The 1,115,486-nt window shown below is 38.2% G+C and overlaps 3 protein-coding genes and 4 pseudogenes across 5 annotated transcripts; 5 read left to right on the forward strand and 2 right to left on the reverse strand.

Annotated features, from left to right (window-relative positions):
• The first annotated feature begins 182,808 nt into the window (after positions 1 to 182,808).
• On the forward strand, positions 182,809 to 561,197 carry MGAT5 (alpha-1,6-mannosylglycoprotein 6-beta-N-acetylglucosaminyltransferase). The gene is given in 19 exon segments (XM_078146828.1): positions 182,809 to 183,236; positions 234,837 to 234,991; positions 336,783 to 337,168; positions 354,101 to 354,271; positions 411,827 to 411,903; positions 412,889 to 412,978; positions 432,267 to 432,338; positions 435,467 to 435,628; positions 437,174 to 437,343; positions 438,671 to 438,805; positions 444,259 to 444,392; positions 463,544 to 463,677; positions 507,778 to 507,927; positions 522,027 to 522,173; positions 528,413 to 528,529; positions 532,137 to 532,211; positions 538,687 to 538,847; positions 554,085 to 554,102; positions 554,104 to 561,197. Coding segments are annotated over 17 exon segments (2,232 nt in total). The 5' UTR covers positions 182,809 to 183,236; positions 234,837 to 234,991; positions 336,783 to 336,927; the 3' UTR covers positions 554,282 to 561,197.
• A 3,787-nt stretch (positions 561,198 to 564,984) lies between these two features.
• TMEM163 (transmembrane protein 163) lies at positions 564,985 to 964,735 on the reverse strand. Of its 2 annotated transcripts, none has more exons than XM_078146075.1 (8): positions 964,635 to 964,735; positions 852,197 to 852,316; positions 711,968 to 712,011; positions 710,436 to 710,527; positions 638,584 to 638,680; positions 587,323 to 587,434; positions 566,570 to 566,711; positions 564,985 to 565,763 (listed from the first exon to the last, which is right to left on the reverse strand). In XM_078146075.1, the coding sequence occupies exons 1-8, from the start codon at positions 964,648 to 964,650 to the stop codon at positions 565,703 to 565,705; spliced, it is 684 nt and encodes a 227-aa protein (XP_078002201.1). In that variant the 5' UTR covers positions 964,651 to 964,735; the 3' UTR covers positions 564,985 to 565,702. The 2 variants fall into 2 exon arrangements, with proteins under 2 accessions (XP_078002201.1, XP_020865149.1); XM_021009490.2 differs by lacking the exon at positions 964,635 to 964,735 and adding an exon at positions 858,707 to 859,158.
• On the forward strand, positions 768,230 to 769,005 carry LOC110223794 (signal recognition particle 19 kDa protein pseudogene; annotated as a pseudogene).
• LOC110223784 (dolichyl-diphosphooligosaccharide--protein glycosyltransferase subunit TUSC3 pseudogene) lies at positions 922,652 to 924,418 on the reverse strand (annotated as a pseudogene).
• On the forward strand, positions 938,880 to 943,201 carry LOC110223785 (serine/threonine-protein phosphatase 6 catalytic subunit pseudogene; annotated as a pseudogene).
• Positions 964,736 to 993,940: 29,205 nt separating the features above from the next.
• ACMSD (aminocarboxymuconate semialdehyde decarboxylase) lies at positions 993,941 to 1,077,630 on the forward strand. Of its 2 annotated transcripts, XM_021009460.2 has the most exons (10): positions 993,941 to 994,116; positions 1,004,450 to 1,004,494; positions 1,015,800 to 1,015,896; positions 1,019,014 to 1,019,063; positions 1,020,220 to 1,020,456; positions 1,029,603 to 1,029,696; positions 1,031,742 to 1,031,837; positions 1,036,181 to 1,036,353; positions 1,069,227 to 1,069,325; positions 1,073,895 to 1,077,630. In XM_021009460.2, the coding sequence occupies exons 1-10, from the start codon at positions 994,060 to 994,062 to the stop codon at positions 1,073,955 to 1,073,957; spliced, it is 1,011 nt and encodes a 336-aa protein (XP_020865119.1). In that variant the 5' UTR covers positions 993,941 to 994,059; the 3' UTR covers positions 1,073,958 to 1,077,630. The 2 variants fall into 2 exon arrangements, with proteins under 2 accessions (XP_020865119.1, XP_020865123.1); XM_021009464.2 differs by lacking the exons at positions 1,015,800 to 1,015,896; positions 1,019,014 to 1,019,063.
• Positions 1,060,556 to 1,061,473, forward strand: LOC110223764 (malate dehydrogenase, mitochondrial pseudogene; annotated as a pseudogene).
• Positions 1,077,631 to 1,115,486: the final 37,856 nt, after the last annotated feature.

Genomic DNA, 1,115,486 nt, shown 5'->3' on the forward strand with positions numbered 1-1,115,486 from the left:
ATTTATGATTTCTATTTCCTTGTACATGACTACCCTTCATGCTTTTCAATACAGCCATACCAACCTTCCTTCAGTTATTCCTATATGGCTCTCCAACCCCCATTTCTATGTCTTCGCACTAGCATTGGGCACATCTGAAATTCCTTCCTTCCTCACCTCCACCTCATAGAGTCCCTCTATGTCAAAGTCTCTTCTAGTCAAAACTGAAGTACCAACTTCTACATGACACTTTCCCTAATCCTAACTAGCTAACTTTCCCTCTCAAACTATCTACTCTATAACTGCCTTACATTTATTATCTTCATTTTTTGTATTTATTATCTTAACATAATTCATTTAGCATATACTTACAGAAGCACACTTGGTCTCCCCCAATAGAAGGTAAGGTTCTTGAGAGCAGGGACTTCCACTTTTGTCTCTGCATCTCAAGTACAGTGACTGGAACATAGTAACTGATAGATAAATAACTTTTGATTGATTGAAGAGATTCAAATACACAAAATTAAAACAAAATACAGCTAAGCAAAAGAGAATCACTTTGATTGTCCCACTATACTTTAATCTTTTTACTTCCAAGCCTCATCTGCTATTCTATCTTTATTCAGGCCAAATATAAATAAATAAGTAAATGAATGAACAAATGAATGAACGAAATGAATGAATGAATGAATGAATGAATGAATGAATGAAAGGCCTTATTCTCTAGAGTCCACTCCTAGATGTTTCTCCCCCTCATTGGTCAGGCTTATGAAAAATTTGGAAATGTATCTCTGGTGCAAGCCCATAGCTCTGGTAAATGCTTAATAACCTGCTATAGGAACATGCACATATATGTGTGTATGTCTCTTCTCTCTCTCTCTCTCTCTCTCTCTCTCTCTCTCTCTATATATATATATATATATATATATATATATACATATATATATATATATATATATGTATATATATATATGTCTGTATGTGTGTATGTATTCATGACACATTCTAAAATTTTAATCTATATTATTAACATTTTCTCCATCACTTTCTTAAGCCTAGACAATCAGCAAAGCAATAAATCAAGTCCTGATTTGTAGCATTTGCCAATTTTCAAAGTGTAAATGCTCACACCGAAAATTTAAAATCATTGAAGTGGTGGCCTATTTTCTCCCTGCATATGGCTATTTTCCTACTTATTTCAGGATTACTATGCTTTTAGCAAAAGAGAGACATCCATCATATGTGTTTTAGTGTAAATGAGTTTAAATTACTTCATTCTCTCTCCTAGGGGCATTTGCATTTTCAGTCTTATGTCTAATTATAGAATGAAAAGCCTTCTTTTTATCTTATCCCTTCCTTCTCCTTCTGAGGAATTTCTGGCACCAATGAACAGGCAAAGGAGATGGCGGTGGTAATGTGATAGTGTGGAAAATACAGTAGAAAAGGAGTCAGGAGATGTGGGTCCTCCATGAGCTCTGCCACTAGCTTATTACGCAACCTTCAATTAGCCATTTCTCCTCTCTGAGCATCAGCTTCCTCACCTGCAAAATGAAAGGATTGGACTGGATGATGTTGAAAGTCATTTTGATTCTGTGACTAGAGAGTGAGAGAAAGGGTAGGGCTAGGGTCCCTGAAATCACTTTGTCTCATGCCTAGGCAGCTGTAACACCATACTCACAGCTCTCCCCAGACAAGTTTTTAAAAAGGAAAGCCATTGTCAGCGCTATCTGCCTGACCACCTGAGAAAGCTGTTACCATGGCAGCCCACAGCAGTACTGGTCATGGGCTGCATACTCTTCTTCTCTAATAACTTCTTTCCCTCTTAACTGGTAAAACCATTAAAACCTGTGGATGGATGGATGGATGGATAGAAAAGTATACTTTATGTTCCTACTATATACATGATTGGCACCATCCTAAGGGTTGGAAATTTTTTAAAAAGTGCTCCCACCCTAAAAAAGATTACACTCTAATCAGGGAAGACAATACATATAGGGGAGTGGTGGCCAGGGTTGGGTATCTGAAGTAGAAAATCAAAGCAATGGTAAGCAAATCTACAGGAAGAGTGACTGACAGGTCCTTTTGAAGAATGGTACTGTTGATTCAATTACTGTTTCCAGAGCCAAAGGCAGAAAGAGGAAGAAAGGAGGGATGGCATGAAGATAGTCAAACCCAGATGAGGTAGCATGGTATAATGAAAAGACCATTGCATTTAGAAGCAGAAAGGCTGGGTCTGAACCCCAGCTCTGCAACTTACTACTTGTGTTACCTTGGACAAGCTGCTGTACCACTTTGTACCTCAGTTTCTTCATCTTTAAAATGGCCTTCTTGGACTTAATGATTCCCTAAATTTCTTCCTTATAATGCTAAGATTATGACCAGGTATAATACACAACTCATTTCCTTGAATAGCCCACAAAATAATTATTAATAACAAAAATGTTTTTAAAATAATATCAATACCAGCAACGCACATTTGTTTTTTAAAGCTAGTAAAGGACTTTGCTCATAATAACCAATGAGGCAGGTAAAATGCCTAGAAGGATGATTCTGTCAACCCTTGAGCCCATATTCTTATTTTAGCATCTCTCTACTAAGAGAAGATCAAAGTCATGGGATAATATAGAGATCAGTCCTCTCAAAGGTTCGTCTAAGAAGCTTTATTGTCCCACATGAGCCCACTCTAATCATAGGAGCAGGGAATGCCATCCATTCCCAAACCAATTCAATTTCCAATCAATCAATCAATAAGCATTTATTAAGTGCCTACTATATGTCAGGCACTAGGAAATCCTATCATCTTTCCTTGTTATACACACAGGCATCATCCTAGCCAAGCCCTCCCTGTACCATCTGTCCCTACCCTCTGGCAAAAGATCCCTGGCTTCCTGCACACAGATCCCTGCCAAATCTAGGGCCAAGCTCCCTTGAGATATATGTACCCTAAGTCCTAAGTTCGGTTGCTAAAATATATTTTTATTTTAGTTATTTAGTCCCCTACTACCATAACCCTCAGGTTCTAACCTGTCTACTACTCTCAATAATATCTATGATTATTTTTCATACATACAAGGATTGGTTGAAATACTTTGAGCTATTTGGCCAGGAGAAGAGAAGATGTAGTGGTGACATAATGGCTGTGATTATTTTTCAGTTTAATGCTCCTTTTTCTCTCCCAAGTCCAGCCCTATTTATCCAGATAAGCTAGTCACCAATCCTTAAAATGTTGCCATATTCCTTAATAAGCTGAGGTTAGAGAAAGAATAGAAGAGCAATTTTCACAGCTTTTCTTAAGCATTGGCCCTAAACCAGATCTACTTCATTCAAAAGGCTAACCCCCTTGGCCACTATAGCACTAACAGAAAATGACCAGTTCTCATCATCTGGACTCAATTCAACCAGACTAGAGTTGCTGGCTTTTCTCTTATGTGGCAAGTAGGGATTGTGGGGCTCTGGTTACAGAAGAAGGTGCTGGAGTCGATAGCAAACTAGACCTGGAGAAAGGAAGACCTGAATTCAAATCCTACCTCAGACACTCACTATCTGTATGACCCTGGGCAAATCACTTAACCTCTCTCCATCTGTTTTAACATGTGTAAAATGGAGGTAACAATAGCTTCCACATCCAAGGATTTTTGTGAGGAAAAAAATGAAATAATATTTGTAAAGTGGCTTGTGTACTTTAAAAACTGCTCTATAAATCCTAGCTATCATCATCATCATTGTTGTCATCAAATGTAGAGAAAAAGAGGCAAACTAGTCAGCCCTGAGTACGGAGACTTTTGGAAGAGGCTAGAATTTCTTTCAGACACTTACAACAACTACATATATTAAACATAACTATGAGCCAGGTACTGTGAGGAGTTCTGGGTATACGATTGGAAAAAAAGTTCTTACCCTCAAGGAGCTTATATTCTAATAAAGGAAGACAATATACAGTACTTGGAAGTAGTTTTTAAGTACTTGCTGCCCTTGTAGTGGGAGTAGATAGATACCAAGAAGGGGGCAGGGGAGAAGGATATTTATGGGAAATATGGGGTTAAGTGGTGTGATTGGGTCTTGCTGCCAGAAACTGGAAATTCTGCCTTCCACCCCCAGCAGGATTCCTGAGTGATCATTTCTGGGCCTCAATCCAGGCCCTGAGCACCTGGGTGTTAAACAGATCTCCTGGTTTGTGCCAGTTCATTAAAGATGAGGAACTTGTTATTAAAGGTTTGGGAGGATCAGAGCCAAAGCCTCCAACTCAGCTCATTCCAGCTTTCACAAACTCACTAACCCTAAACCACCCATGAGTCTGAGGACCAGACCAAGGGATACCAGAAAACAAACCTATTCAGGAGTAAGCTAGACAAGAACAGAGCCAGACTTCACCTGCTTCCAAGTGTCTGGGCCAAGGAATGAGGACAAAAAGTGCAAGACTCAGTGAGGTTGCAGCAAATAATCAAGGTAGAAGGACAGTCATGGGTCAAAGGCAGGAGTCTAAAGGCCATTTACCTTTATGTAGCAGGGATTACAGATCATTCTCTCCTTAGCACACCAGAGATGCGAATCTGCCTCTGCAATGTCCACCCACAGATTCTACTTCTGCCCTGTTGAACCAATAACAATGAGGCTAATCCCTTTGCCACATGAAAGGCCTTCAACTATTTGAAGATAGCCATTGTGTTCCCACTACTTCTTCTCTTCTCCTGGCCAAATAGCTCAAAGTATTTCAACCAATCTTTGTACAGCATGATCACCAGTCCTGTACCATCCTGGTTGTCCTTCTCTGGATAATCTCCAGCTTTTCATTGTCCTTTCTAAAATGTGGTGACCAGAACTGAACAGGCTATTTCAGATGTGATTTGATCAAGGCAGAATACAACAGGATTATAATTTCCCTTTTCTGGATACTAGATTTTCCTTGATGAAACTTTAGATTGTATTAGGGCAGAGGGCAGAGCCAAGATGGCAGAGAAATGGCACGAAGTTGCCTGAGCTCTCCCCAGTTTCCCTCAAAACAACATTAAATCAAGCCTCTTGATTTAATTCTGGAGTACAGAACCCACAAAAAGATGGAGTGAAGTAATTTTCCAACCCAAGATAACTTAGAAGAACTTCAGAAAAGCTCTGCCTCACCTGGGTAAAAGGGGAGCACAGCCCAGTGCAGGCTATGTCTGGGCAGGCCAGTGAGAGGCTTTTAGCCTCAGCACAGATTAGCAGCCAAGGCCCTGTCATCCTGATTCAGAAGGCCATTGTCACAACAGGCATCTGTGAGGCCTCCAGCCCCAGTGCAGAAGGCAAACTGCCAGCTCCTGAAGCTCTGGTGCAGAAATCCAGTAGGCCCTGGCCCACCCTGTGCAAGAAGCCTGGGACAATGCCTCCTGCAGCCCAGGAACAGAACTCAACTTTAAATTCATGAAATAGGCTAGAAAACAAGCAAGAAACAAAACAAATAAAAGGGCCCTGACCATAGAAAGCTTCTATGGTGACAGGGAGGATCAAAACACAAACTCAGAAGAGGACAACATCAAAATACCTACATGTGAAGCCTCAAAGGGGAATATGAATTGGTCTGAAGCCCAAAAAGTGCTCTTGGAAGAGCTCAAAAAGGATTTTAAAAATCAAATAAGAGAGGTAGAAGAAAAAAATGGGAAAAGAAATGAGAGTGATACAAGAGAATCATGAAAAAAGTCAACAGCTTGGAAAAAGAAAACAACTCTTTAAAAAGTGTAATTGACCAAATGGACAAATAGGTACAAAAATCCACTGAAGAAAACAATTACTTAAAAGGAATTAGGAAGTAGGAAAAGGAGGAAACAAATATCCACTAAAGAAAACAACTCCTTAAAAAGTAGAGTTGGTCAAGTGGAAAAGGAGATACAAAGGCTAACTGAAGAAAATAATTTCTTAAAAATTAGAATTGTACAAATGGAAGCTAATGACTCTCTGAGACAACAAGAATCAATCAAACAAAATCAAAAGATGAAAAAATAGGACAATATATAAAATACCTCATTTTAAAAAAACTGACCTGGAAATTAGATCTAAGAGAGATAATTTAAGAATTACTGCAGTACCTGAAAGCCATGATAAAGAGAGAGAGAGAGAGAGAGAGAGAGAGAGAGAGAGAGAGAGAGAGAGAGAGAGAGGGAGGGAGGGAGAGAGAGAGAGAGGGAGGGAGTGAGAGAGAGAGAGAGAGAGAGAGGGAGGGAGGGAGGGAGGGAGGGAGGGGGAAAGAGAGAGAGAGAGAGAGAGAGAGAGAGAGAGAGAGAGAGAGAGAGAGAGAGCGCCTGGATAGCATCTCTCAAGAAATTATCAAGGAAAACTTCCCTGATGTCTTAGAACCAGAGGGTAAAATAATAATTGAAAGAAGCTACCTATTACCTCCTGAAAGAGATCCGAAAATGAAAATTCCAAGGAATATTATAGCCAAATTCCAGAACTCTCAGGTCAAGGAGAAATACTGCTGACAGACAGAAAGAAACAATTCAAATATCAAGGAGCCAGCAAAATTAAGTATAATCTCTCAGGGGGAAAATAGAAATTCAATGAAATAGAGTACTTGTGCTGAACAGATTCAAATATTCAAATACAAGACTCAAGAGAAGCATAAAAAGGTAAAGAGAAAAGAAGAAAATACATGTCATTCAATAAGGTTAAACTGTTTACATCCCTACACAAGAAGATGATACTTGTAACTCTTAAGAACTATTTTCTCTTTTAGGGCAGTTAGAAAGAGAATTTACATAGACAAAGGATATGAGTATAAATTGACTTTGATATGATGATATACAAAAATTAAGGGGTGAAAAAAGTATTATACTGGGAGAAGAAGGAAGGGGGAGACAGAATGGGGTAAATTATGTTACATGAAGAGGTGTAAAAACCTATTATAGTAGAAGGGAAGAAGGGAGGGGGATGAGCATTGTTTGAACCTTACTTTCATTGTATTTGGCTCAAAAAGGGAACTAAATACATGCTTATCTGGGTATAGATACCCACCTTACCTTTTAGGGAAGTAGGAGGGGAAGGGGAAAAGAAAGGGCAGCAGGATGATAAAAGGTAGGGCACATTGAGGAAGGTGGTGTTCAGAAGCAAAATACTAGTGAGGAGAGAGAGGGTGAAGAGAGAGAGAGAGAGAGAGAGAGAGAGAGAAGAGAGAGAGAGAGAGAGAGAGAGAGAGAGGCAGAAAAAGATATAAACAAGGGGAAAAAAGGATGGGTGGAAATACAAAGTTTATAATTACAACTGTGAATGTGAATGGGATGAACTCTCCCACAAAGCAGAAGTAGAGAGCAGAGTGAATTAAAAACCAAAATCCTACAACATGCACATTTTAAGCAAAGAAATATAACTGGAGTAAAGGTAAAGTTTTGGCTGAAGCACAATATGTTATGCTTCAGCTGAAGTTAAAAAAAAAAGCAATCCTAATCTTAGACAAAGCAAAAGCAAAAATAGACTTAATTAAAAGAAGCAAGGAAGGAAACTACATCTTGTGAAAAGATACCATAGACAATGAAGTGATATCAATACTAAAACCTATGTACACCAAATGATACAGCATCCAAATTTCTAAAGAAGTTAAATGAGTTACAGGAGGAAATAGTAAAACTATACTAGTGGGAGACCTCAATCTACACCTTTGAGAACTAGATGAATCTAACCACAAAATAAACAAGAAAGAAGTTAAGGAGGTGAATAGTATTTTAGAAAAGTTAAATATGATAGACCTATGCAGAAAACTGAGTGGGGATAGAAAGGAATATAGCTTTTTCTCAGTGGAACATGGTACCTACACAGAAACTGACCATGTATCAGGACATAAAAACCTCACAACCAAATGCAGAAAGGCAGAAATATTAACTGTAACCTTTTAAGATTATGATGCAATAAAAATTACATTTAATAAAGAGCCACAGAAAGATAGATTAAAAATTAATTGGAAACTAAATAATTTAATAGTAAAGTATGGGTGGGTCAAATAAAAAAACCATAAAAAACAACCAATAATTTCATCACAGAGAAAGACAATAATAAGACAACATACCAAAATTTATGCAATGCAGCCAAAGCAATACTTAAGGAAAATTCTATATCTCTAAATAAAATATCTCAATAAAATAGAGAAAGAACAGATCAATAAATTGGGCATGCAACTAAAAAAGCTAGAAAAAGAACAAATTAAAAATCTCCAAACCCCAAATTAGAAATCCTGAAACTCAAAGGACAGATTAATAAAATTGAAAGTAAGAAAACCATTGAACTAATAAATAAAACCAAGAACTGGTGTTATGGGGAGGGGGGGAACAATAACATAGATAAACCTTTGGTTAATTTTATTTTTACAAAAAGAAAGAAGAAAACCAAATTATCAGCATCAAAAATTAAAAGGATGACTTCACCACCAATGAAGAGTAAATTGAAGCAATAATTTGGAGCTATCTTGCTCAATTGTATGCCAATAAATCTGACAATCTAAGTAAAATATATGAATATTTCTAAAAACATGAATAGCCCAAATTAACAAAAGAGGAAATAGAATACTTAATCCTGTTTTAGAAAAAGAAATTTAACAAGCCAACAATGAACTCTGTAAGAAAAAATCCCCAGGGCCAAATGGATTTACAAATGAATTCTACCAAACATTTAAAGAACAATTAATTCAGGGCAGCTAGGTGGTGCAGTGGATAGAGCCCTGATTCAAGAGGACCTGAGTTCAAATTTGTCCTCAGACACATAACACTTACTAGCTGTGTGACCCCATTGCCTAGCCAAAAAACAAAATTAATTCCAATACTATATCAACTATTTGGGAAAATAGGCAAGGAGGAGTCCTACCAAATTTATTTTATGACACAAATAAGGTGCTGATAACATGAACCAGGAAGAGCCAAACCAGAGAAAGAAAATTATAGACCTATTTCCCTAATGAATATTGATGAAAAAATTTAAATAAAATATTAGCAAAGAGATAACAGCAATTTACCACCAGGATTATACACTATGATCAGGTAGGGTTTATACCAGGGATGCAGGACCAGTTTAATATTAGGAAAACTCAGCATAATTTACCATATCAATAACAAAACCAACAAAAATTTATGTGGTTATCTCAATAAATGCAGAAAAAATTTTGGACAAAATATAGCATCCATTCCTGTTAAAAACACTAGAAAGCATAGGAATAAACTGAACTTTCCTTAAAATGATAAGTAGTATCTATCTAAAACCATCAGTTTTAAATAATGTAATGGGGATAATGTAACATAATGGGGATAAGCTAGAAGCCTTTCTAATAAGATCAAGGGTGAAACAAGGATGCCTATTATCACTATTATTATTCATATTGTACTAGAAATGCTAGCTTTAGCAATAAGAGAAGAAAAAGAAATTGAAGGAATTAGAATAGGCAATGAGGAAACAAAAGAATCACTCTTTGCAGATGATATGGTGGTATACTTAGGGAATCCCAACAAAACAACAAAAAAAACTTGAAATAATTAACAACTTCAGCAAAGTTTCAGGACATAAAATAAACCTACATAAATCATCAGCATTTCTATACATAACCAACAAAGCCCAGTAGCAAGACATAGAAAGAGAAATTCCATTCAAAATAACTCTAGACAATATAAAATACTTAGAAGTACACCTGACAAGACTAACTTAGAAACTATATGAATTGTGTCATAACACAATTACAAAATACTTTTCACACAAATAAAGTCAGATCTAAACAACTGTAAAAATGTTAATCGCTCCATGGGTAGGCTGAGCAAACAAAATTTTAAAATGACAATTCTATCTAAATTAGTGTACTTATTCAGTGGCATACCAATCAAACTACCAAAAAATATTTTGTAGAGCTAGAAAAAAAATAAAAAATTCATCTGGAAGAACAAAAGATCAAGAATATCAAGGGAATTAATGCAAAAAAAAAATTCAAAGAAAGGTAGCTTAGCAGTACCAGATCTAAAACTATATTATAAAGCAGCAATCATCAAAAGTATTTGGTACTGGCTAAGACCTAGAGTGGTAGATCAATGGAATAGATTAGGTACATAAGACACAATAGTAAATGGCTATAATAATCATTTGATAAACCCAAGGACGACAGCTTCTGGGATAAGAACTCACTATTTTTCTAGATAATCAACATATTAGTTATACCTCCCAGATTTGTTTTATTTGCAAATTTGATAAGCATGGCATCTATGCATTCATTCAAAGCAAGTTAGATGATATATTGAATGAAATGTCAAACAGTACAGAGCCATGGTGAGGCACAAGGGAAGTGCCTTGTAGAGACTGCGGAGCATGGGTAGATATTCTGTAACTACTTCTGATTGACTAGCTGTATGGTGTATGGGAGGAGCCTTTTTTGACTGGCTGCACAGATGTAACTGTAAGTATCCTCAAAAGGCCTGAATCAGCTTTAGTCATCTCTTTGCTTCATTCAAGTCTGTGGCTTTAATGAACACTCTTTTTGTCTAGCCATTCTACTAGTTTCAAATCTACCTTACTGGTCCATCCACCTAACTGGTAATACCATCAGGCCCACATCTCTCCATATCCTCCCACAAAGGATAACAAGAGATTCTCTCAAAAGACTTTGCTGATCTGCTACATAAGCAAACTAAATATACACATCAAAATTGTGAATTAATGAGTGATTTCTTTTAAACATAATGTAACCCATGTTCAAATGCCTGTCTTACAAAAACTGTAGATACTATTACTATCACTTTAAGAGCCAAAGAGAATTTTTGAAAAAAGCAATTAATAATGGTAGTTTTGAAGTGAGAGGTGAGATATGACTTAGTATTCTTCCTATGAAGTCAAGTAAAAGGCGTATATTTTGGCCAAGATCTATGAGGATCTAGGGAGACTCTATGGAGACAGAGTGAAAAACTTCTTCCTTATCAGAATTGTCATGAAGTGATATGTTATAAAGAAACCTTATAGGGAAAATCCTATGAAGAGTTTGTGAAGGGCTGGAAAGCATAGAGTATTCTGGAAAGAAAATTCCAGATAATTACTGAAGAGATCCTTTTTTTTTTTTTTTTGGTGAGGCAATTGGGGTTAAGTAACTTGCCCAGAGTCATACAGCTAGTGAGTGTTATGTATCTGAGGCCCCATCTGAACCCAGGTCCTCCTGACTACAGGGCCGGTGCTCTATCCACTGCGCCACCTAGCTGCCCCATGAAGAGATCATTTTTAAAAGGATTAATCTAGCTGATTGCTCCAGAGATTGAATCTAACTCTATGTAAAAGAGAACTACAAAGACTTATTTGTTAAGAGAGTTTAACCAGTATCTACAGTAAATTGACTAGTGTGAGACTTTCTACACAAGTGAAGAGGAAATATTTACTGTTGTATTGAGGATATGAGGAGACTATGGCTGTAAATTTCTGCATAAACAAAATATTATTAATAGCTACACATTCTTTATTATTAATGTATTCATTAATAAATTGTATATTCAGTAATTTTAATGTTTAATTATAGAAAGAATATTAATAGCTATTGAAAAGGAAATTTGTTCAGCTCATTAAATAATTAATATTTAATAAGCTGGATGGAGTAGATTCCTGAGCTAATTAATTAATGAGAAAGAGATCACACTCCTTAGAGTCAGACAGTCTACAATTCCCTTAAGGGTTTCAGGGTATTCTGAAGAGTTTGTGGAGTTCTCTACTATTGTTGGTTTAAATTCCCATTGCCTGTGTTCCTCTGCTGTTAGGGATCAGTAACTAACATCCCTGTTCCATTTAACCATTTTAGGAAGGAAGTAAACAAGTATTTATTAAGCACCTCCTATGTGCTAGACACTATGCTAAGCACTTTACAAATGTTATCTCATCTGATCCATCAATTGGCTGTTATAAAGGGATTTTTATTTTAAAGATACAGCAGGAACAAATGTACATGTCTCCAATACTTCCAGACTATTCCACCTTGGTCTCTGGAGGACTTGTCTCATGACTTATTTCCTACTTGACCACATTTTGTTCACACCCAGCCTTGATCCCACCAATGTCACATCCCAAGGCAGCATCATTGCCAGACTTCATCATTCAGTTTTCAATGTCATATATCCAGAAGGTTAATCCTCACTCTTTGCTTCTGGATCCACCTGCAACATGTGGCCTCCATACAACCTAGGTTCTAGTATGATAGAATGTTGGAAGACCTTCATAACAACCTTTCAATTCACTAGTTGTATGGTTCTACTCCCTACACTTAAAATGAAAAAATAACAAACAAAAAGACCAAGAATTAAGCCTATTTCTTGGGGAACATATGGTCTCAGAGGAGAAGACCCTACAGTCCATGCCCTTACCACATGATCTCTCAGCAGACACCTTGAGCAAAAGAGTCATCAAACTTCCCCAGAACTGAAGGAAACAAAGAGATGGCTAAAGTTTCCTCATACTCATTTGAAGACACCAACAATTCCACCTGTGTAAGTCAGTTGAAAAATGCTCCTCCCTTGTGGTTAGCCAACCAGAACCAGTTATAGAATGTCTATGAAAGCTCCACAGTCTTTCTACAGCACTTAACCATCATCACAACTCTTCCAGGAATCATTTACCCCACATCCTCCATGAAGAAAGGTTTCATTAGCTGAGCAAGCTGGTGGGATCTATACATGCCAGACCCCATTACATATTAATGACAAATAAATGATCACAACATACTCCTGGATTTCTCTAGAGCCCATAATGTTAAAATAAAAATCAGACAACAAGTCAATTGATAGATTGAAAGGTAACTGGCATAAAAGTGAAGTGTGGTTCATCTCATCATACCCTGCTATACAAGGAGGTACATACTCTATAACCTGTTATAATAGCAACTTATATAATTGACCTTTCCTTCATATCTGTGATGGCATAAATAACATACAGTCAACTTCAATACAGTTGATCAAAGGACAAAGACAGAGATAAGAGATACTTAAACTTTTTGTGTTAAGGAATTACCTTGTTTCCTATTAGAAGCCTCATACTTAGTGGTATATTTTATATGTTATGTATGTGTCTGTTCACTCCACTCAGCATCAGTTCATGTAAGTCTTTACAGGTTTTTCTGAAATCCACTTGCTCATCATTCCTTATAGCATAATAGTATTCCATTCATATAGCACAACCTGCTCAACCATTCCCCATTATGAGTATTGCCCCCTTTAAAGTAGTCATATGCAGAAGTCATATACTTACTCCACCGATGTCATCATGAATCAAAAGAGTTTTAGAATGCCTCTTTTAGGATTGCTAGACCATAGACTTCCCTGAAGGTGTATGTGTATACATACATGACTACAGGCATATATAACACATGTAAAGTATGTCACCAATTGTGAGGCTTCCAAGTATGAAACAAAATAGTTCCCCAACACAAAAAGTTTAAGTTTCTCATATCTCTGTCTTTTACAACTTCTTTGAATAAATCATTAGAAGTTGGCTGTATATTATTTATATCACAATGGATATTGAGCGAACGTCAAGCTTGTATGAACTGATGCAGTGTGGAAATAGAGGAATCAGTGCACTGTGCACGATAACCCCAATATTATAAATGAAAACAACACAAAAAAGCAGACACTGATTAATTACAATGACCAGAGAACAGATCATGAAATACACTTCCTCCCTCTCTAGAGAAAGGCAAAGAGTGTTATGAGGTTCTTATACCATCGAACATGGTCTTTTTTTTGTCTGTTGGTTTTACTCATCTTTCTTACAAAAAGGATTCAGTGGGGATGGAGTATATTAGGGAATGACTAAACTATAAAACAAAAACCATCAATAAAATATTTTAAAGTCAACTAAATACTCAAAAATCTTCTGCAGTCATAAAGGGGAGAGGAGCAGTTATGAGCAATGCCATATAAAACATGTATTGAATTAAGTACCAAGCTCTGCAAATATAATAAAACTTTGAGTTTTGCAAAGCCTACATAAGCATGACCTTATTTGATTACCTTCTCACAACAGCCCTGTGATGGAAGTGCTTTTATTATCCCTGTTTTACCGTTCAAGAAATTGACTCTGTGAGAATTAAGTGACTTGCCCAGAGTCACACAACTAAGAAGTGTCTGAGTCAGGATCTGATCTCATGTCTCCCTGATTCAAAGTCCAGTGCTCTTTCCCACCCCACCAACTGTCTACTGTCTCTGTGAAGACAGAATCAGTGGTCCGACCCATCTTCTCAGTCACACTTAGAACCCCACATCCATTACCTCTCCAAGGAGAATGAGAGATACAGAAATAACTTGTTATGCTGTACGCACACACAAATTCAAGCTATTTTTGGTTGCTCAACGCCAAAAATAAACTCCACATCCTTAAGAAAAAAATTCTTCCTTCCTAACCTTTGGAAATTGTGAGATCAGCTGAAAATGAGCCAGAATGTTTGCATCATGTATCACATGTTTATTTAGCCGCAGTCCATACTGGCACAACCTCTGTCAGTCAGTCAGTCTACAAGCCTGGATTTAATGTATACTGAGCAGAACTCTTTCCCCTAGCATCTCTCCTGGGGGATTTCAAGGCAATTAGAAAATGTGGTCTCTTGCCCTGCTGATTACAGTCTAGTTAGAGAGACTGAGCTATAGGCACATGAAACAACCTGATAGCAACTACTATACCCAAGTCCTGTCAATTTTTCTCTGACTCTACCTCCATCCCTTTCTCCCTCTTCCCAATGATATCACCCTTAAAATCCTAATCACTCTGTACACAGAGTAGGCATTTAATGAATATTTCTTGAATGAAATGAAAAGTTTCAACTATGTAATAGCCTCTAAACTAGTCTCTCTACTACTAGAGTCTCTGTATTTCATTCTATCCCTATCCTTGATATCAGTTTCATCTTTCTAAATAACTATGCCATTTCCTACTCAGAAATCTACAACAAATGCTTTATCTACAATGGGATAAAGTCCAAACTTCTTACCCTGGCATTCAAAGATTGTCCATGTGTTCCCCTGCAAACTTTCTAGCCTTATAATCTACTCACTTAAAATGAGGATATACTTAGCTGCTCAAATGGAATGTGATTGTAGTCATGTTCCTCTGAAAATGATTTGTGCTTGCCCACCTCCACACTTTTACTATGTCCACTCTACTTTTGGCTAATCATTTGACCTTTATAGACCCTAATTCCCTCACTGATAAAATAAGTGGGGGAGGAGGGTTGTATCCTGAGTCATGGGCACTACAGCCCACTTAATGCATTGACCTTCCAACTTCCATAGCACATTCCTGACCCTTTTGTTGAGCTTGTGGTTAACTAGAACCCCCAGATCTTTTTCAGATAAACTGCTACCTAGCCACATACCTTCCCCATATTCTACTTGGGAAGTTGATTTTTTGAACCCAAGTATAAGTCTTTACATTCATCCCTACTAAATTCTGTCTTCTTATTTAAAAAGTGAAGCAGGTATTAAGTGATGTGTGAATCATTCCTTTCACCTCTAAATCCTATGATCTGTGAACTGGAATACTATGACCACCCTCCAACTCTGGTCCCAGCTTCCTCCCAAGCCAGATATTACCTATCCTCCCAATCCCAGTTCAAATCCTACATCTTTTATAATGAATTGTATAATTACCTAATTACACACAGAGCTTTCTCTTTTCTCTGAAATATTCTAGTAATTACTGTCTAGACAATAAAGCTGGCCATTGATCATGACATATTTTCTTAAACTATTATTTTTTAAAAGTTTATTATTATTTAACTTTTCACTTGTTAGGGTCCTGTCTACTCTTCCCACTCCCCAACCTCACCACACTCCTACTTAACTACAAGATCCTTGATGACAGAAACAATGCCTCAGTGCTTCTTTGTATCCTCCATTATGCCTACCAAATAAACTCATAGGATCACAGATTGAGAGCCAGAAAGGATCTTAGAAGTTATTTAGTCCAACCTTCTCATCTTACAAATGAGAAACTGAAGTCAGGGAGCTTAATTAACTTGCCAAAGGTCACATTTTAATAAGTGGTAGAGTCAAGATTCAAACCTGGCTCCTCTGACTCCGAGTCTAAAACTCTGTCCACCATGCTGGTTAAATTAGATTTGTGTAGGTTAAATTAGATTTGAAAACAACTAATACTTCTATCGTATTTTAAGGTTTACAAAGCACTTTTCCTTATAACCTACAAGGTAGGTATTATTTTCATTGCTACCATTTTGTAAATGGGGAACTTAAGACTAAAAGGGGTCACAGAATCTGAAAGAAAGGAATGACAAAGTTCATTTAGTCCAACCTATACCTGAATATGAGTCCACCCTACAACATTCCCAATAAATGGTCCTCTGGCCTTTACTTGAAAATCTTCAGGGAAGGGAAACCCTTTACCTCCAGAGGTAGTGCATACCTTTGGGGACCACTCTGGTTCTTGCTAAGTTATTCTTTACACAAGGCCTAAATCTGCCTCTTTGCAACCTGTATCCACTACTTCTCATTCTGCCCTTTGGGGCTGAGAAATACAAACCTAATCTCTCTTCTATATGACAAAGGCTTGAGGATAGCCATCACATCCTCTACTAAGACTTCTCTTCCCCAACCTAAAGTTCTCCTTTTCCTTCAACTAATTTTCATATGGCATGCAACTCAATACCATCTTAGCTAGTTTCCTGTTGGAATTATTCAGTTTATCAGCCTTGCTAAAATATTAATGCCATACTTTAAATATAGTCTAATCAGGGAAGAATAGAGTGGAACTATCACCTCCCTTGGGGCAGCTAGGTAGTACAGTAGATAGAGAGGTAGGCTTGGAGTGAGGAATACCTGAGTTCAAATCTGGCCTCATATATTTATTAGTTGTGTGACTCTGGGCAGGTTACTTAACACAGTTTGCTTCAGTTTCCTAATCTGTAAAATGAGCCAGAGAAGGAAGTGGCAAACCACTCCAATATCTTTGCCAAGAAAACCTCGAATGTGGTCTTGAAGAGTGGGACATAACTGAAAGGACTAAACAACAACATCACCTCCCTAGTACATACCTCTCAGTGTAGCCTCTCTTGGTTGCCATGTGATCCTGTTGACTCTGATTCAGTTTACAATCCACTTAAACCCTGAGTTCTTTTTCAGACAAACTGAAGTCTAGCTACACCAGCAGGGATTCATGCACCAGCTAGGACCAGGCATCAGGAAAGTCAATGTGAATTCAATAGATCAAACAGTCAACTAACAAGTATTTATTAAGTGCCTACTAGGTGCCAGGCTTGTTGTTGCTTGTCCTTCATTCTGGAAGAGGACCATGACATCAGGGAGGTCATGCCATGACATGCAAGTGAGTTGGATTTAAGTGAGGGAGGACTGCGCAAAGTCACCGGTCTCACTTTCTCCTCTGGAGCCATTTGGGTCCAGTGGCAAGATGTAGATCAGGATGACTAGAGATGGCCTTGGATGCAATGGGAAACCTTGGCTTTTTCAAGCTAAGGTCTTTAACAGGTCTCAGTTTGACAAAGGCAAATTTTTTTTTAATTCATTCAGTAATTAAGGCTAGGTTAGAAATGAAGCAGAGAATGGTCTCTTTTACCTAGTCCAAAAAAAAAATCAATCTGGGAGGACCCTCAGGGTTTCTGACCAAAATAGAAACAATTACTATTTACATCTACTCTGAGCCAATCGGGGCCCAAACGATGACCTAGTGGGGCTCAGCCTGGGACCTATTGTTGGCCAATCAATGAGAGTCAGAATGATCGAGCTAAAAACATTGATGATACAAAGATGGAAATTTGAATAAGCTCTGCTTTCAAGGAGCTGATACCAACAAAGATAGATGATAGATAGATATGGAGAGATACATACATACATACACTCATATATATGTACTATATATGGATCACACATATATGTAGGTATATACAGAATAGTTATAAGGTAATTCAGCAGCAAGAAGAGGGGGGTAAGGCACCAGCAACTAGAGATAAAGAAAGATCTCATGGAGAAGGTGGTACTTGACCTGAATCTTGAACGAGACTTCAGGTTCTAAGAGGTAGAAGAAAATATGAAGTTAATTGGAGGTATGGGGGACAACCAATCCAAAGGCATGAAGGCTCCCACCCTTTGCCTTTGGTCTCTGACTGGTAAACATTCACCCTATCTTACCCAGTCTTCAGTTCACCATGCCACTCCTCAGCCATCACCACATACCATGTTACTTTGTGGCTACCTTCCCCTCTTTAACCCCCTCCCCTTTCAAATTTTCTTCTCAGAATAATAATCCAAACAACTTTGCCATTTCTAGAAAGGATATACCAATCATTTGCCCTACGGCTCCAATCACTATTCCTTCTGACTTCTTGTCTAAAATACTCCTCCACAGCTACCACTACCCCTCCTTTATATGTTATATAATCCCATTAAAATGTGAGCACTTGAGGACAGAGACTATCTAGCTTGCTTGTATTTGTTACCCTGGAACTTGACACAGAGTCTACCATACAGTAAGTGCCAAATAAATGTTTTTTATTCTTTACTTCATAGGAGATGTATTGCCATGTATGAGGGGCAGTAAGACCAGTCTGTCAGGTTGTAAAAAACTTTGAATGCTGAATAGAGTTTACCTTTTATCTTAGAGGATCAAGGGATCCCCTTGGAAGAAGGGAGCCTATTCCCTACCCATGTTTTCAGGATAACATCTGCCTGTTCCTGGGGTACCACCACAACCACTTGTTCCTGGAGATACCTATCATTGCTCAGGACATTGAATTGTTGGATTTCATGCGATTTGACAATGGTCAAATAATTAATACCAGAGCCAAGACTTAAATTCAGGCCTTTTCATTCCAAGCTCAGTGCTCTTTCCGCACTGTGCCAAATACCAAATAGTATATTACGTATTGAATACATATGGGCAGAGCTAAATGCCTCCCTGTGTGCTTTTCATTCTTTCCTGCTACACACACACATTAACCCTGGCCACCAAAAGGCAAGCTCTTGGAACTGGCTCCATGACAGGAAACCATCCACCACACGTAATATAACCTGGTCTCCCCTGTAGAACTGTTCACATTTCAATGGAGGCCACTACTGAGGTTAGTTCTCCTTCCTGTACGATATATTGGGATTACTTAGAAACCTCTGGAAAAAGGAGCAGCAGATGTTACTGCCTCGAACATCATTCATGGGAATCCTCCTCGGTGGCCTGCTTATCCTCAAAGTCACTTTTTTTTTTTGCCAAATCAAGTCTAGTTCAACACCCTGTATCAAGATACTGATACCACAGCGATCCATCCTTTCTGTTTCCTGCCCACATTTTGCTCCCAATTAATCTTCAGAATGCATAATAGCTTTCCTCAAGTTATTACACATAAAAGGAACAGTGCTCCGAGGCTAGAGAAAATTCCCATGTGGCAACTCAGATAGTAGCCAACCATCCTTTCTCACTTGAGAGTATCTTCTCTTGTGGTTGCACATATTCTCAGTTAGCACCAGAGAAACCTTTTCTTCATGTGGCAATATGACTAGCACGACATTTCCATAGCACATGTCTCCTTTTAGGAAAGGATGATTATGATTAATTGATAAGCCCTGATCATTTAGGGTAGGGAACCTTTCCTTTGAGTCACAGTAACAATACAGTTATTCCTTCCACACCATGACTTTCTCCATCATGGTTTCAATATATTGCAGGTCAATGTAAGAAATTAAATGAGAATTTTATGGGAGTTTTGCAGAAGCCACAGATGACACATGAAGATCAACAGATGACACAGAGCCTATGACCAAATACTTAACCCAAATTTTACAATAAGGAGCTCTGAGCACCCCATAAAATGAAAAGAACGAATTCAAACTTTTCCCTAGTAGAAAGGAGGACCAAAAAAATTTTATGTCAATTTTCCACATGGGGGGGGCACATCCATAACTTCTGAGATGTGGGGGAGATAACTATAATTCAATTCATCAAACATCAATTGAGCATCTACTGTTGTGAAAAATACTGCATGAGTTGCTGTGGGGAATACCAAGTCAAATATAATACAGTCACTGCTCCTTGGGGATCACAGATTGAGAGTAAAAAGAGCCTCAGAAACTGCTAACCCCTTTATTTTACAGATGAGAAACTCATTCTCTAGGGACTAAATGACTTGCCCAAATCATTTAGTCATTCTTCCCAGGTGAAAATTTGCATGGCTAGGATGTGAAACATGCAAATCCTTTCTCTCCAAAGCCAGAGATTGTTTCTCTATATTATCCCACCTCCAGCTTACAATCTAGCAGTGGAAACAAAAGAGCTACACAAATCATTCCATCAACAAGAATGTTGTGCCAGGCACTATGTTAGGTACTGGGAACGTAAAGACAACATGAAAAATAATCTCTGCCCTCAAGGAGCTAACAGGGCAGGCAAGAGAAAGAGAGCCCAACCGGTCCAGCTTCTGAGAGCTCTCTACTTTAACTCATCATTCCTGCTAACTAAGAGTATGTTCCTTATGAAATGCTGAAGGACTGGTGCCCTGAGGCAGACCCCCACCATCCCACTCTTGTTACAATTCTAGTGCTTACCTTACTGGGTTGAGCTCTTCCCTTGCCCTGCCCTTCTCTCCATCCCTGAACCAATACATGATGTCCTCCCTAGAAGCAGGCTAGCACCAGAGTCCTGAGGTCTCCCCATTAACCTCAACAGAAAGCTCATATCATGTCATTTGTCTCATGTATGATTTGAGGTACTTGTCCTGGGCACCAAAACTTCTAGTTATAGCTTAGGCATAAAGGGGAATTAAAGTATGGCCCTTCTGTCCTAGGGACCCAAGCTGGTGAGCAATAAAGGAGAAAATCATATCTATTGATTAATCACTATCATTGTGTTCATCCTCATATTGTGCCTAAAACCCTCCTGCTCTAATTTACTCACTCCATAGGACTCATTAGGGCCACTAGGTGGTGTAGTGAATAGAGCACCAGTTCTGGAGTCAGAAAGACTCATCTTTATGAGTTCAGATCTGGCCTCAGACACTTACTAGCTGTGTGACTCTTGGCAGTCACTTAACCCTGTTTGCTTCAGTTTCCTTATCAGGAAATGGCAAACCACTCCAGTATCTTTGTCAAGAAAACCCTAATGGGGTCACAAGAAGTCAGACACAACTGAAGAAGGACTGAACAGCAGCAAAAGAACTCATCAATCCTCATTCTTTGTGCAAAGAGGGAGTACTTCCGCTAGACATCCAAGCCTGAGCAGAAGTAGGTGCTCTCAAACCTCCTCCCCACCCCAGTCAAGCCCTTCTGGTTATTTTATTACTACTGCTTTCCTCCATACTAGAATATGTCACACTAGTGCTCTTGGCAAGCTTGTTTGAGAATACCAGAGAGTTCAATTAATTTAATTAATGTGCTCAGCAGTTAACATTGGGTATTGTATAATTAAAAATGACAATGAGATGGTGGGCCAGCATTGGGGACCAAGATAATTCTAATACAGAGCACTGATGCCAAGGATCAAATTTTAGTTGTTTAAAACTTTAAAAGATTATTGGGTAGAGGAGGGATATGAATACATAATGTTCTTGACATAATAAAAATGATATAATCAACTCAAATCAGTAGAACATGCACTTTGACTTCTGTCTGAGGTAGCTAGGTGGTACAGTGGATAGAGTGCTGAGCCTACACCAGAAAGACCTGAGTTGAAATCCAATCTCAGATACTTACCAGCCGTGTGACCCTGAACAAGTCACTTAACTCCTCTCTGCTTCAATTTCTTCAATTGTAAAATAGAGATAATAATAACACCTACCTCCCAGGATTGTTGTAAGGATAAAATAATATTTGCAAAGCACTCAGGCACTAGGCCTCATAGAAATACCTGAATCTATGCTTCCTTCATATTGTCTTTTTGGTTTTCCAATGAAACTTGGGGCTCTGGATTTTTCTTTTTGGGGGGGGAGCTTAGAAGCAAGCTAGCTTTTTTTTTTTAAACTGCAGCAGTCCTTATTTGTATCACCAAGGCTCCTAATACTTTGTTGTTTTTTCCTAGTGCTAACATTTACAAGGGATGGGATGTCTTCTAGGACCCATAAACTAATGACCTTCAAAGCTGACCTCTCTGTTAACCCTTGAACAATCCAATTTCTTATATTGATGGAAAATACAAAAATCCCAGCATCTGGATGACTCCAGGTATCCATTTGCTTCCCCATGATCCTTTTTGGTCATCAATACCTCCTTTCCCCCACCTCCCCTATATTCTAAATAAGGTTATTTATCCTCATGAAGCCCAGGAAGATAGTACCTCCAGTGCAATAAATTCTCAATTCAAGAGATGCACCTGAGAAGGCAGCCCCTTCAGCTGTGAAAAAAAAATTAGCCTTTCCACTGAACTGGGCCCTTCCTCAATACTGCACATGGCTCTGATTTGGGATGACAAAGGAGTGTCACACAGGAAGGGTTTTGCAGAGAAATTCACCCCTCATCAAACCTGTTGCTGGGTAGAGAGTAAAGAATGTCAGGTGTGCTTTAAAGAAGAAAAAAAGTACATTCAGAACCCATTATCCATAGCAAAGAGGGCAAGGGGATCACAGAGAAGAAATGATCAATGATAAAGCATTTTCTTACATTTTAAAAATTTGTTTTATTTCTAATTTATGGAATTAAACAATCACTTCCATAACACAGTATAATTAAAAAAAAACGATAATTGCACATGAAACTGCAAATCTACTATGTACAACTTGCTATTCCTTTTAAATATACAACAAAATTATCATGTAAATTTCTTTTAAAGCATTTATTAAGAGCATACCATGTACCAGACACTGTGCTAAGTGCTGGGGGTACCAATATAAGTCACCAGACGACCCTTGGCTTCAGGAAGTTTACAATCTGATAGAGGAAGAGAGAACACAAATGGGGAAAATGGCAACGGGGGGCATGGTTTAGAAATGGCTTGGCCATTTCTGTGAAGGCCTAGTACCTGGCCAGATTAGAAAACATGGTTGGGAGAGGGCTGGGAATGGTACGTGTAACAGGTAGGAATTAGTCTACATAAACAGGATAAGCATCCATGCCTGTTCATGCCTAAAACTTTCCCTGAGCATCCTTGAACTCCAAGCTGACAACTCATTCAGGACCTTTGGGCCCAATGTAAATGAATTAAGCTGCTGCTCAGTTCATGGTATGATTATTAAGGTTACATAATAATTAGGAGAGGAGACACTTGATTAAAGACTTTCCAGGATACAGTAGTAGCTTATGAATTATAAGCCCAATGTTAATATTACTTCACTAAGGATAAAGATTTTCTATGGGATATTCATTAAGATGATGTGACAACAGCTCAGTTAGTCATAAATTCCCATTTGTTTCATAGGCCATAGTTGCTGGAAGCCTGTTTTTAAAGCTTGGCCCAGGAGTAGGTAACTGCTGATATAGCAAGATTTTAATTCAACAACTCAAATGAAATATCATTACGTAGGAGGTGATGTTTGATTTGGATTTTAAAGGGTAATTAGAAATGCAAAAGGCAAAGTGAAAGATTGAAGAGCAAGAAACTAGAGTTGGAAGGGACCTTTGAGGTAAACTTGTCCAAAGTCCTCATTTTTACATAACAGGAAACTGAGGCCAAGAAAGGTTAAGCCACTAGTTCAATGTTACTCAGGCAGTAAATAGAGCTGGGATTCAAGTGTAGCATAGTGAACAGAGCTTGGAACCTAGAGTCAGAAAGACCTGGGTTCAAATCCCAACTCAGTTTGATCCCCCTCTGGCATTTTATTACCATTCTCTGTATGAAATATTTCTTTATCCACCAACTGCTAGTGTCCACCCTTCCAAACCACCTTGTCTGCTTTGTTTATATTCTTATTTATTGTTTTATATTTATGCTGTCCATATATATAATTCCAATTATGATATATAATTATACATATGTATATATGATTCCAATTATATGCATACGTGTACAATTATGATATATATTTGTATAATTCCAATTATATAGATGTACAATTGTGTATAATTTTATGTCAATATTCCAATTGTATATGTATAATTATTATATATAATTATATATGTATATAATTCTAATTATATATACATGTACATTTATTATATATAATTATATGTGTATATAATTCCAATTATATACATATAGGTATAATATATCATTATTACATAATTCTACCTGTTTGTATATAATTCCAATTACATATATGTAGATATAATTATATCATATATATATATAATTATATCACATATTACATCATATCATATTATATTATATGTACTTGTTTTCCCTTTAGAATATAAGCTTCCTGAGAGTAGGGATTGTTTCATTCCTTATACTTCTATCCCCAGCACCTAGCATAGTACTCAGCACATAGTAGCTGTTTAATAAATACTTATTGATTGGTTGATTGATACTCTGTGCTAGGTACTGAAGCAAATATGAAATTTATATAAGGTACAGTTCCCTCCTTTTCAAGGCTTAGAGTCTAGTAGGAAAACATAACATACAGAGATAACTAAACTAATTAAAATCACCTATAAACATTGGAGGAATGCAAAATAAAGCTGAAGTATTTAAGGGAGGAAATATCATTACAAACTTGAGGGTGACATCAAGGAAGGCTTCAAGGAAAAGGTTGTATAACGAATATGAGACTTTAAAGAATGGGTGGGATTCAATGGGCAAAGAGAAGGAAATTCACATACTAAGTACTTAAGAAATGAAAGGGACCTTTGAGGTCATCTAAAACAGTGGTGTCTGCCACCAGCACAATGACTTAGAAAGCCACAAATTAACATTATCTATGTTTTATTGTATTTTATTATACACTTCCTAATCACATTTTAATCTAATTCTGCTGTGCCCTCATGTTTGGCCCTGATGATCTAGAACTTCATTTTTACAAAATGACAACATCCAGACACAAAGATCCCACGGGCAGGGAGTGGCAGAGCTGGGATTCATAACCCATGTCATCTGACATTAATCCTGGTTCTTTCCACACTGCGACAGGTAGAAAATTCTAAACATAAAATGGCACAATTAAAGAAACAACATCGGGAAAAAATCAAGTCCTGTTCAGCAGATAGAAATTAGTCCAGTTTAGCCAAAGGGAGAGAATGTGGAGGGGAGCAATGTGGGGTAAAATCTGAAAGGTAGAGTTGTGCCAAATTATGAAGGGCCTTGAACTTCGAAGAGCAAAAAGCCTCCCTCGCCTTTTTCATTTCTCCCAGCTACAATCAAAATCACTCTGCCCACCTAACACAGGTGTCTGATATACCTACTGTTAGAAATTCATTCCTTTGACTTATCATCTCAGTTCCAACACATGCCACCTGTGACACCTTGAACAAGTCAATTAAACCTTTCTGTGCCTCAATTTCCTCATCTGTAACACGAAGGGGGTTACTGTCTGTGGTTCCTTCTATCCCTAAGTCTATGATTCAGTGATTATCTCCCGAGGCTGCTGTCAAAATGTAAGTACTGCAGAGAATAGAAACAACTCGTGAACTCATTGTTTAGCCTTAATATTTTAGTACATATTAACTTAGCAGATGTTAGCGTTCTTCTTGGAAAATGAAGAGCAGGAAATAGAACACAGGATAAGGAAAGAGCTGGGGTCAGGAAACATCTACAACATGATTTGCTGAGATTTTTCATGTGAGGTTGGGGTTGGGGGAGGTAGGTGAGAGCCACTGAAGATAAACTCTCTCTTTCCCCTTTCTCATCATTTTCTCTAAACTTTGCCTCATCTGCTCCCTGCATAAACTACACACCCATGCCATGGGCCTAAGCAGAAGTGTGGGAGAGCTGTGAGGAAACAATGCTTTTGGGTGACATTTTCTTTGAAAACCAGTTTTCCTCCACAACATGGACTCCAGGAGTTTTCTGGGGTATTTCTGTGTTCTCCTGCCCCTTTGCCTGTGAGGCAGGTTATGATCCCTGTTCTAGGTTGGAGGAGGCAACTCCTGGAATCTGGAATCTACACCCCACAGCAAGGAAGATGTGCCAGCCCTCTGGGGGAAAAAAGTCTACCTCCCCTAGAGTTTTCTAGCAGTTTAATAACAGGGGTTGTTTAACTTTAGTATCTTTTTTGCCTCGTAAATAACCCCTTTCTCTCCACCCAAATATCCTGAGAAGTAAATATTGCAGAGATGTGCTTAAAAAAAGTTAGGCCAGGAAAGGGAGAGAAGGAGAGATGGAGGGGAGAGAGAAAGAGAGGGAGGGGGAAAGAGGGAGGGTAGGAGAGAGAGAGAGAGAGAGAGAGAGAGAGAGAGAGAGAGAGAGAGAGAGAGAGAGAGAGAGAGAGAGAGAGAGAGAGAGAGAGAGAGAGAGAAAGAGATTAATTAGTCCCTATGTTCCAGGAGTTTACATTCTAATTGGCAAAGAAGGGAGGATTACCCCCTGCATGGGAACAAGGCTCCTAGGAAGGTGGTAAAGTCTGGAAGGGTAGAAGCCAGGAAAGAAAGAAATATAGATGGCCTGGGTACTTTATAATTACAATGAATTATGATGATGATCTTAAATTATAACACTGAAATGCTGTAAAGAATAGAAAATAGAGATTAAAGTTCCAACAAAGCCATTCTTCTTTTGGGGATCATAGTAGGAGGTGAATCTCTCTTAAAACATATTCCTAAAAGGTTGTGCATCAATTGGATTTTGGTCAAAGTGATTTTTCCAAGGTCACACAGTTAGTATATGTCAAAGGTGGCATTTAAACCCACCTTGGCTATCCAGACCAGCATATTACACAACACATCGCCCTGCCTCTTGTGTAGACCAAATTATATTTTAGATGAGCTGGGTGTGCTGCCTAATTAAAGGAGTCCTATGACAAGCTTTTTTCTAATATAAATAATTTCATAAAGTGAAGAATTACCATTTAATTTATCTTCAGTTAAATCCAGATTTTTAGTATTTATCTATTACTTAAAGGGAAGCCTACCTATGACACATTGTACTGTTTAACTTAAGAACTAAATCTTCTTTTCTGAGCCCTTTAAATTTAATTCAGCAAAGCACCATCCTGGGCACTAGGATTAAAGAGAGACAGAGACAGACACACAGACACACAAGAGCAAGAGAGAGAGAGAGAGAGAGAGAGAGAGAGAGGGAGAGAGGGAGAGAGAGAGAGAGAGACAGAGAAAGACAGAGAGAGACAGACAGAGACAGAGACAGAGAGACAGAGACAGAGAGAGACAGAGAGAGACAGAGAGAGAGAAATTATTCTTGAAAGTGGAGGAAGAGGAGAAAGAGGAGGAGGAGGAGAAAAAACAAAAGGGAACCACGGAAGGAAGGAGGGAAGGAAAGAAGGAGGGAAGGAAGGAAGGAGGGAAGGAAGGAGGGAAGGAAGGAAGGAAGGAAGGAAGGAAGGAAGGAAGGAAGGAAGGAAGGAAGGAAGGAAGGAAGGAAGGAAGGAAGGAAGGAAGGAAGGAAGGAAGGAAAGCTTAAAGACTTAGAAAGGTTTGAGGTGTTTTTTAATAGTCCAAGTGAAAGGTGATGCCAACCTACACTAGGGTGGTCGCTCTGAGTGAAGAAAAAGTGACAGATACAAAAAATGTTGTAGAGATAGAAAAGACAAGAGTAGACAACTGGTTGGACATGTAGGGTGGAGGGAAGGAAAGGATGAGGATAACCCTGAATCTGAGAACATATCAAGTTGTTCTTGACACAAATAGGAAAATTTGGAGGAGGGCATGATTAGGAAGAAAGATGAGTTCTGTTTTCGGTTTGAAGTGCCTATGGGACATCCAGGTGGAATCAGCTATCAGGCACTTGGTGATATGGAATATACATGCAGGAAAATAAGGAAAAGGAAACTAAATGGGGGAAGGCTAAAAAGTACAGAAAAGTAGGCTCAGGGGAGGGCACTGCTGCCAAGAATCTTCAAGCTCAGAGCAGTTAGCTTAGAGGTGAAAATAAAAGCCGAGGTGACGGAGTAATTCAGTTGCATTTTTATAGAATGTTTAAAAGTGATTTTGTTATATCCTGAAAACATACTGCTCCATCAAACTGATGCACAACCATACCTTGTAGTTCCCAATTCTCCACACTACCACCATCCCCCATCTGGAATGCTCTCTTCCATTCAGCCTTCAAGATAAGGCTCATGTCCCACCTCCACCATGAAGTCTATCCTGATGGCACGAGCCCTAAGTGATTTCTCCCTTCTTTGGAGTCCTCCCAGTAAAAATCTAAGCTTTTTGTATTGTATCCCTAGCAAACTGTTGAGTAGGCAGTTAACAAAGGCTTGTTGTCTTAAATCGAGGTAAGCATTTTTGTCCACGGCAATTAACATTTTTTTTTCTGTCTTATGTTATTAGTAATCTTTCTGTGGCATTTTCCTAGTCACTCCAACTGCAGTTTAATTGAAATTTCTTCTAACTTTCCCATGTTATCTCAAGTCCCCTATCCCAACCCAACATATACGTTTGCATCTACCACAGCTACTGTCACATGGGAGCTCAATAAACGTTTAAGGGATTGAGTAATTGGAGGAATTAAGGAAAATTAGGTTGATTCTGGTTGCTGGGAGGATCCGAATTTTCCTAGAGATAATTTGGAGATGAGCTTTTCTTGGCTGCCGCTAAGAGTGTCTGGGGTTACTTCCTTCAAGACAGCTCAAGTTTCATCTTCTGCAAGAGGTCTATATAATCTTATAACTGCATTAAGACTTTTTGTATGGGAGAGACAGAAAGAGACACAGAGAGAGATAGAGGCAGAGATAAAGAGAGAGACAGAGAAAGAGACAAAAGACAAGAGAGGATTTTAGATTTAAACGAGGGACATCTGAAAGTCCCAATTCCAGGACCTGTGATTCACAGATTAACCACTGGGTGGCACCAAAAATATGTCTCAGAAAACAGGTCGCACCATCTTCTAATGCTCTCTCCTTAGCAAGGGTTGTTTTAACCTCTCTGGGTATCTGGCGGGGAGCTTTGTACCAACACTAAGACCAAAGTCGTCCAAAAGGAAATGAACCAAGGTTGAATCAGATTGGAGAGCCTGGTTTCTCGGGTGTTGAATGCTGATAAAAAAGTTGCCAGAAAATTTGAATGTGTGGTCTCGGGATAGGAAACACAATACTGAATAAATGAGTTCCAATTAATGTGAAGCATTTAAATTTCTGTTTACCAAAAGAACACAGAAGTCCCTGCAGGCTCTCTGCTGACTGCCAGCAGCTTTGACATCCAAACACCTTAGCGGATCTTTGTTGAAGCGTTACTTCTTAAATGATTCAACTGCCTTTTAGCAAGAACTTATAGCATCAACTATAAATACACTGTAATTAACATCACATACATAGCAGGGGAACTTTGAAAATAGTTCATTTAACATCTCAAAGGAGATGTGGGCTTCTCTCCCCCCTATCATGAGGATATTGTCAAATTATTTATCTAGAGCAAACTGTGAAATCTACTGGTTGGAAAAACAATGTGTTAGAGAAATGTTATGGTTTTAGTGCAAGAGAATATCACCCATTTGACAAGCTCCATAAGGCCACACAATGTGTCATTGGTAAATCTATTAAACTGTAATCTCCTGGAGGACAGGGACTGTATCTTTTCAAACTGTGTCTTCCCCAGCAGCTAAAAGGGGCTCCTCATGGGGCAGGCACTTAGTAAATTAATGTTGGATGAAACTAAATACTGCAGTCCTCAAGGGAGCACTTAAGCAGTGGCCCACATGTTCTCTCCCTTGGAAGTAGACAGCTTTTAGCCTCCCTCCCCTCACCCCCCACCCCAGAACACTTTCAGGAGTATGTGACATTTTGTCAAGGATGTGGAAAGGGAGTAGAAAAGAACCAAAAATCTTTCTCTTTCTTGACGTATAGTATCAAGTTAGTGCTTAGCTTTCTCCTACCCTAAATCTGGGAAGGGCCCTGTCCTCCACTCTGTTTGGGAGGAAGTCAGTCCAATTTTATGTTCATTATTGGGGGTTTTTTTGTTTGTTTTTCGTTTGGGTTTTTTTTTTAGGCAATTGGGGTTAAATGACTTGCCCAGGGTCACACAGCTAGTAAGTGTCAAGTGTTTGGTCTGAGGCCGGATTTGAACTCAGGTCCTCCTGACTTGAGGGCCGGGGCTCTATCCACTAGGCTACCTAACTGCCCCTATGTTCATTGTTTCCATGACACTGTCTATCCATCTCATCCTCGGCTGTACCCTTTTCCTTTTCCCTTCATGGGTTCCTGTACCCTACCCATATCAGAACCTCCCACAGATGGGCATCTAGGACCACAAAGCAATCCTAACCCAATCTAATACTGTCAATGGAGACTGACTTAGCATAGGAGAGAGACTATATGTCCCAGAGAGTTGGACAAGTTTGCACGAAGAAAGAAGTTGATAGGAACTGTTGCACAAAGGAAAAATCTAAAGGAAAGCACCTCCTTTGTCATTGCATTAGAATAGAGAACAGAAAGGCCAAGTTTCTCCACTAAAGATGAGAAAGCTCAAGAGTATCTGCTTTCAGCTACAGAACAGGTTTCTGAGACAGAGCTGCACCTTAAGTATTTGTAAAGTGCTTTGCAATTCTGAGAGTGCAATATGAATGTTTGCTATTATAATTATAGCAAAAGAAACCACAAAGAGAAAAGGGTATGACAGAGATATCAAACAAAGGGACTGCACACACACTTCAGATGTGGTCTGAACCATGTTAAAATGTAATTTGGAAAAAAATAAAAATACAATAAAACTTAGGTAATTTTAACCTGTGCTCTTCTAACTCAATATCCAGATCAGGGATCCTTATGCAGTTTAGTGGCTCTCATTTCTATTTGAATTTGACAAGGCTGTGGTACAAAGCCAATGTTACTGGCTGGAGAACCTCACGCAGAAGTTACACTGTGCAAGACAATGAAGCATGATGGAGAACTATGTGGCAAATATGAGCATCCACGAGCGCTGTGTGCTGGCAAAAGTAGAGAATTATAGGTAGAGCAAGGAGCTTCACTAAACTCGGGGGCAGAAGAAACATTAATGAGAATAACAAGGAGGAATGAGAAGGACCTTCCTGCTAGGGCTGAGGAGAACTTTAATGGCAGATGGACATGGGTAAGCCACACTAGAAGGGACAACATGCTCTGGAAGCCCTATCAAGGGCATGACTGTGGATGACTGGAGCTGTATGGGTCTCTATTGTCCATGAGTGCTGTTGTAAGCTTCACTCATTTTATTTGACCCATAAACAAATTATGTGAAATCTCTTTTTGGAAGTAGAGTTGGTGACAAGCTGTTGGGTGGATGCCATAGAGTGAAATTCCCATAGTTCCTGGGCAAGGGCATGTTGCCAGAGAAGTGAAAAAACCCTGAAATGTAATCCCTCAGCTCTCTGAATCATGCCAGAGTTTATGACACCTGGATTATACAATTACAGAATCATAGGAATAGGAAAGGCATACCAAAGGATAAGGAAAAGGGGGAGAAAGAGAGAAAAATAAGAATGCAGAGAGAAGGTCAACGTCACCACCATCTTTGGGGAAATGTATAAGAACCTTTAATGGCCAGCTAAGGAGTTAGGCTTTACCCTTTAGGCAATGGGGAGCCACTAATAATAATTGAAACTGGAAGGAAAACTGAATTAGAGAAATAAGAGGCAACTAGAATCAAGGAGCAGTTAGGTGGTACACTGGATAGAGCCCTGGGCTTTAGAATCAGGAAAATTTGTCGTTTTGAATTCAAATCCAGCCTCAAACACTTACTAGCAGTGTGACCCTAGGAAGGGGTTTGCCTCAGTGTCCTCATCTGTAAAATCAGCTGGAGAAGGAAACAGCAAATGTCTCCAGTATCTTTGCCAAGAAAACCCCAAAATGGGGTCATGGAGAGTCGGACGTGACTGGAAACAACAACAAAGGATCAAGCAGGGGCAAGATCATTAGAAGTTATAGAAGATGGGCCATATTCTAATGAGACTGGGTACTAAAAGTTCTGTTTGATGGAAGTTTGTGGTTTTTTTTCAAATTTTCTTTTTTTCTCCTATTTATGAGCTTTATTAAGAAAAAAAAAACAACAAACATTTATTTTCTTTCCTTCTTACCCCCCTCTATCGAAAGAAATAAAAAGACCTGGTAATAAATATGCAGTCATACAAGACAAATTTCCACATTGGCTATGTCCAAAAATATTTGCCTCATTCTCTCATTCTGCATCTTATATGCATTATCTCTCTGTCAGGGGTGGGTAACATTCTTCATCAGTCTTTTAGAATCATACTTGGTCATTGCTTATCAGAATTCATAATTCTTTCAAAGTTGTCTTTACAACAAAGGTGTTATTAACATTGTTATCATATGCATTGTTTTCTCACTTCCCTCTACATCAGTTCATACAAGTCTTCCCAGCTTTCTCTGAATCTATCCTTTCCGTCATTTCTCTCCCACCTGACCTAAATCTCTGCCACTTCTCTGAAATGGTAGAGGAAAATCATATAAATAAATGCAGCCTACATATATGAAAAATACAAAAACCCCTCCAGCCAATAGGCAGAACTGCAATCTATTTTGATAAACTAGGTAGAGCTCCCTGGACTGCTTCCTAGTTACAGGCTTTGGTGGTTTTTACTTTAGCTTTAATTCTATAATTTCCTGCTCATTCCTCTCCCTCCCTCCTCTTCTTCCTTCCTGCTTTCCACTTTTATGTTGTCTTGTAGTTAAGGACTCTTAGGGTCATAGGATCACAGATTTAAAGCTGGTACGGTTGTTTAAATTCCAGAGCTACTAAGGCCTGTGGGGCTAGTGATAAATTCATTCTGTTGACAGGAATTTAGACTATAATATAATTTCAAAACTACCTTCCTTAAGTATGTGCTTACTCTTCCTCTGGATTCTTTTTAGCAAGCTAATCTTAAACATTCCGCATCAATTCTTTGATTTAAATTTCGAGGTGCAGGAGCCCAGTAATTTGTCCTGAATGAATTGTTTGTGTCCCCTTAAATAAGCAAAGTAAGTCAATGTGTTGTGATGGAACAGTTAAATTATTGATTCCTCCTGGGCTTAATGAGCAGCTTTTCAAAATTCAGCTGCAGCTTTCAGTATTAGCCCTATTCTTTAACCATACAAGGGAAGATATTTTCCCCTCAGTTTAAGCCTACCGCTCCCATTTATAACTGTTTGTGTATACCACACATGCACATGCAGTCAGACTTGAAAAAAAAATGACCTGGTTGAAAAATACCTTAAGTGAGTGCAAAGAGCATAGATTTCAAGTCAGAGGATCTCAGTCCAAATCCCATTTCTGTTATCTGCATGTCATGACCTTGAGAAGTACAGAAGAGCTGTCCCTGCATTTACTTTCTAAGAATCTCATTTTCCTCATCTGTAAACAAGAGGATGGGAAAAGATGACATCTAAGATTCCTTCCAATTCTAAATCAACCATCCAGTGGTAAATGGTGGTCTTCAACATATTTAAACTTGGACTTCTTTGATGTGGCTATGTCTTCCAGTGCTGTTATTTCATATAATACATGTAAGTACATATAAGTAACAGGTTTTATTTTTGGTTGCTTCTGCACACAGTAGCACACAAGTTCTAATGCGGAAAATTTTTGTGAAGGAGAAATACGCTGACGTTCATTTCTTGTCTTTCTTTCCAATCTGACCTTGACTGGCTTTTTTTTTCAAGGTATTAAGCTTCACAAAGTCTCAGCCTTCTACAGTAGTTAGCTAGCATGTCATTCTTTTCACACTTTTCTTTCTTGCAAAAGAAAGCTTGAATGTGCGAAGGACCCAGTTTCAGCTGCACTGCAAGGAATGAGGTAGTTGATGGCAAGAGAAAAAAAAAACAGGACAAATCCAGTACAACAGGTTCATTTCCAGAACATTGTAGGTCTCCATAGTTCAGGGTTTCAAATACAACTGAATACAGAACTCCAGATTCACCAAATGATTCTTTAGATAAATGTCTGTGTTAAGAATAGCAGGTAAGGGTACCCACAGAATGAAAAATTTTGTCATAATTAAGATTGTAGCAGTGACAATGGTTATAAGGCATTAATTGGAAATATTAAGATTAGAAATCTATTTGTTTTTCAGATATTCGAAGTGATTTGAGCAGAAGAAGATTAAAACAAATAAAAGTTCTTTATGTTGACCCTCAGTATTCTTCTCTCAGAACAATTTGAGAAGAGCAGGAATAGATCAACAATAGATAAAAATCCATTTGTCATGCAGTTTTGACCTCTAAGATAATATATAGAGGAAAGGGGAGGGGGGGGAATGCTACTTTATATCCTTTCTTGCTTTTTTAAATATTTTCATTTTTCCTCCAATTACATGTAAAAACATTAACTTTTTTTATTAATTTATTTTGATTTATCAACAATCACTTCCATATGCTTTCGAGTTGAAAATTTTTCTCCCCCTTCCTCCCCCCCCACCCCCCCAAGATGGTGCACAATCTGATGTAGGTTTTACATTTACATACCCATTAAACATATTTTCACATTAGTGAAGTTGTAAGTAAAAATTAAAACCAATAAGAGGAACCATCAGAAAGAGGAAACAAAACTCAACAGAAAGTAAAAATAAGTGATAGCGATTCAACTTCCATAGTTCTTTCTTTAGATGTGGACAACATTTTCCATCCCAAGGCCTCTGGAGATGTCTTAGATCCTCGTAATGCTGAGAAGGGTTCAGTTTAACAATCTTAGTCACTGCATAACGTGGCTGTTATTGTGTACAAAGTCCTCTTGGTTCTGCTCACTTCACTCAGCATCAGACCATATAAGTCTTTCCAGGTTTTTCTGAAGTCAGCCTGTTCATCATTTCTTAAAGAACAATAGTATTCCATTACATTCATATACCACAACTTGCTCAGCCATTCCCCAATGGATGGGCATCCTCTCAATTTCCAATTCTTTGCCACCACAAAAAGAGCTGCTATGAATATTTTTGTACATGTGGGTCCTTTTCCCATTTGTTTGATCTCTTTGGGATCTAGCCCTAGAAGTGCTATTGCTGGATCAAAGGGTATGCACATTTTTGTAGCCCTTTGGGCATAGTTCCAAATTGTTCTCCAAAATGGTTGGATCATTTCACAACTCCACCAACAATGCATAAGTGTTCCAATTTTCCCACATCTTCTCCAACATTTATCATTTTCCTGTTTTGTCATGTTGGCCAATCTGGTAGGTGTGATGTGGTACCTCAGAGTTGAAAAACATTAACATTTGTAATGTAAAATGTTAAATGTAAAAATGTAAATGTTAAATGTAAAAACATTTAATGTTCTTTTTTTTTTCAAATTTTGAGTTCCAATTCTCTCCCTCACTCCTTCCCCATCCCCCTCCATTGAGAAGGCAAGCAATTTGACATAGGTTATACATGTGTATAATTATGTAAGACGTGCTGTGAAAGAAAGCACCGACAAAAAAAAAAAAAAATAAAGTTTTTAAAAAGTATCTTCAATCTACATTCAGGCTCTACCAGTTGTTTTTCTGGAGATGAACAGCACCTTTCATCATAAGTCCTTCAGAATTGTATTAGTTTATGCCCTTTCTGCTTATTAAATCAAACAACAATGATGTTTCCTGGGAGGTGACACTAAGATTTTTTTCATCCCAATCCTGGGACAAAGATGGGGCAAGGAACTTAGGAGCAGAAAGCAGCTCACTTGGGCTACAGGGACTGGGAAGAAAGAAGCACTTAGCACTTACTGGTACACAGTAAGCACTTAATAAATGTCTATTGATTTTGAAACATTACCCAAAACAGTGCTGCCAATACTCCAAATTTCAGCACACTGAAAAAAAGCTCTGCTTCCCCAGATCTAGGTATGCCTGTTTGCTTCGCCACCCTGAACCAGTTGACTGGAGACTTAAATTTCTTTCTAATCCTGTCAGTGTCCTATCCTTGGGCAATTTCTCCTCCCTTGACACACACCTCAGCCTGACATCCTAACCCTTGGAGCTTTACCCTGAAATTAAAAAAAAAAAAGGTAGTCTATCACAGTAGTATTAAATTGTGCATTATTATACAATATAAGCTCCTTGAGGGTGAGAACTATCTTCTTTTTTTTCCTTCTATTTCCTAGTGCCTGGAACATAGTTTTCACTTAACATTTGTTCACTGATCCTATAGAAGAGGAGGGTTCAGGGAGAAAAATTCCCTCTCTGCCTTTTCAGGGTAGACAAGGGGGTGGGAAGGACAGACCCCAGCTGGGAAGGGGCAGGGATTGGCTTCTAATTCAGGGAGTGAAGTATAAGGCTACTCAGTGATATTTACAATAAACTTGTTAATTTTGGCTTTAGTAATATTGTAAGCATGTTGTCCCAAAGGTAATAATAATTCAGGTTTGTATAACATCTTTAGGTTGACAAAGTACTGATTTCACAGAAACTCTGTGAGATACAGGTTATAAGAATTTTCCCCCCATTTTGCAGATAAGAAAACAAACTCTCAGAAGTGACTTGCCCAAGGTAAGGAAGCACTTACTAGCTTACTAGCTTACTAGTAAGTGCCTAAAGCAGAAGTTGAAGCCAGCCCTTCAGAGCCAACATACTTCCCACTCGATCACATTCCCTCCCACTCATGTTGCAAGGGAGACAGATGAGCTAGAAGGAGCAGGGGCTCTGGGTCCTAAGGACTGACGCAACACTGACATCTAGCAAGAATTTATCAGGAACCAGACAACAGTAGAAAATAGTCACTAGGTGACCATATAAAGGCAGAACCAGATAGGCAAATTAGAATGAGGTAGGCAAGCACAATACAACTGTTACCAAGACAACCAAGGAACCTCTGCCCAACCCCCAGTTAAATCCTGTACTGAGCATGTGTAAGACCACGCTAATGCATATCAATGACAATAATCATAACTAGGAGAAGGATATGCAGGACATTTGTTGCATGGTATTTGGGAAGCAGGGAAGAGAGTGGAGTATGGCTTACTGAATATCAGGTCCTAAAATCAGAGGGATGAGGGACTCAGGCCACACATACAGAGCGAGGTCAGCAAATTCCTTTCCCTGCAACTCTATATGTAAGTGTGTATGTATGTATGATATGTGCATGTATGTGTGCGCACATGTATACATGTGCATTTGTGTATATTTATAGATGTGCATATATTTATGTATATACATGTGTGTATACACATACATGTACACATACACACACATGACTCTTGTACATACAATAGAATTCTGAGATACATACAAGTTTCCTCTTTGTTACTCCAGACCCAAGAGGGCCATAATCAAAGGGAAAATAGGAAAAATCATCCCCATGCCACATAAATGTGCACAGCCCTGAACAATTCCGCAGGAAGAATAGATGTGCCTGGTGGCCAAAGCAGGAGAGATGGCAAACGTTTTCCTGGTCTCCTTCCATCCCTTTTAGAAATTTTGCCCTGGGGGCAGCTAGGTGACACAGTGGATAGAGCACCAGCTCTGGAGTCAGGAAGACCTGAGTTCAAATCCAGCCTCAGACACTTGACACTTACTAGCTGTGTGACCCTGGGCAAGTCACTTAACCCCCTTGCCTAGCAAAAAAACAAAAACAAAAAAAAAGAAACAAAGAAATTTTGCACTACATACCCTTAGTGTGTGCATAAGAGAGCTGAAAACAAACAACAAGGTGCCTGATTTTAGGTGACAATTTTCTTGAGCTATAGCAGAATAATCTAGAGAAATAGACATCACTGAACCTAAGCGTGGTCAGAATAGCTAGCCACCTCCCCAGCATAATCTACCACAGTGCTTTAGCTTTCCATCACTAGAGTAACTTCTTAAGAGATTTCTGAAAATGTTTTAATTGAGTTGAGGCATCATAGGTTTTTTTTGTCTGTTTGGTTTTTTTGTTGTTTATTTTAAGAGGGAGAATTATAGTTGGTAAGCCAAGATGATGTTAACCCAGCAATGAATTTATCTGATGAAACAGGGTTTGGATGTCAGTACGAATTAGGAGAAGTGGTAAAGGAGATAGGGAAATATACACCACACACAAATCTTCCTTACTTCCCCAATTTATCTATGGTTCATGCTACATGGAGGTAAAAGAATGATTTTTGCTGCATAGGGATATTATAGCCCTCTACATCAGGGAAGGTACACACATTCCCTTAGCCATAGCCCTCTTTAAATGTAATTCTGTCACATAGATGAACAATGTGTAGAATAGGTTTGGTGGGAGAAAGTAGCTTCTAAATTCCACAATATTATTGATCTTAAGGTTTTATTGATTTGGGGGTGGGGAATAGAGCTATGATTTCACTAGTGAAAGGAAATCAAGATAAGGAAATTTATTCTACCAATGTTGATTGGCGTCTGCTTTAAAATGTATAGTTTTAGAGAATTTCTTGGGCCACCTAGAGGTTTAAGTGACTCACTCAGCTGTGTGACACAGTTAGTATGTGTCAGAGGCCCAGGCCTTCTGGTCTCTGAGTCCAGTTCTCTATCCACTGTGCCATATTTCTTCTCAGTCTGAAGGCTGTTGAGATGCAATATCTGAAAAATGCGCAGTGTCTGAACTAGGTAACTAGAAGGCAGTGTATTGAATTAGTCCATAAATATGTATACTTTGGACAGATGTAGCAGAAGAATAACGAGATGGGGGCTCAGAAATGAGTGGAAGGTGCAGGGAAGTTGGGGGGAGGAAGAAGAGGTCTAACCTCTTCATTTCATGGATTCGGAAACTTAAGCCCAGCAAAGTTAAGGCCATGTAAGGAATAAGCATGAGAGGCAGGATTTGAACCTAGGTCCTCTGGCTCCCAAACCAGTATTTTTTTTCCCTGTGATATACTATATGATTAAAAAAAAACCCTCTCTTTCCTTCTTGGGTCAGGGAGGAAATAAAAAGGAAAACTTTTATAGCCTCAACTGTAGTACTGCAGAAAGAGAAATGGAATAGAAATCAGGAGATCTTTGGGTTAAAATGCCAGATCTGACAATCACTAAGAACCAAATAGCCTTCAAGCCAATTTCAAAGGTCAGAGACCATATCAAAAATAAGGTTCTAGAATAAAATGTCACTCATGCTATTAACCATAAAAATCCTAAAACAAGGAGGGACCTCTCTGTAAAATGGGGGCAATAATACCTATAAAACCTTCCTTTCAGGGTTGTTGTCAGTATTGAATAATATAATACATTAAAGCATTATGTAAGTCTTACAGCATTATGTAAATTTCAGTTCTTATTATTACTTGTGGAGGTGATGCCTCGCAGAAATCTTCCTTTTGCCCCTAGTACCTTCCTCCATCTCAAGCCTGTGCAATCAAGTGGAACATCTTAGCAGCATTTCCCAGATCACGTCTCTTTCTCATAGGGCAGAGCCAAGTAATAAAATGAAGGCAGCTTCTCGAACAACCTTCTGGAGACAGGCAATGGGCAGAGAACAATGATGGAAACTCATGACCAGAAGTCACCTGGCTTTTGATGACCCACCAGCTGTGAAGAAATTGCTCCATCCTTTAAATGGTCTCTTTTTCTTCTAGCACACAAAAAAGCTATCAACAGACAGGAATCCTTAATACATGTTTGGAGTTCTAAAGCCCAAAAAGGAAATAAAACTCTCAAATTGCTATCTATCTGACTGCTTTGCTGGTCTGGGGCCCAAGAACTGGTGCTAATTGTAGTCTTTTTCACCACAATGCGAGATTCTCTCAACACTGAAGAGCAGAACTCTTAGTTTCTGCATTAGGAAAATCTCTTTTCTAATGGGTGGTGTGGGCTAGCTTAATCTGCTTGGCAACCCATACTGATTTGCCAAAACCTTTCTGGTCACCATTTGTAAACATGTGCTGAAAAGAGTTGACTGGCTTCTTATTTTTAACCACTATGGAAAATCTGAGACTCACAGTAGTATCATAGATTTAAAACAGAAAGGAGTGTTACAGGCTATCTAGTCTGATACCTTCACTTTACAGATGAGGAAAGTGAGGCCCAAGGCCAAAGGGCTAACAAAGTGTTGTATTTGAACCCAGGTCTTGATGACTCCAAGTTCAGCACTGTATCCAATATGCCATACAGAGGCACAATCCTTAACAATCAAAAAGCATTTGTTAAGAACTTGATATTTTCTCCAGGCACTACTAAATTCTGGGGATACAAAGAAAAAAAAACTGTCCCTGGCCTCAAGGTGCTGATGTAAATTGGTGGGGCAACTGGTGCTTTTCCCCAGGATGTTCAATTTAGGGGATGCCAAAATTATTATTTTGGCAACACGTGCAATCCTTTGCCGTTCTAGAGTTAGCTTCTCAGCCTCCCGTTCCCCAGCAGCATCTTTGGGCTGGCTTTCCCGGGTCTCTGTCTCAGGAGACTACTATAATCTACATGACCTCCTGCCTTCAGCTAAGGGCACTTCCCATAGTGCTTGCCCTAACTAGGAGTAAGTGTCCCCAACAAGTTTATTGTGCTTGGTCCATGGGCAAAAATTTCTAGTTCTATCTCTGCATAATGATAAAGTAGAGTCCAGTGTATGCTATCAGATGATTTAGTTCCACAGTTCATAGGATTTAATTAAAACAATTTAGAAGTATACATCAATGATAGCTTGCCTTAATACATTGAGCCATATTGTATAGTAAATGAGTGTCCTTGCTAACTATAGACCACTGGCTCTCCAGCAGTCTGGGTCAATGACTATCTAATGGTAGAATTCTATCAGGGAGATTTTGGACAGGAGAAGCCTTACTGGTTCCCTCAGTTTTTCCCTGCCAAAGCTCTGAGTGAAGCATTCTTTCCCATCCTTTAGCTGACTCAGTTCCTGGGGAGAAAAAAACAACTCTGCCTCACCAAAGAGGAAATTGCCTCCGGATTCTGTACTGTGTGCACACCAATGCACAAAAATTTGAGAGGTCTATGCCATGAGTATTTAATGTTATTTTCCACTGAAAAAAATAACATTTTGCTCAGTCAAAACTTCATCAAAGTTTAGAAGAGGAAATGTCTCTGGTTTGAGGGAAGTTCCATGGAGATATTATAGGGAGGTATCAGTGTCAAGGAAGGAACACTCCCCACCCCCCATTCATTCCCACAAGCACCTTTAACACAGCCAAGGCTCATAATAATAACAAATGACAACAGCTAACATTTACATGGCACTTACCACGTGCCAGGCATTGTGCTAAGAACTTTACAATTATTATCTCATTTGATCCTGACAACAACCCTAGGAGGTAGGTGTTACTATGATCCCCATTTAAAGATGAGGAAACAGACAGAGGTAAAGTGACTTGCCCAGGGTCACATAGCTAATAAATTTTTTTAAATTAATTTATTTTGATTTATCAACAATCATTTCCATAAGCTTTTGAGTTTAATTTTTCTCCCCTTCCCCTCCCACCTCCCTCCCCAAGACAGCAAATAATCTGATATAGACTGTACATACACATTCCTATCAAACCCATTTTCACATTAGTGATGTTGTAAGTAAGAATTAGAAGCAATAGGAGGAACCACCAGAAAGAGCAAACAAAGCACAACAGAAGAAAAAAAAGTAGCAAATAGTGTGCTTCGATCTGCATTCAAACTCCATTGCTCTTTCTTTGGATGTGGATAGCATTCTGATAAATGTTTGAAGACTGATTTGAACTCTGGTCTTCCTGAGTCTAGGCTCAGTTCTCTATCTACTGTACCACCTAGCTGTACCTAAAGTCACATTTAAAGTTGGATGGAACCTTAAAGATTGTCTAGTCTAATCCCTTCAATCTGCTACTATGACAATCACAAAAGATGACTGTTCACATTACTGTTGCATTCTAAGGTTTGCAAAGCACTTTACATGCATTATTTCACTTGATCCTCATGACAACCCTACCAGGCTTTAGGCACTATTATTATCTCCATTTTCCAGCTAAGGAAGCTGGGGCTCAGGTTTATATAGCTGAGGTATCTGTACTTTAAGTTAGTGTCTGAATAAGATTTGAACTCCAGTGCTCCTGACTCCAACAGCAGAATTCTATCAGAGGAGGAGACTGAGACCCTAGGGAAATGTCCTTGTTTATGCTGATAGGAAGCAGCAAACCAAGATTCAAACACACATCTTCTGGTGTCAAATCCATCACTCTTTTCACTACTTTCCCATTGCCCATGAGGACCTCAGTTTTTCTTCTAGGCTATGGGGATGATACTTTGAACAATGACAAGGCTTTTTTCTTTGAAACGTAACACAACTGTTGGTGATTTGAAAATAAATCTATGAGCCATGGATATATAGATGCACTGAGCGAAGTAGTACATGGGAAAAGCATAACCTAAGTTTGTAAAAAAAAATTCAGCCCAACTAATCTGTTATGTAGCCTTGAACAAACCACTTACCCTCTCTAGGAGTCTTCATCTGGGCAATAAGGATTTCTGCTCTTTACTTCACAGTTTTTTGTTTCATTTACTTTGGATTTGGAAGAGGTTGGGGGACCCAGACCAGCACTGATATAGGTAACTCTCTACCCATGCAAATTGGACCCTGCTCTGCAAATTAAGTCTTAGATTTAGATAAGTCAGAGACTCAGAGATGTTAAGCAACCCTCTGTCCAGGGACACAAGCCGGTATGTGTCAGAGGCCAGATTTGAACTGGGGTTTTCTGTATTCACTTTCCATTAGGTGATACTGCCTCTCTGTTATAAATTTCGAATGAATTAATGGATTTTAAAAATTAGAAAACACACCATCAATCCAAAAGATGACTGTCCTTCTTTATCTTTGGCCTGCCTTGCTCTGAGATATTGTGGCATATAATTATTAGCCTATGGTTTAGTTCCAGGCCTGCCTAGAGACAAGAGAAGCATTGCCTCACTCTAGGATTCTTGCTCACCAGGAAAAAAAAATAATTCCACACATTCTGCAGAATTACACTAAAAGAAGCTTCTTATGTGTCTTGTCGTTTGTTTGGTTTTTTCTACCCATCCTGTAGCACCATTAACCTGCCTATCCATCTGTACCACCTCCTTTCCCAGGAGCGTTCACAAGTCACTGGCAGCAGTGATCAGGGAAGTCATTCTTCTGGGTGGCTGAGCACAACACAGTGAGGAACAGGCCTGGGAAGCCATGCAGCTTGGTAAAAAAGTCCCACTCAGCCCGTTGCCCTTGGCTGCCCCTATAGTGCTGACTCTCTGCCTGCTGACCAGGAACAGCCAGCATCCCTCACCTGTCATGTGAAAGGGGCTGGAAAATGCAATCCTGCCAGCAGAGCAGAGGGAGAAGCAGAAGAGATGACAGGTCATTCAATCAACTCATCAGTCAAACCTCCCAGGAATCTCAGAAAACAAATTGAGGCATTGAAGAATACTGCTAAAATGCAATTTTCCCTTCCTCCACAATTCCTCCTCCACTGCCAAATGGAAGCCGTTTAACGCTTTAATCTTTAATGAGCATGTAGCAATTTTTGATTTTCAGAATTATTCGTTGCTTTAAAATACCCAACAAGCATTTTTTCTCTGTCAGCCCTCAAGAGCAAATGCATTACTTTCCACAGAATGATTATTTTAATACAGAAAGCAACCTGTACTCATTCATTTAACAAGTATTCATTGAACACCTACTGCAGTACCAGCCCTAAGCAAAATTGTGAATAAGTCAAAGTTTCTCCTTAAGGCCTCAAATCTTCCATCCTGTGCCCTTGTCCCCCATTTCAGGTATCTGGTATCGTCCTCATCTCTCTTTCTTGTCTTATCAAAATCAGCTTCCAGAAAAAGATTTGAAAATATCCCTCCTAGGGTAGAAATGGCTGAAAATAGCCTCACATGAGTAATTGCATTTTGCCAAAGATCAAAGTCTTGAGCTAAAGGAATATCATCCTAAAGTTGGAATATGGGGCATCAGCCAGCAGGGTGAGATGGCTAAGGGCAATGATCCCTCCTGGACCTCCTGAAACCATACCAAAGGTATGATAGGTAAACTCATACCTCCAGCCTTAGCACTGTACCAAGCTCTACAGGTTTAATAAGAAAACTATCCTTGTCCCTAAGATGCTTACAAGCCATGCAAGAGATAAAAGATAGACATTTAAAATATTTAAATACTAACATGAAGCTAATGTGATATAGTGGTTAGAATGCTACACTTAGAGTCGGTAAGACCCAGTTTCAAATCCCGCCTCGGACAGTGGATAGCTAGGTGACTCTAGCCAAGTCCCTTAACTTCTCTGGGCCTCATTTCCCTTGTCCCTAAAATGACAAATTTGTTTGATAATAGATTTAGTGGTTGTAGAGTACAATCAATCAGCATGCATTTATTAAGCACCTACTATGTGCTAGGCACTGGAAATACAAATACAGAGAATGAAACAATACCTAGATATGTATGTAGGTATGTATGTACATCAGGCAGCTAGATGGCACAGTCAGTGGAGCACCAGGACTTGAATCAGGAAGACCAGAGTTCAAATCTGGCCTCAGATACTTCATAGCCATGTGACCCTGGGCAAATCATGTAACCCTGTTTGCCTCAGTCTCCTCATCTATGAAATGATCTGGAGAAGGAAATGATAAACAACTCCAGTATCCTTGCCAAGGAAACCCCAAATGGGGTCAGGAAGAGTCAGACACAACTAAACAAAAACAGGTAGGTTATATACCATATGATTATCACTTTCATTATGAGAAGCCAGGTGGTGTGTTATATAGAGAATGGGCCTCATATACAGGAAGACTGAGTTCAAGTCCTACCTTTGCTCCTTGTGAGCTATGTGACCCTGACAAAGTCATTTAACCCCTTGGTGCCCCAGGCAACTCTATAAGACTAGAAGGTTCAGAAAAAGTACCACCTGCATTAGGAGAGGAACTGCCTCACTGAGAGGTCCTTGGACAAATGAAATCATAAGTACAGTCAAATACGGATTTATATATCATAATGGATAAAAGGTGGTGTGATACAATGGAAAGACCACTGGCTCTAAGTAAAAGGACATGGAATCAAAGCCTTCCTCTGGCACTTAATATCTCTATGGTCTTGGGCAAGGAACAACCTTCCTGGACCTCAGTAGCTTTACCTGTAAAATGAGGTGGTTTGACTGCATAGCCTCTGTGTCCCTTCCAGTTCTAGGTCTGTGACCTTCAAAGCTATGGGACACAGTCTCACTCACACCCTTTAAGAGTCCTAGTTGGAATGTCACTTTATAGAAACAACAGGTGCTGCACCTCCTTCAAACCCTCCACCACCACTCCTTTCTCCTATTAGATCCAGACTCTATAACCCTTGCACAAGACAATACTGAAATTAACAGTTGGTGACCTGAGAAATAATTGAAATGTCACGAAAGCTTCTCTGAGGCTGGGCTGCCCCCATTAAACACACACCAGTGAGTCTCCTTGGAAAACCAACCCTGCTTGAGTTTACAGAAAGGAACTGACACATGCGGACCAATACATCCAAAATAGGTGAAACCCTTTAAAGATACCCCACCTCTCCATTCCCCTGTCTGTGGAGCAGGTTATTTTGGTTGGGTTCCCAAGAAAAGCTTTTTAGGAGTTGCTTTTTGACTAGAGAATTCTGGCAGGTGTGCAGAGGGGTGCACAGCACATCTGGGAGCAGCAACTGCAGAGGCTGCTGCCATATCCCAAGCTCCAAAACTCCCCCTGGTCCTGCCCTTCACCCTCCTTGCCCTCCTCTTCCTCCTCCTCCTCCTCCAAAAAAGCTGCAGATTCTCCCTTCACGTGGCAGAATGCTATGAGAGTAGTTTAAAATACAGCAGAAGCTCTTCTCAAGGCTGTGACCACTGAGTCAGAGCTGCTGGGTGTTGGGAAAAAAATGCCCTTTCTATTGGAGCCTTCTGAATCAAATAGACAATATCTGCCTCTCCATTTGGGCCCACTAGGGGCCTGATATTTAACACTAACAAGTATATACTTCTAGTTGTTCTGGCTCTTTTTTTCAAGGAAAATACCATGCTGGTCAACATGCACTGGGCTTCCCAGGAGAATGTTCTAAGTCCTTAGCTAGAAAGAATGAAAGGGTGTGATGTGAAATAGATTCCTTAGGGGGCAATCCAACCAGGACTCTTCAAGAGTAGGGCTGGAGATGGCTTCCCACAAAATGCCAAGCTCAAAACCTCTAGCACAGTACCTCAGTTTACCTCAATACCATGTCCCAAACCATTCCCTTAGTTTCTTCCAGTCATTCTCTACCTTATTCTCACTTTCATCCCACTCCTACTTCTTACCTTCCTCAAGATAGCACATTAGACAAGGAATACTGCTTCCATGCCATCCACCTACCAAATTAGTTCTCTAATATCAATTAAACAGCTCCTGAAATCCCATTCCCTCCCAAAGCTGCCCTAGATTCATCAAGAAAGGTTAAGAGCTTTCCTCAACAGCTAGCCAAACAAAGAATCCCTGGCAGTGATGCAGCCAACACATCAATATCAGAGCCACATAAGTTTAACAAATAAAACAAAGCAAACCTCAGTTCCAATGGGTCCAAAGAGTGAGTCAGTCAAGCAGAGACACTTACATGTCTGGGTATTGCATTACCCTAAGTATGCATCCTTGAATAGAGTTTATGTTGAATTACTAGTGTGTTTTGGGCCAGCCTCAAGACAGATACCTTTTTGACTGTGGTCTAGTCACCATTGAGCGACCCTAGTAAGCTTCCAGCTTCCAGTGAGATTTGGTCTCAGACCATGTAGCTAAGTAAGCATTTCTGAAGACTTTTAGCCTTCGTAGGAAACAAGAGAATGCTCAAGGAGCAACCAAGGAACCCAGAGCAAAGGGCAGGATTTGTGGTCTGATGTCAGGATGGCTGGGTCCCTAACATAGATGATCTCTTTATCTTCTCTCATTAGAATGTAAGCTCCTTGAGGGCAGGGACTCTCCTGTTTGCTTGTATGTACATCTTCAGTAATTAGCACATTGTCCAACATATAGTTAAGTCCTTAATAAATGCTCTATCTTCTACCTAGGCAGCTAGGTGAAGTGGATCGAGCATTGATCTTGGAACCAGGAAGGCTGATCATCATGAGTTAAAAACTAGCCTCAGATACTTACTAGCTATGTGACCCTGGGCAAGTCACTTAACCCTGTTTGCCTCAGTTTCCTCATCTGTAAAATGAGCTAGAGAGGGAAATGACAATCCACTCTAGTACCTTTGCCAAGAAAACTCCAAAATTGGGATCACAGAGAGTTGGACACAACTGAAATGACTGAATACCAAAAATCTTCTATCTCAGGGACTGCAATCCTATATCAAAACCCTACAGATGCCACAGCCGTCCTTGCTGAATCTCCTTCCTGCATTCACTCCACTCACTTAGCATACTCTTCCTCACTCCTCGTTATAGGCTGGTTTGATACAAGATACACCATCCCCCTTCTCATTGTCCATCTCTCCTGGCCTCCCTAGGAGAAAGCCCAATGCAATCACCTGCTACTTGATTTAGTTACTGCCCCCAGCTCCTCAGCTGTGGCACCAGAGGGTACCACATATGACCTATTCCCCCTCTGGGCCCTTCAAGACTCCATTGTCTTTACAATACTGCAATGAAAAATGGCTTGTATTGGCCAGTGGGAGGGGGTGGAGGTGGAGAAAAAAGGCCATCTGGTATTAACTCAGAGCCATATTACTGAGGCTGGGCTTTCTAGTCACTGGTTGCCGGAGCGGTAGATCTTACTCTTTCTCTCAGAAATATTACCCAGAAGTAGAGAGTCTCTGAAGAGTGAATAATCTGCTTGGAGCTTTGAAAATAATTCTGTAGGTTAGAGGAGTCAGCAAGCTCTTTATTTGATTTCTTCTTCAGCCGTGTGCCCTGGAAATTCCCATGTGCCTCATTGTAATGGTGAAAGCACCTGCTGGGCTGCGTGTATGGAAGCATTATTCTTCTTAACGTCTTAAAAATTATTATCCTGGGGTATTTTCCTAGCAATTCTGGCTATTTCTTTGGTGTGCAAGATTATAACATTTATTCCTCATCCTTATCAGGGGCCTCATCTGGCATTTGGCCCATAAATGTTTGACAAGTAGCTAACCTCTGAGATTTCTTAATTGTGTGGCTGTGTCTGTACGTGTCTGCGTTCTGTTAGAGACATCTTTCAAGGCTCCTCATTTATTATTACAGAACTAAACAGAATTTGAGCTAGAAGAGACCTTAGCTATCATGCAGGCCAACTCCCACACTGCACCGAAGAGGAAACGAAGATTCAGAGATGAAGGAATTTGCCCAAGGTTACACACACAATTTGTTAATGATAGACACTCTTACTTATTTACGGACAGACATAGCTAAAGCATGTGTTTGCTGCCGCTGTAATTCTGCCTGTCAGGATTCTTGGGGACCAAGTATAGAGACCCACAGACAAAGCCTCTTAGTGGACAAAATAGCCCACAATAAAGCAATATTGACATAGGTTTATACACATAAATTAACATCATGAAATCTCGTCTCAGCAATGCCCTGCAAACACAACCACATCTTAAATGTTTAGCTAAGCTTTATAAAAACCCATGAAGTTCCCCTTTCTTCAGAAACAGCAGCTGCTGATTCTCTTTCAGTGACTTTTGACAGTTCAATCAGTTATCTGAGAGTCACAGTAGCTAAATAGGAAATATATTCTTTGCTAATGTATTCAATTGCTATAGGCACAGGGGGTTGTCCAGTAAGCAGGGTTTGGAGAGGACACATCACTTTGGACTACTCCAAGATATTTGGCTTATAATGAGATTCAACATGCTGGTTCAGTCTTATCTGCTCCAGATTTTCTTAACTTTCAGGAGCGAAAAGACAAGTTGATAAGCATTTATTAAGTGTTTATTATGTGCCAGGCATTGTGTAAGGACTGGGAATATAAATGAAAGCAAAAAAAAAAAGAAAGACGACCATCTCTCAAAGAGCTTACGTCCTAATGGAGCAACACAGCACATAAAAGGAAATTGAGATGTGGAGAGAGTGGGGTGGGGGGTGGGGGGCATGGTGGAGAAAGAAGTCTAAAGAGCAAAGAAGCAAAACCCAGAGAGGAAAGAAAGAGGGAACATGACTGGCCCGCATACTGTCTTTAGGATGGAGAATGTGGAAGGAACTCACTAATCAGAGGAAATGGCTGAAGGGAAAGAGGGATATTCCCAGGTGAAAAAAGTTGTTGAGGGTGGAGCAATCTTCCAGGCCAAGGAGGCTGCTGGATCATGGTAGAAAAAGAACTACAGATAGTCAGGAGCAGAGCCCAAGAGGAATGAAAAAGTGAAAATAGAGGGCCTGGGCACTTTCCTTAAAATGGAGGTTCTGGGAAGAAGTTACCAATCAGATGAAGGACCTGTTGGGGCAGCATGATCTACTAGGTAAGAAGGTTGCTAGTCATGGTGAAGAATGAAGTCTGAAAAGCTAGGAACATAGTCCAGGGAGGAATAAAAGAGAATCCAAAAGAATGTTTTAATAAGTCATGCGCAAGGGATAAGCCAACTCATGGAGAAATTGCCCAAGACCTACTGATATTGCTCTAGCAGGCAGCTGGGGGAAAGGATTCTTTTTATGGAAGTATCCTTATTATTTATCTTGCTATGCTATTGAATTAAATGCCTTCTATTATAAATGACTATGTCCTCTGGTTGGTCTAGTGAAAGCAAACATTGGTGAGGACTCTTGAATAAATGCTGGGCCAAAGTGCTCCTAGAATTGTGGGTAGCTTTTGAAGGAGAATGTTTCTCTGAATGAATCCCATGCCATCCTTGCAACTACATCTGTGGCATATTCCAGCCAGAACTCAAGGTGTTCGTCATGTTGTGAGCATAACTCACAAAAAAGGAGCATAGCTTTCCATATTGATTCTCCTAGAGTATAGATGATAGCTAAGTAGCCTGTTCCTTACCACCACAACTGCCTCTAGAGCTATTTGGGATAACTTTCTTGCTTTCCCATGGTCTGCTGAAGAGATATAAACTATTCCAGGTGATGCTTTATCTGCTGACATGCTTCTTGTTATTCCTCTCACAAGAAAGTCTTCAAAATAGCTCACTATTTCCTGGTCATTGTCATTATAAGGGAAGGGAAAGAGATTAAGCATTTATTAAGCACCAGTTATGTTTCAGGTAGTGTGCTAAGTATGTATGGTTATATCTAGCAATATACCTGTCTATGCAGATCTATACACATGCATCTTGTACTTATGAGTTATAGATTTACACAGGGGTGGGGAACCTATGGCCTCAAGGCCACATGTGGCCCTCTGGGTCCTCAAGTGTGGCCCTTTGATTGAATCCAAATGTCAGAGAACAAATCTCCTTAATAAAAAGGATTTGCTCTGTAAAACTTGGACTCAGTCAAAAGGCCACACCTAAGGATCTAGAGGACCTCATGTGGCCTTGAGGCCACAGGTTCCCCACTTTTGCCCTGGACAGTATTTTATATACCTCAAATGTGTCTTCAGCATGCTATCAAGCCCATTCAATAGTATTGTCAGCACAGGTAAGAGGTATTCCTACACTCAATAATCTTTGAGGCAGGTCAAGAAATTAAATGACTGAGTACTAATCTTCCAAAAAGGGCAGCTAGGTGGCACAGTGGATAGAGTGCCAGGCCTGAAATCAGGAAAATTCATTTTCATGAGTTCAAATCCAGCCTCAAATCCTTACTAGCTGTGTGACCCTGGGCAAGTTACTTAACCCTGTTTGCCTCAGTTTCCTCATCTGCAAAATGAGCTGGAGAAGGAAATGGCAAACCACTCCAGTATGTTTGCCAAGAAAACCCCAAATGGGGTCACAAAGAGTCAGATACAATTGAACCAATTAGGCAACAACAACCAATCTTCCAACACCTGAATAACCATGGTAGCTATTAAACCTGAGGTTCAATCAAAATGTCCTGTGATCATTCAATAATGCTGATAAATAACAAGAAATCACTGTGTCCAGCATTCTAACAATTGCAGGAAAATCATTATTATGGTTTGTAAAAGTCACATCAGAAAAAAAAAAGAAGCTATCCAATTGCAGGCTAGGAAAAATCACAAAATTATAAAAACTTTTGAAAAAGGAAAATCTTCAGGGGATACCTACAATGCTGGAATATTTTTGAAAAACTGAACTTCTAAATGAGCCTGCAAAATATAGCTCATGCCCTTCTTCTAAGAGGGGCCTCCTGAAAGCTACCTCGAGTTCAAGATAACACTTTTGGTCAACATGAATTCAAAACTGTAGATCATGAGCACTAACTGATACGTCCCTTTTAACAAACCGATAAGACGATACATCAATTCAAAACAACATTCACATAATTAAATATTATAGCAACTCAAATAACAAAGACAGTCCCCGCTGCCTTCCTTAAACTCAGTTATACTTTCCCAATAGATTCCTATACCATCAGTGGGAGAAGAAATATATGAGCAGAGAATAGAGGAGGGAGAGGGAACAGATGGAGAGAATGCACATGACCGGGGAACATGCATGGAGAGTGTAGTGAAATGAAGTAAGCCAGCAGCAGAAGCAGTTGCCAGAGCTACTGCCCAACCTGAGCAATCTAGGGCAACCTGAATGACTGCCAGCACCCAGACAACAGCAGGCAGAACCACAGGTGCAAAACTGCTCAAGAACATCGTGCAGGTAGGACTCTCTGGCCCCTTGGTAGTTGCTACCATGGGAACATGGGAACTCAGAGGAGATGAATGACCATGGATACCTCACATGGAGCGATACAACTTGGGAAGACGCTTTGCTGCCATGAATCTAAGCCAGTACAAAAACATGAGACAAATGGTAGGATTCTTGGGATGTCCCACCAAGTGGAGATGGTCTGCTCTACCACGGCCTACAAGGAGCTGCTGGCTTTAGCCACCCTAGTGCTGTCACAATGTCACAATGATCCCCCAAAACTGCCACTCTGGGAGACCCAGAGAAAGCTCTCCCCCAAAACCAGCTTCACCTTGAGTTGGCAAAGGAAATCACAAGCGCACAAAACTTCACCTAATACTGGGCTTGCCACAACGCCACCCTGCCCCCACCAAGTTCAGAGGAGGCAGATTCCAAACCAGACCAGTCCCAGAACCTGTCCACCAGGAAGTGCAGGACACTCAGGTCACAGTATCAAAGAAACTCAAAGAACAAATTGAAGATGCAACTCCAAGACTGGGAAAGTTGCAAGCTTGGATCCATGGTAATACATCACAGACTGGCCTTGAACTACCCACTGGTCAGTTTGGGAAGACTTTGCAAGTATCCTCATGCTTCAGTGGGTAGACCCCTCTGGGGAAATACCCACCCCCACCTCACACATGAGGGAATGAGCCACCAGACTGGCTACTATCAAGAAGGGGAAGCCATAAAACCAAACCCCATCACAGATTTATTCTTTCTTCCCAGATGCCTGGTCAGGAGTACTGAAAGCTGTATTTGAAATAAGTTTTATTGCAGTCACAGGAATCATAGTCATTAAAATAATGTTAAAGCATGGTAAGACATAGACATAATTGGTCATAGGACTATGTGCATTAGAAAATAAGAATATACACAGAGAGGTGCTGAAGTGAAATATAAGAATGTGTTATAATGATGTATGGACACTGAGTGACACCTGAGGTAAGATTGGCCAGCATCCCAGCACTAGTGCAGGCCTCCCAAAAGATATCCCACTAGATTAGGTGAAGCCCAAAAACCTCAGAAGAAGTACTCTTTTAGATTAGTTGAAGCCTTTATGTGTGCCCCAGGGAATACTCTAATGAGACAGCCCTAAGTGGTTAACAATAATTGACATACCACCCCTAACACTGACCCCTAGCACTGCCCCCAAGGCAAAAGAATACATGTAAAGTTTGCTGCTGGTGTCCTAGAGCACTGAGCATTGTTTGGCTTTAAACCTCAGTACCCTGCCATTCATTATCCAGTATTCCCACTGGCACCAGGACAGAAGTAATGTGAGTTCTTGCTGTCATAAAGTCTAATAAAGTATAAGGGCATTGCAACTCTGTCATATCTGTCTGTTGAAGAATCTCCCCTACAAGAAGGCAAGAGAACTGGGGTTTTGTAGGCCCCTCATGGTGACAGGATCCTTTAAGACTCTTCCTTTAGTTTATGAGCCAGATGCCAAGGCTGGGACTAGAAAGCAGCAGGTGGATTGGAGTGTGGAGCTAAGAAACCTTTGGCAGAAAGCAAGGACCATGATCAACACCCACTGCCCCTCTGGATAGGGACACCCTTGTAGGTGAGAACGTAACAGAACAAAGAAAGAAGGTGTAGAAACCACACACATCTAAAGCAACTCATGCTCACATCTCATCAGCGGGGCTCCTGCCTTATGCAAAGGATGGGAATCAGTTCTTTTAGTCCATAGCCTCAAGGGCTATTTCAGCTCTTCTGTGAATCAGACCCACAATCACAACAGCCATCCATCAAGTGCTGGATGTAGGTATGTCTTCTGAAATCTTTCATTTCCTTCTATTCTGCTATTCTCTAAGTTGTTTGCTATTTGACTTAAGGTGAGTATATTCCTTTTCATTTTCACCATATCCCTGTCTTCTGCTAGCTGCAGAAATGATGCTGAATTTGATGTTCAACATCTGTGACTTATGTTCAAGGGATGTTCAGTGGTGGTTTGGGTAACAATTCAGTCCTGCTACAAGGATAAGAATATCTCAAGAACACTTAGTGAATACTAAGTTGAGTTAAATTTTAAAGCCCTTCACAATCTAGGTCCCTTCCACATATTCTACAATCCAGAGACACTATCTTTCTTGTCCCTCACACACACACTCCATCTACTGACTTTGTCTCTTTTCACTGGCCATTTCCAGTGCCTGAAATGTTCACCTCCCATGGGTGGAGCGCTGTCTTCCCTGGCTTCCTTCAAGACTCAGCTCAAATGCCATCTTCTACAAGAAGCCTTTCAAAGTCCCCCCAGTTGCTATTGCCTTCTTTGTCCACAAGTCATTCAGATATTGTCTTTCTTGTTAGAATATGATTTCTTGAGGGCTGTTACTATGTTTTTGCCTTTCTTCATATCCCCAGTGCTTAGCACAGTGCCTGGTAGGAGTAAACCTTAATAAATATTTGTTGATTGACTGACTGAATTGAAGTAAATCTCAGCATAGCCCTATTCTCTCATACTAGATCAACTATAAATTTCAATTTGGCATTTAAATCTCTTCTCAACCTGACCCACACCTATCCTTTCTAGGCTTTGTTCACTTTACTTCCCTCCATTTTCTCTGCAGTCCAGCTGCACCAGCCCTTTTGAAGTTCTCTCTCATCTCTCTGCTTTCACACTGGCTGGCCCCCATGCTTGTTATGCTGTCTCCCCTCTCTTGCAATTCTAAGAAGCCATGGCTTCCCTCCATTCTCAGCTCTAGTCCCATCTCCTATAGGAGGTATTTCCTGGTTGTCCAACTGCTAATGCCTTTCCCTCTCACCGTGACTTTCCACCAACTCTGTACATATCTTGAGTATGCCTCGTTATTTGCAAGTCATTTCACCCATTAGAATATAAGTTCCTTGAGAATGAGGACTTCATTTGCCTTCTTCGTATCCCTAAAACAACGCAATGGCTGGCACATGGTAAGCACTCAATAAATGTTTGTGGACTGGTCAACTGACTAGTTAATGGAAACTGTTTCTCCTCTCATTTCTGCCAGCCCATAGACTTAAAAACCAATTACTGTCCTTTCCACGTCAGTGGAAATCTTCATTAATGAGAGAGAAAATAGGCTAGAGAGTGTGTGTTCCCAAGCTCTTAGAAATCATTACTTTTTTTTGCCTTTATATATTTTTTCCTTTATATATTAGCCACGTTGGGCCTAAGTGATACAATCTTTGTCTTTATAATTATTTATTTCCAAAGGACACATGCTACAGTCAATCAAGTATTAAGTTTCTACTGTATGCCTGGTACGGGGCTAGACACTAGGAATACTGAGAAAAAGTGGCAAAGCCCCTACCCTCAAGGAACTTACATTCTCATAGGGGAGACAATAAGCAAATATACTATGAAATATACACATATAGGGAATAGTCCTGAACCTGCAATTTCATTGACATATAAGGAATGTCCAGGTGAAAAACATTCTTTGCAATTTAGTCTTGGGAAGTTTCCTAGAGCACTGAGAAGTTAAGTGACTTCCACAGGGTCACACATATGTCTGAATTAGAAGAAAGACTGAAACTGAGTTCATCCTGGCTTCAAGGCCACCCCTGTGTCCACTGTGCCTCATATACATCTATATCTCTATCTATCTTTTATCCATAGATATATAGAGAAAAAGATATTAGACACAAAATCATCTTCGATGGAAAGGCTCTAGGATCTGGAGAGATGAGGAAAGGTCTCATGCAGAACGAGGAACTAATTGTAATTAATATACCTCCTCCATGAAGTCTTCCCTGATCTTCTCCACCCCCAATCTATAACAACCTTCCTCCTCAGACCTCATATAATACTTTATTTTTCAGTTCTCTGGTATACTTACTATATAAGTTATATGTCTACACATCATCTTCCTATTAGACTGTAAATTTCATGAAGGCAGGAATTGGTTTAATGCCAACTTTTTCTCTCTCCCAAGATCTGGTGCAGTTCTCTTTATGAACAGAGTAAGAACTTGAAAAATACTGAATGAATGAACAGATAGGCGAATGTGTTTGAAACATGAATAAATGAATGAATGAAAAAGCATTCATTAAGCACTTAATATTTGCTAAGTGTTAGAAATACAAATGGCAAAAAGGAAAATAAATGGAAGCCTGTGCCACTGAGGCAGAGGCCCAGAGTTCTAGAGAAATGTGGAAATAGACATAAAGGTCAAATAGAAAAGACTGAATAGAAGAAAGTAAAAGATAGTAAAAAAAAAAAAAGACAAGGAAGGAAAAGACTTTCTTCTCTCAGTCAAATAGTTTCTTTTCTTCTCTAAACTTAGTTCATTGAGACTGTTCTTGGCTAATCACATAAGTCCCAAACTGTCCCCTTTGATCTGCTTCTGACTTTGGAAAATAGCTCTTGGCAGCTCACAGGAGCTATACACATGTATCTGAGGGAAGAGGGCCAGCTCCCCACCTCCACTCCGGGATGCAGCGCCTCTTTTTCAGTGGAAAGGGACTTCCATATGGAAACAGATGACCCACAGGAAACGGATGACCCCTCTCTCCTCCTGCTGAGACAACAACAGAGAAACTGTAACATGACAGTGGAAAACAGTTAAAGCCATTTCAAATCTTAAATTGGGAGCATCTTTTGATAAATTTAATGGTAAGTTAAAATTGAGTTTTGCCAGACAAAAGGAATAAAAGGGGTGAACAATTATGTTGTGAATTTGCAGTGTAAACAACCCAACTTATCCCTTCTTTTTCTTTTATAGAATTTGTGTCTTGATTAACCAGATGATTTTCCAATTCTCCACTTCACCACAGATGTAGAAGAAGGAGGAATAACTTAGAGCCAGGTTTGTTTGTTTGTTTGTTTGTTTGTTTAAAAGAGGCTGATAATTTTGACTTGAGCAAAGACTGGAGTGATTACTAGGAATTCTGGCACCTGGAACAAATTCAGGACTGGAAGGAGAATGGAGGTGGGGGTGTAGTAGTATAAAACAATTTACACCATTAAATGCAATCATACTCTGGGAAGAGGCCAAGAGAGTGGGGGAGCAAAGAGGAAAGTACAGCCTTGTTCTGAAGTTTCACAGGGTCATAGGGTCAGAGGCAATAGATATAGGTTAGACCATAGGCTATAGAGTTAGAAGGGACCCCAGAGGTCGTGTAGTCCAATTGTTTTGCCAGTGAGGAAACTGAGGCAAGTGATATTAAGTGACTTGCCCAAGGTCACCTAGATATAAATGGCAGAGCCAGTATTTAAATCCATGTGTTGTGACTCCAAATCTAGCCTTCTTTCTGAAAAATCCCAAAGAGAAAGTAGGGGATAGGGGAGAAGATAGTCTGGCCTAGTCAGGTGAAGTTGGGCACCAGATTGGGCCACATAGAAGGTAATTGTTATTATCTAAATATAGACTGGCTGGGCAGCCCCTAAGAGGATGAAGCAGCTGGGAAGTGGGGATAGGGGTTGGGGGCAAGATCTTCGTGATATATTCAAACCAGGCAACCCCCAGAGAGCAGATGAAAAGGAAAGGAGGGGGTGAGAGCATACAGAGGGCAATACTCCCTGGTAAGGTGCAGTGTGCTGGAGTGTACTACTTACTCTCAGGAGGAGGCTTCAAGTACATGAGATGGCAAGTGGGGAGAGAGAAGTAGCAGTGGATTGGAAGGGAGGAAAGTTCTCATGAAAGAAAGGGAGCTCTGGAAAAATATCCATGCCAGGGGAAGACCAAGAGGCATGAGGGCTGGAGAGAAATCCTACTCCCCATGGCCAATCAGCACAATTACTCAAGAGTTCAGTGTTTCTGAAGCCAATGGCAAGAATCAGCCAATTGGTCAAACTTGAGTTCAGTTCATGCTGTGCTCCATTCAAGCCACTGCCAACCCTGGGCAATCGTCATTCAGAAAAGAAACCACGCAAAGGAGGAAGGAAAGTGGATGACCATCACCAATCCAACCCCACAAGGCATGTCTCTGAGGGATAGCATAACACAATAGAGAGCACCAAAGTTGTATTTTGAAGACGTCCACCTTTGAATTCTATGAGCTATGTGGCTTTAGGGAAGAATCTACCCCTTTGGATATCCACTTCCTCCTTTGGCCTCAGTTAACTGTTAAGACTTTAGTCTAGATCAGGGGTGCTTAATCTTTTGGAATCATGGACCCCTTTGGCAATGTAGTGAAGCCTATCTGCCCCTTCTCAGAATAATTGTTTTTAATGTATAAAATAAATTACATAGGATTACAAAGAAAACCAATTAAATTGAAATTGTTATATTTTCAAAACAAGTTCATGGAGGGAGGGAATGAGGAAGAGAGAGAGAGAGAGAGAGAGAGAGAGAGAGAGAGAGAGAGAGAGAGAGAGAGAGAGAGAGAGAGAGAGACAGAGAGAGAGAGACAGAGAGAAACATTCATTAAGTACTTATTATTTTCCAGGCAAGGCAGTTAGATGGCACAGTAGATAGAGAGTTGGGCCTGGAATCAGGAACACTCCTCTTCCTGGGTTCAAATTTGGCCTCAGACACATACTAGCTGTGTAACCCTGGGCAAATCACTTAACCCTGTTTGGCTCAATTGTAAAACAAGCTGGAGAAGGAAATGGCAAACCACTCCAGTATCTTTGCCAAGAAAACCCCAAATATAGTCACAAAGAGTCTGACATGACTGAAAAACAACTGAACATGTTCCAGTCATTATATTAAGAGTGGATGATGAAAAGCAATCAAGACAATCCCTGTCCTCGAGGAGCTTACATTCTAAAGAGGACAGCACATAAAGGAGAGCTGGAAAGTAGAAGCTGGGTATAAAGTACAGCTGGTATAGAAATGGCCTGAAGGCTTGGGCCTGAGCAAGATAATGCAAAAGCTGACTTATCAAAGCCAAGGACTCGAAGATTAGAATCAGGGTAAGGTAGAGAAGAGGTAGAGCAGACTGGGAAGTGCCCACTTCCCGAATCTCTCTGGGTCTTAGTTTTCTCATTTGTAAAAACAAAATGATGCCTGAGGTTGATAATATTAAATAAGATAATGTCTGTGAGGGCACTTTAATAAAGCTTTAAGTTCTTTATAAACCCTATAAATAGAGACATTTTAGGGTCAAGGAGAGGAAGTGATTTCCCAAGGTCACACAGACACTAAGTTTGAACCCATGTCTGTCTTACTCCAGAGTTAGTGTCTGGTTCACTACCAATTCCTTTGCTTTGAAGAATTATCCTTTTAAAAAGCAAAAACCAAAAACTCTATTTTTCCCAGGTCCCTAGAAATCTTTCTGGATCTGCCAGATGATCATTTCTAACATTGGTCCCTCGACCTGCCTCAAATATCCTTTGGCATGAATTATACAGAATCACAAATAATAGCAGAGCTGACTGTGTAAATTAGGTCCCAATTTTGAATGCTAAGTAAAAGTCACATTGAGACAGCCAAATAAGCCTTGTGCATTTGTCAACACAGAAAATGATATCAAGTCCTCTGGAGATGGAAAGAAATCTCTGCATGTAATTGATGTGCCATCAAAGCAAAATTACCAGGAACAAGGGGAATATTCCTGCTTTCCACAGGTCCACGGCATTCTGTGCAGCGGTGGGAGCAGCCTGGGGCAAGCCCCCTAAAGCACACTCAGCTGAGTCCTGTGATGGATTTCACCAAAGTCTAGGGATGACCATGTCACTCTCTCCCTCCCATAAACTTCAAAAATTCTCTACTAATTCTGGGATCAAATATAAACTCCTTTGTTTGGCATTTAAACCTCTTCCCAACCCAACCCCCTCCTTTCTTTCCAGTCTTTTCATATCACTCCCCTTCACACATTCTACACATACTGACCTATTTACTGTTCCTCACACAGGAGGCTCCATCTTCCTTCTTTGCACTGGGGCTAGTGTCTTCCCTTTTAAAGCTATTTTCCACCTACTCTGTATTCATCTTGTATGTGCCAATTGGAATGCATTGCTTTCAGTGCCACCCCCCCCATTATAATATAAATTCCTTGCCTGCTGGCATGATTTTGATTTTTCTTTGTATTTTCAGTGCCTAACACACAATAAGAACTTTATTTTTTTTAATTTATTTTATTTTTAAATTATGGACTGAAACAAGCATTTTCATAGCATAATACAATTAAAAAGATGATTGCACATGAAACTGCAATCTACTATAAACAACATACTATTCCTTTCAAATATAAAACAAAATTATCGTGTAAATTTCTTTTTTTCCTCTTTTTTCTTTCCTCTCCACTCCCTGCCCTAGAGTTGGCTGCCATTAGACACAAATAGGTAGATACATGTAAAATTTTTTTAAAAATCTATACATACTTCTATTTATCAGTTCTTTCCTTGGATGGAGATAGCATCTTCCTCCAGATGTCCTTTATAGTTAATATAACTATATTAAATTCAAAATAACATTTACTCAAAGTTGTTCTTAAAGCAATATTGCTATTACTCTATACAATGCTGTCTTGGTTCTGTTCATTTTGCTTTTCATTATTTCATACAAGTCTTTCCATATTTTTCTAAGATCATTGAGCTCATTTCTTAGAGCACAGTAGTATTCCATCATAATCATATACCACAACTTGTTCAGTCATTCCCCAATTGATAGGCATCCTTGCAATTTCAATTCTGTGCCACCAAAGAGAGCTGCTATAAACATTTTAGAACATATAGGCTCTTTTCCTTTTTCCCTAATCATCTTTGGAAATATACCTAGTAGTGGCATTACAAGGTCAAGGGCACAGCACTTTACAAAGTGCTCTTGAATTAACTGGTTTATTTGATGCATAAAATTGGGGGAAGGTCTAGTGTATTTTTCATATGGAAAAAATACTGGTGATTCATAGCCCATCAGACAAGTGTCTAATTACTCAGATAATCATAGATTAAGAGCTAGAAAAATTGGAGATCAACAATTCTACAGCTGAGAAAACTACAACCCAGAGAAGTTATGTGACTTAAAAGAAGTCGTGACTCTCCTGCCTAAGCCCCTTCTCTTCTCTGACACTGCCTGGTGCAGGTATCACCTCATGCCTGGACTACTACAATGGCCTTCTGACTAGGCTTCTGCCCACTCCAATCCATCCTTCCTTCAGCTACCAAACTGAGCTTCCCAAAGAGGTCTGGCCACTACTAAGCATCTGCTTCTAAGTAAAACCCTCTCTAAGCGTGATCATTAAAAGACTTCAGAATCCCTGCCTAAAAAGGAAGCTGTGTCCTTCTTTTCGCCTTTTCCCTTCCTGCCCCTCCCCATTTTCCCATTCCACCTTCCTGACTTAAAAAATAAACACTTGAAGGGAAAATGAAAGTTGGTTGCTGAATAATCAGCAGTCAGCCCTACTGTATATGGAAGCAACTTTCATCCCAAACGTCAAGGCCCTGAAGGATGCATTTTTCTGTTTGTTCCCAGTGATCCATAAACTCCCAGCCTTTCACCATGACACATTCAAGTCATGTAGAGCTACCCACACTCCAGCTCTCTTCCAAGAAAGAATCATAAGCTATTATTCTTAGTCCTGATAGCTATTCTTAGTCTCAAACCTTAACAATCTTCCCTACCTGAGGTATGCATGACCTCTTCCAGGAAAGGCAATACCGTTGTTTGGAACCTTTTATCATTTTGATTATTTCCAATGGTTTCCCAACCCTAACATCATTTGTTCTAGTGAGATCCAGAAAGGGGGATGAAGAGATTAAATTTGTACTTCCTTAAGGGCTGTAGGTGGGAAAAAAAAATAAATAAAGTTGGGCACCCCATTAGCACTCCATATTTGCACCAGGTTGAATGATGATCAAAGTAGATTTTCAGTGAAGCTCCCCATTTATCATTTCTGCATCTCTGAATTTGCAGCTCTTCTCCTCTAGTTCTGTCATTAGATAATAAAATCATGCTGTCCTTCATTTATAAAGATGACTCACTACCAGTCTGGCAATTGCATTGAGCTGCTTTCCAGAAGAGTGGTAAGGATTGGAACTGAATCATCCACACTATCACCTTATATGGCTAGTGGCAGAGATTTATGAGATGGCTAACTATGGTTAAAAATGGAGCTGGGAGCCATGGAACACAGGGAAGCTAAATGGTTGCTATGAAGATTGAACTCATGACCTTGGCCTTATTAGGATGAGGGGTTGGAGTAGGGTGTGGGTAGGCATAGGTTCCATGTTTTCTTTGGAACTATATTCACTAGAAATCTGTGTATAAATTTGTAGCAGGAACAGCCTCTGAGAACAGGTTTTGAAAAAGCTTGGGAAAAGTTCATGAAGGGTGACACGCAGGCACAGAGTGTGACCTCAAGGGAACAAAAGAAAGGGACTGGGTAGAAATTTACCTTGTATCTTCCATAAGACTATTTCCTTTGTCAAAATCTCTAATACTCCAAACCTCCTCATACTACATACAGGTTCCTACATGGACTTCTGAAGGATGTAGATCCTAGGGCCATGACCAGACACATTCCCTTATAAACACAATCTGTTAACCTACTAAAGCTCTAACAACAGAAATTTTTAAAGCAAGCAAAATGAAGAGGAGGTGATATATGGTGTCATCAAGGGTACATTTGGTCAGATCAATTCTACTATTTTTAAATGATGGATTCATAGTAGGTGCTCAAGTCTCTCTTCTTCCATGAAGACTTGTCAAATCACAAGTAATCTTTCTCTCTTCTGAACTCAAAACATTCATTGTCTCTTCTTGTTCAAAATTCCTCCCTGGCTCCAAAGTATGTTATCTTTCCCCTTTAGAGTGTAATCTCCTCAAGGGCAGAAATTGTCTCCTCTGCTTGCATGTACAGCCCTAAGCACTTAGCACAGTGCCTGGTACTTACCAAGTGGTTTTTTCCTTCATTCTCCTTTGTAGGAGTAGGGAGGGGCCTCTGGCAAGGGAAATTATCAAACACTCCTGGTCAACTGATTCCCTGTGTCCAGACATAATCAAATATATGTGTGTATATCCACATATATACATGTGTGTGTGTGTGTATATATATATATATATATATATATATATATATATATATATGCATATGAACATAATCAAAGAAAGTAAGTGGCAAGATAACAGAGACAAGGTGCTGTTAAGGTTTTAAACCATGTATAAAAAAGGGTTTATACTCTTCGTTAGCTCTTTGTGAGGTGTGGAAAAGTGCTGGAACAAGCTTGATGAAGAACATTGCCATTGGCTAACCAAGACTCTGTGGTACCCTGGGAGCCTTTAGAAAGCTAATATGTTACTTTGGAAAACATAGTCAAGATAAGAAATCTTTCTAGAGTGTGATCCCTGGCTGCAGAGAAGAGAGCCAGCTATGAGGGGAGAACCTAGTTCTTGAAAAAAGATTGCTCTTTGATTTTCAGCCTTGAGTCTTTACTAGATGGAAACACATAGTCTTCCACTAGTATAATGTAAGCTTCTCGAAGACAGTAACTGTCTTGCTTGCCTATGTTTGGGTCCCTAGTACCTAGCTTAGTTCAGTGCCTGCCACATTGCACTTAATAAGTGTTTTTTTCATTTATTCATTCTCTTTTGCACTATCATGAGGGGTTATTCTTCCCTCCTATTTCCTTCTACTAGCTAGGTCACTAGGCCACATCAGAACTATTCAGTTAGTAACAACAACAACAATAATATTTAATATTCTGTGGTGATTATGTACCAGGCACAGTGCTAAGCACTTACAATTATTATATCACAGAATTATTTTATATATAACACCAATTATTATATCATTTGTGATATTATTATATCACAACAACCCTGGGAGGTAGGTGCTATCATGATCCCCATTTTTCAGATGAGGAAACTGAGGAAAACAGAGATTAAGTGACTTGCCCAGGGTCACAGAGCTAGAAAGTATGAAGCCCAATTTGAACTCACGTCTTCCTGATTTCAGACCTGGGGCTCTATTCATTGTATCACCTAGCTGCTCACACTCAGAAGAGAGCAGAAAATGTAGATGAAACTCTAAAAAGTGCTACCCTTGGCAGCAGAAAGAATGCTAGCTACAGATTTGAGAAAATAATTCCTGGCAATCAGTAATTGAACTGAAGAGAGGAACATGCCCACGGAGCCTAGCTGAGCAACCTGCTGAGCAGACATACTTAGCCAGAAGAGCGCAGCATGAGGACTGTAAGAAGGAAGATACCAGGGCCCTGAAGTACTGAAGGGATGAGTTGCCTGGGCCCAAATGTTCCCTATTAGTGTGCTTCACTACCAGTGAACTCTACGTATATAACTACTCTTCCCACTGACTTTGTGCGTATTTGTGAGAGCGTAGCCCAGATTTTACAGGGATAGTGTTTTGTGATTACTCTTCTTGCCATGCTAGTTTATTAAATGCCTTTGCTTTGTGCTAATTGTGTCTTCTGGCTGGTGATTAAAGGTAAGAACATTGGTGAAGGGATCATGGGCTGTTCAGTTTTAGGAGTATCAACTCACAGAGGTAACAACTATTCTCTGGGGAATCCAAACCACTAGTGTGCATACTAAGGTGGGGAGTGGTATATAAGTATTTGTAAACAGGTGTTTTCTCCCCTGTTGGATTATAAACTCTGTTTTTTGAATCCTAAGTGCTTTGGATATGCAGATATTAGTTTGTCCAATTGAGTTATCTAAACCACTTACATGGTAATTAATCATTATCACCCAAACCTGTGATAATACCTTGATTTTGTTTTTCTTAATCTAACTTTTATCTATATGCCTTGTCTCCCAGACTCTTTAAGCACAGATGCTATGTCTCATGCCTCTTTGCAGAATCCTTTACATATAAAAAATACTCAGTAGATATCATCTGATTTGTTTAAAAAAAAGATTAAAAATTCAAGATGGCAGGAGGGAAATTCATTTCAAAAACCTAGTCCTCCACACCACATAGCCAATTTACTCCATTAACTAATTGAGCCAAACTGCCTTCTCATCACTGAAAATTTCTTTGTTGCCTTGATTTTTTTGGTTCTCCAGCCAGACTCTAAATCACCTCTTTGGATGCTTCTACTGCTAGTACTTTGGTGTCTACAATGCATCTTTCTCAAAGACTCATTTAATATTATGCAAGGACACATGGTTCTTGGCATAGGTAGATTTGGGAGTTTCAAAAGCAGTGTAATTTGAGAAGCACCAAAAGGCCACTTCCTATGCCAGTTGCTAGTGCCTTCTCCCTCCTAAATTACTTTTTATTGATTTTCATATATTTTATTTTTAATTACATGCATTTATATCATTTTCCTACCCCTCCCCCTTCCAACCCCCAATAGAATGTAAGCTCCTTGAAGACAGTTTCTCTTTCATTCTCCCTCCCTCCTTTTCATTCTTTCTTCCTTTTCTTTCTTTCTTTCTTCCTTTCTTTCTTTCTTTCTTGTCTTTGTAACCTCAGCACTGAGAGTAGTGCCTGGCATATAGTATACACTTAATAAATGTCTGTTGTATAAATGAATAAAACACTCATTGAATGAATAAAGGAATGAGTGAATAAATAAGATTGTGGGAATGCTCCCAAATATATTCCTTAATTACTTGTCACAATCACTGAAATCGAAGGGTTTTTTTTTGATCTAAGATACTGAATGACTGCTAATATGCAACTGTTACCTGGCAGTGGGGGGAAAGGGTATTACATCGGGCCAGCTATTGACTCCCAAATAGAAATAATTTACCAAATTAACCACAGAATAGGGAAAGTTTGATAGTAGTAAGAAGTGAAAAAAGTTCCAAAACTTGGAGCTTTGCCCAGAAAGGAAGGATTAAGTGGGCCACAGCAGAGGGGATGGAGATCCTTAGCAGTGAGTACAAGGTAAGAGATATCTTAGTTAGGGGCAGCTAGGTGGCACAGTGGATAGAGCTCCAGCCTTGGAGTCAGGAGAACCTAAGTTCAAATCCAGCCTCAGACACTTGACACTTACTAGCTGTGTGACCCTGGGCAAGTCACTTAACCCCAATTGCCTCAGCAAAAAAAAGAGAGAGAGAGAGAGAGAGAGAGAGAGAGAGAGAGAGAGAGAGAGAGAGAGAGAGATGTCTTAATAAAAGAGAATCAGACCATGGCATGAGGGAGAAGGTATGAACAAGAACAGATAGAACCATTGTTATATAACTAACTCTTCAGATTTCAGTGATACCTTTTCCAACAAGGATTCCTTATATTTTATAATTTTTTTTCAATATAAACCCTCATAGTAACTTCCCACTGATGAAGTAGGCCATGGCAGATAGGTGAGATTCATGTTTTCTTTGTTGTCTTTTTTCTGTACTGATATAGGTTTTCTTACAGGAGAAATTTTCTCACAGATGTTTCCATAGTTGTTTCCCTGTGGAGGAAGTTAAGAAGCAACACTTGGAACTGATCCAGGCTGGAAACTAGCCCTGTTATCTACTGGAGGCCATTAGCATTCCCGCAAGCAATTAAGGGTCACAAAACAATGTGACAGTTATATATTAAATACTCAGCTACTGATGATATATTATAAGTAGTTATTAATTAACTTTCTTCCTATTCATATTTTTTTTTCTTATCTAATCTTCTAAGCCTTTCTTAATTCCCCATCTGGAAAAAAGGAGTGCTCTTTCCTTTGGCAAGGTACTCTGTCTTTATTTAATTAATTCGAGCTCCTTGGGATCAGAGTTTAGCTTATTTTTGTCTTTGAATACCAAGGCCTCACCTAATACCTTTCACCTAGTAAGCTATTCAACTGAATGGAATATCTACAAATTGAGTGCTACTGGGGCATTCTGCAGGTGTCTAAAATCAGTAACTCTACTCTTTTTCCCACATTCATAAACCCAAGCCTTGGTTCACTTGTGCCCGCTTCAGGTTACTAGAAGCTAAAACTCTCCCTAAGTTTTCAGGGTTCCCAAAACATCAGGTAAATATAAGTAGAGTTTCCTTCTTATAGCCTCAACATAGCAAACTAACCTCATAAATGTCTTAGTAATAGTTGTATAGCTTCCTTCAAGACCCAACTAAAATCCCACCTTCTAAAGGAAGCCTTCCCTGACCCCTTTTAATTCCAGTGCTTTTCTTCTTTTATGATTTCCTAACTATCCTGTATGTACACCAGGCTTTGCATATATTGGTTACGTATTGTCTCCTCATTAGATTGTCAGCTTCTTGAGGGCAAGGACTGCCTTTTGCCTCTTTTTGAATCGACAGCGCTTGGTACAGTCTGACACAGAGTAGGTCTTTTGATAAAGGTTTATTGATTGACTAAGGTTAGCAAAGTACTTTGATATGCTATCTTATTTGACCCTGTGAAGTCATCACTATTTCTATCCTTATTTTAGGAATGAGGAAGCTAAGTCTAGGAAACAGTAAGTGCCTTGCCCTCCATTACAAAGCTAGCAAGTATCTGTGGCAGCATTCACACCTTCCTCCCTCCAAGACCAGCACCACATCCACCATAGTAAAGGGGTAGACCTAAAGACAAATATACAAATTAGGGAAGATTATAGAAACAGATGAAAAATTCACAAGTTGCAATGGATCTTGTAGTTCAGTCATGGTCCTCAGAACTCTAAGTTACTAGACCAATTAATTGTACTTGGACTTCCTCCTACTTAATTAATGTCTTTCTTCTCAGCTTGGTTTTTATATTAAATTAGTTTTCATTCCTTCACCATGGATTTGGTTGGCCTGGTCTAAAATTCCCAAACAGGGCAGCTAAATGGCACAGTGGCACTGGGCCTGGAATTAGGAAGACCTGAGTTCAAATCCAGCCTCAGATATCTACTAGCCATGTGACCCTGGGCAAGTCACTTAACCCTGTTTGCCTCAGTTTCCTCAACTGTAAAATGAGCTGGGGAAGGAAATGGCAAACCACTCTAGTATCTTTGCCAAGAAAACCCCAAATGGGGTCACAAAGAGTCAGACACAATTGAGAAAAAAAAATTATTCTTCAGTCATCCAGAATACATTTTTTCCATACTTAATTATAGGACACAGATAAGGGCTTAGGTAGGTCCCTTCCATTTAATGCTCCCTCAGCTCTGTCCTTCCGTAAAATATCGCACCTGACCATAGCCTGGTAAAGGGTCTTCTGCCATCAAGAAAGGATTTGGTCTCTTTCTAGGCCTCAAAACTAGTTCTCCCTCAGATTTCAGGCCTCCCCTTCCATCTGTGCTTCTGACTTCACAGATTTCAACACTATGATCCCTATAGCCTCCTTTCAGTTCTTTTGTGTGTTGTCTTCCTCCATTAGAAGGTAAGCTCCTTGAGGGCAAGAGTTATCTTTCTTTTTTGCTTATATTTATATCCAGTGCCTGTCACATTTGTTTAGTCATTTCAGTTGTGTCAAAGTCTTCGTGACCCAATTTGGGGTTTTCTTGGCAAAGATATTGAAGTGGTTTGCCATTTCCTTCTCCAGCTTAGTTTACAGAGGCAAATAGGATTATGTGAATTGCCAAAGGTCACACAATTAGTAAGTGTCTGAGGCCAGATTTGAATTCAGGAACTTCTTCCTGATACTACAACACTTAGCTGGCCCTGCCTGACACATAGGAAGCACTTAATATTTGCTGCCTGCTTGCTTAATTGTTTTCTAAGTAGAACCCTTACTCTTTCCCTGGCAGTACCCATGCTCTGGTACCTGAAAACTTCTGTTCTCTCATCTTGCTTATTTTTCTTTTCTTCCTGATCCCCTGAAGCAAATTCTTCTCTTTTAAATGCTATAAAATTTTAATATCATTTGATGTCACAGTCATGCCACTTCTCATTGGAGACAGATACTGTTGTGTCCATTTAAGAAAAAAAGAAAAAGAAAAAGAAAGAAAGAAAGAAAGAAAGAAAGAAAAAAGAAAGAAAAAAAAAAAGAAAGAAAAAGAAAGAAAGAAAAGAAGAAAGGAAAGAAAGGAAAGAAGGAAAAGGAAGGAAGGAAGGAAGGAAGGAAGGAAGGAAGGAAGGAAGGAAGGAAGGAAGGAAGGAAGGAAGGAAGGAAGGAAGGAAGAGAGGCTGAGCAACTTTCCAAAAGGCACACAGCAACTGAGTGGCAAAACCAGGAAAAAACTACACATGCACCTCAGTGCTCCACCCTCAGTCCAGCTTTTCCCTACTCATAAGAAGAGAAGAGCCTAGGAGTGATATTGGGGCATCATCAATGGTTCACTATTTGCTGAAATGTTAACATTACTGAACCAACTAAAGCTACCATACACGGGTCTAAATTAATTTATAATATCCTTGGCTCAAAGCAGTGCCATACAGCGTTCTAATCTTGGGCATTGTTCGTGCATAGCTGTGACCAAAAGTACTGTCAGATTGGTGAATAATAGGAAGAATAGTGAAAAATGTAAGAACTCTTATATTCTCAGTCACAGAACTCACGTGATTGTGGAATTGCAACGTCTTTAAGCCCTTTGGGAAGTAGCCGCTGCCAATAAAGCTGAATCAGAAGAACTATAAATAGTTGAGAACAACACAGATACACACACACACACACACACACACACACACACACACACACACACACACACACACTTACTTACAAAAAAGATTAAATCAGAGGGTTTCACAGGTCATGTCAAGCTTGATAAAGGAACAAGATACCAGTACTACAAGCAAATAACTACTCACCTATTTATTGTTCACTTATTCTGCCTTTTTTTGTTCCAAACTGTGCTTTTTAGTAAATTTAGTAAATTAGTTTTGGTAAAATTAGTAAAAATTTAGTAAAATTAAATTTAGTAAAATTTAGTAAAAAAAATTAGTAAAATTAGTTTTAGTAAATTAGTAAAATTTAGTAAAAAAAATTAGTAAAAAAAATCACTGACAATATATATGTCAATATGTATATCAATACAGAGAGAAAGAGATATGACCACAATCACTGATTTATTCCACATTCATTTCAAGCAGCTGAAGGATCTACCCCTTGGGGCAGGAATAGAGGCAGGAGAAATTCATTGATTCATTCATTCATTAAAAGAGCATTTATTAAGTACTTATTCTATACCAGGCACAGAGGGATGAAAAGACAACAGACCCTGCATCTGGCTCAGTTGCAGTTTAGAACATCAGCTTTTCTAACAAGGGACAGAACAGAGGTTACCCTGGGAATGCCGCTTCTAGTGGTCTTCCTCTTCTCTGCCCCACCTCCCTGCAAAGATGAACCAACAACACAGATGGTAGTGGGCCATACAGAGCTGAGTTTTCATCAGTCCTGAAAACAGTGCGAATAGTGCTAGATTTGGAGTCAAAGACCTGTGTTTGAATTCTGACTGCTGCGGAATACAGACAAAGACAGTTTGGCTGCTTCTCATGACTCCATCTGAATAAGCTTCAATAATGTGATTTAGTAAGATCTAAGGTGAGCAGGCTGGTGTGTGTACGTGTGTGTGTGTGTGTGTGCGCACATGTGTGTGTCTGTATGTGTATATGCTTACATGTGTATATGTATACATATATGCATATAGGTGTAGACATAAATATATGCATGTATATGTGTATATACATATATGTGTATATACATATATGTGTATATACATGTATGTATATATCAAGGATTATTATCCCCATTTGACAAATAGGAAAAAAGAAGCAAGGAGGTGGGGTTGGGGCTCAGGAATAAGGGGAAAAAGCATTTTCTACTATGTGCTGGGTAGTATACTAAGTGTTTTTATAAATATCTCCTCATTTGATGAGAAGCAAAGGACCTTATCATCAGGTCATATAGATACCTACTTGATGGCAAAGTCAAGACTAGATACCCCTCCTCCTCTTCCATCCTGTCCTGTTTGCAATTAGGAAATGAGATACAGAATCAATGAAGTTAGAGCTAAGCAGTGCCTTGGCCCTTGCCAGTGAAGTTCATCTTCAGCATTAACTCATGCCCCATTTTGGGGCTCTTGTCTTGCCTCTTGGCAGCTTTCACTCTCAGGCCCAATCCCGTAGGATCCATTCCCAAGGGCCTTGGACTCATTGAAGCTATCCAATAATTCTTTCAGTGAGGCTAGCTGAAAAAACGTATGCCATATCCAGTGACCCTGCTACTAGGCACATACCACAAGAAAGACAAAGACAAAAAGAAAGCTCCCCATATGTATCAAAATATTTGTAGCCTCACTTTTTATGATAAAGGGGAAAAACTTGAATGTTTATTTGTGACACAGTATAATAATATTTAATTAGTTCCTATGACATAAAATGTATGTCTATATACCTGTGACTATGAAGAATTCAGAGAAGCTTTAAGAGATCTGTATAAATTGATACAGGGTGAAGAAAGCAGAATCAGAAGAACAATACATATAACTACAATCATGTATCCGAAAACAATACCAAAAAGCAGCCAAATTCTAATTGTAGTAATCAATTTAGGCACTGAGAATAGAAAATGAAACATACTTCTTGCTTCTTGGTACTGAACTGTAGAACAAGGGCCCAGAACATGAAACGTTTTATCAGGAATAAGTGATATGTCAGCTGGTTTTCCAGAATTGTTTTTCTTTGTTTCAAGGGAGTGACTAGTGGGTGTGGGAAAGGCATATATCAGGAAATTCCTATGGTTGTAGAAAAATGAAAGGCATTAATAAAATGTTTTTATTCCTTAAAGAACACTTTGGTGAATCTTTTTAATTTTAGTTTCAAGCTGATGATGTTACCCTTCCTAAGGTCATTCATATTTTAATTTGAGACTCTAAAGATAAACAGCTTTCAGGTCAGTTATGTGACCTTGGTAAATTAACTTCCCATACTGACCCTCAGTTTTCTTATCTGTAAAATGAGGGAGTTTGAATGAAATGACTTTTTAAGAACCTTAACAGATAAAACAAACTCTGAGTCAGCCCTTAAATAATGAATTTCACAGGAAGGAGAGAGTGATATTTGGCAGCTAAGACACGCATGATGCCCCTCAAGTCATACCACACGAGCAGTTTCCTTCTTTTATTCAAAATGTTGCTTATGCATTGTGAAACACATGGTGGTGCCGATCTGCCCCCAAAACAAGACCTTTACTGGGACTATGCAATCAAACCACTCTATCTAAATGCATTTAGGGCCGGTAGAAACTCCGGCCTGGATTCCTTTTCCATCCCTACAGATAACTGATAAGATTAGAACTTTTTGGAAAATATATCTCCTTGACATCATTTTTTGAACAACTTAACAGATCTGGGTGGAAACGCAGACCTTTGACACTGCCCTAGGAAGGTCTAACTATTTCTTGGAAACCCAGTCTGTTAGAAATGGGGTGGAGACTAGAAAAAAATATACCTAGAAGAAAATGCTGGGGGAAAAAAAAACTAGACAGAAAGGAACTGACAGGCTTAGAAGAACTTGTAATCAAAGAAGGAATTAATAACAGAAATTCCCAAATTAAAGTAATTTATCAGACTTTGCACCCAAGAGGGAAGGGGACAGCAGACCAGTTGGTCAGGTCTCAGGACCCCAAAGCCCCAGCCATTTGACAGGTTTCTATTGGGATTCAAGGCTGCAAAAGTGCTATGCTTTCCCTAGCCTTACTTGAATTTCCTCACTACAGGGTTTCATAATCACACACCCATGAATGCCTTGATTTATTGATCTGTCTGGACTTCATGGCTGAAAGAATCAGTGTGCTACTGGAACCAAAAATTCAGATCCTTCCTTGGGTAATCTGCCTTGCCTCCATCCCAAGAGCTGTCTCCCAAGAGAGCTTTCAAGGAGCAGAGTATCCAAAATAGCGCTCCTATTGTGATGTGCAAGGGCTTTCTGCATCCCCAAATCTGACTCGCAATCCACATCTACTCTGACTTCATTGGGAAAAGAGGCATTTGATAATCATAGGATCCTGGCCTCAGACCTGGAAGGGATCTTACATCATGGGAATGTATTAGAGAGACAGAGAATGTGTTAGCAGCATAGAATTTCTATTATCAATAATATTCCCTTGAATATCCATCACATTTTACACTTGTATCATTCAATACCTAAAAAATTTCTGTGCAATAAGTAAAGCAGGTATAATTCAATCATCTCCTATAAAATGGGAAGAGCAATGCTTTGTCTGCCTGAAAGCAAATGGATTGGACCAAATGAGCTCTGAAATTCCCCTTCAAATCAAGGATTTGTACTGCTTTGAGATTATAATTTCTATTATTTACAGGTATAGAAACATGAGGGCCTAAAACTCCTACCTCCTCGTAAAATCCTCTTTCCATTATGTCTGCTACCTATTCAGTGAAAGGAATTGCCCAGTGGCTTTCCACATTGTACCTCCCCAGTCATCATCCCCACTAGTTATGTGACCCTAGGTAAGTCACTTAAATTGCATTTCCTCATCTGTAAAATGTAAATAATAGCATCTACCTATTTCCCAGGGGTTTTGTGAGGATAAAATGAGATAATATTTGTAAAGCATTTTGCAAACCTTAGGCATTATATAAATGCTAGCCAGTATTATTATTATCGGTATGTCTTCTTCTATCCCTGTTCCCACCACTGGCTCTTTTCTGCCTCATGCTCATTTTCCATTTCTTGAGAATGGAACCATTTTGCAGTTGATCTCCACACTATGGCTATTCCTCAAATCAACACTACCATGTCAGTCTTTCCCATAGCAATTCCAAAGTTAGTTTATGAGAGGGGCAGCTAGGTGGCACAGTGGATAGAGCACCGGCCTTGAATTCAGAAGAACCTGAGTTCAAATCCGGCCTCAGACACATAACGCTTACTAGCTATGTGACCCTGGGCAAGTCACTTAACCCCATTGCCTAGCCAAAAAACCAAAACAAAACAAAGTTAGTCTATCAGCAAGACAGCAAGATTGTTATCTTGATTTACTGTGTGGCTATCAACAAGTCACATAACCTCTCTGAGCTTCAGGCTTCCTCATTTGAAAAGAGGATAGTACTATGTGTGCTACTAACCTCATAGAGTTGTTGTGAGGAAGATGCTATATGAAAATACAAGATATTGCTATTGTGCCTCCACAAGGAGGAACCTGGTTTCTCTATGTCAAAGCATGTACATGTAATTCTATAAATTTTTTCCAGTCCACTTATGCATGGTGAAGAAGGCCTTTTCAGTTGGCTGCCAACCTAGAACTGCGGGTATATTTAAAATGGTCCAATGGAAATTTTCTTTTTTTTCCTTCCTGCTGGCTACAAAATGTAAGGATGACTCTCTGAGCTCCAAAAATCAGTGGGACAGTGGGGAAAGATGCTCTGCCCTTCTCACCCCATTCCCATCAGGCCAGCTTGTGAGTGAATGACCTCATAGGTAAGCCTGGCTCTGAGATAGGGACTTCCTCCTGTTTGTATCTTCTTTCTTTGCAAAAAAATGCTTCATTCACTCATTCACTCATACAAATACTTTGTGAGATCGCAAAAGCCAGTAACTGAAATCCACAGCAAAATTTGTCATCAGTCATAAAGATCACAGCCCTGAGTAGACCCACAGAGACCCAGCACAACAGAGGGTCAAGGACGATAAAGACTCTGTGTCCTTCAAGTAAGGCAATGACCTCATCCATTGGCTATGCCACATCCTAAGAGAAGTTGGAGCAACCACTCCAATTGTTATTAAGGCAAGAATCACTTGGTCAATCCATGTTGTAGGAGAGATGCTAATGGCAATTGATAGTGGGGGAACACACCAGAATGAGGGCTCAAGCTGACATCATTAAAAAGACATTCTAACCCCTCACGGGTTAGGAAGAAATGCCCTCTGTGGACTCAACTTGCCCGTGACACTAGGAGCTAGGATTAGTATTCACAGAGTCTATATGGTCTATATCAGAGGTGTCATGGCCTACTGGGTCAACCCTTCTCCATGTCTGAACCAGATTAAAATATAGCTGAAAAATGTTTAGCAAAATAAATACAACTACAATAAACATAAGTAATGCTAATTTGTGATTTTCTAAGTCAACCTAGGGCTGAAGAATCCATTTCTATCTGAGCTAGACGCCACTGGACTACACTATTCACCTCCTCTTCCATCTCAGCAGTTTACCCTATACCGCCAGGACCTGAGCACTACGCAAATACATTTATCTTCGCAGAGAAGATTATAATCTGTTTTCTCTTCACTGGTTTCCAAGGTGCTGAGCGTTTTGTCCTCGTGATTTCTGATGCTAATTGAATCTAGTTGACCTCCATGGCTAAGGTCACTCAGTCAGGATAGAGGGGAATTTGCATCAGTTGTTCTCAGGGTCAGTGTGGCACTTCAAAAGGCCAGATCTGCTGTATTCTCATTTACCTAATATTTGTTTTCTCACCATAAATTGTGGTGTAAGAGAGTAGTGTCAAGCTTAAATAGAAATGGGAGCCACTAACTATTATGTAAGGATCACTGAGGGCAGCATATTGACTTGGAAAACCAGAAACTAATATTATCTATGGCATATTGTATTTTTATTTATTTTGTTAAATATTTCTCAATTACATTTTAATTGGGTTGGGATAATGTTGTTCTCAGTTAGCATGTGTAGTGTGCTGGACTGGAAGTCAGGAAAACTTAAGTTCCAGTCCTTTCTCAGATGCATAGTAGCTGTGTGACCCCGGGCAAGTCACTTAACTGATGAATTCCTCAGTTTCCTCATCTGTAAAATAGAGATAATAATAGCACCTACCACCTAGGGGTCTTGTGGGGATCAAATAAGATAAGATATGGAAACTATTTTGCAAATCTTAAAATAAATGAAAGCTATTATTATTATGACCAAAGTATGGTCAATCTATCAGAGCAATAAAGATGGCTTGCATGTTATTAGACAGAACACAAATGATCATCTTGAAAAAATTTTTAAATCTTAAAATTTCAATTAATTGATTAATTAAATTTTTAAATTAAAAATAATTTAAGTCTTCTTAGGGCTTTGTATTTAATTTTATGTTTTAACTATGCAGTTTGTTATTTACACCCGAGCAATTTCCCAGTGATGTTTCCCAGGTCTTATAATGTCTTATAATGAGCAAAAAGCAAGATTGTTCTATAAAGCAACCACAACTGACAAAGTATGAAACATTCCACAATTGAGCCAACTCTTGGTCTACTAAGATAAAGGAAGGACTTCATATTCTGTTAAGGTTTTTTTTTTTATTTGTTTATGGTTTTATTCATGTGTTTTATTTTTCTATCACTATTGTTTCTGTTTATAACCCCTATCTTCACTTTCCATCCCCATATGCACATACAGGGAACCTTGCCTTGTACTTATGAAAAACTGGTAAGCAACACCAGGTGACACAGCCACTAGGTCTGTCAACATATTCAACATGCATAGGATTTTGTATTTTAGAACAACAAAGGCAGGGTGAGAAGAAGAAAGGGTTATTTTGTGTACCTTGTTTCTTTCCTCTTTTATTCCTTCTAAGGAAAATGGCAATCACACTCTTTTTTCACAACTGAAACTAGGATGTACTGTGGATTCCATATATAGTATGCTAATTGCCCAACTCCAATTAAAATAATAGTAATAATTGGCTACTTTCTGGGTTCCCCCAATTACCACCATTTTGAATCTGATTCACTGGGCACGAAAGTCTCAACTGCTCAGCAAGGACCACATCAGGCCAACTCTTTCCCAGTAGGCAGAGTAACCACCATATTAGAGTCATTAACAATCCTGATCCCCTCCCCTCCACATCCCTGCCAAGTACTGTCCCCACGCTGAAACATGATATCCAGACCTTGGAGATAACTATTTGGTTCTGGTCTACTACTTAGATTTCTTATTCCTTGCCCTCCATGACTTGGGACTGCCTTCACTAAGCTAGGCTAAACATGACTTTGGTAACAACATTACTGAATAAATGAGTAGTAGCTCTATGACTCACAAGATATTAAGATCATTGATTAAGAGCCAGAAAAGACCTTAGAGGCCATTTTGTCTAACCGAAAAAAGGTTAAATGATTTACTAATGTCACAAAGAAAGTGAGAGAGCAGGAGCTGAACCCAGAGTCTCTTCATAACAAATCCTGCACTCTCTCTACTGTCCTAAATTGCCTCTCTCTACGCTCTGAAAGAAATGATTATTAAATAACTAATTATCAATATGGGGGAGACACAGGATTTATCCCTCTCTGAAACCTTATTCTCTACTGGGCAAAGCCAGCCTCTGAAGGACGTTATTGATAATGAGATTGGACTGGCTTTCTCCTCAGTCTGGTTCAAACCCACCCAGATAGGGAGGCCCATTGTGTTCTACTCAGGTTTGGGTGGGGATAAAGTCTTTCATTAGATTGCCTAGGCTGGAGGTTATTTGAAAGTAAATGGCATGATCAAAGTCATGTCCCCCAGCACCTCATCAGAATAGGCCCACCTCTCATCATAATATTCATTCTCTCTAATTACTTGTTAACCAATCAAAGTTGATTTTCACCCTCAAGAACATTCATTCTTCCAAAGGCATATAAGCATTCAGTGGGTTCTCTGATTTGTCTTTGGTCTAAGAGACAGCCAAACGGCCATCCTTTTTATTATTAATTTGCTAGCATTATTAATAAAATAATTAATTACAAGACACTATCTTTCAAACTTTTTATATGTCATAGTCCCTCAGAATTCCTCCTCCACAGACACAAATACACACACACACACACACACACACACACACAAAGATTCCCCAAATAAAAATAAAAATTCTTTCTCTTCTGGAGAGAAATACATTGTTTTCAATTATCCCAAGCTATTCCCTGTTGCCATCTTATTAACATCAATATTTTCCCAGCAATGTTTCATGATACGATGTCAGAAGATACCCCGATCTCAGACAAATTGCACTTGTAGGTGACCCAAATAACAGTGGAAAGATGTATAGAGGGGGAAGTAGGCTGTGATGTATTGCTAACAAACATATAAGAGATGGTATGAGTGTTGATGAAAAAAAGAAACAAAACATTCTCTACTCTGTTTTAGACAGGAGTCTACCAGAAGCAATTTATGTAATATGGCATTTTTCTAAATCCAAGCAATTTCTAACTTATAGAGAGAAAAATATCCAAACTGGTATAGTTCCTCCATGTTCTTGGATATTTCTCTATCCCAGGATGATTTAAGGTAACATTTATAGGTATCTCAAACAAGGAAACTGTGATATTACAGAACTATTTTCACTACTCAATCCCATTCGCCTCAAGCACTGAAAGGGTTTCCTCCCTTTGATCAATATGTAATTTCCTTCTAAATAGAAAAGAGTACTTCTCCTGGGTAGGTCACAGGTCAATCACTTCAGGAGATGGGGGAATGCAAGGATCTAAATGAGATACCTAAAGTGAAAAATTTACAAAAGGTTTGGGGATGTTGAAAATATTTCTCAGTGTTTCTAAAGAAATGAAAAAATGTTTTTAATATGCTTCTACAGAGACATCAGCAAAGGCATGTAAGAGGTGGACCACTTATGTAAGTAAGAATGAGGGTTAACAGAAGGATAGCCAGTATGGTTATCCAGTGTCCATGAAATAATAAAAGAACTCCAGGCATATACTTAGCACTGTGCCTGGAATATTTTGTTGTTATGTCATTTCAGTCATGTCCAAATCTTTGTGACCCTATTTGGGGTTTTCTTGGCAAAGATACTGGAGTGGTTTGCCATTTCCTTCTCCAGCTCATTTTATAGATGAAGAAACTGAGGCAAAGAAGGTTAAGGGACTTTCCCCTGGTCAGTCCCACAGCTAATAAGTGTCTGAGGCCAGATTTGAACTCAGAATAATGAGTCTTCCTGACTGTAGGCCCAGCACTCTACACACTGTGCCACCTAGGTAACCATCACAGATTTCTTACCAGACAGGAAATACGCTGATGACAAGAACTATGTTATAAGTTTAATTTCTATCACCTGCAGTACTTTAACCATACAGGAATATTGTTACTTGCTAAATATTCATTAAAATAGTGGAATGAATGAAGTAGGAACACTGTGTCTAGGAAATGGTTTTCCCTTTGCCCACATTACTGCTTCCTGTTTCCTCTCTTATTTATTTAAATTTCATAGATTTTTTAAGAGCTAAAAGGAAACTAAGAGATTATCTAGTGATTATCTACCCTTTCATCCTACAGAAAAGGAAATTGAAGTCCAAAGGATAAAGTGACTCCCATGGGAGTGATGGACAACCAAGAATACACCTGATTCAGTTTGTCCTTGTCCCTTTATCCATCTAGGCTTCATAGAATAAAGATTTAGTCAAATTGAGCCAAGTAAGTAGAGGCAGACTTCTGGCAGTTTTTCATGTGGGGAAAGAGAAGAGTAGATTCTTCTTCTATGGACAAATCCAGGCAGGACAAGGAGAGAGCCAGCAGTTAATACAAAGCATACTCTTCTCAAAGGTTGCATAGCCTTATAGGTAGAGTGTTAGACCTGGACTCAAGAAGACCTTGACATTCACAGTATTAGCTATGAAACCTTGGGGAAGTCACTTAAGACCTGCCCTTAAGTGAGGCCTTAAAGCAAGGTGTGCCTTTCCAAAGTTCAATTCCCCATGGAAAATAATGGAGATTATAATGGAGATAATAAAAGCACTTATTTCCCAAGGTTATTGTGACTAGATGACATAAGGCATAGAAATTGCTTTGCAAACATTAATATAACTAAGTGTTTATACAAATATAACAGGGTTAAAAAGAGAGACTAAGAAGGAAAATAATGAGTATGAATAAGATGGAGAGAAATTCACAAATGGCAATTGGAAGTTTGTCAAAGTTATAAGAACACGAGTCATTCCCAAATTGATAAATGGTCAAAGGATATGAAGAGGCAGTTTCCCAATCAAAAAATCAAAACAATTTATAGTCATATAAAAATGTTCTAAATCATTATTGATTAGAGAAATGCAAATTAAAACAACCTTGAGATATCATTTTACACCTATCAGATTGGTTAAAATGATTGAAGGAGAAAGTGACAAATATTGCAGAGCATGTGGAAAAACTGGGACACTAATTCATTGTGGAATAGTAAAATGATCCAACCATCTTGGAGAGTATGCCCAAGAGTTATTAAACTACTTATACCCTTTGGGTATAACAATAAGAAAACATTGTACATGTATCAGCAATATTGTTTTAAAAATGACTTTAGCAAATAAATTATTTTGTCTCTTATAAAGACCCAAATTAACTATAAAGGACATATGAAAAGATGCTATCTGCATCCAGAGAAAGAACTGATAAATAGATGTATATAGAGAACAATTTCACATATACATACATACATACATACATACATATTATATATATACATACATACATATTATATATATAATATATATATACACACACACACACACACACACACATACATACACACACACACCTATTTGTGTCTAATGGTAGCCATCTCTGGAGGGGTAGGGGAAAAAAAAGAAAAAAAGAAATTTACGTGATAATTTTATTGTATATTTGAAAGGAATAGCAAGTTGTGCATAGTTGATTTGCAATTTCATGTACAAGCATCTTTTTTATCGTACCATGTTATGGAAATGTTTGTTTTATTCAATAAATTAAATATTTGTAAAATTACACCCAAAAAAAGATCAACTCAAGTGAATGATATAGAAAATAAATTATTTAGAAAGTTCCAGAAGGGAGAGATCAGAAAGGACTAGAATAACTTAGGAAGGCTTCATGGAGGAAATAGGACAAGCTGAATCTTGAAGGATAGCTCTAGCTGCCCTGCCTGTGACTACAAGGTCCACAGCTCAGGTAGTAAGTCTCTACTGGCCTCGAAGGTCCATGGGGAATGATGGGGAAGTGAGTGTTCTCTCCTCACCACACCTAGTACTAAGTTTCCAAGAAGCAGAAAACAGTCTGATTCCTTAGATGTGTAATTTTCCTTGAGTACCAATGTACCAATGCACCTAAGCTAACATCTCATATAATTACATTGACAGGGTAGGGATGATTTACCTATAGTCTTAAATGCCAAGCAGAAGAAACAAGGCTGGATATAGCAGGAAATAGGAGTTACTAAAGCATTTTGAACTAGAGAGTGACAACAGGAATACTGTATTTAAGCTCCCTTAAGCAATTTGGGGTTGTTTTCCAAATGTATTTGACTGTACCTTTAAAGAGAGAAAGACTCATAGAGGAGAGAGGCAGAAACTGAGAGCTATGCCAGATGAGGATCTCATTTCTACCAAAGAGAGTTTCAGGCAGGAAAGATGCCAACACAAGGCAAGAAGGACTCTTTTCAAAACCCCACCCCTGCACTGGATCTTGTAAAAAAAAAAAGTAATAATAATAAATTGGAAAATGAGAAAACAGACTTTCCTGATCATCTGTGTGGTTTAGGCATCATGATCTTCTGCTTTTGGGCTATTTCCTTCTGAGCTTCCAAACTAGCCTATTCATCTTCTCCCAAGAAATGCCCAATCTCCTTTTTGAGGTTAGTTTTCAGCAAGAAAAGAGAGAAACAGCAAGCCCCGGCTACACTGCTGAATTGCTATACTGCTGCACTGATCTGAAAAGTAGGTCATTCGAGTTCTCATGTCAAATAACCGTGCAGGAGTGCCTGGTTGGCAGAGCAGACCACAGCCAGCAGGCTTTGACTCGGTTTGTTATAATTCTCTCTTCTGGCAGCTCTTGCTGTCCTAGAGGCTAAAGCATGGAGCCCCTCCAGTTAGAAACTGGTCTCTTACCCTGAAGGTAATAACAAAAGACTTCCTCTACTGCTCCTCTTGCACCATAAAATCAAAGTGATTTTTCTGAATGCAGTTCTCTTTTTAGGGGATGCTGACCTTCCTGGTCACCAAATCAAGGCTAGCTCCAGCCCTTGGAGCTTAGGGGCCTAAGAAAGGGATTGGAAATTGAGACCTAACTTACAAAGCCTGGGACTGCAAAACTGACCAGAGGACCCAGCTTATTTTTTTTCTATCAGAGAGCAATCTAATCCTATTTTCTCGCCTGAGATTTCTGTACCTGCCGCCTTACAGCGTCAGAGGCCTACTGTGTGCGCGGCAGCACGGTTGGCCACCTATTTGGTATAATTTGAAAGGTATGCCAAAACCTCCATCTGTTCTAAGACATGTCTCTCATTTGCCTGCCCCTGAGGCAGCTACTTCCTTTATTTCATTAGTGTTAATCCTTAATGGTGTGGAGATTGAATTTTAGCTGAGTACTGAGAATAACAAAGTATTGGTCTTTCATTTGATTAACCCAGGGGTTCTTAAACTTTCTTATGTCATGAACCTTTTGACAATGTGGTAAATGGTACAGTGGATAGAGTGCTGGGCCTAGAGTCAGGAAGACTCATCTTCCAGAGTTCAAACGTGGCCTTAAACATTTACTGGCTGTGTGAGTCCAAGCAAGTCACTTAACCCTGTTTATCTCAGTTCCTTGGTGGTAAAAATGATCTAGAGAAGGAAATGGTGAGCCTCTCTAGTATCTTTGCCAAGAAAACTCCAAATGGGGTCACAAAGAGTCGGACATAACTAAAAATGACTGAACAACAACAAAAGTCTGTGGACTCCTCAAAAAAAACTTTTGAAATTCACAAAATAAAAATTGTTGCTGTTGTTGTTCAGTCATTTCAGTTCAGTTCATTGTGTGTCCCTGAGAAAGTTTTAACTTAACCACTATCTGCCTCTGCTTCCCAAACTGTGAAATGCACATAATAATCGCATCTACCTTGCAGGGTATTGTTAGGATAAGTGGGATATTTGTTAAAAAGCATTTTATACAGTGTCTGGCATATACTAGGCATGATATAAATGCTTATTACCTTCCCTTCCCCCTACTAGATACCTTAGAAAGTGCCCACAGAAACATAGAGGGGATGGGGATAAAAGGGAGAAAAAGAGGGTCCTAAAGATACATTTTGTTATATAGTATAACAGAATGAACCCTGTACTAGGAGTTGGGTAACAGTCCCAGCTAGACTTTGATCAACTCAACTCCATTCCTTTGGGCCTCAGTTTCCCCATCTGTAAAATTAAATGATTGATCAAGTTTATCTCCTCCAGTTCTTTGGTGCTATACAATTTTGCCAGTGGCTGGCTTTGCCGCAGCATTTGCATGGGACTTTCCAAATTGTATTGTAATTCTCATAGTAATTCTTGCCTGGCTTCCTCAGTGCAGCAGATCTGCACAGGGGCTTGGCAGGCTGCCTTCTCCTGCCAACGCCAAATGGCCAATGCAGGTGGCAATTGCACATTTCACACACAATTAAGCTTTAAATGCAGTTCAACCACTTGCAAGAAAATGCAGACCAGCCTTTAGCCTTGGAACTTGGGGTTTTCTAACAGCTCAGATTTTTCGAGATAGGAGGTGGGGTCCAGTCCATGACCCTGGCTCATAATGAAAATGATGTGATCCTCAGACACCCTTTCAAAAGCAAGTTCTTGGCTCTCAAGGAGACCTTGGTTGCCTCTTCTATTCCCAGGGTTTATAAAAACAGCTCAAGTATGGATTTTTCAGATCCTGCTTAGGAAATGGCTAAGGCTTTAGAGACTTGGCAGATTGACTCGTTTTTAGAAGGTTGGAGAGACCAGTACATTGAAGGCCTTAAATATCATCTTATGCTTGGGTTATAAGCACAGCCTGGTCACCCACATTCCTACTCAAGAAAGAATATAGTAATTATTCAATCCATCAACAAGCATTTATTAAGCCCCTGCTATGGATTCTGTCTCAGGCTCTGGTGATACAAAAACAGAAGAAATAATTCCTGCCTTTAAGCAGTTTAAATTGGAACAGAAAGATATTATATACATATATAAGTATACAAACTAAATACAAAGTGAGGAAATGTGGGAGAGAAGAGGCAGCTGGGGAGAGCAGGAAAGGCTCCATGTTGAAAGTAACAAGTTCAGCTTTGAAGAAAGCAAGGGTCAGGAACTTGCAGAGCACAGAGCAGGAGGGCAGTCAATAGACCTCTTCCCAGATGACAGCACTTCAGAAGCACTGAAAACTTACAGGCCGCAAGACTGATCTGTAAAAGCAGCAGGACATTAAAAAAAGACAAAAGTGCAGGTCAGACATACTCCCCCAGATGTGAGCAGCGTCCAATACTAACAAAGTTCAAAGTCAAGAAATAAGTTGTAAAAATGAGCAAATTTAAAAAAAAAACCCAATCACAAAAAGATATATCATGACAGAGAAACTCAAGACAAACATAAAAAAGGACAACAATTAGAAAATATTTACAAGCAAATCCTAAAAGAAAAATGCAGATTGGACACAAGCCCAACAAGAATTCACAGGAGAGTTAAAGAAAGAGATATAAAACAGCAAAAAAAAAAAGATTTTAAAAATAAAATAAGAGAGAGAGAAGAAAAATTCAGAAAAGAAATGAAAGTTATGCAAGAAAATTATGAAAGGAGAATTATAAGCTGGGCAAAAGAGGCCCAAAATAATAACTGAAGAAAATAATTGCTTAAAAATTAGAATTAGCCAAACAGAAGTAATAATTCCTTGAGACATCAAGAAACAATAAAATAAAGAGATTGAAAAAAATAGAAGAAAATGTGAACTATCTCATAGGAAAAACAACTGACCTGGAAAATAGATGGAAGAAACATAACCTAATAATTTAATATTAATATTAATAATAATTTAATAACCAAAAATCATGAACAACAACAAAAAGAACCTAGACATCATATTTCAAGAAATTACAAAGAAAAATTACCCCAATATCTTAGATCCAGATGACAAAGCAGAAATTGGAAGAATCTACTAGTTATATCCTGAAAGAAATGCCAAATGAATACTCAGGGAAATATTATAGCCAAAACCTAGAAGTCTCAGGTCAAGAAGAAAATACTCAAGCAGTTTGAAAGAGTTCAAATATCATTGGAACCATATTCAGGATCACATAAAATTTAGCAGTTACCATGATAAAGAAACAGAGGGCTAAGAATATGACATCCCAGGAGCAAAGGAATTAGGGTTACAACCAAGAATAACCTGCACAGAAAAATGGTATAATCCTATGGGGGAAATAAATGGATATTTAATGAAATAAAAGACTTTCAGGTATTCCTAATGAAAAGACCAGAGTTGAATAGAAAATCTGGTAGTCAAACACAAGACTTAATAAAAGCATTAAAAAGTACATAAGCAAGAAGGGACTAAACATGGTTAAATTGTTTATATTCTTATATGGGAAGATGATGCATCTTAACTCCTCAGAAGTTAATTATCAATACGGTTCTTAGGGGGAATCTACTAATTTGGGATGACCTAAGGATGACTAGGTTGGGATGACCTTAAAAAAAGAATGGAAAGATAAGAAAGAAAGATGTATCAAGAGAAAGGGGAGACAAAAAGAAGAATGGGAAAAATTATCTTAGATAGATGTTGCATGGAAGAGTTCATACAATGGAGAAGACCATGAGTGGAGAGAGAAGTGTGCAACACTTAAACCTCACTACAATCTCAACTAGTTAACATAAGGAAGAATATACATGCACATATAGTTCAGTAAAGAAATGTATCTTACCTAACATGGAAGTAGGATAGAAAAGGGTTAAGAGAGGCAGTGGGGAAGGTAGATAAGAGGGAAGGTAGATTAAGAGAAGCAGTGGTCAAAAGCAAAGCAGACTCTTGAGGAAGGAACAGGTTAAAAAGAGAAGGCTAGGTATAAGAAAACAGATGGGAGGGAAATACACAGTAATCATAACTGTGAATGTGAATGGGATGAACTTATTCACAAAATAGAAGAGGAGAGCAAAATGGATTAGAAACCAGAATCCAACAATATTTAGTTTGCCAAAAAACAGGCTTTGAAATAGAAAGATATACATAGAGTTAAAATATGAGGCTAGAGTAAGATCTATTATGCTTCAGCTGAAGTAACCCCGTCCTCCCTCAAAAAAAAAAAAACCAGAAGTAATAATCCTGATCTCAGACAAAGTAAAATCTCTCTGTTGTAGATTTGAGATTTATTTTTTCCTTGAAAGAAATTTTAGGAAGATCTAGAAAGCAAGGTCTGGCCATGTACTGCCAAGCATTTAAAAACAAAAACAAAAGCAAAACCAAAACCAAAAAAAAAACCCTCAATATGTGCCTCAAAGGTGATCAGTTTAACAAAATGAAATTTTTTTTACCTGTCTCAATATCCTGCTATCTACCAAGTCCTAAAATAATTCCCAAGCTTTCTATTCTGTTACTTATACTCTTCCAATTAGGACTCCACATCTGTTCTTCTCTCTCCCCCTTCATTTTGCTCCTGGTGTCCACAGAGACTTCTTTTGGGACTTCACTACTTCCTTTAGGCCATTCAGCTCCAAAATCAGCAATTCTGGTCACTCTGGGGCTTGACTTCCTCTTCACACATCACTACCAATTGAACTAGGTGGCACAGTGGATAGAGTGCTAGGCTTTGAATCAGAAGACTTGAGTTCAAATTCAACTTCAGACACTTACTAGCAATATGACCCTGGGCAAGTCATTTAACCTCTGCCTCAGTTTCCTCAACTGTAAAATGAGGTTAATAATAGCATCTGCCTCCTAGGGTTGTTGTGAAGATCAAATGACATAATATTTATAAATTGCTTGGCACAGTGCCTGGCACATAGAAAACACTATATAAATGCTAGCTATTGTTATTATTAATATTTTTGCACTCCCAGATTCCAATCTCTACTTGAGCATCCTTCAATTTTACTAGTGGTTGGTTGGTTGTTCTCTTTCATTCTCGAAGAGGACCAGATGACATCACTATGCTGGAGTCAAGTTTCAGTGTGTCCAACTGTGGCTGATCAGACCAATACAAGCTCAGAAGGCTCTACGACAGGTCAGGCACAAATAGTCCATTTGAACATCTGGGGTGGATTCTTTAAGTTTGTGCATCTCACGCTTCTCTTGAGTTACTTCAGTTCTGCTTTGCTCATGAAGCACAGCACCTTCTCTGATAAGGGCACACCATGCTGAGCAGTCCTGTGCCAGTGTCTCCCATGTCACACAATCAATTCCAAAGTTCTTAAGAGAGACCTTGAGAATGTCCTTGTATCACTTCTTCTGACCACCATGTGAACACTTGCCCTGTGTGAGTTCTCCATAAAATAATCTTTTTGACAAGCATACATTTTGCATTCGAACAAAGTGGCCAGCCCATCTGAGTTCTGCTCACTGAAGCAGAGTTTGAATGCTTTGCAGTTTAGTTCAAGAAAGGACCTCAGTGTCTGGTATCTCATCCTGCCAGGTGATCTTCAGAATCTTCCTAAGACAATTCAAATGGAAGTGATCCAGTTTCCTGGAATGGAGCTGGTATACTATCCAGGTTTCACAAGCATACAACAAAGAGGTCAGCACAATGGCCTTGTAGACCTTGGTAGTCAATCTAATACCTCTTCTCTCCCATACTTTCCTTCGGAGCCTCCCAAACACTAAGCTAGCTCTGGCAATGTATTCATTAACCTCATTATCAATGTGTACATCCCTGGAAAGTATACTACCAAGGTAAGTGAATTTATCCACAGCATTCAAAACTTCTCCATTTGATGTAACCCTGGAGGAATGGGCGGATGAAAACAATTTGTAAGCCTCCTACAATTTTACTATTACCCTCTCCTGGTAACCTGTAACAGAACATCATGGATAAAATTCCCTTCTCCCCCAACACACACACACACATTTTTTCCAACTGTAGAAAAGTTTCAGCCAATTCTATTAGAATGAGAATGGGGGCGGGGGAGGGGAGGAGCATATATCTCCAGAGCTTAGCAAATTGCCTGACCCATGGGGGGGGGGGTTTAATAAATACTTTTGAATGATTAGCACCATTCTAAAGGGAATAATAACACTGGATGACCATGAAGTATTCATAGTCCAAGTAGAAGATTATTGTTTAAAGTAGACAAAATGAATTGCTAACAATGAGAATTGCAGGCACTTGGTAAGAACTTAAATGGGATCTTTCCAGGTCCCTCAATGGATATAGAGCCATTGTCTCTAAAATCTTTTGATTGTGTTTATAATTTCCCCCTGATGAGTACATTAGGAGAAGGTGGGGGCAGGGGGGAGAGATGTAAGGGAGGAGAATTTTTCCAACTGTCCTGAAGAACTCACATCTGACTCAAAATGAGGAAGGTTGAAAACTTACAAAGCAATGAGTAGAGAAGGTGGAATAAAGAAGTGTTGGGCTGAATTGGGGTAGAGTGATTATGTTGGAGATGAGGACCATGACTGGCTATTGTGAAGAAGGTGAAATTTGACCCATCTTCCCACTATCTGATTTGTTGATCATATATGCTTTGGATCAAGCCACTGTCCTTTTGGATTATGCCATGGCACCCCAGTGGAACCCAGACTTTTTTGAAGACACCTAGTTTAGAGTAGGAAAATAACACTTCCATCTACTATAAAATCAGTCTTTCCAGGCTAATAGCCAGTGGTATACACAATAAGCTCCATAACACACCTCTAGGCCACTCTCACATAGAGGCACCTGTATTGCAAACATACTAGTGTAGTGATAGACATAAACCTACATTCTTTTTCCTGACCATACCATGGGTCTTCTTCAGTATAACCCCAAACTTACAGGGTCATAAAGTGAGGATCATCACCCATGATTAATAGTAGTATTCCTCATAATCAGATGTTCTTGGAACTAATAATTCATTCAGGTGATCTTTTTATCGTGGTATTCCTAGGATTTTAAATTTGCTGTGATCCATTTGTCTCTTTATGCCCAGAGACACAAGCTATGTACCCTTCTAGAGGCAAAGATGGGGCAAAGTATCCTCAGCTGTACTCTCAAATTTTCCATTTGCTTCCATTAGTAATATTGCTAACAAGACACACTGTACTCTGAGTCAACTGGCCAACAGACTGTTGTTGTTGAGTTTCCACTGGGTGGGGAGCTCTGAGCTAAGAAGCCATTGTGGGATTCCGAATGAAGAGAACATAACACCACTCTCTCCAAATGGCATCCTTCTCCAAATAGAGCAAGGATGATCTTAAGTATCAGTCACTATGGCCATTGTATAAGTAACACGCATGAAGAATTATGTAGCTTATAGGTAGGTCCTCTGGTCAGCCAAATGGAAGAACACTGGCAGGAGACTTCAGTCTTCCTTTTCTGCCCATGTGTCTTTGTTTATGCCTTTTTCACATTGATAACACCCAACCTTTTCCTCTCAATGTAAATCCTATCTACCCTACAAGGGCCATTTTTATTCTAAGGAACTTCTAATGAAGCCTGAGAACCACAGCATCCTAGAACTTATTGAGTTAGCAAGAATCTTCAGGTTTCCCTAACCTGAAATGATCTTTCCCTCCTCTTAAATCCTTGTGTATATGTTGTTCCTACTGTGCTCTTTTGGCATTTACTATTTCTTGCTTGATCTAGCGAGCCATTTTTTTTTCTCATCTTTCCAGTTAGATCATAAGCTTGTCTAGGACAAACTGCCATATATATCTTTGCCTTCTCCATGGTGCCTTGTAAACAAAAGTTTCTCAATAAGTGCTATTCAATTGCAACATTCATTGGTGTTTGCTGCTTGTGAACATTATGAAATGCTTTGTTAACCTCCTCCAGAGGAGGCTTCCTTACCATCCCACCTTCCACCTACCATGTCTCAGATCTTGGGAACAGAGCTCCTAACTTTGCTTACACATAGAAAAGAGTTCCTGTTGAATTCCTCAATAGATTACAAATTTATTAAGGATCTACTATGAGCCAGGGACTGGAGATCTAAGAACTTAAACTGAAACAATTCCTGCCCTTGAGGCGCTTGTGTTTTTTCAAGAGAAAACTGTATGAATATAAGGTCTATAAAATATATGCAATGTATACAAAACATGTAAAAAGAAATTTGGGGAGGAGGGAGGCATTAACAGTTAGAATGATCAGAAAAGGCCTTATGGAGAAGGAGGTACTTCAGCTGAGCTTTGAAGGAAACTAGGCAATCAACATGGCCAAGATGAAGAAGCATATTCCAAACAAGGGGGACAGCCTGTACAAGGCCAAAAAGATGGGAGTCAGAATGCCTTATTTGAATGTCAAGTAGACCAGTCTGACAGAACCAAAGAGTACAGGGAGAGCAATGATGGAGTAAAGAAGGGGCGTAATGAGTGATAAGTCTCGAAAGGTAAGTGGCAGCTCGATTGTGAAGGGGCTTTTCATGCCAAACAGAGGACTTTGTATTTGATCCTAGAAGCAACAGGGTGCCAGTGAAGCCTCTTCAGCTGGGGAGTGATGTGGTCAAATCTGTGCTTTGAGGCTATCACTCTCACGCTGTGTGAAATTTGGACTGAAGAGCGACCTAAAAGAAATGGGTCTGGTACCAACCCAACCCATCCTTTCAAGTATGTAGGAGAAAACAATCACTCATCCCATTAATAGAAGACTCACGCTGGGTTCTGTTAAACCTATTTTTCTCATCACTTCTCACTGCCAGGGACTTTAGGCAAACTCACAGTACATTCTGGAATCTTGTAGCTGGGCAGGCTCTCGACAAATATAAGTAACTATTTTCTACCTGATGCAGGCACTGAATATTTACAAAGAGCCATGATTTCTTTCCCCCTTTCCTTACAATTTGATCTCTTTTCTAACAATAGTTTTACTTTTTCTCAGTAACAGGGGAGAAAAAGACACAGAGGTAGGCTATGATTACAGTAGGTATGCTCCAAAAACTTATTCACTTAGAACTCAGAACACATTCTCTCAACAATTTTTTTTTGTTACATTCATATTTTCAGACCACAAAAGTCTTTTTAACACGAGTTCACTTAATGTCATTAGTTGATTCAATAAAAATACAACTTTAGGTAAAAACACATTATAAAGGGATCTCAGTTATAACTCTGAATTATGAATTCCTCAACCAAACTTATTTTTTTTCAATTTACAGTCTGCATCTTGACTAAGACAGCATCTTAACTAAGACAGCATCTTAATTTTATAGAACTTTTCAAATAATAGGTGAGTCAATAGATATTGTTGAATATTAAATAGATGATTGAAGAGAAAAATAGATTTGTATAGTGGCAAAATCCCAGTAACAAGAGGTAGAAACTCTTGTGTTCTCATCTCGGTTCTGTCACTTACCCACTGATCTTGGGCAAGTCACTTAATTTCTCTAACCCTCAGCCTCCTCACCTGAAAAATGTAGCTATTGAACTAAGTGATTTCTATAGACCCTGGAGCTAAAGTGGGCATAAAAAGGATACTTGAAGAAGGGGACATTGCTAAGGAGCAATGACTCAGAAAGAGAGGACCTTGGGGAGGGAGCAAGAATGGTAGAGGCCAGGCTAAGAAGCCACCTAGATGAAAGGAAGGTCTCAGAATCCCAACTCCATTTGCAAAAGCTTCATTCTGCCATGAGTTCTTCTTGATCCATGCAGGTTTATCCTAAAGGACTTCTGTTTTATAGTCATGGTGGGGGTTTTTTTCTCTCCTAGTATCTCTCAGCTCTGCTTTCAACTCCAAGAAACAAGATTCTCCTCCCAGGATAAGCTCATCATCTCTAAACTCACCATCATGTTGCTAATTCAAGCCTTGATTGACACCACCTTCCTCAATCTTCTCTCCCCTCTATTTTGAGGACTGGAGCTGGGAGTATCCAACTTCTCCCAATTCCTACTTTTATACGGAACAAGAACTGGACTTTTTGGCTCACTCTACTTTTCATCTACTTCTCTGACTGGTTTCAACTCCCCAGAACAAGATCCCCCTGGATTCCTTTTATGTATTGTCTTCCCCTTTCAATTGTAAGCTCCTGGAGGGCCGAGACTGTCTTTCTTTTTATTAATTGTATCTCTAGCATTTGGCACAGTCCCTGGTGCATAATAAACACTTATTAAGTGTTTATTGAATTGTTTCTAGGCTTCAGGTTTATCTTAGGTGTTTTCTACATCTGACATTCTCCTCTCAGGTTGTCCTACAGCCTGCCAGGTGTCTGTGCAATTATCTTTTAACTCATCCATATCTTTCACACCAACACTCTCTGTCTCTCTAATATGCAAACCCATAGGAAGATAGATTTAGAATTATAAGGGACCTTAGAGTCATCTTGGTGTTGTTCATCCTTCGTTTTTGAAGGGGATCAATGAAATCACCAGTGATGTCATGACTTGCCTGTGAATTGGATTTAAGTGAGGCAGAGTTGAACAAAGTCATCAAACTCATCCTCTCTTCCTGAGTCATCAAAGTCCAGTGGCAGAACAAAAGTCAAGACAACTGGCAATGATTCAAGATGCAGTGGATGACCTTGGCATCTCTGATGCCTGACCAGTCTCTAAGCACTCCACACTGCTAGAGGTCAACTAGTTTAACCCCCATCATTTATAAGTAAGGAAATACATTTTGTCTCCTATAACTAATCTCTAAAATCCTTTCCATCCCTAAATCTGTGTACCTGTGAAGTGAACTCAATAAAATAAGCATTTATTAAGCACATGCTGTGCTCAAGGCACTGTGCACATAATATGGGGACACAAAGACAAGATAAAAAAGCAGTTCCTACTTACAATCTCTGTCCAGGTTAATGTGGAACACACATTATCACCATAGGTAACCTATGCTATGACTTGACTTCATTTAAATAATTTACAGAAAAATGCCCCAGGTTATATCACTTTCCAGGAACATGATTATCAAAGATAATGAAACAACCAATTTGTCTCACTCTCCCAGGTGCAATTTCTAGCTATTGGGAGACACTTGGGACATCTGCTTTCAAATTATACATCAATTTGGGGGTAAAAAAAATTAATTTCCATTTCAATGTATATGTTACTCATAACTTTAAATTAAAAAACTATTTTAATTCACCTCACTTTAACGAGTGTTTATTGAGGATATGTCATCCTTGCATTAGGATATTAGAGGGGATACAAAGAAATAAAAGGCAGGCCCTGATCTCAAGAAGCTTAGTATCTAGTTGAGTAGCTTAGAATGCAACAAAATGGAATAGGAGAACAAATACAAACCAATTACAGGAGCAAATGCTAGATTTTGGGCTATGCATTAGAAACTTTCTATATTCTACTGTTTCAAAGCAAGAGAAGAACAATGTGGACTGGAATAATTAGGAAAGGCTTAACACGGTAGGTGGAACTGGAGTTAGGCTTTGAAGGAAAGGTATTTAAATGAGAGAGGTCTATAATGATCATCTAAGAAATCACAAGTGAGCTAATTCAAACTTTATTCAGAATTAACTGATAATAGATTTGAGAGTCAACAGTGGAAAGAGTAATTGCCCATCAACTAGGGAATGGCTGAACAATTTGTGGTATATGAATGTAAAAGAATATTTTTACACCATAAGTAACAATAGATAGGAAGAATGCTTGGCAAGACTAGTATGAACTGATGCAGAACAAAATAATCAGAACCAAGAGAGCAATGTACAAAATGATTACAACAAAGTAAACAAAAAGAAAAGTCAAAAGGAATTGAACTCTCAATTGTAATAACCAATCTTGGTCCTAGAGAGGAGCCAAGAACAGATAGATGTCAGGTCACTTGTGCACAATGTTGTATATACTGTCAGACATGATCACCATGTCTATCAGCTTTGCTTACCTGTTGTTTTTTCTTTGTCACAAGGGAAAAATCCATGAAGAAAGTGAGTGGAATGTTGGGAAATGATTGATATAAAAACAAAAGGTATCAATTAAAAAACATTTAATAGCTCTGGACTTGAAGTCACAAGACTGGATTCGAGTCTCAGTTCTGCCATTTTCTATCCTGGGCTTGACCATGAGCAAGTCACTTTAGTTCTATGGGCCTTGGTTTCCTCATCTACAAAATGAGAGAATTGGACTAAATGACATGTTATGGTCACTTTTAACATTCTGTGATTATGACTCTTTGAATTGTGGGTCAGATCAGTTCAGTTTTCTGATTTCAAAGGTCCAGTTCTTAACACTACATAGTTTTATGAATGGAATTGAGTTTTAATCGTGCATAGTTTAGCTTCAAAGACAGATGAACAAAAGATATAATGTAATAATAACAACAGCTCATTTATATAGGACCTTAAGATTTATAAAACATTTTCATTATAGCAACCCTTAGAGGAAGTCATGAAAAGTATTATTATTCCCATTTTACCAATGAAGAAACTAAAACTAAGATAAATTAGCTAGCTGGGGTTGGAGCTAGGATTCCAATCCAAGACTTTGAACCCTAAGGCTGAAGCTCCTACACTTACATCCTGCTACTTTAATTGCTAGTTTATTAACTGACAGAATTATAACAAGGCTGGGGCAGCAGCTGGGGCTTTTCCACAGGATGAGAAATTGAGAAGGTGCTGACACTACCTTTCTAAGGACACTTCCTCCCTGGCCCAGTTCTGCCAGTAGCAATAGCAACGTGATTCTTCCTCTCTACTCACTCCACCATTGGCTTCATTCACCAGCACCCTTCTTCTGGCCAACTTCATCCTCAGCAGCAGATATTTCTCCCATAGTAGCATTTGCATCAGGGTAGAAATTTCAAGGTGTTCCAAGGTGGATTTTCCCAGCTCCTGGCTTCTCACTCTTGCTTCCATATCCTTGGCCATACTCTAGTGAGTACACCCTTTGTTTTGTTCCTCGAATGTCCAATCCATCGTATTGAGCAGAGCTCTAGTTACCATGGGGGAAACAATAAAGAAATAGAAGACATAGTCCCTGCTCTTCAAGGATCTTAAAATCTAACAGGAAAGACTGAACAAAAATACAAGGAAACAACATAACATTTTCTCTATGGAGAACACAGGACAAATACAAAGGAATGTGGTATAGCCAGGGCCTAATCCACAGCTAAAAAAATGTGAAATACAAAGGTTACAAGAGTCAAGCTATTTTCATTAGGACAAGTCATTGCTTAATCAAGGTAAACTTTGAATCAATGAAGAATCTAAAGTGACAAGCATGTGACCTGAAATCCACAGAGTTCATCAAATCCCCTGAGAGTGACTCTCACCAAGAATGAGAAGCTTTCAGAGAGTGGTAGGGCTGGTGGGCCCAGAAGGCTCCTGCTATTGGGTCTCTGCCAGTTGGCTAATTCCTTCAAAGGCAGCACTGAATAAGTGGGTGTGGAATGCCATTGCACTGAGTTCCCTTTCCTGCTAAGTGAGTGATGGCTGTAACCAGCATCCTGAGGGAAGGACTCAGCCTTTCCAACCTTTCCTCACTGCACTCTCCTCTATGTCCATTTGACTTCAGCCAGCCAGGACTACACTATTCTCTGTGTCCCATACTTTCCCACCTGATGCCTTTGGTCATTTTGTTACCTATACCTGGAATGTCTTTTCTGTTGAATTCTTACCCATTCTTTAGACTAGAGAGGGAGCAGGGCAGTGCATAAAGAGAGCTAACCTTAGAGTCTGGAAAACTCCAGGTTCATCCCCCACCTCAAGACCTGCCCCTGACACATAATGGCTATATGACTCTGGGCAAGCGACTTAACCTCTCAGTGCTCTAGGCTATTGTCCAGAACTTTCAGAAAAGATGCTGATCTAAAATGGTAGAAAGCCTTACTTTGGAATTCTTGTACTTAAGAAATCACAAGACCAGTCCCAATGCCTTATCTACTTTAACTTCACTGCTGCACCTAAGGCATTCAGGGTAATAACCTCACCTAGGATGGGATTTCCTGCCTCTGTGGTTGAATTTTCTTTAAGTGTATTCAACATTAATTTTACATTCAGGCTTTTCCTTCCTTCTCAAAGAAGCCATAGCATTGTGTAAAGATTGCTAGATGTCGATCAGGAGACCTGCACTCAAATCCCAATTGCCATATATGTACCATGTGCTGTTGGCAAAATCACCTAATTTATCAGGGCCTCTGTTAAATGAGAGTATCTGACTAGATGTCTAAGGCCCTTTGAAGTTCTACAAATGTGAATTTATGAACCTGTGATCTTAAAGATGCTCATCGATTCCCAAGTTAATTTTTAAAAATCCAATCCACTCAAAGTCAGAAGCCCTCCTTGTACATAGGTCTAAGATCCTAACAGAAGATACAGAAATGGGACTTCATTCAAGAAAAGCCCTTAACTGAAAGTAGAATAAATAATTGTTCCAAAGCTATGGTTAGAAGGGGAAGCAACTTTCCCCTCTCCAACCTACCCTTCACCCTTGGCCAGAAATTCAGAATCTCATTTTTCATTAAAAAAAAAAAAAACTTAGAGCTAGAAGAGATCTTAGCTACCAGCTACTTCATCCTCTTCATTTAACATACATAAGGAAACTGAGGCCTCCAGGGGTTAGATGAAAACAAAAAGTAAATAAACAGTAGACTTAAGAGTGAGGGGACCTAGATTTAAATCTTAGCTTTGATACTAGAAAAGTGACCACAAGTTAATCACTTAATCTCTCTGAGCCTCTCAGGTCCCCCATCCAACTTTAACCTCTGATTATTAGATTTTCTATAGTCTACTTGGATTATCTCATGCTTCTAGGACCAGAATTCATGAAACAGTTGAGTACATGCAAAAACATCACCATTTAAACTAAAACTTTTTTTCTCCAGTCACCAACAATCCCTTAACTGTCAAATCGAATGACCTTTCAGTCTCCATCCTTGATCTCTCTATAGGCCCCCATCCTGTCAATCTCCCTCTTCTCTGATATTCTCTTCTCTCTAGGTTTTCAGGACACTTCTCTCTGATAGTTTTCCTCCCACTTATCTGACTGTTCCTCTCAGTCTCCTTTGCTAGATCTTCATACAAGTCATACCTCCAAACCACTGGATATCCCCCAAGGCTCTGTTTTCAGTCCTTTTGGTTTCTCCCATACCATCTCACTTGGTGATCTCATTAGCCCCCCCCATGGGCCCAAACAGTCTTTCAATGTAAATGATAGATAGAGACATCTACATCTATCTATACCTTTATATCTATACCTATGTCTATTCAATCCTATTATCTCTTCTGAGACATGGCCAACTACCTTTTGGACATCTCAAACTGGGTGTCATATAGGCATTTCCCATTCAACATATCCCAAACAGAGCTTATCTTTCTTCCCAAGCTCTCCCCTCCTCCCAATCTTTCTTGAATTGTCCAGGGCACCATTATCTTTCCAATTACCTTTCTTGTTCCTAGAACCTTGTTGTCATCATCAGCTCTTCACTCAAACTCACCCCACATATCCAGTTTGTTGTCAAGTCTTATTTCCACTTTCCTAATGTCTCTTCTCTATAGCTAGCCTCTTTTTCCTCCTGATACTATCTCTATGAGATCTTTATCACCTCATACTTAGACTATTTCAATAAGCTTCTAATTGATCTTCTTGCCTAAAAATCTTCCCCAGTTATAGTTTACCTTCAACTCAGTGGCCAAAATAATTTTCCTAAAGTTCTGACCATGCCACCCCAGTGCCATCATCCCTTCCCTCAGTAAACTCCCATAGGTTACTATTACCTACTGGATGGTGGATTCTGGGGCTGACTGGATGTAATGTGGTTCACAAATCTTCTCAGTCTGGCCACAGGACAGAAGTTACAATACTCCTTCAGGTTATGGCTTCTGAAGATCCAGTTGGAGGTATGACGATCCAGTGAAAGAGCTAGACCTTGAAGCATGGACTGGATTTGGAAAGGTATTGAGGGCACATGATATCCCAGGTGAAAGAGAAAAGGGAGAAGAGGCAATAATAATCACTGACCATACATAATAAACCCATTCTCTGTATCTCTATGTTGTTGACTGTTATAATTGCAAACATGTGGAGGGAGGTAGGAAATGAGCGTGTCTTATTAAGAGCAAAAAGGGTAGATTAGAAGTAGAAGTGTTACATTATTGGGGGGCTATGAGAGCTATTTAGATAGGTAGTTAAGAATTGGTAGTAGAGGGCTTGAATATTAGGTTGAATTGTCCTTGTGTTTGGATTTCAGTTTCAATGGCCAAATGTGTCATTGTTTTTGGTCATGCTTTATGAAGCTGTTAGAGGCATTCCATGTGACTGTGCCATGGGAATTTGGTTCCTTCATGTTCAATGCCATTCTAATTCCCTTTATGTATAGTTGCTAACAGACTGTGTCTAAGATTCTTCTCCTGCATTTGCACAGGGATTTAGGGCGCCTGAAGCAAGTAGGTCACTATTATATTACTATCAAGTATTAAGTCCTCTATTTGGCATTTAAAAACCTTCACAACTTGGACCTTTCCTGCTTTTCCAATTTTCTTACACTTTACTCCCATCTACCATCCAGCTACTGTGGCCTACTTGTTCTTTGCAAATGACAACAACAACTAGAGCTTATATAGTGCTAAAAAAGTTTACAAAGTATTTTACACGTTAAACCACTGAAGTATCTATAGTACCTATGAAGTAGGTACTATTATTATCCTGTGACAAAAATTGTATGAGCTTTCACTGATAGGTACTGCTGCCAATTATAACAGTCAACAGCATAGAGATATAGAGAAATCGGTTTATCATGTATGGTCAGAGATTAGAGTCACTGTTTACAAAGATCAGTGAGCCCTGACCAGCAGTTTCAGCAGCTTCCATTACTATTTAGTGACATATGCAGGATGGGTTCAATGGACTTGCAAAGAGTAAATAAGAGAAGATGATGATTTGTAGACCAAAGAACAGGTGGCAGATGGGGAAGATCCCTATCAGCCACTATTAGTTGATATTTCAAGCTGTAAATTTGAGGACACATAGAGCAAAAAGTTAACTAATTAACAAAGGGATTCAGCTTGATTTTGCAGGCTCGTCTTTGGTAAATGGCAAGAGAAAGTTAAGCCAAAAATTTGCTTATCATAATTCCCATTTTATAGATGAGGAAACTGAGGCACAGAAAGGCTAAGTGATTTACCAGAGTTACATAGCTAGTAAGTGTCCAAGGCAGGATTCAAAATCAGGTCTTTCTAACTCCAAGTCCTCTCACCCTAACCACTGTTCCATACCTTTGAACTACCTGTTTCCCATACCTTCTTCACCTCTGCCTCTTAGCCTCCCTGGCTTCCTTCAAGGCTCAACTTAAATCAGAACTTTGTCAGGAGGCCTTTCCTGGCCCTATCCTATCCCACTCCCATTCTCTGGCGTGTACGTAGTAACTTACATATTGTCTCCCCCATTCGAATGTGAACCTTTTGAGACCAGGGACAGTGTTTTTGCCTTTCTTTATATTCCCTTGTTGATTGCTATTTCAGGCATGGACATGTATAACCTCTCTCCTCCCATATTCCCTTTCTTGTTCCTAGAACTCCAGTTAAATCCAAACTAGCAAAAGGCATATCAACTTACTGTCCTATTGCTTCATTCACCAACCCCTGACCCCTACTTCCCTGTTCACCACCTTGATATATGAGGTTATCTTGCCTTAAAGCAGGGATTGATTTAACTTCATATTTGAATTCCAAGGGATTGGTACAGTACCTGGCACATAATAAGAGTTTAAATGTTGTTTTCATTCATTTGTTCAACACTCCTCTAAGTCTCCTCCCCATTAATTCCTGCCTATTTCATAAGATCACAGATTTTGAGCTCAAAGGGACATTAACAACTGTCTAGTCCAAATCCCTGGTCCCAAATCATCTGCAAAAAGCAGATGAGGTAATGAAGACCTAGAGAGGTCAAGTGATTTGCCTGAGTTCCATGCTTTTAAAAAATCAAATATTATCTTTTAATTAACAAATATTTTCTTTCACTTTCCACCTTCTCTCCCCTTAAAAAGAAAAACAAAATCATATTAACAAATAGACAAAGTCAGGCAAAACAAATACCACACTGGCCATGTCCACAAGTATATGTTTTTTTAATATTTCCTTAATCCTTCTCCTTTCTTTCAGGAGGTGAATAAGATTTTGTATCTTGGGTCCTCTGGCATCTTGGTTGGTTATTACAATGATTAGAATTCTAAAGTCTTTCAAAGTCGTTTGACTTTACACTCTTGGTCTTAATAAATTGTTCTGGTTCTGCTCCCCTCACTTTGCGCTGGACCATACAAATCTTTCCAGGTTTCTCTTTAACTGTCCCATTTATCATTTCTTACCCCACAATGGGGTAGCTAATATGCCAGGTCCCTGGCTCTCTCCAATCCAGAAGTTGCAGAAAGACCCCTTGAAGGATTGGGAGAGGTATCTCTTCTCTGGGGTAACTAGCCCCCAGTTCCACTTAAGGACATCCATTAGCAAAGAGATACTGACTCCAAATATGACAAGAACAAATGTATAAGCAACTGTCCAATACCTCCAGATCATTCTCCCCACTATACTGCCTTAGTCTCTGAGAAAATAGGCTCAAAATAGCTCAGTTGCTATGTAACATTCATGTCCTGCTGCTGGGCTGGGATCCCAGTGGTCTTTTCTAAAGACAACTCCTAGCTCCTTGAGGCCTCAATGATGGGCTCACTACAACATTCAGCTTGTATTCCAGCTCTCTGATACCTGTGGCTCACTCCCCCAAGCAAGAGTATAGAGACTCCATTCTCTTTATCTAAAAGAGGAAACATCGAATAAAAAGGCCAAGTGCTAAGGCCCATTTGCGGCCCTGTCCCCATACAAAACTTCAGAAAGGAGCAGACTCAAAAGTCTTTCCATTCACAGCATGATTTCTCACTGGATGTTATAAGTAAAGGATTCACTAAATGAAACTTCACGGCTGAACCTCAGTAAGGCCTTTTAAATGTCTCTGAAATCTGTCGAAGAGTTTCCCATTCACCATGTGGTTATCCAATCAGAACCAGCTACAGAATATCTACATATGTTCCATAATCTATCCAAGGCTCTTTCCTCACACTTCATCATGATTCTGTTAGAAGCTCCTCCTCATCCTCCATATAGAGAGGTTGCATCAGACCCACAAGTGGATAGGGGTTGTGCATGTGCCAAACTCCAATTAAAATAGTATTCCTTTACATAGCATAGGTCCATGCTTTTTGAATTTTCTTTTTTTTTCCCCCCTATAAGAGGCATGAGGATATGATAAGCCAAACACACTTCCTTGCCCTGTCCAAGGCCCATATTTGCAAGTGAGCTGTGGGGTCAGGGTTACAATCCATGACCATCAATACAGCAAAGCCAACTAACTGGACTGCTGAGGACTCAAGCCAATGACCCTGAGTCTCATTAAATGCAAACTCCATGTATAATCAAAATTGTATGACTAGCTGCAGAAACATGTCTGGGACCAAGGATCAACTTGATGGGAAGTACAACACTCCTACACACACACACACACACACACACACACACACACACACACACACACACACTTCCCAAAGCTGGAAAATTCCCCAGAAACTGGCCTATGCACACAGAAGGAGAACGGTTAAGTAATGAATGAACCAGGCCTGATTTTTCACACCGGTAATCTATGCATTCTCTTAGGTAAAAAAGTAGAGCTAGAGGGGTCAGAACCCTGGGAGCTGCCGATGCAGCTGTTATGGCTATAGGATAAGCTCCCCAGCACACGGATATCCCCTGGTAGCACCTTCCACAGAAAGGCCTTTATATTAGTGCCGCTTTGAGGTGCTGACATTACTGTCCTGGGCCTTCTTGGTATTTTGGTTTCACCTCACTTAAGTGTGTTTGTTTTGCCTTTATTAGTTAAATATTCCTGCTCTAAGAATGACATAAACTGAGCCCAGGCCAGGACCTCCTTACCGGTATAAGAGGGAGAAGTTGCCAAGTTGCTGTTAGCAGGTAGCCAGGACGGTTGAATCACTGGGGGAAGGCAAGGGTTGCTGTGGGTCAAATCACTCCTCTGCTTCATTGCACCAGGTGCTTACATTCACCCAGTATTATCCACAAGAAGCTGTAATTAAGGATCTAATTGTGTGTGGCACGCTTTGCTAAGCCTTTACTTGCTGATTAAAAACAACAACAATAAACACCTTTCCACCCAGATCCCAGAAGCAAGTCAGCATTGCATGGTTATTTCAACCCCAGCTCTCCAGCCTCTGTTCCAAGTAGGTCTACCTGGAAGGGATTGTTCTCCCCATTTTTTCAGATAAGGAAACTGAGCTTTAGGTGGTGGCACAACAGATGTTTCTGCCACCCCAATATGTGAGGCATTATGTCATGCCATCAAGGACCGATGCCCTAAGTGCTAAAGAAATCATTCCTGTTTCTCCCCACCTCATCCCCACCCTAGCCATCTGTGGTAAGATATTTCAATATAAGATGTGGGAAGAAGAAGAAATATGCACCAGTGTGTTTGCTTTAGGGGTGGAGATAGGAAGAGGTGATGGGACAGCACTGCCTGCTGAATGCTTCCTTTATCCATTCATCCTGCTCTTGTTTACAGACCTTCTCCCAGCTGCTCCCTATGCAGGCAATGACCCCTCAAACACCCATAAAGGCCTAGCTCTCCTGCTTCTTTCACCTAAGCTACCCTAACATCCCACCTCCCCCATGATGATCAAGAGTGGTGAGTACTTAGAGTATTTTGTACCTATGGACTTACCATGTTCTAGGTCAGGATGACCTGAGTTCAAATCCACTTCAGACACTTACTAGCTGTATGACCCTAAGTCATTTAATCCTTGTTTCCCTCAGTTTCCTCATCTGTGAAATGAAGCTAATAATAGCACCTTCCTCAAAGCATTGTTGTGAGGACCAAATGAGGGAATTGTAAAGCACTTAGCACAGTGTCTGACACATAGTAAAGCGCTATATAAATGCTGTTGTTCCAGTATGTCTCACTTCATGACTGCATACTGTCCAAGGGATTTTCTTGGCAAAGATACCAGACTGTTTTACTGTTTCTTTCTCCAGTGGATTAAGGCATTAAGAGGTTTGCCTTAATAATAAATTAATACTAAATGTTAGCTGACTTTTACTGTTGTATTGTGGTTATTTGTATATATATACCGTAGGACCCAATTAGGCTGCAAGCTACATGAGAGATCAGTATCATGTCTTTTTATCTTTGTAATTCTCCCTTCTCCTCATCACAGTACCTTCATATAATCATTCAGTGACTGTTAACTGAGTTGTCCAGATGAATGCTTTAAGAGTTCTGTGGAGTGAAAGATCTCCTTGGGTTGAACTGATTTAGGAGAGGCTTTTTGGAAGAGGCAGTATTTAAGCCGAGTAGAACTTTAACAGACCAAGATGAGGGATGTCTACCTCCCTTCTGATTACTGATTATAACAGTTAGTATATAGTACTTTAAAGTTTGCAGAGTACTTTATACACATTATCTCATTTGAACCTTGCAACAAATACCTAAAGTAGTTACCATTATGCCCATTTTACAGAAGAGGAAAGTGAATTTAAATGATTTTGCCAGTGGTAACATAGCTAATAAGTGTCAAAATCAGGATCTGAATCCAGTCATCCTAAGGCCATATCCAACACCATTCACTATACCAACAGACTCTCAGCATGGAGGTGGTAACATTTTATCTGTCTTGTTTCCATTCCCCACAATACATTTATAATTCCCTGAAGAGCAGGGACTCTGTTTGTCCCTTTTAAATCTATATAACTTTTCTTGTCATGCATTGAGTCATACCTTTATGGTCCTAGGAAGTGAGCACAGTTACAGGCAGATGTGATATGCTGAACAAAAAACAGAAGCAAGAAAACCGAACATTATAAAGGAAGGGGATAGTGCAATTTGGGTAGAAGGCAGGACACATAAAGGTGAGTAAGGTAACACTGGAAAGATAGGAAGACTTGGAGTTGTAAAGAGCCTTAATTATGAGGCTAAAAAGCTTAGACTTCATTTGGCAAAATTTGATAGGGAGGTTGAGGTGGGAGGAATGGTGCCTGGCACACAGTAGGTGCTAAATAAATGCTTGTCGACTTAACATAGAACCAGAAAACAGGAGTTAGAAGAGACCTTGAAGATCATCTACTTCAACCTATTTAACTTTTAATATAACAGACATTCATTAAGCACCAACTATGTACAAGATTATATATAGAGAGATAGACAGACAGATACAAAGCAAAAACCAATCTCTGCCCTTGAGGAGCTTATAGTCTACTGAAGGGCTTCCACAGATATGGGTTGTGACTCAAAGCATGGGATTCAGATCAGAGAAGATAAGGAGCAGAGAAGGACAGTTCTGGGGAGCGATACAGATTCCCAAAGATGTTGGTAAAAGTTACATGCCCCTAAAGTGGGTCATATTCTCCCTAACCTCTTCTCATCTAACTTGAAGATTTGTGAGGATCAAATGAGATAATATTTGTAAAGCACTTAGCATGGTGCTTGGGCCATAGTGGGCCCTTAATGTATGTTTATTGCCTCTTTAATTCCCTTCTCCTTCTTGGCCACAGGAATGGGCAGAGCCAACAGGAAGGAGAGTGTACAAAAAGGGAACAGAACTTCTTCTTTGCCCTCCAATTCTTTAAACAGATTTCCATATTTATTTTTGAATGAAAATAATTGACCTCCTCCGAGGCAGAGGAGGAGGGCCTCTGTGGATAGTCCCCAGGCTCTAAGTGGGAGTGACAAAGCTTTCCTTTTCCTAGGCCAGAATGTGCTAACATTTCTTGCTTCTCTTGCCATTACATTCTCCCCTGAGGCCTTATTTCTGCAGAGTCTGGTTTTCAAAGGGTTTTTTTTCCCCTTAGTATAGGTTGTTCTTTTTTACTTCCCAACATTCTGGATCAAAGGGGTGCAGTTGCTCAGTTTCAGGGATTTTCTGGAGAACAGGTTTTTGCAGATTTGTTGGTAATTTAGAAGTGAAGATCGGGACCAGACTAACCAAAATTAACCTGTTACGTAGGGCATCTTTTCAGCCCAGGGGCCTTTCTATTCAGGACTCTTCATTCCAATCCCACCCTCTTTCATTTCACTCCTAGCAATAATAAGTAGTCAATAATCATTTATTAAGTACCCTTGGGAAAATTACTCTCCTCCAGCCAAAGAGCCTACACTGCAGTTGTCAAAGTCAGACCTTTATCAATCTAGTCCTCTCCATACTCTTTTTAAAATGTTCTTTTTTAATATATTTAAAAATACAAAGAACAAAAAGAGGATTATATAGACCTGAGAGATTCTGTTTTACACAGTTTGTTTAATATATAATGTAGTAACTAAATTGCCGTATTTGTGTCCGATAATAAACTATTTTTATATGTTTTTTATTAATTCTCCCTCCCCCTTCTCCTCCTACCCCTCCCCCTCTCTGTCTCTCTCCCCCTCTCTCCCTCTCTGTCTCTGTGTGTGTCTGTGTCTGTCTCTCTGTGTCTCTGTGTGTGTCTCTGTGTGTGTGTGTCTGTGTGTGTGTTTGTGTGTGTGTCTGTCTCTGTCTCTCTCCCTCTTTCTCTCTCTCTACCTCTTTCTCCCTTTTTCCCTCTGTGTGTATGTGTGTGTGTGTGCGAGTCTGTCTGTCTGTCTCTCATCTATCACTTGAAAAAGGCAACTTGGTTGGCATAATGGTAAAGCACTGGGCATGAATTCAGGAAGACTTGATTCAGATCTTGCCTCAGATACTTACTGGTTGTGTGACCTGGGCAAATCTCTTAATCTTTCTGAGTCTTGATAATAGTACTTACCTTCCAGTGGTGCAAACTGCAGGATATTCATCTTGTGCAAATTACCTATTACCTTTGTTTTACGGATTAGGAAACTGAGACTTGAGCATGGGCTTTCGCTATACCAACACTGCTTCTTTAAATACACACACACACACACACACACACACACACACACACACACACACACACACACACACACACATTCACACACCTATACTTGAATACTTCAAGGATTTGTGATTTAATTGGTGTGGACTCCTCATGCAGGCACAGACTCCAGCCCTCATCCCAAGTGAGCAGACTGTCTTCATGAGTTGATGCGGTCAAAAAGTTCACCTGTCTCCCAGTATAGAAGCCTCAGCCGTAAGCATCCTGTTCAGAGACACAACCACAACACTGCAGCCAGTTAAATGCTACAGCTCCCCTAGCATTGTCCCAGAGATCAGGGTAGCATATAGAATAACAACACATCATAAGAGGCATTCCCATAGGCTGTGGCCCAACTTCTGGGTTCCAAGCATCTAGTCATGCCCTTAACTCCCCCCTCACCTTCTATGCCCATACTCTTCCCATATACTCTGTCACTATGCTCTGTTGGTCAATGTGATAAATTATTTAGCAGCACAGGTCTCTCTTCGTGACTCCCTGCAATACTACAGGCTAACTACAGTCACAGCCTCTGGTGGAAGTGCTGATCTACTTAAACTATAACCTAGCTATTCACAATCAAGCAAGAATTTATTCAACACCTATAACAATCTGAGTGTGATGCTAGGTACTAGGGGTACAAAGATGAAAATGAGACAGACCCTGACCTCAAGAAGTTTACATTCTCTCAGGAGAAATATCATGCACACACGTAAGTCTTTATGATATATATAACCCCAGCATTGGGCTCCATCCTTGATCCTCGCTGTCATTTTCTTTAACAATATATAACCAGAGGCAGCTAGGTGGCGCAGTGGAAAGAATACCAGCCCTGGAGTCACAAGGACCTGAGTTCAAATCCAGCCTCACACACTTGACACTTACTAGCTGTTGCCCTCACCAAAAAACAAAACAAAACAATATATAACCAATAGCCTGTCAGCTATATGTCAACAGCATTGACTAATATCAATCAGTTAAAAGGCCATCTTAGGTTAACTTTCTCAATTGATCAAGGAACAGGAACCCTTGCCAATGACCCAGATCTAAGGTCGGATGTTTTGTCAAGCAAAAAACACACAGAACATTCTTGCCCGTGTAATTGGTCAACATGGGGTCTCAGTGCTGCTGAAATCTGAGATACACAGGCACAAGGATGTTAACAGGGCTTTCACCAACCAGATGTCCCCCCTCTAGACCCTTAGCCCTAAATCAGGGTTAAATAGGAAGTGATTACTGGTTTGAGTCTTTTATACAATAAGTATAATGCAGCTGCATAAATGCAGTCAGTCCTAGCATTAGGAAATAGTCCAATAGTCCAAACATGTTGCACAGATGAGGTTCAGAGTTCAGGCAATTACAGCAAAGGAATCTAGAACTATGACACCTGGGTTGTACAAGCACAGGCAATGTAATGTAAAGCATACAATAATTCAAGCTGCAGAATGGTAGCAGTCTGTTTTATAGTCCTCATAGACCTTTTTAGTCTGTGCTAGTAAGGTCCCCAAGGCTGACATAGTAGCATATAAAATATAATAATAATAGCTAACATAACATTTGAGATTTGCAATATGTTTTACATTTTGTCCTCACAACAACCCTGGGAGGTAAAGCCCCATTTTACAGATGAAGAAACTGAGGCAAATAGAAGTTAAATGATTTGCCTAGGGTCCTATAGCTTATAAGTACCTGAAGCCAGATCTGAACACAAGTCTTCCAGAGCCCAGGTCTAGTATCTCTATCCCTGTGCCACAAACTGTAATACACCTTTTAATCATTCTTCTTCACCTTCCATCTTGGTTTCTAAATCCAACTAAAATTTCACAAACAAGACTGAGGGGGACTCCAGATGTCTCAACCCAAAGGATGAAGTTTTATAGTACACAATACAATCTTTGAGAATGCTCCTCTAGGAGTTGTCCCTGACTATGTCCATGACAATTTGGTCACTTCTTTATTCTGAATTTCCTGTTCTCTTGTAGATCTTTTAAAAACCATATTACTTGGCTTGCTGTGTTGCACTTGGGTTCCCATTGTTTACACAAATGGGAAGAAAACTCCCTGAGAACAGGGAATGTGTATCCCTCATAGCTCTTAGCCTCTCTAAACATAATAGCTATGCAACAAAGCACAAACTTGTCTAGAGTGGGAAGGAAAGCTTTGTGGTCTATGGGTAAAAGCTGGAGTTGAAGTAAAAGGTCCAGTGCTTAAATCCTGGCTCTAAGGCAGGGTGTAATAGTGAATGCTACTCCACAACTAGAGAAGCTGTTTCTGGGGATTGGTTTAGCTCCAAGCTGTAGGGGTCTAAATCTATTGGATGGCCACATTTCGTTTGGTATTAATATAATAAGCCCCTAAGAACTGGGATCCACCAGGTTGCCTAAGGTGGGGGAAAGTGGCACAGGTCAGAAATGGAGCTGATCAAAGCTGTACCAATCAGAGTGGGTCCCAGCCTGTGTGTGGCCCCTGCAGTTACAGCCTGAAAGTTAAGGAAACTTAGCCTATGGGGCAGCTAGGTGTCTCAATGAATAATGTCAGAATAAAAGGTCCTGTGCTTAAATCCTGGCTCTAGGGCAGGGTGTAATAGTGAATGCTACTCCACAACCTGAGAAGCTGATTCTGGGGATTGGCCTATAGGGCAGCTGGGTGTCTCAATGAATAAAGTGCCAGGCCTGGAGTCAGCAAGATTCCTCTTCCTGCGTTCAAGTCCAGCCTCAGATACTACAAGTCATCCTGCATAAGTCACTTATCCCTGTTTGCCTCAGTTTCCTCATCTGTAAAATGAGCAGGAAAAGGAAATGGCAAACCACTAGAGAATCTTTGCCAAAACTCCAAATGGAGTCATGAAAATGAAAAATGACTGAACAGCAAAAGCCAATTCAGAATAATGGTGGGGTGGGGAGGGGATTTAATGGATAAAATAAAATACATAGAATCTTTTAAGCCAATTGTATTGAAATAATTATCAATTTTTTAAAAAGCTCATAGGCCACAGGTAAAGAACACTTACACTTCCCTTCCAGCTCTAAAATATGTAAATCTGTGACCTGCATTGGTATTTAGGGTATGTCTTTGTAACCTAGGAGCATTACTGAAAAACCAGGGGATCAAGTCATTCTTGGGTTTGAGCACCAGAGGTACCACTAACCCGCTGTATAACCTAGGGCAAGCTGTGAGCTTCAGCTTGTTCATCTCCAAAATTAAAATAAACATACTCCCTGCTTCACAGGGTAGTTGTGAGGAAACCATTTTGCAAATTTGAGCGCCTTACAGAAATGTGAGATGCTATTGGCTTCATCACAAGTACTTATCTACCCACTTTGTTGTGAGGAAAATGCTTCATAAATTCTGTGGGAATATGGGGAGAACTCATGATTTCAGCTGTATGGGGTACTTCCAGTTGGGGAATACCTTCCAACATCACAGATTAAATTCTTATCTATCATTTAGGAGATGAGTCCTAGGAATTTAGCTGAAGTTAAGCAACTTACCTAGGGTCACACATCTAGTAAAAAAAGAGAGGAGAGAATCACACTTAAGTCTTCCTTATTCCAAGTCCTGAATTCTATCCACTGCAACATAGTGCCACAATGTGTAAACCTCAAAGAACTAAATAAAATGGAAGTTATAATTACCATACCCAGGAGAAAAGTGGCTAAGGAACCTGTACATTTGAGCCACAAGAATGGAATTCTTTTATCTTCAAAGGAACTTACATGTGACTGGCTTCTTATGTTGTACCGAGAAATCAGCAAGCAAGACCCAGACATAATTTAAAATGTGGATTTATTAGCGCACCGCTGCAAGGGGTATGCACATCCAAATCAAGCAGCCCCAGTCAGGGGTCGAGCTAGGGTTTATATGGAAAAGAGCATGAGAAAGAAATGCCAGGAACACTGATGAGGTAATCCAAAGGTGCAGGTATCTTTGGGGGCTATGGATGGGAAAGTACAGGGAGTATACAGGACAGGGAGGGGGATGGATCTTTGGAGTCTGGCAGGAGGAAGATTCCTTGGGCTGGCCAAGGACACCCCTCTCCCTCTGTCTTGATGAAAGAATGCTCTGCAACAAGGGAAAGCTTTCTCACAACACAGGAACTTACTAAGGAATTGGGAGGCTTCCAGACACATGATATGAGGGCTGGGGCCTCAGCAGCCCAGCTCTGTGTAGCTGTACCAGGGAGAGAGATAAGGGTAGTGCTGAGGCCCATGCATGAATAACTGCTAGGCACAGCGTCCTTGGGCTGGGGAGTGGTTGTCAGAGACAGTGTTTCTGAGACTAGGGAGAAATTGGGGCACAAGTACAAGCACAAGCACCTGAGCACCCCATCATTACAGGTCAGAGATCACACAAACTAGACCAGGTGTCCTGGTCTCTGGTGTAAACATAATTATCTAAAGCAATTATATTGCAAGCTTTCTTATACATTTGTATGGAGGTACCTGCTATGCTGAGCTATGCAAGAGTACATTTCACTATTGTTTAGATTTAGGAGGAAAGAGGTCTGGGGCAAGATTAAGCACCAACTTTTGCTTTCCATGGCTTAAAGGGCCCTACTACCTAAATGGCAAAATAATGTTCTGCATTACATTTACATTGAGATCAAAGAATGGCACATACTGTCCCCTGTTCTATCCCAACCGCATCCCCAACCCTTCAGCAAAGAAGCAGGTAGAACCCAAGTAGTAAGTAGGGCCCTGGATTTCCCTCTTTTAGAACAATTTCACCTTCTCCCTCTTCAAAACCTGGATAGTCCTTAGTAGTTAAGCTATTTCATATAAAAAGAAACCTGTTTATTTCCATAGAACTACCTTTTCCATGTTCAAGCAATATTAAAATTTTAGATCCTGGAAAAACCCTTGCAACAATGCAGACAGAAACCTGAAACCTGCAATTACTGTAATGTTATCTGATGAGCATTAAATTAATTTCCATATTATCACATTATGTTAAGATAAGGAATGGGCAACATGAATAATAAAAGACACTTAGGTCCCTTATTAAGTTTCAGGAGACTATGGCATATGCATTATTCTAATAATGGGAAATCCTAATGGAAGAGATAGCTGCAAAGCCCTGGTGATACAGAGATGGATGATATGGGAAAATAGGTTTGGCTTCAGAACTGATGTTTTCTTTTCCTCTGTGAATAGAACAAGATAAGACACATTTGTTACAAAATGTAACTGTTGCTGGCAAGCTTTCTTTCTGATTTGTTTATCCCTAATGTATCCTAAATGATGCCAGACACACAGACCTGTTATCACAATGACACCTAGCAGTTCATTTTCCATCTAGCCCAATAGTGCTTTCCAGTGAGGACTCTGTACAACTCTTTCAGATGAATTTCTGAAAATCCCAGGGAAAATACCACTTCTAAATGGTCTCTGCTTTGGCTCTGAAGTTGCCAGCCGGTGCCTAATCTGCTGAATTGATGAATTTACTACAAGGCAGAAAGAAAGCTCCGCATTGTTTGCCAGGAGCCCTAGTCCTAATGCATGTTTAACTTTCTTGCTTTCTTTTTAACTGTGGGCCAAAGGAAAAAGGAACGGGTTGAAGGGAGTCCTCAGAGAGGCCTGAGCATAACAAGGACAAGTGCTTCTTCACTTGAAAGAGTAAAAACTGCTAGACTAGCTATTATTATGAGCTTACTTAGCCTTTTCCTCTGGTGGGTGTAGTGGATTGTGAATCAAAGAACTAGTTCTGGGACTCTGACCTTGCTGCCTGTGTGGCTGTGAGCACATCATCTCACCTCATCGTCAATCTCCTGGGTAAAAATGAGATCTCAGAGATCTACATTCACTGCAATCTCTAAACTCGGGCTCAAAGTCCCAGTGGATAACCCTAACATGTGCTCCGTAATCAACGTTCCCAATTTGTTGAGGGCCGGCCTTAAGAGTCTATGGGTTTAAGATCCAGGACAGACTTTGACCTTTGCCCAGGCTTTAACCCAAAGGGCTCAATAATTAAGAAGCAGGGCTCTCCAAATCTCTCCCTGCTAGGAAGCTCCTAAGACATTCCTTCCCACTCTTTGAACCTTAGATTTACATATTCACTCCTCTATACAGGCACTAGGAAAAAGCCTTGAAATTTACAACCCTACTTAGGAACTCTGATAAGGAGGAAATGTATGTTAGCACATCCTTAGCAGACCTTTTGGGGAGTGTCTCACGGGGAGGACTCTAGGATGGATTTTCTATATATATCCTGTACCCTCAGATGAATAAACTGAGTCGGTCCCTACTGCTTTGCCTGGCCCATGTCTCAAGTTTATTTTGCGCCTTTCCGTTCAGTGTACTGTCTGGTTGCGGGCAACACCAGCTCTTCCTACTCTCATGTAGAGAGTAGAGAGATGGCCAGTAAACGCAGCACACTCAAGTGGAAAGAGTAAAAGACTTCATGAGTCAGGAGGCCACGATTCTTTGATCAATATTTTATATTTTATAGTACATGAACTTTTTTTTAGAGAGGCAGTATGGCATTGTCTCAGTTTCAGGAACATATGGGTTGAAGTCCTGACGCTCACACATACTGACTTGGTAACCCTGGGATGGTCACTTAATTTCTTGATGCTCTAGGGAAATCTCAGGGCTATAATTTATGGAGTTTGGTGAAGGAAGTTTCCACTTTAGTATTTCTCTCCACCATGGATGGAAAATCACAGGTCTGGACTCCCCACCTCAGAAAACCCCTACAAAACACAAAAGGCAACAACAAAAAACATTTTTCAAAATAACTTAGAAGATGAGGGTTAGAAGAATCTTAGAAATAATAGTTCCTAACCCTTCATTTTCCAAATGAGGAAACTGCAGCCAAGAGAAATCACATGACTTCTGTAGCTAGTAAGGGACAGAGCCAAGGCCTCCTAACCCTCAGCCCTGGGCTCTTTTCACACATTGCATTCATTTGCTTTGTGTCATGTGAGATACACTTGGGAGGAAAATCTATAAATATGTATATTTTATATATATATATGTATATATATATATACATATACATATATGCAATATGTATAATAAATTCTTAAATGATGAGTGATGGCAAACATTTATATAGAGCTTTGAGATATATATACACATATATATCACCAAAACCTTGTGAGGTGGGAGCTATTACCTCTATTTTGAAGAAAAGGAAACAGAGGCTGAGAGAGGTTAAGTAAGTGGTCCAGGGTGACACAGCTAGTAAATGTAGTGACCTATGTCTATATATTTACATATACATATGCCCTCCAACCATCCAGATGACCCTGCTTACTCAACAGCAATGCTAGTAGAGCATTATCTCTGGCAGGTCCTATCAAGCTGGGAAGGCTTTGAGTATGAACCTAGAAATAAGATACATCTAAGACCACGGGACCAGCCTAGCCCAGGTCAGAGAGGCTATTCTTTAGGTTGGCTGAAAGGGGATGATTTTTTTCTTTTTTCTTTTCTTTTTTTTGGCCTTAGCAGTTCTTAAAGCACATCCACTGAGTCATAGGTGGGTTGTGATCTACATAATGTAAGGAGTACCCACACTAGCAAAATGAAAGATCTTCGAAGTGTTTAAGTAAGTTGACCTGTATTTGTAAGATAGATAGATAGATGACAGATTGAACAGATCTCAACATTGGGGGAAACAGTAAGAAAATCTGATCCTATGAATTCATGTATCATCAGATTTCACTTTAAATTCTAAATTCAAAAGCCAGTATTGACCAGTTTATGTAATGGTAACAGTAAAAGCTCTGGATTTGAAGTCTGGAGACCTGGATTTTAGTATTGTTTTTGCCACTTGGACACTGACTATGTCTTGTTGATTGACTAGCTATATAAAGATTGAATTACCTTAGAGAAAAATGAAAGGGGCTGGATATGTATATGTATGTATGTTCATGCAAATGTTTAGTCTATTCAAGAGCAGTGGAAAATAACATATGCCAGGTAGATGATAAAGATTATTAATTACATTTAGTCTAACAGCAAACATACTAGAATGAGGGATAAGGAAGCAGTACGGATGGCCAGGTTAAAGGGGAAAAAATTATTGGCGTATTCAATTAAAAGGTTGGTTTAATATGAAAGGATTGAGTGTTGTTTAGTGATGTGGTAGGGGAAGAGATTTGCAAGTGCCAAGTATGTACATTTCTTAAAAACAGGGCTTGCTTGTGTAGATGAAAGTATCTTTTCCTTAGGATCTGGCAGCTTTCATCCAAAGCCCCAGGGAATGCGTGCTGTGGCATCTGCTTCCCTGCTTCGATTTCCCATTTCAAGCCCTGGCAGTCTTTCTGGAATACTGTACCACCTGGGATCCTGCAGCCACTGTCCTGCTGTCCATCTGGCCCTGTTCTTAGGAGAGAAGATGCTCCTTCCTGGTCCCCACAATTATTATTCCTCCCTTGGTGGTTGGAGGACACACTAGAGATCAGGAAACTCAAATTCTATGTTTAGTATCTTATCATTTATATAACATATACTTACCAAAATTATTTTATATAACATATACTCATCAAAGGTATTTATATAACATATAGTCATCAAAATTATTTTATATAACATGTACTTATCAAAGTACCTCAGAATCACAAAATGTTAGAGCAGGAAAGGGTCATAAATTTAGAGCCAAAAGTCACCTTAGAAATCATTAACTTAGATTAGGAAGGGACCTTCGAGGTCATCTAGTCCACCCCACTTATTTTATAGATGAGGAAACTGAGGCCCAGAGAATTAAGTGACTTGCCTGTTGTCACATAGATAATAAATAACAGAATCAGGATATCTCTGAGCAGCTGCAGTTGCTGCTGTCCATACTTCCCTGTTTCTGTCACATGGTTTTGTAGTTACTTGGGTTCACTATCTCCCCCTCATAGGCGGTACAGGCCTCTGGATTTTATGTGAACCTTTTCCCATCTCTGGGGTATCCTGCAAACCCAAGTTTTCCACTCTAAACCTTCCTGACACTTAATACGTGTATTCATAGAGTGTCAGACGTGGTTAGAATGTTAGTGATTTTCTAATCTAACTTCCACATTCTACAGAAGAAGAAATAAGACCCAGAGGGGTAAAGCTCAAAGCATTTTGCAAACTTCAAAGCCATGCTTAAATACCAGTTACTACTAATATAGTTGTTATTATTTAATGCCTTAGCCAAGGTCACCCAGCTACTTGACGATTGACTGCCTGACTGCATGTAGCAAGGTAAATAGTGGCCAGTTTGCAATTTGTAGTGGAGGAGAGACAATAGCCTGTTGCCTCTGAATATTCTTGTGGTCTGACATGATGGGAGTTTTACTAGCCAGTTTTGTGAGACTGTTTTCCTTCCATGCTCCCAGAGTTTTTGTTCCAAACCCTTTCCTCTCCACACACACCCCAGCTGCCATGCCTTCCCTAGTCCTCTCTCTTCCAGCAGATATCCTTTCTTCTACTTTTCTAAGAAAACCAAAGCCATCTGTCATGAGCTCCCTAATCTCCCCAACTCCACACCTCCAAACCCTGCTACCAATGCACCTGTTTTCTCCTTTGGTCCAGTCACTAAGGAATAGATACCTCCTTCCCTAATAATAAAATTCACTGTTTTGGTTTTTTGTTGGTTGTTAATGTTGTTTTTGTCTTTCTTTATATCTCTAAGGTCTAGGCATAGTAGGCACTTAATAAATTAAGCATTTGTCCATTAGCATTTTCATTTTCCCCTCAACTTAGCCTCTTCTCCCAGCTGCCTTGTTTCTGTTGAGGACACAGCCATTTTCCTGGTCATTCAGATTCCTGACTTCAGAGTCATCCTTGGCTCTTTTCTCTGCCCCATCCCCATATTTAACCAAATTTCAGGTCATGTCCTGCTTCCCTAACATCTACTGGATCTGTCCCTTCCTCTTCTGACAAGGCCACTGCTACAGGCCTTCATCACTTTTTCAATGGACTAGCTTAGTTGCCTCCTAAGAGGCCTCTTTGCTTCTAGATTCTCTCCTCTCCAGTCCATCCTCCACACACTTGTCAAAATAATATTCCTAAGGCATAAGGTTAACCATGCCTTCTACCTGTTATCCTTAAGATAACATGAAAAGTCCTCAGGTTGGCTTTGAAGGCCCTCCACAGTCTATATTTAAACTATCTTATAAACCTCATTCCATACTGTTCATCTTCAAGTACCTTTCATTCTTCCCAAACTTCTTTTCTGAAATTGACTTTCCATCTCCTGCCTCCAAATACTGTATTTGCACAAGTTGTCTATTGTGCATTCCCTTCTCAACTCTGCTTCTTAGACTCCTTATCTTTTTTTAACCTTTCATTATATTATAAGGTACTCATCAGATGGTAAGCTGCTTGAAGGCAAGGACAGTCTTTTGCCTAACCTTATAGTTAGTGGGCAGGATCTGGATAAGGTTTCAACAAAGAAGACTGAGAGGAAAAGTCAGATAAGTAGGAGGAAAACCAGTAGAGAATAATGTTCTGAAAACCTAGAGAAAAAAGAGTCTCAAGGAGAAGAGGGTAGTTGACAGGTTTAAAGGCTACAAAGAGGTCAAAAAGGGTGAGGACTAAGGAAAAAACATGCTTTTGGCAATTAAAAGATTATTGATAATCTCAGAGAGAGCATTTTCAGAGGAATGATGAGATCCCACGCCAGACTATAAGGGGTTAGTTAAAAAGAGGAAAGAAAGTGGATGCAACTACTATAGATGTTCTACGCAAGGCGTTTAGCCACAAAGAGACAAAGAGATATAAGATGATAATGGGAATGGAAGGATCAAATAAGAGTTTTTTGAGGATGTGGGAAGACATAGGCATGTTTGCAGGCAGTAGAAAAGGACCCAGTAGACAGAGATTTAAGAGAAGTGCTACATTGGGAATGGCAGAGGAGTAATCTTTTGGAGGAGACAGGATGGCATAGGATTGCTTGAAGGTAAAGGGGTTTGCTTTGTTAGGGAGTAAGGCCACCTCTTCATATGAGACAGAAATGAACATAAATAGTGGCAGAAGGCATCTGAGTCGTGTGAGATGAGGAACAGAAGAAAAGAGTGAATGGTGGAATGGCTTCAATTTTTTTTCAGTAGATCTGAGGCAAGGTTCTCAGCTGACAGGGTAGTGGGAAGGGGAACCTTGGGAGGTTTGAGGAAGGATGAAAAGATTTCAAAGAGTCTGCTTTGGTGAGTGAGATAGTGAATTAATTAGGGAGATAGAGGAGGATTGCCTAGAAGCTGTGAGGGCCCAGTTGAAGTTATGTAACATAAATTTGTAGTAAATCCATTTAGAATTCACCTTCATTCAGTAGCATGTGTGAAGAAGCAAAGGCAGTCTATGGTGGGAATGACCCAAGGCTGAAGCTTGGCAATCAGTGAAATAATGAGGTGAGAGACTTAAAAGAAGAGGACAGCTGAACTGGTTTACCAAGGGGTCAAGAATAGGAAAAAAAGAAAGTGCAGGGGTGATGACCTGGGAGAGAACTGAGGCATTAACAGGATTGGAGGTCATGGTGTGGATGGAAAACAGGGTTTGGTACTGGAAGGCAGAGGGAAAGGTGGAAAGCAAATAAATTATAATGAGATAAGATGGGAGAATAGATGGGATACATTTGTTCATATTATTATTTATTAATTTTCAAATCACCTTTCAAATTTGCCCAGAACATGCCCTACTTTCTATTTTCTAGTAAAGAGGTTCACTTTCATTTGAAGCTGCTTTCATTTTGATCCTTATTTTTGGCTTTCTCTTTTCATGCCCTTCTTTATCTCTCTTTAAAGTTCAGAGTTCATGAACATGGAGGTGATATACTTGTAGGTGATGGTAAGATCAAGGGTATGAGTATTTTTGTATGTTGCTAAGGCAGAGTAGAGGAGTAGATCACAAGTGAACTGTGAGTCCTCTGTGAACTGTGAAGTCCTTTAGTCATATTAGGGCAGGAATTAGGAAAGAGAGAAAGATTGTCAGCCAAGTACTGAACTAGAGGAAAGGAGAGTGTCCTAGAGGTCTATAAACAAGAGCTACCAGCATTTGTATTGAGTGGTAGATATAGATTGCATGAACTTCAAGGAAGAAGGGGGGGGGTATAGTTGAAGGAGAAAAACCTGAAGGCAGTAGTGTTTGAGAAGCATTCCAATTCCTTCACCTCAACCAGTGAGTTGAGGGAAATGAGTGAAAGTGCAGCTGGTACTGGAAAGGGTGGTTAGGAAAGCTATTTCATTAGGAGAAAGCCAGGTCTCATCATGAGCTAAAAAAAGGAAGGAGTGGGAAAGGGAAAGATTTAAGTTAAAAACAAGTTTGTTGCATTTAAAAAAGACATTCCAGAGGGCACAGTGGAAGAGAAATGTAGCATGTGGTTGGGACTTCAGTGGGGAGAGGGTTGAAGGGGATTGAAATAAGGAATTCGGTAGAGGACAATAGTCAATAGGCAACAAACATTTAAGGGGCTACTATGTGCCAGGTACTATGCTATGCACTCAGGATACAGATACAAAAAAGAAAGACAATCCTTGCCCTCAAGAATCTTACAATCTAATGCAGGAAGACAGCACATAAAAGAAAGCTAAAAAGCAGGGGTGGAAGGAGTTAAGGTGGAGAAGTCAGAGAGGACCAAAATGAGTGCATTTGGGAAATAAGGATGGGGGTTGGATGATGATGACCTGATTTGCAGGGTATGACTGGGGGGGGGGGATTTGTTAATCATTAAGTGGAAATTTTAGGAGATTTTTCAAGGCCAGTTGTATTATGGCCTAATATTAGGGGAATCCTTTCAAAGTCTTGGGCACTTCAAATGGGGGGCCAAGAACTTGGGGCAGAGAGAATGGTGATATTCTTCTTTCCCAAAGATTCACTCAATATTCCATTCAAAGGACAACCCCTGGGGACATTGCAGCCTGGAGGACAAGGGGATGTCTTGCTGCACACTGCATTTTAAGCCAGTTCAAGGGAATAAATGGGAGAGATAAATCAAGATCAGAGACAGAATGTTATATTTAAATCTGAATTTGTCCCCCTGAATGCAACACAGACACAATATAATGAGCTCAGTAGAAAGAATGGGCAAAAGCCAGGAGAAGGATGGTATGGCTTTCCTTCAGTTTCTCTGCACTTGACCTCTTTTCACATAAAAGGAATCTCATAAGCCACTACAGGTAGAGCACACAGGCTCCATTATATATCTATAGTTATCCCTTTCACATCTCGGGGCTTAGGGGCCTGGTGCCCCCTTGATCTGGAAAATCTACATAAGATTTTTTGTCCCTCCCTTCATAGCAGAGAAGTCTGATTTTTTTTTCTTTTTTCTTTTCCTTTTTTGGGGTGTTTACAGTACCTTAATGTAAAATTTGGATTAAGTATTTGGTCATAGGCTCTGTCATCTGCTGGCCTTCACATGTCATCTATGGCTTCCACAAGACTCCCCCAAAATTCCCATTTAATTTCTTAGGCCAACATGCAATAGATTGAAACAATGATAGGGAAAGTTGTGATGTGGAAGGGATAACTATATTTCTCTTGGTTTAGGGATTTCTAGTCATAAGAAAATTATACCATGCCCTGCCCCCCCCCAAAAGAAAGAGCCCTAACATAGAGGGAATGTTCAAATTCCTTCCACCAATGCCATTTAGTGACTAATCTGTGACTTACATTTCAAGAAGTACCTGAGGCACCAAGAGGTTGTGACAACCAGGGTCTCTATGTCAGAGGCAGAACTTGAACCTAGGTCTTCCTGACTTCAAGACAAGCCTTCCATTTATTATGTCATGATGCCTCTTATCTATACATAATACATATTTAATTTATGTTTGTTAAATTGAATTGCCTGGGCCTAGTCTCCAATCTCTTGGGGAATGATGATATCTACTAGATTTCCCAGAACTGTCAGTGTCTGAATAAGGAGACCAAGGACTTTCTGTTGAAATAGCAATTCTCCCAAAACGCCCATCTCCAACTGCATTTTTAGTTTTGAAAACCAACTGACTTTGTTACAATATTCAGTATACAATATTCTGTATCTGTAGTCTCCCCCTCTTCCTTCCTATAGGAGGGAGGTGGTATATTTCATTGTTTGATCACTTATTCCAGATTGGTTGTTACAGTTACTCAGAGTTAAGTTTCCTTTCAGTGTTCCTTTCATGTGCTTTACGGTAGTCATCATGCAGATTGCTCCCTTAGTTCTGCTGACTTCTTTCTATATCAGTTCATACAAGTCTTCCTATGGAATTACTCCTATTCATCATTTTTTATTACTCAATAATATCAGGAAATCTTATTGAAACAAATAATTAGCCCTGAGATAAAAAATTGTGAAGAGAATCACAATTCACAAATTTACTAAAAGGTTTTTTCCCCCCCTGCTATGGGAATTAGCTAGAATTCATTTTAGATACAACTTATACATCTCCTCAATTGAAGCAAGAACATTTCCACAAGACTGTGTTTTTTTCACAGATAAAATGCTCATTAAGCATTCTAGTAGTTTTCCCTTGAGTTTAACAGATAGTATTCAACCCAGAATATAAAAGCAATACACAATCTAATGTAAGAAATTCAGCCTGGAGCAGAGTAGGAGATAGTCAGTCACAGTTCTGAACTCTTAACCCTTGACCAAGTCTTCTCAAAGTAGGTCTACCCCCCAGAGAACCTCCTTCTAGCAAAGAAAAGAGAGGTCTTAAAGGGAAAAAAGGGGAAAGAGAGGAGGTGAAGGAAGTCACCAGTCTTGGCAAAAGCAGCAAGGTGAACAATGAAGCAACATGCAGTTTGAATTATAAATCACATTTCTCAGTAAAGGCAGATCATTTCTTATAAGAAGAGATATTTTACTTATTACAGACAATAGATGGAGCTATGTGGTGACTCTTGAAACCTGTAATCTTGTATTTGCAGAGAGTTGTATATTTTATCTTATTGGTTGTCAAATCACATGGGAAGTATTGACTTTATTGCATTTGTTTTATTGGTGACTGGAAATGGGAAATGCATTTAACCTTTCTGAAATAAGGATTTAATAAAGGACTAAGCTGCTGTCAACCCTGAATTTAAGACTTTACTCCATTAAACTTTTGGATTATTTTAAGTACCTTTAATCTTAGGGTCTTCTACACAAATAATTCTCTAAGGTACAATACCTTGCTGTCTCAATAATAGAAATATTTTTTTTTCATTTGTTATGATTTCTTTTATTTTTGATACTTCTAATTTGGTTTCTTCTCATTTTTTAAAATATAAATTTATTTATTTTTAGTTTTCAATATTCACTTCCACAAGTTTTTGAGTTCTAAATTTCTCACCCCTACGCCTACCCCAAAATGGCATGCATTCTGAATAGAAATACTTCTATATCCCAAGACCAAAGCACAAATCTTTATCTAGCTATGCCTAAGTTAATTTACATTATGCTGGAGGTTAATTAACCTCTAAACCCAATTGAATTTTATCTGGGATATAGGTCTCATCCCACAACAAGCGAGCCAGTATAGTTAAACCACTTAGAAATGTGTTAAGGTCATTGATGTATAGCTAAATGATGTATATGAAAAGAGATCAACTGGTCTAGGAGCATCCCAGGGGAGTTGCACCCTGGTGGAGTAACTATAGTTCCACGATTTAATCCTCAGATTTGCAAATTCAGAAACTCAGTTTTATCAATTTTGTCAGTTTATCTGTTCATGCAACTCAAGCCCTAGGAAACAAGCTTAAGAGGGAGGGATTTTAAAATCAGGCTGTCAATTTATTCATTTTCACTGGGAGCCAGAGTTGTAACTAGCAATTTTGGGCCTGGGGCAAGAGGCTGGAAATGTGCCTGAGGCAGACAACAGGAAACTTGCCCTCATCAAATTTTTAAGAAAAATTCCATAGTGGGTATGGGAGGTAGAGGGAAAGAGGGGTAGGAAAGAGGAAACCTTTGGACAATGTTATGTCAGAGGGAGACAGATACCCTGGGACTCTGGTCCCTGTGTACTAAGAACCCCAAATGCCACTGAATGAAGAACTAATGTGTAGAAGTGTCTTCTATATTTTTGGGCCCTGGGTAAATCCCTAATTGCTCCATACTAGTTATAGGCTATAGTGGGATATATATACATTCCAGTAGCTAGAGTCCATGTGTCTCATGGAATAGTGTCTCCCTACCTCTGACAGTGTTAAGCACTGACAAATTACTATTTTGTTACTTTTGTTTTTCTAGACTCCACCATAGCCTGCCATCCTTTTGTTCTAACAATGTACTGCAATTAATGAAATCACAGGCTACTTGATGTTAGTTAAACTTAATCTCTTTAACAAATTGATAAGCACTCTAGGCTCATTAGCAATCTGGTCACAAGCCATCTTTCTGGATACTGTGATTTCTTCCTAGGGCCAATTTTAAGCATTGATATTTATTAGCTTCTATTTCACAGGGTGACACTTAAATTTTTTCTATCTCCCTGTTCTGGTGGAAGGGCCTGTTTAGAGTCATCTTTCTGTGAATTAGAATAATTTAGGCATAAAGTTCATAGGTCTTCTAACATCTCACACATATTTCTAGGCTACTTTGAGCCCATGTTGTTGTAAAGTTCATGGATCTTCTAACTTCTCATTTTGGGCCCATTTTGTCTCCATTCAAACTATTAAGGAAAAGTTGTTCTGTGTAAGAACAACTCTTATTTAAGGTCCCAACTACCGTTTTTTTTTATGTCAAGTCTGGTTTAGGTGTGGTTAAAATCATTAACAGTTACTAGGACACTACTTTTACATCCTCAAACTAATCCTTCCACCTAAGGTGCTTCAGTATAGGTCTAGTAGAATAAGCATTGGATTTTGAATCAGAAGACCTTAGTGCGAGGCTTGGTCCTGGCCCTTTTTAGATAGGTAATCTTGGGCAAGTCACCTGAATCCATCTGAACCTCAGTCTCTTCATTTATTCATTTGTTTGTTTGTTTGTTTGTTTGTTTAGTTTTCTATTTATTTTTTACATTCATTTTTAAAATTTTTGAGTTCCAAATTTTCTCCCTCTCTCCAGCCCCTTCTCCATCGAATGAGAAGGCAAGCAATATGATATCAGTTATTCATGTTAAGCCGTGCAAAACATATTTCCATATTAGCCATATTGCAAAACAACAACAATCCATAAAAAGCAAGAAAAATAAAGTGAAAAATATATGGTGCGATCTGCCCTCAGAGTTCATCAGTCTCTCTATAGAGGTGGATAGCATTTTTCATAATAGAAGGTGTCTTGGATTATTGTCTTGATCAGAGTAGCTAAGTCTTCACAGTTGATCATTCTTACAGTATTATTGTTACTGTGTACAATCTTGTTCTGATTCTGCTCACTTCATTTTGAATCAGTTCATATAAATCTTTCTAGGTTTTTCTGAAATGATCCTGTTCATCATTCTTATAGCACAATAGTATTCCATCACAATTATACACAACAAATTATTCAGCCATTCTCCAACTGATGAGCATTCCCTCAGTTTCCAATTCTTTGTCACCACAAAATGAGTTTCTATAAATATTTTGGTTTTGTGCAAATAGATCATTTTCCTTTTTCTTTAAGCTCTTTGAGATATAGAGTTAATACTGGTATTGCTGGGTCAAAGGATCTCTTTCTATTTCTTCCTGCAGGGTTCCTTGGTAGTATATAGAAATGCTAATGATTTATGTCGGTTTATTCTGTATCCTACAACTTTGCTAAAGTAATTATCATTTCAGCTAGTTTTTTAGTTGATTCTCTAGGATTCTCCAAGTATACCATCACATCATATGCAAAGAGCAATAGTTTTATTTCCTTGTTGCCCAATCTTCAATTTCTTTTTCTTTTCTTACTGCTTTAGTTATTATTTCTAATACAATATTGAATAATGGTGATAATGGACAGCCTTGATTCACCCCTGATTTTATTGGGATAGATAATGCTTGCTTTTGGTTTTAGATAGATACTACTTATCATTTCAATAAAGGCTCCATTTATTCCTATGCTTTATAGTGCAATTAATAGGAATAGATGTTATATTTTGTTAAAAGGGTTTTTTTCTGCATGAATTGATATAATCATATGAGTTTTGTTATTTTTGTTATTGATATGGTCAATTATGCTTACAGTTTTCCTAATGTTAAACTAACCCTACACTTCCAGTTTAAAAAAAATCCTCCCTGGTCACAGTATATGATATTTGTGATATATTTCTGTGATCTCCTTCCTAGAATTTTATTTGAAATTTTTGCATTGATTTGTTAGAAAAAATGATCTAAAGTTTTCTTTTTCTGTGTTTGTTCTCCTTGGTTTAGGCATCAAAGCCATATTTATGTCATAAAAGGAATTTGATAGGACTCCTTCTACACCTATTTTTTCAAATAGTTTATATAATACTAGGATTAATTGTTCCTTAAATGTTTGGTAGAATTTACTTATAAATCTATCGGCTCCTGAGGATTTTTCTTAGGGAGCTCCTTTATAGCTTGTTCAATTTGTTTCTCTAAGATAAGATTATTTAAGCATTCTATTTTCTTTAGTATTAATTTGGACAATTTATGTATTTGTAAATATTCATTTATTTTCCTTAGATTGTCATTTTTAATGACATATAGTTAGGCAAAAGAACCCCTAATAATTGCTTTACTTTTATCTTCAATGGTGGTGTTTTCACTTTTTTCATTTTTGGTATTAGTAATTTGGTTTTCTTCTTTTTCTTAATCAAATTATCTAAATAGCCTTTTTTTAAATCAATTTTGGGATTTTTCCCCATAAACTAGCTTCTAGTTTTATTTATTTTATTTATTAGTCCAATTTTATTAATCTCTCCTTTGATTTTCAGGATTTCCATACAAGTTTTGATTTGGGGATTTTTAAAATTTGTTAACTTTCTAGGTTTTTTGTTTTTGTTTTTTTATAGTTGTAGTCCTAATTCATCAGTCTGCTTTTTCTCTCTTGTATTGATGTGTGTGTGTATGTGTGTGTGTGTATGTGTATGTGTGTGTGTTTTCTCTCTTTGAAACAATTCAGATGAGAGGGAGTTTCACTCATTGCCCACTCCCCTCACTGACCATTTCCCCCTCCACTGTAAAAGCTCTTCCTTTCATTCCTCTTTTCTGTGAGATAGTTTTCCTCACTCTTCCCCTCCCTTCCCCTTCCCGTTAGTGCATCCCTCTTTCTCACTCATATTTTTAGATCATCCCAACATAATCAACTCACTCATATGCCCTGTGTCTATGTAGAATTCTTCTGACTTAATAGTGATAAAGTTCTTAGGAATTATATGTATCATCTTCCCATATCAGAATGTTAAGAGTTTAACCTTATTGATTTATGATTTCTCTTTCATGTTTACCTTTTTATGTTTCTCTTCAGCCTTGTATTTTTATGTCAATTTTTTTATTCATCTCTGATCTTTTATCAGGAGTGCTAAAAAGTGCTCTATTTCAATAAATATCCATTTTTTCCCCTGTAGGATTACACTCAGTTTTGCTGAGTAGATTATTCTTGGTTGTAATCCTAGCTTTTTTTGCTTCCTAGAATGTCATATCCCAAGCCCTTCACTTCTTTAACATGCTAGCTCCTAAATCCTTTGTGATTCTGACTCTGGCTTCATAACATTTCAATGGTTTGTTTCTGGCTGCTTAAAGTACACTTTGACTTGGGAGTTCTGGAATTTGGCTATAATATTCCTGGGAGTTTTCATTTTGGGATCTCTTTCAGGTGGTGATCAATGCATTTTTTCCATTTTTACCTTGTTTTCTGACTCTAGGATATCAGGGCAATTTTTTTGATAATTTCTTGAAATAGAATCTTTGTAATCTTTCTTTGATCATGGCTTTCTGGTAGTCCAATTATTTTTAAATTGCATCTCCTTGATCTATTTTCAGGTCAGTTATTTTTCCAATGAGATATTTCATATTTTCTCCTATTTTTTGACTTTTTTTTTATTGTGTCTTGATATCTCATGGAGTCATTTCCATTTGCCCGGTTCCAATTTTTAATGAATTATTTTCTTTGGTAACCTTTTGTACTTCATTTTCTATTTGGCCAATTCTGCTTTTTAAGGAGTTATTTTCATCCATGAAGTTTTGTACCTCTTTTGCCATTTGGTCAATTCTGTTTTTTAAGGTCTTATTTTCTTCACTAGTTTTGTGCCTATTTTTTTTAACCAAGCTGCTAATTGTCTTTTCATAATTATCTTACCTTGCTGTCATTTCTTTTCCCATTTTTTTTCTTCTACAACTGTTATTTCATATTTAAAATCTTCCAGAAATTCTTGTTGGGCTTGTTTCTAATTCACAATTTTTTAAGGCTTTGCTTGTAGCTTCATTGTCTTCTGAGTTTGTGTATTGATCTTCCCTGTCACCATAGTATCTTTTTATGGCCATGGGTTTGTTGTTGTTATTGTTGTTGTTTGCTCATTTTTTTTCCACCCTATTTCACCTGATTTTGAATTTTATTTTAAAATTGGGCTCTGTTCCCAATGTAGGGTGGGAAGAGAAAAGGATACTGTCTAAGCTTCAAGATTTTTCACATTGCTATTTCAGACCTAGTTGTGGGGGTTTGGAAGTTTTCAGTGCTTCCAAGGGGTATGATCTAGACAGAGTTATAGTCACTGTTCTCCTGTTCTGCACTCTAGTCCTAACGCAGGAAGAGTCCCTGATTCCTTGCAGCTGCCAGTGAAACTGCTCCTCAGACCCCCTGCTCCCTTGGGACTAAAAGCGCTTCTCTCCATCCCGTAATTAGGTTCTGGAAATGAGTATAGGCAATGGAGTTGACAAATAGTACCAGTCTTGCACCCAGTGCTAGTACAGGGGTCTCCTGTAATCTCTTTCTGACCAGTTGCAGCTATCAAAGCTGCTGCTGCTGATATAGCTGCCTTTAAGGCCCACTGCTGGTAATGCCACCATGTGTACTCCAGGCCAGCCCTCCCTCTGACCCTCACTGTCATAGACCTCTTCTTCCAACCTTCTAATTTGTTTTTGTCTGGAAAAAAAAAATCTTTTATTGGAGCCACTGCTTCAGAATTTGATTTGAGGTTTTATTTTAAAGTTGTTTGGAAAGGAATGTAGGGACAATTTGGCTTTAGTATTTCCTCTAGTCCACTGTCTTGGAGCTACCTGAGAAGTTAAACTTGTTTCTTTATCTGTAAAATGAGATAATGGTTCTTTTACCACCTACCTTACATGGTTATTGTGAGGAAATGATTTTTACAAACTTGAAATCCTAAATAAATTTGAGCTCTTACTAGTTATTTCAGAACCATCAACCAAAATGTTGCCTGCTTTATGCTGCAGAATTTAAGTACTGACATAATATTAAGTAATAGAGATTATATATATATATATATATATATACATATGTATATATGTGTATGTACACATAAATATTATATATGTACACATAAATAATGAAAAATGAATATTTAACTTACTTGACTCCCTGTTCTAAACTATATTTTAGTTCACTTATTTCTTTTTATTTTCTTTCAAAATGATGTCTCCATCAAAAGTTTGCAGTGATGGGAGCATCCATTAGACTTAACCTAACCATGGAATCCACTCCACTTAATCTAATCAAACTCTTGGATTTATTCCTAAATTCAGGAGATAATTGAAGAGACAGTGGTAGAATGATAACTATTTACTCTAGGAACCCAGATGGTATTACTACATTTACATAATGATTTGCATTTATTTGCATGTAATTTCCATAAGTTCCTACTCTTTTTATACATAAAAATTATTTACAATTGTTTAGATATCTTTAAAGACTGAGGAAGTGGAGAGAGAAACACAGAAAATAGCATAAGATAGTGGGCAGCGCTGAACACAGGAGCCAAGAAGGACCTACATTAGAATCCTTATATTGGCTTATAAGCAATATGACCTTGGGTAAATCCAAGTCCCAGTTTCCTCATTTATAAGACAGAGATCTTTGACCTCCAAGGCTGTTGTGAGGAAAGTACTTCGTAAATAATAAAATACTATATAAATGTCAACCATTATTATTAAGAAAAGAATGTCTGAAGTAGCCAGAGACTTCCCTGTCTTTGCTGGCACTACATCACATCCCCATGGCAGATTCCATAAAAGGACTGAAATATTTTCATTGTGCTGAAGTATAGACTGACCTTTACAAGCTTGACCTTGTTTGCATGCACTTTCAACTGAGGAGTGCTTAAATGGTGTCCCTTGCATTCCTACCCCCAGCCTTATTCCCATAGTCTACCATTATTAAAATGAGAATCAGATTGTCTGAGAACAGTTGCTTAGAGCATAGTGCTAATGAGCTGAAGTTTGTGGGTTTGCATCCCATGGGGGTCAATTAGTTTTCCTCTGTTCCATGACCATAGACTGTGCCAGTAAACCTGGCTAGTCATCTTGTAAATGTGTATGGATGGTCACAAGGGGCAAGAGAGAACAGATGCATCCATCCATGATCCTGAAAAAGCAACTCTAAGTGCAGGCGCTAGTAATGGCAAGTATAGAGTGTCACTTTCATAGACAGAAAAATTCATTTTATATTTCCTAAGGGCCTAAGTGAAAGTTGTTATGCTAGAGAGTATGCATATTAAAAATATTGGTATCTATAAGGTATTACATAAATGTAAGCTAGAGGGGAGGAGTAAAGGAGGGAGAATAAGGAGGGTAGAGAGAGGTAGAAGAAGAGGGAGAAAGAAAGGAAAAGAAGAGAGAAAGGAGGAGAAAGAGAAGAGGGAGAAGGGTAGAAGGTAGAAGAGAAACAGAGATAGACGGGGGCTGAGTGCAGTTTCCAGGAGTTGATAGGCTGTAAGTTAGAAGAAAATACTACATAGATAGATAAGTTACACGACAACTTTATTATATATTAAAAGGAATAGCAAGTTGTACATAATAGATTTGCAGTTTCATGTACATCTTTTTTTTCTAGTATACTACTATGTTGCAGAAATGCTGTTTTATTTCTTAAATTCAGAATAAAATAAATGAAATTGAAAATACAAAGAAACCAATCTTCATAGATACAGATATATATTTAGAGACAGAGAGAGAATGGGAAAGGGGGAGAAGAATTGGGAAAGAGGGAGGAGAATTAGGAAAGACCTGATGTAAGAGATAACATTTGAGTTGTGATTTCAAGGAAGTTTGGGAATACTACAAAGCAGAAAAAAGGAAGGAACTCATTCCAGGCATGGGAAATCATTTGTATAGAGGCAGAAGATAGAATATTATGAACAGAGAGCAACTACTAAACCAGTTTGACTGGGAAAGAGAATATGTGAAGGGAATTAGTATGAAATAAAATCAGAAAGGTAAGTGGAAGCCAGATTATGGAGGGATTTAAGTATCAGGTTGATAATTATCCTATAGGCAATAGGAAGCTACTGAAAAACTTTTGTGAAAGATGCTCAGATCTATGTTTTAGGTATATCAAACTGTATCCCTCATTCTTGTCTACTATATCCAAAGAGTCACCAAAGAGTCTGATGCATCTACTTTATAATTCCCTCTTCTATTCATCCCTTTAGTTTCCTGTTACAAGAAATTGTGCTTTCCTGGTTTTTTTTTCCTCCTATCAAATAAGATTTTATCCAGACTCAAAATCTCTGAGTCAACTTGATTCTTTCTTTTCACTTGCCACTTTGCCAATGACTCCTTCAAAATATCTTATATCTATTCCTTCCTTTATTTCCACTGCTCTTATTAACTCAGACTCATTAACATATACCTGGAGTATCGTAACAGTCTCTTCCTCACCCATCCAGTCCTGCATGCAGGGACCAGATCTTCCTAAAGATGATCTTTAAGGTCCTTTTCAGTGAGATAATGGCTACCCTTGGAGGAGTGTTTTTGTTATTTATTTGTTTCAGTCACGTCCAACTCTTTATGATTCTATTTGAGGTTGTCTCGGTGAAGATAGTGAAATGGTTTGTCATTTCCTTCTCCAGCTCATTTTACAGATGAAGAACTGAGGTGAACAAGGTCACACAGCTAGTGTCTAAGGTCAGATTTGAATTCAGGAAGATGAGTCTTCCTGACTCCAGGCCCAGCAAGCTATTTACTGCACCACTTATCTGCCTTCTTGGGGAGCATTAGATATTGATACTTTCCCTCTTTATTTAATTTCTTTGCTATATAGTACTAGTAGTAGTATTACTGGGTCAAAGGCCTTGGGGCTAATAACTAACACTGGCTATTTTACGTATATTCTGTGCTATCTCTCATTCTTTCCCACATCTAAATCTGGTTGGAGGACCATCAAAAATTAAAACTAGGCTGGTTCAATGTCACTGATTGTATCCTCCCCAATTTGAGACCTAATGAAACATATTATAACAGGGAATTTTTTATGCAGATGTGAGTTAATTTTTTTTTTTAATGAACCCTCAAGGTCAAGAATTGGACAAATAAGTGCTGGAGCTGAACAGACCAGAGGAAGGAGTTAGAATTTAAAATGGAACAATAGAATAGGGAAATGAGCTGGACCTGTGATTTCAGTAGAGAACTTGGGATAAGGAAACTTCCTCTACCTGTGTGGTTTGTTGGCATCTTCTCTGAACTTTCTAGTCTTAGAGAATTGCCCAGAGAGCTGAGAGGTTAAGAGACTTGCCCCAGGTCATATAACCAATACGTGTCAGAGGTGGGATCCAAGTCACACTGTTTCCAAGGCTGATTCTCTACCCATTCTGCCATACCATCTATCATATCTGAGATAAAACTAGGTCCAAAAGCAGAAAGTACAGCAAGGTTGGAAGGAAGGCTAATGAGAGGAGAAGTCTAGGGTTCCACACTGGGATTATATACTAAAAGTTTCCAGTATTACACCAGTTTGCGTGTGCTGAGAAGTGATCACTATTGGGTGTTTCAGTAACCATAGACCTAGATGCCTTTTTTTTTTAAGTGAGTCTTAGATACCCTGTACCTACTGGGATATGGAGAATAAAGATTCCTTTATAAATAGAACAGGTTCAGATAAGTGGTGATAACAGAAAAACAGACTAAAACAAAAGGATATAACACAAGGTTGAACACAGTAGCTACTTAGGGGATGCACTCTTTCCACCATTGTGAATTCTTACAGTGGGAATATCTTTAAAATATTATTTCTTAGTGAAGTGAGTAGAACCAGGAGAATATTGTACAAAGTATCACCAACATTGTGCTATGATCAACTATGAACGACTTAGCTTTTCTCAGCAATACAATGATCTAAGACAATTCCAAAGGAAGCATGATGAAAAATGCTATCCATGCCCAGAGAAAGAATTGATGGAGTCTGAATGCAGATCAAAGCATACTATTTTCACTTTCTTTGTGGGGTTTTTTTATGGTTCTTTTCTTTTGGTCTGTTTCTTCTTTCATAGCATGACTAATATGGAAATATGTTTTACATGATTGCACATGTATAACCCATATCAAATTATTTAGTATCTTAGGGAGGGGGTGGTGAGGGAGGAAGGGAAATGATTTGGAACTCAAAAATAATTTTTTTAATGAATGTTTAAAATTATCTTGACATGTAATTGGAAAAAAATACTGTTAAAATATTATTTGATTTAAAATCTTTTTCTAGTTTAATTGGGCTACGTAAGCATCTCTGTCGTTGCCAATTAAATTGTTATACCAAAATTCATCATGAAGGAATCAAGTATTTTCTTTAAGGACCAGAAGAACTCCTTGTGAGACATGGAAAGGGACACTCAGGAGTGGGACATTGATTCTGATCTGCTATGTCTGGGTCTGAGAATTACAGACTGTACTCTCATAGGCATGCTAAGCCCAATTTCTTTCATTCTGGTTCATCCTCTGTCAGAGTTAGCTTTCAGAATAGCTAGTTCTATCCAAAGGGTATATAACAGCTAAGCCTCTAGTCAGACTTGTTGAGGCTTCTCTTTCCTAGGGAGGGAAAACAGCGGGGAATAAGTTAGGAAAGTCCTGGCACTACCTTCCTGTGACAATTCTCCAATTCTTTCCTTCTGATCCCATTCATACATGAGGCTTGATATATTATTCATACATAACATTCAGGGCACACTAGTAATCAGCCTGCTACCTTTATCATTTTGCTAATCCACAAATATAATATAAAAATAACTTTTGGCATCAGTTTTGTCTTCTAACTCAATAAGCCTGTTTCAGTGGAAATGTTAACATCGTGATCAAATAAAATTGGGGGTAAATACTAAAAATAACTATAGTCCTATGCGGTTCTTTCCTATTAGAAGGTTTACCATTTACAATCATTGTAAGATATTTCACATATATACAAACGTCTTTGTATATAAAATATGCATGTATATTGCAATATATAAATAAATATATATTAATAAAATATGCAATATACAATATGTAGGGCAGTTAGTTGGTGCAGTGGATAGAGCACTGACCCTGGAGACAGGAAGACCTGAATTCAAATTTGACCCCAGATACTTAACTAGATATGTGACCCTGGGCAAGTCATTTAACCCTGTTTGCCTCCATTTCCTCATCTGTAAAATGAGCTGGAGAAGGAAATGGTAAACCATTGCTAAATCTTTGCCAAGAAAACTCCAAATGGGTCAGGCAGAGTTGAAAATGATTGAAATGACTGAACAGTAACAACAAACACATGTTGTAGTTGTTAAACTTACACAAGTGAAACACTAATTCAAGCTAATTTGATGCAGATTTGTATCTTAGAACTGACCACTTTCTGACTTCACATTTGCAACTTAAATATTCCACTTGTATATCAGTCCTGAGATGTGATAAAGCAATTACGTAGAACAGTAAAAATGTAAAAGCAACAAAGCTATCAGGAGGTAGGGAGGGATAAATATACCATGTTCTAGATGCAAGTATCCCAATAATTAAATTCTTAATTTAACAATTTATAGTGATTGCATCCAGAAAATTTGTCACATTGAAAAATATAAAAGTTAGTGCATAGAATAATCATATTAAAAGTTCAATTTCTGTCCTATTATAATTTGCAACAAGCCCACTGAATTAATATTTTTAAAAAGATCATGACTGATTCCTTGATTCCTTCTGTGTGGGGAAATTCTGATTCTTGAATTTGGTCTGTCATTTAATGCAACGAATTTTAGAAGAAAGGGATTCCCCCCCCCTTCTCTGACTAGCAAGGTTAGAAGAAAGGGGGGAAGTGGGGATTACCGAGGTTCATATCTCACTTCCATACTTATTAAGTCTATGACCATGGGCAAGCCACATCTTCTCTTAGTTTCAATTTACCCTTCTATAAAATGGGAATAATATTACCTATGGTGTCTATTTCACAGAGTCATTGTAAAAAATTTTTAAAAATAATGTATCTGTAGTGTATTTCAAGTCTTAAGAATATTATATAAATTTTAACTATTATTATTATCATTGCATCACACAATGCAAGAATACACTGTGTTTCTCCCCTTGCCCACTCCTACATCTATCACTCCTTCCACCCCTCCTTTCTTTCCTCTCTCCTCTCCCAAATCTCATTCAACAAATCCCATAGGACAGGCATCATTGTTGTTGTTTTTTTTTTTCAAGCAGCTATATCACAATTTCATCTAACTTCTCCAGAAGCCAAAAGAATTCAGAAAGAATTATCTTCTCATAAAAGCTATTCCAAATCAAGGTAATGTTGCTAATAAGACACTGCTAGTATACACCATGAAGAGTAAATTTTGTCAGTTTTTGTTCAGCTAGCAGTCTAATAAGGAAGGAGGCACCAGAGAAAGGGGGGAAGAAGAAGAGAAGTGAGGGGAATGAGGGGAGAGAGGAGGGAAAGAAGGTAGGTACATTAGGTAGGTACAATGGTGCTCAATGACAAAATGGAAAAATAGTTTTTGGACACTCAGAGAAAGAAAACTATGCCATAAATATGAGAGATAGGGAGAGGGAGGGAGGGAGGGAGGAGAGAGAGAGAGAGAGAGAGAGAGAGAGAGAGAGAGAGCGAGTGAGCGCAAAAGCAATGGCTCTGCAGTCAGAAGACCTAGCTTAAAATTCTATCTCTGTACCTGTGTGATTTTGGACAAGTCACTTAATTTCCCTAGGCCTCAGTTTCCTCATTAGTAAAATGGAGTTGGGCTAGACAGCATGTAAGATTCCATCCAGCTCTAGGTCTAAATCTATGATCCTAAGAGCTAAGAGGTAGAATAGGATTTCATTTTGACCTGGGCTTGATCAGTTCTGAACTGTACTATGATACTGCACTACAGAATTCAATGATTTCAACACAGTATTGTAGAGAAGGTTTTGACTTTGCAGTAGATAAACATAAGTAAAAAAAATCTATTTCTGACATGTATATCTATATGACCTTTGGAAATTACAATTTAAGGGATTTCATTTCTGTAGAATGAGGATATCGTGCCAGATAATTTCCCAAAGCCTCCTGAAGCTCTAAATCTGATGGTTCAGTAAATAAAATCCTTATAATAGGAAACACCAAGGTACCCCATTACTAGGAACTCCTCCTAGGTTTAAGAGAAATATGATGGATAGAGCAGGGGAAAGCATATTTCCTGCTTATTCTGAATGTCTCCTTCTTGTATTCTTTGAGTTACACCTACAGGAATGCTACATAAAGTGATATGGAGCTTTCATTTGAAATCTGGCCCTTTCCTTCCTCTGCAACTCCTTCTTCCCCCTATTTTCCAATTCACTATATAAACCCAATTCACTGTATAAGTTCAGTGTATAATAAATGTATATGTATATTAACTATATATAATTTACATAAACTATATATATATATACATATATATACATATATATGTGTATATATATATACACATATATATATACATATATATACATATATATGTATATATATATATATACATATATATGTATATATATGTATATATATATATATGTGTATATATATATATATACACATATATATATGTATATATATGTATATATATATATATATATATATATATATATTCACTGTATGACCTGGGAAAGGCATGACAGACTATACTCATATTCCTTACCTCATACAGTTTGATGACCCAAGTTTTAGGGTTAAGAGGACAGATTTCATGTGGAAATAGATTGAGTCATGTCATTGACCAATGGACATCACTGAATACTTTTTTGATTAAAAAAAAGTATAACCTCCAAAAACATAAATCATCACAATAATGTTAAACTGAAACTCTAGGATCTTCACAGCTCCTGATTTATGCTTTTCTTTTCTTTAGTGGTACTAGTTGCTTGTGCCATTAAAAAAAAAATCTTTAGCCTTCATTATGGCACACTAAATGTCACTTGTTGTCATCATCAACAATAATACGTATTTGTTATGTGCCAGGCACTGCGTGAAGCACTGAGGATACAAAGAAAGGTAAAACGTAGACTCTACCTTCAAGGAGCTCACATTCTGATGGGATGGGCAATATATAAACAACTACGTACAAACAAAATATATGCAGTGTAAATGGAAGGTAATCTGAACATAGAAATTTATTATGATGACAGAGAAGATCAAGACACAAACTCAGAAGAAGGCAATGATGTCAAAACATCTCTGCAGAAACCCCCCCCCAAAAAAAAAATGGGAAGTGGGTCTCAAGCCCAAAAAGGACTCATGGAAGAGCTTAAAAAGGAGTTTATAAATCATGTAAAAGAGGTAGAAGAAAAATGGGAAAAGAAGTGATAGTGCTGCAAGAAAATTATGGGAAAAGAGCTAATAGCTTGGAACAAGGAAACAACCACTTAAAAAGTAGAATTGACCAAATGGAAGAGCAGATACAAAAATCCACTAAAGAAAACAACTCCTTAAAAGGTACAATTGGCCAAATAGAAAAAGAAAATACAAAAGCTAATTGAGGAAGACAACTCCTTAAAAGTTAGCATTGGGCAATTAGAAGCTAATGACTCTATGAGACATCAAGAATCAATTAAACAGATTCAAAAGAATGAAAAAATACAGGAAAATGTAAAATACCTCATGGGAAAAACAACTGACCAGGAAAATAGGTGCAGGAGAGACAATGTCAGAATCACTGAACTACCTGAAAGCCATAATAAAAAGGAGGACCTGGATAGCATCTTTCAAGAAATTTTCAAGGAAAACTGCCCTGATATCCTGAAACCAGAGGGCAAAATAGGAATTAAAAGAATCCACCAATCACCTCAGGAAAGAGATCCCAAAATAAAAACTCCAAGGAACATTATAGACAAATTACAGAAATATTAGGTCAAGGGAAAAGTACCGCAAGTAGACAGAAAGAAATGATTCAAATGTCAAGAAGCCACAATCAAGATTATACAGGACTTAGCAGCTGCAATATCAAAAGGCCAGAGGGCATGGAACATGACATTTCAGAAGGTAAAGGAGCTGGGACTACAACCAAGAATTACTTTACCCGGCTAAGTTAAGCATAATACATCAAGGGAAAAAATGGTCACTCAATGAAACAGGAGGATTTCAAGCTTTCATAAGGAAAAGACCAGAATTAAACCCAAAATTTGATCTCCAATATCATGACCCAAGAGAAGCATAAACAGGTAAAAAGAGAAAAGAACACATAAGGGATTCAATAGAGCTAAATTATTTACATCCCTACATGGGAAGATGATACTTGTAATTCTTAAAAATTGTATCACTAATAGTACATCTAGAAGGAATATACATAGACAGTTTTTACCTTTCTTTGTATCCCCAGTACTTTGTACAGTGCCCAGCACATAACAAATGCATATTATTGTTGATGACAACAAATGACATTTAGTGTGCCATAATGAATGGTTATAAGGTGAGTTTAAGGGAATGACACAAAAAATTAAGGGATGAGAAAGAGGAGTACACTGGGTGCAGAAGGAAGGGAGAGGTAGAATGGGGTAAATTATTTCACATGATGAGATACAAAAGACCAATTATGGTGGAGGAAAAGATGGGAGGGTGGGCGATGGGCATCACTTGAACCTTACTCACATCCATCTTGGCTCAAAGAAGGAATAATATACACAGTAAGTTGAATATAGAAATCTATCTTACCTGACAGAGAAATAGAAGGAGAAAAGATTAAGTAAAAGGGAGGGGGGACTGACAGAAGGGAGGGCAGATTAGGGGAGGTGGTAGACAGAAGCAAAACACTGGTGAGGAGGAAAAGGATGAAAGGAGAGAGAACAAACAGGAGGAAAAGTAGGATGGATATTTTTCTTTCTCTGTTTTAGCTCTTCCAATGAGGAAGAAATTAAAGCAATCATTAGGAAATATTTTGCCCAATTATATGCCAATAAATCTGATAATCTGAGTGAAATCAATGAATACTCATGAAAATACAAATTACCCAGATTAACAGATCAGGAAAAACAATGTCTGAATAAGTTTAAACTAATAATATAAAAAGAAATTGAACAAGCCATTAATGAACTCCCCAAGAAAAAATACCCAGGGCCAAAAGAGTTCACAAGTGAATTCCAGCCAACATTCAAAGAATAAATAATTCTAATAATACATAAACTTTTTGGAAACATAGGCAAAGGACTCCTACCAGACTCCTTTTATGATGCAAATATGGTGCTGATAGTTGCTGTCCTTCATTCTTGAAGAGGACCAAAATGGCATCACTATGCTAGAGTCAAGCTCCAGTGTGTCCAACTGTGGCTCATCAGACAAATACAAGCTCAGAATGTTCTACCACAGGTTGGGCACAGATAATCCATAAGGACATTTGGGGTGGATTCTCTAAATCTGCATATTTTGCACTTCTTCTGAGCTATTTCAATTCTGTTTTGCTCACAGAGTACCTTCTCTGATGAGGGTATACCATGCTAAGTGGCCCTGTGTCAGCATCTCCTATGTCACACAATCAATTCCAAAGTTCTTAGGAGAGACCTTGAAAATGTTCTTGTATCACCTCTTCTGACCCCCATGTGAATGCTTACCCTGTGTGAGTTCTCCATAAAATAGTCTTTTTGGCAAGTGTATGTTTTGCATTTGAACAACATAGCTAGCCCATAGGAGCTGTGCTATCTGAAGCAGGGTTTGAATGATTGACAGTTTAGTTCTAGAAAGGACCTCAGGGTCTGGTATCTTATCCTGCCAAGTGATCTTCAGAATCTTCCTAAGACAATTCAAATGTAAGTGATTCAGTTTCCTGGCATGGTTCTGGTATGCTCTTCAGGTTTCACAAGCATACAACAATTAGATCAGCATAAAGGCTCTGTACTTCAGTTTGGTAGTCAGCCTAATACCTCTTCTCTCTTACACTTTCCTTTGGAGCCTCCCAAACACTGACCTAGCTCTGGCAATTTACACAACCAATGTAACCAAGATTAGAAGGAAAGCAGAAAACTGGGAAACAATCTTTACAGCAAGTGTCTCTGATAAAGGCCTCATTTCTCAAATATATAGAGAACTGAGCTAAATTTGCAAGAATACAATCCATTCCTCAACTGATAAATGATCAAAGGATATCAACAGGCAGTTTTCAGATGAAGAAATCAAAGCTATCTATAGGCATATGAAGAAGTGCTCTAAATCACTTTTGATTAGAGAAATGCAAATTAAAACAATTCTGAGGCACCACCTCACACCTATCAGATTGGCTAATATGACAAAAAAGGAAAATGATGAATGTTAGAGAGGATATGGGAAAATTAGGACACTAATGCACTGTTGGTGGACTTGTGAAATGATCCAACTATTCTGGAGAGCAATTTGGAACTATGCCCAAAGGACAATCAAGCTGTGAATATACTTTGATCCAAAATACCACTACTAAGTCTGTATCCCAAAGAGATCATAAAAAAGGGGAAAGGACCTACATGTGCAAAAATATTTATAGCAGACCCTTTTGTGATGGCAAAATATTGGAAATTGAGGAGATACCCATCAATTGGGGAATGGCTGAATAAGTCACAGTATGTGAATGTAATGGAATACTGTTGTGCAAAGTTGTTATCATTGTTTGTCCTTCATTCTTGAAGAGGACCATGACATCAGGAAAGTGGTGCTATGACTTGCAGTTGAATTGGATTTAAGTGAGGGAGGGCTGTGAAAAGTCACCAGCCTCACTTTTTTCTCTGCAACCATCTGGGTCCAGTGGCAAGATAAAGATCAGGACAACTGAAGATGGCCTCACTATTGTGCAATAAGAAATGATCAACAGGCAGATTTCAGAAAAGCCTTGAAAGATTTGAACAAACTGATGCAAAGTGAAATGAGTAGAACCAGGAAAACATTGTATACAATATCAGCAACATTGTGTGATGATCAACCATGAATGACTCAGCTCTTCTCAGCAATACAATGATCCAAGACAAGTACAAAGGAACTCACAAAGGAAAATGTTATCCACATCCAGATAAAGAACTGATGGACTCTGAATGCAGATCAAGCCATATTTTTTTCACTTACTTTATTCTTTTTGTGTTCTTTCACAACCATGACTAATATGTATTACATGATAGCACATGTATAACCTGTATCAGATTGTCTACCATTTTCAGAAGAGGGGAGGGGAGAGACAGAGGGTGAAAAACTTGGAACTAAAAATCTTATAAAAATGAATGGTAAAAATTGTCTTGACATGTAATTGGGGAAACAATACTATTTTTTTAAAAAGAGAAAGAAACAGACTGGAAATGAACAAACAACAAAAAAAGAACCTATGAGAATGATGCAAGAGAATCAAGAAAAAAAGTCAGTAGCTTGCTAAAGGAAGCACAAAAAGGGGGGGAGAGATGTATATAAGTTCACTGAAGAAAACAGCTCCTTAAAAAATAAAATTGGCCAAGTAGGGGGGGAAAGGTACAAAAGTCACTGAGGAAAATAATGCCTTAAAAATTAGAATTTGTCAAGTGGAAGCTAACAACTCTATGAGACATCAAGAAACAATAAAACAATTTTTAAAACAATAAAATAGAAGAAAATTGTGAACTTTCTCATTGGAAGACAACTGACCTGGAAAATAGACCAAGGAGAGATAATTTAAGACTCATTGGACTATCCGAAAGTCATTAGCTTAAAAAAAAAACCTAAACATTGTATTTCAAAAAATTATTGAGGAAAGCTACCCTAATATCCTAGAACCTGAAGGTAAAATGGAAATTGAAAGAATCTATCAATCACTTCCTGAAAAAGATTCCAATTTTAAAACTCTCAGAAATATCATAGCCAAATTCCAAAGCTTCCAGGTCAAGGGAAAAATAATACAAATAGCCAAAAAGAAATAATTCAAATATTGTGGAGCCAGTCAGGATAACACAAGATTTAGCAGCTTCTATGTTAAAAGATCAGATGTCTTGGAATCTAATATTCCAGAGGGCAAAAGATCAAGTATTATAGCCAAGAATTACCTACCCAGTGAAATTGAGTATAATCTTTCAGGGGGAAAATGAGTGTTTAATGAAATAGAAGATTTTCAAGCATTCCTGATGAAAAGACCAAAGCTAAACAGAAAATTTGATTTTCAAATACAAGCCTCAAGAGAAGCATAAAAAGGTAAACAGAAAGGAAAATCATAAGGGATTCAATAAAGCTAAACTGTTTACATTCCAGCATGGGAAGATGATACTTGTAACTCCCAATAATTTTATCATTATTAGGGCAGTTAGAAGTATGTAGAGACCACAGAAATGGGTGTAAATTGACTAGGAGGGGATGATATCCAAAAAAAGCAAAATTAAGGGGTGAAAAAAGAGGGATGCTCTGGGAGAAAAGGGAAGGTAGAAGTAGAATGGGGTAAATTATCTCACTTATAAAAGGCACAAAAGAGCTTTTACAATGAAGGGGAGAAGATGGAGGAGTGGACAATGCCTGAAAATTACTCTCATCAGAATTGTCTCAAAGAGAGAATAACATATATACCCAGTTTGGGAATACAAATCTATCTTACCTTACTGGCAAGTAGGAGGGAAGAGAGATAAGAAAAGTAGGGTGCCAATAGAAGAGAGAGCAGATTGGGGGAGATAGTAGTCAGAAGCAAAACATTTTTGAGTACAAGAGAGGTGAAAGGAGAAACAGACAGACAGAGACAGAGACAGAGACAGAGACAGAGTGGGATAAACAAAGGAAAAATTACTGTGAATGTGAATGGGATGAACTCATCCGTAAAATAGAAGCAGATAACAGAGTAGACTAAAAACCAGAATTCTACAATACGTTGTCTACAAGAAGCATATCTGAAACAGTGAGACACACAGAGGAAAGATAGGGGCAGAATCTATTATGTTTCAGATGAAGAAAAAATAAGGGGAGGTAGCAATCATGATCTCAGACAAAGCAAAAGTAAAAATAGATCTAATTAAAAGTGATGAGCAAAATCTATCAAATTGACTAACATGACAAATGATTGTGGACAAATTTGGACATTAATACACTGTTGGAGTTGTTGTGAACTAGTCCGACCGATCTGAAGAATTATTTGGAACTCCACCCAAAATTTTGCATATCCTTTAATCTTGCAGTACCACTACTAGATCTGTACAAAGAGATTAAAGAAAAGGGGAAAGGACCTATTTGTAGAAAAATGTTTATAGCAGCTCTTTCTGTGGTGGCAAGGAATTGGAAATTGAAGAAATGCCCATGAATTAGGGAATTGCTGGACAACTTGTGTTATATCATTGTGATAGAATACTATTGTGATATAAGAAATGATGAACAGGATCATTTCAGAAAAAAAAACTGGAAAGCCTTAAGTGAGATGATGCAAAGTGAGCAGAACCAGGAGAACATTGTACTCAATAACAGCAATATTGTAACAATGATCAATTGAAAGATTTTGCTACTCTGATCAAGACAATGATCTGAAACAATTCCCAAGGACCTATGATGAAAACTATTATCTAACTCCAGAAAGAGAACTGATCAACTCTGAGTGCTGATTGAAATCTACTTTTTTCACTTTATTTTCTTGTTGGGTTTTTTTTTTTTGGTTGTGTATTTTCTGTTGCAACATGGCTAATATGGAAATATGTTTTGCATGACTTTACATGTAATATCAATATATTGCTTGCCTTTTCTGTGGAGGACAGAGTCAAGAAAAAGAAAATCTGGAACAATTTTTTAAAATTTATGTAATTGGGAAATATTTAATGAAATAAGTAAAATACATCAAAAAGAAGAGAAGGTTGATTAAAGGAAGTGTGCTTAGCTATAGTATAGAAAGATTATTCAACAAGGATACTCATTTAGCTTGGGAGGATATGACCCTTCCTCCTCCCATTTCCGTATGGAAATGCATCTAGTTAGCAGATTATGATACATATACAGTGAAAATTTAAAATTACTGAGTTGTAGGGGAAATTATTATTTCATTGTTTAAATACAGCATTAAATGGCAAGAAACCAGACTTGTATTGCCTAGAAACCAAACCAGTTTAATATTTGACTTATGACTCCAGGTTATGAAAACCCCAGAAAACCTCAAAGGATCCAAAAATTGATGCATGGGATTTCCAATTTCCTGACAAATGCATTTTTATTATTCTATGTGAAACTTTATCTATGTGTCTCCTTTGGAAACTCATTATGTACCAACCAATCAGATGGTTTTGCTCCTTTGCTTGAAACTTATATGATATGTAACTCCTAGAAGTTCAATGGAACAAGCCACCTATTTCAGCTCTCCCCTCCTCTGGACAACTTAATAAACTTCCTAAATTTCTTCAGTTCTGGGTTTTATTCTCAATCTACAAATTATAGTGTCAAAAATAGGGGCCCTGATGTTTGACCCAAGAAGTGGATTAACCTAGAGTAGATCAACCAGCAAAGTGAAAAATGGGTGAGTACCCCTGTGTTTCAGGCAGAACATAGTCAAATTGTCCCTGATCCCAGACTTAGTCTTAGGCCTGGGGACTATGGTTATCCAGAAAGCTAGGGAGTTGTGTGCCATCTTGACCTGTGGAATTACTCAAGGTAGGGTTAGAATTAGCTTAGCCACCCTTATTGGCAAATTAGTAGTCCTCCTGCATTGATCAACCAAGGACTCTGGGGGCAGATCTGCTGTCAGCTAATTTAGCCAGTCCTCCAACAAATTTCTCTCTCTCTCTCTCTCTCTCTCTCTCCTCTCTCTCTCTCTCTCTCCTCTCTTCTCTTTTCTTCTTCTTCTCATACTTCTCAAAATCCTCCCATGACTATGAGAAAATAAACTAGATACCTGGTCTGTGACTATATACTGGTGTTACCTGCCTTGTTACCCTAGTGAGTATGGCACTATGATCAATGACACAAACACAAAGGCCACCAGTTGAACCGTGTGACTTGCCAGAAGGGAACCCCTTTATCAAAAATGTGTGTTGTATTTTGTTTGTCCTGATGTTTAGTTGATAGCACAACTTTGAATAATAGGTAACCTAACATTGTTACTACACTCACTCACTTGGGATGACCTCAGGTGAATGAGGAAAGCTCAAATGTGTCTTAACCAAATAAGCTGTTCACCAGGATTGGGAGTTCATAGGCCACACAGTCCTAACCCAACAGTAGGGAATCCTATTTTTTCTTCTTGTCTACCTTCTCTACAAACTTCTCAGGAAAATTTTGTCTCGTGTCTTGACTTGTGTCTTGCCTTGTTTCTTGTCTAGTATTATTCATAAATCCTTCTACTTTAGAATGTGACAATCTAGCTCTAAGGTCTCCCTGAGGACATTCACAGATAAGGTATTTGAGCTTTATGGCCCACCCACTGTGAAATGTCTTTCACAGTGGCATTTTTATAGCAGGGACAATCCTACCTTATAGTTCCCTGAGGAAGGCTCCTTTGACTTCCAGAAATTAGTCTATTCGAGAAGAACAATTGAGATCAAATATTCCCACCAAATGGATGCTTATTTCCTCTGGTATAAGATGGAAACTAAAAAGAAGATTCAGGCTACTTTTTTGCAGCCATGAGGAAAATGGAAGGAGGCTGAAAGGAAATGACCAGCTTAAAAACTCAATTTGAAGGCTTGAGAGGTTTTGTTGTCAGTTGTCACTGAAGGCTGTGAGGCACCTATTGCAAGCCCTTTCACTCCTTGATTCTACCCCATGCTCTCTAAATCTCCTCCCCCACTCCCAGAGGTCCTTCCTGGATATGTGGTCAGAACTGGAAACAGTAGCTCTTCGTGGAGTCCTCTATCCTTTCAAAAATGGTGACGTAGAGCTAGGTGGTGCAGTGGACAGAGCACTGGCCCTGAAGTCAGGAGGACCTGAGTTCAAATCTGGCCTCAGACCAAACACTTGATACTCACTAGCTGTGTGACCCTGGGCAAGTCACTTAACCCTGATTGCCAAAAAAAAATGGTGACCTAGAAAATTATAGGATATAAGGGAACACTAAGTGATCCCCTGACCCTTATAAGGACATATGGAGACCCTTTCCTTTACTACTATGTCTTTGAGAGTTACCACAAAATGCACACAAATAATCCATACCAAATTGCTTGCCTTCTCAAGATGGGGGAGTGGAGGGAGGAAGAGAATTTGGAACTCAAAAAATTTTTTAAATGAATGTTAAAAAATTTGTTTACATGTAACTGAGAAAAATAAAAAAGAAGCAACCTTAAAAAGGAACCTAGAAATAAAAGCCAAAAAAAAAGTTCCCATAATAGGGTGGTACATATGAATTAATTCATGTACCCTGGCCACTCTTACTGCTTCTCTTCTCTATTTCCTATTGTCACTATTCCTGGGATACCTATCCCTCCTCTGCCTCAGTGGGGTCATTTAGTGACAGTGTGATAGCCCAGTCAACTACCCAGAGACTGAGGAGACAATTTGGAGGAAGCTTGGTTTGTTCACTGATGACACCAATATTTGGGTTTCTAAACAAGGCTGCCCAGGATCTCCATGCTCTTCACTCCTAGGTTCACACTGTCCACCCTGTAGTGCATGTGAACCAAGGGGAGCAATTGGAGGAAATTTTAAGGAATTGGAAGGTTCCAAGAGTAATACAATCAGCTAAATTAGTCTGTCAACAAACAGTGCCTTATTTGCTCGCAGTAAGATTTAGGGATTAGAATTAAGACCACCCCAGGGGTCCATCCTTTACCCTGGGAGCCCTTTGTTAACATCCAGATGGATTTCATCAAACTTCTCCCTAGGGAAGGGTATAAATATGTTCTGATTGTGGTAGACATATTCATGGGATGGGTAGAAACACTTCTTGCAAAAAGACTGATGCCACCACTGTTGCACAGAAATTGTTTATGGAACTCATCCCTGGATTTGGAGTTGCACTGGTTATAAATTAAGGTGAGGGACATTTTTTACAAGTCAAATTATTTCCCAGGTAGAAAACAGCCTCAGCATAAAACAAAAGCTGTGCTATAGATACCACACCAAATTATGGGGAAAATACAAAAAGACAAACCAGGATATTAAACAGGATTATCGAGGCAGCTAGGTGGAGCAGTGGATAGGGCTCCGGCCTCATATCCCTCATATCCGGCCTCAGACACTTGGCACTTACTAGCTGTGTGACCCTGAGCAAGTCACTTAACCCTGACTGCCTCATCAAAAAGGAAAAAAAAAAGCTAACATTCGGGGCTGCTAAGTGGCACAGTGTTCTCCCAGACACTTTCTAACTGTGTGACACTGGGCAAGTCACTTAACCCTGATTGCCTTAAAAAAAAAAACAGGATTAGCTAGAATATGTGAACAAACAGGGCTTAGTTGGGTCAAAGCCCTATCACTGGTCCTTATGCAAGTTCAAAATCTGGCCAATAGAAAAATGGGACTATCTCCCCATGAAATTCCCTTTCGAGGCTCTTTGTGAGTTCCTGATACTAGACTCACCTTGAGCAGTTTGGTATTGGATAATGACTCTTTGTTATCTTACTATGATCCATGACTGTTCTATGATCTATGACTGCTGCTCTTAAGGGTATCCATAGTCTCACTATATCTCCTAAGAAACTGTGCCACTCCCTGCAGCCAGGGGACTAGGTCTGCATCAAGTAATTCCAGAGGAAGTATGTTCTTGAGTCCCATTGGTCTCAACTGGCCCAGGTGATTTTCACCACTCATACTGCAGTTACAAGACTCAACTGGGTGCATGCCTATTACTGCAAACAAATCTACCCTAACTCCAGACATATTACACCACATTCTGACCTTACAGACAGAAGACAAAGCCTAGCATCCCTACAACCTGTGGCAGATGAAAGATCCCTCCCTATGTCAGCCCTTCAGTGAACTAAGTACAAGTTGAAGAGTAGGTATGGGACCTATTCAGAATGGCAATTATACCATTGGGTGGAGACCTGACAGTGGGTCATAATCATTGTGTTCCTCTTGGGGTTCATCTTTCCAACAGAAGTGAGTGAGAAATCTGTTCTGAAGGGCAGTAAGTGCTAAGACTATGGGTAGATTCTGTAAATGTGAACTCTGATTAATAGCCCAGTTCTTCATCATAGCTCCCATTAAGGTTGTTATTATGATTGTGAAATGCTTCATCAAGTAGGATGAGAGATTTACCATCACTCTGAACAACTGCCTTTCCTGAAAGGAAATATGTAGGTCATGCTGTCTAATAGCATTTGAATAGCAGTAACTTCTGTCTACAAGGAGAATTTTTGGCAAGCAATATCATGACAATGCGTGTATTATTGAACTAATTAAAACTATTAGAAAATATACATTTCTCTGGGATTTTAATTATAACTGTTCCTATAGAAATTTCTATGATTTAGACTCCATTACTCCATTCTAATATTTTGATATTATTGATAGATCAATAGTTAAGTTTCTTCTATTCAAAGTGAGCTATGCTGAATTATGTATTGAATCTGTGAATTGTTTAACACCAAGTCTCAACCATGCTAATATTCTTATTATATAACCAAATTATAACCAAACTATTGGGGTCTCTTTTGCCTATGCCCACATTTGTCAAATAGTCCCTGTATCTTAGGGAGAGTTATGACATTCTTTTGCTCTTATCCCAATAGAGGCCCTAATATCACCATATTACCATTTAGGCAGAAAAGGAGCTCCTTGTCACTATCTAAGAGTAGTGAGGATGAAGTCAACTTCCTTTTCAAAGCTAAGTATGTTTCATTAGCCTCCTCTCTTGTTGGCATACAGGGCTTATCCATAATTACACCCAGCTGAGCAATCTTGCCTATGCCCTGGCTAAGTCTATAAATCTTATCTCCACCATGATCTCTGCTCTGCATACAGAATTAGGGCAGGTCAGATAGGCCATTTTAATTCTTTTTTTTTTTTTTAGTGAGGCAATTGGGGTTAAGTGACTTGCCAAGAGTCACACAGCTAGCAAGTATTATGTGTCTGAGGCCACATTTGAACTCAGGTCCTCCTGACTCCAGGGCCAGTGTTCTATCCACCTAGCTGCCCCCAGATAGGCCATTTCAGAGAATAGAACAGTGGCTGATTAACTTTTGCTCAGGCATAATAACCATGGTTGCCAAGACTTTCAGGTGATGTATTGCTTTAACATTTCAGATAGTAGCCATCTTATTGAAACTCACCTAAGGGACCTATACAAATTGGCTTCAGGTATTCAATAGCACTTCTCTGGTGATACCTGATAGACTTGGTTATGGTCACGGTTGCCTGGAATTGGATGGTTCACACAGATTCTGATGGGGTTTGTGATATTCATGGCTATGTATGTTTTTCTCTGTGTTTTCATTGTCTTCAATGCTTGGGAAATTTTCCCGTATTGTGAAGCATACTTGTTTCCCAATACAAGTGGGATTTATAATCCCTGATGCTAGATCAATTTGATTTTCAGTTTGATGACTCATTGGAAAAATATCACTCCTTAAAGGAATTCTATCAAGCCCTTGATAATATGTGCAGTGCTTCTACTGGTTTGTAATTTTAATGAACTTCCTTTTAAAATTTAACCTAACTCTGCTTCTGAAACTTCTGCTAGAATTGGGATGTTAAGCTTTAGAAGCCCTTAATGGAATGGGGGTGGGGGGAGGGAATTGTGGGCTTTGTTCTTAGCCCATACTTGCGTGGTTTTGGAACATCCACCAAATCTAAAGGGATCTGACTCCAATTAGGTGGGCTGTTTAATGTCTTTAGGTAATCAGGAAGCTGGAAACTGAGTCCTGAAACAACTCTGCCTAGTGGATCTGCCCATCTTGCTCTACAAAGATTGTTCAGTCCTACAAGTTGTGAAAAGCTGTTTGAAGTCTCCCTAAAGAGGAAAATTACCTCTTGTGTTTCAATTGCTGATAGCATCCCAGACCATGACTTAAGTTGGAAAGGCTCTTTCAATCTATGTCTTTATATAACCTAATCCAACCTATCTGTTCATCAAGAAAGTCTGGGTAAGACATTCCTATCCTTAGTCATAAAGGAGACCCCTAGTATTTGAGAGACAAATCTCACTAATCTTCCTAGCCAGCTGGTTGGCTTTCTGTTCCTACAGACCATCAGTCAATTCACATACTGAATTGTGATTCCAAATGTATGATAATGTCCAAGCATACTTACTGTGAACGTTTAGTATATAACAGATCTAGAGTGGGGCATTACACACAGATGCTTATTGATTAGGATGGGGTTGTTAAGATTTGTAGTTTTCTTTCTCTTTCTGACAGTGCAACTTAAAAAAATTACCTGAATGTTAAAGTTCCTTTCTAATGGCTAGGCTAATGGACCAATTGCTTCACTTTGGAGCAATCTGTTTCAGAAAAAGAAAGTCATTTTGTTGGAGGTTTTTAAGGGCTCTTGAAAACTTCAAGCAATGCTGTCAAATAATATATTTATTCATGAGAAGATTTATCCCTTTGCTCTTTTTAATTTACAGAAAAAAATAAAATATTTATCCTACCAATTTGGTTGCTTCTAGCTGGCAAACACTGAGGTATTTTAATGAAGTCAGAATTAGCATTGCTCTATTCATTCAGCTATAAATGATTTTCCTTTTTGTGTTGGCCTTGAAACTGATTACCAAGTGGGAAGCATGCTTGTTAGTTAACAGTCCACCACTAAAACCCAAATTCTCTAAGCTCTGGAAAAACAATGTCTATCTTTGGCAATTCTCAGCCATAGAGCAAGGGATTTAAACACAAAGAAGATAGATGTTTGAAATCTGGGCTTCTTTCCTGCTCAAAATTTTGCTGTTGCAAAGTAGGTCAAATACTGTTGCTATAAATCTTAACAACATTTCCCTTAATACTTTCCTCCCCAGCTTTATTGGGGGGATGGGAGGGAAGGGCACTGAAATGGGGAGGAGAAACCCTGCTTCAATTAATTAATGAATAAAAAATTGCAGTTGGAAAAAAAAATTCACTGAAAATGCTGATGACATCCATCTTTATACCAAATGAGTTCACATCATTAAAAATTATTATGAAAAGGAATACCAGTAGTAAGACAATCATTTTTAAATGGATGCTATAGTAGCTTGCCATGGTTGACCTCAGGTTTCCATTCTCCCTTGCAGCAAGTGATCAGGAGGCAGACACAGCTCATGAGTGGAGACAGGAAAACTGTGACCAGTAAAAGCATCCTGGAATGAACTTCCTGCTTTTCCTTGGCACTGAGTCCCTCCCTAGCAAGCTCTAGAGTAGTGATTGTCAAATTGAGTTTGTGAAACCCTGAAGTTGGACTGAAGTAAGATAGGGCTTTGTGAGGTAATCTGCAAGTAGAATTGGGCATTTGAATTGTTTCTTCAATTAGGATTTAGTGAAGAAAGCATTTCTAAATCCTCTATACCTATCACAAAATGTCAGGGAGTATAAGGGATTTCCAGTGATTCTATCCTTAAATCATTCCAGAGAAATGATTCTTTCAGTTCTGCTGGAAAAGAGACCTCTTACATTCAGATAACTAAAATTGGGATGAAGGACCCTAGCCCCTTTATAATTATTTGCCTTCTGAAGGTATTTCTCTGCGTTGGGCCAAGGCGATCTCCTTTTTTCAGTCTTTTTTCTTACGCCCTACCTTCTAATCCGTTGGTATTTTTTTTCAAATATTATGACTTTTTTCCAATTTTTTTTTAATTTTGAGTTCCAAATTCTCTCCCTCACTACCTCCCCTCACTCCTTGAGAAGGCAAGCAATTTGATATAGGTTATACATGTGTAATCATGCAAAATATATTTCCATGTTAGTCATGTTATGAAAGAAAACACAGGTCAAAAAAATTAAGAAAGTAAAAAAAAGTATACTTCAATATGAATTCAAACTCCATCAGTTCTTTCTCTAGAGACAGAATTTTTCATCATTTGGAATTATCTTATCACTGTATTGCTGACAATAGCTAAATCATTCATAGTTGATCATCATACAATATTGCTATTACTGTGTACAATGTTCTGCTCACTTCATTTTGTATCAGTTCATGTAAGTCTTTCCAAGTTTTTTCTGGAAGCAGCCTGCTCATCATGTCTTATAACACAATAGTATTCCATCACAACCATATACCACAACTTGTTTGGCCATTCCCCCTCAATTTCCAGTTCTAAGCCACCACAAAAAGAGCTGCTATAAATACTTTTCCACAAATAGGTTCTTCTCCCCCCACCCCTTTTTAAAATATCTATGGGATATAGATCAAGTAGTGGTATTGCTGGGTAAAAGGTTACTCACAGTTTTATAGTCCTTTTGCATATTTCCAAATTATTCTCCAAAATGGTTAGATTCAGTTCCACAACTTTACTAACAGTGCATTAATGTCCCAATGTTTCTTTTTTGTCATATTAGCCAATTTGATGGATGTGAGGTGGTACATCAGAATTGTTTTAATTTCTCTAATCAATAATGGTTTAGAGCATTTTTTTCATATGACTATTCATAGCTTTGATTTCTTTCTCTAAAAACTGCCTGTCCATATCCTTTGACCATTTATCAGTGGGGGAATGCTTGGTATTCTTATAAATTTGATTCAGTTTTCTATATATTTGAGAAATGAGGCCTTTATGCTGTAATTTTTTTTCCAGTTTTCTGATTTCCTTCTAATCTTGGCTGCATTGGCTCTCTTTTTGCAAAAACTTTTTAATTTAATGTAATCAAAATTATCCATTTTATATCTCATAATGCTCTTTATCTCTTGTTTGATCACATTCCTTTATCCATAGATCTGACAGGTAAGCAATCCCATGCTCCCCTAATTTGCTTACGGTATCACCCTTTATGTCTAAATTATCTACCCATTTTGACCTTATCTTGGAATATGATGTGAATGTTGTTCTATACCTAGTTTCTGCCAAACTGCTTTCCAATTTTCCCAGCAGTTTTGTCAAATAGTGAGTTCTTGTCCCAAAAGCTTGGATATTTGGGTTTATCAAACACTAGCCAATCCCTTGTTAATTAATTAGCTCAGTTTGGCTCCAGGGGTGAGCAGAAAGTTGACCATACAGATGAAACAGCTTCCACTCTGTCTCCTCTGATTCTCTAATGCAGCCAGATTCATTGTTGTGTGGCATCTAGGAGATAGGAACTCAGTCACACTTACATTTCTATCCTATTTCCTTCAATTCAACAAAATCTTAATGGAGTCTTTACCTGACACTATAGGCATTGAAGAGGGAGAATACAAGTATAGAGATAGGAGGCATTACCCCTGCTCTCCAGGTGTTTACAATTTAAGCACTATATTCCTGCTAATAGTTATATTGTTTCCAGTAAGTGGGGCCCAAAGAATCACCTCATGTGATGCCTATTGGCTCAATCTGGCCACCCTCTGCCCCAGCCTGAGCCTCTTTGGCTTTTTCACAACTGATAGGATCAGACAACCTTTGAAGAGCAAGATGGACAGATCCACTAGGCAGAATTTTTTCAGGACTCAGTTCACAGCTCTCTCTCTTTCCCTTTTTCTCTCCCAAGAGGATAGATTACCCTGCAGGCCACCAGGCCGGATCCTGAGTCCTTGTTGGGGGAAAAGACTCAACAATCAATTCCCCAGTGTCACTGAGCAGTCTGGACTCTGAAACTCCTAGACTCAAAATTGGAAGGGACCTTAAAGATCACCTAGCAATGAAACAAGTGCTGGGCTGGGGCAGGGGAAAGAAGGAGAAGAATACAAAACAAGAAAAATACACAGTCCCTGCCTTCAAAGCATTTCTAATTTGTTTGGAAACATGACATACTTATGCATCAAATAGTAGCCAAGAATGTAATGCAGTTCTAAATTACTGTAGTATCTCAGAAAGAGACCAACAAGGGCTGGAATGATGGAAGAGATGGGACTGGAGCTAGACTTTGAAAAAGGAATAGGATTTGGATAAGTGAAGAGTAGTGGAGAAAGGAAGAGAAGGGAAGGGCAGGTATTTTAGGTAAAGGAAAATCATGAGTGAAGAAGTGTCACTGTTACCATCTCAAGGAATGTATAGCCTAAGAAATTCTATACAATTACACATGAAAGGAAAAAAAGTAGGGCTTTCCTGGAACCAATTCTAACCAGCTTGCAAAGCCATTGTTAAATCTTCAGTGTGAACATTTACACCTGAGGAATTGACAATTGCTACAAATTAGGATTTGATTTATTATTTTGTTGATTATTTAGATTTAAGGATGTGTTAATAAGACACATTAAACTTAAAAAGGTATGAATACATTCCCCCGCAGTTCATTTTGTTAAACATTTACTAGTACACCCCTATATTATCCTATAACATTGCTTAAATGCAGCAGAAGTACAGTAGAAGGCTCAGGGAATGGTGTCATCACCAAATTGTAGGCCTAGTGACTCAAAGATGATCATGATGGTGGTGATGATGATAACTGGCATTTATGTAACAAAGTAGTTTACATCCATTATCTTATTTGAGCTAACACCCCAAGACAAGGATTTCTTTTTCTCCTCCTCTTCTCCAGCCTGAGTTGCCTCAGATCCCATTTTTCCCTCTTTCTAGACATGGGAATGGAGACTCAGGCTCATTGCTTTGTATCTCTTCCTTCAGAAAGTCAGCTTGCAAAGCCCTGGGTCTTTTTTGGTTGTTTGTTTGTGTGTGTTGCCTCATGAGCTTCAGGGGAAGGGAAAAAAGCATAGTAATTCTTGTAAAGAATGGGTAATGAGTTTCAGCTGAATTTTTTAGAACTTGTACTTGTAATCCTATAGCGGTCATTTCTGTGTCTTTGTAGATACCAGAGGACCACTGGGCATACAACAGAATATGATTGTAGATGGGGGCACTGGATTTGATTTTGTGTGCTGCTTAGAAATTCAGAATCCAAGAACAAAGCTATGACTTAGAGAACCACAGTGGCAGAGGGACCTTTTGATCTAGTTGGCAAAGAGCTGATTTTTCTCTGGATATGCCATGTGCATTCTTCCATTTTCTCTGGATATACCATGTGCATTATTCACATCATCTCCTCCCCACATGGTATCCCCACCTTGCCTTGAATAACTGAATTACAGACCCTAAGAACTATAAGGGACCTCAGAGAGTATACAGTTAAAAATGTACCTGCCTAAAAATCCCTTTTCCAACATCCCAAGTGGTCACTCAGACTCTCCTTAAAGAATTTGAATGAAGTCTTCCTATGGAAGACCACCTTCCTATGGAAGCTCATTCCACATTTGAAAAGTTCTAATTGTTAAAATGGTTTTTCCTTACAGAAAATCTAAATCTGACTTTCTGCAACTTCCACCATTACTCCTAGGTCCATCCTCCTGGACCAAGCAGAACAAATCTAATCCCTCTTCCATGGTAGCAACTCTTTAAACACTTGAAGATAACTATCTTCATGAGTCTCCATTATCTTGGCTAATATCTCTAGTTTTTTTCAACCAATCTTTTTTGTTGTAGTCAGTTTTAATCTTTCACACATTCAGAAAGATATATGAACTTATTATGTCTTCTGTTCATGAAAGAATAAATTGTGTACATTGATTTCTAAGAGAACTGTCTGTATTCCTAGTTTGTGACTGACAATGAAAATTCTTGTGCGATCAAAAAAATTAAGCCCAGACTGAGACAGAAAATCTATTTTTCTCATGCAAAGAACCCAAAAAAAAATCTTAAAAAAAAAAAAGAATAGCCACTTAAATTACATTTGAAAAAAATCAGGCAGGGGTATGGACTGGACCTGTGCTTTCAGTTGAGTAGAGAATGGGTGAGAAAACTCCCTCTATTAATACAAGTCAGTACCTCCTCTGTAACTGATAATTTTTAAAAGTTGCTTACAGCATTGAATGACTGAATTGCCATGAGTCACACAACTACTACATCTTCATCCAATCCTTAACTGATCTGGTCTTTAAGCCCTTTATTCTTCTGCTCACCCTCTTCTGTTTGCTCTCTAATTTGTCAATGTCCTTCCTAAAATGTGACTCTTAGGACTGAACACAACACTGTGGATGTGGTCTGACCAGGGCAGCATCTAGAAAGACTGCACCTTCCATGTTCTGAATTCTGCATCTGTTAATGAAGACAAAGGCTGAAAGCTTTTTCTCGCTTCCTTGTCATACCATTGACTCACCTTGAGTTTACAATCTACTAAAAACCCCAAATCTTTTTCAGATAAACTGCTGTCTGGCCATATCTTCCTCCTTTTATACTCAACAAGTTGAGTTTTTGAACCCATGTTTAGGATTTTGGTTTTTGCTTATTAAATTTTATCTCATGATATTCACCTTTTGTTCTCGCCTGTCAAGATGTTTTTGTATACTGTCATTCAATGTATCAATATATCACCCATCCTTCTCAGTTTTGTGTCATGTCAAAATTTGATTTAAAAAATTCCACCTCTTTCTTTATCTAAATAATTGATTAAAAAAAATCTTAAATAACATAGTTGCTCAACAAGCATTTATTAAGCACCTATTATGTGCCAGGCACTGTGCTAAGTGCTAGAGATAGAAAGAGAGGCAAAAGACAGTCCCTCAAGAAACCCATAATCTAATGGATTATAATCTAATGAAGGAGACCAGTGAACAAATATGTACAAATGAGCTATCTATAGAACAAATAGGAAATAGTTAATAGAGGATTGAGAAAGGCTTCCACATAGCATCAAGTAGAGATGCCTGGAGCATGCCACAAGGCATCTTCCTATGGGAACTGATTCAAATTTATAAGAAAAAGAGTCATTTCCCAATTGACAGTTGCTCTAGGGATAGTAGCAGATAGTTCACAAGGCTATCTATAGCCATACTAAAAAAAAGGGTTCCAAATTACTATTAATTAGAAAAATACAAATTGAAGCAATTCTGAGATTCTGCTTTACATCTGAGTTAATTTCAAATATTCAATATTCCAATGGATCTATGTCATCAATGTAATTATTTACTCCAAAGATGAAAAATGTGACCAGTCCATGAGTACTCATCCTATCTGACACATCCCTGAAGTCACATCAATTCAAAATAGGGAGTCTACCCAATGTGGGGAAAGGATTTTTCCTCAAATTCTCTATTGAATGAATATCAGTGGAGCGTGCTGGGTGTCTCCTTGCTCTCAGTCTGTAACCAGTTCATCTTTTTTTATTTTTTCCCATTCTACATTTCTTTGATGACATCCTTCTCCTGCATAATTTCTCATTCACAACGTGTTGAAGTCTGCTCCTGCCCAACCTGTGCCTCGCCATTGCCCTTTGGTTGATCCCCAGCATTAATTTTTCAGAGACTATCGTACTCCATGCCTCAGAGCCAAACGACATCACAGGAAATATAATAATATTAAAAAGATAACTCTTTTATTTCTAAGGGAAGCTTGTGTTCATTAAAAGAATTGTGTGATTTCCCAAAGGCAATCCAGCCCAGTTCATTGTCGATTTGCAGAATCTCTCTAAGGTATATGTACTCAAGGATGAGCTCTATAAGTTGTCCATCCAACTGCATAGCCTAATCTAATCTGGAAAATAGGCGTTGTTCATCCACTAACAACACAAAGAATGAAACTGATTACATTTGAATACACAGGGGAAAACTTATTACAGACATAGAAGTTATCCTTGAGGCAGTTGTTTGTGCAAATCAGACCATAAGCTCTTTAGAGCTAAGCAGAATGTATAAACAAGAACAAAGAATAGCAACAAAAAAGATACAACATGCAATTAAGAAGATTTAATGTAGAATTATTTAAATGCACTATTGTAAAACAAAAATAAGAAATGGACAACAAGAATTGTATCAACACCAGAATAGTCTTTTTTTCATCTAGAAGTTAAACTATAAATTAATTGCTACAAAAAACTAAAAGAACCTCCAAAGCACCTGAGTCAGAAAACATTTGACTAATTTGCCACACAGAGGAAGATAACTGATCAAGATAATATTGTGTCAATATAGATCATCTGCAAAATTTTACAAAGAAGAATGATGGGTTATTATGAACAATATCATTTTATAGAGTGAAGAGAAAAAGTAGAGGGTTTAAAGAAAGTTTGGCAAGGTGGCTAATGAGTCATTCCAAGGAAATTCAAAGAAAAACATGGGAAAAGGACTACAAACAAAAGAAAATCAAAAAGATTTGCAAAAATTATTACAGCAAATTATTTCCTTTATCAAAGATAGTAGACTACTATATTTAAACCTTAACATCACATTGTCTGAGGTGTTTACAGAGCAATTAGAAATGTCACGAAGGAGAACAAATTTGGAAAAGTAGATGAATTAGATCAAGGACACATTGAGTAGATCCATTCTAGAAAAAACAAAATTGTGAGGGTACTGAGGGATCCGTTGGCAGGATATTCAAAGGAGAAGATGCTAAGAGTATGGAAAAAAGGTTAGAGTTTTGATGCCGAGAAAAATTGATTTAAAAAATATCAGCTATCAATCTATATGCTACTCTCTCATCTATTAAAAAAAATCTTCGTGAATCATCTGCGTACAAACTAAGGGCATCTTCAATAAGACTACTAGTAGGAATCAAGTAGGTTTGTGTGAATGATTTTCAACAACATACCCCACTTTTGCCATTTCACAATTGACTGAAAGATGTAGAGAACATAAAAATCTATTATCTTTATTGTTTCTTGATTTAAAAAAAACACTTAACTTGGTCACATGCAACAATGTCATAGTCTCTTTTACAATACAGTGTTTTCTGTCTGTATAGCAAAATAATTAAAAAGCCCATGGAAGATGTAATAACAAAAATAACCTTGTTCAATAATTCTATTCATTAAGCAAGGCATAAAACAGAGAAAAGTATTGGCCACCATGATGGAGGAGAGAGGGCACAGAGTCCACATCAAGAAAGGATTTTTCTGTGGGTGGTGGGGTGCTCCAGATGCTCCTTTTTGCAGAGGACATTGTGCTGACTGCTTAAATTCCCAAAACATTGCAGAGCTTCCTGAAGGGATCTATGATCACTGAAATAAGTTTGGCCTATCCATCTACACAGGGAAGACTAAACAGATGAAGAACATCTATTGCTCAGATTTAACATGCTTCTGAATGCACACCCTGTAGAACCTGTCTATCTAAAATCTATCTATTCTATCATCTATGTACATATACACACATTTATACATAAGCACATACGTGTATATGTGTATATGTACACAGGCATACACATATAACTGATGGATAATGAATGAGATGGGCCTGGACTTAAAAAGGAGGTGGTCAGTGGGGTGTATTGCTTTAGGAAAGCTACAAACACTTTATATCAAGCCTAAGCTTCAGCAAAGGCCCATCTTTTCATTACAACATTTTATAAGTATTGTATGGCAACAGATAGCCAGATATAGAACACTATCTCCAAATAACTAAAGATAAGCAATATGCAGAGGGAAATGGAAAAGCACAAGGGGGAGGGAGGATGAGCCAGTCGCAACATATAACCAACAACAAAATCTGTAGAACAGCAATAAGGCATGTCATTGAAGAATTGTGTGTCAGAAAGAGAAGATGGGCTGACCACACAGTGTGAGTAAAGGATAAGAGGTGGCCAGCAAGAGAACTCCACTGGCTTACTTTTGGTGTTGTGTGAAAGCCAGGAAGGAGCAGCTGGACCCCTTATGGAAAACTTTTGGGAGGACATGGAGAGGAATGGGCAGACACAGATGGGTTATGATCTATACCACTAGAGGGACTACCAAACAAGTGGCTCACAGATCCATTAGAGTATTTGAGTAAAAATGTCATTTAGGATATTTGTAATGTTTTGAGATTCGATGTATCTAGCATGTCATCTGTAATAAGTAGTATATGGAACACTTCATCATCACAGAGAGTCTCTCTTTGACTCAGATTCTGGGATAAACCTCCTCCATGACTATAGTGAACAACTCTGATATTAATGCAAGAGAATCACCAAATAAAATTATCTTTGTTATTACATCTTTCAAGGAATCTTATATGATTTTTATAGGTGTATAGGAGCCCCTTTATTGGAAGAAGGAGTTCTTAACTTTGGGCCTATAAGCATACTTTAAAAGTATTTTGATAACAACATTTCAATAAAATTGGGGGTTTTTTGTAACCTTCTGTATTTTATTTTATGCATTTAAAAACAATACACTGAAAAGGGGTCCATAGGCTTCACCAAAGGAGGCCATGGCACAAACAAGATTAAGAACTCCTGCTTTTAGACAATGCTTTGCTCTGCAGAATTCCTGGAGAATTATTCAGGTACATTGCCAACAATTTGTAGAATCTTCTACCTTTTATGAAACTAAATCCTTAGAAGGAAATAAAAGGAGCTCAATAGAGGACATTTTTTCTTGATCATCTGTCCTCTCCTTTACTATTAGAGTCACTGTAACTCTAACTATCCATGGTGCTAAATCCCCACCACTTTCCACTAAAAATGTTTGGAGAGTCACTCATTGCATAGCTCTTTCAGCTTGATTAGCATAGAGTGCAAGATAACCTGTTCATTGGAGATCCCTATCATGAACAATAAATAACATTCACTGAGCACCCACTTTTTATTTTTGGTGAGGCAATGCGGGTTAAGTGATCTTGCCCAGTGTCACACAGCTAGTATCAAATGTCTGGTCTGAGGCCAGATTGAGCTTACATCCTCCTGACTCCAGGGCAGGTACTCTATCTACTGTGCCACCTAGCCGCTCCAGAGCACCCACTCTTGACAGAATGCTGTGTTAAATACTAGGGATGAGTCCTATCATCAGATGGCTTAAAATCTTACAATGTGGGGGAAGATAGAGTATTTACATACAAAGTGGGGGCATCTAGTGTTTCCCACTGCTTCCAGCACCCACTGATTATGTTCCCAATTTTAGGATCACTTGTACCCCAGTTTAATTTAACTACTTAACAGACTCATTTTTATGAAGAAATATTTATTTATTTTTAAGGTATAATAACTGTAAATATACAAACATTCACCCCAATATATGGGTCATAGTCCACCCATCCCATACTACCTTAGTCTCTGGTAGGATATGAGGATTAGGTTCACAGATTAATTCAGTTCTTATATAGTATGTTACCACCAAGTTCCAAGTACAAACTAACTAATCTCACCCCTCTTGGACTAGAGTCCTGGTCACCCTGGCTTCTTAAGGCTTCCCTGCTGGGCTGACAGCAATATCTAGCCTGGAGTACTGCTTCCAAGGTCACTATGGCTCCATTGCCTGTACTTAGACCTGAAAACTATATTCTCAGGGCCATTGGGCCTATCTTCCCCTTATTTTCCCCATGCCCAGCATAGTTCTTGTGCTATGAATAAATAGGACTTTCCCTGCCTACCCACACCATGTGGACACTGTCAAAAATGAGAAAGAAACTGTCCCAGTCTGGCAGTTTTAAAAGATGCAACCCATTCCTTCAGCCAGTGGGGAAAAGACAATTCTGGCCCATGTGGTAGGGGAATACAAGATGTTCTGTTCCAGAAGCAGTGAGGAAAGGCGTGCTATAGATGCAATCTGAGCTGGGCCTTAAATGATGGAGAGAATTTGGATAGATGGTAAGAGAGGAAGTTGCAATTATTCTCATCTTTGTGGACAAATTAGAGAGATGAGAGCTGAATAATAGTACAGTTACAAGGATACAGAATTACATTCCATATATTCCTGCTTACAAATGGCATACTAATTGCATCACATCTCAGAAGATTACAAAATAGCCTACCGAGGACAGAAGAGGCTGAGACAAAAGTTTGTCTTTCTTCCATCTGCAATTAACTAACTTTGAAGACCACTCCACTGCTTTCTGCCTCAGTTTTCCACATGTATGAAACAAGGATGAGACCATTTGCCTCTATATCTGTAATTAGTATTATCCTTATTTCTCTGTTTCTGTGGTACTGTGTTATTACATACTTTTTAATGTTTGCCAGCTTTCTCCTTAGAATATGAGCTCATTAGAGAACACACTTATTTTGATTTTTGTAGCAATATCCCCCACCCCTACTCCAGTCCAATAACCTGTGCCTAGTATAGCATTCTGCATGCAGTGAACACTTAAATGGTATTGACTGATTAAGAGGGTTGTTGTGAGCATTACTATGTTAGTCGTACTATCAAAATGTTTTTAACTCCTTTGAGGAAGAAGTTATACTAATGCAGAGTATTGTCTTGTAATACATTCTATGACTCATACCAGCAACTTATGTTTCCACATTACCAATTAGATGGTTGGCTAACCATGACAACGGCATAGAAAGGAATAAAACTGTCCCTCTCTCTCTCAGAAAAGGAACACTTGCTCATGACTTTCTTTTCTTGCCCTTTCAGAAGTTCTAATAGATTCATCAATGAAGGGAAGGAAATACTGAATAGGAGAAAGGAAAAAACAGAATCTGCACAAATCACTCATGATCCCTGTGGTAGAAGCAATATCCTAACTTCCCCTCATGTAAGTTAGTTAATTTTTTTCCTTAAAAGGTATTGATTCCCCAATTGATAAATGGTCAAAGGATATGAACAGGCAATTCTCAGATGAAGAAATTAAAGCCATTTTAGTCATATGAAAAAATGCTCTAAATCACTATTGATTAGAGAAATGCAAATCAAAACAACTCTGAGGTACCACACCACACCTATCAGATTGGCTAACATGACAAAACAGGAAAATGATAAATGTTGGAGAAGATGTGGGAAAATTGGAACACTAATGCATTATTGGTGGAGTTGTGAAATGATCCAACCATTTTGGAGAGCGATTTGGAACTATGCCCAGAGAAAGGGCTATAAAAATGTGCATACCCTTTGACCCAGCAATAGCACTTCTAGGACAGTATCCCAAAGAGATCATACAAATGGGAAAAGGACCCACATGTGCAAAAATATTTATAGAAGCTCTATTTTGTGATGGCAAAGAATTGGAAATTGAGAGGATGCCCATCAATTGGGGAATGGCTGAACAACTTGTACTATATGAATATAATGGAATACTATTATGCTATAAGAAATGATGAACAGGCAGACTTGAGAAAAACCTGGAAAAACTTGTATGGTCTGATGCTTAGTGAAGTGAGCAGAACCAGGAGAACACTGTACACAGTAACTGCCACATCGTGCGATGACTAATAATGAAAAACTTAACCCTTCTCAGCAGTACAAGGATCTAAGACATCTCCAAAGGCCTCATGATGGAAAATGCTATCCACATCCAAAGAAAGAACTATGGAGTTTGAATGCAGATCAAAGCAGACTATTTGCTATTTTTTTTTCTTCTGTTGTGTTTTGTTTCCTCTTTCTGGTGATTCCTTCTATTGGTTCTAATTCTTTCTTACAACATAGTTAATGTGAAAATATGTTTAATAGGAATGTATATGTATAGCCTATATCAGATTGCACGCCATCTTGGGGAGAGAGCTGGGAAAGGAGGGGGAAAAAATTCAAAATTCAAAAGCTTATGGAAGTGATCACTGATAAATCAAAATAAATTGATTTTTAAAAAGGTATTGAGACCATCTTTGGAATCTGATTGGCTCAGGGTACTAAAGATTCAGGCAATGTTGTCACATCCTAGTTGCCTGGGTACAAGACAGCTATAGAGAGTTCCAGGTACTTTGTCCTATGCTTGGCTAGTGGATCACAGTGGGCAACAGTCAAGGGGGTTTCACTAAACCTAATCAGCTTAAGGTATGTTCGGTGCCTATCCTTGTTAACTAACACCTGCTATTGCTAAGGAAATACCATTTTGTTAGGTATTGAATGTTAATGTTTCACTTTTTTTTCCAATATCTAATCTAAACTACCTGTACTGGCTTGAATCAGACCCAGCCCAAAACAATCTCCCAGTGAAAGAGATGGTACTTTGTATCATCACAACTCTATGCTAACAAATAAATGTGTTTTTTTGTGCCTGTACAACATTCTCCTATGCTTGAATTGAGAAAGCCAAGGAAGAACTGCTTGGAGAATTCCTAACCATAGCCTCTATGGGACTGGAATCATTCATTGCCTTTTGTGTCTTGAAACCACCAATGCACTCCCTACTTTTGGGAATTTCCCTTCTTAAGAAAAAAAAGTTCTTATATTAAATGTAGTGTGTTATAATCCTTTCTGTTCATGTGATTAGTTAACAGATTTGTTCAAAGTATGTCATAACTGCTTATAACCTCCTAGCTTGCCTGTTAAAATTCAGTCTCTTCCCCTTTTGTTACTCTCCTTGCTCTACCACTTCAAGATATGGTAGCTTCTTCAAGGTCACTCCCAGGAGAATTATGATAATATGCAGTGGCCAGGCTACCCATCCTGAAATAATAGCAATCTTTCAAGGTTAGTGAATGTGTGCCAAGGTCAAGCTGCTCAAAAGATCAATCATTACTTTGGAAGGACTGTTCATGAGTACAGAAACCTGTACCCCGGCCAATCAACATTTCACATGCCTTCAACACTATATCAAAAGTGAAACTTTTCTGATAAATTATGATGGAAGCAAAACTTTCCCCTTTCTATATATGCCACAGCACCAGAAATTGGAACTCAAAATCAGTATGGAGACATAGAGGTTGATCATTGACCTGGGAGGGATATCAGAAGCAGTTACATTATAGCATCATTCTTTATCATCTTGAGACCTGACCAGCTATACTATACGGCAAACTCACTTGGATCCTTAAACTGCATACTGAACTCTACTTTCACTTTCTTGGTAGTAGGTGGCAACATTTGCCTAAGTAACTACCCATTTAGAGAGCACTTGCTGCTTCATGTTAGAGAAGGAGCCAAAGTGATTCATCAACTCTCCAAACTCTGACATTAGTCCCTTTAATGAAAGAAAAACCCTATATGGTGTTAGAATACTAATCTCTGAGTGATGGTGAGTTTTTAGGAGGGTTTTCCTCCATCATTCAACTGAAGTTGATCCTGCATATTCTTTTCAATAGTATGCCATCTATCATGAGGCATCACATAGCTTAATGAACCAACTAAGATAAGTGTACCCCAGATAGTGGTATAATGCTAAGCTATTTGTAAGTAGATACATAATCCTGGTGAGAAGTAAGGAGGGCAGAGATGAAGATAAGAGAAAGCCCAGTGCTAAGACATATCTGCTTCTATTCTGGCTTCCACTATTACAGCTGGAAGGTCTCTTATTTCTTGCGACATTTTGCAGGTTGTAAAGGGTATATGTGTGTGTGTGTGTGTGTGTGTGTGGTGTGAGAGAGAGAGAGAGAGAGAGAGAGAGAGAGAGAGAGAGAGAGAGAGAGAGAAAATATGAGTATTATTTCTATTTTAGGTAACAATCCATAATGGAAGAAACTGACTTTTTGATACACTTCTAAGCCATCTGTGCAGACAGAACAAAACAACTTACCATTTCCCATAATCACCCTCCAGGCAAAAAAGAGGACTGCCAAGCATCTGAAGATGATGGCAGGGATGTTAAACAATATGGAGTGCACATTCAAAAGATATGGCTCTCCTCAAATTCTAAAGTGACAAAAAGATGGTGCAAAGAAGGGATTAAAGGAAAGCCCTTTAACCTTATCTAAATTGTTGTATAGGTGAAGATAATCTTCAGCACCCTCCATTTTTTGCTCTTCTAACACCTACCTTGCAGGACTCTCTTCTCTCCTTATGAATTACCCCCAGATGCCCATGCTGCTTAGGTACTCCCTAGGACTCCCCATTGAAGAATTTTCTCTGTGTCTGTTTTTGCTAGGCATTGGTAACCCATGGCATTTGCATCAGGGACGAAAGGCTAATTTGCAATAGCCTGAAGGTCAGCCACTGCCACCACATGCCCCTCATCACTTAGACATCTGCTTCTTTTTTGCAAGAGTTGTTACCTGTCCATGATCCTGCCTTGAAAGAGTGAACATTGGACAGTTCTCATTTGAGTGTATATGTGTGATCACACAAGTCAGAAAAACCGGAGTTAGAACCTTGGCACAATGATTTTGAAGTGTTGTCAACCCCAACTCTGCCCCTTTCCTTTACTGACCCGACAAACTTACCTGACTACAGTTCCTTCAGATTTTGTCCTATGATAAGTGAACAATTAATGTGATATACTGAAGTTATGCTAAGGGTTAATATGTCACCCTCTCTGGTAATATATTTTCATTTTGACAAGGATTTCCTGAAACCAAACGCTTTTTCTTTCACATCACAACACAATCTGTCCATCTCTGTCTTCCACTCCCTCTCTGTCTTTTTTCCTCCTTCCATCTCTCTCCCCCTTTTCTTTCCTCTCCTTTCCTACTTCCTCTGCCATTCCCTCCCTTCTCCCTCTCTCCCTTTCATTCCTTCACACTGTGTTTCCCTAAATTCTTCATATTCATTATTTACACACAATGGTTATAGTAATAATAGCAATACTCAATATTTATTTGGCACTTTAAGTTTTGCAAAGCTCTTTTCATATGCTATCTCATTTGATTTTTGCAACAACTCTGTGAAGTAGGTGCTGTTATCCCCCTTTTATAGAGGGAGAAATCAAGCCCAAATGTAGCAAATGGTTGAGAACTCTAATTCGCGTGTCCTGATTCCAAGATACTACACCACAAAGGGTATTATCGTGCAAGGATCCATAGTAATTATTTAAGAATCTTTTTATAGGTCTGCAGAATAAGAAGGAAAAGCAAAAAAAAAAATGAGGGCAAATGTAACAGCTATCCAAGGTAAACCTCTGCATTGGCCAGGGAACCAGTATCTTGGGGAAAAGTAATTCTACTCCGCATATTTATTCAGGACAGTGATAGCTTCCTCCACCTCTCACTGTCATTAATAGTTCATTTAAACCTAAACCATGGAAAACAAATGACTTTAATCAATTAACTAACCTTATTCTGTTTTGTTTCTTCAAGCATAAGACATTCCCTGTGGATTAGCCTTTACCTTTAACATTATTTTTTTCCACTTTCTATTTTGAGTATTGTTAGGGGATTTTCTTGCTATTCCTTAATGGTGTGAATAATTGTTTTATCTCAGAAAATGTTCAAATTATGTAGTTGGATTTAGTGATCCCATCTCTGTGTCCTCAGAAGCTGTGGGCCATGTACTTCAAATGAATAGTGGGAAGAGAATTCTTTCTAGAGTTATGCTAAATGTCAGAGCATTGCTGTTTCTTTATTATCCTTCCCACTTCACCCCCTGCTGATGTTGGATTGTAGTTTCAGGATGTGGATCAAGTCTTGAGAAGGTGCTGAGATCATACATGCCTGTAGATACCCAAAACACATGCTTTTGGCATTCTTTAGGGTCTCCAAAAGAAGTTCCTGTCCTGCAGCAGATAATGAGCAGCTGATATTTTCCATGAAGCTTCATAGGGTTGATTTGCTGCTTTTTGGACAGCAATTTTCAATATAGACTGGTGTTAGGTTGTTGTTGTTTTAAATCCAGAGTTCACTTTTTAAAGAGTTTACTTCCCAAAATCATTGGTCATGTTTTGCATTCTGGCAATGTTCAGATAGCCACAGGCCTATTCATAGTAATCTTAAAAATGACTTCGTTAGAATAAAGACTCCACAGGATTAAGAGCAAACTAACTCACTGTGTATCACTGGCCAGATCACTTAAGCTCTTTAAGCTTCTGTTGCTTCATTTACAAACTGAGGATGGTAATATTGACTTGAAGGCAAGAACTGGGCCATATTGATGATCCTTCAAAATCCTTCCAGTTGCAAAAACTATGATTCTAGGAACTTAAAATATAGTTTGGTGGTTTTCTTTGCTATAAAGGGAAGGTGAGGCGATGTGATGAATAGATAGAGTGCTGGATCTGGAGTTCAAATCTGGCCTTAGATACTTATTACCTGTGTGACCCTGGGCAAGGTATTCAACCACTGTCTGCCTCAGTTTCTTCTTCAATAAAATGAACCTCCTTCACAAAGTTGTTATAAGGACGAGATAATATTTGTAAAATGCTTTGCAAATGTTAACTTGTTATATAAATGTTAGCTATGATTATTATCTAGAAATGACTTTAATATCAAACAAAAGGCATGATTAAAACCTTTTAAAGCTTAAAAGATACAATTTGGAAGATTTATACTTTCTAAGATACTAGGTTAGATCTATAAACGTATATTGAGTTAATAGATCATTGAAGTAACACATGGTTGGTTGTCCTTCATTCTCGAAGAGGACCAACATGACATCATTCTGACAGAGTCAAGTTACAGTGTGTTTGACTGTTAACTGATCAGACCAATATGAGCTTGGAATGCTCTACCACAAATCCCTGTGAACATTTGGGGTGGATTTCTCTAAATTTGTGCATCTTGCATTTCTTTTGAGCATCTCATATTTCTTTTGAGCTACTTCAATTCTGCTTTGTTCACAGAGCACAGTATCTTTTCTGATGAGGGCACACCATGCTGGGAAGTACTGTGCCAGTGTGTCCCATGTCACACGATCAATTCCAAAGTTTTTAAGAGAGACCTTGAGAGTGTCCTTGTGTTGCTTTTTATGACTAGTGCTTGCCCTATGTGACTTCTCCATAAAATAGTCTTTTTGGCAAGTGTATGTTTGGCATTCATGGCACAACATGGCCAGCCCATCAAAGCTGTACTCTCTGCAATCCAGCTTAAATGCTTGGCAGTTTAGTGAGAGTGTAGTTAGAAAGTCAGTGTCTGCTATCTTATCTTGCCAGGTGATCTTCAGAATCTTCCTAAGACAATTCAGATGGAAGCACTTCAGTTTCCTGGCATGGTGCTGGTATATTGTCCAAGTTTCACAGGCATACAACCATGAGGCCAGCACAACTCTGTAGACCTTCGGTTTGGTAGGCAGTCTATTACCTCTTCTCTTTCACACTTTCCTTTGGGGCATCCCAAACACTGAGTTAGCTCTGGCAATGTGTGCATCAACCCTCATCATCTATGTTTACATTCCTGGAAGGTATCCTGTCAAGGTAAGTGAACTTATCCACAGCACTCAAAATTTCTCCATTTGCAAAAACTGATGGTTCCACTATGGATGGTGTGGTACTGGCTGGTGGAGAACCTGTGTCTTCTTGGTGTTAATTCTTAGGCCAAAATTAGCACATGCAGCAGAGAATCAACTACACTTTGTTACATGTCATCCTCAGAAGGTGCATTGAGTGCACAATCATCAGCAAACAAAAAAATTATGTACCAATTCTCCTTCTACTTTAGTCATAGCTTGTAGCCTTTTCAAGTTAAATAATTTACTGTCAGCGAGCTATTTGTCCTCACTGAAGGCTTCTGACAACATTGCTGAAAACCTCATCCTAAAAAGTAGAGGAGCAAGCACACTGAATCACTCCCAGTCACCATTCACCAGAAGAGAAGAAGCCCTTCCTAGTGAGAGAATGTAAAGACCTAGAAGAACAGTAACAGTAGCAGCTAGCAGGAAAGTGGCTCCACTTACCAGTGAACTGCTGTACAGACTGTTTCTGAAGAAGATAAAGGAGCTTAAGGCCCACAGTCCAGAGCTTTGTCCCTGACTCATGTGCATTCCTGATATGATTCTTTAAGTTTGTGCCTACTTTCATTGGTGGGAAAACGTGTCACCCATTTATCAGTAGAATATTAAGTTATAATTATTCTTGCTCTGCCTACCATTTAGTAAATGTTTCTGCTTAAGAGGTAATAGCGTTATTTGGGTTGAATTGTTAAATGGGACACAACAGTGGAGGCTCAGTAGTTACAGTTGTTAGTGGTAGAAAAATAGCTTCTTCCCCAGTAGGATAACCCTGAGGATCTGGTGTGAGATGTAGCAGCACATCTCCCTTCCCCCTCCCATCTGACATGATGAAAGTGTAGGTTGGGGTGATTGAGCCAAAAAGACATAGAGAGAGAGAGACAAAGACAGAGACATAGAATATTTTTTTCCCACAGCTTCCATTTTTGTGATGATGAGCGAGAAACAAAGACCATGGGAATGGCTTATGTTGATTAACGTCTTGCTTATTGCAGAGTATTCAGGTACCTCCTTAGGTCTGAGGAAACGATATGTGGGAAACAAAATGTCCAACGAAGAAGGCTAAATGAGCTCTAGAATCTCATAGAATCACAGATTTTTTTATCTTTTTTTTTAAGCCTGGATTTCCTTATCTTCCTAACCAGGCAGGCACTATACTCACTGACCTTATCCCACTACTGATTGGCACTGGAACTCTATAGCAGACCAGGGCCAATTTGTCTTCCTTGGGCAATTTCCAGCTCCCAGGGGCTCTCCATATTGATACTGGATGGACTTAGTGCAGACATCTGATCAGCTTAACCCACTGCAGCTCAGAACTCCCAAGCATAAGAGTTCTACCAGCCTTAGCCTCCCTGTTGCCTGGGATCACAGGCACAGCTAAGGATCAGAGGATCAATAGATCATTACAATCCATTAGATTGTCATGGGCTGTCCTTTGCCTCTTTGTGTATCCCCAGCTCTTGGCACAGTGCCTGGCATATAGTAGGTGATTATTAATTGATTGTAGAATGTTATAGGTAAAGAGGAATTTAGTGGCCAACTAGTACAGCTCTCTCATTCCTTCCATGAGGAAACTGAGACCTGAAAAGGGGAAATGACTTGCCTAAGATCAAAGAGTAAATGAGTGGTGGTTGTTAGCTGCTTTGGGAACCTAGGTCTCCTAATTCCTAGTTCAATGCCTTTCCACTAATTTTACACTTATTACTTTCTTCTTTCATACTTTCTGTTTTCAATTGTTTAGAAGTTGATACAAAAGCAACTTCAACTCTTTCTAGGGAAAATTAAAGAGGTCAGAAAAGCATGCAGTGAATAAATCCCATTTTTTGTTACATACTGAAATGAAGTAGATGAAATTTGCCTGAACCAACATCCTTTGAGATGCTTCTGTTTCCAGGCCATTGCTACTACAAAAGGTGCTGCTATAAATATTCTTGTTCGTGTGGGACCTTTCCTTCCATCCTTGATCCCCTTGGGATACATAAGCCTAACAAGAGTTTTTCTGGGTCATAGTGTATCTATGCTTTAGTAACTTTTTGGTTATAGCTCCAGAATGTTTTTAAGGTGTTTGAACCAATTCACAGCTCCATCAATAGTATATTAGTGGACATGTTCTCCCATACTCCCTCCAACAACAGTTATTTGGACTTTTTGTCATCTTTGTAAATATGATGGGTGTGAGAGCTAAAATCTCAGAGCTGTTTTTTAATTTGTATTCCTCTAATTATTAGTTGTTTGGAGCACTTCTTCACATGTCTATTCATAATTTGTTATGCAAGCCTCATTCTTGTTCCCTTTTTGAATATTGAAATATTTCCATTGCTTGATGAGTAAATACATTAAAAAAAAAAACAAAAAAAAAAGACTTTGGAGAGGCAGGCTACTGTTGGGTGGATCGCTTGTGAGTAGGCAGACATTGACCCAGACACCTGAGGGAGTTAGTAATGGTAACTTGTACTTCCTGTACTGTTTCATGTGGCAGGAAGAAACATTGGCCTGACATGTTGGATTTTCCAAGCCTATGTTGTGGATAAGACCAGCCTTTAGTAATATCATAAATATTATGAAGCTGATATTCTCAGCATCTCCATAATTTACCTTTATACCTCTTTAATTTCTCTTGTCCCAAACCTCACAGAGTAATTGGGAGGCAAGAGTTCTATAAACTTTAAATGAAGTTTTATAAAACTCTCGGTAAATATGACCTGCTATTATTATTACTTTTACTTCCTGGTGCATGATAGGTCTTTTTTTTTTAAGTGAGGCATTTGGGGTCAAGTGACTTGCCCAAGGTCATACAGCTAGTATGTGTCAAGCCTTTGGTCAGGGGTCGGATTTGAACTCAGGTCCTCCTAACTTCAGGGCTGGTGCTCTATCCACTGCCCCACCTAGCTGCCCCATGATAGGTCTTAATAAGTGCTTATTGACTTGACTATTAAATCTTGGTCTCAGGAAGGTCTTCTACTTTAATCTATACATTTTTAATAGGTAATAAAATAAATAGAAATAATAAATCTATAAATTTAAAGAATCTCACACTTTAATAAGTGTTCCTTCTCCCACAGCTATTTTCATTTAAACTTCCCTAATTTTGGAGTAAAAGTTTTGGGTATTTAGTATGTAATCCATGGTTGATTGGTTAATTAGTCATTATTTCCAGAATGTGAAGCAGGAAAGGAAATACCTTGGGGAAAGTGGCAAGATAGCCCTGACTAATTCTCAAAATGGGGCAGATGGGAGGCAAGACATAGTGGACAGAGTGTCAGGCCTAGAGTCAGGAAGATTCATCTTCCTGAGTTCAAATCTAACCTCATACACTTACTAACTATGTCACCCTGGGCGAGTCATTTCATCCTGTTTACCCAGTTTCCTCATCTGTAAAATGAACTGGAGAAGGAAATGGCAAACCACTCCAATATCTTTGCCAAGAAAACCCCAAATAGGGTCCTGAAGAGTTGGACATGACTGAAGAATGACTGAACAAAAAGAACAATTCTCAAAGTGAAGTCCTGTTTATGAAGGTCACTCATCCTTATTTCATGGTAATATCTTTCACCTTTACAAAAGGCTGCTGCTTTTTTCAAAAGTAAAGGAGAACCAAAGGAGAAATGATATAATTCAATAAATTCAATTAAATAAACATTTATTAAGTTCCTGCTATGTGCCAAGCACTGTGCTAAGTGCTGGGGATAAAAATAAGAAAAAGACAGTTCCTTCCCTGAAGGAGCTTATGATCTAAGAAGAAAGAAGGTGGGAAATCAGGGAGTATGCCTGCTGGTGCCAGATAAGAGAAATCAGCAGATGAAACAGTCCTGTTAATGCCACTTTACATCTGTATAAAACTTTAGATATTTCAAAGCATTCACACATACTAATTAATCCCCTTTGATCCCTAGAACAACCCTTTGAGGCAGGAAGGTCTGACTCTCCCCATTTTACAGATGAAGAAACAGGATCAGAGAGGTTCGGTGACTTCCCCAAGGATATTCAGCTTTTAAGTGACAGAATGGATACTCAGACCTAGGCAGTTTGACATCATGTCCAGGGGTCTTTTCACTATACTTCCCTGCCTCACTTTAGCAAGAAAATTGCAGAGTATGTAGCTGTGATTGAATGGATAAACTTAGTAGAGATTGCTACCCTTTGAAATAAAAAGAGCTGTCCTTTACCCATTATCAGTGGGTTTCAATTCAATAAACTGATCAAGTGCCTAGTATGTGCTAGGAGCTGTTTTGGACAGCAGACACATTAAAAAAAAAAGTTTTTTTTTAAAGGAAGGAGCTTACATTCAACAAGACAGCATGTACACAATATGAAATGCATATGTGTATATATATATGTATGTATGTATATATATATATAGAGAGAGAGAGAGAGAGAGAGAGTAACTTAAACTGAACTAGAAAAATAATGCACACAATGACTACAACAATGTAAATGGAAAAAAAATGATAAGAAAAAAATTTAAATGGATGTTGCAGGAGATAAAGTCAAGATAGCAGAGTAAAGGATGGAGTCAAACCTATCTCTCCCAAAATTCCTCTCCAAACAACTTTAAATAATTCAAGAAATTGAATTCTGGAGTGGCACAGCCAACAAAAGATCAGAGCATTTTTCCAGACCAAGACAACTTAAGAGGTCATAAAGAAGGGTCTTTGACATTGGGGTGGGGGCAGACATAGAGCACAGTGCAGAGGTAACACCAACTGTAGGCTATGAAAGTTGCAGTGGTGAAAGCAGCAGTAGCGGCATTTTTAGGAGTTCTTACCACCCAAGGGCAGTAATGAGATAGGACAACTGGTGAGAAAGAGATAATAAGGGATTCCTGTGCACTGGGTGCACTGGTAGAGAGCAGGGATCCTAGTTGGAGGTCAGAGTGCCAGGTCAGAGAAAAGTACTAGCAATTGGAGTGGCAAGGAAATGGGGCCCCTACCTAAGTAACTACCAGAGTGCAGTCCAAAAGAAAAATGATTGTACTTCTCCCCGGACCACACCCCCTTGAAAGCACTGAAAACTTACAGATTCCCAAAACTAGCTATGAAAATAGCAACATGAAAAAGCCTGAAGCTTGGGACAGTGATCCCCCTTCCCCACCAGATGAGCAGACCCCACCTTTAAAATAAAGTTCAAAGTCAAAAAATATGCTGGGAAGTGGCAGCCACGTGGCACAGTGGATAGAGCACTGGCCATGGACTCAAGAGGACCTGAGTCCAAATCTAGTCTCAGGCAGTTAACATTTACTAGTTGTGTGACCCTAGGCAAGTCACTTAACCCCAATTGCCTCACTAAGTTTCATATATATATGTATATATATGTATATATATGATATGTATATATGTATATGTGTGTGTGTGTGTGTGTGTGTGGTGTATACACACACACACACACACACACACACGCTTGGAAAATAAGCAAACAACAACAACAAACCTGACTACTTTGGTAACAAGGAAGCTCAAGACATAAACTCTGATGGAGGCAACAATATGAAAACATCTACAAGCAAAGTCCCAAAATAAAAATGCAGATTGAACATAAGCCCCTAAAAAAACTCTTGGAGAAGCTAAAAAAGGAGATTTTAAAAGAATAAAAAAATTATTTTAAAAATTAAGAGTGGTAGAGGAAAAAATGGGAAAAGAAATGAGAACAGTACAAGAAAATTATGAAAAGAATGTTAACAGCTTGGCAAATAAGGCATAAAGATATTGAAGAAAATAATATATTAAAAAACAGAACTGGTGAAATGACAAAGAGGTACAAAACCCCAATGAAGAAAAAAAAAACTCCTTCAAAAAGCAGAATTGACCAAATGGGGAAAGAAGTACAAAAACTCATGAAAGAAAATAATTCCTTAAAAATTAGAATTGAGCGAGTGGAAGCTAATAACTCAAGCCATCAAGAAACAATAAAACAATGTCAAAAGAATTTAAAAATAGAAGAAAATGGGAACTACCTCAAAGGAAAAACACCTGACCTGGAAAATAGATTGAGGATAGATAATTTAAGAATTATTAAACTACCTGAAAGCCATGATAAAAAAAAAGCTGGAAATCATATTTATTTTTTATAAATATAAATTTATTTATTTTTAGTTTTCAACATTCACTTCCACAAGTTTTTGAGTTCCAATTTTCACCCCATCTCACCCCTCCGCCCACCCCAAGATGGCATGTGTTCTGAATATCCCTTCCCCTAGTCTGTTATCTCTTCTATCTCTCCCTCCTTCTCTTATCCCCTTCCCCTTCTATTTTCCTGTAGGGCAAGATAGACTTCTATACCCCATCTCCTGTATTTCTTATTTCCCAGTGACATGTGAAAACATTTTTTTAAACATATGTTTTTAAAACTTTAGGTTTCAAATTTTTTCCTCTTCCTCTCTCCCCACCCACCCTCATTGAAAAGGCAAACAACTCAATGTAGGTTATACATGTGCAGTTATGCAAAACACTTCCATAGTAGACCTGTTGTGAAAAACTAACTCTATTTCCCTTAATCCTATCCTGCCCTCCCATTTATTCTATTCTTTCTTTTGACCCTATCCGTCCTCAGAAGTATTTCCTTCTGATTACCCCTTTTCCCAGTCTGCCCTCCTCTCTATCATCCCCCTGCTCTCTTGTACCCTTCTCCCCCTATTTTCCTGTAGGGTAAGACAGATTTTCACACCCAATTGAATGTGTATGTTATTCCCCTCCTTAAACCAAATCCTATGAGAATAAAATTCACCCATTCCCTCTCACCTTCCCCTACTTGCCCTACACTGTAAGAGACTTTTCTTTTCTGGTTTTTTTTGTGAGATAATTTACCCCATTCTACCTCTCCCTTTCTTCTTCTCCCAGTGTCATCCTCTCTCATCCCTTAATTTTATTCTCCAGATATGACCCCTTAATCTTCAACTCACCCTGTGCCCTCTATCTATCTATCTATCTATCCATCTATCTATAAATACATACATATAATTTTTTCCTTCAACTACTCTAATACTAACAAAGGTCTCATGAGTTATAAATATCATCTTTCCATGCAGGAATGTAAACAGTTCAATCTTAATAAGTCTCTTATGATTTCTCTTTCCTGTTTACCCCTTCATGTTCCACTTGAGTCCTGTATTTGAAAGTCAAATTTTCTATTCAGCTCTGGTCTTTTCATCAAGAATGCTTGAAAGTCCTCTATTTCACTGAATGACAATTTTTTCCCCTGAAGGATTATACTCAGTTTTTCTGGGTAGGTGATTCTTGGTTGTAATCCTATATCCTTTGCCCTCCAGAATATTATATTCCATGCCCTGTGGTCCTTTAATGTGGAAGCTGCTAAATCTCATGTTATCCTAATTGTGTTTCCACAGTACTTCAATTGTTTCCTTCTGGCAGCTTGTAATATTTTCTCCTTGACCTGGGAACTCTGGAATTTGGCTACAATATTCCTAGGAGTTTTCCTTTTGGAATCTCTTTCAAGAGGAGATCTGTGGATTCTTCCCATTTATATTTTTCCCTCTGGTTCTAATATATCAGGGCAGTTTTCCTTGACAATTTCTTGAAAGATGATGTCTAGGCTCTTTTTTTGATCATGCATTGGCAAATTCAAACAACTCTGAGGTTGAAGTAAATTGAATCATATTGTTTTTAGCTTTCTTTAGTTTGCCTTTTTTTTTGCAACATGGCTAATACAGAAATATGTTTTGCATGACTTCATGTATATAATAGGTATCATAATGCCTGCCTTCTCAATGGGTAGGGAAGGAACTGGAGGGAGGGAGAGAATTTAGGACTCAAAAGGAAAAAGAATGAATATTTTAAAATATATGTAACCCAGATGTTTCATTAATAAAAAATAGACTATCACCATTTCCTTGACTTTGCAGACCAAATACATGTGCAAAATCACCCTAGTCACTAGTGCTCCTATCAGAATGTAAGTTCCTTGAGGGCAAGGACTGTCCTCTCTTTTGTATTTTTTATCCCTAGCATGCAGCATAGTTCCTAGCATATATTAAGCAGTTAATAAATATACTTTCATCCAATAAAAATAAAAAGAATGCCGTAAAATTATGATGGCCAAACTTTACCCCAAAGAAGAGATATAAGAAGATTCCTCCCTCCTTTGCAGAGAGAATTCATACAATATCAGAGTTTTTTGATATGCTGGTTATTTTTGCTGTGCTTTTCTTTTTCAGGAAAAAATATGGGAAATGTAGACAAGAGAAAAACAAAAGATATCAATAAAAATTTATTTTAAAAAATCCATAGCCCTGAGATACTAAGGTGCTATTTTTTCCATTGCTGAACTGCAGTCTGGTGTAGACTTAAAGGAAACTGAAAACATAAAAACCGAAGGCAAGCGCTACAGAAACACATTAAGAAAAATACTCATGTGTCCAAGTTAATTTGGGCAACATGTTATCATTTACTATATTTACTGTGTCAAACTTTAGTCCCAGGAGTAGGATGGTTTTACACAGCCAATTTACTAGTCCTGTGGAAAGGTGAAGTTTTTTGAATCTCTAGGATAGAAACTCATTTAATTAATGCCTCTTATGACAAACCCAGAAAGGTAGATGAAAAGTTGATCTTATTGGCAAAATTTGAACTCACTTCTCACCCAATTTGATGGAGCTATATATTGTTTAAAAAGATATCAAATATATTTTGCAAACTCTTAATTTGCAAAATTTATTTTTGTAAAACACATTTTATTGATATCTTTTGTTTTTGCAATGCCTAAATTTGGTGTTTCTCCTCTTCCCCTTTTTAAGAGAACTATATCCACTGTCCTCATGTATTATGTTAAGCAGTAAATTCATGCTAATATTCCTTTCAATGGTAGATCTGTGAACCAATTTCACTTGCTGAGGTTTGGTTCACGAAAATGTAGGATCTGTTGTCCAGGTATTTCAGCAAATGTGTTCACTTTTTATGTAATTTATTGTTACATAAATGTATTCCTCAATTTGTTCACATAATAATAATAAAACAACTAACCTTTATATAACATTTAATATGTGCTAGGCACCATGCTAAGCCGAGGCCAAATTTAAATTTAGGTCTTCCTCCAGACCCAGCACCATCATCTTCATACAATCATCTTCCTTTCTTTGTTTACTCCTCCTCAGTGCCACTGTTTGAGCTAACAACAGAAATTCCCTGGTATTCCATTGTAAGCATGGAGAAGGTGGGGGCAGCTTGACAGAAGATGAGTGACTAGTCCATTGTGTTCTGCTCAATTAAGTTGTCATTGCTGTTATAATTCTTAAGACCTAAAACCCAGTATGAACAACAAAGTAAAATTGCTAGCGACTTTCCATTCATATGTTGTGATTTGCTCTGGGTATAATCGTCATTTTTTTAAACTGTGAATTTGTCCTTTAAGTATGTTTCCCTAGACGATTAACTATATTTTCATTTGTGATTTGAGCCCTCCTTGAGAACAACAGTTTCCCCTGAAGAACAAATCTCAAATTTAAGAATTAAGGTCCATAAGGTTTAAAATACAGAATATTTTCAGGACATTTTTAGAAAATTTTCATATTGTAGGAATGCTGGAGAATAGTTGCTCCTTTAGGGTAAAGACTTTTTTTGTCTTTGTATCCCTGGAGCCTGGCTTAGGGCTTTGTATACAGCAAGTACTTAACTAATGTTTGTTGGAATGAATGTTTTAATTCTATAAATTGGGAACATCTATACTGAAAAATATCTGTTAGCATATTTTGTAACATGCAGTCTTTGTGCACTTTCTATGATTCAAGATATGTATGTGTTGTTTATGTTAGTATTTCATGTACTACTTAGAAAAATTTTAATTCAGTTAAAAAAACTAATTAAGCATCCATTATGTGAAAGGTACTATACAAGACAGTCATCTAGCTCAATGTATCTAATCATCTATCTATTCTCAAGAATCCACTTCAATTATCTTATTTTCCAAATGTTTTGCCCTAAATATTCCCTTTTATTCCCTCTCCCCAATTCCTTACCTCTTCTTTGAAATTTTCTTAAGCTAATAATCTTCACTTAGTTACCATCACTTCAATCAATGTAGAAACCTTGGTTAGCATTTATGAAATCATCTTCATGCTGCTGTGGTTGGTTAGGTTTTAATTATTTCTGTCATTGAAAAAAAAAGTTTCTTTACATGTGTTTATCTTGTTTCCCTGGTCATATTGTTAGATCTTGTAGGCTAGGAAAAGGAGATGTGTCTTCTTTTGCTTTAATCACTCTTTGTACCTAATGAACATTGATTAACAATTTTTAGTATGTCCTTACACAGGGCAGAAAATACAGGCTTATTGTTTAATGTATCTTATATATAAGGAGAGGACCCCAAGTTTAGAGAGGGCTGTCCCCCTCCTGTAGGATTGGAGTATCACTGTGTGACTTGAAGGGAGGCAGAATAGACATCTCTAGTCTCTTTTCCGCCAACCTTTCTCCAAAGGAGACTTTCCTTCCTGCCAAGAGGGGAAGCAGGTAGTTGGGGCTAGAGGCCATTCTGCTCTTCTCAGAGAGAGGGGTTACCAGGCTGGAATTATAATTATCTACATACTTAAATATTATTAGTCTAGGACAATTTAATTGAGCTCAATTTAACTTCCGATCACTTTGTCATTTGTTGGGGGTGGGGGAACCCCAAGCTCTATATCTAAGGCTTAACCCCTTTCCTAACTAATACCAATTCCACAGTAAACAAACATAGCAAATAGGGGAAAATATCCAAATTGATAGCAAAACAAAAGTCAGAGAGAGTATATATAGAAAAATTCGTACTAGACAATGGAGAGTGAAAGAGCTCTCCCATCGAGAGCAGGGAGATAGCACAGCTCTGTGAAGAGTAAGAGTCTAGATCTCACCCAAGGGGAAGTCCTGGAGTAGCAAGTTAGAGACAGGGCCATGGCTGAGACTGCCTGCTGCTCTTTAGTCTTCCCAATGTCTTTTTATTCAGTAGTATGAAGTGGGCCTGGTCTCAAAGCTAGAAACCAGAAGCGACCCTTACAAAGGACAGGGTCTTTGTGTCCACCAACAAGGACAGAAGCCCATACCAGTGAACTTTGGGACAGAGGTTACCTGTATAATGCCTAGAATTATTTATTGCACAGAGGGAGCACTCAATAAATATTCAATGAGCTGAATCGAGTCATGTTGATTCAACAAGATTTATTAAGTGCCTACTATGAGCCAAGCACTGGGCTAAGCACTATGGATATTCAAGAAAGGTGAAAATCAGGTCTTGCTCTCAAGTGATTCAGAATGCAATGGGGGAGACAACATGTCAACAATTATGTACACACAAGATATATACAGGATACATTGGAAATAATATCAGAGGTAAGGAAGGGTACTAAGCAAGGATTTATCGAGCTCCGACTATGTTCATATCATTCTGAAAATTTTTAAAAAATATAACAAATGTACTCTGTTCTCTGGGACCATGTAATCAATTGGGGAAATAATCTTTCATGGTAATAAAAATTTTTCTCACCTAAAACCAAAAACCATTGAGAAAGCAAAATGATATATAGTTGAGTGCCAAAGCAGGTCAGAAAAGGAAGTTACAAATGTGAGTTGGAGCTAAGAGTGAAATAAGTCATAAAGCTGAACCATGAAGGATTTGGATAGGTGCAGATATTGCAAATGGGTGAAGATCAGGAGCAGGAGAGCAGAGATAGAGATGAAGTTGCTTAAGTATTTACACATACAGTAAGTACTACAGCTTGGCCAGAACAGAGTTCATGTTGAGAAGTAGTAGAAGACTGGAAGACAGGTTAAAGAGTTTGGACTGTGGCTATCAGCATATTTTCTTGATGTGTAGTTTTCTATGTGAGGAATTGGCTAAGATAAGGGTGGGGACCCTGCAGCCTCAAGGCCATATGTGGCCCTCTAGGTCTTCAAGCAAGGCCTTTTGAACTTCACTGTGAAGTTTGGGTTCTGTTAAAGGGCCACTCTTGAAAACCTAGAGGCCAAAGATTCCCCACCCCTGGGCTAAGGTAATGGGAGGCAATATACCCTGCCTATTTGGTCATCTTCCCTGCCACTGCCATGCTTCTTCCCACCTGTTACAGCTTATATGGATTTTATCAGCAGAAAAAATGACCCCACTCACTGAGGCAGTTAACTAACTCAACTATGGAATTCCTACCCTTGATCAAACTGTTTTGAATAGTAAGTGAGCACAAACTCAGCTAGTCTACTATATCTACCCAACCCCAGATGACCAATTCAGATGACACTCCATCGATCTCCCATCCAATTCTACACAATGGCCATCTTACTATTCCTCCCACCCCCCTAGCTGCATACTAACATTACTATCTCAATATCCTTGGTCCTCTTTGAGAATGAGGGATAAACAACAACAATGAGGGTTCTTCATGAAGGTCTTTACATAGGAAGTGAGTTAAATCTTGCCACACATATTTCTTCCATGTGTTTCTCACTACTATTATAGTCTAAGTTTAAGCTTACCTCTCCCATGGATATTGTGTATATTTGTGGGAAGGGAACCAGGTTCTTAGGAGAAAGAATGATTTATTACTATTTATTATTAGTAGTAGTAGTAGTAGTAATTTCTCCTCCTCCTTGTTCTCTTCATTCATTTATTTCCATTAATTTTTTTCAAAAAGCTGGGACAATTTTCTTTTTGTCCTGTGTGGTTTTCATTTTTTGATTTCTTGAAATATAGCTCTTAAAAGACAAGCTTTTAAAAGCCCATTGTGTTGTAAATGGAGCTATTTGGTTCCTCCTTAAAATCCAAATTACTCTGGCTTTCATTGAATAGCCAAATAGCCCCAGCTTAAGCCTCTGCAGCTCATTGTTTAGATTTTAGGTTTTGATGGCTTAGGATAAGTAAAAATAGCAATTGTTTTCTGTTCTAGTCAGAAACTCTGAGGGTCTTCCCCTCCTAGATTGGTGTGTTTGTGAAGGTAAATAGAACCATTTTTTTGGTCTCAACTCAGACCTAGCCCTTAGTCATTGAATGAGTGTGGCCTCTCGAGAACTGAAACCCAGGAAATACTTTAATTTAGAAAGGCCAAGATTACCCACTGCATTGTGGGCCATCACCATCTTGTCCTTTGTCTTGCCACTGGATTTCTGTGTCTCTGGAGGAGAGAGTGAGGCTGATTGATTCCTTTCTTAAGCTTTGCCTCACTTATATCCAATTTATGCTCAAGTCAAAACATTACCCTTGTGATGTTCTTGGTCCTCTTCAAGGATGAAGAACAAACAACAACAATACCGGTAACTCCCATGCCCTTCTTGCTCTAGGTTCAATAATCAAATCAATGCTACCATATGTACTTCTGGAAAGAATGTGTCACTGACCTATTCTATCAATCAACTTCTGTTGTTGTTTGTTCTTCCTTCTGGAAGAGGATTATGGCATCAGGAAGGTGATGCCATGACTTGCAAGTGAATTAGATTTGAGTGAGGGCAGGCTGTGCAGTCATCAGCCTCACTTTTTCCTCCAGAGCCATTGGGGTCCAGTGGCTAGGTATAAATCAGGATGACTGGAGATAGCCCAGGATGCTGTGGGAGACCTTGGCCTTTTTAAGCTAAGTTCTTTCCAGGTCTCAGTTTGACTGAGGCCACACCCATTCAGCAATTAAGGTTAGGCAAGAAATGAGACAAAGAATGGCCTCTTTTATCTAGTAAAAAAAAAAAATCACTCTGGGAGGGGAAGACCCTCAGGGTTTCTGGCCAAAACAGAAACAACTGCTATTTATGTTTCCTCTGAGCCTTGCAGGCCTAAACAATGGCCCCTAAGTGGGGCCTGAGCCTGGATTGATTACTGGCCAATCAATAAGAGCCAGAGTGAATTGGGTTTAAGGCAATAACAAGATACCTTAGAAAGTTTCACGGATCAAAATTTATATTTCTCTGGGCTGAGAATATGATAGCCATAATATCCAGTGTGGACAGAGGGAGAGGAAGGAGGGAAGGGAAGGGAAGGAAAAACAAAGGAAAGGGGAAAGGAGAAAGGAAAGGAGAAGTGAAAAGGAAAAGAAGGAAGAAGGAGGGAAGAAATGGAGGAACTGCATTGCTCAACCGGAACTAGCCAGTTGGGTCCTCAGTGGAGTAGCTCGTACTGTACTACTCACAGGTTATTGTTTGTCCTTCATTCTTGAAGAGGACCATGGCATCTGGAAGGTGATGCCATGACTTGCAAGTGAATCAGATTTAAATGAGTGAGGGCTGTGCAAAGTCACCAGCCTCACTATTTCCTCTGGAGCCATCTGGGTCCAGTAGCAAGATATAAATCAGGACAAAGGGAGAAGTCCCCACCAATGAACTGTGGGATCCCCATGAATCCCAATACTTTCTCTTCCTTTGTCACCACTTTATTTATGTTATCTCCTATTGGAATATAAACTCCTTGAGGTCAGGTATTCTTCTATATTTGTATCCCTAACACAATGTCTGACACATAATTAATGCTTAATAATTTTTTTTAAGTTTTCATAGTAAAACTAAAATTTGCAAATAGCAAGCCAATTAGACAGAATGGTGTTAATAAGCATAACTACATTACTGTCAAATACATCTAAAAGTTTCCTTGTAGCATCATGACATTGCCATTCACAAGGGTGGAACGCTTTAAAAGTTACTTTATCATTCAGTAGGTTTATAGGACCTGGATGTTGGCTCACAGAAGTCTTGTGATTAAAGTTCCAATGATTCTTTTTTTCTCCTCAATTGGCAAAATATTCACCCGGGGAATATTGGATGAAAAACCCACTTCCCACCTAGGAAGCATCTTTGTGGTTTTTTATTCTCATGACTGTGAATAGAAGTAACTGATTTTCAGCATCTGTTATGTAAATTACAATGTCTTCTCCCTGGAAAAAGCTGCAGGATAGTATTAAACCTCAGGACATGGGTTTTTCTGCCAAAGACACATTCCATTGTAATTTTTTTTTTAATTCTGGAGGTTAAATCATAGTGATTCCATTGAACTTAATTTAAGATTTTCAAGTTGGAACTTTCAAGTTTGACCTTAACCTATGACTTCCAAGTTAATCTATGAGCTCTAGGTTAGGTAGTAAGTTATTAATCAGACAACGACACTTTACTCTTGTCTAGGCAATCATCAGAATGGAAGCCATCTGTATCAAAAGTAGAGTGTCTAATCACCACCAGGTGTCACCATTCTACTTCCTCCCTAAATGTGCCTTGAGAAAAACCTGAGGTGACTTGCCCATCTTCCTAGGGATTGAGGTTAATATGCACTCAAACACATGCTTCACTCTAAACATCTTCTTTTGTTAAAAGGAATTGTCAGAAAAGTTTCCTTGATTTCTAATGAATTACTCTATGGAGACTTGAATAAAGTTAAAACAAAAACAAAAACACCATTCTGGGCAGTTTCTGAATGTTCTGGCAAAAAGAATGTATTCTCTAACTTAACCTAGGCAGGAGGTTTACAGGGTCATGCATTTAGAGATGGAAGGAACTTTAGAGGTCTTCTAGTCCAAACTCTTCCATTTGTAAATGTGAAAATCAAAGCCTAGAGGGGTCAAATCGAATTAATCAAGATGATAATGATTACTTAAATTTCTTACTCTTGCCTGAATCTGTAAGTAGAATCACATGAAAGGTATGGTTACTGTAGCCACACTCTGAGGCTAAGTTTAAAGGGTCTGGTGGCTCTGGGGGGTGAAGGAAAAAGCATCGATTTTATAGTGCAGTGGAGATAGTCACGGACTGAGTGTTAGGAGACCCAGGTTCACCTTTGCTACTGTTAAGATCCGTTTCACAAACTTGGATTAAAAGATCTCTAGAGGTCCTTTACAGCTATGCAATCTATGTTCCTAGTCCTTAGTTTAGTTGAAAGCATTTAGGCATGCTTGACTGCCAGAAGGATCATGCTAGAAATGGGGGGATAGAGAATAATCAGCAGAAGCAATTGGGCTTCTGTATCGTCATTCTAAAAAGACAACTAATTCTGGTTTTACAGTGTAGATAGATCCCCTGGCTCTACTACTAAACCCTTTATTACAAAGTGTTAATAAGCCTAGTAGTTGAGATGCAGCTTGGTGAAGTGCATGGAATGTTAGATCTGGAGTCAGGAAGACTTGAGTTCAAATTCTGCCTCAGACATTTACTTACTAGGTGACCCTGAGCAAGTAAGTTACTTAACCTGCCTCAGTTTCTTTATCGGCAAAATGGGGATAATTAACACCCCCCTCACAGTGGTATTGTGAGAATCAAATGAAATCATATATAAGCAAAGTGCCTTGCAAACCTTAAGTCACTATGAATAAATATAAATATTAGCTATTATTATCAGATCTTTGAGAGATTTCCCTTGGTACCAGCTGAGATTGTAAAATTTGCTGTTTATCATCTCCAGCTAATTCATTATGCTATTCTTTTAATGTGAAATAATGCTTATCATTAATATACTTGTCTAAGATGGTTTCTCTGAAGGCTTGAAGGCTTAATTGGATGCAATTCCAGTCAATGTTTGTTGCAAGCTAGCTCCTTCCCCTCAGGAGAAGTAAATCTTTCTCCTTTGGAATCTCCCCCAAGAACCAGGGAGATGCTAATAATTTCCATAGATTCTAGGAGCTGGAAATCCACACTCTTTATCTCTCGAATAAGTGAAGAGAGGACGAGAAAGGGAGAGACGCTAGGTGACTTAACAAAGGTCACAAATTTGCAGGTCATTTTGAGAGTCAGAGTCAAAGCCCAGGTCTCTTGATCCTTCAGCTATTGATTTTACACTATGCTGTCTCCCTCCCTAATTAATATAGGGTTCAGCCAGTTCAAAATTTCTGTCTGTATTGGATTATTATGAGAGTCCTTGCTCATGCGAGAATTTGCGAAAAGCCGCTAACTTTAGTACCAGTTTAGTTAATTCCTCAATCAGAGGTGTCAAGTGATTTCGATTTAATTGCTGACTTTTGGGTAGTAAGAGGGGAGGCGGCAGCGGAGCAGGAAAGAGAGGTAGGTAGGGGAGAATGCTTCTCTAGTAAATTTAGGAATTTGTAGACCGTCCCTAAACCGAGCTCTTTGGTTCAGAATTGGTTGTGTACAGTGACTGAGAGGGCGGGGAGTTTGCAGACAGTCCCTGGCCGCAATCCAGGTCTTCTTTTGCTATGGCCCAGGAGCCGGCAGAAGTTGGTGAGGTGGGATGGAGAGGGGAGGGTTGAGGAATTTGCAGAGGAACCCTCGCCCCCAGCTCTCGAAAACCTGACAGCGTATCTCCCTCTCTGTAAAGTGTTCGCGCGTTGTGTGCACGGTCCCTGCCAAGGCTGGGAGTTTGTAGACTGTCCCTGACTCGGCCAGTTTCCACGACCCTGCAGCTTTGGCGGCGGCGGCGGCGGCTAGCGGGCTCTGATTCCATTCCCAGGTAGCTTGCGAGGCGGGCTCGGCGGTCCTTGCGGCTACTGCAGCCTGCAGGCGGTGTGACCTCCTGCCCGCCCAACCCCGCATCCCTGCACACTGGCTCATATAAGAGACGACGGGTGAACAGCTCCTCCAGGGGCTGCTGCTGCTGCTAAGGGAGGCAGCCCGAGAGGTAAGAAGCGTCTGCGATGATTTTTGTTGCTCTCGGGCTAGAGAAGGATGCACGCCCCCATCCCCTCCCCATCCCCTCTGCTTTCAACCCTAGCACGCCATCCTGCCGCCCCGCTGGAGAAGGGAAGCTGTGCTTCCAGAAAGAGAGGGACAGGGTGACTAGGACAAGCCGAGAGGCAGAGCGGGGTGGCAGCTTCTGAGCCTCCCCGGCTTTGCCCTCCTTCTGATGCTGTCCAGCGCTCGGGCCGTTCCGGTGGGACCTTGGGACTCAGAGCCGGGGTGTGCTGCTGCCCAGACATTGGCGCCTTCGTGCCCCCTCCGCAGTCCCACCCGTGGGACGGGGAGCCGAGCTTGGGTCTGCTCCTCCCTGGAGAGAGGGGGACAGCTTTCGGGGTTGTTTGAGGCTTGTTTGGGATGTTGGAAGCCCATGGGCATCCCCTTCGGGAGAGAAGTCCAAGAGAGATGGGCAGGAGGATGAGCGATTAGGCTATTAAAAATGGGAGACTCCGAGACCGAGCCTTGCCCACCCACGGGAGTCCTCTTGAAGTCGAGGTGAGGGCGCAGGCTCTCCTGCCGCCGGGATGCCAGGGGGTCAGGGGTCAGGTTCAGGGAGTAAGGGAATGGGCTAGGAGGTCTCTGCAATGGGGTGTGTTGTAGGGGGAGTTTGTTGGGGTGGGATGGTGGAGTGGGATGGTGGGGCAGAAAGCGAGCGCTTCCCACGGAGACTGAGGTTGTAGATGCGGCGAGCTTAGCGCTATGGGCAGCGCTGGCCTTTTGCGGCCTCCTCTGTTCCCTCCGCCCCAGGGGTACGCGGGCCAGTGCCCACTTAGGGGGTTAGCGAGACCTGGGAGCGCGGTTGCCAGATTGTGAGCCCGCCAGCTCGGGGTGGTTTATGAGTCTGGGAAAAGCGAGAGGCGAGAGAAGCTGGGGGGGGGGGGAAGGGAAAGGGAGGAGGAGGCGGGGAGGGAGGAAAGGCGAGAGCATGCTCAGTGGAGCTTAGGGAACTTCCTGCCGAATAGTGAGCCTCGCGAGGCAGGCACCCTGCCCGTACGCCTCCCTTACTCAACCCTTAGCAATTCCGAAAGTTGTTGGGGGGGGCAGCCTGGGGTTCAGTCCCTTGACCCGCGGCGCTGCCACCCACCACTCCTCCCCGAACCTGGGCTCCTCTAGCCCCTTCTAGAGCCTGCCAGCGAGCTACCTTCTACAGAGGGGGAGGGTCAGGAGGGGATTTGACATCTCTCATCTGCTCTTCTGTTGCCCACTATGGTGCCAATGCCGGGCGGCGGGAGGCCTGGGGAGTGGTGGTGGTGGTCTCCTCTTGGAACTCAGGGGCCTCGGAGCAGAAAAGGCAGAAGCAGAATTTTCCCGTTGTCAGTGAGCATGAAGTCTAGTCCGTTTTAGTCCTGACTCTCTCTATAACAAACCCTCTCCACACAGAAGGATTTGGGAGGCTTATGTGTATACATTTTTACTCTGTAATATATCATATAATGTATACTCATGCTATTTAATAGCTGTATAGCTTTCTCTAGGAATAGGGGGTAGGGGTGAAGCTGCGGGTGGAATTTGGTTATTTGACTAACACCCTGTTTTGAGAGTCCACGAGCCGCTTACTAAGCAGTGCAAGAACTGTTGGGGCCAGGTTTCTGGGTAAAAGGATGGAGGGAGAGCGCAGGAAGCCTGGACTTGTTATATACTTCATTAGGTCCTTCCACTGACTCCCTCCTCTCCCCTTCCATTCCTTGTCTGAAGACATCCACCCTTGCAAAGCTTTACATGCTCCCATAGCCGCAGGTGGAAGCCAGTTGGAGGCGGTATGGGGTTGGAGCGAAAAATTTTCTGCCTAGGACCAGGAAGTTGGGGCGTGATTCGGGGAGTGTGTTACCTTTGGAAAGAGGCAAAAAGCATCTTAGAGGGTGCATGCATATCTTTATCCCTCATTTAAAGGACACAAACAACTTTAGTTCCAGATATGGGAAGGAAAACCTTTTGAGGGTGGGGTGGAAGTTTGGAGCTGACCCCTATCCCGTTTCACTTTTATCCCTGAAACTGTCCCGTTTGAGTTTTTTTTTTTATTTGGGTGAGGTTGTGTGTGACGCACACTCTACGTCTCATCTCAGCCTTGGTAGTAGATTAGTACCCTCTTTGTTCCACGGATTTGAAAGAACCAGGAGGTTTTTGAAAAGGACAAAGCTTCGATTCTGTTTTGACATTATGGTATTATTTATAATAGATATCCCCACAATCGTTCCTTGACCATAATTTGCAATTTAACATGTTCAGATATAAAATGTAATTAAAATATCTGTTCAGACTAATAGTCATTAGGAGAAAAAACCACCAAGAAATAAAAGGGTCCTGAAATAGGAAGTTTTGTCCCTTTGAAGAGAGAGTGTGGTTATAGTTCTTTTCCCTTATCTCTTCCTTTTTCTCTTTGTCTCCTTCTCTCCCTGTCTTCTCTCTCCCTCCCCCCTGCCTGCTTCCTTCTTCCAACGTTCCCTCCCTCCAAATGAGGTTAGATTTGAAAAGAGCTTAGCACAGTACCTGGAACATATAGGCACTTAATAAGTGCTTATTCCTTCTTCCTTCTGTTTCTTTCCCTTTTTTTGGGTGCTTTTTTTATACTAGAGCAGTGGTTCTTAAACTAAGATCTCGATTTTAAAAAATATTTTGATACCTATTGCAATATAAATTGGGCTCCTTTGTAAACCCATGTGTTTTACTTTATAATTAAAATCGTTCTGAGAAGAAGTCCATAAGCTTCACCAGATTGCAGAAGATTTAACTGCTTCTGAAACCAGAGGAGATGATGTATCTGTTGGGCTGGGAAACTTCAGGGAGCTCAGCAGTGTTACCTGTGGTATTCTATAAGATGTATGTCATAACCTTCTCAGTTATTTGTTTGTTCATCTGTGTGCCCAGCTCCCTCTTTCACTTCCACCACAGTCAAATCCATTGACATAAGTCATAGGAAAAAATTAGTATACCTTCCTGGTTCACATGTACCTAGAATCCATATAGTGGGTGTGGATTTATAACCGGGATGGAAATGATAAAAATTGCTAAAGGGAATGGTTGGAGGGTAGTGAAATTAGTGAATGGGCATCTGTGTACTTCTTGTCACTAATACAAAGCAGAAGATAATATGATTTTTTAAAAAAATCTGATCAAATTTTAAACTTCTGGTGTTTTGTGGCTTGAAAGTGTGACCTCAGTATTCATATATATAGCCATTAAAATTTTTACATTATTAATATTAACATTATTACATGTATAAATGCATGCATATATAGTGATCCTTAATAGAAGCATACATCTTGGAGCAGGGACCTCCAAGATCTTTCAAAATACTTTTTTTCCTCCTCCCTTTCAGTTTAAAAATAACAAATCAACCTTTTGCTCAGCTTTCCTCTGGAAGAGTTGAAATGCTAAAGTCCCTACAGTGTCTGATGCTATAGTATGTTATACTGAAGAGTTTCAGTTGATGGAGGAGAGTTCCCTATATCAAGTTAAGGGTGCTTTGACCTTCCATTTACTCCATCCTAACTAAGCATCTTCAGATCTGGGTATAATTGAAATATTGAGCTTAGTTTCCATAAAGTACTAAATTTTGGGGTCCTAATTCTTTGTGAAATCACTTCCTTAGAAGTGTTTTGGCAAGGTCCCCATGAGTAGTGGCTGGATGACAGGACATTTTTTGGCTAATTCACATCTGTCCCTGTTTTTATGAGCTTTAATGCATGCTGGGGATTTGGTTTTAGCCAGGAAATAAAAAAAATCGAGCATAATTTTCTTTTCTGTATCCTGCTCTTTATCTCACATGGGGAAGTATGTACTTCAGGGCTCCTTATCAAGAATTTGGTGTAAGTGGCCTCTGTTACATGATGCTTTCTTGCTGACTGGTGTAGTTTGAGTTATTACCAATGTTTTCCAGAAAGGCAGATGGGAGGATGAGAAGGGAAAGTATTTTTAAGATCATGATATGTCTTGTGAGTTTTGGTCTTTGTAGGCATGTCAGATTTTGGTGAAATAGGAATAGAGATATGGAGCTTGCCATTACATGTTTTACCAAGCCACCTTTAGCATTAAAAATTGCTTTGAAGACTATACTCTTAAGAAACTTTTACCAGCCAGAAGATAAGCTGTACCGTTACAAAATTACATGTTTGAAATGAGATAAAGCCCTTTTCTCACCCCCTCTTCTTTGTGGTTTCTATTCAGATATATTTCTGGAATACCTCTTCTGCATATTTAGTATCCAGTACCTATATGAATAAAAATAGTGAAGTTATGAGGCAGCTTAGAAGAGTAGATATAGTTCAGGGGTTGTAGCCCTAAAGACTTGGGTTCAAATCTAAAATCAGAATTTTAATAGCTGTGTGATCCTGGGCAGGTCTCTTAATTCAAGTAGATCCCTAAGACTTATTTAGTGTAGTAGTCATGGATTGGCTGGTTGTTGTTGTTTAGTTTGTTTGATTGATTGTTTTTAGTTGTGTCTGACTCTTCCATTTTGGGGTTTTCTTGGCAAATATACTGGAGTGGTTTGCCATTTCTTTCTCAGGCTCATTTTACATGTGAAGAACTCAGGCAAACAGGGTTAAGTGACTTGCTCAGGATCACATAGCTTGTAAGTGTCTGAGACTGGATTTGAACTCAGGTCTTCCTGACACCAGGCCTTGCATCCTATCCACTTCATCCACCTAGCTGCCTAAAATCTACCTGGTGGCAGAGGGAATTCCTGCACTGGAGTTCCATGTGCTGAGAGAATCTCAGTTATATATTTGAGGGGGAAATTAATTAGATTTAGGTGGAACTAGCCAAAGTTGCCAGGGTTCCTTTTCACCATAATAATGTTTTTCCTTTTAATTTCTATTTTCATTTTTAATGTATCTATTATAATATAATATAAATGTACTAATTACATTTTTAATGTACTGGATAATGTATCCAGTCTTCTGTAATTATAGTAAAAACCAACCACTTACTCTAGAAATCTATGTCATGGAGATCCCAGAAGACTATAGCACTCACTATATAGTACTCACTCATTTTCTTAACAGGTAAAATTTGGGGTCTTTTTCCTGTATTTCCACATTTGAACTAATTTTCATTGACACCAGATTGTAGGCTCCTTGAAAGCAGGAGCTTTCATTTTTGTCTTTCTATACCCAGTGTCTAGAAAATAGTAGGTACTTAATAATTGCACATTGATACATACTTTCCCTAGAAAGGCACATGTAAAAGTGTGCCTTTCTGGGGTTTGGACCCATCAGTTTTGAGAGTAAGGCCTTCTACTGGGGAGAATTGGTTATCTCTATGGCTGTGATTCTTCCTTGGGTTCCTTTCTGTTTTCAGCTTGGAAAATCCCAGCAATCTGAGTGCGTAAGTGGGAAGGAGAAGGAGGAGAGTCTTGCAGTTGTGACTTTTTGTTGGAACCATTGTTTTTGAGTCTCACTTGCCTTCTTTATCTGTAGTCTAGAACCAGGGGTGGGGAACCTGCAGCCTCGAGGCCACATGTGGCCTTCTAGGCCTTTTGACTGAGTCAAAGTTTTACAGAACAAATCCTTTTATTAAGGGGATTGGTTCTGTGAAGGTAAACTCTCTAGGACAGTGGTCCCCAAGCATTACTTACTTAAATATTACGCATCATTACTACCCTACTAATAATTATGGTCATTATAATACAGATGTGTAATATGTGTACCAGTATGCTAATAATTATGTACATTATAAGTTTTAAAAGGATAAGGTAAAAATCCAACAATATTTGATTCTAGAGTCAATAGGGAGTCATTGGAGTTCAGCAAGGTACAGTCCAGAGTTACTAGGGGGCTAGTATAGTTGTGTTGAAGATGAGGTCCTACATGGTTGGGGTAGGGAGGGAGAAAGGGAGACATATTAACTTCTCACTCTCCTGTTCATTGATTGCACACTCCTGCCCCCATGAGGATATTCTGTTGCCCCTGCTTTGGAGACCTTGGAGTCATTTGTTCTTTGACTTCTTATGTGAGGCAGCTTAGTTGATTAGAAATGATGAAAAGGAGGTCATTCAAGCCCATGGGTCAGATCCCAAATCTAGCCAGTAAACTTATAACTACCTTTGAAAAAGATTTTTCCTATGGCTTGAGGCTTTCTGCCTGAGCCTGGCAAGCTCACGATAAATGTCTGCTTTGGTTACCAGAAGAACCTGTAGAGACTGTGAATAGTTTAATGTAAATTCTTCTCAGCTACTCAGAAAACAATTTAAAGCACATTTGCTGCTGACATTGGCTCAGGAGCATTTTCCTTGAGTCAGAAGGACAACGTATTATGTTATAGCTGCCTCACCATAGAAGGTTGTAAGGAGTGCCTTAGAATTCATCCCCCTTTTCCCTGGTTTTGCTTTTGAAGTTGTTGTTTTTGTTTTTAAGTGCAGCAATAGTCTGTATTCTTAATTTGTAAATTCATCCCCCTAAAAATCTTTCTTCCCTCTCTGGATTATTTATCATTTGTCTAAAGTGTTTCAGCTTTTCTTGATTGGTAAGAACTTTGCCCCTTATTTTTTCTAATATGTATTTTTATTCTGTTAAACGAATTTTTTTAAAAAAGGGAAAGTTAAAAAAGAGGAGTAAGGAATGGGTCAGGAATGTCTGGGCAAGGGGTTCATTAGGAGATTTGTCAAAGTAAAGATTACCCTGTCTAAGCATCATCACCGAAATTTCTGTGGAATCCTAGAAAGAGCAGAAGCCTAGAAAAACATTCCTGAATACCACAGCATCTGACCACTAGGACCACTTGACTTCATGGAGTTACCATGTTGGAATGCTAATGGACACTTTTTTTTCTTCATTTATACTTCTGGTGTTGCTTCAAGCATTACTAATTCTCTCTTTGACGTCTTCCTTTTGCCCTTTCTTCCCCATTTCTGCCCATCTTATCCAGTTAGTAAATAATTAGTTAGCAACACAGATCACCTTCTTTAATGTGTATATAGGTAGATTTAAAAAAAAAAGATGTTTTTGTCTAAGGAATTTATATTTTATCCAGAAAGGTATAGCACATACGAAATATTTAAAGACACTTCCAAAGCAATGTAGAAAAAATAAATGCAGCTTAATTAAATGCAAACTGACCTATTGGTGTCTCAGTTTCCTGTTAAAAATAAGGGATTCAGAATAGGTAATCTCAAAAGATGCCTCCCAGGTTCAGTATTCTCTAATTATATAAATGACCAGTTGATCCGTGGAGTAAAAGAACAAAAATGGTTGTGGAAGAAAGATCATTGTTTTTTCCCTTCAACAAACATTTAATTGAATTTATTGATCTGAATTGGATTTTCCCTTGTTGGCAGAGTTGCTTTGGTACACAGTTGAAATACTTTCCCGAGAAGAACCAAATCTCAGTGCCTCATTACCTTTAGGGATATTTTCCCTTGGATATTTTGAAATTAAATTTGTTGTTGCTTGTTCTCTGGCTAGGAAATGACTGGTTTCTCAAGAAATAGAGTAGAATGAGGTTCAAACAAAAGTGATTGAGTTGTGATTCTTATGGCCACGTGGCATAGTACCTCATTGGAAAGGGATGAGATGTTTATCCTATGAGCAGAATTTGGTTTAGACGTATTCAGTTTTAGTTTGTTTCTATTTCTCCATATAAGAACTCTAACAACCAATCTGAAAGAATTGACACTCTTCATTCTCTCCCTTGGTAACTTCCTCTACTCCCCTGGCTTCAGTTATCACCACTATGCAGGTGACTCTCAACTCTGTATTTATCACTGAACTTCAACTGCTTTTTAGAAATTTCCACTTGGATGTCCCATTGGCCCTTCATATACCCCAAGTTTAAAAGTAAACTAACCATGGCATCATCAGCTTTCCAAAGCCTGCCCCTTTTCTTAATTTCCTTATTTCTGCTCATATTTTTCCTAGTTGGAAATCCCTCAACCCTTGGGTTTATCTTTACTTTTCTCTTTCCCTCACCCTTAGATCCAAACATTGTCCACATATTGTCAATTCTACCTCTGTGTTGCCTCATCCATCTATCCCTTCCTTTCTCCTTATTGCTACTACCTTGGTTTAGAACCTTATTACCTCTTGCCCTGGATATTACTAAATATTACTAAATGGATATTACTACTACTACTACTACCACCACCATCACCATTACTACCACTCCAACCACTACTGCTTCTACTGCCATTACTACCTCTATTTACTACTACTACTACTACTATCACTACTGATGGTGATGATGATGATAGCTAATGTATTGTGCTTACTGTGTGCTAAGCACTTTACATAATACCCTGGGAGCTAGGTACTATTACTATCCCCATTTTACAGAGGAGGAAACTGAGGCAAACAGAGGTTAAGTTATTTGTCCATGGTCACATAGCTAGTAACTCAGATTTGAACTCAGTTTTTCTTGACTCTGGATGGAGTACTCTGTCCTTTGTGCCACCTACCTGCCCCATTTCTGTCTTAGAATGGCCTAACTGGTTTTCTTATCTCTTCCTCCATTCCCCTTCTTCCCTCACAGTGTTACAGTTGGTTGCCTATTCATTTTTTTCCTCTTTTCTCTCAGAGAGTAAAATCATTTTATTTCTGAGGAAGGTCATTTATGCTGCACATTTTCAAATAATCCTCAGTGGTTGTTAAATAAAATAAAAATTTCTGATTCTCTTTCCACAATCTTGTCCCAATTTACCTTTTCATATACTACTCCCCTTATCACATATGCTTTTCATTTTAAAAGATTACTCTTCATTTCTGGCAGAGCTATTGACTTAGGGATTTTACCTTTAGGGGCAAATTCACTTGAGGTGGGTCAACTGAAAGAGACACAAAACTTTATTCTCACCATTCTTGGATGTGGTTGAGGTAGACTGGACTGGTCATGGTAGTTGAAAGGAGGAGTCATGGGGAGAACAGATTGTTTGAAAGGGGTAGATTTTTGGGGGGAAAGACTGTGAACCAGGCGCTATTAGAAGAACAATAGTGACTTGGAGGGAAATGGATGACAAAAACCAGGTTGTGGACAGGATGAAAGTCTTATTAAATTAAATTATTATTTAGTTATTAAATTATTAATTAATTTAATCTAATAATTAATTACAAGAGAAGAAATGTTTGTCAAAATTAATGGAAGTGGAGAGCAAGGACTATGCCTTCTTTCCCTCTTGGTCCTGTGTTTGTAGGGAGTGGTGTAGGAGAAGAGTACTTGAAGAGAGTACCAAGAGATATGGTGTCTTCCAGAGAAAGCTAGGTTTTAGTGAGGACCAGAAAGTGGGATCTAGATAACAGGAAAAGATCTTGGATGAATAACAGTAGAGGAAGATTTCAATGGAAAGATAGGAAGGATAGAGTTTGGGAGGCCTAAGGCTGAATTTACTGGGGGAAGAGGACAGAGCAGAAGCCAACCTGTTCTATGAAACCATGGGGCGCAGGGTAAACCCATCAGCATGTTGGCTTCAGGGTCAAAGCTCCAGATTCACAGAATTAATTCCAACTCTGATTTCTGGATGATATTTTGCCCTTTTTTTGTCTGTGTAGCTTTATGTACACTCTCCTGCCTCCCAGCCTCCTGACCCCTTCCCTCAAGGCCAAGTTTAGGTACTATCTCCTTAGCAAAACCTTCCTTGATCCCAGTAGCTATCAATAATTTCTCCTTTCTCAAATTTCTTCTTCTACTCTATTTGAATCTCTTCAATCCACTTATCAACATTATGATTTTTGTATTTGTCTTATATTTTCTACTAGATTATAAGCTCCTTACAGATGGGATTGTGTATTGTTCATCTTTCTATTCCTGAGCTAGACACTTAATAAATGTTTATTGTTGAAATGAAATTCAAGGTATTATTCATGTGGTTAAGTGGTGTCTTTTTGTGTATTGTATAGTAGAGTCCTTTAGGAATGAGAAGCAAAAAAATCCCATTCCTTTTAGAATATTTTTGTAGACAATTATTCTTTATCTTTTCACCCCTGGAATAGGTCAATATTACCTCAGTGAACACTGTATTTGAAGAATCATAGGGTTTTGGAGTTTGGCAAGGACCTTGGAAGATAATTCTTTTATGCTCAGCCCTCATCTGACCCTTCAAGCTTAATTCTGCATTAAATCAAACATTTAGAGCTAAAAGGGATATTAGAGGTACCTATCTTTTTATAAATATGGAAATTTAGGCAAAGACTGAAGTGATTTGTCCAAAGTTATGGAAGTAATAGAGACAGGATTGAAAACTAGGTCCTCTGACTCAACATGGAAACAAATAGGCAAATATAAGGTAATTTGAGGATGGAAAGAATCAGAAAAGGTTGTGTATAAAACTGGCATTAGAGTTCAGTCTTGAAAGAAAATAGGAATTCTCAGATGGAAGCGAAGAAGGTGTGTAATCCAGGCAGGTATCAGTCACAAAAAAGGGAGATAGCATGAGATGGTCAGGCAATTCTGAAAGGGACACTTGGTGCCAGATATTATTAGACTTTAGAGTGAATTTCTGAGAGACTGTTTGAAATTCCCATATTGGTAGTTGGTTATCTCCCCAGGATGGCTGAATTACTGTTCTGTACTTCCTAGTTTAGCCTGATGACTCTATAGCAATATAACAATCACTGAACTAATAGCCCATAGACTTTCTGTGTTTTTGCCCTTAGCATAGTGCCTTGCATGTAAGTATATATGTATATTTATAATATATATTAAATAATTTTTATATAATATGTGTGTGTGTATATATATATATATATGTGTGTGTGTGTATATATATATATATATATATATATATATATATATATATATATATATATATATATATATATACACTAGGTGCTTAATAATTATGTGGTAATTTTTAACTGAATTCCAGGAATCTTCTGTTGGAAGGAAATGATTTGGCTTGTAGGATGATTCATTCAACTGAATGGCTTCATCCTAGTCACTGAGAAATGATACTATTCCCCCTTCCCCTTCTAAACCTATATTTAGAATATGAAAATACTCAGCATTTCCTTTCGTTATTTGGAAATTAAGCAAGTGGCAGGGAAAAGGGAAGACTCAAACCTCATAAACACTGGTGTATATGTGAAGAAATCACATTAATTATTTTCCATTCTCTTAGAAAAATTGCATAGTAAAATTTTAAACTGTATGTTTGCTCTATTTTCCTCCATCTTGCTTTGATGTACTTAGATGTTAATTCTATCAAAAACCAGTTAACAAGCATTAATTAATCAGTAGCCCATGTATTAAGTCCTACTTGTAGATGTAAATGTGCGATAGTCCCTTCTTTCAATGAGTCTACATTCTAATAGGGATAAGGACTGTAAGTAAACCCATAAGACAGTGGATTATCATGCCCTTTCCAAGAGTAATGATAGTGTTGATTCAATTACTGTTACCAGAATAAGAGTTGGAAAGGAAGGCAGAACAGATGGCAATATCCCTGAGCTGGGGAGGCTCTGGTGTCCCCGGAGATACCTGGAGGGGATGAGAAGTATTGCCTGAGTCCAGCCACCATAGATATAGTGAATTGAGAACTTTCACTTACTAATCAGTACAGTTCAGCCTTTCACAGTAGAGTCCCCAAATTGAGGGGATTAATTAGATTTTTCCTAGGACATGGACCCTAAAGATTGGGTATATGGTAGGGTGATAGGTAGAAGAAAGTTTCTTCATCTATAAAATAAAGGAATTGGACTGGATGATCTCTCAGGGTTTTCCTGGCTTTCAAATTTTATGACTTTGTGAAGGGAGCTGAGTAACTTTTGTCCACTGACTATATATGATGAGGCTGCCTTTATCCAGCACTGTAAATACATACAGAAATCTAGGAAAGAGGGTCTTTGCCCTTGGATGGCAATCTGCTAATGGAGAGAGCATGTGTACATAATACCTCTCTCCCCACAAACAACCCAACCCCCCTCAAATAAACCCAGACAACACAAGAAACAATTTTTTTTATAGCAACATGGAAACCAATTAAAGTTAATCTGGTTTAAACCAAGTACTCTCTTTAAACATCTTTGGCATAACTTTATGATGAGATTTTTACACCAGATGTCAGCCAAAGAGAATTTCATGTAAAAGTCAGTCTCAACAACAGGAATTTTAAGTATAGTTCTCCTTTCATCAAAATAAACAAACAAACAAACAAACAAACAAACAAACAAACAAATAAATAAATAAATAAATGTGTGTGTGTATATGTATGTGTGTGTGTGTGTATGTATATACGTATATGTATATACACACACATGCATATATACACACATATATGTATATATACACATATATAATGTATATATATACACATATATGTGTATATATATACACATATATACACACACACAAAGCATTATTTTTCTGTCTATTCAAAATGATTTTGCACTTTGAAACTGCTACTAACCAAGTAAATAAAACTCTAGTTATCTAAGGATCATCCCTCCAGAACGGTTTGAAACCCAGAAATAAAACCATTCTCTAATTGTATCTCCTTCTCCCTAAAAAAAAGTCTTTGGTAGCAACAAAAATGGTTGAGAGAATCCAATAGTTACACGAAAGGTGATAACTGATATGATTAGCTCTGGATTAGAAGGAAATGGGGCAGTCTGGGAAGTGGTAGCTACATTAGGCCAAGTTTTTGGTTAGAAAGCCAAGAACCAGGGAAGTGGTGAAAGAAGACAAATGGAGAAAAGAGAATGGTAGAGCTGAGTGTTATGGGTGAGAGACAGACCTGAAACTGCTAGAGTGCAAACTACTCCGTCAGGGGCTTTTGATGGCACAGGGCTAAGACACTCCTACTATATATTGTAACAGGGACAAACACCCAGTTATCTTAATAGTATGACTTCATGTCATACTATTGCATATCATATTTTGCATGACTTCATATGTATAATGGGCTTGCCTTCATATATGCACATACTATATATTGTATGCCTTCTCGTGTGTGTGTGTCTGTGTGTGTGTGTGTGTGTGTGTGTGTGTGTGTGTGTCTGTGTCTGTGTCTGTATAGCATAATGGATGGGAGAGAGGCTGGAGGGAGGGAGAGAGGTTGGAGAGAGGGAGAGAATTTGAAACTCAAAATTTAAATTAATTTATAAAAATAGTCAAGGCCACACTGCCCTAGAAGTCTAAAGTGAAGTGCCTTTATTCCACCTCCATGTGGAGAGTACACTGAATCAGGAGTAAGAAGACCTGGGTTCTTAGATTTCTAACCCCTTCATATTATACATGGTGAAACTGAGGCCCAGAAAGTTTAAGTGACTTGCTAACATTCATACCGGCAGTAGTGAATACCAGGTATAGGATTTGAACTCAGAATCACTGATGCCAAGTCCAGTCATTTCATTTCACTTTGCTCCCTCTTTAACTTCATTTTCCCCTTGGGTTAAAATGAGGCAGATGGATTAAATGTCTAAGATTCCTTCTGGCTCTAGAAATCTGTTCTAGGTTGACATCAAATAATCTGTATTCTGAACATGGTTCTTCACACAGCTGTGAATCCACTTGACTCATCCTTCCCACCTTTTCTGATCTCGCCCACCTTTAGGATCTCAGGAGAAGTTTGTTGAGTGCAGTATACACTTTCTATATTAGACTTTAATTTACCTTCCGGGTAACCAGATTTAAATATTTACATATTTGATATGTAATATTTAAATATTTAAATTCATAAAAAATTACTGTTATTATTTGATATATATCGAAATGTTTAAAACTGGTTACTAGAAATGTTTTTCAGTGCATATTTATATATTGAAATATTTAAAGATATCTATTTATTGAAATGAAGTTACTTTGGAATGACTTAATTTTAGTGGTCTGCGTTAGCTTCAGGGACCTATCACATTTTTACAGGCTCATGGATTACTTTGGTGAATAACATGTTCAAGAAAAGTTGGAGGGGATTGATATTTAGTGTGAGGTTTCCATAATTCACCTCTTCTCCCCTCTTGTAAAATGAAGGCAACCACTTGTATATCTCAAATCTTTTTGCAAGTTTTCTGTGCTTCAGACTTCTTCAGAATTATAATGCTAATGGCAGTGAGCATTTAAATGGTGTCTTAAAATTTGCAAAAGAAATACCTGTAAGTAAGTGCTGTTATTATTAAAAGGCCAATGTCTCCCACTGCATCCTGGCCTGCAGTCAGTCGTCCTGACCTATATCTTGCCACTGGATTCAGATGACCCTGGAGGAGAGTGAGGCTGATGACTTTGCACAGCCCTGCCTCACTTAAACCCTATTCACTTGCAAGTAAAGACATTATAATCCTGATATTATTGGTCCTCTTTGAGAGCTAGGACAAACAACAACAGCAACAGCTATTATCCTCATTTTGTAAACGAGGAAAGAGACTGAGAGAAGGTCAGTGACTTCAGCTTCTTAAAACTAGTAACTCTTAGAGGCAGGATTTGAATTCAGGTCTTCCAGATTCCAAGTCTGGTGCTCTTCCTATGCCTCTTAATGGTTTATGAGATCTTACCATAGGTTTTGTACAAGTTATTTTTGTATCCCTGGTATATAAATAGTTTGGATTTGTAGAATTAAGCCTTTTTAAAATATCTGAATGTTATCTTACCATTTCCTCATTTATCTTGGTTTTAATTCCTTTTTCATCATGTTTATTCTCCCCTTTCTAGTAGAAAACCTTTCTCCTTGGAAGGAGTTGAATTGAAGATTTTTTGTCAGACTGTTTAGAAAGTTGTTGTTAGCTTCCATTAGGGAAAAAAAAATACCCTGGATGGATCATTTTTCCCAGATCCTGATGTGACATGCTACTTTGATAAAGAAAGAGGGCATCCTAATAGTACTGCAGTATTTGGTTAATGTTGAAATGATTCATTACTTCTAAGATTTTTTTCCCTTCTGCTTTTCAATTTTGAATGAATAAAACTGATTTCAGAAAGAAACAAAAATTCCAAATTTTCAGACATTCTGAAGTCAAAGGAAATGAGTTGAGACTATTTAGAAGGAAAATGTTTGAACAGGGTTAATTTCAAAAGGTCTCTTGAGTTGTGATTAAGGAACTGTAATCCTTCATGTCTGAAGATGTTGATATGAATGGTACCATTTAATGTGCCGCTGAGAAAAGAGGAAAAAGCCCTAACCTATTCATAATATGAAGCAAGCAATATTTCTTTTAGTGGTTATAACCATGCATGATTCTGTGGCTTGGGGTCTGTTACCTCCAAGAAATCACAATATTTTGGTTAAAGTCAGCCAGTCTGACAGCCATATACAACCATAACTGGTCTCCCACTTTGATCACACATTTTTTCTGACTTCAAAAAAAAATGGAAGAAATCATCAGTTTTGTTTGGAAGAGAGATCAGTGGCAAGAACCGTAGATTTGAATTCGGAATGACTGGGTTCAGATCTCAGTTCTGCTACCTACTGGTATGTACAAATCCCTTAACTTTTCTGGGCTTAATTCGTCCCTAGAAGTATTTTGATTCGATGAAGATTTCTTAACCTGAGATCTATGACCTTTTTAAAAAAAATTGATAACTCTGTTTCAATTACACTTTCCTTTGTAATTCTATGTTTCATTTTATGCCTTTAGAAGTATTCTGAAAATGGGATTACATAAACTTAACCGAAGTGTGCCAAAGGGGTTCATGACACAAAAAAGGTTACTAACCCCTGGACTAGATAATTTCTAAGACCATGTCCAGCTCTAAATCTTACAATTTCTTAACTTCATCATGAATGACTATAGTGGCTTTCCACTCCCCTCCAGTGACAGTAACTTTTGGTTAGTTATAAAGAATCACTTGTTAACTTGAAACTAGTATTTCAACACTAATGTTTGTATAACAAAAGCTTTATATCACTGATAGTAGAACTTTAGATTTCTTATCTAACGTTCTTCTGAAAATTTAAAATTTTTATTCCTATATTTTTGTGGGTTTTACATGTTTGTTTACATATGTATGTTGTTTGTTATGTTGCTCTGTTTAAAAAACAAAGTCAGCAGACCTGGTCCAGCCTGGTAGTTTGCAGACAGCAAAATGTTATGAGATGAGCAGTGTATTGATTTAACCTCTTAAAAATTTTCAAAGAGGCTCTTTTTTGATCCCAAGATATTGGCATCCATGTGATGGATGTCTTCAAGGGAAGAAAAAAAAACAGTTGAGTCTTTTTAGTGGAAGAAACAGTGTTTCTTTCATATGGAGTGGTACTTGAAAAATATTGCTGTGATTAAAATATACAGTGAAACTAGTTTTCAGGAAATGTGCATTTCTTGTGACTCAAAGGAATGTTACAAAGTTACTGAAAAAATAAAAACTAGCTCTGTGGGCCAATAGATTTTTTTTTCCCCAGTCTCTCCCTCCCCCCTTCCCGCTTGTGTCTCTAACTCCACTCTCTGGCATCCAGCCAGTTCTTGGTTCTTAGACTTTTCTTGGAGCCTCAGTTTCTTAATGTGCAAAATGAGTATAATAATATTAGTACTTCCTACCTCAGCCAGTGGTTGTGAGATGAGTGCTTTATAAAACTGAAATTGTTACAAAAATTGAGTTAATGTTATTTCTATTATCTAAGTATGGGAGAGAGGGTCAGGAGTTTTTCCCTGATGAGTCATTTCTTCCTTTCCACTTTGCTCGTCCATTGAAGTTAAGTATCTTTAGGTCTTTTCTAGGTGAGACTGGTAGATGATATATCTCATAAGTGAAGTAGGCAGAACTTAATTTATAAGGAGTATTAACCCTTGGGTTTAAAATGTCCCTTCTTAGAATTACATTCAATGTCTCAAATTTGTGACCTGCATGGTCAATTTTAGGGTTAACAGGAGACAAAAAACTCAAGATCGCTTGGAGTTGTCTTTGGATTTTTGCCCTTCTTCAAACTTAGTCTTCTTCATAGTCAGCCCTTGATAACACTTGTATTTTTTGTCATCAGAAGGGGTAGGGTTGGTCAAAAATTCATATGTACCTCTAATAGATAATCTACAGTTTGAGAGTTCCAAATAAGTGTAGGCATATTACTTACGTTCAGCTTTAGAACATAAGATACCTGTATGCCCACGAAAGCAAAGTTAAATAAATGTTAACATTTGACCCTAGTTGCTTGTTAAAAAACAAAACAAAACAACTATCTACTGATAGGCATTTCATTGGACTGCAAGAAATAACTGAATTTAGAGTAGGATGAGAATTTCTTGACTCACTTCATCCATATTTACTTCACAGAGGAGTTATGTTAAAATTCAACAATAATTCTATGAACATTTATCTATCTATCTATCTATCTATCTCTCTATCTCTCTATCTCTCTATCTCTCTATCTCTCTATCTATCTATTTATTTTGTTTTTGGCCAGGCAATAGGGTTCAGTGACTTGCCCAGGTTCACACAGCTAGTAAGTGTTATGTGCCTGAGGTCCGATTTGAACTCAAGTCTTCCTGAATCCAGGGCCAGTGCTCTTCCACTGCGCCACCTAGCTGCCCCTATTAACATTTATTACATATATACCACATGTAAGGTACTATTTAGGTACTGGGAATACAAAGACAAAAGTAAAACAGGCCTTACCCTCAGGCAGCTTACATTTTAATAGTGGAATAAACACAGATAAGAAAGTGTGTGTGGAAGTGGGGATGGTTTGAAAAGAGGGACAGAAACGGGAAGAAGCAAAACATTTTGATCACTGTCACTGAACCAGGAAGAAGGAACTGAAAATTGGAACCATGTTGCTAGATATTCTAATATAGCAACCATTTTATAGTGCTTTAAGGTTCTCGGAGCACTTTACTGATACATTTGATTCTCTCTGCAGCTCTGAGACATAGGTGCTAGTTTTATCCCCAGTTAATAGATGAGGAAACTGAGGCTGACAGGTTAAGTGAGTTGCCCACAGTCACAGAGTAAGTGTCTGAGGCTGGATTTGAATTCAGGTCTTCATGACTTAAGGTCAAACCTGCATGTTTTCTTGCCAAGCAGGGAGTATATTAATTTCCTTCATTTTCTTTTTGGTCAGAACTATTGTAGCAGACTCAGTCCAGTGGTTCCAGCTTAATAGGTAAAACCTCCTAGAAATTTAGACACAGCCAAATAAATTATATATTTATCAACCCTTACTGTACTGTAACTATGTGTGTATGCTTTATTATAACCAATTATTCTTTAAAATGACATCAAGCAAAACAGTGAACAAAGAATAGCCATGGAAAACATCATAAGTGAATGATGTCATTATGAAGGGGGTTATTCACTGTTTTGTATGTGTTTGGTTAGAATGTATTAATGATATTGAATTTTGATAAAACCTAAATAAGGCTCTTCTTTTTTTGTCCTGATACCAAACTTTCTTCCCTTCATTGATCTCCTGGCTAGTGAAATCCTTCCAAGTTATGACTGATGCTGAATTTTTAGTTGGTACAGTGGAAACCCTGAGGACGTAGGCTATAAGTGATCAAGTAGAGCTGAGTCACGAATAATAATAAAAATAACTCATTGTTGTGCTTAAAGCTTTGCAAAGTGCTTTCTTTGCAACAATCTGTGGAGTATGGAGGGCAGAACCAATTTTTTTCTATGAGGAATTAGGTCACACAGCTAATAGGTATTGGAATGATGGCTTGAAGCCAAGTCTTCTGACATGTAGTTAGGAAACTAGATGGCTCAGTGGATAGAGTTTAAATCTAGCCTCCGACACATATTTGCTGTATAAGCTGGCAAGTCATTTAATTGCTGCCTGCCTCAGTTTCCTCATCTATGAAATGGGGATGATAATAGCACCCACTTCTTAGGGTTGTCATCAGGATCAAATGAGTTAATATATTTAAGTGCTTTGCAAACCTTAAACATTATATAAATGCTGCATATGCTAAGTATTAAGAGGACCCACCTATCTACTTTGTGGTATCAACAGATTGAAGAGAAACCAGGCTGTGATTTATTGCTGGGGAGAAATAGTCTTTTCCAACTAGCTGGGCCCTCATAATTTACATATGACCTGGGAGCATGGTGAATGGAAGTTGTAGACAGTTTGGCAGTTTTTCGTAACACAGTTTCACTTATTTCCTTTTTAGTTTAAGGAAATAGAATCCTGGCAATGCTTGGCACCACATTCTTAATGAGAACTAAGAATGGATTTCTGGAAATATGTCACATGAGAATTGAAGAGTAAACCTCTCAGCAGCATTACATGTTTTCTGTGTGTGTACCCCTCTACAAAGGTGCTGCACAGGTGCCCCAAGAGTATGCCTTACAAGATCATGATTGTTTTTGCTTGATCAACTCTTCTTACTGAAGATGTGTGCATTTGTGGATGAGTGAGCTCTAGGATTATGGGGGAATATTTTGCTGTTACTTTTATGGCTCTTAGAATCTCTAGTTTCCTTCAAAGCTGAGTTCTAGTAGACAATCTACTATCTGTTCTGTAAGGCTAGAGACTTTTAAAAAAAAGCCTTTGTATGCCTAGCATCTATGACCATGCCTGGCTGGTAGTAAGTGCTTGGTAAATAATTGTTGAGTTGATTGTCATGCTATTTGATTAAACGCTTTTTCTTTGAACTAAGTATGTTCTTTGGCTGATTAATAAAAACAAATCTTTGGAGCGTTGTGAACTATGGTTTGGAGAGGACTCTGATCCACAAAATGGGGCAGTTTACTTGGGGCCATTGAGAGAAGGGAACCTGGAGTAATAAATTGGTTACTTACTTTCATAGAACAGACCTTCTGGTTACTTTTTTAAAAATTTGTTAACCTCTCTACTAAAGGAAAGGAAGAAATCAAATCAGGTTTCTTTTTACAAAACTGGTGGGACTCTGCTAAAAAATGTTGGTTGAACCTTAAAGGCTTAAAATTATTTCTAGTAGCTGATTTTTATATAGCACTTTAATTCTATACATGTCATTTCATTTGATCCTCACAACAACTATGTGAGATAGTGTTATTGTCCCCATTTTACAGATGAAGAAACTGAGGTTAACAGAGGTTGAGTGACTTGCCTAGAGTCAGTCACACATCTTAGTAAATGTCTGACATAGAATTTGAACACAGGTCTTTCCTGACTCCAAATTAAATTTGAGAATTATGTGCATACTATTTTAAAGTATGTGAATTGCCCATATAGGTTCTGTGTCCATATAAGTTTGTCTAAATGTGTCTCTTAGAGAGTTGTGAATAGATATCTCTGTAATTTTACCCACTCCTCTGATTCCTACCTGAAGGGAAGCAGGAGATTGGAGACACAAAGCTGGCTTGCTTTTCTCTCTCTTCTTTGAGAGGTTATACCAGACTAAAATTATATCTGTCTGCCTCCCTTAAATATTACTAGCCTAGGGTAAATGACTTTAGAATTTGTGCTGTTTTCCTTATTGCTATTCTTCAATGGGAAAGGCGTGCCCTAAGCAGTATCCCAAGGCTTGACTCCTTTCCCACCAAATGCTAGTTACAGAAAAACCATCACAAATGGTAAATAGCTAATAGCTAATATCCATTTATCCAGGCTGATAGCAAATGGAACTCAAAAAAGTTGTACAGATTAGTGTATACAAGACAGTACTCAGAGTTAATGAGCTCTTTCACAGAGAGTGAGATATCTCAGCTCAGTAGAGACAGACCCACAGAGAAAAAGACAGAAGATCAAAAAAAAAAGCAGAAAGACAAGAGAAAGATAAAGAGATAGTAAAACAGAAAAACAGACCAACAAAGAGAGACAGACCGACAAGATTTCTATCTTACTCGAGGAAATTTCCTGAAATCTCTAGTGTGGCGAGCTAGAAATAGGCACATGAATGAGAAGCCCCTCTCCTACTTTTTGGTTTATTCTCACAGTCTCTTAAGACCTAAAGAGAGTATAGAACTGTGTGTTTTCTTTCTCTGGAAGCCCCAAGAAAACTCTACTCTCAAAAACTCACCATCTCAGCCTTCAATCTCCACCCTCCAACTTAAGTACAGGGTGTTGTTAATCATTTGCTCTGCCAATGAGAAGTTTCTCATGTTAATACCCGAGCTTCAAACCTGATTTACAAGATAGTTCTTCCATTCATATTTCCCATGACAAGATGTTGGTTCTACAGCTGGAACAACCTTACTCTTTCACTAACTTTTCTCATATTTTTGCTCCCTTCTCAATAAGTGGACATGAGGGGAACATCAGTAGTTCAAAGACGCAGGTGTTAGGGGCTATTTAAACAAATTTATTTACTAAGTTAAGTATTTCCCAATTATATGTAAAAATATTTTTTAACAATTGCTTTTTAAAAAAAAATTGAGTTCCAAATGTTGTTCCTTTTTCCTGCCCCCAAACCCTCCTTGAGAAGGCAAGCAATTTGATTTTGATTATACGTGTGAGGTAATGCAATATATTTCCACTGTGTATTGCAAAAGAAAACACAATAAAAGTAAAGAACGTTAAAAAAATATGCTTTAAACTGCATTCAGAGTTGAGCAGTTCTCTCTCCAAGGTGAAATCATATTTTTCGTCATCTGTCCTTGGGACAATTCCAATTGTCTTGATCGGAGCAGTCTTTCACAGTTGATCATCCTTATAATATTGCTGTTACTATGTATAATGTTCTCTTGGTTCTGCTCCTTTCGCTTTGTATCAGTTCATATCTTCCCAGATTTTTCTGAAACCATCCTACTCATCAATTCTTATAGCACAATAGTATTCCATCACAGTCATACCACAAATTGTTTGGCCATTCCTCAATTGATGGGAATCCCTTGAATTTCCAATTCTTTGCCACCACAAAAAGTGCTGCTATAAATATTTTTATATAAAAATGTTATTTTCCATTTTCTTTGGTCTCTTTGGGACCTAGTGAAGGTATTGCTGGGTCAAAAGGTCACAATTCAATAATCCTTTGGGCATAATTCCAAACTGTTCTCCAGAATGGTTGGACTAGTACACAACTCTACCAGCAGTGTATTAGGGGCTCAATTTTCCCACATCCCCTCCAGCACTTGTCACTTTTCTTTTATGTCATGTTAACCAGTCTGATAGATATGAGATGGTATCTCTGAGTTGTTTCAATGTGCATTTCTCTAATCATTAGTGATTTAGAACATTTTTTTAATATGACTATTGATAGCTTTGATTTCTCCTTCTGAAAATTGCCTGCTCATATCCTTTGACCATTTATCATTTTGGGAATGGCCCTTATTTTTATAAATTTGGCTTAGTTCCCAATATATATTGGATATATTGGAGAAATGAGGCCTTTATCAAAGAAATTTGATATAAATCCTTCCCCTCCCCCACCCTTGTTTCCTGTTGTTCTTGTAATTTTGGCTAAATGAGTTTTGTTTGTGCAATAGCTTTTTAATTTCATGCCATAAAAATTGTCTATTTTACTTCCCATAATCTCCTCTATTTCTTACTTCATCATAAACTCTTCTCTTATCCATAGATCTGACAGGTACATTTTTCCATGCTCCCCAAATTTATTTCTGATATCTCCCTTTATGTTTAAATCATTTATCCATTTTCACTTTACCTTGGTATGATGTGTGAGATGTTCTATGCCTAGTTTCTGCCAAACTGATTTCCAGTTGTTCCAGCAATTTTTGTCAAATGAGTTCTTACCCCAAAAGCTGGAACTTTGGGCTTATCAAAAACTAAATTACTATGGTCTTTTACCACTGTGTATTACATACCTAATCTATTCTACTGCTCTATTACTCTAATTCTTAACTAGTACCAGATTATTTTCATAATTACTATTTTGTAATATAGTTTGAAATTTGGAACTGCTAAGATGTCTTCCTTAACATTGTTTTTCATTGATTTCCTTCACATATTTGACCTTTTGTTCTTCCAGATAAATTTTGTTATTTTTATTTCCTAGCGCTATAAAATAATTCTTTGGTAATTTGGTTGGTATGGCAGTATATAAGTAAATTAACTTAGGTAGTGTTGTCATTTTTTATTGGCTGGCCTACCTATGAGCAATTAATCTTTCTAATTTAGATCTGTCTTTATTTCTGTGAAAAGTGTTTTGTAATTCTGTTCATATAATTCCTGGGTTTGTTTTGGCAGGTTTATTCCCAGATATTTTATACTGTCTGCAGTGACTTTAACTGGATTTTTTCTTTCTGTTTTTTCCTGCTGGGTTTTGTTGGTAGTATATAGAAATGCTGATGATTTATGTGGGTTTATTTCATATCATGCAATCTTGCTGAAATTGTTAATTGTTTCAACTAGTTTTTTAGTTAATTCTCTAGGGTTCACTAAGTCTATTACATATCATTTGGAAAGAGTGGTAGTTTTGTTTCCTCATTGTCTATTCATCAGTTTTCTTTTTCTTCTCTTACTGCTATAGCTAGCATTTCTAGTACAATATTGAATAGTAGTGGTGATAATAGATTGTCTTGCTTCACCCCGGATCTTATTGGGAAGACTTCTAATTTATTCCCATTACAGATAATGCTTACTCTTGATTTTAGATAAATGCTGCTTATAATTTTAAGAAAACCTCCATTTATTCTTGTGCTTTCTAGTGTTTTTAATAGGAATGGGTATTGTATTTTGTTAAAAACTTTTTCTACATCTGTTGGTATGATCATCTGATTTTTTGTTGTTATTGATATGGTCAGTTATGCTGATAGCATTCCTAATACTGGACCAGCCTTGCATTCGTAGTACAAATCCTACCTAGTCATAGTATATGATCTTTTTATATTTTGCAGTAGTCTCCTTGCTAGTATTTCATTTAAAAATTTTCCAGCAATATTAATTAGAGAATTTGGTCTATTATTTTCTATCTCTGTTTTTGCTGTCCTTGAGCTATCAAACCTGGGTATGTGTAATAGAAGGAATTTGGTAGGACTTCCTTACATATTTTTTCAAATAATTTGTATAGAATTGAAATAAATTTTTCTTTTAATATTTAGTAGAATTCCCTTGTGAATCCATCTGGCCCTGGGAATTTTTTCTTAGGGAGCTCATGTGTGGCTTGTTCAATTTCTTTTTCTAAGGTAGGGCCATTTAAATATTCTATTTCTTCTCTTAATCTGGGTAGTTTATATATTTTTTAATAAATATTCATCCATCTCACTTAGATTGTCAGTTTTATTGATATACAATTAGTCAAAATAACTCCTAAATATTAATTTAATTTGCTCTCTATTGCTGGAGAATTCACCTCCATTTTTGAAGTTGGTAATTTGATTTTCTTTCTTAAAAAAAATAAATATAACCAATGGTTTATCTATTTTATTGGTTTCCCCCACTCCATAAAACCACCTCCTAGTTTTATTCATTAGTTCAGTGGCTTTTTTTTTACTTTAACTTTTGTTAATCTCTCTTGATTTTTCAGGATTTCCATTTTGGTGTTTAATTGGGAATTTGAAATTTGTTCTTTTTCTGTTTTAATTGCATACCCAATTCATTGATCTGTTCTTTCTTTCTTTTATTGCTGCAAGTGTTTAGAGATATAAATTTTCCCCATAAGTACTACTTTGGCTGCATCCCACAAATTGTGGAATTTTATCTCGTCATCCTCTTTAATGAAATTATTGATTGTTTCTATGATTTGTTCTTTGACCCACTAATTTTTTAGGATTAGATTATTTAATATCCAATTAACTTTTAATCTATGCTTTCATGGCCATTTATTAGATATGATTTTTATTTCATTATGGTCTGAAAGGGTGCATTTAATAGTTTTTTCTTTTCTACAATTGGTTGTGAGATTTTTATGCCCTAATACATAGTCAGTTTTGTCAAGGTGCCAAGTACAGCTGAGAAAAGGCATACTCTTTTCTATTTCCATTCAGTTTTCTCCTGAGATCTATATGTCTAACTTTTCTAAAATTCTATTTATCTCCTTGACTTCTTTCTTATTTTACTTTATCGTTAAATTTATCTAGCTCTGAGTGGGGAATGTTGAAGTCCCCCAATAAGATAGTTTTACTGTCTGTTTCCTCCTATAATTCATTTAACTTTTCCTTTAAGAATTTGGATTCTATGCCAATATATTTCCTTTTTTGAATCAAATTTAGATATTATTGAAGTTCAAGTTTTGCGTTTCCCCATTTCCCCTCCAATGTAAAAGCTCTTCCTTGTGTGCCTTTTTTATGTGAGATTATTTTCCCATCCTTTGTCTCCCTCCGAGCTTCTCCCAGGACATTGCCATTTTTTGCCTATCCATTTTTTTATATCATCCCAACATAATTGACTCACCTCCACACCCTCTTTCTATATAAAATCCTTCTAACTGCCGTAATAATGATAACATTCTTAGAAGGTATGTGTGTCATTTTCCCATATAGAAAGATTAACAGTTTAACTTTGAGTCCCTCGTGCTTTCTCTTTCACATTTACCTTTTGATGTTTCTCTTGAATCTTGTATTTGACAGTCAGATTTTCTATTCAGCTCTCATCTTTTGTTCAGGAATGCTTGGAAGTCCTCTATTCCATTAAATATCTATTTTTTCCCCTTGAAAGATAATACTCAATTTTTCTAGGTAGATTATTCTTGGTTGCAATTCCAGCTCTTCTGCCTTCCAGATAAATCACATTCCAAGCCCTCTACTCCTGTAATGTTATAGTTGCTAAATCTTGTGTGATCCTGACAGTGGCTTCATGGTATTTGAATGATTTCTTTCTTGCTACTTGAAATATTTTCTCTTTGACCTCGAATTTGGCTACAATATTCATGGGAGTTATCATTTGAGGATCTCTTTTGGGGGCAATCAGTCGATTCTTTCAATTTCTCTTTCACCCTCTACTTCTAAGATATTGGGGCAGTTTTTCTTTATAGGTTATTTTTTTTGAAATTTGATATCTAGGCTCTTTCTTTGCTCATGGCTTTCAGGTAATCCAATAATTCTTAAATGATCTTTCCTCAATCTATTTTCCAGGTCAGTTGTTTTTCCAGTGAGATTTCACATTTTCTTCTATTTTTTTCATTCTTATGACTTTGTTTTATGTTTCTTGATGTCTCATGGAGTCATTAGCTTCTACTTGCCCAATTTTAATTTTTAAGGAATTGTTTTCTTCAGTGAGCTTTTGTACTTCTTTTTTTCCATTTGGCCAATTCTGCTTTTCAAGGTATTATATTCCTAGATTTTTTTTTGTGCCTCTGAATCAAGCTGTTAATTTTTTCCATTATTTTCTTCCTTTGCTTTCTTTTCTTTACGTAATTTTTTGTCTACCACTTATTTCATTTTGAGAATAATTTTTTAGGTTTTCCAGGAATTCTTGTTCAGCTTGTGTCCAATTCATGGTTTTTTTTTTCTTTGAAGCTTTGCTTTTAACAGTTTTGACTTTCTTGTCTTCTTAGTTTATATGTTGATCTTGCCTGTCACCATAATAGCTTTTTATGGTCAGCTTCTCCTCTTCCTCCTCATTTTTTCCACCCTGTTTCTTGATTTGGAACTTTATGTTAATGTTGGACTCCTTTTTCTGGTGTGTGTGTGAGGAAAGGCTCTACCTTAAGCTTCAGGCTTTTCCACACTGCTATTTTCAGAGCTAGTCCTGGTGGTTTTGAACTTTTCAGTGCTTCCCAGGTCAAGTGATCTGGGGTGGGGTGTGGTTGCTGCCGTCCTAGTCTTCGCTTTATTCCTTACCTAAGAAGAGTTCCTGATCCTTTGGGATTGCAATTGATACTATTCCTCAGGGCTCTTGACACCTTGGAGCTAAAAGTGATACTGTCCATTAGGTTTTCCATTCCCTCTTCATTGAGAGTGCTCCTCTCTGCCCTTGATCTATGAGCCAGAAGAGTGGGTGTAGGCAATGGAGTTGCCAGCATCTGGTCCTTCATCTAAGGCAACCCCTACCTTTTTCTGCAGGCTGCCCCAAAGCCTTTGGCATGCCACAAGTGGTCCAAGGGCCATAAGCAGCCCATGGGCTGCAGGTTGTGCAGGCCTGATCTAATGCTACCACAGGGGTGCCTTGTCATCTCTTTTGAACTAGTTTCCAGTTCCCCTTACTGTCTCTGGCTTGAGAACTCCTGAAGCTGCTGCTGCTGCTTCTATCACCACCACCTAGTCCCACCACTGGTGTTTCATCCATGTGAGTTCCAGGTTAGTTTCAATCGCAGGGTCACAGATCTTTCTTTCCAACTAAGCTGGCTTGGGCTGAAAGAATATCTCACTTTGACCTGTTGTTAGCTGTGCCACTCCAGAATTTGATTTGAGGCAGTATTTTAAAGTTCTTTGGAGGGGAATGTTGGGAGAGCTCAGCTGAGTGCTTCTCTGTTTTACCATCTTGGCTCCTGCTAGGGGCTAACCTTTCCTCACATTTTGATTTGACCAGAATCATAATTATCTTCTAGGACTTTCTTAGGTATTTCTCTCCTCAGTTTCTTTGCTCCTGACCTCTGTGACCTCATTCAGCAATTGGACTGGATAATCTCAAAGCTCTAAAGCTTCCATCTCTAAATCTTATGATCCTACCTGTAGACACTTCCGTATTGGCAAGGTTGATACACAGGAAATAATTTCATTGACGAGAAATGGGAGGAAGAAATAACAACTGACTCCTTCCCTAAAGACAAAGTCTTTACTGTTTTATTAAAATGTCTACATATTCTCCCTAAAGCCTTCTTAAGGTAATCCACTGGTGCCAGTGAGTTAGTATCTCCAGTGTCATTGATTGTTGTTCTTCCTGATACAAGTGATAATGCCTTGGTCTTTTGTTGTGATCATCTCAGAGGAGTGTTATTTATTGTTTATGAGACCCTTCTTGGATGATTAAGCCACTCATTCAGCATCTTACAGCAAGGCCACTGGAATAATACTTACTCTTAGTAAACTACTAAAATTCTTGAGTATAGTAGGAAAGCAGTGCTTTAGCTGGAGCTTATAAATCCCAGGGTTGGCAGAGGGGAAAGTGGGAAGCAAACGTTTCAATGAGATTGTGTACCATTTTGCTGTGTGTAAAGGAGTATTTTGCTTTATTATGTTCTTGTTCATAGATTTTCTTGTCTTCTACCATTTCTGTATGCCTTTTAGGCCTTTGGATGTATAGTTACCAGCCACTTCTGAGTTTTCACCTTTGCCTTCTGAATTTTTACCCTTCTGTTTTAGGAGAGTTGGAATGCCTCTGCTCTCAAGGTATTCTGATCCATCATACAAAACAAATCAATTGATGGCCACACAAGTAAAACACAGTTCAATTCACTTTTACTTTAAAAATTCCTTTTTTATAGCAAGAGATGTATAAAATATTCTGATTATTAGCTCTTAAAATTAAGACCAAGTAATATAAAACTCTTCAATAAAAACAAATGATAAAAAATGCTTTTGTTTTATTTTACAGCCAGTTAAGGGGGAAAATCAAGAGGGATATTGGAATGTGAGAGAAATAAATATAGTAAAAGAGAGACAGGTGGGCTATATTGTATACACAGTCCTCCAAAGAATGTATCTATTCTGGGTTCTTTTGTTGCCAAAGACTGAAAGCCTTGTTATGTTTTCACAATTATTGTAATAAGTTAGAATATCACCTCTTGGTATTTGGTCCAAGGGCTGGATGCAATTAAGTCAGAGGCTGGCAAAGGACTAGAGGTTTCATGCCTCAGATGTAGGTAATTAGGGACTTCCCCCTCCTTAACCACCTTGTGCTTACTTTGAATATGTTTCTATTTACATATTTTCTCTCCTCATGGAATGGAAGCCCCTTCAGAGCAGGGCCCATTTAGTTTTCATCTTTGTATGTGAACTTCTAGTATAGTACCTGGCACAGATCAAGCACCTAATCAGTGTTTATTGTTTAGTTTTTCTCATTGACTTAGTACTGGCAATCTAGTCGCCTCAAGGGGCCAAGTAATATTGCTCTTACTCAAGATAACCTGTCTAATTCATCTCTTTGAATCTAGCTCTCATTCTTTTTCCTGGGCAAACATAGGAGTAGAGGAGAGGCTGGCATACTGGAGGAAAAGCAACTAGGGTGGGATAGGAAAACAATAACTACTCAAACCCCAGCTGTTTGGCCTTTCTTCACTTTAGGCTGCCTCCAACCTGTGCTACTAATTTCATTTTAGCTAGCTTCTGAAACCATAGAATTTCTATAACATTAACTTTCTGCCTTGGATCCGACCATTTCACCCTCATTCTCTGTAAGACAGATGAATAGGAAACCCAGACTCTGTCTTTTTTTTTAATCTATAAAAGAGAGGGTAAATAAGGCAGCTTTCACCAAGATCTTCAAGCTTCTCTTTAAACCCAAAGTAAAAGACTCAATTCTGACAGCACAACTATGCCAGCCTCTCCCCAGCTCTGTAAGCTGTCCCTGCAGAGACACCAGCACAACCTTAGAAAACCAAATCGACCTGACCCTGTGGCTTTTATGGAACATGACGCAATAGACTCTCCAGTGAATTATGAAGCAACTGAGGTAATAGCAAGATTATACTTCTTGTTAAAAAGTGAACTAGCCTTTTTTTTAAAGTTACAATTTGATTAGTTTATTTTTGTGGAGAAAGCAGTGGGATCATTTGGACATTTGTCACTGATTTCTAGTCTGTAGCAACGTGAACAAAAGCAGAGCGCTTTCTCCAACGGCTAAAGCTCAAGATGGAGGCCATTGCAATGGAAGCGTAGGTAAATGATTTCATGTAAATACCTGTATGTTAGTTTCCAGGTGGAGTCCTGTGTTTTGTGGTTTGTTGCCAAAGTCAGGAGAAGGAGATAGGGGATTTATATGTGTGATTCCTTTTGCCTTTATTCTTTTCTTTTTTGTTCGAGGTTTTATGTTAAGTGTCTAAAGTTAAAAAAGTCACTGGTCAGGAAATTTGAAGTTGAAATAAAGTAGACTCTTAAAAATTTTTTTTAAGTCAAAAATGCTCAGCTCTGGAGAAAAAATGAGGGGAGGAAGGATAACATAATGGAAATCTAGCACATACTCTAGCATCCGTAGTCAGGTGCAGGTGCATCCCTGTAGGGTTCTATGGACAACTCTAAGTGTTTGGTGGTGGCCTTCTCATGATTTATAGCTTGTGAGCTCCACTGAAGTGCTCCTTGCCATAGCTATGTTTTGATTATCAATTAGTCAGACAATTAGCTTTTAGGAAGGGATATTTACTCTGAGGGTATAATTGGTATAAACTCCCTTTCCCCCCAAAAAAAGTCTGTGAAACATTTTCCCCTCACTAAAATAGTCCAAGGAGAACACATTTGGCAAAGAGATAACAACTCCCAGAAATGCTTTGCTTGGAATCTTCAAGATGATCTCCAAAGTGTGGCATAGCATTTTTTGCTGGGCTCTTTGCAGAACTTACAAGGTCTTCATCTGGTCAAGGCATGGAGGAGACCACAGAGGGTAAAGCCTAGGCCTTTGCTGCTGTCTTCCCTCTGGTCCTTTCCTTCTCACAGATTTAGTTGGAAACTCACTCCTCTCGGCCTGCTCCAATTGCTTGGCTTCAGAAGTAACTCTCTTCTTGTGCATCAAGACCACAAAGCATCATCACATTTTCTCAGTCAATTTTCACAGTTTCTCTGCTGTGTTATTAGATGATTAAGGACTTTTTCTGCACTTAGTTTAAAACCTTTGTTTGATTGAGGTGTGTTCTTATTTGGTTAGGGTGGCAGGGCAGAGAATTTCATCACTTATCGTAAATGGTGTAGGGTGACTTGATTGATTTACTCAGTCAACCCCTCCCTCACTTATAGGAAAATGAATGGATTCAAATACTGGTTCTGACACTTATTAGCCAGGTGACCTCTCTGAGCCTCATTATCTTTATCACTTGTACTGTATCTTTTCTTACAGCACAGTTGTGGGGCAAACTCTTCATAAACCTTAGACTCTTTGTATCCCTGACCAGGTCTACAGTAAAAGATCATCATTGACATAAATGCAGCTTTGAAGTCACAAAAGGACAATATGTAGTCTGAGGGCTACGTGTGAAAGAGGTTTCTATGGGACCGTCCTACCTGGAGGGCTGCACCTGTCTGTTTTCTGTGTGTGTGCATGCATGAGTGTGCACATGTACGTGCTCCACCTGATTAGCTCTTTTGTTCCATGAATTTTAGGAAGGAGTAGGCATGTGTGTGACTGTAGCAGAATTGGATTCAGAGGTATAGTCAGAAGAATAGGTTTGAGGGAAAGATACTGAGGCTAGACAGGGTTGCAGTTGTGAGATCACCTATATTCTCACAACTGGAACAAGCATGGTTAGGAAGCAGAAATCTGAGTAACAACCTCAGGCAAAACAAAATATAGGGCAAGACAGCACACCTGGATTATGTGATCTCTTAATGTCACTTCCAGTTCCACAGTGCCCTTTGGAATATCTTGCTGTGGGTCTTGTGGGCTAGCTGTTGTCCTCTGTGTGGAAGAGGCCTCTTTCTTAGGTCTTAAAGGGTCCTGGCCCTCATCATGCATTTTTTTGTTTTGTTTTGTTTTGTTTTTTTGCTAGGTTGGATGTCAGGAAGACCAGGTTCAGATGTGGCTTTGGGGACTTACTAGCTGTGAGATCCTATGCAAATAACTTGATTCTGTTTGCCTCAGCTGTGAAATGGGAATAAAAACCCTACCTCGCAGGGTTGTTGTGAGGATCAAATGAGATAATATTTGTAAAGATCTTAGCATAGGACCTGTAACATAGTAGGTGCTTAATAAATACTTATTCCTCTCCCTTTCATGTCTTTTATTTTTATTCTTTTTTGGAATTCCTCTTGTATATGTATATATGTATATATATATATATATATATATATATATATATATATAAATATATGTGTATATATATATATATATATATAAAAATATATGTGTATATATATATATATGTATATATGTGTATATGTGTGTGTGTGTGTGTGTATACGAAGATGGACTTTTGCTTTCATTAGAAAGATGGGGCCAGCAAAAGAGTTTTGCAATTCCCGGAAAACAATCTGACCTGATTTCTTCCTCCTCTTCAATTCTAAGCCTAACTCATTGACCATCTGTACTATTTGTCCTATATATACATACTGTTGGACAACTTTATGTGGTGTCCATCCAAATGCTCATTGAAATTTGGGTAATAAACATTTTTTACCCACTTGTTCTTTGCTGTGTAGATGGACAGGCCAAATTCTTTCGAACAACTGCAAATGTCTTCCAAGAAGATCTGCAATGGCTTGATGTGATTGGCCCAATAAATTGTGCAAACTGGATTGGATGGAAGACCTCACCATCCAGAGGGAATTCATCCTAGACTTAGACTTGGGGGTGTATCTTGTCCATCCCAGTGGTGAATACCTTTGGAGGATGGAATCTTTTTGTTTTATGTCTAGCCCTATTTTATTTTCAAAGGGCCATTTGACAGTGTTATTTCTGTTGTTATATCTTTCAAGTAATCCTAAATAAGCTTGCTGCATGGGTGGGACACGATATATAGATGGGAAACACCTTACAATGAAAGAGCCTATAAGCCTGAATTTTCTTCTACCAAATCAAATGTTTTTCTCATAATAAGCAGTAAGCATGATGCTTTCATATATCCTCTACTTCGAAGGTGTCAGACATGTGGCCTGTGGACTACATTTGTCCCACAACACTGTTGAGGGCAGCCAGAACCAGATTAAAATGTAATGAAGAAATATTTAATAAAATAAGTAAAAATACAACAAAACATAGATAATATTATTATGTGGCTTTCAAAGTCAATGTGTGACTGGTATGACTTAGTGGCTCCTGTTTCCAATTGAGTTTGATGTAGCTGTTCTACATCTTTCAGTTAATTGCTAGATGTAAAATATTTAGTGTCTTGTTGAATATTCCTTATGAAAGTCTGTTTCTTCCCTGATAATCCCCCAATCAAGGATGACCTTGATTAGTGTATATAGATAATTCACAGTAAGATTCTGTATAGACCAAGTCTGACATTAGATGCAGAGTTCTACACTCAGAATCTTATTCTTCCACTCCCTAAAAGGCAATGAGGAATATTCTTTTATGTCTAGCAATTAACTGAAAAATGTGGAACAGGGATGTAAAACTGAAATAGAAACAGGAGCACTAGGCTGTACCAGTCACACATTGACTTTGAAAACCACATAATAATATTATCTATGTTTCTTTGTATTTTATTGTATCTGAGTCCACATGTGTATAAGGTATATATGTATATGGCATATTTGTATAAGATTTTGTATAAATATTTAAGAGTAGGTGTATGGGTTGGTAGTTCTTGTCACTTTTTTTTTATATCAATAGTCGAAGGTTTTATACCAGGCCAACACAACTAATAGCCCCTGCCACTTGTGGAAAACCAAAGGATTTCCAGCAGCCTGCAAAAAATGTAGAGGAGAACATTCTTTGTATGTAAAGAAAGTCCTTTGGCCCATCCCAAAGGGCCTGTTTTATACTATTTTTTTTTTAGTCTTATACTAAAGGTATATTTCCCTTTTTCAGTTTGGTCTCTCAGTGCCTTCAAAATTTTACTGACTCCAACACAGAATTCCTCTATATATAATTCATCTTTTCCCATATTTGTTTTCTTTTGTGCCATTTTTACCTTCACTTTGGGCACGTCTGGTACTATGATGTTAGGGACCATGCCCGTTAGGGACAGTAACCATATTTCAAAGTACTAAAATTCAGTTGATATACGTCCTCTTAAGAACACAGCTATTGTATAAAATGAGAAGCAGATGTATAGAAAGTCATCAAGAGGATTGCATGTATTTCTGTTAGCCTCTGTTGGTCTGATGTATCAGATACTATTTCGTGATATATCCTCTCCTTCTATTGTGTTATGGCAGCCTCACATCTGCCACTAATAGTAATGTTCTCATTATCTTTTTTTTTTTAATTTTTAATTTTTTAGTTAGGCAGCGGGGTTAAGTGACCTACACAGGGTCACACAACTAGTGAGTGTTATGTGTCTGAGACTGTATTTGAACTCGGATCCTCCTGGACTCCAGGGCCGGTGCTCTATCCACTGCGCCACCTAGCTGCCCCTGTTCTCATTATCTTAAAAGTATTTTGGGAGGCAGCTAGGTGGCACAGTGGATAGAGCACCGGCCCTGGAGTCTAGGAGGATACGAGTTCAAATACAGTCTCAGACACATAGTACTCACTAGCTGTGTGACTCTGGGCAAGTCACTTAACCCCAATTGCCTCACCAAAAAGAAATGTTATTTTTATTTTCACATCATTTACATTTCCAAGAGTCATCCCTTTTACTCTTTTAAGAAAGGATAAACACAAGTTTAAAAAAAAAATTTAGAAAAACTGACCAATTTATCAACCAAGTCTGACATGACATGGAGAGTTCCACACTCAGAATCCTATTCTCCCACCCTCTGGAAGGGAGTGGGGTACCATCTTACATCTCTTCTTTGGGGCCAAGCTTGGTCCATTATATTTTCAGGGCATTCAGTTTTGATTGTTTCTTTGTTCTTTACATTTACACTGTTACCAATCAATACACATAATCAAGCAGTAAACATTTATTAAGTGCCTACTATGTGATAGGTGAAGTGTGAAGTGCTGGGAATAAAAATAAGAAAAAAAGAAAGTCCCTTTCCTCAAGGAACTTATAATGTAATAGGGGAAATCAACATATAAAAGGAAGCTGAAAAGCACAGAAGGTACTCTGCCCTGCACGGGTGGAGAAGTCATTCAATCAGAGAAGTCCCAAAATGGTGCAGTCAGGTGAGAAATGAGGAGGTGTTTGAGCTGGGCTCCTTTCTTCAATGGAGGTTTGGAATTTATGGGCCCATCCTCCAATCAGAAGAGTTATTGCAGGTATGTTGATTTCCTGATTTTTGCTTACTTAACATTACATCAGTTTATATACTTCTTCCTATGCTTTTCTGTTCATTTCATAGTATTCATCACATCCATTGTTTATCACAACACAGTAAGAATTCCATTACATTCATGTTCCTAAACCTATTTATTCATTCCACAATTGATGAGTATCTATTTTGTTTCCAGTTCTTTGTATAGCCAGTGCTGGTATAAGTATTTTGGTATAGAAAGTATATGAGACCTTTCTTTTATGTGCCTAACAGTGGAATCTTTGGGTCAAAGGTAATGGACATTTTGGCCAATTTATTTACATCATTCCAAATTGCTTTCGCAAGTGGTCGGACCAATTCCCTTCTCTATCACTGTATTTAGTATTTCTGTCTTTTCACAATCCCTCCTACAATAATAACATTTTTATCTGTTCACAGAACCTCAGAGTTCCAGTAAGATCAAAGTTCCAAGATTCATAGGGGTAGGTAGGATTTAGAACCTGAAGTGACCATGGAGATCATCTAGATTTCAAGACCATTTTATAGTTGAAAAAAATGAGGGTCAGAAGTGTTAAGCTACTTGTCCAAAGTCACTCAGCTGCTAGAGCCAGGATTTGGATCTAGGTCTTCCTTGGAGTACATTGAGATCATAGTCAACATCTGGTAAAGTCTAATTCCTCTGTGTCCCTGGATCTTATTTTTAGGATTAAAATTCAAGTTACTCAACCCCTGACACCTTGCCTAATCACCATTCAGTGCAGCTACAGGACTCTGCCCCCCACCCCAACAACAGAAAACAAAACAAAACAACGATAGGTCCTCCAAGGCATATATTTGATTGGGCTAATCCCAGGGACTGCCTTGGTGATTTAAGAAGGGCATCCGTAGCTTGGTTATCCCTTGGTTATTCAGGGTTTAGTTCAGTTCCCGGCATATAGTAAGTGCTTAATAAATGTTTATTGATTGATTGAAAGACCACATTATTCCACATAATACAATTTATCTAGAAAGAGACCTTTAAACATAAATTTCTAAGTCAGAGGTCATGCTAGTAGAAAAAAAAATATGGTAATATAATCATAGCCACAGTAGCTGTTCCCTTAGTTAAGTCTCCTGGGAAAGATTGTCAAATGCCAAAAATAGTCTGCAAACCGGGAAATAAACTAAAAATCCATCTGCCTCTGGGACAATCTGGTGTTGAATGTTTAGTTTAGAGATTGTTTACTAGATTGTTACTATAGTATTAGTTTGTTAAACATTTTGTGAGAAGGACTTCTGGTATAGTTATCTTACCCCACTTCAGGTAGAAAACTTTGGAAGCAGGAATGTAAAAATCACAGCGTTACTGTTTCAGAGCTGGAAGAGACCATAGAAATATCTAGTCCAACAACCCTCCTTTTATAGATGAGGAAAGTGAAGCCAAGAGAGGGCCTTGCTGAAGGTCATACAGATGGATGTGGTAGGAATGGAGGTGAATTATGTTCCCTTAGCTCTTTTCATTGTGTAGTTATTCTTTACTGTTTGGGAGAAGAGGTTGTTGTGCTTTTGGCTTTGGTTTTTAAAGGACTTAATTTTGACTGGTGTCTTAAGTTTCCTGAGCAAGGATTATTGAGACTGACTAAAGCTATATTTGGGGCTGTGACTGATGGGAGAACCTCTGGAGGCTTTTTCCCCCTCTCTTTCATTTCCATATAAAACCTTCCTAGTTGTCCCTCTTTTTCTGCTTCAAGAGTTCAAAGAAAGTTATAAGCTCCCTGTGGCTCCAGGCTGGTAGTTGAGTGGTAGAGTCTTTTATTTGCACCTTAGTGTTCCTGGTATGACTGTACCTCCAAGACCCCAAAGATGAGGTTCTTTTAAATCTGAGCTGTGACAATTAAGGAATCCTTGTAACTTGAGCAAGTCTTTCCCCCCCAACAATATCCAAAACTTTTGACAACAGGTAGCCCTATCTTATATTACTTCTTTGTCCCAACCTCCCCTGGTACTTAGCACAGTGTTAACGACTGTAAATATTTGTTGGTTGGTTTTTAATAACAAGGCAAAGAATCCCGATATGTATGTAGAATCTCCCCTTCCCATTTGTTTCCTTTATATATAATGGCATCTGATATTAAGAGGTTCAATTCAACATTTTATTAAATACCTACTTGTGCAAGGCATGGTGCTAGGCACTGGAAGGAAAGAAGGGACAAAGAGAGGTACAGAAGCACTAAGGTGAGGAGGAGGAAGGGAGGGAAGAAAGAAAGAAAGAACCATTTATTAAGTGCCTGCTCTGTACCAGGCTCTATTCAAAGATATTTACAAATATGACCTCATTTGATCATCACAACAACTACGGGAGGTTGGTGCTATTATGATCCCCATTTTACTTTTGAGGGAACTGAGACAGACAGGTTAAATGAGTTGCCCAGAGTTATATATCCAGTAATGTCTGAGGCTGGATTTGAACTAAGGTCTTCCTGACTCCAGGCCCAGTGCTTTATGCACTGGGCCATCTGGTTGCCTCTGAGCATGATCTCAAGTTACAGATTAAGGCCTGTGGTTGTAACCTTGTTCCTGTTTTCTTTGGTAGTCTCTGAACTGAACATCAATAATGTCCGAGGCTCTGATTACTGGTTTGGGGTCTGATATTCACAGCTATTACTTTTGATGGTCCATTTTGGTATTGGTGTGATGGGTAACTGTATGATGTTAATGAGGACACAGTTTGAGTTTTGATAGTGATATGCCCTTTAAACTCCATTCAGCTGTGTCATATAATTTTAGAGCTATTGGTCCTGGTCATGAGAAACATTTGGCAAGAGAATGTAAATGTCCAAACTCCTTCAACTGATATCCAAGGACTTTAGCACTCTTGACTTTAACCTATCTTTGTAGCCTAATCACTCTTCTTCTATGGAAAACAGGTTTATTCACTGCCCCTTAAACATGCCTCACCCCATCCTTCCTCTGGGTCTTATAAAAAAGATCACGTTCACAAAATGCTTTAAGGTTTAGAAAGCATGTCACTCACAAAAACCTTATGAGATAGGCCATCTAATGGTTTGATACAAGATCTGTCTATGTGGATACATCCCCTTTTTATGAAGATCGCTGCCAATCAGTCCATGCTTTCTTCTTCTATTCAACTCAGCCTGTCTATTTTCCTTCTATATGTTGTTCACATAGTGTGTGTGTGTTGGGGGCATATGGGCACAGGGAACAGGTTTGCTTCTTTTAGATCTCTTAGTATGAGATAACCATGAAGCCAGAAGCTGCCCAATGAGCACCCTTATCCCTCCCCCCTAATAATCCATGTAATTCTACATTGGTAATGTATTATGGCCTGCTGCAGCCTGTCATTTGGGTGACCCTCAACTATGATTCCAAGGTTAAGTTACTTACATGGTATCTTATACGTGGCATGTCCAAAAGCCTTTGATTCCAAGTTCAGCATTTATTTATCTTTTTTCCTCTCCCCTACAGTTTCTGGTTGAGAGACTTTGCTAGAATCTCTTCCCATCTCTTATGGGAAGTCTTCCTGTATCCCTTTTTGAACTATTTCTTTTTTAGGCAATTGGGGTTAAGTGACTTGCCCAGGGTCACACAGCTAGTACGTGTCAAGCATTTCGTCTGAGGCCAGATTTGAACTTGGGTCCTCCTGACTCCAGCGCCAGTGCTCTATCCACTGTGCAACCTACCTGCCCCCCTGTTTGAACTTATATAGAGCTTGTCATCTGTTAGTCAGTTGGCATTTATCATATACTATTTTGTGGGGTTATGTTCATGGGTATCTTTGCTTTCTTTTCTCCCCACCTTGATTACTTTGAGGGCAGGAAACTTATCAAAATCTTTTGGATGCCACAAATCTTTTTATTTGTTGTAATCTTACAATGTCAAAGCTGAGATGAGCTTGAGAATCACCTTGTTCAACCCCTTCATTTTACAGGTAAAGAAACTGAGGCTAGACAGATGAAGTGACTTGCCCAAGTTTATTCTGTGGCAGAGCCCAGCTCTAGAACTCAGGGCTATGGATTCCCAGTTGAATTCCCAGATATTAATCAATTGCCAATAGAGGAGTTTCCTAAAATATATATGTACTATAAAGAATCTGTTTAATAATTACAGAGTGGGATGTGTTTATGTAACCATTACAGTAGTCAAATGTAGGGGCTAAGTAAATTTTTAATGTCAAAGTGCAAATTATCACCTATTCCCAAGTTGCTGAGCCTGCAGTATCAACTCTGTATATGAAAGAAGGCATGTTTCAGATATGAAGGCAACTGCTAGAAGAACAGCTTAAACTTAAAGTCAAGAGACCAATGAGTGAGTGACCACAGCTAAGTGACTTAAACTCGTGTCATCTCCTTAACTGTAAAATGTGGACAATAATACTTGTATTTCTGACTTAATAGGGTTGATATGAAAGATATAAACCTTAAGATGCTAGACAAACATAAACTATTGCTATTATTATTTTCATCCTTATAACAAGAAAAGATTTGTAGGCTTCTGCCCCAAATTAAAGCCTATCTGTTTAAAGCCAGTGTTCATCCAATGATACATGACTGAGTCTTGGAACTGTACTATCTCCGAAGAACCAAAGGCTAGGATTACCCAAAGAGCAGCAGGGATGCTTCAGCAGGATGCAATGAGAGTGGCATAGATTGAGGAATGGAGGGGACCTTCAGGGCCAACTGCTCCTACTGTGTGCCAGGTACTGTTCTAAATGCTGGGGATACAAACAAAGACAGAAGACAATCCCAGCTCTCAAGAGGCTCATGGTCTAATAGGGGGAGACAACATGCAAACAAGCAATAGACAGAATAAATTGGAGATGATCAATTTAGAGAAGCTAGAACTTAAGTGATATCTGGAAAGGCTTCCTATAGACTGGGATGTTATCTGAGACTTGAAGGAAGCCAGGTAATGCAGGAAGTGGAGATGAAGAGGGAGAGGATTCTGGGTGTGGGGGACAGACCCCTTCATTTTACAATTAACTGAACCTAGAGAGTGCCTTACCCAAGCTCATACAGTGCTGAATGTCAGAGGTAGGATTTGAATCTGGGTACTCTGTGATTCCTTTGAGCACTCTTTCTGCCACATCATATAAAAAAGAAATCATAAGAGGAATGGGATGAGGGATGGCGCCAAAGAAATGTGTACTCCAAAAAAGATGTGCCTGTACATGTAGCAAAAATGAGAGCTAACAGACAGATAGTCAGACATGATGTCAGTAGCAGTAAAGACCTCCCCTTTGCCCCATCTGACAACCTTAGGGAAGGATGTGGATAATTGACCTGCAGAATGGCAGAGTGGACACTGTTTAATTGGTTGGGATCTGAAGTTTCATTGGAATGTTGGAGTAACAAAGAAAAGGAAGAAGGAATGAATGATGGATTTCACATGTTAAGGCAGACATGGTCCTTGTTACCTAAAATAGGTGGTATAGGTATTGGAAAGCATACATAAAGGAAGTGAATCTATGCATGAATGATGAGGATATGCTTCTTCGTTTAGTAGTAGGTTACCTCTCTGTAGTGCTTGAGTGTTTAAAAACACTCTGTTTATATAACAGTCATTTGAGGTGGTGAACTATTAATTTTCTCCATTTTACAGATGAGGAACTTGAGGCAAAAATTGATTAAATGACTTGCCTAGAGCCAAGCAACTAGTAAGTATCTAAGCTGAGAGTTGAACTGAGGTCTGTTTCCCAGAACAGTCGTTTGCTTTCCTTCCTAAAACCACTCCCCTCATAGGATCTCATAATATATTATTTGTTCTACTCTGTAGTTATGTTCTAATTTTTAAAGTTTGTTTGTAAAGGTCTTACTAATACTAATAATAGCTGTCATTTATATGATACCTACTGCTTTCATTTGATCCTCACTACAACTTCGCAAGATAGGTGCTATTATTATCCCCATTTTCCAGTTGAGGAAACTGAGGCAGACAGATGTTAAGTGGCTTTCTTAAGATCACACAGCTAGTAAGAGTCTGAGGGTGGACTTGAACTCAGGTCTTCCTGACTCTAGACCCAGCTCTCTCTTTACTGCACCACCTAGCTGCCCTCATTTATAGTATACTATATGCTTCTTGAGAGTAGGGACCATGTCTTTATTCATCTTTATGCCCTCCATAGACTCTTGTAAAGAACAGATGGTCTTATAAATGTTCACTGAATTATGTATGGATGATATGTTATGTCCTGTTTTATTAGTGTGGTTGGTACTTTTGGGGGGTTTGGCCTTGAAGGGGGAAATGGAAGGGAACCAACATTAAGTACCTACCTACCATGTGTCAGGCACCAGGCTAAGCAATTTACAAATATTATCTCATTTGATCCTTACAACAGTCCTGGGAGATAAAAGCCATTATTGTCCCCATTTTACAGTTGAAAAAAATTAGGGCAGTCAGGGGTTAAGTGACTTGTCCAAGATCACACAGCTAGAAAGTGTTTGAGGCAGGATTTGAACTGTCTTCCTGGCTCCAGGCTTAGTATTCTATGCACTGGGCCACCTAGCCTTGATTGTTATATAGGGCATTTTCTAAGGGTATGTTTTTGATATGTTTTGCTTTTTATTTAATATTTTATTTATTTGCTTCCACTTTGGGTGGAATATGTAAGGTTGATATGGATCAAGAAATGGACTTAGCTCTCTGTTTCTTTCAGGGTAGAGCAGCAGCTCCTCCCTTGTCTCTCTGCAAGTGAAATCATTTAGTGTTTCATGGCGTACATACCTCCCCTTTGGAGGGAGTAAAATGACAAGAGTGCTGTTTAAAATTAGAGAAGGAACCTTCAAGCGCTAGTATCACCTCCCAAATGCTCAGGCTGTAGTGACCATATCAGTCTGTCCCACAGTTTTCAGAAAACTAGATTGGGTTTTAGCTTTGTAATCTTATTTTATGTTTTATAAAGCCATTTGTAGGGGACTGGCTGTTTTGAAAGGAAAAGGAAAAACCATTCTAGACTTTGCAGTTTCTTTGAAGATTTGTGAGATTTCTATGTAATGACTTAATTGGAAAAAAAAATAAAGAGCTGGGTATTAATGCATATCCATCAGAGAAGAAAATAGTTTTCAGTAGGAATGGTTGTTACTAGAGGATGTTTTTACACAAAATACTGCAAATAGCATTTGTGTTTTAATAGGTAGTTTAGTAGGAGTATTTGAAGAATGCCACTTTTTATTAATCATATAATTGTATTTTTTGAGGCTTCCTTCCACACAATAGCTCAGCTGAGAGGTATCAATCAAAAAGAATTATTTTTCTTTTGCAGAGATAGTATTTCTGAATGTATTAGTAATCTTAGAACATCAAAACTTCTCCTTCTTCCAGGCTGGTAAGAACTAATGAAGCCAAACTCATGGGCTCAGTCTCCAGGAGGGAGTTATAAAAGTTTTGTTTCAGGGCCACAGGCTATTATTATATAGCACCCTAACCCCAGCCAGCCATTAAAAGGAGGTTAGAGCATGACTGGTTCTACACAAAATCCTTTCTGCTGTAAAAGTAAATATAAAAAGGTAGAGGAGTGTAACCTTAGAGTGTGAAACCTTAGGGTGTAAAGAACCCCAAAGGTGCAAAGGGGTTGTTACCAGCTTACTCAGAAGGTGCAGAAACACCTCTCCTCTTAAAAGAGGAAGTACATCATGTGTTCCTTTGGAAATACCCCCAAAGGATGACTATGCCTCCTAAAATACCTTTTTCCTTAAATCGCAGAGAGCAGAAACTTCCTGACTTTTACTGTCCACATGTGGAGTGGCTTTAAGTTTGAAATAATGTCACAATGAGATAAAGAGTTCAGGAGTTGTTAACACTTTGCTAATATCTCTTCCTATTCTTTACTCTCTAAGATGAAACAATGTGGTGGGATTGGGAAAGTTAGATTTAGGTATCAGATGGGGAGAGGTTAGGTCAAAGAATTGTATGTATTTACCTAATTCTATTTTTTCATGGTTCTGGCAGTGCTGTAACATCAGAGATATGACATACACATGTGTGCTTATTATTTTATATATATATATATATATATACATATACATACATACACATATGTGTGCATGTGCACATATTTGTAGCACTTGATGGAATGTTGCATGACTATACAGGTACAATGTGTGGAAGGAACATCATGCTGAGCACAGAATGAATGGAAAAAAAAACATTTATTAAGGCTTTATCATGTACTATATACTATGCTAAACACTGGGGATGTCAATGGAAAGAGAAAACTATCCTTTCAGGGATCTCATGCTTTAATTTGGGGAGAAAACACGTATAGGACGGTTCAGCTGTGGAGCTGATGGCAAACTCCGAAGGTCTTAAATGCACATCAAGAGGGGAGCTAGCGAATTCCAGAAGTGCTTAGGGTGCATTGGATTGTTTTAATCTTCAGAGGGTAGATCCTGGAGGAGGGGACCAGCCCATCACTGGGAAGAATTGTGAATAGAAACCTAAAAGAAGAGACTAAACAATGCAGACTTCTGTACAGTACAGCTTGCAATTCATGGCAAAATGTTGTGTAACATAGACATTTTTGTGTAACTTAGACTAGGGTGAGCCAGGAGGGCTTGGTACTACAAGCTTTGGTTAAAGGAACCACAAGGGAAGGTCAGAAATATCAAATAAGAGTCAGGACAACATGTTTTGTGAGGAGAGGAAGGAGACTGTATTCTAGCCTCAATTTAACAAATACTGTGACGATTATGTGCAAAGCACTGCTGGTGATACAGAGACAAAAAATGGGAAGGACAACCAATCATTGCCCTCAGAAAGATTGTTTGCATACTATTTGGGTAGGAAAGGAAAGCTTGAAGGTAAAAAATATCTGACTCCTGGATGTTGAAATCTCCCCCCACCCCTTCCCCCACTGGTTGAAGAGATAAGACCCATGAATGCTTTCTATGAGGAAGTCATTGTGCTGGTTCTCTGGAGGTCACGACAGAAGCACAATGTTAGATGCTATTTCTCTGTCTTCAAAGAGCTTATGACCTAGTTAAAAAAATCAACAAGCACTTATTAAGCATCTATTATGTGCAAAGTGCTGTTGATACAAAAATGAAATAGTCCTTTCTACCCTTCAGGGACTTTTTTCTATCTTAACTTTTTTTGTGTGTGTCACGGGCCTTTGCCAGTCTGATAAAGACAATGGACCCATTCTCAGAAGGGTTTTTAAGTACAGTACATAAACTAAAATGCATAGGCCTGCAAAAGACACCAAAGGTTGTTGAAAATAAAGATGGCTTTTTTTTTTTCGTCAAAGTTTACAGACTCACTGAAATCTCTCTGCAGGCATGTGTACCTGTCTTAAGAACCCATTACTAGACGGACACAGACAAATAAGTTCACCTGCCCTCCTGCAAACTCACTATTTGTTAATGGCATCACCATACACTCCACCTGCCCATGCTTGTAGCAAGCCTCAGCGTCATCTTTGGGTCTTCCCTCTCTTTCATCTCTCATGATAGTAGCCAAGTTCTGTTGATTTCTTTTTAACATCTTTCAAATCTGTTCCTTTTCCATCTGTGACACAACTTCCAAAGGAATATTCTAAAGCATAGGTCTCACAATGTTTTCTCTCTGCACAAAAGGTTGCCATGGTTTCCTTCTGTGTCTAGATAAAATATATACTCATTTGTTTGGCAGACCTTATGTGTCAGGCTGGATTTGAATTCATGTTCTCTTTTTCCATGTTTAGAACTCTTTCCTTTATCTCACTGCTTAATATTTGAGATAGAAGCTTCTTCCTCTCTGTTATCACTCAAATTCCTTATACTTCTCAGCTTCTAGACCTCATCTACTTTGCTTTCTCAGATTACCCTATACTTAATTTTTACATATTTTCTATTATGAAGGAGTTTCTTACCTCACTTAACATCTTAGAAAGCAAAGAGTAGGTAAGAGGTATTAGCAAAGTGTTAACACCTCCTGAACTTTTTATGGTGTATGAACTTATTTCTCTGATGAAGTTAAAGGAAGCAAGTGATTGTCTGAACATTAGCCAAACCCCTGGTACTTTAGGGATTTAACCTGCCAGAAGTAAGGAGAATCAAGACTTGGGGAGGGGGGAAGAAGAGAATTTATCTTTCTCCTCCCTCAGAACCCCTGGGTCACTTTCTCTGACCCTTGAAAAAACAAAACAAAACAAACACATCATAACACCTAGCAACAAATTTACTGGCCTGGAAATTGACAACTCTGTTCAACTCAACAATTTTTTTTTGCAGGGGCGGGGCACGGGGAGGGGGGCTGGATTTAGAAGTGCTTTGTGGACAAGGCCTCTTGCTGGGAAGAGGAGGGAATATTTGCCTTGAGTCAGCTAGGTGGTTTAGTGGATTAAGTGCTGGGGCTGGAGGTAGGAAGACATGAGTTCAAATGTAGCCTCAAACACTTACTAGGTGTATGAACCTGGGCAAGTCATTTAACCTCTGACTCAGTTCCCTCAACTGTAAAATGGGGAGAATAATAGCACCTACCTTGGAAGGGTTGTTGTACTGATCAAATGAGATGATGTTTGTAAAGCCCTTACCAGGTTCCTAGCACATGGTGAGTACTTAACAAATGCTTGCTCCTTCCTTCCTTCTTTCTTTCCTCCTCATCAGCCATGCTGTCTATCTAGCAGTGGTTCACATAGGAGAAAGCACCCCATCCAGCTGTTGGAAAGTTTGCTGAGAGAGTTTGAGCATGAGAGCAGACAGGCACTGGGTATAAGGAAAAGCAAGTCGTTCAAGGAAGGAAGTATATCTGAGGAACAGGAATTCTGGCAGCAGAGAAGAGAGCTGCTTATTAAACCAAGATAGAACTAGTTCTGGTAATTTAGAGTTGAACTTGAGAGATGAACATATCTTGAGAGCTCCAATGAACAACCCACTGGGCAGAGACACTGAAGCCATAGAGAGCTCAGTGAGGATCTAAGAAGAGAGAAAATATCAGAAGTTGTGAATTACCTTTGCTTCCTCTAAGTCCTATATATGTACCTCATTACCATTATACTTTAAGTTTTAATTTTGAGTCCATTTTCCCCAGGGATGTTGTGTGTATTTGTGGGAGTGTCCCCAGGTTTATGAGGAAAATGTTTTGTAGCCATCTTATTAAATGCCTTTGCTATTAAAATTTGTTGTGTTTACTGACTGTTAATGAGAAGTTTACTAGTGAGCAGGGGGGTAATGCTTTTGAGACACACCCACAGACATATACACATATCTCTCTCTCTGTATATGTATGTATGAATACATATATACATATATACATTACACAACATATATGAGAGAGAGAGAGGATGACTCCTAGGTTTTGAATCTCGGCAGTAAAAAGCATAGTGTTACTTTTGCGTTGATAGGGAAGGTATATTTGTACATCCCCCCCCCCCATAGAAGGTAAGTTTCTTGAAGGCAGAGACTTTTTCATTTTGGGTTTTTTGTTTGTTTGTTTCCTTGCTGCCTAGCACAGTAACTTCCCCTTAATTAATTCTCACTCTAAGTACCTCACTTCAAGCTCACTTAGACCATGCCTGTCTATCTATCTCTTCCCCACCTTCCTCTCTCTCCATCTCTTTCCCTCTTCCCCTTAATTTAGTTGCCCTAGGTAGTCTTCCTAATATACTGATTTGATTCGTGTTCCTCTTCTGTTCGAAAACTTTCAGTGGCTCCCTATTGCCTACTGAATAAAAGATATATTCTCTTGACCTTGAAAATCTCCTTCACATCTAGGCTCTGATGTCTTTCTACTCCTCTGTCATAACTACTTTTTCCTTGTGTACTTTTTGTTCCAGACAAACTAGAGATTCACCCGCTATGGCTTGTAATGAACTCTTTTACCACCCCCACCTACAAATCTCCATTTGTTTGAAGTCCTTCTCTTTCAAGGCCCAGCTTGGGTGTCAACTTCTCCATGGAGTCTTCCTGGAATCTACAGCTGAAAGTGTTTTATCCCTTTTCATAATTATTCTGGCATTTTCTCTGGACCTCACCATTCACTTATTCCATCAGTTGTTTGTGTATATGTCTTCTAGCTCTCTCTGCCCTTCCCTTCCCTTCCCTTCCCCACATTGTATTAGTTTAGATAGTAAACTCCTTTTGAAAAGATTCTAGGCAATCGCAGCTCCACTCCTGACTCACTAGACTTTTCCACCTCCTTACCTGCAGCCTTTTCACCCTGGAGATGCCTCTAGCCCCAGGCACCCCCTTTCCCTCTCCTCTGATGATCCTTGAGTTCTTGCTCCAGATCACCCATTTCATGAAGTGTTCAGGCCACCATGCTCCTTTGTCTCCTGACTCGACTCCCAGTTCCTAGCATGTGCTACTGCCTATTGTAGGTCCTTATTAAACTTATGTGGAATTGAATGTTGAGTTACAAAAATGGTAATTTCAGTTATAATCTGAAAATTTCTCCCAAGAACAAAGACCCATCATTTTAAACACTAGTATTTTGGGGTGATGATCTATGGTTGTGAGTTATGGTACTTCACAGTCCTCAAAGAACTGAAACCTGATGGGATAGAAAGGCACAGATATGTGTGTGACTTGGCTAAATGAGGAATTATGCAGGAAGGGCTTTGTCATGAGTGTCATTAGAGGAATGCCAAGGCTGGAGGAAAGATAAACCTATAAGGTAGCCATATCCCCAAGAACTCAATGTCTTCACCATCTATTTTCTTCTTTAACATGGCAACATTAGATAAGGGGAGAATCAAGGTTATTTCTGTTTATAGATCTAAACTTCTTAGTACGGAAACAATGAATATACCCCCAAATCATTTAGGTTATATAACTCTTTCTAGAATAGGGTTGGGGACCTCTTTAGTTCTGAATAGTGGAGTTATCCAGGGACAAACCAAAGGCAAAGAACCAGAAAGATGATGAGGGACAGAGTGAGGAGAGAGTTGTGTAATGTGGCAGAGGAGTAGAAGGCCCCAAACAATTGTCTCAATATCATCCCATAGGGTAGTTTGACAGTTAGGTATTTCTTAGCTACTTGATCCAAGAAGTAGGCTTCTAAGTTCTTGGTTAAGGAATCATTTTTGAGTTCTTTGAATGTCATTTGTTCTGTGTGATGGAGTTCCCCGTTATCAGGAGGTCAAGGCAGTGGCTTGTCTGATTTTTAATTATCCATTTTATAGTTAAGTCACTGGAAAAGAGTGGGTAATGGGTAATGAAATGTAATGGTTAGAATGTTTATGATGCATTGCAGTTTAATAAGTGGAAGCAAAGGAACAAATTTTGAGGAAGCATCAATACTAGTGGAAGTAGTAGATGTATTTTTTTTAATCTTAAGGAAAATTTTGGTGAATATTTAATATTTATGTGTGGGAGATATTTTCTTTGAGTTTTATGCTTGTATGTATGATGCTGGTTGCTATTGTTGAAGATAAATAATGATCATTGTAATATCTATCTGTTCTCTGACCTTTTTAATTCTCTCATCTGTAAAATGGGCATAGTTTCCATTCCCTATCTTTCAGGATTGTTCTGAGGAAAATCCCTTATATAAACCTTAATGTGTTTTATAAATGAGATTATGAATTATAAATTTGTGATATATAATCTTCTATTTAATTTTGCTCTTAACTTTTAAATCAGATGTAAAGACTTCTTTGCACAATAAAATCTTTATGTCACTAGAGAGGCAAAGGGGGACAACTTTGGAGTTAGTAAGACCTCCATTAGTTCAAATCCTGCCCCTGACACCTAGCTATGTAACCATGGGTAAATGACTTAATTATATGGTATTCCATGCCCCGTCAGGCAAAACTCAACATTAGATGTGTTTTTTTAAATTGCTGCCTTTTGCTTTTAATATCACTGTCCTTTCTAAATAGGAGCCTTTTCAGCTTCTAACCCCAGCAAGCCTTCTCTTGTGTGAACTATTTAAAAATAAAAAAAAAAAGTTCAGCAAAAGCAACAAGGATTGAGTCTGACTGTGTATGCAACATTTCAGTCATAGTTTCCTATGATATACATTTTCTTAAATCTTATCTGAGGTCATAATGCAGTTTTTTTGGTTCTTTCTCTTTTTATTCATATTGTTTTAGCTGTGTAGTTCTGTTTATTTAATTCTTTATCAGTTATGAATTGTTAGTTACAGTATTTAGTTGCTGATTGGCATCAATGGTGGGAATTTTAATGCTACCAGCTCCCTGTGTCAATAAAATCATTGATCTAGACCTCCAAAAATGAAGTCACCAAAGTCTCCACCTAGACAGTCCACTCTTAGGCCTTCTTAGTAGTCATTTTATTGTATTGTAAAATGAGAGACATTACTTTTGGGACAGAGTATCATGGTGGCTGTAGATGGTTATTTGGCTTGTTGGACTTTAGAAGGGCTTTGCCCTTGTGTGAGAGAGAAAAATGTAATGTTAATAGGGCATAAGAATCAGCCACCACAGACCTTTTCTCCACGCCCATTGTATTCATCTGTTTTTTCATCTTGTGACTTTCCAATAGCTGAGTAGCTATGGAAAGATTGCTTTACTGAGCCTGCTACTCTTGTCTTGTTGAAAGAAGACTGATGCTATAAGCCAGGTAAGCTGTATTGAATTGGGTAGAGTTTGGAGAGACTGGAGAAGGAAGAGTGTTTTTTCCAAAATATTCATACCTTTCCAAGAAGTATGCAGAATCAAAAATACCTTTACTCCTATATTATTTAGTAGTGATGGTGATAATGATACTAATAGCAGCTCACATTTATAATGTTTTACATGCTATCTCATCTGATCTTTATAACAACCCTGTGAGGTAGGTGCGATTATTATCCTCATCTTACCTTTAAGAAAATTCAGAGAATTTTCAGAGAAGTGACATGGTCATGGGCACATTGCTCTGTTTAGGTCAGGTTCTTAGAAAATGTGTAATTAGCAAACAGATTGGAATCAATAAGATCTGAGTACAGAAGCATCAGCTCTGCCATGTATCATCTGCCATATGTATGACTTTGAGTAAGCATTGGTTAGATGAGAGGACTGAACTAGGTAATAATAATAGCTTATCAGAAGATCCATGTGAGCAATCATAGGTTGAACAAATAGAATTATCTTCATTTTACAGTTGAGGAAACTGAGTAATTTGCCCAAGACTCATAGATTTAGAGCTAGAGTCCAACCCTCCTTCTTTTACACATGAGAAAATAGGCTGAGAGTGGTGACTTGCCCAGGATCACATAACCAGCATGTGTTTAAGGCATAAATTTTTTGGTCTTAGGATCTCTTTACACTCTTAAGTTATTGAGGACCCCAAAAAACTTTTGCATATGTGGGTTACATTTATCTATATTTACCATATTAGAAATTAAAACTGAGAATGTTAAAATACTCTCAGTTTTTCAAAATACTAATCCATTAAAAATAATACTAAACCAATTATATATTAGCAAAAATAGCATTCTAATGAAAAGTAATTATATTTTTCAAGACAATAAAAAGTTGGAAAAGTGGCATTGTTTTATGTATCTCTTTTGTAAATCTTTTTGATGTCTGACTTAATAGAAGACAGCCAGATTCTCATATCTGCTTCTATGTTCCATTTTGTTTGTTTTTGCTGAAGTGTATCAAGAGAATTTGGCCCCATGTAAATATATAGTTGGAAAAGAGAGTATTTTAATAAGCAAATGATATCTCAGTTTTTAGTTAGTTTTGATCTTGATGGCCCCCTGAAAGGAGCATCCAAGGACCATATTTTGAGAACTGACGGTCTCTAAGGCAAGATTCAAACTTGGATCTTCTGACTTCTAGATCAGTGCTCTCCACGATGTCGGCATGGTGTCACTGAGCTGCCTCATGGTTAGGAAGTTCTAGTGCTTGGAATAGATGATATTTAAGGTTGTGCTCTCTAGCTTTCTGTGATTTAAATATTTGAGGAATATTTGGTCTGTCTCTGGTACATTGTTTGAATTAACAGAAACGACTAGGGAGGCAAGACTAACACCATGACACAAGACAGTGAATAACAGGGATGGAGACTAGACCCAAGATTTTACAGGTGCAGGGAATCCCTTTGATGAGGAGCTTCCTCTATCAAATTTCTTTAGAGCACTAAGAGTTTAATTGACTATCCAGAGTCACACAGCCAATATGTGTCAGGCAGCCCTTAAACCTAGTAGGTGTTCCTAGAGCTCTATCTCTGATGCACACTGCCTTTATTTGCTATGGCAACAATTAACAGTCTGTGCTAACCTTTGCATTGTAAAGTATAAGTACTAAAGGAGCTCAAAGGAGAGGTGGTGGTGGTGAAGATGGAGAATAATGTGAAAGTTACCATGGATGAGGTAGATGATGTGTTTAAGACTCATGGGCAAAGTGAGAAACAGAAAATATCACCTTGCTTGGAATGTTCTCTTTCATCTCTGTCTCCTGCCCTCCCTGGCTTTCTTCAAGTCCCAGATAAAATCCCACTTTCTACAAGAAGCCTTTCTCCATCCTTAATGCTAATGCCTTCCCTGTTGATTACCTTCAATTCAACTTGTATAGATCTTGTTTGTACGTAATCATTTGCAGATTATCTCCCCAATAAAGTGTGAGTTCATTGAGAGTAGGGACTGTCTTTTGTCTTTCTTTGTGTTCCCAGTGCTTAGCATAGTTCTAGACATGGAGTAGGCACTTAATAAATGTTTGTTGACTGATATAGACAGGGCTCTAGCTAGCATGGATGAACAAAATCCAGAACTAAATCAGGGAACTTCTGCTTAGAAGTTTTATTTTCTGCCTGCTTTGTTTCCATTATGTAGTTGAAGCTCCCACTAGCTCTTTCTGCCTACTGTATCATTTTGTTGAATCATTGAGTTTTCAGTCCATTAAAATCTTCAGGTCTTTCCCACCTCAACTTCTTTCTAAACTCCTATTGTGCCTGTGCAGTAGAAGTCGTTTGAATGCAAGTGGAGGACTATGTATTTATCCCTGTTAAACTGCAGTTTATTTCTACAAATAAAACAAACAAAAAACTTTACCATTCCCCAAAGCCCTTTAGTGAACTTAGCCCTAAATCAGAATGATTGATGAACTCACCCTTGTCTGCAGGTGCTAAAATGCAGTGAGTGACCAAAGAGATAGAAGAAGAGGAGTAATTAACATAGCTGGCCAATCCAGAAACAGAGCATGTCCACAGCACCTGAAAGACTGAGAGTTTGTTGTATATTAAACAAGTCTCTGTTTAGTCACTGCTAAGAGCTCAGGTATGTATGAAATAAGTATATATGTTACAGAGTTTCCTAGGGTTTTAGCCTGGGCGGGGGGAGAGTTGGGGGGGGAAGAAAAGGAGATGAGATTGAAACTAAAAAGTAAATTACAATATTTACATACTTAAACATCATTATAATCTTGAGATAAATTCACGAAGTTACATGGTCAGCCCTGTTACTTCTCAGAAATAACTGTGAATATTTCATTTTATTTATATTCAGTCCCTGTTTCCTGTGCTCCTTGGGGTTAATTTAGTGTCTTACCAGAATTAAAAATATTGTTCTTCAGATATAGTTATTTTTGCCAGTTTCATCTAATGTAAGTGTGAAATTATTCAGAAAAGGAAAAGAAAATAGTATCTCATATTTACAGTTCACCTGGACACCTCGGCAGCAGGTTTGAAATTGACTTCTTTTGATTGGATGGACGTAAATTTGATTAATGTAAAAGTTGTAGAAGACATTTGGCTTTTTTTCTTTGTAAGCAGTCCCTAAGTCAAAAAAAATAGCTTTAGCTAATCCAGATGTTCTGTATTTGGTGATATGACCACTAGACACATCATGAATTTAGGGGTAGTTCCTTAGAAGAGATCACGTAATTGCAGAAATTGTCAAAATGTCTTTTTAAGTGCCACCTAGATAAATCAGAATGAGCCAGATGGTAGATGTGTGTTTGTTTATAGTTAGTTTAAATAGGTTTGCCCAAATACCTACAGTTTTGATCTCTGTTTACAATAAACCAATTTGGAGCCTAGGTTCCATGTTTCCTTGTTATGACATGTAGTATGATTGGTTTCAAAGGAATACATTATTGTGAGCACATTATGAAAAAGAATAGAGTAACATAATTATAACCAACTCTGGTAAGAGCTCTCACTGCATTTGACAAAGGATACAGCTTTTGTTGCTGAAGTGTTTCTGTAGTTACATCATAAAGGACACTCAACTTAACCTTACTTGGGAGGGGACGACCCTCAGTAGTTAAGTCCATAAAATAGTGAATGAATCAGTCAGCCTCCTTATGAAGAAATAAAAATAGAAAAGAACAATTGATATCATCTGTAGCAAGTTTTTAGGGAACTGAAAAATCAAGTCTGTTTTAAGGAACAGATAGCATTTAAAGTAATGAGACCTCACCTGTAAATTAATAACTTCAGCAAGTGGACCTTTGATGAAAGGGGGAAAGGACTTGTCATAATTCAAGGCTAGTTCAAAAAGAGGATTTATGAAGTTAATCCACAGTGACTAATGAATACCATAGTCATTTGCTTGGGAGCACCAGATTCTCATAGATATTTGTGGAAACATTGTAAAAATTGATTGGGTAGAACTCATTGTGACTTGATGTATTCTTAGCTAATGTTGGTCATTTCTTCAAGTTGCATGGTCCTCAGGTAAATTTCAATACTGGTGCTTTTTCTTTATTTCTTAAATGTTAATACATTTTGTTAACAGAAACTACTCTTTACAGAAACTTCAAGTTGACAAGTCTCTGTGGCAGTAACAGGTTTTTTTTAAATTCTCTTGATTCTTAAAAAAAAACCAGCCATTTCCCAATAATCTTTTCCCCAACAGAACATTTCTTTGAAACAATGAGCTACATAAGCAAAACAGAATCATTAACCATACCTAACAGTGTATATACCTCATTCCACATCTGTAGTCTTTACCTCTAAGGAAGGAGGTATATTTCAGTGCCAGTCCTATGGAGTTAAGACTGATAATTGCATTTATTTGAATTCAGTGAATTTCAATGTTGTTTTTCTTTTTTTAAAAAAATTCTTTTTCTTTTGTTTGGTTATTTTGTACTTGACAAACAGCAATTAAAATGAACAAAGTACAGTATTCAATGAACAGAAAAAGAGGATCGAATATGAAACCACGAGCCTATTACAGACAACTTGCCTTATTAAAAAAAAAAGCATATAATAAAATCATGCTAGGTTTAAAGCTGGCCTGCTTGTCCATATTTTTGACCAGATTTCCTTTTGTTTAGACATCATTCTAGCCATTTCAAGAAATGCCTCAAGAAACCTTTATTTTCTTTTTTTATATCATCACATGCCCCCTTCCCCAATCTCCTTCAAATTAAAAGAAAAAACCTCCCCATGTGACAGACATAGTCAAGCAAAACAAATCCACACATTGGCCATGTTTAGAAATACATATCCCATTTTGTATCTCAGTGTCATTGAGTTATTATCATTGTGCGTATTGTTCTCTTGGTTCTGTTTTGTATTCAATCAGTTCATAAAAATCTTTTAGAGTCTCTTTAATTCCTTATGTGTGTTACTTTTTATGCCTCAGTAAAATTCCATTACATTCATGTACTATGACTTGTTCAGCCATTTCCTGTTTGATGAATATGTTGGGGATTAAAACTGTCCAACCTTCAATAAAGGAGACTGAGTCAGAACTCTGAGCCAATGGCACTGTATCAAAGGGTCCACGGTTCCCTCTAATGAAGTGGACCTCAGATCTTCCTCATGGTCTAAGATGCCCCCTTCTTGTAGGACTTGTTAGACCTTGTTTTTATAGGGTTTGATACCCAAATGTGCAAAAGAGGCATGGTGAAATACAAAATCTCATTGGTTGACAGACTCTGCTCTTGAGGTTCCAAAAAAAAAAAAAAAACATGACAACAGCGGATAGTCATAAGTTGGGCAAGAAATAGGCATCTCCATTGACTAGGAGGTCATAAGATAATCACTTGCTCATGTTGGACAAGAGAGAATGGTCTGGAGGTACAAAAGTAAGTTGGGCAACTTTGAAAAGCATCAAGACATCCCACCCATGCTGAGTTTAGACATGGAATTTGAGCAAAACAGGTTGGAGATATCTTTGTCAGCATTCTTGTGGTTGTGCAAGTATGCCTCTTAAGTTACTAAACAAGTAGTGAGCATTATGTTAAATTTTGAGGCCTACTTTTTATCCCTATGTGATTTATGTAAAATATCAAATTGATTAATACTGATTTTAATAGAGTAGAGGTCCAAATGAATTATTTCTTACAAGTACCCACTTTGTTTAAAAAAGGATTTTTTTTGGTACTGAAAAAATCAAAACAAAATCATCTAGAATTGCATCTCAGTGAGTATGCATTTTAAATTAAGAGTATATTAACTTAATCCAGCTAGTTATATCCTCTTGGCAACATTGCCTTAAATACCTAACTCAATAGTTTTTATCGCCTCTCACCTATACAGTTTTAATAGCCTCCTAATTTGCTGCCTTGCCTCATGTCTTTCCCATTTCCACTCTGTACTTTTCACACAGCTGCTGAAGTGAATTTCCTTACCTTATCTGACCCTGTTACTTCCCTATTTCTCTGTGGCTCCCTATTGCTTCTAGAATAAAAGATAAACTTTTTTGGCTTTTAAAATTCTTAACAACGAGTCCCCAACTTGGCTTTCAATTTCATTATATAAGCCACTCCTCTTCCCAAAATATGCTGACCATCCAAACGGGACTCCTCTGTTCCTCATAATTCACCTCCCTTCTCCAGGCCTTTGCTAATATGACCTTCCCCTGTCCCTGGAGAGGAGTGAATTTCCTCATCTTTTTTACAGAATTCTTCACTTCCTTCAAGATGAAGTGAATTTTTCCTTTTCTTACCTCCCTAATGTTGTTGCCCTCAATAGAATGTCAGTTACTTGAAGCAATGATTGTTTCATTCTTTTCTATGTATCTCCAGACATATCACAATACCTTAATAGTATATGTTTGCTGATTGATAAAAATTTTGTATCATGTGTAACACAGTACAAAATTATTGTTATTGTATCATGTGTAATACACATTGTTTAATTAGCCTTAAATACTGAAAAAACAAAAACAAAAGCATATATCCGTTAAACTTTTCTTAACAACAGCCTCTTTTCCAGGACACCAGAACACAGAAGAGAGGAGGAAGGAAGAAGAGGAAGGCTAAAAGCAACACACTTGAGTGATTAGAAGTTACTCATTAGTAGCAGGATAAATCATTGGACTTCTTAGGGAGAAAAAAAGTCACACCAGTTCTCCCCTTCACTCAAGCCCAGTGTGTCACTTGTAAATTATCTACAAGGCTGAATTAAGCACCCTATCTTCATCAGTCCTATTCATTCTAAGCCTGTTAGTCACACTTCTTTGTCAGAGATCAGTTAACACCCATATAGGTAACCTTTTAAGTAACCAGCCCACTAAACTTTCACCAGCTTCCTGTATTTTTTTTTTTGTTACACTTACTCACCTGTGCCTAGTAAGAAATGCAAGATCCCTGAACTCAGCATGCTTTTTTTCATTTGCATTAGGTGTCTTTCTTGGCCATAATCTGACCTCTCTTTAACTGATCTAATTTATTTTCCCCTTTATATTTGTACAGTATTTCTAACTTTGTGAAGCTCTTACAAATCTGTTATCTCATTCTGTACTCATTATGACTTTGTGAGATAGTATGGGTACCTGGTATTATTATTCTCATTTTGGTAGACAATTAAATTGAGTCCTACAGGTTAAGTGATTTCTCAAGGGTCACATGGTTGATGACAAAGCCAGCAGTAGAATTCTAATCTTCTGATTCCTTATCTAGTGCTCATTGGCACTATAATTGGCATTTTTCATACCTTGGAAAAGCCTCACACAGCATTCCTGGGGCAAACAGAATGAAAAATGCCCTCAAACTTTTAAAGACAAATTCAGTTGGAGGGAGATAGAAATTCTCTCCCAGTGAGTGTGGCATCTGTTAGTAGGGAGTAGGAAGCTAATGCCTTCTGGTACCCTAGCTTCCTATTTTAACTAATTATTCTCAATAACTAGGTTCTAGTTGATGCTACAATATGGCATGAGTGTAGATGTTGGCAACTTCTAAATTCCAGCACTTTAGAACTGAGACTCTATTTGCCCCTGTTGATCTGTCCTGGTTACATCTTTGCCATTAACTTTTTTATAATACCATGACACCTTCCTATATGTGCTGTTAATTTGAGGATTCATTATACAAGGTTCAAAATCCTTTTACATCCTGCATCAAGTCTTGTTCACTATCAGTATTCGGTGATGATATTGGATACATTTGCAGAATCTGAAAGTCCAAGGGTGGAATAACTTGAAATGAAAAAACAAAACAGTTTGGATAGGTAGACAAAGTATTTATTGAGCATTGTGTGTTATGCTACAGGCTGGGATACAAATACAATTAAGCAAGACTAGGGAGTTCTCCCTCCGCCTTCTTGCTTCCTTCCAGACTCAGCTCAAATCCCCGCTTCTGCAAGAGGCCTTTCCTGATGTCATCGTTCCACTCAGTCCTGCTAATGCCTTACATTTGCAATCTATGTATCTTGTATGTACATAATTGCTTACATTTTGTGTCCCTCCTCCCCCCATTAGAATGTAATTCTGCTTGAAGACAGGGATCATGATTTTAGCACTTAGAACAGTGGTACTTGGCACATAGTCATAAATTAGTAAATGCTCCTTGATGATGATGAATACAGCCCTAAAGAAGCTTACATTCTGGCGGGGGTTGGGGGGAAGGAATGGGGAGAAAGGGAAGATACGAGTAGTGGCATGTCTTAGGAACTGGAATGAAGCAGCATAAAGCTGACCTATCAGAATTGAAGAAATCCAGGTCTACCTGAGAGGGTGATGGCCTGAGTTAAGGCAGCATGTCTGGAGAGGACAAGAAGTGGTATAAGATTTACTCATGCACAAAATTGGCTCCATACATACAGTACTCAAATGTTAGAGCTTAGAGGTTCCTTAGTGGTTATTCAGTCAATGACATTTGTTTTAGAGATGAAAAAACTGAAGCCCAGAGAAGCTCAATGACTTGTCCCAAGTATACAGAATGAATTAATACTAGATCTTGGACTGGGAACCTGGTCTTCTCTGAGTATTGTGTTCTTTCCGCAGTGCAATGTTGCCTGATGCCAAAGTACAAATTGCTGTAGTTTCTTCTCAGCATTCAGTATTTTCTCCTTTTCCTACCAGTTCTGAGGTCCCTGATTTCTATACTTTTCATAGGTAGCCTGCTTTTGAATGGTTCCCTTTAAAGGTTCACTCGGCATTCAGCAAACATTAAGCAGGTGGGTAGGGTGCTAAGGTGCTAAACAATGCTGACATCAGCTTTGTCTCACAAAACTCAAGTTCACTTTTTATGAATCAAAAAGGTCTGAAGAACACAGCTTAGAAAATTCTACTGTAGACTTTGGGAAAACATTTTAATGATGTTGAATAATGATAATAAATATTTTAATGTTGAATAAGGCTAATAAAAACATTATTTTCTGTGCTAAAATGTTCAATATATAAAGATATCAAAAATTCTTATTACATGTGGTTATTTTTCTTTGTGAAAACAGGCTCCTCTCTTTTCCTCCAACATTTTTCTGACTCTTGTTTATTCCAGAGGCATTCCAGAATCCTAGAATCCTCAAACTTAATGGGTTGTCAACATATTTCAAGTCTGTTAAGTGTTAGATTATAGGCTTTTTAGCAATAAAGTAAGATGATTAAACTTGTACCAACAGGAAGAGCAATCTGGCAGAGGTTTTTAGGATGGATTGAAGGAGGAAAAGAGATCAGAGTTAGGTAGGCCAATTAGGAGACTCTTACAGTACTTAAAAGTAGAGGTAATAAGGGAGAATTTTTGATAGAGCTAAGACACAGATGTAACACGGTGCCCTCTACTTAGTAGGAATTTAAGAAAGACTTACTTACTAGAATTGAGAAATTATGAAAGGAGACCCATGCTGTCTTCTGCCTATTAGAGTTCATCCTTAGTTACCTGTTCCTTCAAGTGATCTACTCCTGGGTTTCTCATTGTTGCCAAATCTGTCTAGCTTTTTAACCTCCATTCAGTCCCTCATACTATGAGGAATTGAGAAGAAGTCAGGTAAGGGTGAAGGTGAAAGGCACAGGGCTTCAGGAATGTTCACCCAAGACTTGGAGCCTGTTTAACAAGGAAGTGAAAAGGAACTTTTCTTATACAAAAAAAAGGGGGGGGAAGGAAGTAGAGGAAGAGACAGAGGCTATTTTAGCCTCATGAAAGACTTCATGATCTTTGAACTTAACATAAATTGTCTATATAATTACAGGGGACAAAGGAAGCTTCTTGACCTTTGTAAAACAGAAAAAAATTAGATTGTAGTTTCTCTCAGAGCAAAAAGCCTAAGTAGAAACTGGATTACATACCTAATTCATAGTGATCTAAACCTTCTAATTTAACCCATAAGGGCATTGTTCCATCTGATAGAAAGATCAAGTGACTTAAACTTAGTCTGTAAATCATAGTAGTTTTGAGTTGTCACTGACAGCTGCTGGATGTTTTCATGATCATTTTAAATCTTTACTTTAGGCATTTTGAGCAAGGATTAAAACATCTTTCCTCTGGACCACACACTTTTAAGGGAGTAATCATAGAAGCCATTTCTCTATTCTCCTTGATCAGGCACAGTTGTTTGGGAGTGTGGACATGGTGGAAAACTTGTATGTTCCATAAGTCAGTGCTTTGGGACCAAGGGAATACAGATTTTGAAAGAGTTCAGAGGCACTGTTCCTGTGGCGTAAGAAGATGGGGCAATTCCCTGATGCCGGGGGGGTTTCCAAGGAGGAGAAATTGAGAGCCTTATTGTGGCTTACTGCTGTTTTTCTGTAATCACATCCCAACTGGGCTCTATAAGCCATCGCCTTTCCATATGCATTAGTTTGTTATAGCTCATCTTTTAAAGATATTTTGAATGCCACAATTTGGTTCAAAGGAGTGGGGAGATAGAGGAAAAAATCTCATATAGTCAGTCTTAATTGTAAGCACTGCAGTTTTAGCTTTCTAAGTAGGTCACTTTTTTCTGGTTAAGTATTTCTGAGGGACAATTTTTTTTTCTTTTCCACACTTAAAAAGAGAGTTGGCTTAGAGACTGAGTATTTGCTAAACACCTTTTCTCACAAATCCTTGGTAATCTGTTCTGCTCTGGAAACAATGAGCGTTCAAATATTACCTTACACTTGCTATCAATATGATTTTGGGCAAGTCAACTCATTTTTTTTTTGCCTAGACTTCCTTGATCTATAAAATGAAGGGATTGGACTAGAGGACCTACAAACCTATGATCCTGTGAGCTTTCTAGATGACTTTCAGAACATGTCTGCCCCCAAAATGTTTTAAAGAAAGGAAAAGCAAGCTACACGGAAGTGATTGGAAAGATCTTCTCAGGGAGAAGGAAGTCTTAGGGTGAAGCTTCATTGTGAGCTAGAGTTGTACCATGCTTTAGCCTAAAAGAAAATGTCATTTTTTAAAATCTGATGGACACATTAAATTCCTGATGTGCATGGAGTGCCTTGCTAAAGCAAGCTATTTGTAGAAAAAAAGCACTATGTATGTACATATGTATGTATGTATATATGTATATAATGTAAGGTTTAAGATTTGAGATTAAAATAAAAACCGAGCTGTTAATTAGTATCATTATAACTGTAATAAATCTCAATTTGAAAGTCTTGAGGGGAAGTATATTAAAGCAATCTTTCAGTAAGTTGTAAATATTTTAGTAACCCCCTGAATCTCACAGGATTTCACAGGTCTTCCATCATTAATCCAAGTGATAATAAATATACCTGATTTCAAACACCCACAGAACTCAACAAAAAGGACAGATTTCCAATAAATCAACACATTTCTTGAAGATTAAATGAGAAAGTATTTGTGGAAGCACTTTGAAGAGTACAAAGTATTGAAAAGTTTGAGGCATTATGTAGGCCCCAGGCACATGGGTGTGGGCTAATGGGAATCATTTTCTTAAATATTAAATCATGCTTTGCTTTGTTCTGTGTTTAAATGCTTAGGAATGGTTGCCAACATTTAACTTGGCGACTGTACTCATTTGGGTGTTGCAACTTTTCTGCATTTGCTCATTATTTTCTATCTGATATTTCAGCATTTTCACCACTACTTTGGTCTTCAAAGCTAACTAAGGTAAAAGATAGCTTCCTGATTTATATGTAACAAATAAGACCATATTTATAAAGTGCTTTGTACAGTGTCTAGAATTTGATAAATACCTATTGCTACCCTCCCCTCCCTACCATGATTTTTATGTCCTAATAGGAAGCTTGGAGGATTCACATCAACCTTTATTCACTTTTGGATCTTTTTTCCAGTCTTCATACTGACTCTTGCAAATCTTGGCATTAGAGCTGGGCTAGGAAGGATTTAGAGCTCTAGTCTTTACCTCTATCTCTGAGCAGATTAATTCCTAAATAATTACAGATAGTTTGCCTGTATACTCTAATCCTAAAGATCTCAAGAGAAGAGTCTGTATTAGACAGTAGGCTTTGGGATTAAAGGAAGCTTGCATTTTCTAATATTTTCCCTACTTACATTTTTGCTTATCACATTAGTAAAATTGGTAGTAGTCATGTTTATTTCCATATTGCACTAAAATGAAAGGTGGGACGCTAGGCATATACTCCAATGAGATAAAAGAAAGAGGGAAAGAGCTCACATATACAGAATATTTATTTATTGCAATAAAGAACTGGTAACTAGAAGGGTTGCACTTCATTTGGAGAATGGCTGAAAAAATTATGGCATGAATGTAATGGACTATTATTGTACCATAAGAAATGATGAAAGACATAAATTCAAAGAAACTTAGGAAGACTTGGATGAATTAAATCTCAGAGTATAGTGACCAGAACTAGGAGAACAATTTATGTAAAAGACTACAGCACTGGAGAGAAAAATAGCTTCAAAAAACTTAAGATCTCCGATCAATGCAACAGCTACCATAACTCCAGAGAACTCATAACAATACTTATTACAAACTTCTTCTCAGAGGTGCATGATGAGCCCTATAATGTGTAAATATGGCCATTGTGTGAATTTGCTTCACTTTTCTATGCTTATTTATCACAAGAGAAGTTAATTTAATTTTTTTTTTTAGGAGAGGGATTGATGGGGGTTAGGACTAGTGATGATGCTAGAAAAAAAGAGAAAAAGAAAAAAGAGGATGTCATTGAAACATTTAAAATGCACATAAGAGAGCAAAAGGAAGTTAGAAGGGAGACAGAGGTGAGTGGGACAGAAATGGTGAATTTATTTGGAATATTTGTTAATTTAAAATGGAGTACAAACCATATATAATGTACAGTTTCATTTCCAATCTCTCCCCCTCCCCCATTATTTTTATATGGATATGTTCATGTCTGGTTATTTGTGAGGTTGAGTATAAAAATATAAAACAGAAGGTGGGATCTTGAGGTGGGAAAGAAGAAAAATAACAGCTGAATGTTTACTTCTAAGGGAAACACTTGGAAATCCATTATCATGCTATACTCAGGCAGACAAAAAGTCTTTCCTTACCCCATCCTAAATGGTTACTCTACATTTTGTAGAGTATTTCTAAACTCCTGACCTGTCCTTTCAAAAGCTATATGGACCAGGGATGGACTCTCCTACTGTGATCACAAGCAAGAATAAAATCTGATTAGGACAAGAATGAGGGAAAACTTGTTCCTCCTCCTCCAGAGAATTCCTAAAAGATTAGGTCAACATTTTAGATCTATTCCATGAACTGCCTGTAGGTAACTAAGGATCACAAGTTGAACAAGGACTCTGGGTTCATCATAGAGTGAAACTGACTTTTCCCATTCTACCATGTGACCCGGAACAAGAGGAATCTCCTGAGTTTCTGTGGACTAGAAATGACAGACTAGAGACGGCTAAATAGTTGGTTTTACAGGAATGCTTACAGGGCAAGGTACTCCTAACAGCTTGTTTTTTGATAAATTTGGGGGCTTAGTTGACACAGAAAAAAAGTGTTCATGAACATGTCACTCTCCTGCTCAAACTGCTTCAATGGCTTCCTTTTGCTTTCAAGATAAAATTCAAATGCCTATTTGACATGTAAATCTCTTTGTTCCAGCTTCGTTTTCCAGAATGATTTCACATTACTCTCATTGAAATATTTTTTTTCGGTCACATTTGACTACTTGCTATTTTCCATACAAGAAATTTCTGTGTCATTCTTTTATCTTTATACTAGTTGTGCCTCGTATCTGCCGTGTTCTCCTCTCTATCTCTTGGAATCTCTCAACTCAGATGTCATCTCCTGTCCAAAGTCTTTTAAAAATTTCCCAAGCCCTTCTTTTCATCTTCTCGCCCAAATTACTTTTTTATTTACTTTGTATACACATATCTATGTACATGTTGTATCCTTATAGGATAATGTAGTGCTACTTGAGGGCAAGGACAATTTGTGTAGTTTTTTTTTAAATCCTGGGCACCAAGGACATGCCTTATAACACAGTTTAAGTGCTGAATAACTGCTCCATGAATTAAATAGAACATGTCTTGTCCTTAAGGATACAAACTATGCTCCATCCATACTGAAGATTAAATGAGAGGAAATGAATTTAAATTAAGTTTAAGAAAAAAAAATTACTTAAAGAAAAGGCTATTCCACTCTGAGGCAGATTTCAGATGAGGGTGGTTGATATATTTAAGAATGAGATAGATGGTCATTGTGGCTTAGATGATTCAAAAGATGAATCATCCCTCCCTTCTCTCCCTCTTCCCTTCTGTTTCTCGCCCTCTGTCCCTCCTACTGCTAAGATTTTCTGCCAGTAAATTCTGTAGAAATTAGAAACTGAAATGATTTACTCTCCTTTTTGGAAGGACATTCAGCAATACCACTTTTTTTTTAAATATAGAAAGGCTAAACCTTTCCCCCTGCTAGTCTCTTCCTTTGATAATGGGTTTCCTAAAGAGAGTCTTGAATTTAGAGTCCCCTGAAATGGGTATTAATTGCAACTTTGAAATATTTTCTTTCTTGGATCTACATGCCCAAGGGAATGGATTGTTTGTTTTGTTTTCCAGGTGAAATGACCAGAAATAATCTAGATGTTCTTGAGGCAAGGGATTTGTAATTGGACTGGCAAGACCTGCTATTCAAGGATGTCTCTTTTTAAGACAATTTATTTATTGAATAGAATAACAATTTCGAATATAGTATATAAATAGAAAGTTGTCTGTTTTTAAGTTGCATCTGACTCTTCCTGACTCCATTTGGGGTTTTCTTGGCAAAAATACTGGAATGGTTTGCCATTTCCTTCTCCAGCTTATTTTAGAGATGAGGAACTGAGGCAAACAGGGTTAAGTGACTTGCCCAGGGTCACACAGCTAGTAAATGTCTGAAGTCAGATTTTAACTCAGGAAGATCAATCTTTGTGACTCCAAGTCCAACACTCTATCTACCATGCCACGTAGCTGCCCAAATGCAAAAGTAGAATTCATCTGTTGAAGATATAATGCTTTAAAGTTTACAAGGCACTTTTCTTACAATATCCCTGGGTAGAGGGAATATTATTTCCCCAATTTACAGATGAGCAAGCTAAGACTCTGACTTGTCCATTATCACACAGCATAATTCTTGGGCCATGTGTTTTAAGGTGGGATCTGAACCCAGGCTGACTCCAAGTCCATCATTTTAACATACACACATTAATGTGTGTATGCATTTTGCTAAAGAGAAAAAACATTAAGAGTAGTAAAAACTTTAGTTAATGACTTCAGATTCTTGGAACAGAGGATCTGTTTTATATACATATTCTGTCCTTGCCAAATGTGACTTTTAACTCCTGCTAAACTAATAATTGATGGATTTGGTTCCTAACAAGCAAGATAATACTCTTTCAGATAAATGCCTCTGGGGTGTTCAAATGATAGGTCCTCCCTCCTAGTTATTTTAAGGCTGCGTTCTTTGGAGACTACCTTTAAAAGCTTTTCGGTTTCCCCAAACAGGGAAACAAAGTTCAGGCTGGCTCACAAAAGAGCTTTTGTGTTTAAAAGAAATGTACGTTGTTTGGAGTAGATAAAGTTCTTAAGGAGTAGGTTTCCCCCCTCCTTCCTTCTTGTTCCTGTGATTTTAGGACTGATAAGCTATTCAGAAAGTGGACATCTAAGTAGGATCTCAGGGCAAACAAGTACTGTAATAAACAGATATTAACCCCAGCCAGGCATGGTGCCCAGAATACCTGCCAAGCATACACAAAAGCCTCTACCCCTTGGGATTTCGAATGGATAAAGATTTATGAACTTTAGTTGAGAAGTGCTACTTACCTAGCTGTCAAAGTGTGTAACTTTTGTGTCTCCCTCTCAATGAGTTTCCCTGCTCCCACCAGGAATGCTAAGGCTCAGTGGAACAAAAGGGTACAGGTAAGACTCAACTGAACAAAGAAAAGGTCCAGGTAAGGTTCAACTGAACAAAAAATGACAAGAGTGCAAAAACTGCTGTTTTGACCTTATTTGGAAACTGTGGAAAGACCCAATTTAGATACATGTAGGGAGGGGGCTGTCTATTCAGAGCTATACCCCGCCTGATTTAACATGTGTTTGATAAACTTGCAAATGCTTATAAGGTAGTTCAATTGGCATGGGTGGATCTCTTATTTCCTCACATGCAAAACTGAGGGGATAGAACTGTATAATCTTTAAGGTTCCTTTTTGTTCTTTTCGTTCTGTGGTATCACACAGCCTCTCATTTGTACCTCTTTCAAGGAACAAATGCGCCTTCATGATTTCACTTTATTTAAGCTAGTGAATTGTCAGAAACGCATGATTTGAAGCCTATTTTGGGTAGCTGCAGTTTGCCAGGCACCCACTCGTTTTTAGTCTTGCCACAAAAATGTAATAACAAGTATTGCCCCTTTCCACAACTTAGTTACCTCTCAAGGCTTCAGTTAGATTTAGAGGTGGTGGCAACATCAAGGATTTGAACCCAAGTTTCAGGATCTCATAGGATTTAGAAGTCAAGGTATATTAGCTCAAAAGAATGAAACATCACAGTTACCAAGCCTCTTCTGGATGTGGGCCTTTGAACACACTTCATACTCTAACAATGTCATATGTATTTAAACACACACACACACACACACACACACACACACACACAGAGAAAGAGAGCGTCCATCCAAATGGTCTGATGTGAATAAAGGCATTTGTGTTAATGTTGGAAAATAGCGCAACCATAATGTCTTTTATCTAAACATCCTCTAAAGATTTCACCCTCGGAGTCACCCTGCAGGAGGAAATCTTAGCAACAGGAAGTGTCTCCTTTTGAACTTCAAAGAAATTTGGAATCTCTGCAGAGGTGGTATTTTGTTTTTGTAAATAGTATTTTTTACCAATTACATGTAAAGATGGTTTTCAACATTTATTTTTTATGATTGAGTTTTGAATTTTTTTCTTTCTCCCTTCCACCCCCTCCCTAAGATGGCAAGCAGTCTGATAGAGGTTATACATGGCAATTATGTTAACACATCTCCATATTACTCATGTTGTGAAAGAAGGAGCAGAACAAAAGGGAAAAGACACACATAAAAATAAAGTGAAACTAGTATGCTTTGATCTGCAGTCAGACTCCACAATTCTTTGTCTGGATGTGGATAGCATTTTCCATCATGAGTCCTTTGGAGATGTCTTGGATCACTGCATTGCTGAGAAGAGCAAAATTGATCATAGTTGATCATCACACAATGTCACTGTTACTGTGTAGAGTGTTCTCCTGGCTCTGCTTCAGAGGTGGGATTTTGGTCAAATAGCGCACACACACACACACACACACACACACACAAGTTTAATGGGAGTAGAACTTCATTTCATGTCTTACTGAACAATGCTAACTTAAAACAGTATGATGCCTCTGAAATTGACTTATTGCTGACTGAGAGAAAAATTGGTTCAGTCTTCTTAAATGGTGGCCAGGCATGGTAGCTGCAGATAGTAGACTGGTATGGGGAGCATTAAAGTACTATTTCTAGCCCCATCTAACACAATTTTAGTTATTTGTGTTCTGGAATAGGTGAATATATGCCTGCCATCCTTGTACTGTTATTTTATTTTTTTAATTAATTAAGTTTTAGTTTTCAACTTCTATAAGCTTTTGAGTTTTATATTTTCTCCCCTTCTCTTCCATCTCCCTCCCTAAGACCATGTGCAATTTGATATAGGCTCTACATATACATTCCTGTTAAACAATTTTTCACATTAGTCATGTTGTAAAGTAGAATTAGAAACAATAGGAGAAACCACAAGAAAGAAGAAACAAAACAAAATAGAAGGAGAAAAAAAAAGCAAATAATATGCTTTGATCTGCATTCAAACTCCATAGTTCTTTCTCTGGATGTGGATAGCGTTTTCCATGGTGAGTCTTTTGGAGATGTCTTAGATTCTTGCATTGCTGTTAAGAGCCAAGTCTGTCAAAGTCAGTCATCCCATAATGTGGCTGTTACTGTTTACAATGTTCTCGTGGTTCTGCTCACTTCACTCAGCATCAGTTCATTTAAGTCTGTACAGGTTTCTCTGAAGTCTGCCTGCTCTTATACCACAATAGTGTTCCATTACATTCATATATCACAACTAGTTCAGCCATCCCCCAACTGATGGGCATCCCCTCAATTTCCAATTCTTTGCCACGACAGAAAAAACTGCTATAAATATTTTTGTTTATGTGGGTCATTTTTCCATTTTTAGGATCTCTTTGGGATACAGCCCTAGAAGTGCAATTGCTGGGTCAAAGGGTATACACATTTTTATAGCCCTTTCTTTGGGCATAGTTCCAAATTGCTCTTCAAAATGGTTGGATCAGTTCACAACTCCACCAACAGTGCATTAGTATTTCAATTTTCCCACAACTTCTCCAACATTTATCGTTTTCCTGTTCTGTCATGTTAGCCAATCTGATAGGTGTGATGTAGTACCTTAGAGTAATTTTAATTTGCATTTTTCTAATCAATAGTGATTTAGAACATTTTTTCATATGACTAGATAGCTTCAGTTTCTTTCTTCATCTGAAAACTGCCTTTTCATATCCTTTGACCATTTATCAGTTGGTGAATGATTTGCATTGTTAAAAATTTGACTTAGTTCTCTCTATATTTTAGAAATGAGGCCTTTATCAGAGACACTGGTTGTAAAAATTCTTTTCCAGTTTTCTGCTTCCCTCCTAATCGTGGATGCATTGGCTTTGCTCATGCAAAAACTTTTCAATTTAAGGTAATGAAAATTATCCATTTTGCATTTCATAATATTCTCTGTCTCTTCTTTGGTCATAAATTCTTTCCATAAATCTAACAGGTAACTATTCCTTACTCTCCCCAGTTTGCTTATAGTATCAGCCTTTACATCTAAATTGTGTACTCATTTTGACTTTATTTTGGTATATGGTATAAGGTGCTGGTCTATGCCCAATTTCTGCCATATTATTTTCCAGTTTTCCCATCAGTTTTTTGTCAAATAGTAAGTCCTTATCCCAGAAGCTAGAGTCTTGGGTTTGTCAAACAGTAGATTACTATAGCCATTGACTGCTGTGTCTTGTATACCTAATTCCACTGATCCTCCACTCTATTTCTTAGCCAGTACCAAATAGTTTTAATGATTGCTGCTTTATAATACAGTTTAAGATCTGGTATGGCTAGGCCAACTTCCCTACCATTTCTTTCCATTAGTTTCCTCAATATCCTTTTGTTCTTCCAGATGAATTTTGTTATTATTTTTTCTAGCTCTATAAAATAATTTTTTGGTAGTTTGATTAGTATGGCACTGAAAGTAAATTAACTTAGGTAGAATTGTCATTTTTATTATATTAGCTCAGCCTACCCATGAGTAACTCATGTTTTTCCAATTATTTAGATCTGACTTTATTTTTGTAAAAAGTGTTTTGTAATTGTGTTCATATAGTTCCTGTGTTTGTTTCAGTAGGTAGACTCCTAAATATTTGATAATATCTACAGTAACTTTAAATGGAATTTCTCTATCTCTTGCTGTTGGGCTTTGTTAGTAATATATAGAATTGCTGATGATTTATGTGGGCTCATTTTATATCCTGCAACTTTGCTGTGCTGTTATTTTAGTAAAATGTTTGCACCTCCCTCTAGATATCAGCATTTCAGTGTCTGGGTTTGATACACAGCCACCACCAAGCAGGCAAGCACTGACATGGTGTGCTATGTCTGTCTGCCACCAATGTGTGTCTTACTAACCCCTCTGCAACTCTTACTCTGCCCCAAATTCAACAGAGTACCCTGCTCTTTGAAAACCCTCTTTTGGGTGTGAGTGCTGTGCATGTCTGTCTTTCCCGCCAAACTCTATGGATCTTTGAGTTCCCTAAGGACAAGGATTGTGTTTTTTACTTTCTTTGTGTGCCCAGTACTTAGTACAATTGTTTGTATCCATGTTACTTAGTACATTGCCATTAGTACACAGTAAGTACTTAATAAATGCTTGCTGGTTGTTTTCAAATTCTTATGTATGGGAGTCCTTGAAGTGAGATTCACTGTGACTGAAATTTATACTGTGGAAAGCTTTAATGATTTTACTTTCCATATTTTCTTCTAAATGTCAATTGCTATGGTAAGTGTAGAAGAGACCCTATATTTATGCAGACTAATTTTAAGTAAAATAGACATTTATATAGCACTTTAAGTTTTGAAAAAGACATCTAAATTATTCTTATTTGGTCCTCCTAACAACAATTTGAGCTAGATGCTGTTATCTCAGTTTTAAAGATGAAGAAACTGAGGCCCAGAGAGTTTTAACTTGCTGAAAACATATTATTTTTGTCCCATCACCCTACCATAACTACCACATAGAACAAACATTTAGTTATGAAGAATTGGCAGCTGTTTTATCCTCATATTGCCAACAGTCTACCTATTATTAACAGCATTATTTGTGAGAAGGCTTACTGGGACTAAGGATACATTCTCTATCAGTAGGGACAGAAATTTTTTCTGTAGTAAGCTAAATGGTGAAATGTCCCACCCTCCAAAAAGTATTCAATTTTTCCTTTTGACTTGTCTCCTCTAAGATAACTATGTATTGATTTTATGGTTTGTTTTAATATTTCACTTAATGAATCACTTTGAGACATAGTTTTTTAGCCTGTGAGACAAAATGTATCTATTCAAGCATATGGCTGCCAAGGCAATTGTGATAAACACATGGTTAGAACACAAAGGGTAAGGGACAGAGCTGAGACTATATGTTCATGTATCTTAGGCAAGGTTTGAAAATTGCTCCCCCAGGGTGCTATTGTTTACAGGAAGCTTTGAATCTTTACTGTGAAGTACTACTTGATTTTTCATAAATAATAACTATATACCATGGAGAATAGAATTTTCTGATATGAAAATATGCATTTATTAAAAATAATATTTAAAAGTTTGATTTGTTACTTTTCCCTCCTTCCCATAGTGTTATTCTCTAGGCTACTGCCTATTTTGCCTCTTCTTTCCTAGGTCTAGAGGGAGGGAATACAAATGTGAAGGGATGAGTTGGAAGTTGGGGGAAGGGACTTGAGGTAGAGATTGAGATAGCCTTACCACAAAACCCCGGGGATGTGATCTGATTTTGTAGTTCTTTCCTCAAAGTTGTCACTTATAAATATAAACCTTGTGTGGGGTTATATGGGTGTGGGGAGAGAGAGAGAGAGAGAGAGAGAGAGAGAGAGAGAGAGAGAGAGTGGTTGTTGATATGAAGAATGGAAACTTCAGAAGTAGAAGAGGTAGGCACAACTTTGCAAGAGAACTGAGGACCATATGAAAACCAAGGATCACAGAGATGGAAACAACCTTGGAGGGTGGGTATAATTCCCTCACTTTAGAGAGGAGGAAACTAAGGTCCAGGTTTAATGACTTGCCAAGATCATGCAGATAGAAATAGAAGAAAGTTAGCCAGGATCTGACCCCAAACCTACACTGCCAAAGGAACTGTTAGAGGAGAAAGGTAAGGTAGGTGGCATTATGGGACTGATTTTCTCAGCATCTAGATTGACAGCAGAGGTCCTTTAACTTTTTTTGTATCATGCCCCCCCCTTTTGGGGTGAAACTTGCAGACCCTTCAATTTTTCAAATGCATAAAATGAAATACATGAGATTCTGAAGGAAACCATTTATGTTGAAAAAAAATAGCTATGAGACCATTTCAAAGAAAACAAATTCATGAACTCCCTAAACTATTTTGATTTCAAGTTAAGAACCTCCAGTCTACAAAATTTTATCCAGTACAAAGTAGTTCAAGTAGGCAAGGCCAATGTTCTCCACCAACCTAGCCTACATTCATGGTTTTTATTATGTAGGATATGCAGAGGGGAGTTACCGATAAGAACTGGAAAGATGGGAAGGGACAAGGCTGTGGACAGCTTGTAGGGATGGGGATTGCGCCTGTGATTTCACTGCTTTTAAAGAACTAGGAGAGGAAATCCCCTCCATCAGTGCAGATTGGCACCTTCTCTGTAATTGACAGTATTAGAGAGTTCCCATACACTGTAAGTGTCTTGAGGATTGAGACTGATCCACTTTTTCTTTGTGTTTCCAGCACCCAGCCTGACCCATTTTGATTGATAGGTCAGTGACTCCTTTCACTCCAAGGTCCTAAGAATAATATGATATATGTAGAGCCCAGATAGTCTGTGAATATCTAGTTTTGGGGGGGGAGTGTGGTCAAATCCTGCTTTCTTCTCAGCATTTGCGGGGGGGGGTAGGTAGCACATACCTGATCAATTCATACTTTTTTGGGAGGGGGCAGGTCATAGTGGGAAAGGGTTTTAATTTCTGATATTTTGATATATATCTTCAGTCTCCTCCCTATTTAAACCCTGAGCTTCTGAAGAGAGAGACTCTGTCTACTTACATTCCACCTTTTCTGACACCACATTCCTGAGTTCTGTGTTCATCATATAGTAGGTACTCATTCAGTAACTGTTGCCTGGCTGTCAAGTTCATGCATTTTCTGTATCCTACTCCTTTAGTACAATCTTTGATCATATTTTGTGCCTGGAAATAGAGGATCAATTTGTAAATAACGTCTAGTTTCTTTTTCTCCAGAGCAGATAAAAGATTTCTTCTTGTATGTCATGCCTCCCCTGAGAAGATATGGGGATGACATTTTACTTACCCTTTCTTAGCACAGAATGATAGAGAGTAGCTGTCCTATGGTCTGAGGCTCCCTTAGGTTAATTCACTTAAGTAAAAATTCACAAATGACTTTCAGGCTGCTGCAAATCCTGTTCTTTTAGTATCTGGTCCATTTGCCATGGAGAGCCCAATGGTCATCCTTTAAATACAGAACTTATGTTCCTTGTTGAAGGTTTTTGTTTTAGTTTTTTTAACTTTTTCACAAAATAGTTGTCCCAGGCTATAGAATTAGAAACATACCACCTAAATGTCACATGGTAGGCATTCAACAAGAACTTAATGCCATACCATGATGTTAGAGAGATGCAGGCAAGAGAGCAAAGTGAACAGAATGGCAGGAGAGAGTGAATGAGAGAAAAAGGTGGCAGAGAGTAAAGATTTGAAAAGCTGATCATAATAGCTGACATTTACACCAGCATTAAATCCTCCTTTGATTCTCAAAATACCCTGGGTGGGAGGTATAGGTTATACTAGTATTAGCCCATTTGGAAGGATAAAGAAATAATTTCAGAGAAGTTAGGAAACTCACATTGCTTGAGCCCAAGCTGCTGACTCCCAAGGCCAGCTCTCTTTCCATTATACTTCACTCATTGGTCATTCAGCTAGGTCCTTTATTTCCTTCATGTTTCATTTCTTCATGGTATAAAATGAATGTTTATGATGTTTGTATTAAACCATTTTGTACTCTGTCAAGCTGCCTTTGTGACCAACATTATGGTGATAGTAATAGCTGATGTTGGTATGGGGAAATTTTTTTAAGTGCTTTAACTGTTTTTATTTGAGCCTCAAAACTCTAAGAAAGAGATACTATATTACAGAACATGAAATTTAGGGTCAGAGAGGTGAAGTATTTGCTCTGAGTCACACAGATAATAATTATTGGAAATAGAGTTTGAAACCAAGTAATCTTGACTTCAATCAGCACTCTTTTTGTTATACTATGGGGGACTTTTCTGGGGCTAAGGATAGACTCTGTGGTTGTTTGTTCCATCTAAAGCCAACAAGCTGAAGATAACATATCTAGCATCTTAGCCTTTTTATAACTACCCATCTCATCGTAAAGATAGGTTTTCCACTTTTTCCTGAATCTTCTAGGCACTTTTCCTAGAAATGGGTCCACTCTTGTATTCTCTTCTCTTCTTTGAATTAATGAACTGATGATGAGCCTCGGGGAACTTTAATTAGGCTATTCCTTGGAAAACAGAAATGTAACCTGGCCTGTATTAAAAGCCTTGACAGCAGGTTGTGGGACCTGCCAGAGTTAGCCTCCGACTTAGACTTCGAGACTACAGAGTCATCTCCTTGACCTAGTGAGACAGTGGAATATGTCTTTTAGTGCAGATGAAGAAAAATGATGTATGAAAGGAACAAAATTTAATCTTGATGACTATGACTCAAGGCAAATGCCAGTTATTGTGCCATGATAAAATAATGACCACCGGGACTACTAAGGAAGACATCAGAGATTATTTACCTTTAGACTGAATAGCCGTAGCCTATACTTTTTGAATCTTAGAACCATGGAATCCTGGAAGATTTAGACCAACTTCTCTTCTTTTCAACTCATCATTTATTAAATGCCCATCATTTTCTTTTTAAACATTTTAAAACATTTTCTTTTTAAAACAATAAATAAATGGATACTCACATAGGTGAAATACCTTGCTTAAGTTTGTACATAAGAATAGTAACAGTAATAGCGAGCATTAATATAGTGCTTTTCAGGTTTTCAAAATACTTTACAAATATTATCTCACTTGCTCCTCATAACAATTCTGGAAATGAGGTGCTATTATTCCCATTTTACAGATGAGGGGACCAAGCAGATAGGGATTATGTGGCTTGCCCAGAGTCACACAGCTAGTTAGTATCTGAGGCTATATTTGAACTCGAGTCTTCCTGAGCACCATATCAGCTGTACAGCTCTTTTCAATCACTCTCTCCAGACCTACCTGCCTCATGCATCCAGGGTCAGAGCTGGGATTTGAAATCAGATCATTTCACTCTGAATTGAATGTGAACATGCTGTTCACGTGTCTGCTTTGTATCTTTTTTTTTTATTTTCAGCTGCCTTTTTTGGGGGGAGGGACAGGGGTTACCTTCCTCTAGTAACTTCTCCCTTCACTTCCCCAGTTTAGCATCTCTGTTCTGTCCTGATATGTGAAACCAAATAACTAAGCTGTTTAGAGTTTGGCCAAAATGAGAGTAAATGGGGCCTGAGGGGCACAAGATCCTAGGAGCTTCCTATGAATTGTAGTGAAGTCTTTTTGAGAACTTGGGTGCTTAGGTCCATGGGTTTTTGTTTGTTTATTTTTGTTTCTAAAGTATGAGAGCCAGTGGTGGTTAGTAAACTAACATAGAGGCAAAGAAGCCCTGGATTCAAGTGTTGCCTCTGATACATACTATTTGTATCATCCTGCACAAGTGGCTTCACTTTCAGTGCTCTAGTAGGCAACTTTCTAAAACTGTTAACTTCAAAGAAGGCAGAGACCTGCATTCATAGAGGAAGTTCTTTGCATGAGCTCCTCTACTTTAATAAAATCACAAGTCCAATCTCTTTACTTTCTGAACTCTATGTTTTTTAGATAGGCTGATGGATAAGTGAGTTATCACTGTAAACATAGGTATCGCTGATGATAATGTATCAAAGTCCTCTGAGTACAGATTCAGTAAATGGTCCTCTGCTTTCTGTCAGTGTGTATTTAGTGGCATTCGGAAGTAGGGAATACAATAAATTACTTTTTCACAGGGAGCAAACATACAATAGAGTTCTTGACCCACTGTGGATTTTATGACAGCAAACCTATTATTCATCCTTGTTCGATCTAAATTCCAACTTGGAGAATTTGAAACCTTGTGGAATTTGACAGATTTTAAGAACTATCATCATGGCCACTTTTTAATGGTAGATTGCAACAGGAGACTGTATTTCGCAAGGCATGGCTCACAGGAGAACAGGATTATTTATCAATGTTTCAAAAAGAACTTCGAGTGTCTTACAGCTACACAGTTTTATTTTTATTCTCCACTGTGGGGAGGAGATCTGTCTCTGGAACTCTCCAAACACTTGTCAGATCTCATCACATGAGACCTGGCTTAACGAAGAAAATAATTCCTATCATGTAGGAATCCTGTGAAGTCTGGGCATGCTGTACTAATTAGTGGCAACTTTGGTCTTAGTGGTAGCTGACACGTGACTTTTGTTTCTCCTATAACTAAGAAAATGGCTAATATATTCCTGATGTGACTTGGTTCTGCTTCAGAATGTATTTTGAAATATAGATAATGCTACAGAAAATAAATCAAGTTTCTCTAAAGTTAGGGCAGCCACAGATATTGAAATCCCAAGTTTAATCTGCCAGAAAACCATATAAAAATGGTTGCAGAGGAGTTTATAATGGCATTTGATTTTAAAGCCATAATATCACAGTAATTTATTTTCACATCAATGAGTTATCATCATAATAGGATTATAGAATTTAAAACATCAGAAATTATCTAATTTAGTTCCCTCATTTTTTTTCAAATGAGGAAGTAAAGAACTAGAGTGATTAAAGTGACTGGCTCAAGGTTGCATAGGAAATAACAAATCTACCTAGGAGTCATACCTGGGCCCTTTGACTACAAATTCAGTGCTTTGTTATACATTGTTACTTTTTGAAGACTGATTTCTGAGCTACAAAGCAGTCTTGTCTGTAGGGTGTAAGTAAATGGCTAAAGAGGGTCATGGAGTTCTGAGACTTTACTCTATAGGGAAATCCAAACACTGAAGTATATCATTTCCCTCAGAATTTTTACCAGTCTCTTACCTTCAGCAAGAAGCCTTTCCCTGGTCTCCTTTATGTGCAAGTGTCTTTCCTGTGAGATTATCTTCAGTTTGTCCTTTATCTTGTTTTTAAATGGTTGTTTGCATGTTATCTCTTCTCTCTTTATCTTGCCTGTTAGATTGTGAGCTCTTTGAAATCAGGAACTGCTTTTGCAGTGCTTTGCACATAATAGGGACATAAATGTTTGTTGACTTTTAAAAAGACAGCTACTGTTTCTTACCACCACACATGGCTAAAGTAAGTATATGTTTTATTTTATGCTTGTGGATTGGGTTGTAGCTTGGCACTGTTACAAACACAGAAGGTAACTTTTTGGTGACTGTTGTACAGTTAGCTGTCCTCTGTTTATGGACCTGGCACATAGTTCCCATTTATTGCTTGGGAGGGGGAGTCAGGCAGTTTATGGTACACCATTACATGCATTTGGGGGGGGCCCTAGGGAGTAGGGTTAAGTGACTTGCCCAGGGTCACACAGCTAGTGTCAGGTGTCTGAGGCTGGATTTGAACTTGGGTCCTCCTGACCCCAGAGCTGATTCTCTATCCGCAGCACCACCTAGTTGCCCCTCAACACAATTTCTTTTTCTCCTAGGACAGATGAAGATGAATGGGGCAGGCCCTCCAAAAAATTGTGGATATGGCTAAAAATTGGAAAGCGGCTAGATCTCATCAGCCTATGCCTTCTGCTACTTTTAACTTCTCAGTGGAATTCTCTTCACTTACCTACCCCCTTTCAGGGAACGATTAGGGATGGCTTACTACTATTTTTAACCTTTTCCTCTTGTAAAAAGAGAGATGAAGCTATGATATTTTTTAAAAAAAATTCATTCCTATTAAGCTCTACCTCTGTATGAAGTCTTTTCTAATTCTCTGTACCCACCATCTCCCTAAATTATCTTTTATCTATTTGTGGCTATATATGCTAATGTTGTTTCCCTTCAATAAAGTATGTTCCCTAAGGGATGGGACTGGTTTGTCTTTGTTATTGTATCCCCAGTATCTTGTAGCACATACCCAGTTGATTGATAGACCAACACAGCCTTATGTTCCAGCTGTTTACCTCCTGCCCTCTGTCTCGAGCATCCTTAACTTCCTTTATGGCTCAAGTACTACCTCTTCCAGACCTTTTTCCTGTATTTCTTTATTTTTTATTTCTTGCTTCTTCCTTGAAGTTACTTATTTGTGTACAGATCACATCCCCTTGTAGCATGTAAACTCATTGAGGTCAGGGGCTGGTTTTGTTTTTTATTTGTGTCTCTTTCCTCATGTAGAGTATCTTGTTTGGAATAGACCCGTAGGTGAAAAATAGGAACCACAGTCATTGCTGATTGACTTCTTGATGGACTAACAATGTAGAAGTCTCTTATTTATGGATGTCCTAATACTGAAAGGAAAAGAGATATAGAGATAGAGAATATTCTCTCTCTGGAGGTAGATACTATTTCATTATGGTTCCAGTTGCAGTTAAAATGGAGCGATTCTGTCACCAGGAGTTCTGTCACTGATTCTTTACCTAGGCAATAGTGATGTGGTCTTCCAACCCCCCCCCCTTTTTAAGGAGGTTAGAAAATGAGGGGAGAGAGAAATGTAAAAAGAAAAAGCGGGGGGGGAAGAAAGATATGACATGAAATGCTGGTTAGAATGCTTAATTTGGAAATGTCTTGAAACATTGTCTTGACCAGAGTAGTTAAGTATTTCACAGTTGATCATTGTTACTATTATTGTTACTACTAATATTGCTGTCACTATGTGTAATGATACAGATTATTTTCAACTGTGAAAGAGGGAAGTAGTTAAAGAAGGCTTTGTGAAGGAAGGGATACCTGACTGAGGCCTTGAAGGGAGGGGGGGACTTGAGAATGATAGGCATGTGGGATGATAGCAGCAGAAGTATGAGGACAGTAGAGAACAGGAGGAAAAGAGAACAGTCTCATCAAACTGGAGTATATATAGTTCTCATATAATATATGAATATATAAAATATGAGTATATGAATATAGAATATAATATGAGTATATGGAATATAATAAGTTAGCATTATATGTTGTTTTAAGATTTCCAAAACACTTAAAATTTTATCTAATTTTATCCCCACAATGACCCTGGGAGGTAGAAGCTATTATTATCCCATTTTATAGATGAGGAAACTGAGACTGACAGAAGAGAGGATAAGTGATTTTCAGGATGATGCTGCTGATAAGTTTTTAAGGAAAGATTTGATCTTCCAGATTCCAGGGTGCAGTGGCTATAGCATCAGGCCTGGAGTGAGGAAGACTCATCATCACAAGTTCAAAACTGCCCTCATGGAACAGCTAAGTGGCACAGTGGATAGAGCACCAGCCCTGGATTCAGGAGGACCTGAGTTCAAATCTGTCCTCAGACACATAACACAAGCTGTGTGACCCTGGGAAAGTCACTTAACCCCATTGCCTAGCCCCCTCCCCCCAAATTGCCCAAAACAGCCCTCAGTCACTTACTGGCTGTGTGACCTTGGGCAAGTCCCTTAACTTTTTGCCTCAGTTTCTTCATCTGTAAAATGAGCTGGAAAAGGAAATGGCAAACCACTCCAGTATCTTTGCCAAGAAAACTCCAAATGAGGTCATGAAGGTCAGACACAACTAAACAACAACAACTTCCAGATTCCTTTCCAATGTGCCACCTAGTTACCTTGTCTAAGAGAAGATAAAGGACCCTTAGAGACCTTGGGGAAAGACCTCAGGGAGGCCCTTGTAGTTAAATGACTTGTCCAAGGTGATGCAGGTGGTAAGTGTCAGAGGCAGATTTTGAACTCCAGTCTTCTGACTCCAGAGCTGCTCCACTTACCACTGCATCATGGTGATGCCAGTTGTGGAAGACATTTCGCTCTGGGGTCAAAGATGTGTACTTTATTGAGTAGACAATGAGGAGCCACTGAAGATTTTTAAATACAGGAGTAAAGAAGTCCATTAATTAGTAAGATGACTTTTGGCATCTACCAGAGTAACTGGGTGAACAGAAGCTGTACTGCTGGAGGGTGTGATTACAGTCTCCTAAAGGCAGGGGAAAACCGTCTCCTTCCCTCTCTATCCCCTCCTCCTCCTCCCCTCCTTAAAACACCCCATAGCAACTTAATTAGATACATATTCTCATCTCATATGACATCATCCATATCTTACCATCAGTCTTCCATAAAAGATCCACCCCCACATCCTGGAGGCCTTCCTTGACTCTTTTAATATTGAGGGCACACGGAGAGCTTCCCGGCTGTATTAGTGTGATCTTAGAACAAGAAAGACAAAAAGATGATTATGTGTTTGTATATAACTTGTGCTCACACTGTCATTACTACCAGGACTAGCTGGCCAAATGTTTAGTTACTGTGATGATAAATACTCCAAGACCATATCAATATATCAGTTTAGTAAAGACAGAAATGTTTCGCAAGCCAGTATTTAAATAATAGAAAAAGAACGAAGTAATAATTGATGTCATACATATGGCAGGTTAGCATGCAGTAAATGTTTTGAGTCGCAGACCCCAGTAACAGAGGAAAGAGGACTTCAAACCTACTCATTTATTTCAATGAAATTTGTCATTTTCATTTACATTCTGTACAATCCAGCTGCTAATTTGTGTTTTTGTTGGAAAAGACTTTCAGGGGAATAGTTAACCTCCTTTAATATTATCTGTGTTTTCAAAATTAGTTTTCTTTGTTGCAGTTAAAATGGAATAATTCTGTCACCAGGAATTCTGTCACTGATTCTTTACCTAGGCAATGGTGATGTGATCTTCCATCCCTCCCCCCCTTTTTAAGGAGGTTAGAAAATGAGGGGAGGGAGATGTGTTAAGAAAGAAAGAAAGAAAGATATGACATGACATGAACATACTGGTTAGAATGCTTAATTTGTCATCCGAAAGACCTGATTGTGAATCCTACCTCAGACACTGTTATCTTGGACAAGTCATTTAACCTTTCGTATAAGACTCAGTTTCCTCATCTGTAAGATGGGAAAGATATCTGTAGTGTCTCAGAGGGTTGTCCTATGAATTCAGTTCAACAGGCACATTTTATTTAGCACTTACTGTGTACAAGGTAGGACAGCCAAGTGGTTCAGTGCATAGAGTACTGGGCCTGGAGTCAGGGAGACCTGAGTTCAAATTTGGACCCAGACACTTACTAGCTGTGTGACCTTGAACAAGCCACTTCACCCTGTTTGCCTCAGTTTCCTCATCTCTAAAATGAGCTGGAGAAGAAAAGGGCAAATCACCCAATATCTTTGCCCAGAAAACCCCAAATGGAGTCACAAAGAATGGGACATAACTGAATAAAAACAACGTGTTTGGGGTTAGCTAGGTGGTGCACCGGTCCTGGTGTCAGGAGGATGTGAGTTCAAATCTGGCCTCGGACACATAATACTAGTTGTGTGATCCTGGACAAGTCACTTAACCCCAAGGCCTAGACAAAAAAAACCAAACAAACAAAAAACCCAAAAATAATATGTTTAAGACACTGTACTATGTATTGGAGATTTAAAGACAAAAAAAAAGAGTCCTTGCCCTTAAGGAGGTTACATTCTATGGAGTTAAATGAAATTATGTAAAACACTTTTATTTTCCCTTTGGAAATAGCATTCTAGACTTTAAAACACAATATAAATGTCAGCAATAATAATAATGTAAATATTAAACCCTTAGAAGTTGGGGAAGGATGCTCATGTGGTTATGTTACCCTTCCCCCTTCTCAGTGCTATTAGGTGGTTCCCTATCACCTGTAGGATCAAATGTAAAATATTCTGTTTGGTTTTTAAAGATCTGTATAACCTGCCCTCCCCCAACCTTTCCAGTCTCTTTGTACCTTATATCTCCCTTCATGTCCTCTTGAATCTAGTGATGCTGACCTCCTTGCTGTGTCTTCAACAATTATCTTTCAGTTTCAGAGATTTTCACTGGCTAGTCTCCCATCCCTGAAGTGCTCGCCATCATTTCCTTCTCTTGACTTCCCTTAAGGTCCAACTCAAAAAATCCCATCTTTGACAGGAAGTCTTTTCCCATCCCCCTTAATTTTAGTAACTTCCCTCTGTTATTAGTTCCAAATGAGCCTGTCTGTACTATGTATGAACATAGCTGTTTGCATGTTGTCTCCCCATTCCACTATGAGCTGCCTTAGAGCAGCAATTGCCTTTGCCTTTTTTCACACCTCCTGTACTTTGCACTATCTGGCACATAGTAGGCACTTAGTAAAGGTTTATGGACTGACTGCAGAGTCACCTTCTAAACAGAACTTGAGGTCTTTACATTTTTCACAATCCTTTTTTCACAGATTTTATTTTCAATTTATTAATTTCACAATATTTTAACAAATGTTTATTAATGTATTTTTTTAAAAAAATCTATCATTTTCCAGCAACTTCCCTTTTCCCCTCCCACCAATAAATCATGCCCCTTGTTATAGCCTAGAAGTAGTTAAGTTGTTCTAATTAATTGGCTCAATGGATAGAGTGGTAGACTTGGAGTTAGGAAGACCTGAATTGAGATCCTGTCTTTCTAGATATGTAATTCTGGGCAAATAACTTAAATTTTCAGCATCATTTTCCTCATCAATAAAATGGGTGATAATAATAGGACCTGCTTCATAGAATTGTTTTGAAGATAAACGAAACATGTAAAGTGTTTTGCAAGCCTTAAAGTTGTGTGTGTGTGTGTGTGTGTGTGTATGGGGGGTGTGTGTGCACGTTTTCCCATTGAAGAAAGTTGTCCTACTTTTGTCAAAGTAAGAGACTATGGGATCATCAGTGTAAAGTCAAAGATAGCTTGGGGCCACAGCCTAATTCTCCCTCCCCCCTTTTACAGATAAGGGAAGAAACTGAGGCCCAGGAAGTTTCTGTGACTTTCCCAAAAGTTCCAACAGGTAGCAAGCAAGCATCACAGGCTATATTTGAACCCATGTTCTCTAATACCAGGGCCACTGAATTTTGCACTGTATCCAACTGAGGCAAATAGGGTGAAATGGCTTGTCCAAGGTCACACAGCTAGTATATGTCTGAGGTCAGATTTGAACTCAGGTCTTCCTGACTCTAGAGAATTCCTTCCAGGAAAAGGAATTGAATGAATTGGGGCAAGGGTGGGTGCAATTGGTAGGATTATGATTTTTAGACTGGGAAAGGGCAGTTGAAGGTAGGGTGTCCAACTTTTTTCTTAAAAAAAAAACTTTGAAATCTGATAAAAACTTAAATCCTTTTCATTTTGCAAAACTTTTGTGTTCCTTTATCTCACTCATTATCCTTGTAATTTTAGCTAATCGCTTTTTCTTTTTTTGGGGGGTGATGTGGCGTTTGGCTACATTGCTTTTCCTTTTGTTTCTACCATTTTTCTTCCAAGTAGTGGTCATCTGCTTTACTTCCACTGCAGCATTCCTTGGGACATTATTCTTCTCTGTCTTCCTTATGGCCCTTTAAGGACATGATTTCTGAATTCCATTAACTGTACTCTCCACCATGCTTTCAGAAACCATTTCTTAATGTTCTGAGGAGTGTGAGTAGTTAATGGTTGCTCTTCCTAAAAATATCTATTCTTTCCTAGTCTCAGTATGTTTCTCCCTTTCAATGACAACCTTTAAGCTTATAGATTAAGGAATTTTTAGGGCATATGAAGGAGACAAATACAAGAGAATGCTACAAAGAAAGGTTAGGATCACAGACCTACAGCTATAGAAACCTTGGAGACTATCTCATCTAGTCCCTTCTTCTTATATATGGGGAATATATACGAGGCTCAGTGAGGTTAATTACCTAGACCAAGGCCATATAGATCATAGACATCAGAAACAGAGTTCTTTTCTCTGATAGGTTAGTGTGTTTATTTTTTCACAATCACAACACACTAGTGTCCCTTCCATATTCATTTTATCGACCCTGGTTGCTTAGGAGATCTTGCTCAGATTTTTTTTTCTTTCTGAGATGCTTCCAGTTGCATTTTATTATAGCCCTAGTAAATGGTTACTTATTTTTCTCATATTTTTTCAATTCTTAAATTATTCCTTCTTTATGAAACGTAACTGGGCAGCTAGCTAGGTGGCATAGTGCTGGGCTTGGAGTCAGAAAGACTCATCTTCCTGAGTTCAAATGGCAAGTTCTTGCCAAGTCACTTAACCCTGTTTGCCTCAATTTCCTCATCTATAAAATGAGCTAGAGAAGGAAATGGCAAACCACTCCAGTGTCTTTACCTAGAAAAGGCCAAATAGGGTTATGAAGAGTTGGACGTGACTGAAAAACAACTCCACAGCAACAAAAATGAGAAGTGTCGATTCTTTGTTCTTCCGTATTTCCTTGATAGCCTTAATAATGGACCTTCCATTTATATGACATCTCCATTATAATAGTTCAAATACATACAGCATTTTAAGTTTAAAAAGTGGCTTACATACATAAAGTATGTAAAGGATCATCTTATTTGATCTCCACGGTAACCTTGTGCTATTATCCATATTTTACAAATGGGGAAACTGAGGCTTAGAGAGATTTTTTTTTTTTAACTCCCAGTCTAGATCGTGGTGGCTTTTATCTACTTGCTCCCAAAATTCCTTCCTTTCTCAGTGAGTTCAGTGCCTTGATCATAATCTTTCACCCCACCTATCTTTTGATCTTACATTAGATTTTGGTATATACATTGATGTTCCCTCAAGGAGGATGTTGTTCCCCCCATGGGACAGCTAGGTGGCGCAATGGATAGAGTGCAGGGCCTGGAGTGAGGACACTTACTAGCTGTGTGACCCTGGGCAAGTCACTTCATCCTGGTTGCTTCAGTGCCTCATCTATAAAATGAGCTAGAGAAGGAAATGGCAAACCACTTCTGTGTCTTTGCCAAGAAAAACCCCAAATGGGGTCACAAAGAGTTGTACATGACTTAAATAACTAAACAACAACACCAGAACCTCCCAGTTCTTCAATATATTTATTCTTATGACATACTTCTCCCCTTTACCTCACCCACACACAGGGATAATGTTCTACCTTTGATTTTGCTACATATACCAGGTATTCAACTGCCATGATAAAGAACATCAAAATTCACTTATCAGATTTTCACCTCCTCACCTTCCTTTTCTCCTTATGCCTTACCCCTTCCCCAAACCATTATTTTACCTCACTGGGGTCTCTAATTTCTGTCGTGCACTCCCACTCCACTCCCGCTGCCCCCAGGATTTTCCTGTCACCCCTGCTCTAGCTTCACTTTTCTCACTTCTCAACCTTGACTTTTAATTGAATTTTACACTATCCTATACCACCCAGAAGTCCTATTCTGAACTTCCCCATTTCTATGGAGGCCACTGTCAATTCTTTAGTTAATCAGGCTTATTACCTCTGTGTCATCTTCAGCTATTAACTCTCTCCACCTCATCTCTTGCCGTCACCTTAGTTCAGTTCTTTCTCTTCATTCAGGTAGCCACTGCCTTAGTTCTCACCTAGACTGTTGCATTGCCCTCTTAAATGGCTGCTTGGTTCCCTGCCTCAAATCTTTTCCTTCTCCAGTCCATCTTCCACACCACTGCCAGTGATATTCCTAAAAGCTCAGGTCTGGGATATAACACCCTTCTCAAACTGCAATGTCTCCCTATTACTCCTGCGTTGGCATTTCAAGCCCTTCACAACAGGACTCCAAACTACCTTTTTAGCCTTATTACACATTACTTTCCTTTATGTACTCTGTAGTACACTCAAACTGGACTTTTTACTGTTCTTCCTTCGTGGTACCCCAACTCCCATCTCCGTGCTTTTTCACTGACTATCCCCCATGCTTGGAATATACTCTTTCCTCACTGCTACATTTTAGAATTCCTAGTTTCCTTTACAACTCTGCTCAAATACCATCTTCTCCCTCAGGTATTTTTCAACCTTCCCTACCTACTAGTACTCTCCTCCACCAAACCACCTTCTATTTGTTTTGTATATTCCTCTAGTCTCTCCTATAGATTGTCTCCTCTGAGAGAATCCTCCTTGAGGGCAAGGATAGTTCCACTTTTGTCTGTATACCTTCAGCACAGAACACAGTACTTGGAGTATGATAGATATTTAGTAATTTTATTAATTGAATGACTGGTACACGCTTATGTAATTAAAGTCTCTGAGGCAAGATTTGAACATAGTCATTCCTGAATCCAAGTTCAGTGCTTTAGCCATAATGCCACATTATTTTGGGTCAAAAACTCTCTTGTACCCTATCACAGAACTCCATTAATTCTGTCAGCGTTTAGTAAGTATTTCCCATGTGCAAAGTACTGGTACATCTTGGGGATGGAGAGGTAAAAATGAAGATAGACCCTGCCCTAAAGGACCTTATATTTTACTCAGGGAAACTACCTGTACACAAATAAGAAAAAAAATGTATGTATAGACCAAGTAATTTGGGAGTATTAATAACTAGGGAGATTACAAAGGCTGCATTTAAGATGTGGGACTTTAGCTGAAGGAAGTTTAGGATCTTAATAAGAGGTGAAGTTGAGGAGGATGTGAACTTCAGGCTTGAGAGAGAGTCCACCCTAAGATTCAGATAAGAGATGGAATGTTTTGATGAGAATCAGCATGAAATCAATCTGTAAGGACAGGTGGAGCCTGTACGTTGTAAAGATGTCAAATGTCAAACAGAAGGATTTGTATTTTACCCTAGGAGTCACTAGGGAGCCCCTGAAATTTCTTGAAGAGGTGATTAACTCCAGTCTGGCTTTTACTTCAGGAATATTGATTTGGCAGCTCTGTGGAAAATGAATTGGAAAGCGGAAAGACTGGAAGCAGAGAGACCAATTAAGCTATTTTAAGAGTCCAGGATGGTGAGGTCTTGAGCTAGGGTGGTGGTTCCTTCCTCACTTCCATCTCTATAGAGTGAACTACCAATGATCCTTTGATTGATAAATCTAATGGTCATTTCCTGATCATCATCCTTGTCCATTTCTCTGTACCATTAGACACTGCTGATCACCTTCTCCTGGATATTCTCTCCTCTCTGGGTCTTCATGGCACTGCTCTTTCTTGATTCTACTCCTATCTGTCCAACCACTCCTCAAGCTCCTTTGCTGATTCCTCCTTGGAGTAACACTCACTGTGGATATACCCCAACGCTCAAAACCTGAACCCTGTTCTCTTCTTCTGCTGCTTCTTCTGCTTCTTCTTCTGTTCCTCCTCTTCACTTCTCCTCTTCCTCCTCCTTCATGTTCTTCTTCATATTCTCCTACTTGGTGATCTCATCAGCTCCCATGAATCCAGTCATCTGTATTGTATTCTAATAAATTGGATCCCATGGATCCAATTATATTCTCTGTTCTATTACTAGCCTTTCTTCTGAGCTAGAGCTCCCATCACTAACTGCCTCTTTAACATCCCCAACTGGATGTCCTACAGGCATTTAAACTCAGTATGTCCAAAACAGAATAATCTGCTGTCTCTTCCTTTTCCAAACTTTCTTGTTGTTGTCCAGGGCACCACCATCTTTCCCAGTTACCCAATATTCCACCTTGGTGTTACCTTTGGCTCTTCATTCTTAGCCCATCTATCCAATCCAATGTTAAATCTTGTCACTTCTACCTACCTTTACACATCTTTCATTTCACTCATACAGCCATAAACTTAGTTCAGGTTCTCATTTCTCACCAGGATTGCTAAAATAGCCTTTTCAGTGACTTCCCAACCTCAAGTCTCTTCCCACTCCAATCCATCCTCCACTTTGCTGCTAGTAAACCATGTCGTGTCACTTCGTTTCTTAGCAAACTCCAGTGGTTCTCTATTACTTCTGGGATCAAATATAAAGTCCTTTGTTTGCCATTGAAAGCTCTTTATAACCTGGTCCCTTTGTACCTTTCCAGTTTTCTTATATTTCACTGCCCTCCATGCACTTTGTGATCTAGCTGCCTTGGCCCTCTTCCTGTTCATCTCATCTTATAATTCATTTTCACTGGTTGTCGATCACCTGGAAAGCTCTCCCTCCTCTCTTCTACTTCTTAGCTTCTGTGGCTTTCTTCAAGACGCAGTTCATATCTCACCTCCAGTAAAAGGCCTTTCCTAGACTCCCCAGCTGCTAATGCCTTCTCCTTCTGAGGTTACCTCAGAGCAATAAATATTAATTATAATTAATATTAATGAATATCATTATACTATTGTCTCCCTTGTTAGGATGTGAGCTCCATGAAGACTGGGATGGTTTTTTGCCTTTCTTTGTATTCCTAGCACTTAGCACAATGTTTGGCACATTAAGTGCTTAATTTAATGCATATTGACTGACTGAGGGATAGCGAAGAGCCCAGGATCATGGCTCTAGAGCATGAGGGAACTTCGAAGGCTATTTATTCTAGTCTCCTCCTTTTTCAGATGAAAAGAAAAAATGAGGCGTATGGAAGGGAAGTAAGTGATTTGCCCAAGATGATAGGTAGTGCCACAAGTGGGGTTTGAATTGAGATAACTAGAGGCAGCAAGGTGGCATAATGGATAGAGCGCTGGGCCTGGATTCAGGAAGATTCATTTTCTTGGGTTCAAATCCAGCCTCAGACACTTACTATCTGTGTGACCCTGGGCAAGTCACTTAACCCTGTTTGCCTCAGTTTCTTCATCTGTAAAATGAGCTGGGTAAGGAAATGGCAAATAACTTTAGTATTTCTGCCAAGAAAACCCCAAAATGGGGTCACAAAGACTTTAATCACTGAACAACAACAAACTAGAGGAAGAGTGGGACTGATATGAATGTACCTTTTGGGAGAATTAGATGTTTGATTTTGTTTTGTGGAAATCATAATGCTCTGAAGGAAGTTACCCAAGAGGATGTGAGAAGAGTTGTACCACAGAAAGGGGCACCATAATGAAACATAAAGCAAACAGACTCTTGCTTCCAAATCCTTTTTTAAATAGGCAAGCTAATAAAAACATTGCCTTTTATTTGATGAGCTAGCCTAGACAAATAGTTACATGCTATGTAATGGTATGGTAATAAAGCCATACAAACTTTTCCCTGGTGCTGCCTCTCAGAAATCTTTTATTTAATTTTCCTGTTCGGGGAGATTAAAGGCTCATTTCAGAAACTACCACGTTGACCCCTGCTTGTTTATTATAAGGATGCTGGAATGAAGAGGCCTTGCTTATCCTTTGAGGATAATCCTGGGAAGGTTGGTGTTAAAGGTCTTCATCAAGATCAATAGGAGAGACACTCTGAGTATTGTCAGTCATAGGAGGCCTCTCTGACTTTAATTAATTCAGTGAAATTTTTAAGGACCTTTATTTGTGATGGTGGTATAGCAGATAAAGAACTGGCCCTGGAACCAGGAAGACTTGGGTTCAAGTCCAGCCTCTTCACACTGTACAAGCTGGGTAATGCTAGGCCAATTATTTCAGCACCTAGGTACTCTCTAGGACCCTTAAGCTGCAGAAGAGTGCTGATCTGTGGTGGTAGAGGGAGCTTCTTCATCTGGGAGTTCCCTATTCTCACGGAATCCCAAATCAAGTTCCTGTCTTTCCTATGTACCAGGTATGTTGCTAGGGCTAAGTACTAGGGGGAATACAAAGATAAAAAGAAAACAATCCCTGTCCTCAGGGGGCTTATTTTTTATTGCTCTAATTTTTCAGGTTATTGAAGAATGACATCAGCAGAGTGAGGAGATTCTCAGGATGGGGTAGCTGCTTTGGTAATAGTGTTGTAGAAAGTGCACTTGACGGGGAATGATAAGCCATGGCCAAGTCCCTTAACCTCCCTAGGCCTCCTCTTGTTCATCTGTAAAATGGGGAGGTGGTACTACATAGAGCTCTAAAGGCTCCTCCAACTGTAAATGTCTGTGATTCCTTGAATGAGTCTATCTCATTGGTGTCTTTTTCATGACTTGGATTTCAAATGGAGAATGATTCAGATTATTTGCCTCCCCACAGGATTGGAAGAGCACTTGTCAAAATCATAGTTCTTATCTGAATGGGACCTTTACAAAGTCTGCTGGTTCTGCTGCATAGGTTGCAAGGGAAATACTCCAAAGGAAGATCTGAAAACTCAGATCAGCTTCAGCTGTAAAAGTCGCTGTAACCTCTCCATAAGAGGGATGGCAGTGTACTAAGTGAGCCCCTATGGGGTTCTCTGGAGTTCCTAAATTCTCTTTATCTAGGCTCATTAACTTGGTTGTTGCCAGAGTTGGAATTGTTTAATCAGTCTCCATTAAAGTTGGGCTCCCACTTGATCTCTTTTTGTGTAATGTAACAGACTTTCCTGTTACTTTTAAGGCCCTCATTGGCATACCCCACACAGGCTTGTATGTCCTTGTAGTGTTCTTTAAAAAGAGGTGGGGGTGGGGTAGGGAGAAGGGCAAAAATAAGCTTGTGTGAGACTGGGAGTTCAGTCTCAGCAATGTATCTTCAGTTGGACATGGCATGGGGCGCCAGATGGCATTGCAGCCTCCTGCTGTGTTAATGAATAGGCATTTGCTGGAAAACCTTGAGCTGCTCTTGAATGTTCTATGCATAAAATGTACCTTAAACATAAAACTCTGCCAATGGCAATTTGCAGGGTTTTTCTTCTCTTTCTCTCTCTCCCTCGCCCTCCCTCCCTTCCTTTTTTTTTTAAAGCAAGGAGAAAAAAGGTGAAAATGATTTTTCAGAATGATTTTCTTTCCATTGAATTAGCTTTATTGATGAGCAGTATTGTTACCTGCTTCGTTTTTCTCCTTTTCATGTGGGTCCCTAAAGATGTATGTGTTTTATAAGCTTCCTGCCATAGAAACTTTCACCCATACTTGTGGCTCTGCATCTGGCCAGGAAAGAAGGCAGAACTGGACTTAGTAGCACTGAGCACCAACTACATTAATGTCACTTCCTTGGAGGTCTGTTTGGACACACTGCAACACATGACAAGAGTTTACCAGGCATTACTTCTAGATGCTCCAAGTAGATTTTCTGTCCTTCTGCCTGACGGCAATGTCCCTGAGAGCTAAAAAGGGAAGCAAAGAGGATGGTGTCACCTTATTTTGTCAAAGTCTAAAGTGATAAAATCATGTGCCTAGATGCTAAGAATCAAGCTGGTGTTAGAACCCAGGAGTTATTGTTCCATTCCTGCTAACTTAGCCCTGCAGACAAACTATGACTTTGTACTTCTGCAAAATTAAAGTTTTTTTTAAAGAAAAAATATTAACATTTCCTTGAAATCCGTAAGTATTCAAATATATAAATAAAAACAAAATAAAATTTAGGTAACATGGTACAGTGGAAAGAAGCATACATTTTCATCTTTTTATTTTTCTTTTTAGGCAATTGGAGTTAAGTGACTTGCCCAGGGTCACACAGCTAGGAAGCATACATTTTCAGTCATAGGATTTGGGCTTAAATTCTACTTTTGTGACCTTGGGAAAGTAATTTTATTTGTCTTTCAGTTTCCTCATTTGTAAACTATAAGGGATTTGGGCTGGTTGGCCTGTAATTCTGAAATCTATCATCTTATTTTTGGTTTTTTTTCCCTTAAGACCTGTGATTTCATTATTATAAAGAATTCCCAGTGAGGAAAAAAAAAAAGAAAACAAAAACCTGTTTTCATCTTCATTGAGGGTGCCCTCACTCTGTGTATAAATGAGTCCCTCATAAAATAAAGATTTTTGTATAGATGTGAGGAGACATACAGGTAGACAGTTGATGATATTTCCTTGATCACCTTTTCTTCAAATCATTGAGATCCTAGATTTTTCCCCTGCCTTTGGTGTCTTCCCATTCAACATATGTATGGTGCTTTGCAAATCTTAAAGCACCATCTATATTAATGCTAGTGATTATGCGTCAGCTAGAATCTGGATCTGGACACTAGATCTGGAGTTAGGAAGACCTGGGATAATTAGTAGTTGTGGGACTTTGGACAAGTCATTTAACCTCTGTTTTCCTTAGTTTGCTCAACTGTAAAATGGGGGTAATAATATTAGCTAATCCCTAGGATTGTTGTGAGGATCAATTGAGATAATATTTGTAAAGTGCTTACAAACCATAAAGCATGATATCAATGTCAACTGCTATTGTCGTCATCATCATGTCATCATCATTATTACCTTGTAAATGGGTCTCTCAGTGCTCTCTCAGCTGTTGCCTCAAGCATAGCTATCCTCTATATTATATACATGATCCATCCCAGTTTATTTTTCCATCTTAGTTCTCTTTAGTGCCATTTCCAGTTCCTCTATAAACACTGTAGGGTTTATGATGTAAGGGTTCAAGTATGGTAGCTCCACTATTCTTCATGAAGAAAATAGTTTGTTGTAATATGTTTTTGCAAACACTGCCATTCTTCTTGTAGTGATCCTCTTTTTCTTTCAGACTTATCATTTCTTAGGTGCCTCATGAAGAAATTCAGAAAGTATGTACACACACCCAATACAATAGTCATATGTTAAAGAAGAACTTGGCCCTTTGCCTGAGAAAACCACAAAGACTCAGCCCTTCCCAGTCACTGAATTCCCAGGTAAATTCCCAGTCATTGAATTCCCACGGGTATTGTTGGCATACCTGTGTCCTCAAACTGAGACCTGTTAAAGACCTTAGCATAAAAAGGCCAAGATCTCCACCTGTATCCAGGGCCATCTCCAGTTGTCCTGATCTGTATCTTGCAACTGAACCCAGATGGCTCTGGAGGAGAAAGTGAGGCTGGTGACTTTGCCCAGCCCTCCCTTACTTAGATCCAATTCACTTTCAAGTCGTGACATCACCTTCCTGATGATGATGAAGGACAAACAGCAACCTGTGCCCTCAAAATGCTTCTCCTCCTGTCTTCATTACTGAATGAAACTCTAGGCCTGGACCCTCTCAGGGTCTGGATTTGGAGGCCTCCTCAACCCAGAATTTAATGCTGCTCTGCCCTGCCTAACTAAACTGTCTTAGAAATGCAGCATATCAGCCCTTTCTAATTATGAAGTGCCTAGAAATCATGTACTATCTGTTTCTTTGTCATGAATGAGGGCCTCAGGCCCCAGGCCCATCCAAGAGCCAGGTGTATGCACAAATATGCAGGGTGACTTTGGGGCACCTGTCCCACCTACCATTTTTGGGGAAGCTGGCACAAAGTACAATTCAGTCAAGCTCCTGAGGTTCTGATCACCAGATGTTTACTAGAGACCTGTTCATTTCTTTGCTGGCTAGGTTCTTGCCTTGTTGATATGTGAGAGAGTATAGACTGAAGAGGTTGATCTCTGCCTTCACAGAACTGTGTAAGTAAGGGAGTTTCATTTAATTGGCAGCTAGGTGAAGCAGTGGATAGAGCTCTGAACCTGGAGTCAAGAAGACCTGAGTTCAGATGTCACTTCTGACTATCTGTGTGACCCTGGGCAAGTCACTCAACCTCTGCCTGCTTCAGGTTCCTCAACTGTAAAATGAGAATAATAATATTAGCATCTACATCCCAGGATTGTTGTGAGATCAAATGAGATAATATTTCTTAAAGCACTTAGCACATTGCCTGGTATATGGTAGGTGCTTACTAAACACCCAGAAAACAAAACCAACCAAACAAAAAAAACCCTAGTATGTTCCCCCATCTCAATGCTAGCAAACTCCCTTTTCTTCCTCTCCCCTCAGTCTTTTTGATAATTTCTCTTGCTTTCTCTTTCATGCTTTTCTTAACACTGCTTTCCCCCTAGTTGTCCTGCTGTCTTTTTGGCTGTTCCTTTTCATTTTGTTTTGCTGGATTGTTCTGGTGGCTGAACCCATATGGGTACGCCTCCATTAAGAAGGATTCCTATGGCTCACACTCAGAATCACTATGAATTTCACTTAGCAAATCCCATAGTGAAGTTGGACTGGGACACTGAAAGCTTCTTCAGACTAGTTTAGTAGAGGGTTGAGTACACTGCACTTGAATTAAAGGAAGTACTGTTGATTCTCCTGATTGAGATTTCATGGCTGATTTTGTATTTTAGAAGACAGGGTATCTGCAAAGATCATTTCAAGGACTGAGCTTTATCAACTAGGTGTACATTCTTGGGTGGAGGTGTCAAATACATATCCTGAGGTCATGTATGACTTGCAATATCCCAGCCAAATTAAAATGTAATTGGGAAATATTTAACAAAATAAATTAAAATGCAATAAAACATTCATAATATTACATTTTGAAACCAAATCGATATGTAGCTTTCAGGGATTCTTATGTATGGACTAATGACCCCCATTTTTATTTGAGACTGATAACACTACTCTAATAGATATAATGGACATTCAGAGTTCAGTTTTGGGTTCTCCCATGAATAGTAGTGTGATCTGGGGTTAAGTTATTTTATATGATGGGGACCTGGTTTCCTCATGTATAAAATAGAGATTTTAGATTGCTCATAAAGTTACTTAACCTTTTCGATCTTCAGTTTCCTCAACCATAAAATGGGAATTATAACATTTTGTACATGTAGGGTTGTTCTGAGGGAAGCATATGGCACACTTCAAAGCATTCTACAAATATGAGTTATTGTTACTGCCCTTTCTGACTCTTAACTTTTTATGATTCTGTGTATAAACATGTGGAGCTTTTGAATGTTGAAACTTTACAGCAAGGGAGCATCTATAGCCTTACTGGCCGCAGCATCTTGGAGTGCAGAAGGCAACCTATCACACTTGGTAATTTTCCCCAGAGTCTGCTATTTAGCAGCATGTTGATAGATTAGTTTTTGGAAGAATACTATTTGTTGTTACTATTATTCCATATCCTTTTGTTTGACATTTATATGGTTGCTTTCTTTGCCAAACTCATGGTACAAGCAGAGATGGAAGTTTCTGTTGACCTCTAGTATTCTCCCAAGTTTCTGTTCCTTTTAGATGAGTAACAGGGAACTCTTTAAGCTACTTTAAAAAAATTATGGATGCCTCCAGGTGGGAATAATTTTTTTTACTCTTAAAATGAAAAAAAAGTTGAGTGTATGGGAAAGTTTTTTCCCAAAGTGATATCTGTTGTTCTCTTTATTGCTTATTGTCATCATTTGAAATGAAAGTTAAAATATTATTTTTTCTATTATGATCTATTTTTGATAACAATTAAAATAGTTATGGTCCTAGGACACAGCAATATCCTGCTCTTATAGTATTTAATGTTCTGCAGACTATTCACAGGTGGGTAAAATAAGTGATTTTTGTAATTGAATCAAAGTATTGGGATAGAAAGTTTTTTCTGTAGGCTTACTGAAAACATCTTCAGGGCATAGTACAATAGGGATGGGATGTGCCTTATCCCAATACCTGTGAAATTTTTATTTATTCTGCTCTATCTCTATATTATGAGAGTTTTTGTTTTGCATAGCTTGGAGAGTATAAAAATTGATTGACAACTTCGATTAAAAATGTTTTCCTATATTAGGACAATTGTGGCCAACAGTTCTATCTGTGATAATAGTCCAATTTCAATGCAGTTTACTTGTTGAATTTTGATCTGTATTTTTGTATGGAGCTTCATTTATGAAAGTCAGTTTCTTCAAAACCTATGGTATGCAGCAAAAGCAGTAAATAGAGAAATATTTCTATCTCTGCATTCTTACATCAGTTAAATAGAGAAAAAGCAGTGGTGGTAAGGAATTGGAAATTGAGGGGATGCCCATCAATTGAGGCATGGCTAAACAAGTTGTGGTATATGAATGTAATGAAATACTGTTGTAGTATAAGAAATGATGAGCAGGCAGACTTCAGAAGAACCTGGAAAGACTTATATGAATTGATGCTGACTGAAGTGAGCAGAACCAGAACGTTGTACACTGTAACAGCTACTTTGTGTGATGACTGACTTTGATAGACTTATCTCTTAGCATGCAAGGATCTAAGATAACTCCAAAACACTCATGTTGGAAAATGTTGTACACATCCAGAAAAAGAACTATGGAGTTTGAAGATCGAAGCGTATTATTTGCTTTCTCTCTCTTGTTTTGTTTTGTTTCTTCTTTCTCGTGGTTCCTCACATTGATTCTAATTCTTCTTTACAACGTGACTAATGTGAAAATCGGTTTAATGTGAATGTATATGTTGAGCGTATATCAATTTATATGCTCTCTTAGGGTGAGGGAAAGGGAAAGATGGGGAGAAAATTTGGACCCCAAAATCTTATGGAAGTGAATGTTAAAAAACTAAAAATAAATAAATGTATTATTTTAAAAAATAGAGAAAGAGCAGATCAATGGATTGGGTATTAAAAATCCCCAATTAAACACAAAATTGTAAATCCTAAAAATTAAAGGTGAGATTAATAAAATTGAATGCTAGAAAACCATTGAATTAATAAATAACACTAGAAGTTGGTTTTATAAAAAAATAATAAAACAGATAAACTATTTGTTAGTATCAAAAAAGAAGAAAATCAGATTACTAGTATCAAAAATGAAAAGGGTGAATATATCACTGAGAAGATGAGTTCTAAGCAATTATTAGGAGTTATTTTGCCCAATTATATGACAATAAATTTAACAATTTTAGTGAAATTAAAGAATATTTATGAAAATATAAACTGCCTAGATTAACTGAAAAGGAAATGGAATATCTAAATAGAACAATTTAGAAAAAGAAATTGAACAAGCCATAAATGACTTCCTAAGAAAAAAGCATCAGGACCAGGTGGATTTAGGAGTGAATTCTACCAAACATTTAAAGATCAACTAATTCTGATATTAAATAAATTATTTGGAATAATAGACAAAGGGGTCCTGCCAAACTCCCTTTATGAAAAAGATGTGGTACTGATACCTAAACCAGAAAAAGCAAAAACAGAGAAAGAAGATTATAGACCAATTGATTAATGAAAATAGATGGAAAAATTCTAAATAAAATACTAGCCAGGAGACTACAACAATATATCACAAAAATTATATGTGATAACCAAGTGGGATTTACATCAGGAACACAGAGATGGTTTGACATAAGGAAAATAACAAAAATAATATGATTATACAAATACATGCAGAAAAAACTTTTGACAAAATACAACACTCATTCCTATTAAGAACACGTGAAAGCATGAATATAAATGAATTTTTCTTAAAAATGATAAGAAGCATCTATCCAAAACGATCAGTAAGCATTCTTTGTGATGGGGATAAGCTGCCTGATAAGATCATGAGTGAAACAAGGATGCCCATTATCACCAATGTTATATTAGAAATGCTAGTAATAGCAGTAAGAGAAGAAAGAAATTGAAGGAATCAGAATGGGTAATAAGGTAATAAAACTCCCTTTTTGCAGATATTATGATGATATACTTGGAAAATCCTAGAGATTCAACAAAAAAGTTATTATTTTTATAATTATATATATAATTATAAATTAATAATTTTGTCAAAGTAGCAGGATATAAAATAAACCCATGTAAATCATCAGTATTTCTATATATTATCAACAAAACCCTCAAGAAGAGATAGTAAGAGATACCTATTTAAAATAACTATAGACTGTATAAAATATTTGGGAGCATACCTGCCAAGACAAATCCAGGAACTACATGAACATAATTATGAAACACTTTATATACAAATAAAGTCATTTAAATAATTGGAGAAATATTAATTGTTCATGGGTGGGCAGAGCCAATATAATAAAAGTTATAGTTCTACCTATATTATATGTACCAAAAAAAATTATCGAGCTAGGAAAAAATTCATTTGGAAGAACAAAAGGTCAAGAATAGCAAAGAGATCAATGGGTGAAAAAAGTAAAGGAAGGAGATTTAGCAGTACCAGATCTTAAACCATATTATAAGGCAGTAATTATCAAAAACTATCTGGTACTGGATAAGAAACAGAAAGGTGGATCAATGGAACAGAACATAAAATACATAATAGTAAATGATTATAATGACCTTGTGTTTGACAAAATCTTTTGGGATAAAAATACACTATTTGGTTAAAAAGAAATTGTTGGGATTACTGGAAAGCAGTCTAGCAGAAATTGCATATAGATCAATCTCTTACAACATTTACCAAGAAAAGGTCAAAATGGATACATGACCTAAGAACATTGAACGCTATCAGACTTATGGATAGAAGAAAAAGAATTGATGAATAAACAAGAATCAAGAACAAGAACAATGTGAGATGCAAAATGGATAATTTTGATTGCGTTAAAAGTTTTGTACAAATAAAACAAGTATAGTCAAGATTAGAAGGAAAACAAAATTCGGGGAAATGTATAGAGAGTTTCTTGGACAAAGATCTCATATCTCGAATATGTATGTATAAACAAACAACTATATAGAACTTTGTCAAATGGTCAAAGGATATTAACAAGCAGTATTTTTTTTTCTTTTCAATTTATTTATTTTTAGTTTTTTAACATTCACTTCCATAAGATTTTGATTTCCAAATTTTCTCCCCCTCCCTGCACTTCCCCCACCCCAAGACAGCATGCATCTGATATAGGCTCTACATATACATTCATATTAAACATATTTTCACATTAGTGATGTTGTAAAGAAAAATTAGAACCAATGGAAGGAACCACAAGAAAGAAGAAACAAAAAAAAAGAGAGTACAAATAATATGCTTTGATCTGCATTCAGACTCTATAGTTCTTTTTCTGGATATAGATGGCATTTTCCATCATGACTCTTTTGGAGTTGCCTTAGATCCTTGAATTGCTGAGAAGAGCTAAGTCTATCAATGTCAGTCATCATACAATGTTGCTGTTACTGTGTACAATGTTCTCCTGGTTCTGCTCATTTCACTCAGCATCAGTTCATATAAGTCTTTACAGATTTTTCTGAAGTCTGCCTACTCATCATTTTTTATAGCACAATAGTGTTCTATTACATTCATATACCACAACTTGTTTAGCCATCCCCTAATTGATGGGCATCCCCCTCAATTTCCAATTTCCAGTTCTTGGCCACCACACAAAGAGCTGCTATAAATATTTTTGTACATGTGGGTCATTTTCCCATTTTTATGATCACTTTGGGATATAGACCTAGAAGTGCAATTGCTGGGTGAAAGGGTATGCACAGTTTGATAGCCCTTTGGGCATAGTAAAACAACTTTGACATATCATCTCACACTTTAGATTGACTAAAATGAAAAAAAAGAGGAAAATTTGGGACAGTAATATACTGCTAGTGTAACTGTGAACTGATCCAACCATTCTGGAAAACAATCTGGAATTATGTTCAAAGAGTTTTAAAACGGTATGTACTCTTTGACCTAGTAATACCACTATTAGATCTGTTTCTCAAGGTGATCACGAATAAAGGAGAAGAACCTATCTGTTCTAAAATATTTATATTTATATCAGCTCTCTTTGTGGTGGCAAAGAACTGAAAATTAAGGGGATACTAATCAATTGGAGTATGGCTAAACAAGTTGTGTTATATGATTGTGATGGAATACTACTGGGCTGTAAGAAATAATGAGCTGGTTGGTTATAAAAAAACATGGAAACACGTGCATGAAATAATGAAAAGTAAAATGAGCAGAACCTAGAGAACATTGTATATAATAACAGCAATATGCTTTGAGGAATAATTGTTAACAATCAGGTTATTCTGAGTACTATAAATACTCAAATCAACTATAAAGGACCTAAGAAGGAAGATGCTATCCATTTTCAGAGAAAGAACTGATAAATAAAAGTACACATAGTATGGTTTTACATATATTTATAAGTCTATGTCAAATGATGGCCTTACTAGTACAGTGTATGGAGGGAGGAAGGGAGACTATTCTTAACTTAAAATGTAACAAAAAAAATTAAGAAAAAAAGAAAGTTTCTGATGCATAATTCTATTTACTAGATTTTATTTTCCTAGGGATTCAGTGGGTGCTAAATTTTTGCATTCTATAGTGATACAATTTTTTGTTTTGTTTACCATTTTCTTGCATAAGCAGCATTGATAAGTAAGTGCTGGCTTCTTAAAGATTATCTACCTATAACTTTTGCTGACAATAACCCGCTCCTGAATTTCTCTCATCAGTATTTATTAGGCAGCAATTATTATGTGCCAGGTACTGTATTATGTGCTGGGGAGACAAATACAAAGGTTGAAACAACTCTACTCTTATGGGGTTCATAAACCCCTCCATTTCTGTGAACAAATTTGCATGACTCACTCATTCCTTGACATCTATCTGGGGACATGCTGTTTGTATGTACGTCACTCATGGAGGACTTTTGATTCCACTCTTAAATTTTGGCTACTTCATAGCCTCTGTCTGGAGGTAAAATGCTTTTAATTACATTCAGCAAATCCAGTGGCCTTTGTTTGCTGAAATCATGACTGTTTGTTACAAAGGTATTTCTCCATATTAACCTTTCTCATGAGTTCTGAGAATATCTGTTTACCCTTTCTTCCTTTGGATGGTATGGTATTTCTCCATTACTACCTTAGAATGATGGGCCCTGTGTTTTGTTAATATTGTATTGTACAGTTTTTTGTTAATATACTTTCTATATCTATTGTGGTTTTTTTTGGTTTTTGTTTTTTACCTTCAGGATTTGTGCATTAAGATTAGTATGGGGGACAACTAGATAGTACAATGGATAGAGCACTGGGCCTGGGGTCAGGAGGACTCAAGTTCGAATCTGGCCTCAGACACTTACTAGCTGTATGAGCCTGGGCAAATTACTTAACCCTGATTGCCTCCATAAAAAGAAGAAAAGATTAGTGTAGACTAATTCTTAATTACTTTAAACATTTTTATTGAATTTTGATTTCGTGATTGAATTTTAATTTCAAGATTCCATTAAGTCTCTTGACTTATACAACCATAGCTTTCTCCTTCATAATGTAGAACTTGATGAGCTTTGCCTAGAGAAGCCCAAAATATTTGTAAATGTCACATTCAGTTGTTTTGGTTTGACATTCAGAGTCAGGCTTCAAAGTTTTTAGTCTCTTTCCTTGGTGTTAAGAAAGATATTTTTCATGTCATTGTGGTTTTTGATAAAGCCATATAATTTGATCTCAAACATGTACATCAAGTAATAAGTAAGAATTCTTGATATGACTTCCTCTTAAATGTGGAAGGTATATGCAGTTCTGTTTAGGAGAGATGATAATGGGTTTAAATCTAGGAAGAATCTTTTTTTTCTTTTAGCTAATATTTTATTTTTTCAAATTACATGCAAAGACAATTTTTAATGTTCATTTTTTATATAAAATTTTGATCTCCAAGTCCCTCCCTTACTTCCTCCATAAGACAGTAAGCACTTTGATATAGGTTTTGATTTATTAGTTACGTTGTAAAAGAAGAAACAGAATAAAAGGGGGAAAACCATGAAAAAAGAAAGAAAGTAAAAATCATATGCTTTGATCTGCATTCAGACTTCATTAGTTCTTTCTCTGGATGTGTATAGCATTTTTGATAATGAGTCTTTTGGATTTGCCTCGGATCATTGTATTGCTGAAGAGCTAAGTCAGTCATAGTTGATCATCACACAATGTTGCTGTTCCTGTGTACGATGCTCTCCTCATTCTGTTTACTTCACTTTGCATCAGTGTATGTAAGTCTTTCCAGGTTTTTCTGAAATCATCCTGCTCGTGTCTTAAGTTTGTTCAGCCATTTTCCAATTGATGGGCATCCTCTCAATTTCCAGTTCTTTGCCACCACAAAAAGAGTGGCTATAAATATTTTTGAACATGTAGGTCCCATTCCCTTTTTATGAGTTAGGAAGAATCTTATTGTTTGAACTGTTTCCCTGAAAAAATGCCATATTTTATATCCATTGGTCTTTTTTTTTTTTTGCTTTTTGGCGAGGCAATCAGGGTTAAGTGACTTACCCAGGGTCATACACCTAGTAAATGTCATGTGTCTGAGGCTGCATTTGAACTCAGGTCCTCCTGACTCCAAGCCCCGAGCCCTATACACTGCACCACCTAACTGCCCCTATATCCATTGTTCTTGACATTTTTGTGTGCTGTGTTTTAAATATGGGAAAGTATTTCACAAGGACAACATTTGATGTTCTTAACATCACAGCACAGTGGTTCCTTAACCTGTGGTCCATAAATTTATTTTTGGAAAAATATTTTGATCATTGCTTTTTAATATATTTGATTTCCTTTATGATCATGTGTATTCTTATGTATTTATATATCTTATGCATTTAAAAGCATTATTCTGAGAAGGGATCCATAGGCTTCATTAGACTGCTAAAGGGGTCCATCACACAAAAATGATTAAGAACTTCACAAGTACATAAAGTAAACCCAAGTATAGAGAACTTCCTTTGGTGTTCTCACTATGCTTGGATTTATTTTATGTATTTGCAGTACATGAATGATCCATTAATGTAGACTTGAGTCAGTGGTTTACAGTGATCAAGAAAGGTAGTGTAAATGTTTAGTGATTTTGGTTGGCTTGTTTGGTAGTTTTTGAATCAAAAAGTAGGTTGTGTTTTGCACCTTTGGGACTTTTTGTCACATCCTCTTTGTTCCTATTGTTCATTATACAGGGTGTACCAAAAACATTAGTACAATTTTTAGCAAATTTAAGCAATTTTAAGCAAAACTTAAAAGTCATCTCTGATTGGTGAATGTTCTGTTATTGTTTATAGCATATGTGAGAAATTTCTTTCAACTTAAGCAATTAAAGCTTAAAATTACACTAAAACTTTTGGAACACCTTTATATCATTCATGTATAAACTTTTTGCTTTGCTTTTATCCAACTTTGAACCAGAAAAGACAAGCAGAAGTTATACATATACTCTTCTTTCAGGGGTTTTCTTTCTTCTTTAATTACTGTAACATTTTTGATGCTGAATTAAAAAAAAATGTTCTTTACACTGCTTTGACTCTTTGTTCATCTCAACTTTTTGAATTTTGATTTCAGTTAATAATTAAGGGAATCTAGAATTTCTGCTACACATTTATTTTACATATTACTTTCTTTTCTGTTTCTTTGAATTGGGTGATATGTTCAAGCTTTATATTGCATGTGCCAGCTAGATACTGATGCAATCTCCCACTGCATTTTCTCACGTCTTCACTAGCTTTTTCCAGTCATGTCGGCCATAATGGTGTGTGATTCTTGTCATTAAGGGCATTCCTTGATTGCTCCATTTTTCACTCTTGCCACTTAGTTGCCACATGTTTGCAGGTCGTAAAATGTGTGTCTGTTTCTTCAATATCATTGGAGATACTGATATTGTTTTATGTGATCTATTTCATTATTAGACAGAATATCTGGAGTTTTTGTTAAGTGAATGTTTTCAGTGACCCCACGCTTTTTAGCTTTGCCCTTATCCATCTAGTAGCCCCTCCTTAATTTCAGCTCTTATTTCACCTAATTTTGGTCTAAGAATTAAATTATTTCTTAACAACCGCTCAGCAATATGTCGTGAGTTGTAGCTCAGAGTTCCACTGACAAAAAGCAGAATGAAGCTCTGTCAATGGCAATATCTGTTTCCAGTTTTGTTATGTTCTAAAACTGTTACATAATGAAATAATTCTCATCTTGATTGCATTTTTTGTGCCCTTGTGATTTACTGATGTCAATGTCCAGCACCAATCTTTATGGAAGCATGTCCAGCAGGTGGAATATCGATATTTCCTGATTTTTATTCCTTTTGTATCCTGCCTTGTGTTGGTACTACATGCGGAGAAACATCACTTACTTCTGTTTTCTGATCATCATAATACTTTTAAATAGGACCAACCCCCAATCCTATGCCTCTTTCCATCTATTTTTTTTAAACTCTTAGAAGCAGTTGCTTCGCACTTACTGAAATGCTAACTTCAGGTTTCTGGATTTGTGTCAGGACCTCATATGGCAGTCTCAGGGCATACAAGATCCCTACTGGACATTATCACGACTGGCATTTCTCCTTGCTGCTTTCTGCTTCCTTTGCATTGCCATCCCACCATGAAATGGATGATTCATTTGATGTGGTTATCAATGTTATGTTTTTTTTTCAACTACCTTCTATTTTTTTAACTTTCTTGCTATATTTGCCCATAAATTTTCCCAGTATACATATACACTATTGTCTTCTTTATTACTTTCTTTAACCTTTAAAACATTTATGTATTTCTCCACTCACACCAAAAATGATGTATAAATCTGGATTTTTACAACAGATAAATTAAAGGGTTGTTATTTTGTAAAAGGGTTGCTATTTTGCAAAAACCTTTAAACAGCAACTCCCATCCAATATTTTCAAGTATTTGTCAATTAACACTTAAATCCCTTATATTTATTGGTCAAAATGGGGAGGTATCCGTGCAGTTTTGTAAGGTGTTATACTATAAGCCTACCTTGATTAGTGAGAGGAATGTTCTGTTGTTGTTTATAGAATGTTTAAGAAATTTGTCTTAACTGTGAAACTAGATTCTAGTACACAACTCTCCTGGGATTGTTAGGAACATGAAACATGACTTAGCAATAAGACCATGGAAATATTTAGAGCAAACATCTGGGCCGGGGAAAGGACAGTAGTATTTGAAACTAACATTTATATGACATCGTAATATTTTCAAAGCACTTTACATATATTCTCCAACTTGATCCTCACAATGACTCCTTGAAGTAGGTGCTGTTATTATCCCCACTTTACAGACATAGAAAACTGAGACTGACTAAGGATAAGTGATTTGCCAAGATTACAAACAGCTAGTAAGTGTCCAAAATTGGATTCCAATTTAGATGTTCCTGATTCTTAAGCCTAGAACTCTGGTTGATGTTCTGCATAACCACCTGATGTCCATTATCATCTCAGCTTTGACATGAGGTGTGTGGGGGAGAGGGAGGAATAGCTTTAAAGATAAAGTAGACCCTTTCTTTTCCAGGAAGCCAAAGGAGAGGGGAGTAGGATTTTTTCCTTGACTATAGACAGAAAATCAAGGCTAAGTTCTCCGTAGCCTGGAGGGTGGTGATGAGGCTTAGTTGAAAGGGAACCTGGTGAGGCGAGGGCCCCTCTTCTTGAACTAAGCTGATAAAGCAAATTCTGGAAGACATCTGAGGCATCTCACAATTATATAAAGCCAAATCTACATTAAGCAAAATCAGAATTTGATCTACCTTGTACTAAAAACAGGATTGTTTTGACTGATTCAGGAACAAGGCAAAAGATGGGGAACTGACAGCTAGCTGCCAATACATTTCTATATAGGACCAAGATTAACTGAAGAGACTTTTGTAAGCTTGTAAAATTTCTCCTTATGTCCTTCCTAATGTTTCCTTAGGTACTTAGGAATAGAACCTTTAAACACTTGAATGGAGGCTTGTATACTGTCTTTAGTAACCAGGACAAGGGAAAAGTTAAAAGAGCACTTTCTCCTGGAGTGCTAAAGCAAAATGTTCACAAAACTAGCGCCCAAAATGATGAGGTTTATGATTCGTTTATTTTGTTCTTTGTACTGCTATGACTCCTTGTGTTGCCTTAGTCTTTTGGCTTTTAATTGTTAATTAGGGGAATCAAGAATTCCTGCTATACTTAAAAAAAAAAAGTTCAGCAAGACAAGTCTTGCAGAACTCAGAAAGCTATAATTGGGAGGGACCTCACAGACAACCTAGACCAGCCCTCTCATTTTACAGATGAGGAAACTGAGGTCCAGAAAGGGCTTGTGTGTGCAACCTTGCTGAGCCACATTTCTCGGAAACACAGAGACCACTTCTGCAACCTGATTATGACTAAGAATTTTTTATGATATACTCAGAAATGGTTATTCAGACTGTGCTCAAAGCCTCCCAGTGTGGGGGAGCCCACTTCATCCTGAAGCAGAGTATTCCACTTCTCGATAGCTGTAATTGTTAGGAGGGCATCTAGGTGGCACAGTAGATAGAGTGCCAGGCCTGAAGTCAGGAAGACTCATTTTCCTGAGTTCAAATCCAGGTGCTTAATAATTGTATGACCCTAGGCAAGTCACTTAACCCTGTCTGCCTTATTTTCCTCTTCTGTAAAATGAGCTGGAGAAGGAGATGTCAAACCACTCAGTATCTTTGCCAAGAAAACCCCACATGAGGTCACAAAGATTTGGACACAGATGACAAGCAGCTCAACAACAAATTGTTAGGAAGATTATTTGTTGTTATTGTCATTTTCTTACATGGAGCCTAAATCTCTGTCTGCAACATCTGTCCATTCCTTCATTGGTCCTAGTTCTGGCTTCTCAGGCCAAATAGTAAATGTCTAATCTTCTTGCTAGGTTCTTAAACATCCTGGTTGAAACAGCTGATCTTTAATGTCCCTTCTAGTTTTAAAATTTATGATTGGGTGAGCCTATGATCCCCTAACTTTCCATGCCCTGCTGACTTCCTGAGCAACCTGGCAGATGGAAAAAAAGATTGGGGTCACAGCCCTCAGGAGCACCACATAGGGGCAGCATGAATATTCAGTGATCCTTTATCCAGTGCCTATTCTATGTAAGATTCTGCTAAGGCCTGGAGATAAAGAGACAAAAATGGAAAGTCTACCCTTGAAGAGTAGGAGGGTTATGTGCTGGCACTGGGTGTGAATTCATGGGCTGAGACAAACTTAAAAAAAATCTTCTTGAATCTTGTACTTAATAGGTACTGTAATAAACAATAACTGAATTGTCAGTTGTATAACTCTGAGCCCCCTGCAGGTCCTTGGAACAGGGTTTGCATTGTTGTCCTGTGCATAATGATACAGTGAAGCCAACATTCAGAGGCAACAAAACTCTGGTCAGAGATGATCTTCTATTAGTATCAGTCTATCAAAGATAAAGGATATATCCTTCCTTTATAAATTGACTGCTTTCAGGGATTGCATTTTGTATGTAGGGGATATTTGGGGATTTTGGAAGTGTCATCATAAAAATAATATATCAAAAAATTAAAACTCAAACTAAACAGAGCTACCAGGTCTGTGGTTGTCTCACACTGGTGCCTGTTTCTCCAGTGGGACATCCCCAGAGCAGGACGTCAAGTTGTACCCTTGAATTTCTTCTAGAACACACTTGGCCGTAGAATACAGCCTTGTCTGTCTTGTAAGCCTTGTCTGTCTTGACCTCCATCCAAGTAGGCTGAGTTTAATAAGATTCAGTTGGCACAAGTTGCTCTAAGTTCTCATTACCTAGCGGGTGTTCCCATGGCATAGTCCACGAGGAGGACTATAGAGTAAGACCCTAGCCTTCTTTATGTTGGTTTTCCTTACCTTTATTTTCCCATTTGTTCACTTTGCATCCAGCTAGTGCGGTGGTGGACTCAGGTCCTGTTTGCACTAGCTCAGAAGGACAGTTCGGTACCTTGTGATTTGTAAACAATGGACATCAGATTGTTTCTTGCTCCATGAGAGATGAAGGGGAAGAAGTTTATCTTAAGAATGGTGTTTGTGCCTGGTTTTCTTAGCTCCCTTAAAATGCAGTAGCGTGGCATACTAAGCTGTCTTAAAACATTTTGATTCATACAAGGTAAAAAGTAGCACATTAGTTAGGCATGGTAGAGCACATGCCCCTAAGGAGGCTATAGGCAGTGGATCACTTGAGTTTGGGAGTTCTGAGCTAAGGGAGGCCCATCAGGTATTAACATTAAGTCTAGCACTAACATGGTGAGCCCCAAGGACCTGAGGACCACCAAGCTTCCTGGGAAGGGGTGAACTGGCCCAAGTCAGAGAAACAGATCCAATTATTGGGATTAGGCCTGGGAGTGGCTGCTGGACTTCTAGCCTGGATAAGATAAGGATATAGCACTGAGTATGAATTCATGGGCTGAGACAAACTTAAAAAACAACAACAACAACAAAAAGAAAGAAAACAAAAACCCAAACTAGCATACTAATAAATTTCACCTGTACATTTTCACAGACATTAAGTACTTCCTATGTTTTAAAGAAAGTGTCGTGTTGTATCTAAGAAACAGATTGTCCAATGGTTAGAGCACTGGACCTGGAGTCAAGAAGGCTTGAGTTCAAGTTTGATGTCAGACTATTTGTAATGTGCTTTGCAAGCCCTAAAGTGCTATATAAATGCCAGCTGTTATTATAGCTTTCATATTAAATTTCATTCTGTAGTTTTCCCCATTAAAACTATGACATTTTCAACAAATTGACCAAGTTTTTAGACTGTGATGATCTCTTCTTCTCTCAATTGAATTTCAGATTGAGTATTGTTCTGTATTTCTATATTCTCTAAGAGGGCAGCAAGTTTTCCTTTAGCCCAACCTGGCACAGAACTAAAGATATAAGAAAGCACAGCTATGTAGGGCGGAGCTGAAACCTTAAAAGATGGTTGGCACAGAATGATGCAAGTAGTAGAACCAGCTGTTAGAAGAAAACTCCATTCTTTAGTTGCCCTGCCCAACTGGTTATAGTTCAAGTTTTCTAATTGCAGCTGATATGTTAGAGCTGGATGTTGGATGCAGCTGGATTATGCTTACATTTTTTTTTTCAAAAATACAAATCTATGCTGCTTTCTGCCTCTTGCTCTGTGGGGATGGAGCATGAAGGCACTGTTTGGGGAAAAAAAAAACCATAATGATTTTTGCCCTGTTCTGCATGTTGGTTAAATGATTACCAAATGTTAATGTTCTTCCATTTCCTCCAAATTACTTGATGAACACAAAGCTCATTTTATAGTTCCCTATTGCTTGAGTCTTTCAATTACTTTTTTTTTTGTGAAGTAGGTATATCCAGACTCTTTTTTTTCTCCCCCTCAAGAGTAAGTATGGGAAGAATAAAGAGGGAGACTAAAATCAATATTTCCTTATTAGCAGGTCTGATGAAGATTTGATGGAGGAGGAGACGAATCAATCAACACGTTTGGATGTCCATTATATGCCCACACTGTCCTACATGCTAAAGGAGATAAGAGGACCTAAAAGGCCACGTGTGGCCTCGAGGCTGTAGGTTCCCCACCCCTGAATAGGCTTTTTTTTTTTTAACACCAGTAAGGAATTGGAGGCCCAGAAAGGTTCAGTGACATAGATAGTGAGTAGGAGAGCTGAGATTTGAACTACCTCTGACTACAAATTCATGTCTTTTCCCACTTTTCTCTCCTGCAAGTTATTATGAATAACACATAAAATAATTAGGGTCTTGAAACCATTGGTTTAAAGGATTATCTCTGAATTTCATTTCCCTATGATCCCTAACACATTCTATAATTGAGACTAGGTTCCATAGGACTTTGCAAATGATGGTCATTTATTTTTAGCAAGATGGCTATTCCAGCAGGCCCATAAAAAAGGATCATGTTAATAAAAGAGCTATAACTTAAAACATATTTCATAACTATCAGCCCTCTCCTAGTAAGAACGCTGCTAAAGACCCAATCTGACAGGGATTCTGTGAATCTTCCAATTAGTGATATTTGTTTTCTTCAAATTTCTTTTGGTGGGATCAGTCTTAAGATATCTGTTATACACAAAGGAAAATGTTTACCACACATGCTGTCTCCTACAATTTGAGTGTGAGCTCCTTGAGACTGTGGACTTCTTTTTCCTGTTTGTATCACCAAGGCTTAGCATAGTGATCAACAAATGCTTTTTCACTGATTTCTTCCTACTCTTTAATTAAAAAAAAAAAGAATTAAAAAAATGTAGTTGGGGGTAGGGAGGGGTGTTTCTAAGCATCAGGTTCTATGTTTCATTTGTTTTTTAGTACCGGGAGACCACCCTTCCTTTATGACTATTGTCCCCTTTGTATTTCTACACAGATGACTAGATTGATGGTATCACTTTTGAGGGGTGGCCCAGATCATTTCCACATTTCTATATAGTAGAAAGTAATTGTCATTTGCCTTTCACTGGGGTCAGTCAGTCAATGAGCATTTATTAAGCATTTACTATATGCTTGTTAGTGAACAGATGGGATGTTTGAATTATTGTATAATAGTGATAGAGACTTCATTATCTGATTAAAGGAGAAGCTTCTAAGTGTTCTTAGTACCTGCCAGAGAAAACTAAAGGAAAGTCAGAGAAAGAATTGATATAAATAGAAATATTTTTAGAATAATTTTACATATATATGCCTATTTGTGGTGAGAGGGAGGGAAGAAAAAAGGATTAAAAAAGAAATTTACATGATAATTTTATTATATATTTAAAAGAAATAGCAAGTTCTACATAATAGATTTGTGGTTTCATGGGCAATTATCTTTTTTATTATACTGTGTTATGGAAATGCTTATTTTATTCCATAAATTAAAAATAAAATAAATGTGGGGGAAAAAAAGAAAGTCTAGGCCAAATATTAGTGACTTATTGTCTCTGTTACTTATTGCCTTGTGCAAGTCACTGAACTGCCTGGGCCTCATTTTTCTCATTTGGAAATTAAAGGCGTTGGACAGATTGACACTTTAAGGCCCCTTCTTGTCCTAGACTCTGTAATCATCTGTGATTACCTCTTTGCTTCCTAGACCCACTGTCACCATTCTCTTTGTATTATAGTGATTTGTGCATCTGTCACAGCGTTATTCTGCAGACTCAGTCTCAATAATCAATGCATTACTTCTCCAGTTTCTGGCATGGTTCTCTGTGCTCAATAGGTGATTAATAGATATTTGTTTGGATTGAATGATTTATGTATCTTGTTTTTGCTTAGGCCAACTGTTAAATTATTTCCCTTTCATATTATAATCTACTCTTCTCTCTAACCCCAGACCTCTGTATCTTTTAAGGTACCCAAATAGGTGAGAAAGGAGGATTGTGGAAAAGAGCATATAAGCAAAGGGTCTCTCTGTGGACTCGGTGATTCACCCAGAGAAGGAAAACAATGCCTTTTGTAGCACTGGGTCAGCCCTTAGCAGCATCCAGAAGGGTGAAACAGTTTTTCGAATTTGTCTTCTGAGCTCTTTCTCCTACCTTCAAAGTGACCTGTTCTTGTCAGATCCCCGAGGCAGGCAGAGCTGTCAAGTGCAGGGACAGCTGTACAATGCTAATGAGCCTTCTGAAAATGGTACAGTTGTCTGAGGCTGCTATGGGCCCAGCAGGAGGAGCCGCCTTATCAGCCCTGATGTGTTTGTTCACAAGGCCACCTCTCCCAGAATCTGGCTGCTTGCTTTTGTACACTAGTAGTGATTAACAGTTTCCCCAGAATGCAACTGATTAACTCCCTCAGCCCAACCCCAATCCGGATTAAAAGGCTTGGGATCTAATATGTAATTTACTGCATGTATTACAAGTTGCTAGGATTTTGTACAGTTGCTCAATTAATTCTTTAATGTTCTGAGTGCCTCATAAATGGCTGGTCCTCAAATGTTTAATAATAATGCTCTAGTTTTATCCAGAGCTTTGCTTTATTTCGAACAAGCTTGAGCATCCCACATGACTTAATCCACTGTGCATCCAGAGGAGGGTACGAAGTAGGAGTTCTTAACTGTGGTGTCTGTAAACTTGTTTTGTTTTTTTAAAAAAACATTTTGATAACTGCATTTCAATATAATTGTTTCTTTTGTAATCATATGTATTTTATTTCATGCATTTAAAATGCATTATTCTGAGAAGGGATCCAAAAGCTCATTTTTGATTTGGAAAAGCTGAAGCTAGGGAGCCGCTTTCAGTTTTCTATCAAGCCCAAACTAAAGAACAACTTGAGGAATTAGCACCATTCTTTTCACGTCTAAACAAATTTGTGAGAGCTACCCCATAAGTGCAGCAATTAACAAATTCATTATCAGTTTAAATGGAAATCTGGCTTTCAGTGTTCCTCTCTTCAGCTTTTCTAGGCCAAAACTAATCCTACAACAGGTTGTTATTTTGATGTTGCAATTGACAATTGCTACTCTTATCAGTATGTGCACAGCCACGCTGCTACTTATCTGTGGGGATGAAGGGAAGGGAACAATTTTAGGGCTGGATTTCTGAAGGGGCTCTGAACTTGTTTTCTTGAGTTGCCCTATTTTCCAGAGATGAAGCCCCCCTGAACAAACGTAACAGAGATTATTTTTTGCAGTTGAACTCTTAAACTCTCATGTGCCCTTGAAGCCGATTCATTTACAAACCTGTCTGTAGCCAGTCTACCCAGACTGATAAACTGAGCAGTTGGGGACCCTTTCAGATGAGCAGAACATCCTGCCTGCGTGGTTTGGCAGTCGTGGGGCGTGGCATGGGTTCCCCCCTTCTCTCTCTTCTCTTCTCTCTCTCTTCTTCTCCCTCCTACTGCTCCATTTCCCTTCCCATGCCTTTCTGTCCTCCCATGAGACCTCCCTTTTCTGCTGTAGCCTTTATATACCCAAGGCCTTGCTGCATCATTGGCATCCTTTATACTCTGTACAAGAGGCAACCCAGAAGGCATGTTTCTGGTTTCTCTTGTAAGAAAATCAGTTGCTACTTAAGCCTTTTGGAGTTGTGACTGTTGATTAATACAGATCTGTATAACTTGGCAGAAGAGAGGGGCCAAATTAAAACAGGCCAAACTTCTTCGGACCACAAATAGGTTAGACTAGAGACAGACTGAGGATGGTTGGTTGCCATGGGCCATGTGACAAACTGGAGAATGTGCAGTGGCAACTCTGCATTTTTCGTGGGCTGCCTGAAATTCTTTGGTGGGCCATAAGTGGCCCACGGTGTTGTGCAGGCCTGGGTTATCAGCTTATAGCATAAATAAACCTTAGCACCAGGTAGATGTTTCTGTCTTACCCAAAACAAGTCTCTTCCACCATGAATTAGTCTTTGCACCAGATAACAAGGTCAAGCCTGTCCTTTCTCTATTTAATCTCTGTTGTTTTATTTATAGGGTTATCTTCCTTCCCCCATTTTTGTCCGCCTTTTCACTTCTTCCTCATTTCCCTAGCTCTCATAATTCCTGATGTTTATTGCATTTCATGCTACTATTCCCTTCTTTTTAAACTTATGATGGCAGATATTTACCTTTTTAACAGAAGTGAATTGATACTTTCCTCTTTGGGAGATTTCCTGAGATCTAGTGAGATGTTTAGAAATTCCCTTAGTTTATAGAACCAGTCTGGGAATCACCACAAGTCAGTTCAGGTAAAGCAGCTCCAGGAATAGAAATCCCTTCAGGAAATAGACTTACTAATAAAGACAATAGCCCATTTATGTAGTGCTTTAGCAATTTACATACATTATCTCATTGGATCCTCTTAAAGACCCTGTGAAGTAGGTAACAAAGATGTGTCCTTCGGGTAACTCTTGTGTGGGTGGGTTTTTTTGTTTGTTTGTTTGGTTGGTTGGTTGGTTTTTTTTTTTTGGTTAGGCAATGGGGTTAAGTGACTTGCCCAGGGTCACACAGCTAGTAAATGTTATGTTTATGAGGCTGGATTTGAACTCAGGTCTTCCTGAATCCAGGGTCGGTGCTCTATCTACTGCACCACCTAGTTGCCTCTGTTTGGGTATTTGATGCTGAAAATAAGGAGCAGATCCATCTTTGGAATCCTAAAGTGTTTGTTAGGGTCATTAAACCTTTATTAAGGGCCTTCTGTGTGCTAGGCTATGTGCCAAGTACTCCAAGTCCTGGGGTTATGTTGTTGTTGTCCAGTCATTTCAGTTGTGTCCAAATCTTTGTAATCCCTCATGGAGTTTTCTTAGCAAAGATACTAGAACGGTTTGCCACCTCCTCTAGCTCATTGTACAGATGAGGAAACTGAGGCAAACAGGGTTAAGTGACTTGCCCATGATCACACAACTAGTAAGTATCTGAGACCAGATTTGAACTCAGGAAGATGAGTCTTCCTGACTTCAGACCCAGCACTCTTTCCACTGTGCCACTTAACTGGGAATATACAAAAAGGCAAAAGACAGTCTCTGTCTCAAGCAGCTTGCCATCTAATGTGGAATACAATGGGCAGACAACTATATACAAACAAGGTATATGCAGAATAAATTGGGCAAGATTAACAGAGGGAAAGCACTAGAATTAAGGGGTTCATATTAGACATATATCCCTTAATTGTTGGACAACTACACTAGAATAGGAAGTAATAATGACCACATGGTACTGGAAACCTATCAGTAGTGTGTTAGAAAGGGCTACTGAAAAACAAGTATTAATTATTATTGCTCATGTGGCATTGGAAGACTGTCATGTGTGTAACATCTTAAAATGGTTTCTCTCACTTCTGGGCTGATTCGCTTCTCCTCCAAAGGTCCTCAACTGAATATTGCTGTAGAGTTGCCCAGTTGGCCTGTCGGTGAAGATTCCAGGAAAGGCGTCCCCTAGTCCAGTGACCCAGTGATCCTTGACTGATGTGCTTTAAGCAGGCCACCTTGGAGCTGCATTTTTAGGGACTGCCAGTCCCCAACTGGTAGTTTCAAACATTGTGTTTGGTCCATTTGTTGACATAGTTCATGCTTGGCAAGGCAAATACCCTTATTATAGAAACAGAAGCAGTCAGTGAAGTGAATTCCCAGTGGGAAGCCCTGGCCAATCATGTGGGGAGGAGAAGATACCTGAAAACCATTTATTTTTTGGCCAGATTAAATGTGTGAAAATAGTAAGTACCAGCAATAGAATAGATATGGTAAATGTTGACTAAAATCCAGATCTATGGTTTTACTTATCTGATACAAGTGTTAATACCCCCATTTTACAAATGAGTAAACTGGGTTTTACAGAAGTGAAATGAATTGTGCCAAGGCCACAGGACTTGACCTTGGGTCAAACATAGCGTTTCCACTATATTAGAGAACACTTGGAAAAAATACCCTGATAAATACACAGCGTAGGAGTCTTGTGTTCTAGTATTGAATTCCCGGGAAGTCCACTGGTGCAGAGGATAGAGCACCAGACCTGGAGTCAAGAAGACCTAAGTTTAAGTCTAGCCTCAGACATGTACTAGCTGTGTGATCCTGGACAAGTCACTTAACCCTGTTTGCATCAATTTCCTCGACTGTCAAATGAGCTGGAGAAGAAAATGGCAAACTCCTCCATTATCTTTGTCAAGAAAACTCCAAATGGGATGACAAAGAGTCAGACACAGCTGAGCAACACCACCACCTTAATATAGTCTGTTTGGTATTGGTTCAGAGGTAATATCCTCAATCTAATACATTTACTTAAATCTGTCATGGAAATTGTTAGCCTAGTAAAATAAATCCCTTGCTTGTTTGTAGAATGACATATATCTCATTAGGGTTTTGAATGTAAAGACATATGGGATCATGATGACCCTCCTTTATAAGGAAAACTTAAACTAGTAGACAGTTAAGGTCCCTTCCAACTCTGAGTCTGACTCAATGGAAGAGCGTTGGTGCCTGTCATTTTTCTAATCTCACAAGTCCTAATAAAGTGGAAAAAGATATTATCTGTGAGGCCAAGGGAGTTCTGTTTTTGCTACAGGTAACTCAGCATATGTTCAGGAGAGTTTAGAGTTAATACAGTGCTGTCTTTCTACAAATAAGGAAGTTAGAGCTCAGAGATGGGAGACCACAGTCACCCTAGAAACTAAGTTATTTGCCTTCCAGACCATTAGCCTTTCCACTAAGGCCATGATTTCCTTTCTTAGGTACATAGCTTGAAGGTACTTCCCTAGGTAAGATGCCATCCTCACTTTCAATAGCTTCCATGACTGGTATGTTTGGCTGGTGAGCAAACTGGATAGTATTTCAAGTCGAAGGCCTGGGAAATAGGGGTTAAGTATTCTTCAGTTTTCATCCTGCCAGTCTAAGGTTGTGTTTATTTACCATTTATTTTCCTACAAATATACAAATACGTATTCACGTAAAAGAAAAAAAAAGATTTGGCCATTGGCCCATTTTTGTTAAAAAGTAAAAGAGCACTAGTTTGTAACCAGTTTGACACTTCTGAACAGGCTAGAACAAAGTCTGAGAAAGCCCAGGAGGAATATAAATTAGAAACAAAACAAAATACCACCACCACCGAACCAAAAATCATCCTTCCAAGTGTGCGTGTGTTAACTTTTTTTTTTTTGGAAGGTGGTGGAAGAGGAAAAGGAAGAAGGACCTTGTAGCAGTTGTGTGCTCTGCTTTCTCAAAAAACATTATTTTTATTTCTTGAATCTCCTTGGGAAATTGTTATTAAATAACAGAGACTCAATAATGTAATTCTCTGTCCTTGTGATCAATAGTGAGTTTTGCTCAATTTCTTGGAAATAGTATTACCTAGAACTTTCTGTCACACACACAATTAAGAACTATAGTATAATAATGATGAGGTTCTTTTGTCAGAGTGCTCCATCCAGCAATACTGAATGTTTTCATCTCATTATTATTTTTTAGCTTTTTTTTTTTGGTTGGCTCATTAGGTTTTTGAAGTCTGTTTTTTCTCATTTCCTTCAAAAGACCATAGAGTGCTATTTCTGACCCTCCATTTTACAGATGAGGAAACTGAGGTACAAAAGGGGCAAAGTGACTTGCCCAAGGTCATACCAGGTAGTAAGTGGCAGAGCTAGGAATAAAACTGAGGTCCCCCAACTCCATAGCCAGTGCTTTTCATATTGAGCTGTGGGCTTCCTTAAAAAAATTCTATAAAGCCACCTTGTTTCAAAGTCCATGTGAACAAACACCAAATTAATGGAGATTTAACATCCATGCTCTGCCTGATGTTGGGCTTCAGGCTAAAGGCAGGATCAAAACCTCAGAAATCGCTTCATCTCTCTGGCATTCAGTTTCCACATCTTGAAAATGAAAGGGTTTGGACTAGATAGAGAGGCAGCATGACATGAGTGATGGAGAGGTGGCCCTGGAGCTAAGAAAACTTCACTTCAAGTCCCTGCCTGTGGCACATCCTAGCTCTATGCCCCATAGACAAATCATTTAGCCTCTCAGTGTTCTGGGGAATTTTCTAAAGCTGCTGAGAAGATGCTGACCAGTATGAGTATAGGGGATGTTTTCTTATTTGGTAGTTCCCTGTAACAGTGAAATCATAGGTATCACCCTGATTCTTATCCCCTGGACTAGATAATCTTTCAGGTCTCTTTCAACTCTAAAGTTCAATTTTTCTTTGAGAATTAACTAATTGGTTATATAATCTGGGTTTATGGAGTATACTGCTTCTCATTCCCACTTTTTGCCCCCTTCTCTTCTCCCTCCTTTCCCCACCTAAAGAGGGAAAGGTTTTTTGTTTTTATTTTGTAACACACTGAACTATTTTTTCCAAGAGTGAGAGAGTGTCAGTAAGACCTTGAAACTTGTATTTCTCCCAAATAATGGGTAGGTGGTAAATGAGCTGGCTTGGCACTGAATCTCACCTTGGTTTAGAAACCCCATTTACCTGAAGTAGATGCATGTTCAGAAGTACTCGTTTCATCCTCTATTTGACGTAAAATTGCCATGTGCTATACAGAATAGACCTGACTAAACAAGGCATTTAAATGTCTACGTTACATGAAGGCACATGACCATTCCTTAATAGTCTTTACTGTCCTGATACAACTTTGGATTCAGCAACCAACCTACTTACATAATTCATCTTCTTTTTCCCTTATCTAAAATAAATGCGATAGACTGATTGATAACAAATTAGGCTATTAGGTGCTAAGTCCTCAAGTCAGAGAATAAGTGATCTGGTCAGTTATATTCTTTGTCACCTAATAAAATTTTGTGCCTGACTTTGAGGACATCTGATTAAAGGCAGTGTAGATGGTATGTGACATTGGAATCTTCCCATTTTTCTAAAATTGTAGACTAAGACAAATGCATGTTTGTTTGTTTTTTCTTGGTAGTAACCTGGGAGTCACATGGGCTCTAGGTCTAACCTAAACACAGCTTCAGGATAAACACAACATAATCAGTCATTCCGTAAGCATTTATTAAAGAACTTACTATGTGCCATGCACTGCACTACTGTATTCTGTGGATATGATAAAGGGTATAGAAGACTTACATGAACTGATGCTGAGTGAAGGGAACAGAACATTGTACTGCAAGGACATTGTACTCAGCAACAACAACATTATGCAATGATAAACTATGATGGACTTAGCTCTTCTTAGCAATACAATGATCCAAGGCAATTCTAAAAGACTTGTGATGGAAAATGCTAACCACATTCCAAGAAAGAACTGTGGAGTCTGAATACAGATCGAAGCATACTATTTTCACTTTTTTTCTGTTTTTTTTTCTTGTGGTTTTTCCCTTTTGTTCTGATTCTTCTTTCACAACGTGACTAGTGTGGAAATATGTTTAACATGATCGCACATGTATAAGCTATATCAGATTGCTTGCTGTCTTGGGGAGGGGTGAAAGAAGGGAGGGAGAAAAATTTTGAACTCAAAAATTTACAAAAATGAATGTTGAAAACTATCTTTACATGTAATTGGGAAAAAAATACTATTAAGGAAAAAAATAAGCCCCTGGGGAGCTTACATTAATGGAGGAGACAACATGTAAATGAATAGGTTACATAACTCCAGTTACATATGGAGTAGTTGGAGGTAAGAAGAAGTAGGGAGACCCAGAAGCAGCTGCATGGAATGTTAGAGCAGCAGAGGTACATAATAACATACATCCAACCTCCTTTTACAGGTGGAGGATCTGAGAGCCAGATGAATTAAGGGGGAAATAGCAAATCCACAACCTGGGAAACCAGCTTAAAATGTAATTGGTAAATATTTAACAAAATAAACAGACGATAACATAGATAACATTTTATTTTAAAACTAAATCAATGTGTGGCCCATGGTTCTTTATATATGGATCAGTGGTCCCCAGTCATATTTGAGCTTGACACCACTGGGTTAAGGGATTTCCTCCAAGTGTCTATATCTAATAAGTGTCAGAGACAGGATTTGAATCAAACACTCCTGACTAAGTGGAAGTCTTTCTGTACTGTGTTGCCTCCTAGTTTTTAAGGCTTTGTATGCTACCTTTTTCTTTATCTTGAAATCTCGGCTTCAAAACAAAGATAACTTAGAAGAAATCATCACATTTTCTTGTGAGCTATTTGCCAAGTGGCACCCACTGCCTTGTATTATGCAGTTCCCTTATGAGTGACAACTGCTATGTTTTCTACATTAACAGTATTAGGTGAATGACAAAGATGATGGTGACAGTAATAAGTAGTAGCAGGGATACATCGCTATTCCTGACTTTAATTATTTTCTTAAGAGAGTCAGGTATATCAAATTGGGAAGAAAGATGTTTTGTCCTCACCAGATGTTTTCATAGTAGTGATAATGGGGTTTGCAACAATTAAAATCAAAGTTCCAATTAGTCAGGCTGTAGAAGCTCAGTGCTGGTCTATCTGTATGTATTAGCATCAAATAGAAGCATCAGTGCTCTTGGTTGGAGTTATTGGGTGAGAGATGGTAAAGTCTAAACCTTGCTGAGACTTGTTATTTAAGAGATCCCATGCCATTAAACCCACCGTGCTGCTAGTGAATTGAAATTTCCTGTGCTGCAGCCCAAACATGTTTCCAAAATGGAAGCCTCTGTATGGGCTAAAACTAGAGAGGGTGAAGTAAAATTCAGTGAGCTTTACCCCAAAGACCTTTACTCTGCTTCCTTTACCCAAAAGATATTTAAGGGAAACAAAAGGTTAAAAGGTATAGATAGGGAGTGCTGGAAGAGGGAAACATGCATAAGAGGGCTGGAATCTTTCCAATATACAAGCAAGTAAGGATTTGTCCTCCTGTAGTTACTTCTAAGACGATTTCACAACAGACCCAGGAGAATGATTAATGAAACCAGATCTGGCACCATTTTCATGCTGCTGCTTTTGCCTTTTTCTTCCTTCCATCTCACACCTTCAGATCCATCGGCTCTGTCTGGCAAGTGCCACAGCCCTATTAATAATGAGCAGAAAAGCATGGCTTGAGTATAGCTTTATTACTGCTTAGCAGATAATGATAAAGATTGGTAATGACAGAATTTAACTCTGTGTCTTCTACCTGACAGAGACCCATTTGGTCATCTTGGGGAGAGGGATAAAGCCAGAGTAGATTTAGCAGAATGCTATGTTAGAGATGAGGGAGATGATTTGTTTACTAGGGCCCTATTGCTTTGTTGTCTCTGGAAATATTCCCAAGTGTTGCCTGAGAACAGAGACCTACCTTTGTTATTAAGTGAAAGACTCATGAAGGGAATGGTTTGGTTCTTCAGTGACTCTCAGGGGCACACTTTTGGCACAGTATTCCATGGTCTGTTGTAGATACTAAATGAATGAATTCTGCCTGCTGAATGAATGTGTGGAAAGAAGCTGAGGTGGAGAGAAACTCAGTTATATGGGACAGGAATGAGGAGCAATAAACAGGTTTTATAGAATGTTTCAAGTTGGAAATGATCTTAGAAATGATCTAATCTAATACTCTGCCCCCTAATTTGGAGATGAAAAGATAAGAGGCCCAGAGAATGGAAGTGATGGGCCCAAAATTCATAACTAGTTAGTGGCAGAGGCTAGCTTCTCACCAGTCTCACTAGTCTTAATCTCTGAAGCTCTTTCCATTACTATTTTCTGTCTTCTTCATGTAGTGGCAAGTCTGAGAGAATAATGAGAAATGAATGTGGTTAAGTAAAAACTGAGCTGAAAAGCAGACTGGCACTCTAAAGGAGAAGAAAAGGGAAAAGACAACAATTGCATGTCAAAGAAAGAAGCTGGATTAGCTCCTATTGCTTATCCCTGCTGTACAGGATTATTTTTCTGTATACTCTTTGCAAAAACAGACAGAAAACTGTCATTTAGGAGATAATTTTCAATTCTATATAACATTAAAAAAAAAACCCTCAGGAAGAGATTGTATTTAAATCATTAAGAATTTTAACCAAAAAAGATGAATATATGTTGGAAAGTATTTGTAATAACAAAAACAAAAATATAAACAGAGAAATAACTGTAACAGCTTTCACTTAATATGCATTTCTTAAACAACTTCAGTGTATCTTGCCCCACTTTAGGTGTTAGGGATATAATTTTACAAAAATGAAGTCCCAGACCGCCAGGATCTTGTATTCTATTGTTTCTATTATATTCTATTGTATCAACATGTATGTGGAGAGACAAGTTCAAAATTTATTCAAAATAAATTATAGATGGGACTCTTGGACCTGTCAACATAAGGATAAACTTTGTAAAGGAGGTATATATCTCAAGGTAGCCCTTGAAAGCTGAGCCTTGAAGGAAGAATGAGGTTAGGACCGGAGTCTCTACCCCAGGGCAAAGGCTTGTCAGTTTGCTCTCTTGAAAACTCTTTTTCATCTTTTTGATTACCCATTAACATAGGTATAAATGTATATATTTTTAGGCTTCTTTATGGTCCTCACATTTGTCATTTTTAATGATGGTGTGGAATTCTATGGGTGAATATTCACTTTTCTTAAATAATTTGACCTTTGGGGCCTTTAGGTTGCTTCATGGTAACCAAAGGAGCCACAACTGCTAGTTTTTTGGAAAAAAACAAAACAAAACATTTTCACTTCTGATAAAAAATATCAACTTTCAAATATTAGGGGCAATGATGATAAAAACAACAATAATACTAGATTTATTTATAAGATGTTTGTAGGTTTATGTTTATGACCTCATTTGATTCTCACAATAAGTCTTTGAGATAGTGGCTATTATTATCCTTATTTTACAGATGAAGAAACTGAGGCTGAACAAAGTGATGTTACACAACTAGAAGTATCTGAGATTTGATTTGAACTCAGGTTTTTTTTTTACTCCAATATGCTATCTATTACTCTACCTAGCTGCCTGAAAAAGCAATTAAACTTGTGTTCACAACTATATTTATTTGAAAAATGAATGTTAACATGCAAAATTGACTTTTTATTCTCCCTGTTTTTCCAATGCCTTTCACTTAGTCCTCACTTAAATGCTCAACTGAATCTGTAAAACGAAGGTGCTGGAATTGGTCCATTCCAGCTCTAATGATGGAATTTTCCATTTTCTCCTTGTCTATTTATGCTTATGCTTGTACATACATTTTTCCTTTTGTGTAATTGTAATTGCGTGTGGTAAGTGCTTTATTCAAGGCGCTATGCTAGGTTGCAATAAGAATGCTTTTGACTTGGAGTTTATAACCTAGTAGAAAGAAAAAATAGGAACACAAATCAATATACTACCAATTCGGGTATGATAAATGAATCAGAGGTATGAATCAAGTGCTGGGGGAGATCTGAAGAGGAGCAAGGCTCTGACCGTGAGGATCAGAGAAGACTTAGTAGAAGTCAAAGTAGTGGAGCTAGACGGGGAAGGATGAGAAAGATTTAAAGAATAGTAAAGGAACAGCAACAGTCAACCCGCATTTCTTAAGCACTTTGTATGCTTAAGGTCTTTGTGTGCCAGGTCTCATGCTAAGTGCTGGGAATCAAATATAAGCAGAAAGACAGTCCTTGACTCAAGGAGCTAATGTTCTAAGGGGGGAAGACAGAACATAAAGGTGAGCTGATAGGGAGGGGGAAGGGTAGAGAAAGTCCAGAGGACAGTATGGAAGGGATTGTGGCATGACTGGCCTGAGTGACCTCCTTAAATGGAGCCATCCAGTCAGAGTGGGAGAGGTCACATGTGTGGGAGGAAAGTGAGGGATTCTAGGGCTGGAGTAAGGCTGGAGTGAAGATTGAGATGAATGAGGAAGAAAGGGAAGTACTAAATGAGGCTGAAGAAAAGGTGCTTTGGGAGCCAGACCACTGATAAAGATTCTCAAAACACCAGCCTGAGGAGATTGAATGGCATACACTATCAGGGAGCCATTCTTTGTAAGTTTTTTGATCATGGAAGAGAAAGGAAAGGATCAGAATCTGACCTATTGATTAGGAAGATTATTTTGACTGAATGCAGGCTCTGATAAATAGGACTGAGGCCCTTGCTGTGCATTTTGACCTTGCATCCATTAGGGCAGCTAGGTGGCATAGTGGATAGTCTAGGGCCTGGTGTCAGGAAGATTCCTCTTCCTGAGTTCAAACCTGACCTCAGACACATATTAGCTGTGTGGCCCTAAGCAAGTCGCTTAACCCTGTTTACCTCAGTTTCCTCATAAAATATGAGGAAAGTATGAGCTGAAGAAGGAAATGGCAAACCACTCCAGTATCTTTGTCAGGGAAACCACTAATGGAGTCAGGAAGAATTGGACACAACTGAAAAATGATTGAACGATAATAACAATATCCATTGGGCATCAGCAGAGTGGTTCTTTGAGACCACTTCACAGTCTCCTACTGGTCAGGGATTTTGTTGGTACCATGGGGGTGGACAGGGAAGGTAGAGTTAGTAATCATCACAAAAGAGTCATACATCTTGAGGAGCAGACTTATAGAAAAAATAGTTACATGGTCTCCAGGTTCTAGGAGCTTTATAGACCTAGACTAATGAAGTCCTGGGAACCCTGCAGCCAGGATTTGTCTCGTCTTCCCTCTCTGCATGTCAACCCCCATGATTACTGTGCCATCTCCTTCCTTACAAGGAGATGGAAAGGAAATACTAATTTAGTGATGGCCTCACTGTTTTTATTGGTAGTTCCCTACAAGGGTGGTTAATGATGTTGCAGCTGAGTGAATAAAAGGAAAACAAATAGGAGACTTCAGAGGTCATCAGGTCAAACCCCGTATCCCCCATTGTATAAATGAGGAATTTGAAGCCCACCAAGATTAATTGACTTGCCCAGGAACGTGCAGCCAGTTAAGTAGCTGAGGCAGGATAGATGTGAAGATTGTTCTGGGACTCCAAATGTAGTCACGGCACCACCCTTACTTTCTGTCTGAGAGGTGAAGCCTCTCAGTGTGCTGGTACAGTTCTGAAACAGGTGGACAGTAATAGATATTATATTTATGCTGTGCATGAAATTACAGGCTGTGATAGATAGTACTATACATCTTTACGCTTCTCAATACAATACTTAATCCCTCCCCAAACTCCCATTTTTGGAAGCTTACTTTTATAAATGCAACTCTGGTGTCAAAGTGATGATATAGTCATATGCATCTTGTCCCCCCACCCCCACTCCTCTGCTCTCTGTCTCTTTCTCCCTTCTTCCCTCCTCCCTCCCTCCTTCTCTTTCTCTGTCTCTCTACTTTCCCTTCTGTCTGTCCCTTTCTTTCTGTCTCTCCCTCCCTGCCCCCAACAATAAATGGACTAGATAAAAGGAACATAAAGTGGTATTTCTACCATGTCATTTCCTGCACTAATGCAAAAAGGGCAGGATTGGCCCTATAATGTAGTTGAGAGGCTTTTTATAAGTGCCAGTAAATCCTTTCTATGATTCAGAATGCGTTTGTTTGTAATTGCTGGATGATTTGTGGTACCTTAGAAAGCTCATCTGTTACCCATCACCAGTTTGCTCTCCTGTTATTCTTACCAGGCCCTGAGATTATGTAGATGTCAAATTCTCTGATGTCTTTTGTGATTTGTGCCCCCCCTCTCCCCAGCAGGGGCCTCGAGGGGCCTGTGCACTCAGCTGTCTCCAGCCATCACTCTCTGTCAGGCTGGTCTGTCAGCTCCTTCTCTTTTGTCAAGGGAACTTTTTTCATCTGCTTAACAAATGTCGCCTTGACTGCATCTCTTTGTGACTTGTAGCCAGGAGTTGGTTGTGGGCTCATCTCCCATTCTGATCATGTTCTTCTTCTCCTTTTCTGCCACATCTCTTTGCATTTGTTTTCCACCTCCACACTTTATTCTGTTGGAAATTCACAGAGCTTTTTCCAAGCTAATATTCCCCAAACCCCATTTCCTTTTTAATTGGTTTTTCTCCTCAGCTTCATGGTCTCCACCCCACCATTCTGTAAGGGTTTTTGTGTGTTTAACCACAGCAAGCACTGCATTTTTTTGCATGATATTAGGAAAACTTAGGTCAGGGGCTTGCCAATCATGGTGTTAGTTTTGAAATTTTGGCTTTTTTTATTCTTAATTTCTCCATTGTACTCATTTGTCATCTCTTTCTACTATAAAGTATACTGCACATTTGTTGTCTCCTCATGATCCACCTGCAGATTCCAGGGGGGAAAAATACTTAGCACTTTCCTGTATGTTTTAGAATCGTGTTTTATTCCTGATGCACATATTTTACAGTAAAAGCCCCTCTGTATCTGTACTGATTTTGATGAGAGCTCCAGGGGACAGGAACATGTTTTCCTCTGGGTTTTGTAGAAGACTTAATAAATAACAAATAATAATGCTTTTTGTTATTATATAATATACAATCCCTCTCAAAACACAAATGATAGTATTCTAATAAGCCCATGGAATTACTAGGAATGTTAGAATTGAGTTAGGCAACTAAGTGCTAAAATCACTGATCAGGATGACCTCAGTTCAAATCCTGCCTCAGATACTTACTGGTTGTATGACTCTGGGCAAGTTAGTTTCTTTATCTGTGAAATGGGGATAATAATAGCACTTAAATCCCAGGTTTGCCTTGAGAATCAAAGGAATAAAAATATGTAAAGCATATTTCAAACCTTAATGCTTTATATAAATGCTACCCTTCTTTCTCCTTTCTTCTCCTTTTCTTCTTCCTCTTCCTCATCTTCTTCGTTCTCCTCTGTCATCTAGAAAGTCATATTATTAAATGGGATTGGTACACACACACATATATATATACACACACATACACACACATATGTATACACACATATACATATATACACACATATACATACATACATATATATATGTATGTATGTATATGGATTTGTGTGTGTGTTTTTAAAGGCAAACACCAATGACACAGTATTTGAGTGTCCATAAACTTCTAGCTCCTCTGTAAGAAATGCTTATACAGAAGAGCCTTCACAAGGAGCTTCCATTCTTCCAAAGTCTTCCCATATCAATTTCTGTAGCTCCTAACTAGTTCCTTCAGTTGATTCAGAACATTATTGTAAAGGAACCCAGGATCAGTCTCTTGTCTGGACCATTTATAATGCATATTACGGATTTGTACAGTGTTGGCCCTGGAAGGGTCCTTTAGAGATGATCAGGTTCTCTCTCATTCACAGATTTCATTTGTATGGACCAGTTTAAATCCTAGCAAAATAAGCCATCTCACAAATATGTGCCATAGGACTTCTGTACATATTTTCCTCCCTAGCAACAAATAAGCTCCTTGAGGCCAGGGGCTTTCATCTTTTGTTTTTGTATCACAGAGCCTAGCACAGTACTCAGTACACAGTAGGAGCTTAATAACTGCAGACTCAAATTGAGAGTTGACTAGAGATACTGAGAGAAAAGAACTAGATAGTTTACTACAAGCTGATCCTTTTTAGTGCATAAACATCTCCTGAGAGCATGTTATTTCTGTGGCAGGCCAGTATCATAATTCTTTCTCCCCTATCTCTCCCCATCACTTGTAGTTTGCTTAAAAAAGAAATATGCAGTCCAAATGCTGTACTGGTACCTGCAAAAATATAACCCTCTAGTGTGTGGGGTTGACCTACTATGGATAATTTATGGTATCACGGGATGAGAATGTGAATAACAGTACTAATGAGATAATGGGCTCTCTTGAAGTATTTTTAAATGTGTATTTTAACAAGATAGCAATAAGAAGAAATCTTCTTTTCGTGTCTTCTTATGAACTTCTGGGTTTTCTTTTGTGTATTTTTTCCAGATCTGTTTCCTAGCATCATTTTTTGTACATGAACAATTACCATGTGGTTAGCAGTTTTTGGTACTCATGGTCGCTGACCTTATTATTCATAAAACTGCCATTGTGAATCAGTGAGCCCATTTAAGTTACAAAAGGTGCTAAACATTCATTGAGCAACCTTTCTTGTATGTGGCAGGAGATGAGTTTTTCTTCTGGTACCCTGGCCCTGCCTCCCATTAAATCTAATGCCTTGTCCCTATGGCTTTTTTGCCTTTATAGACTCAAAATTAGGGCAAGTATTATGGAAATTTAATTATTTCCCTTCTGAAAGGACTGGCTTAGGCATATTTGGCATTTGTACTGTCATGAAGACCGATGGGACCAGGAAGGTGCAGCTTAGATTTCTCTATATGTATGTAGGACTCTTAGAAAATTTATCAGAGAAGAGAAGCAATACCTGTGTAATGTATGAATTTAAATGTCACTCATCCAGAAAGAAAAGGCCAGGCAAACCAAAATATCTTCATTGGGTATTTTCAATAAACTCCTTGTCCCTTTGGGATTTTGAAGTGTACTGCCTCAGAGTCTCTGTTCTCTTCCTTTTTCTGTTATGAATTTGCAAATTCTTCCTTCTCTCCCATTTCCTAAACCATACATTCCTTATTTAGTTCTCTCTTATCAGTCCCCTTAGCAAGAAGGGACTCCTAGCTAAGATGGAGTCAGGGCCATTCCAACTGACTTGCTTTGATTGCTGTGATCCTAGATTTGATCTGTTTCCCTCGTTGCTGAGTTATCACTTGGAATATAATAAAAGCTGATTTTTTTTTACATCAAGCAACAAGCATTTATTAAGTACCTATTCTTTGCCAGGCACTCTGCTAATCACTAGAAAAGCTGATTTTAAGTAGCGATTATTATATTCTTCATATTTATATCCTCACCACCCAGCACAGTGCCTGCCTGGCAGGTGAGTGCTTAAAAAATACTTGTTAACTGATTCCTTGATGGACGCTCTTGCTATACAGACAGCAGAGCGAGTGACCAAAATAAGACAGTTTCCTCTTAATTGGAGCTCTTGTGACCTTTTCATTCAACTTGTTGAGATGCCCCAAATACTGCTTCTAGTCTAGTACCTGCCAATCAATCTACCAGTGTTTTTTAAGACTTCTAATGTGCCAAAGATAGAAAGACAAAAATGGAACAGTCCCTGTCCTCAAACATCTTAACCTTTTTCATGGAAGAGAAGACATAATAAACATGGTAAATACGGGATAATTTTGGAGGGAGGAGGGGAGGGGGCACATATATATGTGTGTGTGTGTGTGTGTGTGTGTGTGTGTGTGTGTTAAATAGAGACAAAGAGAGAGAGAGAGAGAGAGAGAGTAATAAGTAGCATTTATATAGCACCTACTATGTGCCAGGTACTGTGTTAAGCACTTTACAAATATTATATCATTTGATCCTCACAACAAACCTTGGGAGGCAGGTGCTATTATTATCACCTCCTTACAGTTGAGGAAACTGAGGCAAACAGAAGTTAAGTGTCTTGCCCAAGGTCACACAGCTAGTAAGTGTCTGAGGCTGAATTTGAACTCAGATCTTCTTGACTGCAGGCCCCAGGCACCATCCATTGTGCCACCCAGTTGTAGTCAGTGGATCAAGAAAGGCCTCCTGCAAGAGGTAGAGCTTAAAGGTGAGCTTTGAAAGGAATTAAGGGTTCTAAGACTTACAGGGAAGGAAGGCATGAACTGTAGGCACAGGAGAACTGCTTGCACAGTGGCAAGAGGTGGTAGAGGAAAGTTTGTGTGTGATAACAGCAAGAAAAAAAAAGTCTTGTTAGCTTGATCATAGAGTGAGTGAAGGGGAATAATAAGAAAGAAGCCTTGGAACCAGATAGTCAAGGACTTTAAATGCCAAATTTTAGATGCCAAGGCAAGAACACTAAAACAGAAGGGGAATTAAAGATTTAAACAATGGATCATTTAGCTTAGCAAGAGAAATAGTAATCTTGGAGTATTGTGGCGGCATCATCCAAAGGTAATTTGAGGAGTTTATGCCATCAGTGTGGAATTGTCCTCAGTCATGTATTTTGTGAATGTAACTCAATATGTATATTCATGTTTGGGAGGAGGATCACTAGGTACTGTTGTAGAGTATTGGTTTGGGGTGAGAATCCTGAGCTTTCCTGTAACTAATTTTCCTCAAGTGCACAGATTCCCAACTTTACAAGTACATGTCTTGAATGTCACAGTGAAGGTAATATTGGAATAGAGGCAGAAGATCTAAGTTCAACTCAAGACTAATGCTTCTTACCTCTGTGACCTTGGACAAGACACTTAACTTCCCTGGTCCTCAGTTTTTTCATATGTAAAATTAGAGGGTTAGACTAGATGACCTCTGAGGTCCTTTCTAGATCTAACTCCATGAGAACTGAGAACTTGCAGCAAAGATTCTCTTCAACTTGTTGTCTTCTTTGTGTCTTTCCTCTCTTTTGATCCTGTCTTTCCCAGACAAACCTTTCCAACTTAAACCAACTGTCCCTGGCAGTACTTTTTTCCCCGAACCTTTCTTTACCTTCCTTTCTCATCGAAACTTCCTGGTCATGTGTCTATTCGTTCCCTTGCTGATGACTGATAAAATAATTTGCACTAAGATATTAGGTTCTGATAAAGTTATGAGGAATATTTTAGATCACCTTTTGTATTCAGGGTACTAAGCTAGGTGTTTGTTTATAATAGCTGTAGCTGGCATTTATAAAGGTAGGGATAGATATATATTCTAGCATTTGTAGACATAATGCCATCCCTCTGTGAGTTTGTGATCTCATGGGGAAGATGTGTATGCTATCTTAGAACACACCAGAAACAGAAAGAAACAATTCTTGGAACATTTTAATATATATTTAATTTTTTTCCTGTCAGAAGGAAGCCATTTAGATACCCACACTTAACTCTCTTTTAAAATACCAAGTCTCTTCACAAATTAATAATAATACTATCTAGCATTTATACAGTTATCCCTGCTACATCATGACTTTCCCCATTGTGGTTTTGATATATCACAGGTTAGTGTAAATAATTAAATAGGAATTTTTTTGGAATTTTGTGGAAGGCTAGCAGACACACAGAAAAAAACACACAGAAAAGGTTTGGAAACTTCAGCAATACATAAAATAAATGTATACTATTGTACAATATCAACCCAAATTTTACAACAAGGTACTGTAAACACCCCATAAAAGAAAAAGAAAAAATTCAGGCTTCTTCTCTAATACAAAGGGAGGGCCCAGAAATTTTACACAGGTGTTCCAGATTGCGGGGGTGCTATACCCCAAATTCCCCCGATGTGGGAGGGATAACTGTATAGTGCTTTAAGATTTACAAAGTGCTAAGCATATATTAACTCCTTTGATGTCACAACAACTATGAGGTAGGTGCTATTATTATCCCCATTTTTAAAGTTGAGGAAACTGAGGCACAGAGAGAAATCACTTGCCCAGTCACACAGCAAGTAAGTCATATCTTTCCTGACTACCAAGCCCTATGCTCTATCCAACCTAGCTGCCTGTAAAATGAAATTTTCAGAAACGTATAAACTATAACATTGATTTGAAAGCATTATGCATGTTTTAAGAGAGTTTGAGTCCTTGGTCACTTTCAAAGTCATTTTGTCAAAAAGAATGGTGTATGAATTGTAGCACTAAGCTTTTCTGGATAGTGAAAACTCAAGCTGATGGGAATAAACTACAAAAGGGTCTGTGTGTGAGCAAAAAAATGGGCAGATAAGCTTTAACATAGCAATTGTAGTATGGTATTAATTCATTCTACAAAAATATATTGAGCTTCTGCTACACAAAGGTTCTATGATGCCTTAGGGATCTAGGGTTCAAACTCTATGTAGAGAATTTAAAATTTTTAGCTTAAAGTTGAAACCAAGAAAAAGAACCTAGGAGTCATTGTAGTTGTTTAAGAACCCTGGACCAATGTGCTTCTGTGGCTAAGGGCCAACGATTGATAGAACATCACCAAGAAGAGTGCTGGAAACTAAACAAATAGCATTATCCTGCACTTAAATAATGCTCCGCAAAAGCTGATTTTCTTGTGTAATGGTGGAGTAGAAGTAACTGTGGGCTCTCCAGGGCTGGTACAACACATGCCCTGGTGGCTCAAGTACAGGCTTCATAATGAACTTTGGTGTCATAGTCCAAGGACCAGGTGAGCTAAGTTCAGAGAGGCCCACCACCAGATATTTGGCTGCCAGGTGAAGAATTCTTTTGGCCAGAGCAACTCATGTCTACAAAGATGAGAGGAGTTAGAAGTTGCATCAGGTAGAGAAGTACTTACACTGATGCAGAAATACCAGGAGTAGAACCAAGGTCTGTATACAACGTTTGTTGATTGAGCACAGCCTTTGATACTGTCAGTCATGAGGGCTTGTGGAAGATCGCGACAAAATTTGGTGTCCTGGAAAAGTTCATCAGTATTGTATGTCAGGTTCATGACGGCATGCTGGCCTGGGTTCTGGATAATGGAAGATGCTCTTTTGTTTTCCCAGTCATCAGTGCAGTGAAACAGGATTGTGTGCTTGCTCCCATGCTTTTTAGCATGATGTTTTCAGCAATGTTGTCAGATGCCTTCAACTGAACGAGGGCAAAAACAGCATCAAGGTCAGGTACTGTACTTATAGTGTTGTTTAACTTGAAAAGGCTGCAAGTCAAGACCAAAGTGGAGGGAGAGTCGGTATGTAACTTTTTGTTCGCAGATGATTGTGCACTCAAATGCAGCTTATGAGGCTGAGACGCAACAAAGTTTGGATTGATTCTCTGCCACTTGTGCTAATTTTGGCCGGGCAATCAACACCATCCATATATGGAACTGTCGGTTACAGCAAATGGAGACATTCTGAGTGCTGTGAATAAATTCACTTACCTTGGCGGTATACTTTCTAGGGATGTGCACATAGATGATGACGTTGACATACACATTGCCAGAGTTTGCTCAGCATTCGGGAGGCCCTGAAAGAAAACAAGGGAGAAAAGAGGTGTTAGGCTGCATACCAAACTGAAGGTCTATAGAGTTGTGCTGACCTCATTGTTGTATGCCTGTGAAACCTGGGCATTATACCAGTATATTAGCTCTATGCCAGGAAACACAATCACTTCCATTTGAATTATCTTAAGGAAGATTCTGAAGATCACCTGGCAAGATGAGGTACCAGGCACCGAGGTCCTATCTCAAGCTAAACTGCCAGGCATCCAAACTCTGCCGCACAGAGCGCAACTTGAATGGGCTGGTCATGTTGTTTGAATGCCAAATGTACATTTGCCTAAAATGCTATTTTATGGAGAGCTCACACAAGGCAGATACTCACATAGAGGTCAGAAGAAGCAATTGCAAGGAAACTCTTAAGGTCTCTCTGAAGAGCTTTGGAATTGATGGTGAGGCATGGCAGACACTGGCACAGGACCAACCAGCATGGTGTGCCCACATGAAAGATGGCATTGTGCTGTATTAGCAAAGCAGGATTGCAGTAACCCAGAAGAAACATAAGATGCTGAAATTTAGAGATATCTCCACTCCAAATGTCCATATGGTCTATTTGTGCCCGGCCTGTGGTGTAGCCTTCCAAGCTCGGATTGGTCTGATCCGCTACAGTTGGACACACTGTACCTTGCCTCCAATGTAGTGATGTCATTTCGGTCCCCTTCAAGCATGAAGAGCAACAATGAACAAATGCGGATGTAATTATGGCTCTTTAGAACTATACAAGTTTGTGTCCCCATCTGAAATGCTGCATGCAGTTTTATTCACTGTATGTGAAACATAATATAATTTAATTCAGAAACATCTAGAAAAGAACAACTAAAATGATTGGATGGTTATCTGATCTTTTTTTTTTGGGGGGGGAGAAGAACATTGTTATATGAAGATGGACTAAAAAGAGTCTAGATTAAAGTTCAAGTCCAAGAGGGAACATGATTGAAATCTAAAATTTCAGAAACTGGGGATGTGGTGCAACTAATTGAGGAAAAATCCTGAAATGCAAGTCAGGAGACCTGGTTTGAAATTTGAGCAAAGTAAATTAGTTTATGGCAGATTAAAATAAAGGCTCTTGATGCAGGGAAAATTACTCTGGAGTCAGAGGACTTGAGTTCAAATCTTGATCACTTCTTATATGTGAGTTTTCAGGTGAGCCTCGGAACTTTTTGGTCCACAGTTTCTTTAACTGTAAAACTAAGGAGTTGAACTAGGTGACTTCTAAGGTGCTGATCCTAATAGTCCGACATTTAGTTTAAGGCCTGGTCCAGCTAAGTTCAGAGTTCAGTAACAGCAACTTGTGAAAAAGTCTTCAAGTGAATTGTAGAAGTGTTTTCTTCTCTCTCCCTTCTCTCTCCTCACACATGCTGAAGAAAATATGGTTCTTTGGAAGTATTGAATTAAATGAGGTTATTATTGTTAGTAATAATCCCTGTTCATGTATAACGTTTATCATTACAAAGTACTTTGTATCAATTATCTTTCTTAATTCTCATAGCTACCTTGTGCAGTAGTATGGTTAGTATTAAACTTCTTTTTACATTCTAGGAAACTTAGGTTTAGAGAGTGACTTGCCTGGGTTTGTATGTCTTTTTATTGGGTCACAGACCTCTCGAAATGCTGTTAATATGTGCTTGTTGATAAATTTAACTCATCACCCCAGAAAGGTGGTACATTCTGAAAACATTCTGGAAATAGATTGTAAAAGGGCCTATGTAAATTAATGACAGAGTTATAAATGGAAGGTGATGGACTTAACCTTTGAAGTTGACTTCAGGAAGGATTTTGTGCTGTCCTGTAGAATGTCCCTTGGGGCTGCTATTGTTGGCATTATATAGGGTCAGATGAATCCACAGATTTGATCTAGTAACTTTTGCATTTCTTTGTTGAACACTTTGTAGTGTCCACAGGATAAACTTTCTACCTTTCGCTTGTGGATATATTTGCAACTTCTGTCTATTAACAATCAATTAATAGTGTCCTTTAGCTAAAATTGTACTTTTAAAGGTTTCTTTCAACTTTGGCAGGAAGAAAAAGAATACCAATCACTTTTCTCGTGATTGAGCTGTTGCTTTTTCTTTAACTCATTTGAGTCATATTTAAGTTCAGAAATGAATGATTTAGGCATTCTTGGTCTTATGAATTGTGGGCTTTTGTTTGCTAAGTAGTGGTGGTTGTTTTTAGCAGCCACCATGGAAGCTTTAAAGAACTTTGCCAAGAACAAATGTGAAGATTAAAATTTTAGCAATTGTCCTATATACTCAATACCATAGCAGGCTCTGCATGGGCAGAATGCCAGAGATGTATTCTCTTTGAAACTCAAAAAGATAATCATCTTGAAAAGGTATGGGTGTAAATTGTCTTCTAGGTATGTTTGTAACTTGTTTTTTGTTGATATGTGAAATAAACCATGAACCTAAATCTGTGTTGTTGATTTTTCTGTGATAGCTTGATAGAAGGCACCTAATAGATTAAAAGCTGTTAGATTCTAGTAGATTAAAAGCTATTATAGTCAGAAAGATGTAGGTTCCGGTCCCACTTCTAATATCTAGGTCTGTGACCGCAAACTAGTTAACCCTACCGAGTGTCACTTTCCTCATTTGTTAAAATGTGGTTAATATACTCTTTTGTACTGATTTTTTAGAGTTGTCATAAGGCTTAAATTTGTCCAGGATCACACAGCTTGTCTGTGTCTGAGGTTGGATTTGAACTCAAGTTCAGATGTACTTCAGAGATCCATATTTTCAGCAGTTCAGTCCACAGAGATAGATTGCCAGTCCACCTCTTCTCTGGAAGTGGATAGTATGCTTCGTCATTAGTCCTTTCGGATTGTCTTGAATGATCATTATATTGCTGAGAATAGCTAATGGGGAGGGGGGAACCTGTGGCCTCAAAGCCACAAGTGGCTTTCTTCATCCTTGGGTGCAGACTTTTGACTGATTCCAAGTTTTACAGAGCAAATCTTTTTATTAAGGGGATGTGTTCTGTGAAGTTTGGATTCAGTCATAGGGTCCGTACTTGAGTACCTAGAGGGCCACATGTGGTCTCGAGGCTGCAGGTTCCCCACCACTGAGCTAAGTTATTCACAATTCTTCCTTGAATAATATTGCTATTACTGTGTACAAAGTTCTCTTGGCTCTGTTCATTACACAATGCATCAGTTTGTGTAAATCTTTCCAGGTTTTTCTGAAACCATCCTGCTTGTCATTTCTTATAGCACAAGAATATTCCATTACAATCATATACCAAAGCTTGTTTAGCCATTCCCCAACTGATGGGCATCCCTTTGATTTCCAATTCTTAGCCACCACAAAAAGAGCTTTTGTAAATATTTTTGTACAAATAGGTCCTTTCCTCTTTTTTGGGATGTCTTTGGGATACAGACCTTGCAGTGGTATTGCCGAATGAAAGCGTATGTATGCACAGTTTTATAGCCCTTTGGGCCCCAAATTGCTCTCCAGAATGGTTGGATCACTTCACAATTCCAGCAACAGTGCATTAGTGTCCCATATCCTCTCCAGTATCCAACATTTTCCTTTTTTTGTCATATTAGCCTCTCTAATAGGTGTGAGAGGGTACCTCAGAGTTGTTTTTATTTGCATTTCTCTGATCAATAGTGATTTAGAGTATTTTTTCATATGACTATAGATAGCTTTGATTTCTTCATCTGAAAACTGCCTGTTGTTATCCTCTGACCATTTATTACTTGGGGAATGACATATTTTTTATAAATTTGACTCAGTTCTCTATATATTTGAGAAATGAGGCCTTTATCAGAGAGACTTGTTCCAAAAAATTTTCCCAGTTTTCTGCTTTCCTTATAATTTTGGTTGCATCGGTTTTGTTTTTTTGCAAAATCATTTTAATATTATATAATCAAAATGATCTATTTGACCTTTTATAATGCTCTCTATTTCTTCTTTGGCCCTAAATTCTTCCCTTATTCATGAATCTGACAGATAAACTATTCTATGCTTTCTTAATTTACTTATGTTATCATCCTTTATTTGTAAATCATGTACCCATTTTGACCATATCTTGGTATACAGTGTGAGTTATTGATCTATATCTAGTTTCTGCCATACTGTTTTCCAGTTTCCCCAGGAGTTTTTGTCAAATAATGAGGTTTTGTTCCAAAAGCTTGGATTTTGAGGTTTACCTTGTACTAGATTACTAGGGTCTATGTCACTGGAATTTTCTTGACAAAGCAAAGTACCCTCCACACCATATGGAGGCACTGGAGCGGGATTTAAATAGAAGGTGATACATGTTGGAGATTTTAATATTATTTGATTGTGTTATTCAACATAATTTAATAACATTAGTTTAATTTATTATATAATATTAATATTATTTAATCATATTTTAATATTATCTGTAGTAAGGACTTTGAAATTGATTTAATGGTTTCTAGGCCTAACTTCTACCTTTTACAAGGTTTGTAACTTTAGGCAAATCACTTAACCTAGATAAGTCTTAGTTTTCTTTATCTATCAAGTGAGGATTATAGTAGGCGCTACCTGTATTCACTGTTGCTCTGAAGACCAGATAAAATGATATGTGCAAAAGCATTCTATAAATGTAAGAATGCATTTCTTGTTAGTATTATCACTATTGCCTAAGCCTATGGGGGGGGGGCTTACCTAATTAGCAGAATTGTAGACAGAATGGGAAGATCTTTTATGACAGATGTGCTTACATTTTGCTTCCTCATCACTTGCTTCATAAGTAGTATGTTAAAATTTTTCCAATTAGTATTTGGCTTACATGAGTTATATTTATAACAGCTGCCTCTTACCAACTTAACTACAAAAGTCATGTCATCCTTATAAAATTGGATGGGGCTGTAAATGTTTCTCCTCTTCCCCACCCCTCACACCCCCCACCCCTTATCGTGCAAATATTGGCCTTGACCCTGGAGAAAGAGAGATTTTACACATTTTTTAGAGCAAGAAGATTAAGCATGCCAATTCTCTTTTTTTTTCTGTTATGAGTTTATAATTTCTTCATTGTAGGTAACTGAGCTTTACCTTATGGCCTTGAAAATCTGTCTGAGGCATTAAGAAATTAAATGATTTGCCCATGATCATACAGCTAAGTATGGAGCAGGACTGATTTCCAGGCTAACCTTCTACCTCCGGGATCTTGCTTCTTGTTCTGTCATTTTAGTTGTGTCTAACTCTTTGTGACCCCATTTGGGGTTTTCTTGATAAAGATACTGACTAGAGTGGTTTGCCATTCCTTTCTTCCAGCTCATTTTATGATGAGGAAACTGAGACAAACAGGATTCAGTGACTTGCCTGGGATCAAACAGTTAGTAAGTGTCTAAGGCCAGATTTGAGCTCAGGAAGATGAGTCTTCCAACTTCAGGCCCAGGCACCCTATACACTGAACCACCTAACTGCTCCATCTTGCTTATTCTCATTTTTCACTTGATAAAAGTGACTCCCTAAGTAGGTAGCAGCTTGCTTAAGGTCGCAAGGCCCTTCAGTGGTAGAGCTAGGATTCAAAATCAGGGTTTCCTGCTCTAGGTATTGTGTTCTTTTTACAAAGAAGACCTCACAAGTCTACACCAAAATGCTTCCCTACATTCCAAGATCCATCTACAATCCAAATTCTGATAACTTGATTAACTAGATGTGACTTTGGGTAAGTCATAGCCTTTCTGAGCCTGTTGCCTCATATATAAAATTGGGATAATAATACTGATCATGCCTACCTTATTGTGAGAATTGAATGAAATAATATAGGTTATATGCTTTGTGAACGCTGAACACTCACAGTGTTAAAGCACTGTACTTATTTTAGTTATTCATTGTTACTAAATATTTAGTTTGTTCTGTGTGTAGTACAGGTAGCAGGTAAGAATGATCAGAGATTGTGATTAGTGGATTAAAGATTTAGCTAGATTAATGTGATGTGATTCTACCCATTTTAAATGTATAAATACATAAATACATATATGTTAGTGAACATTTAAGTGCCTATAAACACATATAAATGTATATACGTATATATACACACATATGGGGAGGGTGGGAGGGAGAGACAGAGAGAGAGAGAGAACCAGAGATAGATATCCCCAGAAATAACCTTGTTCTTTGAGATAAATATTAGGCGAGATATAAAGCAAGATTTTTGCTTGCCTAAAGTTTTTGCCGTTTTACTAGAAGAGACCAAGTCCTTTGTGTGGTGAGACCCTCCATGCTGGTACAACAAGGTCCATAATATTTCAGAGATTCCAGGAAGAGATCTGCAGTCACTCAAAGGATTTTGGATTGTCCATCCACCTAAGAGAGACCAAGTGGGTGAAAAATATCTAAAAGACCAAGTGGACTAAAATATCTATTGCCCAAATTTCTATATGTATTTGTATGGATATCCTATAGCACTCATTCAGCAGTATTTATATCTGGTACAGATGGACAGTGAATTGGGCCCGGAGTTGAACAGGAAGAAGAAAACATGTTTGATTGCTTTGGGGAAATTGTAAACCTCCATTACTGACTGCAAGTTTCCCAGAAGAGTGCAGGCCCATTTTTCAATGCTAACATTCTGCTAATGTTTCTATATGTCAGTGAAACATCGACTCCACCTGCCTGCAGAGAACCAAAAGTGAGCTATCACACAGAGGCAGTGGAGTGAAGGATGATAGGTGTGAGCAAGCTGCAACCTCTAGTCAAAAGAAACTCTGAAGAACAAAAGGGAAAAAAGCATGAAAGAGTTGCCTGGGGTTAGTTAGGTGGCACAGTAGATAGAGCACTGGCCTTGGAATTAGGAGTACCTGAGTTCAAGCCTGAGACACGTACTAGCTGTGTGACCCTGGGCAAGTCACTTAACCCCAATTGTGCGCATGCACACACACACACACACACACACACCACACCCCAAGGGTCAGAGGAGAAGAGTTGCCTGTTGAGATAAGCAGATGAGTTGGCAAATATGAGAGATGACAGGTAACCAGAATGCTTCATCTCTATACTCATAGTATCAGGGGGTACCTAGGAAGGTCTGTTTACTGTTGGATAGTTCCCCTGAGTTTAACTTTTTGGGAGATGGAGAAGTAAAACAGAATGATCAGGCTTAAATGGTTTTCAGTCTGCATTGTGGAAGGGAACCCCCTAAATTGATGAGATTATAGGTCCCTTTTGAGTTCTGAAATTCTATTTATTTATTTATTTTTGGCTAGGCAATGGGGTTAAGTGACTTGCCTAGGGTTACACAGCTAGTAAGTGTCAAGTGTTTGAGGCTGGATTTGAACTCAGGTCCTCCTGACTGAAGGGGCCGTGCTCTATCCACTGCGCCACCTAGCTGCCCCAAGTTTTGAAATTCTAAATAAATATGTAGGCATGCCCTGCCCAACATTATGAATTGGTTCTGTGAAAATGTGCCATTAGGTGAAGCAACTTGAGTTCCTTCCATGACAGAAATGTTATAAATGGTGATGGTGGCTAATCGGCGTTGTAGCAGGATTTTGAAAACATTAGGTAGGGTTTACTTATATATGTGATTGATTATGTTGCATAGACTGGCACTAATTCAGGCCTACAAATGTGTGTTATGCAGCATATTTGGACGAACTAGTCCAAACATATAATTCTGTCAGCCATGAAGCCTCAGTTTCCCCTCCCCCCCAATTTTTTCCAATTACATATAAAAATAGTTTTCTTTTTTCTTTTTTTTTTAGGCAGTTGGGATCAAGTGACTTGCCCAAGGTCACACAGCTAGTAAGTGCCAAGTGTTTGGTCTGAGGTCAGATTTGAACTCAGGTCCTCCTGATTTCAGGGCTGGTGCTGTATCCACTTCACCACTGAGCTTCCCCCATAAAGACAATTTTCAACATTCATTTTTATAAGATTTTGAGTTCCAATTTTTTTTCTACCTTCCCCCTCCCCAATACAGCATGAAATCTGTTGTAGGCTATATGTGTACAATCCTATTAGATGTATTTCCACATGAGTTCATGTTGTGAAGGAAGAATCAAAACAAAAGAGAAACCATGAGAACTGTATTTCCCTCCATCCTATGCCCCCAACCCTGCTTATTCTATTCTCTCTCTCATTTCACCCTGTCTGTCCTCAAAAGTATTTTGTTTCTGACTACTCCCTTCCCCAATCTTCCCTCCCTTTTATTAATCCCTCCCTCTTCTCTTATTCCGTTCTCCTCCTACTTTCCTGTAGGGTAAGATAGGTTTCTATTCACAATTGCATGTGTATGTTATTCCCTCTGTGAAATAGTTCTGATGAGAGTAAGGTTCACTCACTCCCCCTTACCTCCCCCTCTTCCCTTCCACTGTAAATGCCTTTTCTTCCCCTTTTTATGTGAGATAATTTACCCCATTCTGCCTCTCCCTTTCTCTTTCTCCCAGTACATTCCTCTCTCAGCTCTTTTTTTTCTCTTCTTTTTTATTTTCCTGTTTTCTTGAAGTGGAAAGAGTCTACCTAGATTTAATTGATTAAACTAGAGTCTATATAGGCAGTTGTTAAAACAAGTATTGGCTGTATTCTCTATGATAAAGAGCAAAATATAAGTAAGCAGCTATCTAAATGTATTCTTTCTTGTTAGAACATTAATAATTTCTCCCAAATCATACTGTACTACCATGAACATGTTACAAAATTATCACTATAAAAAATTACATGGTTTTTATATAGTCATCATAAATGTATTTTAATTGGCTTAAATTCAGTAGTAAAAGACTAGGGTTTACTAGGAAATGATGTGGATTTAGTATATTTGCAACATGCTACCAATCAGAAAGAGACGGCTAGGTGGCACAGTGGATAGAGCACCAGGCCTAGAATTAGGAGCTCAAATTCAGCTTCACACACACACTCACTAACTGTGTGACCCTGGGCAGATCATTTAACTTCTGTTTACCTTAATTCACTGGAGACAGAAGTAGCAAACTAGTCCAGTATCTTTGCCAGGAAAACCCCAAACAGGGTCCCAAAGAGTCAGACACAATTGAATTACTGATGAGAAGACAGACAGCAAGGCCATAAATTCCTCAGTAAAGTCTTGAAGGTGAAACACTTCTCTTTCATCCTTTTGGAGATTAGTGGACAGATACGTAAATTAAAGAAGATCAGAACTGAGATGAAGGAGGCTTCTGTTAGAGTTAGACTTTTTCATCCTTGTTTTAATTGGGAGGTGATGATGGGAAGAAATAGTATCACAGACAAGGCATTGGACTAGATGTCTGGAATTAGGAGTTCTCTGTCCAGCTCTGCCATTGACTCATGGTGTTCTTGTAAACATGTCACCTAATCTGGATGCTTTTTCATCTACAAAATCAGAATGATAATAATAGAATAACAGCTGATATCCCCCTCCCCTCCCCTTCATTTCCAAGGAAGACAACTTATCCTATGCCTAGGCCTGTCCAGTGCCAAACCCAGACAGAAAACAGGTTCCTGTGTTCTTCCCACCATATCACAGTCTCTTTTTATACCAGTCTGAACCATTAGAATTCAGAGAAATAAGTATGTTCTCCTCTCTTACTGGCTGATTTGGAAAATTTTGGATTAGAAAGATACTAAAGTTATATTTGGTTTTCACGTACAAGCCAGAAACTGTTGTCAAATCCTCTTATGTAAAGAAGAGATGAGAAGCTCATGCCTGCCCTAGCTACCACACCGGGCCATGAGGATCCAATGAGAACGTATGTGAAAAGAAATATAAATATAAATAAAAATTTAAGGCATTATTATTACAGGAAAGACAGATGGGCCGGGGGAGATTCTAACTAGAAATACTGTTGCCTTTTTTGTTGTTGTTAAAAGGAGGAACTGAGGAGGAGCCCGGGTACCAGTGAAGTAGCTTCTTTCTCTAAATGAAGTGTAAACTTCTGGAATTAATCTAGGAGGTCATTTTTTTTAAAGACTTTCTAGCTGACAGGCTTAGTTACCAGGCGGCCAGAAACAGCTCTGACAACTTGGAAACATACCATATGGATTGCTTCATGGAAGCCCCCGAGTCCCATGCTTGACAGCAGCAAGTATTTTGGAAAGCACCCCCGAATAGTGTCAGCAGGACACTTCCACTTCAGGAATGGCATGGGAGTCACTGAATGCCAGCCAGTGCTGTCATTGTTACTTGATTGGCCCCTCCACAAAGGTAGGGTTACAGGTACATTTGCATGTTGTATTTTAAGGGAAAATCACTTCATTTTACCAAAATATTCCACTGATCCACCAGGTACCCTACCATCCACTATCCCATAGTGAGTGAGCCACAGGGACGTTGTAAGTAGCGCTGCCAGAATTTGAATTCATATTTATTCATTAACAAGTTTTTACAAGCATCTGGCAATACCTGAAATGAATCCTTAGCATTTCTTTTTGTTTTTTTTCATCCTTTCTATAGGCAATTATTTCTTAGAATTTTAGATAGTTCCCCCATCCCCAGTGACCTTTTGTCATTGACCTTGCTTTCTCTTTTCCAGTGATCAAGATGGTTCTACAAATGGAATTTTAACCCATTACATCGTGTTCATTTTAGAGCAGAAACACACTACTAATTTCTACAGTCCTAAAACAATCTTCCTCTCTAGTATGTAACATAAGCCTATCTCTGAGGTTTGTCCACAGATGCATGCCTCAATTCATATTCAGACTCCAAATATCCAGGATCTTTTCCTAAGCTATCATGGCCCTAATCACTTCCTTATCACCTCCACCTGCAGGCTTACTTTGGGAGGCTTCTGAGTGAGGATCAGATTGGCTCAGATGGTTCTAAACTCTAAGGCTAGATATTTGACATTTGTATATCCCATAAATTTCATTTATCTAAACTCTTCACATCCAAGGCTATTTATTGCTAATTGTTTCATATTATCAGACATTGGGAAGACATGCTCAATATTAGTTTTAAGGGTTTGGGTTTTCTTTTTTTTCTTTTTCAGTGATGGGGCATGAGAGGGAGAAAATATATTTTTGTCAATTAAAAAAAAAGAATTTTAAAACAGAAATTGGACAACAGACTTAAGTGCTCTGAATACCAACATAAAAATAAATAATTTCTTAACCGGCACCTAATGTACTGAAAAAATTACTTAATAAACCAGTGAAACTACTTCTAATTTATAGGAAGGGGTTATGGAGGCCCTGAGAAGCCAAGTTACTTGGCCTAGATCAGAAAGGAAAACAAAAGCCAAAAAGAAAACAGAAGTCAGCCGTTTTCATTAAGTATATCCTGTTGGCAGAGACCCACCTGTCTGAAGTACTGAGGGAGTCATCATTCCTGATTCAGTTTTCTTGCTTCTTGGCACTATGGATTCAGAGTCCAGGTCCCAAGTTGGCTGGGCTACCATTTACTAATTAGTCCCTGGCATTGAAATTTTTTCTCCTTGTTGAAGATTTTAGTCTACGAATCAACAGGCACAAAGGGAGACCTAGTCTGTGAGTGGGAGATGAATTCTGGATAATACTTCAAACAGCCAAATAAAAATAGTAAGATAGAAAAGTGAATCTGGTGTCAAAAAATCACAAGAAATCCAGAATGTCTGATCAATCCTGAATTAAAACGCTAATGAAACCAGTTCTTCTTAGTACTGAAGGTAGGTGGAAAACCACAAAGAAATTTTAGGAACTATGTAAAATAATGTTTCTAAGGAGACTTTCTGGTGAGGTGAGGATCACACTGGATTTAAAATAGGAGTAATATGAATTTGAATTCTGGCAGTGCTACTTAAAATGTCTCTGTGGCTCACTCACCACCCCTCTCACCTCAGTTTTCTCACCAGTAAAATGAGATGTTGGGCTATCTAGATTGATCTCTACTGTCCCTCGTAGAGGTGGATGGGTCAAAATTCTAAATACTTCAAGCATCTAGAATCCAGAAAGCCAGGAACCCAAGGCTAAAGTTAAAAAAAAATGTTACTGAGCATGAAAATAGTTGTCAGAAAGCTGAAGTAGAGCAGCCCTCAGGACAGAGATCATTGTCTTAGGATTCTGTGTAAAATTTTGGTTAGTGATTTAATAAGCTTGGTGATCTGATATCGCCTGTAGACATTCAGCTCTGCCCTAGTTTGCAACAGACATCAGATTAGAAGAATGATGTGGGTTGCTGCTAGCTGACCCAGTGACAGCACTGAAAAGTGACTACTGAGGTGAAAAGAAAACGCTCAGGAAAAAGACCCAGTGGCCTGAGGGCATTGAGTGTTAGAACAAACCACCCCACACCTCTGAACAGCCCCTGAGGGCATCCCTGCATTATAGCACACCTGAATAATGAGGACCTGGAATGTTCAAGACATAGCTGAATTATTTTCTGTTTACCATGGTAGGAATAGTTAAAAGTAAGAAGAATCCTGAGTCCTGGATAGAGAGCTGGGAAGACTTTAGTTCGAGTCCCATCATTCTGGCCCTGTGACCCTTGGCAACTCAACTGACTTTTCCTTCCTCTAGGCAATTCTCTTAGGATACATAAATTCCAGGGCACTGGTAGAGAGAGTATCTTCACCCAGGAGCTCCAGTCCCTAAACCTATTCCAGTTAAAAGACGTCAAACTCGGTTCTATAGAAAACTCCCTAATTCCCAGAGTAAATTTTTTTCTCTCTACTTATTTGTTGGACAGAAACTGCAAAGTGTATTTTGGCTGCCTGTGAGAGCAAGAAATAGAGATTCAGAGAAACTAAGTTAGGTTAAAGTTGAAGGAGGTCAAAGGTCAAGTTTACAAAAGAAAAGTCAAAGACAACTAAAATTTGGTGCGTGATAGGCATTAGTATACCATTAAATCTGGTTTAGGGGAATAGGATCCCTGGAGATGGAAGTACTATAGAAACTGTAGCATACAGAGAACAGTCTCAGAAAATGGACACCATCAGTCGGGAAAGAATGAGCAATCTTACCATCTTCTCATTGGAAATCTGTTCCAAGTGATATTAGTGACATTTCAGACTACACTTTCCTTTAAAAAGGGGGGGGAGGGTACAGTAGGGGAGGGGAAACTGTACAAAAAAGCAGCCTATAAGCCAGCTCAAGGATTTGATCTAATAGTGCACTGAAACTGACTTTGATCCTTACCTATGTTAAACGACACTTCAAAAGAAAAAGGAAAAAGAAAACTAAACACATTAGCTTTCCGATCAATGGAACAAGTATTTATTGAGGGCTTGCTTATATATTCAAATCTATGGAAAATGTTATGGAACAAAGAGAAATAAAAAGCATAGTCCCAGGCTATTTAAGGAATTTATAACCCACCTGGGAGACAAGACTAACATTTGTGAAATAATACAAGTTGCTAGATAGTTGAGAATCTGTGTGATAAAATGATGACAATTATATAAATTCAGAGAAGGAGAAGATTACTGTAGGCTGGTCAAAGAAATCTTGGGAAATGGTAGAACTTCCTAAGAGAACAAAGAAAGAGGAAATCCAAGTCGACAAACATTTAATAAAAGCTTGTTGTGTGCCAAGTGCTATGGTGAATGTTAGGAAATGAAGCCATGTGTAGAAAAACAATAGCTCTTTTTATTGTAGCTCAAACCTGGAAACAAAAGGGTGCCCACCTCTTAGGAAATGGCTAAACAAATTATGGTACATGAACATAATGGAATATTTACTAGTCTGTAAGAAGTGATGAAATAGATCATTTAAGTAGAAGAGACATCTCTGAACTGATGCAGACTGAAGCAGAGCTATGAAAACAATTTATATGATAGTGCCATCATTATAAAGAAAACCACTTTGAAAAACTTTAGGACTCTAATCAATGCAATCACTTTCTGCCAGAAGGGTGATGGATTTAAAATGCAAAATGAAACATACATTTTTGGACATGGTTAATGTTGGAATTTTGTTTTTCTGGACTATGACTCTTCCAAGGTGTTTTTTTTCTTTTTTATTATTTAATTGGGAGAGTTGACAGGGAGAGACAAATGCTTGTAAAAATTTCCTATGTAAGGTGCCTAATAAAAAGGAACAGGTAGAACTTGAGTTGGACCTCAGAAGTGGAGTTAAATTTGGAAAGGTGCAATGGGTAATAGGACCCTTCTAGAGTCACTAAGTGTAAATAACTACATTATTTCTCATTCCCTTTTCTGACCTAGGAGGGCTATCTCTGCCAGAAAAAGGTTCTACCACTTAATGCAACATGGGAATAATTTATGGGAGAGAGCTAACACTCAACCTTGAAGCAGGTGCCCTATATTGTAGCACATATGCTGTTCATTCAAGTGCACAATGATACTACTGTATGAGAGAATATGGTTGTGGAGTAATAGTTATATACACATGAGAAATAGTTATGCACACATGAGAAGATATAAAGTGCTTTGGGAATTCAGAGGAACAGAAAGATCACTTTCTGCAGAGGATATTATTAGATTTCGTTAAGTAGGTAGCATCTGAGGTAGGCCTTGAAGCATGAATTAGATCTGAACAAGTTGAGAAAGAAAGGAAAGACTTGTGCCTGGTGGGTTCTATCTGTAGTGGTTTCCTGATTTTCTTTTTCTTGTTTCTGCACAGATAACACATGTGTATATGTGTGTGTTTATATACATCTAGATAGAAACTATATATGTATGTACATATATATGTATACATATATACACATAGTACAGGTATATACATGCACACCTGTGTATATACATTATGTGCAACTGCATGTGTGCATGTATATACATTGCGTATACATGTATGTGTGTGCATGTCCATATACTATGTGTACGTATACCTCACCTTTATCTTAGTTCTTCTCACCTGAGTTTCTTAACATTTCCCTTCATCTATCCCAGTATCCCTTTAACTCTGCTTCATCTCCATGTCCCAAACCTGCTAGCCATTTAAAAGCTGCCAGTTTCATTCTACTTCTACTCAGAGTTACCTAGCTAACCTTTACTTCTCCCTAGCAATAACATTTCTGGATTGGTGTGTCTTTCTAAATGTTAGTATTTTAATGCTTAATAGTTCATTTCCTCTGACCTTACTGAGAGTCAACGTATCCTCAGATACAAAAATTATAGGCAGTTATTTCCAGGGATGGAGTGGAGTTAGCTTAAAGGGGAACCAATTGTTAAATTTTCAGTGTGTGATCAGTTACTTTGTTTTGTTTTGTTTTTTAGACAATTGGGGTTAAGTGACTTGCCTAGGGTCACACAGCTAGTACATGTCAAGTGTTTGGTTGGAGGTCGGATTTGAACTCAGGAGCTCCTGACTTCAGGGCTGGTGCTCTGAAGCCACCTAGCTTCCCCCAGATCTGTTACACTTTGAAAATAGGCAAATGCAGCCACACAAGATTTGGTTTTCCGTTTTGTTGATTGTCTAGACTTAGGAAATGATAGGGAAAATGTTGATGCAGATTCAGTTTAAAAGTGTATTCTGGGGGCAGCTAGGTGATATAGTGGGTAGAGCACTGGCTTTGTAGTCAGAAGGACCTGAGTTCAAATCCAGCCTCAGACACATAATCCCTACTAGCTGTGTGACTCTGAGCAAGTCACTTAACCCTGATTTCCTTGCTAAAAAAAAAAAAGACTGTTGATTGACTAGTTTTGGGGCAGCTAGGTGGCTCAGTGGATAAAGCATCAGCCCTGGAATCAGGAGGACCCGAGTTCAAATCGGGCTTTAGACACATAAAACTCTCACTAAGCTATATGACTCTGGGCAAGTCACTTAACCCCGATTGCCTCACCCGAAAAAAAAAAAGCGTATTCTGCTTGCATTCCTTTCCACTCCTAAAACTGATTGTTTAAACATTTGCTAGCACACCTCTGCTTGATAAACTTTGTCATGTTCTATTCCTTCTAGAGGAGGTGAGTGAGAAAGGAATACAAATGTGAAATGACAAGGGCATTGTGTGGTTAGCCACTGAAAACTTTAAAAAATTTTCAAATGCAGCAGACATCTTATGAAGCACCTGTTGTGTTAGATGCTGGAAAGTTTAGGTAAGATATCTCTCCTTTCTTTTAAAACTTCTACAGTGTGATGCAGAGAGAGAGAGAGAGAGAGAGAGAGAGAGAGAGAGAGAGAGAGAGAGAGAGAGAGAGAGAGAGTGTGTGTGTGTGTGTGTGTGTGTGTGTGTGTGTGTGTGTGTCTATGTCTGTGTGTAGGGGCAAGTGGGAACCATTAATGTGAATAACTATAATATGCAATATATTGAATAGGCATTTTAGAGAACCACACAAAAAGAACAATATGAGAACTAAGAGGTATGTGTTTATGTGATGAGCCTTTTGTTTTGAAAAGCTATTGCAGCATTTTGCAAACAGTAAGCGTTTTGCTTAATAAATGTTACATCTTATCATTAGTGAAGATCACAGTAAACTAACATGGCTCATACAATGATCCCTACCTTTGTAGGGGCTTGAAAGGACCTCAGGGGTCATTTCATCCACATCTCTCACTTTATAGAAGAGGAAATACACCAGGGAGAAAGTGACTTTTTGAGCTCACACTGTTAGCAGCAAAATGAAGGCTAGAAAATAGTTCCCTTGACTCAAACAGTCCAGTTCTTTACATTGCACTCCCATCCCCGCTTCACCTCAGCTTTCTTTTTCTTTGTACATAGCATTGCCCTAAATTCTGTGGAGGTGGGAGAGCTGGGAGAGGGGGACACAAAAGATATAAGGTACTATACCCATCCATCTTCAAGGAATTTGTCGTTTACCTGGAGATGGAAAGCGTGCTCCCAAACACATTCATGGAGAATGACATCTTAAAACTCTCACAGGGTTGTTGTGAGGATCAAATGAGATAATATATGAAAATCACTTGCAAGCCTTAAAGTTCTATATAAATGTTGTTCCTATTAATTAAGCAACTAGACTGCACAGTGTATCAAGTGCTAACTTGGAGTCAGGAAGATTAGTTCCTTTCCTGCTTCAGGCACTTTTCAGCTGTGTGGCCCTATGCAAGTCATTTAACCTCTCCTGGCATCAGTTACTTCATCCGTAAAATAGGAATAATGGCACCTACCCCACAAGACTGTTTTTGAGGACCAAATGAAAAAATATATGTGAAGTACTTTGCAAATGGAAAGTCCTACATAAATGCTAGATGTTATCATTACTTTTGAACAGTTTTTGGAGAACGTCCTCTTCTTGTAGTGGAAGTAGGAGGCCTGCTCAGTGAAGATGGGGAAGCCAGATGGCAAAAATGAAGACACACAGTTGTTAAGTCTGGCAAGGGTGCTGGAATATAATGGCTGTCATAGGAGTAGTGGCAGGGGTAGGGAGGGGAGAGCAGCTAATAAGAAGGACCATTTTTACATGCTTAAATAGTGATGCAAGCAGAAATCTATGTGTTCTCAATCAATATTTGCCCCACCCTCCAACTATGTTTTTGGTCATTGGAAAGAAATTTTTGATACTATTGTGTGGGATTGTAAGAGAAGAGAGGTCCCTATGACATCTCCTTTATGGTCCTTGGAGATTCACTGCTGTTCCTTATCTGAATGGGAGGTGTGCATGTATTTTTTTTAGTGCTAAAAGGAAGAGGTATGTGTTGGGTTCAATGCAGGGTTATTTGTCCAGTCGTTTTCATCTGTATCCAACTCTTTATGACCCCATTTGGGGTTTTCTTGGTAAATATACTAGAATGTTTTGCCATTTCCTTCTGTAGCCCATTTTACAGTTGTAGAAACTGAGGCAAACAGAGTTAAGTGATTTGCCCAGAATCACACAGTGTCTAAGACTGAATTTGAACTCAGATCTTCCTGACTCCAGGCCCAGCACTCTATCCACTGTTCCACCTAGCTGCCTTTTCAATGTAACATATAATTTACTGAGTCCCTTCTATGTTCAAGGTCTTATGCTAGGCACAGGGGATACAAAGATGTAGTATGCTAGTTGTTTGTTTGTCCTTCATTTTCAAAGAGGACCAATGACGTCACTGGTGATGTCTTGACTTGAGCATGAATTAAATTTAAGTGAGGCAGAGTTACTCGGTTGTCAGCTTCACTCCCTCTTCCAGCATCCTTGAAGTCCAGTGGCAGGAAAAGAGTCTAGATGACCTGAGCATCTTTGATGTCTAACCAAGCTCTAAGACTGCTCATCCACCTTTGGTATCTACCTTCATCCAACTCTCACCTGTGGCTCCAAGAAACTGTAGCATGTGCAGCAGCCAAACACCAATAAAACCATCTCAGCAGACAGGCTAAATCAGGCTGAAAGGAACCGACAGGCCTCAAACCCATAGGTGAGTTAGGAAGATGTCTACCCCAAGCATGTAAGGACTTTCCCTGGCAGAATGGATGGATGAGAACAATTTGTTCCAGTGGCCATGAAGGCAACTGAAGCAGGGTCTGTGGAATTCTTAGAGCTTGGTTAGGATATTAGCGTATTTACCTGGAAGGTTAGAAGTCATTTAGAAGTTAAGTGACTTGCCTAAGATTTTATCTTAGGCTGTAGAATTAGGATTGATAAAGTAGATTAAAAGTAGGCACTGAGAGTTTTGCTTAGTAGAGAGATGGTATGATTTAAACAATTTTAAGGGATGTTATTGCATAGAGACACTGGATTGCACCAAGCTCAGAAACTCATGTAGTGGTCCAGGTGGAGGCTTTGAAAAAGATAGTCCAAACTAGCGAGATATTATGGAAGAAAAATTAGGAAGATTTGGACAGACTGCTAATGATGGGTGAAGAAGCAGGAGGAGGCAAAAATTATTCTAAGGCTGTTAGTCTGGGATAAGGGAAAGAATGATGTAGTTGATGTTAGTGAGGAAGGTGGAGAAAAGTCATAAAATAGTTAAAATTATATTCTTATCTTTGTATAGAATCATAGAGTTAGTGCTGGTAGAACCTTTAGAGGCAGGTAAATAGCACAATGGATAGAATGCTAGGATCTGCGTTTAAATTCAGCCACAGACGTTTATTTGCTGTGTGATGATCCTAAGGAAATTATTTAACCTCTATCTACCTGAATTTCCTGAACTGTAAAATGGGGATAATAGTAACTAACACCTATCTCTAAAGGTTGTTGTGAGGATCAGATGATTGCAAAATGTTTAACATAGTGCCTATCACATAGTAGGCACTTAATAAATGGTTGTTTCCTATTTTCATTCCTTACAGGATGAGCAACAATAGGATTTGACCACTGATAGAAATAGAGGGTGAGAGAGAGAGAGAGGACTCAAAGACGATGCTTAGGATTCCAGCCTGGGAGACTGGGAGGATGGTGGTATCCCTGACAGTAACAGGGAAGTGCAATTCCTTCCTTGAGCGCAAAAGGTATTACTGGAAATTTAGATTATCATAGCCAGAGAATGTAGGTTAACAGCTTCTAACCATGGAGGGAGAGAATCATACTCTGAGCCCATTATTAGTCTGCCTGGCAGAAGGCCCCATGAGACATCTAGTACTTAATGCAGCAGAAAGGATAACTTTTCTAGAAAACTCTGGGGCTGCAATATGTGAAGACAAGACAGCTCCTTAACCTGCTGTTATGTGAACTTCAGTGGCTCTGGAACCTGTGATAAATGTGTAGCTATTTTGATGATTGTTTTATTAAACATTTTGCTAATAAGGGTTTGCTGCCAATACACTCATCATTTGACTCCCTTTACTACTATTGTGACATGAGGATTTCTCTCACTTGAAGAGTTTTCTTTTTTCCTTTTGGGGTGGGGGTCCTATTACTTCATATTCCTGATAAAAATTGAGATAGTTTCTGACATTACTGTATCTGAATGTGTGGTGATGGTAATAGTAGTAAGAATTTATGTAGCACTCTAAGGTTTGCAAACTGCTTTACAAATACACATTTTATCCTCACAATAACCTTGGGAGGTAGATGCTATTATTATTATGCCTATTTTACAAATGAGGAAATTGAGGCATTCAGAGGTTAAGTGACTTGCCCAGGATCACACAGCTAGTAAGTGTCTCAGACCAGATTTGAACTTGGCACTTCCTGACTCCAGTTACAGTGCTCTATTCACTGCACATTGCTCTTATCTAACTGCCTTATGTTTATATAATAGTTTCTATTGTTTTAAGAAAGAAATCTTGTCCTTCTGTGTCTACAGAAAGTCAGACTACTCATTGCTCAAGCTTATGCTTTGAGCTCATGTTCTGTACTCCAGAGGTGTCAAACAAGTGGGCCATAACTAGATTAAAATGTAATTTGGAATATTTAACAAAATAAGTAAAATATAGTAGGATATTTTGTTGCTGTTTAGTCGTGTCTGATTTTTCATGACCCCATTTCAGGTTTTCTTGGCAAAAATATTGGAGCGGTTTACCATTTCCTTCTCCAGCCCATTTTACAGATGAGGAAACTGAGGCAAATGGGGTTAAGCGACTTGCCTAGGGTCACATAGCTAGTAAGTGAGTCCATATTTGGACTCGGATCTTCCTGACTCTAGGCCTGGTGCTCTATGCCACCTGGCTACCCACAATAGAACACAGATAATGTCAATATGTGGTTTTCTAAGTCATTCAACCAGGGATCCTTGTGTATGATTTAGTGTCCCTTTTTTCCCCCCTGTTTTAAATAGAAAACTCTATACCAACTAACTACTCTATACCAACCAACAATTATGTATATGCTTGAGTAATTTAACATGAGATAGGTACTTTGGCAGTTTTTCCAACAAACTAACATATGAACAGGTGTAGGAATAATACTGTTCCCTTCCTGTCTTCTCTAGCAATTTGTACCCTCAATCTTCCCCACCCTCCCTCAGATCTTCACCTTTTCCCCATCTACTGATTCCTTCCCCCTTTCAAACATCCTCATATTCACCATCCATCCCTCAAACAAATAAACAAACTTCAGTAGGCCTGACCATCATGTCAAGCTGTCATCCTGTATCTCTCTTTCTTTTCTCAGCCAGACTCCCCCAGAAGCTGACTACATGATCACTGCAAGTGGTACAGCCTGGTTTCTGACTTCTTTACTCAAATGAAACTGCTTCCTCTAAAGTTATCAACAGACCGTCAGCTTCATTGACCACCATCTCCTTCTGTATAATTTCTCCTCTCAGGGTTTTCATGACCCCACTCTCTCCTGATTGTCTTTCTTACCTATCTGATCACTCCTTTTCTGTCTCCTTTGCTGGTTTGTCATCCACATTATGCCCCTGTAAGTGAGTATTACTCCAGGTTTTGTCCTAGGCCCTCTTTTCTTCATTCTCTTCAGTCTTTCCCTCATTAGCTCCCATGGTTTTAATTATCATCTTTATGCATAAGACTACCACATCTATCTATCCAGTCCCAGGCTTTCCACAGAGATTCAACCAGCATCACCAATTGCCTATTCTACATTTCAAGCTAGATGACCCAGAGATATCTCAAACTCAATATGTCCAAAACTGAGTTCATTATATTTCCCCCCAAATCTACCCCTCTTCCAAAATTCCCTATTTTCTTTGAAGGTACCATCATACTTCAAGTTTCTCGTGTTTTTAACCTTGGCATTACCCTGAACTCATTCACCATTGTCAAGTGTATCCAAATTAGTTGCCAGATTTTACCATCTGCCTTCAGAAAATCTCTAAGATCTTGCCCCTTCTTTCTGCTCAGATCTGCTACTATCTTAGTTCAGACCTTCATTATCTTTCACCTAGATGATCACAATGACCTCCTGATTCATCTTCCTACCTTAGGTGCCTCCCATTCCAGTCCATTCTCCATATTGTACCAAAATTGGTTTCCTGAAGTCCAGGTTGAGCTATGCTACTCAATCATCTCCACTAGTTCCCTTTTGCCTCTAGGAACAAAAATAAACCCCAATTGAGTGAGTTTTAAAGCTGTATACAACCTGACCACAGCCAACTTTTCCAACCTTATTATGCATTGCACTCTTTACCATACAGCCAGACTGGTCTTACTTTTTCTATTCCTCCTCCATGATGCTTCATCTCTCATCACCATGCCTTTCCCTCATGCCTAGGATCAATTTCTTTCCTCACTTTTGTTTTGTGGAATCTTTCTCTTCCTTCAAGGCCTGGGTAAGGAAAAGGGCTATCTCATTGTCAGAGATTGGGGGATGATGTCAAGGGGTTTAAAGGTAAAAAAAATGGGAGATAAGAAATGGAACAAAGGTTTTATGTGATGGAACAGTGGAAGATGAAGTCTAAAGGCTGGTAGCAAATTATTGGGGGAGGGTGGTATTGAGGGAGTTGGTAAATGTTCACTAAGTGAAAGGAGACTAGTCAGCCTGAAGTTTAGTCAAATCAGGTGCCTTGATGGCACTTGCCTTTTGCTTTTTAGGAATGATTAGGACCACACTCGAGGCTTGTCCTCATATCTGTGGTCTCTGTTATAAACCTACAATGCACTTTATATGTAAATTGTTATCATTATAGATAGTTCTTTGATTAAACTGTATCCCATCTACACCACCTCTGCTGGTGCAGTGTTATGAAGGAATGTCATGTCCTAGGAGACTTGTAGAATTCACAGTATGTCATCTTATCCTTAAGTCAAAAGTATTTTGGTTTTCCTCTTTGTGCAATCTTCTTCCACAGATGCAAATGGTGATCCGTCTATAATTTATGGTCTTAGAGAGTTTCGTTAGGTTCAGAGAAGTTAAACGACTTGCCCATGTTCACTTAGCTAGTAAATATCAGCCTGGGAATTTAAACCCAGATCTTCTTAACTACTGTAGCTAGGTTACCCTGCCTGTACTTTATCCTTAGGAGATTTTAATCACCTATTTTGCATGTTATGGTAGTAAATTACTTATTATGGTAACCATTCATTCTTGGTCTGCAGATCCTCAGGGGTGTCTATCCTGTCAGGCCTTCCTGTTTGTTAAATTTGGTATAGTTGGTTTGTATTGAAGTTTGTCATTTCTACATAGAATCAAAACACAAACGTTTATTAAGTACCTACTATGTACTTGCCACTGTTAGGTGCTGTGGATACAAAGACAAAAATGAAAATGCAAAGAAGAAATGCTACTTTAAGGCCAGATGTGAGTCTTATTTCAGGACTTCGTAATTTGTATGACATAATTTCAACACTAAAGGGGAATGTGATTTCATTTGAAAATGTGTTGAAATGTAGAAGTGAAGAGTGAGATACCACTGACACTTTTCAATTTATGGGGAGAAAATTAGAAGTAACTCAGTGTTTCTGGATATAACCATTTGGTAATCATGCTTTGGAAAGAGGCCCTCCAGGAATCATCTTGTCTTCTGAATATTCCTAGGAAAAGACTACATTTGCCTAGATTTGGATTGAATGAAATGCCATTCTTCTACCTCTCTCATAACCATTCCCCATGGGAGGAATTCCAGTTTCTTTATCACCTATACAAATAACCCTTTGCTCTGGTGTGTGTGGGGGGGGTGGGGTGGGGGGGGTTGGTTTTGTTTTTTTGGCTAGAAACTCAAGCAACAGTTACAGGAAGTACAGAAGTGGATGGTATGGAGTATTCTAGGATGAGGATTCCCTCCCCCCTGGGTGTTTGCTGTCATCCATTTGCTGCCATCCAGTGATTCTCTTCCCATTGAAACTTCACTCATTTTAAAATAACCTTCCTGTTTCAAACTTAGTCCTGACTTGTAAAGTTCTATTACACCTGTTAACACACATATTCAAACATGCAGACACATCTTCCCCTTTATATTTGTACAGCTTATCACCTTGCCAAATCTTCCCTCCCACTTTAGTCAAATCCTCAACCATAATGCAAAATATTGAAGTAAGCATTTCTTTTTTTCAGAGTTCACATTCTATAGCCACCAAAGTGGAAACCTGGTGCTGTTTCCTGAGAGTTGTCTGTTCTTTGCGGTTAGCTGTGCTATACCAATTTTTTTTTTCTTCCTTCTCACAGCAGAATGGAAGTGAAAGAAGGAAACTGGCTTACACAGGAGCCCGAGTGAGACTGCCTGTCCTTTTCGAGACCAACACCATGGATTCGCATCTCCCTTTGGTGCTTTAAGATCCAACCCAAGGAAAGAAGCAGCTCCTTGGGAGCCATGGCTTTCTTTGCTCCATGGAAGTTATCCTCTCAGAAACTAGGGTTTTTCCTTGTGACTTTTGGCTTCATTTGGGGTATGATGCTTCTGCATTTTACCATCCAGCAACGAACTCAACATGAAAGCAGCTCAATGCTTCGTGAACAAATACTGGACCTCAGCAAAAGGTACATCAAGGCTCTGGCAGAAGAAAATAGGAATGTGGTGGATGGGCCCTATGTTGGTGTGATGACAGCCTATGGTAAGTCTTAAATATGTTGTTTCTCTATTAAGATAGCTACTGGTAGTGTTTTAAAAATTACAATCCCAAACTCAAAGTGCTCTATTAATTGAGTAATTAATTGTGTGTGTCTCATCAGCTGCATCTTTAGGAGCATTCACTAAATTAGCTATTTGGTAATTGTGCCATATACAGACATTCCCTGCATCATTAGAGCTGACCCTTTCTGAAGAGAAGGCTCCAGCCATCAACATAGTCTCAGAGATTCACTCACTGATTCATTGGAGACATTTGTAGGGAACTCTTCAATATCTGTGTGTGGAACTTGTTTGGGAAATTTTTAAGCCTAACTTTTTTTTTCTTTCCCCACTCAATATATATCTGGACCACTTCCTTCCTCATTTCCCCAACCCATACAAATCAAGCCTAACTGGGATTGTACTGGGGGAAAGTGAGCATAATATATTCTGATGCCAAACACAAATAATGTGCTTGAGGTTCTAGGCTAATTCATATAATAAGATGATAATATTTTGAATTTTTAAAAATTTTTGGCAATCATGAAAATTTATTACAAACTATAGGATATATTCAATTCTTTGGATAATAGTTACTTCCCTGTTACCGAAGTCTTTCTTGAGTAATAAAATTTTTAAGAGAGTGTCAGAAACTTCCTGTGTTGGATTATTTACACACTGTTCTCAGTTGAGGGTCTAGAGTTGATTATATATGTAAAAGGACAGTGCTCTGGGCAAGGGAATGCTATTGAACAGGTATTTATTTTGTTTGTAAGTTTTCGTGGGGAATAGTGGTGCATTGTGTATGAGCTAATTGTAGGGATGGCAAAGAAGAAAATGACTATTCTATATCGTTTCTTGCTTAAGGATTTCTTACAAAAATAATTTAAATGATGTTTAATTTCCTATTTTACATATTTTCCATGAAGAGAAACTAGTCTTAAGGGAGTTTGTCAAAGTTTTTCTTGAATACTAGCTAACTCATCAGCCTGTCTGTTTTTAATCTCTCCCTTCAGAGCATGGCTGGTCAGTAAGACATTTGTTACCGATATGTCTAAAATAAAATTCCATCTTCACATAATTTCCCATCTAGTTTTTTATCTTGTGATCCTATTCAGTATAGATGAGACACCATTTTGCAAGAATTTTCTGAAATCCAGGGGCAGTTAGGTGGCTCAGTGGATAGCGCTCCGGCCTTGGAGTCAGGAAGACCTGAGTTCAAATACGGCTTTATACACTTGACACTTACTAGCTGTATGACCCTGGGCAAGTCACTTAACCCCAACTGCCTTACCAAAAAGCAAAAAAAAAAAAGAAAAGAAAAATAATTTTCTGAAATCCAGTTGGACCCACTTTCAGAGAATAGATCAGAAATTAAGAATTTACTGTCTAATTTTTGGTTAACTAAATCTTCTAGGACATTTCTAGAATTGTTTGTCTAAGCCGTATGAAACTAAAATGATGGTCCCATTGATTTTCAATAGACACTTTGAGGGTACATCTATGTTCAGTGTCCTAATCTATATATTTTATTTGTATTTTTTTTCCTCTTTATGGAATAAGAAAGAAGAAGTGAGAAATTTTTCTTTCCCTTTGCTATGAAAGTTAGAGGCAGTGAAGTATGATGAATTGAGATGCTGGCCTCAGAGTGTGAAGCTCTAGCTTCAGCCTCTAACACCTATTGGCTGTGTGACCCTGGGCAAATCACTTAACCTCTCAGTGTTCTAGGTAATTTTCTAAGCCTGTAAATTGCAGAGATGCCAACTTGCATTGTTTCCTCGTCCAAGGGTTCCTGGATCAATTAAATCATAGGTCTAGTCCTTATTCCTATTACTAGAAAAGCTTTGTGAGAAGGGTCCTGCTTTAAGTCATATGAATATTCGATGACAAAATTCCACCTACTCTAATTAGATCATTTCTTTCTTCATTGCTTTTCATGAATAGTTATTCACAAAATAGAATGTTCTCTGACGTTAAAGGGAATAAACAATCATGCCTCAGGTATAAAACTTCACAGGGGTAATACTAAGGAACAATCTTTGTTTCAATTTCCTTTTCTGAGTTGGGTGCCTTAAAAGATTCATCAGAAATTCCTGCATATCCTGCTATGATTTCTTTCCCTTACGGCAATTTGTCACATCAGTTCAAGTTGCTCAGTTTTATAGCTGAGTGTATGCCGATGAGACAGACTGTGTTCGACTGTGCTGAAGTATTTGAGATCATAGGGTGAATATCACTGACCAAAAGAGAATGGGAGCAAAGGAAAATGAAGTTATCAGTCATCACAATCTTATAGCAATTCTCGGGCAGGTCCACATTTTAATTATTTAAAATTTGCTAGCCTAGTTTTTTTTTTCCTTCCTTTTTCTCTAGTTGCAAGCTGAGTACTTACAGAGATCCATGGTAGTACTCTCCATGAAGGGAATTTGAGTTCCAGGCACAGTACTTGGAACCTCTTTATTATCCTGATGACCTGTGTTTCCACTGAATCCATTGCTGTCAAGATGCAGAAGCATTGGCAGTCTAGTCCTGTTGTTTTTTGGAGATGAGGAAACAGGAAGTTGAGGGATTTAGCCACATAGGCAGAATTGGGATTAAAATGCAAGACTCTTCAATGTCTATCCTACTGCTCAGCCCCATATGCACTAAACTGTTTAATTATATGTTCTGAAGGAAGGAAAGGCTACCCAGCAACCATCCTTGTCTGTGGTTGGAAAGATGTCTGATAAAATATTGCAGAATTCCTCTTATCCCTTCTCATATCAGATTAATTAAAGATTTGGTAGGTATACATTAAGAAAGCCTTTGGTAGACATGCCAAGTCCTTGCAAGAATCATAGTAGGTTGATTCAGTAGTTCAATACTGAGTAATAAAATTCCAAAACTAGAAGGTACTGTAGAGAGTCATTTAATCAATTTTGACTGCTAGAGGTAGTTTCCTGTTGTCCAGGCCCAAGGCTAGTAATGACTGATCTTGTTCAACACAGCTTCATTCCTGGTACTAGGGCTTACGCAAGACAGCATCCTGGAGAAGCATATCCAGTCAGTGGCTCTTGAGGTCTCTCAAAATTGTGATATGAGTAGAAATTAATGAGCTCTCCAGCAATATCAATCTCCAAACCCTTATGTCTTAGGGAATTGGAAAGAAAGTCTTAATCCCATTTTGTGGAATCTTAAAAGACAAGTTCTTGGGACATCTCTCTTGTGGTCCCCTATTCTCTATCCAAATGGGAAGTGGGAAGACAGTAGTATTTTCCACCTATTTTCTCTAGTCTGAGTAGGATTATGTTTGTTTTAGTTTGATGCACCAGCCATTTAAAAGTTCCTACTATATACAAGGTACTGAGCTAGGCACAGGGGATACAAAGGTGAAATGGGATCATCCTGATTCCGGGCCCAGCAATTATCCAGTGGTCCACCTCACTGCCCCCTGATATGGTGTACAGGGCCTTAAATGCCAGGAAGAGTTTGTATTTTTTCCTAGTTGAGTAAGGAATCATTGACAGTTTATAAGCAGGGGGAGTAAGACAGTTGAATTTGTATGTCAGGAAGATTATTTTAGCAGAAATGTGGTAGATGGATTAGACTGGATTCAGGGAGATTAATAGTTTAGGTCAGAGATGATGATAAAGACCAGTACCTGAGCATTGACAATATGAGTGGAAAAAAAAGGAGATGAATATGACAGATATTATAGTATTAGAATCAGCCGATCTTGGCAACAGAGTAACTTTGGGGCTTAAATGGAGAGAAAAGAGTCTAGAATGGTAGCCCCAAGGTTTCCAGCTTGGGTGACTGGGAGGATGGTGGTATCCTCCAAACTAAGTATGTAAATATTTAAGTATTAATGTACGTAAGAGGAGAGGGTTTGGGGCAAAGATGAGGAATTTATATAGCTCTGGTGACTAGTCACACCTGGGTACCTCAGTCACTCACAGGTGTTGCTGTGCTAAACCTTGTCTTCTTCATGTTCTTTGATTCTTGACTGTTTGCCTGGGTTTTGACCCACTCTTTTGCCTTGACCTCTAAACTTCTGTATATTTCTTGTTCCTAGACTATAGGCCTGACATTTCACCTGCTGTTTGGTCTTAATCCTCTTGTTGTTCATCCTTTGCCAAACACCAACCCTAGATTGCTCCTACCATGTGCCTTCTCTGCTTATACTTAGGCATTGCTGTTTAGAGCTGGAAGAAGCCACGTTAATTGAATTGATTGAGTACATTATCAGTTTATGTGACTGAACTTCAGTTTGGTTCTCACTCTAAGGCAAAGCAATCCTGTTCTCTCCAATTGTTTTTCTATTCCAACTCCTTGAGAGTCTGTTCTAAATCTTCTTTTCTTAAGCCTTCCACCACCTCAACTACCCACCACTTCCCCTCTCTCCCCTGAGTACTTCTCTTACATTACTGAGGAGGTTGAAGCCAGTTAAGCTACGCAAGAGTTCCTTTTCTCCTCTTCTCTTCATCTCAGAACTCCTTGACTTCATCCCCATCCTCTTTTCTTTTCCTCCAGTCCCTGATAAAGAAGTCCTTCTGGCCAAAGTCAATATTTCTACATAGGCCCTTTATCCTATCCCCTCCAGCAGACTGCTCCTTCAGACATCACCTTCCCCCTCTCAATGTTGAGTGTTTGCTTATCTATTGATCCCTTTCTTATCACCTTCCAAAATATGGACCCCCACCCTTTAAGAACAAAAATCTTCACTGGACCTAACCATCTGATCTAGCTATTATTCTTTATCTCGCCTCTCCTCCATTTCTCAGCCAAATTCCTTGGAGGGTGGGGGATGAGGAGAACTGTCTGCTTGTTGCCTTAACTTGCTCTCTTCTCCTTTTCAATCTGGATTCTGATTTCATCACTCAACTGAAACAACTCTCTCCAAAGTTAACAATGATTTCTAAATTGTGACTTTTTTTAGTCCTCATTCTTCTTGACCACTTCTCAGCATTCAACAGTGTTGATCGTCATCTCCTGCTGGATCCTCTCTAGGTTTTCACGACACTATTCTTTTCTGGTTTTCTTCCTACTTGACTGATTGCTTCTTTTCATTCTTTGCCAACCTGCCATCCATTTTATTTCCTTCTTCTGTGGCTAATTCCTCAAGGCTCTGTTCTGGAACCTTCTGTCTGTCTTTGTCTCTGTCTGTCTCTGTCTTTCTCTACTTTCCCCATCTCCCTTTCTTCCCCCCCCCACTTCTCTCCTTTAATTACTTCCTATGGGTTTAGTTATCAGCTCTAGAGTTCTGTCTTTCCAGCCTCAATCTTGCTCTAGAGCTCCAGTTCCACATGACCAAATGATTGGTCAATCTATAGAGCATGCTGAACTTTCCTATTTCTGTCAAAGTCACCACCATTCTTCCAGTTACCTAGCTTTGGAGCCTTGAAATATATCCTCTCGTAGAATCCCTCACTTCATTTGAGGGTCAGCTGAAGTACCCTTCCAGATCTCCTTCCTACCCAAACCTCTGGTGCCCTCTATCATTTAGACTTAACTACCCTGGATTTATTTTGTATTTATTCTGCATATACTTATATATGTACATACCCTCTCTTCTAATAGACTACCAGCCGCTTAAAAGCAGACTGTCATTTTTGTTGTTGCTTTCTATTCTCAGTGCCTAGGCAATAGTAGGCACTTCATAAATGGTTGTTGACTGATTGACTATGTACTTCTTGAAGCTAGAAAGCCCTTGTCTGTCTGCCTGCCTTAGTTTTGTCTCTCATCCATATTTCTGGTTTTGTCTCCCCCTCACCACCAGCCACAATCAACAGATGATACAGAAAGTACTTACTATGGGTCAAGTACTGTGCTAGTGTCTGGGAGTGCAAATATGAACAAGCATCCAGGTCTCTGCCCTCCAGGGAGTTTACATTCAAGGGAAGAAAAGAGAGCTGGAAGGGAGATTGGGAAGAGGAGCGGTGTGACACTCTTGATGCGTTTGAGTATAGCTTTTTTCCAATGTGATTTGGGCTTTTGTTGACTAATCAGTGAATATAACTTCTTCTAGAGAAAGTCCAAACAGTTTTTAGAAAGATTTCCCATGAAGAGCCAGCTGATGGCTTCTTTTTCCTTTGCTTCTGCCAACATATTTGGAATTCATACAGGCATTTTATATAGCCTCCTGTTTAACTTTTAAAATTAGTTTTGTTTTTATTTTTAATTAGTGTAATAAAACTGTCTGGTATATTTTCCAGCCTGTACTCCTACAGACATCTTGAAGGACTCTATTTTTCTTTCCTTTGGAGGAACTAGGATGTTAGTACTTCCCTGAGAGTAACATGAAAACCACCACTATTGAAACAGCAGAAGCTCCCTCCCTACTCTGCAAGGAAAGGAAGCACTCATTCTTGCGTGGAGAGTAAAACTGACTGAAGGAAATATTCAGAGCCATTTGATGTGGCGATACAGTGTCTCAGGGAGACCTCTGTCACGTTAACATGTTAACGTGGTTAACTGAAAACCATCAGTTCGTAAGAAAAGACCTTGTAGGTGCAATGTTCCCTTTTGGGGGTTTTCCCCCCCTAGAGCTACTGTACTAGAGGCATAACTTGCCCCACTGCCAAAATCATAGCCAGACGTGAAGTTCATAAAATTGTACATACCACAAGCCCAGAAACTGAAGATGGGGAAGGGGTTGAGCAGAAGTTGGGATGTTTTGGTTCTCTTATAAACCCTTGCCCTCAGAATAACCATGAGTGAGTGTGTGTGTGTGTGTGTGTGTGTGTGTGTGTGTGTGTGTGTGTGTCTGTCTGTCTGTCTGTCTGTCTGTCTGCATTTTGAAAAGTTTGGGAATGTTACTTAACATTCTCCCCAATTACATTGTGATCTCTTTTCTAATATCACTGTCACCATTCATTTAAACCAGGACTGAGACAGTTCAGGGTCAGCAGTTTGGGAGTCAAAACAAAGAAAAATCGATGAGACATTGGAACATCAGTGTCCAGAGTACTCCAGCAGCCAAAAGCCGCTACCTAGATAATATCACATGTCATTTTCCGGCTCTCAGTGTGTGGGTGGACTGTGGTGTCTCCCTTCCTCTTTCTTTTATAGGCCAGCTCACAATTTATGCCACACTTTCAACATGAGAAATTATTCATCCCACATCAAGTCAATTGTCATGGGAAAATCTTGTACAATAAATGACTTTTAGGTCACTATTAATACGATAGCAGGCAGACCTCAATGAGCTCTGATGGCCCAAGTCTAGTGAGGGGATATCATCATGTTTGTGGCTTTAATAAGGACTATGTGGACTGAAGCATTCAATGCCTGGATCCCATAAAATGACCTGAGTTTGTGATTTCAGTGAATCCAAGCAGATGAGTATAATAGTCTTCTTGCATGATGCTTTTGGCATGATGGTGGAATTAAGGAAGCAACCCAACAGTATTCATTCAGAACTTACAATGTGCCACTGGGGAGAACAAACACAAAGAATGAAACGCTTTCTCTTTATGGTGTCTTTACATTCTAACAGAGGAGACGTAGTATGTATATACAGGTTACAGCGTAATAATAATATCTGGGATTTATATAACATTTTAAAGTTTTCATATTACTTTACAAATCTCATCTCATTTCATCCTTACAACAACCTTGTAAGTAAGTGCTGTTATTATCTTCATTTTACAAATGAGGAAAATGAGGCATACAGAAGTTAAATAACTTCCCCAGGCTTACATAGCTAGTAAGTTCAAATCTGACGCCAGATTTGAACTCATCTTCTTGTCCTGTGCCCCCTAGCTGATAGCATATATTTGGTATAAGTATGACCTAAATAAATATATATGTTTTGGTTTATTAGGGTATTAGGAAAGGCTTCATGCAGAAGACGGTGTGTGAGCTGCATCTTAAAGGAAGAGAGGGGACTTAGGCAGCAGAAGTATGGAGGGGTTGGGGGCAGTTAGGTGGCGCAGTGGATATAGCACCAGCTCTGAAGTCAGGAGGGCCTGAGTTCAAATCTGACCTCAGACCAAACACTTGACACTCACTAGCTGTGTGACCCTGGGCAAGTCATTTAACCCCAATTACCCAAAAACAAAAAAGAAGTATGGAGGGGTTGCTTTCTAGACATGGAAGAAGGCCTATACAAAGGTTCAGAGACAGGAGGTGGAGTATCATATGTGAGGAACAAAGAGAAAACGAGTTTAGCTAGATTGAAGAGTGAAGTAATGTTCATTGAGGCTGGAGAGATATGTGTGAAGGGCACAAAAAGCTAAACAGGTTTTCCCATTTGATCTTAGAGGCAATAAGGAACCACTGGAGCTGGTTGAGTAGGAAAGTCACATATGTAATCGAGTTTGCTCTTGAGGAAAATTACTTTAGCATCTGGAAGTGGGTTGGACTGGAGTGCAGACAGACTTGAGGCAGGGAGACAAATTAGGAAACTTCAGTAATCTAGGCAATGAGGACTTGAACTAAGATGGTAGCTATGTGAGTGGGGAGGAGGTGTATGAAGGAAGCATGCTTGATCCTGAGAGCCCACCCAGTGTGCACTCTTGACCTTTGGCTTCAGTGTCTTGATAGACAAAGCTTTTGGAGGGCGGAAGCTGTTTTGTTTTCCTTTTGTTTTCACATCCCCAGGACTCAGCACAGTGCCTGGTATAATGGGCAATTAATAAGTATCTTTTGTTCCTCCATCCAGGGCTGTAGTTGCCAGACCAAAGCTTTGTAGTCCTGGGAAAGGATTGGGCAGCATGCCTGAGGGGAGAAAGGCAGTAGACATAGTGAAGGCATTGGAGATGGCAGCATTCCGTGCTCTTCCAATACTCCTTTGCCACTGATACTTGGACCTGGTCAAAGGTGAGATAAAGTCAATATGGCTCCAGAATAGGTGAGCATTCCAGTTGTAGCCAGGAAGAGTGAAGGGCAAGTCTGCTGAGGAACTATTAGAGATGGGATTTAGACTTTCCTTAAAGGTGGGTAGGATAGTTCCAAGTAATGACTTCAGCAGTTCAAAGGTATAATGCATTAACATCTTAAAGAAGGCAAGTCACTCCACTTTAGCTGCAGTATAGGTATTGCTGAGTTATCTTTCCTGTTAGAAAATGAAGTTATTGATAATGAGATTTCTAGGTGCAGCTAAGGCAGAGAAGACTAATTTGTTTTATCTGACTAGTCATATTTATGAAAAAAAAACAATAATGAAATTGAGGTGGGAAGGAGAGTAAATAGACTTCATTTAAAAGAAATAGAGATTGGGATATGCTATAGATGTGAAATGTTGTATGCATGTTCAGATAAGGTTACTATATTATTAGTTTTACTTGACTTTTATCTTGTGACAAGAGACCTCATCAGTGGGAGTAATATGTAAATGTATGTAATGTAAAATCAAAACCTATCGATAAAACTGAAAGTGACAAAACAAAAAGACTAATAAGTGATGAAAACCCCATCTAAACTCTACACATAAAAGATCATAGACTTAGATCTGGAAGAGACTTTAGCTGTCTAACCCCATTATTTTACAAATGAGGAAATTTGACCAAAGTCACTCTGGCTATAGGTAGTAAGTGGCAGAGGTGGACCTAGCAACATTTTTTTGTTGCAATTGCCCCTATGGCTTGTGTAGATATTGCCTTTTTTTTTTTTAATCTTGGACTTGGTTTTCTCTTTTTCTCAAAAAGTTTTTTTTTCTTGACCCTGGTGGTGTTTGTGGCATATTCCTTGGAAATGCCAGGATTCTAGTTAGAAGTGAGGTACTTTATGTTTCTTAAATCTACATCTCCAACCTTTGGCAGCCTGCAGAGAGGTAATGGTGGACTAATTCCACTCAGCTGAGCAGATATAGTAAAAATAATAGAGAATACCTGCAAGATCTCTATACTGCATACTCATCAAGGTCATTAAAGTATTTAATATCATCAGTAGACTAAGCAGAATTACCCAAGTGTTGAAGGTGTCCCTTTAATACCTGGGAAATTAAATTCAGTTTGGTACAAAGGTTTGCTTCTAAGAGAATACTTAAAAAAGTAATAAGGAACTTGGGAGTTGGAGCTAAATAATCTTATTATTCCTCTTTATGTGTGTGATGATCCAACCAAACTAGATTGTACATTGTCCAGCAATTTGCAATTTTATGTTTTTGTTCACATTCTTTCCTGTGTCTGAAACATCCTCTTCCTTCTATTCCATTTCTGCATTTTGAAATTGTATCCGTCTTCTAAGGTCCATATCAAATGCTACCTATTTGAAGATATCACTGATTTCTACTCCACTCTTCCAGTTTGAAATGATCTTTCTTCCAACCTGGCACTTTATACTCTTGTAGATCTATAATCCTTCGAAGGATCTATATTTTTATCCTGAGCAGAGGTTCCCAAAGTGTGTTATACCTGGGAGGTGCTAGGATGATGATGGGAGGTGCAATTGGGGGGCATTGAATAAAAATAAGGGAGCAGTGGAAGCATGAGGAAAGAGAAGATAAGGAAATTTTGAAAAATTGTATATGTTTCATCTGTGTAACAGAGTTAAAATCATAATGATTACATTATTTTCCAAATAAACACACAAAATGTAAGTTATAAATTGTGGTCAAGTCTGCTGACAGGTCTTAACAAGCAAGTGTTGGCAGGCAAGCATGTTACACATTGTTGGGAAGTCCAGCTGCATCAGCAGAAATATGTTCATGTAATGACTTGTTTACAATACAATACAGTTATATGATGCAATATTGCATTATCAAAACAAAGCCAGAAAAACCCCACAAATTTACAACAAATTATCAAATTTAAGATGTGTCATTTTTTAAAAAGACTTATTATTTTTTGAAATGACACAAATTTTTAAAAATGTTAAAGGGTTAAAGAAAGATTTCCAGGTGAGCTGTGAGTAATTTTTTTTCAAGGGGGCAGTAGGTCCAATAAGTTTGGGAAGCTCTATCCTAAGGGAAGATAACAAATATTTAATTTCTCCTGATGGAAGACTCAAACTTAAATATGACCTAGATGGAATTCTTGGAATAGAAGCATTTGAAATTGTTGAATCACGTTTCCATGGCCCAGCCATACTAAACTGACATCTCCCATCTCTGCACGTTTGCAGTGGTTGTACCTGAAATGTTTGCCTGTTTCACCTCTGCCTCTCAGAATTTTTGACTTCCTTCAAGTATGTTCTCAAGTATCACCTTCTGCAGGAGGCCTTCCCTTCCTTGTCTCTCCTTTTGTCCCAAGCTTCTAGGGATTTCCCCTCTAAGGTTAACTTGCTCCTACTTAGTGTATTTCTTGTATGTAGCCTCTGCAGTTGTCTCCCTTGTTGGAATGTAAACTCCTTGAGGACAGGAAATGCTTTGCTTTTCTCTTTGCCTACTACACTTTGTTTAGCATAATAATGCCTGACATGTAGTAAACATTCAGTAAATTCTTGCTGATGTTTATTGATGAGGTACTCTACTAATTGTGATCCAAAACTCCCTATTACTTAGTAGATAGAGTTTGTAAGTTATTGTGACAAAAAAAAAATAACAATAATAAACAACTCATAAAACAAGTCTTCATAACTTGATGACTAACTTTCTTGACGTTAGCTCCTTTGAACTTAGGCTGATCCTGGCACGGTGCGTACGCCATTTATAATTGAGACCATACTCAACATCTTTCCGGCTTTGCCTGAATTTGTGGTCTCTTGGCAGAGCTTTTGAGAATCCTTGGTCGCATCCATTCAATAACGAGACAGAGTCCCAGGCTGTGAATCAAAAGTCCTCGGTTTTATTCAGATCTTGGCTGCTGGTTGATTGTGTGATGCATCACTTAACTGAAATTCTCTTAGCTTCTCATTTTGTTCTACTCTGCCTATCATTATTGTAAACTTATTATACTGCCTCTTTATGTATATGCCACATTTCCCCACTAGGTTGTAAATTCCAAGGGGGTGGGGGGCAATGCTTTAATGATGTTTGTATCTCACATTGTGCTTTGCACACAATAGATGCTTGATAAATGGTTGTTTAATGAATTAATGATTCTGAGAAATTCTTTAACCTTGGTAGTTATTTTTGAAGACTTCTTTTTAATGTAATGTTTATTTTACTTTTTAAAAAAATTGATAAGCATTGAGTTTTTCTCTCCTTCCTTCCCCCATGGGAAAAAAAGAGAGGAAAAAAACCTTGTAATATGCATAGTAGAGTACCACATACACTGGTCATATACAAAAATTTGTATCATTCTGCAGCCTGGATCCATCATCTCTCTCTCAGAAGGCGGGTAGGATACTTCATCATTAGTTCTCTGGGATAGTAGTTGGTCATTGTATTGATCAGAGTTCTTAAGTCTTTTGTGGTTGTTTATCTTTACACTGTTGTTGCTGCTGTATAAATTATTCTCTTAGTTATGTTCACTTCACATAAATCTTCTTAGGTTTCTCTGAAACCATCCCTTCTGATATTTCTTATAGTTACAATAACTGTATTTATATGTAACAATAGTTACATTTATATACCATAATTTGTTTAGCCATTGTTTAATTGATGAACACCCCCTTAGTTTCTGATTCTTTGTCACTCCAAAAGGAGCTCTTATAAATATATTTGTACCTATGGGTCCTTTTCTTTATTTTTTGAACCATTTGTGGCTGTAGGCTTAGTAGGAATATTGCCGAGTCAAAGGGCATGCACAATTTAGTGACTTTTGGGTCATAGTTCCAAACTGCTATCTAGAGTAACCAAGCCAATTCATAGCTCCATCATCAGTACATTAATGTGCCAGTTTTCCTGAAGCCCTTCCAACTGTCATTTTCCATTTTTAGCATCTTTGTCAATCTGATGTATGTGTGGTGGAATCTTTTGGTGTAATCACTGTCCAACATCCTCAAGGCAGGTGTTGTTTAGCTCCTGTTATGTAAATATCTTTCCTATGCAACCCTAGTTATAAATTGTGAGGAATTATAAACAAGATGTACCTTTAAGAATCCATACCAAGATGAGGAAATTAGGGCAACTGATAATAATAAAATGAAGAATATGGAGATAAATTTTTGGACAGTTCTCAATTTTGTTTTGTACCATCATTCAGGTTATTAGCAAATTATCTCTCTGTACTCTGGATGGAATATGCTGTTTCTTTTTATAATTGTTATTAACTGTGCTTTATCTTTCTAGTGAAGCTAGGGAAAAGTGGCTCAAAAAGATTACTAATACAGTTTAACATTTGCTTTCAGCCAGTGTGAGAGTGTAGTCAAGTAAGGTTAAGGTTTTCAGCCGTGTTTTCTCTTCTCACTAGCATTCTTCCTTTGTTAGGATTCTCCAAGACAATAAGCAGTAAAGTTCATGAATTTGAAGTCAAGAAATATTCTTCTATGAGGTAGTTATAGCTCAATGGCTGCTTGGCCAGCCATCCCAAAGAAGTGATTTTACTGCTAAATCACTATGGAATCAAACCACCTTTGTAGTCCAGGCCTAGCCATACTTAATTCTCTGCCATCAAGACCTATGCTTTCCAACACAGCCCAAGCAGAGACCACAACTCAGTGCTGACAGAGAGAAGAGCAACAGTGCAGGACTCCCACGATAGGCACTTGGTAAATATTTGTTGAATGACTAAACCAGTAAATTAGGACATCTTAATGAATCTCCTCCAAGCTGGTTGGAATTGCCTATCCCCCTTTCTTCCATGCCCCTAGCTCTGTGGTTTGCTAACACTCTTAGTGGGGAGGAGTGTACAGCCAGCAGCAATACCCGTCATCTGTTCTGCTCTAAAACTTTGCTTGAGGCACATAATTCCCTCTCTGTTTTCTATTCCCCCAGCCCTGTTTTAGCCATGTATCAAAGCTCTACAGAAAGCACAAAATAGCTAGGGAATCTAGCTGTAGAAAATAGGAAGACTGTGATTAGGAGAATCTCTAATGCCCAGAGATTCACTCTTAAAATGCAAGCTTCATATGTCCCTATCTAATGTCTCACTAATGGCTCCTGCAGAGTATAAGGACAGACTTCCCTCCTTAATACAAACATACTTATTAAATATACTCTACTGGGCATAGCACAAACCCAATTAAGATAATACTTTTCTAACTCATATATCATCTCTCTGCCATAATACTCTCTTACTATCATAGTAGGCTTTGTGGGTTGAGAAAGTATTGTCAGGTTCATCATCATCAGCATCACCACTAACATTTACATAATTCTTTAAAGTTTGCAAATCATTTTATATACATTTGATCTTCACATCAACTCTGTAAGGGTAGATGCTATTATTATTTTCATTTTACAGATGGGGAAACTGAGGTTGACAGCAGGTAAGTGAGTTGTATAGGTTCATACAGCCAATAAGTAAGTGTCTGAGGCAGCCTCCAAACTCAGGTGTTCTTGACTCCAAGTCTAATGCTGTATCCATTGCATCCTCCAGCTGCCTAGATTAACTACCAACTACAAATAAGAAAGATTATTAGGGGGTTGCATCTCCATATCAAGAGGAAAGTACAGTAATCGTTATCAAAAGAAATGGCAAAAAATTTGCTGAACCCCAGTGATATATATGGTACCATGTCAGACCTAAAGGAGGCTATAAAAGTCCCTGCTATCATAGAGCTTAAAATCGAGAAGTTCATTGTCCTGAGGTGGTTAGATTTTTATACTGAATTCTACTGACTCTCTCTTGCACATTTTCTCAGATGCAAATTTTTTGGCTAGCCACTCCAGAAATCCAAATGTTTACTCAGGCCCTGTGAAAGCAGGAAGACAGATGTCTTCCCAGTGCTAGGACAGGTTCATACCATACTGATGACTAATAGATATAAATATAGGCATTTGTAAAAATAGGTATAAAGACTAATAGGTAATAGGTTATCACAGATGACAAGAATCATTTAATGGCACCTTCTGAAAGAAGCTGCTTTGTCTGGAAGCTCTTGGTCTCAGAGAATATCAGGCTAAGCTTGTTTTTCAAATGGGAGAATTTCAAGGACAAGAGCATGTTCAAAAAAGCTATAGAATGGACAAAAGACATGGTCTTTTGCCCCTCTAATTCATTAGTTTCTGAAGTTTTCCCTCATTTTTCCTGGACATCCATCCTCAGATTTCTTCACTATTCGGTGTATTTAATCCTAATTGTTCTTATTCTGCAGATATTCAAGTCAAATCAATAAGTATTTATAAAGCGCCTACTGTGTTCCAGCCAGGAAAGCCAAGTCTGCATTAGACATAGTCACATCATTTCCTACAGGTTATAATCACAGCCCAATGTTATTTTGTCTGGTGACTTTGATAGCCCATTAAACTTGGTAACACAGCCTTAGATAGAGCATGCTGCTGATGGTTAGGGCCATTTGTTCTCACTGTTTGGGCAGAGCTATCCCTAAAAATACTATTAAGTTAGGCTTTTACCCTAATTACATTTCTATTTTTTTTTGTCCTGATGAATTCTCCATGTGGGACAGTCAGGCAGCCTTGACTTCAGCTCTAACAGCTGCTAGTGTGTCTGTTGTGAACTAGACAGATATATATTTATATCCTAGCTATGCCAGGGTATATTAGCTTAACCAGCAAAGCATTTGTTTAAAGGCAAGCTGGCCTCTGTACTCTTGGAATAAAATGAAGAGTGATAATTTTTCATCTGTCTAAATTCTAAGTGAGCTATGTATTCCCTACACCTTGTTTCTCCCTGAAATTCAGACCTGTCTTTTTAATATCAGTGTTGTCATATGGTTGTGAGTCATGGAACACTGTAGTCTTCAGAGAATTAAAATTGGGTGTCACTAAGAAGGCACTGGAGAGGCACTTGGTGGGTGTGAGTGAACAGGCTGTAACACATAACAAATAAGTAACTGAAGAACTGGAGTAAAGGATGTGTTTAAAGAAACAAATAATAATGAGAGAAGATAATCTGGTTCTATGGAAAGAGCAAAGAATTGCTAGTGGGCAATCCTTGTGATGTCAAAGGAAAACAATCAAGGTCTCAACAATAGACCCCTGGGGAGAATGGGGACAAAAGGTTCCAAAATGAGCAGGCATAGGTGACCGACCTGTGATCTGCATCCATTCAAATATCCATGTGTTTTTTACCTTCCTTTATATTCCTAGCACTCAGTGGGGCATGTATTAGGTGCTTTATAAATGCTTTTTGATTGACTGATTGATGTATATCTACCTTTCCATTGAGACATCTCTCTCTCTCTCTCTCTCTCCATATCTATCTATCTATCTATCTATCTATCTATCTATCTATCTATCTATCTATCTATATGTACACACACACACACACACACACACACATACACACATAGGGGTGTATGTGTATACATTTTTTTGGTGTGTCTTAGATTCTGGGCTCCCAAAGGGTTTGATTGTACCCATTACTTACAAAGTTTTTTGGGAGGCCTTTTGCATTGATGATAATGATTGTGTCATCTGGGATGATTAAAAGACTTTATTTTCTTCACTGAATCAGTCACTCAAACTCAAAGTTAGTTGCTTGAAGAAGTGTGATAACTTTATTTCATTCCTAGTGTGCCATTTCATATTAATGTTCAGTCTAATTATGGTCAGCTCTATTAAGAAAATGGTGACATTGCTAAGTAAGTATAATTTAATCTTTCTTGAATTTTTAATGCGTATTACTATCTAGCATTGTCATGAACTTGAGTTGCCGTTGTATTGTAGGTATGTAGGAGCTAATAGAATTCCAACTGATAGAAAACTAAATTACAGAGAATTTGTGTTCTCATCCTAGTGTTTTGAAATAAACCATGGAATTTTATAAGCAACTACCTTATAATTTATAGGTAATGTCTTTTTTCCCCAATAGGCTTTGTCTCAGAGCTTTCCATCATGTAAGCCCTTAATTTTCTGCTAGCTTTGGAAAGATCTCAGGCTGGTATTTTCTTATGATCACTTTAGAAATGGTTGTTGAAGGCTACTTCACCCTTTTGAAAGAGAGAGAAAGCCCTATTAGGGGTCAACTAATTTCAAATAGCCCTTATTTTATTTTATTCTATTTAGATCTGAAGAAAACTCTTGCTGTCTTATTGGACAATATTTTGCAACGTATTGGCAAGTTGGAATCGAAGGTGGACAATCTTGTAATCAATGGCACTGGAGCAAATTCAACTAATACCACCACAACCGCTATTCCCAGCAGCATAGCAGCGTTTGAGAAAATTAGTGTAGCAGGTAAGTGTGGCCAAATGCTGTTTTAATGGGATGAGGTGGGGACAAATGAGGCATGTGAAGATGTAGGGATGAGATTCAGAATGCATGCCATCTTGGGGTGGGAGGAGGGGGGAGATGGGGTATAAATTTGGAATTCAAAAACTTGTGGGAGTGAATGTTGAAAGCTAAAAATAAATAAATTTATATTAAAAAAATGTAGGAATGAGGAAGTAGCACTTTGCACTATAAGGTTCTTAAATATTGGGAAGCTAAAGTTCAAACTTAGTTTGATGTTTGATGTTAAAAATAGCAAAAGTTTTTCATTTTGTTTTCATCTTCATGTGCTTTGTCCCTTCTAGTCTGTGTTCTCATTCTATGATGTTTGCTCTGTAATGAGTTCTGAAATGTCAGTTCTAATTGAGGAGGACAATAACACAAATAAATTGAGTACACAAATTGTCCAAAAATTTCATGTTAGCTCGATCTTTTTCCCTCCTCTTTTATGCCCAATCAGATATCTTTTATTTTTTTTTATAGTTTTTTTTTGGGCAATTGGGGTTAAGTGAGTTGCCCAGGGTCACACAGCTAGTAAGAGTTAAGTGTTTGGTCTGAGGCCGGATTTGAACTCAGGTCCTCCTGACTTCAGAGTTGGCGCTCTATCCACTGTGCCACCTAGCTGCCCCTAATCAGATCTCTTTTAAAAGTGCCTGACTTACAAAAATTGACTTTGAATTCTATTTGCCTGACTCCCTGGATGCTAGGTTAAAGTGCTATTAAGCAATCAATCAAAATATAGGAAAGAAATCCAACAAGAGATAAAATAGAAGAGAAAGAATAGTAATAAGTAGTTTATGAATCCCTTAATCATTCAAACCTGATCATAGAGAATCATAGAATCAGTACTGCTGCTGATCAATTCAACCTCTGCTTAAATACTTCCAGTGAAGGAGAAGATAGCCTATTCCATTTTTGGATACCTTTAATCATTAGAAAATTCTTCCTTTATATTGAATCAAAAGCTATTTGTAATTCTTCCCATTAGTTCTAGGTCTCCTTCTTCTTGAAACACAAAATAAACCTAATTTTTCTTCTCCTTAATGACCCATAAGTTATTTATAAATAGCTAATAACACCTCTCCTAGGCCTTTTCTTTAGGTTAAGAATCCCTATTTTTTTTTAAAGACTATCGGGGTTAAGTGATGTGCCCAGGGTCACATAGCTAATAAGTGTCTGAGGCCAGATTTGAATTCCGGTCTTCCTGATTCCAGGCCTGGTGCTCTATCCACTGTGCCACCTAGCTGCCCCCAGAATCCCTATCTTTTCTGAGTATGCATCTTGCCTTCCTGGTCATTATCCTCTGAACTTACTCCAGTGTTCCAAATTCCTTTTTAAATGTGTTGTCTACAACTGAGCTTAATATTCTAGATATGGTCTGACCATTGTAGAATACAATGAGATTGTCACTTCCCTTTGTTCTGGACAATATGCTTGTATTAACAGCCTAAAATCAAATGAGCTTCTATTAATGTAGTTTAAAATCAAATCCACTATTTTTGGAAAGTTGTAGTATACTTTTGACTCAATGAGATTATGACCCATTTAAAGCCTCTCAGCTTCTTTTTTAATGTGAACTCTGTCTAAGTAAGTTTCCATCCTATAATTCAGCAGATGATTTTTTGAAAACCCCTCAAAAACACAGGACACTACATTCACTTTGATTAAATTTCATCTTGCCAGATTTGACCCGTTGTTCTAAACTGTCAGATTCTTTTTGAATCCTGATTCTCACATCTTATCCAACTCTGTGCCATCTATAAGTTGGATATTCATGCCACCTATCTCTAATTCAAGTCACTCATAAAAATGTTGAATAGGACAGGGCTAAGGACAGAGACCTGGATGTTATTGCTAGAGATCTCCTTCCACAATGATGTGGCCCCATCCCTGATGTCAGCACCTTAAACAATCAAATAAATATATTTTCTTTTATCTTTTCTTAAGGTGCTGGATTTTGAAATAAATGGGAGTTAATTTTAGGCAAAAAGGCACTGGGAGATTTTGTTGTTGTTGTTGTTTTTAAAGAACAGACACTTTATATATATTCTTGAGGATAGGATCACAGTTTCCCTATTGTGACTGTCTCTTCCAGCTCATGGTGATGCTCTAGGGCTCACATTTACTTTTGTGGCCATCATAGGAGGCTAAGAGAGTGTGAGGAAAGCAAGTCAGATCCAAACCTTTTCCCCTAACTCCAGAGTTCAGTGCATTGAGTAATTATAGTAATGTGCATATAACTGTCCTGGGTGTAAGAAAACCTTGAGTGAGGATAGTTTCATTTAGTTACATGTTATTGTTGCTTTTTCAAAAGTGTATGTTTTTCAAAGCCACTTTTTTAAAAATGTCATGAATTCTGCATAGATTTTGGTGAAACACTTTCCCCCACACTGCTGTTTTTCAGCTCCCTCCCCCAAAATGTCAAAACACTTGTCTTATACTTTATGCAGCCCTATATTGTGGGCTTCTCATAATATTCTTTGCCTTTTTGCAAATTGTAAATTTAAATATATATTTCCAATAATCTAAGTATCCCACTAAACAAAGGTATTAAAAATAACTTTTAATTACAACACAGAGACAATGTCATCTAGGACATAAATCCTTTCTTCCCTGCGGTTTCTAACAACTTCTGTAATTAGACAAGGAAACCTCCCACTGCGTTGAGCTGTTTATTAAAATATGTAACACTCCCTCATCTGCCCCTCCTCCTGCAATGGAAAATATTGTCAGGAAGGCCCTCGGCTTCATCAGAGCTCTCTTCTTTGAGAGCTACTGCTCTTAGCCTATCTGTGGTCCCTGTATCAGTGTTTTAGAATTATGGCTTTCTGATAGCTATGCATCATTATTTTTGATAGTGATGATTTTCAAAGATCTTCACAAGATTGGTTTCTGGAGTCATTGGGCAGAAGAAGTAGAATACAATACTAATGGGAAGGAAACTCATTTTTGGATGATCCCTTCACAATGACTCACACTTTTTAATCCATCAACGGATATTTGCTGAGTGCCTTCTGGGTACACATAGGCAGGCTAATGGCATTAGAAAAGAGATAAAAAGAAGCATATGATATGCTTCTTTACCTGAAAAAGTTTATGATCTATTTAGAGAAACAAAACATAATGCGATTAAAAGACAACTAATTATATGAGGAACTCCATAGTTTATGGTAAAGTCTAAATGAATGTCAGAGAAGAGAAGGAATTAAAAAGAATGAGATCATTTTGGGCTAAAGAAGTATGGGAAGATTTCATAAAGGAGGTGAGATTTAGGTTGGATATTGAAGCATGGGTGGGATTTTTAAGTAAGTGGAGAGCAAAGAGATAAGGGGACAGAGCATCTTAGGTCTGTGTTGTACATTGGAATACACAGGATGTGTTTACCAAGGTCAGTGAGTCAGTCAGTCTGGCAGGAGCAGAAGATGAGCATGGTGTGAGAAAAGGTTGGTTAGGAAGGGAAATTAAATCCAGATTATGGAAAGTCTCAAATGTTCAGTTGTCCAAGGCATACAGACTAGATAAGGGAAGTAAAACTGGTGAAGAGAGAGACTGGTAAGGAAACAGCTGCTCTTTCATTCGCCATATTACTGCCATAGATTGCCTTCAAGAGCTAGAACTGGAAGTGACTGTAACAAGACAGCAGGTCTTGCTGTGGGCTGTTATTTTTATATTTGTAAAGTCTTAAAATGCTACCAAATTTTTGAAGATACCAAGAAATGATATTCAAACATGTCCTTTGATATCCAAAAATCCTTCTGATAAGAAGTTCCCTTTTATTCAAGTCTGTCCTGCTTCCATTTGAAAAGCCACTTCCAAAAATTTAGAGCTCAAAAAATCTTATAAAAGTGAATGTTGAAAAACTAAAAATAAAGTATTTTGAAAAGCCACTTGCTCCTATTCTTTCTTTTTGACAAGATAGAGAAAAGTAAACCCTTCCCTTTGTATTAAAATTGTATTGAATAAAGTAGGTAGATAAAATAAAGTGCGTAGATGAGTGTTTGTTTTCAATATCTTGGCCACAGTGATTATAAACTAGGGACAGAAATGGTCGCCTTACAAATGTTGAATTGAATTTTGTTTCATTGAATTAGAAAAGGCCCTAATTAGCCCGTCAAATGTTAAGGGTATTTATTTATTAAATAAGTGCCTTGACTGTGCCATGTGTTATTAGTGTACACAAAACCCATCTTAACAATAAAAACAACACAAATACCCCCTGATGTCTTATTACAGAATGGACCCTTGGTTCTCAAAAATGTATGCCAGGGCTGGCTCTGTTAGGTTCAGACAAACTAGGAGCAGCCTAGCTAATTTCAGAGAGGTCCATTTCCAGGACAGCCATGTAAAGATGACTGGGGTGGGGAGGGCTGCAGTAGCTATCAGAGAGGAACTGTGACCTGCATCACAGATGGCAACATTCACACTTCAATGATCACTGATCTTGTAAATAGAATAGCAATGTTGGATTTTTTCAGTGCATTAGGGTTTACTGAGTCCTTAACATCTCTCTGCTATGCCTCTGAGACATTTTACAAATGAGAAAACTGAGGCTCAGAAAGATAAATCGACTGGTCCCAAATCATACACTAAGAGTTAGAGGTGGAATTTGAATCCAGGTCTTCCTGATTCCCAAGAGCAGCCCTCCTTCTATTCTGACACATTGCCTCCTGTTTTTCTGGTTTTGTGGCTTTTTTTTTCTCATGAGGTATTTATGATTTAGTTTAACCTCACTGATGTATGTCAGTGGTTCTCAAACTATTGCAAAGATGTGGCAAACATTGCTCTTGAGGTGAGGGAATCCATTTTTTTAAAACAGGATTACTATATTCGTTGAGTGAAGTTTCTCCTCTTCTTCCTTCTCTGCATTAAGACATGTGGTAATTGCTCGGAAATGTACTTCCTGGTGTGTCTTATTGCATACTCTGGTGTCTTATTGCTCACTGATGTTTCTTATTGCTTACTGTTGTGTCTTATTGCTTGCTGATGTATCTTCTGTTGATTGCAAACTGTCTTTAAATTGTGTACTATGGCAGTGGAAGTCAGGTTTCTGAAATTTATTTTCTTTGTAGTGACTATCCCTTTTACTCCATTTATTTTAATACCAGAACATTTCTAAATGGCATTTGTCTTAAGTTGTTTTCTAATGTGACAACAAATGTTGGAGCATATCCTATCTGTAAGGCACTTTGCTGAGCACTATGGGAGATACAAAGAGTGTGTGACTCTTGCCCTCAAGGAACATGTAGCTTAGGAGAAGACACCCCATTTGTAGAATGAGTGGGTTGTCCTCTATGTCCCATGAGCTCATTGGAGGTTCTACCTCTGACATACAGATAATGGTAGCTAATATTTATCTGGTGCTTTTTGGTTTGTAAAATACATCATCTGTTATCTATTATCATAGCCCTACGAGGTAGGTTTTATTATCCCCATTTGACAGATGAAGAAAATCAGGCTAATTAATCAGGGTCATATAACTAGTAAGTATCTGAAGAAGGATTCAAACAAGCTTTCCTGAACCCCAACTCCCAGAACTTGCTGTATATAAGTAACTATAATAATGTGAGATAGAGCATAAAAGTGATAAGGAAAGGCACATAGTATTTTATCTTAGAAGAGGATGCCCAGGTGGGCACAAAGCATGTTTTTGCTTTTTTTTTTCCAAGCTAAACCTTCAAATGTAGGGGGATTAGAGCTGTGGGAGGGAAGGAGAGGGTGGAAGGAAGGAGAACCTGACAAGCAGGAAGAGCAAAGGCAAGAGATGTATGAGAGGAACAGCAAGTGGTCAGGTTGGTTGGCACTTAAATGAGGAAAAGAAGAGTAGGAGAAATTGAGGTGGAAAGGGTAGATTGGAGTTCCTCTTTTTGTTATCCTGGACTTTTTCATTCTGCAGAATTATATGTCCCTCAAGTAAACATTGGCAAATATCAACCTCAATAAAATTAAAGCGTGAATTTAAATAAAATTGATTATAGTTCTTGATGTGAGTTTGTTATTTGTCCTCAGAATTAGGAGTGGGGGGAAAAAAGGTAAAGGAGCAGGTTTTCTAGACTCCCCACACTTTAGCCATTATTCACAATCTCTTGCTCTCTGGTTTCAGTTTCTGAAGTAGGGTTATATAGAACTTGATTTATATTTGAGGGAGTATAGTACTTTGTTGAGTAGCTAGCTGGAAGAGCAGATAGAGTGCTATGCTTGGAGTCAGGAAGACTCATCTTCCTGAATTCAAATGTTGGCAAGTCACTTAATCCTATGTGCCTCACTTTATTCATCTTTAAAATGGACTAGAGAAGGAAATGGCAAACTACTCCAGTATCTTTGCTAAGAAAACTCTAAATGTGGTCACGAAAAGTCAGACATGAAGAAAAAATGACTAAACAACCACAACCACAAAATTATGCTGTTGCCTACTTTCAAAATGACGTGGATTTTTGGAAAGCTTGACCAAAGTGCCAATAGACAGTTTTCTCCCCAACACCTCTAGCTTTTCTGTACTTAGATGAGTTCATAGAGGACAGGGCCTAGGTTAGGACAGAGCTGAACCCAAAGCCATAGGTACAGTTTAGGTGCTTGATAATAAAGAATTTAAGTTTGTTAATGACAAAGCCTGTCTTGTTTTTGTTAATTGTATTCCTAACTACTATGTGCAAAGCACAAGATGCTTAATATTTGTTGACGTGCAATGAAAATAATAATAGCTAGCATTTACCATAACACTTTAGGTTTGCACAGCACTTTACAAATACTATTTCATTTAATTTTGAGCCTCACAACAATACTGGGAGGTAGATGCTATGATGATCCTCATTTTACAGATGAGGGAACAGACAGCAGACAGAGGTTGTGACTTGTCCAGAATGACCCAACTAGTAAGGGTCTGAAATGGGATTTGAACTCAGGTCTTCCTTGATTCCAATTCCAGGGTGCTATCACTATGTCACCGTGCTGCCTCTGAAGATGATTTAAGCATTTAACCCTTTACTTGTGGGTGTTATTCACTGTTTGAGAATTGTTCTTCCCTACTTGTATTTGTAGGGTCTCCATACAAATGAGATGAATCTTGAAGAAGAGAGAAACTTTCCTTCCTCCTCACCCCCATACTTAGATGCACCTTACAAAAGCTACCCTTTGGTCTTGAGTTTACTATTCATAAGTGCTGCATTGGTCAGCTACTTAGAACGTGAGTGAGATGGGCTAACATTGCATGCTAGGTGTATCAGCAGATCTAAATATGAGCATATGTAAGTTCAGGTTAACATCTGGTTACAGCTGACATCCAACTGAGTTTCTAGTTCATGTTGAATGTTCAATGTTAGCCAGAATCCAGTTGAAAATAGCATCCTTGCATTGTGAATGATCTAATTTAACAAGGTTAATTGGGAAACACAATCACAAAATTGAAGGTGCGTTTGCCACTCAAGTGGTTGTTTTCTGGTGTTTGAGTTTAATCTGAACATTAGGCAACCCCTTATTTCTTGAACATTTTCTCTATCATATAGCATATTCCAGTATTAGATCATCAAGCCAGTGGACTTTAACTGATATCCTGAATCTTATCATTTATCTGTCTGGTGTTTGATGGAGAGATTTATTTTAAACAAAATAAAAACCCTATCATTATACTTATCATTTGGAAATTCAAAATGACAAATGGCTCTACTGAGCTCCTGGGTCACATTTGAAAATGTAATTTTCCCTTCTTTGTGCTGCTAATGGGCCTTGAAATTAAGTTGGATCTGTATTGTTTCCTTGGTTATGTTTTTCCATGGGCATTATCAGTTATGCTGGAATAGTCCACAAAACATCTTGACCTGTTCACCTATGCAGCTTTCTAATCCAGATAATACCTCAGAGGGCTTACTTAGTAGAAGTGGAAACCTCTTGCAAAGGGATTTCCTTCCTATTAATTTTAGTAAGAGAGTAGGTTGGTTTCTTTAAGACTCATTTCTTTTAATCATCATCAGAAGTGATTCTCTTTGAGCATCTAAGGGCAACACATGCCATTGTTAGGATTTTCATTTTGTGTTGCTTTTTTTTTTATTAAAAAAAAAACTAGGACTCTATGGTGCAAGAGAAGGGGTACTCATCTCTGATTCTGGTCACTAGCGGGTTAATGGTTTTTGAATGTTCCCACACAGGGAGAATTTGAGGTGTATCTACCTAGCATGCTGGCTGCTTAGTTGGAAAGTTACGAGAATGAGAATTGTTATCTCGCAGCTGAAAGCAGACATCCAGAAGCCATCAAATTCGGACCAAAATTGCTGAGCAGAGTTGTCTTCTGCCTCTGCCAGACAGCAGAATAGCCTAGTGTAAAAGATCTCAAGGGAAGCAGTCTTGCTGTTGTTTAGTCATTTTCCAGTTGTGTCTGACTCTTTGTGACTCCACTGGGCTTGTTTTGGTAAAGATACTTGAGTGGTTTGCCATTTACTTCTCTAGCTTATTTTACAGGTGAACTGGGTTAAGCGACTTGTCCAGGGTCATACAGCTAGTAAAAGTCTGGGGATGAATTTGAATTCAGGACATCCTAACTCCAGGTGTGGCACTCTATCCACTGCACCACCTCACTGCCCAGGGTAGCTAGGGAAACAGTCTATAGACGTGCTAGAGCACCTAGTATAGGGACCTAATCTATCCTGACCCCAAGAAACTACTTTTAAACATACAAATGTCATGATTTCTTCTAAAATCCCACAGTATGTACATATACCTATGCTTCTACATATGATTTTTATTTTTAGGAAATTCTTAAGAGTGATGAAAGAGGCTATAGTCTAATGAAGAAAAGCCTGAGTTAGCAGAATGTGTTTAAGTAAATGTCTTTTTAAAAAATTACTTCCAAGTAGAGTAAATAATAATCTATGAATGTATAGTAATGAGTCATATCTAAGGTAAGCTAATGAAGATATTACAATTCACAGTTGGCCTGCATTACTGAATAGCAAGATGAAAAATTCTCTAACAGGAAAGAATTGTTAGACAACACTGAAGTGATGTTGAATTTATCCATGATGTTCTTGTGCTCTTGTTTTGAATAATAGCCAGAGGAATTGATTGGAGATTGAAAAATCTCCTTCATAACTAAGACCTTGATAATAGGCAAAGGAAGAGATTATTTTGAACTGTTATGTTCATAATACTACACATATCACATCCCAATAAGTGAGACCTAAATGAATTAGATTCTCATTCAACAAACATTTAAATATCTCTGTGCAAGGCTTCATGATAGATGCTAGAGATGTAAAAGAAAGACAAAATCACAATACTACCTGTCCTCAAGGAACTTAAATTCTCCTCTTGGGATGGGAAAAGGAGGATAATAACAGTATACAAATAGGTACATAATGCAGTTGTTAGCAACTGGGTGGGTGTGAGAGTCCACAAATGCTTTGTGGAAAATTTGGCGCCTTTAAAGGAAGGTAAGCATTATGAGAGAGATGAGGAAGGAATTTATTACAGACATGGGGAATGGTCTGTGCATGAGGCGATGCAGGGAGGAGATAAAGCACAAAGTTTGGGGCATAGCCAATATTCCAGTTTGGCTTGAAAAATTTCATGAAAAGGAAGCTCTAAGAGTAAGTAGGAGCCAAATTGTGGAAGGCCTCCTTATGTGTCAGGCTGAGGAGTTTATAATTTTTCTGGAGGCAATGGAGAGCTACTGAAGATTTATGAGCAGGGTAGTGACACCTGTATAAAACGTGAATTGGAAATGAAAGAAATTAGAGCAGAGGACACAGACTAATTATAATTAGCAGGTTAACACAATAGGCAAGAGTTGATGATTCATTTATTCCTTTCAATAGCTACATATTCAGAATCTACTATGTGCTAGGTTCTGGGCCTTGATGATAAGAAACTTTAACTAGGGTGATGGTGACTATGTGAGTGAAGAGTAAGGGAATGGGTGTGAGACATCATTCAACAAACATTTGCTTGTCAAAGGAGATGTGAAGATAGAATTGTTGAGACCTGGTTAACTGATTGGATTTGGGAGTTGAGGGTGATTGGGAAACATGATGGTACTGTTAACAAAAACAGAGAAACTTGAAGGAGGAGGGGCAGGTATAGGTGAAAAGGTAATGAGTTCTGTTTTGAAGTGCCAATAAAATAGCAAGTTCTATTTTGGACGTGTTACAAATTTAGAGTGCCAGTAAGATAGCCAGGAGAAGATGTCTAGCAGTAGGTGAAGTAAATTGTTGGTCACCTTGGAGACAGAAATTTTAATTAAATTCTGAGGTTGAAAGACATATGGCAATAGGTTGAGAAGTGACATAGATGGTAAAGAAATGGAGGCAGTGTGCTAGAAAACTCTAGGAATTTGTCTGTGGAAGACAAAAGAGATATGGTGGTAGTTTGAGTAAAGTCAAGGGAAATTTTTTGTTTGTTTCTTTTAAGGAGTGAGTAGATCTGATGATGACCGGAGGTAGCAGGGAAGGAGCTGATCAGTAGGAAAAGAGGGAATAATTGATGAGACAAGCCCATGGAGAAGACAAGAAGACTTGTACTTGGTCCATCTCTTCATTAGAGACTGGAGTAAAAGAGAAGAGGAAGGGTGAAGATATAGGCTGGGATACTTAACCTGGTGTCTTTGAACTTAAAAAAAAGTTTGGGCAACTATATTTTAATATAATTGATTTCCTTTATGCTCCTGCATATTTCATTTTATGCATTTAAAATTATTATTTTGAGAAAGCATCCATAGGCTTCACCAGATTGTCAAAGGATCAATGGCACAAAAGAGGTTAAGAATTCCTTGTGTAGAGGGTTTTTTGAGATGTGGAGTAGGGGACACAGGAGATCTTGGGTTGGGTAGCGTTGAGTTTCCTAGTAAAGTCAGAGGCCAGGACATGTGCTAAGAGGGAAGATGGTAGGAATGGCTTTGGAGGTCCATGGGAGAGAAGAAAAGGTTTGGAAAAGCCACTGAGAATTCAATCAAGGAAGAGTAAAGGGATGGCCTGAAAGGACCTGGCTAACATAAATTTGTAGTCAACTTACTTTATGATTTGGGGTGATGGAGAGCAGTGATCTGGTCTCTTTCACAAAGCATATTCAGGATGCTTTTTGGTTGATAGTCACAATTTTAAGGAATTGACAATAAGCTAGACAATAAGGAATTGACAGTAAGGAGTTGACTATCCTTATTTTAATTTTATTAAGAAATTGCTGAGGGAATTCTATTCTTAAAAGTAAACCTCAGGAACACTTCCTTAGTATTGTAGTTCACCCAGAGTTGGCACTTGCTTTCTGCAAAAAGTGTGACATATGTGGTAATGGCTACATGCCATTTAGGTGATGCAGAATGCCCTGGATTCTGTGAAGTTTTGCCCAACCAGTAGCATGGTGTTTATGCTTTCCTATGAGCTCCCTAGTGTGATAGGAAAGCCCTGGCCACTCTCTGGCTAACAAGGATGCTGAGCTTATGGACTCTAGTGAGGATGCTGGGCTCATGGACTCTAGTGAGGATTCTGGGCTCAATGGACTCTAGTGAGGATGCTGGGCTTATGGATGCTGGGCTCATGGACTCTAATGAGGATGCTGGGCTCATGGATTCTAGTGAGGATACTGGGCTTATGGACCTAGTGAGGATGCTGGGCTCATGGACTCTAGTGAGGTTGCTGGTCTTATGGATGCTGGGCTCATGGACTCCAATGAGGATTCTGGGCTTATGGACTCTATTCTTCTGCAAACCTTGATTTTTTTTTTTAGGGGAGGCTTCCAGGACTGAGTTAAAAGTTTAATTCCAGCCCAGAAATTCCCAGTAGTCCTTGACAAGTTAAAGCTGGGGGTACTTTTTTGTGTCATGGCTCTCTATAGCAACCTAGTGAAACCTATAGACTCATCTCAGGATAATTTTTTTTTCCAAAATAAATAAAACAAAATACTCTATCACAAAGGAAAGCAATTACTTTGAAAGATATTAGAATATTTTAAAAGTTTATGGACATAATGATAATAATAGCTAACATTTATGTTGTGCTTACTATGTGCCACACACTGAGCTAAACACTTTACAGTTATTATCTCATTTGATCCTCACAGCAACTCGGAGAGGGAGGTGCTGTTATTATGTCCATTTCAGGGTCACACAGCCAGTAAGTGTTTGAATTTGCATTTGAACTTGGGTCTTTCTGACTCCATGTTTGACATTTTATCTGTAGTACCACCTAGCAGACCCCAGGTTAAGAACCCCGGAGTTAAAGGTTCATACAATCCATAAGGATTGGGCTGATTCAGTTCCAAAATGCTCAAGAAGAGTTGCTCCTAATTAGACTTTGTACTCCCAAATAGTTTTTTTTTTCTTTTAGTAGTTAGAAAGTCCTGAAAAGTCACAAGGTCATACTTTGATTCCTTTCCTTAATCTCAACTTACAGGGATTGATCAGAAAAGTCACTAGTTGTGTTTATGTACTTCTCAGAGCTGACCCAAACTCCCAGGGTCATTCAGTAGTTGGAGTCCTTAATCTGAATTTGGTATCTTTAAAAATTTAGTATTTTGATAACTATCACAATATAACATATTTCCTCTGTCATCCTACTTATTTTATGCATTTAAAAACATGATTTTGAGAAGGGGTCCATAAGTTTTACCAGACTTCCAAAGGGGTCCATGACCCCCCAAAAGTTAAGAGCCTTTTCACAGAGAGGATTCTGGGAAGATGGCAAGGGAGATCATAAAATTCCAAGCTCTCCAGATTTCCTTCACAAACGAGATAAAATAGCTCCTCGGGGTGAACATAGAGTGGTAAAAGTAAATAAGCATGGGGCGGAGCAGGGGTCCTCCTGGGACAATTGGAGAAGATCTAAGACAAATCCCAGGATGAGGTTTGGTCTCCCTTTGTGAAGGGTAAACACCTCCAAGTTAGTTCCACTTAAATAATAAGCAGCAAGCCCTGGGGGTTAGCTGGGTTGGGAGACTGCCTCTGCCCCAACCGCAGGGATTTTTACCCGTGGGACAGTGAGAAGAGTTGGGCATCTGAGCTGGAGAAGATTGAGGGAACTTCTGTTGATAAGGAATACCAGACCCAGCTGTACTGGAGAGATTTGGCCCTGGGTGAGAAGGAGCCAACACATTCCCCTAAGTGCAGAAGCAGTAGTGCAGGGAAACCACCGGCTGTGGACACTTACAGGAGGCTAGAGGTGTTGGTTTCAATTCCAGGCCAAGCAGGATCTGAGGCCAGAGGCACCATCCCCCTACCCCAGGACAACAGGTGATTACAAAAAATAAGCTGCTACAAATTAAAAAAAAAAATGAACTGGCAAAGGAGAAGGAATCCCACCACAGAAACTTACTATAGAAATAGAGAAAACCAGGGTTCACCTTGAGAAGCTTCACCATATTGAAGCAAAGAAATACTCTCTACCCCAGAGAGTAACGTCAAATTGTTACCTATCCAAAAAGAATTGGTAGAAGAATTTAAAAACTCTTTAAAAATCATGTGAGACAGACTAAGGAAAAACTAAAAAAAAAAAAAGACAAGAATCATCCAAGAAAAACAAGATTATGAAACAAAAGGCAACCAATTAGAAAAGGAGATTCAGAATCTTTTTTTAATAATTATTTTTTTCTCAATTCCATATAAACAAAAATTTTTAACATTTACATTTTTAAAATTTTGAGTTCCAAATTTTCTTCCTCCTCTCCCCTTGAGTAGGCAAGCATTTAATATAAATTGTAGTCATGTGAAACATTTCCATATTTGCCTAATCATTTTGAAGGGATAACTTTTTAGAAATTTTAACTTAAATGATAAATTGTAGGCTTTTTAAATCAAGCATAATCTATTATTTAGGGAGTTAATAACAATTTCACCTGCCAAAAGAAAGCACAGATTTCTTTCTTCTGTTCTTCTGAAATATTTTGACCATTTTTCTTTTCTTTTTTTATTAATTTATTTTTAGTTTTCAACATTCACTTCCATAAACTTTTGAGTTTTACATTTTCTACCCCTCCCTCCCCACCTCCTTTCTCAAGAAAGTGCAATCTAATATAGACTCTACATATACATTCCTATAAAACATATTTTCACATTAGTCACATTGTAAAGAAGAATTAGAACCAATAGGAGGAACCACAAGAAAGAAGAAACAAAACAAAACAGAGGGGAGGAAAAAGAGCAAATAGTATACTTCGATCTGCAATCAAATTCCATAGTTCTTTCTCTGGATGTGGATAGCATTTTCCATCATGAGTCTTTTGGAGATGTCTTAGATCCTTGCATTGCTGAGAAGGGCTAAGTCTATCAAAGTTAGTCATCACACAAAATGGCCGTTACTGTGCACAATGTTCTCCTGGTTCTGTTCACTTCACTCAGCATCAGTCCATACAAGTTTTTCCAGGTTTTTCTGAAGTTTGCTTGCTCATCATTTCTTATAGCACAATAGTATTCCATTATATTCATATACCACAATTTGTTTAGCCATTCCCCAATTAATAGGCATCCCCTCAATTTCCAATTCTTTACCACCACAGGAACAGCTGCTATAAATGTATTTTGTACATGTGAATCCTTTTCCCATGTTTATGAAGGAGATCCAGAATCTTAAGGAAGAAAATGACTTCTTGAAAATCAGAATTGGGCAAGGGAAAGCCAGCAAAGCCATAAGAGACCAAGAAATAATAAAATATAAAGGATGAAAAAATAAAAGAGAATGTGAAACATCTCATAAGAAAAACAACTGATTTAGAGAACAGATCAAGAAGAGAAAACATAAGAATAAACAGACTACTTGAAACCTATGATTTAAAGAAAGTCTTGATATAATAATACAAGAAATAATTAAAGAAAACTGTCCTGAAGCATTAGAACAAGAGGGAAAAGTACAAGTAGAAAAAATCCACTGGTCACCACCTGAAAGAGATCCTATGAAGAAAATGCTCAGGAATATCATAGTTAAAACCCCCAGCTCAAGGATAAAGTATTATGAGCAACAAGAAAAAACCAATTTAAACATGGTGGTGCCACAATTGGAATCACACAAGACCAGCAGCAGTGACACTAAAAGACCGCAGGTCTTGGAACACTTTATATTGAACAGCAAAAGAACTGGGGCTCCCCCCTGAAAATATCATACCCAGCAAAGCTAAGCATAATCCTGAATGAAAAAAATGGGCATTTAATGAATTGTCAGATTTTCAGGATTTTGTTTAAAAAAGCTGAACTTAATAGAAGATTAAGATATGTGATCCAAGAGAAATACAAGGTACATATCAAAGACTAATTATAAGGGACTCAATAAGGACAGACTGTTTATCTTTTATATGAGAAAATAAGATTATTATAAATAATTGGGTAGTTCATAAGAAAGATTGGGGTAGACCTGAGTATGATAGGATTTTAAAAAATAAAACTGTTTAGGAACAGTTAAAAAGAGTAATTATCTTATACAAATGAGATGCAATAGGAAGAATTGCTATAGAGGAATTAGATGGGGGAGGTGGGCTGGTTATTTTGGAGACTTACTTTCATCGAGAATGGGTTAAAGAGGGAACTATATATCTAGAAGAGTATAAAAATCTTCTAAATTCAGAAAAAAAATGCTAAGGAGATAGTGAGGCGGAGAGGATAAGGGGAGGGAAAAACTCCCCTTTTAGAGGGGAGGGCAAGGGAATAGGATAAAAGGGAGTATAGAAGGGTATTTAGATTAATAAGTATGGGAGAATAAGAGAGGGATCCTTAGAGGGTGGTAGGTTTAAGTAATAGGAAGGGAAGGTAGCTGGTAAAAGTAGAGTAGAAGAGTCAGAAGGGTTAGGAAATAAGACATACACAGAAATATGAAATAAAGATCAGGAGTAGAATTTGTTAGAGAAAAAGGAGCAGGAGTGGTAATTATGATCTTGGACAAAGTTAAAGCTAAAATAGATTTAATCAAAAGAGAAAAATAGGGAAACTATACTGTGCCAGCCATATTCATCAATGTTAGCTATTTAAAATAACTACACGGTATAAGGTTGGAATATTGCTGTGGTGTAGGAAATGACAAGTTGGACTTGGAAAAATATGGAAAGACTTGGACTTAGAAAGGAAGAGATTAGCCACCCTCAAAGAAATAGAGGACAAATAGTATGGTCTTTTATAGATGCATATGAATACATTTGTTTATATGTGAGTATGATTACAGATATCTAAGTATATGTATGTGTGTGTAAGTGTATCTATGCATGGATATATGTGTGTGTATCTATCTTTGTATGTTTTTATGTATGTGTGTATGTATATGTTTATGTGTATGTATATGTATATACGTGTGTGTGTGTGTGTGTGTGTGTGTGTGTGTGTGTGTGTGTGTGTGTCTCCATGCTTAATTGTAGCCTTCTGGGTGGAGGGGCAGGGATGAAGGGAGGGCACAGAACAAAGTAAAAAGTGCACAGCAGAGAATAAAAGAAAACTTACAAGGAAGCAAAAGAAAAGATGACAGCTCTTAACATAATGTATAGTATTATTTAAGCTTCCTTGAAATGGAAATATACTTCTGTATATTTTGAATCTTCTCTTATATTCTGCTGTGCACATGGCAATGCTTTTTTTTCTTTTCTTATTTTGTATTTAAGTTTCAGTATTTAAGTTTATATGTTTGTTTTTTCAATGTGTGTTTAAGTTTTAGTATATAATACAAGTTTTTAAAAAAAAAAAACCCTTTGCCAGAGATTCCAGAATTTGGGGTGCTACAGGCAAGGTGATCCTCCCCCAAAGTTTAGTAATGTTTCAGGGATAGCCAGTCTTTGAACTACCATTTTAGCTGGTGGTAGCGGAAATATATACATACATACATACATACACACACACACACACACACATGTATACATACATATATATGTATGTATACATGTGTGTGTGTATGTATATATATATACATATATATATATATATATATATATATATAAATATATATAATATATATATATAATATATATGTATGTATATTTACTATTCATCAAGTGAATCCAAAAAAACCAAGAACAGAAGCATTCAAAACATGGAAAGGGATAAAAAAGGAAATTGCATTTTGCTGAAAGGATCTATAGGTGACAAACCAGTATCAACGTTAAATTTATGTACTCCAAATGCCTTAAGTTCTAAATGTAAATGCTAGTGTTTAGACATTCCTGGGGGGCAACTTTTTGTCCTCCTGTCCTCCACCTAGACCAGTTTGGTATAAGCATCCATGAGGGAAAAAAATACTTTTTTAAAAAGTATTTTCAGCTTTCACTAGCATATAATTTTGAAACCAACCTCTGAATGAGCCAGAAGTACATTTTCATATTCTGAAAATGGAAAATATTTTAATTTCCAGAGGCTTTCCATTACCCTAATATAGTCTTATTAGCATTCAAAAAATTAAGATCCAAGTTTGAATAGACTTTTTTTTTTACAGTGTATTGTTGGAAATATGATTTAACACTTAACTGCTTTCTTAATAAACAATTATCAAAAAGTAAACAGATGATTTTTAAAAATTCTAACACCGTTGGTATATTAGTGGAAATTCTGAAAAAATAGTCCTTGGAGACACCTAAAATAATATGCTAATAAATATAAAGTGACAGGAATCCAAACACCATAACACCTTTGGACTAATTCTTGACACTTTATTTAAGAGCTTTTTAAAAAAAGTTGAAAAGTGAGACTAAACATCTCCAATTTGAAATGCTTATCCACCATAGTCATTTGATGAAAAACCATGGAAAGTTTCTCTGGCTCCCCATTTAGTTATCTGTAATACTATAGCAGAGCTATTTTACTGTACTCTTCAGTGTCTGGCTGCACGAGCTAGCGCTAGATTTGGTATCATTGATGAAGACTTAACTGCATGTTGTTGTTATTGGGATGAGAGATACAACACACTGAAATTTTTATTGTTTACTTTAATCAAAATGTGACAGATCCCATATGCTAATCTGTCTTAATGAGGTACATGTGTGAAGTTGTCTTATCAACTTGCATATGGTATTGATTCAATAGACATTTTGTAGTTAAAACCATTAACACATGTTTTTCCTTCCTCTGTTTTATTTCCTTTATCTTTTTTTACCTGTTTTCATTGCCATGCAAGTGTCAGATGAATTGTTCTTATGTTTTAAGAACGACAACAACAAACCCAGAAATATTGTTAAGAGTTTTATATTTAGACACACCTAGGTGGTGTAGTGGATAGTGTTAGACTCGGAATCAAGAAGACTTGCTTTTAAATCCCCATTTTACAGATGATGAAACTGAGGCTGAGAGTGACTTACCAGTTGTGTGTCCCTGGACAAATAATTTTACTTCTCTCTCAGCCTCAGTTTCATCATCTGTAAAATGGGGATAATAGCATGTATCTCACTAGATTTTTATAGATGCTTAATAATAACAATGATGACAATGATGCCTTGCATTTATATAGCATCTGTTAATGTGCCAGAGACTGTGCTAAGCACTTTACGAATATTATCTCATTTGATCCTCAAAACAGTCCTAGGAGTTAGGTGATAATATATATTCTATAGTGAGTAATTTTATAGTGAGGAAAGTGAAATGAAAAGAAAAAGTGACTTGCCCAAAGCGATACATACATCTATTAAGTATCTGAAGCTGCATTTGAACTCAGATCTTTCTGACTCCCAGGCAGTTACTCTATCTACTGTGTCACCTACCTGCCTATCTAACCTTCCCTTCCTCCCTTTTCTTTATTGTATAGAGATACCATAGATAGAGTGCTGGGCCTGGAGTCAGGAAATCAGGAAAACATGAGTTCAAATCTAGCCTCTTGACCCATACTAGATCTGTGACACTGGGGAAGTCAGGATTGGTTTGATGAAAATGATGGGGGAAATTCAGAAGCTGATAAACAAAAAAATGAGAACTCCATAGGGTTTACCAGGAAGTCAGTTTATCTGTGTCTAAGAAGGCACAAAAGTAAAGTGCAAGCAAAGCTTAGTGAGATGCAGGATTCTTGGCTCAGTAAGAAGGCAAATGAATTCAGTTTTACACTGATACCTGTGATTCTATGGTGCTGAAGACTATTCATGAGCCAAAGAACACTAGCACATCTCAGTTACTCAGCACTGATGTAACCATTAGTGATGGAACTTATAGATCAGTGATAAGGACATGATTCTGGAGATATGGGCTGAACACTTCCATGTATTCTCAACAGACCCTCACTTGTAAAATGGAGATAAATGTTAGCATCTACCCCACAGAGTTGGCGTGAAGATCAGATGACATAGTATTTGTAAAAAATCACTTAGCACAGTGCTTTATACATAATAGGTGCTATGTAAATGCTTATTCTCTGTATAAATGCTATTCTCTTCACTCACTGTCTCCTCCCATATATAGATAAATTTGTAAAAATAGATATATAGTATCTATTATATGTAAATGCTATTAGCAGATAAATTCTTATAGATATATTATTCATATATGTATAGATATATAGCTATAGATACATAATTATCTCTAGATTTCCATACATAGGTAGCTATCTCTATAGATAACTAGATATCTGTCTATATCTATATTTATATAGATATATCTCTATATAACCATGTCTTGATTTCTATACATATATAGCTTTAGATATTGAGAGAGAAAGAGAAATATCAGTTATATGTGTGTGTTTATCTCCATATAACTAACTCTATCTCTCTTTACATACATATATATGTATGTATGTGTGTGTGTGTGTATGCATAAAATGTGTGTGTGTGTGTGTGTGTGTAGGCAATTGTCTTTGAATGATGGTGGAGTACTACAATATGAGAATTTTCTTCACTGGGGATATATACATATATATATATATATATATATATATATATATATATATATATATATATATATATATATATATATATATATATATATATATATATGAGAGAGAGAGAGATATACACACACCTCCCCAAAGTGAAGAAAATCATATATAATATATATATATATATATATATAAATATATATATATCTCATATGGAATGTTTATATATATATATATATGTCTTATTTATAACTCTCTAGATTTCTGTACAAAGATAGCAGTTTCTACAAATGTTTAGAGATAAAAATAGAGATTACTATCTAACGGGTTAACTGTCTATCTTTTTTAATAGAGTTTGAGAATGAGTTTTTACATAACCATTGCTTAATTTTACAGACCTTTAAATGGAAATCAAGTTCAGCATTTTCCCCCCTACTAGCTTATATTCCAGAAAGAAAACCCTGAGCAAAATTGCATGTCATAAAAGTTGTTCAAGAAGAGCAATATAAAGATTGAACTTTACTCCCCACTGAAAAAGCACTGTATTAGGGACCAGGTATCCAATCAGTAGATTGTGTGATTGAGAGTAGTTGAGCCATCTCAAAGTGTGGGTTAGTGGAATTAATCTTTGTAGAATTTTCTGCCCCTCTGGTTCATCTTTCTTTTGTTAGAAGACAGTTGCTCCGTCAAACGCTTGTTGGTTGTAGCACCCTGGTTCTCTTTATGTCATGTTAAGGGCATGTTACACATTGACATTTTAGACATTGAGAGTAAGAACAGAGAGACTATATGTGTCTGAGATTTACAGAGGGTTTGTAAACTGCTTTTTTATTTGCCTTGTCAGAGTTGGACAGCTACACTATTAGCTAGTCTTAAGCTGTCTTTATGTTTCATGTTTGTGAGCTTTTTGAGTAAACATTTACAGTGGAGACTTACTCTTTACCATCATGCAGCTGGAGATGAGATCATGAAATTTAGAAATTGTGGACAGAAGCAAATTAACATCCTGCCAGTTATCTGCCTTCAGTATCCTAATACTTCACACTGTTGAGAAGACTTCATAGACTAGAAGTCATTCAGCTACATATTGCTGCACACCTAAGATCAGACAGCTCCCAGGATACTAATTAGATTCGGCAGGTGACTTATGGGATAGGAACCTGAAATTTTTGTAGCTCTGTAGGCAATGGACCCTACTACCTCTAAAAACTCTCCTTAATGACTTTTGTCTCCTTTCCTAGGTGATTTCTAAGATCTCTTAGAGTTCTAACTCTTCTTCTCCTTTCATTACCCTTTGCTAAATAATTGTGAAATAGTGCCAGTCCTGGGAATTTCCCCCTTGGAAATACGGAGGTAGTACAACTTTCTGATGTCTGTCACAGGACAATAAAATTCATCCGGTAGTTTCATGTTTTGCCTTTCAGTATCTCATCTTAGGTTCATTCCTCCCCGAAGTGAAGAAATTCTCATATTATAGTATTCCACCATCATTCAAAGACAATTGCCTATCTGTCTTAACTTTATACTAATGGAACATTTTCAGTAATTGCTTTTTTTTAAAAGTATTTTGGAAGGAAAGGAGGAAGGAGGGATTATAAACTTTTACTATAGACCAGGCACTGTGCTATGTGCTTTACAAATATTATCTCATTTGATCCTCACAACAGTTTCTAGAGGTAGGTACTATTATTATCCCCATTTTATAGTTGAGGAAACTCAGGTAGATAGAGGTTAAGTGACTTTTCCAGGTCACACAGCTAGTAACAAACTAAAGCCATGGGGCAGCTAGGTGGCACAGTGGATAAAGCACTGGCTCTGGAGTCATGAGGACCTGAGTTCAAATGTGACCTCAGACACATAACACTCACTAGCTGTGTGCTTCTGGGCAAGTCACTTAACCCCAATTGCCTCACCAAAAAAAAAAAGCATAAAAAAAAACAAGAAAAGGAAGGAAGGAAGAAAGAAAAAGAAAGGAAGGAAGGAAGGAAGGAAGGAAGGAAGGAAGGAAGGAAGGAAGGAAGGAAGGAAGGAAGGAAGCAAGCAAGCAAGCCAGGCTTGAGCTCAGGTCTTCCTGACTCCAGAGCTCAATCCACTTCATCACCTATCTGCCAAGTAGCATATTAGATCTTGATAAGTAGAAGACCAAAGTAAATATTTGAAATTTCATTTCAGGTTACAGTATCTGGGAATGGGGATAAGGCTCGGGTTCAAGACTGAAGGAGGCAATAGAAGGAGGGGTAGTGGAAGGAGGGTTAGATTTAAGGGGTTAGGAGATAGAAGAGTCAATCCGAGGTCTGATATTGTTCATGTGATTAGTGTGGATAAGGTTCTTAACCTCTCCAAAGTTATTTCTGTATCTTTAAAATGGTGCTAGTGATACTTGTGCTATTTATTCCACGGGACTCTAAAGAAACGGCTTTGTAAACCATAAAGATCTATATAAAAGTGACTTCTTGTTGCCGTTGTTGACACTGTACCTGACATTCAGTTTAATAATAATAAAACACTTAACTCAATTTTTATTAACTTCTCAAGTGCTTTTAATCCTTTTTTCTTTTGCTTGCCTTGTTCTTCATGAGAAGGTATCTGTTTTAATAGCAATTATTGGAAACCAGCTTTCCAGTGATTTTAGCTGGCCTTAGCTATACTTTTGTAAGATGGTGCTATAGTCATAACTGTTTCTCTCCTTCCCAGGAATGGTGGAAGGATTAAGGAAGTGGATGTTGGCAAATGACTCTTTTTCAGAAAGAAGGATGCTTTGTAAATTCCTAGTTCTGAAGCTTCCTGGGCCACTGGCAGGCATTTGATTTTCCTGAGAGTTCCAATTATTAGTATGTGGTCTTCAGCAAATACAGTAGGCCTTATTTGTTCATGCTAACAGTTCTGTAATCCCAAGGCTTTGAGAAGATTAAATTAGCCACTGGTTTTTATGGCATCACTGATAAATCATTAGCAATGGTCCATATTCCCAACTGTTATGTGCCTAAGGGAATCCCAGGGGTAGATGCTTCCAATCAGGAAATTTACCCCTCAGGCTAGAGAATTTTCAAATCATGCTTATGATTTGCTCAAAATCTAACTCTTGAAGGATGGAAGGTAGTTGATGCTATTATCATTATTGATTCTCAACAATTAAAATAGAGAAATAGGTGGTTTTAAAAGGTTCATAGGGTCTTAGAAGACCCTATGAAGAAAAATTAAAGACTACCCTCTATGAAGTGACTTGCCCAGGGTCATAATGATCAATAACAGTTCTGGAATTCAAACTCAGGTCAATGTACTTTGGTTTCTACCACACTGTTTCACCACAGTAGGATTATTTGAAAGAAAAGCTAATGAGCTTTAAGTAGTTAGTGTCTAGAAGAATGAGGCCAGTTCCATTCATATTCCCAAGGATAAGTTATGTCTTAAGTGTGATGAATATTCTAATAGGACAAGACAGGATTTTCTTGTCCCCAAAGCAGATTCAAGGTTTGTGGAAATCTGTAGCTTGTCTATGCTTGGGTTTATACTTATCTAAGAAGTTGATATCTGTATAGTTGTTTTTCAGTTTCATCATTTTGGTTCCTAGACATAGCCAGCAAAGATATACTCTATAAGATCTCTAAAGTTAACTATTCCTCTGACTTCGCTTAAGAACCTAATGGTTCAGGTAGTTTGGTAAATTTGTCATTTCCCACTCTAGGATGCAAACTTGCTCATCCTGTATGGATTCTCAGTGTCATATGGTAAGAAGAAACATGAAGAAGTCACATGAATTCTGTTTCTTGGACTCCAGACAAGAATGTGCCATAACCATACTGGATAGTTAGACTCTTAGAGTCTTAGATTTGGCAGAGGCCTTACCAGTTATTTGTCCTAGTTTCTGGTTAATTCAACACTTCTTTCTGTAGCAGGCTCATGAATTTGTTATTAAATTGTTTTTCAGTTGTGTCTGACTCTCTGTGACCCCATTTGGGGTTTTCTTGGCAAACATACTCAGGTGGTTTGCCATTTCCTTCTCTAGCTCATTTTACAGATGAGGAAACTGAGACAAACAGGGTTAAGTGACTTTCTGGGCTTATAAGTGTCTGAGGCTACGTTTGAACTCAGGAAGTTGAGTCTTCCTGACTTTAGGCTCAGCATCACTGAGCCACCTAGGTGCCCTAAGCTCAAAAATACCAAATGGTTTCATAAAGCAGAGGTGTCAAACACAGGGCAGCATTCCCATATGTGGCCTGAATCAGATTAAAATGTAATTGGGAAATATTTCACAAAGTAAATAAAAATTCAATAAAATGTAGATAATGTTAATATGTAGCTTTATATAATGTAACTGCAGGGCACATATGTACATTTCTATTTGAGTTTGATGTCACTGTATAGAGAAAGTATAGGCCTAGATATGGGTTAAGCCTTGGCCCAACTTAGAAGACTTGGGCTGTAGATCCAACTATGTCACTAAGTAGGTGTGTTGACTTAAATGTGTTGTTGTGTTTGTCCTTCGTTTTCAAAGAGGACCATAACGTCAGGGAGATAATGACATGACTTGCAATTGACTTTGCTTTGAGCAAGGGATGGCTGTGCAAGGTCACCAGCCTCTCTTTCTCTTGCAGGACCATCTGGGTCCAGTGACCAGATATTCATCAGGAAGACTGGAGATGGCCAAGGATGTAATGGGAGACCTTGGCCCTTTTAAACTAAAGTCTTTTTAGGTTCTCATTTTGAGTGAGGTAACACCCATTTAGTGAATAGACTTCTTTAAGAAGTGAGTCAAGGGATGGCCCCTTTAATTAAATATATATGTATATGTATTTGTGTGTGTGTGTGTGTGTGTGTGTGTGTGACACACACATGAAACTGGGAGGGGAAGACCCTCAGGGTTAATGGCCAAAAAGAGAAAGAGTTACTATTTGTGTTCACTCTGAGCCAGGAGGGCCCCAAAAATAAGCATTAAGTGGTGCTTAGGCAGGGCTGAGACCTATTGTCCAATTTATGAGATCCATAGTGAATTGGGATTAAGGCTTGTTCTTTGAGAGGGAAATCTAGCCAGTAAACCCAGAGGGGAGAGAGAGACAGGGAGAGGTAGAAGGAAAGGTGGAAGAATGGGGGGAGGGAGAGGATGGTGGAGAGGAGGAGGTTACAAACTACTCTGTGCCTTGAGTTTGTGTTTAGAAGGAATCAGAGAAGTCATGTAGTTAGGAAATTTTTATTTGTATTATATTCATATCTTCTTCCCTGAGCCTTCTGCCTAGTGTTTCTAATTGTTTGCTTTTGAACTTTACATAATAAACCTAATTCATCTCTCATATGATATACCATCCAAATACTTAACAAAAGCTATTCTTTCTTCCTTGTTTTTTTTTTACCCATTCCAGGCTAACTCTCCTTAATTCCTTTAAGTGTTTCTCACATAGCATGGTTTAGAGGATATTTAACCATTCTGATCATACTCCCAGACACAGTATTAATTCAACTCCCTACTCAAAATAGGGTGCCTGGTACTGAAGTTGATATTCTAGGTATGGTCTTAGCAGCTCAGAGTAAAATGTCTTATCTCCCTTACTTTGAACACTATGCTCGATTAACACAGTCTGTCTGTCATTAATTTAAGATAATTCTGAAACAAATGTCATCCCTCAGCTTGTAGCATTTTAATAGACTAAAATTCCTAGGGAGAGATGTATTTTTTTCAATGTGCTGCCAATACACCAGATCTCCCCTATTCAGTATTTGTACAGTCTTGTTTAAATTGTTTTGTACAATCAGTCCTTGGTAATACCTTCCTAATAATCATCACCACAGCTTTAGCCAAGTCAACCAGTACTATAGCCAAGAAATACATAAGGCTTTGGGTGTCGTATCATCAACGGCTAGCTATCACTGAAGAGTGACCAAATTAGTTTTGCTAAGGGATGTTGTAATTTAATATATTCTCATAAATGAAGTAATCTGATGATGGGACCTGAAGTGGATCCACCCCAATATCCTTGGAACATGTTAAGAATGACCTTACAAAAGTCAGTGGGAGGAACAATGAAGTAGTTAGGTGGAAGCCTAAGTTATATTGGATAAAAGCTAAAATGACTGAACTTATGAATAACAAATATGACAGGATTATATTATCTCACCAAGAAAGATAAATCTCATTGTATGAAAATTGAAAATGTGGCAAATAAAAAGGTAAGGGCTCTGCTATAAGAACAAAATCAAACAATGTTTAATACTAAAAGGAAGAATAATACAACTGTAATATGGCAATACCTAAAATGATCTCTAAATGTCCCTTCCTTCTCTAATAATCCATGTAACTTACATTAGATTTATTCTTACTAAATTTCATTTTGTTAGGAATTAATCCTCCTTAGTCACCCAAGATCTTTTTGAGTGTTGTTTCTGTCATGCAGCATATTAGCCATCATTCTCAGGTGTTTCTTATTGAAATTTGATAAGCATGCCTTCTGTGTCTTCATGCAAAATATTGATAAGAATTTGGAATGGACCAGGACCCCGCAGAAGGTTCTTGAGCACATCTTTCATAATGTGATTGACATATTTAGGAACTTGGGGAAGATCAGTGAGGATATTAATTTTACCAGTGTGGGAAAGTCCTGGTGTGGAAACTCACTCTACCAATGCAAATTGCTATCTATCTATGTTTTAGTACATAAGTCTTAGGGTACTCTTTGAGATTTGAACATAAGAGACTTACCCAGTATCATTCAATTGGTGTGTGTCAAAAGTGGAATTTGAACCCAGATCTCCATGACTTCCAGTGCAGTACTTTACTAGTATTGCATGCTCCAGTTTTATGCTGGGACATCCATTAATCACCCATTGGTTACAATTATTTAACACTTATTAATCTACTTTATATATTCATAAGTAGGTTAGACCACATGGCTGCTGGGCCCCTTACATATATCAAATTAGGTAACTCTGATCATTATCTAATCTCCCTTTCTCTCTTGTGCTTAGGGATATAAGTAGACATTTTTTTAGATGGCTTGTTGAAATCAAAATATATTATTTCTGCCACTTTCTCCTCATATACCAGTCCTACCCACAAAAAGGGAAAGGAGTTAATTTGGCATAAATGAAACATCCTAGAATCTGTCATTTAACCCTATTGTATATCTTTTGACTGATACTCTCATTATAAATGTCCTCTGAGGCTCAGGGGTTAGTGATGTGTTTAAAATAACTAGGAGGGGAAAAAAATCATTACTAATAGTTAAATACTATTAGTATTTAGTAAAAGGCAACTTACTAGTAAACTTATTAGTAAGCTTGGCTAGTAAATGGCAGTTATTTGTGAACTCATTTTGTCCCCTAATGATAATTTTTGCAAACCTTTAAGTGCTAATAGATGAGTTTTACTATTCCATCTGCTTTATTTTCCTCCATGTTCAGCAATCTCTTCTAGAATTTTGCTGAGACGTTATCAAGCTTAGCACTCTTTTTTTTTTTGAATTCACATTTTTTTCCTTCTGAAGTCAAGGTAGCATTTTGTAACTCTTGCCCTTTCTTTTAGTTCTCTCTCATTCCTCAGTGATTATTGTCAGTTTTCTTAATCCTAAAGTAGAGATAATACCTGCATGTAAAAACCCCACAGCTTGTTTTGCAGATACAGTGACATAATGAGAAAACAATTTGAAAAGCAAAGTCATGCAGAGGTAAGGTGTTCTGTAACTGACTATATAATACTTACCTGCAAACACACTGGGATTTGAGATTAATTTGACCTACGTGAATTAATGATCCATTTTCCCCTAAATTACTGTGATTTTCTCTTACACTTATTAGTTAAGATTAGTCCGTCTTGAGGCTCTGTTTTGGTTTGGTTTTGTTCTATCTTGTTCGCTGAAATATTAGTTATTCCCTTAATAGTGGACTTACTTTCTTAGGGAATAAGAGTTGTAAAAACTTGTAGCTACTTTGTGGTGCATACTAGGTTTCTAAGTTTTACTGGAGATAATTTCCTGGAGGCAGTTGCAGCTAAGGACTCCTAATTTGTGGCTTAAAGAAGGAATCCATTAATTTGCTGAGAGTATACCATCCTAGTGAATCTTAAAACAAAAGGAAAGTAATATATGGGATGGATTTTTTTTCTTTAAGATGAGAAAAAGTTAATGACCTGAAAATGAGAAACATTACTTTAGACAAGGTCTCCTATAGTGCTTTGACTAAGCTCCAGTTATTTCATTTGAATATCAATCCAAGGTGGTAAGGACATTTTTATTTAGTTTTTTCCCCCACCTTACATTGTTACTCAGCAGATTATCTTCTAAATCTTTACTAAATGTTTCAGAAAGGTCCGAATGCCAAGATGTTAAAGAAATCACTTTTACTCCTAAAAGGTTTTTTTTTAAAATATCTTCTCTTGTAATATATTGTGTATGAAAAAGGGAGATAGAGAGGACCACTTTTCCTTTTATTCTTTTACAACATTATGTGTCAGTTAGGTATAACTAACTTTAAGTAGGTATAACTCCTACCTTTGTGTTTTACCTGTTATGGCAAAAAAGTAGCAAAAGTTCTTGCAAAGACAAATCCAAAATGAAGGCACACACACACACACACACACACACACACACACACACACACACACACACACACACACACACACACCCATATAGGCACATTTCTAAACTGAGGATGGTGGTGATTATTTATATTGGCAACTTTTCTCAGATGCTAATTTGCCTGTGAGATTTGGGTTTTTTCCAAACTATTTGTTGATTTCTCTTGGGATTATCAGGTAGCATCTTAAATGCTTCTTCCTGGATAAGTTCATTAGGTTCTTTAATATATTCTTTCCTTTGAGCTTACCTTGTCTCATGAAATCAGGACCAGGCCTACTCTTTCCATTACCATTATCTTACCAGGACTTGGCTGAAAGATTTCTGTTTCGTGTTCTTTTGCTAACATGCCCTATCATGCTTAGTTATGTCAGTAAATTAGATTTTTTTATCTGATTTTTTTGCTGTGCTTTCTATCTGGGAGACAATTGTACAGTTTTGTAAGAAAGGATAAAATAAAAGGGAACTATTTTTTGCCAAAGCTCCTAAGTACTTTGTGTGTATTACAAAAAGTATTTTTCTCCCTGTCTTCCTATAATTCAACTTATTTTATCTAATTTTAACATCCAGGAAAAGTAGATGGAGAATAGTAGTGGGAGAAGATCCTCATCCAAGGTGCCACTTTGTAAAAGTGAAAACCCCAATATAGGGTCGTGGAAAAGACAATGAGTACATAGCCTAGCTTTACTACATAATCTCCTGTGTGACCTTGGGAGGTTCAGTTGGATTCATTGTGCTTCAATGTCTTTGCTTGTAAAAAAAAGGTTTGAAAGCAAAATAAACTCTGAAGAGATACATGTCTTAGATGTAAAAGATCATATCATAGAGGACTCCAAAAGAAATTACCTTTATGATTCATAGATTGGGAAAGAGTTTTGTGTCTAAATAAGTAATAGGATCACATAAGATAAAATGTACAATATTGGTTATATAAAATTAAGAAGCTTTTGCACAAAGAAATCTAATGTAGTAATTAGAAGGGAAACAGGTCATGGGGAAAAATCATTGCAACAAGCTTCTCTGATAAATATTTATATATGTATCTATATACTTATACATATCTACATACACACATATGGAACTTATTCAAATTAACAAGATTAATAGCCATTCCCTAACTAATAAATGGTCGAAGGAAATGACCCGGTAGTTTTCAGAGATGAAATTGAAGTTATCAGCAATGCTATGGAAAATATACTCTAAATCATTAAAATTAAAGCAGTTTGATGTTTCAAAGCTCACAGTTAACTGACAAAGATGACAGAAATGAAAATGACAAATGTTGGAGAGTCTGTGGGAAAGCAGGTATGTTAAAGCACTGATGTCAGCTGGAGCTGTATGTCAATTGGTTCAGCCATTCTGGAAAGCAATTTGAAATTATGCCCAGAAAGTTATCAAACTGTGCAAATACCCTTTGACCATTTTATAGTAGCACCAGTCCTGTATCGCAAAGAAATCAGAGAAAGAAAAAAGGATATATATGTACAAAAATATAGCAACTCTTTTGTGTATTCATATATAGGTATACATGTATATATATACACACACATACATAGACACGTCTCAATCTTCACTTTGAATACATGTATTACAGAGCCACAGAGCTACTTTTTGCTTCTGAATTTGTTCCTAACTCAGGACACAAACTAGAGCTGGCAACCATTCCACACTCTGGAGCACTTCCCCTAAGCTCATGTTCATTCCTCAGTCTGCCCTGGATTAGTGTCCTGAACAGCGCTGCCAATTGGCACCTGTTCCTGCATCTTGGAAAAGGTCAGGGCTCCCCTGTATGGATCTGGCATCCCTTTGTGACCTAGTACACAGTCTTGGTTTCATTTTATTTTTCCATTGTTTGCCATTGGTCAGACCCTGTCTCTATTATCTGGCAAACTAATACACTCTCTCTGTCTGTCTGTCTTCCCCTTTCTTTCCCCCTCTTTGCCAACCTGTGCTAGAAATGTGATTCCCCCTGCTTTTCCCCCCTTAGGTTTCCTGAAAAGGAATGAGTCTTGTGAATTCTCTAGATATTTGTGGAGGAGTTGTTTTGAGAAGCTTGACTGCACTTCTTCCTGCTTAGTTCCCTAATATAGATTTCACCAAAGCTTTTGATAAAATATCTCAGTATTTTGGAAGAAAAGATGGAGAGATATGGATTTGATAAGAATATAGTTGGATGAATTCAGCACTCTTTGAATGGTGGCAGCCAAAAACTCCAACCAACCAAACCAAAAAATAAATGAGATCTTAAGCTTCATTAAGAGAAGTAAAGTTCTTAGGAGTAAGGAGACATGGTACTCCAGGAGGGAACTGTATTTTGCTTTCCCCAGACCTCACCATTATGTTCTATTCTAGACACCATGATTGAAGATGGCTATTGATAAACTGGGGAATCTCTAAGAGGTGAGCAACCAGGATAGAAGCTCCTTGGGTCTGTTTCTTATGAGGCCTGGTTGAAGGAATTGAACATGTTTTGCCTGGAAAGGAGAAGAATGAGGGGAGATGTGATAACTGTCTTCAGGTATTTGGAAGGATTTCATGTGGAAGATGTCAGTAAAAACTTGCTAATAATTACAGCCATCCAAAAGTGAAATGGGCTGCCTCATAAAGTTGTTGGTTCCTCTATAGAGGTCTTCAGGAAGAGGCTGAACAGCCACTTGTCAGATGTTAGTGTAGGAAGTCCTTTCCTTTAAAAGTTAAACTAGATGGTCACTGAAGCTTCTTCCAACTTTCAAATTCTATGATTCTTGTGATTCTGTGAATAGATGGGCAGTCCCAACTCCATCTTGGTTCAGGTAGAACAACTGAGAAGCTCAGAATCCAGTGTTAATGAATCTATGACCTCATCTTTAAATATGCAAGAGAGTCCACTTTCATTTAATTACAATTTGTTTCAGACAGCACTCATTGTGCCATCCATTACTTCCTGCATGTTTTATTAATGTGTGTATGATAGTAAGTGTTACTACTCACTGAGTGGAAAATATGAAAATTGAAAATGGACGATGGACTCATTAAATTGCAGACGCGAGTACATTATCTATGCATGCTTGGTTCCAAGCACTGATGTGGTTACTAGTCCTGTGATTTAGTATATTAAATAGAAATTAAAAACACATGTGACTACAGACCTTTAGAAATAATGAGAAGGATTAGGAGAAAGAATAAATGCTTTCTCCTTGTTCACCACCCCTACCTTACCATATCCCTGAAGGTGAGAGAACCAGTCCACTAGAATTGAAAAGAAAAGGCATTTGTGGTCCTACATATTAATTCCATTTGTTGACCCTTCCACATTCTCTGTTCTTTTGGCATAGTCAAGCCTTTTGGAAAGAACTCACACTGACCTTTTTGCTTTTTGTTTTCCTAATTTTAAATTTTATTATTCACCAATTAATAAAAATACATTTTCTCTACTGTCCACCTTCCTGAGAAAAAGGAAAAATAAAACCCTTATAACAGAATTTGAAGGCAAGCAAAACAAATTCCCATATTGCTCATGTCCAAAACTATATATTCCATTCTGCACCTTAAGTCCCTCACATCTCTATCTAGAAGTGGATAGCATGCTTCATCATCAGTCCTCTGGAATACACGGTCATATTAATCAGAGTTCTTAAGGTTGTTACTGTATAAATTATTCACCCAGATCCACTCATATCACTCTGCTTCAGTTCATGATATCTTTCCATGTTTCCCTGAAACCATTTCTTTTGACATTTCTTATGACACGAGAGTATTCCATTACATTCATATAGCATAATTTATTCAACCATTCCCTACTTGATAGTCAACCCCTTACTTACCTGTATTCTTTGCCACTACAAAAGAGCATGCATGTGTATGTTTGTACTTATGGGTCCTTTTCCTCTCTCTCTCTCTCTCTCTCTCTCTCTCTCTCTCTCTCTCTCTCTCTCTCTCTCTCTCTCTCTCTCTCTCTCTCTCTCTCGTAGAATAGGCTTAGTGGTATCATTCGGTGAATGTTATACACAGTTTAATAACATTTGAACATAGTTCTAAATTGCATTCCAAAATGGCTAGATTAATTATAGATTCACCAAGAGAAAGTTAATGTGACTTTTCCTGCAGTCCTTCCAACATTTTCCCTTTTTGTCATCTTTGTCAATCTGATGAGTGCCAGGTGATACCTGTTTCTTTAATTTTTATTTCTCTGTTAGTGATTTGCATACATACATATATAATACACACACACACACACACACACACACACACACACACACACTTTTTTTTCCCACATGGCTGTAGATAGCTTGGATTTCTTCCTTTGCAAATTGCCTGTTCATGATTTTTTAAAAACCATTTATCAGTTGGGGAATGGTTCTTATTCTTACAAATTTGAAGAAGTGGAGTTGAGAACTTTATCAAAGAAACTTGTTGGAAAGATTTTTTCCAGTTTTTTTTTTGCTTCTAATTTTAGCTGCATTGATTTTGTTTGTGCAAAACCTTTTAATTTTAAGTAATTACAATTGTCCATTTGATCTTTTTGGTTCCTCTGTATTCCCTCTTTGGTGAGGAATTCTTCCTTTGTCCATGGATCTGAAGAGTAATTTCTTTTTTGGATCTTCAAAAAGCTTATGATGTGACCTTCTATGTCTAAGTCATATGTCTACTTGAAGTTTATCTTGGTATCAGATCCAAGATATTGGTCTAGTTTTTGCCTTAGCACTTTCCAGTTTTCCCAGCAGTTTTTTTTTCTTCTGGATAGCAAGTTCTTTTCTTTATTCTTGGCACCAGGACTAGAAGTATATCTGAAATTGCTATAAAATGAAAGAAGTTCTGAGAATGTCTATCTTATGCCTATTTACCTGTGTGACATTGGCTATTACTTTCTGTGAAATGACAGGTTTGGACTATAGAATCTTTATGGGCCCTTTCCACTCTAAATTCTATCATCCAAATACATATTCACATACTCAAAGTATCTCTCACACCTGTCAGCCATTGGTAAGGCAGTGGCAGCAACAGCAAAGGACTGTTGTGAGTTAACAGTGGAACCCATCTCCATCTACAACACTGGTTTGTTACAGTGTAGAGTAATGGGACTTGTTTCCATCAGATTAAGTTACCAAAACCTTTAGTTAGCATTTTATCTGGGCCCTTGAAGAATCCAAGAGAAATGCTTTCTTGTCTCATTTTAAAGGAAGGCTTAATCCTGCCCTGGGGCAGAGAAAATGGGTTTTGGATGATTCCAAAATATCCTACACACACCTCTAAAATACTTTGGTTTTATTATTTTTAATGGGACCTGAGGATTGTCACAACTTTATTTCATACGGAAGATATAGGGAAGGTATGTATTTAATAATTAATTGGTGGTTGGATGAATGAATGAACTCCATTTGGAGAGAAGAGGACCATTTAGTCATATTGGCAACTTTGAGCATAAATGTTCCTTTTCATGTTTTTTTCCCTTGTGGAAGGGAAAAGATTATGTGTTTTTGCAATTTTGAGAAAAATAGGGGAGCCATAATCCGGCCTTCACAGAGAATGATTAAACCCAGCTCTGCAAGCTAAGCTAGAAATCAGCCTATTGGTATAAGCCTCAGAAGGACTCTGTTTTAAGGAACCTTGGTTGGGAAATCACTCTTCCATGAAAACCCACAAACCTTTATTTTTTTAAAAAGTATAATTAGGCATTACCATTTGAATCTGGTAGTGGATTTCTAGAATCTGTGGGTATTAAGTAAACTCAAAATCATAAACTTAAATGGTACCTAAGGAAGTGACTGCCTGGGGTTATGCTATATTTCTCTGAATTTCCTGTTCATAACCGCATTGGCTTAATGGAAGATTCCTTTTTTGTTTTCATCATGTCATGGGAACAACTTCTTCATTCTCTCTTATTTCTCAACCATATTTTTCACTCAGTGGAATGATTTTGGTACTTTAAAGGAATCAAAGAAAATTATGGGATTTTAGAGTTGAAGCAAAACTGTTTTTCTCTTTTAATAGCACATATGAGATCAAGATGCTATTTATGGGATTGACCTTATTCTACAGATGTTACCATCTATCTTTTGCATATAAACTCTTTTTCTGTCACTGTTACTTATGTTACTTTATTTAAAATGAAGTTGCTATCTGATCATAAGAACGGAAAATATTCATTTTTTGATGCTCAGAGCGATAGAATTCAGGAAAAGGATCCAGGATAGATGAGGCTTATTTTCTCACAAACTTGTCTAGTTAATAGGAAGAAAGTATGCTGTTCTACTTGCAAGCATTTGTAGTTACCTTACCAAAATACAAAGGAAATATGAAAATACAAACCCATAGTATCTTGATCATGTTTCCATATTTTCCACTGAGCTAAACTGATAGATTATAAAGATATAATTATTTAGATTTCACCTATGTGTCTCTTGTATAATTATCAGTCTTCAGGGAATATTAATAATAAAAATAAATAATAATAACTGGTGTTATATAGTTCTTTAAAGTTTAAAAAGCACATTATGTAGATTTTCTCATTTAAGACACATCTTTGCAAAGCAGATATTAAAGGTACTGTTATGCTCATTTTACAGATGTGGAAACTGATGCTCAGAGAGGTTAAGTGACTTGTCCTTGGTCATGCAATTAGTAAGTTTCAAAGTGGTATTCAAACCCAGGTCTTCCCAAGATTCTTGTTTAGTCCCTACTGTGTCCCCTAGCTTTTTTTTAGGTCAGGTGTGGGGAACCTGTAGCCTTGAGGCCACATGTGGCCCTCTAAGTCCTCAAGTGCAGTCCTTTGAATCCGAACTTTAGATTCAAAGAGCCTCACTTGAGAACCTAGAGCGCCACATGTGGCTTTGAGGCTACAGGTTCCCCATCCCTGTTCTAGTTGTTCTGAAGATACAAAAGCAGTCCAGGTTAGGCCACTGACCTTGAGGAGCTTACAGTCTTTTTCTAATATAGGCACTTGATAAAATGCTTTTTGAGTGGTTTTATTGGGAAGCATATAAGAAACAATTTAAAATCATGCAGACCAGTTTATAATGAAGTGCTAAGTGCTGTGGTTGTCCCGCAAGTGGTAATGGGATTCAGAGAAAAGATGATTACAAAATCATATAGTGGCCTCTTTAAATTTTATGGAGGCATGAGACTTGAACTTGGCCTTGAAGTATGATGAGTTGCTTGGAAGGGAAAGCATTGGAGCCTGAGGAAAACCTTGAAATACTATCTGCTCGCTTCTTTTCTAGTTTGCTTCATAATTTTGTTCATACCTTCCTTCCCCAGAAACTGGCTTTATACCTGGGGAATACCACTTCCAAAGTGGGTATGTACCAGGAAACTGGATATTTCCCTCAAAGAAGAAATGTCCCTACCTTCCATTTGTCTGTCTTTCTACTTGAGAACCATGTACTTGGAACTGATCCCTTTATACTTCAACACCCTGCCTCCTCAACTACATCTCATTTAATGTAACCCATTCTCTCCCCCCCCCCAACTCTGGGGCAACTCCCTTCACATACACACATACACACACCCCAATCTTTTGTTCAGAAATCTTAAAAGCTCTTTATGGTCTTTCTGTCTCTTTGGTCCTAATTCATCAAGCTGCTCCAGGTGGTTGTAGAACTCAGCCAAACAATTAGAGTACTCTTTGATCTTTTCTTCACTGATGCTGGGGGTGGTTGAGTGAAGGTCTCCTGGTTTATCATTAAGCTCTAAACTTTTTTGACCTGTAATATCAGTTTTTCCTGTACTCACAGCCAGAAGAAGCTATTCCTTTCCCATCTCTTACCTTTTGGCAAATTACTTGTCTAGACTTTCAAGGATAAAGGGGAGCAATTTGTAGCTGTCCATCAGGTTTGTCTAATATTTATCATCTTGGTGGGTTTTTGGTTGATTGTTCAACACCCAACCTAAATTCCAAAGAGAAAGATATCTGGATATATAGGCTGAGATATGTGGGCTACATGCTGTAGATTAAAATCTCTATAGTGATTTTGGTCAGTACTTGCAGACAAGGAGTGGGAGTAAAATCACAGCCTTTGTTCTGCTGCAGTGTTTTGGGAGTGAATTATTTACTGGTGCTGCTGACTCTTTGCACACCTGCAGTTTACCTTTTAGAATTAAGGGTGTTATTTAATCTCTTCTCTAGCTTTGGGCTAAGCTCTATAAATATACAATTAGCTATTCAGATTCAAACACATTGGAAACAGATGGGAAAATACAGTCAGAAAAACAACACCTTAACAAGCTGTACTTAACCCCTGAGTTGTGATTTATCAAAAATTAAAGTTTAATTTTCAACATGCTTATGGACTGATCTAAAGCAACAGTGCTCACCAGAGTAATAGCCATTGATAGAACATGTAGCTATTTATGACTGTTTGGAATGTTGGGAGGTTGGACTACACTGTGTATCAAGAACTCATTGAAGGAGTAGACCTCCCCCTTTTTGGGGGGATGGCAAAAGATTAATCATAGAAAATTGGCACTAGAAAGGATTTGTTGTTGTTGTGCTGTTTTAGTCATGTCCAGCTCTTATTGAAAACCCTTTTCAGGTTTTCTTTGTAAAAATGCTGAAGTGGTTTGCCATTTCCTTCTCCAGTTCATTTTACAGATGATGAAACTGAGGCAAACAGGGTTAAGAGATTTGCCTAGGACCACACAGCTAGTAACTGTCTTGAGGCCACATTTGAACTTAGGCCTTCCTGGTTCCAAGGCTGCCACTCTATCCACTTCACCACCTGCCTAAGAAGGGATTTTAGAGACCATTTATCACCTCCTCATTTTATGGATAAGAAAGCCGAGGCCAAGAATTTCAGAGATTAACTTCTCAGAGATATACAGATAGTTAGTAGCAATGCTGAGACTAGAACTTGGGTCTCGTGAATCCAAATCTTGTGCCACTGAATCACACAAATAGAGCATTAACAAAGGACCAGGCTGCTTGGTTCCTTCTGTTGGTATATTATATAGGGTATCCCAAAAGTGATGGCATTTTGGTCCTCTTTGAGAATGAAAGGACAACAACTAAGTATCCCGACCAGCTCTTTTTTTCGTTGGGTAGGTTATCCAACCTCTCTAGGCTGATGAGAACTCCTGGCGGTTTCTACACCAGGGACAGAGGTCTAGGGACCTTGTATGTTATATGTTAATTGGTGTAGGGATCTGAGGTAGGTGGGAGAGGGGCAGTGGTGATGGTCTGACTCACCTGGGGCAATCTGCCTCCTTTCTTTCCCTCAGGGTGCCCTGCTGTTCCAGCTCAGCTGACTTACCAAGTGGTTTGCAGGCTAGCATAAACCCACAAACTCTGTTGGTTATGTTGGCTGAGTGTGATACTTTTTCTGTTGCTTAAAATCCTGAAATTCACTAGCATATACAGAAAATAATGTACAATAAATTAACTCATTTCAGTTCAATTCAATGTTTATTAAATACATATTATAAAGGGCAACTAGGTGGCATAATGGATAGGGTACTGGCCCTGAATTCAGGAGGACCTGAGTTCAAATGAGGCCTCAGAAATATGATACTCATCAGTTCTGTGACCCTGGGCAAGTCACCTAACCCCAATTGCCTCAAAAAAGAAAAATATATATTGTATTCAGAGAATGGTACAAGAGAAAGAGGAGATATAAGGATAAGACATTGCCCCTTGTCCTCTGAAATTTACCATATGGTAGGATAAGTATATTTTCAAAAGACAGCTATAAGCAGATATGGTTAACAGTCTGATATAGACACAATACATTCTCTTCAGCCAGCATAGTATTTCCTTTCTTTGAATGTTGATAACCCTTTGCACCTCTCATCTGTTTTTATATTCTGGTTTGTAGTATATCAGTCAATAAATAATCACTTTTTTAGCACCTGCTATGTGGCAAGCTAGTGCTTGATAAGTGCTGGGGATACAAAAAAAGGCAGAAAGATAGTCCCTGTCCTCAAGGAACTTGTAATCTAATGGGGGAGATGGCACCTACAATATATACAAAACAAGCTATTTGCAGGATAAACAGGAAATCGTTAAAAGAGGGAAAACACTCAAATTAAGATGGGTTAGGAAAGGTTTCCTGTAGAAGTGAGATGGGACTTAAAAGAAGCCAGTGAGGTCAGTAGTTAAGAGTGTTGGAGGAACAGCATTCCCAGAGTAGAGAGATGGAATGTTTCTTGGTGGAACAGCCAGGAGACCAGTATTACTGGATGGAAGGGCACATGGTAGGGAGTAAGGTTTAAGAAGACTGGAGAGGTAGAAGGGGGCTAATTTATATGTAATTGTGTGCCTGTTTTATTTTTACCTTGTAATTTTCAAATGAAGTCAGAGATTGTATCTTGTTCATCTCTTCATTTGTTCCCCTCAGGACTTAGCACAATCAATAAATGTTGGTTGAATTGACTAGATGAAAGTTACTCATTTGGGTGCGCAAGTATGTTTTATGTAAGTTATGAGCAAATCAGAATAGGTCTTAAATTTGAACTGTGTTCTAACTCTTTCTTCAAACCTTTCCTCTTTAGTATTTTGTTGGAAACATACTAAAAGAGCTTTGGCTTCCTTCTTTATTCTCAATTCCTTTCCTAGCATCAGTAATTTAACTTCTAGATCTCACACCTAAATTTAAACTACTTTGGCTCTCTGACATACTAGTGATGCTTTTAAAGTGAGAAAACTGTGCCTAACATAATTTCTTAATTTCTGATGAAATACAAATTGCAGAGACTTTTTTTTTTTGGAGGGGAGAGTCATATTTTTGCCTTTGCCAAATGGGAACATTGTAGCCAGCAGAAAACTGGATTATTTTATCCACAAAAAACCTCAATTCCTGTTGACAAGTGGCTGAAAGGGTACACAATATGGTAAGAAAACAGATTTATTACAAAAATTTGCTTGAATAATTTCCTGAATGCTACCTTAACATCTTAGGCTTTAACCTTCTTCCTCTTCTGAAGAAGAAAGTTGTCTTTGTAGTGTCCCTTTTTATTTCTCCCTCTTCTTTTTAATAATAATAAGTAGCTAGTATTTATATAGTATGAAGTGCATTACACATAATTATCTCATTTGAGCCCCACAAAACCCTTTGAAGATAAGCATTATTATTATCCCCATTTTACAGATGAGGAAATTGAGGCTGAGAGAGGTCAAGCAACCTGCCCAGGCTTACATCACTAGTAAATGACTGAAGTAGGATGAAAACAAAATAAGAGTATTCATGAAGTTTCTCTTGTTTTACAAAAATAGACAGGAACCCCTGTGACTTGATAAGAGCAGTTGGAGAGCTGTGGACTGTGCATTGCTAAAACCTGTTATTTGGCAGAAAGAAAAGCAGCAGATTCTTAACTAGTGGTAGGAGGGTGGATGGGGATTGGGAGAAAATTGTGCTTCTAACTGTAAAGATTCATCACTGTTAAAGGAATCTCATACATAATTTATCTTTCTTGTCATCAAACAAAATATCTGTGTGTAAGAGGGGGATATTAATTATGTAAATAAATAATCTATTTTATTGGAAATGAATCATGGTGTTGAAGGTATCTTAAGGTACCTAGTTAGCACAGAGCCTAGAGTCAAGAAGACCTGAGTTCAAATCCAGCCTCAGATACTTCCTAGCTATGTGATCCTGGGCAAGTCAACTAATTCTGCCTCAGTTTCTTCAACTATAAAATGTGGATAATACCACTTACCTTCTAGGGCTATAGTGAGGATCAAATGAGGTAATATTTATACCACCTTGAGTATTAAAGGTAACTCTTCAGTGATACTCCTCAGTTTTTAATGCATTACCACCTTTCTTATGTACATTTCTGTGTCTTAGTTGACAGTTAAATTAGTAATAAAATATATGAGAACCAAAACCTGGATTTTTGAAAACATGATTCACAGAATCTCATGATTGTTATAGATTTTATAAGCCAATCTAGTTAATTTTTCATGTTACTTATTATAGAAAAACAGCATTCCACAAAAGTATAGAATTTGTCTATTTACCATAAAAATGTGAATATAATGTCCTCATAAATGTCCCTTTGGAATATTTATTATGTCTGTTATTACTGTTTAAAACGCTACTAAAGAACATTTTGTTGCAGCAGCAATGAGAGCAGGAATTTAGAATAAACTCGAGGAAAATGGCATTTACATAGAGATGAATAAATGCAGATTTATGCATAAAAGAGTGATTATCCAAATTATTCAGCAAACTCAGTTTGAACATCCATTCCAAAAGCCAATGGTTTAGATATGCTGCTGTAAAATGTATAAATTTTAAAGAATTTCGACTGGTTTCAGATCTGTTTTCTTCACTATTAAAGCTTTAGCTCTTGGGTCCTCACGCTCTTTTAGGCAACTGTATCCTTAGACATTTCAGAGGCTCTTATTTCATTGATGAGAGTCCATCTTCCATACCTTCAATTTAGCAGACACTTATTAAGCACCTACTGTGTGCAAAGGCATTGTGCTAGGAGCCAGAGTAATAAAAGAAAAAGAAAAAAAAAGAAAAGCGAACAAACCCAAACTATTTCTGCCTCCCAGGAGAAACCTACTTTCTGCCTTCTAGTTTTGTGTGCTTCTTGCTATCCATATATTTTCCTAAATCCTTTATGTGGGATCTCTCCAATGTCCTGAAGGCCTTTCCTTGGATAGTTTCATTTTTGGTTACCAGTGTTGAGCTGCAGTTCCCCTTCTCTCATTCTTTGCTCTCATATATTGTCTTTTCCCATCCTGCATGTCTGATTATGGTTATCCAGGAGATGAACAGTATGTAGATGAAATTAAATTTTAGAATTTTAGCTACCCTCATGGAGTTGATAGTCATATCTACCACTGATGAAGTTCTTGAAAAAATAAGTAAGCAGAATAAAAACTGTGTGTTTCCTCTAGCATCCCCCCTTCTCTGGCTTCTCTACTTTCCACTTATAAAAAATATTAAGCATGTCTATGCATTGGCTACTTCTCACTGCTTCATATTTCATAGCCTTAGTCATTCAATACTATGTGGAATAGACCAATACTTTTTTTTTAAACTACATACTCATATCCCAGGTTTTTTACCATGACATTGAGCATATTTGGGCTGTGAAATTTACCAGCATATGTATATGTATGTCTGTGTGCTCTGTTTGATTTATATGCCTCAAACTGGGCTTCTAGGAATACATTGCTTTGAAAAAGGATGTCTACACCTGCATTTTGGAATAGTTGTTAAAACCACTTGTGTGTGTGTGCCTACAGAGGTGGGTGTGTGTGTGTGAGACAGACAGATAGCTAGACAGAGATAGGCAGAGACAGAAGGGAGGAGATGGGAGGAGGAGTCATCTTGATCATATTCTAGGAGCATGAATATGTGGAAAATGTAATCCTTTTCAACTTAATTGCTTATGTCAGAGACCAATAAAGCTACATTTTGCAAATATGTTTGTAAATCAACTGAATGGCTGTAGCTGGGAATGTTTGATTTAGAATCTCAAATAAAATCTATTCTACCTGAAAATTTACAGCTGGTCTTGTTTTAAATATATATGGCCTAGCTGCCTTTGAGTTTCTGTATGTGGTTTACCCATAAAGTGTAAAAAGTTGCACCATTTTATTTTTTCCTATTGTTGGAGAAAGGGTTATTGCTTTCACATCATGTCAATTCCCTGTTCAAAAACCATCAACAGCTTTCCCTACTGTTTGCAAGATATAGTCTATTTTCCTTAGCCTGGAATTCGTAACTCTTTGTAATCTAATACTAACCTATTTTTCCAAAGTTTTTTTCTTCCCCCCTCCACTGTTCCTCAAATTCTAGCAGGACTGGTCTATGCCCTGTACCCTAGACATACCTGACTTATCTCTGGCTGTTAGCCCCTTATCTAATCCTTTAAAAGATAATTCCTACTTCTTCCTTCAAGAGCCCACAACTCTCTAATTTCTCACCTTGCTGTTCACTCTACAGATTGATCTTTAATTATATATTGTCTTTAATTGTTGGAAGTCATTTCACATTTTATATGCCTTAGTTTTCACATCTTTAAAATGAATGAGATTAGGCAGTTTCCTCCCCTTCTAATTATGTAATCCTCTATGCCAGGATTTCTGTTCTTGGGCCATTATCCTCATCTCCCTCCCTCTGGAATCTTGGACTCTGCCCCTGGGTCCTTAGTTCTCATAGGTGATCATTTGCTTTACCTTGGGGCCCAGGCCTCCAGCCACTTCCTTATGTTTAGTCACCATGTTTTCTGTACCATTATATGTTATTTTCCACCATTAGAAAGCAAGCCCTTGACTTTCTTATGTTTGTATCCTCATTGCTCAGCATACTGCTTGGCATATAATAAGTGCTTAATACATGTTTGGTTCCTTTCTCTCTGATTATATACCCTTAGGCTATATCTCTATCTTGATGGATGACTTTTGCTGAGGGAGAGGTAAATTTGAAATGATCACTGTATTGCAGCATTTATAATAAGACACCAAACAAAACTGAATAAAATGCAGACATTTATCTTTAAACTGAAAATCTCAGATTTTAGCCATTTAAATCTTGATCAGAAAGAGGAAGAAATCCCATATTATTCTAGACATGTGCAAAATCAAATTAACAAAACAACCAAAAAAATTATCTTTTCCCAAAAATCTTTAAAACTTTATTACTTTATACTATAGGGGTGTGTGTGTGTGTGTGTGTGTGTGTGTGTGTGTGTACACACATATACACATATATGTGTGTGTGTGTGTGTATGTATGTATGTACAGTGTGTATGCTATCTTTCTGGTTCTGCTGATCATATATGTTTCTCTAGTTTTCCTGTATTCTTCACATTTATCAATTTTAATTATACCATAATATTCCATTACATTGATATATCATATTCATCCAATCTCCAATTGTTGGTCATCCACTTTGTTTGGTTTTTTTTTTAGTATTATAAATGAAGAAGTTTTTTTTTTTTTAAAACATGAATCTTTTGATATCTTTAGAATATGGGAATAGAGACTGGTCTTCTGACTTAAGAGATAAGGGGAACTTCTGAATAAGGAAACTCCTCTTATTAAGGCAGGTTGGCATTTTCTCTGCAACTTACAGTCTTAGAGAGTTGCCTGCCCAGGGTCATACAACCAAAATGTGTCAGAGGAAAGACCTTCAACCCAAGATTTTGCTGGTTCCAAGACCATTCTTCCTCTCTCATAATGAGGCTATAGTCTTAGCAATAAGACTGCTGGGTATAAAAGTGTGATTGAAGCCTTTAATAAATATTGCCAAATTTCTCTCTAAATTATTTATGATAATCTCACTGGTGATGTAATAGAGTACCTATTTCCCTACAGCCTTGCCAACAATGACTTTAACCTTCCCCCCTCTCTCTTTTTGCCAATTTAGTGGATATAATGTGATATCTTTAGGTAGTCTTTATTTCATTTTTTTTCTAATTATCAGAGAATTTAAATCATTTATGTTAAAACCAGTTTTCATTTCTTCCTTCAAAGCCTATCTGTTCATGTCCTTGGATTATTTCTCATTTGGGTATTGGGTATTAATCTTATAGATAACTAGATTTTATTGTAAATAAAGCAAACTTAACATTAATATTCTCTTGGGGAAAAAAACACAATAAGGAATTTAAATCTTCCATAGGGAAAAAAATGTACGTATTGCATTCCAATGCCAAATATAAATGATTAGGGATGATCTACTATATTTTATTATTGATCCTACTGTTGCAGGCTAAGAGGTTGAGAGGTTGTGACCCCTCAAAGACCAGAGTACAGGACAGGTCATCTGGAATGAATTTACAGACTCAAGCATTCTTTAAGCCAAGGTGGCAAAGTTTATTGTTACGCTTTTCAGCGGGCAAGGATTCTTAAAGGATCCTGCAACCTTAGAGAGGTACAGTTAAAGTTTATATAGGATAAAATACAATAAAACATGTGCCCAATATGCTAACTAGTTGAATCAGAGTGGGATTAGGGAGTGGTTAAGGAGAGGTTAGTTCTCGATTGAAACTCAAGATAAAAAAAATCCCATTATTCAAGAGAGTATCTGGTCCCAGACATCCTGGGCCCAGTGATAACAAACAGGAAGAATACTGATCAGCTCTATCTGGTCCTGGAATTTGCTTGACACAGGAAGGGGTGTTTTTAGTTCACTCAGAGCTTAAATGATTATCAAGGGACAGTGTTTCTGAGGCTAGGGAGAAATTGGGGTCTGAGTACAAGCACCCAAACATAAGCACCTAAGCATAAACACCCAAGCACCCCAACACTACCATTCCTTTCAACATTGATAATAGCAAATTGATTGTATGTTATTTGCCATCATGTCCGTCATAATCATAACATCTTTGCTTTCTCTTTGTTTCAGACCCACTCTTCAAAAGTTGAAAATTTATATGACAAAAACCATTTTCTTAAATAACAGTGTTGTAGTAGATAGAGGGTAGCCTTACTTAAAGGGAGATTTGGTTCACATTCTGCCTCTGGAACTTATTAGCTGACTGGCAATGGGAAAGTCACTTAACCTCTTGAGGGTCTATGAAACTCTCTAAAATGGTAAGAAAAGAGTTGATTTTTTTTTTAGTGGATTGAGTTTCTTATTCCCTTCACAGATAACAACCCAGGTGCAGACCAATTTTTTTTTCTTATTGACTTGTCAATATAACTTTAAAGATGCATTCCTATAGGGAAAAATTGACTTCCCCCCTCTCAAAAAAAATTTACAGCAAAGACTCCTGACATTCACTTCAAAGAACACTGCTTTTACCCGTTCTGGGATAGATATAGGGACATATCTCTAGTTTATCTGAAATAGAGATAGAATTAGGGCCTGGACCTGTAATTTTATTAGTATAAGCAATCATCAAATAAAGAAACTCCCACTACCAGTGAACTGTATAGTCTTAGAGAGCTGCTTACCAGACAGTGAGATTAAGTTACTTGCCTGGGATCTGCATATGTCAGGAAGAACTTGAACCCAAAGCTTTCTGGCTTCCAGGCCTGCTCTCTTCTGAGTCTGTATGTTTGCCCCTCACCATTGCATTAAGAAAAGTTATTTGGTATTTAATTCAGACTGCTCCTGCTGTATATATCTTATTTGTACATAATTGTCTGCTTGCTGTGTTCCCCATTAAGATTGAGAATTTTCTGAAAGCAGGGACTGTCTTTGTCTTTCTTTTTGTCCCCAGTGCTTAGCACAGTACCTAGAACATAATAGATTCTCCATAAATCTTTATCAGCTGATTGATTATCCATGTACACATTTAAAGCATGAATATAATATGTTCTATATTAGGAGCTCTTAACTTTTTGTTTGTCATGGACTCCTTTGGCAGTCTAGTAAAGTCTATGAAACCCTTCTTAGAATAATGTTTTTGTATGGATAAAATAAAATACATATGATGCCAAAAGAAACCAATTATAATGAAATACAGTTACCAAAAAAAAAATTTAAGTTCATGGGCTCCATGTTAAGAATCTTTGCTCTGTAAAGGAGCAGCTGAGGTCTAATACAGAAATAGAAGCAATATTTGCGTATTACTTGACTTTTTTTTTTCTACTTCTATCTTCTTGGAACCATACAGTTAGTATACAGTATGTCCTATAGGCTTTTTCTAAGTCAGGCCTTCAGATGCTTGAAGACACAGGATCATTTCTCCTATAAATTCTCTTCTTAAGGGAAGCCTCCCCTCTTCTTCACCTGGTGTTTATATGGAATAATTTCCTGTGCTCTTATCTCCTTGGTGGGTTTTTATTTTTGTTTTTTGTTTTTGTTTATTTTTGCTTGACCCTTACTTGAGTCAGAGAATGACTACTTCTCCTGGGCATTGGGACCAGAAATATGACCCTAGATGGTTTCCTAACCTTTAGGAAGGTCATTTCATAACCTATAGTGGAGTCATTTCATAATTATGTCAAAGTCATAAGGATGGGGAACCTCAAAGCCACAGGTTCCCTACCCCTGTAAACCTATAGTGGAGTCATTTCATAATTATATCAAAGTTGAATTGCCCTGAAGGAAGATTGGCATTTTACCTTTGTCATGTTTTTCATGTGAAACTGACTTAGGAAGGGCATGAAATTTATCAGCATATACAATATAATAATGGTCATAATCATTCCCATTTATATAGTTCTTTACAGTTACATTATCTAATTTCGAGCATGCACACACGCACACACACACACACACACACACACACACACACACACACACCCATAAACTCTTAAATGAGGCCAGCTACTATAGGATCTGGACAGAAATAGGGGTATAGGCACACAGATACATTTCCCTCGTGTGGTTATTAGATAAGGGTGACTACATATTCACATAATTTGTATGGCTTTCAGAAATAAAAGCTACCTTATCCTGTAGACAAAACAGAGCCATCTGAGAGGTTTGCCTTTTGAAAGGAAATATTAAAGGTACCCTGTATCAGCTCTGCATGGACTGAATGGTACCACTTCTTATGAGGATCAGTGTCTTTAGAATCCATTGAATAACAGGATAAGGAACTCTTAGACTTCCCAGTGCTGACAGATGGTCATTTTTTTAGGTTTCTAGGTTGGGCTGTTTTCTTCTTTAAAATAGCTGTGGTTCATTTAGACAACCAGACGGGAACCCTTAACACATCAGATGCCTGACTATTCAGCGCTGGTTGAAATGTTAATGGTGCTATGTTGTGCAAGTTCCCCCAAAGAGAAGTATTTCAAATGCTTGACATTTTTACTAAACTGCATTTAAAAAATAAATGAACCTTTTAAAAATTTGAATTCTGAAGGGACAAGAATCACTCAGAAAGTTTTGTCTTTTATTTCTTTATGCTTCATTTCTTCCTCTTTCCAAAAGAACACCCATCCTCCTCTTACCACCATGCATCTACCATATTAAATACTTCCTCCACTGTGGACAATTTAAAAACATGATTATAAAAGGAGGTAGGACTTCCAGCCTCCTGCTTCAATGTCTATTGGAAATAGATGGCTATTTTATGATATGGTATAAACACATTAAGTACTCATTTTTTTTTATGCACAGAGTATGATTGTATAGACCTCCTTGTCCAGTGCTGAATCTATGAACTTTGATTTATTTGTAAAGTAAAATCCTGGTATGTGGTAACTCTTCTTCTTCTTCCCAACCTTTTAATGTTGGTATTGCCTAAGGATCTATCCATGTCTCCCTTTTGTCTAACCATCTGAACACTTTTCATTGAAGTAAATTTAATTTAGTCCCTTAAATTTGATCTCAATATTTATCTAGCCCTAACCTCTTCCCCTGCCCTTTTTTTTAAAAGTGCGAGACCTGCATTTCCAACTGCCCATAGGATATTTACATGTGATTGTCCTACCACACTCAAATTCAAATTATCCCAACTGTAAATTCAGTTGTTCTACCCTCATACCTTCTCTTTTTGATTTCAGGGTTTTTTAATATGGCATCATCATTCACCCAGTCTCCTGTCTTTGTATCATTGCTATGTCTTTGATTAATTTCTTCCCTCTCCTAACCTCTCATGATTAATTAATCAGAGGTTTTTTCTATCTTGGTGACATCTCTTGATTCCATTGCCCTCCTCTTTATTTGTACTTTAGCCACCCAAGTACCATCTTTCATTATCATGACTCTGAATTTCAGTAGCCTCACAATAAGCTTTCCTGCCTTTCCCCACCTACACCCCAACTTTCTTTTCTAAACAACCCCTTCTAGCACTACCAGAATAGTCTTTCTTTTAGGTCTGGTCACTCTTCTGCTCAGAAATCTTCACTGGCTTCCTATTGTAAAATTCATGTACTTACTCCAGACCATCCACAGATTGTTGCCTATTTACCTTTCTTAACAGACTTACTTCCTGTACTCTGTTCCATTCATTCTGTGCTCAAGCCAACACAGACATCTCCTGCCTATTCTGTACTCTCACACCTCTATGCTTGCCCTCAGATTAATGATTTAATTTTAAATCATTTCTGTTTCACTTAATGATACCTTACCCATCCTTTAAAGCCCCACTCATACTACCCCTCCAGGGGGTTATACCTCCTGCTCCCACAAATTGGAAATTGTTCCTTTCTCTTATCCTCAGATGCCATATAGCATTTTGTTTTGTAGCTTTCTGATGGTTTTACTAAGCTATAATAGTGTATATTGTAGTTATCTGTGTTGGTACCATATTTCCCCCCTACTAAACCATATTAGCATCTTGAGGACAGAGACTATATCTTATCTGAATTTTGTATTTTCCTCAGCACTCAGAATTTTGCTTTGTGCACAATAAGCCCTTAATAAATGCTCATCAGTACGTAGATTCAGATAGGTCATGAGTTAAAACATATCACTTGAAAGATAATGATGTATTTTAAAACCTGATAAAATATGATTAACCAACTGCAAGAGTATTAGTCCTATTCCCCTTTACCTATATCATAAAGAAATTAAAGTATATTATACTCATTTTACTTATTACTTATTATACTCACATAATATTAGACTCATTTTCAGGTCTTCCTTATGTCTTATTTAAATCTCTCCCATTACAGTTAAAATCCATTTCAGATCTTCTCTGCAAATGATCATACTTTTTTCTATGTAGCAATTCCTTTTAAGATTCATTCAGAGCTCGTAAGTCAAAGACTTAGAACTAAATGTAAATGCTAATCCCCTATTACTCCTTTGTCTGAATTCCTGGAACTCTGACTGCCTCCAGTATTTATTGGACCCCTAGACTATGCTCCCTTCTACTGTTTAGTTTTTAGATATAGGCCTTGTCTTCCCAATGACATTTTAAGCTCTTCGATGGCTGGGAGCATGCCTTATTCCTCTCTGTATTTCCAGACCACAAAGATAATAGTTGTGATTGACCACAATCATAACAGAGGTCTGGGGTAGAAGTCAGAGGCTGTAGTGCTATCTATGGATGTTGAGAATTCTCTTGTCTGACCTGTAAAAATGAGGGAATATTGCTTCTTTTGATCCCAGTGATGTGAATATAAAATAATCTATTAAGCATCTATTATATGCCAGGCACTGTGCTAAGTACTTTACCAATATTATCTAATTGAATCTTCCCAACAGTTCTAGGAGGTAAGTGCTGTCACTATCACCAAACAGTTGAGGAAGCTGGGACAGACAGCAGCTGAGTGACTTGCCCAGGGTCAAATAGCTATTAAGTGTCTGAGGCTGAATTTCAACTGGATTTTTCCTGAGTCTAGGTCCAGAGCTCTATTCGTTGTGTTACTTAGCTGCCTCCAAAGGACTCTCCTAGCTCTAAATATGTTACCCTTCATAAATGAAAGAATGTAAATTGAAGACAATAGTCATAGCTAGCATTCACATAGAACTTTAAGGTTTGTTCAACAGTATGATATTGCCTCATTTGATTTTGATCTTCACAACAACCGGAGGAGGTAGGTGCTATTATTAACTTCATTTTACAGGTGAGAAAACTGAGACAGACAGGTCAAATGACTTGCAGAGGGTCACACAGCTAAGTGTCTGAGTCTGAATTTGAATTGAGGTCTTCCTGACTCTAGTCCCAATACTTTATGAACTACACCATCCAGTTGCCTCAGTGCAGCAGATAATGTATATAGGACAGTAGAGTCAATATACTTTTCTTCTATTTCATCATTAATCTTTTCCTATTCTTACTATCCCTTTTATCTTATTTGTCCCAGTTCCTTCTCAACCCTCTATGTTCTAACTCATTTCCATTCCTTACCTTCATTTGCAAGTAAGAAAACCAAAGCTAGAAATCTGTCCAAAGCCAGGGTTGTTCATTTTTTCTTGTGTCATGGACTTTCCTGGTGGTCTGGTGAAGCCTATGGACCCCTTTTCAGATTAATAATTTTTAAATGAATAAAATAAAATACATTGTACTGCAAAGGAAACAGTTGTGTTGAAAATCGCCAAAATATTAAAAGTTCAAAGTTCGTGAGTCCCTAGAAATCTATCCACAGACCAAGTTTAGACCTCCCACCGTAAAAAAAGAGATGTTCAGTGTATCAGTGGTAATAAATCTTGTTTTTGACAACAATAACCCTCCATATGTGCATTTTGGACACTGGGTCTTTTGTTCCTGCTATACTTATTGATAGTTCCTTTATTGCCCCTTAAAATCTTTTGTGGCAGGAAAAGTGCCTATTTCCTTTGCTCCAACCACCTCATTGTACCTGTGGCACTTGCAGGCAACTTTTTCACAGCTGACTAGTATCTACCTCCTGGACAAGCTGTTGGCATCCCCATGAGAATCACCATGGAGGTGAGGTTTGCTAGGAAAAAGAGAAAGAGTAGAAGATTTGAGCTGGTATAAAGAGAAGATAAGGAGAAGGGAGTGTGAAACTAGGAAATAGGGGACCAGAAAATGCTGTAAGACATGTCTGTTCTTCCTTTTTTCCCTTAGGTCAGGACTGAATACCTCTTTTTCCATTTGAGAGAGGTGTCATAGGATCCTTAGTTAAAGCAGGAAGGGACCTCTGAGATCATCTAGTTCAGAGGTTCCCAAACTTATTTGGCCTACCACTCCCTTTAAAAAAAATTACTCAGCACCCCTCTGGGGTTAGGTTAGGTTAACCATTATTTTTATTCAATGCCCTCCCAATTGCACCTGAGGCTACCACCACCTCCCTGGATCCTTCCAGTGCCCTCCCCAAGGGATGGTATTGCCCGCTTTGGGAACCTATGATCTAGTCCAACCTTCATACTTCATAGAGGAGAGAACCAAAGGCTAGCAGGGTGAATGACTTGACAAAAATCCCAGCGATAATAAAGTCAGGGTTTAACCTAGGTCCTCTGACTGCAAATCCAGTGTTCTTTTCATTGCATCACACTGCCTTCCCAAGGAAGGGAGCTTAAATAATGAAGTGTAATCTGCAATGTGGTAGACTCATCCCAATAAGCCATTCCCCAGCCCCCAGCTATCCTCTTAGCTATGTATCTGGCTACATAAGCATTCATTCATTGCTGGAAGACCTCTTAAGTACCTCTTGTCTGTCTATAAGAATGCTCTTTTAGGAAAGGGCATCATCTATATCCTTTCTATCCCTTACTCACCTAGGTGTTTCTCAGACCCACTGATTTCTCCTCCTGAAACCGGGCTTTTGGAAGTGGACTTTCCATTCTGACCCCACGAGTATGTAACTAAAGAGATGACAGAAAATCTATCAAGGACTAATGAATCTTTAGAGAAAACCTCATTGAATTAGCCAAAAAACTGCCTGTTTGAGCAGTAAAAAAACTTTGAGCTAATTGATGTCATAACACAGACTTTGGATTTTCTCAGACCTAGTCATGTAGGAAGATCCAGACTGATGAGCAAAGAAGATAGCACTTCATTGGTTCAGAAGGTACTTCCCTGGAGCTTTGATCTGGGAATTGGAGGACTTGGATGCAGATGACTTTGTCATGGCCTATATGCTTGGGCAAACTATCCTGGGTCTGTCTGCTTGTCTTCTCAGGCCCTTTCTAGCCAGAAATGCATGACTTTATAAACTTAAATTAACTTTCATAATTGAAATTCATTATTAGTCTTAGAATCTCTTAGCATACTATCTACAGGGTTTGTGTAACTTGAGTTTCTTCCAGGCTTCATGATAGACTATTCAAACAGACCATGAACAGAGATGATCCAGCCTGCCAGCCATAAGTACCCTAGTCCCTAATGAACTTAATGATTTTACCATCTTATGTATTCTTGCCCTTAGCCATGCCTCAGTACTAATACTTTTTGACAGTAGTAAGTACAGGGGACTGAAAAAAATAGTACTAGGAATCTGGGAGGGGATTTCCTTTAAAACAGTAACACCCACAGCAACTACTGCTACCGACAACCACCACTACCAACAACCAATACTCACAACCATGACCACTACCTTTTTCCCACAGTTTATGTTCTTTATACTTGATCTGATTTCTTCTGGGCCCAATGTCTTTGTTCAATTTGTAAAAACAGTGACTATGCTTATTTGTTACCAGAGTTTTATTTTTCTTTCCTTTTTCTAATGGGGGCAGATGGGAGGGAGAAAAAAATGGATTTTTGTTAACTAAAAAGATTCGTTTGCAAAATCAGAAGACAAACTGATAATGATGATGGTGGTGGTGGTGCTGGTGGTGGTGGTGGTAATAGCAGTAATAATTATTTATGCTTGCCTGGTACTGATTTTTCTTTGATGAAGTTCTAAACACCTTTTATGGCTTCTGTATTATCGTGAAGTAACTTGATGCAGCTTACCTGTGCTGAACATGTTTTTTTTTCCTTAAAGTTATATTGTGGAGAGAATAACCTTGGCAAGGTTGTGTCTGCAGAACAAGGAAGAAGCTCCCTAGGGATTGACTGTTCCTCTGCAAACAATAGGAATATAAAATAGATAAACTTTTGATTTGATTTGATAAGTCAAAAGTTAATTTGATTAAATAAAAGAAAGAATAATATCTATAACACTATTAAAATTAATTGAAAACAGACCACTAAAAGAATTGTTGCAAAGAGACACCTCCCAACTGCTAAACTTAATAGATATCCCAAAGGGACCTGTCAGTAGGGTTATCATATGACACTAGTCTCTGTTTAACAATAGCTACAAAATCCTGTCAGTCCCTTTTTAATATTTTTAATCAAAAATAACTGTGTCATGTGTGCTAATTCTCATGCTTTTAGAGATGAGAAAGAAGGCATATAGGTCAGTAGTTCTTGGTATCCTTTTTCGTATAGTGATATCCATGATTTTTTTCTAGTTATTCATTATTTTCCCTTCTTTCAATTATCTTTAAACTTGTTCACCTAATGCCCTCAAAATCATGCTACTTTCAGCACTGACCTTGTTCTGTGAATATGTGGTATGATCCAGCTATTCCTCCTGCCTTGGTTTTGATAATGCTACTTTCTTTTTTTTTTTTTGATGATAAACTGGTTTAATATGACCACTAAAACATGAAAATTCTTATTAAAAAAAACTGACATTAGAAATTTTTAAAAGTTCAAATAAAAACAGTCAAGGTCATATTAGAGTACCCAAATGCTGAATCTACTTCAAATACTTTAATAAAATACATTTCTTTAGCAATATAAAATTTACAAACTGATTTACCACAGACATATCCACAGAAAAGATATAAAGCATGAAGCATGGGCTGTGGTAATATTTGCTCTAGCAGGACTTCAAAACCATGCCTCTGCTACTATCTCACCCTCGAACATCCAACCATGACTGTCTTCTCAACCTTAAACATCCCCTTTTTTTTAATATAAATTTATTTATTTTTAGCTTTCAGCATTCACTCCCACAAGTTTTTGAATTCCAAATTTATACCCCATCTCCCCCCTTCTCCCACCCCAAGATGGCATGCATTCTGAATATCCCTTCCCCTAGTCTGTCCTCTCTTCTATCTCTCTCCCCTTCTCTTATCCCCTTCCCCTTCTATTTTCCTGTAGGGTAGGATAGACTTCTATACCCCATTTCCTGTATTTCTTATTTCCCAGTAGCATGTGAAAACATTTTTTTAAACATGTGTTTTTAAAACTTTAGGTTTCAAATTTTCTCTCTTTCTCCCTCCCCACTCACCCTCATTGAAAAGGCAAGCAAAACAATATAGGTTGTACATGTGCAGTTAAGCAAAACACTTCCATAGTAGACCTGTTGTGAAAAACTAACTCTATTTCCCTTAATCCTATCCTGCCCTCCATTTATTCTATTCTTTCTTTTGACCCTGTCCCTCCTCAGAAGTATTTACTTCTGATTACCCCTTTCCCAATCTGCCCTCCTCTCTATCATCCCCTGCTCTCTTGTCCCCTTCTCCCCCTATTTTCCTGTAGGGTAAGACAGATTTCCATACCCAATTGAATGTGTATGTTATTCCCTCCTTAAGCCAAATCCTATGAGAATAAGATTCACTCATTCCCTCTCACCTTCCCCTGTTTCCCCTCCACTGTAAGAGACTTTTCTGTTTTTTTTTTTGTGAGATAATTTACCCCATTCTACCTCTCCCTTTCTTCTTCTCCAGTATATCCTCTCTCATCCCTTAATTTTATTCTCCAGATATGACCCCTTAATCTTCAACTCACCCTGTGCCCTCTATCTATCTATCTACATATACATACATATAATTTTTTTCCTCCAACTACCCTAATACTGACAAAGGTCTCATGAGTTATAAATATCATCTTTCCATGCAGGAATGTAAACAGTTCAATCTTAATAAGTCTCTTATGATTTCTCTTTCCTGTTTACCTCTTCATGTTCCACTTGAGTCCTGTATTTGAAAGTCAAATTTTCTATTCAGCTCTGGTCTTTTCATCAAGAATGCTTGAAAGTCCTCTATTTCACTGAATGACCATTTTTTCCCCTGAAGGATTATACTCAGTTTTGCTGGGTAGGTGATTCTTGGTTGTAATCCTATCTCCTTTGCCCTCGGAATATTATATTCCATGCCCTGCGGTCCTTTAATGTAGAAGCTGCTAAATCTTGTGTTATCCTGATTGTGTTTCCACAGTACTTGAATTGTTTCCTTCTGGCAGCTTGTAATATTTTCTCCTTGACCTGGGAACTCTGGAATTTGGCTACAATATTCCTAGGAGTTTTCCTTTGGGGATCTCTTTCAGGAGGAGATCTGTGGATTCTTTCAATTTCTATTTTGCCCTCTGGTTCTAAATATCAGGGCAGTTTTCCTTGATAATTTCTTGAAAGATGATGTCTAGGCTCTTTTTTTGATCATGGCTTTCAGATAGTCCAATAATTTTTAAATTCTCTCTCCTGGATCTATTTTCCAGGTCAGTTGTTTTTCCAATGAGATATTTCACATTGTTTTCTAATTTTTCATTCTTTTGGATTTGTTTTACAGTGTCTGATTTCTCATAAAGTCACTATTTCCAATTGCTCTATTCTAATTTTTAAGGAAGTATTTTCTTCAGTAATCTTTTGGACTTCCTTTTCCATTTGGCCAATTTTCTTTTTAGGGCATTTTCTCCTCATTGGCTTTTTGGACCTCTTTTGCCATTTGGGTTAGGCTATTTTTTAAGGTGTTATTTTCTTCAGTATTTTTTGGGTCTCCTTTAGCAAGCTGTTGACTTGTTTTTCATGATTTTCTTGCATCACTCTCATTTCTCTTCCCAGTTTTTCCTCTACTTCCCTTACTTGCTTCTCAAAATCCCTTTTGAGCTCTTCCAAGGCCTGGGACTGATTCATATTTTTCTTGGAGGCTTTGGATGTAGGAGCTTTGACTTTGTTGTCTTCTTCTGGTTGTATATTTTGATCTGCTTTTTCACCAAAGTAAGATAATGTCTGACTCTTTTTGCGCTGCTTGCTCATGATCCCAGCCAATTACTTGAGTTTTAAACTCTTTGTTAAGGTATGAATCTGCTTCCAATGTGGAGAATGTAGTGTCCCAAGCTTCAGGGGGTTTGTACAGCTGTTTTCAGAGATACTTATAGGGACCTGTAAATTTTCAGTTCTTCCAATGTGGTATGATAAGGGGCGAGGTGTTTACTCCTTTCCTGGCCTGTGACTACAAGTACTCCTTTCTGTCTCGTAACTGTGAGGAGGGGTTCCTCTCTACAGCCACTACAAGCTCCACCAAGTCAGTGCTCCTCCTCACCCCAGCACCGCTGCCCAGAACTGTGGCCCAGATCTAAACATGGGCAAAGCAAGAGATTCTTGTCTCAGCACTGGCAAAGAGATACCTGCAATCCCTCTCTGATCAGCCACTGGATTCCCCCTCAGTGTGTGGGCCGGAAGCTCAGGAAGCAGCTCCCCCCCCCCTTTTGGGAAATGGAGCTGAAACCCCGCCTTCCTTTCTCAGTACCCACAGAAACAGACTTTTCCCACTGACCTTCTATGTTGTCTTTGGCATTGGTGGATTGAGGAGTCTTGAAACCTCCACAGCTGCCCGAGATTCAGTTTTCTGAGGCCTGCTCCAGGTTTGCTGCAGCCTGCGCACCCATGCCGTGCTGCGCTGCGCTCCCAGCCCGGCGCCATACACCGTTCTGATCAATCATCCAGGTTGTCTTGGGCTGGAAATTTGTTTCACTCTGTCCTTTTGTGGGTTCTGCTGCTTCAGAATTTGTTTAGAGCCATTTTTTATGAGTATTTGGAGAGGTTTGGAGGAGAGCTCAAGCAAGTCACTGCTTTCACTCTGCCCCATAATGCTACTTTCTCAGATAGTGTGTTTGGAACTATGATATTAGAATCTACCATCATTGGTGAAGTGGATAGTATATGATATAAATCATGACAGATCTTTTCCATTTGTTCTCATCCTAGTTCCTGGTTTAATCTGAGATTTGTAAATTCTTTTCCTGCCTCCCCTAAACATCACCACTTCTCAGTTTTATAAGGAGATATTGTTCAACAAATTGCTATATATATATGTTTTTTAAAAGAACTGAGCCTTTCATCTTATGTGTTAACCATTATAAAGTCAATGATTTCATTTTGATCTGTGCTTCAAATTCCAAAAAAAATTTTTTTTGAGTTCTTATAGCCATTCAGTCTGATTCCAGTTACCTATACTCCTGAGCTTTCTTTGAGGTGATATGTATTTGTCAAGAGATCACAATATTTATCTGTTTATTCTCAATTACATTTATCACCCTTACTACCCCGGGACAATTCTAGTCCTTGCCCTTCCTTGGTCAAGCACTTCTTTGTCATCTCCTTAATCTGACCTGAAAGCACAGTTCTTGTTGCAATTTAAAGTTCACTACTTCATAAGGTTAAGTACATTTTAATTGATCATCGATACTAATGCTTTTAACATAGGTTCTCTTTTGACCCTAATGGTACTCCTATAAAACAGGTAGTGGCAAATATCATCATGCCCACTTGACAATTGGGGAAACTAAGGCAAACAGGTTTACTGAAATGTTGAAACACAAATGGCTATTGGCTTTTTGCTGTTTCTCTACAGTGCAAAGACAGATTGTATGGTGAAAAGAATGCTAGTCTTGAACTTTGGAAGCACCTGGTTTGAAACTCTACCTTTGACATTCAGTAGTTGTATGTCTGTGGGCAAATCCCATCACCTCTCTGTTTCCTAATCTGTAGAATGGGGATAGTAATACTTGGACTCCCTAATTCATGGGGTAGCTGTGAGGATCAAATGAGATAATGTATGCATAGTGCTTTGCAAGCCATAAAGCTCTATATAAATGGCAATTGTTATTAATATTATTGTTGGATATTTATAATGAATTGTCAACTTTGCAGTTTCTCTTAGAATGCAAAGCCAGCCTGCATGGATTTATTCCTGTTACTTTACCCATAAAGCTTTTGCACTCCCCTGTTTTATTACTCATCACATTCATATCTTATTTTTTCTTCATAGATATCATTAATGGAGCTCAAGAAAAATGTGAATTGCCTCCTATGGATGGCTTCCCACACTGCGAAGGGAAAATCAAGGTAAAACAAGATGGCACCCAGTCATTAGGCATCCATGCCTTAGATAGTCTGATTTTATATTTGTCCTTTCCTCTTCCCCAATAAAAGAAGGTTATGGTATTCATTTTCATTAATGAAGATAGAACTCTATATACTTGTGAACCTCAATATCTTATGGAACTTGAGCAGCCTTGATGCTAATGTACTCTGTAGAGGATGCTAACTATTCAGTCAAGCAGAGAAACACAGCTCCTCCTTCAGGCCTTGGTCTATATTTTGGAAACTTTTTCAACACACAGTGGCAGAAAGGTATTATTGTTATAATCAGTGCCCAGGGCCCTTTATAGAAAGTCTCTGGATCTTGGGTTTAAATGTCACATGTGCATTTGTGCCCAAATATTTAGACGACCCTAGGTTATTTGAGTGTATCTTCAATAACCGTTTTTAAAAAAATGTTTTTGACATCCAAAATCTGGAGAAATGATTCTCCAAGAAAAGCAGAGTTTGGGAGGTTTCAGAAAACTGAGCAGGTCATGGAATTAAGATTATGATATAAAATCCCAAGGATGTTTACATTGTAGTCATCTGTGTCATTTCTAAATATTCAGATGAGAACTCTACCTGGTTGGGGAAGTAAGGTTAGTAATAGTAGTTCAGTATCCCTAGAAGATAAGCACTTAATAAATTTGATGATTGAGAAGGGTTTTTTGTTTGTTTGTTTGAATCAATATCATTTCAGCTTCAGTTTCCTGGTTTCTTGCTGTCTCATATAGAAACAACTTTGCCAAGCCAGACAAAGACCAGTGTTGAGTTCTTGTTACTCAAACACTGTGTTTTCTGACCTCTTTAGTTGGAGCTCAGTTTACTCCCTGTGTTCTTGTCCTCATACTTGAGCAGGTCAGCCAACCCTGATTCTCCTCTGATTTCCCTTTATCTGCTGGCAAATGTGAAGAAGTGTTGCTAAACGAACAACAATGATGTTTTCATTTGACTTTTGTCATTGCAGTGGATGAAAGATATGTGGAGAACAGATCCCTGCTACGCAAATTATGGTGTGGATGGGTCCACGTGCTCTTTTTTTATTTACCTCAGTGAGGTCAGTACTGTATCTGGTGGCTTTGGGGCCAGGGTGTGGTAGCTGTTTTCTCAAGTTGGGTTCTGAACTAGGATTGCTTTGGAATTTGTATTCATTTTCAATGGAATAGCCATGTTTTCCTCTTTTAATCCCCCAATTCCTAATGCCATGCTAATAAGTTGGCATATAAGTGAAATGGATATTGTCTTTACTTCCCTGAATTGTCATTTGTGCTATGTAATTTAAATATTACCTTCTTAGAGGAGCTCCAAGCACTTAGGTTCAGAAAATTAGGAAATATTAGAACTAGAGAGGAACCTTAAAGATCGTCTAATCCAGCCCCCCTCCATCTTATTTTATTTCACGTTTATTTCATTTTTGTCCTGGACTTGTAATATCATTGGTGGAGGTAATTTCCTCTGCAGATGGAGACTAACAACTTTTTTGTGATTTAGTCCCCAGAAAAATTTATGCTGGAGGCTATTCAGAGGCCAAGTGACTTACCCAGTTTCACAGGGCCAGTGTATGTCATAGAAGGGATGTGAACTCCAATTTTCCTCACTTTGAGTTTGCTCTGTATCCACTAACCTATGCTAACTTCTTCCCTTCAATTATACACACAGAAATGAAGACACAGAAGTATTTTAGCCAAGTTCATACAAGTAGGCAGGGGTTGACTCAGGACTAGTACAGAAACAGCCTTTTTCCCAGTCCAGGATGCTTTCTATTATTACCATGCTGCTTCTCTATGCAGAGTATTTTTTTCTAATCAGGTCATTTGTTAAAGGTTAGATTCATTATCTTCCTTTAATCGGTAGGAAGACCACGTCTTAAGGTAGAACCTTAAGGTCCAGGTGAAGGACAGGTCCAGGCATCCAGTTTGGGTTTTATAATGTCCTATTTTATCTCATTGGGGCAGCTAGGTGGCTTAGTAGCTAGACTGCAGGGCCTGGAAAACTCATCTTCCTGAGTTCAAATCTAGCCTTAGACACTTACAAGCTATGTGACCCTGGGCAAGTCACTTAACTTTGTTTGCCTCAGTTTCCTCTTCTGTAAAATGAACTAGAGAAGGAAATGTACAACCACTCCAGTCTCATTGCCAAGAAAACTACAAACGGGGTCATGAAGAGTTATACATCACTGAATATGACTGCAGCACAATAACATTTTATCTTATTCCTGCTTTACAGATTTATTCCCCTGAGCAAAGCCTGCTGACTACTCTGACAAGCTTTCAATTAATGAGACCAAGTTACTTGAATTCTGAGTATATCTTAACTACCACATGGGGGTTTTTGCCCTGCCCTTCCCTCCCTCTGTTATATTTTTGTTCTTCTTTCAATTTGACTAATTGATATTAATAGCTCTCTAATCATTCTAGGCCAAAGGGAAATGCCTCTGTTTTTGATAATGAATAGAGAAGTCAGCTGAATAAAATACTTTTGCTTGACTTCTTCCTTAAGGAATTCATATTTCCTTTCTTCTGTGCCATGATGAAAATGATAGGAAGGGTCTGCCCTTCAGCCCGGAGGCCAACTTGGCAGCTTATATAGACTTTATAGCCCAGATTTCCGTCATTTTTGCCTGTGAGGGTTGTCCTCACCCAGCTATTGCCTCTTTTTTCTTGGCACATAATAGAGTCAATCCTAAACATTCACATGGTATTTGTTCCTTTAAAAAAAAAAGCTCCATGCAAGTAAAAGACAGAAATGTTGATTCATTGAACCTATGGGAAATGGGGAGTTACATTCTTGAGACCACCAAAAACTATAATCTTTCACAAGAGATTGCTGTCACACTTTAGATATGCCTCTAGTCTCAGAAGTCAATTATAAGTGAAGAGGTCTAGAGGTTTTTGGGTGCTGCTGGAACCCCAAGGTCACAGTACTGGGCCCTGTCTGATAGAACTCAACTCAAATCTTCAGCCAGAGGAAAAGTTTATTAGTGATAAAAACACTTAGGGCCAGGTGACGCCTGTAAGGACGAGCTGGCATGAGATGTTCTCAGCCTTGTGGGCTTGAGATTCTCAGCCAGGTGACACGAGAGGTTCTCAGCGTGAGATTCTCAGCCTTGAATGAGGGCCAGGGTAGATCTTACATACTTTGGGTGACCAGGGAAAGGTCTGGGGAAAGGGTCTGGGTGAGAATTCCCAGAGATTGGAATGTCTAAGAGATTGAATAGACAATGGGAATTGATAATGAAGGAACTGAAAGGTATCTGAATGAGATCAAAAGGTAGGCCAAGACTTGCAAAGGAAGATGAGGGGCTGGGGCCTGTAGACAAAAGGGAGCCAGATTCCCTTGGGTCAAGGGGGGAAGACCTCGGCTTGGGCCACACCCCATCAATAAGCACCCTTTTCACCCTCAGGGTAAAGGTTCCTTATTCAATTTAATTTTCAAAAGTCTTCTTTTACCTTGTAGTTCCAGAATTTAGCCAGTCCAACTCCACTGATTGAGAAGCCTAGCTAATTTCATGCTCTTCTAAGGGTTCATATATTTCTTCTAAGATAAGAGAATTGTCAACCCCTCCACTCAGCATTCCTGTCTGAATTCTAGAAGAGTTTCCTGATTTAACAATTCCCCCCAAAAAAATAGGTACAAGGCACATATATCTCCCTTACTATGCTGCAAGTCAGTTATATTTTTTTATCCCTCTCTCTCTGTCCATAATACAAAGACACCAGATCAGAAATGGAAACAGTTTTACCAATCGAAATAACACAAGAAAGATGCATTGCTCTCTACCTTGTTGTTCCTTCCTAAGGATCAGTCTCCAAGATCTTTCTTCCCCTCTCATTTTTTTAATCTTACATCATTCAAAAATCTCCCCTAATAATGTCCTGTTTCACTCTTATATTGGATGAAGATGTGTCCTTCCTTCTTTGTTATGGCCAGTGCCTCTGTATCCAGGTACATGAAGCCTTGATATGCCCTCCCTTTTACTCCAACAGATTGCCTCAACTCTCCACTCCTCATCTTCTTTGTAGTGTCTCCTTATGTACTGGCTACTTCACTGATGCCTATAAGCATGTCCTTGTCACTTCCAACCTTTAAAAAACAAAATCTCATTTGATCCTGCCATTTCTGCTCGATATTGCCCTCTATCTCACCTTACCTTTTTGACTAAACTCTTTGAGAAAGACTATCTACACTAGATGCCTTCACCTTCTCTTTACTACCTCTTCTAAACTTTCTGCAGTTTGGCTGCCTACTGCATTATTCAACTGAAACTCTTTCCAAAGTTGCCATTGATCTCCTAATTTCCACATCTTAATGGTCTTTTCTTAGGCCTCATTCTTCTTGACTCCTCTGCAATGTTTTGAACTGTCAATCGTTTTTGTCTAGGATATTCTCTCCTCCCCTAGGTTTTCATGACACCACTCTCTGCTAGTTTTCTTCCTCCCTCTCTGACTACTTCTCAGTCTTCCCTTATGGTTCTTCATCCCTGTCACACTAGCTGTAGATATCCTCAAACGTTTCCTTCTGGGCCCTCTTCGCTTTTCCTTCTATATTTATCTCATGTGGTAATCTCATCAGCTCCCAAAGGTTTAGTTAGCATTGTGTGGGATGCCACTCAAATTAAAAAAACACACAGAGGTATCCAAGGAGAAGCAGAAAGTTAATTTATTATTATAATTATTTCAAACCTCGAGATTTGGGTGTCCCTCCACCAGAATACTCTGATGAAAGGAGACACAGACAGAAGCAAAGGACCTGATTAAATACCCTAATGGGCAAAATCCCCCCTCCCACCAACTGGCCAATATTTGGCTCACATTCTCAATGTCCATAGAAACTGAAAACAAAACAATGAACACAATATACATATCTATATTTCTTAGTTTGCTGAAGTAATACCAAAGAAACAATTAAAGATGTGCAGTCAAGCTAGACACTGTAGTGTATAGCCAGGTCACCATGACTGAAATATAGCAACAGGTGCATCAGCAGAATAGAGGGGGGGCTTCTTCAGGAGTTTCAGGCTTGGCAAACTTTAACTACTTAACAATGGCATAAGGGGGGTGTACTTGGGGTTGAATTCCCATAAATCAGGTGATTTCTAGTAAATTGAAACTTAGGCCTGTCAGGCTGCTATGCCTGCCTTGAGTCTAATACAATTTCTATTTATTCTTCTAAGAAGTTTTCATGGGACCCTCATCCCACTCAGCCTTATCCCAAACCTTAATTACACTGAGGAGTCTTCACTGGGACATCCCATTCAGTATCTCAGTGCAAAATGATTCACACATCTCTGTAGCCAGCCCTAGTGTACATCCTGTAGTATGATCTTGCATCAGCTTTTGGACTTCTCCAACTAAAAGTCCTGTAGAAATTTGAAGCTACATATCTAAAACAGTACTTATTTTTTCCTCCTTCCCCTTCCCCTATGTTCTACCTCCTTCTGGATTTCCCTATTTCTATTGAGGACAACACCATCCTCCTGGACACCCAAGTTCTCAACTTCATTATCACCCTCAGTTCCTCACTCTCACCCACCCCATGAATAGGTATTCTGTTGCCAGATCTCGTTATTCAACTTTCTCAACATACTTTATATACTTCTCCTTTTTTTTACTCACAAAGTCATTGCCCTAATTTAGCCTTTATCACCTCACTCCTGGACTTCTGGTTTGTGTCTCTGCCTGAAGTTCTCCCCACTTCAATCCATCTTTTACTCAGCTGGCAGAGTAGTTTTCTTAATGCTGAGATCTGACTCATGACATCCTCTTGCTCCCCAATTAATAAATTCCTCTGGCTCTTTATTATTTCTAAGCTCAAATATCCCTCTCATTGGTCTTTAAGGTTCTTCACAACCTTGTGCTTCCCTGCCTTTCTCACGTTCTTACACTTTTCTCTCATTCATATACTCTTTTGTCCTACTATACTTGCCTACTAGATATCCCTTGTACATCACTCTCTGTTTTCTTTGCCTTTACACAGGCTGTCACCCATACCTGGAATGTACTTATTCCGCACATTTGTCTTAGTTTCACTGACTTCCTTCAAGATTTAGCTCAAATCCCACCTTCTGCAGGACATTCCTGGTCCCCCAGCTGCTAGTGCCTTCCTTCAGACTCTCCATCTGCTCTGTGTGTATATTGTGTGTAGCTAGTTATTTACATGTCTCCGTCATTAGAATATGAGCTACTTCAAGGCAGGGGCTATTTTCATATTTTTTGTGTTCCCAATGTCTAGAGCAGTGCCTGATACATAATATACTTTTAATAAATGACTATTGACTGATTGACTGATCTTTGGTAAAAGAACATGAAAGTTCTAAGAATTGTTAAAATATCTGGCCATATATAAGCTTTTCCTAGGCCTTATTTTTATGCAAACTTGATATCTGTGCCTGAGAAGCTGTCTGAATTACATTCAGAAGATGGGAAATGGTTGGGAGGAGATTCAATTCTACTCCCCTATTTCTGAATTCATGTAATCCTTTAAGAATACTTTCATCTCTTTTACTTTCTCCTCAAATCCAAAGGCTGGGTGAAAAGGGGAGAAAGGAATCACAGTATAGTTTGGTAAATATTCAGGGTCCTTTGTTTTCACCACTTCAAATCCCAGCATGGTTATTGTGGCATGGCTAGGATGGTAGTAAACATGGCAAGTCAACAATTAATAAGTATCTACAATGTGCAGGCACCATGCTAATCTTGGTTGATACAAGGAAAAGTAAAAATAGTCCCTGCCCTCAAGGAGCTTACAATCTAATGGGAGACATTATGCAGTTGAGTATGAAAAACAAGATATACAGTGGATTAATTGGAGAAAAAGGCATTCTAACCCCAGGGAGAAGGCACGAGTACTAAGTGAGATTGTGAAAGCTTTCTTTCAGAAGTTGGAATTTTAACTGAGACTTGGAAAATACCAGGGATGAGAGGAGGCAGAGATGATGAAGGAGAGAATGCCAGGAATGGGGTATAGCCAGTGAAAGTGCACAGAGAAGACCAGAATAGAGAGAAATCAGTCAGGGAAATGCAGATGGGGTTTCTGAGGTTGAAAAAATTACCTTGCTTCTGCCCATCTTTAGTTAAGCAGCCAGGGACCAGTGATACTTTGCATACAGAACATGATCTGGACAGAATTGTTGTGTCAAGGCAATGTTTGTTGTCACTGAAGGAGAGCTGAATGCTCCAACCATTTAAAAAATTAATGCAAAACCACTGAAATAGTGAAATGTTAGTGACTTAGGGAAGGTTAGAATAGCATGTGAGCAGCAGCTTTCATATCATGGCTGATTTATTCCCATGGGACAAACCATAGAGTCCAGGTAATGTTATGACCTGCAGGGAAGATGTTACTAGTTTACTATGACAGATGACTTCCCAGTTATCCTTGACTCTTCCTCACATCCATCCCCTATCCAGTTACCAATGTTTTTAAATCAGTCACATCTCTGGAATCCACCTTCTTTCCCTCATTCACCACTCTAGTTCAGCCTCTCATTACCTCTTTCCTGGACAGTATAATAATCTACTGATTAGTTTCCCTGCTTCCAGTCCATCCTCCGGTCGATCAGTAAACATTTATTAAGCACTTTGGTGACAGGCACTGTGGTAAATGCTGCTGATGCAAAAAGAGGCAGAAGACAGTCCCTGCCCTCAAGGAGCTGTCAATCTAATCACGAACCTTCCACTCTGGTATTCCTAAAGCATGGGTTTGACATGTCACTCCCCTTTATCTCTCTCCAGAACTAGTTTTTATTATATTCCTTTATAGACACTACACATCCTCTTACTATCTGAACTTCCCTGAACTCACTATCACATCTCTGTGCTTCCCAGAATTCCTTCCCATCTCACCTCCACCTCAATCTCCCCCTGCTTTCTATCTTCAGTGCTCTCTCTTCAGATTATGTTGTACTTACTGATCTGTTAGACAGTATATACTGTATACCTGTTGTACTTTTCCCTACTCCCACCCCCCAGTAAGATACTATCCATTTTTGTGTAGTTAGGGTCTGTTTCATTTTTGTCTTTGTATTTCCAATGCCTAGCACAAGATGGTCAGCACTGAATAATTTGGTGAATTGAATTAAGGGCCTAATTGGGAGTTGGTCAGTATGGCAACATTACCCTTTCCAGTTTTGTCTCTTTGTCACTTAGGATGGCCTGTTGATGTCTGCTCTGCCAGTGTCCCACCCTTAGGAATTATGGATATCTCCTTCTTCTGCACCTGAACTCCTATATTTGGGTTGTCTCTCACATCTTCTGTAAGCTTCTTATGAGCTGAGACTGCCTTATTTTTTCTCTTTGTATTCCAGAGTTTAGCTCAATTTTGTTGTATAATGAGTGCTTAATAAGCACTTTTTTCACACATTTAGTCCAAAATGTAGTTGCTAGTAGTGTAGACAGGTGAATCTTTTGTCTGAAACATACACGCATTTTGAGCTTGAGACTATTATAGCCTTGAAGCAGAGTCAAATCACTTAGGGGGCAACAGTGGAAAGAACACTGGATTTGGAGTTAGAGAATCTAGATTCAAATTCCAGCTCTGACATTTATTCTAGATGTTATCTAGAGTAGTTCATTGAAGTCAATCAAGTCAGTGTCCATTTATTAAGCACTTGCTATGTTCTAGGCACTGTACTAAGGGCTGGTATACAAAGGACAGTAAAAGATAGTCTCCTATTCTCAAAGAGCTTACTTATCATTTTAACATTTAATCCCACTGGCCCTGAGTTTCCTTGTCTGCAAAATTAAGGGGCTGTAGTAGATGACAAAATACCATGCATGTTAAGTGCTATATGATGGACATGGAAAGTAGAGCATCTGCAGTGAAAAGGGGGTTGTGAGTTTTGTCAAAAGGCATGGAGGAATAGCTTAACAGAGAAGGGCTCATTAGTGGCAACTGGACCACCTCCTTCTTTCTGAATCTTTTTCCTTTTATCTATTCTGGTTTTTAGCAAAAGAGGAGCAGGGAAGACATTGCAGGAAAGGAAAATGCTTTGAATAAATATAGGAGGACTGGGGACTTTTTTGGGGCAGGAGAGATAATGATGTCATTCTCGGGGACAAATAAATAGACAAGTTTTGCAGCAGTGGAAAGGCCTAATAGAAGATGCATATAATTAGAGGGGGAGGGCACCCTATGTCTTTGATTATTCTATATCGTTTTTGTATTTTCCGTCTCTGTCTCTCCACTGAGTTGTCACCTTCCATAGTGTGGGAATCTATATATAAGATATCACTAAATTAGTCATAAAAGATGATCTGAGTTGTTTCCTTCCTCTCCCTCTACAGATATCTTAGATGACCTTCCCATCCTAAAAAATCATCTTGATTCTGCTTTAGTTTATTCCATTTTCCCTATTCTTGTTTTCAAACATCCTTCAACCCTTCCCTATAGAGGCAGTTTCATCCCTTTAGCCATCTTTGTCCTGTTGGACTCTCTCCAGTTTCTCTACATTTTGTTTGAAGTTCTGTAACCCAACCTAGATGTTATAGTCTAATAAAGATCCATGAAGAATGACTTCCTGGCTCTTTTACAACTTTCAAAAATACGTTCCAGTAGAATGGTATGGTGATTAATAATAATGAAATGGGGGGGAGGGTAGAACATAAATTAGAACTCCAGCAACTTTGAAAGCTAAAAGATAGTTTTGTACACTTTACTGGTTATTGCTTATGTTGTAGATTAGCCTTGCATAAGTACAGACTATCTCAAAAGTGTCAGGACCATTTTAAGCCATTTAAGTTATAATGGCTTAAAACAGCCCTAAGATATTGGGGACATTGCATAATGAAGCCCCTATTATTATTTTTGTATGAACTGTATTCTCAGTTGATAGATTCTAATTAAGGTTAATTTTCTCAGATTCTTCTATATTTTGATTCCTTCCCTATGCTATTGATTGGTATGCATTCAGTGACTACTACCAATTTTGATTTTTACTCAAAAAAAAAATGAAAGTTAAGTCACTTGGGGAGATTGAGGGGAAGGAGGAGGTAAGGGAGACAGGAAAATAAGGGAAATGCAATCCAAAGTCAAATAGAAATTGTCTTGTGTTATCCAGTATTTTAACTATTGGTGCTCTGCTTTCCCTTTTTAATAATTTTATACAATAAAAGTTTAGTGCCTACTATGTGCAAAGAAAGGTGTCAGGTGCTCTATCAAGAAATGAGTCTCTTATTTTTGTTTAAGATCTTTGAAGTATATAGAATAAAACTGCAGCTAGAAGGAGCAGTAAAAAGTAAATATGGCAGGGCAGGAATATCATGAGGATATGAGATGGGAAGGTGTGTTATGCCAAACATATCTCCCTGTGTAGGTTAAAAGGTGCCCTTTTTGGGGGGCAGGACAAGACAATTGGGGTTAAGTGACTTGCCCAGGGTCACACAGCTAGTAAGTGTCAAGTATCTGAGGCTGGATTTGAACTGACTCCAGGGCCAGTGCTCTATCCCCAGGGCACCTATCTGCCCCAAAAGGTGCCTGTTTTCAAGGATTTAATTTGAATAGAGTATGAAGCTAAAACCTTCCAATCAATCTCTCCTATCGAATGGGATTGTAAACCACTCCTCACCCCCCCCCAAATAAGAGGTAGAGGTAAATGTACCTCAGTCAGAGCTAGAAATGTGACATAAAATCATTTTCATTTTACATTTCAATATATGAATGTAAAACAGTTATGTTTTAGCTTCTGGGAATGTGAAAAATCCATCTGTTTTCATTGATTTATTTTTTTCTAAATATGAAAATGTTTGTTAGGATTGCTAGCTTTTGTAGTTTTCTTGTTTTATTACCTCCTAGAAGCTTTACATGTCTTTCATATCTATATTATTTGTGAGTTTTTAAAGGGGAGGGGTTACAGACAGATACAGAGGGCACTTTTACAGGTACACAAAACATTTAAAAAAACTAAGTATAGATGTTTATTGACTGACTATATGAACATACCTTTAAGTACTACCCTAGTTCCTTGCATGAGGTCCATTAACAATTATATCATGTCTTTATTGTAAGAGGCATTGTGATATATTAGAGAGGTATTGGATTGTCAGATAGGAGAGAATGAGGTTTAAATTTCTTCTCCTGTTTCTTACTAGTTTTGTGACTTTGTTAGCCATTTACCCTCTTTAAACCTTAGTTACCTCATTTGTAAAATGAGGATAATAGTAATTTTATTCAAGAGTATTGTGAGGGTTAAATAAAATGTAAAAATGTTTTACAAACCTTGAACCTCTATATAGTTATTAGCTACTATTATTATTCTTTCCCTTTAAACTTTTGTACTTTCAAAATTTGTGAAAAACAAAACAAAAACAAGGCAAAGTCGCTAGTGTAAACACTAATTGAACATGCACTTCTGCATTCCCTAAGTTACATTACATCCTGTGGTTTTTCCCATTGGGCTTCCCTGAATGAACTCTTCTTTTATTCCCTTGTAACCTTGGTAATCCTAGTTATGATTTTTGAGTAATTCTAGGCTTGTACTTATTTGGTTTCTGATTGTCCCATGATGGACCAATTCCCATCGAATTATAGTTATGATCCCTCCATCCTTTAGCCCTCAAACCTCAACTTTTTAATTCATTGGTTTTCTTTCTATAGTCAGGGCCACCAACATTTAGTCTTAAAATATCTATATGAAGTAAGGAAGATAAATTATCTGGGATAAATTATCCCCATTTTACAGAGGAGAAGGCTGAAATTTTTGGTTCTGAAGAGTATATTTGTACCCTTTCGTAAATACACTTTGAAATGAACCATAAAATCATAGAATCTTAGGGTTAAAGGGGCCCTCAGAGATTACTGAGCTCTGTTTTGGCTGGGTATGGAGAGTACTAGTTCACCTCAAGGTCCCTTCCAGTTCTTAGAATCTGTGATTCTTTGAACTCTTAGCCACAGCATGAACCACTTCTGTTCTGTCTTGTTTAAATAATTGTCCAGTCTTCAAACAAAACATCTTTGTTGTAAACTTAGAGTCATACATTCAGATCAATAAATGTTTGAAATTAGTCACAATACCTGACTTCATCCCTATAAAATGAATTGTAATTGTCCTAATTTTACTGATGGTTCAAATGTACCATTGAGTTGGCACCTGACCTGCCCCCCCCAAAAAAAATGAAGCTTGAAAATAATCTTCTGTAGAAAACTTTGAGTATTCAGCTACTCCAAGTGGAAAGAATCAGTGACTGATTCATTAGGCAGTTTTACATTTCTGGAACACTGGGGAAATAATTTTCTCTATCTGTCTTTGTGAATCATGTAACTACCCCCATTATGGAAATGGGTACCCATAAAATAATTATTATGAATGTCATCATTTCAGGTATATTAACTTAGCTCTCTGCAGAACTCTTAGAATCTGCTTCCATTGCTGTGATCTTTCAGTGAATTCAAAATGAATTTAATTCACTTCTCTTGCTATGTATGTAGATATTATCAGTGTATTTCCTAGCTACTTACTCCTCCCTTCTTCCTTAGCTCCCAACTTTACATGACTGTTCTAGCAACCAGCCTTGAATCAGACAACATATATTTCTAAAATTCCTTAACCTTTTATGTCCCTTCACAGCACTTAGTTGTCTTGGAATTACAGTAGTTCTGAAAGAATGAATCTGCAGAGTGATTGATGGCTAGAATTATAATAGGTAAAAGCTGTTGATTCATATAACAATTTGAAGTGTGTGTGTGTGTGTGTGTGTGTGTGTGTGTGTTGACAATGAGGAATGACACTATTTCATAAAGGAACAAAGAAGCAATTTTATGCCTTACTCATCAATCTGTTTCTTATATCTAGTGAACAACAGACATAAAGGTCTTTGCCTCTTTGAATTCTCCCTTGGCAGTATGTAAAACTAATATTGGCTGAACATGCTATTAACCTTGAGTTTAAATTCAGCATACTTAATCCCATGATTAATGCCAAGATTAATGCCCAACAGCAAAGGTTGAAAGCTTAAATGTTTGTGAATGCGAGCATGAAATGAAATCCTAATAACCAGTACAATGATTTGGATTTATGGGCTATGTTGGCTGCTAAAGATAACTTGGAAATGGTGTTGCATGGAGTAATTTGTCAAAGTGGGCAGTGATGAAGAATTCAGTGTTTATAATTCAGGGGAAAAAAATGTGAATGAAGAATACAGTTCTCTGGTTTTTGGTGTTACAGGGGTAGCACTTCACTGTGAGACTTCATTACATGAGGAGAATAACATTCTCTTTTAAGGTTTTTAACAGTTTAAAATTTTAATTCCCCTTTTGGTAAGATTTAATGGGCTCCTCAGCAGAAATGTCGATGTATAGATTGACAATAATATTCCCCTCACTCTCTGAGTCTTCTACTTCTCTATGTATATTTGTAGTTCTTATTATCTTAAATCCTAGATACTTACACTCACAAATACACAGAGAGGACATTGTAATATTAGTAAAGAGGTAGATATCCTTGACTAGTCAATTTTTCCTTGATTTTCTGTTTCTTTAGTCATTTGGTTGCTTTCTTAATAATATTTCTAGTTATCTATAAGTTTTAGTTATTCAGTTACCTCCTAACTCCAACCAGACATATTCTTGGCTCTACTTCACCAAAATCAAAAAGGGAAAAGGTAAAATTATCCTATGCTGTACCAAAATCTTGGCAGATGTTATTTATACTAAATAAAGCCTTTGAGGTACTATGGTGTAGTTTCCAATTTATTTTTCTCTTTATGTTTAATATTTGATTTCTTAAAATTCTTGCTAACACTGTAAGTTATAAACCTTTGAGATTCTTTCCCTCCAGAGTTTCAGAAAGTTTTCTGCACAGGTTTCTCTTTCAATTATGTCCCATTTTATTTTCTCTTCATTATCTTTACCAGCAACCACTACAGTAAAGTACCTTTTGAAGGTTTCATTCATATGTTGTATATTTCTTTCCCCTGTTACTGGTTAGTGTTGCATTCTGTATCCTTTGCAGTGGGAAAAGGTAGTTAATCAGACTGTTTACATTCAGTTGACTATAAGCTCCCTAAGGCCAGGGACCATTTTTCTTTTCATCTTTTTATCCTGAGCTGCAAAGCATAATACCTTGCTTAAGAGATATTTTTTAGATTGGATTGATTAGATTGCATTTATCCTTTGGAGCAGTATCCTTTTTGGAAATTGCCTAAATTTTCCCAAGAAGAATCTGTAGTTAATGTTTTTATAGATTAGTCAATCAACATTTATTAGGCACCTACTAAGTGCCAGGAACTTTGTTGAGCACTGGAGCTACACAGAAAAGCAATGACAAAAAAAAAAAACAAGAGCAACAACAACCACAACAACAAAAAACAGTCCCTGCTTTCTAGGAATTCACAGGGTAGTGAGGGAGACAAGAAGCAATCCACTAGCTACAAACCAGATATAGATGGGATAAATTGAAACTAGCCTCAGAGGGAAAGCGCGAAGATGTAGGAAGATTGGAAAAGTCTCCTTGCAGAATGTGAGACTTTAGCTGAGACATGAAGCCAGGAGGCAGAGATAAGGACCCTTCCATTCTTAGTTACCATGGCAGTGCAAATTTAAGAAACAGTCAGATTTAATAAAGCATTCAAAATGGGGGTATATTGCAAGGAAATTCTGAGTCCATGTTGACCAAACATATTTTCCATTCAGTCTTTATATTTTACTGGCTAAAATGATATGCTTAGGGAAATCATGAAATGGTTAGAATGTTAGATGGTAGAGTCAAGTATGTTCAAAGGTACTACTTTACCCCATTTTTAATAATTACTGTCTTTTAACAATATTTGCCTGGGTCTCTGCCCTAGGCAAAAATGCCCATTTAAAAAAAAAGCACACGGACTATCCATGAAAGTCTGTAGCTGTATATACCAAACCATAAAAATATAGCTGTCTTTGGAAATGGCCAACAATGGCTGCTAGAATGCCTTCCATCATAGATTCCAGAAAAACGCAGTTCATGTAGATTTCTCTTTACTGTTAATAATGCAGTAGGTGAGGGAAAAGAAAGAACTTCATTTTTAATATAGGAAGTTTTTATACTTTACCACACAAGCACAACTAATTTATTCATTTCACTGCTGAGAAATATATCCCCATTCTCTTCTTTTGAGAGATACTTTTGTATTTCCTCCCCAGGGAGAGTAATTCAAAGGGAATTTGAATCTTTATGACCATCTCTTTCTACAGACTGTGTGGTGTAGTGCAGAGGGGTCAAACACTTGGCCAACCACCAGCAACACTTCCGGGTGTGGGCTGAACCAGATAAAAATTTAATTGGGAAGTATTTAACAAAGTAAATAAAAATGCAATAGAACGTTATGTAATGTTAATATGTGAATTTTTTTTAGGTTAGTATGCAGCCACAGGGATTCTTTAGTGGCTCCTGTTTCTATTTATGTTTCACACCACTGATGTAATAGATAGTTGAGCCTCAGTTTCCTTTTATGTAAAATACAGATAAACTTGCTCCTAAACAGTGATTATCAATTGCAGTAGCATAATTATAATCTTTGGCAAAATTTAAAGTACAATATAAATGTAAGCTGTTGTTCCAATTTCTCGTCATTTAAAGCTCACTTTAAATCCCACCTTCTCCGTGGATCTTCTTTCTAATCTTCCAGCCTACATTATTTATTTTCTCGAAACTTGTATTGTAGTTGAGTCAGTTAATGTATAATTAGTCACTTTAATTTTCCCCTCTTATATTGAGTATGTTAGTTCCTCCCAACTGATTCTAGTAAGCTCCTTGAGGACAGAAAACACATCTTATGCTTCTTCTCCCCTCCCCCAACGTCTACAGTCCTGGACATAAAGTAATTGCACAGTAAATGTCTGCTGATTGATTGAGTCTCAGATATGGATTGTGGTATGCTGATAGTAAAGCTAGGGTCATAATTAAGAGCCTACACAGCAATAGAGGGGTGTCCCCAAGTCCTGATGGAGTTTTAGGTTAGTAAAGTTTAAATAACCAAAAAACTTCAGTCAAAGACCAAGATCATATACAGGGTGTCCCAGAAGTCTTAATACAGTTTTAAACTGTTAAAGCTTAAACTAATAATACAGTTTTAAGCTATTAAGGCTTGAAATATTAAAGCTTAAAAATGCATTAAGACCCTTGGCCACTTCAACCAAAATAGGAATCAAACTAGTAATGACTGGTCAGTCAAATTAGTGAAATCAGATGTGTATATAGACACAGTACTATCATTTTTTGGATTTATTTTCTGAAATATTGCAAACCAGAATGCAATTTTTAAAAATTCCAATGAAATAGTTTTCCCCACCCCAAAATAAAACTCTGAATACACACCAAATCTCTTTCAAAGTGATCTCTTGTAGTCTTGTTGGATACAAGTAGACTCAGCTGTGTCCTTCACCCAGATCAGGTTTCAAGTAAAAGATTGAATTTTAATTAATTTAGTTTACAGTGTTCTTCTTAACTGAAAAATATAACACAAGACCCTATAAAAACCTCAGGTCTAAATTGTCTGTTATTTATTTGAACAAAGGGCTATACTAATCTTTGCAAAGAGAGAGGACTAGAACAGAGCTGTATAATTAACTCATTCAGAAGAATAAAGCTTAGAAAATGTTCACTTTTGAGAAATGACAACAAGAAAATCTGTCATATTATACATCATTGTATGCATACATTCATTGAATCTCCTCCTGGTTTTTGACATGATTTTATTCTTCCCTTTATCATCCTACTCTTTATTCCAACTTGATTTGTATATTTATTTTGTCTCTTTCCTTTTTAATTTAATGGAATATGTCTTTCTTACAGTCCATACAAATGTGACTTAGTTTTGATCTTTTTTGGAGACTTTGTGCCCTTTTCCTCAAAGGATAATCTCTTTGATATTGAATATTATTATTATTATTATTGAATATCATTATTATTATTATTGCCATAGTTACTCATAGAAATGTAAATTTATTTTCTTTTGAAATAGGATTATTAAACATCAGAGTTTTATTTTGTGTGTTCTTTCTGAGAAAACTTGATTTATGGGACATCTGCATGCAATATATATTAAGAGTTCTACTATTCTAGCTACTTCATTTTATAGCCTGAAGCCAATGCACTAAAAAGATTGTTTCATATTGAATGAATTTTGCTCTCAAATTAGAGGTCATTTTAGGAATGATCTGGCTTACTTTTTAAAATGGCCATGTATGGCCTAGTGATGGTCACACGAATCTTAAGTTGGTTTTTAAGGAGAAAGTTACCAATTAAGAACATTGAGTTACTAGACTTTGGCAGTATTATCCCAAAATGCCATTAATTGAAGCCATTATTTTGGAAAATGTTGCTCATTTAAGAGTTGTTTGTTTCAGCACTTGGAGTCATTGTCAGTGTTGGCTTTCTTCCAGCTTGAGTAATCCTTTGAGACTTGAAAAAGATGAAAATGTTTTCCTTATGGAAGAATTGGTTTTTGTATAATTAATTAGTTTGTTATCTAGGGATTCTTTCTTACCTTTTCCCTCTCGTCTGCCAAAACCAACTCCTGTTCATTCAACTTCTCACAATGAAAGATGTGAATTTTTACTTTTTCTACCATGATGGATGTGTTATATTGAAATTCCTAGCTAAAAGTTACGCAGACATATTTAATCTCTATATTTAAACAGACTGCTTTCAGAAACTTTCAAAGTTTTGTCCAGTGTTTCAGGTTAAGAAGAACTGATATACATTCTCAGCTAAATAAAAGAACCAAAGTTTTTTGTCTTCTAATCTAAAGTTACCTTTTGGAATAAGGGCTCATGCAACATTTCCACCATAGCAAATCTAAGAATTTTTCTTATTTGAAGTAGGAGTAGAGGAAGGGAGAGGCTATCTTTAGTTTTCGAGACATGGTCTCATTAACATTGCTTTTTACTTTTCTGTTTTCTTAATTCCTTTTCCCCCTATGGACAGTTTAGTTTCTCTGGTCCTAAGTTAAGTAGGATTTTTTGTTTTATTTTCTTAGTGTCAAGTTTACTTAGATTCTCTGCTTTTCTTCTATACTTTTCGGTGATTTTATGTGTTGGAAGTCTGAAGTCCATTTGAAGCTTTCATTTTAAAAGCATGCTTTTTAGTAATGTTTTGGTGGGGGGCTCTCTCTTTCATTACTTTGATCTGAGCTCTTTAGTCCAGCCAAATTATATGAAGCACAGATGTAGGCAGTATTGCTGGGTCCAACGAGGCCTTCTCTATGTATGTTGCTTATTTTTCTTTCTATTCCTCACTTTTCTCATTTGTAGCATTTAAGATCTTGTCATTCATGGTAATGTTGTAAGACCAGTAATCAGAGCTTGGACATCCAAGACAGGCTGCTTTTTTATATATGGAGAGCTGTTATAACATTCTACCTTGTTTGCTCTGCAGTCTTTTTGACATTCAGAAGTCATTTGTAAGTATGATTAATTCTAAATTTGATCCAGAAAAGGGAAAAGATACATTTTGCTTCTCCTTTGATCCAGAAAAGGACAAAGATACATTTCATTTCTCCGACAAAAAACTCTTCTCCCACATTAGTGTTATATGGTTTTTATATCCAAGTCATTTACAGCAAAGCATTACTGATGGAAGCCCTCATTTATTTCTACTAACTAGATTTTTAAAAAAATCACAATGGATTAAGAACCTTATTTCTGACTCCTAGGTCAAAGTCGTATTTTAGTAAGAAGATCCTGTGCTACATTATAATCAGAGTTAAGTGCTATAACTTTGGCTTTTGATTCATTAAAAAAGCATTTGCATTAAATACTTGAAGAAGTTTCTAGTAGGAGATAGCACTTGATTTTAGCCTTGAAGAAAGCCAAAGATTCCAAGATGTAGAAGTGAGGAGGGAACGCATTCTAGGTATAGGTGACAGCCTGGACAAAGAGTGAGAGATGAGATGTCAAGCTATGAGACCAGCAAGAAAGCCACTTAGGCACGTATGTACAGTGTGTGAAGGGGAATAGTAAGAAATGTCTGGCAAGATAGACTGGATCCACAATATGAAATTCTGAGGAATTTATATTTCATACTGAGGACAATAGGAAGTCTCTTTCTGAAAAAAAAAAATTAATAGGAGAGTGACATAGTGAGACCTGTGCTTTAAGATTATTTTGATGGTTATGTGACAGATAGATTGGAAAAAAAGAGAGACTCAAACTGTGAGACCAGTTCAGAGGCTATTGGAATAGTCTGGACAAGAAATGATGAAAACTTGAATTAAGATAAAACCTGAAGAAATGTGGAAAAAACATGCAAGGCATATCATGGAGGTCAAATCAACAAGACTTGGTAGTTGATAGGAAATGTGTTGTTTCAGAGAAAGAAAGGTAAGAGATAACTCCGATAGTGTGATCTTGGGTTACTAGAAGGGTGGTGGTGCTCAAAATAAAGAGAAGTTTGAGTGCAGGCAGGTTTGAGAGAGGGAGGTAATGATTTCAATATTAGACATCTTGATTTTGAGATGCTTGTGGCCTATTGGGTAGAGATAACCAACCAGTAGGATTGTAGCTTAGGAGAGAGATGACTTGAATTAGATCTGTTATCAATCGGAACGTTCCTTCTAGTGACTCATTTGAAACCTGTGTGTGTCTGCCCATCTTGTCTAAGTCCTGTCCATGACTCCCACAAATTCATGGCACTCAACATTATGAAGGACTTTCTTGCCTTCTCTCAATATCTCAGGAATACCAGTGGAACACTCTGGCTGTCTACTGTACCTATCTACTTGGACGTATCACCAAGCCATCTTCTCTTCTTTTCATACTTTTCCTTGATTGTGTCTTTACTTATTATTCTTCAAAGTTCTTATTTCGTTATGTTACAGTCTCCTTGAACCTAAAATGCAACTCTTCACTTCTCTCTGTGTAATATTGACTTTCATTGTTTTCCAAATTATTGTGTTTTATAGCCAACAGCCATACAACAACTCTGGTGAAATGTTACTTTCAGGAAAATGCAAAACTCCATTAATGATCCCAAATTTCTCCTAGAAACAGAAACCCATATCTTTAATACCAATAGGGGAAAGATTAGCCCTGGTTATATAGATTTGAGAGTCATATAGAAAGAGTTAATTGAACCCACGGACCTGTTGAGATCACCAAGAGAGAGGTAGAGAAAGGGAAATGAAAAGGGTTCAGGAAAGAGCTTTTGGAGACACCACAGGTGTCTCCATCAAAAGACATTCTTGCCCTTTATCTGATCATGTCTATAATCAGTCACAGCAAAGATTTTTTCCTCAGCTGCTTAGACCTCTTGCTTTAGAAATTATTGACCCAATATTAGTTTGTAAATTTTTCCAAAGAACGAATCAGGAAGGTGGAAGAGAGAGGCATTAATATACAAAACAACTCACCTATGGCTTTGCATTTTTGTGTTCCAGGTTGAAAATTGGTGTCCTCATTTACCTTGGAGAGCAAAAAATCCCTATGAAGAACCAGATCAGAATTCAATGGTGAGAAAGTTTGAAAACCTATTTACCAGTCTTATGTCTTTAGATCAGATTCATTTTCACTATAATTAACTCTTTCTAGAACTTTGTTGTCAAACTGAAATAGAGCTGGTGGCTACTAAACCGTGTATACTGCATATTAACATTACTAGTGTTCTATTGTATTTTTATTAAATGTTTACATTTGAATCTGGTTCTGGCCCATTCAGGAGTCATTAGGATTACATGCTTGACACCTCTGTTCTAGATGTTTCCTGCTATAAGATAAAACACTATCAAAGGAACAACTTTCTTTGCCAATCCTATGGAAATTAGGGATCTATTCAGGGCTAATGGGTGGCCTGCACAAATTAACCAGTATTTACTGAGTACCTGTTGTGTGTCCTGTATTATTATAGTTGCTATGTACATGATGGGATATGAAATTAATAGAAAATATGACTCAACCTCAGTCAGAATTTATAATCCTATTGAAAACACAATACAAAACCCTAGAACTCTTTGAACAACATTACTCATCAGTCATTTGTAAGTGTTTGCTATGTGTGAGGTACTGTGCGATGTACCAGAGATGCAAAGACTAAAACAAGAAATATTTCCTGCCTACTGTGATGTGGGGGTAGGGATTAAGGGGAAGGAAATATCATGTACGTATGTAAGCAAAGACAAGACAATTTGAGGGAGAGAGAGCACAGTGACAGGAGGGATTTAGAAGTGCCTCCTTTAGATGATTATCTCATCCAACCTCTGAGTATAACCTTAAGGAAACCAAGAATGCAGGAAGGCTGGAGTGGGGCAGTGGGACAGCTGGATTCTGGCTAATTGAGAGAACAGGGTTATCACAGTGAAATGGTTTCACTTAATAGCTTAGGCCTAGAAATAAAATGTCTCCATTCTTTACCTATGATGCCTTCTGAATAACTCCCTAAAAAGTTGCTTGGAGTAGCTCGATTTAGTTTCACCAACTTTGGACGGAATAATGACAAAGTATTGTTTTAAAAGAAAGTAAGGTATTTGGGGGTTTGTTGGGGTTTTCCACTCTTTATTCACACTGTCCCATCAAAATCAGGGGATCTTTGGTTTTGTTAGGTTAAAACTTAACTTTTGGCTATCTGGTGAAGTCCATCGACCCTTTCTCAGAGTAATGTTATATTTTCAATAATTTATTTATTTATTTTTAGTTTTCAATATTCACTTCCATAAGATTTTGAGTTTTAAATTTTCTCCCCCTCCCCTTCCCCCCTCCCTGAGATATTGTGCAATGTGATATAGGTTGTATTTATACATTCATATTAAGCACATTTTCACATTGTCATGATATATAGAAGAATCAGACCTAATGGGAGGAACCACAAGAAAGAAGAAATAAAACAAAAGAAAAGGAGAGCAAATAGTGTGCTTCCATCTGCATTCAGACGCCCTAGTTCTTTCTCTGGGTGTGGATAGATAGCATTTTCTATCATGAATCTTTTGGAGTTGTCCTAGATCCTTGCATTGCTGAGAAGATCTAAGTCTATTGAAGTCAGTCATCGCACAATGTGGCTGTTACTGTGTACAATGTTCTCTGGTTCTGCTTGTTTCACTCGGCATCAGTTCATATAAGTCTTTCCAGGTTTTTCTGAAGTCTGCCTGCTCATCATTTCTTATAGCACAATAGTATTCCATTACTTTCATATACTACAACTTGTTCAGCCATTCCCCAGTCGATGGGCATCTCCTCAATTCTTTGCCAGAGAATAATGGTTTGTTTTTGTTTTTTGGCTAGGTGATGGGGTTAAGTAATTTGTCCAGGGTCACACAGCTAGTAAGTGTTATGTGTCTGAGGCCCCATTTGAACTCAGGTCCTCCTGACTCCAGGGCCAGTGTTCTATTCACCACACCACCTAGTTGCTCTGAGAATAATGTTTTTAAAAGCATTTTAAAAATACTTAGAATTGCCAAGGAAAGCAGCTATATTGAAATGACATGGTTAAAATATTTTTTTAATTGTAAATTCACATGCCCCAGGTTAAGAACCCCTTAAATTAGTAACTTTTTGTTCGAGGTCTTGGTTTCTAGTTCTTTGATGACTTAGGGTGCTTTCTTCAGGCCCTTTTCAAAGTTCACTACATTCATCATAAAATATGGAACCCCATGTTAGTCCTGGAACTCCATTAAGAATATCCAAGAGATGTCGTGCAGCCCAGTGGATAGCGTTAACCTCAGAGGTTTAAAAAAGAAGTCCTGGGTTCAAGGCTCAGACACAAGCTGTGTTACCCTGAGCAAGTCACTTAATCTTTCCATGCTTGCTATGAGTGAGGGTACCAGCACTACAAAGACTAAAACATTAAACATTTCTTGCCTCTTTTGAGGTAGGAGGGCAGTGGGGAGGGAATATCATTTACACATATCAGCAAATACAAATTATTGGGAATAAGGTAATTCTCTAAAACTCTAAGCTATAAAATAGTTGCAGATGTTCATTGGTAGGTGATGATTTCTCACCAGGAGTTCCCTACCTCAATGAAGTCATAGGTCACTTCCTCCCTGCCCCCCCCCAAAAATAACCATACCAATATCAAGTATCTTGTATTTAGAACTTACTTATAGAAGAGTTGTCCTGGTTGGTCAGGGACCAAAGCAAAGCCTTCTGCTTCTTCTCATAACCTTTCCCTTTCATACAATAGAACTGTACATGAATTCCTTAGAAACAGAAAGCAGGATAAATTGTGGAAATTTCCTCTAATCCTCAGGGTACTCAACTATCCCATAGGAGGTGCTGTATAGATCCACTAGTTGTTTCTTTGTTTGTTTCTCCATAAATGTCTCATGTGCACTGGCAACCCATTTAGTTAAAATGACGTTGAATAAAATTCATTTAATAAAAACTGATTGATATCTAATTTTCTCATAGTATGCCTTAGAAGGTCAATTTCCTTCATTTCAATTGACAATCCTGAGTCTTTAAAGTTAAGTTGTACAAAAGAGGAGACTTTAAAAAAAAGGGGGGGAGACTTATCCAATATTAATTAAGCCTCTCAAGTTCAGAATGAAATGTCGCCACATAAAAACCATCACACTTCCAAATGTTTGGGGTCGGCAGCTACCCCCGCCCTCCATTTCCCTTTTTTCTGTTAATCATCTATTCATAGGCTGAAATTCGTACGGATTTTAATCTACTCTATGGGATGATGAAACGGCATGAAGAATTCCGATGGATGATACTAAGGATCCGAAGAATGGCTGGTGCATGGATTGAAGCAATTAAATCATTGGCAGAAAAGCAAAACCTTGAGAAGAGAAAAAGGAAAAAAGTGAGTTTCTTATTAATTTTGTTACAGTCACCAGTTTTCCTTTTAAGTTTGATTCTGTTTTGAAATAGGTCCAAGAAAGAAATGTGTGCTGTTAAGAATGATAGTCCCTCAGGGTGAATTTGCTATATCTTTTATTCAGCTTATTTTTGTGTTCTTTTTCCCAAATTATGGTCCTCTCAAACATCAGGAATAAACAGATTTCTGGAAATTTAGCAATATGTTTACTGACCATAGAGTCTTTCTGACTCCAAGTACAGTATTTTGTCCACTATGGCATTGATTACTGTTATTTCAAATAATTTTGATTGTGTTTTTTTGTTCTTTCCATTTTCATTATTTTAGTTAGTATATATATTATTTTACTGGTTCTACTTCACTTTGCATCAGTTCACAAGTTTTCAGATGCTTCTCTGTCATCAACGTATTTATTATTTCTTACAACATAGTAATATTCCATCATTTTCATGTGCCACAATTCATTTAGTTATTTCCCAGATTGGGCATGTACTTTGTTTGTAATTCGTTGCTACTATAAAGGCACTGTTATGAATGCCTTATTTTTTTAAAAAAATTAATTTATTTTGGTTTATCAACAATCACTTCCATAAGCTTTTGAATTTTAAATTTTTCTCCCCCTCCCTCCCCAAGACGGCACGCAATCTTATATAGGCTATACATATACATTCCTATTAAACCTATTTTCACATTAGCGATGTTGTAAGTAAGAATTAGAACCAATAGGAGGAACCACCAGAAAGAGGAAATGAAACACAGCAGAAGAAAAAAAACAGCAAATAGTATGCTTGGATCCGCAGTGAATGCCTTATTGTATAATCAAACCTTTCTTTGTGTTCAATATATTTATTGTTTCTTGCAGCATAGTAATATTCCGTCATTTTCATGCATCACAATTTGTTTAGTTATTTCCCAGATTGGGCATTTACTTTGTTTCTAATTCTTTGCTACTATTAGAGCACTGCTATAAATATTTTATTGTGTAATTGAACCTTGCTTTTTATCATTGCCCTCCTTGTGGCATATGACTATAAGTGGGATTGCTGGGTAAAAGATCACTAATGTTTTTGTCACTTAGAGTAATTCTAAATTGGGTACCAGAATGGATGGTCCAGTTTATAGCTCCTTTGGCAATGGTTTAGTATTTATCTGTTCACAACCCTTTCAACATTGACTATTGCCATCTTTTGTCATCTTTGCCAATTTACTGGGTGTAAAGTGAAAACATAGACTTGTTTGGACTTACACTTCTCTTTATTAAATGTGATTTCTCAATATCCTTTTTAAAAGTGACTTGAGTTTTTTAATACCTCAGCTAGGAAGTACTGTTCTGTATGCAAAGTGTAGAGTAGTAGACCTTGATCCTCCATCTCATATATTATTTTCTTCCTCTCTTCTTAGAAAATAAAGCCTCTAAATGTGAACACTGTTTTTGGGCACTTTATCAAGTACTGAGTTTTGTGGTGGAAGTGTCTTGAGTAATTGGGATGTTAATTCAACATGAGCCTATCTGTGTGTCTTATTTTTCAGATTCTCGTTCACCTGGGACTCCTGACCAAAGAATCTGGCTTCAAGATTGCAGAGAATGCATTTAGTGGAGGCCCACTTGGTGAATTAGTTCAGTGGAGTGATTTAATTACATCTCTCTACTTACTGGGCCATGACATTAGGATTTCAGCTTCACTGGCTGAGCTCAAGGAGTAAGGAGATTACTTTTCAATTTTGAAGCTGGAATACAAAAAAAGAAATTGTAAACTCTTGAAGCTTCTATTAGTGTGTAATTTCTTGCAGAGAAAAATGAAAGTGATAATTCACTAAACAGGAGATAAGAAGATTATTTTCAGGAGCTAAATACATACACTGTGAAAAGGATGATGTGTTTTCATTGTAGCTGCAGGCTCTGGAGGCTTCATAAATGAACGCAAGAAAATTCAAACTAAGGAGCTTATTCATTGCTATTACAGGTGCTTCGTACATCTGCTACACAATGCATTCTTGACTTTACTAATTCCCTGTCTCTTGCTGAAATTCATACCGTTTCCCATTCAGCATCAAGCTTTTTTATATCTTAAAACAAGGCAAGTTCCTGTTTATAATTTAATTTGGGAAGAGCAAATTTTCTGAAAGCCTGGACTTTTTAAGTCAGTGGACTTTCCACTCCAAGTCTGTCAACTGCTGTGTTCCTATTTAACTGACATTTGCTTCTCCTTCCATCCCTCTCCTTTTCCCCTTCCTTTTTCCCTCTCTCTCTCAGTCTCTTAATCCCTTTTAGATTGACACAGCTGGCTAAGCATTCTCACAGACACATCCATCAGTTCTTTCCACTCATACACTGGATGAACTGCCTTTAGAGAGGCTGACCCAAGCTGCCAAGTTATTATTGGGTGGAATATGGAAAAAAAATCCCAATGGATTTGAATTTAACTTATACATGAAATTGCAAGGAAAGGAACATTTTAGAAAGCAGTATGAAGAGCCTCTTGTTACTTTTTTTATTAAGAACAGGTGAGGAAGAAAAAAAAATGACATTTGCTAAAGTACCAGGTGATGCAGGACCACATGTGTATAACTAGCACCTAGCATCATGCCAACCACAGCAATACTGTCAATGAATAGTTCTTGACAAATGCAATAATGGTGATTATAATTTTAAGAAATTATTTATATAGGACATTGGAGTTTATCAAACACTTCCACCAATACATACGGGGTAGGTATAGCAGATGTTAGACCCATTTTATAGAAAGAACAAAGTTCTGAGGTTAAATTGATAGTCTAAGAATACCATTATTAAGACTCAAACCCAGATCTTCTGACTCCTAATTCTAGTGAGCTTTCTGCTACATGACTAGCATCTAAGTGCCATGGTCAAGAGAGAGACAAAGAGCTAAACAGATGCTGAGAGATATCAGGGAAGGCTTTAAGGAAGAAGTTATCAGAAATATTTGATTAGAAAAGCCACCGAAGTATCCAAGTATATATGACATAATGTAAATGGTCTGTTGTGTGTTTTTCCTCTCTCCCTAGGATAATGAAGAGGGTTGTAGGTAATAGATCTGGCTGCCCAACTGTAGGTGATAGGATTGTGGAACTCATTTATATTGATATTGTCGGACTTGCTCAATTTAAGAAAACCCTTGGCCCTTCCTGGGTTCATTACCAGTAAGTGTTTTCTTTTTGCTTGAAACCTTATGCCTATTTTTTAACAATGACATTTAAGTGGTGTTTGTTTTTGTATGGAGTGAGAAGATAAAAGAAGATCCTTTGATTTGGGCTGATTATCCCTAATTGAAAGCCAAATTGTTCACAGCTACTTTCCACCTTCACCATCCATTCATTATTTTCATTGATCTCCAAAGAAGAGGAAGCTTGCTTCAGGCATTTTCTCTAACTTCCCATTTTCACATCCCTCTTTTCTCCCTATACCTACTTCAGCTCTGATAAAATGAGGGTTCAGTGAGACAGACTTTGGAAAGGAGCTCGCATGTCTTATTTCTTTAATGTGTAAAATGTTCTTGCATTTCCACTCTCTTAGATATCTGTCCTCAAACTAATAAGAAATACTTAGAATGAAAGCTGAGTTTTACATTTTAAAAAATAAACAAGCCTGGTATTTGGATAATAAAAGAAAGATCATTTGTTAAGCCCATACTATATGCCAGGCAGGCAGCTAGGTGGTACAGTATAGAGTTCAGGGCCTGGAGTCAGGAAAACTCACCTTCCTGAGTTCAAATCTGGCTTCAGACACTTGGTAGCAGTGTGATTCTGGACAAGTCACTTAACATTGTTTGTCTCAGTTTATTCATCTGTAAAATGAACTGGAGAGGGAAATGGCAAACCACTCCAGTATCTTTGTCAAGAAAACCCCAAATGGAGTCACAAAGAGTCAGACGTGACTGAAACAACTGAACAACAACATATGCCGGCATTGTGCTAAGAGTTAGGGGTGCAAATATAAGTAAGTAAGATGCATGCTGTGTCCCCTTCCGCTCCCCCAGAGAATTATTAAGTGCCTAGTGTATGTTTAGAGATGTGCTTAGAGCTCTATTGATAAGATAGTACCTGGCCTTGAGGAGCTTATATTCTATAATTCAAGAAGAAAGGGGAGGGAGAAAGGGGAAGAAAATTAGCACCAAGTGCTGTAGCATATTTTGGAAACAACTGAGAAGAGCTATCAAAGCCAATTGCTGGGATAAATGAGGCATTTCTTTAGTGCTTCCTATGTGCCAGGCATTATACTCAGTGCTGAGGATACAAAAACTTCAAGAAGGTTCCATTCTAGTAAGGGAAGACAACACATATACAAGAATTGGAATTGGAAAGAAGGCTATGGCAGCATGTCTTGGAGATGGCTGGCAAGTGACACAGTGAACCTGTGGCCAAGCAAGAGAAGGTGAAAGTTCACTAATCAGAACCTGGGGTCCAGGAAAGAGGTCTGAGGGGAGGAGGAAAAGGCTGGAATGAAGGCAGCATGGCTATGAGATTCCCTAGGAAATGATGGTTGATTGGACAGGATATTATATTCTTTTTGTCTCCTTTTTGTTTTACTTTCAGCAGTGATGGGTCTGCTCTTTCGCTTCCCTTTTCCAGTGTGGATTTCCCCTGTTTATTTCCCCCTCCCTTTATGAATCACGAATTTGTCTGTCAGAATTACTATTGATTTGACGACAGTAGTGTCTTCTTTGTAGTTGTGTGTGTGTGTGTGTGTGTGTGTGTGTGTGTGTACATATGAGTATAGTGTCCAGTGTAGCAATATATATTGCAAGCAAAATATCTTTCATATAATTAGATGTAAACACATGATATTTTTAAGTTAAAAGGTTGAGGATTTGGGTTTTTTTTTCATTAGATAACTTGGGTTTCTCCCCTCTTCCTTCCCTCACCTTTACCTGCCTACACCAGGCAAATGTCTGATAAATATTAGATAGAAATTCCTATCTGAATATTTAATGCTTAGAATACAACTATTAACTGGTGTCATTGTGCAAAACAACATCAAAACAAAACAAAAACCTCAGTAGTGAAATTTGTGCATCAATGTATGATTGAAATGGTCACTTATTTGGTGTTTTATTCTAGTTGGGTTAAAAAAAAACTTATTCAGAGGAGTCTTTTCAAACAGCATGCCAACTTATCCATTGCTCCTTGCCTAAATGCCATCTCTCTTAAACGGCAGTCTGTCTCTCTTACTGTCTCTGCCACAGGAGCTCTGTTCCATGGCAAGACTAAAAATCTAGGAAGTTTGGCAGTAGTTCTGAGAGCCTCACTATGATAGGTAAATGGACAATCCAGTAAATCATATTGAATTTTAACTTAGAATGGTTCATTTTTAGTTAGAAGTAAACACTTGAACACTATTGAACTTGGACTTAAAATGAGGTTTATAAATAGCCTCTTTTCTAGGTTGCCTATGGTTCCTGGGATGTTTCACTTCAGAATCTACCTAAAGAAGGTTAATTTGGAGAAAGTGGGAGACTTGGGTCCTAGTGGCAAATAGTTCACTGGCATTTTTTTTTGAAGCAGTAAATTAGAGATGAGAAACAGGTAGGGAAGTGTAACGAATGGTCACCCAATGATACTAGAGACAAGAAACAGTGAAAGGTGCTTCAGAATTGTCTGGTTTTGATATATGAGTCCTTCACTGGAAGAAGGCCACTTACTCCTGGCATCTCAGGGCAGAATATCTTTTTTAATCATCAGTGATATGCCAGGCACACAGCATCAGGGTGAAGGCATAAATATTAATACCTTAAATATAGTTCTAAAATATAGTAAGTTTAGAAATTTCCTGAGAAAGAGACCTTTTCCTGTGAATCTCTTCTCTTTCCTCTGTTGCCATCAGTCTGACAACTACTTTAAAAGACAAACCTCAGACACAAAAATAAAACTCCAAGCCTTGGAGCAAAAATACCCTCAATATTTTAAAGTCCCCAGTTTTTAGCCATTTTATGGAACATCTGCATCATTTTTTAATGCTTAGTTGCTCCTAGGATGCCAGTCATTGCATATAATGGTCATTACAAAATCTCTTGTAAAGTGGGACTCAGGAAAGACCTTACAGAGCAGATGGGACTGAACTAAGCTTTCAAAGGAGGTAGGGATTCTAAGAGGGGGAGATTAAGAAAGAGTGAATTCTAGGCATGAGGGGCAGTCTGTGCAAAGGCTGAGATGAGCGATGATGGGGTTGGGGAGTAGCAGGTGGGCCAATTTGCCTAGAACAGTGTGTGTGAGAAAGCAGCAATTTTAATGCTGGAGCCAGATTTTTAAGGGCTTTAAATGCCAAATAGAGAAAAATATAATTTACTCTAGGTACATTAAGTTGCTGCTAAAGCTTTTTCAGTCCAAGAATGACGTAGGACATGGTGACATAGTTTGAACTACACTTTTGAAATACCAGCTGTGAGGAAAATGAATTGGGAAGGGGGAAGAGACTGGAGACAGGGAGGTCAATTAGGAGGCTTTTACAATATTTCAGGTGAGAAGTGACAAGGTTTTTCTTTTCTTTTTTAGGTGAACAATACATACTTAAAGTATTTCTTCTTATGTTTGTATAAATGTTGATAGACCATTTAAAACAAGGGTTCTTAACCTGGAATCCATGAACTTGTTTTTAAAAAGAAATTTTTGATAACTGCATTTCAATGCAATCTGTTTCCTTTTTAATCCTATGTATTTTATTTTATGCATTTAAAAACAATTGTTCTTGGAAGAAGTCCCTAGGCTTCAGCAGCTAGACTGTCCAGAGAGTCCCTGACATAGAAAACGTAAAGATTGCCTGCTTTGAATCATCATCAAGAGGAGAAACTTGCCAGAAGGAGAACCCTTCATGGTCCATGCCTTATTTATCTTTTCATTCACTAGGTAGAAACTCCTATGCTGTTTATTACAAAGAAGGACCTCATTCGCTATTTGCATTGACCTGAGGAATGAGAATAGCTATTGTGGATGGTCATTAAAGAACCCCATCCTAGAAAACGCCCACAGCAGCTTCCAAAATGCCCCCACAAAGGGACTGTTTTTCAGTATTCAAAGGATATGGAAAATAAAAAATATGTTGGAGACCTAAAGCTCCCTATTTCCGTGTCTCCTAGCACTTTGGTTCCCATTTGTCTCTGTAGCATCCCCTGGATTCCCACTGGAGTGTTCTGGGGTATGCCGAGAAAATTGATGCTTTGAAAATGTTTTCAGTGAAAGTCAGTGGTAACATACAGAGAATAACAACCATTGATTTGGAGTGGTCCCTGTGGTTGACTTGTGTTCCAGTGTGGTCCTGGGTTGTTGTTGTTGTTGTTGTTGTTGTTGTTGTTTTCTCTCTCCTTCTGTATTTATTGCTTTAGGAAGATTAAATGTATTTTCTGATAGGGGAGTCATCATATTAAAGTGTCACTACGCCTTTTTCTTCTTCTTTTTTCTTCTTCTCATTTATGCATTTGATTTTTTCCCCCCTTGATTTTGTTCCCTGAAGTACAAAACATGTTTCAAATTTGACCTCATGAGTAGTGGGCATCCATATTTCTGGAAAAGGTGGAAAGTAGCTGAGCCAGGCTCTTTAAAATCATTTTCTTCATCAGGCCTTAAGATAGAGGGCTTGGTCTTGATTTATTTACTTTAAAGCATGCTGGCTCAGTGGGTTTCAGAATTTTTGATTTATTCATGAGTCCAGGAAAAGATACTGTTTTCAAGGAGCAGCCATTGATGATGAAAATGAGACAAACTTAACGTTATCAACTTTGAAAAATAAACAATTATTTTTGCTTTGTTATTAACTCCTACATTCTGGGGTGTGTGTGTGTGTGTGTGTGTGTGTGTGTGTCCAAAAAGTATTTATTGGGTACTTTGCACACATTTTTTCCCTTTTTTTTTTTGCTCTTGGGCTGCATGTTATCACTTTATTCCAATAGAATACTTAAAAATCATTACCTTGTAGTTTAAGCAAAATTCAAAACCTTATCTAGAATCACATCCATAGCTTTTAAACCCTCCAGAATAAATAAGGTTATTTTGTGTCAAAGCAGAAGTAAGCTTGACCTTTTTCATGTCTCTTTGACCCAAATCCCCCTGATATACACACACACACACACACACACACACACACACACAAACACACCTTGCAAGTTATGATTTATTATGTATTTATTGAAGAATTACCACCTAAAGTATGAGGCAAGCAAGCATTTGAAAGATAAGCTACAATTCATGTGAGAAAGCTGAAGCAAATAGTGTTTATTATATGCCTATGTGGTAGATTAATATTGACATATGAATTTGATATACAAAGGAGGCACTGTGGTGCCAAGGAGAGAATAGGGGACTTGAGATCTCATCGCAGTTGTGCAATTCATTGTTAGACTTGGAACAAATAACTTAATTTTTCTGCACCTCGGTTTGTACAGCTGTAAAAAGAGGTGTGGACTAAATAAGCTGTCACTACTAGCTCTAAAATTGATTCTCTGAAAGCAACTCAAGGGGACAACAGCCTTTAGCTTTTAGATTTTTTTTTTAAAGAAAAGCACTTCAGTGTTTAAGCTGCAACTATAAGGATAAATTAGTCTTTTGCTTTTAAGGTTTTTCAGATAAAGATTTCAGTTCTGAGAAAACATGGATTTTTCTTTCAGGTGCATGCTTCGAGTACTGGATTCATTTGGTACTGAACCTGAATTTAATCATGCTAATTATGCCCAGTCCAAAGGTCACAAGACCCCATGGGGAAAATGGAACCTTAATCCTCAACAATTTTATACAATGTTCCGTGAGTATTCTTTCTTTTGCTTTCCAAAAGTCTTCCTAAAGTGGCTGTGTTTCCTTTTCCCTTCCCTCATGAGCAGATCCAGTTGAGTGAGGGACTGTGGGAAGGTTTAGTGATTTTGTAGCTTGCTTTGAAGATTTATAAACAAATTTTGCCCAGGTGCTGAAGATACTACTTGCATACCCCTCAGTGGCCATGGTAACATAGCAAGGGAAATAGCATAACACAGTGGGAAAAACATTGGCTTTAGTACCAGAAGACCCTGGCTTCAAATCCTAGCTCTGCCATCTGTTGCCTGTGTGTCCTTGAACAGATGACTTTACTTCCCTGAACCTCATTTTCATTATCTGTAAAACATGAGTGAAGGAGTACACGAGAGGTACCAAACACACTGTCCATAGGCCATATACAGCCTACAACCCTTTCCATTTCAGCCCAAACCAGATTAAAATGAAATTGAGAAATATATAACAAAATAAACAAAAAAGTCATTGATAATGTTAATATGTCATTTTCTAAGTCAACATATCTCCCATGGGGACTCTTGTGTATGTTTTAGTGACCCCTATTTCTGTTTTGAGTTTGACACCACTGGAATAAACAGCCTTTAAGTTCTCTATGAACCCAGCTCCTAACCCCTAGTCAGACAAAAGTTCCCGAATTCTCTTTTATTTTCTTCTCTTCTCTTTTCTCTTTCTTTTGCCTTTTTTCTTCTCTTTTAACATCTTTTCTCCTCTCTTTTCACTTCTTTTCTATTGTCGTTTGTCAGAAGACAAAATGAGGAAATGAATTTCTTTGTCTAGCACAGGAAATATGAAAATGCTTTTACTGGCTACATTCTTGGGGGGGGGGGGGAAGTCCAGTTTGCCCAATGTCAGAATTCTCCTTTGGACTCTGCAAAATTTTGTAGAATAGCAAAACAGGAACATTTTTTAAAAGAGAAATTGACACCTTTCCTTCCTGTCATTTTGATATATTCTCTTTCCTTCTCACTTGATTTTAAAATAAACCTCTTTTTAAAAAAAATCCTCATTTGAAATACTGTTGGCAGACATTTAATGAATAGGGATTCCTAAGCACCTGCTATATTCAGGCACTCTGCTAGGCACTGAGCATACAAGTATAAAGAATGAAACAGTGCAATAAGCTTATATTCTAATGGGGATAAAGTATGTATAAAAATATATACGGTATAAATGTGAATTGAATACCAATATATGCACACATGTATATATTATTATGTGTCTTTATGTGTATATATTTTAATACTTAACATAGAAGAGGTACCTGAACTGCATATTAAAGGGAGAGAGGGACTCTGAGATGGAGGTAAAGGAAGAGTATATTACAGGCATAAGGAATGGCTAGTACAAAGCCATAGAAGACCAGAAATGAACTGCCATGAATGAGGAAAAGAGAAAAGGTCAATTTGGCTGCAGTGCAAAGTGAGAGGGCAGTAGTAATGCCCAAAGAGACAGTAAAGATAGGTTGGATGCAGGTTGTAAAGGGGTTTGAAAGCTAAATTGAATTTATATTAGATGTTAACAGCAATGTGGAGCCATTAGAGTTGATTGAGTAGGGGACATGTACTGTAGTAAAACCACTTTGGCAACAATGTGCAGGATGAACTACAGTGGGGAAAAATTTAAGATAGGGAGAGCAGTTAGAAAGCCATTGGACTAATTTAACTGCAAGGAGAAGACATTTTGATTTGTGGCTATCTGATGAGTAGAGGCAAAATGGGGAAGCATTTATATTATGGCTACTATAGAAACATTTATTTCATCCCTACTATGTGCCAAATACATAAATGTTTTTCAACTATAATCTCATTTGCAAGGTAGATACTGTTATCCCCATTTTTCAGTTGAGGAAACTGAGACAAACAGAAATTAAGTTACTTACCCAGAGTCAAACAACTAGTAAGTGTCTGGAACCAAATTTGATCTCAGGACTTTCTAACTCCTGATCTCTATCCACTGTGCCACCAGAGCAGAGAGGATGAAACTGTTGTGAGAGATGTGTGGAGGTAGAAATGACAAGATTTGGCAATAGATTTGATACATGAGGTGAGGGAGAATGAGGAATCAGTTGAGTCAATGCAGAGGTTATAAACCCATGAGGTTGGATGATTAAATGGTGCCTTTGACAAAAAAAAGGGGGGGGGATTTTGAAAGGGTTGTTGGTTTCAGTACAGAAGGAGATGAGTTCTGTTTTAGAGAGGTTTAGTTTATCATTTCTCTAGGACACCCAGTTTGAAATGTCCCATGGGCTATTGGTGATGAGGGACTGAAGCAGGGGAGAAACTAAAACTAATAAATATTTAGATCTGTGAGTCATCTGCATAGAGATGATAAGTAAGCTCTTGAGAAAAAGTATATAGAGAGAAGAACATAAAGCCCAGGACAAAAGCCTTGGATAATAACCCCAATCAAGTGTGATATGGTTGATGAGACATCCAAGGGTACTGAGAAGAAATGGCTAATCAGATAGAGAAGCAGGAGACAAGCAGTGTCATAGACTCCCAACAAGGGGAGATTATCCAGGGGAAGAAGGTGGTCACCAGTGTAAATAGTCTGAGAAAAGGCCATCGGATCTGACAATTAATTTAGAAAGAGCCATTTCAGTTAAGTTTTGTTATTGGAATACAGAGTGCAAAGGATTGAGGAGTAAAAAGGAAGTAGAAATGAGTGTAGACAGATTTTTCTAGTTTAGCTGAGAAAGGGAAGAAAGATTATAGGAAGACAATGAAAGAGAGTGAAAATGTTTAAAGTTGCAATCTGTTGGAGAGGCTGGATTCAAGGGTATGTGGAGAGGGGTTGGTTTTGGCAAGGTCAGGGTCACCTCATTGTTAGAGACTTGGAGGAAAGGGGGAAAGAATGAAGGATAATATATTTTTTTAAAGTGCTTATCTGCTATCAACAGTCCTAGTTTCACTATTAGTCATGTGAAGTACTTGTGGGTTTAGTTTAGGAGCCAAAATAAAAAAGTTTTTGATCTTAGAAGTACTTGTCATGACTTTTTTCAGGAGTATTTATACCCCCTAGTGAGATCATCTCCTTGAAGGCAAGAGGCTGACCTATAAAACTTTTTAGGTTCTTGTGATATTTAAGTCTGTCTACATACTTACAGCTCTTCATTACACCCTGCAGCTCTGGACAGACTAATTTAGACAAAGTAGAAAGGTACAACAATGACAGAATAGTATAAAAAAAAGCCACCCAGGCATTTGGAGAGACAGTCAGAGAGATGTCTCTCTGAAAATTATGCCTCTTTTGTTCTCTCAGACCTGGGGAAGAAGAGCTCTAGAGCAATGCATCCTGCGCCCCAAGTCTTGAGGGTAGGGGCCAATGAACACTAGTTTTCTCATTATAAAGACAGAGATTGTAATTACTGAAGTGGCTTTTAGTTACCTGTGTTGTTGCAGGCTGTGTTAGGATTCAGGTTGGTCACATGTTCAATGTGAGATAGCTGGTGGTATTGTTTTTTTAAAAAAAAAAAGCCTTAAGACAATGTCTCATGTGTGGAGACTCAAAATGAATCTGCAATGGTTACCATTTGTCATGTTGTTCTGGATTGTGCCCAATTTTACTTTTGAGATTTGAAAAGTATAACTTTATGCTTTTGGTTGATTGGGTTTTTTAATCAATGCATTTTATTTTGACACTGTAGACACAACCCAACAGTGTGCTCAGTTTTAGCCATTGGATTCCTAAAAGGGTTTTTTAAAAATGGAGATGGTTCAGAGCAGAGGGACGAAAATGATCAAAAGGATGAAAAGTAAATCTTACTTGGAAATGCAGAAGGAGTTGGGGCTGTTGATCTTTAAAGAAGAAGACAAACGGAACAAGAACTTAAGGGTCTGGGAGCATCGTGTGTGTGTGTGTGTGTGTGTGTGTGTGTGTGTGTGTGGTTTGTCCTTCATTCTCATGACTTGCAAGTGAATTGGATTTAAGTGAGGGAGGGCTGTGCAAAGTCACAGTTTCCTCATCTGTAAAATGAGCTGGAGTAGGAAATGGTAAATCACTCCAGTATCTTTGCCAAGAAAATCCCAAATAGAGTCACAAAGAGTCGACTGAACAACAATATTCCTGACTACAGGCTTGGCATTCTATCTACTGCACCACCTACTGTGAAATATTACTATTGGTGAGGTGCATTCGTCTGGGTTCCATAAAGCATCTAAATGTTCTAGATGCCATGTGGCTGTTATTATAATAATTCTTCTTTTATCATGCATCATCAGGTGTTCCACATAAGTAAATTTTCCAGATTACTATCTCTTACCTTCCAAATGTAATTTAATAGAATTCTTGATCAACTGTATTGCATAGTAGATAAAACTTAGAAGGTACCAAATGTAATTTGATAGCTCACAGTTATCATTGTGAATATCAGTTATTGCCCTCCACTGGCATCTCAATCTCATCCCTTTAGTGATGCAGATGGCACTTCACCCATTCCTGCCCATTCTTTGGGACTTTAATCCAATTCCCTCATAAATCTGGTCCAGCCAAATGCCCAAAATACTGGTCTCTCTCTCCTTTTGTTCTCTTGATATTACAATAGGGTGAATTAAATTACAAGAGAGTGCCAAGTTTGTCTGTCCTTAACTCCTGCTACTTTATGGACCCATCATATCTTTTCTGTCAAGCATTTCTCAGATAGCACCCTTCACACTGCTTTTGCTATATGAATTCCTCCCTTTTAATGTATTGCTGTCTCATCAAAACTATCCTATGGCTCTCCAATGCCCTTTGAGTGTCCCTCAATTGGAATTCTTTGGAGACTATGCTAAAATGAGGTGATGTTTTCCGGGGTTATTGCAAGATACAGAGGAGATGCTGTTGAGATAAGGCTGTGGCCTCTAGCATGCCCACAAAGCTGCCACAGGTGATGCTGTCAGGCCTAGAAGAGTAAAACAAGGGAATGGGAGAAACCAGCTAAGTTGTGTATCCAAAGAGCAGCTGAAAGATGACATCTGACCTTTTGGGGTTAGAAGAAATTCGATATAATTCTGAAGACATTTCCTAAGTCCTTGCTTTGTGTACAAGACACTATGCTAGGCCATAGTGAATTTTTTTTCTTAACAATAGTCTCAGTCTAATAGGAAGTTTCGTGTACCCAAATAATTGCAATATTGAGTAATTCATTATAAATTTATGAGAAAGTTTCAAAGCTAAGTACTATGTGAGGTCCTGGACAGGCAACTGGAAAAATCAAAGAATGCTTCCTGGAAGAGGTGGCATTTGCATTAGTTTATAAAAGATGGCTTGGAGTCAGGACACTACCAATGATAGGAAACCGCAAGTGATCCACTAACCCAGTAGCTGGCAACACAAGGCATAAACCCAGAGGTGACAGCAGAGGGTACAGAAGTGTCAAAGAATCAGTTTGTCTTTGTTATCCTTCTGTTCCCTCTTCCAGGGTCCTTTACTTCCTTCTTTCCCTTCCTTTCCCCATTGTACCTCCTCCCTCAGTTCCTTCTAATTCCTGCCAAAGTGTTAACTATTAATTAAGATATAGATTGGTGAGGGCCAGTTATGATCCTTCCCAGGGGTATTGGCACTATTGTTTTAATAAAGGTACTGGAGAGGTAAGAACGCTGAATATAGAGTCAAGAAAGACATGGTCAAATTTGACCTCACAGCAATTATCGACTTTGTGACCACAGGCAAATCACTTTAGTTTCCTCATATGTAAAATGTGGAGTAGTAATGACAGCAACATAAATGTAGAACTCAACTCACCTGGTTATTTTAAAGATGAAATGAAGTAATTGTATGTAGTGTGCTTTGTAAACCCCAAAGCACTATGTAAAGGTCAATTGCTGTTGCTGTTGGACTCCTGAAGGCATTAAGGCTCCAGAAATAACCTCTGTGTAGGACTGAGAAGTCCTTCCTAGGGCTGGGATGCTATTCTCCCAGCCACATCCTGTCTCATTCCTATCCTCCCACCCCCTTTCCAGGAGATGACTTGGTATGATGATGCCTCAGCAGTGCCTTGCTTTCATACATCACCAAGCCTCCAACTAGACCTCTTGGAAAAGAATAAGGAACAAAATGGGGTTGGATTTCCCCATCTTTGCCCCTGCCTCCTGTCATGTCCAAGTGCTTTCACTGTCTCCCCTATCTGGAATTCTCTCCCTCCCTCTTTATCTCTACCTCCTAACTCCTGAGAGCTCCTTGAGAGCAGTGACTTCCTTGTTGTTGTTTGTTTATTTGTTTTGGAGTTTTGTTTTTATTTGCCTTTCTTTGTATCCCCAGAACTTAGCACAGTGCCTGCTACTTAGTAGGGCTTAATAGAGGCTTGGTGACTGACTAGTTAGCCTCGCTGAGTGGGAGAGGTCACCTCAAGAAGCCTGAATAGTTAGCCATCTAATCTGTTGGCCAGGATGCAGTGGAGAACTGGGGCAATGAGTGAGCCATAGAGCAAACTCTAACTCTCCTTACTTTTCAGAGGCAGCTAGGTAGTATAGTAACTAGGACGTTGGTCTTGGACTCAGGAAAACCTGGGTGCTCGACCCTAGGCAAGTAATGTCTTTTTCAGCCTCAGTGTTCTCATCTGTAAAATGGGTATTATGACAGTAGAACCTATGTCTTGAGGGTCAAATGAGATAATGTGGTTCAGTGGCTGGAGTATGGGGCTGGAAGAACCTGAGTTTGAATCTTGCCTCAGACACATACTAGTTGTTTGACCATGGATGAGTTATTTGACCTCTCTTAGTCTCGGTTTCCTTATCCTTAAAATGAGGATAAATACCATTTACCTTCTATGGATATTGTGAGAATAAATGAGTTAATATTAACAGCACTTTGCAAATTTTTAAAGCATTATATAAATTATAACTATTGTTGTCATTATTGCAGTTATCATCATCAGAGGGAATGTGATCAACTTTTTGCCCTCTAAGAGTACTTAGTCACTTGTGTAAATGGAGCAGGGACATTGTATTTTCTAGTTTTATTAAAACTCAGCGAGATGGATTGACATCCCAATTTCTGTTCTTTCGTTTACTGATGTTCTGGGCTGTGTGTATATGATTCCTTTCCAGGATTACTTTCCAAAGTCACATCCTGACCAGACATTCTTTTGAGGAATAGTTGTCTACCACCAAAACATACAGCTTTAAAAGAGTTTTTTTTTGGCCACATTAAGCAGTGTAGGGAGATGAGGCAGAAGGCCAGATGAGATCTGGGAGAGAAATGAGGACTTTGGGTGTTATAACAAACAAGAGGGTAGAAGTAGTTTGAATTCTCGGTGTTGGAAGTTAGAGAACCTCCTTCAGCAGTAACATACATGGGAGCTACTTAATTCTCATGAGCTGTTGGCAAGATTCGTGTCCACATTAATGAGTACAGAAAGGTGGGTGGGTGGGGGTGGGTGTATTTGCCTTCCCCAACTGACAGGACTATTCATGCCTGAAGGATTATGCCATTTCCTCTCCGGGCCAGTGACAGACTTCCTTTCTGTTGGTAGTTGTACAAACTATCCAGGCTGCGGTTGGGTGTTTTGTATGTGGCAGAGCTGGCGTTTTCTGATGTTTTTGTGACTCGTCCAAATTACTTAAAGATGTTTTACCTCTAGATAGACCAAATGGATACTAGTTCACATTTATATAACCCTCTATGGTTTACAAAGTACCTTCTCCATAATGCTATGTGGTAGGTAGGAGTTTTACTATTCCCATTTTGCAGATGAGAAAACAGAGGCTTAGGGGGGGAGGTTAAGTGATTTATCCAGAGTCACACCAATAACAAATATTGGAGCTGGAACTTGATGCTAATACCAATGCAGTTTCCATTATGATAAGGCTAGCTTGCAGTATTCTCATAGTTTCTAGAAAATAATTAATGGCTCTAAAGAACTATTGCTCCTTGCTCTTAAAGATCAGGATTAGTCTTGGAGCTCTCTTAACAATCATAAGATTATAGATTTAGAGCTAGAAAAAAACCTTAGAACTTATCTTGTCTGACTCCCTCCCTTCACAAATGAAGAGACTGAGGGCCAGAGAGGTCGTGGCTTATTTATAGCACTTCAATGAAACTAAACAAACAATCAAACAGGTTTGATAATTTAGGCAATATCCTATGCCCATAGTTTCCTATTTCTGTAAAAATGGAATAGGGGTGGTCTATGCTGTATTTTCTGAAGATTTCACCAATCCTTGACATCAATAAGAAAGGTTTTCCACGATATATAAGATGTGTCTTTGTTGTAAACACAAAACTCATGACTGTTTTTTGCATCTCTGACAAGGCTACAGGTATTATTCAGAATAACAAGCCTTACAATTTACTTTTAGTTGTTTAGATTTGATAGTAAAGCAAGATTGATCTTTGCTCTGGTGGGCTGGTTGATGGTAGAGAAGTCAAAGAGAAAGATATTAAACTTAAATTTGAGTCCCCCCCCCCCAATGAATGGCTGCAGGGGAGAATCCAGGAGAGGGCAGTCAATGGTATAGAATGGTACAGAGAGTGGATGAGGGTCGAGAAAAGGCCATTCTATATGGTGATTGAGAGATCCTTGCTAACTTTGGAGAGAGCAATTATAAAAGAGAGGTTGAATTAGAAGCCATATTTCTGAGGTTAAATAGAGTTTTGAATGAGATGTGACTTGATTTTTCAAGGAGTTTGGCTGAAAAAGGAAAGATATAGGATGATAGGTTGAGATTCTAGTCTGGTGAGCATTTTTTAAGGAGACAAGCTGTTTATAGGCAGCAGATAAGTGTGTGTTTGTAGGCAGCAGGGAAGTTCCCAGTGGATAGGGGAAAATTGAAGATAAGAGATGGAGGATGGTACTGGGGCAATCTCTTCGAAAAGACATGAGGAGATGGGACAAAGGGTACATATAGATAGTTGGTCTTGATGAGGAGAAGGGCTGACTCTTCATCAGAGACTGGATGAAATGAGAAAATGATGAGTAATGATAGAGGATTGTGAATTTGACCCATGAGGAAGGGAAGGGAAAGGAAGAAAAGGAAAGAGAATAACCACTTATATAATACCCACTTTGTGCCAGGTACTATGCTAAGAACTTTTACATATATTATCCCATTTGATCCTCACAACAATCCTGTAAGTCTTTGAAGTTAGATTTGAACTCAGGTCTTGTAACTCCAGGCTCTATCTCCTATGCCTCCAACTTCTATCACCCTTTTGATCATTCCCCCTTTTTCATGTTCAGCCTTTCTTAATCTTTGGGTCTACAAACTTGCTCCTTAAAATAAAAATCTTCACTTGACCCCTTCCATTTCCTCAAGATCTGGTCCTGTATCACTGCCAAATTCCAACTTAGCCCCTATTGCTTTGTGATCAGCCTCTTGATGCTTCCAGTTGCAACTGTACTGAAACTGCTATCTCCAAGGAGACCACAGCCTTTTCTCAATCCTCATGTTCCTTGCTTGTCTGCAATGTTTGACAACGGTGACCATTCCTTCCTCTGGACACTCTCTCCTTCCTTGGGTTGCAGGATACTTTTCTCCTAGTTTTCCTTCTACCTATCTTATTGCTCCTTTTCTGAATTATCATCTCCAACCCCCATAACATGGGTATCCTTCAGGATTCTTTCCTGAGCCTTTTTGACATTAATCTCTAGAACAGGGGATTCTCAACCTTGTTTATTTGTTTGTTTGTTTGTTGTTTGTTTTTTGTGGACCCTTTTGGAAGTCTGGTGAAGTCCATGGACCCTTTCTCAAAATAATGCTTTTAAATGCATAAAATAAAATACAAAGGAATGCAAAGGAAACCAATTATATTGAAATACAGTTATCAAAAATAAATTTTAAGTTCACAAACACTAGGTTAAGAACCCTGCTCTAGGCTCTCCCTTGGTTGTCTGACCTGTTCCCATTAGTTTAAGTACTCAGATGCTGGCAAAACTCTTAATTCAGCTATACTCTCTCCTCTGAATTCTGATTCTTTTTTTATTAATTTATTTTGATTGATCAACAATCAGTTTCATAAGCTTTTGAGTTTTAAAATTTTTCTCCCCCTCCCTTTCTTCCTCCCTCCCCAAGACAGCTCGAAATCTGATATAGGCTATTCATATACATTGCTATTAAAGATATTTTCACATTAGTGATGTTATAAGGAAGAATTAGAACCAGTAGGAGGAACCACCAGAAAGAGCTGAATTCTAGTTCTGTATGGTCCAAATAAACTCAGTGATAGAATGCACTATTTTTCCTCTTGTCTTTCTTTCTCTAGCACCTAGTAAAGGGTCATTCACATTATAAGTGCTTAATATATCCATATTCATATGATGATATTTATATATTGAATACAAAAAAATAATAGGTTGCCTGTTGGCCATCTGCTCCAGAATACCTTGCATAAATCTCATTACCAGTGTGTCCAAAACCCATCATCTCCCCAAATCTCTCCCTCCACTGAACTGTTGTATTTCTTTTGCAGGCACTGTTATTCTACCAGTCATTCTGAGGTTCCTAATCTTGAGGGCTACCCTTTACTCCTAGTATTCCCTCATTTCTAGCATTCAACAAATTTCCAAGTCTTTTTGATTCTGCCTCCATAATATTTCTCAAATTTCTTCTCTCCATTCATGCCATCACTGTTGTAGTACAAGTTCTCAACATCTCCCAGCTAGACTACTGTAATAACTGCCTGTAATGGTCTCCATGCTTGTAGTCTCTCTTCTCTTCGATCTTTTCGGCCAAAGGAATTTTCCTAAGGCATAGCTCTGACCATGCTGTGCCCCTGATAAAAAAAACTTTACAGGCTTCCTGCTGCCGTGAGGATAATGTAACAAATTCCTCAGCTTATCATTTACAACCCTCCACAATCCACACTTCTTTGGGTACATATTCTATCTGTTCCTCCCCTCACCCCCCCCAATAGAATGTGACGTCCATGAAGGTGGTCACTGGTTCATTTTGGGCTTTATATCTTTGCATTCCTAATGCCTCTCACATAGTAGGCATTTAACAAATGTTTATTGAATTGAATTGAACTCCAGGGTTTAAAAAGTGTCCTTTGTTTCCCTCTAAAAGACCTTTTTTATCCTCTACTCTGGTCTAGGAGAAAGATATGCTTGCTGCTCTGCTGTTGCTTTCCCTACCCAGTTATTTGATCACACTAGTAAGTATACTGCAATAAAGCCCTTCCCTGGAGAAGCCAATATAGGGCTTACAGGAATCTGATTTCTTGTTGAAGTAATTGGGGGAAAAGCCTATTCTTGTGGCCTTTATGCCACAAAAGCCAGGCAATGTATTTTCTCTTTTTTTTAAATTTTTTTTATTGAATTGGCCCCTTCAATATCACTGTAAGTTATTATAATGGGTTGTGTAATATGTTCTGTTGCCTTAGCCAATGTGAGTTTACTTTCATGTTCAATGCTGAAGGATTCAAGCTAAGGAAGATTCACATCAGCGGAGATAGTAGGGGAAAAGATAATGAGACCCACTGGGGATGTGGGGTCATTTTTCTTCTGTTTACCAAATCTACACATTTTTCAATTAGAGTTCCTACAGGTTGCCCTGCCCAACCTTCACTCAAGGCAAGAATTTCCCATACACCATCCTTGAGAGAGGGTTATCTCCCTTCTGAGGTCCTTTAGGGATAAGTATCCAACCCTGCAGGTTCCTTCATTGGGCACATGTCACCATTAAAAAACAACAACAACAACAACAACTTTTGTGGATCTCTCAGCTTCCTTATAATTTCTAGCTTTTGACCATAGAGCTTCTGGAGCTAAAAAAAAAAATGATTTTGATTTTTCAACCTCTATGTCACATGGTTCAGCCATGATTTCTTGTCCTTATGTTAGATGGAGAGATGTATTGTGCCACGTTTTATTTGAACTCTATTTTAGGGTGATTGCTTCTTTTATTTATTAATTTATTTATTTTTAGTTTTCAACATTCACTTGCACGAGATTTTGAGTTCCAAATTTTCTCCCCATCTTGTCCCTCCTCCCACCCCAAGATAGTATGCATTTTGAATACCCCTTCCCCTAATCTGCCCTCCCTTCTATCTCCCCTTCCCCTTCTATTTTCCTGTAGGACAGGATAGGTAAGGTGGTTGCTTCTTGTTGACATAAATGAAAGCCCTTTAATTTTGTGAAAGGTCTGTCATCCAACCACAACATAGGGCAGGTTCAAATTAACCCTTTCCATTATATGTTGATTTGTGAAACTTTCGGGATTTAGGAGTTGTTTCTTTTTCTTTTCTTTCTTTTTTTTTTTAATCATAGAGGCCTGTAGTCCTATGTCCATTTACCAAAAAGTTCTCTATATCACAGTTTTTCTTTATCTACAAAAACTGCTAATATACTTGCAGTATTTAACTCATTTGAATGTGTTTGGCCAAGTAAAAAGTTCTACACTAGCTGCATGGTGCTGGGCAATTCATTTAGCCTCTGTTTACCTCAGTTTTCTCCTCTGTAAAATGGAAATAATAATAGTGCCTAACTCCCAGGGTTATTATGAGGATCAAATAAGAAAATGGTTGTGACGCACTTAGCACTGGGCCTGGAATGCAGTGAGCACAATGTCAACGTTAACTATTTATTATGCAAAAGTCATGTGTTACACTTCTTTTTGTATCTCTTATGCGTTTAGCTGGGTATATTTAAATAAGCATATTACTAATTTTAAGAAATCATTTTTCTTAGAATTAGTATTCTAATTTTCATCAAATCTACCAGACAGGCCAGGAATCTTAGGAAAAGTCCCATTCCATCCTGAAACAAATGGTTAACTGTTGTCATCTACTAAGACTTTGAAGCTCTAAGCCAGTGTGGTGTAATGGATGCTATGCAGGAGTTAAAGTCAAGCAGACCTGAGTTTGAATCCCACCTCTCATACTTACTAGCCACATGACCTTGGGCTAATCATTTCACCTCAGGGTCCACATGTGCAAAATAAGGACAGTAATACCTTTGGGACCTGTCTGACAGCATTGTTCAGCAGCTCAAACAAGACAGTGTGTGTAAAGCACATTGAAAACCCTCAAGAGCTATATAAATGTCAGTTATTTATTTTTTGTTGTTTTTATTAAAAAGCACAGTAGGATTCTAAAAATATTTTTCCCCCAAGGGAAGGCTTGCTGGGGGACAGGGGAATGAAAGATCTATGTAGGAATGAATGTGATATGAAAACAAAAGGCATCAATAAAAATTATTTCTAAAAGCACCATATGCAAAGTCACAAGTTGCAGTACTTGCTACTTCCTCTTTTGGTCCTCAACTAGGAAGATCTTTAACTCTGGTCCTTGAGATGCTTTTCTATTTTCAAGAAATGACCTTGGCCATTATTACTCCTTGGCTCCTTTTTTGGTCTATGATGAATTCACCCCAGTGTGCCTTGGGATGCTCAGTTTGAATCACAGTCCTCCCTGCGATGGGGTGGTAAAAATAATAACTTGTGTTACATAGTAATTCAGTTACAAAGTAGCTTCGTTGCTATCCTCCCTATGATGTAGAGAGTACAAGTATTAGCCTACATTTTACAGAGGCGGGAACTGGGAAATATAAAATACAAATGACTTGCTCATGAACTCTCTCTCAATTTCTTTCTAGCTCCAATTTCTATGACACCTTTTCCCTCATAGCCCTGCAGCACCGACATGCCCCTCCATGCACCCCCCCCCTCCCCATGGCCTACCTTGTTTCTTAGCATTTTCTATTCCTGTTCTGAGAATCACTAGAAAGTCATGTTTGATTATTAGGCTTCTGTCTTTAAGATACATGTATAGGGCCTTTTTTTTTTTTTGTAAAGTACTTTAGGAATGACCCTAGGCTCTTGGCTAGCCTAATATAGACCATACTGGTATAGACCAAAGTACAAAGATAAGTCAGCAATGTTTATATCAGTAGGACAGTTTGAAATATGAGGCAGTACAAGGAGTAACTATATAATTCATTGAATTCATTCATTCAAGAAACATTTATTGACCACCTATTATGTTTTAGGCACTGACATAATAGGTGGTTAATAAATGGATACAGGGACTAAAACAGGATTGTCCCCATCGTCAAGGAGCTACATTCCATTAGGGGAAGCAATATGTGTACATAAATTGATCCAAAATATACGAAGTTAAGTCAAAACCTCTTTTTGTGGAAGCAGGCCCTAATATCTGGAGGGATCAGGGAAGGCTTTGTGTAGGAATTATCTCCTGGTCTGAGTTTTGAAGGAAGCTGAGGTTTCTAAGAATCAGAGGTGAGGAAGAGAGTACATGAGAGGCCTGGGAGACAACCTGGAGAAAGGCGCTAAGATGGACGTAAGAGATAAGGGGTGTATAGGGAACATTAAGTAGGCTGATTTGGCTGGAGAGTAGAGTATATGAACAGGAGTAAGTATGTAATAAATCTGGAAAAGTTGGCCAGAGCCAGATATGAAGTTTTAAATGCCAAACAGAGAAGTTTGTATTTTCTTTTGTCCAAGAGGCAATCAGTAGAGTCATGAGAGTTTTTTGAGCAGGGCAGTGGCATGGTCAGATCTCTACTTTATAAATAGATATCAGCTCTATGGAAGATGGATTGGAAAGCGAAAGGACTTAAGGCAAGGAGACCACAATTAGGAAACTATTAATCTGGTCCAAATGAGTTGGAGAGAAGGGAACAGATACATACAAGCTCGTGTGTACATGGTTGTTTGCTTGCTCTCTGCCACATTGCAGTGTGCCTTGAGGAAAGAGGTCATGTTTTGGCCTTCTTTTGCATCCCTAGCACTTAGCACAGTGCCTGCCACATAGCAAACATTTAATAAATGCTTGTTAATTAATGAATGCTTGAATAATTGATTGTAATGTTGTGGAAGTAGAGTCAATAAGACTTAGCAAGTGATTTAATATGGGAGGTTTCAAACCTGAGTGACTAGAAAGAAGAATGGTAGTGTCCTCAGCTGACATTCCTTATTTGAGGAGAAGGGGTGGGCTTAAGTAGGGAAAGAATGAATTCTGTTTTGAACACATTGAAGGTATCTAATTGAAAATATTTAAAAAGCAGATGGCAATCTGTGATTGGCACTCAGGAGAGAAAGTATGGCAGCATATATACATCTGAGAGTCATCTGCATATAGATAATTGAACCTCAAGAGCTGATGAGATCACCCAAACATGGTGTAGAAAGCAAGAAGGCCCAGTGCCCTGTCATATACCTATGCATAGGGGGCAGAAGTTGAATGAAGAACCAGCAAAAGAGACTGAAAAAGAGTTGAACCAGCATATAAGAGATGAACCAGAAGAGAGCAATGTCACAAAAAACTTATGGAAGACAGTTTCCAGAAAAGAAGGTCATGGTGGTCAGCAGTGTCAGAAGCTGCAGAGAGGGCCATTAAATATGTCATGTTGAGGTGTTTGTGGCTAGTTGTAGAGGTAGCATAAGGAAAAACCTTTCTAATTGAAGAAAAAGCCAACATAAAATAAGAAAAAAATCAAATGTGACAGACTATTTTGCAAATGATTGTAGCCTATCCATGCCTTACCCATTCTTTGTGAATCTAATCCTTGACCTCCCCTAAATTCTTGAATTTGTTTTGGAAGCTTTGCTAACTTAGGATCATAGGAACATAGATTTAGCATTGGAAGGGACCTTAGAGGTCATTGAGTCCAACCATCTCTTTGTTACAGATGCAGAAATTGAGACACAGAGATTATATGACTTGTACAGGGTTATTCAGCTAGCAGTTGTCTGAGATGGGATCTGAACCCATATCCTCCTGACTCTAAGTCCACTTTTCTATCTAGTACACCACAGTTCTGTGACATGTCAGCTTACTATCAGTGAATGGAAGCTATCACTCATTAGCTTTCATTCTCTTGTCATGACTGGAAATCTTTTTTTAAAAAAAATTCCCTAATAAAATCCCTTATTAGGGTTCTTTTTAGTTCATTTATTTATTTTTTTGTTAAGAACAAATAAAGAACTTTGAAGAAGGAGGATATCCTGTATCCATTATTAACAGGAATCTTAAGATCCCCAGGACAGAGATGATGTTTTTCTCATCTTTATGTCCTGAGCATCAGCATGTCCTTGAGAGCTCTAAGCATACTTAGTGCTCAATAAATATTTGTTGATTGAATGAATATGGTAATTCACTAGCCTAATAGTGTTAAGTCAAAGTTGTCCTTAGGGGATTGATCTGTTAACAGAAAAGTTTGTAATTAGGAAATTAATTGTTTGTATGTTAATGAGTACTTTCAAAGTGCTTGAAAATAGTTCTCTTAATGGCCTCAACATTCTCCCCCAAAGCCTTATTTACCCTACTAATTTGTTAAGGATCCTAAAAGATTAGCATATCCTTTAGTTTTGTACTGACTATGAAAACAATTTAACCCCAAACAAATGATCGTATAGATTCCAGGTTAGAGGATTCCAAATAAAGTTATATTGTAATGCAGGCTCATGTGTATATATACCCAAGAATTGCATTATTTCATTCTGTATAACTTTATTAACTGTTAAGATGTTCAAGACCAGAGAATGTCAGCACCCACAAGCATTAGAATTTTAATAAATCCTTTCAAAGTCACAAATGCGTGTATCCTTCCCATAGGGGCCTAGTAGTGTTTGTTCTGTAGAGGCTGAGGATTCTTCTGTATCTTTGTTAAAAAGAGATTGATTTGACTTAAGTTTTAAATACATTAATGTCTGTGAATACCACTGTACCTCTCCCTCATTCCCTTTAGAGAATATGAGTTTACTGACATGATTTTAAGTATCTTCAGTACATTCCCTAAACCCAGTTGAGCATCTCTGACTATAGCTGTTGAGAGAGAGAGAGAGAGAGAGAGAGAGAGAGAGAGAGAGAGAGAGATGGTTAAGAATGATGTCTCTTGTTCTAGACCAATTTCTATAGGTGGATCTTCTGACACCACCCTTGTCTTCTTACTACTTGTTGGTATAGATTAGAATCACCATCTGTGAAAAACCTGAGATGAAAAGTTCTCCATTTACCTAAGGCTTAAGATGCTATGTCAGATTTTAGTAGAATCTGTCAAACAAAAGGTTGTGGTGGGTCTTTTTTAGCAGTTTCTAAACTTCTGGTGATACAGTGCAACAAAGAAGCACATTAAAAATTGCACACACATGCACACGTTTTTCTTCGTGATTTTGATCAGAGGTGTTTGAACCTTAGTTGTGAGGCTGTTTATTCACAGGATATTATCCTAAGACCAGAGAGGAGTTAAGATGGATGATTCAAATGAAAACTTACATGTAGAAGAGAATGTATGTTTAATTTGGTAATTCATCTTTTGTACCATGTCAAAGTTGGTTTGGTTGTAAATTACAGTAATAATACAACAAATGCCTGTCATCCATCAGCTGTATTTTGAATCAAATACCTGCTGGTTTTTCTCTTCTTTTCTTTTCTTTTCTTTTCTTTTCTTTTCTTTTCTTTTCTTTTCTTTCTTTCTTTTCTTTCTTTCTTTCTTTCTTTTCTTTTCTTTTCTTTCCTTTCCTTTTCTTTTCTTTTCTTTTCTTTTTTCTTTTCTTGTCTTGTCTTCTTTTCTTTTCTTGTCTTGTCTTGTCTTGTCTTGTCTTTTCTTTTCTTTCTTAGCCATTCCAAGTAACTGATGAAGTCTCTGACTCTGAATCTACCTTTTGGGAAAATGTAAAATGTATTTAGGGATTTTTCCTGTCATCTTTCTCTCCCTGCTCTTCACATCCCCATTTGTTACCTCCTGCTAACCCCTCAAATCTGTCTATCTGTCTGTCTGTCTGTCTCTCTCTCTCTCTCTCTCACACACACACACACACACACACACACACACACACACACACACACGAAAACAGCAGGCCTGTCCTCTTTTCTTCTTCCTTGAGGAATTTATTCCATCATGTACTGTTCAGTAGGCTACAGGCATTGCAATCACCTCTGGGCACTTGTTCAAAATCTCAGAAATGAAATAACAGATTGGCCAGACTGTACCAAACTCCCTCATCACAACCCTATTATCTCCTCATTCTGTCACCCCCATTAGGCAAAAGCCTGGGAGACCAGATGATGATAACACTTTTTATTTATGTATCTGTATCTTTCATCTGAGCTCTTCACTGCATTTTGCCAGTGTTAAGTCATTCATCTTTGGATAATTAATTTAAGAATGAAGTTCAGGTCCTCGGACTTCTCTAGTCCAGTGCTCTAGTCAGTGGGGCATGCTCCTGGTGTTTTGAAGAAGTACCAAGCCTGGCTTTTCGGAGGCATCTTTGTAGAGAAAGTCTATGAAATGATTTCCCGTCTCCTCTTATCCAATAGACCGAATAGTGATCATTGTGGGAATGAATGTGATTAACCTCCAAGTGTGTTATGTTAAATGAATATGCTTCATTTAACCAGGAAGAATTTGATCTAAATTATTCATAGCCCAGCAAGAGAGAGGCAGTTTAGCAGATAGTAGAAAGCACACTAGATTTGGAATTCCGGCTCTGCCAAATCCTGGCTCCATGTGACTATAAGCAAGATAGATTCCATTAGAATGCCAGTAAGATAGGGCCTTTGAGGGATTCTTGGGATAGACAGGTGTACAAGGGAAAGAATTTTGAGGATCTTCGCTCATGCAATTGAATTTTCTTTTCATTCTTACTGCATTTGTTGATCTTGTCTGAAGATTACAGACATAGGGCATAAATGATGACCTTCCCAGTGAATTGTTCTTGGCCAACGTCAAGTACAAAACTATGGTGGTACTCAGAGCCCAGAGAATGAGAAGGGAGAAACTGAGGAAAGTCTTTTTCCTACAATTATGTAATCAATATTAGAATTCTCAGTCCTTTTCTTCTCTGTAAGTGGTAAGCATTTTGGTGTAGTTTACCTATTGCCTGGAAAATCCTTGTTTTTGTCATTTCTGTCTGTAGACTTTGTTCTCATGCTGAGGAGGCAATAAGAAATATATCTTAATGATTCTGAGACTAATGCATTTCTCCTGTGTGCTCAGAGGATAAGGCATTTGGTCTAGGTTAATACACAACAGAGAAAACCATTCCTGTTTGAAAAACCTTCTAAGAATAAATGTGAGACAGAGGAAAGGATTGGAGTGGGGGTAGGGGTAGAGGAATACTCCCAAGCCAAAATAAACTCTTCATTCTTATGTTATTGCATAAAATTAGGGTAAATATAAACATATAGCTGTACAAGTGCTTTCTATCATCTCACTTATGAACCTCTTTTCCTTTCTTTTTCAAATAGCCCACACACCAGACAACAGTTTTCTGGGATTTGTGGTAGAACAGCACCTGAATTCAAGTGATATCAAGCACATTAATGAAATCAAAAGGCAGAATCAGTCCCTTGTGTATGGCAAAGTTGACAGCTTCTGGAAGGTAAGTCTGATTTTTAAAAATATATCTTTTTAAAAAAATGTTTGTTCTGTAATATAATTAAACTTTGTTTCAGGGAATAATTAAGCTAAATTGTCAGGGCTTAATGTGATTTCCTTAGAAGTAAACACAAATATTAGGGAATTTCAAAGCTGAGTATTAGGGCATCAAACAAAGGTAGTCCCTGCTCTTCCATTTATTCCACATGGACAAATTCTTCATTCTCTTTTATATTTTGGAAGTAATGCTGTTTTAGTTTCTTGAGATACTTTGCTTTGAAGTGTCCCTGTCAAAAATAATGAGTGAGCCAGGAATAGTGGTGCGTGGCCCTACTGCCAGCTGCCAGGAAGGTTGAAGCTGGCAAATCTATTGAGTTCAGGAGTTCTGAGCTGTAGTGAGTGGGCTGTGCCAATCAGATGTCTACATTCAGCATTCCTCTCTTAAATCTTCTGGAGTGAGTGGAGGGCCAACAGGTTGTCTGAGGAGGAAGGGTGAAGCAGAGCAGGTCAAAGCTCCCATGCTGATCATAGCAGGATGGTGCCCGTGAATAGTCCCTGCATTTCTAATGTGGTAGAAATAGGGAGAACAAGTCTTCAAAAAAAAAAAGAATTTTAAGCTGTTGGACATCTAGTACTATTTGTAGAATAATTACCTGACCTGGGAATTACACTTTTTCCAAGAAGTCTTTGTTTTTGCCCTCTCTGGGCTTACATTCTAAAGGCCTGAAACTTCCTTAGATTGGTTAAAGAGCTGACCTCCTTGTCCTTTAGTTCAGTCATCACCGGCTAAATAGTGAATAGAAAAGCTTGCCACAGCTAAATGCCCCTCAGCTTATTTAGGTCAGTGATGGACAAATTTCAAATTGGGAATTTCAATCACAGCAAAATTTGTGACTGCATATATTTTGCTAAGAACCCAACACATTCTTTCTTTGTCTTCTACTGGAATGGTATCTAATACTGAAGCACTAGACTATATTAATGGTAAAAGTAGTAGAAACACAAGATTGAATGTGATAGACTGATAGCCAAAAAAGCATTTTGTGTAGAAAACCCCTCCTCAATACACACAGGTAGGTGTTAGTCATAGTGAAACATTTTATAGAACAGAATTGGTTTCTGGGTTAAGAAATGCCTGTCCACGTATGTATTTTGTTGTTGTCATTGAGTTGTTTTTCAGTCTTGTCTGACTCTTTATGACCCCATTTGGGGTTTTCTTGGCAAAGATCCTGGAGTGGTTTGCCATTTCTTTCTCCAGCTCCTTTACAGATGAAGAAACTGAGGCAAACAGGGTGAAGTAATTTGCCCAGGGTCATATAGCTAGTAAGTGTCTGAGGCCAAATTTGAACTCAGGAAATTGAATCTTCCTGACTGCAAGGCCCCATCTCCATCCATTGTGCCACTTACTTGGTATATACACATATTCTATATAGTATATTCCCAAAATGATCAGTAAGATTCCTTGAACTAGGAAATGTTTTAGCTGAAACGGTACAAATAAGTTTAGAACTAAAAAGGATTGCATGTTAATGGTTTGTGGGGTTTTTTTTCTTTTTAGAGCAGTGCATAGAAAGAGGACACATTCTCTTCTATCTTAATATTAATGTATTTCTGAGATATTAAAGTGTAATGAATGGGGGAGTATCTGAGTTAAATCAAGATGTAGAAGGGAAACTAACTAACCCAGAGTAGGTGTCTTTGTCATAAACAACCCATATTTTCCAAGTTTTTTAATACCTAAGACTCCTTATCATTTTGAACAAATGTGGCAAAAAGATGCCTTAATATTTAACCTGGGGCACATGAATGATTTCAGGGAGTTCTTGACTTTGGTTGGGGGGAAAATTGCATCTTTGTTTCAATATAATTGGATTCCTGTTTAATTCTATACATTTTATTTTACTTAAAAAATTTTTTTCTAAAAGGGGATTGCACAGGCTTAATTAGATTTTCCAAAGTGGGAGAGGGGCAGGAGAGGTCCAGGACACACCTTTTCTTTAAAGGATAAGACTTCCTTTCTGTTTTGTGAGGCTGCCATCAGACCCTTCTCTCTCAAGTGAGCACCAAGGTGGGGATGGGTGAACTATTTGGGTTGCAAAGGGTTATTTTATTAGGTTTCTATGAAGTTATAGTTCTTTATCCACCGACACTAAAATCTGCTGTTACCAAGGCATTTTTTTTTTAAGCTGGGACTCTGATAAGAAAGGAAATGTTTCTTGTTCCCATTCTCAGCTGGGTTGTGAAATGAGATCATGGGCAGGAGGAGGTTATTTTTGTGGGAGACTCAAGCTCAGAAGGTAAAATGAGAGAGCTATGTGTTAACCTTGTCACTCCTACTTCTCTGTCCACTCTCAGTTAGGGATGGGGAAAAGCCTGCTTACACTAACTTAATTGTATTGCTCCTGTCTCTAGAGTTGAGTCCTACTTTCTGCCAGGTGACTTTGACAACCTTCTCAGTTTCACAGATGGAACACTTAGGCCTAAAATCTTTTAGGGTCATTTTTTTTTAAAGAGATAGATAAAAGAAAATGCCATAAAGTGCCAACCAAGATCCCTAAGGTATTGTTTCCTTGGCATAAATATTTGAGAGCAATCCAAAGGTGTTAAAATTTTCTGCCTTTTTACAAGCCGTGTTTATTCCTCAAGCATGAGAAAAGGCAGACTAATACAATGTCTAAGTCAGTTTGATTTTCTTTGACACCAGAAGTTTGGTATGTGATTCTGAGTTTATTACATCATTCTAGTTTTGTATGCTGGGAAAGGCCCAAACAGATGTAGCACGTTTTGAAATTTAGCATAAATATAGGACATATTCTTGAAATTTTGAGCACAACACAGTGTGTAGGAGTTTAGTTTCTTTTTCCAAAATGCTCTCATCTGAAAGCATCCAGGGAACCAAGTACAAGGAACAGATGTTCCTTTAAAATGAGTGTTACTCAGGCCACAAATTTGTGTTATTGCCATTAACATTAGAATGAGCTACCCAGGAAGATTGTGGAGTCTTCTCACTTTCTCCCCCTCTGTATTCCACCCTTCCCACATTTATCTCCCCAAAAAAGAACTTTAGGAAAATAAATGTCAACCACCCCCCCCAAATTGTTTAGATAATTAGTTGCCTGAAGGTAGGGTATTGGACCAGATGAACCCAAAGTGGTATGATTTTGATCTGAGACTCTTAGGATTTGTGGTCATGAACTTCAGGAGAATTGCTGCCCAGACTAGTGAGAGGTATATCCTTTCTGGGAACCAAGGAATTAATTAAATGAGTTTACTCCTACCTATACCCACCAGTATAACTCACTAAGACTCCCTTTATCCATATGCATCTATGTCTAGCACTAGGCACCCTGACAGTGCAACTTACTCACTGGGCTCGAAGCTTCCAAAGGGTATAACTGTGAAAAAAAACTCTCTCAAGGAGAGTAGAATTTGAAGTGCTATATCACTCCATTTATCTAGAATTGGGATAGGGGGTGGGAATGCAGTTTTCCACATGAGTGAAGTTTCCATATAATGGAAAATTACCTCTAAGTTTCAAAACTTTATCATCATACCATTTATTACAAATAGTTTGTGCTTTTGATCACTTTTTGGTGGAAATATTTCTGAAATTGATTAGACAAAAATGATATCACTGAAAAGGATCTGAGAGCTAATCCAATTTTACTAATGAGGTAACTTAGGCCCAGGGAAATGGTTGTCCAAGGCCATGTAGCTAGTTAGTGACAAATCTAGGTCTAGGCCTCATGTAGTCTTATCTAAAGTTTCCCCCCTTTTACGGTGCCTCCCAATGTATCACACGCTTCCCCTACTTTCTTAAGCAGAGCATATAAATATAGTTTCACCTATTTTTAAGACTTATCCATCATTTTGAACATAATCAATTGTACTCTCTTATAATAAACTGACACCCCCATGGTCTCATGAGGTATTACAACGATTTGTTCTTCCAATGTGTGACCTCAGACTGAAATGCCTTTTTTTTTTCTTGTTATCTGATTTTGTTTTTTATAGTTTTTCCATCTTCCCTCATACTGTAAAATTATGTGAAACTAAGAATAAATGGGCTTGATGTGAAGGCCTAAGGGAATCATTCAATGAGTAAAGTCCCAAAGTTTCAGGGTATAGACTTTTTGTCTTCTATTTTGGCCCTTTTGCCTTCTTAGTTCTTAGTAGTGTTCCAGATTAGGAAGGTCAACTTCCAGATAAGCCCATTTTATTCCAACTCTAAGATTCTATAATTCTTCAGCTTAACTTTTCCCAGGAACAACTTGTCTGCTCAAAGAGGCCTAATGTTATCTACTTTCATGCTTCAAAAGCAGCTCCCTATGGATGCTTAAGAGCAGAAACCTGCAGAAAAGAGTTGTGCAAAATAATTGGGGGGGAAAAACATCTTGTTTCATGTCTGCCAACCCATGGCTCTTTGTTTAGAGGTTTTGATACACTATCAGGCCCTTGCCTACAGTGAAGACTAAAGAGGTGTAAGAGAGGTTAAATAGAAGAGAGCCTCAGTTTCTTAGAGTCCCCGTTGAAAATGCTTATAATAAGCATGTGACTTCATTAGTGCCCCGTTGATACGCAATTAAGGTTCTAAGTTCTTGAAATCAACATTCAACTTCAGATCCTAACATCAGAGGCTAATTCTTCTCACCCTTGAAATTTATACAAGGAGCTGCCACTGATTGCAACAGCAGGTATGTGCCCCAGCATCTCCGTAACTGCTCCCAGCTTGTGATTTACCTGTTTCTTTTGGAAAGGATGAGATGTGCACAGTTTTAAACTTGCATTTGGGGTTTGCAGTTAGCTGATTTGCTTTTTAGAATAATAATGTTCCAGCCTTCTCTCCTGCAGTAAGAATTCATACTCCTGCAATAAAATTGTTGTTCATTCTTCATTTCTGAAGGGGACCAATGACATCATGGGGTGATGTTTTGACTTGTTGTGTGAGTTGTGTTTAAATGAGGCAGAGTTGCATAAAGTCATCACCCTAAAATCTAGTGGTCAGAGGCACTCTTTAACTTAAGTGTAGGTTAAATGTAGTGTGGGGCTTTTGTTCATGATTCCTGAAGGGAATAGGAGCAAACCCCTTGTGGAACAACATTCCCTGATTTCACCAGGATTCCTAACCTAGTTTGCTGGAAAGATAGGGAAGCACAGAGTCATGAATGTGCAGGAGTTACATCACTTTTTATAATCTAGTTACTAGCCAGCTCACCAAATCTGAGTAAAGAAAGCATTCTGTAATTTTTAAAGGACTAAATGACATTTTCATGTTGGTTTGTGGCTATTCTCTTGTAGCATTCGGTTCTTTGTTTGTCCACACATCGGTTTGAGGAAGATCTCAAATGTCTTGACCCACAAGAAGTTAGCAGGTAGAACTTTCATGGATAGACAGTCTTTGGTTGGTCAGTGGATGAGTCAGCAAACGTTTATTAAACACTTAACACTTTGATAAGCACTGGAAATACAAATACAAACAAAAAGAAAGACAATCCTTGCCCTCAAGGAGCTGACACTCTACTGAAGGAAGACAACACATTTAAAAAAAAAAGCTAAAGGAGGAGGGCAAGGAGAAGGTACCCAGCAAGGGGGCATAATGGAGAAATCTTGAGGAGTGCAGCCTCATGACAAATGAAGACTTGCTAGCCTGGGTGTCTTTCTTAATTGGAGCTGGAAGGAGGAGGAGCCATCCCAGTGAGGAACACAGGGACAGAAGGTACTCCGGAGATATGAGTGCCTGGCCTGAAGTGATCTTCCAAAATGAAGTTACTTGGGCATGATAGAGAAATTTGGCACATACAGCCTAGTTTGGAAAGCTAAATATCCACATTTTGGTCCCGCTGATGGTAGACGAGGCTGACCCCAAACAAAATAATAGTTTAAGAGTTCAGCTTTTCTAAATTTTATCTCCTTTTCTTCTCTATCCCTTTTGATTCTCCTTAGGGCCTATCCTCACCTCTGCTTCAGGTATCTAGGGCCCATCCTCACTTCAACCTGTTTTCCTTGGGCAGCCTAATATATTCTTGCCTTTTCAGTCCTATCACTAATTTGCCTATCCCATATTCTTTCCTGCAGGAGTCTGTCCATTCTCTATTTTCTAAGGTTATAGCTAGTAATCTAATCAACTTAATCTGGGCTCAGAGTGAGTTTTTATTATACCTTTTCCCAGGGATATTTGCATTTTTGTTAGGGGATTCATAGAAATGTTAAAAGAAAAAAAAAAGAAATGTAAGCACCATCTTTACTGATGAAATCCTCAAGCATGATGTGCCACACAGGTAGAGCAGACATTTTGGGTCAGAGAGACCATTTGGTAACCCTCAAATCATACCACTACTTCAGCCTCATATAACGCCAACTCTAGTTATAAATTCAGAGACTCCAGACCCCTTCCCCTAGGCACATGAGTCCCCCAAGCCATCTAAGACAGCTGTTTACCTGTCCTGGAGTAAACTTGATCTCTGGATTAGTTTTTGCTGATGTCCACCTTTTAAAGTGATGGATTCGGATACTGGATATTATTATCCCTGTCCTTTTTTCCTCTTCACAGATGCCCACATGGATATAAAATGTATTGAACAAAACATACAAGGGGGAAAAGCAACAATATATACAAAAATATTTATAGCAGTTCTTTTGGTAGTCACAAAGAACTTGAAGCTAAAGGAGTGACAATCAACTGGGGAATGGATGAATAAATTATGTCACTTGAATGTAATATAAAGGTTCTTATTCATTCATTCATTTATGGTTACGGATCCCTTTAGCATTCTGGTGGAGACTATGGATCCCTTAGAATAATGTTGTTTAAATGAATAAAATAAAAATGCATAGATTTACAAAAGATACCAATTATATTGAAATACAGTTATCAGAATATTAAAAAAAACTTTACAAACTTTAAGTTTTAAACACCTGATATAATAGAATATTATGTGCAATGGTGAACGAGAAGGTTTCAGAGAAATCTGAGAAGACTTGTATGAACTGGGGCAGAGTGAAGTGAACAGAAAACCAGGAGAATAATTTATAGAATAACAGCAACATTGTAAAGACAAACAATTTTGAAAGTTTTAACTCTATTTGACCCAATAACCAGCCCTGACTGAAGAGGACTATTGGACCCATGTTATCCACCTCCTGAGAAAGAGGTGATGGATTTGTAAGACAAAATGAAGTCAGAGACTCATTTTGGACATGGCCAATGTGGGAATTTTATTTTGCTTGACTGTGAATATTTACTGCAAGGGTTTTGTCTCTCTTTTCCAATGAAGGAAGAGAGGTAGAAGCAAGAGAAAATAGGTTTTTGTTCATTGAAAATTAAATTAAATTTTAAAAAAAGAAAAAATCTGGAAAACAATAAAACAATGCCAGCCTTAAGCAGAACTGTAAAGTATACAATGTTTTCTTTGCCCCCCTTTCTTTCTTTTACAATACTCTCTTATCATCTGTATACCTGTTGCATTTCCACTCATCCATAGATGTACTTCGGTACCCTACTCAGATATGCCTTTCGTCTTCAACATTATCCCCTCCTTTTCTCACCTTTAGAGCTCAGGTGATGGAGGAGTGGGCCAGAGTGGAGACAGCTAATGGACTGAATAAACATAGCTGCAGGCCTCAGGCCAAGCAATAGGGAGAAGTTCAACCAGATGAACAGACCATGTTAGGTCCAGCAGATACAATAGATGGGTGGAACATGGTATCAAAAAAGCTTGATAGCAAGTAGTAGGAACCTAGGCTTGGGAGATGTAGTTATCCCTCCCACATCACGGGGGGTAGGGCTGCATGCAGCACTCCCACAATCTGGAAAATCCATGTAAAATTTTTTGGCCCTCCCTTTGTACCAGAGAAGAAGTCTGAATTATAGTATTAAAAGATAAAATATGTTGATATCATACCATACTATGCATACATTTTATGCATTTCTGAGTTTCTGAACTTTTTCTGTGTTATCTGCTGCCCTTTCCATGTCGTCTGCTGCATCTGCAAAACTCCAAAATTCTCATTTAATTTCTTACTCCAACCTAAGATACACTGAAACCACGATGGGGAAAGTAACAACGTGGAAGGTATTACTTTAGAGCTTAAAGGCAAGACATTACTTCCTGGAAAGGTTAGTGGGGACCGAAACAATATCCCAGTCTTGGAGAATATTGAATACTAGCAGCAAAATAAAGCAGAGATTCAAGTACATGGTGCGAAGAAAAACTGGTACAAAGAGGTAGGTTGTTCCTAAGAACCTAGGCAAATTTCCAGTTACAAAAACTTTAATATATGGTTTGAATGGGACTGGTAGGGAGGTTGACTTAATACTAAGCTGCTGAGCCTATGAATTCAAGCAATGGCAATGGCACTTTGCCATGGTGATTACTGATTGGTCCCAAAGCTTTGGGTGAGCCTGAGCTGATAAGTGTTAGTGAAGTTGCTTCTATATGGGAGACTTTGGAGAAGGATTGGTTCACTAAGTTGATAAGCAGAGGACCATTCTCTCAGAATGAGACTCGATTTGCTTTTGGAAGGAAGCTGATCAATGCTACTAATTCACCCTAAGATGAGAATGACCCATCACTTTCTTAACGCATTACCCCTGTCAGGGGTCTTTGCATTTTATAGGAGCAGACTTATTAACCCAAAAATAGATCTCTAATATTGGAGTTTAATTATATGGGATAGGCCAATAGGGGTATTATTTTTTTTAGGGGGAAAGAGAGTTTTCCTGTTGCCATTTAAATAATATCTACTACATGCAACACTGTCCCAGCCAGACCATACAAAAACCAAATTGCAACTATTATAACTGTGAGAAGGAAGAATACCTAAGTGTTGAGGGCAAGTTCTTCTTCTGGTGTAAACACTGAGGGCCCAAAGAGATCTCTGGGGTTCAGCAGAAAAAAGGAATGTGTTCCCAAAGCCAATCACTTGCTTGGAAGAGCATAAGGCCCAGCCAGCCAGCGTACATCCTGAGGGTGGAGCGATGCTGGTGGGTTCCAAATGGCTGCCTGCTCGTGCAATTCTAATAGCGCTGGGATGAGTTCATTTGTAGCTCTTAGTAAACACAGCTGTTGTGGTTGTAATTTGTCTCCAGACTCTTTACTATGACTCCAAACCTAACAGTTTGGCAACAGAGATGGGAACGATGGTGGTTAGGGGTGGGAAAAGAAGTTTTCTGAGAAGAAGAGAAGAACAGCAGTTGTGAGTGAAAGAAGGCCTTAGAGAACAATGAAGTGATGGGGAGATGTTTTTTAAAAAAGAAGAAAGGAAGGAAGGAAAAAAGAAAGAAAGAAGCTAGGTAGCATTGGCCCTGGACTCAGGAGGACCTGAGTTCAAATTCAGCCTCAGACACTAGACATTTAGTAGTTTGTGACCCTGGGCAAGTCACTTAACCCTGATTAGGAAGGAAGGAAGGAAGGAAGGAAGGAAGGAAGGAAGGAAGGAAGGAAGACAATGTTGGAGGAGGCAAAAACTGGCACATTTCTGTTGGGATGGTTGACGAAAGAGGTCTAATGTGCTGAAGTGACCTATGGTACTGGAAGAAGCCAGAGAAGTGATGTCTGATACTGTCTGGAAGACACTAAGAGATCACTCCCTTTGGGGATGGGAGAAGAGATGTTAAGATTATTTTTAAAGTTGGAGACAGCCTTAAATTTCTCTCAATTTGTAGCTATTGAAAAGGCTTGTCTTCCAAATGCGATAAGACACTGAGAAGAACAGCTGAGATAGCAGTTTGTTTATGAGATTCTTTTTTTTCTAAAGCAAACTGAGTAGAAAATTATTGGAAGTGCAGCCTATGGGGAAAATTTGTTTTGGACAAGAGTGCCGGGCACAGTCTGAGTTTTTCTGAAAGCACTGTCCACAGCATGAAAAGACTTAATGGCTCTCAATGACTCCCGGCAACAAATGGGTACTTGAAGGGTGTTCTTAGTATCAAAATCTCATGTTTGTGGTGGAAGCTGTGTGTGCCCTCTGAGTGTTCCCACACTAATTCCTGTAAATGACTACAGCATTGCTAGAAATGTCTTCTGCCTCATGCCAGCAGAGGCTGTGGAAGTCCTGAGGATGAAGGGGTAGCATTTCTCAAGAAGGAGAGAGAGAGAGAGAGGGGAATCTATCTCCCCATTCCCTGAGTTCAAAGAAGGTTTGTTTCATGCAGGAGATAGGATGTAATTGTGCTGTATTTTTAGTTTCGGAAAACGAAATAAAAAATTAAAAAGAGCCACAATTTGATAATGGGAAAATACTATACTGTTCTTGTCCTTACAAGATTGCAAGGTGAAGGAGCTCACACATATTCACTCTGTTGTGGTTGTTTAGTCATTTCAGTCATGTCCAACTCTTCATGCCCCTATTTTAGGATTTTCTTGGCAAAGATACTGGTGTGGCTTTCGATTTCCTTCTCCAGCTAATTTTACAGAAGGGGAACTGAAGCAAACAGGGTTAAGTGACTTGCCTAGGGTCACACAGCTAGTAAGTGTCTAAGCCAGATTTGAACTCAGGGAGATGAGTCTTACTGATTTTGAGCCCATTGGGCCGCCTAGATGCCTTTGAATTAAGCTACTACAGTGAAATTGCAGTAGTAGAAGCAGTGGGAAAGGTGAACACATGAAGATTTATGGCCTTTCTTGAAGATAAGCAGGATCATGGTAAAAACCAGTCATGGGACTGGAAACTGTAAATCTAGGGACTTTGTTTCTGTGATTTCATTAATGTAAGGTACTCCCAAAGAGGAACTCTCTACCAGAGCAGATAAAGTCTTAGGGAATTGCCTGGGGGTACTGAGAGGTGGGACTGGAATCCAAGACCTCCAGACCTGGAGACCAGCTCTTTTTCCACTACCCTGAGCTGCCTCTCGTAAATCACATTGATCCATTAGGCAGCTAGGTGGCACAGTGGATAGAGCATTAGACCTAGAGTTAGGAAGACCTCACACACTTACTAGTTATGTGACTCTGGGCAATTCCCTTTGCCTCAGTTTTCTCACCTATAAATTGGATAACAATAGCACCCACCTCACAGAGTTGTTTGTGAGGATCAAATGAGAAAATATGCATAAGATATTTAGTACATTGCCTGGCACTTAGTAGGCATTATATAAATGCTTATTCCCTTCTTCCCCTCCCTCATTAATGGGAACAAAATAAGCAAAAAATGGGGGATAGACACTTAGTGTTTCCCCTAGTAGATATACACTGTACATCAAAAACACACATATAGGGATAGATGTACATATATAAATAGATACAGATGTATAATGATTATGCGGATGTTTGCACATATATGTTTCAAAGATATAAACAAACGTTCCTTGTGCTTAAGGTGCTAGGGGTGGGGAGGGGCCGCTGGGAGGGATGCAGTCCATACACAAGTAAACAAAATTACATACAAAGCATTTGTTTTCAGTGCTTAGCATAGTGCTTTGCGCATTTGGTTTCTCCCTCTGACTAATAACTGCTAAAACGTTTCAGGACTAGATGAATAATTTTTTCCAGAAGTCTGGAAAGCATAGCACTTGCTCTTCTTGGAACCTGGTTTACCGGTGGGCAGCAATCTTGCCGTAGGAGCCGCAAGACAAAACTAAGTGATGGTTTTAAGTAAAGAATACAAACTGTGAGCATGGCCTGCTTATGCTGAGTTTTGGGGGAGGGGAAGAGCCAAAATGTACATTTTCCACATTTTTATTCTGAGAAGTTATGACATCTGAAAACTTGTCAAAAACAGAAAATATTAGATCTAGCTTAGTAATGTGCTTCTGAAATAGTATTTAGCGTTTATATAATCTTTTATTCTTAAAAGATTGTTTAAATGCTATGTACTCATGTGTCAGCCTTTCATGATGGCATTTCAAGTTCTTCAAAACCTGGTTCTCACCTACCTTTCTGTTCCCTTTTCTTATTATTCCATACAGTCTCCATTTTACTCAGACTTGGCCTATTTGGCCTTCCATGGCATTCTATCTTCTGCCTCCATGCCTTAATACAAGTGGCTCTCCATTTTTGTGAATGTACACCCCCATTTCTAGCTCTTAGACTCACTAACATCCTTCAAAGCACAGGACTTGCTGCACAAAGGTCTTTCTTGACTCACTACCTCTCCCCTCTCCATTAGCACCCTCCCACTCTTAAACTTGTTTTATATATGCTTTGTATTGTGTATCTGTTATGCCACCCCCACCCTTGAATGTAAACACTTTCAGGGCAGGAACCATTTGATTTGATCTTCGCATCTTCAGTGTTTAACACAGTACCTTACTTGGTGACCCAGGGGACAGAACACTAAAGTTGGAATCAGGAAGATGTTTATTAGATGCTTGCTAGTTATGTGACCCTGAGCAAGTCACATAACTTCTCTTTCAACCTCAATTTCCTCACCTACAAAGTGAAGAAAATGATAGCAACTGCCATACAGGTTTGTTGTGATGCTCAAATAATAGCATATACATAAAATGCTCTGCAAGCTTTGAAGTGCTATATAAATGTTAGCTGTTATTATTACTTGCTTAGTATGGGGAACTCCTAGTGGAGAAGCTCCAGCTACAAAATCAGATCCCCAACCTTCTCTGAGACTTCTAGGAGAAAGTTCCCTAAGAGAATTGAAAGTTTATGTATCTTGCCTAAGATTGCACAGCCAAAAGCTGGATTTGAACCGAGGTCTTCCCAACTCAAAAGCTGTCTACCCATTACATCAAGCAGACTATCAATTTGTACAAAGTGTGCACTTAAGGTACATTCGTTGAATTTAATTTAATAGACTCTGGAATGTACCACCCTGAGAACAGAATTGATCTGTGTTTGGGGGAAATAATAAGTTGACCTTTCTCTGTGACTGTCCTGATCTCACTTTGAAGGAGGCCAAGGCTTGAGGAAAGGTCAGTGGTCTTATAGAATTTGTCATCTTAAAGTTAGCTATCTCCCATATTTCTCTGGTTTCTGAGATTCTTTCCAGTTGTGCATCATTCTTTCCTACCTGCAAAAGGAAAAGGACCTTCCTTTTCCCTAGAGTAGATTATCTCCACAGCCTCCTACCCCAAAGTTACAAGCCAGAGCACAGTTCTCTACTGATGATGGGCAGAAATGCCAAAGAAAACAGGCTTGGTTCTATATTGAATCCTACAATGTCTTTTATCACCACAGTGAAACCTTTTATCACACAAGTGGAACCTGGATGAGAAGTGACCTGACTCTATTGCCCCCAAACTTAAATGAAATAAAACTCTGCCTGAAAACTAAATAGGGGCATCTAGGTGGCGCAGTGGAGAGAGCACCGGCCCTGAAGTCAGGAGGACCCTCATTCAAATCCAGCCTCAGATCAGACACTTGACACTCACTAGCTGTGTGACCCTGGGCAAGTCACTTAATCCCAATTACCTAAAAAAAGACTAAATAGCTTTAACCTTGTCATTAGCCAAAACCAAATAATTTGTTAAGGCCCTAAATTGCATATGACTGTCCAAGATGTTGTATAAAGAGAACCATACAAACATTATCTGCATTCAGGTAGTTTATAATTAAAGACAGATACCACTAACATACCCAAATATGTGAAGAATATATAAGCAAAATAAAACTGGAAACTAACACAAAAACAGACAGAAGACTTTTTTTTTTATTGCATAAACATCAGACCTGTGTATTTGGAAAGATGGCAGAATACCAGCTCTGATTCTCAGGTAATGACGTGCATATTCACATGTGGCTTATCTCCTTGTTTTACTCTCTGCCACACCTGATAGATCCACAAATGACAGGGAGAGCTGGGAGGGACCATTGGAATGAGTATAGCAGCACAAGGGAAACCCTGGGGGAAGGGTGCATAGGAGAGTATCAGGCCAGCTGCATACATCCTTGAGAAAAAGCTTATGTTGTATGTGGCAGACAGGTGAGTGACGGACATTAGTCTTCACTTTGCTGGGATTTAACTAGTCTTCCCTTTAGTAGCACCTGACCTGAATTAACACAAGGCATATAGACTTCTCTTCCTATCCCCCTTGAACTCCATTGGGTTTTTATTGCCTCCAAGCTCAAAAAAAAAAATGCTGCTGTCATTGGCTTTCATTGTCCTTTGTACCCAACCCTCCTCCTACCTTTCCAATCTTCTTACACTTTACTCCCCAATACTCTTTGATCCAGTGACATTGATGTCCTGGCTGTTGGAGGAACAAGATACTCCATCTCTTAGCTCTGGGCATTTTCTCTCGCTATTCCCAATACTTGAAATGCTCTCTCTAGTCTGGCTACTCACCTTCCTGGCTTTACTTTAAGTCCCATCTAAAATCCTACCTTCTACAGGGAACCTTCCCCAACCCCTCCTAATTCCAGTGCCTTCCTTCTTTTAATTATTTCCTATTTATCTTGTATGTAGCTTGTATTTTATATATTTGTTTTCGTGTTTTCTCCCCCATTAGATTTATGTGCTCCTGGAGGTCAGGGACTGTCTTTTCCCTCTTTTTGTATCCCTAGCTCTTAGCACAGTGCCTGCTACACAGTAAGCACTTAATAAATGTTTATATTTTGATTGATTAGCCCTTGGTAAGACAACAAACAGTATTTCAGTTCTATCCATTTTAGTGGCCAGGAAGATTGCACCTGGTTCAAAATATTTTGCAAACCAGAGCTTTTAACACTTTAGATTTGAAACTGAAAATCCCAAATTCCCCAGAGAGCTTGTCCTGAAAGAGATGTATATTTTTTTCTTTGTTATTTGTTTTGAGTGATAATATTAACATGAAATGAATTGGAAATGGGATAATTGAAACCACTGACAGTTTGAATAATAGCTCAAAAATGTGAAGCGGAAACATGGTAGCTTCATTGGGGAATTTCCTTGCATTTGAAGAAAATATTCTTTTTCTATTCATTGTATTGCTGCATTTTTAATAGACTGGAAGGGTTTTGTTGGGAGAGGGAGAATAACAAGGAAAAATACATATGCAGACCGTATGTATTGGTTACTCAGTTAAATTGACATCAGCTGCATTTCCTCCCTTCTTCAGCATCAAGTAGGGATGAGTAGGCCGTTCTTGTTTTGTTGATGCATTGTATTGGAGAATAATAATAGTTAGAACTTTTCAGTTTACAATACACTTTCATTACCATAACCCTATGAGTAGGTAGTACAAGTATTATGATCGCCGTTTTATAGATGAGGAGATTGAGGCTTAAAGAATTTGTGACTTTCCAAAGGTCACTAGTAAGAAGCAGAGGATATGTCTTCCTGTTGAGGTAACATAATTCCTGAAATACTCTGATCTTTTGATATTTTCCCCCACATTCACACTCTTTCTCTCTTTTTACTCATTCTTTTCTCTTTCCTCTCCTCCTCTACCTGCCCTTCTATCTCATTTTTTCTTCTATTTTCTTATTTTATTAGGATCTCACATTAGCCTGTTGTTGTGAGGGATAAGCAATGATGAATGAAACAGGTTTTTTTTGATTGGTAAATGAATAGTATTTTATATTCTTAAAGCCTTTCAGGCTAAAAAAAAAAAGGTAAATTCCCAAGCATGGTATCTGTCTGAGTATTTTATATTATTTTAATGGCTATTTGCATCACTTGACTCCAGGGTGAAGTATTTCAGTTTTGTTCTTTCAAACCTAAAATAGAAAGAAAGTTGTTTTACCCAGCAGATATGATGCTTTAGGAATACTCACAAAGGGATTTGTGTAAGCAATTTCTCATCCTCAGGAGGAAGATGTAACTGTAACTTTCTAGGATTTCACTTTGCCAGTTGGATGAGAAGTTGAGAGTGTTTCATTTTCCACTGTGCCCATCTTGAGATAAAGGCAGTCTTCTGGTATCTGAAGACAGAGAGAAAGTAGTATTAGGGGAGTTATATTTGCAAATGTCAGTAGGAATTCTCCAACTGAACATCTGGATGGAGTTGGGCCAAGGAGATATGTATTTTAAACACCTCCCAGTGAAAAAAAATAGTCTGGCCATTTTCATTCCAGCAAATACCTAAATGAAAGTCCAGGAACTGATTTGTATTCCATATGGCATGCTTCCCTTCATTGGTCTCATTTTAACCCCTTCTTGGAACCTACATTTCCCTCAAGAAAAGGGGAGGAGAGGGGCAAGTAGGTGGCACAGTGGATAGAACACCAGCCCTGAAGTTAGAAGGACCTGAGTTCAAATCCGGCCTCATACCAAACACTTGCCACTTACTAACTGTGTGACCCTTGGCAAGTCACTTAACCCCAATTGCCTTAAAAAAAAAAAAGAAAGAAAAGTGGAGGAGGAAAGCATACTGTAAGATTTAGAGTTTAGACCTAGAAGGGACTCTGGCCGTCATCTAGTCCAGTCTTCCTCAGGTGAGGTGCTTAATGCTCAAAAGATGGAAGACCAGGTTACCCCAAGTCATACTGATAGCCCATGGCACACCCAAGAGTAGAACCCAGGTCTCCTGACTCCCAGTAAAGTTCTCTTTGTGCTATATAGAACAGACGTTTGTCACATATCATAGTATTTCTATTGTTCTCTAAAGTTCAAAAGAAATTCTGCCAAATAAGGGTCTACTTATACACTATCCAGTAACTACACCAAAATATATACTAGGCTTGGAGTTAGAAAATTTGAGTTCAAATCCTGCCTCTCATACTATTTCTGTGACCCAGAGAAAGTTACTTAACCTTATGTTCTAAGAGGGAAAATAATGTACACCTATAGGTATATATAAAATATAAAATATATAAAATATATATATAATATAAATAAAATAATATTAAAAAAGATCAGATAATGAGCAGAAGAAGTGCTATGGCAGATGTTAGCACCATTTAGGCATCTGTATTTTTGAGAATTAGGTTGTTTATTGTCCTTAACGTTAATGGATGATGGGATATAGGGATGGCTGGCAATCACTCTTTGCCTTCTTAAGCAATGCTTATTCTTTTCAGTACTTTTACTTACCACCTAAAGACAATTGGACCTGGACCTGTCCATCCAACTTGGAGCTGAAACATTCTATAGATGTTGTGTCTCCCTTTAGAATGTGAATTCTTTAGAGCAAAGGTAGTCTTTGCTCTTAGCACAGTGCTCTATACATAGTGAGCACTTAATAAATGCTTCATTTATTCTTTATTGATTCATTGATTCAGTATCATCAGCCATTAGCATGCACTGTGAAGTAGAAGTTGAACACATAGCATTTCCACGTCTTTTCTTTGAATTTTTTTTTTCCAAGACTAGATCAGAACAGCAGTATGGCTGATGATATTTATGAATGTCCAGGTAAATACTTGAAAAACAATTTTTTCTTCTTTCAAAAACATTAAAATAATTTTCAGACATCTTAGGCTATGATGTTGCCCATTGTCTTAGTTCCAATTAAGATACCTTGTAACATCAATTATTATTTTATTTTTGCTCTCAAATATAGAATATCTCCCTTCAAAATTCTTTCAAATTCTGGTGACCTCTGCAGAAGATGATAGTGAAATATGTGTTGTCCTTTGGTGCTTTTTATATCATGCTCAGACTTTTGTCTTTAAGAATTTCATGGATTTCTGAAGATCTTTGCACTATGTATATAAAACAACAAACTGGAGCTTTTAAGAGTTTACTTGAACTTGGAGATTTCTTTTTAATATAGACTGCAAGTCCTAATTAATATTTAAAAGCTATTGATTCGTTTCTGCTATGGGCTGACTGAATGTGGTTTGTTCACTTTGATTTTACCCTAGTGTACATAATATAATAAGAAAACAACAGAGGAAAAAAAATGAGGGGAAGGACTTTTCCATTACTGAAAGGAATATGAGGTTGCAAAACGGGTCTTAGCCTATACAGGCTTTTCAGTTACTCCTAAGTATTATGCTTTGCCCACCAGGTGATTGGTGGTGCTTGATTATATTAGCGTCAGCCCAATAATTTCATTTACCTGAATAACTGTAATTCCATATACTTGCCAGTATTTTAAATACAGTTTTATGAAGTTTATAATACTACTTTAAATATCAGTTTCATAATTTTTTTTATAGTTTGAGAGACAGCATGATGTAGTGAATAGCAAGCCTACCTTAAAACCAGAAACACCTGGATTCATTTACTACCTCTTGACACATACAAGCTCTGTGACCCAGGGCAAGTCACCTAACCTTTCAGTTCTCTATTCAACTCTGTAAGTTTGAAAGAAGGCACCAGCCTGCATTGCTAGAGGGAGTTTACTATAGCAATGAAATTGCAGGTGTCCACTCACTATCCGTATCCTAAAGAATTTTTACTTATATATTCTTATTTAACCCTCACAACAACCATGTATGAGGTATGAAAAACAGTATCATTATTATTGTTATTAGTATTATTATTTTTTTTTTTACAGAGTAAGAAAGTGAGACTCAGACATTTAAATCTACTTAAACCAGAACTTTCTGGGTGTCAGTTTTTTCATCTGCAAAAATGAGAGGGTTGGACTAGATGACTCTAAATCTATGATCCTTTGGCCATTGGGTAGTCTCAATTCTGTTATACATTTGAGAGAGCGAGAGTGAAGAGAGAGAGAGAGAGAGAGAGAGAGAGAGAGAGAGAGAGAGAGAGAGAGAGAGAGAATTTTTTTAAATATACATAAATACTGTGAATCTAACAACCGTTAAGCTGAATTTTTTAGATTTATCTGTCTTTCTCCTCCCTATAGATGAACTTGGACATTTTCGTAAGTTTTGATCCTGTGTTCAACTTTCACTTGATCCCTATTTGGAAAGTATTAATTACCTCTTTTACCACAACTTTGCTACTCAGTCTGAGCACTAAATATCCCTCAGCAACAAGTCATTTTTTTTAAAGTTGATTCACCTAGCTACTAAAGCACCTAATCTTCTACAGTTCATTAATAATTAACATTTAAATGGTGCATTAAAATTTGTAAAGGATTTGCATATATCTCCATTTTCAGATTAGGAAACTGAGGCCTGAAGAGGTAAATGATTTGCTCAGGATCACAATCCAGTAGATGTCTGAGGCTGGATTTAAAAGATAGCCTGACTCCAGCGTCCAGCACAATATCCATTCTCCACCTAAATGCTTCTTGTCTTCTTTCTTATCTCTTTCTTCAGTGGACCAGAAACTCTTTTTATTTTTTTGCTTTTTGGTGAGGCAGTTGGGGTAAAGTGACTTGCCCAGGGTCACAAAGCGAGTAAGTGTGAAGTGTTTGAGGCCAGATTTGAGCTTGGGTCCTCCTGACTCCAAGGCCAGAACTCTATCCACTGCACTGCCTACCTGCCCCTAGAAACTCTTTTTAAGGAGAATACACATGACATCACTGTGTTTGATCTGAGCTATTCCTTATTTATTTAGAGTTCTCAGAACTCCTCTTTCCAGGTAAAAGATGATAATGATAATAATAATAAATAGCTAAAATATATGGTATTTACTATGTGTTGTACATTGTGCTAAGCACTTTGCAGTCATTATTTCATTTGATTCTCACAAGACTGGAAACTAGGTGCTATTATTATCCTCATTTTACAAATGAGGAAACTGAGTCAAACAGAAGTTAAGTGCCTTGTCCAAGGACTTGCCACACAGCTTGAGGCTGGATTCGAACTTGGGTTTTCCTGACTCCAAGCCCAGCTCTCCATGCACTGTGAGATGTAGCATACAACCCATCTTCTTTTTGTTTGTTTTACAGCTTTCACTGTTCTTTTTTTGGGGGGTGGGGAAGCAGTTAGTAAATAGATTTTTTCCCCCAATTATATGTAAAGATAGGTTTTTTTGTTGTTTTTTTTTGTTTTGTTTTTGGGGGTAAGTGACTTTCCTAGAGTCACACAGCTAGTGAGTGTTATGTGTCTGAGGCAGGATCTGACCTCAGGTCCTCCTGACGCCAGGGCTGGTGCTTTATCCACTGTGCCATCTAACTGCCCCTGTAAAGATGGTTTTCAACATTCATTTTTTTATAAGATTTTGACTTCCAAATTTTTTCCCCTCCTTCTTTCCATCCCCCCTCCTTAAGACAGCAAGCAATCTGATATAGTCATGTTGTGAAAGAAGAAACAGAACAAAAGGGAAAAGCTACGGAAAAAAAAAAGAGAGAGATAATAGTATGTTTCGATCTACATTCAGACACCATAGTTTTTTCCCTGGATGTGGATAGCATTTTCCTTCAAGAGTCTTTTAGAATTATCTTGGATCATGTATTGCTGAAAAGAGCTAAGTCAATTATGGTTGATCATCACATAATGTTGCTCTTATAGTATATAATGTTCTCCTAGTTCTGCTGACTTCACTTTGCATCAGTTCATGTAAGTCTTTCCAGGTTTTTCTGAAATCCACCTGCTCATCATTTCTTATAGCACAGTAGTATTCAATTACATTCGTATACCACAACTTGTTCAAACCATTCCCCAATTGATAGACATCTCCTCAATTTCTAATTCTTTGCCACCAAAAAAGAGCTTCTGTAAATATTTTTGTGCATGTGGGTCCTTTTCCCTTTTTTTTATGATCCTTTTTAGATATAGACCTAATAGTGGTATTGTTGGATCAAAAAGTATGCATAGTTTGATTGCCCTTTGGGCATATTTCTAAATCATTTTCCAGAATGGTTGGATCATTTCACAACTCCACCAACAATGCATTAGTGTTCCAATTTTCCCGCATCTTCTCCACTGTTTTTTCATTTCCCTTTTCTGTCATATTAGCCAATGTGATGAGTGTGAGGTGGTTCCTCAGGGTTGTCTTAATTTGCATTTCTCTAATCAATAGTGATTTAAGGCATTTCTTAATATGACTATAGATAGCTTTAATTTCTTCATCTAGAAACTGCCTGTTCATATCCTTTGGCTATTTATCAATTTGGGAATGACTTGTATTCTTATAAATTTGACTCAGTTCTCTATATATTTTAGAAATGAGGCGTTTATCAGAGACACTGGCTGTAAAAAATTGTTTCCCAATTTTCTGCTTTCCTTCTAATTTTGGTTACATTGGTTTTGTTTATACAAAAACTTTTATAATTTAACATAATCAAAATTATCCATTTTGCATTTCATAATGTTCTCTATCTCTTGTTTGGTCATAAATTCTTCCCTTCTCTGTAGATCTGGCAGGTAAACTATCTCATGTTTTCCTAGTTTGCTTATGATATCACCCTTTATGTCTAAATCATGTACCCATTTTGACCTTATCTTGGTATATGGTGATAACAACCCATCTTCTTAACAGACTAGTCCCTTATCACCTTTGACAATGTTTAAACCATTTAGCAAATCAACATTAAGGTTAAATGAAAGCAAACAGCTTTATTCTCACTTTGGAAAGAATTTAAGTACATTTTATTCCTAAATTTCTGTGATTAGCATTGTCTTTTTATTCATTACTTTTTCTTGATTTTGTTCTATCTAATTCCAGTTTTGTCAGACTCTTTAGTAATTGTAAGGGGACAATGACTGAAGGGCTGATCAGAATGTGGTTTATTAGGGAAAGATTATCTAGGATTGTGGAAGCAGGGTCTTGGAACTCCAGGTTCTAAGGATGCCTAAAAAATCTATCATGGAAAAAATTATCTAAATCATTTTTGATTAGGGAAATGCAAATCAAAACAACTCTGAGGTACCACATCATACCTATCAGATTGGCTAACATGACAAAACAGGAAAATAATAAATGCTGGAGAAGATGTGGGAAAATTGGAACACTAATGCATTGTTGGTGGAGTTGTGAACTGATCCAGCCATTCTGGAGAGCAATTTGGAAGTATGCCCAAAGGGCTATAAAACTGTGCATAGTCCTTGACCCAGCAATACCACTTCTGTATCCCAAAGAGATCATACAAATGGGAAAAGGGCCCACATGTACAACAATATTTATAGCAGCTCTTTTTGTGGTTGCAAAGAATTGGAAATTGAAGGGATGCCCATCAGTTGGGGAATGACTGAACAAGTTGTGATATATGAATGTAATGGAATGCTATTGTGCTATAAGAGCAGGCAGACTTCAGAGAACCTGTATAGACTTAAATGAACTGATGCTGAGTGAAGTGAGCAGAACCAGGAGAACATTGTACACAGTAACAGCCACAAAGTACAATGACTAACTTTGACAGACTCATCTCCTCTCAGCAATGTAAGGATCTAAGACAACTAACTCCAAAAGCCTCACAATGGAAAATGCTGTCCACATCCAGAAAAAGAACTATGGAGTCTGAAGGCAGATGGAAGCACATTATTTGGTCTTTGTTTTCTATTTTTATTTGTTTCTTCTTTCTCATGGTTTCTCCCATTGGTTCTAATTCTTCTTTACAACATGACTAATTTGAAGGTAGGTTCAATATGAATGTATACATAGAGTCTATATCAGATTGTATGTTGGCTTGGAGTGAGGGGAGGGGAGAGATGGGGAAAAATTTGGAACTCAAAATCTCATGGAAGAGGGGGCACCTACATGGCACAGTGGATTGAGCACTGACCCTGAAGTCAGAAGGACCTGAGTTCAAATGTGGCCTCAGACCAAACACTTGACATTTACTAGCTGTGTGACAGTGGGCAAGTTGCTTAAGCCCAATTGCCTTAAAAAAAAATCTCATGGAAGTGAATGTTGAAAACTAAAAATAAATAAATAAAATTTTAAAAAATCTATCATGGAGCAGAGCAAAATGTATGTGTGTGTAAAAAAGATATAAATATGTGTACACACATGCGTGCATATATATATATATATACATATATATTTTAAAGGAAAACTGAAATATGAGAGGTTTTCACTGCCCAAATGAAGAAAGGTTCATATTTGGGGTGGAACAAGGCAGGAGGAACATTGTCTAAGAATCTTGCAATTTGCAGAAAAACAAGTGCCTTCAAAAGAAAAATGGAAAAGAAATTGAGACCTTGATAAATGCTTCAAAGAAGAACAAATCAAAGTATTCCCTTCCTCAAGGAATAGAAATACATTAGAAGGTATTGGGTTTCAGAAATGTATAAAAGATGAAAATAGCTAAGGTGGGAGCTGTGACAGTTATTGGACGGTGTAATAACTTGGAAGCCAAGAAAAGTCCTTACTAGTTTTCCGTTGTCAGCCAGTAAACCACATCAGAAGAAATCCACAGAACAGTATGTCGCCAGCACAACAAAGGAAATTCTTAAATCACTTTGGGACAAAAGTATTGACTAGATAGCTTCATAATGGAAGTTTCATTTAAGCATGAGGCTGGAGAAGAAGTGCCTAGGAATGAGTAGCTGTCAAAGAGAGAAGATGACCAGTTGGTCAGAGCCTTTGATGAAGGTTCACAGGGATGGAAGACACTGAGTTGAGCAAGTATGTAGCCATGAATAAATAAATATTGAAGGAAGAATGTGTATGAGACCAAAAACACAGAAAAATAAGTGTATATAGTCTACTTTTAACTGTGATATGAGAACATCTGATGAATAATAGCCTCCAGAGGTGATTACTAGGATATTCAGGACATTTTTAAAAGTGATGGAGACTCTTTACTAAAGTAGAATTCAAATGAGTCCTTGAATACCAGGAAATGTGAATCATACATATAGTCTATACTTCCATTTGGCATCTAAGCATGTACTGCCTTATTCAATACCTCTTCTGTTGTGTTGAATCCTTCTTGAAATTTTGGTCTTGTTTAATTTTTCTTGTGTCTTCCCAACTATGACTGAAACAATCATTTTTTTTGGTTACTGTGGCCAAAGAAATGGCTATCTAGCGGCCACTTTCTTGATGATAAGAATCTTCTTCGGGTAGATTAGTCCTCAAACATCAGACAAATTACATCGAGGACTGTGATGGAATAACAGAAAGAGGCTACAATAAGAGTTGTTAACCTGGTTACTGTGGATAAATTTCAGGGGGATCTATGAATTCAGATGGAAAAAACTTAACATCTTTATTTCAGTAAAACTAGTTTCCTTTATAATCCTCTGTAGTTTATTTTATGCATTTAAAAACATTCTGGTAGGGAAGGGGAGGGTGATAAACCCGTCAACTTCCAGATTACTGAAAGGTAATGACACAAAAAAAGGTTGAGAACCCCTGGAATAGAGGGTACCCAAAATTGGCGCAGTTTCTAGATTATAGGCAAACATAACTTTTTGGCACTCTAAATCTTTATACAGTATCCAATGAATTTACTACCATATGAACTGAAGTACATTAATTTTGACATTCTCACTACAAATGGAATCAGATGACGTGAAAGTTACAGCTAATTGTAAGGATGACTAAGTTTTTCCTTGGAGAGGCAAATAAATGGGTTGTCAGAGTTAGTTCATTGTGTAGCCAAAGAAATAATGAAGTAGTATAAGTTTTTACAAAAAAACTTAATGAAGTTTTCTGAAGAAAGCCATTGTGTGCCTTGCTACTTAATAACTTTGATGAAAAGTCAGGAAAAAAGGAAGAATATGTTTTTACCTTAGAATAAGGGGAAGGATATATAGGGGAAAATCGTTTACAGATTAAGAAATGAAAGAACTTCAAGTCTTATAGATTATTCAGAAGTCTTACATTTGTATATAATCAAATCTCATCTTAGAAAAGATTCAGAAGGTTTTGGACATTGTAAGTACCAAAAGACATCTTTTGGAAATGAAATTGAATGGATCTTAAAAACTAGCTTGGAGCAGCTAGGTGGTACAGAGGATAGAGTGCCAGACCTGGAGTCAGGAAGACTCATTTCCCTAAGTTCAAATCCAGCCTCAGACACTTATTACCTCTGTGACCCTGGGCAAGTCACTCATTTGTTTGCCTCAGTTTCCTCATCTATAAAATGAGCTAGAGAAGGAAATGACAAACCACTCTAGTATCTTTGCCAAGAAAACCCCAAAATTGGATCACAAAGAGTCAGACACAACTGAACAAGAACTAACAACTAGTTACTGATTCAGAATCTTTTAGAATCAGGAGATGATAAAGGATAAAAGAAGAGTACATACAACTAAAACCATTCCAATCAGAGTTATTTAAACAAGTTATTGTATCTGACAATGAAGAAAGGAATAAAAGTAAAAATATTGACTCAGTTCATCATCGTTTCTTGCAGAAATTTAGTCAATACAAGATAATTGCTACAATGAAAAGAACAGAAGAGTCTAGAAACTGCTTCTGCCAGCAAACACTGTATCTCCTGGACAAATAAGGAGACATGACCACAAGAGGATAATGTGGTTTAGAGTATAAGCTTATTTGCAAATTATTATAGAAGATTAAAGATTATAAATAATGTCATATTAAAAAAAAAAAGATCCAGCACTAGAAATAGCCCTATTCAACAACCAAGTGTTTAAAAAAAAATCTGGTGAAGTATAAAGCAAGGAGATAAACGTGTAAATTTACCATGGGTGTTCACCATTGTAATGGAGGAGATCCAGTACACAGTCCCAACTGAAGATTTCTTGTGGATGAGGAGGTCTTCCGGAAACTCCTATTCACAGATGACATTGCGCTGATTGCTTCAAACGCTGAAATAGTGCATGGCCTCCTGGAAGAGATCTGTAACTATTCAAAAGAATTTGACTTGACCATCCATGTATAAAAATGAAGTGGCTGATCAGTGTTTATTGCTCAGTTTATGACATGAATTTAGATGGGCATCTTACAGAGCTTGCTCATCAGTACGTTTATCTGGGACAGATAACACAGATGGATGCAGACTTGGGCCCAGAATTGAACAGGAAGACGATAAGGAGCTAGATAGCCTTCAGAAAATTTCAAAGTTTCTTTTATAACCCTAAGCTTCCCGTAGAAACAAAGGCCCATCTTTTTAATACTATTACTCTCCAGTTGTTATATGACACTGAGGCATTGTAAACAATATTCTCTGAATAATTAAAAAGGAATATCACACAGAGGGCAATGGATGGGGTAGGTGTGAGAAGGCAGCAACAAATGTCAATTTAGGAAATTTAAGCAAGAACAGTAGTAAAAGATGTTATCAGGGAAATATGAGATAGGAAGAGAAGATAGGCTGGTCATGGGGTGATGGCAAGTGGTCTGCCAAAATACTGTCATCTCACAAAAGCAAAAAACAATGGAGGAGAAAAGCCCATAGAAAGCTTAATATGGGCCCCAACTAAGCTGCTAAGCCAGATCATCCCAAGAGCATTTATAAATAAAACTGGAAAGACAATAAATAAGCATAAAATGGAAGAGACTTAGCAGTATTTCTATAGCAATCTATTCACATCACTGATAAGGGTGGATCAACCACTTTTGGGCTCTTACCTTTGTGCTATGTAAAGTAGAAATGGCTCATAAAATGAAACTGAGAAGAGTTGCTGAATCCAAACAAAGAGACAAAAAATATAAAAGGCAATGGGTTACAGTGGAGAAAGCACTGGATTTGGTATCAGAAGACCTGGGTTCAAATCTTGTTTCTGGTACTTCTTATGTGTACTGAGTGTATCCTTGATGAAAATATAAGATGGCAATGGGCAAGCTTTTGAGGATGATTTTCTACACCAGACCATAAGTTCTCAGCTATATAATTGGCTGAGATGTAGAGATATATAACATCCCTTTGAGTTTTTCGGAGATTTAAAGAAACTCTGCTCCTGACCTTCTGGACTTCCAAACCATGCCTCTCCTGCTTTCTTTTCTGGGAACTTCCCACAGGGCCTGGGATTTCCTTACCCTGGTATCCTACCACCCCTGGGGCCTGCTTATTGTGGAGTGTCCTTCTGTAAGACCTTCTCCCCTTCTTGCATTGGTTATTTCCCTCTGGAGGCCTCATTTCATGAAGAGGACCAGGTCATTCCTTCCCCACCCTGTTACTGATTTTCTGAACTTCAAAATCATGCCTCTGGGTACTTTCATCCACCCACCATCCACCCAACTTCTTAGCTCCCTTTTCTGTATTGTCTTCCCCCATTAGAATGTAAGCTTCTTGAGGATAGGCACTGTCATATATAGAGAGACATACAGATAGATAGATAGAAAGATAAATATAAATATATCTACCAATCTATAGATAGATAGACATACACCCCGTACTTAGCATACTACTTGACATGTAATAATATACACTTATAATAAATGCTTGATACATACTTGCTTCATTTCCTTCCTTCCTTCCTTCCTTCCTTCCTTCCTTCCTTCCTTCCTTCCTTCCTTCCTTCCTTCCTTCCTTCCTTCCTTCCTTCCTTCCTTCCTTCCTTCCTTCCTTCCTTCCTCCCAGTAGAATTTATTAAACAAGGAAGGACATAATCAGACCTACATTTCAGGACAATCGCTGGCAGCCATATGGAAGATGGTTTGGAGAGGGGAACGATACCATAAGGACACGAGTTAGGAGGTTATTAAAATAGTCCAGGTGAAAGGTGATCAGCACCCATCAGTCAATGAACAGACATTTATTAAGTACCTGTGTGCCGGGCAATGAACACAAGCTTGGACAGACTTAGAGAGATAGTGGAGGATAGAAGGACTTGGTGTGTTGTATGGTCTATAGGGTCGCAAAGAGTCAGACATGACTGAATGACTGAACAGCAAAATGTGTGCCAGGCATTGCACTAATTACTGGGGCTACCAAGAAAGACAAAAACTGTCTCTGAGCTTCAAAAACTCACATTCTAATGGGGCAGACAGCATTTAAGCTACTATGTATGTAAAAGATAAAAATGTAAATACCTCGGATAGGTAATCTCTGAGGGCATCAAGGTGACCCAGTGGATGGAGCTCCAACCCTGGAGTCAGGAGGACCTGATTTCTAATCCTACGTAAGTCACTTAACCCTGTTTGCCTTAGTTTCCTGATCTGTCAAATGATCTGGAGAAGGCAATGGCAAACCACTCCAGTATCTTTGCCAAGAAAACCCCAAATGGGGTCGCAGAGAGTCAGACAGGACTGAAAGGAGTCAACGACAAACCTCTAAGGGGAGGCAATAGGGAATAGTGGGAAAACAGGGTGGGGAGGGTAAGACAGTGGGAAAGTCTCTTACAGAAGATGGGGTTTGAACTGAGTCTTGAAGGAAGCCAGGTAAGCATAGTAGTGAAGCAGGAGAGCATTTTTGGCATGAGGTCCAGAAGCTTTATAGTTAGGAGTGTTGTTTGTGAGGAACTGCAAGAAGCCCAGTATCCCTGGAATGTAGAATAGCAAAATAAAGGAGGGGAGTAAAGTATAAGCAGACTGGAAAGGCGGGAAGGGACAAGGTTATGTAAGGTTTTAAAAGCCAAACAGAGGATTTTAAATTTGGCGTCAGCTAATGTGACAGCTGTATGAGAAGAGAGAATGGGACAGATGGGAGACATATTGTGGAGTTAGAAATGACAACATCTATCAATTGATTGGATATTTAAATTGAGGGCAAGTGAAGGCAGTGGTGATAAGGTTGCAAACCTGGGTGACTAAAAGGATAGTGGTAATCTTAACAAAAATTAAGGAAGTCGAGAAGAACTTGGGAGGAAAAAACTTCTACTTCAACAATCATTTTCTCAGTGCTATTATATGGAATTCACAGGCAGGGTTGTACTGGATCTACCTTATTCTGGCCTGTAAGAGCCAATTGTTAAATTTTCAGCATGACCATTTGTACCTGTGAAAATGGCAAATGCTACAAATCAAGGCTTGATTTATTGTTTTATTGATTATCTTCTAGACTTAAAATGAGGGGAAAATGTTAATAATGCAGATTAAACTTAAAAATTTGTCATGCATTTTTCAGACAACTGGTTGTTACTAGAATTTATTGGTGACAAAGAGGAAATAAAAAAATACATGAATGATGAGTGTTAGTAAGGTTTATTACTGGTGTAGGTAGTGGTCTAAAAGATATTAGGAACATATGTAAATTAAAAGGAAAAAAAGAGGCTCAGTTGTATAGTTGTTATTATTGTTGTTTAGTTGATTAATCATGTCCAGTGCTTTGTAACTGCATACGGGGTTTTCTTGGCAAAGATACTGGAGTGGTTTGCCATTTCCTTCTCCAGCTTATTTTACAGAAGAGGAAACTGAGGCAAATGGGTTAAACGACTTGCTCAGGGTTGCACAGCTAGTAAGTGTGTGAGGCCACATTTGAACTCAGGTCCTCCTGACTCCAGGGCCAGTACTCTGTGCTACCTAGGTGCCTTCAGTTATGTAATGAGAGGTCACAAATCTATGAATGTACCAAAGTTAAGTACTTATGCCTCTTGAGGCATTTCTGGCTCCAGCCAATTTGAAATCAGATCTGAGGCTTATGAGTTAAGTTCTCACACTTTCTATTCCTGCCTACCCCTTGCTCCATTGATGACTGTTGCTGATAACATAGTTTTATAATAATTCTAAAATGCAATTATTATCTAAAGGAAGGATATCATTCTAAGGAATCCGTTTCTCCTATTAAGTGTTCTTTTGCTCTTTTGAATTATGAGGATCATGTTCTCAAAGCTGCCTTGCTAGAGATGGGGTCCAAGATGGAGTCCTCTGTTATGGGAGTGATAGAAGGACCCCAGCCACTAGGTAAAGCATTCATGCTAAATCATTCCTGTTTGCTCACTTGCCCTTGCCCTTATCATTTAATTTGACCTGATTACCCTTTTCTGTACTTGGCACTTGGACATATGCCATTAAATTATTTTTTTTCCTAAGCTTCCAAATTATTTTTTAAATGGATATTTTTTCACTTTCTAGTTTGAGGTCTGTTTCTGTTTTTGGTTGTATCCACAGAAGACACTGGTGCCATTCTGGGAATTTAGCCATTCAAATTTTAGGATTTGAGACATCCCTAAAGCTACCTCAATGAGTATCTGCCCATATCCAGCAGCAACTCTTCTCTGAGAATGATTGTGTTTATAAGGTTCTTCAACACATTTACATTTTAATTTTATTAAAGAAAACTTAAACCCTGGCCTATGTGCTATCTTTCATATGCTTTACCAGCTGAACTACCTGAATAACCAACTAGATAATGTCTCTGGTGATTAATTTCTTTCCTGGAAATAAACTGGCCCAGAGTCATGCACATATGTTATCTAATGGCTTTGTGGCTAACTGAATTAATGGGGTGTGAAGATGACCTGAATAAATTTCAGACCAGAAGTATTTGCAGATTATCATGGGTTGTTCCTGTGATAAATTTGGATCACATGTTATGTTAATAATTTGTTGGGGAGAAACTAAACTTGGAAGTCAAGGTCCAGAAATCCAGTCAAGGGCACAGCAGCATTTCCTCTTTAAAGAGCTGTGAGCTCTTTTTACTTGTGTTTTAGGTCCTCCTTTTTATGTACAGTGCAGGGTTGTAGGGTGTGTCTTCACTTCCCTTTCATAGCATGACAGTTTCTAAATGGAGAACTTTATATGAGCAGCACAGATGTGGTCTTAATATAATCTTTCCAGTAAGGACAGTAAATTTACCCCTCTGTTGCCTTGCTCATCCATGGAGATGAAAGAAATGAAATCACTTTTCTGTTTGCCACGGACAGCATTGTCATTCATCAAGAGCAAATGCTCCATTTGCAATGCTCTATTAGTATCTTGGCATCAGGATGGAATTGTTTTTAAATCCTGCCTTCTACAATTAATGGTATGACTCTCTTTAAACCTATCTGAGCCTTAATTTCCTCATCTGTAAAATGAGGATATTAATACTTACACCAACTACCTTACAGGGTTATTGCAAAGAATGGGATTAGTTTATATAACTGAAAGCTTTAGAAAAACTCAAGTTGTCAAGATGATCAGGAAGTTCTCTAGAGCTAGAGCTGTAGAATCTGGGCCCTGCTCTAAGAAAGAGATCCCTATTTGTGAAAACTCACATAAAAATAGGGATTTTAGGGAGTGGTCATTCACTAGATTGGAAGATTATCCATAGGATCCCTTCAGATAAATTTGGTTACTTATGTCTAAACCCTTAGTGAGAGAAATTAGTTAACAACTTCAGTCCCTGAAAGTTGGATCTGGTTTATTTCACTTTTTCCAAGGTATATGAATGTTTGTACTCCTCATTGGGTTTCAGCTCTATTTAGAGGTTTTCACATTTTCAACCTAATATGTTTTTAATATGCTGAAGTAAAGTGGGTCTGTCATTAATTCGTTAGTATTTGTTAAGCATGTACTATATGCTGTGCAGCTCCATGTGTTATACAAAGTATCCGGGTTGTGCTCTATCAGAACTTAGAATCTGGTTGATGAGACAAGCCAAATGTATGTGTGAATATAACATAACACTAGAAGACAGCATATGATAAAATGACAATTTAGTCCAGACTGTAATTGCTGCAAAGAGTGAAAGGGAAAAGATATCCCTCTGGGCAGATATGGTTGAAAAAGTCTTTATGGAGGAAATAGAATTGGAAGATAAATCCAGTTTGGAGCCAAGAGTAGGGACAGAATCATAATCAAAAGCATAGACACAACAGTATAGAAATAGATAAAGCATTTTAATCAATCAGTCAATAAATGTCTGTATTCTTATTGCATGCCAGGTACTGTGTTAAGTGTTTGGAATTTAAATATAAGTCAAAAAATTCATAATTCTTACCCTCTAAGAATTTATGTTCTGAAGGGGGAAGATAATAAATGAAAGGGAGCTAGAAAAGGCCAGAGTTCTATAAGGTAGAAAAGTTAAGAGCAAAGCCAGGAAAGAAGTGAGCTTGGATGTCCAAGGAATGTGGGTGTGTGGGTGTAATGTAGAGAAACTAGGCAGACTGGAAAAATGAGTACATTTTGAAGTACTTAGAAATCAAGTTAGATAAAACTTTGAAGAGGCAAATAGAGGAGCTTGCACTTTACCCGTTGGACAATTGGGAGACACTAAAGAAAAGTGTATGAGTAAGGCAAAAATCTGGATGTTACCTCCATGGAGGGCTGTTCAGCGTATCTGGAAGCAATCTATCTAGACAGATTCTGATGATAGCCTTCATTCAGTCTGATGGTAGAGTTCTTGAGATCTCAAAATAGAAGTTTTCATATGTCACCAGAAAGTCTGGGTTGGTTGGAAACTGCTGCTTGAGGGAAGATATGAAGAAGGAATTGCTGAAAAGAATGAATAGCCCCGGGAATTTAGCTACAGTTTTTTCCATAGGTTTAGTTTTTCTTGTTTTTGAATCTCCACTTCTAAATTATGTATTTTAGCTACTTTTATTTAGCAAATAAATTTACTTGTAGCATCTTAAAGTTCTGAGTGCTCTAGTTAAACTGAGTGCCCTAATTTTTACCATCTGCATGTTTCAAAAGGCAATAGTGTGAAGAAATTTCAAGAGACCTGTGATTTTTGGGGAGAAAGGGAGTGGGGAGCTCTTTTAAAACTAGCCCTTCATTCTATGACTAAGGGTTTATCTGTACCTCAGTTAAATTTTCCATCCAAAATCAGATTTCCAGTCAAAATACTTGAGCTTTCTTGTTCTCTGTATAAGATTGCAGAAAGCTTGTGAATGGGTCTTTTAGCAAGTATGTTTTATTTTGACAGAGAATATAGGCAAAGATGAAGGGTCCTAGTTTTTTCTTGTAGTTGTCATTGTTGTTTTAATATCCTGGTTTATCCATTGTCCTTTCCTCTGAGTGTGGTCCACAACATTACAAAAATGATGTTAACATTTGTTATTCTGAGGGGAGATATTATGCACATTAGTGCAAGCTGAACACATCCATCATCATCACGCCATATTTATTAGTGCATATGGCACTGGGCTGTGTGCCTTGGAAAGCAAATGAAACAGATGTAGTCTTTGCACTTGAGAGGCTTAAAATGTGAAGTGGACAATAACAACTTGAGGAAGCATGCACCAGGATGCCCTGAACCACAAACGGCTCTTACTGCCCATTGAGAAGTAAACCAAAACACCAATGAAAACATCCAATAATAAGTTATTTATATTAATATGCATAGGGGCACTTGGCTGGGAGTCAGGGGATGTGGGTTCTAGCCTTGGTTCTGCACCCATTAACTAGCCGTGTGACCTTCTGCAGATCATTGCATGTTGCAGGGCTTCAGTTTCCTCTTCCGTAAGAGGAGTTGGTCTGGATGAACTCTGATTTTGGGTTGTTGATTTATCACTGTGCAAGATTCCTGCTATATTGGAGGAAATTCAAATCCATGTTAGTTTCTTGGTAAATTTGAATCTGTCAGTTGCTAATCCCTTTCATTTGGAAATCATTTTATACATCTGTAGACTTCCTTTTTCTCTTCTGATCTCCATAATGATGCTGAGATAGTGGAAATATTTTACTTTTCTTTTGATAGTCTTGGAAAACAGACTCAAGGTTAAGCGACTGGCCCAGTAACATACTTACATTACTGTTGGAGCAAAATTACAGATTCTTGAATTATTTAATTAAAATGAGACTAATTGCATCATCGGTAAATGAAGATGAGACAATTTATAGAGCCCCACATTCTTGTATCTAATTGCTAGCATTTATATAGCTCTTTAAGATTTACAATCTGCTTTATAAAAATCTCATTTTATCCTCGCGTAACTCTTGGAGGTAGGTGCTATTATTATCCCCGTTTTAGAAGTGAGGAAAATTCATTTCAGACAGGTTAAGTTATTTGTCCAAGGTCACATGAATAGTATCTAAGGCAGGATTTGAACTCTAGGTCCAGCACTTTGTGCCACCTAGTATATGAAACTCACTTTGGATGCTGTTCTGTCAGTAATTAAGCTTCACTTTTTATTTTATTAAAGTTGTCTATTTTTTATTTTAAGCTTCTCTATTTTTTATTAAGAACAGATAAGCGAAATGTGAAGCATTCTGATGAAGGTAATTTTTTTTCCATGTTCTTGGGTAATACAGTTATATAGTCTTTGGCAAAATATCAGATATGCTCTTATAAGATAGACAAGTATATTAGGAAGTTAATTGGGGCTTATAAAATATTTTTAACATTTTTTCTGTATAGTATTTAAAAGTGTTGGTTTAAAATTTTTATTGGGAGGTGAGTCTTCTGAAATAGAAATAAACCTAAAAACCAAACGATGATTTAAGTAAAAGATCTACCAATGAAAATTGGTCATTTTTTTTCACAAGGAAAAAATTGAGGGTTACATAGGCACAGGATCTTACCAGTAATCTTTTTGTGATACCAATTTCTTTCTCATAGAATTTTATCTGCCACAGTCATTCTATTCAGTTTTACAAAAATGACATTTTCTCTTATAGTCAATATAAAAGAAGAAATACAATATGAAAGAGAACTCTGGAAATATCTTTAACTCAACAATTAAACATTCAGAAACATTCACATCTCTAAAACAGTTGATAAGAAAACTATAGGCAAATTTTTGTTCCATTAAATCCTAATGAAAAATTGCATAGCAGGATTTTTAAAAGTAGAAATTAAATCCTTGAAAATATCACAATAAAAAAAGTCTTCCAAATGCATCCCTTTAATTTGAATTTTGTATTGATATTAAAAATAAACAATTAAAATATTTAGTTAAAAAATAAGTTGTGATCAGAGCCAGTACTAAGACCTAGATCTCTCACTTCTCCTAATTCAGTGTTCTTTCCCCAAAATTGCACTGCCTTACCAGTCTATATGCAAATGTGAAGGGAAAAGTAGTCTTACATCTTAATGATCAGATCCACTTCAGTGAGTGAGAGATTTCTTTAGCAACTTAATAGTTGTCTTCAGTGCTTCAGCAATCCCTGATTTTGGTAATGTGGGTGCTCCCTCCTTCCCAGACATAGTCCACTATTCCTTCTGTTGAGGGGCATGGTGGTATAAAGAATAGAGCATTGGATCTGAAGTCAGGAAGTCCTGGCTTCTAATGCTGCCTCATTTATTTGCTAGCTGAACAAGGTAATTAGTCTGAACCTCAATTTCTTCATCTGAAAAATGGAGGTGTTAATATTTGTGGTACCTATCTCTTAGATTAGTTGTGATGTTTAGATGTGATTATTTATGTAAAGTACTTTGAGTACTTTAAAAGGCTATGTAAAGGTAAGGGATTATGATGCTTATCTAGTCCAAATGAGTTGAAATTTTTTTTTAGATGTTATTATCATAAATTTAGATCCCTGAAAGGGGATTTTTAAGGTCACTGAGTTCAACCCTCCCATTTTACAAGTGAAACTGAGGGCCATAAAAATTAAGTGACTATCACAGATGGGGGGAGGCGAGCACATAGGCTTTAAGTGTCTGTGGCAAGAATTGAAGCTAAATATTCCTTACTCCAAGTCCCAGGCTCTGTCTACTATGCAATACTGACTCTTGTTGATAACTTAGTTTTTCCATCAGCTTCACTTCAGCCATCTCTTGTTAGATAGAAAGGGGGGGGGGGGAACAGTTTAGTAGAACCAAGCAATAACATCCACTAAATTTAACAGAGTATGCAATGATCCAACCCATAGTCTTTCACTTTCTGCACTGAAGGAAAGGTACTCTATTTTCTCATTTTTTATCTGAGACCACGCTTCCTCTCTAAAATTACATGTTTTGTATTTCCTTCTTTCCATTTATGCTTTTGATATTACTGAGTATTTTATTTTCGTGGCTCCGCTTACTTAATTCTTCAGAAATCTAAGTGACTCAGTGGATAGAGTGCTTCACCTGTGAGTCAGGAAGTCCTGAGTTCAAATGTGATCTCAAAACATTTCTTAGCTGTATGACCCTAGACAAGTCATTTAACATTTCTCTGCCTAAGTTTTTCAACTGTAAAATGAGGATAATAATGACATCCACCTCCTAATATTGCTGTGAGGATCAAATGAGATAATATTTATGAAGCAATTAGAAGCCTTAAGCACTACAATTAACTATTATTGTGAATCACTTCATGTAAGTCCTCACATGGCATTCTGAATTCTTTCTGTTCATTGGTTCTTATAGCACCATAATATTCTATTATGTTGTTCAGTTTGCTGAGTCATTTCCCAAATTGAAACAATTCATCTCATTTTCTAGCTGAGAAAACTGAGGCCCAAACAGTTAGCTACAGAATGGGGATTCTTTCTCCCAGTCAGCCTTTCGTTTTTCTGCTGTACCACTATTCTTGTCTTGAAGTCAGTGGTATATTTTAATTCTAAGTCTCCAAACACTGATTTCAGAAAGGGCTCTCCTTTACCAGACCCTTTACGGAATCACCAATTAAAAAGATCTCTGAAGAAAGGATCCATTCTCTTTAGGTGATACTTAAAGTCTCTGCTTACAACCCTGTTTTTAGGAAGCTATTTCTTGTACTGGTAGAAACTGCTTTAATCATGATAGATCTTATTTGTCATTTGGCTCTTCCACCTCTGGGTTAATCCCTTCTCTGTCTCTCTAGATAAAATCAGGTGTTTGATGCATACTTTTTTTTCATTAACTGTTAAAGTAGGAAGAGAGGGCTCTCTGGGATTTTGTCAGAGGAGATTGAGGCAGGTCAGGAAAACATGCTAGCAGCTGGGTTCTGTTTTGTTTTTTACCTTTTGACTAGTAGACTGCTCTTTTAGTCTAGGCCTGTGTGCCAGGCGCCAGGAGAATGGCTGTTTGCAGGCAGAGACAAATTTGCCTGTCCTCTATCTCCCTGCATAATAAAACATATGCTGGCATCATGTTTTCCATCTCCTCCATCCATTCTGGGAGACAGAACAGTTATTGTTGAATGTTGGAAAGAGGCACCTAATGTAAAGATTTTCAAAAACTCTTCAGTCATTTTGAAGCATTGCTGCTTACCACAAACATAATCATGATTATAATGGAAGCTTCCTGGCATATTCAATTATGTATCATACTGCAAATCTGTAATCCTCTTGCAGGGAATTTTCAGTAATGGCCTGGGGCACCATTGGAGGCTGTGTTGTATGACCTTCCCACATTTTGTTGATTGCCCTATGGTTCTTAAAGAGATAGGTTTTATTTAGGTTCCAAAGAACATAATCCCAAATGCTGTATTTCAAAAGAGGTTAGTTTTATAAATTCTGAACAGTCAATTAAGCTCCATAATTGGGATGATTTTAATGTCAGGCTGATAGTGGTAACTGTTTTCTTGGTGGCAGTGTGTTATAATAGATTATGTTTTTATAAATTAAAATTAATCTCCCTGGTTTTCTTTTTTCTATTTCTTGTGGGAGCTCCAAAATTAAGCAATCCAGATGTGAAAACACTTGCTTTTGAGCTAGGTGCAGAGGGATTTTGTTTGTTGGTAGTCAGATGCTAACCATGGGGAAGTCCGGAACTGAGAATTTTTTTTTTCCCTTTTTCTGCCTTGAATGAAAAGTCCAAGTGCAGGTCTTCAATCCCAACTCAGTTTGATTTCTACCTTTTGGCCCATTACAATCCTAAAGATCATCCTATCCCAAACCTTACAAACTATGATTCTGCAGAATCAATACATTTTCTTAAAAAGTCATCCTCCAGAACCCTTTGCTGCTTCTTTTTTTTTTGGCAATATTTTAATATTCCTTTCCTAGATAGATATTAAATTAAATAAGAGAAGTTTGCTGCTAGTTCAACCAAATGGTGGCACAGACAGAAGTACTTAAGACCATAGAATGTTAGAGATGGAAGACTTTTGGAATCATGTGGTCCAATCTTCTCAATTTGAGAGAACAGAGAGGTCTAGACAAGGGATGTGAATTTTTCAGTAGAGTCTCCAAGTGCACACATAGTAACATATCATTTTAACCAAGTACATATATATATATGCCATGTTTGGACCCCTAGGTGGTACAGTGGATGGAGTGTTGGGCCTGGAGTCAGGAAGACCTGGGTTCAGATTTGACCTCAGACACTTTACTGGTTCTATGATCCTATGCAAGTCATTTAACCCTGTTTGCCTCAGTTTCCTCATCTGAAGAAGGAAATGGCAAACCACTTCAGTATCTTTGCCAAGAAAACCCCAAAGGGGGTCGCAAAGAGTCAGACATAGCTGAAAACTTACTAAACAACAACAAATACGCCATGTTTGCCTCTATAGGAACATCTCATTTCAGTTGTAGATCAACAAGTCACTTAACCTCTTTGACTTAAGTTCACTTATTTTTAAAATATAGATAATGGTCCTTGTACTGCCTATCCTCCAGCATCATCCTTTGAATATTATCTAAATGGGAGTAACTGTTGTTTTAACTTGTTATACTCAGGGCTGGTTACTATGGCATTGAAGGCAGGTGGATGGAACCAGTTTTCTCTTGAATAATAATAGGTGGCATTTGTATAACCTCTAAAGTTCTTTGCATATCCAACAACAATAATACTTTGGGGCCCAAGGGACGGGGCACTCATCCCAGACTAAGGGAGCCCTGTGCTCTGCGTCCATGGATGTGATCCAGTCTGGATAAAATCATGAGGGAGCCTGGCTTCTAATGAGAGGAGCTAGTCCTCCCTTTCCCATGCTCGATTCATTATATCTTCTGCTTCTGGGGAAAACCTAGCTTAGGTTTAAAGCCTAGGTTTTTGCTTTTGTGGAGGGTTTGCAGAGAGTGGAAAATAGATATTGATACAGTATGGATCAGGTATGGGACAGATATTAATTTCCTTTAACAAAAGAAACAATAAACCAAGAATAATTCATAAGCACAAATTTGACAGAAACAAATTTAAACAGTAATAATAACTTATGTTACACTCTTCCAGGAGGTTGATACTTAAACCTCATTTTGCAGGACTGATGGGTAGGCATTTTATATTTCTCCTGAACTATGCACTCTCTTCTTATGTGGTCTGTCTTCTGGCAAATCAGGCCAGGGCTTGGTCGCATCCTCTTATTGTTTGACTTTAGAACATTTAGTCAACAAACATTTATTAAGCACTTACAGTGTGCCAGGTAATACACTAAGCACTACAGAGGCAAAATAAAGCAAAAATACAACCCTTACACCCTCGAGGATCTCTCTTTTGAATGAGTCAGACAACATGTGAATAACTGTGTACATAACAAAATATATACGGTGTAAATACAAATGTTGGTTCCACAGTCTGTGGATATAGAATACTGCCAGGTAAAAAAGAAGCCATTTTAGAACACAGAAATTAAGCCCATTTTCATATTTTTAAAAAAATCCTATCCTTAATGTGTTTTTGAAAGGCAGATGATGAGGCAGTTCATATAGTGGTAGGCCTGCAATCAGGAAGACCTGAGTTCATATCTGACCCCAGATACTTAATAGCTTTGTGATGCTGGGCAAGTCACTCAACCTTGTTTGCCTCAGTTTTCTCATCTGTAAAATGAGTATTATAATAATAGCAACTGTCTTATAGGAGTATTATGAGAATCAAATGAAATAATCTTTGTAAAACATGTTTAGCACAGTGCCTAGCATATAGTAGGTACTTTATAAATGCTTATCCCCTTCTCATCTCCTTTTTATATATAATTTCATTAAAACATTAGAAAAAAAATCTCTACTATTAAAGATTATTCATGGTACACCTTTTCACATCATGAGGACCGTCAAAGTCCAGCAGAGTAGCTTGAGAAATAATAGTGTATTAGAGCATTTGTCTAGCAGTCAGAACACATGAGTTCCAATTATGGCCCTGCTGCTAACCAGTTCTGTCACCTTGTCAAGCAGCATCACTTCTCCAAGTCTCAGTTCCTTGTATGTAAAATGGGAAGGCTGAACTGGATGGGTCCTCACCGTCCTTTCCAGCTTCAGAATGATATGCTCTTGAGTCAGTCAGAATAAGTCAGATCCCTTTTCCATCTGACAGTCCTTCACAGATATATGAAGGCCACTATCCCAGGATATATATTTATTAGGGGGAACTTGAATATCATTGGGTTATGATAAAGTATTGAGTGCTATGAAGTTTACACCCACAGAGATTTCTTCTAACCATGGGGAAGCTGGAAACTCACAAACATGGTTCATTGTGGTCCTTGAATAGATCCCAGCAGTAGAGCACTCCGTATGCACTAAAAAAGGTGTTTATATATACAGACAGAGATCATAGGCTCAAAAGATTTCGAGTTGGAAGAAACCTCAGGAGATTATCTAGTACAATTCCCAATTTTACAGAGATAGAAACTGAAGCCCAGAGAAATAACTTGTCTTAATCATTGTTTGTTCATTCCAAGCAATGATTAGTAGAACTAAGACTTCAAATCCAGGTCCTCTGACTCCAAATTTAGTGAGATGTATAATATAAGTAGATTTAAAAACTATGAATGTTTTTGAAAGGTCCCTAAATGCATATAAAAGTAGCATTCATGAATGAAATTCTTAATATGAAAGGCTTGAGTGAATGAAGAAATGAGAAAAAAGCTATTCATTTTACATTCTCCCACTCCCCCCCACCTTCTCACACCAGTGATATTTCATATTATGTTGTTTTCCTAAAGCTCTCAATTCCAGCACTAAATATCTTACTACCAATGTTGCAAATGTACTTGCCTCAAGCTATAATCATAAACAGCTAAAGAAAGAATGAAGCAGCAGAGGCTGTGTTCCTGTACTAAGTTCTCACCTTTTCTTTAGCCTTATTTGTTTAAATCTGGGAATGTACCTTTCCTGCTTTCATGGTTTTAAATTTTAATAGTTGTTTTTAACAAGAATTTAAATTGAGCTGGGGACAAAAAAAAAAACTCTTGGCATCCAAGAGAACCCTGCTTCTGCCCCCTCCTTTCTTAGATTTTATGTTTCTGCTGTTTTGTCAGTACATGTTTTTCTCTAATCCTCAGTGAAAGAGCCTTTTGGCTTCACTTTGGGAACAAGCTGGAGGACTGGGTAGCTAAAATACTAGCTTTGTGGATCTAGAAGGGGGAGATCAGCTAGCATCATACCCTCTCATTAATCATGTGAAACTGAGGCTCAGAGGAAGAATGATCAGTCAGTCAATAAACATTTATTAAGTGCCTACTATGTGCCAGGGACTGTGTTAAGCTGGGGACTCAAAAAGAGGCAAGGGATAAAAGAGTCAATGACTTAACCCAGTGAGTTAGTGTTAATCTGATCTAGAAAACAAGTGTTCTAACTCCTAGTCCAATGCTGTTTTCACTTTACAGTACTAACTCTCAGTCTCTTGGACTAGAGAACATTCTGGAACTTCACAGTAAAAACATACTCTTCAGGAGCAGTTAGCAGAAGGCATGGCCCTGAAAGGTGGCTTTCAGGAATATGAGCTTGGCTCATTTGTGGAGAGAGTTATTGCCAAAGCCTCCCACCTCCTCGCTGGCTCCACCAACCAGCACACAATTCCTCCCTCTTCTCCCTCCCCCACGCAAAAGAGGAAAGGTATTATCATGTAAGATGGAAGTTATCATCCAGTATAAAATCTTAAGCTTTGGCCCTACTAATGGGAGTCAGGGCTGAAGAGGGAAAGTGCAGTGTAACCTGGGAGATCAAATCAGCAATACCATATTAATGTAAAGATTAACTGCACGCAGCCAGCTCTTGAGGAAGAACTGCCTCTTTAAATTACACTGACTATAGAAATACCAAGACAATCTGGGAGGCTTTTTTAAGCCATTAGTCCTCAGAGTGGTTAGTGGAAGCTTTGTTATTCAGGATTTCTGGGGACTAGGAGGAGTTTGTATATGAATAAAAGAAGGTTTTAAATGTCACTTTTATTCAATATGAATTTGCCATAAATTTATATAAATTAATGGAATTATATATAGCCCTAATTTCTCCATGGTGCTCTGTAACTAAAATTACAGTTCTATTTTTAAAATATTGTATTGATACCTTTTTTAAATGACTGTCTTTTCCTAATACTACCCCATCAACAGAACCCTCTCTTGTAACAAAGAAGCAGATTTAAGCAAAACAAATCAACATGTTCACCATATCTGGCAGCATATGCTTTATTTCTTACTTGTAGCCTCTGCTGAGAAGAGGGAGGGAGGTTTCATAATCAGTCCCCTGGAGCCGAAATTGATCACTTTCATTGATCTGAGTTCTGATGTCTTCTAGCATCATTTTCCTTTACATCATTGTGGTCACTGTTTATAGAACATGACATGAGTGAAGTTGTGAATTATGTTTCTTTTTTCTATCCTGTAGTACTTTCGAGACATTTTTAAACGACCATTTTTTTTTCTATCAGAGGCTAATGTTCATATGTTTTTTTTTCCCATTTGAACATAATGATAATAGCTGGCACTTATTTATATAGCATGTTTAAGTCTGTGAAGCATTTTGCATTTATCTGATCCTTAGAACAACCCTGGGTGAGAAGTGCTATTATGAACCACATTTTACAGACAAGGAAACTCAGGCTGAAAGGCCTGGGAATCACACAGCTGAGAAATGTCTGAAGCTTGATTTGAACTCAGGGCTTTACCACTCAAGTCTAGTGCTCTATCCACTGTGTAACTTGGCTGTCCAAAATTAGATTAATATAATAGGACACTGGACTGGAAGCTAGTACTGATTCTGCCATTAACCAGGCTTGAGTCCATGGGAGAAGCACTAGATTTCAGTTTCCTTAAGAGAGTAGAACTAAATTTTGATTCTATAAACCACAATAGAGTAGGTGGGGTTGTGGGAAGAACATTCAGGAGTGTGACAGTAAGTGACTCTGCTGTCCAGTTACATGGATACTAATGGTCTCCTGGACTGCTTTTGGTTATTTTGGGTTTGTGGGTGGTTAGGGTGGAGAGTTTGGGACAAATATAATCTATGGACAGATCCACATTCTGCATGTATTGCCTTTGGACACCTGAGTGTCTGGGGATTTTTTTCCCCTCACTTTCAGAAGAATGCACACTATTTGGAACCAGTGTTTGTTCTAGAAGCACTTGGGATGATATGGAATGAAAGAGACCTTGAGAGGTCATCTGTCTACTCCTCTGCCTTGAAAGTCAACTGGTCACTCCTGTCTAAGCAGTGAGGATCCAACTAGCTTCACCTTGAATCTTAACTACCTCAGGAGAAAGAATCACATTTTCCTCTTCTTGTTTGGGCTTTTTACGCCCTTTAACAACCAGTCAATAAACATTTATTAAGTACCTACTGTGTGCCAGGCACTGTGCTCAGTGCTGTGGACTCAAAAAGAGGCAAAGTTTCTTATTTTCAAGGAGCTCACAATCTAATAGAGGCATTCACAATACTGATCTTGAAAGCTCCTGCAACCTTGTTGTTTCCTTTCACAAAACCTGCTATTCTTGTATTGGTCTTGAGGACTTGGGGGCCAGACTCAGAAAGAAAATTTGCCTTCCATTTTTTATAGAACAGCAAACCATTATAAAGCTTGCACCTTTATAAAATGAAGAGATAGGGGAGAAAATCAAGCTCAAGTAGTAGATTTGGCAAGTACCAAGCAAACATTAAACACTCAAGGAAGAAAATTGTAAAGTCCCACCCACAGAAAATTTTGACTTATAAAATCATTCTCAAAATATAGTGCCTACAAACACATGATATACACACACATATACATATACACATGTATATACATTAAATGTGTGTAAACACACACACACATTTCGTGTATTTTTAGGCATGATATTTTTGTATTGTGTGTGTATAGTGTATGTGTATATATAGATATATAGAGATATACACATACATTTACACACAAAATACATACATATGTCAATTGCTTCTGTAACTTTATATAACGGAGTGCTACATTTAAGCATTAAAAAGAAATGTGCTTGCTCAATTTTTCTCCTTTTTTCTTACTCAAGTGTTGTAATTATCTCTACATTACCTTGGTTAATAAATAGGTATTATCCAGGACCACTAGATCTCTTTAATAGGCAGGCTGCCTTTTTGACAAGAGGAACCGAGCCATTCATCAAAGCATAGATTGGCAGGGACTGTGTGCTTCCTTTCCACAGGGACTCCTTGGCATCTCCAAATGTCTATTCCAGGCAGACTTGAATTTTCAGGGCTTTCCTTTCTCTTCCCCAAACTTCCTCCCCCACAATAAGGATGAGCCAAAACTGATGTGTTGAGTTCCTGGTAATCACAAAACCGGGATGTTACTTCAAAACAACTTGCCGTAAGCTATTCATTTGGTATTCAGTAGCAAGTTACTACTGCTGCTGCATAACATTTTCTTTTCCTTTGCAGAATTGTATAACTACTATATGACTCTTTTGCCATTCAGTACCCAAGCCAGAGTTTTTAAAAGAAAAAAAAACTTAGGATTTGGATTTGTAAAGGTCCTTGCAAACCTTAAAATACTATATGAATCTTAGATTTTATTATTATCATTATTATTTCTAAATTACTGTAAAGTTAAAAGCAGTGAGTTCCACAGACTCTGGCTCTTCGAAGATAAGGTTGCTTTTTTTTTTCCTTTATAGTAAATTATGACCCATGTTAATAAAGTGCAAAACTACAATAACATATAATGTGTATTTGTGTTCTCTAGAATAAGAAAGAGTACTTGGACATCATTCACACATACATGGAAGTCCATGCAACAGTCTATGGGTCTAGCACTAACCACATGCCCAGCTACGTGAAGAATCATGGAATCCTCAGTGGACGAGATTTACAGTTTCTTCTCAGAGAAACCAAGGTAAGCCAGCCTTTTGTTAAGAGCTTATCCAATGGCCATATTTACAAATTTGTTTCTAATTATTCTTGAATTTGGGGTCAGGCCTTCTGTGTGCTGTGGAAAGCCTCTAGAATGTTATTTCTAGGGAGTGGCTTTCCGTGAGAGCTCAAGAGGTTTATAGATCACAATTACATCCATTATGATGAAGCCTTTAGTTGTAAGGAAGAGGTCACTGAGCTATCTATCCCCTTGCCACTCAAGGCTATTTCTCCTTCTGCCTCCTAACTCATGATTAGCAAGTGTTTATTGGATGTTACAAATGTTGTAGAAGTTTAGAAGAGGGAAAAGATCAATTTGGACTGGAACAATCAAGAAGGTCTTCCTGGGGGATCCTCGAACTGAGCCATAAAGGATATATAGTATGTCAGTATCAACAAAGAAGAGGAGAGGGCATTTTAGGTAGGGAGGATAATGTGCATAAATTACAAAATCACCAATTTTGAGAATTGAAAGAGAGCTCAGCTGTCATTTACTTCAACCTAAAGACTAAAGGAACACCCCTTATAATTAATATGCCCGATAATTGGTTGTACAGTTGCTTCTTAAAGATCTCCAAGAAGGGGGGGAACTCATGATTGGGAAGTTCTTCCTGACAGTAAGCCTACATTTGCCTCTTGACAGCTTTCATCTGTTTCTCCTGGTTCTGCCCTCATTGGCCAGATCTAATCCCTCCTCCACATCAGCCTTTCAGATCCTTGCATACAGTCATCTTGTCCCCCTCATTCATTCTTTTCTCCAGGCTTAATATGACCATTTCCTTCAACCAATCCTACTCTCTCATGAACTCAGTGCCCTTTACCATCCTAGTTGCTCTCCTCTTGACACACCAGCTTTTGAATGTCCTTCTGACACCCAGGTCCCAGAACTTAAAATGGAAATGGATCTTTTTGAGGGGGAAGGGAGCAGGGAGGAACAGGAAAAGTGACAATTGAAGACACATACCACTGATCCAGAGTGGAGACTTTGTGTTGGGACGTAATAGGATGTGTAGGGGAGGCCAGATTATAAAGGGCCTTGAATGCCAGGCAGAGGTATTTGAATGTTATCCATTAGGCAACAGGGAATCGTTAGAAGTTTTTGAGCAGGGAAGTAATAGCAGGAAGTAATAAATTTTTGATAAATTTGTGAGATGCTCACTACCAGTCTAAGTGATAGCCAATATTGCACATTCTTCCCATCTCCTGAGTTGAGGTGACTTCTAGGAAGCTTTTGGTTTAGCACTGATTGACAAGTAGTTTATTCGATTAGCTTTTGCTCAGCTGTTGTCAAGTCCTTTGAGTGCTGAAAAATGGCAAAACTGATTGTTGTTCATAACTAAGGGGTGCAAGGGGATGTTAAAGGTTCCTTTTGCACCCCAACCAGCTTGTTCTATGTATTGTATAGGGCATTGAAATAAAGTATCTCATAAATATATTCTCAGATCATCACATTTAGCTGCAGAGAATAAATATGTCACAGTCAACTAATGAGAGAAAACTTAAGAGATTTTTAAGGCATTATGGTCCAGGAGAAAAAAAGCACATACCTTGGAGGCAGAAGAATGATGCTCAAATCTGGCTTTATCATTCATTGTTTGTGTGACCTCAGGTGAATCAGTTAATCTCCCTGGGATGCAATTTCTTCATCTGTAAAACGAATGGGATTTTGCTTGTTGGCTTCTGAGGCATATTTCAATTTTAGATCTGTCTTTCTGTGATTCTGTGGCCCAAAGCCAAATGGGCATTGTCATTTATCTTCTTAACAAGATGTTGTTATACATGTCCATATTCTAGGGAGAGAGATGCTCAAATTGAGGAGAGGGTGCATTACCCCTGAATTACCCCGTTTTCATATACCTATGAGGAGACTGAGGCTCAGAGAGAAGTGATTCGTCTAAGTGATATGATAATTGGTAGAGTCAGGACTCCAACCCAACTATTTTGACTCCGTGCCCTGTGTAGTGATATTGTTGTTATTGGTTTCCTAGTCAAGCTTCAGTTTTTCCTTCTGTGAAAGGGAGATAATTTCCCCCTTTCACATATCACGAATGAAATAAAGGCTGAGGAGTTCTTTAGGTCCTTGGACAAGGACAGATTATATTCTCAAAGTTATTCTCATTAACACTTTGTTATATAATTTTTCAGTCTGGCAAATATTCAAATAGTTTGCAAAGCCCAGAGAAATCTCGTGCTATCATTTTTGCCACTTGCTTCTAGCAGGTACCCCAGGGCAGAGAAGGATACAATCTGACCTGGGCTGAAATCCACTGGATGAACAAAAAGTCCCTGCCCTTTGGTGGCAATGCTATTTTTGCCATTTGCTTTGCTTTTCTATTTTTTCCCCACATGGCATGTTAGAAAAAGCTCTTCCCCTTTAAAATGACATTTGGGAGTGTGGTTGTTTGGTAGTGTGTCATTACTGTCGTTCACACCTCTATTAACTTCATGAATGTCTTATTCAGCCTCGCACATTTAAAAAGAATACTCACCCACCACCTCTGGCATCTATTTCCCATCACTTGGTGGGGAATGGGCCAAAATAGAGGCCATCCAAAGCCCAGGACAGGACAACAGAAGTACCAAGAGAGATACAAGTATTGTGCCAGGACACTTTTGACACAGAGGTGTGGCCAACAGAGCTGAATCATGAGAATCAGGTAGTATTTGTTCTAGGAAACCAAACACCTTTGGTTTCTAGACTGGTTCAATTACGTATTGCTTCTTGATCTTGCTAGAGTATGTCCAAATACCGTAAGTGGAATTATGGCTGAATCACTTAGTCACTGTGAAGGAAATCAGCCAGTGTATAGCTGAGGTGATTTTTTTGCACAAGATGCTAGCAATAGCTGAAATGAATGAATCTTGAGTTTTGAAATAATGACACTAAAGACCAGTGGAGCTTTGCATCTACGACCCATTCTGCCCATAACTCCTTCCTCTGTGTCTCCAGGCAATTTAAAAGCAATTTATTCTGATCCACGTTAGAGGTGGGGAACTGGAGATACAGAAAAGCAAATGCTACAGGAATGAATGGAATCCCTCACTCTTTTCAGCTCCTCATTATTTCAAAAGGAAGTGAATCTGCTGCTTCTCAAGAGGGTTGGAGCCACATAGAAATGATTGGTGCTTAATCAGCTTCTGATTCATTGTTTTTCATGATGAACCATCTTTCTGCATTTCTGAACCAAGTGCAGGAAACCCTCCCTTCAGCAGAAATCAGTACCCAGAACGCCATTAGCCAATGGGTGTGTCATTAGCAACTATCAGGTTGCAAGTCAGGACAAAAGGTCTTTAGTGATATGTTAAATCTGAACCAAAAGAGTTGGGATGTTTAGTGACTCTGAAGGACAATCTTGACAGAGAAAAGAATTTTGATGATTTAATTGCTTCTCAGATATCTACAAAAGGGTAATTCCTAGCACTAAAGTCCAGTAGTACAATTCAAGCTAGCAAACCAAGATTCACTAGGATGGCCTTGGAAAACATGTCCCCTCATTCCTCCTTGTTTTCCAATACAAGTGTATCTTCCTGTTAATGTATCTAGCCATAGTCCCTTCCTTTCCATTTCCCTCTCCCCATCCTTGGTGTTACCTTGGTATGATCACCAACCCTTCTTAGAAATTAACTAGGAGAGTGGTATCCCACACTGGAATCCAGCAAACCAAGGAAGAATACTGGAAGAAGAAGAAATAAAAATGCCTATAGAAAAATGAAAGGAAAAGGAAACAAGCATTTATTAAGTGCTTATAAGTGCCAGGCACTGTGTTGAGCGCTTTACAGATATCTGGTTTATGAAACCACAAAAGCTAGTTTCTGCATCCTAAAATTGTAAGTTGTAAAGGAGTGCTGGACCATGCTCTACAGTTGCTCTGTCAGGGAAAGATGTCTTCCTGGGCATTTCCCTCTTCTTTCTGCATGACACTTAATTGTTTGTTTTCCATACGAAAATAGCTCCCTCTATGACTAGAGCAGGTCAAAGAGATGCAGTTTGATAATCAATTATAGCTCAGTAGGATCTCATGGGCCACCTGTTAGCTTAGAAGCCAAGATCTTGGCCCCTAGTTCAGCAGTTTATAACATTTTTTTTTTGTCATGGACCATTTTGGCAGTCCAGTGAAGCCTATGGAGGCCTCCTCAGCATATCTTTAAAAGCATAAATTAAAATACGTAGGCTTACAAAGAAAACTAATTATATGGAAATACAGTTTATGTTTATATATATTATATATATATATACTTGTATGTATATATATGTGTGTACATATGTACATATATGTGTGCGCGCGCACGCACACACACACACACAGACACACACACACACACACACACACACACACACACACACATGGTAAAGAACCCCAGGTTAAGAAATCTCGCTCCTAGTGCCTTCAGGAACTGTTCTTCATCAAACTAGATCCATGAGAGAGGAGGGTCATGATGGCATGAATCCAAAAGCTATTTAATCAGTATCTACTTTGTGCAAGGCACTCTGATTTGCCCTGAGGAAAAAACAAACATAATTAAGAATTAAGACTTGGTCTCTTACATTATAGAACTTATTCTATGTAAGTCTATATTTATTCTGTATCCACATTTATATACTTGTCTTTTCCCCTAAAATGTCAGTTCTTTGTGAATAAGGATTGTTTCATTTATTGAATTTCTATCCTCAACACCTAACACAGTGCCTGGTACAAAGCAGGCAATTTGTGTTTCTTCATTGAGTGATTGATCTAGCAGGGGTGCTATGTCATACTCACAAATATGCAATATAACATAATAATGCTGCAATTTTGTAGCATATGTACAATAGCAATGCAGTAGTTCTAATGCAGAATAGATGGTAGGGGTATAAGGGAATGATAGGCAAATACTAGGCCTGTGGAAGGAAAGATCATTTTACACTAAGGGATCAAGGAAGCTGTTATGGAAGAAGCAGCATTTGAGGTGGGTCATAAAAGATGAGTTCTAATTCAAAAAGTAGAGATGCAGTAGGGGAGGGAAGGAGTATACTGGGTGTGAGAAGAAGCATGAGCATGAAGCCAAGCAAACATGTCCGCCAGGAGCGGGCTCTTTACCCACTTGCCTAAGATAAGATTTCACTGGATGAGTGCATCCTGATTCAGTGATTCTCTATTTCTAATCAGAAATTTCGAATATGTGAACATTCACTCTCAAGGACAGTTTTATCCAGTTTCTTTCAGCTCTTTGTTTTTTTAGATTGGGCCCTTTCCTATTCAGATAACTATATTTAGCAGATTTCCTTTTAATGAATGATTAGCATTGTAATGGTTGACACTTCCAACAAAGCCCTTAGTATGAGAAACGTCAAGGACATCAGCTTTTTCAGGCCATGAGGTGAGGGGTCTACTGAATCAACACCCCACTTTTTACCTGTACTCATTGAATAGTTCTCTCATTCAACAGGACATGACCCATTAATGATTAACAGTACTTCCTGAACACTTGGAAAGAAATATAGGAAAGAAACGAGTGTTTTATTATAGTCTCTGGATTTTGTTTTCCATGATTTTAATTTGGCTACTTTGCTCTTCTCCTTGTCCCCAGTTCTCAAGTTAATGAATCCACCATGCAAGGCTTGGCGCTTTGTTTTCATCCTGGGGATTTCAAGTGACTGAATTCTGGGGTTGGTTTTTCAAAGAGAATCTAGGCAGCTGAGTACAACAAGCTTGGCCTATCCCCAGTGGACTGATCTCTAGGAAAGGATCTGTGGTTTGGCAGTGACTTTAGCAGGCGTCAAGCATTAATGATGTAAAACAATACCTTTTGTCTTCCTAGCATATTTGGGGCCTTCTTGCTCTTTGGTGACATTACATTCTAAAAGAGGTTTTTGGAGATGAAATAGCCCAACTATCCAGCAGAACTTTCAGCTATTGCCACCCCTCCTTTCAGTGTTGGGTTCCCAAGGAGAGGAGCATCAGGAGTCAGGGAGAATCTTACTGCCCCACTGTGCAACCGTGGGGCATCACCTTCGTCCTTTGTAAAATGAGTCGAGTGGCTAGTCTGGGTAAAGTCTCCTGAATGTAACATTCTATGACTCGGCTCACTTGTATCTTAGACAGTGCATTAGTTTTATATGCGTACTTAACTTGGTTAGTTCCTGGTGCTACCCTAGGAGCACACCCTATTATCTATTTACACAGCAGTTTTTATAGATGACTCTTGTAGGTAAAAGTGAGTAACAACTCACTTTTATATGGCACTTTGCAGTTTCTAGAGTGCTTTCTTCACTATGAAACTAGAGTGTCAGCATATTAGAACAGAGGAAGCAAAGACCCACCAGGAACATGTGACTTCTATATAACATCAAGACTGAGAAATAAACTTTGGGCTTGAAGTCAAGAGCCTGTCAGTTGACATATTCTCTGAGCCCCATAACAGACTCTCAGTTACACACCTTCCTCCGGGAACTTTGAAGTATGGGGCAGTCCATGCTATAAGGCGTGAAAGAAATCACAAACGCATATTGTAAGAAACACTTAAGAAAAATATTCTCCTTGCTCCATACTCTCCCCATCTCCTTATATGTATAACAAAGACTAGCTTTAGCATTTCATATAAAGCACTGAAAAATTGTATGTAGTCATACAAAGAGGAATCTGGATTTAGACTGTCATCTGTGTACTGATTGTCTATTCTTCGACAATAGGGAAAAAGCATAATCCCTCACCAATTCAAACTTTCATGGCCTGAACAAGCTGATGTTCTTCCTAAAATGCCTTATACTAAGGGCCTAACTCACCTGACGGTCTCATTCATTACAATGAAACTTCTTAAGATAATGATTTGGGGGAGCGAATAGGCCCATTATAAAAAACAAACAGTCCAAGGAATGGGCTAAAACTTCCCTTGAAATCACATCCCCATATATTCTAAATTTCCATTTTGAAATGAACAATTGATGAGTCAGGATGCATTCATCGAATGAAGCCCTTACCTCCTTATCCTGGCAGCTTGGGGCAAGTGGATGAAAGCCCACCCCATACTCAGTGAGTGCCAGATATGTTTGTCTGCCTTCGCACGCATGTTATTTGGTATACTTAGAATGTCCCTTCTTGCTGATGATGGAAAATGCTATGCACATCCAGAGAAGGAACTATAAAATCTGAATACAGATCGAAGCATACTATTCTCTCTCTCTCTCCTCTCTCTCCCTCCCTCCCTGTCTTTTGTTTCTTTTTTCTTGGGGTTTTCCCCTTTGGTTCTAATTCTTCTTTACAATATGGCTAATGTGGAAATATGTTTAATATGATTGTACATGTATAGCCAATATCAGATCACGTGCCGTCTTGGGAAGGGGGAGCGGAAGGAGGGAAAGAAAATTTAGAACTCAAAATCTTATAGAAGTGAATGTTGAAAACTGAAAAGAAATAAATAAAATTTAAAAAGACAGATCTAAAAAAAAAATGTCCCTTCTTGCCAGGCCTATCTCCCCTCTCTGCTTAGTAGTTATATACTCAGAAAGATGAAATTAGTTATAATACTAGACTAAGCAGGTCAGAATTAGGAAAGTAAACATTTTTCAGACAACTCATGAAATATATACCAAAGCAAATGCCAACTATTTGGAGGCTTTTCTGCTGGTTTGGCCTATCCGGGCCACCCCGTTCCCCTTTCCTCTCCTACAACATGAATGATTTCATCACTAACTGAGTCCACAGGCTCTTTAAAAATCATCTTGACTTCCACTTAAGAGTCCAAATATTGTCTATGCCATTAAAAAAAACCAAAACACCCAAATCTAAGCTCTTGTCAATTCCATTTCCCTCATCATTTAGGAAGAATCCAAACCTGAGTAGTTTTTCTAAAATGTTTGTTCATGTGCAGCCGGGTCCCAGTAATGTGCTATGAACACAACGGATGGTCCTTCATCTGTTTTCTACTGCTTAGGATTGGTTAGAAGATTTAATTTTATAGCATGTAAGGCCTCTGTTTAGAAATGCACATTGAAGGACTTCGGAGCAAGCAGCCATAGAGATGTTTCTTCATCTGGAATATCCTCATTAGATTTCAGACCTCGGAAGGATAGAGATAGCATAAATAAAATATGCTCAGTTTTTAGCTGAATAGGGCAGCTCAGCGGCCCCTGCACTTCAATGCATACTTGCATTTTTGTAACTTGGCTGCATGCTAAGGATGCTGAGGAAATATGCAAGTAGACAGGCAGTTAGGGAATGTCAGTTGTGTGTGGTCAGATTACAAGCATGTGATAAAAACCAAATGCATATGAAGGCTTATGAAATACCTTTTGGGGTTCACAAATTGCACAACCCAGGGGACACTCAATATTCTGAAAGTAACTAGCTGTGTGAACTTTGGCAAGCCCTTGTGCTTCTCTGGGCTTTCCTTCCCAAACTACTAAAGAAAAGTCCCTTCCAGCTTTTCTGATTTTCTGTGTTAACACCCTGCAATGACATAATAAGAAAGATACTGAACTGGAAGTCAGGAAACTGTTCTAATCTACATTCTCTCATTAACTAGCTGTGTGACTTTGAATTAATCATAACCTCTCTGAGCCTCTCTTTCTTCAACTGTAAAATGGGAGCAGGAGTGGACTAAATAATCATTAAGTCTCCCTTCCCACTCTACCATTCTATACTTCAGTGGTACTTACATGTGTTGTTTGATATCAGTGGACCTGACTACTCCATTATTAATGTCACAAAAAATAAGGCGTGTTCGGGAAGCAGGAAAAAGAGTGATTTGCTTGGAGGAACAACTGAAAACTCTTGTTTTGATGTTTCCAAGTAGTTAATTTCCTATAACCTTAATTAGCACCATGAGAAAAATTGTTGAAGAGAAATCACGTACTGTTGTTTAAACTTTGCTTTAAATTGCCATGGTTTCCGTGAGTCAGCAAAAATATGTATTTTGTGGGGACTTCACAACCAACACACAGCAAAGAAGATGATACCAATTCAATATAATTAAACCTCAGTCACATTCAAGTCCATTAAGCAATAGCCCCAAATACTTTTAATTAATGGGTTCAAATTGGTTGGTCATGGGAGCTTATTTTTTAAAAAAATCATTCTATTTAATAGTCAAGCACTGTATGTCTTATCTATTTTTCTCCAGAATTCTTATTTGCAATTCAGTGCAATGCAATTTGCAATGAAGGTTTCAACACATGCCCTTATTTACAGAGGTTGTGAAGCAGTAAGAACTTATATCTCTGGCTCAAACCTTTGGGGACACAGCCTGAATCTTCTGTCAGTCTCTATTCCCAAGAATGTCACAGATCTAAATAACAATAACAGTAAACATTTTTTAAAGCACATACTTTGTGAGAGGCACTGTACTAGATGAGGATTCAAAAATAGGGGGGAAGGTATCATAGATCCCTTGCCTTCAAGAAGGCAGTAGGGGGAATACAACATGCACACAAATAAATGTGATACAAGCTAGAAAGTGAATGGGGCAAAGGGAAAATTCTCTTAAGGTATTCTCAGAATGCTCTCTAAAAATTTTAGGAAAGAGACATCATTTTCAAATGAGACACAGGTTGGGGCCATTTATCAAGGACTGTCTTATGGAAGAAGTGTCTTCTGAGCTAGACATTAAAGGAAGAGAAGATGGATTTGTGGAGGTGATGGGCAGGGAAGGTGCTTTCTCTAGTTATGGAGGGGGTGGTCTACATAAAAACATGGAGGAGGAAGATTGCACTTTCCACTGGAGAATCAGGGAAGAGGAATATATTAGGTGAGATTGGGGAGCCAGAGGCAGAAAAGTACACGATGAGATCAGGAAACAGTTTGTTTCAAAGGTATTATGCGTGAAGGGAGTAATAAGGCTGGATAGGTAATGAGGAGGCCTTGTATAGGGCCTTGGATGCCAGGCTACAAATTTTGTATTCAGGGGGCTACTAAAAGTTTTTGAACAGGAGAGTGACAGACTGTCATTAATATAATTTTTGTAACTGTTTGACATGGGTTGGGAAGGGAAGAGACAAGAAGCAAGAAAAGCAGTTAGAGGGCTATATACAATCATTCAGGTAGAGTATGTCCCAGTGGTAGGCTCATAAATGTTTAATAACCATATCTCCAAAACACAAAGATGAATGAATGGCAAACTTTTAATTTTAATGTTCATTATTAACATTTTTCCATCACTTAAGTGTAGACAATCAAAACAATAAATCAAAATTTGATTTGTAGTACTTGCTGATTTCTGCGGTGTGAATGCTCACACTGATAATTTAAAAACCAGCTTTCAAGAGCCCATATAAGCTGCCTACAGCACGCCCCTAATTGTGACTTGTAGATTATTGTTAGTGGTATGATCAGAGAGGAGAAAATGAATCTAAGCAATAATGGAGGCAGAATTAACAGGTGTTGGTTATCTATAAGGGAAGGGTCAAGAATGAATTTTTGAGCCTGGATTAATGTGTATTAATCACACACAACACACACACACACACACACACACACACACACACACAATGTTAGGGAGATAAGAACATTTTAGAGGTTAGTTGGTGAGTGAAATTTTAGATATATTGACTTTGAGGTGCTGGTGAGACAGAGGTAGAAGTACAACTGCCAGTAAGAAATGCGGAACTGTATAGGTCAGGGAAAGGATTGGATGTACAGATTTGGAAGTTGCATAAAGGTGATCATTCAATTCAGATCTTCAAGGGAAACAAAATACTAAGAGAAGACAAGGGCTTAAAATAGATCCTTGGGTGGGAATCCACGTGTAACAGATGGAATGGGCCAATAGAGAATGTGTAGAAACAAGGGGAGAAAAACCAGAAGAGAATACAGAATTAAGGAACAATGAAGTACTAAGAAAGAGGAGGCAGTCAAATTTGATAAGAGCCAGGAAGGAGGATTGAAAATAGGCCATTGGATTTGATATGCAAGGGCCAACTCTATAATCCTATGATTCTTGTCACTTGACAAGTCAAACTTTCTACTATCAAAATGTCAGAGAAGTGGAAATTCTCCCTATAATATAGAAGCAAGTAATGGGTATCCAGAGATATCCAGAGAAAGAATGTTGGCCAGCTCCAAGGCCTTAAATTGGTCAAGGAGAGAATCATTCTCCTTTCTCCTCACTGGTATATTCCTTGAATTTTTTCTTTTTTCCCCTGCAGGTACACTCTTTTGTCATGTATATATTCCAACTCCTGATGGACGACAGTATAAGTTGCTAAGATGTGGCTAACCTGTAGAGGGAGAATCCATTGTTAGATCTTAAAGCCATATCAGCTATAATATTTACTAAGCACTTATGATATTCAAAGCATTGTGCTAGACCTAGGGATACAAAGATACCATTCCAGCCCTTCTCCAAAGGTAGGGGTGCCAAGTTTACAAGGAGAATAAGATAAGTGCTATTAGAAATTTGAGGAGGCTGAAATCATATTCACCAGAGGTAGTCAAGATAGGCTTGTGAAGGATGTAGTACATGAGTTGTACCTTGAAAGAAAAGAGAAGGGATATTGGAAGTGAAAGGACATTATTCCAACTATGAGGGAATGCTGTAAGCAAAGAAACAATAGCCACAGAGGTCAGGACAAGATTGGTGGTAGAGTAGTGATGATATTATAGGATTCTGAGCCAGAAGGAATTTTGGAAGGCAGCAAGTGGAAACCCTTCATCTTTCAGAGAAGGAAATTAACTAAGGCACAAAAATGGTTGTAACTTTTCCAAGGTCATATAGTAGATTTGAATTCAGGCCCCCTGACTTTAAATACAGTTTTTTCTTTCTTCTTCCTCTCCTTTCTTTCTTCCTTCCTTCCTTCCTTCCTTCCTTCCTTCCTTCCTTCCTTCCTTCCTTCCTTCCTTCCTTCCTTCCTTCCTTCCTTCCTTCCTTCCTTCCTTCCTTCCTTCCTTCCTGCCGTATTTACTGAGAAGATATATCAAGGACACTTTCCCCTGCACCATCTTGGTCCCTTGGGACTTCTTTGTATCATAACATATTGCTTCCCTAGTCCAATTGTACGAATCAAGAGGATATGTGAAGGGTTTAGATTAAATGAAAAAGATTAGGATTAGATCAAGCTGGAAAGGGCAATGGGTGCTGAATATATTGAGGGGCCTTTAGAGTCAAGATCAGGAGTTTATATTGTTTGGTAGGCAAGGAGGAGCCACTAAAGAATTTCGAGTAGAGTTGTGACATGATCGTTACAGAGCATTAGGAAGATCACTTCAGGAGTATCTCAGAGGATGACTTTGAGAGCAGATAAACAGGAAGTAGAGACACCAATTAAGAGGCTATTAATAGTATAGACTTGAAGGGATGAAGGTTCAAACTAGGGTGAGTGCAGTGGAAATGAAGAAGAGGAGCTGGATAAGAGATATAAAGTTTATAGTGACATAATTAGCTGGGTTGGACCTTAAGGTGAGTCCAAAAATGAGTAGATAACCTTCCCCAGGGCCTGGGACCCAGATTCTGGGAAGTATTAGTCTAGGTGGATAAGTGATAGTGGGCAGATGGCAAGCCCCTTTGGGTATATGGCTGGATGAAATGTGAAGCTTCCCCTCCCTGCTCAGAAACTATTAAGTGTTTACTTTTCTATATTCTCAGTATCCCCAGTGAAGGTCATCATCTACTTTCTCCTATCTCAGTGATTTCAGGTTCTTTGGGGGAAAGGAATAATATCTCCCCGTAATTGCAGTGTTAGGTACCCCTTTCCTTCAGGTAAAAAAAAAAAAGCACATTACATGTATGGTTGTAGACAGCCATCATTTCTGAAAACTTTTAGAAGAACTTGAAATTTTGCTTCTTTCCTAAGCAAAATTCTAAGCTACTCCATTCATTCAGATGAGCCCAAATGTCCACTTCTAGAATTTGACTGAGGATTGAAGGGATTCCAGATCCCTTGGTACTGTGGTGAGGTGAGGGAATAGGAAGAGGAGAGGGAGGAGGACAGTTATTGCTTAGGGCTTTTTAATTAATCCATTGTAAGTTACTTCCCCATTAAACCAGCTGTAGAGGCAGAGAAGAGTAGGGGAAGGAGAAGGAATCCAATTCATAAACACAGTTCTAATTCAGCATCCTTCACTCTAAAAGCCAGGAAAGTGAGAGGTTAGGTTCTTGGCAATCTCCATAGTTATTACAAAAGTAAATGATCCCCAGTGGAATGTGATCTGTCTTAAGATGATTTGCCTGTGGGGACAATACAATGGGCTTGCTGATACCATACTTAATATTTATTGTTTGAATACACTCCATACTATACTTAGCACACACTACCAAACTCTCCAGAGGGTAAGCCCTCACCATCTGGGAACTTAAATTCCTAAGGAGACATATTAGATGATAGAATTGGCTTGTGCCAATTAAATCCTATTTCATTTTGAACTAGGAAAAACAATGCCAAGTTAAAGCGTTATGTGACCCTCATTCGTCCCTCTGTCTTAGCTCTGCAGACTGTTATTCTGCTGCCATCTACTGTCTGCAGTAGGAAAAGCCCAAAATTTTGCTTCAGCTGTGGGTACTGGCAGCTTTACTGATTTTTACAAAGAATAATGCCTTTCCTTTCCTACCAACCCTCCTAAAGAAAAAAGAAAAAGTTCTGATGGTGTCCAGTGATGTAACCATTCTAAAAACCTGTGTCTTCCAGTCTGCCATCATGTGTTAGAATACTGTCATTCGAAATGTGATCAAGCTACCAAGTGATCTTCTATGGCATCCCCCAACCCCCAGTATCACTGAAAGGCTCTGTTGTTCCATCCATTCAATGAAGAAACCTCCTGCTTAATTTGCCAAGAGTTTTCTTAGTCATGTTCTCTGGCCCATTACAGAAAGATTATTGTTGGATGTTAGGACCTCCTCCTCCCTTCCGCCAAACTCATTCCTTCCCTTTTTATCATGGAAGAAGAATATAGCACACCTTAATTATGTTTCTAGAAAGCTTTGCAGTTGTATTTTTGCAGAGTTTAGTGGGAGCAGACATATTTCCCCCACGTCTCACCGAAGATGTCTGTGGATGTCATTCCGAACTACAGCAGTTTGTGTGTTGAGAAATTTAAGATCGTGATGACTCATTTTAAGTGAAGGAAAACAATTCTGAATTGTGTGGTGTGTTTTTTTGTTGTTGTTGTTTTGCAGTTGTTTGTTGGACTGGGGTTTCCATATGAGGGTCCAGCTCCCCTTGAGGCTATCGCTAATGGATGTGCATTCCTGAATGTCAAATTTAACCCACCAAAAAGCAGCAAAAACACGGACTTTTTTATAGGCAAACCAACCCTGAGAGAGGTAAGCATCTAACCAAAGGCTCTAGCCTAGTACTTTAATGAATATTATCCTTACCTTCTGATTATGGCGGGCTTCTCTAGGCAGGGAATGAGAAGTAAATGAAATCGACTAGCAAATATTTCTTGACCACATGCTATGTGCAAGGCATCAAGTTAGGCGTGTTAAACTGTACAAAGAAAAATGAAGCACATTTCTTGCCTTCAAGAAGGAAGAAGTCTGGCAGGTTGATGACATATTTGAGAAATGACTATTAAGTGATGTGACTGATATTTTTTAACAAGTCAATTATAAATGAATGTTCTCCCCTTCAAAATGGTATCATTGGTAGGCCATATTCCAATGATTCTACCAGTGCTCAGAAACATTTTTAGAACTATTCCTTTGAGAGCAGAGAGAGAGATCTTATTAGTCAGAGGGCTTTCTGGTACGGGCGGCAACTGACCTGGACCTTCCACAAATAAAAGTAAAGTCTTATTGATGCTTTTTGATTTTATATCACAGTTCTGTCTGGTTATATTCCTCCCCTCTATGAACCTTTTCATGATAATAAATTATAAAAAAGCAGTTCGAGACAAAACTAACCAATGAATTGCTGCATCTGAGAGTATGTAAAACATCCCATACCCATAGGTCTCTACATCTCTACTGAAAAGGTTTGCAAATGGACATTCTAGTTAATGCTGAGTTTCTTTGGTTCATTTATTGTCTTATATATTGTTCTCATTATGTTCATTGTTTCCCTTTTTTCTGCTTACTTCACTCTGCATTCGTTGACACGAATCTTCTGTGTTTCTCTGAACCCCTTAGATTCATAATTACAGCACAATCATAGTTCCATTACATTCATGTACCGTGATTTGTTTAGCCATTCCTCAATATCAACGTTTTGTTTCCAGCATTTTGTTTTCACGAAAAAATTGCACATGGTTTTTTGATATCCTTAATGGTATATCACAGTCAAGCAGGATAGCTTTGAAAGTTCCATATTGAATTTATTATATGCTTAAAAAGAAAATCAATAGATCCCTAGCCACTCTTGTGAGGTCTAGGTCTAGCCTTGCATCTCCAACTGCCTATTAAGCCTCTTGAACTAATTGTCCCTTAGACATCTCAGACTCAACCTATTAAGTAACCTCCACATAATAGATATTCATGGTTTCATGCACAATTCTCTCCCCTTCTACAATGCATACTTGGAGATGCCCATATTACATGGAAGGAAACAAATATTTATTAAGCATTTTACAAATATTGTTTCATTTGAACCTCACAACAATCCTGGGACATAGGTGTTGTTATTTCCATTTTATAGTTGAGGAAATTGAGGCAGATAGTTAAGTGACTTGCCTAGGGTCACACAGTTAAGACACAGTAAGTGTCTTAATTAGCTGAGATGGAACTTGGATATTCCTGACTTCAGGCCCAGTGCTCCATTTACTGTATCACATAGCTAAGTTGTTTAAGTTCAGAATTTTAAAAATAAAAAATAAATATATCCTTTATGGTAGCATATTTATCCTTGACAGTGGACTTCTGGAAGTGGCTGAAAGTATTTTGGAGCCAAGCCTAGTGAATTAATTAAGTGTGTGATCAAGCTGGTTAGTGGTGATTTAAGTAAGCAATAAGGGTGATCTCCTGGTGTGGCTCATAAACTGTCCCTGAAGTAAGTCTAGGAAAGAAATTCCTGATTGAAGCAAATACCAATACCATGTATGTTGGTTTAAAAATAAATCCCAGTCCTTAATGGTCATAAGTCATACATAGGAAAAACGTGGCTTTGAAAATAACTCATTAGGGGCAGCTAGGTGGCACAGTGGATTCAGGAAGACCTGAGTTCAAATCTGACCTCAGACACATAACACTTATTAGTTGTGTGACCCTGGGCAAGGCACTTAACCCCATTGCCCAGCCAAAAAAAATAAAATAACTCATTAGCTCACGTTTATGTAGTGTGTTAACATTTAAAAAGCACTTTTTTCATAAGAATCCTGTAAGGTAGGTATGTGGTACAAGGATTACTATTATTATCTTTTTGCAGATGAGGAATTGATTCTGAAATATTATAAATAACTCAGAAAGGTCGCATGGTAGAGATGTAACTCAGGTCATTTGACCCAAAAGTGGTCTATTCATTATATTCCACACTGCTCCTATAGGGCTGGGGAACAGCAGAGGAGAATCAATCCTAAGAATACTAGAAAAGCACAAAGGGGCAAGGCTCTGAAGGGCTTTAAAAGTCAGAGGATTTTATATTTGATGCTGGAGGTAATAGAGGATCACTGGTGTTTGTCGAGTTAGGGAGTAGCATGGTTAGTGCTGTCCTGTAAAAAGATTACTTTGATATATGAGTAGAGGATGGACTGGGAGAGAGATTTGAGGAAAGGAGACCAACCCGCAGGCCATTGCAATAGGCCAGCTGAGAGAGAATAAAGGCCTACATCAGGGTGATGATATTGTCAGAGGGAAAAAAAAAGGTGGGGGACATCTATAAGAAATGTTACAAAGGTAGAACAAGACTTAGCAGTAGATTGGAAAAGTAATCTATGAGATAATAGTCTAGGATGACACTGAGGTTGGGAGCCTAGATGAGGGGGAGGATGGCCCTGCCCTTGATAGTAATAGGGAAATTCAGAAGAGGGGAGGAAAGATAATGAATTCTGATTTGGACAGTTTAAGATACCTAAGGGATAGCAGTTCCAAGAGTTCAGGAGCTGAATATATAGATCCTGGAATAATCTACATAGAGATGATAACTGAACCCTTAAGAGTGGATGAAATCACTAAGTGAGATAATATAGGGGAGAAGAGAAGAGAACCTAAGATATGACATGGGGGGAATTCCCATGGCTAGTGTATGCAATAGCAGGTCTTGATAAATGCTTGTTCCCTTTCCTGTTCTTATTCTTTTGAGTAAAGTTAGGCTAGTAGCCTGGAAATTTTTCATACTTTTCTCCTCTTCTGTGGGTTTCTGACCTCCAGAGAATGATACAGATTAATTATGTGTTGAGATGAAACTCTATCATTCACTTATTAGACAAACACTTAGTGGGTTTGTTAGTTGATCTTTGATCATGGAGAACTGTGACAGTATCGAAAGACAAATATCCTACTTTTCAGATAAGGGAAGTTTACAAATGATCAGATAATGAGCTTGACTTCAATTCTTGGACAAAAAATGGTGAGATATGGATTATGTGATAGGACAGTCAGGTTGATTTGGAAGTGGCTGAATATTTGGAACAAAAAAGTGGTCAAGAATGTGCTCCATGTATTTGACCCTATGTTGTTTCATTTTTTTTTTCAGTGAGTTTGATAGAGGCACGTATAGTATGTTTACACAATTTTGGTGGGAAGGATAGCTCATACACTGGATTAAAGAGACAGTATCCAAATAGATCTAAAATGGCCAGAATATTGAACTAATTCTAAAAAGATGAAATTGAATAAGCATAAAAGAAGAAGGAAAGAGAATAAACACTTATTTAACACCCACTAAATGCCAGGCACTTGGCTAAGAGCTTTTTAAATATTATCTCGTTTAATCCTTGCAGCAACCCTGGAAGGTAGGCACTAATTATTATACCCATTTTACAGTTGAGGAAATTCAGACAGAGTTTAAGTGACTTGCCTAGTGTTACATGAGTAGTGAAGTGTCTGGTGCTGGATTTGAACTCGAGTCTTCCTGCATAATATCTAACATTTAGGCTACCCTGAGAGGCACCATATCCATGACTAGGGAGGGTATAATTCCACTGTATTGTGCCTTGATCAGACCACATCTGGAGTGTATTTTCAGTCTGGATGCCACATTTTAGGAAAGATTTTGATAAGCTGAGTAACATCAAGAGAAGGGCAGCTAGAATGGTAAAGGGCCTCAAGTTTATGTTGTATACACATCACCTGAAGGAGTTGGGGATATTTATCCTATAAAGAGAAACCACAGCAAGAACTATGATAGCTACCTTTATGAAGTGCTGGCATCTGAAAAAAGAGGTTAGATTTGTTCTGTTGGCACCAAAAGGCAGGAAAAACTCATCCTAATAATAAAGCTTCATAAAAGGGGAATTGGCTGCCTGGGGAAGTAAAAGGTCAACACTGGGTGACCTTTTCTCAGATGTGATGCAGAAGTGTTTCATGTTGAGGTAGAGGTCGGACAACATCAGTCAATAAACATTAGGCACCTACTATGTGCCAGGCATTGTGCTGCACTCTGAGATCCTTCCCAACTCTGAAGATCTGTGATTCTGTGAGTTCTGTCCATGTTCTCGGCCTTGAGGATACAAAAAATTATAAGATATGGTCTCAGTCATCATGGAATTTACAGTCTAGTAAGATACATAAGACTTGTATGTGATAAGTATGTGGGGAATTAGAATGGTACTTATGGTTTCAATTGTTTAGAGAACTTCCCAGATGAAAAAACACCATCTACCTCTGCAACTAAGTGACTTGCCCGAGGTTACCAGCCAGTATCAGAGGCAGTTAGAAAGATAAGTACAAAACAAGTGGTAAGCCATTTGAGAAGCTACAAATAAAGGACCATGGGGACTCTGAGGAGGAAAAGATCACTCAGCCTTGAGAAAATGAAAAGAAGTTTTCCTCTCTTCCTTGTGACTTCAAATACTTACGTGCTTATTAGAATGGTACAGAACATCGTACTGGGCATTGAGAGAGACAAATTAAGTAATCCATGGGATATTTTTTTCCTTCACAGAGCTTTTTTTCAGTCTAGTTAGAGGACTTTGAAAGTGACCAGAAGCATATCTTCTGCCACTGTTCATAGGATAGGAACAAAATGATCATTACAGGATGAAGCAAAATCATTCTAGTGTTGGCAGAGTGACTAGGAACTAGATGGACTTAGTCAGGTAAGACTTCTTGGAGGAGGTAAATCCTGAGCAAATTTTAGAAAGACGAGAGGGACACAGATAGTTAGAACTGTGGCAGGCAGTAGACATCTGGCCTCGTATTTTCTTTTTTGTTTTTGCTTAGGCAATAGGGGTTAAGTGACTTGCCCAGGGTCCCACAACTAGTAAGTGTCAAGTGTCTAAGGTCGCATTTGAACTGAGGTCCTCCTGACTCCAAGGCTGGAGCTCTATCTACTGCACCACCTAGCTGCCCCAGGCCAAGTATTAATAAAGGCTTGGTGGTAGGGGCCAGTATCTTATGTTTTTTCCCTTGGCTTGAATACGGATGGTGCAAGCCTTTGGTAAAGTAGGAAATGAAGAATGGAGGACATGGCAGAGATAAGGGAATGCAACCAACATTTATGCATTTTTTTTAAGCATCATGTAAACAAAACAGGTTCTGCCTAGAAGAATAATAACCTTGAATATAAAGACAAGCCGTCTAGACAAATAAACCTGTTGTGAAGCATCTTTATGGGCCAAAAAAGGGTTCATAGTGAGAAATAGTCTAACTTAGTCTCCTGGCCAAATTAAGTTGTTAATACCTAGGGGACACAACAACTATATATTTCCTAGGTCCCTTGCAGTACTATCCCATTGCCAGTGCTCACTAACTAGAAAAGCATCATATTAGCATAATTCTTATTCTCCAGACCAGACCAAAAACTTGTGGGGTATCTTCCCGGTGTATTTGTTTTCTTTTTTTCCTCTACTTTTTACCATTACTTATCTTTTAATAATATTAAAACCTTGCCTTTTTTTTTTATTATTTCAAGGCTTCCTTCTATGCCTACTTGAGTGTCTAAGCTGCTGTTTAATAGACACTGGCTGATATAGGTGATGTTCAATGATGGATGGTGTGGCAGGCTATTTTATTTTTATCTTTTTTGGGGAAGACAGGGGTGCCATTATATCTTCCATTTCACCCTGGGGAAGTGACATAGCATTTCCTGTTTCCAAATGGGATTCATCATTTGTTGTTGGCCTTGAAATCATCCCTGTTTTATTGTTATGTGGGTGTTTAGAAGGCTTAAAACCAGTTGGGGGGTGGGTGTGAGAGGTGGAGAGGGGGGAGACTTAAAACCAGTTGGGGGGGTGTGAGGGGTGGAGAGGGGGGAGACTTAAAACCAGTTGGGGGGGTGGAAGAGGAGAAGAAGGTGGGATGTGAATGGAGTTTGCTTTGTTCTCTTGTTTGTTTGTAATACTCAGAGTATTCTTTTACTTGCACCAGGACAGCTCAGTACCATAAAAGGCACAAAAAACAGTGTCTGGCACAGAAAGGGAAATATCTGGTGCATGATGATAATGTGTTTTATTTTGTTTCTTTTTCAGCTGACTTCTCAGCATCCTTATGCTGAAGTGTTCATTGGACAACCCCATGTCTGGACTGTGAACCCAGCTGATCATCATGAAGTAGAGAATGCAGTGAAAGCAATTTTAAATCAAAAGGTTAAAAAAAAAAAACCACTCCTTTTCTCCATGTGTAGTATGAACCAGAAAGTGTTGTGGGTGCTGATGTGGATGTCACCCTAAATGCTTTATTCTCCTAAGTCAAACTTTACCATTGCAACTTACCACTAAAGATAAAAAGATGGGTCTAACGAGGTAGGTAACCTTCAGCCTCAAGGCCACATGTGGCCCTCTAGGTACTCAAGTGTGGCCCTTTGACTCAATCCAAAGTTCGCATAACAAATCCCCTTAATAAAAAAAAGAATTTGTTCCATAAAACTTGGACTCAATCAAAAGGCCACACCCAGGAATCTAAAAGGCCATATGTGGCTTGGAGGCTGCAGGTTCCACACCCCTGTCACTCCAACCTATAGGATTTGATGTGGGAGTTTCCCACATTTTCTCTGAAATTAAAAAGAGTAGGCCACAATTTCACTTGATTTTTATTCCATTAGAAAGCTCTGAAGGCAACAGATAGGAGAAGATGGGCCTGGAACCACTGCATGTGCCTATGATAAAGAGATGAGAAAAAGTAATTAAGGAAATGCTTGAAAATGGTTTTTTTTTAACAGTATCTCATTCATACCTTGGTGCCATTCAAATTGTAAATTGTATAGCACTATATAAAGTAACTATTAGTTACTGTGCTAAATTAATATGCATAAGATAAGGTTTCCCTGTTAGGCCTAATTAGAAGACTGGAATTCCAATTAAGTGGAAATAATTTTTTTTTTCGTATTTAGGAAGTAACACTGTGTACATCTTTTGGCTTTCTCCAAACTGTGTTATGCCAATTAAGAGGGTCTCTGTTACAGGGCCAAGAACCTGAAGTATTTCACTATGGAGCATTCGTTAACCTTCCTTTATCAGCCTTCTGTTTCAATGCTCAGGTCATCGAATTAGTTAAGCAGCCAGGTGGCAAAGTGGATAAAATGCTGGGCCTGAAGTCAAAAGACTCCTCTTCCTGGGTTCAAATCTGGCCTCAGACACTTTCTAGTGGTATGACCCTGAGCAAGTCATTTAGTCCTGTTTGCCTGAGTTCCTCATCTGTAAAAAGAGCCAGAGAAGGAAATGGCAAAGCACCCCCGTATCTTTAACAAGAAAATCCCAAATGGGGTCACAAAGAGTTGGGCATGACTGAAACAACTGAATAATAACCACAAATTATCCCACAAGGAGAACTACATTAGTAGTTGAGCAATAAGTTCAATTGCCCTTGCCCACTATTGCCAGGGAGTTAACAGTAGGTAGAATTGGAGCCAAAGTAGCACTTGAGGCCCTCTTTTTCCCAAAATATTTTCCCTCTACCTCTCATCATATTTCCCCATTTAAGAACTGATTCTATCGATTATGGAAGTTTTTTTTGGTCTTAAAGAGCCCCCCTATTAAATGTGATTATACCTGCTCGGGAGCTGATAATGTAGTGAAGTGCTACCAGACCTAGGCCAATCCCTCATCATGAAATGCAGATAACCAGGGCTCTAGGAGGCTGTAGAATCAGAGTGTAAGCTTGAGCAGGCCTTAAAATTCTGGAAAGGATTCAAGTGAGACTCAGAAACAGGCTTTGTTTACTTTCCAAGGATCAGTCTCCTCATTTCAGCTCAGTACAGCTAAGTTCATCCTTAGGTTTGTCAGAGGATAATAAACTTTTTCAGTTACATCAACTCTTAGAGACCATGTACTAAGTTATAGAGGGATTAAAATCTACTTTGGTAGAGGAATTACCCACACTGATGCAATCACACAACACTGACATATTGAAAAAGTTATCAACTAATGAGAGAAAGGGCATGATATAGTGGGTAGAGAACTGGGCTTAAAACCACAAGGACTTGGGTTCAAGTATTATCTCTGACACATCCAGCTACGTGACGTTGGGCACAGTATTTAATCTCTCTGAGTAACTTTCTGACCAGAAGTTGCCGAGAACATGCTTATCTGCAGTGATGGAGGGGATTTCCTCACCTAGAGTTCCCTCTACAGTGAAATCAGAGGGCCAGTCCATATCAACTAATGCCATTGGGAAATAGCTGTCCACTCACTGGAAAGTAGGACTTTGTATTTCCAAAGAGATTCCTACAGCAGAGAGCAGTGGATAGAGGCGCTGGGGAAAATTCTACGAGATTGAGTAGATTCTTGAAAAAGACTATGTTAACCTGTCAGAGAGGGATGCTGAGAGGTGGGGGAAAGACTTTTGTATTTGTCTGAGTTGCTCAAACAAGGCCTGGTTACTAGTCTGTTACAGGTGATATAGCTGTATATCTTTTTCTCCAGAAAGACAGATCTCTTTTAGAGTATCATCATTGGCTTACCTAGATCCCTCTCCAAAGGAATGTACTTCATATGTTCAACGATTTCAGGAATAAATGACACTTTTTTTTCCCTTTTGCTTGATAGAAAAATGGCTACAGTTAAAGACATTTAATACGTCACAATGGCCAGAAAGCAGTTCGTGCGCTCTCATCACATTTGCTAGACTAGGGCTAGAACAGAACAAGAATATTTAGCTTGTCGAAATAATCCTTTGGAGTTAATAAACTCCCATTTCACTGCTGTGTGCCTATTGTGATACAATGGAGAAAAGGCTTCTGTGTTTTAGAGCTTGTTTTAGGCCCATAACTAAATTTGCTGGCCACATCAAAGGTCTCTTTTATCATTTGTCTAGCCATAAAAAAGATATTGCCCACAGCAAAGTGTGCTAAAACCTGTGAGTGAATGAATGAGTCCTCTATTACAGAGACTTTTTTTTTTGTCCTTTGTATGAACCTTTTGGTAGAAATCTGTTGGAATGTGAAAAGTATAAGTGGCTGACAGTGAAATGTAAATACAAATTCTTTAAAAGAAAATAAGATGTAATAATTAATGTGAAGGACGATCTCTGATGTGTAGAGGACATTCTAAAAGACATGTAGAAATAATAGAATATCTTCAAAGTACTTTGAACTTTTCAGAGATACGTACTCTAGAAATAGGAGCTCTGCTACAGAAATCCTTGGTTTGATCCCACGGTACTTAGATACAATTCCTATATTCACACTACTTTCTCAAACCACTACCCTGACATGCAGATTAGTGTTAGTGATAAATATTACATAAAAAATGCTGTATTTGGTCAACAAACACTGTACTATGAATTATGGTTATAACTTAAGAACATTTCATGGGCAGCATAATGTGCTAATGCAAGACCATGAAAAGTAACGAAACTCGAGTTTGACCTAGTTTTATTGCAGCATTGTTGATAGGCGAAGAGTTACCAATGTAAGGTTGGTCCAATTTTCTGCCTTACAGAATGGATGTCAGGGTATGATGTAAAAGATACAAGGCATGAAAATTTGTCCTTCTGTCCTGCGTATGTAAGGCTTATTTGGGCATCTGGAGTAGGAACATCAGAGTTAGATTCCCTGATTGATCAATTCTGCACTCAGTTTTTATTAAGGTTCTGAAATGGACAAAAATTATGAATGTTCTTTAGAACATCATGACTATAATGTCAAAAGCAACAATTGATAGACATAGTCAAACCTGAGCCTACTTCCCATTCAGTGGAAAAGTCAATGAGTAGTGTCCTCTCCCTACATAGAAGTAACATTTCCTATTTCGACAGATTGAACCTTACATGCCATATGAGTTCACATGTGAAGGGATGCTGCAAAGGATGAATGCATTTATTGAGAAACAAGTAAGTCTTTTTAGAAACATCTCTTCCCTGTTAGTTGTACTATTTCCTATAATCTTAATTACAGGATTTTCAAGAAGAGCAAAGAAATCACGCTAGTGATTCTCTTGCAGCTCTAATGACCAGAGAAAATGGATGGATGGTTTATTGAAGGTAAAGTGAGTTTTCTAGTAACTATCCAAACAGGTGTTTTTTCCTATATTATGAGGGTTTGTTTGTGTTTTTGTTGTTGTTTTTTTTTTAATGTCTCTAGAAGATTACTCCTAGGGATAGGGACTGGGGCTGTACCTGTACCTGTACCTGTCATTTCACTGGGAGAGGGAAATCCTACATGAGGAAATTCTCTCTACCAGTGGAAGTCAGTGCCTTCTCTGCTAAGACTCCTAGTCTTAGAGTTGGGATTCTTAATCATTTTTTGTGGGGCATGGACCCCTTTGGCAGTCTGGTAAAGTCTGTAGACCCCTTCTCAGAATCAAATTTTTAATTGAATAAAATAAAAGCTATAAGATTACAAAGGAAACCAGTTACACTGAAATACAGTTATCAAAATGTTTATTTTTTTTAAATGAGTTAACAAATCCCGGATTAAGATCTCCTGTCTTAAAGTATTGCCTGTCTTAAAAAGGTTAAATGAAAAGGGGAAAATCAGAATAGGGAGATTTAAGAAAATAACAAACTTTTTTTTGTTGTTTATAAAAGTGGTTATAGTACTGGATTTGGAGACAAGAAGATCTGAGTTCAAATCTTGTATCAAATACTTACTAGCTGCATTTCCCTGAGCAAGACATTTAACTTCCCTCAACCTCAGTTACCTTATCTGTAAAATGGAGGGAGTATTAATAACACCTACTGCTCAGGGTTGTTGTGAGGAGAAAATGAGATGATATTTATAAAGTGCTTTTTAAATCTTAGACATTTAACATCATCATCATTATCATATAGGACACTAGAATGTAGTTTGAGGGAAGATTAGACAACATGAGAACTGGATAGTTGAGTATTTTCCAGGCTAAAAGACAAAGGGGACAGGAGTCTCAGGGACAGGAGTCTGATCCAGATTGTCTTTCAAAAATCACTCTCAGACTTAATGTTCCATGTGATTCTGTTAAAGACTAAGAAGGTTAGAACCTGTCAGTCAGCCAACAAGTGTTCTTTAAGCACGTAACAGAAAGATGAGGGTTGAGGCAAGACAGTAACATATCCTTTGGGTTCTGCCTAATATAAATGGGGTTAAGTGAACATGGATTTGTTTACCAAATTCCAGAATTATGGCACTATTGTGTTGTCCTTGAAACTTGACTGAGAATGGATTTTTTTAAGGCAAATAAAAGGAAGTTCTATCTTATGTAACAGATAGTAAACTTGAGGAATTTTTACCTGAAAATATGGTGCAAGTGGAACATGGAATTTGCATTCAAAAAGGGTTTAGATAATGTTCTGAATGGGTTCTAAAATGGATTTAGATCTAGATCTAGCACAGATTACTAAAGAAAAGTGAGGGTGTCCTGGGACATATCCTTAACTTTATGATTTTTGATTTTAATATAAAAGAGAACAACCATACCTTCCTATCAGCCATTGGCAAAGGCTGAATAATCACAACTCATTTATATAGCACTTTAAGGCAATGCAGAAATGAGAAAACTGAGACTGAGAAATTATATGACTTGCCTATGATCACACAGCTCATAAATATCTGAAACAGGATTTGAACTAAGGTATCCAACAATATTTCCACCATCCCAATGCCTTTTCCCAAACACTGTTCATTTGTAGTTGTATGGAGCATTGGACTGACTTGGGATAATATTTCTGATATTCTTATTTTTTTTACATTAGTGACAGTGCTAAAACCAGAAGAAACCTTGAGATATCTTTCGAGTAGTTATTGACTCTTGACTCCTGAAGCTGAGGGACTAGAAGGAAACTACCCTCCCAACTGTTCCGTGGTAGAGATGTTAATGAACCATAATGCCCCAAGTGAAGCAACAGGAGGGAAAGGGAAAAGAACAAAAACTCTAGTTTACACATGAGATAATCAGTCCTTGAATAACCAAAAGTAGGCCAGGGTACATTAGAGCTTCAATTGGAAGTTGTCCTGGTACTAGCAAAAAAAAAAAAGTCATAATTCCTTAAAACTGTAAAGAGGGATGAAGATGGAGACAGACAGAAACATGCAGACTCATGAACCCCTTGGAAAGCTTCATACCCTGAGAAGGTGACTGGAAGATAAAGGGCTCATGTAACCTTGAGCTACAAAATCCCAGTGCAGTTTTAATTAAATTGAGCTACAATGTTGGAAGCTGTGTGCTGCATGGCATATGTTTTACTATTAGTTCTACTTTGCTCCAAGACATATTTCAAGGTTGCCTATCACTGCTCCCCTGGTCCAGAACAAATTGTAATTAACAACACTGGTCAGGCATGAGAATGCAGATGGGCAGGATAGACCAAATGCAACCCAAACCTAATCAACCCAGGTGAATGACCAGTGGGGAAGAAGTTTTGTAATTAGGAACATTATGAAGCCACTCTTTTTTTCTCTCTTACTGTACTTGATTTAAATTGAATCCTGTTTTAAAATCAGGTCTCTTTCTCAGGAACTAGGGGAGGTAGTGCAATGGTGAAAATCCCTCTAATCTAAGATCAAGAGTTCTGTTACTTTTGAAGCTGAATTATTATACTTCTAATCAATGTTTTAATATTCCCTCTATTAGGAAGAAAAAACAGGCATTTCTTTAAAGTCAAATAGTGTGGCAGGCCTTCGTAATGGACTAATTAATAATAAAGATTTATTTGATTAATACATTTAGGATTCTTTGTTATCCTCAACTTATAGTGAATATCTTTAAAGTAAATTTTTGTGGTCATTACCAGCATTAATTAACAGTGAATTGTTTGAGTAAATATTCAAATAAAATGCTATTTAATAGCATCTTAGTGGCTTGAAAGAGTTAACATAGTGACCAAAGTTGCCAACCTTACAATTGGCCTAAATAGGAAAGGATTTTCATTGAGAGACATCTATGAGCAATATACTAGTATAGGTATGAGAACAAGCCTGTTAAATGAATATGGCCCTTTTCTTGTTGTTTGGTGGGTGGAGAAGGAAAGAGAAAGGTTTGGGTAATGTCAAAGATTTAACAAATCATTGGACTTTATCAACCTAATGGTTTCAGACTTGTAGGAATAACATTGATGATGATGATGATGATGATACACATTTATATAGCTTTTTAACATTTAAAAAGCACTGTCCACCAAAAAAATCTTATGAGTATTATTAACCCTATTTCACCAAAGAATAAACTAAGGGGCTGAGGGTGAAGTGATATGCCTCTGGTCACCTACCTAGCACATGTCAGATGAAATGACTTTCAGGTGTATACCTTGGCTCAGTTGGTTACGGTGAGGTGCTGATACAAAACTATAGGTTTAATCCCCACAGCAATCATTTGTCAGCACTAATCCTCCAACATCGATGGTTATCCAAACGCTGACTTGTCATCTCAGTGCACCATTGATGACAAAGGAGAATTGGCAAGAGAATATAGATGAAACAATACAAACCCTTCCCACTGCTGAAAAACAATTGAGAGGCCTATGACTTATTGACAGTTGTCAACAGTGTCACAGCATACTGTGAATTGTGTATAAATTGCTAATTCAAATTTATTTTGTAACTCTTGTTACTGTGAAATTTGCATTATTGTTAGGTTTGCTTAGCTGCTCACATAGGTCATTTGCTCTGGAATGTTGCTTCTCCTGTCACCTATTAAATAGTTCATTGATTAATAAATACCTCTCATCAAAATCACTGAATAGAACTCAAGAGATGAGAAAGTTCACTCTTGGTATAAATTGAGTAACTAGCTGAAGTGGCATTAGGCAGGAACTTAGCATTACATGTTCCAAACAGACTCTTTAGCTGTACTGCATAGGTTCATAGACCATTAGTATTGGTAAAGAGCTTGGAGATGACCTTCTCCAATCTTCTCATTTTCTAGATATGGAACCTGGAGGTCTAGAAAAGTCAGAGTCTGATATGAAAACTTCTTCAGAATGGGACCTGGAACTGCAGTTAAATAGGACACCTTACTTTAAAAAAAAAAGCTATTACATGAATACACTAGAAGCTATTACATGAAGCCCTAGAATAACAAAGGCGTTGATTCTGTATCTTATATCACAAGGACATTTTAGTTTTTACTCCTTTTCATCTGGTGATAAGTGATATTGGGTAGGTGATAGTTCCACTTTACAGTGATAAAACCAGAATATGATGAAAAGCACACAATCATCTGCAGCCAGTTCTTGAACCCAGATCTGCTGAACTTCAGCCTCAGGCTCTTGCCATTGCCTCATTCCTGGAATGTGAAAATGAAACCTTCACTTTTAATAGTCTTTGTCCAAGGAAGCTTGTGCTTCACAAGTAAAGTAGGCTTTCATTTGTATGGTCGCTATTTATTAGCAGGCCTTCTGATTGGCTGGGGGAATCATTCAAAAGCAGGTGCCCCCATTTTACCTTTTCCGATCAAACTTGAAGAAAGATAGATGATGCCATGGGGATGATTAACAAATCTTATAGTGTGCCTTAAAAGTGGGGGGAGGGAGGCATGGACAGAGAGGACAGAATTCAATTTAACTGTTCCATTTTATTGAGCAACTGATCCTTGATTCAAGGAGTGATCCTTGATTCATTAACATTAATTAGGTGGAGAGATGCCCATCAATTGAGGAGTCACTGAACAAATTATGGTATAAGGCTGTAACAGTCTGCTGCTGTACCATAAGAAATGACAAAAGGGATAGTTTGAGAAAAATTTGGGAAGATTAGAATGAACTGATGCAGAATGAAATGAACAAAAATAAGAGAACAATTTATACTATAAGAGCACTGTAAAAAACTAACAACTTTGAAAGATTTAAAAACTTGTATCAACACAATGATCAACCATGATTCCAGAGGACTGATGATGAAACATGCTACCCACCTCATGGAAATTTGTTCTATTTGATTATGAATATTTATTATAAGGATTTTTTATTTTTAATTTTTGCAGGGTAGAGGGAGGTAGGAGTAAGAGAAAATAAATGCCTGTTAATTTTTTTTTAATTAAAAAAAGGAACACTAGGTAGATCATCTTGCAGTTTAAGTCTAGGGCCATTTCCTTCTGTTCTGGAATCAGGAGGTGGTAACAGCCTCTCATACTTGAAAGAGATACAAGATTCCTAAGAGTGTGCTTGCTATGGTTGCTCTATAAAGATTAGTTACAAAGCCTGTGTTAGTATATCCCTAGGAAGTAGCACATGAAGTGTTAACTCTTCTCTCCATTCCCTTTCCTGAACAAAAGCAGAAACTTTCTCCCCACCCTCACTTTCATGTTTTCTCTCCTTCCACACCTACAGTGTAGGTTATAGATGAGGGGCCATAGGAACTGAGATATGTCTGCCCTCATCCCCAAAGAAGCAAAGAGGTGCTATTCTCTCCTACATTCTCTCTTCACCTGTGATGTTTAAAGAGATAAACTCCAAGATATATCTGCAAGACTGAGTACTTACACTTATCAGTTTTCACTCAGGATGGCCTGTGAGGTGCAGTCCTAATCTCCTTCATGCAGAGTAAGAGGCTAACAAATAAAAAAGAAAGATGTGGTCTTGCCTTTGCTTTCAAAGGTAGATAACATGGTTCTTTACTGGAATCTGTCATGGCATTTGGTTAGTTATTGGGTTTTAAGTACCTTCATTGTAATGAATAAATCTATTGAAGTTACTAAATCATCCACTTTTAGAGGAGTGCAGAACAGATAGGTGGTACAGAAGGTAGTTTGCTGGGCCTGGAGTCAGAAGGATCTAAGCCCAAATCTGGCCTCAGACACTTATTAGCTGTATGACCCTGGGTAAGTCATTTAACCCTGTTTGCATCAATTTCCTCATCTGTACAATGAGCTGGAGAAGGAAATGGCAAGCCACTAGAGTATCTTTGCAAAGGAAACCCCAAATAGGGTCACAAAGAGTCTACTGAACAACATTCAGAGTCATTTCATTATCCGAATAACCTTTGTTGAGCAATTTGCCCTTTCTAGATTGCAGTCTTCTTGAAGGGATTGTCTCATCTACGTTTTTTTGTGTTTCCTTCAGTACAAATAGACATTTAATAAATGCTTATTGATTGATTGATTTCTTCCATCTTTCCCTCAGCCAACATTTATTAAACTCTAACTGTGTAAGTCACTATTCTAGGTGCTCTAAGAGAGCTACAGAGGTAAGTAACATGCAGTCTCTGCCTTGATATAGCCTTCATTCTAATAGGGGAGATGACATGTATGCATATAAAATAAAATAGAATAGTGTTAAATGCAGAAGACAAGTACCGAGAGTTCTAAGTAGGGAACAATCGTTTCTGACGAGACCGATAGCTCTAGATCCCAGAAAAGGTGACATTTGAGCTTAACTCATTGCTTAATTGTTGTTATAGGATTTCTGTCATGGGCAAGTTATGTGGCCACCACTTAGTGCTCTGCAGGTGAAACTCTCTGAACCTGGGAAATCATGCAAACAAGTCTGCCAAGAAAACCAACTCATCTGTGAGCCATCTTTCTTCCAACACCTTAACAAGGACAAGGATGTCAGAAGTAAGTGCTGAGCAGAGGAGCTAAGCTCTGCCTATTGGTGGGAATGATGTGCAAGCTGCCTGTGCCCACCAGTTTGGTTACTTATCCTTTGAACAAATATCTCCTTTCATGTCCTGGTTCGGTTTAGAGCCGTGAGTACCTTCTGATTCCTAGCTCTGTATCTGTTGAGCAAAGGAGAGTGGGAGGAGGGAACTGTATGATTTCTACCACCACTCCCAAAATAGCTGCTTTTTATTATTATCTGTGATGAAGTCATATACCATTGTTATGGAGCGTTGTGACAGTCTTTGCTTTGTGATTGGTTTTATTTACCATGCTAGAGGTCAAGATCACGGGCATTGTTTTCAGTTTGTTTTTGAATCTGAAGTATAAGAGCCAATATAGATGAGGATTCATGCAAAACAGGAGATGAGGCTTTTGCCAGCAGTCAGCTTCCAAATAACTATCAGAACAGAATAGAGCAAATGACAAGGAGATGTTACTGACCAAAAAGTTTAGGGAACTCAGACTTTAAGGAAGGAAAAGAGGAGTCCAGAAAATTTCCCATGTTCATCTCTGGCTTCTTTTCACACGCCCACCTCCCTTGCACATATCTTTACTCTACTGTTGCAGTTTCTGCTAAATTGATGTGTTTCTAGGTGTTAGCCAAGGTTTGTATTTCCCCTAGCTCAAGCACATATAGTACTCTGTACTCAGTAGGCACCTAATCAATATTTACTGAGTGAATGAATGTCACACTTGGAACTTCTAGTGGAGTTGCTTCTACTCTGTGATTCATTCCTCCCTCCAATATCAAAACTCTGTCTCCAGGATCTAACTTATTTCACCCTGAGATGTAAGGATTGCTTAGTCAGGAACACTTTTTACCCTTATTATCATTAATAAGACTTCCTCTCTGCTAGAAAAATTTCCTATAAATAATAAAACATTATCACAATTATAGATCTCCAGTCCACAGTGTCTGTTGTCACACAGCCCTTAAGAGGAAATTTAAATAATCAAGTAAAGACTCTCATTATCTGTTTTTCATGCTGTCTTAAACCAATTCTCTGTCATTTGTCCCGCAAATCTCATGATACTCCAGTGTTGGAATACTTTTTTCTCGTTTCGTTTTTTCAAGTAAGGACTGGAAGCATCTTCACCTCTAGGAAAGTTCTTTTGAGCAGAGGTTTGGGTGATGCTGTTTTTTCCTTTCTTTGCATATTGGAGCCAAGACTAAAAAGCTATTTTCTGTTTTGACCAAAAACAAAAAACAAACCAGGAATCAGAAGAAATTGGTTCAATAGCATAGCCCTGTTCTTATATATGTTGAGAGTTGGTTTGATATTCTCTAGGGCCTCTGCTGGGGGTTAGGGTACATTAAGCAATGATAATGTAATAATGAGGATGTCAGACACCACTTCTGTCACTATAAAGTCCCTGAAATGACCAACCTTTGACACCTTTTCAGTGTGTCTCTTGAGTCAAATTAAATCATATAAAGGATTTTCTTCATCCACGTACATTTACTGAATACTTGATTGGGTGGGACCATGTACTAGGCACTATACAAATCATGATAGAAGCCAGGCACTGTTTCGTCCCTCTCAGAGCTTACAGTCTAAGTAAATGTTGACACAGGAAGACAGGCAGGCAGGCACATATTGTACAAACAGTAAACTAAAGATACTCAACAAACATATGTATAAATTATTAATTTTCTCCTTTACTTAGAGTTAAATTCCCCATATGTTTGTTAAGCATCTACTGGATACAGAACACTGCATCCGTTGCTAAAGGGAATACAAAGATAAATGAGAAGCTCCTAAACTCAACGAGCTAATAGGGAGCTCAAATATGTAACTAGCTATAATACAAAGTCTAATGATGTAAATGTATAGATGTACACAATTGTTGGTAATCCAGAGAAGAGAGAAAACCAGAGGGGGAGATTAGAGAACTTCACGGAAGAGCTAAGGCCTTGAGGCACAGAATTTCAGTAATTACAGATGTACAAAGAGGGAATAGACATAAGGAACAGCATAAGCAAAAACAGAGAAGTGGTCAAACTTAAGATGTCTAAGGAGGAGTGACTCTTCCATTTTGGCCAGAGTATAGGATATATGAAAGGGGGAAGGGTAAGACCATTAGATTCTAAGTTCCTCCATTAGATTGAAAGCATCTTGAGGGCAGGGACTGTCTTTTGCCTTTTTTGTTTTTATATCCCCGGAGCTTAGCACAGAGCTTGGCACATTGTAGGCACTTATTAAATGTTTACTGATTGATTGATGTCAAACTGGATAGGTAGTTTGGGGCCAGATGACAGAGAGGCTTAAGAGTTTGGAATTTTTCTAGTATGCAGATGAAAGGAACTGAACCTTTTTAAGCAAAGTATCATGATCCACAACTATGTAGCAGGAAGATGAGCTTGGCAGAAATCAGTCACCAAGTATGTATTAAGCCCCTATTAATGTACATGTCAGGCATTGTACATGGTGCTGTATACAAGTATAAAGAATAAAGTGATCCCTCCTTGCAATGAATTTGCATTATCATGGAAAGACAACAAGTATATATAAAGAGTGCAAATATAAAGTTAATAAATATAAATACATACAAAGCAGGTAAATATGAGATAATTTAGGCAAGGAACATGTGTAAGATGAGTAGAAGAGGTGAGTGACTGGTCCCTCCCAGTTGGAAATCTAGTGCATTAGTCCAGGTGATGAAGATCTGAATTTAAATGATTGTTTGTAGTGGGAGTGGAAGGGGGAGGTCTCCAGAAGAAGCAGCTGAGTGAAAAAAACAACAGGACTTGACAGTTTATTGAAATGTCACACATAAAAAAAAGAAGCAGAAGTCCCAAATTGTTTCCATGTTTCAAATATAAGTTCACGGTAGTACTTTGAAAGTAGATCTCCTGGCTCCTAATGCAGTGGTGTTTCCACTATGCCCATGTTACCTTCTTTCCTTGATCTATTCCTATATAACACGTGGAAAACATGTATTAGAGGCTGCCAGCTATGATCTGGGTGTGTTTTCAGTTGGTTCATATGCCAGTAAAACTGGAAGAAAATATCCTCCTCCCTCTTGTTCTCTCTTCCTCCTCTCTCCCCCTCCCTTTTCCCCCCCTCTTCCTCTCTTTTTGCCTCTCTCCCCCCTTCCTCTTTCTCACGAACTCCCTGTCCCATCTCCCTCCCTCCAAGCTTTGTAACCCCATTCTACTCTGTTTCTTCTCATGACGCAGACTGTAGGGACATCCACCTTTCAGTGCCGCCAGTCCCACAAGGGGAAACACCTCAAAAATTCCTATCTCCTCAGTTAACTGTACTCATTTTCCCACTTTCTTGCCTTTTCATCTTATCCACAAGTGTGTCTACCTGAAGATAGCAAACCCCTTTTATCCATTCCTCTAATTCTTCTAAGTCAGCAAACAGGAAAGCAAGACAAAGGGACAGAAAGATCCCAGCATAGCAATATTTGTCTTATTCTCCTAGAGGGTCCATTATTATTGAAATTCAGGGACCAGTAGCCATGTTTGTAACCAGCAGACTCTGTGATGTGAGGGATCTGGTGGCAGGCGAGCCAGCTGGTCTGGGACGATGTGGATGGGGCCAACAAACCCCCAGCCCTGCTTCTGTGTTTGTTAAAAGACTGAAAAGAATGCTAATGTTTGTAATAAAGCTGTTTTAAATTAATTCTCTGTCCAAATGAGCCCTTTTTGAATAACTTATTCATGCATTGGTAAATGCTGATAGTGTTGTCCTACCAAGTTATCTACAGATTATTTTGAGGACTTCCTCTGAATATAGGTAATCCCGACACATCCATATTCATAGGCAATTATTTCTTCTAAACTAGCTCCTTTCTTTTTTTCTTCTCTGAATTGGTTCCTGGCACCTTTGGCACCCCAGGTATTCCTTACGTTCTTTCTTGGTTCAGACACAAGCCATTTTCAAATTTTTAGCATCTCCTTTTCCTCAGGGACAGCCTAACCCCTTCATTGTGGGCCACTGTACAATAAAATATAATAACAAGATCATTGATTTAGAACTGGAAGAGACCTAAGAGGCCATTTAGTCCAATCTCTTCATTTTACAGATGAAGAAACTGAGGTCCAGGGTAGATATGTGACTTGTCCACATTCACGTAGATGTTAAGTGTCAGAAGCAGGATTTTAACTCATATCCTCAAACTCCAAACCCATTAGCATAGGTTTTTTTTTCAGTGCAGCCTGCTGCCTCTGAATACGTAGTGATTAATGAATTCAATAATCTCAATGCTACTATCTATCCTCTAATGACAATCCCCTCACTACTTTCCATGAGTACAGGCACCATCGGTGTTTCAGTCTTTCAGCAGTACTTATTATTCATGTATTCTGTGTAAAACACTTTTCTAGGCACTTCAGGGGAATAAAGTATTAAGTCAGAACCTCTGATCATGATAAATTTAGACTTTCTCTGGTATGGGGGAGCACATTTTAATATTTCTCAATGGTGCCTTACCCATGCAGATCCTTATATAGGTACTTAATTCTTTCTTCCAAAGGATTCAGTGTGGGAGATGAGAGTATCCTGAGTAAGTCTTACTACAGGTCAGTAAACAAGTTTTTTCTCTTTTAGGAATATAAAAACTGATAGGATATATAGGCATAGAGAAATGACCCATGGAATGAAGGCCTATTTTTTTTTCCCCAAAGTGGTGAGGCTTCCTGGATTAAAGGTTAAGAGAAGTAGAAATGTCATTTAAGGTATGAACAGACATTATGTTGACCACCTGTCAATGGGCACCTTTGAAGACTCAACTTCTAAGTCTTTGGAGCCTCAGCTTTATTTTTAAGTCTTTCTGTTAAAATGACAGGGAACCATTACTAGCTTAGTTACTGCTAGCCTAGCTTTATTTTAGCACTTTCAACTATTCCTCTTCTTCATGCTTCACTTAACCATGGATGACCCACCGAGCTAGTCTTAGGCTTAATGACCGAGATGAAGTCCAGTTGGTTCTGCCATAAAGCATGCTTCAAAAGTGTGAATTTATTCCAATATGATTGATGTATTAGGGAACATTTTGAGTATAACACAAATTTTGAGTTTGCTTCTGCATTGATTTATTTTGCAAGAAACAGCATGAATACTGAAAACTGTCACTTTACAATAACTCAAAAGCTGTAATCTTTCTGATACAGTTCTACAAGCAAACAGGTGTTTTTCAATCTACAATGCCATATTTCTTGTGTATCTACTGATGTAGTCAGAGCTGTGGACAGAGAAGGGCTGTTGCACACCATTCCCTTTCTCCTTGCCCTCAGCCTGGGGCCAGGAGTTGCAGGCTTCCCAACTTGCTTGTGCATCATGGGGTGCTTGTTGAACATAGTATTTTTGTATTTCTTAACCATTTAATGTGTAAAAAACTGTGCTGCTATTTTTATTAGATTCTTGTCTCTTTTGCGTGTATCACTGACAAAATTTTTGAGCATTGTGCCCCTAACTCCATTTCCTTTATAAGCTCTGTGGTTTTTATTGCATGATTTTGCATAATACAGTTCTATTTAGTATCACATATGTTTCGTTATAACTGAACTGTCTGTAATTTGAGGTCAAACCAGTGAGCAGAGTTTTGCAGTACTGATGAATCCCTTCCATAAATCCCTGCCATCTCCTCTCTTCTCATAAGTTTCCTTATCTGTAAAATAAAGGGTGGGTCCAGATAGGTGGATCTGTTGTGCCTCATAGCTCTAAAACTTGCTTTCCTATCACATTCCATGGAAAAGGACAAAAAGGTCAGTGACTCCCTTAGGTCAGGGTAATGCCAGTTTCCTCTTGGGAAAGCCCAACCCTAGCCTAGAGCAACCAGTGTTCAAAAAGTTATTGGAACACAAGACTCCTGAGAACATTATCTTGTCAAAAAAATTTCTCTGCCTTGGCTACTTTCTAATCTAAGAATAGTATCCATCCTTCTCTCTACTGAATTATTTGTTCCCCCTGACCTCCTCCAAATTCACCTTTTTTTGAAGCCTTCTCTGATTAATCCCATAATCCCTCTAAACACATATCTATAATACCAATAATATAGTATCATCTTATTTTTTATCTATACCAGTATATAATACATGCACACAAATGGATGTGTCTTCAAATTTTTGAAAAGCAGCTGAAAATAAGAGAGGTTAGACTTATTTCATTTCATCCCAAAGGGCCAACAAGTAGTTATGGATAGGCAGATTTTGACTCAGTATGAGGGGGAAAAAATCTCCAACAATTAGTGCTGTCCAAATGTGGAATGGGCTGCCACAGAAAGTAGTGAGCTCTCTGTTAAAGGAAGATAATTGTATGTCAAGGATATTACAGAGGGCAATTTTGCTTGTGGTATGGATTAGATTATAGTTTTCTTTGGTGACATAAATATATCTATGTGTGTGTCTATGTAGACACACAAATACGTAAAAGCCTTGCTATCTACAGATAGGCACTCATATATAGGAATAGCTCTATGTACACTGTCCAAGTTCAGAGACTACTTCAGGAGCATTCAAAACCAACCAAAATGCTAAGAGACTTAAAAAGTGGGTTTGTAAAAATGCAATTCCAAAGTTACCTCTAACTTGAGTAAAACAGAACTAACAAAGTCATGACCTCATCAGAAAGTACTTAGGAAGACATTTAAGAGTTTTGCTTTGGTGAATTAAGCTACTAAACTAATTTTGACTTATTTACTTAGGAATTGCTTTATTCTACTTAACTGAATGTAGAATTATTGGTCATAATGACTGTCAATAGATCTAAATGATCTTCCCAAATTGTGCAGAACATACTTGGCTGTTTGTAATTAGACCAAGTTTCCACATGATTGGTTGGTTGTTTGGGGTTTCCACAACATGTTTCTGAGATATAAGCAAGTATTTAGTGTATGCAATCCTGACTGTCATTAGATTTTTAAGATAATGAATTTCATTTTGGACATGTGTGTTGAGGTGCTTCTCTTGGTAGCAATGTCCAGTAAGTGTGTTAGTGTTGTGGAATTAGGGCTCAAGAGGGAGATGAAGGCCTGCAATATCATCTGTGTAATGATGATAATTGATCCCATGGGATTAATCATCCATGGGATAGATGAGCCCAAGGGACAGGGTAGAGAAAGAAGAGAAAAGGTCCCAGAATAGGGTCCTGGGGCATATCCATGTTTAGGGGATGATGACCTCCACAAGGGTGACAGAGCGCAATCTGACAGGTAGGAAGAGAACAAGGAAAAGAAAAGGCTAAAGGATGAGAAATTTTCCAATAGAAAGTAAACTCCTTGAGGATTGAGACTATTTCATTTGAGTCTCTAGAGCCCCAGCACCTAACAGAACATAGTAGATACTTAATAAATGCCTGTTGACTGATTATCCAGAAAGTGGTCAACAAGATCAAAAGCTACAGAGAGATCAAGAAGGATAAGGAGTGAGAAAAGGCCACTGAAACTTGGTCACCTTAGAGAGAAGTTTCAGTTGAGTAGCAAGTCAGATGCTCAATTGAAAGTGGCTAAGAAGTGAATGGAAAGTGAGGAATTGGAGGCAAGGTTTTCAGATCACTTTATATACATTATCTCATTTGAGTTCCTTACTTTCAAAGTTTATAATTTAACATAGCAGCTTTTCACCTAGTATTCTGGCTAGTCCCATTCAATACCAGTCCTTAGTGAAAATTTGATTGCTGTGGTAGAAAGAAGTAAAGAAAGTTGAATTGTAGTCCTATTGTAGTCCTGAGTAGCAATGTGACTGGGAAAATTATTCATTCTTTTTTTTTTTATCATTCACACTTTGAGCCTTGGTTTTCGTATGTATGAACTCAGGAGATTGGACAGTCTCTAAAGTCCCTTCTTCCAATACCAGCATTCTGTGACATGTACAAATCAGGAACATGTGAGAATAGGAGCATTTCTGCCATATTGGCAGGATGATATATTTAAGTTATTGTGAAGGAAGTGAGGCTTGAGCAGAATTTGGAAGGAGAGGCATGCAATTCAGGCAAGACATGGCAAGGAAGGAAATGTGGCCTGAAAAAGCCCAGCAGGAATCAGAAAAGGGGAGTCTGCTTGGAATGTATAGACTTCATGAAGAAGGAAGTGATGAAGGCATTAGGGGAAATGATTGATGGAGGCCTTTGAAGTCTTTAACGAATTTCTCCTTTACAATGGAAAAGACCATCCAAACTGACCCACTGTGATTGTAGAGGAGGGCAGTAATTTCTGTGCTTTACAGGAGAGATTGGAGGGAATAGAGTCTAGAGGCTAAGAAGGAGGCAAGTATCGAAGTCCAGGTTCTTCAGATGTGATCACAGGACTTGGACTAAAGCTTAATTATAGAACTGGAGAAGAAATGGATAGACCATAGAAATTATTTGTAGGAGGAAAAAGCAAAGAGCTACCTCATTAGACATAGAATTTCCCAATACTGGAGGACTTCAGAGTCTGGATAGATGCCTAGGATATTATCAGTGGATTCATGTTACAGCTATGGATTGAAATAGATAACCTCTGAGGTTCCTTCAAACTCTGATAATCTGTGATTTGTTTAAATCTTCCAGTGATGTTATAATGGCATATTGGTGACTCTGAGTCTTCGAAGCGTGTGTCAGAAGAGAGATAGTATGGCATGGTGGATAGAGAGCTGACTTCTGAGCCAGAAAGACCTGAATTAAAGTCCTGCCATTGACGCATTCTGGCAGTCCCCTTGGGCAAGTGATTTAGCCTCTCAGAGTTCTGAGAAACTCTCTAAGACCAGAGGTGTGCAAACTAAGAAATCCAGAACACTCTCTGCTTTTGTATGGCCTGCAAGTTGAGAGTGCCATTCTTAGCTTGGGGCTGTACAAAAACAGATGGTCGGGCCAGATTTGACCTTCAGAGCCCTAGTTTGCCGATACCTGCTCTCAGACTATAAATGTTCAGAGAAGGTGCTATCCTGTACTAGTAGAAAAGATTTCCTCATTCAGGGAGTTGCCTATGCCAATAATATCACACTTCCTATCCCACTCCCTTATCCTTGGGTCAGCAGAACATAAGGTCTGACAGTTCCTAGTAAGCCAGAAAGGTTTCAAGTATAGTTCCAATGATAGACCATAGATCCCCTTGTCCTAGGAGCAGCACGGCTACCTTGAGAAAGGATCATCACTGGGTTGGTTCAATGATAATAGATGTTCAGCCTTGGCAGCTCTCAGAGGTATCCACTGGGGAAGGAAATCCCCCGCCGATGAAATCCCAGGCTATTGAAGTATGGAAATACCTATTAAATGGCAAGGGACTAAAACTCAGTCTCAATTAAGTGCCTTAGTGTATGCTCTGCACTAGTGGCTATGAGGCATACATAAGAAGTGTAAGAAATGTCTTGTGACAAGTTATATGACCTTGGACAGTAAGGTTTAGTGGAAAGAACACTGCATTTAGAATCAGAAGACCCAGGTTCAAACCCTGGCTTTGTTATCTGCTACCAAGTCATTGAATCAACTAATAGCAGTACAATAATACCTGTTCTCAAGGAGCTTCCATTCTAATGGGGTGCTGCCAGCAATCAAATAGTGCACCAAAAGGAAGAGCGTGAAATAAACTTGAGACATGGGCCAGGCGGAGCAGCAGAACTGACTCAGTTTATTCATCTGAGGGTACAGGATATAGAGAGAAAATCTAGCCTAACTTCAAAGAGTCCTCCCTGTGAGATACTCCCCAGAACATCTGCTGAGGACGTGACAACATAAATTTCCTCATTATCAGGGTTCCTAGATTGGGTTGTAAATTCCAAGGTTTTCCCAGGTGCCACCTGCATAGAGGAGTGAATGTGTAAATCTAAGGTTCAAAGAGTGAGAAGGATTGTTTCAGGAACCTCCTAACAGGGAGAGATTGGAGAGCTGTACCTCTTAATCATTGAGCCCTTTTGGGTAAAAGCCTGGGCAGAGGTGAAACTCTGCCCTGGATCTTAAACCCATATCAGACTCTTGAGATCAGCCCTCAACAGTGGGGAAGATGAGTATGTGTGTGTCTGTGTGTATACCTCTATGTGGAAATATGTGTGCATATATATATATATATATATATATACATACATACACACACACACACACATACATCTCTGTGTATGTATATGTGTATAAGATAGGATATGTATGTGTGTATACAGACATACGCACATATGCCAAATAAATGTAAACAAAAATATATAAATATGTCTGAGGCAGTTAAATACAATGTAGTTAGGGAGGGAGGGCACTAGCAATCAGGATTAAGCAAGGTTTATTGTAGAAAGTGCTTAAACTTGAAGGAATCTTGAAGGAAGGGAGAGTGGAAGTGAGGAAGGAGTCCTTGGACTTTGGTTACCTGATCTATAAAATGAGATTGAACTAGATGAACTAAGATTCTTCTCAGTACCCACATTCTATAATTCTGTGATCCCTGCCCTCAAGGAGTTTGGAGTTTAGCAGGGAAGACTAATGCCAATGAAACAACATGAAACAGTGTGGCCAGCCATATGTAATTAAATGCTAAGTGAAGTCATACGGACTATAAATGGTATGGGAACTCAGAAGAATGTGAGATCAAGAAAATTCAAGCACCTTTTGCTGAAAGATTGAATGAATGACAGAATAGCAAGGCCTTAAAAAAAAACGTAGAAAAAGAAAAAAAGACTTGCAGGAAATAATGAAGAGCAAAATGAGCAGAATCGAGAAAACATTGTTTATAGTAACAGCAATGTTGTTTTAAGAAAAACTTTGAACAAATAAGTCATTTTGGGTATTACAAATACCCAAATTAACTATGAAGAACGTATGAAGAAAAACACTATCTGCATCCAGAGAAAGAACTGATAAAAAGAAATATGTTTAGAATGGTTTTACACACACACACACACACACACACACACACACACACACACACACCCCTAATGGTAGCCATCGCGGATGGAAAGAAAAAAAAGAAATTTACATGATAACTTTATTATATATTTAAATGGAATAGCAAGTTGTACGTAATAGAAAGAATAAGTAAGATTGTATAAACAGAGGAAAGAAGGGGTAGAGTATTTTTCATAAGGAAAACAATATGAATGAAGGCGTTTCCATGGGACAGTGAAGCTAAAATGATCTCCAACCACTAGACATTACCCTTCCCAGCACTGGTTGCCAGCAGTTGATATGAGAGCCAGTCTCATCTTATGCTTGTAAATTACTGAGAAGCACAGGAGATAAATTCCTGTGATTTGGGTCACTTCCTGTATTGCTGGATAGGAAGCAGGTGGTCTAAGCGGATGTTTGAGAGTGATTCTTTTGTTTTTCTAAGATCACTTAATGGTAGCCTAAATGCCGATTGTCTCAAAAAGCCCCAGCTCCAGAAAAAATAGCCTCTGCCCTATGGGAATTTGTGATCATGACTGCTGGAGGGGTGGGGGGTGGAGTGTGTTTTCAGAGGCTACAGGGAAGCAATTTTATGTAATTGGGGGAAAGTGTGTATGTGAGCATGCATGATCATGTGAGAGTATATGTGCATGTATGTAACAGGTAGTGGAAAGGCAGGGATTCTAGTGGAAGTTCAGTATACTTGGGCCCTAGATGTAGCTCTGATTGACTCTCTGGGTAGCTTGGGTGAAGTAATTTAACTTCTCTGTGCCTCAGTTGCCTCATCTGTAAAGTCAGAGTGATGATTTAGGTGCTCTGTTAAATCATAGAGTCCTTAGGAAAACACAGGAGATAATAAATGTAAGGAGATCTTAAACAGTAGCTAATACAAATAGAGGGAGGTTGGATGGTGGTGAGTTATCTGGTTGAACATAAAGTCTCATCCCCCTGAGAGTCCTTTGCAGAAATTATCAAAGCATTTATTGCCTATTATCCATTGTCCTTGTGAATTTCTCCATATCATATGTCAAACCCTATGGATATAAACTGCTTTGTAATCATCTTTGTTAGTTATCACTAATCTTGGCTGGATTATCGTCCGCTGTCATCATTGGTCTGAGGTGTGCTCTTGAAATCCAGCTCCCTAATCCTAGGAAGCAGCATGCCTGATAGTGAGGCCTTCAACCCAGAACCTTTCTCTTAATGCTGTATTCAGATTCCAAGCCCTGGAACCAGGTGGTAGATGACACCAGGAAATAGTGAGGTCATTCCTGTACTTCCAATAACTAAATTATTTTGGACAGTGTCCAAGACAAACCCATGTTAATAAAGAATTCCCACACTAAGGCAGGATGTGTCATAGATAATGAGACCCCAGGGTAGTAGATTGAATCAGGCTTGAGTAAAATAGCTATTTCTTGGGGCACCACTCATTAGATTTAAATTCACCCAGATAGATTTATTATCTCGCCTTCTAGTCTAATACTAAAAGAATGGATTCAGGTTATCTAAGCCTTGAACTGATTCCAGATGTTGACCTTGCCAGGTGGGTCCCAGACTTTAGGCTCCACATTGGAGCCACTTCTTTCTAGCTACTCTCTCCCTCAGAGAAAGGGTTGTGCATTCCTTTTGAATTCACTGGTGGAGTCAGCATCTATGCCAGCTGACTCCATACATTTTGGGCAAATTGAGGGCAAAGGCAGTAAATATTGGTATAGTGGGAGGTATACTGGATTCAAGAGGACTTGCACCCAAGTCAGAAAACTTGGATTCAAATCCACCTCTGCCGTTTATTACCTGTGTAACCTTAGGCACATCATTTAACTTCCTCAAGGCTTGGTTTCTTTATTAAAATAAAAGAGTTAGTCTGGACAGCTCTAAAGTTCCTCGTAACTCTTCAGTGCATCCTTCCATAGGATCCTTTTCTTGTTGGTAGGGAGAGGACCGGGTTGGAGAGAGAGAGATTCAGGAAGTTTTTCAGAGCTACCAAAAAATAACCATCCTCATATATCCCTTCTCTGGATAACCCTCAGGATTGAGAGATGCTTCTAGGCTTTCTTTTTCCATCATAACCAATCACAAAGAGAAAAAGATCCAGGCCCAGAGGTTAATAGGTATCCACTGTGATTTGCATGATCCACAGAGTTTCAGACTTATTCTTTTCCCTTTTAGGAAATCAGTAAAACCCCTTCTTCCTCTCTGATCCCCTCATGATGGATGGCCTTTCTTCTCCCTGGCCTTCTGAGCCTGAAAGTGTTGAGAGTTCAAAAGAAGTCACAAACCTCTTATGTACCCCTAGCCTGGAATTTTAAGCAACAACAACTTCAAGATAAGAGACTAGGATGTCCTCCTGAGACGTGATTTTACATCTCTTAACATGTGCTGACTGAGCTGGGTTTCTTTGGCTTCATAGAGGATTCCAGGGAGTGAGTGTACAAAGTCCTTAACTCCTCTAAGGTTGGACTTTCCAGGGTAATGTAGCCCAGCCACATGGGGACATGTGTTTTGGAAGGAGTTGACTTAACATTGGAACACAGCATCATTTTGCAATACCTAAGCAGGAATCAGAGGTTATATTAATTTCTTACCCAACACTTTTCCCATAGAACATTATAAGATAGGCATAGGGACAGGATAAGCAATGTACACATTAGAAATAGGGCCTGGGCTAGTGATTTTACTCATGTTGGGAATTCTCAGGTGAGGAAATACCTATTAGATCAGGTCAGCACCTCCTCTATAATTTGCAGTCTTCTAGATGCCTAGAACATTGAGAGGCTGAATGACTTGTGCCAGATCCAGGGTGTAATGGAGCCAGCCCAAAACAATTGTTGGATTTTCAGCGTGATCATTTACACCTGGGAAATCACCAAATGCTATCAAGGCTTGATTTATTGTGTTGTCGATTGTCTAGACTTAATAGTGTTAATAATGAAGATAAAACTAAAAAGTGTGTTCTGAATATTTTTGGAGGGGAGACCATGTTGTTATACATTTACCAACATACCCCTTGACCAGGGACACATAGATGGCATGCAATCGAGCTGGAACTTTCTGGCTTCCAAATAAGCTATTTACTATGCCATGATATTTCCATGTTATAATGCATATATGTATGTGTGTATACATATAAACACAATAAATCTTTATTAGGGCAGCTAGGTGGCCCAGTGGATTGAATGCCAAGCCTGTGATCAGGGACACCTGAGTTCAAATATGGCTTACTAGCTGTGTGACCCTGTTCAAATCACAACCGTATTTGCCTCTGTTTCCTCATCTGTAAAATGATCTGAAGAAGAAAATGGCAAATCACTCCAGTCTCTTGGTTAAGAAAACCCCAAATAAGGTCACAAAGAATTGAACACAACTGAGCAATAACAGCAAAAATATCAAGTGCCTACTGTGCGCCAACCACTACCCAGTCTGGGCAGTGTTCAGTGCTGAAGGGAGGGATACAAAAGTTAGTTTAAAAATAGTCCCTCCTCTCAAGAAGTTTCTAGCCTTCTAATAAGACGCACACACATTTGGGATCAGTGCATAGTCTTTTAAGTTCATTCACAAATTATAAAATGAAGTACTACAGGAAGTACAAGGGAGAAAGTAATTTGCAACCTTGGGAATCAGGGAAGGCTTCTTGGAGGAGGTAGGTAGCATTTTAGAATTAGGTTTCAGAGGAAAGGCAGGAATTTGAGAGGTATAAAGGCAAAGGGAGGACATTTGAAGTTTCAGGAAGAGTTTGAGCAGACTCTGGCTGATAGCAGAGTGAATGATTGCAGGGTAGATGTCATTCTATCACATTTGTGGTTAAACCAAAATTATTCTTGCCCCTCTAAATTTCAAATAAGTAAATTTTTACTCTATTTCTTATATTCAGTAGAAGAATAGTATATTCTTTCTTGCTTTCTAGGATGTCCCACTGTGCTCTCTGGTGGTCAGGGGAACCACAATGTCTTTAATACAAAGTATTTCTTATTGTGTATTTCATAATGTCCAGCATAAGGCTACCAAATGGCAACTGATAGTGATGTCAAAAACTTGAGTTTCGTTTATAGTTAACATTTTAGTTAAGATTTGTTTACCTTTAGCAAGCTCTGTGGCCAGGCCCCTCACCAGAGCATAGGATTTAGGGTTTAAAAGTTCCTTACAAATCATCTAATCAGCCTGCTCCTTTTACAAATGAAAAACCAGAGGCCCAAAGAAGGTAAGCCGCATAGGTTGTAAGCAGCTGACCTGGTACTTGAGCCCAGGTTCTCTGCCTTCATATTGAATACTCTGACTTCGCCAAGTTTCTAACAAAGGAATCCAGGGACAGTTTCCAGGGAACAGTTTCATTTCCAGGACACTAGTGGCAAATAAGCTACAACCTTGATATAAACTCCATGTCTCCCTGTCCTTCTTTATAGGTATGAGGTGGTATGCCACTACAGAACTGACCAATGACATCCTGGTGCCCTCGTATGATGACAAGAAAAAGCATTGTGTGTTTCAAGGTGATCTTTTGCTGTTCAGCTGCGCAGGAGCCCACCCCAAGCACAAGAGAATATGCCCTTGCAGGGACTACATCAAGGGCCAAGTAGCTCTCTGTCAAGACTGCCTATAGCAGCAAAAATCCCAGGCCCCAACTGATTCAACTGGGAAGGAACCTAGCTGGGGGCAGGGAGAGATAGGGTGGTCCAAGGACTGCCCCAACTGCCAGAACTCTTTGGTCTTTTAGTTTAGATGTTGGTTTTGCTACAGGTGGAGTTAAAACAACAAAATGGAGTTCTAAATGACAACAAAATGCAGAGAGACAGTGCAGTGGACTGACTCTCTCACAGTCGGGATTTTTAAAAAAAATCTTCAGTGAGCAACTGTGGTGAGGCTCTTCCAAAACCATCCAGTTGCTCTTGGGTAAAAATAAATGAAGTTCCATGCTTCATTTAAAAAAAAAATTAAGACGATCATGAAGACTCTTGTGTGGGAAAAATTCCTAAATCGATTAACTTATTTATTTGTGGGAGGGCTAGGGAGGGTTAGGGAAGGAAGGGAAGGAATAATGCATTTTTTTGCCTTCTGCTGTCCATGTTCTACTTTCACTAAATAGCATTCCAGCGTAGTTTGAGATAGCAGAGGAAGGGAAGGAGGTGCCAAGCATTTGATGTACAGCGACAGTCAGGGAATTAGATCGAGGGGCACGCTGAGAAGGTTCCCAAAGAGTGACAAACTGTAGAACAAACAAAAGCCTTTTCTGTTTAAAACCGAATGGTACACTCCAAGGCATTAGTCAGTTTACCTGGACATCTCTTCAGCAAAGTAAGAGGGATAGTTCAGGCAACTGAGAAAAAGATTAGTTTTATGATGGGGAATAGCAGTGCTTGGGGAGTGTCCCAAGGGCCTAGAGCCCAAACCCATCAGATGGTGCAATTTTACAAGAGAAAAATCTCTCTTCCCCTTCAGCTCCAGTAATCTATAAAAGACAGTACAAAGAATCAATGTTGTATGAATAATATTAATGTTAGCTTGCCAGTTTGCTGTACTTTCCCTTCACCTAAAGTTGATTGCATAAAGTGGGAGGGGAGAAGGAAAATAGAAAAGACAAAAGTAAAAAACCTACTCTAAAACTTAATGACCTACTAGCCTTTTGGCTTTGAGGGAAGTAATGTGAAACTGTATGGGTAGGAATGATGTTATGACATTGAGAGAGAACCTGCCCACTCCTCCCTGAGCAGAGCAAATTCTAAAGATTTCAGGTTAGGTGATATTTTTCCTTAGGGTCTAGTATTAGAGAGGACAGGGAGGGAAGAAAGACAAGATAGGCTTCTTTTACTGTAAATTATTCCACCTGAATCTTCACTTTTTTTGGGTTCTCAAGTGGCAGCATTTTGTTTTGGTTTTGTCGGTTAAGCAGAGGTCTGTGTATGCTTGTGGAAAAGCCAAGGGGAAAGGGTGAATGAATAGAACAGATGTAACTTTGCCTTTATGTACCCGGCAGAACTTCACCTCTTTTTGCCCTAGGAATCCTCTCACCATTGCAACAATTCGGTCTGCTTAGCCCTATATCACACATGGCTGTTTTGATTGGCTGATCAATTTCTTAAAAAGTCCAACATCTCTGAATTAGGGTTGAGAAAGGAAGGTGGTCCCCGGTTCTCTCCTTATCTGAATTAACTTGTGATCCCACAAAGTTCTGTGGATTTCCATGTGGCCAGCTGACAGGTTTTTTGGGGTATCTAAATCAAAGTCAGGAAAGTTGCTGTTGAATTTGGGTCTCCTGGTAGGAAGATAAAAGAACTGAAATATATTCTGTCAAAGGAGTATGGACCCTGGGAATACTTTCATCAAATCTTCCTTCCTTGTCTCTCATCTCTCATTGGGATTCTAAGAATTTTAAGCAATTAAGTGGCTTTTCTTTGTGATTAGTTCAGTAGAAAGAAACAGAAGGGATTATGCCACTCAGATTTGAGAAATACTTAGGTCACCTTGAGAGCACTTGGCTTCTATACAGTTGATGCCCACTGTGGTCTGCAGAATTGGTAGAGACAAGACAAGGAAGGAACCATTCCTAATGAGCCTTTGTGTCTGGAAAGTTTGATTTCTCTCTGCCTTTGTGACCCCATTTGTTCTCCTAAATTATACCTAATGTATGACCTCAGCTCTTCATGGGCTGCCAAAGACCCATAGTTAGAGTTTTCTTAACTGTCCCTGCTCCACACTCCCTAACCTCACCGGCCCTGGTCATTCATGGGCAGTAATGGTGCAGGGTTAGTCACAGGAGAGAGATCCCTGTCATAGGCATTTAATGTAAGGGAATATCAAATAAGTAGCAACTTATTTGTGACATGAAACTTTACTTAGGATGCTGCTTCTGTGGGCCTTGTGGTGAGGGCTATACCAAGTTCAGGAGGGATCTTGTTTAAATCCCTTGGCAGGGTGGGTACATAGGCACACCCCTGCACCACTCTCTCATAACATTTCAGGCACCCATCACCTACATTGGGAACGTGGAGAAAGGCAGCATTCTACTAACAGCCTGCTGCCTACATTGTATAGAGAGTCAAGAGGAAGCCAGCTGTTTTCCCATCCCCATAGACTAGCTGACACTGCCATCTTGTGAGCACTGTGTTCCAGAAGCCCAGGCGCTGTCGGTGCTGCTTTGAGGCCGGCAGAGGGAGCCCCTGCCTTCTCAGCTCTTGCTGACTGGAGACAAAGGCTGGCTTTCCCAGCACTCTGCTGGTTTCCCGATGTTGGAGGAGAGAGCTATTGGAAACTGACAAAGAGAGGCCTTCTCTCCGAAAGGAGAAGCTGGCATGTTTCCTTTGCGGGTCTCCTTTCTGGGTTCGGGGATGAAGTTGGCCACTAGGACACAGGGGCAGCTCCTGAATGCCGTTTTCCTCCAGTAGAGCCTCCCTGTCAGACAGCTGAGAGAAGCCGCTGCTGCTTTGAAAATTCTGAGATTAAATAGTTCCAATTCTTTTTTCCCCCTTTTTCCCAGCCACACACTGGATATAGGCCTAAGAAGAGATTTCTTGCCTTATCTTTGCGTTACCCTGCAGGGTGTTATAATGAAGAGTACTAGTCTTAGAGTCTGAAGAAGCCCGGGTTAGAGTCCCAGCTCTGACATTTATTGCTTTGTGACCTTGGGACAGTCACTTAAACTTCTCTGTAAAATTGGCATCACGATACTTGAACTACCTACCTCACAGGGTTGTTGTGAGGGCTAGCTTTGTAAACTTTACTGGGAATCATGGTGTCACAGCAATCTGGTGGTTGCCCAGGGCATTTTTCCCAGAACCCGGGTATGAGATTTGGACCTATGCCTCCTTCATCAGGACCAAGGTCCAAAGACACAACTGGAATTGGCTGAGTTTCAAGAGCATTCATATCTGGTCAATTGGCTGTTGAAGGAGGCAGATGACAACTTTCTATTATTTCCCTCCCCCACTCTCCCGTTCTGGGAAAGGTAAAAGGATTGACTTATGTCATAAGTTATAGGTCAGCCCTTTGGGAGGGAGAATCAGGAGGGCCCTGGTCACACAGGCCCCTCATCCTTTTGGCCAGGGAGTCTTCAGATCCCTGCCCCCTAACTTTTGTGTCTGTGCCAATTGCAGGCCTATATGGAATCCTAAGCAAATTTGTAGTCATTGACAATGTGTGTGGGGTGGGGGGGAGGGGGAGGGATGCAAACCCCTAAGCATAACCAATGTTATCCTAAGCTGTAAGCATAGCTCTCCTAGACTTTGTTTTTGTACCTTTTTGTTCCAAGTGACTTCTGATTTTTTTCATTGTGATCCTAAGATCTTAGAAAATTTAAGAAAAAAAAATTAACATAATTTATTAAAGATGGTTAACAGAAAAAGCTTACCTTTGAAAGGTAAAGTGGAGAAATAGACACTGTTTTTAAATGCCAATAAAAACCTCATTTATTTCATATATGCAACTTGATTTGCACATTTATGAAGAGGCTTTCTGCATTTTTACTTAGTTTTTTTGTTGCTGCTGCTGCCCACAAGCTGTTCCTTTCTCAAAGAATCTGACATGCTTAGAAACATCAGATTCTGTTTCCTAGGCTATATTTATTGTTTAAATCATGTGCCTTTTCATTTTTCTTTGGGGTTATATGTTGGGAGCCAGATGCTGTTTGAAGGAGTATAACAGAACACCAGTTCTGCCACTTGAGTCTACCTTGTTCTAAATGTAGATGTATGTAGTATGTGTTCTCCAAAATGCCCTTTCTGTCCCCACAAATGAACAAAGCAGGAAAAAATAACATATAGGAAAAATTGATTATCATCATTCCTTCCAAAGGGCCACTTTCTGTGACCTCCCCTTGGTCAAAAATCCTCATCAAGAGAGCCATGAGTGAGAAAAAGGAGTTCACACCCAGTTCTCAGTCTCATGGTGGGAGGACATAGAAGGGGTGCTCCCTCAGCCCTTCAGGGGATCAAAGAAAAAATGGCTACCATGAGTTAGATTGGCATTAAAAGAAGAACCTCAGATCTACTAAGATTTTCAGTGTTTGTCTCTGGGATATTAGCTTATTGGCTACATAAGAGAAGACAGGAGAATAACTTTTTTTTGGGGGGGAGCCTGTTTTTTAAGTATTTGCAAGACCTAAAGAAAGATTCTTTTTTTTTTTAACTGGAAGTGGAGATTTTCTCAACACTTCAGTGAGTCCCAGATCAAGTTTAGGAGAGTAGTACATAATTAAGGGTCCAGTGGAAAATGTTTACAATTATATGTTCTTTAGACAAGACCAATTCAAATCATTCTCCTGGGGACAGCTATTTCCAAAGGTCTGGCTGGTTTTCCTCAACATTTTACCTCTTTCACAATACTGGGTTGTGTCTAAACCCGAGAAACTGTTTTGCTTTCCCGATGAATAAAGGGGTTTGTTTTAATGAAAAATTCTCATTTGTTAGAAAATTGTTTATTTTGTTAACGACAGGCTCCATTGTGTGTGTTTCTGTCCTAAGCTTGGATTATTTTATTTATTAATTAAAAGCATTATTAATTAAATTCATTTAACAGCTTTCCTCAAGCTCCATCCAGCCTTATATGGCTATTAAGCACCTTCATTGGAAGAGACAAGCAAATGGGAATAGATTCACATGTAATTTGAGAATGTAGCCATTTCCCACAGCTGAAGGAAACTGTCTTTGATTCTTGTTGGCACCAAGGGAAATGGAAAACCAGATTTTTAATAGCCAAAAGGCCAGGCTCTTTCTGTAGTTCATTCCAAAAAGCTACGTAGGACCAAGTGATTCCTTAACATTTTGGGCCCTTCCATGACATTAAATATAGTAAAGGTACATGCACTCCATATATGTTGATCTGAAAGTGTCTAAATGAAAATACAATTCTTGACTGACCTAGTAAAGATTATCCATCTAGACTGTCCTAAGTACTTGACCTTGCTAATCTAAATTCTAACTCATGAGTTTCTAATACTTTGTGACCTGAAACAGGTTGGTTCACTAGAAAAATGTAGCATATTAGCCCTAAATGAAACAAGAATTTAGGGATGGGTCTCTCTTGTTCACAACTGGACCCTGATCCATAAGTATATTTAGAACCGTTCATACAGGTTTTTTTTATTTAATGTATATTGAATGAAAGGTACCTTTTCAATCAATACTGTTTTGCCTCTGAATTTCAAATAAATGAGACTTTATTATATTTCAGATACTCAATATAGAATTGATCTCTTTCTCCCTGCTTTCTAGGGTATCTCGCTGCCCCCTGCTGGTTGGGGGGGGATCCATAGTACCCACTGTGAGCAGTCATGTTATCACCCCAATTGGATTCTAGGTTGTTAGTCATCTCATGATCTTTGCACCGAACTTAAAGGAATAAAGTTTTGTTTGTAGTTGCTCAAGTTCCAAGGAGACCAAATTCCAGAAATTGTCCTTAAAGCTGGTGTGAACATAATGTTGGATGTTACCTCTCCAAAGTATAATTCCCAAAGAGGTCAAGAACTGGACAAGGTTAAATAAAATCCGTTGTTACTGAAATGCCAGTTATTTTTTTCCCTCTGTGGTTCCTAGACTTTTCCTTACCTGATAAGTCTGCCTGCTAATTCCCTTGAAGGAACATCATAGATTTAAAAATCTATTTCTGTTCTATGTCCCACCTTATATGATCGTAATTAAAAGATATAGGAACACCAACTAATCCCTTCATATAAAAACCTTGACTGCATCTTCAACTGAATGGACATTTTTGTACTTTTTCTTCCCTTTTGTGGATACAAAAAAAGCAAGATGGAAAAGAATGTATTGCATTGCCATCCATCTCCATCCCAATTACTTGAACTTATGAAGTCATGGGAATGGATCTCTACCCACTGGATGGGGAATTGTAGGCAAATGAACAATCTCTAGAGACCAAAAGGGAAGCCACATTTTTAGAAGGATTTCAGGAAATTAATATCTAGTGTTGCCAACTTTACCTTTGTAAATGGTGCTTTTAGAGGAATGGGGGAGAGGAGAAAGATATGGAAGTAAAAAATGTTATGGGCAGAGGCTTGTAATTGAGGTGAGGACCCTAAGGCTAAAGGGGGTCTAGCTAGGTGAAATTCTGCCACACATCTCCATGTACCTCAGAAACAACTGATAGCAAGAATAGGGAGCAAACTACAGGACAGCTGAAATCCATGAAATCTGGGGGTTTGTTTTTGTTTTAAACCAGTCTGCCCGGGTATTAAAAGCAATGGATTTGTGAAAGGTAAATCTGATGCCAAAGGATGTAACGTCCCTTCCACTATAGTTTGAATTCATAACCTTGATACTTTTAAGCTTAGTTTAAATATGCAGACTGGTGTGTTCCACTATACTCTTCAAGCAGCTCACAGCTCACCAAATACTGGTTACAACTATTTCTTATTGTTCAGTTCCTGAGGTTTAATAGTCCGGGATTCTAAAAATAGGGTGTAAATGTCTGAATGTACTTTACTGGCATAGAAAGCGATGCTTGTTTTTCACTGTTGTAGAGAAAACTAGGGAGAACTTTATTTTTCAATAAACTTTTTTCTTGTGTGACTGGTGGGACTCATTTTTGGTTTGGAGCAGAAATCCAGGATCCATGTACAGTATTCACTTGAATTCTATCTGGTTGCTCAAAATACAGCCCATTGAAACTAGTTGTTGATGACATGACCAGAAAATGGGGACAACCAAAGCTTTAGTGATTTAAAATATTCACTGGGGATACCTTTACTCTTCCTTACTCCCACTTCAGACCATATGTCCCTGTATGTTCTCTCTCCACGTGTATCCAAAAAGGGAACTAGGGAAACTAGCTCCATTTTATGATTTGAATCCTGTGTAATAATACACTGATAAGAGCCAGCTAGTAAAATAGCCCAGGAAAGACCAAATTCACACACACACACACACACACACACACACACACACACACACACACATATATATATACTTTCACTGAAGCATTTAACTGTCCTGTACAAACTCCTTAAAAACAAGCCTGGTATCTAAGAGGAGAGCCTATTTATTAACCTGGTTCTCCTTCGAGGTCAGGCACCATGACTGAAGGAAATAAAAGACCACATAGGCACTATATAAATGTCTTTTTCCCTTTCCATCTAAAATATAAATAATTATTTCTATTACCTACACCTGGGTTGAGGAAAGTAGCTTTGTAAAGAATAGAAGCTCTCATTTGTATACCATTTTAATAATAATCAGAGCTAGAAAGAAGTTCCAGAGCCTTTTAACCTCTGGTTTGCTTTGGAGCTAGTGGAGAGAAAACTGAGAAAACCCCAAGAGTGGTCCATGTAGGCTAGAATATGCCCTATTGGGGCATCAGATTCATTCTTGGACCAAATATCCCCATGTAAACCTAGACAACTGATAGTTCCATTGAACTTTGATGCAAGCAGTTGAGGTGAGAGGGGCATCTAGGTGGTACAGTGGACAGAGCTCTGGCCTTGGAGTCAGGAGGACCTGAGTTCAAATCTGGCCTCAGACACTTGATACTAGCTGTGTGACCCTAGGCAAGTCACTTAACCCCAACTGCCTCATCAAAAAAGCAAAAAAAAAAAAGTTGAAGTAAAGAGATACCAAGCCTTTATGTAGTCCTCCCCATGGCCTTAGGGGCCCCCTCTGACTAGACAGGGTGTGATACCATTAGACCATTGGATAGATGAATTAACCAACATCTTCATTTTAGGGGTGAAGAAACTGGAACCTCGAGTTTGTAACAGCATTAGAAGCCCAAGGTAACATTAGCAGAACATAGGAAAAAATAAAGCACTGAACACTACACCTTCCCATCCTGCCTTTACAAGAGGCGGGGTGGTTGTAGATTGACTCCACACTGAATCACACGGTTCTGTGGTAGAGTGGGACAAACATCATACCTGGAGTTGGAGGAACTAAATTCAAAGCCTAAGCGGTGCTTCTTGCTACCTATGTGATTTTGGCCAAAAGCTGCTAAATGAAGGAGGTTTGACCAGATGATCTCTAAGATCTCTTCTGGATCTAAATGTTTAATTCTGTGACCCTGAAGTCTTGAGAGTTGGAAAGATCCTCAAAAATCATATACCCTAACCTTTCACGTAATCATGGGGGCCTCATTGTATCACAAGGTGGCTCTCAAAAGGGGGTGTGGCATGGCAGATGGTGCTGGACTTTGAGTCAGCATTTGAGACCGTGTTTCTGACTCTGACACTAGTTGTATAATCATTGGCAAGCCACCGAGCCTCGGTTTGCTATGAAATCAGATGGATGGGCAATAGGGCATATTATGTGGAATGCCAGCCATGAATCTTTATCTTTCTGACTCTAAATTCTACTTCTGACATACACTGGCTATGTAACCACAGGCAAGTCATAACCTCTTAGGGTCTAAGACTTAAGTCACAGACTGGCTATTGATCTGCACCTGGGGAGAAAGATTCACATCAAGCCAAAATGATGATAATTCTTGTACTCTCTCCTTCCCAGGGCTGTAGTGAGATAAGGACTTTGTAAACCTTAAACCTCAATATTACTCCACATATTATTTTTGAATAGCAGTAATTGTTAGGAAGGTTTTTTTATATATTAAGCCAAAAACTGCCTTCCTGGACAATTCCCCATTTTTCTGAGGCCAAGGAAAATGGGTTTAATCCCTCCTCAACATGACAATCTTTTAAATATTTGCAGACATCTATCATTTCTCTCATCTACCCATACCAGGGTAGCTAAGTAGTACAGTAGATAGAGCACTGGACTTGGAATCAGGAAGACTCATCTTCATGAATTCAAACCAGTCTCAGACACTTACTAGCTGTGTGATCCTGGGCAAGTCACTTAACCCTGTTTGCCTCAGTTTTCTCATCTGTAAAATGAGCTGGAGAAGGGAAGATACTCCAGTATCTTTGCCCCAAAAAACCCTAAATGAGGTCATGACTGAACAACACCTCACACCATTCCTCCCACATCTTTTTACTTCTAAATCAAATAGCCCAAATTCTTTCAACTCTTCCAGATCCTTCTCTACCCTTGTTCTTCTCTGCTCATGCCCTGGTTTACCAACATTCCTCTTACAATGTTATCCCCAGAACCAAACGTATGGTTCCAGACAGGCAGATGAGGGCAGACTGCAGTGTGACAATACCCATGTATCTGTGAGTGCAGCCTGTAGCTTATATTCACTTTTTTGACCGCTAAATCATCCTGGTTGAGTGAGAAAAAAAAATGTGATTCTGAAAGCAGAGGACCTTGGTTCAAATGCCAGCTCTGCTAATGTTACCTTGGGCTTCTAATGATAAGTTACAACCTCTAGGCTCCCAGGTTCTTCACCTCTAAATGAAAATGTTGGGTCGTTCATCTACCCAATGGTCTAGAATCACAGAAGTTAAGAGTTAAAAGTGACCTCAGCAACCATTTAGTTAATTCTAAAAGGTATTCTTTTCATCCCATTGTACCTTTCCTGCTCCCTACTCTCTTTAAATATTTGACAGAAAACTCACTGCCAGAGGCAATGAGGTGGCACAGTGAATAGATCGCTAGACCAGGAGTCAAAAAGACCTGATTTCATCTAAGGTTTCTGATAATTACTACCTATGTGACCCTGGGTAAGTCACTAAATTTTGCCTCAACTGTAAAATTGGAGGTATGATAGCACCTACCTCACAGAGTTGTTCTGTGTTTGTTCCCTATCCCCACACACATAACTTCTCACTACCAATAGCCTAGAACACATAAGTATTAAAGACAAAGGGATAACATGCAGTTGGATCTACTTATTTTCCTCAGATTCTATAATCACTATCTAGAGAGGCAGTATTGCATAGTGGCTAGAGGGCCAGATTTGGTATTAGGAGGCCCTGGGTTCAAGTTCTTCTACTTTAAGATCTATAATTATTTGATACATATTACCTATGTGACCCATGGCAAATCATAATCTGGTGCCTCCAAGCAATTTTAAAACAAAGCTGCAGAGATGTTCTTTATCTCCACTGGTGGATGAAATTTTTAACACAGCAATGAAATCGTAGACCAAAAGAAAAAAATTAAGAAAACCATCATCCAGGGAAAATACCAGCCTCACATTTGCAGAATGAAAAATACTTCCAAATATTATCTCCCCATACCATATAAAATAGATATTTTATTGATCATACACCATTACTTTAGAGAAGCAACAGTGTTAGAGGTATAGAATGCCTTGTGTCGAATGAACATTTTTACAGAAGAGTCTAATCTAACAAACTGCACAAACTGAAAACATCCTACTCTTTAGAGAAGAGTGTATCATCACTAACACCATCATATACCATTTACCATTTTTAACAGGCATATAGATATATGCATACAGATTTATATATAATTTTTATTTTTTACAAATAAAAGACTTCAGTTTTTACTTCTTGAAAAATGGATCCGCTTTAATAGTCACTTTCAAGTTCTGAAGGTCACTGAAAAGGGACATGTGCTTGGTTGGTCCATGCAAAGCTCTTATACGTGTCACTAAGTACTTTAAAAATAGAGTAGCTTCTTTTAAACTAATTGGTTAAGATTTAAGATTAGTAAAACAGTATGAAACCAATTAAATACATTGTTAGAAATTACAGGGCCATACGTGGATGTCTCTGAAGGGATAGCTGGGTAGGAGAAAGCTATGGGTACCCTTGACCTCACTGAGCTCCCCACATCACATGTAAAACTCTTTCAAAATGGGCCTCGATTACCAAGTAAAGGTCTCATCCTACCCAGGAGAAGATTTTCACTCTAGAGAATGAAAAAGTGTCCACTAAGTAGGGCTGGAAAATTAAGACCTCTCTCCCTCCTATACGTGTTTCAGTAATGCACTTTAATAGGAAAGGGAGCCTGTGGTGCTGAGGGATGAGCAGTGCACAGACTTCTCTGTTTTGATGGATCTACTTCGCATTAGAACAGACTTTACAAAAGAAAATTCCCCCAAAAGAAATCGAATGTTCAATTAAATAATGTTGGCACCATCTGCCTGTACTTTTGAGAGTCCTCATGCTGCTGATGCAGGGTATGGGACAGCTGGGCTCTGCCCCCACCAGCTACCTTCATTCAAACATTTCATAATGGCGGGTCTGCCTCACCCGAGGCACCATGTCGATGAGTAATCTGAAATATAAAACCAATATAAGGTCACTTCTATACCTGACCATCAGTTTGACCATTTAAACTTAACTACTGCCTCAGATATATCCTAGCTTTAAGTGTTGCCCTGGGCAAGTCATATAGTTTCCTCATTTGTAAAATGGGATAATATAGCACCTACCTCCCCGCATTGTTAGGTGGATCAAATGAGATAATATTTGTAAAGTGTTCTAAAAATTTTGTAGTGCTATTTAAATGCTACATCATCATCATCATCATCATCATCATCATCATAATACTCCACTGAACCACTGGTAAAACCCTGAAGTTTAGAATCACTTTGACTTTTTAAAAAATGGCCACTAGAAATGGTTAATTCAAATTGAAACTAGAATTTCAAATGACAAACCCAAAGCTACTGTAAAATAGTGTGATTTTTTTCTTCCATATCATTACTTATAAAAACTCCAACTATTCCCAATTAGATGTTTAGTAAGGGTTACTGTGCTCTTATAGCTGTGAGGGGACCAAGTATCATACTCACTCATCGTTAGGGTAAAAACCGAAATATGTATTCAGTATCTTATCACAGTGTACTTAAGCACACTCTAGCTACTATGGAATACATGCTCTCCTAATGGCCTGAAAGTTAACACACTTTCCTGAGTTAAGCCCCTGAATTAATACTGGAAGATATAAAGCAGCACTGTTAAGCTCCTAAATTTACTTCCTTATTCTTGGCTATAAAATGGAAGAGTGGTTGGGGGGAAGAGAATGATGGAGAAGTACACTTAAAGAACAAGGGAAAAATGAGAACAAACTCAACTCACTTGACTCCGTAGGCAAATATGGTCAGGCCAATCAACACTCCTATGCTCCCATCCAGGTACCAGACATTTGCATTGTGCTTGAACACTTCTGCACTGAGAAGAATGGAGAATCCCATCACGCCTCCTACAAGTGAGTTGAAGCCTGGAAACAAGAAGCCCAATGTTCAAAGAAAGAACACCCAACCTCAGAGGCCATAGTCTGAGTCATCATACAAGAGAACCCACGTGCTCAAGCTTTGGACAGCTTCCTTAGGCACCCTGCCTCAAAGAGCAAACATCTTTAAGGCCTGAGTAAATGATCAAATTTTCCTGGGCCTCAGGTCCTTAAGAGTTTCGCATGGAGATAAAAGAACCACACAGAAAGAAATGGAAGAATCCTTAGACAGAATCGAATCCATTTAACGGAAGAAGGTCCAAAGAACATAGGGGCTTTCCCTAGTTAATGTTAGAATTAGGACTAAAGTCTAAGTGTCCTAATTCCTAGTCCCAGTATAGTCTTACAAATAAGATCATCGTATATAATTTAATAATCCTCATGAATTCTTCATAAGGAAGAGAAGTAGGAATTGAATCTAATTTTTTAAATTTTATTAAGCACCTACTTAGTACAAGGGTCTCAGGTCCCCAGGTAGCTTTCCAAAATTAAGTTACAAAGTTGTCAATCTGCTTCAGGGGAGAGAATTTCTACATAGAAAATTCCTTAGGGCAAAGAAATACAAGACCAGGGGTGGGCAACCTGCGGCCTTGAGGTATGCTCGAGGCCACAGATTGCCCACCCCTATGACCTAGACCCTCACGACCTGACCCACAGAAAAGTACGATGCACTGTGCTATGTATGTGTTAGGGATGCAAAGCCCACAAGCCTAGAAGTTTTCTGGCTTCTTTGGGCAGAGAAATGGAGGGACATCAGAGTCTGCAGCAGTCACTGAGAAAGTAGTCTAAAGAGGGATTTTGTTGAAGATAAACACATGGGGATCTTTTTCACTTGCCCCTGAATAGCACTCATGGTGGCCTTGGAAAGAAATTCCAGAACTTTACCTGCTCAGCAGCTCAGTAGCTAGTCTATGCATAGAAAAAAAAAAAAGAAAACATTTCCTATACTTAACCTCTCATGAGCTCCTACTCTCAGCATGTCAGGTAAAGAGAAGTTTAACTTGTTCCAGAAGCTGCCTCAGTTAACCCAAGGTACTTATTTGTCGAATAAATGTGCATGTTATTCCACCAAGCAGCAATGTGCCACAGTAGTAGACCTGTACAAAGGCCTGAGTTCAAATCCTGCCTCAGACACCGAAAAGCTGATTGACCCTGGGCAAATCTCTTACCCTCTCTGAGCCTCAGTTTCATCATCAGTAAAATGGGGATAATAATAACACCTACCTCATCGGGATATTGTAAGGATCAAATAAGATAACAAATGTAATATGCTTTGTAAAGCTTAAGGCACTTTATAAATTCTAGCAATGATGATAACAATGATGTGGAGTCTCCTCAATTATGTACAAGAAGTATACAGGTTCACTAGTTACAACGTACACTGGAAAATGTCACGTAAATATCTCCTAGTATTATTAGTCAGAATTAGGAGTTTTGTGGGACTCAAATGAGTTAATGAATGTAAGTCACTTTAAAAACTTTAAAGTGCTATATAAATGTTAGTTGTTATTATTATTATTATTGTTATTAGCTTGGTGAAGATTTAATTCCCTGAGCCTTCTAGTGCCCTCCTGCCAAACTCAAGCAACACAGGAGTGTATTAGCAAAGGTGTAGCCATGAGCCCAGGAGGAGGAATGAATGTCACACATTTTAAAGTTGAATGTGCATTATTAACATTTTCTTAAGTCTAGACAATCGACAAAACAAAAAATCAAGCCACTTGTAACAGTCGCCACTTTTTGGTTAGAGCTGGTTAGAGCTGGCTCCCAGCACACCCTACATCGAATCTGGATAAGGAAGGGGGCTGCAAGGGATTGAATCTAGTCCTTGAATTTTACAGACGAAGAAACTAAGATCCAGAGACATGAAGTAACTTGCCCAAGGTTACCCAGATGTTGTGGGGTATTGCCAAAATCTGAACTCAAATAATTTAAGGGCAACACAGTGTGCTTAAAAGGGAGCTGCACTAGGAATCAGGATACCTTGACTTTAAGTCCCAGTTCTTCCAATTATGAATTCTTGTGTGACCTCTGGCAAGTCGGGTCATCTATCTGCAGCTGTTTTTCCCACCTATCCAATGAAAGAGTCAGACAAGATGATTTCTAGCTTTAATGTTCTGTTTAAACCTCTGAAGAGAGGTTTAAACAGCAAGGCAGGAGGCGGTTCAAGAGGAGAGATGTGGGCACGGGAAGATCTAGGTGAGTCCTCTAACCCATCCACTCACACTGTTCAAGTAGCAAAAGAGTACCCACACCCCACAGAATAAGCCTGATGTGTTGCACTGCTTCAATAGACCGTTCCCTATAATGAGCAAACATGGCAGCTCCAAGTCTTTTTTTTTAAGGCAATTGGGGTTAAGTGACTTGCCCAGGGTCATACAGCTAGCAAGTGTCAAGTGTTTGGTCTGAGGCTGGATTTGAACTCAGGTCCTCCTGACTTCAGGGCTGGTGCTCTCTCCACTGTACCACCTAGATGCCCCAGCAGCTCTAACTCTTAGCTAGTCCTAATCCTACTTCTTTTAGATGTTTTGCTCCCACAGTACATTTTGACTCCTTCTTCCTCCTTGGTCCTGAGCTCCAGACCCTAGCAAACACCTCAAAGTCAGTCCATCAGCATTCACTGAAGATGTTGGCACTTGCCAATGGCAGACTATGTTTCAGGCATTAAGATAGGGGCTGGCATATGAGAAAGGGTAGTAGGACCTTCAAATGACACCTTTTGTTAAACTCTAAGCACCAGGTGATTATTGCCTATATTATGCACCATTGATGTCCCCTGAATTTGGGCTCTTATTCTCTGGCAGTCCCTTGGATTCTTTAGCAAATTTCTAAAAAAATGCAATCAGGACAAACACCTCACAGAAAAGAGGCTTTGATGTTCCAGGTCTTTGCAAGGCTGTTGTAAACTCAGGTCATCCGCTCCAAATTTCTCATGTGTTCACCACTAGTGAAAATTTGATGGTGTGACTGCTTTGTGCTGTGGTTTATAAAAAGATGTCATCGCTGCCTAGGAGTCAGCCTGAGATCAGAGCTTTTCCTTTAAAGCTCAACAGAATCATCACCACCACTACCCATCACATAAAAGGGACTAATTTTAAGTCATCATCGTGTGTTCCCCTCTGACCATGGTTAAAATGAATTTTTCCCAGGTGACAGAACTTGGACTCTCTATTTGACTCTTTAGTATGTTACCACCAAGGAGGTGGTATGATACCATAGAAAGGGCACTGGATTAAGAACCAGAAGAGATCTAGACTTTCATTTCTACTCAAATCTATACTAGTTCTGTGACCTTGTACAAGTATTTGACCTCTCTGAGCCTCATTTCCCCATTTGTGAAATGAGGATCATAATACTCTAAGGGTATTTCAGGTGACAAAGCTGTGCAAACCTGAACACTTTAAAGAATTATTTATTAGAATAGTTCTTCCACATCAAATAGTATTTAAGATTAGCTCATCATCTTGGAAAACAGATTATTCTACCAACTGGAGATTCATGCAGATATGAAGACCCACATAACCTCTTAGAAGTTGGCCCATTTGCCTCTATATACTCATTTCTTTAATCTTACTGAGATCAAGCTTCATTGACTGAAAGTTCCTTTTTTTTAATTGTTTGGTTGCTTGTGGACTTTGGGAGGGAGAGGAGTTGAAAAGAAGGAAGAAGAAAAATGTGCCAAGATAAGCTTTGTTCATACTTTCAAGTAATGCTCCTTTTCTAAGCCTCTCAACCCTGACTCCTTCCTTGCCATCTTTATTATGGACACTCTTGGGAGACTTCTGGCCCAATGCTTGCTTCAAAAGAATGAACTAGCTTTGGGACTTTGGCCAAATTATCTCACCTCTATGAGCTTCAGTTTTCCCGTATTTAAAAAGAGGGTATTGGACTAGATTCTTTCTAAAACTCTTTAGCATTAACATTTTACTGTTCTGTGAATCTGAGCAGTGATATAGCTCCATGTTTTTTCCTAACATGACCACTAGATGTCCACTCAGCTCCATGAAGTCACAGAAGTAGTTCACGCATATTGGTGGTCATTCATTAAAACACACTAAGACCTCTTCCCATTCACCCAGGGTCCAAATTTTTTCCCCCTAAGGGCACAAGGTATAGGAGTGCACAGTGAAAAGATTGGTTCCATAGACATATTTTTCTCCCTTATAGGTTGGAATGGATTTCTCTCATCCATTTAAACAATTCTGGGAAACACTTCTCCTGGTGATGTTATATGGCTTCAATTCATAGCACTATGATCTCAAAAAAATCATAATTACAGGTAACCCCACTTGGGCGGGCACAAATGATAACTTGTATTCAATAAGTAATCTTAAGAAAGACTTCACTAAGGATATACATACCTGGAAATGAGATAATCCAGTTATGTAACTACACTAAAAGATGGTGAATTAATAACTGGATTGACACATGGCAATAACAAAAAAAGTTAATATTTCGTACAGTGCTTTAAGGTTTTCAATATGCTTTATTTCAGAGTCATGTAACTCAAATAGAAACAGGGGCCATTAATCTCCACATAAGATATCCTGTGGGTTGACTTAGTTTTGTTATCTATTTTATCGTATTTTTATTTATTTTATTTAATATTCCCAATAACATTTTAATCTGTTTCAGCCACACTCAGGAGTGTTTCTGGCTACTGTAGATTTGACACCTCTGTTTTACATAATAATAATTATGATTATGATTAGTAACCAGTTCCCAGGGCTGGGGACTACTAATTAACAATCATAATAATTGCTGGCATGTATACAGTACTTTAAGGTTTGAAAAGCTCTTAATATACACTATTAGTTCATTTGATCCTCACAACTCTTTATGGTAGGTGATATTATTATCTCCATTTGGCATATAAGGAAACTGAAGCTAAGAGAGAAATTGGGAGACTATAACCACATAGCTAGTAAGGGCCAGAAGCAATATTTGCACCCAGGTTTCCCCTGGTTCCAAGTCCAGGGCTCTTTATAATGTCTATGGTAAACTGTCCAAGGAACCTCATGAAGACCTCCAATGTGTTGAGAAGTAGAGGAGGGCCTTTTATGAAGGATATAGAGAGATATGAAAAGATGATAAAGTGAGCACATGTTGTACCAGAGGAAGGACCAAACCCCTTCCTCCCCTCACCCCCACCTCAACCAATGATATCCCTCTAAATATCAAAACACCACTTCTTAACATGAGTTCTCTAACTGAATCATCCACTGGAGGAGATAGGGTTTCTTTTTATTCTTCCAAACTTGAAGGGCTACCCCCAAATCAAGTATAATAGCTATTCACACCTTTCAACATTTTCAAGATTTCCAAGCTATCATGTCCCAAAACAGAGAAGAATATTCATCCATAGTCATCTTTCCAAAAAGCAAGATCCTCAGCAGCAGCCTTCCTGGCCCACATCCCATTCCTTAGAGAATCATAGGTTTGGACCTAAAAAGGATCAACTCAGAGCTCATCCGGTCCCGTAGCCTCCCTTTAAAGAAGAGGAAACTGAGGCCCAAAGAGTTTCAGTGATTGGCTGATTGCCCAAGGTCACGTAAGGAGGAAGTAGCAGAGCCAGGGTTCAAATATTTTTATTTTACTTTGATAGATAGGTAGATTCTTTCAATTTCTATTTTGCCCTCTGGTTCTAATATATTGGGGCAGCTTTCATTGATAATTTCTTGAAAGATAGCCAGGATTTTTTTTTTTTGATCATGGCTTTCAAGGAGTCCAATAATTCTAATATTATCTCTCCTGGATCTATTTTCTAGGTCAGTTGTTTTTCCAATGAGAAATTTCACATTTTCTTCTTTTTTTTTAAATTTTGTTTTATCATATCTTGATGTCTCATAGAGTCATTAACTTCTACTTCCTCAGTTCTGATTTTTAAGGAATTATTCTCTTCAGTGAGCTTTTGTACTTCCTTTTTGATTTGGCCAATTGTATTTTTTTTAGAGAGCTATTTTCCTTGGTAAATTTTTGTATATCTTTTCCCATGCTATTGACTCTTTTTTCATGATTTTCCTGCATTACTCTCGTTCTTTTTTCCCAATTTTTCTTTAACTTCTTTAATTTGCTTTTTAAAGTCATTTTAAGCTCTATCAGGAATTCTTTTTGGGCCTGAGACCAAATTACATTTTTTTTTGAGGCTTCAGATATAGCCATTTTGACACTATTGTCGTCATCTAAATTTATGCCTTGATCCTCCCTGTCGCCATAGTAATTTTCTATAGTCAAGTTCTTTCTTTTTCTTTCTTTCTTCTTTTTTTTTGCTCATTTTTTTCTTCTTTTTTTCTGACTTGGTGTTTTCATGAGTTGGGCTCTGGTCCTGAACTGTCCCAAGTGTTTTGTGCTGGGGCTCAAGGTCTTACTGCTGGCTTTCACTGGGCTTCAGGGCTTCGCTACTTGCATTCACTGGAGGGTAGGCTTCTCTTCTGGCTTGTGCTGGGGCCTTGCTGTTGGCCTTCCCTGAGTGTGGGGTTTAGCTGCTGGCCTGCCGCAGGGCGGGGCCTTGCTACTGGGTTGCTAGGGTAACAGCATCTTTCTGGTGACTGGCCCTAGAGAAGTGATCTTGCTGCTGGTACACCTTAGGGGTGGGGCCCTGTTGCTGGGTTGCTATAGAAACAGGGTCTCTTTCCTTGCTGGCCTCAGGGGTGGGGTGTTGCCAAAGGTCAGCAATGAAGTCAAGGTCTGTCTAGTGGCTTGTGCTGGGGGTGAGGTCACTAGAGTGGGGTCATGCTGTGCTGCACAGACTGCTCACTTGCCCAGGGGGCTGCTGGTTTGCAAGAGCTCAGGGCCTCAAAATGGTGGAATTCCCCAGACTGGAGGTCTTGCTGCAGGCCCCCTGCTGTGAGGCTGGACCCATCCCAGTGAGACAGATCTGATAAGCTGCTTCCCTGCTTCTAGACCAATTCTGAGGGGGTTTTCTAGTTGTTTGGAGAGAAATTTGGGAGGGCTTCAGAGGGTTCCTTCCTCAGGCCGCCATATTGGCACCAGAAATTTTCTGTTACTCCTAGTAAGCTGCATTTTCTACTAACTTGAGGGCTACTAACAATTCCCACCCAGCTGGAGGTTTCTTATTACTCATTAGCACCTCCCCAAGGTAGGCATGGGCAGTTAAAAAATAAATCAATTCTGTCTCTTGTTGACAACTTTGGCCAAAGATTTGTTGGGAATTTAAAACACTAACATAAAATTTATTGATTCCAGAAAAGTGGGGTATATGTCTGGCACATGCATGCATAGAAGTTGGGGAACACTGTTCAACTCCGTGAAAGCTATAATTTTGGAGAAATGTTTGTTAGTTCTAAGTATAAATAAAGTACCTAATGATAGACTTGCTTCAATGAATATCTACTGAAGTTAGCATATTAATAATACACGAATAAACTAATGTTTGGAAGTTTTGGGAAACAGTTTTTAGTGAGCTAAATGCTACCCCTATAATGATGTCTACAATTAATTTATTTAGCTGTTTTTTTTCCTTCTTAGAGTATAGAGACGAACTTTAACCTACTCGAGACACCATCTGTGGATCCAATTAATAAGGCTTTTGCTGCCTAGAGTTAGCTGAGAGAGGCTGATGATGATCCTTGGTTTCTCAATTACCAGTCTCTCCTGTACAGAAAGGCCCACACTTTCCTTTTCAGTCTATTTTCTTAGTAAGCTGAAGTGGGGGGGGGGAAGGGTAGTCAGCCAGGTGAGGAAGGTGTGAGCCAATTCACCCACTACAAGTTGGGCTTTCAAAACATACCCCCTCAGAGTTAAGTGGATGCTCCTTACTGGAGAAACAGTTTGCTGACCTAAGAAGTCAATTCCTTCTCAGAGAAAATGCTTGGCTCAGCCTGACATAATGGAGAGGCCCATGCCTCTATCACATCAGGGAGCAAATAGGCAGAAAGCAGCAACCAGGTGATAAGGAAGGCAAACCCCAGGGGTCCTGCTTGCTATTTGCAAAGCTCAGATGGAGGCAAACACCACCTAGTGCAGAATCCCAAATCTTACCAGGCTGGAAGACTGTCCTTATTCCTCTACCACCAGGGCTCCCCTTTATCTCCCCCTTCCCCACCTCTCACACACAAAGGAATCAGAAAGCTGAAATGGGTAATTATAGTCTGGCTCCTAATTCTCCTGATCAATGAATGAACAAATTCCAGGTCCTAAACAATACAATTAGCACAAGGATGTAATTACAGAGACAGGTTTCCCTGCCATTTCTGCTTGGTAGGGGTCTGAAGCAAAACAGTCATTGTAAGACCACAAAGTGGAAAATGGGAGGAAAACAAATAGCAGCCCCAGGAGGCAAATTGGGGCTGTTCTGGGTCTGGGGCCCAGTTTCCCTTCTGCTTCTTTTCCTCTTTGTTCTTTGGAATCATTCACATGACATTTCTGACAAATACCAGGACAAGACCCACGTATGGGCAGCCACGACTATTGTCAGGCTGGTCTCTTTGTAGCAGGGGTTCTTGACCTTTTTGTGTGTCATGGACCCCATTAACAATCTGGTGAAGCCTAGGGACCCCTCTTCAGAATAGCGTTTTTGAATGCATAAAATAAAATACATAGGATTACAAGGAAATCACTTATATTGAAATAAAGATATATAGATATCATTACAGATATTTTACCCCCATCCAAGTTCACAGACCTCCACTGGAGGCCTCCACATAACCTGAGGTTCTTAGCCCTGATCATCTGAGTTGGAAGAGGCCACAGATATCACCTAATTCAATCCCTTGCCTACAGTGTGACCACATCTCCCAGTCTCTGCTGAAACAGTCTCAGTGATAGAATTATTGCCTTCAGAGCCAGCCCATTCCATCTTCAGAAAGCTCTAATCATCAGACAGTTCTTCATCATATTGAGCCTAAATCCACATCTTTAACTAGTTTGATCCTAATTTGGTCCTCAAGAGCCACATAGAAGGAGTCTGATCTCACTTCTATGTGACACAGCCTTTCAAATATTTGAAAATAGTAATAATGTCAACATCCCATTCCTGGCAAACACTAAGTCTGCTCCAGTCTAAATGTCCCCTATTCAATCTGCAATCCTCCTGTGACATCTGGAATTCCCCTCACCATCAGCCCTCCTTTTCTAGATGGATACGGGCTTGCCAATGACCTTCCTAAAATGAGGTGCCTAGACTAGATGCCAGATATAGACTGGCTAGCACATAGTATAATGAATGGGGCTATTGTCTTCCTCACTCTGAACTTCTCTTACTGCAGCCTAAGCCTGTAGTCCTTCCTCTGGCTGTCAGATCATTCTACTGCAGCTAGGTGACTAGGTGAATAGATCGTTAGAACTAGAGTTGGGAAGACCTGAGTTCAAATCTTGCCTCAGAAATTTATTAGCTGTATGACCCTGGACAAATCACTTAACCTCTGTCTGCTTTGGTTTCCCCCACTATAAAATGAAAATAATAACAGCACTTACTTGTCAGAGTCTTCAAGAGAATAAAATGAGTAAAGGGCTTTGCAAATCTTGAAGTGCTATGTAAATGCCATTATTATTATTACTATTATTATTATTATTATTATTATTATTATTATTATTATTATTATATTCAGCCTGAAGAAAGCCTCTAGTCAATTGTCATAGAGCTCTATTTTTAGTTCTAGGCTGGTCAACATTTTTTTCATGACTTTGATAAATAAAGTTAGCATCCTTATGAAATTATTAGATGATGTGAAACTGGGAGGCATAGCTAACATGGCGGAAACAGAATCTAGATATAAAAAACTTGGCAGGTTAGAAGAACAGCTTAAATCCAATAAGATGAACGGTTCAAATTTCCATAGCACTTAAGGTTTACACAGTATCGAAGGAGGATTGCATAGAGAGAGGCATTGTGTACAGAATGCAAGAAATGATATTCACAGTGTACTCTGCCTATTTAAACAACAGCTGTATTAAGTTTAGTTCTGGGGGCTACAAGTTTTAAAATATATTGATGAAATCATTTGAAGGAACTCAGGAAATCACTTGAAGAAAAGAATGTGGTAAAGGGTGAGGAGGTAAGGGAAGGTATGATGATGGTATTTGAAGTATTTGAAGGGTTGTAATATGAAAGAAGGGCAAGTAGGTGGTGCAATGGATAGAGTATTGGGCCTGGAGTCCGGAAGGCTGTGACCCTAGGCAAGTCACTTAACCCTGTTTGCCTCAGTTTCCTCATATGTAAAATGAGCTGGAGAAGGAAATGGCAAATCACTCCAGTATCTTTGCCAAGAAAATTCCAAATGGGGTCACACAGAGTCAGACACCACTGAAACAACTGAACAACAAATACGAAAAACTGTGGCTTAGCCCCAGAAGAGAGAAGTAGGAACAAAGTGACAGATTATGCTCATAATTGGGAAAACTTCCTGACAATTAGAATTGACCAAAAGTAGAATAGTACTAAAGGTTGTTATTGATAGAATGATTCAAAATCTGGCTCGATGAACACTTTACAGAGATTTTCTAGAAGGGATTCCTATTCAGACATAGGTCAAACTAAGGGACATCTTCCTCCCAACTCTGAGATTTTATGACATAGTAAAATTCCCCTGGTGAGGTACCTGGTTTTTGCCGTGAATCTAATCAGCCTTTAAATCCTATAAATGATGCTCCCTCCTAAGTTTAAATTTTCACATATCACATTTACTTTGCAAACTTGAAAGCATTATGTAAATACTAGCCATTGTTGTTGTTTGTATACATTGTATTAATACTTCCTATGTCCGAAGGCAGTGTAGAGGTAGTGAATGGAGTGGCAGGCTTTGAGTTGGTATAACCTGGGTTCAATCCTTTCTCTCACACAAACTAGTTGTGACATAATGGAAAAGTCAGTTATCTGCTATGTTTCACACCAGGAGTCCTCTACCCTTACAAAGTCACATTTCCTTTATGTATTATTTATATAAAAAAAATACAAATGTGTGTCCATAATGAATGCCTTACCAAGTAACAGCACTGATTTTCTTTAAAACAAGTCTACTGGAACTTAGGACATGAGCCACTTATTCCAATGTTTGTACCTACTGCCTAAATTGATTCTGAAAACTTCTCTTAGAATTATCTTCAGAGCCAGTTTACAAACCACACAAGATAATCATCTCCTTACTTTTCAGACACTTGAGAGGCAACAAACATGATACAATAGAGAGAAAGCTAGACTCAGAGACAGGAAGTCCTGGATTCCAATACAGTCTCTGATATTTACTAGGTTGGTGGCTATGGGCAAGTCACTGGACTTTTTTGAGCCTCAGTTACCTTATCTATAAAATGGGAACGTTGACCTCTATGGTCTCTAAAGTCCCTTGTAAACCTATGATCCTCACACCATCTTCTGATCCCATTTTGGATCCTTCACCTAATTCATCATGATTGGCTCTGAATGATTTTTGAGGATTAAAAAAAAAATCAAACCTGCCCCAGAAGGAGGGAGATGTGCCACTACTGAGAATAGTAAAAAAGATTTCTCAGCTCTACCCTCCACTTCCGTTCCCACTCAGACTAGGAAGATACATTCTCTAAGGGAGGCCTTCACAATATAAGGCCCGAGGGTGGGTTGGGGAGCCAAAGGATTTCGAGTGGTCAGTGAAAAATGTAGGGTTGTCACTGTGTACTCTCCTGTTTGTCACAGGACCGTGGCAACCAAGCATCACCCGTCTGTCTCTAGTCTTGCCTATCTGTGGCCCAAAGAAGTTTAGCCTATTTTAATTTTGGCCCCTACCTACTGCCAAGCTGTGTATGGTTACAGAAGGAAAGCCACCTTTAATGCGTCCATCCAGGGTAACTCCTTTGAAGGGGATAGATAGCACATATGAATGGCTACATTCTAGCATATTTGTTTAAAAAGAAAGCCACTCTCATACCCTTATAGAAATACCTCATATGCTTGTAAACTCATCAGCTTTACACAGACCCACGGCCTTAATTAACAGCATCAGGCCCAGAAAGCTCAGGAGGACTGGAGGTGCCAGCTGGGAAACCCAAATGAGAAATACCCACATACCAGCACTTGTGAAAACAGAATGTGCTATCTTTTACAGATGCCTGACAATAGCCTTAATGGAGGCAAAGGAACAGACTTCAGAGGAATAAATTAGTTTCCTGAATGGTAGGATAGATGGTCTCTTATGTCACTTCCCTGGTCTAAGTCCTGTGAAAGTAAAGGCAAGCAGGACCCCCAAACAAATCGGCTAACCTGATTCTAGAGAGGGAGAGGAGAGGAAAAAAAGGAAAAGAATTTCACATACAGAAGAGAAAATTCAAGCGAGTGGTAAAAACCTGATTCAACATCCCCTATAAATAATAATGTTATTTTGGTCTTTCTATTATAAGAACTCAATATATATTATATTCTTGGCTTTAAAAAAGAAAGAAATAGATGTCATTGATGCTCCCTGGAGAGGTAAACATTCTTTCAGGGAGCGACCCAGCTTTCTCTGGGCTCTTTTCCACGTTTCCCCTTGATAAATGCAACACACAAAAGAAACAACACATACATCAAACAAGATGCCTGGAAAGAATGCATAGAATCAGTCACTACATTAACTATTAAACAATGGCATTTAGAGCCATGTTTTGCCATATTTTCTCTGTCATTTTTTTACCCTAAATGTCTAACACTGAGTTTCCCACTGAGCGGCCCAGAGAAGAATTCAAAGAAGGACAACATAGTCCCCTCAGCAGACCTCAAAGATATTTTCTTCTTCTTTCTTTCTTTCTTTTTTTTTTTTAATAAAATGAGGCTATTAATATGAGGCCGGTGCTCTATCTGCTGCACCACCTAGCTGCCCCCTCAAAGATATTTTCTAGAGGTTTCTTGTAGTGGGAAGAACAGTGGGCCTGGAATCAGGTTCTTGCCATTTGCAGGTTGTGTGGCCTTTACCAAGTCCCTATGTCCAAGAATCACAGTTTCTTCAGCTCTAGATAAAATGACTATCCTATTTCATAGGATCATTGGGAAAATCAAATGAAATCAAATATCAAAGTGCTTTGTGATGGCAAGACATTTTGTAAGTATAAATTATTATTTCATGAGCAGGGTTGGAATATGCCGCATAGCTCTAAAATCCATCCCAAGACAGAGGTACAAACATCTTGCTCAGATCTTAGTGCCTACATCAGCTGTTTGTCAACATAGTCCATTCATCATTACTAGAAATTATATAATTCTTCTTTGTGCATGCTTTGTGTTAGAGGTATGCTCTGGGGACTACCAATATATTTGGTTCATTGTCCTCACACAGATGAAATCTGAGAATATCACCTTAAATTATCAGAATATCCTTTAAAGGCAACCATCAGTTCCCTTTACAAACACCCAAGCTCACAAGGCTTCAAAACTTTACTACAGTAAAAGGTATAGAAAGGATTCTCCTCTGAATCTAGGGAGGTAGTCAAGAGACCCACATTTATTTAGACTATCTACCCCAGGGACTTACAGTATTACCCTGAGTGGGCTCCCAACAGGGAAAAAGGCCAGAGTTTGCTCTTCCGAAGTGGTGTGTTTCTTTGATTTTGCTCCAGCAACTCTGTTCCTATTTATGCTTAACGTTTCTGCTGTCTTTGCTTTTGTTTCCATGCAAGGGTCGTGGTTCCTTATGTCTTCAGTTCTACTTCCCTGCTGCTTTGTGGTTTAGATATCTTACCTAAAGCTAGACAAATTTCTTTCTTTCTTTCTTTCTTTTTTTTGGTGAGGCAGTTGGGGTTAAGTGACTTGCCCAGGGTCACATAGCTAGTGAGTATCAAGTGTCTGAAGCTGGATTTGAAGTCGGGTCCTCCTGACTCTAGGGCTGGTGCTCTATCCGCTGCACCACTTAACTGCCCCATTTTTGGGAAGGGGGTAGGCAATGGGGTTAAATGACTTGCCCAGGTAGTAAGTGTCAAGTGGCTGTGGCTGGATTTGAATTCAGGTCTTCCTGGCTCCAGGGTCGGCGCTCTAGCCACTGGACCACCTAGTTACCCTACTTCCTTTCTTAGAAAAGAAAAGCTGGATCATGGGGGAGGAGGGGCAGATTACTGGCTCTTCAGCAGACAGCGTTAGAGCTCTTCACTATCTCCAGGGCATCAAGTCCAAGCAGCCTTTTAAAACTCCTGATGGTGCAGTAGATGCCCCTTGATTGTGGAGTGGCAAACAAATTGTGGTACACAAATATAATGAACTATTACCATGCTGGGAAGAAATAACAAAAGGAAAATAGAGAAGCATGGGTAAACTTAGATGAATTGATGCAAAGTAAACTCAGCAGAGTGAAGAAAACAATATATTCAATGACTACAACAATGCAAATGGAAACAAGGACAAACTAGTCAAGAGTGAATGTTGCAGAATTACAAAGAACAAACATAGCAAAAAAAAAAAAGGTATGAGAAGACAACCCACTCAATTCCTTTGCAGGGCGGAAAGTCCACAGATGTGGTGCATTGCACATATGGTCAGTTTTCATCTCTTTTACTTTAAAAATATCTTTTGTTATATGGGCTGGCTTTCTGGACAGGACTTGGGGAAAGATACTGGCAGAAATTTTGGTATTGTAAAAAAAAAATCAATAAATATTTTAAAAAAGAAGATAGAAGGGGGCAGCTAGGTGGTGCAGTAGATAGAGCACCGGCCCTGAAGTCAGGAGGACCTGAGTTCAAATCTGGCCTCAGACCAAACACTTGACACTTATTAGCCATGTGACCCCTGGCAAGTCACTTAATCCCAATTGCCTAAAGGAAAAGAAAAAAGAAAAAGAAGACAGAAAGTACTTTTGCTATTTTACAAAGCCTCACCTTTCACTCAAAGTGACTTTTCAAGTGCAGATGGAAATAGCTCTTTCTTAGGCCATTAAAACAGTTTTTTTCCACTCTGGCTCATGGCAACTTTGGAACTGATTACCTTAGTGCCTGCATGTTGTGTCAGCTCCTCCTACTGAACAGAACACGCTCAGAATATGACAAGTGCCTTCAGCCAGAACTGCTCCGTTTTTGTCTTTGTTTTCAAAAGGTTTGGACAAATTAGCTACTTCATAAAAATTTTTTATAAAGCTAATTTGAAAGGAGCTGAAGTTAAGAAAAGTACTTCCACCCTCTGCATTGTTTTCTCCAGCTGTCATCTTCCACTGAGGCAGTTCAAATGGGTTTTATACCCAGGAATATGTCTTCAAAGACCTCCAACATGGAAGGAAGGAGAGCAGAATCAGCAGCAACCAGCAGCCTGCTCCCAGAGAAGCCCTCAAGACTCGGGAGTGGGGCAGCTGGGTGGCACAGCGGATGGAGCATGGGCCCTGGAGTCAGGAGGACCTGAGTTCAAATTTGGCCTCAGATACATGATACCCACTAACTGTGTGACCCTGGGCAAGTCACTTAACCCCAATTGCCTCACCAAAAAAAAAAAAAGACTCAGAAGATAGGAAATCCCTCAGGACTATCTTTTGCCTCTCTTTGTAGTGCCAGCATTTAGCACAGTGACTGGCACACAGTAGGTAGTTAATAAATGTTTATTGATTGATTGATTAAGGTCCTTTTCAGCTCCAGATCTCTGATCTTCTGCTTATTTGAAAATAGGAAGACCATTGGAAAGTAGAAATGGGTTGAAGTCAAATTCTGGAGGCAGTACCCAGAGGTAGGGTCTGTGTGTCCATAGTGGTTGCAGAGATCTTACATAAAGTTCCTAATTTCCCCCAGATGATGGATCCAGCACAGGATTAGTTGCATGGTAGATGTTCAATAAGTACTTATTGATTGGTTGTTATTGAAGCACTGCACTCAAACAGCATTAAGTACAAGACATTCAGTCAGCAGATCCTGTCCTGGATCCAGACCTGCCTGAGTAAAAAATCCCTGTGGTCAGTTCTTGAAAGCCTTGGGTCAGACTGCCAAACACACACATCAGTGCATTAACACTTCTTAAAAGCAGATCGGAGAAGAAAGCTCCATCTAGCCAGCCCATCTACCACAGCAGCGAGAAGCTGATGCCTTTGTGGGCTTTGAATATGGAGAAGTTGTGGTCTATGGGAAATTGCTTCCCTGGTGCAGGGAAAAGCAGCATACATGCAAAAGGTACTAGAATAATCAGAGTGGAGGGTTGGCCATACATGGCATGCTCGCCAAAGACATCACACAGGCCAATCACTATTACAATATTAAAATTCCTATTCACTGTGGGAGGCATCGATGCCACTTTAATAGAATGTAAGCTCCTTGAGGGAAGAGACTGCTTCTCTAAAGTGGATATATAGACTCTCTCCCATTAGGTTATTCTCCTTCTTTAACTTCTCATATCACTTAATACCATGACCTAGACACACTAAGAAATAAAACATAGAGCATCACACACACACACACACACACACACACACACATCAATAAATAAACATTTATTAAGCACCTACTAGGGCAGCTAGATGGTGCAGTCAATAGAGCGTTTGGGCCTGAAGTCAGGAAGACCTGAGTTCAAATCCAGCCTCAGACACTTACTAGCTATGTGACCTTGAGCAAGTCACTTAACCCTGTTTGCCTGTATTTCCTCATCTGTAAAATAAGCTGGAGAAGGAAATGGCAAAGAACCCCTGTATCTTTGCCAAAAAAAAAAAAACACGACCCAAATTGAAATGTGTCATGCACTGCACTAACTGCTAGGGATACATACAAAAAGAGGCAAAAGACAGTCCCTGCCCTCAAAGACATTGCAGACTGATAACATAAATGTGCATTAGTATTATAGGTGGCCAGCCAACTAGTCTGGATCTCAAGAGGCCTGGACTCCAGAGGAGTGTTCCTTCAGCATCTGCCTTTGGGAAAGTTATTAAATCTATTCTTTAAATCTATTCTATTCCCTGTATATAAAATCATTTCTATTTGATTTCTATAAAATTTCTATTTGATTTCTATAAATTCAAAATCTGTTCTATTCCCTGTATATAAAATCATTTATCCTGTCCACTTTCATGTATTTTATATGTGAAAGAATTTTCAGCTTTTGCAAGAAAGACTCTACCAAACTTTAAGAAATTATTATTCTGATACATTTATTTCTGATACTTGTGTGACCTTAGACACTTCACCTCACCTCTCTGAAACTCAGTTTCCTCATTATAAAAATGGAGGAGTTGGACTCAAGAACTTCTAAGCCCCCAATTCTATGATTCTGTGCTCTTAATCCCTGACAGTCACTCAGCTTCTTCAGCTCTCAATCTCTTAGGCAAATGCATGGATGCTCAACATCTTTCCCTCATAAACTGAAAAGCAGTTTCCCATTCTGCTTGACCTCCCTAGAGTTTTTAATACAATCAAGCATCCCTCCCTCCTGAATATTCTCCTCCCGTGGCTTCCAGGACATGACTCTCTCTTGATGTTCTTCCTGCCTTGGAAGGCTGACACTTCCTTTGCTGACTCATCACCTTTCTCCTGCCCACTTGGCATAGGTCTCCCCCACCGCTTTATCCTGGACTCTCTTCTCTCTGAATACCCTCTTTCATGATCTTATCAGCAACTAAGATTTCAATTATCAATATACTTTATTGATGCTTTTTAACAAAACACTGTAGCCATTTTATGATATGCATCTCCTTCCTGCTACCCAATAGGACTCATTCTTGTAACAAAGAAAAATAGTTAAACAAAACCAGTTTACATAATGACCATATATTAAAATATAGAATGTCTTTCCCCTTTACTTGACTCTAACCCCGACTGAGAGATTGGAAGTATGTTTCAACAATTTTCCTGGAACCAATTACTGACTAGTCTATCTAATCTGAATTTGCTGCCTTTTAATGATTTCGTTCATATTACTTTAATCCTTGTGCATATTGCCCTTTTGATTCTGCTTTCTTCATTCAGCATCAGTTCATATAAGTGTTTCCGTGGTTCTCTGAATTCTCCATATTCATCATTTCCTAAAGTAGAATAATATTCCATTACATGCATATGCCACAATTTGTATAACCTTTCTCCAAGTTATGGGAAATTTGTTTTCAAGGATTTTTGCTAGCACAGGAAAATGTTGCTATGAATTTGAGTAGATGGCTCTTTTTTTTATTTGGATTTTTTAAATTTACTTCTTTGCAACATGCCCATGGATTCAATTATCTCTATGCAGCTACCTCCCCAAGTCTCTCTCCTGAGCCCTAGTCCATACTGCTATACCAGCACAAGGTGCCTGCTAAGACTTCTCCCCCTGGATATCCATAGGCATCTTGAACTCAAATCATTACATTTTCCCCAAAGTCCATCTTACCACCAAGTTTTTTTAATATTTGTCAAGGGGAATCATCATCCCTCCTGATACCCAAGTTCACAAGCTCTTGTTACTTGCTTTTCCCTCAAGCCCTTATCTCACCAGTTGCCATGTACTATTATCTCTACAACATTTCTCCCATCCTGTCCCCTTCTCTTTTTGCACATAGCCTCCATTCCCATTCAGAACCTCATCATGTCTCAACTCAACAATATCATAATTTTCCTAATTCCTCTCCTTCCTTCCATTCTCCTCCTCTAGCTAATCTGGGCAGCTAGATGACTCAGTGGATACAGAGATGGACCCAAGCTAGAAAGACTTGAATTTAACTCCTGCCTCAGGCATTTACTTGCTGGGTGGAAAAGTCATTTAAGCTCTCTTAACCTCACTTTCCTCATCTGCAAAATGGAAACAATAATAGCACCTACCTCCCAGGGTTATTGTAAAGATAAAATGAGATAACATATGTAAAGTACTTTACAAACCTTAAAGTGCTAGAGAAACTAACTAGCTGGATGGATATCTATCTATCCTTCCTTTATATAGCTGCCACAATGACATCCCTAGAGCATAACTCTCACTCTGTCATTCTTTTATTCAAAAAATCTCTAGTGACTCCTAATTGCGTCCAGGAAAAAAATACAAAATCCTCAGCCTGGCATTTAAAACACATTATAATCTGACTTTCACCTGCATTTCCCATCTTATTTTAATTTTCTTCTCTTCATTCACTCTCCCTTGCAGTCAAACTACTCTATTATCTGCTTCCCATATACAACCTTCCTTCTCCCACCACAAGGCCCTTGCACAGGTAGTCCCCCACCTGTTCCCTGTGCCTTTTCCTTACCTCTCTCTACCTCTTCTAATCTTTGGCTTACATCAAAACATAGCTCAGGGGCCACCTCCTGCATTCTTTCTTTCCTGATTACTCCAATTACTCCCAAATACTCCAATTGCTTTGATTAATCCTGAAATTACTTCATATTACTTAATATATATCTCATATTTTCCTATTTGTGTGCATGTCATATCCTACCCTGTCCCCCAGGTAAATGGTAAGCTCCTTGAGGACAGGGATTTATTTTTTTTTTCATTTTCTTTTTAAATTTCATAGCCCAATCTACGTGCCTTGCACAATGCCTTGGATATAGCAGAGGCTTCATAAAGGCTCGGAAAGTTGAGTTGAGCACAAATAAAAGCCAAAAGAGAATCAAATATAAATAGGAAAAAAGAAATCCCACTTTGTCAAACTTTTTCTGTACACCTAAAAGGTAGTAATTACTGATGATATTATTAATCTAAATCATAATTATAGTAGTAGTAATTTACATTTAAATAGTGCTTTAAGGTTTTTATGAAGAACTTTCCTCACAATGTTGTGACATAAGTAATCTAAGTGTTATCATATCCATTTTACAAGTAAGGAAAGTGGGACTTAGAGAAGTTAACTAACCTATCCAAATTACCTACCCCTAACTAACCTACACAGCTAGTAAGTACCAGGATAGGTGGGTGATGCAGTGGAGAGAATACAGGACTTGTAATCAGGAAGATCTGAGTTCAAATCTTGCCTCAGATATTTCCTAGCTGTGTGACCCTGGGCAAGTCAATGAAGACATTAAATAAATGCAGTCTGACTTCACCTCTTTCAACCTCACATTCCTCATCTGTAAAATGGGGATAATAATAGCACCTAAGTCCCATTGCTGTTGTGAAAATCAAAGGAGATAACATATATACAATACTTTGCAAATATTAAAGTGATATATAAATGCCAGCTACTATTATTTTTAGCATGAGCCAGGTTCTTCTGATTCTAAGTCAGTTATTTTTTTTGTAGTACTAACCCTGTACCCCATTTCCTGCCCACTCCAAAGATAAAACACAGAATTGTCTGATTTGTCTTGGGTTTTCAGATAAAGAATATGGGCCACTTATTAAGCTAAGAAGGATTTATACAAATCTCTTTGGTGAGTATTGATCTTAATTGGCTAGAGGGGAAAGCCCTAACAAATTTAGGAAGAAGATATGTTTTACACTCTGGAAAAGAATTTATTTTTTGCTTGGAGCAACACAGGAGAAAGTCAACCATATGGGAAGACCTTTGTGCTTTATGATTAATAGGCTAGGGCCCAGAGACACACTGCTAAGAGGCAGAGATGAACATTTATAATTCATAAAGGGAATATTAATGTTCTAGAGGGAATAAAAGTATCTTTTTCTTGGGGGGGGTCATCTAACCAAATATATCAGAAAGAATAAGGGACTACAAAGCTCTTAGTGTTCAGATAAGTCCACTTATATTCTCTCTATATAAGAGGCTCAGTTAGGCCACTGATTTTATACATTAATACAAAGATCACTAGGTAAGTTGGTCCTACTTACCATCCGTTATCAGAGCTCTGCTTGTCAGAACCTTTCCCAACATAAACTTTAACACAGCCAAGACACTGCATAGGATCCCACTTAAAATGGAAACACTGAAGAGGAAATCATCCTGAAAAAGAAAATTGAAGATTTCAGCACATCATTTACCGCTATGTCATAAACCAAATTAGTCTAAAATGTCAGCTAAAACAAGAAATTCTGATGCCAAAAGAGCACAAATGGGTAAGTAAGGTCACTTCTTAGTTATCCAATTCTGTTTAATCAATTCATTGAACAACAATTAAGTGATTACTATGAACTTTAAGGTCTCTATATTCATGGGGTGTATAGTCTAAATAGGAAGGTGCTACACAGATAGCTATGATATCAAACATATCATTTGTATATAAAAGTTGCTAAAGTACTTGTATGAAAATGATGGAGGGTGGAGCCAATAGAAAATTCAAACTTATATTTATACTTTCCAATGCAATGCATGTCATGCATGCATGCACGCACAAATATTTCCTCCATGCTTCCTCCAAAAGAGACACGGTCTTGATGTTTTTCCAAGCTAAGTCACTTCTTGAGCTTCAGGCAGCTAATGTTACAAATTATAAGCAGGTTGTGATCCATCCTTGAAATTTTGATGGAAGATTAAAGTGGGTAGAGCACACACTGATTGATAGTTAGTGGGAGGTGTCAGGACAGTAAGAGCAAATCAGCCACTTACTAAACACTGTCCATGGATAAATAATTCACCAGATAACTGAGAATTTAGGTTCCTCAGAGGTACACAATAGCCCTAGAGTCACAAAGTGCCTAGACAGCTATATACACCAAGAGGTTAAATATAGATGGAGGTGCTACATCACCTAAATTTCCACTGAATTTACAATGCAGTTGAGCTTGAATATAACCTTTAAGTTTAGTAAAAAAAAAAGTTCTAAAAATAAAATGTGCTACTGACGTTATCTCAACACTTACAATAAACTTTTACCTTAGCAAGGCAGGCTAGTGAGTCATTCTTATGCAACACCAATAACCTTCCCCTGACATTGGGATCCGGCTGGGGCAAATCAGGCCCCAAAATCCACATATACAACTCTTGGCATCAGGACTTCCGGTATATTTATTATTGCTTCTCTATTTTTTCAAATCAACAAAAATTAAGAAAATAACTAAGGGTTTGACAAAAAGTCATTGATTTACTGAAATAGGAAACTTTATCATATCTGTAACAAAGGAAAGAGATTCTGTAAACAATTTATCAGCAGAAATCACAATTATAATTGAGAGAAGAGAAAGGATTACATAGAAGATGAGAGGAAGAAATAAAAAAAGGGAAAAGAAAGAAATGGCGAGGAGGGACTTAGTCAAAAGAAAGGAAATTTAAAATTTTCACACTACTAAAGTTTCAAGTCCTCCAAACATCTGTTTCAACAAAGCAGAGGATGGCCTACTATTTGGGATTTCCGCAATGACATGTGGATAAAAATAAAAAAGAAATGAGGCATCTACTGATTTGTCCAGTCATTCCTGTAATTATGGTACAGTAATATAATGGAATAGCATTGTGCCACAAAAATGTAATAATAGATAAAAATATTTAATAAGTATTTAATATGTGCAAAGAAAACACAAATAAAAAAGAAAAACAGATCCTACCCTCAAAGAGCTTACACTATAGGGAGACAACACCTAAAAGGGAGATGAAAAGTAGGGGGCAAGGAAGGTTAGATGTTCTTGGCATTTCTTCAAATGGAGACTCAGGGCAGGAACTTGCTAATTGGAGAAGGGGGCCACAGGAGTGGAGCATCTCTAGCTTGAGAAAGAAGCTGGGGCAAAAACGGTAAAGATGAGAGAATCAGGAGTGCAGCCAAGTTAGAAATGAACAAACATGAGTAATTCAGAGACCTTTGAGCTGACTTATATAAACCGATACATAGGGAAGAAAGCAGAACCAAATACAATATACACAATACCTACAATAACAAAGCAATGTTAAAATGAACATGACAAATCTTGATTCCAGAGGACTCACAAAACATTTGCTTCTTTTGAGAAAAAGGCAATGGAAGGTGAATGAGGGAAGCTGCATACACTTGTCAGACACAATTACTGAGTCATTTTATTAGCTTATCATTTTTCATTGTTATGGGGAGAGGGGCTGATGGGAGGTAGTACTGGGAAGTTATAGTCATGCAAAAAGAATCATCAATACCACATTTTAGAAAAAAGAGGCAGTTTTTCAACCCTGAGAGGCTTACCCTGGGAAGTGGGGGAAGGGAAGACAGATAATAAATACATGAACCTGTTTGAGAACAATTAAAAATTAACCTACAGCAAGGTCAAGATAGAATGAATACAAATTAAGCACTATGGCATTGGAGCCTTTGGGAGCCTTGACCAGTCACTTTATCAACTTGGTTAAATGCCATCATGACTCAAAGAGAGAAATATAAACAGTCTTCTGACATGCTGCATCCCCAAGGCACCTTACACAACTCCTTATTTAGAAAATCATAGTTTTTATATTCACAAGAAAATGATGTGGTAACTAAGACTATGTTTCCAACTCATTGTACCCTTCATGCTCTATATTTTGTTCCTTTTCTGGCCAAACAGCCATACATTGGATTACTGTCTCAGAGAATAGTCCACAGTAACTCCAATATCTTTCTCTATCATAAATGATAGCTCAAGTACCTTGCATCACCATTGCCTGGTCCATGAAAATGAACATGCTAAATCAGCTTAGAGACATAAGGAGTCGCAGACATTCTAATGTAGAGCATTCTAATATGCTCTAAACAGCCATCAGTATGCTGTAATAGACCCTAACTACTGTTTTATTCTCAGTCACTGGCAAGGTTAGCCCTAGAAAAACCATGAGGTGGGAGGTCAACTTATGGAATTTATTTCCTCTATGAGTTCAAATGCAAAAAGTTTCAGGAAAAATTAAGAATAATGGGTAATAAATCCATTAAAGGGTATTCCAGGGACTTGAGGGGTGTCTGTTATATACTTGTCACCCTTACGAGCTGACATTATAAAGGTTATGTGTAGCTTGTCATCACTTAAGCATGGAAATGATGGTCACTGGAAATTAGCATGAGTTCAACAAGAACAAGTCACTTCAGACTAATTTCATGTCCTTTTTTTCTTTTTTGAAGGGTTACTAAATAGGTCAGAGAAATCACCCAGTCATGACCACCTGGATGCCGGCAAGGCTTTTGACACAGCCTTTCACAATATCCCTGTGGAAAAGCTGGAGAGAGGTGAGATGAATGATAGTACAATTAACTGGATTCAGAACTGGTTGAATGATGACTTCACTAACTCCCATGATTGGGATCTGTTATCAATCTGATCTCTAGAAGCCTGTATTGAGGCTCCCTTCTTGTTTCTGCTCTTTTCTACATTTTTTTCCACTGAGTTGAGGACATAGATTGTATATTTATCAAAATATTCTGATGACAGAGCTAAAAGGGCTGTTATGGCTAGTACAATGAATCTAGATCCAAAAATAAAGTAATTAACAGGTTAGAATATTGAGTGAATCATCTAATAAAAACAAAAAGGAAGAACCAACTTAATAAGAATAAATTTGACAAGTGTTAGAGGAAACAGGAAGGAAGAAAAAAATTATTAGGCACCTACTATGTGCCTACTGGGAAGTAGGATTATTATCCCCATTTACTATTGAAAAAACTGAGCCTGCAGAGGTTAAGTAACTTTCCAGGGTCACACAGCTATTAAGTATCTGAGGCCACGTTTGAACTCAGTTCTTCCTGACTGCAGGCCCAATGCCCTATCCACTGTACCACCTATCTGCCTCAACATAAATGTAAAGAGTTGAATTTTGGTTCAAAAATTAAATTGCACAAGCAAAAGAACAGAAAACTGTAACCAGATAGCAATTCATACAAATATACTTATAGATTTTAGTGGACAACAAACTTAAAATAAATCAGCAGTACATTATAAAAATTATAATTTACTTTTTTCACAGCAATCCTTTGAGGTAGGTAGTACAAATATTACCTACATTTTACATGAGGAAACTGAGGTTCAGAGCAGGTAAATGGTTTATCCACAATCACAAAACTAGCATGTTTCAGAGCTGAAATTCAACTCCAGGTTTCCTGAGCCAATGTCCAAATTGTTTTCCACCATGTCAAACTAATGCTAAGTCTAAACCTGAGACTGGGTAATCAATAACCTGAAGCACACCCAAAGGTGTGTGTAACACATAACATTAAGGTGAAGACACTGGTAACCATGACAACATAGCTAATAGTATTGATTCTTATAGGAGTTATGGATATTTATGGTGTGGATATATCTGTAACAAAGGAAAGATATTGTGTAAAAATGGAAAAGAGTTTAGCTTATCACACATAATACTATTTTTAAATGCTTGAAAGGCTATTCTGGGTGCTTGGGAAGAGCTAGAAATCAATGAGTTATATTATCATAGCTACACTGTCATAAAATGTAGTGCCTTTTTTATTTCAGCTGAAGCGTAAGAGATTCTTCTCAAGTTCCTTATTTTAATTCTGTGTTTAACTTTCTATTTCAAGTGTGTTTCTTGTAAACAGCATATTGTTGGATTCTGGTTTCTAATCCATTCTGGTATCCTCTATCGTTTTGTGGGTGAGTTTGTCCCATTCATTGTGAATTCCCTTCCATCTAATTCTCTAAATTTATCCTTCACTTTTTGTTAACCGTATCCCCTTCTTAGGAGTCTATTTTGTTTCTAACCAAGCTAGTCAATCATCTCTCTTACTCTCCTCCTCTTTCTTTTAGCCCTTTCCCCTTTCCTTCTCTGTTGGATAAGATGAGTTTCGGTAGTTAACTGTATGTACCCTCACCTTTAACCAGTTCATATGAGAGTGAGATTCAAGTGTTGCCTGCTTTCCTCCATTCTCCCCTTTAGTGTATAAATGCTTCCTCAAGCACATCATTTACATGAAATAATTTTCACCATTCTTCCCACTCAGAATTCAGTTTGGAATGTTTGTAGGTCATTGTGGAAGAGGCTTTAAGGAAGCTGAGGCAAAGTTGCCAACTTTTCATTCCACCATTTTAACACCATTCCCTATAAAATGTAGTATCCAGACAAGAACATAATATACCAGGCATGGTTCTGACCATTGTAGATTGCACTGACTTTTGTGGTGACTATATCACACCACTGGTTCATTTTGAGCTCCCAGCCCACCATAATAAAGCCCAAATCTTTTTTTTTAAAAGAACCATTGACTATTGACATCACCCAAATCTCCTATTTGTGAAGGTGAATTTTTTTTAAGTCAAGTTTAGGATTTCACATATCCCTTTAAAAATTAATGCTATTAGATTTAGCTCAATGTTCTAGTCTATTGAGATCATTTTGTATCTAACATGTTAGCAATCATTGTCATCTTTGTGTTACCTACAAATTTAAGGGAAGACTTCCTCAAAATTAGAGCCATCCAAATAAGTAAAAAGATAATGAGCTCCCTGTCACCAGAGGTATCCTAATAAAGTTGGAAAAACCACTTGTTGAGGATGGTATAGAGGGAATTAAAGTATCAGGTACACACTGGACCAATAAGACACCCTCCAAATCCAATGACCCTGTCATCACTGTCAAAGAAAGAATTCCAGGCTTCTGTCATTCCCTACAAAGCATTGTGCTATGTGCTGAGTGAGATCCAAATATAATTGAGATTATAAACTACATGAAATGCTATCAAATATATAATTTATAATCCAGCAGAAATTAACACTTTGCTCCATTAGTTACAATGACATAAAATAAATCTTGTCAAGTCATAAGGAACCATTTCCACAAACCATGGGACAAAGAACTTTCTGGCCTAGACAATACTCAAATCCTTCTCCCTGTGTTCTTTCCATCAGGAGCTCTTTCTCCCATCAAATGCTGGGGCAATGGCTGGTCTTTCATCAGAATATCAAAGGTGGTGTCAATTATAGCACCTGAACTGAAGCTTCTGACCTCATGACAGAAGGGCACTTATCAACTCTCATAACCCATCCAGAATCTCCTCAGAGATTTATACTGCTGAAATAACTGCGGGCCTTGGCCCTAAGCAATGTTGTGGCAGTATCAAAAGTCAGCTTTCCTAGATAGTCATTTTTATGACTTTCCAAATCAGAAAATAAATGTGACAACTTGCTGCTAGGCTCCAGTAACACACAGCTGGTCCCATTCACACAGATACCAAAATCTGTTATTAGCATGAGCATAATGTCAAAGAGATATCTCAGTGCAACACCTTAATAAAGGAAGAATCTACTTCAAGAACAGCCAAGTATCCAAAGTATATTTATTCAATTGCGTTCCACAAATAGTTATTCACCACCTATTACATGCAAAACACTGTACGAGGCAATGTAGATCCCAAGATGATACACATAACCTATACCTTGAAAGCATATACCATCTAGTATAAGAGAAGCACAGGAAAAACAATAGTACACATTAGTGCCTTAAAACGACAAGAGAAGGGTCCAGTTAGGGTTTGTGAGAGAATGAAGAAAGGGAAAAAACACCTCCTCTTGGGAGAAATCTAAACATTTACCTTCTCCTAACTCTAATCAACCTTTCACACTGAGGGCAGGTAACCTTACCAATTAATGTACTACTCCAAATACATCATAACTCTTCTCCCAACCAAACCTTCAGTGACTCCCTGAGTAAAGAGCAGAATGGCATTGTAAACAGAAATAGGGAAGTTAAGATAATAGGCACATTTAGGACAGCAGGATTGAAGGGCAGGGAGAGATGAGTTTGGTTTTAGATATTTTGAGTCTGAGGTATGGATGGAAATGTCCAACGGGCAGTTGAGAGCGTAAGATGAGAACCATGGAAATAGGCTAAAGGGATACAGATCAGAATCTAGGATCCATTTGTATATTCCTCATATTTAAATCATGCATCATACTTAGAGGGATCAGAATTGGAAGGGATCTCAAAGACCATCTAGTTCAACTCATATCTGAACAATAATGCCCTTTGTAACATACCAAACCCAAGTGGTCATCCAGGCATTGCTTGAAGATCTCCAGGGAGGAAGACTCCTCAGATAGGGCATTCCTCTTTGTGATAGCTCTAACTAGAAGTCTTTTTTTTTCTTCTGTGCAGTCTAGGGTTACTTCTCTGCAACTTCCATGCATTGCTATGAATTCTTTCTTCAGGTACCAAGAACAAGACTAATGTCACTTCCATATGGCAGTCCTTGACATTTAGGAAGACAGTTATTATGTTCCTCTCTAAAGTTTCTCTACTTTAGGCTAAACAGGTCAATTCCTTCAAACAGTCTCCATATGTCACAAGTTAAAGATCTTTCATCATCCTTGCTACTCTCCTCTGGTTGCTCTCCAGGGAAATTGATGTCATTCCTAAAATGTGCTAACTAGAGCTTAACGACACAAGGCAGATTACATTTACTTTCTTGGTGGCCATGTTACACCCTGGTTCATATTAAGCTCAAAGCCCACTACAATCACCAGATCCTTTAAAAATGAACTTTTTTGACCATGCTATATTGCCTTTTGTATTTGTGAAGGTGATTTCTTGAACCCAAATTTAGGATTTTATACCTACCCCTCTAAAAAAAATCAATCTCATATCCAGGATAGAATGTCCCCTTGTTGGTTTCTCCATCTTTTGAAGGATGAAATTATCATTACATAAAGTCAAGTATTATTAGCTCCTCTGATTTTGTCAGGCAGAGAGACAGAGAAAGATAAAAAAAAGATAAAAAGAGAGACAGAGAGAAAGACAGACACAGAGAGACACACACACACACACAGAGACAGAGACAGAGAACTTCAGCACATGTCTAACTAATTGAAGTTCCTCATCATTCTTATGTAATACCTCAATGCTAAGCTTGTGCTCAGTTTGCCATACTCATATATTTCCCTTGACTATCTCTGTGGTCTGCAGTATAACATGATGGCAATATCTTTCCTGTTCTGCTTCTGTTGATCCTCAACAAAATGTTCTCCCTATCTTTTTTCCCTCTCCCTTCCATGCCACTTTCACGTGTGCCTGAATTTCTTCATAGGAGCAAGCTTTTAAAGAGCAATGCCCCTTAGCCTTCCAGAGCCATATTACTATCAGAGTATCAATGCCAAATCTTATAGATAGTTATGAGGTCAAATTCACCTTTTGTGTTAGCATCTCTACTTGATCTAGTTTGTTATCCATACTTTGGTCATTTGTGTATGGACATCCCTAATCAGAGATTTTATTTCTGTTTCCTTTCTTGGATTTTTTTCCTCAAGATTTTTTTTTTAGGCAATTGGGGTTAAGTGAATTGCCCATGATCACAGAGCTAGTGAGTGTCAAGTGTTTGGTCTGAGGCTGGATTTGAACTCAGGTCCTCCTGACTTCAGGGCCAGTGCTCTATCCACTGCGCCACCTAGCTGCCCCTCCCCAAGAATTTCTAAAGTTTCTATTGTTCTTCCTACATTGTAAGTACTCTATGATAGCTACCTTGGTGTGGTGGATAGATGAAGACAGTATTCTTCCTTCTCCTTTGTTGCTATTTTAAAAGCTCTATGATTGGATTTTTAAGACTAAGTAAATACATTATTATCAGCTCACTTTAAGTTTGTGCTATGCCTGGCCAGAAATCCATCATTTCTATATTTTAAGACATAGTCTGGAAATCCAAATCCTATTCTCAGATACAATCTCCACAAGCTCTTAACTTCATAAAGCAACCCCTTTCTTCTGAGACCTTTGCCTTCAGTTAGCAACAGTGATTAAAATGCCACCTGTGATTCTAAGATCTACTACTTCTTATCCAACATTACATAATGTTTAATAATGTTTTAAAATTTCTTCTTAAAATTCCCATTAGACTATGAGTTCCTTTAGAGAAAGGACTGTCTTTTGACATTCTTTATGCTCCCATTGCTTAGCAGAGTGCCTGACATATAGTAGGTGCTTAATAAATGCTTGTTGACTTGACTTCTTGAAGTATTATTTATGTCCTTGTGAGTCACCAGAAATAGGCAATAATGGGTTTTGACCAGTTTGAACAATTTTCCCATCACATCTTGGATCTGTGCCAAGGGAAGTCAGATTGTTGGTATCAGATCAACAAATAGATTACTAAGTTATCTTTAGTAGGGAGTCACCCATGACTGCTACTCATCTTTAACTGGATGAACTACTCCCAGTTAGCTGATAGTGGGGATGCATATCATTATTCCTTGGAGGACAAGGAAGAGTTTCCTCAATGTGTCCAGCTCCTTCACTGTGTAGACTAGCCTCATAATAGCTTCTTAGTCATTAGTGTTCAGTAGTTCTTCTTCACCTTCTCTTTTGCATCAAATTCTTCATGCCTACAACCTCTAGACACCAGTCAATGTTCCCTCTTGCCATCTTCAGACTTTTTTCTTTTTTGTTTTCACAAAAGAGGTATTCTGTTTTTAAGCAATTCTTCACTTTATTTGATAATATGGAGAGTAGAGATGCATTCTTTAAGACCTTTTACCTTTTCTACTAGGAGACCAGCATGAATTTGGTGCAGAAATAATAATTACTTGGCTGTAACAGAAAGACAAACAAAGCTAGCTCATAATATAAGGGTCCCCACAATATTTTCCTCTTTTCTATACTTTCCAGGAATATTGATTTTTGTGTCAAATGATTAATTTAACACCTATTCCAATCAGAATTGTTCAGTTTAGTGTGATTCTGTAGGGATAGTGATCATTTAATTTCCAATTAATTTTAATCTCTCTTTCCTTTGTCCATTGTTGAATGTAATTCTTATTGCATTATGATGTGAAAAGGATGCATTTGCTTTTTCTGCTTTTCTAGATTTGGTTGTGAGGTTTTTATATCCTAATGCATGGTCAATTTTCGTGTGTTGGTGCCATATTCCTTTCTATTCCTGTTCAATTTGCTCAAGATCTATCATATCTAACTTTTCCAGAATTGTATTCAACTCCTTAACTTCTTTCTTATTTTTTTGGTTAGATTTATCTAGTTCTGAGAGGGGAAAGTTGAGGTCCCCCAATACTATAGGTTTTTTAAAACTATTTCCTCCTGTAACTCATTCAACTTCTTCAAAAATTTAGATGCTACACCATTTGGTACATGTGTATTTAGCACTGATATGACTTTATTATCTATGGTACCTTTCAGCAAGATATAATTTCCTTCCTTATATCTTTTAATTAGATCTATTTTTGCTTTTGCTTTGTCTGTGATCATGATTACTACCCCAGCTTTCTTTGCTTCAACTGAAGCACAATAACTTTGCTCCATTCCCTTACCTTTACCCTGTGTGTATCATTCTGCTTCAAATATGTTTCTTGTAAACAACATATTGTAGGATTCTGGTTTTTAATCCATTCTGTTATCTGCTTCCATTTTATGGGTGAGTTCATCCCATAATATTTATAGTTATGATAACTAACTCTGTATTTCCCTTCATGCTATTTTCCTCTTGTTTATTCTCCCCACTCTCTCTTACCCCCCACCCTTTCCCTTCTCTGACATGTTTTACTTCTGATCAGCCCTTTCCCCAATCAATCTACTCTCCCTTTTATAAGTCCCCCCCTCCGCCTTTTATTATCCATGTGCCTTTTTACTTCCTTATAGGGTAAGAGAGATTTCTGTATGCAACTGAGTGTATATATTATTCCCTCTTTGAGCCAATTTTGGTGAGAATAAGGTTTAAGTTTTTCCTACCACCCACCCACCACCCATTTTCCTCTTTCTTATAATATCTCTTTCATGACTATTTTATGTAAGATAATTTACCCCATTCAATCTCCCCCCACCTTCTTCCAGTGCAATTTCCTTTCTCAACCCTTTATTTTGTTTTTTTGGGGGGTATCATCCCATGAAAGTTAGCTTATATCCATACCCTCTGTCTAAATATATTCCTTCTGATTGCTTCTAATAGTAATAAAGTTCTTAAGAGTTATACATATTATCTTGCCATATAGAAATATAAACAGTTTAACCTTATTGAATTTCTTGTATTTTCTCTTTCTTGTTTCTTTTTTATCTTTTTATGTTTCCCTTGAGTCTTATATTTGATGGTCAATTTTTTAAAACTTTTTTTTAAGGCAATTGGGGTTAAGCGACTTGCCCAGGGTCACACAGCTAGTAAGTGTCAAACGTATGGTCTGAGGCTGCATTTGAACTCAGGTCCTCCTGACTTCAGGGCCAGTACTCTATCCACTGTGTCACCTAGCTGCCCCTGATGGTCAATTCTTTTGAAAGTCCTCTATTTCATTAAATATCCATTTTTTTCCTCTGAAAGATTATATTCAATTTTGCAAGATAGGTGATTCTTGGTTGTAATCCTAACTCCTTTGTTTTCTGGTGTAACATATTACAAGCCCTCTGGTTCTTTAATGTAGAAGCTGCCAATGCCTATGTAATCATGAGTGAATTGTTTCTTTTTGGCTGCCTGCTGTACATACTCCTTGATCAGTGAGCTCTAAAATTTCGCTATGATGTTCCTGGGAGTTTTCATTTGGAGATCTCTTTCAGGTGGTGATAGGTGGATTCTTTCAATTTCTGTTTTACCCTTTCTAATATATTAGGGCAGTTTTCTTTGATAATTTCTTGTAAAATGTTGTCCAGACTTTTTCTTTTATCATGGCCTTCAGGTAGTCCAATAATTCTTACTGTATCTCTCCTGGATCTATTTTCTAGGTCAGTTGTTTTTATGATGAGAAATTTCACATTTTCTTCCTTCTTTTTTTTTTACTTTTTTGATTTTGTTTTATCGTGTCTTGATGTCTTATAGAGTCATTAGCTTCCACTTGCTCAATTCTACTTTTTAAGGAATTATTCTCTTTAGTGAGCTTTTGTACCTCTTTTTCCATCTGGCCAATTCTATTTTTTAGGGAGTTATTTTCCTTAGTAAATTTTTGTATATCTTTCCCATATCTTTCTCTTCTTTCATGATTTTCTTGCATTATTCTCATTTCTTTTCACAATTTTTCTTCTGTTTCTCTAATTTATTTTTTAAAATCCTTTTTGAAGCTCTTCCAGGAATTCTCTTTGGGCCTGAAACCAAATTACATTTCTCTTTGAGGCTTTCGATGTAGTCATTTTGACACTATTCTTCTCTTCTAAGTTTATGCCTTGATCTTCCCTGTCACCATAGTAACTTTTTACAGTCAAGCTCTTTTTTGTTGTTATTGTTTTGTTTTGGTTTTTGCTCATTACTTCTGCCTTTTCTTGTGACTTGGTGTTTTCATGTGAGAGTTGGGCTCTAGTCCTGCCCTGTCCCAAGCTTTTTGTGCTGGAGCTCAGTCTTACGATGGCTTTCTCTGGGCCCCAGGGGTGGGAACTTTCTGCTGGGTTTCTATGGTAACAGAGTCTTTCTGCGTGGCTGGCCCTGGAGGAAGGTTCTTGTTGCTGATCTGCCCCAGGGATGAGGTCCAGCTGCTGGATTGCTATGAAAATAAGATCTCTCTTCTGGCAGGCTCCATAGGAGGGGTCTCACTGTTGGCCAGCCCCAGGTTACTTAGTGGTCAGCAGTGGGGTCAAGGCCTGGTAGTTCATGCTGGGGGTGGGGTCTTTGGGGTGGGGACTTGCTGAGCTGCACAGACTGCTTACATGCTTACTGGGTTGCTGGTTTGCAGGGCCCCATTGGTGGGATTGCCTCAGGCTTGGAGCCTTGATGCAGGCCCCCTGCTTGTGAAGCTGGCTGCTGCTGCTGATCTTAGTTAGACCTTGCCCCCTTCCCACTCAGTGAGACAGACCTTTCATGCCAAGCTGGTAAGATGCTTCCCTTCTAGATTAATTCTAAAACAGTTTTCTAGTTATGTGGAGGGGAATTCCAGAGGGCTTTGGAGGGTTCCTTCCTCATTCCACCATCTTGGCCCCCCCCAGCTTCTTTTTTGTCCCTCAATCTTTTGTCCTTCTCTATTACCCAGTATGAGGAAATGGCCAGGAGCACTTGACCAGTGGGTGACCCTTGCTTTTTCTATCAGCCCTGCCTATTTTTCAGCCCATGTAAATGCTTTCTACCAGCCCTCATCATCCCTAGACTGGATTCTAGTTTCTCCTGGAGGGTCAAGATATAGGTCTGTGACCAATGAGATCCTGTATTTTACTCTGTATCGTCTATATCATCTTCCCAAACACTATAAAATCAAGGCCCCGGGGAAAGAAGGCATCTCACATCATGAGGAACATCTGAGGTCCTATTCATTAAAATGGGCCAGGTCCCTTTCATTAATTGCTATTGGCTTGGAGTTCTGCCTCAGTTGCTTTTATTTCAGATTGGACATTTTGAGACCCACTTTTTGCATTTATGATATCATTTAATTCTCAAAATTATATGAGCTGTCATTATATCAATTTAATAGATGACATAAAGAGACAGAGAATTTGAGTGACTTTCTTAAGGCCATTTTTCTAGGAACAAAACCAGGGCTGGAGAGCCCAGATTTCTACTCTCTCATGATAGTTTATCTATTGAACCAGTGTTTTTTACTTATTCTAACTAGAATGTAAGCTTCTTCAGGAAAGGGAGGGACAATTATTTCAATCATGGTATCTACTACAATGCAGGTGATATGGGTCCAATGAATATCTAAAAACAAGGGCACAATAAGTTCTATTCAATAAAATGTGCTACTTGTCTCAAAAGACAAGAGGTAATGTTTTGTACAGTGAAAGTCATGAAATTAAACCCTTTTCTGAGGGGCAATGCTCATTATTATCAGAACCAAGAAACAGAGTCCCTGCCCTTAAAGAGATTATACTCATAAGGCAAAGGGATCAGAGAGACACTATAAACAAGAAAATTGGCCCAATGAGCTCCTGTGTTCCAAAAATTAACAAAATGCTCAATGTTATCAAAAAAGAGCTTGACAGTAGCACATAAGACACTATCTTACCTTTCATTTTTTTTTTAAATAAACAATGATTCATTCACCCTAGGATACTATGCACCATTTTGGAAGCAATACCTCAAATAGGCTATAATGGAACTACAAGTGGTCCAGAGAATGACAACAAGAGTGTTGGACATAATGCAGAGGATATGGAGGAAAACAACCTAAAAAGAATTGATACTCCTTCCTGGAAAGATGAAGGCCACATGATCAAGAATTACAAGGTCTTGAATGTAGATACAGCTTTATTAAATTCTGTTATAGTAGGATGAGAAAGCTACCTTTCAAATATGACCAAAGTAAATTTACAGCAAAAAAAGTATATGTTTATACAGGGAATAAGCTTCAAGAATTCACTTCCCTCAAGAAGAAGAAGGATTAGCAAATACAGATGGGTAATGTTCTCTGACAAAAGATTTCTCATCATCACTACCTCCCATCCCCACAAATGACTCTCTGATTTAGAAAGGGTTTAGAAATGACAAAGTAATTAAAGGGCCACCAAGAGAAAATAGGATATGTCAAACCCATAAAACTACCACACTTCCCACTGCATATCCCTGGAGACCTTTAGGAATGATAGAGCATTGTGGTGGGTGGACCTTGGACCAGATAGAGAAAGGCAGCTCTCGAGTGGCAATATTCAAAAACAGAGCAAGTCAAAATACTTCAAAATAATTTATTTGAAACAGGACCCATCAGTCTTACATAGCTGTGATGTGAATAAATTATGTCCTCCCATCTCCCTTTTCTGTACTTCCTTTTCTTCTTCCTCCTTATGCCCAACCCCCAAATGCTCAATGCTCCCATGCTGCCCAGGACTTTCCAGAATCCAACCCTCCCCTCCCCATGTGCCAAGTCCCTCTTTACATTATTCCTAATTCAAATTTTACCAAAACAAAATGGAAGAAGTAAATAGGAGCTACTAATACCTAAAGCTACCAAAATACTATGAAAATACCTAAGCTACTAGTGGCAGGTCATTTAATACAGATATAATCTCATCCTTTAAAATTATTGCTGATATTTTTGTCTTTACATCATTTTCATTTCTGAATATATCCTTCACCTCTCCTCTATTCATCAAGCTGTCTTTTGAAGTGAAGAATAAAAAAGAAACTAAACAACCTATCAACGAAATTTGACTGTAAATGTAATGTTTCACACCCATAGTCCCCCACATTTGCAAAGAAAGGAGGCAGGAACATTTTCTAATCTCTTCTCCAGAGCCAAGCTTGGTCATTATCATATAATTGCATTTTTAAAAAGGATTCATAGTGAAGGAATGACTGTAGAGGTGGGATTTGAAACATCTGAGAGCTACATCTAGGGCTAACACATCTCAAATCATACTACTTAGTGAAATGTTTATCCATCCATAAGAAGTCTGGGACTCTTGGCAGGTTACCACAAAGGCTCCCAAAAATCTTTTAAGTAAATAAGATCCATCTATTATGCTAGCATCATGAAATTTGCCTAGTTTCATTTATAGAGGGAAGCTCATCAGTCAAACACCTAGTAGCTGAGTGCCCAAGCTATGCCATAGATACTAAGAAGACCTAGAGTAAAGCTCTCACTCAGCTTTTTTCCTCTTCTGCTGTTTGTCCTCAGTTGTGCTTAGGCTGAAAGAAGAAACATTCACATTTCACTCACTGTGATATTACTCTTCTACTACTGAGAGAGACCTCACAGAGCAAAGACTGCACAGATACCATCAGCCTTCCTAACCATTGTGTAGAGAACTTAGACTTAGATTGAAATGAAATAAAGTGAAGGGGAGCAAAGGAAAGGAGGAAGGAAGGGAGAGAGGGAGGAAGAAAAGAAGGAAGGAGGGAAGGAAGGAAGGAAGGAAGGACGGAAGGAAGGGAGGGAGGGAGGGAAAGAGGGAAGGAGAGAGGAAGAAAGGAAGGGAAGGATGGAAGGAAGGAAGGAAGGAAGGAAGGAAGGAAGGAAGGAAGGAAGGAAGGAAGGAAGGAAAGTAGGAAGAAAAGAAGGCGAAGAAGGAGGGAGAATGAATATTGCAGAACAAAACTGGCTAAAAATTATATAGCAGTCTAAGTAACAAAAGTAATTGCCATTCTCACTAAGTTTTACCTTCACCTTATTAGGCAATTTAAAGATACAACCAACTTTCAGGTAAAGCTATAGAAGTTGCCTTCTCTTGCTTGGACAATCTCTTCCCTTTGGATTTTGAGGGTGCAGCTATAAAAGGTAGGTTGCACGCGCCAGGCAGTGGCGCAAACATGTCTGAACACATTACAACCGTTAGATCAAGACTCAGATGTGGTTAAAAAGTCAGAAATAACCAATGGAGAAATTAAACGAAGGGACATAGAAGTGTTATAATCCTCCCTGACAAATATGATTTCTAGAACCATGGTGTTAGGAAGGAAGGGGAAGGGAACAAGTGTTCATTAAACACATATTGTGTGCCAGGCACTGTCCTAAATGCTTTACAATTATTATCTCAATTCATCTTCACAACAACCTGGGGAAGTAGATGCTATTATTATTCCCGTTGTACGGTTGAGGAATCTGCGGCAGATAGAGCTTAAGTAACTTGCCCAAGCTCACCCAGCTAGTGTCTGAGGCCAGAGTGCAGTACTCTTATCTACTGTACCACCAGCTGCCAGGCATAGGCTAGAAGCCAACTGGCCTAGCAAACCTAAATCATTCCAGTTCTTCAGGATCTCTAGGGCAGGAGATTTTTACCATCTTCCTCAGTATAAATCAAGCATTAAATGAGACAATATAGATAGAGCACCTTCAAACTTTAAGGTGCTAATATAAACATCAACCTATTGCTACTGTGTTGTTTTTGTTATTGCCTTTACTGAAGAGGAGTTCTCTTTAGTCAATCTAAATAGAGACATAGTCTGATATATATTCAAAACTTTGAGAGTACAGACTTTAGAGACAGAAGAACAAGCAGGCTTTCATGGCCTGCAATTCCACAGAGCATGTCAATTCAAGATGGATGGGATACTCTCAAGAATGAATTCTGATGACACAAACACCAGTGATTATGATGAAGAAGAAAAGGGGGCCCGTCTAAATAGATAGATGTGTTCCTCAAGCAAGGAACTCATCAGCCACCTCAGATTTTAAAAAAGACACACACAGAAGATGAAAGCAAGAGTAGGTAACAGTGGCTGAATACAAAAGTGACATCATCCTGCAAGAATGATAGGAGAGCTAAAGCCTAGGGCCACCTGAGGCTTGTAATGAATACTAAGGCAAACAAAAAGGAGCTTTTAAGGCTATATTGGGAGCAGGAAGATTTGAAAAGAAGGATCCTCTTTTGTGATGGCTGACATGGTAAGGAACAATGGAAAGCTGGTATAACTGACTACTCAAGGTTTGTTTCAGTTTTTTTTTTCTAGGTGGAGAAGTGATAGATAAGGATGGTGAATAGGGTACTAAAATAGCTATGAGGAAGTAAATAACTTGGTACAGTACTAAATGTGGAGTCTGAGGGTCTTTGAATCCTCCCTCTACTACAAGTGTATCCTTATGCAAGTCACATTTCTCTGCCTCAGTTTCCTCATCTGTAAATTGATGAGGGTTAGACTATATGATCCCTGAGGTCACTTCTAGCTCTAAATCTATGATCCAAAGATGATGTTGCAGAGTTGGATTTGGATGTCTGTACCACAGCTTAAAATATTAAAATGACAAACTTTCGGTCAGAGAATTCATCTAATAAGGGTTAGTAAGTCTCAAAGGGCTTCAACCTGAAAAGGAAAAGAGGAGGAGAAAATTGCTTTTGTACAGCCACCAAGCTATAGCCCACAGGGAATTGCTACAGTGTAGAGAGAGTGGAAGTGGAAATGTCTAGAAATTCATGAGAAAAAAACCCAAAATTATGAAAGGAGCCAGGAATTCATCTTATGGCTGCAAATGTCTATACACAAATGTGCTCAGCACGGATTACAAAGTGAGCTAGAGATGCTAAGCAAAGAGGTAATTTTTACCTTATAGATATCATTGAGACTTGGTGGGATGAGCCATAACTGAAATATGTCTCTAGGAGGGTAGATAGTTTTCAAAAGAAAAAAAATCAATAAAGGGCAGGGGGAAGAATAGCTATGTATGTTAAGAAGATATTCTCAGATGAGGAAATCTGTACACTACCATGGGGAAGCATGCTAAAGGGACTTTGGTCAAGGCCAGAAGCCAGAACTAAAGGGACATTGTTACTATATTAATTTTTTTTCCTTTGCTAAGCAATGGGGTTAAGTGACTTGTCCAGGGACACACAGCTAGTAAATGTTATGTGTCTGAGGTAGGATTTGAACTCAGGTCCTCCTGAATACAGAGCTGGTGCTCTATCTACTGTGCCACCTAACTGCCCCAAGACACTGTTATTAAAGTACACCTGGTGAGTCTATCACACAGCCTGCTATATCTAGGGAGCCCCCACCATGCTAACCTTTCCATCCTGGCCATCATCTTGCTATCTACTCTATCATAGGGGTAACCTGGCCCTTTCTAGCTCTGGAACCATAACCTAATCAATGACCATTTCTACTGAAAAGGGCATGTTGCTTAACTCTCCCGTGGCTCCCCTCATATTATCTATGATTTCCCACCCCTTGCTGGTCACCATTCCCTTCTGTGTATTTTTCTCCCTGTTAGAATGCAAGGTCCTTGAGGGGAGAGACTATCTACCTTTTGTCCACGTATCTCTAGTGCTCAGGATTGTGGCACTTAGTAAATTATACATAGCAAGCACTTACTTAATTTTATTAATTTATATATTGTCATTCTTTTCTTCACAAAATTTCTCACACTACCCTTTCACTCCACTCACAATCACCATCTTAAAAACACCTGTGGAATTTGATGGACTAACAATTTTAATAGGGCCACACTGTAGCACAGGAGCTAAAAAAAGCTGATCATATTTTAGGTAGCATTAATAAAAGTATAGTGACCTAGCAGGGAGGATATGGTCCCACTTGTAACCTGAGTCAGACTACAAGTAGGAAGTTAATATTCAGTTCTAGATTACACATTTTGGGAAGGAAAGTGATAAGTTGGAGTATCCAGAAGAGGGCAACCAGGATGGTGAAGGGATGGACTAGAAATCATTGCATAATAGGATCCATCTGAAGAAAACATTGGAAAAAACATGATCGTCAGCTAACATTTAAGATTAATATGTGGAAGAGTAATTGAACTTTTTTTATTTGACCTAGAAATCACAAAAATGAGAAATCAGAAAAAAGTAGAAATTGAAGAAAGGCAATAAAAGGAAAAAAAAACTTCTTTACATTTCACCCTGTCCTGGGCTGCTTTAACAGATAGTGAGATTCCCATCAGGAGAGATCTTACAGCAGAAGCTAGAGAATCACTTGCTTCAGTGGGCATTCCAACTCAAGCATGGAGCAGGCTGGAGGACCCATGTGGTGCCTTCTAGCCCGGGGATTCTCTGACTATATGTGATATAACAGAGTTCTGGATTGAGAGTTAAGAAACCTCAGTTCTAGTCATGGCTTTGCCACTAATTTGCTGTATGACATTTTCTTCTCAGGGCCTCAATACCTTCATCTTTAAAGTAAGGGAATTAGTATAGACTCCAGAGAGTACTTCCAGCCACTCCAAGCGCTGCTAAGTGGCCAGGTAGTTCAGTGGATAGATCCCTGAGACCTGGAGTTCGGGAAGCCCTGAGTTCAGTCTGACCTCAGACACTTACTGTCTGTATGACCTTGGACAAGTCACTTAACTTGCATCTGCTTCAGTTTCCTCATCTGTAAAAAGCACCTATATTCCAGGGTTGTTATGAAGATAAAATGAGATATTTGTAAGCTCCTTTAAAAACTTTAAAATACTATATAAATCTAGCTATTATATTATTATTTAAAGCACTCCTTTATGTGTGAATGCACATCAAAGCATACCATTTTCACTTTTTGTTGTTTTTTTGTTTTTTCTCTCTCATGATTTTTCCCTTTTGTTCTGATTCTTTTTTCACAACATGACTAATGTGGAAATATGTTTGACATGATTGCACATGTATAACCTATATCAGATTGCTTGCTGTCTTGGGGAGGGGGGAGGGTAGGGAGGGAGGAAGAAAAATTTGGAACTCAAAATCTTATAAAAAATGAATGTTGAAAACCATCTTTACATGTAATTGGAAAAAATAAAATACTATTTACAAAAACAATTAAAAAATAAAGCATTCCTATAGCAATATAGACCTCTTGTTTAGAAGTCAGCAGAGGTGAGGACCAGATAAAAGGTAAGGAAGTTTTGGAAGTGGCACGACTTTGTGGAGGTGGAAAGCTGGTGTAGAATAGAATCTCCCCCCTCTCCCTTCCCCAGACTTTCAAATCACGTACCTGCAAGTCCACATATTCAGGGATGGCTACCTGAGTTAAATGAGTAATTCTTGTCAACAGTCAAGGGCAGCCCCAGGCTCCCTGGCCTATTCACCATCCAAAGTCACAGCTATCAGTTAAGGTTAGCCCAAACTGCCACTTCCTCACTTTGTGATGCTGAACTCTATACCTGTGGCTTCTTCCCAACCCACACCCCCTATTCACAATGCATACCATCACACAATAGGTAAATTCTTGACAAGAAGTAAAGAAATTCAACTTTTCTAAACCAAATCCTATTTTCCTTCTGATTTATAGCATGATTTGCAAGATGGTTCATCTTCGTTTCTGTTTATCTTCAATCAGCAGCTACTCTTCTAACATGTAGATTTTAGATTTCTCCAGCCTCCTCAGACTTCTGTAAGTCTTTTTTATCTCTATGCCACCTTCCAGCAAACCCTTTTTATAAAAATCGAGTGGACCTTTTGTAGACCAGGGCAGTATTGTAGAAATAATGCTGAGTTTGGAGACAGAGATCCTGGGTTCAAAACTCAGAACTACCATTGATGGGGGCAGGGCCCGAGCCAAGATCTTCGCCCTTTGCCCCAAAGGGAATCTGACTCACAGGCCCCAGACCCCCATCTCCCTTTGGAAGCCTTAGCCTTTCCTTTTAATCTTGTTCAGATGCTCCCTAAAAGAATCTGGCTCCCTTTTGTCTATAGGCCCCAGAAAAGCCTTCTCCGGTCTCAAACTGTTCCTTATCAACTCCCCTCATCTCCTTTTGAAAGTCCTAGGCCCACCCTTTGATTTTGTGCAGATGCCTTTCAAACTTCTGCCTTCCTGTTCCCTCTATTAGCTATTCCCATCGTCTATTCAATCTCTCAGACCTCCCCAATTAGAATTCTTACCTGGACCCTTTTCCAACCCTCTTCTCTGGCCACCCAAAGTTACTTTAGTATTTAAGATCTACCTTGGCCCTCATTCAGATGCTGAGAATCTCAGGCCCACAAGGTTGAGAACCTCTCATGCCTGCTCGTTTTTTACAGGCATCATCTGGCCCATATGTTTTATCACTAATACACTTTTCCTCTAGTTGAAGAAGATTTGAGTTGAATTCTTTCAGGCAGGGCTCGGTATCACAATCTTGGGGTTCTCACAGCACCCCAAAAGTCCTAGACCTCTTCACCATGGGCCTCAGGCCTTTATCTGTAGAAGAAGGGGGTGGGCAAGATGCTGATTTGCACCATATCCTAGCCACAAAATATCACCCCTACTTTCTATGTCTTTAAGTGTCTATATTTGAGAATCAGGTTTTCTTAAAGCAAGGCACACCTGTAGTCCTAATTCCCACTCACCATGAATGGCAGCTACTAATTTTACCAACAGACACTCCATTGCATAAAATCTAAGCCCACAAAGACCTCTGTCACTGACATGCATGGTCTATACCCAACACCGCCTTTTTTTTTTTTGCAAGATGTGTTACAGCAAGTGGAGGAAATATGGAAGCTGGCTTGCTTAAGTTTGCAAAAAGGCGTCCTTTGCCATACTAATGAGGACAAATTTCCAACTGCCCTGACACTACATGTGTTATACTATTACCCAGGGAAATGCAAGTGCTGGCTGAATAATACATGGGTATCGATTTACAGACCCAGGTGAAACTAAAACAGTCACTCTCTTTGCTGTATCATTTAGTCTCTCGAGCCGATGAGGAAAGCCTGCTGATGGAGAGGCCACTGCTCCGAAGAGCAGCCTGCAATTTCTTCCCCCTGATTATTAAATTATATTGATGAATTGCTGTGGATTCACATTCAATAACTTTTTTTTAATTGAGTTTCCATCACTGAGGGTCAAGGAGGGTTAAGGGTCAGTGTTTACCAAATCAGGTGAGGAAGGTAGGAAGCTTCAGCTGCCAATCACGACTATGTCACATGATAGAGCCTGCAGATGGTCATGGGGGACAAGATCCCTGGTGCTCCTGGGCTGGTTTACAGATCTGACAGCTCCGAACCTGTGAGTTCCCTTTAAAGAACAGAATGACAAGCACAAAGAGGCTGGAGGTCACAGTAGGTGACTGGAAGCTGTTAAAGCTGGGGAAGCAGAGGCAGCTGACAAGCCTTCATGTCCTTGGAGGACAAAGAGGATGTTTTGAAGTGTTTTGCTAACATATTCAGGGACTAGGACTGGCCTCTGTCAAAGAACGCATCAAATCAAACACAAAGGATGCACCAAGTCGGACACCCATATTCTGACACACAAATGACACGGGGGTGGGGAAAAGCAGAACTTCAAGACAAAAGAACAATTCACAAATGGAGGCCAAAATGTTGCCATTTAATCTAAATGGTGAAAACTCTCCCTTTGATGCTTGTTGATTATTGTACAAGGAAGGCAGAACACAGACATAGCTGGCTGCCCAACCAATGCCTATAATTTTGGGAGACCTAGAGACTGAAGGAGTCACAAAAGACCTGCCAGAAATTGATTCGCTTGAGCCTATTGGTTCCAGAGGATATTTATAGGGGGGTTATTAGAGACCTTTAAAGCCCCACATAGCAGCATTTATACATAATGTGTGCCTCAGCTGAACTTTCTAAACATTCAGGAGGTACCCAGTTGCCCATTATTTTGGCTTGAAAACAGCGTAGGCAAGAAAGCAAGTTGGAATTGGACCAAAGGGGCCAGCTTCTTTCAGCTGCCTCCATTTTCTTTAATATTTAATTTTTCATATTTCTTTAATGGCTAAGGGACAAGAAGGCTTTTCCTTTCATTTTTGCTCAGGGTCAGGAGTTTAAACATGGGCTATTGAAGGAGAATATCATTAAAAACAGCAATGCTATCAAAGGCAATATTATGTGTGGCTGACACGATGCTTCTAAAAATTTAGGAGAAGCAGTAGCTGAGTACTGAGCTTGGGTCTTCAGTCTGTCCTTTGGGATGGCTACTCCATTAGTGGCTATGTGATTTGGGAATTTCAGTCACTTCTCATGGTCATGAATATATTACACTAATTCCCAAACTACATCACTACTGACTCTAAATGCTAAGATAGGAAAATGGAGGCAGATTTAGTAGCTAAGAATGAGCCAATAATCAATCCTTCTAACACTTACACAATATGGAATGAAAAAATATGTGATCTTGAATACTCTTTAATTCTCATATACACTCCATGTTCTGATTACAACTATTACCTAAGTTTCCTGGTAGCATAGATCTACCCTCCTCTCACAGTACACATGGAATAAGAAAGAGGTAGATGTGATCAAATGTGAGCACTGGTGTCTTGAGCATCAAAAATGTCTTAGGAGAAGAGAGTGTTGGGATTTCTCATGGCAAAAGAATGGCTATCTCACTTTGAACATTTAAGTCGAAAGGGCCTAAAAGGTTCATTGGTTCATTTATTTTCAGCTAGACAAAAAAAAAATGACTGGCAAAGGTTTGACCAAGGTGTAAACTTTCCACAGCACATAAATGTTGATGGAACTTTTTTAAATAAAATACTAACAAAGCAATTATCACAATATATCACAAAGATGTGACCAGGCGGGATTTATACCAGGAATATCAGGGCTGGTTCAATATTAGGAAAACTATCAGCATAATGTACCATAACAACAACAAAAAAATCATATGATTATATCGATAGATGCAGAAAAACTTTCAGAAAAACCTGGGAAGACTTATATGAACTGATGCAAAGTGAAGTAAGCGACCAGGAGATCATTGTATAACAGTAATAGCAATATTTTAAGGATCAACCGCTAAAGACTTAGTTACTTTCATTGATCAAGACAATGACCCAAGACACTTCCAAAGGACCTATGATGAAAAATAGTCTCCACCTCCAGAGAGAGATGTGATAAACTCTTAGTCCAGATTGAAACATACTTTTTTCCTTTCTTTATTTTTATTGTTTTATTTTGTCTCTGCTCTCTTTTGCAACATAGCTAATATACGTTTTGCATGACCTCACATGTATAATCAATATCAAATTGCTTACCTTCTCAAGGAGGCAGAGGAAAAAAGGGACAAAATTTTGAAATAAAAAAATTTAAATGTCTGTTAAACTTTTTTACATGTAATTGGGAATATCTGATGAAATAAATAAAAAATACATATATATTTTTTTAAAAAGGTGATATAGAATAAATAGTTGCCTCCATTTCCTTTCTTCTCACCCTCTCTCCTTAACTCTCTACAGTCTGACTTTTGACCTCATCGTTTAACCAAAACTACTCTTTCCAAGGAGACCAATGATCTCTTAATTGCCAAATCCCATAGCCTTTTCTCAATACTCATCCTTCTTGACCTCTCTATAACCTTCCATACTGTCAATGATCTCTTTTCTTTGATACTCTCTTTACCCTAGGGTTTTTTTTTTCATTAATGAATGTTGACACAACTTTATTTCATCTTGTTTTATTTTGGGGATCCAAGGACTTTTAATCTTTTTTTCAATTTTTTTAATTTAATAGTATTTTATTTTTTCCAATTACATGTAAAGACAATTTCCAACATTCATTTTTTGAAAGATTTTGAGTTCCAAATTTTCTCCCTTTCTCTCCTCTCTCCTCCCCAAGATGGCAAGCAATCTGATATAGGTTATACATGTGCACTCATGTTAAACATACTTCCATATTAGTCATGTTGTGAAAGAAGAAACAGAACAAAGGGGAAAACTGAAAAAAAAAAAAAAGCAAAAATAGTATACTTTGATCTCCATTCAGACTCTAGACGTAGATAGCATTTTCCATTATGAGTCTTTTGGAATTGTCTTGGATCATAGTTGATAATCACATAATGTTACTGTTACTGTTACAACGTTCTTCTGGTTCTGTTCATTTCATTCAGCATCAGTTCATGTAAGTTTTTCCATGTTTTTCTGAAAGCTGCCTGCTCATCATTTCTTATAGCACAATAGTATTTCATTACCTTCATATACCACAACTTGTTCAGCCATTCCCCAATTGATGGGCATCCCCTCAATTTCCAATGCTTTGCTACCACAGAAAGAGCTACTATAAATATTTTTGTACAAGTGGGTCCTTTTCCCATTTGTATGATTTCTTTGGGATACAGCCCTAGAAGTGCTATTGCTGGGTCAAAGGATATGCACATTTTTATAGCCCCTTGGCCATAGTTCCAAATTGCTTTCCAGAATGGTTGGATCAGTTCACAATTCCACCAACAATGCATTAGTGTTCCAATTTTCCCACATTTCCCCCCAAATTTATCATTTTCCTTTTCTATCACATTAGCAGATCTGTTAGGTATGAGGTGGTACCACAAAGTTGTTCTAAATTGCATTTTTCTAATCAATAGCAATTTAGAGCATTTTTTTAAATATGATTATAAATAGCTTTGATTTCTTTATCTGAAAATTGCCTGTTCATATCCTTTGACCATTTATCAGTTTACCCTAGGTTTTTGGGACACTATTCTCCCCTGGTTCACTTCCTATATATCTGACTGCTCCATCTCAGTTTCCTTTTTAGATTTTCATCCAGGTCATGCTTGCTAATCATGGGTGTTCCACAGGGTTCTATATGGGCAATCTTTTCTTCCTCTATACTATTTAACTTGGTGATTTCATCAATTCCTATGGATTCAATTATCATCTCAATACTTATGATTCTCAAATTTACTTATCCAGCCTAACCATTCTGCTGACCTCCAGTTTTGCATCTCCAATTGCCAATTAGATATCTCAAAACAGATATCCCACAGACATCTTAAACTCAGCATGTCCAAAACGGAATTCATTATCTTTCCTCCTAAATTCTCCCGCCTTCAGAACTCCCTATTACTGTCAAGGGCAGCATATCCTCCTAGTCTCCTAGGCTCACAATCTAGGGTTCATTCTTGACTCTTCACTCTATCTCCCCACCCCACCTGCCCCCATATTCATGGGGCAGCTAGGGTGGTACAGTGGATAGAGCAGCAGGTTTAGAGTCAGGAAGATCCATGTTCAAATCTAGCCTCAGACACTTACTAGCTATGAGACCCTGGGAAGGTCATTTAACCTCTGTTTGCCTAAATTTCCTTATCTGTAAAATGGGGATAATAATAGCACCTACTCCCAGTATTGTTGTAAAAATCAAAAGAGATAATAATCGCAAAATACTCTGCAAGTGCCTGACACATAGTAAGTGCTTTATAAATAAACGTTGGATTAATATTGTTATTATTATTATCTTCATTATTATTATTTCCTATCTGTCGCAAAGGTCTGTCAATTGTACTTTTATAACATCTCTCTTAGAATGTCCCCCTTCTCTTCTTCGATATAGCCACTGCCCTGGTAGAGGCCCTTATCTCCTCACCCTGGATTATTTGGAGTAACTTATTGGTTGGTATGCCTCACACAAATTTCTCTTCACTTTCATAAAGGGCAAGTGTGACCATGTTCCCCTTCTGCTCAATAAACTCCAGGGTCTCCTTATCACCTCCCAGATCAAAATTCTCTGTTTAGCATTCCAAGCCCTTCATAACCAGGCCAGCTGCAACCCTTCCAGTCTTCAATCCGGTCCCTCCCGCGATGTACTTTTTAACCTCCTTTCTGTTCCTCAAAAAAGATACTCTATCTCCCAAGTCTGGACATTTCCGCTGGCTGTCTCTGATACGTGGAGTGCTCTCCTTCCTTATCTCTGCCTCCTGGCTTCCCTGACTCTCTTCAAGTTCTAGCTAAAATCCCACCTTCTACAGGAAGTCTTAGTTCTAGTGTCTTCTTTCTGATGTTTCCAATTTATCCCGTATCTAGCTTGTTTGTACCTCGTTGTCTGCATGTTGTCTTGCCCATCAGATGGTGAACACCCTGAGAGCAAGGATTGCCTTTTATCTTTCTTTCTTTGTAATCCCCAGTGCCTAGTCCAGTGCCTGACATGTAGTAAGCACTTAATAAATGTTTATTGACTGACTAGTCTCACCCACCTCTTAGAGTTAATAATGGCAATAGCTAGCATTTATATAGCACTTTGAGATTACAAAGAGCTTTACATATATTATTTCATTTAATCCTCACAACAACCCTGGGAGGTAGGTACTATTAGTATTCCCATTTTATAGATGAGAAAACTAAGACAGAAATAAATTAAGACTTGTCCAGAGTAACACAGCTAATAAGTGTCTGAGGTCAGATTTGAATTCAGGTCTTCTTGACTCCAAGTCCAGTAATCTAATTTTTTTTTCAATTTTTTTTTTTTTGGCCAGGCAATGGGGTTAAGTGACTTGCCCAGGGTCACACAGCTAGTAAGTGTTATGTGTCTGAGGCTGGATTTGAACTCAGGTCCTCATGAACTCAGGGCCAGTGCTCTATCCACTGCGCCACCTAGCTGCCCCTCCAAGTCCCATAATCTAACTATTACATTATTATTAGGCTAGGCAATGGGGTTAAATGACTTGCCCAGGGTCACACAGCTAGTAAGTGTTATGTGTCTGAGGCTGGATTTGAACTCAGGTCCTCATGAATTCAGGGCCAGTGCTCTATCCACTGTACCACCTAATAGCCCCACTATTGCATTATTTTAAAAATGCAATAAAAGTTTTTTTGTTTTTGTTTTTGTTTTTTGGCTAGGCAATGGGGTTAAGTGACTTGCCCAGGGTCACACAGCTAGTAAGTGTTATGTGTCTGAGGTCACATTTGAACTCAAGTCCTCCTGAATCTAGGGCTGGTGCTCTATCCACGGCACCACCTAGCTACCCTGCAATAAAAGATTTTTAATAACACCTTTAAAAGCATAAAATTATACCATACACATATTCAAAATTATGGAAATTGAGAAGTAGACACTTTTATAAGGAATACCATATTTTGATTCCTGAACTCACCTTAAATCTTTCCCAAACAAAAGAAAACCATTTCCTAGGTCACAGTTGAAGTGAGAAGTACACCTTTACTTTACAACATGATGAACTGTCCCACGTGTTTTCAAGGTTGTTAATATTCCAGTCCGAGTGTGCTCAGGTCACTAGCAGGGAATATTCCCTTGCTATCTATTTGGCATATTTGCAGCTCTTGAATAATGTAACCATTTTTCAGCAAAAGCATTTCTTACCCTCTACATCCAGTAACAGCTGTTATATTTAGCCTGCTATTTACATTCTTTTCTGCTCTTATCAACTCTCTTTTTTTTTTTTATTCTAAGTATTGCTCTATTATATTCCCACTTCCAGGCTGAACAGGCAACCCTGTGGGTGCTTAATGGATTGATTACATTCAAGCAAAAATGTAATGCTTAGCAACTTAAAATTTTAGGCCACTTCTATTTTTATCCTACACAGATAGGACTAAGGTTCCTACCAGCCTTGCCTCTTTATGGTCAGGTTTTGCCCAAGCTCAGCTACTGAACTCATCGACACTCAGACTATAGCAGGCGGAACGTCATGCTGTTTCTGTTAGCTTTGAAGCCGGAGCTACTCCCTGGATGTTCCCAGGGGCTGGTGAAGAAGCACATTCTCTTAGCAACCTAAAATATTGGTCTGAATCTTTCTGACAAAAATTGAGTTGTTCATAGCATAGAATTAGGAGTTTCTCCACTTCTCTGTCCTATCTATGGGGGTTTAAAAGGAGAATCATCAGAGTCCACTAATGACAGAGCTACCTTCCAGAACATGGCCAGATTGCACTTCCTCGATGTTTATTTTAATGTAAGTAAACACAACCCCAAATGAATAACTTTAAATTTGTGCCACCTGGCTGCCTAGAGAAGAACATTAGAACTGAAGTCACAAGACATACTTGGATTCAAAGCTCAGCCCTGCTTCTTACTAGCTCTGTGATTAGTAGGAAATCTCTTGACCTCAGTTTTTGCATTTGTAAAATGAAGATAATATTTTTGCTATATACCTCATGAGGCTGTTGGGTGGAAAGCAATTTAAAACCTACAAAGCATTCCTTCAATAAGCTATTTTTTCCACATGACATAATATAATAAAAAAAGATGATTGCACATAAAAGTGTAAATCAATTATGTATGACTTGCTATTCCTTTAAATATGTAATAAAGTTAGCATATAAATTTCTTTTTTCTCTTTTTTCATTTTTTTCTTCCCTACCCCCTCGCCCTAGAAGTGGCTACCATTAGATGCAAATAAGTGTGTGTGTGTGTGTAAAAGTATTCTATACACACTTCTATTTATCAGTTCTTTTTCTGGATGCAGATAGTGACTTTCTTCATATGTCCATTAGAGTTAGTTTGGATATTTACAATAGTTAAAATGACTTATTTGCTCAAAGTTGTTAAATGACTTGCCCAAGGTCATCTATACTTGTCAGAATGTCACAGTGGTAACCCAATCAAACCATCGATCCCTATACCAAAGTCAAAAATTGATTGATATTATTGATAATATTGATTATCAATTGATAATAGAGAGGAAAACTCCTTGGCTATTCCATCCAAAATGAGATCATCCCTTATCTTCTGCCGGTTCTAATCCAGCCCGAGCATAGAGACTTTTAAGTAATGACAGCTGCTACTTAGTTTGGGATTATAGATTTGGAGCTAGTAGGGACCTGAAAGGTTAGCTAGTCCAACCTAATTTTTCAAGCGAGTGAACTGAGGCCCAGAAAAGTGAAACAACCAGGTCAAAGTCAAGCAGTAAGGAAAATAGTAAGGTTTTGAACTCTGATTCCGAATCCAATATTCTTTCCACTGCATCATCATCTTTTATTCAGTTCCACAGAACTTACCCACAAATGAGAAAAGTCTTAGCATTGGGTTCTAGATAAAGCCCTGAATTCAGTAAAGAGACCTAGTTCTGGCTTTGTCATAAACTGGAATTAGGACCTTTCCCAAGTCAAATATCTCTTTCTCTTTCTCATACTTCCGATCTGTCAGGGTTATAATCCTTATTTTACCCACTACACAGTGATGTTATCAGGATTATTAATAAGGAAAGAAACAAGGGTTTATTTAGCACTACTATATGCCAGGTACTGTGCTAAATGCTTTACAAATATTATCTTATTTGATCCTCACAATAACATTGGGAGGTACATGCTATTATCATCCTCATTTTACGTGTGAGTAAACTGAGGCAGACATTCATTAAGTGACTTACCCAGCATCACACAGCTAGTAAGTATCTAAGGACTCTTCCCCGCCCCAAGCCCAGGGCACTATATGCATGTTGTCATCTAGCTGCTCTTATGCTTTTTTGATTTGATATGAGGATTATCTGTATGTAATTATTCTGGTAGGGATTGGACCTATGATTCCATTGGCATAAGGAACTCCCAAGTGAAGAAATACCCTCTACCTCCGCAACTTAGCATCTTCTCTGCAACTTATAGTCTTAAAGTTTTGCCTAGAACAATGAGAGATCAATTCTTTTGGCCAGGGCCACACAACCAAGTGTCTGAGGCAGGACAGGTGCCCTCTTCTTGGGCTTCAAGACTAGGTCTAGCCATGAGACAATATGAATTCACTGAAGGGAAGAAATGTCTAAGGATAAGTAACAGACCAAGATAGAAACTCGGAGAACACCCACAGTTTGGGGGCTAGGCTCAGGGGTTCTTAACCTGGGGCCTATGAACTTAAAAAGATTTTGATGACTGTATTTCAGGAAAAAAATTATTTTTTTTGCAATCCTATTTATTTTATCTTATATATTCAAATAAATTATTCTGAGAAGGAATCTTATCATACTGACAAAGAGGTGACAGACAATGACATGACATAGAAAAAGTTAAGAACTGCTGCTATAAAATAGCAAAGAAGTTTTCTTTGTAGCAGATGAAATACTATGTGCATTCTACCATAGAAAATTTTCCAGTGGGCATAATACAATAAAGTTTCATGGAGGAACACGGGGGAAAAAAAAAAGAACTGCTGCTATAGCAATCAGCCAAGGTAATAGAATATAAAAGCAGAATCTGGAAAGTACAGTCAAAGCAATAACAATTGGAGAAGGGACCTAGAAAGAAAGAGTGGTCAAATGCCAAAGAAAGACAGAAAAGGATGTCTATAATCTTAATCATTGAATCAAGCAAAAGAAAAATCACTGACAAACTTCAAGAAAATATTTTCAGTAAGGGAGCAGGAGAGATCACCTCCTATCTATATTACAGCCTGAGGCCAGACTAATCTTCCTAAAGTACAACTTTGAAAGAAATTTTAAGTACAAATTTGATGCTATCTTTTTCTTATTCAAATTTTTTCATGGCTTTCCATCACCTACTGTATCAATCTGAACTCAGCCCAGCATTGAGATCCTCTACAATATATAACTCGAGCATATCTTTTGAGATTTCTCTGCTATTACTTTCCTCTATGTATTCTAAGCTCTAGCTAAACTCACTATCCTCTAAATGTGCTTTTTCTTACTTACATAGTTTCCTCCATCTAGAATATTCTCCCCAACATCTCTGCCTGTTAAATATGTAAAGGCCTATTCCAAATGCCCTGGGCAGCTAGGTGATGCAGTGGATAGAACACTGGTCCTGAAGTCAAAAAGACCTGAGCTCAAACCAGCCTCAGACACTTCCTAGCTATGTGACCCTGTGCAAGTCACTTAACCCTGTTTGCCTCAGTTCTTCATCTGTAAAATAGACTGGAGAAGGAAATGGCAAACCACTCCAGTATCTATGCCAAGAAAACTTCAACTGGGGTCATGGAGAGTTATACACAACTGAAACAACTCAACGATAATACTCCTTCCCAGGTTGATGTGATCTCTTCTACTGAAGTCCATGAAACTTTGAACTTCATGACACTGATTTTATTCTATCCTGTATTACTTCTTTTGTATGTGTCTTTCATTCACCAAAGATTTTCAGTGTCACAGAAGGCATCCTCTATAAACTCCAAATAAAGCAAGGATTCCCTTTAATGGTGAGGTTTTCTCAATGTTTCTATATTCAAAAATGACAATGTACTAAATTTCATCTAATCTTGAAACACTATAAGATCTCTTCAATAATATTCAAAGCAATGATGAAAAGAGTAGCCTAACTAGTCACACAGTAAAAACAAAGTGGATGAAAAAAATATTGAATCAAGCAAAAGAAAAATCACTGACAAACTTCAAGAAAATATTTTCAGTAAGGGAGCAGGAGAGATCACCTCCTATCTATATTACAGCCTGAGGCCAGATTAATCTTCCTAAAGTACAACTTTGAGAATAAGATTCACTCATTCCTTCTCACTTTCCACCGTTTCCCCTCCACTGTAAAAACCTTTTCTTGTCTGTTTTATGTGAGATAATTTACCCCATGGAGATGTTCAGGTAATCCATCAAATTAATCAATTGAAATGTAAACCCTGGACAGTCAATATAGATGAACTTAGCCCAAAATTGAGCTAGAGGAGAAGGGGATGGATTGCATCTGGAAAATTGTATGGATCTTTCAATTGTCTCAAATTGCTTACTGATGTAAAAGCTTACTCCCAACATAAAAATTACTCCAGTAATACCATATGATCACGAATCACATAATGTCATGATCTCAAGAGGATTCAAGATAAAAAATAAACCAAATGGAAATGACAAAACATATTTTGAGCTTAAGTGACCTATAACATGTTACCAACAACTTATGAAATAAATGACATTACTAACATGTATGACCAGAAAAAAAAAAAACAACAGTGGGCTGGCCACATAGCCAGAATGAGAGACACAGGCGGACAAGTCTAATGAGATATCTTTATGAAAATCACTTAGAAAAAATAACAGGCACTATACAAATGTAAATTGTTAGGGAAGTAGAAGTTTCTAATACACATAGATGGGTAAGATGAGGACAGTGAAGAAGACACAGAATAAATACAGATGAGTTGCCTCAAATAATTTCCTAGTAGATCAATTAAAAAAAATCAGACTCTAAAATGTTTTGTAAGTGCAAAAGGTCATACAGGTCTTAAACTGTAATGATCACTTCTACTCCTCTGACTTCTGTTGATAAGATGAGTGCTGAAATGCTGCTTGTTGGCAAACTCTAAAAGAAAGCATCACAGAGAAATTTTCTTTTCAGGTGTGTTAGAGTTCAGCTCCTAGCATCGTACCTGACACAAAATATATGCTCAGTGACTGTTGGTTGGATGAATGAATGTATATATTGCTAGAGATCACATCTGCTCTATATAAGCTAAAATAGATGAAATTAGGCTGATCCTCATTTCAGGAATGTCATGTTTAGGTTGAATTAGTATGGTTGAAAAAGTGTTTGGAACCCAGGAAGGGAAAGGTAAAAGTATCTGCTACCTCCTTTTTTCTCCTCCTAGAGATTTTCAGTCTTTTTTTAAAAGTCATTTTCATTATGAACTTCTTTAGCTTTACAATTTTTTTCTTTTTTCTTTTTCTATTTTCTTATTAATTTATTTTTAGTGTTCAACATTTACTTCCACAAGATTTTGAGTTCCAAATTTTCTCCCCATCTTGCCCCTCCCCCACCCCAAGATGGCATGCATTCTGAATACTCCTTCCCCTAATCTGCCCTCCCTTCTATCTCCCTCCCCTTCTCTTATCCCCTTCCCCTTCTGCTTTCCTGTAGGGAAGGATAGATTTCTATACCTCATTACCTGTATGTCTTATTTCCCAGTTGCATGTGAAAACCATTTTTAACATTTGTTTTTAAAACTTTGGGTTCCAAATTTTCTCCCTTCCTCCCTTCCCACCCACCCTCATTGAGAAGGCAAGCAACTCGATACCAGTTATACAACTTCCATAGTAGTCATGTTGTGAAAAATTATATTCCCCTTCACCCTATCCCACCCCCCATTTATTCTATTCTCTCTTTTGACCCTGTCCCTCCTCAGAAGTGTTTGCTTCTGATTATCCCCTCCTCCAATCTGCTGTCCCCTCTATCATCACCCTGCTCGCTTATCCCTTTCCCACCCTATTTTCCTATAGGATAAGATAGATTTCCATACCCAATTGAGTGTGTATGTTATTCCCTCTTTAAGCCAAATCCTATGAGAATAAGATTCACTCATTCCTTCTCACTTTCCACCGTTTCCCCTCCACTGTAAAAACCTTTTCTTGTCTGTTTTATGTGAGATAATTTACCCCATTCTACCTCTCTCTTCTCCTTCTCCCAGAATAATCCTCTCTCACCCCTTAATTTTATTCTCCAAATATCACTCCTTTATCTTCAACTCACCCTGTGCCCTCTATACATATCTATACATACATACATACATATAATTTTTTCCCTCCAACTACCCTAATGCTGACAAAGATCTCATGAGTTACAATATCATCTTTCCATGCAGGAATGTAAACAGTTCAACCGTAATGTCTCTTATGATTTCTATTTCCTGTTTACCTCTTCATGCTTCTCTTGAGTCTTATATTTGAAAGTCAAATTTTCTATTCAGCTCTGGTCTTTTCATCAAGAATGCTTGAAAATCTTCTATCTCACTGAATATCCATTTTTTCCCCCTGAAGGATTATACTCAGTTTTGCTGGGTAGGTGATTCTTGGTTGTAATCCTATCTCCTTTGACCTTTGGAATGTTATATTCCAAGCCTTCTGATTCCTTAATGTAGAAGATGCTAAATCTTGTGTTATCCTGATTGTGTTTCCACAATACTTGAATTTTTCTTCTGGCTGCTTGCAATATTTTCTCCTTGACCTGGGAACTCTGGAATTTGGCTATAATATTCCTAGGAGTTTTCCTTTGGGATCTCTTTCAGGAGGTGATCAGTGGATTCTTTCAATTTCTATTTTGCCCTCTGGTTCTAAATATCAGGGCAGTTTTCCTTGATAATTTCTTGAAAGATGATGTCTAGGCTCTTTTTTTGATCATGGCTTTCAGTAGTCCAATAATTTTTAAATTTCTCTCCTGGATCTATTTTCCAGGTCAGTTGTTTTTCCAATGAGATATTTCACATTGTCTTCTATTTTTTCATTCTTTTGGTTTTGTTTTACAATGTCTTGATTTCACATAAAGTCACTTGCTTCCATTTGCTCCATTCTAATTTTTAAGGAAGTGTTTTCTTCAGTGAGCTTTTGGACCCCCCTTTCCATTTGGCCAATTTTGCTTTTTAGGGCATTCTTCTCCTCATTGGCTTTTGGGATCTCTTTTGCCATTTGGTTAGGTTATTTTTATAAGTGTTATTTTCTTCAGTATTTTTTTGGGGGGGTCTCCTTTAGCAATCTGTTGACTTGGTTTTCACGGTTTTCTTGCATCACTCTCATTTCTCTTCCCAGTTTTTCCTCTACTTCTCTTACTTGCTTCTCAAAATCCTTTGTGAGCTCTTCCATGGCCTGGGACGGATTCATATTTTTCTTGGAGGCATTGGATGCTGGAGCTTTGACTTTTTTGTCTTCTAGTTGTATGTTTTGATCTTCTTTGTCACCAGAGAAAGAGTCCATGGTCTGACTTTTTTTTTTTGCGAGGTTTGCTCATGATCTCAGCCAATTACTTGAGTTATAAACTCTTTGTTAAGGTAAGGGTCTGCTTCCAGTGTGGAGAATGTACTGTCCCAAGCTTTGGGGGTTTTGTGCAACTGTTTTCAGAGATACTTCTAAGGACCTGTAAATTTTCAGTTCTTCCAAGATGGTATGATCAAGGGTGAGGTATTCATTCCTTCCCTGGCCTGTGCTCTGGTCTATGAGTGACCACAAGCAGTCTTTTTTGCCTTGGAACTGTGAGGAAGGCTTCCTTTCCACCACCACTACAAGCTCCGCCATGCCAGCACTCCTCCTTACCCCAGGACCACCACCTAGAACTGTGACCCAGATCCAAGCACAGGCAAAGCAAGGCAATCCTGCCTCAGCACCAGCAAAGAGATCCCTGCAATCCCCCTCAGTCTGTGGGCCAAGAGCTCCTGAAGCTGCTGCCGCCTTACGGCTGTGCCGGGACTGGAGCTGGAACCAAGCTTCTCTCTCACCTCAGTCACAGACTTTTCCTACTGACCTTCTAAGTTGTCCTTCATGTGGGTTGAGAAGTCTGGAAATCACCACAGGTGATTCAGTCCTCTGAGGCCTTCTCCAGGTTCGCTGAGACCTGTTTTGCCTGTGCACCCATGCCAAACTGCGTTCCTTTCCCAGCCTAGCATGATAGAGCTTTCCGACCAACCATCCAGGTTGTCTTGGGCTGGAAATGTTTTTCCACTCTGTCTTTTTGTGGGTTCTGCTGCTTTAGAATTTGTTTAGAGCCATTTTTACAGGTATTTGGAGGGGCTTGGGGGAGAGCTCAACCAAGTCACTGCTTTTACTCTGCCATCTTGGCTCTGCCCTCTCTCTTCACAATTAAATATTTCGATCCAAGCTATTTACAATTTTTAAAATATATTTTAAAGAAGACAAAAAGATTCTGCATCTTTATAGGGTTTGTTTTGGTGAGTGATTTGACAGTTTAAGATTTATTTTAAGCATTTGGAGAATCTATACTGAAGAAGGGAAATGGAATAATAATACTGACACAAGGTCTGCAAAGCACTTAACAGATTTTAATTCACTTGAACCCCCCAAGTACCCTCTGAGGTAGTACTAAATTTATCATCCCATTTTATAGATGAAGACATTTAGAGGTTAACTATTTTAACCATGGCATGAAAAATAGGAATTGTTACTCATACAGTGGAAACAATCTCACTCAGGAATACTTTCCTTACCATGATGCAGAGCTTCTTCCTAAATCCTTTCCCTTGTTTTCTTCCTTTCTCCCTCAATCTTTTCCCTTTTCTCCTTTCTCTCTCCCTTAATCATTTTCCCTTTTTTTCCTCCTTCCTTTCCCTCTCATCTTTTTTCCTTTCCAGAGACTGTCAGGTGGATAGGGACCAGTGAAAGCAGAGATTTAGTTGTTCTAAATAATTTTTGATAATTAGAACATCAAAGCAGTATTTCATGGGCCATGGAAATGGCTGAGCTTTAGAGAATCCCTTTTATAATACGTTACTCCTTGCAGTGAGATTCCCTTGTACTTGACAAGTACCTATCAGCTAATTAATCACATTATACATCCATGGAAAGGTATAGATGTCCATTCCTTACTATCCTGCCCAGTCATTGTTTTTCTTCCACTGAGATAAAGAATTTGAAATTATTTTGGCCTACATTAGAACTAAATGGCCACCTCACATTTGCCTGAACAGACTTCAATCAAACACAAAATGACTCTTGCACTCCGAGGTTAATGTGAATGTAAGATGTTTCTTCTCACAAACCTCAATCATTTAAAAAAACTCTTCATCCTCATTTCAGCCATTTTGCCTTTTCACTGTGGCCAGCTGATTAGCAGAAGAAAAGAATGTCATCTTGTACATGTACATCTTGTAAACTTGTACAATCACCACACAGATTGCAAAGTTGGACAATTGACAATATTAGAACAAAACTTAGATCAAATCCAACTCAGATTGCAACAATAGCTCGGAATGAGCCTCATCTTACTTGGGGAGAGGGAAGGAGTATCATCCAGTTTTCACATTTAAGATATGAGGATGGAAAGAAAGGAATCAGAAGACTTTGGGCAGAGCTCTGTCTTTCTCATGAGATACCTCAGTGGTTAGGTATCAGAGGATATCCCCAAGAATCAAAGGGCAGAGGGGCAATCTGAGCCAGATTGTTATCATTCAGTGGGCTTAATTCACAGGAACATAGGAGCTGGAAGGGAGATTCAAGATCATCTAGCCTGACCCCAAATAGTTTTGAAATGAGGAAAGAGGCCCTGGCAGCTGAAGTATGTCCATTGTCTCCACACTTTAGGTATGCTGGAGCACTCATACATACTTGAGCCAATTGTTAAATTTTCAATGTGAGCATTTACACCCAGAAACTGATAAATTCTACAAATCAGGGCTTGATTTATTGCTTTGTAAATGTCTAGACTTAAGAAAGGTGTGAAGGAAAGGTTATTGATGCAGTTTAAATTTAAAAGTGTGGCATGCATTTTGAAGAGTCAATTGTAAAACAAACATTTACTAGCATGTTTCTATCTACACCACAAATAGATTTGGGTCATCCCCCTGAACACGAAAAAAGACTTAGTGGATATCCCCAAAAGGGTGTGAATTTTGAAACAGAATGTGAGGGATTTTATTCTGGTTAATAGATCCATCCGGTACAATGCTGAAGGATGCCAGAAAATCTGATGTCACCTACATGGGTACTAAAGAGACAAGGCCTGGATGATAGCTTGGGAAATAAGTGAAGGAATGAGACCTACATTTTCAGACACAATCAATACAATGCAAATGTGTTTGGTTTCATTCTCCTTGGGGGGTAGTGTGGCTCTATGGATAGATAGAGAGCTGGCCTCTGAACCAGGAGCACCGGGGTTCAAGGCCTGCTTCTGATGCATACTCACCCTGGGTAAGTCACTTAACTTCTGTGTGCAAAGCCAACTCTCTAAAACTTTAAGTTGCAGAGAAGGTGTCCATCTGCCTTGGTACAGGGACTTCCTCAGCTGAGAGTTCCCAATGCCAATGATATTGAAGATCTAATCCTTATCCCTATATTTATTTGTAACAAGGAAAGATGATAGTTACAAGTGAAAAAAAATAAGAAAGAAAAACACATCAACGAAGCATGTAAAAATACAAAGAAAAGAGTAGAAAGAATTTCAGAAGGGGATATAGACAAGAAGGGTCATGTATGTCCTTAAAATAATACATAAAACAAGGTATACATGATAGATTCATGGTTTCACAATGCATGCTTCTTTTTCTGACCTTTGTATATGGATATGCTCACGTTCATTGATGAGTATTAAGTTTGTAATTTTAAAAAGTTTTAAAAATCACTGCAAAATGGAAAATAATTGAAGGGCAGGTAGAACCTGCTTTTAACAATTGAATAACGTAGGTAAGTTAAACAGGACAAAATAAAATGCGTCAAGGAGAAAAGTAAGTCTCATAGGAATAGAAATCTTCAGGACTGTCAAAAAAACCCAAAAGTAAGGTCAATAAAAGATGACCCAAACCCCAGAAGTGATTGTTTGAGTGTCATATTTTTCCTCTTCAAGGGAATTAGAGCAGCTACAGAAAATGTCCCAGAGTCAAAAGGAACAGCCTGAGGCTTATACATGAGATAAAGACCAGGAATTAGATACTGAGAGATTTAGGATGGCACCATTCCTGGGAGCAATGCCAAGCCAACCACACCTCAGGCTAGAAAACCAGAATATCTCTATTCAGTATCCAGGGCAATTCAGAAAACTATGTTCTTTTCCCTAAAGCTTTGTCTTTCTTGCAACTCCATCATTTCACACGTAACTGTCTATGTAGTTTTGATGCTTTTCATTTATCTTAGTTTTTTAGTAGAATTACCCTTCGAAACCTTCTAGTTTATGTGGAAAGAAACAGTGTTTCCACACATGGCATAGTAGAGTTAGGAATCAGTACGATGGTGTTAACAAGTGCCTGGACCCGCTCCAAAGATTAGGGAAGTCAAGGGAGTAGAATCATCAAGTGTGTGTGTGTGTGTGTGTGTATGTGTGTGTGTGTGTGTGTGTGTGTGTGTGTGTGTGTGTGTGTGTGTGTGTGTGTGTGAAAGGAGAACAGACCCCAGGACAAATAAAGTAAGGACTGGCTGTGGGGACAGGAGCTCCTATGTAACAGACTCACACCTCACTTACTAGGTAAAGATGCTGAGAAGTAGAATTGGGAAAGGTAATGAATTTCTCTCCAAAAACAAACAGGGTATAAATCAAATAGCTAAAATATATAAAGCATTTTGCAAGTTTTAAAGCACTGGATAAATGTTATAATTGTTGTTGTTGTTAATAAAGTCACTTTGGTAACAAAAGTCTGTTGTTTATCTTTGAGGCATTTAATATGAACTTGAATTAGCAAAGAGGTAAAAGATTTTAGATGGAAGTTACCAGTCTCTCTATGCCTATCAACCATGACATCTCAGCATTAACCAGGAGTTACTGATACGTACAAACTGTATGGTCAATTTCCAAATTTTTAGGAATCAAAGGAAATGCATAGAGGTAGAAAGAAGAGTGAGCCCAAATTCCAAAGACTTGGTTTTTAGTTCTGGCTCTGTAAAAATTCATTTGGGAAACCTCAGGCAAGTCACTGAATGTCTCTATGCTTCACTTTTCTTATCTGTAAAAATGAAAAGAATGCTATCTGACCTACCAACCTCATGCAGTGATCATGAAAATGAAATATAGTCACATAAAGTACGTTCACCAATATAAGGGATGATAATACTATTTTTCTTTTACCAGAACTGTGATTTCCTCCATGAAGGAAGCTCCCAGTGAGTAATTTCCATGACCGCTGAAATACAGAGCATGCACCTCTTCTACAACTGTTAGTATCAAAGAGTTGTGTATGGTAACGAGACTAAGTTGATGGCCCAGATGGGCAACCAGTATGTGTCAGAGGAGTGACCTGAGCCCAGACTTTCCCGGTTCTGAAGCCAGCTGTATTTAATTTATATATAGAGTATCTATAGATATATTAATAGATATATAATATACTAATATTATATTATATTGTGATATAATTATAATAATCATATTGTGTCTATTATATCTATGTATTTTAGATACAGGATATATTTTATACCTACATATCATATAGAATATATTTTGTATATCACATATCCATTATGTCTGTTTAATTTAGACTATATAGATCCATAAATCTATATGTTTACTAGATACTTAGATTTATATAGGCCAGCCCTATCTCACACTTCCTCGATATAGGTCCCACATAATAGTATTACAAACTGTTACTATTCTGGGCATATAAAGTAAAGTACTGGTAGGAAGACTATAGGATTATGGAGCTTAGAGCAAGAAAGAGATCATTTAGTCTAGGGGTTAGCAAACTATGGCTTGTGCACCTGCTGGCTAAGAACATCTTTTTTATGTTTAATTAATTCAGTTTTAGCTTTCAACATTCACTTCCATAAGCTTTTAAGTTTTAAATTTTCTCCCCACTACCCTTCTCACCCTCCTCCCCACCAAGATGGCATGCAATCTGATATAGGCTCTACATATACACTCTTATTAAACATATTTTTACTTTAGTGACGTTGTAAAGAAGAATTAGAGGCAATGGGAAGAATCACAAGAAAGAAGAAACAAAACAAAATGACAACCAACAAAAAGAGAGTAAATAGTGTGCTTTGATCTTCATTTTGACTCCATAGTTCTTTCTCTGCATGCGGATAGCATTTTCCTTCATGAAGCTTTTGGAGTTGTCTTAGATCCTTGTATTGCTGAGAAGAGCCAAGTCTATCAAAGTTAGTCATTGCACAATGTGGCTGTTACTGTGGACAACGTTCTCCACGTTCCACTCATTTCATTCAGCATCAGTCCATATATGTCTTTCCAGGTTTCTTTGAAGTCTGCTTGCTCATTATTTCTTACAGCACAATAGTATTCCATTATCTTTATATACCACAGCTTGTTCAGCCATTACTCAATTGATGGGTATCCCCTCAATTTCCAATTCTTGACCACCACAAAAAAGAGTTGCTATAAGTATTTTTGTATGGATGGATCCTTTTCCCATATATATGATCTCTTTGGGATACAGACCTAGAAGTAATATTGCTGGGTCAAAGACTATGCACAGTTTATAGTCCTTTAGGCATAGTTCCAAATTGCTCTCCAGAATGGTTGGATCAGTTAACAACTCCACCAACAATGCATTAGTGTTCTAATTTTCCCACATCTTCTCCAATATTTTTCATTTTCCTTTTCTGTCATATTAGCCAATCTGATGAGTGTGAGGTGGTACCTCAGGGTTGCTTTAATTTGCATTTCTCTAATCAATAGTGATTTAGAGTATTTTTTAAAATTTTAAATAGATAGCTTTAATTTCTTCTTCTGAAAACTGCCTGTTCATATTTTTGACTATTTAGCAATTGGGGAATGACTTGTATTCTTATCAATTTGACTCAGTTCTCTATATATTTTAGAAATGAGGCCTTTATTAGAGACACTGGCTGTAAAACTTGTTTCCCAGTTTTCTGCTTCCCTCCTAATCTTGGTTGCATTGGCTTTGTTTGTGCAAAAACTTTTCAATTTAATGTAATCAAAATCATCCATTTTGTATTTCATAATGTTCTCTATCTCTTGTTTGGTCATAAATTCTTCCCCTCTCCATAGATCTGACAGGTAAACTATTCCTTGCTCTCCAAGTTTGCTTATAATATAAGCCTTTAAATCTAAATTGTGTACCCATTTTGACTTTATCTTGGTATACAGTGTAAGATGTTGGTCTATGCCTAGTTTCTGCCATACTATTTTCCAGTTTTCCCAGCAGGTTTTGTCAAATAGTGAGTTCTTATCCCAGAAGCTAGAGTCTTTGGATTTATCAAACAGTAGATTACTATAATCATTGACTACTGTGTCTTATGTACCTAACCTATTCCACTGATTCACCACTCTATTTCTCAGCCAGTACCAAGTAGTTTTGATGATTGCTGCTTTATAACACAATTTGAGATCTGGTACAGGTAGGCCACCTTCCCTTGCATTTCTTTTCATCAATTCTCATGATACTCTGGGCTTTTTGTTCTTCCAGCTGAATTTTGTTATTATTTTTTCTAGCTCTATAAAATACTTTTTGGTAGTTTGATTGGTATGGCACTAAATAAGCAAATTAATTTAGGTAGAATTGTCACTTTGATGATATTAGCTCAGCCTACTCATGAGCAACTGATATTTTTCCAATTATTTAGATCTGACTTTATTCATGTGAAAAGTGTTTTGTAATTGTGTTCATACATTTCATGGGTTTGTTTTGGCAAGTAAACTCCTAAAATAAAATGTCAACAGTAACTTTAATTGGAATTTCTCTTTCTATCTCTTGGGCTTTATTAGTAATATATAGAAATGCCAATAATTTATGTGGTTTATTTTATATCCTGCAACTTTGTCTAAATTTGTTTATTATTTCAAGTAATTTTTTACTTGATTCTCTAGGATTCTCTAAATATACCATCATATCATCTGGAAACAGTGATACCTTTGTTTCTTCTTTGCTTATTCTAATTTCTTTAACTTCTTTTTCTTCTCTTATTGCTAAAGCAAACATTTCTAGTACAATATTGAATAACAGTGGTGATAATAGACATCCTTGTTTCACTCCTGATTGTATTGGAAATGCTGCTAGCTTATCACCATTTTATATAATACTTGCTGATGGTTTTAGATAGATGCTACCTATCATTTTAAGGAAAACTCCATTTATTCTTATGTTCTCTAGTGTTTTTAATGGAAATGGGTGTTGTATTTTGTCAAAAGCTTTTCTGCATTTATTGAGATAATCATGCGATTTCTGTTAGTTTTGTTGTTGATATGGTCAGTTATGCTGACAGATATCGAACCAGCCCTGTATTCCTGGTATAAATCCTACCTGGTCATAATGTATTATTCTTATGATAAGTTGCTGCAATCTCTTTGCTAATATTTGATAAAATTTTATTTAAAATTTTTGCAACAACATTCCTTAGGGAAATTGGTCTATAATTTTCTTTCTCTGTTTTGGCTCTTCCCGGTTTAGGTATCAGCACCATATTTGTATCATAAAAAGAATTTGGAAGGACTTCTTTTTCCCCTATTTCCCCAAATAGTTTATATAGTATTGGAATTAATTGTTCTTTAGATGTTTGATAGAATTCACTTGTAAATCCATATGGCCCTGGAGATTTTTTCTTAGGGAGTTCATTAATGGCTTGTTCAATTTCTTTTTCTAAAATGGAGTTACCTAGGCACTCAGGGGTCCTGGTGTTGGTGTGTGCCTGTTCTACCACCTGGGACCCAGGATCTCCCACAGGGGGCTTGCCACTGGCTTGCTGGGACACCTCCTGCCCTGTACTGCACCCCTTCCACTAGAGCAAGAGGGTCCTTTCCCATTAATCCCCCAAATTTCCCAGGCTACAAGAATGCTGCACCTCATCTTTCTGCTGGCCCAGCTATTCAAGTATTTTTTCTGGGGTGATATTTTCTGGGTTTTTAGAGGGCAACAAGGGGAGGAGCATGACTTACTTCTTGCTCTGCCATCATGGCTCTCATCTTTTTTTTTTTAATGTTTTTCAATATACCAGCTCAGTACCAAAGGAGGCAGCAAGACAGTCCATCCCTTGATTTTACAGGTGAGGAAACTGAAGGTTAGAGAAGGGAAGCAATGTATCTGAGGTCATCCAGGTGGCATTAAGTAGCACAGATGGGAGGTTAAACTTGTCTTATGACTTTAAATCCACTGCTCTTCCCACTATATGCTGATCCTAAGCATAGTACTTATTATCATGCTTATTTTATGCAATAGAGAGGTATATGGTGGATGTTGCATTATAAATAAAGAATTATGAAAGAGTCCTGGAGTAAAGGACATTGTCAAATAAATTATGAATAAAAAAATGGGCTGGTCACATGGCAAAGGGAAGATTAACCAGACAATATATTGCAGTCGTGTCTTCATTAGATCAAGAGAAAGTAAGGAAGGCTTAAGTTCACTGGATCCCTCCCACCACATACCTCTCTACCTCCTACCCACATGGTGAACTGTTATGAGACGGCAGTGACCAGAGTTACACAGGATGGGCAGGCATGGGTTGCAATCAGCTTCTTTGGATAGAAGACATGAATTAAGCACCAGGTTCACTTGAGTCTTCCAGTATGTGTATACATGTGCATATATGTATATACAAGCATGAGAGGCATTTTGGTATAATGGACAGAGTGATTTCCTTAGTATCAAGAAGACCCAGAGTCAAGTAGCTGTATGGTCATGGGAAAGTCACAATCTCTCAGTGAAGCAGGCAGCTGTCCAAATTTTTAAGTATGTGGTACATTGGAAAGAGCATTGGATTTAGAGGGAGAAGGAATAAATTCAAAGTATATCTTTTGCTTTTTCTGCCTGAGTAAACTTATTCTGTTTCCTTACCTGAAAAATGGAGGGTTTGTACTAAACAACTTAAAAATTTCCTTTCAGCTCTAATATAATGATACCATGATCTTAAATTATAAACAAATTACTAATATGCAGCAATGGAGGGAGTTTCCATACCTGGAGTCCTTCACTCCAATAAAACTATAGGTCTAGAAAAAGAAAAATATGCTCACATTTTTACAGAAGGTTATTTTCTTCTTTTCCCAAAATCTATTTCATTTACATTCCAAAGAACCTCCACATACATTGGGAGACAACACAGCTTATGTTATTTGCACATTATGCCCTAGCAGCTGAATGTTTAACTCACGTTATACATAGCATAAGAGAGAATAAAGTTAGCGTGATTGCTTCAGAATACTCAACAGGAGTGAGCAACATTAAGGCTTTTATCTAAAGAACTTTACAGTTAAGAAATTGGTAATTACAGTTCCTACTTGAAACTTATGCACTGTTGTAATTGTTCTCATTCTAAAAAAGCTATGTAGATTAAATTATCATCTTTTAAAAAAAACTTGGTTTGTAATGTGACTGGGGGAAAGCAATGGAATGTAATGCATAAATCAAAAGTGTAAAATGAAGTTTTGTAATTTGGGATAATGTTCAAAGTACCTATTAATTCCACATTCATATCATAGAATTGCATGGCTCAACAGACAAGCAAGGCAATGAAACATTCTCCTTGATTCAGATACTGATTGAAGAGAATAGCTTAGATCAAAGCTCCAAATAGGTTAATTTTACATAGTATGTCAGCCTCTGGACCTGTTGAACTTAAGACAATTGCCACAAGTCTCTCTTTATCTCTCCAGCATTTCAAATGTTCACAGACTAATGGATAAAGTACTGAATGGCACTGGTACTCATTCACTTAGCATTTAACAGCAATAATCAGTCAGGATACCTGGGTTCAAGTCTCAGCTCTTGGCACAAATTTGATGTGTGACCTTAGATAGATCAATTCACTTTTATGATTCTCAAATTTCTCACCTATAAAATCAAAGAATAAGACTAAATAATCTCAAGGTCTCTCCTGATCTTAACACACACAGCTAAAGGAAGGATGCCTGGGAGCTGACCAATTAAAAAAATTTGCTTTTGCATTGACATTAATAATCCTGTCTGGAGACAAATACTATCCAATATATTCAAGAATAGATTAAAATGTGTCTTCTCATTAATTTTATGGTATTCTATCTATCAGGATTTTCTGTTAACTGCTACACACATGATACAATGATAATTAGCATTCATAATGATGACCCACAGGTACTATTAAATTCTGAAGTGCCTTCTATTAAGAGACTTTAAGGGAGCAAGAGGATTAGAAGGTAGCGGAGAGTAGAAGATAATGTGGAGCTGAATTATTTCATTATAAGGTCAAGATAGGTAAGAGAAGAAAGTAAAGTCAGAGCAAGGGTACCTGGAAAAATACTGAAGGCTAGAGGTTTCAAGATGGGTGAATAGTTTTAGGAAGGGTGAGACACAGGGTAAAATAAATTGATAGGATGTTTTGGTTATTTTGATTGAGGAATGTCAGGGTTTTTTGTTTTTTTTTTAATCAAGGAAGTGAAAGACTTGGAGATAATGGTGAAATCCAAGGAATAACCATCCCTGGGCATGACTTAGTTCAAGAGGAGGTCTTGGGATATGAGGGACTAAAGATGTAGGAGGTTAGGGTGAGTGAGGGAGAATCAATATGAATGTTGAAGCCTCCTAATATAAGAGCAAGAATTGGGGAAGAAAAAAGTTATGAACCACAAGTTAAATGCTTTGATAAAGGAAGGAGAATGAGCTGGAGATTAGTAGACAATAAATATGCTGATAGCATGAGCTTCAAAAGGAGATGATAGTAGCCAAGGGGAAGTCTGGAAGTGACAGTGGAGAATAAGTAGTATTATGCGTCCTCTTCAGGATCAGTGTGTTAAGGGATGTAAGAGAAAGTACAGACAAAAATAGAGAGGATGGCCAAGGCTGAAATGTAATCTGGGGATGCCAGGTCTCAGTGAATGCAAATAAATGGAAGGAGTATAGAAGGAAGAGTCAGAATGGGGAAGTTTGTTCATCATGGAATGGGAACTCCAGAGGGACACAATAGAGGCTAGGCAGAGTTGGAGTGGGACATAAATGAGGTCTGGTTGATGGGGTTGGGAAATGAGAAAATGAGAGGTAGGAGCTGGGGGTAGTTTACACCTAGGTAGCTGACATTAATACATCACGTTGATATATGTAAAACACTTTGCAAACTTTGCCATTTAACCTGTTCACAAGCCTATGATGTAGATACTATAGCTATTATTATCTGTGTTTTGGAATTGAGGAATTGAGGTTAAGAAAAGTTAAATTACTAGCCCAGAGTCACAGAGCTAGTAAATGATGGAGGCACAATTCAAACCCAGGTCCTCCTTACTCTTTTCACCATTCCTCTGCCTCTCTAACAAAGAGTTTTTAAAGAGTTTTGAGCAGAAATGACCTATACATGAGGGAAATTAACTTGGTAGCAGTACAAAGGATAAATTAGAGGGCATAGAGAACGGAAGTAGGGGAAAAAAAGGGAAAGAAAATGAATAAGCATTTTTTTTGGCAAGGCAATTGGGGTTAAATGACTTGCCCAGGATCACACAGCTAGTAAGTGTCAAGTATCTGGTCTGTGACCAGATTTGAACTCAGGTCCTCCTGACTCCAGGGCCAGTGCTCTATCCACTGTGCCACCTAGCTGCCCCTGCATAAGCATTTATTAAGCACCTGCTATTTGCCAGGCATTGGGCTTGGTGCTTTTACAAACTACTTGAGAGGGAGGCCAACTAAGAAGCTGCTATAATAAATAATAGAGGTGAGTAGCAATGAGAGTCTGCACTACAATTTTTATAGTAGGAATGCTGTTGTTCATCCGTCATTCACTGAGAGGACCAATGACATCACAAGGGCGATATCTTGACCGGCAGGTGAATTGAATTTAAGCAAGGCAGAGCTGTGCAGTCATCAGTCTTACTGCCTCCTCTAGAGTCCTCAAAGTTCAGTGGCAAGACAAAAGTCAAGACAACTGGAGATGGCCCAAAGTAACTTTGGCCTTTCTAAATTAAGGTCTTTTCCAGGTCTCAGATTGTCTGAAGCAATGCCCATTCAATGACTGAGGGCTAGGTAAGAATTGAGACAAAAGATGGCCTAGTTTATCATCAGAAAACTATCAGTTTGGGAGGGGAAGACCCTCCAAAAATAGAAAACAATTGCTATTTACCCTCATTCTAAGCCATCAAAATCTAAACAATGAGCAACAGAGGCTTGGGCTAGGTTAGGGCTTATTATCGTCCATTCAATGAAATCCAGAGAGATTTGGGTTCAAGTAGCTTCATCTGAATCACGATGGGCTTCTTAAAAGGATGTTTTTTCAGAGCTATAATTCAAGAAATCATAAATGAAAACTGCACAGGACAAAAAGTAAACGGTCCCAGCTTTGGATTGGATTGTTCTTTTTTTAAGCAGTGGAAGCCTAGGTTTTAGGCCAAATGGGTGGCAACCTCAGTCTTCCTTTTTGGCTTCAGCAATATTTCACACACACATACACACATGCGCGCGCACATGCACACACACACACACACACATTCATTCCCTGGTTGGAGTTGTTCAAGCTGCTGTCCTAAGGAATGGCCTTCACAAGGAAAAGGGATATTTCTTACCCTAAAACTGTAGCAAAAGGAGAGAGAAGAAAGGAATAATGTTAAGCCAGTTTGCAGTATAGAATTGGGCAGAAAAGAGAACTCCAAACACATCACTGTAATAAGAATAGGCAAACAGTTTAGAACCATAAAGGATATTAGAGACAAAATAATTCAACTCTCTAATTTTAAAGATGAAGTAAACTGAGGCCCAGAAAAAGTTAAGTGAAATGTCTAAGAGGGGCAGCTAGGTGGTGCAAGTGGACAGAGCTCTGGCCTTGGAGTTAGGAGGACCTAAGTTCAAATCTGACCTCAGATGCATGACACTTACTAGCTGCGTGACCCTGGACAAATCACTTAACTCCAATTGCCTCATCCAAAAAAAGCAAAAAAAAAAAAATTAAAAACAAGTGAAATGTCTAAGAATCATGTGAAGTAAGAACAATATAAGCCATATAGGACAATTTTAGTCCAAATTTCCAAGGGGAATATACTATACATAGGAATATACTTTATATTCTTAGTATACACAATATATTCTTAAATGAAAATATATGAACTTTTTAAAAATTTTATAGATTCATAGGATTAGAGCTACAAGGGACCTTAGATATCATCTAGTCTAACTCCATCCTTTTAGAGATGCAGAAGCTCACACCCAGAGAGGTTAATGTCACAAGGAAGGAGCAGAGACTGAATTTGAATCCAGGTCCTCTGGTTCTAATTCAGTGAAATATCTACCATGTTGCAGGGCTTTTTGTTTTCTAAATAAAATGCCTTATTTTATACACTGTGTAGATCTAGATTAGCTTCAGAATAGGCTGCCAAAAAGCCTTTTCAAACAAGTAGGGTATAAGAAAGGCCTAGCAAATTAACATTTTACCTGGGTTCCCAGATGTCAGGGCCAGCCCAGACTTTTCTGCCTACGCCATATTTTCTCTTCAGTGATCCAGTTAATTATCCATTATCTCCAATTTTCCCCTATATTTGCCACTATATTAAACTCATTCATTGAAAATATATATACTATTAGTCATTTATACCATAGTGTGAATTTAAGACAATGTGTTCTTTCCAAGGGATACTTATCTCCTAAGTCTCATGCCTAAGAAATGGAAGACTTTTCCATTATTCAAAGAATTTCATGTCATTCTCTAGAGAGGAAAGATGTTAGATAAGAAGGAAACCCTTCTTTGGCCCCTAAAATTATACTATGTAATAACATCCTTAATTATTACTTGGCCAATTAAGGGTCAAAAAGAAATGAAACAGCAGGTAAGGGGGAAGGGAAAGGCTGATGTCCCAATTTTATGGATATACTCTAATCCCAACATGGACTGCCAAAGTGACCCCTTTATGCCCCATTTTTTCCATCTTTGAAGGATCAGACACAAGTCAGATCACCAGTCAGTGGGGATATCAAACACTGAAATCTGTAAGATCTATTTCTGTGACTCCAGTCTCTGCTATAAAGAGAAGGAATACCTTGAGGTAACCTCTGGGACTACAATATAACTGCCTTCAGAAGCTAAGGAAATTCACTTCAATGTCATCTCCTCAATATAACCATAAAATCACTCCTAAATAATGAGAATTCAGGAAGAGCCTGACATACTTTCTCCAAACAGTTTTCCCTGCATGATCCCAAGCAAAAATTATATAAAGTCTAATAATTCTGCTACAGACTCAGCCTGATTCACCAAATCATGTGCTACAAGATCGGCCTAGATTTTACCTCTGAATCACTGCACAGTTTGTGTACATAAAAGAGTTATTGTCAGGGCAGGGCTTTCATCTCAGAGTAATCACAGTGGCTGCCTTTTGTGCAGATGCACTGATAGGAAGTTGTTCAAATATTCCTACTCTTTGGGCATTCTTAGAAAAAAAGATCAGAGTGCAGGTAATGATTTATATCCTAAGAATTAGGCATCCCACAGGAGGATCTTAGTTGGATTTTTTTAGAGTCATGGAGATTTTAAAAATCATACCCAATGTAATTTTTTTCCCACCAATCCAAAGATTAGTTTGTGCCACCGGAATTTCTATTGCACTAGAAAACCTAATGCAAATAGTTTTATGTACTGAAGTGTAATACAATCTAGGAAGGAAGAAAAAGGAGAAAGAGGAGGAAAGACCATTAATTCTACTGAATGGACAAAGAATGACAGAAGGAAGTAATATGAAATGTATCACTTTGCCATATGTGAAACAAATAGATTCTCAATACAAAAGACCCATTTAAAGATATGTTACTTTAAAGTAAAAAAAAGCATCAAACTCCAAATATCTACAGAGAATGATGCTGAACACAGTAGTGACAAAGCAGATGGCCCATATGTCGAGAACGGCTGCTTACGTTTTCTCTGTTGCTGCTCTTCAAGTCATTCCTCTCTGTGCTATAGTCAAGTTACGAAAATAAACGTGAATTCTCATATCCTTCCTAAACATGGACATGCTGTGTTATTTTTCAATGTGACCATTACTCCCAGAAAATTTACTGGTTTGAGGACTGCAAAGGAGACTGGTGTCACTAAAAAAGAGAATCTTAATGAACAAGAGTGACCTTACCACTTCTGGGAGCAGCCTTGTTGAAAGGTCATGGATGGCTTTGACCACTATACATACAGATGACAGAAGGAATATTACCCCCAAGATCACACAGGCTCTGCAAAGAAACAAGAGGTTGAGAATGTTAATTTGGAATATACCACCCTACAAAGACATTCATATAATCAACAGCAACCATGAAAAGGATAAAGAGAGCAATTCTGAAAAGTTTATGGCTCAATAATCTCCCACTGAGGATGCACACAATTCCCAGAGTTCCCAGAAAGGCAAAAATTTAGAGTCAAAAGGCACCTTATACACCTTCTAGTTCAATACCTTTATTTTACTATTGAGAAAATTGAAACTCATGAGAGTAAGATGAGTTTCCCAGGGTCATACATTGAGTAAGTAGCTAGACTCATATTCAAACCCAGGCCTTTGTACCACATAAAATAGCTTTTGCTACTATAGGGACTATGCATTTATTAAGCACCTGCTATGTACCAGGCACTGTGCTAAGTGCTTTCCAAATATCATTTCATTTGAACCTCAAATCAATCCTATAATGTAGGTAATATTATGATCTTCATTTTACAGTGGAGGAAACTAAGGCAAACAGAGGTCAAGTGACTTGCCTAGGATTACAAAGCTCACAAGAATCTGAGGCTAGATTTGAATTTAGGTCTTCCTGACTCCAGGCCCAAATCTTTATCCAATGTGCCACCTCTGTTACAACACGACTATTTGATAATTAACTTTCAATTGGACCAGACACCATGGGCTATTAAAAGTCAGTACAGTGTGAAAAGCAGTTAAGAAATTTCAATAAATTCACAAAACCCATGAATGTCAAGAATAGGATGAACTTCCAAAGACTACCTTGCAAAAGAACATGTGAATCTATCCAAACCAGATGCAACCTGTATCGTGCATCCATTATTGTGATGAACTGCTTGATTTGAAGTAAATGCAGTGCACTATGTTCCTTTGCTTTTTAAACTGTGCATTCTCTACACAGTCCTAAAGCAACAAGATTAAAAAGTCAAGTAAACCGCTTTGAACAAGTCTAGACAGTTGGGCTATCTCACGTTTGGCACTCATTTTTGTTATGTGTGTCCTACAGGAGGGGTTAACAATTCATCAAGCAGCTGACAAATAAACAAAGAATAACAAGAGAGACTCTATATGGAGCCAATGTATGACATGATTCACCAAAAACACATTCAAGTTTTAGATATTTAAAAGACCCAAGAATTTAAAGAAATAGGGGAAGTTTCTTAACTTGTAAAATGGGAATTCTAGTATTGTAGGTGATCTACATTGTGGGGTTGTTGAGAAACAAAAGGCCTGTAAACCTTAAAATGCTATAGGAATATGTGCTGTTTTTAAAAAAGAGTCCATATTAAGTATGCCTACTGTGTTCCAGACTGTAAGAGGGTTAAATGTCTCAGATCAGAATAGACTTAACTTCCTGTTTTCAATCTTCTTTCTTTATAAGGGAGGGAGTCATTTCAGGAGAAATTTATTGACAATAACTCTTAAGACTACACCCAGAAAGAAAACATTGAGGGAACTTGAAACTCAAAAAGATAGAAACTTCTCAAAGCAAGAAAGTCCATGAAAATTTAAATCTAAAAACAGAAATGAGAAATAAGAGGGAAGTAGGTTTTCCAAGAAATCTGGATATAAGACAAAGCAGGAATTCAATTCAGCAAATATCTAGTAAATGCCTTCTGTGTACCAGGCACTATGACAGGTATCAGGGATATAAAGATTAAAAAAAAAAACAGTCCTCCCCTCAAGGAGCTTACATTCCATTGGAAAGAAATAGCACATACACAAATAAGTGCATAAAATATGTACAAAATAAATTTTGGAAAATAATTTGAAGGCAGAAAATTCCAACTGAAGAGGTCAAAAAAAGGTCTCCTGTAGAAGGTGGCATTGGAATTGTGCCTTTAAAGGACCTGGGGATTCTGAGAGAGAAAGAGGAGAAGAGAGAATATTCCTAGCACATGAGACAGTCTATGCAAAAGCAAAAAATGGGGACATGGAATATTATTTATGGAGGGGGATAAAAGCAGGCCAAGTAAGCCAATTTGTTTGCAGTGAGTTTATTTGTAGAGAGCTTGAGGGGCATTCACCTGAAATCACTCTGGAAAGATAGGTTGGGGGCACATTGTGAAGGCTTTTTAATAACAAACCAAGGAGTTTTAGTTTATCTTAGGAGTAATTGGGAGCCACTAATCTTCTTGGGCTTAGGAGTGACATAGATTTGTGCTTTTGGATTATCCATTTGGCAGCTATTCTGAGGATAGTAGAGGGAGGGGGAAAAGTAGATGCAGATAAACCAATTATGACTCTATTATAATAGGCCAGGTGGTTGACTGAATTAAGATAGTGGCCATGTAAATGAAGAGAAAGGGACAGACACAAGATATTGGGGAGGTAAAATGAACAAGACTTCTTAACTTATTGGATATAGAGAAATCAAGAAAAAGTGGTAAAGGAAAAGGAGAGGAAAAGGAAGAGTCAAGAATGACTAAAATGTTGCAGACATGGATAACTGGAATGATGGTGGTATTCTCAATACTACCACTAAAAGAAATAGGGAAAATGGGAAGAGGGGAATTTAGAGGGGAGAGGAGACAATGAGTTTTGTTTCGGATACATTGAATTTGAGATGGCTATAGGACATCCAAATGGAGAACTGGAGATCAGGAGAGAAATTACGTCTGACTGTACATTTTGGGTGTCATTTGCAAATAGATGATAGTAGAGATGTGGGAACTAATAAGATCACAGACAATGTATTGAAGGAAGAAGATCTATGACAGAGCCATGATAGATACATTCTTATTTGAGGGGGCAGGGCATGGATGATGAACCTGCAAAAGAGAATGAGAAGGAATGGTCAAAAAGGTAGGAGGAGAGCAAGGTCAGAGTAGTGTAAGAAAAACCTAGGGAAGAAAGTACCAAGGGAAAAGAGGTTACAAAGAGTGCCAAATTCTGCAGAGAGGTGAAAAAAGATAAAGATAAGAAAAATCTATTGGATTTAGCAATAAAAAGATTTATTATGATATTGGAAAGAGAATTTCAGTTTATTGATGAGGTTAGATGCCAGATTGCAAGGAGTTAAAAAGTGAGTAGAAGATGAAGTAGTTGAGAGAATGAACATAAACAGTTTTTACTATGACTTTGGCTGTGAAAGTGAAAAAAAGTATAGAACAATACCTTGAGGGGGTGGTAGAGTCAAGTGAAGACTTAATGAATGGAGAACTGGGCTAGGCAGCAGGAAAGGAATCAGTGGAGGGAAGAGGGAAAAAGAGAGGAGAAGGGAAAAAGAAAGGAGGATGGAGACTATAATTGAAAAATTAAAAGATCAAGCTCCCAGAAGAGATGGCATTAAGGGCACATGTAGAGGGACTAGTATTAACAAGGAAAAAAGATACCTCTTACATGAAAATTGTAGCAAAAAGGGAGAGAGTAGAGGAATCATGTGGAGGAAGTTTGAGGTATAGAATTGGAGAGAAAAGGGAACTCAAAACAGATGACTTTGATTTTTCAGTAAAGTATGAATCAAGGTCCCCTGCTGTGAAATAAGGAAGGAGGGGCAAGATAGGTGGCTGGAAGAAGAGAAGAACTGGCATATAGCAGTAAGGGCCCAGTCATATTTAGATTCTATAAAATTTTAGAGGCCCCTGTCAGCATGGTTATATGACTTCCACTAGTGGGTTTAGCAGCAGGAGAGCAGGAACAGACAGGGTGAAGGGTAGGAGTAAACCAAGGTTGGGAAGTGACTCAGAAGGAAAATAATGCTGAGAAAGAGTGACATAAGACCTTGGATGTTGATCTTCATGCAGGAGCCCAAGGTAAGGTGTTTAAGGAAGGAAATCTAATAATACCTAGGAAAGAAGAAAATAATTTAACCATGCTAATTTTGATATAAAATGGAGGGAGAAGAAGGGTGGTAAAGGCAAGAGAATGGCAAGGGAGAAGTTCAAGAACAATAGGAATAAAATGGATATGAGGTGAAAAGAAAAGACAATAGTCATTCTAATTTTATCAGTTCATTATCTTTATATACCTTATATGTGAAAAATTTTTAACCCATGTGATTTCCCCATAAATTAACATATTTCTAGACCTAATCAGTGCTCAGAAAATAAAAATTAATTTTAACAGTAGCCTGAATGACTTATGATTAATAAGTAAACCCAGGGGTGGGGAACCTGTGCTCAAGGCCACATATAGCCTTCTAGGTCTTTGGATGCGGTCTTTTACCTGACTCCAAGTTCTACACAACAAATCCTTTTATTAAGGGGATTTGTTCTCTGAAGTTTGGATTCAGTCAAAAGGCCATACTTGAGGACCTACAGGGCCACATGTGGCCTTGAGGCCTCTGGTTCCTCACCCTTATGTAAATCTATCACTCATGAACACAAGATGCATGTGCACAGATCTGCATATACAGGTATATTGCTATATATAATCACATAGATATATTTCATATCCCTAGACTTCCTCTACTAGAACTCAGGTATTCTGTTGGCATATTCCAAGAACTAATCCCAGCTCTGCCTTTAATTAGCTGTGCAACCTCAGACAACCACTCAATTTTCTGGGCTGCATTCTTTTTTCATCAGTAGAAAAAGAGATAGTTGGACTAGATAAATTCCAGACTCTCATCTGGATGTCTGAGGGACTGCTGACTGTGGGAACAAGAATGCAGGTCTGGAATCAGAATGGAAAGGGCTGGGGAGGAAAGCATATTAGGACTTGAGGAACATTGTTGTAGTTATGGGGGGTAGGAGGGGAGCAGAGGGGCATAAAAAAAAGTAACACAGTGGTGCATGTCAGAAAACAGAGGGCCTCCCTAAGAGTCATGGGATTGTGGATTTAGAGAGCCAGAAGGGGGCTTAGGAACTGTGAAGTCCAACCCCCTCCCCCTCCCATTTTACAGATGAGCAAACTGAGGAACAGAAGATGTTTTAAGTGACTTGCCCAGGGTCAAACAGCTAGGAAGGGTGGGAGATAAAATGTGAACTCAGGCCATCCAGACTCCAAGTCCAGGTCTCTAACCACTGCACCACCCATTTGCTTCCAACAAGTGAGAAGGTATTGCCCATCAAGCTGGAGGCACCTGGCAAGAGAGGAGAGACTATGATGCCAACATTCACCCACTTGCTCTAAGTCCCAGCACAGACAGGTCATAGGATCTGATATGCTCAGGACTTTGCCCAAGGTAGCAAGAACCACCCACCATCTTGGACTGTTATCAGGGACTCTTTTCTTACATCCTGGTGTGGTGGAAATAACGTTGGACTTAGAGCTAGAGAAAGTGAGTTCAAATCACGACTTCGCTATTTATCTATGTGAATGTCATTGGCTAAATCACTAATCTGAGCCTCAAGTTGTGCTGTGTTTGGTTTTGTTCTTTGTCCATAGAATGAGGGGTTAGACCAGATGGATTCTAGGGTCTCTTCTGGCTCTGGGTTTATGATTCTGTGCTCAGTTGTCTGGCCATTCACATCTCTCCATCTAAATACAGTAAAAACCAGTCAAAACTGCTAATGTCTGGAGTCTGCTGGTGCTCAGCCAGTCACGACATTGGTTACATGGTCAAATTAGATTAGGAAATGTTGATAATCTATTAAACTGATGTTATCCCTAATTGTATTAGCAAAGCAGAATGATTTAGGCTTCTTAGGGTCAGTTTTATGGAATTGCAAGCCATAGCCTCTCAAATTCAGATTTCTTGCTATTCAAACTCAATGCTTCTTAAAATACAAGTGTGAACCTAAAAATCAATGTGGTTAGAAGATAATTCAAGAAATTATAATGATTTCAAAAAAAGTAAGATGCAAAGTAGAAAAAAGAAAGGGATAGTTTAATAATGACTGAGTAATAAAAGTATGAAAGCAGTACATAGCAGGTGGGATGCCAAATCTTTGTAATGAGACACTTAAGACAGAAAATATGGTTGAATATAATAATAGCTAGCATTTATATAGTATGTAAAGTTTCCAGAGTGCTTTATAATTATCATCTCATTTTATCCTCACAACCTAGGAGGTAGGCAGTATTAATATATTTGTTTCATAGTTGATGAAACTGAGGCAAGCAATTAGTGACTTGCTCAAGGTCACACAACTGGTAAATATCTGAGGCAAGATTTAAATTTAGGTAGGTCTTCTTGATTCCAGATCTAGCACTCTAACTGCTGTGACACCTAGCTGCCTTTAAATGAAAAAGAAAAGGAGAGAGAAAGCAAAAATCAGGTCATGAACAAGTAGCCATTAATCATCCAAAAAGTACATAGCCCTGAAGAAAGGTAACCTGAAGAATCCCAAACTAGGACTTGTCATAAAGCAGAAAACCATGGCTCACATTGAAAATTCAAAGTTGGACAGAGGAAGCACCATGGACAGCAGTTCAGTGAAAGCATGACAAGGAGGAAGAAATGGAAGGTATCAAAGAGATATATGAAACTAGAAGTGATTTTGAAAGCCTAAAAAGAAGGAAGGGGGGAGGGAAGTGTGCTACTGCAATTGAACATTGGAAACAGTATAAAAATATGAAAAATAAGGAAAGTAGCCCTGAGATTTGGTGAACAAGGCATAGCTAAATTAAGAAAAGCCACCTGGAAGGTCTTTCAGCAGAGTCTAGACAACCTTAAGGCCAAGTATATTGTAGAGGGGACTCCTGCTTAGGAATAGGTTAGACTAGAAGACCTCTAAGGTCACTTCTAACTCTAAGATTCTGATTTTACTTGTAATAAATACTGCCCACACTCAGAACTGGGTGAAGCATTTGTGCACCCACGACATAATTCATCTGTTGTTCTCATCTGTTGAATTCAAAATGCTATTCTCTTATCTATTACTGTCCACTGGAGGTTTTGAGCTTTGCCTAACATGTGACTTCATTTATAATGTAACTAAGATATGTGTATTATGGGCAGTAGAATGTTCTGGCAGTATAAATGAGTATTTACAAAAACAACATTACAAACCATCCCTTTGTTGCTCTCTTTCCCCATCCCTGCTCCACCCCATCACAGGATGCATCCTAGGCAGCTATCTGCTTCAATGTATATGTCTAGTCTCAACTCTGCATACAGTCTAAACATTTTCTATTTTTTTAGGAAGCACTTCCATAGTCTTTTGTCTGATGAAGAATGGTGAGGGTAGTGGGGGATTAATCTTAATATATGAGGGCTGCCAAGCTGCTCCCAGAACATGGACTATAACCCTAAAATAAGAACACTTGGAAAGGAGAAAAATATGGATATTTATTTAAAAGAGATTTCAAAGGAAAATGTATCTCTTCCTGGAGAATAATTTGGTACTGAAGGTAGAAAAAATCTTCAAGTTTAGACTCCAAGAATTTATTTCTATTTGGAGGACTCTTGTGTAAAATCACTGGGATTTAATTATTAAACTATCATTTAATCTTGAACTTATAGAGGGAAAATGGCATCTAACAAATTCTAAACAAACAGCTACTGCCTGGTTAATTTCATTTCCTCAAGAAACTAGTAGAGTGGCATGTTTGTGTATGACAGCCACAAAGGCAAAGGAACTACTCTTCCCCTTCTCTAGAAACCAGTCTAAACATGGGGTCATTTTCAGTCAAAAAAAAAAAATCACTGGGTTCCAAGAGTTTCACAAAGGAATATGGGTAAAATAGGGAGAAAGAGAATCATCTCCATCTTTATCACAGAAAAAGTCACTTTAAGCACGCTTACATCTACATATACAAAAACAATGTGGTGTAATGACCAGCCTTAGCGTAAGAAAGAACCGGGTTCAATTCTGACTTTGGTACATACTGGCTGTGTGACCATAAGTAAATCACTTAACCTTCCAGTGCCCCCAGGCAACTCTATGAATCTATAAAATGAAAGACAATTTACTGATCTCCATAAGTGGAAGGAGTTTGCAAACTGGGAGCTCTTTGTACTGATGAAAGGAATCCATCTTTCCACTAACACCCACCCTCAAAAAAAGATTATACACTAAAAAAAATCATGTCCTCTATATAATATAAATAAGATTATGGAATTCTTTTTGTGTCATGAAGGGATTCCTTTACAAAAGGCATTTCTTAAAGGTTTAAGTGAGAGGGACTTGCTGGTATTATCAAATATGTGTTATGCCTGGATGATTTCCAATTTTATTTAATTGCTAATGAGCTCTTAAAAATCATTTCTTTATCAAAGAGTCTAGGAAGAGGGAGAATAATAAACCTTAAAGTCAAAGTGTAAGGAATCAACTGTCTGATGAAGATCAATCAGAAATTTTAAAGGGATCTTTGAAATGTAGAATAAATCAATAAAGGCCTACAATTTGATTTTGAAAATTGACTTTACACACAACTCATCAACTTCCCTGTTACATAAAAGAAAGCACACCTGCACTTTTTTGACTATATGTCCTTCACTTCTGTTGCTGTAAGCAGAGAATCAAAGTAGAAAATGTCTTAAGATCCGTTTCTAATCCAGGATGCTTGAAATTCTGTGTACTTGGAAAGAAAAAAGAAAAACTAGTCCCCATAATCCTTTATAAACCAAAAGTCTGTCTTTTTACCATTTTAATTTTCCTTCTAATGCTATAAATTTAAAAGAAACCGTCAGCCTTTCTCTAACGTGGTTGTAAGGCTGTAACTTGGCACTTATCTGTTAGCACAGCCAAGATGGCTATTATTAGCAAAGGAGTATGATGCTATTTTTAAACATTTTATTAATAATGCATTATGTTTACATAGCATCTTTCCTCTCAAGCACTCAAAGTTCTTTGTATATCAGCTCATAAATCCCTTGGCAGTCCCTTATCAGCAGAGTTGGTTGGGGGAGGGGAAAAAGGGAGGGATCTAAACTTGTGTTTTAAACAAGTTTAGATGCAAAAGTTTAAGAAATTTTTCCAGGGTCACCTATTAATTGCCCAGTTAATTCAGAAATAGAATCTACATCACTTAATTTACAGGCTAGTGCTCGGACCTGTGGACCATCAGCCACTCTCATGTTCTGGGCTATACACGTGGCGATCTTATAATATATTCACTCCAGAGACTGTGATGAGATATGGGACATTGCCTAGATTCTGGTTAGGAATAAGCAGAGCAAATGCTGCTTGCTCAGTGTCTTCCTTGGTACTTCGCTCCTGTCTTGGGACAAAGGTGGAAATGTTTGGGGGAAGGGAGCAGGAAGAAAGCAGATGAAAGATATAAACAATGTAGCCTGACTAGCAGACAGTCAAATGGGCATGCAGAATCTTGCATAGCAGTTACACTTTCAGGCAGCTGAGGTACAACAGCCAAGAGAAGCCTATGCAAGAAATAAGCAATCTCTCCCAGCCCACTTCATCTCCCCTGATAAAGCAAGAGGCAATTTTGAGGAAGGAGTGGGGAGGTTTTTCAAGGAATAGACAATCCAACTACCATCCACTGCTCTCAAAATTCTCTTGTTCTATAGTTGTATAATTCCCACATTGCCTCAAATTCTAACTACTCTTGTTTCAAACACATTCGATGTTTCCTCAAGAATAGTAAAAAGCTGTCAGATATTTGCACCCTAAGGGTGAAGTGTGCTAATTACAGATGGGATTGAGAGCCTCTAAGTGTAATTAGTTGAAAGTATTAATTTTCAGATCTCAAGGTGGGACATCAAAACCTGCGCAGATACTCAACTCCTTACTTCGACCCCCTCTTCTCCAAATGCACACAAAAACCTTCTCATAGCTGCTACTGAGCTGAATATCTAGACCTTGACCAATTTATGCACTTGTGGGACTTCAGCTCTTATTAGTTAAGCCCAATTTATTTTAAATTCTAAACTACCTGCCTATTTTTAATAGGAGAGTGAAATTCAAAAGGTGAGTGATAACAGGCTTCTTTCCATTTTTTCCCAACTTTTACTTAAACTCTAAAATATGCACTTCTCACAATTAATCAAATTAATTCAAATTTTAATGTTTAATATTTGATTTATGATATTTCATGTCAGATTTTAAAGTATTAAAACATTTCACAGTAGAGGCCCTTCTAGTTTCAGTAGGTAGGTAGTGGCTAGAGGACTGAACCTGGAAGCAGGAAGACCTGAGTTCAAAACCTGCCTAAGAAAGACACTTACTAGCTACGTGACCCTGGGTAAGTCACTTTGATTCTGTCTACCTTGGTTTTTTCATTTGTAAAAAGGGGATAATGAATGAATAAAGCACTTATTGAGCACTTACTATGTACAGAGCACTGTGCTAGGTGCTGAGGATACAAAGAGAAAATTAAGAGTCCCTATTTTATTTGCCTTTTTTAGGCAATTATAAGTGACTTGCCCAGGGTCACACAGCTAGTTAAGTTTCAAGTGTTTGGTCTGAGGGTAGATTTGAACCCAGGTCCTCCTGACTTCAGGCCTGGTGCTCTATCCACTGCACCACCTAGCTGCCCCAAGACTCCCTAATTTAAAGGAGCTCACATTCTCATGGGAAAGACAACACAGGGAAGATTTCAGCAGCACATTGGTTAGAAAGATCCCATGATCCTTAGGGGATGGGGGAAAAGCACCTACCTCCCAAGGTTGTTATGAGAATAAAATGTGATAATATTTATAAATGCACTTTCAAACCTTAAAATACTATATAATTTTTCTCTTTTTCTCTAATTTTTAATATTTGTTTTAAACTTGAATACAAAATGAGAAAAGAAAAAAAATTGCCCTGTACACAGCAGAACATAAGAGAGGATTCAATATAAAATAATAAATTTCCATTTCAAGAAAAATAATTTGTATAATACTAAATACTAAAGGCTGTCCAGCTTTTCTTTGCTTCCTTGCAGGTTTTCTTTTGTTCTCTGCTGTGAATTTTGATTATTTTTTCCTTCCCTCCCATACCTCTGCCCTAAAGAAGGCTACAATTAAGCAAAGATGTGTGTGTGTATACACATACACATATACAAAGATTGCTATAAACACACAGATATATATATACACATATACACTCATGTAAGACCATCCTATGCTTATTTCCACTTGTCATCTGTTTCTCTGACAGTGGATAGCATCTTCCTTCATAAGTCCAAGTCTTTTCATGTTTTCCTGGATCCACTAACTTACCATTTTCTACACTACAGCAATTTCCAACACAATCACATCCTATCTGAGAAACTGTCTATGAAAGTTTTTCCCCAATTTTTTGTATTCCTTCTATTCTTGGCCATACAGATTTTATTTATACAAGAAATTTTTGATTTAAAATAATCAAAATTATCCATTTCATACTGCAACAGTACTCTCACCTCGTAATATAATTTAAGGTCTGATACTGCTGGATCTGCTTTCTTTATATCTTTTTCCCCTGGTTTCTTTGAAGTTCCTGACCTTTTGTTCTTCCAAGTGAACTTTGTTATTATTTTTTCTTCACTCAAGCCAACCTCCAACCCTGGAGGTTGGGTCTTTCTTGGGGTCTTCTCAAGTTGTCTTAGAAGAACAACTGCTTTACCCTGACTTTTGTTTATGTCCTGCTCCTTTAAGTTCCGTCTGACGTGATGTTCTATCTTTTTTTGTGGAGGAAATTTGGAGAGCCAAAAGTTTTCTGACCTACTCCATCTTTTTATAATTTATGGAAATTATTTAAATGTGTGGCCAATGATGAAAACTAAAAGATCAAGTTATGAACACATGCTTTATTTATGGCTTCTTAATAGTGGATTGTGTTACACTAGCAAGGATCTTTCTTTACTTTTGTGTATAAGTGTTCAAAAGGCAAGGCAAGTCAATAAAAGCCTTTTTTTCAACAGGGAATGGGATGGTGGGTATAGGTATAAAAATGTGCCATAATACAAATAGATTTTGCAGGAGTGAACACTTTCCAACACAGAAACATAATAAGAGTTAATAATAGCTAATATTTATATAGCTCTTACTATGTGCCAGGTGCTGTGCTAAGTGCTATACAGTTATTATCTTGTTTGTTTATCACAACAACTTTGGAGGTAGGTGCTGTTATTATCCCCATTTTACAGCTGAGGAAACTGAGACAGACAGAGGTTAAGTGGCTTGCTTAAGATCACACAGCTAAAAAGTATCTGAGACTGGATTTGAACTCGAGTTGACTTCATGCCCAGCATTCAATCCATGGTGCCGCCCAGCTGCCTGAAGCATATTGTGTGCCGTCCAAGAAGGGAAAAAACAAATATGTATTTCTTCAAAATGAAGCCTACTTTAGTAGGTTGAATACTCAGAAATCTATAGAATAAATTCTGGGGAATTGGGAAAGATTCTTTGCCTAGGATTATTTTTTCAAATGGTCTGTGACTGCCTGAAAGTTTCTATTAGAGATTAATAGAATCTTAAATTTGAGGAAAAAGCCTAAAAATCATGAAACTTAAACCCAAGTCCCCCCCCCCAAAGAAGAGCCCTCTGTTACAGTATTTCTGAGAGTTTTTCAGTCTCTACTTGAATGTTTCTTAGCACTTGGCCAAGATGTGAGCTGTTCTGCACCTGGACAGCACCACTAGTGAGAAAATTCTTATGTAGAGCCCAAATCTGACTCTCAATAGTTTCCACTTATGGATTCTATTTATCTCCTCCAGAACTTTGCAGAATAAGACTTATTCCTTTTCCACATAGCAACCCTTCAGATATTCAAAGAGAGAATCTATGTTCTTTTATTCATGCTAAAAACCTAGAAGTTCAGCCATTCCTTCATATACTATAGTTTCTAACTTTCTGCCATCTTGGTTGTGCTATTCTAAATTCTATCTAAATTATCAGGGTCCCCTTTAAAATATGATACCCAGAAACAATACTCTAAATGTGATCCAAACAGCATAGACTATTATGGACCTTTACCTAGACACTAATTCTTTTGGGATAACAAAACGACTATTTTCAATTATTTATATATTCATTCATTCATTTATGTATTCATTCATTCATTTTAAGAAGCTTAATATTTAAGAATAATGACACACATTTTGGTTTAGATTCATTTTATCTCTTGATAACAATTATAGCAAGGATATCAATTTACTAAGGAATTTTATTGGGCAAGTGATTTGAATCTATGATTTCACTGGTATGCTGAGCAAGCATTCTCATTGATAGATGATCAACTGTTATGCAACTTCTAGAAAACTGACTGAGGGGGCAGCTGGGTGGCACAGTGGATAGAGTATTTATCCTGGAGTCAGGAGGACCTAAGTTCAAGTCCAATATCAGACACTTATTAGCTGTGTGACCCTAGGCAAATCACTTAACCCCAACTGCTTCCAAAAAAAAAAAAACCTGAGAACTTAAGTAGTTTGTCAAGGGTCACGTAGTCAATATATGTATCAGAACTTGAACTTGACCTTAAATACATAATCAGGGATGGGGAACCTGTGGCCTCAAGGCCACATGTGGCCCTCTAGGTCTTCAGGTGTGGCCCTTTGAATCCAAACTTTACTGAATAAATCCCCTTAATAAAAGGATTTGTTAAAAAAAAAATAAAAAAATTTTTTAAAAAAGGATTTGTTCTGTTAAACTTAGACTCAGTCAAAAGTCCATACGTGGCCTTGAGGTCACAGTTCCCTACCCTGTCTTAGGTGAAGTGACCAAGATTTGTGACTCTAAGTCCAATGCATTATCCCCTGTTAGCTTGCCTCACTTTAATGGAGTAAGCCAGATAGTAACAGTGTCTTGAATACGTGCCAAAGGCAATACTATGATGATCTCCTTTGAGAAATTTTCCTTTAAAGCGATGGCCCAAACATAGGATCAGAGAGACATGGCAAGATAAGAATTTATGTGAAAGAGATCAAGGTGCTTCATTGGACTATAATCTCAGTATAAGCCCCAACTTGACATGGCAAGCAAAATTAGTATTCACTAATACTACCTTCGGTTGGATAAATGGAGGCATAGTACCAGGAAAATGGAAGGGAATTGTGTTAAGTTTCAGCATTACATATTAGGAAGGACATTGAAAAAATGGAGACTACGTAGAGGCAGGCTACCAGGGTGGAACTAAGGACCAAGACACAAAGGGATTAGTTCTAAGAACTAAGGATGTTTAGACATAAGGAGAAAAGACTCAGGGGCAGCTAGGCGGCTCAGTGGATAGAGCACGAGCCCTAAAGTCGGGAGGACCTGAGTTCAAATCTGACCTCAGATCGAACACTTGACACTTATTAGCTATGTGACCCTAGGCAAGTCACTTAATCCCAATTGCCTAAAAAAAAAAGACAGGAGGTTGAAGAATTGGGGGATAGAGGGTAATTAAAGTTGTCAGTTTTTGAAAGGTTTATATGTGAACGCTGGACCAAAATTACTCAACTTGGTCCCAAAGGGCAATGAGGGCAATGGGTAGAAGTTGAAAAGTGGTGAATTTAGACTTGATGTAAGTACAATTTTCCTAATAATTAAAGCTATCTTTTGTTGTTGTTCTTGTTGTTTGTTTGGGGGAAGCAATTGGGGTTAAGTGACTTGACCAAGATCACATAGCTAGTAAATTTCTAAGGCCAGATTTGAACCCATGTCCTCCTGACTCCAGGATTGGTGCTCTATCCACTGTGCCACTTAGCTGCCTCCCCCAATTAAATCTTTCTAAAAGCAGGAAAGGGTGCATCTTGGGATGGAGGGTATCAGTGATGATGATAATGATAACAGCCAACACTTAGAAGCTCATTAATTTTCAAAAAGCACTTTGCATAAATTATCTTATTTGGGTTTCAAAACAAACCTTTGGTTTATAAACTACAGGTATTATTTTCCCTATTTTACAGAGAAGGAAACTGAGGCTCAGGAATATTAAATGGCCCCCCTGATGTTTACAAATGTAGTTTCAGAGGGAAGATTCAGAGAGGGGTCTTTCTAACTCCAAGTCCTCCACCCTATCCATCACACCATACTATCTCAGTAGAGGTCTTCAAGTAGAAGCTAGAGAGCCACTGATTGGGGTCATTGTAGAGGATATTCCTGCTGAGGTATGGCTTTAACTAGAGGAGAAATATGGTGTTTAATTTAGCAGGGACTGATTTAGATGTCTCTAAGATCTTCTCCAACAGCAGAAAGAGTACCACAGTCTGAGAAGCTTGGTTGAAATTGTGCCTCTGACATTGCCTGTGAGACCTTAGGTCAGTCACTTTGCTTCTCTTAGTCTCAATTTCTTCCTCTGTAAAAAGAAGGGTTTATAGAGAACAAATAATGAAACATATCTCCATTTTCTCAATAGAGAGGAGGGGGGCTACGTATGAATAATGTGTAGGCGGTGAGGGAAAGAGGAGGAAGTTCCAGGAAGTGTACATCTAGAAATGACTGATGAGAAAACAAAAGCAACAATAGAAAAATTTTTTAAAAATAAAATAAAATAGAGGTCAGACTAGATCAGGGGTGGGGACCCTCTAGGTCCTCAAGTGCGGCCCTTTGACTGTGAAGTATGGATTCAGTCAAGGGGTCACACTTGAGGACCTAGAGAACCACATGTAGCCTCGAGGCTGTGGGTTCCTCATCCCTGACTAGATTATCTTCAAGATATTTTTCAGGTCCAAATTCTACGATCTATGATCTCATGACATCTGATGTCCTTTCCAATTTCCAATTTCAGAGATTTTTAAATAACCAGATAGCTCTTGGCGAAAATTGTCTCTGATGTCTTTCTGTTTTCTTTTATGTACCCTCTCACTGCAATGAGTGAGCCCCCCATCCCTACCCGGTGCCCTCAGATTATCCTTTAACTGTCTGGCAACCTTATTCAGAGCTACCCTTTTCAGAAGTACCCTCATTGATCCCAAACTGTTCTTCTCCTTAGCATCTCTAATCCTCCCCACCAATTTCTATAAGATTCTATTAAGCTTTGGACAAACTCATTAAAATAATTTATGAGAATATGTGAATGTAGTGCACTGGAAAGAGTGGTGGATTTCAGAGTAAGGAAGACCTGAGTTCAAATCCAGCCTTACATATTTACTTGCTGTTTGATGCTGGGCAAGTCTTTTGATTTCTGTTTCAGTCTCCTTATCTGTAAAATGGGGACCTAACCCAGAGCTGCTGCGAGGCAATAACAAGAGATAATATTAATGAAACACTTTGCAAACCTTAAAGCTTAAGCATTAGCTATTATTATTCTTAATAATACATTAAAATGGATATTAGAGACCATAACATAAAAAATGGAAGAAAAGTAGATCTTATACCTTTGGTAGTTATGGGTAGGAGATGCACTCTTAACCAACAAGGGAGAAAAAAAACAATTATGATAAAATAGATAATTTTGATTACATGAAGTTGAAAAGCTTCTGCACAAATAAAATTAATGCAAGTAGCATTAAAAAGGAAGCAGTAGAGTGGGGAGAAATCTTTTAATCAAATTTCTTAGCAAAGGGTTTAGTATCCAAAATACATAGACAACTAACAGAAATATATAGGACCAAAAGTCATTCTCTAATAGATGAGTAGTCAAAAGATGTGAACCAACAGTTCTCAAAAGAATTGCAAACCATTAACAACCACAAGAAAGACTGTTCTGAAACACCATTGATAAGATAAACCTAAATCAAAACAACCCTGAGGTTTTACCTTATACCCAACAAATTGGCAAGGAAAAAAAAATGATTATAATAGTCAATGTTGGAGGGACTGTGGAAAGATAGACACACTAAACTAAGGCATTGTTGAAATATACTACAATCCAGCCACACTGGCCTACTTGTTGACATGACACTCTGTCTCTTGCCTATATACCCTTGTATTAACTGTTTTTATGCCTAGAATCACTCTCTCCTGACCCCTGATTTTTAGAATCTCAAATTTCTTTCAAAGCTCAGTTCAAATGATGCTTTCCCTGTGAAGTTTTTTCTTACTATCCCTCAACCCATTTCACCCCAGCTATTAGAGCCTTTCCAGCAAAAATTACCTTGTGATTATTTTGTGTCTACTTTGAATATGCCCATGTGTTCATGATGTGTCCATAAATTCCTCAAGGGCAGTTATTGTTTTAATTTTGTCTTTGTATTCCCAGCATCTAATATATTACCTGGCATATAATAAGGTAGTTAAAAACACTTGCTACGTGAGGATGATTGGAGACTTATGTGTGATTTAAAAAAAAAAACATTTTGATACCTATTCCAATGTAATTGATTCTCTTTGTAATCCTATGTATTTTATTTTATGAATTTTAGAAATACTAGTTTGAGAAGGGGGTCCATAGGCTTCCTCAGACTGCCAAAGGAGTCAATGACACAAAACAGGTTAAGAAACCTTGCTCTAAAGATAGAAATTTTGAAACAGTAAACAATATTTATATTGGGATGGTTTCTGCATAATGAACTAAAGGTAATAAAAAAGTAATAAAAGCACTTTAAATATTCAATAAGATAATAAAAATGATGAGAGCTTCTAATTTTTCTGTGCCCCTAGCTCAGTTTCCCAAAGAAGCTTGCAAAATTTGAGAAGTCCAGAATGACCACCAGAACTAAGTCTAGGGGCAGCTAAGTGGCGCAATGGATAGAGCAGACAGTCAGGAGGACCTGAGTTCAAATCTAGTCTCAGACCAAACACTTGACACTTACTATCTGTGTAACCCTGGGCAAGTCACTTAACCCCAATTGCCTAAAAACCAAAACCAAAACAAAACAAAAAAAGAACTAAGTCTAGACCTGATCCACTTCAGGCCACAGGTAACCAGCTTTTTTTCCGCACTGAGAGACATGTGTCAGGAAAAATCTTACTTAATTTTAAAATTGAAGAAGAAAAGTACAAGGAATCCCTAAACAAATAATCCAATTAAAAAGAAGGAAGGTTCAGAAGGTGATTACATAGTCTCACTCTCCATAATTGAAGAAAATAAATCAGCCTAGTAGGACAAATACACCAGACAGATATCATTCTAGGGACATATAAGTTAAAATATTCAAAACTATCCAAACTTATCTGAAAGCAGAAAACCTAACATAACAGAAATCCGGTCCTAACCCTGACATCTATGAGCCTATTTTGGCGGGATTGTGAGTAAGCAATAAGGGGTCTCCCCTTTGACGATTGTACTACTCAGGAAACACATATTAAGACACCCTTAAAAGGCACCAAGGACAAACAAACAGTAGGCACACCAGGTAAAGTGGCCACTACTGCAAAGACAAGCATGGTTGCTTGGGCATTGTATTCTCTCTCTCTCTCTCTCTCTCTCTCTCTCTCTCTCTCTCTCTCTCTCTCTCTCTCTCTCTCTCTTGCTTTCCCACCCGCAAGTTTTACTAGCTGCTCCCAGACTACCCCTCTAGGAACAAAGCAGATTTAAAACATGACTTGTTAAGTACCTTATTGGGGGAGACAACGTAGACATATATGTGGGCGTACTCAGATACAAAATAATCACGAGGTAATATTTTTGCTTGTAAGGCTCTAGTTACTGTGGAGGGAGATGGAGAATCAGAAAAGGTTTTATACAGAAGGTGTCATTTGAGGAGAACGCTGAAGGAAACTTAGATTCTAAGAAACAGAAGTCAGGAGAGAGTGATTTCAGGCACGTGGGACAGCTAATGCAAAGGTGCACAAGCAAGAGATGGAGCGTTTGAAGAACTCCTGGAGGGGAGTCAGTTAATCAATCAATAACCATTCATTAAGTGCTTATTATGTGCCAGACATTGTGCATGGCACTGGGAATACAAAAGAAGGTTTAAAAAAAAATCCCTGCTCTCAAGGAGCCTCACAGTCTAATGGGGGGGGGGGACAACATGCAAATAACTATGAAGAAACAAGCTAAATATAGAATTAATTGGAAATTATCAATAGAGGGAAGGCACTAGAATTAAGGAAATAGGAAAGGCATCCTGTAGAAGGTAGAATGTTAGCTAGGACTTAAAGAAAGTCAGGGGGCAGAGATGAGAAGGGAGGGAATTCCACATATAGAGGATAGCTAATGAAAAGCATGGAGTCAGGAGATGCGGTGTCTTGTTGGGGGAGACTAGGAGGCTGATGTCACTGGAATAAAGAATATGTGGGAGGGATGGGGGATATAAGAAAACTCAGAGGCAAGAGGGAGAAGATTATGTAGGGCTTTGATTCTATATTGGATCCTGGATATGATAGGGAACCACTGTACAGGAACCACCCTTATAGTGCAGAGGAGTGACACATTCAGACCTGTGTTTTAGGAGTGGTGTATAATAAGATTAGAAAGGTAGGCTAACAGCAGACAGTGAAGAGCTGTAAGTGCCAAATAAAAGAGCTTATCTTTGAACCTAGAGCCAATAGGGAGCCACTGGAATTTACTAAGTAGAAGAGTATCTTGTACTTTAGGAAAACATCACTTTGGCAGCTGTGTGGAAGACAGTTTGGAGTGGGAAGAGATTGACATGGAGAAACCAATTAGGAGGGCCATCGAGGTGGTCCAGGCAAGAGATAATGAGAGCCTGAACTACAGTGGTGACTGTGAGATTGATGAGAAGGAAATGGACCTGAGAGATGTTGTCAAGATAGAAATGACAGAATTTGGCAATGGAATGTATATATGAGGTGAGTGAAAATGAGAATTCTAGGATGACAGAGATTGCAAACCTGTGTGAACCTGCTTGCAATTTCTTTAAAAAAAAAAAAGAAAAAGAAAAGAAAAAAAAAGGAAAGATATCACAATAGCAATTCCCTATCCTCAATCAGCTCCTTTTCCAAAAAACCTAGATACTCATTATAACCAGAATTTCAAACCATCAGGCAAACATTATCTCATTCAGTCTTAGTCATATCCCCAAGAGGCAGAATAAAAACAAGCTGCTCTATGGGTATGCAAAGGTTGATACTATAGACCCACTCTCAGCAGTGCACTCTGAACAGTTTTTCCCTAGAATTGTAAGAGCCAATGTTGAGCCATCCCCACTCTCTCATTGAGTAGTTCTTGTGATCAAAACCAAACATTTACAAGATATGCTACAATTTAGGAAGGTAGCCTATGCTACAGTCTTTCTTCAGTACAAAACTTAGTGGTTTATCTTTAGACTTCACTCCATACCACCTCTTGGCAAAATTCGTTCAGTTAGTGCTTACTGAACTTCTGTGTGCATGAGTAACTAAAACCCCAGACGATACAAATACAAAAGTTTCTGCCTTTGAAAAGCTGAGATTCCATTGGGATGCAACACATACACAGGTATACCTATATTGTATCTGAGATATGCAGAATAATGGGAGGTGATCAAAACTAGAGAACTAGGAAGTGTCTCTCATAGGAGAGCTAAGCACTTGAACTAAACCTTGGAAAGGGTACCAGAAGTTACAAAGATGGAAGTAAGGAGAGAGAGAGTATTTTAGGCAGTGAAACTGCCAATGTAAAGTCTTGGGAGCAAGGGATTAAATGTAGGGAACTGCAAGTAGGCAAGTTTAGGGGGAATGGAGAGTATGTGATGGTGGATAAAGTATAATCAACCTGGAGAGACAGATTGAGAAAGGTTTTTTAAATGTCAAACAGAAAGATTTGCATTTTACTGTAGAGGCAATGGGAAGCCATTTATGCTCCACCAGCAAAGGAGAGACAACAACTACCCCTAACCAAATAAATTGATGTAGTAACCGGCTATGGTGGAAAGAACTATTGAGTATCATTCAAATTCTGACTCATTTGCTTACTATCTGAGTGGCCTTGGAAGGCGAGCCATGTCTTTTCTCTGGGTCTCAATTTCCTTGTTAGTAAAATGAGAAATTGACCCAACAGCAAGAGACAGAAATAGAAAATCCATTTAAAGTTACTGTAGATATTATAAAATATTTAGGAGTCTACCGAAACAAACCCAGAACTATATGAACACAATTACAAAACACTTTTCACACAAATAAATCAGATCTAAGTAATTGGAAAACCATCAGTTGGTCATTGGTAGGCCCAGCTAATATAATAAAAATGACAATTCTACTAAGTTAATTGACTTATTCAGTGCTATACCAATCAAACTACCAAAAAATTATTTTATAGAGCTAGAAAAGATAATAAGAAGATTCATTTGGAATAACAAAGTGTCCAGAATATCAAGGGAACTAATGGAAAGAAATGCAGGGAAAGGTGGCCTAGCCATTCCAGATCTTAAATTGTATTATAAAGCAGCAATCATCAAAACTACTGGCTAAGAAATAGAGTAGTGGATCAGTGGAATAGGTTAGATATGCAAGACACAGTAGTCAATGACTTTAGTAATCTAATATTTGATAAACCCAAAGACTGCAGCTTCTGGGATTAGAACTCCCTATTTGACAAAAACTGCTGGGAAACCTGGAAAAGAGTATGGCAGAAACAAGGAATAGACCAACATCTTACACCATATACCAAAATAAAATCAAAATGGGTTCATGATTTAGATATAGAGGCTCATAAGCAAACCAGGAGAGCAAGGAATAGTTCATCTGTCAGATTTATGGAGAACAGAAGAATTTATGACCAAACTAGATAGAGAATATTATGAAATACAAAATGGATAATTTTTTTAAAATTTCTTTCTTTTTTTTATTTTTTGCTTAGGCAATCAGGGTTAAGTGACTTGCCCAAGGTCACACAGCTAGTAAGTGTCAAGTATCTGAGGCTGGATTTGAACTCAGGTCCTCCTGACTCCAAAGCCAGAGCTCTATCCACTGAGCCACCTAGCTGCCCCAGATAATTTTGATTATATTAAATTGAAAAGTTTTTGCACAAACAAAGCCAAGCAACCAAGATTAGGAGGGAAGCAGAAAACTGGGAAAGAATTTTTACAACCAGTATCTCTGATAAGGGCCTAAAAAAATGAGAGATTTAGACTAAATTATCTCTAACATCCTTCTGTCTCCTTTAAATTTATGATCTTATAACTTATGAAAACCTGAAAAAAAATGAGTGACTCACCCTAGACTAGCTGTTGAATCAGTCATAATTTGCAAAGCTATGTATCCACTCCTTGTTCTAGAAGACATTAAGAACTGAAATGTGAATAGACTCATACCACACCTAACTCCCTATCCAGTTGTGAGAAACAACATTTAATGAATAGGCTATGAGCATTCTGTTTCTATTTCCTGTTGCAGAAAAAGTCAAGAGGGCAGCTGCTTGCCTGAGTTCAGGGAAATGAACTAGATGACATTTAGAGGCTCTTTTCAAGCCTGTTGATCCTTGGGCCAAAACTAGAAGAAAGAAAGGATATAGACTAATAATGTAGGTTAAGTAACAAAAGAAGAAAAATGGGAATTGAGAAATCAAAACTCAAGAGTTTAAGCAGAATAACTTTTTGGTTTTTCCAAACTTAGTTCAACAGACCTAGAAAATGAAAGTGTTAACACTGGTGGAACCAGATGCATCAATCATATCAGTTGATACAATAATTATTTTATAATTTAAAAAGTAATTTTAGAATAATTTACTATAGTTTCTCCTATCTGTGCAAGTGTAATTTAAGTACAAATAATTACAAGCAGCTACTATAATTTTACTTTGAAATAAAAATTTATATTCTATCTCTATTTTCTTTGACTTATGGATAAACAAGACAATGAATTGAGTCAATGGATACAGCTTAGTCTTATTAGGTATTCTTAAATTCTGGACCTTAAAAAGGAAGAATACTATTGTTTAACTCCAGTTGGTATTGTAGAACTACAAAAATGAACCTCTGTTGAAAATTCTTCCATTTAGCCATCTCAGATCATTGCTGTTTACCTGGCAGCTTCCTAAAATCCTCAGAATAGCCTTTTTTTCCCCTGCTCTAACTACAGCCAGCTTTATATAAAATTAATTTGTCTATCTTTAAAAATACATTATTTGAAAAAGAGAAGAATCTATTTGAAGTGACAATTTGAAAGGACATCAGTCCTTTTCATGCTGAGATCACCATCACTGGTGCCTCTTTAACCACAACCCTAAACAAAATGTTTGGCTTAAATATCCAGTGGAACTTGGATTGACCAGAATCTTTAATTAATAAATGAAACATTTAATTAACCCTAAATAAATGGAATCCTAAATTAGCCAAGACTTTACATCTGTATGGAAATTTTTTATTAAAGTAAAGAAAGCTGATATTAGGAACTTGTAGAACAAAGAAACAACTTTCCAGGAATGGCAAGAGTCAAGGAACGTGCAAATCCCAATCTCCTACAGCAGATTTTGGAATCCAAGGCATCAGTTGACTTTTTAAAAACGTTTCATTTTATTTTATTTTATTTTATTATTTATTGTTTTTATTAATTTATTTTGATTTATCAACAATCACTTCCATATGCTTTTGAGTTTAAAATTTTTCTCCCCCTACCTCCCCCCCACCCTCCCCAAGATGGTGCACAATCTGATATAGGCTGTACATATACATTCCTATTAAACATATTTTCACATTAGTGATGTTGTAAGAAAAAATTATAACCAATAGTAGGAACCACCAGAAAGAGGAAACAAAACTCAACAGAAGAGAAGAAAATAGCAAACAGTATGCTTTGATCTGCATTCAAATTCCGTAGTTCTTTCTTTGGATATGGATAGCATTTTCCATCACAAAGCCTTTGGAGATGTCTTAGATCCTTGTATTGCTGGGAAGGGCTAAGTTTATCAATATTAGTCATCGTATAACGTGGCTGCTATTGAGTATAACATTCTCTTGGTTCTGCTCATTTCACTCAGCATCAGACCATGTAAGTCCTTCCAGGTTTTTCTAAAGTCAGCCTGTTCATTATTTCTTATAGCACAATAGTATTCCTTTACATTCATATACCACAACTTGCTCAGCCATTCCCCAATTGATGGGCATCTTCTCAATTTCCAATTCTTTGTCACCACAAAAAGAGCTGCTATGAATATTTTTGTACCTGTGGGTCCTTTTCCCATTTGTATGATCTCTTTGGGATATAGCCTTAGAAGTGCTATTGCTGGGTCAAAGGGTAGGCACATTTTTATAGCCCTTTGGGCATAGTTTCAAATTGCTCTCCAAAATGGTTGGATCATTTCACAACTCCACCAACAATGCATTAGTGTTCCAATTTTCCCAGATCTTCTCCAACATTTCTCATTTTCCTGTTTTATCATGTTGGCCAATCTGATAGGTACATCAGTTGATTTTTAAGGGATTATTTTTACAAAGTCTGTCTCTAATACTAAAAGTCCTTCAGTGCCTTCTCCCAACCCTTAGGGTTCAATCCATTTTTCTAACAGTAGCCTTTTCCCTTGTTATTCTTTTCTGTTGTTCCTCCTTTCCCACCCCTGTCCAGTATTCTATTCTTATTCTCAGATAACTGATATCAAACCTCTGCTCATTCATAATTACAATGCTAGCTGATAGTTCTTAAAGTCTGGAAATGAAGTCCAATTCTCCTACTTATTACCCATCTGTCCTTGGACAGAAAACATCCTATCTCCTGGTATTAAGATTTAGAACCAGCCGGAACCTTTTGGATCCCTGCTTGACTATGAGCTCCTTGAAAGTGGAGCCTGTCTTTTGCCTTTCTTTGTAACCTCAGCTCTTAGCACAGCACCGGGTATATAGTAGGTGCTTAATCAATGTTTACTGACTGACTTATTCATCTTAGATATTATCTAGTCCATAACTTTATAATTTTACAGAAGAGGAAATTGTGATCTTTCAGTCAGTCAGTGGAGGGCTTACCATAATGCAAACTCCCCTTACCCCATTGCCTGTATCTATGTGTCCAATGAAGCAATTCATATTTTAAATCATGAGCTCCAAAGAGATAGGTACCATACATTATTTCTTTGCCTATAAAGGACCACATGCAAATGGGTACTAATTAAAATACTTATTTACATGGTGGTGATGGACTAACTAATCTGGCACATGGATGACAAAAAATGAAGTCTTTACAAAAATATTTAGCCGTCACTGTCTAGAGGTAGAACAGAAGTCAAATTTTGGACTTTACTACCTTTAGATCATTATAAATCATAATAGTCACATTTTCTCCAAATCTTCTTCACAAAGGGAAGTGGCAAACAACCGTGCAAGATCTCATTAAAAGAGAACAATAGAACCCAAACTACAGCATTATTAAGGGAGAGGCAATAATTTCATTAAAAAGAAAACATGGAAACCATAGATAGTGGGACATTCCTAATCTGACTGGAGCGGTGGGAGCAAAAGTGTAATTGGATTATAGATATGCTACAATTCTACTTCAAAGTTTCTTGGGAAGTGACAGTGACCAGGAAATGAAGGTTGGATGCTCCCTGCAAAAAGAGGAAAAGAGCAGTTCTAGATGGAAATTCAAGACCTCACTGACAATTTTGGGGGAAATGTCAAGATTTTAAATTGTGCTTAGAGACATTATGGATAGTGTGAAGTTTTAGAATTGGAGTCAGGAGGAAACAGGACTGTAATCCTACCTGACATTTGCTAGTTTTACAATAGGTACCAGTTTCAGCCTCAATTCCCTCCTCAGGAACGCTCTAATCTTCTCTGCTGCTATTCCCCAAACCCTCCTCAAGTCCTCCTTTCAAGTGACCTAATTCAGAAATGGAGAATGGCCTCTATTATACACACCTAAAGCTAAGTAAAATAGGACGACTGAACTACTACAATATCTATCAACTCAGGAAATGCCTTAAGTTCAGATTTAGACATTATTTCCAGATGCAGGCCACAGGCATCTCTGGCTAGAAATATTGGTAAAATGGAGCTGGGGCAGAAAGAACCCACATAGAAAATTCTTCTTGGTTCTTAGAATATCTTCTACTTGACTAATATTGCCAATGTTCTGACAGAACCAGATAAATGGGAACTCGTGTTCCAAACATGAAGCGTGGGCATAAAATGACATTAAAATGTAAGTGAGATATACACAAATATAGTACACATTTAGGAAATTTCTAGACTGCAAAAAAAATGCCTTAAAGTCAGTACACCATAATTTGTTTCTAAGCATACATAAGTGTTAAGAATGACATTTTAAACTTGGTTCTGTGGCATTTTCCCCATCCTCCAAGTCCCCCTATTTCACAAGCAAGAATCTGACTTTTATACTGACAATCTGGTACATATGGCATATAACATACCATGTCAGTAGCTGAAATTTGTAATCCGGTCCTGTGGGTCTTACTCCCTGGAAGGTTATTGAGTAATTAAGAATTCTGCTCTTCTTTAGCTGAGTAGGACTCTCTTAAAAGAAATTTAACTATATCTGGTCTGAAAAGTCTTCTATTGGCTGTCTTCTTCCTGCCTGAAGGGCGGAAGAAAGAGAACTAGACTAGAAGTCATCAGGACTGGGGTCTTATTCACCTTAGACAAGCCCCTTAATATCTCTAGCCTGATCTGCCCGATATGAAAAATGACATTCTCTAAGTTCTGTTTCCCGTCCAACAGTCTATTCTATTTTAAATATTGGGAAGATAACATTTCTAATTTGAATTAGAATTTTAGCCATCACTGAAGATATTAATTCTTATTCACTATAAGTTAAAGACCCTGGTATATTTGCATAATTTACATGGTAGAATTAGACAGTAGGCATTTTATAGTCACTAGTGAGTTAAAAATAAGTTTTCTGCTGAGCAGCTAACACATCATTATGGGCTTTTCCTCATTTATCACCAGAGAGCTGTCAGATAATAGGCAAGATATAATGGAAAACATGGCATCTTACTTATTTCTGCAATTTCTTCGTGACCTACAGACTATGCTATTTTGAAGGGCTGACAAATTTCCTAGAGAAGGGGGAAAACACAAATGAAACTTTAAAAGGAGAATGTCATTCATCCATGAATCATCAAGGTATTTTTCCAAATTCCTTTAAAATTTTACTAATTTGTGCTACAACAACAGAGTCTCACTTAACCTGACTTGGAGATGGCACAGAATTTGGAATAAATATCTTGGAGTAGTGGACAGTGCTGGACTTTGACTCAGGAAGACCTGAGTTCAAATCATATCTCAGACACAAAATATCTGTGACAAACCACTTAACCACTCTGAGTCTTAATTTGTTCATCTGAAAAATAGAGATAATTAAATGAAATAATGACTAACACACTTTGCAAACCTTGAAGTAGTGTCAACTATTTCTAATTCTTTCTAGAAATACAAGAAAAACTCCTTTACAACACAATCTCAACTATGACCCATTCTCTTCACTTGGCTGAAGTCATGTGTGTGTCTCTTGACTTGCACCCTCAGGGTCTAGTGTACCACAAAACCATTTACCACAACACTTTATATCCTCCTGCTGTTGTTGTTCAGTCCTTTTCAGTCACGTCTCACTCTTTGTCATCCCATTTTGGGTTTTCTTGGCAAAGATGCTGGTGTGGTTTGCCACTTTTGTCTCCATCTCATTTTACAGATGAGGAAACTGAGGCAAACATGGTTGAGTGATTCACCCAGCATCATACAACTAGTAAGTATCTGAGGTCGGATTTGAATTCAAGTCTTCCTGACTCCAGGCCTGGCACTCTCTATACCATGCTCTCTACCTGCCACTTACGTCTTCCTAAATGATCAATAATGCTCAGTATTATCCTATTCAATTTGCAGATGGGAAATAGAAGAACGAAAGGGCCAGGAAATTTGCTCCAGTCTCGAACAGATAAAAATATAGTTTGGACCAAATGGAAGGTGGATACTTTTTACTCTCAGAGGTTGTACCAACCATCAAAAGAAAACAAACACAGGTTCAAAAAGGGCTTAAAGGGTTAAATACATTCTGAGCTGGATAGATCATTAGTCTAACTCAAGATAGCATTTTTCATAGTCCCAGATTCAAATTGTGGGCCACTAATGCTGTTCAATAGGAGCATGTTCTCTTGGACATCCTACTATTAGAACATGTTCCCAGGCTAATCATCTCTAAGAACAGAGTTATAACAAAAGCTGATCAATTTACAATACAGAAAGCACTATGTGATGAGAAGGCCCAATCAGAGAGAGGTTTGGGGGAATCAAAGAAAGGGGAGACATTTTCTTTCTGTACATCCCATATATCCCCTCTGAATTTCATTGATTTTTTCTTTACCAGGCATATACAGTGGAGTTGCATGATAACATAAATTTAGCTTATGCAAATCCAATTATACAGACTCATAAGAAAGAGAAATAAGAAGTTAAATGGGGCTGGTGATTCCATTTGACATTTTACACAATAAACATATGACCTGGAGTAAAGCCTGAGGCAGAAACTTTGAATCTGCCTCCTCACCCCTCTCGTGGGCAAACAGTGGCCAGGCACTGAGAGGAGTGCCTTGTGTAACCAAGTCTTGAACCCAGCTCCCTTTTGCTCATCCATCAATCTTTACCCCCAAATTTATGGATCCAGCTCATGAACCTCTCTTACCTATATTGTTCCAACATTCCAGATACTGTCTACTTTGGAGACTTGCTTTGAGGAGAGCATAAGTCAGACTACGTGGGAGTTTTGTTCTTTGGTTTGACTTTAGAACCTAATCTCTGTATGAGATATAACTTTACCGTATTTGAAATCTTTCACAACTGTGAAAGGGGATCGTGATAATCTAATCCTGTTGAACTAACCTTGAGGTGTGTATCTGTCTGAAATCATCACACTGATCAGTTACCACCTGAGGACCTAACGAGGAGGGAGACACAAGTTGTCAATAGAAGATGATAAGTTGGGCAGGGAGGGGGAACAGGATGGGACATTTAAGATATTAGAGATGTTGAATGTCAGGAGGGCACAGCCCTGACTTCCATGAGGTCCGTACTTCAGAAAAAAGGGAGAGAGCCGTGCTAAAAAGACCAAGCTTAAAAGGAGAGTCATGTGTTCCTACCTTACCACTTCTCAAATGCTTAACATGGGCTTCAGGATCAGACAAAAGTCCCCATAGAAGTTGGAGAAAGTCTGCCTTGTCTTTAATAGTTCAAAAGTCTTTTAAAATATCAATATTTTACTAGAAAGGAAGGGAATATACATTCTGTGTAGTACTTAACATGTGCCAGGCACTTTGCTAAGCATTTTTTATAAATATTACCTCATTTCATCCTCACAACAAACTCCACAAGGGAGGCACCATTATTATCCCATTTTATAGTTGAGGAAACTGAGGCAAACAGAGGTTAAGTGAATTGCTTAGGGTCACACAGCCTGTAAGGGTCTGAGGCCAGATTTAAACTAAGGTCTTCCTGACTCTAGGTCCAGTATTCCATCCACTACACTGCCAGTTTCCTCATGATTTCAGTTCAAGCTTACAGAATAATAAGAACTAAGCTATTTAATAACTAGAAGAATAATGAACTAGAGATAGGATTGACTCAATAAAATGATGCTATTTTCAGGAATGTCATTATATCTTATGATGTGTATGTTCTAGAAAAATCATTTTTTTTGCTCTACTCCCTCCAAAATTGCTTTGAATTTACTTTACATATTTTTGTCTATACTTTGTCAATATATATGATGATGCTCTTAGGTAGAATATAAACTTCTTAAGGTCAAGGACTACATATATCATTTTTGCTTTTATATTGCTAGGGACCAACACAGTGTCTTGCAAACCACGAATACTTAGTACTCAGGAAATGCATGTTCCATTGGTAGGTATAATTCACTCATTCTTTCAATAAGGATTCATTAAGTGCTTATGTGTAAGCCAGGAGCTAGGGGCACAAAGATAATAGTCCTTGCCCTCGAAGTGACAGTGCAAAGTATGCTGGGAATCAGGAAGACCTGAGATCAAACCTGGCCTCTAGCACTTACTAGCTGTGTGACCCTAGATAAGTCACTTACCTCTTCTCAACCTTGGTTTCCTCCATTTATAAAACTGGGTTATAAATAATAACACCTACCTCACAGGGTTATTGAAAGGATCAAATGAGCCCTTTACAAATATGTAAAGTGCTTTCAAGCTTTAACACACTATATAAATGTTAATATTATTATTATTATTATTACTATTTTTTTAGTGAGGTGATTGGGGTTAAGTGACTTGCCCAGAGTCACACAGCTAGTGAGTGTTATGTGTCTGAGGCCAGATCTGAACTCAAGTCCTCCTGATTCCAAGGCTGGTGCTCCATCCACTGCACCACCTAGCTGCCCTGTTGATGTTATTATTAAGACACTTATGGTCTACTGAGGGGACATAAGATGAATTTTGAAGGATGGGTAGGATTTAGATGGAGGGGATGCATTCTCCTCTGAGGAGCAGAAAAAATAAAGGTACAGACAAAGGAATGAGCATGGAAGGATTAGAAGATAGTAAGAAAGCCAGTTTAGCTGAAAGAGAGCTTTGGATAGAATAAAGGGGATGAAGCGTGCTAGCCTAGATAGCTACCCAATGGGTCACTCTTAGAGTAGGGAAAACAAAAGAAAAATGCCCCTGGCCACAGCTAGGCTACTCTAAGACTCTTCCAAAATTTACCTTTGTGTATAATGATGCTATTGACACACTTACAAACCATCATTTTAAAAGCACTACATAAATGAGAGTAGTTATTTACCAGCAGTAGAGATGGAGCAGACTATCTGAGCTGGAAGGGACACTAGATTTCATCGAGCCAAACCACCTTATTTTACAGTTTCTTTAAGAAACCGAACCCAGAAAGGTTGAATGCATTCTCCAAGATCTCAGAGCTAGGAAGAGACAGAACTAACACTTGAACTCAGATTCAATCTTACAACAAATCCAGAGGTTTTTCTGCCATACTATGCATTTGCACAGAGTCATATGTATTCTTACTAGAGCTTTCTTGTGGCCTAAGCTACTTGGTTTGGGGAAAGAAGTCAAGTGTTTGAGTATCCTAGACTGAATTTGTTTTCTGTCAATGTCTCCCTTTTCACTTGATGAATTCTAGAATAAGTGAGGGACCATCAAATCCTAAGAGAGGGACTGGAGAGTCTCTCTCTCAGCAGGCTAGAACTGCAAGTTAATTTTTTCTTATACTAACAAACTTCAATCCACCAGAACTCCAGGGCTTCCTGAGCACAGATAACTGATGAAAACAGCCCAGAAGATTCAATAGCTTTTCCATAAATAATCCAGCAGGCTTCTGTTGAAAGTACCAAATTTTACAGACCTTTCTATCCATTTGCTTTATTTTGTCAGCACAGAAATAGTCCAAGAGCACTGGGCTGTAAACCAGTAGAGTAAATGGCTACAGTAGCAAAAAAAACTATAGTCATTTATTATTCCCTCTGCAATTATTTCACTGGATTATCTGAGGGTCATTACGCTCCAGCCTAACGTTGCAACCGCCTCATTTTTGGTTTAATTTGTTTGCCCAATGATTTTGAATTAAACAATTAAGTCATTGCCTTTAAAAAAAATGTACCTTTGCAGGTTTAAAAAAATGTGCTTGTTCCAAATAGTCCCTGTGATACACATCTCCTTCTTAATTAACACCCCATTGGCTTTCTGACAGATGGACTAGAGTGACACAGCTCCTAACTAAGCCTATAATGAAGTATGGGATAATTGCTACTCTACATTCAATCTGCTCCATTAATGGCAGGGGTGGTACAAGAGAAATAAGGCTTCTGTAAAGATTAGTGATGCATGTATACATATACAACACACACGCACACGTGCACGCACACACACACACACACACACACACACACACACACACACACACACACCATCTTTATTCTTCCTCTCTCTCTTTTAAATTTAAACCTTTAATACAGAAAAGGCTTCCTTCCCACTGGATATAGTGAAATGGTCTTGTGTTTTACCAGCTGTATTGTATACTTTGCCTTAGGGTACACTCCGAGGGTGGCACCAGGCACACATTAAATCACTGAACTGTGATGGCTTCTCTAGATAAAAACAAACAATATCCAGTCAATAGAACTTGAATTATTTATCAGCTCCTTAAAAGATAAAATGCCAAAAACTTGATCTAAAAGAAAATATTCAGAAGTATAAAGCTCAGTGATAGGGTTGTTGGGTTTTTTGTTGGTTTTTACTTCATGTTTCCTGATGTCACCAAGCAGAAGCTCAGGCCTCTGTTAGCAATTTCCTTAACAAACTACAATCACTTCTGAAGCAGAGCAGCACTGGCCACATGCCATCAACTATGAAGAGATAGAAAGAGCCCTGGGCTGAGAATAGGGAATCCTGGATTCCAGTCATGACTCAGACACTAACTAGTTGTGCAGCCTTGGATAAGTCAGTCTTCAGGCTTCAGTTTTCTCATCTGTAAAATGAGAAGTCCTGTCTAGATGATCATATTAGATTTTAAGTACCTTGAGGGTGAGGACTGCCTCCTTTTATATTCCCAGAGCTTAGCACAGCTCCAGGCACATAATAGGTGCTTTAAAAATGTTTCTGGATTGACTGATAGTATACCATACTTGGAAAAGACCATAGAGACTAAATGGGAGGGGAGGGGAGGATTTCACATAAAATTACAGCCCACGTGAGTCATTGTCAGCTGTGAGTTCTAAAGCTGCATGTGATGTAAGTGTAAGAGCAAATCCCTGCATAGGAAACATCCAGTAAAGAGAGAAATGGTTAGCTAGACTATATTGTGACACTTTTGCTTGCTTACTCTGCTCCTTATTTTTTTTACTTTATAAAAGGTCTCACTGTACAAAGAACTCACATGTGAATATAAGGACAGAGGGGAGGCAATATAGCTGTGCTAAAGATGATGGCCCCATTTTTTCTTTCCAGCTAAATGGTGATGCCCCAAAATTTGAAAGCTTAGATTTTGGGCTATAGGAAGATAACACATTAGGATCATAAGATCAGGAAACTGAGGCTAAGGGAAGGGAAAAGGCTTGCCCAAGGATGAGGTAGGATTTGGACCTGGGTCCTCTGACTTGAGAACTAATATTCTTTCCACTGACTGCACTGTTGCCCAAATAGCATGGAAGCCTCTCTTCAAGCAAAATCATAATCAAGTCCTTGGGCAGCCACTGTATCCACAGGCAGAGTGCCATGCATTGGTGTGGAACCACAGGGGCCAGGAGATGTGTCCCTGGAAATTAAAAGGCATCCAAATGGGGGCCAAAGGGAGTCATATTTCACCCTTTCCATCACGTATGCTTGTAGGCATTAATGAATGGAAGCAGCATCAAGAACACATAAATGTGTTGTGCTAATGCCATGATGGCAGAAGTACAGTGTCTTGACCCAACCACCCAAGTATCACTGGCAGAACTTGGCGCCAAGTTTGCTTATCACCCAGGTGCTGAAAATTAGATTTTAACCACCCCAAATCAAAGATCATGTCATGAAGTCTAGCACCTTTGTTTACAGGTGAAGAAACCAAGAGGGCTTCAGATCACACAGCTAGTAACCAGCAGGTTTACACCCCCAGGTTTCAAACACAAAGTCCTATGAGCTCAAATCTTTCCATTGTGAAACACTGCTTCCCCTCCCCAATATCTGTATTTATTGCGAATGATTTACCTGCCTTCCAACCCACTAAATCCACAAAAACACAAAGTCAAGTGCCTACCTGGGGGTGATTCATTGAAAACCAGTTTGGGCCCTTTGTGAAGGATGCCCATGGAGAAAACACTCAGGAGCAGAAATGCATCTTTCCCTAATTAGTTCCCAATAAGCAGGGGGAGGTGGAGGTGGCCTCTAGTCCTATTTGAGCAAAGGAGGATATTTGAGGAGAGCTTCTAGAGACAAACGAAGGGGCTGGGCCTCCTATCTCAGGAAGTACCTTGTCTTGGAAGAACCCAGCCTATTCCTGGTTCTGAGTGTTTCTTCGTCTTCCTTGCCATCTGGAAGGGAGGGACCAAGGTCATCAGCTCTTGTATCCTCAGGTCCAGGGAGCCCCGATAGTCATCACTGATGAGTCTCAATTGGCAAGATCATATTGCCACGGGTGGCCCTCATGCAGTGCTTTTAAAACTAGTTCAAATATATTAACTCAGGAATCCCCACAACAGCTGCAGACAGAGCCCTAGGCAAATTGCCACATGGGCAAAGTTTGTCTTTGTTTTCTTTCATCACAGCTTCTGCATCCTTCTCCCAGCTCTTGCTTACTTTCCCCATCCCTAACACCTGCCTGGTGCCATCAACTCTGTCATGGTGTTTATTCATTGTCCCCAAGGTTCTTTATCTTTTTTGTGTGTCATGGGCCCCTCTGCAAACTGGAGATGTCTATGAATCCATTCTCAGAATAGTGCTTTAAAATTCATAAAAATACATAGCATCACAAAGGAAATCAATTATATTGAAATATAGTTATCAAATTAAAAAAATCATGGACCCCAGGTTAAAAATCCTTGATCTAGAACAATGCTAGAAAAGGCAGATTACTTAGTGTCTACCATGGAATTGTGACTATTAGAAAATGTCTATTTGCACTGACCATTTTAGAATTTAGAACAAAAATTATCCTAGACCTAACAATTAAAATAACGCACTGATGTGCCGAGGTGATTTCATGACACATGTAAATTTAGCATCAAAATTGAAGGCCTTAAATGTCACCCAGCATAACTCCCCACCCAGTATTTGAAATCCTCTTCTACAGTACTGTTGTTCTTGTTCAGTCATTTCAGTCATGTCTGACTCTTTAGGATCCCATTTGGCATTTTCTTACCAAAGATGCTAGAGTGGACAATGAGTAAACCCTATTTAAACATATCAAGAAATGGGGAACTCACTACCTCATATGGGAACCCCATTCCTTTTGGGGGCCACTCTAATTAAATTCTTCCTTATATTAAGCTAAAATCTTGCTCAAATTCTGCCCTTTGGAACAATATAGAATGTTGAAAATTATCATAGCCCCTGAAGTCTTCTGTTTTCAACAAATTACATGACATGGCTTCCAATCACACTCCCCAGTCTCCTCTGGGTGTGCTCCAATTTGTCAATGGTTCTTTTCCCACCTCTCCAAAAACTTTTGACACTGACAGTGGGACCCAATACTCTAAGCATAGTCTGATTTTCTTTTCAGAAATCATTTTTCTGGTGTTAATAGTTTTTCTGGCTTTCTTCATGACATCTCAAATCTTACCTTCTCTAGAAGGTCTTTTCCCACTCTCCCCAGCTACCAAGGCCTTTCAACCATTTTCATCTACTCTGTACTTACCCTGGATATATGTGTCTAGTTATGTATGTGTCTCTCTCATTAGAATGTGAACTCCTTCGGGGAGAGACTGGTTTGCCTTTCTTTGTATCTCTAATGCAGGGCCTAATACAATAAGCACTTACTAAATGCTTCTCTTGTTGTTGTTGTTGTTGTTGTTGTTGTTGTTGTTGTTGTTTTCTTCTCTTGTCTCTGGTAATTTCATCTTTATTACTTTTTTTTATTGGTGAGGCAATTGGAGTTAAGTGACTTGCCCAGAGTTACACAGCTGCTAAGTGTTATGTGTCTGAGGCCGGATTTGAACTCAGGTCCTCCTGACTCTAGGGCCGGTGCTCTATCCACTGCACCAGCTAGCTGTACCTACTAAATGCTTCTTGACTGATTGACTAGTCTTAACTCATAAACATACCCAGTCCTATTTCAATGTTTAGGTCAGGTGTATTCGGATCTTCCCTCTACCACTTTGTATTTAGAGACTTGCACAATTGAATGGCAGTGGAGAAACGTAATGGAGGAAACCAGAAGGAGGGAGAAAAGAGAAAAGGGAAGGTCCAGCAAAAAGGGAAAAGACTTGCCCAAGATCATACAAGTACTCATTAACAGCGATGAAGTTCAAGCCTCTGACCTTTTCTAAAAACCCATTTCTCTTTCCAGCATACCATACTGGTTCTTTGGAGGGAGGTGGCAATCAGGGTTAAGTGACCACAGCTAGTAAATATCTGAGGGTGGATTTGAACTCAGGTCCTCCTGACTTCAGGGCTGATGCTCTATCTATTACAACACCTAGCTGCTCCCACCCTACTGCCTCTGTGTGAGAATATGAAAGAATATTCCTAGCACTTGTTTATTTATTTCCAAGAAGATAAGGCTAGAGATTGGATCCATTATTTTCATCAGCACACAGAGGTCCAAGCAAACTTCTTCTAGCACTCCAGGTTAATAACTTCTCTGTAACTCTGAAAGAGGAGTGTAGGGTACTGACTCAGTGACTTACCCAGAGCCACACAGCTTGTATGTGTCACAAATGGGACTTGAATCTGGGTTTTCCTACCTCTGTGACTAACTCTCAAACTCCACTACACTCTGTCTTTCCGTTATTTTCATGACAGTACTGTATTTATCCTTTGTACCCTAAGCCCAATAGTAATGTTCTTCAAACAAAAAGCAATAAAATTTTGAACTAAAAATTTTAAATTAAAAAAAGAAGATGATTATAAACATCTAGAAGGCAGCAAGAACCAGTGAATTTTATCTAAAGCAAATGAAGTAGTGTAGGGTAAGTCTCATTACCACCACAGTCTCAACTGTTACTTAGAAAATAAATGCCTCACCTAAATGCAAAAGTACACAAATAGATGTATATGTTGAGCCTATATCAATTTACATGCCATCTTGGGGTGGGGGGGAGGGGAGAGATGGGGAGAAAATTTAGAAATCAAAATCTTATGAAAGTGAATGTTGAAAACTAAAAATAAATAAATTTATTATTTTAAAAAAGGAGACAAATAGGCAAACAAGTCTTGTCTGATATTTCTGATCTAATCCAAATATACAAGAGCCATTCATTAGTAGATAAATGGCCAAAGTATTTCAATAGTTCTCAAATGAAGAAATCCAAGCTATCAATAGCCAAATGTAAAAATGCTCCTAATCAAAACTAACTGTGGACAACTTAAAAATAAAACAGCTCTGAGGTTCTGTCTCACATTCAACAGCTCAATGAAGATCAAAGATGACAAAAAAGGAGGACAATTGCTGTAGGGCTTCCTATTGCACTATTGGTAGAATTGTAAATTAGTCCAGTCACACTGGAAATCAGTTTGGAACTACACCCAAAAAAATGTTAAAACTACATACTCTTTGATCCAGCCATACACTCTTAGACCTATACACCCCAAAAAAATCAAAGGAAGAGGAAAAATAACTATATGCACAAAAACATTTATAACAATCTCTTGGAGTAGCAAAAAAATGGAAACTAAGGGAGTGTCCACGTATTAGGAAACGGCTAAACACATAATGGTATATGAAGTCAATGGAATGTTTTTCCATAGTAAAAAAAAAATTTCTAAAGGGACAATTTCAGAGAAACCTGGGAAGACTTGTGTGAATCAAGCAGAACCAGGAGAACAATGTAAAGAAAAACAATTTTGAAAGATTTAAGTCTGATCAATGCAAAGATCAACCACAACTAGCAAAGACTGATAATGAAGCAACTTATCAATCAACTGAATGAATTAATTCAGGAGACATCCACTTTCAGACACGACCATTGTTTCCACGGGTTCTAACTATACATATTTGTTTCAATGGAAGAGCTAAGTATCCCAAGGAATAGAGTGCTGGGCCTAGAGTCAGGAAGACATCTTCCTGAGTTCAAATCTGGCCTCAGAGACTTACTAACTGTGTGACCCTGGCCAAGTCACTCAACCCTGTTTTCTTTAGTTTCCTCATCTATAAAATGAGCTGGAAAGGGAAATGGCAAACCACTTCAGTATCTTTGCCAAGAAAACCCCAAATGGGGTCATGAAGAGTCAGAAACGACTGAACAACATTTGTTACAAAAGTAGGAGGAGTTGGAGGGAAGAGGAGGGATAGGGATAATGATGTCTAACCCACCACATAAAAGAAGAAGAAGAAAAACAAAAAAAGAGGGCCATGGAGGCATTTAAAAGAAAATGCACAGAAGAGTGTAGAGGAAAGTTCAGAAGAGCAATGGTACAGTTTTGAAAGTAACATATTGAGTTATTCTATGCCTTTAAAAAAAGTAAGCTATACATGATATTTTCAGATTCAAATATAGTCATCCTTTTGTTTTACTGTGTATATGGAAATACTTTTTTTAAAACTTTTGTTTGTTAAGTGAATAATAAAGTAAAAAAATTTAAATAAAAAAAGTAACTGAAAATCTTTTGTTCTATGATCCAGGGCAAGCTCAGCTTCAGTGCTGGAGTTACGATTTGCATGTTTATTGTTAGTTATACAGTCTCAGCTATTCATGCCTATCATATCAAAAAGAGAATTATATAAAATTTATTTGGGGGACTAATATGAGGATGTGAATTTTCTTTTTTTTTCTTTTTTTCTTTTTTATTTTTAATATAAATTTATTTATTTTTAGCTTTCAACATTCACTCCCACAAGTTTTTGAATTCCAAATTTATACACCATCTCCCCCCTCCTCCCACCCCAAGATGGCATGCATTCTGAATATCCCTTCCCCTAGTCTGTCCTCTCTTCTATCTCTCTCCCCTTCTCTTATCCACTTCCCCTTCTATTTTCCTGTAGGGCAGGATAGACTTTGGTACCCCATTTCCTGTATTTCTTATTTCCCAGTAGCATGTGAAAACATTTTTTAAAACATATGTTTTTAAAACTTTAGGTTTCAAATTTTCTCTCTTCCTCCCTCCCCACCCACCCTCATTGAAAAGGCAAGCAACTCAATATAGGTTGTACATGTGCAGTTATGCAAAACATGTCCATAGTAGACATGTTGTGAAAAACTAACTCTATTTCCCTTAATCCTATCCTGCCCTCCCATTTATTCTATTCTTTCTTTTGACCCTGTCCCTCCTCAGAAGTATTTACTTCTGATTACTCCCTTTCCCAATCTGCCCTCCTCTCTATCATCCCCCTGCTCTCTTGTCCCTTCTCCCCCTTTTTCCTGTAGGGTAAGACAGATTTCCATACCCAATTGAATGTGTTTGTTATTCCCTCCTTAAGCCAAATCCTATGAGAATAAGATTCACTCATTCTCTCTCACCTTCCCTGTTTCCCCTCCACTGTTAGAGACTTTTCTTTTCTTTTTTTTTTGTGAGATAATTTACCCCATTCTACCTCTCCCTTTCTTCTTCTCCAAGTATCTCTCTCTCATCCCTTAATTTTATTCTCCAGATATGACCCCTTAATCTTCAACTCACCTGTGCCCTCTATCTATCTATCTACATATACATACATATAATTTTTTTCCTCCAACTACCCTAATACTGACAAAGGTCTCATGAGTTATAAATATCATCTTTCCATGCAGGAATGTAAACAGTTCAATCTTAATAAGTCTCTTATGATTTCTCTTTCCTGTTTACCTCTTCATGTTCCACTTGAGTCCTGTATTTGAAAGTCAAATTTTCTTTCAGCTCTGGTCTTTTCATCAAGAATGCTTGAAAGTCCTCTGTTTCACTGAATGACCATTTTTTCCCCTGAAGGATTATACTCAGTTTTGCTGGGTAGGTGATTCTTGGTTGTAATCCTATCTCCTTTGCCCTCTGGAATATTATATTCCATGCCCTGCGGTCCTTTAATGTAGAAGCTGCTAAATCTTGTGTTATCCTGATTGTGTTTCCACAGTACTTGAACTGTTTCCTTCTGGCAGCTTGTAATATTTTCTCCTTGACCTGGGAACTCTGGAATTTGGCTACAATATTCCTAGGAGTTTTCCTTTGGGGATCTCTTTCAGGAGGAGATCTGTGAATTCTTTCAATTTCTATTTTGCCCTCTGGTTCTAATATATCAGGGCAGTTTTCCTTGATAATTTCTTGAAAGATGATGTCTAGGCTCTTTTTTTGATCATGGCTTTCAGATAGTCCAATAATTTTTAAATTCTCTCTCCTGGATCTATTTTCCAGGTCAGTTGTTTTTCCAATGAGATATTTCACATTGTTTTCTAATTTTTCATTCATTTGGATTTGTTCTACTGTGTCTTGATTTCTCATGAAGTTATTAGCTTCCATTTGCTCCGTTCCAATTTTTCAGGAAGTATTTTCTTCAGTGAGCTTTTGGACTTCCTTTCCCATTTGCCAATTTTGCTTTTTAGGGCATTCTTCTCCTCATTGGCTTTTTGGACCTCTTTTGCCATTTGGGGTAGGCTATTAAGGTGTTATTTTCTTCAGTATTTTTTTGGGTCTCCTTTAACAGGCTGTTGACTTGTTTTTCGTGATTTTCTTGCATCACTCTCAGTTTTTCCTCTACTTCCCTTACTTGCTTCTCAAAATCCCTTTTGAGCTCTTCCAAGGCCTGGGACTGATTCATATTTTTCTTGGAGGCTTTGGATGTAGGAGCTTTGACTTTGTTGTCTTCTTCTGGTTGTATATTTTGATCTTCTTTTTCACCAAAGTAAGATTCTATGGTCTGACTCTTTTTGCACTGCTTGCTCATGATCCCAGCCAATTACTTGAGTTTTAAACTCTTTGTTAAGAGTCTGCTTCCAATGTGGAGAATGTATTGTCCCAAGCTTCAGGGGTTTGTATAGCTGTTTTCAGAGATACTTGTAGGGACCTGTAAATTTTCAGTTCTTCCAAGGTGGTATGATAAGGGTCGAGGTGTTTACTCCTTTCCTGGCCTGTGACCACAACTATTCCTTTCCGTCCTGTAACTGTGGGGAAGGGTTCCTCTCCACAGTCACTCCAAGCTCTACCACGCCAGAGTTCCACCTCAGTCCAGCACTGCCGCCCAGAACTGTGACCCAGATCCACACATGGGCAAAGCAAGAGATTCCTGCCTCAGCACTGGCAAAGAGATCCCTGCAGTCCCTCTCTGATCAGCCACTGGATTCCCCCTCAGTCTGTGGGCTGGAAGCTCGGGAAGCAGCTGCCCCCCCCAGGGGCACACTCTTGGGGAATGGAGCTGAAACCCCACCCTCCTGTCTCAGCACTGACAGAAACAGACTTTTCTCACTGACCTTCTAAGTTGTCTTTGGCATTTGTGGATTGAGGAGTCCGGAAACTGCCCTAGATTCAGTCCTCTGAGGCCTGCTCCAGGTTTTCTGCGGCTTGCACGCCACGCTGTACTGCGCTGCCAGCCTGGCGCGATACACCTTTCTGATCAATCATCCAGGTTGTCTTGGGCTGGAAATTTGTTTCACTCTGTCTTTTTGTGGGTTCTGCTGCTTCAGAATTTCTTTAGAGCCATTTTTTATGAATGTTTGGAGGGGTTAGGAGGAGAGCTCAAGCAAGTCACTGCTTTCACTCTGCCATCTTGGCTCCGCCCATGAGGATGTGAATTTTCTACAGACCACTTCAGTATTTTCCCCTAGTTTACTGTTCTAAGAAAAGGCTTGAGATACAATTCTAAGCATCTCATATTAAAAATGTCAGAGTAATTTAAAAAGTATTTATCTTCTTTGTTTTATGTGTCTTTTACAACCTTAACCTTTCTACTGTTAGAGAGCATTATTTTCTAGACCTATAAGTACATAGTGTTTTTTCTTAAATACTAATGCAAAGTTTGGAGAGATACTATCAGAAGGTTGGCTATTGAGTGATGAGTTCTTTGTATCATAACAATTCACAAAACTATCTGCTAAGTCATAAGGGACTCCACTGGTAGAAGGCATTTAAATGATTTCAACAATTTTTCCTATTGCCCTTGAGATAAAATACAGACTCCTCAACCTGACATTTGAAGCCCTTTATAATCAGTTTCCCCCCTCCCTGACTTTTCCAGACTTAAATTATAGAATAATAATACTAGTACATATGTATAGTTTATAATAGTATTATATGATATGATAATGATATATTTTATATGATGCATTTATGATACAATATGGCATTTTGTTATGTGATGTGCAATTTTATGATATATGTTTTTATATGATATGATGACATTTTACATAATATTTTATACAACAGTAATTAAATTTTTTTGTCTGAGAGTCAAAGCACCTGAATTCAGGTCTCAGCTTTGTAACCTGCTCTATCTGTGTGATCATGGGCAAGTTACTGAAATTTTCTTGGCTTAAATTTGCTCATTTATAAAATTAAGAGGTTGGACTAGAATATTCTATAAACATCCCTCTTAGCTCTAAATTCCATGATCTCTTGGTTTCAAGTTATGAGATTTCAAATTCAAGTCTTTCAAATAAGAAAGCATTTTCTAAGCACCAGAACCATCCCACAATGGAACAGACTGCTTCAAAAACCAGTGAATGTTCAAGCAGTGGAAAGATAAACACCCTTCCAAAATGTTAAAGAGGTAATTCATGCAGTATGAAGGTGGACGAGAGGCTTTCTAAGGTCACCTCCCAAATCTAAGTTTCTGCATTTCTGTTCTATGTGCCATTAGAGTTTAGGACCTTTATCATGTACGTTGGATACTCATTATGTCAAGGATCAAATAACAGTAACAGAAGCAATGATTTGAAGAGATTGGAGGAAAGGGTGGGGAGATTGATTCTTTTGAACTCTTTTTTTCTTAGCTATTGGACCCCCTGCTTATGTGAATGCCTCCATCTTCGGAGCCCCAAGAAATAGCATCCTGACAGCTACAGGAATCATTTAATTCTGTTCTTTCAATCTGTTATAAAAATGACCTTGTGTACTTCAGAAAGTGTGCCTCTGGCTATTCTATCCAATATGAAACTTGGATCTCTGAGGAAAAAGGAGTTTCTTCTCTGTAAATCTATCCAAGTCATTTTTAGTCTATAACAAAAATTAAATTACTAGTTTAAACTTCTTCGATAACTCAGTAATGTACCTTCTTTGGGACTAAACTTAAGCATATAGAACTCACTTCTGGGGTTACAGGGAGAAAGAATGAATTAAGATAGTTATTTAAGTAGCTGTGATTTCCTTTTATTTCTATTCTCAGTCCCCACTGTCCAGATACTCTCTCCCATCACTGCTACTCACATACAGACATCAACAAAAGACAGACTTTTCCCCTTTGAAATAAACTGACCACCCCTGCATTACAGGGTTTGAGAACCCATTAGAGTTTAATTTGCAAAGCCACCCAGGGTCTCTCTTTGCCATTCCTGCTTTGATTTTAGTTCCTGTGATTCTCTTTGGTCTGAACCATACAAATCAACAAATATTTATTAAGTGCCTACTATGTGCCACGTACTGTGCTATGCACTAGGGATACAAAAAGAGGCAGAAGACAGTCTGTGCCCTCAATGAGCTTACAATCTAATGGAGGAGACAACATGCAAACAAATGTATACAAAGCAAGCTATATATCAGATAAATAAGAAATAATTAACAGAGGAAAGGCACTGAAATAAAGAAGAGTTGAGGAAGGCTTCCTGTAGAAAGTAGAATTTTAGCTAGGACTTAAAGAAAGCCAAGATCACTAGTCAGAATGAAGGAGGGAAAGCATTCCAGTCCAGGTGTGAGGTACAGAGAGAACACCCCTGAGCTAAGAAACAACATGTTTTGTCCCTGGAAAAACCAGGACACCCCTGTCACTGGATGAAAGAATATGTGATAGGGAGTAAGGTGTAAGAAGAAAGGGGGGGGGGATAAGTTACGAAGAGCTTTGAATGCCAAATAGAGCATTTTACGTTTGCTCAGGGAGGCAACAGGAAGCCATTGGAGTTTATTGAGAAGGGGCGTTGGGGTTAACGTGATCAAACTTGCATTTTAGGAACATCACTTTAATGGATTAGAGTAGCAAAAGACTTGAGGCAGGCAGGTCCATGAGCAGGCCATTGCAGTAATCAAGGCAGGAGGTGATGAGAGCCTGCATTAGAGGGGTGGCAGGGTCAGGGGAGAGAAGGGAAGAAGCTGTAATGGTGAAATACACATCTTTTTACCAACTTGCATCACACTCTAATGGGGATGGGAGGGGAGAAGGAATAGCAAAGAAAACAAAAGCAAAAGAGAGCAAAGAAAGTATTTAACAGTAAGGTTAGAAGGAGGTTGTTGTGAACTTGTTATTCAAGGTCATTAGTATTTATTAAATATCTGCTTGGTGCTGTGCTGGATATTATACCAGCCATAATTCCAAAATAACCATACAGTGTCATTCCTATAAAGGGTCCTCCTTTCCATTTTTAAAAAATAAGCATGTTAAATTGATCTCACCTGTCCTATCAATTATTTAATTAAATACCTGCCACCTGAGCTTATCCTCCTTCTTTTATATGGCTTACTACTTTTAAGGTCCCATTAAACCATGAAGCAAGCAATCTAACTCGTGCCCCTGGCCTCAGTGCTTTTTTGTGTTCCCACCATGGTTTCTTTGCAAAACAAGCCTGATTCAGTTCATACCCTGGAACTCTCAGCTTTGCTGTAAAGCCTTTGTAGTCCACTTAACCATGTAGCATGACTGAACTGCCTTCTCTCTATCTTATCCTCATTTTCTGTTGTTGTTGTTTTCCCAGAAGGTTGTTTTGACAACTTTCTCAGGGCTTCAACTGACAGAAACTATAAGCAAGACCATTAAGTCATATTCTAAAATAAATTAACAAATGCAGTCAGGAAGCTCTCTCCTATCCCCATCATCTATCCCCCAGACCAATAATTATGTTCAAAATAGTTAACAGAATTGAAAGACTAGTTGAAATTGTGCTTCCAGAATCAATTCAATTCATCATTTGTTAAGTACCTTATTCGGTACAAGATGATGTGATAAGGGCTAGAAATAGAAAAAGAGAGAAACATTCCTTGGCTTCAATGAGATTACAATTGAGTAGGGAAATAAAGAAAATAAGACATGTATAAAAATAACTGATGATTCCTCCCATTGCCCTCCCATTCCCCAACTTGGAACAAGCACAGATATCCTCTGACTTACCCAAGGGACTATGTAGGAATTTGAGCATACACAATATCCTGCCTATTTCTGGCTGTGTGTGACTCTGCTGGGTTGAAATCTCCTAATTGGTTGCTGAACTAAAACAAAAGCTAATGATATAAGGTACCATAGTGGTTAGAAGAAAAGGCAGCTTCCAGTTGATGACCATCTTGGCTTCCACACTTCTGGCAGCAACATACGATTTTCACCAAGAGTGGGAAAGGAAGCTATTTTCTACCCCAGCAAAATGGCAACAGAAGCCAGTGAGTCAATTATCTGGGCTTCTACCAAGGCCCCTGGCTGCCTTTTCCTTTAGCATATAACGTGTGAATACTGAATGGTCCTGAAAGGCCTCAGAGAAATAGTAGTAGCTCTTGGTCATAGTAGCAGAGGAAACACACTGGTAGCCAGGGAATAGCCAACATCAGAGAGAAAACAAAACTATTGGGAAAAAGATCTTCCTTAATGATTGACTGGATTTTCATGTCCTAACAAAGTTTGAATATCAGCCTCCCAGGTGATCGCATTATTGCTGATAAGGTATTGGATCCTAATCATCCTATTTTTTTTTGTTACTTAGTATTGCCTTTTCTGCATGGAATAAACTGCTTGCTCCATACCTGCTTCATGTTTGTGCATTATCCAGTTGCTAGAGAAAACCCTAGACTTTGAGCCTATAACCATTTCTATAATTAGCAGATCTATAAGTAACAACTTTCTTTAGGAATAAGAAGTATATGTATAGGGGGAGGAGACAGTAGGATAAATTATTAGGGAGACTAATTCCCCTATTAAGGAAACAGGCAACACTAGGTCAATGAACCCATGGCAGACCAAGAAATCTGGTAATGCTGCATGGGGGGACGGGGGGAGAAGCTAGTTTGTACTGGCTCACGAGAGCTGGTTGTTAAATTTTCAGTGTGATCATTTATACCTCAGAAATGGACAAATGCTACAAATCATGACTTGATTTATTATTCTATTTATTGTTGAGATTTAAGATAATGGTGAAAATGTCAATAAGGGAATTTAAAAGTGAATCATGTGTACATTTTTCCTTTTCAAGAGTCAGTTGTTAAACATTTACTGAATTGGACAAGGATCTAAGCAAGTCATCAGCCTCCATTGCCTCGGCTAAGCCCTGCCTAGCTAGACAAGTGATAGACAAATATATCTGTCTATAAGTATATACATAGAAGTCAAACAAATGTATATAGTAAGGAAAAAGGAAGAAGGAAAGCTCTTCATTGAAGGGATGGTACCTGAGCTGAACCTCAAAAGAAGGAAAGGATTTCAACAGGCAGAGACTATCAGCAGATCGGCCTATCGGGGAGAACAAGTACAAATGGAATAAGCAAGTATTTGCTGAGGGCTTATGGTAAACATTCGTACTCTAATATTTGTTTGGGATGCATGCTAAAGAAGAGACACAGGGTTACTAATCACAAGAGGGAGACAGTCTACTGGGGAGACAAGACAAATCAGCAAAAAGGGAGAGGCAATAGTATAATGAATTTATTAAGTGGGAAAGGTGAGTATATATTAAAGATAGTTTTGGAGAAGAAACCTTGACAGGTGAACCTTTGAGTACAGGGGATCCTACATTTTGTGTGCCCCAGTTTGGTGGTCCACAGACAGGTACTCATAGAAACAATTGGAAGGGGAGAAGGAAGTAACTCCACTCTAGTTAAATAAACACATTTGTGTGTATACACATATATACACATGTAATTATTTATATTCATATACATCCATATGTGTATATACATATATACAATATACACATGTATATATGTACATATATGTGTATGTATATGTGTGTATGTATATATATGTATATATATGTATATATGTATATATGTATATATATGTATATATGTATGTGTGTATATATATGTATGTGTGTATATATATATGTATATATATATATACATACATATATATATATATATATAATATATATATTTAATGACCTGAGGGGTTCACACACCTAAAATTAGACTACAGTCAACCCAGCCATCACCAAGATAAAGTTGTTGATGTTCCACCACTCCTCTGCTTCCCCAGGAAGATATCATGTAGTGGAAAGTGTGCTGGACCTGTAGTCAGAAGACCTGGATTTGAATCCTAGCTCTGCCTCTTATGTGGCCCTGGACAACATTTAATGTCTCTGGGCATCAACTTTCTTATCTATAAATTGAGGGGGTTGGTCACTCTAGATGAATGACCTCTAAAGTCCCTTCTAGCTCAAAATCTATGATTCCAACTCTCAGGCTCCTCTTTAAAAACAAAAACAAAACCATCTTTTCCCCTTCAAGGGGGGCCCTTAAGGTTTTTCCCTTGATTTCACCTGTATGGAAATGACAGGCAGAGAAAATTAGACAGTATAATCTACTTCTGCCTTGGAACTCCCTGGGGATGGCACCTCCCAGTCTCAAGTCCTCATTATTCTATCTTCAGCAGACTGCTGGAAACCTGACTTTTCCTGTGGCACATCCACACTATGTGGTTCAGAGGGCTTTGTTCTGCTTCAGCTGCTATAGTCGGCTTGCTCTGTGAACAAAAGAAATCCCTAGCCGCAGGTTCTTAACCTGGGGTCTTTCAACCTGCCATTTTAATACATATTTTGATAACTTTTTGAATATAGTATCCTTTATAATACTATGTATTTTATTTTATGTATTTAAAAATATTATTCTGAGGAGTCCCTAGGCTTAACCAGATTGCCAAAGGGGTCCATGACAACAACAACAACAAAAAAAAAAGGTTAAAAAGTCCAGCATAAAACTGAGCCTGGTTTCACCTACACAAAAATTATAACTTATAGGCAATTCTCTTTCCAAAACATATCTCAATAGGTCAAACAATTCTGATGAATTCTGTAAAAAGCTTTGAATAATGATGTTGTAATCACACGCAGCTAGGATATACCATGAAGTAGAATATTTTCCTTCAAAACCCTTTCTCCATCTAAAAGCATTTATATCACTATTTGAGGTTTGAAAAAAAGCTCATTTTACAGATGAGGAAACTGAGGCAAACAGGGTCAAGTGACTTGCCCGGCATCACACAGCTAGCTAGTAAAAACAGAACCTTGAACTTTACAATTTGTCTTATTTTATCCTTATCACAGCACTAGGAGATAGATGCTATTACTACCATCATTTTATAGATGAGGAAACTAAGGCAGACACAGGTTAAGTGACTTGTTCAGAATCTCAGAGCTAGTAAGTATAGAAGGCTGGATTTGAACTCAGATCTTCCTGACTCCAAGCCCAGGGTTCTATTCACTATACCATGTAGCTGCCTCAGGAAATAAGACTTGACCCATCTTTAGGACTAAAGTAATAGAACTCACTTTTAGGGTGAGATAAAAAACAGTGAATTAAGATGATTATTTACTAGCCAAATTTCCAAATAGTGAATTTAATCCTGATAATATCACATATTTAAAATTCCAAAATGCAAAAAGACAATGATGAATGCATCCATTTTCACTCCAGTTGACATAGTCACAAACACCTTGATTCCCGACCTACACACTAAAGAAGGCCAGGTGAATGATGAGGTTGAGCATCTCAGGTTTCCTGCCCTGTTTAAGTCTATCTCTGACTTTGGCTACCAATGACACTAGGAAAACTGGCTTAACCCAGAATCACAGCTGTGACTGAGACAAAGAATGTGCTTAGGGAATACCATCATTCTGCTGTGCATAAGAGATAGGTAAATTTATCATTCCCTACATATGTTCCTAATTCTCTGCTCCTTCTATCACCATTGGGATTGGCAGACTTCCCAAAGCACAGCTGCTACAGGGGGCAGTAATCAAGATTATACATCAGGAGTATTTCAGTGGAAAAACTATAGGGTCAAATCCATATCTCCTATATAATATATCCTACATGCAAACCAAGAGCTTCTACCTTCATTCTGAATGCAAACAATTATAACATACAATGTTATATTTGAATTTACTCATAACTTAGATTCTGCCTTTGGGGGAGGGGACATTTGATTAATTGAAATAGGATTACAAAAAATATAGGCTTGTAGAGCAGGAAAACACTATGGATGCCCTCATTTCACATCTGCGGCAATGAAGGCCTAGAGATATACCCCCCAAAAGTACTAAGGGCCTCAAAATTTGTGAATAATGGATGATAGGAGAGTTTCTTATATAAAACAATATTATGGTTCAATAGTAGGATAATTTTTTCATATAGCAAGAATAACTTCCCCTGACTTGAAACTTCAAAAGGAACACAGATGACTCTAAGACCCTTCCCTCTCACACTGTATGAAGCACATTTGTTACTTGAGCAATGCAAATTCATCTGAATCTGTGGCCTTTTCCTCCTTATACCTTAACACCTAGAATGTCATCCCTGTTCCAGAAGCCCCAATGCATCTTTAGAAACTCCCACAAAGATGGACAATGTTCGTTGGGGTTTAATAAAGATTTGGTCACATGAGTCCTTCCTATACCTGGAAAAAATATGGTGAGCCTCTTACAAAGCCTACTTTTATCAAGCTGAAATCACTCCAAACTGCCAAGTGTCCACTCTTTTAGAACCAACCCAAAATTCACACTGGAAAAAAGAACCTGATCAAACTTGATAAAGGACCTCAGATGTTCCAACCTGAATTACCTAGTATGTGCCAAAACAGAAAAACAAAACAGGGAGGCATACTCAGCATCTTAAGTGGTTGTTACAGATACGATAGGTCAATGGAGCCTTCTAACCTTCCAAACTCATCTTCTTCTAAATCAGCTTGCAAGCTCCCTGAGAAGTCAACATATTTTTGGACTGAATGTAATTGGTAGGTTTCTGGAGCACAAACCACAGCACGCGTCTGCATTTTCCCAAAGAAGCAATGAATATACCTCCTGCATTTTGAGGGAATTGAGTTACAGGTGAAAGAGAAACGGATATTAAGTCAATTGGCTCAAGCTGCACCTCTGACACTTGCTAACTGTAGGCTGTTGTGGTTGTTGAGTCATTTTCCTGACTCCATTTAGAGTTTTCTCAGCAAAGATATTGGCGTGATTAGCCATTTCTTTCTCAAGCTCATTTTACAGATGAGGAAACTGAGGCAAACAGGGTCAAGTGACTTACCCAGCATCACACAGCTAGCTAGTAAGTGTCTAAGGCCAGATTTGAACTCAGGAAGATAAGTCTTCCTGCCTCCAAGCCCTGGCACTCTATCCACCATGCCACCTAGCTGCAGGTTCCTTTGTCAATTCACTTAGACTATCTAGGCTTCAGGTTCTTCCTTCGTTTAAGAAGGTTTTGAATTCTAGATTATTTTGAAGGTTCTTTCCAGTCTGAGATTCTAGGATAAGAATCCCTTGGCCCCATCCACTCAACAGAATGGAGTTAGGTAGTTGGGGAGAAAATGAATATCAAATAAAAAAACTAAAGCATCTTGAATGTGCCTTTTATGTTCCTTCTCGGCTTTCTCACAATACTGCATACAAGATACATATCTTCTGTACACAGAGTAAAAGAAACCCACATGTGCCAATGTCCTCCATGCCTGGAAAGCTATCTCTCCAAATCTGTGCCTCCTGGCTTCCCTGGCTTCTTTCGAATTCCAGCTAAAGTAACATCTTCTACAGAAGCCTTTCCAAATGCTCTTGCTTCTACTGCCTTTCCTCGGTTAATTATTTCCCATTTAGCTTGTCTATAGCATTTTTATACATATTTGCTTGTTGTCTCCCCCATTTGACTTAGCTCCCTGAGGATAGTGTCTTCTGCCTCTTTTTGTATCCCCAGCATTCAGCACTATTATGTAGTATATAGTAGGCACTTAATAAATGCCTATTGACTGACCAACTACAAATCCCAAAGGGCAATCACTTTTTTGACACTCCATTGTACCAAACGAGCTCATGGGGAAACAAACATAGGAACAAGTAGAAAGTCCTCTTTCTTTCACTTTTGTCATATCCTTGGGTAACTTTGAAAGGACTTGAAACATGATTAATTTTCAATTTGCAATTGCCACCACACCCTGAATTATAAATTTCAATAGCCAGTCATCTAGGCTATAAGTTGCAGACTACTTGCAAACCTACACTGGTAGAAGAGGCTTCTTCAATTGGAGGCCTTTCTAAGTCTACACCAATTAGGTAATACATCTGGATTCCTCCCCTCCCACCACTCCCAAAAAATAACTAAAGAGGAAAATCTCTAATATGATTTCTTTCTTAGAATTGTCCTTTGCGTATGCCACCTCTTCTGTGAAACCTTCTTTAATCTCACACTCAAAAAGACTTTGACACAACATTGTTCTGCAACTCTAATACTCATTTCCTATACATATAATCTTTTAAAAGATCTTTTTATCTTTTTTCCCTGTACATTTAATCTGTTTATTTTTTATTGGGCTACTGGACTTTAAGTTTCATGAGGGTAGGAACCAGGTGTCACCTGAAGTTTTATCTCCAATAGCACCTAATTCAAAGTGCTTTGCCTATAGGCACTTAATTAATGTTTATTAAACAGAAGAATGAATAATGAATGAATGAATGCTGAGCAGCCAAATATTCATTGGCAGACCTTGCATCGATAGAGAGCCTTTTTTTATTTTGTGGCAAATGTAAATTTTATATTGTTTGATGCTATAGTTACAGTGTGATGTCTCTCTCTTCTTTAAAAATTTTGACTATGCCTTACTATCCCCTCAAACTGTCACCCTCTATCTATCCTTTCCTTAATCAAACTTCTTTTAAAATGCTATTCTATCCTTTGTGGTGGCAAAGAACTGTAAACTACAGGGATGCCCATCAGTTGGGGAAAGTTGAACAAGTTGTGGTATATGATTGTGATGGAATACTACCATGCTATAAGAAATGATGAGCTCAGTGATCTCAGAAAAACATGGATAGACTTGCATGAAATAATGAAGAGTGAAATGAGCAGAACCAAAAGAACATTGTATACAATAACAGCAGTATTGTTTTAAGAATGGCTTTGAGTGAATAAGTTATTTTGACTATTATAAATACCCAAATTAACCATAAAGGACACATGATGAAAGACACTATCTCCATCCAGAAAAAAAACTGATAAATAGAAGTGTGTATAGAATGTGTGTGTGTGTGTGTGTGTGTGTGTGTGTGTGTGTGTGTGTGTGTATACACACCTATTTGGGTATAATGGTAGCCATCTCTAGAGTGGGGGAGGGAAGAAAAAATTTACATGATAATTTTGTTGTATATTTGAAATGAATAGCAAGTTGTACAAAGAAGATAGTAGTTTCACAAACAATCATCTTTTTATTCTATTATGTTTTGGAAGTGCTTGTTTTATACCATAAATGAAAAAGAAAATTAAAAAAAGAAAGTTATTTATACTTTCTACTTCTACTTTGTCTCCTCTTATTCCTTAATCCTTTGTAATCTAGCTTTTGACCTCTTCAGTCAACTGTAACTGCTTTCTCCAAACCTACCCAATATCTACTAGGAGCCAGATGGTCTTTTCTCTTACAGATCTGCTCCATTTGGCACTTTTGACCACCTTTCTCTACTGTATCTTATTTTCTCTCTGGATTTTCTTTTTTTTTTTTCTTTCCTTTACATTTTTTTTCTTTCTTTATAAATTTATTTACTTTTAGTTTTCAACATTTACTTCCACAAGATTTTGAATTCCAAATTTCCACCCCATCTTGCCCCTCCCCACCCCAAGATGGCATGCATTCTGAATACCCTTTCCCCCAGTCTGCCCTCCCTTCTATCTCTTCCCCCCCCCTTCTTATTCCCCTTCCCCTTCCACTTTCTGCAGGGCAGGATAGATTTCTGTACCTCATTTCCTGTATTTCTTATTTCCCAGCTGCATGTGGAAACATTTTTTTTAAAACATGTGTTTCTAAAACTCCAGATTCCAAACGTTCTCCCTTCCTCCCAACCCACCCACCCTCATTGAAAAGGCAAGCAACTCCATACAGGCCATCCATGTGCAGTTACACAAAACACTTCCATAGTAGACATGTGAAAAACTAACTCTATTTCCCTTAATCCTATCCTGCCCACCCATCTATTCTATTCTTTCTTTTGACCCTGTCCAAACTCAGAAGTACTTCCTTCTGATTGACCCTTTCCCAATCTACCCTTCTCTCTATCATCCCCCTGCTCTCTTGTCCCCTTCCTCCCCTATTTTCTTCTAGGGTAAGACAGATTTCCATACCCAATTGACTGTGTATGTTATTCCCTCCTTAAACCAAATTCTATGAGAATAAGATTCCCTCATTTCCTCTCACCTTCCCCTGTTTCCCATCCACTGTAAGACCTTTTCTTGTCTGTTTTGTGCGAGATAATGCACCCCATTCTACCTCTCCCTTTCTCCTTCTCCTAGCATAATCCTCTCTCACCCCTTAATTTTATTCTCCATATATCACCCCTTCTTCTTCAACTCACCCTGTGCCCTCTATCTATCTATCTATCTATCTATCTATCTATCTATCTATCTATCTATCTATCTATCTATCTATCTATCTATTTATCTATCTATCTATCTATCTATCTTTCTATCTATCTATACATACATAAAATGTTTTCCACTCCCACTACCCTAATACTGACAAAGGTCTCATGAGTTATAAATATCATTTTTCCATGCGGGAATGTAAACAGTTCAGCCTTAATGAGACTCTTATGATTTCTCTTTCCTGTTTACCTCTTCATGTTCCACTTGAGTCTTGTATTTGAAAGTCAAATTTTCTATTCAGCTCTGGTCTTTTCATCAAGAATGCTTGAAAGTCCTCTATTTCACTGAATGACCATTTTTTTTCCTGAAGAATTATACTCAGTTTTGCTGGATAGGTGATTCTTGGTTGTAATCCTATCTCCTTTGCCCTCTGGAATATTATATTCCATGCCCTGGGTCCTCAAAGTAGAAGCTGCTAAATCTTGTGTTATCCTGATTGTGTTTCCACAGTACTTGAATTGTTTCTTTCTGGCTGCTTGCAATATTTTCTCCTTGACCTGGGAACTCTGGAATTTAGCTACAGTATTCCTAAGAGGTTTCTTTTGGGGATCACTTTGAGGGGAAGATCGGTGGATTCTTTCAATTTCTATTTTGCCCTCTGGTTCTAATATATCAGGGCAGTTTTCCTTGATAATTTCTTGAAAGATGATGTCTAGGCTCTTTTTTTGATCATGGCTTTCAGATAGTCCAAAAATTTTTAAATTCTCTCTCCTGGATCTATTTTCCAGGTCAGTTGTTTTTCCAATGAGATATTTCACATTGTTTTCTAATTTTTCATTCATTTGGATTTGTCTACTGTGTCTTCATTTCTCATAAAGTCACTATCTTCCAATTGCTCTATTCTAATTTTTAAGGAAGCATTTTCTTCAGTAAGCTTTTGGACTTCCTTTTCCATTTGGCCAGTTTTGCTTTTTAGGGCATTCTTCTCCTCATTGGCTTTTTGGACCTCTTTTGCCATTTGGGTTAGGCTATTTGTTAAGGTGTTATTTTCTTCAGTATTTTTTTGGGTCTCCTTTAGCAAGCTGTTGACTTGTTTTTCATGATTTACTTACATCACTTTCATTTCTCTTCCCAGTTTTTCCTCTACTTCTCTTACTTACTTCTCAAAATCCCTTTTGAGCTCTTCCAAGGCCTGGGACTGATTCATATTTTTCTTGGAGGCTTTGGATGTGGGAGCTTTGACTTTGTTGTCTTCTTCTGGCTGTATGTTTTCATCTTCTTTGTCACCAAAGTAAGATAATATGGTCTGATTCTTTTTGCGAGGTTTGCTCATGATCCCAGCCAACTACTTGAGTTTTAAGGTAAGAGTCTGCTTCCAATATGGAGAATGTGTTGTCCCAAGCTTCAGGGGTTTGTACAGCTGTTTTCAGAGATACTTGTAGGGACCTGTAAATTTTCAGTTCTTGCAAGGTGGTATGATAAGGGTCGAGGTGTTTACTCTTTTCCTGGCCTGTGCTCTGGTCTTTGAGTGACTGGCCACAAGCAGTCTTTTCTCTCTTGGAATTGTGAGGAGGGTTTCTTCTCCACTGGCCACCACAAGCTCTACCACACCAGCGCTCCTCCTCACCCCAGGACTACCACCCAGAACTATGACCCAGATCCAAGCATGGGCAAAGCAAGAGATTCCTGCCTCAGCACCAGCAAAGAGATCCCTGCAGTGCCCCTCTGATCAGCCACTTAATTCCCCCTCAGTCTGTGGGCCAGAAGCTCAGAACACAGCCACCGGCCCAGCCCGCGCTCTGTGCTCTGCACTCTGGAGCTGGCTCTGACCTAGCTCCTCTCTCAGCACCACAGAAACAGACTTTTCCCACTGACCTTCTAAGTTGTTTTTGGTGTTTGTGGATTGAGGAGTCTGGAAATCGCCACAGCTGCCTGTGATTCATTCCTCTGAGGCCTGCTCCAGGTTCACTGCAGCCTGCGTGCCCATGCCGAACTGAGCTCCTCTACCCGCCCGGTTGCGATATGCCTTTCTGATCAACCATCCAGGCTGTCTTGGGCTGGAAATTTGTTTTGCTCTGTCTTTTTGTGGGTTCTGCTGCTTTAGAATTTGTTTAGAGCCATTTTTTTACAGGTATTTGGATGGGTTCGGGGGAGAGTTCAAGCAAGTCACTGCTTTCACGAAGCCATCTTGGCTCCACCCCTCTCTGGATTTTCATGGCATTACTCTCTTCTAGTTCAACTTCTACCTATCTGTCCACTCCTTCTCGATCTTCTTTGCTGGCTCATGGTCCACACCAAAGAGTGGTTATTCCATCAGGTTCTATCCTGGCTTTTTTTTTTCTTCTCCTCACGTGACCTCATTAATTCCCATTGATTTAACTATTATTTCTGTGCAGATGACTCCCAGATCTATATATCCAGATCCAGTTTCATATCAAGCTTTAATTCCATATCTCCAAATGTCTACTAGATATTTCAGACTGGGTATCTTGGAAACATCTTACATCAACGTATATAAAAATGCACTCATCATTTTTTACCCTAAACCTCCTCCTCTTCCACACTTCCCTAATTCTGTCTAAGAACTTGGCAACAGATAGGATATGTACAGTAAATATGAGAGAGGAGTCAAGGATGATACCTGGGTCAAGCCTGGGTGACTGGGAAATAACAGAGAAGTTTGGAAAAGAGACAGAACCCATAGTACCTTATAATTAAATGCTTGCATATTATGTATATGCATTTATTAATTTTTATTTATGCCATACATGTTTAAATATAATTTTTATCTCCCTTTTTAGAATATGAACTCCTTTTGACTACAGACTGTTTCATTCTTCATACTTGTATCCCTAGCACCAAGAGCAGTGCCTGACACATAGTAAGCACTTAGTAAATACTTGTTGAAACAACATTGTGAAAACAAATAACTTTGAAAGACTGAGGAAGTCTGATCAATGCAATGACCAACTGTGAATTCAGGAAATCAATGATGAAGAATACTTACCCACCTCTTGACAGAGAGGTAATAGACTAAATTTGCAAAATGAGACACACATTTTTAGACGTGGCCAACGTGAGTTTTGCCTGATTATTCATAATTGTTACAAAAGTTTCATTTTATTTCATTTTGTTTTGTGGGGGTGAGGGAGTGGGGAGTAAAGCGTAAAAAGACTGGGAACAGAGGGAAAGAAAATCACTGCTTGTTAATTTAAAAATAAAATTTAATTTAGAAGATACAAAACACAACTGGTTGGTTGGTTGGTTAATTAAAGGAAGTGAGTCACTGGAAATCTGTCCCACACAATTTAATGGAGCTAAAAAGCTATAGCTGGAATTTCAGTAAGCCCCTTGTCACGGAGCTCTTCATCTTTGAGGCACCTTTTATACACAGCATTGATTATTTTTTTTTTTTTTTTACTGATGTCAAAAGGGAAAGCTGCTACCAACTAACTCCAGCTTTTTATATCTACATGGCACAATGGTAGAGCTTGAGACCTAGAATCAGGATATGACTCATGTTCAAACCCAGTTTCAGACCCTAACTAGCTGGGTGACCCTGGGCAATCCCCTCTTCTATAAAATAGGGATAATAATAGTATCTACTTCCTAGAGTTTTTGTGAAGATAAAATGAATTTATATTGGCAAACCTTAAAGCACTATGCAAACTATAGCTATTATTATTGTTATCTGTTGTTGTTGTTATTCCCCTCCACTACCAGATTTCCTGGTACTTCTAAGGGGTACTTTTTCTCATTTAATCACAGTTGAGTCTAAGCACAAAGGTTTATTTTTTTTTCCAGCAATAACAAGAATTACAGGAAAGACAGCCACCATTCTATCTAGTGTAATATTTGCAAGTTACTCACAGCAGTCTTGGCTAGTTTGCTGTCCCCACGGGAGGGCTTTAGCCAAGTTTTTGGCTATAACAGAACCTAAAATAAAATGCTTTAGGGTTTTTTCTCCCCTGAGTTTCCAAGCTAATGTCTGTTGTAGATAAATGAAAGGTGTCTGCTCCTTAATGGAAAGGCTGAAGAACTTTGCCAGATCTCTTCTTAGGCTAGAGAAATTGAGAGACTCACATGTAGCTGCTAGCTTTGCCTTTAAAAAGTTCTCGGGTGTAAATGAGCAATGAACAAGTCCAGGAAGAAGCCAAAAGCAAACCACCCTCATCTGCAAGGCCATCAAAGCATCCAAGGGTGCAGCAATTCCAAAGTCAGTCCTTTGCCCAATGAGCACATAAAATACAGTCTGAAGCTTTTGTGAAATGCAGATATAGGCCCAAGAGGAGCAAAGATAATGTTTTCAACTGAGACATTTAAAGCGCATCCCGGACTACAAACTCTCTATCTTTTTAATTAATACCAAAGCCCAGAACTATTCTCTAGGTTCAAATGTTTTCCTCAGGACCAGGCTCCTTAACCTTTTTATGTCATGGACCCCTTTAGCAATTTGGAGAAGCCTATGCATCTTTTCTGAGAATAATGTTTTAAATACATCAAATAAAATACATAGAACCACAAAGGAAACTAGTTATTTACAAATACAATTATCAAAAAGGAACTTTTTAAAGCATGTTAAGATCTCTTGGCTAGTGCAGAGGTTAGCCTTCTTAAAAATGGTTTTTACATTTAAAATGAAGTATCATTGCATTTTAAAATGAAAAAAAAAAACATTTTTAGCTCTCTGGCTGTGCAAAAACAAGTGGGCAGCCAGATTTGGCCCTCAGGTGTAGTTTGCTAAACCCTGACCCAGTGGATAGAATGCTGGATTCAAAGTCAAGAAGACTTCTTCTGACACTTTATTAGCTATGTTACTATAGGGCAAATCATCTAATCTCTCTGAGACTCACTTTCCTCGTCTGTAAAAAGTAGATAATATACCCACAGTGTATACTTTACAGGATTTTCATGAGGATCAAATGAGATAATACAGCTTGGCAAACTTCAAAATACTATATAAACCTCCATTATTATCATTATTATGTACTAGCTCTGTAAGGAATTCATCCTTTTACTCTTTACCCCCTAATATATCCATGGATTTATTTTCTTAGTAATATATTGGAATGGTGGGGGAAACTGGTCACTAATAAGTTACACTGGATATGGCTTGAAAAGGAAGAACAGAGTTGATGGAAGGTCAGCTATACAAAAGGTCATTCAGGGTAAACAAAGTTTTCCAAATGGTACAATATGGGGGTGTGGTCTTTTTTAACTTGTTTTCTTTCTGTAGATTTTGTAAGGATGCCAAAGGAATGTAATCAGTCTTCCATTGTTTTTTCACCTCAGGAAATTAAGGATCTGAAGAAAGGTCTTCATCATCCATCCCCCATTCCGTTCAAACTCCCTTCCTGACTTCACATTTTAAAAATCTACTGGTTGGTTCATTCCAGGAAGTGAGGGGAAAACAACTTTGACTCACCCTGATGTGAGAAGCCAAAGCTTCAGGGGTACACATTTCACCCGAGGCACCCTGGCTTATCAGTGTTCTATTTTACCGGGAAGTTTCCCATGTCCTTTTCATGACAGTAGAAGGAACTTGGTCTGAACTTTTCCCTTAAAGTGGACTCTCCAGAATAGCTTCAAGTGCCCATAACAACGAATTAAGGGAACTGCTGATGGAATGGGCAGAGGAAGATGGGTTTAGGGGGAAGAAGTTCTAGCATGTCAGAATCCTAGGAGACTTGTAATAGGCAGAATGGACTCCAAAAAAGAAAAGCATGGAACCACTCAAAAAAGAGAAAGAAATAAGACATGGGGCCTCATAATGCCTTTTAAGGAGTGGTGAGATGTACCTAGGCAGTCAAATCAAGGTAGTCTAGTAGTCTATGGAATACTGATGCTGGTCTTGCAGCTCACTTGGGGGAAAGAAACTCTGGAAATTAATCCTGTGGAAAGAATTGGCAGCCCAGAATCAGAGTGAAGCTAAATATAGCCCCAAGAGGCTACAGCAGATCACCATAACATAAACGGGGGGGTGGGAGTTGGAGGGGAATGGGACATGAAAGTCCTCTTGCCTAGTCTACCCATTCACTAAAGAATTAGTTTCCCCACCTACTCAAGTTTTTCCTAAAAGGTTTCTATTTTTTCTATCACCTTTGGAAATACAGATGTGTGTATAGAGAAGACAACAATTGCGCAACTTGATTTATTTACATTGCTTTTATATCTTTTGTGTCTTAACTAAATGATGTTGTTGTTGAATTTATGGTCTACATGGTTGGCAAATTGTGCTATCCTGGTAGAGTCCCAAGCCATAAATTGCAGGACAGATTAGCGTCAGAGCTCAAGGTCTTCAGGTGACTAGTGTTACAGCTCTGTGTTAAATGCTATCATTGATTATTATCATCATTCATTCATGACATTTTGGAAGTCACAAGTTTTCCTGAACCTAGGTTTAAGAGGATGCATGTAAAGAGTTTTGAAAAGTTAAAAGTGCAAAGTAAATGTAAAACAATTATGCAGAATCTCTTAAAACCTCAGATTTTGTGTCATCTAACCTCATGGGTAAAAGGAGCAAGAAAAGAAGATTTCCACTGAGAGACAGGTGTGATGCTACTTTAATATAATTCTCTCTCTCTCTCTCTCTCTCTCTCTCTCTCTCTCTCTCTCTCTCTCTCTCTCTCTCTTCTCTTTCTTTCTCTCTCTCTCACACACACACACACACACACATGCACACACACACACACATTTTTTAGAAAACATTGGGTCTCTTCGTCTCTTTCAGACTGGAAATATAGGGACTGATTCCGGAACTAATTAACATCAAAACTTTGATGTGCTCTGTTACTGACATGGATATGTTCACTATTCCCTAGGCTCACTATATTGATGCTAATCTTAGTTTTGACATCCAATCTGCATAACCCACAGGAGGGTAAAACTCCCAAACTCAAGACATCTATCACCAGCCTCAGCCTCCCTGACAGCAGGGATTACAAGCATATACCCTCATTATGGTTACTTTTATATATTTCTAAAGCATCATGACCAGAGGTTGAATTAGGTGGCCTCTACTGTCCAATCCATCTTTGAGATTCCAAGGTTCTTATCCTTCTTAATATGCCTTTACCTTTCATTCAGAGCGTAGTAAAGCAAGCAAATCATTAATCTATCATGGGATTGATTAAGTTATCTTTCTTTGTCAATCTTTGCATTTAGTACCACAGATAGTTTGATCAGCCCATAAAAGATGATAAAAGCTAAAACCATCTCCCCCCAGTAGAATATAAGCTCCTTGAGAGCAAGGACCATTTTTTTCTTTGTAACCTAGCACAGTACCTTGCCCATAGTAAATGCCTCACTAAAACCTTGCTATATTGGATCTTGTCCAAAAGATCAAAGTTCCAAATCATATGCTAGCAACTGATATAGGAAAAACTATATAATATATACAGCAATGTACTCCTCATGGGGGCTTTTGAAGGATGGGTACTGGCAATCAGTAAATGTGGTCTGGATAAAATCTGGGGCTGAGGTACTTCCAGCTAATGAGAAAATTAATGATGTAGAATATTATCAGATGGAACAGGTATATACATTTGAGGCATATCATGGGGGTGAAGCAATACAAGGAATAATAATTGATGCACAACAGCAGACTATTTTTATAAGATATCAATTAAGAAATTATCATTTGATTATTTTTCTTAGAGAATTTGATAATTATTTTTGTCTTATTTATCATATCATTTTACATGTTTATTATTTATATATTTTAAACAGATATTGAACTGTTAAATTTTGTCACTTCAATTTCTTGAAATATACCTTGTGCAGACTGCTGTGAGCTTAACCACATTGCCAGATTTATCATGAAGTTTGAAGAGCTTTGTGTTATACAAAACATTAATTGAATAAAATCAAAATTTCTGATCTTATCAAGTTAAAACAACAGGACTTCATCCTGTCTACTACAATTATTCAAAACAGCCAAGTCTCTTGGCTCAGCAAATTGGCTAAAAGGGGAAGGATAGGAACCACATGCAATACAATGTGCCCCTCTTTCCTTCAAATGGACAAACACTTAACAATTTTTATTGCACTGCTTCCAAAGTTTTCCCTTCAACATCCTGCCGAGCATAATGAAATTTGGGTAGAGTTGGCACAGGAAAATGAACTCCTGAACTACAAAGATTTGTTTTTGCCTCATTGTGGCAGAATTATGAAGCTGAGGAGGCGAACAATGTCCGCCCATCTGCCAGTACTTCTCCTTCCAGCAGTGTAGATTTGTAACCTAAAGAGACAGCTAGCATTGGTGAGCTTTCCTGTTGCCCTGACTGTGCTGCAATCAGATGGAAAATGTCAGGTGCCCATAATGGGAATCAAGCTGTACCTTTCATTGCAGGCATCCTGATTCTCTTCCAAAACTAATTTCAGCAGGTGGTTGCATTTCCTACTGACTTACACTTCTGTACATCCTGCATTTTAATCGGAGACTTGAGACCATACACTTGGAATTCCCTGTGCAATTTGACTTGGCCAAAACCTGTTCATGGTTGTCTTATTCCTTGCCATATCAACTGATCACTTCCCTTTGCTTTATCTTCAGCCCTTTAGATTTCATTTTTTCAATTCAACAGATATTCAAACTAGCTTTAAGATCTTTCCACCATATTTCTTCCCAATAAGGACAGCATTTATTAAATATCTACTATGTGCCAAACATGTTGTGGGGGTGGGGATGGGGTAGATTTAAAAAAAAAAATGAAAACCAGTCGCTGCCCTCAAGGAGCTTACAATTTTAATACCATGTGCAGTCTATTCATTTCTTCTATGATCATAATAGGTGCTTTTTTAATCTCTCTAGGCCCAAGTTTTTTTAATTTTTTTTTTGGCTAGGCAATAAGGTTAAGTGACTTGCCCAGGGTCACACAGCTAGTAAGTGTTATGTGTCTGAGGCCAGATTTGAACTCAGGTCCTCCTGAATCCAGGGCCAGTGCTCTATCCACTGTGTCACCTAACTGCCCCTTAGGCCTGAGTTTCATTTTTTTTGGGGGGGGGCTACGTAATGGGGTTAAGTGACTTGCCCAGGGTCACACAGCTAGTAAGTGTTATCTGTCTGAGGACGGATTTGAACTCAGGTCCTCCTGAATCCAGGGCTGGTGCTCTATCCACTGCGCCACCTAGCTGCCCCCTAGGTCTAAGTTTTTAAAAAGAAAATTTTGTGAAATGTAGTCAACAGACTTAGTTAAGTGACTCCAGAGAAAGATGAAGGGGTTCATAAATTATCTATAGAGCTGGGAGGTATCTAAGACATCATCTCAGCTAACCACCACATTTTTTTTTTTACAGATGAGGACATTGAAGTGCAGAGAAGTGAAGAGTCTCCACTCTATTATCCCTCTTATGGAAGTTTTGCTCCTCATTAGAGGCCACATTTGAAGGGGGGGGGAAATGTCAGAAGTCAGAACCAGGAGATCTTGTTTGTTGAATTAAAAAGAATTGTTTAGTCCCAAGGCTCAGAAGCTGGGAATAAGACAGAACAATGAGTCCAATGTCAAATTTACAATCAGGAGCTAGGGAGTATGCAGAAGCTAGAGGTCAAGGCAGAATAGGATGTCAAAACCAAGGCAAACAGTCAAGAGAATCAGAGAGCAGGCAGATGCTGCAGTCCAATATTGCTACATAGCAGGATATACTAATGACCAGATTCCTATGCTATGACTCATCACAAAGTCTGTAGGAAGGAGCAGGTGAGTCATGAGAGGGAAAGGATAAGTGAGTTAATAGGATGAAGGAAAGAATTCACATTCAGGAAGTGTGAAACCTCAGAGTCCTCTGGTTCTAATTTTTATCACTGTTCATTAGAGAAGAGTAAAAGTAAGGCTCTTCTGTCAAATACAAAGGTAGTGGAAGACTAGGGTTTGGGTCAAGATTTCCCAAAGGAAATGGTCCACACCAGAAACAACAGAAGCATTAACTGATTAGGCAGAGTCGATCAATGTGTCCTCAAACAGAAAAGACAAAATTCTGAGGAACCTAGGCATGGCCCTAAGACGCTAATCAAGTTAGAAAATGTTTGGGCAAATCAATCCAGTTTTCGATGTTTTGATGAGGTGGTTTTTTTTTCCTACAAAAATTGTGCTCAACTAAATACTTCCCTTTTGTTTCATGATTTGGTAAAATAATTCACCCAGTGCCATTTAGACCACCAATGACAAATTCCAAATCTTTAAAAGCCAGAAAAATCATGTTAGAGACCTTTAAAGGGTCCTAAGGTCCATTACTACACTTAAGATGAAAATGTATCAGATACATCCTCAAGAGAAAGCTATGTGTCCATTCTTGTTTAAAAGAGAGGAATCAGATTTCATCTAAGTCTTTTCACTCTGTAAACTTCTAATCACTTGAATCTATTCTGTTCATTCCCAAAGCCAAGAGAGTGATTGATGATTAATGAACAGAGGGAGATGAATTAAAGCTCATTATGAGGTTGGCAAAAACTAAATAGAGAAGAGCCACAGAAGATGCTGACATTTTCTAAGGAGTGTAACTAATTTCTGAAAGGTTTTCAGAACACTACGACTCAGATTTTCACTTTAATAAACAAAGGGAGTGTAAAGGGATATAGTATGTGATGAAATAGACAGAGCAGTGGGCTTGGAGTCAAAAAGACACAAATTCAAATCCTGTCCCACATACTCTGGACAAGTCACTTAACCTCTGTCTCCTTTTCCTCATCTGTAAAATAAGGATAACAATAGCACCTATGTTCCAGGGTGGTTGTGAGGATAAAATGATATAATATATGTAAAGGGCTGTGAAATCTTGAAAATGCTATGTAAATATTTAAAATTAATCAATCATCATAGCTCCCCCAATGGGAAATGGGAATAGGGAGGAGTCTGATGTTTTCAGAGAACTAATGGACTCCTCCCAATGAATGTGAACATTTTCCCCAGTACCTTATAGATTGGTTTCAGAAGCTGAAGCTGCTTCCTGATGATAGGCTGACTGAGGAGAGGTGGCCAAATTCTCAGAAAAGTTGCCCCCACCCCACTCCTGGTGAAAGGAACAGGGACACCAATTCTAGCTTTTCCTAAGCACGCTAACACTTAGACTGTCATGTGAAAACGTAACAAAGTAGACCTTCATGGAGGAAGGAGAAGGGACTATTTCTTCCCCTTTCCTCTCTACTCCCCATCCCCCCGCAATTAATGGTGATTTGCAGCAGAAGCACATAACCAAACTGCATGAGGATGCATGTAGCCTGAAAAGTGAACTTAAACTGGAAACAAAGTCAATGGGTGTCAATTGAGGAGTGGCTAAACCAGTCATGATACAACGAAATATTACTGTGCAATAAGAAATTATGAATATGATCAATACAGAGAAGCATGAAAAGAGTTAAATGAACTAATGCAGAATGAAGTAAGCAAAGCCAAGAAAACAATATGCATGACTATAACAATGAAAATGAGAACAACCACAAAAGAATCAAAAGTGATTGTAAGTGGATAATCAACATAATATGGCTTGTCTTCTCAATGAGTAGGAGAGGAGTAGGATGGAAGGAAAAAAAATTTGGAATTCAAAATATTTAAAAATGAATGTTTCAAAATTTTACATATGAATTGGGAAATATTTAATGAAATAAAGAAAAATATATTGATTTTTAAAAGTAAATGTAAGATTTCAAAGAACAAGCATGGTGCCAAAGAACACATATGAAAAGACACCTCTCTTTCCCATTCCTACCCTTTGCAGGAGCCAGAGGTCCATGGCGTATGGTTTATCACAGATATTTTCAGACTTTTCCAATGAATTTATCAGTTTCGCTAATTTTTTCTCTTCTTTTTTCTTTTTCTTTTCTATAAAGGGGAGTTCTGGTCTAATGTAATTTATATAGGATGTTCCAAAAGTCTTACTGCTTTAATAGCTTCTTTGTCTTTAAAAGAACAAAAGATCTGAACAAAAAAGGAAATTGAATTTTTCATATTATTTTGTAGTATTCAAGGAAATAACATCTAGTTTCCATTCTTTACTATATTCTTGACTTTAGGAATCTATTCATAAAATGTGGGCATAGTATATTAAAGGTCTTGACATTTATAAATATTTGGTATGGCTCTTGTTAACGTTCACAGTAGACTAAGAAGTTCTGTTTACTTTAAGGTGAAAGGCTGATTAAAAGCCATTTGACTTGAATAATATTAATTTTTTTTGGTGAGGCAATTGAGGGTAAGTGATTTGCCCAGAGTCACACAGCTAGTGAGTGTTGTGAGGCCATATTTGAATGTCTGAAGTCACATTTGAATTCAGGTCCTCCTGAATCCAGGGCTGATGCTCTACCCACTGCACCACCTACCTGCCTGTGTATATCTACATAATATTGAAAAGGGCTTCATCCACTTTCAGACAAGAAAATGTCTAAACCTCTGCATATCCCAAATCTCATCTCAGTCTCTCTTCACTTCAACCCGTCCTACACACCTAGGGAGTATGCAGAAGCTAGAGGTCAAGGCAGAATTGGTAGTCAAAATCAAGGCAAAGTCACAAATCAGAATGTAAAAGAATTAATCTCACTTACGATTTGATATTCATAAAGCACAGATCTAACCACGTCATACATCTCCTCAAAAAACCTCAATGGCTCCTAATTGCCTTTAGAAGAAACTACAAACTCCTCTATTTGGCATTTAAAGTTCTTCACAATCTGGTGCCAGGCTATCTTTTCAAGTTGATTAAACCACTAGCCATGATTTCTAAATGCCAGTCAAGTTGGCTTCCTTTCTGTTACCCGTACACAACATTATATCTTACATCTGTGTATGTTTGCACATGTCTCCCAAGACTGTAATGTTCTTGTACCTCACCCATACATCTTACAATTCCCAGCTGCATTCAAATCTTAGCTTAAGTGTGACCTCCTATGAAGCCTCCTTTTATTCTCACCTGAAATCTAGAAGTTGGAGGGGGGGGGGGGAAGGAGACAAGCATTTATTATTTATTAAGCATTACTATATGGCCAGCACTATGCTAAATGCTTTACAATTATTATGTCATTTTATCCTTACAACAATCTTGGGAGGTAGGTGCTATTATTATCCCCATTTTACAGATGAGGAAACTGAGCCAGACAGAGATTAAGAGACTTGTCCAGTATCATGCACCTCATAAGTGCTTGAAACTAAATTTGAATTCACAAGATGATGTCCTTCTTTGGCTCAAGCCTCCAGAACTGGATCTGGCCTGTGAGCCCAGAGAGAGACAGGTTAGAAGGGGAGGGAGAGGTTAGGTCATAGATTACAGCAATAAAGAAACAAATTAGGAATAAAAATTGGCCCCAAAACAACAAATGTATACATTCTGAGTGGCAGCTCTGTGTGTGTGTGTGTGTGTGTGTGTGTGTGTGTGTGTGTGTGTGTGTGTGTGAACACCAGGTAGCAACCCAACCACAGTTATATGGCTTGACTCTGTATCAGGAAGAGTGGACAATCACAGGTTAAGGATTCATTCTGAGGCTTGGAATCCTCTCAGGAAGCAAAAGGGATGAATTGAGGTCCAGTTGGCTGTTTTCCAGTTGAAAGAAGGGAACTAGGACCATCTATTTACAGCATTCAACGTGCTGAGGGACCTTACACTTGGGAGTAAATGGATGGTCCCTAGTTCCCTTCTTTCAGCTCTCCCTTCAACTGGCTTCATCAGGGGAACCATAAGATGTTTATTAAAAGCTGTGTTGGCAGTGCAAAACAGTGAGTGAGCTAAATAATATAACCATATCATGTAGCTATGGATTTATGGGTTACTTTAGGAAACTTCATTACTCTGAGTAAAAAATCCTCTGCAAACTAGTAACAAGGCCACATTTTCTCAAAGACCCAATTTTCTAAAAGGATATGGACAAAGTTTGTGGAAGGCCTTCCCTCTTGACAAGAGTTTATTTATCTATAAAAGGTCATCACACAACAATAGCATAAAGGTAATGCAATACACCACCTTTCATTTACAGAACATTTCAACGTACTTTGACATTTTTGCTCTCATTTTATCTACATAACAACTCTTATCACACAGAAATTACCATCCCAGTTTCATAGATGAGAAAATGGAGGTGTAGAGAGGTTAACTGACTTCCCAATGTCCATGCAGCCAGTTAGTAACAGAGCCAAGACTCCAGTATTAGAACCCAAGTTTCCAGACTTCTAGACTAGTAATCTTTTTCCTCGGACTATCTAAACCCCACAAGAGGTGATCACATCCTTCAAACCCACCCACAACTACACACCAACTGCTCAGTCTGAATGACATATGGTCTTAATTATGCTTGGCCTGTCAACAAATCATTCCAAATGGACACGATATCTGGTATTCAGACCAACACACAAAAGCCTAATCTTTTGTAAAAGAGTGCCATTATAGCTCCAGCAATCGCTAATACTCTGAATCTTGTCTGCTCTCTCTCAAGAAGGTTTATAATTAGCTATTTAGAATTTCTCTCAACCTGAATGGTAAGCTTCACATAAGATGAGATTCTTCATGTTTTCTGTTGCTTTGACCTTTATTCAATATTATTTTTTTTCTCAATATACCTTGGCATAAATCACCTTCTTCTTGATTATCCATAATCATTTTAGGTTTACTCTAAAAAAATGCATGATGACCCTTTCCAGAGATGGGAAATCTCTTGCTAAAATAGACTTTTGTGTATTAAGTTCTAAATGAATAGTGCACAGAATAAATAAAGAACACAGAGAAGCACTGAAATTGATGCCTCATGTAATCAGACTGAAAACTTTAATTTTAATATATATGCTGTCAAAATGAGCATTGAAAACCCTATCTTAAAGGAAGCTAACACAACAAAGACATTAGGTTTAGTCCTTATTCTCTTCCAAATTTCAGTTGGTGTTGAAATTAAACACGGACATCTGGTGCTAAAGGACGATGTCGGAACAAATGGAAAGAATGTCAACTGTGGTGATAATCTATATCTGAGGTCTCTTCCAAGAAGAGCCAAAGGTGAAGCTGAAAAGAAAATATTTGTCTTTCAAGACATTTACTTATACCACTAGTGTGTAAGGTGTGTTAGCTCATGGGAACGTCTCCAAATTTTCTAGATTCCATTCACTGATAACACAAACCACCAGCAGTCTGGGAGGAATGTCCTCCCAGAATATACTGGATGTCCTTTTACTGAAACCAAAGTATGATGCAGTAGCTTGTCCAGCTGGGACATCAGGTTATCAAAGACCTTCTATTGTCATACATACAAACTCAGATTTAACACAATGAATTCTACTGCTGCTCACAAGCAATTTTAATTGCATATCTATGGGTAGTAGTTACATTACTACCTGAATGCCAGGATTTCAAGTGCACTTAAAAGTATTAATGTGTTTAAGAATGACCTAAAATCCTTATGATTACACCTCATTCATTTTAGACTCAGATTATAGTTAAGAGGCTGTCTAGGAGTTTTTATTGAGGTTCCCAACCTTCCACTAGTGCCTTTTATGCCATCCTTTTCTGTCTTTGCCATGATCTTGCTCCATTGACCATCCCCAAAAGGTAAGTAGGTGACATAGTGGATAGGGCACTAGGCCTGAAGCCAAGAAGACCTGAGTTCAAATCCAGCCCCAGACACTTGCTAGCTGTGGAACCCTGGGCAAGACACAATCTCTGTCTGCTTCAGTTTCCTCGTCTGTAAAATTGAGATTGTGATAGCATCTGCCTCACAGAGTTGTTGTAAGGCTCAAATAAGATAATAATTGTAAAGCACTTAGTATAGTGCCTGGCACATAGTGGGTGCTTAATAAAAACTTATTTCCTGCCTTCCTATATCTCTCATGCATCTTTTTAAGAAATTTCCTTTTTATTATTCTCATGACCTTGACAAATATAAACAAACACAATAATTTCCTTGTACAAAGGACAGAAAAATTACTACATTAGAAGTTGAGAATCTCCACTACATTTTGCTTGAGTTATTTCTATATATTTCAAATTTAACATAGTATTTCCAACACTACCATGTTGGTCTACGTCCCCATTTGAATTTTCTTATGCTCATTCAAAAAAATGATTCACCAAGGCACTTTTCTTTCTGTTATTTCTGGTTTTTTAAGGATCACTATCTCCACAATCTCCCCTAACTCTCCCCTCTCCAAAAAAATAATAATAAAAACCCTCTCTTGTAACAAATATGTGTAGTGAAGCAAAACAACTCTACACATTGGTTATACCTGAAAATGCTTGCCCCATTCTGCTCTCTGTCAAGACAATCCATCAGCATTCTACTGGAGTCATGAATAGTTATTACATTGACCATAGATCTTAAACATTTTATAGTTGCTTTCCCTTAAAAATGCTGTAGTTATTGTATAAATTGTTCTACTGGTTTTGATAATTTCACTCTGTGTCAGTTAATACAAATCTTCTGAAGTTTCTGATTCTGTCCCTTTTGTAATTTTGTATGGTATAGTAGTATTCCATTGTATTAGTATACCATAATTTGTTCAGTAATTCCCCAACTGAAGAGCATCCCCAATGTCTCAAATTCTTTGCTGTAACAACAACAAATTTCTACCTGTTTCTATGCTTATTTACTATACTCATTTCCTCAATTTCTTTTTCTTGGTTTATTGCTATAGCTAGCATTTCTGGAGCTACATCTATTAATAGTAGTGACAGCTTTAATCCTGATCTTATTATAAAGGATTCTAAAATTTCTCCATTATAGTTAATACTAGTTCTTGATTTTAGGCAGATACTATCTAGTATAGTAAGGAATAGTCCATTTATTCCTATTCTTTTTAAAGTTTTTAAGTAAAATGAGTGTTGTATTTTATAAAAAAAAACCAAAACTTTTCTCCTATTGATATAATTCCATGTTTTCATTGTTTTGTCATTAATATGATCTATTACATTTATAAATTTCCTAATATTAAGCTAGGTCTTCATTCCTGACATTAAATCCAACTTGGTATGTTGTATAAGCTTTCAAATATGCTATTGCAGCTCCTATGCTTACATCCATGACTATTAACAATATCGGTCTATACTTTCTTTCTCTGAATTAGCTCTTCCTGATTTAGGTATCCAGATTATATCTCATAGAAAGAATTTTGGCAAAACCCTCTTTTTGAAAAAATTTATTTTATTTTTAATTTATGAAACAAATAAGCATTTCCCAACATAGCAGAATTAAAAAAAGATGATTGCACATGAAACTGCAAATCTATTATGTACAACTTGCTATTCCTTTTAAATATATAATAAATTTATGACATAACTTTCTTTTCTTTTTTTTCTTCTCCTCCCTCCCAACTAGAGGTGGCTACCATCAGACACAAATATGTATACATATGAAAATCATTCTATACATACTTCTATTTATCAGTTCTTTTTCTGGATGCAGATAATGTATCCCTTTATACGGCCTTTGTAATTAATTTAGGTGTTTATAATAGTCAAAATTATTTAGTTGCTCAAAGTTGTTCTTAAGACAATATTGCTATTACTGTATACAACAGTCTCTTGGTTCTGCTCATTTTACCCTTCATTATTTCATGCAAGTCTATCCATGCTTTTCTTTCTTTTTATTTATTTATTTATTTTGTAGGCAATTGGGGTTAAGTGACTTGCCCAAGGTCACACAGCTAGTAAGTGTCAAGTGTTTGGTCTGAGGCCAGATTTGAACTCAGGCACTCCTGACTTCAGGGCTGGTGCTCTATCCTCTGTGCCACCTAGCTGCCCCTATCCATGCTTTTCTAAAATCAATTAGCTCATCTTATAGGACAGTAGTATTCTATCACAATCATATCCACAACTTGTTCAGCCATTCCCCAACTGATGGGCATCCCTAAAATTTCCAGTTCTTTGCCACCATAAAGAGAGCTGCCATAAATATTTTACAACATATAGGCTCTTTTCCTTTTTCTCTAATCATCTTTGGAAACAGACCTAGTACTAGTATTGCTGGATCAAAGGGTATAGGCATATACAAAGCCCTCTTTTTATTATTTTTGCAAATAATTTAAAACAGGAATTAATTGCTCTTTAAATATTTGCTAGAATTTACTTATAATTGCATTGATATTGAGCATTTTTTCATTTTAGGCATTATTTTATGGTTTATTGGGTTCCTTTTTCTGAAACTGGATTATATTAATCCTCAATTTCTTGGTTCTGTTAATCTGGTTATTTTTATTAGTATTCATCAATCTAATTTGTTAGCCATTTTATTGCCATAAATTTTTTTCTAATTTTTTTTTCTATTTCTTCTGGATTCATCACAAACTCTCTATTTTCATTTTGGCAATTTGATTTTCCTCTATTAATTTAAAATCTTATTGATTAACAATTTCTCCAATATACTTTCAATCTCTTGTTCTCTAATGGCTTCTTTACTTCTGTCCACAAAATATTCAGTTCCTTTCTACTCTGATCAATCCATCACAATGTATTTACTAAGTGTCCAACACTTATTACTTGTCTAATTACTTGTCTACCATACAAGGTGATGGAGATTTAAGGACATAATTGAAACTATCTCTGTCCTCAAGGAGCTTACAGCCTATCAAAAGACTAACATTCTAGACTAATAAACCTTTTCTTGGACCATGTTACTAGTAATTGCCCTCTTTCTTTTCTACCCTTTCTTGCCAAACTTCTAGAAGGAGCATACACACACACACATACACACTCTCTCTCTCTCTCTCTCTCTCTCTCTCTCTCTCTCTCTATATATATATATATATATATATATAGATATATATATATATAGATATATATATATCTATATATATATATCATATATACATATATGTATCACTATATATACATACATATATCTATCTCATAGCAACTTCATGTTATACCTATTACCATCAAAAGAACCTCAAGGTGCTTCTTTACTTAGAGATATAAAGGTATATAGATCAAAGTTCCTTGATAACCATCTCCTTCGTGGTCGCTAATATAGACCCGACCATACCCAATCGCCGCAGCTCTGCAGCTTGCCATTGCCCAGTCTAAAAAGAGCTAAGATATACTCACATGTATTCCCTGTGTGCAGAGTGTACAGCTGCTGCATTGCTGTAGCGCCACAAAACAATGGCCGAAGACAAAACATCCAAGATGGCATCAAACTAGAGGAGGAAAATAAGATAGTCAGTGGCTCCCAAGGTTGTTTTGCTGGGAACATTTAGCAAAGTTAACTTCAGGGAAAGGAGACTTCATATTCATTTTTTAAAAACCACCACTGATTTACCACATAATAGCAAACCCTTGGGGATTCAAGAACCCTGTATATCTAATCCACCATCATCAAAAAGGTATCATCATCTGTGCTAACTAACCTACAAAGCCACAGTCTTTGATATGGCAAGATCTGTTAGTATGCTCTCTAGATGCCAGCCCTCTGGAGATATTAAGAATAAAGAGGCTACAGTTATTCCAAAGACACTGAATCTAGTTTTAATACAACTTAAATCATTTGGGTGAAGTTCAGCACATCCCTGCTGAAAGACTGGGAATATTTTTTCTATATGCTCTAAAGCTTCTCTACTGGAAAAGAAAATAGATTTGAGAATAGAGTATGTCTGTGTACAGAAGCATGAGGGGAAAAATAAGAAACCTCAATGCTGTGGGTAGTGTTTAAGTGAGGCCCTTTACATCCTGTTGCCTGCAAGTCACACTTTCCATCTGATGAATTTCTTTTCATCTGGTCAAATTACATAAAAATACAACCCTTTTCCCCAATTATTTTGCAAATGAAGCTTTCAGAACAGTATAGCTATCCTACTTCCTCCCCTCTGTAAACAGCATCACAACCTAAACAATAGCTCTCAGCATTCCTTAAACTGGGTTTTAGAGCATGGGTTCTTGGTTTTTCTTTTAAAATATTTTGATAACTATATTTCAGTTTAATCCTCTGTAATCCTAATTATTTTGTTCTATGTATTTAAAACATTGTTCTGAGAAAGGGTCCACATGCTTCACCAAACTGCCAAAGGGATCCAAAACATAAAAATGCTTGAGAATTTCTGCTTAGTCTAAAGCAAATAGGAGTTAGGACTTCAGAAGCATATACTTCCCCGGGGAAGTGACTTAGAGTCAACCCTAAGCCAGACTTAATCTTTCTCTTAAATATGGTCCTCTTTTTGGGGGGAGGAAGGAGGAAATCACATCCAACCAGAGGACAGTGGAATTAATATCATCTTCAAGCCTACGATGAATTTGGGGAACTCAAGAAAAAGCCTAAATCCTAAAACGTCCCAGAAACTGGCTACAGTAAAGTAGGCATTTATCATTAAATGAGAGATGGTCATCTGCCCAGAGTGAAATATCAAAACACTTGCACTGTATGGCTGGGAATACGGTCTCAAAAGCAATTCTATCGCTAAACACTACGGTATTTAGCATTTCTGAATACTAAAGTATTCAACTGTGTGTTGAGATAGTCCCCATTGCTGATCTCAAATTGAGTTATTGCATCCTGACCACCCATATTCATAGAGTCCATGGCAAGGTTACATGGCTCAGATAATGGGGCAAAGCAGCATAAAAGGACATTTCAAATTACTTACAGCAAACCCAAAAGCAGAGGCGCTGTACCTCATTACGGAGACAGCTAAAAAGAAAGAAAATATTATTCAGAATAATTTCAATCTTGTTAGGGATATTTTCTTTCATCCTGAATATAGTAATTAGGAGTAGCCTTTTCAACACTGTAGGAAAACCACCAAAAGAACAAAGAGCAATGAGGTATCTATGCAAATTGGGGGACTCAGAGACCAAGAGTCTCCATCTTGGCTTATTCTTAGGAAGGGGACACTGCTCATTCTCCTACTTCTCAGTCTGCAATAATGTCCTATTGCAGTACATTTTGAGGGCACTCAAATAGAGGAAAATATTTCATTACAAATTAGACTCACAATCTGGGTATCAAAAATTGGCAAAGTCTAGGAGAAAAAAGGAGAGAAACATACACACATACACACACACATAAACACGCACTACATAAAAGTTGTAAGATAAAAAAGCAATCAGTCAGGATTTGGGGTTGTAAAGCAATCAGTCAGGAATAGGCACACTGAGACACACTACAAAGCTAACCCTAAATACAAAAGCATCTCAGCCCCCTGGAAGGTTGCAATCTAGAAGTCACAATACATTCGAAGAGAATTTGATCCAAATTCAAAGTGAAAAAAAATAAGTCAAAGAGGGACATAGCTTTTCCTGTGTTTTGGGGAAGGTTTTTTGGCAAGTCCATTTGGTGAAACTTCTGCATAATTCTCTGATCTAATAAATACCTATATAATCTTTGGCACAGGGTAGGTTGGCCACTTTAACAATGTAACTTAGTTTATTACATTTAAGCTTCACATGTCTACACATGTAGACTTCTATTAGAGGCTTATATTAAGATGAGACATATTAGAGGTTGGCAATCTCTTGAAAAGGGTAGGCCAAGATACTAACCCGCTTTCATGTTTTGTTGGCAAAAGTGGTAGAGTGTGGAGGTGTGAATGCTGCCATTTAATGGGAGATGGTAGAGGGCTGGGGATTGAGAAGGTACAGTTAACGGCATCAGTAATAGTCCTCATTGATAGCAGGGTAAAGGGTCGTGGCAAAAGAAATGGATTCCTATGCCAAAAATAATCTTTCCACCAACTACCTTAGTTTGAATGAAAAGGAATGCTGACTCCTATGCTGTCATAAATAATTAAAGCCTTTTTCATTTCCTTTCGTAAGAAGATAGAAGCAAGGTACTACACCAAGTCAAAGCACGAAGAAAATATAATTTATAACTGAAAGTTATGGCAGATTTTCCCTATTTTTGCATAAACTAGTTAAGAATGACTTCTTTTCAATTTGCATCTTATTTTTCGGGATACTCTGATTATATATACAGTGCCACAGGCTGCATTTCTAAATAAATGTATGTATGTATGTATGTATGCATGTATATGTATATATGAGTATGTGAGTATGTGTGTGTGCGTGTGTGTGTGTGTGTGTGTGTGTATGTACCTGTGTCTTACTCAGAGAAATTATAAGATATGCCTGCTATTGGGAGAAGATTATTGAGCATATTTACAAATATAAGCTGTACCATTAAATGTTTTTAAATTAACTTTTAACCTGCATTGGAAAATGGGGGAAATATGCAGGATTGTGCCACTTTTTAGAAATATAGGTGGGCTATTGCTAATGCATGGTGAAGTCTCTTGGAGCCAAATGCTTATGATTCAAATATATCCAAAATCACATCAAAACACCATTTTCAAATTGGTTAAAACAGCTACTTGGATGCCATTTCAAAAGTGAGATTCTGAAAGGAAAATGAAAGGTTTTTCCATCAATCAGGACCTCATGTGATAATCCTACTAAAGGTTGTACAATTTACCCAAGAGCTCTTAACAGAGTAGAAGGCTTAAAATTTCCATTTTTCTTATAAATTGACTTCCAGTCATTTCCTTTGTGAAGTAGAAAGGAAAAGATGCTACAAATCTCTTAAGGAACAAAGACCCACTAAAGAGCCCTAAGGATCATATTATCCACAGAATCTTCAATTTTCAGTCAACGGCCAAAGCCAATTTTCTCTATTAAATAAGAGGAAAACATTAGCCCAGGGCCTGATCACAGAGAGTTCAATTGGATCTCTTCCCAAATTTTTGGGAGGACCTTGAATGGCATTGCTATTCTCCTTTTGGTGCATGATTCAATGCAACAAATTCCTGTCTCATCCCTGGGTTTAACTTGAGCAGGTCAAAATCTTACAGAGAAAGTTAGGTCAAGCTGGATCATTCAGGTGAGCATGTTTTCACAACTTTTAAAGCTAAAAATAAGTTTCAATTGAATAACATCAGGCTGTGGCCAGGAGGAACGGCTCAGAGATGAGATAATGAGATATGGCACCTTTGACATCAAGAAAACATTCAAATTCAGCCTCGATCAGTGGTGATTAAAAGCCACTGGGAGCCTAAAACTCAAAGCTAAACGGGTGGCTCTGTGAAAAGGGCTACATAGGACAGACAATAGACCAGTATTCATTTGACCTAAAACTACTGCTGTGACTGGCAATAACGATAAGTAAACCAGCCATTAATTAACACGGAGGCTGAATTTCACTTTCCCCTCAAACACCACTACCACCCCCTTGAAACTGGTTCCTCTGGTGAAAATTAATATTTCAGAGGTTTGTGGTAATGAAGTCATCACACCTGCCACTCTCACGCGAGGTTCATTCAATCTCTATTATAGCAACTTGGAGCCATAGACTTCTCTGTCCCATATGAATTTATTAGACTAGAATAAAATCCCAGAGCCCCATGGGGGGATTTTCAAAGCTCCTCTGCCTCTGAAGCTTAGTGTCCTGCCCCAAGAAGTAACTACATTAAATATGCCTCATGCATTGGGGAAACACATGTAAAATAAAGAGTTTACATCAGCTGCCCAATAGTTCTACTTTAATCTTGTTGGCTGGTTATTTAATTACTCACTGCAACTGTTTCCAACCTTTGCCTCTCTCTTGAAGTTCCCTCCTCCAACTCACCCCTGCACATAGTTACAACAGATGCCCCAGCTTCTTCCTTTACTGAGGAAAACTATGAACATCTAGAGAGGGTAACTCCACCTTGCCTCTTCTATTCCACAACATCACTCTTTCTCTTCTTCCTTCTCTCCTCAAACATGTATATGTGTGTATACATACATATACACATACATTTTACATATATGTATATATAACATTTAAATATTATATGTGTGTTTACATAGTAATATCTACTTTTTACATTGCCAGTATTTCCAGCTGAATTTTTCCACTTGCCCCTGCTAGAAAGTCATTCCTTATAGTAAAGAATAAAAAAAGATAAAAGAAAAAAGTTCTATAATACCACATCGCTTATTTTCATGGAAGACCTATCTCTGTACCTGCCCCTAAGGCTATTTTCTATTTGTGCCCTTGACCTTCTACTGTCCCACCTCAACAAGGACATTAGCTCCATCAATCATTCCCTCATATATTTTTCAGCCCCTCCCTCCTTTGATTCCTTCCCAATTGCATGCAAAATATTCATCTCTTTAATTCTTAAACAAAACAAAACAAAAACAGGGTTCATGATTTAGATATATAAGCAAACTGGGAGAGCAAAGAATAGTTTACCTGCCAGCTTTAGGGAGAACAGAAGAATTTATGACCAAACAGGAGATAGAGAACATTATGAAATGCAAAATGGATAATTTTGATTACATTAAATTGAAATGTTTTTGCACAAATAAAGTCAATGCAACCAAGATTAGGAAGGAAGCAGAAAAGTGGGAAAGAATTTTTATACCCAGTGTCTCTGATAAGGGCCTCATTTCTAAAGTATATAGAGAACTAAGTCAAATTTATAAGAATACAAGTCATTCCCCAACTGATAAATGATCAAAGCATGTGAACAGGCAGTTCTCAGATGAAGAAATTAAAACCATCTATAGTCATATAAAAAAATGCTCTAAATCACTATTGATTAGAGAGATACAAATCAAAACAACTCTGAGGTACCACATCACCCCTATCAGATTGGCCAACATGACAAAACAAGAAAAGGATAAATATTGGAGAAGATGTGGGAAAATTGAAACACTAATGTGTTGTTGGTGGAGCTGTGAAATAATCCAACCATTTTGGAGAGCAATTTGGAACTATGCCCAAAGGGCTATAAAATGTACATACCCTTTGACCCAGCAAAAGCACTTCTAAGGCTGTATCCCAAAGAGATCATACAAATAGGAAAAGGATCCACGTGCATAAAAATATTTATAGCAGCTCTTTTTGTGGTGGCAAAGAATTGTGAATTGAGGGGATGCCCATCAATTGGGGAACAGCTGAACAAATTGTTGTATATGAATGTGATGGAATACTATTGTGCTATAAGAAATGATGAGCAGGCAGACTTCAGAAAAACCTGGAAAGACGTGTATGGTCTGATGCTGAGTGAAATGAACAGAACCAGGAGAATGTTGTACACAATAACAGCCACATGCATGATGATTAACATTGATAGACTTAGCTCTTCTCAGAAAAGCAAGGATCTAAGACATCTCCAAAAGTCTCATGATGGAAAATGCTATCCACATCCAAAGAAAGAACTATGGAGTTTGAATGCAGATCAAAGCATACTATTTGCCATTTTTTTCTTCTGTTGAGTTTTGTTTCCTCTTTTTTCTGGTTCCTCCCATTGGTTCTAATTCTTACTTACAACATTACTAATGTGAAAATATGTTTAATAGGAATGTGTATGTAAAGCATATATCAGATTGTACACCATCTTGGGAAGAGATGTGGGGAGGAAGGGGGAGAAATATTTTAAATTCAAAAGCTTATGGAAGTGATTGTTGATAAATCAAAATAAATTAATAAAAAAATTAAAACAAAACAAAAACAAAAACAAAACCTACAAGAATTTCATATTCCTTCCTTTGGTGGCATCTCTTTCCTCTTATTAAAGTCAGGTAACCTTTTTGAAGAGGTGCCTACATCTGCTGCTTCCACATCCTCACTATCTACTCTCTGATCAACCCTTTGCAATATAGCTTCCACTTTCACCACTTTACTAGAAGTACTCTTGCAAAGCATTACCAAATTACCTCCTAAATACCAACTATTAGTTTTCATACACCTTGACCTCTCTGTTGCACTTGCTGGACACTCACCTCTTCTGGGTTCTTTCTTTACCTTGGCTTCAAAAGGACCACACTCTTTGTTCTCCTACTTCCCTAGTATCCCTTCTTTTCCTGACACTCTCTTCCCAATGAGTTTTCTCCAAGGTTCTGTCCTTGCTGTTCTGTCCTCTCTTTATATAGTCTCTTCTTTGAGAGTCTAACTTATTAGCAGGGCTTCAGTTGTTACTTCTGCATCATTCCTAGATCCAAATTACCAACTTTTGACTTCTTTCCTAGGTTCCCAGCTCACATCCCTACCTGTTTACCCTATGGACACCTTAAGCTCAGCACATCTGAAATTCAGCTCAGAATCACAGGATCTAAGAGTTAATATTCTGAAGGACCTTAGACATCATCTTGATCAACTAGATAATCTTACAGAAGAGGACCTTGGGACCCATATATTTGCCCAAGATCACAAAGGTGATAAGTAGCAGAACCCAGATTTGGCTCTGAATTCACTACACCAAATTACCTTACCTGTCCTTTCTATATGTAACACAAATATAACCATAATATGAAATAATATGTCCCTTATAAACTTGTCTATGATTTATATGTGTGACACATATATATTCCTCAACTAAACTGTAAGTCTCATAAAAGATAGGGTGACAGGGATATAACATGTTACTATCTACCTTTGTGACTCCAGGTTAACATTTTTTATTGGCCCCAAATTTTCATTCAATGAATGAAAGGAGAGATATGAATATAAGGTTGTATGGGTGTGGGTGGGTATGCATACACATACATACATATACTCATTCACAAAGGCCTTGGTGTGAGCACTCGCTGAGTGTTCTCTCTCACTTTCTCACTTCTAATATTTAGTTAGTAGTCCCTTCAATTAGATTTCTCTTTCATCTATCCCCTCCTCTCTATTCTTTCTCTCTGTCTCTCTCTTTTTTTCTCTCTCACATACATACACACACAAATATTATGTATAAATGTATATATATATAAAGACAATTTATATTGATAAAATTATGGATAATATGACATTAATAGATATTACACACATGTGTATGTGTATATATATATATATATATATACATATGCATGTATTTATAGATATCTATAGATATCTATCCTTATAAAACAGTAGGGCACACAATTAACTCAAATATTTATACCAGTCTAGTTAAAGAATGGACTTCCTTTCTTTCCTTAACTAAGTCAGAGTCCCACTGTGCCAAAAAGAATGCCAGTTGGAAACTCCAAATTCAAACAGAAGGACAGATGGAAAATGGACCGGATTGATTGTTGGGATAAAACCACATGTAAATTGTGCAGCTGAATAAACAAGCAGAAGAGAAAGCTTAGGACAAAGCCTCAGAAATTTGCAGGATGACAGTGTGTGTTTCAGAGAATTGTGATGCCACAATCAGCAATGTGCCATTCAACCCTATTAAATAAAGAAAGCAATTTCGATTGCAGGCTATATTTATAGCAACAATGAAGACCCATCTGTCAAGCTGTCCAAAGTCAAGCAATAATTATCTTGAGCCTCAGCAGTCCTGCTTTACCCCAGGCCCCATAACACCTCTAGCTGCTAAATTATGTGACCAGTAAAGCTCTGTTAATAAATCAATCTCTCTTTAATTAGACTGTCTCTATCACTTAGATTCCTAGATCACAGCATTACAGATAGCTATGTTACTCTTGCATCTTAAAAAGCAAAACCCTTCTGATATACTCGCTTTAGGTAGGGGCTCAAAGAAATGAGGAAATCAGATTTAGAGGTTCAAAGTTGATTTTGTTTCTTTTTACCACCTGTCTGAAAAGCTTCTAATAAATTCAATAGCCTCTTTTCTCCACAAAGGTAAAATTACCACTTATGACAAGGTAAAGAGTATGAGTGATTTATTTACTCATTCGTTTACTCCTTGTTGGTCTAACTTCATTGGAAGGAAATTGATTTTAAAAACACAGTGCAGATTGGTAAATTGTTTATCATTTCAGGATAGTGTCTTTCAGCACATCCCATTCACTAGTCTAAAATGGCCCTATTAGGAATAACCCAACTTACTGCACAAGGTTGCAAAATTCTGTTCAATTTGCTTATGATTTCTTGTCCTTTGATTCATCCAATGATATTATATTATAAAACGCCTACCCACCCACCTCTCACTCACTGTCCTCTTTCTGTATCTAACTATATCACAAACACCTGCCCATCTCCCTCCCTGAAAAGAGACCAAAGAGGACAGCATAAGTATATGAAAATAGCTTTGTTGTTTACTAATCTCCCCACACATATCCTAATCTTAATTTGACAGGTCAGCAATGCCAGCTGTTGTTGTAATCAACAGTTTCCATGTGTAAATAGGTTTTTCCACACTACAGTCATAATAAATGAGTTGGCTATATATGCTTTTGCTCTGCAGTAATATAGTGGATGAAGCTTTCTACATGGATAGGTTGCAACCAGAGGAATGAACAATACCAGAGAACAAAAACCCTGAGTCCCTCTCCTGGCTGCTTCCAGCTCCCAGGACATATTGTGCAGTCTTTATTCAGAGGAATAAGTAATTGAGTTAATAAGTCTTTCTTTGTGGAGAGAAACAAAGACTTAGAAAGCAGTGGTGCAGAGAATAAGAAATTTGAGCTTTAACCCAGGGAACTATAGGATCTGTGGAAAGCTCCTACGCATAAAGTACAACCTCCATTTCCTCATGAACTCTAATATCCCCTCTAGATCTAATAACCGAAGCCTTGCACTTCACTCACAAGCAATATTCTCAGTGACTGATGAACAGACTTTTGAAATGCGGTCAGTTCAAAATTATAATACTGAGGAGGAGGCGGAGTCAAGATGGTGTAATAAAGTCAGGGACTCGACTGGGCTGTCCCCCAAACCCCTCCAAATACCTTTTTAAAATGACTCTAAACAAATTCTAGAGCAGCAGAACCCACAAAAAGACAGAGTGAAACAAATTTCCAGCCCACGACAACTTGGAAGGTCAGCAGGAAAAGTCTGTTGCAACAGGGTGAGAGAAGAGCGCAGTCCAGGAAGACCACGCCAGCATGGCCGTGGCCACAGCAAACCAGGAGCAGGCCTTGGGACTGATTGAATCAACAGTGGCAACTGTTGGTGGAATTGTGAACTAATTCAACCACTCTGTAAAGCAATTTGGAACTATGCCCAAAAGGCTATAAAACCATGCATGCCCTTTGAGCTAGCAATATCACTACTAGGTCTGGATCCCAAAAGAGATAAAAAGCAAAAAGGAAAATGACTTACACATACAAAAATATTTATGGCAGCTCTCTTCTGGGGTTCAAAAATTGGAAATTGAGGGGAAATTGTGGAATGGCTGAACATGATGTGGTATGTGATCATGATGGAATACTATTGTACTACAAGAAATGATGAGCAGGATGCTCTCAGACAGACCTGGAAAGACTTTAATGGGCTGGTGCAAAGTGAAATGTGCTGTGTACAAAGTAAAAGCAATATTGTGAGATGATCAGCTGTGAATGACTTAGCTATTCTCACAATACGATGATCCAAGACAACTATGACGGACTTAAAAATGCCTTCCATTCCGAGAGAAAGAACTGATGGTGTCTGAATACAGATTGAAGCATACATTTTTAAACCTTTTTTTAAAAGTTTTTTTTTAGTCTATATTTTCTTTTACAACATGCCTATTAAGGATATGTTTTGCATGATTACACATGTATAACCTCTATCAAATTGCTTGCCTGCTCAAGGGGCAGGGGAAGGAAGGAAGAAGGGAGAGAATTTGGAACTCAAAGTTTTAAAAACAAATGTTAAAAATTGTTTTTATATTTAACTGGGGAAAAATAAAATACTAAATAAATATATTTTTTTAAATGATAACATTGAGGCTGTGCAACAGATTTCAGGACTGGTTTGGAGGACCCAGATATGTAAGAATATGTTCTGAAAAGTGAAGTGATACACAGATACATAGTACTTTTATTTTTATTTTATTCAGGCAATTACTTCATCAAGAGATATAAATAGAAAAAGATTTAACTTTCTTCATCAGTAAGACAAGAGGTTAGATGATTTCCTAAGATCCCTTCAATTTCTAAAATCCTTTGATCCTATGTAATAGCTATCACACTGGAAAGAGTAAAAGGTATTCCCTGAATTCAATGTGCTAGTCTCTCACCTGCATATCCTATACTGATAATGTCCTCCCTCCTCAGAATCTTTCTCTTGTTTCAAGGCTCAGGTCAGGCACCACTTCTTCCATGAAACCTTCTCTGGTATCTTCCTCTACCCCACTCCCAACCATCTACAAACATCCTCTCCTTCCTCAAATTGTTCTAGTGCACTATGTCTAGATTTTTGCTTTGCTACCATCACCTCCTACCTTATTCTATTTTCTTTGTACATGTTACACTCCCCATAGGGGAAGAATTCCTTGAGGACCTTAAGGGATTCTTGAGGGTTAGGACTGAAATTTTTTAAATCTTTGTACCTCAGTGCCTTGAACATAGAGATATTTAATATATGTTTTTTGGAATGAACTAAATCATCAGATCATGGGTATTCAGAAATGAAAAATGATTGCAATAGTCTGCTACTTGGGCTCTCTGCCTCAAGTCTCTCCCAACTCCAAACCATCTTCTACTCAGCAATCAAACTGATCTTCCTAAAATTCAAGTCAGATCATATCACATATTCAAACATACACACACACACACACACACACATTTGATAAACTCCAGTGGATTCTTATTGCCTTTGGGATCAATTTTTTATAATTTATTTATTTTTAGTTTTCAACATTCACTTCCACAAGATTTTTGAGTTCCAAATTTTCTCCCCATTTCATCCCTCCCCCACCCCAAAATGGCATGCATTCTGTACACCCCTTCCCCTAATCTGCCCTCCCTTCTATCTCTCCCTCCCTTCTCTTATAACCTTCCCCTTTTATTTTCTTGTAGGGCAGGATAGATTTCTATACCGCATTTCCTCTATTCCCTATTTCCCAGTTGTATGTGGAAACAATTTTTTTTGACATTTGTTTTTAAAACTTTGGGTTCCAAATTTTCTCCTTTCCTCCCTCCCCACCCACCCTTTTTGAAAAGGCAAGCAACTCAATACAGGTTATACGTGTGCAGTCATGAAAAACACTTCCATAGTAGTCATGTTGTGAAAATCTTAGTATATTTCCCTTAATTCTAACCCATCTCCCATTTATTCTATTCTCTCTTATGACCTTATACCTCCTTAGAAGTGTTTGCTTCTGATTACCCCCTCACCTAATCTGATCTTCCCTCTATCATCTCCCTGCTTTCTTGTCCCCTCCCCCACCCAATTTTCCTGTAGGGTAAGACAGATTTCCATCCCCAATTGAGTTAGTATGGTATTCCCTCCTTAAGCCAAATCCTATGAGAATAAGATCCACTCATTCCCTCTCACCTTCCCCCATTTTCCCTCCACTGTAAAAGTCTTTTCTTGTCTGTTTAATATGAGATAATTTACCCCATTCTACCTCTCCCTTTCTCCTTCTGCCAATGTAATCCTCTCTCACCCCTTAATTTTATTCTCCAGATATCACTCCTTCATCTTCAACTCACCCTGTATCCTCTATCTATCCATACACACACACACACACACACACACACACACACACACACATATATATATATATATATATATATATATATATATATATATATATATATATATATATGTATACACATATAATTTTTTTCCCTCCAACTAACCTAATACTGACAAGGGTCTCATGAGTTACAAATATCATCTTTCCATGCAGGAATGTAAACAGTTCAATCTCAATAAGTCTCTTATGATTTCTCTTTCCTGTTTACCTCTTCATGTTTCACTTGAGTCTTGTATTTGAAAGTCAAATTTTCTATTCAGCTCTGGTCTTTACATCAAGAATACTTGAAAGTCCTCTATTTCAATGAATGTCAATTTTTTTCCCCTGAAGGATTATACTCGGTTTTGCTGGGTAGGCAATTCTTGGTTGTAATCCCATCTCCTTTGCCCTCCAGAATACCATATTCCAAGCTCTCTGGTCCCTTAATATAGAAGCTGCTAAATCTTGTGTTATCCTGATTGTGTTTCCACCATACTTGAATTGATTCTTTCTGGCTTCTTGCAATATTTTCTCCTTGACTTGGGAACTCTGGAATTCGGCTACAATATTCCTAGGAGTTTTCTTTTGGGAATCTCTTTCAGGAGGTGATCAGTGGATTGGGATCAAATATTTTAAAAGGCCCTTGATAACCTGGCCCCTTCCTACTTTCTCACACCTTACTCCCCAACACATACTCTTTGATCCAGTGACACTGGCTTCATTGCTATTTCACCAACAAGACAATACTACTTTCAGCTCTGGGCATTTTCACTGGCTGTACTGCACCCCTGAAATGCTCTCCCTTTTCCTCTCTGCCTTAGCTTCCCTGGCTTCCTTCAAGTCTCCGCTGAAATCCCACCTTCCGGAAGAAGTCTTTCCCAGCGTTCCCTAATCTTAGTGCTTTCACTCTACTTTTCCCTCTACTCCCAATTTATTCTGCATGTATCTTGTTTGTACATAGTTGTACATGTTATTTCTCACATTACACATGGTTTCTTGAAAGCAGGAACTTTTGAGGGGGCCTTCTTTGTATTCTCAGAGATACAAAGTGTCTAGCATATGGTATGTGCTTAATGAATGCTGGTTGACTGACTAAAGATTTGTTTGATTTGAACCAACCCAAAAAATTAGGTGATTTCAAGATGACTAGATACTTACTCCAACAACTTGGTTCAACTATCTGCTACAATCAAAGCAAGAACTACTACCATATGGTATTACCATTATGAAGATCAGTCACAGCATTTAAAAATGGGATTATGCAGAAACCCTAATATATCATTAGACACCAGAAATTTTTTACAATCTTCCTTCCATATAATGCTTTGAAAGTCCCTTTTCTCCCCACTAGGAAAGGCAATTGAGATTTTAGGGAACCAAAGAGGTGTCTAACCTATGATTTCATCAGTGCAGAAAATCCTTCTACCAATTCAGACTGATAACTATACTGTAACTAATAGTTTTTTGTTTTGTTTTGTTTTGTTTCTGGCTGGGCAATGGGGTTAAGTGTCTAAGGCCAGATTTGAACTCAGGTACTCCTTAATCCAGGGCCGGTGCTCTATCCACTGTGCCACCTAGCTTCCCCATTGTAACTAACAGTCTTAAAGAGTTGCTCCTAGATCAGGGCTTCTTAAACCTTTTCTACATGAAATTGCTTTTTGCCAGAAATTTTTATGCAACCCCGGGTATATAAGGATATAAAATAGGTATACAAATCAAACATTTACTGATAATAAATCATAAAGAAATTTATTTTAAAGCAATTTTTTGGTATTCATATAATTTTACCATTTATTAAAGATGAAAGCACATTTGCATACTAATGAGATGGACATGATTGTTTATTTTTACATAAAGAATTAAATCTTGCTGAAACATTTGATACTGCAGGACATAGAGCATCTTCAACACTTTTCAGAGTTGATCGACATTTTAATTTTATAATCATCAATGTCAAGAATGCCACTTCACATAAATATGTAGTACAAAATGACAGAAGTATGTTTAGGGCCATTTCAGAAATGTTGGAAAGCCTGTCCTAATGCCAAGTCAAAATTCATTTAACAATTTCGTATGTCTAGTAAAAACACTGCAATTCATGATATACAAAAGTCTCAAATATGAGCTGAGATGTTTCTGGCAGCATTCATTGGTGTGGCGTGGCACGGCGTGACAGCATGCGCAGTATGAAATTCACACCTTGTGTACTTAGAACCAAGGCTGCAATGACGTTGCATGATGCAATACGGACAAGCACGGCCAGAAACACCTCAGATTCAATACGTGTTTGATTTTGAATTAATTTTTGTTCATTGCAAGTTCAGAAACCTTTTACTGTTGCCAAATTTTTCGTGACCCCCCCCATTCAATTACATGACACCATATGGAGTTTAAGAAAGTGCTGCCCTAGAGGACTGAGGAGTTCAGTGAATTGCCCAAGGTTGCACAAGGCAGTGTGTGTGTCAGATTGGGAATCAAGTGCTCTAATACTCCACTGCGCCTCTCCATAAGGGTAGGATTAAGAAAACATGGGGTGGTAAAGGGGAAGAGTCAATGTAGGTCTCTGCAAAGGTAACTCTCATGGCCATTCAAAAGAGAAAGTCGGGAGTAGAGGGAAGACATTGAATTGTTAACATTTTTTTAAAGACTGGGTCTCCCTATCTCATCAAGATGGAAATGCAAAGGTCACTCACAGGACTGATTTCACTATTGATGACTAACAATACTGGGACTTTCTCCATTTTGTCCTGGGCTCTATTTCATTACTCCTTAGGCAGCCTGGTCATCCCTTGATCATCATATCAGTGTCAAACTCAGTGCAAGCACTTGATCTGCCTTAGCCCTATTGCAGTTCAGAACTCCCATGCTCAAGTCATCCACTAGCCTCAGCCTCCTCTACTAGCAGGGATTACAGGCATAGGCCACCATTCATACCAACATTTCTTTCAAGGAGTTGAAAAGGTCAAGTCTTCACTTATCTTTATCTACTGCTTTGTAATGGGCTTGTGACTCACTTTTACAGACCTCACTGCTTCCTTCTAGAAAGCTGTCTTCGCTTCTGTAAGGGTTAATTGAATTAAAGAAACTATCGGGCAGTTAACTGGAAACCATTACCACACTTTCCCCTTCCAAAAAAAGAAGAATGCAAGCCAAAAAAAAAAAACACCATTCATTACTGGAACTGAACATAATCATAATCTCTTCAATCAACAGGGCATACTTTATTTGAAAATCCATTTTTACTTTTGATATGTTTTAGGTTGCCCAGATCTGTAGTTTTTAAATAAAGAATTATCAGCCTTCATTAACCTTAACAGTTGTATAATTCCACCCAATGAGACTATAAACCTAAGTAATGGCCTCAATTTTATTTTATTTTTTTCCTTTCCTTTTTTCTTGGTTCTTAGTCCAATCAATACAGACAGTTAAATAAACAAATGTACCATTATGGGCTGGTAAGACAGGGGAGAATATGCTGAAAAAATTAAAGGAATAACCCTAGCCCCTCTTAAATAAGTAAAGTTCCCATAAACAATGCCTATGCAACAGGTTTGAATAACAAATATGAGAGACTCAACTCCCCCTCCGCAAGGGGAAACTGCAGCTCAAAGGCATCAGTCCTCACCATGTGGCATCATCATGCCAAGAGTTCAATAGTACAGCTGGTTATTCTGGTAGGAATGAATTGCACCAGGCATTGATGAGCTTGCACAGATGGAGATCGAAGTTGTATATGCTTTATACAATCTGGGCCAATTTCCCAGAGATACTTTGACACAAATCAAAGATAATAAGTTTTGAGTGTGTGAAAAAGAAAATAAGAGGAAGGAAACCCAGCTTTCATTGACCCTAGGATAGTGCTTTTGTCCTAACCAACGTTATCGTCATGCCACACTAATATGTGACTACCTCTGAAAACAAAGAGCAAGTTGAGCTTAAGGGCGCCTTCGGCACTGTAAGCTCATCCACATTTTAAAAATATATACTAAAATCCATAAGAAAAAGAAAAACCAACCAGCAGAAAACTTCAGGGAATGTGGAGGGAAAGAAGTGAATTGCCAGGTGCTCATACCAAGAGAAAACTACCATTCCATACCACAAGGGCAGTAGCGTTACATGTCACATATTTATGAAGCCCTGAAGGCTTTGGGGGATCTAATATTCAACTGAAGTCTTTACTTCATTCAGTCATTGAATTAACATTTATTGACCACATACTATATGCAAGATGCCATACTACAAAGATGAAAAAATACAGTCTCAGCCCTCGAGGAGCTAATAGTATAAGTGAGAGTGGAGGGAGGTAAAGAATAAGTACACAGGCTGCTGTGGCAAATATTGTTTCCCCTGCTATATTGTTTCCCCTGCTACCCTATCCTCCTCAGCTCTAAATGGAAGGACCTGAGGAGGGAGGTGGTCCCTAGATCAAAAATCTTTGTTAGTAGCAGCAGCAGCAGCAGCAACAGCAGCAAATGATGATGATGATGATGATAGCATTTATATAGTGCTTTAAGGTCTACAAAGCACTTTATTATTATCATACTATACTATTAATATTAATATACTCTATTACTATTATATTATCTCATTGCATCCTCACAACGACCTGGGGAGGAAATGCTATTTTTATCCCCATTTCACAAATGAGGAAATTGAGGTAGAGAAAGAGGCTAAGTGACTTGCTCAGGGTCACATAGTTCATAAGTGTCTGAAGCTGGATTTGAACTCGGGCCTCCCCAACTGTACAGCCTAGCAGACTTAGAATTTGAGAAACAGACAAAAGGTGTTCACTTGGACAAAATGTTCAGACGTCAAGAGAAACAAGGAGAATTTGATTTTCAAAGTTGAAGACTTTCAACAATTTGCAACACCGAAGTCTTGTGAGATATGTGTGTGTGTGTGTGTGTGTGTTGTTTTATAACCTAAGGCAAGAAGGCAGTTATATCTTCTAGAGTAAAGTTTTAAAGTACTTTCTTATGTTCTAATTCATTGAAAACTACTAATTCTTGAATAACATATCTAGTAGCTCTCAGTTAAGGAGAATATTCACTGAAGTAGAGCATCTGTTTCCCAACCACACTGGATTTTTACCTTGGGTAAAAATCTGATTTATCCAAGAGATAAGTTTAAAAGTTGCTTTATCAAGAGATTCACAATAATATTCATTTAAATAGCAAGTTTATAGTTTTAGAGCTAGAAGGAATCTTAGAGATCTTCTAGTCCAAGCCACTCCTTTTACAATTGAACAAACTAAGGCCAAGAGAGGTAAATGATTTACTTGAACCCAAGTCCTTTTACTCTAAGTTTGGAGTTCTTCCCATTATATAACAGTCTCCTTCTGCTCATGTACTTCACATAATATGATTTACATAATTTCAATTTAGATGCAAACTTTGAAGAGCCTAAACTGAGTAGAGTAAAAATTTATATTACATACATACTCACAGGGATATGTACAATAATGACTTTTCTTCCAGTAAATAAAATGAGTTTGAAAAAAAGAACCAGCCATATCATCTTACTCTGTCCCACTAAATCTTTACAGATTTTGCTGATGATTGAGGTTAAGGTTGGTCTTGCCTGGAAAGATAGTTATTTTCTCTATGTAAATTCAATAGATCTCCTAATGACCTTGGTCTCACTATCAACTGAGCTAAATGGAAAGAAGTTGGGCCAGGGAAACCTCCTCTATACTATCACATAGAATAATCCAGGCTTGAAGCTTTCTCACTTGTCTAAGGTAAAATAAATGAAGCTTCTCTTATGTAGATTCACAGAATGTTCAACACTTCGATGAGCCTTAGAGACCATTTAGTCCAACCCACTCACTCTGCAGATGAAGAATTTGAGGCAGAGGAAAGGGAAGTGATTTTCTTAATGAGAACATTAGGACCCAGATTTAAATCACTCTTTTTTTTTCCTTAATTTTTTATTGTTTTATTGATATTATTTTTGTTAAATACTAAAAAAGTTACTCTTAGTAGAAAGAGGAGAGTTGGGCTTTGAATCCAAATGTGTCTTATGACTTTAAATCCAGTACTCTTTGCTAGACTAGTAGGCAGCACAGCAGATAGATGTTGTGTCTGGAGTCAGGAAAACCTGAGTTCAAACCCAGCTATGTGACCTTGGGCAAATCACTTAACCTCTCTGTCTCAGTTTCCTAATTTGTAAAATGATAATAATAATAATAATAATAATAATACCTATCCCCAATGGTTGTTGTGAGGATAAAATGAGATACTATTTGTAAAGTGCTTTGCAAACCTTAAAGCTCTATATAAATGCTAGCTATTATTTTCTTAGCCTTACTCCTGCCCATAACCCTCCTTTATAAGAAAGAAAAACAATCAGATGAGAGATGGAATGACTGTATCTAAAGGCAGACAAAATATATTGTACCTAGAGTAAACCACCTCTACACAAAAAGAGGGAAATATGCTTCATCACTAAATGCTTGAAACCAAGATTGCATTTGACCTGATATCTGATGCCTCTTAGTGTTGCTTTCCTTTATATCATTGTGTCATTGTACACATTATTCTGCTGTTTCAGCTTTCTTTGTTCAGCTTCAATTCACACTCCTCCTCATGTTTCTCTGAATTCCTCATATTGGTCATTTCTTATGGTGAAATAATAATCCATTATATTCATAGACTACAATTTATTCAGCAATTCCTCCATCAATGGCACTTACTTTATTCCCATTTTTTGCTACAAAAAAAAATAATAATAATAACTCACTGTTTCCCTTCCCGTTTCCATTCTACTATGCAGCTGCGGCCTTTGTGATAGACCCAGATGATTGGTCCTCAAGTGTATTAAGCTTGTTTGGACCTTCAACTGGACAGTAATCTGGAATGAATTCTGTTTGGCACAAGTCACTATAGAATAATGAAGGGCCAATACTGTTTAAATTAGATGACTAATAAAAACAAAAACAAATGAACAAAAAACATTTCCAGGCATCTAGGCTCTATTTACATGCATACCAATCTGAGATATAGTGAATTACCAAAATGACTTGACATAACCTGTTTCTGCCCTGGAAAAACTTGGGGTGCTGCATCTTTTTACAACCCCATAATAAAGAGATACTAATTCTCTCTTTCTTTTTTTTCCCCTGTCTTTCTTCAAAGCACATCTCTAGCACTACCCTCTACAAAAATCTATTCCTGACTCTGCAAACTGCTAGTGACCTCCATCTCTAACTACCTTGCATCTAATGACTTTGAATGCATTTATTATTATTCTGTATATGCTGATGCATGCCCCTCTTATCTCTCCCAATAGAATATAAGGTTTCTTCTGAATAAGGATCACCTCATTCATTGTAGCAGAATGTGTGGCACAAAGTAGGTGTTTAATAAATACTTGTTGATTGGTTGACTGATTGAATCGCAGAGGATGGTATCATCTACAGTATATTCAGCTTAAAATCCCAAGTAAGCTCCTAAAGAAACTGAGCATATATCTCTTTATTTCAAAGCACACATCAGCTGAACATATCACTTGCCTGCATATGGAAATGTGAGAATTCACTTTGAGAGATGTGTGTCATTTTATGCAGAAAATGTCTAGTTAAGTGGCATATGCAAATAACTGGAATTTTTTTACCCTTTTTATGACTGATAAATGGCAAGTCAAAAAACCTGATATCAGGGATTTAATCCAGATTTTAAATTTCAGGTTATTTCACAAGGTCAGAAGAGATTCAAAACAAGTCTCATATACTTTCTGCTTCTATAATCTTTTGTAATTCTCATAATGATGTTAACATATATATTTGGTACTTTTTTGGTATTCTGTATGTTTTTATTTTGAATTCCTTAGAGTGAAAAGGCACAGTGTTGAGAGATAGAGTGGCATGTGAGGAACAAGTGGGCTAATGTAGCTGGACCATAGATTGTGTGGAAGGAAGTAAAATAGAAAAGACTAGAAGAGTCAGAAGGGGCTAGGTTGTGAAGAGCTTTAAATGTCCAACAGATTTTATATTTGATTATTACCCATATCAAATCATATGATGATTTGATATGGGTAATAAGGAGACATGAGAGCTTACTGGGCACAAGGATCATATGGTCAGACCTGCTCCTTAGGAAAATCACTTTGGCAGTTGATGAATGAATGAACTGGAGTGAAGAGGGACTTGAGACAGTGAGACCAATTAGAAGGCTATTGCAGTAATCCATAAAGAGGTAATGAGAGTCCATTGCATGGTGGTGGTGGTGGCTGTGTGAATGGAGAGAAGGGGACATTTACTAAAGATGTTGTTGAGGGAGAAATGACAAGACTTGATAACAGATTGGATATGATGGGTGAGTGTGAGTGAGGACTTGAGGATGATGCAGAAATTGTGAGTCTGGTTGATTGGGAAGATTAGGAAAGTTGGGAAGAGAAAAGAGTTAAGGGGGGACTGGGGAAGATAATGTGTTTTGCTTCGGATATGTTGAGTTCAAAATGCCTGTAGGATATTGTAAGTAAGGTAGATTTTGTTATTCTTTTTTAGATAATAGTTCTCAGGATCTTAGCTACTAGTTCCCAGGATCCATGGCCAAAACAATCTCTAGTTCCCAGGTTTTCATATTATAAACAGTTTCTACTGCAACTGTTCAGTGAGATACAAGGATGAGATAATGTAAATATTTGAGTTGTTTTGTAAATAACCTACTGCATTTGTGCAGGGCTGTCAGCATAATATTACTAGAGTTAATGTAACCTTGTGAGGCTATTGCTGGCAAGATGCCTTCTTTGTGTGCTCCCCTATAAGTCAGGTGAGCACTGGTCAGTGAGTGGGGGATTTGGGAAATGCATAGAGGAATGCATGTGTGTCTGCCTCAGCCAGCCCCCCTTGAGGCTGAGGAGGAATGTACAAGCTGGAATGCTGTGTGTGCCTTAGTTAGCCCTCATTAAAGCTTGGGGGGATTTTGGGAATGTGACAGTGTGTTGCTGTGGTTGCCTCAACTGGCCCCCACTGAGGCTTAGGGGGAGTGCACTAGCTGGAAAGCTATGCTGCCTTGACTGGCCCCCTTAGAGGCATAGGGAAATGAGATGAGTTGTGCTCCTACTTTGTATATTCTCACTCGCCCCCGCAAGAAGAGTAATTAGGGGAAGCTGTAGGAGTTGCTGTTCCCATTATCAGCAACTCCATTGAGAAGAATAGAATAAAGTGAGCTAATTATTTAACCCCACTGAAGCTATCTTCTTGTCCTTCTTGTCTTCCCAGAGCAAGAGTGAACCCACTAGGAAAGCTCCTGCTCCAACTTCCACGTTTTCTGCCTGTATTACAGACATCCAATTTGAGATTCAGGTGGTGAAGTGGGACATATAAAATATGGATATATTTTTACATATCATATATTTATACATTTTAAATATAAAACATGGATATATATATATATATATTTATGTTTACTTATCAGTGTACATATTGCACCACCCATTATAATGAATGTAAAATCCCTGAGGGTGCAGATTATTTAGGCTTTTTATCCCTGAGACCTAGTAGCATAGTACCTAGCTCCTAGTAGATGTTTGCTTGCCGAATCAAACACTCCAACCTCAAACATTTCCAAATAACTAGTAAGGAAATTCATATTCTTTCGAATGCAACACTCTAAGTTCCCTAGATTTGAATTTGGCGATAATATGGGATTTAAAATACAGCATTTTATAAATTGCCAAAGTGCTAGAAACTAATACATCACAGTGCAATTCCACAGAGGAGGCAAGGGAAGAGAAGTTTCAGAATGCAAAAAAAATCATTTATTCATCATTCAGTCTGTGCTCCAATTCCTTAGGCTAGCACAGCAGTTTGTATTTTTAATTATTTTTTTCTGGTGCTTTATAATAAATTAAAATGTTGGGAAAAGAAGTCACACAGAAACACTACAGAAATACTGATAATACCATGATGGCTATTATGAAACAAAACCTTTATGACCAGACACTAATGTAGCAGGTCTTAAAAATTGAAGAAGAGTACATAAAAGTGTACATGTACAGATTCGTAGCCCACTCTATTCTTATTAACTGTATGTGTGTTTATAGCAAAAAAACAAATTCATCTAGATATTAAAACCACATAACAAATACAGCTGTGTGAAAACTGAGGAGGGGGCACATTAAGCTAAGCCATTGTACAATACAATTTGAGATGGGGAAGCCCTCTTTCCCAAAATCATTTCCTTTATGGGTTTGCACAGGTGCCTGGAATTGACATGAATAGAAAATTCCTATAGTTTACATACTGTCAACAGAGGGCCATACAGGAAGGTACCAGCTGGAGATTATGCCATGTGAGGATCAGCTGAAGGAAATGGGTCATGGGTGATGAGTGGAGAAGAGAAGATTTGCAAGGGTAGGGGAGAAACAATGAAAATTGACTTTAAGTACTTGAAGAACTGTCCTGTAGAAGCAGGATTAGCTTTGTTCTCTTGGTCCTAGATTTTAGAACTAGAAACAATTGGTGGAAGCCACAGAGAGGCAGATGGCCCCAGTGAAAATATCCTAACAACTCAATCTTTTCAAAAAGTGGAATGAGCTCACTCAGGAGGCTATTAGTTCCTCATCAGTAGAGATCTTTAAGAAGAAGCCAGGTGACTATTTTGTTCGTTTGTTCAGGCATTTTAAGTTGTGTCTAACTCCTCATGACTCTATTTGGGCTTTTGTTGTTGTAGTTGTTGTTTTGGAGACAATGGGGCGTGAAGTGACGTGCCCAGGGTCATACAGCTAGTAAGTGTCTGAGGTCAAATTTGAACTCAGGCCCTCCTGACTCCAGAGCTGATGTTCTATCCACTGTACCACTTAGCTGCCCCCTCATTTGGGGTTTTCTTGGCAAAGATGCTGGAGTAGTTTGCCATTTCCTTCTCCAGCATGTTTTACAGATGAGGAAACTGAGGCAGACAGAGTTAAATTACTTACCAAAGGCCACTCAACTAGTAAGTGTCTGAAGCCAGATATGAGCTCAAGTCTTCCTGACTATAGGCCTGGCACTCTATCCACTGTGCCACCTAGCTCCCTATGACCATTTTCAGGAGATAGCAAAGAAGAGATTGCTGTTCAATTACAATTTGGACTGTTATTCATCATTCCTTTTCAAAGAGGACCAATGATATCTCAAGGTGATGTCTCGATTCCTGCATGAATTAGATTTAAGTGAGGCAGAGTCAATGCAAAGTCATCAGCCTCACTATTTCTTCCAGTCATTGAGGTACAGTGGCAAGACAAAAGCCAAGATGACTGATAAGAGCCCAGGATGCAATGGATGACCTTGGTGTCTTCAATGTCTGACCAAGCTCCAAGCACTTCACAGTGCCTACTTCAGCTGCCTTCATGACTGTTGGAATAAATTGTTCTCATCTACCCATTCTGGAGAACTCTTCACTTGCTTGGGGTAAACACCCCCCCCAACTCACTTATGGGTGTGAGGCCTGCTAATTACCCTCAACCTGGTTTAGTCCATCTGCCAAGATGGTTTACCTGGTGTGGCTGTTGCACATGTTGTAGCTTCTTGGAGCCACGGGTGAGCCACACTTTGGACTACACAACCTCTGAGCTTTCTCATAATGTTGATTTTCTGAAAAAGCTGTTCTTAACTGACATACCCATTAGGACGCATTAACTTATCAGTTGTCTAGAAGAAAAAAGGAAGGCTTCATAAGTATAGTAAATTTGAATAAGAAGATAGCCAAAAAAAGTGTAGAACAAAGGTTTTTTTGTAACTTCTTTCTAAAATATTTTATTTTTTCCCAATTGCATGTAATTGCAGCTAGGTGGCACAGTGGATAGAACACCGCCCCTGAAGTCAGGAGGACCTGAGTTCAAATCTGGTCTCAGACCAAACACTTGACACTTACTAGCTGTGTGACCCTGGGCAAATCACTTAACCCCAATTGCCTAAAAATAAATAAATAAAAACTCCTATTTATTTTATTTTATGCATTTAAAACATGATTCTGAGAAATGTATATATTTTATTAGATGGCTAAAGTGGTTTATAACAAAAAAAAGCTTACAAACTCTAGAGCCTCTAGACTACTGCCTGCGAAGCTCAATGCTATTGAGGAGCAGCTTAGACGGAAAAGGAAGCTTAAGAAATTTGAGCACCCAGAACCAGAGGGAAAGAAGGATTGTAAAAGGGGAAGGTGGTGGTAAAATTATAGCTAGAACAGCAGCAAGAAAGAAAGTTATAATTACGAAGTAAAATGGAATGACAAATTTAGAGCTGGAAGAGATTAAGGGTCATCTAATCAAAACTACTTATTTTATGATAAGATGCAGAGAAATGAACTGGCTTGCCCAACATCCCATAGATATTAAGACAGATCTGGAATTTGAACTCAGTTTCTCTAACTCCATATCCATACCACACAGTGTCCTACACCAACAGCTAGGAAAACTGTGGTTTTTGAAAATTGTATGTGAATCATTTGCCTCTTTAAGGTCTGTTTCCCCTCTTATAAAAATAGAATTAATTACTGCCTAGAAAAACATGTCATGTAAAGTTACATGACAACCACCTAATAATATCTCAGGTTACTTCTTTGCTACTATCCTTTCTTTGTCGTAATTAAATAAGAAGAAATTTGGACTCAGTTTCCTCATCTTTTGAATAAGATGGGGACTAAATGATCTCCAAGGTGCTTTCCAACTCTTATATCCTGTATGTAGCCCATTACTTGGAACTAGAACCCTGAACAAATAAAGATCCACATTCATTTTTTTTTCAGACTGGGTCTTCCTATTGGCCAGACTGGAAGTACAGCAGTCCCTTACAGGCCCCACTGATCAGTATACAAGCTTTAGCCTCCTCCATTTTTCCAATGTGGGCCAATTTTTATCTTCTTAGGCAGCCTAGTGATCTCCGCACCTGGGCACTCCCCCAAGTACAGACAAGTGATTGGTTTTAAGCCCTACGGCAGCTCAGAACTCCCAAACTCAATCAACCCACCAGCCTCAGCCTCCCCAGCAGGGTCTACAGGGGTGTGCCATTACACCTGTATCCAGGTTCAATCTTAAAGGGCAATAATTAATAACTGATTACCAATATTCTCTATGGCTTATTTTGCTCCCACCAAGACATCAAACTTGAACTTGAATTCAGTTTGTTTCTAAAGTATTAGTTCCCCTGCTAGCTAACAAACTTAACCAAAAGGCTTTTGCCTTCCCTGCTAAAGCATCCCTCATCTAATCTATACTTATTATCTTTTAAGTACTAATTTATTTTTGTCATTTCCCTCATTAGAATGTAAGCTCCTTATTAGAATATAAGCTCCTTGTTGATTGATTTTGAACATACAAAATAGTTACCACAAAGTAATCCAAGAAGGATGTAGCAAAGATCTAGTAGCAAGGAACCAACCTCACAAAATCAGTAGAGGAAGTCCCTATTGGTAGAGGTGGAGTTCTTCAGTGAAAAGAGCACGAGCATCTCATCTTGCCTGCCTCCAGCTTCCATTCATGTCAGGTCAGAACCTCTGTCATAACCAGGTTATTGTAGCTCCCACATACTCCACTAATCTCAGGAACTCTCTCCCTGCCTTACAAAGGTCCAGCAGTCAATGCTCCTTGACCCCTCCATATTCCTGGTCATTGCCATGACTTCCAGACACCCTTCCTGTCTTTACTCACATAGTTTCTTTCCTGATCTGCTATTCTATATTCATCCCCTGTGCTCATCATCCCCTAATCAGTACAAGTACTAGACCATAGGATTATGGGAAAGCTAGTTATTTTCTCATCCATGTATGTGCCCTCCTGCCTCCCTCCACTGCCCCTTACTGGATGTAAGGAAGAGCAGTGCCATCTGCCACCGACTCCCATGTGTGCTTCCTACATATAACTACTACTACACTTGGGCTAATTTCCTCAACTCCTACAAATACTCAAGAGTGAGGACAAATGTTGATAATAAACAGGATAGTATTATTACCCTTTTAGCAGGTCAAATTAAGCCATAACCAATGCCATTCGACATGCTTCTCAAAGAAGACCATAAAGACAAATGGCATTAGCTGCCTGAAGTATTCTTAGAGTTCCTTGAAAGAAAGGTAGCCTATTAGATGAAGCACTGTGACCTACAAAGAAAATTCCACAATGTGGTTTATTTGTGGAAACAAGTCATTACTTTTATATTTTTCACTATGCCCTGAAAGTGGGAAAACAAAAATGTTGTCAGCATTTTTATCTATATCTGTTTTCAGAAAACTGGCATCCCCAGTGTGAGGGTTTGGACAGCAAGGTGTGCCTGATTTACACTTACAGGAAAAAGTGGGTGTCCTACAAAGAAAAAAGCCACCAACCTGGGTGCAGTAAGAATTTCAGCATTTCTAAATGGCTCGGCATGAGATTTTTCCTGATCCCACAGAGCATAGCTTAGATGACAAGGCTCTCTTTCTAATGGAGAGAAACCTTCACACACAAAAAAGCAGCAGGTGAGAAAGATAATGGTCTCCTTGCTTCTGAGTCCATCTTGTGTTTTAAGTTCAGTAGGGGTCAAACCTTCTTCAAAGAAAACAGCTACAAGCATTTTCGTTTCCAAAATGGAAAGGGCAAAAACCTTCACTCTGCCAATAAACTGGCCTCTTCTGGTCTCTTCTTTATACATTATTTCTGTCCCCTTCAACTTCTATTATCAATGTTAACTACCATTTGGGGAGGGAAATTTTTATCTCTTTTTTATTTTTAATGAAAAAAACCATAAGAAAAGATATTCCTGACAATCTACTCCTCTCTTCCTAAATTCTCCTAAATTCAGACCCTCTAAAAGACTTGGAAAAGACCAGGAGGGTTCAGCAATCAAGCTGGCAAAATAATCAGCATTGTTATTTACTGAATAGGCTTCTTCCACTATCATTCTACACCAAAGTCTCATTATGGAGAAGAGACGTGCCTGAGTTCTTAAAAATTAGTCTAGAATAACACAAGCTCCAGTATTGTCCAACCAAACTATCAAGTCTCAGCTTGGAGTATGCCATTAGAAGACAAGCCTAGCTAAAGACCGAGATATTCATCAGTGCAAAGCTGGGCTTCCAGCTAATCATGCTTCTGGCCACAGTAACTCAAGGAAGTTATTGAAGAAGCTGCGAAGGGGTTGCAATCTGCATTGGTGGAGTATAGTTATCACTTTCACGGCACAACTTTCCCCATCGTGGTTTCGATATATTGCAAGTTGGCATAAGAAATTAAGTGGGAATTTTGGGAGAGTTTTGCAAAAGCTGCAGACAGTATTTGAAGGCCAGCAGATGACACAGAGCTTATGACCTAATATTTAACCCAAATTTTACAATAGGCACTGTAAACACCCCATAAAAGAAAAAGAAAAATTCAAATTTCTTCTGTGGTATGAAGGGAGGGCCAAAATACTTTACACAGATTTTCCAGATTGTGGGGGCTTTGTGCCTCTAAACTCTGATATGTGGAAAGGATAACTGTAGTAATCATACTGATAATGACATCATTGGCCTTTTGAAATATTGAACAGCAGGCTGCATAAAAAATTATTAAGTACTTGGGAAATCTGGTAAAGAATGGATTCTCTTCCCTCAGAGAGCTTATAAGTAGTCACTAAATTAGTAGATACTGATAATTACAAAAGTTTATTGGAGTGGGTAATTTGTGCTAACAGAATGGAAGAAGGCAGAGGCTCATTCAGTCAAGTTTGATGGAGCAAAGGCCCTTGACTTACTACCTAAAGGGACAGATTGATAGTATATAGCAGATGGGAAGAGAACTACTCCTCATCTAAGGCTTGAAATGAGAGAAAAAAAAGAAAGCACGGTATAAATTGTTAAAAAAAAAAATGAATAGCTTGCCTTTTCTAATCTTTCACTTTAAAAAAAATTTCCCCAAAGTCAAAAGAACTATTCTATTCCAGGTCTGTGTATATAACACAGTCCTATCATGGCATTTTTATCTGACTTGAAATCAAGAAAGGAAGCTTAATAGTTTCTCAAACAGTTTATGATGGAACTGTGTGCGTGTGTGTGTGCACGTGTGTGTGTAAATACACACACACGTGCGCACACACACTTTCTTGCCCAGATCTAATTATGGCATAAGAATATAATACAAGAGATTCCAAAAAGTCTTAAATTAAGTCTAAGGGGATATGTTGTGTAGCTACTGTGTTTGTTTGGTTTTTTTTAGGCAATTGGGGTTAAGTGACTTGCCCAGGGCCACACAACTAGTAAGTGTCAAGTGTTTGGTCTGAGGCCAGATTTGAACTCAGGTCCTGCTGACTTCAGGGCCAGTGCTCTATCCACCGCACCACCTAGCTGCCCCTAGCTACTGTGTTTTTAAGAATTAACATCTCATATGGCTAGAGTAAAGAATAACCAATGGATAGTCCACATGTACCATTAATACAATGATATGTCAAGATAAAGTGATGATGGCCCCCTTCATATTGAGTGGTCCCTAGGGTGGTAAATTTATGAGATAATCTGAGTCATGCAAGGTAGGATTACATGGATGGGTTATAAGATGCATTATGGGGAAGAGTAACTGCATATCACAAAGCACTATCAAATCAGGCAGCTCTAAAAAGAGAAAGACGAAGCCTAAACATTTTCATAACATAGAAACTGAAATCAGTGCTCCATTTCCTAACCTTGACCTGTAGATGTTATTGAAAAAAATCTTTAAATTACATCACATACTCCTGAGTTCACTCTGTACTACTTCAGGTACTAAAGAATCATCTGGACTGGGTTCACACAACAGAAAAGAGATGATCAAGAGAATTTTTGAAGAAATGATGTGGAAGACCACATGACCAGGAAACCCAGAGACAAATAGTGCTATGATTTATTATAAGGATTGCAAATTGGTTATTGTAAAGTCAAGCTTTAGGTAATTTGAATGGGGGTAACTTGATGGAGAAACTGTCAGGAAAAACAAACATTCCACCCTGACACCCAAGTGTCCTAAGGCCATTTGGTCCCCTTAACATAACTTGCCATTGGTACAAATCAAATGCAACAGGTCCTACTAAACACTATTCCTGCAGGGAAGGTAGAAATGTGCCAAATCATAGGTTAGAGGAGATCCAGATAATAAGGAATGGGCAAAGCCTGGAATAGAGGAAGGAGAAAGAGGAAAGAGTATAAGGACAAGGGTTCAGAAGAAGAATTATGTTTCCATAAGGACAAAGACTGTCTCACTTTTCTATTTCCCTACTAGGACAATGCTTTGCACATAATAAGCATTAAAACTATTGAAGGAATAAAATTAACGTACATACAGGTAGAACTTTAAAGTTAGAATAATACTTTGAACACCCCAATCCTATTTGGATACACACACACGAGTATATATGTGTGTAAGTATACATGTATGTGTATCCATACATACATAAATATGCATGTATATAAATATACATATATGATATTATATAACATGCTGCACTACATATTCTATTCTATCATATCATGTTATTATATTGGCACATTAATACACTATCAGTGGATCTATGAATAGGTACAACCATTCTGGGAAGCAATTAGGAATTATGCACAAAAAGTTACTAAATAGTGTGTGCTCTTCTCCTTGCCCTAGCTATACAAATCTTAGATCAATACCCAAGAGACATTAAAGAGAGAAAAAAGGTCCTTTAGGTGCAAAAATATTTATACCAACTCTTTCTATAGTGGCAAAAAAAAAGTAAGAAGATGTACAGCAATAAAAAATGGCTGAATAAGATGTGGCATGTGAATGTGATGGAGTACCACTGTGTTGTAAGAAATTAGGAAATAGATTATTTCAAAGAAATAGGGAAAGACATATAAATTGATGATTAATGAAATGGGCGGAACAGGAGAAAAATTTATATAATAATAGCCACAATGTAAAAAAAAACTTTGAAAACTATAAGAAATATGAGTAGTACATGTACATTCATGATTCCAGAGGACTTCTGATGAAGCATGCTGTCCATTACAGAGAGGGGACAGATTTAGTGTGCTGAATGGGACATAAATATATGTGAGATAAAGATAGATAGATAGTAGATAGAGATATGTAGTATATGTATATATACATATATGTGTGTATGTGCATGTGTATAACATATATAAGTATACAGGCATTGTGGGAATTTGTTTTGCTTGACTATGCATATTTATTACAAGAATTTTTCCCATTGGGATGAGTGTAAGAAGGATGGAAAATAGGTCTTTGTTCATTTTTTAAAATGGAGGCAGGGTAGGTGCTAGAGATGTGAAATGTTGCATGTACTTTCAGGTGAAGGTCTCAGTATAATTTGTTTTACTTAACTGTTTTACCTTGTTTACAAGAGCCTTCTCATGAAGTGAGAGTAAGCTGTAAATGTATGCATTTGTTTTGTAAAAACAAAACACTTCAATAAAACTGAAAGTTTAAACTATGTTATGCTATATTAATTATATTAGGTACATACTTCTTTACTAACAGTCAATGGTGGTACAAGAATATAATACATCTACTCTATTTTTCTAAATATAAATATCACATGCAGCTAAAAATCTTTAGATTTGAGATATCAAGAAAATGTGAGGAATTACATAAATATAAATATCCTACACTAAGTATACATATAGAATTATATTTTAACCCTCATTTCCTTTTTTTCTTTTTTTCTTTTTCTTTTTTTGTCAATTAGGGTTAAGTGACTTGCCCAGGGTCACACAGCTAGTAAGTATCAAGTGTTTGGTTTGAGGTCAGATTTGAAGTCAGGAGGACAGGGCAGGGCAGTGCTCTATCCACTGCGCCACCTAGCTGCCCCCAATAACCCTCATTTTCAAGATGAGAAAAACAAGGTCAAAGAGAGTTGACTTGCCCCGGGTCACAGAGAGAGTAAATGTTGGAACAAAAACTCATACCTAGCCCTTGACCCTTAGATGATCATCTTTTGTCTCTACCATGCTGAATAAAAGAATGAATTATTAATGAAACATAATGACTGCAAGAATGTGGAAGTTGGTAAGCAGATAAACTCATTATGTGGAAAAGATTTCTAGCTATATGTTGGTACAGGGCAAGGAGTTGTAGGGCATGATTAGTGGCTGAGAACTGAAGATGAAATATGAAATAGTGTCTTGGGAATAGTAATCTTCCAATAAACTGAATCTGGGTCATAAGAGAGCTTGAAAAAGCACTCTGTTTCAAGCGTGCACTTGACTAGATGTTAGGTTCAGCCTATTTTCATATTTTGCATAGTTTTCAGTGTGTCATCTGCTTCAGCAAGAAATGGTTTTGAAATGGACTGGGTTTCCTTCATGCCTCTTCTTCATTGGGATAGTTTTCCTGTAATGTGTGACACTTGCAATTACTATACTTAATTGAATTCTCATCTACTTTATAAAGGTGAGTATTGAACAGATGCTGTCAGCGTTAGATTTTCTATGTACCATGCTGTATATGTAAATCTCTTTTTGGAGATTTAACTGGATAAAGAATTAAAACAGGCATTAGAAAACCCTTCCCTAGCATGCAGACTTGAAGAGCATTATAGATCCAAAATTACACAAATAGTGTAGATGTCATTAATATCTTCCCCCTCAATATTTTTAATAATGTGACAATCTATCTCCAGTGTTTCCTGATTGTTTAAAAAATAGTCTAGGCAAATAAAGATTAATATCAAATGAGCATGCAGAGCATGAATTTTTTACAACCACAGCTGAGATTATTCTGACCATACTCTCAGGAGGGCGAGAGAAAAGCATCTGTCACATGGTGCTCCTATAGAGACCAGGTTCCCCTCCCCCCTCCAATTTTTCTATTTCCAAGATCTGAAATATTTCCCTGGTCCCTCTGACTCCTTCTGTAGAACTTAAAATAAAGGAAAGAAAAGGAAGGGGAAGAAATGGGATGACTTGTTTATCATTTCAAGAAAACATATTTCACGGTTAATTTAAGATTTTCTTGAAAAGAAATAAGGAATGATCTCACCTCATCCTGCCCAAAGAAAGCACTCACTTCAGATGCTAGTAGTATCACTCCTCTAAGATGATAAATCTCAGTCTTTTTTAAAAAAATTGTTGTCATTGTTGTCGTTGATTGCATTAGTGTAAAACACTCACAGTGTTCAAAATCCCATCAAGGAATGCAAATTGACAACTTATCTGAAATTGATCATCTTAGAAATATGCCTGAACCACTGAGGCACACCACCCATGGTTACACAGCTAATAAGAGTCAAGAGCAGAATTGAACACAGGTCTTGATAACAAAAGCAGGACTCTAGCTGCTACAGAGCTCTATCTTACAATATTTTTAAGAGGCTACTATTATATGCTATGTAAATAAGAGTCCAATACCTAGACTATTGATATAACTAGTGATAATTTTTCCCTTTAGCAAAGCAACTGTAGAATGACATTTAATATTCACTCACACAAAACTCCAGTCACTGCTCTTATGATACATACTCTTGGGGTAATATATAATACATGGGGCATATGGGGTTTTCAGGGAGGACTAGCACCTCTGGTGTGAGGGCTTGCCAAGCTCTTTTCAGGGCTGCTCACGCCCCTTTGGTGTCCACCTTTCACCCAATTCTCATGCGTAGCTCCAAGAAGCTGTAGCATGCACAGCAGCACACCCTGGTAAAACCATCTCAGCAGATGGACCAAACCAGATTGAGGGTAACCATCAGGCCCCAAACCTGTCAGTGAGTTAGGGGGATGTCTACCCCAAGCATGAAAACTACCCTAAGTGAAGACTTCCCTGGTGGAATGGACAGATGAGAACAATTTATTCCAAGGGCTATGAAGGAGGCCAAAGCAGGTGCTGTGGAAAGCTTGGAGCTTGGTCAGACATCAAAGATACCAAGGTCATCCATTGCATCCCAGGCTATTACCACTTGTCTTGACTTTTTTCTTGCCACTGGACTTCAGTAACTCTGGAAGGAAAAGTGAGGCAGATGACTGTACAACTCTGCCTCACTTAAATCCAATCTGCATGCAAGTCAAGAAATCATCCTGTGACATCATTGGTCCTCTTCAAAACAAAGGGTGAACAACAATACATGCTCTTGTAAATAAAATAATTTTATTAAATCACCAAAAATACTGTTCTATAAGTATCTCTGTGACTTAGAAACTGTAACTTATATTGAAAATAGGCAAGTTTACTTTTCTGGAAATGGACTCATCATTTTCTACACTTTATTCTTTCATATGAACATAGAAATATTCATTGAAATTATATTCATTCATTGTGAAAACCTTAATTTCCACAATGTTTTTGCTGCCATAAATAATGCGATCAAAAATGCCTTTCTTAAAGTTCTTTTTTCTTGCTCAGTCCTTCACAACCTCCTTACTATGGTTCTAATGGGAATGAGACAAGTTATTTAATATTCAATTTATTCATTGGAGCATGAGTATTTTCTGTTACCACATTTTCTTAAGGATTCTCTTTTTCCATTGTGTCTTACTCCTAGGACAATACCAGTTCTTGTAGGTGTCAGAAAGGATGCTGCACTATGATAGAGCTCCTCCCCAACCACATCCCTCATTATAAAGCCCACCAATAATCTATATCCTCCAGTGGTTACCTTTCTTTTTCTACTTACCCTATAAAAACAGAATAAGTAGACTTTTCAAGCACCAAATCCCTCAAGCCATGTCCAATGCAAAGTCCAATCTCCCTTCACAGACTACTTCTATTTACCTATAGGAATACTGATCTGTGGAACCCCTCCAAAGCAATGTCTCCTTCCTCTTCCCTTTTCATCCTTTTCAATCCTTCCCCCCACTTTTTACCCACACCTCTGCAGGCTCTTCTCTTTCTAAGAGACCACAGGAGTCATCTTCTCCTTGCTAGCCCCTGGCATATCGCACATTACTCTCTCTTCTTCTGCTCCTCTCCCATTTTTCACATACCCTCCTGTGTTGTAAAGTAGTCTCACAAAAAACCATCAATTAACCTATGGGCAAAATCACTAGGTTTTGTCCATAAAGCTCAATGCTTGCTTCTTCACTGCCCCTTCCTCCAGAATCCACCTTCACTCCTGTAAGATCAGTAAAAAGTTTCTTACTGACCTCTCTGCTGTCACTCTGTTGCTGTTGCTGTTGCTTTCCTTGGCTAATTAATGCATTTATTCACTCCTCCTGCATTTCTGTGGTTTGCTGTGTGGAAAAATAGTACCTTCAATTCTGGTTTTCTTGCTAAAAATGCTTCAAACGTCTCTGCTATTGAACACCCATCTTTTTTTTCATATATTAGTTAATCTCAGATTTTCAGGGTAGGTCACCCTGGGCTGCATCCATCTTAAGATCTACTGTTCTTCAGAACACATTATTCCATTCCTTCCTAAATTTTCTGGTGGTTTCAGAATAGTCTTCTGATATTCAAATATCCTTTCCTTTGTTTATGAAGGTCTTTCTCCTGAATCTTTTCAGAATTTGCTGTTCCTGAATTGAATTGTTGAATTAAACCAATAGGAGTCTTACATTTTGCAGCCTTGGTCTGTGTTTTGTTTGTTGTTGGTTTTGTTTTTGTTTTTCTGGAGGTGAGCTGTGAATTCTTTCAACTGCTATTTCATTTTCTGTGTTCAGAAGTTCTGGGCAGTTCCCTTCCATTATTTCCTTCATTGTGGTGTTAAGGTGTTTTTTTTTCTTTTTCTGGGAGACCTATGATTCTTTTGTTGTCTCTCTGCAACCTGTCTTTAAGATCTGTATGTTTTGCTTGCACAGTGAGAATATTTTCTTTTAACGTTACTGTTTTTTGCTTTTCTTCTTCTAGATTGCCTTTCATTTCTATACATTTGCATTCCTAATCTGTTGCTCTCTGTTTCTTTTTGGTGAAAACCTGCCATCTCAAATTCCACTTTTTCTATTCTGCCTATTATTTTTGCTCTGCAGACCATAAATCTTGTTCTCATAATTCTCATTTCTCTTTGAACCACTCAGGAACAGTATGTTGTAGTTCCATGTTATCCTCACATTGTACAGGGCCTTCTGTTGCATCAAATGTTGGATCATTTTGCAATGTTTATTCACGGACGTTTGAACTAGTTTGCTAGATCTAGAAGCCATATTCCCTTCTGTTGTTGTTTTCTTTGTTGAATGATCTGCTTATCTTTAATGTTTGAGTTTTCTTCTGAGATCTTTGTTCATTTTAGTTCCTGGTTTTTGTTTTTGTTTTTTAAACTTTCTTTTAGATTCTGGGTGTCCTAGGCCATGATAAGTGAAGTTGCCTTATCCTTAGATATAATTTCTGTTTTGTGGAAATTTGAAAGGAAGTGAGGATAAGAGAAAATGTTTAGTCTTCCATCTTGTTCACGTGACCTGAAAATCCTCCTTTTTGAAACCTCTCAATTTTCTTATACACATACAACTTAATATGCCTCTCCCTGCATATAAAATCATAAAAAATCAAAAGTTGCTTCTATGTATGAAATCAATGATTATATAAGAGCTATAATTCATGCTATAATTCATATAGTACTTTAAGTGTAAAGTGCTTTACAAATGTATCATTTGATCCTCAGAACCCTGAAAAGTAGATGCTACTATTATCCCCATTTTATAGATGAAGAAACCGAGACTGAGAGAGGTTAAGTGATTTTCAGAGGGGCACACAGCTAATAAATGTCTGAGTCAAGATTCAAACTTCCTGATTCCAGGTTCAATGCTCTATCCACTGCACCCTTTCTATCTTCCTCAAAATTATAGCCAGCATTTATATAGCATTCTAAAGTTTACAAAGTGACTTATAAATATTATCTCATTTTATACTCACAACAACTTTGTGAGGTACGTGTCGCTATTGTCCCCATTTATTTACAGATGAGAAAAGTGAAGTAGAGAGTTTAAGCAACTTGCCCATGGTCACATAGCTACTAAGTATCTGAGGCCACCTTTCAACTCAGGTTTCCCTGACTTCCCAGGCCATCACTTTATCCACTGTACTATCTAAGTGTTTTAATTAAATAGTTGGTTCTAATAATCCATACACTCCAAGTCCACATCAAAATCCAGGTTGAAGAAAACTAGCTTTTGATCCAACCATTCTGGAGAGCAATTTTGAACTATGCCCAAAAGGCAATCAAACTGTGCATACCCTTTGATCCAGCAATACCACTACTAGGTCTGTATCCCAAAGAGAGCATAAAAACGGGGAAAGGACCCATATGTACAAAAATATTTATAGCAGCTCTTTTTGTGGTGGCAAAGAACTGGAAATTGAGAGGATGCCCATCAATTGGGGAGTGGCTGAACAAGTTGTGGTATATGAATGTAATGGAATACTGTTGTGCTATAAGAAATGATGAGCAGGCAGATTTCAGAAAAAACCTGGAAAGACTTACATGATCTGATGCTTAGTGAAGTGAGCAGAACCAGAAGAACAGCAACATTGTGCATGATCAACTATGATAGACTTAGCTCTTCTCAGCAATACAATGATCCAAGCCAATTCCAAAAAACTTATAATGGAAAATAGTATCCAAATCCAGAGAAAGATCTATGGAGTCTGAATGCAGATGGAAGTATACTATTTTCTTTTTTTGTTGTTTTGTTTTTTCTTTCTCATGGTTTTTCCTTTTTGTTCTGATTCTTCTTTCACAGCATGACTAATGTGGAAATATGTTTAATATGATTATACGTGTACATCCTATATCAGGTTGCATGCCTACTTGGGTAAGGAGGAAGAGAAGGAGGGAGGAAAATTTGGAATTAAAAAATCTTACAAAAATGAATTTTGAAAACTATGTATGTAATTTAAAAAAAAAATAAAATACTATCAAGTGCAAAAAAGAAGAAGAAAACTAGTTTTCCATATCCAATTCCTTCACTAAAGGGGATTTTTTTTTCTGTTTATATTGAGAAAACAGCACATTAAATTTCTGGTCTATATTTTAATGACTTTTGAAGTATGTGAAACAGAGGTAATTTTGGCTGGAATGAATCCTTCGGTTGCAAAAATAATTAAGTCTCTTTAAACCTGTGAGTCACTTCCATCAATTTAAAGGACCTAACATCTTACCGCAGATTTTAATTAGGTGGCCAAACTATTTCAGAGCCAAAGTCAGGTCCCAAGCCCAATGAAGCAAGCCAACAGGAAATATTCTGATACTGAGGAATTTCCTTTTGAAAAAATGATCCTGAAAAGAAATGTTGCAGATTCCAACCTTGTTTCCAGAAAAGATTTCAAATCTTTTTTTCCATTGCATATATAAGTGATCTTTTCCTCTTCACAGCTCTCCCTCTCCTGCAAAAGTAATTTTAATCACACAATTATGACAAGGGACTAAGGCAAAGAGTAGTGGGTAGCAAATCCAATTGATCTTTGTTTTGTCATTCTGTCATTCAGTCATTCAGTCATGTCCAACTTTTCATGACCCTGTGGACTGGCGCGTGGCAACATTGTGGGGTTTTCTTGGCAAAGATACTAGAGTTGTTTGCCATTTTCTCCTCCAGTAGATTAAGGTAAACAGAGGTTAAGTGACTTGCCCAGGGACGTACAGCTAGTGAGTAACTGAGGCTGGCTTAGAACTCAGGTCTTCTTAACTCCAGGCCCAGTACGCTATCCACTGTGTCATCTAGTATCTTTTTTTTTTAGTCTGTCACTAGCTATGCAGCCTTGGGCTTACTTAGTGTTAAAGAGTTTAGAGTTGATCATCTCTCTAAATTCCCTACTATTAGGTTAAAATAATAGAAAGAAAACACATCAATAGCATTTACCAATCATTCAGTAGTCACAAAAACTGCACCTTCAGCCTTTACAACCTTCTTACCCTGGAACACTCCTCAGCCAACATCCCTCTGCCATAGAAATCCTCTTCTCAGCATTGGAAAAAAGACTGAAGTTACTTTTGCTATTTTTTCTCTATCCTAATTTTATTAAATAAACAGCAGCCAAAGACATACAGGTCACTCTCTGTCCCGCATTATCTTAAATACTGATATATGTGGTGTAGAAGAAGCTCCTGAATTTCTCCAGAAGAAAAGCCTTCACCCTCATTGGTTCATGAGATCATAGATTTAGAACTAGCCATCTCTGCTCTCCTGCCTAAGAAGAATGATCACCAGACTAGGAAGGATAACATAAAAGTAGTCAAGATTAGGGATTAGATAGAAAGAAAGTACTTTACCAGCCTTGAATGAGTTCAAGTTATTCATTATAAAGCTAGAGCTAGAAAGAATCTCAGAGACCATCAAAAATAACTAACTTGCAGGTGTGATTGCAAGACCACTATCTGTAATCTTTGAAGTTAGATCCCCTGAGCCTACAAACAGGCAAAACTTCCCATTTTAAGCTAAAAGAACAAGAGAGATTTTTTAAAAATTATAATAAGCCCATGAGCTTGATGTAAATTGCAGACAAAATTCTCACACAGATTATTAAGGATAGTTTGTGAACATTTACAGACAAAATGATTACTATGAGTCAGCAGGGAACTACTAAGAACATATGCCCAAATCTATTTTTTAAGGATTAATAGTGTGTAAAGGAAATGCTACAGATATAGACATCCACAGAACCACTGAAACTCAGAGCTGGAAGGGACTTCAGAGGTCATCTAATTCACCTTGTGTGGGGACGGGAATTTCTTCTAGACTATCTTTGAACAACTGGTTGTCTAATCTCTGCTTGAAGACCTCGAGTTAGAGTCCATTTGGGGGACCTACTCAGAATTGTCTTTTCTCATGTTTCACAATTACTTTCTCTGCTTTCATCTGCTTCCTAAATGAAAACAAGATACCATCAGTGTAGCTCATTATGTTGGCTGCTTCTGAGAGCTCCGCTCTCCCTTCAGAGAGCTACTCTTAAGGAGAAACTGGCCACACATGTCTTCTCTGTCAAAGTTGAAAACCAGAAGACTAAGATTCCTCTTTTCTCAAGCTCCCACCAACTCTAATCCTCACAAAGCTGGAGTGCTGTAATCAATCTCCACCAATGAGTTTTATGCAAATGGACTTTGAGACTCAAGTTACACAATCATGCTTGTAAAGTATTTCATTGTACCTCTTTTATGACCCTTATACTGTTATCATTTCTGCCATAGCTCCCCAAATCCCTGTGATAGAATGCCTCCAATGAATGTGAGTTCAGGCAGATCAAACCAACCTGATTTCAAAAAAGTGGACCCCATGGGGGGGGAACCAAGATGGCAGAATAAAAGCAATGGCTTGCTTGAACTCTCCCCCAAACCCCTCCAAATACCTGTAAACAATGGCTCTAGACAAATTCTAGATTAGCAGAACCCACAAAAAGACAGAATGAAGCGAATCTCTAGCCCAAGACAACCTACGTGGTTGATCAGAAAGGTTCTAGGCTGAGAGAGAAACGCAGTTCAGCATGGATGCTCAGGCAAAACAGGCCTCAATGAACCTGGAGCAGGCCTCAGGGACTGAATCATGGACAGCAGTGGCGGTTTCCAGACTTCTCAACCCATGAACACCAAAGATAACTTAGAAGGTCAGTAGGAAAAGTCTGGACCACAGTGAGAGAGAAGCTCAGCCCCAAACTCAGTCCTGGTGCAGCCACAGGGTGGAGGCTGCTTCCAGAGCTTCTGGCTCACAGAGTGAGGGGGAATTCAGTGGCTGATCAGAGGGGGATTGCAGGGATCTCTTTGCTGGTGCTGAGGAAAAATTCTCTTGCTTTGCCCATGCTTGGATCTGGGTGGTGATCCTGGGGTGAGGAGGAGCACTGGCATGGTGGAGCTTGTAGTGGCGGCAGAGAGGGAGTCCTCCTCACAGTTCCAAGGCAGAAAAAGTGCTTATAACTACTCATAGACCAGATCACAGGCCAGGAAAGGAGTAAACACCTCACCCTTGGTCATACCACCTTCAAAGAATTGAAAATTTACAGGTCCCTAGAAGTATCTCTGAAAACACCTGCACAAAACCCCCGAAGCTTGAGACCACACATTCTCCATATTGGAAGCAGATTCCTACCCTAACAAAGTTTATAACTCAAGTAATTGGCTGAGATCATGAGCAAACTGCACAAAAAAGTCAGACCATAGAATCTTTCTTTGGAAACAAAGAAGATCAAAACATACAACCAGAAAGAGACAACAAGGTCAAAGCACCTACATCCAAAGCCTCCAAGAAAAATACGAATTGGTCTCAGGCCATGGAAGAGCTCAAAAAGGATTTTGAGAACCAAGTAAGAGAAGTACAGGAAAAACTGGGAAGAGAAATGAGAGTGATGGAAGAAAATAATGAAAAACAAGTCAACAGCTTGCTAAAGGAGACCCAAAAAAATACTGAAGAAAATAACACCTTAAAAAATAGCCTAACCCAAATGGCAAAAGAGGTCCAAAAAGCCAATGAGGAGAAGAATGCCTTCAAAAGCAGAATTGGCCAAATGGGAAAGGAAGTCCAAAAGCTCACTGAAGAAAATACTTCCTTAAAAATTAGAATGGAGCAATTGGAAGCTATGACTTTATGAGAAATCAAGACATTATAAAAAAAACCAAAAGAATGAAAAATAGAAACAATGAAATATCTCATTGGGGAAAAAAAACAACCTTGAAAATAGATCCAGGAGGAGAAAATTTTAAAAATATATTAGACTACCTGAAAGCCATGATCAAAAAAAGAGCCTAGACATCATCTTTCAAGAAATTATTAAGGAAAACTGCCCTGATATTCTAGAACCAGAGGGCAAAACAGAAATTGAAAGAATCCACTGATCACCTCCTGAAAGAGATCCCCAAAGGAAAACTAGAAATATTGTAGCCAAATTTCAGAGTTCCCAGGTCAGGGAGAAAATATTGCTAGCAGACAGAAAGAAACAATTCAAGTATGGTGGAAACACAATCAGGATAACACAAGAATTAGCAGCTTCTACATTAAGGGACCAGAGGGCTTGGAATATAATATTCCAGAGGGCAAAAGAGATAGAATTACAACCAAGAATCATCTACCCAGCAAAACTGAGTATAATTCTTCTAGGGGAAAAGTGGACATTCAGTGAAATAGAGGACTTTCAAGCATTCTTGATGAAAAGACCAGAGCTGAATAGAAACTCTGACTTTCAAATACAAGACTCAAGGGAAGCATGAAGAGGTAAACAAGAAAGAGAAATCACAAGGGACTTATTAAGGTTGAACTGTTTATATTCCTGCATGGAAAGATGATAATTTGTAACTCATGAGACCTTTGTCAGTATTAGGGTAGTTGGAGGGAAAAAAATTATATGTGTATACATACATACATATATATATATATATATGGATAGATAGAGGATACAGGGTGAGTTGAAGATGAAGGGGTGATATCTAGAGAATAAAATGAAGGGGTGAGAGAGGATTATACTGGGAGAAGGAGAAAGGGAGAGGTAGAATGGGCTAAATTATCTCACATAAAACAGATGAGGAAAAAAAAGTTTTTATAGTAGAGGGGAAGTGGGGTAAGGTGAGAGCAATTGAGTGAATCTTATTCTCATAGGATTTGGCTTAAGGAGGGAATAACATACACAATCAATTGGGTATGGAAATTTATCTTACCCTACAGGAAAATAAGGGGAATGAGATAAGAGAGCAGCGCATGATGGAAGGGAGGGCAGATTGGGGGAGCGGTAATCAGAAGCAAACACTTCTGAGAAGGGACAGAGTCAAAAGAGATAATAGAATAAATGTGGGGCAGGATAGGATGAAGGGAAGTTTTTCATAACATGATTACTACGGAAGTGTTTTGCATGACTACACATGTATAACCTGTATCAAGTTGCTCACCTTCTGAATGAGGGTGGGTGGGGTGGGGGGAGGAAGGGAGAAAACTTGGAACCCAAAGTTTAAAAACAAATGTTAAAAATTGTTTTCACATGCAACTGGGAAATAAGATATACAGGCAAAGGGGCACAGCAATCTATCCTGCCTCACAGGAAAATAGGAGGGGAAGGGGATAAAAGAAAGGGGAGGGGGAGCAATAGAAGGGAGGGCAGATTAGGGGAAAGGGTATTCAGAATTCACGCCATCTTGGGGGGGGGAGGGACAAGATGGGGAGAAAATTTGGAACTCAAAGTCGTGTGGAAGTGAATGTTGAAAACTAAATATAAATAAATTATTAAAAAAAGAAATTTGAGTTGACTAGTTAAAAAAAAAAGTGAAACCCATCAAGTTTATTAGAGATGACTATAGACCAGGCTCTAAATCATATCTTTATTATATCTAAATCATATCATCTCTTTATATAAACCAGTGGTTCTCAAAGTGTGGTCTGGGGATCTGTGGGAATCTTTGAGACCCTTTCAGCAAATCTACAAGATCAAAACTATTTTCATGATAATACTAAGATGTTTTAATTTTTAATATAGAAATAATAATAGATAAGACCAATGTAAATAAAAGCTCTTCAGAGGAATCTTCAATAACTTTTAAGAATGTGAAGGAATCCTGAAAACAAAAAGTTTGAGAAGGTCTGAAAGTTCAATGTGTTTTTATTAACATTGCGTAGGCTACCTCTCATTGCCCTATAGTAAGTTCCTGCTATTACTCAACAACTACTCAATAAAATCACAGATGGTCCAAAGTCTAAGGTGAAATAAATATCACAAGAAAAGCTTATAATGTGTTTTTCTCACTTCTTTTTCTACGAAAAAATCATTTTGGAATGGTCAAAACCAAATTCAACAGATGCTGCTGAGCATTTACTACGTGCAGCATTTATTAAATGCCCCATAGGCCAGACACTGTGCTACGTTCTACAAATACCAAAATAAAATATGAAATGGAAATTACATTTTATGGAGAAAGGCTGCATGTAAACATAGAAGTATATATTCAATATATACAGAATAAATATAAGGCAATTAAGGGGAGGCTAGAACTTGGGGAAGGGTCATCAGAAAAGGCTTTGTGTAGAAGATGGTGCTTAAGCTTTATTTTGATAGAAGGGTAGGATTCCATGGGGTAGAGGTAAGAAGAGATTGATTCTAGGCATAAGGGTTGGTTAATGCAAAGGCCCAGAAAGGGAAGAGATGGAAAACTAGGTGTGAGGAACAGACAGAAGGTTTCAGTCTAGATTAACTGGATTAAAGAATATGGGGAGGAAAGTAATATAGAATGAGGCTAGAAAGGTAGATTCAGGTAAGGTTCTTAGGGCATTTAAAAGCCAGAGAAGTCTCTATTCTATCTGAGAGGCTATAGGTGACACTACAGTTCATTGAGCAGGGGAATAATATGGTCAAAGCCATACTTAAGAAAACCATTTTGGCAGCTCTGTGACAGATGAATTGTAAGAGTAATAAGAGGCTTGAGGAGTAGAAACCAATTAGGAGTCTATTGTGAAAGTCTGGAGTAGGGGTTCTTAACCTGATATCTTTGCAACTCCAAAGGGTCCCTGGGTAGATTTCAGCTTGGGTAGGAAAAAATTTTAAGTAATAGCTAAAAATAGCTAACATTTATAGTGTTTACCACGTGCAGGCACTTTGCTAAGTGTGTTAGAATTATGATCTCATCTGATCTTCACAACAACCCTGGGAGATGGGTGTTATTATTATCCCTATTTTGTAGATGAGGAAACTGAGGCAAACAGAGGTGAAGTGATTTGCTTAGGGTTACAAGATAAGGCCAGTTTTGAAATCAGGTCTTCCTGACTTCAGGTCTGGTACTCTATCTACTGCACCAGCTATGTTTATTTTCACTGACTTCTAAACTGGAATTTGGTATTTCCTTCAGTTATGAAGGGAGGCAACAAAACATTATTCTGAGGATTCCATAGGCTTCACCAACTGCCAAAGGAGTCCATGAAACAAAAAAGGTTAAGAACCCCTGGTCTAGACAAAAAGTTAGGGGAAGCCTGAATTAAGGTAGTAGCTGTGAGTAGAGAAAAGGGGTCAGATACAAGAGAAGCTGTGGAGTAGAAATGGACAGATTTGTCAACTTATTTGATATGCGAGGTGATAAAGGGAAGTGAAGGCTAACTCCAAGGAAGGTTATGAACATAGGACACAAGAAGACTAGTGACTCTCTCCATAGAAATAGCTAAGTACAGTAGGAGGGGTTTGGGGGAAAAGCAATGAGTTCTGTTTTGTACATGTTGGATTTAAGATGTCTCTGGGACATCCAGTTTGAAATGTCCAATTGGCATTTGTTAATCTGGGACTGGACCTCAGGGGAGAGACTACATATTGGATCCATGAGGACAGAGGATAATTAAATCCTTTGGAAATTATAAATATATTGAAAGAGAATGTAGAGGAAGAGAAGAAGAGAGCCCAGGACAGAGACTTAGAGTACACCTGAATTTAAGAGCTATGAAATGGATGATGACTTAGCAAAGGAGATTGAGGAGTAGTCCAACAATTAGAAGGAGAACCCACAGTAGGGCCACAAAAAGTCAAAGATGAGAGAGTATCCAGGAGGAGAGGACGATCAATAGCGTTAAATGCAGCAGAAAGGTCACAAAGGGTAACTGAGAAAACACATGAGATTTGTTAATTAAGAGGTCATCAACAATTTTGAAGAGAGCAGTTTCAGTTCAGTGATGAGGTTAGAAGTCAGCTTACAAAGGGCTAAGAGTGAGAGGAGAGAAAGTAGAGGCAATGAGTACAGGTAGATTTTTACTCAGAATTAGGTTAAAGGAAAAGAGATACAGGTTGATAACTTGAGAGAATGGCAGGGTCAAATAGAGGGGTTTTTTTCTTTGTTTTTAAAGACAGGAAGCTTTGGCATGTCTGAAGGCAGTAAGGAAAAAAACAAGTAGGTAAAGGTAGACTGAAAATTAGAGACAAAAAGTGGATAGAAATGTATAGCAGTGGTCAATCTGCTGGAGAAGACAGGATAAGATGAATTTAAGGGCACACATAGAGAGGCTAAGCCTAGGCAAAAGGGAGGGCCACCTTAATAAGGAAAGGAGGAGAGAGTAGAGGATATTTTAAGGGGTTTTGAGATGAAGAGACTAAGAAAAGAAGGAGCTCATAGCGAATAGCCTCATTTTCCCCTCATTAGAAGCAAAGTTCTCAATTGAGAGGGTTGGAGTGGGGTAGGAGGCATGGAGGAGATATAAAGACTTGAGGAGAAAAAAGTTTTGGAACAGCTTCTATGGAAAATAGGATAAGGAGTTAATTAGTGAGGAATAAAAGAATTGCTTTGCTGCAGTGAAGACCCAGTTGGAATTAGATAACAAACTTTGCAATGTATATCCAGTCAGCTCAGTTACATGACTTTGTCAAGCTCTGTTCAGCAGCATGTGCGTAGACAGTCTAAGAGTATTTAGCAGGGGTGGGGAGTCTGCATCCTTGAGGCCACATGTGGCCCTCTAGGTCCTCAAGTGTGGCCCTTTGACTGAATCCAAACTTCATAGAACAAATCTCTTTTTTAAAAAAAGGGTTTGTGCTGTAAAGCTTGGACTCAGTCAAAGGGCTGTACTTGAGTACCAAGAGGGCCATATGTGGCCTTGAGCACACAGGTTCCCTACCCCTGATAAGGGCTTACTATGTTCCAAGAGTAAGGGAAAAAGAAATAGATGGTAAGAATAATCTAGAGTTGTTGCTATGAAAGGCACTGTATTTAATGGTTTACTGTGGAGGACAACTATACCCCTAGATCACTGACTTGTTGTGACAGAGGGGTTTGTATAGCTCAATGAAACTGAGTTATGCCATGCAGGGTTACCCAAGATAGACAGGTCATAGTGGAGAGTTCTCCACAAAAAGAACCATGATGAGCTGGATGTTGTTAAAGAAAAAAATACTGGACCAGAAATGGTGGAGTGGGGAAGATATGATTTGGACTGGATAAGAAAGGGCCAGTTGCAGTTTATGTCTGAATGACACATGAACACAATTCTAAAGCATAATTAACTAATGCACACTGAGTATCTGAATATTCATAGCTCATGTTCAGAACTGAAGAGCTAAGAATGAGGGTGTGGTCCCTACCTGTAGACACTTTCATTCTAAAATAACATTAATGTAGGTACAAATATAGTGAATCAACCATGGAAGAGAGGGACAGGAAGAGACTAGTTGGTTTAAATACCCAGATAATTTGAAATGCTTATTTTATCTCCTCCAGGAACCAAATGTGTCCATTGAGTTTCATTTCCTGTCCTTTCCCATGTACATGACAAGATCTAAGATGGTTAGCAGGTCCCAGGAATTTTGAACTATTCTATAAGCCCAAGAATCTTGGATAGCACTGGGTTCCCAAGACCTCCTAAGATTACAGTTTTTAGTCTGTGCTCATTACGAAACTCATTTCCAGGGGTATTGATGGGGTGTTCAGGGGTGGTATATTAATTGCTCCAATCTGCAATGCTTTATCTGCTCATAGTTTCCAAGATTATAAGCATGCCTGGAAAAGGATATCCACATTAAATCTCAAAACATCAATTGAAGCTTAAAAATAAATATAGACATTGGTGAATCAAATGGTGAAATTTTAGGATCCAAATTTTCTATTCCTTGACACATGCAGTAAAATTAAAAACCCTCAACATGCTGGTACAGTGCTCACCTTGCTGTTTAGATCTATCTTTGGTTACCCAGATGAATTTTAGTTAAGTAGCAGCTCACATCATTCTCCCCAAGTCCCCAACAAATGACTGGGCAGCCTCCACTGACTTCTTCCAGCCAGTTAATGAAGAGAAGCTATGCAAATTAGGAGTCATATTTAAATTTTAGTTGTAGATGTGTATTTCGCCTAATGCATAAATGTATCACAAATTGAAATATTACAAATACCTTTTCCTTTCAAAGGAATAATGTAATATGGTGCCTGGGGAGTCAAAATCCAGACCTCTGACCCATGCTCCTCTTATTATGTTTTACTCTTCACCATAATTATTATGTATATTTATTGGATAACATGACATATTTATTTCATAGACTCACTTTGGATAAACTCCCTATGGTAAGTTTTCTGGAGGAACAAAGGCAAAATTAGCAAAGAATGAAAAAGCACAAATGATTTGTGGTCTCTACTGACAGATAGAGGACCCACTTCAATGAACTCTCATAGAGCCACCCTAGTATTGCATGTTTTAATGCGTGCTTTGTCTCTTTTGCTACATTGAAAGCAGGGAAAAGACTGTAACAATTTTATTGTTATCTCTCCAGTTGCCAGTAACAATGTTTTGCACATATTAGACTACTGATATATAGTCACTGAATGAATCACCTCAAAACAGCTCTTCACAAAGACCTAACAGTACATATCATTTGCTATGTTAGACTCCATCTTGCCCTATTAGGGACTGTGGCAAATTGATTTTCTTTGAGAAATTATTTTTTAAATATCAGTGTTCACATAGACAGTAACCAGGCTGGTAATACTCAAAAGAATGATATTTAGGGGAGTTCATGCTATTTCTATTAATATACTGTGTAAGAAGATCGCTGATCATCCAATTTACATCTCAGGCAATCAACCAGCCAAAGGAGTTTTTTCAGTAGGGTTTTCTGACATTCCTATGGGGTTTTAATTATGCTGCATTAGTAATATTGAAAAAACAGTGTTGGAGAGAACAACATTTTCTTAGGGTATATTTGTGCCTCACAAAATGTATTTTATTCACTTGTCTTTCAGGAAGAAATAAATTGTTCATCTTTCCCTTCCTGCTGCAGAAAAAAAATCATTTCTTTCTTATTTGTAACCTCTCTGGACTGCCTCTGCATCAAAGGAAAGTAAAATGTTGCAGCAAATAAAAATATTTTTACCACGAAGTGATCTAGCATCACTGAGATGCCTACAGAACTTCCCTGGGCAGTGACTGTTCTGGGAACCAAGGATTACCACCACCCAGGTTCAAGAATTTTTTTTAAATACTATTTTATTTCCCCCCAATTACATGTTAAACCAAGAACTGACTTTTTTCCAAGAGTAGACCACACCATCCCATGCTGCATACAATTCTGGGAACTGCATTCTGATACACTGCAATTTTAGGCCTCTTTTACATATTAAAAAGCACACATAAAAGACAATGAGGAAAGGAAAGCAAAAAGAGGTGAAGAGCCCTAATTCAGTGATTGAGTCTATTTCCATCAGCATCTGCCATAGGCAGCTCCACAATAAGAATGACAGACATATTATCCAGGTCACAGAAGAAAGACCAAAACCAAAGGACAATTGCCACCTTGGGATCTATTCCATTGTCCCTACTCAGGTAAAATGGGAAGATGGCTGACATCTAGCGCAGAGGCCCAGGCCACCCCAGCTAATAACAGATCTGTTATTTAGGTAAAGCTTGACACCTGCAGAGCCAGAACAACAGTCTCTTCCTGAGAGATATGACAGTCATCACCAGAAAATGGTGGACAAAAGTAGGGGGGATTTGATTTAGACATTTACTAAACATCTCAAATTTCAGAGGACGCTGATACCTTGAACTATATGAACATTATAATGTCTCTAAGTTTTTGTTTCTTCATCTGTAAAGTAGAGATATATGTGTACATACATTTGTGTACACATGCATGTGCATATATGTGTATACACGTGTATATATCCATGTGTGTATTTGTGTGTATATATGCATACAGTGTGGGATAGGAGAAAGAGCACAGAATGTGCAGTCAGGCCTAAATTCCAAATTCATTTCTGCTACTTACTATATCTATAATCCTGCACAAGTCACTTTATTTATTTCTGTGGATCTCCATAGTTCTGATATTCTATTATCTCTCGTTTGTTTTTAATGTTTAGTTGGAAGGAGCCTACTTATAGGGTAGCATTGACTAAGAAAGAATTTCTGAATATGGTGGGGTAATGGACTCTGTAATCTTCTATAGGAAGCTTTTCCTGATCCCCTTTAATGCTAGTGTCTTCCCTCTGATGATTATCTCCAATTTCTCCTGAGTGTACAGTTATCCCTTCCACATATCTACTTTCCCCATTGTAGTTTTGCTATATCGCGGGTTGGCATAAAAAAGTAAATGGGAATTTTTTGGGAGCTTTGTGGAAGCCAAAGTTGGTATGGGAAGGCCAGCAGACAACACAGAGCCTATGACCAAATATTTAACCCAAATTTTACAATATGGTATTGTAAACACTCCGTAAAAGAAAAAGAAAAAAAAATTAGACTTCTTCTCTGGTATGAAAGGAGGGCAAAAAAATTTCATATATATTTTCCAGATGTTTTGGGGGGGCATACCCCTAGACCCCCCCCATGTGGAAAGGATAACTGTACCTTGTTTGTACATTGTTATTTGCATGTTATCACTCCTGATAGACTGTGAGCTCCTTGAGAGCAGGGGCTGTTTTTTTGCCTTCCTTTATATTCCCAATGCTTAGCACAATATCTGACACACAGTAGGCAATTAACAAATACTTTTGACTGATTTACTGATTCTAAATTTCTTCTAAGTCTTAAATCATTGGCAGAAATATATCCTGCCAAGTGTATTTATGGCCACACACACACACACACACACCCCAAAAGGACCAATACAGGATGGACTGTTACACAAACAGAGGTCAAGAAAGGAAGAGATCTATGTGGGCTGGAATAACCTGAAAATAACCAGGAGCAAGACCTTGAATTGTATTTTCAAAGAAGAGGATGAAACGAATGGGTAGAAAGGAGGTAGAAGGAATGCATTTCAGGTATGATTTAATTAAAACATTTGTCAGCATTTGGCGTGCCTTAGAGATTGTTAATAATTCCCTAAAAGTGCCACTACAGATTTAAATTTATCCAATTAAATTTAAATTAAATATCTCATTTCTCAAGCAGAGTCCAGTCATCCAACAATAAAATCTGAGGCAATTACAGGGACTGTACCATTTTCAAAGAGATCAATGCCCCACCCCCAAATCCCCATAGAATACAAATCACTTTCTTTTTCATGATTAACATCCTAACTTAGCCAAGTCCACCCAGATTCATAGTACCCACAAAACTGCTCTTAAGGGAATAATTCCTCTCAGCATTCCAAGTCCTGTGGGGGATAGGGAACAATCCTAAACAATGTACTATATCTGCAGGATGAAAATCCCAGAAGATAGAAAGCTTTGCTTTGAAAGCCAGCACCAACACTAAGGGTTAATAGTGTCTGATGACTAGAAGCCTGATTCATAAAAAATTGAAGACAGCTCTGACAGTGGAATTTTTACATGCAGTGCTTTAATCCAATAAGATGTTGGCCATTAATGTCTTTTCCCACATAAACATTAACAGCATATACTTCCATACTGGGTAATGTGAAGGGAATGGTAGAGGTCAGCCTAGAAGAAAGGTGATTTGGGATGGTCTGAAGAACTTTAGCTGAAGAATTTTAGAGGTTTTCAGAAGGTGGAGTTAAATATAGATGTATTGAATATCATTTGTATTTGCAGTCCTTAAAGGATTGTTCTTGGGCAATTGCAAACCATCTCCACTACACAGTGGCATCAATAAAGGTATGCAATGGCACATTTCAATTTTTATTTTACTTCTTTTCCTTTTGCATTAAAAAAAAAACCAAAGAATTAAATGCCAAACATAAGTGCTGCATAAAGGCTACACATTTGAATGTGATGCGGTTTTCATCGTGAGTTACAGGAGGACCTTAACTTCACTGAAAGCTCCAAGATTATTTTAAGACAGTTTGGCTTCTGTTAGGTGGTAATTACATCCTATAACTTATTAAAGAAGAAATCCCATTTCATAAAAAAAAAAGTCATTACCAACTAGAATAAAAACAGACTCCAGCTATTTATATGCTGCCTGTCACTGTGATCTGACACACACACACAGCAGGATAAAAACAAAGACATATGTGATACGAAAAGCTTCTCCCCAGCTCCTTGTTAGCATAAGATATTGTAGAAATGTATGCTAGACTCAAATGGGAAGAGAGTGGGGTGAGACACACACTGAAAGAGATTCTGTTGGCCTATTTTATGAATTTGTTAATTTCCATCTCCTTACTTCAGATAGTAACCAAGTAAATGTCATTTTGTAAAATCCACAGAAGTACCAAGTTTGTGAAAAGGGTAAATAAGGCCTATTTTTGAATCCTACATATAATATAAAGTCTTATACGATAAAGCCTCAATTCATTATCTCATCTTCTGTCTGTGAGCTCAGAGCCGCAACTGTGGCAAGGTAGCAAGTGTGCAAGGTAATGGACTTCAAGGACCACAGATAGATGATAGCAAACAGGAATGGATATAGAATAGATTCACAGATATAGCTATAGAATAGATCAGAGAGACAGAGATAACCATTCACAGACAATGAGTCTGAACTACATTGTGAACATTTATGTGATCAATTATATATTCAGCTATCAAAAGCTCAAGGAAAAAAAATACCGACAAAAGAATTACATTGACTCAGTAAGATCAGGTTATTCACAAGCAAAATGATGAATCAAAAGGCAATTGCCTGGATAATTTGGGGGGGGGGAGGCGGACATAGCTATCAAAATATACAGGCAACCAAGCTACAAGTTTCTAACATGGATCAGCTAGATAACTGGCATTAAGCTTCACTTTACACTAGCAAAGACAAGACTCGGTGCTTAATGTAATTGAGCAAACAGTAGGTTGGCTCTGGCACCACAGTGTAATGGAAAGTGGACTAAACTTAGACAAGAGTCCTATGTTCACATCCTGACCCTGATACTTTTTAGCTGTGATAAAATAAGCAAGTCACTTAACCTTCTGTGCCTCATTTTCCTCCTGTAAAATGAGGGTACTAGACTTGATAGCCTCTAAATTTATGCTTCTATGCTTATTCAGCTCTAAATTTAAGATTCTATAATCCCCTCTTTGCCTCAGTTTCCATATCTGAAACATAGTAATAACAGTCATAATACCTCCCTAACCAAGTATTAATGGATAAATGAGATCACCCTTGTAAAAGTATAATATCAATAGCTGTAACAAAGCAGCTAAACTAATTACCCCAAAGCCCAGGGTGCAAGGGGAGAGTGGGGATGGAGGAAAGAAGTGGGGATCCCTTATCATTAAGGGAATTCATACCTTAAATTGAACATGGGCCAGATTTATTAGCAAAGAGAATTCTCTGAGTGAGAGTTAACCAAGTCCAGTTCTTGAAGAGTCAGATATGCTCTTCCTTCTTGCATCTAAGCTCCTGGAGAAGTTTATCTACAATAGGTTCCTCTGTTCTTAACTCTCTGCAATCTGACTTGTGATCTCAATATTCAGGGGAAATTCTTAAAACACAGGCCTGACAGTGTTAGCTCCTCCCCAACTCAAAAATCTTCAATGGCTCCCTGTTACAAATACAAAAACCTCAGCCTGGAATTTAAAGTCTGAAACAACCAGCGTCTCACTTAACTTTCTAGGTATATTTAATAGTACTCTCCTCTACCTACTCTCCATTCCAATCAAACTGACCAGGATGGCTGCTCCCCATATACAACATTTATCTTCAAGCCTGGTTGCCCCAACTCTATAATTTGCTCTCTTCAGACCCTGACCTTATGGAATTTCTGCTTCCTTCAAAGCACAACTCAGGTGCCCACCTCTTTCACAAGGTATCTCCTATTCTTCATAGTTATTAGCTCTCTCTAATTTTTAAAATCACTCTGAATTACTTTATAGATACTTTGAATCAACTTACTTGATGGCACATTGTATTCCCCTCCAACCCCAAATGGTCTGAGTGTCCCCCAGAACTTAGCACATTGATTTATACATAGATGCTTAATGTTGATTTAAACAGTCCCCCAGATGTGGCCCGACTGAAGCAGAAAAGAGTAACATTATTACTTCTCTAATTCTGGATACTACACCTTTCTTAATGAATCCTAGAAGAGCAGAATGTTGTGTCATATTGACTGCTTCATTTTGCGCTTACAGTACATTCGGCCTCTCAGATATCTTTCCTAGAAACTCCCCTCAGACAACAAAAGTAAAAGAACTACGCTCAGCCTTCTTACCATTGGCTATTATCGTCCTATACACCTTGAACAACAGTCTTAGACCTTATTTGATACATTTCTTACCCTCAAAATATCTCTTTTTTAAATACATTTCTTGTCTTAACTTTCATCATCAGCCCTAACTCAGACTTCAGCACCATCCTGACATACTTCTTTCATATTCATCCTCAAGAACTTGATCATACTTTCATCTTCTATCCATGTTTCAAAGTCCATGGATGAGTTCCCTGTGCATTTTCATCAGTGCCTTTAGGCAGCTTCTCTTTTTTTACTCCTCATCAGAATAATTTCTGCTTGTGCCTTCAGAATTTTTTTTAAGGGTTCCCATTCCTCTTGAGCTGACTTCCTCTACAAAGTATAATGCCATAGAATACAATCAATCCTTTTCCTGGATGCTTTGAAATATGTTGTCTCCAAAACCAGGATGGATATCAGCCTATGCCTGACTTTTATTTATCAAGAATTCTGTGATGGAGTGACCACTTGTCCTTAAGGTTGGCCAGTTGCCCAATAATTTCTACTTCAGCAACCAGCTCCTCCTTGTTGGTTGGAATCACATCAAGAATAACATTTTCCTGAGTCATTTGCACCATCATTTAATAATGAAATGATCATTAAGGCAAGTCACGAATTTGTCAGATGCTCTATTTTTGGCAAACAGAGCTTCAGCAGACGTGCACATAGTTGAGGTCTCTCATCAGCACAATAGAATATTTTCACTCCAGATCTATGAATTATTTCCTAAATTCTTCTAATTCTTTCTCCTGTTTAGGTTATCTATAATATACTCTCCCTCCAAACAATATAACTTTCCCTCCTGCTTCATCTGATCTTTACACAAAAGTTCTCAATCAGTGGAAAGAGCAGTAGCTCTGAAGTCAAAAGATGTTTCAAATCTAGCCTCTGATGATTACTATCTACACGATCTTGGACAAGTGACTTAACTTCTCTGGGCTTCAGTTTCTGAGTCACAAAATTTGAAGAGGTAGAAGAAACATCAGAAGCTATCCTGTCCAACTCATACATGAAAGGAATATTCACTATAACAGACTTGACAAGTTATGATAATCTGTTAAATGAGGGAAGTGAACTAAATGGTCTCTGAAATCCCTTTGAGCTTATTAAGAGTCTACTATGTGTCAGATATTATGTTACACAGGGCAGCTAGCTGGTGTAGTGGATAGAACGCCAAGAGTGAAGTCAGGAAGACCTAAGTTCAAATTTGGCTTCAAACACTTAACAGGAACATGACTTTCTTGTCTTCCTTCAAGACTTTCTGCAGCAAGTGAAGTCTGAGTTGAGTCTTGAAGTAAGACAAGGAAATCAGGAGGCAAAGGTAAATAGAAGGACAGCATTTTAGGCAGAGGGGTGCTTCTTGAATAAGAAATATTTTTCTAAAGCTACATTTCTATAATGGGCTCCATCAAATCTCAGCAACATCTGTGAAGCCCAGTTTACTTCCTTGTGCTAAGATCTCTAATTCTCCCAGTTTACTAACCAGGTACAGTACATCTGTAGAACCATATCATGTATCTGAGGCCATAAGCTTTATTGTTGCCTCTTCATGGATATTTTGTTTCCTGTGAAAATACTAGTCTTCTCTATCCTTTTTCCTAATACTGTACCTTCTACTTTCTAGGCTTATCAGACTTATGTTAATAGGTTTCATCTTACCCCCTTCTTTTTCAGTTGAAAGCCTTCTTGCTTAGATTTGCAGACTCTAGGTAAATGCAGATCGACCATGGTTAGGTGTATTCAGTCTATTCTTCGTCAAAAACTCATCATTTTTGTATTTTAAACCTTGGTTCATAAGGCAATATACTCATTCTCTGACATAGTTAGTCAACTTTTCACTTTCCAAAGCTGCCCATCTCTTCTAAATTCCATTTCTTTCATTGGCAGTAGAAATGAAAATACTATCTCTGTTCTCAAGGTCTTCATTTTTTGCTTCAGATTTCATAATCCTTAGCAATGCTTTCTAGGTTCTTTCTGCTTTTTTCATTTGTCTTCACATAAATCACAAAAGGTAGGCAGAAACTGTCAGGTTTCATAGTTATTGAGAATATTTCCATGTCCGCATGCCCCAGTAAGGCAGTCTATCTCCATGTTTATATCAGGTCAACGAATAGTAACCTCAGTATCCTCCACAGGGAGCCATTAACTAGCACTAATTAAAAAAAAATAGCTAGCATTTATATAGTGATTTAAAGTTTGCTAAGTGCTTTACAAATATTATCTAATTTGGTCCTTACCACAACCCTGAGAGGTAGGTACTCATTATTATTTTGTCAGTAATGTAAGTATGTACAAAGTACTATGATTATCTCTATTTTATAAATGAGAAATTGGAGGCAGACAGAAGCTATTATTTTCTAAGGATCACTCAGCTGGTGTCTGAGGCTGGATTTGAACTCAGGTCTTTCTGATTCCAGGTACAGCATTCTTTCCATTGTATCACCTAGCTGCTACCATGCAGGGTTTTGTTGTTGTTGTTGTTGTTGTTGTTGTTGTTGTTGTTGTTTGTGAAGCAATTGGTGTTAAGTGACTTGCCTAGGGTCACACAGCTAGTATCATGCATCTGAGGCCAGATTTGAACTCAGGTCTTTCTGACTCCAAGGCCACTATGCCACCTAGCAGCCCTCATCCAAGCTTTTAGCCATGCAATCTCAGAGTCCTTAAGGAGACTTAAACTGATTGTCTAGTTAAGATACATTTTAAAATTTTCTTTAATCTGAAGTCACCAAATACAGAATTCATGGATGCCCATATTTTGGAGAATCAGAATAATACTTAATACGGCAACTTGAACTTAACATATAATGGACAAATATTTGTTGAATAAATAAAATCATATGCAAATAACTCAAACTTTAAAGATCATGATTTGATCTTTGTCACTGAGAAGTCACTTCTGGATGGGCATCATTCTATAGTAGAAACAGCACTGGATTAGAAGTCAAACCACTGAAGTTCTAGCAATGGCTCTGCCACTAACTAATTCTATGACCACAGCCATATCTCTTAAACTCTCTAGACTTCAACTGCAAAGTAAGATGGTTAAATCGTCTCTCTGAGGTCACAACCAAGAGAGTTTCAAGGAGAAAGGGGTGGTCCATGTGTCAAATGCTGCATAGAAGGTAAAGACAGCATATACTTAGAAAAGGCCATTGAATTTGCCAATAAATAGATCACTGGTGATGTTCTAGAGTAGTTTCAGTAGAAGATAGGGATGGATGGAAGCCATGTGGTAAGGTATTAATGAGTGGTAAGAAAAGAACATGTCTTTAGTGTTTATTGTTCTTATTGTAAAGTTTGGTAGTAAAAGTAAATGGCAAAGATATATCCACCTTGTACCCATTTTCCTTCTTGCTGCTCCTACTGTCATTACCCTGGTTCAAGCCCTCATTATTCCTTCTTTGGACTACTGACATAGACTCCTAAATATTCTCATTATATCTAATCCCTATCCCTCCCAAATGGATCCTTAGGTTACTGACAAAATAATCTTACTGTTGCATAGCGATCATCTCACTCTCCTTTTAAACACACACCCACACCATTGGATTTACCTTTCCAGCCTTATTTCATACTATTTCCCTTCATTAATTCTATGTTCTAGTCATACTGGACTTTCAGTTCCAGATATCCTATCCTTTCCCACCTCCATGCAATGAAGTACAGCATCCTCCATCCCTGGAGTGAATGACTGTTCTCCCAGCTAAAATCCTTCTCTTCCTTCAAGACTCAGTTTAGGTAGCCCCTCTTCCATGAATGCCTTCCTGAACTTTCTCCTCTTCCCTTCTTTCCAGTTGAAAGTAACCTCTACCTCCCTCAAATTTTTCAAAATACTTTTGATCTCTAATGTTTTAAGCTCCTTGAGGGTAGGAACTGTCGTTTTCATCTCTGTATCCTGAGTCAGAGAGTATGCACTTATTAAGTTATTTGCCAAATTATCAAATTAATGTCAGCTAGGAAAGCAACAGGGTTAACAAAGGTGTTATTTTATTTTGTGTATGTTTTAGGGTAGAAAAAAAAACCTTAAGTATGTTTTTGAGAAGTGGAGAAGATAAAGGACAGTGGGATTGAAGAATCAAGAGAGAAATGTAATAAATTTCTGGAGAAGGGAATAAAGAGTGAAGTCAAGAACAGACGGACAAGAGCTAGCCTTAGGTAGGACGAGGTCTGCTTGCTGTGAAGGAAGGTAGAAAAAAAACAAACGTGAACATGTGGAGATATATTAAGGTATTTTGAGATAGATGCTTTAGATAGAAGGGAAGATAAAGAGACTGACATTGGATGAGTTCAATTTTCTCACTAAAGTAGATTCTAGTTAGCTGTTGAGAGTATGGAAGGTGAACTTGTGATTGCACACTACATAAATGTGAAAAAGCCAAATGGAGAATATGATTCAGCATCAACAAAAGATAATGTTAGTGCTGCACTTTAGAGGTCACCTAGTCCAATTCCTGTATTTAAACCTGAGGCTAAGTGACTTCTACAAGATCATATAGCTTATGATGAAAGAAAAACCCCAAGAGACAGCATTTCTCAATAATTAACAATCAATTTATTGATTAGGCTAGCTAATCAATAAATTGATGATGAGTGGTTTCTCCTGGAAAACCAAAGACAAAACCATGGAGAGGCTGAAGGCCTTAATATACTCTTGGAAAAGGGGATAACCCGGGGACAACCGTGAAGTCAGCATCGGCGCCAGCCGAGCGAGATTTTCTTGCCTCCTGGACTCGAGGAACGTGAGTCCCTCGGGAGATGGCGTATGCCGATCGGTCTTCGGCAGACAAGGACAGGTTTATTTGCATTTATCCTGCGTATTTAAATAACAAGAAGACCATTGCTGAGGGAAGACGGATCCCAATAGACAAAGCTGTTGAGAATGCTACAGCTACAGAGATCCAAGATGTATGCCTGGCAGTTGGACTTAATGTGCACATTGAGGTAAGTCAGTAATGTTGTATGTAGCTGAAATGATACCCAAACTAAAAACAAGGACACAAAAAACAGGAGGTGGTGACCAAAGTCTTCAACAAGGAGAGGGAGGTAAAAAAGGAAAAGGGAAGAAGAAGTGATCCAGTGATACCTGATTGCTGAATATATGCCAGTCCTACAAGAGATAAGAATGAACATTGATGATTTGCTCCAGAAGTGAATGATGAAGACAGAAACTGAAGAAGTTGTATGATTTGTTACCATTACTTAACTGGAATATGTATGTTTGTGCCTCTCAACTTCAACAGAACAGTCAACCAACTTGAGTTCGTGAAATTAAAAAATTGGCATGGGAAATTTGCACCTAGCCTTTATATAGCACAAAGCCAGCAGAAGTCCTCTGCAGACCAGCACTGAATTGTTGGAGGAATATGTATGTATCTTTATAGAAGTCATTACTCAGTGGACTACACAACTTTTAAGTCATTTGCTCTCCTGTGCTGTATGTCACACTATAAGTGTCTTAGATTAGAAGACAAGTTACACTTTCTGAATATACTCTGTTTGAATTAAACAGATTCATCCATCTTTAATTTATAGTCTGCTCAACTTTTGTTAATGTTTAAGTTCGTGAAATAAAGGATTTGAAATGAAAAAAAAAGAAAAGGGTATAACTCCTGACAAGTGAAAATCAGCCCTCATTGGTGGACATTTAACGAGGGAGTAGGCTAGAAGTCTTCAGCTCCTCCTGCTGAAAGTGGCTTGATCATGAGACTCAGCAATCTCTAGCAATGTGGACTGGGGAATCCATAATCACTCTAAGCTGATCTCTCTGCCTCAAGTGTCTTCTTTCTCCAATGTAACCTTCACACATCTGCCAAAAATATATTCCTTATTCACAGGTTGGACTATCCCACTCTCCTATCCAAAATAATTCAGTGGTTGCCTATAACTTTAAAAATAAAATTAGAAATGTCTTATTATAAAAGGCCAACCACTCTGGTTGGTCTTCTTCATGAACTTGGTCACCCTAATTTTTTTTTCTGTGCCATACTCTAAAGCATCTTTACAAGAATTCTTATTACATTTGGTTATATTACATGAATATCTACCAAGAGATTTATTTTGATTGACAAAGCTTCTTTTAAAAAAATGCAGATACCTCTTAAGAAGGCTATATCTAATAGTCATACATTAATATAAATTACCTTAATTAACTTATTTTCTCCTAGCCCCTAGCTAAGCTGAACTATATAGAGAGAATATAAATTTTGATTGAGTGTTGTAAAAGACAAAGGTAATTCTGGAATATAAAACATTTGTGGCCAAGAAGACTGGTCAATCCTACCTCATCATCCCAAGTTGGAGTACTAGTTAATCTCTTATGGAAGCTAAAAGCATCAAAAAGTAGAGAAGAGTAAGATATTTATAAAGGGAGATAAAAAGATGCCAAAGGTAAACTTCAATTATATCAAGAAAAGATGGGTAGGGTTAACCTAGCCCCAGTAAGAGAAATTATATTATTTTCCCTCCCTACTCTTCCATCACTGTTAATATCATTATAATCCTCATCATATAATTACATATAGCTTGCAGTAACAAAGCATTTTACATACATTACTACCTTTGATTCTTACATTAGCCCTGTGTGGTAGGTGGTATGAGTATTATTATCCTTATTTTACAGATAAAGAAACAGAGACTCAAAGAAGTTAAACAATTGGCTATTATTAAATTCTTATAGCTGGGAAATAGAAAAGCCAAGACTAAGAATGAAGTTTTCAGAACTGAATTCCAGAATATAGTTCACTATATCACAATCTTGTATTCCATGACTCCTTGTTTCCTAGACTTAAAGCCCAGCCGAAACTATGAGGAGTTTTTTTGTTTGTTTCATTATTTAATCATTTAATTATTTATTTTTAGTTTTCAACATTCACCTTTATAAGGTTTTGAGTTCCACATTTTCTCCCCCTACCTTCCCTATTCCCTTCCTAAGATGGTGTGCGATCTGATGTAGGCTATACATGTACAATCATATTAAACTTATTTCCATATTAGTCATGTTGTAAAGAAGAATTAGAAACAAAGTCACCCTAAATTCTAATGGAGGGTTATAAGGACAGGGGCTCATTTCCTTGGGGTCAAAACTCACCAAGACTGGATTCTATTTACAATCTAAACAGAACTAAGGTGTCCTCATTGGGTGGAGTCCAGCCCAAGATTGTAGAGCATGTTCCCTGAGAGTTAAGGCCATCTTATCAATCAGTCATGTCTTTCAGAGACCAACTGAACTTCTACAGGGGCTGGGCCCTAAATGAGGAAATAAAAGGAGAAAAGCCTGGATCCTAATTTAATAATTGGTTATGAATATGATAGTAAAATAATAATTTCTCTCAAGCTAGAATGAAAAGCAATACGTAGTCCTAGGAAACTAGGACACATATTGAAAGATGGGCATAGTGCCTAATTTAAAGAGTTTCTCAAAAGAGGAAGCCTGAAATTCCTACTCCTAAACTACCTTCAAAGTCAATTGGAATTTGATTGAATAATGCTGACCTAAACAATAGAAATGTTTCAGACACAATGTACAGATTAGATGTAAGTAATGAGATCTAAAGAGGTAGCCTGGCATAGTGATACAGAGTTGGTCCTACTATCACAAAGATGTCAGTCCAAATCCTGGCTCTGACACATCCCTGGCTATATGATGCTGGGCAAGTCATTTAACCTCTCCATGTCCCAGGTAGTTCTCCAAGACTGTAAGTTGCAGGGCAAGTGCCAAGGTACATTAGAAGAGGAAGTTTTCTCACCAGGAGTTCTCTACATGGATGAAATCAGAGATGTCATAAAATGAAAATCAAGTCTAGATGTCATCTCTTCAGGGATTGAAGGAATACAAGAGCAGGATGGACAGCTGCCTGCAATGTCTTGAGAGTTGTGACAAATGGCAAACATAATGTCCATCCACAAGAAGTGCTACAATCCTTGTAGGGGATTATAGGCATGAGAGATGGCTGCCACTCCAAGGAGTCCCACTTTATCTATCCAATATTAGCTATTACCTGTAACTTCTTCACTGTAGGTTGGTCATGTTCCATTTACATCACATCCTCCATTTCTCTTCCATGCCTTTGCTTGTGTTGTCTCATCCTGTCTAAATGACCTCCCCACTCCTCTCTGTTTGGCCACATTCTATCTATCCTTCAAGATCTGGCTCAAGAACCACTGTTTTTGTGAAGCCTTTCTAGACTACTCCAGCCCCAATTGTTCCAGATATAAAGTAGAGCCATAATAAGTGATTATTGATTGAATCTTCCTTTTCTCTGAATTTTTAATATAATACATAGTGTAGCATTTGATGACATACTGTCTTACTTTGTTCTCAGATTGTTTTATGTTGCACCAACAAATTGTAATTTTTATAAGGGAAGTAATCATATCATTAGCCAATGGTGTATCATGAAACATGACAGGTATATATCAGGCTCTTAAATCTTTATTGAACTTTCATACTGCCATGCTGGTGGGAGCCATGATAAAGGATACTATTATTGTTGTTGTTGTTATTAAAAACTTAAGCAAGAAGAACTTATGAGAAAAAAGTAAAAATCACATCTATAAAGGGTTGTTGCATCTATCTAAACCCATCTTGATCTCCTGCTACCAAAAATAGTAGTTCCCTTTGTTAACAGGATTTTACTTCACACCTTCCTCCCAAATCCCCTGTTCCCATTGCTAATGCTGCCATCCTCTCAGTCAATCACTCTGGAAACACTGGCATCTTTGACTCTCCCCACTCCCACCTCTCAATCCCTCCCATCAAATCAGTTGCCAAGTCCTGTTGATTCTATCCACACAATATCTCTCCTATTGTATCCTTCTTTCTGCTCACCCCAGTATGGGCCTTTATCACTTCTCATTTGAACTTCATTAAAGTGTTAAGCTAATCTCCCTGCCTCAAATGTTTTCCTTCTCCAATCTAGCCTTCCCCTAGCTGCCAAAAGCATATTCCTAATTCACAGGTTCAACCACTCTATTCTTCTATATAAAATGATGCAGTGGCATTATAGCTTTAAAAATAAATTAGAAATGTCTTAGCTTAACTGGTTAAGTCTGACACCAATTTACCTTCCCTTTCTTATTTCATATTCTTTTCCTTCATGTACTCTAAATTCCAGTCAAAGTGGACTACTAGTCATTCCCCAGTCTCATCCTGCAATCCCTCTTCTCCTACCTCAATGAATTCTTCTCCCATGTCTACAATGCATTCCTTCATTATCTTGGCTTATTGAAATCCTTATTTTCCTCCAAAGACCAAATCAGGTATCATCTTCATACTGACACCCTCTCCACCCACTGAAAAGTACTTTCTACCTTCTAAGATTTTCCTAGAGCACTTTGGAAGGAATCTTTCTTTTGCTACATTCTATATTCTATGCAAGTTATATTCTAGCCGGTATCATACGTATTTGATAATTAGGGTTCTGTGTTCCCCTCCTCCACATCTTTGAATCCCCAACAGTAGCATGGCACTTTGCAAACAGTAGGCACTTAATAAATGTGTGTGAATTGAACTGACTTTCAAAAAGACTTTGACAGAACTCATATGCAAAAAAAAAAGCTGTTACTATGGGATTGGAGGAAATGCTTTTTCACACATTATGAACTCACTAGAAGACAGAAAATAGCATAAGGATAAGACAGTTTCCTGGGCAGATAAGCATTAACAGAAAGATCTCAGGGGAAATGGGGCTGGGCCAGTCTTAATTAGCATATTTTAAAATTACCTGAAAAAGGCCTGAACAGGGAAATCTCCAGATTGGCAAAGATGTTAAATTCTTGAAGGTAATAAGATAATGAACCAATAAGGTTTTCTTAACCTTTTTGTGTCATGGACCCTTTGCCAGCCTGGTAAAGCATAGGGACCCTGTCCAAGAGTTAGTCTTTTTAGTACATAAAATAAAATATATAAGATTGCAAAGATAGCCAATTATATTGGAATACAATTATCAAAATATTTTTAAGAAACAAGTTCCCAGATCCTACATTAAGAACTCTAAGCCTAAAAGAAGTTAACATAAGCTTTTATGATTGAATAATGAGGGAGGATATATATAAAATATAGCACGGGGGAGGCAAAAATAATCTAACCAACATAAAAAAGATGAAGGGATGAGAAGCATCAGAAGACATTGTAGAATGTACATGAAAATACTGGACCAATCTAATACCATGGCCAAAAAAAATACAAACAAAACATTGTGAGAATAATCAAGAAAAGTTTCCAAGTAAAATTGAAACCTATTCTTACACAAAATCATTGTGTGTCTACATATGGAACCTTATACACAGTTCTTATGACACTTCAAAACATATAAGCTAAACTGGAGAAGGTCCTGAGAAGAAAGATTGCTATGTGCACATTTAGTGACAAATAAGACATTGTTTAACACAGTTCTAGCAAACTTATATAACCTATCTTCTCTCAGAGTGGATACAAATTCAAGAGACATTATAATTAAAGAATATAGAGTGGGAAGGGACTTTAGAGACTGTCTGGTCAACCCTTGATTGTGTGGATTAGGAAAGTGAATTCATTGGTTTTCCCAGGACAACATGTGGTATTGTAAATAGCAGGACATTCAAATCCATATCTAGTGCTCTTTCTATAACACCATCTAAGGATAACTAGAGAGGATATAAGAGGCACTGAATATTTCTCTCCCATCCCCAAATTGGGGCTTCTCAAGGAGGGAAATAGAAAAGGGAGACTTCTCTAGAGTTCCTTAATGTGGCTAGTCAGGTAGGAAATCCAGGCTGAACAAGACATTTATTTCTACTTCAACCTTGCTGCACTTGAGTAGGTCACTTTTTTATTTGTTTTTTTTAGTAGGTCACTTTAAGTACTTGCTTCCATAGGCTACATTTAGCTTATTTTAAAATTGAACTCTACTCTAGTTAGGTTTCTAATGTGTTCTGAATAGAGCTAGCCCCATGCAATGAAAAGAAGATGGGGTTTGGAGTCAGAAGACATGGTTTCACAGAACACTTCCACTAACTACTACTTGTATGACCTTGGGCAGGTCACTTCACTTTAATGGGTCTCAGTTTCCTTATTGCAAAATGAGGCCATTGGACTAAAAGGTCTCTAAAGGCCCTTCCAGCTCAGGCTTCTATGATTCTAGTGACAAAGCAATTTCTTTTGCAAAATTGAATATGTTTACGCATATCCTTAATTTTTAAAGTTGATATCATGGAAAGGAACAGTCTCCTTATACAAAACGTCTTGTAGTACTACTGACAGAAACATAATGCTTTACTGAGTGGACTTTAGGACATAAATGACCACTGACAGATCTAACATAAGAAATCTCTATGTTCCTTCCTGGTGGCACTGGCATTTTATACTAAATTCCCTTTAATGGTGAACTAAACTGCCAGTATTATCACTTGCACAGCTTTGGAGATGTATGCAGTAAGTCAATCATAGAATTTTAATCTTTATAATGACAAAAATATTAGCACCTTCACAATGGAAAGCTCTTGAATCTTGAGTATGCCTATGATTTCATCAATGAGGATCTCCCTCTATTAATGTACAGTGACCCCTACTCTGCAACTTCTGGTCTTAGAGACTTGCCAGGGTCCCACAGATAGTATGTGTCAGAGGTAGACCTTAAACCCAGGCCTTCCTAATTTGGAGGCCCTCTATCTATTACAACACTGATTCTTAAAAGTGTTAAAGCTTCATATTCATTGGACTTATTTTTGTGGAAAAATAATATGTGGGGAGAGAGGGTATAAGCACCTATATAGTACTTCCTGTGCACCAGGCACTGTGCCAAATGGTTTACAAATGTTATCTCATTTGATCTTCACAAAAACCCTCTGAGGTAGGTGCTATTGTTATTCCCATTTTATAGTTGAGGCAAACAGAGGTTAAGTAACTTGCCTAGAGATAAGGCTGGATTTGAACTCAGGTCTTCCTAGCTTCAAATTCAGTACTCTATTCACTGTACCACCTAGCTGCCAAATCTCTGGCCAGTCTGGCACACCATAAAGCTGCCCATTCTTAATTGGAAGTCATATTGAAGAAAAACATAAGTCTTTTAGAACAAGCTAGCAAAATATTAGAATAACGTCAATCCTTTGCCTTCTGTTTTTAGCTACTGTACATAAACATTAAGCCATAATGAATTTAATCACAAAGGCTTGCTGAAGAAAAAAATACCAGCCCTGTTCATGTAAGCATCAAGACACAAATGCAATAAAGGTGGAATTCCCTATAAGCAACAATTTCGGGGAGACCCCTGAGAGAAGATTCAAGACCTACCTTAGGCAACATTTATAATTGATGTAGCTGAAAGTCAAAGGCATACATGCATTACAAATTATGCTCCATGCCCCTCTCCCCGAGGCCCTCAGTATTCCAAATTGTGATTTAACCTCGTTGCTATGAAATTGTCAGCCAGGCTTAAAGATTTTTAAAACTGCAGCTTGAACGAAAATATACAACTGTTGTTTTCCATTATCAGCACCTACAGCAATGGCTTTACTGTCATTTGCCTTAATGAAACTCGAGGAAGAAAACTTTCTGCTGAATTACAGCAGAATTGATATCTTTGTACCCCTAACAAGCTTTTGTGAAACTAAGTGGTTCTGACATATTTGACTTCATTCATTCATTCAACAAATTCAATAACTCAGCTTCAGAGAAAAGAACAGACAAGTCAAGCTATTCTTCTGGTTTTTCTTTCTACTCAGCATCAAAGCAAGTTCCCCAAGCTGAGTGTTCTCATCATAAGATCAGGAACATAGCCTCCACATTAAGTCATTAGAGTAAATTAGTTCCATAGACGATAGAAAGAGAAGATAAGTAAATAACAAACTCACTAACTCAAATGCCCAACTATTAGAACTTCCCCCCTCAGCCCTCTACCTCCAGCATGGGCCATCTAGAAATAGGGAAGCTGTATAAAGCCTAAGATTCAAATAAGGAAACACTCAAAGATAAAGGTTATGAACAGAGAACAAGCCTATGAACTGCCTATATATCATTAATTTACCAGTAGGGACTTCAATTGTTCTCTACCATCCAGTTTCTCACTTCCTGAAGGCTTCTGATCCTGGAGGTAACATTTAAAATTCAACAAATATTGATTGAGTGACCAATGTCAATCAATTAACAAGCATTTATTAAGGGTCACCAATGTACCAAGCATTGTGCTACACACTAGGGGCACAGACAGGGGTGTGCTGGGCGTTTCTTAAACTGTGGGCTCCACAGTTTAAGAAGCGCTGAAGGGGTAGCAAGTAAAAAACTTTATGGAGCCCTTTAATAAACTTTAATCCTTAGAGGGGACTATTAATGTTTCAGTGTGAGCATTTATACCTTGATTGGCAAATGCTATAAATCAGGATTTGATATTTTGTTTTGTTGATTTTCCAGACTCAAGAAGATGATGGAGACAATGTTAATAATGCTTAAATGGTGTCACATATGCATCTTTTTGGGAGGGGAGAGCTGATTATTGAAGATTTATCTGCACATCCCTGGATACAAACAAAAATGAAACTGCTCCTACTCTCATGGAACTTATATTCTATCAGAGAAGACAAAATGTACACATATGCATACTTATAGATTAAATAAAAAAATAAATAAAGGTAGTTTAGAGGGAGAAGGCCCTAGCAGTTGGGGGGGGGGTCTTGAAAGGCCCCACCTCTAATGTTTAGTGTTTACTTAATGAATGACAGGCAAGTCACTCAATCTGTGCTTTAGTTTCTTCATCGACGAAATGGGGAGTCGGTCTAGATGGCCCCATGGTGCCTTCCTAAGTTGTATCTTAGTATGGAGGAAGTAGAGATGAGGAGATAGTGACTCCAGGATGTGAGAGATGGCCTCTGGGAATGTACAGGGAGAGAAATGTTAGTAGTTTCCTTTGCCTGAAACACAGAATACAAAATAAGACTGGAAAGCTGGATTGGAGTCAAGATTAGGAAGAACCTTAAATACCAGGCTAGTAAATTTATAATTTTCTTTAGTCAAACATCATTACCGCTTTCTCCATCTTCTCTCAGACCCCAATGGAGAAAACTGCAGGACCCTGAGCCCAAGAGCCTTGGGAATAAACGTTCCCCTTAAAACCATTAAACCTGCTCCTAGATCAGCTCCCCAGTGTCATCACTGAGGGGAGAAATAATTGTGGGAAAGGGCCCACTGCCAGCAATAACTGCTGACCAACTAAGACTAATGGGAACCCTGGAAGTAATTACACCTCTTCATGCCCTGGCCCTGCTTCCAGCCAACCTTACAGCCATCATCTGGTACAGGAGCTCCTTCGGAGAAGGGGTCAATCATCCCCACCAGCTGCCACCCAACAGCCATACACAAAGTCAGCAAGCCATTCTGAAGGCAGTATACGCCAGGCAGGTCAAAGCACCACTACCAAGTGTCAAATGGTTCAACAACAGACAACGATATGATTTATCAGTGGCAATATAATTTAAAAGGAGGCATTAACACCTACTTTGCTGCAGCTCTCTAAGGACCTTTCCATCTGACTCACAAGTGAAATTGTCCATATGTTTTGTCTTCTTCATTACAATGTCAGCTCCTTGAGAGTTGAAACTGTCTTACTTATCTGTTTATATACCCCATGTGTAGCACATGCTTTGCATACAGTAAATGCTTAAGAAATACTTTATTCATTCATCCTAAAGGCAAGGAAGCCACTGCTGAGGTTTTAACAAAGAAGGGGATTGGGCAGATGTATGCATTAGGAACATATTGTGGGCAGCTCTATAAAGGATAGGATAGGAAAAGGAGAGAAAGGAGGCAAGGACAGCCACTGTGGGGGAGGGGCCAAACTCAAGAAGAGACTCTTAATTAAGGTAGCTCAGGTGAGAGGTGATGAAGGCATGAACCAGTGTGGGCAGCGCTGTGAATGGAAAGGAAAGATACGCGAAATCCAGCAAAGGCAGAGCTGATAAAACTTAGCCAAACATTGACTATGTGGGAAGAATTAAAAATGGCTTTGAGGTTTTGATTCTAGTAATGTCATGAAAAGAAATTGTCTTGACAGAAGGTTAGACTTGGTGAAAAAAGGAGTGATTTCAGTTTCAGCCGTTGGTTCTTTGGCACTGGAGTACCATCCATGTACATATATGAGACCTGAGTCAAGGGGGAGAGAGAATGGGTTAATAGTTAACATCAGAAGATTGTGGTTCGATTTCCAGTGCCAAGATGGCAGAGTGAGGAAGGAACCCTCTGAAGCCCTACCAAATTCTCTTCTAGACAACTAGAAAATTATCTCAGAATTCATCTAGGAGCAGGGAAGCCACTTACCAGCCCAGCAAGAAAGGTCTGTCTCAGTGCCGAGAGAGGGGAATGAGCAGCAGCAGCAGCAGCCAGTCGCACAGCAAGGAGCCTGCAGCAAGGCTCCAAGCCTGGGGCAATCCACCAGCCAGGCTTCACACTCCTGTAAACCAGCAGCCCCCTAGGCAAGTGAGTAGTCTGTGCAGTTCAGCAAGGCAATGACCCCATCTCCAGCACAAGCCACCAGCCAGGCCTTGACCTTATTGCTGACCAGTAGTGAAGCTCCACCCCAGGGCTGTCTAACAGCAAGACCCCATCCCTAGGCCTACCAGCAGAAGGACCCTGTTTCCACAGCAACCCAACAGAAAAGCCCCACCCCTATAATAGGCCAGTAGCTAAACCCCACACCCAGAGGAGGCCAAAAGGGAGACCCCACCCCACAGTACAAGCCAGAAGGGAAGCATATACTTCAGAAAAAGCAAGAAACTAAACCCTGAAGCCCAGTGAAAGGCAGCAGCAAGATCCAGAATCCCAGAACAAAAAGCTTAGGACAGCTCAGGGCCAGAGTCTAATGGTCTTTTTTTTTTTTGGTGAGGCAATTTGGGTTAAGTGACTTGCCCAGAGTCACACAGCTAGTGAGTATTATGTGTCTGAGGCTGGATTTGAACTCAGATCTTCCTAACTCTAGGGCTGGTGCTCTATCCACTGTGCCACCTAGCTACCCTGAGAGCCTAATTGTCAAATAAAAACATCAAGTCAGACACACAGAAAAAAAAAAGAGCTTGACTATAGAAAGTTACTATGGTGATAGGGAAGATCAAGGCATAAACTTAGAAGAGGACAATCAGGTCAAAATGGCCACATGTAAAGCCTCAAAGAAAAATGTAATTTGGTCTCAGGCCCAAAAAGAATTCCTAAAAGAGCTTAAAAAGAATTTTCAAGAGCAAATTAGAGAAGTAGAAGAAAAATTGGGGAAATGAATGAGAGTAATGCAAGAGAATCATGAAAAAAAAGATCAACAGCATGGGAAAAGACATACAAAAATTTACTGAGGAAAATAACTCCCTAAAAATATTATATAATTGGCCAAATGGAAAAGGAAGCACAAAAGCTCACTGAAGAAAACAATTCCTTAAAAATTAGAATTGAGCAAGTGGAAAATAATGACTCTATGAGACATCAAGATAAAAAAAAAAAGTAAAAATTTAGAAAATGTGAAATTTCTCATTGCAAAAACAACTGACCTAGAAAATAGATTCAGGAGAGATAATATAAGAATTATTGGACTACCTGAAAGCCATGATCAAATAGAAAACCTGGAAAACAAAGAAAATACATTAGAACCAAAGGGCAAAATAGAAATTGAAAGAATCCACCTATCACTACCTGAAAGAGATTCCCAAATGAAAACTCCCAGGAACATCATAGCCAAATTCCAGAGCTCACTGATCAAGGAGAAAGTATTACAAGCAGCCAAAAAGAAATAATTCAAATATCATGGAGCTACAGTCTGGATTACACAGAATTTGGCAACTTTCACATTAAAAAACCAGAGGGCTTGGAATATAATATACAGCACAGCAAAGGAGTTAGGATTACAACCAAGAATCACCTACCTAGCAAAATTTAACATCGTCTTTCAGGGGGGAAATTGACATTTAATGAAATAGAAGACTTTTAAGCATTTCTAATTAAAAGACCAGAGCTGAATAAAAAATTTGACCTCCAAATACAAAACTCAAAGGAAACACAAAAAGGTTAAAAAAAGAAACAAGAATGAGAAAACATAAGAAATTCAATAAGGTTAAGATGCTTATATTTCTGTATGGTAAGATAATATTTGTAACTCTTAACAACTTTATTACTATAAGACCTTTCAGAAGGAGTATATGTAGACAGAGGGTGTGGATATGAGATGACTTTAATGGGATGATACCAAATAAATAAATAAATAAAGGGCTGAGATAGAAAATTGCATTGGAAGAAAAAGGAGGGAGATTGAATGGGGTAAATTATCCCACATAAAAGAAGCATGAAATAACTATTATAATGGAGAGGAAGATGGGGGCAGCAGGGAAAGCTTAAACCTTGCTCTCATCAGAATAGGTTCAAAGAGGGAATAACATACATACTCAGTTGGATATAGAAATCTACCTTACCCTATAAGGAAGTAAAAAGAGATGGGGACAATAGAAGGGGAGGGAGGAATGATAAAAGGGAGGGTATATTGGAGAAGGTGGTGATCAGAAGTGAAACACTTGTGAGAAGGAAAGTGTAGGAGGTAAGGGGAGATAAACAAGAGGAAAATAGCATGGAGGGAAATACACAGTTAGTTATCATAACTATAATGTGAATGGGATGAACTCACCCATAAAATGGAAGCAGATAGCAGAATGAACTAAAAACAGAATCCTACAATATGTTGTTTACAAGAAAAATATTTGAAGCAGAATGATACACACAGGGTAAAGGTAAGGGAATGGAGCAGAAATTATTATGCTTCAGCTGAAGCAAAGAAAGCTGGGGTAGCAATGATGATTCCAGACAAAGCAAAAGCAAAAGTAGATCTAATTAAAATAGACAAGGATGGAAATTATATCTTGCTGGAAGGTACCATAGACAATGAAGTCATATCAATACTAAACACATATGCACCAAATGGTATAGCATCTAAATTTTTGAAGAAGTTGGATGAGTTACAGGAGGAAATAGATAGTAAAACTATACTATTGGAAGACCTCAACTTTTCCCTCTCACAACTAGATAAATCCAACCAAAAAATAAACAAGAGAGAAGTTAAGGAGGTGAATAAAAATGAAAAAAGTTAGATATGAAAGATCTCTGGAGAAAACTTAATGGAAATAGAAAGGAATATACCTTTTTCTTAGCAGTATATGGCACCTACACAAAAATTGACAATGTAGTAGGATATAAAAACCTGACAACAAATGTAAAAAGCAGAAATAGTAAACATATCCTTTTCAAATCATAATGCAATAAAAATTAAATTCAATAATGGACAATGAAAAGAGATTAAAAATTAATTGGAAATTAAACAATCGAATCCTTAAAAAAAGTGGTTCAAAGAACAAATCATAGAAACAATTGATAATTTCATTAAAGAAAAGACAACAATGAGAAATATAACAAAATTTATGGGATGCAGCCAAAGCAATACTTAGGGGAAAAGTTATATGAAAACAGATTAATGAATTGGACGTGCAACTAAAAAAACTTGAAAAACAACAAATTTAAAAATCCCCAATTAAACACCAAATTGGAAATCCTGAAAAATCAAAGGTGAGATTAACAAAACAGAAAATAAGAAAACCATTGAACTAATAAATAAAAACAGAAGCTGATTTTATGAAAAAAAAACAATAAAATAGATAAACCATTGGTTAATTTGATTTTTAAAAAGGAAGAAAATTACTAAATTACAAAAATGAAAAGGGTGAATTTATCACCAATGAAGAGTAAATTAAGACAATTGTTAGGAGCTCTTTTGCCCAATTATATGCAATAAATTTGACAATCTAAATGAAATGAATGAATATCTACAAAAATATAAATTACCCAGATTAACAGAAGAAATAACATATTTAAATAACCCAATCTTAGAAAAAGAAATTGAACAAGTCATCAAAGAACTTCCTAGGAAAAAATCCCCAGGACCAGATGGATTCACAAGTGAATTATACCAAACATTTAAAGAATAATTAATCCCAATACTATATAAACTATTTGGAAAAATAGGTAAAGGAGTCTTACTAAATCCCTTTTGTGACATACCCAAAAAGAGATACCCAAAAGAGGAAGAACCAAAACAGAGAAAGAAAATTATAGATGGATTTCCCTAATGAATATTGATGCAAAAATTTTAAATAAAATACTAAGAAAGAGATTACAGCAATATATCACAAGGATCATACAGGTGGGATTTATAGCAGGAATGCAGGGATGGTTCAATATTAGGAAAACTATCAGCATAATTGACCATATCAATAACAAAAACAAAAGAAATCATATGATTATCTCAATAGATGGAGAAAAAACCTTTCATAAAATACAGCACCTAATCCTAATTAAAAACCTAGAGAGCATAGGAATAATTGGGGCTTACCTTAAAATGATAATATTTATCTAAAACCATCAGCAAGCATTATCTGTAATAGGGATACTCTAGAAGTCTTCCTAATACAACCAGAGGTGAAGCAAGGATGCCCATTATCACCTCCATTCTTTAATATTGTACTAGAAATGCTAGCTATAGCAATAAGAGAAGAAAAAGAAATGAAAATAATTAGAAGAGGTAAGGAGGAAGCAAAACTATTACTCTTTGCAGATTAAATGATGTTATAACTTAGAAAATCCTAGAGAATCAATTAAAAATACTACTTGAAATTATTAACAACTTTAGCAAAGTTGCAGGATACAAAATAAACCCACATAAAGCAGTATTTCCATATTACCAATAAAGTCCAGCAAGAGATAGAAAAAGAAAGTCCATTTCAAATAATTGTAGACAATATAAAATAGTTTGGAGTCTACCTGCCAAGACAAACCCAGGAACTACATGAACACAACTATAAACACTTTTCATACAAATGAAGTCAGATCTAAACAATGAGAAAAATATTAATTGCTGGTGGATAGGCTGAGCCAATATAACAAAAATGACAATTCTACCTAAATTAATCTATTTATTCAGTGCCATTCCAATCAAACTACCAAAAATTATTTTATAGAGCTATTTAAAAAATCAAAATTCAAAACAATTATCAAAATATCAAACATTATTTTATAGAGCTATTAAAAAATCAAAATTCCTCTGGAAGAAAAAAAGCTAAAGTACATCAATAGAATCAATGAAAAAAATGCAAAAGAAGGTGGCCCAGCCATATCGTATTTCACACTGTACTATAAAGTGGTAATTATCAAAAACAGTCTGGCACTGGCTAAGAAACAGAGTGGTGGATCAGTGGAACAGATTAGATACAAATTAAATTATAGTAAATGACCATAGTAATCTAGTATATGATAAACCAAAATATCCAAGCTTTTGGAACAAAAACTCATTTTTTGACAAAAACTTCTGGGAAAACTGAAAAACAGCATGGCAGAAATAACGCATAGACCAACATCTCACACCATATACCAAGATAAGGTCAAAATGGGTACATGATTTGCAAGTAAAGGGTGATACCATAAGCAAATTAAGAGAGTATGGAATCATTTATCTGTTAGAGTTATGGATAAGGGAATAACGTAGGACCAAAAAAAAATGTAGAGAACATTACAAAATGCAAAATAGATAATTTTAATTACATAAAATTTAATATTTTTTGCACAAACAAAGCCAATGCAACCAAAATTATAAGGAAAGCAGAAAACTGGGGGAGATTTTTACAACAACTATCTCTGGTAAAAGCCTCATTTCTCATATATAGAACTGAGTCAAATTTATTAAAAAAAAATACAAGTCATTCCCCAATTGATAAATGGTCAAAGGATAGTAACAGGCAGTTTTCAGATAAAGAAATCAAAGCTATCTATAGACATATAAAAAAAAGCTTTAAATCACTATTGATCAGAGAAATGCAAATGAAAACAACTCTGAGGCCCCATCTCACATCTATCAGAGTGGCTAATATGACAAAAAAGGAAAATGTTGGATGTTGGGGAGGATGTGGAAAAACTGGGACACTAATACATTGTTGCTAGAGTTGCAAAGTGATCCAACCATTCTAGAGAAGAATTTGGAACTATGACCAAGGAGCTATAAAACTGTGTATATCCTTTGGTCCAGCAATACCACTGCTAGCTCTGTATCCCAAAGACACCAAAAAAAAAAAAAAGAGAGAAAGGATCTATTTGTATAAAAATACTTATAGCAGCTCTTTTTGTTGTGGCTAAGAATTAAAAGTCAAAGGGATGCCCATCAATTGGGAAATGACTAAGCAAGCTATGGTATGTGATTATAATGAAATGTTTCTGTGCTATAAGAAATAGCAAGCAGGATGATTTCAGAAAAACCTAGAAAGACTTACATAAACTGATGCATGGTAAAGTGAACAGAACCAGGAGAACATTGTACATAGTAAAAGCAATATTTTTCAATGAGGAGCTGTGAATGACTTAGCTATTCTCAGCAACACAGTGATGGAAGACAAGCCCAAAGGACAAATGATGAAGCATACTATCCCCCTCCAGAGAAAGAACTGATATTGATTGAATACAGACTGAAGCATGCCATTTTTCACTTTCTTTATTTTTTTTCCTTTTATTTGAATCTTCTTAAATAAAATGAGTAATATGGAAATGTTTTACATAATTGAACATATATAACCTATATCTGATTGCTTAACTGTCTCAGGGAGGGGGGAGAGTAGGGAGGGAGGGAGGGAGGAATGGAATCTGGAACTCAAAACTTTAAATAAAAATGTTTAAAAATTAGAGAAAAAATAAAGGTAAGTACTTTCCAAGAAAAAAAAGACAGACTGGTTTAAATAGGCTCTGAGTAATCCCATTTATTTCCCTGCCTCTGCCCAAAACATATAAGTGGAAGTAGATAAGCTGGGCAAGGGAAAGACCATGGAGGAAGAGGAAGGAGGGATGAAGAGCAGTAAGAAGGCAGAGATTGGGGAGAACACACACACTTAAATTAAGATAACCCAGCAAGAAACAGAAAAATAAGAAGGGAATATCATCATGGAAGACAAAGGAGACTAATGTCAAGATGCAAGTGGCCAACATTGTCAAATGCAGTGGAACAGGCAAAGAAGATTAAGTAAGGCAAAATATTTTTTAAATCACAAAATAATATAAATGTAAACTCCAACTGTGTCTTTCCAGACACAACATTAGGGAAAATCCTCCTTGAAACCATTAATTAAGTTACTCTGACTCTTCCAAGGAGGCGAAGTGCCAACCTACACACTAATTATATCCAGGTTCACCAAAAGAAATCTCCATTGTGCATAGGTACCTCTTTCTAAATCTTAGAGCACATAAGAGCAAGTTCTAAACAGAATCGGAGGTTCTGTCAAAAGTAGGGAGATTTTTATCCTTTATAGGTCTGAGGAGATGCTAATAAAGTGATACCATAGTAATAATGACTGTATCACTTTACATTTATTATCTCTTTTGCTACTCACAAGTGGTGAAGTACCACAAACACTGTCTCTATCTTTGGAGCAAGAAACTATAGTTCAGAAGGAGTTAAGTGATTTCTTGTTGTTATTGTTTGTCCTTCATTCTAGAAGAGGACCATGACATCAGGAGGATGATGCCATGACTTGCAAATGAATCGGATATAAGTGAAGGCGGGCTGTGCAAAGTCACCAGCCTCACTTTTTCCTCCAGAACGATTTGGGTCCAGTGGCCTGATATAGATTAGGATGACTAGAGATGGTCCTGTAAGTGACTTGTATAACGCAGCAAAATCTCTGAGACAGGATTTGAAAGCTGGTCTTTCTGACATGAAGTCCAGTGCTCTATCTACTATACTACATTGCCTCTCAAACTACATTTAAAAGAATTCATACATACATTACAACCTCATTAATTCTAACTACACTAATTTAAAGTTTGTGATGTACTGAGCTGAAATGAACTTGTTAACTATTTATGAAGAATAAATGACAAAGAGTTATTTGATAGCAAGATTACAGGGATGTGGAAGGTTTCAACTACATAAGAGAAACTACCACCTATAACCACTTCAGAACATCCAACAGTATATTGATTACAATCATTAGCTATGGCTTCTAGGGATTTCAAGTAGGCAGCACAGGGTGGGGGCTCAGAGCAGCTCCAGGGGCTGTCTGCCCTGGGGTATAGGACATGTTTCAATTAAAGGTGAAGGGCCATGGGGGAGGCAGGGGGAGAGGGAGCTCTCACAAGCAGGAAGAGCCAAGCTAGTAGCTTTTCTCTATATCACAGGTAAGCTTCCTTGATATAGACCAAGGCCCTGATATCTGGCTACATCCACTTCTGCAGCCCAGAATAGACATCATCAGTGAAAGGGGGAGGGGGACACCCTGACAGCTGCCCCTTGCCATGTGGGAACTGCTCTTCTGTCTGGCACCAAATGATCAATACTGCATTGCCACTGCAGAATGACAACAGCCAGTCCAATTACCAGCAACCCTCTGCAGTTGAACACCCACTTAAAAACTGCTGCAAGAAGCCCCAACCCCCATGGGTGTATCTCAGTACACACACACACACACACACACACACACACACACCCCTAACCTGCACCTTCCTGGCAGCATCGCTGGCTTCAAGGCTATTAATCTAGTTTAACTTACTGTACTTGGAAGTAACAAAACCCTATTTCATTGAAAATATTCTTCAATTTAGACTTTTCACCAATTGACATCAACCTTCCTTATAGCCATTAGAATAAAGCTTCTTGAGGACAAGAACTGTTTTTGTTTTGTTTTTTTGCCCTGGATGCCCCTATCTAACACAATGTCTCGAACATAGAGGGCATTTACTAAATGTTCGTCAAATACCACCCCCTTCACTTATTCCAAATTACTGCTGTTTTTCTCTACTGCACCTTTCACTTTCCCACCCATCACTGACTTCAAATACAGCATTGCACATACGGGAAGAAATGCAAATCAAGGAGAGGCCATCTACTAGGGTGGTCAGAGAAGGGAGAAAAAACAAAAGAGGAAGACCCTTTAGTCTTAAGACTTATTTAGACCATTGGTGTACGGAAGTAATCAAAGACATCCCCTTGGGCACTTAAAACATCCTTTCAGAATCACTGCAATACTCACCTAAGAGGTGCCATCAACACACACAAAAATAAGATATTTTCCTTCTTTACAGAAAAGGGGGGTTGACGGCAATAACTGATCTGAGAGCCGGTTGGATGGGCCTACTTCAGCTGCGCTCTCTTTGCCTAGGTTTAGTTATAGTTCAAACAGTCACCATAGCAACGCTCCCTCAGAAGGCACACCCCCTCCAGAATCAGGAACATCTCTCTGAAGCAGACAGCCTCACCACTTAAACACCGTAAAATAGCTAGAAATCTTTTTTTTTAATATTACTTCTATATTTGTGTAGTGTTGGGGGTTAGGTTGGGGGTGGGTAGGAAGGGTATGTTTTGGCTTCCACAGTTTCTTAGGCAAAAAAAGAAAAAAAAATTATTGCTGATATGAGGCAGACTGTGTTAATAGGATTAGGGAAACATTGTGACAGCTTCAATCAAATAAGCGTCAAACACATGAAGAAAAGAAAAATTATGAAAATAACCTTCAACAAAGCATGTTAACAAAGCCTGCAAAGAATGAACCAAAGGAAGCCTAGAATTCCTGAGCTGCAAAGAATGAGGTACATACAAAAAGGATGACAAAACAAATCCCAATACAGGATGAATGCTAGAAATTCTTGATTAGGGTGGGAGGGGGAACAGAGGGGGACATAGCAGTTGTAAGTGTCACAGATCAGTGAGAAGGGTCAACGATATCAGCTCATGAATGTTTTATTCTTCTAAGCATCTCTGCTTAATCCTTCTCTGATTGGGAATGAACATTAAAAGGCTCGTGCAGCTGCATACAGTAGCTCAGCAAAGAGAAGGTTTTAAGCAATGTGTGTTGTTTAGTCGACTGCAGGTTTCACTCAACTGCTGCTCTCCTCTAGAGGCAATAGGCATAGAAAATACTATAAGACAACAAAATCTGGATTCGTGCTTGTCTATATGTCACTGCTATCTATCTTACAAACACTTCTAATCAATCCAGTCATATAAAAATGCCAATTGGTGGGGAACCTATGAACCACTGTCAGATGTTGACATGTTCTTTAGAAGAGAAAATTACTTTCGTGTTGAGCTTTGGGTGCCATAAAAAATTCTGTTTGCTGAGAATATCTGTCTGACAGTGAAGAGTGAGAATTCTAGTACCGCTACCAAAATAAAATTTTACAACGATGTCTGTGTCACACACACATATACATACACACTCACATAGAGGTGACATCTACATAACAAAAAATAACTAACAAAAAATAATCAACTTGCAGAGTTTGGGGGGGAAGAAAATTATTCATAGAATCATTTTCATTTGGCTTTGGAAAATATTGTGGAAAATGTTGGAAAGCATTTTGTCAGACAATTTGCTTTGTCTGAATTTTCTTAGACTCATACTGAAAAACTTCATGTTCTCAGTGCTGTTAGATGTCAGGCTATGGTAAGTGGCCGTATTCGGGGTGGTAAGGGTTGAAGATGTTCTCCAGAGGGTTGTTTGCTATGAATAACTCTCAAATGAAAGCACTGCATGGTTCAGGAAAATGGCTTTTACTCTAATTTCATTTTTATTCCCGAAGTGCTTTATGAATTTTTTAAAATTTTAAGCTTCCACCTTTCATTGCAAGAAAAGTAATGCATGAAGAAAACTATTCACAATGTCCCTGATAATATAAATGACAACACTAAAAAGCAATTGAACTGTATTAAATGTAATGACCAATTATGACCCCAAGAAAACAGATAATGAAACACTTTCCTCTGTATAGTGCTCAGTATTTAGTAGGAGCTTAATCCATGTTCACTGCTTGAGTTTTGACTGAATGATTGAGTGTACAGAGAGGTGGGGGGAGATGAGGCCACAGTTGTGAAATGGAGTGCATACTGCCAGACATCACTGCTTTTGCTTAATTCTTTTGTTTTGTTAGAAGGAAGCATCCAGGGGATGGGAGGTATAGGTGTGGTGTTTATTGAGGATCAATACTTTTAAAAGAAATAGCTAACCCAATTTTGAAAGCCCTTCAAACTCTGAGGAGAACAGTGAAAAATGGGTTTGGGGTTACTTTGGGGCTTTTTTTTGCTTTTAGTCTGGGACTCCCTATCTTGCTTGAGCTGGAAATGCAGAAGATATTCAGGGGCCCACTCTGATCCACACAGGAGCTTTTAGCCTGCTCTATGTCCAACCTGGGCTGGTTTCCCTCTCCTTAGGAAATCTGGTGGGTCCCAGTTCCAGAGATTCACAGCACATAAATGACAATTTAGTGCTGACATTCTATCTGTTTATCCCTCTGCAGCTCAAAACTCCCATGCTCAAGAGATCCCCCACCCTCAGCCTCCCTTGGAAGCAGGGATTAAGCCAGCCCACCTGGCAACGATAGTGATTTCAAAAGACAGATGATGAAACTTAACTCCTATTCTCTTGACAGAGAGGCAACAGACCAGATGAGATGGAGAATGAGGTATACATTATCAAACCTAGCCAATGTGCTGATTTGTTTTGTTGGATTATATACAATATAGTTGTTACAAGAAAGGTTTTCTACTGAATGTTGGGGATGAGACATTAAGTGATAAATTAGTGGGTAATGATAGATACCAAAAAACAAAAACAAAAACATTAGGGCACCAATAAAATTTGTTTGAATGCACAAAAGAAAAAAAGTGCAGAAGGGGACACAAGCAAATAGCAGAGGGTTTTGTTTTGTGTTGTTTCACCATCTCGTTAAATATAACATGAAAATAGTTAACATTATATAATACTTGCTATATGCCAGGCACTGTGCTAAAAGCTTTACAATTATTAATTCATTGTATCCTCACAACAACCCTGGAAGGTAGGTGCTATTCTTATGTCCATTTTACAGATGAGGAAACTGAGGCAAACAGAATTTAAATGACTTGCCCAGAATCATACAGTTAGCAAGTATCTGAGGTCAAACTTGAACTCAGGTCTTCCTGACTCTATCAACCGAGCCACCTAATTGACCATAGGATATAGTGTAACATGAAATGATACAATTGACACAATAAAAGACAACATAATGTAATCAGTATATGATATGATATAAAGGTAGTATATCATATCATATACTTAATAAAAATATATTTAAAACAAACTATACATAACAGAAGTTCAATTTCTTAGACAAGTCGCTACCTTGTTATTTCACATATTGAAATATTCATTGATTACATTCACAATAAAAAAAAGAAAAATGTCTAAAGAAAAAAATTCCCCAAATTAATCTGCTTTCCCTTTTTCATACTGAGAACTAATCAAAGGGAGGAAAAAGCAAGTGAAGAGTAGGCACCAAAAATATCTTGTCACAATTTGTTCCATATATATGCATTTTAAAAGCTACCACTTGGTGTCTACATGTGACTACTCTGATTTCTATTTAAGCTCAAACTAGATAGCTTCAGAAAGACTAAATTTTACTATTATGACAAAGTTTGAAAGGAGAGAGCACCTTATAAGATGACTGCAAGCCTCTTCTACTAAAGTTCTTGATCTGGGGTCCATGAACTTGTATTTCAACATAATTGGTTTCCTATGTAATCCAATGTATTTTATCCTCTGCATATAAAAACATTCTAAGAAGGAATCCATAGGCTTCAGCAGACTGGCAAAGGAGTCCCTGACACAAAAAAGGCTAAAACCCTCTTGTTATGTTTGACCAATCATTCTGTTTTCATTATTCGTTTATGTAGTCAGGCACAATATTTCATGAGAATTCATTCCACAACTGTATAGCATTACAAACTAGGTAAACTTGTCAATATCAATGAGCCCTAAGTGCATTTTTCTGGTTCTTAGGTTTTCAGTGTGACAATAAGACATGAAATCAGACAAGGAGCAGAAAATAAGGTTTGTTTTAACCTGTTCGGGGTACTTCATGTCCACAGACAACTACCCACTGACTTCCGTTTCTCTCAAAAGTCCCAATTATAAATGATCCAGTAATAGAATAGAGAAAAATGTGAGGGAAATTACTGGCCTAGCATAATGAAGGCAGGTCTGATTTACAATACATGGATTCTTAACTCTCCATAACAATGTTAATCATTCTCCATTGCTGAAAAATTTCACTCCGGGAATGAATATAATTTTGAATCTCATAACACAACCCTTTCTCTTCCAGAAAGAAAAAATCTCTGACTAAATTTAATTATAATGCCTGAGCATACTGCTTAAAATGGCAATATTTTAGTGGTAATGTGTATAAATGAAAGGTATTCAAAAAGCTCTGTACCAGCACTGTGGGTATCTTTCTTTTCTTACCTGATCATCAGGGGAAAAAAGAAGCCTAAAAAATTTGGTAGCTTAACAAAAAATTCCTCCTTTTCCTATAAGCACCTAACAGCTCACATTCAATACACTTCCATATTATTTACAAAGTATTTTCATCACCATTACCCTGTAAGATAGGTAGGACACGAATTTTCATGCATATCTTTAACTACCTCCCATCCCATTTTGCAAATGGGAAGGCTGAAGTTCAGGAAGCATTAAATGATTCAACAATCACACCTTTTAGTAAGTGTCAACAACTCAACCCAACTTCTGACTCCAAAACCAATGGTCTTTCCTCTATACCAGTGGTGTCAAAACTCAAATAGAAACAGATCCCTGTGGACTGCATACTGACTTAGAAAATTACAAATTAATATTATCTATGTCACATTGCATTTCATTTATTTTGTTAAATATTTCCTAATTACATTTTAATCTGATTTGGGCCACACTAGGGAGTTTTGCAGGCTACAAATCTGACACATCTATTCAATACTATTATGCTCCCTTTTCAAACCCAAGTCACATCCCACTCCCCCTTCTTAATCTTATGTTTATTTTAAAGGATGAGCTGTTATTTCAAAGTAATGCCAAGCCAAAAAAGTCTAGGAGTTTTAGTTGACCACAAGCCATTTGACAGGAATCAACAGGGTAACTACTGCCCAAAATTTCAATGCAATCTTGAACTCCATGAATAGAAGCATAGTACCTAGATGAAAGTGTTTACACTGTATTCAGTCCTGGTCAAACCAAATCTGGATGTTTTATTGTATATATTTGTTGTTGTTGTTCAGTTGTGTCTGAATTTTTGTGAGCCCAGGAACCATACTGTCTATGGGGTTTTCTTGGCAAAGATATGGGGAGTGGTTTGTCATTTCCTTTTCCAGTGGATTAAGGCAAACAGTTCAGTGACTTGCCCAAGATCACATAGCTAGTAGGTGTCTGAGGCTGAATTTGAACTCAGGTCCTTCTGACTTCAGGCCATCACTTTATCTACTAAGCCATCTGGCTGCTCCCATTCACACCCCAATTCAAAAGGGACATTGATAAGCTGGCTCTATCCAAAGGAGGCAGCCAGGATAGTAAGGAGGACTTGAAACCATGACATATGAGAGAAGATTGAAGATATGAATATATAGACTTGAGAAAATATAACTATCTTTAAGTGTTTGGAATACAGTCATGTGAAAGGGGGGAATTAGACATCCTTTGTCTTTCTGGAGGAAAGAAGTAAGACCATTTTTTCTTACTTCAGAAAGATAGACAAGTTCAAAATAAGTAAAAATGTCTTAAAGATTAGAACTGTAGAAAACTGTAATTAAATGTCTTGTTAAGTAATGAGTTCTCTGTCAGGCAGAGGTTCACTGTCACTTGTCAAAAAATGTTACAATATAGATGAATGAATGCTTTGGATAAGAATTGGCCTAGATAACCTCTAAGATCCCTCTAATTCTAGGTTTGCACAATCCAAGAATGAGGCAATATTTGTAAAGTATTTTGCAAACTTTAAGGTGCTATATAGATGCTAGCCATTACTAGTAATGTTCTCACTATTACAAATGCCCTGTGTGGTAGCATATGGCTATAAATTCTGCTACTAGGGAGGCTGCAACTGATAGAACCTTGAGTTCAGGAATTCTGAGATGCCATGCACAAAACTGATCAGGTATCCACATCATGATTAGCACCAATATGATAAGCCTCCAAGTGGAGGGAGAAGGGGACCTCTTGGTTGCCTACAAAGGGATGAACTGGCCCAGGTTAGAAATGGGGTAGATTAAAGCTCCCATACTGATCAGCAGGGGGATTGGGCTGGTAAGTGGACCCTACACTTTCATAAAGGATACCCAGTCTCAGATATATACATATATGTGTGTGTGTGTGTGTGTGTGTGTGTGTGTGTGTGTGTGTGGAGAGAGAGAGAGAGAGAGAGAGAGAGAGAGAGAGAGAGAATCAAAAAACATACAATACAATAAATTAATAGGTGACTCATAAAGCCCCCTCCTTAACCATCTTGGTTTAAAGCATTTCTCTCTTTAGAGAAAAGAGTTTTATTCCTAATGCCAGCAACCCAAATTGACATGCCACAGTATTCACCTACACCTCATTATTTTTAGGAAATGAAAGATTGCTATGATAATCTAATACACCCATAGCTCTCTGAAGCCCAGTAAGAAAATGTATTCAATTGTTATGCTTACTCAGATACCTTTATACCACTGTGACTTCTCTCCAAAGAAAAACCTGCTCTGCCATAGCTCAGATTTCCTGTTTTTCAGGTAGCCTACTGTTTCTGCTGAAGACATTGCAAGTTATTAATCCCCAGTAGTATTTCTGCAACAAGAGAAGATTTCAACAAAGACCAGTGGGCAGCAAAATGTCACTGACTAGAGCTCCTGCCTAAATGTTCCATAGACATGTATAATCTTGTCCCAAAGAGACTTCTCCTTTGTCTCGTAACAATTCTATTTAATGGGACACAAGAGAAGATGAAAAAGATGCTGAAGATGGGAAACCATATCCTACCCTTCTTACAGCTGAAAACATTCCAAATTAATTTCAGGTCATTGTTAGAAATGTAAGCAACATTTTTTTTTCACTGAATATTTCTTAACATATTACTAGGAAGGAGAAAGCAATCCCCTTTGGCAAGTGACTTCACTGAATCCGTCAGTTAATTCTGTAAAGCACCTTGCCTGAACATTAAATGACCACCTAATTTACCTTTTTCTGCTAGACAGAATCAGCCAGGAAAACTGGACTATTTTGAATCAAAGAACCTAATCATTCAGACAGTGATTTACCCGTGTCTAGAGAAGGAAATGGCAAGTCACTCCAGTATCTTTGAGAAGAAAACCCCAAATGAGGTCACAGAGTGGAACACAACTCAAACGACTGAACAACAAGAGGTTTACAGAAAGGGTTTCCTTCTCTGCCCCCTCTATTCGTTAATAAACAAATCCACTACTTATTTTGTCTTTACACTAGCTATGAATCAATCAATACTTCCAGGAACAAGTGGCAACAGGTCAAATTCATAGACATTTCAGGAAAATATAAGATGCAAAATAAGGAGGTTGGTATGGAGAAGAATGTCAGAAGTTTAAAAAAAAAAAGAGCAATATTGTTCCAAATCTTCTTGCTGACTTTTACTTCCCGATTTTACTTGTTATAGTTAATTATCTTAGATATACCTTTGTAGAAGAAACATATATGAGGGGTTTAAAGGAGAAGAATGGCTTTTTAATCCCCCATTCCCCCAAAATAAGGAAGTAAGCTTAGAAGAACTAATGGAAGAATCAAAAAAGGAAAAAAATTAAACAGCATCTCAGGATTACTTTTGACCTGGCTTTTTCTTTAAATCCTGGGGCAAGTACATTTACTTGGCCAACTAGTTGGCAGGAACTGGAAATCTGGGAGGTTCACATAAGTATGTATGTATGCACTTATGTGTATATGTGTGTATATATAAACATATCAGCTGACAAGCTTTTAAACATCTATGATGTGCCAGGAACTGAAAGGGGAAGGGGGTACAAAGACAAAAATCAAATACTCTGCCTTTGAGAAACTTATTCTGCGTATGTATGGTGCACACATTTGTGTTCATGGGCAAAATCAAGGTTGCAACCAAAACACCTAAGCCTAAATAACAAAGACTTCATAAAGTACTTCATCTACTAAAGAACTGAGAGAGTTTATAATCTGTGTTGGTAAAAGGAGTATAGACATTAGTAAAATCCTGTGATCTATTGAAGTATTAAAGTTCTTAGAGAAGCCTGCTTCTAGCTGATTTGAAATCTGGTCTCAGCTACTTACTAGCTATGTGACCCTGGACAAATCACTTCATCTCTCTTTGCCTCAGTTACCTCATCTGTAAAATGAGAATAACAATAAATGCTTACATCCCAGTGTTATTAATCCCAGTGTTATTGTGAGGTCAAAATGAGATATTATTTGTAAGCTGCACAACCTCATAGATTCGGAGGCATGCCTGAAAGAGGATTAGGCTAGCCGTGAGGAAACTTTAGCTCCTGGCTAAAGAGGAAGATACTTTACCACTCTGTGCCTCAGTTTCCTGATCACTAAGGCCCCTTTGCACCATAAAGGCCTATGGACCTGTGATCAGACTATTAGCCTTTTCAAATAGAAAGAGTTGAAGACGCGAAAGTTTCAGTTAGCATATGTTGAAGGTCCCTAAAAGAACAACTCCCCAGCTGGTGAAAAGTCATCATATTTACATTTCCCTTTGAATCAGACTTAAAAAGAAACCTTCACTATAAATCTAAGTTGTAAGTCTAAATGTAGCTGCTTTTAATAGGTTTTTCAAAACAGAGATCATAGTACATGATGAGCAAAACTTCCTTTCTGCCAACTGTATGCTATTGTACTATTATTTTTACTTACTTAGCCCTTGTTAAGGCAGCAGATAAATGACTCATTTCAATCAAACCTTAAAGCTGAATATCAAAGAATATCCAAGCTGGAGACCACCTTGTGGGTCATCTAGGCCAACCCTCAATATCCTACCTGAGGAGTATGAGATGCCCCACTGGCCCCACCCAATCCAGTCTCTACTTAACCATTTCCAGTGAAGGGGAAGGCACCTTCTCCAAGAGAAGACTCTTCTACTTTTAGACACCTTCAATGATATTGATGTTTTTCCTTGCACAGAGCCAAAATCTCCCTCTCTGTAACTTCCAACTTCTTGACTCTGACCTTTGGTGCCAAACAGAACACGTCCAATCCCTCTTCTGTATGTCAGCCTTTAAAACACTCTAAGGCAAACATCATGTCCCCCATAAGTTTTCTGTTCTCTGGTTTGTACATACCGTGTTTCTTCAATTAATCCTCTCAAGGTATAATTTCAATTCATCTTAATTTAAACCAAAAAGGATGTTTTTGGACAGGACAGAGGGAGTAGAAGAAATAGAGAAAGAGGTAGAAAGGGGTCAGGGAGGGAATTTGCCACAGAATAAAATAAATATAAAAACTTCAAATTATTTCATTATTTCATTTAACAATCATTTACTATTTCTACTATATACAATGTACTAAGCAATGGAAGAGATCCTGATCATAATAATATTGAAAATTGAATATCCGTCTTCAAGAAATATGGTAAAGAAAAAAACCCCACTAGATTTTTGAATCAAGAGGACCTCAAATCACATCCTCAATCTATGATTGACTACTTGGCTTGACCTCAGGCAAGTAACTTTATTCCTTTAAACTTATTTCCTCTATGACATCCACAACAATGTTCCTAGAACCTCCTCCCAATGACCTTCTCTAAGTGAATCCACTTGTTCTTTTTTGGGGATTTTGATGGTTTAGGGATTTAAAACATTCTTTCACTAGGGCTGAAATTATTTGAATTATAGAGGACATTTTGACATTTTTAAATTTCTTGATGTTTTATAGATTAAAAGCAAAGTATTTTGCTTGGGACTAAAATTATCTGGACTATACAAGAATTTTTTTATTTTAATTTTTTATTTAATTCTAATTTTTAAAAAAATTTGATGTTAGACAGGCTGGTATTATGCTAAATAATGTGGTTGGAAACCAAAGAACCACATATTTCACTCGATTTCTTACTCATTGACAATCATAATAAACAAGTAGTCAACAAGCATTTATTAAGTGCCTACTACATGCTAGGGTGTGTGTATAGAGGGGGAGTGTTCAGGGAGGGCTAGCACCTCTGGTATGAGGGCTTGCCAAGCCCTTTACAGAGTGCTCATCCACCTTTGGTGTCTACCTGACACTCAACTCTTACCTGTGGCTCCACAGAAGTTGTAGCATGTACAGCAGGGCATATTCTGGTAAAACCTTTGCAGCAGATGGGCTAACCCAGGTTGAGAGTAAACAACAGGCCTCATACCCAAAGGTGTAGGGAAATATCTACCACAAACATATGAAAACTTCCCCCAGCAGAATGGGTAGATGAGAACAATTTGTTTCAATGACCATGAAAGGAGCTGAGGAGTGCTTAGAGCTTGGTCAGGCAAGGAAGACACTAAGGCCATCTACTGCATCCCAGGCCAAAATCAGTCATCTTCACTTTTGTCCTGACACTGGAAGAGAGAGTGAGGCTGCCAACTTTGTGCAATTCTGCCTTACTTAAATCCAATTCAAGGGCAAATCAAGACATCACCCCATGACGTCATTGGCCCTCTTTGAAAAGGAAGGACAAACAATAACAACTATATGCCAGGCACTATACTAATCACTGGGGATACAAAGAAACACAAAAATATTGTCCCTGTCTTTAAGGAGCTCATGTTTTATTGGAAGAGAAATGCAAGTAACTATACACAGAAGATATACATAATTCAAATGGGGAGCAATCTCAGAGGAGAGGCACAGGTAGTGGAAAGGATTGGGAAAGGCCTCTTGCAGAAGGTAGGATTTGAACTGAGTTTTAAAGGAACCTAGATAAATCAGGAAGTGGAAGTGAGGAAAGAAAATATTCCAGGCATGAGGAATGGCTAGTGAAAAAGAATAAAGGGTAGAGGTGAAGTGCCTTGTGGGAGGAATAGTAAGAAAGCTAAGGTCACTGGATCATACAGTGCATGGAGGGGAGTAAAGTGTAAGAAGTCAGAAAGGTAGGAAGGAGCCAGATTCTGAAGGGTTTTAAATACCAGAGGATTTTATATTTATTCCTGGAGGCAGTAGGGAGCCTCCAAAGTGGGGAGGTGGGAGGAGTGTGGTAGTGATATTGTCAGAAAAATTATTTTGTGCTTTAGAAAAATCATTTTGGTAGCTAATCAGGGGATGGATGGATTAGAGCAGGGAAACATAGAGGGTGACCAACCAGAAAGCTATTGCAATAGTCCATATATGAGGTGATGATGACCATGGCTATGGTGGTAGCTATGTGAGTGAGAGAGCTGGTTTGAAAATAAATATGAAAAACCTCGTAACAGGTATGTCTAGTGCATAGAAGGAAGGAGTTGAGGATGATAATCCTGATCCTTGGGTTAGTAAGATTAGTTACAGTTAGAAAGGCTAACCTGTTGGGAGATCCAGCAAAAGAGACTGAGAAGAAACAGGCAGACAGGTAAATACTGTTCTCTAACAAACCAAGAGTGATCAATGTCACAAAAACCTAGAAAGAAAGTTTACAGATCAGCAGTGTCAAAGGATTTGAAGGGGTCAAGAAGAACGAGAACTAAGAAAAGGCCATTAGATTTGGCCATTAAGAGATTACTTGTAACTTTGGAGAGAACAATTTTAGTTGAATAATGAAATCAGAAACCATAGGGCTCAGCATTGAGCAAGAGGAGGAATAGAGGCAATGAGTGTAGGTGGCTTTCTCAAAGAGGTTAGGCAAGAAAAGGAAGAGAGATACAGGACAGTTTGAGGGGTAGGACCAAGGGAGGGTTTTTAAAGATGGGGAGATGGGAAAGTTTGTAGGTAAGAGGGAAGGAATCAATCAGTCAAAAGGGAGATATTGAACATTAGAGAGAGGATGAGGATGATAGAGGTGGGTAATCTGCTAGAGAAGGTAGGATGGAATGGAATCAAGGGTACACATAGAAGGCATAACCTTGGCAAGAAGAAGGGTCATTTATTCACATGAAACATTGATAACTGTCTAAATGTTTTTTATTATTTCCTATAGGTATGTATTTTTAGAACTCTGTATAAATCCATCAGGAGACAAAAATAACGTCAAAGAAAATCAGTGATGAGAATGCATAGACAGCCACAAACAAAAAAAAGTGGGACATCACTGTTGAAAAAAAATATGCAGTCACAGGATAAATGAAATCAAATTAAAATATCCAATTTCTACTTTACTTCTTAAAGAAAAAATTTTGATATTTCATTTTCTAATATCAATGGGCAATAAATATTTTTTCATTGATAAACTCCATACTTCAGGGAGTGAAAAAACCTGGCAACCCATCAGCCTAAATCAAATAATTAAAGTTCTCTAAAAAAAGTTTTCCCTACTTAATGCAAGGACATAAAGTGATGATTCATGATTGTTACTTAAGGATCATAGGTCCAAAGCTAGAAGGGACCTGAGAGGGCACCAAATCCAATCAACTCACTTTACAGATGAAGAAAGTAAGACCTAGCAATATCTTGATAGCACATATATCTAAGAAATAGCTAAATACTTAATAGTTTCTCTGCTACAGACTAGCTAAGTATTCCTAATCCAGTCATTCTACAGAGGTTTCACTATCTGTCAAAGAACGGTGGTTAGACCAAATAGTCTCCTCCCACCTAGAGCTGAGATTCTTTGTTTCTCTATTTGTGTATTTGACCTTGGTTTATTAACATGGCAGGAAATGGAAGAGAGAGTCTTTTCAGCCAAACTAATTACCTTTCTAAACCACAGTTAGTAGGATCTGTTGTTTAAAAGATATTTCTCTTAAAAGTAGGAATTGATTTGCAGGATCATTGATCGGATCCCTCTAGAGACCAACAGTATGCATGTGAAAAGTACTGACTATGGTTAAGTATATATAGTCTATGGCCATGGACTAGAACAGAACAAAACTACCTTGGCTACATTAGCACCATGTTCTAGCCGCTGAACTAAGTAGGCAGATATGACATCCAGGGTATTTTTATACAAGATCACAACAAGAACAAGTTCTGTAAGATGCACATAAATTGATGAATTATTTACCTGAGAGAGAGACACAAGTGATGCCATTAGAAAAGCTACACATTCCATCTAAAAACACAATTTTCAAACAATGTATTATTTACAGGATATAGTAAAATGGCCTTTCCAAGGAACTCTGCAAAATCCTAGTCAAATGCTTTCAAAACAAAGGTATTGTTGCTTTTATAAATTCAGTAGCAGTGATATAATCTAAGATGTTGGAAAAATAATTTGCTTACCTCTATGTTCATTCATTTCTAAAATTTTACATTTAAAAAAATAACAGTGCCCCCGCTTTGCTGTTTAAAATCTTTCTGTTGTGCTTTTATACTATTGTGGATTTTAATAAGTGCACATAATTACCATAAAAAACACTACATGCTATAAAACCATTCTAATTCCATTGTAGAAATGTCATTTAAATTTTGTTCCCTTTCACATATTAAAATAATCAATAAAGGTGCCAGCTTGAAAGGGGCTTTTGAAAGTCGCCAAGACAAAGAGCCTGGAGGCACCATATATCTTTCTGCCTTGTTATAAGCTCCAGAAGAGAGTTTTAATGAAAGCCATCCAAGGAAATAGATAAGATGTAAGTAGCAAACTTTTATAATGCCTTTCAAAGAAGCCCCCCTAAAGATTTTAATTCATTCACTTTTATGTTACATGTTTTAAAATCGAAATGTTAAGGAGGGAATAAAAACTAAATAATACATGGTGTTATATTTGTCTGAGGAGAAAATGACCAGAGGAGTGGCCTTCAGTATGGGGTATAGGGAAATGGCTCCTTTTTGTGTATCTAACATTTGAAAGCTAACAATATGCATTCTTCATTTCTGTTATGTTTTGTGATATGTCAATGTAACACTTTCTCTGAGCTACTTCCCCAATTATTGTTGTTGTTATTTGTCCTTCATTCCCCACAAGGACCATGACATCAGGAAGATGATGCTATGACTTGCAAGTGAATTGGATTTAAGTGAGGGAGGGCTGTGCAAAGTCAACAGACTCACTTTCTCCTCCAGAGCCATCTGGGTCCAGCGGCAAGATAAAGCTGAGGACAACTGGACATGGCCCCCTCTCCCAACTAGCACTCAAATTGAAGGGTCATGTCCCCAGAGGAAGGCTGCAACTCTCAAGTTCTGAGGTATCCTATGATTTCAGGCTCCTCCTACTATGTCACCGGTACAGTTCTATTTTATAGTCACACCAATTGACACAACTAGTTCTAGCAAAGGTACTTACTATAATGGTACAGTAAGAACAGTACCTACAAAAACATAATGCCAACCCCCTCTTAATCTGAAATGGACTTCCCACAAGTGGCTGTTGGAAAGAGTGATGACAAACTTAGCATAAATAATAGTAAGACACACATATAGGGTACATATACAGCCAAGCCAACTCACAATTCTGAAAATGCATGGCCCTAAGGTCTTTTCTCTACTTATAAAGTCCTCTTGGTAGCTTGATGTTTTAAATTGCCAGAGCTAACTCTCTTTTGAGCCCATAGCTGGCTCTTCTGCTAAAGGTCCTATTCCTTCAAACTGCCTTCCTCTCTCCTCTCTGCATCTAGGTCTATCTAGATCATATGTTTCTGTTTCCTCAGATGTGACTTTATTCTCCCAAACCAATAGCCTTTCAAACTGCTGGGTAGGATGTCCATGTAAGAAACTCCAACGTTATATAACATAGCCAAGGTTGGGGAGGATAGGAATAGAAATCCTCTCTCCCTCCCAATGCAAGGGTCTCCTCTACAAGCAACTCATCTGAATTGCTAAACTTCCTAAAGCCCTAAAAGAGAGAATTCTAGGTAACATGACCAACAAGTTAGAGGCTTTGACATATTCTCTAATGCTCATGACCTCTCAAACCTCTCCCAAACAGGAATTATGCCCAAGAAATGAAGTAATATCAGCTGTCTCTCCAGTCTAGGGCACCAAGTACTAGTATGAGGTACCAATTCAGTAAACCAACAGCAGATAAATCTACTCAACTGGCCTCTAAAGTGTCCCCTCAGCACCATCTCTTCTACTATCCTCCACCAATCCACATGGGAAACAGAATTGAATCAATCTCCTGCCCACCTCCTTCCTCTGTGCCTCAGAAATCCAAAAGACAAAAGCTTACTCAGGCTGTGACAGCAGTATCAGCAGTACTCCATGCTTTAACAAAGCTCAGCGGAACTGGGAACTGGGGAAAGATGTGTGTAGTTGGGTGGCACTAAATTAAGTCAGAGAGAAAAATCTGGCATCCAGCTGGGGTCCATTCTGTTGCCCCTAGAAGTCACTAGAGGAAGAGGTAAAAGCTGGTGAACCATGAATTACCATGTGGGAAGAGATTAAGAAGGCTTTGGTGTCCAGCCCCTAGGAAAAGAGTCAGAAGGTGAGCAATAGGGTGCAATAAGAAAAAAATGGCTGAAATTACCAAAGATGTCAGGAGGAAGAAAACCCAAAGACTTTGAGCATAAATAGATAAACCAATAGGAAAGATATTAACAACAGAAGGAAATATGACCTCCAAATCAAGTAGAAATGTCCAGAAATCTATGAATAAATATTGCAAGACAAAGGAAAGTGAATCAGAACCTCAGAGCAGATGATCTTGTGGATTCCCAAGGGATCATGGACCCACAGAAGGATGTTTCTGAGTGGTTTAAAAGAGAAATAAGAATTATAAAAATCAGAATTCATGGACTGTGTGGAAAAAATAATTGATAAAATATAAAAACTTGAATCCATGGTAGTAAGTCTTATAAAAAAATAATAAAATACAGAATAATTGAAAATGCAAATATACAGAAATAATGGATGCTGTAGAAGAAATAAAGCACCTGAGAGTTCATTTTTAGTTCATCCAATGTTCTCTTCTGACCTAACAAAATAGGTGTTCATACTTTGTAAAGAGATAACGAGGTGTTAACATCTGTAAACACATTAATACCTTTTCATCTATCAGTACTCCTTATGACTACCTCTGAGCTTGGTTTAAGAGAACAATCAATGCCTCTTTACACTACCAATCAATCAACAAATACCTGTTAAGCACTTGTTATGTGCCAGGGACTCTGCTAAGGACTAAAGATACAAAGGAAAAGCAAAATAGTTCCTGCCCTCCTAAGGGAGAAAACCACAAATACACAAACATCAGTACATTTCCCCTTAATTTTGGTGAAATATTTGATTTGTTATTTAGGTGGCCATTAAAACACTGCATAGATAACCAATGTGTAATTATCCAGACTTTTTGTTTTTATTTAGTTTATGCGTCCATCCTGGTTATTATCTTCATTAGTGGTTTAGAGGGGATTCATCCATTGAGTAGTGTATTGTATGACTTCTAAAATCCCTTCCAACTCTATAATTCTATGAATCTAAGGTAAATAAAATTCTTCCATTTTGACCAATACTGCAGGCCAGGAATTGGCTTTAGGAATGAAACAAATTAATAATAAAATAAATAAGTGCAAAACCTCAATTAAATAAACTATGCTAAAAATAACAATACTTTGGTCTGGTTTTGTTAAAACAACAGCATTTACTCACTAGAATTTATGTACTCAAATAAGTATTGTCAAAAAAAAATCAATTTGGCAGTGTATCCTCATATCCCAAAGATGCTATTAATCAAACTAATTCAGGGACTCCTCTAGAAATCACTAGTAGTCAATTTATAATCTGTATAGGAAAGTCAACCTCACTACATGACAGTCACTATTTTAAAACTCAAAGCAGTAGTTTCCCCTCATTTTTAATGCTTTGTTGATTCTTAGGAGTTAGATGTTTTTAACACCACTACTACTTCTGAAGAGCAGTCCTGATTCCCAAGAAAACCCATCATCTCTTGTAACAAAGAGAAACAAAACCATGATATCAACCATGTTCATCAGCATATTCAGCAGTCCCAGCCCCAGTGTACTGCCTATTAGTGGGAGAAAAACACGTTTAATCAGAAATCCTCTGGAAGGCAGATAAGTCATTGCTGTAATGGCTTCTTTCTTTGTTGACATTTATACAGCATGGCTTTACATAGATTATCTCATTTGATCTTCACAACAAACCTCATAGTAGATTCTACTATATTCTAAATTCTCATGTCTATTAGTGTTGTTTTCCTTTACATTATGGTGCTAATTATATATTATTTATTATATTATTATTACTTTTATACATATACATACACATTATGGATTGAAACCACCCCCACCACATTTTAGCTTTGATATTTTAACTAGTCAAGACCATGTCACAGTCAATCAGCTAAAAGACCTTAGACTAAGTATGAAAAGTCTTTGAAAGTCATTGGACAAAGTGAAATTAGGCCTGTTCTGATAAGCTAGGAAACTTGGTCACGCCTCCAGGGTTCCTCTAGAAATTTTTGAGTGAGCTGAAAAGAGAAGGAATTACTGATATTGGAGCATGTGGCTTTCTAGCATATCCCTGAAAAGAAACTAAGGATGGGGCAAGAGAAAAAAGGCCATCAGCTTCAATTTTGTTCTTGGCCAGGTCTCCTTTTTTTGTTCAAATTTTGACCAGAGGAGGACCATCTAGCTTTCCAGCTTCTAAAGTCTCAAGGATGTTGGACTTCTCATCTTCCCACTGATATCCTGAATGTAATCTCCAAATCATTTGATAGCAGTGTCTGCATCAAGAGTCTAAGACACACTGGCGACAGAGCCACCATGCTTAAGAGGAACTTCTTGAGCAACCCTCATGTGAGAGAAAAGGACTTCCACAAACTAGGAGCTGGGAGCTACACCTTTGCCACAAGCGTTCTCTAAGCTTAGGCTTCACTCTCCCCCTGGATTAGTGTTTGTAAAAGAATGTATCGCAAATGTTTGGGAAGAGGTTTTGAACCGGCTCTCCATATTACACCACTTAATACCCCTTTCTAACAAACTACTTAAAGCTGACTAACTAAATTACTTTCAACTTTCAAGACAATTGTTCTATGTCATGAATTAAAATGTTGAATAGAACTAAGCCAAACAGACAGACCTTCAGCATTCCATTAGAGCTCTCCTTCAAAGATGACATTGTCCCATTAAATCAATACACTTTGACTACAGTCATTCAGCCTGTTCCAAATCAACATAACTCTATTCTCATTCAGCCCATACCCAGGAAATGCAAAGTCAATTGCAAGTCATGTCATCATCTCCCTAATGTCATGGTCTTCTTCAAGGATTTACTGGATTTACAAATGTTCACAATAGAAACCCACTAGAAAATGAGGACTTCCTATCCTGTTGGCTGAGGACAGGGATAGGGACTGAATCTGTGATTTCAGGTATTAGGGCCTCTCAGATGAGGAGGATCCTTCTACCCATGCAGGTCAGCATTACTACTGTACATACTACAGTCTCAAAGAGTTGCTTAAAACAGAGATATCAAACACAAGATGGCATGTGGCCAGCAATACTCCTAAAATATAATTGGGTAATAATTAATAGAAATCAATAAAAATACAATAAAACATAGATAACATTACATTTAAAAATTGTCAATATGCAGCCCACAGGTATCCATTGGTAGGGATTAGTGGTTTCCATTTCTATTTGAATTTGACACCACTGCCCTAGAGCACTGAATGGTAAATGACTTTGATAGGGCATCCCATCTCAGACAGAGGTCCTCTTCGCTAAGAAAGAATAACAGAAGAATTTGGATTATTACTTTGAACTTTCTCTACCCAATGTCTAATGAAGATGATGACTAGCAAAGGAATGACCCAAGTATTTGAAGCTAGAAAGCAGAAATGAGAGACCTGAATAATCTACACAACAAATCAGATCCTAAATAATGTGAAATCAACCCTACCCTGCAATTTTCATTAACATCTTTACCCCTGGAATATTCTAGAATACTACAATGATGTATAAGCTATAACATCAATTCAATTTTCCTTCACTTCAGTTCATCATCACTAAACTCCTACTTTCATGCCTTATCATGGTGTGAGTTACTGATAACTACTAATGTTCAGATGACATTGGGTATTTGAAGGCAATGCCAGTGAGTGCAAGCTCTGGCACATTTTACCAGGCTGGAAAGGCTTCAAATGCATGCCCCATAATGGACTATATGTCTATCATCTGCAGACCAGCCTTGCTAAGTTCAGGGAGGTTCATTTTCAAGTTTATTGTCAGTGATAGCAAGTTACTTCCACTAATTAGTAATGGGGTGTCAGTTGGCACTCAAGGAGGAAATGCCCACACTGACACAAAGAACCTTGAAATTGAAATAAAGCCCCAAAGGCACAGTAAGAAGAGAAACAAGAACCAATCAAGATATTGAAAAACACACCCAAAGGGGCAGCTAGGTGGCGCAGTGGATAGAGCACTGGCCCTGAAGTCAGGAGGACCTGAGTTCAAATCTGGCCTCAGACCAAACACTTGACACTTACTAGCTGTGTGACCCTGGGCAAGTCACTTAACCCCAATTGCCTAAAAAAAAAAAAGAAGCAATTTGAAAAACACACCCTACTTTAAGGTTGTTAGTCTAAAACTAACCCATTTAACCTCCCCAAATTCTCTGGTCATTGATCCTAACCATTCCTGCCATGTTTTTTTTTCTTTGCCCAATTCACTGACCCAAAGGAATATGATCTGTAGTAAATATACAATGTTAAAATTAAACTCAATTATTTCTATGAGAACCAAACAAGAGAGTGAATAGAATCTAAAAGGATGTTACAAGAGAAAGAGAATTGAGTTTAGAATCAGAGGAACTAGGTTTAAATTCTAGATACGCAATTTATTTCCAGCTATTTGACCTTAGATAAGTTATTTAACTTCTCTGGGCCTCAGTTTCTTCATGTGTAGGATGAAGGGATTGCATTAAGTGATCTCTAAGGTTCATTCCCTGTGTTAAGTCTATGATATTCTCAAAGTCAATGCAATGTAGTGGGAACAACATTGGACTCAGAGCCAGAAGACCTAGGTTGGAATTACAGCTCTACTGATGACTAGTTCTGTGATCTCTGGTAAGTCATTTAACACCTTTGATGCTAACTTTCCATCCTGTAAACTTATTTCTTTCAGGGCAAGGCAGAACAATTCTTATTTTTGTGAGTTATCTGGGAGACAGATGTCCAAACCATGAGGCTGCTCTCCATTTCCATCACTATGCTCCTACTTCCACAATAGATTCACATACAGAAAGAAGCCCGTGAATTCATAGCCCCCAGCATTTGTTTGATAGAAGACACTAAGGAATAAATCAAACAAGAAAGACCATGAAGCCAAGCACATCCTTCCTTAACCACAGAGCATCCTGTCTTATGCAAGTGAAACCTTCAGACTCCTTTATGTAAAAGGAATGAGGGGTGGAGGGGAGGAGGAGGAAGGAGGAAGATGCAATATTTAAACACTGTAGACACAGGATAGTATAGTGGAGGGAAATATTGAACTTGGAGTCAGAAGACCATGATTCTAGACCTGACCCTGCATCTTTCCTCTGTGAACAAATCACCCAACTTATCAGAACTTGTTTCTTCTTTTGTAAAATGAAGCTAAGGTTTGCACTATCTACTTCACATGTTTGTTGTGAAGAAATCACCTTGCAAGCTACAAAGCACTATAAAAATGTGAACTCTTATCTCAGAAAGCCCCATACCAATAAGCAAGTGGAAAGTATGATGGATTTGGAGTCAGAGGTCATGAGTTTGATGAGGTCGAGAGATTAGGGGTCCTGAAACCCCAAAATCAAAACCCACAGGTCCTGTCCAAAAGAATTCAATCCAAGCCTTCTTTCAGCCAAAAACAAGGTTTATTGAGGATTCGCCATATTAGCTAGACTCTTAAGGAATCTGAACATCTGTGAGCTATTGGCTAGATTGTGAAAATCTGAGCAGTGGCTAGATTATAAGAATCCCAGCATCTTAATGGAGACAAGATGGACCTTACATACAGAAAGACTATGGGAGGGCTCTAGGAGTAGACAAGAAGTCTATGAGATAATAGAAGGGTGGGGAGTGGCCTGGGGACATAGAGAGGTCTAGGCTTGGTTATGGGTAAAAGAGAATTGGGAGATTGAGTGTAGCCACAAAGAAAGGCCAGTTGATGAGACTGTAGCCTCAGCCAAAGCCAGAGATTTGGCCATGTGGGAAAGTCCAGGGTTTTTCCTTTTTGGGATCTGGATCCCATCTTCATCAGGTTCAAATCCTGACTCTGTTTTTTAACTACCTGTGGGGCCTTGGGCAAGTCACTTCATATCTCTACACCTCAGTATCTTCATTTGTAAAATGAAGGGGTTAGACTAAATGATTTTTTGAGTTCTTGTATCAGTAAATCTGTAATTGACTATTAAAAAGAGATGGGAGCATTTAAAAATGTATTTCAGTAGAGATGAAACATGATATATAGAAATAATATCAGTATGGGTGCTTTAAGGTTTACACAAGGATTTTACATATAGTATCTCATTTAAGCTTTACAACAAACTAAGAGAGAGGAAATATAGGTACTATCTCCATCTTATAACTGAGGAAACTGAAGCTTAGTGAAGTTAATTGGTTTGTCTCCGGGCATACAAGTTGTGTCAGAAGCAGGGTTTGAACCCAAGCTGCTTTGTCACCAAATTCAGCATTCTATCCATTAAGCAAGGCTGCCTGTCAAAGAGCAACATACTGAGAGTCAAGAAGTAAGATTTCTGTTTCCACCTGCAGCATCACCAAACTGTGTGACTCTGGACAAGACATCCTCTCTAGCCCTTGATCTTCTCAAATAAAAAGGAGGATAGACAAAATTATCTCCATAGTCCCTTCTGGCTCTAAAATCCTGTGGTTCTGATCCTCATACACATTTTAAAACCTTGTGTCTATATCCCAAAGCCATAGTTCTTGGAAATGCTAGCTCCTTTACCATAGCTCTCAGAATATAAAACCAAGCTCCCTCACTTTTAGAATCAAGCTTATTTATAGTGCTATAATACAGTTGACAATTTTAGAATAGGGATTCGGGGGCTTATTTTTTTTAAGGTGTTAAAATCTGAAATATTAGATAGATAGATAGATAGGTAGGTAGGTAGATAGATAGATAGATATAGCTATATGGAACACATTCTAGTCACACTTAAGAAAAAAAAATCCATGTTAGTGTTTGGAAGTGGTATAAAGTTTGCACAGGGTCAGAGGAAAGAGAGGAGATAATGTTCAGTTTAAAGGATGCAAATGCTGTGTATACCGGGAATCATAAGTGCCTTCTAACTGATGACCAAGCAAGACAAAAGTATCAGTCAGTAGAAATCTGAGATCACCTGCTCCCCCATCAATAACATGAGACCTCTCCATTAAAAGCAAATTGTTTGAAATGAAAGTCCCCAAGTTTAAAGGACTCTGAAACTTATACTACTTATGTGCTCCCATAAACAAATGGTATGCTGGCTCAATCATTTCCCTTTGAACACTGATTTTTTTTTCTGATGATGCTTCCTAGGTACTCTAGATGAGCCTGTGACCTCAAAGTACTGCATAGAATGTACTCATGCTGTCTGAATAGCACATAGTTCTTCAAATCCTTTCCTTCTAATAGAGATTAGTCTGAGCCTTTGGTTGTGTGTGTGTGTGTGTGTGTGTGTGTGTGTGTGTGTGTGTGTTTACTAATATCCTCTTACAAAGTCATTTCTAGAGCCCTGCTCATTAGGAATTGTGTTGATTGTGCTTATGTATCTTTATTATCCAGACCATCACCATCCCTTAAAAGGTGCTAATACCAAGTCATGGTGAATTGAATTACAGATCTACAGTGCTCAATTTCCTAAAGGCTTCAAAATCCCACTTGCATTTCAGACTTCTCTTTTTTTTTTTGCAAGGCTAATAACAAGGGACTCTAAGAAGCCAAAATGATTCATTGAAAAATGTGGGCAGGGAGCCTCTGGGGCAGAAAGCAAGATGATTCATCATAAACTTGGTTACTCTGCTTAAGATTTGTTCAGTGGTGGATTGGGGGGAGGGGTGGAGTAGAGAAAAGAAATTCTTCCCCAGTACATAACAGTTACAGATCACTGCAGAGAATATTAGGTGTCTGTTGATGATTTCCATTTTAGTCTTTTTCACTACTTAGAAACTGGGCTTCTTTCAAGCTGCTCTAGAAACAGAGCAATGAATGTCCATCAACCTAAGGCGTTCCTCCTTTCATATACATATGCACACACACACACACACACACACACACACACACACACACACATATACATATATATATATATGTGTATATATATATATATATATATATATATATATATATATATATATATTCATTAAATCTCTAAGTTCCTTTGGGGCTCTCATGGCTCTCTGTTCATAACTGTTCATTCCATTTCTGCCTAGTGTGTTTATTTGCCTAGAATACCTAGTTGTCCCTTTATGGTCTACTTTCCCCACCAAATTTCTGCAAATGGTTTTGTCAACATCTAGTACCATCCTTTGCCAACTGTACTACAAGCTATTCCCAACTTTCAAATCATCTCTCTACAGCCATTACTTTCCAAAATCATCTGGTATTATAGGAAAGAAAGCATTGAACTAGAAGCCAGATGACCTGGGTACTAGTTATATATCCATCACTGCTGAGCTTTTTTTTAAACTTTAAGCAAGTCATTTAACATCTGTTTCCTATAAAATGGTGATACCTCTCACTACCCATTCTGCCTCCTTTCCAAGGTAGTTGTAAGGATCAAACAAAATAATGTAAAAATGTGCTTGAAAATGTGTAGAACATAGAAATGTTGGGGGGTTGTCTTTTTCAGTAAGATCTATGATTTTCAATGGTGTGGGAAACTCCTGTTGAGTCAAGTTCCTCTACAAATGCAAACTGCAATGTATAATCATAGAGAGTCTCCTGTAGCAACCTTCCCTGCCACTATGCCTCTACACAAGAATTATCCTACACCATTAGAATTTTAGCTGTTTGAAGGCTGGAGGTATCTTTCTTTTTCCATTTTTATCCTCAGCGTATATAGTACCCAGCATGAAATAATGACTTAAAAATATTTATTCATTCTTAATAGGTACATGGGGCAGCTAGGTGACATAATAGATAGAGTACCAGGCATGGAGTCAGGAAAACTCATCTTTCTGAGTTCAAATCCATCTTCAGACATTTACTAGCTGTGTGATCCTAGATAAGTCACTTAACTCTATTTGCCTCAGTTTCCTCATCTGTAAAATGCATTGGAGAAGGAAATGCAAACCACTCTAGTATCTTTACCAAGAAAACCCCAAATGGGGTCACAAAGAGTCAGACACAACTGAAACACCTGAAACACAACCACAAAATACACTACATATTGTAGCCGGCTCATCCCTACCATTAGCCTCTCCATTGACATTTCTGTGGTATTCATTTTTAATTCTTCAATATATTCCATGTCTCACTGCCATATAGTAGCATCAGTAGAATGTTACTACGGAAAAGATGAACCTTTGCTTTCAGGGGAAGCTTGGGGTCAATAAAAGAGCTTTGCCATTTTTCGAAGGCAATCCAGACTGTTCTCCTGCTTCCATTCAACTCTAGGCCCAACTCATTGTACAGATACACTGTCTGTCCCAGAAATGCATACTGAGGGACTATAGAGTGTGCACCCAAATGCATGGGCAATAGACATCATCCATCTATTTGGTCTTTCCTGTGTGGCTAAATGGGTCAATGTCATTTGAGGAATTATAGGTATCTACCAGGAGACTCTGCAGTGTTCTTTTAGAAACCAGTACAATGTCATCTCCCAACAGAAACATCAATGCACCCAGTGACAACAATAATGTAAGTGGAAAGAACCACTGCAAAACAATTTAATGCTTTGAAATAATAACGTCCAAGCTTGGCCCCAGAAAGAGATAAGAGAAAACTGTCTCTGCAGAGATGAGGGACTATGGGTGTGGAATACTGTATGTGATATCAGATGTGGGTCCATATATTGGTTAGTTAAGTTTAACTTTTTTCTCTTTTTTGTTCTATAAAAAAATTATTCTTTTGGAAGGGTAGAGTGGGGGGAGCAAAATATTGGAAGCTTCTATATCAAATGTAGATGATATAAAACAAAAGAGATCAATTTTTGAAGGTAACAACAGCTAACAATTCACCTTGGAATGAAGAAAACAAATTCTTATCCTGTTAATTATCCTCCCCTCCATTATTCCCCTATGCAGTCATAGGTCTTAAGATGTAACATCTCACAATGACATGAAATAAATTCTCTGAAAACCTCTATATTCAAAGCTAATTGTAATGTAATTGTACATTATATAAGGTAGATAGAATGGAAGGGGGGAGTTAATCTGACAGTTTCATGGTGTAGTAAGAAGAATACTAAAGCTGAGTTAGGAAAATTGGGTTTAAATTTCAGTTCTGAAACCATCTTGTGACCTTGGGAAAAATCACCTAACCTGATCCTGGTTCCTCTTCTATAAAAGAGGAGAATAATAAAATTTGTACTATCTACTTCACAAGATATAGTAAGGAAACTACTCTATAAATATCAAAAACACCATACAAAGATACTATTACAATTTTTATTATTCGTTCTGCCTTGTTGAAAATACTCCCAGTAGCCCCAACAGAGAATATAGTATCCAAGAAATTTATACTCTAGCAAGGAAATAAGCCAAATACACAAATAATTATAACACAATCATAGGGCGAGAAACAGCACATAGTATATAACACAGAATACGTAAAAAATTGGCTTTGAGGTCTGAAGAACATGGGCTCTAATCCTGTCTCTGATACAGATATACAAAGATAGATAGATAGACAGAGAGACAGACAGATAGATAGATGTGTATATGTATATTAGCTGTATGACTCTGGGAAAATCATTTTATTTCTCAATGATCCCAGAAAAATTCTTTAAGAATATGTTACAGACAAGTTGCTCATCTGCATTGGTGAAGAGAGTTTCTAATGAAATTACAATTATAGGGGAAGGGGGAAAGCAACAATATATTCAGCACTGTAAGAAGTTGGGAGTGGGGGGAGTGGAGGGAGGGAAGAGAAGCGTTATAAAGGCCAGAGATTTCATTTAACTCTATTTTAACAAATCTTAAGGTTTATCTAGTCATGTTTCTGTTTATCAAACACACAATGATGAGTAAGATTATATTAAACTCTATGTATATAAGGAGAAAATTAGTGATACCTTTGAGTTAATATTCCATCTCCTTGGCCTACTTTCTCTTCTTCTACTCAACTAGGTATCACAGTGGAGAGAGAAAGCTGGATCTTCAATCAGGAAGACCTAAGATCAAATTGAGCTTCAGATACCCGCTGTTTAACCCTAGGTAAGTCATTTAACCCCTGACTGTCTCAGTTTCTTCATCTGTAAAATAGCACCTACCTACCAAGTTCATTTTTTGATAAAGAAACAATATTTGTAAAGTTCTTTGTAAACCTTTAAGTACTTTATAAATTCATGCTATTTTATATTATTTTTAGTATTAGCCTTCCATCAGTAGAATGGCTTTCAGTTTTACTAATTGCTGACTAATTGTTGACCTCACTACCTTCTGCTGACAAATTGAAGCCCAGGAACTACAGTAAGATAGTGTAACAATGATTTCTCAAGGGACAAATAGAAACAGCATAGCTTGGCTTAGATATGAATAATTCAGATATTTCTTATCTGAAAAATGACTTTCAGATAACTAAGCCTAAATCAGATTGAATTAATTAAAGATGATGAATAGGGACTAAAGCAAATTCAGTTCTTTTCATCCTGATTGATTTCACAAATGACAGAAGCAGATTTTTATGAAAATTCACAAAGGCTGATTCCCAAGAAAAGCAGCACACATTAGGAAATTTGGCCTCCACATTTGGAGAAGGGGTCAAAGGGTTTGTTTCCTTAAAGATGGCACAAAGAGTAGCTTCAATGAAGTTGTCTATCAGTCAGTCAGGGACTCTTAAAACACTTTAGGGTAGGAAGTGAAAAATAATAGAAACATTAAGGCCTAGGACCATGGTTCCCAAACTTTGAGCCCCACAGTGTCACAAGAAACACAGGGAATTTCTAATTTTCAAAGGAAACACAGCAATACTCTACATCTGTCAGACACTGCACTACCGGCCAAAGGTAGTTGAGAGTTTCAACATTAAATCACAGTTTCTTTCTTTTTGATGACTTTCTCAAATGTTGGTGATATGTTTTCATTTACTTGTACTTTCAGATAAGCCAATGATTTCTCAAACTTTCCCATTTGTAAAGATGCATCTTTACAAAGCTGAGTTTTTGGTGATTGCTGTGATGAAAAGCAAGTACTGTGCAAAAATGAATATGGAGTAGGTAATAAAAGCAGTGGTGCCCAATCTGATTCCAAGGTTCAAGAAGCCCAACAAGGGCACGGGTCCCATTAGTAAGTCATTGTGGTTATTGAAGAATTAAATAAAAATATTATTTTTCTACCACATCACACCTATCAGAATGGCTAACATGAAAAAACAGGAAAATGATAAATGTTGGAGAAGATGTGGGAAAATTGGAACACTAATGCATTGTTGGTGGAGTTGTGAAATGATCCAACCATTCTGGAGAGCAATTTGGAACTATGCCTAAAGGGCTATAAAAATGTGCATACCCTTTAACCCAGCAATAGCACTTCTAGGGCTGTATCCCAAAGAGATCATAAAAATGGAAAAAAGACCCACATGTGCAAAAACATTTATAGCAGCTCTTTCTGTGGTGGCAAAAAATTGGAAATTGAGAGGATGCCCATCAATTGGGGAATGGCTGAGCAAGTTGTGGTTTATGAATGTAATGGAATACTATCATGCTATAAAAAATGATTAGCAAGAGGACTTCAGGAAATACTTGTATGGACTGATGCTGAGTGAAGTGAGCAGAACCAGGAGAACCAGTAACAGCCATGTTGCACGATGACTAACTTTGATAGACTTAGCTCTTCTTAGCAATGCAAGGATCTAAGATGTCCCCAAAAGATGCGTGATAGAAAATGCTATCCACATCCAGAGAAAAGCTATGGAGTTTGAATGCAGATCAAAGCATACTATTTCCTCGTTTTTTTCCTTCTGTTTTGTTTCGTTTCTTCTTTCTTGTGGTTCCTCCAAATAGTTCTAATTCTTCTTTATAACATGACTAATGTGAAAATATATTTACTAAGAATGTATATGTAGAGCCTATATCAGATTTCATGCTGTCTTGGGGAGGGTGATGGGGAGAAAATTTAAAACTCAAAAGCTTATGAGAGTGAACATTGAAAACTAAAAATAAATTAATTTAAAAAATGAAAAAACAAAATAAGAGGTTAGAAAAAATATTATTTTTCTCCTTTTAATTTATGTATATTGTTTTTTTCAAATGATTAGTTACTATTGTTAGGGCAAAATTACTTATTAAGTTGTTGCTACTTAATGAAGGGAACTGTGAGGTATTTCTTTTAGCATAAAGATGCCTCAAAAAAAATTTATTAAAACACCTAAGGTGCCATGAACAAAGAAAGTTTGGGAACCTCTGGTCTACAAGGAAACCAAGACTTTCTTCCTAACCTCCAAGAATCGCCACCTAAACCAATATTCCTCTAAACAGGAAGGATAGCCACAGTAACCGAATTCCAATTTCTAGAGGCAAGACTGGCCTTCTTTATAAGCAAAGTAGGTCTTTGGCTACATGGTTGTCCTTTGAAAGGCTCTAGGTATCACAAGAAGCCCCCATCAAAAATCTCTTCTATCCTCAAGTTGCAGAAATTCTACCATTAGGGATTCATTCCTCTGAGTAAAGCGTGCCTTGAGAGACTCTTTTTAAGATACACATACTCATAGGAGTAACATATTAAGCTATTAATAGCAAGAGGTGAAATCATTTTCCAGCTCATTTTCTTCTAATGAGGAAAGGCAGCATGACCAGTCCTGGGTCAGAGTGGTAGGAATGGTGGAGGAGGAAGAGGTAGGTATTGCTTTAATAGAAGAAGCAGAGAACAGTACTAAAGAAACTCAACCAACTTCACAGTTTTGCCTGGGTCAAGCTACTGAAGCCCTTAGAGTTTCAGTCCTTCCATTATTTAGAAACCTCCCCATGGTCTACCCTCATAGAATCATTGAACATTGCTGGTAGAAGGGGCCTGGGAGAGCATTATAGTGTATGTACATGTAAATGCAGAAAGACAGGGGGGAGAGGGGAAAGAGAGAAAGTGGGAGGGGGAGAGAAAGAGAAAGAGAAGGGGGAGGGGGAGGGAGGAGGAGAGAAAGGAGGAAGGAAGGAGAGAGGGAGGGAGGGAAGGAGGGAGGAGAGAAAAGGGGGAAAGAAAGAGGGAGAGAGAGAAAGGGGGAAGGGGGAGGAGAAAGAGAAAGGGAAAGAGTCAGGGAGAGAGACGAGGGGGGGAGAGGAAAGAGAGAGGGAGGGAGAGAAGAAGAGAGAGAAGGAGGGAGGGGGAGAGAAAGAAAAAGAGAAAGAGGAGGGGAAAGACAAAGAGAAGTTAAGTGACTCAAAGTGATACGACTAATTAGTATCAGAGTTGGGACTCAAATCCAGATATCTTCTAACCCAGTGTTCCTGCGACTACACTATACTCCCTCAGCCACTTCCATTTAAATGGCTTATAAATGACACATTAATTGGATAACTGAGAGCAAAGCACATTCTTTGGTTTTTCTCTTTCTCTCTGCCTTGTCTCCAAAAAGCAGCCTGATCCCAACAACAGTTATTTTGCTTTGTGCTGTTGCTTTGTGCCGTTGACAATCTCTGGATTTCAAAAAGGACCATGCTGAGTTGTTTCAAGTTTGTGTAAATACTTCCTAATCTCCTTCCCTATTTAAGGAGCAAACTAAAATACACGAAGTTAACCTGTGCCCACCCATTCTACAAGAGAAATGTCACCCCTAGACACAGACTCTGAAGGCTGACACTAAACCATTTATGATCACAGAAGTATAAAAGACAATTATATTTCCAAGATTGTATCCACAGAATCCTAAACACAAGAGGGAAGAAAAAAATCATAAACAGCCTATCCCTCACTCCTACTGTTAACAAAATGTCACCTTCATTTGCTACATACAAACTTTCGTTGCCTATTCAGATTCTAAAAATCCAGAGATCAAAGAAAAAAGAATATGATGTTTGTAATATTCATTTTATTAGAATCCTTGAAAATGATTCTTTGTTAATCACTTAATAATACATTTTTATTAAAGAGTATTACTTTAGGCACAAGGAGGCAAGATGCTAAAACGTGACCACAGCTTTACCAGGTTCTAACTGTATCAGCTCAACAAGGAATTTTTAACACTCTGGGCTTCCATTTTCTCATCTTTAAAATAAAGGGGCTGAGCTTAAAACCTCTCAGATCCTTTCCAGTTTTAAATCGATGATCTATAGTTAAGTATGGTACAGCTGTGAGAGGGCTAGATTTAGAATAAGAAGACTAGTTGTGATGGAGACCAGATTGTTTCATCTCTCCTAGCCTGGATGTCCTCATGCTTAAAATGGAGATAAGAGTGGTTCTATTTACCTCACAGGCTCAAATGAGCTGTAGTATGAAAAGTTCCTTGTAAATTACTAAGCGCTGTACAGATGCAAGCTACCAAATGCCATAAAACATATTTTAGCATGTAATTACTTTTATGCAAATATATTATTTCAACATTTGGGACACTGAAATGGTCACCTTAAATGACAAATAATTTAGTCACAGCAATTAGCTGAATATTGTTGTTCTGTTGTTTTCCATTTGTGTCCAATGCTTTGTGACTCCAGTCAGGGTTTTCTCGGCAAAGAGACTGAAGTGGTGTGCCATTTCTTTATCCAGCTCATTTTACAGATGAGGAAACTGAGACAAAGAGAACAAAGCGACTTACCCAGGGCCACACAGTAAGTGTCAGAGGCTAGATTTGATCTCAGGAAGAGGAGTCTTCTTGACCCCAGGCCTGGCACTCTATTCACTGTGGCACTTAGTTGCCCGATTACTGAATAACGCACATAAAAAAACTTAGTACTGAAGAATGGGATTTCCGCAAAGGCCTCAATTATTATAAGTACCCTTTATCTATGAACAACTAGGTGGCACAGTGGATAGAACACTGGGCCTAGATTCAGAAAGACGAATTCAGATATGGCCTCAGTCACTTATTAGCTGTGTGACATTAAGCAAGTCATTTAACCGCTCCCTGCCTCAGTTTCCTCAACTATAACATAAAGATAATAAAAGCACCAACCTCCCAGGGTTGTTCTGAGGATCAAATGAAATAATATTTGTAAAGCATTTAGCACAGTGCCTGGCACATAGTCGGTGCTATGTAAATTATAGCAGTTGTTATTTTTATCATTATTTGCATGTAATATTAAAAAGGGCATTGGACTAAGCATCAAATCAAGGGACATGGGGTTCAGTACTGACTTTGCCAATAATCTATATGCCCAAACATGAGAGAGGAAAATTCAGTGGAAAGAATACTACATTCAGGTTTCAAGGACTTGGGTTTGAACCCTGGCTTTGCTACTTACTACCTGTGTGAATGGGGCAGCTAGGTTGTGCAATGGATAGAGTGCTGGGCCTAGAATCAGGAATCAGTGCATACACACATAAATGCAGAAAGACAGGGAGAAGGGGAAAAGAGAGAGAGAAAAAGAGGGAGGGGGGAAGGGGAGAGAAAGAGAAAAAAAGGGGGAGGGAGGGGGGATAAAGGGGGAAGGGAAGAGAGAGGGAGGGAGGGTAGGAGGTAGGAGAGAGAAGGAATCAGAAAGACACCTCTTCTTGAGTTCAAATCTGGCCTCAGATACCTGCTAGCTGTGCGACCTTGGGCAAGTCACTTAAATTTGTTTGCCTCAGTTTCCTCATCTGTAAAAATGACCTGGAGAAAGAAACGGAAAACCACTCCAATATCTTTACCAAGAAAACCACAAAACGGGTCACAAAGAGTCAGATACAACTAAAAAATGACTAAACAACAACAATCTGCGTGAATTCAGGCAAAATATTTAAATTTTCTAGGTTTAGAGTTTCTAATATGTGAAAAGAGGATTTTGGACTCGGTGGTCTTCAAGATCCCCTCTAGCTCTACATCTGTTATCTTTCTGGCTTCAGTTTCCTCATCTGTAAAATGAAAGGTTTGGCCTAGTTCGACAGTTTTTAAATTATGGCTTACGATGGGCCCCTAGTGGTCCCTGAAACCTTTTCAGGGTATCTGTGAAATAAAACCTATTTTTAATAATATTATTACATCATCATATATAATAATATATAATATAACATATGATATAATATTAAAAATATTTTAATAATGTTAAATATTTGATATACATAATCCACACAAACAAAATCTTTTGGTGGTCTTCAATAATTGTTTAGAATGTAAAAGGGTCCTGAAACCAAAAAGTTTGAGATCCATTGACCTAGATGAATTCTAAGGTACCTTCTGGCTCTAACTTTCTACGATTTTGTGATTCAAATTTCCCAAACAATTGCTCATCTCTCCACTCTATCTGAATAAATGTGAAGTACTGTGAGACATACTAAAAGCCTTGAAAATTGCCTATTCTAAATAATAATGCTAGATGCACACTAAGCCCCAAAATGCCTACAAATATTCAAAACATAAAATGAAAACAAAGCAACATATTAAATAAATAACTCTGTAGCTACTTCTACTAATACTTCAAGGATCTATTACTTTTTCTACATGGATATTCCCTCTAACATGGCAGATCAAAACCCTGCCATATGCTATTAATAAGTGGCCTTCAAGAGTCATGGTAGTTGGGGGAAAATTCACGTGAGAGAGGGTTTTCATGTTTTGTAAAAACTGGTCTTCAGAAAGCAGACATAGACCACAAGGCTTTTCTAGTTTGTTTGGACCTGTCAGTGCTTGAACCCATTGGTACGTGCTAAAAGAACACACAGACACTTCTATGCCATAATACGGCATTAGAGTCAAATTTTAGAGCAAGAGTTGTGTTTTTTGAGCCAAATCCAACCCACCACCTCTTTTTGTATGGCTAGCAAGTTAAATATGACTTTTATATTTTAAAATAAAGTTGTACAAATAAATATTAAATAAACAAAATGTTACTTAATATTTATTTTATCTTTATAATAATAACATATAATTTATAATAATATAATAATTTGACACATGGATTGTAGTTTGCCAAACCCTGCTCTACAGTGTGACTATTCATGAAAAATCAAGTAATCACATACCAAGAATATCAGAAACATAACTTAGGTTCTCTGTGTTTATGTGACTTCAAGAAAACATGACTATCTTTCTCTCAACTCCTAACACAGCATCCATACTTTTACCCATATCGCTTTCTTCTACCAGTCACATCTAATTGGCCCAAATGCCCATCCAGAATGAAGTAAACTCAGAATTACTCTATAAACACAAATGCCTAAGAAATCCCCACCAGAAAAATGTAATGAAGAAATGCCACTGTTTGATTAATTGATATGAACTGTGTGGCCAATATCCGTTATCCCCAGTCTAAATTTCTTGAGGCAGTCAATGCAAAGAATGTAAGTACTTACCAGACTATGCAGCTCCAAATAAGTGTAAATAAATAGAAAAATGAAAATTCCTTTGGCAAATCTCTAAGCATTTATAAATCTTAGTCAAGTAAATGGCTACATGGAAAAAGAACTTCTACATAATGATTTGGAGTAAAAATGAAAAATAAAGCAATAAAAGGATTTTTAAGTAGTGTTCTGAATAATTAAAAGCCATTTTCTATTAATGGAATTCTCACTTCAAATGGTTCTTCTTATAAAAGGTAAATATTAAATGCTTCAAAACTGTTTTTAAACAATCAAAAAGAGATTTTTGCCCCAAAGTAAAGAAACTCATACATGCTATCCTCTAAAAAGTTAGTGGTCTAATTTCACCATATATCCAAACCTAAAATAACAAAATTTACATTTTTGCCCTTATACCAATACCTTAGTATTTTTTTTAGAAAATTCTTTTCCTTTATAATTCTCAGTTATAAAGTACAAAATTCCTAGGAATTCTATTGTTTAATTCACAAGATTCTAACTAATTCCCTAAGTTGGACTTCAATGTATCATTAGAGAAGGGCCACCAAAGTTTTCAAAGGCTATGCTAGTGTAGTTCAAGGTCCAAACAAATTGGAGAGACTTCCAGTATAAACTCTTGAATGGACTGCAGGTCTGTTGTTTGGTTCAACTAATTTCAGAGAGGCTCATCACCAAAGATTTAGCCCCAAGTGATGTGTGTGTTTTTTAACAGAATAACTAATGAAACCTACTATGCAGATGTGGAGAGAATACCAGATGAAACAGAAGATAATTAAAGTACTAGATCTATAAATTATCCAATTGCTCTCCACTTCAAAAGAAGGCAGAATATTATTTTCATGTTATATTTAAAATACGTTAGTTGCCCAAACTCTCCTCTTTCTACCATGACTATCTGCCCAATGCTATCCATTGTGCATGAGCCCCATCAATGCTTCACACTTCATGCAGCCATGTTTAATATATGAATAAGAAAATAGCAAGAGTTATGAAATTATTTACCTCTTTAACTTTTAAATAACTTCTTGTATGTGGCAATATGATAAAGACATGAAATTTTTGCATTGTGGGAACTCCTTCTACCAACCCACCAATGGAGATGCATAACCAGTCTACATAGCTTATTAGATTGATTTAAGAGAATTGCCTGTTGTTCAGAGCAGGACAGAGACTTGCCTGAGCTCAGAAAGCTGGTGTCAGAGGCAAGTTTTGAAGCCTGATCTCCTTAACTTGAAGTCCAAAACTTTATCCACTACACCCCAGATTCTTAACATCTCAAGAACACACTGTAAATTGGCTTAAGATTCAACCATGTCTTGGCTTTTCATTTGACATCAAAATTCTTCTCACTATCAGCATCATGAAATATTAGTTCATATATCTAAGGTTAGTCAGACTTGTTCAAATTCAATTCGTGAATTCATAAAGAGACTTAAAACAATTGGTTTATGATAACATACAACATTGAGAAATGGCCAAACTTTGGAAAATCCTTGATAGAATCTGGAAAAAAAAACAATAGCCATTAAAAATCAACTAACAGAATTTTAAAAATAAAGAATACCAGTTGATCTTTTTAGATTGGCTTTTGTATACATTCACCCATATCAAACTTCTTATCTTTACTTTTAAGTGCTTTATTATCCTCTTTTAAAGTGAAAAACAATAAATATCAAGATGCCAAAAGGAACAAGTACTAGCATTGATACTAAATGACTCACCTGACCTCTTTAAATTTCAGTGTCTTTATCTGTACAATGGGGATAAGAATCTGAGCTTTTCTCATAAGAGTTTTGGAAGAAAACAAATGAGTGAATACTTTCAGCTCCTAAGTGTCCTATGGGTTTAAAATCCTATAATTTTATTGTTTTCATATTTCAAAATAATACAGCTTTCTATGATCCATTAGTGAACCACAAAGGTAATTAAACATTGACATTTTATACTAGAAACCTAAATGTGATATGGTTTAAAAAAAAAGAAAAGCTAATGTTGGTGTCAAGCAACTGGTGTTAAAATCCTACCTCCAACACTACTGTAACCAGAGGCCCAGAATTGAAGTTCTAGGTTTTAGATGGACTAGATCTAATCTCAGAGACTTCTGACTCCCTGACTCTTTGGTTCAAGCCCCCCAAAAAATTTATCCTCAGGACAAAAGAATTTGGCTCATGATTAGTACTCTACAGCTCACATGGACATACTTACAAACTAATAATATCACAGGATCATAGATTTAGAGTTGGAATAGACCTCAAAAATCACTCAGTCCAAAACCTTCATTTTAGAGATCAAGGACTCAAGACACAGATGGGCTATGTGACTTGCTTCAAGTCACAGGGATACAAGTAGTCCTCAAACAAAAAACAGACTTTATTCAACCTGACAGAAAAGGCAAAGCACAAACAGACTCATACCTGAGCCCATAAACAGTCAAAACAGCCCTCCTTCTCTCTCTGAAGAGTGCCTAGCTCTCCCAGGGACCCACACAGTAATAAACTGTGCAGTTGAACCAAATGGAAAGAACTAGGAGCTGCTAGAAACTCAAGCAATCCAACCCTACATTGATCCCTTCCTCCCCCAGGGATTCATACATTCCTCTGTAAGTTATACTTTTAACACTAATCTTGGTTGGGGCCCCACAAAAGAAGAAAGAAGAGAGAGTAAACCCCTCTCCCCTCTTATCAGAATTGAAAAATCCATTCTTCTCTGTAGACAACTCACCAAAGGGTTCTGATAAGGGCTATAAATTGGTAGCATACAAAGAATAAAACCATCAGTAAATATGGTAGTCATTTATCAAGGACAATTTGAGGGTTCTTGGTGTGTTGGGAGCAACTAAGCAGCTGAATTACAAAAAATAAATTGCGCGTGCCTGCAAAGTATAATTCTAGTATTGTTTAAGTCTTTGGAGTTAAAATATAAGAGGCTTTCCAGGAAGGTCATGTAAAAAAACCTGGAAGAATTTAATGAGAATGTGTATCCCTGCAACAGTAGTCCCTACCAGACTTGGGGTTATGTATGAAGCCTACCTTCTAGTAAGTGAATCTTCATGGCTCAAAACACTACAATCAGTGTGAAATTGGGGTCCTCAGTTTCCTAATAAATGCAGGCATGGTACTCAGTGATTGTTGTTGTTGTTATTTTAGTCATGTCCAACTCATTGTGACCCATTTGGGGTTTTCTTGGCAAAAATACTGGAGTGGTTTGCCATTTCCTTCTCCAGCTACTTTACAGATGTGGAACTGTGGCAAATATGGTTAAATGGCTTGCCCAGGGTCACAGAGCTAGTAAGTCTGAGGCCAGATTTGAACTCAGGAACATGAATCTCCTGTTCCAAGCCCAGTGCTCTATCTACTGTGCCACCTAGCTGTTCTACTGAACGACCTACTGCAGTTCAATTTAGAACGATTAAATTAAATCTCAATTGTCCCATATCCCTTTCTGTAACTTGTTAGCATGACTCCATGCTAGTGTTTGTGCTCATATTGTAATGGTCTCAAGGTCAAAAGAAGTCGGCCTCCCATTCCAGAGATAATTGCACTTCTTTGTTGTGATGATAGCTTGACTAACTCTCTAGGACCAAGGCTGGAAGGTGCCATAAGTATTATGATTCAGAAAACACTGACTTTGTAAACATCTTCACTTTTCAAACTAGTCATTGAAAACTGCACTACATCTCCCACCCCCACACTGGGAAACAGAGCCAGGGTTTCTATACAAATAAACGTGTCTGCACAAAAGGAAGTGATATAGATTTACAGAGTAACCTGACCCTGAAGTGAAGCAAGCTAGAAGAAAAATATGAAGATATTAAGACCAACTTGTATGTTCCCCTTGATGAGAGAACACCAATCTTATCCATATGCAAGGAGCAGGCACCTGGTTGTCTTAAATAAATATGCACTGTGACATTGACTGTGACTAAGTGTGTGCAAAGCACAGGTGGTAATTGTGGTTCTCAAGTTACACTTAACTATACAACACATCACTTGGCTGAGAGTTAAATAGATCAGAGATAAATATTACATGCAGCAGCAGATCTTTGCCAAACTCCACAGTAAGCAACTCAGTTATGCTAACCCGGATCATGCCGGTCACTCTTTAGCAACCAGTTCCACCACCCTTCCCCAACACACACAAACACACATTATCTGTATTATTAACAATTGCTACATCACTTTCTTAAGTCTAAAAATCAGCAAAACAATAAATCAAGCCCTGATTTATAAAATTTGCTCATTTCCGATGTGTAAATACTCACACTGAAATTTTAACAATGGTTGAAGGCCTCTTAGAGCACTCCTGTATGTACCTCATAGAATTTTTATTAACATCAACTTTTCTAAACTATTGTAAACCTTAAAATGTCTGTCAAATAGGAGTCATTGTGATGCTACATTTCTAATTAAAAAAATAAACAGGATAGAGAGAAAAAAGATTAAATTAACTTCAACATTTGTGGAGCATTTACAATATGCACATATCCCATACTTGGACCTGTGAGAAATATAAAGAGACATAAGCTATAGTCCCTTCCCTCAAATAGCTTATAGTCTGTTAAGGACATGCAACAGACCATCTATTCTTTGTGTTATTAATGTGTAAGAATCAACTGACTGGTACAAAATAAGTATCTAGTCCATGTAAGATTTGCCATCCAATTCAATATACATTTGTTTAATGTCTACTATATACAAGGGATCCTGCTAAGCGACAGAGTTACAGAGACAAAAATAAAACCCTTCCTGACCCGAAAGGGCTTACTTTCTCCTGAATGTATACAACATGTAAAAGATAATACAAAGTATATGAAAAATGACACAACAATTTCAACAGAGAGTGTTAACTGGGGAATGGGGACAGGGAATAGGAAGGTCTTGTGTAGAAGGGAGCACCTCGGCTGTCTTAAAGGAAGCAGGCATTTCAAGAGACCCAGTTGGGGAGGGAATGCAATATTATGAAGTCCCCTTCACTTAGAAGTTGTCAATTTCTTCTAAACGCAAATTTATTAAAGCTCAAAGCATCTCAGAATAGTTTGAACTTAGAGGGAGTATAGTTGATTTGGGGATTAGAAATGTAAATAGGAATAATTTGAGCTTTAAAAAACAATCATTGTAAAGGCCATAATTATTTAGGTAATTCTCCAATTCCCAATTAGGAACAGAGGTAAAAGCTCTTCCTTACCCATCCATAATCACCTGCCTTACATCTGGCCTTCTGAATTCTTCTCTGAAGTGTTAGCCATTTGCAAAACTCTACACAATAGAATCATAGCTCATCAGAAGTAGAATGAATTTTAAGGCCATATCTCATTTTACAAATAAGAAAACTGAAACGTTGTTCTTGTTGTTGACTTGCCCAAGGTCTTTTCACTAATTAGTAGCAGGGTCAAGAATCAACTCAAAATATTCTGCCTCCAAGTCCAGTGTCCATTCTGCTATGGCTTTGAAACCCTAGGTGGCAGGGGCTCATGAACTAGGATCTGTGAACTTGGGTTTTTTTAAAAAATATTTTGATAATGTATTTCAACATAATTGTTTTCCCTTATAACAACAACAACAATAGATAGCATTTATATAACACTTTAAGATTCACAAAGTAATATGTGTCATTCTATAGATTTTAAGTATTTAAAAATATTATTTAAGTTGAGCATGGTGCTACATGCCCATAATCTCTGCTGTCTGGAAGCTGAAGCAAGTGGATCTCTTGAGCTCAGGAGTTTTGAGCTGCAGTGGGCTAAGCTGATTGGGCCTCTGCACTAAGTCCAGTGTCAATATGGTGAGCCACTCAGTTACCTAAGGAAGAGTGAACCAGCCCAGATGGGAAACAAAGCTCCTGTTTCAATCAGTAGTGGGATGGGATCTGGTGAGTAGCCACCACATTTTCATTCTTGCAAGAGAGAGAGACTCAGCCTACAAAACATCAATACCACAACAACAAAACATTTATTCTGAGAAGAGGTCCATAGGCTTCACCAGATTGCCAAAATGGTCCATGACATGAAAAAAAGATAAAAACCCCTGATCTAAGATTTATTTTCCAACAGTATAATACTTCATGGAAGAAAACTGATTAAGCCAGATGGCAGCCTATGCCCAGTCAGCATAGTTCCCAAGACACCCATCAGAAGTCATATATCCTAAGAGCTAATTCAATAAAGAAAAATTTCAGAAAGTTATCAGTGACCTTTAAATGTACCTATGTCACACAGAATTCTGATGGGGGAGCAGCTCTCCTCTGTTGGTTTTAGCAGATATCCTTTAATTAAATCAAATAATCATTTCCCAAAGTGATTCAAACAACTAAAACTTGCTCTCATCTGTATCCTAAGATTTACTCCCCTCATTTTCAGACTTATGTCTTGACCATCTTTCAGTCAATATTATTAACTTACACAAAGCTGCTAGAGTAATTTCCTAAAGCACAGTTCTGACCTTGTTACTACCCTATTCAATTTGTTGTGGTTCCCTATTATCTTTTGGAACCAATATAATCTTCTCTGTGACATTTGAAGCTCTTCACAATCTACCCCAATCTCTTTCCTTTCTACTCTGATTAATCACTCTTCTTCAAGCATTCCATAATCCAGTTAATCTGACCTTCCTATTCTCCATGCATGACACCATACATTTTCCTTCTCCATTACATGGTGATGGCTGTCCGCCATGCCTAGAATACACTCCTCCTCTTTGACGCTATCTCTTAAAACCACTGGTTTCCTTCAAAACTCAGCTCACGAACCACTGTCTATAAGAAGTCTTTCCTGACTCCCCTTTGATGTTGGGACCCTACCTACTAAACTCACCTCATCTCTCTCTCTCTCTCTTCTCTCTCTCTCTCTCTCTCTCTCTCTCTCTCTCTCAAATATGAGAGAGAAAAATTAAGACAATTGTATTATACAAATTGGGCATCCAATTGATTTATAAATTTTAGTTAGGTTATAAGTTTCTAGAACAGAAGAGCCACATGTCAGTTAAGGGGTTCACTGGATTGTACATGGAAAAATAAAACAACATGGCCCTATTCCTAATATAACCTAGGTTTCCAGTACTACATTGATGTCTTGATGAGCAAGGAATGACCTTCAGCACCCAGTCCAACAGTAATAATGCCACATTTGGATATTAATCAATGTTACATAGAAATTATGCTGTCTGAGCCCACTCTCCCCAGAGACTGAAGTGGTATAAAGGAAAATGTGTCCCCCAAAGGGTTAGGGGACTATATCTGTATACCAGTTTTTGTCATATTTTTGAAATAAATATCCCTTTATAAAAACTAATTGATAATTAGTTGGTTAAATGAAAGTGGGATACTAGTCACTGGTGGCTAGCAATAGAGGGGAATACATCCATAATGGAGGCTTGAGTGATAGCATTAAAGAAGAGATAATCCCAATCAGGGGTGCCTTTGGAACTCTAAGGATGGAATGTACCCAGCCTCCCATTGAGGAGGGTCAGGCAAGAGACATTTGCTATACTTATATCATTTTGAATCAGTTGTTAGAAAATTCAATAATTCCCTTTGCCTCTATGAGGAAAGACACTTAAAAAGTACACAAGATAGATGGGTGGAGGAAAGCAGGCTGAAGGAATTATAGGAAAGGCTATTGTAATAGCCTCAGAGGTCTAGCTGACCTCAGAGGATCTTTTCATTTATAGGATTTTGTGATTATTTTCACACTGTTTGTATCACGATTGTGGCACCTCTCATATTACTTACACTTACTTTAATATTCCCTACTAGACAGTAAAAGCTCCTCAAATACCATCTGTATATTCCCCCACAAGACCAAGCACAGTGCCTTACAGATAGTGGATGCTAAATAAATATTTACTAAAAAAAAAAAAACCTGAGGGAAGGTCTCCATTGGCATGTCACAGAATTGTAGACCCAGAATTTCAGAGATGAAAGTGACCTCAGGCATCATCTACCTGAACCCATACCCACTCTACAACAACCCTAATAAATAGTCATCCAGCCTCTATATCTAGATCTCCAGTTTGTTCTGAGAAATTGCCATTAAGTAATTTGTTGAAATCTAGATATAGTGACTAAAGCATCTCCTTGATTTGAGTGTAGTAATTGTCAAAGGGGACAATGAAATTCATGTGATACGATCTGGAGTTGATAAACCTATGCTGGCTCTTGGTGATAAATTCAATTTTATGCTTTCAAGCTGTCCCTTTGACATAGATCTCTGTCCTTGGTGCTGGCCTGTTAAATGTTTTAATCGAAGAGTTGGATGAAGACTTCCTTACATTTCCAGATGGCACAAAACTAGAATTGATGGTAATATCAGTGACAGATGCAAGAGTCAAAGTTATCTCAATAACTAGATGGAATGCCAACACAAAACCGACTAGATGAAATTTGAAAAAGATGAATGTGAAGTCCTTCATTTAGCTGGGTTTTTTAAGTCAATCAAACAAATATTAACTAGAGGAGATGTGACCTAACATCAGTTCTTACAAAAATGATGTGAAAATGAGGCTGATTTTTTTGCAAGTCCAATATAACATTACAGCTCTCCTTTAGTGATCTGAGCTATCCTTATAGGTTTAACTACTCACCTCTATGTAGATGATTCCCAAATCTATATCAGCATTAACTTATAAATGACCTGTGATACTGTCTGTGAGGGTAGACCATCACCATGGCTGATCCCCAGTAACTATTTGCCTTAATAAGTCACCTGAAGCACAGAATCATTCAATTAATAAACATTTATTAAGCACTTACTATATGCTAGGCACTGTGCTAAATACCAAAGATACAAAGAAAGGTAAAAGATAATCCTTGTCCTCAAGGAACTCACAAAAAAGACAACATGTAAACAATTATGTATGAACAACACATGTACAGGATCAATAGGAGATCATTAATGGCACTTGAATCAAGGAGGATAAGGAAAGGCTTCCTATAGGAGGTGAGATTGTAACTGAAACTTGAAGGAAGCCAGGAAAGCCAGGAGGCAGAAATGCAGAACGATAGCATTCCAGGCATGAGGGACAGCCAGAGAAATGTCCTGAGGCAGGAGAAGGAATATCTTATTCAAGGAATATGATGCTAAGGGATAGCAAGGAGCCCAAAGTGACTGGATTGCAGTGCACTTTAAGGGGTGTAATGATATTTCAGAGAAACTAAGTGACTCACTCATGAGACTATTGTCAAAGATGGGATTTGGACCCAAGTTTTCCTGACTTCAGGCCTACACTTTGTCCACAACAACACACTCCTTTTACCTATTCAGTTCTAATTTCTCACCCTGAATTCTAGCACCACATCTCCCTACTTTACATTTTACCTTGGATGATTTCCTAACACCTCAATCACAACATGTCTGTAATATAATTGGATCTTTCTCCTAACTCTGTAACCTCTCCCAACATCCACATTTCTCTTAATGGTATCACCATTAAGTACTCTTACTTGCCCAGGTTCAAAACCTTGAAGATATTTGACTCTTCCCTGTCCCTCACTCTCCCTTCTATCCTATAAATACTATATAGGAAGTCCCATTCAATGTGATGGAAAACTTATGCATTATGATGATATGTGATGGAAGTGTTGAATGTCTTTCAGCAGTGTATGGATACCAGTAGGGCAATGATGCCAAACTGAAGTAGAAACAGGAACACTAAGCCATGTATAAGGATTCCTGGTAGCCACATACTCATTTAGAAAACCACAAATTACCATTAGTTTTACTGTATTTTTATTTGTTTTGTTAAACATTTCCCAATTACATTTTCATCTGACTGAAGCTGCACTCTGGAGTGTTGTAGGCTGCAATGCAGCTGGGAGGCTGAGTTTATGAAACCTCTGCAGTAGAACATTGAGACCTAGTCATCAGGTTATCTTCATTCTCACTCATGGCCTGCCTGACTCCTTTTCCAGCCAACCAACTATCTGATATCTTTTACACCATAGGCAACATGGCACAGTGAACAGAAGACTGACCTTAGAGTTAATAAAATCCATGGGTCCAAGATCTACCTTTGACATATAACTCCATGATATAACTATAGTCATCACTATACCTCTCAGTTTCTCTAGGCCACTTTCTAAGACTATAAGTTATAGATGAATTGTTAATCTATATTAATGGAGAGAATTTCTCTAGTAAAAATTCCCTACACAAATGAAATCACAGGTCCAGATACCCTCTCCCACCCCCCCCGCCATTTTTTACACTGCTTCTTCTGCGCAGTTCTTCATTGGTAATCAGTCAGCTACTTATGCCCACTGTGCATTCCTTCAGTTAGTTTTTAGGTGATCTGCAACTTTAATTTTTTTAAAGTACTGATATTCCATGTATAGAACAAATATTATCAAAGATTTACAAAGGAATATTTGTAGCTCTCTTAAGACCCTTTAAAAATAATTTCTCTGGGAAAGTTTTAAATAGATTTTCCATTCACCATTATAGACTCTTCTTGGGGCAGCTAGGTGGAGCAGTGGATAGAGCACCAGCCCTGGAGTCAGGAGGACCTGAGTTCAAATCTGGCCTCAGACATTTAACACTAGCTGTGTGACCCTAGGCAAGTTACTTAATCCCAATTGCCTCACCAAAAACAAAAACAAAAAAACTCTTCTCTTGATTTTGACTGTCAGGAGCTATCATTTAATATGTAACAAACAACACACATTTGTGCTTATATGTGTGTTCAGGCAAAGAGATGGTGGGGAAGGATGGTAAGCATAAGGACAAGTGAGGACCATGGAACTAAAAGAACCAGGAAGATATGCATGGAGATCCATGTTGTTCGTTAAATAAGTGAATCAAAACTAATTTCTTTAAAATTTTCCTACCAAAAAATTAAAAAGGAAGAAAGATATAAACCGTCAGGAAGTTAAAAAAAAACCATCTTCATAAAGCTTTTTAGATAGCAATCATGTGAGAATATTGAGAAAATTTTCAATGCGATCAAAGCAGTGGATCTATTTGATGCACATCCTTGATTGTTAATTTAACTTTCTACTGTGCTTTAGAATTTTTTAAAGTAACAGTCTTAGGAAAATAGATAAGTCTAGTGTTAGAGATGCACAATGGTCCAATATTTCCAACTGGTATGTTCCATTGTCAGTTAAAATTTGGTATATCAAAAACTAAATGCAGCATATTCCTCTTACCCCTACACCAGGCTCCTCACATCAAGACTATTACAATAACCTTTTAACCATTCCTTCCCCTTTCAATTCATATACATACTAACAACAGATTAATTTTCCTAAGATTCCATTTTCATAACATCAGTCCTCTTTAAACATACACACACACACACACACACACGTGTGTCTAAATTTTAAATGACCTCCCAGTGCCTAGAAAATAAAAGTCCTGAACTCATCACAGCATTCAAGGCTTTCCTTATTATAAATCTTAATCTATTTTTCCAACTTTATTTCCTACTTCTTTATTATCCCTCTAAACACATCATGAAAACTATTATCTGCCTAACTATGCTTAGGACATATCTCCTGCCTAGAATGTCCACCAACCTCTCTACGAAAATTCTCCTCATACATCAAGATTCAGTTGACATCAATGCCTCCATCTTCTGGATTCCTAGGACCTGCCACCCACTCAGGTAGTACTTATCTCTTTAGGTATCAATTGAGATTCCTAGACCCTTCTCTTTTTAACAAATCAAGCAGGTTTAGTCTTGAGATTTCTCTAATAAACTCAGCACTTCATGCTTAGAGATTAGACCCTAGGAAAACCTAAATTTGGTTCATCTTTAGCTTTTCCCTAGGGACATTACACTCTCAATAAACATTTGGGCATACAGCATGTTTATTATAAGGTATAGAAAGAAAAGAAACAAGGTTCACTTCAAAACCCACTTGGCAAAGAAATTGTGCTATTTCTCCCCTCCCATACCCATGGAAACAAACTCATTAGACCAATAGAGAAAGTCTCAGAAGTGTGAGTTGAACTGAATATCTCAATGAGCGTAGTATCCATCTCTTCCCTCTTGCTGCTTCCTCTGAAGGCAGGACAATTTGCTCACTGGCTTGCTCTGGTATCTAAGCTGTCATACTACATCCATCTGCTGTCATACAGAATCCAATATAATTCTGCACTATGCATAGCAGTGACAGATCTTTATGGCTCCCATAATTCCTGACTGTACTCAGGAAAGCCTCCCTAATTGACCATGTATATGTTTGCTTTGCTTATCCAAGTCCACATTCCTAATAATTACTATGAGCCAGCAGAAGCCCTGTCTATCTTATCACAGCCCCTCTTGCTGAAAGCTTTGCCCCTGAGCCATAGGGAGCATAACATCATAGGAAAAAGTTTCTTAGTTCCCTTCATAACTGTCCAAGTCTTTTCCATTATGTGCATGTCTTCTATATCACATCCTGCCTTACTACATCACTTTTACTGCTGCATTTTTCATGTGTGTAAACCGTATCTTCTTAACTACATTACAAGCTACTTGAAGACAGGAACATTTATTATTCTTCTTGGAATCGTTTATAATGTCTAATGGTAGGTACTCACTAAAAATTCAGTGAATGAATACAGGAGTATTTACCTGTATAAACAATAAAAAATGTGACAAAGCAGATACATTCAGTCTTTGGTTTACCTCCCTTTTTGTTTTCAGTCATTATTTTCATATAACAGAATACCTTAATTTATCAGCAAAGAATAGCTATCCTAGAAATTACCTGAACAAGAAAGTTTGGTCCCGACCTCTGATTTCACTGACATAAGGAACTTCCAATGAGGAAATTACATTTACCAATGCTATCAGCAACTACAATGCAATTTATAGTTTTAAGATATTTGCCTGGGGCACTGACAGGTTAAGTGACTTACCCATAACAGTCACACCGATGCTGTTTGGGAAAGAACCTGAATCCAGTTTTCCTAACTATAAGGTAGCCTTTTGTCCTATACTCCATGATGTCTCTCATCAAAAAGTCAAAAAGAAAAAAAAACTAGGAGTGAGGATATCAGAAAGCTATGCCACAGATCTCAGAATCTGAGAACTCTCCTTTAACTCAAGAAGAAGTTTTGGAAAATAAATGTAATAACAATAACAATTACTAACATTTATATAGCTTACTATGTTCCAGGCACTATGCTAAGTGATTTACAATTACCACTGTAAAGCCAGGAATAGAACCAGAAGACAATCTGGGATGTGGAGAGAGAGAGAAGAAAACAAATTTCCCCAAAAGAATACTGTCTATTTCCTAAAATAAAGCACACAGGCCCTGAAAGGTAGGGAGGTTAAGACCTTTCCCTGTCTAATTAGACCATCCCAGCACTCCAGCTGAGGCCCACCAGCCCTACTTGAATGTGTCATTGCCATTTCTGTGTAAGAGCTACACTCTCCTGTTAATAATGCGCCCTGACCACACTTTTAATTAAATAGAATGTGCAGAATGTACTGAGAAAGGGAAACAGGCCTGAGAGGCAGCTGATTGGCTTTTCCCCTCTGCACACCCAAAGGAATAAGCTCTATGAGAGTCCTGAAAGGGAAAAAGTGTTTTCCTAACAGAGTGTTAATGATTTTTATAGAAACCTATTTCAAGAGGCCATAGAAGTAAAATGGAGGCAATACTGCAGCCATTTCTGGGTTTGTTTGCAGGCTGATTTTGAAAACTTAACATCGAACATTAGTGCCTTTCTGCTTTGTCGTCATTCATCTGAACTAGTGGGAGACCCAGCTGCATCTGTGTTGCTCCAAGGAAGAGCCACCAAGCAAGGTTCTCAATAACATGGTGGTCAGCCAGTCAACAAGCAATCATTGAGCACCACTCTATACCGGGCACTGTCCTAGGAGCTGGAGATGCAAAGAAAGGGGAAAAAAGCATAATCCCTACCCTCATGGAGCTTACCATCTAGAGAGAAAACATGTGAGTAACTAGGGACATACAAGATATAAGATAGTCTAAATGGAAGGGAATCTTAGAGGAAAGTGCCTAGAGGAAAGGCGCTGAGGGGATGGTGGCAAAAGGGAAGACCAGGGAAGGCCACTGCAGAAAGTAGGATTTGGGTTCAGTCTTGAAGAAAGCTAGGAAAGCCAAGAGCAGAGATGAGGAAGGATCACATTCCAAACATAGGAAGAAGCCAATGAGAAGGCACAGGGACAAGTGTTAAGGTTAGGCCTTTTTCAACATGAATAAAAATGTGTTTATTTGAGTAGTATTGACTCAATAATTTGAGTTCTGTTAATTATGTTAATTATGTAATATATATGCAGGATAGAAGAGAACACGGCAACTAAAATCTTTGATGTACTGACCAGAAAGTGAAAGGGACAAGGAGAAGGGGAAGTTGCCAGCATAAGGTTCCCAAACTGCATTACTTCTTGTCCTTCCACCCAGTTTCTAAGAAATCATGCGGTCATTTGTCAAGGAAGTAGCCTGATTGAAAGGCCATCTAGGTGACAATTTATGCAATCATTCTGAGAGCAAAATAGAATCTACATTTGTTATTTCACAGTGGATTCTCCAGGTGAGATATAAACACCTCAAAAGCTTCTAAAATTATATTTGAGTGATTACAATAAGCTCAACTAATATTCTTAAACTCTTCTATCATTATTGGACTATCAGTAGAAATATGGAAGAATATACTCTACTTGTCAAGGGACGCAAAGGTAGATATCAGAATCCAGTCATCACTTTCTAAAGCTATTGTTTCCTCCCACAATTGTCTTAAAAAATCTCTCTCTTAGAACTACACAGATGAGGAATATGTCAATCTATTCTCCTGTGGACTGAAGGGAGGGAGAGAGAGTGTAGTGGTTGAAACCAGTCAAATTCCCCTCTACAAATATCCTCTAAATAGATCTGGAAAATCTGAATCTTGATAAGGAAATCTGGAAAAACTCAGTGAGACATTTGTCCAGCCCAGCTTGGCTTAAGGAGACAGACAGGGAAAGTCTGTGGAAACTGGAGATAGAGTCTGGCCACAAGCACACCACATGCCGTGAGCACTCTGGTACCCAGGGTATGGCTGCACACCAGGGTAAGAGCAGATCCCAAACCCATATCTGTGCTCTATCAAAACCATACTGTAGCATTGCTGTGAGGACAGGTGTGAACTGCTGGCTTTGTTATACGCTACCCAGTTCTGTGTCACAGACCCAGCCATAGGGGTTGGAGGGTGTATTCCCAAGTAGGAAAGCCATGAACAGTACACTAAGAAAGGAGGAAATTCAGCTCAGAACCAAGCAGAAGCAGCAATGTGATCCAGACTTCAGGCCTGGTATAGGATCTCATTTCCAGAATCTAGCCCACTCTGTAGAGAAACATCAGGGCAGGAATCCCAGACCAAAGCGGAACCTACAACTCTGCCAATCTGAACTAACAGAGCTTTCCAGCTGGCTGATAGGGGCTAAAATCAGCAGCAGTCCACTAGACCCAAACCCAGGTCAAGAACTTGCAGAGCAATAATCAGACTTTGCCCTGGATCAGATTTCTAGGAAAGCACTGAAAGCTTACAGGTTTCCATCTTGTCCCTGAGATCCTAGAATAACACAATATGCAATACCCTAAGAAAGGAGCAAGAACACCAGCCTAAACCTTCCCTCCAGAAATGGATACTTTTCCTAACATCAAGTCCAAAGTTGGGAAGGAGGCTAGACAAGCAAACAAAAAGAAGTCCATCATAAAGAGCTATTATGGTGGCATGGAAGTTCAAGATACAAATCTAGAAGAAGGAAATGACACAAGAGGTATGAAACCTTGCCAAACCGACAAACTTCTTGAAAATTAGAATGGGCCCAAACAAAAGCCAATGTCTTCATGAGGAAACAAGAAGTAATAGAATAAAGTCAAAAAACTGAAAAATAGAAGAAAATGTAAGGTATTACATAGTAAAGAAAAACTGACCTGGAAAACAAATTGAAGAGAAAAAAAATGTTAGAATCATTGAATTGTCTGAACACAGCAACTCAAAAAAAAAGTCTACAAAACCTATTTCAAAAAATGTTAAAGGAAAACTGCCCACGTCTCATAGAACCAGAGGGCAATGTGGAATACAAAGACTCCACCAGTCATCTCCTGAAAGAAACTCCCAAATGAAAACTCCCAGGAACATTATAGCCATAATGCATAGTTTCTAGGTCAAAGAAAAATACCACAGGCAGACAGGAAAAAAGAGCCATGGTCAGGATCAAACATGAGTTAGCAGCCACCACTATAAAGGAGTCAAGAACTTGGAATACAATATTCCAGAAGGCAACGGATATGGGCTTGCAGCCGTGAATAACCTACCACACAAAATTGGATATAATGCTACAGGGGAAAAATAGATCTTTAATGAAACAAAGGACTTCTAAGCATTCCAGATGAAAAGACTAGAGCTGTGAAGAAACTTTGAAGTTCAAACCAAGAATTCAGAGAAGCATAAATAGGATAACATGAGTGAAAATGATAAAGGACTAAACAAGGGTAGACTGCTTACATTCAAATGGGGGAAATGATACATGTGTCCTCTTGGAACCCTATCATTAAGAGGGGTCAAAGAGGAAATCCAATTAGATAAGACCTGGAAGTGGTTCTACTATGTCTTCATGATCTTAAGAAAAAAATGGAAAGAAAGGGAAGAGGAATACACTGGAGGAGAGAAGAGAGGGAGAGAAAGGATAGGGAAAATTAACATAAGTAGACATCTATCCAGAGGTTCATAAACTTTTTCCACTTGTGACCCCTTTTCGCAATTCTGCAGAGTTGGAGTTGCATGGCCTGAGGCCATGAGCAGTGCAAAGGGCACATGCTTTGTGTTCAGAACCAAGGATGCAGTGAAATTGCACTATGCAACATGGGCAAGTGCTGCCAGAAACACCTAGGATTCATTACACATTTGACTTTTAGCTAATTTTTGGTCATTGTACGTTCAGAAACCTTTCACTGTTGCCAATTTTTCATGACCCCATATGGGGCCATGACCCACAGTTTAAGAAGCGCTGATTCACAGGCAAGTTGGAAGAGGGGAAATTGAAGTAGCTGACACTTGAACTTCACTCTCAGCTGAATTGTTCAAAAGAAGGAAAAATACACACACACACACACACACACACACGAGTGTTGGTTATAGAAATACATTTCACTCAACAGAGAAATAAGAAGGAGAGGGGAAAGGAGGAGGAATTTGAAGGAAGGTAGATATGTAAAATAAACTCTAAGAAAGCACAAAAATATGATAGCTCTTTGAAGTGGCAAAGAATGGGAATCTGAGGGGGTACCCATGAACTTGGGGATAAATGAACAGACTATGGTATATAAATGTAATGGAATACTATTCTGCTGATCACATATCAGCTTAACTACCAACCACAAAGCCAGAGGACTAACGATGAAACAATGCTACCCACCTCATGATGCACATGTGAAGGTCTTAGAATGCAGAATGAGATAAATTTTTTTGGACGTGGCCAATGTAGAAATGTGTTTTGATTGACCATACATGTTTGTGATGAGTTTTGTTTTTCTCATGTTTTTAATTAGGGAGGAGAAGTGGGGTAGGAGAGTGAGAAGGTGGATTTTGGCTGATTAACATAATATTTTAATAAAAATAAATAAAATAAATTTTACTGCCTGGTAGTCCCACTCACCTTCCCTGTAATTTTCTGGACCAAAGTGCCTCTACCTAGACACCATTATTCTATGTGTATTCTTTATCCAAGGAAGCTAAGTGGTACAATGGATGGAGTGCCAGGTCTGGAGTCAGGAAGACTCATCTTCCCGAGTTCAAATCTAGCCTCAGACACTCACTAGCTATATGATCCCGGGCAAGTCACTTTAACCTTGTTTGCCTCAGTTTCCTCATCTATAAAATGAGCTGGAGAAGGAAATGGCAAACCACTCCAGTATCTTTGCCAAGAAAACCCCAGATGGGGTCACAAAAGGTCAGACTTGACTGAAACAAATAAACAACAAAATTATTTATCCACATTTAGGATATAAGTTCCTTGAGGAGAAGCATTGTGTTTGTTTTTATATTGTAAGTGCTTTATATATGTTCTTTCATTCATGCATGCATGCATGCAAGAGATGATTGACCTAAACCATCTCATTTGGAGAAATCTGAAATTTAAAAATACATTTAAATGGGTATATAGTTTTTCCCCCTAAGAAAGCACTGAAAGTATCTTTTGACTCAATATGTATATAGTGCCCCAAGATTAACCGTCATTTATTCAAATCTCAAAAATGTTTGAATTATTTTCCTTAACAATGGAGGAAAGGTGGAAACTTTTTTCTTATGTGTGTAAAATCCCCAGTTTGGAAACAAAGTAGAACTTCTATCCCTACCCAGGTTGCACTCCTGACTCTCAAGGACTCTCTCTACCATGCTCCTGAAACCTCTTCAACCTGAAAGCTCACTGTAGCTTAGGAATTCATGCACTGGAAGCACCCTCTACCTTTGAATCCTCTCCCTTTGGTTGGATGGTTCCTCTAGAATCAACTTTTAAGGTGGACACTCATCAAGGAGTTCATTCCTCTCCAGGCTGCATTCCTGATTCTCCTGGACTTTTTCTACCATGTCCTCGGACCAGGGTATAATTAGCTTAGCTTCCCCTTAGCTTCCTTTTATGTGTCTTCTTTCCTATTAGAATGTAAACTCCTTGAGAACAAGGATTGTCTTTTTTCTGCTTGCATCTGTATTTCCACAGCACCTGGTAGATAGCAAGCTTTTAAAAAATGCTTGTGGACTTGTTGACCCAGCCATGTCCAATGCAGAGACCTACCCACCCCCACTCCCCCATAACTCCCCAACTGTACATTGGTCCTAATCAGATTGCCACCTTTTCCACCCCTGCATTACCTAATAATATTCAGGCTTTCATTTTCAGAACCAGTTTTAAAATTACAAGCAAGGTTTCTTTCTAAAAGAGTTGCAGTATTTATTATCTTGTTTTACAGAACTCAGTGTTTAAAGAAGTGGGTATCAAATTCAATATATTCACAAATTTTAAATATATTTTTATCCTATTAATCCTTACAAAGTCACCAAGTTTTTAAAATAGAAAGTATTTTATGTAGAATGTTTTAGCTATGTTAGAAAATTAAATATTTTTTAAATAACAGGAAAAAGGCTTCAAAATCAATAACAAAAACTACAGCACACCTGACAAATTGAAAGCTACAGGAAAAGTCATAGGTCAATACTGCCTAGAATATAGTAAATATATCAGGTAGAAATTTCAGTATCACTAGAGTTACTTAAGAAAATTTTCCCAAAATTTTGCTTTCAGAAATTCCATCCACTCTTAGCAGTTTATCACCCAAATCAGGCAAAAGGATTTCAATACACATACTCAGAGCACATGGGGAACTTCTGGACAGAGCAGTTGCCCACCATCAAACAGATATCGGCTATTATGGAAATGAAGCATTATGGGATACGATAGCAAGACCATTAAGAGTCTCACAAGTAATAATCATGTGATACATGAGACAAGTATTTTAAACCCTTCAAGAAGGAATTTATGATACACCTATCAATATTTGCCAGACATCTAACAAAATTTTTTTTCATATCATTTAATTCAAAAAAATAATTATTGAAGTACTTAACATAGAATGTTTTGTGATTTGGAAAAGTTGGGGGTAAATTTTGATGCTCCCTCCCCTCATGATAGAAGACAAAAATCCCTCCCCTCAAGAAGCTTATGATTTTGTAGGAGACTTTAAACTATATAAAATTGAATTGAAAAAAATTGGGATCTAGTGGGGGGGGTATTGGTAAATGTTTAACAATCAGCTCTCTGGAAAAATACTAAATTTAATCTGCATTATTGACATTTTCCAGTACTTTCTTAAGTCTAGACAACCAACAAAACAATAAATCAAGCCCTGATCTGTAGCATTTTGCCAGTTAAGGTATAAATGCATTCCCAGTAAAAATTTAACAATAGGCTCTCACAAGCCTAGCATGAGCCAGCTCTAGCAATCAATCAATCAATAAACATTTATTAAGCAGCTACTATGTCCCAGGCATCCTTATATCTAGTACTAATGACAGTGAATACCACTGTCATTGAAAAATGTTAGAGCTAGAAAGGTCCCTTGAATCCTTATCTTCTGAGACCTAATACCTGTTCTTTCCACTCATTCAATGCCTGCTCACCAAGTACCCAGAAAACTAATAAGCACTGGGTCAATCTGCAGTGCCTTTGAGGGAACCTAAACACAGAGTCTGGGCTCAGCTATAGATGTAATACTGGAAAAGCAGAAAAGAAGCAAAAGATCTCATTTTGAAATGTATTCTCTGTAGTGTGTGTGTGTGTGTGTGTGTGACCCTGGCAACAAGCCCCTTTAGGCACTGCTCTATGCCCTTTGGATACTTCAACCTTAATAGATCATGAGGCTAAATGTTAAAATTGGAGTTTGCAGGAGAGTATTTTGAAACTCAGTAGACTGCACAATCCAGTAAATCATACGTGGCTTGTGTCTTGCAGCAAGTTCATGAAGCGAGAATAAGTGAGTAAGGGTGACTACACTTCCTCTTTTAATATCTTGGAACTATTAAAAAGTCTAACCACCCTGAAATAAAATGAAAAGGGACATTTTATTAGCTGGCTTTAAGACTATAATTCTTATTACTTGTATTCCTATTTCTCTATAGTAAAGGGAGAAAAAGATGCATAAATGGCTCTAATACACAGGCTAAGCGACAGGTTTTGTGGGACACAGAAAGGCCCACTAGTCTGCCTCCTATACCACAGAGGGTATTGGGCCAGACATTTGTATAATCTGATCATCTGCAAGAATTTCAAAAGGAGGTGGCATAGGACAGGGACAGGTATGTTAGGCTCACCTCTTTTAAAACTCATACCTAGTAAGAGAAACATCACCTTCCAATGGAAAAATGACACAACCATCACCCTAGTTCTGGTCCTTATTAGCTCTTTCCTGCACCATTGCAATAATGCAGCCTAATCAGCCTCTAGCCTGTCTGCATCCATTCCGTTCTATCCCTTTCCACACAGCTTCCAAACTGATATTCCTAAAGCGTGGGTCTGACCATGTTATGACCCACCTCAAGAAGCTTTAGTGGCTCTCTCTTGCCCCTCAGACAGGGATTCTTAACTTTTTATGTCATGGACCCCTTTGGCAGACGCCTCAGAATAATGTTTTAAAACGCACAAAACAAAATATATGGCTTACAAAAGAAACAAAGATGTCTGCTCATGAGATAGAAGGGAGAAAAAAGAACAGGGGAAAAGAGAAATGATGAAGACATTTGGGGATAAGAGATTCATAACAAAGATTTCCTAAGATAAGGATCACCAAGCAGTGGTAAGCAAGATGCGTGGTTCTTTAAGCACATCTGCTTGCTCTTTCAGCTAAAATCAATGAATGAGTCTGTATTTGTGTTATTATCTCATTAGCAGGCAAACACATATTACAAAGCTTACTATGCATGATGAATCTTTAACTAAGCAATTTTAACCTTTCTCACACCCAATTATATATAACCCAGGATTGAGGGCTAGAAGGGATTCTAGAGGTTACTAGGTCCCACTTCTCATTTTGCAAATTAGGAAACCCAGGTCCACAGAGAAATGACTTGCCTAAGGTCATACGATTATATCAGAGCCAGGATTCAAACCCAGGTTCTCTAACTCCAAATCCAGAGCTTTTTCTTTTTATTTCTGGTATTGTTGTCGTTGTTCAGTCGGTTCAGTCCTGTCCAGTTCTTTGTGACCCTATTTGAGGTTTTCTTGGCAAAGATACTATAATGGTTTGCTATTTCCTCCATTTACAGATGAGAAAACTGAGGCAAACAGGGTTAAGTGACTTCTCCAGGGTTATACAACTAGTAAGCGTCTGAGGCCAGATTTGAATTCAGGAACATGAATCTTCTTGACTCCAGGTCTGGTGCTCTGCTCCCCTAGCTACTGCTCAAAGTGCAGATCCTCCTTTCTACTTTATGATTGCCTCCTCCTAGTTCTCATACGTATACCAAAGACCTGCATTTTCACTGATGTGGAGACACCTTCCATGGCCATAGTTCAAAATTTGTTTACAATATTTATAGTCTTAGAAGGTTCCCTGTGGCTCAGAGGGTTACATGTTTTTACCGTGAGCATTCAGTAAGGCGTCAGAGGCGCAAGACGAACCCAGGTGTTTCTGAGTTCAAGTCCAACATTCAATTTACTATGTCAAGGTGCCTCCTTAACTTGAATCAATGAAATTAATATACAAATTAGTGTCGGAGGTTGGTCTATACTTCCTCTAGCACTATTCTTTTTAATTATTTGATATAATGTGGCTATCTACAAAATACATTCTAAGATTACAAAAAAATGTACTCTCCTCAAATAAATGGCTGCAACTCATTGTAGGATATGCCTTTAATCTTTTATGTTTACATTAAGGTAGCAGAAATCATTCCCCGAGGGAATCTTCTAAGATGGACTAGCTCACTATGTGAGCTTGGGTCTGACCTCATCTAGCATGGCTATGCTGGATCCCCTTGTAATCCAAATCTGGCAAAACATAGATCCAGATTTCAGAATATAAGTCTGAAGGTGCTGGTAGTCTTCTAAGGGAGAAGAGCTATTTTATTTCATCTTAGAATGTAACTTTTTCCAAAGAAATGTTCTGTATTTTTAAAAATTCATGCTAGATCTGTATGTGGGAGTAGCTGGCCTTTCAGATGCCTTGGGTTTTTTAGTGAAGAGATCACTGGTCTCAGTCAGGAGAACCGGGTTCATTAGGTCCAACCACTATCCCATGTGATCTTGAGCAAGATGCTTAACTTTTGGTTCAGTGAAAAGAATATTGGGCCTGGAGTCCAGGAGACCAAAGTTCAAATCCGGTCTTAGATACATACTGTGTGATCCTAGGCAAGTCTCTTAACCTCTGTTTGCCTTAATCTCCTCAACTGTAAAATGGGGATAATAAGGATAGTGCCAGACACATAGTAGGCACCATATACATTCTGAGTTCAAATCCAGCTTCAGACATTTACTAGCTGTGTTATCCTAGACAAGCCACTTAACCCTGTTTGACTCAGTTTCCTCATCTATAAAATGAGCTAAAGAAGGAAATGGCAAACCACTCCAGTATCTTTGCCAAGAAAAATCTGAATGGGATCACAAGAGTCAGACTTGTCTGAAACAACTGAACAACAACAAAAAAATCCTCCTTCTCTTCCCCCACTCACTCCTGAGTGCTGATCTATGAAATGGAGATAACTATGCCTAACCCTAAAATTCACAATGATAATATAAAATGTCAAGCAAACATATACTAAAATATTCTAACTACTTCAGATGTAAAGCATTTGTCACATCAAGCCAACGTAATACTACTGACAATTATTTAATACTTCAGACATGTTTGATAATGTTTGATTGTTATATAGTTGATAATGGTCACAACAGTTCACTGGGTGGGGGGGGGAGAATTTACATGGCATAAAAGAAAAAGCACTAGACTAAGAATTAGAAAACCTATGTTCAGATCCCAGCTCTTCTATTTATCTGGGTGACCTTGAACAAATCACTGAACCCCCTTCATGCTTCAGTTTCCTAATTTGTGAAATGAAATCATTGGACTAGTTGACCTCTAAGTTCCCTTCCAGTCCGAAATCTGGTGACTTTTATTTATGGTTGTTCAATTAGGATAATTATTTGTTATTTAACTAAATTCATTTCTATAAACATTTAAGAAAAATCTGATTTTTAAGACATTATGCTAGGCAGACACAGAGATCAATTAAGAAATGAGACCACATATCTGGCCTCAGAGAGCTTATAATTCAGTAGAAGAAACAAAATTAGGTACATAAAATTGTATATAGATTGGAACACTAAATGTAGAAGAGAAGTACAAAGTGTCATAAGAGATGTGAGGTGAGAAATCACTTCTGCTAAAAGGATCTGTGACAAGAAGTACCTCTTTTTACATGGTAAGTCAATAAGCATTCAGTAAGCAACTGTTATTCCCATCCTCTTCATTTTGCATACATGAAGAACCAGAGGCCCAAACAAGTTAATTAACTGTGTCAATACATCTATATAAACACACACAGAGAAGCCATCCTCCATCTTCTTTCCCAACATGGCTACCCTTACTTCTAATCAATGCCCGTCTATACCTCTAGTCAAATGAGAGAGCCCAATTTAAAGGGAAATGAAGGGGCCTTTCCTTGTCCAGAAATAAGTTCATGTAAAGACAAAGGGCATCAATAAAAAATATTTTTAAAAAGTAAATGTCTCTGGTTCAAAAAACAAACAAAAAAAACCCAACTGGCTGAGGGAAATAAAGACGCTGACATTCTGTGACACACTAAAGACTTATTTTTCAACTAATACCTAAGAATCTTTTGCTATTTTGCAAGCACCACATCAGTTTGTTCTACCAACTAATTTTTGCCGAGGAAAAAAAAAGTGGTGACTTGTCAAACTAGGTTGGGTCATCACATCATATACCAGGTTTTTGAAATATATTATCTCTATGCTTTTTGTGTCACTTTATTTTTTAGTCTGTATCACCTTTTCTGAAACTTGAAATTTTCCCTTAGACACATTTCAATCTATTCTGAATCTCTGAATACAATCTTTTTCAATTCCTTAGTTACGACTGCTTTTCCTAACATCAGTCATAGCACCATGAAAAGGATGGCCTCTGAAATGTACAGCACACAAAAGAGCTTAAATTCAAAGTGTAGATAATGCTTTATATGGGACCTAAAATGCCTACTGTTCATACATTTGGGTCATCTGAACTAGAGGGCTTGAAATGATCTAGTTAAAGTGACCATCCTATTGATACCACAAGTATTTAGTTTAATTGTATCATTAGAAGCTTTATACTTGTAATAAAGGGGGGTAGGGGGAAGACACTAATTCATTTAGTTTCAAGGACCATTAACAAAGAAGTGTCAAAGGCATGACTACCAGAGAAAGGACTTTATTTCTCAGGATGCTTGGACCCAGGGCACAAGTGTCCATTGCAGAAAAACAAAGACTATATTTCCTGTAAAGTTTTATACCCAGGGGACATGCTTGATTGGAGGAGGCAGAGGATCTTCAATAAAGGCAATGCAGTCAGTCGGAGTGGGGGGAGGGAGGAGTGGTATTTAGTCATAACAAGAGAAGAATATTCAACAGAGATACACATTAAGGATGTCTCAACTTGATCCAGCTGACTAGAGTTATGCTGCCTGAGTTGCCCGTTGTGGGCCATCAGAACCTACCTGGAGTGCCTTATGGCTCTTTTGTATTCAGATTACCAGGCAATGATATCAATAGCCTGGCCTTTTAGTTCTCTGAGTCTATCAGCTTTGGAGGATAGTTTTGAATTCAGGTTTTTACTTTTATTTGCAGGGAACTGCTGTGGAGAAATGTAGATTACTAGAGAGCCTTAGGTGGAGAAACCATCTTAGCCACCACAGAAACCCTAAAGATGCAGAATCATAAGATCTCTGTCCTCAAATGTTTTCAGGAACTGTGTAATCAGTCTGGTAGCACTGAGATTATAGAATGTAAGTACATGAAGTTTCTAACTTCCAAAAGAAGAAAAAGCTTCCAGCTTCTTGTTAGGATTGGAAAAACCATTTCAGAAAGCAACAACTAAAATGGTGCAGTGATTATAAAATTCACCAGGTTGACAATAATAACAGCTAGCATTAATATAGGACTTTAAGGTTTGCAAAGCATTTGCTGTACATTCTCCTATTTGATCCTCACTACAATTCTGTGAGGTAAGTTACTATTATTACTATTTTGGGGGTGAGGTAGGATGCTGAGAGAGGTTAAGTGGCTTGTCCAGGGCCATACAGCTAGTTAGCACCTAAGGCTGGATTTGAGCTCACATCTTGCTGACTCCAAGTCAAGTGCTTTAACCACTGGGCTATATGGCTGTCTCATGTGACAAAATAATACGGTTGTCCCCAGTGCTATAAGAGTAGTAAGAACACCCTCCCAGTTACTCAGAGTTGTTCTGACTGATAAAGGAGGTAGAAATGAAACTGATCAAGAAGAAAGAGAGCATTCAGAGGTAACAACATTTGATCCTGCATAGCACCAGTCTCCCAAGGTTTGGACCACTGAGATCAAAAAGGAGAACAACTTTAATTAAGTCTCACCGAAGAAATCTGGAACAATCTTGCTAAAAAGAAGTCACCATAGGTCAAGACCAAATACATTGGGGACAGGGCATCTGCAGAGGCAGAAAAAGGCTTTACTACCGCTATGGTAGAAGGCAGCTAGGTGCTACAGGGTCCAGAATGTTGGACCTAGAGTCCTAGGAAGACCTGAATTCAAGTCCAGCCTCAGACACTTACTAGCTATGTGATCCAGGCAAGTCACTTAGCTTCAGTCTGCCTCTGATTCCTCAACTGTAAGATGGAAATCACGATAGCACCTACCTCACGAAGTTGTTGTAAGGATCAAATGAGATAATATTTGTAAAGCACATAGCACCGTGCCTGGAATATAGTAGGTGCTTAATAAATGCTTCTTCTCTTCTCTTCTCTTCTCTTCCTATGAGCTAAATGCACTAAAGGAGAATTGCACATTGGTTTAATCAGAAACTGCAGCTTTCCAGACTAGCATCAAGATACAGAGACAGGGTCCAGAATTGGACCATCCCAGACCTTAAAGAAAGCTAATATTGCCCTACTAACATTTCCTGAGGTCCTTTCCACCTGATTCATAAGACCCCATCCAACAGTGACAGTGATGATGGAAGCATACATTGTCTCACTATGTGGGCAATGGATCCTAAGAGACAATTATCTTCTAGTTGTTTTGAACGCTTGGAACACATGTTGGGATTTGTCCTCTGTGGCCTGAGTTGAAAGGACCACCCACATTTGGGTTATATCAGTGTGAGATGTGTTCCCCAAAGACACGGACATCAGTGAGAAGAAAAGTAGTATGGTCCAGGATGTCCAAATCTAATAAACATTTCTAGAGTTGTCCAGGATCAATTCCATTCTACTCAAAATATCATCTGAGTACTGCAACTGGAGAGCTGAGGTTCATTTTCTAAATATCCTGACAATTCTTATAGAACAGAAAATTACTAGAACATAGAGGGCAGATATGAGGCAGGTAGATGGCACAGTGCATAGAACACTAGGGTTCTTAGGAAGACCTGAGTTCAAATCAACCTCAGAAACTTCCTATCTGTGCGACCTTGAGCAAGTTACTTAGCCTCTGTTTGCCCCTGGGGAAGGAAATGGCAAACCACTCCAGTATCTTTGCCAAGAAAACCCCACAGAGTTTTGATGGGGTCATGAAGAGCTGACACAATTGAACAATGAAGAGGACAGTGCTGCTAGAAAACAAGGAGCCACTTAAACCCCCTACACAGCAGGAGGTCCAGAGGAGTTTGACTCTGGAGACCCTCCATTGCCTAAGAAAAAGAAGGATCATCATCCCTTAATGCTGAAGTTTCCAACCCTTCTCTCCACCTGTATTTGTGTTTGCAGATATCCTTCACAGAGCTCTATAGACAGCTGAGTGGTGCACTGGATAGAGAGCTGGGCCTAGAGTCAGGAAAACCTGAGTTCAAATCTGGCCTCAGACACTTACTAAGCTATGTGATCCTGGGCAAGTCACTTAACCCTGTTTGCCTCAGCTTTTTCATCTGTAAAATGTGCTAGAAAAGGAAATACCAAACTACTGCAATATCTTTGCCAAGAAAATCCCAAATGAGACCGTGAAAAGTTAGATATGACTAAAGTGACTGAATGAACAAAAAATAGCATCTACTTCCCAGGATTGTTGTAAGGAGAAAAGTGAGATAATACTTGTAAAACATTTCCGAATCTTAAAGCACTATATAAATACTAGCTATTATTGGATACAACTCTAATATGGATACTTTATATAGAATTAGGTACCTATATGTAGCCTACATACTGAGATATTAGGCATGTGACTATGCTGCATCTATGTTAAAAATAAATGACATTCTAGGCTGAGCCTTACTCAGGCCAGTACCCCTGGTACTAGGTACTTCTAGCGATCAATATTGGAATAAAATGAGACAATCACAGGTTAATAGTTAAAAAAAGATTTATAACAAAGTACTTACTCTTTACTAAAGACAGTTCAGTGAGTGGGGGAGGAGGTTTGTTTAACCCTAACCAGAGAAGAACGTTCAACAAGGATAAACATTAAGAACATCTCAAGTTGATTTAGCTGAGTAAAGCTCCCCTGCCAAAGCTGCCCATTGTGGTCCATCAGCCAAGCAGCTGAATCAGCCTAAAGCTCTTTTATAGTCAGGTGACCAGGAAATTATATTAATAGCCTCATCCTTTAGCCCCCTGAGGATGCTTCCAATCTCTATTAAGGAAAAGCTAGTCTAACTTACACTATAAATGGTATAGCATGTATACTAAAAGTGTGTATACATATATATAAATCCTTATGTGTATAAAAAGACATATTTAGATATAAAAAGACACATATTTAGATATGTGTATAAAAAAGACATGTAGGATGTATTAACATGGACAGCTTGGTGGCAGAGAGAATGGAGTACAGGGTTTGGAGTCAGGAAAACTGATGTCTCTGAGCTCATATCTGGCCTCAGACACTTACTAGCTGTATGACCCTGGACAAGTCACTTAACCCTGTTTGCCTCAGTTTCCTCATTTGTAAAATGAGCTGGAGAAAGAAATGGCAAACTATTCCAGTATCTTTGCCAAGAAAACCTCCAAAAAGGAGTCACAAAGAGTCAGACACAACTGAAAAACAACTGAACAACAATAACTATATATATATATATATATATATATATATATATATATATATATATATATATATATATATGTATGTATAAAACTGGTATGCCATCCTATGACTGAGATTTTAAATTAAATATGTAAATGGCATGCCTAATAGGAAAGGCTTCTATTTCCTAGAATACTTAGGCCCAGAGTACAAGCATGCACTGAAAGGGAATAAGGACTCTATTTCCCATGATATCATGTACCATGATACAACTATTAATTATGGAGAAACATAAACTTCTGAAAAAGAAGAAGAGTCATGAGGGGAAAGGAGGCCAAAGACAGAGTCTTAAATGTTCCTGAGACCCCACAGAGCAAGGAAAGAAAACGTCTAGGGTACTCTGTAACTGTAGACTTACTACATAAATGAGCAAAATTGCAGGAACCATGTACACTACAGTGCTGCAGAGAGACTTTGGCCATGTCTTCCCTACAAGAGTTGTAAACCTATGAGCATAATTAAAGACCCAACTACCGGAAGAGGAGTGGATATGAAAATGTGCACAGTGATTATTTTCTGTTGCTTTATTATGTACTTCTGCCCTAAATATCTACCTTATATTTTCAGTGCTTTTTCTGGTCTGGGCTTGCTGGTATGGTTAGCCATTAAATACATGGAATGCAATTAACTTTGGATGTTCCCAGAATTATCTCAGTGGGATCAACAAGCCATGGAAGTGATTTGTTAAAGAGAATCCCTATGCAAAAGATCTGGACCTGTGTGAGCTCAGAGTTATTTTAAAACATGGACTACTTAAAAAAAAAAAACAATATATTATTTTTTCTTAATATTTAGTGCTAAAAATAAGGGAGTAGTATATATTATTCATACTTAGGTAGAACGATTGTTAGGATAAAGAATAAGAATCCTTTGGGGAAAAAATTTGGCATTCTATTTCCCCGTATTTTATTCAACATTTTTTTTATTAGGGGGAAGGGAGGGAGGGATACAAGAGAGGCAGTAGTTTTCCATTTCAGAAGAGGAAATGTAACATTTATATGATAACCCACCTAATCATCATCAGGCTTTAATGTGAAATCTCTATTCCCTAACAAATATTTTTTCCAACATTATTTCACTATGCTACATCTGATAAAGTCTTCCTTAAACAAAAGAGATTTCCTCAATATATCTTTATATTTATTTCCTCAAACATACAAATAATAAAGCCACAATGGCTTTATTAGGCATGGAAGTGCTTGAATAGCCATTATGCTCCTTCCGAGTTCAAACATCTTTCATCCCCTTTACACATGTAAATTATGATGTCTGATCCACAGAGTCTAACACAACCACCACAATCAAATCATCCTTGGGGGACAACAGAAAGGCTTGTTTATCTGATTTCAGCTGGAAAAGGGGGGGGGGAATTCCAGAAATAAGAATTTCTCTTGATTAGATTTCTAACTCCCTCATAAATGTTTATACTCTCTAATGCATTGTAGCCTACTTTTAAATGTTTGTTTCTGGAGCCAAGGAATGGTATGCATTTCTAATATAGAACCACTTCAAGTAGTATATGCCAAGTTTTGCAGGGAGCATTTGGTCAAATTCTAATAATCCCTCTTGGGAGCTAACACCAACTTCCAGCAGCAGGTCCAACACTGCAGATTAGAACAACACACATGCTGGAACAGCTTCTAGAAAGCATAATTTTCTTCCCTCCACTACCCCGCCCCAAACCACATATTGTACACACATACTCAGTTCTGAAGAATGTTGATTCAGACATCTTGGACAATATACGTCATTTATAACCTAGGTCTTTCTGTTAAGGTGATAAAGTAATCTCAAAAGGGAAATAAATTGTTCTCTTCCTCCAGTGTGTAAACACACACACACACACACACACACACACACACACACACACACACACACACACAGAGTGTTTCTGAGCTCCAATGTGTCACTGCTTAAGCACATGAATCTCTTAATAATGAATAAAAACATCCACTGTGCACAGTTCTCATTATGGCAAGCATTTGAAAAAGAAATTCATGCCATGGAATTTTAAATGAAAAACATGATTTTCTGTACACAGAGGAAATTCCATTTTCTTTAATTATTTGTTCTGTATTGAAATTAATGTTTTCCTTTTAGTAGATAACACAAACTAGGGAAGCATACCATAAGAATCTTGGTTTTTTTTAAGCAGAGGAAAAGCTGAAATTTTCACACAATACCACACCAAAATATATATTAGTACCAATAACGAAAGTGAGAGAAAATGCCAAACAATTTTTCATTCATCTGTCTGCATTAGGTTCAAGAGATGAATGCCAAGGATATGTATCTGTCATAATTGTCATCTGAATCTGAAGGCAATCCACCAACAGAGTATTTCTTCTTAACCATCACTTTCCTCTACTGAAAAGAATAATATATCTTTTCCTTATTTTACTAAGATATAAAGACCATGACTACACCAGAGATCTACTAAAATGTTCCAAATAATCTTGAACCAAAAGGAAAGAGGGCACCCCTCCATATGAGCATTTTTTTTAAAAGGCTAGTATTTATGTACAGCTTCACAATTCATCCAATACTCACTAAAGGCAGCCACTGCCAGTGCCAAGGTAACAATGATGGAGAACCAGGATACCCATAATGCTTTTTTTCTGTAGTTCTGAGCTTCATGAGGTTTTAGTCTTGTGCTGCTTTCTAATAAACCTGACAAGAAAAATGCAGAAAAAAAATTAATAAACAGGGAACTCACTTATTTCTCGATTAAGAAACCTATAACCAGATTCAGCAATGCCTAATCAATTCTTGAACGTAAATTTAGCAACTTGGTAGTTATATTACTTCTTTCAGGTAATGGAGTCATTAAGACCAATCTTAAAGACTTATTATGATAATGCTACCCTTTATATATGAAGATAGTGTTGAAGCTCCACTTTTAAGAAGCTATAATTTCTCAATTATTTTTTCTAGGAGTTCATTTGAATTGATCTATCCACCTGGGTAAGAGCTATCTCGTACTAACCACATTTCAGAGCAATGAACCAATAACAAATTCCTGTTTTTTCATAATCTCAACAGCCAAAAACCTCAAAATTTGAGAGTTTTCCCTTTTCTTAACCGAGTACCTGGTAGTTATCCAATAAGATTAACCAAAAAAAAACCCTCCGGTAAACAAAAGTAAACAGTAAATATTAGAAATTTTTCTGGAAAACTTTAAGTTTCCACAAATCAATAGCTTTATAAAATATAGAAAAAGGAAAGTGCCTATATAGAAAAGATTCCACCCAATATCCTACATTTAACATTCATGATACCATACATTGTAAACATCTTTTGTCCTTGATGAGACTGAAGTATATTACAAGTGCCTAAAATCTGAATCAAAGATTATATTCACTATAGCTTCAGTGGTCATTGTATTTTATTATACTCTAATTCTCTGAAAATTCATCACCCATATAGTCTCTATAATCCAAAAGCTCAATTCCCAGCTATTCTAGGCAAAACGAGATTTTACTAAATCCATGAAGTAGTAGTTCAGTGCACTCCAGTGCCTTAATAACCAGTTAGAATTAAGAAAGCTACCCTACATGCCCAACATATAAGCAAAAAGGCCCTGACATTCCATTTTCTAATAAATTGACTCATAAATGAAGTATTTGTTTTACAAATCGCGTGTATCACATAGTGTTTAAGTGAATGGGCATCAATTAAGAAGTAGGAGTCACATGGGAACTCCACTTGTTTCCCAGTGTCTGGCATATAACAGGCATTGACCAAAAGCTTGTTTATTGACTAATTGATTCCAAAATGATAGGTTATTAAACAAAGCAAGGAAAGAGAATGTCAGGAAAGAACCAGGCCACACCTCTGGGAGTTTAACTTTCTAAAGCTTATTGTGTCTGAAAGTGCAGCATATTAAAGCAGACAGGTGCATTTAAAAGTGGGAAATATAAATACTGCCACTATTATCCCTAAACTGCCTCTAATAAACCCACTTTAATACAAGAGATCTTTTCTCTTAGCAAATTTTGCCCCGGGTAAATGTAATCTTAGTTTCAAATACAGCACCTCTCTTTCTCTAATCTTTCCTAAACTGTGGAAAATTACCTTTTCTTACCTGAATTTTACTGTCCCATTCATGTAAATGTTAGCTATGATTACCCAGGCTAAAACAAAAACCTCAGAGATTTTTATTGTTCTTCTTCCTCTCATTCTTACTGCCCCTTACCCCTACAGGATTTTTCTGTACTACCCTAGATGACAAAATTTTAACAAATCTTTCATCCTTGCCACTGGATTTTCACCACTGTATAAAACTGTATCGAATATTGACTTGTATAAGCAATCTGTAGGGTAGATGCTTTTGACAATGACAGTACTTTAGAGGTTTATCTGCTGAATGGGAGGCTAAGGTTTCCTTTTAGAAAAGGATGTAAAATTCAGAGAGGAACTATGAAAATTTGAGTTTTCTATTTAGCCCCATAACATTTATCCTCATTATGATGAATTTACCCACTGCCAACAACATGCCGGGCATCAGATACAACATAAGTTTCTTCTCCCACACCAGTCAGCCAACATTTGCCTGGAGGAATTTCTAGGAATTAGAAGGTATCTTTCCAACTTAGTATCATTGGTCTACCACCTCCCCACCAATGAAGTTGCAATTGGCCTCTATAGTCAATCAAAGTATAATTTTTTTTCCCTCTCATGAACCAACTCCTCATTCTCAACCCAATGAAAGTAACTGCTGTGAAGACAGTCCTGGAACTGATCAGCCTTCTTTGTTTCTATCAATCCCTCCCAACTCCACCTTCAAAAAATGGTTTGAGATTCCATCCTAAGAGAACATGCTAACCCAGCAGTTAGGCTCAGAGATTAGCTAAGAAATGCAGAAAAAAGCATGAGACGTTCCAAACTTAAAAATACCCAATTTACAAAAGACCCAGCTATACCAATCCCTACTACACTAGCCAAGAGAGAGATCGAGAGAAGAGAGAAAGAGAGAGAGAGAGAGAAAGAAAGAGAGAGAGAGAGGGAGAGAGAGAGAGAGAGAGAGAGAGAGAGAGAGAGACAGAGAGACAGAGAGAGATGTTCAGTCATACTTTCTGCATATTTTCACTTTTCTTGGCTACCAATCTAATATTTTACAGGTTGGGAATTCATTTGGGGATGGGATGTCATTCAAACACTAGTGTAAATGAATCCGATCCAACCGCTTTCTTCTTAACATCTAACTGAGTGCTAAGATGAATCTAAGGGAGCTTCAGTTATGGGAAAGACTAGTGGGGAACATTTTGGCAGATAGAGCATGGTAGTTAGGTACACAAAGAAATGTCACCCATTTCAGAGTCCCATCTAAACCTAGCTCTGCTAGAAGAAAAAGGGAAGTTGCTAACATGAATACATCACTTTAGGGTTTGTAAAGTGCTTAACATATATTATCACACTTGATCTCTACAAGAATCCCAAGATGAGAAAAGTGGTATTTTTATCCTTATTTTCAACTGAGGAAACCAATGCTGAAAAAAGTCTAAGTGATTTTTTTTCCCAGGGTCCCACAGCTAGTCTGAGGTAGGATCTGAATTCAGGTCTTCCTTATTCCAAGTTCTTCCACAAAGCCACCTAGTGGCCTCTGGAAGACTTCCTTCTCCAAGGAAACATATGGCTGCTTCTCTTCCTCTCCTAGTTCAACTATAATGTGAGCTCCCCTGAATCAATTTTTTGGGCTAGTCTAAGAATCACATCATCGCTCATCTCTAAACAACAGACTCACAGTCAGACCATTCTATGCTTGGAGCTCTAAAAAAAAAAGGATTGGAGTAGCAGCATAGACTAGAGAGGATTACAGGATCATATGGGTGACATGGGACCTCAAGGAAACTGAGGGCCAGGGAGAGTAAGTAATTTTTGCTGAAGGTCATGTAGGGAATAAGTGTTGAAGGCAATATTGAAATCTAAGTCCTATGACTACAGAGCCAGAGAGTGTGTGGCAGCAGCAAATCCAGACAATCTCCACTGCCCCAATACCAGCAGGTATCTAAGCCATTGTGAAGCAGGTAGTTTAAATCAGAGGCACAGTAAACAGCCAGGATTGCTGATTCCCTATTCTAAAAAAAAACTGAATGCCAAAAAAAAAAATAGAAATAAGACATGCAGAGGTCTTCTTCAGGTCAATGAAATAATAATAATAATAATAATAATATGCAATTTCTTAATAATCTCACATTTATATACTGCTTTAGAGCATAAAAAACACTTTCCTAATAGCAACAACACTCTAAAGAAAGCAGTGCAAATATTATATCCACTTTAAAATGAAGAGTCTGAAACCAGGGGAGGTATTAATAAAAAAAAAAAAAAGGTTTGCCCTAAGTCACATAGCCAATAAGTAACTTAGATAAGGTTTGAATCCTGGTCTTCTGTTTCCAGGTCCAATATTCTTTCCATCATGCCATGTTGTTTCACTTTAAGAAATGAAGAAAGAAATACTGCAATAAACTTTCCAAGATAAAAATATGTTTTGTTTTTATAAAAATGAATTCTTTAATTTTAGCTCTTTGTTGTCCAGGATATGGAACATAGATGAGGTTTGGCTTTTTCCTTTTTTTTTCTTTCCCTGAAGAATCTCACCTGTTTGTATTTACTTTACGTTTCAGTTTCAAAAAGCAAATGAACAACATCTTGTGGCAATGGAGCCAGCTATACTGCAAAGGATACTTAGGGCTGGGTGGGAGAGAAGCAGGAACAGGAAATCCAAGCTATTGTATGTGATATGCACTGAATTCACACACTGACATATTTCATGAACAGGCAGCAAATTCATTCATACTGCTATACAGTGGGGGGGGGGAATCAGTTTACCAGCAAAAATAACCTAGAAATGAATTCCCAGGAGTGAGAGGTTTTTCTCCCCTTTCTGTTACAAATTACAAAATGTAATTTATCATAGCACTTTATTAAAATTATCGTTTTGAGGGGTGGAAAGAAATAGGCCGTCTTTTAAACATAACCTGCAATGCTACAAAAATAAGCTCAAGGCAGGTGACTGGTTGCTTTCAGCTCAAAATAAGATCTTAGGTTTTAATTTGTAAAAAAAATACTTCAAAACTCTGATATGCTACCTGCAAAGTCTCCTATAATATTCCTTTACATAATGTTTTGTTAAGTACATAGGAAACAGGAGAAGGATAGAAATGCCAAGGCATTTGCAGAACTCAGTGCATTTGGAACAGTTCCAATTGTCTGTAAGCATCTCTGCTGATTCTCTAGGAGTTGCTGTTTCCATTTCATTCTATTTGAAATTCGACAGTTTTAAAATTCAGAAGGAAAAAGATAAGGGTCATGCATTACAATATTAAATATCAAACAGGCACAGGGCTGAGAGAGGCTAGAAATGGGTATAAATCAGAGAAGACTGAAAAAATACAAATTGATCTTAACCTATAATAGAATGCTTCTAATAAAGATTTCTAAGTTGAGGAAGGCTAAATGGGTTGAATTTCTCCAGAAGACTGTAAAATGCTGCCTTAGTTAATGAATAGACCCAGTGGCTCTGTTAAGACAGCTAAAAATCCCAAATCTTAAAGTCCATTTCTTGAGGAACCAGTGGCTACCTGGGAAAGAAAGGAAGTAAGGGCACAGCTGTGAAGCAGAGATCTGAGTTCTGCAAGCAGGCTGAACCTGAAAATATGAAAGGAGATGCAAGGATGGAAAAAGAAAAAAGGAAAGAAAAATAGGAGTATCATCAAATCTTTGCTATTCCTTGAAGTGACCTGAAAGGAGGATTTGAGAAGTCAAGAGTTTAGGTTTTGTTGCTGAAAGCCATTATAGGAATGTGACAACATAACAGATGGGGGTGGGGGTGGAGAGGCCGAGGAAGGAGAGGAGAGAGATAACTGATCAATAATAACCGCAGAGACATTTTATGTTGCCTCGGTATATAAGCTCCTGGGTTTTAGATTCATTCATCAAAGCTCTTGGATTCACAGCAACCCGAAGCCACCTTTGTCCTCTAAAATTGTGTTGTCTCTCTCTTTACCAAAAGATGGGTCAGGTTTGCTGCCCAAACGGATCCACTATGACTTGGGACATAAAGTATGTGACTATGCAACAGAAATGGATTTGAGCAGTAACACAAAGAACGAATTCTCTCTCACTACCTTGTCCCTTCCTCTCTTTGCTACTCCCACACTTGTCTTCAGGTGCTGGAACCCAGAGCTCTCGGCTCTGTAATGGACACAGCACCAGGATTGAAGAAATAACCCCGACAAGCTAAACCCGCATTTGGAAATATTCAAAAGGGGAACTAGCAATGACTGAATAGAGAAGCCAAGACCCCCGGCAGATGGTGAATACCCCATGGTTCGGCAAGGCCATGGTGGAGGGACCGGGATGTCGGCGCGCCTCTGGAAGGAGAGTTGTGCCCAGGCTACCAAGGAAAAAAGCTGGAGGGCTCCAACCCTAGGTATTTCCAAGCAGTGATGCAAGGGTCCCAAGGAAGCCGCAGCCTCAGGGTACCGAAATGCCTCCCTCAAACTTTTTCTGGTGGAGTGGGATGGGGATGGTTCCTAGGCGTGGTGTTGAAGGGTAATTGGTAGAAAACCGAAAAGGGATGTTAGGAGAAAGCTGGCCACATTGGTGGAGGGTGAGGGGATGGAAGGTACCCAAGGAAAAAAGAGAACACACACACACACACACACACACACACACACACACACACACACACACCCATCTTTCTTGGAATCCTCAAAAGCGGCAGCCGCGAAGAAAGCCGGCTTTGGGAAGGATCTGCTGGAAAGCAACCGGCTTCATTTCCATCCCTCCAATATACAACCACTTCGTTTCGGCGCAAGGAGTCAGAGACCAGAGCTTTCTCCCCAAAAGGTCAGAGGGCAGAGTCCCCGAGAACACTGGCCTCAAAGGTGGGGAAGAAAAAAGAGATGCTGCTGGATAGGAGTGGAAATCGCCCAGTCCAAGTAGGAGCCCTGATCCGCTCCCACCGTGCCTAGCCCGTGGAGAAGTTGCGAGATTGAGGGATAAACGAAGAGGTAGGAAATGGGAAGAGAGGAGCTAAGGTTAGCACTCACTCACCTCTGTCCTCCAGCCCGTCACTAAACTGGCCGCTTTCGCTGATCCGAAGGTGCCGCTCCTCCTGCGGCGGCTCTCGGCCTGGGTAAGGCTGGGAGCCAGTGGCTAAGGGAGAGCTGCCCCCGGGGGGCTGCAGGGCGCTGGGCTCCGGGGGGCTGCCATGCTCGCTGTCTGTGGCCGGCTCCATGGCAAGGGACGGAGAGTGACGAGGCTGAAGAGGCAGGAGACCGTGGCCAGAGAGTAAGAAGTGCTAGGCGAAGAGGGCGCTTGGGGGAGGGGAAGGGAGAAGGGAGGGAAGGTTGGAGGGAGAGGCTGGCTGGAGGTACGTTATGGTGGGCAGGGGAGGGAGGGCACGGGGGAAAAGGGAAGGAGGAGATTCAGCTTGGAGCTGGCAGGCAGGCTGGCAGACAGGAGCCCCGCACGCTTCGGCTCCACCGCTGCAGCCCTGAAGGGGGCGGCCCTCGGCTCCCCGCCCCGCCCTCAGGGCAGGTGCAGAGACTGAGAGACCCCGCCTCTACCCTCTCCAACCCGGGGCGCGCAAGGGAACCCTGCTGCGGAAAGGAGAGGTGCGGAGAAACCCGAGAGAGGAGAGCTGTGGAGAAACCCGAGAGAGGAGAGCTGTGGATCATTGGGAGTGCCAGGGACCAGGCACGGGAACAGGGACTGTGGGAGTGGGGTAAAGGAACAGGATGAGGGGCGAGACAGGTTTAGAAGCCGTTTTGTGAGGTCCCTACTGACTTTACTTCTTTAGGGAATACGGGAGGAATAGCAGCGCAAAGTGGGTGGCATTGAATTTCTCTTTTCCGGGGGAACCTTATGCCAATGACTCTGTGTCCCGTACATTAGTGCCCTGCTCTGATTTGATGGAAAAGTTGCGGGTTGGGATGGAAGTAGGCAAGAGGAAGAAGAGAGAAAAATTAGAAAAAGGTTACTAATTTGTCTTTTCTTTTCTTTTTTTTTTATCAACGTGGAAAGAAAGGTTATTTTCTCAGGCATAAACCTTGAGCATTATTTAGGTGACTTTACAGGTTGCTGCTGCGCACCTTGCTCAGAAAATTACCAGACCCTGGCAGCTGTCACATGAATTTCCAACTCTCTCTGCTTTCTTAAGGCCCAATTTCCTGCTGGCAACAGGAACATCAAATGGAATTCCTGAATAGCCAATGTCACAGATCTCTGTGGTAACAAGTCATTTGTGCCACCGTATCCAAGGCATGGATAGTGTAGTGAATAGAAAGCTAGTCTGTCAGAAAGACTTGGGTTCAAATCCAACCTGGTGTCAAGTACTAGCTATGTGACCTCAAGCAATTTACCTAACCTCTTGATGTGGCAGGCATTCTCTGAGACTAGAAATTGCAGAGAAAATGCTGATTTACACTAATGGAAGGAGTTCTTCATGCCAATAAAACCAAAGGTCTTATGCTTCCCCTAAAAATATCTCAGGCTACTCCCAGGAAAGAATATTCCCCAATAGCAACCCTCTACTGTAGCCCAGCTGGTATCCTCACTGTAACCCAACACTCTTCCTTCCCACAACTCCTTCAGCCTTTGCTTCTTCTGCTGTTTTCATCACCGCATACTCACCATCTAGGATACCTTCATCCCAGTTTCCTCCTTTTAAAACCAATCAGTCATTCAAGGCCAGAATCAAGCCCCACATCCTCTCTGAAAAATTTTCTTTGGCCTCTCCAGCCCATATTGATCACTCCCTCTCCTGGACTCTGACCAGTTATTTTCTTATTATTCATTTGACATTTTATTGGTTCATGTCCACATGTAGGTATAACCCACGATTCAAGCCTGGTGCAATTGCTTAAGGCTATTTACATTAATGAAGGAGAGGGCATTTAAGTTCCTAACTTGGAAGAAGAGAAAGATTTTGGGAACAGAGATGTAGGAGCCAACCTCTACATGCCCCTGATTTCCAGCCTGGGGCACTAGAGATCTCAGGGAATTTCCTCTCAGGGAGACCCAGAACTTTCTCTCCCAGTAGTGCCAACTCCTCTCCTCACTGGCATGGAGCTTCAAGTAATCATTCTCTGCATCAATGAAGAGAGCCTTATGTGACCAGTTCAGCCAGGGTTGAACCCCTGAGTTACCCAACAAGTCTAGGAACCCTAGAATTTTTTGAAGCCTTCTCTGATTTCTCCTCTCCCCGAAAGTGATTTCTCCTTCTCCTATGAAATCCCTTAGGACTTGGTTTGCATCTCTTTGCTTACTACCTTATATTTTTTATTTGTACATTTGATTTTATTCCTTCCTAAACTATAAGCTCTGTTAAGGACAGGGCCTGTGCTTGAGTCTTTGTATTACTTAAACTTCTAGCACAGTGTCTCTGATACATAGTAGTTGCTAGATTCATGAATGGATATTTATTTTGTATTCCTACACAACCTATTACAATGGTATTTTCAGTCACACTTTTTTTCAGTCTTTTCTGACTCTTCATGTCCCATTTGGGCTTTTCTTACCAAAGAATCTGGAATGATTTGCCATTTCCTTCTCCAGTCATTTTACAGATGAGGAAACTGAGGCAAACAGGGTTAAGTGATTTGCCCAGGATCACACAGGTAGTAGGTGTCTGAGGCCAGATTTGAACTCAGAGAAATCAGTCTTTCTGCCTTCAGGCCCATCACTTAACTGCCCTATTACAATGGTATACCTGTAGTCAATTAAGAATGTATTGAATTTAATCAAAAACCTATATTCTAGATGTATCTTTTAGACATAGCTGTTTTAGTCAAAAATTTAAATTCTCAGTCTGCACAAACAAATCTTTTACCAGATGACCAAAAACATGAAAAAGAGCTGTTACATATTACTTATAAGATAAAATTCCTCATCATTGGTAGAGGAAGGTAAAGAGAAACGATAAGAAGGAAAAATTATATATTTTATCTATCAATCTTCACTAATTTTACAACTACTAGCATGTGAAGGGTGGGTGATTTTTTTTTTTTTTGCTGTAAGAAGGAGTCCTGGGGCAGCTAGGTGGCACAGTGGATACAGCACCAGCCCTGGATTCAGGAAGACCTGTGTTCAAATCCAGCCTCAGACCCATAACATTTACTAGCTGTGTGACCCTGGGCAAGTCACTTAACCCCATTGCCTCACCAAAAAAAAAAAAAGAGTCCTGATTTCCAGGCACCGCTGAATTGAAAGACCACTGGTTTTAGAGTCAAAGGAAGAGGCTTTGGATTCAAATACTGGGTCAGATTGAACAAATCATTTCACCTTTATGAATGCTTATGTCCTATATAAAACAAAGGAGTTGGACTAAACAATCTCCACAGCCCCACCTGGCTTTACAACCTATGATTCTTCCACAGATAGATACTGTAGTAGTGGGCAGTAGTATAGTAGGCAGACAAAATGGATGAATTTCTGATACATGTATTGTAAACATTCAGTTGCTATTATGCTTATAACATTCAAATGTCTTACTTGGTGAATGAGAGGATCTCATCCTATCATTTTTCCCACCCTTCTTGATTAGGTAGGACAGTTTACTCAGCTGACTGACTGGACTATATTCCATAAGCATGGCATGAAATGTGTCTAAAAATAGGTAAAATGTCATGTTTGATGTGACCATTTGAGTTAAAGCATACCTTGGAGATATTTGGGGTTCAATTCCAGACCACTGCAATAAAGCAAATATCACAATAAAGTGAATCACAATTTTTTTGGTTTCCCAGTGCATATAAAAGTTCTGTTTACACTATACTATTAAGTGTGCAATAGTATTGTGTCTAAAAAATGTGCATACCTTAATTTAAAAGTACTTTATTGCTAAAAAAAAATGATAATCATCTTCTGATGATTCAGTAAGTCATACTGTTTTTGCTGGTGGAGGTTCTTGCCTCCATGTTGTTGGCTGCTGAAGGTTGAGGTGGTTGGACAATTTCTTAAAACAAGATAACAATGAAGTTTGCCCTCCATTGACTATTCCTTTCACTTGAACACATAGAGGCTGTTGTGGCATTATTAATTGGCCTAAATTCAATATTGTTGTATCTGCTGGAATAAGGAGGCCTGAGGAGAGGGAGAGACACAGGGATCTGATCTTGGAGCAGTCAGAACACACATACTATATATTAAGTTCATATGTGGACGGTTTATGGAGCCCCAAAACATTTACAACAGTAACATCAAAGATCACTGATCACAGATCACCAGAACAGATATAATAAGAATGAAAAAGTTTTAAATATTATGAGAATTACAAAAATGTAACACAGAGACACAATGTGAGCACATGTCATTGGAAAAATGACACCAGTAGTCCGGCTTGGTACAGCGTTACCACAAAACTTCAATTTGTAAAAAAAGCAATATCTGGATGTGAAGCACAATAAAGTGAAGTATGCCTGTATTTACTGTCACAGGTGCCAAGAGGTCTATAAGCATTTTGTACCCCCAAAAAACTGAGTAAAAGCACTTTAGTGGAGGGTTAATGGCCCATTAGATTGTAAGTTCCTTGAGCTCAGGGGCTGTCTTTTGCCTCTTTTTGTATCCTTCGAGCTTATCACAGTGCCTAGCACACAGTAGGCACTTAATAAATGTTTGTTTATTGGTTGATTTGGTATAGCACAAGGTGCTGATACCCGACCTATTAGAAGCAGATTGTACCTTCAGGGACTGGTCACCTGGAGTCTGGAGTGGCTATGCAGGAATCCTGGCTAAGGACAAGATGAGAAACCACCAACCAAGATGAAAAAGCACCTATTTTATGAAGCAACAGAAACTCTGTTCTTTCCCTTGAAGCAAGCAGGATCAGTTCATGATTTCATACACAAATGTATATATCTGCATAATCATATACATATGTATCTTTCAGTCTCACTAATAAATTCTTTTGAGATTCAAAGGTGAGTTCATTTGTTATTTTCAGTATCAGAAATCTAAATAAGAGTTAGCAAACTGTTTTTCTTTCTAAAGTAGCATTGGATGTGGGTTTCCAAAATCTGAAATAATCAGGGATATAGTATAAAGTTAAGTGGAAGTTGAAAAAAGGCTTCTCTAGCCTACCAGGCCCGGAGTAAAGAGCCATATCGATCATGGGAATTAATGGCTTTCCATGGGGACATACCATGCCCACCTCTCCCTGATCTCTCTATGGGATCAACTTTTTTTACACAGGTGGAGAAAGATGAGGAGAGGTGATGCCCTTGACACTGGAACACCACCAAAAATAGGGGAGAGAGAGAGCTTGGGAATTATGGAATGAACTGGCTCTTATTGCTTTAAGCAAACTGCAAAGGGAGCAGGGGCTAGAATGCACCAGACAAGAAGAGAGCTTCATACATTAGCTTTACATGAATAAACTGGAGGTTTACCAAAAGCCAGCTGGGAAATCAGGAAAAACAGGCTCAGATCCTTCTTGTGAGGGCAACTAATAGAGGAAAGAAGTTAATTTGCAGTTACATCAAATCTATATGATTGGAGTCTGACCCCCTAATTGGGAAAGATCTTAACCCTGAGAAATCTGGGAGGTTTTTAAGGAGCTAGTCAAGTGGGAGGTGCCCATCTCCTTTGATTCCTTCAACCTAAACCTAGCTGATCCTTTACTATGTCTATTCTGTCACATAAGGATTAACAGACAATGGAAAGAGTGATTCCCATAATGAGATTCCTAAATAACAGACAGCCCATGAAGAGAAATCCGTACAGGCAGAAAGACCACAGAGAAGTAAGGAAGAAGAAAGGATAAAGATGCCACCAGCAAGGTAGATAAAGCCTAAATGGCTGTCTCCCTTGATCACTCACCCATTCCCTTATTTTAGCCAATTTCAGAACCCAGAGCATCTCAAATGGAGACTTGTCTGGAATCTGGTTAGGAAAAAAAAAGATTCCTCTTGACTCAACCTCACCAAAACCTAAGATCATCTCTCTTAAAAAATAATAATAACAAAAAAAACCCCACCATAAATGCCAAAAACAACGAGCAATTCCATATATTGCCTAGCTTACCTTTATGCGTTGTCTTTCACTATTAGAATATAAGCCCCTGGAGGGTTGGGACTGTCTTCCTTTCATTTTTATCCCTAGTTCTTTTCTATCTACATGATAGAACATGTGAAACTGTATCTTTGTTATGCAACAAAGAGTTGAATACAACTAAACAACAATGGAAGCTCTATCAGTTACCATTTTGCCCTACTGTTAAGGGTGGCTCTAATATTCTGGGTGAGGGAACAAATAGAAGACCTGTCCCAATTACTCAACATACCTATTCCTAGAATACATTGGGGTATAAATGAAATCACTACAGGGTGTATTATTTCTCTCATTTTTATAGCTTAATTATATTCTATTACCATCATATGGCATAATTTTTCAAACATTCCTCAATTAATGCGAATCCTCTTAGTTTTCAGTGTTTTTTTCTACTACAAAAAAATAATTACTATAGATATTTTTGTAGGAATGGGTATTTTTTTAACTTTTTTTTTTGGTGATCTTTGGAGTATAACCCTATTAGTGGTATCACTAAGTCAAAAGGTTATTGTTTAGTGACTTTGGGTACAGAATTCCAAATTACTCTCAGGTTCACAATTCCATGAACAATGCATTAATCTGTCTTTTTTTCCCCCAGAGTCATTCCACTGGTCATTTTCCTTTTTTGTTCTCTTTACCAATCTAATGGATAGTACTTCAAAGTTGCTTTAATTTGCATTTTTCTAATTATTAGTGGTTTGGAGTATTTTTCATATAGCTGTTCATGGCTTAAATTTCTTTCTTTAGAAATTTCCTGTTTATGTCTTTTGACCTTTTATTTATTGGAAAATGGCTCTTGTTCTTAGAAATGCTAATCTGTTCTTCATTATAGCTTGGAAATAAGACCTTTATCCAAGAAACATTCTACAAAGATATTTTCTTCCATTACCTGCTTCCCTTCTAATTTGAACTGCATTGGTTTTCCTTTGTGTAAAACTTTTTTTAATTCTGTGTAATCAAGATTATCCATTTAACCTTCTGTGTTCCTCTCTGTTAGTTATTTGGTCATGAACTCTTTTCCTGTCCATAGATCAGAAAGGTAATTTCTATTCTACTCCTCTAGTTTGTTTATGATGTGAATTTTAACATCTAAGTTATGCAGCCACTTACAACATAAGTTGGTATATGGTACGATGTATTGATCTCTACCTAATTTCTGCCAGACAGTTTTGCAGTTTTATCAGAAGTTTGTATTGGATAGTAGTGAGTCCTTGCCCCAGTAGTTAGGGTCTTTGTTTTTATCAAACATCTCACTAGTAGGTTAATTTTCTTCTCTATATTGTGACTTTAATTTATTCTACTATTTGACCTCCATATTTTTTAACTAGTACCCAGTAGCTTTGAGCTGTACTGTTTTGCAGTATAATTTAAAATCTGGTACTGATAGGTTCCCTACCTTCCCACTTTTTTTCATTATTTCCCTTGAGCTTCTTAGCCTTTTTTCTTTCCAAATGAATTCCATTATTACTCTTTCTCGTTCTATAAAGCAATCCATTGGTGGGTGGATTGATGTGGCACTGAATAAGTGAATTAATTTAAGTAGTTTGTCATTTCCATTATATTTGCTCAGTCTACCCATGAGCAATTAATAGTTCTCCACTTTTGAGTCCTGAAGCCATTTCCACTACCAAGTATTGAGGCAAGATAATTGGCTAAGTTTTTAAGACATTGGCTTTTAAATGACACTGATTTTTGAAGATGTGACCTTTAGGATATGGACTGTTTTTGCCTTTCTTTGTATCCCCAGTCCTTAACATAAAGCCTTAAACAGAGTAATATGCTTGATGGCTAACTGAGGGTCCCCTTGTCAGACTGGGAGTTTCTAGGGAGCAGATGTTTGAGGAAATGATGGGAAGGGTGCACCCCACTGATAAGGCAGTGGGCCCCAGATTGTACTCTATAGTGATTTCATTTATCCCCCAATGTATTCTAGGAATAGGTATGTTGAGTAATTGGGACAGGTCTCCTATTGGTTCCCTCACCCACAATATTAGAGCCACCCTTAGGGCAAAATGGTAGCTGACAGAGCTTCCATTGTTGTTTAGTTGTATCCAACTCTTCATGACCCTATATGGGCTTTTCTTGGCAAAGAAAACTAGAGTGGTTTTTCATTTCCTTCTCCAGTGGATTAGGCAGAGGTTAAATGACTTGCCCAGGGCCACACAGCTTTGAGTCTCTGAGGCCAAATTTGAATTCAGATCTTCCTGACTCCAGGTCCAGTGCTCTATCCACTGAACTACCTAGCTGCTGATAAAGCTTCCACTGCCCTCCAAAATTATAAAGCAAAAGTTGTATCACCCTTCTAAGGTAGCAAAAAGAGTAACTATAGTCATTCAGAATAGATAAATACAATCCTCCAACGATAATCCACTTGGCAATATGAAATAGAAAGGAAAGTAAATTATGCCAATGGATTGAGTCCAGAATGGTTTGCAGTAAATTAATCCTTAGCACCAGCATTCTGATGCTACTGTTCTTATAACTTCCATGTATTCAATTTTGACTATGGAGAATATACACACTTTTTCACCACATTCCACTACCCCTGATTGGATACAATCTATCACAAGGAATTCACTCAGCTGATTAACCAATTGTCCCAATAAGGATGTTTCACAAGCACAGAATGAACTGCTTTTGGGGAATGAGTAAAGTTGTGTTTCAAATGATTAATCTTTTTGCCACAGGATCCAGAAGGATAATAACAACATGTGTCTAGGATAGAAGTTGTTCAACAAGAGATCACTAGCCACTATGGCTCCTGGTATCAGAATCCAATGGATCCAAAACTGACTCTACCTCAAAATGTATGCAGGCTGAAACCTAGAATGGCTATACAGGAATCCTAGCTTTGAAGCACCTGAGAGACTATCAGTCTGCTTACAGTGCCATATGAATGGTATACTTTCAATGCCATGCACATCCATCAGATTGACAAAGATTTTTTTTAATGACAAATGTTAGAGTAGCTGTGGGAAAATAGTATCAGTACATAACTAATATTAACATAAATAGTATATCTATATTTGTTAATCTATGGATACCATAGAGACATGTCTATCCACACAAACATATACACTATATATGCATACATACATGCATAAATGTGCCCTAATAAATATTTTAGGAATTTAAAGGGTAGTCCACTATTTTCAATATTAGAATTCTAAAAGACTTTAAAAACCAGGATATCTATGATCTTATAATCTTTATTTTATCTCCTCTCCTACAAGATTGTTGTAAGGGTCAAATTGGTATATGTAAAATGCTATGCAAAATTTGAAACACTATATGAATGATATTATTATTATTATAACTAAACAATCTACAGGCTAGATAATCAATTATCTTGAGTTGATAAGAATAAAAATAATCTAAACTTCACCAATTGAAAAGTATCCCTTTTCCCTATTCTCCAATACTAGTTTCTCTCCTAGAGATTTTTTTCTTAAAAACTTGAATTAGGTTAAATATTTTTTTCCTGAATAATCAACCTTCCTGACTGAAAAAGCAATTATTGTCTCTTCTATATCCTCCGAGTCCCCTGGCTTACCTGATTTCCTCCTTTCTGAATTCCTATTATACTTAGAGCCAGAACAATAGTTTTAATATTTATTTCTCCATTAATTATTTTATAACTGTTACCTTGGTCTTCTTAACTAGACTATAAGCACCTTGAGGGCAGGGATTACATCTTACACTTTTTTTTAAAAAAATCTCCAAAGAGCCAGTATAGGACTTCTTTGTAGTAGTCCTTCAAAAAATATTTAATCGATTGTGGAAATATTCAAACCTGGAGGATAATGCACAAAGGAGACAGACCAAAAGGAAAGACTCATTAAAATGCAGGTGTGGGAGATATAGAACACAACATGAGTTAAACGGAAATGTGTGACTCCCTATTTATTCACTTTCAGCATAGGTTTGTTAGTATCTTTAATTATCAGGAGAGTTGTGAAAATTTTGTTTAAGTCCAAATACCTTAAACCTGTGACCTCTATGATGACCTTCACAACCACATTTTGGTCTATAAACCAGAGGTCTACAAATCCATTTGCATTGCATTTACATGTAATTATATACAATTTGCATACCTCCTCATGCAAGTCACCTGTTTCTAATCTGACTGCAGTATTTAGTCAATTTAGTCAATTTATTATTGCTGTATTTTGAATTGCCACTTTTAAATTTTATTGTCTTCTCTAATACAAATCTTCATTTTACAATAAATTGACTGGGTTTCCTTATATAGGAGAAATGTGAGAGAAAAAGAAGAGGGCAAAATAACAGATATAAGAAAAGGCAGATAAGGAAAATCACAGTTTAGGAAATATTGTCTTAAATATAACTAAGGATACAATCCTAGATAGTGAACTTCTACAAATCTCTACCTATTCCTTATCAAATATAAATTGGCTAAAGATACAACTATGTTTAATTTGTGTTTATCTAATTTGTTGGAATGGAAGGGGTTTGTGGCTGACAATTGTCAACCATTTTAATCATAGCCTGAAATTCTCCATCCATCCCTCCTTACTTACCCCTAAGAAAATACTCTCAAGAATGAAATCCTGGCAATACAGTTGAAAATTAATCCAACAAAGAAGGAAAGGGTAAGCTATCTAAAATGACTATGCAGAGGACTCATTGACTAAATTAGATGTTTAAAAAAATATGTACATGACACCAAGGGTAGGTAAATAAGGATGTGTACAAAAAAGAGTCATGATGCTCTAAGAATGGCATCATGAATGATAAGACTGAGAATGTATCTACATTGTCATAAGGACAACAAAAATGGAGATTTTTGCTACCTTAGGAGCAAAGAGGAAAATTAAAGAGGTAGAACCATTGTTTAAGTTGGATGATAATGAATGACTGAAGAAGTGAATCTAGGCAACTCTTGTTTTGTTTCTGTTTTGTCTACAAAGAAAGGGCATATTCTGGAAAGGGCATATTAAAAATTATGAAGAAGAAACTGAAATCCAAGATAATTGAGGAGATGGTACTTAGGACCCTTCCCCATTAAGGAAGAGTGATCAAGAGCTATAGTTTGAATCTGAAAATAACACCTCTCTAGATTAATAATGTTGAAGGAAACAGAATGATTTAATTCTAGCCTGGTACCACCTCTCTCTAAGGAGAAGGGTGCTCCTTCCTGCTTCTTCTCTTGAAAGGAATCAGTCTCCTTTGGAGAAAGGTAAAGGGAGGAAATGCTAAAGATGTCTGGTCTCACTTCCCTGTGAGCCATACCTCGTAGATCCATGTAGAAACATATAATCTCCATAGACAAAAATAAAACAATACCCACACCACCCTTGCTACATATGGCTGGCTTTTTAAAAGCATATTTAACTTTTAAAGGCTGTAACAAACTTGACCTCTGTGTATCCCCTTCTGAACTTATGTTCAGAAAGAAATAGAGATAAAGTCTCTTGTGATATCCTTGTGAACAAGTTGGAAAGGTACAGGGCAAACCAATAGTCTTCATGTTGTATCAACTGCTCAGAGAGTGGAAAAATGGGTTCCATCCCACCTCCCTAACAATAGTTAAGCCTGAGGCTTGTCTTCAGCACAACTACACTTACCTTTATACCATAACATTCACCCTCCACCGTGGATGCACATTGTGCACACTCATGTCCATCTCCACTTCTTTCAGGGCATTTCTAACCTAACCACTCCCTGGGTATCTAGAACAGCAGCAGCAGCTGTGCAATCGCCATTGGGAAATTCCCCTTCCCCCCTCCCAGTATGACCTTCAGATTACCTGGTGGCTGTGGCAAGTTGCCCTAGGAGAGTAGGTTCTGAGCTCCAGGGCAATGATCAATGAATAAGAATTGTACCCCTCCCCAGTCCCATTTTCATTTTAAGTGGAATAGATTAAGTCTCAAAGGATGAATAGGCATGATGAGTTGTGGTGTATTACAACCCTAATTACATTATTTTCTCAGCTCTCCTCCCCGCTCCACAATCCACCCTCTTTTGAATTTCTTTCTTTTTGTTGAGAGAAACACCATCCTTCCCATTCACAACCTTAGTGTCATCTCTGATTCAGTTCACTCTCACTCACCTCACATTATCTAATCAGTTACCAGATCTTATTTTTACTTCCACAACAACTCTCACATCTGTCCCCTTCTCTTTACTCATATAGCTATCAACCTAGTTCAGCTTCTCATCATCTCTTTCCTGGACTATTGCAATAGTCTCGTAACTGACCTTCCTGTCTTGAGTCTCTCCCCTCTCCAGATGATCTTCCACATGGCTACCAAAGTATTTTCATGAAGTATAGGTCTGACCATGGCCCTCCTCTATTCAATGAATTCCAATGGCTCCTAATTGATTTTGTGGTCAAATATTATTTCATCTTTATTGCATTCTTTTTGAATTTCTATTTTTGTAAGTTTTAAAAACTGCATAATTGTTAGTATAGTAGGACAGGTATATAATGAATTAATAAGTAAATAATAGACATATTGGCAGTGAGTGCTTGAAGATAGATATAGATATAGATATAGATATAGATATAGATATAGATATAGATATAGATATAGATATAGATATAGATATAGATATAGATATAGATATAGATATAGATATAGATATAGATATAGATATATGCAACCAAAGAGGTTTGGTGGTCACTGAGTTAGACAATAGTATATTTAGGTGAATTCCAAACTGGTAACTGACTGAATCTAATGAATAGTGATTAATGGATCAATGTCAACCTGGAGACAAGTCTCTAGTTGGAGTACCCCAGGGATGCTGTTGTGTTCAACATTTTTATTAACAGCTTTGGTGAAGGTATAAATAACATGCTTATCAAATTTCCAAATGACACAAAACTTTCAGAGATAGCTAACAATATATTGGATGAGGAAGTCAACAACCAGAAAAAATAATGATAGCATAAACAATGGGGCTGAATCTAATGATTGATTATAAAAGAAACAAAAGTAAAGTATTACTCAGATTTTTAAAATTAGAGAGTCCTGGCTAAATAACTGTTCGCATAAATAAGACCTAGTGAAAAATGAAGAGATGGGCTGACCTGGTGCCTTTCTTCAATGGAAATTCTAGGAAAAGCCATCCAAGGAGGTGGAGGGGCTGAGTATGAATTCTATGATAAAGAGTTTTCTGAGACATGAAGAAGTCAGAAGTATAGCTAATGAGAAATGAAACATGTGTCCAGAATAAAGAATGAAATAGGTGCATTCATCTCTGCCCTGGTCAGACCATATCTGTGTTCAGTTCTGACTGCTATATTTTGGGAAGAACATTGGCAAGTTGGGTGCATATTGAAGATGATGACCTGTATGGTAAGAAGACTGGAAACCTTGCCACATGAAGATTGAATGGAATAATTAAGACTATTTGGTTCAGAGAAAAGAAAACATAAAAAGGGGCATGATCATTGTTCTTGAGAATTTGAAGTGCTGTCATGTGGAAGGGGATTAGGTAAGTTTTACATGGCTTCACAAGGCAGATTCAAGAGCAACTGGTAGAAGTTGGAAAGAGGAAGATTTGGGCTGAATATAAAGAAAAGCTTCCTAATAATTAGAGCTGCTCAAAAGTGAGATAGTGTACCTTCGAGGTAGGGAGTTTTCCCATCACTGAAGAATTTCAAATGGATGCCAGATCACCATTTGCGGAGATGGGGTAGAGGGAATTCTTGTTCATATATAGACTAGATGTGATGAGTTTTGAGTAACAAGCATTTATTGAGCACTTACTATGGTCCAGGCACTGTGATAAGTTCTAGGGATACAAAGAAAAAGCAAAAAGCACTTGTCTTCAAGGATCTTACATTCTAGCGGGAGAGAAAACATGTACATAAATTGGCATGTACAAGATACACACAGAATGGATGTGAGGTAACCCTAGAAGGGAAGACCCCCTTCAGTAGATGGCACTAGAGTTGAATCTTAAAGAGTGCCAGAGATTCAAAGAATTGGAGATTAGTAGGGAGAGCATTTCAGGCATGGGGGATAGGCAGTGCAAAGGCACAGTGAGAGGAGATACAGCTTCATATGTGAGGAACAGTAAGTTAGACTGCAGAGTTCACAGACAGAAGCATGATGTAGGAAAACTGAAAAGACTGGAAGGGGCCAAATTGTGAAGAGCTTTAAAAGTCCATTAGAAGGATTTATATTTGATTTTAGAGATAACAGTGAGCCATTGGAGTTTATTGAGTAGGAGATGACCTCTCAGACCTATACTTTAGAAAAATCATTTTAGTAGCTGGGTGGAGTGGAGAATAAATTGGAGTGAGGAGAGACTTGAGGAAGGGAGTCTAGTTGGAAAGCAATTTCAATAGTCCAATTGAATAATGACGGCCTGAACTAGAATTGCAGCTGTGCAAGTGGAGAGAAGACATGAAATATGTTACAAATAAGTAAGTTGCACAAAGTTAACAAAAAAGGAAAATGACAAATGTTGGCAGGTCTGAGTGAAAACAGAAATATTGATGTATTTTACCGGAGCTGTGAATTGGTACAGCCATTCTATAATGCAATTTAGAATTATGACCAGAAAGTTACTAAATTGTGCATACCTTTTGACTGAGCAATATGAAAGTACAAACTCTGATCAATACAATGACCAACCATGATTTCAGGGGACTTATGATGAAACATGCTGCCCACCTCCTGACAGAAAGGTGACAGGCTCCGGATATATATATAAAGAGAGAGAGAGAGAGAGAGAGAGAGAGAGAGAGAGAGAGAGAGAGAGAGAGAGAGAGACGTATTTTTTGGAAATGGCCGAAGTGGAGATTTTTTTCTGCTAGACCATGTATGTTTCTCACAAAGGTTTCACACACACACACACACACACACACACATCCCCCGCAATGGCATTAAAGGGTTTTGCTTTTCTTTTTTCTCCAGTGTTGGGGGGGGGGGAGAAAATATATATTTGTTCACTGAAAACAACTAAATTAAATTTTGAAAAAAAATTTTTTAAGCTATCCATGCTGGATTTATATCCCCAAAGACATCAAAGAAAGAGGAAAAGATCCTATATATACAAAAATATTTATAGCAGCTCTTTCTGTGGTGGGTAAGAATTGGAAACTAAGGAGATATTCATAAATTAAACAAATGAACAAATAAAAATGAATAAATTATGATGTATAAATGTAATGAAATACCAAAGTGCTATGAGACATTATGAAAGAGGTGGCTTCAAGGAAATCTGGGAAAATTTGTATGAACTGATGCGGAGTGAAGTGAGAAGAACTAAGGGAACAATTTATAACATAACAACATCATAAAAATGAACAATTTTGAAAGACTTAAGAGTTGATCATGCAATAATCAACCACAATTTCAGATAATTGATGATGGACAATGTTACCTACATCCCGACAAAGAAGTGATGCATGCAGAATGAGACATATTTTCAGACAAGGTTAATATGGGAATTTATTTTTGCTGAACGGTGTATATAAGTTGCAAAAGTTGGGGGAGGGGGGTTTTCCCAGTGGACAGGAGGAGGTAGGAGATAGAAAAATAAATGATTACTGAAAAAATAAGTTATATTGGATATGTAGGGTGAATGAGAGTTAAGAGTTAAGAGTTAAGGGTGATGCTAAGGCTTTGATCTGAAAGGATGGTGGTGCCCTCCATGGAAACAGGGAAGTTTGGAATTAGGGTGAATTGAGGTAGAAAAATAGATTTTGTTTTGTTTCACAGATCTAAATAAGTCAATAAATAGATAATAATCTACATAATAATCTAAATAAGTCAAAAAAATAGAAGAATGAATCATGAATGGATAGATTAGATAAATAAATAGATAAAAATTAAAATCTTAATTCTACTACCCACTCCTGCTACCATTTCCCCTTATACCCTCTTCCCCTGCTCCTTTTATTGCCAAACCACAACTCTATAATGTCTTGGTCCTCCTACCTCTCTGGAGTACTCCTGTCTCTTTTGTTGACTCTTCATTTTCTACCTGCACCTTTAATGAAGTCATTCCTCAGGTTTCTGTCCTGGACCCACTTCTGTTATTTCTCTACACTCTATTCAAATGTTTATTGAATTAAATGTTCATTTCATCCACTCATGCAGCTTCACAAAAAACTAGATTATACTTCCGAAGTCATTTACAATCTAATTTCATTCCCACCACTCTCCTAATACTGTTCTTTCAAATGTCAGCAATCACTTCCTAATTTTCCAAGTGCAATTACTTTTTCTTAGCCTTTTCTTTTCTGTAGCACTTGACAAAACTGACCACCTTACCCTTCCTGAAGCACTCTCTTCCCTTGGCTCCCATGACTAACAAATGGCCCCAAAGAAGAAATCATTTTTGACAGATTTGAGTCCCATTGCAGCACAATTTGAAACAATCTATCAAACAAAATACTCCATAGTAGCTTCTAGAGCAGGGCATCTGGCTGGCACGGTGGATAGAGTGCTAGGCCTGGAGTCAGGAAGACCTGAGTTCAAAACTGGCCTCAGACACTTACTAGCTGTATGACCCTGGGCAAGGCAAAAGTCACTTAACCCTTCTCATCTGTAAAATGAGCTGGAGAAGAAAATGGCAAACCACTCTAGTATCTCTGCTAAAAAACTCCAAATGAATCACCAGTTAGACACAATTGAAAAATGACTAAACAAAAACAACAAAAACTACTAGATTCAGAAGTAGTAAAATATTACCACAGCAATAAAAGGAGAAGCTAGTTAAAGACTTTAGGGAATACTTATGTAGCCAAAGAAGTACAAAGGATTCATAGAATCTTAGGACTGGAATGAACCTTTGGGGTTGAAGACGTGCATCTCCCCAACTCCATGTAGATGGAGGAGTTCAAACCCATATAGGCTCATAAATTAAAAGCTCCCACAAAATGAGTCTTCACAAATTTTTCTATTACAAAAGTTTTGATGTAAGTGATTTTATGTAAAACTACCACAATAGCTAAACATATTCTATAAATATATTAGTAGATAAACTATTATTCATTGATAAACACAAAACTCCTGCTTTTTCTCATTTTCTCTTCATTCTTGTTCCTACTCATTCCTCTTTTTTTCATAAAAGTTTTTGTACTTTTAGATAAATTCAACAGCTAGTCTTTTCTACCAAAAGTCAGAGATAGTAAATATATTTGAGTTAGTTTACCTCCAAAAATGCATTAAAGGAGTCATAAAACATGGATAATGAAGGACAGATCTGGCCCTCTATGGTATCTCCATGTTCTAGACACACAAGTGTGTTTTGTGCTTTAGTTTGGGTACCAAGGTAATGACCAAGGAAATACAGATTACCCTGTCTGGGACAATAGAGGAGAGTGTTTATGGACCACATAAACACCAGGAAATTGGCTGGTAACTAGAGAAGTAACCTCAGATTCAGCTCTCTGTTGTTCTAAAACTTTCAAACTGTGGCCTTCTCTTTTTTACCCCAGAGGGCCTAACTACTCCAAAGCTCTTGACCTCTGAAACAAGACAGGTATATTCAATTGCCTACTCTCATCTACAATCCCTAGGTTGCCTCCATCTTGGAATTATGTTATCCACTAGCAAGAGGTAAATAAAAAGCTCATGGTTCAACCAGAAACTTGTTTCAAATCAAGGTCACCTCATAATCTGTTGATTGTCAGTCCCTAAAATTAAATTTTCCTCCCCATCTGTCCAGATTCCAAAGAAACTGGAAGACTTTTTCATTTGTCTTTAAACTCTTAGCACCTATCATTGTAAACTTGTATACAGTAAACACTTGATAAATGTTTGTTGGATTGGATTAGGTTGAATTGGGTTGTGTTGGATTGGGTTGCATTTCCTACCTGAGTTTGATAATGACAGGCTTGTCCCACTATTTTCTTTCTCTGCCCCTTGACTCTGCTCTTCCTGAGGACAGACCTCTCTTGACTGCTGGTAGCTCTCTGACCTCTCACTGCTATCTATTATCTCTGAGTCATCTCCCAATGCTTTGCCTTGACTTTACATTCACTCTGCTGCCTCCTAGTGTCACATAATAACAGGATACAATCAAGCATGAATCAACCATTAAGAGTGTGAATAGTCCCAGAATCCACAGGTAAAGAGCAGTGAAGTGAATGACCCAAGATGGAGAGGGGAAGGTGAAACCTGAAAAGACTATTATAAAGTCATATCATCTTTCATATTAAAGATACCCCAGTCTCCAGGAAAATCTCACACTTCTCTAGCCTTCACCTTCATTACCACCAAACATTTTTAATCCAAGGGCTATGTCCTTATTACCATACTCCACTAGACAACAAAAGCTCTGTAAGAAAACAAATTAAAGTGTGCCTGCACAGTCTTCAACCACCTTCTAAACTGCATTTTTCCTCTGAGTCAACAAACAATTTTTTAGAATTGTTCAGAATCCATTTCTTTGCTTTCTCCTTAGTTTCTTCCTCTTCTTTCTTCTGCGGGGATTAAGAATCATAATTGTTTATTGGGTAGACACATTGATATCTTTAGCTGAAAGGTGATATTCTAAGCAAGAATACTTCTGATTGTAGTTTAATTTAGAATTGCAATCCAGAGTGGCATGATCTCAAGAGACTGTGATGTTTTGTAGTCCCTTGTGAAACTTGAGAATTGCCGCTAATTCTGTGCTCCTGGTTTCATGAAAATGTGTTGCAATCTTCCACTCCTCTTGCTTTCAAGGGCTGTTCTCATTCTGAACTGCCTCCATTTATTGCTTCTCTTATCTCATGAAGGGAAACTCTTCAAAATGCTGCCAAGCTGTTCCAGATCCAAACCAAATACAAGCAAGACAAATAATACAAAAGTCTGAATGCTGTGAATTGTCTACACCTTGGGGTGAGTCTCTGCCCTGACAAGAAGTCTATCAGAAGCTATCAATGATTTAGTTGAAGAGTTATGAACCTATCATCTGTGAATTTGTTCTTTTAAATATATTTTGGTAATTATATTTCAATATAATTGATTTCCTTTATAATTCTACATATTTTATTTTATGCATTCAGTAACATTATTCTGATAAGGGGTCCAGAGGCTTCATCAGACTGACAAAGGGGTCTATGACACAAAAGAAGTTAAGATCTAGAGAAAGCTAGGAATTAGGGTTATATGACACCTCTGCCATGCTCTTGGGAAACAGAAATAATAAAATTTTCTTCTTAGTTAAAAGTGATATGAGGGTATACTGAGATTAACCTTGGATCCATAGGGCCAGCAATGCACAAATCTATCCTTGTGTTAGAGAATCAAAATGGTTCATATATCATCAGATGTGGTCACTGTGATGTTTAGTTTTGTTTAATTATATTTTCTTTGTTACATGTGGGAGAAGTCTGGGGAATAGGGGAGAAGATAATTAACTGAAAAGTATCAGTGATTCAGAGAACTCAGTTTGCTCAATCAGTTTTATAATGTTCTATAATAACTATAATAGACCTCATTGTCTTCTTCTCAGGGGCCTGGAGAAGGGCATTCCTTGTCACATGACAATTGGCCTCTACTGTGATAAAAATGCTTCATTTTCTCATGGCCACTTCCTGGTTTCAATTCCATTGTAATTCTTCCATTGCCTGATCTGCCTGCTTTTGGCTGCTTTTCTCAACATTGCATCACATCTTATCCAACCCAGCATGTGTTTGGTTCCTGCTCCTGCTTCCTGCCTTGGATTTGGCATTCCCAGATCTCTCCCCTACTGCTGATTCTCTTGCGGCCAATGCCCCATGCAGGGACCTCCTACAAGAACTTCTGCCCAACCCTTCCCTGGCTCTCATGTTGCAGCTGCTGGCAATTAACTCTCTCATCTCCCCCCAGACATGAACACAAGAAATGTTTCTGCTAGGGAAGAGGGACTTCAATGGACAGATCTCAAAGTATCTGTCCTTATCATTTGGTGAGCATAGAGCAATTGGTCTGGGAAATATATCTTCAGCGAGGTCATTGGAGTCCCATCAAATACTAATGACTGCTTCATAGCATAAGGTTAACCCACTTGTCAATAGGTGAGGGAGAGAGAGAGAGAGAGAGAGACAGAGAAACAGAGAGAAGGATAGAACATTCATTAAATAATTACAATGTGACAGCCTACTCTACTCACCATGTGCCCCTCTGTTGACTTTTGGGTGACCCTCAACTTTAATTCTTTGTAAGTCCTGTTATTCCATTAACAGCATCAGAATTACAGCAGTATCTGAAGAACAGTTGTTTTGTTTTAAGATGGGTCTTTATTAAAGGGAGAAGTTGGGGAGTCATTAACCTGCCAAAAGTCACTGATTTGCTGATGTACAGGTAAACACAAGAGCCCAGACTATTATTGACCCTACTTCTAACCCAGCCCCCACAACTATCATCCTGGAAAGCAATATCTGTGGAAATTCACTCTGGCAACTGCCTCTTCAGGTACCCCCTCAGCAACCACAGCTACTGAAAACCTAGAAAAGAAAGTTCTTGCCAACAGTCTTTGATCCTGTCAAAAGGCTCAACATTAGTAACATACGCTTTTTATCAGTGAAAATGACATTAAAGATGCTGTTAAGCATATGCTTTGCCACTGTACACTAAGGACCATGGGTCTTTTCCGTCTGACTTGCAGCTGACATCTCCTCTATTAAAATGCCAATTTCTTGAAAGTAGGGACTGTCTTTCTATTTGTATGCTCTACATTTAGCATAATGCTTTGCACATGGTAAGTACTTAACAAAATTTTTTTCATTTCATTTATTCATTAAAAGCACTGTACAACTTTCCAAGGGAAAACTAGCCTGCTCTTCTCCTGTTCAATTCTGGGCTCAGAGAATTGTTCATTCAAGGTGTCTCTCCAAGATCCATGTACTAATGAATCAAATCTATGTGTTACTCATCTAAGTGTATATCTAAGTGTATAGTCTGGAAATAGGCATTCTTCATCCACTTGGTTTTTCCTCCACAGAGAGTTAGGCCAAACTCTTCTTAAGTGCATGTGCATCTAATGTAGGAAGCTCTGCAACATTTCAGGGCTTAATGAAATCAGGAGACTGTTATCTGTAAACAGAAGCATCTGGAGAACCTTGACATCTCTATAGATTCCCTCCAAAATTTGCACTTTACATTGAACATCTTCCATGGTGATGGCAAACACCTCAGCCAGCATCTGTCTCTATGTTTTATTCCTCACTTGATATTAGTGATCAGAGGACCCTTGAATGAAGTTAATTAGGAGAAAAATACAATAGGGAGTAGAAGTCAAAGAGAGTACAGATGGGACATGTGTGTCCCACCGAAAACCATCCCCAAGAGGTTTCTGTTGTACTAAAGCCACTGAGAACAGCTGTTTTGAGACTGATTGCCTTGGCATTCTTATTCAGGGCTGCTATAGGTGGACTATTTAAGGGAACCAGATAGAAGGGACAGGGCTGGTATATTATTTGGAGAACTAGTTATGATTATGTTTTTGTATTGGGGAATAAAGCAAGAGAGGAATGAAATGAAGCCCACAGGGATAACCAGACAGCACAAACCCAGCAGCTAGAGCTCCTGGGTATGTCTCTCACGTGTGTATTTATGCACACTGTTGTCAGCTCTCTCTTTGGGAAAAGCATCAGGGGAATTGTGGTTTTTGTGTCCCTAAGGTATTGTGTGTTTCTGTTTTCATGAGGTCTGCTGCCTGGGAACATCTATACCTACCAGGAGAGGCTATGATGAAAAGCCATTCATGCCCTAGATCAGCTTCCCAGCTGTTAACAAATGATGCTGCCTGAACTCTGGCCATCTCCATCTTCCTCATTCTCTTTCTCCTAGAACTTCTCTGGTTCTCTGGGCCTTATCTGAGCTTTATCTTGCTGGGGCCAGATTTCTGTCTCTCTGGCTATTTCCCAAACATGCTGCAGCATACCTCCCTTCCCTTTCTAGTTCTATATAGGGTTTCCTTTTATTAGAATATAAGCTCCTTGAGGGCAGTGATTATCTTTCATTCCTTGCATTTGTATCCATAGTTCTTAACACAGTGCCTGGCACATAGTAAGAGCCTAATAAACGCTTTTTCAGTTATTGCTGCAGATATTCATCCCTGGGAACAGTGTCTGAGACCTTTCTCCCCTCAAGGGCATACTGAAGGATTTCTCCCATCCACTTCTCTATTAGATGATAAGCTCCTTGAGGTCAGGGACTTGTTTTTGCCTTTATTTGTATCCACTACACTTAGCATAGTTTCCGGCTAAAAGCAAGTACTTAATAAATGCTTGTTGACTTACTACTGATTTACTGACTGGCTGGCCATCACAGGTCACAGGGACCCTGACCATGATAGTAGCACACTAGCCAGGCAGCTCTCTTTCTCCATGGCCTAGGTCAAGGTGATGTGAAGTTCAGGGAAACAAGTACAGGAAATAAAGACATTGCATATTGGACCTGAGCATATTGGACCCACTATTGTATCCTTCTCCATCTTCTAGGGCCAAGGGGAGAAGATATCAGCTTTCTCTGGCCATTGGCAGTTGTTGTTTAAAATCCTACCTCTTAATAGTCACTAATCATGTGCTAATTGCTGAGTCTTGTGGCTTTTTCTCATTCCAGGCATGTATATGTGTGTGTGTGTGTGTGTGTGTGTGTGTGTGTGTGTGTGTGTGTACATACACGCATTTATCAATTCTATCTTTCAGAATCTACTTTGTAGATCAGCTCAATCCAAACTCCTCCAATAATCTTTCCCTCTTCTCCATTTAAAAATATTCTTTCATTCATCAAATAATTCCAGAGCACTTTGGTTCCATCCTTTATAGACATCACATCCTAACTTGCATTGTTCATATTTATGCACCAAAAATAGGAATTTTGTTCCTGTGGCAAGAAGGGAAAAAGGCACGCTCAGTTGAAGAGGGTGGGACAAAAACCAGGGATACTATCATAATGGGATGGGGGAGGGAAGATCTCACCTTTACAAAGCAGCTGGTAGCTTCAAATCCAATGTAATCCAAAAAATATTTCTGAAGTGACTATTATGTGCAAGGTACTGGGCTGGGCATTAGGAATAAAAAAAAATTCTTCCTTGAAGGAGTTTACATTCTTGTAGTGAGATGCAACATGTAAATAAGTATATATGTGACAATTTGAGACAAAAGAGATAGCATTAGCAATTAAGGGGACAAGGAAAGGCTTCCGGTGGGAGGTGGCACAGGAAGTGAGGCTTGAAGGAAGCTAGAATTCTAAGAAGAGTAGTCAAGGAGGGAATATATTACAGATATGGGTTGAGAGACAGTCTATGCAATGACACAATAATACCAATATCAGAAAGTAAAATAATTTGGCTAGAATGAATACATGAAGGGGAATTATATGAAATATACCTTAAAAGAGACAAACCATAAAGGAGTTTAAATGTCAAGCTTAGAAGCTTGCAGTTTACCCTAGAGACAACAAGGAGTTGTTGAAAATTCTTGAGCAGAAGACAACATAATCAGGCTTGGAGTTTCAGAAAATTACTTCAGCAATTGCATGGAGGACAGATTGAGAAGAAAAAAGAATAGAATCTCTGAGTACAATTAGGAGACTATTACAACCACACAGGTGAGGAGTGATGAAAACCAGAACTGGGATAGTGGATATATGGTTGGAAAAGAATTCATGGAAGTGAGAACAATGGAGGTAGAATCTATAAGATTGGTTAGATGTGGGAGGTAGGAAAGTCAGAAGAGGATGACAATGATATTGCAAATCAATGGGGTTAAAGGAATGATATCCTTGAGAAAAAAAAAGGGGAAGGTTAGTGGAAGAGTAGGTTTGAAGGAAAGATAATTAATTCTGGTTTGGACACATTATATTAGAGATGCCTATAAAATACCCAGTTGGATATCTAACTGCATAATGTGAGACTAGAGTTCAGGAAAAGGAGACGTTAGAGCTGGATATATAGCTCAGGGAATGATCTTCAAAGAAATAGTTGAACCAATGGAAACTGATGAGTTCACTAAGGGAACAAGTATAGAGAGAAAAGATAAAAGGGCCCAAGATAGAGCCTTGAGGGAGACTCAGTTAGAGAACAGCAAAAGAGAAGGAGTGGTCAGACAGGTAGGAGGGGAATGGCTAGGAGCAAGACCACGAAAGCCAAATATGGAGGAGAGAGAATATCTGGAAGGTGGGAGTGATCAAGTCTCAGAAGATGCAGACGAGTCAAGAAGGAGAAAGACTTAGATGAGGTTACCTATGGAATTTAGTAACTGATAGATTCTGGATAACCTAGGACACAATTGTTTTAACCACTGTGGTGGGATTGTTGAGAAATGAGTGAGAAGATAAGAACTAGAGGCAATGGGTTGTTTTTCTCCTAGGTGTTTAGCTGTAATTGGGAGGAGAAATACGAGATGAAAGCTTACTATTTTAAGTAATTATTGTTACCAACTAGGTGCTAGTTAGACCAAGTATGACTGGGAGGAGAAGAAAAATAAAAACCCTTCCCCCTCCCCCAATCATCCCTATCTGAATGTAAGCTTGATCCCAGGACTTCCCCCTTTCCTTCTGCTTCATGATAATGATGGGTGAAGCATCCCCTCCCCCCATCAAAGCACTTGGCAAAATACCCACCAACCCTGATAAACAGATGAATGTGTCTAAATCAGGACCTCTTTGGCAGTCTGATGAAGTGTATGGACTCCTTAGAATAACATTTTCCAAATGCATAAAATACATAGGATTACAAGGAAAATTACAAAGAAAACCAATTATGTTGAAATTCTGTTATCAAAATATTTTTAAAAACAAGTTAACAGACCCTAAGTTAAGACCTCGTTTAAGTAGTCTGTCCCTCCAGTTGTGTGGGGAGGAGATGGCATATTATCTTGTTGGGGCTGGAGCAGGGAGTTCATAGTGCCTTGCCCTTCCAGATGCTGATAGGATGCCCCTACTCCAAGAGCACATGCTTAGGTTCTCCTCCTTCACAGATCCTCTGGTCCTGCCTCCTTGAGCTTCCCATCCACTGCCTGTAGGTTAGAAGGTACATCCATTCTTCAATCTCAAGCCTTCTTGGTGTCAAGGCCATCATCCCCCGCCCTTCTTTAAAGATTGAAGGCCATCTCCACTTCCAATTACCAGCCTCAGTTCAAGTGGGAAGTGCCTGAGGTATTGCAACCACAAAGACCTCCTGGAAGAGGAAACACCTGGTTCTGACTTCATCAGGCCCTGGTAGAGTGTCCCAGTGGAGGAAGACATTCTCCAAAAGAGCCTAGAGTATTGTCATCAGGGATATGCTGAAGCAATTGATAAATTTTCAGTGTACAAAATTGCTACAACCCAGGGCTTGACTTATTTTTTTGTTGATTGTCTAGACTTTAAAAAAGCATTGATAATACAGATTAAACTTGAAAGTGACTCCATCATTGAACATTTACCAGCACACTCCTAGTTGGCATCCTATCCCTGTCATGGCAACCTCTCATTCAAGTACTCTTTACACACCATCTCTCTCTCTCTCTCTCTCTCTCTCTCTCTCTCTCTCTCTCTCTCTCTCTCACACACACACACACACACACACACACACACACACCATGGTAACAATGTGGTGCTCTCTAAATTAGAATATCCTGGGCAGTGCCCTGCTTTCCACTTACTGGTTGAGACTCTATGTATTTTCCTACTAGTAGAATGTAAACTCCCTGAGGGCAGGTCTATGTAATATCTATCTTTCTTTCTTCTGAATCTAATTCAGTGCCTTACACACAATAGGTGCTTGTTGTTTGTCCTTCATTCTCCAAAGAGGACCATGACATAGGGAAGATGATATCATGACTTGCAAGTGGATTAGATTTAATTGAGGGAGGGCTGTGCAAAGTCACCAGCCTTACTCTTCCTGAGCCATCTGGATCCAGTGGCAAAACATGGATCAGGACAGCTGAAGATGGCTCTGGATTTGGTGAGAGACCTTGGTTTTTTTTAAGGTAAGGTCTTTCCCAGTTCTGTTTGTCTGAAGCAACACCCATTCAGTGATTAAGGCTAGATAAGAATGAGGGAAATAGTGGCCTCTTCTACCCAGCATAAAAAAAAAATCAGTAAGGGAGGGGAAGACCTTCATTGTTTCTGGCCAAAACAGAAACAATCCTTATTTGCCCTCACTCCGAGCCATCAGGACCCAAACAATGACCAAGTGAGGCTTAGGCTGGGACCTATTGCTGACCAATCAATGAGAGTATTTAAATGAATTGAATTCCTTTCTGAGTTAGTTGCCTCAGTTGATTCTTTCTTCTGGGCCAATCGTTTCTTCCTTCCTTCTTTGCCAGACTGAGAATGGATTTGTGCTGTGGTTAGCCTGAGCCTTGAGTCTACTGGTGTTATAGGTCCTACCATCTCTGCCTGAATAAGATTGAATGAGCCAGACTTCAAAATTCCAGTCTCTTATAAAACAGGGATAGGACACCTATAAGGAAATAACTTTGTAACTATATTTAAAATTTGTTCTGCATTCAAAATGTATTTTAAAATATTCAGTAGACCTAGGAATATTGTAGCCAAATTCCAGAGTTCCCAGGTCAAGGAGAAAATATTACAAGCTGCCAGAAGGAAACAGTTCAAGTACTGTGGAAACACAATCAGGATACATTAAAGGACCTCAGGGCATGGAATATAATATTCTGGAGGGCAAAGGAGATAGGATTACAACCAAGAATCACCTACCCAGCAAAACTGAGTATAATCCTTCAGGGGAAAAAATAGTCATTCAGTGAAATAGAGGACTTTCAAGCATTGTTGATGAAAAGACCAGAGCTGAATAGAAAATTTGACTTTCAAATACAGGACTCAAGTGGAACATGAAGAGGTAAACAGGAAAGAGAAATCATAAGAGACTTATTAAGATTAAACTGTTTACATTCCTGCCTGGAAAGATGATATTTATAACTCATGAGACCTTTGTCAGTATTAGGGTAGTTGGAGGAAAAAAATTATATGTATTTTTATGTAGATAGATAGATAGAGGGCACAGGGTAAGCTGAAGATTAAGGGGTTATATCTGGAGAATAAAATTAAGAGATGAGAGAGGATTATACTCAGAAAGGAAGAAAGGGAGAGGTAGAATGGGGTAAATTATCTCACAAAAAAAAAACCAAAAGAAAAGTCTCTTACAGTGGAAGGGGAAATGGGGGAAGGTAAGAGGGAATGAGTGAATCTTATTCTCATAGGATTTGGCTTAAGGAGGAAATAACATACACATTCAATTGGGTATGGAAATCTGTCTTACCCTACAGGAAAAAGGGGGAAAGGGACAAGAGAGCAGGGGATGATAGAGAGGAGGGCAGATTGGGAAAGGGGTAATCAGAAGTAAATACTTCTGAGGATGGACAGGGTTAAAAGAAAGAATAGAATAAATGGGAAGGCAGGATAGGATTAAGGGAAATAGAGTTAGTTTTTCACGACATGTCTACTATGGATGTGTTTTGTATAACTACACATGTACAACCTATATTGAGTTGCTTGCCTTTTCAATGAGGTGGGTGGGGGGGAAGAGAGAAAATTTGAAACCTAAAGTTTTAAAAATATGTTTAAAAAAAATGTTTTCACATGCTACTGGGAAATAAGAAATAGGAAATGGGTACAGAAGTCTATCCTGCCCTACAGGAAAATAGAAGGGGAAGGGGATAAGAGAAAGGGAGGAAGAGATAGAAGAGAGGACAGACTAGGGGAAGGGATATTCAGAATGCATGCCATCATGGGGTGGGGGGAGGGGGAGATGGGGTGAAAATCTGGAACTTAAAAAATTGTGGAAGTGAATTTTGACAACTAAAAATAAATAAATTTATATATGTTAAAAAAATATTCAGTAGGAAAAAAACTGGGTCCTTTAAGAAGTCTCTGATAAGAGGCTCTGATAAGAAGCTACTTTGATATTGTCTAGAAAAGTGGGTAGTTATGAAATAATAATAACTAACCTTTATATAGTGCTGTACATTACCTTATTTAATCCTCACAACAAGCCTATGAATGAGTGCTCTCATTATTCCCATTTTACAGAGGAGGAAACTCAGGCTAAAGTAGTGACTTGTTCAGGGTCACAAATATAATTAAGACTTTGTTGGGGGGGGGGGGTTAGGCAATTAGGATTAAGTTACTTGCCCAGGGTCACACAGCTAGTAAGTTGCTCTGAGGTAAAATTTGAACACAGGTCCTCCTGACTTCAGGGTCAGTGCTCTATCTACTGCACCACCTAGCTGCCCCTATAATTAAGACTTTGAAGCAAGATTTGAACACAGGCCTTCTTGACTATAAGTGCAAGACTCTGTGCATCACCTCATTAGAAATTTCCTAAAATGAAGGAGCAAAAAACATAAAAGAAAGAGACTGGAAGTTACTTAGCTAGCAATTTAGTCCCTAGGGTATACATAACTTTATTGGAAACAAGTTATTTTGAGGCCTTAAATAAGAGACAGAAGAGACCTGACATATTCTTTTATTGTAGGACTTCTTCTCCAACCACCACTGGACTAGTAAATTAAACCATGGACTTATTGCTTCTCCCCTCAAGGTCCTAGGGGTAACCCTTGAGATGTTGGGGGGGTTCCCTCATATTATTGTTTATAAGAATCCCCCAATGTACCTTTCATTAATTATCCAGTTGAAAATTAGTGAGATGGAATTAATAAACTTTTCATTATGGTTATTTACTAAGATTGCATAGTACAAAAGCATCCCCCCAAACATCTGGGACTCATTTTTCCCATAGCCTACTTGCTGGGGAAGAAGGAAAGTGAGCCCAAGAGTATCCCTAGCCATGGGAGTGGAAATTGAAAGAATGAGCCAAGAGGGAGTGAGACATGTTTCCTTTTAAAATTATTTTACAAGAATATCAATACTTTACACGTTGACACAATGAACACTGCTCCAAACCCTCTCCCAATCCAGTACAATACATATTCCCCAAAACATTTAAGCAAAACTACTCAATAACATGATTGTGACTAATAGCAGGGCAGTGGGGTTGAACAGTAGATAGAATGCCTGGCCTAATGTCAAGAAGACTCAACTTCTTGAGTTCAAATCTGGTCTCAGATACATACTAGCTGTGTGACCCTGGACAAGTCACTTAACCCTGTTTGCCTCAGTCTCCTCACCTGTAAAATGAGCTAGAGAAGGAAATGGCCAACCACTCCAGTATCTTTGCCAAGAAAACCCCAAATGGGGTCACAGACAGACATGACTGAAAAAATGACTAAACAACAAGACGAATAGCACACTATGTTTTTCCTCATCTTTTCTATTCTGGTCTGGAAAAGGTCAGATGAAGGAAAGAGAAATAGAGTAAAGAAAGTATCGCAGGGGGACTGGGGTGAAACCTGAGCCCCGCCCACTTCCAGGGACCATATGTTCAGGGCTTTTTGCTAACAGACATATGCAACCAGCAGTTTCTGCTTTACCCAGATGGTTCCCAGTCAAGAGGAGAGGGGATGTTGAAGATGACTGGTGACTGAGCCCAGAAGAGTTGCTTCCCTCAGGAGGCTGTCTAAGGGATGAAGGAGAGAAGCTGAAGCTCATTGTTAGTGTATTTAGCAGAGGACTTGGGCAAGGGGCTGAGGGTGTTCTACCAGAAGGAGCCATCACTCCACTGCAAAAGTTTAAGGCCATATCTAAATAAAATTGTTTAGTGAAATAGAAGTCGCAGCTGGCAGAGGGCTGCTAATAAAAACTCACAATTGTCTAGTGCTCTAAGAGCTTTTTTACAAAGAGCTTTCCTCATATAAACCCTGCGTGGCAGTTAGTATAAGAATCATGACCTCCAAGGTCCTTTCTAGCTCTACCTCTAAATGGGTCCCACTTTACAGATATAGAAATTGAGAGTCAAAGAGATTAAATGCTTTACCCATGGTCACAAGAAAGTGTCAGAACCACATTTTGATTCTAAATCCAAAGCTCTATGCCAAGGTTCCTTAAACTCAAGTCCATTGACCCCCAAAGGATCTATGGGTGGATTTCAGGGATCTATGAATTTGGGTGGGGAAAAAATTGAATCTTTATTTTCACTGCTGTTATCGTTGTTATTCAGTCATTTCATGCCTGACTCATTTGGGGTTTTCTCAACAAAGATACTGGAGTGATTTGCCATTTTCTTCTCCAGCTCATTTTACAGATGAGGAGACTGAGGCAAACAAAGTGAAGTTACTTGCCCAGGGTCACCCAGCTAGTAAGCTTCTGAGACCCATTTTGAACTCAGGTCTTCTTGAATTCAGGCCCAGCTTTCTTTCCGCTGTACCACTTAACGGTCCTTTATTTTCACGACCCTCTAATTAAATTTTGGCATTTCCCTCAATTATGAATATAATTCATAAACACACCAGTATGAATGTAATTCATAAACGAACCAACAAACCAACCAATATTATTCTGAGAAGGGATCCATAAGCTTTGCCAGACTGCCAGAGGAGTGTATGAAGCAAAAAAAAAGATTTTAAAAAACCCTGCTTATCCACTCTGCTATTTGTATGCAACAGTAGCAAAGATGCTTAAATGCAGGAAGAAGGACTGTCATAGACAGATGTCCAAAGAAATGTTACCTGGGGCAGACTGCTGGAGAGAGAAAAGCAAGATTGACAACAGGAAGGAAAGGCACAATGTAAGAAAAACCCTTCAAAATAAAACAGAATGGAAGAAGAGGATAGCATGGTTATTCCAAGATGGCAGACCCAATATGCTGGCACGAAATTAACCAAACTCTTGTCAAAGGTTAAAAACAATGTCTAGGGTTATCCATGGAGAACCAATAATCTTCCTTATTATACTAAGTATTAATTAATCCTTCTATTTTAAAAGGATTACTTAATACTTAGTATAATATATAACAATATAATAAGGAAGATTAATTTAAACTAGAAACTATGATGATGTCATTCCTTAACTTCTATATACAAAATTTTGGTGCAGTGGATAGAGTACCAGGCTTGGAGTCAGGAAGAACTAAGTTCAAATCTGGTCTCAGACATTTACTAGTTGTGTGACCATGGACAAGTCATTTAACCTCTGTTTGCCTCAGTTTCCTCAACTGTAAAAAGGGGATAATAATTTCATCTACCTCTAAAGGTTGTTGTAAGAGTCAAATGAGATAATAATTGTAAAGGTCTTAGCAAGTGCCTTGCACATAGTAAGCACTATATAAATGTTAGCTAGTAGTAGTAGTAGTAGTAGTAGTAGTAGTAGTAGTAGTAGTAGTAGTAGTAGTAGTAGTGGTAGTAGTAGAAGTAGTAGTAGTAGTAGTAGTATTACCATTATTAGTTGTGCCTCTATTCCATCTAAGTGTGTCTTGGACTATAGTGGTCCATAATAAAGAATAGGACCTTCAGGATGATATGTAATTCAGAAGAGCCCTGGATTTGAAAGTGGGGAACTGAGTTCAAATCCTGTCTCTGCTACCTGCCTTGGACCAGTCATTTCATCACTCTGATCCTCAGTTTCCTCATTTATAAAATGAGAAAGTTTCATTTAATAAAAATCTAAGATCTCTGCTAAATCTAAATCCTATGGCTCTATAAACTATGGAATCTGAGAATTGGGTTGGCTAGTTCAATCCATATCTGAAACAGGAATCCCCTCTACAGCAACCCACATGAGCTATTATCCTGACTCTGCTAACATCTCCAGTATCAGGAAAGTCCATCCCTCCTGAGGTGGCCCACTCCATTTAAAGACAACTCTAATTGTAAGGAAGTCATTGTTCAGATAGAAGCCAAATCTTCCCCTAACTTCAACTGTTCCTCTTAGCTCTCCTTAGTCTTCCAGAAGAAAGTCCTTCATTTGAAGCTATCATATCCATCAATTTTTTCTTCTCCTAGATAAACATTCCCCTTTTGAGTGTTTCCCCTCCACTCCCCAACAGGATTAAAAATCCCAAATGGACTAATGATATTATATACAAGGAAAATCGCAGCTCCTAAGAAACATCTTTCTAGCTAAATTGAAAAATCTGCTCATATCACTGACCTAAAGCAACGAGACCTCTTATTTTACAAAACTGCAAATTCGTTCTCCCCTGGTAGAATTCACTGCCTTTAACTTGGCTGTTTGGTTTATCCCTGAATGTGCCTGGGTAGATTTGCTCGAGCATTCCTGGAGGCATAACCAAATGAGAAGAAGAGGGAAATCCAGCACTTGTTATCTTTGATACGCTATAGCTTCCAGGCACCAGCTGCACAGCACAGAAGAGTATAAGGACAGGGTACATTGCCGCCCAAAAGAACATTGTCTTGGTCTGAAGCCTTGACTGAGACAGTCACTGGTTCCTTGTGCTTTTTCCTCCATGGTGTTTCCCTAAGAACCTCCTCCTCCCTCACCCCAGTATCAGACCTGAATCTCTCAGTTATTTCCCTGCCTAACTCTTTGGATTTTCTGCCAGCTATGAGTTTGAACCATGCCCTTGTCTCCTAAGCATGTTTCTCCTTTCCCCCATCTTGTTAATTGGCCCCCCTCTAGGAGACAGAATGAGACAGCTGCCTCCAATGTGGGCTACTAAAAGTATCACAGGAGACTCAGCAGGGCCACAGAATTAGAGCCACCGCAGGGGCAAGTAGGGGAGGGAGAGACCTTTGCCAACTGCTGAAAGGTATCATAAGACCGGAGATGAGAAAATATTGTACTAAATTTTAAAAGAGTGAAAAGGTGGATCCAGAAAACTAAAGAATGGTAAGTTTGATGTCAGTCCCCAGCAGATGTCTAGAATGGATAGTTCCAAATAGTTAAAAAAAACACAGAACTGGTGAATACTAAGAGCCTGCAAAGCTCAGTAAGGACAAGTCACGTCAGCCCACCCCATTTCATTCTTTGATAGGACTATTAGACTGGTAGACACAAAGAATAGTTTGATCTACATAGTGTCTCTGAATTTCAACAAGGCATGGCATTAAGTCTAGGAATGTTATAGGGCCTTTTGAATGAGATTCATGACCACTCAAAATGGACTAGCTTAGTAATATACATAGGAAAAACCAGGAAGAAGAAATACACATTTTATCCAGATTATAACATGCAGCTGGCTGAAGAGTATATGTAATTATTTCATATGTATATATATGTATATATATATATATGTATATATACACATACACACATGTATATATACATATCTCTCTCTGTATGTATATATATAGATATGTATGTATGTATATACATATGTATGTATGTGTATGTATACGTGTGTGTGTGTGTGTATGAGGCTGACTTCAGAAAAACCTGGAAAGACTTGTATGGTTTGATGCTGAGTGAAATGAGCAGAACCAGGAGAACGTTATGCACAGTCACAGCCACGTTGTGCGATGACTAATATTGATAGATTTAACCCTCCAAAGGCCTCATGATGGAAAATGCTATCCACAAAGAAGAAAGAACTATGGAGTTTGAATGTAGATTAAAGCATGCTATTTGCTATTTTTTTTCTTCTGTTGTGCTTTGTTTCTTCTTTCTGGTGGTTCCTCCTATTGGTTCTAATTCTTACCTACAACATCACTAATGTGAAAATATGTTTGATAGGAATATATATGTACAGCCTATATCAGATTGTGTGCTGTCTTGGGGAGAGAAGTGGGAAGAGAGGGGGAGAAAAATTTAAAACTCAAAAGCTTATGGGAGTGATTGTTGATAATTCAAAATAAATTAAACATTTTATATATATATATATATATATATGTATATGTCTTAGACAATATCAAGGAACTATGAGATATGTCTAGAATGGAACAGGAATATTCAGGTGGGGCTGGATTGCCATTGGGAAATTTTGCAATATTTTCAGTAACCTAAGCTGTTCCCTGACACCAAAGGGCCATGTTTTTAATAATAATAATATTGCCTCAGTCTTACTATAGGGCTGCGAATCAAGAAAGACTGATCTCCAAAGAAGTAATATTTCAAGTGACCTCAAGGTAAAAGAAGAAACATATGGCAAGTGTACACATGCTGCAAAATATTATTAATGCCTAGGCCAGCCATGTCTTGACTCTTCTCCAGGCTCCATTCTTAACTATTCAGACATTCTCTACTATGTCCCTGCATGAGGCATCTTCTCCCTCCCCACCTTCTTCTTAGCTTCCTTTTAGTTGTTGTTTTCCTCCGTTAAGATGTAAGCTCCTTGACATTCAGAACTGCCTTTCTTTCTACTTGTATATGTGTTCTCAGAACTTATCACAGTGCCTAGCATATAGTAAGGACTTAATAAATAAATTATTGTTGATTTGACCTGACTCTTACCTGAGAAGGGATATGAAAGGCACCCTTCATGATATGTACTATAGGAGTGGAAAAAGGGGTCATGTAGCATGTAGCAGTCATGTAGCAAGAGTGAAGAACAACAGATGCCATCCTGGAGTTGCAGTGAGATCCATGAAAATAAGAGACTGGGAAAAATCCTCTAGTGTGTTGGGCAGATTATAGGATCATAGATTTAAAGCCAGCAAGAAACCTAGAGGTCGCTGAATCTAACCCCACTATTTTAGATAAATTGAGAAAGCTGAAGCCTGGAAAGGTCAAGTGGTTTTCCCAAAGTCATGTAGCCAGTTCTTATTAAGTGGATTTGAACCCAGGTTTTCCTGACTCCAAGTCAAGCTTATCTACTACAACATGTTCCTCCTCTGTCCACTCCCTCATGCTACTCCATGCTACCCAAAGATCTGCTATGGAGAATTTGTGGAAAGATGGAAGAAGGAACTCTAAGGATTAGAAGGCAAAGACGAGTTGTGTTCTGCACTAGTAGTGGAAATGCACATACCATTAAGATAATAGATCCATCAAAACATGTATCAAAGTGACTCGTGATATCATAGAATCAAAGATTTAGAGCTGGAAGGGACCTCAGAGATCACATAGTCCAACCTTTCATTTTCCAGATGAGAACGCTCAGGCCCAGAGAGGATAATTAAGATCACACAACTAGTAAGTGGTAAAGCTGGGATTTGAATCTAGGTACTTTGGCTCTAGTTTCGGTTCCCTTTCCACTATGCGATGCTATCCTTGTGGACAAGATGGACTAATGTGGGCTTGATGATGGCCCGGTTAGGTAGATTCAGTGCTACATAACTCCAGAGCCTATTGTCATGTCCAACCTTGCTCTACCTGCGGACAAGACCAGATACAGGATGGGGGGAAATAAAACAATATGGAAGAGAAGAGGCAAGAGTCTGCTAATAGTGTCAGAAGGAAGGAAGTACAGAGACGGTAATGCACAAAAGCCCAAATCAAAGATGTCCAATGCTAAATAATATCGAGAGAAGCATCAGACCAGCAAGCATTCAGATCACAAGGTATCAGTGTCTGAGACTGACTTGGGCTAAATCAGGGTCAAAGTTTAGAATAGCAGACCCATGATACAAAGAAGGTTTTGAATTGTATCATGTAGGCTGCCATGTACTTGTCCTACTCATGGGGCTCAGCTGGATTCTCAGCTTGGTTTCTTGCTTCTAGAGTGACTGCTCCCTAAGTTCCTTCAACTGAAATCTCTTTATTTCCTTCAAATATATTCACTTCATTTTCCCAAATAAAATTCCTTGCCCCTGTTTAGGTTCTCATGCATGACTTTCTGTCCTTGCTGCTTCCAGCACCTCCTAATTTAGTATCTATTGCACATTTCAAATTTATGACGTTTGAGCCCTTTCTTGGAGCACTAATGAAAGTGAGAAATAAGAACTGTGTCTAGAAATAAACCTCTGGGGCTGTCCGAAGGGATATATGCATAGAAGAAGCCAGGTCAAGAGGACTCTTTTTACCTCAACCTGGAGTCCATGAACTTGCTTTCTTAAATTTTTTTTGATAACTATTCTATATAATTGGCTTCATTTATAATTCTATGTATTTTATGCATTTAAAAAAAACACTACTCTGAGAAGAGGCCCCACACTGCCAAGAGTACAGTGTGACCTCAAAATGGCTAAGAACCTCTGCCTTAAATGGATGGGGGCAAGTACCTGGGATCTTTGTTATATGAGAAATGTTGTTCTGATTCTACTAAATTCAATAGAAATTTATTAAGTGCCTGCTATGTGCTAGACATTATGCCAGATGCTAAGGATAGGAAGACAAAAATGAAACAATCCTCTCAAGCAGTTTATTTATATTCCTCTGGGGAAAACAACTTATACAGAGACAAATAAACACAACTATAGAGAAAACAAATACAAGAAAAGTGAGAAGGGGAGAGAGAAGAATCTAGAAAGGGAGAACGAAAGACTGGAGAATTTAACGATTGTAGGATGTGGCACTTGAGTCATTCAGTCAATAAACATTTATTAAGTGCCTACTATGTGCCAGGCACTGTGCTAAACATTGAATTGAGCTGAGCTGAGCTTAACCTTAGAGTTAGGAGCTCCAAAACATGAAGGTGATAAGGGAGTGTATTTCAGCAGTGGCAGACAGTCCATGGAAAGACATAAGAGAGTGGAGATGGAATGTCATGTGTGAAAAAAAAATGGAAGCTAGTTGGACTAGAATATAGAATGTATAGAGAAGAGTCACATACAATTGGCTTGGAAATAGGTTAGATCCAGATGGTAAATGACTTTAAATGACAGGAGAGTTTGCATTTTATTCCACAGAAAATAGGGAGCCCCTGAAGCTTCTTGAGTAGGGGAGTGACATGGTCAGACCTGTGCTTTAGAAAAATGTATTTGGGAACTGTATAGAGAATGGTTGGGAGGGGGGAAAGGGTGAATTCAAGGAGACTATTTAAGAGTCTGGCATGATTCCAGAAGTGAAATGAGAGCCTGAATCAGTATCATCAGTTCATAGATTTAGAGGCCATATAGTCCAACCTCATCATTTTACAGATAAGGAAACTAAGTCACAGAGAGTTTCCATGACTTACCTAAGGTCATACAGGTAGTGCCAAAGGCAAGATTTGACTCCAAAGCCAGTACTCTTTCCAATGTACCTCTTCTACAAGAAGGGATCACAAGAGAAGAGATAACGGTGTCAGACTCAAATAGAAACAGGTCCCCGTAGGAAACACATCAATTTTAAAAACCACATATTAACATTGTCTATGTTGTATTGCATTTTGATTTATCTTATTAAACATTTACCAAATGCATTTTAATCTGATCAGGGCCACACTCTGGAATTTTACCAGCTTCTTGTAGCCCGAAGGCCATGAGTTTGACATTTCTGACATGAAAGATGTGGTCAAGGTGAGAATAAACAAGACAGTCAACTATTGTGATAGGGAGAGTAAATGACAGTGAAGAGTATAAGTGGTCTTCTAGGTTGAGAACCTGAACAATTAGAAGGAACTTAGGAGATGATATAGTTTAAGAAGAAAGACAATAAACACTGTAATGATGCGGTCACTCTATGTGGAAACCTTTACAATCTCACCTTGATCTGGAAGCAGATCAACTTACCTTGAAAAGTGCTAAGCTAGTGTGTGTGTCATCTACTATGTTTGGATCTAGTATGTACAGAGTTGTCTGCATCCTATTTCTACCACCATTTGAACATGGGCAAATACAATGCATTTGCCTTTCCTTGCATCCCAGCATTTAGCATAGTGCCTGGCACATAGTTAGTGTTTAATAAAGTGCTTGCTGGCTGCCTAAGATAAGGAAGAGTTGAAGGTAGGAAAGATAATATGAATTATTGGAGGCAGGAGGGAAGGGAAATATAATAAAGGAACAATTTGCTATATCCATTTCTGCTTCTTCTATTATGCAGATGTTGGGGTGCCCCTAGGCCCCCACCTTTTCTAAAGCCATCACTTCAATAGAGCTAAAGGATGGAGCATCACCAGTTATGTGAATCATGCCAGGTCATAAATATAAAAGTGAGAGCTACCCTCTGAATGAGATGTTCCTGAAGCTGAAAAGACAAAATGAATTCTCAGGATTTTTTTTTCCATTCAGCCTGAAATAATTTTCTCTTTCCTCTGTGAAACTATTGCTGAGTAACCTTTTCTGAACTCCACAGCTTGAGTAAGGAAACAAATTTCCTGCTGCCACAGCCTTTCACTTACCCAGCTGTGGATTAAAGTTGAAACCAAGTAGAGAGTCACATTATGCAGGACTGACAGAGTCTCACAGAGTGAGGTGCCCATTTACATGTTTATATACCAAGTGCCAGGAGCCAGGCTTTGAAAAGCCAAGCTCCTTTACTTGAGTGGAGAGAATAGCAAGCATTGTTCAGGCCAAAACGTAGCAATAAAGCTGGCAGGTATGTACAGTAAAGACAGAAATGTGGACCAGGATGGGAAGCTAATGGCCCTGACTGCTTCACCTAGGCTTTTGTTCCTGCCCCTAGCTTCATTTACATGCCAGTTAAGGAGGCTAATCTAAGAAGGAAGGGAAATCTCAATTCCTCAACTTCATACTTGTCCTATCAGGACTTTTTGCATAGAGGCCCTTGAAATGAGTTTTGAGAATGTAGACTCCCAATCAGGAATTTAATGTGAGTTAAGAGGTAATTTTCTGACTCCCCAGTCATATAGTTGTCTGGGACCAAGGACCTTAAGGTTTCAATAGACACCATTATCCAGAGATATGCTGATACTTTTTGTGGTCTGCCTAGCTTGCTGTGGTAACTTACAGCCTCCACTATGTCCAAAAAGAATGATAGACCATCAAAAAGTGATGGACAGCAGTAGCCCTGAAGAGCTAAAAGCCAATAAGTTATAGAAGAAAACAGCTTAATAACCATGAAAAAGAAGTGGAAATGTCCAGTGAAAAGCAGATAAGCCACAATCCCAAGAGTATATCAATGGCTCTGCAGAGTTGGAGGCATGAGTTGCCAGACCTACATGTGTTCCAACATGTATGCCTTCCATGCATGTGCCCTGATCACCAGAGTTCCTGTGTTCTCTCTGTATGTGTTTCCTGGTATTCTCATCCAGGCCTGACTCAAGCCAATCCCCTAGAAGTTTAGGCTCAATATTGGAACAAAATGAGATATTTGTAGGCAAGGTTGTGATGGAGCCAGTTTGTACCAGCCTGTGAGAGCCATTGTTAAATTTTCAGTGTGAGCATTTATATCTCAGAAACTAGCAAATGCTAAAAATCAGGAATTGATTTATGGTTTTGTTTATCATCTAACTTAAGAAAGGGGGAAATGTCAATAATGCAAACAAAACTTTAAAATGGGTCATGTATACTTTTTTTATAGAGCTAATTATTAAACACTTACTAACCAACCATGGATTAAAGGTCATTTGACAGTTAACAAAAGGACAGTTACTTAGCCATAGCCATAACAAAAGGATAGATACTGAGGACACCTTGTTCCAGCTGAGAGAAGCAACCTTGTATGATTTGCCCATTATGTTCCACCAAGCTTAAGTGAGAGCTAGTGGAACAAGTCATGATGGAGTCTGAATGCAGATTGAAGCCTACTCTTTTTACTTTCTTTATTTTTTCTTGGTTTTTTTTTGTCTGGTTTTCTTTCACAAAATGACTAATATGGAAATATGTTTTGCATGACTGTACATGTATAACCTATATAAAATTGTTTGCCTTCTCAATGAGGGGCATGGGAAGGGAGGGAAGGAGGGAGAGAATTTGGAATTCAATTTTTTTTCAAAAATTTTCAAAAACGAATGTCAAAAATAATTTTTACATGTAATTGGGAAAAAATAAAATATTAAATTAATTTTTCTTAAAAAAGAATCTGGGTAGCACAGAAGCAGTGTTATTAAGGAATTTTTATCGAAAATTCTGAGAAAAAAAGACACTGAAGATTATACCTCTTGAGTTGTGAGTTAATCTGAACATGTGGTTTTTCCTCATTTATTGCTTGTTTAAGAGTTTCCTTTAAGTATATGCCCACTCTACCGCATAGAAGATGAATTGGTGGGAGAGAGTGAGCATGGTTTATGTGTGGATTGTGATGTATGAATTATTCCTGTATTTGTCTTATATGAGTACTTATGATGTTACAATTATGTTTATGGTTAATGTTGCTTTTACCTTACTATTAAACAAATGGTTATATTTAAGATCAACTGTGTCATTATTATGAGTAACTAGGTTTGTGTAAATGAAAGTACATCCCTGGAGACTTGAAAGATTTAGTAAAGAGCAGGGAAAGTATACTCCTTCACAACAGGGTTGCCCCTAAGGGTCTGTAAGAGTTTTTAATGGAGACATGTAGAGGTGGCCCTTCTCTGAGAATCTAGACCTGCCAGTGTGAGTAGAGGCCAGGGTGAGTGACCCAACCCAGAGAGTAAATAGGTATCCATATGCCCCATGTGAGAGGTGTGGGGCCCTACAAGGTAGATGACAACCCCTCACATACATTATAAGCATATTCTTAACATGTGTGCCCCCCTCCATTGCTAGAATGAAAACTTAGGAAAACATGAACCCCCTCTCTTTGGAGGGACATGGAGGAGGTCTAATGTTTTCTTGTCATTTAATTTGCTAACCAATTTGAGTAAAGGTAATTTATTTTGAATTAAAGAATCTTCTTTCAGACAAGGCGCTTGGCTCTTACTAGCTGTGTGACCCTGGGCAAGTCACTTATCCCCAATTGCCTCTCACAAAAAAAAAAAGAATCTTCTAATTGGTTGCAAAAGTCAATGATCTGTAGAGAATGATGCCCCAAGGTTTTGAGTGAGGGAAGACCTACAAAGTAACTCAAATCTGGGGTAGCTTTCTGAGGGAAGAGAGAGAGAGAAAGAAGAGAGAGAAAGAGAGAGAGAGATTAAGTGGAAAATGGGCCAGAGAAAGGCCCAAGGAAAAAGGCCAGAGAAGGTCATACTCTTCTTCCTCTGATGGCTTATGCTACTCTCTCACCATTTACCAATCCCAGGAATGGCTATTAAACATAATTACACAGGGCAGATCATCATCTGTTTTAAGGCTTGTGATAATATAATGATCCTCACTCTTTTTTTTCACTAAGGAAAAACCCTCAGAAGAGTTATAACCTCCATATTGCTTTTGAAATTATAAATAATGAAATAAATAAATAAAATTTCTACATAGAAACTTAAAGACATATAGACAATAAGGAATCACCTAATTCAATCGCCTCATTTTATAGATAAATTAGGTCTCATAGAAGAGATGTGACTTGTCCACATTCACACAACTAGTTGTGGCAAACTTGGCACTCACACCAAGAACTCAAATCCCCATCCAATACTCTTGTCATTAAACCATGCTACCCACAGTGAATAAAGATATATTTATTATCAGCTCTTTCTACATGCTATGTGGAGAGTGCCAGAAATATATAAACAATCCATAAATTAAGCCATCCAGTTATGAACAAATCATACATTAGAAACAGGCATGCAAACATACACATCTGGAGAAACTATTTTCATCTGTTTGGTGATTCATAACTGGAACAACTGGAGATGAATTGATCTACAATTTTCTTACCTTACACAAATGTTGAGAGTTAACTACCTACTCTTTTCCAGAAGCACTTGTGCTGCACTCTGCACCCACTGAGTGAAAAAGTAGACCTGAGTCCCAAGTCCAAATCCCAGAGACTAATGGTAAGAGAGAGTCCCTCCAATTAAAAGAGGCTAAAATATGCTCCTGATGTCCTTGGTTAGAAATCAAAGGCATTTTCCCATGTAAACACTATTATAAAACTTCTATCAAATGGCTGAGTGAATGACAACAAATTCCAGAATCTTTTCATCATCTCAAAATAGCAACAAGTGTAGCACATGAATTTTTTCAAAGAAAAAAGAAAAAAAACTCACACAGGAAAAACCTTTCAAAGAGAACAGAAAATGTATGACAAGTGAGATAAATAGGAAGTTTTTAAATGGCACAATTGGAAGATAAATTAAATCAACAGAGCTAGAGGACAGAGCTCAGAGATAATTAGTAATGATAATAATACTAATTAGTAATAATAGCTAACCTTTATACAGCACCTACTATGTTTCACACACTATGCTAAATACTATATATATGCATATATGTATACATACATATGTAAATATAAAATCTCATTTGTTCTTCATAACAACCCTGAGAGATTAGTGCTGCTATTATCCCAATTTTACAGATAAGGATTTTGAGACAAACAAAAGCTAAGTGACATGCCCAATGTCCCACAACTAATAAATGTCAGAAGCCAGATTTAAACTCTGGTCTTCCACACTCCAGACCCAGCACTCTAGCCATTGCACCAGCTATCTGTCTCTGGTCTCCCAGAAAAACAAATTGTATAGATACTGAATTTCAGGAAATAATATAAGAAAATTTTTGGAAGTATAGAAAACAAATACCAGAATAAATATGAGCTAATAAACAAGTATTTATTAAGTATCTACTTTGTGCCAGGTTGTAAAAATCAATAGAATCCATAGGGTGTCAACAGAGAGGAAAACCAAGTTTGATTCAACTGGAAGTGTAGTCTCAAATCAAAGCTTCATTATCAAAGAAAGAATCTTAAAGACATCCAAAAAGAAGCATTGCATGTATCAAAAAGCAAGAAAGATTGATTATCCAGTGAGGAAGAAAAAAGAAAACTTAGAATAAAATTTACTAAAAGGGAAGGAAAATCAGTTTGCATAATAAAATTGCCATTTTTACAAAGCTGAACACAATTCACCAAGTGAAAAAAAATATTTCTCAGTTAATGTCAGAAAATTTCAATCTTCTGTCCTGTTCTGTCCTGTTCAATCTTTTGTTAATTTATACTAATTAACCAAGCAACATAAATTAAGTAAAATAAGACTTGAAAGCAAGTAACAAGTAAATAATAACTCAATATTTACATGCTGTAAGAACATGACATGATTATTGTTGCTTTTGTAGTCCTACTTTGCATGAGGGACATTGAGAATATAAAAGCTAGGAACTTAAGGGAAATGCCCTATAGAATTAGAACAAACAGAACTAGAACACCTGGAGAATGGAAAGTAAGGTTCAGAAATGAACTATTATTTCTTCAAAATGAGTATCCCATATGAAAGTAGATAATAGAGACTAGGTAGAGGAAATCATATTCCTAAATCATATTCTTACTTGGTTTAGGTTAGGGAGAAGAAAAACATATCAGTAAAAGCAGAATCCAGAAATTTCTAACTGGATGTCTCATAGGCATGTCAAACTCAACATATACAAAACAGTACTACTTATTTTCACCATGCCCCCCAATCTATTTTATTTTCAAATTTCCTTAATTTTGTGGAAGACACCAATCATCCTTCCAGACATGCATGTTTACAACCTCATTGTCAACCTCATCTCAGTCTTTTATATCCAATCACTTGCCAAATCTTGTCATTTCTACCAACACAACAAAACTCATATTACATATTACTCTCCCTACTCAGTCACCACCCTAGTTCACCCTTCTCATACCACTATGTGAATAAGTTCCTAATTAGTCTCCCTGCTTCTCTCTCCTCATCCCAATCCATCTTCTATAGTCACTAAAGCTGATTTTACAAAAGTACAGATCACTCCTCTACTCAAATTGCTCCCTGTTGCTTTTAAGATCAGATATAAGTTTCTCCATCTTGACTTTTTTTTTTAAAAATTACACCCTTTTCTGCACACTTGAATGTATCCTGACAGGCTTTCTTGCTGTTCTTCACAAAAGACCCTCCCCTCATTTCCTGTCTCCATGCCACTGCATTAGCTGTATCTCATGCTGAGAATGCACTCTCTTCCAACCTCCACCTCTTGCAATCACTGATTTCCTTCAAAACTAAGAACAAGTACTACCTTCTAGAGGCATGGCCTTTGCTAATCCCCCTCCAACAACTAGTATCCTCACCTTACAAATTTTCTAAAATGTATTCTGTGCATGTTTCACATATATATGTTTGTGTGTGTATGCTGTCTCATCCAACAGATAGAACGTAAACTCCTTTAAAGGCAAGGACTATTTCATTATTGTCCCTATATCCACAATATCTGGCTCATAGTTGATGCTTAATAAATGCTTATTGATTGATTAATTAAGGAGTTAATCGACTTGACTATGGTCCTATAGCCAGCATGTGACAATGGCAGAACCTGAGCCCAAGCCATCCTGACTCTGAGGCTGGTAGACAGAGGTCCACCATCCATCCTAACTCTAGTTTGTGATGATAATGGTGCAAAAAACAATCATGTAACATACTCAGAGCAGCTAGGTGGTGCAGTGAATTAAGCACTGGCCCTGAAGTCAGGGGACCTGAATTCAAATCTAGCCTCAGACACTTACTAGCTCTGTGACTCTAGGCAAGTAACATAACCTTGATTGCCTCAAAAAAACCATCATGTGAAATACTGGCAAAGATACTATAGCACTACTTCCAAAAAAATGATTTATTACAACCATGTGGGATTTATAGCAGCAACACAAGAATGATTCAACATTAACAATTAGCATATTATACCACGTGTCTGACACATAAGTGCTTAGTGATTAATTGACCTTATTAATAACCAAACAACAAAAACCAGATATCATATCAATAGATGCAAGAGAAAACATTTAATAAAATATAACTCTCTTGTTAAAAAAAAATTAAAAGCATAGGAATGAAAGCCTCTTTCATTAGCATAAGCAGAAGTATCTACCTGAAACCAAGCATTAGTATTATTTGTAATAAACATTGGAAGCTTTCCCAGTAAGATCAGGAATATAAAAAGCATGCTCACTCTCATTGTTTCACTGTTGTTATTTGGCACAGCACTGAAGATGCTAGTGATAGCAAGAATATTTAAAAAAAATGAAAAATCTGCATTGATGAAAGGAAAGTAAAATTACCTCTATTTGAAAATAACATAATGGTTCACTTAGAAAGCCTTACAGAATCAATGAAAATATCTCAGTAATTAAAAACTTTAGCAAAGTATCACATCCATAAAATTATCAACTGTTCTCTTTCCTTTTTTCCTTTTTTTTTTCCTTCCTTCTTTCCTTTCTTCTTTCCTGCCTTCCCTCCTTTCTCTCTTTCTTGTTTGCTTGCTTGGGCCTGCAATTTCATTGACATATAGGGAATTCTTTCCCAAGAACTCATTCTACCAGTAAAGGTCAACATCTTCTCTGAATCACATAATCCTAGACAGTTGCCTCAGGGACTGAGAAGTTAAAGTGATTTGCCCAGGACCACACACCATCAGTACATGTCAGAGGTAGCACTTGAATCGAGGCCTTCCCAACTTTGATATCAACTCTATTCATTTCTATATCTTAGTAGGAAGAAAAAAATTATAGATATACATAAGGAGAAAAAAAAAGAAATGCCACTTAAAATAACAACAAAAATCCATTAAATATCTGGGAGTTAACCTACCAAAGCACACTTAGTAGTTTCATAAATAAAATTGCAAAACCTTCCAATAATGCAAATAATTGTAGAGATATCCAATATTCATGGTTGCTATACATCAACCTGTTAAAAATTATTATACAAATCAACCTACAGATCTTATTCTGTGCCAACCAATTTACCAAAGAGACACATACCAAAATAGTAACAAAATTTGTATAGGAGAACAGAAGATTGAAAGAGAAAAAGGAAGAGGAAAAGTAAGAAGGATGTTCAATATTAGCAGACTTCAAATTATATTGTAAATCAGTAATTCTTAAAACTCTGGCACTGTAAAAAAAAATAGAAAAGGGAATCAATGGAATGGATTGGATAAAATGAAAATGTGAATATCAATCTAATCTTTGATAAACCCAGGAACTCAAAGTACTAGGGAAAGAAAACTATTCACCAAGAGCCAGTGGCAAAACTGGAACCAAGTGCCAAAGATAGTAATATATTTCAAAATAAGAAATGTAAATTATCAATAACCATCTGAAGAAATGTTCAAAATTGCTTGTAGTTGCATAAATGCAAATTAAAACAATTTGGAGGTATCATATCAAATTGGCAAAGGATACAAAAAAAATGTTTTAAGTTAAAGTTGGATATGACTCTGGAGAAGGATTGGGGAACAATCAAACAAATTCACTGCTGGTGGAGTTGTGAACTGGTCTGTCTGCTTTGGAAAACAATTTGGAGTAGTGCAAGAAAAGTTACCAAGTTGTTCCTACCCTTTGACTCAGAACCCCAGTGCTTGTTTTATACCCCAATAAGAAAAACCCTATCTGCACAAAAACATTCATATCAACATCATATGCATTAACAAAAACATGGAAACAGAGTTTATGCACAACAAATAAAGAATGGCTGAACAAATTGTGGTGAGTGTGTACAATGAAATGTCACTATGCAGTAAGGAATGAAAAAATATGAAAAATTCAAAGAAATACTGGGAAATGTATTCAGTGAAGCAGAAGAGAAAAAAAAACAGAACAAAAAAGAATAATGTGTAATGCAACAGTACCCAGATCATACACAGTGGACAACTTTGGTACTAATTTAAACTTACAGCATTTTCCCTTCCTATCTTTAAAAAATATTAGTACACTACCACTTACAATAGTGTAAAATCCCAAGCACTGTCAAATTCATTCCTTTTTATACTATTTTGCTGAACTATTTTCAATGACTGAATATTTTAGGGATTGTAATTATGATTTAGGTAGGAGTGTATGTTCTATGTTGAAAGAAAATTGATCAGTAACAAGAAACTGTTCATAACAGTGTTTTGCTAAACTATTTTCAATCACTATTTAGTGGAGGTTGTAATTGTGATTTAGGTGGGAGTTTATATTCTATGTTGAAAGTAAATGTATTGTTCCGCTTCCGGGAGCCAAGATGGCAGAGTGAAAAGGTAGTCGCTCTCACTGTCCCCTATCAACCTCTGAAAACCCAGAAAATATCACCCCAGAAAAAAATCCCTGGAATACCTGAACTAGAAGAAAGACGAGGAGCAGCAGTGCAGCAGCCCAGCAAACAGGTCTCCCAGTGCCTCAGCAAAAATAAGGGAGGCAGAACTACAAGGGGCCCCAGGTGGACAAGTACCTGCAGCATTCATCTGAAAGGAGGTGAAGAAAACAACCTAAAGGCTTCCTAAAGCCCCCGGCCTTGCTGATTCCAACCCAACACCAGGTGAGCTGTAGGAGCCCTGAAGCCTCCAATTGTGAAGAAATCCTGAAGCCCAGGTGGTAGAACAGGCAAACACCAACACCTGGACCTCCGAGTGCCTCAGTGAGGGCGGGGGGGAGGGGGGGGGAACTGGAAACTAGCTTAGAAAACCACCAGGAGCCTCGCAAAGGAATCTCCCAGTGCATTAGCAGAAACGAGGGAGACAACACTGCAGGGGGCCCCAGGCAGATAAACACCCTGCAGCACCCATCTAAAAGGAGCTGAAGAAAGCTAAAGGAAAGGAAAAGCAGGCAACCTAGAATTGCCTGAAAGTTCCAGCCTTGCTGATTCCAGCCCAACACAAGGTAAGCTGCCAGAAACCTACAGCCTCCAATTCCAGCATAAGAGGCCCCAGCACAAAGCCAGTGACCAAGACCTAGGCTCCCAATACAAGAAGCTTGGGTCAGTACCCTCTGTTCCCCAGCAGGACAGCTCAATCTCTTTAAAGGCCAGGGAATAAAGAAACACCATGAGTAAAAAGAAACGTACCATAGATTCATATTATGAGAAGAGTGAAGATCAAGACAGAAATTCTGAAGAGGACAACATTGTCAACAAACCCACATCTGCAACAACAAAAGGGAATATGAACTGGTCTGAAGCCCAAAAAGCCTTCTTAGAAGAGCTCAAGAAGGATTTTAATAGTCAAATGAGAGAGGTAAAAGTCCTTCAAAAATACAATTGGCCAATTGGAAAAAAAAACACTGAAGAAAACAAGTCCCTAAAAACACAATTGGCCATTGAAGAAGGAAGTACAAAAACTAACAGAAGAAAACAATCTGTTAAAAACTAGAATTGGACAAATGGAAACTAATGTCTCCATGAGAGAGCAAGAATCAGTTAAACAGAAACAAAAAAAATAAAAAATAAATGAAAAGTAAAATACCTCATTGTAAAACAACCGACCTGGAAAATCAATTGAGGACGAACAATTTAAAAATTATTGGACTACCTGAAAATCATGATGAAAAAAAGAGCCTGGACAGTATCTTTCAGGAAATCATAAAGGAAAACTGCCCAGAAGTCCTAGAACCAGAAGGGAAAATAACCATAGAAAGAATCCACCGATCACCACCTGAAAGAGATCCCAAATTGACAATGCCAAGAAATATAATAGCAAAATTCCAAAATTACCAGATGAAAGAGAAGGTGCTGCAAGCAGCCAGAAAGAAACAATTTAAATATCATGGAACCACAGTCAGGATTACACAGGACCTTGCAGCTTCTACATTAAAAGACCACAGGGCATGGAACATGATATTCCATAAGGCAAAGGAGCTTGGAATGCAGCCAAGGATCAATTACCCAGCAAAAATGAGCATCATTTTTCAAGGGAGGAGGTGGATATTCAATGAAATAGGAGACTTCCAAACTTTCCTGATAAAAAGACCAGAGCTCAACAAAAAATTTGATCTTCAAGTACAGGACTCAAGAAGGACTTAAAAAGGTAAATGGGACAGAAGATACAATATGTTGTTAATAAGGGGGGGGCTGTTTAAACCCCTACAAGGGAATATGAGACTTGCAACCCTTGAGAACTGTATTGTTATTACACCTTGTTAAAGGAGTATACATAAAGAGGGTGGATATTAGTTGACTTTGATGTAATGATAAAAAAATCTAATCAAGTGGGTTAAATGGATCCAAATAAGTGGATCAATCTGATCTTAGAAAATGTACTGAGAAAGGAGGAGGCAGACAAGGGTAAATTACATTACAGGAAAAGACACAAAATCCTATTACAGCAGAGGGAAAGAAGGGGGGGAGCATTGTTTGAACCTTACTCTCATCAGATTTGGCTCAAGAAGGGCATAATAAATCAGTTAGGTATAGAAATCTAACTTGCCCTATAGGCAGTAGGAGGGAAAAGGGGAAAGAAAAGGGAGGGGGAAAGAAAAGGGAGGGGGAAAGAAGGGAGGAAGCAGCAGTAAGACTAAAGGGGAAGAAAAGGGAAAGGGATAATAAAAGGGGGAAGGGACTGAAGGAGGAGTGGTCAAAAGCAAAACACTAGTGAAGGGGAAAGGAAAAAGGAGAAAGAAAAGCATAAATAGGGGGAAAAGGATGGAGAAAAAGACACAGATAGTAATCATAACTGTGAATGTGAATGGGATGAACTCTCCCATAAAACGGAAATGGATTGCAGAATGGATTAAAACCCATAATCCTACAATATGTTGTTTACAGGAAACACATTTGAAAAAGAGTGACACATACAGGGTAAAGGTAAAAGGCTGGAGCAGAATATATTGCGTCAGCTGAAGTAAAAAAAGCAGGGGTAGCAATCCTGATCTCAGACAAAGCAAAAGCAAAAATAGATCTAATCAAAAGAGATAAGGAAGGAAACTACATCCTGCTAAAAGGCACCATAGACAATGAAGTAATATCATTACTAAACATATATGCACCAAATGGTATAGCATCCAAATTCTTACAGGAGAAGTTCAGGGAGTTACAGGAAGAAATAGACAGCAAAACTATACTAGTGGGGACCTGAACCTCCCCCTCTCTGCACTAGATAAGTCTAACCACAAAATAAACAAGAAAGAAGTTAAGGAGGTGAATAGAACATTAGAAAAGTTAGGTATGATAGACCTCTGGAGAAAACTGAATGGGGATAGAAAGGAATATACTTTTTTCTCAGCAGTACATGGCACATACACAAAAATTGACCATGAACTAGGGCATAAAAACCTCACAATCCAATGCAGAAAGGCAGAAATAGTAAATGCATCCTTTTCAGATCATGATGCAATAAAAATTATATGTAATAAAGGGCCATGGAAAGATAGACTAAAAAATAATTGGAAACTAAATAATCTAATCCTAAAAAATGATTGGGTCAAACAACAAATCATAGAAACAATCAATAATTTCATTCAAGAGAATGACAATAATGAGACAACATACCAAAACCTATGGGATGCAGCAAAGCAGTTCTTAGGGGAAGTTTTATATCTCTAAATGCTTACATAAATAAAATAGAAAAAGAGGAGATTAATGAATTGGGCATACAACTAAAAAAACTAGAAAAAGAACAAATTAAAAATCCTCAACTAAACACCAAATTAGAAATATTGAAAACCAAAGGAAAAATTAAAAAATTGAAATTAAGAAAACTATTGAACTAATAAATAAAACTAAGAGCTGGTTTTATGAAAAAACAATAAAATAGATAAACCTTTGGTTAATTTAATTAAAAAAAAGAAAGAAGAAAACCAAATTACTAGTATCAAGAATGAAAAGGGAAGCTACCACCAAGGAAGAGGAAATTAAAACAATAATTAGGAATTATTTTGCCCAACTATATGCCAACAAATTTGACAATCTTAGTGAAATGGATACATATTTACAAAAATATAAATTGCCCAGATTAACGAAGAGGAAGTAAAATACTTAAATAACCCCATCTCAGAAAAAGAAATTGAACAAGCCATTGATGAACTCCCTAGGAAAAAATCTCCAGGGCCAGATGGATTTACATGCAATTCTATCAAACATTTAAAGAACAATTAATTCCAATACTATATAGACTATTTGGGAAAATAGGTGAAGAAGGAGTCTTACCAAATTCTTTTTATGATACAAATATGGTGTTGATACCTAAACCAGGAAGAGTCAAAATAGAGAAAGAAAATTATAGACCAATTTCTCTAATGAATATAGATGCAAAAATTTTAAACAAAATACTAGCAAGTAGATTGCAGCAACTTATCACAAGAATAATACACTATGACCAGGTAGGATTTATACCAGGAATGCAGGGTTGGTTCAATATTAGGAAAACTATCAGCATCATTGAGCATATCAACACAAAACCAACAGAAACCACATGATCATCTCAATAGATGCAGAAAAAGCTTTTGATAAAATACAACACCCATTCCTATTAAAAACACTAGAAAGCATAGGTATAAATGGAGTCTTCCTTAAAATAATAAATAGCATATATCTAAAACCTTCAGCAAGCATTATATGTAATGGGGACAGGCTAGAAGCATTTCCAATAAGATCGGGGTGAAACAAGGATGTCCATTATCACCACTGTTATTCAATATTGTACTGGAAACCTTAGCTTTAGCAATAAGAGAAGAAAAAGAAATTGAAGGCATTAGAATAGGCAAAGAAGAAACAAAGCTATCACTCTTTGCAGATGACATGATGATATACTTAGAGAATCCTAGAGAATCAAGTAAAAAACTACTTGAAATAATAAACAACTTTAGCAAAGTTGCAGGCTATAAAATAAACCCACATAAATCATCAGCATTTCTATATATTACCAACAAAGCCCAACAGCAAGAGATAGAAAGAGAAATCCCATTTAAACTTACTGTAGACATTATAAAATATTTAGGAGTCTACCTCCCGAAACAAACCCAGGAACTCTATGAACACAATTACAAAACACTTTTCACACAAATAAAATCAGATCTAAATAATTGGAAAAACATCAGTTGCTCATGGGTAGGCAGCTAATATAATAAAAATGACAATCCTACCTAAGCTAATTTACTTATTCAGTGCCATACAATCAAACTACCAAAAGTTATTTTGTAGACTTAGAAAAAAAATAATAAGAAGATTCATTTGGAAGAACAAAAGGTCCAGAATATCAAAGGAACTAATGAAAAGCAATGCAGGGGAAGGTGGCCTAGCAATTCCAGATCTTAAATTGTATTATAAAGCAGCAATCATCAAAACTGCTTGGTACTGGCTAAGAAATAGGGAGGTGGATCAGTGGAATAGGTTAAATATGCAAGACACAGTAGTCAATGACTATAGTAATCTATTATTTGATAAACCCAAAGACCCCAGCTTCTGGGATAAGAACCCACTCTTTGACAAAAACTGCAGGGAAATCTGGAAAAGAGTATGGCAGAAACTAGGCATAAATCAAAATCTCACACCATATACCAAAATAAAGTCAAAATGGGTTCATGACTTAGATATAAAGGCTGATACCATAAGTAAACTGGGAGAACAAGGAATAGTTTACCTATCAGATCTATGGAGAACAGAAGAATTCATGACCAAACAGGAGATAGAGAACATTATGAAAAGCAAAATGGATAATTTTGATTACATTAAATTGAAAAGTTTTTGCACAAACAAAGCCAATGCAACTAAGATTAGAAGGAAGGTAGAAAATTGGGAAAGAATTTTTACAACCAGTCTCTCTGATAAAGGCCTCATTTCTAAAATATATAGAGAATTAAGACAAATTTATAAGAACACAAGCCATTCCCCAATTGATAAATGGTCAAAGGATATGAACAGACAGTTCTCAGATGAAGAAATTAAAGCCATCTATAGTCATATGAAAAAATGCTCTAAATCGTTATTGATTAGAGAAATGCAAATCAAAACAACTCTGAGGTACCACATCACACCTATCAGATTGGCCAACATGACAAAACAGGAAAATGATAAATGTTGGAGAAGATGTGGGAAAATTGGAACACTAATACATTGTTGGTGGAGTTGTGAAATGATCCAACCATTTTGGAGAACAATTTGGAACTATGCCCAAAGGGCTACAAAAATGTGCATACCCTTTGATCCAGCAATAGCACTTCTAGGGCTATATCCCAAAGAGATCAAACAAATGGGAAAAGGACCCACATGTACAAAAATATTCATAGCAGCTCTTTTTGTGGTGGCAAAGAATTGGAAATTGAGAGGATGCCCATCAATTGGGGAATGGCTGAGCAAGTTGTGGTATATGAATGTAATGGAATACTATTGTGCTATAAGAAATGATGAACAGGCTGACTTCAGAAAAACCTGGAAAGACTTATATGGTCTGATGCTGAGTGAAGTGAGCAGAACCAAGAGGATTTTGTACACAATAACAGCCATGTTATGCAATGACTAAGATTGTTAAACTGAACCCTTCTCAGCATTACAAGGATCTAAGACATCTCCAGAGGCCTCAGGATGGAAAATGCTGTCCACATCCAAAGAAAGAACTATGGAAGTCGAATCCTATCACTTATTTTTACCTTCTGTTGAGTTTTGTTTCATCTTTCTGATGGTTCCTCCTATTGGTTTTAATTTTTACTTACAACTTCACTAATGTGAAAATATGTTTAATGGGTATGTAAATGTAAAGCCTATATCAGATTGTGAGCTGTCTTGGGGAGGGTGGGGGGAGGAAGGGGGAGAAAAATTTTCAACTCAAAAGCATGTGGAAGTGATTGTTGATAAATCAAAATAAATTAATTTTAAAAAAGACTAAAAAAAAGAAAGTAAATGTATCAATAACAAGAAACAACATTTAATAACAGTGTTTTGCTAAACTATTTTCAATCACAATAAACACTGTGGGGATTGTAATTGTGAGTTAGGTAAGGAGTTATATTTTATGTTGAAAGAAAATTTATCAATAACATGAAATGGTGTTAACAAGGGTAGTAGGTTTATTGTCATTGAGATAGTATTACAGCAGAAGTGTCATACACATAACCTGGTCAACATGTGTACCATGGCACTCCTGAACTAGATTAAAATGTAACTGAGAAATATTTCTTAAATAAAAATAAGGGCAGCTAGGTTGTATACTGGATAGAGTACCGGCCCTGGAGTCAGGAGGACCTGAGTTCAAATCTGGACTCAGACACTTGACACTTAGTAGCTGTGTGACCCTGGGCAAATCACTTAACCCCATTGCCTAACTCCCCCCCCAAAAAAAAACAATAAATAAATATAAATACAGTAGAACATAGATAACATATGGTTTTCTGAGTCAATATATGGATTGCAGGGATTCTCATATACGATTTAGTATTTCTATTTGAATTTCAATTTGACACTATTGTACTACAGTATTAGTAGCATGCATCAGATAGCTTATAAATTAAAGGGGGTTTGTGGGCTGGAATCTAATAATCCCTTATAACATTATCTCTTCATTTCTCACCAGCTGAGAGCATCATGCTCCCTCTAGGTATGCTCTGGCACCCTCCCACCTTGTCAGCATCCTTCTGTGTATGGTGTTCTCTCATTAGATTATAATCTCCTTGAGGGAAGTGACTGTCTTTCTTTTTCTTATTTGCATACCCAGAGTTTAGCATTGTGTCTGACACATGGCAAGGGCTTAATAAATGTTTATTGACTGACTGACTAACTTTATGACATTATTTCTATGCTAAGATGAATTTGTAGCTCCAAGTATCTTGATAAGAAGCCTTTAAACAACTAATTTATATGCTGTTTCAGGGAGGGGATCCCTGCAGTTTTGATGAAGCGGACCCATTTTCCCACCTCTTCCCATATGGCTGTCGTCAGAAGCCCTTGGCTATTTAGTTTCTAGGTTGGTTTGCTATTCTCCTCAGGCCAATTATGAAGTTTTCTATGATAGTTTTCACTGAACTCTGTCCCTTTGATATTTAAACTTTTAATCTCCCCTTCTATACACATACAAAATCTAAAGCCTTGAAGTGACCCCTATTTCCATGAAGCAATTATCTTTCTCCATTGCCTTTGCTTAGGGTGGAGAGGTGGAGGCCTACAAGTAGAGAATATTGCATAGACTCTTGGATGTGGTCATGGCAATGACTCGATTTGGCAAGAAAAAAACATATGTTGCTGCTCCTTTGGGAAAGGGGTGATAGGCTTTATAGTTATAAGGATCTTTAGAAGATGACCAACCCCCTCATTTTCACAAGTGAAAATGGATGTTGGCTATTGGATTTGATGCATCTACATGGCTGAAGAGCTGGGCAATACAGTGGGAATGACATGCTGGCTTTCACATTGGCATTACTTCTACTCCCTCTTTTCTGATCTTATACAAATAACTTTAGAGTACCCTCTTCACTTTCAGGTTTCATTTCTCTTTCTATTTCTTCTGCTTTTCCACTCCCACCTCTCCCACCCCACCATGCTGCACACAACCTCTCCCCATCCCCACCATTTTTTCCTCACTTGATAAGACATCCAACTTGACTGGCCTCTCCATTTACATTGTCTTTGAAGTGTTTTATATTCATTATCTCATTTGAAATAAGAGGGTGCCTCTTCATCACCTCTTTGTACTCCCTTTTTAACTTTGTCTCTGGCCTCAGACACTTGACACTTACTAGGTGTGGGACCCTGGGCAAGTCGCTTAACCTGTTGCCTCACCAAAAAGTAAAAAAAAAAAAAAAGAAGAAGACACTTTGTCTCCCCTTCCAGGTGCTCAGTGCCCTTATACTGACATGATCCTTGACTTCCTAGGACCTCCCCACTCTCCCTCACAGAATCCCAGACATCCAGCCCTTCTCAGTCATATTTCCCATTATTAACTTTTCCTCCATTTCCCTCCACCGTAATCAGAACTTACTGTGAACTATTTCCTTTGGATACTGCTATTTAACCAAGGAGAATACCAGCTAATGGTGCCAGAGTTATAATAGATGCCTACTTGATACGCTTCAGGAACATAGATAGATAGGTAGATAGATAGATTAGATTAGATATAGATATAGATATAGATATAGATATAGATATAGATATAGATATAGATATAGATATAGATATAGATATAGATATGTATGTATGTATATTCATAGGATCCAGCTTACAAGAGGCAGCTAGGAAGTACATTGTCTTTGGAATAAATGAAAAAACATTTGTTTAACAATAACTATGTGCCCAATACTATGCTAAGCACTGTAGATAACAAATACCAAAGCAAGGCTCTCTTACCACTCAAGGAGTTTACAGTGTAGTACAGGTGGCACAACATATTCCAGACTGGTGGTCAGGGACAAGGGTGGGTTTTGGAATTCACAGGGATGGTAAGTGGAACCCCTGGAGAGTTGATGGACACCGCCTTTACAGTAGTAATGAAAGTACTGATTCTATTACAGTTCAAGAATTAGAAAAGTGGGAGGATGGGGAGGCAGAGAAGGGAGAAGAAGTTTCCGCAGTGCAGATGGTAAGAAGGTCCAGTGATTTAGTGGGTGCAACAGCAGTTAGGGAAAGTAGCAGGAAGCTGGCTAGAGTGGAATATGAAGCACAGTTGGGATTGACTACATATCAGGAGTCACCATTCAGGACTTTAGTAGGAATTCCAGGTAGGGTTAAATACTCCCAGGAGATGGTGTCTGGAAGTTCCACTGTCCTGCAGACATAGCAGCAGAGTGGGTGGCGAGAATACAGCTGGGGTGGAATGTAAAGCATGGGGGCAGTTAGATATAATGTGTCCTCTGATAGCAAAATGAGAAGACCTGGTTTCAAATCTGCCTCTGTCACTAATTGTATGATTTTAGACACGCCAATTAACTAACCTCAGTTACTCAGTTTCCCCATCTGTAAAATGCAGAGGCTTGGCTAAATGGTTTCTAAGGTACCTTCTAGGTTCAAATGTATGTTTTGATGATTTATTAACTTCTAGTGTCTTATTACAAAGGGTGTTGGCTTTAGTGACAGGAATTTCCAGCAGGTGACAAGCCAATAGGGGAAATATTTGGAGGCAAACAATCCTTTAGCTCTCTGGATTTGGATTCAGAGTACCTAAATTTGAATCTCTGCTCTGCTATGTACTAACTGTGTGATCTTGAGCAAATCATTTCCCTTGCCTAGTTCTTATACTTCTTCTCTATAAAATAAAGGGGTAGAACTAGGTGACCTCTGGGGTCCCTTCCAGCTCTAAAGCTATGATTCAATCCTAATAAATCATATTGACTGCCTGCTTTACCTACTTAGAGATCCAGCCTTTTTGAGTGTGTGGTCAAATTACAGAAACCATTTCAATTCTTTTCTCGCTCTCCCAATATTAAGCCCCAATATATGCCTTGGAGACAAAGTTGTAGTGTAGGGTCTTATTTCTGCAATCTAGGAAGAAGAAGCAGGTTGGTGGTGGAGTGGATGGATCGCTGGCTTTGTAATATGGAAGATCTGTAAATCCCCCCCTCAGACATTTATTTGTTGCATGAACCTGGGCAAGTTACTTAACTTCTCTCTGCCTGAGTTACCTCATCAGTAAAAAGAGGATAAGAATAGCATCTATTTCTCAGGCTTGTTGTGAGGATAAAGTAAGATAACATTTGTAAAGCACTTTGGAAATCTGAAAGCACTCTATAAATACTAGTTATTATTATTAGATCATAGGGTCATAGAATAATAGTTTTAAGTTTCAGAAGGGACCTTGAGTGCCATCTAGTCCAACCCCCTCATTTTACAGATGAGGAAACTGAGGCCAAGAGAGGGTAAAATGATTTGCCCAACATCATACAGATTTTAAAAAAAAAGTGGCAGGACAAGAATTTGAACCTAAGTCTTCCAATACCAATTCAGTTCTCTTTCCACTATATCATACACCCTAATTCTACTACATGACTATACTTACTGTAGCTCTACTCTGGCTCCCAGATTGGAAAATTGGACAGAGAGAAAGTTCTCTGCGCAATGGTCTCCATCTAGAAAACAAGGAGAGTTTTTGACTCGAAATAAGTATAATGAGAATGAATAGTGTACACACGAAGGCAGATGTATGAATAGGCAGAAGTGCTTCCTAATGAATATCATTATTTATTATTACTAATTGCTGCCACCAAAATTTATTTACCCTCAATTCAGGGCTCACCCTGTGCTAGGTACAGTCCATAACGTGGAAGACAAACAACCAAGGCTCTCACAAAGCTTATATTCAAAAGGCTCCCCAGATCTGGAGGGCATGTGAATGAAAGTCTCCATTCAGACGTGAGCATGAGATGCTGCCATGACAGAAGAGGTATTTTCTTAGGAACAGTAAAGCCCACACAGGCCTGGGGTAATTCAGATGGCCTTCATGAGCAAGGAGGTGGACTTCCTGGCTTAGGAGGAAAACTGCTTAGACACTTGAGGAATGACAATCTTGGGTATTCCCATTGCTTACTAAGGAGCAAAAGGTGATGGAAAAAACATCATTTTCTTTGGATTTGAACAAAAGAAAATGTATTTTCATGGATTCTAAAGGTGGAATGGACCTTAGAGATTATTTCAAAGAGAAAATATAACACAGATAACTGAACTAGAGTCAGAGGACCTGGGTGTGAGTCTCTTAGCTAAGCCAGTTACCAGCTGTGTGACCTTGGGCACTCTTCAAGTACCTCGCAATCTGACCTAGGGCAGCCTTTCTAGGATTACTGCACATTTCTCCCCTTTACGTTCACTACCCTCACTCTGACCAAACTGGCCTACTGCCTATTCTCCAACTCAGGCCTCGATGCTGAGCTCACCACAGGCAGTTTTCCATATCCTAGCATCAGAGATTTCAAGCTAAGAAGGGCCCCAGAGGCCATCAGCTCCAATCTCCTTCATTTTGCAGATAAGGAAACTGAGGTCTGTGAAAGTTAAGACCCAAAATCATACAGCACCTAAGTGTCAGCTATAGTATGTCCTGGAAAGTGTTCCTCCTCACCTCTATGTCTTAGAATACCTTGATTTCTTCAAGATTCAGCTAAAGCGTGTTGAACCTTCCCAATTCTAATTCCCTTATCAGTAATTCTAGCCTGAATTCCATGACCTTTTTAAAGAATATTTTGATAACTACATTTGAATGTAGTTTCCTTTGTAATCACATGTATTATATTTTATGCATTTTAAAACATCCTTCTGAGAAGAGGTCCATAGACTTCACCAGACTACCCAAGGAATCCATGACACAAAAGTAGGTAAGAATCCCTACCTTAACTGATAGTTCTCTCTCCCTCTTCCTCAATGGCCACTCATATCTCTTTAAATAATGGTTAGGTGCTAGGGCTATTCTTTGTTGTGTCTTTGTGTTCCTCAAGCACCATCGAGGCAGTGTGGTGTGGTGGTTAGAGAAGGAGCCAGCCTTAAAGCCACCAGAGTTATGACTCAAAGATTTGGATAGAGTCATACCTCAGATACATACTGACCATGGAGCCATGAATAAATCACTTAACTTCTAGGGGCTCTTTCAGTGGTGTCAAATTCAAATAGACATGAATCCTTGTTAGCTGTACATTGACTTAGGAGACCATGAATTAACATTATCTGTGTTACACTATATTTTTTATTTATTTTGTTGTTTTTCTTGTTTATTTTGTTTATAATTTCCCAATTTTTTAATTTTTAATTTATTCCACTGTATTCAGGAGTTTTGCTGGCCACCTGGAGTTTGACACCTATGTTCTAGATAACTCTGTAAGATAATAAATTGAAGAAAAGGTACCCATTAGCATAAGGAGTTGGGGCTGGGGAGAGAGTTGTACCAATGAAATCACAGGTCTCATCCCTATCACTATCCCAAACAGGTTTTACATAGTAGGAACTCAGTAAATGCTTCTTGGATTGCATTAGAATGGATTGAATTGGGCAAACCTGTTTCCTTATCTCAAAAGGGTTTTATAAGGATCAAAGGAGAAAATGTATGTGAAAGTCTTTGGAAAACTTAATAAAGTGGTTATAATTATGTAAAGAATCTCTAAATTACACTAGTGAGAAAATAAACGTGTATAAAAATGACTCAACAGTAGAGATTTAGAGTGGGAAGGGACCTTACAGGGCATCTAGTTACAGATAAGAAAACTGAAGTTCTTCGAATTTGTGACCTGTCATTGGTCACACAGTTATCAATTTTATAGATAAGAAAACTGAGACCCATAGTTTAGTTTAAGTGTCTCCCTCAAGGTCACACAGGAAGTAGAGAGCAGAGCTGGGATTTGAACTTATCTAACTTCAAATCCTGCACATTTTATACCTTCTACTTTTCAGCACCATGAGAAAAGGAAGTTTGAAAACTTAGCACAGTGCCTGGCACAAAGGAGGCTCTTAACAAGGATTTATTGATTGACTAATTGATTCCATAGAACACAAAATGCTATGTTGCAGAATAAAATTGGAAGATCCTTGCTTATTTACACTAAAGGTGAACAACTGTTCAAATGTGAAAAACCAAGTGTCCTTTTATTCATTGTACGTGAAGGTAGGTTGGGGATGTGTAATCATGGAAAGGTCTCCACTCCCAGGCTTTAGTGGGGGGTTAAAGTGTCCTGCTCTAGACTTCAGCTAGAGGGATAACCAGTAATAGTAATGCCAATCATTTCCCCTCGTTCTCCTCCACTCCAGCCCAGGAAGCCCCAGAGTCTCCAACTTTTATTCACCTTTGAGAGGAAGGAGAGTGGCAAATGTTATTTGGGAAGTTATACCTTAAATGTTTATTGTTATTGTTTAGTCATTTTCAGTCAAGTCCAACTCTTATGACTCCTTTTGGGTTTTGTTGGCGAAGATACTAGAGTGGTTTGCCATTTCCTTCTCCAACTCATTTTACAAATGAGGAAACTGAGGCAGTCAGAGTCAAGTGACTTGCCTAGGGTCACACAGCTAGTGTCTACAGCCAGATCTGAACTCAGCTCTTCCTGATTCCAAGTCCAATGCTCTATCCACTGCACACCTAGTCGCCCCTTAAATATTATTAACATGTTTAAAGGAATTACCCCATAGTCATTGAAGTCTTGACCTGGCAGGAGTGAAAGGGGTTCTGAGGTAGGAAGGTACCAAAAACAACCTTTACAATTTTGCCAAGCACTGGCCCTGGTCAAGCCTCTCAAAATCATGCCCTCAGTTACTAAGATCACATGTTTAGATCTGAAAGGGACATTAAAGATCCAACCTTCTCAGTTTACAAATGAGGAAAATGAGGTCCAGGGAAATTCAGTGATTTGCCTAAGATCACACAGGTAGAAAGAGAGAGGAAAAGCTGGGATTTGAACACTGTTTCTCTGGGTCCAGATTTGCTGCTCTTTCTAAGGTGTCTTACCTCTTACGTGTAGCATAGTGTAGAGAAGGCTGGACATGAAGAACTGGGTTGAAATCTTTCCTGCACTTGCTTACTGTGTGACCAATGCAGATCACAAATTCCCAGACCTTCCATTTTCTTATCAGTAAAATGAGGGTAATAGTACCTACCTCACCAGACTATTGTGAGACTCAAATTAAATTGTACGTAAAGCTCTTAGCAAACCTCACAGCCCTAAATGAGATGTGCCTTGTTATTATAGGGATGAAAGTAACTAGAGTCTGGCAGGTTGTCCTGTTCTGAAGGAGGAGGGGAGAATAATAATGGATGTCAAGAACAGTAGCTTGGAAAGGGTGTGATTTAGTAATTGTCATATTATTTTCCATTAAAGCCTTTGCTTTTCTGGAGCTATACGTCTATTTTGTCTAGGGAGTAGTCCTTTTTGTAACATCCCTATGATCTCTATTCACTTACTAGAGTTACTCTGTGATTTTGATAAGTCACTTCACCCATTTGCCTCAGTTTCTTCATCTGGAAAATAGGGGTATACCTACTTCCCAAAGTTGTTGTGAGGATGAAATTAGATAAAATTTGTAAAGCACTTTGCAGACCTTAAAGCACTATATAAATGTTTGATGTGCTGCTGCTGCTGCTACTACTACTATTATAATAATTATTAATTATTACCCTCTCTATAAATAGGACCCCTAGGAGGTTCAGGCCAAATTTTGCTTTCGGAAAATCTCTCATGTTTCTGTTAATGGCTCTTGGAGTATGATCAATCCTTGAAGTAAAAAAAATAATAAATGTTTAAAAATATTCCTCATTTTTGGCATGTCAACATGCCCTCTTTCAGATTCACTCCATTTAGCAGAAACAAAAGAGAAAAACCTTCACTGCTTTTCTGAAGACTCATGAGGCTTCCATACAACATTGTTGATAAATATGGCTCCTGCTCTCTAGAAAGTGGCAGTTTTTCTTAATTTAAGAGAAACCAAGGGATGCAGAGCCTCATGTGCAAATTCAGAGACTGGATATGGTCAGCATTTTGCTTTGCTAATGAGAATACTCCAGATCTCCATTTTCCTGTTGAAAGACCTTTCTAACCACCCAGATTCACAAGTCAAATCAGCAAGCATTATTAAACACCTACTATGTGCCAGGCATGGTGCTAAGTGCTGGGGATACAATGAAAGGCGGTTAAAAAAAAAAGCCCCTATTCTTAAGGAGCTCCCAGTCTAAAGGGAAAAAATAACACGCAAACAATCATGTACAGACTAAATATATAAGGATAAAATGCACCTTATTTTAAAAAAAAAAGAAGGCATATTAATGAGCATTGTAAAAAGCTTCTTATAGAAGTGGAAGGTGGGATTTTATCTGGAACTTGAAGGAGCCCAGAGAGACCTGGAGATGAAATTTAGAAGGAAGAGAATTCTAGGCATGGGGCACAACCAGTGAAAAAGCTAAAAGACTAGTGGTGTGTCGAGGGGAATAAGATGTAAGAAGATTGTAAAGGTAGGAAAAGGCCAAGTTATGAAGGCACTTAAAAGCCAAACGGAGAATTTTATATTTGATCCTAGAAGTAATAGGGAGTCACTGAAGTTTGCTGACATTGTCAGACTTTGGGAAATTGGATAATGAATGGAGAATGGATTGCAGTGGGAAAAAATTTGAGACAGAAACCAATGAAAAGGCTAATGCAATGGTCCAGGCATGAGGTGATAAGAAGCCTCACCAAGATATTGTGAAGGTAAACTCTATAAGATTCAGCAACAGATTGGATTTTGGGGGTAAGAAAGACTAGATGGCACTTAGGTGGCAAGCCTGGATGACTGGGAAGATGGTAATGCCCTTGACAGTAATAAGAAAGTGAGGAAGAAGAGAAGGCTTTGTGGGGAAAATAACAAATTCTGTTTTAGACATACTGAGTTTAAGATATGTATAGGACTTCCAAAAAGGAGAGCCCAACCTAAGAAGGTGGGTGGAGGGACTGGGAAGATAGAAAAAGCCTTTGATCAAAGTTATCCCCGTGCCTGAAGTGACTTCTCCACAATCCTCTTTCTACCACTGAGCTCCTATCCAATCCTTTAATGATCTCTCCTTCTTTGAGCCTCACTTAGAATTTTGCTTATACTTAATTATGTTTTATCATGCTTATCATGTTTCATGTTGCAGTTATTTTTATATGCACCATATTCTCCGAGACAACAGGGTTCCTGACAATAACCAAAGTCTTATCTAAACTTTTTATATCACCCTGGATCTATCACATGATATGTTAAATGATGAATGTAATTGAATTGCCAATGAAGGATCAATCTGAATGAGTAAATGAGGGAAAGTAAAGATATCAATATCTTACTTCCATGAATCTATGTTGAGGGAACTAGTTTGGGTGGTGCTAGATTTGGAATTAGACCTGAATTAAAATCTTATCTCAGACCCCTACTAGCTTTGGTACCCTGGACAAATCACTGAACCTCTCTGTTTCCTTATCTGTAAGATGGGAATAATAACAGCACCTATCATAGGTTTGTTGTGAGGATCAAATGAGATGGTGTATATAAAACATTCTGTAAGCCTTTAAAGCACCATATAAATGCTAGCAATTATCATCAATGTGTTTACTCCCTCCAACAATACAAATGGCAACTTGCCCATTCCTTTTCATCTAGTTTGACATTGTCCACGTGCTACCATGAATCATCCACAGGGAGCCCACTCAACATGCAGGAGTGGTGGCGTCCTCCAGCTCTCTCAATATTCCACAATTACCAATGTAAGCAATGGGCTGTCTGTCCACCCACTGTTCCTCCTCTCACTATTAGATCTACCCACTTCCTTTTCTGATTAGACATCTCCTTGCTTCCATTCTGCCCCCTAAACACAGTTCTCCACTGATGATAAGATGTAACCTTCTTACAGCTACCCTGAGTTCGTGGTGACATTGTTCTTTAGGTGCCAGTCAAATCAAATCAACAAGCATTTATTAAGTACCTACCCTGTCCTAAATGTTGGGCATACAAAGAAAGGTAAAAAACCAGCCCTTGTTTTCAAGGAGCTCATCCAAGGTGGGGAACTTGTGGCCTTCTAGGCCCTTGGGTTAGGCCTTTTGACTGAGTCCAAGTTTTATAGAACAAATCCTTTTATTGAGGAGATTTGTTCTGGGAAGTTTGGATTCAGTCAAAGGGCCACATTTGAGGACCTAGAAGGCCACAGGTTCCCCACCCCTGTGACATAGTCTAATGGAGGAGATAACATGCAAGTGACTATGTTCAAACAAGAAATATACAAGATAAATTTAAAATAACCTGAAAGCAAAGGCACTTAGATTAAGGACAGAGAAAGGCTTCTTGCAGAAAGTAAGGCGTTAGTTGGGACTTGAAGGAAACCAGGGAAGATTGATCCTGTTGACTCCTATGTATATAAATCATTTGTCCATTCTGAGAATTCTTCTGTGTATATGGAGATCCCTGGATATAATTTTTGCAGATGTCCTAACAAAGACTACACAAGCAGAAGTTACAGCCCAGACAGCCTTATGGTAAATTCCAAGTTGTTCCTTCTCAAGTACAATAAGCTTCCAACAAGTGAGACCAACAGCGCTAAGGCAATGATACCAAGGGAGTTAGGAGACTAAAACTTGAATGTGCATGTCTCCCCTGTCACCAACACACATTGCTAGTTTTTCTGTTGGAAACCTAGGTCTTTGCAGATGTGAAGTATTGTCTTTCTTGAGCTTTCCTTCTGGAAGAAATTAATTAACTTGGGAGCAGAATTCCTGTTGAGCTGCTGAAAAACACCTCCCCGTCATCATCATCCTCTATACTGAAACACAAAGTGTTGGAGAAGTTAGAGGAGCTCCTCTGGGGGTTTGCCAGCATGTTTTATTCATTGTTAGCTTGCTTACATACAGAATGTTGCCTCTGAGGCTGTAAAATATTGAATTAACATGATCAGCATCATAGCTAACATTTCTATAGTGCCTACTACGTGCCAGGCAATGTGCTAAGTGCTTTACAAGTATTATCTCATTCGACCCCCACAATGACCGTGGGAGATAGGTGTTATTATTATCCCCATTTCACAGCTAAGGAAATTGAGGTAGGCAGAGGTGAGTGGTTTGCCCCGAGTTACACTGCTAGTAAGTGTCTGAAGAAGATTTGAACTCAGGTTTTCCTGACTCCAGGGCCCCAGACATCTATCCACTGCACCAACTAGCTGCCTCACAATTATGGAATAGTTCTGAGTGGTGCCCTCCCAAATCTCCTGAATTTATCCCTGCTCATTCAGACAAATGGATGCCTTAATCTCTGGTCCTTTAGTTGTTACAATTTTTCAGCAAAGAAATTCTCCTTCTTCTGGGCTGCCCCTGGGGCTCATGCAATGCCACTAACAGCAATAGCAGCAGTAGCAGCAAGCATGGGCAACTCAGACCAACCAGGCTTGGCACCCAATTACCACTGCCACCACCCACAGCACTGCTCAATGCCAGCATTAGCCCCCTAGAACCGACCCTGCCCCATCATCCCATTAGCTCTGCTGCCTCCACCTAAGAATACAGTAACAACTCTGGGCTTCCTGAGGATTATATTTTAGTAAGTAAATTTAACTTTTGAGATGAAAGAAACATCCCTAGTATGCAACACAAAGCTTTCCAGACAATAGGTGCTTGTTGGATTAGATTGGATTGGATAGAATAAAGAGTAGAGACCAGGAAGAAGGAGCAAAATAAAGCAATGGGGCCTTGGTAAGGTCCAAAAATCAGAGATATCAGGGAGGAAGGAGTCTCAAATAGATTATCCTGGCTAAGTTAAGATATCTGATCATGTTACATATATTAGACTTGGAGTTAGGAAGACTTAAGTGGCAGCTGGTACAGTAGGTAAGAGTGGCGGACAGCTCCTCTCATCTCGAAAATTAAATTTATTTACTAAAATATAGCCTTCACAAAGCCCAGAACTGTTATTTAGTTCTTAGGTGAAGGCAGCAGAGCTAATGTGATGATGGGGTCAGGGGGCTGATGCTGGCAGTGAGCACTGCTGTACTGCAGTAGTGGCAGTGATAACTGGGTGCCAGGCCTGATTGGTTGAGTTCATAATCCCGCCTCAGACACCTCCTGGCTGGGTGAACCTGGGCAAGTCACTTAATCTACACCAGCCTCTGCTTCATCATTCTTAAAATGGGGGTAAATAATAGCACCTACCTCCCAGGGCTGTCATAAGGATCAAATGCTATAATAATTGTAAATCACTCTGCAAATCTTAAAAGCATTATATAAATGTTAGCTACAATTATTATTCCAATCTTGCCTCTGACCTTACTAGCTATGTGATCCTGGGCTAGTCATTTTACTTTTCTGAGCCTCAGTTTCCTAATCTGTAAAACAGAGATGATAATAATAGCTAACATTTACAGAACACTTTGTGGTTTACAAAGTGCTTTACACCCATAACCTCATCTGATCCTCATAAATACTGTGTGAAATAGGTACCATTATTATCCCCACTTAAAAACTGAGGAAACCAGGAATTGTGGGAGAAGGAAGGATAAGGCAGGAAACTACCTGACTCTCCAAAATTCCCCCACAAATAATTTAAAACAATGTCTTAAAGTAAATTTTAGTGTGGCAGAAATAAATAAAAGTCGGGGTGAAGCAGCTGTCCAGTCTAAGATAATTTGAGAAGACTAGCAAAGATCTGCCCAGCGGGGAGTGGGGTTCCTGGCTTGATTGAAGTGCAGATACCATTAAGTCAACAGCCAGCCAGCCCTGGAGGCAGTAGCAGCCTTAGGTTCTAGAGCTTTCCCCATGCACTGTATAGACATTGGACGGTTGATCGGGGGAAGATTGGGGTGTCCCTCTACTGGTGCTGGACAGGGAGACCAGGAGCATTGACTAGACATGGTCCCAGGCTGTGTCTGTGGGTAATGAGCAGACTGAGTGCAGTCTTAGAGAGGTGGGGTCCCGCTGATTGTGGTCATTCACTGGAGAGGGGAGTCCCTGGTTTCAATTCTAGGGCAGAGGAGTGAGCTGATGCTTGCAGCTGCCTGAGGGACCTCAGGAAGCTACAGCGTTTCTCAAGGCAGTGGTATTGGGGGCCCTGGTCCCAGCTCAGGGGAGGAGGGTAAGAGGATAAGATAAGTGAGAGATATTTAGAAAGGTGCATGGATTACTGATGGAGTGGTAAGTAAATTAGATTTCTGAGGAGGGATAGGAGAGAGAGAGAGAGAGAGAGAGAGAGAGAGAGAGAGAGAGAGAGAGAGAGAGAGAGAGAGAGAGAGAGAGAGAGAAGGATAAACAGTAAGGAAAATAGGATGGAGGGAAATATACTAATAGTAGTTATAACTTTGAATGTGAATGGGATGATCTCATCCATAAAACAGAAATGGATAGCAGAATGGATCAAAAACCAGACGCCGACAATATGTCATTTACAAGAAACATTTTAGAAAAAGAAATTGAACAGTCCGTAAATGAGCTTCCTAAGAAAAAAACATCAAGATTACATGGATTTACAAGTGAATTCTGCCAAACATTTAAAGATCAACTAATTCCAATATTAAATAAATTATTTGAAATAATAGGCAAAGGAGTCCTACCAAATTCCTTCTATGAAACAAATATAGTGCTGATACTTAAAACAGGAAGAGCAAAAACAGAAAGAAAATTATAGACCAATTTCACTAATGAATATTAATGCAAAAATCCTAAATAAAATACTAGCTAGGAGACTACAACAATGTATCACAAAGATCATGACCAAGTGGGATTTATACCAGCAATGTAGGGCTGATTCAATATACAGAAAACTATTAATATAATTGCTTATATCGATAACAAAAGTAACAAAAATCACATAATTATATCAATAGATGCAGAAAAAGCTTTTGATAAAATACAGCACTCATTCTTATTTTTAAAAAAACACTTCATAGTTATAAACAGATTTTTCCTTAAAATGATAAGAAACATCTACCATCAGCAAGTATCATCTGTGACAGTGGTAAGCTAGAAGCCTTCCCAGCAAGATCAGGTGTGAAACAAGAATGCCAATTATCACCAATATTATTCAATATTACTAGAAATGCTAGCAAAAGCAATAAGAGAAGAAAAAGAAATTGAAGGAGCCAGAAAGGGCAATGAAGTAATAAAACTGTTTTTGCAAATGATATGGTAGTATAGTTGGAAAATAATATAGATTCAACTAAAAAGCTATTTGAAACAATAATTCTTTTTTAAAACTTTTTTTTGTTCTTTTTTTTTTTTAGGCAATTGGGGTTAAGTGACTTGCCCAGGGTCACACAGCTAGTAAGTGTCAAGTGTTTGGTCTGAGGTCAGATTTGAACTCAGGTCCTCCTGACTTCAGGGCCAGTGCTCTATCCACTGCACTACCTAGCTGCCCCAAAACAATAATTCTAGCAAAATAGCAGGATATAAAGTAAATCTACATAGATCATCTGCATTTCTATATGTCACCAAAAAAGCCCTGAAAGAAGAGATAGTTCATTTAAAATAATTGTAGACAATATAAAATACCTGGGAGTATACCTGCTAAGGCAAACCCAGGAATTATATAAACATAATTATAAAACACTTTTTATACAAATAAAGTCAGGTGTAAATAATTAGAGAAATATTCATTGTTCATGAGTGGGCCAAGCCGATATAATAAATGCCAAATAATAAAGCCAATATAATTAAAATGACAATTCTACCTTAATTAATCCGCTTATGTAGTGCCATGCCAATTAAATTACAAAAAAAAAATTTAATGAGCTAGAAAAAAATAACAAAATTCATTTGGAAGAACAAAAGGTCAAGAATATCAAAGAAATTAATGAAAAAAATGTAAAAGAAGGAGGTCTAGCAGTGTTCGATTTTAAACTATATTATAAGGCAGTAATTATCAAAACTATCTGGTACTTGCTAAGAAATAGGATCAGTGGAACAGAGTAGACATACAATACACAGTAGTAAATGATTATGGTAAGCTTGTATTTGATAAAGATAAAGATTTAAGCCTTTGGGATAAGAATTCACTGTTTGGTAAAAATTGTTGGGAAAACTGGAAAGCAATCTGGCAGAAACTAGGTATAGACCAATATCTTATACCATCTACCAAGAGAAGGTTGAAATGAATATATGACCTAGACATAAAGGGAAATATCATAAGCAAATTAGATGAACGTGGAACATATTACCAAGTAGATCTATGGATAGAAGAAGGATTTATGAATAAGCAAGAGATAGAAAGCATTGTGAGATGTAAAACAGGTAATTTTGATGAGATTAAATTAAAAAGGCTTTGTACAAATAAAACCAGAGTAACCAAGGTGAGAAAGAAAGCAGGAAACCGGGGGGGGGGGGGGGGGGGAATTTATAGACAGTTTCTTGGATAATGGTCTCATATCTCAAATATATAGAGAACTTTATCAAATTTATAAGAATATGAGTCATTCCTCAACTGATAAATGGTCAAAAGATATGAACAGGTAGTTTTTGGAGGAAAAAATCAAAGCTATCTATAGTTATATGGAAAAAATGCTCTAAATCATTATTGATTAGAGAAAAGAAATTAAAACAACTTGGAGTTACCTTCTCACACCTATTAGACTGGCTAAAATAATAGAAGGAAAAAAAGACAAATGCTCGATAGGATGCAGAAAAATTGAGTCACTAATACACTGTTGGGATCAGTTTACAAAGCAATCTGGAATTATGTCCAAAGACTTATAAAACTGTGTAGACCCTTTAACCCATCAGTACCACTAGTGGGTCTGTTTCCCAAGATGATCAGGGAAAAAGGAAAAGAACCTACATACTCTAAAACGAAGAGTGAAAAGAGCAGAAGCAAGAAAATGGTGTATATAGTCATAACAATATTGTTCACAGGGTAAATGTGAATGGCTAAAATATTCTGAGTTATATGAACATTCAAATCAACCACAAGGGAAGGAAGGAAGATGTTATCCACCTCCAGAGAAGGAACTGATATATGGAACTATGTAATGTATAGTTTCACATATGTGTCTTTGTCAAATGTTGGCCTTCTCTAATGATTGTTGGGAGGGAGAGAGGAAATCAATGTAATAAACTTGGAACTCAAATCAACAAAAAATAAAACAAATATAAATATGAAAAAAAAAAGAATGAGGAAATCAAAGCTGAAAGAAGTTAAGTAATTTACCTAGGCTATATGCTGGGACAGATTCAAACTCAGGTCTTTCTGATTCCTCATCCAGCATTCTATCCACTACACCAAGCTTCCTCTGACAACTTTTGTAGTCTTTCCTTTTATTGTGAGGCTCATATGAGATATAGATATAAAGTATGCTTTTCATGCTTTAAAACATAATGCAAATGTCAGTTCTAATTATTGAATCATAGACCTAGAGCTGACAGAGATCTCAGGTGCAATCCAGGTCATCACTCACTTCAATCCTGCATTTTGCCGATAAGGAACCTGAGATCCAGGGAAGTTAAACAATTTTCTTCATGCCACATAGGTATTAAGGAGCAGAGACAGAATATGAATACAGGTGCTCTGATACCAAAGCCCCCACCTATTGTAGTACAAACTCCAGGCATTAATGGCCCACTCAAATAACTAGCATTGATGACCATCTTATTTCTACACCCTCTTCTCAAAAAACCACCACCTTCTGCTTGTGTTTTTCCTCAGTACTGAATGTAGTCAAAGAGAAGTAACTTCAGAAGATTGGCTAGCACAAAATGGAAACAGGAAGGCCGTGTAACGCTTTGTTCTTAAGTGTTCCCGGACCTAAAGAGTGTACATATGAGCAAACTAAACACACTCATAATACAAATAACTTATATAGATAATAAATATTCTATGTGTAAGAGGGATTTAGCTAGAGAAAAGATCTTGAGGCCTGACTGCTGAAAGAGGGGAATGCAAACAAGCCTTCAGGGCTGGTCTCCAGAAGGAGGGGCTGACAAAACAACCCTGTAAGAACAGGAGTCAATAATGATGGGGTTTGGGTGATTAGTGTAATCTTGTTCAAGTATGGTAACTATGGTTTGCCTTTAACATGCAGAAAGCCCTTTCCTTGTATCAATTCAGTAAATAAGGAATTGTAACTATTTTCATTTTTTTAAAGATGGAGAAATCGAAGTGTAAAAAGATGAAAGGCACACAGGTCATAAATGTCAAAGACAGGACTCAAATCTAAGACTCTGGAAAGGGAAGGAGGGAGAGAGGGAGGAAAGAAGGTGGGGAAGGAAAAAAGAAGGAAGGAATGAAGGAAGGAAGGAAGAAGGGGAAGGAGGGAGGGAGAAGGAAAGAATGGAGGGGGGGAATGAAAAAGGAGGGAAGAAGGAAGGAAAGAAGGAAGGAAGGAAACAACCTGCATGTAGGAGCAGGTCTAGCCAGTAAATCAAACAGGTTTGTAGCTACGGCTTTCTAGGGTAGCTTCTCAGTCACTGTCTCCTGTTGACCTTCTCTTGTGGATGCTGCTTGTTGGCTTTCCCTCCTCCTTCTCTTCCTCCTTCCCAACTCCCACCCCAGTTCTCAAGCAGGAAGCGTCCCCATCATCTATTCTACACTATTTTTCAGTGCTGCGTCTTCCACAACATTTTGCCAGCATATAATTTTCTTCTACATGGGGGCAGCTAGGTGGCACAGTGGATAGATATCCAGGCCTCAAGTCAAGAAGACTCCTCTTCCTGAGTTCAAATCTGGCCTCAGGCACTGACTAGCTGTATGACTCTGGGCAAATCACTTAACCCTGTTTGCCTCAGTTTCCTCATCTATCAAATGAGCTGGAGAAGGAAATGGCAAACCACTGCAATATCTTTGCCAAGAAAACCCCAAATGGGATCACAAAGAGTCAAACATGGCTGAAAAACAACTGAACAATAAGTTTTCCTCTGCTCCTAGCAAATGGTATAAGCCATTCCTTTTCCCAATGAACCAGTTCTCTCTAGGGGAAATAGTTTCAGGATTCCTGTTATGATAGACTTGGGTGAAACACAGCCCCAGACCAGCATGCCTCTGTTACTGAAGCCTTCTCTTGTTCCACAGTTCATTCAACCATGGGCCGGCTACACACAAGAGTTCTCTTAGATATCAAAACCATCCTCCTGGCTCTCATTGTGCCTTAAAGGCCACACTCCTGGCTATCTGAATGGGCTCCTCCCTTTCTATTCTCACCCTTCAGTTTCTAGCAATAATCCCTGGGGCAAGATGGATGGGAAAAGTCAAGGAAATTTTTTCAGTTTTCCAAAGAAATGAGGCTTTTTGCAATATAATTTTCCATATTTTGTGATACTTAGCTCAGTGATGGGTGAAGGAAAATAAACACAACCCCAGGGGTCTTCCTGACACACTTAGGTTTGAGCCCAGGCTCTGAAATCCTAGCTCTAAGGTCCTGCACAATCACATATGTCTTTAAACTTCAGTCTATTCATATATAAGAAGGGGATTATAATTACCCACCTCACAGGGTTATTGTGTAGAAAGTTTTTTGTAAACATTATGGAAATGTGAGGTATTATTATGGCACCTCTTAAAAACTGACTTAGGCTAATATATGTCAAGGACCCTGTGATTTTATCAATATGGAAACAACTTCCACTTAGTCATTCATTCAGGCAGTCAATCAACAAAGAAAGCTCTGGACTTAGGGTCAGAAGACCTGAATTCAAATCCAGCCTGGACATTTACTAGCTAGGTGACCCCAGGTAAGTCACTTAATTTCTGTCAGCCTCAGTTTCCTCAATTATAAAGTGGGAATCATAATAGCACCTACCTCCTAGTGTTGTTGTAAGAATCAAATGTGATATTTGTAAAGTACTTAGCACAGTGCCTGGCACATGGTGCTTAATACAGGCTTGTTCTCTTCCCTTTCCCTAATAGGTATCTACTATGTGCCAGGCACTTCACTAGCCCATGTGGATACAAAGAATGAAAAAACTGCTCTCAAGGAGTTTGCATATAATCTTTCTTAAGACTCAGAAATGTTAAATTAACTTGCCCTAGATTACATGGTTACTGGATGATAGAAGTTGGGCTCAAACACAAGTCCTTCTGACTCAAGAATTGTATGCACATACTGTTTGTCCTATAAGGGGCAGGGAACCTGCGACCTCGAGGCCACATGTGGCCCTCTAGGTCCTCAAGTGTGGCCCCTTGACTGAATCCAAATCTTTCAATCCAAAACTTCAAGTTTGGATTCAGTCAAAGGGCCACACTTAGGGACCTAGAGGGCTACACGTGGGCTTGGGGTTGCAGTTTCCCCACCCCTGTAATTTGCTTCTAGTCTAAAATACTTGGTATAGAATATAAAATTATTTTAATTTTTACTCTTTTTAATAATATGTAATGCCCTTGAATGCAGAGACTGTGTCATTTTATCTTGGTACCCTGAGCCTTACTTAGAGATAAGAAACAAGTCACTTAAGAAATGTTTGTTGAATTGAAAATTGAGCAAATAATTTTTTTCTTTTGAAACGTCATGCAAAACACACTTGCAAGTAGGAGCTGACATCAGCATACTGGGTAGAGATGTTGCTGCTGTTTTGCTGGGCAGGAGTTCAAGCCAGGATGCCCAGCTCTAGCCAGCTAGCTCACTATGCCATCTAGTGTGGATGGGGGGAGGAAACCAGAATTGGTTTCTGGAAAAATGCCTTGTCTAGGTTCTACAATTATGAGCAAAGTATTAATGGTTCTAAGGTGAGAATCACTTCACTGATCCAGCTAGGTGCCAGGCCCTTACCTGTCCCTGTCTGTAGTTCTATTTTGCTATCCTTCCATCTCTAACTTAGCTTGTGACTATGTTTCTCCACATTTTCCTTTGATCTCAGAACCATGGTTCCTGTCCTTCCCCTTGCCAATGTATGAAAACTACTCAGCTTCCACTGTCTCAAAGCCTAGGGACCTAGACCCAGTCAGGGCATGAGACAAGAGAACTGTGGCCCATGAATAAATTGAGCTGTACCCTGTGTGCTATGGCATCTGTGACACATGTGTGACATTTACTTATGTCAATTAATAAAATGAAATATTGTAATAATTTCTTTATTATGTTGAACCAAAAAAAACTATTGTAATATTTGTTTGACTGTCAGATAATTTCTTAATTATACACTATAATAACTGCAGCATGTCTAGGGGCTAGAGAGCTGGGCTTGGAGTTCAGAAGATCTGAGTGTAAGTGACATACTAGCTATGTGATCCTGGGTGAGTCACAAACCCTTAGTTGTCCCAGGCAACTCTTTCAGAGTTGAACAATTCTGTCTATTTACATCAATGAAGTAGTTTCCTCCCTAGGGAGCTCCCTACCCTAATGAAATCACAAGTTGGAATAAGGAACTAAGAACTCCAGTTCTAGGAGCTCACAGGATCATAAAAATTTAGAGCTGGAGGGACCTTAGAGGTTACTTGTCCAGCTCTTATTCAATGAAGTATACCTTCTACAAAATAGAGGAGCCATGGGTGTGGAACACTTCATGTATCAGAATTTTGTTGGCTAATTTTGCTCCACTCATTTTTTCTCTTTTTTTTTTTTTTACTTTGTAAGGTGTGGCTCTGAGAGTGGAGGAATACTTTGGGAAATATAGTTGATTTTTTTTTTAGGCAATTGGGGTTAAGTGACTTGCCCAGGGTCACATAGCTAGTAAGTGTCAAGTGTTTGGTCTGAGGTTGGATTTGAATTCAGGTCCTCCTGACTTCAGGGCCAGTGCTCTACCCACTGCGCCATCTAGCTGCCCCTATAGCTGATATATTTTTTTAAAAGGTAGCAATAAAAATTTGGTCAAGAAATCCTTTCCATAACATCTCTGGGAAGTAGCTTGCTAATCCTTTCTTAAATACTTCCAATGGTGGGAACTCATTGTCTTATGAGACAGTGTTTCCTTGTTAGATAGCTCTAATTGTTAAAAAGCTCTTATTCATATTTACTCTGTGAAATGCTTGCTACCAGCTTCCCTTAAATCCACCTTAGCGGACCCACCATGACATAGCCTACTTATACTTATGTGTCATTATTGCCCTTTGAGTTATTGGTCATTCTGATTCTGGGATAATGGTGTTCCATGGTTCACAGACATATAGTCTTATCAGGAGAATATTGTTAAAAAGATGGATTTTTATAACAAGAACTCTGATATCATTAAAAGTACTGAAAAGTTTCCTAAATATTTTTCCCAAAATTGCCACATCAATGTCCTTCTCCTAACCAATTCTGTGATTATCTTATTATCTATCTTCAACACCTTTCCAAGATCTACATAAGCTCCAGGAGGACAGGGACTTATCTTACCTAAACTTTTTATCTCTGTGTGTTTAGCACAGTGTTCTGCACCTAGTAGGAACTTAAGTGTTTCTTAAATTGATGAACTAATTCAGGCTACCTATTTAGCTAGATGTCACAGAAATAGGCATTTTCATACAAGTCAACAGCATATATTAAGCACCGACTGCGTGTGGATCACTGTGCTAAGCATTGACATTACTAAAAAAAAAAAAAAGACAAAAAACTATCCTTCCCTCATGAAGCTTACAGTCCAATCAGCAGGACAACAAACAACTTTGTAGGACAAATCAGAGAAAATCAACAGAGGAAAGGCACTAAACTTAAGAGGGAATGAGACAAACTCCCTGTAGAAGGTAACCATTTATATACTACTTAAAGGTTTCCAGAATGCTTTACTCAAAAAATCCTCTAAAGTAGTGAAAGTATTAGAATTCAAGGTTACTAAATACTTGATTAGTATTAGTATTCAGATAAGGAAACAGGTTCAAAGAAATGACTTATCCATGGTCACACAGCTAGTAATTATTAATGTCAAAATCACGGAATTATCTAGTCAGAGCTCAAAGAGACTTTAGTCTGACTCTTCATTTCATAGATAAGGAACCTTAAACATAGATAAGTTATGAGCTTGCCAAGCTTAGACATATTAAATTGACTCAAACCTCAGTCCTCAGCCTCCAAATCCTGCACTCTTACTAATACACAGCACTGATTCTATAAGTAACCTTATTTGTTTGCACTCTGTACAGAACAATTTCCAAAGCACTGGCTTGGCTTTGCAAACTTTATAGGTTCATATAAATGTCAGAGTTTTGATGTTGTTGTTATTAAAGTGTCTGCCTGTTTTACAATCCCCTTGATGTCAGTACCCTAGGGAATCTTGAACAGAGTTATCTCCATAGTTTATCTGAAAAAAAGGTATTGTATGCTTTTAATAAGTTTGAGAGACATCATATTTGAGGAGAACTTTCAGGGCCAGCTTTTGTTCTCTCAAGTCAAATACTTTTAGAGAATCAATTGATGAACTTAGAAGAGGTGGCAGCCATACCTGGACCCTGTGAGGTTCCATAGCTGTCCTTAGTGGTCATAAAGAGAATTCTCCCGATGTTGATGAGAGTATGCAGGAGAAGAAGCCAGAGGAGTATCTACTGTGTAAAGGAGAGATTGTGACTAAAGCATGAGAGTCAGGTCTGGAATGATTTGTGTTGCCAGAGAGAAAAAGAAATTAGTAATTCAGAGAGTGTGAGTCAGTAGTATGTGTTTGAATGTGGCTCCCTGGCTTTTGAGACTGTGTATTAAACTGTCTGGTTGTTATACTCTGAAAAGTCTGGGAAAGCGATAAAAGGGGGTACTTGGGCTAGTGGAGACTGCCATGTTCTGCTGATATTTTCAGCCCTAAGTCTCAGGGTATCAATACTTTAAGGAAGGATTCATCCTCATGGATTAATTCTAGCACTTTAGGACCCATGATGCCCAACACCTAACAGATATAAATATCTGATTGGCATCATTCTGAGCTGTCCAATAATCTCTCCATGGGGGTTGAGAGGTTGAGTCTGGATGAGAGCTTTAATGATAAGTAGGATGTAGTTAAGAGCATGTGAGCATGCGTCCACGCCCTCCACAACAATAAACACAACAGGATCTTAAATTCCCTACACCTCTCAGCCAGTTATGTGAGCATGAGGATGTGGTCTGGTGTGAAAAGGGTCTATGAAAGGCTAAACATTTCCTTCTCATGTTTTCATCAAAGAAACCTTTGATGTATTAAATAATCTGGCTTCTGTTCCCACCACTCAACTGAAACCACTCCCTCTAAGGTCACTAATGATCCTTTTATTGCTAAATGCAATTATTTTTTCCTCAATCTCCATCCTTCTTGAATACTCTGCAGTACTAATGCCATTGATCATCCCCTCTTTCTTGTTGCTGTCCCACTCAAGTTTTCATGACACAAATTTGTCATGACTCTCTGACAGCTGTTTCTCAAGTCTTTTTTACAGGATTATTTCCCATGTCCTACCCTCATGACTTGGGTGTACTCTAGGCTCCTCTCTCTCACTCTCTCTCTCTCTCTGTCTTTCTCTCTCTCTCTCTCTGTCTTTCTCTCTCTCTTCCTATGGATTCAATTCACACTTCTATGCAGATCACTCCCAAATCTATATATCTAGCACTCATCTCTCTCACGAGGATCTAGTCCTGAATCTCCAACTGCCTGCTTAAATATAACCACAAGGTATTTCAAACTCAACATATTCAAAACAGAGCACTTTATTTTTACCTCTAACCTACCTCTCCTCCAAACTTCCCTGCATCTATCAAAGACAACACCATTCTTCTAGTGACCCAGGTTCACAACCCAGCATTTATCCTCAACTCTTCCGTCCTCACACCCTATATCAAGTAGTTACCAAATCTTACATATTCTACCACTCTAACATCCCTTGTTTCTATCCCCTTCTATTTACTTAAACCACAACTACCCTAGTTCAGATCCTCATCATTCCTCACTTGGACTAGTTAAAGTAGTTTATCCCTCCACAATTCCGTATTGCTTACAAATTAATATTTTTAAAATTCAGTTCTGATCCTTAACTCAAGAAGCTTCAGTGGGGCAACTAGGTGGCACAGTGGATAAAGCACTGGCCCTGAAGTCAGGAGGACCTGAGTTCTAATTTGACCTCAAACACTTGACACTCACTAACTGTGTAACACTAGGTAAGTTACTTAACCCCACTGACTAGCCCTCCCCCGCCAAAAAAAAAAGAAGCTTCAGTGGATCTCTATTCTCTTTATGATAAAATATAAATTCTTCTCTTCATCATTTTACAGTAAGTCTCCAGTCTATGTTTCTAGGCTGAATATATATTACTCCCTGCTCGAACTCAGATCAAGTATCTTACAACCTTAATATCTGCGCACAGTAGTTGGTTACTAAATACTTCATTGAGTGATATTATGTGCTATATGAAGATTAAATATAGGAATATTTAATATGAAGTAGATAATAAAACAGACATACAGTATCAGTAACTGATATCTTTTATTCTAGTAAAAGCATTGTTTATTACATGTTCCATTCTTGTGAACTTACAAATTTTAAGATACCTTGAATATCAATCTCTGAGTGCCAGCAAGGTGACACAGTAAATCAAGCACCAGGCCTGGTGACAGACTTGAATTCAAATCCAATCTCAGACACTTATTAGCTGTGTGGCCCTCAGCAAGTCATTTAGTCTCTGCTTGCCTGAATTTCTCCACTAAAATAGAAAAACCATCCAACACTATTGTCAGGATCAATTGAAATAATTGTTCTAAAGTAGTTAACCTGGTGCCTAGCACATAGTCAATATTATATAAATGTTAGCTATTGCTATTTAATATTATTGATAGCCTTTGATATAATTTTTGTGTGTATTTTTTTTAGATTCAGATATGTTCCCATCTTTACTTTCTTCATTGCCTTTGCCACTTCTTCCTCCATTATATCCAATAATGAAGTGACCCAAATGTGATAGTTCCACTTTAATCACTAAAATTTTTGCATATGTTGAGTTTGAGGTGCCAACTGAAACGTCCAGACATAGATGTTTTAAAGACTTTTGGCAGCTTAGGTATGGAACTTAGAAGAGCTATCATGACTGCATATATATTTTTATATGTCATCTGTATAAAGGTCGTTGAAGCCTTGGGAATGAATGAAAATACTATACTGTAGGAGAGAATATATAAAGGAGAAGCAAGACAAGGCTAGGTCCTTGGAGAACATCCATATTAAATGACTAGAAGAGAATAAGGAGACAGAAGAAATACAAAAGAAGTAGCTGCAAACACAGGAAGAAAGCAAAGAGAGTGAAATTTGTGAAACTGAGAAAGGAGAAAGCAGCCAATAAGATAGGGTAGTCAATGGTGTTTGAAACTTCAGTGTGGTCAATGAAAATGAGGACTGAAAAAAGAAGGCCGTTAGGCTTGGTGACTAGGAGGTCATGGGTAACTTTAGAAAGAGCAACAGAGAGTAGTAGAGGAGTAAGAAAGGAAGTCCAATTGAAAGCAGTTAAAGACAGTGAATAGTGAAGAATTGAGTGTAAACAACTTTTTCAAGAAATTTAGGAGAAAAAGACAGAAGAAAGATGGTAGCCAAATATCTAGAAGGGCCAAAGAAAAAGATTGGGGTGGATTGGAAAGACCTGAACATGTTTGTAGCCACATAGGAAGAAGTCAAATATAAGGCAATGGTTGCAGACGCATGAGAAAGAACAGATGATGGCTACAGCAGGGAATGGGGTCAAGGTCACAGGTAAAAGGATTAGCCTTAATGAAGAATAGAAATATATCTTCTACTATGACCAAAAGGATAGAACAGAGAAAGAGTAAAAATGCTGAGAGTTGAAGACTGGAGGAAGGAGGGCAGAATTCCAGCTTTAGATACCTTCCAAATGCCATTGCTACTGCCACAGCCTTTGATTCTTCAAAACACACCTTTGGGCCTAGAAAAGTATATGCAGATCACAGGGCTTTGCAAAAAACTGCCAGAAAATGATCTGAAGTGATTATGTGACTATTCTTATTATTTCCTGTCAAAAAGTTAAATGCTCTACACCTGCTATAGTCTGTGGAGATATAAATGAACAGTTACAGAATTGCAGAATCTCAGTTGCAGGGGTCCAAAGAGGCCATCTAGTCCAATCTAAATCTAAACAAGAATCCTCCCTACAACATGCATAACAAGTAGTCATCCAGGCCTTGCCTGAAAACTTTTATTTAGCGGAAACTCATTGCTTTCCAAGGTAGTCCATTCAAGCTTTGAGTAACTGTTAGGATTTTTTTTTCCTTATTTAGCACTCCTTTTGGGCTACCTCCCCAACCCGTGAGTTTGCAGGACAGGTCCCGAAAGGGGTGCCTATGCTGATAGGTTCAAAAGGTGGGTCAGTGGTTCCACACTTCTAAAACAATAACCCTTGAGCTCCTATCAGTATGTGTAACTTTAATAGACAGCAACTCAAACTAACTCAAAATACAGGCATTTACTAAGATGACATAAGAGGAAGAGTAGCTAAAAAACGATCCCCTATAATTCCATAAATACAAACAACGTCAGCTGGGAGACTAGGCACAGACTAGGAGTACTCTAGCAGTGAGATACACATGAGGGGAACACACGAAGCCAAATCAGCTCTCACCTCTGACACTGCAGGGTGTCTATATCTTTCCCTTTGCTGGAGTCTTCATGCTGCTTCTCCCCAGGCTAGCATTTCTGCTGAACAGGTGGCTCAGCTGGCGTCTATGGGCCTACTCCTCTCCACAACTTGTCTCTTAACTGCCAAAGTTAGTTTTCTTTGGAATCCAAAGTCTGTCTTTTCTCCTCCCAGGAGCCACACTCCTTGAAAGTGTTTTCTGCCTTGAATGCTGCTCCTTTCTGTGAATTGTGGCTCCTTGGAGATTATGTTTCTTTGCTCCCTGACAGATACATCTCAACTGTGCCTAGAATTCTGAATTGTGTCTGAGGCTTGATGGGCTCAGTCTTTTAAAGGCCTCCATTGGTAAGTCAGTCTTCAACCAGTCCATACTAAAATCCTCTTCCAATTCAATCAGAGTAACTTTTCCATATTTTGTAAAAGAATAATAGGATATAGAAACATTCATTAACATACTAATACCTTGTTATCACAGTTATCTGTTCCTTACTTTCCAGAACTAGATCAACTAGACCAAGGAAAGGGGAAAGAAATCCCCCACCAACACCTATATTTAAAGGGAAAGAAATTCCCACCAACAACAACTACATTTATATCAAACCTACATTTTTACCTCTGACATTCCATATTATTGCTTCTAGTTCTGCTCTCTCAGCCTGGGCAGAACAAATCTAATCTCTCTTCCATATGCCAGCCCTTCAGATCTTCAGAAGACAGCTAACATGTCATACCTAAGCCTTTTTTTTAAAGCCTAAATATCCTCAGGTATTTCAACTATAACTTTATTTCAAGACTCTTCCCCCACCTGGTTGCCTCCCTCTGGATGTTCTCTCACTTATCAATGTCCTTCCTAAGATATGGCAGTTCATGACTGAACACAGTATCCCAGGTATTGTCTCACCTAAGTAGAATACCATAAGACTAATATCTCCATAGTCTTGGATATTGTGTTTCTCCCAGGGTAGGTTAAGATACTATTAGCTTTTTTTTTTGGTTGCCTTATCACACTCTTAATGCATATTGAAACGGTCATTCATTAAAACCCTCAGATCTTTTTCAAACAAGCTATCTGGCCACATCTCCTTCACTTGTAAATTTTTTTACTTTTTTTTTTTTACAAAGCTTTGTATTTATGTTTATTAAATTTTACCTTATTAGATTCATCCCAACATCACGCCTGTAAAAGTCTTTTAGGATCCTGACCAACTTAATAGCTATTCTTCCCAATTTTATATCATCTGCTACTTGATAAATAGTTCATCTACGCCACTATCTAAGTCATCAATAAAAATGTTAAACCGCATAAGGTGAAGCATAAATCCTTGAGATGTTCCACTAGTGACCCCTCCCAAGCTGATTTCAAATCATTAATGACTCTTCTTTGGGTCCGCTCATTCAACCAATTCCTAATTCAATTCTCTGTACATCTCTCCATCTTCTCCACATGAATAGTATGTGAAATTTTATCAAATGCTTTATTAAAATCTTAATAAACTATACATTCCCTTGATCTACAACCTGTCAAAAAAACAGACATGAGGTTTGTCTGACATGTCCTGTTAACATGTCCTGTTCTCCTTGAAGCCATGCTCACCTGTTGTGATCACTACTTTCCTTTCTAGATGTTTAGAAAACAAGCTATCATAGGTTAACCATCTCCACAATATATGTTCAAGATTTTTCTGGTAATAGAAGTAATGTTTAGTGACTACTGTGCTATAGACTCCATACTCTTCCCTCTTTTCCAAACCTGTGATATCTCTCCCATTCTTTCATGATATAATTCAACAAATATAGTGCTTACTATGCGAAAAGCATTGTGCTGAGCCTTGGAGGAGAAACCAAAACCAAAAGGAAAACTGGTCCTGACCTCAAGTACATATTTCAAAGATCTATGACAGTATCTCAGCAACTATGTCTGCTTCAGTTTCCTCAACTATAAAATGGAGATAATAATACCATCTACCTTTCATGATTGTTGTGAGAATAACATAAGATAATATTCATAAAGTTCTTAGAGTTGTGCCTGGGATAGAGCAGTTATTTAATAAATACTTGTTCTCTTCCCCCTTCCCTTTCCTTTTTTCAGTATTTGGGTATGTTTTTCCTCTGGACTTAGTAACTTGAATGAATCAAAGTCAATTAGTCAATTAGGTAATCTCTTACTATGTCCTTATTTATCTTGGCCAGGGTATATGAGGTATTCAGGGAGGACTAGAACCTCTTACACGAGGGCTTGTCAAGCTCTTTTCAGGGCTGCTCATCCACCTTTAATGTCCACCTGATTCACCCAACTCTCACCTGTGGTTTCGAGAAGCTGTAGCATGTACAATGGCTACACCCAGTAACACTGTCTTGGCAGACTAAACCAGGTTGAAGATAACCAACAGGCTTCAAGCCTGTAGATGAGTTAGGGGGATGTCTACCCCAAGCATGTGAAGACTTCCCCCAGAAGAATGGGCAACTGAGAGCAATTTGTTCCTGTGGCCCTAAAGGCGGAGGAAGCAGGTGCTATGGAGTGCACTGTAGATATCAAGGTCATCCACTGTATCACAGGCCATCACCACTCATCTCGACTTTTATGCTGCTACTGGACTTCAATAACTGGAAGAAAGAGTAATGATGACTTTATGCAGCTCTGCTTCACTTAAATCCAATTCACTTGCAAGTCAAGACATCACCCTTGATATCATCAATCCCCTTTGAAAATGAAGGATGAACAACAACATTTATCATGAGCAGCAACTTCCTAGTAATCATTGTTGTTTTGTCTTCTGCAGTCCAAAGAGGATTATCATTGATAGTAAAAACAGAAGCAAAAATAGGAGTTGAGGGACTCTTCATTCTCTCCATTATTATTCCCTCATCAGTACTGAGCAACAGTCCTCTCCCTTCTCTAATCATCATCTTCCCTCAATATAGCTTCAAAATAAGAACATTTCTCTTGCATTAACAGTTCTGTCTTCAACCTCGGCTCATTCTGAATTTTGACACTCCGGAGACCACTCTTATAAGACTATAACTTTCTCTTGTATTTATTCTCTTTGACCCATTTTCAATTCCATCTTCTATCCATATCTGTTTAAAATTTGTATAATTTGAAAATTTGTGTAAAATTTGAAATCTTTAGATTTAAAACTTGATGGGTCCCCAGTGCAGTCAAATCAGTCTCTTTAACAACTCCCCCTTCCTCTTCCTCAGAATTGTTTCTTTTTCTGTCTTTAGAATTTCATTCATGGGAGCTTCTGTTTTTTTCCTGGGTTCATGTCTTTCACAGAATTTTAGCCCATTTGGATCCCACTTCATCTAAATCCATTGAAATATACTCCAAAATCTATGGTGAATGTACAGCTATGCCTGGTTTCTCTCTCCTCTATCAGAATTTCTAACTGGTCACTTCTCATAAAGATTCCCATCTTTCTACTTCATCAACTGGTTCTCAATTTTAGGTGAAAATCATATCAAAGATAGAAATTGCCCTCTATGAACTTGGAGCACTATACAAAACTAAAGAGCAAGTTCCTAATATTAGCTACATATTTGTGAGTGATTTTGTAGTCAGCATTTACTATAATCTGAAGACTTTTGCTTACCTTGATTCACTAAAGGATAAATGGCATTATCACATTATATTCTTGCAAAGAAATCATGAAAGTTAGACAGGCATATGGATTTTTTAGTGAGTGTCAAACCCATTATAAAAATGCTGATGCATGGAGATTCTATACTAAGGTCTTTGATGTACTCACAGTAGCACCTTTAAGAGATGAGTAAATTTTATGAGACCACAATGGTCTTTTTCCAGACATTGAAACACTGAATAAAATCCAAATCACTGAATTAACTCAGTAAATTCCTTACGAAGGAGGATTTTGTAGTCTAGTGCGGTCAGATTCTGAAGATGTAGATACTTGGGCAATCAGTCCATGAGGTCCAACCACAAACAAATCAATGCAGCTAAAATGAGAAGGGGAATAGTTGCCTGCAGAGAAAAAAATCTTAACAGAAAGTTTATTTGATAAAGGTCTGATCAAGTTGGTTTTTATAGCAAAAGTCACAAATGAATTAGTTCACAGCAACAACTTAAAATTCATCTGCAGAACACGTCAGTCAGTATATGAAGAATAAAATATGTGTTTGGCAAAAAAGCTGATAACAGTAGGACTGGCCCTCAACCACTGTTACCATTGTAGAAATATTGCCACAATCATCATGGTCTTCAAAGATATTAACACAAGGAAACAAAAAGTACTCTAGGTAGTTCCAGATTCACAATATAAAATACTTCCCAAAAATACCATATTGACTTTGAGACCTTCAACCAACCCCCTGACCCTTTTCTCTTTCTTCTTCTACCTTCAACTTCCTCATATTTACCTCATATTTAGTCCCCTCCAACAAGCTTTTTAATGATTTTTTTTGCTGTAATTCTGCTTTTTGCCACCTCTGTAATTTTTTTTTATTTCAAATTATCTAATTTATTATGAATTACAGTGATCATGGCAATGTTTCTCTACTGATTTTTTCCCCATCCTATCCCACCACTTCTTCCCTCTATCTTCTATAGCCTATTTCTTTTTCCTCTTAAGATTATTAGAAAATAATAAAGCTGCTCTCAAGCCCCCTACCTTATTACCTCTATGACTCCTGAAGACACTAGAATTCTGAATGGGCATTTGTTTCTCCTCCACTATTAAAATACAAGCATTTCATTATCATATAGTCTCTTCCAATTGCTCCAGTTTATTTACTTTTCTAGGTTCCTCTTTCATTCCTGTTTGCATTTCAAAGTATCTACTGAATTCCAGTTCCCAAACTTCCCTGGCTTGCCTCTAGTCCTGGAGCTGGAAGGCTACACCAGGGGCCCTCAGGCTTCTTTCTGCCTGTCTCTTTGTGTGGACCTGGGCTGGAAAAATATACTTACTGTACTTTCTTCTTGGATTTCTTGATCATGTTTCAGTTAGTGGTTAGTGGTGGTGGTTCTTTTAAAATCATTGCTGAAGCAGTTGTTAGACAGCTGGGCTATCCTACTACCATTCATTCTACCTACCTCTAAGGCGGGAGTGGGGAATCATGAGGCCTCAAGGCCATATGTGGCCATATGTGGCCCTCTAGTTCCCCAAGTGCAGTTCTTTGACAAGTTTGTTCTGTGAAGTTTGGATTCAAAGGGCCATACTTGAGGACCTAGAGGGGCACATGTGGCCTCAAGGCCACAATTTCTCCACCCTTGCCTTAGAGGAAGGAATCTGAACTTTTTTTCATTATGGAAACTTTTGATGATCTGGTGAATCCTATGGATGCCTGTTTAGAATAATTGTTTTAATGAATAATTGAAGGAAATAATAGCTTTCATTTAGAAGTTAGTGAAAATGAAGATGTAATTTTTTCCCATCCAAGTTCACAGATCACCTGAAATCTATCCTCAGACTTCTTGGGGGCTTCTGGACCCCAGGTTAAGAACTCTTTCCCTAGAGGACTGAGGTTAATTCAGTTTACAAACCCTTCACAAGGAGGATTAAATAAAGTCATTGTTTCTCTTGTTACAGAACTTGCATTTTACCTTGAAAGTGTGGTTTATTTTTGGTTGCAACACGAAAGATGAAAAGAATCAGACATTTTTGTACATCTGAAATATAAAGTCCTTTGAAGCCAAGCCAAGTTAGAGCTTTCTGTAACATTATTCCTTGTCATGTTTTTAGGAAATGAATGGAGAAACAGTATAAAAGATATCATCAAAGACGTGTAATGGTTGAAGGAAAAAAAAAAAGATTGATCAGTCTTGTGGCAAAAGCAAGGAATAAGGACAGCCCTCACGTTTTCTCACCACGTGAAAAGAATATGAGGAAGGTCAGATAGGAGGATGTGACCCAGAGTCCCATGGATCGCACAAGTGCAGATGGATTACCATTTGCGTTGCCCGAAGGCTCGACATCATTGAAATCACAAGTTCATTGCACCATTAAAGATGTGTTTTAGGCTTTATGCAGGGGTATGCTGGAGCCAGCTCAAACTGGCTCACCAGAATATATTGTTAAAGTTTGATTGTGAGCATTTACATTTCAGAAATCAGCAATCACCTGATTTATAAATCAAGAAATAAAGCCAAGGGTTTGATTTATTGTTTTATTGGTTGTTTAGACTTAAGTGAGTGATGGGAAAAAAATTTAATGAAGTAGATTAAATTTAAAAGTATGTCATATATACATTTTTTGGAGAGCCAGTTGTTAATTTATCAACACAGCACTGGCTTTGGGGAAGCAGTCAAAATGCTCCACAGATTAAAGTGATCTATCTAAGATCCCTTAGTTCATTATATTTAAAGTATAATGAAGTATAACTATTTATAAAGGTCAAGAGTTCTTAGTCCACACAGGGATGAGGTTGCCTTTAACTGTTTTGTGTACCGTTTGGTATCCCTTAACTTCAGTTCATTTCTGTCTTTTTGAGAATCTGGCAAAGCCAGTTCTTTTTAATGAAGCACTTCAGCGTCTGTTCAGGCAGTTTTGAAAATCAAATTTTCCCCTCTGAGGAAATAACCTTCCTGTCACCCTGAAATGCATTTTTAAAAAATTTCTGTGTCAAAAGCTCTCCTTGGCATATTGTTCTTAGTTGGGGGAAGGAGAGGAAAGGTGTGTATGTGTGTGGACACCTTGGGTTTGGTTTTGTATTTGGGAAAAGGAAGAGGGCAACTTCCTTTCAATTAGAACTGGTGATTCCATTTTTCCTTCCCCCTCCAAACCTACCCTTTTCCAAATGGAATCACCAGAATGTCCAGGTTAGAAGGGGCCTCCGAGGCCACCTCATCCGACCTATATATGAACAAGAGTTCTCTCTATTATACACCTAACAAAAGGTTAGCCACTTTGCTTGAAGATCTCCAATATGCTGATAAATATTTAACTACCCACCTTCTGAAAAAGCAGGATATGGTTTTAAGTTTAATCTAAATTATTAACACTTTCTCCATCACTTTCTTGTCTAGATAATAAATAAAACAATAAATCAAATAAATCGATAAAAAAGATTTATTTAGTTGTTGTTCAGTTACGTCCAACTTTTTGCAATCTCTTGTGGAGTTTTCTTGGCAAAGATACCACAGTGGTTTGTCATTTCCTTCTCCAGCTCATTTTACAGATGAGGAAACTAAGGCGAACAGGGTTAAGCTATTTACCCAGGGTCACATAGGTAGTATCTATTGCTGGATTTGAATCCAGGTCTTCCTGACTGCAGTCCCACTGCTCTATCCACTGTGCCATCTAGGTGTCTTGATTTGTAGCTTTTGCTAATTTCTGAGGTATCAGTGTTCACAATTGGCCTGTAAGCCAGTATGAGCTAAGTCCAGCACACCCCTCATGGGAACCCACTGCATATCAAGGCAGCTTATTCCATTGTATATACTTCTAATTGAGAATATTTTTTTTCTTTAAATCAAGCCTAAGTCTACAATTCCTTCCTATCCCTCACAGATCCATTCTCTGAAGCCAGATAGAATAAGCCTAATTAGTCTTCTACATGTTGGCCCTTTAAATGTTTGAAGACAATGACAATGTCTGCTTTAAATCTTCTCTTCTTTAGGTTGAACATCTCCATTTCCTTTAACCAATGCTTGCATGGCATGAATTCAAAGCCCTTCACCATCCTGGCTGCCCTCTAGATTTCACTGTTTTTGGTAAAATGGGATACCCAGCACCAAACCCATCGCTCCAGATATGTGTAGTTTTTAATTATATCTCTATATAAGAAATAGAGCGGATGGATGAAAAAGCATGTATTAAACACTTACTATATGCAAACCACTGTGCTTTGGGTGCTAGGGATGATACAAAGAGAAAAGTAAGACAGTCTTGCCCTCTAAGAGCTCAGGGAGAGAGCCCCAATAAAGTGACTCAGACACTTTATAGCATGAGTTTGAACTAATAATTGTGGGTTAGGGGCTTTTCATCCCTGGTGTAACTCCCAGGTGAATTCAGAGAGGGAAAAGTATTTTTGTTTGGTGGGACTGTCTAGCTATATATTTCACTAGTTGTGGAAAACTGAAAATTGATTATCGTTTAATATATCACATAAATAACTCTTGTTTGTTTTAAATGCTTCCTTACAATAAATATGTATATACATATATGTATATATCACATATATATTGATAACCACAAACTATATTGAATTATTTCATCTCTACTGCTCTTAAATTATGCCAATGAAACCATTTATAGCTAGCCCTCTCCTGAAATACTTCTTGTTCTATATCAATGTTTCTATTGTTTCTTCAATGTGACTTTTTTATGGGGCTTTGCCTGTTCATCACTGGCTGAGGAGATACTAATTAGCCTCCATCCATTGTTCACCTATGGACTTGCCTGGTTTCTTGTCAACGCAAAGGAAACAGTGTGGTACAGTAGAAAAAACACTGAACTTGGAGTCACAGGATATGAGATTAAATCCCAGTTTTACCACTAATTTACTCTGTGACCTCGGGCAAGTTATTTAACCTCTCTTGACCTCAGTTTCCTCTCACGTAAAATGAAAAGGTGGGATTGAATGATCTTTCTAAAGCAGCTGATATGACTGTGTCACTTCCCTACTCGATAAACTCTAGTGGCTCCTGATTTCTTACAGAATCAAATATAAAATCCTCCGGTTTTTAAAGCCCTTCACAACTTGCCACCTTCCTACCTTTTCCAGTCTTGTTATTCTTTACTTCTCTCTGCATATTCAGGGCACTAGGTGGAGGCAAGCCTGGAGTCAGGGAGAGCTGAGTTCAAATCCAGTCTGACACTTACTAGCTTTATGATCTTGGGCAAGTCACCTAACAGTGGTTACCTCAGTTTCCTTATCTGTAAAATGAGCTGGAGAAGGAAATGGCAAACCACTCCAGTATCTTTGCCCAGAAAACCACAGAGGGTCAGACACAACTGAAATGACTGAACAACCACAAAAATATATTCTGTGATTTAGCAACACTGGCCTCCCAACTCTTCATTTTCACTGGCCCCTATAAACAAAATGATTTCCCTCCTTGTTTCCACCTCCCAGCTTCTCTGGGTGCCTTCAAGACAGCTCAAATCCTAACTAATCCTTTCCCAGTCCTCCTTAATCTTAATTCCTGTTCACTTGAGATTATCTCCAATTTTCTCTATATGTACTTGTACCTACAAAGTCTGCATGCTGTCTCCCCTATTACACTGTGAGTTCCTCAAAGCCAGAAACTGCTTTTGCTTTTTTTTTTTTGTATCTTTCCCCAGTGCTTAGCACAAAGCACGGAAGATAAAAAAATGCTTTTTGACTAGTCTCTAATGGTGCTTCCAGCTTTAAATCTAGGATCTTATACAATTGATAACTTTTTTTAGCACAAAGAAAAGGGAACTTTTATTCGTATATATATAATTATATGAATCAGATTAAGAGATGGAGAGAATCTTGGAGGTCATCTAATACTACATCCCTCATTTTACAAACAAGGAAATTCATTTGCAGGAGGACCCCACAGAGGTTAACTTAGCTTGTGTAAGGTCACATAGGTAGTAAGTGAAAGAAAAGGTTTCAAGCTCAATAGAGTGGTAACTAGGAAGGTGCCACAGAAGCTCTGTCTCAGAGTAGAAAATTTAGAGGCCACCTAAAGTACTTTCCCTGAAGAGCACTTCCTTTCTACCCAGCTCAGACAAAGGAACATTTTCTCCCTCTTCAGCAATATAGAACCCTTTTGACATCCCAGAGTATGCTTCCTTACCCCAGTGGCTATATAGCTGTCACTGAGCATGCCAGTCCATATTCACCAATGTAGAAACCTCGTGTTGTATGGAATAGTATTTCTCTTCCTAGACTACAACCCAGATGAACCTCCCCTCTCTTAACAAACATCCTTCTGGTAAAATAGAAGTGATGGTGGTATACCTGGTAGGACAGGGAGAGTAAGTGAGGGGAGAAAAAGGAAAATGTTCTCTTCTATTTTCCATCTCATCCTGTTTCCCTTAGGCTCTGGAATCCAAGTCTTGGGACTCAAAATCCAGCACTCTTTCTACTTTTTACTGTACCTTGAAAACCTGAAACTGATAATAGGATTTCAACTCATGAAAAGTGGTTATGTACTATACAGAACAATCAATGCCATGAAGTGGAGAAGGTAGAATTGATCATCTTAATATGCCTGAAAACAAGAGAATTTGTTACTCCCTCCATGTAGATTATATGTGAACTCCTTTGTGTTGTGTCAACAGGGCTTACTATTATCTTTCCATCTTTACAAGATACTTGGTTTTTAATAAAACAGCAGTAGTGAGTAAAATAAATGCCTTGACTTCTTACTGATGTAAGATGCACTGATGTACTGAATTTGTTCAGCTTAATGGTTTCCACAAGAAAAATGTGTTTTTTCCTTTTTCTAAAATTATATATATATGCATGTATATATACATATAATTTTCAATCAGCAAAATCTGTCTTCTCTCCCTCTTATTCCAATTCCCCCCCCAAATGAGAATGAAAGAAAAGTAAAACCCCTCTAACATCTTTGTATAGTGAAGCAAATCAAATTTCTGCATTGGCCATATAAAAAAATGGATGCCTCATTCTGAACTCTGAGTCCTTCACCTCTCTATCAGGTGGTAAATAGCATGTTTCATTAACAGTTCTCTGGAATTGTGTTTGGTGACTGAACTGATCAGAGCTTTAAAGTTGCTCATCTTTAAGATGTTGTTGTCATTGTTCTCTTAGTTCTGCTTACTTCACTGTGCTTCAGTCCATTTGTCTTCCTAGGTCTCTCTGAAACCATCACCATCATTTCTTATAGCACAACAATATTCCACCACATCCATACGCCACAGCTTGCTCAATCATTCCCCAATTAATGAGTACTCTCTCAGATTTCCATTCTTAGTTACCTAAAAAAGGGCTAGAAATATTTTTTTTTGCTACCCCCCTGGTCTGAAATCTTCAAATTCCTGACCTGAGTTTGGTTCTGAGCAACAACAGAATGCCATTGGACTCAATCACTAGCAGCCAGCTGGGAAACTGCTGGTTCAAAGCAACAGTCTGGAATTCCTGCCCTAGTGATTCTTCTGCAGGCTTCAGACTGGACTAGAAGCTGGAACTGATACCCTGCTCTGCTGCTGGAGTCTGAATCACACTGCTGCCTCTGAACCTGCTTCTCTTTCAATACACATCTCAGGGTGGGGGAGAGGGAAGGAGAGAGAGGCAGGGAGGGAGTGGGAACAGGGCACAGGTCTTCTCTCAATCTCCCCCCTCTGCTTTTGTGACCTGAAACTGGTAGTATGTGACAAAGCTGCTGGACCTGTTCTCATCAAGGTTCTTATCAAGGTCTGAATGTGACCTGTATGGTTCTGGGACCTCTACTTGCCCTGTGACACAATCTCTCCCTGAGTGTTGGAGTGCTTCATGCATTGGGTTCTTGCTGAGACCCATCCCCGTTGTCCACAGACCTCTCTATCTCTCCGTGCTAACCTAGTGCAGAAAATATGACTTACTGTGACTTTTCCTTCTATTTCCCTATCAGGATTCAGGCTGGTGCATTCTCCAAAACTGTTTGGAGGAGTGCGGGTAGGGAGGGTTCACTGTACAACTGTACAACTGCCTGACATTCTGCCTTCTTGGTTTTTCTTTCCCAAACATGACACTTTTCAAAAGAAAATCCCACTATTTTATTTAAGTAGATTAAGCCGAGTGGATAAGGAGTTTAGGTTTAGAAAATAGTTATTATGTAGACTGAATCATTCCCTTCAGTAACAATAAAAACTAGCATCCACATAGAACTTTAAGGGTTACAAAGTTCTGGTTATTCTCACAACAATCCTGGGAGGTAGGTGCTATTATTATCTTTATTTTGCAGATGAGGAAACTGAGACAGACATAGGTCAAGTAACTTGCCAAAGTCATACAGCTATTAAGTATATGAAGCTAAAATTAAATGTAGGTCGTTGACTCAAGGACCAATGCTCTATCCATTGTGCCACTAGTTTCCTTTTATCTGAATGTCTAGAAGAAGTGGAAGATTCGGGCTTCTGAAAGACATCTTACACTGGGCTATTCTGACCGCTTGAGAGAGACTGTGTAGGTACAGTGAAAATAGAACTGACTTGGAATTAGGAAAAGGGGGTTCAAATCCCACCTCTGATTCTACTGTGATTGTGGGCAAGTTACTTAATCCTGCTGACCTCAGTTTCCTCATCTGTAACCATCTGAAACCGTCTAGATGATTTCTTAAGTCTCTCTTCACTTTAATTTATGATTCTATGATCTCGTACTTGTGAATTGTGTTCCTGAAATAGTGTTGACTGCCTTGTGAGGTGCATTCAGGTGTTTACTGGCAACCCTGTGAAGTTCTCCGCTTCCCTGTGGCTTACCCAAGTCTGTATTCTCCTCTAATATTACAAAAAAAAAAAAGGATGCCTGTGTTATGAAAGCAAATTAGAACTTGAGGCAATTAAGTTGGAGAGTTTTTCCCCCCCAATTCAATCTAAAACTCATAAAAAGGAGTTGGTCCTGAATCATCATTAGCAGGATTGCTGTTCTAACAGTTTCTGGTGCACTTTGAATCAAAGGCTGCCTGCAAAAATGCTTGTTCTTTGTGTGATTGTTTTAAAGTGTTGACATTTCTAAAATATCTTCAACTCTTTAGGTGGAAAGATGCTGTTGTGTGTAAATTAAGAAAAAAAAGCACATAGGAAATTTGTCAAGTGGAGGGGGAAAGAACTGAAGGAAGAGGAGGTGAGGGTATTGATATCAGATAGTTCCCATTCACTCAGAGAGGGGGAAGGCAAGCTCATCTGTTGTCAAGGCAGGAGATTGATAATGAAAAGAGAAAAGAAAACTGTGGGAATAGTGGCTGTGGGGGATAAAATAAGAAATTGATAAAGGTAAAGCTAAAGTGATCTTCTTGTTTCTCACACAAGACACTGCATCTTCTGTCTCGTCACCTGTGCACTGCTGTCCCAATGTATGGAAGGCATTTCTTCCTCACCTCCATGTCTTTGAATCCCTTCTTTCCTTCATAACTCTGTTCACATGCCTCCTTCTACATAAAGATAATCTTGACCCCATTACCTCAGCTTGGAGTACTCTCCACAGTCCAAATATCTATCTTGCATTTTTTATTCTGCATAGTTACTTATACACGTTGTCTCTGCAAATAGAATATAAACTCTTTGAAGACAGAGACTATTCCATTTTTGTCTTTGTATACTCATCACCTAGCAGAGTGTCCTTAATAAAGGTTTGTTGGCTGACTGATTAAATAGAAGGATTATCAGCAACGAGCTAGGACTAACAGCTATAGATCATGAAAGTATAGTATATAAAATTACCTTAATTTCATGACTTTCTACAATGATAATCTTTATCTTTGGAACTTTCATCCCTCTGAACCTACAAAGATTAAGTTTCTGCTGTTTTCCAATCAATCAACAATTTGTTTTATCATTTACTGTGTGCCAGAAATTGTCCTTTCAAATACTTAAAGATAGTGATAATGTCCCTAGGAAGTCTCCCTTTTCCCAGCAAAATATTCCCAGTTTCTTCAAAGATTCTTTCCATGATATGATTGTTTAAGTTTATTTACCATTCTGTTTCCCTATGAATGTGCTATAGCTTGTTAATGTTATTTTTAGAATATAGTACCCAGAAATGAGAACAGGACTTCCTCTAGATATGGTCTGGCCAATAACACTATTTTATCTCTCTAATCTAGACACTACACTTGCATTAATGTCACCTAACATTGAATTGTTTTAGTTCAGACATCTTGTTTTAGTATTTAAGAAGGCAAGTTACATCTAGAAAATATAACCTAGGAATCTCAGGTTCTATAGTAAGCAGGGCTAAGAGAGTACTCTCCCAAAAAAATTCCTAATTGGAGAAATAGGAAGAAAGTAGACAATTGCAGGTGATCATCATGGTGATTTGGGAATCCAAGCCTAGTCAGATGGAAGGCCTGAAGGCTAGCCTGTACCATCTGAGATGATACAAAATATAAAATGAGAAATGTCAAACTGACAAAATCATAGAAATGGACAAATGCTTATTTCTGTAAACTATAAAATAGCATATATTCCTTTTCCCAAAAACTGTCTTACTCTTTTATAATAAAGTAGGTTTGTCTATCGCTTATGTAGTCTATGTACCACATTTATGAAAAGGAGAAAATATTGGCTGTGGCCTAGTTACGGTACACAGGAAGAAAAAGAATTCTTCCTGGAGACTCTCAAATAAGTGGATGTGAGAAAGAAAAACGGGCAAGAAGGTATAAATCAGAGGTGAATAGTGACCCCCAAAACCCACTTTGTTTCATAAGAAGGCATCTACTCTTGTGTTGAGGGAGACAAGGAGATGTCTGGAGCCTGGGACATCTCTGGAGTACGTTGACTTGGATGACCAGGAGCTAGCACGAGGTCATTGAGCCACTAGGAGACGAGCAACAATAAGGGAGAGGAAGTGACCGAAAGAGTGACAAATTCAATTAATTGAATAGCATGCTGCCATGGATATTATGCCTGTTTGGAATCAAAGGATCCCAAGTTCCTAAATCCTGAGTTCTGCCTTTTACTGTCTCTGTGACTTCAGGTAAATCAAAAATTAAATTAAAATTATTATCTAATAATTTTTTAACTTCTCTTTCTGAACATCGAAATGAGATAGCTATCAACCAGAAATCCTTTTCTCAGAGGTGGTTAGAATATGTAGGTCCAGGTGAAGGGTGGCAAGATGGTAGTTCTTTTCAGAGAGCTGCCTGAAAGGAATAGTCCCACAGATGGGGCTTGTGAAAACCATTTGTTCCAAAAGGTGGGTGAAGCAGGTACTATGGAGCATTTGAAGCTTGGTCAGGAAGCAATGCCTGAAAATGCCAAGGTCATCCACTGCATCCTGGGCCATTGCCAGTCATCTTGCCTTTTGTCCTGCCACTAGACTTTGATGATTCAGGAAGCGAGTGATGCTGATAATTTTGTGCAATTCCACCTCACTTAAATCTAATTCACACGCAGTCAAGACATCACCTGTGATTTCATTGGTCCTCTTCAAAAACAAAGGATGAAGAACAGCAAGGGAAATTTTTAAAAAATGAATTCCAGCCTCGATATGAGATTCAGAACAAGAGTGAACAAGAATAATATTGACAAGTTCAGGGTGAGGTACCAAGAAGCTCCAGCAGCTGAGGAAACTGGCTAACCACGGTGCTGAGTTATACTTAGCCAACTGAGATCAGAGCAGAATTCCAATGTGTCTGAACTAAGTGGTTCATGTTGCTGGCCTGAGTGACCATGAGCTCTACATTGTATGTGTGAGCCATCTCTAGCCTCCCTTTGGTAGGGTTAAATAGACACGGGCACTGCTGTGCTTCTCTAGGCTCAATGCTCATTTGACCTAAAATTCAGTTCCTCCAACTCAATTGTCCCCTTGAGGCCACAACCCCACTAACAGCTTTTCAAGATCTATATCCAGAAATAGGAAATTACTAGGAAAGCCACAAGCTGCAGGTAGCTTTCCTAGGACTTATCTACTTAAGTGAAATGTTATATACTCCTTGAAAGATCATGAAGGGATTTTCCCACACTGATGCCACTATAGACCCTTTGTGCATTCATATACTACTAGCCTGAAGACCACCATTTCTTAACTGTATTTTGGTTTTCAGTTTCTACTTATCCACCCATTCTCCTTGACACAAATCCCTTCTGTCAAAAAAAAAAATATCCCAAGTTGGATGAGACATACAATGCCAGGGAGGGATGTCATTTCTTGAGGAAACCATTGATAGGAGATAACCTCACTTCATGAGGGAGTAACTTTTTAGCTATGGCAGATTGGCTCTGTCATTGAATTGATCAATCAATCAATTTATTGGCATTTATTAAGTGCCTACCATCTGCCAACCATTGTGTTAGGTGCTGAGGACACAAAAACAAAAAAAAATGAAATAGTCCCTGCCCTCGAGGAGCTTTACATTCTATCAGTGGAGACAATGTGCACACCCTCCATGTGATTCTCCTGCTCACGCTCCCAGGACTGAACCCTCATTGGCCAATCCTCTATTACATAGATATAAACAAAAAGAATGCAAAGCAGATTGATGGGGAACACTAGTAGCTAGGGGTTTTGGCGCAAATTCTGCCTCCTGCCTTTCAATCAGATGTGGAGCTATATCTTTCCCATTTGAAATTTAACTTGGCATAAAAATGAAGGATAGATAGTCCGAGTGTTTTGCTAATATCTTTGAAATATTAAAATATGAAGGGGAAGTTCTCCAGCATATTTAGTAAATCCTATGTGGCAAACTTGGGTGGGGACATGGAATAAGAACGACACAAGATAAAGGTCATAGATTTATACCAGAGGAGAGAAACCTCACTCTAGTGAGATTGTGGGTCTATTCAAGTATTGAAGTACATTAGGGCAGAGGTGTCATTATAAACTTGTTATCTGCCTTAATACTTAGTAAAGTGCTCTGCATATTCACTTAAGAAATGTTTATTAAAATTAGTTGAATTTGTTATTGGAAACCATAGGTAGATTCAAGTTTTGGTCTTGATTTCTCCCTCCCAATTGGGTGTGACTTGGATCAGATCCTTCCTCTATAGATCACTTACACTCTCACACTTACACTCCCTTAGTAGCTACATTTCTACAATGAGAATAATATTACTCACTCTATCTTAATCACAGAAGACTTGTGAAAATTAATAAGATTATATTTGTGGAGTTCTATATATGCCATGAAAGAAAAGCAATAGTCATATAAATAGAAAATAGCATGTGTAGTTATTGAAATATTTTTTTTCATAATCAAATATTCAGTTGCTGCATTATCATCTTTCTTGGGAACCTTTCCATTTCTGTTCCAGAGGAAAAACAAAACAGAACAAAATGCCAAGTGGAAATAAAATGTTTGTTTCATGAATTTTTAGGATCCATTTAAATTTACAACATTTGGAACTAAATGATATACATCATTTCTTTAATTTATTTGTTTGATGATTTTTAAATAGCTCATCACAAAGGCCTATTTTAACACATGGGAAGGAAATTCTGTCAGACCTCATTTCAGGGACTTCATCTTCTACCCACCTTAAAATAGACACTATTTCATCTCTTCCTCTTCAGCTACTCTTTTTTTTTCTGCCACAGGAAAAAAAGAAAAAAAGGACCCAACACTCCATGTTAATTTCCCTTTCCCAGATGTTTAGCTGGGAAACAAAATCCTTTTAAAGCTTGAGTAGACTAACACATGAATGCAGAAGTGTTGGTAACACTGAGGGTGTGACTGACACAGACAACTCCCACTCACTGAATTCTAATTACGTAAATTCAGTTGTCACTTCTGTCTCCCTTTGTTAAATTCAGTCATCACAAGGTGTGTACCTGTGAGAATGTCTTCAATTAACAAACTCCCAAAAAGCAAAACTAATAAAGATGGCATTTAGGTTTTGAGCCAAAACTAAATTCAGATTGGGAAAAGGTTGGTCAGCTGTTAAATGAAGATGTTGTTTTTAACTAATGTTAATGATCACTGCATCAAGACAGCTTATTTCTAGAAGTCACAAATGATTTGAATTTCAGGTTTGGGGTTTTTTTAAGGACCCCTGTAGACCCCTTCCCCAATTCTGGGTACATGTATAATTAGTGTATAAGTGAAAAAGTAGAAAATGTGCTGGGCTTTGAGTCAGGAAATCTGTGTTTAAACCTCTCCTCCACCTATTGCTGGTTATAGAATTGTGCAAGTAAGAACCTCTCTGAACTTTGAATTTTCCCATTTGTAGAATAAAGGTGTTCTTTTGGATAAAGCGTTCTTAATCTGGGGGCCTTCGAACTTGTTTTGAAAATATTTTGCTAACTACATATAAATATAATTGGTTTCCTTTGTAATCCTATGTATTTTAGTTCATGAATTGAAAAACATTATTCTGTGATTAGGCCCATATAGGCTTTACCAGACTGTCAAAGTGATATGTGATACACAAAAAAGTTAAGAACCTCTATCTTAGGTGATTTCTATGGTCTTTTCCTAAGCTAAATCTTATGTCCCTCTGTCTTAGTCAATTAATGATTTCATCTCAGCAGTGGGGAACCTTTGGCCTCAAGGCCACATGTCTCTAGGTCCTCAAGTGCAGCCCTTTGACTCAATCCAAACTTCACAGAACAAATCCTCTTAATAAAAGGATTTGTTCTGTAGAAGTTGGACTCTGTCAAAAGGTTACACCTAAGGACCTAGAAGGCTACATGTGGTCTCAAGGTTGCAGGTTCCCCACCCCTGAGCTATATGATGACATAGATAACCACCCTCCTTGAACTTGAAAGATTTACTATAGCTGAAAAACACATCATCCTGTCACCATCCCAATGAAGATTTTCTCCAGTTTATTTTAATCTATTTGGCTAGGCCAAACAACAGGCCAGGCCTAAGCTGTACAATCAAAGTTTTTCCAGCCTGGTAGGACCTAACAAAGCTTGTGGTCCTTTGGCAAAACTTTTGAGAACCCAGGGTCATCTCCTTGCCACAAAGTAGGACCAAAGAAGGACTTTACTGAAGAAATCTAAAATTAATAGTTTTTAAAGTCCCAAAGTAAGTTACAGAATGTCCAGTTAGTGAGCCAACCTCACTGATTTCATTTGCAAGGATGCTACCCCAGAGGACTCTCAAATCAACAAAAGCAGATGAAATGCAATTTTTTTTTAAATCACAAATTTTTACTTCCTATCTAGGGGGTTGATTGACAGGCAGCATGGTGTAATAATGGCTTAAAGCTGGTCTCAGATCCAGGAAAACCTAAGCTCAGGATTCATCTCTGATACATATGATACATGGCTCAGTACAAGTACAAATTATTTAAAGTCTCAGTGCCCTTAGCAACTCTCTAAGACTTTAAGTAGCCGAGAAGGTGTTTACCTGCATTGGTAGAAGTTTCCTCATTGGAAGTTCCCTATATTGATAAAATCACAGGTTCAATGCATCTCCTCATAAGTGATAAATTCAAGAGCAGAATGGATCAGAGTGAGAGTTTTGATTCTCAGTCTAATACACCTGAAAATCTTTACAATGTTCTTAAGGTTGTCTTTGAGTGGAGAAGTTGAAGCTAAAATGTTCCACCCCTCTCTTTTTAATTATAATGAAGCATGAAAATTTTCATGTGCCTGATTAATTAACTCAGACAAATACATATGGACCCTTGGGTTTTCCACTAAATGGCTATATCCATTAATAGCAAAATCAGTTTTAAATCACTAAATATGGGCTTTAGTTGAAATTGTAAAGATTAAGTAATTTTCTGTTTCCATGGGTTTGCTGTTACCATGCATTCTTATTCAAAGTCTTCAAAATTTAGTCAAATCACACTATATTATTCAGTGACTTGTCAAGGGAACCAGTAGTTCAACAGAGAAGACCTTGGTTATGTGTTACCATATGCATAATATAGATCGTTTGCAAGTTGGCAAGTACTGACAAAGTTAGAATTCAGGCTTTAAAAGCAAGTTTATTTTTTAAATAAACACCAAAAAATCATATCTGATTTTTTAAAAAGTAAATTAAAACAATTAGGTGTGAAAAACACTTTTAATTTATCAATTAAAACAACGAACTTCACTTAAAACTTTAATTTCAAAAAGCAAAACATTTTACTGGTTTACTGGTTAAATTAGTGTAAACTCTTTTAACTCAATAAAAGTGGTTTGAGATTTTGTTTTGTTTTGTTTTATTGGTTTTATTCTTTTTCAAGCAACTGAGTCAAACGTTTATCTGTATTAGAGTATATCTTCATCCCTTCTTTGCTACCTGTTAGTGTTTTTCCTATATTTTTATAAAATTCATAAAGTGACAGAATTCACTTAATAATATATTTTCCTATCAATTCCTCCTTGAAGAAAAGATGAAATAAAACCAGATAATGGCTTTCTTTTCTGTGTCTTCTCTCTCTTTGTCTCTCACCAAGTTTTCACACCTCTATCATTTATCTATTTCGAGCATTTCCTGTTTCTTCCACTTTCCTCTATGCCTCTCAAATCCTACTCCATTTTTCCAGACTCAGATAAAAATCTTGACTCCTCCATAAATTTTCCTTGATCACAGTGATTTTATCCCCTTCTCAACTCCAATAGCATTTATTCACGATTGCTATTTAACTTTTTGATTGTTGGATTAGATTCAATTGTCTGATACATATGTATCAAATGTCTATGCTGGGTGCTGGGGTTGTATTTTTTAAATGACACCCACACCCCCATCATATAGTCTAATAGGAAGTATGACGCATGTAGTAATATAAGATTGTGTGTGTTCCCATGTAAGATATGTATGCCCACACAGATGTCTAATTGAGACTAATAGGTGTCAAGAATATATATCTCTGGAATCTGGACAGCTCCTCCACAAGACAGCCTGCAGTTTCTTGAGGTAAGCCTTGAAGGAAGGGCCAAGGTTAGCCATTTGCTCCTTCCCCCTCTTTTCTCAAAGAGGGTTATCAGACTACAATTACATCTATCTGCCCCCTTTAAATATTGATGCTCTAGAGATATGAGTCTGGATGTTAGAACAATAACCTGTATGCTAGCCCTTAGCTTATATCTACTAGCCTAACTCTCACCCACCAATTCCTTCCTACATAAAAGACTATGTGAAATTGAAAAGTGACTTTTAATTCTATTTTGTTAAGACTTAATCAAGATAGCATAGATTTAATATTCTCCTACACTGTGTGTGCCTAAATTCCTTGCTCTTGCAGGCTCACTCAGGTAACCTCAGGTCACTTCTGTCATGATTCTACTCTTGTTCCTTGTGACTCTACCCTTACATTATGACTTGTATCCCCATCCGTGTGACTTCACCTACCACCAACATTCTGGAGAAAACTTACTAGAGGTCAAACTGAATCAATCAAAGCTGTTGTAGCCATTCCCAAATTTTCCAAATCACATCTTGTTTATGGTTAAGGGGGTTTCAGAAGGAGAGGTCCAAATGATGTAATGTCAAGCTGATGTCAGAGGTTTTTTCTTTCTAGCCAATCAGAAGAAGACACACCTGTGTTGCTTGAGATTTTGTTCTGTCATCTTGTTAATCACCATAAAAGATCTTATCATTCCTAACTTGGGGTCTTTGGTCATTGAAAGACCACTGACCCCATTTATTAGCTATTGCTAGCCTTGCTTATAAATGGATAGTGCTTGGACTTTGTGTCTCAGAATTTCTCCCTCAACAACTGTCACAAGTAACAAACACTGAGTAAATCTACTTTTCTAAGCAAATAGCAGAGAAGCCAGAGAATTTGTACAGAATAGAATATACCAGAAAATACCCAAGGGTGATTGAGCTTTGCAGATGCAAGCAAAATAAAATCTCAGCTCAACCAAAAGAAAGGGCTTAATCTCACCCACAAGAAAGTCTCTGAAGTCTTTAGGGAGGCCAGCTAGAAATCAGGGATATATTAAAGAGCTGGATTCCCCTACATGTCAGTAGCTTCTAAAGTCTCTCTCTCTCTCTCTCTCTCTCTTTCTTTCTCTCTCTCTTCCCTAGAGTCTCCCAAAGAATCACATATGTCTCTTACATCAAATCTATCCCTTACACAGGTACTGACCATCACATCTTGCTCAGCATTCTCTCCATTAGTCTAGAGTCATATCTCCTTGTATAGACACAGTAGCATGCAAAATACTTGAGTATTTTGGTAAAGGCTTGGGTAAAGGCCCAATTACATTAATAACTGAAAAACAAAGCACATTATAAATAATTATAATAGTTTTAACTTTACATTGTTTGATGTTATAGTCATAATTTTGAGACTCCCAATGCAGAATCACTCAGGCTGAGTGGTCCTAATGCCCAAAAAAGTATATAGGCAAAGAGAGAAGTTTATACTTTTCCACTATTCTTATCTGTGTTAATTCTTCATCAGGAAGATCATGCTTTGAGCTTTTGATTGGATGAAACTCTTGACTAGTTGCAGCCTGAGTCATTCTCCTTATGCCATAGATAGTTAACTTAGTTTGTAATCCTGTTAAAGAAACTCCAAATATCCAATCTTCACTCAAGCCTGGTATTGATAAGTAATCCCAAGAACTTTTCTACCACATCTAGGTCTGACAAAGAACATCCCCTTTCACATCTGGCACCAATTATCTGTTCTCAACCAAGCCCATTTTGAGAGTATGTAATTTGACCACCTAAACCTCAATTTTGAGCATGCTTACTCCCCAACGCATCTCCCTCACTCTCATACTGGGATGAAATTCTTGAATCTGTAGGGATGAACATATATTGGGGGGGGGGGGATATTCTTTGTTTGCCTGACTGCTACACCACATAATAATAAAGCCACAGTAACAATTTCCTGAAAATTCCTTAACCCAGGTCTTTGCCTGAACTGAGGCCAAATAAAGCAATAATCATACAAATGAGAGGTCCAGACAAAGTTCTAGGGGAAATTTGAGAAAGAGATCATTTTTAGTTTGGAAAACCAGGGAAGTCTTTCAAAATCCAGAAATGCTATGGAGAGTGGGGTGGGGTGGGGTAGGGAGAAAGCAGGGAGGATGGTCCATGAGTGCTCAGAGGTGACAATCAAAGCTAGCTCAAAATAGAATATATAAAGGGAAGCATTATAAAAGCATCTTGTCTCTCCAATGAGATGATAAATTCCTTGAGTCTTATATGTCTTTGTATCCCTCACAGCACTTAGCATAGTGCTTTGTGCTTAGTAGGATTAGACTAGAAGTATGATTTCACTGAAATGAGGAACTCCCAGATGTGGAAATTATTTCTACCAATGCATATAAGCACCTTCTCTGCAACTTACAGTCTTAGAGAGATACCTAGAACATTTAGAAGTTACATGTCTTGACCAGGATCACACAACCAGCATGTGTCAAGTCTTCCTGATTCCAAGACTGCCTCTTTTACATTTGGTTTGTGTACAATAAATATTTGTTCCCTTGATTTAATGTTCTTTATTTGTTCCTTTGACTTCTCCTGGTAATAGCTATACAAGCTTTCTCTGAATGACTCAATAGATCCCAGAGTGGCCCACCTGAAAGATGAGAGCAGAGGAACAGAGCAACACTAAGTCTTAACTAAAAATCTCCTTTTTCCTTTGGTTTCCCCATATGGCTGCAACCCTGTTCCCTTGTCCTGGAGATGGGACTGGTCAGGAAGTTATATGAACCCCAGTAAGAAGAGTGAATGGCTTGAGAGCAAAGCAATACAAATGCTAAAGAAGGTAAGAACCTCCCTGTGGCCTAGAGACAAATAATCATCATGAGGAAAAGACAAACCAAGGGTAGTCCAGGTTGTATTCCAATTAATTAATTAATTGCGTTACATTGGTCATGGAAACATGTGCCAATGATTTTAACAAAAACACTTTGGTTTTGAAATGGTCTTAGAAATGCATAGACTGCAGTCATGGCATGCTGGGAGAAAGGGGTACTATCTGATCCTTGATCCCATGAGTTATAGAGGACGTGGAAGCAGATATCATGAAACAAGACCCTGATGTAGATGTGCTATGAGAATGCATGCACCAAATGCATGAGGAAGAGGCTGTGTTCCTCACCCCCTACTACCTCACACCTCTTCCCCTATCCAGCCCCCACCATGCGGCCCTGTGCTGGTGGCTTTGGTAAACTAACCTGACAAATGCTTTAAGATTAATCAAGCAATGTTAATGTATGTGTATGACACTGAGAAAGAAAGAAATCATAGAATTATGTGATCTTAGGAAGGGATCTTGCTAGCATCTATCATTATTTCCCACTTAATACAGGATTGCCTAATATAGCATCTCTGATGAATCAACTAAGAATTTTAGAATGTGACCCATAGATATTAATCACCATAACTGTCAGTTTCTTACAGAGATTAATAAGCCAAAGTGTTTTTTAATACCTTCATTAGTATATCTCATTATAAATATACATTAGTTAGCCACCTGGCAACTGGTACTTGTAGGTAACATACAACACATGTCAGGGGAAGTTCCCTGGGGTCTATGAGCCTACAATCTAGTAGACATAGCACTGACCAGTACAAATGTGTAAAGGGCATACAAATAAAAATGACTGAATGAAAACATGACTAGGTATGCATGGAGGGTATAGCTGGATGCTAAAAGTAGATGCCAACAGTCCTTCTTTTCTCTGCTGTGCTTCTAGTGCCTTCTTGAGGCTTCTCTGAATCTCAGGGTAATTGAATAGTCCTTATCATTGAAAGGGATGCCAGGAGTTGAAAAAGCCAATGGAAAAGGCCGCCCAAAAAGATTCAGTAGCAGATGCTAGCCTCATGGGGGGAGAGGAGTTGGTGCTAACAAAGAGGTGAATGGAATTCAGAATCCTTAAACTGGCTAATGGTAAGAACTGTTGACCATTAGACAAGAAAAACAAATTAATAAATCTTCGGAGAGGTCTGCCTATTCTTCTCTGTGTACATAGGCCTGACTAACAAAAAAGCTGGAAATATGTTGACTAGACCCTGAGATATGTTAGATAGGGCTGGATCATTCCCAAAAAGTTAAGATTTTTTTAAACAAAGTTACATGTTGCAATGGCGGCAGTGGTGGGAAGGCAATGGCAGAAGATGGAGTAAGTAGGTGACCACAGGTGCCAAGTAGAGCAGCAGCATCAGAGCGGTGAATTGCTCATGGGCAAGCTGCTTCTGGACCAAGGCAAAGGGTCCCTGAGTCAAGTCAGTAGTTATAATATGAGCCAGGAGCAGCTGACCAGCAATGGAAGAAAGACAGTGACTCCAGGATTAAGCCAAAGAATTCCTGACTAAAGTTGGAAGTTATAGGACCAGCACCAGGAAGAAGAAAGGCAGAGAGCCACTATATGAAAGAGCAAACCTGGAACTTTTTCCTTAACTAGTCCTATGAGTCATATGGATTGCCGAGGTGCAAGGAAGGGCATTGACTCTTTAGTAACCCAGAATTTTGTCTACATTTGGATAAGGGGGTCATATATCCACAGGGATGTTATGAATCTGGAGAAACTGTATAAGGCTCTGAGGAAGGTTGGATCACCATTGGGGAAAGCTTTCTTAATCATGTATGGGCTTAGATATGAGTCTTTTCTGCTTTCCTTGTTGCATGAAATAAAAATAATATAAATAAATTTGTTCTATGCCTTATTAATGTGGGTTGCTTGCAAGGAAACTGAGGACACACAGAAAACAGCTAAAAGTTCACAGTCCCAGTGGAAACCTTGAATAGTAGCATGAGCCAAAATTAAACTGAGAAATTAAAAAAAAAAAACCTGATCACAGTCCTTAACAGCCCAAGCGCAGTAGAAATGTGTGATTATTTCCTGTTTAGGGCTTCAGAAGGCATAAAAAATATCATCCAGGGGGCAGCTAGGTGGCGCAGTGGATAGAGCATCGGCCCTGAATTCAGGAGGACCTGAGTTCAAATCTGGCCTCACACACATAACACTTACTAGCTATGTGACCCTAGGCAAGTCACTTAACCCCATTGCCTAGCCAAAAAAAAACCCAAAACTATATCATCCAAAGAAACTTACTATCTAGTCCAGGAAAGTTTCCTGGAAGTTATCACAGTCAGATAAATCAATTAATTACATATATATGCTATTATTTTAAAATGTATTTTTCTCTCATTACTTTTTTTTTCTTTTTCACAACCCTAAGCACATCAGTCAAGAAATAATCCATTGTTTTACTATTCCCAATAGATTAGTTCCTTTGGCAACCAAGAGATAATCTTTTCCAGATTTGAGGTATACTGAATTGAGAAAATGAAATAAAAACTTGTTTTATATACAAAAAAACCCATACTTTTCATCATTTTGTCATGCTGAGGGAATTCTCAACTAAAAAGCTAGCCAAGAGAAACTGAAAAGGTTTTACCCCCCTGTGCTGGCATTCTGTCTTCTCTGGAGACACTAATTCAAGTCTAATTCAAGTTGTCCCCACGTGGTAACTTCGTTGCTGGTAATTTTAAGTCAAGCTTCAGCTATTTGTCAACTGGTTGCCCATAGACACCACAATGGCTAACTCTCCATCCCCTTTCCCATGGCAACGCTCTGTTATTGCCTAATCATATTCTGTACTGAGGGAGTTCATACTTTTAAGTGTATTGTGCCATCCCTGGATTGTCTAGCTTAGATCCACGCTGAGACCAAAGTAAATCCCCAACCTTCTTCTGATCACAGAGACTTTTTCTGGTGTGCCTTCTCAAGAATCTGAGCCATTACTAATCTACTACTGAATTCTTCACTAGCAAGAAAAATCTAGGTCTTAGACTATAACAGTAGTAATATAAATCTTAGTTTCCTAGTGCCTGAACTAGGCATTTCTCCAGAAAGCCGCATTAACTCCTAGGCCCAAAAGGTTTGCTGATTTGTTTGGAAATAATAGTTGTAGCCTATTAGCTTGAAATAATTAAGGCAGTCTTAACTTTGGACAAATTTAAGCCTTGGGTCAGGAAAAACAGGTCTAACCCAGTTCCCATTAGAGTCATAGCACAGCAATAAGTCTTAAGTAGGGGAAGATAAAGGAAGGGAATAAACATTTATATAGTGCCTATTATGTGCCAGGCACTGTGATAAGCTCTTTATAAATGTTATCTCAGTTGATCCTTACAACAACCCAGGGAGAGAAGAGCTGTTATTCTTACCATTTTGTGGTTGAGGAAACTGAGGCAAACAGAGGTTAAGTGACCTGGCCACAGTCACACAGCTAGTAAGTACTAGTTAAAGCAAAGGAGGCATATTGTATCTAGTTTTAGAATTTGTCATTTAAGTGATCTTTACTGATGAAGAAATGTTTCAGCTCCAGAGGAGTTGGAGCAGATGAGGGTAAAATTAGCAGATAAGCACTGAAAAGTAATTTCCACAATGGAGTAGAAAGATGCAGCAGAAGGAACCTTGCCACTTGGAGTCAAAGGGCCTGCATTTAAATTCCAGCCCTGCTTCTTATTAGTTATGTGACTTTGGCAAGTTACTTCACCTCTAGGCCACATGAGGTCACTTCCTACTCTGAAATTCTGTGTTCTTTGAGTTTTACCGCTTAGCATTCTTATAAAATAACTCTAATAGGCAGAGCCAAGATGGCAGAGTAAAAGCAATGACTTGCCTGAACTCTCCCCCAAACTCCTCTAAATAACTGTAAAAAATGACTCTAAACAAATTCTAGAGCAGCAGAACCCACAAAAAGACAGAGTGAAACAAATCTCCAGTCCAAGACAACCTGGATGGTCAACAGGAAAGGTCTGTTGGGCCACGCTGAAGCACAGGGAGAGAAGTGCAGTTCAGCATGGGCTGTGCAGGCAAAGATGGGGCCCCAGCAAACCAGGAGCAGGCCTCGAGGGGCTGAATCACGGGCAGCTGTGGCAGTTTCCAGACTTCTCAACCCACAAACATCAAAGACAACTTAAAAGATCAGTGTGAAAGGTCTGTCAGACCTGGGTAAGAGAAGAACATAGTCCAGCTCCAGCCTCAGGGTGGGGGCCATAGCAGCAGGGGTTGCTTTGGGAGCTTTTGGTCCAAATCAAGAAGCTAATCAGAGGAGGATTGCAGGGATCTCTTTTCTGGCACTAAGGCAGGATTCTCTTGCTTTGCCTGTGCTTGGATATGGGTTGCAATGCTGGGTGGCAGACCTGGGGCGAGGAGGAGTGCTGGCATGGCAGAGCTTGTGGCGGTAGTGAGAAGGAATCCTCCTCTTAGGTCCAAGGCAGAAAAGAGTGCTTGTGGTCACTCATAGACCAGAGCACAGGCCAAGAGAGGAGTAAACACCTCTCCTTTGATCATGCCACCTTGGAAGAACTGAAAATTTACAGGTCCCTAGAAATGTCTCTGAAAACAGCTGCACAAAACCCCCGAAGCTTGGGACAGTACATTCGCCACACTGGAAGCAGATGCCTACCTTAACAAAGAGTTTAAAATTCAAGTAATTGGCTGGGATCATGAACAAACAACACACACACACACAAAGTCAGACCATAGAATCTTACTTTGGTGAAAAAGAAAATCAAAACATACAACCAGAAAAAGACAACAAAGTCAAAGCTCTTACATCCAAACCCTCCAAGAAAAACATAAATCAGTCCCAAGCCACGGAAGAGCTCAAAAAGGATTTTGAAAAGCAAGTAAGAGAAGTTGAGGAAAAACTGGGAAGAGAAATGAGAGTGATGCAAGAAAATCATAAAAAACGAGTCAACAGCTTACTAAAGGAGACTCAAAAAAATACTGAAGAAAATAATACCTTAAAAAATAGACTTACCCAAATGGCAAAAGAGGTCCGAAAAGCCAATGAGGAGGAGAATGCCTTAAAAAGCAGAATTTGCCAAATGGAAAAGGAGGACCAAAAGCTCACTGAAGAAAATAATTCCTTAAAAATTAGAATGGAGCAAAATCTAATGACTATGAGAAATCAAGAAATTATAAAACAAAACCAAAAGAATGGAAAAAATAGAAGACAATGTGAAACATCTCATTGGAAAAACAACTGACCTGGAAAATAGATCCGAGAGATAATTTTAAAATTATTGGACTATCTGAAAGCCATGATCAAAAAAAGAGCCTAGACATAAAATAACCCTAATAGTAATAATTAATGCAGCATATAGGCTCTGGGCGCACTATCTCAACTCTCACTTATGCCAGTGAGGTCTGCCAGAGCAAAGCTAATTTCTTCTCCCCTCAAATTTCTAGAGACAATTTTGAAGAATTTGGGTGCTTTCTCTAAAATTATTAATTTTAAAGCCACCATCTGGTGCTTTCCTCACATCATTTAGCCAGTTAATATCTCTCTAATTTGACCAATTGTTCTCTACTCAATATCATTTACTCAATTAACCAAGTAGTCACAAATTGCAAGTTACTCAATTACAAAGGAACATCTGCCAACAATGCATTACAAGGAAACTACAAATGTATCCTCCCTCCCAAAACCAGGACATACTCTTCCTCTACAGACCCTCTTAGTCCTTCAGGAGATCAATTCAAACAAAGTGGGTACTACCAAACAGCCCCATGAAGTTTATTTCTAAGTAAGACATAACCGATGGATGAGCCAGTCTGAATAATAATAGCAGCAGTTACAAAAGATAAAACAGAGAGTTTTGATTGACTATATGAAATTGAAAAGCTTCTGCACACACACACACACACACACACACAAATCAATGCATCTAGGATAAGCAGGGGAAAAGATTTTGCATTTGGTACCCAAGATATAGAAACACCTAACAAATATATGACCAGAAGCCATTCCCTAAAAGATAAGTGATATATGAACAAACAGTTTTCAAAAGTTCTAGAGCCTCCATATCCATCATTGAAGGGAGAAATAATTGTGAGCCCAACTTCCTCATCACCATCAACAACAGGCAGACAGGCACAGGATCCCTAAGAGAGGCAGCTACCACCAGACCGCCAGTCCTACTCCTGGCCCAGCCTTCCCAACCATCATCCAGGGAAGCAACAACTTATAGTTAAAACCTTCCGTATGTGTTGTTCCCTCCATTAGAATGTGAATTCATTAACAAGAAGAACTGTCTTCTCTATACATATTGCCAGAACTTAACACCATGTTTCACACATAGTAAACCCTTAATAAATGCTATATTCATTCATTCATCCATTAAAAAGAATTGCAAACTATTAACCACCATATGAAAAAATGTTCCAAATCACTTATAATAAGAGAAATTCAAATCAAAACAACCCTGAGGATTTACCTAACACACAGCAAATGGGTAAAGATGACAAAAAATAGTCATTGCTAAAGGGGTTGTGGGCAGGGAGGCACACTAGGACACTGCCGGCAGACCTGTGAACTGGTACAACCATTTTGAAAGACAATTTGGTATTATGCCAATGAAGTAACTAAAATGTCTATAATCTTTGCCTCAAAGATTCCACTATTAGGCATATATTCCTTGGAAGTCACTAATTTAAAAAAAAATCCCCACATACATCAAACTATTTATAACAGCATTTTTTTGCACATTAGCAAAGAATTGTAAAGATAGTAGATGCCCATCAATGGGTAATGGCTAAAGATGAAATAAATGTAATCAGATATTACCATGCTGTAACTAATGATGACTGTGATAAATGATATATGAAAAGATTTACATGAACTGATACAGAGTGAAGTAAGCAAAGCTGAGAAAACAGTATACACAATGACTACAACAATGGAAATGAAAAGAACAGCCACAAAACAATAGCAAAAGAATGTTGAAAAATTACAAAAATTAAGCATGACCACCAAGAAGAAATATAGGAAGATGCCTCTCTCTCCCTCTCCTTTTCGGAGGTGACAGGCCCGTGGGCGTGGAATATTACATGTTTTCATATTTTTTATGTCTTAATTGGTTTTGCTGGGCTGTTTTTCCCCCTCCTTTTTCACTTTTTGGGAAGATTTGTTTGTAAGACAATCCTTCTTTATAACAAGCCAAAAATCTGCTTCTCTAAAACTTTCATCCATTACTCCTACTTCTTCCCTAAGGAATGAAGCAGATAAAAGCCAATCCCTCTTCCACATGACAGTCCTTCAAATATCTGAAGACAGCTAATGTGCCCTGTAACCCAGGAGCTCCCCTTGTCCAAGTTACTACATTCTATTTCCTTCAACTGGTCATCATATGGGGGAAAAGAGTAAGGGAACAAGCATTTAGTAAGCACCTACTGTGTGCCAAACACTGTGCTAAGTGATTTACAACTATTATTTAATCTTCATCACAACCCTGTGAAATAGGTGCTATTATTATATCCATTTTACAATTGAAGAAGCTGAGGCCAAAGAAGATTAAGGGAGTTGCCTGAGGTCACATAGCTAATAAGTGTCTGAGGCTGGAATTAAACTCAGGTCTTCCTGACTCCAGGCCCAGCACTCTATTCACTCCTCCAGCCAGCTACACAGTCTCCAATACCTTCACCATTCTGGTCTCACTCCTCTAGATTGCACTCTAGTCCCTCAATGTCCCTTCCACCTTGTACCTGGAAGTCTACACACTATTCCAGGTATGGCCCGATCAGAGAAGGCAACAGTGGGATTATCACCTCCTTTGTGCTGGACACTCTGTCTATCTTACATAGTCAAATTGCAATAGCTTTTTAGTAGTCTAATCATTTTATATAAGCCTGCCACCAGAGAATGCTTACCCTCATTGTCAATCTTAGATTGTGTTGGAGTTGACTTTAAGGAAAAAGAATCCTTAGCCATCTCACAAGCTACTGGTTGAAATAAATACAAATCCTCAGTTGCTGGTTGTCTACAACAAATTCCACTTTTTCAGGTTTGAGGCTATGTAGATAGGATAAATCTAAGATTGCCAAGATTTGTGTTAGTACAAAATAGGTATTTTTAGCACCTAACAAGGTCAACTTACTTCTTCAAGAAGACTTCAGCTGCTATAAAATATTATCCACATTTTGAGAAATCAAAATTCTGACTTGGCAGGAATGTTATTTAAAAGTTCTTCCTAAGAATGAGTTAAGGAGTAAGAATCAGCTATAGTCAGAATGGTACAGTGGGAGACAGCCCTGGATTTGGAGAGAGGCCTGGATTCAAATCCCTATTCTGACACTTTAAGTCTCTAACCTTGAGAAAATGGTTTGATTTCTCCAAACCTTTTTCCTAATCTGTAAAATGGCGACGATAATTATACCTGTCTATTGTGAAGATCAAATGAAATCATACACATAGAGCTCTTAGCAAATCTTGTAAGTGCTAGCTATCTATGATTACTGTTATTTTTATAAGAGGCAGTATGGTATAATGGCTAGAGACCTGGCCTCAAAGCCAATGACATAGGCTCAAGTCTCACCTTTGACCCATACTGCCTCTGTGCCCCTAGGCAAGTCTCTTAGCTTCTCAGTGATTCTCAGTGGGTCATTTTCCAAGACTATAAGTTTCTGACATGAATTAGTAGAGGATTTTTCCACAGAAGATACTGATACCAATGAAATCACAGACTTAGTTCCTATCTCAATAATTATTATTGTCTCCAGAAAGACAATTAGCAAATTTATATGTCAGTTCTGTTTGTATTTCTATTGCAAAATCGAATAATTAGTTATCTTAAATAAGACTGTATGCCTTAATTTTGGGTGTTAGGACATGAAAATGATGATTGAACCTAGAGAGAAATGAAACAATCCCTGCACTAATAATCTACATCAAGGTACATCATCTTACTTAAATGATTAAGTTGACAATAAGAGTCTGAATCCCATGTAAATTAATGCATTTATTAATTGTTCTCCTTCATTGGAATGTCAGAGGGTGTATAGAGTCTTCAGCCCTAACATATTTATTTTTCCCAATTATTTTTAATTCATGGAAATGAAATGGAATTACCAGTCTTTCTCTGGTAAATATGCCAATGCAAATACACTTAGTCAGGAATAAATGTCCATGTATCTCTCTAGAGCAGAGCCAGAATTAGAGATGAGAAAGATAAGCAGTCATCCAGTATTCGGTATGTAATAGGATGGAACAGAAAGCACATTTTAAAAATGTTTTTTAATAAATGCGCATTTTTAATGCCAGGAAATTCCATTCTTCATGGCACAAATCTATTTTGTGGTGTTACAGTCCCTGTGTAACATTCAGGATGATTGTATTTGTTAGATACATAGTCTAGCACTAACACATGAAGGGGGTGATTTTCTTTTTTATTGCTGTTTGAGACTGGGTCACCCAGGCTGGAAGTACAGCAACCACACATGGCTTGGCCCTACCACTGATAGATGTAGAAGCTTTGCCCTACTCCATCTCCGTCCTGGGCCAGCTGCCCCCTCCTAAGGCAACATGGTGGCCTCCTGTTCTCAGGGGTTCATTTTGTTGGTGCTGGATTTAGCGAAGACACCTGATTGGTTTTAGACCTACTGAAGCTCAGAATTCCTGAGTTCAAATGATTTGCCATCTTCAGGGTTCCCAGCAGCAAGGATTATAGGTGCCACCAGAGTAGTACCTGGCCAAGGTGGTACTTGACAATGATGCACAATAGGCTTTATTTTATGGATCACAAAGAATCATGTCTACGCATGTCTATTATCAGGTATCATAGATGTAACCCACAATCCCATACACCAGAATCTGCGCTTACGCAGATCAAAACTGATCTTGGACCTCCTTCAAAAAGAAAAAAATATTTTCTGTGATGTTTTGCCTCCACCAAGAATTCCTTCCAGAAAATCTTAGAATATAGTTCTAAAATAATTTGCATTTAGTTTACCATTTGTGTGAATAAAAAGGTCCTTAACTTCTGTACAAACATTCAAGATAATATATATTGGGTACAGGAAAGCATTTATTTTACCCCACAGAAAAAGCAGAAAACACATACTCAAGTAGCCAATTAAAAAAAAAAAAGTAACCCTCTGTTTGTTCCACCTTTCCACTAGGGCCCTATGTAGTCCTCCAGACTCATAGATCCACCCTAAGGGATTAGACTCCTTCCACCCTCACTCCTGAAGGGAAAAGAGCTTGGAGTTGTTAGAGGGTCAAGCTCTCAACATTCTAGGAAGTCTCTCTTTCACTTAGGGACTCATGGAGACTTCCATCTTTCTGATGCTACCCCAAGGGCTTGAACTCCCCCAGAAACAAAAATGAACTTGAGATTGTGAGAGAGGCAATCTCTTTACTCCTGGACCTGCATTGACCAAATAACTCTTGGTAATAGTAAAGGACAAATCCAGGGGGTTTTTGCTCCCCAATGTTATGGTTCAGTCCCTTGCTGTTTCTCCAGCTTTGATACTTTATTAGTGATCCTTTTTTTCTCAAGACACTGAAACTGCCTAGGAACTAATTATCCCTTCTCTTTCTAGAAGACTAGATTCTGGTACTCAAAATTGTCCAGGAAATCCCCTCATCACTATGTAGGATAGTGAAGCTAGTATTCAAGAGCTCCTGTTACTTAGCAGGGTGATTTCCCTCTGTTGAGATCACATGGTTGAGAGCTTCTTCCAGGGCAATTTCCAAATATTCTCAGTGCTCCCCCATTGACCTAACTACTGTCATCTCTTGAAATAAGGAGGGGGAGGGGAGTGGGATGGTTGATCAGTTCTGGGGAAGTGCAAGAGCTGAGTCAATTCTCAGGAGTTTCCAAAGAACTAAATTTGCTGTTAGTTCTCCAGTCATTGATTTGGGCTTATCTTTCACTAGATGTCTTTGAAAAAGAAAAAGGCCAAAAAGACCAATTTTATGGCTGCTACCTCCCCTTTTTAAAGGATATCATGAAGGAACATTTCTAATTCATAATAACCCAATCCAAGCAGTTCATCTCCAATCAATGTGTGATGATCGAAGTCCCGAACAAAGGATATAAACATATCAATTTGACTCAGGGAGCTCTCCTGATTAACCCCACCTCCCATAAGCAATTTAAGAGTAGGTTCTGTGACCTAGCCAAAACCCTATAGTTACAAACTTCACAACATGTAATACCATACCACAACTCTGTGCAATTCAAGATTGATAGCCATCTTCAAATATCTTTTATATAAAAGAAAGATTAATTTATTCCAAGGAGCTCCAAAGAGTAATACCAAGATCAATGACTGGAAGGCCTATGAAGGAGAATTTATATTTCAATATGAAAATTAGCCTCCTGACACAGAATAGGACAAAAAAATGAATAATCCAACTAGTATGATAGTTAAGTCCTTATTGTTGGAGGTGTTCTCATTGTAGATGGATGACTAATTGACTGAAATAGTAGAGAAAATTTCAAAAATGTCAGTGGGTTGGACTACATGACCTCTAAGGGCCTTTCCAACCCAGATTTAATTATTCTAATGGACCTCATCCCAGTTCCACTCCAGAGCAAATATTGTTGAGACACTGAAATAGTGAGTCAATTACCAAAACAGTCAGTTCCTGTGAGTAAGATCAAAAGTCAAATGGTGATAATTTCTTCATGCTGATTTTCTACATCAGTCCATAGGATCAAGACAACGGTAGCTTGTGTTCTCAGGGCTCCAAGAAGGTAAAAATCTTTTGTCTCAGACAATAGCAGCTAGCCAGATGAACCCCAAAGGGATGCCGTCCAGATCATTTCTGTGGCTATAAGTTCATAAATAATCACTTTCAAAATAAGATGGAGAGCAAGGAAAGATGGACTGAAGGTTAGCTGACCAGTAGCCTTCTGAAGAAGCAGAGACTAGCAAAGTCAACCTCAAGACATGGAAGGTGGGGTTAAGATCTAGTCTAGGCTGTAGAGATGCAGTGTGCAAAGCTACCAAAAGAGGGCAGCAAAGACCTGACTGAATCAGGGCAGCTAAGGGCACTATTGCCTATCTAGGGAGAGTTGGTTTGGTTGCCTAAAGAGACAAATAGAAGTCTGGTCACCAGATTACTTTTTTCAACTTTTTTTTGGGGGGGGGCAGCAGACACCTGGGGAAAGTGTAATTCTGACTATCAGAGGGAGCAGTGTGAACCAGGAGCCAGTTTCCAGAAGTACCTGAAGGAACATCAATAGGATATCACACCGGGAGCCAATATAAAACAGACAAATCAACAGCTGAGTAGGAATCAATCAGCATTTATTAAGTACCTGCTCAGCAACAGGCTCTGGGCTAAGCACTGGAGATACAGAGACAAAAATGAAATAGTCCCTAATTTTTCAAAGGCCCATATCCCTCCTTGAGTTCGACCAATCCATCGGGGATTCAACCAATCAGCCACTCATTTAACAGATGAGGAAGCTGAGGCTTCATGAATTGCTAGTCATGTTACAGAGCTCGTAAGTATCTGAAGTGGGAATTGAACCCAGGTCTACCTGATGCCACGGCCATCCTTTATCTTTCCTGTCAGGCTTCCTTAATGGTCTAGATATAATTGTCATTTTCCCAGAGAAATTAGTCATGTCCAATCTTTCTTCCACATAAGATGAATGACTATAAGAAAATCAAATTACCTTGCATGTTGGCATATGTACTGATTCAGCTCAGTAACATAAAATTGAAAAATTAGGACAGACTATTTACATGTTACCTGGAAATTGAGAAGTGGGAAACATTTCTCTTTTTGGGATACTACAGGCAAGTATACTCCCTCCCAGCAGTCAACAAAAGACATGCTTTGAAAAAGAACAGATTGTTGTCACACTTTTTTTTTTAGATGCAACAATCCAAGTTAATAGTCTTAAACGTTAATCCAGGACCTTTGTAAAGGGCTGTGCATTTTCTAACTATGGATCAATTCAGTCCTTTGGCCAATAAGCATTTATTAATCACTTTCTGTGTGCCAGGCATTGCGCTAAACTCAAGGAAAAGGCAAAAACATGATCTCTTTCCTCAAGGATCTTACATTCTAATGGGGATGACATGTAAAAAAAAAGCTAGGTATATGAGGTGATATACAGAGTAGATGAAGTTAATCTCAGAAGGAAGGCACTAATAGTGGGGTGGGATAGGAAAGGCAGCAGGTGGGATTTGAACTGAGCTTTGAAGGGAACTAGGGAACCTAAGAGGTGGAGCATTCCAAGGCACAGAAGAACAGTCAATGCAAAGATAGAAAAATGAGAGATGGCATATTGCATGCTGGGAACAAAATGGTTTTCTCTCTATCCACTGATCCAGGATGACTCATTTTGAAATAAATATACCTTGTGTTTATATTACACTCTGTATTTCTTTCAAAGACCCTTCATAAACAGTATTTTGCATTTGACCTTCCCAAAAGAGTCTGAGAAGTGTTGGACAGGTGGAGGGATTGAGTTGTCCAAGATCACACGATAAAGTAGTGACTAGTCCAAGAGGTCTAGCTAAGCATGATGTAAGAAAGAAACTGCCTAGCAACTAAACATGAAACAAGCTACCTTAGGAGAAGAGGGTCCCACCTCAATAGTCAACTTCAAACAACTCAACGAGTGCATGCTAGAAAGGAATTCTTCAGGTTGCAAGTCAACCAAATGGCAACTGAGGACCCTTCCAACTCTGACTCTATGACTACATAGGAAACTATATAGGATTACATGTCATACCAAACCACATCATATCATATTATACTATACCATACCATATTATGTTATTATACAGTCATGTCTAACTCTTCATGATCCCATTTGGGGTTTTATTGGTGAAGATACTGGAGTGATTTGCCATTTCCTTTTCCAGCTCATTTTACAGATGAAGAAACTGAGGCAGAGTGAAGTGACTTGTCCAGGGCCACACAACCAACAAGTGTCAAGGGCCAGATCTGAACTCAAGAAGAGGAGTCTTTCTGACTACAGGCTTGGCATTCTGTCTACTGGGCCACCTAGCTGCCCAATACTATACTATACCCTAAGCTTAAATGATACTTAATACTAACACTTTGTTCTAGACTAAACTCATCATGAATATTCAATAAAAATTGTTGGGCAATAGAGGCAGCTAGGTAGCAAAAGGGGTAAGAGTCTGGAAAACTAAGTTCAAATCCTACTTCAGACACTAGCCTTAGGCAAGTCAATTAAGTGTTAAGTTTGCTTCAGTTTCCTCCTCTGTAAAATGGGGATGACACCAGCACCAGCCTCCCAGGGTTGCTCTGAGGATAAAATGGGATAATATGTGTAAAGTGATTTGCAAATTTTAAGGTGCTATATAAATACTAGTTATTATTAGACAGAATAATACAAATGCTAACTTGAGGCTATTTTGACAAGGCAGCCGAAGTAAGAGTCAGAAAACTGTGAGCAGCAAGGAGGTAAAATTAGAGTGGCTGTTCAAAACAAAGCATGCAGCAATCTTTGGGCATATGCAAAGGAAGGGAGATGAACAATCTTGAAGTACTTCATGCCTGAAATATGTTCCCTCCTCACCTCTTCCATTTCGAATCTTTTGTTTCCTTCAAAGCTCAATTCAATTCAAACACCATCTTCTACATGAAGCTTTTCATGATCCCTGCCCCCTCTCACCCCGGTATCTTCCCTTCCAAAATAACCTTGTATTTATTTTCTGTATATCTTGTATATACTTTTATATGTGTATATATGTATGTGTTGTCTCCCCCAAAAAATATAAGCTCCTTGAAGACAGGGGCTGTTTCATTTTTGTCATTGTATACCCAATACCTAGTATAACACACATAGCAGATATTTAATAAAATGTTTTCATTTGATTGGTAGATTGATTGAAGGCAAAGGAATAGGATGTTAATTGAATATGTTAGTGAATTGATGACAGTCACTTAAGATATTCAGACATCTAGCAGCACTTAAGTCAGCTTCACATTCATGTACCCTGGCTAAAAGATCACAGTACTTGTGAGAGTCTCTAGTGATAAGAAGCCTGTAAGAGTTTGCTGTTACATGCTTATATGTGGCTTTGTCTGCTCTGCCTTCAAGGAAGGAGTCAAGAGCTCATGTTTTACTCTGAGTCGAATCTTACCAAAGGTTCCTCTGCCAGTATGAGTTAGAGGTAAGACTTGAACTCAGGTCTTCCTGGTTCTAAAGCCAGTCTCTATTCACTCTGCCGTGCTACCTCTAGCACATAGTAGATCCTTAGGTGGCATACTGGATAGAGCACCAGCCCTGGAGTCAGGAAGTCCTGAATTCAAATCCAGTCTCAGATCAGGCACTTGACACTTACTAGCTGTGTGACCCTGGGCAAGTCATTTAACCCCATTGCCTAGCCAAAACAAAACAAAACAAAAACAAATCCAACCTCAGTCACTTACTAGCTGTGTAAATCTGGGCAACTCACTTAATCCTGTTTGCCTCAGTTCCTCATCTGTAAAATGAGCTGGGGAAGGAAATGGCAAACCACTCCAATGATCTCTGCCGAGAAAACCTCAAATGGGGTCACCAAGAGTCAGATATGACTCAACAACAAGGCGCCTAATTAAATGTTTATTCATTAATCTATGAGTAAGTGTAATTTTTTATTCTGCTTCTACTGGATTATTGAGAAATTTCAAAGATGTTCTTTCAACAAAATGCAGTAGCCAAGGAGATCTTACATTTTGAATGCTCCAAGTGAATATGATTTAAACCATTCATACCCTCTAACCCAGCCAACCCACTACTTGACATATTTTCCAGGGAGATCAATGACAAGAAGGAAGATTCCATATACAACTAAATATTCATAGCATCATTCTTTGGTGTCAAAAAAAAAGAAGAAAAAAGAAACTAGAAGCATAGTGGGTGATCTGAGAGGGTTTAGAGGACTAGAAGCTCAATATGAATTAGTGGTATGATATGGTAACTTCACACCTATCAGATTGGATAATATGACAAAAAAGAAAAATCATAAATGTTGGAAAGGATATGGGAAAATTGGGACATTAATGCACTGTTGGTGGAGTTGTGAACTGATCCAGCTATTCTGAAGAACAGTTTGGAATTATGCCCAAAAGGCAATCCAACTGCATACCCTTTGATCCCAGCGATATCACTGCTACCTCTGTAGCCCAAAGAGATAATAAAAAAAAAAGAGAGAAAAAGACCACATGTATAAAAATATTGATAGCAGCTTTTTTGTGGTGGCAAAGAATTGACAATTGAGGGGATACCTATCAACTGGGAAATGGCGGAACAAGTTGTGGCATATGAATAAAATGGAATACTATTGTGCTATAAGAAATGACGAGTAAGCAGATTTCAGAAAAACCTTGAAAGACTTACATGAACTGATTCAAGCTGAAGTGAACAGAACCAGAAAAATATTGTACACAGTATCAGCAACATTGTGTGATAATTGACTATGTATGACAACTCTTCTCAGCAACCATGTTAAAAAAAAAAACTACGGTTTTAGACATAACATGGACATGAGTGGGAAATTCTGCCTGTAGAATATACTGAGGGAGAAGAGAAGCAAATGATATTGACTCACGATTATCCCATATATTGTTGATGGTAGAGACTCAATTGAGCAGTGCTAGAAGAGAGTAGTCCCATAGTATCCTGAAAGAATAAGAGAGCAGGGGCTATGTAAGCTAAGTATGCAAAAGAAGATTTTCAAAGGAAAAGAGGTTCTCTGGCTCTGAATTATATTTTCAAGCTATAAACAGACTTAGGAAAGGCAGGAACTCTAGAGAGATCATTCTGTGGGGACTCAACAAAAATTGCTGTGAGAAGGTTGCAAGCATCATCTTCTGTAGAGTAGACTAACCCAGGACACCGACCAGGAAGCTAAGCTATAGTAGATGGAGTTATTCTGTTTAAGATTGAACCATAAGTAGACAGCAAGTAGTGCCTACAAGGAGTGACCACCAGCTGCTGGAATCTGAAGGGAACTATAAGAAGTGGGAGAGGAGAGAAAAGAACATTCCAAAGCACCAAGATTTTCACCTAGGACAGTAAATATCAGTTGCAGAGACTATATAGGTCTGGGCTAACTCCTTTTTGTGTCTGTTGATTTGTAACAAACTATTTTGTGTTTTCAACCCTGAGAGCCTGAATGCTTACAACAGGCGCTGATGACCATTCTTGAGAAAGTGCCAGATATTTCCAAAACCCACTTGGGTAGCAATGATGAGGCAGAAAAGTAAAATATTCTTGTTCCCGTCTTGTCAGGAGGGCACTCAGATTATGTGAGTTAGCATAGTGTCATAGATTAGGGGTTGGATTTAAGAGTTAGAAAAATCTCTAAACCCTGCTTCTGGCACTTACTAGCTATGTGACCTTCCCCAAGCCTCACTTTTCTGATCTATTGTTCTAAACATGAAATTAAATAATTTATATGAAATTCTTTAGAGGTTTGGGGTTAGAGGGGAGTTTGTTTGGGTTTTTTGGGCTTTTTGTTTTGTTTTGTTTTGTTTTTAGCTTATATACAGAGTATATTATGAGAAATGCCAGACTGGAAGAATCAAAAAGCTGGAATTAAGGTTGCCAAGAGAAATATCAACAATCTCTGGAATATAGATGATACCACTCTGATGGCAGAAAATGAAGAAGAATTAAAAAGCCTCTTGATAAGGGTGAAAGAGGAGAGTGTAAAAGTTAATTTGAAACTTAATGTTAAAAAAAAAACACTAAGATCATGGCAACTGGTCCCATCACTTCCTGGCAAATAGAGAGAAAAGAAATTGAAACAGTGTCAGATTTTATATTCTTGGACTCAAAGATCACTGCAGATGGTAACTACAGGATGAAATTAAAAGGCACTTGCTCCTTGGAAAGCAAGCTATGACAAATCTGGACAGAATACTAAAAAGCAGAGATATCACCTTTGCAACTAATGTCAGTGTAGTCAAAGCTATGGTTTTTCTGGTAGTAATATATGGCTGTGAGAGTTGAACTATAAGCAAAGCTGAGTGCCACAGAATTCACACTTTCAAATTGTGCTGGAGAAGACTTTTGAGAGTACCTCAAACAGCAAGGAGATTAAATCAGTCAATACTCAAAGAAAGTAATTCAGAATATTCATTGGAAGGACAAATACCGAAGCTGAAGCTTACTTTGCCACATAATGAGAAGACAGGGTTTCTTAGAAAAAAAAATTCTGATATTGAGAAATATTAAATACAAAAGGGGAAGAGGACAGCAGAGGATGAAATGGATAGATGCTGTCATGGAAGCAATGAATGTGAGCTTGGACAGACGTGGGGAGAGAGTGGAGGATAGAAGCACCTAGTGTGCTATGGTCCATAGGTCATGAAGAGTCGAACTTGATTATATGACTGAACAAAAACAACAAATTAGAGGTGATAATATGTGTAGCTTTTATTTCATATATTCATTGTGAGGATCAAGTTAGATAATGTATATAAAGCACTTTGCAAACCTTCAAGTCCAAAGGGTTGTTCTAAGCATGAAATTAAATAATTTACATGAAATCCCTTGAAGGTTTTTTATCGTCAGCAATGAACTCTCTGAGTTTCTCCTATCGTTCTCTTCCCTCTACCCTAGACACACCTGGATGTGGAAACCAAGAATGACCCTGCACCATTTTTGAATTAATATGAAAAGGAAAGTACTCTGCCCATCACACTACCCACATGACCCTATAAAGAGGTCCTTGGATATGTTTAAGACAGCCCAGTCTCAGTTCTCCATGGGAAATAGTCATGCTTATTGTGCACCATAAAGTCTTTTAAGAGAGTCAAAATGTGTATGTATTGGTAGGATTCATTCTGTGTTTAAACAAACTTCAAGTGCTGGGTTTGATAAAGTCATTTTATTTTCAATCCCTCACCTCCCCTGCACTGTAATTGTACGGGACTGATTGACAATGCTAACCTCTGGTGTTATGAATGAATGGTATGTAATTGCCCATTATGTAAATGCATACCACCTCATTCCTGAATTAGACATCAATTATGGAAACAATGGTTGAAGAGGCTCAATAGAAAGAGAAGAGGGGTCAGAGCCATGACTGAAAGCAAAAATGAAATAGATAGAAATATGCAAGCTCCACACAGGCTGTGAAGTTGACATGCCTGCATTCGGTTGTGAATGAGCCTCTGGTTTTCCCTCTGTGTCAGTAATAGCTTCTTTCTGCAGAGTACGGAGCCTTATTAAGTCACCCTGATGTGACAAGACAATAACACAATCAGGTGGGCTCCTAGACTGAGCCTTATATCTGAGTTCCAGCAGCTGAGAGGGAACACAAAAGAAAATTAACAATACTTCAGAAGCCTGTTTTTCTGCAGTAGTTGGGTTATTTACTCAGTTATGGTGGCAAATTGATGAAATATGATTACTGGAGAGTTCCTCCACATTGTATGTAAGGGGTCAGAAAGTGACAAGAAAACCTTATGAATTTATGCCTCTAGCTACCCAGAAAGAAAATACATGACATTGTTTTTATATTCAAAAACAATACTACTGATGATCAGTGTGTGTGGATATGTATGAATTTGTGTGTGTGGATATGTGTGGTTGTAATGAGAATTCCCCTATTGGCTTTGAACAGTGGTGCAGATCTAACACATTAAGATTTCTTGATATTTGATTTCCTCCTTGTTTTGGCTGCCATTCTTCATCTCCTTTTTCCTTAGCCTTTTCCCCCTTGCCATTTCAGTCTCAGAAGATGCACTTACCTCCCACTTCATAGAATGGATGAACATGATCTATATTATTGCTTTTAGGTGGTTCTGGGGGGAAGGACTCATCATAAGATGCAACTCAGAAGGTTCAATGGACTTGGTGGATGTATTCCCATTTAGGGCAACAGGGGAAAGGTACAGGTGGAGAGTAATGGAAGTTGATCACAGTAAGTTCCTGAGCAAGTAGGGTGGGCAGAACTATCATGAGAATAAGCTAAGCTCAGCACATTGGAATACGCATCATGGAACTAAATGTCCAAAATGATAAGTCAAGTCAAGAAGCATTTAATAGGTGCCTGCTGTGTGCCAGGCACTGTGCTAAGCATTGGATAATGAAATGTTTACATAGAGCTTTGAGATTTGTAAAGTCCTTTTCTCATAACAACCCTGAAAGGTAGATAGCAAAGTACTATTATCTTCATTTTACAGGTGAAGAAACTGAGACACCGGAAAAACTGAGTCTAGCATCACACAGTTAATAAATGTCAGGGCAAGGAATCAATCCTGGTTCTCCAGGCTCCATACTCAGCACTCTCTCTACTACCCCACACTGCCAAAAAGTAGTTAAACAGTGTCTAAAAGAGAAGCAGAATCATAGCCAAGCCTGAGGGAACCATTGAGAGGTAGAGCCCAGGGTCAGGTTCTAAAATAGTTCACTGTTGACGAAAATAAGGTATCAAGTTGGATCAACACTATATTAATTTGTGAGACATCAAGGGCCTTGCTAGCACGTAAATGTTTTGGTCAGTGCTCTGCCCAGCCAGCCCTGACTTCCAGCTTCTTCTGAATTCTCTTTCTTTGAAGCATCTGTCTGACTACCATTTTCGCTATTCTCCATGGTAACAGCCAGCTCTAAGTGGTGACTGAAGTCATGCAGCTGAGTTCCATTAACTTCCTCCCAACTTATTACTGTCCTTACACCTGTCCTCCCATCATTCCCTAGTCTCTCAAAGGAAGAGAATATCTTTCCTAGAGACTGACGTCAAGCTGTCCACTCAGAGCCGTAACTAGGAATTTTTAGACCTGGGGGAAGAGTCAAGAAAGGTGCCTGCAGTTGGGTGGTGGAAAGAAGAGATTAATACCTCAGGACACCAATGTGAGGCAGACAAGTTGGCAGGGGTGATCTTCCCCTGACAAATCATCTCATAGCTTCCATAGCTTCCATTAATTCTTTTTTTTTCCTAAGTAGATGAGAATGAGAGACCCAAGCAGGAGCCCCAAGATGCCCAGCATTGACAGAGGTCCTTTCCCCCTGTTCACCTGAGGTCTTTTCTACTCATTCATAATCATTCTTTCCTCAGGCAGGTTTGAACCTATCTCTCCCTATTCAAGCTTATAGAAAGTGGGGGGAGGGCAAGCAGCAAAAGGCTAAAACCCTCCACTAAGGCAGAAAGGTAAGAGGGAGTGAAAAGGAAAGCATGCCCTCATACTCATATAAAGCTACCAAATGCCTAACTGAATAAATGTATAACCCAAGGTCTTGACCCCAGTGTATGTGTGAGAAAGGGAAAGCAGAAGGGAGTGTGTCATTGCCAGAACCTATGATGGGCAACAGAAGGGAGGAGGAGAGACATAAACCTTCAGCTACACACTTTCCTTCTATTTATTCCTGTGTCAATACAAGGCCCCTGATGCCTCCTCCCATTCTTAAGTGAGACTGACCAGAAAAAAGGAGAGGAGCCAGAAAACTTTCAGGCATGAGAATTGGAAACCTTATGGCAGTCAGGTGCCCAACGCCAATCAGAAGGCCCCCTTGTCCCACCCCTCTGTGTGAGGAGTGAGAATACTACCACCTCTTCGGGTATGGGGGCCCATATGGGGTTCCCTATGGTCCAGTGCCAAGATGTTGCTGCACAAGAGGTCCTCCAATTCTAGGTCCCCAGACCTGTCCAAGCATCTCTGCCCCTTTAATTGGGCCCAGACATAAACTGACACCAGGATAAGTGGAGTGATAGATGGCCTAAGTCCAGCTGCAGTCTGTCACATGGTGGCTAGGCAACTGTTGAGTTTTAGGGGTTAGGGGTGCTGGGACTCCAAAATCACAATACTCAGGTCCTGTCTGAATGAATTCGACCCATGCTTTCTTTCAGCTGAAGACAAGGTTATTATATCTGTCATGTTGGGAAGACTCTTAAGGAATCTAAGCATTACTGAGCTATTGGCTAGATTATAAGAACCTGAGCCATGGCTAGATTTTAAGAATTTGGGCAACTTAATAGAGACAAGATGGACCTATATACAGAAAAACTGTGGGAGGGATCTAGGAGTGACCTAGTAGTTTGGTGTGACTGGAGGAGGGGTCTAAGGAGGATCTGGATGGGAGTGGCCAGTAAGCTGGGGTGAACTGAACACAAGGGAGAATGGAGTCTAGATAGGATTAAGGGTGGGATTGGCCAGGTGCAATCGGGAGGTAATAGAACAGAATTGGGCGATTGGGCATAATTACTATGATAAGCCAGTTGATAGGATTATAGCCTCAGGTGAATGCCAGAGATTTGGTCAGGTGGGAAAGTCCAGGGTTTTTCCTTTTTGGGGTTCAGATCCCAACTACATGGTCTTTTCCTTTTAGGGGTTCAGATCCCATCCCCATCACAACCCTTGCTTACTGCCTTCTACATAACCAGGTATCAAGCATCTCCCCAGCAGGAAGGTTTGAAGGTGGTTGGGGAGATTCACTCATGATTCCCATCCCCATGGATCCCACTGGCCTCAGTCTGGGCCCAACCATGTTATTCCCATATTCAATAAATTCCAGTGGCCCCCCCATAGCCTCTAAGACCAAATATAAACTCGTTTGACACAAAATCCTTTATAACCTGGCCCCAACACACCTTTCCAATCTTATAATCCATTACTCCCCTTCACAAACTCTACAATGCCAGGGTGTTGAGGATTCAATTAGCCCTTGGAAAGAAAAGGTTACGTGGCCCTTTAAATTTGTTGGCATCTAGGATAAAGCCCAACTTATGCCATCTTGGGTATATCTCTGCCTCCAACTCTGCTCTGAATGTTATCGCATCTTGACTCCTCCATAGAATTATGTACAGAACCTTACCCATAAAATGGAACAATCTTACTTGGTTGGTGTGGCTTCAAGAAATCAAGGTCTCACAAACAGTTTGTGTCAGAGGTAAGACTTGAACCCTTACCCCATTGCTAGCTCCTATCCATTACTACCTGAAAGTGGGCTACTACTGAAACTCAGACTGAAGCAAGAAGTGACTGGTATGGAAAACAGAAGAGAGGAACAGAAGGAAGAAGAAAAGGTAATCTGTGAATTCCAAAGACCTACAATAATGCAGAATGCTTTACATACATCATCTCTTTGATCCTCACAACAACTCTGTGAGATAAGTACTTTAAGTACAAAGCTTATCTACTTCATAATGTACTCTAGGGTCAGCCCTATGCACTCCCCCAACTATTTCCCTCCTCTTTTCTAGAACTTTCGATTTATTCTCCAGTCTTCTCTGTTGCCTTCAAAGATGCTCTATTATTTTGTATTTATTTATTTGTTTGAGTTGTTTCCTCTGATAGAATGTAATCTCCTATAAAGCAGGGACAGTGTTGTTTTTGTATCACTATTGCCTAGCAAAGAGGCTGACAGAGAGGTAATTAATAAATCTTGTTTGAATAAATGAATGAATCAAAAAAAAAAACTTTCGTTCAATCCTATTGGCCAGCCATTAGCTATCATACTTCTTTTTTTAGCTGTCAGCTTCCTAGAACTCAGCAACACCTGCCTCTGCTTCCACCCTCATCTTTCGCTCCTTAACCTTCCACAGTCTGGCCTCCTCTCTACTGTATTTTTGCCCTGTCTTTGCTCGAGGTAGGACCGACCAGAGGCTATCATAGAATAACTTCTACAATCCAAGCAATGATGCCAGCACATCTGGGAAGGACCATTGCTTTAGATAGGTGTATGGGACAGCGACTCTAAATTAATTAAACTCAGAGACTTCTCAAGGTAGAAGCAAAAGTTACTTTTTATTACAATATCGTGAGAAGGGGCATCTGCTCCTCAGGTACACTTCCAGGAGGAGAGAGGCAAGGCACAGAAAGCAAAATGAGATTATATACCCTAATGCAAACAAACCTCCACCCACCACTATCCCTTATTGCATTGGCTAGGGAGGCGGGCTTACATTCTTAGGCAGGGAAAAATTCAAAGACAAAGAACAAGGAAACAGGGTATAGCCAATCCAAACATACATGTCCTTATTTAGTAAACCTAATGCTGCCGTAGCAGTGGTGTAGTGATCAGGAGGGGTTTTAGGGCCAAATTCCCATGAGTTAGGTAATTCCTAGGAAACCAAAATTTACTGCAATTTCCCCTCCCTAACCCCTTCCCCCTTATCCCAGAGACAAGAAAAGGTGGGAAGCTTTTCAAAGGGCAAACCGTTCAGGTTGGGGGCAGGGCTATTCTTTCTGCTAAGCATTAAAAAAAAAAAAACAGGGTCTGAGAGGGGAAGGGTTTTGAAAGCAACAATCAAGAAATATTAACAAGAACTGTTGATCCCCTGAGGAGGCTTCACTTTTGAAAGATCATCTCTCACATAGGGAAAAGACCAGAAGAAAATAGGTCAGAGATATTAAAAAACATCCCAATGATAAGGATGGGATCTAGACCCCAAAAAAGGAAAAACCCTGGACTTTCCCACATGGCCAAATCTCTGGCATTTGCCTGAGGCTATAATTCCATCAACTGGCCTTTCACTGTGGCTACACCCAATCTCCCAATTCTCTGTTACCCTTAACCTAGCCCCGCATTGTCTCACCTCCCCATGGTCCCAGGCTACTTTCCACCCTTAATTCTATCTAAATTCCATTATCCCTTGGCCTCAGTGGTCCTGGTCCCTGGAATTCCATTACCTCATAGACTACTTGGCCACTCCTAGATCCCTCACATAGTCTTTCTGTATATAAGGTCCATCTTGTCTCCATTAAGATGCTCAGATTCTTACACTCCAGCCAAAGGCTCACTAATGTTCAGACTCCTTAAGAGTCTGTCCAATACGACAAATGTTCTAATAAACCTTTTCTTTGGCTGAAAGAAGGCTTGGGTCAATTTCTTTCAGGAAGGATCCTCATGCTGTGATTTTGGGATCCCAGCACCCTTATGCCCCTAAACCTCATCACCAACATATTATATGGACTTGGTAGATTTCTGGGAGGCAAGAGTTGTATAGAATGAGCAGGCATGGATGAGTTGTTATCTATATCACTGTAGGAAGTAGCCATGTCAATGAGGTCACAGATCCAATGGAGTATTAGAGTCTTCAGAAAATAAAAGTCAGAAGCAGGATGACCATTTGTAAACTGACATCACTACTCCAGCCCATATTTAGCTAGAGGATGCTGGCCAATGCTCTGGAAGGTCTCCACTGGGATAACTCATACTGTGATTTAACAAACCCAAACTACATGCATCATCTTCCCCTCCATTCTCCTTTCTAAATTCCTCATGCCTGTTAGTCACAACACGAATATTCCTTTCATCCAGGATAGAAACATTAGAACAAAGTTTCCTGAATAAGATGGTGACTGAAAAGTCATAGAGAAGCCTAGCTCTCCCAGCTAAACATCAGCAAATACCTGAAAAGGACACCAGAAAGGCAAATGTTTTTTTAAAAGAAACAGATGTAAGCTCCTCTAGTCAGTCATAACTACACGAAAAGACAACCTGAATTTAGCAAAGGATGGCAGAGGGGTTGTGCCATTGAGGGGTCTAACAAATGGCTGTAAGCCCATGGAGGCAGGAAGAGGGGTTGCTCCAGAGAAGCCAGTCTGAGTTCCTGCAGAAAGACAGTATGCCCACCAGTGCTTTGAACATGGGGAGGGAAATGTAGCCCAAGCGCATTAATCAGGGACCTGAAGTTGTAGCCTGTCAGAACAGAAGAAGAGAACAGAGTCAGAGTCCACAAGTCACTGTGGAGGGAGAGAGCCCTCAGCTGTGTGCCCATTGGAGCATTAGGAGCCGCAGTAAGACATAAGGCCTCCTCAGTAATAGGATATTGTGGGCCAGCTAGGTGGCACAGTGGATATAGTACCAGGCCTGGAGTCAAGGAGACTCAGGTTCAAATCCAGTTTCAGACACTTGCTAGCTATGTGACCTTGGGCAAGTCACTTCACCCTGTTTGCCTCAATTTCCTCTTCTGTAAAATGATTTGAAGAATGAAATACAAAATCACTCCTGTATCTTTGCCAAGAAAACCCCAAAAGGGGTCACAAAGAGTCAAACATGCCTGAAATCACTTAACAACAATACTAGGGTACCAGCACCAAAAAAACATGCAAGAAGCTTGAGTCAAAAATGATCTCAACCGCATGATGGGGCCATTCAGGACCACAGGAACAGTCAGATCCAGCTCCTGACTGGAGATCATGCAAAGTAAAGGAGCTGGAAACTGAGGACAGAATTCACAATGAACTATCATGAGAATGAAACAGATTGCCTAGTAGCAACCCTATCCAGTGGCAGTGATAGTAGCAACCAGATTGTAGAGGGGACAAGACCAAAGAAGATCTACCTAATCCATCCAAAAGTGCCTTAGGTGACTAGCCTGAGAACAAAATCCTAATCCTAAAAAAGAAAATGATAAACACGATGAAGAAATGCTATGAGTTAGAAAATGTCCAAAAACTAAACCAGAACAAGAGAGTAACCCCACAAAAATTATAAGCAGAGACTCAGAGGCAGAAAAATATATTAGCTATAATAGCTAGAATAAATGAAGCAAGAAATAAAAATGAAATTAGAAATGAATGAAGTTTGAGAAGGAAAAAAAGGAAAAGAAATAGTTTAGAACAAATAATGGGAAATCTAACCTGTGCAATGGTGCTCTGAAAATTGAATGGAGCAAAAAGACCTCAATGACTCCATGAGGCGAAAAGAAATATTTGGAAAAACTCGAAAGATTTTCATAAAGAAGAAAATGTGAAGTACATATTATTAAAAACAACTAAGCTAGAAAATAGGTTACAGAGAGATAGTTTAAGAATGAACTGAGACACAGACTGAGGGGGAATTCAGTGGCTGATCAGAGAAGAATTGCAGGGATCTCTTTGCCAGTGCTGAGGCAGGAATCTCTTGCTTTGCCAGAGTGTGGATCTGGGTCACGGTTCTGGGTGGCAGTCCTGGGGTGAGAAGGAGCGCTGGCGTGGTGGAGCTTGGAGTGGCTGTAGAGAGGAACCCTTCCTCACAGTTATAAGACAGAAATGACTGCTTGTGGTCACAGGCCAGGAAAGGAGTAAACACCTCACCCCTTATCATACCACCTTGAAAGAACTGAAAATTTGCAGGTCCCTACAAGTATCTCTGAAAACAGCTGTACAAACCCCTAAAGCTTGGGACAATACATTCTCCACATTTGAAGCAGACTCTTGCCTTAACAAAGAGTTTAAAACCCAAGTAATTGGCTGGGATCATGAGCAAGCAACACAAAAAGAGTCAGACCACTAGAATCTTACTTTGGTGAAAAGAAGATCAAAATATACAACCAGAAGAAGACAACAAAGTCAAAGCTCCTACATCCAAACCCTCCAAGAAAAATATGAATCCATCCCAGGCCTTGGAAGAGCTCAAAAGGGATTTTGAGAAGCAAGTAAGGGAAGTAGAGGAAAAACTGGGAAGAGAAATGAAAGTGATACAAGTAAATCATGAAAAACAAGTCAACAGCTTGCTAAAGGAGACCCAAAAAAATACTGAAGAAAATAACACCTTAAAAAATAGCCTAACCCAAATGGCAAAAGAGGTCCAAAAAGCCAATGAGGAGAATAATGCCCTAAAAAGCAAAATTGGCCAAATGGAAAAGGAAGTCCAAAAGCTTACTGAAGAAAATACTTCCTTAAAAATTAGAATAGAGCAATTGGAAGATAGTGACTTTATGAGAAATCAAGACACAGTAAACAAATCCAAAAGAATGAAAAATTAGAAAACAATGTGAAATATCTCATTGGAAAAACAACTGACCTGGAAAATAGATCCAGGAGAGAGAATTTAAAAATTATTGGACTATCTGAAAGCCATGATCCACAAAAAAAAGCCTAGACATCATCTTTCGAGAAATTATCAAGGAAAACTGCCCTGATATATTAGAACCAGAGGGCAAAATAGAAATTGAAAGAATCCACAGATCTCCTCCTGAAAGAGATCCCCAAAGGAAAACTCCTAGGAATATTGTAGCCAAATTCCAGAGTTCCCAGGTCAAGGAGAAAATATTGCAAGCTGCCAGAAGGAAACATTCAAGTACTGTGGAAACACAATCAGGATAACACAAGATTTAGCAGCTTCTACATTAAAGGACCGCAGGGCATGGAATATAATATTCCAGAGGGCAAAGGAGATAGGATTACAACCAAGAATCACCTACCCAGCAAAACTGAGTATAATCCTTCAGGGGAAAAAATGGTCATTCAGTGAAATAGAGGACTTTCAAGCATTTTGATGAAAAGACCAGAGCTGAATAGAAAATTTGACTTTCAAATACAGGACTCAAGTGGAACATGAAGAGGTAAACAGGAAAGAGAAATCATAAGAGACTTATTAAGATTGAACTGTTTACATTCCTGCATGGAAAGATGATATTTATAACTCATGAGACCTTTGTCAGTATTAGGGTAGTTGGAGGAAAAAAATTATATGTATTTATGTAGATAGATAGATAGAGGGCACAGGGTGAGCTGAAGATTAAAGGGTCATATCTGGAGAATAAAATTAAGGGATGAGAGAGGATTATACTCAGAGAAGAAGAAAGGGAGAGGTAGAATGGGGTAAATTATCTCACAAAAAAAAAACAGAAAAGTCTCTTACAGTGGAGGGGAAATGGGGGAAGGTGAGAGGGAATGAGTGAATCTTATTCTCATAGGATTTGGCTTAAGGAGGGAATAACATACACATTCAATTGGGTATGGAAATCTGTCTTACCCTACAGGAAAATAGGGGAGAAGGGGAGAAGAGAGCAGGGGGATGACAGAGAGGAGGGCAGATTGGGAAAGGGGTAATCAGAAGTAAATACTTCTGAGGAGGGACAGGGTCAAAAGAAAGAATAGAATAAATGGAGGGCAGGATAGGATTAAGGGAAATAGAGTTAGTTTTTCACAACATGTCTACTATGGACGTGTTTTGCATAACTGCATGTGTACAACCTATATTGAGCTGCTTGCCTTTTCAATGAGGGTGGGTGGGGTGGGAGGAAGAGAGAAAATTTGAAACCTAAAGTTTTAAAAACATATGTTTAAAAAAAATGTTTTCACATGCTACTGGGAAATAAGAAATACAGGAAATGGGGTACAGAAGTCTATCCTGCCCTACAGGAAAATAGAAGGGGAAGGGGATAAAAGAAGGGGAGAGAGATAGAAGAGAGGACAGACTAGGGGAAAGGATATTCAGAATGCATGCTATCTTGGGGTGGGGGGAGCGGAGAGATGGGGTGAAAATTTGGAATTCAAAAACTTGTGGGAGTGAATGTTGAAAACTAAAAATAAATAAATTTACCTTAAAAAAAAAAGAATGAACTGAATCCCTGAAAGCCATGACAGATAGAAAGATAGATAGATAGACAAAGACCCAGAGTAGTACATTTAAAGAAAATATCAGTGAAAATTAACAAGATTTAATAGAACCAGAGGGCAAAGTGAAAATAGGAAGAATCCACTGATCACTTTCTAAAAGAAACTTCAAAGTGAAAATACCTAGAAATTGTTGTTGTTCAGTCATTTTTCATTTGTATTTGACTCTTTATGACTCCATTTGGGGTTTTCTTGGCAAAGACACTGGAGTTGTTTGCCATTTCCTTCTCTAGCTCATTTTACAGATGAGGAAACTGAGGCAAACAGGGTTAAGTGACTTGCCCAGGGTCACTCAGTAAGTGTCTGAAGTTGGATTTGAACTCAAGAAGATGAGTTTTACTGACTCCAGGCTGGCACTCTATCCACTGCACCACCTAGCTACCCCCAAATCTAAAACTTTCAAGTCAAAACAAAACTATTGTAAGCAGCCAGAAAGAATTTAAGTCACACAAGACTATGTTGTGACTACTTGAAGAAGAGAAAATCTGGAATATGATATTCAAAAAGGCAAAAGATAAAGGTTTACAATCAAGAATGTCATTCTTTAAAATTGTTTTTAAAGCCTATGGTGGGGGGCAGTAACATTAAGGGAGGGTGGATGGGTCTTAAATAGATTTTCAAGCATTCTTGATTTAAAAAAAAAAAAGGTCACAGCTGAATAGAAACTTTAAAATGCAAACACAGGAGCCCTAAGAAACCTAGGAAAGTAAATACATTTGAAAGGGCTAAATGGTGATTAGGTGCTTATATTCTAAAAAAGGAGAAGAGGCAAATGTTTTATCAGAATGCTGAAGTCTTTAAGGATCACAAACACAGAACCTAGTGGTGAGTTTGTTCTATTATATTAACCTTAAGAGAGAGGAAATAAAAGGGAGAGAAAAGGAATGGGGGGGGGGATGACGATGGAGGAAGAACCTATTTTTTTACATAAAAGGAATGTATGAGAAAAAGAGTATACAAGCATAGAAAGGTGGGGCAATGGGTATTTCAAGATCTTAACTCATTTGTATCTGAAATGTACAAAGGAGGCTTAAACATATACACATAAACACATGCAGTTTGATACACAAATATGTTAAACTCAATGGGGAAGCAAGCATGGGCAGGGAAAGAGGAGAGAACAGTTATAATGGGGAGGAAAGTCAGAGAGGAAAATAGTTACAAACAAAATCAACTTCACCTTCAGAAGATCATAAAGGGAAGACTTAAAAGATAGAGCTTATAAGAATCAGAAAACAGAGTCTGGGCTTGGTGAAGAGAAGAAAGGCAAAGGAATAGGAACAGTCCACTTCAGTTATCAATGTCTGGTTTGATAATTACTTCTGTTTTTTCACCCCTTTCTTCTTTGTAAAGAGGGAGAAAAATAAACAAGGTTAGAATGGAGCGAAATATACCTAAGTCACCTGTATAATAGAAGAGGGTAGCAGATGTATCAGAAAGCAGAAACCATCTTGAAAAATAAAGATTCACAGGCACTGGGAGCAGAATCTATTATGCTTCAGGAAGATTCAAAAAAGCAGGGGTAGTAATCATAATTTCAGACAGGCAAAACTGAAAATTGATATGGTTAAAAGAAATAAGCAAAGAGGGGCAGGTAGGTGGCACCGTGGATAGCGTTCCAGCCTTGGAGTCAGGAGGACCCGAGTTCAAATTTGACCTCAGACACTTGACACTTACTAGCTATGTGACCCTGGGCAAGTCACTTAACCCCAATTGCCTCACCCAAAAGCAAAAAAAAAAAAAGCAAGGAAATTACGTTATGCTTAAAGACATTGTAGATAATTAAATAATATCAATGGCTAATATATGTGGACCAAATGGCATAGCATCTAAGTATTTAAAGGAAACATTAATTGAATTTTAGGGGGAAATAAGCAGCAAAACTAGAATAATTGGGTCTTTAATATGCCCTTTTCAGGCTTAAACAAATCTAACAAAAAGACAAATAACAGAGTAGGGTCTGAATAGAATTTTGGAAAAATCTCTCATGATTAACAAATGGGAATAGAAAGAAATATACCTATTTCTCAAAAACTTTGGAGTCAGCTCCTGCCTCTTGGTCAATCTCTACATCAAATCCATCTAATATTTAGTGTTCTAAAACAGAAACTTTTATCCTGCATGCATTAGCCTTCTCTATCGACAAAGATAAAACAGATAGGAAAAAATGAAGTCCTCAGATAATTGGAAGATCCCCCAAAATGTTTCTAACCTGCTATATATTTTTTTAAAAATTCCTTTTTTAACCAGTGTGGTACAGTGGAAAGAACACTGGTTCTGCAATCAAAGAACTTGGATTTAAATCCTACCACTGATTCTTGTTTTTGTGTGACCTTGGGCAAATTACTTAACCTCCCTGGACCTCAGTTTCCTCATCTGTAAAATAAAGGGACTTGAACTAGTCAACCTCTAAGATCTCTTCTATTTCTATGATACTAAGCATATTTTTTTCATCCTACTCTAACCTGAAGCAGCCTAGTATTTTTAACCTAGTGAGGTAAGCCAGAGTCCAGATTTTAACAATTAGCACAGGGAGAATTGCATTAAGGGTTGCTGACCCACAGCAGATTTGACAAACAATGAATACTTTTAACTTGAATGAGACAGCTCCAATGAGATTCCAGCTGAGGAGACTCAAGCTACTGATTGGCTAGGGAGGATAAAAATCTTTGTAGAAATTCAAGTAACTTGATTAACTCAATGGCCGGCACAGGTATCATTGGACAAAACAACATCTTCTTTTTAACATTTGTCTTCGGTTGAGAGTTTGGAGATGAAAATTGATATCCACAGTCATATTTTGCCTAAAGAATTGCCTGACCTGAAAAAGGTAACTTTCAACGACCTTGCTGAACTCTTATTCAGCTCTGTGATTTCTCCATGTTTATGTAATAACGCTCTCTCTTTCTGTAGGAATAAGATGTTGGGTTTCCTTAATTTTGTGTGATTTAATTGTTATTGATTCTAAATTTGTTTTCCATGCCTCTGAAATTTGTTTTGAGAAACAACTCATGAAGGAATCAGAACTTTACTACTTTTCAAATTATTATTATCATTATTATTATTACTGGCACATTTCACCCCTGTGGATCACAAATCTGTCTAGCAGGAGTCAAGCCGCTTTATTTGGTTTAAATCAGATTGTAAATGAACAAACAGATGCAGAGGGATGAGTCACAGCTGCAGAATTGAAAATCGGGATTTTCAAATAAATGACCATCAAATTCATTTGCGTAATCTTCCCAGAACATTAAAAGTCTGGCAGTTTTACAAGGTTTGGGTAATAGTTTTTAGAGAGAGGTACACGGGCTTTTCATCTTTTGCCCATGGCTTTTGGCAGAACTTCAGATGATAAGATTAGGAACTGAGAGTGGTCTCCTAGATTGTGGAGTCCAACGTTTTCATTTCACAGGTGGGGAAAATGAAAGCCTAGGAAGGTTGGTCTGCACCAGGTCAGACAGAAAGAAAGTCATAGAACAAGGATCTGAAACCTGTTTTCTGATTCTTTATGCAGAAAACCTAGGTTCAAATCTCAGCTCTTCTTTCTGGGCAGTGGTTTTTCCCCATCTGGAAATGAGGGGGCTGGATTCAACACCCTCGGAGTCTAAAGTCTCTGCCAACTCTCAATCCTACTCCTGTGTAGTTTGCCTTTCTGTTTGCCTTATGCTTGATAGATTGGTTATGAAGAATAAGGAAGCTACAACCTCAGAAACTAAAATGAAGCACATATCCTTTGTAAAATGGGTTTGTCTAAAGAGTACAACGTGGGGTTTCCTAAAGTCCAAAATTTGCCTTTTGTTTTTTCACAATGAACTTGTGAATAAATGTTCCTTATTAAACAGGGAAGAGAAGCAGTTTTGGTTTTTTTTTTAATTAAGTTAAAATAGTTTTCAGCTTAGTTCAAGCTGGGAAAGCCTTTCTCTTTTTAAAATACACTATGCAATCTTCTAGAACTTTTACGCCACTGAGAATAGTCTACCTCCTCTAATCCATGTTAAGAAAAAAAAATAATTAATTAATTTAAAATTTTAATGAAATTAATAAAAAAAATAATTAACTCCAAAATCTCATTTAAATTTTATTCCAGGCACAAGTTAACTTGTTTTTCCCTATCCATGTGCTCTGGAGGATTGGTAATCCTAATTTTCTTTTATATAGTGATACAGGCGAAAGCTTAAACTTTTACCTACCTCTGAGAATTAATTATTCAGGAGCATGTGGCTCCCTAATACTAGCAACCAAGAGATTAAAATTCTGAAATGATCCCTTTTGAAATGTTGTAGACCAGAGCTAGGAAAAGAATATAGAAAACAACTCTAACAACACATGAGAAAAAGGGAAAAGAAACTGAAAACAATGAAATTATGACCTAAAAGTTTGGCCCTAGAGAAGAGACAAGAAAATGTACCTTCCTCTCTTCTTTACAGAAGTGGGTGACCATGAGTGATATATTGCCTATCCTGCCAGACTATGTTGAAGGATGTTTGCTCAAATGCTTTGTTTTTCTCTTTCTTTTTTAGTTTCAAATGAATTTGATGTATAAACAAAACATAAAGTAAAAATATATTTTTAAAAAGCTACAAAAGGAGCTGTTAGGTGGTGCAGTGGATAGAGCTCCAGCCTTGGAGTCAGGAAGAGCTGAGTTCAAATGTGGCCTCAGACACATGATACTAGCTATATGACCCTGGGCAAGTCACTTAATCCTGATTGCCTCACCAAAAAAAGAACAACAAAAAAAAAAGAAAGAAAGAAAAGCTACAAACCTTGACTCTTCTACATTTCTGTAACCATCATCAACAGAAGTCTTTGAAAGTTATTTCCTCCCTACCATCTTCCCAGCTAATAACAAAAACCAAACAAAAATAGTGTGGTTGTGACATCTCTGCTGAGAACTTTCTCCTTAGGGTCCTTTTGCCCCAGTTGTATATTCCTGAAGGATAAGTAGACTCTCTTTGATATTAATGATTCATCAAATACAAGCACCAAAAGCTCTCAATTCATAAGTTTTTGAGGCAGGAGCAGTTAGGCGTGTTTGCTTGGGGGATAGTATTCAGTGCATTTAGAACTAGGAAATATTAGTAATTTTATTGGAACATCACAGTGGTTTTTTTTCTTTTTTCCTTCAATAGCTTTAGATACTAGGAGGATCTGGTTTGATTCATACAAAACACCAAGAACAATAAGCAGTGAATTCAGTTCTCTCCAGGGGAGTCCAATGCCACCAAATTCCAAAGCTAGATTCTAGACGCCAGACTTTCATGCAGGGTTTAAGACCTCTCATGTTGCAAGGACCCACCCATTGGGAAGTAAATCCTAAGAACTCCCAACAACAGCTCCCTCTCATTATCCTGCCCCGAAATATCACACAGGTGAGAGTCCCTGAAATGGTCCACAAGATCTGTCATTGTTGATTGCCTCCCAAATGTAGAGAACCAGAAGAACATTTACATAGAATCTGCAACATTTCAGAAGCAGAAAGAAGATGAGAAAATCCCAGGCCCCACATTGCTCAGGTCGGGGAGCTGATGGCAGTGGTTTTAACTGATTTTTAAGTACCAACCCTCATTTGAGGAGAAGGGAAGAGGGTCAAAGACTCTCAAGAACAGGGCCCAGAAGTAGGAGTTGTGCCAATTTATCATTTAACAAGGCACTGAAATGGCCCCTGCCTCCAAATTTCTCCCCAATAATGCTGGAAAAGCTTTGCTTTGTACCTGCCTGAATTCTTTTTATTAAAGAGCCATTTGCTAAGGATATTTTTAAATGCTCTGAGAAGAAAACATAATCCATTTTAAGAACCTGGTAATACTTAACAGTCATTCATATCTTAATATGGATGAATTTACTCTGCTTGCTTTCCTCCTAACCTTTAGCTGAGGTTGTACACTGAAGGAATAAGAATTTTTATAGGAAGAGATGCTATGTGCTATACAAAGCATACATGGGCACTTCATAAATAATTGAAAGGAAAAAAAAATCCTATATACATCAGGAGTCTAGGGTCTTAGTCCAGGCTCTTCCATTAGCTCAAGGTGTGACCTTGGCCAAGCCATCATAATCATTATCATTGCAATCATAATAGTTAACATTACATAGAGCTTGCCATGTGCCAAGCACTGTGCTAAATACTTTACAATTATTATCTCAGCTGATCCCCACAACAACCCTGGGAAGTATGTGCTATTATTATTCCCATTTTATAGATGAGATAACTGAGGCAAACAGAGGTTAAGTAACTTGCCCAAGGTCCCACAGCTAGTGTCTTTATCGCCTCTGATCTGTAAAATGATGGATGGGAACTTTATTAGATATAAGTTCTTTGTGGTTTTAAAGCTCTATGATTCCAGGGAAGAAAATCATTTTGGAACAGGAATGCAAGAGGGAATGGAAAGTAAGCCTGAGTCAGATAATTTAGGAAAGGACTTTGAACAACTGACTGGTAGCATGAGGACACTGAGTAACTGTAGGGCAGTGTGGAAAACAGATCTTACCTCATTGATAAGTAGCCAGTGCCAGGTGTCCGAGGATACTCAGGTAGGAGACTGTAGAGATGTGACTTTGTTGATTTTCTTAAGAGAGGTAGTGCCAGGATATCAAATGTAAGAATAAGAAGATAGTCAAATGTGACAGAATAAAGTGGATGAAGATGACTAGGCAATTCTGCTTCTCCTAACCCTTAGAAACATTCTAATTGAGGCATTCGGGAGTAATGGGTTGGGCATTGGACTTGGAGTTAGGAAGACCTGGAGTCAATTTCTGCCTTAGACACATTAACTGTGTGACCTTGGACCAGTCATTTAGCTCTGCATACCTTAGTTTGCTCAGTTGTAAAATGAACGGTTGGATTCAATAGCCTGTAAGGTCTCTTTCTGCTCTAAATCTATGATTCTATGAGCTACTTTCTCTGATTCTTGTCAATGGGAGCAGTTACTGAATGAGTTATAAGATAAGCTAATCCACATAATCATAGACAAGTCACTTAAACTCTGTGAGCCTCAAGACTGTAAGTCATAGACTTATGTAACCAGAAGAGATTTTATTTTGGGGGATCTTATTCCCATAAGCTGATGGGGGCAGAGTGGATGGAGAGAAAGTCACAGCTGTATGCCTGGAACAATTTCCTCGATACACACAATACTGACCTCATGTCCAATTTTCCCCTGTTCCCTTTCAATCATGACACTAAATGGCATTGTGTGACTAGCTGCTTTCATGTCCACTGCCTCTGCTGATTAGCACCCCATACTAGTGAAGAAAGAAGTAGAAGGAAAAGAATTTGAACCCGGGTAACCTGACTGCAAAATCAGTAGGCTTTCCATTTGCTCATCATCACATATCATCTGTGTGTACTAGACCTGTATTAGAATCCAGACTTTTTTTTTCCTTTTCCCCTACTTCCACCCCCCACCCTAGAGATGGCTACCATGATACAAGTGTGTGTGTGTGTGTGTGTGTGTGTGTGTGTGTGTGTGTGTGTGTGTAAAATCATTATATACGTACTTCTATTTATCAGTTCTTTCTCTGGATGCAAATAGAAATTTACATGGTAACTTTATATACTTAAATGGAATAGCAAGTCATACATAATAATTTGTAGGTTCATGTACAATCATCTTTTTTATTATACTATGTTATGGAAATGCTTATTTTATTCCATAAATTAAAATTTTAATAAACAAAAATTTAAAAAAAGAATCCAGATCTTCTATTAGTCTAGTCCTTTTTGTACCATGATATTTCAATATATCCCATAACGTTCTCCTGAATGTCTTCTATGTCAGTCCACAAAGAGTTTTTCTTCAAAGACTTACTTCAGTTGGCTTTCCAAGCAATGGACCAAAGCATCAAATTATTCTATAACAGTTTTCTAATTATGAGCACAGATATCAATAACAAATTCAATGACCAGACACAGAACCAGAAATTCGGTTACATTAAATGCATATGCAAACTTGGGTAAATGGAACACATAAAGATGCCAGAGAGACAAATAAATTTGATCTCATGCTTTCCTTCTTCAAGGAGCCTAAGGAGGTGTAAAGCATATTAGATGTAACGTTAAAGGCTTTCTGTTATTTTTAAAATATTTCTTGAAGTATAAAATGCAACTGCAGAATATCCCTTCCCTCTCTTTCATCTGCTTCTCTTACCATTTCCTTCTTTTTCTTTTCCATTTTTCTTTGCAAGCCTCCTAATAAAGGCATTAAAAGAATAATCTGGTTTTAGGTATCATTTTAGAACCTCAGGCCTCATTGAAAGAATCAATGCTTCTTTTAAGCCTGTCTTTGCTTTTTAAATATTAATAGGCAAACCAAGGTGACCTTCACTTTGTAGCTGAAGGGAGGAAAGGGGGTAGGCAGAATCAACAGGGCATTGGCTAATCATTAGCTGATTGCAAATGAGGAGGATCAAAGAAACAGTTAGGATGTACTTTTCATCTTTTCTGGAAAATAGTGTTGTTGTACCTAGTGGATATTGCTGAGACTTTGGGAAATATCCCAGATGAGGAGACACAGATTTCATGGGGCTGCATTTGGGTTATTAAAAATTCACTAAGGTCCATCTTCACCAAAAATAAAGATTCTGACAAAAAAAAAATAGTAATAGCGAGAATTGTGTGTGGTATTTGGTGCTGTGGAAAATCTTGGAATGGCAGGCAGAAGTTGGGTTCAAATCTTAGCACTACCACTTACCACCCCTCTAATATTGGACAAGTCACTTAACTTCTCTAGGCCTCAATTTCCTTGTCTGTCAAATGAGAGTGACTTACATAGTTCCTAGTAACTCTACATCCATGATCCTAGGACTCACAAAGTAATTATATAGAAGACAACCTCAGCATGTAAGAATCCCTTTCAATAATAAGCTCAAAGGAAATCAAGCAAATCTAAGTATGTTGTTTCAAGTTTATATATGTATATTCTCATCTGCTAATTACTAATTAATTGCTAATTAATAATTATTATCTTTTGCTGCTTTCAATTTTTTAAAAGAAACCACAATAAATATATCATGATTTTATGTAATACCATACATGAAAGTTTGGTTTTCACAAAGAAAATAAATTAGGGGTTATTTGCTATTAATTTTATAAAAAGAGTTCATTATAAATGTCCTTTGAATTCAGGCTCTTGCTCTTATTTTCTATGTGGCTGTTGCAGTGCCTCTAGGAATTTTTGCATATAGAGAAAAGAGTACAAAGTATGCCATCATTTGAGGTATTGGGGGCAGAAAATTGCAGCTCTGCCTAGCCATAGTTTCCTATATCAATTATCTTGCAAACTAGCCATTGAGCTGTGGTTTCTATGGACTTTTGAATGTTTTCAGTACCTTCTAAATTTAGTGCTCTGGGACAAAGCCCTGATCACTCTGCCTTGGTTATATCTCTGAACCTCGAAAAAGTCATCCCTCTGAGCCTCGGTTTCCTCATCTGTAAAAAGGAAATACTTGTATCACATATATCACAGGGTTGCTGTGAAGAAAGTTCTTTGTAAACTTTAAACCACTCCATAAGTGTAAACTACTACTATTTAAGCAGTGAGTTCTGAAAAAATATGATTCAATTTATGAAAAATTAATGTACAGGTAACTATTTCAGTAATATATCTATTGAAGTTTAGGGTTTTAGGGGTGCTGGGACCCCAAAATCACAACATGAGGGTCTTGCGTGAATGAATCCGACCCAAGTCTTCTTTCAGCCAAAGACAAGTTTTATTAAAGATCCACCAGATCAGCCAGACTCTTAAGGAATCTGAATATTTGTGAGCTATTGGCTAGATTGTAAAAATCTGAGCCTTTGGCTAGACTCTTAAGAATTTGAGCACCTTAATGGAGACAAGTTGGACATTATATACAGGAAGACTGTGGAAGGGATCTAGGAAGGATCTTGATGGGAGTGACTGGGAGGTCTAGAATGGGTCTAGATAGGGCAAGGGTGGGAAGTAGCCAGGGGCCATCAGGAGGTAATAGACAGTGGAGATCTGGGCTAGGTTAAGAGTAACAGAGAATTGGGAGATTGGGCAGTAGAGGATAAGAAAGGCCAGTTGATAGAATTATACCTTGAGGGGAACACCAGAGACCTCCTTGATCAAGTGGGAGAATTCAAAGAAAATCCCATAGGGACCCAAATTCTTTTTGGGGTAAGGGCAAAGGTCTCAACTTAGGCCCATACCCCATCATACCTGTTACATTCATTTGAAGTTAAAGCACCAAATTAAAATGCCTCGAAAAGTCTATACTGGCTGCAAATGCCTACAAAAGATTCTATAAAGCTCTTTGAACTTGTTAAATGTCACAAGGTAGTCCACAGAGGAAAAACCCAAAGAATATTAACAAGTATGAGTGGAGTTCAAATGGAGTCCGGCATGAAAGGGGAGGAAAAATAACAGAAGGGAAGCGTGGAGTAGAGGGGAAGGAGCAGCTTTGCTAAGACTGGGTACCTGCAACAATCATCGCAGACTCTACCCACACCTATTCAAGCCAGTAGTCGATGCAAGCGAGTCTTAGTCTGGACACCCCAAGACATTTAAGGACTTCTGAGAGAATGAAGAAATGGATGGCCTCAAAGATTCCATAAAATTTATAGTTGCTTTGCTGCAGGGGTCTAGAATTTTCTTCTACTGTCTTCCCTGATACTATTTTATGTGTGCCTGACTGCTATATTTCTGGGTAGAGTCAGCAGGAGTTTATATTAATGACATCTGTTTCTTATAATAACAATATAGGTCTTATAATAACAATAACAGCTAGTATTTGTATAGCACCTACTATGTGTCAGGTACTATGCTAAATGCTTTACGAATATTATCTCATTTGATCCTCACAACAACTCTGAGAGGTAGCTGCTACTATTATCTCTATTTTACATTTGAGGAAATGGAAAAGGCAGACAGAGGTTAAGCTACTTGCCCAGAACTGCTAATTAGTGTCTGAGGATTGATTTGAATTCAAGTGTTCTGACTCCAGTACCAGGGCTCTATCCACAGCACTACCCACCAGACCATAATATCAATAAAACAGGAGGTTATGTTATCTGCTATGACAACAAAAGCTAATGTTTGTATAGCATTTTAAAGTTTGTTAGGTGGCACAGTGCATATATTGAGGTTTAGGAGTGGAGGGGTGCTGGGACCCCAAAATTACAACATGCGGATCCTTCCTGAAAGAATTTGACCTGTCTTCTTTCAGCCAAAGACAAGCCTTATTAGAATATCCATCATATTGGGCAGATTCTTAAGAAGTCTGAACATTAGTGAGCTATTAGCTAGATTGTAAGAATCTGAGCACCTTAATGGAGACATGCTGGACCTCATATACAGAAAAACTATGGGAGGGATCTAGGAGTGGCCAAGTAGTCTATGAGGTAATAGAACTCCAGGGACCTGGACCATGTGGCCAAGAGAGAATGGAGCCTAGATAGGATTAAGGGTGGGAAGTGGCCTGGAACCTTGGGGTGGTAAGACAATGGAGGACTAAACTAGGTAAAGGGTAACGGAGAATTGGGAGATTGGGTGTAGCCACAATGAAAGGCCAGTTGATGGGATTATAGCCTCAGGTGAATGCCAGGGATTTGGCCAGGTGGGAAAGTCCAGGGTTTTTCTTTTTTGGGGTCTAGATGCCATCCTCATCAACAAGAGAAGGACAATGTATAGAAGGCTGTAATCAGTGCCAAATCCAGATCTTGGAGATGGTACAATCTGAGGGATGCTGATATCTTAGATGGTATTCTGTTGGCGTTTGGCTGAAATAGGGTAAAGAAGGTAGCTGAAGTTTAGGAATTTAAGGAATCATGACAGGTCAGAGCTCTTTTTGGAAGGATTATCAACATGAATAATGAGAGCCTTGAGGATCTTAGGTTAAGAGGTATAAACGACCTTAGAAGGTATCTACTCCAATCCCTTCATTTTTTTTTTTTCAGATGAGGAAATTGAGGCCTAGAAATGAAATTACTTGTCCAAGGCCACACAGGAAGTAAGTAGCAGAACCAGGATTCATACTCAGGTCCTCTGACTCCATATTCAGCGTTCTTTCTACTGTATCATACTGCTTCCCATTATAGGAAATGGTGATACAAAGAGAAGGGCCTTGGACCAATTACTAAAGTTGTTGAAATAGTTGGAATGATGGCCAAAGTGTTGATAAACAACAGCAACAAGGATGGAGAGAAATCTGTACAAGCAGAACACATGATCCTTGAAAAGCAGTTATTGCCATTTAAGGATATGCTGACCCTTCCTCCTGCCCCTCAAACCCTGGTTCTATGACTCTCAATCCAGTATTCTTTCCACCGTTCCATGCTACCTGTCCAAGGAAGCCTTAGGAATAGCAAGAGAATACACTGCCATTCTACAGTCCGAATTATGAGCAGAAAGTGGATTTTTTTGAAAGTGCAACATCACCTAGTTTCACTAGAAACCCAGGGGACTGAGATGAAATCTGAAATAGGGATCAGAGCTAGAAGGATCTTTAGAGATCATCTATTCTAATCCCTTAATTTCCCAGATGAGAAAACTGAAACCCAGAGAGAAGAAACAATTTGCCCAAGGTCAAATAGGTAGAAATGGGCAGAGCTGGGATTTAAAATCAGGGCTCCTAGAATCAGGTCCACACACAAAGAATATCCCCTCACACAATTCTTACATCTTTGCTTATCAAGCAGTTTCCATCAGCCCAACAGTGAGCCAATATGGTTCGCTACAAAACATAACCAGTCATGAACTCCAAAAAGGAGGAGGAAATGATGTTATAAAGGAACTTATGAGAGGAAGAGAAAATGAGTTGGCTACATGGGGTGGGAGAGGATGTCAGGAGCACAGCCAGAATCTTCCACCAGTATCCTTGTGATGTCACGAGAGAACAAGAAAGACGTCCAGCACATTGTGAAGACTTCCTATGTCAGTCTTATAGGAGATTGAAGACTAGAGTGCACAGAATGGACAGGTGTGGATTAGTTGTGTTGGAAGGAACTTCTGGATTGATGAGATCGCAGATCTATTTGAGTATTTTAGTTCATTTCTATTTGAGTATTTAGTTCATGTCTTACTCATTGTGATTTGTTTTCAATAATTTAAATACCATGTTCCCTGAATTGAATGTTTCTATGAACTATAGCTTTGTTTCCATTTCTACTCTTTGAGAATTTAATTGTGTTTTTCTACCCTCCACAGAGATATGGCTACGGAGGATGGGTGCAGCTCCATCACGACAGCAAGGTTGGTGCCCTTCTTCTCATCAGGTTTTCTGGACCTCCTAGTCCCCTGCAAGCAACAGATGCAGCATAGAACCTATGGAAACATGTGTGATGCCAAAGGAGAGCCTCCAGACAGCTGAGTTCCTTTGTCTCCCTGTTTAACTTTGCATTTGCCTAGAGATTGGAAGGGAGATTTCTCAGGGTTATTACCTTCAAAGAGTGGCATTTTAAAAGATGAAACCGTAGTTTGAGATGCCATTAAACAAACATTTTTTGCCCTACAGGCATTTATTATTCTGCCGCTAGGAACTGACCTAGTCATCACCACAGGTTATTGCTGTGTATTAAGGTGGGCTAAATAAATGGAGCATTTTGGATTCCGGTGCAAGTTAGAGAAATTAAACATCAGAGGCAAAGGAGAGAAGCCTTCACTGGGGCCAGGGTTTGATAATAGTAGAAAGCAAGGAAGGAGAAGGAGCCTCCAGGCAATCCAATTTGCAAATAATTAGGCCCAGGGGTGAGCTAGAAATCTGGCCCCGGGAAGGACTGTATCCCCTAACTTTATTCACAGAGTAATAATGAGCCATCATTAACACTGCAGGAGACTGCTTAGCATTTCATCCTCATCCTCCTGTTTTCTGAATCCTATTTATAACGTGTTTGTATATGCTTTGTGCACAGCACATAGTATAAATAGGATACAGCGAAAAGCAAGCATTATCCCTGGCTTTCTAGAGTCCACAACCTGAACTTGCTGGTTATTTTATTAAAGGTAAAGTACTATACAGATGGAGATGCTTTAAGGCTACCAAGTGGCCCAAATCTTAGGGACTTAGTGCCTGATTTTTATCCCACTGCTTTAATTTGAAATTTGACTCCAGAACAGAATCTCACAGCACTGGAAATCTGTCTATTACAGATATGTCAATCCATAAATATTTAGTTTATACCCAAATGTAGGGAGTAATATCAATTTTTTAATAAGTGACACCATCTTACAAAGGAAATTGTGCTGTTTGTAGAGGGCACCGTATTAATGATGATGCAAGCATACCATTTGAAATGTTACCTAGAGCACTGTTATGTTTACAAAAACCTTATTATTGCATTATAATCAAACTTCTTACTAGCATTGCTTGGCCAATTGCCCAAGACACAATTCAAGTAAAATTTCAGAATGTTAGAGTTTTAAAGGGACGTTAGGGATCATCTTGTTGTACCGAGAAATCAGCAAGCAAGACCCAGATATAATTTAAAATGTGGATTTATTAGCACCGCTGCAAGGGGTATGCACACCCAAATCAAGCAGCCCTGATCTGGGGTCGAGCTAGGGTTTATATGGAAAAAGAGCATGGGAAAGAAATGCCAGGAACACTGATGAGGTAATCCAAAGGTGCAGGTGTCTTTGGGAGCTATGGATGGGAAAGTACAGGGAGTATACTGCACAGGGAGGGGGATGGATCTTTGGAGTCTGGCAGGAGGAAGAGTCCTTGGGCTGGCCAAGGACACCCCTCTCCCTCTGTCTTGAGGAGAGAATGCTCTGCAACAAGGGAAAGCTTTCTCACAACACAGGAACTTACTAAGGAATTGGGAGGCTTCCAGAGACATGATCTGAGGGCTGGGGCCTGAGCAGCCCAGCTCTGTGTAGCTGTACCAGGGAGAGAGATAAGGGTAGTGCTGAGGCCCATGCATGAATAACTGCTAGGCACAGTGTCCTTGGGCTGGGGAGTGGTTGTCAGAGACAGTGTTTCTGAGACTAGGGAGAAATTGGGGCACAAGTACAAGCACAAGCACCCGAGCACCCCAACATTACAGGTCAGAGATCACACAAACTAGACCAGGTGTCCTGGTCTCTGGTATAAACATAATTATCTAAAGCAATTATATTGCAAGCTTTCTTATACATTTGCGTTGGAGGTACGGGCTATGCTGAGCTATGCAAGAGTACATTTCACTATTGTTTAGATTTAGGAGAAAAGAGGTCTGGGGCAAGATTAAGCACCAACTTCTGCTTTCCATGGCCCTACTACCTAAATGGTAAAATAATGTTCTGCATTACAATCTTGTCCAACCCTATCATTTTATGAATGAGAAAAATGAAGCCAAAGCCTATATAAAATATAGACAAGATAGTTTGGGTTAGGGTTGGAGATATAGCTGGAGGATATCAGAAAAGACATGTCTAGGAGGTGCCACTTAAGCTGAGCTCTGAAGGAAGTTAGGAATTCTAAGAGGTCAAAGTGAGGAAGGAAGGCACTCCAGGCACCAGGAACAGACTACACAAAGGTGCAGAGATGGAAGATAACGTGTTGTGTATGCAATGATTAATAGCAAGATGGCCAGTTTAGAAGACATAAAGGAGAGCAAAGCAAAACAGGCCCAGGTTGGGAAGGGGTGTAAATGCCAAAGAGAAGAGTGTTTATTTTATGCTGGAGGTAATAAGCAACCAAACATATGCCATGATCAGGTTCTGCACAGACATAGGTTAAGTGACTTGCCTAGGGTCACACAGCTAGTAAGTGTCTGAGGTGGGATTTGAATTCAGGTCTTATTGACTCCAGGCCTAGTGCTCTATTCACTATGCCATCTAGCTGCCTCAAGTGCCAAGGCAGGTACAAACATTCTGAGAGCTTGAGCCATGGCTCTTCTCTGTATTGATTCTTATATCTGGTTCCTATTCTTTCCCTCTATCTTCTTAATTTGACATTGACTCAACCCTTTGATTTCTTTGATTTGAATTCTATATCTGGATTCCTAGGCCCCAGTTTCTGTTTGTGCTCTGTGGATCACCTTCTCTAAATTTAGCTAAGCTGGTCCTCAGGCAACAGATGTCACTGGGTCCATACTTAAGGCCTTTCCAGCTGGAAGGGACCAATCACAAGCTGTACTCAGCTAGAATTGCCTTTGGAAAGCAAGGGACACTTTCTTTTCATAATAAGTCAGTCTGGGAAGATTTTGCTGGAAGGCCAGAGGACAAGTCAACAAGCACTTATTATGCACCTGCTATGTGCAGGCACTTTTCTATCATCAGGGTGTCTGGGCTTTATTAGGATTATAAAGTAATAAATTTAGAGCTGGAAGTAACCTTACAGACCATCAAGTTCAAAACTTTTATTTATTCTATGGATGAGTAAACTGATACCATAAGAGTTTAAAGATTTGCCTAAGGTCACACAGCCAATAAGTGTCTAAAGCAGGATTTAAACTCGGCTACCCTGAACTAGCACTCTATCTCCCATACCACCTAGTTATCTATCATAGAACTCTGGAAATCATTGCAGTTGTGGCTACATGAGCTATAGAAACACAAAAAGTAAATAAAAATGCTCAATGAGCTCAATGAGTATAATATCATTATACTGTGCACAGCATCCTCTCAGCCTTAACACATGCACATAGCTCCCCTTCCCCTCTGGCTGATATAATCTTTTAAACAGTAAGGAGGTAAGACCCCTCCCCCTTCCTTTTTTTTTTTTTTGCAAGATCATCTCTATGTTATGCTAATAGGTGTAAAAATGAAATATAACTACTCAAGCATTTGCAGTGGCCAGAAAAAAGACAATTCAGAGTTGGAAGGGACTTCAGGGGCCAAGTAGTCCAGTCTATATCTCAAATAAAATTTCCCCTACAACCTACCTGACAAATGGCCATCCAGCTTTAAAGATAGATAAATAGATAGTTAGATAGATAGATAGGGATCTGTGGATAAATAACACCTTTATTAAGTACTTACACTCTGTACCAAGCATTGTGCTAAGTGGCTGAAGATACCAAAGCAAGAAAACAAAACAGTCCCTACTCCCAAAGTGCTTACATTCCAAAAGAGGGAAAAAAAAAAACATAAAGAGGATCTGGAAAAATGAAGACTACAGTGATGGAGGGCAAGCAATTGTTGGGGAGGTGGGGAAGACCAGAACATCATGGCTGGGGCTCCTATTAATATAAGAGAGTTTTTTCTTGCCTAAAGCCTAAATTTGCCTCTTTGTAATTTTCATTGAATTCATTGCTCCTCCGTATGCCCACCAGGGCCCAAGAGAACAAATCTAATCTCTCACATGATAGACCAATCTGCACTGGAAGACAGTTTTCATGTCCCCCCTGAACTGACATCAGGTCATTCACCACCCTAGTTGCCCTGTTCTTTTCTAGTTGCCTCACCAGCTGTCCTTCCCAAACTGTGCTGCCAAGAATGTCCATAATACTGCTAAGCAATTGGGAAGTTTAATAAGTGTTGGCAATTATTGCTAAAGAAAACTATCAGCAATCCGAGTAGTAGAGTAGCATAATCAATAGACTATTGGACTTGAAGATAGAAAGATCTGGGTTCAAATCCCACCTCTGATACTTATTAGCTTCATGATCATGGAGAAGTCATTTAGCCTTTCTGTGCCACAGGCAACACTCTAAAATTAGAAGTTATTTAAGGAGCTGTGATTGGTTTTGGGGAGAGGGCTTGCAATTGCTGGTCCACATCAATGGATCCTTGATAAAATGGAAAGTCAGGGATGTGTATATACAACTTTATTCAAATGGGAACATAAAGTAAAAGTGAAGCAAAATTGTCTACAGAAAAAAAAATACTTGAACTTAGAAAATAAGAAACCTAACCTCAATAGACCAGTCTCAGAAGGAGAAATCAAATAAGTCATTAACAAGCTTTTCTGCAAATGGCACCAGGACCAGACTGTTCCACCAATGTATTCTTCCAAATCTACAAATGGCTTGTGATCTCTATATTCCTAGACTTTCTAAACATAATAAAAATGGCGTGTTGATTCAATTCTTTTATGAGGCAAATGTGGTTTGACCCTGAGAAGCTGACTTATGAGCAATATAACAATTATGATGCCGTTCTCCTCCCACCTTCCCCAGGTAAACAGGAATAATAAAATCTGGGATTTTTCATTTACAAGATGTTTTCATTCTTCTATATTCATTTGGTAAAACTGAAATCTTCTGGGACAGCTGGTCTCAATGCCTAATTTAGCAGAGATTTGAGCTTCCCAAAAGATCTTCCTGAAATATTTTACAATTGTGTTTTTCTCTCTGTTTCTCTTCTCAATCTTTAATTCTTGAACAGTCCTAGAACAGCTCCAGTGACATTGTTTATTATTGTAGAGCTTTACAAAGATTTCAAAGAGCAATTCATTTCTCCTTTGATTGGTGTATATATAGGAAGCAGCCTTTGGCGCCCTGGACATTGGCATTGAAAACATGAGAATGTTTCAAGGGCTGTGTATGACACAGGAGGGCTAAAACAAAAACCGTTCCACATCTGTGGGTCATTTTCATCAACAAACATTCATTGAAGGCCTACCATATGCTGAGCATTCAACATACAAAGGCAAAGACAGTCCCTCTTTTCAGTGACCTTACATTCTAATCGGAAAGTTAGGACATGCACAATAATTAGCACAGTGCCTGGCACATAGTATGCACTTAATAAATGCTTGTGGATTAAATAATGAATAAAAATACATACTATATAAATTGATTATTCTTGTTACCTAGGTGCTAAGGTCAGTTGTTTCTTCACATTTGGCATCTAAGCCTAACTACTAGGGATGAGAGGTAGAGCAATAAAAGAAAGAAGATGGATGCTTTTGGAGATGGGGCTGAAAGTGAGCTTTAAACTAACCCCTAAAATTTCCTCAAAGTATCATGTTAAAGCTAGAAGGCACCTTAAGGACCATCTGGTCAAACTCTTCCATTTAAGAGGGAAGAAAATTGAAACACAGAGAGGGAAATCACTTGCCCAAGGTCACAGTCAAATAAATCCAAATCTCATAGACTTGAAGACTGTGAGGACCAAAAGGGAATTAGAAATCCTCTTGTCCAAACCTCTCATTTTACAAAACAGAAAAGAAAGATGCAGAGTTAATGTAGGAGCAGGGATTAGAACCCTTTTCTCTCTTGTCTTCCAACCCAGACCTCTTTCATCCAAGCTCTTTAAATCTGAGGCGCAGCTAGGCAGTACAGTAGATAGATTACCACGTCTAGAAAGATTCATCTTCCTGAGTTCAAATCTGGCCTCAGACAATTACTAGCTGTGTGACCCAGGCAAGTCACTTAACCCTGTTCGCCTTAGTTTCCTCATCTGTAAAAGTGAGCTGGAGAAGGAAATGACAAACCACTCCAGTATCTTTGCCAAGAAAACCTCAAACAGGATCATGAAGAGTTAGACAAGATTGAAACTACTCAACAACAAATTTAAATCTGATTTCTCTCAGGAGCAGGAGAGGTGGTGGTCAGAATAGCAGCTGCCTTCCAGGGCATCAGCCTCTGATCTCATGACAAAGAGCTAATCAGAAGATTGGCTCTTCAGACCTTCCACATCCACCTTATGCCCCAAATTCATCTCACCTAAGGTCCTCCTTCTACTCCTCAGGAATTTTTAAGTAGTGGGTATAACAGTGCTTTAAGAGGGAAAAAAGTCACAGTGATGAAGGAAGCAGCCTCACTTCTCTTACCTTGCCATAGATCAATTCTGCTGGTACCCTGGATGCCTTTGAGTTGAACAATGTTGTGAGGTGGTGAGTTAACAGTGAGATGATGAACTTCCAGCACCAGGGCCATGCCTCTCTTCTCATTCTTGAGCTTGGATATCACCATACCTAGTACTCTCCCTGAAGAACCCTAAAAGGCCATCAAGATGGAAACCCAGTTGGAGTCTGCTCCTGTCTCCACTCTCATTATCCTTTCACAGGCTCCACAAAGTCACAGCTCCACCTGTTTCTTAATTCAAGGATCTGTTACAGCCTTCTAACTTAGAAGAATACAATCTCTTGTCTTCAACTGTTTAAAAATCTCCTTCTCTGGGACAAATTTCCCACCCTTGAACAAATCCCCCACCCACACCCATACACCTCATAGGCCTATTCTAGTTATGACCCACATAAGAAGATAAAGTAGAAGTAGGTAGGGACCATAAAGCCAATCATAGAAATTTGGGTTTTATTCACATAAACAACACGATAAAAATTATATTTAAAACAGATTAATCTGTTTCTCTAGGACTGACTAGCATGGAGAGAGATTAAAGGTAGGAAAATTAGCTAGAGGACCAGATTCAATTAAGCATGATGTGCTAATGGCCTAGACTAAGTTGTTGGCAATGGGAATGGGAAGGGCAGATAAATATGAAAGACTTTATAAAAGAATTGAAATGACTTGTTAACTGTTGAAAATTTAGCAAATTAATTAAATGCTTTCTATGTAAAGAGTACAGTGTTAAAGCCTGAGACAGATACAAAGTTTAGATGAAACACTGTCCCTTCCCTGAAAAGGTTTACAACTTAGTAGGGGGCTTAAATTCATACATGAATGACTATAATACAAAAGAGTATATGTTAAATACATTAGAGATGCAACTAAAGTGCTATGTCAGGCAAAGGTTTAAGTAATGCTAACAGGGGTTACAAAGGAAACTTTTATACAGGCGGCATTTGAGTTGGCTTTTGAAGGATGATAGGAATTCAGCAGGTACCAGATGGAAAGGGAGGGCAATATTCACACATAGGAAATAATATAAGCAAATGTATGGAGGTGGGAAAGCTTCAGAGAGTCAAAGGTTTGAATAAAGTACAGAGTATGTGGAAGAGGGTACTACTACCAGATAAGGCAAAACCAACAGGATAAAACCAAGCTGTCAAAGTCTTGAATGCCAGGCCAATGAAATTTGAACTTTACTTAATTTTCTTAACAGGCAATAGGGATTCATTGAAGAGTCATGAGCTAAGAACTATCATATGCATAAAGACAATTATGCATAAGGAAGTTTACACATAAGGAAGATTAATTTAACATCAGTGTGAGGGATGGAATGTTCAAACTGGATGTGGGAAGAAGAGAAAGCAGCAGGAAGAAGGAAGTAGGAGAGGGGAGAGTTGAGAATGAATCCAAGGTTTTGAACCTGCTTGACTGGAATAATTATTTTCTTTGTTAGAAATAAATAAGTCCAGAGAAGGTACTGGATGGTTGAAACTTTAGGGGGGAAATTATGAGTTCTGTTTTGGACATGAAGAATTTTAGGTGATGACAAGCCATTCAGGTGGATGTATCCAAAAGGCAGTTAGAGATTTGTGAAAGTCTCCTAAGAAAGGGAGTCTCAGAAAGGTGCTAGTTCCTGATTTCAGCCATTTCTGCTTCTTCAGTCTAGTCATTCTAGCTATTTGCCTTGTGATATAGTCAATGGGACTGTGAAATATCAAGAACAGAAATAAAGTCCTGAATAATAAATCAATATCAAGTATTTGAATTTAACAGAATACTTGCTAATTAGATTACATCCAATTTTGATAGCTTTCCATGGCACGTTAGAATACAGTGAAACCTCAGAATTATCCTGTCCATCCCCTACACTTTAAAGATGAGGATGCCAAGGCATAAAGAGATGAAATTACTTAACTGATTCACCCAGCAAATTACTGAAAAGACCCAGGCTAGAATCCAGGTATCATGACTTTAGAGTCATAACTAGCATTTTCATAACTTTCCGGAAGCAAATTTCACAAAATGCGCCAGAGCAATGAGTCGAGTCAAGTTTTTTTAAAAAATTCATTTGGTGGTAGAGAGAGACAGAGACCCAAGAAACAGGGAGGTTAACATGGTATTATTCTCCCATAGAGAGCCATACTGGCTTACTTATTGATCCTCACACAGAATATACCTCTTTTTTTTGCCCTGTCTGCTGCCCTTCTTGCCCACGAGTCTCCATCTTCTCACCTCCACCTTTTAGAATCCCTTGCTTCTTTAAGAATCAGCTCAAATGCCACTTTACTTTCCGCCTACTTTGTCTATATCTTTTATATATTTTCTTTATGGAAATGTTGTCTCCCGCATTAGAGTATAAGCTCTTTATAGACAAGTATTGCTTTTTTATTTTTCTTTATATGCTCAACATTAAGTACAATGCCTTCCTGCACATAGTAAGATCTTAATAAATACTTTTTAGTATTACATATTATAAAAAATACTGTTGATTGATCGAGTCATAATAGCTCAAATGTCAGTTCTTTTTTATAAGACCTTCTTAATCCCTCCTCCCTCAGCTGCTAGTCTCTCTTCCCTGAATGTTACCTTATATTTACATTGCTTATATGTGTAGCTGTTACCTCTTTCCTATAGAGTTTAAGCTTCTTGAGTGCAGAGTGTTTATTTTTGTCTTTGTATCCTTAGTGCTTACCCCACAGTGCCTAGCATATACTAAGTATTTAATAAAATGCTTCTTGATTAATTGATTGACAAATCACTCTCCTCCCTTCCAACTTCGAAATTCTGACTATAATTCTGTGGGAGAAGCACAGAACTAGATGATCTCTAAGATTCCTTCCAGATTTAACATTCCTTGGACACATACAATGATAAATATGGTTTCCATAGGAATAATTTCCTTCTTCGGAGGAATAACTTTTAAGGACTCTTTTATGCTGAACAGCATTCTAATACTAAGCAGGGAAGAGCAGGAGGGGAGAATCCTTCATGTGACAAATGAAATATATTTCCCAGATTTTTTTCTTTCATGCCATCTCTGTATTTTACCTCCTCTCCTCTTCCTCTTAAAAAAAGCTTATAACTCACTCATAGCTTTACAACTGAAATCGAATCAATCCTACCAACATACTGGTGCTGACGACCAGTTCACAAGTGTTCTGAGATATAAATGTTATGTTTGTTCTCTGTGACATGATTTCACAAGTCACTTGCTCAATGACTCTGAAGAGTTATTGTTCGGGGGGGGGGGGGGAATGCAAACGTTGTTCCTCAGTCTGTGGTCTGTTAAAGAGACTTGAATTCACTTTGTGGGTGAAATGTAGCCTGAGTTTTAGATGAAAGAGTTGGGGCAGATCAAGTACATAAAGTGAGAAGGAAAAGGCAAAGAGCTGTAGTTCAAGTTGGGTAAGGATAGAGCTCAAAATTAAGTCTTGGAAGGGGAAGGAGGTAGGAGAGGGGAGGGGAGGACACAGCCAATCAGAGGACAGTATTTTTGTTGGGTTTTTCTTTAACCTGATCACACGCACTTTGGTCTCCCACTAGAGATTCAAAGGTCTTTCTTTAGTCTTTGAGGCATCACATAAATAACTTTCAGAAAGGCACTATGTCCAGAAGAAAAAGTGAAACATGAAAAGATGTTAGTCTTTCTATTAACTAGCTGTGTAACCTCAGGCAAGAATGTTCACCGTGAGAGACAGCCCTGAGGAGCGGAGAGGGGACTGGAGTCAGGAAGACCTGGATTCAAATCCTATTTCAGATATTTTGTAGCTTTGTGACCCTGGGAAAATTGCTTGTTCCATCTGTACCTCGGTATTTTCTCATCTGTAAAGCGAGGGAGTTAGACTCAGTGGACTCAAAGGTCCCTTACAATTCTAAGTCTCCAATCCTATGATTTCTCTGGTTCTCATGTTCCTCAAGTATAAAATAAGAGGCTTGAACTACATGGCATAAGGTATCTCCCAGCTCCAAAGTGATCCATTCTCACCTTTGCCTAATCTTTTCCCATGACAAAGTCAACATTTGCAAAACAACTGTGACAATAATAATAGCTAACATTTATACAGCTCTCTAGAGACAGCACCCTATCCACTGCACCACCTAGCTGCTCCTAAAAAGAGAGGGGTAGCTTAGCATAGTGGATAGAGCCCCGAACTTGGAATCAGGAAGATTTGAATTCAGATTCTCCCTCAGATGCTGGCTAGCTATGTGACCTTGAGTAAGTCACTTCTGTCTGCCTCAGTTTTCTCATCTGTAAAATGGGGGTAATAATAGCAACTATTTCCTGGAGTTGCTTTGAGGATAAAATGGGATAATATTTGTGGAGAACTTCGCAAAACTCAAAAAGCATTATATAAATGCTAGTTATTGTTCTTCTAAATCCTGCTATGTGACTTTGGGCAAGTCACTTAGCTTCTCAGTACCTCAGCTTCTTCACTTAAAAAAAATGAGGGGGTTAAATTAGATGTCCTCTAAAATCCCTTCTAACTTTAAATCAATGATCCTATGGTTAGTAATATTTAGTTATAGAAACACAGGGAAACTTTCTGAATCCCTTGAACATTAACTTTGTCTATATTGCCACCTGGCTTTAATCAAATGAGCTATTTGTCCCAAACTTAGCTGTGGAATTTAAGGGCATATGTACAGTTCCAAGCAACTATGAAGTCAGGAAGCTTTTCATACGTAAATACACTTCCATTTCTAAGATTAAAAAATCTACAATTTTTAAGGGGAAAATCCTTGCAAAATCTTAAAGCTGTAGTCTTTTTATTTGATTCCAAAGGCATACCAGCCACATTGGTTCACATTCTATTGACCAAAGTTTTTTATCCTAGGGAAGAGCCAAAATGATGAAAGATGGAAAGCTCTTCCGAATTGTCCAAGAAAACTGCTGGGATCCAATAGTTCGTATTAGAGAAATGGATCAAACAGGTAGGTTACTATTTTGTAATAACTACAGCTATCCTCTAGAAGTTTGTTGATTGAGATAGGATATAACAATAATAATAGTTTGGGATTTCAAGAAACAGAGATTTGGCCACACCCTCTTCAAGCTAACTGCAAGGTTACTATGTAGACATACTCTTGACAAGCATTCATTAAATGTCTACTATACTTCAGGCAATGGGGATTCAAAGACATAAACAAAGCAAACTGTCCTCCCGGTGAGATTAACACAGAAAAGGTACAAAAAAATGTACACCTCCCATCCTTTACCCTCATTACAAGTCCCTGTTTTGGCTTAATTTGGTGAAGTAAGGCTGCATATTTGCTAACTATTGTCCTTGAGATGAGAAAGACCTGAATTCAAATCCTACTTATTAATAAGCTGCTATGACTCTGGGCAAATCCATCAATATCAATAAGTTTTAGTTTCCTCATATGTAAATCATAGGGTTATTGTGACAATAAAATGAGATAGCATATGTAAAAATTTGTAAAACTTAAAGAGCTATGTAAATGTTAGCTATTTTTGTTATTGTTATTATTAAAATCCCAAGCAAGTAACTGAATTCAAGCCAAAAATGTTTCTCTATAGGGGAATGTAGGGATTGTGGGACTCATATTGGTGTAGACCAGGGGTGGGGAATCTGTGGCCTCGAGGCCACATGCGGCCCTGTAGGTATTGCAAACTCCACATTTCTATTGAGCTTTCAGGCTTACAAGGCACATTGAGGAGGTAGTCTCCCCAGGACCTCCCTGTGCTAGTCTAATTGCTCAAAATCAATAAATAGCAGGAAATATCCTTAGCAATGGCTTCTGGGAAAAGGACTTTAGAAGTCTACCTAGAGAGAAAAGACAAAGCCTTTCCCTGGAGGTGGGCAGCAAGACTTGATCTCAAGTGAAGCTACTTCAAATCTCTTCCCCTCCAAGGAGAAAACTCAAGAAGACAGAACTCAGAGTATTTGGTGTCATGAACCAGCTGTTTATGACTAAACTTAAAAATGTCCTTCTTGCTTTTCTCCCTCTCCCCCCCTTCCCATTTCTATTTCATTTCATCATTCTGTGTCCCTTTGTCCTTGGGACAAAGAGTTAAAATGGTAAGCTCTAAGGAAAGGAGTTTCAAATCTGTCTGTGTCATCTTCATGGGAAGAAAAGTTTAATTAGTGTCCTCAGGGTCATTCCATCACCTGCCCCAAAGCAAAGCTGAAAAAGAATGGAATAATAAGGGGCCTGGGACCGGTGCCTGAATTAGGCCTAAGGAACAGTATCAGGAGTGGTAAACCCATCCAAGCCCTGTGGTGGATGGGGAGGGAGGAGGAAGGACAGGACAACAGAAAGGAAGCAGCAAGTTTTATCACCTAACAGAGCCAGGTGTAATTTTTGCTAGAAGGGTAGAGAAGGTGGTTCATCTGGTATTATAACCCAGGGGAGGAACAAGACTATCCTGGTATAGTATATGCTACAGAACTAGCAGCTGGGGACTGGGAGAGGACTTGTGCCCCAGAGAGAGAAGCAAACGTAGGACACCACTGAAGAAGAAGGAAGTGCTCCAGAGAAGTATTGTATAGTGACTTGCCCAAAGCTTACAGATATTAGTGACGGTCTTTACCTCCGAATTCAGTGCCCTTTTCACTCCATTAACAAGAAAATCAGTAGAGATTGGTAACCCACTTTAAAAGTGACCCTAGAGGGGCAGCTAGGTGACACAGTAGATAGAACTCCAACCTTGGAGTCAGGAGGACCTGAGTTCAAATCCAGCCCCAGATACTTAACACAGACACTAGCTATGTGACCCTGGGGCAAGTCACTTAATCCTGATTGCCTCACCAAAAACAAACAAACAAACAAGAAGTGATTCTAGACACAATACTTGCTGCCTATATTAACTATTTCTAGGAGTCTAAGTGAGAAGGGAATAGTGCCAATTCATTTCATCTTTTAGAGTGAGGATCCCCCTGTCCACCACCAAGGCTTGGCATGATTTTAGGCACGGAGATTGTATTTGGCATGTCATCATAGGATGGGACTGAACACAAGCTGGGAGTTTCAAGCCCCACTTTTCAGGGTCAACCTTACTCATAATCTTTCCCTGATGAAATGGTATTTAAGTATTTAGAGGAGTTCTCTTTAAACCCAATATAAAGGAATCTGGATTCATGTGGGGGTAGGGAAAAGGAGAAACCAGAATTGTAACTAGGGAGGGATGACTAAATCTTTTCCTTGGAATACCAAAATTTAGAGGGCATAAAATTTTAAAATAATGATTTTTAAGGTTTGTGGGGAGGGGAGGAAAGGTGGGCAGAAATAAGATGGTGGAGTGAAGAAAGATCAATAAATTGGGCATATAACTAAAAAAAATAGAAAAATAACAAATTTAAAAATCCCAATTAAACACCAAAATGGAAATCCTGAAAATCAAAGGAGAGATTAATAAAATTGAAAGTTAAAAATAAATTGAACTAATAAAACCATGCGGAGGTATGGGCAGGAATCGATAACATAGATAAGCTATTGGTTAATTTGATTAAAGTTTGTACAATTGTTCGATTTATTACATTTACATTTTGACAACATCTACATTCCTTCAGCAACATAGAACAACTAGTTTAGCATCTAGCCGAAACAGAATAATAATTTAAAATAGGAAGCTATTAGGAAACACATCTTTCTGCCCTGGCTACACACCAGGTGAACTCCTTCCTGCCTACCTCTCTACACTGCTTCCCTCTCCCGAATTTTGAATGACCTTTCACCAGCAAGGGTATTAATACTTGTATGGGGTCCCAGTGGAAGCCAATAACCCAGGGGCTCAGTCTTTCCTCCACAAAGTAGTGTCCTGGATTCTCTCCTACCACCCATCCCCCAGTTTGTACTATTTAAAATTTTGAATTATAGATTTGAAGTGGTGATAGATTTCATGCTATTTGCCCCAGGTGCTATTCAACCAAGGTGCAAAGATTACTAGTGATGATAATAGTAGGAATTCAAAGGGAGGTAAGGCTTGGGGGAATGGATAACATATGAAGAAACATAAAGAACTGGTATTTTCTCTGACTTGGTCTGTTTTTGGTTTTGGTTTTTGGTTTGTTTGGTTTTTTTACTCAGGAGTAACTGTCCAAGCCCTTTCTACAGTCCCTGTTATGTTTAGCTACTGGGTAAGTGTGAAGCTTTGAACTGTCCATTTGAAAGGCTAACAGCTTACCATTTGGTAGACAGTGCAATTAGAACCTCTGATACTAACAACTCTCTTCCCACAAACCTCCTTCCCTTCATCTACCCTCTCCCTTTATGGCTGCTCCTTTACACACAGAACCAGGAGCAGAATGAGTGAAATTTCAGAAGGAAGCAATGTTTGGCAGATTTGCCCTCCCCTCTGTCTTTCTATCAAAACTTACCAGTTCTAGGTTTCAGTTCTAGAGATCCTTGTTAGGTGACTGATTTGCTAATCTAAACTAACAAACTCATTCATGTTAAAGAGTAAAATAATTTTTAAATGCATTAGCATTACCCTTTCTAGGGCAATGTACATTTGAAAAAGAGGGCTCTTGGAATTAAAAAACTTTAACAAAAAGAAATGGTATCTAATGTTGAACTTTAGAAACCATGAATGAATTAATTCATTTATGCATGAAAATCATCAAATAATGACTATGTGTCAAACACTGTTATAAGCACTAAGGATACAAATAGAAAAACGGAGATAGTCCCTGCTCTCCAGGAGCTCACACTCTAATTAGGGGGAGTCAACAACCCAGAAAGTTCTGCTGCAGAGTGAATGGAAGAGCCCCAAAGTCCCGAGAGGGTTTCCTTGAGGCAAACGGCAAAACTCAGAGGTCCTCAGGATACACAAATAGATCAGATGACAGTGCTGGTAGACTGGGTGAGATATTTCAATTGGATTAAAGAAACAGTTATTCACATTTTCACTATAGGGTAAGAAGCAATTTGGCATGGTGTTTAGAGGGCCAACCCTGGGGTCAGGAAGATTTGAGTTCAGATTCCACTTCTGACACATTCTAGCTCTGGGTGAATCACCTAATATCTCAGTTCCCCAAGGCACTGCTCTAAAATATTACATTTCAGACAAGATGAATTAGTGGAAACAACTTCCATATCAGGAGATCCTACACTGATCCAATGAGATGTTTGTAAAGTGCTTAGCACAGAACCTGGCACATAGCAGGCACAATATAAATGCTTGTTTCCTCCTCTTCCTTCCCCCATTAGTGAAAGCGCATGTCTAGGGTTATAGATATAGAGAAATAGAGAGATGCACAACTAGTTCATTCATTCCTTTTTGTTTTTTACCAGGCCAAACCTCAAGATACCTTAGACCTGTGCCAAATTTTAAATAACGACTTAGCTGCAACTGTTGCAAAGTACCCAAAGAGGTTTGTTGGCTTGGGAACATTGCCAATGCAGGCTCCAGACCTGGCAGCGAAAGAGATGCACCGATGTGTGAAGGAGCTGGGTTTTCCTGGGATACAGATTGGATCCCACATCAATGACTGGGACCTGAACTCTAAGGAGCTCTTCCCTGTCTATGCTGTAAGTCATTGGGGTCAAACTCAACTAGAAATGAATCTCTGGACTGTCACATTGTCCTAAAAAATCACAAATTAACTATGTTGGGTCGTACTTTTATTTATTTTGTTAAACATTTTCCGATTACATTTTGATCTGGTTCAGGCTGTTTGCCAAAGTTTTATGGGTGCTTGCAGCCCTCAGCGAAAAGTTTGGCACCTCTGCTATACAAGTGCAAAGTTCTCCCTCAGCTGTAGGATCCTGACTTGTCTAAAAGTTGGTGTCACTATATCAGAAGATCCTAGATTTAGAGCCCGAAGCAGCGTTAGATGTCATTAAGCCAAATCCCTTCAATTTAAGATGGAGGAAACTGAGGCCAGATGTGACTGGTCTGGCAATCCCATATTGTCAAGATGAGAGGTACAGGAGTGATGATCCACTGTGTGAATCTTTCTCCTCTCCACCACTCAATAACACCCCTAACCTTTTTACACAGGTGAACTTGATTTGAAATGAACACCTAAGGTAGACTTGAAAGGACAAAGAAGGGGAGGACAGAAAAGATCAACACACAGCCTGAGGGTGGTGGGGAGAAAGCATTATTTCCAGACATCCACTTCAATCTCCAGGGACTTTAAGGGCAGATTTATGTGCTCAGGAGTGCCTGAGATCTTTTTTTTTTTTTAATGTCTCCTTCTCCTCTAAGTAGCCTCCTTGAGCACAGTTGAGTGGTACACTCAGAAGCAGAGACCCTTAAATGCACACTTTTCCTAGACCCTGTATTAACTAAAGGCAGAATCTTCCTCAGGCAAACAGAATGTACTTCCATGAATCTGGGCTTGTAATATACGTATGGTGCAATTCTAGCAGATAGAGAGGACCTCCTACTCAACTCTAATGCCTATTATGCCAGCATTCATTTCACCTAACAGTCTGTTTCCTCATCTGTAAAATGAAGGAGAGGTGGGCTCAATGGCCTCTAAGGTCCATTCCAGCCCTAAATCTGTGATCCTATGATTAATTATAGCAGGATCCTTGAGGGTAGAGATTGTCTTAAGTCAAGTTTGAGTCCACAAGGACTGTCATGCCATCCCTTCCATAGTGTTCTGAAAGCAGTATATTTAAAAATTTTTTAAACCTTTCAGTCTTTAAAACTACCCTATTAAAATGCAAATGCACTTGTGGTTTAACACTTCAATTATTAGTTAACACCTTAGTTATAATTTAAGATCTTAATTAATCTTAATGCCACTTCAGGAGAAATCTGACACGGGATAGATCAGACCAGTTGAAGGAATGGGATAACTGAGTCTAATTTGAGTGGCAGTTCCATAGCTTTATCTAGTAAGGCTGCCTGACTTTGGTGAATAGAGCACTGAACTTATAGTTAGGAAGACCTAGGTTCACCAACAAGCTATGTGACTCTGAAAAAGTCATTTAACCTCTCTCAGCCTCAATTTCCTCTTCCGAGTAACAGAGATAACAGCACTTATTCAAAGTTGGGAGGATTAACAGATATAATATATGTAAATATTTACTTCACATACTTCAATTGTAATGTGAGCTATTATTATTTTCTAGTACCAGAACTGGCACAACTGCAGGGTATTAGTTTCCCAACTTTCACTTTCCAAAGAATCATTGGTAAAGAGGAATTGGGTAGAGCAGACATGGAAGAGAGAAGAGGGGCAATGACAGCCATGCCAGTTTAAAGGGCTACAAGCTGTAGTGGCTACATTGGCTACTTCTTTGTTTTGACAGAGCCTGGCAAACCAGAATGTACACCAATGGGAGGACAAGCCACCACCTCGCCAAAGACTTCTACAAAGTCACCAAATAGAGGCCTGAATTTTGAGACTAGTGTACTGTATAGGGACACCTTCGATCTAGTCAAGTCCATGGACACAAACCATAGACTATCTTTATTCTATTCACATTGGGCTCAAATCTCTCCAGGTCCTATGTCCTTCTTTGGTAATAAATGGACTTGGCCTCACTTGCTACCTTCTGGGGTTCATGCCAGGAATTATTAACCCATGATTTAATGCTCCTATTATATTATGATAAATTGATAATTTATCTTGTAGTTAACTAAATGTTTAGGGAATTAGGCTTGTGAACTTAAGATCATGGTTTTAATACCCAAATAGATCAGTAAGCTTCATTATGTTCTGCAAGAAAAGATTACATCCTTACATCTAATCAACTACCATAAATATTCCTCTTTGATCTGAAGGGAACCAGACCAGAGACTGTGTATAGATGAGTGTAAATATAATTAGAACAAGTCAGAGCATTTCTTCTAAAGGTGGATCAGTAGTATCATCTTCATATATTAAAAGCTCTCACAAGCACTCCCCAAGTCTTAAACACCTAATATGCAAATGTCCCCTACATGTAGGTAGCCAGGTAAATATTCTCACCCTTTCCTCTACTCACCCCAGGGAGCTTCCTGCCCTGATTTATTCACTCTGGCTAGCCATCTAGCTCTCTTAGCGCCCAGAGTAGTGGAACTGTTCAACCCAGTGATTCTTCACATTTCTCCTCCTTCAAGTGGAATTGTACAAATATATTTCTGAATGAACTTTGGAACTTATCATAGCTCAGTTAATTCTATCTCCACAAATTACTTTCTTGTTTGTTCATAATCCCTTTTAACCTCCTTTCTCCTCCTTCTTTTTTCCTCCTTCTCTTTTTTCCTTTGTCCCATTGGGAGCTAGAGAGACAGTCAGGCAGACAGACACACAGATAGGCAGATCAAATTACATGGAAAGACCCTATCTTAATAGTTATCTAATATGCCAAGAAAAAGGAATCATAAATTTAAGATATAATTACCATTGATCTCTCATTAGCTCCAGAATACTTCATCAGCTTCCTCATTCCTCTCCAGTTAAACCAATTTTTCCTAAAGCATCAATTCTAAAAAGCTATTTTTTTTTTTTGTTGAGGCAATTGGGGTTAAGTGACTTGCCCAGGCAAGCTAGGAAGTGTCAAGTGTCTGAGGCCAGATTTGACTCAGGTCCTCCTAACTCCAGGGCTGGTGCTCTATCCACTTCGCCACCTAACTGCCTATGACTGTATAATTTTAAACTATTTTCGTTGCAAGCACACAGTATCACAGAATCACAGCATTGGAAGTAATAGCAGAAAACATCTGGCCCACCTATAACTGACTACTTTGTTATTCATTCTTGCTTTAGTTCTACTATTCACATCAGAAGGTAAAAGAACACCTTCCTCAGGTCATGGAGTTCAGAAGAGCTTTGGGAGGTTTTGCCAGATATATCTGGGGCTACCTGATGACTTTCTGAGGAACTGGGCCAGAGATGTGTGTTTGCCCACCCTTGTTTCCTTTCTCCATTTGCAAGGAAGGTGGTTTTTTTTTCATTCCTGTGGTCAAAGTTGGGTTTCACTTACTCAAAATAGGTTTGGCCATATATTCATGTGTATGGCATCTGCCTGTTGTGGTGGCCTTAAGTAATTCTGTGTGTAACTGGCAGAGTACCAATAGCCCAAGGTTGCCTATATTTTTCCACATCATTAGGGAAAGAAATTTGTGTCTCACTATACATGACCACTCACCCAAGGGTTTTAATAATAGCAAGCATTTATGTAGCTTTTTAAGATTTGCAAAGCAGATATATTATCTCATTTGATCCTCACAATTCTGTGAGGTAGATACTATTACTATTCCCATTTTAAAGATGAAGAAAATAAGCTGGGGTGGGGGGGATGACTTACAAGTAAGTATCTGAGGTAAGATTCAAACTCAGGTCTTCCTGACTCCAAGTCTAACATTCTATCTACCACACCATGTAGCTTTTTTCTTGTCAGCAAGTGGTACCTCTGCTGCTGATATGTTTCTGTGGAGGCCATACAAAATGCAGCTATACTTTGGGCCACTATTACAACCAATGTTTTAGCTTAGGATTAAACAGGCAACTGCTTAATCTGACTATCTCTTCTAATGCTCTTTTCATAGGAACAGGCATCCTAAATTCCAAGCAACTGACAACAAATCAACTTGGAATCAACCCTTTGCTAGTCTGAGATTGCTTTTTTATAGACTATGTATTGCAGTGAATTAAGTCTCCTACTAGTGGCCTCTGCTCTGTTATTTACTTCCTGTGTAACCCTGGGCAAATAACTGAGCCTCTGGGGACCTTAGTTTCTTCATTTCTAGAATAAATTTGTTGGACTAGATGATCTCTAAGATTTTTTTCTAACTCTAAATCCTACAAAATCATTGTCATTTGGGTATCTTTGTTCTAACACCTGAGCCTAATCTACTTGGAGATCAAGGTCCTCCTGTCTAGTTCCTCACATCTATCCTTTTTCTGATCTATTTTTTTTCCTTCCAGAACTAACTGCTCTGTCCTCGTTTCTCAAGGGATGTGCCTTTTTCTAATCTGAACCTCTATTAAACTAAAACCTTTCTCTCTTTTTCTAAGTTTCCTGTGTGTCCCACTCAGACACCTGGGTTCCCTTTTGATCTTTCTATTTTCTAAACCTAGAGTCTTTTGGGGTTCCCTGGAGATATTTTGGAGAGGAACTCTAGGGACATCTCTTACTCATTCATTAACTGTTTGCAGATAAACGTGAGTCATCAGCCTGATTACTCCAAGGATATTTAAGGTAGATGGAAAAGAAAGATAGTACCTCTGGATCATAGGTTGTTAGAGATGAAAAGGACCGTAGGGAGCTCATTCAATCCCCTCATTTTACAGGAACAGACATTGAGCACCAGAGTAGGAAAATGTCTTGTCCAGGGTCACGCAGGTAGTACATAACAGAGGTGCTATTTGACTCTGCTCCTCTGACTCTATAACCAGTGTTCCTTCCTCTACAAGATGGATATTAATAATAATCATGGCTTCCAGGCAGCTAGGTGGCTCAGTGGATAGAGTACCGGCCTTGGAGTCAGGAAGACCTGAGTTCAAATCCAGCCTCAGACACACAACACTTACTAGCTGTGTGACCCTGGGCAAGTCACTTAACCCCATTGCCTAGCAAAAAAAAAAAAAGACAGAGAGAGAGAAAAAGAAAGAGAGAGAGAGAGAAAGAAAGAGAGAGAAAGAAAGAAAGAAGGAAAGAAAGAAAGAAAGAAAGAAAGAAGAAAGAAAGAAAGAAAGAAAGAAAGAAAGAAAGAAAGAAAGAAAGAAAGAAAGAAAGAAAGAAAGAAAGAAAGAAGAACAAATCTGGCCTCAGACACATAACACTTACTAGCTGTGTGACCCTGGACAAGTCACTTAACCCCAATTGCCTCATCAAAAAGCAAAAAAAAAAAACCAAAAAAACAAAATCGTGGACTCTTTTTTTTCTCTTTGCAATTCCTTTGCATCTGTTGAGTTTTTACTATGCTCAAGGAGAGAGGCAATATAGTGTAGTGGATAGAGGGCCAGCCTCAGAGTTAGGGAGATTTCCAACACATATTGCCTATGTGATGATAGGCAAATTACACAGCCTGGCAGTGTCCTCCAGCCAATACTTATAGGACTAGGGGTTGTGGATTTGCATTGGTAAAGGGAGTTAACTAAAAGGAAGCTTTCTATGAAGATGAACTCACAAGTCCCAACCCTACTCCATCCCCTAAGGGGAAGAAACTCATTCAAGATACTGTACACAGTTCAGCTCCTAAGACTTCATCACAATGTCATAACCATCCTAAAAATTTCTAACTCAAAAGAATACATCCTTTCTTATTCAGCATTTACTAAATGGCTGCACAGACTATTTGAGATACACGTTTTGACATAATCCCAATATAGCGGGGAAAAGGTGGGAGAGAATGAGCATTTATATTGTTTCTACTATGTGCCAGGCACTTGTGCTAAGTACTTTACAAATATCTCATTTGATTCTCACGACAATCCTGAGAAGTAGGTGCTGTTATTATTCCCATTTTACAGTTGAGGAAACTGAAAACAGAGATTAAATGACCTGACCATGGTAACAGAGCTAGTGAGTGTCTGAGGCTGTATTTGAATTCAGATCATCCTGAATCGAGGCCCAGAGCTCCATCTACTGTGTCACCTAACTGTTTAATGAGACTATTAAATCTGCTAAAGATAAAAGAAAGAAAAAACATTCTTTTCCATATAAGATACAAGGGAAAGAGCGCTCACTCTGGAGTCAGAAGACCCGAATTTAAATCCCTTCTCTCACGCTTACTATCTGTACAACCATGGGCAAATCAATTCACCCTCTCTGGCTTCAGTTTCCTCATTGGTAAAAAGAGAGACATTGCCTAGATGGCCTCTGACATCCTTTCCAACTCCAGATCTATAATCCTATGGTTTCATGATCCAAATATTCCTCACATAAGGTTGCCATAGCCAAAGCCATGTTGTAGTTATATTATACATTCTATTTTTTCCCTTGTGACCTGGAGCTCTGGATTTTGGCTATGACGTTCCCTGACATTTTTATTTGTGTGTTTCTTTCAGAGGGATGATTAGTGCATTCTTTCTCTTTCCACTTTGCCCTCTGGTATTCAGAGATCTATGTAGTTTTCTTTTAAGATATCTTGAAATATGCCTAAGCTCTTTTTCTAATTGTGGTATTCAGATAATCTAATGATTCTTCATTTTTTTCTCCTTAAACTGTTTTCCAGGTCAGTTGTTTTCGCCATGAGATACCTTACATTTTCTTCTGGTTTTTTCTCAGTCATTCGGCTTTGTTTTAATATTTATTGTTGCCTCATGGAATCATTGGCTTCTATTTAGTCCACGTGAATTTTCAGAGAGTTGCTTGGGCAAGTGTTTATACCACTTATGCCAAGCTGTCAATTCCCTTTCCACTTCTTTCCTCCATAGATTTCATTTCTTTTCCAAATTTTTCCTCAAGTGCTCTTGTTATTTATACTTTTTTGTCAAGTCTTCTAGTTAAAAAGCTTACTTCATCTCTTCCAGTAATTCTCATTGAGTTTGTGTCCAACCTGTATTTTTCTCTGAAGCATTGCTTGTAGATGTTTTGAGTCATTTTCTTCTACATTTGTGTCGAGCATTTCTGCTAAAACAATATCTCACTATGGTGGGATTCTTTTATTTTTTCCCATTCCTTCAGCCTACTCCCTGACTTCAGACTTGCTTTTAGGGCACACTTGCTTTTAGGAAGGTCTAGGGTGGTCCTATTGATGCTTTCTTGGGGTATTGAATGTTGTGTAATTCTAGGATCTCAGGAACAGGCTTGAGACCTACAAGATTTTAGTGCTCCCAGAGTGGTCTGATCCAGGGCAAAGTATAATTGCTGACACCCCGAGTTTGAGCTCTGCAAGTTCCTGATGTGGGTTTAGGTCTGAGTAAGAGTAGACTGCTACTATATTTAGCCCTATAAACCAGGTGGAAAGCTCTGTTGGCTTACAGCAGCAGAATTGCAGTTTCCCCTTTGGTCTAGGATTCCCACCGTGATTATTTCCCATCATCTGGGCTAGCTGCTGAAAGTGAGACTGATTTGAGCCTGAGGTCTGGGCCTACTGCTGCTGCTTGCTTTGCAGTGGAACTTCCTCCTTTCTTGGTAACTCCAGGGCCACCATATCCTGCTACTCCCTGGCAGAAGTCATATTATCAGAATGCCCTGGATCTGAGACCTGGAGCAGGGTAATAGGCAAAAAAGCTGCCTATTCACACCTCTCCCAGTTGCAGTGCACTGGCATGGGTCTGGGGGAAGCCCTGTCTGGGTCTGGCACCTACTCTAGCTCTGGTGCACAGTCTCTCCCTGGGCACTAGAATGCTCTGTGTGTGACATGCTCCTGAACCAACCTGTCTCCAGTGTTCCCGTCTGTGTCCTTATGCTGACCTGAGGTGGACAAAGGACACACTGCTACTTTTTCTGTATTTCTCCTTCAGAATTTGATCTAGTGCATTTTTAAAAATTTGTTTGGAGGAGTTTATGGATAGGAGTTCACTGCACTGCTTGCTAACTCTCAATCATCTTTACTCTGCCCCTCCACATTATACATGCAAACCCAACTCCATGCAAATTCATGAACCCTGGTATAGCATTGACTGATATGCCACTCATTTTTTATCTCTTTATCATTGTTCCTGTGGAAATAACTGCTGTTTATAACATTGTTTTCACAAAACATTAGATTCCCCCATTAGACTGTGAGAGCAAGGGTTACTTGTGCTTTGCCTTCCTGTGTATCCCATGTGCTTAGCACAGTGCCTGGCACGTGGTAGGAACTTAATAAATTCTAGTTAACTGAATAACTAATGGAACATCATTGTTTTATGGATCCAGTTAATGATAGTAAGCAGGGCAGACTTATAGTTCCAATATCCATTGACCTTTGTTAGGAATTTTTTTTGGAATACAAACATTTTGCCTGTCAAATCCCTGTAAATGGTATTCTCTCTTAATGGCTATATCATTTCCTGAAATGGTCTGAATTTGCCATTGACTCCCAGTTTGTTTACCTGCTTACAATGAGATAAGCAGAGCAGCCTATACACCAAGGTTTTCCCTTTGTACCCGCAGGTTCAGAGACTCACCTATGGTTGTGGAGCTGCCCCAGTAACTAAGGGAAAGAACAATTCCACTATTATTTTTAAGCTATCAGTTGACTTGGGTCAAACTACTCTGATTCCACCTCTAAAGTAGCATGTCCCATAAGTCCCTTAGTTCCCATACAAGGTATTCTCATTTCTGTAGCTGGCATGTTGAAAAAGTAGAGATGGAGAAGCTAGAGAGGCTTCTCTGAGTCAGGATAAAACTCCCTACCCCATGAGACCCATGGGAGAAAGCAGGGAAAATTCTGCCAATACTTGGGCTATGAAATTATATCTCTTTCCCCTACTGGGTGTATGAGATAAAATCTTTCTAACCTTCAAAACTTTTGACTTCTGAATATGCATTTGATGGATTGTTTTGCCAATATAAATCAATTTTAACTCTAAATTGATTTTATCCTCATCTTCTCTTCTGCATTTCTTCAACCTGGGAGTCTTATTTGCAGAAGCAGAACTTTTCAATGAATGTATCTCTTAAGTCAAGAGGTGGCTACCCAATTCCTTGAATTTACTTATTCAGTTCACTACTGTGTTCAGAATCCAAGAATGGTTATTTTCCCAGAGTGATGCACTACAGGCAAATGTAAACTGGGCTGATATTTTGCTTCTGGCCAATCTAAAATAAACTCTTTTGTGTTGCTTGCTTCCTTGAAGGCTGCAGAACAGCTGAACTGCTCCTTGTTTGTACACCCCTGGGACATGCAGACAGATGGACGGATGGCCAAGTACTGGCTTCCCTGGCTAGTGGGTTTGTATTTGTTTTGGAGGCTGGGAGTGTAGCAATAGCTTCACATTTTCCCAATCATCAGCTAAAACATAGGATATTAAATTTAAATCCTTAATAGGAATATAGATTAGAGCCTGTGTGGGACAGAGACCACTTACTCAAAAATAAAAACAAAGACTTAGATAACTTGAAAGTAGAAAGGAGTTTATTGCTTTCTCATGAGAAAGGGTACCCTCTTAGTCGCCATTGCGGGCCAAGAGAGTACGAGTTGGGTACAGAAATCAAGGCTTATTTATACCCTAACGTGAATTCCTCCTCCCTAATCCCCTTCCCCTTATCCCATTGGCTGGGCTTTCAGGGGGCACAATCTATTCACCAAGATACAAGTTTGCCCAGAGACAAGAAAAGGCAGGAAGCTTTTCAAGGGTAAGCAGTTCAGGTTGGGGGCAGGGCTATTCTTTCTGCTAAGCATTTAAAGACAGGGTCTGAGTTGGGGAGGGTTTTGAAAGCAACAATCAAGAACTATTAACAATAACCATTGACCCCCTGAGGAGGCTTCACTTCTGAAAGATCATCTCTCAAAAGCCCAAAGACCAGATTCCTCTTTTAGGTCCAACAAGTGACTCTTGGATTGTTTTATAACATAATAACAGCTTCAATCAATCAATCAAAGTACATTTGTAAGATGCCAGACATTGTTCTAGGCACAAAGGATATAAAGAAAAAGAATAAAATAATACCTTGTCCTCAAGGAACTTACATTCTGTCAGAATGACATGTACACATATAGATTTTTACAAATTTACAAAATTCTTACAAAATTTATACAAGACTGTTTGGAGTACTTGAAGCTGTGAGATCAGGAAAGGCTTTATGTAGAAGGTGGAGCTGAGCTAAGTCTTGAAGGAAACTTAGAGATTCTACCAGGTGGAAGTGAGGAAGAAGTCCGTTCCAGTAATCTTAGAGCTTCCCTTCCTAAAACTGAGATCCTCAATGTATTGTAATGAGATCCTACAAGTACCATAAACCAGGCAGCCAAATTTGAAAGGGCTGATTATCCACTCTGTAATACATTATCCAGACCCCTGCTTCTCTTCCTCTGCACATTTTCAGTCATATCACCTCTTGCTATGACTCTACCAGAGTCCACAGAAGGAAAGGGAAGCAATTCACATTGGGCTTTTTTGGTTGTTATTATCCCTGTTAATAAAAGGAAAAGGGTTGAAACTCACAGCTGTCAACAAGTCTTAATGAATATACCTGCAGTTTTCAAAGACCTCCAGGGATAGAGATTATATTATTTCCCTAATAGTACTTAAGGTGAACAGAAATCTCTCCCCTGTCTGCCTCCTTATAAAGGGGAGTCCAATAAGAGAAGATTTCAGGATAGTTGACTCAGGTTCTTCTGAGGGCTATAGGGCAGCCTGCATTTTTTTTTAATATCAGAACATGAAGCTCCCTGCCACCCCACTGAGAATTATACCCTAGTGACCAGACAACTCAGAAATATGCCTGTTCAACTGAACTCTTCTGAAGTTCTTCTTAACATGGTTTGTAATGTCTGTCTAAGGGAAGGGAAGTCAATCAGTATATTTGATGTGGAACAACTATATCAAGAATCCTAAAGAACTTTGTAGATTTCATATTAATCTACACTAGTTGGCCTTCACCTTACCCCTTAGGGGCATACAGGACAGGGAGGGACAGGGAAAGGAAAAAGGGAACCAAATGCTATTATCCCCATTTTAGAGACAGACAAACTAAAGTCAACTTGCCTTTCACATTCATAAATCATCAAAGGACCCAGGAACTCAAACCATTTCTTCTGATTCAATTCTAGTTTAAATCCATAAACAACCCAACCTTAAAGTTATAAATAGCAAGTTTACATTATCTCCAAAGTAATGGCATTTTTATGATCTGTATTTATCAAGTCATGGGAGCATTAAGCTTAAGAGATTACTGAATTGAAGAACTGGAAGGGAAAAAAACTACAATTCCTCTGCAATAGCAGAGGATTCAACCTAACAAGCTCTGCATATTGCTATTTTGCTTGCTATTTTCAGGCATGCCAGCAGAAACCACCACAGCCATTTGTTCCATGATTATGGGAGGAGTCTTTAAGAAGTTTCCTAACCTTAAAGTGTGTTTCGCACATGGAGGTAAGAGCCTGAGGGGCATCATTTGCCAAATAATTGTATTCATAGGATTTAGAGCAAGCAGGTAGCTAGTGGCTCAGTGAATAGAACATTGGAACTTGAGTCAGGAAGACCTGAATTCAAATCCAGACTCAGACACTTCCTACTTGTGTAACCTTGAGTAAGTCACTTAACCTCTATCTGCCTCAGCTTCCTCAGTCATAAAATGGGAATAAGAGCACCTACTTCAAAGGGCTGTTGTTAGGAGCAAATGAGATAGTATTTGTTTTTTTAAAAAAAAAGCACTTATAACAGGCCTGACACATAGTAGGTGCTATATGAATGTTTATTCCTTTCTCTCCCCTTATTCCCTTTCTTCTACACACCTTGGTTATACAGAAAACTTGCCTCCACATCATAAAAAGTGATGCCAAAGAGATCATTGATCTCTTTGTTCTCACTATCACCACCACTGATTTGTGCCTCTAGTCTAGTTTTGAAATGTTTTCTGTCATTTTAAGGTCATTGGACTTAAACGGACATGCCAGTCTGGCCCAAGTAGTACAGAGTGGCAACAGTAGAATCAGTCACATTTCACTAGCACCACGGACAGAGCACACTTTGGATTCAGTTCTGTAACTGGGGAATAGAAAACATAATCTCGGCCCTGAAGAAGGTTATGTGCAAGAAGAAAGTGCAAAAGACAAAATCCAATACAAAGTATGATTCTCCTGCTAGAGAATGGGAAATTGGCTTCCTTTTGGAATAAATTCAAAATCCATAGCCTACACTTTAAGGTCTTTTATTAAATGGACCCTCCTTATACACTCAAGGCACAACGGAATTTTAGAGTTGTGTAAAACCTCAGATCATCAAGAACAACTTTCTGATTTTTTTTACAGATAAAACAAACAAATAGATTCCAGAAAGGTTAGGTGATTCCTCCTACACATCTCTACAAATCTCTCAACTATCTGTTGACAGAGTCAACACTAGGACTCAATTCTCTTGATTTCTGGTCCAGTGCTACTTTGCTTCTTTTCTTGTTACTTCCCCAATAAGGATCCTCTATGTCACTGAGGTTAATAACAATAATTCTCATTTACATCAAGCTTTAAGGTTTACACAGTCTTTCTTCACTAGTGCATGAGGTAGGTAGTGCAAGTATTATATCAACTTGCAAATAAGGAACCTAAGACTCAGAGAGGTTTTGTGTTTATCTAAGGCCACACAAAGTGTGTCAAGGTCAGGGGACAGGACATAAATCCAAATGTCTTGGTTCCAGGTCTTATGCTTTTTCCACTAAACAATGCTACTTCTGTTTGTTCTCCTTGTAACCTGCTCATTTCCATTCCCACCTCTAATATTACCTGTATGCCCTGGAGCAACTCATCAAATCTTCCTGGGCCTCAGTTTCCATATCTGTAAAGTGAGGGGGTTGAACTAGATCATTCCTTCAGGCTCTAGATCTATGATCTTTTCTTACACTGTATGATTACAATCTTGGACAGGTAACTTGACCTCTGGGACTTACTTGTGTCATTTATAAAATAGACATAAGAAATGCCTTATCTGCCCAAAAACAGGTGGCTGAACCAAATGATCTCTTGAGAGCCCTTCCAAATCTAAGATATATGACTATAAAAATCAACTGACGTTCACTCCCATCAGCTCTTCTGTGAATAGAACAGAAGATTGGTCAGATTAAGTGACCATCTCAAGACACAGATTTTCTTGTAGCTGACCTGATCCACCATATCCACCACTCTATATAATTGATCTTAGGCAGAACTATATGATGCTTTATAATACTCAATTTTATTGATTGTGCTGATGGGAAAGAAAAACGAGAATTGAAATGAAAACCCAAGCTGGGCTTCTGATTGGGCAGTCTCTCCTCCTTACTCCAATCCTGCTGCCTTCACCATCTATGGATTAATGTGAAATATGTGAGTTTTGGGTTCAAAAAATCAGTTTCATGAGCTTCGTGGAGAAGGCAATGCTAGACTAAAGTTTTCTGGGGGGAGAGGGGAAACAGAGGCTTTAGTGGTCTACAAATTCAATATGAGTCAGTGTGAAGTAGCAGCTAAAAAAGCAAATGCAATCTTAGTTCGCATTGAAAGGCAGGGCTCTCAGGCATAAGGAGATAATAGCCCTGTGCTCTGTACTGGTAAGACTACAACTGGAGCCTAGTGTTCAATTGCGGCTGCCACTATTTAGGAAAGACAGTGATAAGCTGGAGAGTGGCCAGAAAAGAGCAATCAGTACAGCAAGACCTTTGAGTCCATGTCATGTGAGGATTGGTTGAAGGACTGGATATTTTTATCCTGAAAAAGTAAAGACTTTAAGGGTAAATGATAATTATTCCAAGTATAAGAAGGGTTGTCATGTGGAAGTAGGAGACTCATTCTGTTTGGCCCCAGAGGGCAGAACCAGGAATAATGATTAGAAGTTGCATAGAAACCAATTTAGGCTTAATGTCAGGAAATTTTCCTAATTACTAGAGTGATCCATAAGGGAAATGGGTTGTTTTGCGAAGTAGTTCCCCTTCATCAGAGATCTGTAAGCAGAAGCTAGCTGACCACTTACTTAGTATGTTGTAGTGGGAATTCTTTTTGAATCTGGGTTAGACTAGGCGGGTGCTGAGGTCCCTCCAAACTCTGAAAATTCTTTTTTCAAGATTATTAACTCCAACAGATTAGAAAATCAACTGCATATGATTTCAGGAAAATTGCTAGGAAGTAGGTACAGGAATCTTGGCAAGGGAAGGGAAATTTTCTTTTGTCTTAGCATTATCAACAGAAGGATTTTTCTTTCTGAAATAATAGCCCTTGATTAAAAGTGGCTCATTCTCTAACAAGACTGTAGAAGACAGGTAGACAACAGAAATACCTCACTACAGTAATTACCAAAAGGAACTGAAGGAAAGGTCAACACATTAAGTAGTAATTGAGCTAATTTATGTCAAATTTATGATTTATTGTAGCTTTTGGTGCCATTGTTCAGAGGATTAATTTCACTGATAGATTGGGGGGAGCAAAAAAGTAAAAGGACCTTATTCATTATGCTTATTGAACATTCATTTATTCTACAAGCATTTATTAAGCACCTACTATTTGCCAAGCACTACTAAGAAATAAAAAAACAAAAACTGAAAGAATTCCTGCTCCCAAGGAACTTACATTCTATCAAGCAAAACAATATGCATATATGTAAGTAGGTTATTATTATTATTATTACCATCATTATCATCATCAGACTTTAATAGCTTAAAACCACACTAAGACTTTCAGGACAATCTGTAGATATAAAGTAAATATATGCACTCAATCCAGGGGTTGGTCAGATGATGTGATGGAAGATTCCTTCCTATACTGAGGAGTCCAGCAGATGACGTGTGCAGCGCTACTCTATCTCACAGAGGTTCAATACTCCTAGTCTTGTCACGCTAGCTGTGTGGCATCTCCAGCAGGAAATGAAAAGAATAAAATTGTTCTCATCTCTACTGCTTTAGCACCTACAATCCTCTTACCTCCACATTGCAACAAGGAGGCTATTTTAGCACATTTGTAAGTAAAAGAAAAAAAGCCTTAAGGCCTCCCAGATTAAAAAAAAAAAAAAGCAAAACTCTCTGGGAAACATACACACCTACATTTTGTCTCCATCATTGTGCTATCATATTTTTGTATTCTAGATGTTATCATCTATCCCTGAGAAGCAGTAGGATATACTGTCCCTATGTGCTTATATACATGAACATCCTAAGGGAAGCCTTAGAGAAGACCTCAAAACATATCACTGCTATTTTTTACCTATGAGACCTTGGAGATGTAATTTCCTCATTTAAAAAATGAGGGGGGGAACTAGATGTTTTCTTTGGCCTCTTCTGGTTCTAGATCCTACGAGCAATATAAACACCATGGTTATACTTAGAAAACTACATATTCACTACTGTTATACTTGTCTGAATATTTTATTCCTAAGTGTTCCCACAATACTTTGTATAAAGGTTCATCTGTCACTTTTCCTCCATTAGAATGTAAGATCCTTAAACAAACTTGTCTATTTTTCATTTCCTGTATCAAATCAGAAAAGCACAATCCCTGGAGCCAGAACATCTTTGTTCAAATCCTTCCTCTGATGTACCCTTGGGCAAGTAACTAGGCCTTAGTTTCTTCATCAGTGAAATAAAGGGGTTCAGCTAGACAGCCTCTAACATCCCTTATAGCTCTAGGTTTATGACCCTATATTTCTTATAAATTTAATACTCAGTAAATAATTGTCAACAATGACAATGATGTCTCTCTGCTTTGTTATATATTTTTCTAATCAAGATCAGCCCCCTCAATAAGAAGCTTTCTTTGTAGGTGGTGCTTTTCCATTCACAGTGGGGAGAATATCTCATGGATTCAATGTGCGTCCTGATTTGTGTGCCCAAGACAACTCAACCGACCCAAAGAAATACCTGGGTTCTTTTTATACGGACTCCCTGGTTCATGATCCTCTGGCTCTGAAGCTGCTGACAGATGTTATAGGAAAGGTAAGTTGACATGCTCTTAAGGTTTGCTGAGGGAAAAAGGGAGGAAGTGGAGGATTGCTGAATAAGTTTGTTTTCTTCTCTATTTCCTACAAAATAAGAAATACAAATGAAAGAAAAGGGAAGAGAAGGCAGATAAAAACTCTCTTTGTTCTCTGTCACCTACCTAACTGAGTATCCAGTCTTCCTGTGTAGGCTTACTTACACAAGGAGAATTCTTAGGACCTAATATTGTTACCTTGGAATTATTACCCATTCTGAAGAAGTTCCAGTCAGTTTAATCAACTGTATATTTCCACATTGCCAGACCCTCCTCCCAAGCAAAAGCTAAAGAGGTGGGACAGCATGATATAGTAGACAAAAGAACACATAGTCTTGTGTGAGGGGAAAGAATCTTGGGTTCTAGTTTCAACTGTACATTGATTAGATGTGTTACCTTATGCATGTTACTTATTCTCCCTGGCCTTCTGTTTCCTCATTTGTAAAAAATAACATAATATAAGATAAAATAGAATAAAATTAAGGTTATAATAAAATAAGGGGTTAAACTAGATGATCTCTAAGGTCTCTTCCCACTCTAGATGGCCACTTGTGGGCAACATACTAGGCACTGGGGGAGACAAAAAGATAATTAAGATATTGTATGACACACACAAATATACCATACTACACAATAACTAAAGGAAAGAATAGAATAGGAGACATAAACAGTCAGAGAAAGACAGAGACTGGGGTGGGGGGTTGGGGACAAATGATGTCCTATGTGAAATCAGAAAAAGGAAAGATAAATTCTGCATTTTGGAATGACATTAATAGGAAGTGAATTTGGTTAACAAGATGGTGTGTGAAAACAACTGGTTTGGGATTGCTGAAACATGGCTTAAAATATAGGAATAACGGACTTTTGGGCCAGGGATGAAGTGCACCCAGTAAGGACTCATAAAAATGAATTTGCCTAAAGTCTTGCAAATCTAGTGGGTTTTTTTTCCTAAAGCAGAGTGGGAGGCTTTAACCTGAAAAGGAAGAAGTAGGGTAAAGACTGCTTATATGTTTCCACCAAGTTAGATACTATAGATAGTAGGTACAATGTATGAAGAAGAAAAACAGTAGAGATGCCCAGAAATTCACATGAGATAGATTCCAAGAAAGGAGCCAGCAATAAAAACCTTGGCCTCAAATATCTATATACAATTACACAAAGTATGGGGGACAACCAAGGTGAACCAAAAATCTTAATTCAAGGAGGCAAATTTGATATCACAGGTTATCACTGAAACTTGAACGATGCAACTTATAATTGGAATATGACTTTGGAAGCATGTGCTTTATTCAAAAGGATCTAGATAGATTAACATAGTGAAGTAGGAGGAAGAAAACAGTATTGGGTATTTAAAATGTAAACTCATATATGGAACCACAGAAACCAGAGGAAGAGGCACGTGGAAAGTATTAGGTGAAGTCCTATGGAGGCAGAGACAGAAGCAATGTTATCATTGGATTGCATTATAGACCACCTGGACAAACTAAGAAACAGATGAAGAGTTGGAGAAACCTAGAAAACTTGGCACAGAAGCAGGACATAGTTATGATAAAGGACTTTAATTATCCAGATATCTATTGGCATTCTCTTTCTGCCAAAACACAGCAGCTAATTATTTTTTGGCTTGCCTTAATGTTTACATCTTTCAAAAGGTGAAGGAAGCAACAAAAGCAGCTTTTATTATGGACCTCACTAATTCCAGAAAGGAAAAAACAATGAAATAGAAATGAAGGGAACCCCAGAGAGAAATGATCACCCTACCTTAGAATTCATGCTAGAATGGGACAGAAATCCTTATGGTATTGCACAAACTTACATTGTAGAGGACAAATTTCAGAGAGTTCAGAGAAAAAATAGGATTACATACACTATAATTCTTCAGGGAAAGTCAAATTGGGAGAGATGGAGAGTTCTTAACAATGAAATTCTGAAGATCCAAAATGAGGTACAAAAAGGAGTACTGCTTAAAAAGAACAATGTGAATGCACAGGAAACTCACTGACCAACTTAAATTTTAAAAACCTGTGTACAAAAGATCAAATGAGAGAAAAAATGAAGGATGGATACAAATATATGGGATTCAACAACATTCAGTAAGTATGATCCTGTAGGAATGGTGTCAGAATGAACTAAGTCTAATAAGAAAAGTGAAGGATAACCAAAGAAGGGCTGTTGTATGCTATATTGGGGGAAAGAGGGGGATCAAAGAAGGAATATGGATGCTGCAGAGATAAGATGACAATGAATTATAGAAACAAGGCAGAATTCCTCAGTGCTTGTTTCCATTTTTTTTCTACCAAAAGAAATTAACTTTGGATTAGAAAGGAAAGAAAAAAATTAGATAGCAAGGAATCAAAACCCCAAATACATACAAAGATAGTAAAAGGGCATCTAGCTTCAGTGAGAGGCACAGCATCCATGATTAGGGTGATATTAATTCCATTAAACTCTAGCCAGACAAGATTATATCTGGAGTATTGAGGAAAAACATTGAGTATCCACAGGAGGGTGATCAGGATGGCAAAAAGCCTTAAGATCATGGTATATGAGGATTGATTGAAGGAGCTGGGGATGTTTAACCTGGAGAAGACTTAGGAAGGACACGGTAGCTATCCAAATATTTGAAGGACTGTCATGTGAAAGAGGGAAAAGAAAAGACTAAACAAAGGTGGAATATAATAAATGTGGGCTAATAAAATATTATTGGAATTAACTGGAATTATTGGAATAACAAAATATTCTCAGAAGCATTCTGAGAAATTTGGGAAGACTTGTATGAACTGATACAGAGCAAATTAAGCAGAACTAGGAGAATAATCTGCATGATAATAGAAGAAAATCAATATTATAATGATGAAACAAAAGACAACAGAATTCTTGTCAAGGCAGCAACCAATCTGACTGGCACTGAAATATAATCTATCTCTTCTTGGTAAAGAAGTGATAGATGATGGCTGCCCACTGAAACATACCTTGTCAGACAAGGCCAACATGTTTGTTTTCCCCGGTAATTCTTTGTTGCAAAGGCAGATTCTTGAAAGGAGCCATTAATGAGGAATATGGAGGATAAGTCATTGAAAAGTAACCCTTGGCTCTTCTCAGCAATGCAAGGATCTAAGACAACTCCAAAAGAATCACAATGGAAAATGCAATCCATATCCAGAGAAAGAACTATGGAATCGGAATGCAGATGGAAGCATATTATTTGCTTTCCTTTTCCTTTGTTGTCTTGTTTTATTGTTTCATTCTAGTGGTTCTTCTCATTTGTTCTAATTGCTCTTTACATCATGACTAATGGGAAAATATGCTTAATATGAATGTATAAGTACAGACTCTATCAGATTGCATGCCATCCTAGGTGGGGGGGGGAGAGGAAGGGGGAGAAAATTTAAAACTCAATATCTTAAGGAAGTGAATGTTAAAAACTAAAATAAATTATTTTTTTTAAAAAGAAAAGTAACCTTGCTGTAAAAAAGAAATAAGCACCAATAAACTGTTTGTTAGACTTGTTCTGCTTGGCTCTACAGGACAGAGCTAAGAGCAAGGAGTGGAAATGTGAGAGACAGATTTAGATCTGATACATGGAAACACTTGACAACAATTAGAACTACCCAAAAGCAGAATGGGCTGCCTCAGGATATAATGGGTTCCTCCTTACTAGAGGTCTTCAGGAAATGCTGGATGACCACTTACCAAGTTATGTTATAGAGAGGATCTTATTCAGGTATAGATTGAACTAGATGGGCCCTCAAGTCCCTTCCAATTTTGAAATTCTACTATTTTGTGCATCCAACTGGGAACATGGAGAGGAGTAGGTCCTTGAATTATATGGACATTATTTAATAAGCAATATAGAGTCATTAAAAGGGTTTGAGCTGAGGAACAGCATAGATCAGATCTGTTCATACGGAAGCTTAATTTGGCAATATGTGAAGGAACGATGGGAGGGGGAAAACTAATTTGGGAAATTGTTGTTATGTACTTCAATCAGATTGTAATGCACCCTGTGCTAGGAGGATAAGAGTAGTCATGAGCAGTGAACTGATTCAAGAAATATTTCGTAGACATTAACTAGGACTTGATAAGAAGTTACATTTGAGAAAGAAGAGGGAAGTGTCGAAGGCAACACTAAGGTTTGAATAGGAATGATTGGATGATAATTATTCTATTGACAGAAATAGGGAAGTAAAAAAAAAACAGTTTGGGGGGGGAACAGTGAATTCATTTTGGGTATGTTGAGTTTGAAATGACAGTGGAATAACTAAATTCATCCATAATCTCACTGATTTGAGAGGTCTCTCTAACCATGAAGATCACAAGCTGCTTATCATGTGCAACTCTTGACCATACCCTCCCATAAATTGGCTATAGGGGTCCATCCAATATGCTGGAAGCCTTCCTCACTTTCTCCTACTGTTGCACTCTGGCTTTCTTCTTTCTATCCTTGCCCTCATCATGCAACCAGTCTATCTTTTCTTCCTATCATACAATTAGTGATTAACATCTTTCATTCCTGTCCTTCTTCTAAGCTCCTCATTGGTTGTATGTTATTGTTGTCTGGTCATACCCAGTCCCAGTGGGACTCTCCATTGACTTCTGAGTGATATCCATCCTTAATTCTTCAAAGAATCTTGTATTCCAGGTCTTGCTCCTACATAACACTGGGATTACCAGGTAGAAATATGCAACTGGCGATGCAGGTCTGGAGCTCAGAGGAGATGATAAGCCACAACTTACTCACAACCTACCTCCTCTAACATAATCATTAATAGACCTAAAGAAAACACTGAAGTTAGAGAACTCCAGGAAAGTATGAGTAAGGAAACACTTGTCTTCCTTGTAACAGATTGATCAAAGACCTTTGTTTCATTTCAGATGCAGACTATAGCAGAAAAATGTTCAGCATTTAATGAATAATAGTTTTATTTAATTTTAATAAGTGTTATTTTAATAAAATAAATATTTAATAATAAAATAATTTCCTAATAATACAATAAATGATTTCATAAAAATAATTATTTTATTTCTTCATATTATCTTTCTAATTTATGTCCTCAATTCCTAATTATTTCCTATATCTTTTTCAATTCAATTCAATAGTCATTAAGCGCCTACCATATATATGCAAGGCACTTGTTTTAGTATCTAAGAATACAAGGATAAAAAAAAAAAAAAGCCAGTCTGTCTCTTCAAAGAATTTATTACTCCCTTACTCAAACTCTAATGGCTCTCTATTACCTCTAGGACGAAAAACAAATTCTGTTTGGCATTAGACCTGGATCCTCCTTATCTCTATCTTTCCCATTTTCTTGTACATTACTTCCTTCCCACCACTCAATGACTGAGCCATACTGGTCTCTTTGCTAGTAAACACACACACACACACACACACACACACACACACACAGACACACACACACACACACACACACACACCCCTCTCCATCTTCTAATTTTGTGTCCTCGCACTGGCTATCCTCCAAGCCTGGAATATACTGTCTCCTTACTTCTGCCTCTTTAAATCCTTGGCTTCCTTCAAGCTTTTTCTCCTCATTAGACTATAAACTCTATGCTTCCCTTTAATTCTGGTGCCTTCCCTCTGAGATTACCTCATATTTATCCTGTATACATCTTATTTCTATGTGGTTAACTGTATTGTTTCTCATTAGAATGTGAGTTTCTTGAGAATAGAAATTCTCTTTTGCCTTTCTTTTTATCCCTCACCACTTAGCACAGTGCCAAAGGACAGAGCAGAATTGAATGTCCACTAAGTCTAAAACCATGGTCATTTGCCCACAAATCTGTTCATATAGCATAGGAGGGAAAAGAGATTAAAAGGAACCAAGAAAATCAGACCTGGGACATCAACCAATTTGTTAAGTATGGGTTCAGAAAGTATATACAATTGAATGAGGCCAGAAAAGATTTTGTGGAGCATGCAAACAGTAGATAAATATATTTTGTTTGCTTACAGGCTACTGTAGGTAATTAGCTTTCTAACCTCACCTTATCCACACAGTTCTGACAAACATCCACTGGCACTGGAAATAAAAACCTCTGAACTTTGGCCTACTTAAAGGGGAAGGCCAGTCTATCATTTCTAGAGGGAGTATTAAAAAAGATATTGGACTGAGTCCCTGCTTATTTATGTTGCCTTGGCTAATCGCTTAACTATATCAGACTTTGCTTTCTCATCTGTGAAATAAGGGGGTCACATCAAATAAGATCGAAGTTTTCTTCCACTCTAATATTTGATGGCTCTGTGTTCACCTGTCTTTGGATGTAGTGGTTGGTGAGTGGGTGGGGAGGGGAATGAGGAAAGATGAAAGTCGGCCAGTAACTCTCCTACGGAATGTTTCAACTCACTTTCTACTGAAACACTCCACTGCTTCAAAATGAAAGTACAACTAACTTAGGTCCATATCTCCTTTGGTTATTATCATTAAAGTTAAATCTTGGCAAAGTAGGAGGGAAAAAGCATCTTAGCTCATTTGTTCATGGTTCTTTTGACAGGAGGAAGTAATTTACCTTTAAGCCTGAAAGCAGGTGTTGCTTAGAAAGCAAAGAAATTCCTGATCCTATGGCTTAGATTCAATCACAAAAAGAAAGAAGGAGAGATTTGTGGTGCTCTGGATCCTTTATGTTGAAAAATTGTCCAAATCTGTTTCACAGTTCATTATATAGAACAGAAATCATCAGTAGCCTGAAGTTTGCACTCCCTAGTTCAGGGGTGGGGAACCTGTAGCCTCAAGGACGCTTACTGAATCCAAGTCAAGGGGCCGCACTTGAGGACCTAGAGAGTCATGTGTAGCCTTGAGAAGCCACAGGTTCACCACCCCTGATCTAGTTGCTAGTATGGTGATATATAACGTCCCTGCTAAGATAAACTGGGAAATCTCATTGATTTTTTGTTATAATGGTGTCTGAGACCACAGTACTTAAATATTTGACTTGTAGACAGTTAGGTGGCACAGTGGATAGAGTGCCAGCCTGGAATCAGGAAGATCTGAGTTCAACTCTAGCCTAGAATGCTAATAAGCTGTATGACCCTGGACAAGTCACTTAATTTCTACTTGCCTCTGTTTCCTCAACTGTAAAATGGGCATCATAACAATAGTGATTCCCTGCAGCTAGGTTGTAAGAATGAAATGAGATCATGTGTTGTGAATATCAAATGAGACAATATTTCTAAAGTGCTTAGCACAGTGCCTGGCATGTAGTAGGTATTTGTTTTCTTTCCTATATTTCAAAGTAGCTGCCATTTCATCAGTGTGGGTATTTCCTCCACTTCGTATGTGGCCTTCATGAGATCTTGTGGCCCAAAAAAATTTATCACCTGGAGATCAACATTCCAGTCATGAGATTCTCCAAATTTAGGCAGGATAGACACATAATCCAAGACTTAAAGCCTTTCTACCTTTGTTAGATCTAGAATCTCAGAGTTAGAAGAAACCTCAGTGATCACTGAGCCCAACCTACATAAATGAATTCCTTCTTCAACAACTGTGGCCAACCACAGCTTGCAGACCTCCGGTGATGACGAGGACTTACCGTCTCCCAAGGCAGCTTCTTCTACAGTGAGATAATCCTAATGGTTGGCAAGATTTTTCTTTTATCCAGATGAAATTTGCCTCTCTGCAGCTTTCATTCATTGGTCCTGGTTTTGCCCTTTGGGACCAAATCTAATGTCTTTTCTACACAACAACTTTTAAAATATTTGTATACAATTATCACATCTCCCATAAGTCTCCTAGCTCCTTCAACAAATTCTTCCATTGCATGGTTTTAAAACCCTCACCAGCCTGGTCACTGTCCTCTGGATTTATCAATGACCTCCCTCAAATGTGGCACCCAGCACCCAATGCTGCAGGCATGGTCCAAGCAAAACAGAAAGTGGATTATTCCCTACCTCATTGTTGACAGCTGCTATCAAAGAACCCCAAGATTGCACCTTTTTTGTTGTTGTTTTGGCTGAAAACCAAAATTCCTAGACTATTTTCATATGAACTGTTGTCTATACCACACCATATTTGTTCAATTCAATTTTTGAACCCAGGTATAGTTTATATTTATGCTTTGGAACTCTATCTAATTAGATCAGGCCCCCGTAGCCTAGCAAGATTTTTTCTGGATCACAGTCAATTTTAGAGTCCAACATATTACCTATTCCATACAGTTACATCATCCACAAATTTGATAAACATTTGACCCATCCTTTCATCAAAGTTATCAATGAAAATACTGAACAGGGGGCAGCTAGGTGGTACAGTGGATAGAGCTTTGGCCTTGGAGTTAGGAGGACCTGAGTTCAAATCTGGCCTCAGACACTTAACACTTACTAGCTCTGTGACTCTGGGCAAGTCACTTAACCTTGATTGCCTCTCCAAAAAGAAAAAAAAAATGAAAATACTGAACAGAAGAGCACTAATGATAGGTCCTGGAACACTTCCATCCAGATTGACATTCATCTATCACTAACCTTTGGATCAAATCATTTAGTCGTTCCAGACTATTATCTACCTCATATCACTTTATCTTATTCACAAGGATGTCCTGAGAGATGGCAAATCCTTTGCTGAAATCAAGGAACACTGTCATTCCCTTGACTTTTCAGTCTAGTACACCTATCAAAGAAGTGAATAAAGTTAGTCTGGCATGATCTGGTCATGCTGAAACCAGACAGGCTCTTAGTAATCAATATTAACGGTCAATATCTTTTAAATACTCACATCTTTTTAATAATACTACTGCAAAAAAGACCAACTGCCACCCTCAGAGCAGATTTGCCCCTCTTCCTTTGAGTCACAGGTCCAAATGATAGAAGTAGGTACTGGGAACCTATCAGCTGGACCATTCTCTCTCCTGTCTGGAGAGCTTTTAAGGAGTAGCTTAGAGTAATGTGCATAACCTAGTCAAGCTTCTCTGGAGGAAGGTGGGAAGCCAAAAAGACTCAGTGAAAGGTACTAATAGGAGGCACACCCTTCAAGTGCTAGGGGAGGGAAGAGGTAAAAAAAAATACTGATTGCTCATGAGCAATGAATAGAAGTGTAATATATAAATAAGATATAAAATAAAATCTTGTTGATGCAGTCCAAGAAGGAATTTCCTTAAGTCACCTGATTTGAAATGGTGGAGACCTGCAAGGTCTGTGTCCGCATTAATTGAGAAGGCATCAGATTAAATTCTCTGTGGAGCAGCTTGTAAGATCTAATTCCAGGGAGATGGGGCAATGTGTCCCCATCTACCAGAGGAAAGCTATGCAGCTACAGTGATAGGGGTGAAGATGAAGGGACCCAGAACACCTGGCTGAAATCTGAAGTGGAATGGATTACCAATAGTGAAAAACTATCAGATAAGGGCAGCTGGCAAAAGAACAAAATGGTACAGTGAAAAAGTACAATAAAGATATAGAAGAATGGATTTCTTTTTTTAAAAATTTTTAGTAATATTTTCCCCCAATTACTGTTAAAATGATTTTTAACACTTTTTTAAAATTTTGAGTTCCAAATTCTATGCCTCCCTCCCCTCCTCACTCCCTGAGATGGCAAGCAATCCAATATAATTTATACATGCGCAATCATGTAAAACATTTCCATATTAGTCATTTTGTACAAGAAGATGAAGGAAGGAAGGAAGGAAGGAAGGAAGGAAGGAAGGAAAAAGAAAGAGAAAACAGCATGCTTCAATCTGTATTCAAAACGGTATTGGTTCTTTCTCTGGAGGTGTATAGTGTGCTTCATCATAAGTCCTTTGGGATTGATTTGGATCATTGTATTACTGCGAATAGCTAAGTTATTCACAGTTCTTCATCATACAATATTGCTATTACTGTGTACAACATTCTCCTGGTTCTGCTCACTTCATTTTGCATCAGTTCATGTAAGTCTTACCAGGTTTTTCTGAAGTCATCCTACTTGTCATTTCTTATGACAAAATTCCATCACAATCATTTACTACAGCTTGTTAGAATGAATTCTTCTTGCTGGGGCTTGAGCCAGGCCAGTATTAAAAGTCATGAAGATTGAGTAGGCTTCTGGGGGAGGTAGACTCATGGCAGCAGGGGGTGGGGTATAGATTCATGGGCTCAGACACAGGTACCTTTGGGGTCTTTTATTTTGTAAATAAAATTGTTCTGTTTTGAAGTATTATGAAGTATAGCTTGTTATAGCTAGCATTTATGTAGCACTTAAGATTTGTAAAACACATTATATTATCTAATTTTATCCTGTGAGGTAGGGAGCAGCTAGGTGGTCACAGATAGAGTGCCAGGAGTCAGGAATACTCATCTTCCTGAGTTCAAAGCTGGCCTCGCTTAATAACTGTGTGACCCTGGACAAGTCACTTAACCCTGTTTGCTTCAATTTCTTCATCTGCAAAATGAGCTAGAGAAGGAAATGGCAAACCACTCCAGTCAAGAAAACCCCAAATGGGGTCACAAAGAGTTGGACATGACTGAAAAGACTAAGTGACAAAAATGTGTTGTTATTATCATCACCATTTATAGATGAAGAAATTGAGCTCTCTCAGTTAAAAGATGGTTAAGTGCCTCTTAAGACTTGCCCAGGGTCACACAATTAGCAAGTGTCTGAAGTCAAATTTGAACTCAGGTCTTCCTGACTACAAATCCAGTGCACTAAACTAAAACATCTAGCTGCCTAAACTACTAAGGAAAACTGATGGCTACATTTAGAAATATATCAGATACTGAAATTCCCCGATTCCACCTGGGTAAGGGATGGTTGTTATCCTTCAAGCTCAAAGAGGACCAAAATAACCTCACAATGTTGAGGTCAATGTACACTGTGTCCGACTGTGACTGATCAGACCAATATGAGCTCAGAAGGCTCTACCATAGGTCAGGCATAAAAGTCTATATGAACTTTGGAGTAGAGGTTATCTCTAAATTTGAACATCTCATGTGTTTTCTGAGCTCCCCAACTTTGCTTTGCTCATAGAGCATAGTGCCTTCTTTGATTCAGGCATGCCATGATGGGTGGTCCTTTGCCAGTGTCTCCCATGTCTTACAATTGATTCCAAAGTTCCTCAGTGAGATCTTGAGAGTGTCCTTGTATTGCTTCTTCTGACTTCCATGTAAGTGCTTGCCTTGTGTGACTTCTCTGTAAAATAGTCTTTTAGGCAAACATACATTTGGCATTTGAACGACTTGGCCAGCCCATTGGAGTTGCACTTTCTGCAGTAGAGTCTGAATGCTTGGCAGTTCAGCCCAAGAAAGGACCTCAGTGTCCAGTACCTTATCTTGCCAGGTGATCTTCAGAATCTTCCTAAAACAATTCAAATGGAAGCGATTTGGTTTCCTGGCATGGTGTAAGTATGCTGTCCAGGTTTCACAGGCATACAGCAATGTGGTCAGCACAATGGCTCTGTAGACCTCCAGTTTCGTAGGCAGCCTACTACCTCTTCTCTCTCACACTTTCTTTTGTAACCTCCCACACACAGAGCTAGCTCCAGCAATGTGTGTGTCAATTTCATCATCTATGTGTACATTCCTGGAAAGAATACTGTCAGGGTAAATTAACTTATCCGCAGCATTCAAAATTTCTCCATTTGCTGAACCTGATGGTTCCACTTATGGGTGGTATGGTGTGGTGCTAGCTGGTGGAGAACCTCTGTTTTCTTGGTATTAATTATTAGATCAAAATTAACACAAGTAGCAGAGAATTAACCCATACTCATCATCTCAGCCTCAGAGGTGACATTGAGTGCATAATCATCTGCAAACAAAAAGTCATGTGCCAACTCTCCCTCCACTTTAGTCTTGGCTTGTAGCCTTTTCGAGTTAAATAATTTACCATCAGTGTGGTAGTTGACTTTGATTTGATTGCCCTTTTTGTCCTTGTTGAAGGCATCTGACAACATCACAGAAAACATCATGCTAAAAAAGCATGGGAGCAAGCATATGGCCCTGCTTCACTTTATTGGTTACTGGGAAAGTGCAAGAGCATCCAGAACTCTTGTAAGCATGCCATCATGAAACTGATGTACCATACTAATGAACTTCTCTGGGCAACCAGATTTTGCCATGATCTTCCACAAGCCTTAACAACTAACAGTAGGGGCAGCTAGGTGGTGCAGTGGACAGAGCACCAGCCCTGGATTCAGGAGGACCTGAGTTCAAATCTGGCCTCAGACACATAACACTTGCTAGCTGTGTGACCCTGGGCAAGTTACTTAAACCCATTGTCTAGCAAAACAACAACAACAAACAGTATTGGGTACAGTATATAGAACACCAGCCCTGGATTCAAGAGGACCTGAGTTCAAATCCAGCCTCAGACACTTGACATTTACTAGCTATGTAACCCTGGGCAAGTCACTTAACCCCATTGCCTAGCAAAAAAAAAAAAAATCCTAACAGTATCAAAGGGTGTTTGACAGATTGGTCAGATTGATAAATGTTGTGTATAGACCTTTTTTTCTGCTCCCAGCATTCCTCCTGGAATTATTGGGTAACAGATACCATTCAACCACTCCTTGGCCCTTTCTGAAGCCACACTGGCTCTCATGTAAAAGATCATCTTCCAAGTGAAAGATCAGCCTCTTAAGGAGAACTTTGAATTTTGCTAGCAATGACTAAGAGGGAGATCCCCCTGGGATTGTCACAGGACAATATGTTTCCTTTTCCTTTATAGATATGGACAATGGAGGCATCCTTGAACTCCTGGGAGATAACCTCCTCTTGCCATATAACCCAGATTTCAATCAGCTTTTATATGATCAACAGAAGCTCTGCCTTGTAAAACTCAATTGGAATAGAATCAGCACCAGGCAGCATGCCACATAAGAGGAGCCTAATAGCATTCAAAACCTCTTCTTCAGCTGGAAGTCTGGCTAGAAATTGACTTCAGCCTGAAGTATATGGTCAATGGTTAATGATGGTCTTTTGAGAGCACTATGGAAGCATTGAGTCCAGCTGTCTAGGATCACATCCTTATCAGTAATCAATGTGGCTTCATCAGCACTGAGTAGTTGAGATGCACCATAGGTCTTTGGCCCATAAATAGCCTTTATGACATCATAAAAACATTTTGGATTGTTACTATCAGCATAAAACTGAATTTTATCTGCCTTCTTACTGAGCCAAGAATCCTGTCTCTCTAAGCTTCACTTGTACTTCACTTTTGATGGAGGTAAATGTTGCCTTCTTAGAGATGGATGAATTATCCTGCTGGTAAACCTGTGGAGTTCTCGTTTTTCACTAAGCATCTTCTGAATTTCCCCATCATTTTCATCAAACCAAACTTGATGTGTGCAAGAAAATGAGTCAACACGGTGATGTACAGCAAACCTCTGAAAGCTGCTTGCTCCTTTTCTGCTCTACTATTGCCAACCATGTGTTCACTTAGCTTTCCTTCCAAGTTAACAACAAACTATGCATGCAGGGAGAAGTGCTCTAATCTGTTGACATTAAGTCTTTCGGTAGTCATCTTGCTTTGGGGCACCATTTTTGTTAAAGGTGAATGTTTAGCTTGGACAGAACAAGTCTATGATCAGTGCAACACTCTGCTCCACACATCGCCTTTGTCACTATCACATCCTGTCTCTTCTACTTACAATGACACAGTCTATTAAATGCCAGTGTTTGCTGCTAGGGTGCATCCATGAAGTTTTATTGCATTTAGGTAAATGGAAGACAGTGTTGGTGATGAGGAGGTCATGAGACACAAGTCTTCAGTAGTAAGTGACAATTGCTGTTGCAGTTTCCAATGCCATTCCTCTCCCAAAGACTCCTTGCCACATCTGATAGTCTGTGCCCACTCTGGCATTAAGAATTACAAGCTTGTCCACTTTCAACACATTAAAGATGAGGGTCTCCAAATCTTCATAAAATTTTTCTTTGCATGTGCACTTATGACAGTGGCATGGCACTTTCCTGCAAGCAGCAATCATTGTCATGAGCCAATCATTTACTTCTTTTGGGAGGCATACAAGCTTGTTGACTAGATTAGTTTTGATTGTGAAACTTATGCTAGCTTCACAGTGCTCCCTCCAGAAAAGCATGCATCCAGCTCCAACTCTGGTAAGCTGGCCTTCATTTACCATCCTTGTTTCACTCAGGACTGCTATTTGACTGTGATACCTGCTGAGTTCTCTTGCAACAAGAGCTGTTCATCTTTCAGGTCTACTGGATTTCTTGTTGTCCATAAGTGTGCACACATTCCATGTACCAATGGTGAGTGGAATCATCTTTGCAAAAGTTTTTGTACATTTTTTGTGTTTTGACTACAGGGTAGGATCTCTACTTGCCATGGTAAACAGGCCAGGGTTAGGTTAAGTAAAGCAGACAGTTTTTAGGGCACCTTTTCTAGCCCCTTCCTCATGCCTGGAGGTGAGCAGTACAATCCTTAAAAAAAGGCTGCTCAGACACCCAGAGGACTGCCAAATCCTACTGCTACTTCAGTCCAGTGAGAAGATGACCCTATGGCCTGGGCCGCCTATGTGCAGGGTTGTAACTACAGCTCCCATGTATCTGCACCTGATGCTTCTTCACTTGTCCATCACCACAGGACTTTGAGGTATGTAAAAATGGTAAAATGATATGGGTAATACTTTTTGACTCATGCATAAATTGGATTTTTGAGACAGTTGCATGATGTCATGGGCACATAATAACTAGCCAGATAAGAGAGAGCTATGTAAAGTGTACCTGGGTCCTAGTATTAACTATATAACAACATTAGTTTGAGGAATTCATCCATTCATTCATTAACAGTTTATTAAGTTACTTGGGGCAGCTAGGTGGCTGTAGTAGATAGAATCCACAGCCCGGAGTCAGGAAGATTCTTCTCTCTGAAATAAAATCCAGTTGCAAACATTTACTTAGCTGTGTGACCCTGGGCAAGTCACTTCACCTTGTTTGCCTCAGTTTCATCATCTGTAAAATGAGTTAGAGAAGGAAATGGCAAACCACTCCAGCCAAGAAAACCTCAAATGGGATCACAAAGAGTCGGACCTGACTGAAACAAATGAGCACAACAACAAAAGTACCTACTGTGTGCCAAACAATTGTGCTAGGCACTAGAAATAGAAGGATAAAAAATAAAACAACCTGAACTCAAGAAGCTTGCATTTTATTTATCTATTTTGGTTTCAGAAACATCTTCCTCAAAAAAAAAAAAACACTAGCTGTGTGACTCTGGGCAAGTCACTTAACCCCAATTGTCTCACCAAAAAAACAAAAAAGAAAAAGAAAAAAGAAGAACAAAACAGAAACATCTTCCATTTGTGACAGCCTACTGTTGAAGAATCATCAGAGATGATTCTGAGATTGTAAAAATATTAAGTTGTGTCAAACTTCTAGGCAAAATTATAGAGCTAAAAAAATCTAACTTCTGCGTTATATACAATCCTTTCACCATATATTCTACCCTGAGATATCCAGTCTCCTTATGCTCAATCTCTATGTCCCACAAATTTATTCTTCCCATTGGCCTGGTGTCCCTAAGAAGTCCTCCAAACTAAACATCTCCTACTCTGCATCACCTTCATCCAATCAAAAGTTATCTGACCTATGTTCCATTCTCATGTAGTCCAATTCTCTCTTTTCCAAGGTAAAAACTACCACAGGTAATAGACTAATTTCTGGTGTTGAATTAGTATGGAATTAGGCTAACCCTCTCTTCTTTCCCAGGTAATCTATATTTTAATATTGGCTTTTTATCTAACCCAACGAGAGTGACTATAATATCCAAAATTTCAAAGCAATAGTAGAGAAACTTAGCAATTGAGTGAAGGCAAGGACTTCTGACAATCTCCTAATCTTCATAGTTAACCTATATGTGGGGTTGCTCACAGTCCACGAGTTGTAGAAATTAGATGTGGATTTGACAAGTTAACTAGTTTCTCCAGAATAGATAGTCTTTGGTTGTTTTGTTATATGATGCTGTATGGCAATGGCATCATGCTTTTCCTAGGCCCTATATTGTTTCATCTTCATTCAGGTCAGCTTATATTTTGTGTCTAGAAACAAATGGATGAATAAAGAAGAATTTGATTATTAAAACTTACTATAGGGATGCTATAGGGATACAAAAATAATTTATTTACTTACTATGTGCTAGTTCAAATTTGTTTCTTCCCTCTGAGATTATTTTCAATTTATCTTATATGTCTTTTTTGGGACACAGTTATTTACATGGTGTTTCCACCATTAGATTGTGAGCTCCTTGAGGTCAGGAACTGTTTTTACCTTTCTTTGAATCCCCAGGACTTAGCCTGACACTTAATAGGAGCTTAATAAATGTTTGTTGTCATAATTTGACTTGCTAGGTACCATGCTAAATGCTGGGGATATAAATACCAACAAGCAAGCAGCTTATATTGTACTAGGGGAAGAAAACACATATAGGGGAATCGTGGTTAAGGAAGAATATTTTGGAAGGAAAGGCAGAGACAGTGATTGGCACCATGAGGCAACTCAATGTCCTAGAATGCTAGTGTTGATTTGATGATTGTTCACAGAGCTGAAGTTGGAAAAGAATGTGAAGGAGGAAAGAAGAGGGTACACACGCAGCAACATGTTGTGAATATGGCCAGGAAGTGGCAAGGTAAGTTTGGGCTTAGGCTAGATGCAATCTAGCTTCCCAATCAGAAGTCCAGGAACTGAGGACAGGAACTTGACTTAATGACGCAGTCACCTTCATGGACAGACATCAGGGATATGACAAAAACGTAATTTCAATGTTTGCCAATGCCAGAGAGGCCAAGTTATCTAGTAATGTAGCATTGTTCTGTACGTTATTTTCCAGACTCTAACATACTTACAGGCTGGGTCCTCAGAGAGCAGTTGCTAATTTTACTCTCAAAGTTCTACAGCAGGGAGTCAAATAGAAGTTCATAGGACATATTGCTGCCTCAACACTCCAGAGTGGCCAAAACCAGATTAAAATGTAACTGGGAAATATTTAACAACAACAAAAAGAAGAATACACTCAAACATAAGTAATGTTCATTTCATGGTTTTCTAAGTCAACATGCAACCCCAAGGATCCTTGTATAAGGTTTAATGGCCTCAGTTTCTATTCAAGTTTGACACTATTTTAGAGGACCCTGAGGGGGTTATCTAATGTCTTTCCCTCTAGTGTGCCTCCCTCAATGATTATCAGTTTGAATAAATTAATCAGCAATCCTTAATTTGCTTTTAGAAAGGCATATTTACTAAGATGGCATAATATGAACAGTTGATACAAAAATCTCCTCCCCAAAAGTCTGTGACATATTCCCCCTATGGGAAAGTGGGCTCAGATTTTCAATACATGAGGCAAAGTGTGTAACTCACAGCTCTTGGAAATCTCTCTCTTTTTTCCTTTCATGGAGTCCTTACAAAGTCCCTGTTAGGCATGGTCTAGCCTTCTGCTGAGCTCCTTGTAGAGGCCTGAAGCTGCCTTTCCTCCTTGCAAAGGTAGTGTGAGATTCAAATGAAATAAAGGATATAAAGCACTATATAAATGGCAGTTATTAATATTATTATCATTATTATTAGCAACAGTCTATAGCCATAAGACGTCCAGTCTGGTGATGACTTCATTCTCTGAGCTTTCCACTATACTCCTGCTCAGCCCAAAAAATATTTATAGAGCAATCCAGGAGTGTGCTGGTAAAGGCGGAACAACCAGGAAAGGGGCTGGGGAGGGTAGGGTGGGGTGTATACATATACACTTTTAATTTTAATCTGCATTATTAACACTTTCTTAAGCCTAGATAATCAACAAAACAATAAATCAAATCCTGATTTGTGGCAATGATTTCTGAATTGTAAATAAAAATTAGTAATAGGCTCCTCAACTGGTTAGAGCTTACTCCAGAATACCCCTGCCTCAGTGTGTCTAGTTCAGGGTTGGGGAACCTGTGGCCTTGAGGCTGCATGTGGCCCTCTAGGTCTTCAAGTACAGCCCTTTGACTGAATCCAAACTTCACAGAACAAATCAAGTTTGGATCCGGTCAAAGAGCCTCACTTGAGGACCTAGAGTGTCACATGTGGCCTCAAGGCTGAAGGTTCTCCACCCCTGGTATAGTTTGCTCTCAGAAAAGACGCTGCTGCCAGTCCCTGGTACTCCTGGAAAGCCACTTATGAGAAATCCACATCCTTAAACCCTTCAAAGTTAACAAGGTCAAGGGCAGGGGGAGGAAGAAGCTACTCCTTCTTCTACCCTTTCTCGAAAGGAATTCTCTCCCCAGATCTTTCTCCTCAAAGACACCAGATACTCTGCAAAGCTCCCTAACTACTGTATTGAAGACCTACATGATGTAATTACTTTAATAACTTTCAACCCTTACCGTTTCACTGATACTCTTATTTTGAGAGGAGAAAAAAATTCTTTAGGCTTAAAATGATGGGGAGGTTCTCATCACCTCAGAGGCAGAATACTCTGGATGTAGGACATTTTATATTGTAAGAAATGGCTGATGTGTTGATTGGTTTTGCTCTGATTTTTTTTTCCTCTTCCTTAATCTTTGTTTGGCAAGGAAAGACTAGATGCGTAGAGAAGAAGGAGAGACATATTTAAATGAATGGGATGGAAAATAAAAGATGTCAACAAAAATTTCAGGCTTTTAAAAAAATAGTTCAGAGAAAGTGTTAATTATCAATATTTTTTAAATAAAAGCCTTTTAAGTCCTACACCTAAAATATGTAAGCATACATATCCTTGAATTTCCTTCTAGAGAACTAAATAAGTTATTGACTATGTAAGCCTTATTGTGCTTGATTATAACTGGTATGAATAATAGACTCACAGGTTTGAAAAGGCAAGAGAAATTAACTAAAATAAGTAAGGGAAAATATCCTAAAGGAATGTTATGTTTGATGGTGTTAAAAGCAAGATTGAGTATAGTAAAATGAAGAAAGACAGGACAGATGTTTAGAGTTAAGAGCATAACCAATGATGTGAGGAACAATGACAAAATAGCTTTGTATCGTGTTTACTGTGTCAAGAGGGAAAACAAATCATTTAAAAGCCACCTTACTTCAAATAGAACTGTGACAACTCCCTGATTCTGAAGGGAGAAAAATGAAATTTGAATAGTTCAAAGTCGAGTCGAGCCTGAGATGTGGTGATAACATTTACTCCAGTTTATTTAAACTGATGTTGGTCACTAAGGAAATTTCAACCAATACGTCATGTTGTTTAACTAAAATAAAATAATGAGGATAATAAGCTTGGTTTTTGTATGCTTTAGTCTTCTGTGCCCAAGATAATATTGTGGAACCTTGATTAATAGGAACTCAACTAAGCAGAATTCTCAATTATCTTGATTTTTTTCTCTATTAGCCACTTCTAGGAGAAAAAAAGGAAATCATAAGAAAACAAGCTAGAAAAACAACCTTCTAGCCCATATCCTGAACTCCATACACAGTCAGCTCAATAATAGAACTAAAAGTTAACATTTGTATAGTGCTTTAAGATTTGCAAAGCACTTCACATACGTTGTCTCGTTTGATTTGATTCTTACAATAACCCTGTGAAGTAGATGTTGTTATTATTATCTTCGTTATACAGATGAGAAAACTGAGGCCTAGGCTCACCCAGCTAGAAAGTATCTGAGGCAGGATATAAAGTCTTCTTGACTTGAAGGCCAGAATTCTATCAATTTTTCCATTACCTAATTGTCCAAGTAATTCCTCTAAGAGTAGAGAAAATTTTTCAATAGCCGACCACAACATGCAATTATTGTATGCCTTCATTCATCCAATAAGTATGTTATGAGTAAAGCACTGTGGTAGATCTCCTAATGGACATAGTATAAAACATATTGTATATTAACCACTATCCACAGACTTATTTCTTGACAAAGCAAAATTTTAAATTGAGACTTTTCTTAATAAATTCTGTATAAAAGAATGCAAGTGATTCTCTGGTGCCTACCTACGATGGATTTTTTTTCAAGTGCTTTCTTTTATTTAGCAAATGTCTTTATTTGGTGGAAAATGTTTGTATGCTAAAAGACAACGTTCAAGGTTCTTCCATTATGAAGCTTAATAGCCAGAGCCACACAAGTTAAAACTTAGCCATTTTTAGCCATTCTTGGTTTTTCAACTGACTAAAAAACTCAAAACTCTATTTAACAAATATAATATATTGCACCTCTATACTATAATTTATGTTATAATCAGAATTTATATATTATACACTTATTATATTTAATATGAAAATATGGAATAAATACAACAACTAACAGGAAAGTGATAAGCCTTCCTTATAGTGTGACTGGTCTAGTTCTTTACATTGGTTGCAGAATCAAAGAAAGTTCTAATCATATTGTTATTCTAGCAAGATTCTTCTGTTGCCAGAGACATTTCATCCTAGCCTACCACAGGAATAACACAAAGGATAACAGCTCACATTTTACATAGCACTTTAAGGTTTACACAGCAATTTTCTGTAATATACTTATGAAATAGGTAGTACAAGTATTATTATCTTCATTTTGCAGATGAGAAGACTGAGGCTCAGGAAGGTTTACATAGCTGATAGTAGGTTTTAGAGCTGGATATGAATCCATTTCTTCTGACTCCAAGATCAAGGCTGTTTCCACTATGACAATGTGGTTCTAACCTTTAAGAGCAGAACTTTGGCCCCTGATGAAAGATCCTCCTTGCCAAGGAATCTTTTAGTATCTGTGTCTATAGGTAGAATTACGTCCTTCAAGCAGAAGATTTGTACTCCTCAAATTAGTTTTGGGCGAGTTGGTACTGTTCTTAACAGCTTGTCATTAGACACTTTGTCTTCAATGATCCTGTCACTCTTTTAGTCAGCCAGGGATCCTGACAAGAGGTAGAGACAGATGTAATAATAATAATGATAATGATATTTAGCATTTATATAGTGTTTTCAGGTTCACAGAGCACTTTAAATTCAATTGATCCTCATAACAACCCTATTAAGTAGATGCTATTATTATCCGTATTTTACAGAAGAGGAAACTAAGGCAGAGAAAGGTTAAACAACTTGCCCAGGATCATAAAATTAAGTATCTGAGGCAGCATTAAAACCCACTTCTTTCTTACTCCAAGTCCTGTGCTCTGGTCACTTGCCCACCTAGCTGCCACAACATGGGTGCAATATGGAAACCCAATATGGACCAATACCTGAGCAGCAAATATCTAATTGTTTATTAATATTATCCTGAGGGTAAAATATGACTCTTTAAGATTGAGAAAAGAAAGATAAACAGTATCAGAATTCATTACAGTGTTTTAATTCCTACTATACAGTTTGTAAGTATATAGGTGTTTTTAAATCTGCATCTTTTCCTCATTTTTAATAAGAAACCTAAACTTCCTGATCTGGAAAGTAAAAAGTATCATATTTCATTTTACAGTAAAAAGAAAAAAATATGGCCTGCTTCCATGGAGTTGTACCACCATCTTATGGCCTTTTATAGCTGCTACTAAAAAAAATTTTTTGAAACCACGTTACACTTTCCCAACCATAAACATTAATAAGACCCTTTCTAGAAAAGTAGTATGGTGTGATGGAGAGAGCACTGGTGTTGGAGGCAGGAGAATGAGGTTCAAATCCCAATACTGTTACTCACTGAACGACCTTGGATAAGTCATTTAAGCTCAGCCTAGCTTTTTCATCTATAAAATGGGATTCAATTCAACTAACATTTATTACATACTTACTGTGTTCTAGGCATTGTACTAGACAATGGGACTACAAAGATAAAAAAAAAATACTCCTTGCCCTCAGAGACCTTACATTTGACTGAGGGAAATAAGGTCAATGACAGATCTCTGGGTCACTCTACTAGAAATCTTTCTCCCAGATGACATTTATCTGTACATTAATAACTACTCCTTGGATCCAAGCATTCAAACAATTCTGAATCTATCTAACTATACCATTATGTAGGGCAGCTAGGTGGCACAGTGGATAAAGCACTGGTCCTGGAGTCAGGAAGGCTCATCTTTATGAGTTCAAATCTGGCCTCAAACATTTAGTAGCTGGGTGACCCTGGGCAAGTCACTTAATCCTGTTTGCCTCAGTTTCCTCACCTATAAAATGAGCTGGAGAAGGAAATAGCAAACCATACCAGTATCTTTACCAAGAAAACCCCAATAGGGTCCCAGAGTCTGACACAACTGGAAATGTCTGAACAACAATACTATTACCTAATCTATACCTCTTCATCTTGTCCACAAGCATATTATATGCTTGTCAAATTATTATGTGATTGTCAAATATATGGCTGAAACCCAGCTGTCCCATGTCTGTAGAATTTCCCTGATCTATCAAATACGTTCAACACATCACGGCGCACTGCTTATCTTTTTCAACAATAAGGAGCAACCACTAATAAAATCCATGCTCACCTGGCAATTGTTTGCTACATCCAAAACCAGAAAAGACTTGAGAAAGACACCAGTCTCTATATGGCTTTTAGAGAACTGTTACCTCCATTGCTTCAAGTAGCTGTTTGCCTTACTAATCTAGGGAGTGTGGTCAGTATGGATTTATCCATTGAGAATTTAACTCAAGTCTTCACTTGCCTTGAAAACTATTCTTTCCTCCCTGGTCTGCTGAACTTCAGGGAACCCTAATCACATGATCATCAAATAATCAATCAATTAGCATGCATTTACTAAGCACCTACTATATGCCAAATACTATGCTAGGATTCTGGAGAGACAAAGGCAAAAATAAAATAGTCCCTACCCTCAAGGACCTTACATTCTATTGGATGAGTCATATATATATATACATATGTATTATGTATGTGTAAACAATATATACAAAATAAATACAATTTAATTTTGGAAGGGACAGCAGTAGCAGCTGGTGGGAGGGGGGATCAGGAAGGCTTCATGTAAAAGGTTCTTTTTGAATGGAATCTTGAATGAAATCAAGCATTCTAAATGGTAAAAATCAAGAGGATGTATATTCCAGGCATGGGGAGCCAGCCAGTGCAAAGGCATGGAGACAAGAGACAGCATCATGATGAGGAAAAGCAAAAAGGCCAGTTTGGGGGCAGCTAGGTGGCTCAATGGATAGAGCATCAGCCCTGAAGTCAGGAGGACCTGAGTTCAAATCCTGCCTCAGACCAAACACTTGACACTTACTAGCTGTGTGACCCTGGGCAAGTCACCAAGCCCCAATTGCCTTAAAAAAAAAAGGCCAGTTTGGCTTGACCATAGAGTGCAGGAAGGGGAATAATATATAAAACTGGAAAGGCAGAATAGGATCTAGGTTGAGAAAGGCTTTACAAAACGCATTCATATTTGATCCTAGAGGCAGTGGAGAGTAGTACCAGTGACGGCATAATGAAGCCGATCACAAGCGTGGCTTTACTATGTAATCTTTACCCATCACCTGAGGCACAAAAGGAACATTATCTAAATATTGTAAAACTGCCACACAGGCTACACAAGCACAGCAACTACCAGGAGCCAGTCTACAGGCACGCCCCAAACTCTGGCGCTCCTAGGCACAGTTTAAGTGCCCAGACTCGGCTGCTCCCCCTAGTTGCTTCAAGTGTCTCCAGAGCTTCCCTGAGTACTGATCTCTTCCTGATTCTTACACAGCTTTTGTAAAAATTCCTTTTAGTTGCCCTTAGCCTTGATCGCTAGCCACAGCTGTTCTGAGATAATGTTCCTGATAGCATTCTTATAGAACTGCACCACTACTTGTAATTCATCCTGTTATCTGCCTTTGCTTCAGTCTTATATTGTACATGTATTTTAAAAAAATCTTAATTGGTTAGTGAGCTCCTTGTTCATCCATAACTCTCTCTTTAGATAGTTCCCCCTTTTCTTCCTCATCAGAATAATTTTTGTTTGTATTATTACATTTATCTTGAGAACATCCCATTTTACTTGAGCCTCCTCCCTACCTACAATTTCTTTGAAATCAACCTTCCAAAATCAAAACTTTCTCTGTAAAAGAGCTCTAAGAGATGCTCAAAGAATTGAGGTCCCCCATCACAACTATATCATGCCTCCCTGTTGGGCTTGTCATCTGTTTCTGGAACTCACATTCCATTTCCTCCATCTGGCAGGATAATCTAGTATATTACCACCACCACAACTCTTCTACTCCTTTGTTCGCTGATAATAACTCATATCTGTGACAGGCTTCTCTTCTGCCCCATACCAAATCTATGCCCTCTGTTGTCACCTTAATGCTGCTGTTCTTCATTTACTCAATGGGCCTTATCATCCCAGCACAGAATGATGCTAAAGCAGCTGTGCTAAGTACTGCTGGAGGAATTGGACAACCCCTTTCACTTCTCTTGAAGAATAGCCCTTTAGTGAGCCATCTAACATTTTATGACATTGCTCATACACCTGGTATATCAGCCAATCAGAGCCACATTGAGACCAGAGACTATGAAAGGTTACATGGAAGCAGATTGCTTGAAAGGCTGTGATGTTGTTGTAATTCCTGCAGGAGTCCCCCCAAAAAAAGCCAGGAATGATTCCTGATGCCCTTTTCAACACCAATACTATAATTGTTACTGCTCTAGCTGCTTGATACCCGGGCCAAACATTGCCCAAAAGCCATGGTCTGTATTGTTGCAAATCTGGTCAACTCTAACATTCCAATCACATCTGAAATAAAAAAAAAAAAAGCTGTGTACAATCCTCAACAAAATCTTTGGCAGAGCAACACTGGATATCATCAGAACAAATACTTCTGTTGCAGAAGCAAAGGGCTTAGATCCAGCTTGAGTCAATGTCTTCATATTGGTGGCCATGAAGGGAAGACCACCACCTCTCTGACGCATACTTAAAGTGGAATTTCCTGAGGAGAAGCTGGAAACCTTGACAGGAAGAATCCAAGAGATTAGAACAGAAGTTGTCAAAGCTAATGCTACAGCAGGTTCTGCTACCCTACAGGTGGCCTATGTCAGTACCAGATTTGTCTTCTCCATTGTGGAAACAATGAATGAAAGAAGAGTCGTGGAATGCTCCTCTGTCAGATCAGAAGAAACAGGGTGTTCTTATTTTTCCATAGCCTCGCTGCTTGGGAAAACAGGCAGTGAGGCACGTTGGGCATTGCAAAGAGCTCCCTGTTTGAAGAGAAGATAGCTGCTGAGACCAATGCTAAAAGTTTCTATTAAGGAGTGGATTTTGTGAAAAACATGAAGTTAAAAAAAAACTATAATGTGTAAAAAGAAATCTATTTCCTAAATTTATTAAAGCATCATGTCACTTGAAAGATATTTCAGATGCACTACATACTCTTTGAGGAAATGGATAGTATTATCTTTTTCAACAATAAGAAGCAACCACCAATAAGACCTATGCTCACCTGGCAATTGTTCACTACATCCAATACCAGAAAAGACTTTTTTTTTGTGTGAGGCAATTGGGGTTAAGTGACTTGCCCAGGATCACATAGCTAGTAAGTATCAGAGGTTAAGTTTGAACTCAGGTCCTCCTGACTCCAAGGCCAGAGCTCTATCCACTATGCCACCTACCTGCCCCTCAGAAAAGACTTGAGGAAGACACCAGTCCAGCCATATGGCTTTTCAGGTACTCACAAGACACTCGTATTATCACCCCTTCAAATTGTCAGTTGGTATGTTGATACATCAATAAAATATTCATTAATGTTTTTTTAAAAATAACTCAGATTGATATAGATTGGTTGACAAAGTGCATTCCTCAGAATAACCCTGTGCTTGAAGCCCTGGTATGGAAATCCAAATCCCATTCTTTCATACCATTTTCTTAGTTGTTTTTTTAAAATTTCCCATAGCTATCTTTCTGTAATGTAACCCTCTACCCCAATCAGTGGCAGTGACAAAATCACTCCTTAGGCATCCAAGGAAGTCAATTTCTTTCATAAGACTTCATAATCACCAGGAATGCTTCCTTGATTCCTTCTGGCTGTAATATTTGTCCCTATAAGGATCTCTAGAAGTAGACAACGGTCTTCAACTTTCACAAGTTTCTCAAGCCTCTCTATTACATGCCCACCTTTGGACCCCTCATTAGAAAGTTCTCACCCACCATAACTTTTCTCATCTTCCTAATAACAATACTGAATGTTTTTTCTATACTTAATACTGAACATTACTTGAAACCATTATGAATCTCATTATACCTCCATGGAACAAAAGAAGTTGCTATCTCCCCTTTATGGAAAGAGCCTCAAATCTATTCCACAGTCCCAAAGATTAAGTGGTCTGTCTTCTCTTCCTTCTCTGTGTCACCTTCTTTAAACTCCCAGACACAAATAGAAAATGCCCTCTGCCTCTTCAGATTCTTTTTACTCTTCATTTTATCTTTGAAACAATGGAGAAAATAGCACTAGACTTGGAGTTCAAAGGTCCACTTCAAAACTCAGTTTCCACATTTACAAACCACATGATTATAGACATGTTATTAAACTTTTCTGAATGAGTAGCCTCATTTTGGGAACTACCAACTTCTGGACTTCTCTGAAACCATGAGTGACTAGCCTTTTCAAGAACAGGTCACATTGCTCTCTCTCCACTTGTATCGGAGGAGCAGACAGCCATCTCGCGAGATTGTAATAAAGGTAACCTTTGCTTTCAAAAAAAAAAAAAAGAATAGGTCACATCCCAGGCACCTGAGACTCAAGCCACAGAAAAAAGGACCTCTCTGGTTCCCAGTACATACTACCTTGGTGGTGACCCCTATTCATGTAAATGACTCAAAATTAGGAATCAAAGCAGTTGGGGACTCAAAAAATAGACATTCTCTAAAGAGAAATCAGTGGCAGGTTGGGGAGGAAGTGGAGGTATAAACATTCAAGAGAGCCGCTGCTGCTTAAGAACCAAAGAAAGGATTAAATGCATTATCCAGTGGGACTCACAAGCCACTCATCAAGCTGCAGATGCCAAACAGAATATCTATTTGGGGGGGGGAAGTAACCCCCACCCCGACATGATTTTGCTAATTTTATACCTGTAAATTGTATTTCTAAGTTTGAAAAAAAATGGTAAACCTTCTCTGAACCTCAATTTCTTAATCCGTAAAGTTGTAATAATAATATCAAACTATTTCTGTTTAGAGTTATATTTCTTGTAATATGATAGCCATCCTTAAATCTATATAGCAACAGAATGCATTCTATTATAGCTCTATTGCATTTGCTACTTGTGCTGCTAATGAAATCTGCTGATGATAAGGGAGTCAACCGTTCACATAATAGAGATGCATTAACTTTTCCAGGCCAGTAGTACATTAATTTATTAAGTCACCTCCTGGATCATTTGAAATACAACCTGAGAATGCTAAAAATGTAATGGGGTAGCAAGCTAATGACCCTTCAACTAGCTAGCAAGTAGCTTATTTCCTTTTCACAAACAAGATTGTTAACCATATTATTAAGAACTTAGTAAGTGCTTGAGCTCGAAGGGAGATATGTGCCATTGACATTAGCAAAAAAAAAAAAAAAGGAGAGGGAGAGTCTGAGGCTAAATTACTAGTATTGCAAAATTATATAGGATTCCCCATTTTAAAGTTTATAAGCAGAGAAACCCAAGGCCTGCCTGTTAACAAAGTTTTCTTTCTAGGGTTATGAGAAAACAAACTTACCCCAAAATATTTTCCCCATAAGGTTGCCATGGTGCATGAAATTCCCAACCATAACTAGAGTTATTTCTAGGTTAAAATAACATCAACAGATATGACCTATGAAAATATAAATATATTACATTAGCCCATTATGCCATGAATGTATATTATTTTTCAAATTAGCAACCTGTCATTCAAGGTACTAAGGTAATGAAGTATTTACTTATAATTTTTTATCAGGGAATGAGGAGCAGAAGACAAAGGTCCAGAATACTGCTGGAGAGGGAACCGTAAAAAGGAAACTCAACAGCTAAGGATAGCATGAGGGCCCTGGATGCCTGGATGGGGAAGGGGTATAGCAGAGATGAGGTACTAAGATTGTGAGTTACTCAAAACTACATCTGTCTGACTATGTTAGAACAATAGCACAAATGGATTTAACTACTCTATTCCAAATTTCCTTCATCTAAATGAATTTAAAATATAATCACCTTTATTATTAATAGTATTAAGAGGCAAGATTAGCACTGAGAAACAAAATTCAATTCATTTTTTAAATCTTATTAAGCATTTATTGATTACCATATTAATTGCCATAACTATACTCTGTGATCCAAGAACACTGGCTTCCTTACCATTCTTCACACAAATAGCTCCATCTCCCAACTTCAGCAATTTTAACTAGCTGTTTCCCAAGCCTGGAATTTTCTCTCTCCCCATTTCCACCTCTTGGCTTCCCTGGCTTCCTTCAAGTCCTAGCTAAAATCCTACCTTCTACAAAAAGCTTTTTCCATTCCTCCTTGATTTTAATGTCTTCTTTCTATTGATTATCTTCAATTTATCCTACATTTTGTACCTGGTGGTTTGCACATTGTCTTCCCCAATAGACTGTGAGCTCCTTGAGAAAAGTTATTGTCTTTTCCTCCCTATCACTTAGCAAAATGCCTGGAAAAAAGTAGGTGCCCAATAAATGTTTATTGACTGACTGGTTGACTACACTGGAGACGCAAAGATGAAAAATTATGCAAGGCACAATTTAAAGAGAATAAAACATGCATACAATTAAGTATAGTAAGTAGAAAGTGATAAGGGCAAATACAGAAACCAAAATGTTCTAAGAAAATTTGGGGAGGAAGAAGTCACTTTTAGCTGATAGAGAGGAGGGGAAGGATCATGGATAACATTATGAAGGAGGTGAGCACCTAACCTGGACATTGAAAGAACAGAAAGATTTCATCAGATGCAGATGAGGCAGGAGTATAATGTTTCAAATCTCTAGACCTCCCATCACAGGCTGTCAGTAAGCAAAACCTGGATGGCCACTTTCCAGGGATGATGTCTAGGGGAATCCCTGTTCAGGTATAGGTTGGAGTAGGTAACCCTATGAGTTTCAACTCTGAAATAAATCATGTGATTCTCAGTACATCCTTAGCAGAGGGGACAGTCAGAGTGAATATTCAGAAGTAAGGGTAGGCAGCAGTAAATCAAGGAAGAGCTAATAATCCTTTTCTGCTGGAATGGTAGAATACATAAATGACGCTAGTGTCATCTGTAGCTGGTGTGGGTTATAGCCAGATTGTGGAGGTCCTTAAGTGCTGTTTTGTATCTTAGAAACAATGGGAAGTTATTGGAGGTTTTTGATCAGTAGAATGACATAGTCAAATGTGCATAAAACTAAGATTATTTTGGCAACTGTGTGAAGGATGAGTTGGAGAGAGGAACCAGGAAGACCAATTAGAAGGGAACTAAATGGTATAATGGATAGGGCACTGGACTCAGAGTTAAGAAGTCCTGAGTTTGAATCTTGCTTCAGATACTTACTAGCTGTATGGCCCTGGGCAAGTCATTTCATCTTCCTCAGCCTCATTTCCTCGTCTGTAAAATAGGGATCATAATAGCACCTACCTTATAGGCTTGTTGTGAAAGTCAAATGAGATAAAACATGCAAAATACTTTGTAAACTTTAAAGTGATATATACATGTTAGCTGTCATAATTTGGGTGAGAAGTAATAAGGAACTGAACTAGGGTGGTAGCTGTATAAGTGAAAAGAGAGGATAGATGTGAGAGATGTTTTGGAAATAAAATCCACAGGCTTTTGCAAATAATTGGATGTAGAAATGAGAGAAAGGGAATAGTCAAAGTTGACCTTGAGGTTTTGAGCCAGAACATCTAAAATGAGGGAGGTGTCATCAGCAGAAAGACAATTTGTGAGGATTAACAGATCTGGGAAGGAAGTTAGAAAGTCAGTTAAAAAAACAACCAAAACCTTTAGTTATGGATATGCTATATTTTAGGTGCTCAAAAGATACCTAGGTGAAAACGACTAACAGACAGAGTTGGTAATTTAACATCCAAGTTCATAGGAGAAATTGGGGATAGTTACATAGATTTGGGAGTCATCTGGATAGAGGTACTAATTGAAATAAAAGGATTAGATGAGATTACCAAGGGAGTGAATATAGAAAAAGAAGAGAACAGAGCTGAAGACAGAGTTTTGGAGGATTTCATGCTTAAGGAAGGGGGAAAGGATGCTAAGAAGCAGTCATACAAGACAAGAGGAGAACCAGAAAGGAACCAAAGGAAGAGACAAGTATTTAAATGTCAAAATAAAACTGTCCAGTCAAAGGAATTCTACCAAGCCCTGTGTATATCCATGTCTATTTTACTCATGGTTAGAATATCCAAAGCTGTTGGAGGCCTCCAAATCCTAGAATGGCATATTTAGAAAGGGCTCTAGCTCCTTCTTACATCCTAAGTAGAACATAGAGTAAAGCCACTGTCAAGGGCCATCAAAGACATAACATTTTTATCAATGACTTGAATGAAGGGGATGGCATTGTCTATTATATCAAATTAGATTAGAAATGCAGCTGAGAAGAATAGCTAACACATGGAATTAAGAGACTCAAAAACCCAAAAGCTTTCCCCAAATTAGAATGGTGAATTGAAATTAATAAAATGATACAATATGTATAAAAGTAAATTCTATAATTATGTTTTCATAATCAACTGTGAAAGCATAGATGGAGGAGAAGAGGTGCGAGTAAAATGAGAGGGTTGGACCAGATGATCCCTAATGTCCCTACTGGTGTTAAAATTCTGTGAAATTACTTCCAAAGAAGAGAATTTTAGAAAATTTTCAGAAGGAACAACTTTCGTTTCTGCTTTTGAATTATGTGTTCTCTGTATTAAAGCAGAACAGATCTGACTGTAAATTACTAATATCAAAGTAGGTTATCATAATACTGGGAATAGGAGCACTAGTGATTAGAAAGACAAATTAATTTCTAAACCTGATTTTTGTATGCAAGAAGCTGACAAATGTAATACAAACATTCAAATTTTTAAAATGCATAATGTAATAGAAGGGCTTTAGAGCTACAAATGGTTGTGAAGGTTTTTTGGGTTTGATTTTTTTAAAGGGAGCTTGGAAATAAGGACAAATGAATCTCCAGTGAACGCCAAGCAGGCAATTTAAGAAAGGATCAGCTGTTTGCACAGATGTACAGAGACATAACTTTTGGTCTTTGGGGGACTTCTATCAGCAGGAGTCAAGAATGTTAATTTGATTGGTTTGGTATAGCAGTGATCACAGAAATCAGGAATAGATTTGTTGATCCATCATGCCTTGCCTTCAAACTTTCTTTCAAACTATTTCATATAAAATATATTTTTTAATCTTGATAGATTGTATGGGTTTTATGAAATGAACTATCATTTGGGCTTCTAATAACCCAAAATTAAAGTACTAAGGACTTATTTAATGGTTTAAGTTTGAATATAGCCCTACTTTTTTTTTCTGTTCTTCAAGTTATGCTTTGTTAATTTATATGACAGACATTTGCATTGTATGAAATTATCCAGTTGTATTAAGACCAGGAATACAATTCTAATTAAAAGTGACAGCCTTATGCCAATGCAATGAAATCTCAAACTTATCCTAAATCAGAAATGGGGTTTATTATGGTTGACATATTTAAAAAAACAAACATAATTATTTTTAGCTAAAATCTAACTCCCCCAAAACTATATGCTTCATGCTGGTGTCACAGTACCTGTGACAGCATAGCTCAGACACTCAGAGCATGTGGTTAATGAGACCAAGGTCTGGAGTTCAAACTATCCAGGCCTCTTAGAATCCTAAAACCTACTCCTTAGAGATCACCTTGCACTACCCCTTCCCCCCCCCACCTTATTTTATGCATACAGGAAAGAAGATCCAGAGAGATACAAGATTTGTCCATGCTAGTTTATAGCAGGACAGAAGGCTGAATCCAATCTCCTAATGCTTAGTCTAATGCTCCCTCTACTGTATCACTTTGCCGGACTAGCTACAACTTCATTCTAAAACCAAAGGTGATACCTCTTACTTGTTCATGTCCAGTAGTCTTAAAAATGCCCTGATCATGACCACTTGGAAGGAATACAGTTGAATAGGGTCAAGTCTTTCCTTACTACTGGAAAAACAATCCCCCATGACGGTTTCTCTAACAGGATATCAGTAATATCACCTTCAGATACAGAGAAAAGTTGCACTTTACCACATTGCAGAGAACTGTAATCAATGAAGGAATCATTCTTCTTATATTCACCTGGGAAATCCATCCTTAAAAATGTGTTAAGTGACCTTAAGGACAATGTAATTTGTTCAACAAAGAAGGTAATGAATTTTAATACTATCCTACTTATTTGATGCTTTAAGAAAAGTGTAGAACAGAGTGGAAAGAGCTGTAGATTTAGAGTCAAGGGATCTGGGTTCAAGTTTTACATCTGCCACTTGTGTGACTGCCTGTGTGGCTTTGGATAAGTCATTCCACTTCTTGGGGCTCCAGTTCATCCGTAAAATGAGGGATTTGGACTATATAACTTATATCTTTAAAAACCCTATATATTTTGTGTGCAGTGATTTTTTTAAAGCAATTATATCATCAGATAGAATCTCATTGCTTTGATGTAGGCCAAGGCCATCCATATTTTTGTATCAGGTAGAAGCCTTCATTTTTAGGCTGTCATTCTATAGTTTCTTCCAGTTCTCTTAAACTACTCAGTTTTGTAACTTTAGGAGACACCATGGTGACATCTGCTGGAGATAAGATGTTAGGATGAATTTTTAAAAACCTTCAAAATAAGGAAAAATTCTTTTCTGTCTCAAAATATCATGGTCATTATATTTTATATTTCCATTGAATTGAAAGAGGATAAATCAAATATAGGCATAGTTTCTTGTTTTAAAAAAGTATTTTCCAAAAGTTGGTTTACCACAGGTACTTTGGTATCCAATGAAGTTATAGATTTTTTAAAACCACATTCTTTCTATTTTCAGGATAAAGTCCTTTTGGGAACTGATTATCCCTTTCCCCTAGGCGATCTAGAAGCTGGAAAACTGATAGAGTCTATGGAAGAATTTGATGATGAAACAAAGGTATGGTATTTGACCAAAGGGTTTTGATTTTTATTTCATTATTATTTCTTTGGAATATACTTCCAATTCAGGTTGGGATTGAGTTCACACAAAAAAGAGTTCAAAAGCTATGACTCTTTTAAAAATGTCACAGAAGTATAGATGTGATTGTCATAGGATATTTGGTAATTAACAGCGCAGGATTAGTCACCAGATCAAAATGTTTGATAATCTGTAGAGTGGAATCTGTTAGTCTGTTTCCAGAGACAGTTGAACTTCCCAATGAATAGAGCATTGCGCCTGGAGTCAGATAGAACTGAGTTCAAATCTAGCTTCACACACTTACTAGCTGTGTTACTTTGGGCAAGTCATTTAACTTCTGTTTGTCTCAGCTTCCTCATCTGTAAAATGGGGACAATAATAGCATCTACCTGCCTGGTAGGCTGTTTGTGAGGATAAAATGAGATAATATTTGTAAAAAGTACAATGCCTGGCATATAGTAGGCACTATATAAATGTTTATCCCCTTCCATCCCATTTAACCGCTACCTGCCTCAGTTTCCTCATTTGTAAAATGGAGATAATAATAATACCTACCTTTCAGGATGTTGTGAAGATCAAATGAGATAATATTTTTGAAGTGCTTTGTAAATCATAAAGCACTATATAAATGTTATCATTATTATTATTATTTTATTATTTTTATTTTTATTATTATTATTATTATAAATAGCTAATCTCACATGGTTTGAAGGAAGGTAAAAAGTCAACAATCAACCAATCACAACCAAAGTGGACAAACCACCAACTGTGTAGTAGCATCTCCTAATGCTCAATTTATATTTCTGGGTCAGATAAGTCTTGGAAAATTTGTCAATTATCTTTCACACTTCTGTTTCAAAGTTCCCAAACTTCTAAACAAGCCCTACTGCCATGATCCTGTTTGTTTTACTCCAGGGTCAAAACCTTGACTACCCAGAAACCAACCAATCAAAACTCTCAAATAGCTGAAGTTTTCATTGTTTTTAAGCAAATGTCATCAAAACAAGGAGATGTGCTTAATAAGACTTTTCCAGGGGTTATGTCCTAGCTTAGTACAGAATTACCTAGTGTCCTACAAAGCTTACATTCACAATGAGACATCATACATGTATTGAAGGGGCAGCGAGGTGGTGCAGTGGATAGAGCACCGACCCTAGATTCAGGAGGACCTCAGTTCAAATCCGGCCTCAGACACATAACACTTACTAGCTCCTGTGTGACCCTGGGCAAGTCACTTAACCCCATTGCCTAGCCCAAATAAATAAATAAAAATAAAAATAAATGTATTGAAGAGGGTAAAGTATAGTCAACTTGGATTTGACATCAGTGGATGTAACTGCAGAGAAAGGCTGGCTTTGCTGATTACTATGAGAGCTTGTGCAAGTCACAACTTTTCTGGGCCTCAGTTTTCTCACCTATAAATGAAGGGGTTGGACTGATGGCCTCTGAGATCCCTTCCAACTCTAAACTGATCTATGATTTGGTTTTGATATTCACGAGCTGTGTGATCTGTAGCAAATAATTTAACCTCACTAGGCCTCAGTTTCCTCAACTATAGAATGAAGGAGTTGGACAAGATGATTTCCAAAGTCTCTTATGGCTCTAAATCTGTGACTCAGATTAAAATCACAAGGCACTGCAATATCTTGAATCAGGGTTCTATATACTTACTAAATGCAGAAAAACATCCTGAATTTTTTTTTGGTTTATTTTTTGCTAAGCAATGGGATTAAGTGACTTGCCCAGGGCCATACAGCTAATAAGTTTCAAGTATCCGAGGCCAGATTTGAACTCAGGTCCTCCTGACTCCAGGGCCAATGCTCTATCCATTGCACTACCTAGCTACCCCTCTAAAGTGCTTTAAACAACAGTATGGGGAGGAGAAAACAGGCATTTCAGACACAAGGGTTACGACTTAAAGAGTTTTCCACATAGACTCAGTTAATCAGAACATGACATTAATTTCATTACCCAAACATTTTAGTTAATTAAGATTTCAATATACTTTTAAAAAGCATTCTTCAGGAGACAAAAATCCTGACTGTAAAGGACCTTCTGAGGACATTGTACTAGAGGGATTTTTGCTGGAGAATAAGTATAAACTCCTCTTACGAGGTGAAGCAAGTGGTTCCTCAGAGCTGCATGGGTCAAGTGACTTGAGCCCAGGTTAGGCTAGGGGAAATTAACTGAGTAATTGGAGAAGGAATTGGACAAGATGGAATCTGAGGTCTCTTCTAACTCTAAATCTAAGATATTATGAATATCCTCCACGAACTCTATACCTGCCTCATACCTAATATGGCAGGGGTTTTTGGAGTGCATTAACTTTTTTTTTTAATTTGGATAGCTATGTTTCAATATAATTGTTTTCCTTTGTGATTTTAAGCATTTTATTTCATGCATTTAAAAACATTATTCTAAGAAGGGGTTCACAGGCTTCACCAGACTGCCAGAGTGGTCCATGACATAGATACGATTAAGAACATCTGCTTTATGGGAGTGTAAGTGCAAACTTGCAAGAAGTTCTTAAACTCCTTGTGTCATGGGGACTCTCTTGGCGAGGTTAATAGAGTGTCCTTCACAGATGAAAAAGGAAGGTTAAGGAAAGATTTTAGTCCTCATTTCTACCTTATGTGAAAATTATGGTGAAATTTTAACATACCCATTGATAACTATCTTAGAATCTCCATTCATGTCTTCCTATGACAAACCTAATTAATTTATCTTCATTTAGTCATCCAGAGGATCAAACAAACAAAAAATATATATTACTAATTGACATGCTTAGAAGCAGAAAGATGAGGTAAAACAATGTTATTTGAATTTGCCAATCCCAGGATCCCACAAGCCTAAGTAATAGTCACTCTCTGTGACTAGAGCCTTATGTCAATAAAAGGTACCAGATCATTTCTAAGATCCTTTCCTGCTCTAACGTGTTATCATTCCCTAATTTCCCAGAAAGGTTTCCCAAATGCAGGTCCCTTGAACAGTGGCACTCCATGAGAAACTATTTCTCTGATTTACAAAGTTTTTACCACCAAAGGTCCTACACTCAAGTCATAAGAGCATGAGTTCTTGGTTCTGACATTTATCAGCTGTGCACACACTGAGTGAGCACAGTTTTATGCCTCGGTTTCCTTATCTGGAAAACAAGGACACTAATGCTATACTATCTACATAATGGGGTTGTTGTAAAATGCTATGTAAACTTTAAAGCACTAAATGTCAATTGGACAAAAAAAATTTATTAAATTCCTACTCTGTGCCAGACACTATGCTAAGCACTGGAGTTACAAAAAGAGGAAAAAGACAGTTATCACCCTCAAGGAGCTCACAGTCTAGTGGAGAAGACAACAATCAAATAAATATATACAAGCATGCTATAGCCAGGATAAATAAGCTAAATAAATAGGGTAAATGAATGAGAGTTAGTACGTATGATGTAATTTTTAATCTCTCTTCTCTCTCTCTCTCTCTCTCTCTCTCTCTCTCTCTCTCTCTCTCTCTCTCTCTCTCCATGCATATATATATATACATATATATGTATATATATATATATATACATATATATGTATATATATATATATATATATATATATAAACTTAAACAACTGATTTTCTTCTTCCTCTTTCTGGTCTTTGGAAAGGTAGAGGGAGGGCAGTCCAGATTATAGTTTAGTTTAAACTAGGAAACATTGCTCCAGAGATTTCTGTGAAACGATGGATATTTTAAAACAGTCTTAGCTTCCAAATCCCTCTCTTTTTGTCCTAGGATGACAGAGTTCTAATCTCCTGATTCTCAGATCATGAGCCAATAAGATTTTGGTGAGATATTCGCTAAGATATTTTCTCATACTGAGGCAAGGTCTTAAAACTTTTCTGGGCCTCAGTTTTAAAAAATTACAAATATGTAGCACAGGTTCCACACCCCATAAATTCTTAATACATTTTTCAAATGAGTTGACTGCATTTTAATTAGGCAATGTATCCAGGAATGGTGGTATGTGCCTATAATCCCTGCTACTGAGGGAGGCTGAGGCTGGTTGATTGCTCGAGTTTGGGAGCTCTGAGCTCCAATAGACTTAGTTGGTAAGTTTAGTACCTCATCAATACGGTGAGTCCCAAAAAACTGAGGCCCATGGAAGGGCAAATTGGCCCAGGTCAGAAATGGATCCGGTCAAAGTTTCAATGTAGATCAGCAGTGGAATTGAAACTGTTAAGTGTCCATTGCACTTCTAGTCCAAATGAAAGAGACCCAGTCGTCACAGTCATCATCATCATCATCATCATCATCAATAGCAATAATAATAGTAAAAGGAAGTATAGTATAGTAGAAAAAGTGTTGTACCTAAAGCCAGGAAGCCTGAGTTCAAATTCAGTCTCTGACAGCTATTAGTTATGTGACTACGGAACATCAACCAAGCTTCCTGAGACTCAGGCAGCTTTCTAAAACTTTCAATTATAGATGGTTTGCAGAAACAGGTCCTTGATGTATTGACTTAACAACCACCAGTAACACTTTAAAAATGTCTTCTTTTTCTTTTCCAGGATAAACTCAAAGCTGGCAATGCTTTGGCGTTTTTAGGTCTCGAGAAAAAACAATTTGAATGATTGAATTTACTACTGAGGCAAAACTTCAAGAGGATATCCTATTTTTCTCTGCTTCTATATGTGTCAGGTCTATGTTGGTATAAATTCTATCATGGACTCTATTTCTAGAAACAGAACATTCCAAAACATCAAATTATTCATGACTAAAATTATTTACCACTTTCTTCATTTTTCTATGAAGTATTCCATACAAGAAATGAAAGTCTGAGAAATTAGAACGATGTACCTGTTCTTCTCAAACCATTTTAACCCTATGTGACAGAAAAGTTAAATGTCTAGGTAAAGATCCAAAACAATATGTAGCCTGCTGGGTGACCCTCTTTTCAATTACATTTATGTCTATGATATGGTTGGGGTATTGGTGTATTCAAATCAGGGTATCACAAGCTTCAACCAATGTTAGCTTTACCAAGTTTGATGACTGAATTCAAAGTAAAGTCATTTGACAAAACAGAATAATGAGAAAAAAACAGGGAAGCAAGTCAGGGATAAAATGTTCTTGGCACCCATTCCCAAATAGCTGCTGTTTCCCTATGTCTCACAATCATCTCAGCTCCTAATTTACTACTCTTGTCTCCCCAACAGAACAGTAGGAAGAATGCATCTATCATTCACAGACAGTGTTAAGGGAATTCAGTGAGGAAAAAGAGGGGATGAAAGATATCAGCACATAGATATCATCTTCTTCTTCTCTCTTTTGGTTAACTTCCATAATCATCCAACCCTGTATCTCTTTCTTTGTGACACTTCTCCACATGTTTTTCAAAACCTACCATGCTGAGAGGTTTCTCACACTGTGATCTCACACACATTCTTGGAGATCTAGTTCCAGAAAGAACATGAAATCCATATTTGGACATGCCCCCACATACATATTCTTGTTTAAAAGATCATGATCAGTCTCTTTTTGGAAGAACAAAATGTAAAAAAAGCCCAAATTTTCTGTCCCCAATCAGTGTATGTTTATTGAACAGTGCTTAGTATTACTGGGGACTTTTTTAAAGACCTTTGCCATCAAGAATCTTACAATCTAGTTGGGGAAATAGGACTAGCACTTATGAAACTGTAAGGGGAACAATTCCATCATACTCCCTCCCTCTCTCTCTCTCTCTCTCTCTCTCTCTCTCTCTCTCTCTCTCTCTCTCTCTCTCTCTCTCTCTCTCTCTCTCTCTCTCTCACACACACACACACACACACACACACTTCAATTAACAAAATGCTCTATACCTTTATCAGTTTGACTGAGTTACAGAATTAATCAATAAATCAGGGGACATGATGTGTAAGCAAAATTGTTTACAGCTGTTCATATGTCTGAGTGTACCCTGACAGAGAGTTACCTGTGGAAGGAAGCAGCTTCAAGGAGCATGACTCTTTGCACCAGAGAATACCAGCTACGTAGTATATTGGACATAGAGCTGAACATTTAGTCAGGAATTTCCAAGTTCAAATCCAGCTTCAAACACTTATTTGCTATGTGACTATGAACAAGTCCCTTTAGCCTCTGACAGCTGTTTCCTCACCTGTAAAATGGAAATAATAAGGGCTTCTGCCTCTGAGAATTGTTGTGAAAATAAAATGAGATATTATTTGTATTTGCAAACCTTAAAGAACTATATAAATGGTAGCCATTAGTATCATTATTGTTAGTATGGAAGTGCTTTTTAAACTGTGGGTCACAATGGGGGTCACGAAAAATTTGGCAAGAGTAAAACATTTCTGAATGCACAACGATAAAAAATTAATTAAAAATCAAACACATAATGAATCTGAGGTATTTCTGGCAGGGCTTGCCCATGTTACATCATGCAACTTCACTGCATCCTTAGTACAGAAAACAAAGCACGCACACTTTGCAATGTGCATGGCCTCAGGCAATGTAATGCCTATTTACTCAACCAAAAGGAAAAGGAGAAAAAGTTTAAGAAGCACTGGCCTAAAGAAAAGACTTCCAGGCAATAAAATTCCCAGAATTGTAAATTGCTCCTTTCCTAGATGTATATACTATTCATATATCTCACTATCATTATACTGGAAATTTAAGCCCACTCTCCCCAGGACCTTGTATGCATAGGAGAAGAATAAATAATCAGCCACCCTCTGGGGACCTGGTTCACCTATGCAAGCAAGAGTTCAAGGAAGTAGGCCTGGAAGGGATGTTACACTGTAGGGTCTCTGGGATAATTTCGGAGCCCTTTGCATTTTCACAGATCCACTGAAGAGGTTCTCCACCCACTACTTGTGTATTAGGATATGCTGGTTTTGCAGAGATCTATTAAAGAAAAATTTGAATTTGTTTTAGGTTATAACTTGACAATATGCTTCCTATAGAAGTCAACCCAGTTTCTTTAAGATAATTTTTGTGCATTTAAATGTTAGAGTACTAACATCTGCTATAATACAGAATCCTTATTCAAATGGGATATTTGTTGTTGTTCTTTTGTGAAGCACTTAGCATACTGCCTGACATGTAGTAAGCATCTAATAAATCTTTTTCCCTTCTACCCAGGCACCCCGCTTCCAGTAGGGGTGGGAGTTGAGAAAGTAGCACTAAAGGTGTTGATACAAAACAATTAACAAATAACATCATATATGATTATTAAAGTATGTGGTATGGACTTAAACACTCTCAGAAGAAGAGAGATGAATGTGAGCTGGAGTAACTAGTGAAATCTTCCTGGAAGAGATCATTCCCTCACCTAAAGATAGTCCTTTCTTCCTGGGGACTCTTCCAGTCCCTTAAACCTCTAGCATGCGTTTTCATGTTCTACTTTATTACAGTCACCAGTTCTCCTTGTATTTCTCCCCAGTCTAGAACATACATTCTTTAAGAGTAGCATGGTGGTATGTATAGTATTCCTTAAAGTTTGTAAACTTCCTGATAAGATTTCAAAATCAAGACCTTTACTTAAGACAAGAGTAAATTTACTGGCACCTAGAATTGTTGGTTAAGAAATAATCAGTTAATTTTTTTTTATTGGAATGATAGATGCTGTGTTCTTTCTCCTGAATTGTATCTTATAGAAACTATTAGTTTCCACAATCTCTTATGCAAATGCACATCCTATTCTGCAAATAGCCTCTTTCTAAATATATATACATATATATATACAAATATATGTCCATCTACGTAAACTATATTGTACAGCACTATACATCATGAGATTCCTATATGTAATTACTTTCCATACACCATTGTGCTATTTTTATGTATCCTATTATCTTTTACTAGTACAATATGGTGATTTGTATGCCCACCTGATGATCCAAAGAAAAGAAAAACAGAAGCAGACCCTTCCTATTGGCCTGAGGATCTCTGTATATACTGGAAATAAGCCTAACATGAAGTTAACATGAAAGTATGCAGTTCAAGATTGAGGACTCCTTAGAAACTGATCAATCACTTCCATAATAAATTATTTATAATTAGTTGATGCAACTTTCATGGACACCTCTTTCAAGTGAGATTATAAAAGGGGTGAACAATGAAGTGGGGCAGATTACCTCAATCTTGATCTTCATCTCAAAAGGTATTAGATTTCTCTGTTAGATAAGCCTGCTGCTTACCCCAGAGCCAAGCATAATGGAACCTTAGGTTGCCAAATGACTGATGAGTCTTGACTATCTGTGTATCCTTCTTCTATTACCTTCATTAAATGGTTCAAGCCTTGTAGTGAGAGTATCAAGCTTTTTCTTTCCCCAAAAGGATTGGGAAATATGGTGATGACACAGGAAAAAACACCTCATCTTATTCAAATTTCTATCTCTACTCTGTGATTCTACATAGTGTCTTCTACATAGTAGAAAAAAAGCATTAGATTTGGACTCAGATTCTCTTGATTTGATTTCTCTATTTTATTATTTACTGTCTATACAAATGTAGGGGACACAGCCTTTCTCTATTTCAGGTTTCTCATTTGTAAAATGAGAATATGGAGGGTTCAGAATATTGCAAGGATCCCCTTCAACTCACCAACTATATACCTGTATATGAAGGAGAAACATGCCACCAATGCTACAGAGTGATACATGTCTTTTAGTGGTATAGTTAATCTGTTTCCTATCAGTCTAATGTGACATAGAGTCTTTGCCAGATAGTGCTCTACTATTTTTATGATGCTGTTGCTGCTAGACCATCATCCATCTGATCTCTCCTAGGCTTCGCCATGTACATGTTTGTGGAGTTTCCCTCAGTTTCCAGTTTTAGGTCAAATCCTTAGCTGAGGTGCTACCTCTTCCCCCACCTTCATTGTTCATTCATGTTTACCTAAATAATATGTTTCTCTATGGTCTTTTTTTTAAAAGGAATGCTTGGAAGTTCTCTATTTCATTAAAGATTCATTTTTTTCTCCTGTAGCATTATACTTGGTTTTGCTAAGTTATTCTTGGATATAAGCCCACATTCTTTGCCTTCTAGAATATTATATTTCAAGTTATCCACTCCTTTAGTGTAATGACAGAAAAATCTTGTGTTATCCTAACTGTGGTTCCTCAGTAATTGATTATTTCTTTCTAACTACTTGCAGCATTTTTTTTTTCTGAAAGACCTGAATTTTGCCTGTGGTAACCCTGGGAGTTTTCATTTAGGGGTTTCATTCAGGAGGTAACCAGTAAATTTTTTCTATTTCTACTTCATACTCTGGTTCTAAAAGGTATGGGCAATTTTTTCTTAAGATTTCTTGAAAAATGATATCTAGATTCTTATTTTGGACACAACATTCATATATTCTAGTGATTCTTAAATTTGTTTCTCCTCAATCTGTTTTCCAGGTAGGCTGTTTTTTCCTATATCCTACATTTTCTTCTCTTTTTTCATTCTTCTGACATCATTTGATATTTCTTGTCTCATGGAGTCATTGGCTTCTACTTGGTCCATTCTAATTTTCAGGAAATTTGTTGTTTGGGCAAGGTTTTATACCTCTTGTGCCCACTTTCTGACTTTGGATTTTATGTTAAGGGCAGTCTCTGTGCCCTTCTTAAGGGAAGGTCTGGGTCTCCTATTACTGTTCTCTTGGAGTACTGTGTTGTTTCAGGATCTTAGGGACAAGATTTTGTGCCTTTTTGACAAGTTAATTTCCTTCCTAATTCTTTCTTCCACTGATTTAATTTATTTCCTTTTTTTTTCTCAAATGCTCTCATTATATTTATAAAAACTTTTTTTAAAACTCTCGCTTCATCTCTCCCAGGAATTTGAGTTTATGCCCAACCGATGTTTTTCTCTAAGGCATTGCCTGTAGATATTTTGCGGTCATTCTCTTCTGTATTTGTGTCTTGAACTTCTCTGCCACCATAATTACTCTTTATGGTAGAATTCTTTTTTTCTTCCTATTCTTCCAGGCCAGTTCCTGACCTTGGACTTGATGTTAGGGTTGGACTCTGCCACATGTCTAGAAAGAAAGGCAAGAGTAGTTCCTGTTGTTGCTTTCTTGGGATGTCGAGTGTCATGATGTTCCAGGATCCCAGGGACAGGCTGAGAAAAACCTGAAACCTTTCAATGTTCCCAAAGTGGTCTGATCCAAGGCAAAGACTGATAGCTTAACACTTAGAGTTTTTGCTTAAGTGATGGGAAATTTTGTAGGATATTAGATCCTAAGCTTTTCCTCCCTTGTACATTTTATTCCTTACATGAACATAGGACAAAGAGGGTAAGAATTCTGCTGTGGGCTGGATGAGTAGAGAAGGTAGAGGAAGAGGGATGAGGGGACTGGCTATACACATGTGAAAAGAACTTTATTATATTTTTACACTGTTAAGCCTTTTTAGAATTCATAATAATTTGAGGCACAATGTAACTTACTGTTAAGTTCAATTCATTGTGTTTAATACCTGCTGATGAGGATCATTTCAAAAAAGTCTTTAGGAAGGCATCAATTGACATAGAGATGAACCCTGCAGTGGGCATTAGAAAGGGGAAAAATCATTATCCAATAGATAAGTAGTCAAAGGATATGAAGAGTTTTCAGAAGAAATGTAAATGGAATATTGAGGGGAAAGCTGACCTTTCTCAGGACTTTCCTCATCCTGGGCCTTCTAATCTGAGATGTCTGTAGAACTTCTAGATGTTTCCCTTCTCTACCATTGCTCAGTCTTCCTTTTTGCTTATCTAGGATATGCTTGAAATGCTGTGAATATTCCAATCTCTGAGATCCAGAACCTTATAATCTCTTCCTCTTCTTTTGAGATAGCTTCTTCCTTTTTACAAACCTCATAGATCCAGACCCTTAAAATCTGTTCTCTTCCTACCTTTTGAGATAGCTTTTTCCTTTTATATAAGTTGCTTAAGTCTCTTACACAATAGTTTTCATTAATTCAGGGATTTATAGGGCTATGTTCATTCAGTTCTGTTTCTTTGATTCAATAAAGAAAAAAATAACCATGCCCTTAAGGAGCTTACATTCTACTTGAGGGAGAGGGAAGTTGGAAAATGATATATACACATATAAGTATAATGCAAGATAGGGAGAAATGGGAGCAAAATCCTCTAGAAAAATTTGAGGAGGGAGAGAATATTTTCAGCTGTAAGGATATCAAGGAAGGATATGTGAAAGAAATGGCACCTGAGTTGAACCTTGAAGGAAAATTAATAACATAAAAAGTAGAAGAGATAGTATACTCCAGGCATGAGAGATGGCCTTTGTAAATGCATAGGAGCTGGAAATGACATAATCAAGTTCAGCAAACAGTTAGTAATCCAGTTTTTTTTTCAGTTTATTTCCATATTTTATTTTTACATTACATACATTTACAGATTACTCCCACTTCATGTGAGGTATTTTGTAACAAAGTAAAACAGTTAAGTACAAATAATAATATAGTGATCTCATTTGAAAGTAGATGAAACATTCCACATCCAAAGCACCCTCACTTCCTCATTTCTTTCAAATTAATACAAATATGCTTTCTCTCCCTCCCACCCACAACCCCATTGGGGAAAAAAAGAAAAGAAAAACAATTCTTATAAAAAATATGCACAGGCAAGCAAAAATATTCCCTTGATGGCTAAGTTATATATATATATATGTGTGTGTATGTATGTATATATAATTCTGCACTCTGAATTCATCACCTCTTTGTAATAAGTAGCATGCTTTAACATATATTCTCTGGAATCATGAATGGTCATTATATTGGTCATAGTTATAACAACTTTCAAAGTTTTCTGTTTTTACAGTGTTGTTAATGTGTATATTATTCTCTTGGTTTTACTCATTTCATTTTTCATCATTTTATTAAAAAGTCCTTAAAATTGTTCATTTTTATATGTTACAGTATAAATTTTCTTTGAGTTCAGCTCACTTCACTCTGATCAGTTCATATGTCTTTCCATGTTTTTTTTAAATCATCTATTTCCTCATTTCCTACGGTACAGTAGTACTTTACCACATTCATATACCACAATTTATTAAGCTATTCCTCAATTACTGGACATCCTCTTAGTGTCCAGGTTTTTCCCAACACAAAAAGAGCTGCTGTAAATATTTTTGTACATAGAAGGTCTTTGCCTCTTTCTTTGATCTCTTTTTAGTATAGACCTAGCAGTGGTATAGGTGGCACAAAGGAAACATATGGTTTAGTAACTTCTTGTATATAATTCCAAATTGTTTTCCAGAATGGTTGCACCCATTCTTGGGTCCAGCAACAGTTTGCATCAATGTTCCTATTTTCCCACAGCCTCTCCAATAGTTACCATTTTCCTCTTTTATATTCTTTACCACTCTGATGAGTATGAGGTATGAATCTCGGAAATGTTTTAATTTGCATTTCTCTAATTAGTAGTGATTTAGAGCATTTTTAATGTGGTTATAGATTGCCTGGGTTTCTTCCCTTAAGAACTCTGTTCATATATTTAGACCACTTATCAATTGGAGAACGGTTGTTAAGCTTATAAATTTGAATCAGCTCTTTATATATCTTGGAAATGAGGCCTTTATCAGAGAAACTTGCTGCAAAGATGTTCCAGTTTAACAGAACATAGAGTGCATGAAGGGGAATAATCTTTAAAAAGATGAAAAAAATTACTTAAAGAAGACTACACTGACAATATGATGAAAACATTTGACATTTGACAAACTGAAAGACTTTCAGGTATTTGTAACAAACAGACCAGAACTCAATGGAAAATTCAACATAAAAAATTCTGAAGAAATATAAGGAAATCACGAAAGACCAATTATAAGGTACTGATCAGGGTCAAACTGTTTACTTATGATACATGAAAATGTTATCAGTATTCTTAAAACTGTTATCATTACTAAAATAGTTTGAGAGAAAGGATGGGAGTGAGTTGTGGGTGATTCTAAAAAACAAAATTGGGTAGGAAAAGGTAAAAAGGAGCAATTATCTCATAAAAATGGGGTTTGAAAGAAGAACTAATATAGAGGAAGAAGGTGGGAGTGGAGGTCTGGTAATATTGGAACCTTACTCTCATCTGTGTTGAAGAGGAAATAACCCTGAAGAGGGTTACAAGTCTTCTGAACTTCTAGAGAGGTGAGAAACTGGGGGATAGGGTGGGGAAAGGACTTTTAGAATATAGATTAAAATTAGAAGAGTTGGGGGGACAAGAAAAGGAAGGGACCTTTAGAGTGGTGGGTAAAATAACAAATAAGAGGGTAAGGGGAGAAGATAAGGTAACAGGGATAGTGTAAAAAGAGAAGTAAAGTAGGAAAATAGTAAAAATAAGATGGAAAGAAATGCACAAATAGTAATTATAATTTTGAATGTGAATAGGATGAAATCACCTATAACACAGAAATGGATAGCAGAATGGATTAAAAATCAGAATCCAAAAATATATTTAAAAATCACAGATACAGTTAAAATGGAGGATTGGAGTAGAATCTATTATGCTTCAACTAATGCAAAAAAAGACAGGGGTAGCCATTATGATCTCAGACAAAGTTATGGCTAAAATAGATTTAATCAAAAGAGATAAACAGGGTAACTTAATTTTGCTAAAAGGTACCTTAGACAATGAAGCATTATCAATACTGAACCTGTATGCACCAAATACTATAGCATCTAAATTTTTAAAAGAAAAGTTAAATGAATTACAAATGGAGTTACATGGTAGTACTATAATAGTAAGGGATTTTAATCTCCCCCTCTCAGAACTAGATAAATCTAACCAAAAAAAATAAGAAAGAAGTTAAGGAAGTGAATAGAATTTTAGATAAACTAGATAGGATAGATATCTGGAAAGAATTAGGTGGAAATAGAAAGGAATACACCTTTTTCTCAGCAGTTCATCATACATATACAAAGATTAACTATATATTAGTATACAAAAATTTTATAGTTAAAAGCAGGAAAGCAGAAATATTAAAAGCATCCCTTTCAGGTCATGGTACAATAAAAATTCTATTTAATAAGGAAACAAAGAAACACAGATTAAAAATGAGAGATTAAACAACCTAATCTTAAAGAATGGGTGGGTTAAAGAACAAATCATAGAAACAATTAATAATTTCATTAAAGAGAATGACAAGAATGAAACAACATATCAAAACTTATGGGATATAGTAAAAGCAGTGATTACAGGAAAATTTATATCTCTAAATGTTTACATTGATAAAATAGAGAAAGAACAGATTAATGAATTAGGTATGCAATTTAAAAAACTAGAAAAAGAACAAATTAAAAATCCACAATTAAACACTAAATTGGAAGTCCTAAAAATTAAAAGTGAGATTAATAAAGCTGAGAGTAAAAAAACCATTGAATTAATAAATAAAAGAGGAGTTGGTTTTATGAAAAAACAAATAAAATAGACAAACAATTGGTTAATTTGATTTTTTTTAAAGAGAGAAGAAAACCAAATCACTAGTATGAATGAAATGAAATGAAAATGAAAAGGGTGACTATATCACCAACAAAGATGAAATTAAAGCAATTGTAAGGGTTATTTTGCCCAATTATATGCTAATAAATTTAACAATTTAAGTGAAATGGAAGAGTAGTTACAAAAATATAAATTGCCTAGATTAGCAGACGAGGAAATAGAATATCTAAATAAACCAATTTTAGAAAAAGAAATTGAATAGGCTATAAATGAGCTTCCTAAGAGAAAAGTACTAGGAACTGATGGAATTACAAGTGAATTCTATCAAGCATTTAAAGATCAACTAATTCCAATATTAAATAAATTATTTGGAATTATAAGTAAAAAAGGGATCCTACCAAATTCCTTTTATGAAACAAACATTATACTGATACCTAAACTAAAAAGAGTAAAAACAGAAAAATAAAATTATAGAACAATTTCATTAATGAATACAAAAATCCTAAATAAAATACTAGCTAAAAGATTACAGCAATATATTACAGAGATTGTACATTATGATCAAGTGGGATTTATACCAGGAATGGAGAGATAGGAAACATAAGTAAAACTATTAATATAATTGATTACATCAATAATAAAAGTTTTTAAAAATCACATAATTGTATCAATAGATGCAAGAAAGGCTTTTGATAAAGTAAGACACTCATTTCTATTAAAATACTTGAAAGTATTGGTAATGGATATTTTTTTAATTGATAAAAAGCATTCATCTAAAACCATCAGCAAGTATTATTTGTAACAGGGTTCAATTAGAGGCCTTTCCAGTAAGATCAGGTATGAAACAAGGATTCCCACTGTCTCCAATATTATTCAATACTGTATTGGAAATCCTAGCAATAGCAATAAGAAAAGAAAAAAAAAGGAATCGGAATAGGGAATGAGGTGATAAAACTATCTCTTTTTGCATATGACATGATGATATTCTTGGAAAATCCCAAAGACTCAACTAAAAAGTTAGCTGGAACAATTAAAATTTTAGCAAAGTAGCAGGAAATAAGATAAATCCAAATAAATCGCCAGCATTCTTATGTAACACAAACAAAACTCTACAAGATGAGATAGTAAAAAATACCATATTTAAAATACCTGGTAGTACACCTGTCAAAATAAACCCAGAAACTATATAAACAAAATTATTTAAAAAAAAACCTTTTTATACAAATGAAATCAGATTTAAATAATTGGAGAAATATTCATTGTTCATGGGTAGGTATGGCCAATATAATAAAAATGACAATTTTACCCAAACTTGTGTGTGTGTGTGTGTGTGTGTGTGTGCGAGCGCATGTGTGTGCATTCAACATCATCCCAATTAAGTTAACAAAAAAATATTTTACTGAATTTGAAAAATAACAACAAAATTCATTTGGAATAACAAAAGGCCAAGAATATCAAAGGAAATAATGAAAAAAAAAGTAAAGGAAGGAAGTTTAGCAGTACCAGATCTTAAACTATATTATAAGGCAGTAATTATCAAAACTATCTGGTACTGGCTAAGAAACAGAAAGATAGATCAATGGAATAGAGCAGCCATACAATTTACAACAGCAAGTAAACATAATAAGCTTGTATTTGACAAGTGTAAAGACTTTGGGATAAGAATTCATTATTTGGTTAAAAAAAATTACTGGGAAAATTGGAAAGCAGTGTGGCAGAAACTGGCATGGACCAATATCTTATACCATTTACCAACATAAGGTCAAAATGGATGCTTGATCTAGACAGAAAGAAAAATTTTACAAGAAAATTAGAAGAATATGGAGCGTATTACTTATCAGACTTATGCATAGGTGAACAACTTATGAATAAACAAGAGATAGAGAGCAAAGTTAGGTATAAAATGGATAATTTCTATTATATTAAATTAAAAAGGGTTTGTACAAATAAAACAAATATAGCCAAGATGAGAAGGAAAGCACAAAATTGGGGGGAAATTTTTATAGACAATTTATCGGATAAAGGTCTCATATCTAAAATATATAAAGAACTTTGTCAAATCTATAAGAATATGAGTCATTTACCAATTGATAAATGGTCAAAGGATATGAACAGGCAATTTTCCAATGAAGAAATCAAAGCAATTTATAGTTATATGAAAAAATGCTCTAAATCACTATTGGTTAGAGAAATGCAAATGAAAACAACCTCCACACTTATCAGATTGGTTAAAATGATAGAAGGGGAAAATTATAAACATTGGAGGGAATGTGGAGAAATTGAGATACTAATTCATAGTTGGTGGAATTATGAACTGATCCAAACCATTTTGGAGAGCAATCTGGAATTAAGTTCAATTTGTTATTAAACTACCTATACCCTTTGACCCAGCAATACCACTATTTGTTCTATTTCCAAAGATGATTAAGGGAAAAAGAAAAGAACTTACATGTTCTAAAATGTTAAACAGCTCTCCCTGTGGCAGCAATGAACTGGAAATCGCAGGGATGCCCCTCAATTGGGAAATGGTTGAACAAGTTGTGGTATATGCCTGTGATAGAATACTATTATACTATAAGAAATTATGAGCTCGATGATTTTTTCTAATGGAAAGATTTGCATGAAATAATGAAGAGCAAAATGAGCAGAACCAAGAGAACATTGTATACAGTAATAGCAATATTGTTTTAAGAATAACTTTGAGCCAATAAGTTATTTTGACTATTATAAATACCCACATTAACTATAAAGGACATGTGAAGAAAGACACCATCTGCATTCAGAGAAAGAACTGATAAACAGAAGTATGCATAGAACAATTTTATATATATATACCTATTTGTGCCTAATGGTAGCCATCAGGAGGTAGGTGTGAGAGTGGGGGAGGGGGGTTGGAGGGAAGAAAAAAGGGAGAAAAAGAAATTTACATGATAATTTTGTTGTATATTTGACTGATATAGCAAATTGTGCATAGTAGATTTGCAATTTCGTGTACAATCATCTTTTTTACTGTACTATGTTATGGAAATGCTCATTTTATTCCATAAATTAAAAATAAAAATAAATAAAAATTTTAAAACTGGGCTACAATAACTTACTTGAAAACTAGCCTTCAAAAATAGCTTTAGCAACCAGGTTTTCTCACTTGACTGCCAAAGAGCTGAAAGTTATCAATAATTGTAGTCTCTCAGAGCTCAAGAATTTTGATAATGATAAACAAGCATTGGTTTTAATAAAATTACCTTCTGCATTACCTCCCAATAAAAATGTTAGGTGATCTTTAGACACTTTAAATCCAGGTTGAGTTGATTTTTTTTCCTCTTAGAAATCTAAGTTGTAAGGCATATCTTTCCAGAAAAAAAACTTATTTCATCAACATTGAAAATGTGTTGCTGGGGGCAGCTAGGTGGCACAGTGGATAGAGCACCAGCCCTGAAGTAAGGAGGACCTGAGTTCAAATCCAGTTTTGGACACTTGATACTTACTAGCTGCGTGATCCTGGGCAAGTCACTTAATCTCGATTGCCTCGCTTCCCCCACCCCCCCAAGAAAAAAAAAGTGTTGATTACTGTCTCTACCTTTGACTTATTTTCTTCAAAACATCAGGATCCACAGCTGCTGAGTCCTCACCTGCCTTCCTCACATTCCTAGTAATTTGAACATTATGCAACTGATATAAAAATTTTTAAAGCAATCATACTAACTAACATATCAACCAACAAATTTCTTCACTCTCCACTTGATTTACATTTATTTTCACTGCATTAAATAAACTTGAAAATTTTGTCTAAATGGCTGTTCTGCTAAGGGGAATATGGTTTTGATTTCAATCTTAAATCCATATAGCTAAAAGATGCTCCATTTCTATCACTGTAACATTTCTATTCTTGACGCCATTTGCAAACACACACACACACACACACACACACACACACACACACACACACACACACACACACACAACTGATGCAACCTTAGCTTTATTTTTCCTGTATGTTTTATAACATTCTGTACCATGTATTCAAACATCTCATCCCATTTTAGACTTCCAATAACCACATTCATGACATTCAATTACATCAAATTTTTATTATAATGTAGTAACAAGACTCTTCTTTTTTGCACTGAGTGTTTCTAGTTCCATTTGTCTATTTTTCAAGGTATCTTTTTTTAAAAATGAACACAACTGTTGGTAATGTGCTATATACCAGTATATCATGTTCACACTCAATGATAAGCAACTGTAAACTGAAGATGTAGCAATGTGTTAAAATCCCTTAACTAGGTCTTATGACTTGCACTGATTGAATTTTGGCTTGCATTAAATATATTATTTTATTTTATAATTTTAATTAAATCAGATTTTGCATTATTTGAACTTACATTGATCAGATAAAGGTGTATTAAATACAGGATTTGCACACAATCCCAAGCAAATATAATCTCCTTTTCTTCCCATACTCACTAGAGTATTAGAAAATTATCTCCTTCAAAACTCATACTTTCATGTGAGAACAGTGAAATTGCTCCCCACCAAACCCTATTCTCTTTTTCTCTCTCTTGCCCCTCATCCCTATTCAGTTCTTTGCTTAGCTGGTCTCAGGCACTTCCAACATAGCACTCTGGTCACATCCATTTCTGTGCTTTCCCAACCACTCTCTTTACTTGTGGTCATTCTCTCTGTGACACAGTCCCCTGTGTCCAAATAGAGTCTCACTATAAAGCTCTGGGAAGTTTCCTGATGATTTTGGGCCCAGGTATGCTGGGAAATGTAATTTTTTAATCAGACTTCTGCAGGCCTCTTCCCATGTAAATCTGTTATCATAGCTAGCATATCAGTTTTAAGTTCAATTTATAACACTTTTAAGGGCCATATGAGAGGCAGCAACATGGCACAGAAGATAGAGATAAAGGAGTCAGGTCAATGTGAGTTCAAGTCTTCCCTCTCATGCATAATGGCTATGAGACCCTGGCAAGCCATTTAATCTCTTGCAGTGGCCCCAGGCAACTCTTTAAACCTATAAATTTCATCACTTCTTGTATTGAATTGGTAAAGATGGTTTCCTCATGGCGATTACCCTATGCCAGTAAAATCACAGGTTCAAACCATTTTCCCTATCAAAAAGAAAATCACAGAGAAGTAGATATTTATCAGAGCAGCTAAATGGAGCAGTAGATAGAGTGCCAGGCCTGGAGTCAGAAAGACCTGACTTCAAATGTGGCCTTAGTAGCTGTGTGGACCTGGGCTAGTCACTTCACCCTGTTTGCCTCAGTTTCTTAGTCTGTAAAATGAGCTGGAGAAGGAAATGGCAAACCACTCCAGTATCTTTGCCAAGAAAACCCCAAATGGGGTCACAGTCTGATACAACTGAAATGACTGAACAACAAGACATTTATCTCTCAAAGAATTAAATATCATTTCAGGAAATGTCATTGACATTTAAATATTGATTTCAAGACCTGAATCAATATTTATTTTTTGATGGATTCATTCAAACAGGAAATAAAATAACTTTAGTAATGATTCTTTAGTAAGGGTGTTTTAAATTAGTGTTTTGTTTTAAATTATCCCTTTACCACTTTGTTCAAATTATCACTTTAATTTGTTAAGCAAAATTATATTTTAAAAATTATTCATATTTTTCCTTCCAGGGAAGAAATTAAGTAGGAACAGGGACTGGATCTATGATCTCATTGGTGTAGGAATTTCCAGGGAGGACCTTACTCTACCAAAGCAGGGAAGCACCTTCTCTAAAACATATAGTCTTAGAATTGTCTAGGTAGGGCTTCTTAAACTTTTTCCACTTTTGAACCATTTGGGAGTCTCCATCACCTGAGAAAGGCCTAAAATGTGGATTGGCCAATCAGGAGAAAGACATTTTGGCCCACTCTGAACTTAACCTACCATAATGTTTTTTGTGCATTGTCGTAACAGACATGCTTTGCTTTGCTCTCTGAGTGAACCCAAAATGTCCCTTCCTGTGTCAGTAACTACAAGGACAGATGAAGCTGGCCAGGAACATTCTTCTGTTTATGACTACCAACGTCAAGGAACATTATATTGAATAATGGACTTTTCTTATGCTTTCTTATGTTACATTATGTCATGTTAATGATAAAAGAAACACAGACAATTTCAAATGACACCTTGACATTCTCTTACCTTAGTGTATTTAGAACCTATCCCATTAAGAAATTCCTTTCTCACATTATGGTTAAACACATATGGAGACTATAATTTTGAGTTGACACAGGTATCCTGAGTTGGGATTGCTCTAAGTGTGTAAAGGGTTTCCTTCAGCTTGTTTACCTCAGAGTTCAGAATTATTTTCTGACTCCATCACTCTTGATTCTCTGGATTAATAAGAATAAATAAGCACATTATAGCACATGTGTAGCCTGATTCTGTTTGTTCCTTATTCAAACCTTTGGTAAGGTGAACCCCATTCTATTTGTTCTTGAATAAACCTTTGGTTAAAGGGTAATCCCACTCTGTTCTAGGACAAACCTTCAGTTAAGGGGGAAACTGATTCTGTTTGTTCTTTGGACAAAACCTTTGGTAAATGGTTGATACACTCGAGACCTCTTTTTGTGTTGTTGCAGAGTTTCTTGGCATGTGCAGAGAAAAGTGTGCATATTGTGTGTTCAGAATCAAGGCTGCAGTGAAGTTGCCTGATGCAACATGGGCAAGGGCTGCCAGAAACACCTCGGATTCATTACACGTTTGATTTTTAATTAATTTTTGGCCATTGCATGTTCAGAAACCTTTTACTGTTGCCAGATTTTTTGCAGCCCCATATGGGGTCACAGCCCACAGTTTAAGAAGTGCTAGAGAATGCTCAGAGGGTGAGAGACTTGTCCTCATTCACAGACAGTATGTATCAGAGACAGAATTTGGTTTCAGAACCAGGAAGACCCAGGATCAGCTTTCTTTCCACTATGCCATACTGTATCTCTGTTATTTCTCTGTGCTTCATATTCCTCACTTGTTAAGGAGTTAAATAAATATGGCCAAATGAACTAAATAAAAAAGGAATAATGCAACCAAACTGACCTCCTGGAGAGAATATAAAGATTTGGTGAATGTTAGGAAAGGAACTCACTTCTGTCACTATCTAGTAGCTTCCTATTTTGATTAATTATTCTTCCTCAAGAGGCATTTTGTTGTTTCTATGTTGCTGAAGGACTCCCAGTGCTGTTGGCAACCTCTACATTCTGCAACCTGAGACAATACTCTAGTTGTCTAACATTAATTACAGTTATAACTAGGTAGATAAAATAAGGAATATGAACAGAGATAACTCAGGCAATATATGTAAGAATATGGACAAGAACAGGAGACAAGAATCTCCTGCCCAGAACTCAAAATTGAGGAAGATTTGATCACTTCAAGTAAAGAGACAAGAATTAATTTTAAAAGCAAAGAAAACAAAGGAAAGGCTATCACTTATCTAGAAGGTAGAAAGAATATAGTTCTGTCACTGATTTATAAGAATTTTGAGTAATTCAAATGCAAAGCGTATTTTAACTCATTTTAATGGAGTTGTTTTTATTCCTACATATATCCATATAGAGCTGCCTAGAGAAAATTACAATTAAAGTATGAGGATTTTCATGCATATATTTTGACAAGTATGCCGTATGGAAATCACGATAAAATTAAGGAGACAGAAAAACAAAGTCTAAATCTATCCAGATGTAAAGGGAGGTGATGGACGTTTAATTAATGTGAAATATTAGGAAGAGGACCTAAATTCAAATCTTGGTTTTGCTGCACACTTCCATATAAAATTAGACAAGTAACTGCTTTTCTTGACCTCAGTTTCCTCGATTATTGAATGAGGGAGTTGGACTAGATGACCTCTAAGGTCCCTTTAAGCTCAGGGGTTCTTAACCTGGGATTAATGAACTTATACATATATAAATACATATATATATATATATATATATACATATATATATATAAAATCATATATAACCATATTTCAATATAATTGATTTGCATTATAATTCTATGTATCTTATTTTATGCTTTTAAAAACATCATCCTGAGAAGAGATCCATAGACTTCATCAAACTGACAAAAAGATCCATGACACACAAAAAAAAGATTAAGAACCCACATTTTAAACCTATGACCTTAGAGTTTGAACTACATACTGAAACTGGGAAGTCTAGAGTCTTAGACGTGGTTTTTTTTTATATTGTAGCTAAGTTTGGGGCTTATAGTCTACTAATAGATGAGTATAGCTTTCCTAATACTATATAGGTGTCAAATATAGACACAGCATGTGGACCCCAATATTCACACAGACCAGGTCCAGTCCTGTGGACATGACCCTCTTTGACTCACTTTTTGGTACTTATCATGTCCACATTTCCCCAAATGTGGGTAGATTTCCCAGTTCCCACAGAGATATTCAAGGTACTAAATGTATTAGGTATTGAATAGCCGTTAGTGAAATAAAGGAAGTACGTAAGCAAAGGACTCACAAAAGCTGATGAACAGAAAAAGAAACATGTAAAGTACTTAAATAATCAATTAGCTTCCCACCAGAAAATAAAACTTTGGAGAGCTGCTGGACCAACTGTTTTTCCCGTGCATCCATACCATACAAGTAACTCATGATAATAGAAAGACTGGCAGGGCAGTCTTCTGTCAGTAATCCTTTTGGGGTTACACATGAAACTGTTCCCAAAGCTGGTACTACCCAGGAAATCTTACTAGAAGACTAGATTATGAGATCATGCTGCCTAGGAAATACAAAATCCCCTCTTCTCCACGAAATAATTTAACTTTTATGAGCATTCCACAAACTATCATCTCCAGCTTAGCAGGCACACATATCTGTTTCTGCTATGTGCTTCTATTTTAAGTCACCATTAGGTGCCCTTAGGGTAGGGAGAAAAAATAAATCCTCTGCTTTTGCTGCACTTTGACAGAACACACAAGAAGCAAGTAGAAGAAGGAATCCTAAAAAAAGTGAGAGCCCAAGGAATAGTTCTCACAGCTTATTTTATATAGACTATGACAAAAATGCAGTTCCTTCAACAAGAGTCCCTCAGTTGAAGCCATCAATCATTTTGAAAAATTGAAAAATTTGAAAAAAAAAGTCATTATAAACCAATCAGAGAAGTTCCCTGTGCCTCCTCAGCAAGACACATGTCTATTCTCCATGATGAGTTGCCTTCTTTTCTCATTAACTTGATTGAGGAACTCATCAAACCATCTGCCTTCCCCATTTATTTATATAAGACTCTTCTCATTGGTGGACAGCATGATGACAACATTGAGTGCCTATGTGAGAGGTGGAGTTGACACAAAAGCTTGGGAGGATAACTGTTTCTTGCTTCCTACCTGCAGAGAGGACACATGTGGTTCCAGACTTTTTTCAAGGAGAAACTCAAGGAGAAAGAAAACAGACTTTGGAAGGTAGACGTGTAGGAGAAACCCACTCACCCTCTAACATATCCCAGATTTCCAGTTTGTCTCTTAAGAGATTTTGGGGAATTTCCCTTTGGTTAAGATCAGAGATTCTCTCAGTTGAGCTCTCAGTAAGAGAACTTATTTACTCTGTGTATTGTCTGGTATATTCTAATCTGTATGATTTCTATGATTTTGTTCACTATCTGCTTGGACAAAAGAGCTTATTCATTATTTGTGACAGTCTTCTGGGTAACTAGCATTTAGATGAAAGGGAGTCAAGCCTTCAGCTATATATTGTACCCCTTCCTGCAACTAGGAAAGCAGCTTGAAACAAAAAATGAATCATTTCCTCTAGTCTACCAATATTTAAGGGGCCCAAAAGATACCATTCTAGTACGGCATTCCTTCTCTGAGGAGAGCAGAGCAGCCATGCTACTGGTACCAATTCTGCTCTCTTCCAGACAGATATTAAAGTTTTCCTTGGAAAAAGGTGGGGAGATTCCAGAGATATCTATTCATGCCTCTCTGCAAAAGCAACATTTCTACAAAACCATGTGGATAACCTACATGGGCAAAACAATGCTAACTCCCCGAAGTTGACTTTTTGTATTTGTATCCCCAGTGTATGACAGACTACCTGGTAGCTGCTTAATAAATACTTTTTGATAAATTTTTTTTTCACCATCATGCCACTAAAATTGAAAGCAGAACCCAAGCACAAGTCATGAACCAAAAAAAAAAAAAGGTTTATGGAAAGATGCAGCACTACCATCTGGGTCCCAACATGAAGAATGGTGCTAGAAGTCACTTACCTCCCACATTCCTTCCAGGAACAAGTCTTTTTATCTTTACAAGTGGTGTTCTCCTATATATGGAAAAGCAAATAGGTTCTATTTGAAGCTCAGCTCTTATGTTATTTATAAATAAAGAGTCTCCCTTCCTGTGTACACTCTAGGTTTCAAGAGCATTCATTGGTCAGGATGCTGATGTTTAGTGTTTCTGAGTTTTTGTTTGTCAGCCCTTGTCACAAATTCAGCAACCTTAGCAGGTAGTGGCTTTCTCAGGATGGCTGCCATGGCCTATGCAGCTTCTCAGAACATTAATAATAACTGCACATATTCCTCTTTAAGACATACAAAGCACTTTTTACATACATTGTTTCATTTAGTCTTCACAATAATCCTTTGAAGCAGGTGCTATTATTCTCCCCATTTTACAGACAAGGAAGCTAAGATTAAAAGACTAAAAAACCACGAGCTCAGAAACACTAAACATCAGCATCTTGATCAATGAATGCTCTTGAAACCTCTGAGACCTAGAGTGTACACAGGAAGGAAGACTCTAAAAATAGCATAAGAGCTGAGCTTCAAATAGAACTTGTCTGCTCTTCCTATATATAGGAGAACACCACTTGTGAAGAGGTTCAATGACTTGCGTGGGGTCACAAATGAAGGAAAGAAGGAAATAAGCATTTACTAAATACTTACTATGGTTAGGCACTATGCTAAGTGCTTTACAAATATTATCTCATTTTATCTTCACAATAACTCTGAAAGGTGGGTACTATCTGCATCTCCATTTTACAGATAAGGAAAGTGAGGCAGAGAGAGGGTAAGTGACTTGCCCAGGTCATGCAGCCAACATCTGAGGCTGGATTTGAACTCAGGTTTTCTGACTCCAGGCCCAGTGCCCTATCCTCTACACTGCCTAGATGCTTTACATAACTAGTAAGTCTCAGAGGAAGAATTCAAATGCAGATCTTCCTAAGTCCAAGGATTTTGTATTCACAATGCTTAGTACAATACCTGGCACATAGTAAGAGCTTAATAAATACTTGCCCACCGACTGGCTTGTTGATGGACTTTGTCATGGCTAAGGAGTTCCACTGTTATAGCAGAGTGGGAAGCCTATGGAGAATGGTTTTCACTGAACCCAAAAATGACATACAGGAAAAAAAAACTACCAAACCTTTGATAAGCAGTGAACTTACCAGAGGTTGCAATAGATTTAGCCAAAAAATAACCATAACAACAACAATTCTTAAACCTGTCACAATTTAGCAATCAAACCTGGAAGTCATCATAAACATCCTTTGTTTTTACCTGAAATCTCCTTTATAGGGTATGCTTCCTTAAGTCACAGACATCCCCCCACATATATGATCAGAATGTATTAGATGAAAGAGTTGACTTGGCCATTTATCTGAGATATAGTTTCCTTTAGTACAGATCCAATGCAAATAAATTGCAAATACAAAGTCCAAAACTGCCTTATTTATCCAATGTGGCTAAGGAACTCCATATAGGTCAATTTCCCATAAATTTATGGCTAATATGGCACCAGAATAAAAGCAGATGGCACAGGTCCCACATACCTCATTCAGCAAAAACCTGAAAATTGCATCAAACTGAATAATGATCAAGAAATCCAATGACAAAATACAATGATTTCTTCTACCTGGAGTAGAAAAATAAGCCAAAAAATACACAGATACACAGACTCTCCTAGGTGATATAGTTGAGAGAGTGGTAGATTTGGAGCCAGAAAGACCTATATTTGAATCCTGTCTTGGAAGTTTACTAGCTGTGTGACTCTAGGCATGGGAATAGTAAATAGCACCTAACTCATAAGGCTGTTGTAAAGACCTAGTGAAAAAATATATGTAAAGCACTTTGCAAACCTTAAAGTACTTTATGAAAGTTAGCTATTATTAGGAGAAGATACATTAGCAAAGATGGCAGACTCCCAGTGAGACCAGAGACAATCCAGAGAAACATAGAGTCTGCAACTCTCCAAATACAGAGAGTGAAAGCAGAGGGTTTCATGGGGTCAAAACCTAAGTGACCTGAGACCTAACTAAAAAAATGCAGCAGGAGGCAGAACCTGGCCCTGTAACAAAGCCTCAGTTAAGGAACTAAGATAAGTAAACTGAAGAAAACAAGCACTATAAAAAATTACTGTAGATCCAGAGGATTAAAAAAAAATCAGCCTAGAAAGAAAGTATAACTCTGATAGCAACTACAAACAGAGACCTAAAGGAAAATATCGATTTTATGCAAGGTTTTTATGAACACCCAGAAGAAGTGAAACAAGATATAAAATGAAATGAAAGTTCTAAAGGAAATAATTGGAAGGAAAAAGCTTGGAACAGAAAGTGGTAAACCTAACTCAAGTAAAAGATTCCTTGAAAATTAAAACAGACCAAACAGAAGTCAATTACTCCATGAGACCAGAAGAGATATTAGAACACAATCAAAAGAATGAAAAAAAAAAAAGAAAAAATATAAGACAGATGATATATTTTTTTAAAAAATCAACTGATTTGGAAATCAGGTCAAGGAGAGATAATTTAAGAATCACTGGATTCCTGTACCAGATTTCAAATTATATTATAAAAATAGTAATCATCAAAACGATCTGGTATTGGCTAAGAAATAGAGTGGTGGATCAGTGAAATAGATTAGGTACCTGATACAACTGCTGTTGTTGTTGTTGTTGTTGTTTGTCCTGCATTCCTGAAGAGTCCCATGACATCAGGAAAGTGAATTGTATTTAAGCTCAAAGTCACCAGCCTTATTTTCTCCTCCAGAGCCATCTGGGTCCAGTGGCGAAATGTAGATCAGGATGACTGGAGATGGCCCTAGATGCAGTGGGAGACGTTGGCCTTTTTAAGCTAAGGTCTTTAACAGGTCTCAATTTGACTAAGGGAGCATCCATTCAGTAATTAAGGCTAATTAAGAAATGAGACAGAGAATGGCCTCTTTACCTAATCAAAAAAAAAAAAAATCAATTTGGGAGGGGAAGACCCTCAGGGTTTCTGGCCCAGAATTTGGAACTCAGAAAAGAAACAATTGCTATTTACATTCACTCTGAGCCCGTGCATTCAACCAGGACCCAAACAATGATCAAGTTGGGGTTTAGGCTAGCACCTATTGTTGGCCAATCAATGACAGCCCAGCAATTTGGGTTTAAGGAGTCGTCCTTAAGAAAAAACAAGGATGGGGGGGAAGCAGATAAGTGGCTGCAGTGGATAGAGCACCAGCCTTGGAGTTTGGAGGACCTGAATTCAAATCAGTCTCAGACATTCACTAGCTGTGTGCCTCTGGGCAAGTCACTTAACCCCATTGCCGAACCAAATAAATAAATAAATAAAGTTTCAGCATCAAAATTTACATTCCTTTGGGCAGAGCACCAGAAGGTAAGGGTATGATACCCTATGTGGACAGAGGGAAAAGAAAAGAGGAGGCAAGGCCTAAGGCAAGGCAGAAGGGGAGGGGCAGAGGGAAGGCCAGGGGCAAGGCAAAAGGAAAGGTGAGGAAAGGCAAGGAAAAAGGAAAAGAGAGAGCTGTGTTGCCCAACTGTTCAGTTCCAGTTGGGTCCCTAATGAGGCAGCTCCTCTTTCTACTCACAGAGGTTGTTGTTTATGGTAAATTACCATAACAATATAGTATTTGATAAACCCCACAATGCAAGTTTTGGAGATAAGAACTCACCATTTGACAAAAATTACTGGGAAAACTGGAAAGCGATTTGGCAGAAACTAGGTATAGACCAACATTTCGCAATGTATACCAAGACTGGGTACATGATTTAGACATTAAGATGACACCATAAGCAAATTAGGGGAGCATGGAATAATTTACCTATCAGAGCTATGGATAAGGGAGGAATTTGTGACAAGACAAGAGACAGAGAGCATTACAGGATGTAAAATGGATAATTTTGATCATATTACATTTTTAAAAGTTTTGCACAGACAAAACCAATGCAGCCAAGATTAGAAGGGAAGCAGAAAACTGGGAGAGGGGGCAATTTACAGGGGAAGTTTCTATGATAAAGCCTCATTTCTCAAACATATGTGATGGGGCAGGGCCCAAGCCAAGATCTTTGCCCCTTGCCCCAAAGGGAATCTGACTCCCATTTGTCTACAGGCCCCAGACCCTCATCTCCCTTTGAAAGCCTTAGTTTACCTTCTAATCTTATTCAGATTCCCCTTTGCCCTAAAAGAATCTGGCTCCCTTTTTGTCTGAGCCCCAGAAAGGCCTTACTCTGGTCTCAAAGTTTCCTTATCTCCCTTTGAAAGTCCTGGCCTCACCCTTTCATCTTGTGCAGATGCCTTTCAAACTTCTGCCCTCCTGTTCCCTCCATTAGCTATTCCCATTGTCTATTCAATCTCTCAGACCTCCCCAATTAGAATTCTTACCTAGACCCTTTTCCCAACCCCCTTCTCTGGCCACCCAAAGTCACTTTAGTATTTAAGATCCACCCTGGCCCCCATTCAGACAATAAGAATCTCTCATGCCCTAAAGGCTGAGCTTTTCTCATGTCTGCTTGTCCTTACGGGTGTCACCTGGCCAATGAGATTTTGGGTTTGTAGCACCCCAAAAGTCCTAGACCTCTTCAGAGATGAGTCAAATTTATAATACAAATCATTCCTCAAATGATAAACTGTCAAAGTGATGGGGTCTAGAGGTTAGGGGTCCTGGAATCCCAAAATCACAGGTCTTGCCCAAAAGAATTCAACCCAAGCCTTCTTTCAGCCAAAAACAAGGTTTATTGAAGATTTGCCATATTAGCCAAAGTCTTAAGGAATCTGAGCATCTGTGAGCTATTGGCTAGGTTGTGAAAATCTGAGCAGTGGCTAGATTATAAGAATCCCAGCATCTTAATGGAGACAAGATGGACCTTATATACAGAAATACTATGGGCGGGATCTAGGAGTGGCCAAGAAGTCTATGAGGTAATAGAACTACAGGGGTGGCCAAGGGAGAATGGAGCCTAGATAGGATTAAGAGTGGGAAGTGGGGGGGGGGACACACATAAAGAGGTCTAGGCTAGATTAAGGGTACAGAGAATTGGGAGATCGGGTGTAGCCACAAAGAAAGGCCAGTTGATGGGATTATAGCCTCAGGTGAATGCCATAGATTAGGCCATGTGGAAAAGTCCAGGGTTTTTCCTTTTTGGGGTCTACCTCCCATCCTCATCAAAAGGATATGAACAGACAGTTTTCAGAAGAAGAAATCAAAGTTATCAATAATCACATGAAAAAATACTTCCCAAGCACTATTAATTAGAGAAATGCAAATTAAAACAACTCTGAGGTACTACTTCACACCTATCAGATTGACTAAAGTTACAGAAAAGGAAAATGACAAATTCTGAAGAGGATGTAGGAAAATAGGTACACTAATGCACTTTTGGTGGAACTGTGAACTGCTCTAATTGATGGGGTTGGGATCTGGACCCCAGAAAGGAAAAACTCCGGACTTTCCCACGTGGCCTAATCTCTGGCATTCCCCCTGAGGCTATAATCCCATCAACTGGCCCTTCATTGTGGCTACACCCCATCTCCCAATTCAGTTATCCTTAACCTAACCTAGCCCTCCCTATGGTCCCCGGCCAATTCCCACACTTAATCCTACCTAGGCTCCATTCTCCCTTGGTCACAAGGTCCAGGTCCCAGGCCAGGTCCCAAGTGTTCTGTTCACCCCAGCTTACTGGCTACTCCCATTCAGATCTTCCTTAGACCTCTCCTCCAGCCACCCCAAACTACTTGGCCACTCCTCGATCCCTCCCACAGTTTTTCTGTATATGAGATCCATCTTGTCTCCATTAAGGTGCTGAGATTCTTATAATCTAGCCAAAGGCTTAGAATCTTAGAATCTAGCCAATAGCTCACTAATGTTCACACTCCTTAAGAGTCTGCCCAATATGACAGATGTTCTAATAAACCTTGCCTTTGGCTGAAAGAAGGCTTGGGTCGAATTCTTTCCGGGAGGACCCACATGTTGTGATTTCAGGGACCAAGCACCCCTAAATCCCTAAACCTCAACATAACCAGTCTAGAGAACAATTTGAAACTACACCCAAAAAGCTATAAAATTGTGCATATCACTATGAGGTCTGTATTCTGAAGAGTTCAAAAAAAGGAAAAGAAAAGAAAAAGGACCTATATGTACAAAAATATGTATAGCAGCTCTCTTTGTGGTGGCAAATAATTAGAAATTCAAGGTGTGCCCATTAATTTGGGATGGCTGAATAAGTTGTGGTATGTGATAGTGATGGAATGCTATTGTGCTATGAGAAATGATAAGCAGGATGGTTTCAGAAAAACCTGGGAAGACATATGAACAGATGCAAAGTGAAGTGAACAGAACCAGTAGAATACTGTATATATAGTAACAGTAATATTGTATCAATAATCAACTGTGAAAGACTTCGTACTTTGATCAAGACAATTCAGGAAAATTCCAAAGGACCCATGATAAAAAATGCTATTCACCTGCAGAGAGAAAATTGGTGAGCTTTAAGTGCAGATTGAAGCATACACTTTTCATTTTCTTTATTTTTCTTGCTTTTTTGTTTTTGTTTCTGTTGTGCAACATGGCTAATGTGGAAATATGTTTTGCATGACTTCATATATATAGTTAATATCATATTGCTTACCTTCTCAATGGGTAGGGGAGGAGCTAGAAGAAGAAAGAGAATTTGGGACTCAAAATTTTTTTAAATTAATGTTTTAAATAAATATTTGTTTAAAAATAGAATCACTGGACTCTGTAAAAACCATAGATTTTTCAAAAGAAATCATATTTCAAGAAATCATAAACAAAATGCCCAGAGAGCAAAGTAAATTGAGAAAGAATCCCCCCATCACCTCCTGAAAGAAATCTCAAAAGAAAAAATCTCAGAAATGTCATAGCCAAAATCCAGAGCTTCCAAGTCAAAGAAAAATATTGCAAGAAGCCATAAATAAGAAGTTCAAATACCAAAGGACCACAGTAAGAATCTCACAATATATGGCAGCTTCAATTACAAACAAGAGTAGATCTTGTAATACAATATTCTAAAAGGCAAAAGATATGGGCCTACAGCCAAAAATGATTTACCCTGAAAAGTTGAGTATAGTCCTAGAGGGAGGAAATGAATCTTTAATGGAATAAAGGACTTTCAGGCATTTCTGATGAAAGGATCAGAACTGAGTAGGAATTTTGAAATGTAAACATAAGAAGCAAGAGAAACCTAGAAAGGTAAAGTAATAAATGTGGAAGAGATTGTATGATGATACACTACTAAGTTATAATAGAAAGAAGAGACAAGTGTCCCTTCAGGACCTGAATGCCTTCAAAGGTTAGCAGAAGAGTTAAAAAGAAAAAACAGAGCAGTGGATTGATTCTATCCTGAGTGTTTGAAAAAAAAAAAAAGGAAAAGAAAAAAGGAGAATAAAAGGAATACACTAGTGAAGAAAGGAGGAAGAAGGAGATTGAACTTGCTATTTCTCATAATTGGGGTATGTGAAGAAAGGAGTATACAGACATGGAGGAAGAGATGGGAGGAGCAGGTATCAGATAAACCTCACTCTTATCTGAACTGGACAAAGGACAGTTGTAGATCCACAGAACCCCTGTTTCCTCACAGTGAAAATTAGTTTTCCCTAAAATACAACAAAGTTGCCCCTGGATATGATCTACCCTTGATTCCATTGACAGAGCTTTCTGGTTACCTAAGGGCATAAAAAATTCCTCTCACATAGATTCAACACTCTATGACTTGGCAGATTTCTGAAAACCATACAGTTAACTCAGTCCTCCCTTACTGACCAGTTAGTTGTATTTCCATACGCAGTTAAGGAGGCCCTATCCAAGTACAGCTGTATCCTTGTTGTGCGTCCTTGCTATGTTAGGTGAAAGTAAATCCCCTTTTGTTAACTGTTCAATGACTTGTGAGTGTCTCATTTCATCCCAATATTTAATCTGAACTAAGCAAGTACTGGCAGTGGGCCCACCTATAACAACAGCCTTAAGCACACAGACATATGCTCACATACATCCATACATCCATACACACAAAGTTTGATGTAGAAATACTTCAACTCAAGTGGGAATAGGGAGGGGTGGGGTTAAAGAGGAGGATAATACTAGGGAGAGAATAATCACAAGCAAAACAAACTTCTAAATCCTGAATTGTGGATTAAAAGGAAAAAGAAAAGAATCTAAGAGAGTACTTAATTTGGGGAATGACTGAGCAAATTGAATATAATAGAATATTATTACGCTATAAGAAATGATTAAAGACAATTTTAAAGATACTTGGGAAGTATGAACTGATTCAGAATAAAGTGAGCAAAAGCAGGAGAATCATTTATACTAGTAACTAGGATAACAACTTTGTAAAGAAAAACAACCATGAACAACTTAAGAACTCTGATCAAAGCAATGACCAATCATGTTTCAATCTAGAGGACCTATGATGAGGCATGTTATCAAATTCCTGACAAAGAAGTGATGGACTTATGGGGCAGAAAAGGACAAATATTATTAGACATGGCCCCTGCAAGAATTTATTTTGCTTGAGTATGCTTATCTGTTTCAAGTGCTTTTTTATGTCTTTAATTGGATGGAGTACAGTGTTAATTCAGGGACAGGCACACAATAGTGATACCAAAGAGAGACACTGAAATTTAAAAAAAAAATACATCAAAAAGAAGACATAGAAGTTCATAAGGAAGCACAGTTAACAGGTAGAAATCATTATATATATTTTAAAGTGAGCCATATGAAATGAAGATTCATGTTTTCATTTACAATCCTCTTTTGTATTCTGATGTGCATATGTAAATGACCTCTTTTTTTTTTTTGGTGTTTACTGTTAGAATAAAAAAATAGTTTTTCTCATAATAATTTACTGTTTAAGTGCTTGAACATTTATTAAACCATTTTGATGAAAATCTTTCCAAAAGATATAATTTTAAAACTTCTTGATGACTCATTATTATGAAAATAAAGTATTATACTACATTGTAATGCAGGCAGTTCCTGCTTTTCTTTACAACATAGTCCTAGAAATAATTCATAAAGTAGATAATATTTTCTCAAAGCAACATAACTGGTGGTTAAAAATGACATCAAATAAGTCACAGAAATAATTATAATGACCATCATCTTTTTAAAAAAAAATGGAAAGTTCTATAATAACTTAAAGAGTAACATTTCTCTTCACATTCTACAAAACTGTCTTTAAAATACAATATACATTGATTAAACCAGTAACCCCAATGTGCTATCAAATGTGCTATACAAAAAACATTAGAATATCATACATTTCACCTAAATTTGCTAGTTATAATAAATTTCATTTCATTTTTTTAATTGTTATTTCTTTTTAGTTTTCAACATTCATTTCCACAAGATTTTGAGTTCCAAATTTTCTCCCCGTCTCGTCCTTCCCCCCACCCCAAGATGGCATGCATTCTGAATACCCCTTTTCCTAATCTGCCCTCCTTTCTATCTCCCCCCTCCCTTCTCTTATCCCCTTCCCCTTCTATTTTCCTATAGGGCAGGATAAATTTCTATACCCCATTGTCTATATATCTTATTTCTCAGCTGCATGTGAAAACAATTTTTAACATTTGTTTTTAAAACTTTGGGTTCCAAATTGTCTCTCTCCCTCCCTTCCCACCCACCCTCATTGGGAAGGCAAGCAACCTAATACAGGTTATACATGTGCAGTCATGCAAAACACTTCCATAGTAGTCATGTTGTAAAAAGCTAACTATATTTCCCTTCATCCTATCCCACCTCCGTTTATTCTATTGTCTCTTTTGTCCCTCCTCAGAAGTGTTTGCTTCTGATTACCCCCTCCCCCAATCTGCCCTCCCCTCTATCATCCCTCTGCTCTCTTATCCCCTTCCCCCCATATTTTCCTGTAGGATACGATAGAGTTCCAGACCCAATTGAGTGTGTATGTTATTTCCTCCTTAAGCCAAATCCAATGAGAATAAGATTCACTCATTCCCTCTCACCTTCCCCCATTTCCCCTCTACTGTAAAAGTCTTTTCTTATCTGTTTTAATAAATTTCACTTTAATGTAAAATACCTCATTGGTAAAACAACTGACCTGGAAAATCAATCCAGGAGAGATAATTTAAAAATTATTGGCCTACCTGAAAATCATGATGAAAAAAAGAGCCTGGAAGTATCTTTCAGGAAATCATAAAGGAAAACTGCCCTGAGGTCCTAGAACTAAAGGGTAAAATAGCTATAGAAAGAATCCACTGATCACCTCCTGAAAGAGATCCTAAATTGAAAACACCAAGGAATATAGTAGCCAAATTCCAAAATTACGAGGCCAAAGAGATAATACCGCAAGCAGCCAGAAAGAAGCAATTTAAATATCATGAAACCACAGTCAGGATTACATAGGACCTCGCAGCTTCTTCATTAAAAGATTGTAGGGCATGGAATATGATATTCTGTAAGGCAAAGAAGCTTGATTCCAACCAAGGATCAACCACCCAGCAAAAATGAGCATGATCTTTCAAGGGAGGGGATGGATATTCAACAAAATAGGGGACTTCCATACCTTCCTGATAAAAAGACCAGAGCTCAACAGAAAATTTGATCTTTAAATACAAGACTCAAGAGAGACATAAAATGGTAAATGGGACAGAAAGAAACATGTTATTAATAAGGGCAAACTATTTATATCCCTACAAGGGAAGATGACATTTGTAACTCTTGAGAACTGTATTGTTATTACACCATGTTAAAAGGGTATACATAAAGAGGGTGGATATAAATTGACTTTGATGTAATGATGAAAAAAATCTAATCAAGTAGGTTAAATCGATCCAAGTAAGTGAATTAATCTGATCTAACTAAGAAAATGTACTGAGAGAAAAGGAAAGGAGGAGGCAGACAAGGGTAAATTACATGACAGGAAAAGGCACAAAAACCTATTACAGCAGAGGGAAAGAAGGAGGGAGATGAGCATTGTTTGAACCTTACTCTCATCAGATTTGGCTCAAGAAGGGAATAACATAATCAGTTAGGTATAAAAATCTAACGTGCCCTATAAGCAGTAGGAGGGAAAAGTGGAAAGAAAAGGGAGGAGGCTAATAGAATGGAGGTGGGACTGAGAGAGGCATGGTGGTCAAAAGCAAAACATTAGTGAGGAGGGAAAAGGAGAAAGGAAAAAGAAAAGCATAAAAGGGGGGGGAGGAAGGATGGAGAGAAAGACACAGATAGTAATCACATTGTGAATGTTATATATGAATGTAATGGAATGCTATTGTGCTATAAGAAATGATGAACAGGCAGACTTCAGATAAACCTGGAAAGACTTGTGTGGTTTGATGCTGAGTGAAGTGAGCAGAATCAGGAGAAGTTGTACACAGTAACAGCCACACTGAGTGATGACTGACTTCGATAGATGTAACCCCTCTCAGCAATACAAAGATCTAAGACATCTCCAAAAGCCTCATGATGGAAAATGCTATCCATGTCCAAAGAAAGAACTATGGAGTTTGAATACAGATCAAAGCATACTATTTGCTATTTTTTTTCTTCTGTTGTGTTTCATTTCCTCTTTCTGGTGGCTCCTCCTATTACTTCTAATTCTTACTTACAACATCACTGATGTGAAAATATGTTTAATAGGAATGTATATGTATAGCCTATATTAGATTGTACGCCATCTTGGGGAAGGAGGGAGAGAGGAAGAGGGAGAAAAATTTTAAACTCAAAAGCTTATGGAAGTGATTGTTGATAAATTAAAATAAATTAATAAAAAATTAAAATAAATTTCATTTTAAAGTACAATTTTTCTTGCCTTCTGAGAATTCAGAAGGGCTTTTGGGATTAGATTTAGCTCACTGAGAGCAGGGACTGTTTGGCCTTTTTTCGTATCCCCAGCACTTAGCAAAATACTCTACACATATTAGACACCTAATAAATGCTTGTTGACTTCATTGAACTCTTTGAGAAAAGAAGAAGAGGCATTAGATGAGTAAGGCAAGGATCTAGATAAGGTGTTATAGTTAGATAGAGTAAACCTTGAAGTAGGAAAGATTGCTGAGTAATGGTGACAAAGTGACTATTAGACTGAAGGTAAAAAGAAAGACATGTTTATTCATCCTCCTGCCCCTACGTGTTCAGGCATGAGAAAGAATACCCAATACTCAAGAGCATAGCCAGGATGCAGTGTCTTCCAGACGGAATCAGATGTCCATGAGTGTGAGAAGATGGAAAGAATATCAAATGTAAAGACATAAAGGGAAGTTTTTATTTTGTTTTTAATAACAGAAAAGAGTACCAGAGGACACAAAGGAATTAGAAAGAAGAAGTGGATATGTACTGCGGATGTAGGTAGAGGGAAGAGTGAGGGGAGAAATGATAAGGAAAAAAGGATTTTTGCCTCTGAATCACAAGAATGAGGAAAGTAAGAGGTAGGAGTATGCCAGCTATAGGATGGGAGGAACAATCTGTTGATCATGTCCCAAGGTCCCATGATAACTGAACACTGCAAGAAGATCTGAGGTAATCCCAGAATTGTAAAAGAGAAAGGAAGATCAGGCTGAACTGCATTTGGGAAACCACACAACACTTTCAATTGTCTCACACTTCTCTGTGACAAAGCCTCATCTACTTTTTAACACCAATATTAATCTTAAATCTTTTCCTTTTCAACTCTTTTTACCTTCTGGCTCTCATTGAAGCCTGACTTCTTCCTAATGACATAACCTCCCTGGCTGCCATATTTAGCACTGGCTGCACTTCCATTCACTCCCCCAGTTTACTAGGTAGAAGAGTTAGAATACTCCTTGCTCCTTTAAGCTCACCTTCTATCACCATCACTTAGCAATTTCTCCTTTGAGGTTCATTCAAGTCATATCTACTAGCCAATCAAAATTCTGGTAGTTGTCTAATGATCTCCAGGACACTCCCTTCTTTTCCTTAAGGGCTCACAGTTTTTCTCTCATCTCCAACTCCTACCCTCATACTAGAGGACTTCAATATGCATATTGATACTCCCTTAAACATCCTTACTTCCCAGTTCCTCAATTTACTCATTTCTCATGATCTCCTCCTCCACTCTCCCTTAGCTACACCTAGTGATAGCCATCTCTCACAAATGCACTACTTCCATATTCATAAACTCTGAAATTCCCTTATCTGATCATAATCTGTTGTCATTCTACCTCTCCTTCTGTCTTTCAGCCTCAAACCTTGTTCTTTGCCTACACTGTGATCTCTAATCCCTCAACCCCTCAATTCTTTGCTAGGCCATCACCTCTACACGGGCTACAGTAAACCAGTTCAACTCTATACTATGCCCATCTCTTGAATGCCTCAACCCCTTATCCTACTAATGATCTTGCCCTGCCAAGTTCAGTCTTAGATTATTCCTACCATGCTGCCTTTGCTCCTACTCATATGCTATCAAATGAAGCTATAGAAAATCACAAAACCAGTGTTGACTGGATCCACTATATATTTTTGTTGTGTTTTCAACTAGGCCCTCACTACAGCAAGGCAATTCTTTTATCCCTCTCTAACTGGCTCACTATTCCACTATACCACAGCAGCTTTTCCAAACATTTTCATTCTTCTTTAAAGCTGACATAGTTCACCCTCCTCATACCCTCTCAGCTGAGAATGTTGCTTCATATTTCACTGAAAAAAAAAAAAACAAAGCCATTCACCCGGACTGCCTCTTCTTCTCTCCTATCTCACATCCCTCAGATGCCTTCTACCACTATTTCTACCTTCATTTCTTTCTCATATGAAGGGGTATCCCTTCTCCTTGCCAAGGCAAACCCTCCTACATGTCTTTTTATCCTGTCTTCTCCAGCAGATTACCCTTCTATCATCCCTAGTTTCTTACTTATTTTCAGTCTCTCTTTGTAACCTGGCTGTTTTCCTACTGGCTACAAAAATTCCCATGTCTCCCCATCCTCAAAAAATTCTCACTTTATCCATCCATCCCCATTAACTGTTGCCACACCTTTCCTCTCTTTTGTGGCTAAACACCTTGAGAATTCTGTCTATAATAGGTGCCTCTTCTTTTTTTCATCTCATTCTCTTCTTAACTCTCTACAGTCTGACTTGCAACCTCATCCTTCCACCAAAACTGCTCTCTCTAAGGTTAACGATGATCTCTTAATTATGTCTCTGCCAGTCTGACACTATCATTCACCCTTTTCTCTTTGATATTCTCATCACTCTAGGTTTTCCTGACACTGCTTTTTTTTGTTTCTCCTACCTGTCTAACCACTCCTTCTTCGTTTTTTAGCTAGGCTCCACTGTTCAGGTCCCAAGAGTCCTGTTCACCCCAGTTTATTGGCCACTGTCATTCAGATCCACTCCTAGATCCCTCTCACAGTCTTTCTGTATATTAGGTCCATCTTTTCTCCCTCTTTTTCATCTTCCTTTCCTGCATTGTCACCCCCCATTAGAATATAAGCTTCTTGAGGGCAGGTACCATTTTTTGCCATCCTTAGTAGATCTCTAGTTCAGTGCCTGTCACTTAGTAAGCACTTAATAAATGTTTATTTATTATTATGATTATTGACTAGATCAACTCCAGTGGTTCGCTATAACCTCCAAGATGAAATATAAACTCCTCTGTTTGATGTTCAAAGTTTTTAATAACCTGGATCTCTCCTGCCTTTCCAGTCTTCCAATCCCAGACTCTGTAATCCAGTGACACAGACTTTCTTTCAGTTCTTCACACAAGCACTCCACCTCCCAATTCTAGGAGTTTTCACTAACTATTCTCTCATGCTTGGAATTCTTTCCCTCATCTCTTTCTCTTGCCTTCCCTGACTTTCTTCTAAAGCTAAAATCCCACTGATGAGGTCTAGAGGTGAGAGGTGTTGGAACTCTAAGATCACAACATGCAGGTCCTGCCCAAAAGAATTGACCCAAGCCTTGTTTCAGACAAAGACAAGGTTTATCAAAGATCTGCCATAATGGCCAGACTCTTAAGGAATCTGAGCACCTGTGAGATAGTGGCCAGAAAGACTGTGAGAGGGATCTAGGAGTGGATCTGAATGACAGTGGCCAATAAACCGGGGTGAACAGGACTCTTGGGACCTTGAACAGTGGAGCCTAGCTAAGATTAAGTGTGGGAAATGGCCAGAGCCATAGACAGGGCTAGGCTAGGTTAAGGGTAACAGAATTGGGAGATTGGGTATAGCCACAATGAAAGGCCAGTTGATGGAATTATAGCCTCAAGCAAATGCCAGAGATTTGGCCAGGTGGGAAAGTCCAGGGTTTTTCCTTTTTGGGGTCTAGATCCCATCCTCATCACCATCTTCTATAAAAACCCTTTTGCTTTCCCTCTTAATCCTAGTGACTCCCCTCTGTTGATCACCTCCAATTTGTATATAGCTTGTTTGTATGTTTTCTCTTCATTAGACTGAACTCCTTGAGAGCAGAGATTGATTTTTTTTCCCTTTCTTTGTATCCCCACACTTAGCAAGTTACCTAGCACATAGTAGGTGCTTAATAAATGTTTATAGACTTGACTGAATGCTGGGGACAGGCAATGTAGTACAATCCAGATAGTACTAGTTGAGTGCATTTAAAGCCTAAGTCAGATACTTACCAACTATATCACTCTAGTCAAGTCACCTAACCTTCAAGGCCTCAGGCAACTCCCTAGGCCTAGGATTTATCTACTAAGTCACAGACAAGTTTCAATGAAAAATGGTAAAGGGAAATCCTCACACTAGGAGTTCCCTATGTTTCCAATGCCACAGATCTTTTAAGGGTTCACATATTCTTCTGCTTGTGAGAGATGAACTCTCAGAAGTGAAGCCTCCTCAAAAGGTCAATAATTCTTGATTATTACTTTCAAAATCCTCCCCCACTCAGACCCTGTTTTTAAGCACTTAACAGAAAGAATAAGCCCTGCCCCACCCCCAACCTGAGCCCCTTGCCCTTGGCTTCCTGCCTCTTTCCTTGTCTTTGAATTTCATGCCTGGAATTCAAGCCCCACCTCCCAGTTAAGGGGGTAAGGGATAGTGGTGGGTGGAGACTTTGCGTGGTGGGTGGAGATTTGCTTTTAAAAGGCAGCCCCTATTATGGGGTCTCTGTCTCTCCATATCGAAGGAACAGAACAGACAGCCATCTCGAGAGATTGTAATAAAGGTAACCTTTACTTTCCACCTTGAGAAGTCTCTGAGTATAATTTGGGTTAGGGTCGCTGTCCCACACATGTTGCACCAACTTACCTTTGTAATTTTATTATGCATTAACATATTATACCTTTTAAATATTTGATGGTCTTAACCATTACATTTGAAAATTAAGGTAAACTGAGAGACAAGATTCCAAGCATGATCAATTTATTAATCAGGTTAGTAGTAACTAATAAATTGGGTCAATGGTATCTCTCAATGACCAAAGACTTTGAGACAGGGTGACAGGTGTCTTCCTTCTGATTTCTTCTGATTGACCTGACAGTATTAGTTGGATCTCCTCTTGCAAAGATAAGACAATCCTGATTGGTAGACATTTTAATGGGGGCAGCTAAATGGCTCAGTGAATAGAATGCTGGGCCTAGAGTCAGAAAGACCTGAATTGAAATGTAGCCTTAGACAATTACTAGCTGTGTGACCTTGGGCAAGTCATTTAACCTCTGCTTGCCTTAATCCACTGGAGAAGGAAATAGGAAACCATTACAATATCTTTCCCAATAAAACCCCATGTACAGTATTGGTGTGGTATGGTCCAAAGAGTCACAAAAGTCAGATATGACTGAACAGTTATTTTAATGAGGAAGTAGGTTAACAGTCACTTCAGCTCACCTCCCTCTCCCTCCTCCCCAATTACTTCCTCATTGGGGGAGGGGAGAAATACTCAGGTGATAGAATTAGTCTTCAGACATGGGTGTGGTGTGCTACCTGAGTAAAAGGTGAAGGTAATTACCAGACAAAAGCTTGACCTTTAGGCAAGTTTTTCCAGAATTTAGGTGAAGAGTGAAGTTATAAGGGTTAGGATTTTAGACTCACACAGTGTGAGAGAATATTAAACCTACATCAGCTTGAGTAGGTCTTAAAAATAGAATTAAAATCAGTTTTCAATTTTACATGGCCTTCTTACTGTTCCTTATAAATAACACTCATCTCCAATCACTTGGTACAGAAGTAATGAACTACAGCTTTCTTGCTCTAATCCATACCCAGACTCCTTTCTGAATCCTCTCATAACAGCTCAATCAACTACTCATTATGGAAAGTCCATCCTTCCATCTGTACTCTTAAGTTTTCCTAAAACATGGCAATTGTATAGCAGGATTGTCTCCCTTGGCTGAAGTTCCTGCGATTGAATTTAAACATTATAGTATTATTTTGTCTCCATGCTCTTCTGTGCCAAGGCCCATGGCTAAACAGTAGACCTCCATCAAAGAGTCCCACATTCAACTAACATTGGTCATTAAACTCCATATCTTCCACTTTCTCAGTTATTCCAAAGCAGGTCAATAGATAGCTATGGCTCTTACCAATACATCAGTATATACAAAGTGAGTTGTTTCACTTTTTCTTTTTTGGTGGCATCATAAGCATGTACCAGAAAGATCAGGTGTTTTGTTCAGGCCTCAGTGGCCCCATCCTATTCAGCAGAATATGCTTAAAATACTCTAGCCAAGGATCTCCTTAAGGAAGGTTTAGTTTCTTGATTCCTACCAGGTCAAGCATCTGATACACTAAATTAGGAACAGGACTTGGATTCAGGAATACCAGGGTTCAAATTCTTTCTGTGTGTCTCAGTTTCCTCATCTGTAAAATGAGATGTGGATTTTCATTAATTAAAATTTTAAAATGAGAGGAATAGATTCAAAGTCCTCTAAGGTCCCTTTTAGCTCTAAATCTATGATCCAAAAAATTCTTTACCCTGATCAGAATGAACGCTGGCAGGAGAATCATACACCAAGAAATACTCTTCATTAAATATCTTGCCCACTGTTGGAACTCCTTTGTTTGCTGAGTGAGTAGTCTATGAGTGTATTGAGTGAATCACTAGGATGTCATCACTAGGATATTGCTCATGTTCTTCCAATTCCTACCAAACACAAGAATTTTAATCACACTAGCACAAAAGATTTGGTGCCATGCTTTCTTGGCTATCAACTTTCCTTTGAACATAGTCTTGCCCTTTTAGTATAAATCTTCTGGAATCCTGAGCCAGTAGATTCCCATTATGCACCAAGAATTTTCTCTTGGTCCATGTGCCTAAAATCATTATGAAGGGTTTTTATAGTAATATGTGAGAGGGCTTTGGAAAGCATTAACCATCTTCTATAGCCTCTGTCTTCCTATAAGCTTCTGCACAGGTTGCAAACCAGTACTCAGAATAGGCTAGAAATAGTCCCAAATAAGTGCCAAAATACTGAAATGATTGCCTGTTTTGGGACATAACAAGGTCTGGTACTTACCTTCTTGTTAATACTTATAACTTCCCCAGAAAATTCCCAATGTACTGACTTGACTATCATTGATAGCACGTCTTAGTCACTTCACACTAGACCTACCTCTTTACAAGCTATCAGTGCACACCTCGGGTTTCCTTCATAAAACTAAAATATAATTGTCATTTGGATTCCATGGCATAGTACTTTATCACATCAGTCTTCACTATCACTGCCACACAGGGTCTTGTGACTCCAGGTTGAAAGGACTCTGAAAAGGGAAGGGGCTAATTTCTTAGTGGCCTGGAGTAGCCAGTCTTTAACTGTGTCCCTATTTCCTAATGCCTGTCCAGTGGACTTTAGTTTCTGGCAAACTATTTCTAGATTCCTCTTTGAAGCATACAATTTCATCCACAGTTGTAGCAAAATACTTCCTAGTCTTTTCAGGTGTACTTTTTTCTGTACAATTCTCAAAGTAAGTAGCCTTGACCTCTGAACCTAGGCCTCTTTGAGCTGCTAGGAAAAGTTATTCTGAACAACAGTCTAACAGAGTACAGAGCTCACTTGAATTTCTTTGATAAGAATCACTTAGCATGGGTTGGCCTCAGTTTTGGACTTGGTGACCAATACCTGAGTGAATCACTTGGGAACACATAGGGCTAACTTTTACAATCTATGCTTACTATCATTGTCTATATTCCCTGACTCCATCTCCCAGACTGACTGGGTTGTCAATAGCGGGGGAGCTGCTCCTAATGCTCAGGCAGTCTTAGTTACAACAATTTTTCATATAGCGTTCCCCTCATCCTTAGGCCAGATTAGTGTTCACCAACAAGTGAACCCTACATCTACCCTTGATCCCTGCCCTCTGGCATGGTTTCTCCAACCTATGCCTAAAGCTAGAGACCTTTTATTTCCTTCTTGGTATATAACTTGTAACCAAACAATTAACACTTAATATGTGCCAGGCACTATGTAGATATTGGGGATACAAAGACAAAAATGAAGCAATCCTTGCCCTTACATTCTAATAGGTAAACTCCATGTGTGTGGTGGTGTTGTTGTTGTTAGTTCTTCATTCTTGAAGAGGACCATGACATCAGGAAGGTGACGTTATGACTTGCAAGTGAATTGGAGTATGTGCATACTAAATAACTACAAAATAAATACAAGATAGTGGAGGGGGAACCTGGCAGTTATTTGGCATCATGAAAAACTTTGAGCAGAAAGTGGTGCTTGAGCTGGGTCTTGAAGAAAATAAGGGATTCTAAAAGATGAAGGTAAAGAAACAGTGAATTTCAGGTGTGAAGTACAGTCAGACTAAAGGCAAAGAGGCATGAGATGGAGCCTTTTGTATAAGGAAATATAAGGAAGCCAGCTTGGCTAGACCACAGAATTCAGAAAGGGAAATAATGTACAAAGAGGCTGGAAAGTAGGTTGGGTACAGGTTATGAAGGGCTCCAAAAGGTAAACAGAAGAGTTTATATTTTATCCTAGAGGCAATAAGGAGTCATTAGGGGTTACCAAATAGGAGAGCGACATGGTCAGATCCACACTTTAGGAAAATCACTCTGGTAGCCCCATGGAAGATAAAGTGGACTGGGGAGACATTTGAGTCAGGGAGTCTAATTAGGAGGGCTTTCCCTGTTCCACTTTTAGTGTCTTCCCTCTGAGACTACCTTCCACTTACCTAGTATATATCTTGTACATATAATTTTGAGCATGCTGTATCTCCACCTGTGACCCTCTTCCCATTAAAATGTGAACTCCTTGAGGGCAGAGATAGTGTTTTTTCTTTCTTTGTATTCCCCAACACTTAGCACAAGGCCTGGTACCTAGTAAGCCCTTAATAAATATTTGTTGAAGAAATTATCAAGGAAAACTGCCCTGATATTTTAGAACCAGAGAACAAAATAGAAATTGAAAGAATCCACCAATCACCTCCTGAAAGAGATTCCCAAAGGAAAACTCCTAGGAATATTGTAGACAAATTCCAGAGTTCCCAGGTCAAGGAGAAATTACTGCAAGCAGCCAGAAAGAAACAATTCAAGTATTGTGGAAACACAATCAGGATAACATAAGATTTAGCAGCTTCTACATTGAGGGCCTGGAGGGCTTGGAATATAATATTCCAGAGGTCAAAGGAGACAGGATTACAACCAAGAATCACTTACCCAGCAAAACTGAGTATAATCCTTCGAGGAAAAATGGTCATTCAGTGAAATAGAGGACTTTCAAGCATTCTTGATGAAAAGATCAGAGCTGAAGAGAAAATTTAACTTTCAAATACAAGACTTAAGAGAAACATGAAGAGGCAAACAGGAAAGAGAAATCATAAGGGACTTATTAAGGTTGAATTGTTTATGCTGAAAGATGATATTTGTAACTCATGAGACCTTTCTCAGTATTAGGATAGTTGGAGGGAAAAAAAATATGTATGTATATAGACAGATAGATACATAGAGGGCACAGGGTAAGTTGAAGATGAAGGAGTGATATGTGGAGAATAACATTAAGGGGTGAGAGAGGATTATACTGGGAGAAGGAGAAAGGGAGAGGTAAAATGGGGTAAATTATCTCACATAAAACAGACAAGAAAAGGCTTTTACAGTGGAGGGGAAGTGGGGGAAAGTGAGAGGGAATGAGTGAATCTTATTCTCATCAAATTTGGATTAAGGAGGGAATAACATATACACTCACTTGGGTATGGAAATCGATCTTACCCTACTGGAAAATAGGGGGTTTAGGGGACAAGAGAGCAGGGGGTGATAGAGGGGAGGGCAGATTGGGGGAGGGGGAATCAGAAGCAAACACTTCTAAGGAGGGACAGGGCCAAAAGAGAGAATAGAATAAATGGGGGGCAGGATAGGATTAAGGGAAATATACTTAGTTTTTTACAACATGACTACTATGGAAGTGTTTTTCATGACTACACATGTATAACCCATATCAAGTTGCTTGCCTTCTCAATGAGGATGGGTGGGGAGGGAAGAAGAAGAAAATTTGTTGGAACCCAAAGTCTTAAAAACAAATGTTAAAAAAAAAAAGGTTTTCACATGCAACTGGGAAATAAGATATACAGGCAATGGGATATAGAAATCTATCCTGCCCTACAGGAAAATAGAAAAGGA

Source organism: Phascolarctos cinereus, unplaced genomic scaffold (assembly GCF_003287225.1).
Source record: "Phascolarctos cinereus isolate Bilbo 61053 unplaced genomic scaffold, phaCin_HiC Scaffold_726;HRSCAF=1367, whole genome shotgun sequence".
Taxonomy (NCBI): Eukaryota; Metazoa; Chordata; class Mammalia; order Diprotodontia; family Phascolarctidae; genus Phascolarctos; species Phascolarctos cinereus.

Excerpts from the sequence above, each read along its gene's own strand:
- TMEM163 (XM_021009490.2), bottom strand. The coding sequence starts at position 858,890 with ATGGAGCCGGCCACAGACAGCGAGCATGGCAGCCCCCCGGAGCCCAGC. Across the intron at positions 852,317-858,706 it reads TGACGGGCTGGAGGACAGAG|GTTTATTAGAAAGCAGCACA; the intron begins GTGAGTGAGTGC and ends TTTTCTTGTCAG. Across the intron at positions 712,012-852,196 it reads ACTGGCAGTGGCTGCCTTTA|CTGTCTCCGTAATGAGGTAC; the intron begins GTGAGTATTGGA and ends CTTTCTTTTTAG.
- ACMSD (XM_021009460.2), top strand. The coding sequence starts at position 994,060 with ATGAAAATTGATATCCACAGTCATATTTTGCCTAAAGAATTGCCTGAC. Across the intron at positions 994,117-1,004,449 it reads AATTGCCTGACCTGAAAAAG|AGATATGGCTACGGAGGATG; the intron begins GTAACTTTCAAC and ends TACCCTCCACAG. Across the intron at positions 1,036,354-1,069,226 it reads TGACAGATGTTATAGGAAAG|GATAAAGTCCTTTTGGGAAC; the intron begins GTAAGTTGACAT and ends TTCTATTTTCAG.